The 1153288-nt window shown below is 44.3% G+C and overlaps 18 protein-coding genes, 2 long non-coding RNA genes and 2 other non-coding genes across 40 annotated transcripts; 9 read left to right on the top strand and 13 right to left on the bottom strand.

Annotated features, from left to right (window-relative positions):
• Positions 1–3109: 3109 nt before the first annotated feature.
• On the bottom strand, positions 3110–12720 carry CEBPG (CCAAT enhancer binding protein gamma). Its single transcript, XM_043899095.1, has 2 exons — positions 12517–12720; positions 3110–6673 (listed from the first exon to the last, which is right to left on the bottom strand). Exon 2 carries the CDS (start codon positions 6576–6578, stop codon positions 6129–6131), a length of 450 nt encoding a protein of 149 aa, XP_043755030.1. The 5' UTR covers positions 6579–6673; positions 12517–12720; the 3' UTR covers positions 3110–6128.
• Positions 12721–86393: 73673 nt separating this feature from the next.
• Positions 86394–89009, top strand: CEBPA (CCAAT enhancer binding protein alpha). The gene has a single exon (XM_043899086.1). It carries the CDS (start codon positions 86563–86565, stop codon positions 87622–87624), a length of 1062 nt encoding a protein of 353 aa, XP_043755021.1. The 5' UTR covers positions 86394–86562; the 3' UTR covers positions 87625–89009.
• A 64817-nt stretch (positions 89010–153826) lies between these two features.
• Positions 153827–169637, top strand: SLC7A10 (solute carrier family 7 member 10). 2 transcript variants are annotated; one of them, XM_043899084.1, is made up of 11 exons: positions 153827–154144; positions 163182–163386; positions 165490–165641; positions 166131–166256; positions 166328–166481; positions 167202–167325; positions 167415–167518; positions 167868–167964; positions 168153–168302; positions 168881–169058; positions 169343–169637. In XM_043899084.1, the coding sequence occupies exons 1-11, from the start codon at positions 153997–153999 to the stop codon at positions 169528–169530; spliced, it is 1626 nt and encodes a 541-aa protein (XP_043755019.1). In that variant the 5' UTR covers positions 153827–153996; the 3' UTR covers positions 169531–169637. The 2 variants fall into 2 exon arrangements, with proteins under 2 accessions (XP_043755019.1, XP_043755020.1); XM_043899085.1 differs by having other exon boundaries at positions 153833–154144; positions 169293–169637.
• Positions 169638–170593: 956 nt separating this feature from the next.
• Positions 170594–182898, bottom strand: LRP3 (LDL receptor related protein 3). Of its 3 annotated transcripts, none has more exons than XM_043899083.1 (7): positions 182373–182898; positions 180419–180466; positions 174955–175129; positions 173401–173615; positions 171863–172979; positions 171488–171620; positions 170594–171271 (listed from the first exon to the last, which is right to left on the bottom strand). In XM_043899083.1, the coding sequence occupies exons 1-7, from the start codon at positions 182443–182445 to the stop codon at positions 171068–171070; spliced, it is 1965 nt and encodes a 654-aa protein (XP_043755018.1). In that variant the 5' UTR covers positions 182446–182898; the 3' UTR covers positions 170594–171067. The 3 variants fall into 3 exon arrangements, with proteins under 3 accessions (XP_043755018.1, XP_043755015.1, XP_043755016.1); XM_043899080.1 differs by having other exon boundaries at positions 170594–171252; positions 182373–182894; XM_043899081.1 differs by having other exon boundaries at positions 170594–171252; positions 174955–175093; positions 182373–182894.
• Positions 182899–213983: 31085 nt separating this feature from the next.
• TRNAT-AGU lies at positions 213984–214057 on the bottom strand. The gene has a single exon. It is a non-coding gene; the product is annotated as a tRNA-Thr (tRNA).
• A 1955-nt stretch (positions 214058–216012) lies between these two features.
• On the bottom strand, positions 216013–261645 carry WDR88 (WD repeat domain 88). The gene is made up of 11 exons (XM_043900580.1): positions 261322–261645; positions 250948–251058; positions 245356–245444; positions 244022–244085; positions 239803–239941; positions 236993–237122; positions 230327–230514; positions 228251–228333; positions 226233–226301; positions 218891–218983; positions 216013–216547 (listed from the first exon to the last, which is right to left on the bottom strand). The coding sequence occupies exons 1-11, from the start codon at positions 261643–261645 to the stop codon at positions 216350–216352; spliced, it is 1488 nt and encodes a 495-aa protein (XP_043756515.1). The 3' UTR covers positions 216013–216349.
• Positions 261646–262996: 1351 nt separating this feature from the next.
• GPATCH1 (G-patch domain containing 1) lies at positions 262997–319493 on the bottom strand. Its single transcript, XM_043899079.1, has 20 exons — positions 319366–319493; positions 311696–311830; positions 303178–303263; positions 301385–301545; positions 299465–299562; positions 298567–298625; positions 297601–297843; positions 296214–296361; positions 292819–292898; positions 288771–288975; positions 286665–286961; positions 285433–285611; positions 284808–284935; positions 282807–282943; positions 282316–282482; positions 274285–274501; positions 271279–271386; positions 269225–269322; positions 268035–268180; positions 262997–263277 (listed from the first exon to the last, which is right to left on the bottom strand). The coding sequence occupies exons 1-20, from the start codon at positions 319436–319438 to the stop codon at positions 263247–263249; spliced, it is 2796 nt and encodes a 931-aa protein (XP_043755014.1). The 5' UTR covers positions 319439–319493; the 3' UTR covers positions 262997–263246.
• Positions 319494–332905: 13412 nt separating this feature from the next.
• Positions 332906–400233, top strand: RHPN2 (rhophilin Rho GTPase binding protein 2). Of its 2 annotated transcripts, none has more exons than XM_043899077.1 (15): positions 332906–333034; positions 347213–347328; positions 361751–361879; positions 364953–365028; positions 381175–381252; positions 381626–381750; positions 383815–383981; positions 386587–386774; positions 387180–387336; positions 389080–389199; positions 390611–390805; positions 393721–393797; positions 394090–394236; positions 394910–395065; positions 398908–400233. In XM_043899077.1, exons 1-15 carry the CDS (start codon positions 332966–332968, stop codon positions 399166–399168), a joined length of 2061 nt encoding a protein of 686 aa, XP_043755012.1. In that variant the 5' UTR covers positions 332906–332965; the 3' UTR covers positions 399169–400233. The 2 variants fall into 2 exon arrangements, with proteins under 2 accessions (XP_043755012.1, XP_043755011.1); XM_043899076.1 differs by having other exon boundaries at positions 387180–387369.
• On the top strand, positions 354474–354843 carry LOC122691965 (60S ribosomal protein L22-like 1). Its single transcript, XM_043899078.1, has one exon. The coding sequence runs from the start codon at positions 354475–354477 to the stop codon at positions 354841–354843; it is 369 nt and encodes a 122-aa protein (XP_043755013.1). The 5' UTR covers position 354474.
• A 2553-nt stretch (positions 400234–402786) lies between the features above and the next one.
• On the bottom strand, positions 402787–405948 carry FAAP24 (FA core complex associated protein 24). 4 transcript variants are annotated; one of them, XM_043899072.1, is made up of 5 exons: positions 405880–405948; positions 405463–405581; positions 405215–405354; positions 404909–405061; positions 402787–403369 (listed from the first exon to the last, which is right to left on the bottom strand). In XM_043899072.1, the coding sequence occupies exons 2-5, from the start codon at positions 405566–405568 to the stop codon at positions 403121–403123; spliced, it is 648 nt and encodes a 215-aa protein (XP_043755007.1). In that variant the 5' UTR covers positions 405569–405581; positions 405880–405948; the 3' UTR covers positions 402787–403120. The 4 variants fall into 4 exon arrangements, with proteins under 4 accessions (XP_043755007.1, XP_043755008.1, XP_043755009.1 ...); XM_043899073.1 differs by lacking the exon at positions 405880–405948 and adding an exon at positions 405709–405873; XM_043899074.1 differs by lacking the exon at positions 405880–405948 and adding an exon at positions 405723–405873.
• Positions 405949–406125: 177 nt separating this feature from the next.
• Positions 406126–475603, top strand: CEP89 (centrosomal protein 89). 4 transcript variants are annotated; one of them, XM_043899069.1, is made up of 19 exons: positions 406126–406304; positions 409669–409775; positions 417034–417192; positions 419685–419871; positions 430312–430414; positions 433264–433292; positions 435069–435111; positions 438055–438273; positions 439570–439712; positions 443177–443227; positions 443397–443480; positions 445550–445653; positions 447627–447742; positions 448789–448969; positions 459753–459920; positions 460437–460578; positions 461518–461607; positions 467134–467303; positions 472307–475603. In XM_043899069.1, exons 1-19 carry the CDS (start codon positions 406266–406268, stop codon positions 472545–472547), a joined length of 2376 nt encoding a protein of 791 aa, XP_043755004.1. In that variant the 5' UTR covers positions 406126–406265; the 3' UTR covers positions 472548–475603. The 4 variants fall into 4 exon arrangements, with proteins under 4 accessions (XP_043755004.1, XP_043755003.1, XP_043755005.1 ...); XM_043899068.1 differs by having other exon boundaries at positions 439567–439712; XM_043899070.1 differs by having other exon boundaries at positions 439567–439712; positions 467134–467352; positions 472307–472466.
• Positions 475604–493215: 17612 nt separating this feature from the next.
• Positions 493216–522442, top strand: SLC7A9 (solute carrier family 7 member 9). The gene is made up of 13 exons (XM_043899067.1): positions 493216–493330; positions 494055–494204; positions 496646–496793; positions 497043–497285; positions 497719–497844; positions 498051–498150; positions 500548–500592; positions 501080–501203; positions 502004–502107; positions 512845–512941; positions 513910–514059; positions 521216–521390; positions 522267–522442. Exons 2-13 carry the CDS (start codon positions 494118–494120, stop codon positions 522329–522331), a joined length of 1464 nt encoding a protein of 487 aa, XP_043755002.1. The 5' UTR covers positions 493216–493330; positions 494055–494117; the 3' UTR covers positions 522332–522442.
• Positions 522443–523541: 1099 nt separating this feature from the next.
• On the bottom strand, positions 523542–599042 carry TDRD12 (tudor domain containing 12). 5 transcript variants are annotated; one of them, XM_043899064.1, is made up of 32 exons: positions 598787–599042; positions 585071–585229; positions 583028–583164; positions 581194–581313; positions 578961–579016; positions 577462–577547; positions 574457–574646; positions 573570–573659; positions 562363–562460; positions 561699–561775; positions 558598–558678; positions 556957–557017; positions 556487–556594; positions 554164–554349; positions 552225–552381; positions 551639–551766; positions 549795–549989; positions 549428–549556; positions 548468–548585; positions 547737–547876; positions 547389–547606; positions 542442–542541; positions 538063–538250; positions 536774–536984; positions 535496–535588; positions 533402–533574; positions 527779–527888; positions 526368–526428; positions 526169–526282; positions 525929–526082; positions 525769–525844; positions 523542–525328 (listed from the first exon to the last, which is right to left on the bottom strand). In XM_043899064.1, the coding sequence occupies exons 2-32, from the start codon at positions 585137–585139 to the stop codon at positions 525237–525239; spliced, it is 3816 nt and encodes a 1271-aa protein (XP_043754999.1). In that variant the 5' UTR covers positions 585140–585229; positions 598787–599042; the 3' UTR covers positions 523542–525236. The 5 variants fall into 5 exon arrangements, with proteins under 5 accessions (XP_043754999.1, XP_043754996.1, XP_043754997.1 ...); XM_043899061.1 differs by lacking the exon at positions 598787–599042 and adding an exon at positions 598010–598652; XM_043899062.1 differs by lacking the exon at positions 598787–599042 and adding an exon at positions 598010–598652 and having other exon boundaries at positions 549798–549989.
• A 12280-nt stretch (positions 599043–611322) lies between these two features.
• On the bottom strand, positions 611323–620854 carry NUDT19 (nudix hydrolase 19). Its single transcript, XM_043899059.1, has 3 exons — positions 619991–620854; positions 614948–615155; positions 611323–614074 (listed from the first exon to the last, which is right to left on the bottom strand). Exons 1-3 carry the CDS (start codon positions 620702–620704, stop codon positions 613851–613853), a joined length of 1146 nt encoding a protein of 381 aa, XP_043754994.1. The 5' UTR covers positions 620705–620854; the 3' UTR covers positions 611323–613850.
• A 77-nt stretch (positions 620855–620931) lies between these two features.
• Positions 620932–624526, top strand: LOC122691959. Its single transcript, XR_006340546.1, has 3 exons — positions 620932–621151; positions 622850–623685; positions 623996–624526. It is a non-coding gene; the product is annotated as an uncharacterized LOC122691959 (long non-coding RNA).
• Positions 624527–625375: 849 nt separating this feature from the next.
• Positions 625376–632160, bottom strand: LOC122691958 (regulator of G protein signaling 9 binding protein). Its single transcript, XM_043899060.1, has one exon. The coding sequence runs from the start codon at positions 631503–631505 to the stop codon at positions 630792–630794; it is 714 nt and encodes a 237-aa protein (XP_043754995.1). The 5' UTR covers positions 631506–632160; the 3' UTR covers positions 625376–630791.
• On the bottom strand, positions 628543–628735 carry LOC122693011. Its single transcript, XR_006340814.1, has one exon. It is a non-coding gene; the product is annotated as a U2 spliceosomal RNA (small nuclear RNA).
• Positions 632161–632543: 383 nt separating the features above from the next.
• ANKRD27 (ankyrin repeat domain 27) lies at positions 632544–690889 on the top strand. 3 transcript variants are annotated; one of them, XM_043899055.1, is made up of 29 exons: positions 632544–632678; positions 643263–643394; positions 651536–651646; positions 653556–653712; positions 654424–654578; positions 655063–655122; positions 655983–656036; positions 656139–656204; positions 656294–656370; positions 657189–657310; positions 658386–658464; positions 659126–659255; positions 663634–663726; positions 665121–665248; positions 665720–665802; positions 666735–666850; positions 667976–668068; positions 669857–670054; positions 671875–671934; positions 672018–672137; positions 673245–673289; positions 675848–675970; positions 682961–683158; positions 683865–683984; positions 684899–685060; positions 686516–686627; positions 687950–688028; positions 688216–688288; positions 689549–690889. In XM_043899055.1, the coding sequence occupies exons 2-29, from the start codon at positions 643293–643295 to the stop codon at positions 689777–689779; spliced, it is 3147 nt and encodes a 1048-aa protein (XP_043754990.1). In that variant the 5' UTR covers positions 632544–632678; positions 643263–643292; the 3' UTR covers positions 689780–690889. The 3 variants fall into 3 exon arrangements, with proteins under 3 accessions (XP_043754990.1, XP_043754989.1, XP_043754991.1); XM_043899054.1 differs by lacking the exon at positions 632544–632678 and adding an exon at positions 632697–632990; XM_043899056.1 differs by lacking the exons at positions 632544–632678; positions 643263–643394; positions 653556–653712.
• A 2747-nt stretch (positions 690890–693636) lies between these two features.
• Positions 693637–700428, bottom strand: PDCD5 (programmed cell death 5). Its single transcript, XM_043899058.1, has 6 exons — positions 700261–700428; positions 699294–699331; positions 696892–696953; positions 695090–695181; positions 694120–694191; positions 693637–693820 (listed from the first exon to the last, which is right to left on the bottom strand). Exons 1-6 carry the CDS (start codon positions 700324–700326, stop codon positions 693773–693775), a joined length of 378 nt encoding a protein of 125 aa, XP_043754993.1. The 5' UTR covers positions 700327–700428; the 3' UTR covers positions 693637–693772.
• A 128-nt stretch (positions 700429–700556) lies between these two features.
• LOC122691956 lies at positions 700557–716224 on the top strand. Its single transcript, XR_006340545.1, has 4 exons — positions 700557–700689; positions 702124–702177; positions 703686–703756; positions 716119–716224. It is a non-coding gene; the product is annotated as an uncharacterized LOC122691956 (long non-coding RNA).
• A 70407-nt stretch (positions 716225–786631) lies between these two features.
• Positions 786632–863547, bottom strand: DPY19L3 (dpy-19 like C-mannosyltransferase 3). Of its 2 annotated transcripts, none has more exons than XM_043899052.1 (19): positions 863407–863547; positions 861487–861628; positions 858299–858432; positions 838835–838925; positions 831685–831806; positions 830950–831095; positions 828871–828994; positions 828197–828331; positions 814401–814532; positions 812925–813026; positions 810739–810812; positions 810418–810576; positions 807503–807625; positions 807025–807136; positions 806156–806212; positions 801897–801979; positions 794882–795014; positions 792166–792324; positions 786632–790668 (listed from the first exon to the last, which is right to left on the bottom strand). In XM_043899052.1, exons 2-19 carry the CDS (start codon positions 861587–861589, stop codon positions 790507–790509), a joined length of 2151 nt encoding a protein of 716 aa, XP_043754987.1. In that variant the 5' UTR covers positions 861590–861628; positions 863407–863547; the 3' UTR covers positions 786632–790506. The 2 variants fall into 2 exon arrangements, with proteins under 2 accessions (XP_043754987.1, XP_043754988.1); XM_043899053.1 differs by lacking the exon at positions 863407–863547 and adding an exon at positions 862140–862271.
• Positions 863548–881519: 17972 nt separating this feature from the next.
• On the bottom strand, positions 881520–919355 carry ZNF507 (zinc finger protein 507). 2 transcript variants are annotated; one of them, XM_043899050.1, is made up of 7 exons: positions 919183–919336; positions 917658–917751; positions 908766–910897; positions 907193–907310; positions 903507–903621; positions 883281–883415; positions 881520–883153 (listed from the first exon to the last, which is right to left on the bottom strand). In XM_043899050.1, exons 3-7 carry the CDS (start codon positions 910893–910895, stop codon positions 882784–882786), a joined length of 2868 nt encoding a protein of 955 aa, XP_043754985.1. In that variant the 5' UTR covers positions 910896–910897; positions 917658–917751; positions 919183–919336; the 3' UTR covers positions 881520–882783. The 2 variants fall into 2 exon arrangements, with proteins under 2 accessions (XP_043754985.1, XP_043754986.1); XM_043899051.1 differs by lacking the exon at positions 917658–917751 and having other exon boundaries at positions 919183–919355.
• Between the last annotated feature and the right edge of the window lie 233933 nt (positions 919356–1153288).

The following is a 1153288-nucleotide window of genomic DNA, read 5'->3' as shown; positions in this document are numbered from 1 at the left end:
CCAGAGATGGGAATGGCAACCCGCTCTGGTATTCTTGCCTGGAAAATCCCTTGGACAGAGGAGCCTGGTGGACTACAGCCCATGGGGTCACAGACGTGACTGAACATGCACGCATGCACTGCCTCAAAGCTGGATTCCCGAAGTGGTCATAACTGCGTAGCATTTAAAGCACAGTTACCTGAGAACCTGAGCCTCGCAGACTCCTTGTCCTTGGTCTCCTTTTCATGTGAGATATGCTAGTAAAGCCAGCATCTGTCTGAGAGACTGCCGCCTCAGGCAGCACCATGACAAAGGTGAGCTCTCTCATTCCTTCCACGTTTGCCGAGTCTGTTTGTCTCCCATGAGTGGGAGCCCGCAGGCCTAACTCCACTCTGAGGCGCTGGGGCCACCCGGGCCATCTGGCTCAGTCCCTGCCAGTGGCCGGACACCTGGCCTTCTTCTGCTTGCCCAGCCTTCCCATGGTCTCCCAGACCCACCCCCACTCCGCAGCCAGCTTCTAGAATCCTGCACACCATCCCAGGGTTGTCTCTGCACGTCTGGGAGTTTTTGAGCCCAGGTGAAGGGCAGGTGAGAAGGGCAGATGTCACTGATGAAGCCTTGACAGGATGGGGAAACCATAGCCCAAGCCAGAGACTGTTTAAGTCACTGAGGAGAAGAGTACAAACTGATTTCTTCTATGCCACTAATACGAAAGTGCTTGTGATGTGGCTGCATGAAAATAAGGCAGTATTCAAATCACTATTTTTTATAAATTGTAAGATTTATAACATCCAGTTTTTAAGGTTTCCTGCTGACAAGCAGGTATGTTCCCTAATAATGATTATTCATGATATTGAGCAGTTTGAGTAATGGCTGTCTTTCTGAAGGTCAGTTTGAGTTCGCCCAAATTGTTCTCACCACCAGCTGTACCTGCAAGCCACGTTCTATGCACAGGGTTTCAAGTTCCCCCCACCCCCAGGATAAAACCAGTTAAAATTAGGTTGGAACTCTTAAGTGGACACTTCAGTTGTGTTAACTGAAAAATACATCTTTCTCCTTCCTCCGCTTTAGATGTTTTATACCAAAACTGCCCGTTTCACATAATGTTTGCTCTGATTATCAAGAAAGTTGATAAAAAAAAATTCAAGGAGAAATCTCAGTAACTAAGTGCTCTTTGTCCCAGAGGGACAATGGGGACAGAAATGGCTGCTTGGACCCAGGTGGGTGAGTCAAAGGGCATTCTTTGCAGGTAGGACTCAGGGACACAGTAGTCACCTACTTCGCCCCATGTTTCAGAGGCTGCATTCAATTCCTAAGTCTCCAAGTTTTGCAGAAATTTGTACAGCTTCAGAAATTCATTAGAGACCATTCCAGAAAGCCACACAGTGCCAAAAAGCCTTTCCAAAATCCAGGAAAAGTCTAGGTATTCATTTAAGAAATGAGCATCTCCTATACGCCAATGTTGGCATAAAAACAAGACCCCAGCTCTCAGAGCCTGGAGTCTGACTTCTCCTTAAACATGCACAAATAGATTGTCTCAAACACTGAAAAGTGCCAAGAAGGAAAGTAAAACAAGATTGACTTTGCCTAGAAAGCCAGGGGCCTGAGACAGGAAGGGTGGAAAATGAAAAGTATAGGGATGAAGCCATTCCAGAGCTGTGCTAAGGCAGCCAGCCCTGGGGTAGACTGCTTGAGAAAAGCCCTGCTGTCAAAGCAAAGTGATGCAATGATGCGCAAGAGTTGCGGGGGGTTAGGGTAGGGAGTGAAGGCAGCAAGAGCAAACAGAGCCACATCCCAGGGAGGCGGGGTCTCACCCAGAGTGTACTGGGGAACCACCAAGATCTGGAAAGCGTGCACAATTCCAGGGAGACCAAAGCCAGGCCAGAGAGGGTGATGTCTCCTGCAGAAGGTGGGGCAGGGGAGGTGAGGCCGGGGAAGTCTGGAGACAGCTCACAGAACTGAAAGGTGGTGATGTACAAAGGCATCTGGTCCAATAGCTGCTTCCCAGGACACAAGACTTGGGGAAATGGGCTGCAAACAAGTGTGATGTGTGACAGCCTAACAACTCCATTCTCTTCCAAGCCCTGTTCTCTAGACACCCCTGCACAACCTTCAGGTCTGGAGTGCTGGGAGGAGCGGGGACTTCGCAGTAAAAGGGTACTCGCCTGAGAACGTGTAAAAGGCACATGAGCTCTTCACTCCCAGGCAGCCACAGAGCAGTAGGTCTAAAGTGCTTTTATTGAAATAGGGCTGGCACCCTCACAACCATCTTGATATAGAATTGCCTGACAAGTTACTGGATGCTAACTTACAACTAATTCATAAAAATGAAATGGGACGTACTACCCACAGAAATCATTACTGTACTAGTTTTTATTAAGATGCAGTAAGTAGAAATCTATTTCCCAAGGCATGAAAATAACTGAAGAATCATAGAAGACAAGGATCTAGATGGTGTCTTCCCTTCAAACACTCAGATCAGCTTTTCTCAGGCTTGTATTTATAAATTCCTTTTTAGACACTCAAAACGAAGACAGTGCACATACTGGACTGTGAGGGGAAAGGCCTGACTTTGATGTCCCGTCGACCTCAAAGCCCAAGAACTCATTTCCTACCCTGAAGGTGGAGGCCGCATTCTGAGACACTAGGTGTTCTGCTTCCTCTATTCTGGTATATAGTTTTACATTAGACTAGGTGACAAAGAATGTAACAGAAGAGGCACTCTAAATTCAGAGGCAACTATGTTCCTGTCATTAAGGGAAACCTACACTTGGTTACTCAACAGTAAAGACTCCACCTGCCAATGCAGGAGATCCAAGAGACATGGGTTTGATCCCTGGGTCAGGAAGATCCCCTGCAGAAGGAAATGGTAATCCACTCTAGTATTCTTGCCTGAAAAATCCCATGGACAGTGCCTAGCGGGCTACAGTCCATGGAGTTGCTAAGAGTTGGACACAGCTGAGCACCTGGGACAAAAGTACCTCTGCTTGCTCCCACACCCACCTCACCCCTGCCTTGGGCTGAGCACATAAAGGCAGCAGGCATCTATCTGCCTGCGCCTCAAGCTGGTGAACAAACTTGGATTACTTTCTTGGCATCTAACAAAGAAACCCACAATGAAATACAGTCATTATTCCAAAGGTTTTTTTTTATTTCAAATCCATTGAAAGAAATAAAATTATATTTAAAAAAATAGAGTTATCTCACAAACTGAGGAAAGCCAGGAACAAAAAGAACAAGTACTTTTTCCTGAGAGGCAGATCTAACAGCTATAGAATGGACTTTATTCCTTCCTAGCTTTTGTCAAACAAAAAATTTCTATTTCTAAGGCATCAAAAACACTCCGAGTGCTTTAACTGGGTTGTTCAGGTACAAAGCTTCAAACCTTCTAATGGGGATTAAGAAACATCAAAAGCTGCTATGATTTCCTTCCTTTTAACCTCAAACATTAAAGTGTACATACTTCTACTTCTTTATGTAAATTTGAGAATTTCACACTCATGACCTGAATTTCAAAATTCTGGTCATGTTTTATTAAAATCTTACTACTTCTTGGTAAGAATGTCCAAAGTATGAGCTCACATCCCGGTAACTAAAAGCGGCCAGACAGCAGGAAGCACTGTTCACTGGCACCACCTGCAGCCAAGACCAGTCAGAAAGCACCCACCCCGGAAGACTCAAGATGCAGCTAGAAATTTATACTGAAGCCTAATTCCTAAACCACTAGACCTGCCAGCAAAGGCAGATCATATCCTAATGGTTCACACGAAACCTACAGAACAAAAAAGTTACAAGTCATTTACAATTCCCAAAGCTCTACACTTACCCATTCCCCACACTTGGTTTCCCTCCATTTTATACTGATAAACCTATCAAATGAAAAACTTTCATTCCCAAACACTTCAGTAAGACAGTCAAGACCATGGTTCACATCTTTTTACGTTATGCATAAAACTGCACGACTGCTTGTGCTAGTTCTTATTTGCATAGGTAAAAGGAAAGTTTGAATCAATTGTTCCAGAAGTTCCAATCTTATTTTCTTATTTGAAATAACCGAGTACATTCCTGATGATTTCCCTAAAGCTTCTTTTCCAAGATAGTTAGGTCACTTCATATAATGGGTAACAATAAATTCCATGTGGACATCCATTTCTGAAAGATACTGTTTAGTAAACAAAGAGATTAAAATGTGTGTAGCACCTCTTAAAGATGCTTCAAGATTCAGGAGACCTAACTGCATCCCCAGTGAGGTGCTGTTGAACATTCAGCAGGAGTCTGGGGCATCTCCTAGTTATTTAAAACCTCTATCAACCTACAAGTTGATCAATACTCCAACCAAGGTGACCAATGTTGGACCCTAACAGCAACCCCTATCCTGTCTCCTGGCTCTCTCGGGAGTTAACCATCCTGGGGCGGTGGCTCTCATGGGACAATACTGGGCTCATGTCACATGCACAAGGGACTCCTGGCCTTTGTTAATGGCTTTGCTGAGCCGCAGGGCACTGTGATAGTCTTCTGCTGACCAGAAGGGCACAGACACCGCTCCTCCATCAGCCTGAGGGTGCAGCTTGAATTACATCCTGGTTACAATGTCCCACGTTCTGGTATGAAACAACAGTGTGGCCTAAAATGACCATGTTCAAATAAGACAGCTGGTAACTTTTTAAATCAGATGTGACTCAGTCTCTTGTCACCAGCCTGGGTCATCCAAAAACAAAAACTGAAAGAAGAAAAAAATAGACTTTCAACAGATTTGAGCTAGAACTGTGTTAAACAAAGAAACAAGGGCAATCAAAACTACCAACACTGATATAATCCAGATCCTAGAGATTCCCATTCTAGTGACTGCCACTTTTTAGTCTCAACAAAAATATCAATATCCTGAGTTTTATCAGTATTTTCTTGCTAAAATAATTTATGGGACATAAATGCATACAAATGAATAAAGAGTGGTACAAAAGTCTGGAAGAATATAGCCCACTAAGAAATGTCACAAAAACAATATAAAAAGATGTGTTTAAGTGAAATAAATTAACTGTTAAACCTTATACTTTCAAGTTTTCTTAGGCTATTATTTTGGGAAATGGCATGGAGTTGACAGTGTATTTTTCTAATAACCAGTTGGTAGGTCAAATACAAGTGATCCTTCACAAGAAATTTTTGCTTTCAAAATCCTCGGCCCCACTGCAGTGTATCTGAACACAGGAGAAACTACCTGCTGAAATTAATATTCAAAATCCTAATCAGCAGTTTGGGTGGACATAAACTGTTAAGATGCTTTGATTTACTAACCAGGCTGTGCAAATGGTGTGAAAGAAAAAAACAGCTTACTAGCATCTGCAGAAACTAGAACTGATACAAAGTTTCTCTAAACCATTGTTTTTTTAATTTTAACAAAACAATGCCAATCCAATAACCTAAAGGTATCCCAAGAGTGTAATTCTAATATGCTTTGCTTTTACTTTTAAAAAACCTATTTGCTTCCTAAATGCTATTTCTATTTTTAAGCCAATTGGCCGCATATTGCCTTTAAAATGCAATGGGGTTTCTTTACGTAACTTGTCATCACTACTCAAAAAACTAGTACTTGTTGGGTAAAACAGTACTAATTATGCTGAAACAGGGTTTATGCTATAAATAAAATCACTCCAAATTATAAAGTGATTGGTTTCTATAGCCCTAAGCATTTTTAATATATAATTTAGAAACGAGTCACAAATAGATGAACAGAGATGGCATTCAGAGATGGCATTCAGCTTTCTTTCATCCAATTAACCATATCCATTAAAACCAAGACTCTTCCGCACAACTTGCCAGTTCCCCATTCCTTTTGTCAACCTAAAAAGAAACATTTTTTTGGGAAGTCAGCATTTATTAAGAACATCAAGTTTCCACGGCAGGTTTTTTTTTTTTTTTAACCATATACCTTTAAAAGTGTTTTTTATCCCCACAAAAACGCTTATCATTTAAAACCAGATATTCAAGTTACACGGCTAACATTTTTAGCTAATCAGCTCTTCAGGGCTGACCCTAGAAAACAACCTTCAGTGGCTCTCTGAATAATGGCGGTTCCCTCTGATGCGAGAGGTGTAGGCAGTCACGCCTTGAATGTTCAAGCCCCCAGGCGTGAAGTCCGGAAGGGGTGGGCTCTACTGCCCTGCCTTACCAGGGCTGCTCGTGTTCTCAGTGCTACTGGGTTGCACGTTGTCTGCGAGGTTGTGTGCGTGCTCAAGGAACAAGTCTTTCAGTACACTTAATTCCTTAGTCAGCAATTTAATTTTTGCTTCCAACCGTTCATTCTCTTCCTTGAGCTGATTGACTCTCTGCAGCGTATCCTGCGCTTTCTGCTTGCTTTTCAACCGGCTCTTTTTCACAGCCATGTTGTTCCTCTCCCGGCGCTGACGATACTCGTCACTGTTGCGATCCATGGGTGAGCTCTTCTTGCTCTGCTTGCTGGGAGGCACGGCTTTGCCTCCGCCCCCAGGGCCGGCGGGCACCAGTTGAGGAACCTGCTGTAAGCCGCTGGCATGAGCCTGAGTATGGATGACACTTATTCCGTTCACGCCCGGGGTGCTGTTCTGCTGCGATACCTTGCTCATTTGGGCACGCTCCCTTGTCAACACAGAACAAGCAGAAGGAAGACAAGGTGATCAATGGTTTCCACACTGAACTGCCAAGAAATCTTCACATGTACCTATTCAAGAAAAAAACTGCATTAAAATATTGGAGATGACAAGATCAAATGAGATCAAATTCGCATGTACTTCACAGCAGGCCAATATTAACTGACCATGCTGAGAAGCGTCTATAACAACTGCCAACTGTTCCCCTGTTTCAGAAGTCTAAGTCATGTAATTCAGAGAAGTTAGTTAATACATAGGCACCACACGGCTAAATTTAACCCACCCGAATCCCTGAGGGGACTGCCCATCTTTGAGTGTTATCAAAAATGGGAGGAAAAAACAAAACAGTGTCACTAATTAGGTAGCACATATGAATGACAGCACTTGGCAATCTGCGAGAGAGAAATGTGAGGTGTTTGGTTTAAACACAGAAAATATGAGCTCAATTACAACAGGAGAGACACAGTGCAATAAAAGAGGGACAATGTTCAACTGTTGGTTCAAATCAAATTAGAAGGCCAGCACAGAGCACCAGTCCAGTCTCCTCAGGAACACTGCACTACCATCTCTGCGTGGTCCCTACTCTAACGTGCAGACTGAGCCTTCAAGGACTTAACTGTTCTCCCAAAGCGTATCTGTATGGGCTATTTTGAAAATGTGTTTTTTGGCTTGTTTTTATTTTCCTAATGACCTCAAATGATGGCAGTTTACAGAGATTTCCTAAGTTAGTTTCTTGGCTCATTGCAGAGCTCTGAGACACCCAGTTTGCTTCCCCATCTCACATCAAGCTTCTAGTGTTTTCCTAGTTCTTGACATAACTAGTAAACACATCTAAACACTGTCACCCTGATACCACAAGGAGAGAAACACAGGCCCTGATGATGCCTCCAAGGAGGTGCAAGCTGGGAATCAGGCTGAACCAAGAACCAGGGCAGCGGCGGCCTGCACCCGCCTGACGCTGCTCAAACAACAGAGGACATGCCAAATCTGCAGTGCTGCCGGGAGAAACAAAGTCACAGTTTCAGAAACCAGTCATATTCGGATTACTCTGAATCCAAGCTGGTCCTAAAACTGCCTCAAGATGTGTCAAAAGCAGACCTAGCCTATCATCACGAGGCCACTTCAAGACAAATTGTCTCAGCTGAGTGAACTATGCCCACCAAGAAGTCACAGCACTGCGGGAAACTGAGGAAGCACTGCTAGGAACCACAGAACTACCCCATTTTTTCACAAAATACATCAGTGTAAAAAACCTGAAGCCACAATTATGAACAGCTTCGAATGAGTACACCTCACAATTCTTAAGAAAAGCTTCGCCCAAACCTTTAGCGAGTCATTTCTGTATTGGCCTGTTTTTTAAAAGGCCATATATCATTGCTTTCCATTGTTTTTCAGGCCACACAGGCAGTCCTGAGCTAGAGGGTCATCTGTTCTCACTTCAGTACTAAGGAAACACCAAAAGCTTCCTTCCAAACCATGATGGATATCTACTCCAAGTTTATCTTCAGTAATGAATATTTCACAATTTCCCTTGATAATTTATCATGCTGCCTATTTTTTCTTCCAGTTGAAAAGTGGCAGTTGAGTATAATTTGCAGCACACTTAGCATTTATAGTGTTACTGGCCATCTATACTATTGCTTACCTACTGGTCTAAAGTGAAGTGTTTACTCAACTTTTAAGAACTTGTTTAACACCTGTCCTGGGATTGTCTCAACAATCAATGATTATGTTCATCTATTTTTTATCTTCTATATACCAATTGGGTTTTTAGTCTTTAAAGCTAATCCCTAATAAACTCAGAGATAACAATAATCCAAAGAAGTAGAGACCAGGAACCAAGTCGATTCTCATCCTAGCTCGGACATCCCCCGTCCCACTGTGGACACACCCATTCCCTCTCTGGGCCTCCATCTCCCCCTCTGCAAAGGAGGGGTGTAAAATGCCCTCTGACGCTGACAATATACCATGAACGTCAGTCACCAAAAACACTTATTACGGGCTCCAAACTTAGTGAGGTTCATGCCCGTTTTTGTTCTCAAAGACACCAGAACAAGGAAGGGTGCTTTCAATCTGACTCATCTTGCCAAGGTACTAGGCTGAATACAGCAGGCAAGGTTTTGAAAATGAGCCCTTGGCTTGTAAAACAAACAGTAATCATCAAACTGGTAAAAAATGTAAGAAAGGGAAACTGGGAGATTAAAAAAAAAAAAAAAGGAGTTGTTTTTATTAAGTTCCCCGACCAAAGACAAGCCAAGAAAGTAATGCTCAAGGTGAGGAGTTATTCACCATGGAAAGGGGGTCAAAGAGCTAAGTGGGGCTAAGACTTGCTCCAAACAGATTGTCAATTTTATTTTTTACACTGAGTAAAACAGCTACCTCTAAATGCTACATACAGTTTACAGTTCTGCAGTTTACACTGTTGTCTGTGCTTTTGTTTCTTTCACAAACATTTACTGAGCACCTACAATGGAAAATAAGCTTATTTCAAATCTGGATGTTCAACCCTAAATGAAAGTCTGGCTCCTACGTGGACAAATGCTATTCCAAAGTTCAGACTACAGGAAGCAGGGCGGCACCTTGCTTCCTTGCTGTGAATCATTCCGGCAGGAAGCAGGAGAAAAACTGAAAAGCAGCAGTTCTCAGAAGCATAGTCCCTGAACCAGTGGCCTCAGCCTTTGGTAGACATGCAAGTTCTCAGGCTGCCCCAGACGGAGGCATCAGCAGCTCTCGGAACAGGGCTAAGCAATCTACGTCTCGACAGGACCCCCAAGTGACGAAGTTTGACAGCCACTGCCACAAACCAACTGCAGATCTTCAGAAAGATGGGCTGAGTGGGTACCACTTTTTAAATTCAAATTTCTTAAATCAAGTGACATTCATTCAAATCCGAGACACACTCAAATCAGGAAAACTCAAAATGTTAGAATGAGTAAAGCAAAATCAAAATTTTCTCAAGTTTCACTTGGGACAATAAATGTCTCAAGCCTTTCCTAGCCCTCTTGTCATTTTTTTTCATATATATACAATGAGATATCCCTCCTCTCCTTCTTCCCAAATAAATGTTTAACTCCAATTTCCTCAATACACTCCCAAATATTCAGACATTTGTCCCTTGTTCCAAATCTGTTCAAACCATTGGTATTACTGGTATTCTGCCCAGCCGTCTCCCCCAAAACCCCTCACTCCACCATCGCGCTCCATTCTATGCCACAGTCACCTCGGGCTGGCATCATCTCTCAGGGCACAGCCTGCCTGCTCCAGCAGTCTTCCCTCCAGCCACTGTCTCCAGAGCAATCTAACACTCAAACCTGAGTGTGTCGCAGCCTCCCTCTCACTGAAAATTCTCTGTGGCTTCAACATACAGATCAAATCTCTTCAGGGCCAGCTCCCTTTCTCATCACCCCCCAACAATACCGGAAGCCAACATCACGCCCCTAAATGGTCTGCCCTTTGTTCTTTGTGCTTTTGTCCAATTTGTTCCCCTAGTTTCTCTGTCAATGCCAGCTCCACAGTGTGGCTCCCTGTAGAATAAGCTAGAGGCAGGCCTCCGTCTTTATCATCATACGCCCAGCATCCAGTGGTGGTGCTCAAGAAACATTTGTTGAATACAGTCTCAAAAGGCTAAGAGAAAACATTTAAGTGTCTTATATAAAAATAAGATTCTCTAGCATTAAAATCTCTTAAAACAACCATAATTAAATTGAGTGTTACAAGGTACACACAGTCTTACGATCCAAAGTTCCTGGTCTATCTTAAAGGTATACAGGAAAATAAAAACATTTGCTATTCTAGTCCCCAGCCTATACAGTGAAGGTCATTCATGTCTGGTCTTTGCTTCATTCAGTTGAGAACCTTTATTTTCCACTTTGTCCAGTTACGTTTTTCCACAACCTCAAGTTCTTAGGCATATGTTGCCAGGGTCTGGCAACTCAGTACTACAAACGAAGTGAAGGTAAGCTGTCAAACTTAACACACACCCAAATGAGCAGGATTTCTACGTATTTGCCACGCTGGCTTCATGACCCAAAACAGGGGTCCACAAATGAGTATACTCCTTCAGGGAGTAGATAAGTGGTCCACTGGAGTATGAGAAGAAAATATGTCTTGTCTTTTTTTAATGTCATCTTTTTACTCTAGTTTTGGTGTCATTTACAACAGACATGAACTATTAGTAACACACCACACTGTTTATAAATATACATCTTTTAGAGTCATGCTCTTTTTTCTTTTTCTTTTTACTGATTGGTCTGGAAAACCAAAAAGGTAGGAGATCAATGTACCTATCAGCCTAAGAACCCACAGAAGCATCCGCTACCCCCGGCCTAAGAACACACAATAAACATGGAATTGTGACTACCTGTGTTTACCATTTCTGTGATCAGGTGGGGCAATCTAAGGCCATAACACCAAATTCAGCCACATGAATTCTGCCCTATTCATCTTTACCTAGGACTCACCAGGTGCTGTTTAAATCCCTAAGGATGAAACTACCTGTCCAAGATCAGACAACTTTGCTGAGAGTTATGACATGATCTTGAGAACTTAAGAGGATATTCTGGGGATAAAAAAAAAAACAAAACGAAGATTCGGTTCCACCTATGTTTTTCAGGCAGGTATTAAAATGGCTGAATCTGCCAAGTGTGCCCACCAGAAGTAGGACTCAAGAAACTGAAAAGTTCTTCAGCTCACTATTATCCTGTAATTATTTAGCCTTGTTTACACTGAGTTTTTCCCAAACAGTGAACCAATTTTAAGAACAGCTTATCCCAAATACTACTCAAGTAGTAACAGCTGACCAGATTTTAACTTTTAGTTATCAAGGGCTTTTAAAGGCTAAATTTCTTAGTAAAGCCAAGGCTCCATAGTATTTTATTTCAAATGTGTCTCTGAGCATCCCATATCCTATGTGAATTAAAGGGTAATCTCTTCGAACAAGAATTCAACTGACAGTGTACCCCGGGAGAGAGAACTACCAACTTTTGGGTAACCCACCAATGTTAAACACCTTTCTGAAACGGACACATTTTATGTGAGATGCTAGATGACAGCACAAACCTCAGATCAGAGGAAAGCCAAGCAATTAAACCTTCTGAAGAATAAAAACCCACAAGCTTACTTCGAAGAACAGATTATCCTTCCCCTCAAACATGCATTTCCATCCTCTCCACCTAGACACCTCCGCTGGCAGTTTTCCTTACTGTGTTCCCTCCAAACACGCTAATGAAGCGCTTCATTTCTTGCCCTCCTCTTTCCTATTCAACGTGGTGGCTGCACGTTCATCCAACCTGTGCTCAACAGTCAACGCAGGATATATACTCGAAGTACAGCTCCATAAGGAAGCACAATAATATTTGTGTAAAGTCATATATTTTAAACTCAACTGCTTTCCCTGCCTACTTTTCTACTAACTTCTGAACAGGATTCCCGATTGCCCGACACCGAGCAGTTAGCACCTGGGAAATAATCCCAGGCGGCACTCAACAGGACGCGATCCACCTTCTGCTATTCTGGGAACACCCTTTATCCCCAGGGGCCAATACGAGCCTGGCTAGTCTCACTGCGCGTTGCAGAAACAGAGGGCCGGGTTCTGGAGGGGGGCACAGCCGGGCTCGCATCCCGTCCGGGGCCGGCAGCAGGGGCGCCGGGGGAGCGCGGGGGTCGGCGGGTGGCGCCGCGGCGCTGGGCCGGGGCCAGGGATGAGCTCAGCGGCCCCGCCGAGTGTTGCCGGCAGGTTGCATCAGACGCCGCGCGGGGCCGCCGCCCGCGCCGCGGGCCGCGCGGGGCCTTCCCAGCAAGCCGGCCGCCCAGGGCCGGGCTGGGTCTCCTCTCGCTGGGGCCGCGCCCACGCGAGCGGCCGGCGGCACCGCGGCCTCCTCCTCCTCCTCCTTCAGCCCGCCCGCGGCCTCCTTACCTGGCGCCTCCAGCCCGCCTGCTCCCAGGCGGCCTCCACTCCAAGCGGCCCCGCACGGCGCGGCCCGACCCGACCCAGGCCTCGCAGCCCGCGAGTCAGCCAGGAGGAGCGACGGTTACGAAACCGGCTGCCTCCGCCCGTTCCGCCGCCGCAGCCGCCACCACCACCGGCTTCCCCTCCTTGCCGGGTCCGCGCGCGCGGCCGCTGCCGTCATGACCAATGGGAGCGCCGCCTTGCGGGGGGCACGCCTTCCCCCCCGCGACGGGCAGGGCCACCAGCCAATTGCGGGAGGTCTAGGCGCGGGAGGCGGGCACGTGGCGAAGGCGTATCCCACGGCTCGGCGGGGCGGGCGGGGCCGGCGGGAGAGGCTCCCCGGGGTTCCCCGGGCGTGCGCGCGGGGCGGCCCTCGGAGGGGTGGGCTGCCGGCCGCGGGGAAGGTTCGGTGGAAGTTGGAGAACCGTAGCCTCGAGAAGGGAGCACCTGTCTTTGGAAAGCACAGTTTCCTGAGATGATGTTTTGAATCACCGATTTCTGTTTTGGTTTCACCACGTCCTCGGGGAGCCCCGCCTCGGCGTCGCTCCCAGGAACGGTTTCCCGGAACGGCCCACCAGGCTCGCCTCCTGGGACGCTGGGTGCCCGACGGACGCCTCACCGCTGACGGCCCGCACCACTCGGAGGGAGCCTGGAGAGAAGAACTGGACCTCAGGGCAGTGAAGACAACTGCAAACTTGTTGAAAGACTAAGGGAGCAAAATTTCCCAACGTAGGATTAGTGTTGATGTCACATTGGTGCAGACTGTGGTTATGGGGGAATGCATTCCCACGATCCATTCCCTTGTGCTGTACTGTCCTCCGGGTGAACAGAGACGTGATCTCAAAAAATGGATGGCAGTCCATCCGTATTTATCTAAGGATAATTCACAGGAGAATCTGAAAGTGTATCACGACCAGGAAGCAGCGCACAGGGTGGAGGCAGATAGGTTTGATTGCTTCCTCTTTAGCACTTCTTATCGTCCAAAAACTGGAGTCTTTGAAAGAGGAAACGTTTCTTCATCACCCAGGCCATGGCACCAGCTCTCCACGAAGACTGTTTCGAGGAATCAGTGAAGAGATGATAAAATGTTTGCAAAAAAATAAAGATTATAAAAATCAAAAGAGAGGCAACTGCAAATGAGCACTGATAACCACAGAAGCACACTTGGTAGAATGACAGAATCATCAAAAACACTATGTTCTTTCACTTTGGCCCTAGTGTTCTGAGTTGAAATTTCTTTGATCAAGATGTTAGCACTGTTAAAACTGGATTCGATTTTGTTGCTCACAAAACCATAACTTTACACCCACTCTTTCCTAATCACTTAAAAAACTGTATAAAAAATAAAGTATAGGTAGGTTCATGTATCCTCAGGTTTGCTAAGCTCTCTGCCAAGCTGCTCCAGCATTCTCGGTGTCTGTCTGGGCAGGCCTTCTTCCACATTCAGCAGGTCTAGTCAATGTCAAGGAGACTATTTATTTCATCTTCAGCTGGTAGCTGGTAATTCTTTCTTCTACTCAGTTTACACGTATTTATTTGGTGCCAACTATGTGCTAAGCTGTCGGGAATCAGCAATGAACAGTCCCTGTCCACTTGGAGCTTACACTTAGAAACATTCAGTAATCACACAATTTTCTAATCACTTCTCACTGTTATTTTAAGAAGGAAGTACAAGATGCTGCAGAGATTATGAGAAGGGAATCAAACCTGGTCTGTGGGTTAGGGAAATCCTGTATGATGAGTAGGATTTGCCTAAGTGGTACAGATAAAGGGAATGTGTCTTCAAGTCAGAGGATCTCGCTTATCTAAAGGTTTTGTGAATTCGCTCAGTCGTGTCCGACTCTTTGAGAACCCGTGGACTGTAGCCCACCAGACTCCTTTGTCCATGTGATTCTTCAGCCTAGAATACTGGAGTGGGTTGCCATGTCCTTCTCCAGGGGATCTTCCTGACCCAAGGATCAAACCGTGGTCTCTGTCGCAGGCAGACTCTTTACCCTCTGAGCCACCGAGGAAGTCCCAAAGGTCTTGAGATGGGAGAAATTTAAAGCCAGAGTGACTGAAGCACAATGCCCCAGAGGAGACTGATGAGACAGACAGGACCCTGTGGCCTGGGAAGGGTTCTGATTCTTACCCTAAGAGAGATGGGAATCCTCTGAAAGACTTGATCTCATCGTAAGGAAATGAGGAGAGCCTGGTGGAGCTATCTTTAGTTTGAGGAGATCCACCATGCTGTTTCTTGCATGTCAGAGGGACCCAAGCCACACAACCAAAGAAAAATTTCCTGCATAGATCTCTGCCTCACTGATATTCAATACACAGTCTACAAATCCAGAGGATTTGTAAACAAGTAGTACCTTAAAATCCCCTCCAAAGGACTTGAGAAGTAAGACCGCCTATAATTGAATAGGCTAATTACCTGAGAGCTCCTGCAATTAACTACTTAGTTACCTAACAGGTGTGGACTCTAGTGTCAGGCTGTTCTGTTCACAGCTGCACCTCTTACTGGTTGTGTGACCTCAGGCCAATTACTTAACCTCTCTCTCATCTGCAAATGGGGAGACCAACGATGTCTATCCAATAGAATTGCTGTGAGGATTGCAATTGATAAAAGGGCCCTAGAACAGCCTGGCTGATACAACATTGTTTTTAGTGTTGTTTAGTTGCTAAGTTGTGTCCGACTCTTTTGCAGCCACATAAACTTTAGCCCACCAAGTTCCTCTGTCCGTGGGATTTCCCAGGCAAGAAAACTGGAGTGGATGCCATTTCCTTCTCCACGGGATCTTCCCAACCCAGAGATTGAACCTGCATCTCCTACATTGGCAGGTGGATTCTTTACCACTGAGTCACCAGGGAAACCCCTGATACATGGTAGGAGTTCAGAAGTATCAGCTATTATTACCATGATGCTCATAACTGAATTATAAACCAATTATATCCACAGAATTATAGTAAACTACAATACGCTTCAAACCAAGGTCACCCTGTGCTTAATATTACTTTGATGATTCAGGCACTGAAATATTCACAATATTGAAGGTGAAGTTGACTCGATAGGGTATCTCAAAAGGCATTTTTTAAAGGATAATTCCCTTAGTTACCACATTTTATCATTTCATTTCTTTCCAGAGAGTGGGAAAAAAGTTTAGTAATTTGAAATTTCTTAGTATTTGAAAGCCAAATCAATAGAAGTTTGCCATGGAAACTTAAGTATTTATCATAAATGTATCTTAGGTACTTAGAATAATATTTAAGTATGATAAATGTGTATCTGTAAAGTTTCTGAAGAATTAAATACCAAATTAACCACCTTTGACAGATCTGGACCACGGCTATAATATTCTGGGGATTGAGATATTATCTGTCACAGGTTTGAGTCTCAATAGATGGTTTTTGTGCTATATTAGCAATTACATGACAGCGATTGGCAATTATTCTGCATTGGTTAGGGCTCTTTTGATGGGAAATAACTGAAAACCAACCCTGAGTATGCTTAGCACAAAGAAGGATTTGGTCAAAGATTTTAGGGCATTGCACATGTTATTCCTTCTTCACACAGCCACTGACAGCCTCACTGTTCACGGCTTTGGTCACTAAAGAAAGGCCCACTCACCTTACCAGTTCTTGTTATAAAAGTCCTAGACAAGGACTTGGGGGCTGATCCAGCTGGGTCAAGTGCACTTCCCTGAAATAATCAAATGGCCTGGAGCAGGTCACCTTGTACTAACGTGGCAGCTTTGGATGGTAAGGCAGAGGCAGCTCCCAGAGAGAAAGGGGGCACTGAGCAGACAAATCCACCAATGTCTACTTCAAATGCCAGCTCACACCGTGGCCACTCTGATGGAGCCTTAATCACTCTGGTTGTCTGATTTGTTCTTTCCTGTATCATATGACCCCCATCCTTGAGGACAAGATTTAAACCTCCAATTTTACCTTCGGAAGCACTATTTGGAATAACAGCTAAGATGCTCAATAGTTGTCTTAGGACATCCCCAAATTTCATAAGTTGGTCCTATGTGTGAAAGAGAAAAATCTGACATAGTTTAAACTAGAGTAGTGTCAATGTCTGTTATAAAGCACTTTCCTACATGTCAGATTTCATTATTCTGTCAGTTAAGATGTCATCCATACCTAGAACCTATTATACAGAATGAAGTAAGTCAGAAAGAGAAAGAAAAATATCATGTGCTAATGCATATATGTGGAATCTAGAAAGATGGAACTGATGAATCTATTTCCAGGGCAGCAGTGGATAAACAGACATAGAAAACAGACTTATGGACACGGAGCAGGCAGGGGAGGGGGAGGGAGAGAGTGAGATGTATGGAGAGACTAACATGGAAATTTACATTGCCATGTGTAAAATAGACAGCCAATGAGAATTTGCTGTAGGACTCAGGAAACTCAAACAGGGGCTCTGTGACAACCTGGAGGGGTGGGAAGGGGAGGGAGATGGAGGGAGGGGACATATGTATACTTATGCCTGATTCATGTTGATGTTTGGCAGAAATCAGCAAAATTCTATAAAGCAATTATCCTTCAATGAAAAAATAAATAAAGTTTTTGAAAAGACATGTCATCCATGCATTTTAGGATAGTCCATATTATCTGTGCACACAAGGATTGGTGTGTGCTGTGGTGTGTACTATGTAAACACATGAAAATAGGTACAGACTGTCTCAGACTGTACATGAGAACTGTGTTCTCAAGAGGGGTGTGACATCTGTACATATCAGGAGAGGTAACTTGTATCTACTTGTGGATCCAGGAGTGGCTTATATCTTCACCCCTCTGAAAAAGCACTGATTACCTGTTACATGTTGATTGTAATGCAAATTACTCTAGAGCTTATGAAGTATAAAACTGCAGATAAACAGAGGGTCGTTTGGGATTTGTGGGCTATGTGACACCAGTCTCCATCATAGTGGTATGATGGGTTTGGGAAACAGAACAAGGCGATGCTGGCTAGCATTTACCTAGCTAAACCTCTGTTCCCCCTCTGCAGAGGGGGTTAACAGTAAATTCCTCATAGAGTTGTTATGAGGGTCAAGTAAACTGCAGTGAAAAGAAGCTAGCATAGAGCTAGCATGAAATATGGCGGGCACAAAATAATCTGTCTATCCGAAAAGAATTTGCTACCTACGACCTGGTTCCTGGTGTCTGATAACATTCTCCAGTAACAGCAATGGGGCTCCTTGGAAAAATGGCTGATTCTAGGACTGAGGCAGGAAATACACAAGATGAGCCTGGAGCATCTTGCAGTGCCAGAAAGAGAGGAAGTACTCAAAAAGCAAAACAATGAGGTATGTGTCTTCGCTCAGGCTGCCATAACAAAGCATCATAGACTGCGTGGCTTAAACAACAGAGGTTTTTCTCTCACAGCCCTGGAGGCTGGCAAATCCAAGATCAAAATGCCAACAAGGTCGATTTTGTGCCAAGGCCTCTTTTCTTGGTGTGAAGTCAGACACCGGCTCACTGTATGGATACAGGAGAGACATGCTCTCCGGTGTCTCTTCTTATAAAGGCACTAATCCTATTATGAGGGCCCTCATGGCCTCATCTAACCCTAATGTCCAAATGCCCATCTCTAAATACCAACATGTTTGGGATTAAGGCTTCGACATGTGAATATGGAGGGGCAACGGTGACACACAAACATTCAGTCAAAAATAATGTGCCAAGGGGGCACAGGAACAAATAGATGAGTCCCTCGTGCCCAGAGCCCCAATGCCAGTGTGAGTAGCAAAATAAATAGTGTAGAGTTGAGTTATAACCCAGAATATAAAACAAATACCCAAGAGTTCATTTTTTTTTTTTTTAAATTTTTGGCCACCCCATGAGACATATGGGACCTTAGTTCCCCAACCAGGGATCAAACTTGTGCCCCTTGCATTGGAAGGGCAGAGTCTAAATCACTGGACCACAGTGGACCAAGAGTCCATGTTGATGTAAATAAATGAATATCAGAAAAGAGATGGGTCTCCCATTCAGAAGAATTCCAAATAATTTATGTAGATACTCTGCCCTCAGATGGGGGATCATAATTCTTCACTCCTTATGGAAGAACTGCACAGACTTTCTTCTGAAGAGCAGAGCATGAAAGGGAAAAATAAAGAGAAGCTTTACAGTGGAGAAGCCTGCTGACACTACCTCAATCGATTAAGGTCAACATCAGTCAGACATAAACCATGCTGCTATATTGTTGTTGTTCAGTCACCAATCATGTCCAACTCTCTGTGACCCCATGAACTGCAACACGCTATGCTTCCCCGTCCTTCACTATCTCCCTGAGTTTGCTAAAATTCATGTCCATTGAGTTAATGATGCCATCCAACCATAGCATCTTGTTGCTGTGAAAGTGAAAGTGAAGTCGCTCTGTCATGTCCGACTCTGCAACCCTGTGGGTTGTAGCCTACCAAGCTCCTCCATCCATGGGATTCTCCAGGTAAGAACACTGGAGTGGGTTGCCATTTCCTTCTCCAGGGGATCTTCCCGACCCAGGGATCGAACCCAAGGATTGAACCCGGGTCTCCCGCATTGGAGGCAGACGCTTTAACCTCTGAGCCACCAGGAAAGCCATTGCTATAATGAGTTGAAAATGCCACTTGACGCCCAAGAATTCATGGTAGTCTAACTATGAGAAAGTTCAGTTCAATTGCTCAGTCGTGTCCAACTCTTTGTGACCCCATCTACTGCAGCACAACAGACTTCCCTGTCCATCTCCAACTCCCAGAACTTGCTCAAACTCATGTCCGTTGAGTTGGTAATGCCACCCAACCATCTCATCCTCTGTTGTCCCCTTCTCCTCCTGCCTTCAATTTTTCCCAGCTTCAGGGTCTTTTCTAATGTGTCAGTTCTTCCCATCAGGTGAGCAAAGTATTGGAGTTTCAACTTTAGCATCAGTCCTTCCAATGAATATTCAGGACTGATTTCCTTTAGGATTGACTGGTTTGATCTCTTTGCTGTCCAAGGGACTCTCAAGAGTCTCTTCCAACACCACAGTTCAAAAGCATCAATTCTTCAGCACCCAGCTTTCTTTATGGTCCAACTCTCACATCCATACATGAGTACTAGAAAAACTATAGCTTTGACTATACAGACCTTTGTCAGTAAAGCAATGTCTCTGCTCTTTAATATGCTATCTAGGTTTGTCATAGCTTTTCTTCCAAGGAGCAAGCATTTTTTAATTTCATGGCCACAGTCACCATCTGCCATGATTTTGGAGCCCCCCAAAATAAAGTCTGTAACTGCTTCCCTTGTTTCTCCATCTATTTGCCATGAAGTGATGGGACCAGATGCCATGATCTCATTTTTGAATATTGAGTTTAAAGCCAAATTTTTTACTCTCCTCTTTCACTGTCATCAAAGAGGCTCTTTAGTTCCTCTTTGCTTTCTGCCATAAGGGGGGTGTCATCTGCATATCTGAGGTTATTGATATTTCTCTCTGCAATCTTGATTCCAGCTTGTGCTTCCTCCAGTCCGGCATCTCACATGGTGTTCTCTCCACATAAGTTAAATAAACAAGGTGACAATATACAGCCTTAATGTACTTCTTACCCAATTTTGAACCAGTCTGTTGTTTCATGTCCAGTTCTAATCATTGCTTCTTGGCCTGCATACAGATTTCTCAGGAGGCAGGTAAGGTGGTCTGATATTCCCATCTCTTTAAGAATTTTCCACAGTTTATTGTGATCCACAGAGTCAAAGGCTTTAGCATTGTCAATGAAGCAGAAGTAGATGTTTTTCCGGAATTTTCTTGTTTTTCTGTGATCCAGTGGATGATGTCAATTTGATCTCTGGTTCCTCTGCCTTTTCAAAATTCAGCTTGAACATCTGGAAGTTCTCAGTTCACCTACTGTTGAAATCTGACTTGGAGAATTTTGAGCATTTCTTTGCTAGCATGTGAGATGAGTGCAATTGTGTGGTAGTTTGAACATTCTTTGGCATTGCCCTTTGGAATTGGAATAAAAATGAACCTTTTCCAGTTCTCTGGCCACTGCTGAGTTTTCCAAATTTGCTCGCATATTGAGGGCAGCACTTTAACATCATTATCTTTAAGGATTTAAAATAGCTCAGCTGGAATTCCGTCACCTCCACTAGCTTTGTTCGTAGTGATGCTTCCTAAGGCCCACTTGACTTTGCACTTCAGGATGTCTGGCTCTAGGTGAGTGATCACACCATTGTGGCTACTGGGTCATTAAGATCTTTTTTGTACAGTTCTTCTGTGTATTCTTGCCACCTCTTCTTAATATCTTCTGTTTCTGTTAGGTCCATACCATTTCTGTCTTTTATTGTGCCCATCTCTGCAGAAAACATTCCCTTGGTATCTCTAATTTTCTTGAAGAGATCTCTAGTCTTTCCCATTCTATTGTTTTCCTCTATTTATTTGCATTGATCACCTAGGAATTAAAAGTGAAAGTCACTCAGTCATGTCCGACTCTTTGCAACCCCATGACTGTACATTCCATGGAATTCTCCAGGCCAGAATACTGGAGTGGGTACCTATCACTTCTCTATGGATCTTCCCAACCCAGGGATCAAACCCAGGTCTTCCACATTGCAGGCAGATTCTTTACCAGCGGAGCCACAAGGGAAGCCCAAGAATACTGGCGTGAGTAGCCTATCCCTTCTCCAGTGGATCTTCTCGACCCAGGAATCGAACCAGGGTCTCCTGCGTTACAGGCAGGTTCTTTACCAATTGAGCTATCAAGGAAGCCCTAGGAACTAAAAACACCAGACAAATCCCAATAGATATGTGCTACAAAGTGTCTGACCTCCTCAAAATTGTCAAGGTCATTGAAACAAGGAAAGTCTGATGAAGTGTCACAGTCTGGAGAATCCTAAGGAGACTTGACAGTCAAATGTAATGTCGGTGGGCCCTGGAACAGAGAAAGGACATTGGGTAAAAACTAAGGAAATAAGAATAGAGTATGGACTTTATTTGATAGTGTCAAATTTATCAGTACTCCTTCTAAAGTCTCCTCAGCCTTGGCCAGCCTGTCTCCTGGCCTAAGCAACTTACTTGGTAGGGTAAGCATCAACCTTAAGAAATCTATACTCTTTATTTCCATGTCCTTTTAAGGCTTTGACTGCTGTTTTTGTCCATTTAGGCCTTCCCAGGTGGCTCGGGTTGGTACGAATCTGCCTGCAATGTGGTAGACCTGGGTTTAATCCCTGGGTTGGGAAGATCCCCTGGAGGAGGGCGTGGCAACCCACTCCAGTATTCTTGTCTAAAGAATCCCCATGGACAGAGGAGCCTGGCAGGCTGCAGTCTGTGGGTCGCAAAGAGTCAGAGACGACTGAGCAATAAACACAACACAGCACTTGTCCATTTATCATCAAGACCAGCAGGGGATCAGTAATGTAACGGAAACACAGTACAAATAAACCAGAAACTAATGTTACAAATTACTTATGAGGGGTAGATGAGACAAACATAGAAAGAAGGGGAGAGTGGGAAGTGGGTAGAACGGATGAGGGAGTGACTGAGACCTCTGTGAGTATGTTGTTGTTGTCAGTTGCTTGGCTGTGTCAGCTCTTTGCGATGCCAGGGACTGCAACATGCTAGGCTTCCCTGTCTTTGACCATCTCCTGGAGCTTGCTCAAACTCATGTCCATTAAGTCGATGATGCCATCCAACCATCTCATCCTCTGTCGCCCCCTTCTCCTCCTGCCCTCAGTCTTCCCCAGCATCAGGGTCTTTTCCAATGAGTTGGCTCTTCATCAGGTGGCCAAAGTATTGGAGCTTCAGCTTCAGCATCAGCCCTTCCAATGAATATTCAATATTGATTTCCTTTAGGATGGACTGGTTTGATCTGTGAGTATCCTTTTTGTACAGCTCTGACTCTGAGAACTATGGTGAGGTTTCACAAACCCCAGAAACAAATAGTTAACACCAACCAGGATTGGGGGGGGGGTGGACCCAAAATGAAATACAAATAACAACCAATAACCTAACTGTACTACAAATGAACAATATAACCACACTGTGGCAAAGAAAGGAACTAACCTCTGTAGTTTCAGAACATAGTATTTTGAATGGATAGGCAAAATACAAAAAGAACTGTACACAAACAATATGCACTAGTTACTAGGTTATTCAAAGGGGTATAGGTTAGCAATTCTGAAGATATTTTATGTATATGCTGTGTGTTTTATTCGCTCAGTCATGTCTGGTTCTTTGTGACCCCATAGACTGTAGCCCGCTAGGCTCCTCGGTCCGTGGAATTCTCCAGGCAAGAATACTGGAGTGGGTGGCCATTCCCTTCTCCAGGGGATCTTCCCGACCCAGGGGTCGAACCTGCATCTCCTGCGTCTCCTGCATTGCAGGCAGATTCTTCACCATCTGAGCCACCAAGGAAGCCGTGTGTAAGTGCTAGGACTGAGCAATTAAGTAAATATATTTGGAGAATGAGAGCAAGTTTCTCACTTGGAGAAAGGAGTTACAAATAGGAAAAGAGCAAGACTAGAATGAACCCTGTGTTGTTGGATTGGAATCAGAGATTATCAGAATGAATTCATGACTTGTTGTATATTCATCTATTGATAGATATAGAAATAAATGCACATATGTGTGTAGGCATATGTGAGAGAATATATGTTCTCTCTCTCTCTCCCTATCTGTTATTGTTGTTCAGTCACTCAGTCGCATCCAACTCTGTGACCCCACTGAATGCAGCACGCCAGGCCTCCCTGTCCATCACAATCTCCCAGAGCTTGCTCAAACTCATGTCCATCGAGTCAGTGATGCCATCCAGCCGTCTCATCCTCTGTCATTCCCTTCTCCTTCTGCCTTCAATCTTGCCCAGCATCAAGATCTTTTTTAATGAGTCAGTTTTTCACATCAGGTGGCCAAAGTATTGGAGTTTCAGCTCCAACACCAGTCCTCCAATGAATATGCAGCACTGATTTCCTTTACGATTGATTGGTTTGGTCTCCTTGCTATCCAAGGGACTCTCAAGAATCTTCTCCAACACCACAGTTCAAAAGCATCAATTCTTTGGTGCTCAGCTTTCTTTATGGTCCAGTTCACACATCCATATGTGAATACTGGAAAATCCATCGCTTTGACTATACGGCCCTTTGTTGGCCAAGTAGTATCTCTGCTTTTTAATATGCTGCCTAGGTTTGTCATCGCTTTTCTTCCTAGGAGCAAGCATCTTTTAATTTCATGGCTGCAGTCACCATCTGCAGTGATTTTGGAACCCAAGAAAATAAAGTCTGTCACTGTTTCCATTGTTTCCCCATCTATTTGCCATAAAGTGATGGGACCAGATGCCGTGATCTTCATTTTTTGAAAGTTGAGTTTTAAGTCAGCTTTTTCATTCCCCTCTTTCACTTTCATCAAGAGGCACCTTATTTTCTGCCATAAGGGTGGTGTCATCTGCATATCTGAGGTTATTGATATTTCTGGAATTCTCTTGCTTTTTCTATGATCTGGGAGTTCTCAGTTCACATACTGTTGAAGCCTAGTTTGGAGAATTTTGAGCATTACTTTGCTAGCGTGTGAAACGAGTGCAATTGTGCAGTAGTTTAAACATTCTTTGGCATTGGAATGAAAACTGACCTTTTCCAGTCCTCTGGCCACTGCTGAGTTTTCCAAAGTTGCTGGCGTTGAGTGCAGCACTTTCACAGCATCATCTTTTAGGAGTTGAAATAGCTCAGCTGGAATTCCATCACCTCCACTAGCTTTGTTTGTAGTGATGCTTTCTAAGGCCCTCTTGACTTCACACTCCAGGATATCTGGCTCTAGGTGAGTAATCACAACATCACGTAATATACATATATTCTCCTAGAAGTGTGTGGTGTACTGTTTGATCCAGCCATTCCAATTTAGTCATTTATTCCAAGATCATCGTACATGCATGTGAAAATACAAGGAATTACATTGTACCATTGTTTACAATAACCAGAGAAAGAGAGGGAATTTATCTAAATGTCCATCTGAATGAGCCCCAGTCAGTGGTGACCCCAATTCTCAAAATCAACAAGAAGGAATGAAGAAATGGAAGAAAAAATATGCCTAACATGGGTTACTGACTTAAAGTAACAGGATTATAACTGGCACTATTATTGGATTTTTTTGTCACCTTTCTTTCTTTTGTCTTCTTATCCCTTGAGGAACTGAATGCCTGTTTGTATGGATTGCACTGTAATTTGACCATTAGAGCAGAGAATTCTATCCATCCCACCTGATCTCAGGTGTTGATTAAAAATGTACTCCTGTGGGCTGCCTGGTGGTTGAAGAAAACAAAGATTAATGATTTGCGTTCTCTCTTTTAAAAAGATAAACAAACTTAGCTTTGAATATATATCCATATCTATCTATCTATATATAGATAGATAGATAAATTCATGAATTTATGAATCATGAATAGATAAATTCATGAATGTTCATTCATGAATATTCATAATTATTCATTCTCAGACTCTCAAGATTTGTACACTTTTAAGTTGGGCTTCCCTGGTGGCTCAGATGGTAAAGAATCTGCCTGCAATGAGGGAGACCTGGGTTTGACCCCTAGGTTGGGAACATCCCCTAGAGAAGGAAATGACAATCCACTCCAGTATTCTTGCCTAGAGAATCCTATGGATAGAGGAGCCTGGCGGGCTACAGTGTCTGGGGTTGCAAAGAGTCAGACACGACTAAGCGACTAACACACAGGTTTAAAAATTGACCTTATAAAGATCAGTCTCATTAGAGTCATTATTCTGTATAAACTGATACCAAATTATGCATAAGCATTTCTTATTTTTAATGAGGATTTATACAATGGAATACATATTAAAATGTATACATTTTAATAAGTTTTTAATTAGAAAAACTGTGTATAACTTTATAGTAGTTACAAAAGCTTATATTTAATAAAGCTCTTTTTATTTCTGTAAAATATATAGTTGCATATACTATCTGGAATTTGAATGTTATAGGATCAGAAACTTGTGAAAACCCAGAATTATAAATACTGTAGAAAATCATAAAAAATCACCAATGGATGGAAGCAACCCAAATGTCCATCAGTGGATGAATGGACAAAAAAAATGTGGTATATATATATATATAATCAAATACGAGACAGCCTTAAAAAGGAAGGAAAGCCTATAATATACTACATGCATTAATCTTTTTTTAATTAAAAATTTTACACAATTTTTAAAAGTTGCTTTCCACTTACAGTTGCTACAAAATATTGGTTATATCCTCTGTGTTGTACAATATATCCCTGAGCCTATCTTACACCCAAAAGTTTGTATCTCCCACTCCTTCTCCCCGATATTGCCCCTTCCCCACCTCTGGTAACCACTAGTTTGTTCTCTATCTAGGTGGATCTGCTTCTGTTTTGTTATATTTTTTAGAGTCCACATAAGTGATACCATACAATTTTCGTCTTTCTGTGTCTGACTTCTTTCACTTGGCATAATGCCCTCCAAGTCCATCCGTGTTGTTGCAAATGGCAAAACTTTTTTATGGCCAAGTAGTATTCCAATTTCCCCAGTAGCTCAGCAATAAAGAATCTGCCTGCCATGCAGGAAACGTAAGAGATATGGGTTTGATCCCTGGGTCAGGAAGATACCCTAGAGGAAGGCATGGCAACCCACACCAGTATTCTTGCCTGGAGAATTCCATGGACAGAGGAACCTGGCGGGCTATGGTCCATAGGGTTGGAAAGAGTTGAACACAACTGAAGCGACTTAGTATGCATACAGTATTCCAGTAGGTGTGTGTGTGTATGTATATATATATATACCACAGCTTCTTTATCCATTCACCTGTTAATGGACACTTCGGTTGTTTTTGTGTCTTGGCAATTAAAAATAATGCTTCTATGAACACTGGGTACATGTATCTTTTTGAATTAGTAGGGTTTTTTTTTCAGATATATACCTAGGAGTGGAAGCACTGGGTCATATGATAGTTCTATTTTTAGTTTTTTGAGAAGTCTCCATACTGTTTTCCACAGTGGCTATACTAATTTATGTAGCCCACTATATATATACTAATTTATATAGCCCACTATATATATACTAATTTATATAGCCCACTATATATATACTAATTTATATAGCCCACTATATATATATACTAATTTATATAGCCCACTATATATATACTAATTTATATAGCCCTAGCTATAGCCCACTAGCATTGTATTCCCTCTCTTCCTTTTCTCCACATCCTCACTGATATTTGTTGCTCTTATGAGCTGAAATTGTGTATGGTTTTGATATACATCTTCCTGATAATTAGTAATGTTAAACATCTTTTCTTGTGCCTGTTGGCCATTTGCATTTCCTCTTTAGAAAAATTTCTATTTAGTTCTTCTGCCCATATTTAAATTGGGTCATTTTTTGATGTTGAGTCGTACAAGCTCTTTATATATATTTAATATTAATTCTTTTTCAGCCATATTATTTGCAAATATTTTCTCCCATTCAGTAGATTTCTTTTCATTTTGTTGGTGGTTTCCTTTGCTGTGCAAAAACTTCCAAGTTTAATTATATCCCATTTATTTTTACTTTTATTTCTTTGACTTTAGGCGAAGGACACACAAAATAATGGTTTGATTTATGTCCAAGAATGTCCTGCCTAAGTTTTCTTCTAGGAGTGTTATAGTATCTGGTCTTACATTTAGGTCTTTAAGCCATTTTAAGCTTATTTTTGTGTATAATAGTAGATCATATTCTAATTTCTTCCTTTACATGTAACTTTTCAGTTTTCCCAGCACCACTTATAGAAGATACTGTCTTTAACCCATTGCATATTCTTGCCTCTTGTGTTGTGAACTAATTGACTGTAACAGTGTGGGTTTATTTCTGGGCTTTCTATCTTGTTCCATTGATCTATGTGTCTGTTTTCATGCCAGTACCATACCGTTTTGATCACTGTATCTTTGCAGTACAATCTGAGGTCGGGAAACATGATTCCTCCAGCTCTGTTCCTCTTTCTCAAGACTGGTTCTGCTATTTGGGCTCTTTTGTGTTTGCATACAAATTTTAACATTACTTGTCCTAGTTCTGTGAAAAATGCCATTGGTATTTCGATAGCAATTGCACTGAATCTATAGATTACCTTGGGTGGTGATGGTTGGTGGTTTAGTTGCTAAGTTGAGTCCAACTCTTTGTGACTCCATGGACTATAGCCCACCAGGCTCCTCTGTCCATGGAATTGTCCCAGGCAAGAATCCTGGAGTAGGTTGCCATTTCCTTCCCCAGGGGATCTTCCCAATCCAGGGGTCAAACCCAGGTCTCCTGCATTGCAGGTGGATTCTTCACCAACTGAGCTACCAGGGCCTTGGGTAGCAGGGTCATTTTAACAATATTGGTTATTCCAATCCAAAAACACAGTGTATCTCTCCATCTGTTAGTGTCTTCTTCAATTTCTTTCATCAATGTCTTATAGTTTTCAGAGTACACATCTTTTGCCTCTCTAGATAGGTTTATACCTAGCTATTTTATTCTTCTTGGGGTGATGATAAATGGGATTGTTTCCTTAATTTATTTCTGATATTTCATTGTTAGTGCATAGAAATGCAATAGATTTCTGTATATTAACTTTGTATCCTGTGGCTTTACCAAATTCATTGATGATCTCTAGTAGTTTTCAGGCTATGGTTTTTCAGGCTATTGGTCATGTATGGATGTGAGAGTTGGACTGTGAAGAAAGCTGAGCGCTGAAGAATTGATGCTTTTGAACTGTGGTGTTAGAGAAGACTCTTGAGAGTCCCCTGGACTGTAAGGAGATCCAACCAGTCCATCCTAAGGGAGATCAGTCCTGAATATTCATTGGAAGGACTGATGCTGAAGCTGAAACTTCAATACTTTGGCCACCTCATGTGAAGAGTTGACTCATTGGAAAAGACCCTGATGCTGGGAGGGATTGGGGGCAGGAGGAGAAGGGGACGACAGAGGATGAGATGGCTGGATGGCATCACCGACTCGACAGACATGAGTTTGGGTAAACTCCGGGAGTTGGTGATGGACAGGGAGGTCTGGTGTGCTGTGATTCATGGGGTCTCGAAGAGTCGGACATGACTGAGCGACTGAACTGAACTGAACTGGGTAGTTTTCTGGTGGCATCTTTAGGATTTTCTCCGTATAGTATCATGACATCTACAAATAGTAACAGTTTTACTTCTTTCTTTCCAATTGGATTCTTTTTATTTCTTTTTCTTCTCTGAATATTGTGACTAGGACTTCCAAAACCATATTGAATAAAAGTTGGTGAGAGTGGGCACTCTTGTCTTGCTCCTAATCTTGAAGGAATGTTTTCAGCTTTTCACCATTGAGTATGACATTAGCTATGGGTTTATCATAGAGTATGACATTAGCTATGGGTTTATCATATATAGCCTTTATTATGTAGAGGTATGTTCCCTCTATGCCCACTTTCTGGAGAGTTTTTGTCATAAATGAATGTTAAATGGTTATCAATAGTTTTTTTCTGAATCTATTGATATGATCATAAAGGTTTTATTCTTCAATTTGTTATTATGGTATAACACACTGGTTGACTGATTTGCAGATATTAAATCCCTGGAATAACTCCCACTTGATTATGGCATATGATCCTTCTTAATATGCTGCTGGATTTGGTTTGTTAATATTTTGCTGAGAATTTTTGCATTTATGTTCATCAGTGATACTGGCCTGTAACTTTTTTGTGCGTGTGATAGCTTTGTCTAGTTTTGTTATCAGGGTGATTGTGATCTCTAGAATGAGTTCAGAAGTGGTCCTTCCTCTTACATGCATAAACATTGAAGAAGTATGCCAGGTGAAATTAGCTTGTCAAGGGCAAATACTACACAAATACTATACAATATTATACAAAGGACAAATAGTATACAATTCCATTATATGAGGTATCTAAAGTAGTCAAATTTATAGATATGGGAAGTAGAATGGTGGTTATCAGGAGCTAAAGATAAGAAGCCAAGAAGAACTATTATTTAATGGATATAGAGTTCCAGTTTTGCAAGAGAAAACATTCCAGAGATATGCTTCAAAACAATATAAATATACTTAACACTACTGAACTGTACATTTAAGAAACAGTTAAGAGGATACATTAAGAGATATGTGGTTTTCTGTGCTTTATTGTTCAGTCGTGTCCAACTCTTTGTGACCCCATGGACACAGCCTGAAAGGCTCCTCTGTCCATAAGTTTTTCAGGCAAGAATACTGGAGTGGGTTACCATTTCCTACTGCAGGGGATCTTCCCAACCCAGGGATCAAACCCATGTCTCTTGTGTCTCTTGCATTGGCAGGTGAATTCTTTACCACTGTGCCACCCGGGAAGCCCCATGTGATTTTTTACCATAGTATAAACAAACAATACTCTTTAGTTTAAAAAAAAAAAGATGATGCTGAGCTCTCAGCTAACAGAGAAGATATGCATTCATTGATTTCAATATCTACAGTTTATCTGCTATGTGCCACGTACTCTGCTTGATGTTGGGATTAGGTGATGATTAAGAAATGATCTCTGCTCTCAAGAGTTTTCAGCCCAGTTGGAGACAGAGAGAAATAAACAGCGTGATATGGGCTCCACATAGTACAGGTGCCAAGGAAACACAAAGTAAGGGAGCTTCCTCTGGTCTTGGAGTGGTGGTCAGGAAAGCCTTCCCATCTTCTTTCCTGAGTAATGAAGTAATGGTGTAATGAAGGTAAGTATACATTAGCCATGCAAATGTGCAGAAAGAAAGAATAGGTGAAGGCATAGTGAGGAAGCCAGGGACAGTGAGAAGCATGGTGTGACCAGAGGTTAGGATTGGAGAAGGCTGAGGAGACTGAAAATGGCGGCCTCTTGGAGTTTGGATCTTATCTTGAGATCAGTAAGAAGCCATGAAAGCTTTTTAAAGAGGGTAATAATGTGTCCAAATTGGCATCTTAAAAGGATTATTCTGGCAGCTACAATGATGAGGAACAACACCAGAGGCAAGAATATTAGCAAAGATTTAACAATAAGGAAGTGACAGGTGACCTTTGAGTAGAATGAGAAATGAGTGGGAGGAGGAGAAATGATGAGTTTGCACAACTTTTTCTAGAAATGTGGCTTTGAACAAGAAGAGATAGCAAGGCAGCTGCAAGGAAACATGGAGTGAAAGGGGGTGTGTGTGTGCGCGCTCACACACACGTGCATGTGTGTTAAAGTGAGAGAGATAGGCATGTTTAAACACACGGCGAAAAGGAACTATTCCCTAAGGGAATGGGAAGGGGTGGGACCAGATCTCACTAAATAGAGCTTGGCAGAAAGAGGGTGAGGCTCTCTCTCCATTTTAATATCCCATGTTATGGTTTGTTTCTATTCTGAAACAAAGATGGGAAGTTCATCCTGGAGGAATAAATGGAGGGATGGTTTAGGTGTACAACTGGAGCTAAGAAGAATAGGAAAGAGAATTGACTCTGGAAAAGTGAGACTTCAGAGCAACATGGGGCCCAGTAGATGCTGAAGATCATAATTCTGTTCATTATGTTTTATGGTTGTTTCTATAGAGCATAAAATTAAAGATATATCTCTAGAATCTGATCTGTATGCTCTGCCTGACCTCAGCCTGTGTATCTAGACTCAGAGGACCTTAAAGGGTACCCTCTGAATTTACTACAGGCTTGGGAAAAAACACCAAAGAGATACTTGTTTCACCAGAAACAAAAATATACTATTAAGTTATAGCTATTAGAACAGTGAGATATTGGCCCAAGATTAGACTAAGAACCCCAAAGCAGAAAATTAGGAGATAAAAAATGTGGCCCTTTAAATTACTGGGGAAAGAAAGGATCAGTCAACAAATAGGAAAGTGACAAGTAGCTATCTGTTAGATGCCTACCACATACTACACTTGAAAAGAATTTCCGGATGAATTAGGGATTTTATATATATATATATGTATATATATATATATACGAAGTTCTGAATGAATTAATCTGCCAGCAATGAGGCAGAGCTGAGTTCAATCTCTGGGTCAGGAAAATCTCCTGGAGAAGGGAATGGCAACCCACTCCAGTATTCTTGCCTCGAGAATTCCAGGGGTAGAGGAGCCTGGTGGGCTACAGTTCATGGGGTCACAAAGAGTCAGACACACACACAGTCACATACAAACACACATACACATACATATATATTTTTTTCCAAATCATTAAAGGAAAATATTTCTATGCGCTTGGATTGCAGAAGTTTCCTAAATAATTCAGAAGACCTGGAATCTAAAGAAGAAAATATAAACAGATTTGACTATATAAAAATTAAAAAGCAAAACATAAAAAAAATATTGTGTGACAGAAAAAAAAACAGAAAAGAAAAAAGGAAAAGTTTAAATGATTAAAGGATAAGCTACAAAGGAAATATTTGTAACTCTATGAGTTTCTACAAATCAAAATGTACTCTCTGCATTTGTCCCATTTATCATAAATTGTATCTACACATGTGTTGATTTATTTTCAGACTCTCTGTTCTCTTCCATTAGTCTGTTTGTCTACCCTTGTGCTAATGTGATCACTGTCATACTATGGCAAAATAGTCAGTTTTTATATCTAGTAATATAAATTCTCCAAAATCATTCTTCAAAATACAAAATGAAAAATTGGTGACAATATTCTTTTTCTTAAATTTGATGGGTACACACTCTGATACTTGTTATAGTAGTTGTTACTTATAACTCATATTTTACAAATATTAATTTATAGCTGCTTAATACTTCATAACAATAGAAAAAAAACCTTTTATGTGTTTAATATAGTAATATCATTAAATTTTATAGTCAAAAATTAAAAATAAAAGGGAAAAATGTAAAAAAACACATTTTAGCAGAATAATTTAATATACCTTTATTCTTTGACAGACCAAGATAAAACACATGGAACTGAAGGGGCACAGATGGTAAAATAGCAAACAAAAACTCCAAAACAGCTAGCATAAATATGTTCAAAGAATGAAAAAAAAATTATGCTGTAAGAATTAAAGAAAAAGATAATATTGTCTCATCAAATAGAGAACACTGATAAAGAGATAACATTACTTAAACAGCAACACAGAAATTCTGGAGTTGAAAAGTACAATAATCAAAAGTAAAAATTTCCCTAGAGAGATTCAACAAAAGATGTAAGCTGGGAGAATTAAAATCAGTGAAACTTAAGATGGGTCAATATTGGCTATACAGTCAGAAATACAAAGTAGAAATAAAATAAGAAAAAGTTGACAAAGCCTCAGAAAAATGTGAGCCACCATTATATGCATATATATACATACATAAAGGAATTCACAGAAATAAAGGAGAGAGAAAGGGGCATTAAAAGTATTCAAAGAAACAATGGTTGAAATTTTCCAAATTTGATGAAAAACATTACCCTATATTGCCAAGAAACTTAACCAACTCCAAGCATGATAAACAAAGAGATTCACATCCAGACATATCAGAGTTTAAATGTTTCAAGGCAAAGACAAAGATAAAATCCTGAAAGCACCAAAAGAAAACAATTCATCACAGACTCCCTAGTAAGATTAACAGCAGACTTTTCATAAGAAACAATGGAGAACAAAAGACACTGGGATGATATATTCATAGTGCTGAAAGTAAAATGTTGTCAAGCACAAGTCTTATATCCAGTAAAATTATCCCTACAAAAATGAGAATAAAAGAAAGATATTCCCACGTAAACAAAGCCTGAAAGAATTTATTGATAGCACACCTATATGACAAGAAATACTCAGGCAGAAAGCAAGTGACTGCAGACCATAATTTGAAAACACACACATGCACACATACACACACTCAGAGAGCATTGGTAAGTATGAGGTAGTTGTAAAATAATACATAATTGTATATTTCTTCTCCTATATTCCCTAAACTGAATTATAAAACTATGGTATATAGCTGTATTGTTGAGTTTATAACATATAGACATACAATATATTTGACAATAACACTACCTAGAAGGAAGGTGGGTGCAAACCTATATCAGGGAAGGCATAAAGGTGATAACCCAAATCTACAGTATTAGATGAAGAGAAAAGAAAGGGTAAGAAGGTAATATAAAAACTCTATAAAAACATTTTTGCTTTACTTTCTTCTCTGTTTCTTCAAAACACAGGATACTACATAAAATTAATTATAATAATGTATTGTTGGGTTTTAACATATAAAGTGTAAAAAATTAATATTCAGAAAACTCAATTACACAGAGTCAGGAGACCAGAAGGGGGAGCTCTCAAGTCCTGCGACAATAGCAGAACCCAACAGGAAGAAGAAAGACTCCTCTTCTTTCCAGGCAAGGACTCAGCCAATGAAAAGGCATGGACTCTTTATTTACAAGCGCCCTGCCAACTTCCTCTACCCCTGGACCCTCCCCCCTGTAAAGATGTTCTCCTTTCCTTGCTATGTGGGGACTTGCATGTGGCTTCCCACAAATTACAATTCTCTGCCAATCTCAAATAAATCCATCTTTGCTGAAGAAATTTCTAGTAGTCTATTTGTTTCAGGTCAACAAAAGACATAAAATTTATAACAGTGATAGCATACAGAAGAGGTGGAATGGAGCTTTTTAGGAGTAAAGTTTCTGTATTTCACTGTAACTAAGTCATTATAAATCTGAAGTAGATTTTGATAAGTTAAGCTAAAATTTAAGAGTATGGTGATTTCTGTACAACTCTGTGAATATATCAGGAAACACTGCATTGTCTACCTTAAATCTGTGAATTGTATGGTATGTAAATTATACCTCAATAAATGTGTCATTTAAAAAGACATGGAAGATCTGAATAATAACATATAACTGCAATCTAATAGATAAAACATATCAACGCTCTTTTGGCCAAAGTACATGCAATCTTTCCAAATACCCATGGAATAGTCACACATACAAAAGAAGTTTACATTAGGCCATAAAAACAATATGAATATATTCCCCCAAAGCAGAACTTTCACTATCCACAATGCAATAAAACTAGATGATAAATAAAAAGGATCAACATAATAAACTTATAAATCAAAATAAAATAATCTTTAAAATATTTTGAATATATCTTGGGAATAATAAAAATGGTAATTTCACTTATGTTTAAAAAATATTATGAAAACAGTATATGTTAACTTTTGAGGGTATATATTTATTTACTCAAGAAAATTCAGTTTTAAAGGCTTTTTTTTGGGGGGGGGGGCTACATCCCATAGCATGTGAGATCTTTGTTACCCCATCAGGGATCAAACCTGCACCCCTTGCTTTGAAGGCTTGGAGTCTTATCTTCTGGACTGTCAAGGAAGTCCCTAAAGGCTTGTATTATTGGAAAAGAATAAAGGAGCAATCATTCAGTTTGGGGAAGTAAACAGGGGATTTCTTTATCTGAAATCCAATATTTAGGAAGTTGCTCAGGGAATCCAAGGTAATCATAACATGGAAATATTTATGGTCATGATAAAAGGATTTGCCGTGGTTAAAATAAACTCGTATTTCCCAACCCAACAGGAGAGCCATTTTGCCATTCATGTTACCGTTTTGAGGGATCAGTCTCTTTGTGGCAAAGGAATGGGATACACATACAACAGATCACCACAAAGTGAGATTGAAAAAAAAAAAAAAAACCCACACACAACAGCCCAGATTCCTCACAGTCTGTGTAAGACTTATTGATTGCTTGTATCACAAGCAAAGCCCTTGTCAGAGGTGGATGGGACACAATTCAGACAGGTCAACAACTGAGGAAGGAAATCGATGGCTAAAGGATACTGACATGAAAAAGAATGAGCTAAATAGCAAAGGGAGGCTTTGGGGATAATTAATAAAGTCACCTTCTTTGTCCTCACACTGTGACAGTCTAAAGGGAAATCCACAGAGGATGAGCACACACAATAAACAAAGCCTCCCCCAACATCACCTGATTCATTCTTTGTTCATATTTTTAAGAACTGCCCATGATTGCAGTTAAAGCTCATTTTCTGAAACACAAAATAAAACCTTTTGTAATACTTATTCAACTTTCAAGGCAAAGCCCTAATCATGTATTTTTCCACTGTACTATGAAATTTTGGCTCCTGTCTTAAATGGATTCACTCCCATTCCCCTCCCTTTATTTTTGGTACTATTTTTTTTTTCCTAGGATAATGTGGCCTCCCTCCTCCCCCAAATTAACATTTCACCAGCAGTTAGTTCTTTAGTGTGAATGTCTTTTTCTGATGGCTGAAAAGGTGAAGGCAAAAAGCTGGGGGGCATTTTGGAAACGGCGGAACAGCTCAGATGGAGTTGGTGCTGGGGGAGTAGGTGCTCCGAGTAGGGAGCACACACACACTGCCAACTTCAGTTTTGCCTGGTGTATCGGGCACTGGAAAACAGAAGACGGGCCCTAAACAAGTCACAGGCTCTGTTGACAGGAGTGCAGTAATCCTCAGACATTCGGGTCCAAACACTGATTTCCCTCGAATCGTCAACAAAAACCATATGGAAGTCCATCTTTTGGCCTGCTCTATTCAGCCACTCACCTCTCTTTTGCCTCACAAAGGGCGTTCTCCTCTGAAGAAACCAGCTTCTCTTGATCGTTGCCAATACCTGTCCAGGGCAACAGCACCTGAGCCTCACAGGGGTGCTCCCTTGTCTTTTAGAAACCACTCGAGTCACACTTGGAAGTTATCATTGAGCCGGCCCCCAGTATAGGTGTCCAGACAAGCAGTTTATTCCCTGGAGTGGCGAATTCCAAACTTCTGTATGCAACGAAACAAGCATCTGATGGGGCAGGTGGCATGTCATGGCGTGTTCTAGCACTTATTTTTGCATTTGTACTCCAGACCTACATACCACTACTCAACCGTGACTCTGATAAGGCTTGTGGCAATTTTTTTTTTTTAAAACGTGGTGTATGACTTCCTTGTGGGTCCAGTGGTTGAGAATCACCTGTCAATGCAGAGGACACGGGTTTGATCTCTGGTCTAGGAAGATCCCACATGCCGAGGAGCAACTAAACCCAAGCCCGACAACTACTGAGCCCAAGAGCCTAAAGCTTCTGCTCCACAACAAGAGAAGCCACCATAATGAGAAGCTTGCACACCACAACTAAAGAAAGCCTGTGTGTAACAATGAAGACCCCGTGCAACCAAAACTAAACAGAAAAATAATATTTTTTATTATAAAATATTTTAAAATAAAAATAATAAAGGCATAGTGCAATATGTCTTTTTATGGGGAAAAAGAGTTTGGTCTCAGCAATGAGGGACATGTGGTCGCCACATTGTATTTTTTGCTTCACTACAAGTAACCTAAGTAACTTTTCCAAGAGAAGTTTCAGGATCAAGTATTCTGTCTCTTCTCCTATTTTTTAAAGTTTAGCAATGTGTGGGAAAATGAAGTTTTTAGGTTAAATGTGAGAATGAATTTTAAGCTCTCTGCTCCTTTTTGGATGCACACCCCGAGGCAGTAAATCAACTCCAAGTGAACGCCACTGGATAAGGGTGGTTGTCAGCAGCGCCCGAAGGTGACGGGCCTTCAGCTTCCTGTTGATCATGAACTGAAAGAAAACTCACCCCCTAGCCTCACTGGGTTTGTTCAGCCATGGATTTCTGAGCCACATCATCCCTGGGATCTTTCCCTCGTTGCTTTTCCCAGCTGTGGGATTTTCTAATTTAATTTATGGTACAAAGCTACTCAAGTGATTGGTTAACCTGACCTGTATAGTTTTGCTTCAAGAAATTACCTCAGGATTTTAAATGTTTTACATCAGATGTTGAATATTTAATGCACTAAATTGATGAGTCACTAATAAACACACAAAACTTGATTTCCCTCTGGGAATGCGCCGTCCCTTCTTGTGATTCACCCCATACATATATCTGTCATGGACTAAAAGGGTGTGTGCAATTATTTCAGTGTGGGAGAATCTCAGATGATTAGCTACAACCACAGTGTTTTGAAGGTGTGACTGTTGTGGGCACAGCCAGATAATTAATTAGATTTGAACAGTCTGAGTGCCAATGTCTGTCCTTGAAATTAATTGAAGGTCTTCCAAAAAGAAAAAAGGATTACTTATGTCCTTCAGAACATAAATCAAAAAAACTTTAAAATGTTTCAATAATTCTTAAAATGTCAGTAATTGCCCTAGTTCCCTGTGCTTAAAGGGATTTATTAAGAGTTATTTTCCCATGACAACTTTTAAATGAAAAACTCCAAGCTGAAAAAAAAAAAGGAACTGGAATAATTGGCTTTGATGGATTCAAGTTCCAGCTCTGCACTGTCACTCTGGGTGCAGAGAGTTTAAAGGGGCAGACGTGCTCTGAAAATATACTGTCTGAATTAGTGCATTACACTATGGAAGGTAATGAACAGTGCTGAGATGTATAGCGTTCGCTCAGTAAGTGGGTCATCCCAAGCTTCATTCTTTCATAGTTTCAGGACCAGGCATGGTGCTGTGGTTTTGCAGATGTGATTTTGCCTGTGTTCTGAGCCAAAATACAACCTCTCCCTGCACCATCCCGCAGAGCAAAGTCAGAAGGGCACCCAATACCCTGGCAACACCCTCTTCCACACCTCAGCCAGAGGCCCTCTACCTAGATGGCTCCATGTCCCCCAGGACTCCAGGACTCTGGGTGGCTTCTTGTGGGATTACTAAGCTTCAGATAACTTCAGAGGAATGATGAAAACACTGAAACATCTCAAAATTTATTAGGTAAGCATCAGACACTCTGGGGCAATGGGAAATGGCAACCCACTCCAGTATTCTAGCCTGGAGATTTTCATGAACAGAGGAGCCTGGCAGGCTATACAGTCCATGGGGTTGCAAAGAGTCGGACACCACTGAGCATGCACACAGACATTCTTCAACCTGCAGAGAGACCATCAGAGCACAGAAACAATTTACAGAAAGCAGATTTCACTTTCTGACTCATTGATGATTGTCCCTGGAACCTTTTGTTTGTTTCCATTTTTTTCACAAATTATATCCAACAATGTGAAGTGCAAGGGGGAAAGGGTAAAGGAAAAGATACATTTTTTTTCCAGTAAAGGCCAGACGATAAACTTAGGACTGTATCAAGTACCATGAGGTTTAATGGGAAGCTCTCGTGGGGTCCTAGCTCTGACGGGCGACAAACCTGCTCTCAGGGACGTGTGTCACTTCCTCAACCCTGGAGCAGCCCAATCAGGACGTGGCTGCTTCAGTTTAGCCTCTGCCCACCATGGTCTTTGCTGCCAGCAGATGGTCTGCCACCCTTGCGTCATCTCCTCAAGATCCAAGGTCCCAGCAACAGGCCTGCAATTGGCCAGAGTGTGGGCCCCACACCTCCCTGCTTTCCTGCATCGTTTCAAGCAAGGAAGCGTTCACCTCTTCAGTTACCATGGAGACTGGGATGCCGACCCCTGTGCACAGACCACGCGGTAGGGGAAAAGTCACTTCTCACAAGAACTGAGAACTGAGTGCAAATAGGAGCTGGGCCGCCAAAACTTAGCCCAATCCCAGCCTGGCTGAAAAAGTAGAGGACCAGCCTGGACTTGGGCTGCAAGAGCCCGACCCAGGAGGGCGTCTCCCTCTTCTGAACTCCCACAGCATCTCCGTGGATTCCACTCACTTGTCATGTCACATCCCATGCCCGGGTTCATGAGTACCTCCCAGCGAGATGGCAAGCTTCTCACAGCCATCTCCCAGGAAGCCGGCACAGTGCTATGAACATAACAATTACTCGAAACATATGTGTTGACTAAGAATATTGAAACCAATGACATGTGTTGAGTATCACATGAAGCCGTATATTACACTGTTTTCTGGAGAAATAGCCAAGTGTCTGGGGATAAACCCTGGGGCTGAGCAAACCCACGTTCTCATCTGAGATCCGTGTGACCTTGAGCTAGTTTTTTTCTCCTTTCTGGGCTTCAGTTTCCTCATCTACGGGTGTGGATGATAATACCTACCTTGAAGGATTGTTGGGATAATCAGAGATAGTGCAGGCAAAGCTTTGTGCCTGGCACATAGCAGGCATGCAACATACAAGTTTTAACTAATTGTAATCGGACATGGACTTGTCATGAGCTGTTCCTCACACAGATATTTCATGCCTTGATTAAAGACAAATGTGTTGTGCCTTTAAGTTCTTCTTTAGAGAATCTTAGATTAACTGCCAATTTGCTTTACATCATAGAATATGTATGTATTACATGCACACTTTTAAAAAATTTCCAGAATTTTTAGACCTTGATATTAGAAGATCAACATTCATTAGTAATTTGTTTTAATGGTATGATGAAAAGAGATAGGGCAACCCAGTCCTGTGTCTGGAAAATATGTAAACATTTTGGATAACAGCAAAGACCTTGTATTCAAAATTTTTAATTTGATTTGACGCAAAAAGGTGAAAAGGCTTGGCACTTCATTAATTAAGGTGCTAAATTTTCAAGTTGTCAGCATGCATTGAGTGCTCACTGTACAAGGGACAGTCCTCAGCATTTAGTATGTATCAGGGAACAAACCAGAGGGAGAGCTCTTTTTTCTTGGGGTCATCTTCTAGCAGGGGGAGACAGGCTACCAACAGCAGACAACAGAGATAAACTGAACATTATATTAAAAGGTGCTAAACATTGTGGGCGGGGGGAGGGGAGGAGTAAAAGGAGGACTGGGCACAGGATTGCTTGCGTGTTCAGTCGTGTCCAACTCTTTTGAGACCCCATGGACTGTAGCCTGCCAGGCTCCTCGGTCTATGGAATTTCCAGGCACGAATACTGGAGTGGGTTACCATGCCCTCCTCCAGAGGATTTCCCAAACTCAGGGATCAAACCCTGCAGTGGCAGGCAGATTCCTTACCACAGAGCCATCTGGAAAGCCCTGGGCATAGGATTGAGTATATATTTAAATAGCATGGTCAGGGGACTTCCCTGATAGTTCAGTGGCTAACACTGCGCACTCCCAACGCAGGGGACCTTGGTTTGGTCCCTGGTCAGGGAATTAGATCCTACATGCTGCACCTAATACCCAGTACAGCCAAATAAATAAATATTCTTAAAAGATAATCAAATAGGATGGTCAGGGTAGACCTGGGTGAGGAGCTCCATAGCGGATCAGACTCTAGAGTCTGAGACAGTCAAAGCCCCCAAAATATGCCTTGAGAACAGAATTATCTAGAATGGTTTGCTGCAGGTGTCACATTACTCTGAAAACTGCCAGGTTCACTTCTTTTCTCTTAGGACATGGTATTGTAGACATGATCACAGTCATTCTTTTGGGAAATGTCTCCACCCCTCCTCCCCGCCTTTCTTTTCAAGGATTATATATAGGATTTGTGCTCAGAGAGGCAGCCAGATGTATGCTGGGAGAAAAAGTAAGTTCCTTTCTTTTAACAGGGAGATATTTTTTAAGTTGAAATTTAAGCAAAACCCACCCAAGCTATATACCAAGTGAATTATTTTTCTTAAAGGAGCCTATCGATCCAAAACAGGCCCAAAACAAGAGCCATGGGACACACCTGGGAATAGAGTTGGTACTCCTGTGTATGGATTTAGTAACCACCACTCCTCTTTCCAAAAGCTCCCTTGAGACCTGCCAGGAGTTTGCTCTCCTGAGCCCGGAAGAGCAAAAAGAGTCGTGGCATTGGGCCAACAAGGCACCAAGTCACCAGAGTAGGAGGAAATCCCCACTTGTAATTACTGGAATATTCATAAAACTGAGATTGTCATGAAAAAAATTCTGTTTTTGGTATAAAGTTCTCCCGGAATCACATGAGGCACACAGATGCCAGATCTTCAGAGTTCCAAGGATAACTCTTCAGTTGGCTCAATTTTTTTTTCTTCCTATTACATCGAAACTAGAGAAATCTAAAGCTGTAGCTCCGAGTGCTCAACTCTGCCCCTTGGGATACGGAAGAGGAGGGGCAGCCTGGCTTTTGATTACCAGTCTCCATGGTATCCAGGAGGAGAGAGGAGAAAGAGAGGGGTTTGGGAATGGTGACTGCAGACTCAACTAGCTTTGGGACACTGAATGCCCCAGTTCAGCTAAATAATCAGTTGGGAATAAAGAAATTAAGTCCTTAAGAGGGATCTGTACTGAAAATTCATTTTTGATCCTGCTGGGATTAAGACAGTGTCTGGGTTAAAATGTGCTGGACTCTATTCTTCTGTTTAAGCAAGTTTTCTTTCCTGAATTCCTCCTCGGTTCTATAATAAAAAGCAGTCCCTTATCTGAGCTCCTCTTTCTAAGAATAATCAATGTAATTGTTCTTTTGACCATGGGAAGTTCAGTCTTTGGGGAAACATTTTCCAAACTGTTGCTGAGGAGCTGGATTACAAATGCTGTCAGCAGCTTGGAGAGCCTAACCCAGATTTGTTATTCGTTACCTCCTACCTGGTGTAGACAGACAATAGGGACCTTGCAATTTTCCTGGCCTAAGTAGTGATTTAAAAATCAATTGCAGACCCATATCAGACTCGCTTGAGGTGCTTTGCCTTCCTTACTTTTAAAACGTTTTATTTTGGCTGTACTGGATCTTTATTGTGGCCTCCAGGCTTTCTAGTTGAGGGGTGCAGGCTTAGTTGCCTGCCTTAGGTGCAGTGATCTTAGTTCCCTGGCCAGGGATCAAACCTGCATTCCCTGTAATGGAAGGTGAATTCTTAATCATTAGACTACCAAGGGAGTCCCTGCTTTGCTTTCTTTGATAAACTGAGATACTAAGAAAGGTTGCACAAAGTAAGGACCCAGGTCAAGGAACAGAAGCCCCCCTTCATGGTTCCCTCCCCGCAGTCACTGTCCTAATTCTTCCTCCAAACGCCATGGAGTAGTTTGCCTAGTTTTGAAGTTAATGCAATTCTATAGATTACATGGAATGTACATTTTGATATCTGGCTCCTTTCACTCAACATTGTGTTCATGAGATCCACGTATGTTGGGAGTAGCAATAGATAGTTGGTTTTTATTTTTCTGTAGAATTCTGTTGCATGCCCATACCAAAATTTGCACTTCCTTAGTGGCTCAATGGTAAAGAATCTGCCTGCCAGTGCAGAAGACACAAGTTTGATCTCTGAGTCGGGAAGATCCCCTGGAGAAGAAAATGGCAGGCCACTCCAGTATTCTTGCCTGGGAAATCCTATGATCAGAGGAGCCAGGTGGGCTACAGTCCAAGGGGTTGCAAAAAGTCAGACGTGACTTAGAGGCTAAACAACAAGGAATAATATACCAAAATTTATCTATCCAGTTATCCACTGGATAATTTGGTTTGTTTCCGGTTGGGGTGATTATGAAAACTTCACAAACATTCTCTCTCTCTCTCTTTTAAATTTTATTTGGGCTGTGCTGGGTCTTTGTTGCTGCCAATGGCTTTCTCCAGCTGCAGTGAGTCAGGGCTACTTTCCAGTTGCAGGGTGTGGGCTTCTTGTTGCAGTGGCTTCTTTTGTTGTGGAGCAAGGGCTCTGGGCGTACAGGCTTCAGTAACTGTGGTGAACAGGCTTAGTTGCCCCACAGCATGTGGGATCTTTCCGGACCAGGGATTGAACTGTTGTCTTCTGCTTTGCAAGGCAGATTCTTAACCATTGGGCCACTAAGGAAGCCCTCCATGAACATTCTGGTACATGCCTTTTGATGTGTGAATGTCTGTGTTTCTGCTGTATATCCACCTAGAAATGAATCATCCCCGGGGCACAAGAGGTGTGTACTCAATGTTGTCCACCACTTTCCAAAGCAGTTATGTTCATTTATACTTGTGGGATGGGCTTCCCACGTGGCACTGGTGGTAAGGAACCCACCTGCCAATGCAGGAGACATAAACAGATGTGAGTTCCATTGCTGGGTCAGAAAGCTCCCCTGGAGGAGGGCACAGTAACCCACTTCAGTATTCTTGCCTGGAGAATCCCATGGACAGAGGAGCCTGGCAGGCTACAGTCTCTGAAGTCAAAAGAGAGTCGGACACGACTAAAGTGATTTAGCACGCACACACACACATACTTCTGGTATATGAGAGGTCTAGTTTCCCCAGATTATGAGCTGAATTGTATCTTCCTAAAATTCATATGTTAAGGTCCTAACCCCAGTACTTCATAATGGGTCTATATTTGGAGACAAGGTCTTTAAAAAGTAGTTAAAGTCTGTGTACCCCAATGTTCATCGCAGCACTGTTTACAATAGCTAGGACGTGGAAGCAACCTAGATGTCCATCAGCAGACAAATGGATAAGAAAGCTGTGGTACACATACACAATGGAATATTACTCAGCCATTAAAAAGAGTGCATTTGAATCAGTTCTAATGAGGTGGATGAAACTGGAACCTATTATACAGAGTGAAGTAAGTCAGAAAGAAAAACACCAATACAGTATATTAACGCATATACAAGGAATTTAGAAAGATGGTAACGATGACCCTATATGCAAGACAGCAAAAGACACACAGATGTAAAGAACAGACTTTTGGACTCTATGGGAGAAGGCGAGGGTGAAATGATTTGAGAGAATAGCATTGAAACATGTATATTACCATATGTGAAATAGATCCCCAGTGCAGGTTTGATACATGAGACAGGGTGCTCAGGGCTAGTGCACTGGGATGACCCTGAAGGATGGGATGGGGAGGTGGGAGGGGGGTTCAGGATGGGGAACACATGTACACCCATGGCTGATTCATGTCAGTGTATGGCAAAACCACTACAATATTGTAAAGTAATTTACAATTAAAATAAATAAATTAATTTTTTTAAAGTAGTAAGGAGGGTGGCCTATAATTCAATATGATTGGTGTCCTTACACGAAGAAGAAATTAGGACACAAATACACACAGAAGAAGATCCATGTGAAGACTGAGGGAGAAGATGGTTAACTACAAGCCAAGGAGAAACACCTTCAGGAGAAACCAATCTGCTGACAACTTGATCTTGGACTTCTAGTCTCCAGGACTATGGGGAAATGAATTTCTGTTGTTTAAGCCATCCACACGTTGTTAAGCCATATGTCGTTATGGCAGCCCTAGCAAACGAAAACACTCCACTCCATCTCATCACCAACACGTGGTATTATCAGTCATTTTTGTGTTAACCATTCTGGTTGGAGGGTGCAGTGATATTTTGTTGTTCTGTTAATTTGCATTTCCCTGAGACCTAATGAAAGCACATTTTTCTATATTTATTGGCCACCTGATACAAAGAGCCGACTCATTGGAAAAGGCCCTGATGCTGGGAAAGATTGAGGGCAAGAGGAGAAGGGGATGCCTGAGGATGAGATGGTTGGATGGCATCATCAACTCAATGGAAATGAGTCTGAGCAAACTCTGGGAAACAGTGAAGGACAGGGAAGCCTGGCGTGCTGCAGCCCATGGGTTCACAAAGAGTCGGATACGACTGAATGACTGAACAACAAATTGACCATTCGTACATTCTTTTTGGTGAACTGCCAATTCAAGTCTTTTTCTATTGGGATACCTTTTTTTATTTGTAAGAGTTTTTTCATACTCTGTGTATAAGTCGTTTGTCAGACATATGTCAGCAAACATCTTTGCCCATTCTGTGGCTTCTCTTAGTATTCTTTTCATTGTGTCTTTTGATGAGAAGAAGTTCCTAATTTTAATATAATCCAATCTGTCAATCTTTTTCTTTATGTATTGTGGTCTGTTTAAGAAAGTTTTACCTCATGGTAATTTATATCTTCTTCTATATTTTCTCCCAGAAACATTGTTGTTCTGACTTTCACACCTAGATCACTGATATGACAGGACTTCATTTTTATGAGTGATCTGAGGTAGTGGTCAAGATTCATTTTTCCACCTGGAGATATCCAGTTGATTGGCACCATTTTTTGAAAAAGCATTTTTTTCCCTTGCATTTGTCATCTCTCTCATAAATTAGATATCTATATGAGTGTGGATTTATTTCCAGACTCTTTGCGCTGTTCATTGGTCTATCTTTGTGCTAATATCACACTGTCATATTGTTTTAACCTTATAGTAAGTCTTCATATCTGGCAGTATAAATCCTCCAAATTCATTCATTCTTCTTCAAGGCTGTCTCTACTATTTTTAGCACTTTGTATTACATAAATTTAAAATCAGCTTGCCAAGTTCCTATACATCTACTGGGAATTTTATTTGGAGTGCATTGAATTTGGAATGAATTGACATTTACAAAATTGAGTTTTCCAGTTCATGAACATGGCATATCCCCTAAATGTACTTAGATATTTTTTTTTTGTCTTACATTTATTCTTTGTATTTTTTTAAAGTATTTTTTTTATTGGAGTATAATTGCTTTACAATGTTAAGTTCGGCTGTACAACATATATCAGACATGTCTACATATATCCCAAGCCTCTGAAGCTTCCCCCTCCCCCATCCCATCCCTCTAGGTGGACTATAGTTTTTTTGTTTTTTTTTTTGACTTGTTTTTTTTTTTTTTCCAGTGGGTTTTGTCATACATTGATATGAATCAGCCATGGATTTACATGTATTCCCAATCCCGATCCCCCCTCCCACCTCCCTCTCCACCCGATTCCTCTGGGTCTTCCCAGTAGATATTTTTTTAAATCTCAATTATGATTTTTCTGCTGTCACTGCAGAGGTCTTCTCTTTCTTTTGATTTATACCCAATTATTGGCTATTTTATACCATTATAAATGTTACTTGTCTGTTACAATTTTATTGTCTAATTGTCCATTGCCGAACATAGAAATATAATTAAGTTTTGTTTGTTGACTTTGTATTCCATAACTTTGTCAGACGTTGATTTCAACAATTTGTCTGTGATGCTTTGAGCTTCCTATTCTTTGGGTTTCCTTTGGGTATACAGTCATATTGTTTGTAAATAATAGCAGTTTTATTTCTTCCTTTTAAATCCATATGCCTTTTGTTTTCCTTTCTTGCCATTTTGCATTGTTTATGCCCTCTGGTACAATGTTGAATGTAAGTGGTAATAACCAATACACAGATGGCTCCCGACTTACTGTAGCCCCGCTTATGATTTTTATACTTTATGAAGATGTGAAAGTGATACACATTTAGTGGAAACTGTATTTTGAATTTTTTATCTTTTTCCAGGCTAGCGATATGCAGTTAGACATTATTTTGTTATGCTGGGCAGCAATAGTGTAACCACAGGAGTTATCCCCATCAGCCACGCGATCACAAGGGTAAACAACAACATGCTTACAACCATTCTATGTTTATCACTTTCTGTTGTTGTTTGGTTGCTAAGTCGTGTCCGAATCCTGCCAGGCTCTTCTGTCCATGCGATTTCTCAGGCAAAAATACTGGAATGGGTTGTCATTTCCTTCTTCAAGGGATCTTTCTGACTCAGGGATCGAACCCGTATCTCCTACATTGATTGGTAGGCAGATTCTTTACTGCTGAGCCGTGAAGGAGCCCCACTTTCAGTACAAGTAGTCAATAAATTACATGAGATACTCCCAAGTTTACTTTAAAATGTGTTAGATGATTTTGCCCAACTGTAGCCTGATCTAAGTGTTCTGAGAGTGTTTTAGGCAGATTCAGCTAAAGCTACAATGTTTGATAGGTGAGCTATATTAAATTAATTTTCAACTTACAATATTTTCAACTTACAATGAGTTTATTGGGATATAATCCCTTCATAAATCAAGGAAGATCTGTATTTTTCTTGTTATCACTTTCTGATAGGGGTTTCAGTATTTCACTTTTCTTCTGGTGTTTTTAAATACCCTGCAAAAGGAAGTTTCCATTTCTTCTTAGTTTGCTAACAATTTTTACAATGAATGTGTTGAATTTCATTATATGATTCTTCTGCATCTATTGATATGATTCCATGGTTTTCTCCTTTAATGATTGCATGAAATAATTTTTTCACTCTTTTTTAAAAATTTATTTTCTTTCTTTCTTTTTCTAACTTGACTGCACCCAGTCTTAGTTGCAGCACTTGGGGTCTTCCTTGCAGCATGTGGATCTAGTTTCCTGACCAGGGATTGAACTTGGGTCCCTTGAATTGGGAGCTTGGAGTCTTAACCACTGGACCACCAGGGAAGTCCTGATGGTATGAAATTATATCAGTTGATTACACCAACCTTTCATTTCTTGGTCTTTATATATTATCCTTTTTCTATGATCCTTGATTTAGTTTAATAATGTTTAAGATTTTTACATCTAAATTCATGGGAACAATTGGCTTTTTCTTTTCCTACAATATCCTTGTCAGTTTTGGGATCCAGGTTATTCTGGCCTCATAAAACAAGTTGGGGAGTGCTCCCTCTTTAAGTAGTACCCCCCCAAATAAATATTTATTCTCCATAAATGTTCCATTAAATTCACTAGTGAAATCATCTATACTTGGAGTTTCATTTGTGGGATGATTTTTAATCATGGATTCAATTCATAAAATAGGTATAAGATTACTCAGATTTTTCTGTTTCTACTTTTCACTTTTGGTAGGTTGAGGGGGTTTCTCCCCTAAATTTCCAAATTCATTAGCATAAAAAATTTATTATCATCTTATCTTTTTAACATATGAAGATTGACTATGATATCCTCTTTGTCAGTCTCATACTGGTACCTTGTGATTTTTCTCTCTTTTCTTGATTTGTCTTAGGTGTTTATAGATTTCAATATTGTTTTCAAAGAAATAATCTTTGTCTTTGTTTCTTGTTGTTTTGGTTTTTTTTTTTTTGGCTGTACCATATTGCATGTGGGACCTTAGTTCCCCAACCTGGGATTGAACCCAAGCCTCCGACATTGGAAGTGCGGAGTCTCAACCACTGGACTGCCAGGAAACTCTCTGTTTCTTTAATATACATTTGTTTTTAGTTTCACTGGTTTCTTTTCTCATCTTTATTTTCTTTGGGTGTACTCACTTGCTTTCCTTTTCCTAGCATTTAAAATGGATACTTACATCATTAATTTGAAGCCTTCTTTTCTAACGTAAACATTTAAGGTATGAAAAGCACAGTTTTATCTGCATCCATACTTTCATTGTCATGTATTTATTATCATTTAGTCCAAAATACTCTCTAACTTTTATTGCAATTTCTTCTTTCACTCAGAATTTTTTTAAAGTGTTTCTTAATTTCTAGCATTTGAGGATTTGGGTTCTAATTATTGATTTCTAGCTTAATTCTATTATAATAAGACAACATATTCTATACAATTTTAATCCTTTCAAATGTGCCCAGACTTGCTTTGTGGCCCAAGAGCTGGCCAATTTTCATGAATGTTGCAGTATTCTTGAAAAGAATGTGTATTCCACAGATGTTAAAAGCAATGTTTATATCTGTTTAAAGTTTGTTAATCTTATTTACATCTTATATTGATATATCCTTCTTGTTCTTTAAGTCTTAACAGTTACTGAAAGAAATCTGCTAAACACTTCTCTTGATGAATGTGAATTTGTCTGTTTAGTTCTACTCATTGGCTTTATCCACAGTGAGGCTGTGTTGTTAGATACATGTAAATTTAAATTGTCATATCTTCTTGGCTATTGACACCTTTCTCATTCATCTTTCTTTAGCCCTAGTAATGCTTCCTATCTCAGCATACTTTTGTATGACATTTATATAACTGCCTCTGCTTTATTTTGGTTTGTCTTGTCTATGCTTCCCATCTTTTTATTTTCTATATTTTCGTTTTTCTATATCCTATATCGAAAATGTCTTATCAACAACATTGAGTTGTATTGTGCTTTTTTGTTCAATCTGATAATCTTTGTCCTTTAATTGGAATATTTCATCCTTTTACATTTGCACAATTAATGATGTGTGCTAAGTCTCTTCAATTATGTCTAACTCTTTGCGACACTGTGGACCATAGTCCGCCAGACTCCTCTGTCCCTGGGATTCTCCGGGCAAGAATAGTGGAGTTGGTTCTTCTAGGGGATCTTTCCAATCCAGGGATCAAACCCACGTCTCTTACGTCTCCTGCACTGGCAGGCAGGTTCTTTACCACTAGCACCATCTCGGAAGCCCACAATTAAATGATACATCAAGATTAAAATCTACCATCTTAGTATTTCTCTTCCACTCATTCTATCTTGTGTGTTCATTTTTTTAAACTTTTTAACCTTTTTGGATTAATGAGTCATTTTTACCAATTCTTCTCCCTCTACTGATTTGTCAAATACACATTACTCTTAAAAATCTGGAGATTACAATATGTGTCTTCTATTTTTTAGAGCCTAACATAAATTAGTACATTTATTTCTTCCTGGTTGATTAAAACTAAATTTTTAATTTTTTAACTCCCCCTTTTTTCCCAGGGGTGGGTGCTTTCTGTGCCCCACCTAAACCTCCTTGGCACCATTTCCATGCATGTTGACCCAGTTTACAACTCCCAGCATCTGTGACTCAGTTGGCCTGAGGGCTTCTTCAGATGCTGAGTGCCAAGCAGGCAAGAAGAGTGCCTAAAAATTTAAAACTGCCTGAAGTAGTCCTCAATGAATTGCCTATCAGAAATGGTGCATAAATATCCCAGCTTCTTTGCCCTTCGGGTGAGATTAGCTCTGCGGTGCCTGATCTCCTCTGGTCCCAAAGGTTCCAGGCAGGATTAAGCTCCAGTTACCCCTAGTGAGAATTTTTTAGATTATAGGCTCTTCATTGGTCTCCTCCCTTCCAGACCTCACTTCCCCAGGCCCATAGTGATACAATCTGGGTTAACTCCCCAAATAAATTATTTGAACTCAGATCTTTGTTTCAGGATCTCCTCTGGTGAACTCCCCTTCCACCATCTGTGATACTGTGTCATTATTTTTTTTGTGTGTGTGTGTGTCTTTAAAACTCGTAAGTCAATGTTATTTTTGTTTTATGTAATCAGTCTTCACTTAAGATTTACACACACATTTCTCTCTGCCATTCTTTAATCCTTCCTGAATTTCCACCCTTAACTCTGGAATTATTTTTCTGGTGCTTGAAGAACTCCTTTTAGCCATTCTTCTAGAGTGATTATACAATAGCTAATTCTCTCTAAATGTTTGTTTGCCTAAACATTTCTTATTCCTTGTCTAAATATTTCTTCATTTCACCATCTTTTCTGAAGCATATTTTCACCGGATGTGGAATTCCAAGCTGGCAATTATTTTCTTTCATCACATTAAAGCTCTTATTCTGTTTTCTTCAGTCTTCTATCCTTTCTATCAAAAACTCAGTCGTCAGTTTCAGTGTTTCTTTTGGAGAAAATGAGTCAATTTTTCCTCTGGGTACTTTTAAGATTTCCCTTTGTTTTAAATTTTTAACATCTTCACTATGATTTGCCTAACCATGGCTTTCTTTGTATATGTCTAGCTTGGGATCCATTCTCTCTTTCCTCTTGTTTTGGGACCCCAGTTATGTAATGTTAAACACTTTAATGCAGAGTACATCATGAGAAACGCTGGGCTGGAGGAAGCACAAGCTGGAATCAAGACTGCCGGGAGAAATATCAATAACCTCAGATATGCAGATGACACCACCCTTGTGGCACAAAGTGAAGAACTAAAGAGCCTCTTGATGAAAGTGAAAGAGGAGAGTGAAAAAGTTGGCTTAAAGCTCAACATTCAGAAAACTAAGATCATGGCATTTGGTCCCATCACTTCATGGCAAATAGATGGGGAAACAATGGAAACAGTGGCTGACTTTATTTTTCTGGGCTCCAAAATCACTGCAAATGGTGATTGCAGCCATGAAATGAAAAGACACTTACTCCTTGGAAGGAAAGTTATGACCAACCTAGATAGCATATTAAAAAGCATAGACTTTGCCAACAAAGGTCCATCTAGTCAAGGCTATGGTTTTTCCAGTAGTCATGTATGGATGTGAGAGTTGGACCATAAAGAAAGCTAAGCACAGAAGAATTGATGCTTTTGAACTGTGGTGTTGGAGAAGACTCTTGAGAGTCCCTTGGACTGCAAGGAGATCCAACCAGTCCATCCTAAAGGAGATCAGTCCTGAATATTCATTGGAAGGACTGATGTTGAAGCTGAAACTCCAATACTTTGGCCACCTGATGCGAAGAGCTGACTCATTTGATAAGACGCTGATGCTGGGAAAGATTGAAGGCAGGAGGAGAAGGGGACGACAGAGGATGAGATGGTTAGATGGCATCACCGACTCGATGGACATGGGTTTGGGTGAACTCTGGGAGTTGGTGATGGACGGGGAGGCCTGGTGTGCTGTGGTTCACGGGGTCGCAGAGAGTTGGACATGACTGAGCGACTGAGCTGAACTGAACTGAACTGGAACACTTTAAACATGTCTTTTTCATTATTTTCAGTATTTTTTGTGTTTCCCTTTTCCCATACACATAAAATTAACGATCACAAGTACACCCTTTGTCAACTTGGCACCCTAAAGCATCTCTTAAACCATACTTAATCTCCAAATAAAGACAATAACAGGGCCATAATTCCACCAAATATGGTACAACAATTCTGCTAACAATGGAAAACACACTAACTCCTTCCTGAGAAGAGGTAAAGTCCTTGAGTGATGTTTACTCTTTTCCTGATAACCTTTAACTTGAAAATACGATTTAAAAACTAACAATACTTAAATCCTATAAAATAAAGTCAATACTTGTGTTGCACAATAAAAGAGGGAAGAAAACAAAGACATTTGCTATACATACACAAACATATTCATAATAATATAAGGAAATACTCATGATAATTACAGTCCTTATTTTTGTACTGGCCAAGTGGGTATAGCTGGTATTTATAATTACCTTCTACTACTGCTCTTTTTTTATTCCTTATGCCTTCAGGAATCACCTCAGCTGGTTGTGGTTCATTAGCTGGTAGGGTGACCCAAAGCTTTATTCCTAAAGGGTCTGGACCATTAGCAGTCCTATCAGGATTAGGTTGTTATAGTTTTCCATTGACCTTAATCACAGGGCATGGTAATACTAAGAGATGATTTCGGGGATCTCCTGTATTCCAGACATACTCTTCCTTACATCTGTTGTGGAGTAGCAGTTTCAATTTCCCCTTGGTAGTCAGGATCAGTCACCCTTGTCATCACAAGCACAGTAACTTCTTTCTTTGTCTGTTGATTCAGAGGCATGAGGAGTCCGAAACGACCAGGTGGCAGTCTTAACTTCCAGTTCAATGGAGTCATTGTTGTGACTCCTGGTGGAAGCATTCCTCCCATGGAATGAAGACCTCCAGGCCAGCAGAGCGTACCTGTGTAGGAACAGAAAGCATGTATCGTGCTAGCAGGTCAGCAGGGGTAATAGTGATGGGCCCACTCCCATTTCTGCCTCTTGATTCCTAGGCCTGTGAATCCTGGCTCTGGGGGAAATAGCACAACGTTTTGGATGTTGATTCAGAGCATGTACACCCTTCTTGCGAACCGGGCCTCAACACTGCAAGATACTGCTACCTAGCCAGTGCTGTCATTGAATCTACAAAAGGCCATCCCACCATTCTACCAAACCAGTTGCTTCAGGATGGTGAAAAACGTGGTAAGACCAGAGAAATCCAGGACCGTGAGCCCACTGCTCCGCTTTTACTGTGAAGTACGTTCCTGGGATTTCCCTGGCAGTGCAGTGGTTAAGACTCCACGCTTCCACTGCCGGGGGTGCAGGTTCGATCCCTGGTCAGGGAACTAAGATCCCACCTGCTGTATAGTGAGTCCGAAACAAAAAGGAAAAAAGAAGAAACGCTGCATGAATGATGAATAAGATATTCAGTCCACAGATGGGAGCTTGGGCCCAAGTATTGTGTGCAGGGAATGAAATAAACACAGAGAAAGTGCCTGTTATAGTAGGAACAAAACATTGCCCCTTACATGACAGAAGCCGGTCAGTGTAATCAACCTGCCGTCAGGTAGCTGACTGATCACCTCAGGGAATAGGGCCATACCCAGGACTGAGAGTTGGTCTCAGTTGCAACCAGTGAGTTGCAACCAGAAAGTTGTGATCAGTGGCAACAGTACCTAGTCTAGCCGTGGTGAGTGGAAGCCCATGTATAACTCCATCCCTGCCAGTAAGGCTGCTTTGTTCGTGAGCCCATTGGGTGATGACAGGAGTGGCTAGGGGTCTCCACAGAGGCTGAGTGGTCCCCACATAACCCGTCATCCTATCCACTTTATTATTAAAATTTCCTCTGAGGTCATCCTTTGGGGAACATTCACATGGGATAAAAAAAAAAAATCTTTATATTTTTTACCCATTTAGAGAGGTCTGTCCACACAACTCTGCCCCAAATATCCTTGTTACCAATTTTTCCTATTATGTTCCTTCCAAGTTCCCACCCATATAGCCAAACCATTGGCCAGGGCTCATGAATCAGTGTAAAACCACATGTCTGGCCATTTCTCTTTCCATGAACAATGAATCAGGTGCACAGGTAAAAGTTCTGTCCACTGGGAAAACTTTTCACTGTTTCTTCAGGATGTCCCAGCGAGGGGCCTTAGCACTGCAGCTGTCCACTTTCGGGTGGCACCGGCACATCATGCAGAACTATCCATAGACCAAGCCTAAGTCTTCTCTTCTGCTGTCAGCTGAGGGTAGGGATCTTCCCTTGAGGCCATAGGTGCCGGCTGAGAGTTCAGCCAATCACAGTCGTAATCCAGCCAATCACAGGATAAGATTTTGAGTTTGATTTTCAACCATCTCAGACCTGCAGGTACAGGAGTTAAGGGCCTCCTTCAGGGCACACGTAGGACCTTTACAGAGATAGTACATGCCTACTGAGTATCATCATAATACAGAAGGATTTAAAGCAAAAAGTGAAAGTTCACTGTCCCTTCTGCCCCTTTCTCCCAACTCTCACTCCACAGGGATAATCACTGGATTAATCTGGGCTGTGTGTGCACATGTGTGTTTTCAACTTTTAAAATAAGAACACTGTTTTGCAACTCTTTTTTTTACAATATTTATTTATTTGGCTATATCAGGCCTTAGTTGTGGCACGCAGGAACTTTCATGGGTGGCATGTGGACTCTGGTTGTGGCTCAATAGTTGCGAGGCGGGGGCTTGGTTTCTCCACAGTTTGTGGGATCCTAGTTCTCTGACCAGGGATTGAACCCACTTCCCCTGCATTGCATGGTGGATTCTTTACCATTAGCCCACCAGGGAAATCCCTACAAATCCTTTTGTTTTCAATTAGCAACATATCCTGAACATACATCCATGTCATTGTATGTAGATCTACTTATTTCTTTTATCAACTTTACAGTGTTTTGTGGTAAAGGAGACATCATAATTTATTAGAACTTTTATTAATGGATATTTACAGTATTCCCAGTATTTTACAAACAATGCTGCAGTGAGTATCTTTGATTATATACAATTGCTATGTTTTCTGTGTATGTATGTAATTATATGTTTCTGTAGAATAGATGTTTAGAAGTGGAAATGTGTGGGTCAGAGGGTGTGTGTGTTCTTCATTCAGGTGGATAGTGACAAATATGCCTTGTAAAATTCACAATGCTTTTTTGGCTGTGATGTTGATGTGTGGGACCCTAGTCCTTGGACCGGGGATTGAACCCATGAACCTTGCATTGGAAGCTGAAGTCTTAACCACTGGACCACCAGAGAAGTCCCATGATATTTTTTAAATTATATTTGTTTGTTCTAATGAGAATGTACCAGGTAACTAGGCCACTAGAAAGGGCTAAGGATTCTTTTGTTCTTTTAAAAGATGTGGTCAGGACATGGATTAGCAAACTATGGCCTGTGGGTCAAATGTGACCTGTAGCCTCCTTTTGCCACATGTGGCCTGCAGACTGTTCTTATATGGTCCATGAGCTAAGAATGACTTTTAAATTTTTAAGGATTTGTTAAAAAAAAAAAATCAGAGACGAACATGCAGCTGAGACCGTCTGTGACCCACAAAGCGTAAATATTTACTATATGGCCCATTATGGGAAAAATTTCCTGACCGCTGGTCTAGAGCATCCTTTTTCAGCTTTGATGTGCATTTGAATCCTGGAAACTAGCTTCTGAGATCTAGAGTGGGGCTACAGCTCTGACAAGATCCCAAGCGATGCTGTTGATCCCTGGACCATACTCTGAGTAACAAGGCTCTAGAGTTGCACTGTTCAAAAAACCAACACTTGCAATGTGGCTAATGCAACTAAAGAACTATGTTTTTTGTTTTATTTCATTCTAATTAATTTATATTTAAAATTTAAAGCTAATACTTGATTTAGAGACTAGAAATCTTTTAAATACTTTGGTATGTGACTCCACTGTCAATTTTATGAAATTTAAATACAGACCAATTATTTCCAATAAAAATTTAGTGTCCTAATTGAGGTATGTTCTAAGTGTAAAATGGATGCTAGATTTTGAATACTTTGTATGAAAAAAGACTGTAAAATTTTGCAGCATATTCATATATTGCACACCTTACACATATCCAGAGTTTTATGTCAGTTACATCTCAATAAAACCTGGAAGGAAAGACTGTAAAGTCTATTGATTAGACTACTGATTAGTCTATTGATTAATCAATATTTCTACTGATTATATGGCAAAATATGTTCATACATTTGGTTAAATTTAAATGAATAATTCTTCTTTTCACTTGTTTCATCCAGATATCAGAAAACTTTAAATTACATACGTGGCTCATGTTCTATTTCTGTAGGACAGCACTGGTCTAGAGTGGCCGAGGCCTGTGTTTCTGAATGCAAGCATCAGGCAAAGGAACCGGGTTTTATCAGCCAGTGTGTGGGTAGCACAAGAGAAGCTAGCTCATGGAAAAGGTAAAGAATATGACAATTTATTGAAAAAATAATGCATTTTTCCAGAGATTCTTGGGTGGGTAAGGAACTCTGTACCTCGTCCGCCCAGAATCTATCATTCTCATGAGAGGCACAGTATTCTACCCTTCATGGAACTAGTGCTTTAATGCTGTGCATTTCAGCGTAGTCTTTTTTTGTGTAATGGGTCAGTCTAGACTATCCTGGAAATACTGAGCCTAGTGACTGCTGAACAAAGTAATGAAGAATCAGGTGAGTTTAGATGCCTTGCCTGAAGCCAGGAGAACAGACAAAATGTTCATTGAGAATGTTGTTCAACCAGAAGATTTGAAAAAACTTTGAAAGTAAACATCTGTCTTTAAGCAAAGAAAAAACAAAGCATGAAAAGAAAGAGCAGGAGGGGATGCTGAGGAACAGATTCTACCAGCAACCTAGAATCTTCTTTGGGACACTCCTTTAATTGATGGGTTAAATACATGTTTATCATAATTGGAGGTATGTGTTTAAGCCAGCCCACAAATGTCTGACTTAAAGACCATCTAAGTTCAGAAACCAGAGGACTAAATTGAGTAATTTTGAGCAAAATTGAGTAATGACATAGAAAAAGAAAATGGAAATTTTTTATAATTATTCTGCTAATTGAGTTTCTTCTGCTTCCTGTCTCTAAAAGAACTATTTATGTGTTCTTTTTAAACACACATGCATGCTCAATCACTGTCATGTCCCACTCTTTGTGACCCCATGGACTGCAGCCTATCAGGCTCCTCTGTCCATGCATGAAGCTCAAATAAACACTTTTTTTGGAAAAAGAGTAAGAAGGATGTTTCACTTTACAGAAATTTTCTTTGCTAAGTATTTATTTTAGGATCTCACACAGAGTAGTCTTTGAATAAAGCATCACTTAACTCATAAAGGAAATCCCATTGTCATGACCACCATTAACTAAAGAACATGAAGATGACAAAACTTTGATATTACAAATAATAGGAAAATATAACTTGATTTGCCCAAAAGAAACTTATTTGATATGAAATCAAAACATTTATCAATTACATGCATGCATGCTAAGTCACTTCAGTCATGCCTGACTCTTTGTAACCCTATGAACCATAGCCCACCAGGCTCCTCTGTCCATGGGATTCTCCAGGGAAGAATACTTGAGTGGGTTGCCAAGCTCTCCTCTGGGGGATTTTACCCACCCAGGGATCAGACCTGCATCTCTTACATCTACCTGCATTGGCAGGTAGATTCTTTACCACAAGCGCCACCTGGGAAGCATAAATAAACTGAAAAGTGAAAGTCGCTCAGTTGTGTTTGACTCTTTGCAATCCCATGGACTGTAGCCTGCCTGGCTCCTCTGTCTATGGAATTCTCCAGGCAAGAATGCTGGAGTGGGTTGCCATTTCTTTCTCCACGGGACCTCCCCTATCCAGGGTTCGAACCCAGGTCTCCTGCATTGCAGGCAGATTCTTTACCAACTGAGCCACTAGGGAAGCCTGCAAGTTTACCTTCTCCAGGGGATCTTCCCAACCCAAGTCTCCCACATCACAGGCAGATTCTTTACCATTTAAAATGAAGCTGGGGTTAAAAATGGATGGAGTGTATTTTTACTCTTTTGAACACTTCATTCTCCACGAGGTCCAGGTAGACAGAGAGGCAATATCACAGATGGTGATAGTGTTTTGGGGATTAATTTAAAACTATTTATCATTAAAAAAAAAAATTAAAGCCACATCTGAAGTTATATAAGACAAGTTCACAAGAACCTGAGCTAGAAGGTGCTGCCAAGAAGAAATGCTAGTGCATATTTGGGGTGGACTTTGCTCATCTTTGTTATCCCTTGTTTATTCTTTCTTATTTTGGGCTGTGCTGGGTCTTTATCGCTGTGCAGGGTTTTTTCTAGTTGCGGTGCCCAGGCTTCTCATTGCAGTGGCTTCTCTTGTTCTGGAGCACAGGCTTTAGGCATTCTGGCTTCTGTAGTTGTGGCACATGAGCTTAGTTGCCCTGTGGCATGTGGAATCTTCCCAGACCAGGGATCGAACCCCTGTCCCTGCGTTGGCAGGCAGATTCTTAACCACTGGACCACAAGAGAAGCCCCTATTCCTTGTTTATTCTTTTGGTATTAGTACAAGGTTCTTCCTTTGAAGGGCCAGCTTGGCCTGGCCAAATCAGAGCCATAGTGATTGGGTGAACATATGCCATGATCACATGACCCAGGCTAGAGCAATTAATGTCATCTGTTGGGAACTGGAATGGTGACAGGAATGAGAAGGTCAGAGAGTGGTTGGAATCGATTCATCTTAGCAGCAGTGGCACCTGGAATAGATGGCCATTAGTTCCTGCTCTCTGGAGCTCTGAACTTCCTCTGGATGGTCTCCTTTACAAGGTTGTTCTGTTTTTCCTTGGATTCCATGAGCTCCAAATCCTTCCAACCAAACATTTAAGTTAACAAGACTTAGTTTCCGTTCCTCATAAACAAAGACCTTGCTGCATTCTGGACCTAACACAATGAGAAAATACATTAGGAGGTAATTTAGCCCATCTATAGACTATCATTAGGCAGAAATGATCTCAGAAAGGGTCAAATCCAGCTTAGCTAAACAGAAATAGTATATTCCATAATGTCACCTACTAAAAAACTGAGTGTCTACTAAGAAGTTCTCCCAAGAAGTTCTTCTTACATTAATTTAAAATTCTCAATTTTGGGACTATATCCATTTAATGCTATTATTTAATTATGTATTTATTACATGTTTATTAGGTAACAAGAATGGCAACATGTCAATGCAGAGGGATGATCACAAGGGTGTTCATTATACTCTTTTCTCTACTTTTGTGAAGTTTGAAAAAAATGTCTCTTATGTTTAAGATGGTCAGTTAGTTCCTGCTCTCTTTTTTAAAATACCTCTCATATGTATAAGATGGTGGCAATACTATGGGAATACAAGACAAAGTTCTACTTTTATGGAGTGTATTAGGTAAAAGAATGAAAATACAGAACTCTTGGTCCATGTAGAAAAGCTTTTGTGAGCACAGATGTGGAATAAAGATCCCTCAGATGCAGATGAACTTATACTGACATCAGGGAGTCAAATGAGCACAGAATGGTAAAGATGCATGAACTCCATGAGGTGGGTACCAAGGTGAGCTCTAGCCACTTGCAAACCTTCAACTTTAAGACGTGTTAGAGGATGTGCTGTGTGTGTGGGGGCGTATATGTATGCGCTCAGTTGCTCAGTCGTGTCTGACTCTTTATGACCCCTTGGACTGTAGCCCACCAAGCTCCTCTGTTCATGGAATTTTCCAGGCAATACTGGTGCTACTTTTAAGAAATCTGATTGAGTGGCCCAGCCAGCTCGCTGCTGGGGCACCAATCATGAGAAGACAAATAGACTTAGAGAAACATGTTTGCCAGAACACCTCCAGGCAGGGGTGGGGCAGGGGGAGGTGCTCTGAATGTACATATAAAGAATCCACTGATAAACTGCTTGAGCTGGGGATTGAGACCTCCATGGGGCATGCTCTGGCACGAGTGGGTGATGGATAGCCTGCCCTCTAAGGCATATGGGTCCCATTACCTGCAGGACTAGCGTAGCCTAGTGTTTGAAAGTAGGCATTGTCATCAGATTACCTGGATTTGGATCTTAGCTTCACTACTTCTTTTTTTCCTTTTTAAAAATTTTCAAAACTTTTTTTTATTTTGGTAAAATACACATAATGTAAGATGTGCTATTTTTACTATTTTTAAGGGTACAGTTTGGTGGTACATTCATCCTGTTGTGCAATCTATCTCCAGAAGTCTTTCATCTTGCAAAACTGAAACTCTGTGCCCATTAAATAACTCTTGACTCCCTCCTCCTCCCAGGCCCTGGCAACCACCTTTCGACTTTCTGTTTCTTTAAATCTGACTGCTCTGATATTAGGTAACTCACATAGGTGGAATCATACATCATTTGTCTTTTTATGACAGGCTTATTTCATTTAGCATAATGTCCTCAAGGTTCATCCAAGGTTAACATGTGTCAGAATTTCCTTCTTTTTTAAGGATGAATGAATATTCCATTGTATGGAGACGCCACATTCATCCACATTGTTACCCGTTCATCCATGGATGGATACTTGCGTTGTTTCCACCTTTTGGCTGTGATGAATAACGTTGCTATAAACATGGGTGTAGAACTATCTCTTTGAGACTCTGCTTTCAACTCTTTCAGTTATTTACCCCAAAGTGGAATTGCTGGATCGTATAGTAATTCTATTTTTAAGTTGTTTGGGTTCGTTTCTTTCTTGGCTAGGTCAGGTCTTCATTGCTGCACAGGCTTTTCTCTACTTGCAGCAAGTGGGGAGCTGCTCTCCAGCTGTGTTGCATGGACTTCTCATTGCAGTGGCTTCTCTCATTGCGGCGCATGGGCTCTAGGGCGGACTGGCTTCAGTGAGCGCAGCACCCGGGCTCAGTAGCTGTGGCCCCCAGGCTTGGGGCTTCCCAGGTGGTGCTAGTGATAAAGAACCTGCCTGCCAATACAGGAGACCTAAGAGATGCAGGTTTGATCCCTGGATTGGGAAGATCCCCTGGAGGAGGGCATGGCAACCCACTCCAGTATTCTTGCCTGGCAAATTCCGTGGACAGAGGAGCCTGGAGGGCTACAGTCCATGGGGCCTCAAAGATCTGGACATGACTGAAGCGACTTAGCACGCACGCAGAGGTTCTAGAGCTCAGTCTCACTAGTTGTGCCGCTTGGGCTTCGTTGCTCCATGGCATGTGGGGTCCTCCCAGACCAGGGATAGAACCCGTGTCTCCTGCATTGGCAGGTGGATTCTTTACCACTGAGCCATCAAGGAAGCCCTACTTTTATGTTTTTGAGAAACGACTATCCTATTTTTCACAGTAGCTGCGCCAGTTTTCTTTCCCATCAGCAGTGCATGAGTGTTCCAACTCCTCCACACCCTCAAGAATGCTTCATATTTTCCTTTTAAGAATTTAATATTAAAGCCATCCTAATAGGTACACGTGGAGGTTTTAATGCTCGCATCTGATTTGGAGCATGTAGAGCTGTAACCTGTGGCAGAGGGTGCTGGTAGTAACCACAGTTGGTGGTAGGAATCAAAGAGGTCTCAGTGGGAGAAGGTCACCGACCAGCTAATATCAGAGAACCTGAAAGAGCCAGCAGGAGACACGGCTGCCCAGATGAGGGAAGTACAGGAGAACCACACCCAGAAAACTGCGCTTAGTTAGGCCTGCTTTCTACCACAAGTATGTAGAGAAAAGGCTGGCAGGGGACCAAGAGGAACCAAAGTTATTAAAAGAATGGAGGAATTGGTCCAGAGCAAAGACTAAATCTCCAAGGGGGTAGTTTGGGTCATCAGCGTCCACTTTTTACAAGTATATGATGGGCAAAAGCAGCAAGAAAAAAATTTTTTTAAGGAAAAAGGATGTTTAAAATAGGGGAAATATACTAGCAATATGACAAAGACTTAAAAAGGAGAATTTGACTTCAATATTAGACAAAAAATATATATATTAAGATAAAGTTATACAAAATGAGGAATGGTTTCACCACAAAGTGAGGAAGTACTATTTTTGGAATTCCTTCTGCTGAAAGAATGTGTCTTATTGGAGGGAAAGTTCAATCTTTCCACAGATCAATCAAGTAACAAAGAATGTTCAATCTCTGCCTTCTCTGATATATATGTATATTTTTTAAGCTTGGTCAGGTTCCCATTTCCCTATTCCCAGCTGATGTCAGAAAACTCTCAAAACTCACATTCAGTGCGTCTGAAAACCAATTTATATTCTTCCTTCTTTCCCACTCTACCTCTTTGAAGAATCCCCCTGACCCCACAGCTTTCCCTGCCACCCATCTTGTGCTTTGGAATCACATTCATGCCTCCTTCCTTCACTGACCCAGTCAGTGGTTTCTTCTGACTTGCATTCTGAACTTGCATCATTCCCCACTGCCCCAGACCTGATCGCAGGTTATGTATAGAGCGTGGCTTATCCATTGAGCAGGCTTGTCCACAGAGCATGGCAGAAACTTCCCGGCTCCCCTCTAGTCTCCATCCTCCATTCATCCAGCACTCTCAAGCCCCAAGGCCACCCCACCACCCACTGCTCTCCAGCTGGTCAAGCCCCAACCCATCCTTGCCTCCTGGTTGCCCATAAGAGTAGCCTGAAAATTCTTAAATGACCTTCAAGGCAAATTAACCTCCACCCTATAAACAATCACTACTTCCTGGGTTCACCATGTGTGGTTTTTTAAGTTACAGTATCACAACACTGTAAATCATATATACTTCAATATAAAATAAAAAGTTTAAAAAAAGAAAAGTTACAATATTGGAAAAATAATATTACTTTAACAGCAAAAATTCAAGGCAAAATTTCCCACAGTCTCATCGGTTTGTATACATCCATGGTATCCTCAGGCTTCCCTGGTGTCGCAGATGGTAAAGAATTTGCCTGCAATGCAGGAGACCTGGATTTGATCCTTGGGTCAGGAAGATCCCCTGGAGAAAGGAATGGCCACTCACTCCAGTATTCTTGCCTGGAGAATCCCATGAACAAAGGAGCCTGGTGGGCTACAGTCCATGGGGTTGCAGAGTCCGACATGACTGAGTGGCTTTCACTTGACTTCATGGTATCCTCTGGTCCTTGTCCATATGCTCAGTTCATGTTTGTAGACTTGCAGTAATATTGATGGAATTTTCTATCTTATTTTACATAACATGATGTAGGGAGTAATTTTCTATTTTGTTAGTAATGTTGCCAGACCATTTCCCCAAAGCATTGCTGCAATTCACATTTCTACTAACAATGTGTGAGAGTATCTAATTTCATGTATTCTTACCAGTTACTCTTTCTCATTTTTGACAATCTGATGAGCTGTTTTCTATAAAAGAAAGGTACTTCAGTTTCTTCACGTTTATTCTCTCTTTGAATTTCTCTTCCTCTGAAAAGTCTATTAAGTCCCTTCTCTATTTATCTGTTGGATTATTTTTCTTCCCAAGTTGAAGGTATTTGTCTATTGAAGACTTTAACCCTTCAGTTGTCATGTGCATTGCAAGTTCTTTCCCATTATAGATCTCTCAGCCCCACCCCCTTAGTCCTGAGTCAGAAAATGAAATGTCATTTCTCATGTCACAGGAGAATGCATCCCATTTGCTGCCTCCTTGGGCACCTTGCCTCGCCATTTACCTCCTCCCCAACAGGCTAATTCCCTTCAAAACAGAGTGATGTATAAGTGTCTTTGTTGGTGTGAAAGGCTGGAAATGAAAGGCCAGAGTCCTTGACTGAGTAGGGATGAAGGTGGAGTTGAGGAATGATGTAAGACGTGATTGGAGAGATGAAGCAGACACGGGTCACACAGGGCCTTGTAAGATTGAAGTGTGAAGGGAAGGTATGAGCTAGGTTATGTTTTTGAAAGGATGCCTGTAGTTGCTGGATGGAAAATGCACTAAAGGAGCAGGACTAAAAACAAGCACAGTTAGGATATGATTATGGTCCAGGTGAGAGGCAGTGGTGGTGTGGACAAGGGTCCTGGCTATGGGTGTAGGAGAAGTTGATAGACACATAATGAAGGGTTAATGTGGTCAATAGATTATGCTAAGAGATCAGACAGGAAGCATGAGATAGAGATGTAGAGATGAACTCTTGAGATTCTGGCTTAAATCACTGGATAGGAGGATCTGATTGGGAGGGGAGTTCAGAAGGAAAATGAGATTCAGTCTTAGTTTGTCAACTCCAAGCCACCTGTGAAACCAGATCAAGAGGTGAGATGTTGGAAGGTGGAGCTCAGACTCAGTGTTTGGGTTGGAGATATGAATTTGGAAATAAGCAGCAAATAGATGGTATTTAAAGCCAGGGAAAGGACGTACCGATAAAGGAGACTACCAAATCTGGGAGCCTGGAAACACACATTACCAAAAGGAGTTTCAGTAAGTAGGTGAGATGTGGTGAGTATATTGGACTGAGTTGGAAAATTCATAAAAGGTGAGCAAGGAGAGATGGCATATGGAGACAACTCTGTCAAGGAGCTCAGTTGTGAATAAAGAGTTGAGAAATGGGGAGATGGGTAGAAAGGGTGTGGAGTCAAGAGCAGTGTTGGGACTTCCCTGGTGGGTCCAGGCTTCATCTTCCAAATCAGGAGGTGCCAGTTCGATCCCTGGCTGGGGAACTAAGATCTCACATGCTTTGTGGCCAAAAAAAAAAAAAAAAACAGAATAGAAAACAGAAACAATATTATAACAAACTCTATAAAGACTTTTAAAAAATGGTCTACATAGAAAACATCTTTTTAAAAAATTTAAAAGGAGAGGTGTTTTGTTTTCTTAAGTGGGGGATATGAGAGCTTGGCTGAATGCTGAATAGCGATCAGATCAGGGAGGTGCTGAAAAGGGGAGAGGAATGGGTCCAGAGCATGAGGAAAAGTCTTGACTTAGGGCAGGAGGAGGTCACCTCCCCTGTCACAATAGGAGGAGGTGAAGGAGAAGATGAGAATGTGAGAAGCCTGTAGGTTAGACATAGGAAGGGATCCTGTTTGGTGAGAGTGGGGTGGGGGTGGAGGATGCTGGCAGAAAGCGAAGCAGGAGGGGAATGGAGAGAGAGAAATATTTACAGAGCCGAAAAAAGAAACCAGTCCTTAGATTGCTAAGAAGAGTGAAGAAAAGGCCCATTTTATGAAATTTCAGAATACCAAAAATAAAGAGAAAATTCTCCAAGAGAGAGAGAACCAGAGCACACACAAGGAAATGAAGAGCCTTTTAGCACCGTATCTCTCACTGGCAACACCGAAAGCTGGAGAACAACAGCATGCCGTAGAGATAGTCCCGAGAGAAGTTTAACTTTTGAACCCAGAGCTCTATACCAACATTCAAATGGAAAGGACAAAATAAAGATATTTTCAGTCACCCAAAGATTCATAAAGTTTACCCTCCCAGACACATCCCTGAAAATCTCCCAGCAAGTCAGACAATAAATCCATGAGAAATATTTGTGATACTAAAAACAATGCCAAGCAAAGAAATGAGAGTAGAGGGTGTGCTTATAACTAAGTATAACTAATTGCTGGCTGTTTTTTTTTTTTTTAAGGCAGTCTGAAACTCAAGTTCAGCTGCTTATCAACGTAAGAGGAGGTGGTAAAGAGAGAGAGGAGGGAAGTGAAAGTCCTTTAAGTTCTTCCTCTCCTTCAGAGGAGGAAATAGATACTGATTACCTCTAGTTACTGAAATCTAGTTAAACCTAGTTATTACCTCTAGTTATTGTAATCACAACCCTAAAAAGAACAGAAGATGTATACAGTCTATACATTCTAATCCCCAGAAGGAAAAGAATGGAACAACACCAAAACCTATTAATTTAAAGAAAATGCAAGATTCTTAAAAGAGGGGAAGAAAGGCAAAAGAAAAGAAATATTTCTATGCAGAAATAGAAAATCTAAAAAAAGATGGTATAAACAGTGCCAAACGTATCTCATTAAGAAATTGAAGAATGAGTTATTAGAAAAAAGATTAAATGTCTGATCAAGACCATCTTCTCTTTTCCACCGCAGCTGGAAGGTGTTGTTCCCCAAAACATGGTGGCATGAATGATTTCTTTTGTTCATGGATTCTGTGGAGCAGGAACTGGGGCAGGGTACAGTGGAGGGAGGCTCCCGATGTTTGGAGCCTCAGCTGAAAGTTTTTCACTCACATGTCTGGCAGTTGGTGCTGGCTGCTGACTGGGCCTCTGCATGTGGCCTGGGCTTCCTCACAACATGGTGGCTGGGTTCCAAGGGCAAACATCCCAACAGAAAAAGAGCCAAGTGGAAGCGGGAAGTCTCACAGCCTCACTTCATTCTGCTTGTTAGAGGTGAGTCACTAAGGCCAGCTCATATTCCAGGGGAGGAGAAATCAGGCTCCACCTCTTATGAGAGAAGGGTCAAAGAATTCGTGGACATGTTTTAAAGCCATCATAATAACCAAGTGGAATTCTTCATGATAAAACCAAGAATGCACTATATAAACAAACTTTAAAACTTCGATTCTACAGCAAAATATGATGATGTACTTAACAAAGATAATATACAGCTACACAGACAGACTCTTAAATAACATTAGTCTTGGCGATTTGTCAATAAACTCTTTGGGTTTTTCAAGTTCCCTTTTTTCCAACTCTCAGATCAGGTAAACTCTATTAGATTTACAGTCAAGAAAACCTAGCTGTTTGACATATGGACAAAACAAAATAAAAATCAAAATAAATGATAAACAGAGAATTTTAAAACTTTAAAAATGGATGTAACAAACATACCAGATATCCCAAAAACAATAATTCAGGGTGAAAATGTTAGGGAATTTCATATTCACTAAACTTATAAGTAACCAAGAAAATAGAAGTTAAAACAACAATGAGATATCAAAATTTTAAAGTACTAATAATGTCCATTGCTTGTGAGGGTATAGGGGGATGTGTTTATTCTCTATTGTTAGGTATGTGAAATTGTACACCCTTTTGGGGAGACTGTTTGCAGTATCTATTAATTTTAAACCCCATACCCTTTGATCCAACAATTTCACTCTTAAATATTCAGCCTACATACATCTTTACTAATGCAGTACTATGTAAATACTGTGCAGTATTTTTAAAAAGGAATATCTATATATAATAATATGGAAGATTTACAAAACACAACATTAAGTGAAAAAAGCAAGCAGCAGAATATATATAGCTCAAAACTTCTTATTTTTCAGATTACAGAACTAAATAATATATCTACAGTTTATGTCCATACATATGCAAACACAAAGAAAAGTGTACAGAAAGATTTGTATTAAACTGGTAATAGAGACTTCCTCTGGGTTAAAAGTAGTGTTAAAAGTCTGGAATAAGAAGGTAATTAAAAACTGAATCATTTTCAATCATACTGAAATTAACACAATATTGTTAATCAACTCTACTCCAACATAAAATAAAAAACATTTTTAAAGATAATTTAAAATTTTTTCCTCTATGTCCTGCCGTATTTTGGATTTCTTAAACATAAAATATACATGTATTAACTATATAACTTTAAAAATTAAAAACAAAATGAAATTTAAAAATGTTTATAATTTGCCATACAGTTCACTTACAGTGTGCAGTTTATTGGTTTTTAGTAAATTCACAGAGTTGTACAACCATCATTATAATCAGTTTTAGAACATTTTCTTCAGCCTCAAAAAAGCCCTTTATCTATACCTGCCCTCCAATCTTCCCATCCCCCTCATTCCTAAGCAACCACTAATCCATTCTGTGTTTCCACAGAGTTGCCTTTTGGGACACTTCGTATAAACAGAACCACGTAATATGTTATCATTTGTAACTGGCTTCTTTCACTGAGCATAATGTTTTCAAGGTTTATCTGAGTGGCAGCATGTTTCAATACTTCATTCCTTTTTATAGCCCAGTAATACACCACTGGATGGATACATGCGCCATGTTTGCTTTATCCATTCAGCAGGTGGTGGGCATTTAAGTTGGTTCTGCATGCGTGCATGCATGGTCAGTCACTTCAGTCGTGTTCAACGCTGTGCGATGCTATGGACTGTAGCCTGCCAGGCTTCTCTGTCCATGGGATTCTCTAGGCAAGAATAATGGAGTGGGTTGCCATGCCTTTCTCCAGGGTATCTTCCTAGCCCACGGATGGAACGTGCATCTCTTACGTCTCCTGCATTGGCAGGCGGGTTCTTTACCACTGTTGCCACCTTTGTTCTACATTTTGGCTATTATCAATACTGCTGCTATACTATCCACATTCGTGCAGAAGTTTCTGTGTGTACATATATTTTCATTTCTCTTAGGTATAAATCCAGGTAGATTGGGTCAGATGAGAGACCTATGTTCAACTATTTGAGTAACTGCCAAACAGTTTTCCAGAGTGGCTGTACCATTTTGCACTCCTTCCAACAGTGTATAAGTGTTCCAATTTCTCCATATTCTTAGTAACACTTGAGTTATTTGTCTTCTGATTTCTAGTGGGTATGATGTAATATCTCATTGTGGTTTTGATTTGTATTCCCTGATGACTAATATGTTGAGCTTCTTTTCATGTACTTCTTGGCCCTTTGTATATCTTCTTTGGAGAAATATTTAATCTGAATAACAGTTAACAATTGCCCATTAATATTAATCTAGTTAATACAATTAGATTACTTTTATTGTTGAGCTGTTAAAGAGTTTTTCATATATTCCAGATACAAGTCCTTTATCAGATGTGATTTGCACATATTTTCTTTCATTGTAGAGATTAGATTTTTACTTTCTTAATAGTGCCATTTGAAACACAAAGTTTTTTATTTTGATGAAGTCAAAATTCATCTTGCTGCTTGTGGTTTTGGTGTCATATCTAAGAAACTGTTGCCTTGTCCAAGGTCACAAAGATTTACTCCTATGTTATCTTCTAAGAGTTTTATAGCTTTTGCTCTTACATTCAGGTCTTCGATCCATTTTGAGTTAATCTTTATATATGATGTGAGAGAGGGATCCAACTTCATTTGTTGGCATACAGATATCCAGTTGTCCCAGCTTCATTCATTGAAGAGAAATTCTTCCCCAATTGAATAGTCTTGGCACCATTATCAAAAAAGTGATTTACCATAAAGATATGGGTTTATTTTTGGACTCTCACTTCTGTTCTATTGATCTGTATGTTGCATGCCAATATCACACTGTCTTGATTACTTTTGCTTGGTAGTAAGGTTTGAAATCAAAAAGTGTAAGTTCTCTAAACATTGTTCTTTTCAGGATTATTTTAGCTATTCTGGGTTCCTTGGGTTTCGTGTGATTTTTATGATCAGTGCATCAATTTCTACAAAGAAACCAGCTGAGGTTCTTTGGTTTGGGGTTTTTGTTAAATAAGGGGGTGGCAGAGGACGACATAGCTAGATTGCATCACTGACTCAGTGGACAAGAATCTGAGCAAAGTCTGGGAGATAGTGAAGGACAGGGGAGCCCGGCATGCTGCAGTCCATGGGTTGCAAAGAGTTGGATACGACTCAGCGCCTGAAAGAACAAATAAGTTTGTTTTGGGGTGTAACCGATGAACAATATTGTGATAGTTTCAAATGAACAGTGAAGGAGACTCAGCCACACACATGCATGTGTCCTCCCCCCCTCCCCCAGCCACCATAAGTTCATTCCCTAAGTCTATGAGCCTGTTTCTGTTTTATAAGTAAGTTCATTTGAGATTCTTTATTCTTTAAAAGATTTTTTTGACGTGGACCATTTTTAAGTCTTTCTTGAATTTGTTATGATATTGTTTTTCTCTTTTATGTATTGGTCATTGGCCACGAGGCCTGTGGGATCTTAGCTGGGATCCCAAGGATCAAACCCAAGCCCTCGGCACTGGAAGCTGAAGTCTTAATCACTGGACCACCAGGGAAGTCCCTGAGATTCTGCTGGGGATGGCATTGAATAAAATGAACTTTTAAGGTGGTAGATATCATTATGGTATTATTATTATTTTACAAGAAATAAGAATAAAGTAGCACTTGACCAAGAGGTTTCATGAAACTCAACTTAAGGGAGTTAATAAATGTCAGTGTGTGTCATCATCTCGGTCTAGAGTTGCCAAATTCTCACCATATAGTTTCCTACGTATCTTTCAAAACCATGCTTCCTTCTCCCTCTCTGCTCTAAAGTTACAAGGTACATCCTTAACTTTTCACAATCTGCTCAGAGTTTGTTTTATACCACACTTCACATGAAATGTAGAAAGTTTGCAACCATGTAGGTCCATTTACATCCCTGTCCTTCATGTATAGTTGTTATAATTATTATAAGCGAAGTTGCTCAGTCGTGTCTGACTCTTGGAGACCCCATAGACTGTAGCCCACCAGGCTCCTCTGTCCACGGGATTCTCCAGGCAAGAATACTGGAGGGAGTTGCCATTTCCTTCTCCAGGGGATCTTCCCAACCCAGGGATCGAACCCAGGTCTCCCGCAGTGCAGGAAGACGCTTTATCCTCTGAGCCATATTGTAAACCCCATAATATAATGTTACAATTTTTCAACACTATTTGTATTTTATTTGTATTTTAAAGAAATTAAGATGACAAAAATAAACTCTTTTAGTTATCCACCTATTTACCATTTTTAATGATCTTCATTCCGTCCTGTAGAGTTGAGTTTTTATCTGGTTTCATTTTCCTTCTGTCTGAAGAACTTCCTTTAGCATTTCTTGTAATACAAAGCTGCTGCTGACAGATTCTCTTTAATTGTCGCGTTAGTTGCTCAGTTGTGCCGGACTCTTTGCCACCCATGAACTGTAGCCTGCCAGGCCCCTCTGTCTATGGGATTTCCCAGGCAAGAATACTGGGGTGGGAAGAGGTTCCAGGGAATCTTCCTGACCCAGGCATCAAACTCGAGTCTCCTGCACTGGCAGGCGGATTCTTTCCAGCCAGCCACCAGGGAAGCCCTTCTTGAAGGATATATTCACTAGGTAGCCATTTTCTTAAAACTCTTTTTTCGAACATTTTCTGTCCCCTTTCCCCTCTCTTTTCCTTCTAACACTCTGATTACAAGTATGCTAGACATCTTGATGGGCTCCCCAGGTGGCAGCAGTAGTTAAGTACCCACCTGTCAATGCAGGAGACGTAAGGGGCACGGGTTCGATCCCTGGTTCAGGAAGATCCCTGGAGGAGGGCATGGCAACCCACTTCAGTATTCTTGCCTGGAGAATCCTATGGGCAGAGGAGCCTGGCGGCTACAGTCCATAGGATCGCTAAGAGTTAGACTCGACTGAAGCAACTTAGCATGCATGCAGACATTTTGATATTGTCCCGCTTGTCCTTGAAGTACTCTTCATTTTTTTCAATGTGTATGTCCTTCAGGATGGACAATTTCTATTGATTTACCTTCAACTTCACTGACTCTTCTGTAGTATTTCTTCTGCTCTTAAAACCTCCTAGTGATATTTTTAAATTTACGATATTGAAATTTTCATTTCTGATATTGAATTTTCAGAGAAATTTTGAGAATTTCCGTTTCATTCTCTTTTTATAGTCACTATTCTGCTGAGATTTTCTATTCTTTTATTTATGGCAAATACTTTTTTTTTTTAATGTCCTTTTGGGCATAGTTGTAATAGTGAAAGTGAAAGTGAAGTCGCTCACTCGTATCCGACTCTTTGCAACCCCGTGGACTGTTCCCCACCAGGCTCCTCCATCCATGGGATTTTCCAGGCAAGAGTACTGGAGTGGGTTGCCATTGCCTTCTCCAGGGGATCTTCCCAACTCAGGGATCGAACCCTGGTCTCCCGCATTGCAGGCAGACGCTTTGCCGTCTGAGCCCCCAGGGAAGCCCCAGGGAATCTTGACTGTATCCTGGGTGTTATGAATGATACACTGTAGAGTCTCTGGCTTCTGTTATGTTTCTCTTAAGAAAATTGGTTTAGATTTGAGCTTGTAGTTAACTTGACTAAATTCAAACTGTAAATTTTGTCTCCCCACTGTAGTAGGTGGCAGCTCAAACTCAAGTGCAGTTCTCTTAGCCTTAGCTGGCTGCTTGCTGTCTGCCACATTTCTGTGCAGCTTAAGGGTCAACTGGAGATTTAGACTCCCTCTCCCCTTTCTCAGATTCCCATCTCCTCACTCTCCAGTGACTGTGGAGCCCTAAAATGTGTCCTCTGGTTCATCAAGCCAATAATAATCCAGGTTCTTCTGGCAGACTTTTAGCTACCCTTCATGCACACACTGGGCTTCCCTGCCAGCTCAGCTGGTAAAGAATCTGCCTGCCATGCAGGAGACCCTGGTTTGATTCCTGGTGGGGAAGATCTGCGAGAGGAGAGATAAGCTACCCACTCCAGTATTCTTGGGCTTCCCTGGTGGCTCAGCTGGTAAAGAATCCACCTGCAGTGTGGGAGACCCAGACTGAGAAGGGAACAGCTACCCACTCCAGTATTCTGGCCTGGAGGATTCCATGGACTGTATGTATAGTCCATGGGGTTGCAAAGAGTCGGACACAACGGAGCGACTTTCACTTTCATGCACACACTGGGGCCTTCCTTCAGGCTACTTAAAAAGAAACTCTGTGGTATCCTTTTCTTCCAAGTGCCAACTTCTTTCCAGCATCTGCCTGCTTTTTTCATTCTCCAGTATCTTCAGATAGTTGATATTTAGATTTTGTCTAGAGTACATAGTTGGATATCATTGGATGTTCTTGACTGATTCTTAAGAGGTCTATGGGCAGAAAAAATACAGCTCAGAATCCCTGATCTCATTGTTAAAGGGACAGTTATTTTTATCCTGTATAATATGGCTTTCTAACTCCCCATAATTAATCTTATTTTATTTCCTTACTGGGACAGCTAGTCCTCAACATTTATCCAAGTGCTTTTAAATGCATGGATTATTTTATTTAATTCTCACAACTCCTCTATAGGGAAGATGACTTTATTATCCCCATTTTACAGATGAGAATATTGAGCAAGAGAGATTTAGTTGCTCATTAAAGTCACTGTGCATGAGTGACATTCAAATGGGCTGCTCACTCTACAGTCCGTTTTCTTTTTCAATCCGGCTATGAGACACAGCTTACACAGAGGGCAAGCTTTCAGGACCAAGGCCGTAGCTGGAGGGAGAAGGTGGAAGGAGTCATCTATGACTTTGATCTTGGCCCAGTCCTTGTTAGTCATCCGAGAGGCTTATCCCAGCAGGGTACAACCAACAGAATCCACTCTCGTTAACGAGAATGAAGTCCAAGAAGAGTTCAAGACGATGTTAGGAAGTTGGCAACACCTCTAGAAGAGCCAGAGGACAGAGTACGGGAGCCATGCAGCCACTTATAACGCCCACAGCATCCAGGACGCTGGCTGTCTCTTAGCTCCCCTCCAAGGTGAAACTCGGCAAAGCCTGCTCCTTAAACCTTCCATTCAAGCCCTGATGACCAACACCAGCGTGCTTGTTGTCAGGTCCTTCCTGCATACTTCATCCTCACTGTGAAGGAGGCAGAGAGAAAGCATTTCTGGCTTCTGCGTGGGGAGATGGGCCATCCCTGAAAGTTAGAAACGTGTTCAGATGCTGCTGGGCAACCAAAGAGTGCAATTGATGTGCACATTCCATGTCAGTGGGCCACTGGGCAGATTCCGTGTGACCTGCTTTCCTTATATTAATTTCTCCCAGTAAGAGGCCTTAGTCCATCCTAAAGGAGATCAGTCCTGGGTGTTCACTGGAAGGACTGATGCTGAAGCTGAAACTCCAATGCTTTGGCCACCTCATGTGAAGAGTTGAATCACTGGAAAAGACCCTGATGCTGGGAGGGATTGGAAGCAGAAGGAGAAGGGGACGACAGACGATGAGATGGCTGGATGGCGTCACTGACTCCACGGGTATGAGCTTGAGCAAACTCCGGGAGTTTGTGATGGACAGGGAGGCCTGATGTGCTGTGATTCATGGGGTCGCAAAGAGTCAGACACGACTGAGCAACTGAACTGAACTGAACTGAACTGAAGAGGCCTTAGAGCAACCCCTTTCTATGCTGCCCGACTCTGAGCTGCTCTCCAACTCAAAAGCCAAACTCTGCAAGCAGATGGTTTTATGGGAGCATGACTCATACTGGTTTTTGTTTAACTGTTATTGCACCTTGATGATGATAAAATAACTGCATTTGGAATGTAAGCTAGATTTTCTAGCTATTATAATAAAAATTGGATTCTAAACATATACCTGTGGAAACTCTTGATTTGTTCAGTATCACCTCCAGTTGTTGGTCAAGTAGACAAGGATTGATAACAGTGTCCCTTTGGTTCCCAGGACCCTGCATTGGGATCTGAGCCTTGGGGGTGGGGGTGGGGGGCGGTTATCTAGCCAAAAGGGAGTGTCTGGAAAGCTTAGTGGGTTATGTACTTTTCAAGTGACCTTTGGAATTTTGACTGAAAATGGTAGAGACAGAAGCAGTTGGAGGGATGGGAAGGGATAACCCTGCTCTGCCTGCTGTCCCTCAACTGCTAACTCAATACAGACAGGAAGTTCAGTTCCATATTTGGGGGAAATGGGCTCAGGTTGTATAAAAGTTTTACTGTAACTGACTGGTTCATAGATTTTCTTGGGGACACCAATGAAAATAAAGTATTGTTTGGGCTTTTATGGTCATTTAGTTCTGTTCAACTATATGAAGACTAAACTAAAACCCTGTCTCATCATCCTAAGGCTAGCATTTTCAGGATATATTCAGCAGTCATATGATTTGGGATTTTTGGAACAACCCCAATTCCTTATTATTTAATAACTGTTTAAATCTTTCAAATATCTATATGTGTATTAAAAATTCTCATGCATTTGCAATTCCCTCTCTACTTTCCCTGCCCATGTGCTCTTCCTGAGATGTTCTAGACAGAGATAGCATAAATGTAGACCCTCCTACTTTTTACACTAATGGAAGCACATTTACTGCACTATGTGTCTATGTGTTTGTATATATTCATATATACACCCTGGAGAAGGAAATGGCAACCCCGTATTCTTGCCTGGAAAATTCCATGGGCAGAGGAGCCTGGTGGGCTACAGTCCATGGGGTCACACAGTTGGACATGACTGAGCAACTGAGCACACATGCATTCATATTTACAACTGTGTTTTATGCATAAGTATATGTGATTGAGGGCTTCCTAGATGGCTCAGTGGTAAAGAATCTGCCTGCCAAGCAGGAGATGCAGGTTTGATTCCTGGGTCAGGAAGATCCCCTGAAAGAGAAAATGGCAACCCACTCCAGTATTCTTGCCTGGAAAATTGTATGGACAGAGGAGCCTGGCAGGCTACAGTCCATGGGGTCATATGAGTCAGACACAATTGAGTGAGCAGGCACACATATATGAATGAATATATCAGAGCTCTATGTGTTCATGGACAGATTTTCCTTCTTTTTCTTAACAGAGCTACAGAGGATACTAACCAGCTATCCCATGGTTATCTAACTAGTCTTTCATTCATAGACAGTCCATTGTTTCCTGTCTTTTGCAACAATAAACAATGTTTTGGTCAATATCCATGTATGTACCTCTTTGTGCACATAGGAGAGTTTATGGGATTGAATTTCTGTAAGTGGAATTACTAGGTGAAAGGTTAAAACACTTTCAAATTCAATAGGTATTGCTAAATTGGCCTCCAAAGAGATTGTATCAATATACAGTCCTACCTGTTTGACCTATCCATTTATCAGTATGGCACATTACACCTGTCCAGCTGGTAAAGCTTTAATTTGTATATCTTTTATTCAGAGTATTAGCACTTTCAAGCATGTTTAAAATTCATTTGTACTTATTATTTTTTGTTTAATAAACTCTCTAGCCATGCCCATTTTCTTTTGGACAATGATTCTCTTTCATATTGATTTGTAGAATTTTCTTATATATAAATTATCATTTCTCATACAAATGAGCTTTTCTCTTTTAAAGTAAAGATGAAAAAAAAATTTTTTTAAATAAATAAATAAAGTAAAGATGACCTTATTATGTCACAACCTAAATGGGAAAAGAATTTCAGAAAGAAAAGATACACGTGTGTAATGTACACGTAAATCACTTTCTGTACACCTGAATGATCACAACATTGTTAATCAACTATATTCCAATATAAAATACAAAGTTAAAAAAGAACAGAAGTTGAATTCTCTGCAAAAAAAGAGTAAAGATGACTCTTCAAATGTAGCACTAAATGTGCTTCCGTGTCTATAACTAGGTGTGGTTCTGCAGATGAACAAATTCATAAATCAGAAACAATTCATTCTTACAGCATGGTTCCAAATTTTTTTATTTGGAAAATATGGTCACTAAAGAGCATTTCAAAGTAATTTACCGAAACATGCAATCCATTATGGCATCACACATTTGCAGAGTAAATCAAAGTGACTTTAAAACATTTTATAGTTTATGAAACTATAAAAATTATAAAACCATAAAATGTACATGACTTTAAATATTTTTATAGTTTATAAAATTAGAAAAGTAATAAATATACACTCATCTGTTTTTAAAAGTCCAATATATAGGCTGGCCAAAAAGTTCATTCGGATCTTCCCATAAGCTCCTACGGGAAACTCAATCTTTTGGCCAACCCAATACATATGTACATAAATTTAAAAGTACAAGTTATCTGTGTTTCTACCAAAGCAACAGCCCCGTTAAGAGTTTGGTGTGTATTCCTCCTAACATCTTTCTCCACAGCAACAATAGGTATTTAAATAATGTTTCCCCACAAAGTGGAAGCTACATGCTGTTCTGTAACTTGATTTTTTTCAGTTACGGATTAATCTTGGATGTTAAGAATGGTAACTTTTGCAAATCAGTTTTTTTAACCTCTGTAAGTTGACAGTATATCACCATAGATACGGCTTCCTTTGGGAGTTAATCCAGCCCCAACTAATGGGCTAGAACAGATAAGGCCTTTGGAGACATATCAAGTAGCTCACTCTGTGCAGATCATTTCTCCTGCAGCTCCAGGGTCTTGCACTTGGGGGACGTTTTATACATAGTTGGAGGAGCTTAGACTGGAGGGGAGGTTGCTGAGAATAATCCCAAGGAAAGAAGGCTCACATTGAGGCCTTAAAGGAGCCAGCACCTAAAAACTCATTTTGGTTTTCAAAAGATTTGTCTTCCCACCTAATTAGAAGTGTTTTTCTTATTATTTTTTTTTTTGGTTTTGTTTTTAAGATGCAACCTTGAATAAACCTACAAAGAGAAGGAGTGGGGTCAAAGCAGTGGGTGGACAGAAGTGGGTTCCTTTATTTGCAGGGCAGGAATAGAGACTTAGACACAGAGAACGGACGTGTGAACACAGTGGGGGGCAGGAGAGGGTAGGATGAACTGAGAGAGTAGCACTGAAACATACACATTACCATGTGTGAAACAGCTAGCTGGTGGGAAGTTGCCATATAACACAGGAAGCTCCACCTGGTGCTCTGTGACAACCTAGAGGGGTGGGATGGGGTTGGGGGAAGGAGGTTCCAGAGAAAGGAGAGATACATATATACTTACAGCTCATTCACGTTGTTGTATGGCAGAAACCAACACTACATTGTAAAGCAATTACCCTCCAATTTAGAAAATCAATTACTTTGAAAAAAGAAGTGAGTTTCAAGGAGCCTCACCCTATCTCTCCAGAAGTGGGGGTGTCTCCTCTGCATGCTGGAGCAGCTCCGCCTGCAGGAGGCTGGCCTGTTTCCCCAGGTGGATCTGCTGTGCATCACCTCCAAGGACTGAGTCCTGCTGTCCCAGGGCCCCGGCCGGAAGGGGTGCCTACAGGTAGGGGGTGCTCTGAAGTGAAGGTGGAGGGACTGCTCCAGGGTTGTCATGCAGGGCGGAGAAGTCTGCTTTAGACAAACACCCCCAGTGCAGGAGGCTTCCACTCACCAAGCCTTGTGTCCTGGCCGGGCTGCTTCTCTCCAGAGAAACGGGCCTCTTTTCTTCCCAACAAAGGCACTTTCTGCTCAGCCAAGCCCCCAGGGGCTGCATGTGCCTGGGGTGGCGGCGGGCCTTCTTCCGAGTCAGTCCAGACGCTCCAGGCCCTGGCAGTCTTGCCTGGCACAGCTTCAGGAGGCTCCGGATGGTCTGCCCGGGACAGCCCTGACCCAGGGGGCTGGGTCTTCCCCGGCATCCTTTGGGGCCACCCTTGAGCTGCTCTCCTACTTGGGAAGAAACTTGAGTTCTGGGAGGGTGGCCGGGTAGCCATTTTCTTGAATAGAATCCATTCTGTGTTCATTCAACAAATATTTGAGGCCCTACCATATGCCAAGGCCTGTTGTAGCTCTGGAAATAGGCAGAACAGGACAGACGAGGTCCTGTCTTTGTGGAGCTGGCATTCCAAGTAGGGGAAGCCAGACAGGGAACAAGTCAAATGAGTAAACAAGACGGTTTTCCAGAGAGTGCTGTGAGGAAAAGAAAACGCACAGCGGCCAAAGCAGCAGTGGGAGAGGTGGCTCGTGAACAACACGTCCCCGAGAGGAGCCTCACGGAGAAGGTGAGGCTCCAATGACAGCAAGGAAGGAGCCATGCCAACATGTGGGGAGAAACGCCAGGGAGCTGGCAGGGCAGCGCCAGAGGCTGGGAGCCCCGCGGGCAGCCAAGGAGAGCATGAGGTGTAAAGAGAGGAGACGTGAGGGCCAAACCGTGCGAGACCTTGTGGTCAGGCCGAGACGCGGCCCGTCCTCTTCCACAGGCGATGGGCAGTCCCTGCAGGGTGGAGCGGGTGAGCGTCATGATCCAAGGGTAACTCGGGCTACTCCCTGGGGACAGTCAGTGGGCAAGGAGGGCAGCGGGGAGACACTCAGACACTGCTGCGTGGTCCAGATGAGAGAGTGTGGGACCAGGATATCTGCGGGGTGAGCTGGATGGGAAGACATAAACGGGGTTATAGGCTGGGGATTACGGCTGACTGACAGGTCCTCTCACAGAAGCAGGGCTGCAAACAGTGGGACCACTGCCCTCCTGTTTGCGTTGAAGGGTGCTGGCCCCACCGGAGTGCTGAGACCCTGCCTGCTGGATCCCGCATATCGTCCTTCAGCTCAGGCTCCCCGAGCTGGACCCCCAAATGGGACCCCCCCAACATTAGAAGGCCCCACTCACATCCTCCTCTGGTTGCTCCCTTCCCTCTGGGTGAGGACCCTACAGGCCAAGGAATTTCCAGCCCAGACAGTCCAGAGCCAGCTGCCTGGGTCTTCATGGACCACTTCACCAGGCACTTGGAGTGGGCACACACTGAGATTAGGGGGTGACGGGAGGGGAGCAGTCTCCAAGAGGGGTGGGTAATGTTGGAGCCCTGCCCTGGGCATCTACACCCACCTGACTAAAGACCCCTCTGGTGGAGGATGGCACAAGGGGTGGGACGAGAAGGGGGTGTCCTGACACCACCATGTTCCAGAGTCCCGTCTCTAACTCGAAATCTAGCCTTCTAGGACCCTGTGAAGATTTATTTGTCAAGGCAGGAAGGTAGAACGTATTTTATCTAACAGTTTCTTCATTTGATTGATAACGTCTAATGTTTAAACAGATGGTGTGGGGGCTGCCATTTGTAATCTTGTCCCTGATCCCACAAAAATGTGGGGTGGGCGCCCACCCACATCCAACAGCTTGCTTTCTGGACTGTTCCCCAAATGCTGGATGGGTAGTTCTGGGGCCCATTATCTACCAAAGGAGTTTTGCACCAAAATAAAGGACTCTTCCCAATTTACTAAGCAAAATTAAGATAATGGAGGACTTTCTGAATTTTTAATTTTGACTCAGTTTTCTTTTTCTTAAATCTTTGCCTATCTGCTAGCAGTTGCAAGCACCTAAACTAAACAGAAAACATAACAAAAAACACATATACACATTAGAGGGGATAGAAATTGAGAGAAAACTAGAATCAGCTGAACCTGACACTGTGGGTCTTCTATGGACCTGAGTAACTCATGGGTTTGATTTTGTACGGTCAATATAGCCATCTTTCCTAACAGTTTAATCATTTCTAGCTCATGGTGACAGAATTAATTATGCCTTGTCATATTCTGTGTGACTTCTCAGTGCTTTGTCCTAGAACAAGCTGAGAATGCACTCTAGTGAATTACTGCCCTCAGATTAAAGAAAAGGCTAAGAGAAATTCAATAACTTTCCCAAGGTCACCCTAGTATTAATAAATGGTGAAGTAGGGGTTGTAACAGGTCTCAGGAATCCTCCACACCTCCTGATGAGATAGAATAGACCCTAGTCTAAGGGTAATAAGAATGTCTTCTCCGGAACTTCCCTGATGGCCCAATGGTTAGGAATACACCTTCCAATGCAGGGGAAAGTGAAAGTCGCTCAGTCATGTCCGACTCTTTGCGACACCATGGACTATACAGTCTGTGGAGTTCCCTAGGCCAGAATACTGGAGTGGGTAGCTGTTCCCTTCTCCAGGGGATGTTCCCTTCTCCAGGGGATGTTCCCAACCCAGGGATCGAACCCAGGTCACCCGCATTGCAGGCAGATTCTTTACCAGCTGAGCCACCAGGGAAGCCCAAGTATACTGGAGTGGGTAGCCTATCCCTTCTCCAGGGGATCTTCCTGACCCAGGAATCGAACTGGGGTCTCCTGTATTGCAGGCAGATTCTTTACCAACTGAGCTATCACGGATCTAATGCAGGGGATATGGGTTCAATCCCTGGTCTGGAAACTAAGCTCCCACATGCCGTGAGGCAACTATGTCCTCCTGCTGCAACTAAAGAGCTCACATGCTTCAACAAAGACCCAGCACAGCCAAAATTAAAAATAAATTAAAAAAAAAGAAAAAGAAAAAAACAGAGCCTTAAAAAAAAGAATGTCTTCTCCAGTGCCCAGGGTCTGTTCACAAGAAACACTAGACTTTAGATTGACTGTCCATGGAGTTCATATGTTTTACCATATGCACTTGTATTAAAAAGTAACTGGTGTTTTGTTTTGTTTGTCTACATTTTAGGAAGGTCTTTGAGAGCATTTTATTAAATTGCCATATTGGATATACTAAATTAGCCAGAGGGCAAACCATGATGGAAAATTATAGTTCTTGCCTCCTATCTTAATTAGAGCTTACTAATTATCTTAACTAGTACTGCTTTGGAATGATCAATCCTACATCTGTTTAGCCGTAGATAAAGTTGGTGGCTCCCACAGTGTGGGAGACCTGGGTTCCATCCCTGAGTTGGGAAGATCCCCTGGAGGAGGGCATGGCAACCCACTCCATTATTCTTGCCTGGAGAATCCCCATGGACAGAGGAGCCTGGTGGGATACAGTCCATGGGGTGGCTGAGAGTTGGACGCGACTGAGCGCCTAAGCAGAGCATAGCACAAAGTGAGTAACTAAATCAGGAGGGTTCATCCTGGCTTTGTTCTTCAGAATTCAATTGATTTTCAAACATAGGTACTAATTCTCTTGTAGGCATTGCATTAGGAAGGTTGAATCAAAGTAAAGTAAGAACTTCTTCACTCTGTCTTTTCAAAATGATCAGTGTTATGAATGACTCTGAAACTCGCGGAGCACCCAAAACTCAGGACCATGATTCACGGCAGGGGTCGGCTCTCACCCACCCTCTCCCCACCCAGCCTGCCTGCCCCCAGCTCGACAGCCTCCTCCCCTGAGCTGCCTGGAGCATAATTCACACCTACGAACTGCATTTTCACTTCTATTGCTAATTTGTAAAAAGTAGAACCAGAGCCAGCACATGCTTCTTCTCTCCCAGGGCCACTGTGGTGGCAGAAGTCAGGTCCCGGGAGCTGGTGGCCTCGACTCGATGCGGGGTCCCTGCCCCACATCGCCCTGCTGAGCACACTGCAGCCAGGGCTCATCGGAAGGCCCTCCCTCTGCTCGCTCCTGGAGGACGGCCAAGTGCCATCAATTAAGATGAAGCAGAAGGATTGTGAAGGTGGTCAGATCTATGAGCCTCTCTTATGACTGGCCCTGTCTCAACTGAGTGCGAGCCACAGCGCTATCTCCCTCCCAAGTGCCTCCAACCAAACACTGGCTGCCCACGCGTCCCATCAGGCCACGCCCCCTTCCATCTGTGGGCGCCTCCCATGGAAAGACGGCCCAGTGACCCTGGGCTCTCCGCCAGGTACTGCAGCCACTTCTTGTTTCACGGCTTAGAGGGCCCCACGACTCCCCTCACCGCTGGGCTGCCCACCCACAATCCACTGTGCGTGTGCGTCTTCAATTACCTCAGTCGTGTCCAACTCTTTGCTACCCTATGGACTGTAGCCCGCCAGGTTCCACTGTCCATGGGGATTCTACAGGCATGAATACTCGAGTGAGGGACCACGCCCTCCTCCGAGGGATTTTCCCAACACAGGAGTCAAACCCAGGTCTCCTGCGTTTTCTGCATTCGCAGGCAGGTTCTTTACCACTAGCACCACCTGAGAAGCCACAAAACCACTCAGTTCAGTTCAGTTCAGTTCAGTCGCTCAGTCGTGTCCAACTCTTTGTGACTCCAGGAACCGCAGCACGCCAGGCCTCCCTGTCCATCTCCAACTCCCGGAGTTTACCCAAACTCATGTCCATTGAGTTGGTGATGCCATCTAACCATCTCATCCTCTGTCATCCCCTTCTCCTGCCTTCAATCTTTCCCAATGTCAGGGTCTTTTCAAATGAGTCAGCTCTTTGCATCAGGTGGCCAAAATATTGGAGTTTCAGCTTCAACATCAGTCCTTCCAATGAACACCCAGGACTGATCTCCTTTAGGATGGACTGGTTGGATCTCCTTGCAGTCCAAGGGACTCTCAAGAGTCTTCTCCAACACCGCAGTTCAAAAGCATCAATTCTTCTGCACTCAGCTTTCTTTATAGTTCAACTCTCACATCCATACATGACTACTGGAAAAACCATAGCCTTGACTAGACGGACCTTTGTTGACAAAGTAATGTCTCTGCTTTTTAATATGCTGTCTAGGTTGGTCATAACTTTTCTTCCAAGGAGTGTCTTTTCATTTCATGGCTGCAATCACCATCTGCAGTGATTCTGGAGCTCAAAAAAATAAAGTCAGACACTGCTTCCACCGTTTCCCCATCTATTTGCCATGAAGTGATGAGACCAGATGCCATGATCTTAGTTTTCTGAATGGTGAGCTTTAAGCCAACTTTTTCACTCTCCTCTTTCAGTTCTTCACTTTCTGCAATAAGGATGGTGTCATCTGCATATCTGAGGTTATTGACACAAAGCCACTACCTGCCCTCTAAACTCCTTCCTCTTCATCCCAAAGTGTTCTCTTGGCTCTCAAAGGAAAAACTGGACTATGCAGGTGGATCTTGGAGGCTGTTCCTGGGTCCTCTCCTCCAGAATGGCAAATCAGGCAGTGGTTGTCCTGTGGGTGGTGAGACCCCACAACCCCTGGGGCTTGGAGGGGACCTCCTATTTCCCCTGCATTATATATTTTGAGGGATGGTGACCTCAGCCAGAAGCCAGCCATTCAGCCCCCACCCAGACTCCAAGTTCTGACATCTCATTCAAATGTCATCTAATTCATACCAAAGGATAGTCCCTGCCCTCCATCCCCCCTCCTGGGGCCTCAGGCCTCCTTTACTTCTCATCTGGTCCACAGTACCCTTTCCAGCCCCTGGCAGAGTGGCTTTTCAGGAAACCAGATTGGATCACAGTCCTCCGCTGCTAAAAAATGGACAGCAAACGCCTGTAAGAGAGGCTCTCTCCTTCCCCGATAGTCTCCCTGGTCATGAACCCAGCCCCGTCTGTGGATCCAGCCTTATCTAAGCCCCTCCCCAGCAATACCTGCACTCCAGTCCCTCTAACGTCTTGTCCTTTGTCACCAGAATACGACATGTACTTGCAGCTGCTCCACCTTTGAACATGCCGTTCTGCAAATTGCACCTCTCTTCTAGCAAATTCCTGCTCATCCTTCAAGGTGGAGCTCAAAGGTCCACTCCTACAGGAAGCCCTCTCCTATCCAGGTCAGCCTGAGCCACCATAACAGAAACCACAGACTGAAGACTTAAACCCCAGAAATGAGTTTTCTCCCAGATCTGGAGACTGGAAGTCTTTGATCAGGGTGCCAGCATGGTCAGGCTCTGGTGAGGGCTCTCCTCCTGGCTTACTGATGCCACCTTCTCCCTGGGTCCTCACATGGGAGGTGGTGAGTGGTGGGGAGATGCTTCCTCTCTTCCTTTTTTTAAAAATAAGCCCACTAATCCTATCAGACTAGGACCCCACATTTATGACATATTGAACTGTAATTACCTCCTGAAAAATCCATCTCCAAATATAATTACACTGGGGGTTGTGGCTTCAGCATATGAATTTGAGGCAAATACAATGGCAACCCACTCCAGTACTCTTGCCTGGACAATTTCATGGACAGAAGAGCCTGGTGGGCTATGTCCCTGGGGTCACAAACAGTCGGACATAACTGAACAACTAACACTTTCACAATTTAGCCTGTAGCACCTCCTCAGTTGGTTGCACCCTCCTTCAAAGCCGTATTTGCCAGAGCAGAACGTCCTTTTATCACAACACACTCATCCTTCCTTTGCATCCATGTCTCCCAACATACATCTGACAAAGTCATGGGCTCGTTGCCTCTACCCAATCCCATTTCCTGCTCCTTCAGCATTGCCTCCTCTGTGAGGAGGCCCCCGTCTTTTAGCAGACTTTGTGTGACTACTTGTCTGTCTCCCCAGCTGTGACCAGAGCTCTGAGAGGGCAGGAGCTGCTTCTGCCTCACCTCTGGGCACTAAATACCTTGCGCAGAGCTGGCCTCGTGGGGAGCTTTCTGCTTCTGCCATGAGAAGACCTACAGCCCCGGCTCTGAGCCCCACCTGGTATCTCTCACTCCCACAGTGAGGTCTTACTAACAAGGTTTTATTCCAATGCTCCCCCAGCCCAGGAGCCTCCGCAATTTTCCTGGATCCTAAGAGGAGACTTGCCTGCTGTGTGCACAGGGTAGCAGATGTACAAGCTAGAACAGGTCATTGTTGATAGCCCTCTCTTTGTTCCTGCACAGGGGCAGACTTATTTTTAGCATTGCAGCAAAAATGAAAATCTCATTCCATGTTTTCCCTCCAGGTCTCCAGAGGTGCGCGGTGTATAAATCGTCCTGCACCCTGGGGCAGAAAGCAGCTTCTCATATATGCGTTTATTGAATACATCCACTTTTACTCCCAGGCGAAAAGTATCAAGCTGAAAATATCTTATGTATGAGCTCTGGACCAAAACATGAAGCAGTTGGGTCATTAATCATGGGGAATATGTTGAATAGGAACTTGATTAAAGCCCAGTCTGCCTTCCCCAGGCGAAGCTGCTTCTTTGCTGTTACCACAGTGGAAGTTCAGCCTCTCCCGGCCTTGCTTTTACACTGCGTCTCCTTGAGGGCTCCTGGACTAGTGGTGGCGTCTTGCCAGCCTTTGGAAGCCCGCGGTCCGGGAGGGGTCGTCACGGGCTCAGCCCCGGGGATTCTCAAGCAGGCAAACTTCCAAATAGTGCCCAGACGGCATTGGTCTTCGGGGCACTTAGTCGATAAGGGGCAATGGGGACTAGAAGCGGGAGCAACTTGCGGGCCCACGAAGCCCCAAGGGAGTAGGCTGTCCCCGCGATCCCTAAGTAGAACGCGCGAGGCGCCACGTGGCTGGGGAAACGCGCTGCCTTAAACCCCTTCCCCCCGCAGCAGCCAGTGCGGAGGCGGCGCCCAGGGGTCACCGGGGCCCGGCCACCTCGTTCCTCAGGATTCCAGGGACCCAGCGTCCTGCGAGCCAGCCTGCAGGACTCTCTCATTAGGTGCGCCGACCCTGAGCCGCAGAGATTCGGAGGCCCCGGCGGCTCTCTCCACAGCCCTGCTGCCGCCTTGGAGAGCACCTGAATGGGGAGTAGGGGAGAAGGTTGTGGGTTCCAGCGCCGTTGATCGCCGACCCCGCTTCGGGATCCCGGAGTCAAATTCGGAGTCAAATTCGGAGTCAAATTCGCCTCCTCCCTCTATGCGTCTCCCCTAGCCCCGGTACCCCAGCCCCGGAATCCAGCTGGGCCCGTCCCGCTGGGAAAAAAAACTGGCGGCCCCGCGCCGGGTAGCAGCGCCAATTCCGTGCACCTAGCAACACCTAGAGCTCCGGCAAGGAGAAGTAATTAACAAGAAAGTTTCCCTGCCGGGGCGGGTGATGAGCCGAGTCCTCTAGACTCCAGGACTGCGGCCGCCTCCCCTTTCCTCTGCTCCCCGCGGGGTCCTAGCGCCCGGCACTGCGAGCCCGTGTGACCCTGGAGTACTTGCTCGGGGCGAGCGGAGCGGAGAGGTACTTTTGCGCGGAACCTGTGCGGGTGCCTGGGTATCAGAGAGAGACGCAAAATCCCGGTTCTCCTTGGCATCTCCAAGTGGCAGCGTGCTCTGGGCCGCACGTCGGAAACTGTTCCCTGCCCCCCACCCCGATCCCTTTTTTACGCAGCCTCCTTGCAGAGTACTCGGACCCGGACGGAACCGGTTCCAGCTTTTAAAGTGAGTCCGCGCCAGGGAAGCTCAGAGACCAAGACCTGCCTCTCCGCCCACCCCAATCAACTCTAACCCCCTGTGCGGCGTCGGGTGTTCCCGGGCTCCCTGGTCTTTGGCTGGAGGTGGGTGCCCTGGAGAGGCTAGAGAAGGGGGCCCTGCAGTCGACCACTCGTGCGCGGGGGCGACAACTCTACCGAGGGTGGGGCACCGCGCACCGGTCTCGGTTCGGCTGGCGACTCGGGAGGTAGTAGGCGTTGCCCCGCAGCCCCTCCCCTCCAGCGCTGAGCTCCAGCCCCACTCTCCGCCCTCTGCAGACCGCAGGCGCTAAGACCCAGGAGGCGCTGCGCCGTTGTCACCGTTTGGACACTAGAGGGCGACAAACCGCCCAGGTATAAATTCGGGCCCCGCGCGGGCCTGGCCATTCGCGACCGGGAGCTGAGCGGGCGCGAGCCGAGTAGGGGCTCTGGGTGGGCGGCGGCGGCAGCGGCGCCCCGCGCAGGCTGGAGGCCGCCGAGGCTCGCCATGCCGGGAGGACTTTAGCTCCCCCATGGAGTCGGCCGACTTCTACGAGGCGGAGCCGCGGCCCCCGATGAGCAGCCACCTCCAGAGCCCCCCACACGCGCCCAGCAGCGCCGCTTTCGGCTTTCCCCGGGGCGCGGGCCCCTCGCACCCCCCCGCCCCACCTGCCGCCCCGGAGCCTCTGGGCGGCATCTGCGAACACGAGACGTCCATCGACATCAGCGCCTACATCGACCCGGCCGCCTTCAACGACGAGTTCCTGGCCGACCTGTTCCAACACAGCCGGCAGCAGGAGAAGGCCAAGGCGGCCGCGGCCCCCGCAGGAGGCGGCAACGACTTTGACTACCCGGGCGCCCCCGTGGGCCCCGGCGGCGCCGTCATGCCCGGGGGGACGCACGGTCCCCCTCCCGGCTACGGCTGCGCGGCGGCCGGCTACCTGGACAGCAGGCTGGAGCCTCTGTACGAGCGGGTCGGGGCGCCGGCGCTGCGACCGCTGGTGATCAAGCAGGAGCCGCGCGAGGAGGACGAGGCGAAGCAGCTGGCGCTGGCCGGCCTCTTTCCCTACCAGCCGCCGCCGCCGCCGCCGCCGCCGCACTCGCACCCGCCGCCCGCTCACCTGGCCGCCCCGCACCTGCAGTTCCAGATCGCACACTGCGGCCAGACCACCATGCACCTGCAACCCGGCCACCCCACGCCGCCGCCCACGCCCGTGCCCAGCCCGCACCCAGCGCCCGCGCTCGGCGCCGCTGGCCTGCCAGGCCCCGGCGGCGCGCTCAAGGGGCTGGCCGCAGCTCACCCCGACCTCCGTGCGGGCGGCGGCGGCGGCGGCAAAGCCAAGAAGTCCGTGGACAAGAACAGCAACGAGTACCGGGTGCGGCGCGAGCGCAACAACATCGCGGTGCGCAAGAGCCGGGACAAGGCCAAGCAGCGCAACGTGGAGACGCAGCAGAAGGTGCTGGAGCTGACCAGTGACAATGACCGCCTGCGCAAGCGGGTGGAACAACTGAGCCGCGAACTGGACACGCTGCGGGGCATCTTCCGTCAGCTGCCCGAGAGCTCCCTGGTCAAGGCCATGGGCAACTGCGCGTGAGGCGCGCGGCGGCGGGACCGCCCTGGGCCGGCTGCCGGCTGGGACCCAGGGAGTGGCTTCGGGTCTCCGGATCTCAAGACTGCCCGAACCGCGTAAGCCAGGACCAGGAGATTCCGGTGCCGCCTGAGAGCCTGGCCTGCTGCGCGTGCCCCTTGCCTTCCTCTGCGCCGGACACGGTGCGTCTAAGATGAGGGGTCAGGCAGAGAAGAGAAGCGCCATGGGGCTGAGCCGGGAGCCCGGCAACTCTAGTATTAAAGGAATAACCCTGTGCCTTGGAAACGCAAACTCACCGCTCCGATTCCTACCGAGTAGGGGGAGCAAATATGTGCCTTGTCAATTTATTTGGAGGGTTCCTGCCCCCACGAGAGGAGGGGTGCAGGCCCCCGGCAAGAGGAAGGTTCAGGGAGCAGAGATCCCGATAAGCCAGCCCTGGCGGCAGCTCCTGAGCGCCTGTCTTTGGAGGGGAGGAAACACAGGGACTTGGGGCTTTGAACCTAAGGTTGTTCCCCTTGTTCTGCGTGAAGGTGGAGGGTCCCTAATGCCTTGCCTCTGAACTCCCAGCCTGCAACAGGCTGGGCTCTCTCGGGCAGAACTCACTGAGATGGATGTCACCAGGTGACCAGTGGGAGCCTGCGACCCCCAGTCAGATCAGAAAGCTAGGTCGAGGGTTAGCTAGGAGGACATATGTTCATGGGAGTGGTGGCCTGGTGGAAGCAGGGAACCTAGAGATCTGGTCTGGGGGTCTAGGGGGTGGTGAAGGGACACTGGACCATCAGCCTTGTCTGTACTGTATGTCGCCAGCATTGCCATATACACATGAAGCACAATCAGTCCATCCCAGAGGGACCGAAGTTATGAGAAGCTTTCCAAATATTTTGCTTTATCAGCCGACATCAACACTTGTATCTGGCCTCTCTGTGTCCCTGCGGTGCCTTGTGCAATGTGAATGTGCACGTCTATGCTAAACCACCATTTTATTTGGTTTTTGTTTTGTTTTGGTTTTGCTCAGAAACTTGCCAAAATGAGACTCTTCGTCAGCAGCTGCAGGGAGGGTCTGCGGCTCTCTTTCCTTTTGGTTTTGGGATTGTTTTTGCTCCCAGGGGAACCAAAGAGGCGAGGTGGGCTTCTCCTTCCCCCTCAGCTCTCCCTGGGGGTGGCTGTGGGCCTCGGTCCCCTCCGTCCCGGGCTGCCCACAGCCTGGTCTCCCCAGAGGCCCTGGCTCCGGGTCTGGAAGGGAGGTGGCCTCAGCCAGCGTTCACTCACCGATTCGATCGCTGGGCCTGGGAGCGGGGAGGGTGGCTTTGGTTCTCTTCTTTGGGGAGGACATAGAGTTTCATGCTAGATGTTTTATGTATTATATCTATAATATAAACATATCAAAGTCAGTTTTGGTGTCTCTTTAAAACTAGAAAATCTACTTCCAAGGTTTTCTGTGGGCCAGGTCACATTTGTGAATAATCACAGCATATTCTCTGGCCGAAAGCCTGACTTTCATTAGCTCTCCACCCATCCTGAGCCCCTCTTTACATTAAGGGGGTGACTTCTCCCAACCAAGGCAAATAAATGGCAGAAAGTAGACAAGACTCCAAGCTGAGAAGGCCACAGCCTGGAGAGGCTCCGGATGTGTGATGGGAAGAGGGGTGTGCGGAGGTATCACCAGGCCTTCGTGTGGCCTCTCACCTCCTGGGAGGAGAAGAGGGACTTGGAGAGGGGGCCCTCTGCCTGAAGTTGCCACAGCTTCTCTGGAACGCGGGCAGGCCTGGCCCAGGAGCTCCAGGCTCCAGAGGCCCTTTGACCACACTGACTTCCAGATCACTCCCAGCCCCAGCTCTGGAAGCCTTGCTCACACCTGCCTTTGCCCCAGCCCTCCGGCAGAACCGTGGGCGGGCAGGGATAGGCCACAAGCGGTAAGGACCCTCCACCCCTCCCCGCTGGCTCAGGCCCACGTGCCTGCTGCCTCTCCCAGCGGGGGCCCTGACAGGAGCCCTCCACCCAGCCCTCCTCACCTGCCCTGCCCCAGCCCGCCCAGGAAGGGGGACCCACGGCAGGCCTGCACTGGATGTCTGGCCCTTCCCCACACACTGCCTGGAAGGCAAGGAACAGGCCCAGCGTTTGTCTACCCACTGTGCCCACCCCGGACCAAGCCCCGACTCCAACAACTGCCCCATGAGGACAGGTATCCGGGATCCCCCTCCTCCTAGCAGCAGTGCTGAACTACCAAGGGAGGGCACGCACTCATGCCCGCAAGAAGAGGGCCCAGGAGGAAGTAACCCAGGACCCAGGGCTTTCAGAGTTGACTCTCTCTGAGGGTAAAAGGCAAAACTCTTTGCCTTCTGTTTTCACCCCGAGACAGTTCACTTGAGCAGCTGATGCCATATGTCAACGTGGGCTGTGACCATTTCAAGAAATTACACATTCTTTTTAAATTCTGAAAATTTTCGCTTCACCTGCCCGTGTCGTGAATGGGGTGACTTACCCGCCTCCCACCCCACTCCCCCACCTCCTCCGCCGCCCTATCTCTCCGTCCGTCTTGCCTCCTCCTCACCCTTGGCCGCCCTTGGTGGAGGAAAGGCCGAGGGCCCCGGTGAGGAGGCGGCAGCCTGCCCCGCTGCCTGGGAACCAAGGAGGCAGAGCCCCACCGCCTGCCTAGAGGCCTGGGGCAGGCCACAGCTTGCTAGGCCCCAGCAAACCCTCTCTGAGTTCAGTGCTAATTCCAGTTTTTCTTGTTTGAGGGGGCCAAGCCTCGGCTTCCCCCTTTGCCCCCAGAACAGATCCCGAGACAAACGGGGGAGGGGCGCCCCGCCTGCCCTCATGCCTCTCTCTCCGGTTCCACTGTCCCAACTCCAGGGATTTCCTCTTTCAAAGCTGTCTGCTCACGAAAGGACACCCCTCCTGCCACAGACCCTGGGGTCCAAGGCAGGCTTTGTCGGGGACAAGACAGCCCCAGGAAAGGGGTGGGGCCTATGAGGCCCCCAGTAGGGTCCCCAGTAGACAGAGCAACCCACTTGGGGGGAGGGGGAGCGTGGGGTGAACCTGCCTGGCACGTGTGCTGTGCCAAGCCAGAGGGGCCCCCACAGAGAGCTGATCCTTACCACCCACTGCTTCCTGAAGGGGCCCTCACGGTTCCCCTCCTGACTACAGCCTTCATGAAGACCTACTTCAAGAGTCTGGCACGAGAACACACCCCAAGTATTAATCGGATGCCTACTTATGCCGGGGGTGGGGGGGTGTGGAACGCACAGGCCTGTGGACCCGAGATGTTCTTCAAGGACGACAGGGCAATAAGGGGAAGTTCAAAGTGGAGTAGAGGCCCCCAGGGAAGGCTTCTTGGAGGCAGCAGTTTTGACCAAGACCCGGCCATGGACCAAGTCCACTGTGCCTGGCTGCCTCTCCTATGAGGGGTGACAGAGACCTCAGCCCCTCAGTAGACCTCTGGAGCCCAGGGTCCCCTGAGAGCGCTGTTCAGGGGAGCCAGACTCCAGGGAAGGAGCAAAGGCAGAAGGGAGATGGGGAGGTGCCCCTTTGCACCGGATGCCTCCTGATGGTTGTCGCCGTGTCCCCCTTATCTTCTGGATCTCCTGGGAATCTGTGAACACGGGGCTTGGCCCTGACACCTGTGATGAGCCATTGGGACTGGTGAGGAGTGTCTGCCGCTCCCAGGTCTCCCGCCCCCACCTTCCCAGGCAGGAACCTGCCACATCTCCTCTCAGAGAGCTGTCGATTTCCTGGGAGGAAATGGGGAGTGGGGAGGAAGGAGGAGGCCACTCATGGAGCAGGTCAAGGGGGAAACCCTGACATTGCTCAGCCACGAAGCTCACCTTCCAGGCACCCACAGGCCTTCCACAGACACGGAGCCGCGTCCATGCCTGGACCGAGGCACTATTCCTTCTGCTCCTTCCTACGCTGGCGGGAAGGGCAGGGCTTTACTCTTCTTCAGGTGAAACTAAACCACAGGCGCCTCACCTTCGAAAGGTCTTTCTTGTTTCTCTGAAAGTCTCTCGCTATCTCCCTTCTCAGGACACCCCTGCTCCTCCCCCTCCCTCAAACGCCTTTCTGTGGATGGAGGATTTGACGCAAGCAGAGACATAGGAAAGATACCAATTCACTATCAAAGCATCCTAGCCCCATCCCAGAGCAATTAAAAAGCCAGATGGAATCTCTGGGAAAACGGCATTAATAACGCGAACAATCTGTGCAGGCCGGCAGGGACCCAGGAACTGCGGGCGGGGGCGGGGAGAGGCTGGGGTGCTGGAGTATGAGCTCAGAGCGAGGGCTCCGCTCGCTGTGGCCAGCCGGGGAAGAGGCCTTCACAAAGGACATGTCTCGGCCTAGGTCTGGCCACAGCTGGGCTGTCCCCTCTGGCCCCTGCAGGGCCCACTGTGCCTTCTGCATCCTGGTCGCTGAGAGCCAGGCAAATGTGGAACCCATTACTCAGGCAGCCACAGCCTCGGCCAGCCCCTTTCTGGCACCCAAGAGCTTTGCTTCTCTTCACTTTTGTTTTTGTTTATTATTTTTCTAGCCTTCTGGCCCCACCCATCTGAAACAGGCCTCCCTGGGTGCATGTCGCCCAAAGATTTCCTTTCTCTTCATTAGCTGTGTCCAAACCTACTGCCCATTCCTGAGGACAGCAGGAGGTGGTGTTGGGGAACCCCGTGGGCCTGAACCCCAGGCACTCCCTTTAGATTGCAGAGCAGCAGGCAGGCAGTCCTGGCAGGACCAGCTGAGCTCTCAGAGGTTGTAATGATTGCTAGGGGAGCTGGGCACAGGGGGTCTGCCTGGCTGCCTTGTGGGGCCTAGAAGGGGTTGAATGAGCCCCACAGGCAAAGAAACTTCTGCTGCTCTGAAGCCTTTTCTAGGCCGAGCCAAAGCAGACACTTCCATAGCCCCATTTTTCAGACCATGGTTTGGAGCCCCACCCAGGGTGGACTTAAAGATGTGGTTTTCTTATATCCATCAAGTTGGGATGGGAATTGGTGTTATTAAAAACATCCTTTGTGATTCTTACATACCCAGGGAGCCACTTTCTGAACTTCATCTTCTCCTTCCCCATCCTTACCCTCCACCCTCATCCTCCCTGGAGACTGTTCTCTTCCAGGTCTCTAGAGCTAAGGCACCCGAGCTTGCCTGGGATCCTGCCTTTCTTGGCCCCTGGCTGAATCTGGCCCCCATGGACGTCCAGTGTCTGGCCCACAACAGGTCTTCAACACCTGTGTCTGAATGCACGGATCTCTCTGCAACTCGTCTCTCACCCTTAAAAAAAAAAACATCCACACCCTCTAGCTCCATGCAGGGTCTGGGGGAGAGGGGGTTGGCCTGAGGTTCACCAAGCAGGGGTTAGAGGGTCGGGAGGTAACACAGGGCACCAGAGATAAGGCTGCACCAGGCTGGCCCACTCTAGATGAGTCGTTGCTTCTACCAAGTTAATTTTTAAAAGCAAGAATCCTACGAAAGGTGACCTATCCAGTTCTAGATAATCCTCAACACGTCTGTGTGATTAGCTCACCTCCAAGTCTAGCTGGGCCCCAGCAGGACGGTTGTACTGGTGGGGAGTATACAGGGAGGAGGTGGGATTCCAGGAGAAGGGGGAGAGGGTTGGAGGGGGGCAGCGTGCCCCAAGCCTGCGGGGGCTGCTCAGAGACACCGGGCAGCTGGGGTCATGGTGTTTCTGATAGATCTTTCAGCCCTTGTATCTCCCCTTTTGTGTCTCCCTAGGGTGATGGCCCAAGAGTGGAAAGCATCGGTGACCAAATATGGTGGCCTAGAGTCAGAACATGTCACCCGGTGACCAAGACAGAGTCGAAAGGGAGTCATCAGGGCCTGACCCAAGCCTGCTTCTTGGCGGGTGGCAAGAAAATATTCCTGCTTCTTGGCAGGTGGCAGCCAAGCTTTCCCCAGGAAGTAAGCCTGTCCTTCCGGAGCAGTCCCTGGCCCTACTCTACCTAGCCAGGGAGGGCTCAGCAAGTCTACCCCCTTCCCCCAGCCAACACAAGTGTTTTCCCTGGAGTCCCCCAGGATCCGGGCCGCTCGGGCTGGTGAGGAAACATGGCTGATTTACGGCGTCCCTTCCGGCTCACACACCAGGCATTCATCTCAGCTGGATGTGACAGCCCCTGTTCCCGAGAACAGGGACGAGAGGTGTCAGGGCTGGGGTGCCTGCCCCAGAGGGAGCCGCTGTGGCCTTCCACATCAGGTTCGGACCCGTCTCAGGTAGCCTCCTCAAGTGATTTACAATTTGCAAACACGTTTTATTTGATTCCTCAGTTTTGCTAGAGCAATTACAGTGACTCAGCATGACAAATCACTCCCAACACGGTGTCTACGCACTGTTAGGAAATGCATTTCCTTCACTATTTTGCCTGGTGCGGCAACATTTTAAAAATAGACTCATTCACTGTACTTGAAGGCAATTTGTTCCAAATTTTCCCACTAATTTGATTTTAATCTGATATTTAAAATTCGTGTGACCACATTCCCACTGATTTATAGGGAATAAGCCCTACCTGGCAGCAGTTTAACTGGCCTTCATCCAAGAGTCCACAGGACGAAGGATTTATCCTGGGACAATTCGAAGGCATGGGAGTCTGTGCTGCTTAACTCTACGTCTAGTTCAGCCTTGCAGGTGCCTCTCACCTGCGGCCAGCAAGTGTGGGCTGGAGGTCGCTGCCACTCTCCTGCAGAGCCCTGGCACACGATAGGTCAACAGTCCTTGTTGAGTGGATGCATCCAGCCCAGATGACCTGGCATGATACACCCACCGCTGAGCTGGGTGCTGGAGGAAAGCACTTTGTTCACATTTGATGAATAGAAGTTTCCTCTTGCTCCCATCCTAGGGTTGGAATGGGCCACTGGAGGTGGGCCTGAGGCACTGGCTCCACCCGACTCCTGGCTTTGCCTCTTACTGTCTGTGGGGGCCCTCACCAAGTCTATTCATTTCTGTGGGCTTCAGTTTCCTTTTATGCAAAAGGTATGCAAAACAAGTCCCACATCACGGAGCTGTTGTGAAAGGTAAACAGGCAAAGCTTGTGAGACACTTGGCTCAAACTGATGAGATTGCCATCTCTGAGAGTTAGGGCAGGAGGCAGAGTGGGCGCGAAGGCCACGCCCAGTCCCTGAAAACTCTCCTGGAAGGAGACAGTCATCTGAATAATTTAGGGCAAAAATCCTTGTACCCGGAATAACCGAGTTCCTGAAGTCACTTTAATGTCGCTTAGATTTTTTTCCCCATGAGACCTTCCATTTGCTCAGGAAGCACTTAATGAGTTCCTCCTGGGTGCAGAACCCTCTTCTCTATGACCCTGAAGGGTGAGAAGAGGTCACACCCTCTCCACTGCTCTCAGCAGAGCAGGTGAGAACACCCCGTGTGTGTCATGGTAGAAGTTTCTTGATACTAGTGTTGAATCCCATGAGATGACTCCTGGTTAGTGAGGACAAGCATTCTCACACTTGGGGGGTATCAGCCTCCCCAAGTCCTGAAAGACACCCCCTCCCCGCTCCCCTGATCCTTCCCCTCACTAACTCCTTTCCATCTTGGGGGCTGGGACCCCAGCTAGGAGGGTGGCCTTGCCTCCTCCGTTACTGCTGAATGGGAGTGGAGGGTATGCTGGTGTGTCAGGGACACGGGGTGTGGGGGGACATCTCCCATGCCCTTGCCTCCCTCAGCTCCCCACTGGGTCACAGCAGCCCTTGGCCAACCAGCTGGTTCCCATTTGCCAGCCCAGCTCGAGTCCAGGAAGTGAGGGGAGGAGGCTGCCCTGGGCCCTGTGGGGTGGCCGAGCTGGGCTCACACGACCAAGGCAGTCCCTGAGGTGCAAGGAGGCTGAGAAGGCCTTCCCCAGAGCTGGGGCCCCCCACAGGAAAGAGCTCTGGAACTGACCCTGCTTCTCCCTTGGCTGCTGGGAACGCCACCGCGAGAGTAACTCGAGTTAATGAGCAAACTCCTCAGGAAAGGGAGGCAGGCGGCCTTCCTCTGGGGCACCTCCGCACAGGAAGCAGTTGGCTGCCACTTGTCAAGGGAGGGCTGGAGAAGGGATAGGCTACCCACTCCAGTATTCTTGGGCTTCGCTTGTGGCTCAGCTGGTAAAGAATCCACACGCAATGCGGGAGACCTGGGTTTGATCACTGGGTTGGGAAGATCCCCTGGAGAAGGGAAAGGCTACCCCCTCCAGTATTCTGGCCTGGAGAATTCCATGGTCTGTAATAGTCCAAGGGGTTGCAAAGAGTTGAACATGACTGAGTGACTTTCACTTTGTCAAGGCAGGGCAGCAGGAAACCAGAGGGGCCTGGAGGCCCTCAACCATTGGCTCCTCCACAGCCGGCTCAGCCTGGAAAGGAGAGCAGGCAACTCCCTGGGGAGAGTGTGGCCATGGGGTGCGGGCAGGGGTGCAAGAGTTTGCTGTGGGCATATAGACTCGGCTGATTCTGAACCTCCGGCTGGAGGCGCTTTCAGGCCCAGGAGGAGTGGCAAGTGCTCCCAAGAGCAATTCCCAAGTTCACCAAGGCTTGACCTCTATTCGGGGAGCGATCTCACCTGGGAGGGCATGTGAGTCATGGGCCAGGCCCCTGAGCTGAGGAGGGGAGGTAGGGACGATGGCTCTGAGCCTGAAGTATGTCAGAGGCGAGATGAGCATCTTGAGTGATGTGCCGTTTATGTAATTATGTGGGGCAGCGCTGCCCAGGGTGTGTGTGAGGCGAGCTGGAAAGGACAGCAGCGCTCTCGGGTCCTCTAATCGCCAACTGAGCTGCAGCCCAGGCTCCCCGGGGCCCCAGATGCTCGCCAAGGAGCCTGGTCTGCCAGGACCGGTGATGAGACCCAGGGCAGGGGCAGGATCACCACCGGGGCCCCTACACTCTGCATCCGGTGGGAGAGTTTCGCCCTCTCCACCCCCAAATCCCCTCAGGGGAGTGATACACTCATGTATTTCTAAGTCTCTCCTTACGGGCCATATTCCATGACACCCTCTCCCTCCCCTGCCTCGGCCCAGCATTCCTCAACTTAATCTACTTGAGTTCTTCATTTTAAAAATTAAATCAACTGCATGTTGCTTGGAATATCTTAGAGGATTTCAGAAATTGGAAGGGCGTGTCTGAGACACCGCAGAGCCAGGTTTGGGGGCCTACACAAGCACACACACCGCCCCACCCTCCCACCATCTTCACCCATCATAGGCTTTCCCCATGAGACAAGCCACTGGGATGGTACCCCCAACAGCACAGTGGTTTGGAGAGACCTGCTGCTGGGGGTGGGGAGATGGTTACACAAGGGCTGGGCCTGCATCGCCACCCAACCGGGGGCGTGAGATCGTGAGTGTCCTTGCCTGATCACACACGGGCTGTGTGACCTAGCGCAGGTTTGGCAGCCTCTCTGTTTGAGCGTGCCTGAGAGGTGTGCCGGATTCCCAGAGGCAAGATGATGAATGGGTGTCCCTGCAGAACAGAGCAACCACAAGAACCTGATCCCAGGACGAGTCACCCAGAGGAGGACAAGGACCAGGCCACCTGGCAGCCAAGAGTGTGAGTCAGAGACAAACTAGCATTGACATATATGCACCACCAGGTGTGAAATAGATGGCTGGTGGGAAGCTGCCGTATAAAACAGGGCGCTCAGCTCGGTGCTCTGTGATGACCTAGAGGGGTGGGATGGTGGGATGGAGGGAGATTCAATAGGAAGGGGATCTATGTATGCTTATAGCCGATATCATGTTGTTGTACAGCAGAATCCAACACAACATTGTAAAGAAATTATCCTCCAATTAACAATTAAAAAAAAAAAAGAAACAAACTATCCACCTGCCAGCCAGGTCACTTTCCCACATTGCTAAGAGCGCTCAGGCTTAAAAACCAGAGGGAGGCGGGATCAAGGGTTGGGCATTTCCCCTCCTGCCTCTGGAGCCCGGCTTCAAGATCCAGGTGACAGTGAAGACAGTGGTGCTCCTTGGCTCATGTTGGGACCTGGGGCTGAAGGGCCCTCAAGTGGGGCTGGCATCATCAAGGCTTCTTCTGCTATGGCAAAAGGACACTCTAGCATCACCTCCTCTTTTAGATCCAGGCCCCCTCCACTCCTCCCCCGCCAGGATCAGATCAAATCAGCCAATGAGTCAGTAAGTCTCCACCAAGCACCTCTGAGAGCCAAGATGGGAGTCTAGGTACAAGGAGACCCAGGTCAGAGGAGAGAAGAGGCACAGTGTCTAGGAGAAGGAGGTCACCATCAGTACTGAATGAGAATGCCCCCCAGCCATGCCACTGTACCTCCCTCCTGACCATGGAGGGATCCTAGGGATTGGCATTCTGCTATCTCCCAGTGACGGGTCAGCAAGGCCTGCAGGAGGGCAGAAGGAACAGGAGGCTGAAGCTGGAGGGTCATCTCAGGCCTTTCCCAATTGTTCCTAAGAAGGCAGGGGTGAACTGCAGAGGCAAGGGACAGGCAGGAGTCAATGTTTCACTTTTTTCGTGTCTTTTGCTACATTGGGCTTGGCATTGTACAACATCATGGCCCTTGGCCAAGAGCAAACTGCGTCCAGAATCTCCCATTAGTATTCTTTGAGCTCGTCTGAAACACGGAGCTATATCACCAAAGCACAACTAATCATTAAAGGGTTCAGTGCCTTTCTCATGTGCTCATTCTTTGGTTCCAGAAAATTCTTATCCATTAATCCTTAAAGTATTACTTCTTCTCCACTTCTCTCCTCTCCTTAGGGGACAATATCAATCATATGTTACACCTTCTCTTCCTCTTTACGTCATATCATCTCTTCCATATTTTCTTCCTTTTGTCTCTATGTGCTACATTTGTGATAATTTCCTCGGACTTCTCTTCTAATTCCCCAATTCTCTTCTCAACTGTGTTTCCTCAGCTATTAGACCATGGAGGTCTTAATTTGGGTTATTGCAGTTTTACTTCTAGAGACTCAACTTGATTCTTTTGCAGATCGACTATGTTACTTTTCATGGATTCTCATTCCCTGCAGTTATTTGTAAGCATATCATATTTCTTTAAACATCACATGCACAGTTCTTTCATAGTCAATAACTTGAAGTCTTAAGGGTCTATTTCCGTTTCCTGTTGATTCTTCTAGTTTTTGCTCTAGTGCTTCATTTTCTTGTGTGTCTAATCTTCTTTGACCACGTGCTAATCATTGTTTTAGAAAAAATTGTAAGAAAAATCTTGGATTTAGCACAACAATCCCTTCCGCTAGAGAGCATTTTTATTTGCTCCTGCCAAACAGTGAGGAATACGCCAGTTCAGGGCCACCTTATTCCACCTGTAAGGCTAACTCACCTAGGAGATGAGACTTAGATTGCAACCTCATGTGAGGGCTGGTCTACTTCTGGTTCACCCTTATCCTGAGAGTGTAGCTCCTGGAGTTCCATACCAGCATGGGGGGTGGAGTGTCTTATTACATGGCCCCAACTTTGTGAGCTCTGAGATTTGATTTCTGTCTCTCTCATTCATGAGGCTGTCAAAATAAAATTCAAATTGGTTGGATCAGACAAGGCCTCAAGGGAAAAAAGTGGCTTCTCCTCTTGCTTATCTGTCTAGATTCCTTTCACCCGGTTTTGGCCTGGCATTTCAGTGCTTTTAATACATTTTAAAAATTTTATCCAGCATTTTTAGTTGTTTTGAGGGCAAGGATGGGCCCAAATCCCCTAACCTGCCATTACTGGAGTAAAAGCACTTGTGAGTGTCTGCTGTGTGCCCATCACGTGCTGGGCAGAGCAGAAAACTAGACAGACAGAGTGGGCTCTTGCGGTACTCACCGACTGTCTCTCTAGGGAGACAGACAATAAACAAAGAGTTACTCAATTGATTAGTTAACTACAGTTGTAAGGCATATTGTGAAGTAAGATTTGGGAGTGACGAGAAGGAACCCTTGCTGGCTCTGTGGGCTCAGGGAAGTCATTCCTAGAGATGCGGTTTTTAAGCTGAGATCTGAAGAATTGATGGGATTTATAAATAGTTGGGGGCTGGATGGACAGCATCCAGATGGAGGGAAATGCATGTTCCCATCTCTGCAGTAGGAAGGAGCATGGCCTTCTAGGTCCTGAAGAACATCCAGTGTGGCGGCCACAGTGCCTGGCATGGGGGGTGGAGGATGAGAGGTGAGGCCGGAGGTCAGCTGGGTCAGACAATCAGGCTCTCACAAGCAAGGGTTCAGACTTTGGTCAATACGCCAAAAGCCGCAGAAGCCATGGAGACCATCAAGATCAGGCTTGCTTATTACAGTGCCTCTGCTGAAGTGCAAGGGGTGAGCACCCAGCGTTGGTCAGGCCAGTGAGGGAGCTTTGTAGCCCAGAGGTGGAAAAATTCAAGGGATGGTTAGGGGATAAGAGAAGAAGGATTTCCACCAAGCTTGACCATTTTGTTATCCCAGAATGCCTTCCGCAATCCTGCTGGGTTGTCTTCATTTGCCCTCAGATCAACTTGACACCTGCTCTGTCTGCTCTCTGCCCTGTGAGTCTGGCCTAGGTGGGCCACACTGAGGGCCTCCTGGGCCTCTGGCTTCCTGTTGGGTTTGGCCAATGGTAGGTACCAGCCGGAAATGACAGGGAGGAAGGAGAGAGATGGGGGTGCATTTTATCTCTGCTCTCTTCCTGCTGCAGCACCCCATCTGCAAGTCGACGAGACTAGAGCCCACCTCAGGTGCCTGGGGCTCTGCCCTCCGTGGGTCTAGTTCTCGTGGGGCTCTGGCAGCACGAAGGCTTGCCTCACCTCTGGAGCACTGCTGGTGCCCACGGCTGCTGTGACCTGGGGGCCTCCTTGATTTCTTCAACCTGGGTCACACCCCGCCAGCGGTCCCCCTTTGTTAACATCCCTCTACTGGAAGTAGCAAGGTTGAGTCTGGTTTTCTCCCAAGGGCCCTTGAGTGACCACCAAGACTCAGGTTTTTTTGCATCAAAGAATCTGGAGACGCGAATCTGTCTGGCAGTCCTGGGGAAGGGCCAGTCCCTCATGGCAGCCAACGGGGTGGTGTCAGAACCACATGAAGGCCCCGCCGCCATCTGCGTTCCGTAAACACACACCCGCGTGCGTGCAGGGCGAGCCAGAGCCCAGTGACAACCACGGCTGTGACAATTTCATAGAGCCCCCGTATCAGAGAGGACAGAGGTAATTAGGAAAATCATAAACATTTCTGGTGTCTTCCGTCCGGCTGCTGGGAGCTCCAAAGATGTTGCTTTCCAATCCGCAGTCACATTCAGGTTCCAGACACTTCTTAAAAGAAGTGTCCCAGTGGCTGGGGTCAGAGTGCATCTGATTTCTGGGGTGAATGTGATGGGCCCACTGCTGAGCTTAGTTCTGGAAGAATCCTGACCCCACTCCCTGCTCTCTTCCTCCCTCTCCTCCACTTCCCGCTTCCCCGCCTCCCTCCCGAGCTGAAGCTCCCTCTCTTCACTTTCACTTTGGAGATGTGTGCCTGAAGCCTCCACTCAGAGGCTGACAGATGCTGAGAACTGGGCTCCCAAACATCGTGGGTTCATTTCCACCCCCGCCCCGTCAGCCCCTGTGCTGAGGGCAGAGAACCGAGGGCAAGGAGAAAAAGATGAAACCTCGTGGCAGAGGTTGCCTGGGTGGTCAGGGTAAGGTCTCCCTGGGAGGAGGCAGTGTTCAGGGGACACCAAAGTGATGAGAAAGATCCAGGCGCTCAGAGGGCTTCTCCTCTGAGAAGTAGAGAAAAAGAGCAAAGGTCCAGGGAAAGGCCAGGAGCTGGGATGGTGGTGGGGAGGGGGCCGGGGCAGAAGATGAAGCCGGAGAGCCAGGCGGAGACCAGCCCGCTGGTAGCTTTGGAGTGGAGCTGCCCCGCATCCCACTGACACAAAGGAAGGAGCCCTCGTTTACCTAGTTTCCTCCTGCTGTTTCAGCACAATTGTTTAATAGCACCCCCTTGACTCACAAAGTACCCTTGCTTATTCAGTAAATGACACGGTCGCCTTCCTTACAGGATAGAGCAAAGAAATCTAGGTTTTTCATATTTTAATGGCCACAGGAAGCCATCAGAGGATTTCAAGCAGGGGAGGGACCGAATCCAAGCCTTTTCCTTCATTCACCAAATATTTACCGCATTGTCCTCCTTGGCTCTGGGGCACAGGACTGAGCCCCACTTGGCAGGCCTGCCCTCATGGAGTTTACATTCCACTGTTAGAAATGCTAACACATGTCTAACAAAAGGAACTAACTCTCCACCGTTGGTGCCCTCGACAACTGGAGGTGCCCACTGGACGGATGAAAAGATGAAGCCAAAGGAGTATCTTGCTGGTTGGTTTTCTACATGTAGTCACTGGAAAATCCTAAGCTATATTCCATGAAGTGTGCCCCCAGATTTGCCCCTGAGGGAGGTTTCCATGGGGAACTACTTGTAATATAGCTTGCCCTTGCCTCCCCTTTCACCCACATACCTAGGTTTCCATGGTTGGTGAGGCTGGCCGTGTGTGGTTTGCACTGACTGGGCCCTCACTCCAGGCTGGTCCTTAGCTCTAGGTAACGGGCTTACAAACGCTCACAGAATCCTAGCTTGAGTGGTCTGAATAGAAAGGAGCATTTGATACTGGCACCTCTCACCCAAAATCCTGTCTCTGTGCCAGGCATGGAGCCAAGTGCAATGAGGAGGAGAAAACACGGCCAGATGTGTCCTCAGGCACAGCTGGATCCAGCAGCCTGAGTGGGTCATCAAGAGTCCCCTCTCACTGCATTTCCTGATTTGCCATCCTTCATGCTGCCTTCAGTTTCCCTTACTTCCCAGTGACCCGAGACCTCTAAACAAATACCCAGCAACCCAGAAGAGAGCTTGGATTTTTTTATTGGTTCTGTCAAAAGTCCTCAAATTGGATTCTCTTGGACCATATTCTCCTCATTGAACCAGCTACTCTCTCCAGGAGGATGGGTGACCCTAACTGGCCAATCCTGAGTCATGTTCTGACCCCTGCCACAGACCCTCTGGGAGGGGGTCGGCCCCAGTCACACTGCATGGGTTGAGAGTGGAAGAGCAGGCGGTGCACCAAGGAGAATCCAGGGGTTTGGAATGAGAGAAAATGAGGCAGGCAAGACAGCTCGGGCCCACTCTCCTGCTGTCCCTGGTGCAATAGAGCCCATGGAGAGTGAGGCTGAGAGTGACTGAGGGTGACTCCTTGCTTCCAAACAAAAGGCAAGTTCAGCTTCCCTGGGGGTGGAAGGTGGGGGTGGGTTCTGGCATCAGCTGTTGTGACCCGGGCCCCAGATCCTCTCCTGACTTCTGCCCCACCTCAGGCTGCCAGCAGCCTCTTCCCACAGGCGGCACAGATCCTCTGGGCCCCAGGCTATCCGTGAGATCTGTGCCTCTAGCCCGTGGAGGCGGGGCTGCAGTGTATGGTGACAGGCAGCTGCCCCAGGAGAGGCTCCAGGCAGCGGCCTCACCTCCTGCTCGCACTCAACACCTACCTGGGATTGGAAGCTGCAAGCTGAGTCCTCTGGCGCCTCCCAGTCCTATTCCCCCATGGGTTAGTCACTCAGTCGTATCCGACTCTTTGCGACCCCATGGACTACAGCTCGCCAGGCTCCTCTGTCCTTGGGATTCTCCAAGCAAGAATACTGGAGTGGGTTGCCATGAGAAGGGACCCCAGCCCTTCTCCAGGGGATCTTCCCAACCTGGAATACCTTGCTCCTAGCCTTTCTGAGGGCTTCCCAGGTGACTCAGTGGTAAAGAATCCACCATCCGAGGCAGGAGACACATGGGTTCAATCCCTGCATCAGGAAGATCCCCTGGAGAAGGAAATAGCAACCCACAGCAGTCTTCTTGCCTGGAGAATCTCAGGGACAGAGGATCCTGGTGGGCTACAGTCCATGGGGTCACAAAGAGTCGGACAACGACTGAGCGACTTCACCACCACCACCACAAGCTTTTCTGAGACTTCCAACCCTCGGGCAGGAATTCTGCTTCCAGTCCCTGGGACCAGAGTTGGGGGATGCCGGGGGAGCACAGTGATAGGTGGGGATGCTGACCATGTAGGGGAGGTTAGGAGAGGACTTCTGCCTTTCTGGCCTTAAGAAGAACTTCCAAAGGAACAGGTTGCCCCTCACGCACCTTGTCACCTGTGCTCCCGGCTGCTGCTTGATGATGGGGAAGGAAGGTCTTTTTCATTGAGCACCAGTGGCCTGCAGGTGCTTTTGTAAGTTCCTCAGCTGCTCTGGGGATGGTACCACATCAGCCTGTCCAAGGAATGAGGGGTAGGAGACTCCAGAGGTCCACTGGACTTCAACCAGGTTCTCTGACTATACACGGTGAAATCGGTGCCCACCATGAGGCCACCCCCTCCCAGCCTCCCTCCTGCCAAAGAGAATGGGCCGTGAGGTCAGGGAGGTAGAGGCTGAGGCCTGGGGGATGAGAAGGCAGGCCGTCAGAAGGGGCACGGCACTCATCTCCTCTGGGAGGGCGAGAGCCCCCCGCTCAGGAAGGGAGGGGGCGCTGCGGCCCAGGCTGGCGCACGGGGAGCCCCGCCAGGGACCAGGAGGAGGGCCTCCTCTCAGTGTGTTCATGCCACAAGATGTAAAATAATCCCCTCGGCTCAGAAAAACACATTTTATGGCCGTCTGACTCATTTCCCACAAAGCTAGGTTTAACCCCCATTCCCCCCCCGACGTGTAGAGCTTTTGTTTTGAAAAATAAAAAGTATGTTGAAAATTTCAAGATGACTTTTAGACATAAATTGTTCCCTTCCTCACCCCTGTCCCAGACCCCCCTCACCTAATTTCCCAAACGCTGGCTGCCAGAGCCTCGGGAGGACCCTGTCCAAGTGGGCATGGGGTGACTCTGGGCAACATGGCCCCCAGATCCAGGCCAGGGGATGTCTGCTGGGCATGGAGATGGGCCGAGGGGCCCTCCAGGGAGGTGGGCCTCCTTGGCATCTGCTGCAGTGCCCTGATCCTTCTGGTTTGGGGTCCCCCCTGAGCCCCAACACCCACTCTAAGCCCTGCTCTATCTCCAGGCCTGGGCCCCTCTCCAGAGTTCCTAGGATGCAGGTAATGTCTGGCTGTTTCCTCCCCTCCCCGAATCTCTAGGCCAAGGGTTGCTCCCAGGTGATCTCAGACACCCAGCTGGGACTCGCCCCAGCCCTCTCTGCTACGTGGCTCCTCCCGCGGCCAGCAAAGAGTGGTGCTGAGCCTGACTGCCCCTGGGGCCCCAAAACTGAAGCACGGGGCCCCTCTGTTCCCCCAGGTACATCAGGGCTTTCCATTACCCCACAGGCGCCCTGGGGCTTGGCCTCCCGGGCTCCCTGTTACTCTGCCATTCCTTTCATTTCCCAACGACCTCGGGCTGTGGGCATCAGTATCTCCATGTCTCAGGCAGGAAATAGAGTCCCAGACAGCACGTGACCCTTGTCAGCTGAGGAAAGCCTGAGGGCAGACGAGTGGGCAGCCTCATGGTTCCTGCTGACTCCCAGACAGCCGAGGAAGTGCACCAGGGTCGGAAGGGCAGGGCTGGATGGAAGGTCCTTGGTTTCTGGCATGTGGCACAGATATACCTAGCATACACCCACCCCGAGAGTCAGCCTCCCCTCTTTGCCAGGCAACTAGCGCATTCAAGGCCCCCCACACAGCACTCAGGTGGCCGCCCACACCTTCCTGATCTTCCCACAGGGTGGCCTCTGGAAGCTTCCAGAAGTCTCCAAGGGATGGGCAGCAGCCTGTGGCCAGGCAGGGGCACCCACCAGCCTGAGCTTCCATTGAACTGGTAGCTCAAGCCGGGCAGGAACCTGCCACTCTTGGGCCGAGCATCTCAGCCCATGGGCTCAGGCTCCTCAGATTCAGAACGAGACAGAGCCACCCATTCCCCACCCTCAGTTGCAGCAAGCCTCCTTGGGGCCCGAGACTGTGGGCCAGTGGGCACCCAGAGCACACTCTCCCCCAGAGCTGCCCAAATCTCACCCATTGTAGCCTGCTGTCCACATTGGGGTGCTACCGGAGTTCCCGGTTCTCCAGGGCTCTGGGTCCCCACCCAGGAGCAGGAAGCAGCCGTGGGGGGCTGGAGTGTCTCACCGTCAAGGGCTCTGGGGAGAGGACCCTGGGGTTAACCAGGGGAAGGCATGGGGGGAGCGTGGATGGGGGTCCTCCAGGCTGACTGGGCCCTGAGCATCAGGGGAAGGGCCAGAGGCGACCTGGACTTCCTTAACCACAAGAAAATGACTCAGCTAAATTGAGGAAGATTTCCGTTTCGGCAGACTACTTTTTCCACTATGGTAAGAGCTTTTTACCCACAGGCTCCAGAGGAGCTGATACCCCAGAGAGGGGCTAAGGGAGTTTCGATTTGAATAGTCAATGCTGATTCTTAATCATTATCTTGAAAAAGCAGCTTTTGGTTTTCCAGCAGGTGGCTGGGTCCTGGGGAGTGAAGCCAGGTGTGTGTGTGTGTGTGTGAGAGAGAGAGAGTGTGTGTGTGTGTGTATACACAACTGCATGTTTGTGCCTTGAGGACACTGGGGCCCAGAATGAGGAGGTCTAGTCAGGAGTTTTTCCCTTTGCCTGGAGACAGGTCTTGGCCAGGTCTGCAGAAATGACGAATTTTCCGGCCCTCTGAGCGTGTTGACGTGAACAGGACTAATGGCTCCATGGATTAAAGGCTAAGTTTGTGCCAGGCAGCAGGCTGGACACATGTGCATGTTATATGGGCACAACCCACTCCTGGAGGGAAAAGCAGAGTCAGATGCAAACCCAGGCAGCCATAGTAGACACTGATCACCGCCCCCACCTGCCCTTTCTCCAGCTGCTGGTATCTCCTGACATTTTCCAGGCTCATCTGCCTGCAGCTCATCAACCTGCAGCTCCAGACCTAGTCAGGGCTGAGGGCTTCCCAGCAAGGGTCCTGCTCAAACTCCAGCCAATCAGTGATGAGAAGCTGGGCCCTGCCCTGGATTCTGAGATGTCAGGTCGAAGCATCTCCAATGCAGCCCTGGCTCTCAGTGACCAGCCCAGTCTTGAGGCCCAAGAATGGGAGGTGACTGCTAAGATCTTCCCAGAGCAGAGGGCCCAGCCCTGTTGCTGCAACGTCTAGCCTAACAAACATGATGAGGACAAGTCCTGGTCCAGGAGCTTGGTGAGGAAGAAGGCCGGTTGATCTGGGGTCCTCCCACTTCTAGTTCAGCCCAGGTGGGCTTCCTGGAGGTGGGTGCCAGCAGGCTCTGGACTGAGTGACAGCACTGATCACAATAAGGGCCTCCAGGACAGTGACGGCCCAGGCTGGAAGACGCTGCTCCCTACCCTCCCGCAGGAGGTCCCCTAGTCAGCGCCCACCCCTGAAAGATCCACAGCCAAGAGAGGGTCCTTGTTTCCTACTCCCCCTTGCAGGAAAGGCTCTTCCCTGAGATCCCACTGAGAGGGACGACAGGGCCATGGCTGGCTGACCTCGATTCTGCTGGGGGCCACCCCACATCTTGCTTCACCAGCTGGGCTCCGTTTCCCAACCTGGAATGGAGTGGGGGTCCACTGCCTAGGCAAAAGCCTTGCCCTCTACTTGCTCCGGGAACCTCAGGGGACAGAGCTGGGCCTGGCCAGTGTGGCTCTGTGGCCAGCGCTCGGCTTCTGCCTGGGGCCAGGACACGTGTCCAGGCTCTGCGGCCTCCCCACCGCCCAGCCCGCTGGCCAACCTCCCGGGGGAGGAACAGGGGCTGCCGAGGCTGGGGGAGGAGGCGAGGCGAGTGGCCCCCGCGGGTGCTGGCAGTTCCAGGACAAAGGGCAAGACGCTCTGGCCGGAGCAAGGGAGCAGGGCAGGGAGCAGCATGAAGATGAGAGCTGGGCGGAGTGGCCGAGGGGCCTGGGCCCAAGTCCTAGGCTCGGTTCCTCCCATGGGTGCCCCACTGGGAGACAGAAGAGGAGAGCCAAAAATGGGGAAGGGGCTGAAATAGGCCAAGACTAAGGTAGGGGAAGGAAAAGGAACAGAAAAAGAGTATCAGAGGAGCAGCTTAATGAGGAGGTTCCAGCACTAGTAAGGAGATTTTCTCCAGGCCAGGGCCCAGGGGTCAGGCAGGAGCCTTGGAGGTGGGGCTCCCTGTTTATAGTCCTTGCTCCCTTCCACAGAGGCCCACACCTCCCCCTGTCCTGCAAGGCTCACACTAGATGGACATCTGTGAGTGTGTCATCCATGGACTGTGTCCGTCATAGGCACGTATGTGGTGTATGTGTATGGTGTGTACCATGTGTCTGAAGCCCTCTGCCTCTAAGACGCTCAACTGCCCAGAGTCTTGGGGACAGCCTAAGCATCAGGACAAGGCCTCTCTCTGAGTCCCGCCTCCTTGGTGGGGCTGAGTCTCTGCCCCTCCAGAGGCCCACCCAGGTGTCTCACCTGCCCTGCAGGGGGCACAGAGGAGGCAGCCCCTTCTCCTTGGGTTCCCCCTACACAAGAGGTCCTTGGGCTCCCAGGAACCACGCAGCCCCAGGTGGAGGGGGCCTTACTGACCAGAGGCCTCTGACTGACTCAGGTGAAGAGTCAGCTCCAGGCCTCTGCAAGGGACAGAGACTCAAAGACTCCCAGAGTGAGCCACAGAATGTTTGCTGCATGCAAGGATCAATGTGTGTGTGTGTGTGTCTGTGTCTGTGTCTGTGTGTGTGTGTGTGTGTCTGTGTGTGTATGCCTCCACACAGACATCAGGCACAAATGTTCATATTTGTCCCCTTGTTGGTGAGCTCCAGCCGGTTAGCCTCACCCATTTGTCCATCATCTCCTCACCCAGAACCTCCAGTGGCTCCCAAGACCCCAGGGTACCAAGCTCTCTGTCACTAACCTGGCCTGGCCCTTCCTTCATGCTAATTCCTCCCTCAGAGCCCTGGCTACAGCCAAGTTGGTTCCCTCATTGACCCTTGTCTTCATTCACTTTTTCTATGCAGAAGTTTAGCGGCATGTATATTTGCAGCTACTGTATGTTTATGGCATCTTCTCTGCATGGTCTGAGTCAGGTGTGAGAATGTGCAAACTGGGGACGAATCCCAATTTGCACTGCTTTGAGCAGAAAGGAAATTCATCAGCTCTTGTGATGAATAAGCCTGGGATGGTACTGACTTCAGGCACAGCTGGTTCTCAGCTGTGCGAATCCATGTCCCTCTCCCAGCCCTACTTCCCTCTGTGCTCCTCCACACCCACCCCTCCCACCCCCGACCCCCCACAGGCTCCCAGCAGGACAGCCTCCAGGCTCACATTCCCCTACTTTGCCACCTAGGGAAAAAAAAATGATTTTTCCCAGTATTTCCAACAGAAGTCTCAGGGCTGACACCCATTGGGCGTGCCCAGGGCACGTGACCAACTTCCGGAGGCCAGGACTGGGGCAGCCCTGCCTGACCACGTGGTCGGAGAGTGGGAGAGAGCTAGTTCCCCAGAACAGCCCTAGAGGAAGGAAGTCGATGCTAGCAGCCAGGGACACCAGGGCTCAGATGACTGTATCCACGAGTGATGCTCTGGGGCAGGGAGGGACATGCAATATTCCTGTCCTGGGTCTCACTCCAAGCCAGGATGCAGCGTAAAATCCTGGGGCTGGCAAGTCTGGGATTGGTATGCCATTGCTTGCAGTGCATATGGGGAAACTGAGGCCCAGAGGGTCAGAGTCACACACAGTTAGGGCAGAGCCGGAGCTAGAACATGAGCCTTTTGACAGGTGATCCTGACTGTCTACACAGGAGCATTCAGTGCAGCCCAAGCTGCTTGCTGTGTGCCTGGGAGAGTCTGACTTATTGGCCTGGGATGTCCATCACAGATCACCCGGTCAGACCTGGGATGCGGGTCCCAAATGTCAGTGTCCACAAGCATCACATCACAGAAGGTTAGCACTGAACCCCCAGGTTGTGCTGGGGGTTCCAAGCTCAACAAGCCCCAGCAGTGCTGATGCAGGGGGCTGAGGCCGGGGCTGAGACATCCGTCAGCAAACCCTAGTCCAAGAAGAGGCCCCCCACCTCAAAGGCCAGGAGCAGTGGGGAAAGGTGCTGAGAGCCTGAATGCTGGGACAGGAATAGGTGGTAGGCAGATCAGTGTGGGGGCCAGAGAGACCCAGACATCCAGACCACTAACCACTGCCCCAGCCTGCAGCTGGGGAGGGGGAGGGAGGCCGGACCACGAGGCCAGAAGAGGTCAAGGGGCAGAGAGGCCGTGATGGGCCCAGCGGGCTGCAGCAGGTTGAGGACGCTTGGCCAGAAAGGCCTGTTTACTCAGAGGCCCACGAGGTCAAGGCCCGAGCCCGGGGTTAATTATTAACAGCCACCTGGCTTGTGGCTGCCCGGTGTGGTGGAGGCTGGAGACCAGAGGCCTGAAACCGCTCCCCCAGGTCACCCTGTGCAAGGGGGGCCCCAGAGCGCTCTCCTTCCCTCGGCTTCCAAAGGCACCCCCAGTCACTCAGACACCCTCCTTCCCAGCTCTGGCCAGAGTGAGACCTGTTTTTCTGGCTGGGGACAGCCGTGGTGCCAGTGTCTGTGGGCGACAGGCACCAGAGGCCTGAGCTCACCAGGGGGAGTGGACTGAAGGTGCTCCGGGGACCCCTAAAGGGGCTGTCACTTGTGTTGACGCTGAGCAAGGATAGCTGAAGTCCCGGTCATCCCCAACGGTCCTAAACGAGCCAGGACAGGCGGCTCCCTGAGCCCTGGGGAGGCTTCCTCCCTCCCCACGGAGCAGGTGCTGACAGAGGCGCTGTAGCCAAATTAGCAGCTTTGGGGCTGCAAATCCCAGCTTTGTCCTGCAGATTAGGCTCTGCTACGGGGCTGGAGAAGGGAGCCCGAGGGGCCAGGGCTGGCCGCCTACCTCTCCAGCCTCAGTCCAGCCTCCCTCCCGGAGCCCCACTCCCTTGGCCTCTTGCTCATCCTCCCCAACCCCCACCCCGGGCAGCCTGGCCCTCATCCGACCCCAGCCTTGCCCTCATCCAACCCAAGACACAGGTCCCACAGGGGGACTAGAGTGATGGGGCATGGTGGGGCAGATCAGCCTCCCCAGTGCCCCTCTTGGAAGGTGGATAGCAACACCTGGAGGGGATTTTGCTGAACCCAGGGGCTGACTCAGCAGGTCCTCAACCCAGGACTCTGCCTTTCTCAGGAGTGATGGAGGGGTCAAAGCTCCTGGTACCCCCCAGGGAGGAAACACTTCAGAAGGGGGCCCCAAAAGGCAGAGCTCTCCTGGGACTTTTTACTCCCTCCTAGATTGAGACCATCAGCCTCAGAAGATTTTCATTTTTATCTGTGGAGGCTGTGGTGGATGGGGCCTGTGGAGGGAGAAATGGGCAGGGAACCAGACGTCCTGGCCCTGCCCGGTGGAGCCCCTGGGACAGCGGGTTCCCGGGGGCACTGGAGGTCCCCCTTCCCTCACGCCGTGCCCTCCCCTCCAGGCTGTAAAGGGGGCGCCAGGCCCAGAGCCCCAGCGTGTATGGCCCCTGAGCATGTGCAGAGCTTCCCGAAGGGCTTTAGGGCAAGTCCTCCAGGCCCGCTCCAGGCAAAGCATTTCTGTAGCTGCCTCTGGAAGCTCAGCCCAGACAGCCTTGGGCCCCAAGGAGCACTGCGCAGCCCAGACCCTTCAGTGTCCACTTCAGGATACAATTGTTCCCTTTTCAAGACACCACTTCTGCCCAAGCAGGAAATCCTGAACCAAGGCTGCCCGTCCCTCCCTGAGTCAACACTCGCTGAGAAGGAGGGTGGGGGAGAAGGGAAACAGGCCAGGGGACGCGGTTCAAGCCACACCAGTCCCAGGAGTGCAGACCACACACACACACACACACACACATACTCACAGAGATATGCACACAGGTGCACACAGATCCTCCTCATGCGCTCAGTCACCCGTACACACGAAGACACTCTGCACACACAGGCACACAGGTACAGACACACCCATACCTCCTCACCGTTCACACCCACACACCCACGTACACTCAGAGTCTCACATGTACACACAGACACACACACCTGCCCGGGCCTTCCTGTCCCCAAGCTCCCACACACACACACAGACCCAGACCCCCGCCCCACCCCGCCAACACCACTCCGCTAGTCCAGCGGCCTTCACCCTGTTTGGTGCCCTCGCTTGAAGCCGCTAGCCACACAGCACCCAGGAGCCCGCTCCTGGCAGCCTAGGAAGTCTGAGACCAGGACCGAGTACCTGAATCTCACTCAGGGTTCTGTCTTAGGGGGGCAGATACCGCCCGGGAGGGACATCCTGGCACCTCTGCGGAAACAGGGGCCGGGAGGAGGAGAGGTAGCTGGGACCAGACTGGGGCTGGAGGTGCCCACTGCCCTCCCATGGGAGGGGCACCCATCAGATGCAGATGGCTCTCTCATCAGACCAGACGCTCGGTTCCTGCAGGTCTGCCTGGCTAGACAGACCCTGGAGCAGGGCTGTGCCTGGCCGTGCCCAGCAGTGAGTCCTCGACGTGGAGTGGCTGGACGGACAGACAACAGCTGGGTGAAGTTGGAGAAGCTTCCGGGCCCAGGGAGGCCCCTGCCACCCACCGCCCAGCTCACTCCACAGCACTGAGATCCTGCCCACGGTTCCTGTCTCCGGAGCGGCGGGCGGGCAGCCCTGGGACATGCCCACACACGGCTCCCCGGCGGCTGCACGCCAAGCCAACGCCAGAGCCAGGCCAAGAGCAGGAGTCTCGGGGCCTGCCCACCGCCCACGTCCCGCCCAGCCTTCTGCGCCTGCTCCAGTGCAGGACCCAGCCCTTACCACCGCCTCCCCCCCTCCGCCCAGAGCCCAGACTCCTATCCACACACTAGCTCCCCTATTCACCTGGGGACAGGTGTCTTCCCCTGCAGCTCCCGCCCTCAGCAGCACCCAGGGATCTTTGCAAATGTCAGTCTGGTCATGTTCCTGGCCTGGCCCCCCAGAGGTGCTCCAGGCCCTTGTATCTGCTGCCCTCCTCCCCACAGTGTCCTGTTGGGTTCAGGGTGGCAAGGTCGCCTCCCTGTCCCATACTTGTTGCTCTGCCCATCTCTCTGGGCTGGCTTTCAAGCAGCTTGCTCCTGCCCCGGGGTTCCCTCTGGGTCTTTGCTTGGCTGGGCCTTCTCCTCACTCAGGTTCGGGCTCTACTGCCTCCCACCCCAGGGACCCCCTCCTAAAGCAACCCCCAGTCACTGCCCAGGGACACGCTGGCCATGCTCCCCTGTGCTGGACTCCCAGCTCCTATTGCTCTTAGGAATGGCCCTGTCCTTTGCCTCGCTTGTCCGTATTTGTCTTCTCTGCTGGATTGTCAGCCCCATGAACTAAGAACCTTGAAACCCGAAGGGGATCTGTCTGGCAGGTAGTTGATGGAAAGTGCGCCGATGGTTGTTGAATGAATGAACGATGGACGCAGGGCAATAATGCACCCAAACTCATGAGTGTGGAATAGAGAGGACCTCATGTCAGGTGTGGAGGTAGGCTTACAGGAGGCAAGCTGGGGCCACCTGGTAGCCTCCTGGCTCACACCCCAAGGGCAGGCCCAGCCGAGTGGGTGAGTAGCCCCTCGAATCAGCTCCCCTGGGTTTACTGTGGTGGTGCACTCTGACAGGTCCTACTCCCGGAACCTTTGGAATGTGTCCTCTGCCTGCCCAGACCCCCAGGTGCAACCAGAACCCCCTCTCAGCCCCAAACCCCTCACCCACACACACAGCCACCTCGCCCTCTGCCAAGCGGCTCCCTCAGCCCGGCAGTGCTGAGTGTCCATTAGAAGCTCCTGGGCACTTGCTAGGCTTCTCTCCACCGTCTTGTGCAGCTCAAAGGTAGATGAGAGGCCCGGCCAGAGGTCAGAAAAATGAGGGTTGGGCAAGAGGTCAGTGGGACAGGTCAGCGGACAAGGGATCCATCAGGTCTAATGAAGCCCAGACTCAGGAAGGGGGTTACTCTGAACCCAGAAGATAAGGGCTTAGTTAACTGGTTAGTTGGTTAGTTAGCCCCCTCATTCGTTTGGCCCTCCATTTGTTGAGCACATACCATGTTTGAGCGGGGGCCCCAAGGGACCACTGACCGGGTCAGTCTCAGAGTGGGGAGGCTTGGTCTTCGCCCTGGACCCTGGATCAGTCTACCACTAGGCCCAGTCCATAATACAGTCTGTAAGCAAATGATTTATACACTTTCTAAGGTTAGAAAAAATCAACAGAAAACCCATATTCCGTGACATATGAACATGATGTGAAATGCATAAAGTTTTATTGAAACACAGCACATCCTTTCACAAACACCCCATCTGTGGCTGCTCTTGTCCTGCAGTGGCAGCAGAATAGGAACCAAACAGCCCAGAGAGCCTAAAAGATTTCCCATCTGACCTTTTACCAAAAAGATTTGCTGCTCGCTGCCCTGGACTCTCCACCCACCATCCGACTGGCTGTGGGCAGGTCACCTCTGCCCCCAGCTCTCAGTTTCCCTCTCTGTTCCATGGGGTGAAGGTTGCAGTGAGAACTCAGGGGTTTACAGCCTGTCACTGGCCCCCCACTTTTCCTTTCCTTTTTTCCTTTAAGGAACTGAGCGCTTACAAATTCTGAGTCGGGCACAGGGCTGGTCTGACACCCAAGACCTGCCCTCAAGGGACACACACCGGAGGGCATGGAGACTGTGTAGCTGGGGGATTCAGAGGAGGGTCAGGGAACCTGGCCTGGAGTGCAGAGAAGGCTCCTAGGGGGGTGATGCCCAGGCTAAGTCTTAACATATAGGTAGAAATTTGCTAGGGGGAAAGGAGCAGGGAAAAGCATCGTGGGTGGAGGGAACAGCTTAAGCAAAGGTGCAGAGGCTGAGAAAGGGGCAGGCCGAGACCTGGTGGAGGTGGCACGAAGCCAGGTTATGCAGGGCTTTGGACCATCAGAGGTCACCCCTCATCGCTAGCCCCACCCCATCCCAACCTGGGTTTGGTTTCAGGCTGGCAGTGCATGTCAGGATCGGGCAGGGGAGGGGCATCCTCAGGACCGCACTCCCGGGGCCCTGCCCACGGCCAGCAGTGCCACTGGAACAGGAACCACTAGTGGTCGGGGCCGGGGGCTCAGCCTGGCAGCGTAGGGGCTGCAGGAGCTGCCTGGCCCTGCTCCTGGCCTGGGGCAGCCTCCGGAGTCCAGGGACCAGGCAGGCTGCCACAGGAGGGCAGCTGGCAACAAAGGCCTATTCTTCATGCTTTAAAAAAGCCTTCAAACCTGTCCAACTTTCCTTCATTAGACGCTCCGGGATGTTTCCCCTTCGGAGGCTGCTTGAGATAACCTGGCCGATAAAGCCTTGATTCTCGGAGTCTTAATTATGGCCCCAAGACCTCCATGTAAACAAACAGCCATTGCTTGTTCTCTGCCTCCCCTCAGCACTCAGGGGAGCACAAGCCAGGTGCCAAGCAGGAACCGGGTGACCCCGGGCTCTTGAGTTCTCTACGCTGTCTCCCTGTGGGACTGTCCCCAGGGAGCTGGGTGGCCAGGCCTTGAGTTTGATGCACATCCCTGCACGGTAGCCACCAGTTTTGGGTCCCAGAGCCACAGCCTCCTGAACACATGGCCTCAGCCTGCTCATCCATGACAGTGACAGTCATCAGACAGTGAAGGAGGCCACTGGCCGGTAGCGAGTGCTCAGGAAATGTTGGACAGAACCTATAGTGAAGAGGCACTGTCCTGACCTTGACCCCTGCCCCAGCCTCTGGGAGGAAGCTTCTAAATTCTCAGCTCCATCCACACTCAGCTGGATGAACAGGGAGGTGGACATGAGCCCGGCCCCCAACAGCTTTGCCCACATTCGCCCCCAAGCCCCATCCTAGGCCCAGGTGCTCACCAGGTGCCCGTGACTTCACGTTGCCAGTGGATCAAGGTGGCCCAAGGTGGCAACTTGAGGACTGCCCTGGGTACCCTTCCTGGCACCTTCCCCCCATGTTCTGTGCAGTACCATGCCCCCCACCCTCACCTTAGGTACCCCCGAGGAGTCACCCGGGGAGGGAAGCCCACCCTGTGCCCCCTAAGGGCAAGCTCCGGGACTTGGCAGGACGCAACTCAGCCTCATTTGAGGAAGAGGCTCTGCTCAGCATGCAGGATGCATGGAGGGGGGATGGCGCCCCCCTGCATGCTCACCGGGAGAGACCTGCACACACATACACGTGTGCACACCCGACTTGATCCCCCCACATACACACCCACCAAGGCATGCACACATGAGGACACTCCCCAGGCCAGGCCTCAGCAGCTCAGCTCCTGGTGGGGCCATCTGCACGGGTGTGTGAGTGTGTGTGCCTGTGTGTGTGTGCGCGCTCGTGGGCCGATGTGCTGCTGCCCATGAAGTGTCTGCTGTTTCAAGTGCGAGTGTGCCTGGGAGGAAGCAGGAAGAAGAGGAGGGCAAGAAACCCTCTGGTCCTCTGTCTGAGGCAGGAAGGGGACAACAGTGACTGTGCAATGTCACAGCAGCAGGGTCCGGCCACTGTGGCCTGGAGCAGGGTTCACCCCAGAAGCCCTGAGGAGCTGGGGAAGAAGCCTTGTCAGGGCTGAGGCGCTGGTCTCTGTGGGCCCTGCCACCCCCCGGGGGCACAGAGCCCCCCTCTCCCTCTTCTCTGTTCGTGTGCCTTGGTCTGGGGCGACCAGCCTCCCGCTGGGCCTCCAGCTGAGACCAGCAAGCCATTTTGAACCATAATGAGAAGAGGAAGTTCCTGAGGCCCCAAAACAGGAACAGGAAGCTGGGAGGGGGTGTAGGGATAGGGAACGGGGAAGGGGGACATGGGCACTCCGCTGATGCACACGGAGAGCCCCAGCCTTCCTGCGCCCAGCCCGGCTGCCGCGTCTGGGTGCCTCCACCTGATCGCAGTGCATGGGGCTCATCTGCCGGCTGCCTCCACCCCGGAGCCAGGCTCCCTGAGGGGGTCCTCAGATGCTGGCCAGTTGTCCACCCGGGCGTGTTCAATCATTCAGGCTCATCTGGTCCTGATCCAGAGGATTCCGTGGGTCTGCTCGAACCTTCCTGTCCAGCCAGGCACTGTGTCTGGCCACACCATCTCTCCCTGGCCCCGGCGCGTGGCCATGTGGGACTCTCCACTGGGCTGGCCCACCACGTCTGTGTGGCCATCTGACCACTCCTCTGACCAAGCACGCGACTAGCCGTCTCCCTGGCCGTGGATCTGATGACTGCTAGCCCCAGCCTGTTTTCTCAGCTGCCCTGCGGGACATGGCACGTCTCCAGCCACACCCTCACTTGGTAACAGGCCACAGGACTGTCCTGGGCCCCCCCAGCAGAGTGGGAAAAGCTGGGGTTCTGCCACCCAAACACCCCTGCCTCACCCCACATCCTGGGGTGGGAGGGCCTGGGGCCTTCATCTCTCCTCCGCTATGTGGGGTGGGAGATGGCGTGTCTGAGAGCACCGTGCCCCGACAGAGGGATGGCGGTGCGCAGCATCACGTGCCACTCTCCAGAGCTGGGGAGTGTCCGGCTCGCGCAGGGCCCGGGCGGAGGTGGGGGTGTGGAGGACAGGAGGGAGCACTCACTCGGGGAGCACACGGCTGCTCTTCCTCCCGGCTTTGGAAGGAACGCCTGCAGAAAGGCTCTGGGGCCAGTGGGCGGGGGCAGGAGCCGAGGGGCCCCAAAAGGCAGATGTCACCAATTTCAGTTCTGCCCCGGCCAGCCTGAGGCAGGCTGGGACTTCCCAGAGTGGAAGGATAAGCTGGGGGGCCAGGCAGCTTGGAGGCAGGGGGACCCCTTCCTCGCCCCAGCTGGGCACCATCTGCAAAGGAAGCGATGGGAGTTCTGGGGATCCAGGGTGGGGTGGGTGGAGCTCCCTGGGGTCCCCACTCTCTCCCTGATCTGCCAGAGCAGGTCCCTCTGGTCCCCCATGAAAGTCAGCTCCAACCCAAGATCCCGGCAACAAAGGAAATCACTGGCCTTCTTGTCCCCACAGGTGAAGGTTATAAAGGGCACACCTGCACCCAGAGGCATCTAGAAAGACTTCCAGGATGAGAGAGGGGTAGGTGCCACGTGGACGCCTCTCCCCACGCCAAGGACCAAGCAGAAGCCACATGAGCCCCCCCCACCCAGTTGGCTCCATCATCTCAGCTCCTCGTGCTCATCCCCCAAAGAGGGAACACGGGGAGCAGGTGGGGTTGGTGGGTGAAGCCCCCTGCCTCAGCCTCGGCCCTCCCCTGGCTCACGGCGCAGCCGGGCAGGCGGTCAGCACCGGAGCCAGCAGGGAAACGGGCCCCCGGGCAGGGAACACTTCTGACTGGACCGTGTTCTTGGGAGATCAGTTGTGAAACTCGCTTCAAACCCCCAAACCACAAAAACGGCCGATTTTCCCAGCCCTGTTCTCACGTTTCTCAGATCAGCCTAGGAGTCTTCACTGTTTCCATCTGAGAGACGCCAGGCCAGCCACCAGCCCCCTGCGTGGACGAGGAAACGGGGCGCAAGAGACTAGGGTGCTGCGGAAGCCCCTCCTGCCTTCCCCACAGGGCACCATTCCGGCCAGTGTGTCTGGAAACATGGGGTTTGGGTTAGGGGCAAGGGCTGGGCCTGGTGTGGGAAGCTGGAAATCCGGACAGAGGGATCTCGTAGCTGCTAGGGGCCACTGGGGAAGGAGAATTTGAGAGCACCCTTCTCTCAAGGGTGGGGGACGGTGGAGGTGTCTGGCTGGCGGAAGGTTAGCCAACTAGGAAGATGCCCTTTAATTTGAAGGAAGGCCCCAGTGGTGTCCGCTGCTGTCTTCCTCCTACGCCAGAGGTACAGCGCACATTGTTCTCGTTCTCATCGGGGCTGTGACAGCAAAGAAGTAGGCTCTCACCAGGCAAAGACTGACGTGGGGATCCTCAGAAGTCACCAGAACCCCAAGGAGGCCTTCCTGCTTTTCTCTGCTGGGTGGGGATGATGGCAAAATCTACCTGACAGAGGGAAGCTGCCTGTAGTTGCTTGGGATGACGGTTGCCTTAAGGTCTCAAGGCCCCGGTCCCCGCTGCAGGAATGCAGGCTAGTCTCTGCACCCCACCTCGGCTGCCTGCCTGGGGCCAGATGCCCCCGCCCTCCCCGCACCGCCCCCACTCACAGAGGAAGCCAGGTGAGGCCCCACCCCACCCCATGCCACCGCCACCCTCCTGCTGTCAGCAACGCCCCCCCCTGCCCAAGGGCCTGCCCTCCACGCAGCCTGCCACCCTGCACCCCTGTCTGCCACCACGGCCGCCTGTTTCCAGCTGGAACCTCCTTGAGTCTGGGACAGAAACTCTAACCGGATTAACTTCAGCAGTGATTTCCGAAAGCAAAACATTGTTGAGAAAAGTACCTAGCTTTAGCTTCATGCGTGCTGCTCCAATCTTTCCCTGAACTGTCACCTCTCTTTAAAACGCCACGTAAGAGGTTAACTGATGCCGTGCTCCCAGTGTTAATCTTTATGCTAGGTCATACTGGCTGACGGACTATGTGTAGGATCTGAAAGCTGCCTGATGTAAGAACTAATACCTCCAGTCCATTGGCAGGGCCTAGAGAATCCTGCCTGGGGGAACCTGTAACCTGGGTTCCCTGAAGCCAAGGCCAGGGCAGCAACAGAATGTAGGAGGTCCCCACAGACATGGGGTCCCACCTGAGGGGCAGGGTTGGGGGTCCCCATGAGCCAGGTGACTGGGGTGTCCACTGGCTAATGAGAAGCATAGGGGACAGTGGGGACAGACGTGTGTCTCCATCTCTCTTGTCTCTCTGTACTTGGGTTTGCAGGCCCATGTCTATGAATTTTGGAGAAGGCAATGGCAACCCACTCCAGTACTCTTGCCTGGAAAATCCCATGGACAGAGGAGCCTGGTAGGCTGCAGTCCATGGGGTCGCGAAGAGTCGGACACAACTGAGCGACTTCACTTTCACTTTTCACTTTCATGCATTGGAGAAGGAAATGGCAACCCACTCCAGTGATCTTGCCTGGAGAACCCAAGAGACAGCAGAGCCTGGTGGGCTGCCATCTATGGGGTCGCACAGAGTCGGACACGACTGAAATGATTTAGCAGCAGCAGCAGCAGTCTATGAATTTGCCTGGGTGTTTGTCTATGTGGCAGTTCCTGGGCATTGCCTGTGAGTGTGTTTGTGTGATTTTCTGTGTGCACCTGCAAGCATCCACCTCTCTGTTCATGCAACCACTGTCTAATGGGCCCCATCCTGGGCCAAGTCCTGGATAGGGGGTGGAGGACTCAGTCCCTACCCCATCACACCCAGTCTGGTGAGAGGCAGATGGGACACAAGGAATCACCCTCTGAAAAGCGTAGTCCAGTGTGGTGCTGGGAAAGCCATGCTGTGTGGGCAGAGCACGGGGTAGGGGGAAGGTGGGCAGAGCCCCTGAGACCGTGCGCTGATGGGATCACTTGATTCTCTGAGAAAATGACATGAAAGCTGAGTGAGCTGGGACACATGGAGTCGGCCAGATGGATGAGAGAGGAAAGTTTTCCAGGCAGAGGGAACAGCATGTGCATAAGCTGGGGCACAGAGGAGGATAAGGAGACCAGGGTGGCAGAGCAGAGACAGCTGAGAGACAGTGGGGGGAGAGGGCGCGGGGTGGGGCCAAAAGTGGACATAAAATCTTGGAGGCCACAGTGATGATGCTGGGCTGGTCCTGAGCGTTGCAGGAGAGTTTGGTGAGAAGGGCTACACCGTCTGCTAGGAGAAGAATGGGCTGCACCGGGGCCTGGGGCAGGGCTGAGAAGTCATCCAGTGAAAGGAGTGGAAGGATGAGGGGCAAAGCTTGGCGACGGGGGAAGTGTGCAATGGTGGCTTCCTGTGTACATGTGTGCACGTACGCACGTGTGCCTGTGTGGGTGTGCACACACCCGCCAGGTGCTGGGGCCTCACGCTCAGACCTCTCCCTCTCCCCTGCCAGCCTTGCACCCGTGTCCCCCCACCGCCTCGCCGCGGACATGACAGTGACGGTAAGAAGGGCTCGGTGTTGCAACTGCATTTCCTCTCGAACCCGGGGCCACCAGAGATTAGCTGAGAGCCCCGTGTGCGCCAGGCGATAACACCCCCACTCCCCCCGTTTCCTAATCTCTGATTCATTTCCAACTGATAACAGGACGAGGGCCCATCGGCGACTAAGAAATGCCCCAGCAGGTCCTGCCAAGACTGTGGCCAGGCTGCCTACAGGGGCTCTTGGACGACAAGAGCCTCAGAAAGATGAGGGCCGGGGGTGAGCTTGGAGGGCGAGAGAGACAGAGAGGGAAGCAGGGAGACAGGGAGCGGGAGACAGACACAACAGACGCAGAGGAGCCGGGGTCGGGGTAGGGTGATAGGAAAGAGAGATAAGGAGAGAGAAATGCGGAGAGCAAGATGGACAGACTGACAGATGTATAAATATAGAAAAAGAGGGGTTGGGAGTCCCGGGGGCTAGATGGACTTACGAAAGAGAGAGAAAAACAGAAGAGACTGAATCAGAGACAGACAAAGAGAGAAGAGGTGACCCAAGGTCAGGAGGGATGGGGGCGGTGGGCTGCCCTGGCTGTCCCCAGGCACTGCGCATGTGGTCAGAGCACAGTGGGCCAGAGGTGGGGGCTGGTCTTGCTGACTCGATCTCTGCCAGACACAGGCCCTAGCTGGGAGCAGACCCCCCACACACACATACCACACACCCACCCTCACTGGCCTCAGAGCCTCTGGAGGAGCAGAGGGCTGTGGGCTGCATGACTGTGGGGCTGATGGAGCCGTGATCCCCGGCCACAGGGCGCACCAGAATGGGGGCTCGGCCAGGGCAGAAGGGACAGAAGAGCGCCTCGGGGTTGATTTGTATCCTGCTAAGGTCTGGTGTGGGCTTCCCCAGTGGCTCAGCGGTGAAGAATCCGCCTGCAGTGCAGGAGACTTGGGAGATGTGGGTTTGATCCCTGGGTCAGGACGATCCCCTGGAGGAGGGCATGGCAACCCACTCCAGTCTTCTTGCCTGGAGAATCCCATGGACAGAGGAGCCTGGCGGGCTACAGTCCATGGGGTCACAAAGAGTCAGACAGGACTGGAGCGACTGAACACACAAGGCCTGGTAGGGCTGGAGTAAAGCGGAACAGTCAAGGTGGAGTGGGAGGGACTCCGTTTAGAGGCAGGAGGAGCAGAGGGCCAGGCCACATCAGTGCTAGGACCAGAGGGAAGCCAGTCTGCTCTCAGCACCAACCCCCCCACCCCAAGCCCAGCTGTCTTCTGGGTTCAGAGCCTGAGCTCATGCCCTGTAATGCTCAGAGGAGGGGAGGTGGGCTCCAGGAGCTGTGGGGGCCTGGCCCCCTCCCTCACTCCTAGGCCGCCACTCCAGGCCCCTCCCTAAGAGACAGAAGAACGCAGACAGACAGGCTGCCTTCTTGAGGAGCATCAGGAGCTGGACAGGCTGCATAAGCTTCTGGGCTCTGGTCTTCGGGGAGGAAGGGGGTTCCAAGGAGCAGCTCAGCCAGGAGCTGAGGGCTTCCCAAAGAGGAAGGGACAGCAGGCCTCTGGGGAGAGGAACTGCGTGAGCAGGTGCAGGATAGGCAGTGTCTGGAGATAACAAGGGGCAAGGAGCAATTCTCCAAACCTGGTGGACCTCATTCTAAGGGCAGAGCAGAGTTCCGGCAGATCCCCAAACAGAGAATCCAAGTCCCCCATGGGAATTTTAGTAAGTCCCTTCATCCCAAAGCCCCCAGCCCAGACCCACGAAAGAGAGCACAAGCTGCCTAGCCAGGGTCCCCTGGGCTGGGCCTGTTCAGGGAGGCTCACCTCGCCCCCTCCTGGGGCAGGCCAGCCTCCCCTCTGATTTGCCATGCCGCCCCGATGCCCTGACTGCCGCGACCACAGGAAGCGCTGCCCCAACTCAGCACTTCCCCTTTCTGAAATCTGCCCCCAGCAGCCTGGTGGCCAGGGAAGGCAGACTTCCCGCTGCCCCCACCCTGGTCTCTTCCCACCGGTCACAAGTGGTTTGTTCCTGAGCTTCCCTGAGCAGAGGTGACCTTCTTGCCTCAACCACAGATCAGTTATTTATCAGAACAGGAAAGATGGCACCAGAGATATGTCCTCACCCCCCCGAAGAGGGCCTGGCCTGCTCCAACGACCGCATGCCTGCTCCCCACATCACAGAGAAGCGTGTGGCCGGCTCGTGCGGGCTGTACTGGGGAGGGAGCCGGGTCGAAGGCCTCATGGGCAGGCAGGGCAGGCCTGGGTGAGGCTCTGAGGGCAAGCTGGGAACATTCCGGGCACCAGGGTCCCTTGGATCTGATGAAACACACTCTTCCTCCAGATGTAGTCTCAGTCTTAGGACTCCTCTGTCGCCCTGACTCCTGGGGTCAGACTCTGAGACCACATCTCTGTCCCTCTCTTCCACCACAGACCTAGGCCTCGGCGCCTGTGGATTCAGAGGCCAGTTGTGAGAAAAGGAAGAAGAGGTTATCAGGGTTCTTCAACAGTGGCAGTGTAGACAGTTTAGCCTAAAGAATTAATCCTGTATTGTTGAGGGCTGTCCTGTGCATGGTAGAATGTTTAACAGCATCCCCAGCCATTATCCACTAAATGCCGGTAATATTTGCCCACCAGCACCACCAGTCACAACACTCAAAACTGTCTCCAGATATTGCCAACCGGTCTCTAGGAGGACGAAAATGTCCCAGGTTGATAACCAGTGATCTAGGTATATCAAAAGGCCCTGGTTTCATGGCTAGAAAGTTCTTGGTCTCATTTGGTCTCTCTTACAGTTTTTTGCTAGAAGGTCATAGACTCAAAGGTTTCCCTGGTAGCTCGGCTGGTAAAGAATCCACCTGCAATGCAGGAGACCTCAGTTCGATTCCTGGGTCAGGAAGATCCTCTGGAGAAGGGATAAGCTACCCACTACAGTATTCTTGGGCTTGCCTGGTGGCTCAGACAGTGAAGAATCTACCTGCAATGCAGGAGGCCTATGTTCGATCTCTGGGTTGGGAATATCCCCTGGAGGAGGACAAGGCAACCCACTCTAGTATTCTTGCCTGGAGAATCCCCATGGACAGAGGGGCCTGGCAGTCACAATGTGGCCATGGGGTCACAAAGAGTCAGACATGAGTGAACTACTAAATATAGCACAGCACAGACTCAAAAGACTGTAACTGATCAGAGTCTGGGGTTCCTGGGAATTGGAGGATGTGTTTGAAGCATCTGTGCTTCCAGGCCCCATCTGGGATTCTGGGCATCACTGTGTCACAATCTGGAGTCAGAAAGAGGAGCTATGGAACTGGAAAGGGGAAGCTAAAGGTGGGAGGTTTCATTCAAAGGAAGATCCAGGAGATATACTGAGGGGAGTTGACTCATGACTCATGAGTTGAGTCATCTAAAGGCCCTCAGGTTCGTGGGCCACAAAAGCTGGGGAAAGCTACAGAATCTGTCAGAACACAGGGGCAGGATATTTATCCTGGACTCCCTGAGGTGGTAAGCTGGAACTGACGTCCTCACGTAAAGCCCAGGCCTCAAAGGGCTGCCCTGAACAAAGTAGACTTGTAAAGCTGACCCAAGAAATGAAACTTTCCATCCTCCTTAGAACAGTGGGTAGGAAAAAGAAGTCAACTGTGAGAAAACAAAACCCTAGCCAGAGATACAAATAGGTATGGGATTCAAATTTACACAATCCAGCCCCAAGTCTAAAAATTAACATAAAAACTGATAAAGAACTATAAAACTTACTTCTAACCACTTTGTATGAACACTTCCACCCAGGGCAATTTCTACAGAAAAACAATCCCTGCTGAAGATGAGCTCACAATAAAAAGAAATTACGAAGAACCTGAGAAAGCAAGCCACTGCATCAGCAGGAGATCGTAGATGTATTAATAGATATTAGAACAATTTTTTAAAACTACATAATAGGAATTTTGAATTATTAAGGAGATAGAAGCAGAAGTGGAAGACATAATAAAAATATTACTTAAAAATAAAGAACAGATAAATTTCAAAGTATATCAAATAGTCATCACAGTATAAAATAAAAGTTCAGTGGATGGATTATATAGCAAATTAGCTATGGTGGAAGAGGGAACTGGAAAACACATCTGAAGAAATTTCATGAAATGCAGCACAGAGATATAAAAACAAGGAAAAATAAGATACAAAGTCTCTTAAAGGATAAAATGAAATGGTCCAAGAAGGTCCAACATGCATGTAATAGGAATTCCAGAAGGTGAAAGCAGGAAAAACTCAAGACCTAATGGTCAAGAAATTTCAGGAATTAAAGAATAAGTCCTCACACTGAAGATGCACACTGAGTCCTAAGAAGCATAAATAAAAAGAAATTCACATACTAGTAAAACTGCAGAACTTTAAAAACAAAAAACAATCTTAAAAAGTACCAGAAAGAAATGAGGAATTACACAAAAGAATGACAGTTAGACTGACAACAGACCTTCTCAGCAGCAATGGATGCCAGAGGACTAGAGAATCAAATATTCCAGGTGCTTAGGGAGATAACTTTCCATCAAGAATCCTGTGCTCCACTAATGTCATGTAATGTGTTAGTCACTCAGTCATGTCTGACTCTTTGCGACCGCATGGACTGTAGCCTGCCAGGCTCCTCTGTCCATGGAATTCTCCAGGCAAGAACACTGGAGTGGGTTGCCGTTTCCTTCTCCAGGGGCTCTTCCCCACCGAGGGATGGAACCCGGGTGTCCTGCACTGCAGGCAGATTCCTTACTTCCTGAGCCACTAAGTTACGTCCATACTCCACTAGACTGAAGTGAGATAAAGAACTGGGGTGCAAGTAGTGGGCTCGATCTCTGGTGAGGAGATAGCGTTCATGATCAGGAGTAGAACTGAGGCCTTCAAAGCAATCATGGTGGAGGGCAGAGTGGACAGATGGGCCAGTCTGGCCTTTTGGAGAATGGCTTACTTTTGATGGACACATGAGACAGGAAAGCGGTGAAAGGCAAGGTCAGAAACTATTCCAGAAAAGAACACGATAAAGCGGCAAGAGAAATCCAGCAAGACAGCTCTGTATGTGGTTTTGACGAGTCATGGGGGTGAGGTCAAAAGCCACTAATGACCCCTTTAGCACTGGAGCCACATTGGCTTCAGAGCGCAGCCACATCTTCCCTACATCTCCACCTGACCTGCTCTTTGTACCCCACTCCATTGCTACCTCTTTTTCCCTGACCCCTCACCAGATGCAAATTCTCTACTCCATGAACTCCCTATGAAATATCTTGCGAGCTATGTCAATTCAGTCATGTCCGACTCTTTGCAACCCTATGGACTGTAGCCCGCCAGGCTCCTCTATCCATGGGGTTCTCCAGGCAAGAATACTGGAGTGGGTTACCATGTTCTCTTCCAGAGGATCTTCCCAACCCAGAGATCCAACCTGCATCTCTTATGTCTCCTGCATTGGCAGGCAGGTTCTTTACCACTAGCACCATGTGGGAAGCTCATGAACTATTTTAGATGATTTTTTAAAAATATTTATGGCTGTGCTGTAAATAAATATTAAAAAAAAAAAAACAACTGCAAGGAGATCCAACTAGTCAATCCTAAAGGAAATCAGCCCTGAATATTCACTGAAGGACTGATGCTGAAGCTGAAACTCCAATACTTTGATTACCAGATGCGAAGAACTGACTCATTGGAAAAGACCCTGATGCTGGGGCTGAAGGTAGGAGGAGAAGGGGACGACAGAGGATGAGATGGTTGGATGGCATCACCGACTCAATAGATATGAGTTTGAGTAAGCTCCAGGAGTTGGTGATGGACAGGGAAGTCTGGTGTGTTGCAGTTCATGGGGTTACAAAGAGTTGGACATGAATGAGCAACTGAACTGAACTGAACTGATGGCTGTGCTGAGTCTTTGATGCTGCGTGGGTTTTTTTCTAATTGCAGCGAGCGGGGACTACACTCTAGCTGTGGTACGCGGGCTTCTCATTGCGGTGGCTTCTCTTGTTGTGAAACATGGGCTCTAGGGCACACAGGCTTCAGTAGTTGCGGTTCCTGGGCTCTAGAGCACAGGCTCAATAGTTGTGGTGCACAGGTTTAGTTGCTCTAAGGCATGTGGGACCTTCCTGGACAAGGCATGTGGGATCTTCCTGGGTCTTTCTAGACACAGAACCTATGTCTTCTGCCTTTGCAAGCTGATTCTTTACCACTGAGCCATCAGGGAAGCCCTATCTTAGATGATTTTTATCTGGACTTCTGTGTTCTTTCCCTATGAGACATCCACCCCAGGCTCAGTATAGACTCACCTGTGCTTCACACACAAGTCTTCCATGGTTCCCTTTCCCTGGTGGGTGGCCAGGAAGTGTGCCCTGCTCACTCATCAGAGGTGGTACATAGACTCAGCCACACCACAGCTGCCCTTAGACAGAGCAAGGCTTCAATAGAGCTAGAGGACCCGAATGCCTACAACTACCCCCAGGACCACTCTGAGAAGCTCCCATCTCAGCACCTGTGACTCAAGGGGTCCTGTAGGTCAGCCTGAAGCACAGAGGGAAGTGGATGAAACCATCTGTTACAGTGGCTCTCACCACTTCCTGTCATCCCTGGCCTGTCCTCCGGGAATATATGGAGGAAAATTTCTAGTACTCCACATAGGAGTCCTCAGAGGAAGGAATTCACCCACTGCGAAGCCAGCACAGCTCCCCTGACCGGCGACACAGGGTTTAGAACAGATACCCACGCCCATCTGTATTGGGTGGTGGGGTGGTGGCCTACATCTTGGCACCACTGTTAACCTGGAACTGTCCTCTGAAGACTTCCAACCTGTTCCTGCCACAGGGCCTTTGCACTCCCTGTTCCTCTGCCTAGTACACCCATCCCCCTTAGAGTCATTTTGTTGGCTCCTTCTTGTCCTACAGGTCTCAGCTCAAGTGTCAACTCCCAGGGAAGACATCACCTCTGACCCCCTCAGCTAAAACCCCAAGGCCACTCTCATCTCCCTCATCACTCTGATGGGTGTCCTTCATGGCCTTTATCAAAAGCTGAAGTTACGTCATTTTCTTATTTGTTTACTGGTTGATCATTGCCTCTTCACAGAATGTCAGCTCTCCAAAGGCGGGGTTGAACACACCTCGCTCACCACTGAGTTCCCAGTGCCTGGTGCAACGCAGACCACACAGCAGGTTCTCAACAGATGCTGAGCAGGAGTGACTTTAAAAACCCAGAGGGTGTCTACGGCCATACCACCCTGAACGCGCCCGATCTCGTCTGATCTCGTCTGATCTCGGAAAAACCCAGAGGGCACCAGAGGGGGACAACGCCAGCCCTGGACTCCAAGCCTCAGGCCACCCTGATGACTCCCTACCCAGCAGGGCTCACTTGGCCTCACCCTCCCAGCTGCTCCCTGGCCCTGGCCTTGGAGGCTGGACCCCACAATTGAGCCCTGGACCTAAACCGTCCTAAGTTCACATCCTGGCACTGTCAGTAATCGGCTGCAGGACCCTGGACACATCTCTGGGCCTCGGCTTCCTCATCTGTAACATGAGTCTGCCCAGCAGGGATCCTGGGAAGATGAACTGGAATAACAGACTTCAACATGGTTAGGTTCCTAATGGGTGCCCCGGCAGAGTGGGCCTTTGAGCCTCGGGGGAGTCCAGCTGAATGGCCGGCAGCATTTCCCAGAGGCTGGGCGCAGGGTTCCCAGCAGCTGTTGGCGGCTGACTAAGGCCCTTCCTTCCCGGGAGGAGCCGCCCCCACACCCAGGAAGAATGGCAGGCGGGCACCCGCCTGGCACTGGAGACCACTTCCTATTTTCATCCTATCCTATGAACATGCCTCCTGCCAGAGCGGGCCGGACTGCCATCCTCCACAAGGGCCAGAGTCTGGCGCTGGGCAACGGTGGCCTGCTGCAGACCCGGATGAGGGCCGGGGTCCAATCAGACCCAGTCAGGGGGGCTTCCTGAGAGACGGAGCCCCTCACCCTCAGCGCTGCCCGGGGCTGCCTCCTCCCCCAGACCCTCCACTCAGCCGGAGGCTGCTGGCAGTGAAGGCTGGTGGGCACTGACTGGAGCAGACAGTGATCACCCTCGGGGTCAGCGACTGGCCCTCTGTGCCCAAAGAAACACTATATGAGCCAGGACTCAGCACTGGCTACTCCTTTTGCTATCCCGTCGCTGCCTTTCTGGGCCCCAGCCCAGGAAGGGGTGGCAGCCTGGACGGTTTAGAACCCCACTGCCCGCCACAGTTGACCTCTGGGAAAAGCCCCACAGGACTAGGGAAAAACCTACTCCTCCTGGGAGCCACGCCACCAGGGCCCCACTGGCCTTCACCGCCCCACCCCCTCCACTCATCCACAAATGGCCCAGGAGAGCCTTGGGCACTTTCCAGCAGAAAATCCGGCTCCAGCGCTGGAATGTCAGGCAGACTCAGTGGGTCAGAGGTGTCAGAGGCCCTGCTCTTCAAGATGGGACCTCTGCTCTGACCAGCTCAGGCTTGGGGACCAAGACTGGCCTGGCTTCAGGGTCTGGGAAAGAAGGCTGGGGCCCAGATGTATGATGTGTGGTGTATGATGTCCTGGAGAGGGTGGGGGGTCTTGGCCCAGGCCGGGAGTGACACTAGAAGTCACGCCACTCATTCTGGGCACAAGACGTGGGGACCCCTCCTTTTGAGCCCCTGTGGAGTTCCAAGCCAGGAGGGCAGCAGGGTGGGGGCCCAGCTGACCCTGAGTCTACTGTGAAGGGGTGTGGGTGGAGTCAGAGACCAGGGTCTCTTTTGTGCCCACATACACCCTGGGGTGGCAAGGAGGGGACAGACCCTGCCCTGAGAGTGCAGAGAGTATAGGAGAGGAGGAGGGACATCCCTCAGCCCCAGGCCTCAGCAACCAGCCACCCATCCCTGAAGGCACAACTCCCCCCACCCACAGGTCCCTGCCCTGCAGGATGTCTCCCTGGAAGCCCCGGCGTCCCCTCTGAATTTCTCCCCTAAGGCATTCAGCTGAGGACACCCTGCCCTCTCGAGTTCTGGCTTCTGCCAAGTGGAGGCTGAGGAACCTCTGGGGTGGGGGAAGGGCGGTGTGGCCCCAGGGCTCCCTCAGGCTGACAGGGCTGACTCTGAGAGTTGGGGTGCCTGGTGGAGCAGGACATGTGGCAAGTGAGGGGAGGGTCAGAGCGTGGTCTGTGTGTGTCTGTGGACTGTGTCACTGAGTGGCGTGTGGTGTATGTGGGCCACATCAATGTGGCCTGTGTGTCAGTGTATGATGTGTGGTCTGTGTATGGTGCATATGTCTGTGATCTGTATCAGTGTGCTATGTGTGATATGGGCATTGTGTGGTGTCTGTGTTAGTGTGTGGTATAGAGGTCTATGTGGTGTGTGTCTGTGTGTCGGTGTGGTATGTGTGATGTGGGGGGGTCCATGCATGTAGTTTTTGTGTCTTTCTATGGTATGTGTATCTGTGTGTGGTATGGGGGTTGGTGTGTAATGTGTGTGCTTGCCTGTGGTGTGTGTGTGGTGTGGGGGTCTCTGTGTGATGTGTGTGTCTATGTGTGATGTGGGGGGTTCTGTGTGTATGATGTGTCTCTTTGTGTGGTATGTTTGTGATGTGGGGTCTGTGTGTAGTGTGGGGTCTGTGTGTGGTGTGTGTGTCTGGGTGTGGTGTGGGGGTCTGTGTGTGGTGTGGGTCTGTGTGTGGTGTGGGTCTGTGTGTGGTGTGATGGTGTGTGTGTGGTGTGGGTCTGTGTGTGGTGTGATGGTGTGTGTGTGGTGTGGGGTCTGTGTGTGGTGTGGGGGTCTGTGTGTGGTGTGGGGTCTGTATGTGGTGTGTGTGTCTGTGTGTGGTGTGGGGGTCTGTGTGTGGTGTGGGTCTGTGTGTGGTGTGGGTCTGTGTGTGGTGTGATGGTGTGTGTGTGGTGTGGGGTCTGTGTGTGGTGTGGGGGTCTGTGTGTAGTGTGGGGTCTGTATGTGGTGTGTGTGTCTGTGTGTGGTGTGGGGGTCTGTGTGTGGTGTGGGGTCTGTGTGTGGTGTGATGGTGTGTGTGTGGTGTGGGGGTCTGTGTGTGGTGCGGGGGTCTGTGTGTGGTGTGGGTCTGTATGTGGTGTGATGGTGTGTGTGTGGTGTGGGGGTCTGTGTGTGGTGTGGGGGTCTGTGTGTGGTGTGGGTCTGTATGTGGTCTGATGGTGTGTGTGTGGTGTGGGGGTCTGTGTGTGGTGTGGGGTCTGTGTGTGGTGTGGGGTCTGTATGTGGTGTGAGGGTCTGTGTGTGGTGTGGGTCTGTGTGTGGTGTGGGTCTGTATGTGGTGTGATGGTGTGTGTGTGGTGTGGGGGTCTGTGTGTGGTGTGATGGTGTGTATGTGGTGTGTGTGTCTGTGTGTGGTGTGGGTCTGTGTGTGGTGTGGGTCTGTGTGTGGTGTGGGTCTGTGTGTGGTGTGATGGTGTGTGTGTGGTGTGGGGTCTGTGTGTGGTGTGGGGGTCTGTGTGTGGTGTGGGGTCTGTGTGTGGTGTGTGTGTCTGTGTGTGGTGTGGGGGTCTGTGTGTGGTGTGGGTCTGTGTGTGGTGTGATGGTGTGTGTGTGGTGTGGGGTCTGTGTGTGGTGTGGGGGTCTGTGTGTGGTGTGGGGTCTGTATGTGGTGTGTGTGTCTGTGTGTGGTGTGGGGGTCTGTGTGTGGTGTGGGGTCTGTGTGTGGTGTGATGGTGTGTGTGTGGTGTGGGGGTCTGTGTGTGGTGTGGGGGTCTGTGTGTGGTGTGGGTCTGTATGTGGTGTGATGGTGTGTGTGTGGTGTGGGGGTCTGTGTGTGGTGTGGGGGTCTGTGTGTGGTGTGGGGTCTGTGTGTGGTGTGTGTGTCTGTGTGTGGTGTGGGGGTCTGTGTGTGGTGTGGGTCTGTGTGTGGTGTGATGGTGTGTGTGTGGTGTGGGGTCTGTGTGTGGTGTGGGGGTCTGTGTGTGGTGTGGGGTCTGTATGTGGTGTGTGTGTCTGTGTGTGGTGTGGGGGTCTGTGTGTGGTGTGGGGTCTGTGTGTGGTGTGATGGTGTGTGTGTGGTGTGGGGGTCTGTGTGTGGTGTGGGGGTCTGTGTGTGGTGTGGGTCTGTATGTGGTGTGATGGTGTGTGTGTGGTGTGGGGGTCTGTGTGTGGTGTGGGGGTCTGTGTGTGGTGTGGGTCTGTATGTGGTCTGATGGTGTGTGTGTGGTGTGGGGGTCTGTGTGTGGTGTGGGGTCTGTGTGTGGTGTGGGGTCTGTATGTGGTGTGAGGGTCTGTGTGTGGTGTGGGTCTGTGTGTGGTGTGGGTCTGTATGTGGTGTGATGGTGTGTGTGTGGTGTGGGGGTCTGTGTGTGGTGTGGGGGTCTGTGTGTGGTGTGGGTCTGTATGTGGTCTGATGGTGTGTGTGTGGTGTGGGGGTCTGTGTGTGGTGTGATGGTGTGTATGTGGTGTGTGTGTCTGTGTGTGGTGTGGGTCTGTGTGTGGTGTGGGTCTGTGTGTGGTGTAGGTCTGTGTGTGGTGTGGGGGTCTGTGTGTGGTGTGGGGTCTGTATGTGGTGTGATGGTCTGTGTGTGGTATGGGGGTCTGTGTGTGGTGTGGGTCTGTGTGTGGTGTGGGTCTGTGTGTGGTGTGGGGTCTGTGTGTGGTGTGGGGTCTGAGTGTGGTGTGGGTCTGTGTGTGGTGTGGGGGTCTGTGTGTGGTGTGGGGTCTGTGTGTGGTGTGGGGTCTGTGTGTGGTGTGGGGTCTGTGTGTGGTGTGGGTCTGTGTGTGGTGTGGGGGTCTGTGTGTGGTGTGGGGTCTGTATGTGGTGTGATGGTCTGTGTGTGGTATGGGGGTCTGTGTGTGGTGTGGGTCTGTGTGTGGTGTGGGGTCTGTGTGTGGTGTGGGGTCTGAGTGTGGTGTGGGTCTGTGTGTGGTGTGGGGGTCTGTGTGTGGTGTGGGGGTCTGTGTGTGGTGTGGGGTCTGTGTGTGGTGTGGGGTCTGTGTGTGGTGTGAGGGTATGTGTGTGGTGTGGGGGTCTGTGTGTGGTGTGGGGGTCTGTGTGTGGTGTGGGGTCTGTATGTGGTGTGAGGGTATGTGTGTGGTGTGTGTGTCTGTGTGTGGTGTGGGGGTCTGTGTGTGGTGTGGGGGTCTGTGAGTGGTGTGGGGTCTGTATGTGGTGTGATGGTCTGTGTGTGGTGTGGGGGTCTGTGTGTGGTGTGAGGGTATGTGTGTGCTGTGGGGGTCTGTGTGTGGTGTGGGGGTCTGTGAGTGGTGTGGGGGTCTGTGTGTGGTGTGGGGGTCTGTATGTGGTGTGATGGTCTGTATGTGGTGTGTGTGTCTGTGTGTGGTGTGGGGGTCTGTGTGTGGTGTGGGGTCTGTATGTGGTGTGATGGTGTGTGTATGGTGTGGGGTCTGTGTGTGGTGTGGGTCTGTATGTGGTGTGATCGTGTGTGTGTGTGGTGTGGGGGTCTGTGTGTGGTGTGTGTGTCTGTGTGTGGTGTGGGTCTGTATGTGGTGTGGGTCTGTATGTGGTGTGATGGTCTGTGTGTGGTGTGGGGGTCTGTGTGTGGTGTGGGTCTGTATGTGGTGTGGGTCTGTGTGTGGTGTGTGTGTCTGTGTGTGGTGTGATGGTGTGTGTGTGGTGTGGGGGTCTGTGTGTGGTGTGTGTGTCTGTGTGTGGTGTGTGTCTGTGTGTGGTGTGGGGGTCTGTGTGTGGTGTGGGGTCTGTATGTGGTGTGTGTGTCTGTGTGTGGTGTGGGGGTCTGTGTGTGGTGTGGGTCTGTGTGTGGTGTGGGGTCTGTGTGTGGTGTGGGGTCTGTATGTGGTGTGAGGGTATGTGTGTGGTGTGGGGGTCTGTATGTGGTGTGGGGTCTGTGTGTGGTGTGGGGTCTGTATGTGGTGTGAGGGTATGTGTGTGGTGTGGGGGTCTGTGTGTGGTGTGGGGGTCTGTGAGTGGTGTGGGGTCTGTATGTGGTGTGATGGTCTGTGTGTGGTGTGGGGGTCTGTGTGTGGTGTGAGGGTATGTGTGTGCTGTGGGGGTCTGTGTGTGGTGTGGGGGTCTGTGAGTGGTGTGGGGGTCTGTGTGTGGTGTGGGGGTCTGTATGTGGTGTGATGGTCTGTATGTGGTGTGTGTGTCTGTGTGTGGTGTGGGGGTCTGTGTGTGGTGTGGGGTCTGTATGTGGTGTGATGGTGTGTGTATGGTGTGGGGTCTGTGTGTGGTGTGGGGGTCTGTGTGTGGTGTGGGTCTGTATGTGGTGTGATCGTGTGTGTGTGTGGTGTGGGGGTCTGTGTGTGGTGTGTGTGTCTGTGTGTGGTGTGGGTCTGTATGTGGTGTGGGTCTGTATGTGGTGTGATGGTCTGTGTGTGGTGTGGGGGTCTGTGTGTGGTGTGGGTCTGTGTGTGGTGTGGGTCTGTGTGTGGTGTGTGTGTCTGTGTGTGGTGTGATGGTGTGTGTGTGGTGTGGGGGTCTGTGTGTGGTGTGTGTGTCTGTGTGTGGTGTGTGTCTGTGTGTGGTGTGGGGGTCTGTGTGTGGTGTGGGGTCTGTATGTGGTGTGTGTGTCTGTGTGTGGTGTGGGGGTCTGTGTGTGGTGTGGGTCTGTGTGTGGTGTGGGGTCTGTGTGTGGTGTGGGGGTCTGTATGTGGTGTGTGTGTCTGTGTGTGGTGTGGGGGTCTGTGTGTGGTGTGGGTCTGTGTGTGGTGTGGGTCTGTATGTGGTGTGTGTGTCTGTGTGTGGTGTGGGGGTCTGTGTGTGGTGTGGGTCTGTATGTGGTGTGTGTGTCTGTGTGTGGTGTGGGGGTCTGTGTGTGGTGTGGGTCTGTATGTGGTGTGGGTCTGTGTGTGGTGTGGGTCTGTGTGTGGTGTGATGGTCTGTGTGTGGTGTGGGTCTGTATGTGGTGTGGGTATGTGTGTGGTGTGTGTGTCTGTGTGTGGTGTGTGTCTGTGTGTGGTGTGATTGTGTGTGGTGTGGGGGTCTGTATGTGGTGTGTGTGTTTGTGTGGAGTGCCCCCATGTCTGAGGGCCTGACCAGCGGCCGGGGGTGGTGCGGCGTCCGGTGCAGAGTCTGCGACTCCACGGGGCGCCCAGGAGCCCCAGGAGCCGTCCTGAAGGACCTGGGTTCCCCATGTGGTTACCTCACTTGGGCTGCAGGCAGGGCGCGCCTCAGAGACCAAGGTGCTGGCGCTCTCGGCATCCACCCACCCCCTCCCTCCAGATGTTGCCCAAAGCCCCGGGCCGGGGAGCCTGGGGCACATTTCCCCTCTCTGCCCAGGCCCGCACGGCCCATGTGCCAACCAGAGAGCGGTGGCTGTCACAGCGGGATTCCCCACCCTGTGGCCTTGAACTCCCTGCCCGGGGCTCGAGTCCAGCTCCGTCCCCTGAGAGCTCTGTGTGAGCCACTCTTCTCTCTGAGGCTCAGCCCCAGGACCCAGGTGGGGTGACCAGGCACTCAAGCTCAGTTAAAGGCGTGCGAAGAGGGGTCACACAGCTACTGCTATTGTCCTTACTGCTTCCTCCGGGCCAGGGCATTTTGGCTGGGGTCGGGGGGCAGGCTGTTCCCACCTAACTGGTCTGGGTCCCAAGCAGAGAAGGAGCTGGGGGCCAAACGGTGACCCCGGGCATGGCCAGTGCAAGTGCGGGTGGTGGGCCTCCTGGATGCCCCGCCCCCACCCCACCCACCGACCTCAGGGCTTACTGCCCACGCAGCTACCAGCCTGGGCCAGCACAACCAGTCTTCCATCCAAGCCTGGCCCATCCCTCCTGGCACCTGACAATACCCCAGGGAGGCAACCTGGAGTCAGGCCCACTTGAGCCCACTTCCGGGTGCTCCTTCTCCCTGCCTCTCTGACTCCCCAACTCCACACGCTTCTCACCTGCATCCCCCACCTTAGAGGGTGGCCCCCGCTCATCCTCCTTCTCTGCTCCTCTCCCTCCCATTCTTTCCTCCTCACCCTTCCCTTCTGTTCCTCCTCCCACCCGGAGGGAGTCTCATTGCTGGAGTTCCTGGGCCATCCTTAACCCCTCCCACTACTGCAAACCCAGATGGACCCAGGACAGAGGGCTGCTGGGCTCCACGGCCCTCAGAGCACCCATGTTGCGGGTGGGTCCCCTTTTAGAAGCAGGAGCCAGTGTGGAGACACTCCAGGTGCCAAGAAAGGCAACCAGGTAAGAGTCACATGGTGAGTGACCGGCAGGTTCTGTTGTCCTGGCCAGACCTTCTGGGGGCAGAGTCTGGGGACAGCGGTGTCTGCTTGGGAGCCCAGGACTCCCCAGGGGATAGGCTCTCAGCGTCCATGGGGGATTTCAATAGGACAATGGGCTAAATAACCCCCAGGCTGGTGCAGGCTGGGTGAGGGGGACAGGGTGGCCAGGGTAGTATCACTTCCAGTTGAGTCGAAGGGGACTGGGCCCAGGTAGCTTGGGAGGGGCCTCTGCTCAGCCTCTACCTCATTCTTAGCTCAGGGCTGAGACACAGATCTGGGACACAGATAGGTCAGGGGGACGGCGGCAGGGAGGGGACATGCTGTATGGGGAAGCCAGGGTCCCTCCATCCCCTAGAGTTTTATGGGCAGGTGCCCCAGCTGTGGGGCCAACGGGGACTACAAGCCATCCATAGCTGCCCTTCCTGTTCCAGGCCCCTTCTTAGCCAGGACCATGCTGAGGGTCAGAGGGTTAAAGGGTGGGGGTCTTGAGCCTCAGGTCCCCCACCTGCTACACAGCAGTTTGCAGGGATCAGGGTAGGGAGATGCCTTAGAGGCCTCTGGAAGACAGGAAGCCCAGAATCCCTTCTCTGATGGCTGGACCTCCAAGGTCCCTGGGCCCCAGAAAGGAGCCTCTGACTCCTTCATCCACAGGCTTTGGCTGCTTGCCTATTGCTCCAGGGCCCAGCCGTCTTCCCCTGCCCAGCAGGGCCCCCTCCCAGAGCCGGCCACCCGCCTGCCCTGGGCCCGCCACTGACCACAGCCCTGAGTGTGGAGTGAAGGGAAGAGGCTGGGCCGTGGAGACCAAGGGCCTCCTACTCCCGCCCCTCACAGCCAGGGTTGGAGCCAGGGGTCACCCCCTCATCCACCCCAGAGACCAGGCCAAGGATTGGTGGAAAGGCCGAGAGGTTCAGGGGTCACAGTGCATCGCTGGGTCGGAGGTCAAAGATTTGCTGACAACAGCCTTGGAGGTATTGATCCGGTGGGGGAGGTGACAGAACTCTGTCCCCTGCCAAGAGCTGTGGGCATGGGCTGGTGGTCAGCAAGCTGGATGCAGCAGAGCCCACCCCAGAACAGGTTTCTGGGGACGAGGGGCAGGGGGTTACACAGCCCCTCTCATGGCGCCAAGTCCCTCAACAGGCAGGGGACAAGTGGTCATATCACAAGGGATTTCAGTTATCATGCCTGAGCTGATGGTCCAGCGTGCCTGGGCCTGTGTCGCCAGGAGGACAGCAGGGACCTGGCGGCTATGTGCTCCAGCAACCAGAGCTCTCACAGGTATGAGACAGGCCTGGGGGAGCTGGGAACTGAGGAGTCAAAAAACCCGACATCATCTTCAAGAGAACAGCAGGCCAAGGGCCGGGCTGGCTTACTAAGGGAGGGTGCACAGCTGCAGTGACCCTCAAAGGTTTCCCCCAGTCTTACCTGCTGACCCCAGAGTCAGGCAGCCCCCAGCCCAGCCAGCTTCTAGGGGATGCAGGCATCATTCCAGCTCCCTTCCACCCCAGAAAGATGTAGTGAATCCTCCCCACTCCCATCCCCAACTTGTGCCCAGAGCCCACCCGGAGGTGGCCAGACACTCTGACTGCCCCTTACTCATCTCGCACACACCCACCCACCCAGCCTTGGCCCAGAAGGAGGGAGCCCCCATGACCGAGAGGGTGAAGGGGAAACTCGCCCAAATGAATTCACCCCTAACAGACTGGACCCAAGGTGTTTCCTTTTCTTTTGAATTATATGAATTCTTATGAGTTATATGAATGTGTACATATCTTTGTATGGAGGAGATTTTACTTACTTACTTAGCTATTTATTTTGGCCACACCATGTGGCATGTGAGATCTTAGTTCCCCAACCAGGAATTAAATCCATGCCCCCTGCAATGGGAGCCCAGTCTTAACCACTGGACCACCAGGAAAACCCCCCAAAGGTGTCTCTGCATCTATCCTTGAGGGTGCCAGGGGAGAGAGAGGAGGGGAGTGTGCATGCCTGTGTGTGTGCGTGTGTATCTGCATGTGTGTACATCCATGTGCTTGTTGCTATGTGAGCACATGTTTTTCCTGTGTGTGTTTATGTGCATGGGGTACATGTGTGAACATGCAGTTGTGTGCATGTGTGAACTGTGTGATCATGTGCACGTGGCTGCATTGTGTGTGTATGTGTGTGCATGTACTCACATGTGTTTGGCCCAGGCCCGAGGCTGGGCTGGCCCCCTTCCAAGCACTGCCTGGAGAGACACTCCAGCTGTCCCTTGGAATGGCTTGATCAGGGCTTAGCCAGAAACCCTCACCAGTCCCTGTGGCCCTGGCCCTGGCAGCTGGCCCAGAGCTGAAGGCTTCTGATCAGCCCTGGCCAAACTGGCAGCATGGCCAGAGGGCAGCTCTGTCCACTGGGAAGGCATGTGGTGGCCCCTGACTCAGAGCATACCTAGGTTCGAGGTCACTGGCACTGAGGCAGGAAGAGACACGTGGCCCCCTGGGGTCTGGAGCTCCTTGATGCAAATGGGGTCCCCTAGCAGTGGCCCCTGCTGGGAACACCAGGTATTGCAGACTGACTCTACAAGCCATCCTCAGGCAAAGGGCCCCCTTCGCTGCAAAAGATTCCTCCCTGCAAGAAGCAGTGGGTTGATACACATGGTTTTCAAACTGTGCTCTAAGGAAGCCTGGGGTTCCTCAGGTCTCTCCAGGGGCTCCCAAAAGTCAATGCTCCCAGTTTCTCACTTCCTTCTCAAAAGAGCATCGCTTTTAAGTATTGAGCTTTTTGAAGCGATTTCTCCCAAAATACTTTAAATCTCCAGGCTGATTTTGACCTTTCAGTTCCAGGAGTCTATTTATGAGTGTGTCTCAGTCAGATCTGCATTTAGAACAATTCATTGGGCTTTAACCCCATCAATTCCTGCCAGGTGTACAATGTCACTTTAGGTTGAGTTCTGACTTAAATACCTCTTAGAAAGCAAAAGAAGCAATAAAGAGAGGGGAATCCACTTCAGAGCTGGGCAGCTTTGGGGGTCCCCTGGGGCCCAATCCTTTGGCAAGGAGTTCACGCCTTCCAACAAAAGGGTATGTATGTGAGGGGCTCCCAGGGAGGGGCTGCCTCACCACTCTGGCCTTGACACGGGGAGGACCTGATAACAGGGCATCTCCACCCAACAGCCCACCGGCTCCCCCCACCACTCCAGAGGGGCAGAACAGTTACTGCCGGTCTCCCCCTGCCACGTGGCTTCTGGCATCCTCTCGCACGTCCCCAGCTCCTGCACGTAACACATGGGGCATACCACGTCGCCTGCATTCCACGCCTTGCTGTGTTTGCCTGAAGCCATAAAATGTGATTTGCTAGATATAAAACATGGTTCACAGGGAGGTAAAGCAGGGCCAGAGGTGCGGTGGGTGGCGGCTAGCCACCCTGGCCCCAGCCTGGCCCACCACTTCTAGCTTAGACTGGCCCCAGAAGCTCCCCATGGGGCCACTTCCCTGTAATTTCCTAGGGGGTGTGGCCACAACAGACCAATCAGAGCACGACAAGGTCTGGGGACCTCTGGGGCAGACACACCTTGTTCAGGTCTTTGGCTTTCTTCCAGGGGGATGGGTGCTGAGGCCCAGGGTTGGTCCTGCCCTGGCCAGACCAGGTTGGGATGGATGGGGGACAGCCTTGACCCACTCATCCCTGTTCATTCATTCATTCATTCATTCAGCAGTGGAGAGACTCAAGACAGGAACTTTGTTGCCCTTCCCTCTGCCCCACTCCCTCTGACTTTGCTCCCAGCCAAGAAGACACTATCCAGGAGCCTGGAGACAGACCAGCCCTGTCCTGCCCTGGGGAGCCCTCAACCAGCGGGGAAAGGCCCTCAAGGGTTTTAACTGCTTCTCAGCCTACAAAGATATGAGGACTGGGTCCTATTGGATCCACCACAAGCTGTGGCCTCCACTCCTCACCAGCCATTACCAGCCCCAGATAGAACAAGCCCTTCAGCCACATCCCAGCATGAAGGCCCCACTGCCTGGCCCCCGAGGGCCTCTCCATGTTGCATGTCCTTGAGGAGAAGAAGGCAACGTAGCCTGAGGCCCTATGTAGTCTGTTTTCTCCCACCCTCCACCCTTTATCACTTCACCCATCCACACAGGCCTAGGTGTTTCACTAGTAACAGGTTCAGCTTGTTCCTGCCTCAGGACCTTTGCACATACTGTTCCAGGTACCCTGAATGCTCTTCCCTCTGGTGTTCACACAACTGATCCTCTTCATTACCTGTTCACAGAAGCCCTCCCTGGACCCTCCTTGCCCATGACCCTCCCAGTTCCTCCATGAATGATTTCCCCTGTGACAGGGTCCCCACCGCAAATTCTCTGGTTCATTTACTGCTGACTTTAGCATTCTGTAGCCTGTAGGTTCCATGGAGTAGAGTCCAGCCGTTGTCTATGGCTGAATCCCTAGCACCAGGCACATGTGAGTGGGTCCCCCTCACTTTCGCTGAGCGGTCCACAAGTAAGTGCATGTCTAGAGGCTGGGAACTAGGCCCACGGCGAGCAGAGTAGGGCTGTGGGAATCTAACTGCCGAGCTGGACGGGGCGGGCAGGTGCAAGTGGGACTCTACCCTCCTCCTTCACCTGGCAGGTAGGCCTGCCTGCTGGCAAAGCGCTCACCTGGACGTGCCAGCAGGAAGGCGCTCCCTCCCCCGCAGGAAGGCATCTGGGCCAGGGAGGGGCCCAGGTGGCCAGGAGTCAGCGCTGCCACCCCACCACTCACTAGCTCTGTCCTCAGCTGGATCAATATGGGCAGGAGGTGGAGACTGTCTCCTCCTGGACAAGGCGATGCCACCCCCATGGGCTAAACACAGCTAGTGGGTGCTCAGATGTCTTGACAGACCAGAAAGCACCCCTTGATCAAGGGAAGGGGGACAAGCCTGGGTGGGGAAGGGGGGGTGCGGATAAGGGGACTTCTGTCCCATGGGCTCCTGGTGACACCTAGTGGCCAGCATTCCTGATGCACTGTTTCCCCCATTCCCTGAACTCTCTCCTGGGGGAGGTCCCAGGGAGAAGGGGCACCCCAGCCCTCGGTCTCACCCACTCACGTTCTCACGATCCCTGTCTCTGGGCCCACACCCACACGCTCACTCTCACACCATCTCTCAAGGCTCCTCCCACCCACGCACAGTCACAGAGACACCTGGGGCCCCTAGGGTGTCCCTGGGCCCTCTAGGCAAAGGGTCTTCACCAGGGCCAGCTCCTACCCTCCAGCCTCCCCACCCCCACCCAGGTGCACCATGACCAGCTAGTCGCCCCTGGGGAGGGAGGCCTCAAGGGGGAGGCTGCAGTGACACGCTGGGCTCCCTGCCCATCCCCTCCCCCTGATAAACACAAACCAGGCCGGGGGCCCAAGACCGAGGTCGAGAAGCAGCAAGAACCCAGGAGGTCGCCATCCTGACCAGAAGCCCAGGAAGAACCAGCCCCATGAGCAAGGCCTGCACGAATGAGGGTGGTGACCCTTGAGGACTCCGGGCAGGGGAAGGGGCCTGGGAGCCAGGCCAGGCCCCGGAGTGGGTACGTCCACGCTGGCCAAGAACAACCTCAGCTGAGCCGGGGCCAGGCCGCCTGCGTCACGGAGAGGAGCCTGAGGAACTGGGGGAAAGGCCTGGGGGGTGGGGTGTCTGAGCCCTACCAACTGAGGCATGGGGCACGCGAGGCCAGCAGTACCGGGCGGGGCCTGCCTGGGCCCCGGAACCCCAGACTCAGTGGACTGGAGGGACCCAGTTCAGGTATACTGCCGGCCCTCTCCTGCAATAGCCACCAGGAGAGGAGGGCAAAGGTCACTTTCCCCATTTTTTTTTTTCCCCAGTTGGGAGCATGAGACCCAATGGGAGCTGACAGAGGCAGGAGTTGCTGGTGCCTCCCTTCCCAGACTGCAGGGTATCAGGGCCTTCACCTCCTATAGGGCTTCCCTGATGGCTCAGATAGCAAAGAATCCACCTGCAACGCAGGAGATCCAGGTGTGTTCCCTGGGTCCGGAAGATCCCTGAGAAGGGAATGGCTACCCACTCCGATATTCTGGCCTAAAGAATTCCATGGACAGAGGAGTCTGGTGGACTACAGACCATAAGGTCGCAAAGAGTCGGGCACGACTGAGCCAGTAACACCATCACCTCCCATATCCTCCCAGGATCTGGCATCCCTCGGCGCTGTGCACCCAGCTCAGCCAGCTTGGAGATGGCCTCATCCACCCGCGCACCCTCCCTGAGCTGCCTCCACCTGCACCACGCAGAGGAGGTGTCCCAGAAGCCGGAGCACCCCCGGGATGGGATGCAGTCTCTGCCATGGGCTGAGAGGTGGCCAGGTAGGCATGGCCACAGCCCTTCTCTGCCCCGTCCACAGCCCTGGCCCACTTGCCAGGCATGAACCTCGCTCAGGGACAAGCAGGCTTGCGGGGAGATGAGGAGTGAGGTGAAGGCCACCCCAGGAGGTGCCCCATGCCCCAGGGACACCTTAAGGGCTGGAAGTTCTGGTTCCTTAAGCGGTAGATGCCAGGAACTGAACTGGAGGCGGGACCCTCCCCTCTGCCTCCCCAGTGCTCATCCTCAGCCCTAGCCCCACTTTGGACCGGAGCAGACCTTCCCCAAGAGACACCTGTGGATGGAGAGATTCCAGGGTCCTGTGAGAGAGGGGGCAGAAGCTCTGGGCAGGGAGACTCCAGGTCCTTCCCCCACCCCACAGGCTATAACCCACTGCCCTCCCAGAGCTGCCCCTCGACAGGCACCTCTTCCAGTCTCTGGGGGGGCACTGGAGGCCTCAGAGGATGAAACAAGGCTTGAACTGAGTTGCAGTCTCAGCCACGTCACGTTCTTGGGAGTCATACTCTGACAATGCTGGCCCTGGGGCGTGGGACACGTGGAAGGAAATACTGGCCCAGGTGATGCTGGGGAGAGGCTCTGGTGGAGGGCTCCCTGGAGAAGACCCCTAGGCTGAGAAAGCTCCCCCAGACCAGGGATGTGGATAGAATTCCATGGTAATGAAGAGGAAAGGGCCTTGAGAAGGACAAGACCCCGAGCTGCTGGGAGGGAAAGGCATGAGGGGGAGGTGGGCGAGGCTAGGGCAATAGGGCCCTGGTGGCCATGGGGTGGGATGGGTCAGCTGTCCCTGCCTGCGGGGGCCGGGGAGGCAGTGGTGACTGGGCCCAGGGGAGAAATCCAGACACAGGTCTTACAGTGTTTGCGGGAAAGTGGAAGGGGCTTCTCTTTGGAAGGGGCCTGGCTGCCCTTCCAGATCAGAGAACCAGCTGGCTGAGAGGCCCTCGGAGTTCTTGCGCTCCTCCCATGGGGTGTTTGAGAAATGGAGGGAAACACTGGATGTCATGCAATGAGAGTGCTACAGGCATTATCGAGGTGGGGGTGGGGGCGGTGGGGTGGGGGCGGTGGGGTGGGGGCCATCCTGCCCAGGGGCAAGTCGCCCCATGCCCACACAGCGTCTGAATATCACACGGGACACTCAGGTAGGGGTGGTTCCGCCCCTCAGGGAACCTTTGACAATGTCTGGTCACACTTCTGATCATCACCTGGGGTGGGAGTGCTCCTGACCTCTAGTGGATGGAGGCCAGGGATGCTGCTCACATCCCACAATGCACCATACCACATCAGTAGCACCAAGGCCGAGGAATTCCTGGCGAAGGTGAAGACTCTCTTGGTAACAGTGAGAAGTCTGGAACCTGCATTGGTTTTACATGGTTTCCAAATACAGAATTTCCTAGGATGCAACAAGCATGACAATCCTGGGAAAATATGTCCTTGTTTCATTTGGATGTTTATCAAAAGAGTTGTTTGCAGACTTCCCTGGTGGTCCAGTGGTTAAGGCTCTGACTTCCAATGCAGAGGGCACAGGTTTGATCCCTGGTCAGGGAGCTAAGATCCTACATGCCACGAGATATGGCCAAAAATTAAAAAATAAACTTTAAAGATTTTAAAATAAAACTTATGGGGAGCTGTTGTGTAGCACAGGGAACTCGGCGTTCTGTATAGAGGGAGAAAGAATCTAAAGGAGAGTGGAGACATGTGTGCGTGTGGCTGATTTGCTTTGCTGCACACCTCAAACTAACACAACATTGTAAACCAACTATATACTCCAATAAAAATTTTAAAAAATATAAAATAAAAAAACAGAGTTGTTTTGCCATTTTGGAAATGCGCCATCCCTGAGCTGTGGCTCCTGCAGCCATCTGAACCTGGAAGGATGCTCCGAGCCCAGTCTGGTCTACAGCTGTCAGCCTCCATGATTCTGCACAACCAGTAACTGAGTCCTCTGGAGGTCATACGCAAGCATTTTCCAAATCAACCACGCATCGTGAAGTTACCATTTACATCCCTTTTATTTCTCTCTAGTTTTAAAGTTAGGGCATTATGTTGATTCTTATTAAATTTGACTGTAGGTTACATTACCTATGAATTTTACTCCGGGGTGGCAAGAAGACATGATAACATTCCTTATAAAAAGGCCAGTGAATCAACAGGCTGGGCTGAATGCCAGGACGGACTCCAGTGAGCAGCTCAGGACCAGGAGGCCCATGCCTCCCGGGAGTCGCAGTTTCCGCATCTGACTATCCCAGCTCTCCACTTAGCAGCTACGTGACTATTTCCACTCCATGCCACAGCTTTTCCACCTTAAAAACGGGGAGACAACACAGCGCCGGCTCCGCTCCCATCTCCCCGCCACCAGACAACGCCCTGAATCTATCCCGTGGCCTGGCCCCCTTCCCTCTTGGCACGACTCACCCTTAGCCAGGCTGACCTGGACCCCATGGGCAGCCTGGAGTTGCCTGAGGCCCTGGGAATCCTCACTTCACACATCTTCCTCCCTGTGAGGTGGGCCTGAGAGAACGTGCCATCCTCCTCTTGGGAAAGAGTTCCAACAGATGCTGGTCCTGAGGTCCTCTGGAATGGAGCTGAGTGGGCCCGAGGCCCCCAGACCTATGCATGTCAGGAACAGACAGGGCGGGGTCAGATTCAGGCCCTCCCCTACTGCAGATCTCAGTCCAGCCCACCCAGGGTGGCCAAGGCCTTGTGCCCAAAGGGGTGGTCCCAGGAGGGTGACCCAGGGGCCGGGGGTGGGGAGATCCCTCTGACATTGAGACAGCCGCTCTCCAGACCCTTCTCTGTGGGCACCCAGGGTCCAGCAGGCCCACCTGCACAAAGTCCTGGAAAAGCAGATGGACCTGTGTTTCCAGAGTGGATCACCCCTCACAACCCAGGGGAGACAGACCCCTACCCTCCCACACAGGGAGGGCTCCCCAGGATGGGGGGGATCCAAGTGGGGGGTACCCAGAGAGCTGTCCTGTCCAGGGTCCCATACTTAAACTTTCTGTGAGGTTCCCCTGTGACATTCCACCATGGCCCTTAAGCTGCCCGCAAGACTGAGGACAGTCCCTGCCCATGGAATCATAAGATCCTGCAGTGTCCCAGGGGCTGGTGTGTCTCAAATTCAGAGTATCTGGTGATGCGCAAACTCTTGTTTTCACGTTAAAAGCATTAGTTTGTTACAAGCACATGCCTAGATTGCCCCAATATTTAGTAGTAACTGATTTTGACCTTTCTCTGTGTTTTGAGGCACCAGGCCTCTGAGGGACCCGCCTAAGCGCCCGGCCCACAGTGCCCGCTCCCCTCCAGCGGCGCCCGCTCCCCTCCAGCGGCGCCCGCTCCTCCGCCCGCACCTTTCTCAGGCTGACTGCCTCCCTGCGTGTTGGGCAGGTGGGGAAGCTGGGCCCACGGGGCCCACAGCGCCCCTGCCCACCAGGCTGTGGTCGGCCTGTCAGGGCAGCTCCACTCCGCTGTGAGAAAGGCCAGGGCCCATCAGATAAGGCCCTGGGCCCTCCCCACACCACCGCCACTGCAGAGGCTCTATCGCCTCCCGACCTGCCCCAGCCCTGCCCCGGGGCAGGTGTGCTGCGCGGAATGAATTTCACTACGAGATCTCTCTGGTTTCACTATGAGTTTCCTGACCCAGGCCAGCACCCACGGCCCCCGGGGCCTCGCCTCCAGGTCTAGGGCCAGGACAGGCGGCAGAAGGAGGAAGCGGGCACAGCCCTTGGGAACGACTTCCCTGGCTCCCAGCTGACTCCAAAAGAGGCTAGCTCCTTTCCCAAGAAGCCCGTCCCAACCCCTTAGAACAGGATTCGCCGGGGCCTGATTTCCTTGATGTCTGAGAGGGAGGCAGGCTACAGGGTCCACCCCAGGGTCAGGAGGCTGCCCTCTGGTGGCGTCCTTTGGAATGGCATGTGTCCTTGAGAGAAAGCCGGGGGCCTCGGTGTCCTGATCCAGGAAGCTCACCTGGCAAGATTTAGGGCTGGGACAACCAGGAAGGAGAGGAGAGCCCAATTCCAGAGCAGAGGCCCAAGCCACAGCTTCTCATGTTCTCTACTGGTCCCTGTTACCCACAGCCCTCACCACCTCCAACAGGGAGCTACCCAGGGTTGTGCCTATGGGGGTCTCAGGGGAGGACATGGGATGACACAGCAAGACACAAGAGTTCCAGACTCCCCAGCAGGTCACCCTACCCCTCTTTTTCCCTCTTCCAACCAGTGGGCCCAGGAACCCCAGGCCCTGGGCAAGCTGCCCCCCAGAACATCTGCGGCACTGGGGGGTCATGACCGGTCCCCACTCCCTCCCCCTCACAGAGGGTCAGTGACTCATCTAGCTTAGAAGTCGGGAGCAGGACTGGGGCTGGAAGCTGTATCTCTGAGTTCCCAGGTCAGATGCCTGGGAACCCACACTGAGGACCTACTGTGTGCTGGGAGTAAGGCCAGACTGCCTCTGAGGAGCATCTGGTCCAGCAGGGAGGGAAGTAGTAAGCAGAGGTGTAAGGTGGGCACAGAAGAGGCACGTGGTCCCACCCGGGGACCAGGAGGTCTTCCTGGAGAAGGTGGTGAGCAGGCTGACTCACAGGGGACACAGGAGCAGGAAGGCTTGCGCGAGGGGGTGCAGGCCAAGCAGACAGCATGGGCAAGGCAAGATGGGGACCGACATCTGAGCATGCAGAGCCTGGCACAGTGGCTTTAAAGAAGGTGACTGCACATCCCAGATTGCTCAGACATCGGGTTAACGCCCTCTCATCCTGCTTTAATTATTAATAGCACCCCCTTGCCTTTTCAAAAGGGTCCCAGTTTGGACTGTTAGTCAAATGGCCTCCCTGGATTTCCCTGGTGGTCCAGTGGTTAAGAATCCACCTGCCAGAGGCAGGGGAATGGGTTCGATCCCAGGTCCAGGAAGATCCCACATGCCTTGGAGCAACAAAGCCCGTGTTCCACACCTACTGAGCCCGCCTGCTGCAACTACCGAAGCCTGCGTGCCTAGAGCCTGTGCTCCTCAACAAGAGAAGCCACTGCAATGAGAAGACTGTGCGTCACAGCTGGAGAGCAGTTCCTGCTTGCTGCAACTAGAGAAAGCAGAGCAACGAAGACCCAGTGAAGACAAAAATAAGTAAATAATTTTCTTTTAAAGAGGAAGAAACCTGTTCTTTAAAGAAAAAAATTAAAAATAAATAAATAAATGGCCTCCCTGCTGAAACACCTCTGCAGGGGGTTGACCCATACCCCCATGGCTGCACTGAGCAGGGAGACTTTGGGATGGGGGAGAGGGATTTGATTTGCATTTTGGAGCAATCCTGGGGTGATGAAGAAACTGTCATCAGCCTGGAGGAAAGAGTGGGTGGTGGAGAGTACTGGGGAGGCTGGTGTGGAGGCTAGAGGAGTCACAGCTCCGGGAGTGGAGACTGAGATAGGGATCGCAGAGTGGGTGAGGGCTTGGTGTCCTGACACACCCTATCATGTGATCATTCTAGAAGCACCAAATGTGCAGGCTGAGCCATCAGCTTTGGGCACAGGGGTCCCTGCCATGGACCCTCACAACACGGAGAGCCAGAATGTCACCAGCCCAGAATACAAAGGCGTTGTTTTTAATTTCAGTCTCACTGATTATTTTAAAGTTTGGTAACTAGCTGAACAAAGGTGAACTGAGAGAGAGGAACAAATGTAATACCAGGGCCCTTCCTCCCAAGGCCAGAAGATGCTGGGCTAAGGAGTGGTGTGTGTGTGTGTGTGTGTGTGTGTGTACATGTGCACAGGGGGGCAGTCATAACCCCTGCCCTGGGAAACCAGAAGAGACAACGCTTTCACTTAAAGTTGGTTGCCTCAGATCACCAAGGACGGTGTCTTGGTTTCCCTCTAACTGTGCTTTCTTCATTGTCTATTCCCTAATGACCTTAGGAGCTGGGATTTAAACTAAATATTTAGGCACATGTATGTGGAGCCTTTGGACTCCTGCCCTGGTCCAACCAGTGTTAGGGCTAGCCATGGGCAGTGGCTGTCCAGGGAGGGTACAGAGACTGCAGACAGAAAATAGGGAGAGGCGGAGACAGCCCTGTGAGGCAGAAACAGAGAGGCCCCCTAGAAGCACCCACAAGGAGATGCTGGAGACTTAGGGAGTGGTTTGGGATCAGGATGGTAGAAACCAAGGAGAAACAGGCTGCCTGAGCAGCCACCTAGGCTGGAATGTAAGTAGCAGGAGAAGAGGGGTTAAGGCCAGAACAGGTATGGAGGTACCGAGCAGGTTCAGCACCCTTGAGGAGCTGGTGGAAAAAGAACTGGCCCAAGGGACACCCCAACTCAGATCCTGTCCCATCCAGGGATGCTGCAAAAGACATGTTTAATGTCCTATTCTTATTCAAGTGAGCACAACCGACATATAAAATATTGCATACATCCTAAGTGTTTTGCTTGACGAATTTTCACAAACTGAACATATTCATACAACCAGCACCCAGATCAAGAAACAGAACACAAACAACACCCCAGATTCCCTCCCTTGCCCCTGGCCAGTTACCACCTCCAAGGCACCTCTGTCTTAACTTATAACATCATACATTAGTTTTGCTGAGAATGTTATGTCATCAGCTTCTTTTGTTCAATATTATGTCCATAAGATTTATCCAGGTTGGGGCATAGTAGTAATTTGTTCATTTCCTTTGGGTACAGGACTCCAGGATTTGAATGTACTCTGACATATTTATCCATGCTACTAACAATGGTTTCCTGTTTGGGGCTACTGCGAAGAGGGCTGTTATAAATAGTGTTAAAGGGACTTTCCTGGTGGCCCAGTGGTTAAGACTCCACTTCTGCTGCAGGGGGCACAGGTTCTATCCCTGAACAGAGAAGATTCTGCATGCCCCACAGCATGGTCAAAAAATAAACAATAAAACAGTTAGTTCTTTTAAAAATAATAACAACATTATAAACATCTTGCAGTGCAGTTGTATCTTTGTTTCTGAAAGGTCCCTGGGAGTGTATCTTTGCCTGGGCTCTCCAGAAATAGAACCTGAGGCAAAAGCTTAGGTGGTACTTCTTAACCAGAGTGTGAAATCACAGGGAATCAAGAGTGAGGGTAGAGACTCCCCTGGTGGGCCAGTGCTTAAGAATCCACCTTGCAATGCATGGGGTGTCGATTGTAAGATACCACATGCCTCTCGGCCAAAACATAAAACAGAAGTAATACTGTAACAAATTCAATAAAGACTTAAAAACGAGGGACTTCCGAGCCGGTCCAGTGGTTAAGAACCCACCTTGCAATGAAGGGATGTGGGTTTGATCCCTGGTTGGGGAACTAAGATCCCAGATGCCGTGCAGCAGCTAAGCCTGCTCTCTGCAACTACAAAATCCACGCACTGCAATGAAAGATCCCGTATGATGCAACGAAAATCCTGCGTGCCACAACTAATACACAGCCAAACATAGTTTAAGAAGAAAAAAAAAAAAAAAAAAGACTGAGGGGAAGGGAAGTGAGGCAGGGAAGACAAGAGAGCCAATATGAGGGTGAGTTTCTGAACTGGCCACAACTTGCCAAAAGCATCTGATTGCTGGGCCGGTGGGACCCTCTTGCAAGAGGCTTTCTAACGAACAGGACTCATGACAGTCCATCCAGGATGAGGAATGGTGGAGAATTTGTCCACTGGTTACCACCTGCCATCATCAGAAGTTAGGCCCAAGTATGTTAACTCCTCTGCATTTTTGGTTACAAATGTGTGGGTACTGGTTTCAACCCTCATGGTCTCAGACCTCAAGGGATAGCAGAGAAGACCTGGGTGGGGGTAAGCGTGATGGGAGGTATCAGCAGGTTGTACTTGAAAAGGAAAAGAGAGTAGCCAAGGCCTTCCCAGCAAGGTGAGGCTGGAGGACCTGAGGTGGAAGCTGGCAGGTCTGATACAGAATGGAGATGCTGGGCCTTAGGGCCTTAGTGCCTGCGTGCATGGGCAGTCAGTCGCGTCTGACGGTTTGTGACCCCAGGGATTGCGGCCCACCAGACTCCTCTGTCCATGGAATAACACAGTGGATTACCACTTCCTTCTGCCGGGGATCTTCCCAACCCAGGGATGGAACGAACCTACGGCTCTTGTGTCTCCTGCATTGGCAGGCAGATTCTTTACCAGCTGAGCCACCGGGGAAGCCCATAGCCGTTTAGAAATACTGCCAAATAGGCTTCCAAGCTGGTGTACCAAGGCACACTCCCTCCACATCCTTGGCGACAGTGGTGTTTACTATTACGCACTCTGGTGGACATGCAGTGGTAGCTCATTCTGGTTTTAAATTTGCATTTCCCTGATGACTAATGAGGCTGAACACCTGTTCAAGAGTTTACCAGCCATTTGGACATCCTCCCTCGTGAAGCACCTACTTAAAGTCTTTTTTCCTACTAATCTGTAGTTTCTGTATTTTTAAGATACAAGTCCCTTATCGGATATATGTACTGAAATAACTTCTCTCAAAGGTGGCTTACTTTTCCCTCCCTTAGTCATGCCTTTTGATTAACAGAAGTTTGTATTTTTAATGGAGTCAAATATATCACTTCTTTATTGATCGTGCTTTTTGTGTCCTGGGTAAGGCAATGAATCTATTCTTTCCCCTAAGTCTTCTTTTAGCAGCCTGGTTGTTTTACCTTTCATGAGTTCATTTAGCTTTCATGGGCACATCCATGGACTTGGTTTTAGGGTACAGTGCAAGGCAGAGATGAAGGGGTTGTTTGTTTGTTTTCCAATATGGATACTTTACTGATTCAGCACCATTTACTGAAATGTCTGTCCCACTTCTCTCCCCTGCTCTGTGATGTCAGCTTTGTGGGAACAAAACAGGAATCCAAAAATGAATGAGTCTATTTCTCATTTTCTATTCTGTTCCTAGTTGATTTGTTTATCCTTGCACCTGTCTTCCTAACTGCAGTGTAAGTCCTCCAGCTTTGTTCTTCTTCACCTATGTTTTAGAATCAGCCACTTTGCTAAATTACCTGATTAACCTTAAGTTATAAACATAAATGTTTTCTATAATATAAATGTTTTTGGATTTGCTATCCAACAGTGTTACATAAAAATGACAGTTGTATGGTTTCCTTTCCTATCTTCATACCTTTTTTATTCTTTTCAGATTGGCTTCTTTCACTTAATAACATGCATTTAAGTTTTCTCCATGTCTTTTCATGGCTTGATAGTGCATTTCTTTTTAGTGCTAAGTATTCTTCTCTTAAGGGCTTCCCTGGTGGTTCAGACAGTAAAGAATCTGCCTACAGTGCAGGAGACTTGGGTTGGGAAGATTTCCTGGAGAAAGGCATGGAAACCCACTCCAGTATTCTTGCCTGGAGAATCCTATTGACATAGGAGCCTGGTGGGCTACAGTCCACAGGGTCGCAAAGAGTCAGACATGACTGAGTGACTAAGCATAGCACACATTATTCTATCATCCTAAACTGTGGATGTGCCACAATTTATTTATCCATTCACCTACTGAAGGACATCTAGATTACTTCCAAGTGTTGACAATTCTGAATAAAGCTGCTATAAACATCCATGTGAAGATTTTTGTGTGGACGTGAGTTTTCAACTCCTTTGGGTAAATACCAAGGAGCACGATTGCTGGGTTGTATGATTAAGAGTATGTTAGTTTTTAAAAAACTGACAATCTTCCAAAGTGGCTGTACCATTTTGCACTCCCACCAGCAACCAGTAAGAGTTACTGTAGCTATACATCCTCGACAGCATTTGGTGTTGTATTTCAGATTTTTGTCACTAAAAGGTTGTGTCTTATCACTTCTTTTTCTTGCCTTATTGCACTGGGAGGACCACCAGCCCAGTACCGTATAGGAAAGAGTGCTAACCGGCATTCCTTCTCCTCTCCAGTCTCAGTGGGAAAGCAATCATTTCACCATTGAGCACGAAGTTACTGTAAGGGTTTTGCTTGTTGTTTTCTGTTTCTTGGAGGGTTTGGCGGTTTGGTAAGATACATCTATCAGATTGAGAAAGCTCCTTACTATTTCTAATGTGCTAAGAGTTTTTGGTTTGTTTAAATGGTGGAAGACTGTTTTCTGAACCTTTTGAGAACATCCTGTGAGTTTCCTATTTTTTCCTCCTGTTAAAGTGGGGCCTTACATACCCCTTGTCATTTGGATGGTAAACCAATCTTGCCAACATTTTTTCCCATCAGGGTTTGCAAGTTCTGCTGTATTCCACTAAAATGACCTCCTGAACCGTGGGCCTGGAAAACAAAATGCAAATTCCATCCTGCGCAGTGCCCTAGGGTCACCCCCCCCCCCCACCTCCTGAAACATCGACTCCACGTTTCAAGGACCATGAGAAGCTCACCTTGGAAAACCACAGGCCCCTGGCCCGTGAGGCTCATGCCAACCCCGGAGGGACCCAATCCCAACAGACCTTATCGTTCCAAGGGCAGCTGGGTGCGGAGAGTCGAACAGGTCAGACCCCAGCCCCCATCACCCGCGACAATTAAAGAATCCCCAGAGCTCGCGCCGCTTGCCCTCACTCCACCACCCGCGCGAGGCTCCTTTAAGAGAGTCCGCGCTGAACGCGTCTCTGGGGCGGGAGGCGGAGGGCGCCAAGAATGCGGGACTCCGACGGGAGCGCGAGGGCTGAAGCCCCGCCGGAGGCCTCCCCCTACGCGTCCCGCCAGGGTCGTCCCACTCCTACTCCCAGGTCCCCACCCTCAGCTTCGAAGGGCCCCCTCGCTTGCAACCCCGGTGCACCGCCGCGCTCGCACCTCGATGCTCGGCGCGCAGTCCAGCCCCGGGCCCAGAATCCGCCCCACCCCCGTCCGCCCGTCGGAGGCCGCGGGCTGGGGGAACACTGGTCGCTCGGCGCGGCCTCATCCACATTCAGGGGGCAGCGCGTCGCGGCGGCCGCCAGAAAGGGACAAAGGCTGTTCCGCCGCCGGCCGCACCGTGCCAGACTCTCCCCTCCCGCCGCCCTGGTGGCCCCCGACGCGGCCCCCCTCGTGTCTGCTCCGCCGGGCCCGGCTACACAGTCCTGACGGCTTCCAGGAGGAGGAGGCGGCGGCAACCTCTCTTGGACCCTGCACACCCGACCCCCCGCTTGTAACCCCAGAGGCCAGGGCCCCCTTCTCAGCGTCTTCGGGGCAGTTGAGGGGGCCTCGTCTCCTGGTGCGGGCTGGACTGCGCGGGGCCTTCCCCAGAGACCCGAGTTCTGGTGCACCAGCCCGAATTCTCACCTGTGGCCAGGCGCCTGCGGGTAGAACCTGCCAGGCTCCGCGCTGAGCCGGGCTGGGCGGGAGAGCGAGGGAAGGTGGGGTTTTGAGCCGAAGCCCTTCCAGGTCCCCCACAACGCACTGGGTCCCCTCTGGATGACCATTGAGGGCTCCAGAGTCTTCACCCCGACCCAGTCTCCCCAGACGTTTGATGGCGTGGGCTTAGGGTCTCCTGACCCCTTCGAGGGGATCCCGGACACAACCTTTACCCCTCGGAAAACTGTAGCTCCTACACCCTCCACTCAGCGTCTGGAGGCCAAGGCGGCATGGGGAAGGGTTTGCGCCCCGGCGCGAGCCACTCGGTCTGTGAGCTGCCTTTACTATCCCGGGAGCTCAGCTTCCACCCGGAGAATGGGCCCAACCTCCATCCCTCTCCTGGCACTTGCGCTCTAGGGACCCGTGCCAGGATTTAAGGGGTCCGGCCGCGCTGGCGCACAGTGGATCTCAGCACACAGACGGCTACGATGTTGGCCAGCTTCCTTCAGTCTCCTTGAGGGCAGGGACAGTCCTGCCTTTGAGCCCTGCTCCCCTACCCCCACCCCAGGAATGGTTGTAACTCAGGCAGCGGGAAGACCCACTTCTTAAGCCTTCTTGGGTCTGGGAAGTTCTTCCTAAGTCTGCCCCAAGTTCTCTCCTTCCTTCCAGGCCCGGGTTGGGATGGGGAGAGCCACGGGGAGTGGTGGGGGGGAGTTCCCTTTAAGGCAGGTGGGGGAGGGGGCTGCCGGCCGGTCTTCCTTCCGCCCCTCCCTGGCCCCGGCCGCCGGGGCTCAGGGCCCGGGCCCCGCGCCCGCGCATGCGCCCGCCTGTGGGCGCTGTCCCGGCTGCGAGGGCGGCGCGCACCGACAGCCGGACGGACGGACGGACAGGCGGCCGGTCGGACCGACGGGGTAGCGCGGGGAGCGCGGACGCGGCGGGACAGCGACATGGCCGGCCACACGCAGCCGAGCGGGCGCGGGAACCCGGGCCCTGCGCCCTCGCCCTCCCCCGGCCGGGGTCCCGGCCCGGGCGCCTCGGAGCGGGTGGCGCTCAAGAAGGAGATCGGGCTGGTGAGCGCCTGTACCATCATCATCGGTGAGCGGGACCGGGGCGGGCGGGTGCCTGGGGCGGTGAGGCCTGAGGCGGACAGCGGCTTGGGACAAGGAGCACCCCTCTCCGGGTGCGCCTAGCGGTCCGCGACGGTGGACCATGGATGAAGGATGCACGCCCGCGGCACATGCGGCGTCTCCCCTCACACAGCAGCCGCAGAGTTCGCAAGTGCCCGGAACTTCTGCGCTCGAACGAGGTGCAGGTCCCATCCACTGCTGGAATCCTCCTGCTGTCCTTATTTCTTTACTCTAAACTTCTGCAGGGCAGTTACCCTCAGTCATCATGTCTAACATGTGGTCCTGCCTTGAGAGCCGGAGCCTTGCCAAGTGTGCGGACTCTGTAAGCTGGCCTTCTGCTAAGACCCCCAAGTTCTGGGTCTTGTTGCTCGAGCAGAGTTCCTCCGGTGTGCAGAGTCCAGGTGCCATACGGTGTGATTTATTCTTCCAAAACAGGAGGGACTGTGGGTAGCCTGGACAAGTAGAACCAGCCCAGAGTGGAAATGGGTTCAGAGTATGTAATTAGTGCCAAGATTGGCAGCTGGACCCTGGCGCAGGGGGCAGAGCAGCAGTGATGGCTAAGTTGGGGTGGGCAGACCCCACCTGCAGAGAGGCTTCCTGGGCTGGGACCCCACTTCTGTCCTCTGGCCCAGCTTCCCCACCTGAGAATGAGCGCATACATCCTGCCCCCATATGGGGACTTCTGGGGAGGCAGAGGGCTCAGGGCCCAGTGAAAACAGTGGTGGGATTTTCCTCCTTCTGTCCCAAGTGGTGAACAATGACACCTCAGGAAGTGGCTAACCCAGACCTGTGCCTGTGTCCACACAAGGTGCCCCAGACACCCTTGTGGGAAGAGTCTGTTCCATCTCCAGTGCCCCAAGGGACAAGGACTGGAAGGATGAATGGAATGGACTTTGACTGCTCTCCCTTTATCACCCGCTCATTCTTCCCATCCCCAGTCAGTGGGAGCTGCTTGTTCATCCTCAGATCCCTGGAGATGGAAAAAGTTGGGGGCTCAGGAGGACAGTCTGGGGTCTTCACTTCCTCTTCATCTGCCCCCCCCACCCCCCACACTGGAGCTCCTGAGCCAAGGCTGGGGTCTAGCTCTTGGTCAACCCCCACACTCACACTGAGAGTTGCCCCAGGACGCAGCCCCTGTGCAGGTACCGCTCTGACTCACCCCCCTTGCACCTGGAAAGGTATCTTCTAGGAGCTGATCCTGATCTGGTCTGGAGCCCTGCTTGACCTCAAGTGCCCCTGCCCATCTGCTGGGAGGACAGGCTCCTTCCAGGGATTCAGTCAGGGTACTGGCTTGAGCTTTGCCCTGATCCACACCCTCTCCAGGAGCTGTGCCCCCAGAAAGAGGAAACCCACACATCATGGGTGTACCAGGGGGTCCAGAGGCTGGCCAGCTACAGTGCCCAGAAGGGGCAGAGAGAGATGTGATTCTTCTGGGCTGCCTCAGCTAAACCCAGCATCCTCAAGCATAGACCTACTCTGCCTTCTCCCCATATCCCATCCCCACTCCCCTAAGTCAGGCAGAGGCTGCTGGCTCATTTCGCCTCCCGAGAATGCCCTGGTGGTGATGGTGGGAGAAGATGAGGCTAACTCAGTAGGAGTTTTTCTGTGCAACACAGGTCTGCCCTCACAGCTTCCCCACCTTTCTTGCCATTTTTGCTGTTCCAGGGCCACTGTTCCCTTGGCCTTAGGCCTTGAAGACTGAACTGGGGTTTAGGAGTGACTTAGCCAAGGGTGGCAGACTCAAAAACAGAGCCCAGATGATCTGACTGCAGCCCAGGACACTCAGGGGTGGTCCTATAACCCTACTTGGGGAGTTGTGAAGGGTTTCAGCAAGCAGGAGGCTAGACTGGGCAGAAAACAGACAAGGGGAGAATGGACCTATTCCAGAAGGTGACAGACAAGGCAGGTGTGGGCTGAATCACTGCACTACCATCTCCCACCTGATACCGTGAAGGTCCCCCTCTTCACTGTTCCAGGGGCCCCATCTCCCACATCTTATCCCACTTTCCTGCTCTGGGGAGCCTGGTCAGAGTGAAGAATGTCTGCAAAGTATCCTATTTTAGCCTAAAAAGTCTTGAGAACTTTATAGCCTTCTTCATAATCTTTCTTGTTTATTAGCAGCTACTCTTCTTATCTCCAAAACTTCCAAATAAACTCTCCCAGAAGAACCTGTAATTCTCTCCCCTTGCAGCCCCTCCCTCAGGCTGAGTAGGGCTTTGGGCTGGAAAAAGACTCCACCTAAAATGTGCTTAGGACCGCTGAAGGAAGCACAGCTGGAGAGAAATGAGCCAGCCTGGAGGAAAGAGTCCTCTGGGGCCGGAGCTGTGCAAGACATCACTACATCCATCTATTCAGAAAAACACGCCTGGCTACATTATGAAAACACAGTCTCCCTTTATCTCACATGATTGCCCACCTTGCAAGATGGGAATTTTCATACCCACTTTATAGATATAGAAACTGCTCTTGAAAGTTAAATGATGCTGCTGCAAGGGGTGGACTTGATATTTGGAACCAGAATTGGACTCCTCTCCCAGGCCAGCATGCTTCTTCACGCTGCTCTGGTGCAGGGCAAAATCAGAGCCAGATTCAGAGCCCATGATAGGGGAAGGTTGAGGATTAAGCTGGGAGCTCATCCAACCAAGATTTACTGAACTCCTCACTCTACTATAAATAGACAAACAGGTGGATAGAGAAATCTCCTGTGACTCCTCACCCTCACCCAAGGCTGTATGTACAGGATTCCTTGTCCTGACTCAGGGACCACAAACAGCTACCTCCCCAGTTCATGCCCAAGGAGGGACTGTGCCCAGGTTCAGGAGAGTGAGAATCACCTGGGTCTGCTCACCAGGCTGTCCTGGCCTCCACTGTCTCCCTTTGACTCAAATATCCAGACTATGTTTCTGGATCAGGCTCAAGTGTATTCTGGGACTCTGGGGTCTCCTTTGTGAACCCCATCTCCTTAGGAGCCAGTACCTATGCATCCAGCCGTGGCCGGGTCCCTCCATTGTCTCCAGGGCTGGAGATTCTGGGCTGCTCAGGATAGCCCTCTTCAGAACCCTTGCCCACCAGCCTGTCTTTGCTTCACCATAGCCCCAATTTACAGATGAGGGAAGTAGAGAGCTGAGGCTGCCACCAGCCCGGGGTCAGATGCTTTTGGTGTCCTCTGGAACACCCTTGGGGGCTGAGGCAGCTCCAGCTCCAGTCAAAGAGCAAACAAGATAAAGCAGCTGAATGTTTAGCTGACGGGGTCATGATTAAGTGCTAAGGTGAGAAGATGATAGAGAGAGGTTTGTAGATAGGAGATGAGTCAGGCATGGGATGGGGTCCAGTCTGTGTGGGTCTTGCAGCCACAGTAAGGACCTTGCCTCTTTTTCTTTGTCAGATGGGAGCCCGAGGAGGGCTTTGAGCAGAAGAGGGATGGTGTGGGGTGGAATAGGATGGAATGGAACAGGATGGCATGGCATGACATGGCCTGGGGCTTACTGTGGGGGAGAGGCTGCGGCAACAGGGGCTGAAGTCGGAAGCCCAGTCAGGAGTCACCCGGGTAAGAGATAATGGTGATGGACAGCAGGGTGATGCTAATGGAGGTGCTGAGAGGAGGTTCAGTCCTGGGCATGTCTGGAAGATTGAGCCAAAGGACTTGTGATGAACTGGATGAAAGATGTGGCCAAGTAGAGTCTAGGTGGTAGCGAGTTGGGGCCTGAGCAGCTGGGGGCCTGGTTTGCCATTCATTGATCTTGAAAGACTGTGAGATGAGCAGGTCCAGGGAAGAGAGTTCATTCCTTCTGCTCATCACTCTCTCAAAAGGAAAGTGGGTCAGTCTGGTGGTACACACTGGCCGATTGGCAATTTCAGGCATGTCTTGGAAATGTCCCCGCTCACCTCTCTGGAGTTCTGCCATGACTAAAGTGGGCACTTGTGTCCCCCAGAGGGCTGCCTGACATGTGCTCACCACCAGGACACTGGGAGACAGAGGCTTCACCCAGAGCAATAGCAAGGCCCCCAAAGCAGGGCTCTGGCTGCTGACCCCAGGGTGTTGAGGTCCCAAGGGGCTCAAGTCTCCATAGGCCAGCTTGGGTGGCTGGGTGTCTCCAAAGTAGACGGCAATAGGGGCTACCCTTAAACACTTCCCAGGACCTCTGAGGTAGCAGACGGAATGAGTACAGACCCACATCACTCCCTCATCTCCCCATCTTACAGATAAGAAGGTTCAGAGAGTGAAGCACCTTGTCCACAGCCCCCCACCATGAGGGAGCTAGAGTTTGAATTCAGATTTAGGGGTTCTCAACCAGTCATTGGCCCAGCCTACAGTCCCAGGACACTTGGGGCTTACCAGCGGGAATTTTGAGTTCTTCCCTAGAAATCTCACGGGTCACATCCTAATGGGGAGGTGCTGGGACTCATTGCCCAGTGTAAGGGAAGGAGGCCTGGCCCATGGCCAGTCCCTGACAGGGCCCAGGAGCCCCGGAGCTGCTCTCTGTCGGGCCAGCAGGCCAGTGCGGGAGGAGGAAGCCCTGTCATAGCCATCTCACTGAAAAGGCAGGCGTGTGTAAGAGGACCTAGGCCCTAGGGGTTCCCTGTCCTTTCAGGGGGCTCAAACTCCTCATCTCAGCAGGTCAGGGCATAGTCCCTGCCCTCTGGGAATGCAGGGTCCACCCAGGATGGCAAATAAAGGAATCACTTCCTGGCCATCCTCCAGGTACCATGGGAAAGAAGGAGGAGCCATATTATAGAGATCATGGTGGGAGATCAGGGATGGCTTCCTGGAGGTGGCATTGCTTCTCGGAGGCCAGTGAGCTGGGAAGAGACCTGCCACAGGGGAGGACAGAGGGCCCCGAGCAGACCGTGTTTCCTCTGGCAGCTATGCGAGACACATCCATCCTGCCCAGCAGTACCTCTGCCAAAGTCAGGGTTGCCCCAGCCCTCTGCTGCCCCCCAAGCCCCATGGCCCTTCCTGGCAGAAGGGGAAACTGAGGCTTAAAGGGGGCAGCACAGGCCTGAGGTCACACAGCTGACTCCTGTTTTGGGGATGGGGTGGGGGGTGACAGAACCTCCCTGACCCCTCCCTGAATCAGACTCTGCACATTCCCCCCACACACACCCAGGACAGCCAGCCCCTTCCACCGGCACGACCTTCGCGGTCTACCCCGGCGACCTCCATAGTCGGCCACTGCCTCCCAGAAATAGGTCAGCACGCACTGCGGCAGCCGGGGGAACAATGGCCCTTTCTTCATTCCTCCACGGAGCCGGGTAAGCCCCATCAGGCCAAACATCTTAATGTGATAAAAACCACCCAGCTCGGGCTGAGGGAGGAGGGCCGGAGGGGGGCCCCCTGGTGGGGGGACTCATCCTCACCACCCTCCTGGGAGCTCTAGCCCCACTGAGGACCCTCAGGGACCACAGAGCAGCCGTCCCATTGGGTGGATGGGAAAGTGGAGGCCTCGGAACACACATTCCTCCAGCCCACGGTCAGTGAGACACCTGACCAGGTGCTCAGCAGTATCTCCCAGCCCATCCTACCTTCCATGGTCCCTGCCCTTCCTCCACTTCCTCCAGAGCAGGGTCCCCCGAAGGTTGGACTTGTCCACTGTGCTTAGTCACTCAGTCGTGTCCAATTCTTTGCAACCATGAGCCATACCCTGCCAGGCTCCTCTGTCCATGGGGAGTCTCCAGGCAAGAATACTGGAGTGGGTTGCCATGCCCTCCTCCAGGGGATCTTCCCAACCCAGGGATTGAACCCAGGTCTTCCGCATTGCAGGGGGATTCTTTACCATCTGAGCCACCAGGGAAGCCAATGAATACTGGAGTGGGTAGCCTATCCCTTCTCCAGGGGCTCTTCCCAACCCAGGAATTGAACCGGGGTCTCCCACACTGCAGGTGGATTCTTGACCAGCTGAGCTACCAGGAAGCCCAGATTTGTCCACTGCTGTTCACCAAATCTGGCAGAGCTGATTCTGCCAGGCCTGAACATGGGGGCTGAGAAGGGAGGCCTGGACCCACCACCACCAGGAGCGATAGGCAGGCATCCCTTCTGGCTCTGTGGTCCCTTCTCCACACCCCTAATCATCCACTTCTGGAGGCGCCCCCCTCAGCAACATCCCTCCTCCTTGCCCTCTGGCCCTCACCTAGCCCTTTTGCTCCTTGCATAGCCCCGTCCCACCCACATGGTACCAAGAGCAGCCAGTGGACCTCGAATGGGGTTTTCTGACACCTTCCAGCGCAGACCCAGGGCAGAGACTGGAGGATGTCCAGGCCTGGAGGAAGAGGGCCCCAAAGACCTCAGAGACACCTGCTGGCACACGTGTCCCTTTGAGCCACGTGGGGAGAAATCCTGCACTGTAGCCTGAGGCCACATGTCTAAAACAACAGCAATCTCCACCCCCCGCCCATCCCCCAGTTCCCAGCATCCAAGTCTCCAGCCAGTGGGCAACAACTAGTGATATGTCCCTTTCAGATCCCAGCCTTGGGAGAGGAGGTGCCAGGTGTGGCTTCCCCCAGGGCTACCCTGGTGAGGCCCTGTCAGACTGAACTGTGCAGGGAGGTGGGGGTCCCCACGGGGGGGTGGGGGTGGGGGGGGCGCGTGGCTCAGGGCCCTGGATGCACCCAGCTCCTTCCAAGGCCACCCAACCCCCGCTGGCTTCCAACCTCCCTGGCTTTTGGCAAATCCTGCTCCACCAGATCCTGAGAACAGAGGCTCTACTACCAGACAGAGTGAACTCAAAGACCCTTTAGAAACCCGAGAGCCCACCGAGGCCCCGGGCCCCATGGTGGATGAAGGAGGTGGCCCTTCTCCCCCTGGAGGCGAGCTGAGGACACAGCCTACCTGGGGGCAGGCTGGGAGACAGGAATTCTTTCCTCCTTATCTGGATGTATTTAGGGCTCCGGGGATGTGACTGGAAAGCCAAGCGGGGCATCGTGGCTGTCCAGACTGGAAATCTGTGTCGACCGGGTGGAGGTGGGGTAGGACTGTGGACAGGGAGTCCATGCAGATGGGCGGCCCCAGCTGTGTCCTCGTCCAGACCCGCCTGTGGGCCCTGCAGGTGGAGCCAGCAGACTCTGCCCTCATGGTCGTGCGCTCCCCACATCAGCCCAGCAGGTGGGGCCGTCTGTGGAGGGGCTGAGGCCCAGGTCCCAGGAGTGTTACATTTTTATTCATGTGGCCTGTGGGTGTGTACATGCTTGCGTGCTCAGTCATATTTGACTCTTTGCAACAGCTTGGACTCCAGCCCGCCAGGCTCCTCTGTCCATGGGATTTCCCAGGCAAGAATGCTGGAGTGGGTTGCCAGGGGATCTCCAGGGATCTTCCTGATCCAGGGATCGAACCTGTGTCTCCTGCATTGGTGGGCGGGTTCTTTACCAGCTGAGCCACCACGGAAGCCCATGCCTTGTGGGTTCTGGGGTTGTCTCCTCTTGGGCAGCCCCTAGTGTACATCACCAGTGATGTGACTGGGTTCATTAGCACAGATGATGAGGCCAAGGTCACCCAGAACATTATCCTCTTTGCCCTAACTGCCAGGGAGTTCAGGGTTAAGTGGGCGCTCAGCATTTTGCTCATTCTGGGAGCCTGCTCTGCAGCCCGCAGCTTGGCTCTCTGAGGGTCTCCCATTGTTCTGCTCCCAGACCCCATGAGTCAACAGAGTCCCACCCTGACCTGCGCCCGTCCTTCCAAGAGAGTTGGCCCAGGGGCAGGCCAGACTTTGAGACCCATGACCTGCCAGATTCCACTGGCACCCAAACCTAGAATGCCAACCACCCCCGCTGCTCCTGCCCAGAGTCCCCTTCTGGGAGGGCCGAGTGAAGATGGCTGCCCCCACTTCACAGATGAGAACCTTGGTCCCTCACATCGGGGCACGGGTGCCATTTGAGACCTCAGGCCATTCACTCATCCCATAATTTGCACAACAGATGTGTATTGACCACCTACTATGTGCTGGAGGCCCCAGATAAGGTTTCAGACAGTACACACAGAATCACCCAAAGATGCAAAGAACATCTGGATGCAGCTGTGAATGAGCTGAGGCTTCCCATACAGTACTTCACTGAATCCTCACAACAGCCCTGTTGTGCAGGCAGAACTCGAGAGGTGACCTGCGCTAGGAGAGATTCCTGGCTTTCTGAGCCTCTGCCAGGATTTCCCACTGTGGTCCTGGGATTTGAGCAGTAATTCCTGTTTGCAACCAGTGGGCTATTCCCAAGGGAGAGGCATCTGTGCCCAGACCCCAGGCTGAGCCAACTGAGTCCTGCCATCCCTGAAAATGCACCAGGTCCTCTCCCTCACCCCACTGCCCTTTGCCCAGAAGCTGAACCATTTTAAGAATACCAGGAAACCAGATCTCTTCTGAGTCTGTGTCCACAGTCTGGGTCCTAGGTCAGGGAGGAGCCCAGCAGGCAAAGGGCTCTCTGACAGGGAAAGAGGAGATGGAAGATAAAGAGAGTATGGAGCAGGGTCTGGGGCTGTGAAGTGGGAGGAGGAGCCTTACCAGGTGGTCAAGGAGGGCTTCCTGGAGGAGGTGCCAGTCCCCAAGTCACTGTGAGTTTGGATTTCAGCCAGTAAGAAAGTGGCAACAGTATCATGGTCAAGGTCTTGCTTTACAGAGGAAGGAGGTGACTGTAGGCTGACAAGCCTGGAGGCCTTGGCCAGGGTTGAGGGGCTGGGCTTGGGCCCTGTGGGGAGGCACCAGCGTGGCTGCCACTGCTTGGGCTTGGCCCACCTCATGGGACTGAGAGGCAGAGGAACTTGGAACAGGACTCATCTCTGGCAGGGAGCCTGTCTGGACAGACAAATGTGTCACTGCCCATGCCAGGGACTGGGGAGGGGAAATGAGGTGGCCAGAGTGGGGCTTGCAGGGTTTGAGCGGCCCGTGGCATCCACATGCCTCAAGGCCCACCTCCAGGGAGTAGCCCAAGCTCCCCTCCTCACTGCAGCATCTGGAGCTGCACAGAGAGGCCGGCCTGCTGGCAGCACCCCAGACCTGACGCCTCCCTCCCTTTCCCCACTACAGGAAACATCATTGGCTCGGGCATCTTCATCTCCCCCAAAGGGGTCTTAGAGCACTCTGGCTCCGTGGGTCTGGCCCTCTTCGTCTGGGTCCTGGGTGGAGGCATCACTGCCCTGGGCTCACTCTGCTACGCGGAGCTGGGAGTGGCCATCCCCAAGTCTGGCGGGGACTACGCCTATGTCACCGAGATCTTTGGGGGCCTGGCTGGGTAAGTGTGGGGCTCCAGCAGTTGGGGGTGGGGACAGCCTCTCCAGAACCGATGGCCTGCTGGGCCTCGAACCCCAGTATCCTCTTCTGCTTCTCACATCCTGGGGAGGTCATGGGAATGGGTGGAGGGAAGGAGGGAGTGTTGGATGGCCTTCTAAGGCCAGGGTGTGTGGGACCAAAGCCCATGCCACTCCAGCCAGACACTAGCTGGCCCCTTTTAAATAAGCCCCGCCTCCCTCCCAGGTGTTTACAGGTGAGAAGGGCCTTACTATGGAAACCTCTAGATGATGTCAGCATCCAGGCAAGCAGTGAGGGGCGTGATATTCCTATTAACGCTCTGCAAGAGCTTTCCTTTAAATAACTTCTACTGTTCCTTTAGTCACTGTGAATGTTAGCTAAGCGCCTGCTGCTTGCCGAGGGCCGGGACGCAGTGATAAAAGGGTCTGTCCCGGTGTTCAGGCTCCTTACAATGCAGAAGGGAAACCCCTCAGATGTGATCAAGACCAGGAGGAGCCTTGCTCTGAAAGTGTAAGAGGTAGCTGCCCAGTAGCCAAGAGAATAGCTGCCTACCACCCGGAGAAGGCTGCCAGAGAAAGCACGTTTGCGCTGAGGCTTGAAGGGGGAGGTGGGGTTTCTTTGGCTGACCAGTGAGGAAGGATGGGGCGCACGTACAGAGGGTGGTGGCCTGGGCGAGCTCAGGCTGTCTTCCGCAGCCAGAAGCGAGGTCACATCCACGGCAGACATCAGGGCTTGGCAGGGACCGGGCAGCCTATGGGTGGAGGGGAACCCAAGCTCTGTCTAGCTGAGCCATGCTGAAGTCCAGGAAGATTCCAGAACCATTTAGGAGTCTAAATCGGGGGGACGTGGTGGTCGGTGTGATATGAGGGAGGGGTGTAATGAGACTCCACTGATGGGCATTCCTGATTGGGAGGTAGAGACTTCAGGCTGGGAGTTGTCATTTGGATGGGGTCTTTGGCACACCCAGGAGACACTCAGTCAGGCCTTGGGTGGGGGATCTGGAGCACAGAGAAGTCTAGGCTGAAGAATTTAAAGCGTGGTTCTGAGCGATGTGGTCAGCGGCCTCTAAGAGGATGGGGCGTGGCGGGGCATGCACACCCCTCTGCGTGTGTCCGGGGGTGTTTTCCTCTGGGGAGGCGGTCCTCAAAGGGGCCTGGGACCCACAAAAGCAGAAGAATTGTGCTGTGTGGCTGGAATACTTGAGAAGATGGGAGAGGAGGGCCCAAGCCCCACCCCAGGGACACCTAACATCAAGTGGGTGGGTGGGTGGGTGGGCAGAGGGGAGCACCCAGTATGAGAGGGGGGCCAGGGAGCTAGGATGTCCCAGAAGTGAAAGGAGTGGGGCATGGGGGCGCTGTGTACAGCAAGGAGTAAAGAAGCAGGGCTGCAGAGCAAAAGCGAGGACCAAGAGGAAGCCATGGAGCTCGGCGCCCCAGAGGCCACTGGTATCCTTGGATAAGGCAGTGCCCACCCTCAAGGTGGGATGGACAGGGGGCCAGCACCACCCCCACGGACAGGCGCTGCCCTGGGTGCAGCCAGAGCCCCCAGGAACAGGTCACTGCTCCTGGTCATGGTTCCAGGTCACTCCCATGTGGGAGTGCAGAGGGGAGTTTCAGGCAGAAGGGACCTGAATCCTTCCCACCCTACCAGGGTGCTTTACAAGGTCCGGTCCCTTGGAGCTCACAGCTCAGAGTCAGCCATCTGTAGCCACAGGGCTCTGCCGGGGACTACTTCTGGAGCCAGGACTGGAGGTCCCAGGAGAGCCCAGCCCAGCTCAGGAACAGCCTGTGGCCTGGGACTTGGTGCTCTTAGAAGAGGGGTTGGTTCCCTAGTCTCTCTCCACGCCTGCCCAAAGGCAGCCCATAGCCGTGTGTGCTGAACAACCATCTCCGTTGAAACAGTTCATCAGCAGAGCAGAGACCTCGACAAGGTGGGCCCTGCCTCCCTGGACCGAAGCCGGCCTCTGGGCGCCCGCAGCAGCCCTGGGTACCAGGGCTCAGGGTGCAGCCCCGCTCCCCACACCTGGGCCCACTTGGCCGGGAGGGTCCCGAGAGGCCCGCCCCACTCGGGCCCTGGCTCATTCCAGCTTCCTGCTGCTCTGGAGCGCCGTGCTCATCATGTACCCCACCAGCCTGGCCGTCATCTCCATGACCTTCTCCAACTACGTGCTGCAGCCCGTGTTCCCCAACTGCATCCCGCCGGCCGCCGCTTCCCGTGCACTCTCCATGGCTTGCCTGAGTGAGTGCCTGTCGTGGGGGTGGGTAAGGCCTCTGTCCCCAGGGCCCACCCTGCAGGGTGGGACTTGGGGGTTTGTCTTTTGTGTTGTCGTTAAAAAAAATTTTTTTGTCCCTATGTGGACCATTTCTAAAGTCTTTATTAAATTTGTTGCAATAGTGTTTCTGTTTTATGCTTTGGCTTTTGGGCCTGGAGGCTTGTGGGATCGTAGCTCTCCACCCAGGGATCGAACCCACACCCCCTGCATTGGAAGGCAGAGTCTTAACCACTGGACCACTGGGGAAGTCCCCTGTGGGAGGACTTTGGGAGGGAGCATCCTGCCAGCTGCCAGCCCCCCATGAAGCTGGCCTCAGGGGGTGGGCTTCTGGTACTCTGGCTGCTGCACGGGACACCCTGTCCTGCAGCCGGGGCTGGACTTGGCCATGGCCCACCGTGAGGGGATCGGCCTCAGGTGCCTGCTCACCCACCCGCCCTCCTGTTCTTCCTCCCCAGTGCTCTTGACGTGGGTAAACAGCTTGAGCGTGCGCTGGGCCACGCGCATCCAGGACGTGTTCACCGGCGGGAAGCTGCTGGCCCTCTCACTCATCATTGGCGTGGGCTTTGTCCAGATCTTCCAAGGTAGGGCCGGGCGTGGGGCTGGGCGCAGGGCCGGGGAGACGGCGCTGACCCTTGGCCTCCGGACCCCCCAGGACACTTTGAGGAGCTGAGGCCCAGCAACGCCTTCGACTTCTGGATGACGCCGTCCGTGGGCCACCTGGCCCTGGCCTTCCTCCAGGGCTCCTTTGCCTTCAGCGGCTGGAACTTCCTCAACTACGTCACAGAGGAGCTGGTGGACCCTCGAAAGTGAGTAGGGCACCAGCCAATCCCTGGGAAGGGGTGGGAGAGGCGGCCTCCCCGCACAGGCCTGCGGTCACCTGTGGCCGGCCGGGCTGGCCATCAGCCTGGCTGCACTGCTGATCCCCACGATCAGCTCTGGAAAGGCAGCTGGGAGGCCTGTGTTCCAGCCTGACCCTGCTCTGTATGGCTGTGGATGAGTCACGGCCCCTCGCTGGGTCTTGGAAACACTGAGTCTCATTGTCTCCCTGTAAACGGATCCAGTTATGTGCTTGGCCAAAAAATTACACATGTGCACACAACATGGTCCCTAGAAAAGAAGCCAATGGCTCTGTCTGATGCTCGGCTGGGACCTTGACAGTGAACAGTTACAGCTGGGGCTGGGGGGCAGGCGGTGCTGATGGGAGTCCCAGGGGACCCTGGCCTGTGGACTGAGCTCTAAGGACACTCTGAGGATCTTCAAAGCTGATTCTGGCTGTATGCAACGTTCTTTTCATGTGCCGACATTAGATCCGCCCCCTCCCCCAGGATATTAGTGGCTCCTCCTCCCACCAGGCTGTGCCAAGGCTGGGCTGCGGAGTGGTGGGGAGACAGACAGACAGATTGCAGGGCTGTCCTCTCCCCTGCCCCAGGGCCCCCCAGGAGATGGGCTCAAAGACCTGTACCACCCTGAGGCCCCACCCCAGCCCCCCAAGGACTGACACTGACACGCTCCACCACTGTCCCCAGGAACCTACCTCGTGCCATCTTCATCTCCATCCCCCTGGTGACCTTCGTGTACACCTTCACCAATGTCGCCTACTTCACTGCCATGTCCCCCCAGGAGCTGCTGGCCTCTAACGCCGTGGCCGTGGTGAGTGGGGGGCCCCCTGCCTGGTCCCTGGCTCCCGCCCGGCCCCCACCCCGCCTCACACTCTGCTTCTCTTCTGTGTGCCCACCCAGACCTTCGGGGAGAAGCTGCTGGGCTACTTTTCTTGGGTCATGCCTGTCTCTGTGGCACTTTCCACTTTCGGAGGGATCAATGGCTACCTTTTCACCTCCTCCAGGTGACTGGGCTGGAGGGAGGGTGGTCAGGGTGAGGCCAGGCAGCCGCCCTGGTGCACGGGAGCAGCGCTGGGGGCCAGAGGAAGGGAAATCCCACCTGGTGGAGCCCGCCTGAAGGTGGGACGAGGAACTCCCAGGGAACAGAGATCTGATCCCACTTCTGAGGAACAGGAAGCAGGAGGGAGGCAGGCTGGACGAAGGGAAAAACTGCCCGGTGGGGGCTGCTGGAGCAGGCGGTCAGAGGTGACAGCTCAAGAGGGCCATCAGGTCCAGAGCGGAGGTGGGGATCTGGCCGGCGGGGAGGCCCCGGGCCAGGCTCATGGCCCCCACCCATCCATCCCCACCCCCCAGATTGTGCTTCTCTGGAGCCCGAGAGGGGCACCTGCCCAGCCTGCTAGCCATGATCCACGTCAGACGCTGCACCCCTATTCCCGCCCTCCTCGTCTGTGTAAGTTGGGGGACCAGGCTGGCAGGGTGGGGAGCCAGGGCCCTTCAGCAGCCTGGGTGGTGGCAGGGGGTGAGGCCTGGCCCTGTGGGAGGGGAGGGCCAGGCTCACCGACGTCCTGGCCCGAGCTGGCCGGCCCAGGGCTGACAGGAGGCAGGTGGGAGCCAGCCCTCAGCCCGGTCCTCTCCCAGTGCGGGGCCACGGCGGTCATCATGCTCGTGGGAGACACATACACGCTCATCAACTATGTGTCCTTCATCAACTACCTCTGCTATGGTGTCACCATCCTGGGTCTGCTCGTGCTGCGCTGGAGGCGGCCGGCGCTCCACAGGCCCATCAAGGTGAGGCCGGGGAAGGACTGGCTGGCTCACGTGCCGGAAGTAGTCAGGGACACCCCTTTACCCAACTGGGCACCAGGGGCAGCGACGGCAGCAATGGGGAAGCCAGCCTTTGCCATGTGCCTGGCCCTGCCTGGGGCCCTGTGTGCACTGGCATATTCAGTCCTTAAGCAGCCCTGTGAGGAGGGTGCTGTGGATACTCCCACTTCATGGACAGGAAAATAAGGCTAAGACACGGTCACAGAGGATTCCACGAGCCCACACAAAACAGAAGCCCCAAAAGCGAGCTAAGAGAAAAGTCCTCCCATTTGCATATCAATCCGTGAGCTGGAGAAGTAAGTGCTCAGTGCCTGAAATGTGGAACACTGAAAATCATTCACCTCCAGCCAAGTGCGAGCGGCCAGTCCACATACAGTCGCTGTGGGGAGCTCAGAGCCGCTGAAGTTGACAAACCCTCAACAGTTGGGCCAGCTGGGCCCCTCAGGTCTCAGCTCCCAGGAAATGGTCCGAGACCCCCAGGGATGGGGGGTGGGCCGGAGAGCTTGGGGGTGTGTCCTGCACTGCCGCCTGCTGCCCCCCAGGTGAACCTCCTCGTCCCCGTGGCGTACTTGGTCTTCTGGGCATTCCTGCTGGTCTTCAGCTTCATCTCGGAGCCCATGGTGTGTGGGGTAGGCGTTATCATCATCCTCACGGGGGTGCCCGTCTTCTTCCTGGGAGCGTTCTGGAGAAGCAAACCAAAGTGTGTGCACAGACTCACAGGTGAGCTGGGCAGCTCCCCAGGGCCTGCAGTTAGGACCCTCTTTGGGGTTTGCCCTAGAGCGGGGATCTCCAGGCAGCCGAGGTGGCCACATGGGGCCCAGCCACCACCCGACGTCTGCCGATGGAGTGGCTCAAGTGTCCGGGTCCCACGTGCAGAGAGCAGCTCCCTGAGGACCCCTGTCCCACGGGGTCAGACCCCAGCGTCCATGTGTTGGTCTGTCTGTCTGTCCTCAGAGTCAGTGACACGCTGGGGCCAGGAGCTGTGTTTCGTGGTCTACCCCCAGGGCTCCCCAGAGGAGGAGGAAAATGGCCCCTGCCAGCCCTCCCCACTGCCTGCCACGGACAAGCCCTTGAAGACACAATGAGACATTTGTGGAGCCTGAAGCAGCTGTTTCTGTTTACATGTTGTTTATTGAGGAGGTGTTTTTGCAAAAAAAAAAAAAAATTTTTTTTTCCTGGGGAAAAATTCTGACTCTTAGAAGGGCTTGGTAAGGAAGCCCTGAAGATGTGGACTGGGTCCCCTGTCATCACTGCCCCACTAGCTTTTCCTGGAAAGATCTGTGAATAAAACAGGGCTGGTGATGCACCTGTCTCAGGAACTTGTTGGGTCCCCCTGGGTGGAGGGGCATGTGTGGAACTGGCTGGAGCAGGTGGCTCGGGAGGAGGCTCTTGACTTTTGGGGGTTCTGCTGCTTGAGCCAGACACTCCTTCTCTGGGGTTGGCTCCTTGGGGTCCGGGGCCAACCCTGCCCTACAGGGGCGTGGAGGACTGAGAATTGGCTGGGTGTGCCCCTCTCCCCAAGACCCTGCTATAGGCTCAGCCACCCAGGAGAGCGTGGGGTCCCCGCCAGAACTGCCTTTCTTCCCATAAATCCCCACGGAGTGAGTGTCAGGACTCAATGGCCTGGCCTGGTTCACAGGTGGGGAAACGGGCTTTGAGACAGGATGGCATGGGTTTGGCTGAGGTCAATTGGTGCCTCAGCCTCTGCCCTCTGAGAAAGCATCGGGCATCATCTTCTGGGGGCCTCAGGGCCTGTAAGAGATCTCGTGAGCTTTCTCTACCCCATGCCCACTTTCTCAGCCCGGCATCAAGTTGACAGGGCCCACACTGACCCCACAGGCACGAGGTTGGGGGCAGAAGCCTCCTAACCCAGCTTCTCTGGGGCCTGTGCCACCTGAGCGCTCACTATGGACTAGGTCTGACGTACCCATGGCCACGTCCAGTCCAGGGACAGCTCTGGCGCCCCACAGGGTGAATGGAGGGAGAAGCCACAGGAAACATTCTGGGGAGCCCTGGCCCTCCTTCTTCTCTGGAAAAGGATTCCAAGAATGGAGTTGGGGGAGGCAGATGGGGACCCCCCAGGTGTCTTGTGTACACTGGAGCCCTAGCGAGGGGCTCACCACTCCACCCTCTTTCCGCCTTCAAGCCCCAGCAAGTCCCCTGCCCACCATGCCCACCGGGGGGCCAGGGTGCTGACACAGGAAGCTGGCAGGGCTCCCGGGTGGGCCTCTCCATAAGAAAGAAGGACGCGGAGGCAGGGTAGAAACGACTGTGTATTCCCTGGTTACAAAGCGGGGCTGTGGCGGTCATCAGCATGTCCGGCGGGTCAGCAGACCAGCAGGGCCTCGTCGTCACTGGCCTCCAACGTTGGGGAGCGGGGTGGCGGGGGGCTCCTGCAGACTCCCAGTGGCTCTGATGGGTGGGGGCCGGGGGTGCCACCGGCAGTGAGGGCCGGGGGGTAAGGGTCCTGGCCCGAGCAGGACTCCTGAGGCACGTCCACAGGGGCTGGGCTGTCCACCAGAGGGTCCCTGCCAGCCTTTCTGTCCTTGTCAGCCAGTCTGGACTCCGAGGGGTCCCGCAGGCCCGAGGCGGGCGGCGCGGAAGGTCCCACCTCCGAGGCGTGGCTGGGGGCGCCGGGGGGCCCCTCCCCTGCTGCCCCCAGGCTGCTTGTGTCCGTTAAGGGTGCCGAGGGTTCCCGGGCAGCCCCCGGTGCCGGCTGGAGGAGCCCGTCACCCAGCACCGTCTGGGAGGTGCGCGCGGCCGTCAGCAGCGGGATCTGCCCGCGCGACGCCCGCGGCCGGTGAAAGAGCCGGTTCCAGAGGCGGCCGAGCCTGCGGCGGGAGGGCCCGCGGCGGGAGGCGTGTCTGCGCATCTGTCGCCGCATGGCCGTGCGCAGGTTCTGTAGCACCGAGGCCTGGAGGGTGGGGCGGAGGCTGAGGAGGCAGAGGTCAGCACGACCCCACCCCCGCCAAGGGGCCCCCTTGTCCCCTCCCCTGGCTGGTCACCCTGCCGAGGCCTCATCTCCCACCTCCCTCAACCCCAGGACCAGCCCGGTTGTACAAACCCTGGGCCTCCCCGTCTCCCGCGTTCTCTGAGGTCCGGCTGGGCGGGCCGGGGGCTGGGGGCGGGTCTCCCGTTCGCCGGCTCACCTGGGATGCACTGTAGACCGGGAAGTCCTCGACGGGTGGGATGAGGCCCTGTGCGATGAGCTGCCCGTAGGACGGGGGTGCCTCCCGCCGCACAAACTCAGCCTCCAGGCGTGTCATCTGGGTCTCAAAGGCCCTGAAGGCAACAGCAGAAGGGCAGCATGGCAGGCCGGCCAGACGAGGGTGGGGGTCGCACTTCCCGCCTCCCACGGGGCGCCCCCCAGCGGCAGGATGTGGGCCCTCCTCCCTCCATCCGGGCATCCGGAGGGGCCCAGACCCGAGAAGCCCCGGGTGGGTGGCCCACGGCTGCAGGAAGCGTGAGTCCAGGCCCTCTCTCCAGGAACAGGGAGGAAGCGGGGCTCCGGCCCCAGCGCCCACCTGTACTCCTGCGTGCGCAGGGAGTAGAGTTTGAAGGCACAGCCCAGGGCGATGACAAGCAGCAGCCCGCAGACCAGGCTGCCAATGAGCGCGGCGGTGATGACTTTGCGGGGCACCGCCGCCAGGCAGCCGTGCTCGTCGCTGCCGTCCTGGCAGTCCTCCTGACCGTCACAGCGCCACGTCTCGAAGATGCACAGGTTGGTACCGCAGTGGAAGGTGCCCGGCTGGCAGGAGAAGCAGTTCTTCTCGTCCGCACCGTCGGGGCAGCTCTTCTGGTTGTTGCAGCGGTCGGCGGGCGTATAGCACAGGCCGCTGCCCCCCTCGCAGGGGTACTGGTCCGGGGGGCAGGCGGGGCAGCCCTGCTCGTCCCGGCCGCTGGCGCAGTGCCACCAGCCGTCGCAGCGCTGCGGCTCCGAGAAGCAGCCTTGCTCGCCCGGGTCCTCCGCGTCGCCCTCGCGGCTGCTCCCGCACGGCTGCTCCCACGGGAGGCAGTAGCCCTTCACCTGGTAGGTGGCGTTGAAGCCGTGGCCGGCGCTGCGGGCGCGGGCGTGGTAGGCCACGGTGAGGCGGCCCTGGGCGGCCTCGAGGCTCACCGGCCGGTGGTTGCTGCGGTAGGAGAGCGTCTGCAGCAGGCGGTCCCCGCGCTCGCCCAGGCCCTCGTACACCTGCACGTAGTCGTCGTAGCCCAGCCGCAGCTCCAGCTGCAGCAGCACGCGCCGCGGGTCCTGCGTGTCCACCAGCCATGTGCAGTGAAGGTCCGAGGGCCCGCGGGCCGCACCGAACAGGTCTGGGGAGGCGAAGGAGCCGTAGAAGCTGCCCAGCCGCCGGCCACAGGCCAGGTCGGGACAGCCGGCCTCGTCGGAGCCGTCGCCGCAGTCCTGAGTGCCGTCGCAGCGCCGCTCGGCAGGCAGGCAGCGCGTGGAGCGCGCCCCGCTGCAGGGGAACGTACCCCCGGGGCACAGGCTGCCTGGCGGCTCCGAGGCGGGCGCCGAGCAGTTGCCCTCATCAGAGCCGTCGCCACACTCGTCCACGGTGTTGCACTGCCAAGGGCCCGGCAGGCACTTGCCGTTGTCACAGCGGAACTCGTCAGCCTGGCAGGATGCCTGGCCCAGCTTCCCTGCAGGGTGAGGTGCGTGGTGGAGACAGTCAGGGGCAGCAGAACCACCCTCCTCCTGGGGCCTGGGGCCAGCAGCCTGCGGGAGGTACCCCTGCTCCCAGCAACGCCTCTGCAGGATTCAGGGAGAGGCAGGACCCAAGGAGAAGGGCCCTGGACTCTCTCTCTCCCCAGCCACTTGAGGGGCAGAGACGCCTCGAATACCAGGGAGGCTCAGTTCCTGACCTGAGCCAGGGTCTATAAAGTGGGGTCAGTGATCTTGAGGGGTTTCAAGGCACCCCGAGGCAGCAATGTGACCAGTTCCTGTCCCAACACTGGGCTCCAACAGTTGGGTACTGGGGGAGAGCCAGCAGGGAGGAGGCAGATGGAGGGTGCCACCACCACCCCTGGGGAGCCCATAGGCGCGCCCTGCCATTGATGTTACCTCGGATGTAGGAGAGACGGAAGCCCTGGGCCTGGCCGGAGCTGGAGGCGTCCGAGTGGAAGAAGATCCAGACGTGGTCCCGGGCGGAGATGAAGGCGGGCGGGATGGCAGAGCCACAGAGCCGGAAGGCCTCCTGGCGGGGCGGGGCCGCGGGGCCCAGCATCAGCCAGTCCAGGGAGCACTGGTGGGACTCCTCCACGTCAAAGTTGCGGAAGCTGCAGGGGGCAGGGAGGACCGCAGATGTGAGTGGGTGGTCAGAGACCAGCAGGTCATGCCTAAACTCACAGCAAGGACGGCCAGCCCCAGCATCCCCTCTCTCTTCTACTCCCAGCCGCTCAGCAGGCCCCCAGGGGTCCGAGAGTGGCTCCATGAAGAATCAGGACAGTGTGGACAACTAGGAACATGTCAGCCCCCAGGCAGCTCTGTGAAGGCCTCCTCTCTGCCTCTCCACCCTCCATCAGAACACACGTGGTACCCCAACCGAAGGCCACATGGAGGTGGAGGCAGGAGTCCCATGGTAGGCAAGTCCCCCCACTTACACTCTCCCCTGAAGAGCAAGGTCCAAGGGTCCAGATCCCCCCATGCTGGCTTTGCTGCAATAGGCCCGGCATGAATCCCAGGCCAGGGCACACAGGGGACCCGTGTGCACAGGGCAGGCCTGGGCTGGGGCACAGCTCATCCCCTGGGGAGAAGCACTGGCCCAGGCTGTGGATGAGCAGCGCTGAGGAGTACTCTAGAAGTGGCCGAGGAGGCTGGCGTCTTTGAAGAGATTCCCAGTGGCCACAGGGAAACAGGCACAGACCCTGATGTGTTCCCATCACACCTCTGGCCTTGGAGACGTGGAGTGTCTGGGTCTTCCAGGCTTTGCATTTACGAGAGTGACACCCCAGCCAAACATCCCCATGACCATCCCCGTCTAGGGCTCCAGCCTCGGTTCCACCATCTGATCAACTCACCCCGCTTCCCTCCACATCCCCGCAGCTTGAGCACCTGGCTCGTCCCTGTTTCCCTCTCCTGCTGAGATGGCCCCAAGGGCCCGGGGGCAAACCCGCTCTGGGCTCAGTGCCAGCCTGGCCTCAAGCCACCCCTGCAGGACAGACAGGACACCCCTGCCACCTCACAGATGACTGGGCCATGCCCTCCAGTCCCAGGGCTCCCCTCCCTGGCAGGCCCGAGGTGACAGACAGCCCCACAAGCCCATGAGAGAGGCCCAGGTCTGGGAAGCCAGCCCCAGAGACCCACACCCACATGTTCACATGCATACAACTCGTACATGTGCACACAGAGACTCACACATGTATTTGCACACCTACACATCTCACACACATGCCCACCACGCCTACACACACATGTGCTCACAAACGCACATACACGTGTCCTTCATACCTGCTCAGGCTGGGCTCACACACATACACAAGCACACGTGTGTTCACACACACACGTACACACACATCTGGTCACTGTACTTGTTGCAGGCACTCACATACACACCATCACACATGCAGCACGTGCAGGCCCACATCGAGTCCCTCTGACACCCCAGTGCCCCCATACCTGATGGTGATCATGTCCCCGCGGTCGCCCTGTATGTACCAGCTGCAGTTGGTGCCCGGCGGGTAGTTGAGGGGCCAGGCTGGGCTGTAGATGACGCCACGGCGTGCAGTGTGCTGCTCCAGCTTCCCGCTGCAGGCGGCTGTCAGGAGAGGAGGCTGAGAGGTGCTGGCTTCACCTTTGGGTGGGAGGGGGCAGTGAGGGAGGGGGACATTGAGCCCCCCAGCCCAGGACCCGAGCACAGGCCTTTCCCAGGTGGGATCAAGGCCAGCCAAGGTGGTCATGGCCAAGGGCATGGGCGCGCTGTGAGACTTCAGGGAAGTGGTATGTATGGCGCGGGGAGAGGAGGACCCACATGGACTCGGGACAGTCCACCCTGTGCCCCAGAGCCCAGCTCTTCTCCCCTACCCTCCGCGGGGCTGGGAGCCAGCCCACCAGCTCCCTTTGGCACCTCACAGGTAAGGCCTCTTGGCCTCGGGTCTCAGCTCAGTGGAGAATCCTGCAGCCCTAGGCCTGGTGGCCCAGCATAAGCAGACCCACTATGGTTCCCTGCCTGCCACCCCACCACCCCAGGACTGGCCTAATACAGGCCTCATTCAACACATGGTTTCTGAGGACCTACTATGTGGCAAGCACAGTTCTAGGCATGCTCATAAGACAGGTAAAAGTCTGGCTCTGTGGGGCTCGCCGACTGGGGGAGGAGCAGACAGACTATGCAGATTCCCTGAGCGAAATGAAGATTATAAAACAGGCCTGAAGAGAGGGGCCGATATCCTGAGGTGGCTGGAAACACAGGCTGGGTCTGATGGCATCTTGTGTGGCATTTAGATTTTATCCTGAGTGTGAGTGGGAGGCCACCAGGGGGGCATGTCATAACCAGATGAGGAAACCAAGGTTCAAAGAGGGTCAGTGAGTTGCCCATGGCCACACAGCGGGTAAGTGGCAGAGTCAGGGCCCACCCTGGTCCTCTAGTGGGCTGGGCCTCTCATTGTGTCAACCATCCACTGTGTCAGTGAGCACAAGTCATCACTCAGGCCAGCACAGGTGATGAGTGCCTCTATGCCCAGCCCTGCAGGCTTCATTGTACCCACTTCATTAGTTACACATGCCCTCTGCGACCTAGCAAAGCTCACACAGCCTAAAGGTGGCAAACCCTGCCCTGGTGTGCCCTGGCCTTCGCAGGACCAAGCAAGGCTCTGAACTTGGTTGCCCCAGCCCCTCACAGCCCCTTGCCACACTTCTTCATCTGATCTTCACAACAGCCTGTGGCACAGGCACAGATAGGCCCATTATACAGGTGGAGAAACTGAGGCCCGGGGAGACAAATCATAGTGCTTTGCCCAAGCCCCGCGATACCACCTACCTCTTCACTCTCCCTGACCCCTGACTGTTGCCCTGCAAGCAGGGTCTCTCTGCTGGCTCTCAACAAGACTCTTTGGAATCCCAAAAGGCTCAAGTGCAAAAAGGAAAGTGAAAGCCCTCCAGCAGCTTCCCATGCTCCACCCGTGGAGGTTCGGGTGATCCAAGGCTGTGACCCACACGGGGTTAACCCCCAGCAATGGCTCACAGGAGGATCAGGGGCTGGAAGAGAAACACCCACACCAACCCTAAAGCAAGGCGGACCATGTCAGGTCGCCATCAGAGCCTTGACAGCCCCGAGTTGGTGAGTTACCAGCCAGGGCTCCCCACTTGGCACTCACCAGGGCCTGGGAGGTCAGCCTCCCTGAGCCTCAGCGTTCTCGCAATCCAGGAGGGTAAGGACTACACAACCAGAGTGGTGATCAGGGGCCTAAGCAACTTGTTTCCTTGGATGGGTGAGGCTTTGTGGGCTTCACAGAGACGCTGACCTGGGGACCCTGGCAGGTGTGAGGTCAGGGCTCCTCCTCTGAGATGCTGGGTGGGGGTCCCTAGGCAGGGCTGGGAGCACATCCTCCCCCCACAGTGAGTCTCTAAAGCAAACATTACACCCAGAGTCAGATGCTCCATCAGCCAATGTGGGAGTCATCCCTGTGCCCTCAGCCCCCAGGACAGGCCTGAGGCAAAGCAATACCCACTGTGGCCTAGAGGCTTTCCCCACAAGATGGAGCCCTCGTGGAGGCCGGGTTTCTCCCCCACACTGGCCAGAGAAAGCCAGGCCTGCAGGGACCCACGTCTGGCCCTCTTTCATGACATAGGGAAGCCTGTCTCTCCAGACCACCAGCCTCGTCAGGAGCAGATAACCAGACACTGCTTCCCAACAATCCCCTGACAACATGTTTCCCCAGACATGCCTCACCCCAAGTGCCCCTCGGATGCCCCAGACATTTCCCCACTGGGGGCAGCAATGTCCCTGAGTCACTGTTAATTCTTCTGCAAGGGCGGGTGGGCAGAGAGACCAGTTACTACAGCTGTCGGCCTGGCCCATGCAGAGTGACCGTGGACGGGGAGGGAGGCTGGGGTCCCTCCAGAACCCCAGACTGGACGCTGCCTGGCCGTGGGCCTGGAGGGCATCACCAGCTCAGACGACCAGCCCCAGGCTTCTCTGTGACGGCAACCTCACTCCCATCCCACTGCCACCCCAGCACCCAGGTGCAGGTAGGGGAAAGAGCTTCATGAATCCAGTCCAGTCCTGGAGTCCACACTGCCGGTCGCACCCTAGGCCCCAGCTTGCCCTTCAGTGAAATGGAATCAGAGGGTGCTGCTAGTCTCAGGGTGGCCGGGAGATGTGGGCGAGCGGCAGTCTGGAGGCAGACATGCGTGTGGGGTGAGTAAGGGGGATACCTGTGGGAGGTGAGGGCAGAGACGGCGTGTGTGATAGGGGTAGGCAGTGAGGGGAGCTGGGAGATACTGACGCAGGATGGAGGCTCTTGGGGGTATTTAGGGGCAGTCAGAGAAGTCTGTGTGAGTTTAACTGGAAGTGACCTGTGTTCACTTGGACAGAAGTTTTGCTCAGGTCAAGGTAGCCTGCTAAAGGGGGCAAGGGGTGACTGAGCGCTTTCAGACCAGCATCCTTCTTTCCTGGTCCAAAGAAATGTAAAATACTCCTGAGAGGGCATGAGCAAGCCTGAAAACATACAGCGTGCAGATCTGGTTTCCAGGGTCTCCCAGCACTCTGGACAACCTGCCAGTGTGCTCAATGACTGGGAGCCGGGAGCCCCAGCAGAGTGCCTGGGCGAAGCTGCCAGATGAGCGGAGAACACCCTGAAGACGCTGCCCAGGCTCACCACCCGGGTCGCAGCAGCCAGAGTCTGGGGTGACGGGGGTGGGTTATCCAACCCAGTTGGTGCCTGACAAGCTGGGGCAGGATGGGGCTGAGAGGCAAAAGCCTGTGAGGTCCCCGGGTGGCCCAGCTGGGCCCTGCGGAGGGACTGAGCCCAGTGAGGGTGGGGAAGCGGCAGGCGAGACAGTGATGACCCGGGTTCCTCACAGCAGGAATTACAGGGAAACCCTGAAAGTGCGGAGGCACGGCGCTTCGGGTGGGAGGAGGCACTCTGGCAGCCAGAAGCTGGTCTCTACTTCTCTCAGCAATGCTAGAGGGTGAGAGATGGGCTCTAGGACAGCCTCAGCTCAGCCCAGCCCCTGTGGCCACACAGGCTCCGTGTGCAGCCTCAGGACACCGGGGGTGGGGGTGGGGGGCAGGCACAGACAACTTGAACCCCGCTGGCAGCCAAACAGGAGGCTGAACCTGGATGGATTTCTCTCCTGGCTCTACAGATGGACTTTGTCCCTGGAGCATCTCTTTTCGAACCCGGGGCAGAAATGTTTGGAGCCACATGCCCGCCCACACACCAGCAGGGGGCCTGGCCTGGGACTCACATGTATAAGACCTGCCACCCCCTTGTCCCCTTCGCCCTGCGCCCCCTCTCTACCATGGCTGCCACGGACGCCTGACCCAGGTGAGGCCAGTCCGTCTGGTCCTGGAAATTGAGGTGGGGAGACTGCGTGGTTAGCTGTGGGGGCCATGACGTCAGGCAGGACTCAGGCCGGCTCAACGCTGAGCGAGGCCGGGCCCTGAGCCAGCGCGGTCAGCAGCGGAGGCCAGGCTGCAGGGGCAGGAAGGAGCTGGTTGAAGGGAGAACGGGAAGGGAGGCTGAGAGTATGCATCTGAGAGACAAGCCTTTGAGAGCAGCTTCTGTGAATCCCGAGCCTCCCCATCGCAGGGACAGCAACCAGGAGACAGCCCACCCCAGCCCACCCCCACCCCCGCCTCCCTGAGCTGCCTCAGTGGGTCTGTGCTGCCAGCCAGGCCCTGAGCAAAACTATTAATAAAAATCCCAGGTACCTCCTGCCCCATGACACAGCTCAGGACACAGCAAACAAGCCCGCAGACTCCAGTTCCCGAGACCCTTCTCAGATGTCTCCCCTGGCACCAAGGGACCCAGGGCCTGGGCCCATGCATTCACCAACCCCTGGCAGCCCCCTCCGCAAAGGGCAAATGCCCCTGATGGCCTCAGCCCTGAAGGCTCCCGCTCCTGGCAGCCTTTGCTGCACTTGGCACTAGGCCCAAGCATGAAGACAGCCAGCAGATGGACAGACCCGCTCTGACAGGCAGGAGGCAACCACGGAGTTCAACTGTGTTTTCTTAGATCCTGTGTGTCTATTTGGCACCTGCTTATCACAGGGCCAAACCATCAGCCAAAGTGTTTACATCTCTCCTGCAAATCGGTGTCCCTGAAACTGGTCTTTCCCTGGCAGACTGGCTGATGTGAGACTGAACCCCTACAGCCTTCTTACCTAATTCACACACCAAGCCAATATTTCATCCCAGGGTCAGGTAGCTGGCACGGACAGACCACCCCGCTAGCCCAGAGCCCTTAGGGATTAGCCAAACTAGCCAGCTCTAAGATGTTTTCTCTGCCCTGTCTTGTTCTGCTCACCGAAACTTCGATCAAGGCTCTGGCCAAAAAGGCTTCCCCTCACTTCTGCCTGCCTTGACTAGACCTGGTGTTGCCCAAGTGACCCTAAGTGGTATGGCATGTCCCCTCCTCGCGAGACACATAAGTAACAAATTCTTCCATCAATGGCTTTGGCCTCTGTGTTGGCACTCAGTCATACCTTCCTAAACTAAATCCCAGGTGTAATTTTAAAGCAGGCAGGCATCTTATGGTGCCCTATGGTTCTCTGGGATCCCCACTGCCTACAGGAAGCACAGTCTGCCAAGTGTGCAGGCCATGACAGTTTCCTAGTGGTATGAGGCTACCACGTGCAAAAGCCGTGCTGAACACCTTACCTCCCTGGCCCATTTAACCAGGCTTCATGGTTAAATGCACCCATTTTACAGAAGAGGAAACTGAGGCTCAGAGAGGTATAAGCTTGCCCAATGCCACAAAACTCCTTTGTGATGCAAAGATGCCCAGGAATTGAGATTAAAAAAAAAAAGGCCAGGTGACCTCAGGGGTGGAGCCAGGATCCTGAAGGCTGGTACTCAAAGGTCACTAAACCAGGAGAGCAGGGAGGAGGGGAGGAAGGGGAGAAGCGTGTTACTCACCTAAGGCAGGAACGGCACTGCTGAACCGCCCGGTGAGAACAATGTTCACTGTGGGAAACACAAAGCGGGTTCAGTGGTGTGGGGGAAAGGAGGAGGAGAGGGGGTAGCTCTTGGGGCTTAAACACTTGAGGTGCAAAACAACACAGCCCAAACTCCAAACAGCTGGTTCTCTTCATCTCGAAGGGTAAGGCCCAGAGCACTGTTACAGTCCTGCTGGGATGGGCAGAACGAGAACCCCAGGGGACCTCAGGACTCACCCAAACACCCATAGTGGGAGAGAGCAGGGTGCAAGCCTGGCTGCCCCAGACCACTCCCGCCATTCCCCATGCTTGGGAATTCTAACTCACGTGGGAGGGGGTTTGCTTGTATCTTCTCGGGCTTGGGACCCACGGGCCTTGACCATCCTTCAGGGAAAGACCTTGCTCAACCCGGGCCTTGCTCAACCCAGGCCTTGCTCAACCCAGGCAGGGGCCCTGCTTGTGAAGGGGGCTCCTACCAAACTGTAGGGCTTCCTCCCTCTGAGAGGTCTTGCCAGCCAACCAGGGAGGGAGGGAAGCAGTTCTGATCACCCCCATTCTACAGGCACTTACAGCTACCAGGGTTCAAGTTCCTCCTCACTACCCCGTGCTGACCTTGGGAAGAGAGGCAAAAAACTTGCCTGCCACCTACCCCTTCAGGTACCCACCACCATGGGATCTGCCCTTTGCTTTCACTGAATGCTTTCCTGCAGCAGTTATGGGAGCAGAAGACGTAGGCACACTCAACTTCCTGAGGTCCAGGGCGTCCCCTTCCCCAACATCAAGGATGTGAAGGGAAGCAGAGAACATCTCTACAGGGGTCAGCCCATGTCTGGTGAAGAAGAGAGCCAGCTGCCCCCTGGCAGGACACCCAGCCTCTGCTGGGCGGGGAGGGCCTTGGGGGAGGCCAAAGGGTCTGCCCCTTGCCTTGCACCCTGGGGGAAGCCAGGCACTCAGGAGCATGGGACCACACTGACAGACTGGGGATCAGGCACTCTGGGGGCCATGAAGCTTACTGAGATCTGCTCACGCAGCTAAGGCAGGGGCCTTCCCCCAGCTCCTAGATTCTTGGGGGCAGAGGAGAGTGAACCCTAAAATGAACAGGCTTCTTTTTTCACTTTGTCATTTCAGTGGCTTCAACAAACCTGCTGGGATTACAGAGCCTTCACTGATGACACCATAGGGTGTCCCCTAATGACCCCGGCTTAGATAATGGCCTCCCTCCATCATGGTAAATAAAGGAGCCATGTGGCTAGAGGATTTAACCCCTTGCTTCCCCTCTCCCGCACACAAGGCCCTGGAAAGGTGGACAGAAAAGCTCTGGCAGGGCTGGATGGGTCCCTGGCCCTCCCCAGACACATCGCCCTGGGCTGCTGAGGCCTGCCCTGCTGGGTCTGAGAAGACACAAAGAGAAGACAGGAGTCATTCTAGCAGCTGCCTCCTGCCGCGCATCCCTATCCCGGCTCCGGCTGGCTCCCGCCCCCAACCCACTCCAGGCAGGAAATAGTTCTTCGTTCAGGGGACCACCGGCCCCAGCGCCGGTGGCTTCGCCTTTGTCCGCAGCTCCGGAGGCCCGGATCGCCCATCGCCGCCAGGCTAAGAGCGGGGAAGTCAGGCAGAAAGTCACTGCCCGCCAATCCCAGGCGCCCGCACAGTGGGCCGCCCCGCGCGCCGCTCACCCGGGCTCCCGGGCGCTATTCTGAACCCGGCTGAAGCCGGGGCTCCGCGGCCGGAGTCGCCCTCCCAGGCCTAAGACCCCAGCAGGCCAGACTGCTGGGGGCCGCAGTCTCCTCGGCCTCTAGCAGGAGCTTTCGCAGTGCCCGTCCCGGGAGCCACAGCCGCAACCAGCGGAGAGGGGCGCCCCAAGTCCGACCAGGGCGCGGCGCGGAACAACGAGGCAGGGGACCGATCCCGCCGCGGCCGCGCGGCCCACTCACCCAGGCAGACGACGGCGAGCTGCGCCCGGGCGCCCGGCGCCCCCTCCGGCCCCGCGGCCGCCAGCTTCTCCATGCTGGGGCCGGCCGGCCGCCCGCGGGCGCCGCCTCCTGCCCAGCTCCTGAGGCTCCGGCTCCGGCTCGGGCCCCCGAGGCTGCTGCGGCCCGGATGCGGGCGGCGGCTCCGGCGGCGTCTTTGTGAGGCGGCGGTGCAGGCCCGCAGCGCACGCGGGGCCACATCGGCCGCGGCGTCACGGGCCCCGCGGGGGCTCAGCGGCGGCCGCCAGGGAGGACCCCCGCCCGCCGCTGCCCCCGCGCCCCGGGCCCCGCGGCGCAGCCGGCCTGTGCCCGGGGGCCCCCGGCGCGCCCATGCCCCGCGGCGCGCAGCCCCCACGGCCCTGGCGCCCCCCGGCCGCCCCGCGCTGCGCCCAGCCCGCCCGGCCGGTGCCGCCGGTGGAGCGTCCGCGGGTCTGTGGGTCCCGCCGCCCGGCCCCTGGCCCGCCCGAGCCCGGAGGCCGCGCCGCGCCAGCCACGTGACGCGCCCGCCGAGCCGCAGTGGCGCTGGCAGGGCGGGTGCGGGCGGCTGGGGCGGGCGGGGGGCGCGCGCCCCGCCTCGGGTGCTGGACAGCTCCGCGCAGGCGGCCCCTGGCCGGTGCGCGCCCTCCCGGCCCGAGCCTGGCGCTCGCAGCAGCCCTCCTCCCCGCCCAAGAATCGGTGCCTCCCGGAGCCGGCTGAGATGCGAGGGGAGGGGAGGGGTGATGGGTAGGGGGTGGCAGAGAAAGGGGCTACGAGGAGCTGCTAAGGGGACCTGAGGACAGGACCGCCCCTGGTGGCGCAGGACTAAGGCCTGTTTTCTGTGTGAGGACCTGCCCCCCTCATTGGCCGCGACCTGAATCGCTCTGCGCAGAGCCAGGCCTTGAGGGGACACTGGTGACCAGGCGACCATTCTAACAGGCCTCTGGAAACCCACCCCTCCCGGGGCCCCAGAGGCCACGCAGTCATCCCGAGAGGCACTGGGAAATGGAGAGAAGGCCTGTTTTCCAGCATCTTCTATCCTGGAGTGTTGTCAACCAAGGGAATGGGCCCAGTAGAAGCCGAAACCCTGGGAAACAGTTAGCGGAGACCACCTAAGGGGCCAACCCTCCTTTCTTGAGAACCTTGTGAAATGGGAGGTCCCCAGAGGTTCCCTCCCTGTCCTGGCTGCTGGGTTTAACCTTCCCTGCTTGCCTCCCCAAGCCAAGGCTCAGGATTCGTCCCCCCTTGATGTTCCCTGTTTTGCAAAGAAGGTAGAGAGAAACCGGTGTTCTGTTAGTGAACATTGTAGACAGAACATTGTAGACGTTGTAATTCAACTAACTCATTTTCATAGTACAGGCCAACTGGATTTTAATTTTTTAAAATCAGGAGAAAACAACTTTTAGGTTTTCTGTCTTCCCTTGTTCTCTCTCTCTTCTAATTCTTCTGGTGATTTTTCCAAAGCGGACTTCTTGGGAGATGTATTAAAGGATTTAAGAATCAAATAACAGGATAAATGACTCATTTATGGTAAAGAGCACTAGCCTGCTGTAATTTGGTTTCAAAATTTCATCAGGCTGCTGACCACTCTGTAATGGGTGTTTATGCTTGGCAAAAATGTTCAGCAGAAGTAGGGATAGGCAGAGTCTGCAGTTTTGTTTCCATCTGAAGATGCTTTCTGCCTCAGTGTATGTTTTGAAAGCTATGTGAGGAATCCAGGGTCAACACCAGTGCCCTGGGGAGTCCTATTGGAGCTTGTGGGGAATGGAAAAATATGAGCTCCTATCTACACTTCTCAAATACAAAATATGTTGAATCAAGTGGAAAAGCATGGCTAGATATAAAGCTCCAGTTTGCCCAATCTGTTCACACCTCACCGTCAACCCTCATAAACCCACAGACCAGAGCATAGACAGCCGGATACCCTTCGGTCAATTGGGAACAAGTCTTCCCACTGCCCAGTAGAGCAGGGTCAGAAAACAACCACCACCTAACTTTATGTAAACTTTTGATAGTTTGTTTAGCACGATTTTTTTTGCATTTATATACATTTAAAAAAATATAACTTGTCTGGGACTTCCCTGTTGGTCCAGTGGTTAAGAATTTACCTACCAATGCAGGGGACACGGATTCAATCCCTGGTCTGGGAAGATTCCACATGCCACAGAGCAACTAAGCCCATGTGCCACAACTACTGAAGCCTGAGCACCTAGACTCCATGCTCTGCAACAAGAGTATGTGTGTTAGTTGCTCAGTCGTGTCTGACTCTGCAACTCCACAAACTGTAGCCTGCTAGGCTCCTGTGTCCATGGGATTCTCCAGGCAAGAATACTGGAGTGGGTTGTCATTTCCTTCTCCAGGGAATCTTTCCAACCCAGGGCACAAACCTGAGTCTCCAGGGTCTCCTGCATTGGCAGGTAGATTCTTTACCACTGAACCACCTGGGAGAAGCCACCACAGTGAGAAGCCCACTCACGAAAACTAGAGAATAGCCCCCCACTCACTGCAACTAGAGAAAACCCACGTGCAGCAACGAAGACCCAGCACAGTAAAAAAATAAAAAACAATAACGAAATTTAAAAATAGATGTGACTTATCTTGATTACTGGGGCTTCCCAAGTGGCATTTGTGGTAAAGAACCCACCTGCAAACGCAAGATATGTAAGAGATTAAGCTTTGATCCCTGGGTTGGGAGGGAGGAGGAAATGGCAACTCACTCCAATATTCTTGCCTGAAGAAGCTCCTAGACAGAGGAGCCTGGTGGGCTACAATCCATGGGGTTGCCAAGAGTTGGACATGAAGTGACTTAGTGCACATACACACATCTTGATTACTGAGTCTTCTGGCACAAACTTAGTCCCTGCCCATATTGAGACCTTAACTATCTGACATCCCTTTCCAGTTTAGGCTCATGGTGGTCTAGCGCCCTCTAGAGGCTGCTGCCCCAGGCAGGTCCTCCCTAGGGATCTCCAGTGCAGCCCTGACCCAGTCTTCTCCTGCAACCCTTCTAACCACTTCTGGAGTAGTTCCTGGCAGCCTAATCTCTGCTGCAGGACTTGACAGTCTGGTTGCAGTCACCAGGTCCCCCACAACTTTTTAACAAACATCCCACCTTGGCTTGATTGTCTCCAGGAGGTCTGTGTCCCTCACAACCAAATCTTCCAACTAGTGGAGAACTTAGTACTGGAAAGGGGTGATACAAGTAACAAACCCCAAGAACCTGCAGACCGGCTGGGGCAGATGAGGAAGCAGTGGGGCGGAGGGACCCAGGCAGGGGATCAAGGTCTTCCTGGCAGGAAGCTGACCTTCCTAGTTAGGAGGAAGGGAAGCTGCTGTTCCCTCCAATGTCTCATGAGCTTCAGCATGTGGGTCACTGAAGCCTTCGGCAATCTGCTCCAGGAGTGAGGTGAGGAGGGCAAGCGGAGAGAAGGAAGGGGCTTGGAGGCGTCCCATGTAAATCCCCTTCTGGAACAACCCCCTTACCGAAATGCAGGCACAAGCCCGCTCTTACCCAATGGTTGCTGGACTCTATGTAGAGGATGCCAAGTTGGCTGGTAATTGACTTTCTCAATCTCGCAGAGTGAGCGTAGTTTTGAGGAGCAAAGGCCGAATGTGGCTTTGGCAAGTCAAACTGAAACAAGGGCTTATGATCACTTGGTCCAGGTCTACTGCAAGTGCCTTCCGGGGTGGGGGGCAAGCTCTTCATTGTCCAGACACTTCCAAATCTGCCGTCTGCACCTTTGCTGTTGTGTCCATCTCGGTTCATGGTGGCATCACTTGCTGAATTAGTATTTTCTACTCCAGTCCCCCCAGAGCCATCCATCACTAAGCCCTGATAGCTCAACCCCACAATGTGGGTATCTCAAATCAAATCTACCCACTTCTCTTCATTACCATGGCCAGCTCCCTGGTCCCAGCCACCATCTCCTCTCCCATGGGCCGCCTACATGGTCTCCTGCCTCCCAGTTAACAGCTCACGTTTTTAACATGCAAAGTGAATCATGCTTGCTACAGAAAATGCACCAGGGCAGACTTTGAAGTTTTTAACCTGAGCTTTATGATCCTGTGAGACTAGCCCTGCCTACCACCCTCTCCAAGCCCCCTTCTCCAAGCCCCCCCTCTCCACCCAACTCATTCTGACCTCAGAAGGTTTCCACCTTAGCCAGAGCTAAGGTCTACTTTTCCTTCTTGGCCAGAAGAGCAGTCAAGAAGCCAAGGAGGAGAGCATTTGGAGAGATGTTCTTAGCCCTGTGAGCAGCAGTGTGTGGAGGTACCAACTGTTGCTACATGTCCAGGGCCACCTTGAAGAGAAGCGCTCCAAGCCCCTGAGGATGGCCACTTGCTGGAGCCAGTGGTGGGAGGGTTGTTCTGTCTGCATTTAAGTCTGTCTTTGGGCAGAAACAACCCTTGAATGTTTTATAAGATCCCTCTGGGACCCAGCAGAGGAGCCTCACAAGACAGTGCCTTCTCTATTTTGCTATTTTTTCGCTTTTTTGCTCTCATATACATCAAAATCCATATTTCTCAAATGATGTTTTAAAATCTCAGCCTTTTAGGTAGAAACTAACAGGAAAACCTGCAACTATGGGACTTCTGAATGGCAGCTAATGTTATACAACTTTAATATAAGATGGTAGAAGAACAGGAAAGAAGCAAGAAGAGAAAGAATAGCCTCAGAGAAAGAGAGTTAAGGTTTATTTGCCTTAGAAGTACTACAAATATCAAAACCACAATGAGACACCACTTTCTATCCATTAAGATGGCTATTATAAAAAAAAAGAAAATATCAAGTGTTGGCAAGAATGCGGAGAAGTTAGAACACTTGTGCATTTCTGATGGGAATGTAAAATGGTACAGCTGCTGTGGGAAACAGTTTGGCAGTTTCTCAAAAGGTTAAATATAGAACTACCATATGATCCAGCTATTCCACTTCTGAGTATGCACCCAAAAGAATGAAAGCAGGAACTCCAGGAAATGTTTGTACACTCATGTTCATGGAAGCATTATTCCCAATAACAGACAAGTAGAAACAACATAGGGAAAGGGAAAGTGTTAGTCCCTCAGTTTAACGACTGAGGTGACCACCACGACTCTTGGTGACCCCCATGGACTGTAGCCTGCCAGGCTCCTCTGTCCATGGAATTCTCCAGGCAAAAATACTGGAGTGGGTAGCTTTTCCCTTCTCCAGGGGATCTTCCTGACCCAGGGATCAAACCCAGGTCTCCTGCATTGCAGGCTGGTTCTTTACCATCTGAGCCACCAGGGAAGCCCAGAAACAACATACGTGCCCATTAATAAATGAATGGATAAGTAAAGTGTAATATATAGTTATAGGTACAGATATAATGTTATTCAGTGAAAAAGGAAGGATGTTCTGATACATGCCTCAACGTGGATGAACCTTGAGCACATTATGCTAAGTGAAACAAGCCATTCACAAATGGACAAATACTGTGTGATTTCACTTATACGAGGGACATAGAGCCATCAATTTCACAGAGACAGAAAGTAGAAAGGTCGTTGCTAGGGAATGGGGGAGGAGGAACCAATGGGGAGTCGTTGATACACAAGTAAAGAGTTTCCCTTTGGGAAAATGAAAGTTCTGGAGACGGGTAGTGGTGATGGTTACACAACATGACTGTACTTAATACCACTGAACTGTACACTTAAAGTGCTTAAAACAGTAAATTTTGTGTAATAGGCATTTGACCACAAATAAAAAATACTAAAAATAGGGACTTGCCCAGTGTTCCAGTGGCTAAGACGCCATGCTCCCAATGCTGGGGACCTGGGTTCGATCCCTGATCAGGGAACTAGATCTCACATGCCACAACTAAGAGTTTGCATGCTACAATTAAAAAAAAAAAAAAGATCCTGCATGCCACAATGAAGACTGAGGAGCCTTCGTACCACAGCTGAGAACTGGCATAGCCAGATAAATAAATAGGTTTTTTTTTAAGTACTAAAACTGGCAAAATTCCGAGTTGTGACATTTCCACCTGGGCTCTGTGGAGTGAGGTGGCCAGCCTAAGTGGCTGCTCTGGATTTAATGTGCTTCCCAGCATCCCTACCCTCCCAGAACCTCACAAAGCTCAGAGCAGAGTACCTGCTCCACCCTGTGCAGCCCAGGGACCCCGCCTGCTGCATCTGCAGGCACATTGGCAATGGGCTCAGTGCAGCAAAGTGCATCTACCTATAGACACTCTCCAGGCCGCCGCTGGTTCTTCCAACTTTAATAGACCAGCAGCAGCAAAATCATTTTACCTTCAGTATTGAGCAGCACTTTTCAAATTATAAGCTTGGAACAGCGATAGTATGCTGTAAAAGTATGCTGTAAAAAAAAAAAAGGCTTTTTATTGCAATAAAATTGTTAGTGCCAGGTCACCCCCTTGGTTTACATAACCCTCTCCACAGTCATTTTGAATAAGGAGTGCAGCTTCAATTTTCAATCAAAAAGCGCCCCCTCGGCCTTGCTGAACCACTCAGAAGTACCCTGAAACAATAGTCATTTTGTATATTGATTTGGGGGGGAAATCAATCCAATTCAGTCCACCCCACTAAATTATTAATGGAGCAAAGTACATCAGAACCTCGAGGTGGGTAAACAGGTACTGTTTGTTCTTTATCTCTGTTGCTGCCACAGGAATGAAGGTGACAGGTTGAAAGCCTGAGTCCTGAGGTAGGTGTACAACTCTGGGAAACCAAGGGCAGAGGGAGAGACGAGGAAAGCCATGGGGACAAGCCCTTACAAGCCAAAGTGTCCTCTTCATGGTCAAAGTCAAGAGAGTGGAGACTCAGCTCCCTTCCAGCATGCATGGGAGGTGAAAGCAGCCTATTGAGGGGCCCAAGGCGGCTCCTACGGAGGCCACTTTTCCCTGTTGAGTTCAAAGGACTCCTGGGGGACAATGGGGAGCCTACTGCAGTGCTGCTCACTCGCCCGGGCTAGGAGGACCCCTCCTCTCCCGTGGTGAATTGTGAGCCTTTATTATGGACTCAGTGGTTGTATTTAAGTCAGCTCATTCTAAAATAAGAGATATACTTAAGTGTTTCTGCTTCAGAAAGAAATCTTACATCATTACCCTGAACATAAATCCAGATCTCTAGCCATTAACTTAGGAACTATGATCCATGATCTAAACAAAACATTGCACTTTTTTTTTTTTTGCCTACATCTCTATTTTCTCCACTGAGAACAGTTAGGAAGTAATCTAGAGCATTCAAGATGCACTAGCTTCAGGACTTCCCTGGTGGTCCAGCAGTAAAGACTTCACCTTCCAGAGCAGGAAGTATGAGTTAGATCCCTGGTCCAGGAGCTGAGATCCCACATACCTTGTGCCAAAAAAAAAAAAAAAAACATAAAACAGACGCTCTTTTGTAACAGATTCAATAAAGACTTTAAAAATGATCCACATAAAAAAAAAAAAACTTTAGAAAAAGACATACTAGCTTCAAAGCAAAGATTTTTCTCTTTAATCAAGTGAGAAACACTGGAGAAGAACTGAAGAGGGAGGAGGATCCTAGCATTGTGGTTCAATAGTATTTATGGCCATTGGACGGCAAGGAGATCGAACCAGTCCATCCTAAAGGAAATCAGCCCTGAATATTCCTTGGAAGGGCTGGTGTGGAAGCTGAAGCTTCAATACTTTGGCCACCAGATATGAAGAGCTGACTCATTGGAAAAGACCCTGATGCTGGGAAAGATTGAGGGCTGGAGGAGAAGGGGGTGATAGAGGATGAGATGGTTGGATGGCATCACTGACTCAACGGACTTGAGTCTGAGCAAACTCTAGGAGATAGTGAAGGACAGGGAAGCCTGGCATGCTGCAGTCCTTGGGGTTGCAAAGCATCAGACATAACTGAGGAACTGAACAACAGCAAGTATTTATGGCAGGATGCAACAGCCCTGATCAGGATCATCCCAGTCCCACTAGAAGTCATTCCACGCATCCCACATCCCACAAGCAGGAAGATGGACATGATTAACCACAGAAGTTTTGGAGTCAACCTGCAGAGAATTCAACCTGTCTCCCCATGGACTCCCCTCATCAGCAGGTGTAACTACTATGAATCTTGGTTTCCTCCTCTGTAAATATGACCACAACAGTACCTACCTTTCTAGATCATGGTAAGAGCTCAAAGCATTAATACCTGCAAGTCACTCACAACAGTACCCAGCACAGAGTAAGCACTCAGTAAATATTAATACTAGCCATTATCCAGCTGCAACTCCCTTCAGAAAAACTCCTATTCAGTTTTCAGAACCCAGAACCCAGGCCAACGATCCTCTGTCTATCCTCCCAGAGGAAGATAAAACTCCCTCCCACTTCACTGCTTCTTCTATATCTTAAACAGGGTTCTGGGACTGAGCACATCCTCCTCTTGTAATTTACAGGCTTATTTTCATGGCTATTTGTGTCCTTAAGCTGTCAGTTCCTTCCTAGAGATGTTAACTACCTTTTATATCCTAATCATCCAGGGCAATTCTGCCCATACCTACCTAGTAGGTGATTAGCAGATGCTGACTAACTTGGGTTGAAGCAGGTGACAGCCTGGCTCGGGTTGCCTACAGAACTACTCTTTCATCATGTCCCCAATCTTTCATTCCATAAATCCCCCCCCAGAGGAAAGGAGTCCACCCAGCATCCCTTGGAATCAGCCATCACCTCCAGAGAATCCTGCCCCATCCCATTCTCCATCACTAACCCAGCCTGAGTCTGGTATACATATTTACTCTTCATTTTTATACTTTCACTACATAGTATATACCCATGACCAATGTATCATATTTGGTTTTTTTCTGAGTTCTTTTTTAAATTGGAATATAATTGCTTTACAATGTTGTGTTAGCTTCTGAATCAGTCACGTGTATACATACATCCCCCCCTACTGAGCTTCCCTCGCACCCCCACATCCCACCATTCTAGGTCATCACAGAGCACCGAGCCAAGCTCCCTATACTGTACAACAGCTTCCCACTAGCTCCTTTACACGATAGGGTGTGTATGTCATGCTACTCTCTCGATTTGTCCCACCCTCTTCATTTTGTATTTTACATAAGTGGTTATTCTCTGACAACTTGCTTTTCACCCAGTGTTATATCTACAGGAGCTATCCACATTGATATGCTCAGACCTAGTTTATTCACCTGGGAGCCATGAAAATGGACGGGTCCCATGCCACACTTCCTGCATGCTGCTCCCAGCCAGGGGCTGAGCATAGCCGGGGTGCTAATGCCACTCCACTGCTGCAAGATGAAGTGGGATGGGGGCTCTTCTAACAGGCAACTGTTACTCAGCCTGGCCATACAGAGCCTCTTGCCATCCACCCACTTCTCCTTCCCAGGTGAAAGTCTGCATCTGACCTGCAGGCTGTCCCCTCATTCTCCAGCTCCCTTCCCTTTTATTGTTCAGGCATTTCCCTCAGTAATTACCTTGCAGATCTAAGCTCATCTTCGTGGCTGCTTCTCAAAGGACCCAAACAAACACAATTCCTTTTAACTTATTATTATTCTATTTATACTTACGTGTGCAGTTCATGGGCTTCCCTGGTGACTCAGTGGTAACGAATCCACCTGCAATGCAAGAGACTCAGGTTCCATCCCTAGGTTGGGAAGATGCCCTGGAGCAGGGCATGGCAACTCACTCTAGTATTCTTGCCTGGAGAATTCCATGGACAGAGGAGCCTGGTGGGCTACAGTCCATGCGGTCACAAAGAGTTGGTCATGACTGAAGCAACTTGGCATGCACAGATGTCATTTCATATCGAGGGACATTCAGGCTATTAAAGCAGTGTTTCGCTATTGCCAAGAATGCTGACACCTGTAATGGTTTCTAAATGGTGGGGGATGCACAATGAGAGTTTTCTCCATAGCTCGGCATCAGGGTATCTGTGTCCACAGTGGTCCCCAATGACAGTCATGCTCCTCTGAGTGTCCCCATCCCTGCTCCCTTTGAAGGCAGACTGGACCTAGTGATTCTCTTCCATGAATAGCAAAAGTGATGGATGCCACTTCCAAGATAATTGCCTTCACGCATCTTGGACTGCTCTCTCCCACCCTCCTCCTCTGAGGGAAGCTGTGAGAAGACCTGCTGACACCTTGATCTTGGATTTCCAGCCTCTAATACTGTGGGAGAACAAATATCTGTTGTTGAGTTTCCCCAGTCCACGGTATTTTGTTACGGCAGCTCTAGGTGACTAATACAAGGACCAACAGAGAAGTGACCCTAAACATGCAGGTGAGTGAATACAACACCCTCAGGTGAAGATATGTACCTCAGGGAAAATAAGATGTGGGATCAGGATGGAGGGATCTTCGATGGCCTGCCAGAGGGATGCACCAAGATGGCCTTCAAGCTGAGATATGAATACAAGGAGGTAGTGAGGCAAAGGTTTGGAGACAGATTGTGGCAGGTTGTGAAAAGTTCCCAAGTTCTGGAAGTTTGTTGCCATGTGGGCAGCTGCCAGGGTTAGATGGTTCTCCCTTTCTGGTCCCAGCCACAGTCTCCTTTTGAGGATGCTCTGCCCCCAGCCATTGCTAGAAGCACAGAGGTCTATTAGTGACACTCCCTGTCCCACTCATGCAAGCACTGACATGCAGACAACCAAGATCAGCCAATCACCACGCTCGCAGGCGCTGGTTACAGAGCAGGGAGGGTGGGGAAGTGGGGGAAGAAGGGATGGTGTTACCAAACCAAACTGGGTCCACTCACCTGTGCCCAGTAAAGCCAATCTAGTGACACCAGGCTGTGGTGAAGGAAAGCGCAGCATTTTTGCAAGGCATTCCACATGGGGCCAAGCAAGGAGAATGGGCATCTCATGCTCAAAAGAAAAAAAGCCTTCCCCAAAGGCTCCTGGGGAAGGGTTTCAAAGACAACACTAGGGTTGAGGGTCAGAGGGTACCTGATCAGCTGGTGGCCATTCTTCTGATTGGTTGCTGCTGAGAGAATCAGGTTCATCAACCTTCTGGTTCCAACCAGTCTGGAATTTACATGCTTGTGGTCAGCATGCAGTCAACTTCTACCTGGTAGGGGGTTTTAGTATCTGTGAAACAACTGAGTTTATGGCTCAGGATATTACCTACGGCCCTTGAGGAGGGAACTAAAGGTCCTTGACTTTGTTCTCGGGCTAAACTATTATTATTTTGTCTTGCTAACTATTTTCCTTTGTTTCTGTATTTTTTTCATTTCCTTGATTCAATTTGCTCTTTGGAACTCAGAATGGGTCTGGGAGGCTAAAGCTTTTCTACAAATGAGAGGCAGGAGACACAGGGTTCTGTCCCTGGAGGGGCATTTTAACCTTTTTAAAGTTTTTTTTATTGAAGGATAGTCGATTTACAATGTTGTTAATTACTATTATACAGCAAAGTGATTCAGTCACACATACATATACATTCTTTTTTGAATATTCTTTTCCATTATGGTTTATCATAGGATATCGAGTATAGTTCTCTGGGCTATACAGTAGGACCTTGCTGTTTGTCAATGAGCCATTCTAACCATTTTTAGAAGCTTTTATTGATTTATCTGACTGTGCAGGTCTTAGTTGTGGCCCGTGGGATCCTTAGTTGCGACATGTGGAATCTAGTTCCCTGACCAGGGATTGAACCCCAGGCCCCTTGCATTGGGAGCACAGAGTCTTAGCCACTAGACCACCAGGGAAGTCCCCCATTTTAACCATTTTTAAGTGTACAATTCAGTGGCACTAAACTATCACCACCATCCAGCTTCAGGATTTTTTCCCAAACTGCATCCACGTATGCAGTAAACGTAACTCCCCATCCTCCCGCCCCCCCTGCCCTGGCAACCCCCATTCTACTTTCCTCATCTGTGAATGTGACTATCACAGGTACCCAGTCTGAGTGGAGTCATACATACAGTATTTATCCTTTGGTGACTCCCCAGACTACTTCTTTAAAACACACACACAAATGTTTTACAGAAATGAAATCACGATGAGCACGGGTTTGTCGCTTTTTTCACTTGGCAATACGCAGACCACGTGTCCCCACATTTGCATGTGCGTATCTGCACCCTCATTCTCAGCACGTGCCCCACGCCCGTAGAGAGCCGCGGAGAGCCGTGCAGCATGTGTCTCACCCGTCCCTGCTGTGGACCTGAGGTTGTTTCTGGTCTCTCTCCTAAGCAATCTTCAGTCCATGGCCTCAGTTTCCATCCTCACAAAGGGCTTCAGTCAGGGCTTCAAGACTGTGCTTGGAGGTACAGTTTCTGAGCCAAAGGGAGGGGTGTAAACCCTGGTGAACGTTGCCAGATTGCACCTGGAAGGTGGGATATAAAAAGTGCTCATTTTCTCAGCAATGCAGAATTGTCATCAGCCTTTATATAATGTTTTCTTATGTAGCTGGAGAAAAAAAAAAACACCTCACTGCTTCAATTTGCATTTGCTCAATTGAATATCTTTTCATGGTTTTTTTTTCATCTTTTATTTGCTTTTCTTCCTTTATGAATTGCCTATTTCTACTTTTTGCAACTTTTTTGCAATTTTTTTTTCCCAAGGGAAAAAGTATTTAAAGAGAGAGAGAGGTAAGAAGCCTCTCAGAAGGGCACATTTGTCAATAGAATGAACACGCTTTGAAATTCCTTCTTTAGCAGGTTTCCAGGATATTTTATTCTTTCAGTATGCGAATCATTAGCTTCACAGCAGTTGAAATAATCAGTGCCAAGAAGTTTAGAGGTCTCCTTCCAGCTCCTAAATCTCAGATAACAAAGAAAATGAACAGGTTACCTAGCACTGGAAATACAAGTTTACACTCTCTCAGGTAGCTGAAGCCAAATTCAACATCATCCCTGGTCCCCAGGGACTGGAAGTCACTGGGGTGCATGGGGCTGAGTTTTGTCCACTCAACTCCCCATGTTGTCAACAACGGAAGTCGTGCGAAAAATAAGGGAGTGATGTTTTCATCTAGAGAATGAGCATCAGAAATGTCCGTCCCAAACGTTCATTCAATTGTTTATGTAAATAACATTCTATACCACCTGGAACACCAAGAGATAATGTTCTTTTCATTTTTCTTTCTTTTTAATTTCAATAAATAAAGAGGAGAAAATAATCTCAGTTTCCTTAATTTTGTTCGCAAGATCCAAAGTCTAATCGATTTTGATCTAAAGTTTGGTCACAGGTCACCAGGAAGTCGTCAAATTTGGAAGATGGCGAGGGAGGCCAAGGGCACACCTAAGACCACATGAACTCAGGGTGTTCAGTTATGTCTAACTGTAACAATAATGACAAGGACAACCACAATCATAATAATATCTGCTCTTAGGAGGGTTGTAACAACTTCAAGGCCAACTAGGGAGGCAAAAATCGTTTCCTGCTCCTGGGGAGGCAAAAATCCCAAATCATCATCCCTGTTATCTTCATCGCTGTTGGATAGGTGTGTGTGCTAAGTCATTCAGTCCTGTCTGACTCTTTGTGACCCTAAGGGCTGTAGCCCACCAGGCTCCCCTCTTGGATATATCTTAGCCCAAAACTCAGATGATTGAAATTCTTGGTGGCCCTCCTTCCAACATCTTTGTCCTGGCTGTCCTTTGAACACCTTCTCTGTGCCAGATCCCTGCATGAAAGTCAGAGAGGATTTCCTTCACTTTATGAAAGAGGAAAATGAGAATCAGCATAGTGTGGCTCAGCCACAGTGACCCCCATCTTAGACTTAGGAGGAGGAGGCCAGTTGAGGGAAAGTGACCAGTGATACCAAAAAAATTCTCCTCTCTAGAAGAAAACACGGATTATCCAATGGGAGTCATTTGAACACCTTTGGCTGCAAGTAACAGAAACCCAACTCTAGTCTTCCTAAGGGACTGTGGCCTGAGGTATGTCCAAGAGCTCAAATGTATTTGCTCTTTTTCCTAAAGGTAGTACACATAACTCTTTGTCTCTAAATACTTTTATCCCTTGAAAAGAAATGCAAAATGTAGAAACAGGCAGATTGTGTGGTTTGGGTCTGTCTTCCTAGCCCTTCTCCCTGTACCTGATCTGTTCTCTTCTCCAGCATCTTCTGTTTCCTGCAACCACATCGCGGAAAGCATAGCACCCCACCACCGCCACCATCACCCACAGCACCAGGGTCTACATGTTACAGGCCAGCCAATCAAGTTCCAAACTCTAGGGAAGGTCTCTGATTGGCCGAGCCTGGCCAGGTGCTCTCCTGTGTAGGCCGTCCTGCGACGTGTCCAGCTGTGGTCAAGGGATGGTGTTGTCTGATCTTAAAGCCCTGGGAATTGGCATCAAACCATGCCACCCAGTACAGCCAAAATTTCTTTTTAAAATATTTAATACAGCAATATATTAAAAAGATACTAAATGGAGTTTATCCCAAGAATGCAAGGCTGGTTCAAACACATGAAAATAAGTGTCTGTAATTTATCAAAAATCCATAAATCTGTGTGCCACAAAGAGTAAATTTTACTATATAAAATTTTTTTAGAAATCATCCAGAATGTCAAGGGAATCCAAAGTGAAATACATACTCTGACAAATAAATCTGCTTACAAATGGATGGTTTAGCCGCAATGAAAGTGATGAGGAAAAAAAAGAGCTAAGGCAGTGTAGTAACTAGATATGGTAAAACTAAAGAAAAAAAAACTGTACATAATCTGTACTCTGGTTGGAAGATTTGTTTCTCAAAACAGATGCCCGTGTGTGCTCAGTCACTGATTTGAGTCTGACTCTTTGTGACCCCATGGGATTCCACGTAGTCCACCAGGCTCCTCTATCCATGGGGATTCTTCAGGCGAGAATACTGGAGTGGGTTGCCATTGCCTTCCCCAGGGGATCTTCCTGACCCTCATCTGGAAGGACTGAACCCTCGTCTCCTGCGTTGGCAGGTCGATTCTTTGCCACCGTGACACCTGTGACGCCCTCTCAAACAGATACAGGCTATGAATTCCGAAACCGTTTTACACGTCTAGTAGAACTGAGCAAAGAAGTAAATGTATCAGAGATAATGAGAGAAATAGATTCTTCACTGAGTGATAATGAAATTACCAGAAAAGCAAGGGGAGAATAAACAGTGTGGTGGGTCAGAAACTGCACTTTGGTTTGGCCCCTTCAGACACTTCCCTTGTGGTCTACTGGTGAGGAATCCGCCTGCCAGTGCAGGGAACACGGGCTCGATCTCTGGGCCTGGAGAATCCCGCATGCCGAGGAGCAACTGAGCCCATGTGCCACAACCACTGAGCCTGAGCTCTGGGGCCTGCGAGCTGCAATGCTGAAACCTGTGTGTCCTAGAGCCTGCGCTCTGCAACAACGGGAAGGCCGCAAAATGAGCAGCCCACGCATCACAACTGAAGACTCCTGCTTGCTCCAACTAGAGAGAGCCTGCTTCCAGCAAGGGCAGCCAAAAGTAAATTAAGAAATAAAAAAGAAGGTCTCTCAAGACATTCGGGAGATGATTCTGATGTGTCGCCAGGACCACAAGGGGACACTGTGGGATTCACCCACTGAGCCCGCCCTCCTTTCCTCTGGGTGACAGCATCTCACCCAGGAAAGGCCTAAGGCCCCTCTCTGGCTCACAAAGCTCAGCCTAAGATTTCGAAGCTGGGGAAACGCCCTCTACGCTGAGCTGCTGAGGTGGCAGGATGTCCATCTGAGGCCACTGGCAGCAAGCTCCGGTCTGCACCGGGAAGGCAGGCAACCCCAATGGAAGCAGAGCCAAGCGATAGAGCATACTCAGACCCTGAGGCGCTATGGAAAGACTGGGCCACCCAGCCAGAAGCCAGTGCCACCCTGCGACTTCCCAGAGTCTGGACCCAACCGAGTTCTCTTTTTTCTTCACTGGAAGAAGTCCTAAGGAGCACACAGGGACCAGGTGATGAGCTCCCAACCAAGAGGTCACCTCCCCTCCCACCAGGGCCTCAGTCCTGCGAGCGGCCACACAGGCTGCCCTCATGCCCTCTGTCTCATGTGCCTTGACACCCTCTCCTTCGTTGGGACCTGCCTCCAAAGACACTGATGACAATACCAGGAAACAAAATCCTGCCAGCAGCAACACATACTTGGTTTACACCCACTTTATCTGTCGGGATCCATTGGCCCCTTTGTCAAAGATGGCTCCCCACATTTGCATCTTCTGTTTCATCAGGTTATTTGTTTCATTTTTGGGTGGTGGATGGAGTTTGAAAAAATTTACCATTATTTTTTAAGTTGTTACCAAAATCTTAGACTATAAGATGCAGTGATAATGGTTGCAATGGCTGCATTCACAATGCATTGCATTCACAATGGTTGGTTGTGAATACAAAATCCAGCATTCTGTCAAAGTTATTGGGAGAAATTGTATGTATTTATGTAGCTAATGCTTCCCTGGGGGCTCAGTGGTAAAGAATTCACCTGCCAATGCAGGAGACCCAGGTTCAATCCCTGGGTTGGGAAGATCCCCTGGAGGAGGAAATGGCAGCCCACTCCAGTATGTAAATCTCATGGAGAGAGGAGCCTGGCAGGCTACAGTCCGTAGGGTCGAAAAGAATCGAACACAACATAGGGACTAAACAACAACAAATGTAGTTAATAGATCACTACGTGCTAATTACAAATTTGTCCAATTTTTCTTGGCCTTGCCCCACAGCATGTGCAATCCTCATTCCCTGACCAGGAATCCAACCCGCGCCCCTCTGTATTGACAGCATGGAGTCTTAACCACTGGACTGCCTGGGAAGTCCCAAATTTGTTCATTTTAGAATGTAAAGAATAACGCAGGTATCATAATTGCAAGTATCTTCATTTGTTTACCTCCAATCTCATTTTGAAGTGCTATGATCTAGAATAAATTCTTATCTCTATGATATTTCACCACCAGGGATTCCCTGGTAGCTCAGACGGTAAAGAATCTGCCTGCAATTTGGGAGACCTGAGTCCGATCCCTGGGTCCAAAAGATCCCCTGAAAAAGGAAATGGCAACCCACTCCAGTATTCTTGCCTGGAAAATCCCGTGGAGAGAGGAGCCTGGCGGGCTACAGTCCATAGGTTCGCGGAGTCGGACATGATTGAGCAGCTACACTTTCATGATATTTTACAAATTTGGAAAACATGGTCTAGAAATACTTGTTTGATGAAATGGGTTTACATAATTATATTCTGTACTCAAGTTATGGTGATTCAAACAAAATTCTTTTACTCTCATGCATTACAAAGAGCTTTGGGAGTCACTGAAAGAGGGAAGTCAGGGGTGCCCATTCCACCAGGAAACTGGTCAGTCTGGCTTTCTCCAGGGCCTGATTCTCATAGGTGTGGATTTACTGAAAGTCACTGGCTTGACAGCCATCCCAGGAATCCGCCCCACCCCCAGGTCATGTTTAGCTGTGTGCCCTTGGGGCTGACCTGCAGAAGCTCGCTGAGGCATTCATCAGAAGACTTGCGGCAACAACTGGCCTCCTGAACTCTCCTTAAAGCAAAGTTCCCAAGTTCCTGTATGCACTTCAGTCCCAGGTACACACAGGTACACCAGACACTGCACAGAGCAGAGTAAGCACAGCTAGTGGCTGACTTGGTACCACATCATTGTTTAACATACCAGCAATGGGACTTCCCTGGTGCTCCAGTGGTTGAGAATCTGCCTGCCTATGCCAGAGGACATGGGTTCGATTCCTGGTCCAGGAAGATCCCACATGCAGAGGAGCAACTGGGCCGGTGTGCCACACTTACTAAAGCTGAAGCGCTGTAGGACCCACTCGCCACAACGATTGAAGACTGAGAGCCCTAGAGCCCATGCTCTGCAACAAAGAGAACCCACCACAGTGAGAAGCCCTCACACCGCAACTTGCAACTCAAGAGTAGCCAGCCCCTGTTCGTTGAAACTAGAGAGAGGCTGTGTGCTGCAATGAAGACCTGACACAACCAAAATAAGTAAACAAATAAGTTTTAAAATGAAAAGTAAAATACCAACAACAAGGTCCTACCGAATATTAACAGCACAGGGAGCTATTTTCAAATAAGTTATTATGGAAAGAATACAAAAAAAATAATGTATGCGTAAGTATAACAATCACTTGCTATACGGCAGAAATTAACACAACAGTGTAAATCAAGTATACTTCAATTAAAAATAAAATAACTGATTGCAACAGCCTTCTAAGAAGCCACTCTGTTCAGAAGTAAGTGATAGAATATCTCAGGGATGCAGACCAGTGAGGAATCAAAACATGAAGGCTGGAAACCAGTCCACACTAAATCCTACACCTGCCCTTCCCTCTCCATTTTAATGCCCCTCCAGCCTGAATTAGGGCACTCCCCCCACAGATCTTCTAAGCTCATGTTACAGCTCCCAGAGCACAGAGTAAATCATTTCACGCCTAATAGACACTCCACGCTTGCTGAGTTTCAGTTAAATTTAGATGAGTTTTTGTATTAAAGTATAATCTGATTATAAGAAATATAATGTAGTGTGAAATGTTTTCTGTTTCTGTTAGTTACCTATTAGCTTAAATAATAAAATCTTGTAAATATAATTTGTACAAATACACTCAACATTACAGTTTGATTTATAAAAATAACTGCATGATTGAACAGAGCTGGAATGAGGGAACTCCATGATTGATTTTGTCTCCCTAAGAACCCAGCACAGTGGAGACCCCACTGCAGACTCTTCCCTGATAGCCAGGCTTCTTTCCCAGGAGGATGTCAGAAGGTTCATCCCCAAGGCTGAGGCTGCCCTCCAGATGATAACTAAACGTGAAACCCTTCCCAGGAAGCAGCTAATGGGGTGTGTACATCCCTGTCCTCCTGGCCCAAATGAACTCCTATCTGGAGCCCCTTTTAAGCTGGAATTACACAGAAGGTAGAAATAGGGGATGATGAGACAGCCCCTAAATGAAGGCCTGGCCCTGCTGTGAGGACACAGGAAATAGGCAAGAAAAACTGGTGGGTCAGACTGAGGTAAAGATCCAGATTGCTGCTAACACGATTTTGATTATTTTAATGTTTTAATTGAGATTAACTTCCAAGCAATAAAATGCATACATATTAAGTGAACAATTAAATGAGTTTTGATAAACACATCCCTACCAAGATGAAAAGCATTTCCATCATCCCAGAAAGGTTTATTTTTTGTGCCCCTTCTTAGTCAATCCCTCCACCATATAAGCAACAATTGATCTACTATCACTGTGATAAATTCACATTTTCTCAAGTTTTACATAAATGAACTCACAAACCCTGTGCTGTTTTACTATCTCCAATGTGAGATTTTGTTCACATGAGTGTAAGTACTGGAAGTCCATTCCTTTTTGTGACTCCATAGAAATTCTCTGCCTGGATATGCCACAGTTTATCTGTGTCCTGTGACAGACACCTGGGCTAGTCCCAGTTTTTGCTATTGTACTTAAGAGCATCTGTGAACATTTGTGTACAGGTCTTTGTTTTAATTTCTCATGTAAAAATGATAATTTTCTTTGATAAATACTCAGATTGTTGATAACCTGTCTTTTCAAATTCTGATTCAGTTCAGTTCAGTTCAGTCACTCAGTTGTATCCAACTCTTTGCAACCCCGTGGACTGCAGCACGCCAGGCCTCCCTGTTCATCACCAGCTCCCAGAGTTTACTCAAACTCATGTCCATTGAGTCGGTGATGCCATCCAACCATCTTATCCTCTGTCATCCCCTTCTCCTCCTGCCTTCAATCTTTCTCAGCATCAGGGTCTTTTCAAATGAATCAGCTCTTCGCATCAGGTGGCCAAAGTATTGGAGTTTCAGCTTTAGCATCAGTCCTTCCAATGAATGTTCTGGACTGATTTCCTTTAGGATGGACTGTTTGGATCTTCTTGCTGTCTAAGGGACTCTCAAGAGTCTTCTCCAACACCACAGTTCAAAAGCATCAATTCTGTGCTCAGCTTTCTTTATAGTCCAACTCTCACATCCATACATGACCACTGTAAAAACCATAGCTTTGACTAGGACTTTTGTTGGCAAAGTAATGTCTCTGCTTTTTAATATGCTGCCTAGGTTGGTCATAACTTTCCTTCCAAGGAGTAAGTGTCTTTCAATTTCATGGCTACAGTCACCATCTGCAGTGATTCTGGAACCCAAAAAGATAAGATCTGTTACTGTTTCCATTGTTTCCCCATCTATTTGCCATGAAGTGATGGGACCAGATGCCATTATCTTAGTTTTCTGAATGTTGAGCTTGAAGATAACTTTTTCACTCTCCTCTTTCACTTTCATCAAGAGGCTCTTTAGTTCCTCTTCGCTTTCTGCCATAAGGGTGGTGTCATCTGCATATCTGAGGTTATTGATATTTCCCCCAGCAATCTTGATTCCAGCTTGCGCTTTATCCTGCCCAGCATTTCTCAGGATGTGCTCTGCAGAGAAGTTAAATAAGCACAGTGACAGTATACAACCTTGACGTACTCCTTTCTGGATTGGAACAAGTCTGTTGTTCCATGTCCAGTACTAACTGTTGCTTCTTGACCTGCATAAGGATTTTTCAGGAGGCAGGTCAGGTGGTCTGGTATTCCCATCTCTTTAAGAATTTTCCACAGTCTGTTGTGATTCACACAGGCAAAGGCTTTGGCATAGTCAATAAAGCAGAAGTAGATGTTTTTCTGGAACTCTCTTGGAATTCTGATAAGATGAGGTAATTTCTACAACTCTGCTAACCCCACTGGGCCCTTCCTCTGCCAAAAATTATTTTGTTACTTACATGTATTGCAGATGTCTTTTTCTAGTTTGTTGTGATCTTTTTTCCCCTTAAGATTAAATTTATCATTCAATATCCCAACTTGCACAACCCAGGATTTGCCCCCTCCAAATCTAACAAACTATTGAAGGGACTATCAGCAAACTGTAAGAGACTCAGGCAAGAGGGCTTCTGTAAAAATCCATACCTAAACATAAAAGGCAGTCCTACATAGCAGGAGTATAGAAATTTTAAAATAATAGGAAAATTATCCCATTCACCATCAGTTCAGTTCAGTTCAGTCATTCAGTCATGTCCAGCTCTTTGCAACCCCAGGGACCGCAGCACGCCAGGCCTCCCTGTCCATCATCAACTCCCAGAGTTTACCGAAACTCATGTCCAGCTAGAAATAAACCCAGCAAGAAACAATACAAGACCTAGATTAAGAACACTGTAAACTGACCAAAGGACTTGAAAGAGGACATAAATAACTGAAAAGATAAAACTGTAATAGTCCAAAGGCAAACAGCATACTGAGAGAAAATATTGATTACACCTATAAAAGGCAAGGGATTCTTATCTAATATAAATTCCACCTGCAAATCAATAAGAAAAACAAACAACACAGCTGTAATACTGAGCAAAGGATATGAACAGGCAATTCACAGAACAAATGCCATGCCCAACAAACATATAGAAGGATACCCAACTCCACTTGTAAGCAAAGGAAATGTGGATTAAAACAATGAGACCTCAGGTTGGGTATCCTTCTGTATGTTTGTTGGGCATGGCATTTGTTCTGTGAATTGCCTGTTCATATCCTTTGCTCAGTGAAACAGATCACCAGCCCAGGTTGGATGCATGAGAGAAGTGCTCAGACCTGGTGCACTGGGAAGACCCAGAGGGATCGGGTAGAGAGGGAGGTGGGAGGGGGGATCGGGATGGGGAATACATGTAACTCCATGGCTGATTCATGTCAATGCATGACAAAACCCACTACAATATTGTAAAGTAATTAGCCTCCAACTAATAAAAATAAATGAAAAAATAAAAAATAAAAAACAGTTACAATTAAAAAAAATAAATAAAACAATGAGACCTCATTTTACAAAGCTATCCCTGATATTGGCAGTCTCCAGTGCTGGCAGATGTGGAGGAGTGCGTTTTCCAGAGCAGCTGGAGGAGGAGGGAACAGTGTGACCTGTCTACACTACCCTCAGCAATCCCTTCTCAACTTTATCTTAGAAAGACTCATGTGCAATAAGAAACCTGTGTGTGAGGGGAGTGATATCCCAGATTTGCCCTTGGTGGTGAGATTCAGAGAAAACCTCACACCACCATGATGTCCACCAACAAGGGAGGGGTCCTTGTTGGTGCAATAGGACCAACAATTCATGCAATTCATGAACTATATACAATATAATTCATGCAATAGTCATGGCTGGGTTTGGGGAGTGAGAGGGAGTGTATGTATACATATAGTGATTCATGCTGTTGTACCGCAGAAACTACCACAATGTTGTAAAACAATTTTACACCAATTAAATAAATAAATAAAATTTAAAAACAGCCACAGCCAAGCCAGAAACACAAGAGAGTGATAAATGAGAATATAAGGAATTTAGGGGCACGCACCTTGGAAGACTTCTAAGATAAATTTGTTGATTACATATGTTAAAAACACATCTATGTGAGATTTATCACAGGAATGCAAAGTTGGTTTCACATCTGAAAATGAATTAATGTAACATAACAATAAAATAAAAAACAAAAAGCACACAATTATCTCAATGGATACAGACAAAGCATCTGACAAAATCTTTTCATTGATAAATACACTCAGCAAACTAGGAATAGAGAACTTCCTCAACCTCATAAAAGACATCTATGAAGAATCCATAGCTAACATCATACTTAACAGTGAAAGACTGGATGCTTTGCCCCTAAGATCAGGAAAAAAAACGAGAATGTGTGCTCTTACCACTTCTATTCAATATTGTACTAGAGGATCTAGCCAAAGCAATTAGGCACAAAAATGAAATAAATGATATCCAGAATGGAAAAAAGAAGCATTTTTTTCTATTCATGGAATATATAATTTGTATATTAAAGCCCCAAAGAACTCACTAAAAAAGTATTAGAACTAATAAAAGAGTTCAGCAAGGCTTCAGGATATAAGATTAAGATTTTAAAAAAACAATTGTATTTCTATATATTTTCAATGAACAATATGAAAATGCAATTAAGAAAATAATCCCATTTATAATAACATCAAAAAGAAGAAAATAGTTGGCAATAAATTTAACAAAAGTCCAAAATGTATACTCTGAAAAGAAAAAAAAAATGTTGAAAGAAATTAAAGACCTGAATAAAGGAAAACGAATGATATGTTCATGGACTGGAAGAGTTAATATTGCTAAAGCAGCAATTCTCTCCCCAAAATTAATTACAAATTCAAGGTAATCCTTAACAAAACCCCAGCTGGCTTCCTTGCAGAAACTGAAAAACATTCTAAAATACATATGGAAATTCAAGGGACCCAGAGTAGCCAAAACAATCTTGAAGAAGAATTAAGCTGGAGGATTCAAAATGCCCAATTTCCAAACTTATTGCAAAACTGCAGTTATCAAAACAATTCAGTACTTAAACAAGGATAGACATATAAACCAATGGATTTGATTTAGCTCTTACCTGAATGGTCCAGTAGTTTTCCCTACTTTCTTCAATTTAAGTTTGAATTTTGCAATAAGGAGTTCATGATCTGAGCCACAGTTAGCTCCTGATCTTGTTTTTGCTTTTGAACTGTGGTGTTGCAGAAGAGTCCCTTGGACTGCAAGGAGATCCAACCAGTCCATCCTAAAGGAAATCAGTCCTGAGTGTTCATTGGAAGGACTGATGTTGAAGCTAAAACTCCAATACTTTGGCCACCTGATGCGAAGAGCTGACTCATTTGAAAAGACCCGGATGCTGGGAAAGATTGAAGGCAGGAAAGATGTGATGACAGAGGATGAGACGGTTGGATGGCATCACCAACTCAATGGACATGAGTTTGAGCAAGCTCCAGGAGTTCGTGATAAACAGGGAAGCCTGGAGTGTTGCAGTTCATGGGGTTTCCAGGAGTTGGACACAATTGAGCGACTGAACTGAAATGAACTGATAGATCAATGGAATAAGACAGAGAATTCAGAAGAAAAGCACTCATGTTTATGATCAATTGATTTTCAATAAATTGTGCTGAGATACCAGGATATCCACATGCAAAATAATGAAGTCAGACCCTTACTTCACATGATATACAAAATTAACTCGAAATGAATCAGAAACCAAAGTAAAAGAAAAATTTTAAAACCCTTAAAAAAATGTAATTGTAAAACTTTATGACCTTGGATTTAGCAATGGAATCTTAGACACAAAAAAGCAGAAACAAAAAAAAGAAAAAATAGATAAATTTGACGTGATCAAAATTACAAGTTTTTGAACTTCAAATGATGGTCAGGAAGATTCCACATGCCTCAGAGCAACTAAGCCTGAGAAACACTACTGAAGCCCACATACCCTAGAACCTGTGTTCTTCAACAAGAGAAGCCACCATAATGAGAAGCCCGCACACTGTAACTAAAGAAAGCCCATGCATAGCAATGAAGACCCAGTGCAGCCAATAAATACATAATAATTGTTTTTAATGACAGTATGAAGAAACTGGGGGCTTCCAAGGTGGTGCTAGTGGTAAAGAACTTACCTGGCAATGCAGGAGACGTAAGAGCTGCATGTTCGATCACTGGGTGCAGAAGATCCCCTGAAGGAAATGGCAACCCACTCCATTATTCTTGCCTGGAAAATCCCACGGATAGAGAAGCCTGGCAGGCTAACGTCCATAGCGTTGCAAATAGTCAGACACAACTGAAGCAACTTAGCATGCATGCACGCACGCGTGAAGAAAGTGAAAACTCACAGAATGGCATGAAATATTTGTAAATTATGTATCTGATAATGAACGTGGATGAAAAATAGTTAAGTGCAATAAAAAAGACAACCCCATTAATACTTTAATGGGCAAATGATCTGAATAGACATTTCTCCGAAGATACACAAATGGTCAACAAGCACATGAAAAGACGCTCAACATCATAAGTCATTAAAAAAAATGCAAATCGAAACCACAGGGAGATATCACATCAAACTTACTAAGATGGCTATAAAAAGATAATAACAAGTGTCAAGGTTGTGGAGAAATTAGAATCCTCATAATTAAAGGATATGTTTTGTGAGGTTTTTTTGTTTTTTTTTTTTGTGGGGAAGTGCAATTTTATGTGTCAACTTGACTGGGTCACCAGGGTGCCCAGACATTTGATCAAACATTATTCTGGGTGTGTTTATAAGGGTGTTTCTGGATGAAATTACACATTTGAATTGGTAGATTGAGTAAAGCATATTACAGAGTGATTACTGAGTAAATTGATTCCTAAGTTAATTACTGGGTAATTACCTAGTAATTACGGAGTGAAGCCTATGAACTCAGTAAAGCATATTACTCCCTAACCTGGGTGGGCCTTATCCAATCAATTGAAAGCCTAACAGTAAACCCTTATGAAGTACTTTCTCTATGTGATCTAAGGGTGAAAATAATTCGTTTAGTCTTTAGGACAACCAAATGAGGCAATTATTATTATTCTCATTTTACATGTGCAGAAACTGAGCCCCAGAGAGGATAAGAAATGTGCCCAACATTTATCACCGGCAACAAACACACAGCTAGGACCTGCCAAAGCAGTCTGGTTCCAGAGTCAATGTTCTTACCCATTAACACAGCTGACGTGCTGGGCTTAGCGGCTTAGTTGTGTCCGACTCTTTGTGACCTCATGGACTGTAGCCTGCCAGGCTCCTCTGTCCACGGGAATTCTCCAGGCAAGAATACTGGAGTGGGTTGCCATGCCCTCCTCAACACAGACTATACTGCTTCACATATATCTTGGTCTATACATTTCTTTTTTAATATTTATTTATTATTCCTTTATTTGACTGTGCTAGATCTTTAGCTGTGGCATGTGGGATCTAGTTCCCTGACCAGAGATCAAACCCAGGCCCCCTGCATTTGGAGTGTGTAGTCTTAGCCACTGAACAAGCACGGAAGTTCCAGTCTATACATTTCTTATTTGAACTTTCATATATGATTTCAAAACTTTACCTAAATCATAATTTTGTCATCAAGATAATTCACTCAACACTATCAAAGGAGTCATTGGTCAATGAAAATGATGCTGTCACAACATTCCAATCCTCAGTGACCATAATTCAAAGTTGTTTTATTAAGGGAACGCATGCAACCCCTCACACATATCCCAACACTCTCTCTTATCCCACCTCTCTTAAAATCCTTCAAGGCTCCGAAAGCTTTTTCACTAAAACAGTGGTTCTCAATTCTTTTTACCTTGAGATCTCTTTGTACTCTTTAAAATTACTGAGGATCCCAAAGAAGTTTTTATTTGGAATATATTTATCAATATTTGAGATATTAGAAATTAAAATTGAGAAAAATTTATAAATATTAATGTTTTAAAGTAACAAGTTTTAATAATAACTTTAAAACACTGTTTCAAAGTAACAAAATTACAAGTTAAATAACATTTTGTATGAAACTATTTACAAAATAAAATAAAACTGAGTGAGAAGGATGGCATTGTTTTACAGTTTGCAAATCTCTTTTATGTTGGGTTTAACAGAAGGCAGCTGAATTGTCATATCTATTCCTGCATTCAGTCTGCTGTGATATGCTATCTTGGTTGAAATAGAAGACAATATGTCCTCAGAGCAATATGTAGATGGAAAATGGAGGAGTATTTTAATAGCTTTTTCCAGAAAATTGTGGATATTCTTCTTTTATCCTACACCTAGTACCCCCACCAAGGTTCTAAGGCAGATTCTTAACCACTGGACCACCAGGGAAGTCCCAGAAAGTTTTAAAATACTGGAAAACTGTTGAGCTCATGGTGGTAGATACAACTTTTCTGAAACTTGTGTTTTGGTTTAGAAATCCACATTTTATCATTGGCAACAAATACTGTCAGTTGGTTTCTTTGAAGTGATAGGTTCACTTTATTCATTTTTAAGATGTGTATTAAATACCCAAGTGTGAATAAGCATAGTTTGCCTGTCGGTTATCTTTTCAAGTGGAAATGGTGTTCTGTGAAAACAGTTGTCCTGTCACCTGATAAACAATCACACAAGTACTTTTTCTCAAAACAACCACTGAACCATGATACTTGGCAGAAGGGCTCTTTGCCTACTTCCCATTTCCTCACACAAAATATTAAAGTACTTGTGTTAAGATTTAATAAAATTAATAATGCTTACTGCTTCATAAGCACATTCTTAAGGGAAACTGGCTTTTTTTCTGTGAAAGTGTAGTCAAAGTGAAGTTGCCCAATCATGTCCCACTCTTTGCAACCCCATGGACTGTAGCCCACTAGGTTCCTCTGTCCATGGGATTTTCCAGGCAAGAATACTGGAGTGGGTTGCCATTTCCTTCTCCAGGGAATCTTCCGGACCCAGGGATCAAACTCAGGTCTCCCGAATTGCAGGCAGATTCTTTACCACCTGGAGAAGGAAATGGCAACCCATTCCAGTATTCTTGCCTGGAGAATTCCACATACAGAGGAGATTTTGCTATATATAGTCCATGGGGTAGCAAAGAGTCGGATATGACTGAGCGAGTAAAACAAACAAACATCTTTACCATCTGAGCCACCAGGGAATTCTGGAAGTGTAGTAGAGAAGAATAAATATAATGATAACTAGGGCCCTGCGGTGCCACTGCCTTGAATTTACCTGCATCTGTGCTGACATATCGCAGCCCATCAATGACAATGTCAGCACAGTGAGAAAGTGACATAACAATAAAATCATGAAAGTAGATTCGACCACCTAAGAGAGTCTTAGGGATCCCTAGGGTTCCAGGAACCACATTTTGAAAAGTGCTGCCTTACAGTATTTGAACTAACTGTCCAAAAAAATTTCCTCAAATGCATAATCCAATCAATATAATATGTTCAATTTTTAAAAAGTCATGTGTCCAGGGGCTTCCTTGGCAGTCCACTGGCTAAGAGTCCATGCTCCCAATGCAGAAAACCCAGGTTCAATCCCTGGTCAGGGAATCAGATCCCACTTGTCACAACTAAGAGTTTGCCTGCTGCTAGTAAAGATGTCCCTTTCCATAATGAAGATCAAAGATCCTGCGTGCCAAAACTAACACCTAGCACAGCCAAATACATATATTTTAAAAAAAGAGTCATGTGTCCACAAATGCCTATCATGGTCCAAGCATCATTAGGTAGACAGATATATGAGGCTGCCCACCTGCCCAGGCTTAATGCTTTTTGAGGAAGTGGACAAGAGACAAAATGATTTCAGACTGTGAAAAGGGTATAAGGAAATAATCAAGATGAGGTATGGGATGCTGACCTAGAGGAACCTGTACAAAGCATGGTAACAGGGGGCCTCCCAAAGAAGTGATACACATATTGACCGCCAAGAGAGGAGAAAGATCCATTTCTGCCAAAGGCCCAGGATATAGCATTCCAAGTGCAGGGCATAGCAAGTAGAAAGTCCCCAAGCAGAAATAGCATGACATTTTTAAAAGAAAAGAAGGAGGGTTGGGCTCAACCCTGGGCCTCAATCTCTTTTCTGGCTTTGCTCACTGCCCAGGAGTGTTCACCCATAGCACATCTTCAGAGTCACCTGCTGCAGGCAAGGCTGTGTGTGCTTAGTCACTCAGGCGTGTCCGACTCTTTGTGACCCCATGGGTTGTGTAGCCCGCCAGGCTCCTCCATCCATAGAATTATCCAGTCAAGAACACTGGAGTGGGTATTGTCACAAAAACAGAAATATAGACCAATGGAACAAGATAGAAAGCCCAGAAATAAACCCATGCACCTATGGGCACCTTATTTTTGACAAAGGAGGCAAGAATATACAATGGGGCAAAGACAGCCTCTTCAATAAATGGTGCTGAGAAAACTGGACAGCCACACGTAAAAGAATGAAATTAGAACACTTCCTTACACCATACACAAAAATAAACTCAAAATGGATTAAAGTCATAAATGTAAGACCAGAAACTATAAAACTCTTAGAGGAAAACATAGGCAGAACACTTGATGACCTAAATCAAAGCAAGATCCTGTATGACCCACCTCCTAGAGTAATAGAAATAAAAACAAAAGTAAACAAGTGGGACCTGATTAAACTTAAAAGCTTTTGCACAGCAAAGGAAACTATAAGCAAGGTGAAGAGACAACCCTCAGAATGGGAGAAAAGAATAGCAAAAGAAACAACTGACAAAGGATTAATTTCCAAAATATACAAGCAGCTCATACAACTCAGTACCAGAAAAACAAACAAAAAGTAGGAAAAAAAATGGTACTGAATCAAAAAGTAGGAAATCAAAAAGTAGGAAAAAGACCTAAACAGACATTTTGCCAAAGAAGACATACAGATGGCTGACAAGCACATGAAAAGATGCTCCACATCACTCATTATTAGAGAAATGCAAGTAAAAACTACAATGAGATATCACCTCACACCAGTCAGAATGGCCATCTTCAAAAATAAATGCTGGAGAGGGTGTGGAGAAAAGGAAATGCTCTTGCACTGTTGGTAGGAATGTAAATTGATACAGCCACTATGGAAGACAGTATGGAGATTCCTTAAAAAACTAGGAATAAAACCACCATATGACCCAGCAATCCCACTCATAGGCATATACCCTGAGGAAACCAATATTGAAAAAGACACATGTATCCCATTGTTCACTGCAGCACTATTTACAATAGCTAGAACATGGAAGCAACCTAGGTGTCCATCAACAGATGAATGGATAAAGAAGTTGTGGTACATATATACAAAGGAATATTACTCAGCCATAAAAAGGAATGCATTTGAGTCAGTTCTAATGAGGTGGATGAACCTAGAGCCTATTATACAGAGTGAAGTAAGTCAAAAAGAGAAAGATAAATATTGTATTCTAATGCATATATGTGGAATCTAGAAAAATGGTACTGAAGTACTTATTTACAGGGCAGCAATGGAGAAACAGACATAGACATATGGACATGGGGAGAGGGGAGGACAGGGTGAGATGTATGGAAAGAGTAACATGGAAACTTATATTATCATATGTAAAATAGATAGCCAAGGGGAATTTGCTGTCTGGCTCAGGAAACTCTAACAGGGGCTCTGTATCAACCTAGAGGGGTGGGGTGGGGAGGGGGATGGGAGGGAGGTTCAAAAGGGAGGGGACATATGTATACCTATGGCTGATTCATGTTGAAGTTTAACAGGAAATAACAAAATTCTGTACAGCAATTATCCTTCAATTTAAAAAAAAATTTTAATGTAAAAAAGAAAAAGAGAATGTTGGAGTGGGTTGCCATGCCCTTCTCCAGGGGGTCTTCCCAACCCAGGGATCAAACCCAGGACTCCTGCATTGCAGGTGGATTCCTTACCATCTGAGCAACCAGGTAAGCCAGCACACAGGGATGACAGCTCACAGATGCTTTTCTCCAGCTGACTTTCCCTAAGACCCAGATTCACACTCCCCAACCAAGGACTCCCCTTATCTATCTAATAGGCAAATGCTCAAAACTGCCTCAGAATACCTCAGACTAGCAGTAAAGATGTGACAGGGGAAAAAAAAATGCAGCACCACAATGACTCAAGCCCTATGACCAGTAAAGTCTTCTCCAATTGGGTTAGGAAGATTCTCCTATCAGAAATACAAAGCCTCAAAGTATTCCTGCAAGTTTTCCTTTGCAACACCAAACAAAACCAAACAAGCTGCAAAGGGCAAGAACTGACCAACACACACACACACACACACACACACACACACACACACACCCTCAGTCAGACCCATGGGAGAAGGCGAGAAAGGAGCAGCTTCTGGAGCAGGTGATCTGGGTACAGAGGCTGATGCCATAAACTGCGATTTCTGCAACTCGTCGGGACTGTCCTGAAGTATCTAACAGGAATATTGTTGAGGTTGACATGAGAATTCCCAGATAGCTTGTTCTTTTCATTCCAAGGCCTCACTGACCCCGCCAGAGACTCCGATACAATTGCTCGGGGTCAGAACCCACAATCATGTATCTACTTGTGCAGCTCCGGGCCTTAGGATCCAGCCTCACAGGGGGCACCTCGGAGAAGCTGGCTCTAAGCTTGGCCCAGGGAGTCCCATTCGGGGCTCCCTCCCTGGAAATGTCATACTTTCATCACTCCGAGAGCCGCTCTGGCGGGGTTCAATCCTCCGCTCTCCCCGGCGACTGTGGGCCTCCCATGACCTCGTCGAACCCGTCTTTCAGTCTGGGGAACGATGATCCGGATCGTGTGGCTGGGAAGAGGGGAGTAAGTCGGGAGGCCTGTGTGAGGGGCGCCCAGCAGGGAGAAATCGACGGAGGAGCGCCAGGGCTCGGCCTCCCGCACGCAGCCGCCGCGGAACCTGTGCAGGTCTCCAACCCCGGAGTGTTCCCACAGCTAAAGGCAAGTCCCGCGCCGCCTCCAGCGGGCGGACGTCCCCTCGGCACCGAAGCCCGCGTCAGTGATCCCCCGCCACTCAAGAAACTAGGGACTCAGAGGAGGGCCAGTGCCCCACCGCGCCACGGGCAGGGGGTGACTAAAATGGCTTATTAAGCTCTTTTCCCTGATGCTAGGAAAGACTGAAGGCAGTAGAAAAGGAGACAGAGGATGAGAGGGTTGGATGGCATCACCGACTCCACGGACCTGAGTTTGAGCAAACTCCCGGAGATAAAGAAGTCCAGGAAAGCCTGGCGTGCTGCCACCCCACGGGTCGCAAAGGGTCAGACACGACTAAGCGACTGAACAACAGGAAAGCCTCCTGTCACACCCCAAAAGCGAGGAGGAACCGGGCAGAGGGCGTGGCAAAATTGAGTGTGGGTAAAAAGAGAGCCGGGACGCTCGGTTGAGGCACCGCTGGGATTCGAACCCAGGATCTCCTGTTTACTAGACAGGCGCTTTAACCAACTAAGCCACGGCGCCACCCGCGTTTCTGCTTTGCGAATCTGTTCCTCATCAGTATTTCCTACATATGCTGCGCGCATGCGCACAAGCTATGCCTGTGGGTGACGCGTGCGCAGTGTGAAGTCTCTGTCTCTGGCAACTTAGACCCGGAGTACTCTGAAACCGGAAGCTCTGACCATGAGCTGAGTGGGGCGGTGAGCTCAGTGTTGTGATATCTGCTCCCCTACGTGGAGCCCGGATGGCCCGTCTTTAGGGGATGCTCGCGCAAGGTCCGGTCCCCGGCCCTCCATAACTGGTGCAGGGAAGCCCCAGGCTGTCCGGCAAGGCCGAGCCCCTCCCGCTCCAGAGATCCCGGCCCCGCGAGCGCGGCCTGGCCGCCGGCAGCCGGCGGTGGTCTCACGGTGACCACGCGTCGGGCCATGGCACTGGCGCCCTCAGCCTGGGAAGCCGATTGCCCTCCTCAGCCGCACGCTAGCCACCGTGATCTCGGGCGCCGCCAGTTCTGGGGGCACATTCGCCCGCCGGTCGACCCCAGACCTCTAGGTTCCACTGGGCCTCTTCCGCGGGCCCTGAGCACAGAAAGAATCCCGGGTCACTGAGGGGACCCTGAACAAGCACTGAAGGATCCAGAACTTCAAGGGGCCTAGGCTGCCGCCCTTGGAGCATCAACACCATACATGGGAGGATTCCGCTGCCAGAGAAAAGCAGAGCCCTGCCCACCAAAGCTTCTTATTTACGCCTTCTGGGGCTCCTCACTCAGACACATCAGCCCCTTCGTCCCAACACTTTTCAGAGGGCTTTTGAGCAGCAACAACTCCGAAACCTGCTAATTCATTGACCCAGAGATTTCTCCAGTGGGAGAGTTTCATCCACAGGAGGAATGTCAGTCTCTGCAGACCTATGTACACAAGAAGGTTCATTCCAGCACTGTCTGTAATAGTCAAAAAGGAGAAGCAACCTTAAGTGTCCGTCCCTGGGGACAATGTTGGTACATGCAGGCTGTCCATCCTCCTCCGCATTGAGGAAAAATAATCTCTGAGTGTCTTCGTGTGGGGGAGAAGGGATAAGACTTCTCTTCCAAAAAGAGTCCAGTTATGGGGAGGCCATTCAGTGGAGTTTTGCTGTGTACCATCCATCATCATTCTTGTAAATTAATGGATAAATACTGAACAGTCTGCGGAAGCTGGGCAGTCACCCCAGTTGAGAGGAAGGAGGGCAGCAACAAGCACAAGGGCCAGCCCAGACAATGACTACCAGGTCATGGTGCTCTTGGACAGAATTATAGGATGCCAGTCAATTAACATTAAGTAAATCAGTCCTGCACCTAAGTTTTTAAGAGAGACCAAGGGGCATACTAATGATACTTGATGGAAATCCTGTGCTGTGCTTAGTCGCTCAGTTGTAGCAGACTCTTTGTGACCCCATGGGGGTAGCCAGGATGCCGCCTGCCAGGCTCCTCTGTCCATGGGATTCTCCAGGCAAGAATACTGGAGAGGGTCGCCATGCCCTCCTCCAGGGGATCTTCCCAACCCAGGGATCAAACCCAGGTCTCCCGCACTGCAGGCGGATGCTTTACCATCTGAGTCACCAGGGAAACCTGATGGGAATCCTGTAAGCCATACCAAATGGAAAAGAGGGCCCTTCTGGTTTACCTGAAACCTTCGCTCTTTGTGAAGTAATTGATTTACATTGTATTGGACGCTGTGGAAGCAGGAAGGAGGCTGTACACATGCATGGACATTCTGGAAATTGAAGACACTGGGGTGGAAAACAAGCAACATTCTGTGATGGAGATGCCCTCCACCTACCTGCCTAACCAGACCTTCCCCAGCTCTGGGCAGGTGACCATCTGGGAGCATCCACAGGGCCACAGTACAGTCCCTTCCACAGAGGGGGCTACACAGCTTCCTCTTTATTCCACAGACCCTTCCTCAAGGGTTGCTGGTGCCAGCACCCAATGACTGCTTTACAGGGCAAATCCAGAGACCAGAACATGTTCCCAAAATGAGACAGGATGAATACCAGGACATAGAAATAGCAAAAATGTTTCTAGAATTCACACGCGCACTGTTTCCCAAAAGCATCTAGATTTATTCTGCATGAAAACTACAGACAAAAGGATCCCCGAGGTGCTGGGGAGCTGAGGAGGCCAACCAGTGGTGGGAGTCCAGCCAGAGCCTGGCCTGGCCCCTGCCTTAGTCTGATGGGCCCACCCACTGGGGAGGGGCCCCAGAGAAAGGTCTCCGCAGAGCCCCCAAGCCTAAGTGACAGATGACCTGGGCTCAAGTCACCCAAAGGGTCTTGTGGCCATCAGCCTTCCTCATCTGGGCCGCTCTCCCTTGACAGTGAGGGCTCCCCTTCTGATGACTGGGAGGCCTCCCCTTCTGATGACTGTGAGGCCTCTGTTGACAAGTCTGTCGCATTCATCCGGCAGAACACACATTTGGTGACTGTTTCAGAAAAGATGTCGCTTTCATAGATGGAGAAAGGCCTGTCACATTCTTCGCACTGACATGAAATAGTTTAAAAGAGTAGAAAGGAGGTACTGATCAGAGGAGATGGAGGCATACAGTTTAGAATTCTTCCCCCTGATCCAACCACCTGGGGCCGGGCCGAGGCAAGCGCTGCCTGTCCTCTCTGGGGTCTCTAAGCCCACAAGGATGGAAACTGCAGGCCGCTGAGAGAGAATGAGCTCAGGCTTTCCCCTCTCTTCCCTCACAAAAGCTACACAGGTCCTGCCAACTCATGTCCCCTGCTGTGGGGTCCCAGCAGTGGGTGAGGGGGAGGGGGAAGTGGAAAGCCACTTGACAATGGCAAGGACTGGGGGTGGGTGTCTAACTATTGCCCTCTGCTCTCTGCAGAGCAAAACTGCAGAGCCAAGGGGTATCCCAACTACCTGACATCCTGGGGACACCTAGCTTTTGAGCATCAAGTAGGCAAGACTTCTGAACAAAGCAGGAACATGATAAAGATGCTGAACATCCTCCTCTGTCTCAGCCTGTTTCTGGCCGAAGCACTCAGAGGACAGTGGGTACAGTGGCACAGCTCGCTTGTCACATTTTCCCACCAACAAGTGAGCAGCACCATGGGATGGGCTCTTGGGCCCTGAACAGAGGTCTCTCAGAGGTTCCCACCATAGCATGGTACCCCGAGACCAGCCTGGTCTCCACCCTGGCTCTCCAAGCCCCTATGCTTTGCCACCCTTGCCCTCTCTAGGGCCTCAAAGCCTGCAGGGGAGGCGGGGCAAACCCCACCCAGGGTAGGTCCTCTGGGAAACCTGGCCTCCAGGATTTCTCACATTGATTCATAGCAAGTCAAATGCAGCAAGCTCATCTTTGCTACAGCTTCAAGTAGGTTTCTTTCTTTCCTTCCTTTTACAAGAAAGAAATGTATTTGATCCTTTACCTACTTTATTCTATAGCATAATTCCCCACAACCCAAGCCCAGGACAGCAGAGCTCAGAGGAGGCAGCCCCTGGATCCCGCCCCGGTGGCAGGTGGAGACACAAGCACTGCTCTGTGGCCAGTCAGCTTCCAGGGCCTAAGGGCCAACATGGCTGCAAAGACCATGAGGATCAGCTGGCCACAGAGATGCGGTTCCATGGGGGACCCACCCATCACCTCCCTGCCTCCAGTGCCACTCCCCAATTGCTGCTGCTGTTGTTCCATCTCTAAGTCATGTCTGACTCTTTGCAACCCCATGGACTGCAGCACGCCAGGCCTCCCTGTCCTTCACTATCTCCCCAAGTTTGCTCAAACTCATGTCCATCGAGTCAGTGATGCCATCCAACCATCTCATCCTCTGTCTCCCCCTTCTCCTCCTGCCTTCAATCTTTCCCAGCCTCAGAGTCTTTTCCAATGAGTCAGCTCTTCGCATCAGGTGGCCAAAGGCTTGGAGCTTCAGCTTCAGCATCAGTCCTTCCAATGAATTTTCAGGACTGATTTCCTTTAGGATGGACTGGTTGGATCTCCTTGCAGTCCAAGGGACTCTCCAGAGTCTTCTCCAACACCACAGTTCAAAATCATTCATTCTTCAGCACTCAGCCAATTAGCCATCCCCAGAAGCGGTAGCTACCAGCTGGGTGACCTTCTGAACAGAGACAAACCTGGGGGATTCCAGGATTCACAAGGGCCCACAGGGACTCCTCAGCTTTGGGAAGGGGTAGCCAGGTGCCTGCACTGCAAGGCCCCAGCAGGGACTGGCCTCCATTGCGCAGGGCAAGTCCTGGCTACACCTGATGAAACAGCCGTGCCCACCATGATCATCCACTAGAGAACTGGGACTTGAGTTCCATCCATGGGAAACGGGACCTGGCCAGGGTTCTGCTGACGGAGCTTAGGAGGCCCACACGGGGTCCAGCTGTGTGCCAGCCATTCCTCTAGGATGTCCTCGGGCCTCATCTCCTCCCACTCTTCAGCACCAGATTCAGTCCTGCCTCAGGGTCTCCACATGGGCTGTTCCCTCTGCTGGGATGTTCTTCCCCTAAAACAGCTTCACAGCTCACAGCTCACTCCCTCCCCACCTTCCAAGTCTTTGAACAAATGTCACCTTCTCAATGAGACCTCTCCTGACCCCCATTTAGAATGCCACACCACCAGCCCTCCCAGTTCCCTTCCTGTTATTTTCCTCCAAAGTACCTATGACCATGTGACTTACTACATACATTTCTTATTTCTTTATTCATTGCTTATCTCCCCTTTTAGAAATGTAAGCTCCCTCAGGGCAAAAATTTCAGTCTGTTTGTTCACAGTTTTATCCCCAGTTGTCCAAGAAATTTGTTCAAAAAATAAATTAATTTGTAGAGAGAACTAATGAAAGCCTTCATTTGGCTTCATTTTACCCAATACTAACCTGTTTCACCGTTAAGCCCCGGGTCTTTTTGTGCTCGATTACCAAGGGAATTTGGTCAATTTCTTCAATATTCCATAGCCTCACGGTCCTATCCTAAAACAAGTTAAACAAGAAACCAGCAGTCACAAAATGGGCTTATTAGGCTTGGATGACCCAGGGAGGTGCATGGCATCCAGGTTACATGAAGAGAACTTCCACCTGCAGAGTGACAGAGTTAAGGTGACCAACTGTCCCAGTTTGTCTAGCACTATCCTAGCCTTAGCACTGGAAGTCCCACATCCCCAAGAGTGGAACCAACCAAGATGTCCCTGAATAAGAGAATAATGAACTGTAGTTCATTTATGTGATGGAGTATTATTCAGGGAGAAAAAATAGAAGAGAGCTGTCAAGCCACCAAAATGAGGAGACTTAATACATATTTCTAAATGAAAGAAACCACCTCTGAAAAGGCTACATACTATATGATTCCAAGTACATAACATTATGCAAAAGGCAAAAATATGGAGCCAGTAAACAGGCCCATGGTTGCCAGGGGTTCTGGGGAAGAAGGGGAGGGGTGAACAGGTATAGCATAAGAAGATTTGAGTTTTTAGGACTCATGGTTTTTCCAGTGGTCATGTATGGATGTGAGAGTTGGATGGTGAAGAAAGCTGAGTGCCGAAGAATTGATGCTTTTGAACTGTGGTGTTGGAGAAGACTCCTGAGAGTCCCTTGTACAGCAAGGAGATCCAACCAGTCCATGCTAAAGGAGATCAGTCCTGGGTGTTCATTGGAAGGACTGATGTTGAAGCTGAAACTCCAATACTTTGGCCACCTGATGCAAAGAACTGACTCACTGGAAAAGACCCTAATGCTAGGAAAGATTGAGGGCAGGAGGAGAAGGGGACAACAGAGGATGAGATGATTGGCTGGCATCACCGACTCAATGGACATGGGTTTGGGTGTACTCCAGGAGTTGGTGATGGACAGGGAGGCCTGGCATGCTGCGGTTCATGGGGTCGCAAAGAGTCAGACACGACTGAGCGACTGAACTGGACTGGATGCAACATAAAGTGTGAAACTTAAACCATGGATGTTAATTCATAATTATGTATCAATATTGGTTCATTAATGGTGATAAGTATACCACACTTAACACAAGGTATTAATAATACTGGCAACTGAAGGGTAGGGCTATAATATAACTCTGTATGATTTGCTCAATTTTTATATAAACCTAAAACTGCTCTAAAAAATAAAATCGACTTTTAAAAAAGAGTTCTATGCTCCTTAGAAAACACTGGTCACTGAACTAATTTGGGAATACCACTCAGATCCATTGTCTCATCATTCCTTTGATTATGAAATTGAATGTGGTCAGCAAAATAATGTGATCTCCCCCAACCCTACTCCCGCTCCCAAAGGAGTCCACATCTTAATCCCCCAAACCTGGGAATCCGTTAGATTTCATGACAGTGGGGAATTAAGGCTGCAGAGGGAATTAAGGGTGCTAAGCAGATGATCTTAAAATAGGGAGATTATTCTGGGTTATCCATATGGGCCCAAAATAACCACAAAGTTTTCTAAAACTGGAAATTCTCATCAGAGGAATAAGTCACAACAGAAGAAAGGCACAGAGAGATACAATGTTGCTGGCTTCGAGGACGGGAAGAAGGGGCCACAAACCAGGGAATGTGACTGGCTTCTAGAAGCTGGAAAGGGCAAAGAAGTGGATTATTGCCTAGTGCCTCCACCTGGGAATACAGTCCTATTGACATGTTCATTTTATCCCAGTGAGAACTTGTCATACTTCTATCTTACAGAACTCTCAGATATTAAATGTATGTTAAGTGGTGAAGTCCGTGGTGATTTACTATAGCACACTAAGTCATGTTACATTTTCTGATTCTGCACTTGCAAGTAAATATCCTGTGGGAAAACAAAAGGAGAAAGTTTGGTGACATACATGTTGGCCCTTACAGTGCAGAGCTGTCAGATTTTATCAACAATCATGCCCTCTACAACAGGGGTCCCCAAACCCTGGGCCATGGTACTGGTCCATGGCCTGTTGGAACTGGTCTCCATAGCAGGAGATGAGTGGCAGGCCAGGCAGCGAAGCTTCATCTATATTTACAGTTGCTCCCCATCACTTGAACTCCATCTTCTGTAAGATCAGTGGTGGCTTTAGATTCTCATAGGCACAAAAACCCTACAGTGAACTGCATAGGCGAGGGATGTAGGCTGCACACTCCTTATGAGAATCCAATGCCTGATGATCTGGTCTGCATTATGGTGAGTTGTATAATTATTTCATTCTAGATCACAGTAGAAATAAAGTGCACAATCAATGTAATATGCTTGAATCACCCTGAAACCATCCCCTGCTCCAGTCCATGGAAAGATTGTCTTCCATGAAACCAGTCCCTGGTGCCAAAAAGGTTAGGGACCTCTGGTCTGCAATATATTGAGTGATTTGTCCAGCCATGACAATGACAACAATGGAAAAGCTCCCCCTAGCTCTTAGACACTTTGATTCAAAAGGTAGGGTTTCATATCATCTTCATTTCTATAAAGATTTTAATGAAACTGTAGAAAATATAAAACAGAAACATGTTGACATCTTACACAAATACAAACTAGACGCTGCTCATCTATCTACATATTCCTCAGACATGTACATATTCCTACAAATTCCCAAAATATGAATTTTGGGAAATTCCATTTCATCTATTAACTTAGCAAAATAAATGAAAATATCCTACCAGTTGAAGGGCCTGCACATCCTACAAAGGAATCTGATTTGCTTACCTGTGGTGTTGGGCCTCTCCCAAGCAAAGTATTTTTTAGTCATTTTTCAACTTTCTCAAAATGTGCAGAAGCACTTAATACTAACAAAAACAGTGGTTTTACAGAAATGGAAGAAGTTATCATCCTTAAACATATGCCTACAAGATGGCTATTATCATTGCTGGTCATAGAAAGGATGTTAAAATGTTAGCCTACCATAAAATCATATATTTTAAGTATGAGACAAGTTAATCCTAAAGGAAATCAACCCTGAATATTCATTGGAAGGACTGATGCTGAAGCTGAAGCTCCAGTCCTTTGGCCACCTGATGCGAAGAGCCGACTCATTAGAAAAGACCCTGATGCTGAGGAAGATTGAGGGCAGGAGGAGAAGGGGTTAACAGAGGATGAGATGGTTGGATGGCATCACTGACTCAATGGACATAAGTTTGAGCAGGCTCTGGGAGATAGTGAAAGACAGGGAGGCCTGGTGTGCTGTAGTCATGGGGTTGCAACAAGTCAGACACGACTGAGTGACTGAATAACAACAACATAGTAGCCAAAACAATACGGTGTGTGTTAGTCGCTCAGTTGTGTCCGACTCTTTGCAACCCCATGGACTGTAGCCTGTCAGGTCCCTCTGTCCACGGAATTCTCCAGGCAAGAATACTGGAGTGGGCTGCTATTTCCTTCTCCAAAACAATATGGTACTAGCATAAAAACAGAGCCCAGAAATAAACTCTCACTTATACAGTGAATAATTTGATGAGGAAACCAAGAATACTCAATGAGTAAAGATTAGTTTCTTCAAAAGTAATGCTGGGAATCCCACTCCTAGGCATATACCCTGAGGAAACCAAAATTGAAAAGGACACATGTATCCCATTGTTCACTGCAGCACTATTTACAATAGCTAGAACATGGAAGCAACCTAGATGTCCATTGATAGATGAATGGATAAAGAAATTGTGGTACATATACACAATGGAATATTACTCAGCCATAAAAAGGAACGCATTTGAGTCAGTTCTAATGAGGTGCGTGAACCTGGAGCCTGTTATACAGAGTGAAGTAAGTCAAAAAGAGAAAGATAAATATTGTATACTAATGCATATCTACAGAATCTAGAAAGATGGTATCAAAGAATTTATTTGCAGGGCAGCAATGGAGAGACAGACATAGAGAACAGACCTACGGACATGGGGAGAGGGGAGGCGAGGGTGAGATGTATGGAAAGAGTAACAGGGAAACTTACATTACCATATGTAAAATAGATAGCCAAGGGGAATTTGCTGTTTGTCTCAGGAAACTCAAACTGGGGCTCTGCATCAACCTAGAGGGGTGGGATGGGGAGGGAGGTGGGAGGGAGGTTCAAGAGGGAGGGGACATATGTACACCTATGGCTGATTCATGTTGAGGTTTGACAGAAAACAAAATTTTGTAAAGCAGTTATCCTTTAATTTACAAATAAATAAATTCTTAAAAAGAAAATGATTTTTTAAAAAAGCAATGCTGGAAGAACTAGATAACCACAAAGAGAAGAGACGAATGAAATTGGATCCCTGTCTATACAACTCAGAAAAAATTAACTCATATGAATTAAAGATTTAAACATAAGACCTGAAACCATAAAGAGAAAATATTTATATTCAAAACTTATAAAAAAACTCACAGAATTCAATAACAACAACATCTATAAAAGAGAAACTGAATAAGCAATTTTCCTAAAAAGACATACAAATGACCAACAGGTACATGAAAATGTGCTCAGCATCACTAATTATTAAGGAAATGTAAATCAAAACCACAATGAGATATCACCTTAGTGTTAGAATGGCTATTATCAAAAAGTTAAGTGTTGGTAAGAACATGGAGACAAGGGAACTGTTGCGAACTATAGGCTGGAATGTAAATTGGTATAGGCACTATGGAAAAAAGTATTGGAGGAGCCTCAAATAAAATTGAGAATGGAATTATCACATGACCCAGGAATTCCTCTTCTGGGTTTATATCCAGAGGAAATAAAAACAGGATCTCAAAGAGATATCTGCAGCCCCATGTTCATTGCAGCATTACTCATAATAACCAAGGTATGAAAACAACCTAAATATTCAACAGTGAATGAATGGATAAAGCAGATGTAATATACATATGTGTGTGTGTGTGTATGTGTATATAGGATATTATTGAGTTAAGTCGCTCAGTCGTGTCTGACTCTTTGCGACCCCATGGACTGTAGCCCACCAGTCTCCTCCGTCCGTGGGATTCTCCAGGCAAGAATACTGGAGTGGGTTTTGCCATTTCCTTCTCCAGGGGATCTTCCCTTCCCAGGGATCGAACCCAGGTCTCCTGCATTGCAGGCAGACACTTTAACCTCTGAGCCATGAGAAATAAGGAAATTCTACCATTTGTGACAAGGATGAACGTTGAGGGCATTATGCTAAATGAAATAAGTCAGACAGAAAAAGACAAGTACTGTGTGACCTCAATTATATGTGGAATCTTAAAAAAAAATACGAAAGAAATTTACAAAAACAGAGAGTAGAGTAGTGGTTACCAGAGGCTGGGCGGGGGCAGGAGGGAAATGGAGAGATATTTGGGTCAAAGGATACAAACCTCCAATTATAAGATCAACAAGTTCTGGGGCTCTAATGTACAGCACGGTGATTACAGATAATAATCCTGTATAATATATTTGAAATTTGCTAACAGAGCAGATCTTAAATGTTCTTGTTACAAAAGTAGAAATGCTAATTATATGACGTGGTGGAGCTCATGCTATGGTGGTAAGCGGGCTTCCCCGTGGTTCCAACAGTAGAGAATCTGCCTGCAAAACAAGGAGACCGGGGTTTGATCCTGGGGTTGGGAAGATCTCCCAGAGAAGGAAAAGGCTACCCACTCCAGTATTCTTGTCTGGAGACTTCCATGGATAGAGGAGGAACCTGGCAGACTACAGTCTGTGGACTTGCAAAGAGTCAGACACAACTGAGCAACGAACGACTGGGCTTCCCCGCTGGCTCGGCGATAAAGAGTCTGCCTGCAATGCAAGGAGACTGGGTTTGATACCTGGGTCGGGACGATCCCCTGCAGGAAGGTATGGCCATCCGCTCCCGTATTCTTGCCTGGAGAATCCCATGGACAGAGGAGCCTGGTGGGCTACACCCCACAGGTTCGCAAAGAGTGGGACACGATCCAAGCGACTCAGCACAGCACAAATGGTGGCAAGCATTTGCAATATATGTGTGTATCAAATCACACCTGGTACCTCCTAACCTGACACGGTGTTACATGTCAATTACATCTCAGTAAAGCTGGAAAAGATACATACATAAAGTATTGTCTAACCAATCTTATTGTATTTTTAAAAAGTTTTACATTTATATATCTTAAGAATGTACAATAATATAGCCTATAAAACTTAATCAATAAAGGAGCTTCCCTGGTGGTCCAGTGGTTAAGACTTTGCCTTCCAATGCAAGGAGTGTGGGTTTGATCCCAGGTCAGGGAAGCTAAGATCCCATATGCCTTGCAGCCAAAAATACCAAAACATAATACAGAAATAATATTGTAACAAATTCAATGAAGATTTTTTAAATGATCCACATAAAAAAAACTTTTTTAAAATAACCAATAAAATCTTTTTTTAAAGTCAAAATAAATTGCTGTATCAAAGGACAGAAAGAAATATTACAAAGCATATTTTTCTTAACCATATTTGCTTAATTATCCTATTATTGGTTACTATAATACTGTTACAGTTTTAGTGTTATTTTGTTTAAATAATTGTACTTATGTGACAGACAAGTAAATAAATTTTTAAATAAATACTCTTTTTTGATACTTTGCTTGTATTTTTACTTTTTCTAGCTTTATTGAGATATAACTGACATAATCATTTTTCATATTTTTATGCTAAAGTAACAACACATTGGCATATAATTTTTATTATGTATTATGTTATTGTTCTTTTTTTTTTTTTTTTTGGTCAGGTGTTGCAGTATCCTGCACTGGCTCTCTAACAAGTTGATCATGGCAGGCAGGGTCTTGTCCACATTTTTATACATTTAGAAACCCCCAGTCTAGAAAATGAGATGATTCTAATTAAGGTTGGGGGACAAGGTGGGACCCTACTTCTCTGATGCTCACACACGGAGGACAGCCCTCAGGATGTCCCAGGCTAGCCATTATGTGCCCTTGGCATGGGAATCAAAGAATACAGACAGTAGAGAGGGAAGACACTCCTGGAACCTCAGAGTGGTCTGCTTGTCCACAAGCTGACCCCTTTCCCTCCAAAGCCCCCAGCTGGCTCCATCATTTGCCAGTCTGAACAGCCTCTTGCTCCAACAAAGTTCAAATAACCATGGTGCAAAGAAATACCTGGCAACTTCTCACTTGAGCAAATGGAAAGACCCAGTTTCCACATTTTCAGGCAGCTCCTTGGATGGGGACAGCCTGGCCAGGTGTGGCTTGCAGACTGAAACGCTCAGGAATCTTACTTGACAATACACTTCTGCTAGCAACAATTCTCACAAACGTGATAGAGATTTTAAGTCACTCAGAGGTTGACCACTTTTACCTTTGAAGCAGAGAGGATCCATTTCTTGTTGTTGCTAACGGAAACATCCATCACCCAGTCATTATGGCCCTAAAGAAAAGAAGAGTTTTAAGAGGATCTAAAGGGAAAAAAAAAAAAAAAAAAACCTTTGAAAGAACAACAAGAACTGAAAAACAAAGTCAAGAATTCAACATTTCTTGCTTTTGAAAGCAACTAATTGTGTGTCCCTGGTTTCACCCATGACATTTAAGGTGGAGTACAAAGTGTAAAGGATTGGGATTCATGTGTATCTCACAGCACCATATGTGTTTTTAAAAATAGGACTCTGGTGTTTAACACAATGGGAAAAAAATTATATTCCCAGCTGGTCACAGAGCACATTTTGCAGTTTTTTTGTCTGCTTTCTTTGTTCTAGGAAATATCACTCAGTGGTCCTGTTGCTAAGGGAGCATTTGGCTTCAAGTAACTGCAAATCTACCCACTGTGACTTAAGTACATGGGGTTAATTTCCTCCAGTAAATGGAGTTTAGAGGAGATAAATACTTGCTGGTTCAGACACTTAATGACGTTGGAGCTCCGTGTCAGCATCTTTTTCATTCTTTGGTCTTTCCCAAATGGAAAGAGGTGGATGGTGAGGTATGGTAAGAAGAAAAGAAGTAAGAGTTAGGTTAAACTGCTGTGCATTTAACAACAGGACAGGAATTTGAGGGTGGAATAATAGAGAGAGGAGAGAAGAGGAAAAGGAGAGTAAAATGACCTGATGGGAGCACAAAGGGACTTTTTAACCACAGTGAGGTTGAACATTTATGTGCTATGATGTAAGCTCCCCTGGCCTCTCCAAACCCACAGAGAAGAGGGGGACACAGAACAGCCCTGGGAGTCTCCTGCATTCACAGCCAAAGGTGGCCATGAGATCACAAGTCCAAGGGGTGTGCAAAAATCTTGGCATGGGGGCAGCTGGAACAGAGGCACCAGTTCTGGAACTGCCTACCCTCTGGATTCTCGCTGTGCTGGATAATCCATCTCCGTATCACAAAGCCACTTGGAGTTGAGTCTCCTCTAACTTGCAGCCAAAAGCACCCAGTTGACACCCGCCATTCTGGAGCCCACAGCTGTCTGTGCGTGCCTCATGATGACATTCATTCCTCTGTATGGGGATTCCTGCTGTTTGCAGACACGGCCCCTACTCGGAGTTTTTGCCTTTACTGCTCCATTTTCCTGGAATGCCTTTTCCCAAGATCCTCACTCATCCAGTCTTTCCTTGCACTCCAGTTCTCAGCTCAAATGCCACCTTCTCCGAGAAGCTCTCCTGGCCTACCCACTATGGATTAATCCCTGGAATCTGTTACATCACCCTGTAGTGGGTTCTCTGTGTTGCTCATCACTATTGAGGATGTGTTTGCTGTTTTTCTTGTCTGTCATCCTCCACAGAGGTGTCAGTTCCATTGGGAATATTTAGGTCTGTCTCACTGTTGTATCCCCAGCACCCAATATGAAATGGCTAAAGAATGAAGCTCAAGGACTTCCCCAGCACCCAATATGAAATGGCTAAAGAATGAAGCTCAAGGACTTCCCCGGTGGTCCAGTGGTTAAGACTCCACATTCCCTGTGCTGGGGACCCAGTTCAATCTCTGGTCAGGGAACTAGATCCCACATGTCACAACTAAAGATCCAGCATACTTATTAGTTCCTTGTATGTGCTGAGTCGTGTCTGACTCTTTCGTGATCCCATGGATTGTAGCCCGCCAGGCCCCTCTGTCCATGGAATTTTCCAGGTAAGAATACTGGAGTGGGTTGCCATTTCCTTCTCCAGGGGATCTTCCCAACTCAGGGATCAAACCCATGTATCCTGCACTGACAGGCGAATTCTCTACCACTGTGCCACCTGGGAAGCCCAAAGATCCAGCATGCTGCAACTGAAAAAATGATCCCACATGCTACAACTAAGACCTAGCACAGTCAAACAAACAAATAAAATAAATATATTTTTTTTAAAAAGACTGATGCTCAGATCCTCTATCTGATACTGGCATTGGTACCTTCAAGGAGAGCTTCCGGTAGCCTTCTTCTACATCCCAAATAGCCACGGTCTTGTCGAACCCTCCAGACACGAGAAAAGAGGCTGGAACACAAATGAAGGCATCTCAGGGGGTAACCTTCCTCAGCCAATCGCTTCCTCCTCTGGTGAGGTGAAAGCAGGCTGAGGATGCATCTGTGAGGTGCCACTGTGGCTGAGGACACTCAACCCTCTTCCTGGTGTGACTCAACAGCCCCCAATCAACTGAGTTGGGCTTCCTTGGTGGCTCAGATGGTAAAGAGTCTACCTGTAATGCAGAAGACCCAGGTCTGATTCCTGGGTTAGGAAGATCCCCTGGAGAAAGGAATGGCAACCCACACCAGTATTCTTGCCTGGAAAACCCCATGGACAGAGGAGCCTGGTGGGATACAGTCCATAGGGTCAAAAAGAGCTGGACATGACTGAGCAACTAACACTTTCACTTGTTCTCAATGTTCATGGTAGTTATGCTCTACAAAGTCATCTCAAACACTCAATGAATAACTGGCCATAGGTAAAATGTGGGGTTAAGTTCCTGTGAGCCTCTGGTCACAACATTTTCATCAGCCAATCAATACTTAACTCTGTTTTCTGTCTGATCTGTTTAAAGATGCCTTATTTAACACATACTGCTTATTTGTTAACATTGAATCCACGGCCACTGGCATTATAACCCGTGCCTGAACAAAGCTTATCTAACTTGTATTTCCCTGTAAAGCACATCACGGGCTTCACACAGTTAGGATCCTGGGCAGTACTACCACACTATGTTTGGGGGCCTCTTTAAACAGCAAAATCTTAAACAAAAAGCACAAAATGGGGGGAAAAAAAGGTGGAACTAAATAGATCACAAAAAAGGCACCTTATGATAAGAGAACTAAAAGAAGGCAGAGGGTCACCTCATTCAATCTCAGTTGGGAACACATGCATATGGCAAACTTGTCGCTGCTCTGCATGTATCCATGGATGGCTGCAAAAGTGCCATAAGTATTGATTTTAGGGTCACAAATAAATTTTACCCAGTAGGCAACTTCACGAATACAGAATCTGCAAATAAGTGATGATTGACTATACACAACTCTGAAACCTAAATAGAAAGCCAAAGACAGAAGCTGGTGGGATACCTCATAGGAGGGTCTGACTTACAGAGATGCTACTTCTGAAGAAGGAAACATTCCTCAAGTCAGGCCCTGACTATGTGTGTATTGGTTGGGTAGCAGCCCCCTCCCCAGCCCCTGTCACGAAGAGCAAGCCCCATTCCCCACAAGGATTGGGGAGTACAATATTTTGGCTCCTGGATGTCAGGAACAGTCATGGCCCTCACTGAAGCCAATTGCCCCTGGCTGTTTCCTGTCATTGTTCCTGCTCACATCTATGCCTCTTTATCTGGAAACGGCTCCTCAATGTCCCATGGGGAAACACCCCTCACCTATTCTCCGTGCCTCTGGTTCAGAAGGCAAACTCCAAGGATGGGCAAGTCTCCAGGCCTGGCCAATCAGAGACTTCCAGTCCCTGTGAAAGGGGCGGGTTCTCAGATGGGCATGTGTCCCTAGCTGAACCAATGGGAGTCTTCCCTGGGACTTGTGTGGGTGCCATCAGAAAGAGGGTCTCTCTTCCTCTAGGACTGTCAGTAGCCAGAACCATTGTTGATCTAGACCACCAGAGGCCATCTTTGCCTCTCTGAGGAGAAAGGTCAATACAAAAGAGAAACTGAGCTGGGATGGGGGGTGGGGCAGAGTGGAAGAGTTGGCTACCTGAGAGCATTGTCTGAGTGTCTGGATCCAGCTACTCCTGAAGGGAGATCAGCTCTTGGACTCGCTCATTACAGAACTTAATAGATTTACTGTGTTGCCTTGGCTACATCAAGCTGAGTGTCTGTCACTTGCAAACGTATGCATATGGATCTGTCTCTTGGTTCTTGAGGAAAATAAATCCACCCTCGCTGTGGGCATCATTGGAAAGCCTCTCTGTGCTAAGGAGGGTCCGTGTGAATGGAACATGAGGAGCTTGGCCCCAGCAGTCCCACGGTGTGGAATCCTTCCCTGTGTTAATTACTCACTGTCTCTGGCAAAGTGGCAGGAGCTCACGCAACCTTCATGGCCCTGCATCAGAGTCACACAGGCTCCACGGTTTCGAAACTCCCCAGTATGGACATTCCATATTTTCAAGGTTTTATCCCAGGAGCTTGTACACAGGAAATGGCCACTGAAGGTGAAACAACAGTTTGAGATGGCATTGTTATGTGCCCTGCAACACATATGAGAGGGTGCACACATTAGCATGTCACTCTGGAGAATCTGGAGATGTATTTAGAGTGGAGGCAAGTGGAGTGGGCATTGGGGCTGATGCCTTGTGACCTAATGGATATTACTTTTTTGATTACTGCCTACTATGATCCAAATATTAATTAATCTAACTATGTTACACTATTCCAGGAGGTCCCAGTAATGGCAATATTGACCTTTTTGGCTGGATAATTCTTTGTGATAGGGGGTTGTCCTATGCATTTTAGGATGTTTAGCAACATCCCTGGGCACTCCTTAGCACATGCTGGTAGCCTCCACCCACAATTGTGAAGAATGTCCCCCAGACACTGCCAAATGTCCACGGGGGTACAAAATTGACCCTGGCTGAGAACCACCACCCTATTCAGAGCTGCTTGAAGCTTCAGAAAAAAGAGCAGGTGGAAACATTGTCAGTGATAGTTAATGGACTAATAGCTTTTCAGGTTTAAGGTGGGTCTCCTCTGCTCCCCCCTTCCCCTCCTTTCTCTCCCAGACAGGGGGGCATGGCTCCTTCCCCCCCATCTTCCCCACCCTTCTCTCACTCACTCCCCGTACTTCTCCTCACACCAAGTGCTCTGTTTTCCCCTCTCCCTCTCTCCTTATCTGTCTTCAGTGCCACTAAAGCATATTTTAATGTTGGGCATTTGATGAATAAAGTTTTGGCTATTTATTCTCAATTTTTAAATGTCTTTTTAAATTTTATGTATTTACTTTTGGCTGTGTTGGGTCTTTGTTGCTTCATGGGCTTTCTCTAGTTGTGGCGAGAGGGGTCTACTCTCTAGTTGTGGTGTGAGGACTTACTGCAGTGGCTTCTCCTGTTGCAGAGAATGGGCTCTAGGTGAGTGGGTTTCAGAAGCTGTGGTATGCAGGCTCAACAGTTGTGGTTTCTGGGCTCTAGAGTACAAGCTCAATAGCTGTGGCACACAGGCTTAGTTGCTCCACAGCATGTGGAATCTTCTGGGATCAGAGACCATATCCATGGCCTCTGCATTGGCAGGTGGATTCTTTACCACTGAGCCACTAGGGAAGCCCAAACTATCTTATTTTTTAGGGAAAAAAAATTGTCAGAATTCTGCTTTTTGTTTTGTTTTGTTTCATGATCCTCAAAGTATTTTCCCTATGATTCTCATCTACTGTAACAAATAGGGTTTTCAAGCAAAACTGTAAACAAAATTGAGCATCTCTGAGTAGCCTAGATTATAATATCAATTCATCTAACTGAAGAAAAGGTTGAATAAATTGTTTTCTAGCACCCAAGTCAGAGTTTTAGACTCTGTATTGGTTCTTTGAAGTGTACAAACCAAGTAGGATCAAAGGAGAAGAAATCTCAGCTTCTCAGGGGTATCCAGGCATAAAATGTCCAAGTCCCAGTGCCTGGTAGGGTAAGAACCATCCCAGCATTCACTGAAAGTAAATAGCAAGCCCTCCTCTGAAGCCAGAAACTGTCACTGAGGTTTAAATCAAGGGTATCTACTCCGGGATGCGACTCTCATTTCAGATAAGTTCCACGTATCATAAAAGACCATTTTACTTAATACAAAATTTTGGGGAAAGTGTTTGGGCTGCACTTGCAGTTCTGGACAAGATGGAGTCAATGCACTGCTCCCCATTCCTCCTGTTAAGCACAGCTAAGAGCCCTGGGCATTTATAGAGCAAATAGAAAACTGTGAACAGTGGAGAAGAGAAGGCAGACTAGCTAAGGATCTTATGACCCAAGGATGGCATGCTGTTGAGTACCTACAATTTTCTTTTTGCTTCTTCTATCCTGAACTGAGCACTGGGGAAGCTGCAAGCCCCAAAACAATGGGGACTGGATAAAAGGCTCCCAAGAAAACCCCGTTCTTCCTAGCCAAAGAGATAACCTAGTAAGACAGAAAACCTTTAGACAATACCTGCCTTACTCCAGTCAAAAATCTTAGGGAAAACTGCAATCCCATCCCCAGCACTTTCAGCAAAGGCTGATTGGGAGTCTAGACTGCCACTCTTGCCAGGCTCTAATGAGGTAGCCTGCCAAAACAGAAGATTTAAATAACAAAGGCAACGGCAACCCACTCTAGTACTCTTGCCTGGAAAATCCCATGGACGGAGGAGCCTGGTAGGCTGCAATTCATGGGGTCGCAGAGAGTCAGACACGACTGAGCGACTTCTTTCACTTTTCACTTTCATGCATTGGAGAAGGAAATGGCAACCCACTCCAGTGTTCTTTCCTGGAGAATCCCAGGGACGAGGGAGCCTGGTGGGCTGCCGTCTATGGGGCCACACAGAGTCGGACACGACTGAAGCGACTTAGCAGCAGCAGCAGCAAGAGTCTCATAATACTCAAAATATCCAAGATGAAACTGAAATTCACTCATCATGCTAAGTAAGAGCCAGGAAAATCTCAATGAGAATGAGAGACAGAGTCAACAGGTGCCAATACCTAGATAATACAGACGTTAGAATTATCTGACAAAAATTTTTAAGCAGCCATCATAAAAATGCTCTAGGGCTTTCCCAGGGGCTCAGTGGTAAAGAATCCGCCTGCACTACAGGAACCACAGGAGACACGGGTTCAATCCCTGGGTCAGGAAGATCCCCTGGAGAAGGAAATGGCAACCCACCCAGTATTCTTGCCTGGAGAACCCCCATGGACAGAGGAGCCTACATAAGGTCACAAAGAGTCGGACACAACTGAAGTGACCCAGCATGCGTGCATAACAATTATAAAAAAATTATAAAAATTATTTAAAAATTGACAATCATAATTGTGTTTAAAATAACCATAAAGATTGAAAGCTTCAGCAAGTAGAAGATATAGAGAATGACCAAATGGAAATTTTAGAACTGAAAAATACAATAACAACAACTAAAAAATAAAACTTAATAGAGATGATATAGGAAATAATCAGTAAATATGAAGACAGGCACTATAAATTAACCAATCCAAAAAATAGACTGAAAAAGAACAAAGAGAGCCTTAGGAACCTATGAGAATATGATGAGATATCTAACATTTGGGGCATCAGCATCTCAGAAGAAAAGGAGAAATAAGATAGAGCTGAAAAAATAATCAAAGAAATTATGTCTGGAAATTTACCAAATTTGGCAAAGAACAGACTCAAAAAGCTGAGTGAATCCCAAGTGGGACAAACTCAAAGAAATCTATTTTCAGACACATTATAATTCTACTTTTGAAAAGTAGGAACAGAGAAAAAATCTTTAAAGTAGCAAAACAGAAACAACCCCTTACTTATAGGGGAAGAACAATTTGAATGACAGTGGATTCCTCATCAGAAACCATGGACGCCAGAAAAAAAAGTGACATGATAACGTTCAGAGGAGGAAAGAAAACAACCGTCAATACAGATTTCTATATCCATCAAAAACATCCTGCAGGAATTACGGGAGGATCAAGACATTTTCAGATGAAGGAAAACTTAAGAGAACTTGTTGTTCTCAAAACTACTCTGTAAGAATGGCTAAAGGGAATTTTTCTAAACAGAAAATGGTGAAAGAGGAAAACTTGGAACATCAGAAGACAGAACATGGTCAGCAAAAGCATGGGTATGTACAATAGATCTTCCTTCTCTTGGATTTTCTAAATTACCTTTGAAAACATTAAAAAATTATAACAAAGTACTTATGCTTACTCCTTGCAAGCTTCAAAATCAGTTAAGAGTATGGATTTTCAAAATTATCTAGAAAGAACAGCTATATGATTTGCAAGGTCCACTGCAAAATTAAAATGCAAATTCCAAGTTTCTCAAAAAGCTGTACACAGTATTATGACATGATCCATAAATTCGTCTCCTAGTATATTGCCAAAAGAACTAAAAGCAGGGACTTGAACAGATATTTGTACACCAATGTTGACTGCAGCATTATTTACAATAGCTAAAAGACAGAAGCAACTTGTGGAATATTGTTCAGTCATTAAAAGGAATGAAATTCTAACACATGCCATAACATGTATTAGATGAACCTTAAAAACGTTATGCTAAATGAAATAGCCAGACACAAAAGGAAAAACAATGTATGATTTCTATTCATATGAAATATCTAGAATAAGCAAATTCATAGAGGAAGAAAATAGAGGTTAATTTGTTGCTGTTGTTCAGTCAAGTAAATTATGTCCAGTTCTTTTTGACCCTATGGACTGCAGCATGCCAGGCTTCTCTGTCCTCCACTATCTCCTGGAGTTTGCTCAAATTCATCTCCATTGAGCCAGTGATGCTATCTAACCATCTTATCCTCTGCCAGAGGTTGCTCAAATTCATATCCAGTGCGCCAGTGATGTTATCTAACCATCTTATCCTCTGTTACCACCTTCTCCTCCTGCCCTCAATCTTTCCCAGCATCAGGGTCTTTTCCAATGAGTCAGTGCTTCACATCAGGTGGCCAAAGTATTGGAGCTTCAGCTTTAGCAACAGTCCTTTCAATGAATATTCAGGGTTGATTTCCTTTAGGATTGACTGGTTTGATCTCCCTGTAGTCCAAGGGACTATCAAGAGTCTTCTCCAGCACCACAACTCAAAAGCATCAATTCTTCAGCACTCAGCCTTCTTTATGGTTCAACTTTCACATCCATACATGACTACTGGAAAAACCATAGCATTGAACATCTGGGTCTTTGTCGACAAAGTGGTATCTCTACTTTTTAATATGCTGTCTAGGTTACTAGGGACTAGGATTGAGGGGAGTGGGGAATTATTGTTCAATGGGTACTGAGTTTCTGTTTGGGTAATAAAAGAGTTTTGGAAATAGTGGTGATGGGCATACAATATTATAAATGTAATTAATGCCAATAAAATAGCTTAAAATTTTTGTACATATAATAAGACAATTAAAAATAATAATAACATCCCCCAAACCACTGAATTATGTACATGAAATGGTGATTTGTAGGATGCATGTGAATTATATCTCAGAAAAACTGTTAAGAGAGAAAGGCAGCCCACAGGCAGGAAGGGAGGAGGAAAAGTGATGGCTTCTCAGGAAACAGTGGTTATGGGACAGCTAAGAGAGAATTTTTCGCTCTGTATTCTTTCATACCTTCAAAGTTTTGTATTGTGCTGCATGTTTTACATTTTCAAAAAGTAAATCACATATTTTTGAAATAAAAGCATTTGAGGTCCTTTGTTCAAAAATGAAGAATTTGGAGACTTCCCTGGTGGTCCAGTGGCTAAGACTCCAAGTTTTCAATGCAGGGGGTCTAGGTTCCATCCCTGGTCAGGGAACTGGATCCCATTTGCTGCAAATAAGAGTTCCCATGCCACAACTAAAGACCCCTCATGCCACAACTAAGACCTGGCACAGTCAAATAAATAAATAAAAATATTTTTTAAAAAGTGAAGAATTTCAAGACGTTGGCAGCAGAGCAGTAAGCCAAGTATGAGCCCTCCTGTGTGTGGGACCCTGTGTGACTTCAGAATTTCACACCACGAAGCCAGCCCTGTCCTGCAGCGCTGAGAATCCTTGTCTCTATATTTTCTTGCTAAAAAACACATTTCCAGAAAATGCTGAGTGGCCACCATGCATCCTAGGCTAAGGACTTCTGTCTGTTGTCTCCTTCAGACCTCACCGGGGCTCAGTTTGCAGGTGAGGAGACTAAAGTCAAAGGTCACCCAGGATGGGAACCTGCCCACTGTTAAGCCCTGGCCAGAAACCCACAGGAAAGCCTGGCCCAGGCCAGCAGGGCTCATAACCGAGCCAAGTGGGCAGGATGACACATTCCGAGGTCATGACTCCAGGCCCCACTGGGAGGGCTGCCCACACACCTGCTGGTGGCCACAGACAGAGTGACCCTTGCGGGCCCTTGGAAGATCAGATCTCATGTTGCAGGAGATGCTGGAAACCCACATTTGGGGAGGCAGCGGGCAACTCTGCACAATGTTTTCCAGTGTTGGTTCACACTGAAACAAATGCATCCGAGGCCCGTCCCAGCCCACAGGCTACAACTACAGTAAGTCCCCTACATAGGATTGATTTCTGTTCCGAGCATGCGTTCGTAAGTCCAATTTGTTTGTAAGCCCAACAAAGCTGGCCTAGGTATCCAACTAACACAATCGGCTATATAGTACTGTCTTACAATATTTTTCACACAAATAATATGTACAAGAAAAACAAGCACAAAAAATAAAAACATTTAATATTACAGAACCTTGAAAAGTACAGTAGTACAGTACGACAGCTGGCATATAGGTGCTGACTCACACGTTCACATCCTTGAAAGCTCGCAACTTGAAGGTTCGTATGTAGAGGACTTACTGTAGTGGTTTCCCCTTGCTTGACTGTCCCCTTCCCCTTCTCCATCTCCAGCCTGCTTGTAGCACCGCAGTGGACCACAGCTGGAGATGCCGCATGTCCACACCAGTTGGGGAGCTGAAGGCGCACAGGCGGAGTCCAGGAGGGTGTGAATCCCGCCCACCTCCCTGTTGCAGCATGCTGCCCAGCCTCCTCACTTGGTGATGGTGAGCAGCGTGGTCTGTGACGTCACGTCCCAGATCTTGATGCTCCTGTCAAACGAGACGGAGGCCACCTTCTGACTGTCGGGGTCAAAGCAGCAGGCGGTGAGCGACATCATGTGAGGATCTGAGGCACAGGGAAAGTGACTTGATACCGCGCCTTCCGCACTCTGGGCCTCACGCCCCTGGGACACTGAGGTTGCTCCCCGCAGACAGCAACAGTATAATAGAAACACAACTCTGGTTTTCGCAAGGAAGGGCCTCCTCACTTGCATAATCATTTCCTGAATGCCTGCTGTATACCAGGCCTTGAGCTCTGCCCCCTTCCCCCTCAGGGGTCACAGGCAGACACCTCTGAGCAGGCAACAACCTGCAGCAAATGTCACAGCTCCAAACCAACAAAAGCAAATCTGGCCCAGCCCTGAGAGGTCGCTAAAAGTTATGGAGGGAAACAGGAAAGGAAGAGAGCTCTAGGCAGAAGGAACAGGGTGTGCCAAGGCTTGACATGAGGACACAGCGAGAAGGAGCATGGTGTGCAGACAGGGCTTAGAGTGTGAGGAAAGAGAAGGTACGAGGTCACACATCAAGGGAAAATGCATGATGTGTGGCAGGACACACATCATGGTTCCATGGTGATAAAAATAAACATTAGATGTATGTGGGAAGTAGTACTGGGTATGTGTGTGTTTGCACGTACACACACTCACAGGAAGACCACCCAGCAGTGTACTGTTAGTGATAGGTACCTCCCCAGATGAACCTATTTGCAGGACAGGAACAGAGACACGGACATAGAGAATGGACTGTGGACACAGTGGGGAAGGGGAGGGTGGAATGAACCGGGAGAGCAGCACTTACATGTCTACACTACCGTGTGTGAAATAGTGGGAAGCTGCTCAGCGCTCTAGGATGACCTAACAGGGTGAGATGTGGGGGGTGGGAGCGAGGCTCAAGAGAGAGGGGATATATGTCAACATACAGCTGATTCACTTTGTTGTAGAGCTGAAACTAACACAGCATTGTAAAGCAGGTATACTCCAGTAAAAAAAAAAAAAAGAAAAGAAAGAAAATACTATCTCACAGTACAATTTTAAAGACACTTCTTCCATTGAACTTGAGGGATATAAAAATTCAAATCAGAAGAAATACTGTGGAAGACTAGAATAAATAAATTATAAGCAAAGTTCTTTAAATTAAAAATAATCATAATAATTGGTCCCTCCAGGCTTCCCTTGTAGCTCAGTCGGTAAAGAATGTGCCTGCAATGCAGGAAACCCAGGTTCAATTCCTGGGTAGGGAAGATTCCCTGGAGAAGAAAATGCAATGCACTCCAGTATTGTTGCCTGGAGAATCCCACGGACAGAGGAGCCTGGCGGGCTACAGTCCGTGGGGTCGCAACAGTCGGACACAATTTAACGACTAAACCACCACCACCACCGGGGAGAAGACAGGACAGGCACGATCACAGTCGTGTCTGACTCTGTGACTCTATGGACTATCGCCCACCAGGCTACTCTGTCCATGGGGATTTTCCAGGCAAGGTACTGGAGTGGGTTGCCATTTCCTCCTCCAGGGTATCTTCCTGACCAGGGATCAAACTCATGTCTCCCGCATTGAAAGGCAGATTTTTTACCACTTTAGCCACTGGGGAAGCCCACTGCTCATACACTTTCAAATTTTTTCCAATGATTATGTATGCTTTTATTTTTTCTTCTGAGTTAACTGTTAACTCACATGCAGTTGTAAGGAATCCTACAGAGAGATCCTGTATGCCTGTCACTCAGTTTCCCCCAATGGTAACATCTTACACAATGATTGCACAGGATCACAACCAGGAAATTGACATTTGATGACTGTTTTTTCAGTAGTTGCCATTCTAGTCTTTTTAATTACCTGAATTTTTTTTTATACCTGACAATTGATAGTAATAAAATTGCTAATCATCTAGAATAAATATTTGTGTTGTTAATAATAAAACACTAGAATAAATATGTGTGTTGTTAATAATCAGTGATTAATATTTTTATGGGCTTCCCTGGTGACTCAGCAGTAAAGAATGAGGAATGTGGGAAAATACACATAAAATGTTAAGAAGCCTGGAAAGAAAGAAAGTGAAGTCGCTCAGTCATGTCTGACTCTTTGTGACTCTATGGACTGTAGCCTGCTGGGCTCCTCCATCCATGGGATTTTCCAGGCAAGAATACTGGAGTGGGTTGCCAGTTCCTTCTCCAGGGGATCTTCCCAACCCAGGGATCGAACCTGGGTCTCCTACAGTCCAGGCAGACTACCATCTGAGCCACCAGGCAAGCCAAGCTTGGGTCTTCACTCAATAAAAGATGGGCTTTAAATGTCCATGTGAGGCTGGAGCAGAACAATGTTTCATTTATTATAAGCATGAGACTGAGCGGAAAAGCCTTAACTAGTCTTGATTTTAATTGTCCATGTTTTTATCCATCAGGGCTTTCCTGATAGCTTAGTTGGTAAAGAATCCACCTGCAATGCAGGAGACCTGGGTTCTATCCCTAGTTTGGGAAGATCCCCTGGAGAAAGGAAAGGTTACCCACACCAGTATTCTGGCCTGGAGAACTTGGGTTCTACCCACTCCAGTATTCTGGCCTGGGTCGCAAAGAGTCAGACATGACTGAGAGGCTTTCACTTCAATTTTACCCATCAATGTCCCATCTTTAATGACATGGTTCACAGTATTGCTGATTTACCAAATAAAACAATAAAGTCACTGTCATTCAAGTGACAAGTGGCTGTTATCATAACAGACAGAACAGAGCAGGGAGCCTACACAAACTCACCTTTGATATGGGACACGGTGGTGGAGTCTTTCGCGTCTATTATAAAGATTCCATGATCCACATCCAAGCCCAAGACCACGTATTTACCATCAGGGGACAACTTAGCGGAGACTATGAAGGTTTCATGACCGAGCTTCCACTGAAATAGGGCAACAATCAAAAGGTTTTCTCTCTAGCCCAGTGATCCAGCAGGACTTTCTGAAATATTCTATCTATGCACTGTTCAATATTCCAGCCACTGGCCACATGTGGCCACTGAGTTCTTGTAATAGGCTAGTGCAAACAAGGAACTGAATGTTTATTTAATTTTCATGAATTAATTTTTAATTAATACATGTAATTAATGTGTGTCCAGAAGAGATGAAGAAGGATAGGGGGCACCTAGCAGAACTGGCAGCAAGGTCCTAGTAATGGCCAACCTGACTCTTGTTCGGTTTGGTAAACAAGTCTGCCTGAGGACAAGGCTCTGCAGTCCCAGCCCCCCAGGACAGAGAGCTACTCAACATTCTAGGAAAGGAAAATCTCTCTGTATGTTATAAATTATGGTATTGCTGTTGTGAAGCTTTTAAAATATGCTCCCCAATTCTTTGACAGTCATCTCTCCACAAAAGTGAAAGTCACTCAGTCATGTCTGACTCTTTGCGACCCCATGGAGAGCAGCCCAGCCGACTGCTCTGTCCATGGAATTCTCCAGGCAAGAACAGTAGAGTGGGTGGCCGTTACCTTATCCAGAGGAATCTTCCCGTTCCAGGGATCAAACCTGGGACTCCGGGAATGTAGGCAGGTTCTTTACCATCTGAGCCACCAGGGAAGCCCCAGGGTGGAGACTAATTACCTGCCCCAAGGGTGTGAGCTCAATGCAGTGAGTTACTTCTTTGGATACAATGTAACAAAAGTGATAGTCTGTGAAGGTCACAACAGAAACCAGGGCTTTCTCCAGAGAAAACATACAGATGGCCAACAGGCACAGGCAAAAATGTTCCACATCACTAATCATTAGAGGAATGCAAATCAAAACTGCAATGAGCTATCACCTCACACCAGTCAGAATGGTCATCATCAAAAAGTCTGCGAATAATAAATGCTAGAGAGGGTGTGGAGAAAAGGGACCCCTCCTACACTGTGGGTGGGAATATAATTTGGTGCAGCCACTACAGAGAACAGTATGGAGGTTCCTTAAAAGACTAAAACTAGAGCTACCCTATAACCCAGTAATCCCACTCCTGGGTATATATCTGGAAAAGATGAAAATTCTAATTCAAAAAGATGTATGTGGGGCTCCCCTGGTGATCCAGTGGTTAAGAACCCACCTTCCAATGCAAGGGATGTGGTTTTGATCCCTGGTCGAGGAACTTAAGACCCCGCAAGCCACAGAGCAACTAAGCTTGCACACCGCAACTACCAAGCCCACACGCTCTGGAGCCTGTGTACCACGAGGAAAGATCCTGCATGACACAACAAGGATGCTGCATGCTGCAACTAAGACCCGACACAGCCAAATAAATAAATAACAAAAAGATACATGCACCCCAATGATCACAGCAGAACTATCTACAACAGCCGTGACAAGAACACAACTACACGCTCACTGATAGATGAAGAGATTTTAAAAAAGATATGGTATGTATATAAAATGAAATACTACTCAGCCACAAAAAGAATGAATTATTGCCATTTGCAGCAATACGGATGGACCTAGAGATTATTGATATCATACCTAAGTGAAATAAGTCAGAGAAAGACAAATATCATATGATATCATTTCTTGTGGAATCTTAACACAATGATACAAAAGAACTTATTTACGAAACAGAAATAGACTCGCAGACATAGAAAACAAGCTTATGTTTACCAAAGAGGAAAGTGGGGGTGGGCTAATATCCTATAATGGAAAAGAATCTGAAAAAGAATATATGTGTTTATATTCATAAGTATACACATTTATAATGTACACATATATACACACACATGCACACAAACACACATCTGAATCACTTTGTCGTATACCTGAAACACTGTAAACCAGCTATAACCTCAAAAATTAAAAAAAAAAAAGAAGGAAACCAGGGTTTCCTCCTGCCATCTCTTAAGTCAGTTGCTCTGAGGGAGTAAATCGCCATGTCTTGGGGACACTCAAGCAGCCCTGAGGAGAGACTTGGGCACAGAGAAACTGGGGGCTCCTGCCGACAGCCATCTTGGAAGGAGACCCTCAGCCTCCGTGAGCCTTCAGGAGACTGTGGCCCCAGAGGACATCCTAACCGTGGCCTCGCAAGAAACCTGAGCCAGAACCACTGGCTAACCTGCTCCAATAGTTCTGTCACGAAACTCTGCAAGGACTTCCGTGGTGGTCCAGTGGTTGACAGTCCGCCTGCTAGGGCAGGGAACACAGGTTCAATCCCTGGATTGGGAAGACCCACATGTTGAGGGGCGACTAAGCCCATGTACCACAATGACTGAGCCTGTGCCCTAGAGCCTGTGCTCTGCAACAAGAGAAGCCACCACAATAGAAGCCCGCACACCACAACCAGAGGGCAGCCCCGCTCGCTGCAACTAGAGAGAGCTCATGTGCAGCAAGGAAGACCCAGTGTGGCCAAAATACGCTAATTATTTTAGAAAAAAGAAACTCTGCGCAGCAATAAATGCTTGCTGTTTGAAAATAAGTTTTGGAATAGTTTGTCAAGCATCAGTGGATCAGCCCTACAGATGGCAAGTGGCATGGACGTTCTGTGCAACAAAAATAATCAAAGCACTAAAACAAGTTTACCGAAGAGAAGGGAAGGGACTTCTCAGGTGGTCCAGGGGCTAAGACTTCTCACTCTCAGTGCAGGCGGCCTGAGTTTGATCCCTGGTCAGGGAACTAGAGCCCGCATGCCACAACTAAAGATTCCACATGCTGCAGCTAAGACCTGGGGCAGCCAAATAAATACACAAATTTTTTTTTTTTTAAATAAACACATTCTGGGGAGTTTTTAAAAATGAAGAGAAGGAAAAACATCTCAAAAAGAAAAAGAGGCTAGAGACAAGAGCAGGATGTTTATGTGAGATGAAATAAGCATTTGGGGAAATGCTAAAAGTCAGGAGTAATCAATGATCGTATATAATGACACTCTGTTGTCAGCAGAACATGTCATGTTGTCATGCCCGTGTTCATATGTAATGTGTGTATGCAAAAAGAGACACCAGGATGTTAACTGTAACACTATTTTTTTACACTTGGCTTCTCTTTCTGAAAATGTTTCACAACGAAAATAAATTGATCTTTGCACTAAAAAGAAAATTTTTCTTCTTTTAAGGAGAGAACAGAGGGGAAAGGGAGAAGAGAGGTGACGAGAAGCTGCCCAGGGGAGGTGGGCGGGAAGGGCAGCAGGGATGGGGCAGGAAACCCTGCGGAGCACCTGAGCAGGCTCAGGGCTGCCTGGACACCAGGCAGGAGACAGAGGGATCCTGGGCCCATTTGGACGGATGGATGGATGGATGGATGGACGGTGGCCCCTTCTCAGATGGAGAACAGACTGGGAACCAGTGGTCTTGTACTTTGGCCACACGGCCTTCACCCCATGGCCTCAGCTCTACTTCCCGCCCCCATCAAAAGCCAACATCCCACCGGGGAGGGTCTCTTTTCCCACACAGTTCTCTCAGTCTGTAATGCCACCCTCCCTACCCTCTGCCCCCACCTCTACTTCTTCCCTTATACCCATCCTCCCCATCCCTGAAGCAGAGCCCGCCTCTGCCCGCTTCAGATAGCTTCCCTTCTCTGAAGCCTACCATCCATCATGTTGGGTCCCTGAGAAAACTTCCCTTTCCCGGAACATTGGCTACTCTTCCCAATCCATGACCGGCTCAAGGCCACCTAAGGCCCCAGCAAAGAACCTGTGTTGTAGGCCGGGAAGGAGAGGGTGAGATGAACCAAGGGAGCAGTATTAACACATATATACATGCTCCCATGTGTAAAACAAAAGCTAGCAGGAAACTGCCGTGTGCACAGAGATCTCAGCTCGGTGCTCTGTGATGACCTAGAGGAGTGTGATGTGATGGGCGGGGGCGGTGGGAGGAAGGCTCAAGAGGAAAGGGATATATGCTTACATAGAGCTGATTCACATCATTGTACAGCAGAAACGAACGCAACATTGTAAAGCAATTATACTCAAATTAAAAAAAAATTTAAAAAAAAACAGAAGACCCGTGCTGTGACATCTTCACCAGGGCAGAACATACATACCAGCAGCTTGCCTGTTTCAAGGTCCCAGGCCCTCACCGTTTTGTCATAAGATGTTGCAATGATTCTGGAAAGAAAATGACAAGGGTTTTAATGACTCAGACTATTCCGCCTATGGTTTCTAAGAAAGATCAAATATTTAACAGAAAGTTTCTACAGTTTAGGACCAAGATTGCAAAAAAAAAATACTTGAATCTTTCTAAAGATATTTCATGAGGCCCCTGGAGAACTGGGGGTTCTCAGTGAAAACAGATAGATCCTAACACAGAAGGAACCGCGACACCATTCTCTTCCTTAATCCTTTAACCGGCCAACCAAATACGTCTTTTTCTACCTGGGGCATTAAAGGCATCATTTCTTCTGTTCTGTAACTGACTTCTTTTAGAAGAATAGCTACAACTCATAAGGATCAATCACTTCTTCCACTGATTTCACATCTTTTTTTTTTTTTTTTTGAACAGGAAAAGACTGTCATAGCTCATTTCATTCTGAATGCTTTCTTGTACATTTACAATATTGGGCTGGCTAAAGAGTTCATGCAGATTTTCCCATAAGATGTTATGGAAAAGCCCTAATGAATTTTTCGGCCAACCCAGTAATATAAGTTTACCTTTGTCTTCTTACATGGCATGTTTCGGTGAGAACGTGTCCTCTATATGAGATAAATTCCCATGAAGCTTACCCTGGAGTAGGAAATGACAACCCACTCCAGTATTCTTGCCTGGAAAAAGAGGAGCCTGGCAGGCTACAGTCCATGGGGTCGCAAAGGGTCAGACATGACTGAGTGAATAAACATATACATGAAGCTTAAATTCCCCCACGTGTTTTCACTAACAGATTAATTTTGTAGTTGCTGTTCAGGGTAAAAGCAAATCCATTTTAAAGCAAATCCCCTTTTAAAGGCTCATCTCACATCTGTGTGAAGCGTGAACGCAAATGCACCCCAGGGTGGCCTCCCAAACCGACTCTCCCCAGGTGACAGCTCAGGCTGGCTTCCTGGGCCCCGGTTCCCCCTGTGACATGACGGCCTGCACTGAATCGCTAGTGAACCTCGCAGCTGCCCCGGTCCACAGGCGTGACTGCGGGAAAGAAGCTCCATGAAGAACATTCAGACTGGCTTCAGTCACAGTACATTTCGTCTTTTTGGCATTTTAAAATTTTCAGAGTCATCGCATCTACTTGGTTCTCACAGCAAAAGATGGAAACCATGAGCCCAACATATGGGCGTGTAAGGTCGGGTGTTTGCTGAAAAGACAGTGAAGGGTCCCTGGCGTGCTGTGTGCGGGCCTGCCCTTCCCTCTCACCTTCCTGACCAGAGTCAAATGAGGGGAAGTCACCTTCTGCTGTCAGCCGTGACGCTGCATTCTAAAACAGGACCTTCGGGCACCGGCTCAAATTCCCGAACGATGGATCCATCCATAGCATCCTCGGATCAGCAGGAGAGAGCGGAAGAGGGTCAGAGGTCACTAAAGTGTCAACCGAAGCAGTGAGCTGAGTTCAGCATCAACCCTGAGCGTGTCTGAGTACCCACGGTCCTATGACTCTTCCCCCAGCTCAGAAGGGTGAAAAGACTTCCCCACCACTCCCAGAGCAAGAAGGCCATCGTCACCATCCACGGCATCCCCAGGAAACTCCTCCTCCATCCCACAGTGGCCCATGGAAACGGGCCACTCTGAAGGCAAAGCTGCAAACAGGTAATATTCTCGTTCTCGCCTGGCCAAAGAGTCTTCACAGAATCGAGCAAGATCTTTCAAGAACTTTCTAAAAATTCCCACCATTTGACACAGCAATTCTATTTTGGGGTGGGGGGGTGGGGGGCATGGGGACAGTCTTCCCTAAGGAAACAATCTAAACTGTGGTAAAAGACTTGTGCACGAAAAAGGATCATCAATGAACTTATGGTTGCCGGGGGGGAAGAATGGGGGGAAGAGATAGTTAAGGAGTTTGGGATGAATATGTACACACTGCTATATTTAAGATGGATAACTAACAAGGTCCTATTGTAGAGCACAGGGAACTCCGCTCAATGTTATGTGGCAGCCTGGATGGGAGGCTAGTTTGGGGGAGAATGGATACATGTATATTATATGTATGGCTGACTCCCTTTGCTATCCACCTGAAACTATCACAACATTGTTAATTGACTAAACTCCAAAAGAAGTTTAATGAAAAAGGTTCGTCACGTGTTATAGAGGACAGACAGCAAACTCACCGGGAGCAGTCTATGTCCACCTAAAGGGGGCAGTTAAAACAAACTCTAAAACATCCAGCAGTGGGACCCAGGCAACTGTTATCACACTGAAGGGAGATAACTAGGGAATGTGATGAAGACAAGGGAGGGTAATAACTGGCAATATGATGGGAACAATGAGGGTACCAAAGTGAAAGGTGCTTGAGTGACAGAAATAAAAATGTTTTCTATAAATGCGGAGACTTCCCTGACTGGCCAGTGGTTAAGATTTAGCCTTCCAGTACGTGGGGTGTGGGTTCAATCCCTGGTCAGGGAGCTATGATCCCACAGGCATCCTGGCCAAAAAAACCAGAACAAAAACAACAGTGTAACAAGCTCAATAAAGACTTTAAAAATGGTCCACATCAAAAAAATCTTTGAAAAAAAAAATGTGTCCACAACTTTTCAGGATAAGCTGAGGTGGAAAGTCCCCTGGAAACAAATGCTATTAGCAAGACAATGAATTTCTAGAAAGACCCTGCATTGTTTTGTGAAATTATGGCGCCCAGTTGGGAGAGCTTTTGGCCTGACCAGACCAGGCCTGGGACAATTCTCCCTGATATGCAGAGACCAATTCACATTAAGACCACAAGCCTGCTGGGAGGCAAAGGGCTCTGTGTCAGGGGTCCCCAGGACCACCCTCACGATTGATGATTCTCCAGGATTCATAGGACTCAGAATATAGGCATGCTCACAGCTAAGATTTACAGCAGCCAAAGGACACAAAGCAAAATCAGCAAAGGGAAGGGCACTTGGGGCGAGGTCCAGGGAAAACCAGGCACTGCTTCCAAGAGTCTCTCCCTAGTAGCATGGAAACACATGCACTACTCTATGTAAAATAGATAGCCAACGGGAATTAGCCGTGTGAATCAGGGAACTCAAACAGGGGCTCTGTAACAACCAGAGAGGTGGGAAGGGGTGGGAGGTGGGAGGGAGGTTCAAGAGGGAGGAGACATATGTATACCTATGGCTGATTCGTGCTGATCAACGGCCAAAGCAATATTGTAAAGCAAGTATCCTTCAATTAAAAATAAATAAATTTTGAAAAAGACAGAGTCTCTCCCTGTGGGTAGCATGGGATGTGCTTAATTCCTTCAGCAGCCAGTAACAACACATGTCAGGTGCTGTCTTCCAGGGAGGTGCATCTGAGCCTCGGCACCCAGATTTTTCCTGGGGTCTGGTCACACAGGCATCACCCATGTGGTCTGCACAGTCTAGACACAGCAAGCCCCCTGGATCACTTAGGGAAAGATTCATATGACTGTAGGACACTGTTTACCAGTGAAGTTCCCAGATGCCAGCCAAGGCCAGCCTTGTCAGTGGGTCTTTGCAAGGACAGCAGCCTCAGGCCACCGGTGCAAACTCTTTTCACACAGATCCAGTCCCTCAACCCCTGCTCCATGAGACTCTAAACAGCCGGGTCCTTAATCAAAGCCCCCTGGCAGGAAGAGATCCCAAAGAGGAACTCATGGGGGCAGGACACATCCAGGCTGGAGGCTCAGCTCATGAGCCTCATGACTTGGGAAGAAATGACTGGCTCTGATGGCCTGTGATCCAGCCTCCCTGGATGGTGTGTTACTCTAGAAAAAAAATACGTGTCTGGGGGCTTCCCATGTGGTTCAGCTGGTAAAGAATCTGCCTGCAATGCAGGAGACCTGGGTTCGACCCCTGGGTTGGGAAGATCCCTGGAGAAGGGAATGGCTACCCACTCCAGTATTCTGGCCTGGAGAATTCCATAGACTGTATAGTCCATGGGGTTGCCAAAAAAATGTGTCTGGGAACTCAAATAAAAAGATCACTGTGGGTCCTGAGGATGAGGCCCATTGCAGTCTGTGGCCTTAGCCCTGGGCCAGCTAAGGGCAGCACCAGAACAGAAAGAGGTCATGGGGCTGCACAGGTTCAGTGCTCGATAGTGCCACCATATGGCCAAGAGGGGAAATAGCAATCGCGGACTGATAACCCACTTGCAAAGCGAGCACTGCCATGAATTACTTGGCAGGAGAGACACAGAGCCAGATGCTGCCACTGAATTCCAAAGACAGTGGAAATGTCTATGTACTGAATGTTTCTTGAAATAACTGGGCCATTGGCTAGGGGTATGGGAAAACCAATAGAGACAGTTACCCCTTCACTTGGCGTTCGGGACCAGGAACTCTTTCTGTGGATTCAGATAATTTAAGATTGGTTGGACTTTGAATGAATGGTGAGAAAGTGGTTCTAATAAAGGAGGTGAGACCATATTTGTAGCCCAAGTTTACTGTTGTTATATAAACAGCTTTACTGTGTGGTCTCAATTTCATAAATATGTGTATACATGTTCAAACAAGAAAAAGAAACTACACTCCAACCTTTTCACGGCAGTTTACTCATGGTTCACGGAATGATTTTTTTCTTTGTGTTTTTGTTTTGTGGTGATAAAGCCTTCTTACCTCCACAATATGAGAAAGACTAGCAAAGTGTTTTTTTCTATAATGACTGAAAAGAGATGTACCATACTAGAGGATGACTGGGCGTAAGATAAGGATAATTTTTTCCCCTACTTCTTCATACATTGATGAACTTTCTAAATTATTCACAATGATCTTCAGTTAGGAGAAAGGGAGCTTTTTCAAAGCTTAAGCCAGGGGACTTCCCTGGTAGATCAGTGGTTAAGACTCCACACACCCAATGCATAGGGCCCAGGTTTGATCACTGGTCAGGGAACTAGATCCCACATGCTGCAACTAAAACCCGGTGCAGGCAAATAAATAAAGAAATAAAAGGCTAAGCCAGATGTTTGGGTTTGTGGTGGGTTTGAGACGAGAAACAGTGATGAGAGTGGGGGAGGGAAGAGAGAGGCAAGGAGACTTTTTCCAAAGATACCTCGATGGAGAAGGTGATGCTTATGGTAATGATTTGTCATCCCCTGAGGGAGGGCTCACCCAAGAACTGTAACTGGGGCAGGGAGAGCCACACGAGGAGCCAGGAGCAGAGACAAAGATGGAGAAAAGAGAGCCAGGAGGAGCAAAGAGGACCTGTTGGAGGGGCAGCCAAGGCAGGGAGACCAGAGAACTGGGTGATTTTGCAACTAGGCGTGAAGCTATGAAAGAGGGCAGGGGGTGGAGAGGGAGCAACGGGAGAAGGTGGTAAGGCTGTGAGCAAGTCAGGTATGGAGGGAGTTTGGACAGGTTGAGGTGACTGCATCCTGGAAGGAGCATGGAGTAGGCAGGAAGCAAGGGCAGTGGGGCTGCTGTGGGGAGTCAGGGAGGTCTTGATGGATGGTCCCTAATACTGGGACAAGAAAAAAACAGGCAGACATCCCCTTAGAGAGAGAGAAACCCTTTGGCCAAAATAGACAGAAACCCCTATGAGTCTTTCCACTGACTCAAAAGGTGAGAAGAACATGAAAACAATCTGAAGATGGTAAAGCAAAATGCACCCTTAGAAAGTCACCAACCTCCCTCCCCATAGGTGATGACAATCAGCAGAAACCCCCTTGCCTCTAGGCCTTCTCAGTCATCCTAGAGGACTAAGAAAGGGCCTAGGGTTTCCAGAGGAACCAGTGGCTTTCCCAACAAGAAGATCATGGGGCTGGGTGGAGGGGGTGGTGGATAAGGGCCACAGAAGAGAAGGGAGTGGATGTCTGTAGGGACCTGGAATAGGCCAGGCAAGCCCTGGAGTAGCCCCAGCTCTCAGCTGATCCTGAGGAGCCTGGGGAAATTCAGGGAGGCCCAGGAGGTCATGTAACCACCCAGGGTCAAACATCTGGTAGGTCCCTAATGTGGGGCTTGAACTATCTGGATAGCTTCCAAACCCTTCTGGCTAGTCTTCCTGGCTTAGTACCCACCAAGACCCAGAAGATGTTCCTCTAAGGGGATCTAGAAGGTGAGGAGATATCCTCTACCTAGTTGCCCAAACTGGAACCCAGGAATCAGCCTTAACTGACTCCATCCTGTCCCCCTCCTGCTCCTGAAGCCAGAGGAGATAGCAAAACTCAGAACTGACTGTCCTCCCCAGTGGGCCCAGCCTCACCACACAGTCATCTGTGGAATGGCCCCCAATGATCATTGCCATCTCCCAGCCCTGATACCTCCTCATCTTCTCCTGACTGACCAGCAGTATACCCAAGCAGGCCCACCAGGGTCTGCTGGCGATGCCCTGCAGTATTTGAAAGACTGCATAGTGTCCACCTCTCTATAACCTCGTCTGTCCATCACACCCTTGTTCCTGGCCCCTGCTCCCTGCATCTTACAGCACTGACCTATTCTCTGGCCTGCTTCTCCCAAATACCCTTCATGGACAGGTCCCAGGTTTGGCCACTTTTCTGTCCTCTTGTGATTGCCCAGGTCTGGACATACCATCTCTGTGGATGGAACTGAATATTCCAAGTGAGAAGGAGACCCAGAGAGATGACACAGCTCAGAGACCCTCAGGCACAGCCTCCAGCAAAAGCTGGCGAGCTCCCGGACCAGTGGTCTCTGCCCCTGCTCCCACTGTATCCAAGTCAGCAGGCTGACAACAGCCAAACTAACTTCATCTCTCCAGTGACTTAACACCAGAGTGAGGCCTCACTTTGCTGCTGCTTCTTGTACTTTGTTCAGAAAGGCTTCTCCAAATCTTTGGGATCCTTCAATGTCTGGGAACTTAGTACTGGGGAAATCTCATAAGAGGTGACATAAGCTTACAGGATGTTTTGGCTCCACCTAACACGGCCACCTACCCACAGCTTCACGGTGCAGTCATAGGAGCCGCTGAGGACCTTAGCGTCATCCACACAGAAGTTACAGGAAGTCACAATGTGCTCGTGCCCCCTCATAATTTTAAATGGGATCTGAAAAAAAGGATAGACTGAATGAGTTCAGAAGGTTGCAGAATACCAGATCAATATTTTTTTTAAACCAATCGCATTCCTATACACTTGCAGTAAACAATACAGAAAAAATTAAGAGAAAATTGCATTTACAAAATAATCAAAGTAGGAATAAATTTAATTTAAAAAGTGTAAAAATTATACACTGAAAATTACAAAACATTGTTAAGAGAAATTTTAAGACTTAAATAAATGGAAAAGCATCCTATGTTCATGGATTAGCAGACTTGCTATTCTTATGAAAATACCCTCCAAAGTGTTTATATTAGTATATTTATTTATTTATTTATCATTTATTCAACATCACCCTTCTGGCAGACTTCTCTTCTGAAATTGACAAGCTGATCCTACAATTTATAAACAAACTCAAGGGAAGCAGAAGACCCAAAACAATCTTGAAAAGGAACAAACATAGGGGACTCACAGTTTCCAATTCCAAAACAATGTTCAAAATACACAAAGAGACAGTAATCAAGACTGTCTTGTAGTACTGGCATAAAGGTAGACATACGGATGGACGTACTAGCGCTGAGAATCCAGAAATAAGCACTCATATTTCTGGTCACTTGATTTTCAACAAGGGTGCCAAGATAAATAAAAGGGGAAAGAAAAATCTTTTCAACAAGCTGTGCTGGAACAAGTGAATATCCACATGCAAAAGAGTGAAGTTGGACACTTACCTCATACCATAGAAAAAAATTAACTCAAAATGGATCAAGACCTCAATGTGAGTGCTAACATTACGGAACTCTTAGAAGAAAACATGGGTGTAAATCTTTGTGGATCTGCAGTGATCTCTCAGATATGACAATGAAAGCACAAGTAGCAGCAATGACCACAATGATAAACTGGACGTTATCAAAACTAAAACTTCTGTGCCTCAAATGACACCATCAAGAAAATAGAAAACAATAAACAAAAAGAAAAAATTTTTCAAAGGAAAGTAAAAAACAACTCACACAATGGAAGAAAATATTTGCACGTCATATATCAGATTAGGGATTTGTATATGGAATACATAAAGCACTCTTAAAACTCAACAAGAAGGAGACAAACAATAGAAATTAAAAATAGGCAAAATATTTGAATAGGCATTTCTCCAAAATAGGTATGTAAATTATCCACAAACACATGGAACTATGCTCAACATCATAAGCCATTAGGGAAACGTAAATCAAAACCATATTGAGCTAAGAGAATAAATCCTAAGAGTTCTCATCACAAGGAAAATATTTTTAATCTATTTCTTTAATGTTGTATCTATATGAGATGATGGATGTTCACTAAACTTTTTATGGTAATCATTTCATGATGTATGTAAGTCAAAACATTATGCTGTATACCTTAAGCTTATGCAGTGCTGTATATCAATTATACCTCAATAAAACTGGGTTAGGTACATTCAATTACAGTACCTAAATATAAAAAAACAGAACAAACCAAACAAACAAACATATTGAGGACTTTCCTGGTGGTCCAGTGATAAAGAATTCACCTGCCAATGCAGGGGACGCAAGTTCAATTTCCAGCCTGGGAAGATTCCACGTGCTGGGGGGCAACTAAACTGGCGCACCACCACTGCTCAGCCTGCCCTGCAGAGCCTGCGAGCTGCAACTACTAAGCATATGTGCTGCAACTACTGAAGCCCGCGGGCCCTAGAGCCCATGCTCTGCACTAAGAGAAGCCACCACAGTGAAAAGCCTGCACACAACTAGAGAGTAGCCCATGCACAGCAATGAAGACCCAGCACAGCCAAAAGTAAATAAATAAAAATTACAGGGCTGCTATATAGATCAGTCTACTAAAAAGCAACCCATTATATGCATCTGCCACAAACACCTAAAAAATAAATTAAAAAGAAACATAGTGAGATACCACTTCATACCTAGAACAATGTTTATAATAAAAAAAATCAGATAATAACAAGAATTGATAAGAATGTGGAGAAATCAGAACTCTCATATGTGGCTAGTGTGATGTAAAATCGTGAAGCCACTTTGGAAAATAGTTCAGCCATTCCTCAAAAATTTAAACACATGTGTTAACTTATGATGCAGTAACTTTACTCCTAGACTTGTACCTAAGAAAAATGAAACCATATGTCCAAACTTTAACATGGGCCTTCATAGCCATGTAATTCATAATACCGAAACTTGGAAACACCACACACCCATGGTCAACTAATCTTCAACAAAGAAGGCAAGAATATATGATGGGGAAAAAACATTCTCTTCAGCAAATAGTGTTGGGAAAGTTGTACAGTTGCATGTAACTCAATGAAATTAGACCACTGCTTCACACCATACACAAAAACAAACTCATAATAGCTTGAAGACTTCAATATAAGACATGACACCATAAAACTCCTAGAAGAAAAGGGGCAAAACATTCTCTGACATAAATAGTATCAATGTTTTTCTTAGATGAATCTCCCAAGCAAAAAGAAAAAGCAAAAATAAACAAATAGGACCAAATCAAGCTTATAAACTTTTGCACAGCCAAGAAAACCATTAAAAAAGGAAAAAATAACCTATGGAATAGGATAAAATATTTTAAAATGATGCAACTGACAAGGACTTAATTTCCAAAGTATACAAACAATTGTATACAATTCCAATTGTATACAAGTTGTATACAATTCATACAACTCAAAACAAGCAAACAAAAAAATGAGCAGAAGATCTAAATAGATATTTTTCCAAAGAAGACATCTGGGTGGCCAATAGGCACATGAAAAGATGCTCAACATCACTAATTATTCAGTTCAGTTCACTCACTCAGTCGTGTCCAACTCTTTGCAACCCCATGGAGTGCAGCACGCCAGGCCTCCCTGTCCATCACCAACTCCCAGAGTTTACTCAAACTCATGTCCATTGAGTCGGTGATGCCATCCAACCATCTCATCCTCTGTCGTCCCCTTCTCCTCCTGCCTTCAATCTTTCCCAGCATCAGGGTCTTTTCAAATGAGTCAATTCTTAGCATCAGGTGGCCAAAGTATTGGAGTTTCAGCTTCAACATCAGTCCTTCCAATGAATATTCAGGACTGATTTCCTTTAGGATGGATTAATTATTAGAGAAATGCAAACCAAAACTAGAACAAGGTATCACCTCATATCAGTCAGAATGGTCATCCTCAAAAAGTCTACAAATAATAAATGCTGGAGAGGATGTGGAGAAAAGGGAACCCTCCTCCACTGTTGGTAGGAATGTAAGTTGGTACAGCCACTATGGAAAATGGTATGGCGGTTTTAAAAAAAAAACAACTAAAAATAGAGTTGCCGTATGACCCAGCAATCCCATTCCTGAGCACATATTAAAAAAAGAGGAATACTCTGTCTTGAAATGATACATGCACCCCAATGTTCATAGCAGCATTATTTACAATAACTAAGGCATGAAAGCAACTTACATGTTCATCAACAGATGAATGGAAAAAGAAGATATGGTACAAATATACAGTGGAATATTACTCAGCCATAAAAATGAATGATTTAATGCCATTTGCAGCAACATGCATGAACCTAGATATTATCAGACTGAGTGAAGTAAGTCAGAGAAGGACAAATATATGATATCACTTATATGTGAAATATTGAAAAAACGATACAAATGAACCTATTTATGAAACAGAAACAGACTCACAGACATAGAAAACAAACTTACGGTTATCAAAGATGAAAGGGAGGATAGGGAAAAATTAGGAGTTTGGGATTAGAAGATACATACTATTATATACAAAATAAACAGCAAGGACCTATTACAATAGCACAGGGAACTATATTCAACATCTTGCAATAAACGATGGTGAAAAATAATCTGAAAAAGAATATATACATACAGAATACATATATTCTGAATATATGTATTTTGAATCACTTTGCTCTACATCAGAAGCTAACACAACATTGTAAATCAACTACACTTCTACTTTTTAACAATTGAAAAGAAAAATTGGAAACAATTCAAATGTCCATCCACTGATGAATGAATAAATAAAATGAGGTATATCCATACAACAGAATATTACTATGCAATAAAAAGGAAATGAAGGACTTCTTTCTTCTGATCTGGCATGTGAAAAGCTTGGAAGTCCTCAGTCCATCCTCACAACAAGGAAAGAACCGAACTGAAAAATCTCTTAGATCCATAAAGGAAGGGAGGTCACAAGCCAAATGGCTGTCCCCCAAATTGGAAAGATAGGGAGGCAAATACAAAGAATTCCAAGTTACCAGAGCAGAAATCCAGGAGCAGCAACTTCCGTGGGAACCACTGCCAGGATAGCGAGACCTGAACTATAATTGAGCAATTGCTGGAGGCTCAGGTGTGGATAACTATGAGAGTTAAAACTCCAAAGGGGAATTCAGTTATGGATCTACAAAAAAATCCACAATTTTGTGAGTGTTACCTCTAGGAGCAGTCCTAATCCTCACAGTGAAAACAGGAGAAACATCCCCTTGTGCTTCCAGCAGGGAAAAGGAACCATTTTGAATATGCCACAGCATTCTGCTCTTCTTAAGCTCTGCCCTCAGGAGACACTAACCAGAGTCTAACCTGCTCAGATTTTATCAGAAACCAACTGACCAGGGGAAAGTGAAGTACCCAACCCTAGCAAGCTCTAGCCACCCTATACCATGTAAAAGTGAAGGGTGGGGGTTTCATACTAAAAAGCACATGTGAAGTTAACAATCCAGAGGCACGGGTTCACTAAAAGACAGAAACCTGATCATAGGGCTATAGAATGCTTCTCTGTACCCTACACCCAACAATCACATTACTAAAGGCCAGTTGATAGCAGTTCATTTTAACTACTAAATCATGTCTGGCTATCAAGAAAAAATGACAAGAAACACTAAGAGGCAGAAAACACAGTTTCAAGAGAGAGCACGAATATAACATCAGTACCAGACTCAGATGTGGCAGGAATGTTGGAATTATCAGACCAGGAATTTAAAACAACTCTGATGATATGCTAAGGGCTTAATGAATAAAGTAGACAGTTATGCAAGAACACATGGGTAATATTAGCAGAGAGATGAAAATTCTAAGAAAGAACCAAAAAGAAATGCTACAGATCAAAAATACCATAACAGAAATGATGAGTATCTTTGATAGGCTTATTATTAGACTACACTTGGCTGAGGAAAGAATCTCTGAGCTTGAGAATATCTCAATAAAAACCTTCAAAACTGAAAAGCAAACAGGAAAAAGACCAGAAAAAACGAAAAACCAGAACAGACCATCCAAGAACTGTGGAACAACTACAGGAGGTATAACATATACATAACAAGAATACCAGAAGAAGAAAGGAACAGGGAAATATCTGAAAAAATAATTATTTAGAATTTCCCCCAAATTAATTTCAAACACTAAAGCATAGATCCAGGAAGCTCAGAGAACACAAAACCGGATAAATACAAAAAAATTAAAACCTACTCCTACAATATAAAGTTACAGAATATCAAAGATAAAAAACCCCCAAAGGGATTTCTCTGATGGTCCAGTGCCTAAGACTCCATGCTCCCAATGCAGGGAGCCCAGGTGTGATCCCTGGTCAGGGAACTAGATCCCAAATGTCACAGCTAAGAGTTTGCATGCTTCAACTCTGAGAGAAGGGAATGTCTACCCACTCCAATATTCTTGCCTGGAGAATTCCAGGGACAGAGAGGCCTGGCAGGCTAAAGGCCACGGGATTGCAAAGAGTCAGACATGACTGAGCGACTAATACTTTCTCTTTTTCATGCTTCAGCTAAAGATTCCACATGCCACAATGAAGATTAAAGATCCCATGTGCCACAACTAAGACCCAGCAAAATAAATAAAGATAAATATATTTTTTTTAAAGCCTGAAAGAAGTCAGAGGAAAAAGACACTTTACCTATTGAGGAGCAAAGATAAGCCTGACATCCAGCTTCTCCTCAGAAGCCATGCAAGTAACAAGAGACGGAAATATTTTAAGTAGTGAGAGAAAAAACGTACCAACCTAGAAATTTGTATCCTGCAAAATTACCCTTCAAAAGTGAAAGCAAAATAAAGACTTTCCAGACAAACAAAAATTGAGGAAACTTGTTACCAGTAGATCTACCTTGCAAGAAAGGTTAAACGTTCTTTTAAGACAAGGAAAATTATATAGATCAGAAACTCAGATCTATATAAGGAAAGGAAGAGTGTATGTGTGTGTGTGTGTGTGTGTGTGCACGTGCGTGCTCATCTTTGTATGATTGCCTCTATGTTTTTCCCAGCAAAAAGTTCACATATATCCTGGCTTCTCCCTTACCTCTTTGGAGCAGTCCTTCAGAGTTTTCTGAGAAATCATCTCCCATGCTATAGTCCTTAGTAAGCTCCAGGAATAAAACTGAACTGGTAACTCTTACGTCGTGCATTTTTTTCTAAGTTGACAGTGCGGAGTTGTGGGGACCTGGGAGGAGGGATTTGAGGCTCAGCTGCCAGGCAGTGCCCGCACAAATGCAGAAACTATGGATGGGGAAGACCAGGTTGGGGTGAGGCAAATTCAGCCCGAGGTTCAGGGATGAGGGGAGGCGGGCATGTAGGGGAGGGGAGCGGTTTCCGGGTTGTGGAAAACACGCTGGTGTGCGGATGTGAGGAATGAGAGGGCCTTTCCCCTCTAGGTAGCTGGGAGAAGTGGGACAGGAACTGGGCCTCCAGGAGACTAGCTAAGAGGCTCCAGGTCGGGGCTGGGCCGCCAGGGGGCACAGCGAAGCTGAGCCAGGCTGCGGGCGTGAGGCCCGGCCTGCAGGCGCGGGGCGGGTCAGGGGGCGGGGCCTGGAGCCCAGCGAGCCCCAGCCGTGGCAGAGTGCGGTCCGGGGAGGACCCGATCTGTGCTTTTCTCGACGCTCCGCAGCCAAAGCCCGCACGTTAAGGCTGTGATCCCCACCCCCAGCTCCCTTCTCTGCAGCTGCCTCCGCCTCTAGACAAAACTCTCCTTTTTCTCATAACGAAAACAGAACTTTGGTATGGGAAAACATCTTCCCGCTTCTGGGCCTTTCTGGGCAGAGTTCTTCTGGGGTTTATTACGGAGAGGGATGGAGGAGGAAATGGCAACCCACTCCAGTGTTCTTGCCTGGAGAATCCCACGGACAGAGGAGCCTGGCCAGTTACACAACATAGGGTCTCAAAGAGTTGAGGTTTAGGCCAGCTTTTTAACTCTCCTCTTTCACCTTCATCAGGAGGCTGTGTGTAGCATCCCACAAATATGTTCTACAAGTTTGCCTGCCTGCCTCTCTGGCCGGGACTTGGTCACTGTTCTGCAGGGCACTGGGAATCCAAGAGCAAAGACCTCAGCCCAGGAGTGTGTGATGGGCTCCTACTCTAAGGAATCAGGGTGGGAGATGGGCGAGGCCACCGCACGGGCGGTACCTGATGTCAGGTCACTGCCAGGCCAGCTAATCAGGGCTCTAGATGGAGCGCAGGGGGAGACCACCCCCACCGCGCCCCCATCCACCAGGAGAAGCAAGGAGGACATGGCGGTTGGACTGTCTGGAAGGTCAGCAAATCAGAGGGAAGACGAGAACAGAGAAATGAGCTCGAGCCAAAATGGCTTGGAAGATTATGGTCAGATCTTCCAACTTCATCTTAAGTGAGCCAAGGAGAGGTTTAGAGTCAATTCTTTTTAAAGTGTGTGACACATCTCTGTGTGAGTGTGCATTACTTAAAGGCCAGAATGAAGCATCAGCACTGAGAATGTTCTTTAGCAAACCATCTCAGGAGAGTTGGATGAAATCGTCCAAAACATTCTTGTATCCTGCACCTTCGTTTCAAAAGATGATTTGTAATATTTTCACTGAGCTACACAGCCACATTAACCTTGCTGTATAAACACCTCCAAAGTGTACTGTTTTCAGTCACTGTGCCCATCTATTTTTCCTGAACTGCTTTATCTTACTCCAGTTCTTAATTAGGACTTTTTTGTTGCTGCAAGAGTACTCCCTTGAGTAACTATGTCTTCAAAAAGATGCATCCTTTCTGAGTTTTTGCAACTCTAAAAAAAAATGTCTTTTTGTTGGCTTTATCAAAGACAGCAGTTTGGCCAGGCAGAGAATATTAATACTTAGGTCACAAAGTTTCCTCCCAGAGCTTTATATAACTTCTCAACTTCTGTTAACTTAATGGATCATAAAATCCTGCAGTCAAAAAAATTTTAAGCCACCTGAATATGCAGGCACCCAAGACTAGTTAAATCCACCAGGGGGCAACCAGTCAATGGAATACTCTCCAAAAAAAAGAACAAGGGGATACATGTATATGTATGGCTGAGTCCTTCAGTGTTCACCTGACTCTATCACAAAATTGTTAATCAGCTATCAGTTCAGTTCAGTCACTCAGTTGTTCCCGACTCTTTGCGACCCCATGGACTGCAGCACCCCAGACCTCCCTGTCCATCACTAACTCCCGGAGTTTACTCAAATTCATGTCCATCAAGTCGGTGATGCCATCCAACCATCTCATCCTCTGTCGTCCCCTTCTCTTCCCGCCCTCATTCTTTCCCAGCATCAGGGTCTTTTCAAATAAGTCAGTTCTTCGTATCAGGTGGCCAAAGTATTGGGGTTTCATCTTCATCATCAGTCCTTCCAACGAATATTCAGGGTTGATTTCCTTTAGGATGAACTGGTTGGATCTCCTTGCTGTCCAAGGGACTCTCAAGAATCTTCTCCAACACCACAGTTCAAAAGCATCAATTCTTCGGTGCTCAGCTTTCTTTATAGCCCAACTCTCTAATCAGCTATACCCCAATACAAAATAAAAGGTTTTTAAAAAAAAAAAAAAAAAGAACAAGGAAGCTGTTTATTAATACAGAGAGAAAAATTTTTAAACTAATTGCAGAAGAGGTCTAAGGTATCCTTCCATTTACGTTAAAACAAAAAAGGGAAGGATCAGAATACACTTGTGGGCATGTGCATAAAATACCTCTTTAAGGATAAAGAAGGAACTAGAAACATTTGTTGTCTCTGTAGAGGGAAAAGGGGTAGTTGGGGAGGCAGGGGTGCTACTGAGACTGCTAGTTGAAAAAAAAATCAAACAAAACACTTTTCATATCTATTGAATTTGATCTTGGGGATATTCTATGGACAACAGAAGTAAAACACAACTCCTATGACCTTCTCCAATTTTACTTAAAAATCAGAATAACTATCACAAATAAATTAAACAAAGCACCGGTACATCCTGTGCTTTCTCTTCAAGCAGACTTCCCCATGGAGGTCCCAATGCACCCTTGCAGGGGGTGCTGACTAAGGCAGTCAGCCATTCAACAGATCCAATTGTGGACTTGGCTCCAAGATCCTCTGACAGTTGCAGAAACCTCCATCTCAATTTGATCCCAGGCTTTTCCATCTGTCTGGGGACAGCCTTGCTCCTGTTCATGCAGTTCAGGCATTGGCCCCCTGTAGCTTATATGTCCCTCCAATCTTGCATTGAACTTCACCATCTCTTTCCACATGAGCACTCCATTCTTTCTTCACCCCAGAGACATTTCCTTATTTCCTTCTCTATTTTCCCCAACTGACCCCCACCCCACCTTCAACACTTCTTATATATGTAGGGTTGACCAGAAAGTTCCTTTAGCTTTTTCTGTAACTTTTTATGGAAAAACCCAAACAAACTTTCTGGCCAACCCAATGTATTGACTTTTCTGCATCTCCCCTGCATTCCTCCTTACTTTTCTCTCGTATTTATTGTTCCTTTATACTTTTTCTCAGAGAATCCCATGTACTTGTTTTCTAATTTTGTTTCAGTTCTCTGATCTGATTTTTAAAACCTCCGTGGAGGATTTTGGCTTTGAAAAATCCTCTTTTTCACCCCCAAGAATTCTCCCTGTTCTGTTCAGATTATTTCCTCTTCCCAGCCAACAGCCTTCTTTTCTAGCAATGCATTGTCTCTCAACTATCACTTAGAATACACGGTCGTGTTGTTGCGTTTTTATTCCTGTGTTTTATTGTTATTTTCTGTTGCTTCTAGTGCTGTTTCATGGGTGACGGGGCTCCTTCAATCCTCCGAGGGCATGCACTTGGGAGTGTCCCATGGGGACATCTGAGGGGCTCAGGCAGAGCCCCACAGGGTCTGGGTCGAGTCGGGTCCTCTTCCCAGGACGGTTTCCTGAGCTCTCCCGCCTCTCCTCCAGCCGCCGCCCTGCAGGCGCCTGGTCCTCTAGGTCCCCTTCTGCTCTTGCGCTCTCCAGCCACAGCCCCTCCCCTTGGGGGCGGTCCTTACCTTGGAGAGGGGCTCCTGGTCACCCCATGACACCTTCTGGGCCATCCAGGGCATCCAAAGAGTATCGGGCTGTGGCGATTCATCGCCTATGGCTAGGGGGTTAAGTGTGGGCAGCAGCCGGCCGCGCCGCGCCTGCAAGAGCGATAGCCTGAAGCGGCCACAGGCCCTGACCACGTCTACCCAGGGCAGATTGCTGGGCCGGCGATTCGTAACGTCGCGGATGTGGAGCAAGGAGAGCGGCAAGTTGCTTTCCTGGGGCGTCTCCGTCCCATCCTTGCTGGGGGTTTTTGAGGAGCCGGGGGTACCCGGGGACTGGGAGGCCATCTCGGAGCCCGGCCTGGCCACAAACGGTGGCGCCACGCGCCCCTGCCCCCACCTTGGGACCCACGCGCCCTCCCTGAGCCCGGCGATCTCACTGCCTTCTCTCGCCCCGCAGCATGCTTACTCCCAGGAAAATGGGCTTCGAGCTTCTGGGCGCAAGAGGAATGAGGCCAAATGTGTGAAACCTCTTGAAGGGGCTCCTGGCCAACCCACTTCACGTTAACACAACAGAGAAATGACCCATAAGTTATAGAATGTACCCTGGATTAATTAAGACGTAGCTGGTAGGGGTGGGTACACACACTATATAAGGGCATGAAGGAAGCATCTGTCATAATGCTAGCGAAAAACCAAAGAACAAAATGTCACGACTCGTCCTGGAACAGACTCAGTGCTAGAAAATGACTGTGTAAAATTAGAACAAAAGAGCAAGGGTTATCATCTCTGGGGTGTAGAAGAAGTGCCTTTCTTCTTTCATTTTTTACAACTGTTCTGATCATTCTATGATGTTACTTTGATAATGGAAAAAAAAACTCTTCACTCCACTTTTTCATTTCTTAAAAAATATTTACTTGGCTAGTTTTGGCTGCATCAGGTCTTAGTTGCCCCACAGTAGTGGGATCTTAGTTCCCTGACCAGGGATCAAACCCATGTCCCCTGCATTGGAAGGCAGATTCTCAACCACTGAACTAGGAGGGAAGTACCCCCTTCTCTGTTCTCTTTTAAGTTTGTTTTGTTGTGTTTTTAACATGGACCATTATTTTAAAGTCTTTATTGAATTTGTTACAATACTGCTTTTTCTTTATAATGTTTTCTGGTCATGAGGCATGTGGGATTTTGGATCCCTGCCCAGGAATCAAACCCACATCCCCTTACATTGGAAGGCTAAGTCTTAACCACTGGATGGCCAGGGAAGTTCCCTGCACGCTCCTTTTCCCAAAGTCTCATCAGGGCAGATGAGACGGCCTCAGAGCAGGGACCCAGGGCTACAGTGAAAACACCTCGAGCCTGTGTGATCCCGGATGTGGGCACACACTCTTCCACTCTTGGTCCCAGTGCCTTCCTCAGATACTTCGGTGGCTTCTTCCTCAAGAGGCTGAGGCCGCCTGCCCGGATCCTAGGGCTGTGCTGCCCACTGGGCTCCTGGCTCCCAGCACCACCCATGAGAGGAAAGGAACCACACCCCCCAGGAAAACAACAAGAATGGGAAAGCGACCACCCTGCTCCCATACGATTCCTTAAGTAAGTCAGACTGTCCTTATCTGAACCTAGCTTTCTTTACCACAAAACCAGAGAAAAGCCTTCACTTTTCATTTCTTTTTTAAAAGTTTCAGGGAATGAAAAATCAAGAAGATAGAAAAATGCCATTTTAATTAAACTGTACAGTCTGAATTTCTTCCTCTGACACTAACAGAAGTTAAAAATAGAAATCAATTTCAGCAAACTTCCAAGGCAGGCTTTGAAATGTCAAGGTTTAAAAAAAAAATTATTTCACAGCATGAATTTACATATAAATACAATCTGTACAATGTATTAACTGAGTGATCAATGAACTTCCATCCTGGAGGAGATCTGGTATTGCGACAGGCAGGGGCAGAATTCAATTACTGCCTCCTTAGTGGAAGACGCTTCAGCCTGGAAGAGGAAATAAAAGAGAGAGAGTTAGATACAAACAGAAGAACAAGCTGGTTCAGTGGGGGAGGAATATGAAAATGCCAGGCCTTTCCCTGAATCAAAGTGGCACAAAATACAGAGAGTGACCCACACCATGAAAGAAAGCAGCATTTAATCTGCACTCTTTAAGATTCTGTTCCCCCCAAAACACAGAGAGACCCACTCCACCTCTTATGTTAAGTAAGACCCATTTATAAAAGCAAGTTCTAATCCTGGTTTCACTTACCTATCTCATGTATGACCCTTGGGAAGGAACTAAAAAGACAAAAAACCATGCCTGCTCTGGGGCTTTGAGCGCACAAGAATGTTCATGGCGGCTCTAACTCAGCAACCAGAGCTGGGTCACCCTGACTCTAGATCCTTGCTCTACAGCCCCAGACTGGAACGCCAAAGGCCCCCAACAACAGGACAGAAGAATACTCTGCGGTTTATCCTATTAAGGAATACTCCCCGGCAATGAGGACGAACCAGTTGTTACTAGGACAATACGGAGGAATCTCACAGGCCAGATGCAAGACCTCCTAGTACACAGGTCCTTTAAATAAATCTCAAACACAAGCAAGAGTAGTCAGTGATGACAGAAGCCAGAATGGCTGCCTTTGGGGTTAGGGGTGGGGATCGTAAGTGAGTGGGGGTTTCTGGAGTGCTGGTTTAGTCCTTGATCTAGGTGAATTCAGCTAGTGAGAATGCATGAACGATGAGCTTATGATGTGAGTGCACTAAAGAGGGTATTCCACTGTATGATTCCAGGTCTGTGAAATTCCAGAATGGGCAAAGCTAACTTAGACGGACAAGACACAGATCAGTGTCTCCTGGGGAGAGGATGGGGTTGGGTGGGGGACGGGAGGGGGCAGACTGCAATGCCATCTAGAACTAGGCCATACCGTCACTGAAGAAAAGCACAGGGGCCCTTGACAAGAGTGAGACCTCAGCCAGGTGCTGGGGATGCAAGTAAGACCCATGTGGTTGTGACCCTCAAAATGCCTCTTGCAGGAGGGACTTCCCTGGTGGTCCAATGGTTAAGAACCGGCCTTTGCAATGCAGGGGATGTGGGTTCGATCCCTGGGTCCAGGAACTAAGATCCCACATGCTGCAGAGCAACGAAGCCCCTGTGCCACAACCAGAGAGTCCATGTGCTTCAACGAAAGATCCCACATGCTGCAACTAAGACCCAACGCAGCCAAACAAACAGAAAAGTAAATGGAAAAAAAAAAGTACCCCTTGTAGGAGACAGATGCAGACAGGTAATATACAGAGTGGAGTGAGGCACAAAAGATGGACAGGCCCCCTGTCTCTCTGTGGAGAGTCTAGGAGGCTTAGGGTTGAGGGGATGTGGAAACTATACCTTTAACAACCACGAGAGTAAGATTTAAATACACTTCACACCTCTGCCCCTGCCTTCCCCCCCTCCCAGGCCCTGCCTCAGCGATAAGTGCTCTCAGGAGTGTAAGAACCCCTCCAGTCCTCTTCTCTGCAAAGATGTACATAGAGGTGTACACGGGGAAATCCAAGGGAGTGAGGATGATAGTACCAACTGTATACACTATTCCGTAGCTTTTGGCCTCTTATTGTTAGGTTTCAGATGCCAGTCAGCAAGCAGCCCATGTTTTCTGACCGCCATGCTCGGCACGCTCCACCACACCCTCCGGACGGGCACCGAGGGGCTTCCACGTGTGCAAGTGCCTCCCCGCAGGAACGACTCATTGCGTGGCCCCAAACAGTCAAGGGTGATGACATCAGGTGCTGGTACCAGCCTCTCTGGGCCCTGCTTTCCCTGCCTGTGAACCGAGGGGACACGAGTCACAGGGTGTGTGGGCATTAAAGGAGCCCACACCCATGTGGGTGCCTCACAGTGCCCGGCCCATCAAGTCAGCACTGGCACGTGCCCTGAGAAAAGGCAGACGTGAAACAGCACAGCCGCTTCAGGGGGCTCTGGATTAAACTGAAATGCTCATATCTTTGTGTGTTTGAACCATGAGAATGTCCTGTGTACTGGGGAGACATAAATGAAAAAGAACATGGGCCTGGCACTTGTATTTCCAGATAGCAAAATAACTATAAGGCCATAGTAATTAAAACGGAGTGGACGGGCTTCCCTGGTGGTTCAGTGGTTAAGATCTGCCTTGCAGGGGACACCAGTTCAACCCCTGATCCAGGAAGATCCCACGTGCCTCGGAACAACTAAGCCTGTACACCACAACTACTGAGCCTGTGCTCTAGAGCCTGGGAACCACGACTGCTGAGCCTGTGCTCCCTAGAACCCATGCTCCAGAGAAGAGAAGCCTGTTTTGTCCCTCTTCTTCCTGGGCCCACAGCTGGACTTCCCCTACCCAGTCCTGTGGTGGACAGCAGGGTGGTCGAGCTGCCCTGGGCTATGGGCTAGGAGGGAAGAGGAGCCAAAATGTGCAGGCAGGGCCAAAACCACCTCCAGAACCATCTTTCAAGCCATTCCCCTCCTCTGAGGATCACATGCTACAGTGGAACAGACGGGGATCCTGAGTAATTTTCTCAATTCCATTTATGCTTCATTGGCTGAGCCCCTGGGGTTCAGGGGTTCTTTTAAATTACAGCTCATTTACTCACTCTCATTAATATTTACAACTGGCCATCTATCTGGAGAAAGTTAAGTTGGATGCCTATACTATTCTGTTCACAAAAAAGGGAAAATAAAACAACTCAAATAAACTAAATGAAAACAAAACTGAAAAAGCATGAGGATAGTCTACCTACATATACAAAATCTTATATTAGGGAAGGCCTTAAAAAAACAAAATGTAAAACACACCACCACCACCACCACCAAAAAGAACTAGAAAAATGAGTGTACCAAAAATTAAAGCTTCTGTTCAACAAAAGTCATATAACAGGTAACACTCTAGAACAAAAAGGATGACTATCCAGAATTATGTTTTAGTTTCTAAAAAAGTTTTTTAAATGTTAAAAAAAAAAGGCTTAGGGGGATACTTCTCTGGTGGTCCAGTGGTTAAGACTCTCTGCTTCCACTGCAAGGGTCACGGGTTTGCTAATACCAGACCACCTGACCTGCCTCCTGAGAAATCTGTATGCAGGTCAAGAAGCAACAGTTAGAACTGGACATGTAACAACAGACTAGTTCCAAATCGGGAAAGGAGTACATCAAGGCTGTATACTGTCACCCTGCTTATTTAACTTATATGCAGAGTACATCATGAGAAATGCTGGACTGGATGAAGCACAAGTGGTAATCAAGATTGCCAAGAGAAATATCAATAACCTCAGATATGCAGACGACACCACCCTTATGGCAGAAAGTGAAGAAGAACTAAAGAGCCTCTTGATGAAAGTGAAAAGGCTGGCTTAAAACTCAACATTCAAAAAACTAAGATCATGGCATCTGGTCCCATCACTTCATGGCAAATAGATGTGGAAACAGTGGAAACAGTGACAGACTTTATTTTTTTGGGCTCCAAAATCATTGCAGATGGTGACTGCAGCCATGAAATTAAAAGACACTTGCTCCTTGGAAGAAAAGTTATGACCAACCTAGATAGCATATTAAAAAGCAGAGACATTATTTTGCCAACAAAGGTCCATCTAGTCAAAGCTCTGGTTTTTCCAGTAGTCGTGTATGGATTTGAGAGTTGGACTATAAAGAAAGCTGAGCACCGAAGAATTGATGCTTTTGAACTGTGGTGTTGGAGAAGACTCTTGAGAGTCTCTTGAACTGCAAGGAGATCCAACCAGTCCATCCTAAAGGAAATCACTCCTCAATATTCATTGGAAAGACTGATGTTGAAGCTGAAACTCCAATACTTTGGCCACCTGATGCGAAGAGCTGACTCATCTGAAAAGACCGTGATGCTGGGAAAGATTGAAGGTGGGAGGAGAAGGGAACGACAGAGGATGAGATGGTTGGATGGCATCACTGACTCAATGGACATGAGTTTGAGTAAGCTCTGGGAGTTGGTGATAGACAGTGAGGCCTGGTGTGCTGCAGTCCATGGGGTCACAAAGAGTTGGACACGACTAAGCAACTGAACTGAACTGAACAGGGAACTCCTTGCAGTGTGGGCCAAAAAAATTTTTTTGTAATTTTTTTAATAATAATTCCTAAACATCAGTAAAACAGTACCTAAAAACCAGAAAAACAATCTAACAGAGGACAGAACATTGTGAAATGTTCAGGAGCACGTTATTCACATAGGAGCCCACAGCAAACGCTGAGACCCAAAGCAAAGGATACTCGGCCTCGTTACTGATCCAGGAAACGCGATGAAGATGATCTGCCATTCTTCACCCATCAGGCTGGCAAACATCTCCACGCTGTCTGTAGCTGATGTAACAACAAGGTACTTTCACGATTCAAATGGATAGAGCCACTTTTGACAACAGTTTGGTGGTATTTATTCCTTCCAAGTGTTCATTCCTATAGATTTATGTTAAAAATGTGAAACAGAATGTGTGTGTCCCTGTGTGTGTGTGTGTAGTTGTGTAAAAAGGTCTCAAAGTCACAAGGCAACCGACAACAGAGGGGACTGTGGAGAGAAGAGAGACTTGGGGAACTGGTCACAGCTTTACCTGTACGATTTGAATTTCCACAGCAATAATATATTTACATATTACTTATGCAATTAAAAGTTAACTTTTTAAAAAGCTGAGTCCATACACAAATCTATCGCTCCCGACATCTGCCTCTAAGCAAACACGGCAGGGCTCCAATCAGCCTCCGCGCTGCCTACCGTCTCAGCAGCTCCTGGGGTGACAGGTCTGTGGGCCCCTCTTCACTCTGGCTGTCGCTGCTGTCCGTGCTCTCAGAACTACTGCTTTTCTCTGATCTTTTACTCTTTTGCTTGCCTTTGTGCTTGTGCTTCCGGTGCTTCTTTTTCTGAAAAAAGTAAATAAATAAATTTAAGGAGAACAAATGGGTGTTTCTGTCCCTTATTCAGCACAATTACACAAGGCTAATGAGGCATTTGGTTGCTGCAGTCATTCAAAAACAAAACCAAAGGGCCTTCCCTGGTGGTCCAGTGGTTAAGCACGAAGGAAAAACTGGTAGAAGGTTAGAGAACAACACATAGGCCGCTGAGAAAAAAGAGAGTTTAGTTTTCAAACCTGTCAGCACCTGTTCCTTTCCTTTCACTCCAGGAGAACTTCTCCTGTCTTCCATGCTCGAGAAGCCTGTTTTCTGGGAGCTAAAAGGGGAGCTGTTTCTAATCAGTTCTCCTACTGCCCAGACCACTGTGGGAGCCCAGCACTAACGTTAACTGAATTAAACGTCTGCACCATAATGCAAAAGAAGATACCGATGTCGAGGTGAGGGCTGTCAACGGTGATCTTCAAGTGTCCGTCACTTCAAATGACAAGCTACAGACCCAAGTCTCTATTTGTAGTGATGACAAAGTAGTTGAGAAGTATTCAAACTAATACCTTCTTTTTATATTGAATAATCATCGATATTAAATGTTTTTATTATTTAATTAAACAATTATTTCATTAAAGTTAGTAATTAACTGTTTTATTACTTAATACTCAACCATTACTCTAAGATTTTTATTTATGTATTTTTGGCTGCATAACCTGTGGGACCTTAGGTCCCTGAGCAGGGAGAGAACCCAGGTCCCTGCAGTGGAAGTGCTCAGTCCTAACCACTGGACCACCAGGGAATTCCCAAGCCTGAGATATTAAATGTCCTTATTTTCTACTTTTTAATGTTCAAGAATTTAAAAAAGATTTTAAGTACAACTGGATAAATTAAAATATTCTGTCTGAAAGAAAAACAAAGTGTTTTTGAAAATCAAGGGGTTACACTGAACTGATATTCAGTCAAGTCAGTGAGAGGCCTGTTGTGGCCCTATACCTCTTTGACTGGTTTCCTGGGTCACTCCTGGAGGCTGGGGCATCTGACGCCACACACCCGGAAGTCACTCACCTTCTCTTTCTTCCGTCTATGCTCTTTCTTGGTCCTGTGTTTTTCTTTGTTCTTTTTATGTTTCTCTTTGAGAGGTGCCTCAGGTTTTTGACGTGCATCTGAAACACAGATGTAATAAAGACATGAACTAGAGGCACCAAGGGGAAAAAAGGCTAAATTACTGAATTCAGTAATGACGCAGATAGAATGTTTACCATTAAGGCAGAACTCCAGCCCTACCTCAATGGTAAACAAGCAGATTAGCGTGTCACACTGTAGCTCTATATTTAGAAACTGCCAGAAACCTCAACCTAAGACCTGTTTGATCCAACTGGTGTTTGGCCACAGCCTTATCTGCCAGATGAAGATAAAGTCAGACCAGCATGCCTACAAGCTTTCTGTAATTTAACATCCTTGGGTAAACTCAAAGACGGATCAGAATCTGCCTCTGGCTCTGTCACCAGCTCTGTGATCTTTGACACGTTGCTAAAGCTCCCCAAGTCTGTTTCCCCATCTGAAAAAGGGGAAAACAAGAATCTCTATCCCCTTAGGGACATAGAGAGGATCAGAAGGGACCATAAATATGAACCCCAAAGCCATAACTGCCAGCCCCTCTGAAAGCGTCCTCCCTTTCCAAAAGCACATTTCATATGAGTTCGACTTATAACTGGAAACGCTAAAAAATTAGCATCAAAAGAACATAATGTACATGATCATTAAAAATGACTAAACAAGTTGCATGAGCCCAAATTCTCTATCTCCAAATTCTGATCGAAATGTTTTCATGAACTTCCAGTCATCAAACCAGCAGAAAACTACCTAGAGTAGAAACACTGTAAGCCATTAAATCAACTTTCATCTACCTAAAAAAAAGCTCCAAGATATTTCATGAATACAGTTTATTTTTCAAACCAAGTTAACAGATATCTGCAACTTTCTAGTATTATAGTTTGGTCAGATATTTCCAAATTTGACCTCCCCAAACTATCGTTTTTAATGCTAGTTTTTGGAAAATAACTCATAGACCAAATTAGGTTATTAACTATTACAAGGATATCAAGGGCCATTCTGGGAAACAGTCATAAGTAACTTAGCTTTCAGGTACAGAAACACGTATCTTAAACTAAAGATCTGAACAATTATAGAGATGAGAAATACATTCACCACAATTTTTCAAAAGCTCACACTTTTTACTCCTCTCTGCTTTCTATCACTTCTTTGAAGGTTGGGTTAATTAACCAAACCAATATGTGTAAGTGGACACTACAGAAAACTATAAAGTAGGTAATAGAATTTTATGTCATTTATACATCTGGGCCCTGTTATCAGATGTGTGTTAACCCAGCTTTCAAAGAGATGATAAACCAGTATAAACATTTTATGTGAGAAGTCAATTTAAGCTGGCAACAAATAGAAGTTGTCAACAGACACTGGGGGAGGAGGATGAGCTATATTTACTGCTGAAAGGATTAGTTTTATTTATTTATTTTTTTGCTATATTAGCCAAAGGATTAAAAAAAAAGCCTTAATATCCTTCTCTCTACAATTCCTGTTCCATCTTTGTGTCCTAGATTTTTAATTTAGGACATTTTTTATTTTATTTTATTTTTTTGTGTGTGTGGATTTTTAGTTATTTATTTATTTATTTTATTAGTTGGAGGCTAATTACTTCACAACATTTCAGTGGGTTTTGTCATACATTGATATGAATCAGCCATAGATTTACACGTATTCCCCATCCCGATCCCCCCTCCCTATTTAGGACATTTTTTAAAAAAATGTCTATAAGTGATAAAATTTGAGATACTAAGGACCCTTCTGTTAAAAAGGTTTTTTTTAAAAAAAACTGCAGGTGTCTGAGACTGAAGAGCAACTACTATCATTTAGGTACAAGGTGGAAGCACTGATTTTCTAAGTGTGACTGAGAACAGATAAGCGAAGAACAAATGTATATATTTGGGTGGACCCATGCTGAATTATGTTGGTGGGTGGAACGACGTGATTAGAGTTATCCTATCTTAGGGGGAGACTCTGGTGTCCATGCAAATGGATGACCCAAAGCACTCTCGACTCACTGGGGCAGAAGACTGGGGGCAGCCGTGGGCCGAACTCCTCTCTTTCATCTATCTGCATCTTCTGAATTGGGAAGAATGGAGCAGGCTCCTGGGGTGCTGGCTCGCTAGCTGAAAAACATCACAGTATTAATTAATATACATGCCAAACATTAATGTACTTGAGTCTAAAACTGTCTGTTTTCACTAGATAACATGTGCTTTTCTTCAGTACCCCACTTAACCAGCTCACGCCAAATGCTGAGGATACAGAGTGAACACGCAGGCCCAACCTCTGACCTCATGGACGTTTGAGCTGGGATGTCGGTCACACAAGGACACCTGCAGCCAGGGGCCCCAGTGACCGTACCACTGGGGTGGCAAGGGTGCGTGTTGTACACACTCACATCACCTGAGACCTAAAAGGTTGAAATACATCCTTGAGGGAGGGCCATCTCAGGAGAATAAATAAGAAATAAATAAGATGTCAGACCATGTCCCAGCTCAGAAGGCTGCACATCACTCAAATTGTCAAAGAGCAGAAAAACTGAATATGAACAAATTATCATATTCACATTAAAAATCTCATTTTTAAAGAAGAAATGATTTGGTTTTCAGAGATAAGAGAGAAAAAGATGGGGCAAGTTTGGAAAAATATGTTATCAAAGTGTTGGTGGTTATTTCTGTGAAAGGAGGATTCCAAGAGACTTAAGCTTTCTACATTTCTAAATTTTTAAACTTTTCAAGTAACATATAATTGTGTAACTAAAAAAATAAGTTGCCTTTTTTCACAGAAGAAATAAAGAAATAGGCTGACATTTTGCGGCCACCTATGAACAAACAGGATCTTATATCTCTACATAACTTTTTGGTTAAAGGCCCTTAAAAATTATACTTAAGTCCACCACAGACTGACAAGGTCACTCTAAGACCAAGATGGGAAATTCTGTCCACCCACCCAAGCATCTGAAAAGTCTCCCACCCTTGCAGATGGCCTCCCTTCCTATGCCAGAACCCCTGGCTGGAGTAAACAGAACAGGTAGAATAGGCTACTAACCAAGCATCAGACTCACTGTAATGAGAACAGACACCACCTATCAAGTGTTACTTATGTTTCAGGCAATGCCCATCTGACAGGTGAGCCAGAGCACACAATCTGCCCTATAGAGAAGAAAGCAGAAGAACCCCTGTACATGTTATGACCAAATGTTTCCCACTAATCCTGGCATCTTGTCATCAACCACATGAAAAAAAGAAAGTTGTTTTTTTAATGAAAATTTTACTATTTTTTAATTCTTCTCAATTAGCACACATAGGAAAATCAATATTATCAAACATAGCCATTCTAAAGATATACCATAGATTTATGCCAGATAGGAGAAAAAAAAAGAACTCTGCTCCATCTCAATTAAAAATGCAAAAGATTATGAATGAGAGTGAGTGAAAGTCGCTCAGTCATGTCTTACTCTTTGTGACCCCATCGACTGTAGCCTACCAGGCTCTCTTCTGTCCATGGGATTCTTCAGGCAAGAATACTGGCCATTCTATAAATCATATAAATATTTTTGGATCTGTCTACTAAGGAAAGCAAAAATAAACAAATAAGACCTAATTAAACTAAAAACGTTTTGCATGGCAAAGAAAACCATCAACACAATGAAAAGACAACTGAATGGAACAAGTATTTGCAAATGACATGACTGATAAAGAGTTAATATCCAAAATATTTAAACAGCTCATAAAACTCAACATCAAAAAAATTTTTAAAGTAAACAACCCAATTAAAAAATGGGGACAAGACCTGAAGAGACATTGTTCAAAGAAGACATACAGATGGCCAACAGGCATATGAAAAGATGTTCAACATCACTAATCAGCAGAGGAATGCAAATCAAAACATGATGAAAAAAAAAACACAAAAACACAAGATATCACCTTACACTTGTCAGAATGCCTACCATCAAAAAGACCACAAATAACAAATGTTGGTGAGGATGCAGAGAAAAGAATTCTTGTGCATTGCTGGTAGGATTGTAAACTGCTGCAGCCGCTGTGAAATATAATACAGAGATTCCTCAAAAAACTAAATAGAACTATCATGTGATCCAGCAATCCCACTCCTGAGTATATTTCCAAAAAAAAAACAACTCTATTTTGAAAAGATACATCTACCTGAATGTTCACAGCAGCATTATTTATAATAGCCAAGATATGTAAGCTACCTAAGTGTCCATCAACAGATGAATGGATAAAGAAGATAGGGCATACACACAGACATGTGCGTGCGCGTGTGCACACACACACAGACACGCACACAGGAATATTATTCGGCCATAAAAAAGGAAATTTTGCCATTTCCAACAACATGGATGGACCTGGAACGTATTATGCATAGTGAAATAATTCAGACAGAGAAAGATAGACAGTAGATTATCACTTACATGGGAATATAAACAATAAAACGAATGAATGAATATAACAAAACAGAAACAGACTCACAGACACAGAAAACAGTCTAGTGTTCACCAGTAGGGAGAGATAAGGAGAGAGGGGCAAGAGAAGGGTAGGGGATTAAGTGATACAAACTACTATGTATAAAACAAGTAAGCTACAGGGTATTCCCTGGTGATCCAGGGGTTAGAACTCTGCACTTTTACTGCTGAGAGTGCAGGTTTGGTCCCGGGTCAGGGAACTAAGATCCAGTGAGCTGCAAGGTACAACACCACCACCAAAAAAGCTGCAAGGCTATACTGTACAACACAGGGGACAGAGCCAAAATTTTAGAGCACCTTTAAATGGAGTACAATACATAAAACTTTTGGATCACTATGTCATATACCCAAAACATAATATTATAAACTAACTATACTTAAATAAAACTTGTTTTAATTTAAAAAAAACACGAAACTTAAAAACATCATCAGTTGCTAATTATCCTGGTTAAAATTTGATACCGAATGAAGAAGCAGCTTCTCTATAGACACCATTGTTTTCTTTTTCAGATTCCAAAGTCTGAAATATTTGACCTACCTTGAGCCACAGATGACGCTTCAATTAAGTCAGTCTCTTGGGAACTTTTGAAGTCAGCCTCCCTGGTACCCTCCTGATCATCCTCACTGTCACCCTGCTCATCCTCAGAGGATGAAGACTTCTCATCAGAGGAGCTGGCAAAGATGGCTTTGAATAAGTCCATGGATGGGCGGCCACCCTCTCCTTCAGTCTGTGAATCCACATCTTTGTTTACTCCCTGGATTAACAGTGAAATAAGAATCAGAGGTGAAGAGGCAAGGATGAAAGGAGCTACACATTCTACAACACGGCACACGCACATACACAGGTACTTAACGTTTATACTCATGTGTGTGCATCTCCATATCCACACATTTGCTAACTAAACAATGATCACTCACATATTATCATTTTGTGGTATTTTTCTGATTCAATACCTGTAGACCACACTGACTGGTAGAAGCAGCTGAAACCTCTCAAAGAAATAGGTCATTAATCAGAGTTGCAAAGGACCCAGAAAAAGGCAGCAGGGACTAGCACAGCACCTCTGTCCTATTTTGAAAAGTCTATCTGAGGCTTCTACGGTGGTCCAGTGGTTAGGAATCCACCTTGCAATGCAACGGACACCGGTTCGATCCCTGGTCTGGGAAGATCCCACATGCTGAGGAGCAACTGAGTCTGTGAGCCACAACTACTAAGCCCACAGGCCCTGGAGCCCACGCTCCACAACAAGAGAAGCCACTGCCGTGAGAAGCTTGGGCACCGCAACAAGTAGGAGCCCCTGCTGCTACAACCAGAGCAAGCCGTCGGACAGCAACGAAGACCCAGCACAGCCAAAAATAAATAAACACAAATTTTTAAAAAATGTCTATCTGAACCTTTAGAGGTCCAAACATGAAAGGCAGTGAAGACAGCGTACTCATTAAAAGGTGCTGAAAACTGGGGACCTCCACACTTGGACAGCAAGATCAAACCTCAATCCTAAAGGAAATCAACCCTGAGTATTCATTGGAAGGACTGATGTTGAGGCTGAAGCTTCAATACTTTGGCCACCTGATTCGAAGAGCCAACTCATTGGAAAAAGACCCTGATGCTGGGAAGGACTGAGGGCTGGAGGAGAAGGGGGTGACAGAGGATGAGATGGTTGGATGGCATCACTGACTCAATGGACAAGTTTGAGCAAACTCCAAGAGATAGTGAGGGACAGGGAAGCCTGGCCTGCTGCAGTCCATGGGGTCGCAGAGTTGGACATGACTGAGTGACTGAACAAGCACACGATGGGGAGGGTGCGAGGAACACGCTGACAAAGTGGTCCTGGAGCTCCCCTCTGCAATTACAGGTCACCCTTCCTAAAAGCAGCCCCAGGATGGAGGCTCAGGCTAGTGACTGTACATACTCCATCCTATAAACAGGGACAAAGGTGTGAAGAAGGCATGGTTCCCACATCCCTACAGCTTATCACTGGACAGACATGGGGTGACCTAAAGTGCTAAGTGTAAACAGCAGCCACAAGAGTGGCTGAGATCAGAATCTGCTTCAGTCCTTCCATTCTACCACTGAAGAATGTAGGTCAGGAACGACACGAGGCTCTGTCAATGATGCACATGTGCTATACACACACACACACATGCTACATGCCCCGCGTGGGCCTGGACTCTACCTGGCGGAGCTCTCGTTCTCGGCCAGTGGTCCCTCCCATATCCCACACCACCTCCAATTTCTGAAGCAGAATTATAAATATGTGAAAAAAACCAGTACAAGATGGAGTTTGTGACTGTGTAAAACCCTTTCCCATAGAAAAAAATGAAGGATATCATTGTCCACTAAAAATAACCAGGGCACCATGGAGTAAGGACTACTCTAGAATTGGGGCTGAGATATAAAAAGATGAGCTTAGAACATCTAACTGTGACCAGAAAGTGAGGACACGCTCACAGCATAAGAGGGACATACCAACGGCACACAGGAGCCAAACTGAATGGGCTTCAACTAACCGAACCAGGACAGTTGGAGCATTAAAATAAGTTGGGACTTCCCTGGTAGTCCAGTGGTTAAGACTCCACGCTTCCACTGCAGGAAGCATGGGTTCAATCCTTGGTCAGGGAACTAAGATCCCACATGCCACACAGTGCGGTCAAAAAAAGTGACAGTACTCAATTATCCCTGTGGATAAAATAGCAAACCATGGGTCCACAGTGATAGAAATAATTTGATGAGGGACAGGGTGTTTATATATTTCAGAGCTCTTAAATTTGTATTAAAAACAAAGCAAAAATAATAAATAAAGATACTTAACTACAAAAGGGAAAAGACTAACTTCATAGTGGAGAAGTCTGGCAGATACCACCTTACTTGAGTAATCAAAGTTAGAATCAGGAACAGGACAAATCAACACCATGCGCCACTTTGGCAGGACACTCTGAGACCACGGCAGCACCCCTTCTGAAGTGTTCCTGCCAAAAATGCAGGCGCGGATCTAGTCCTAAGGAAAGGCCAGATGAGCCCAAACTGAGGACTATTCTACAAACCACTGGCCTGTAATCTTCAAAAGTATCAAGATCATGAGAGTCAAGGAAAGACTGAGGAACTGTTCCAAGACTGCAGGAGACTAAAGAGGCGTGAGAGCTCAATGCAACAGTGATGCTACGCTGCACTCTTTTGCTATAAAGGACCGCTAGTGGGTCTTGAACGGGTTGGAGGACTGGGCAGTGGTAATGTATCAATGGTGACTTGCTGATTTTGATGGATGTACCGTGGTTATATAAGAGAATGCCTTTCTTGGGACTTCCCCGGTGGTCCAGTGGTTAAGAATCCTTGAAATACAGGGGACAAGGGTTTGATCCCTGGTCAGGGAACTAAGATCCCACATGCTACCAGGCAACTAAGCCTAAGAGCCACAGCTAGAGAGTCCGTGCACCGCAAATGAGAGATCCCATGTGATGAAACACAGATCCGGTGAGCTGCAACTAAGGCCCGATGAGGCCAAATAAATACATTAAAAGAGAATGCCCTTCTTTAAAAGAAAACGTGGGTGTGATGGGGCATCTGGCTGGCAATGTATACTCAAGTGGTTCAGGAAAAAAAAAATATCTACACTGTATCTAAACTTTCAAGATTGTTTCAAAATTTTAAAAGCTATAAAAATATCAGGAGAGAGGCTAACAGTGAAGCCCAAGAATCATAGCCACAGTTCCCCATAAAAGTCATCTATTTGATATTTCTATGACAAGCCACAGACACCAAAGTCACACGCATGGACCATTACTGAATGACAGTTTGCAGACAGTCCTGACCTTTAATAGTGTCTGTATTATTAAATGTCCCTTGGGGTGGGAAATGGCAACCCACTCCAGCATTCTTGCCTGGAAAACGCCATGGACAGAGGAGCCTGGTGGGGTATAGTCCATGGGGTCGCAAAGAGTCAAACACGATTGAGCACCTGAGCAAATATGCACATTATTAAATGTACATGAGTATATAAGACATTCTACCCTTAGACAGCCACAGAGGATGACTTCTTTTGTTTATATTTTTTCAAGAATATAGTAAGAGCTGTACTGAAATTAAACAATAACAACATACGCCAAACATACAACAACGGTATCTACAAAGCTCCCTAACCACCACCACCCCACCTTCCACCCAAAGTGTGTACATTCACAACTGTGGTGAGGCAGGAAAGAAAGTAAGCAACTCAGAAAGGGGAAGAGCCCCTCCTAGGGTCACAAGCTAATAACTGAAAAAGCAAGAACCAAGACATTTCAGCCAAAATTATCTAAATACCATCCCAACATGATTTGAGAAAATCTAGAAGGCTTTCTAACCCAATGACCATATCACAGAGCCAGAACCCCTGGGTTTTACACCATTAAAGCCCAAACGGCATGGTTCCAAATCCATGGTGGCATGGGGGATGGCTGCTGCTGCTGGGCTCAGCAGGAGGGGGACCATTTTTTCTGACCATAGGAGCTGTGGTTCCAACAGTCTGGAGTGAATGTCACTGCTGTCTTCCCCAGCCTGCCTTCCTGCCAGTTGACTCCAGACAGAAAAAGTCACGGGATATGCAAGGCAGAACAAGGAAACAAAAGCCCCAACTTTCTGACTGGAGGACTTAAAGGGCATGTCGGCAATATCAGGAAGAGGAGGAGCTGGATAGGGTGATCCAGGGTTAATGAGTTTCTTTCTGCCTCACCTTAATGAGTTTCTTTCTGCCTCACCTCTGAGCTCAGGGGCCTGATTTTAAACAGCAAACCAAAGCCTTTGATAACAGAACTACGGGATTAACTACCAGCCAGGTCCCAGACCAGCCACAAGGAACAGCACATACAGGAAAGATCTGAAGAGTACTATAAAGGCTTTGAAAACTAGAAGAATATTTCAACCAAGATGGGTTAGAACTTGTAGCCTGAACCTAATAGGTCCATTGTCCACTTAGGCAAAACAAAACAAAACATCGAGATTCTCCTTAGAATTTAAATAAGACCCAGAATCTCATAACATTAATATTCAAAGTATCCAGAATGCAATCCAACCTTGAATAGGGAAAGTGTTAGTCGCTAAGTTATGTCTAACTCTTTACGACCCCATGGACTGTAGCCTGCCAGGCTCCTCTATTCATGGAATTCTCCGGGCAAGAATACTGGAGTGGATAGTCATTCCCTTCTCCAGAGGATCTTCCCAACCCAGGGAACGAACCTGGCTCTCCTAAATGACAGGGGGATTCTTCATCATCTGAGCCACCAGGGAAGCCCAAAAAGTCTATAGCACCTGATATTCCCAGGCATTCTCCCATCCAAGTACTAACCAGATCCCTGCTTAGCTTCTAAGATCAGATGAGATCGGGTGCATTCAGTGTAGTATGGCCAGAGACAAAACTTACTTGGTACACAAACAAACAGGAAAATCTCAACTTGCAAAAGATAATCAACGCCAACCTCAAATGACAAAAATCAAAATGACAAAAATGTTGGAATTAGAAGATACATTTTAAAGCAGCTATTATAACCATGCTCCAAGAATGGAGACAAACAAATGAAAAGATTTTTTAAAAGTCTTAGCAAATAAATAAAAGATATAAATACAATAGCCCAAGTTAAAAATTCACTGGATGGACTCAGTAGCAGAATGGAAATAACAGAGAAAAGACTCAGTGAACTTAAAGACAAATCAAGAGAAATTATCTGATGTAAACAGAGGGGAAAAAAAGATTGACAAAGAGAACAGAGGCTCAGAGACCTATAGGACAAATTCATTTAATGTCAACAGAGTCTCAAGAGAAGTGTGAGAATGTGTGCAGAAAAATGTATCTGGGGGAATTCCCTGGCGGTTCAGTGGTTAGGATTCTGCAATTTCACTGATGAGGACGTGGGTTCCATCACCAGTCAGGAAACTAAGATCTCATAAGCCACTCTCTGTGGCAAAAAAGAATTTTTATAAAAGAAAAATATTTGAAGAAAATAACGGCTGAAAATGTCCCAAATTTGTTCAAACACAAACTTATTAAAGATTCAAGAAACTCAGCAAACCCCAAACAAAATAATCTCAAAGAAATTCACACTCACATACATCGTTATCAAACAGCCAAAACCGAAGACAAAGTGAAAATCTTAAAAGGAGTCAGAGGAAAAAACCACATCATTACAAGGAGAGGAACAACAATGTGAATGGCCACAGGTTTCTCATCAGGAACCACGAGGCCAGAAGGAGGTGGTAGAATATTTTTAAAGAGCTGAAAGAAAAGAACTGTTGACCCAGAATTCTACATCCAGCAAAAATATCCTTTAGGAATGAAGATGAAATACAGGATATTTTCAGATGAAGGAAAATTAAGAGAATTAGTAGTTGGAACTACTCGGAAAGAAATGCTAAAGGAAGGAAGGAAGGAAGGAAATGACAAGAGGGAAACTTGGAACTTCAGGAACAGAAATGAAAATATCCAAATAGATCAAACATATTATCTCCTCAGCAGTTCTCTAAAATATGTATAGTGATGGAAAGCAACAATTTAAATATTGTCTGCTGAAGTTTTCAGAGAATATATATATTAATATGTAGCATATAAGACAACATAAAGCCGGGAGGGTAAAGGGGTTGCACATTCCACTCAAAGTGATAAAATATCAACTCTAAATACATGGTGAAAAGGTTAAGTATGTGTATTGTAACTCCTAGAGCAATCACTGAAAAAACAGTAAAAAAAATAGACAAATTAAAATGGAGAACTAAAAATTATTGAATATGAAAGAAAGTGGGAAAGGAGAAACATAGGAATGAAAGAGTGGGAACAGAATACAAATAATAAAATTACAAACCAAAACCCAATTATATCAACAAATTACATTAAATGCAAATGGTTAAAACATACAAAGATTAAAACACACAGATTATCCAAATATATCTAGAAATAAAAGACCTAATAACAATGACATACTGTTTATTAAAAACCCACTTTAAATGTAATGATATTAAAAAAATGTAATGATAAAGAGTAATATTACATAATGATAAACAGGTCAATTCACAAAAAAAAATATAACAATCCAGGGAATTCCCTGGCAGTCCAGTGGTTAGGACTCTGCACGCTCACTATCAAGGGCCTGGTTTCAATCCCTGGTTGGGGATTGACCCTGCATGCCTCACAGAGTGGCCAATAAACACATAATACCTCTATATAAAACAATCCTCACTGTGTATGTATCTAACAAGAAAAGTTTCAAAATACAGGAAACAAGCACTGGGGAATACAGTATGGCCATTTCTTACAGTTACATCTGTATGTATGTATTTCCCACCAATCTCACAATTAGGTATGTACCCTAGAGAAGCGTCAACTTAACGTTCACACACAAATCCACACGTGAATATTCACAGCAGCCTTATTCATGATAACCAACAGCTGGAAACAACTGTATGTCCTCAAAGACTGAACGGACCAAGAAGCTGTGGTGCACCCATCCAATGAAATATTGAGCAACAATGAGGGCACACACACTACTGAGGGATCTCAAAGGCAAGACACTCAGCAGGAGAAGCCAGTCTCAGAAGGCTACTTATGTATATTGTCTGATTCCATTTACATAACATCCTTCAAGGAACAAAACTATAGAGACAGAGTTGAGATCAACGGTTGACACGGGCTTAGGGTGACGGGAGGGTATGACTACAAAGAGACAGCATGAGGGAATTTTTGAGGTGATGGTATCCCTCTGCATCCTGACTATGGTGGTGGTTCCATAAACATGGATGGTTCATCCATCCATGAACTGATATATGTGCAAAAACTCACTGAACTGTATGTTTTTTTAAACAGTCAAGTTTAAGGTATGTTAAAAATAAAATAATTTTAATGAGGCTATTAGAAATAAAACCAACTTTTTATTAAGCTCAACTTTTAACTATTAAAGCAGTCATTTTTTTTTTTTTTTCTCTTTTTGCAGGGGGCACACCTCACGGCTTGTGTGATCTTAGTTCCCTGACCACGGATTGAACCTGAGCCCTGGCAATGAAGGTGTGGAGTCCTAACCACTGGACTGCCTGGGAATTTCCACAGCAATAATTTTTTAAAAACCCAATGGATATTTTCTCTACCGTTTCCACAAAAGTGAAACTTGTTACTTGAAAAAAATATATTTTCTACATAATACACTGAGTTTTGTTTCAGAGTCTGACATTCAGTGGAAGCCATTCCAGGTAGAGATGTTCATGACCTCTCCTTAAATGATTAAGGCTGTGTCTGAAATTGAACCGCAGAGCAGACGTGGACAAACTACAGCCCATAGGCCAAAGCCAACCTACTGCCTGTTTCTGTAAAGTTTTCCTGGAACACAGATGAACTCATTTCTTTTCCCATATTGCCTGTAGTTTCTTTCACACTCACCAGCAAAGGTGAATAGCTATGGTACTGTATGGCTCTCAAAGCCTAAAAATTTAATATCTGGCCTTTCACAGCAAAAGCTTGCTTACCACTGCTATCAAATAACAACAAAGCATCACCACTGGGAAAGGCAAAGGCCACAGTCAGCCTGGCAAAGAGAGCTTGAAAGCCCTGAATACCTTATTCGAGACTGATTCCGTCGCACGCTCTTCCTCTTTGTTTACTAATGGACTGGGCTCTGGTTTAGCTGGACCAACTTTTGATCTAGCCAAACTTAAAAATTCACTAATGGAATCTTCTTTCTTTTCTTCTTTAGAAGTATCCCATCTGGATGGTTTTCTTAATTCTGAAAGGTAGGACACAGACCTAATGTCAGAATCAGCAAGCAAAAGGCAAGCTCTACATTATGGCTCTTTAATTCATTCAAGAACACCAGTGAGCCTTTATGGTCCAAGCACTGTGCGAGGTGGTAGGAATGTGGCAGATGCTGAAGCAGAGCCCCAATCACAATGGTGTACACTTGGACCATGTCAGCATGAGCTGATGTACTCATATAAACAATCCTTTTAACAGGAGAGTTTGCACTGCTTGTACCCTTTACTTCTGTCTTCCCAACAGGGTAGGGGCTGGGACCACCGTCAGCACATGGACCTGGGGAAGCCCTACTCACTGTCGGAACCTCGGTGCTGTGAAACTTTTTCATTTGGTGCTTGAGTCACAGGTGAGGAAGCTGTCTCAGGGATCGTCAGAAAGTTGAAGACTGAGTATTTGTCACGTTTCACTCTCGGTAAGCCAACTAAAGTTGAACTGGGGGTTGAAAAGGAAACATATATATAATTTTAATAACAACTGCAAGGATAAAATCAAATTCCTATGAAGCTGCTCATCTGTTTTTCACCAGTAGCCATTCTACTTGACTGAAAAGATCCCTTAAGATGTTTTTGCTTCTCAAAGCAATTTTAGAACTTAGAATGTTCAACTTTAGGAGTCAGGAGCTTTTTCTTATTATATTAAGAGCCAGAATTTAACTTTGACAATGAATTTCAATGAAGAAAAAGTTCGATTGCTAAAAATATGCTTAAATTGTCTGACAAAATCTCTGATTCAACTGGATATGCTTTCTTGCCATGTTTACAATCAGATAAGTTGTTGAACTCATGAAATGAATCAGAAAACATAAGTTTCATTTTAAACTTAAAAGCTTCTGCACAACAAAGGAAACTATAAGCAAGGTGAAAACAGTCTTCAGAATGGGAGAAAATAATAGCAAACGAAGCAACAGACAAAGGATTAATCTCAAAAATATGCAAGCAACTCCTGCAGCTCAATTCCAGAAAAATAAATGACCCAATCAAAAAATGGGCCAAAGAACTAAACAGATATTTCTCCAAAGAGGACATACAGATGGCTAACAAACACATGAAAAGATGCTCAACATCACTCATTATCAGAGAAATGCAAATCAAAACCACAATGATGTACCATTACACGCCAGTCAGGATGGCTGCTATCCAAAAGTCTACAAGCAATAAATGCTGGAGAGGGTGTGGAGAAAAGGGAACCCTCTTACACTGTTGGTGGGAATGCAAACTAGTACAGTCACTATGGAGAACAGTGTGGAGATTCCTTGAAAAACTGGAAATAGAACTGCCATATGACCCAGCAATCCCACTCCTGGGCATACACACTGAGGAAACCAGATCTGAAAGAGACACTTGCACCCCAGTGTTCATTGCAGCACTGTTTATAATAGCCAGGACATGGAAGCAACCTAGATGCCCATCAGCAGATGAATGGATAAGGAAGCTGTGGTACATATACACCATGGAATATTACTCAGCCGTTAAAAAAGAATTCATTTGAATCAGTTCTAATGAGATGGATGAAACTGGAGCTCATTATACAGAGTGAAGTAAGCCAGAAAGATAAAGACCAATACAATATACTAACACATATATATGGAATTTAGAAAGACAGTAACGATAACCCTATATGCAAAACAGAAAAAGAGACATAGATGTACAGAACAGAGTTTTGGACTCTGTGGGAGAAGGCGAGGGTGGGATGTTTTGAGAGAACAGCATCAAAACATGTATATTATCAAGGGTGCAACAGATCACCAGCCCAGGTAGGATACATGAGACAAGTGCTCAGGGCTGGTACACTGGGAAGACCCAGAGGGATGGGGTGGGGAGGGAGGTGGGAAGGGGGATCGGGATGGGGAACACATGTAAATCCATGGCTGATTCATGTCAATGTATGGCAAAAACCACTACAATATTGTAAAGTAATTAGCCTCCAACTTATAAAAATAAATGGGAAAAAATAAATAAATAAATAAAATTTAAAAAAAAAGAAAACCTGAGTTTCATTTTAACTGTAAAACTCTATGTGCAGGATTAAAAAGGTGACAAATTAGACCGACATTTTGTTTTTGTAACTTGACATATCTGAGTTTCCTATCTTCTGACAGAATAAAGTTTGCTAAATGGAGATTTGCTTATTTTTTTAGTAACAAATTAAAAGAAGTTAAATCTGCAAAGTCTGCAGTTTCAAGCACTTACAAGAAAGTTCACCTAGAGAAAGGAAATTTAAACGAGTATGCAGGGTGAAAGAAAGCTTTAACACAGGGGCATAAGTACTGACATAAAGGCAGGTTTATCCAACTTACTCTGGATAAGGGTCAGGGACATTAAACCTCTTACACAGAAGCTTGTCAGGGTGCCACTCAAATATATCTCGGGTAAGCTTCCCAAACATCTTCATCTTCACAGCTGATTGCTTGTCACTGATGTCATTCTGGGAAAAGACAGTCATCTGGTTCATCAAGTGGCCACACGGCTGGCCTGTTTCTCCATTTACGAGTTTTCAAACCATCTCCCAAAATTTCAAAACAGCTTACGCTATAAATCTGCTAAAGTACACTGGAAGTTAAAAGAACAAACCTATTTCTTATTCTATAGTGCCATCTATATTTTGATGCTTTTCACCAAAAGATTTAATGTATTTGGCTACACAGGGTTTTCATTTTAAAAATTCAGCATTGTAGGAGGTACTTCCCTGGTGGTCCAGTGGTTGAGAGTCCGCCTTGCAATGCAGGGAACATGGGTTCCATCCCTGGTTAGGGAACTAAGATCCCACATGCTGTGGAGCAACTAAGCCCATGAGCCACAGCTAGAGAGCCCGTGCTGCAACTAAGATCTGAGGCACCCAAATAAATAAATTAAGTAAACAAATACATCATTTAAAAGAATTTAAAAAAAAAATTCACCACGAAGGGAATGGTGGCAACAGACCTCTTGGTCCCGAGGGACTTCCACCTGCTCGGAATCATCCTCCTCCTTGGCATGAGTGAACCGGGAGGATAAGGTTGAACGGGAAGACGCGTACAGCAGGGCTGCCCGGGCAAACTCGTCCCGCTCTCGGCCTCGCTCCCACTCTGTCATTCCGGGGTCCAGACAACGTTCCAGAGCATCTGCGGGGGAGAACAAGGAACAGCTTCACTCCTAGGAAAAAACGGGCAATCTACAGGAGAACAAGTCGTGCGTGCCACTGTAGAGTTCATCGGAGGAAACGCAAATCGTTAGCCTGGTTTTGAAGGGCACGGCACTGAGGTACTTGGTAGGTAATCGTGCTCCCTTCCTCAAAACGATGCTTTTATCCAAAGCACCAATAGTGCACCATGGTAAACAGTTTGATAATAAAATAATCTGTTAAGTAAATGTTTTATTAACCCAAAAAACGGATGCTTTTGTTGAATTCTGCCTCCTGCATGTAACAGAGAAAATTACTGGGAGACTAATGCTTGATTCAGTTTTCAAATCCAGCAATTTATTACTAGTACCAGACAGTGAAAATTCATCTGTATACTGTATTCCTAAGTTTGAGCAGAAAACACTTCTTTCTCTTTTTTTTTTTTTTTAATTCAACAAGAAAACATCAGGGATGTAAAATCTTGGCACAGTACACAAGGATATGGCACAAGGATATGCTTTGAAAAACCAACCCCTCTAATTTGAGGACAAGCTCTCTTAGGACTTCTGCGTATATGAGCAAGCTCATGCCTCAGCCTTGCCATATTTACTTCATAGGTCACAGAGTGACTTTTCTCCCATGCAAGGGTTCAACAGCCAACTATCTTTGTAAGTCAAACTTTAGACTATGATTTAGAGCTACATGGTTAGGATCTTAAGACAGAGTGGAAAATGACCTTGTTCTCTTGGCAGGAAGTGCAACCCTCACACAGAAGTCAAACATTTGCAAACAGAAAATGGTCTGTAATTTAGCATTAGCCAAGGCACGCTCTCTATTTAAACAGCTATCTTTGGGACCCGAGATACAGAGAAACACAGGCTAATTGTTCTTGCTTTCCTAGGTCAAGAGCCAGGGCCTGGAATCTTGACAGTGTTCACAGCAGGGCAAAGTAAAACTGCCAGAGCAGGATACCTCAGTTCTGTCTGGGCCTCGGGTCAGAACAGTAAGAACACTCCCCCTGGTGATGTGTGGGAGGCCCAGGCCCAGCACCCACCTTTCTGACCCCGTTTCATATTCACTAAAAACTCTTCATATCGTTTTTGCTTCTCTGGATCTTTAGCGAAAGGTTTGAAGTTGCTGGTTCCTGTGGTGGCTGTCCCTCCACTCAACGCCATGTGCCACGAGCAGTGTCCGACATCTGGAGATGAGGGCTGCGGTCTGCTGCCTGAGGCACTCTGGGCCAGGCTCCTGGCCCTGAGCTGAGCCGCTTTAAGGTCAGATGCCTGCTTCACTTCTCTGAGTCTCTCTTTATCTTTCTGGGACAGAAATTCTAACACTGACGTGGGTGCCCCTATAAAGAAACAATAAGAGCAAGAGGTGAAAAATGTTGTTAAGACATCTATATGCACATTCCTCTCCACATATACATTTTCAATATCACGGATTTATGAAATTGGAGGGGAGTATTTTACATGCAGTGTCATCTGCGTTCATACTGTCCCTGTGACACAACTAGACAGGAATAAAATAATGACACCTCCATTTTACACTTGGCAAAAGTGGGGGCCAATACTTCAGTGTTTACCAGGCCAATGAGAGCTCCTAAAGAGGAACCTGACATGTGGTCTCCGGGCCTCCGTTAGCATAAGCACTGGCTCGGAGCACAGTTACCTGTCACGCACTATGTCACAAATGCCCACTGAGCATCTGCTCCATGCTGGGCCTGGGGCTGGGAGAAACATGTGAGGTCCTGCTCTCACTACTGAGGGAGACGGACCCTAAAGAAAGCAAGAATCAACACCAGAGGACTGCCATGAGAGGAGGACTATGGGGGAAAAATAAACACAGAGTAACCTAGATGAGAGGACTGGGCGTAGGGGCAGAGAGAGAGATAATTAACAAACAGTGGGCAGGCAAAGCCTGGGAAGTGTCTCCAAAAAGATACTATCTGAGGTAAGTTCCAGTAAAAAGAAGGAGCTGGGAATTCCCTGGTGGTCGAGCAGTTCAGACTCTGCGCTTTCACTGCCGAGGGCCTGGCTTCAATCCGTGGTGAGAGAACTAATATCCTGCAAGCCTCACAGCAAGGCAAAAAATAAAAAATAGCCAAAACAGGAGAGAAAAGAGAGGCAGAGGAAAAGTGAAGGCCCCGAGGCACATCATGGTGGCAGGCTCAGAGGGCAGGAGGGAGGATCACAAGGCTGGACCGCAGTGGGGTTCAGGGAAAGTGGAGGAGGCTGTGGCCCGAAAGGCAGGCAGGGTGGGGTCCCCAGGGCCCCGAGAGCAGTAGGGGAGTGTTTTAGGGGAGTGCGAGGGGAGCGATGTAATTTGGCGGCTGTTGAAGGGAACTGAGGAGGCAGGGAGGAGGCTGCGGCAGTGATCCAGATGAGAGAAGGTGGGTGCAGAGACCAGGGTGGAAGCAGTGGCAATGCAGAGAAGGGGACGGGGTCCCCACGCACGGTGAGGGTAGACCGAGAGGGCTTGCTGAGGGGCTGGGTATGGCAGGGGGAGGCAGGGAAAGAAAGGTGCTGAGAATCAGGATTCCCGTCTTCTAGGCCAGGCAGGGGGTCACTGGTGGTACCATTGACTGAGAAGGGGAAGGCTGGAGAAACAGCAACTTTAGGGAAGGAAGTGGGGAACCAAGAATTCTCATTTGGTCTACTTTATTTGAGGCTCCCAAACCAAGTCCAAGTCCATCTCTCAGTGGGTCTTTGGGCTCCAGCCTACAAGGGGATTCTCCATATCTGTTCATCCTTTCAGACACACTCATTCCTCTCAGGCTTTCAGGAAAAGAGCCACAGTACCCCTTTCCCCTGAGGAAAAGAAACCATATGTTCCCAGGCTGTGCAGAAAAAAATGAAGTTACACATGGCCCTGGTCTTCACCTCATTCTTGGACAACTACCAAAAGTCTGGAAACTGCTGCGCTTAAGACAGGGCTTATAATTCTAATGACAGAACTCAAACTGATGATGGGAAAACAAGTACTAAGGAGAGGATGTGTACAGTTAAGCATGCCATTCACAACCAACCACTTTTATTCCCACAGCTTGCGAATACAAAACTATGTAAAAAACTTCAATGGAAAAAGGACTTTCCATTTTGCTTTGGGTAGCTCAGGTTATTACAAATGTCATGATTTTAACCTTCTCCATGGCACATACCTTGAATAGGCGTCTCTCCTAGCAACTCTCCCCTTTTGCAGGCATTCAGCTGGTGCCTACTATGTGTCCCTGGGTCATTTGTCGGCTTCCCGGCTGACTCCGATAATACCTGAAGTAAGTGGGAGTTCTCTGAGGTTGCAGCCACCACAGGTCTGAAATAATGCACTGGTCGATAATCTTTTGGCAATTCAGGTGGTGGATAAATCTTAAAAAAAAAAAACAATAAAGCAAAACTCAAGAATATACAGGCAGCAAGGTGATGACGTTTTACTGAACCAAGAAAGCTCATTACCTCTGGGCATTGTTAATCCCACCCTTTCCTAGGCAGGGTGGCAGCCCCAGGAACAGCCTGCCCAAGTGCCCAGGCAATACCCATCCTGGATGTGGAGGGGCATCAGAACCACCTTGTTCTCAAGGTCAGACATTTTAGATATCACCCCTGATCACTCTTCATTTTATTTTTATTAGTTGGAGGCTAATCACTTTACAATATTGTAGTGGTTTTTGCCATACATTGACATGAATCAGCCATGGATTTACATGTGTTCCCCTTCCTGATCCCCCCTCCCACTTCCCTCCCCATCCCATCCCTCTGAGTCTTCCCAGTGTACCAGCCCTGAGCACTTATCTCATGCATCCAACCTGGGCTGGTGATCTGTTTCACCCTTGATAGTATACTTGTTTCAATGCTATTCTCTCAGATCATCCCACCCTCGCCTTCTCCCACAGAGTCCAAAAGTCTGTTCTGTACATCTGTGTCTCTTTTTCTGTTGTGCATATAGGGTTATTGTTACCATCTTTTTAAATTCCATATATATGTGTTAGAAAAAAATAAATAAATAAATAAATTCCATATATATGTGTTAGTATACTGTATTGGTCTTTATCTTTCTGGCTTACTTCACTCTGTATAATGGGCTCCAGTTTCATCCATCTCATTAGAACTGATTCAAATGAATTCTTTTTAATGGCTGAGTAATATTCCATGGTGTATATGTACCACAGCTTCCTTATCCATTCGTCTGCTGATGGGCATCTAGGTTGCGTCCATGTCCTGGCTATTATAAACAGTGCTGCGATGAACACTGGGGTACACGTGTCTCTTTCAGATACCCCTGATCACTCTTAACAGAGATGCTACTGTGCATGCTTTATATCATGAGAATAATAATGATAACTATGATAATTATAGTTACTGCAACTGGTTCACATGGAGAACTGGTCCACTGTGAATTAGAAAACTTAGAAAAGTAAGATTCATGGCTTAGCTTTTAAAAAATAACTTTAAATAAGTTTTTTTTTCCCCCTGTAATCTCTCCTAGTTTAATATTCAAATAGTATGACTGATAAAAAATGTTATTAAGGTGCTGGAGATATATTTGAAGAGTATTATGTCTTGGCTTAACTTAGTTATTTTTAAATTCAGTATTCTTTCTCTGGTTATGTTTCAGTTTCAAATGGGAGTTTCAGGCCTTTTTTTTTTTTTAATCAAAAAAATTTTATTTAATTTCAGTACTTCACTGAAATTCAAGTACATTTGGGAAATTCAGGCATTCCTGATGGTGGAACAGATAAGCTAAAAGAAAGCACTAACCATTTTAAAATTACTGCTCTAAATGGTCTTCCTTGCTCCTGGTCTAACAAATACATGTTTAAGGACAGTCCTATTTAATCCATTTTCTAGATTTTTCAGCTACCTGGCATTCTGAGCTCTGTGATCAGTGAATCACTGAATGTTCTCAGCCCCAGCCACACACTGCACTCACCTGGGGCGGGGGGGGGTTAACACTACTGGTGCCTGCCTTCTGTCCCATAAAGAAAAGTCAGCTGTGGTTGGAGTTTCCCAAATTTCCCAAGTGGCTGTAAGGTGCAGCCTGGGGTGAGCACCTGGTCTGATGAGAGTCATAAAACAGTGCTATGATCATTGTTAGCAAATCTCATTTTTATCATCTTAGCTTGACTGCCTTCTCTGAAAAACACAGACTCCCAAATCAGCCAGGAACATTCTCCTGTTACCATGACACAAAAATCCAGAACAGCGTGGCAGAAAAGAAGTGTGCGGACACACAACTCTTCTTCACTCTCCTCTACTGCATTCAAGGGCTACCCTGACGGCTCAGTTGGTAAAAGAAACCGCCTGCAATGCAGGAGACCCTGGTTCTATTCCTGGGTCGAGAAAATCTGCTGGAGAAGGGATAGGCTACCCACTCTGTATTCTTGGGCTTCTCTTGTGGCTCAGATGGTAAAGAATCCGCCTGCAATACGGGAGACCTGGGTTAGATCCTTGGGTTGGGAAGATCCCCTGGAGAGGGAAAGGCTACCCACTCCAGTATTCTGGCCTGGAAAACTCCATGGACTGTATAGTCTGTGGGGTCGTAAAGAGCTGGACACGACTAAGCAAGTTTCACTTTCACTGCATTCAAAGCATTTCACTCCCTCTGCTAAATCATTGCTCTGTTCTGCCTCTGGATGCAGAGCCTGGGTTTTTAGTTGCATATTAGAAAACCTGCCTGTCCGTGAGAGGTTCAGTGAACACAATCCCGCTCTGAATTGTTCATGCCCAAAGCCCTCTCCAGGGAGGAACCACCAGTGCCCTTCTCTCCATTTATACATCCGGCCCACAACCCTGGGTTTGTCTGTCTAGCGCTCTCAATGAGCAGGAGCTACTTGGGGGCCAACACTTAGCCTTGAACACTGAGGAGAATAAGTACTTCTCAACCATTTTAAAGATTTGCTTTTAATGTGGATCATTCTTAAAGTCTTTATTAAATTTGTTACAATATTATTTCTGTTTTATGTCTTGGTCCTTCGGCCATGAGGCATGTGTGATCTTAGCTCCCTGACCAGGGATTGAACCTATACCTCCTGCATTAGAAGACGAAGTCTTAACCACTGGACTACTGGGGAACTCCCTCTCAACCATTTTAATGCTCCCTTTCATTCGTGTAAAAAACTCATATTCCCCTTTGACATTTCTGGTAAATGATAGCAGCTTACTATGTGCCCCATACTGTTCTGATATATTCTGCTCGCTGTTCCATTAACTATCACAACGAAACAAATCAAAGCCACTGTAATACCTATATGATTTCTCAGGCTGCGCTGTTCCTGGTCTCCCAGGTTCTGAAGAACTACAGGCCAAGCCACAGAGGTACTTAACAAATGTTTCCTGAGTCAAAAACAAAAAACCTGTTAAAAGTGTGGAACAATCTAACATAAGGATGCCAAGGAGGCAAATGGTCAGACACCCCTCATGAACTATGATGGGTGTTAAAGAACCATGTGTCCAAAGCTGTAAAAAAGCTCACAGAAACAGGACTGTCTGGAAAGGCATGGAGACTTCTCCCCAGGACTCGACGCACATGCTCCCAGCTTTTCTCCCTTCCAGTTGGCACAAGCAAGGAGCCCAGGGAGCCCTGCCCATGGCAGCTAATGTGCTCCATGGTGGCCAGAAGTCGGGACCAGGAGCTGCTATGGCTCTTTGAAACTTTCTATAAGTTACATGGCCCCTAGGGTTGTATGAATTCTATTCTCCTACCAGTTTTTTATACAATTCTTCCTTAATGGAAATAGCCACACACTTGAAGCTCAGATTTAAAAGATTAGCAGTTAGGGACTTCTCCAGTGGCCCAAGAATCTCTAGTGGTTAAGAATCTGCCTTGCAATGCAGGAGAAAGGAGTTTGATCCCCGGTCGGGGAACTAAGATCCCATATGCTATGGAGCAACTAAGCCCAGACCAGAACTACTGAAGCCCATGCACCACAATGAACACTCCCGTGTGCCACAGCTAAGACCCGATGCAGCTGAATAGATAAATATATATATATTAGGGGAAAAAAAGACTAGCGGTTAGATGTTTTGAACAGTGTGGCTACTGACTGACATTTCCAATGTAGAATGTTTCCTTGGACCATTAATAGTCATCAAGCCGTTGCCTCAGTTAACAGAATTTATTTTTCTTTTCAATTGTTAATACAATAACTGATATTACACAGCAGCAGATATTTTAAACATTAAACCAGCAAGAAAAAAAAAACAAAAACTTACTTTCTTAGAAGATAAAGGTTTAGAAGCCAAGGAAAAGCCATCCAAAATTTTGCCAATGTAGCGAAGGTCTTTCTCTGATTCTATAAAATGATGTAATTTGATTAGTTCCAGAGGCAAAGAAGATTAGAGTAAGACAGAAGACCTCAGTTTTTTATCTCCAGGATCATAAAACACTACATGTCACTGCTCTCAGTAAAAGGGAGGAGAGAATGGCCTGGAAAGCCCTCACACCTCTGTTGACTCAGTGACCAGCAGCCCAGAGCACACCGCCTGTGCTGATTAGGCTGCCCATGGCACCTCGGTCGATATTATCTAGAAAAAGTACCTGAGGTCCTAAGCTAAGGGGCACCAGAGGATATACTCTATGGAGTAAAAGATCTCAAAACCATCAAGAGAACAAGTATGGATAAAAAATAAAAATAACTTTGAAAGAGTCATGAAGAACCATGGGGCGACAAACCTCCCAGTTTCTTTAGCAACCATCCAAACAAGGCACAGAAGGCAGTACAACCAGGTCAGCCTGTAATCTAATCGTGGGACTAATTAAAGGTGCTTTTGTCTTTTTCTCAATTGAAATTCGAACAAGAGATAAAGATCATTAATTCAGGATATGACTAAGGCCCTCTGACTTGCAGCTAGGGATGGTTTTATTGGTCTCAGAGACAACCCCTTTGATTCTCAAGGACTGTCTGCACTTAGAGGTTATGCTGAAAATCCATATGCGTGAACTGCATTTTCTGTAGCCAAAAGCCCCTGTTACATGACCCCAGCACTTACACAAGCTCGGTGTTGAACCCTGAAGCAGGCATGGCTACGTGCTGTGTAGGTGGTGCTGAGGTTTTAAACCATTTATTTTTTTTTATTTTTTATTTTTTTTAGTTCTCCCACTTTATTGCTACCAACCCATCTCCCTCCACCCTCGTGCACACATGCTCAGTCATGTAACCCCATGGACTGCAGCCCGCCAGCTCCTCTGTCCATGGACTTTTCCAGGCAAGAATACTGGAGTGGGTTGCCATTTCCTTCTCCATTTAAACCATTTATGACGCAGCACTGGCCAGTAACTACCCTCCCCTATAGCCTCATTCTTTGTACTTCAGCTGACTTAAAATGTTTGTACCAGCTTCTGGAAATCCCTAAAACCCTATAGGGAGACATAGGACTAAATTTTACATTCTTAGAATTTTGTATTCTTTTAAAACCCAGCAATTTCACTTTTATGAATTTGTTCTGAAGAAATAAATAAACGTCTATACACAGAGAGCCATGAGACTATTACAGCCCTATTGATAAAAAAAATAACAACAATTTAAAACTCAGCTATGGAGGCTGGCTACATACAGGCTCAGTGAAAAACCGTAAGGTCAGAACTGTAGATGGTGTGACCCTAAGGGGAGGGGAGAGGACTGTGGCAGAGAGGTAATACGGGGCGGGTGGGGAGCTCAGAGGGAGGCACCAACCCAGGCTTGATGGGGAGAGGAGGGGGATTTAAGGCAAAGGTGCCATACAAAGAAAGAGCCAAAGATTAGGCAGAGAAGGCAGATTTAAGTATGTATATTTATTATAGATTAGTAATTACTATATAAATAATATGTTAACGTTAGTAATATAGTATATATACATATATATTATATATAACAATATATATTCATGTTGATATAGCTAGTATTGGGTTGGCCACAAAGTTTAGGTTTTTTGATAGACCTTATGGAAAATTCCAAATGAATATTTGGCCAACTATAAGTAATAACTAGCATATGGTAATACAAGTTATATTAATTAATATGTTATATTATAACATTAATATTATATATCTTCTTTTCAGTTATAAAACCAATACATAGTCTTGGGAGAAAAATCTGAAAATACAGGTGAGCAAAAGGAAGAAAATAAAAGCAGCCTAGTTCCCACTTGGATGTGACGTCTACTAATGTCTGGCTACACACCCACCCAGCACCTTGTATAAAACCCTATATGTTGGGCTTCCCTGATAGCTAAATTGGTAAAGAATCTGCCTGCAATGAAGGAGACCCTGGTTCAATTCCTGGGTTGGGAAGATCTCCTGAAAGACGGGAAAGGCTACCCACTTCAGTATTCTGGCCTGGAGAATTCCATGGACTGCAGTCCATGGGGTCCTAGAGTCAGACACCATTGAGCAACTTTCTTAGTGGTGATGAGGACAGAGGCCACTCACACATGCAGAGTGCTGGGTTTCCATGGGACTGCCACACCCACTGCCCAGAGGCACAGAGAGGTAAAGCAGCCTGCCCAAGGTCATAGCCGATTACTGAGGAGAGCTAGGACTGCAGTCTTCAGAGTCCGTGCTCACAGCCATCAAGCAGACTACTTCTGAAGACTATTTATTTTTGCACCTGCTCTTTTCTCTTCTGGAAATGTAAAATTGGCATTATTTTGGGGAGTGATGCTTAGATTATTTAAAATAAGGGTTAGATCAAGCTTGACCTGACTATAGCTAAAAATGTCTAAATGGAATGTTTTATTTAGACTCTCATCTCCTTACTTTAAGTGGTTGTTATAGGAGGTGTCATTTATTCACCATTTATTCTTTGGGGCAGGTACTATGCCAAACCTGTGATGCCATTTAATCCTTACAATGCCCTCAGAGTGGATTTTACCCTCACTTTACAAATGGTTATAAGCCTCATGCAGCTGGACAGTAGAGAGCTGGGATTCGAATTTAGGTCTGACTGAGGAGACAGCCAGGATTCAAATCCAATTCTGACTGGATTCAAATCACATGTCATTAAAAACTACTGACTCCTCCCTACACCTTCTCTGAAAAGAAAAACTGAAATCCTACTTAGATCCATAGGGTCTGAATCACTATAGACTCTGACTGGAAATTCCAGGTGTACTGAGAGAAGTCCATCTCCGAGCTCAACAAGAGCCCCTAAGAGCCAGATACACAAGTGAAGAGATGGGCTGGGCACCAATCTCCATCTTGCTGCAGGCTCTCTGGACGGACCACTTGGTCCCCACACCTGGCTTCCTGACCAGTTTCTTGAGTTGGCCTCTTTTGGCCACCTGCCCAGTTCCTTGAGCTGGAAGTGCTACCCTCTGACCAAGTGTCAGCTCTGACTTGCAACATGAGCCAGCACCTGTCCACATACTTGCTCCTTTCCTGATTCCAGCCCCTTCCTCCTCCCGGCTTGACCTTGCCTTGACAGTTGGCTTTGGCCTTGAACAGGTCTAAGTCCCACGTCTGTCTTACTTCACAGTGGGCCTGTCTTCTCCCCACTGTGTTTCTCACTCTGCATCTTTGACCAATGACTTCCTGCTCCACAGAGGCTGACCCTCCAATATCGATTGTGCAGTCCCTTCTTCCTGAGGTCCTGACACTTGGTCCTACATCAGTTGTGGGCCCATGGAATTACCTTTCTGACTTTTATACTGCCTGGGTGCTGTCCAGCCATAGAGTCCGTCCCCGGGCTCCTCATCCTTCAAAACGGTATCGTACTTGGATAGAGTTTCTGTGGCATAGATATCGTCATCTTCCTCTTCCAGGGCACCAACACCAAAAGCCTTCAAAAACAGAATTTCACACTGAGAAATTTCAGGGTTTTCGTGTATGCCAGCATTGAAGAATGAAGCTACTATAAGGATATGACTGATCAGACCACATTAGCACTTGGAGATCACCAAGACAGAAGCGAATGGGAGCCCCAGATTAATACATGGATCCCGGTCTTTCGGAAAACAATGACCAGAGGGGAATGTCCCACCTCCTGTGCTTCAGCTATCCTCCAGGCTCGGCAGCAGCCATGGTAAGGATCCCAGTGCAGGAAGAGAAGTGGAGAACACTTCTCCCAAATAGCCATGCAGGGGGAGAAATGAGACCTCCAAAAGGAGAAAGGAAGAAATGTTCATCTACTGAGGCCAGGGTTGGTGACCAGGGTCTAAAAACCACTGCTACTCAAACAGCTGCGAAAGGAACTCCTAATCTTTGTAGGAAATGGCCAAGAACAAGTATCACTTTGTGATAAAAGGATTGGGGAAAAAAGCAAAACAAAACAAGTATAGGAAAGAAAAGGATCTCTGAATCAATTTGAGAGAACAGGCAATCAGGAAAAGCTCTCCATCTCCTCAAAGGTCAAAAGCAAGTCTCCCAAGTAAACTCTACACACGAGTTCCTGACTTAGCGCTTGCAGCACTGGGAAAGAGTCAGAGAGGTAGTAAAATGTGGACCTGAATTTGGAGAGGCAAACTGTGATTCAACTATTAATTAAATCAAAGAGGTAAGTGTGGTTTTCTGCTCAGCCCAGCAGGGGGTATGGGAAAGCAGGTCTCACGCCTAGAAATGCGCAAACTCTACCAACAACATTAGGTCACAAGATCACGTATTCAAATCAGGAGGGTATGTTTTAAATGTCTTCAGACAAGCTCTTAAGGAAAATACAAACCCTTTAAGGTCTTCATTTAGTCAATCAATAATGAGTGCTTACTATGGGGCAAGGGTTTCGAAGGTGGCACTAGTGATAAAGAACCCAGCTGCCAATGCAGGAAATGTAAGAAATGTGGGTTCAGTCCCTGGGTTGGGAAGATCCCCTGGAGGAGGGCATGGCAACCCACTCCAGTATTCTTGTCTGGAGAATCCCATGGACAGAGGAGCCTGATGGGCTATAGTCCATGGAGTCGCAAGGATCGGACATGACTGAAGCAACTCGCACGCACTCACATGCATGCACTATGGGGCAAATACAGTATGACAAGAATTCTTCTTTGTCAATGATTCCCTGCCTATAAAACAGAAAACACTTTTACCTGTCCTGAAATTCCCAATTTTCTTCCTTTATTCACACCAATGTCTCCAAGAAGATGGCTGGTCTCTTCGGGTCCCCCACTAAAAAGATTAAAATGTTCTCCTGAGGTCCCAAACAGTGCTTGGTGGGGATCCAGGCCCTTGTAAGCCAGTCCGTGTACATTATCTTTGGGTGTGAAATCCACGGGTGTGACATCCTTGGGTGCAAAGGTCACATTTTCTGGCAAGTAGTCATCATCTTCATCCTATTTTCAGTGTTTAAAAAGTGGAATGCAGGTGAGTCACAGCCTGGCGTAAAGCCTGTAAAATACCATTTTCAAATGCCATGATTCATTCCCCAGACAACAGTCATCATACTTTCATTTCTGCTATCACAGATCACTAAATCAAGTCCCCGAACAAGTGACACTAACACAAACAACTCCATACTTTGTTACCTCTTTTTTTTCTTTTTATTGAAGTACAGTTGATTTACAATGCTGTGTTAGTTTCAGGTACACAATAAAGTGATTCAGTTTAATAACATATATCTTTTTCAGATTTCTTTTGGATTACAGGTTATTTCAAGATATTGAATACAGTTCCCTGTGCTATACAGTAGGTCCTTATTGTGAGCAACTAAGTGCACACACACACAGTGTATATATTTTAATCTCAAACTCCCAATTTGTCTCTCCCCCTTGGCCCCATCACTATCTCCTTTACTAACCATAAGCTTGTTTTCTATATCTGTGAGCCTACTTCTGACAAACGATTCCATTTTAAGAATCTGAACAGACTGGGGGCATCAATGGGGCTGGCATGTTGCTGAATATATTATCTGGCATAATGAGGACAGTTTTAGGGTATGGGTATTCCCCTGAAATAGGATAGGACTGACTTCTAAAATTTTCTGACCGTAAATTTCACGTTCATAAAATAACAGGTGCTATTGTGCCAAACTGAAGGTCAATCATCCTATACAATACCTCAGATCCTTCAGAGCCTCCAGGGGGTAATGCACAGCCATAGATTTTTACTCCAGGATCTATAAAAGAGATTTCAAATGCATTAGCCAGGGGTGACTAGAAATGTAGAAAGCTGATTCACGGACGCACTTCAGAGGAAGACGGCTGAGCCTGCGAAAGGTGCTCTAGCTCTTGAGTCGGGCACGCATCACTTGGGTGCTGCACTAGCTCCTGCCCCTCCTGCACTCTGGCAGCAACGCCCACAGTGACCAACCACTACTGCCCAGAGCCACAGGGAACCGGAAAGTGCTGCTTCCTCCAAGAGTTCACAGTCTAGCTGGGGAGACCAAGGGGCAGGAATGAACAGAAAATAACCATGGTAAGCTACAACACTGTTTTGGTAAAGGTAGGAAACAAGAACTTTCACGGGCTGCTGGTGGGAATGTAAAATAGTACAATCCTGCCAGAAAGTGATCTCGCATTACAGGCGAAAAACCTAAAAATATCTGCACATCACTTGACCCAGCAATCTTATTTCTAGAAACAGAGAGTCATCAAAAGTATGCTGCAGGGGACTTCCCTGGTGGCCCAATGGCTAAGATTCCATGCTCCCAATGCAGGGGGCCTGGGTTCAATCCCTGGTCATGAAATTAGATACTACATACCGTAACTAAGAATTCGTAGGCCCCAACCAAAGATCCCACATGCTGCAATGAAGATCAAACATCCCGAGTGCCATAGCTTAGACCCAGCACAGCCAAATAAATTAATAAATACATAATTTTGAAAAAAAAAAAAGTCTGCATGGCACAACTGAGGCAGCAAGGATCAAAGATCCCACATGTTGCAACTGGGACCTGGCACAGCCAAGTAAATATTTTTAAAAAGTATGCTGCAGAATAGTAATCAATATACATACCAGGTTTCTGTCGGCGTGGTCTTCTCTTTACTCGAGGACCAATTCCTTGTCCTTCCTTCCAACCCATTTTTCTTAGCAATTCAAAACCAACAGATAATCTAGGATATCAAGGTACCAACAACGAACTTTTTGAAACAACCAAGGAACAGTAGGAAACAAGCAACTCATATATCTGTCATGCCTGAGCCCTTCTCCCATCCCTGCTAGGATTGCACGGCCCTACTGTTCCCACCACAGCCGAATGAACCTGGGGAAGTCCATCAGATGCCCCCTCTCCCAGGGCTTTGGGAGCGGCAGACAGATGCCAAGCATGTGGCCTGGGAAGCCATGATGGTCTGAGGCTGCCAAATCAGGCCACATGCCCAGGAGCAGAACAAGGAGGTATGCAGAATGAGGAAAGCGCCCTTAAAATTGTGAGGCACGGGGTCAGAGGGAAGCCACACCAGCTCCTAGTAGCTCTGTAGCCTCCAGTAACACAGCCAGCTGCTAGAGTTCTAGAGTTATGCCATGTGGTAACAGCGCAAGGTCCTGTTAGGAAAACCCCCTTTTGTACTCAAGCTAGGCTAAGAGGGCTTCTCCTACTTGCAGCCAGATTAACCTTAATTAAGATTATCATCACGCAAAATGCCAGGGTGGATAAATTAAAGCTGGAATCAAGACTGCCAGGAGAAATATCAATAGCCTCATACATGCAGATGATACCACTTTAATGGCAGAAAGAGAAGAGGAACTAAAGAGCCTCTTGATGAGGGTGAAAGAAGAGAGTGAAAAAGCTGGCTTAAAACTCAACATTCAAAAAACAAGGATCATGGCATCCAGTCCTATCACCTCAAGGCAAATAGATGGGGAAAATGTGGAAACAGTCTCAGATTTCATTTTCTTGGGATCCAAAATCAATGCGGATGGTGATTGCAGCCACGAAATTAAAAGATGGTTGCTCCTTGGAAGAAAAGCTATGACCAACCTAGACAGTGTATTTAATAGAGACATCACTTTGCTGACAAAGGTCCATCTAGTCAAAGCTATGATTTCTCCAGTAGTCATGTATGGATGTGAGTGTTGGACCACAAAGAAGACTGAGCACCAAAAAATTGATGCTTTTGAATTGTTGCACTGGAGAAGACTCTTGAGAGTCCTTTGGACAACAAGAAAATCAAACCAGTCAATCCTAAAGGAAATCAATCCTGAATATTCTTTGGGAGGACTGTTGCTGAAGCTGAATCTCCAATACTTTGGCCACCTGATGCAAAGAGCCAACTCACTGGAAAAGATTGAGGGCAAGAGGAAAAGGGTGTAACAGAAGATGAGATGGTTGGATGACATCACTGACTCAATGGACATGAGTTTGAGCAAACTCAGGGAGACAGTGAAGGACAGGGAAGCCTGGCATGTTGCAGTTCATGGGGTTGCAAAGGGTCGGACAAGACTGAGTGACTGAACAACAACAAGATTATCATACATAGGCAAGGCAGTGGTGCCAAGATCAGAGAAGTCAGAATTAAATTCTTCTGGGGATGTCCCTGGTGGTCCAGCATTTAGGACTCTGAGCTCCCGATGCAGGGGACTACTTTCCATCTCTGGTTAGGGAACAAGATCACACATGCCACAACCAAAGATCCCACAGTAAGTGTGTGAAAGTCGCTCAGTCAGTGTCTGACTCTTTGCGACCCCATGGACTATACAGTCCATGGCATTCTCCAGGCCAGAATACTGGAGTGGGTAGCCTTTTCCTTCTCCAGGGGATCTTCCCAACCCAGGGATCGAAGCCAGGTCTCCTGCATTGCAGGCAGATTCTTTACCAGCTGATCCCACAAGCTGCAACTAAAAGAGCCTGCATGCCAAGATCAAGGGTCCTGGAAGCCTCAGCCAAGACCCAGTGCAGCCACATAAATGAATTAATTACAAAAAAATCCTTCTTACTTTGCTGGTGTTATCAGGTCATCAAGCAGAGTGGCTCCAGGAATAGGGGCAGTAGCCGCTGCTAACTGCCGGGCCTTTTCTCGTATCCGATCTTTGGTTTTAGAAGCAAAATCGTCTGTGGTAACAATCGATTTAGGTGCTATCCCAAATTCACTAAGATCCTTAAAAAAAAAAAAAAAATCAAACAGTTACTCACATTATTTGGAAAGTAATTAAGTATGATACATCACATGGCTTTATTTCTTTGAAAAAAAAAGTTAGAACTATGAAACTGAGTTAAGAATCAGCAGAGCAGCTGATTTTCACAGTGGTTTGGATAAGCTAAGGCCAGCGGCCAACGACAAAGTGGCTTGACAGTGGCCGCTCAGTGAAGCCACTGCAGGCAGCGCCACGCTAGGAAGACAGGAAGTAAGGGCTGTGTTGTTTGTTCTTCTTGGACAATATCTCAAAGGTCAGTGTGAAGCGGGTAATCTTGGAGCCGCAGTCAGCAAGTATTCAGGAGCACCTCTGTGCCAGGCCTAGTGTTAGGAGCTTTTGCATTTACTGAAGCAGTTACTGTCGGTAGCCTGTCCAACAACCAATGCCCCTTCCTCTTTCCCCACAGAACCCTGAGGCTGTCCAGGCACCAGCCTTCTCTGAGCCACCGTGCATTTCAGCACTGGTGTCTCTGGTAGGGTATGGAGGGTTCAGGAGAGGGGCGGTGGTTCATGTCTTATCTAAGCCAGGCATTCTGATCCCATTTTATTTGCCAGGGACTCTTTAAGAATGGGTATAAAAGAATTCACCAGAGCAGATGTGAGGGAAAATCCACCAGATGGTTTCTTTGCTCTCAAGAAAAGATTCCAAAAAGAAAGTCCTCTTTCCACTGGGTAACGTCATCACAAACGTGCCACCTCAAACTACCACAGCCACCTCACAATGGCAAAGAGAGCTCGTGTAAGGACAAGCTGATGTGCAGAAGATTACTAAGAACCTGGGACCCTGCTGACATCTAGACTTGTTTCATTAGATATGCTTCCTCATAGATTATGCAGGTCAAACAGGAAAAGGACCACCCCTGGCCTGCAGCCTAAAGAATGCCCATATAAGTACTTAATCTTTATCACAAATGAACTCATGAATAGGTTTTAAAGAACAGGTTTAATTTTACAAGAAAACAGAGCCCAACCTTTGGGCTGCAGGACCACCTTAGAACCCCCCACTGTTTACCCCTAAGAAGTTGGCGGTCATGATTGCTTTAATGAGACACGCAAATGCCTGCATGGAACTTCCTTTCACTCCTTTCTCCAGTCATTTACTCCTCCTTAAACAGCAGCATGGCATCGCCAACTCAATGGACATGAGTTTGGGTGAACTCCGGGAGTTGGTGATGGACAAGGAGGCCTGGCATGCTACGGTTCATGGGGTTGCAAAGAGTCGGACACGACTGAGCGATTAAACTGAACTGAAGTGAAATAGCAGTATGTGTTTTAAGAGTCGCTGTGGAAGGCTAAGGACTCAGCTCAGCAGACGGTGCATTTTTGGGGCAATTGAGGCATTTTTAAGTAAATTTGCCTATATATGACCTTTTGCTTACACTCGACTTTAGAAACTGGTGCCAGCCTGTTCAGGCACTACACCAATGAATGAGAATCCATTCACATACAGGGCACTATAAAGTCCAAATACCAAAAAGATTAAATCTTACAAAGAGGAGATCGTGCACTGGACTTTCTAGGAAGAGAGAAGGTGCTACAGCAACCACCCACTCACATCCCACTGGCAACCTGGTGGTTATAGTTCTGCACACCCACCTCTTCATCCATAAAATCTTCGGGACCAAGAACAGACTTGTCTGCTCTGTTCTGTCGTGAAGACACGAAGGAAGAGGGTGTCCATCCTTGAAAGAAAAGAGTTTAGAACGTTATAATCCTAGATGGTATTTTGGTTTATAACTAAATAACTAAATAACACATATGGAATTGAAACCTCCAATAACTACAAATTCTCAGTGCCTTCTCAGCTCACTGTTTACATAGACACAATTAGGCCACATAAACTTATTAATTTCCATGTGCCCTGTTGTCAGAACTTAGGGGATACAGTGAGAAATTTTTCTTTCCCCAGAAGAATTTACAACCAAGAGAAATCAAATTATACATTGAAAGTTAAACAGTGGGTCGGACACGAGTGAGTGACTGAACTGAACTGAGATGACTGAATAGAGAGAACTCCAAGGACTTAGAGAAACATGGAGCCACAACATGGGAGGAGCCTGGGTTCCTGAGCCAGCAATTCAAAAGGAGGCTCCTCTGGGAGTGAGAATACACACTCTCTTACTCTCTTATGTGCAGGAACCCTTCATCTTTGAGTCCTTGGCTCAGAGCTCTGTACCTGGGGCACAGTGGGATCATCAGAACACCTGATGGTTGAGTGGATGAAAAGCTGCATGAATAAAGAGAGATCAAGCCCTGAGCCTTTGGAATGGGAGCACTGACTCCAAGACTCTAGACTACCAGAGAACTAACCCTAGGGAGTATCAAATAATGAGAACTTACACAAAGGAAACCACTTGAATACAAGACCGGGCATCACCCAACCACCGGAAGTACCCTGTGCAGGATGCCTCATCTATACAACAAACAAAACAAAAATACAAACCCAATCATCAGCAGACAGGATTACCACCTCTCTCAGCCTTGGCCATCAGAGAAAAAACAAACAAAACCTTAGCACAAATCTCACCCCATACAAGCTTACACAAACCACTGTACCAACTTTAGGAGGGCAGAAGCCAAAAGGAAGAAAGAATTCAACCTTGAAGCTGGGGAAAAGGAGACCTCAAACACAATAAGTTTAAAAAAATAATAATGAAAAGGCAGAGAAATACCACACAAATGAAGGAACAAACCAGAAACACAGAAGTCCAAATAAATGAAAAGGAAATACGCAAACTACCTGAAAAAGAATTCAGAAAAATGATAGTAAAGATGATCAAAAACTTTGAAAACAAAATGGAGAAAATGCAAGAATCAATTAACAAAGACCTAGAAGAATTAAAGAAAAACATGCAGAGACAAACACCACAATCACTGAAATTAAAAATACTCTAGAAGGAATCAATAGCAGAATATCTGAAGCAGAAGGACGAATCAGTGAGCTGGAAGATAAAATGGTGGAAATAACTTCTGAAGAGCAGAATAAAGTAAAAAGAATGAAAAGAACTGAGGACAGTCTCAGAGACCTCTGGGACAATATCAAACACACCAACATTCGAATTATAGGGGTCCCAGAAGAAGAGGAAAAGAAAGGGTATGAGAAAATTTTCAAAGAGATTATACTTTAAAATTTCCCCATCATGGAAAAGGAAATAGTCAATCAAGTCCAAGAGGCACAAAGAGTCCCATACAGGATAAACCCAAGGAGAAACAGGCCAAGACACATACTAATCAAACTAACAAAGACTAAACACAAAGAAAGAATATTAAAAGCAGCAAGGGAGAAGCAACAAGTAACATACAAAGGAAACCCCATACGCTTAACAGCTGATCTTTCAGCAGAAACTCTGCAGGCCAGAAGGAAGTGGCAGGATATATGTAAAGTACTGAAAGGGAAAAAACAAGATTACTGTACCCAGCAAGGATCTCATTCAAAATTGATGGAGAAATAAAAAGCTTTTCAGACAAGCAGAAGTTAAGAGAACTCAGTACCACCAAACCAGCTTTACAACAAATGTTAAAGGGACTTATATAGTCAAGAAACACAAGAGAAGAAAAAGATCTACAAAATCAGTCCCAAACAATTAAGAAAATGGCAATAGCAATATATATATCAATAACTACTTTCAATGTAAATGGATTAAAAGCTCCAACCAAAAGACACAGACTGGCTGAATGGATACAAAAACTGGACCCATATATATGCTGTCTACAAGAAACCCACTTCATACTTCAAGACACATATAGAATGAAAGTGAGAGGATGGAAAAATATATTCCATGCAAATGGGAGGCAAAAGGAAGCTGAAGTATCAATCCTCTTATCAGACAAAATAGACCTTAAAGTAAAGAAGATTACAAGAAATAAGGAAGGACACTACATAATGATCAAGGGATCAATCCAAGAGGAGAACATAACAATTGTAAATATCTATGCACCCAACATAGGAGCACCTCAATACATAAGACAAACACTAATAGACATAAAAGGAGAAATTGACAGTAACACAATAATAGTAGGAGACTTTAACACCCCACTCACACCAATGGACAGATCATCAATACAGAAAATTAATAAGGAAACACAAATCTTAAATGATACACTAGATGAGATGGATCTCATTGACATCTTCAGGACATTCCATTCCAAATGCAGAAGAATACACCTTCTCAAGAGCATAAATCATATCAAGCATCTTCTCCAACCACAACGCTATGGGACTAGATATCAATTACAAGAAAATTGTAATTGTAAGAAACACAAACACATGGAGATTAAACAACACATTTCTAAGGAAGCAGCAGGTTACTGAAGAAATCAAAAGGGAAATAAAAACATTTCTAGAAACAAATGACAATGAAAACACGACAACTCAAAAACCTATGGGATGCAGCAAAAGCAGTTCTAAGAAGGACATTAACAGCAAAACAATCCTACCTCTAGAAACAAGAAAAACATCAAATAGACAAGCTAACTTTACACATAAAACAACTAGAAAAAGAAGAACAAAAAACCCCTAAATTAGTAGAAGGAAAGAAATCATAATGGTCCAAGCAGAAATAAATGAAAAAGAAATGAAAGAAACAACAAAAAAGATTAATAAAACTAAAAGCTGAGTCTTTGAGACGATAAACAAAATTGACAAACCTTTAGACAGACTCATCAAGAAAAAAAACAGAAGAATCATATCAACAAAATTAGAAATGAAAAAGGAACGGTTACAACAGACAATGCAGAAATACAAAGGATTATAAGAGACTATTACAAACAACTATATGGCAATAAAATGGATAACCTGGAAGAAACGGACAGATTCTTAGAAAAGTTCAATCTTCCAAGACTGAACCAGGAAGAAATAAAAAGTATGAACAACCCCAATTACAAGCACTGAAATTAAAGCTGTGATCAAAAATCTCCCAAAAAACAAAAGCCCAGGACCAGATGACTTCACAGGAGAATTCTATCAAACATCTATAGAAAGCTAATGCCTATTCTTCTAAAACTCTTTAAAAAAGTTGCAGAGGAAGAACACTTCCAAACTCATTCTACAAGGCCACCATCACCCTGATACCAAAACCAGAATGGGAATAGAGGGAACCTATCTCATCATAGTAAAGGCCATATATGATAAGCCTACAGCAAACATTATTCTCAATGGTGAAAAACTGAAAGCATTCCCCCTAAGATCAGGAACAAGACAAGGGTGTCCACTTTCACCACTATTATTCAACATAGTTCTGGAAGTCCTAGCTACAGCAATCAGAGAAGAAAAAGAAATAAAAGGAATCCAGATCGGAAAAGAAGTAAAGCTCTTACTGTTTGCAGATGACACAATGCTGTACATAGAAAACCCTAAAGATAGTATCAGAAAATTACTAGAGATAATCAGTGAATTTAGCAAAGTTGCAGTATACAAAATCAATACACAGAAATCACTTGCATTTCTATAAACTAACAATGAAACATCAGAAAGAGAAATTAAGGAATCAATCCCATTCACCATTGCAACAAAAAGAATTAAATATCCAGGAATAAACTTACCTAAGGAAACAAAAGAACTGTACACAGAAAACTATAAGACACTGATGAAAGAAATCAAAGACAACATAAACAGATGGAGAGATATTCCATATTCTTGGGTAGGAAGAATCAATATTGTGAAAATGACTATACTACCAAATGCAATCTACAGATTCAATGTGATCCCTATCAAATTACCAATGGCATTTTTCACAGAACTAGAACAAAAAATTTCACAATTCATATGGAAACACAAAAGACCCTGAATAGCCAAAGCAGTCTTGAGAAAGCAGAATGGAGCTGGAGGAATTAACCCTCCTGACTTCAGATTATACTACAAAGCTACAGTCATCAAGACAGTATGGTACTGGCACAAAAACAGAAATACAGACAAATGGAACAAGATAGAAAGCCCAGAAATAAACCCACGCACCTATGGGTACCTTATTTTTTACAAACGAGGCAAGAATATACAATGGGGCAAAGGCAGCCTTTTCAATAAATGGTGCTGGGAAAACTGGACAGCTACATGTAAAAGAATGAAATGAGAACACTTCCTAACACCATACACAAAGATAAACTCAAAATGGATTAACGACGTAAATGTAAAACCAGAAACTATAAAACTCTTAGAGGAAAACATAGGCAGAACACTCGATGACATAAATCAAAGCAAGATCCTCTATGACCCACCTCCTAGAGTAATGGAAATAAAAACAAAAGTAAAGAAGTAGGACTCGAATAAACTTAAAACCTTTTGCACAGCAGAGGAAACTATAAGCAAGGTGAAAAGACAACCCTCAGAATGGGAGAAAATAATAGCAAATGAAACAACTGACAAAGGATTAATTTCCAAAATACATAAGCAGCTCATACAACTCAATGCCAGAAAAACAAACAAGCCAATCAAACAGTGGGAAAAAGACCTAAACAGACATTTCTCCAAAGAAGACATACAGATGGCTAACAAACACATGAAAAGATGATCAACATGATTCATTATTGGAGAAATGCAAATCAAAACTACAATGAGATATCACCTCACACCAGTCAGGATGGCCATCAACAAAAAGTCTACAAACAATAAATGCTGGAGAGGGTGTGAAGAAAAGGGAATGCTTTTGCACTGCTGGTGGGAATGTAAATTATACAGCCACTATGGAAGACAGTATGGAGATTCCTTAAAAAACTAGGAATAAAACCACCATATGACCCAGCAATCCCACTCCTAGGCATATACCCTGAGGAAATCAAAATTGAAAAAGACATATGTATTCCATTGTTCACTGCAGCACTATTTACAATAGCTAGAACATGGAAGCAACCTAGATGTCCATCAACAGATGAAGGGATAAAGAAGTTGTGGTACATATACACAATGGAATATTACTCAGCCATAAAAATGAATGCATTTGAGTCAGTTCTGATGAGGTGGATGAACCTAGAACCTACTATACAGAGTGAAGTGAGTCAGAAAGAGAAAGATAAATACCATATTCTAATGCACATATATGGAATCTAGAGAAATGGTACTGAAGAACTTATTTACAGGGCAGCAATGGAGAAACAGACACAGTGAATAGACTTATGGACATGGGGAGGGGGAGGAGAGGGTGAGATGTATGGAGAGAGTAACATGGAAACTTACATTACCATATGTAAAATAGACAGCCAACGGTAATTTGCTGTTTGTCTCAGGAAACTCAAACAGGGGCTCTGTATCAACCTAGAGATGAGTGGGATGGGGAGGGAGATGGGAGGGAGGTTCAAAAGGTGGGGGGATATTTGTATACCTGTGGCTGATTCATGTTGAGGTTTGATAGAAAACAACAAAATTCTGTAAAACAATTATCCTTCAATAAAAAAATAAATTAAAAAAAAGAAAGTTAAACAGTGAAAGGAACCCAACTAGATCTCAGAAGAAAGAAGAAAGATCACCTTAAAAGGAAGGTCCTCTCTGAGACCACCAGGATAGCAAAATACACTAACAGACTAACATATCAAGGCGCTTCCCTGGCGGCTCAGCAGTAAAGAATCCGCCTGCAATGCAGGATCTGCAGGATACATGGGTTTGATCCCTGTGTTAGGGAAGATCCCCTGGAGGGGAGCATGGCAACCCACTCCAGTATTCTTGCCTGGAGAATCCCATGGACAGAGGAGCCAGGCGGGCTACAGTCCATTGGGTTGCAAAGAGTCAGACATGACTGAAGCGACTTAGCAGGCACACACTAACATATCAAAGAAACACTACGTCAAGGTGCATTAGTCAGCCACGAAAGGATTCAACCCGGCTAGTCTAAGAGTGGGTTTCCCTGGTGGCTCAGATAGTAAAGAATCCAATTGCAGTGCAGAAGACCTGGGCCCGATCCCTGGGTTGGGAAGATCCCTTGGAGGAGGAAATGGCAACCCACTCCAGCATTCTTGCCTGGAGAATCCCATGGACAGAGGAGCCTGGCGGGGTACAGTCCATGGGGTCGCAAAGAGTCGGACACGGCTGAGCAACCTAGCACAGCACAGTCTAATGTCAGCAACGGCCATCCACACCAGGCCCCCAACTCCATCAAACTCCTGAGTCCTACAACTAACAGCCCTGTTCCCACTCATGGTTACGAAGCCTGTGCCGCGCCTACAGAGAGAAATTGCACTGGAGGTCAAATGCACCCAGAACCCTCTGGGATAAACTGCTTTAATTTTATCTCATGTCCTTTCTGACTTCCTGCCAGAGTCTCGAGGAGCTGAGGAGTATGGAGCAGACCAACACCCAGTATGTGGGTGGGGCTGGCTTCCAGGACAATTCGGGAGAAACCCCAGGAGAGTGAAGGTCAGCTCTCCCAGGGAATACACTGGGCCCAGCGGCTTCCCCATTCAGATTCCTACAGTCTTTGCCCTGTAGCTGCACAGTGCTTGAATCTGTCACTCCTGAAGGTAAGGAGATATTCCAGTGTATTAACATATCACAGTCTATCTGTGATGACTAATCCTTTGAGCTGGTCTTACTTTTTAATTATAATATACATACAGCCATAATTATAACCATCAGTAGTCTACTCGTATATTTCTTTCTTCACAAGCCCGACTGCCATTTTTAACATTTTATAAATATGCTTCTTTAATTAGTGCCTTAGTTACCTAATTTTGCTTTTCATAATAATAAGGCTGAACATTCTATGTAGCATTTCTGGAGTAAACTGTTCAAATATTTTGATCATTAGTTCATTGAATTGATCTTTATACATTCTTGATATTGAACTTTATTTTTTTTATTTTTTCCAAACCCTTGAAAATAATTTTATTGACTTCTTAATTTATTCTATTTGCATCTTTCCTCCTAATTGGGAATATACATTGGGTAGAAAAAATTTTTTTATTTTTTATTTATTTAAAAAAAAATTTTTTTTCCACTTATTTTTATTAGTTGGAGGCTAATTACTTTACAATATTGTAGTGGTTTTTGTCATACATTGACATGAATCAGCCATGGATTTACATGTGTTCTCCATCCTGATTGATATTGAACTTTAAACCATCTTATTTACCCTAATTATTTTTCTTACCTGCTTTCTATCTTTCACTTTCTTGTATTGTTTTCCATCTTTATTTTACTATCATTATTATGTATGAGTAATTAAAAAAAAAATCACAGATTTGGCTCATCTTGTTCTTAATAACTGCTAGGTGAGTTAACCAGTCATTTTAATTCATATTTGATATACGTACATCATTTTCTTTCAGTTTCTCTGTTAAAACATTTTTTTAAAACATACACTAAGCAGTACAGAATTTACAGTGCTGCATAATGTAAAAAATTTGGTTGATTTTTCTTTTCTCCAGGTGGACAACATGTACGGACAAGTGATACTGTGGACCCTAGGGTCAAGACCAGTGTCCTCACCCACAAAACAGCTGTGACACTCGCCCGCCATAGACAGAGTCGTGTGAGATGAAGACGCCCTGAGAGAACTGCGTGAGAGCACCGCCTGAGGCGAGATACAGTGGGAAACAGAAGTCACCGTCATCATTTAATCACCTGGCTGTGCTGCGCTAAGTCACCTCAGTCGTGTCTGACTCTTTGCAACCCAATGGACTGTAGCCTGCCTGGCTCCTCTGTCCATGGACTTCTCCAGGCAAGAATACTGGAGTGGGTTAGTTACCATGCTCTCCTCCTGGGGATCTTCCCAACCCAGGGACTCAACCCTCATCTTTTAGGTCTCCTGTATCGGCAGGTGGCTTCTTTACCAGTAGTGCCACCTGGGAAGTCCAATTATCTGGTTAGGATGTATCTTTTTCTTTTTTTTAAAGTCAAACCTTCAGGTTGTAATCAATGAACAACACACAAGTTCACTCTGGAAACATCCAAAGAACACAAACGACTACAGTATACCTACTGGGTTGGCCAATACCTTTCCATTACACTGTGTGGAAAAACCCAAACAAACTTTTCAGCTAACCCTATACTAACATGTTTTTAGAAGTTTTTTTTAAAGGGAGCATTGCTGGGGGTGGGGGGAAGGGTGGGGGGCAGAGGAGTGAAAATCTTATTATATTTCAATCATTTGCTTTAGCCATACAGTAGCTGTAATTAAGAAAATCCTACCTTCTTTTGAGCCAACAGTGTTGAAGTAACCAGCAGAGAAACCTCCACTAAAGGCTCCATGAAATCGTTTATACCTTCCTTTTTCATCTCTGACGGTCTGATCCTGAAGAGGAATTGGCTTCTTTGGTCTCTCACCTGAAAAAGAAAAAAAAAATTTTTTGTATGAGAGAGAAGGCGGTGGTGGGTTATAGAGGATTTAGGGGAAAGAGCACTGTTTTATTTATTTGTTTATTTGGTCATGCCACATAGTTCACAGAATTTCAGTTCCCTGACCAGGGATCCAACCCAGGCCCCCCACAGTGGAAGCACTGAGTCTTACCCACTGGACTGCCAGAGAAGTCCCAAAGATCATTTCTTAAATGTAATGAATTGTTCACTTCTTGTAGCTTCAAATATAATTCAAGTTGCTTTTCCTAGATTTTAATAGAGCGTGTAGCTTAGAAAACAATATATTTTATCAATTAAAACAATATATTTAATATTTTGTATATATTTTATTTACAGTTCTAAGAAAATTATAGATATCTCTTTTAATATTTATATTAGAAATATGTTTTAGCAAAGTGGCCTGCTTTTCCCACTAAGTTCCATTATGAAACTGAATTACACTGGGGCGAGGGTTCCAGCCCATGGAGGTGAAACCTGCTGGCAGTCAAGCAGGCAAGCTTCTGGAGTGGCACAGGGCGTGCAGAGGATTATGGCAGAGAGAAACACTTCTACATCTCTCCTGCAAATTTGTGGTATCCCTGAGTCCAGAATTTCTCCACTGATATTGCCCATTTTCCCCAAAGCTTACGTTTCCTTATTTCTGGGACTCTCTTGATTCCACAGATTTGCTGTTGTTGTTTAGTCACTAAGCTGTGTCTGACTCTTTGCAGCCCCATGGACTGCAGTTACCGTTCTTTAAATTTATTCCTTTTCCTACTTTGTTGGAAAGGGCTGAGTTGCTATATCATACAAACAAGTGAGTGAGTGTTAGTAGCTCAGTCATGTCCGACTCTTTGCGAACCCATGGTAGCCCACCAGGGTCCTCTGTCCATGGAATTCTCCAGGCAAGAATACTGGAGTGGGTAGCCATTCCCTTCTCCAGGGGATCTTCCCAACCCAGGGATCGAACCCGGGTGTCCTGCGTTGCAGGCAGATTCTTTACCGTCTGAGCCACGAAGGAGGCCCAACAAAACATTTTAGCCTTCGGGCTTCTCTGGCCGTCCAGTGGGTAAGACCCTGGGCTTCCATCACAGGGGGCACAGGTTTGATCCCTAGTCAGGGAACTGAGATCCCACGTGACATGTGTGTTTGTGCGCTTAGTCTCTCAGCTGTGTCTAACTCTTTACGACCCCAGGGACTGTAGTCCACCAGGCTCCTCAGTCCATGATGTGCAGCCAAAACAAACAAAAATTTCAGCCTCACCTAAAAATTCCCTACGTGTAAAGTTTCAGGTACCACAGCACAAATTACTGCCTAATTTTATCAATTCCAATGAAAACTTCTGCATCTATTTAAAATAAAAAGTAACCATCACGTTACTTTCAGATATTCAGTTCAGAAAGCAAGTTACATAGAAGTTAAGTGCTCCAAGTGGAGAGTCACAGCAAGCCCACCTTGACTAGCACTGGGATTCTGGTCATCTTAACCTCTCTGCGCCTCAACTTCCTCATCTGTAAAAGAGAGATGACACTAATAGCAACATCTATTTCATAGACCCGTTAAGCAAATTAGATCAGAAAATGCATGTGAAGTTCTTGGTAAAAAGAGGGACACACAAATAAAGGCCTTTAAAGTACCAGCTTCTGTTGTTATTAGCAGTAGTCAAGGCTATGGTCTTTCCAGCAGTCATGTATGGATGTGAGAGCTGAACAATAAAGAAGGCAGAGCGCCAAAGATCTGTGGTGCTGGAGAAGACTCTTGAGAGTTCCTTGGAAAGCAAACCAGTCGTTCTTAAAAGAAATCAACCTTGAATACTCCTTGGAAGGACTGATGCTGAAGCTGAAGCTCCAATACTTTGCCCACCTGATGCGAACAGCTGACTCACTGTAAAAGACCCTGATGCTGGGAAAGACTGAAGGAGGAAGGAGAAGAGGGAGACAGAGGATGAGAAGGTTGGATGGCATCACCGATTCAATGGACACGAACTTGGGCAAACCCTGGGAGACGGTGAGGGAGAGGGAAGCGTGGGAAGCTGCAGTCCATGGGATCTCAAAGAGTCAGACACAACTTGGTGACTGAACAACAGCAAAGTAGTAGTACATACAGTAGGCAAGACATGCTCTAAGGCCCCTGGGTACCTGTTACTTCAGTAATTCAGCCAGTCACTACTTCTGGATAATGGAACAAAAAGTAAACAAATGCTTAGCCTCATAGTCCTAAATTCTTACTTGTAGCTTATGGAGGCTTTAGGTCATTTCTAGACTATTAGCTACCCTCCTCCTTCCTAGGTTTGTGACCTTAGGCAAGTTTCTTGATTTCTCCAAGCCTCAGTCTCCACAATTACAAAATTAGGGTGATAACTGAATCACCTTTAGGATGGTGCTAAGGATTAAAACCCACATGTGAGGAGCTGAGCGCAGTTGCTGGCCATAGCAAAGCTTGGTTAGTATCAGTTAGAAATTTCATTTCATTCTAAAGAACTGAATCAGAACTGAATCACAACTTGGGTGCCACAGGCCAAGATTTTCACCCTTTCTAACAAATGCAGCCCACACGCTCCATGACCACACGTGCACCTGGCTGACTCCAGGCTAAGCTGGAGTGACTCCCTTGTGCTGGATAATCCCTCGTTAGGCGGGACTGACTCAGCATGGTTAGCAGCATCCCTAGCCTGTAACACTAGACGCCAGTAACACCCCTGTCCCAATAAAGCATGACAACCAAAAATGTCTCCAGACATTGCCAAATGTCCCTTGGGGGGCAAACTCATCCCTAGTTGTGAACCACCAGGTTAAGGTGAGACAGGACAGGTCCCACCAACTCAAGGTTCTGTCTTGCTTGGTTCTCCAGGTACTCCTGAGATGAAAATGGAGGTAAGATCGGTCGACAACTAAGCAGAACCCAGCAGCAGATGATGGGGGCCACACAGTGTGGGAGCCACTAGGCTCCATGGGGCTCCTGAGTGAGAGTCACCACCTCTAATCACAGCACAAGAAAACTCCAGCGGGGAGTGGCATTTGAGGGAGGCCCTGTGATAATTATCACTACTAATAATAACTAATCCTTTCCTTTCACACTTTTATCTCATTTATCATACCCTGATAAGGATGCTCTGATTAAAGAAGTGCCTTAAGTTCCTGAGATGTGCAGATGAAACCACCCTTATGGCAGAAAGTGAAGAGGAACTAAAAAGCATCTTGATGAAAGTGAAAGAGGAGAGTGAAAAAGTTGGCTTAAAGCTCAACATTCAGAAAACTAAGATCATGGCATCCAGTCCCATCACTTCATGGCAAATAGATGGGGAAACAGTGGAAACAGTGTCAGACTTTATTTTGAGGGGCTCCAAAATCACTGCAGATGGTGACTGCAGCCATGAAATTAAAAGACACTTACTCCTTGGAAGGAAAGTTATGACCAACCTAGATAGCATATTAAAAAGCAGAGACATTACTTTACCAACAAAGGTCCATCTAGTCAAGGCTATGGTTTTTCCAGTAGTCATGTATGGATGTGAGAGTTGGACTGTGAAGAAAGCTGAGCATCGAAAAATTGATGTTTTTGAACTGTGGTGTTGGAGAAGACTCTTGAGAGTCCCTTGGACTGCAAGGAGATTCAACCAGTCCATCCTAAAGGAGATCAGTCCTGGGTGTTCATTGGAAGGACTGATGCTGAAGCTGAAACTCCAATACTTTGGCCACCTCACGTGAAGAGTTGACTCACTGGAAAAGACTCTGATGCTGGGAGGGATTGGGGGCAGGAGGAGAAGGGGACAACAGAGGATGAGATGGCTGGATGGCATCACCTACACGATGGACATGAGTTTGGGTAGACTCCAGGAGTTGGTGATGGACAGGGAGGCCTGGCGTGCTGCGATTCATGGGGTCGCAAAGAGTCATACATGACTGAGTGACTGAACTGACCTGAACTAAGTTCCACAACCAATAAGCACAAAACTGAAATCAGATTTCAACTCAAGTCAGGGATGCAATCCATTCTGCCCTTTACTTGTCCCCCACCAGGAGTTTACTAAGGGCCTTCCAGAGGAAGCAGGTCTGTTCTAGACCTGGGTGTGGAAAACTAAACACAACTCCACTCCTGTTCCCAGGGCACTCAGAGTCCAGCAGAGGAGACCTGCTTTCAGGAACTGCTCTGACAAAGTGCAAGGCCCACAACATCACCCAGAGGCATTCATTCCATCAGGAAACAGGAAACAGAAGGTCTAAAAGGGGAAGGTAAGATGTTAGAGAAGGTAATACAGTCTGACTGGAAGGAAGCCACGGAAGATGGAACCAGAAGAGCAGATGGGGGCTTCCCTGGTAGTCCAGTGGTTAAGGATCCACCTGTCAATGCAGGGGACACGGATTCGATCCCTGCTCCAGGAATATCCCACACGCTGTGGGTCAGCTGAACCCTGCAATACAGCTACTGAGCCCACGCTCTAGAGCCCGAGCTCTGCAACGAGAAGCCACCACAGTGAGAAGCCCCTGCACAGCAACAAAGAGTAGCCCCTGCTCGCTGCAACTAGAGAAAGCCTGCACACAGTGAAGACCCAGAACAGCCAAAACTAAATAAATACACAAGGACAGATGGTGCAGCGGACATGGAACACGTGCTGCAGGGTCCAGGTGCGTCCTGTGGGCGACTGGGGGTCAAAGGTAGTTTTAAGTGGGAGAATCACAGCACCAAGGAAGAAGAAAATGGGCCTAAATTAATCTGAGTGCAGGATGAGCTGGAGATGAGAAGGTTTCTACAGCCAAGTGAATGCATCTAAGGGAAGATAAGATAAGCCCCAAGGTCAGATAAGCTTCCAGCCCAGAGCACCTATGTGTCCAAGAGCCTGTGTATAACAGATCAGTCATTGTCTCGTTTTTTTTTTTTTCTGAAGGTTCTGTTTTTTTTTATTGGAGTACAATTGCTTTACAATGTTGTGTTAGTTTCTGCTGCACAACAATGTGAATCAGATACACACACACACACATCTCTCCCTCCCAAGCCCCCATCCCAACTCTCTAGGTCATCACAGAGCACTGAGCTAAGCTCCACTGTTTTTTTTTTAAGATTTTTTTAAACAAAATGTGGACCATGTTTTAAGTTTTTATTGAATTTGTTACAATATTGCTTGTTTTATGTCTTGGTTTTTTGGCCCCAAGGCATGTGGGGTCTCGGCTCTCCGACCAGGGATCAAATCCACACCCCCTGCATTGGAAGGCAAATTCTTTTAATCACTGGACCATCAGGGAAATCCCTTCACTGTCTCTTAACCAATAAAACTTTCTGTCAGGGCCAGCAACTCTAATCAAGTAATAGAGTCCCTCCTCTACCAGTGTTTGTCTAACCTGTCACTAAAGTTTCAAAGCAGGAGGTAAAAGTGGTTATTGGTCTAGTATGTTACATTGTAAAATGTAGTCAGAGTGTGTTTTAACTTCAAAGTGCTTAGGTAACAATGGATCAGCCCTCAAAAACTTCTAGTTAATGAGAAGTTAAAAGATGATTTTAGGACAGAAAAAAAAAAAAATTCACTCTACTTCAAAAGACTGGCTAGACCATTAGGCTTCATTCCAGATTTTGTACACCATCAAAACAGGAAGAATTAGAAAAATATAGATCAAATAGTTGATGACTTACAATATGTCACTTCACAAGGAAACAACCGTGAGCAGAAATATAGAAATGACCCAAACTGCTGCCTGACAGGCTGTAATAACCTCCACCCATGTGTGTTTAACCCTTCCTCGTTCTGCATACCTAAATTCCAACCAGTTTTCAGGGGTTCCTATCCTGCCTTCTCAGGTTTCCCTGTTAGCTTGTGTAGGTTATTCCTTCTCTACTTGACATACTTTAGCGCTTGTGAATCACATACTTTTGCTCTCAACTAGATTCGAAACTCCTTGAATCAAGTATCTTTTTCAATAAATTCCTTGGGATTATGGGATGATGTGTTTGCCGATACAGCTAATGTGATCTTGTGTGCGTGTGTGTTCATGCTAAGTCACTTGAGTCGCGTCTGACTCTTGGTGACCCCATGGACTGTAGCCCGCCAGGTTCCTCTGTCCATGGGATTCTCCAGGCAAGAATACTGGAGGGGGTAGCCATTCCCTTCTTCAGGGGATCTTCTCGATCCAGGGATCAAACCCACATCTTCTGCCGCTCCTGAATTGCTGGTGGATTCTTTACCACTGAGCCACTGTGGAGACCTGGTGCAATCTTAGATTGTACTAAAGAAATACAGCCTAAAATAAAGGACGTACCTAGTGATGGCCCCACTTTACCCACACTCTGGTCCCATACTTGGAGAAAAGCTTTGACAAATTAGGGTTGAGGGGACTTTAAACTGAATCTATTAGAGAACTGAGTGTGGTACAGAGATGTCTTAGAGGAAATGCAAGGGGTGTCTTTAAATACATAAGAAGCTTTCAGGAGACTAGCAATTCTTTGTCTGTTGTACCCAGACAATAGATACAGGGCCAGCATCTGGCAGAAGTTTCTAATGATTTGAACTGTTTGTAGGGAATAAGAGGGTCCTCAGTGGCTATGTCCCAGAAGTACAAACAACCTGACAGGATGCGGTCAGGATGGGAAAAAAAGGAGTCTGCAAACAACTCCTCCCCACCATACTTCCCTTGTCTTCCTCCACGGGGCTAGCACTGCCGTCAGTTCTTACTGGCTACTCAATACATACTTTTCTCAACAAATCAAGTCATGAAGTGGATCAGACCAGAAACATGGAGGAGAACCTTGCTTCATCTTGCTCTCACCCCTACATTCCACCAGCAAGTTCGCGATCAGCGCTGCTTTCAAAGTACTCTCAACTCACCACTACTTACCGCCGCCACCATCATCGCCCTAATTTTGGTAACCTCCCTGCTTCACTCCTGCCCACCCCCAACCGGCCGACTCACAAAATCAAGGATAGAATAAACCTAAAAACATACATCCCTCCTTTGTGTAACCCCTCCCCCATGACTCTTCTACACTTAGTATTAACATCCAAATTCCCTGATCACACCAAGTAAGGTTCAACCCCCACCTCCTCCTCTGAGATCATCTTCCGCCAGCCTCTCCCGGGTGCTGTATGCTCCACCCACAACAGTCCGGCCTATTCCTCAATTTGCCAAACTGGCTCCGACTTCAGAGCCTTTGCACTTGCTGTTCGCCTTGCCTAAAATGCTCTTCACCCAAATCTTCGTACCGTTGCTTCCTTTCTGTTTCAGGTCTGAACTCAAACGTCCTGTCCTAGGAAAAACATCGCCTGACCACCGCTGCTTCCCTACCTCGGCTCTCACACGAACCTATTTGTCATCTTTCTATTTCCCATCCCTCCGGGACTTTCATCCGTCCCTCCAAAACATAAGCACCCCAAAAGCACAGTGCACGCCTTTCTGGTCGCTGTTCCCAGAGCCCGTAGCACGCAAGCTTTTCCCCCAGTGCCAGAAAAGGTCTGGCACAGAGTTGAGTGTTCTGGCCCCGAACCCTGGACCCCCAGCCTGTCTGCCAGAGGCTCTGGCGACGAATCTAGCCCGCACCTTCTTCCAGCGGCTCCAGGCCAGTCCCATAGCTGACCAAATCCTCGTCGCTGTCACCGTCCAGCGCCGCCATACTGCTCCCTTCCGGACCCCGCCCCCTCGCTACGGCGGCCTCAACCGGCCAAACATTTTCCGCGCTTCCTTCTCCGCGAACCGCTACGAGTTCCAAGCGCGAGTCGCGGAAAGTGCTGACCCCGCCAGGCAAGCTTCTTTCTTGGGATCTGCGCCTGGTGGTTCTCAAACCCGTTTTGTTGGAGGCAGACCCCCTCAGGAGTTGCCTCGGAGGCTTTGGCTGCCCCGACGTCCCATCCTAACTACACCAGGTGCCGGTCTGGAGGAGGCGCCTGGGAGAGAGTGGAATGCACCCCGCTGTCCGACGGCTGCTTCTCCATGAAACCTGCGCACCTCCACACCCCTCCCCAGACCGGTCCACACCCTTCCCCAACTTCCCCTGCTGGCAGACTCTGCTCCCCTCATTGCGGGGAACTTGCCTCTACTCCCACACATGCGCGCGCTACCTGACTATAACGCCCTTGTTTTAGCCGCTGAGTCGCGTTCCACTCTTTGCCACCCCATGGACTATAGCCTGCCAGGCTCCTCTTTCCGTATAACACCCTTAGGTTTAGTAAGTGTAGTCCCCTTCCAGACCTCTGAAAGGATTCACAGGCAGGGGTACGCTGATGCCCACGGGGAAGGTAGTCTGGGGCAACACTTAGTCAAAGAGAAAAATAAAAGAAAAAGAAATCAAAAGAAAAGGAGAAAGAAGGTGGCGGGTGTAGGTGTGGAACCCTATACCGAGGTCACAGATGCGGAGCCCTGCACCAAGCTCATCTCCAGAACTGAGCCTCAAAGCAACTGTTGCCATGAGTCTCCCTGTTCTAAACCAGCCTACTCCCTGACCTCATATTAGATAAAAAATACCCGCCCTATACCACTCTAACCAGTCATTTAATGCCACCCTCCAAACAGGAGTTTTCTTTGTCTTGATGCTATAAAAATGGGCTACTATTCCAGGAAACCTTGTCTCTCCAGCTGTCTGCAGTTCCAATAGCATCGACCACTCTATCTTTCTTTTAATTGAAAGATAATTGCTTTACAATGTTGTGTTGGTTTCTGCTGAACAACCACTGGAATCAGTCATAATTTTATGTATAATCACCTCCCTTTCAGCCTCTTTCCCCTTGCCCATCCCACCCTTCTGGGTTGTCATGAGGTGCCAGGCAGGATTCCTTGTATTGTATAGTAGCTTCCCACTACTTATCATTTTTACACATGATAGTGTATATATGTCAATGCTATTTTCTCAGTTCGTCCTGCCCTTTCCTTCCTCCACTGTATCCACAAGTTCGTTCTCTGCGTCTTCATTCCGTCCCTGCAAATAGGTTCATCAGTACTATTTTTCTAGATTCCATAAATATTCATTAATATATATTTGTTCTTCTCTTTCTGACTTCACTCTGTATAACAGCCTCTGGGTTCATCCACTTCAAACGGCTGGCTCAAATTTGTTCCTTTTTATGACTAATATTCCACTGTATATATGTACTACATCTTCTTCATCCATTCATCTGTTGGTGGACTTCTGGGTTGCTTCCATGTCCTGGCTATTGTCAGTAGTGCTACAATGAACATTGGGGTACATGTGTCTTTTTGAATTGTGGTTTTCTCAGGGTATATGCCCAGTAGTGGCATTGCCAGGTCATATTGTAGTTTTATTCCTATTTTTTTTAAGGGATCTCCATGAAAAATGAAAGTGGCTCAGTCGTGTCCAACTGTTTGTGACCCAAAGAGTCCACGGAATTCTCTGGGCCAGAATACTGGAGTGGGTAGCCTTTCCCTTCTCCATGGGATCTTTCCAACCCAGGGATCAACCCAGGTCTCCCACAATGCGGGCAGATTCTTTACCATCTGAGCCACAGGGGAAGCCCAAGAATACTGGAGTGGGTAGCCTATCCCTTCTCCAACAGATCTTCCCAATGCAGGATTCGAACCGGGGTCTCCTGCATTGCAGGCAGATTCCTAATGCATCTCCCACTCTAATAAACTCTATTCTCCCCTCCTTCTGCCTCGTGTTTGGTAATTCTTTTCCAATCTGTGCACAGATCATGACAGTAGGGAGGGGAGAAAAAGGGGAAAAGAGCAATAAAGCGAGAAAAAGATAAAAAGGAAAGAAAATTGAAAAGAGAATGAAGAAAAAGAGAAAGTAAAAAGAAAAGGCAAGCAGTCAAGCAAAAGGCTGTGATGTGGGGTGAGGGACACTGAGGGCTCCCTTACTGAACCTAAGGAAACAAACATCTGTTCAAAGGGGTGCCATTGTCCCACCCCAAAACTCCTTCTTACGGAGCAGAGAAAGGAAGCCCAGATTTTCAAACTGAGGGTCAGAAGTCTGCATGACTGAGAATCACTAGGATGTTGTTGAGCTGTCCATCCTACCCATGCTTCCAGGCCTCCTGAATCAGAATCTCTGGAGTCAGGACTGTTTCTTGAGCACTCAAGACACTCTCTGGCCTCAAGGCCCCTGTAGTCACTGTTCCCTCCGCTTAGGGTACCACAGGCGTGATTCACAGCCTCACCTGCTTCAGGTCTCTGCTCAAAGGTTACTGACTCAGTATTATGTCTATTGTCTTTCTCTCCCGCATTGGAATGGAAGCTCCCATTGAAATATAAGCTCCAAGGAGAGATTTGAGCCAGTTTTGGGTTTGTTTAATATTGACTGCACTGGGTCCTCATTGCAGTGCATGGGCTTCTTTAGTTGTGGCGCATAGGCATATTTGCCTTGAGGCATGTGGGATCTTAGTTCCCCAACTAGGTATCAAACCCACATCCCCTGAATTGGAAGGTGGATACTTAACTACTGGACCACCAGGGAAGTCCTTGAGCCAGTTTTTCTTTCTTTCTTTCTTTCTGTGCTGTATCCTCAGAGGTTAGAACAGTGCTGGGAATATAGTAAGCACTCAATAAATAATTTTGAAGAATGAATAACTAATTAAATAAGTCATGGTACATGACTTTTTTTAAAAGTTATTTTAAAAACATCTTCTAGGGGTTTCCCTGGTGGCCCAATGGTTAAGACTCCATGCTTCCACTGCATGGGGCACAAGTTTGATCCCTGGTCAGGGAACTAAGATCCTGCATGCTTCACAGCATGGCCAAAAACAAGCCATCAAAAAAAGCACAGCTTCTAGGGGTAATTGATAGACTTTGTTGTATACCTGAAACTAACACAACATTGTAAATTAACTCTACTCCAATAAAAATTTTAAGAAACACAGTTTTGAAGTTTTTGGCAAGTTTCCCATCAAAAAGTGGAGTCCATGTGCCCTCCCTTGAATCTAGGCTCCACAACTATGACCAAAAGAATACAATGAAAGTGTCAATATAACACTTACCACATCCAAGCTTTAAGAAACGGATAGCTTCAATTTTCTTGGGCTGCTGGCCCTGGAACCTTAATCTCCATTTTGTGAGGAAGCCAGGTCATGAGGAGAGGCTAGGTTGATAGTCCAGACAATGACCCAGCTGGGATTAATAATCAGCATCAGTCACCAGACCGGTGAGCAAGGAAGATTCAAAATTACTCCAGTTCCAGTCGCCATCTGACTACAGCTGCCTGAGAGATCACAAGCTAGAATCTCTTAGCTGCGTTCAGTCCCTTCTGGAACCATGAGAGTTAACAATACAATGATTGTTCTTGTTTGGAGCCGTTAAGATTTGCAGCAATTCGTTAACAGCAACAGGTACTGGGAACAGCTTTTATGATAAAATACTATAAAGCATTTAAAAATGCTGATAGGGAACTTCCCTGGTGGTCCAGGGGTTGAGAATCTGCAGGTCAATGCAAGGGACATGAGTTCGATCTCTGATCTGGGAAGATCCCACATGCCACAGAGCAACTAAGCCCATGCATCACAACTACTGAGACAGTGTTTTTTGCCCCGAGCTGCGTGCCCTAGAGGCCATGCTCTGCCACAAGAGAAGCCACTGCAACGAGAAGCTGGCCACACCGAAACCAGAGTAAGCCTGCACATAGCACAAAGACCCAGCACAACCAAAAATAGACATAAATAGATAGATACAATTTAAAAAATAAAAATGCTGATGGTGAGTATTTCCAGAGGATGCTGTTAAATGAGCAAGACAGAGAGTGAGGCAGAGTACTGCCATTTATATTAAGAGAAAGCATAAAAAGCCAAATTTACCATGATTATTGCATCCACAACGTAGGGACACAGTACATCCAAAACTATGCTATATCCCCAGGAAACTCCCCAAAGAATCTGGTAACAGTGGTTGCCACTGATCAAAGGAAATCAGAGCAGGGGGATACATGTCTACAACATTGCACCATTTGAATTTTTGTTTTTAGCTACATCCATGATAGTCTTTCCTTCCATGTCAGTATCTTGGTTTTCATTTTAAAGGTTTTTGTATGGATTAGCTCCTTTCCTGCCTTGAGAAATTTAATGTACTAAAGAGAAAGTATCTTTGTTTATTGAAGTCCTGCAGGGCCCTAGCACCATCCTTTGATCATCAATTGTTGTGAATAAGGAGCTTTTGAAAGTAAAGAAGGTTAGGGGTTCACCCATATACCCAGAAAAACCATGAAGGTCCATGATTTTATTTCTAAATTACCCTAGCTAATTTTCTTACAGCTTATAGCTTCTGAAAGGTGAGAAAACTCCAATAAATTTATTGCTGAGAGTTTACTTTATTGGATTTCTGACAATCACAAGCATTTAGTAAACCAACCTTTCTGACTCCAGATCTTCAGAAATGCTTCACCTTCAATTTTGGTCACTTGCTACCCAATATTCCTGAATCTTGGCAGCAGGAATCCCTAAACAGCATGGTTTTTCATTTTTTGTTGTTGTTTTTATTTTTATTTTTGACAACAAGTCATGTGGGATCTTAGTTCCATAACCAAAAATCAAACCTGCACTCCTTACACTGGAAGCACAGAGTGTTAACTACTGGATCACAAGGGAAGTCCCATAAACAGCGTGTTTTTCTGCAGAGCTGTAGAAACAGAAAAAGAGTGAGAGTTGCTCAGTCGTGTCTGACTCTTTGCGACTGTATAGCCCATGGAATTCTCCAGGCCAGAATACTGGAGTGGGTAGCCCTTCCCTTCTCCAGGGGATCTTCCCAACCCAGGAATTGAACTGGGGTCTCAAATGGGGTCTCCTGCATTGCAAGCAGATTCTTTACCAACTGAGCTATCAGGGAAGCCCCAAGAAGCTAAAACACCACTTATTTTAGCATGGAACACCACTTCCCTTCTTATTCAGACAAGCAAGAAACTACAAATCTCAGAATCTTATCAGGAACCTGCAGATAGGAAGATGGGTGAATCACCTGGGTAGGGAATAATTTCTTTTTCATGGTCCATCATCAGTGCTGGTGGTGGGCTGGTACTCATGACATACAAAGAACCCTGCTCTGAAGGCCTGGGAATCAATGTCACTCACAAATACAGAGTTCCTGAGAAGAGCAAGGAGAGAGAAGAAAGCCTTCTTAAGAAAACAGTGTAAAGACACAGAGGAAAACAATAGAATGGGAAAGACTAGAGATCTCTTTAAGAAAACGAGAGATACCAAGGGAACATTTCATGCAAAGATGGGCTCAATAAAGGACAGAAATGGTGAGGACCTAACAGAAGCAGAAGAGATTAAGATAAGGTGGCAAGATTGCACAGAAAAACTATACAAAAAAGATCTTAATGACCTGGATAACTATGATGGTGTGGTCTCTCACTTAGAACCAGACATCCTGGAGCGTGAAGTCATGTGGGCCTTAGGAAGCATCACTACTAACAAAGATAGAAGAGGATGGAATTTCATCTGAGCTATTTCAAATCCTAAAAGATGATGCTGTTAAAGTGCTGCACTCAATAAGCCAGCAAATTTGGAAAACTCAACATTGGTCACAGGACCAGAAAAGGTCAGTTCTCATTCTAATCCCAAAGAAAGACAATGCCAAAGAATATTCAAATTACCATACAGTTGAGCTCATTTCACATGCTAACAAGGTAGTAATCAAAATCCTTCAAGTTAGGCTTCAACAGTATTTGAATCAAGAAATTCCAGACGTATAAGCTGCATTTAGAAAAGGCAGAGGAACCAGAAGTCAAATTCCCAACATCCACTAGATCATAGAGAAAGCAAGGGGATTCCAGAAAAACATCTACTTCTGCTTCATTGACTACGCTAAAGCCTTTGACTGTGTAGATCACAACAAACTGTGGAATATTCTTAAAGAGGTGGAAATACTAAACCACCTTCCCTTCCTCCTGAGAAATCTGTTTGCAGGTCAAGAAGCAACCTTTAGAACTGGACATGGAACAATGGACTTGTTCCAAATTGGAAAATGAGTACATCAAGGCTGTATATTGTCATCCTGCTTATTTAACTTCTATGCAGAATACATCATGCAAAATGCCAGGTTGGATTAATCACAAGTTGGAGTCAAGATTGACTGGAATCAACAACCTCAGATATGCAGATAATACTACTCTAATGGCAGAAAAAGAAGAGAAACTAAAGAGCCTCTTGATGAGCGTGAAAGAGGAGAGTGAAAAAGCTGGCTTAAAACTCAACATTCAAAAAGTAAGATCATGGCATCCAGTCCCATCACTTCATGACAGGTAGATGGGGAAACAATCGAAACACTGACAGGCTTCATTTTCTTGGGCTCCACAATCACTGCAGATGGTGACTGCAGCCACAAAAATAAAAGATGCTTGCTCCTTGGACGAAAAGCTATGACAAACCTAGACATCACTTTGCTGACAAAGGTCCATCTAGTCAAAGCTATGGTTTTTCCAGTAGTCATGTATGGATGTAAGAGTTGGACCATAAAGAAAGCTGAGCACTGAAGAACTGATGCTTTCGACCTGTGGTGCTGGAGAAGACTCTTGAGAATCCCCTGGACAGCAAGGAGATCAAACCAGTCAATCCTAAAGGAAATATGGAAGGACTGATGCTGAAGCTGAAGTTCCAATACTTTGGACACCTGATGTAAAGAACCGACTCTTTGGAAAAGACTCTGATGCTGGGAAAGATTGGGGGCAGGAGAAAGAGGGGGCCAGAGAGAGTGGGATGGTTGGATGGCATCACTGATTCAGTGGACATGAGTTTGAGCAAACTCTCAGAGACGGTGAAGGACAGGAAAGCCTGGTGTGCTGCAGTCTGTGGGGTCACAAAGAGTCAGACACGACTTAGCGACTGAACAGCAACAATTTATTCCCATTGAGCTTTCTTATTGAAATATGGACATATGTACAGAAAAGTGCAGAAATCACAAGCACATAGCTCTGTGCGTTTTCATACAGTGAACACGCCTGTGTAACAACCAGCAGATTAAGAAACAGAAAATTCCCCAAATCCCAGCAGCAATAACCTCAGAATAGATTAATTGTGCCTGTTTTCTTTTTTTTACATAAAATGGAGTCACATAGCATTGTGTCTGGCTTCTTTGGCTCAACCATAGTTTTGTAAGCCAAGCATTTTGCTCACAACATATATGTTGCTTATATTAATAATAGAGATAACTTAGTTTTCTTTATGTGAGTACACCACAATTTCTTAACCATTCTACAGTTGATGGGCATTTTGAGAAGTTTCCAGTTAGGTGCTTTTTTAAAAAAAATTTTTGGCATCACTGTAGGGCATGCAGGATCCCAGTCTCAACCACAGGTTGAACATGTGCTTCCCAACAGTGGAAGCGAAACATCCTAACCACTAGACTTCCAGGGAAGTCCCAAATAAGGGGTTATTGTGAGAAGTGCTTTCCTGGTGGCTCAGATGATAAAGAGTCCGCCGGCAATGCAGGAGACCTGGGTTCTATTCCTTGGTTGGGAAGATCACCTGGAGAAGGGAATGGCAACCCACTCCAGTATTCTTGTCTGGAGAATTCCATGGACAGAGGAGCTGGTGGGCTACAGTGGATGGGGTCACAAAGAACTGGACACGACTGAGCAATTAACGCTTTCACTTTGAAAAGTGCAGCTATGAACATTCTTGTGCATGTGGACAACAGATGTGTGTATTTCTAGATGTATCTAGATTTGGAATTACTAGATCACAAGTTATGCATATATCCCTCTTTAGTAGAAAATGCCAGTTTTCCAAAGCAAGAGTACCAATCTACACTCCCACAAGCAGTGTACAAGATTCTGGTTGCTTCACATTCTCATTAATACCAATACTAATACTAATATTTTGGGGAGCTATTTTGTCACTGATTTATGTTTAATTCCTGATCACTTTTTCCCAATATGCCAAAATATCTTTCCTTTTAAATCACATGCAATAGTGTAGTGTAGCATAATGTGAGCTGTAACATCAGGCCATCTAACTTACCAGACTAGTAACATCTGAGCCTCAACGTATTCATCTGTAAAGTGGGAATGATAAAGTACCCACTTCATAGGGTTGCTGATCAACTGAGATCATGTATGCAAAGTGCATAGCATAGTTCCTGCCATAAAGTATGCGATAAACGACTGCTATGCGCTTGACTATATTTCAGAGCTGGGGAAACCGAGGCCACGAGGGGCAGAAGGGTCTGGTCAAGGTGACTTAGTGGGCAAAGCCGACAGAGCCTGGTGTGGTTTTCTCAAGTCAGTGCTCCATGGCACCACGTGGCTGCAATTTCTAAGATTTTTTTCTTGAAAAATGCAAATTTGATCTATAATTTTTTTTTCCTGGGCATGCTGCAGGGCATGTGGAATCTTAGTTTCCCAATAAGGGATCAAACCCAAGCCCCTTGAATTGAAAGAGCAGAGACTTAACCACTGGAGAGCCAGGGTAGTCCCTGGATCTATAATTCACAGTGAATTTCGTTCACTTAAGGGTTACATTGTGATTTCGGCTTCTAACTTAGCAAATTTCATCAGATTCTCCAAGAGAGGATGTGCATCAGGCTACTCCCAGAGAAACCAGCGCTCCTTTTGTCAATAAGCAGGTCTTAGGAGGTGAGACTTACATTTTATTTGGAGAAACTGAATCCCTGGAGAGTCAACTGCTGGCCCCAGCCAGAAGGTAAAGCAGGGACTTGACAAAATAGTTGAGATTTTAACCGTTGCCTGTCTCAGGAGTTCCCAACCCGGCTCTTTTATTAGGAGCACAGAGGCTCATTGGCGGTTCCCGTGACACGCAAAACCAACAGGGTTGACAAATAGGGGGTCAGAAGTTACCGTCCTGCTGGGTCAGCAGCAGCAGCTCTCATTTCCTGATCGCAGCAGGATCAGAGATAAGGGCTCAGGCCTGTGAGCCCCCTGCAAGGAGTCATGAGAATGTCTACAGACGTCTGGTGCTGCACAGCCTCTAGGAGGGACACACAGATGGTTCCCAGGGCCAGAAGATGCCTGTCAGGACATACAATAAAGGACAGAAATGGTATGGACCTAAGAGAGGCAGAAGATATTAAGAAGAGGTGGCAACAATAGACAGAAGAACTATACAAAAAATATCTTAATGACCCAGATAACCATGATAGTGTGATCACTCACCTAGAGCCAGACATCTTGGAGTGTGAAGTCAAGTGGGCCTTAGGAAGCACTACTATGAACAAAGCTAGTGGATGGAGGTGATGGAATTTCACCTGAACTATTTCAAATCCTAAAAGATGCTGCTGCTAAAATGCTGCCGTCAGTATGTAAGCAAATTTGGAAAACTCAGCAGGGGCCATAGGACTGGAAAAGGTCAGTTTTCATTCCAATTCCAAAGAAGGGCAATGCCAAAGAATGTTCACATTACCCTAAATTTCACTCATTTCACGTGCTACCAAGGTCATGCTCAAAAATCCTCCAAGCCAGGCTCCAACAGTACTGAGAACTTTCAGATGTACAAGCTGGATTTAGAAAAGGCAGAGGAAGCAGAGATCAAATTGCCAACATTGTTGGATCATAGAAAAAGCAAGAGCATTCCAGAAAAACATCTACTGCTGTATTGACTACACCAAAGCCTTTGACTGTGTGGATCACAACAAACTGTGGAATATTCTTAAAGAGATGGGGAATACCAGACCACCTTATCTGCCTCCTGTGAAACCTGTATGCAGGTCAAGAAGCAACAGTTAGAGCCAGACATAGAACAACGGACTGGTTCCAAATTGGGAAGGGAGTATGTAAAGGTTGTATTGTTACCCTGTTTATTTAATTTATATGCAGAATACATCAGGTGAAATGCCAGGCTGGATGAAGCACAAGTTGGAATCAAGATTGCCGGGAGAGACATCAGTAATCTCAGATATGCAGATGACACCACCCTTATGGCAGAAAGCAAAGAGAAACTAAAGAGCCTCTCGATGAAAGTGAAAGAGGAGAAAGAAAAAGCTGGCTTAAAACTCAACATTTAAAAAAGTAAGATCATGGCATCCAGTCCCATCACTTCATGGCAAATAGATGGAGAAACAATGTAAACATTGACAGACTTCATTTCCTTGGGCTGCAAAATCACTGTGGATGGTGACTGCAGCCATGAAATTAAAAGACACTTGTTCCTTGGAAGAAAAACTATAACCAACTTAGATAGCATATTAGAAAGCAGAGACATCACTTTGTTGACAAAGGTCCGTCTAGTCAAAGCTATGGTTTTTCCAGTAGTCATGTATGGACCAAAAAGAAGGCTAACCACCAAAGAACTGATGTTTTCGAAATATGTTCTTGAGAGTCCCTTGGACTGCAAGGAGAGCAAACCAGTCAATCCTAAAGAAAATCAGCCCTAAATTTTCATTGGAAGGACTGATGCTGAAGCTGAAGTTCCAATACTTTGACCACCTGATGCGAAGAGCCAACTCATTGGAAAAGACCCTGATGCTGGGAAAGATTGAAGGCAGGAGGAAAAGGGGATGACAGAGAAGGAGTGTTTGGATGGCACCACCCACTTGATGGACATGGGTGTGCGCAAGCTCCAGGAGATGGTGAAGGACAGGGAAGACTAGTGAGCTGCTGTCCATGGGGTTGCAGAGTCAGACACCACTGAGCAACTGAACCACAACAACACATAAAGAAGTGCTTCTTTTCCTCTAAAGATGTCCAGGAGCTCGTCTCAGCCAGCTCTCAGGGTGGGCTGAGGTGTCTTTAACACCAGGCTACCTCTTCTTGCTCTTCTCCCTTTTTAATAAAAAAGAAGCAGTTCAAGAAGGTAAAGGTGTTAGGCTAGATTAAATAACAGATTTTGGTTTTCAAGATATTCACTTTAATGTGTATGTTCCCATAGGACAAAGTAACATTGGTTTTCCACTTACAGTTATGACATAGTTGTGTTTTAAAATAAAGTTTGTTAAAGTGGGTAATTTTAAATTAGACTCTTAAGTCAATAATAGTACAAGTGACAGGGACTTCCTTGGTGGTCCAGTGGTTAGGATTCCATGCTTTCCCTGCACGGGGTACAGGTTCAATTCCTGGCGGGGGAACTAAGTTGCCACATGCTGTACAGTGCAGCCAGGAAATTAAAAAAAAATAGTACGTGACATATGTATGTGACAAATTGTAAAGGCGATTGGAGCTTAAAGGTAGTAGAAAGAGATGACAAAAATCTGAGAGTAGCAGGGAATGACTGGAGTCAGCAGCCCTGAACAGTGATCTCAGCCACTAATGGCCAGTGTTTCGGAACCACTTCACTCCTCTGAGCCTCCATCTTCTCACCTGTTAAATGGAGATTATTTAATTCTCTTATTTGCAGAAGGGTCGTGAACCATATTCGTAAACTTTCTGGCTAGCGAAGAGGTTCTACTATTGACAACTTTATTATTAGCAGTGGTAATAGTATAACAAACATAACAGTGACCTGTCACTCCTGGTTCCCTCAAACGGAAGCGGTTGTTCTCAAGACCCAGCGCAAGCGCACGCTTCGGGCGTGGGGTGGGTGGGGGTGAGTGGTGGTGGTGGTGGTACATTTCCAGTGCAATGAATTAATTATTGGGTGACCCACAATGCTGAAATTAACTTGGTACTTTACTCACTTCTGACACTGAGAAGGGAAATTTCTGCGTCTGTCGCAGTTTCCCAAAATACCTGTCCCAGATGTTTAAGGTTCTTCAGGCTCTGTATTAAAACAGGCCTTTTCAAAGAACGCCTTTTCTCGTGCTGCTTCTTGGAGCCTGCAATGGTGATGAGCTTTTATTTATTTATTTTGACGTTTACTTGGTTTTTGCTACTATTTGTTTTAAACTCTCGGTCACCCACTAATATATCTCCCTTTTTGGCTTGTTTAGAAAGCAAACTGTAGGTACTTCCCTGATAGTCCAAGGGGTTAAGAATCTGCCTTGCAATGCAGGGGACACAGGCTCAATCCCTGGTCAGGGAAGTAAGATCCCACATGTCATGGGGGAACTAAGCCCATGCACCACAGCTGGAGAGTCCGTGAACAACGCAAGATCCCGTATGAGGCAACACAGATCCCGTATGCTGCAACACAGATCCCGTATGCTGCAACCAAGACCTAACACCGTCAAATAAATACATTTAAAAAAAAAAAGACAGAAAGCAAACTGTATTGTGTTCTACCCGTGGCACCTACCGCGACTGCCAAATGCAGCAGGAACTGCGCAAAGGTGTCCTTTGGTTGGGGGAGGGCGTAGGAACTTCAGGACATCTGCCAAGAGGGGCGTGGCCCCACCCGCTGGGGGGTTTCCGGCTCCAGCAGCCCAGTCTCCTCAACTTGTCTGCTAGGCTTCTAGGGTCGGAGTCCACCGATCAGCTGGCGGTGGGCGAGAGAGCGATTCGACCTCTATCGCCAGGAGCTCCTTCCGCTCCTAAACTATTCGCGTTCCTACTGCGCAAGCTAAGCGCTTATCCACCACTTTTGTTGCAATACCTTCGACCAGCTCGACAGTGATAGGGGCTTATCTTGCAGTTGAGGAATCTCAAGTTTGAAGTGGTGGTTAAAAAGGGCAGTTGTCGAACCTCTTGGGCACGAAACCTTTTCTGGGGATTTCTCCTTGGGTGGACCTCTCTCTTCCCGCCATCCGCGACCCCCAGCGGATCTGCCTAGTTTCTGCAACGCGGGTTGGGGGACTGGGGATTGATCACCGAGCCAATCGGTTTGAGTTACCCGCCAAGGCTCTCGGTGGCGCAGCCAACTCCCCAGCGTCCCGGATTGGGCCCTGGGGGATCCCGCGCTCACCCCGCGCCCTCGAAAAGTGGCGTCGGGTCTGGTCACTGTCCCCGCAGCGTGCGCTCAGGAGCCTTAGTTACACCCACGCGCTGCATTTACGCCCACGGTTCTAGACAAGAGGCTGAATCCCCCAACCTGGGCCTCGCTGCGAGACGCCCCTGCGCCCTTGGGCTGAGGCTGCAACCGCGCCCAGATTAAGCCCCTGAGGCTGGGAGGGGGACCAATGAAGAGCCCAGGGGCTTGTGCTCGCAGCTCCGCCAGCTTCGCCAAGGGCTAGTGCTGCGCGCTGCCAGTCCGGATCGGGGCGGGGCCGGGGGCGTGGTCTCTGCGGGCCGCGCCAGGTCTGCAGGGCTCCAGGCAAGGCCTCAGGCGGGGCTGGAGGTGGGGGCGGCCGCGGAGGCGGGGCGGGGGCGGGGCTGGGTGCCCTGTGGGACCAGCGCGCTGCTGAGCTTCAGTCAGTTCTGCGCGCCCGTGCCGCCAGCATGACTGACGCGCTGCTGCCTGCAGCCCCCCAGCCGCTGGAGAAAGAGGGCAACTGCTACTTTCGGAAGGTGGGCGGCTATGGGCGGGCGGGGAGTCCGCGAGCTCCAGACCTCTTTCCTTCCAGGCTGTGGAAGGGGCTGCAGAGCGCGAGGCCGGGGTGGGTCAGGCCGGGAGGGGGAGGGGGCGCACGGGCCTGGGGCGCGCTCGGAGGAGGCTCGCGGTGAGGGGTGCGGCGGCGGTGCACCCGGCGGCCGAGAGCAGGTGACTTCCGGGGCTGGGGGTGGGGGGACGTCCGGGCCGCCCCGCGCAGTTGCCGACGGAGGACTGGGCCAGGAGGGGCTCTCGGAGTCGCCCCCGCCGGCCGTCCCGCGCGCTTGGGGCAGGGACGGTTCCTCGAGCGCTGGCGTCGCGGCGCGTGGCGACGCGAGCCCAGCTTCCACCCGAGCGCTTGGCCGTGGCGCGTGGAAGTGGAGCCGCTCAGGAGGGTTGATGTCCCCTCTTTGCCTCCAGAATGCTTCCAGTGTACGCCTCTTGGACTTTTTAGTGGGCGGGAGGGGACTTCGGGCTTCGTTTTCTCTGTGCGCGGCAGACCTGAGGGCGGCGATCTCGCCCCCTCTCCATTTTACTCTAAAGCGGATTTACCCGATTGCTGTGGAGACCTGTGGCGAGTGCGGCTTCGCGGGAGCTTGGTGCATATGGTGGCCTGTCTCCCTGAAGTTAACAGTTCGTAGCTCAGCCCCTCAAAAGAGGCCCAACGCACCGAGTGGGGTCGCTGGGATGCCGGCAGGTGGCACGGCCCGGGCTACAAAGATGCTTTTGAACCTGAAGTCACGGGGACACCTTCCATCCTTCCTTGTCTGTCCCAGCGAGTCTAAAAATAGCCTTTGGGGCTTGGCCAGGCTGGACTGGGTGGGTTGAGAAGTTGTGTGTGTGTGTTGTTTTTTAATAACTTCTATGACCCAAGGCAAAGGGCGTAATTATAAACAGGGGAGTGAAACTGTTTCCCATAGAACAATCAATTCTTAATTGTTCCAAGCCTAATGATTGAGCCAGTGAAAACGCTCTGGGCGGCTTCCTCCTCCTCCCCTGACTCTGCCTCGGGGCGTTTGCTCTCTGGTGAGCAGCCGTGTCCCTCCGGGATGGGCAGGAGAAGATTCTGGGGACCGGTGAGGACAGAGTTGGCAAATTTCTTTTTGGTTAAATTGCTTTTAGCATTAAAAAAAAAAAAAAAGAAAGTAATTTTAAGGTGTATTTAAGTTAAAGATGTCATCACGGAATTACAGGATTAAAACTTCTAATTATGTGAGGCATTTGGGACAGGATCCACAGGCAGTGGAGTTACAGAAGGAGGCCAGGCCAGGGAATCCTGAAATCTTAGCCCTAGGGCCTCAGACCCTGACTGCCAACCCCCCCCCCCCCCCCCACCCCCAGAATTGCAGTGTAGCCTCCAGCCAGTGGCTGCCCCTCTCTGAGATTTCATTTCCTCCCCAAATTAATTGTCTTCTGAACAGGTGGATGTCTGGACCATCTGGGGGAAATGACAGAGGGAGGGGCAGAAGAGATGGTGAACACCCGCCAGGGTTATGTTCCCTGGTCTTCCAGAACAGGTTTTCCTGGGGAGGATATGCATAGGACAGGGTGGAAGGCCAGGGAACTGTGAACGGATGCAAAGCTTGAGTGTTTTTCAGGTGCGGTTTCCCCAATGGTTGATAAGAGGATCATGGGTGCGAAATACGATGAAACACTGGTTTGCAATTAGAAACATCTCTTCTGAAAATGAGACCTTGTAATGATCATTGTGTTACATCATACTAGTCCAAAGAATGTTCTTAGTACAAGGTTAATAAAAGGCATTGATTGGGAACCTTCCCTGAACAAATGCTCCTTGAACAACAGCTAGACATTATACAGGTGAAGAAGGGGAGGAAGAGCATTTCAGATAGAGGGAACAGCATTGGTGAAGGCACTGGATTGTGAACACTTGTGAGTGAACCCTCAGAGGTGTGGAGTGTAACAGGGAACCAGGCCTTTCGGGAGTCACACATCCTAGATGCAGGGAAAGGGAACTTGGGGACCTATCTAAGTGCTTCATTCAGGAGCAGACGTGTGAGATCTGTGTCACAGAAAGACCACTTTGAAAGCTGAGAGATCAGTAGGTGAGGGGTGGGGGTGGGGCCAGGGTGGAGCCAGGCAGGGAATGTGGAGGGTTAATCCTCATTGTCTTTGTCTTAGTCTGATAGGGACTACAGATGACTTTTCAGTAACTTAAATAAAGTACTAGGTAAACACATCCTCACCACCTATCCTTTCCACCAGCTTGCACCCCTAAGTCAAACCTGGCATCCAGACTGGAGGCAGGGATCCCAGTGGGGTCTGTGGAATGAAGAGGGCTTGAGCAAAGGCAGTCAGCAGGGATGGACCAAAATGGACCAAATATGGTGGGAAAGGTGCTGCTCAGCGGACTCCAGAAGGTCTGCCTTAAGTGTCTGGGGGGATGGTCAGGGTCCCTGAGCTGGGATAACCAGCAAGCTGAAGTAGGGGCAGTGGACTTGAGGCCCCCAAGAGTTATCCGAGTAGTGGTCCCTGTGGGGAGTCCACTCAATGGACCCAGCAGCCACGAGAGTATCCGGGCTGGAGATGCAGCTTTGAGGTGCCCCAACGTGGAATGCGGTGGGATATTGTGAAAAAGCACCCAATACAGAAGAGAAGAATGCCTTCACTTAAGGGACAGGCAGAGAGATGGTAAACAAGCCCGGAGGGTGACTGTCAAGGCAGCTGAGAGAAGAGATCTTTCTCTAGTAGAGAGATGAAGTTGGCAATTCAGAAGAGCCCTGGAAAATACTGGATGTAGTCCTTTAGGGGAGTGGCCGCAAACTGTTTTGGCACCAGGGACTGGTTTCGTGGAAGATAATTTTTCCACGGACCGGGTCCAGGGCGGGTGGGGTGGGGGTGGGAGGCCAGGGGGCAGGGCATAGGGATGGTTTGGGGATGATTTAAGCACATTGCATTTATTGTGCTCTTTATTTCTATTATTATTATATCAGCTTCACCTCAGATCATCAAGCATTAGATCTCAGAGGTTGGGGACCACCTGCTTTAGGGGGTCGTTGGTAAATGAGGTGGAGAACTGGGGGCAAAAGTCAGTGTGGGGGAGAACAGGGGGAAGAGGGCAGAGAAAATAGTTGCCGGAGGGGTATGGGAGAGAGAAGAAGGCAGGTTTGTTTTGAATGAGGAGGGAGGTCTAGAGACTTTTGAAAGCTGAGAGTGAAGATGTTGGGATGGGGTGATGTGTGAAGATCCAAGGGAGAGAGACAATAGCTGTGGGAGGTCCCAGCAGGCGAGGACTGGAAACAACTGGGGCACATACTGAGTGCATGAGCCAATGGGGGGCAGGGAGTGAGGACCCTGAGACTGGGATGTTCAGGGCAGGCCCCCCCTGTCCTGTCTTTGGGGATTTTATGCACACTTACCAGGTCAAATTAGTTTCCAGTCAAGTCAAACTTCTTCATTCTTATTCTCTTTATCTTATTCTCTTTATCATTCTTATTTCTCTTATCCTCTTTCTCTCTTTATTCTTATATCTCTTTATCTTATTCTCTTTATCTCTCTTTCCTCCTTTCTTTAAAAAAAAAGAAAATTATTTATGGAACTCTCCTGCTGGTCCAGTAGTTAAGACTCTGAGCTTCTAACACAGGGAGTATGAGTTCAATCCCTGGTTAGGGAACAAAGATCCCACATGCCATGTGGCACAGCCAAAATTTAAAAAAAGAAAAAATCATTTATGTATTTGGCTGCACCATGTCTTAGTTGTGGTATATGGAACCTAGTTCCCTGACCAGGGATTGAACCTGGACCCCCTGCACTGGGGGCCCAGGGTCTTAGCCACAGTACCACCAGGGAAGTCCCTGAACCTTTCTTGAACGTGCCATTCTATTCTGTTCATTCAAAAAGCACTTATGGTGTGGCAGCGAGCTGTGAGCCTGATGGCTCTCAGGTTTTGGGGTACACTTGACCCTGACTCATTGTGGCTCCTGTGGCAGTTCATGAGTGAGTGAAAGTTGCTCAGTCGTGTCTGACTTTTTGTGACGCCATGGACTATGCAGTCCTTGAAATTCTCCAGGCCAGAATACTGGAGTGGGTAGCCTTTCCCTTTGGGGGCCTCATTTCCTGGGACAGCTCAGGCCATGCCTGACTAGACAATTAGCCTCTTTTGCTGTAGTTCAGAGAGCAAGAAGTTGGGGGGTGGGAGTACATGGTCCATATTCAGAGCTGAATTGTGTATCTTGTACACAAAATGAAGATTAATTGCCCGAAAGTCCTCTCTGCCTGCTGGTCCTAGACCCTGAATGTATGAGACAATCCTTGCAGAGATGGAGGCCCTCTGGCAAGTCAAGGTCTTCTTGGGGTCGTGCAGGGTGTAGCTATACAAAGCTGAGGACAAGGATTCAGTTTGGCCCCAGATCAGACATGGACACCCCCAGCAGAGACCCTGGCCTCCTGGGTGAGCAGCCTGGGTAGCTGGGTGGCTGGGTGGGAGTGTCTCTGAATTAAGAACATAAAGTACCAAATACTTTCTGGTCTGTCACGTCACAGTATGTTTCTCTCTTCTCTGGTTTCTCATCGTTTTTTCTTTCTTTTTTTAAACTAATATGTTTAAATAGAGGTATGGTTCTATACAAATAATTAATAAATTACTTTCTTAAAAGAAGGACCTGTAGAAATGGAATTTCTTTTTCCCAGACAGATTTCTATGCTCAGCCTAATGTGTCTTGGAAAAATGTGTGTTCTGGCCTGGAGTTAAAGCAGAGTAATACACGTTACCAAGACACTGCGTCCTGAGAGCTGGCCCTGTCTCTGGGGCTCTCCAAGGCCTGTAATCCTAAAACTCACAGGAGGATCTGTTCTTGGCCAAGAGAAAACCAGCTGGAGAAAAATCAGACAAAGATGTTTCCCAAGGCCGTTGAAAAGATCTAAATGAAAGGGCGTAGCAGTATATGGAAGAAGAGAGTTGGTACAAAGTACAGCATTGTGAGACCTTATCTCTGCCTCTCCGTCCTCTGGGAACACTAATGGCCTGAAATGAATTTAGCTCCATTGTTTTTACCCAAGAGCTGGAGGAGAAGTTGTTTCTGAAGCCTTCATTCTGGACAGGGCTCCAGGGTTCACTGTGCCCTGGTTTATGGGCCCTGTTTACTCTGGATTTCCTCAAGGATACAGCTGAGAAGGAAGGAGAAATTTTATTTTATTTTATTTTATTTGGATCCAGTGGTTCCTCTTCGGTCCTCCTCTGCACCATTCATCTTAGTGAAGTATACTTTCCTGTTAGACACATGTATGCTTTATCTGTCCGCATCTCTGTAGGGAAACGTGCTGAGGAGCCCAGGCTGGGTCATGGGGGTTCATCCACACCACCTTTACTGACGGGTGATGATGTCTCTCCAGGTGTTTGAACCCACCCTTGGAGCTTTTAATCCTTCCCCCAGTGGGGGTGGGGGAAGGAGGAGGTGTAAAGATTTGCGATGCTATCTGCTCCCCACCCTCCACCCACCACCCCACCATGGTCTGAGCCAGATCCTAGAGGCCAGGCTGGATCCAGGCTGATCATGGCCTTAGTGAGGGTCTGACCAGCTTCACTGGTGCACACCAGCAGCCCAGGGGGCGTGGTTATCAACATCTCCTCCCCTTTCATTATGGCCAGGAGGGGGTCCCCTGGCAGACGCAGGATTTTAGGTGACTCAGAGGAGAGTCAGCCCCATGAGCTGTAACACTGTAAATGTCTCTTGCTTCCTGGGGCTATTTGGACAGATTCCAAGCCTCCACCTGATGATTCGGAGCATTGGCTTTAGCCTGATCACCACTTCCTCCTTTGGCTCAGACACTGGAGTCTCATGACGCAAAGGCTACCTTGGAGGTGGCCATAGAGAACAGCGGAACCACAGGTGCAGGGCAGCTTAACCAGACTGCGCATCAGGCTGAGCATCTGCGGAGCAGGCAGCAAGGGTTGCCAGCTTGGGGCGAGCTCTCCTGCCTGCAGCACCAGGAACAGGGAGAGATGCAGGTCCCCCTGGCCTTTCTAGTCAGACCCACAGAGTTCGCTAGGGCCATATGCCTTAGAAAATTCTGTTTCTGTTGGATTCTAAGAAGAGAAAAGGACAGGGGATCAAAAACTGCCACTTCAGAAGTAGTTTCTTTTTCTCCAATGTTATTGTATTAGAAAAGTAACAGGAATTCCCTGGTGATCCCATGATTAGGACTCTTTGCTTTCACTACTGAAAGGAGCCAGGTTAGATCCCTGGTCTTTGAACTAAGATCCTGTATGGCAATGGCCAAAAACAAGCAACGAAAAAAGTAACAAATTGTTGTGAAAAAAGGTAATTACAGAAGTGTACAAAATTACACACATACCAGCCCCGGTCTAGATAAGAACTGTAAACTAATAATGAGTATATCCTGTGTATGTATTAGTTGCTCAGTCACGTCTGACCTCATGGACTGTAGCCCGCCAGGTTCTTTGGTCCATGCAATTCTCCAGGCAAGAATACTGAAGTGGGTACCATTCCCTTCTCCAGGCGATCTTCCCGACCCAGAAATTGAACCCAGGTCTCCTGCATTGCAGGTAGATTCTTTACCATCTAAGCCATCAGGGAATACATCCTACCAGTTGAAATAAATGGGTCATTAGTTGGGTCTGAAAATACATTTGACTCACAGAAATGTTGTGATCACGAATCTTTGTAGAGTGGCACACACTTTGTACCCACACAGTAGGTGTCTGTGGGTTTGTAGAAGTGACTGAATACTCTCGTTCAGGATTATAGCTACATTTTGGTTCATACTGTGGCCCCTAACCCTGTGTGGATGGATGGGGACGCTGGAGGGAGGCGCCCGGCAGAGATCATGGAAGGTCAGGAGGCCTCTTTACAAGTGCCAAGTTCATGTTTTAATTTTTATGGATGTGGAAGAGGTAGATTCTGTTCATCCAAACTGCCGTGAATCTCCAGTGTGGTGAAAAGTTAAATTAGATGTATTTTTGTGTATTGCAGGGTATCGCATGCTATTTCTGTGCTTGCTGGTTGTCAGTTTCTGGCTAACTTATAAACAAACAATTGTGCTTTCCAGAGCTTGGTGGTTGAGTGAGGGATTGCATAATCCTAGGAAGGAGTGCGAAAGGCAGAGAAAATAACTTTGTGCACTAGAGAGGCAGCCAAAAGCACCCCCTCTTCCATGCCCTGTGTGAGGGTCTCTAATCAGGAGACCCTGTGTGGTCACCCTTCACTCAGTCTCACTCCTGACCTAGAGACCCCAAGTTCACACTGTGCCCTCAATTTGCTGGAAACATATCTACATGTGTGTTTTATCTTTGGCTATGTGGAAGAAGGGCCTCACTGGTTCTCTGGGGCGTGGGGGGAGCCGGGTGCCAGGCACTGCCTAGAGCAAGTCCCCCACCCTCCCTCCACACCCCCCTCTTTTGGGAGGAAAGATTCCTCCAATGCCTCTGTGTCTGCCTTCCCAGTGACCTGGCCTGTCTGCCTTTTCATTGTCAGTCTCTGCGTGTGTGGGTTGAATAGCCTTTCCTTTCTTCCAAATCCACTGCCTCTGGTGTTTGCCTAGGTCCTGCTCTTTTTGTGTGTGTGTCTGTTTTCACTTTTTACTTTTTTCTGGGAGGGGGCAGGCCACACAGTGTGCAGGATGTTAGTTCCCTGGCCAGGAATCAAACCTATGTCCCCTGCAGTGGAAGTACAGGGTCCTAACCACTGGACTGCAGGGAAGTCCCTAGATCCCGCTCTTCTGTTTGTTTGTTTTTGGTTATGCTGGGTCTTCTTTGCTGTGCGCAGGTTTTCTCTAGCTGCAGAGAATGGGGGCTACTCTTTGTTGCGGTGCAGGGGCTTCTCATTGCGGTAGCTTCTCTTGTTTGCGGTAGCTTCTCTTGTTGCTGAGCATGGGCTCTAGAAGCACGGGTTTCAGTAATTGTGATCCATGGGCTTTAGTTGCCCGAGGCATGTGGAATCTTCCTGGACGGGGATTGAATGGGTGTCCCCTGCATTGCTAGGCAGATTCCTTGCCCCTGTACCACCAGGGAAGTCCCCTAGATCCTGCACTTAAATACTTATTTCCCAGCCAAATAACTTGCTTGTTCACAAAGGACATGTGCATGTATATTAACAAAGAGAGTTTTTACTCTGGATGAACTTACTCTGGTTAGGACTTTTTCTTAGCTGCAGTTACCAGGAAATCTATTCCCAAATGATTTAGGCAAATAAGCACACTATGTATGGTTGTCGTTCAGTCGCTCAGTTGTGTCCAACTCTTTGCAAGCCCGTGGACTGCAGCACACCAGGCTTCCCTGTCCTTCACCGTCTCTTGGAGTTTGCTCAGACTCATGTTCAGTGAGTCAGTGATGCCATCCAACCATCTCGTCCTCTTTTGTCCCCTTCTCCTGCCTTCAATCTTTACCAGCATCAGAGTCTTTTCCAGTGAGTTGGCTCATAGCATCAGGTGGCCAGAGTGTTGGAACTTCAGCTTTAGCATCTGTCCTTCAGTGAATGTTCAGGGTTAATTTCCATTAGGATTAATTTCCTTCCCTGCTAGTTCAGCTGGTAAAGAATCTGCCTGCCATGCAGGAGACCCTGATTCGATTCCTGGGTTGGGAAGATCTGGTGGAGAAGAGATAGGCTTCTGACTCCAGGATTCTTGGGCTTCCCTGGTGGCTCAGCTGGTAAAGAATCCACCTGCAATGTGGGAGACCTGGGTTTGATCCCTGGGCTGGAAAGATCCCCTGGAGAAGGGAATGGCTTCCCACTCCAGTATTCTGGCATGGAGAATTCCTTGGACTGTGTAGTCCATGGGGTCGCAAAGAGTCGGACATGACTGAGTGACTTTCACTTTCTCTTTCCTTTAGGACTGACTGGTTTGATCTGGTATGGTACATTCTTACAATGGAATTCCACTCAGCAATTAAAAGGAGCAAACCACTCATAAGTACAACAATATGGATGAATTCCAAAGCAATCTATTGAGCAAAATAAGTCAGACACAAAAGAATACATACCATATAATTCCATTTATACAAAGTTCTTTTTTTTTTTTTTTATACAAAGTTTTAAAACATGCAAAAGTCTAGGATGATAGACACTAGAGGCTTGGTTGCCTTGGGGGATGACAAGAATTGTCTATATTCTGATTGGAATAATGGTTACACAAGTGTGTATACATATATATGTATGTATATATGTGTGTACATGTGTGTGTGTGTGTATTTTTGTCCAAACCCATTGAGCTATGTACTTTAAAATCTGTATATTTTATTATGTGTAAATTATACCTCAACTTTTATTATTATTATTTTTAATTTTATTTATTTTGGCTGTGCTAGGCTTTTCTCTAATTGGAGTGAGTGGGGGCTACTCTCTAGTTGCAGTATGCAGGCTTCTTATTGCGGTGGCTTGTTTTGTTGGGGAGCACACGCTCTAGAATGCAGGCTTGGTAATTGGGGTGCACCAGCTTAGTTGCTCTGTGGCATGTGGAATCTTCCCAGGTCAGGGATCAAACCCATGTCTTCTGCATTGTCAGGTGGCTTCTTTACCACTGAGCCACCAGGAAAGCCCTCAATTTTTAAAAAATGACGTAGGCAAGAAAGGGAATGCACTTGACTCCTGGAGCTAAGAAGTCCTGAGGAATGGCTTCAGGCCTGGCTTGATCTAGGGCTCCAATGCCGCCCAAGACTCAGTTTCTCAGTCTGCTCCCCCGAGGTTAGCTCTGTTTTGGGGAAGACACTCCCCCACCCGGGTAACGTGGCTGCAGCTGCCCAGTCTCACTTCTTCCTAGGTTCAGGGCTGATGGGGGAAAGGAAGGCCCCTCCCTGATGGGCTCTGGTTATCCTACGTCAGGTGCTCGCCTTGAATCAGACTCGAGGTGAGTTTGGTTTTCCAGCTGGCCAGGCATGAGTCAGATGTCCTTCCCCTTGGAAAGGAGGTGCGGGAGCATGAATTTGCCAGCCTGATTGTTACAGGCTACGAGGTGGGAGAGTGGGAATTGGGTCACTGTGGCCAAAGGGTGTGTGTGTGCGTGATGTCAGGCAGCCCTCAGCCATGAGAGGGATGTCTGGGAATTGGTAGGTGAGCTGTCCCCATATCCCCACACATTCCTGCTGCTCAAGCTTAACTCAAGAGTGGCAGAAAGGACATGGACTTGAAGTCCCTCTCCCACCCTTACTGTGTCCAGCATGTTTGTTTGTTTGTTTGTTTGTTTTAATATTTATTTCATGCAAACTCTTGATTGGGGCAGGTGGGATCTAGTTCCCTGATCAGGGATCAAACCCACGTCCTCTGCATTGGGAGCATGAAGTCTTAACTAACCCCTGGACCACCAGGGAAGTCCTCTGCCTTTACCATCTTGAGTAGCTCACTCACCCTCCACGCTTCAGAATTGTGGGGTCCAAGATGCTGTACCACAGCCCACATGGGCTGTTCAACATATGGGAGACCCCACTAAGCTAGTGAGAAAGCTGAACTTTCACTTAGTACTTGCTTTTCTCGTGTGTTGGCAGTTGGACCATCCTTCCGTGTATTGAGACGAACGCCCTTGCCCAAGCCTGAGTCTGATCAGGAAACTGTATAGTGGACAGACTCAGGTTCACTGTAAGACTTATGGACAGTGATCCGAGAGGCCAGGGCAGTTCATTCGCTCCCCCCACCCCGTCCTCAGTTCCCAGGCCAGGCCAGTCTGACGGGTCCTGGGCACAAGCCCTCAGTCCAGTTTGGAGCAGTTCTTCCTCCTGTTGGGATCCAATGAAGAACTAAGGCGTGGCTGAGGACTGTGGGTCCCCACTAGCAGAGAGCCCCTGTGGCAGGGGCCAGTAGACAGCAAGCAGCCTCTGTGATTCCAAGGTGTCTTTCTGACAGTCTCAACCCAGATTCATCTCTCAGGGCTCTGGGTAGTTTTCAAATAGCCCTGTGGGCGTGTCTGGTGTTTCCAGCAGGCCCAGCATTCCTACCTGTCACTAAGAAGTAATGTGATTTGGGGTCCAGTCACTCAATCAGATCTAATCCTAAGCATTCCTACGTCTTATCTGGAAACTTGACCCCACATCTGTGCGCTGGTTAGGGCGCAGCCATTCCAGGCCTGCCAGACGCTGGGTGAGGTTTGGGAGCAGGAAAAAGTTCTTATCCTTGAGCTGGAATGGCTGCTTATCAGCCCTGGGAATGTCCGTAAAGGAATTAGTTATTAAGCTTCTCGGTAAAATAGAACACAGCTTTGGTGAACCATGTAATTTTAAGTCAGATCAAGCCACCCCTTCATAGTAATTTTAGGAAGTAGAAATGAAAGAGGCCTGCAATTATTTTAGCCCTTAAATATTGTTAGGTTAATATTAAAGGCATTTTAATCTTAGGTCTGATTTTCTGATTTTTATTTTCAATCAAGGATCATTTAATGGTGTGAAAGATGTTAATTTTAAGACTATTCCAAGTCAGATTGTGAATATCTGTGTAATTTGGATTTGGGAAGCTGCATGGGGGACAGGTGGGGGTGGCCACCTGCTGCGTTGTTGTTGTTTAGTTGTTAAGTTGTGTCCAACTCTTTGCGACCCCATGGACTGTAGCTCACTAGGCTCTTCTGTCAGTGGGATTTCCCAAGCAAGAATACTGGAATGGGTTGCCATTTCCTTCTCCAGGGGATCTTCCCAACCCAGGAACTGAACCGGCATCTCTTGCATTGGCAGGCAGATTCTTTACCACTGTGCCACCTGCCGCGATGGGAGGAAAGAGAAATCTTTGTGGAAGGAGACATGTAACAACTCCTTTCTGATTCAGTAGTCCAAAGGCGGCTAATATGGGAATCCCTGAGAAGCCTGGGGCTGCAGATAACCCATTTCTTCCTCCTTGTGGTCAAGGCCATGGGTGTGGCTTGGGCAGAGGTGTGGGAGGCTAGGTATGTGCAGAGCTGTGATGACAGTGACCAAGGCAGTGACGCAGAGAGAAAGGGCAGTCGCCTCACCAAATACTGCCCACCAGCCACTCCCAGGGTGTGAGTATGAGCCCAGTCAGTGGGCAGAACTCAAAGATATGCTTTAGAAAGGAAGGAAACCTTCAGGTAGATCCCTGGGCTTCTAGTAATACCTGCTGGAGTGGGAAGAACACTATTAGATTAAAAGGAAACATTTTGAATCACTTTGGTGTACACCTGAAACTCACACTATATAGTAAATCAACTATAATTTACCAAAAAAGGGGGGAATTCCTTAGCAGTTCAGTGGTTAGGATGGGGCTTCTCACTGTGGTGGCCCAGGTTTGATCCCTGATGGGGAACTATGAGCCCGAAACCTGCTCAGACAAAAAAAAAAAAAGGAAACTTTTTTTTTCTGATATTAAACTTTTCACAATGAAACATTGATTATAACCTACGGACTTTCCTGTTGGTCCAAAGGTTCAGACTCCGTGCTCCCAATACAGGGGGCCTGGGTTGGATCCCTGGTCAGGGAGCTAAGATCCTGCATGCTACACAGTGAGGCCAAGAAAGAAAGAAAGAGCAACTGGAGGCTGGATTTGGCGCATGGATCTTAAAAAAAAGGGGGAAACTTTTTTCCTGATCTTGAACTTTTCGCAGTGAAACATTGATTGTAAACTAAATACCCCAGGAAATAATGGATAGAGAACACAGACAATTCTCAAAAAAAAAAAAAAAAAAACACAATTTAACTGATCAATAATATAAGAAAAATCATTGTTTACCTTCACTAATAACAAATGCAAATTGGGAGGGTAGGATACCTATTTTTTACATGACTATGTAAAAAAATTTTTTACATTTTACATGACTATGACATAGGAGAATTAACCATATAACATAAGAGAAGGGAGTGACAGAGGCTGAAATTGTTCCATAGCATCACCGACTCAATGGACAGGACTTTGAGCAAACTCTAGGAGACAGTGAAGGGCAGGGAAGCCTGGTGTGCCGCAGTCCGTGGAGTCACAAAGAGTCGGGCATGACTTAGAGACTGAAGGGCAACAACCACCATATGACACAATAGTTCCACTCTTATAGCCAAGAGCAAGGAAGACATTCATTCACAGAGAAACTTACACGGAAGTAAGCAGCCCTATTCAGAGGAGCCAACAGTGAAAAACATCCCCCAATGTTCTTTAACTGATGAATGGATGATGAATGTGCATATCGACTGGAGTGTTAGGGACAAAAAGAAGTGAAGTACTGATACATGCTGCACTGTGGAGAAACCTTAAACTAAGTGGAAAAAGCCCATTCCAACAGACATTCCATTATATGGAATGTCCAGATTAAGCAAGTCTGTACAGATACAAAGTAGGTTCATGGTTGCCTAAGGCTAGTGGGGAACCTTTAGTTGTGGCATGTGACATCTAGTTCCTCAACCAGGGACTGAACCCATGCCCCTTACAGGAGAAGCCTGGAGTCCCAAATGCTGGACTACCAGGGAAGTCCTGAGTCTTAGTTTTCTGATAGACCAAGGGAGGCCATGGCATTGCATACATGCTGTTCCTGGGGGGAGGAGTGTGCTTTGTATGATCCTTCATAGAAGAGAAAACATAAGGAGGCCTGCCCATGGATTCCTTTCAACTCTGTCTCTTTTTCCCAATGATCTGGCTATGTGTCCTTATTGAACCACTATCATAAATGTCAGCGGTGAGTGCAACTGTATGTTGAGTCCTGTGAAATTCCAGTCGTGTGGCTGGTCTGGAGAACTGACACAGCCACTAATGTGGGAAATAACAATATATATATAAAATAGGTGGGCAGGGGCTTTCCTGGTGGTCCAGTGGTTAAGATTCCATGCTCCTCATGCAGGGGGCCAGGGTTCGATCCCTGGTCAGGGAACTTGATCCTGCATGCTGCAACTAAGAGTTCGCATGCTGCAACTAAAGGTCCCACGTGGTGCAATGAAGGTCGAAGGTCCTACATGCCACAACTAAGACTTGGTACAGCCAAATAAACAAATAAATATTAGAAAAAAAATCTTAACTTCTTAAAACAAAATTGAGTAGGAAAGAAACCAATTCACAGTGACTGTTTTGACATTGTGTTATGGTGAATGACTTTTATTTTCTTTTTTACACTTTTTGGCATTTTCATATATTTTACATGTTAATGTTACTTTTATATTCAGAGAAGATGAGTATTTTAAAAAGTTGTTTTCTGTTGTGTTAGACATTTGTCATCATTTTTAGAGTGGCTGACCTTTAAAGGGGCTTCTCTTGTCTTCTTTCTCTTAGGGTTGCAATCCCCTTGCGCAGACTGGCCGGAGCAAACTACAGAATCAGAGGGCTGCCTTGAACCAGCAGATCTTGAAAGCCATGCGGATGAGAACGGGAGCTGAGAACCTTCTGAAGTAAGTGTCTGCTGGCTCCACCACCTCAACTGGGAGCCCAGTCTCTCCTAAGGCCTAACCATCTATTTCCTAAAGTCCCCGACCTGCCAGACTTCCTCTCAGCTCTTGATTTTAGCTTTGAGCCTCCTCCTTATTTCTGGCACCTGGAACAGGCCCTGTCTCACCTAGAGGTTGGTTGTGTTAAAGACATGTATTTTATGCAGCCTGTTTGTGTGGTGGGGGTGGGAGGATGATGGGGGAGGTCCAGTTATCCTGTTCTTGTTTGTTTTCCCCACTTTCTTGGGACCCATCTGTTTTCTTACGCCTGATCTACTATCACTTCTTGCTGAATGTTTGTTGAGTGTATAAAGAAGAGGCAGAGAGAAAGGAAGGGATAGGAACCTTTCTCTTGCCAGCATTCATCTCTCTTATGAGAGGGGCCTCCTAGGCCTGGGGCTCTTGGGACACTCATTATTATGCTCTGGTGGTAACATAGTTAACTTCTCAAGCATAGAACTCAGTGAAGCTTTACCTGTAGGCAGCACTATGGCCTCCCCACCCACTTCAATGCAATACTAGAGGACCTAGCAGCTTCCTCTTGTTTACAGAGTGCAGACTTTCTTCTGCAGAGTTCTGGGGTAGCTCTTGCCAGCCCCATGCCACCTTCTGCACTGTGTACAGGAGGCAGGCACTGTGTATACTACCAGCTTAGTGAGACAGATGCCTCCTAGAGCCCCAGGAAGGGATAGGAGTGTTTGCTGGGACCTGGAACCTGGAAAGCTGGCAGGATATGGCTAATGGCTGTTTTCAGTGGGTCAAGTTCACTCTTGGAGGCCTTAGGGAGTCCAGGATGCTTGGAGACTGCTGGGCAAAGCCAGATATGTTAAACCAGGTGTTGGTAAAAGAGCTACGAGGCTTGTGGTCTCAAATATGTTTGAGGAGTATGGTCTGCTCTTCCTTATGGGCCGCTTACCTGAGCACTCAGTGAAGAGAGGAGGAGGGTTTCTTACCATGAACTTAAAAAAAAATTTTTTTTCAATTTTATTGCAATTGAATTGCTATACAATGTTGTGTTAATTTCTGCTGTACGGCAAAGTGAATCAATCATACATATACACATATCCCCTCTTTTTGGAGTTTCCTTCCCATTTGGGTCACTGCAGAACATTGCATAGCATTCTCTGTGTTATATAACCTATAAAATAGGTTGTTATTATCTCTTTTATATATAGTATCAGTAGTGTATATAGGTCAATCCCAATATCCCATTTCATCCCACCCTCCTCCTTAAATGCATTTCTGAAGCAATCTGTTCCTTAGGAAAGATCTCTGAGGTATGAAGTAGGAGAAAAGAAAAGTGCAGGACAGCGTGCCCTGCGTATACATTTTAAGGGATGAAGAAAACACTGTTAGGGGCTCTTGGGAGCCAGGCAGGGTAGAGGTGACTCCTACTTGTCACATTATACTTTCAATGTTTGAAAGTCCTTTTCCAAAGCGTATGGATTATGTTTATGCATTTTTATTGTGAGCTATCCAGGAGAATTGTGAGAGGCCCAGAAGAATAGCGTAGGTGACCCGCTGCCCCTGGGTCGGAACGACAGCGTGTGCCTTTGCTGGTTTCATGACTCATTGTTCCTGGAGGAGACTGGGGAAAATGCTGTAACACGTCACCTTTCGAAATGTCTGACTGTGTCCTTGTCCCCAGAGAAGTCTGGACCTGGGAGTTGTCAGGTCCACTGTGCAGTGGACCTCATCGGCCAGGGCAGCTCAAGAGAGCCCCCCGATTTTAGGGGGAGCTGCTGTGCACTGAGCTTGACATGCTGAGGGCCCCGCTGGTGTGTTTTGTAGCCTTGGGTTTTGGTTGACACCTTGCCAGGCCAGCAGTGCAGTTGAGAGGGGCGGGTGGGGAGCCCTGACCCTGTGCCTGTCTGTTCACCCAACAAATGGATTTGTTGAGCACCTGCTAAGTGGCAGGCAGTGCCTGAAATGCGAGGGGATAAGGCTGTGAGCAATTCAGACAAGGCCCTGCTTTCCTGATGCTTAATCTCTCTTGGGGGAAGCTTAATACCCAAGCAAACAAATCCGATCACGTCAGGAGGTGATGTTTTCCAGGGCGCCAATGAAAGAGAAATGTGACAGAGGCTGACACAGCGTGGCGTGGCCTTGGAGACCGAAGGTGGTCAGGGAGGCCCTTTTTGGCCAGGGCACTTGGCGTTGCTAAGGCGGGGACTAGGGCGGTTTTGTCTGTCTTGCTCTGTGAATGGCACCAGCAAACAGCCTCTCTGAGGCTCGTTGTCAAGTCCGGTGTTGAGCTGGCAGGGATGGGGGTGGGGTGCGGGTGGTTAATGATTCTTGCAGTGACCTAAAAGTTCAAAGTGCCCCTCTCTGGAGAATGTTGTCGGAGGAAACCCTAAAGGTATTTATTAATCTGACTTAACCGGCACCAACCGTTTCCCAAAAACAAATAGGGCGTTTAGCCAAGTGCAGCTCTGGCCCGTGGGTGTCCCTGGGTGGCCAATTAGGGGGCTGTCCCTGCCAGCAAAGGGTAGTCAGAAAGTGGGCCCTGCTGTCCTGGCTGGCTGTCTATTTTCAGGTTCCCAAATGCCCTGCTACAGCCTCCCGATGAAAGTAGAGCAGATGGAACGTTTGGGGGAGTTTGTGTTTGGGAAACTGACCCCCAAATACAGAAATGGTAGGGTCCCAGTCCTTATGGGCATCAGTAAGGGAGCTTTGAGGCTGGGTGGGTGCTGTGAGGAGCCAGGTTTTATAGGCTGCAAGCAATTCAGGCGAGACCCTGCTTTCCTGATGCTTAATCTCCGTGGGGAAGACCGACTCTGATCCGTATCGGCCAAGAGTCTGTGAGCTTCCTGGAATTTGATTCGAAAGATATCAGGTATTTTAAATGTGCCTTTTCAGGCTAAGCAAGGACAATATCCTCTCTTTTCCTAGCTACCTTCCCTCCCTTGAGAAAAAGCTGGGGTAGCCATGTGATGATGTTTCTCAATAACAGATGGTCTTTGTGAAATTCAAAGCCAAGTTGTCACACAGCTCAATTTTAACTAACTGGTTCTTTGAACAAGGGCAGACATTTAACATCTTGGGCTTTAGATTCCCTTCTTGGGGCCAGGGGCGCCTGGAAAAGAGTGAAGGGACCAGTGCTGTGAGGCATTAGGGAGCGGCAGGGACTGTGGTGAAGAGCAGAGCATATGCTTTCTGGGTGGGAGGGGTGGGGCATCTCCAGTGCGGCCCACATGGAGGACAAGTGCTAGAGTAGATCTTCAGTTTACCTTTTTTTTTTTTTTTCCCCACGAAAAGCCAGAGATCTGACTCCCCTCCCCCCCACACCCCCTGACTTTTTAAAATCTTCTGATAATTGAATTTTAAAATATTGGCAGCTAGTTCAAGGGGGAGGAAAATACCCTGAGAGTCAAATAAGCAAGTCCCATGGATCTCGAATTTGTGACTTCTGAACCAGAGGGTGATGAAGTCCTGGGACACGGGTGCCCTGGGGTACGTTGGTGTATGAGCGTGATGTGAGGTTCAGGACTGCTCACACTATCAGTTCTGAGGGGGACTGATGTCTGGGCAGGGGGATGTATGAGCCAAGGCCTTGGGGGCACCTACCTTCCCGCCCTGAGAGATAGGCTGGTAGCAGGTGTCCTCCCAGACCTGCTGATCTGCTGCCTTAGCTGGGTGGCCACACGGGAGCATCAGGCAGTGCTCACTCCAGTCTCCCTGAGTCGCTGGTAGAGCAGGACTTGGGGTCAGATGGATTAAGGCCACACAGCTCCAACAAAGTCTCTGAAGCTGGTACAAGCCTGTATTGCCTGTCAACAAGCCTGTTCCTAGAGGGACATTTTACTAAAAGACTTGGCAGAAAAATATCACACTAAAATAAATGGACATATGTGGGTCAGAATGCAAATTCACGTACACCTTTAAGAGAAAACATGGGGATGTTAGAGAAATTCTGGACTTGGGGCAAAGAAGCCATATATCCCATGGCTCATCTTAATGGTGGAAAAGGTCTCATGGTGGAAAAGGGACATGTGTGGATGTGGTCAGTAGCCACAGGAAATCATTGAATGTGGCTCTCCTTTCCCCGTTCATACATGGTGGGTTGATCACTCAGAGAGAGTAAGTGGGATACCTTTTAATCCTTCTTCAGTGTGTGTAGGCTCTTTATGAAAAGCCCAAGGGAGTTGGGGCTTCCCTGGTGGCTCAGACGGTAAAGAATCCACCTGCAGTGTGGGAGACCCAGGTTCGATCCCTGGACCAGGAAGATCCCCTGGAGAAGGGAATGATTACCTACTCCAGTTTTCTTGCCTGGAGAATTCCATGGACAGAGGAGCCTGGTGAGCTACAGTCTATGGGGTTGCAAAGAGTCAGACATGACTGAATAACTAACACTTTCACTGTCAAAGGAGTAGGCTTCTCCTTGGTGGTCCAGACCAGAAGGTAGACCCAGGGCAAGAAAGGGCTAAAACACCCTTCTGCCTCATCCTGGTGGGTCTCAGAAACTCTTTTGGCTGTAACTTCAGTTATTAGATAACAGGCATCCCAGAGGAGGAGTACACACATGTGAAAGCTGAGAAACCCCATGTTCTTCCAGGAAGACCCCTGGAAAGGATTCATTTTCACCCAGAAAGGCAGCCCAGGTGCAGAATATCAGTGTTGAAGGGACCAAGGTTCTGGTCTTCATTCCTGATTTGGGCCAGCTCCTCCCCCAGCTGGTGCACAAGGGAGCTGGCACACACACCATATTAAACTGGTGGCATCTTATGGAAGAAGCCCCCCCTCCACCAGTGAATTCATGAAAAATCATGATCTGTATTCGAAATGGTACACACTATAGAGTTGATTTCTGAGTCAGCATAGTACCCTGAGGTCAGCATTGTGGAAACGCACCCTGAGGGCCCCTCCTGGCCACCAGCTTTTTCCAGAGTGACCCTTGATCTACATGAAGAGGCCCGCATCCAAAGAGCAGCTCACTGATTTGCTGTAAATCCTATATCTCAAGTTGTTGCCAAGTTGAAAAGAAGTGGCAGATCAATATACAGAGGTGGGAAAAGCAAAGCGTCAGCATGTTTGGAGGTTCTTCAGGTATTTGGTTGGGGGTCTTAGGGCCTATATTGTCATATTTAAGTTGGACCCATTCTGTTGCTAAGAACCAGTCTCTCCGCAACCCCCCTACACACACACCATTGACTCTGAAGAGTAATCTTGACTCTGCCCTTTGTTCTTTCATAACCTGAAATTTGTGAAGCATCTACCATGTGAAAAAAGGTTGCAGGAGAAAAACAGGGAGATAGTAGGCAAAGAGGTCTTATCCCTCCAGGAATCATAATTGTTTGTCTTGCCTCACTCTAAAATGTATTTGAGGGACTTCCCTGGTGGTCCAGTGGTTAAGAATCCCCCCTCCAACACAGGGGATGTGAGTTTGATTTCTAGTTGGGGAACTAAGATCCCATATGCCTCCGAGCAACAAAGCCCAAGCAAGTTGCAACTAGAGAGCCCATGAGCTCTAGAGCCCATGCGCTGCAACTAGAGAAAGCCTGCATGCTACAATAAAGAGCCTGTACAACCAAATAAAATAAAGATAATAAAAAATTTTAAAAAGATAATAAAAAATGAAATCAAATAAAATGTATTTGAGGCACCCTAACACACTTGATCCCCTAGAGAAGGAAATGGCAACCCACTCCAGTGTTCTTGCCTGGATAATTCCATGTATAGAGGAGCCTGGTGGGCTGTAGTCCATCAGGTTACAAAGAGTTGGACACAACTTTTTGTTGTGTAGTGCGTGACTAACACGCACACACACATACACACAACACACTTGTATAGTGTGTGAGATTAACAGGAACGATGAGGATGTGGGGGCAGGCAGAAGAAGAATAAAAGAGATTTAGTTGGAAGTAAGACTAGTACCCACTACAAGGTCTTATATCCTCTGTTAGACATGGGCCATGTTTTTCTCTGAGTTTTCCAGCAGGCAGTAAGAAAGGAATGTGATCTGGAACACATTTCATACCCATTATTCAAAATCAGGCAATTTACTAAGAAGAAGCTGTTCCCAACACCAAGGACTGGGAGAATTTCCTCCTTTGCACCCTCGTGGATGTTATCAGCTAGTGAATCAGTCATGCTCTCAGTAACGTCTCTCTAGTGCAGGTTTTACAAGGGGCAAGTTGTGACCCATGGTGTGTAATGAAATCAATTCAGTGGGTTGCTGTGGTATAATAAAAAAAAAAGTGTTTGGTTTTTGTGCCTGGTTCCTGGCCCAGAGCTCCTAAAACCCTTGGAATTACTTGTGTGTCTTGTATGCTAATGAGATGACGCCCAATGGGGGTTGGGGGCCTTTGGGAGCTAGGGAGGGTGCTGTTTATCAGAAAGAGCAAGCCCGTTGAGCGGGTTGGAACTTTCAGCCTCTCCCCTGGACTTCTGGGAAAGAGGCTGGAGACTGAGTTTAATCACCAGTGGCCAATGATTTAGTCAATTATGCCCACGTAATGAAGTAATGAAACCTCCATTAAACTGCTAAGTGATGGGGAACTTGCAGGTTGGAGAACACACCAAGGGTCAGGGAGGGAGGCCTGCCTGGAGAGGGCGTGGAGGCTCCGCACCCTCCTTGGCCTGTAGATCTCTTCCACCTGGCTTCCCTGAGCGCTGTTCTGTACCGTAAACCCCACAGTAGGGACTTCCCTGGTGCTCCGCTGGTTAGGATGCTCACTGCACGCCCTGAGGGGTTCGATCCCTGGTTAAGGAACTAAGATCCCATAGGCCTTGCATTGTGGCCAAACAAACAAACAAAGAAACCCACAGTAAATGTCAGTAAAAGGTTCTCCTGAATTTTGTGCACCAGTCTAGTGAATTGTTGAAGCTGAGAAAGGGGTTGTGGGAACCTTTGATCTGTAGCTGGTTGTTCAGAAATACAGGTGTCCTCCCCACCCCCCACCAACTTGCAACTGGTGCCTCAAGTGGGCCAGCCTTGTGGCACTGAGCCCAGAATCTGGGATCTCTGCTAACTCTGGGAGTTGGTGACAGAATTGAATTGAATCATTGGGCACCCAGTTGGTGTCAGAGAATCAGAATTGTAAAGTTTCAAACTTTATTGTTTTTTGAAAAGTTATGAGAATTGCTGTGATGGCACGGCAAGCCTTCAGGATGGTGCCAAAGAAAGATAAGAAGCCTAAGAAGTCAACCTGGAAGTTTAATTTGGATCTTACTCATCCAGTAGAAGATGGAATTTTTGATTCTGGATATTTTGAACAGTTATTGTGGGAGAAAGTTGAAGTGAATGGCAAGACTGGAGATCCTGGGAATGTCATTCACATTGAATGCTTCAAGAATAAAATCATAGTCGTTTTTGAGAAACAGTTCTCTAAAAGATATTTGAAGTGCCTAACCAAGGAATACCTTAAAAAGAACAATCTTCGTGATTGGCTTTGTGTGGTTGCATCAGACAAGGAGACTTATGAGCTTCGTTACTTCCAGATTAGTCAAGATGAAGATGAATCTGAGTCTGAAGACTAGATGAAACCATCCTTTATAGGGCTTTGCTTGCTAATAAAACAAATTAAGCATACAAAAGAAACATCTTGAAGTGGACCTTTAGCTTATCAGTGAATAAAAAACAGAATTTTTAACAAATAACAACAGAAAATAAATAATTAACAAAACAGAAAAGTTATGAGAGTAGAATAGACTATATTGGAGAATATCACATGTATGGCAGAGCCATGGCATATGGGATCTTAGTTCCCCAACCAGGGATGGAATCTCCACCCCTATGGTGGAAGTACAGAGTCTTTACTTCCAGCTTCCCCCGTGGCTCAGACAGTAAAAAGTCTGCCTGCAATGCAGGAAACCCTGGTTCAATTCCTGGGTCAGGAAGATCCCCTGGAGAAGGAAATGGCAACACACTCCAGTATTCTTGCCTGAAAAAATCCCAGGGACAGAGGAGCCTGGCAGGCTACAGTCCATGGGATCCCAAAGGGTCAAATACAACTGAGCCACTTAACCACTGGAGTGCCGGGAAGTTTCTGAGACTTGTTTTTTGGGGCAGGAGGTATATGTGTATCTGTATAGTGTACTGTGATACAAAACTCATTTCTTACTGGTGATCATGTCCTTCTCCAAAAAAATTCCCAAACCAGTGATATTCACCAACTGAGCTTCCAATATCTCATTGCCTGGCTGTGGAGTCCAGACTATGCATGAACGAAAACTTACTGGGCAGTGAAAGGGCAAGTGCCATCCTATTTGCAGCCAGGTCATGACTGCTCTTTCTTTTCTTTTTTAAAAAATACATATTTATTTGCCTGTGCTGGGTTTTAGTTGCAGCACACTGGATCTTTGATCTTTGTTGTGGCATGCAGGTTCTTTTGTGGGATCTAGTTCCCCGACCAGGGATCAACCTGGGTCTCCTGTATTGGGAGCACAGTCTTAACCACTGGACCACCGGAGAATTCCCTACAACTGCTCTATTTGAGTGGGCGTAAGCTTGTTGGTTGGTCATGGAGAACAAGCTGAGGGAAGGGAGGTAGAGAGAGGGAGAGAGAAAGAGAAGGGAGTATAAAGACACCATGAAGAGAAACTGATGCACCCAAATATGTGCAGGGTGTGGAGAGTCCCCGGGGGAGGTCTGACTCCAGGGGAAGTGGTTTAGTGCTTTGCTCTCTGGAGGAAAGGTGGACAGGTGGTGAACAAAGCAGGTCAGTGACAGGTAGACGGGTTTTCATCAGCTGAGGATGGGGAGGTGGTCAGTTACTGTTTCTGGCTGGCTGGAGCTCTTGCTGGTGACCCTCAGGTGTCCTCATGTGTGACAGGAGGACATTTCTAGTACTTGGCCTGAACCATGACTGAGGACTTGCCAGCATGGTTCAAGGAAATGTATTCAGCAAGACCTGGCTTAGAACTTGGTGGTTACTGTCACAGTTGTTTTTGCAGTGGTTCTGAATCTGTAGAATGAGCTAGCACCTGAAAGATCTTTGAGTAGGTAGCAAAAGCCCCCCTTTGGGAACTTGGGTCAAGTCTGTTCCTCCATCCAGCTTCACACTGTTCTGTTAAATGAATATAGTACATTTTGCTTATCCACTTGCTTGTTGCATATCTGGATTGTTTTCTACTTTTTGGCTGAGGAATAATGCTATTATAAACAGTCACATTCATGTCTTGGTTTGGACATGTGTTTTCATTTCTCTTGTATAGACTCCTAGGAGTGCAATTACTTGGTTATACAGTAAGTTATGTTTTAACATTTTCTGAAGCTACCTCACCGTTTCCCCAGTGGCTGTGTCATTAACATTCAGGAATGAGTGAGGTATCTAGTTTCTCTGTACAGCCTCACTAATACTTGTTATTGTCTTTTTTTTTTTTAATTATAGCCAGTCTGATAGTTTTGTATTGGTATCTTATTATGTCTTTAACATGCATTTTCCTATTGACTAAAGACACTGAGCATCTTTTCGTGTGCTTTTTAGTCATTTATAGAACTTCTTTAGTAAAATGTCTATTCAAATCTTTTGCCTATTTTATGAATTCAGTAAAGTTACAGGATACAAAATCAATATACAGAAATCAATTGCATTTCTATACACTAATAATGAACTATCAGCAAGATAAATTAAGAAAATATTCCCAACACTTATACACCATTGGTGGGTCTGTATGTTGTATAGCCACCATGGAAAACAGTATTGAGATTCTTCAAAAACTTAAGACTAGAACTGCTATGTGACCTACCTACTCCATTTCTGGGTATTTATGAAGAACACAAAAGCTACTTTGAAAAGATACAAGCACCCCATGTTCATTGCAGCAATATTTATAATAACCAAGATATGGAAGCAACCTAAGTGTCTGTCAGTGGATGACTGGATAAAGAAAATGTGATGAACAGGCGCGCGCATCTGCATGCATGCACACACACGCACACACACACAGAATATTATTTAGTCATAAAAAGGAATAAAATCTTGCCGTTTGCAACAACATGGATGGAAATTGAGGGCATTATGCTAAGTGAAACAAGTCAGAGAAAGACAAATACTATGTGATCTCACTTATATGTGGAATCAAAACAAAACAAAATAAACAAAAACCCCCAGATCCTGTATATTGCAACTGAGAGTTCACATGTGGCAACTGAAGATTCCTCATGCTGCAACAAAGAAACAAAGATTGAAGAGCCTGAGGGCCACAACTAAGACCCAGCACAGTCAAATAAATATATAAATATATATATTTTAAAACCCAAGCTCATAGATACAGAGAACAGATGGTGGTTGCCAGAGGTAGGGGTTGCAGGATAGATGAAATGAGTACAAATTTCCAGGTACAAAATAAGTCATGGGAATGTGATGTACAGCATGGTGACAACAGTTATTAATACTGTATTGTATGTTTGAAAGTTGCTAAAAGAGAAAAAGAAAAGAAAGTTGCTAAAAGAGTAAATCTTAAAAGTCCTCATCTTAGGAAAATATTCTATAACCATGTATAATGACAGATGGCAAGTAGATTTATTATGGTGATCATTTTGAAGATATTCAGATATTGAATCATTATATTGTACACTTGAAACTAATAGAATATTGTATGTCAGTTATAACTCAATTAAAAAAATCTTTTGCCCATTAAAAAAATTGAGTGATCTTTTTATTATTTAATTAACAGAACTCTTTATATTTTCTAGATACAGATTCTTTATCAGATACACAATTTGCAAATATTTTCTCCCAGTCTGTGGCTTTTTTCTTCTTCTTTTTTAGTATTATCTTCTGAAACACTGAAGTTTAAAATTTGACAACTCAAATTAATGTTTCTTCTTTTATGGATTTTTGTGCTTTTGTTGTGTAACTAAGACTACTTTGCTATCACTTCATGGCAGATAGATGAGGAAACAATGGAAACAGTGACAGACTTTATTTTCTCGGGCTTCAAAGTCACTGCAGATGGTGACTGCAGTCATGAAATTAAGATGCTTGCTGCTTGGAAGAAAAGCTATGACCAACCTAGACAGTATATTAAAAAGCAGAGATATTACTTTGCTGACACAGGTCTGTCTAGTCAAAGTTATGGTTTTTCCAGTAGTCATGTGTGGATGTGAGTGTTGGACCATAAAGAAGGCTGAGCACTGAAGAATTGATGCTTTTGAACTGTGGGGTTGGAGAATACTCTTGAGAGTCCTTTGGACTGCAAGGAGATCAAACCAGTCAATCCTAAAGGAAATTAGTCCTGAATATTCATTGGAAGGACTGAAGCTGAAGACTCCAATACTTTGACCACCTGATGCAAAGAACTGACTCATTAGAAAAAACCCTGATGCTGGGAAAAATTGAAGGCAGGAGAAGGGGATGGCAGAGGATAAAATAGTTGGATGGCATCACCGACTCAATGGATATGAGTTTGAGCAAGCTCTGGGAGATGGTAAAGGATAGGGAAGCCTGGTGTGCTGCAGTCCATGGGGTAGCAAAGAGTTAGACACAACTGAGCTACTGAACAATAACAACAAGAATACTTTGTCCAATTAGACGTCACGAAGATTTCATTCTAGGAGTTTTGGAGTTTTTGCTCTTTTACTGAGGTCTCTGATCCATTTTTTAAGACTTTACTTTTAATTGGAGGATAATTGCTTTACAGTGTTGGTTTCTGTTGTACAACAACCTGAACCAGCTGTAAGTTTGTATATATCCCCTCCTTCTTGGAGTCTCACTCCCACCCCCAACCCCCGTCTGATCCATTTTGACTTGATACTTGGTTTGGTGTAATGCTTAGACTGAGATTTATTTTTTGCATATTGTGCAGAAAAGAGTTATTGTCGCAGGCCTGAGAAGTCTATCTTTAGAAAGCCCTGCTTGCAAGGTTGGCACTTGGCTGGTGTGTGGAAATGTAGATTTCAGGAGAGTTCCCCTTATTCCTAGGACTTATAAGAGGAGCTCACTATACTTAAACTATTTGCACAAACCATGTGAAGTGAAGTGAAAGTCGCTCAGTCATGTCTGACTCTTCGCAACCCCATGGGCTATACAGTCCATGGAATTCTCTAGGCCAGAATACTGGAGTGGGTAGCCTTTCCCTTCTCCAGGGAATCTTCCCCACCAGGGATCGAACCCAGGTCTCCCACATTGCAGGCGGACAAACCATGTGGTTTATAGCAAATACCTGCTTTCCTTCTTGGAGTCTTAAATTTTGTAACTTGCTAGGCAGGGATGTCTACCTGACCAACCCCCAGTAAAAACCCTGGTGATCTTCCTTGGATGACAGCATTTACACACATGTTGTCACAACCCTTTGCTGGAGGAATTAAGCATGTCCTGTGTGACCCCTCTGGGAAAGAGGACTCTTAGCAGCCTGTGCCTGGTTTCCTCTAGACCTCACCCCATGCGCCTTTCCCTTAGTTGATTTTGCTGGATGTCCTTTTGCTGTAATAAATCCTGAGTCCTGCAAGTCTCACCCCCATTGACTCTAGGGGCGGTCTTGGGGACACTGACATGCCTAGAAATGTCCAATTGCTTCAGCACCATTTGTCAGAAGGACTTTTGCTCCTTGAATTTTCTTGTCACCTTTGTCAAAATCAATTTACCATAAATGTAAAAATTTACTTCTGGATTCTGTTCTGTTCCATTGCCTGTCCTTATGCCAGTACCACATTGTCTTGATTGCTGAGGCTTTGTAGTAAGTTTAAAATCAGATAGCATAAGTCCTCCAACTTTGTTCTTTTTGAAAATTATTTGGCTCTTCTAGGTCCTTTGCATTTCCATATAAATTTTAGGATCGGTTTGGTAGTTTCTCCTAAAAAGCTTACTATGGTTTAGATTGGAGTTGCTGTTTTCACATTTTTTTAAGTTTATCTTGCTTATTTATTTGACTGCACTGGGTCTTGGTTTCTGGGACTTTCTCTAGTTGTGAGCGGGGGCTACCCTTGGTTGCGGTGCACGGGCTTCTCATTGCGGTGGCTTCTCTCGCTGCAGATCACAGGCCGTAGGCGCAGGGGCTTCAGCATGTGGGCTCAGTCGTCGAGGTTCACAGGCTGTACAGAGTGAGGGCTCAGTAGTTGTGCTCAGGCTTAGTTCCTCCACGGCATGTGGCATCTTCCCCAGCCAGTAGTCAAACTCGTGTCCTCTGCATTGGCATGTGGATTCTTACCCACTCTACCACCAGGAAAGTCTGTAACTGGAATTGATTTGAATTGATGGATCAGTTGGAGAGAACTGACCTCTTGACAATAGTGAGTCCTCCAGTCCATAAACATGAAACATCTGTCCGTTTAACATCACAGTAGTGTTTTGAAGTTTTCAGTGTGCAAGATTTCTGCTTCTTTTCTTAATTTTATTCCCAAGTATTTTATTCTTTCTGATACTATTATGAGTGAAATTATTTTCTTAATTTCATTTTAAGATTTTTCTTGTTGCTAGTATACAGAAATAAAATTGATGTTTGTATTTTGACCTAGCTAAATTTATTAGTTCTAGTATTCATTTTTTGGGTGCCTGGGAATTTTATACATGCAAGATTATGTCAGCTGTGAGTAAAGTTTTACTTCTTCCTTTCGGTCTAGATGCCTTTCATTTCTTTACCTTATTGCTACTGGCTTGAATCTCTAGTATGGTATTGATAAGAAGTAGCATAAATGGACATCTTTGCCTTGCTCCTGATCATAAGGGGGAAAGCATCAATCTTTCATCATTAAATATGATGTTAGCTGTGGGTTTTTGTAGGTGTCATTTATCAAGCTTTGTAAATTATCTTTTATTCCTAGCTTGTTATGGATTTTTACCATAAATCTGTGTTGGATTTTATCACATGCTTTTTTTTCTTGCATCTATTGAGATGACAGTTTTTCTGTGTCCCTTATTCTGTTGCTATAGTATGTTACATTAATTAATTTCCAGATATTAAGCCAACCTTGCATTCCTGGGATAAATCCCACTTGGTTCTCTGTATATGTTGCTAGATTCAGGTTGCTAATGTTTTGTGGAGGATTTTCACATATATATACATGAAAGATACTGATTAGTTTTCTTGTGGTGGTTTCCCCTAGTTTTGAATCAGGGTGATATCAGCCTCATAGGCTGGGCTGGGGAATATTACCCACCCCGTCTCTTTTCTCATCTTTTCCCTTTTAAGGAGATAATTTATGGTCCCTTACGGGTGACTAGGAGCAACTTCCTTTTCTCTTCTAAAGGCTAATCCTTACAGAATTCAAGTTAAGCAGCTCAGCGTCATTGGCTAAATCCTAGGTCCATGTATGGACAGATGTGGCTCAAAAGGGAGCAGGTTCCCGGCCTCCCTGAGACACCTTGTCTGATCACAGCTGGCACCTCCATCTGCAGGCAGGCCCCCAGAGTTCCCTACAGGGACCGGGGTGGGGTGTCTGCTCCACCGGCCACTGGGGGATGCCTGGCTGAAGTTGCTTCTCTCCCCCTTTCTCTTTTAACAGAGCGGCCACGAACCAAAAGGTACGAGAACAGGTGCGCCTGGAACTGAGCTTCTTGAATTCAGACCTGCAGATGCTCAAGGAAGAGCTGGAGGGGCTCAACATCTCGGTGGGAGTCTATCAGAATACAGAGTAAGTAGGGGCAGTGCTTCTGTCAGATACTTTCTGAGCCTTGGGAAATGTCTGCAGCAGGGATGGTGCACAGATAGGCCCCAGGATGTAGCCAACCCCACTTTGATCTGGTTTGGGATTGAGCAAGGTGCAGGAGTTAAAGAGAACCTGTATAGGGTTTGTTGGAAATACCTGACCAGTTGGAGAAGAAGGCATTTATTTGTCCTGGGGCCACTTGGGACACAGTTTTACTGGAGAGCCTTGTGGCTGGTTTCAGGCAGGGAGATGGCACCCCTCACGTAGCCTGGGTGATGCCTCTGCCATAAAGAGGCCCTGGAAGGGTAGCTCTGGTCAGCTCTGAGAGTCAGCCGGCCAGGTGGGGCCCAGGAAGCCCCGTCTTCTTCCCTCTCCACCTCAGCACCATGCACACGATCTGACTCTGGGTCATTCTGTTGATAAAAGTTGAGAAACATATAACAAGCTGCCTTTTCCAGCAAAGATCATGAGACTTTTGCAAGTTCCCTGAGGGGATAATGTAACTGAGACACGTTGGAAATGTCTCCCATTGAATATTTGAGAAAGAAATGTTCTGATTTAGAAGCATCCCTTAGAGAGTCTTTGTGGGAGGCCAAATGTTGAGGTGTGACCTTCAGAAGAGCTTAGAAATTCTCCCTCCCCAAGGTGAGCTACCTTGGAAGGAAAAGTCCATCTTTTTTTTTTTATTTTTCTATATGGACCATTTTAAAAGCCTTTATTGAATTTGTTAGAGTATTGCTTCTGCTGATTATGTTCTGCTTTTTGGCTTCGAGGCATGTGGGATCTTAGGTCCCCGACTGGAGATAGAACTCATACCCCTTGCATTGGAAGGTGAAGTTCCTACCCCTAGATTGCCAGGGAGGTCCCCAAAAGTCCATCTTAAAGAGGAAATAACCTTGAGAACTGCTAAAGAACAGTTTATGTACTTTTCTGTCTGGGGAAGTAGGACTTTTCAAAAGGTAAGGGAGCCCCAAGGAAAACTCAGTGAGAAAATAATTCCCTGGATGAACAGAACGAAAATGATGGGGAACCTTCCATCACCTTTGAAAGGTGCTTTTCCTGATCGTCTCCTGCACAGTCCTCTGTACTGTCCCCAAGGGGTTTTTCTGAGCCACGGGTGAAACGTTTGCTTCCTTAGTGGCCATCCATGAGCCAGGCTGTGTCCTGGCTCACTGACCTGTGAGCTCCCAGCATAGTTCTGACACCTGATCAGTACAGCCAGCGAACAGCTTCCCCCAGCTCATGCTGTGTACTCAGTCGTGTCTGACTCTTTGCAACCCCTAGGCTCCTCTGTCCATGGGATTTTCCAGGCAAGAATACTGGAGTGGGTTGCCATTCCCTTCTCCATCTATGAGATGAGTCAGGGCCAAGCATTGGTGATAGAAGTAGTATGTTTCTTATTCCACATCGCTGTACGTGAAGCACAGGGCTGTTCATGCATATTCCCCAAAGACACGCAGTCAAGGCCCCTGTGTGACTGCATTACAGATGTAAAGTGGCCGATTGGCCTCTGGGAGTGGGAAAGTTAGTCCCCGGGAGTGGGGAAGAGGGGAGAGAGATGTGCAGATATATAATGACATCTTGCATTTCCATCCGCCCTCTTCCTGTTTTCAAAGCACATTATTTTTTTCTTGGTACAGTTGATCTTCATACACATCTATGAGGTAGACAGGGAAGACATAATCTCATGCAGATGAGACAACACAGGGAGCCCCAAGGTTATGGGAAAATGTTATATTAGCACAAGATGGAGGGTGGGGAGTCCTGGCCAGGAGCCTGGGGATGCTGGCTGCTCTTGCACGGTCACAGGAAGAGCAGACCTAGCCGCCAGCCCCGTCGGGGTGAAGCCAGCAGATAGCAGCCCAGCCTGTCCTCATCTCCTTCTAGCAGGATCCAGCTTTCCTGGCAGGCCTTAGGAAGGCTATGCACCCCACTGGGACTTGCCTGCTTTCAGCACAGTCCTGTTGTTTTCTGTCCCCCACAGAGGTAGCTTCAGCTTACAGCCCATTGTCCACTCACCCCGCCTGCATTCCTGGCCTCCTCCCCGGCTGGGCTGAGGGCCACAGGAGGTCTCCTGTTACAGGTCAGGGAGCGAAATCCCTGTTGGCAAAACACAGCTGAGCCTAGTTCACTTCCCACTGGCCCTGCTCCTGAGACCGCCTAGGGTGACCTTTGGGGTAACCAGGTGGTTGGTTGGGGCAGAGGAGGTGGTGGGGAAGTAGCTGGCCAGGGCCTGACCTAGGGCTGGGAGCCAGGTGCACTTAGGTGTCAGATGGGGCCCCCGCCCTCAAGGCCTTCCCTGTGCTGAGGGTGGGACACCTAGAGGGATACGCCCCATGGGAGGAGGCACCTGAGAGCCCAGGGTTGGAGGGCTACAGGAGAGGTGGGACCCACTGCAGTGAAGGGAGGAGGAGGAGAAGGGTGGGGGCTGGCTGGAAATGGTGGCAGTGCCCCAGACCGCAGAGCAGTGAGCACGTGAGGCACAGACCCTGGTGTGCAGTAGGTCCTCAGGACAGTTATTCAAAGATGCAATGTGACTGGAGGGATAAATCAGGTAGATTTATCAGCTGGTAGATTTACAGATTTACAGCTGGTAGAGACCTCATGTGTTAGGCTTGGTTGTCTAGAAGGGGACAGGGACTCCTCCAGCAAAGACGAGGACATGACCTGAGTGGCCTTTTTTTAAAAAAAAAAAGTTTTATTTATTTTTGGTTGCACATGGTCTTTGTTGCTTCGCTCAGGCTTTCTCCCGTTGCAGTGAGCGGAGCTACTCCTCATTGTGGTGGCTTCCCTTGTTGCGGGACGTGGTCTCTAGGCATCTGGAAACTTCTCAGACCAGGGATCGAACCCATGTCTCCTGCATTGGCAGATGGATTCTTATCCACTGTAGCACCAGGGAAGTCCCCAAGTGGTCTTTATGGAAAATGAACTGATGTGTACTAGCTTGGCGGGAGGAGAGGGGTACGGACCTGAGCTGGATTCTGGTGGGGGAACAAGCTGGGGGTATGCAAAGTGGCCGAGATGCGGATGTTCATGTATCTTGCTCTGTTCCTTCTAGGGAAGCATTTACGATTCCCCTGATTCCACTTGGCCTGAAGGAAACCAAGGACGTTGATTTTTCAGTCGCTCTCAAGGTAAATCTCAAAGCAATGGGCAGTGAATTCGCTGTTTAAAAGAGAAATGTGGAAATTGTGAATCCCTTGCAAGTGCTGAGTGAGGCTTGATGGGCCAAGTGTCGCGTGATTTCTTCAGGGTGGCCTTGAGCCCCTTCGGCAGACCACCCAGACAGCCCATGCTAAACTTCCCTATGCTCACTAACATCTGGTCGCTGAGACTCACACGCCTGGGGAAGGGGTTGGGAACCCGGGTTGGTTGGCTCCAGGAATCCAAGGCAAAGAGGATCTGTGGTAGACAGGCTTTGAGTTTTTAAAATTGCATCCTGTTTTAGTATCTTTTTTTTGCCTCAGATTTTATAGTCAATTGAGGCCATGTTTTTGGAAGAATAGCCAAAAGTTTTTGACCCTCAACGTTTTATTTTGGAAATAGTAGAAAATTTGAAAGAATGCCACAGTGAATCCCTGTATACTCACTACCTAGATTCTCCTGTTAACATTTTGCTGTAGTCACCTTATCATGTATTTGTGCATCTATGCATCCCTCTCTCTGTACATTAGCACATCTTAGTTTTTATACCTTTCAGAGTAAACCAAGGATACTGGTTCACTGCCCTTAAACACTTGAATAGCTAGAGTTTATGCATCCCCCACCCCCTGATCCCTGGATGTCTGCCTTCTCTTTTTTTCTCTCTATCCCCCCCTCTCCCCTCCCCCTTTCTCTCCCTCCCTCTTTCCCTCCCTTCCATCTTTTTTTTTCTTTTAAGTACCAACTTTATTGAGATATTCACACATTGCACAATTCACCTCTTTAAAGTGGAAACAGTACCTGGCCTCCCCTTAGCCATGTGTGTCTGTGGCAAGCAGTGATATTGTAGGCCCACCTCTGTCAGTCACTGAACAGATGCTGGTGATGTCAGAGGCCCAGCTGTTAGGGCCCCTGTAATTCAGTGGAGGATCTGGGTGGGAAGTGAGAGAGATACTTTGATGGAGGTACCCAGAGATGGCTTGCCCCCAAGCTGGGGTCAGGAGAGGCCTCCCCAAGTCTGGAATGCTTTCCTCTTCCTCTTCGCCCCAGATCCATCACTCTGAGTTTTACTGAATTGTCTCAAACTTCCATGTAGGAGAAGAAAGTGGTGATGAGGTGGAAGGTGGTGTCTGTCTTCAAGCTTTCCAGCACAGGCAGGGTGTGTAGGGATGAATCCCAGAATCGTGAAAAATGCTTCAAAGAATTCTGTTTCTTATCACAGTAGTCCTATTAGTTGACTTATCTTTTCACTGATTTTATTTTAGAAAAGAAAAAAATGACCATATGGCGTTTTGGGCACTGCACAATTTGTCCTTTTAAAAAGCAATTGGTAATAAACAAGTGGGACCTAGTTAAACTTAAATTTTAAAATTAAAATTAAAAGCTCTTGCACAGCAAGACTGTGGACTATGCTAAGTCACTCAGTGATGTCCAACTCTTTGCGACCCTATGGACTGTAGCCTGCCAGGCTTCTCTGTCCATGGGATTCTCCAGGCAAGAATACTGGAGTGGGTTGCCATTTCCTTCTCCAGGGAAACTATAAATAAAGAGAAAAGACAACTTTCAGAATGGGAGAAAATAATAGCAAATGAATCAACTGACAAAGGATTAACTTCCAAAATATACAAACAGCTCTTACAGCTCAATACTAGAAAAACAAACAACGTAGTCAAAAGTGAGCAGCAGAGCTAAACAGACATTTCTCCAAAGAAGACATACAGATGGCTAACAAACACATGAAAAGATGCTCAACATCGTTCATTATTAGAGAAATGGAAATCAAAACTACAATGAGATATCACCTCATGCCAGTCAGAATGGCCATCATCAAAAAATCTACAAGCAATAAATGCTGGAGAATGTGTGGAAAAAAGGGAACCCTCTTGCAGTGTTAATGGGAATGTAAATTGAAACAGCCACTGTGGAGATTCCTTAAAAAACTAGGAATAAAACTACTATATGACCCAACAATCCTACTACTGGGCATACACCCTGAATAAACCATAATTGAAAAAGATGCATGTACCTCAGTGTTCATTGCAGCGCTATTTACAATAACTAGGGCATAGAAGCAACCTAGATGTCCATCGACAGATGAATGGATAAAAAAGCTATGGTACATATATACAGAGAAATATTTCTCAGCCATAAAAAGGAATGCACTTGCGTCAGTGCTAATGAGGTAAATGAACCCAGAGGCTATTATAGAGAGTGAAGTCAGAAAGAGAAAAATATCATATATTAATGACTTCCCTGGTGGCTCAGATGGTAAAGCATCTGCCTACAATGCGGAAGACCCGGGTTCAATCCCTGGGTTGGGAAGATCTCCTGGAGAAGGAAATGGCAACCCACTCCAGTATTCTTGCCTGGAAAATCCCATGGACAGAGGAGCCTGGTAGGCTGCAGTCCATGGGGTCGCAAAGAGTCGGACCCAACTGAGTGACTTCACTTTCACTTTCTTTTCGATGCGTATGTATGGAATTTAGAAAGATGGTACTGATGAACCTGTTTGCAGGGCAGCGGTGGAGACGCAGACATAGAAAACAGACTTGTGGACACAGTAGGGGAAGGAGAGGAAGGGCCTAATTGGAAAAGTAACATTGAAACATATATATTACCATATGTAAAATAGCCAGTGGGAATTTGCTCTATAATACAGGGAGCTCAAACCCAGTGCTCGGTGACAACCTAGAGGGCTGGGATGGGGAGGAGGCGGGAGGGAGGTTCAAGAGGGAGGGGACATATGTATACCTATGACTGATTCATGGTGATGTATGGCAAAGATGAACAAAATCAATTCAGTACAGTTTAGTCACTCAGTCGTGTCCGACTCTGTGACCCCTGTGGACTGCAGCATGCCAGGCTTCCCTATCCATCACCAGCTCCCAGAGTTTGCTCAGACTCATGTCCGTTGAGTCGGTGATGCCATCTAACCATCTCATCCTCTGTCGTCCCCTTCTCCTCCTGCCTTCAGTCTTTCCCAACATCAGGGTCTTTTCTAATAAGTCAGTTCTTTGCATCACGTAGTCAAAGTATTGGATGATGAACAAAATATATATTGTAAAGCAATTATTCTCCAATTAAAAAAAAAATTAAAAAAAAAAAGAGGGGTGGGGTGGCAAAAAAAAAAATTGATTAATGCTTCGAAAGCTTTTGCACTTGTCTTCCAATCTCAAGCAGAGACTGTGTGAGTTCCTTTCCTTCAGGGCCTTGTGGACTGATGTCTTGTTTAAATCCAGGTCCTGGGCCCTGTGAGTTTGGGGTTTATATTAGAGTTTGAGAAGGGACTTTGGTAGTCTTGCCAGACCCAGGATTACCAAAAATTTTATTTTCTGGGTAGTAGACAGCTATATGCCAGCTTCTCACAGGGCACATGAACTTTCAGTTAGGTGTGACACTTGCCATAGGTCTGTGAGACTCCAGACAATGCCTATGTCTGTGGAAATGTTTTAGTTGCTTTTGTAGAATAGTTTCTTTTAAGATTTAGTTTGTTGCTTTGTGCCAGAGCTGGAAGAGTGTGGGCATTTTGCAGGGGACAGGAAATAGGTGAACGGGATTAAGGTTACAAATTTTCATATAATAAATAAGCCATGGGGATAGACTATGAAGCATAAAGAATATATTCAGTAATACCATAATAACTTTGTATGGCAACAGATGGCTACTAGACTTGCCACGGTGATCATTTTGTAAAGTATGCAAATATCAAGCCAGTATGTCATACACCTGAAACTAACATAATATTGTAGTCAACTGTATTTCAATTAAAAAAAAAAAAAAAAAAAGACATACCCAGAAATACAAAATGTGTGAGTTTGGAAGGAATTGTGCAGGTCGCCAAAATTTTAAAAATTTAAAAAGAGTACAGGAGTTCAAAAGGGAGACTCTTGGGGAAAATTGGGAATTTCCTGGGCAACTGTGAGGATCCGAACATGTCATGTGCGGAATTCACATTAAATCTAGTGGGGAAAAAAGATCACATGTTGTGGGTATGGCCAAGTGCTATTCAGCTGAGGTTTCCAACCATGTCATTTTAGCCTAAAAAGAACTCTACAATGTCAGTCATACAAAAATGAGGATGTCTGGGGGACAGTCTGTTTTTCCTTCCATGTTTGTGCTTGAGAGTAACACAGACAGGTGCGCGTAAATAATCTGGCCTACTAAATCAGGGCAATTCATGTTGTCTTTCAGATCTGTGTATCCTTGTGATGTTTAATGGTCAGTGAAGCTTCATGGTCTGATTATGTTCTGTTTTAAATAAATGGGCTTTAAAACAACTTCATGGAGAAGCACCATCAAAATAAATTCCCTTTCCAGAGTATTCAAGTTTTTTTTTCTTTTAAATATAGCTTTATTAATATATATTTCTTATTGAGAACAGTATTGCAAAACGTTCAGAAAATACCAAGACATGTAAGGGTCCCTCACAGCCACACACATTCCCCTACACCTTTATTTGATGCTTAAGCTTTGAGCACCTGGTCTCATCTTCTGATCAGGGGTCTTTAGGAGGATATGAGACTCCTCCAATCTATTCAGATTCAGCATGGTATCTACTGGTAGTAAGTGCCAAGTAAGGTAGCTATTAATTTCATTCTTAAGGCATCTTCCAGATTTTATTGTCAGCAGCTCTCCTGTGAGCATCTGTGCACACTTTGCTGAATATTCCCTTTGGATAAATCTCTAGATGTGGATTTGGTAGGTCAAAGATATGTTTACCTAATAACCCACCAGAACTTGTCTTGCCTTACATTCCTATCAAGTGTGTGTGACTGCTTATGAAACCGTTTGTGTCATCTTTTGGGGCTCCAGAGAGCTCTGGTACCACAGTTCTTTATGTCTCAGCAGAGAAGACAATTTAGTGCGCAGTGAAGAGGTAGATAAGAAGTGACTTTTTAGAATAGGACGCTTGTGAGCAGGCGAGAAATGGTGCACTCTGAGCACTTCCTGGACTATATAGTTTTATAATCAAAGGAAAAGGAGGGGCTTCCCTGGTGGCTCGGTGGTGAGGAATCTGCCTGCCAGTGCAGGAGACGTGATCTGGCCCCTGACCTGGGCAGATCCCACATGCTGTGGAGCAGCTAGGCCTGTGTGCCACTACTTCTGAGCTCTAGAGCCCAGGAGTCTCAGCTACTGACACCCATGTGCCCGAGAGCCCATGTTCCAACAAGACAAGCCCCTACAACGAGAAGCTCACACAGCACAACTAAAGAGTGGCTCCCACTCCCTACAACTAGAGAAAGCCCACACAGCAACAGAGAACCAGCACAGCCAAAAATAAATTAAAAAAATTTTTTTTTTTAAAAAACAGGAAAAGTGGGGAAAGGGAGAAGAACTTCTTTGTCTTTCTTGAGTAGACCTCATGCTTCCATCATCAGCTCTTCCTCCAGGTTGAGCAGGGTAGTTTTCTTGTCCCTACGTAGTCAAGCTAGGTCCACAAATTATTGCTTTTTATGCAGGCAGAGGGCATGTCTTAGGGGTCATTAACTTTCTGAGCTCACTGGGCAGGATGTGGGTCTCATGCCACCATTGTTCTATTGTCTTGGGCGTATGTCTCATGCTTCTCCTGCATGGGTTTGTTTCTAAGCAAGCCTGCCTGGTTTTGTGATTAAGCAAACTTACAGGGTCTCCCATATTTTTTCTACTTACAATCCCCTAGTGGGATTAACTATTTAATCACCTACTTTGTCCCTTTACTCTGTCTGTATCATTCCTCTCTCCCAGTGTTTACCGTTTTATGCTTCAAAAGGGGTAAAGGGCAGTAACTGATCATTAGCTACTTCGGGCTGAGATGAAACATCAGCCTGCCTGGGGAAGGAGTGAAGCACCTGGCTGACTGTCCCTTCTCTGTTCGGAGAGCTGCAAGTCAGTGTCACTGTGGTTAGCATCATCCTTTTAGCCTTCTTAGATATTAAGCATTGGAGAATGAATCTACAAAAAGGTATAAATTGAAAGAAATACAACAATGAGCTTTGGAAAAGTCATTAAGAAAGATTATAGCCATGATTTTGAAGATCCAGACCGTTTTCCTCAGTTTCCAAATCTAAAAGAGAGTCACTGAAGGCCTCAGTCTCTTTCTGATTATACCTGGAATCTTAATGTTTTATATTTTAGGGTATATTGAGTCTTTTATCTCAGTTATAGATTCAATTTATTCTTTTCTATTTTTTGTTAATATCTTTTGATGATGAGAGTGGTTTCCTTGTCCCTCAAGGGACAGAGTGTGGCCCCTAATTTATTTAAAAAGTACCTTCTATTAAAGAAATAGGACAGTCAGGCACAAACAGAAAGGAATGTAGAAATAACCAGCCACTGATGTTGTACAAAAAGGGTCACAGGAAAATGTGTACCTGTCTCTTGCCTGACCCTCCCATTACATATTTCTCACAGTTGTTAAGGTTTCCGATCCTTTGGGTTAAGACCAAGAAGGTTACGTTAGTCTGTGAGAAATTTTATCAAGTGACCTGACATTTCAGTGACTGCCCAAGGCTCCGCATTAGTTCTATAGATGCCATCTCTGAGCAGAGCCTTTTTTGGCCTTGGACCCTGTCAGTCTTTTGATTGTGAAATCATCAAAGAAGGCAGACCCCACCCCCCAACTCTCTGGTGCCTGGGGCATTCCCTCTTTGAATACCTTAGCTGTTTGCAAAGGGTTCATCCATCACAGTCTTACTCTAATGTGTCCCTTCTGTCCACACAGAGCACACTGATTTTGTCTGGGTACCTATGGGCCTTATGGTCTACCATGGCCAGATTGGCCTAAAAAACCTGGCCTTTCCTGTGGTGGTCTCAGAGTGGACACAGCCATTGTCATCATCTGGGCCCTTTGTTTATCTCTCTGGGTGTATTCAGCCTCTTTAGCCATATCCCTATTATTGAAAACCAAATAAGCCAATTAGAGCAAATCACTCTTAGGGGTCTGAGGACCTGCAGTTGGCTTTTTTGAATATTATTCCTGATGTCTGGGGAAGACTGGGCTATGAAATGTAGAGCCAAAAAGTCCTGTCCCTCAGGGGAGGAGGGATCCACCTATGTACACTTTTTTTTTTTTTGGTATATTTTTTTCCCATTTATTTTAATTAGTTGGAGGCTAATCACTTTACAATATTGTAGTGGTTTTTGCCATACATTGACATGAATCAGCCATGGATTTACATGTGTTCCCCATCCCGATCCCCCCCTCCCACCTCCCTCCCCATCCCATCCCTCTGGGTCTTCCCAGTGCACCAGCCCTGAGCACTTGTCTCATGCATCCAACCTGGGCTGGTGATCTGTTTCACCCTTGATAGTATACTTGTTTCAATGCTGTTCTCTCAGAACATCCCACCCTCACCTTCTCCCACAGAGTCTAAAAGTCTGTTCTGTACATCTGTGTCTCTTTTTCTGTTTTGTATATAGGGTTATCGTTACCATCTTTTTAAACTCCGTACATATGTGTTAGTATACTGTATTGGTCTTTATCTTTCTGGCTTACTTCACTCTGTATAATGGGCTCCAGTTTCATCCATCTCATTAGAACTGATTCAAATGAATTCTTTTTAATGGCTGAGTAATATTCCATGGTGTATATGTACCACAGCTTCCTTATCCATTCGTCTGCGGATGGGCATCTAGGTTGCTTCCATGTCCTGGCAATTATTAACAGTGCTGTGATGAACATTGGGGTGCACGTGTCTCTTTCAGATCTGGTTTCCTTGGTGTGTATGCCCAAGAGTGGGATTGCTGGGTCATATGGCAGTTCTATTTCCAGTTTTTTAAGGAGTCTCCACACTGTTCTCCATAGCGGCTGCACTAGTTTGCATTCCCACCAACAGTGTAAGAGGGTTGCCTTTTCTCCACACCCTCTCCAGCATTTATTGCTTATAGACTTTTGAATAGCAGCCATTCTGACTGGCGTGTAATGGTACCTCATTGTGGTTTTGATTTGCATTTCTCTGATAATGAGTAATGTTGAGCATCTTTTCATGTGTTTGTTAGCCATCTGTATGTCTTCTTTGGAGAAATATCTGTTTAGATCTTTGGCCCATTTTTTGATTGGGTTGTTTATTTTTCTGGAATTGAGCTGCAGGAGTTGTGTGTATATTTTTGAGTTAAAACGCTTCTATTAATCTCCCTTGAAAAACTGTAGGATTTTTATCTGGTCCCTATTGGATTTCTTTTCACTTTTTCACAGTTAACAGGTTTCATTGTAAGCTTTTTCTTTTTAAAACAAACTTCCGCCCCCAAGGTGTGACTGTTTTTATTTGTATATTTTATTTTATTGGCTGCCAGCAGGCTTTTTCTAGTTGTGGTGAGCTGGAGGCTACTCTTCGATGTGGTTCAGGGGCTTCTCGTTGCGGTGGCTTCTGGTGTGTGGAGCACGGGCTCTAGGGCGCGTGGGCTTCAATAGTTGAGGCTCGGGTGGGCTCAGTAGTCTTAGCACACAGGCTTCGTTGCTCCGTGGCATGTGGTATCTTCCCGGACCAGGGATTGAACCTGTATCCCCTGTATTGCAAGGTGGATTTTTGCACCACTGGACCACCAGGGAAGCCCCCATTGTGAGCTTTTTCATACCCTCTATTAAACAATTAATCATATGGTCCCATCTGTCGCTCTCAACAAAGTGGATCTGATGATTTCATTGTGGATTTGGCTCAGGAGCAGCATAGTTCCCCTTGGGGTGTATGGCATGGCCCTCTTGGGCTTGAGCTGCCCTTTGGTCAGCGTGGGCTCTGGCTGCCAGTATTTTGTGCTGTTCTTTCTCAGGAGTGCAGCAGTGGGATAAGATTTGTAAATCTCTCCAGGTGAGATCAAAAGATTGGATCAACCTGGTCAACTCTTTTGTGAAAAGTTCAGGGATCTCAGAAAAACTTCCCAATTTACCCTCTGCCAGACTTAGGTCGGATGTTGAAAAAAGCACGTGAGCTCTTACTGTTTCTTCTTGATTTCTATCAGAAATTTCTCTCAGAGGCAGTTGGTTGGTAACTTACGCTGCTGCGGGTGCTCGCTAGGCTGAAAATGGGCCCCTTGGATAGCTTGGGATACAAAAGAGGTCTTTCCTCACTCTTGGATGCGTTTTGTTGTCGTTTAGTCACTAAGTCATGTCTGGCTCTTTGTGACCCCATGGACTATAGCTCGCCAGGATCCTCTGTCCATGGGATTTTCCAGGCAAAAATACTGGAATGGGTCGCCATTACCTTCTCCAGGAGATCTCCCTGACCCAGGGTAGGAACCCGTGTCTCCTGCGCTGGGCGGTTCTTTACCACTGAGCCACCTGGGAAGCCCTGGGTGTGCTGTCCCCTGGGGTAATAGCCTGGCTGGAGCAGCAGCTCCCACCTGTGAGACAGCCCTTGTCGGAGCAGCCATTTTCATGGATATGGCAGGTTTCACCGGAGCAATAGTTAGCTATCCAGAAGTTTCCTTCCTGTGTCAGAGTCTACCTTGTAACTGATTCAGGATTTGTACTTACAACTTTAGATGTTATCCCTCCCAAAGCAGTCTCCCAACCAGGTGTTAATGCCCGAGAAATTGTTTCTAAGGAATACTACAGAGGGTATCCCAGTGGTGTTGACAATGAGCGAGATTTGGTCTAGCTGCAGATGGGAAATAAAGGGTCAGCACTTGTAAGAGTCAGCGGGAGGGGAAGACTGACATCAGGGCTCAGGAGGTCCTCTGTTGGGCACTTTGAGTAATTAGGAGCAAACTACCCTTCATCTTGGAAGCTGATTCCCTTCAGTTTTCTTGAGCATAATGTACTTAAGAATACCTGATAAGAAGCCTTTGATCTAGGCGAGATACAATCCTTTAAATGATTTTTTTTTCTAACATATATATCTCCGATTATAAAGTATAAGCATTTAGTCTTATCCAAAGATAGGTTACAGTGATCAGCTTTAGAAACAAGTTTAGAATACCTTTTTAAGAACTTGGTTAGGCTTCACAGTAATATAACAACAAAGAGTTATTTGAAAAGTGAGTTTTAGGTAGTAGATACTGACCTCAGGTAGCAAAACTAAAATTTAATATCTATTAAAACATAATTTTTTTTCTAAAATTATCCTCATCTTTACCAAAGATAGCCAAGTTAAGATGAATTTGTTTATAAAATAAGTCTGGTTAATTCATCACATAGGCATATTTAATTTGTCCAATAAAGCAGGTGCCTTGAATACTAAAACTTGTAAAAGGTATACCCTAAATAAAAAAGCTCATTTTAAATCTTTTTATTTTTCATTGTATGGCATCAGCTTTGTAGCCAAGGAAGGCTTTAACCCATTAAGTAAAAGATGGAGTTTGCTAGGGAGCCGGGAAGAGCCAAGCAGCCATCTTGGATTTCCCATATCCCTGACTGTTTAATTTGCAGCTTTTGTATATCTATCTTAATTTTTTTTTTTTAAATTTAAGAGCAGATTGTTGCCATGCTACAAGGATATCAAGATGGCAAAAGTCTGACAATAAGGGGTTAATTTTTTTGTTGACAAATTGTACATCAAATATAGTATGAACTTACTAACTTTTAGTAAACCCAGATAAAGTATTATACTTAATACTCATGAGTCTAAAAACATATCTGTATTAATTAACAAGCTTAAACTACACACTTTAATACCAAATGTTAATTTAATATTACATATTTCTTAAATCATGTGAACCTATAATCCATTTAGCTTAGCTTCTCTTATATTTGGAAGTGTTTTATTTTGCAAGTGCTTAACTTTACTTTTTCAAAGCCAATTAAATTGAGCTCATTCACAAATTAACCTCAGCAATATTATCTAAAGACAGAAAGACATGACTTACACATATCCAGAGATCTCTATTTCATTTTTAAACGTATTCATAAAATAGACATTGCAGTGCAGGTTTATTAGTTTACAAATAACAGTTGGAAAAGTTTACAGACTTGAGTTTTAACAGGGATAGATACAGAATATAGAAGAAAAGTCTCAGACTTTTCTGTCAGAAGCAATCCGAACAGTAAAATTTCTTTCTTTTTGCATGCTATTTCCATTGTCACCTGATCCCTTCCACATCTCTAAACATTCATACCACCTTTTTATGGCAACCCATGTTGATTACCACCATTCCTCCAGTGTTTTGTTTGTTTTTCCTTTAGACATCCATAATATCATTCGCTTGACCTGTACCCACTTCCTGATCAGAGCCCCAAAGCATTTGGGGTTGATCAGCCTGTCTAAAACAGACAGCCATTGGTGGAGTGTGCTCCTCCAAACTCTTGGCTCGTGGCATCCCATGAGCCTTCTAGGACCTGACCCCTAGGCCTTCTTTTCTTACCGCAATCCTGCTGCAGTCGCCATCTGAAACCATTTGTGTCATTTCAGGGGCTCATAAGAGCTCTGATACTGCAGTTCTTTGTGTCTCAGCGCAGGAAAGAATTCAGTGAGAAGCAAAGAGGTAGATAAGATGTGATTCATTAGAATAGGATGCTTGTGAGGTTTACAAGCAGGCAGGCAAGAAATGCTTTGCCCTGAGAACTTACTGGACCACAGTTCTATAATCAAAGGAGAAGTGGGGAGAGGGAGAAGAACTTTGTCTTTCTTGAGTAGACGTCATGCTTCCATCATCAGCTGCTCCTCCAGGTAGAGTGGGGAGTTTTCTGCTTCCTACATGGTCAGGTTAGGTCCACAAATTATTGTTTTCTTATATGTGCAGAGAGCACGTCCTGGGAATCATTAACTTACTGAGCTCACTGGGCAGGTATGGGTCTCATGCCACTATTGTTTTATTGTTTTGGGGCATGTCTTGTGTTTCTGTTGTCTGGTTTTGTTGTTAAGCGTCTTCTGAGTAATCATTAACTTACAGGGGTCTCCCGTATTTTTTCTACTTACAGTCCCCTAGTGGGATTAACTGTTTAATCACCTACTTTGTCCTTTACTCTGTCCCTGTCACTTACGCTGGGTATCATTGATCATTTTGATTTTGGGAGGTCAGGCAAAAATGGTATCATTACTGTTTGTATACATTCTAGAGTTGAATACATCCTCACTTCTGTTTATTTGCTCCTTACATGTGTCCTCTTGGAAATACCTATTTCTAGCCTTTGTCTCCTTTACCACACAGAGTTGCTCTTGAGTTCGTTTGTATATGAAGGAGAGTAATCCATGGTAATGTAGATTGCAAGTATTTCTCCCAGTATGTTCTCGCCTTTAACTTGTTTTACAAGCCATACCAGTTTAAAAAATAAAATCTTTTTTTCAAACAGATTTTATGTTTGTTAAGCTTCACAGTTCTTCCCTTTACAGCCCTGCCTTGAAAGGCATTCTCCACACCAAGAGGAAACATTTATTTTGCTGTAGTTTCTTCCAGTGCTTTGTTTAATTTTTAACATTAAGTCTCCAGTCAATCTGGAGTTTGTTTGGGGGGTGGGTAATGAGAGGTAGGGTGCTAACTTTTTTTGTTTTAGTTTCTTTTTGTCTGTGCTGGGTGTTTGTTGCTGTATGCTGGCTTTCTCTAGGTGCGGGGAGCAGGGGCTACTGTCCAGTTGTGATGGGGGGCTTCTCATTGGGATGGCCTCTCTTGTGGAGCACAGGTTCTAAGCGTCATGGGCTTCAGGAGTGGCTGCCTATGGGCTCAGCAATTGTGGCTCAAGGGCTGCAGAGTGCAGACTCAGGAGTTGTGGCACGGGCTTAGTTGCCTGGCAGCAGGTGGGATCTTCCTGGACCGGGGATCAAACTCATGGTGTCCCCTGCACTGCAAGGCGGAATCTTAACCACTGGCTTCCCACCAGGGAAGCCCCAGGGCTGTTAGTTTTTATTTTCGCCAAAGTGGTGGCCAGTTTCCCCTGAGCTATGTGTACAGAATCCATGTGTCATGTGGGATGCTGTCCTTTCATTCTCTGCCCCTCCTTCCCCCTGGTCCCCTCCCTCCTGTTTTGTGTGGGAGGCAGCCCTGGCTCCTGCTGTCTGACTTCCTGCTGGGTGTGGCTGAGGGGATGAGAGGAGGGGAGGAGAGGGAAGGCGGGGCTTTTCACTCCCCAGTTCCCTCAGCTGGCTACCTTTTGCATTCCCCCCCACCCCACCCCACCAGAGGACCTCCTGGTTTGGATCCTCGCCTCAGGCAGCCGCCTCTCCAAGTTCTCCTAACTCCTTCTCCCCTTCGGCCCTTCAGCTCTGTGGTTCTGATGGCTCTGGAGGCCCCACGCCATCCCTGTGGTTCCCCATAACCCTACCCACATCCCTGTAAGAGTTCTTCCCTTCAGTTCACATCAGGAACAGCTGTGTGTACCCTCCTTCCTGCCTGGACCTGGTGGATGCTCCCGGCTTTTCCTCTTCTTTGAATGGTGGGCTTATGTTATATACCTGACTCTCGAATCTGCTGCTGTTTCTGCTCCATATTTGGTTTCATTGTCCATTTTTCATGTGTTTTAGCAAATCAAGTAGAACAAGCCTTCTTCTTCATCTTCTTTTTTTTAATACTTGTTTATTTATTTATTCTGGGCTGCTTTGGGTCTTTGTTGTGGGATCTTTCACTTAGCAGACGAATTCAGTAGTTGGGGCGTGTGGGCTTAGTTGCCCCGAGGCATGTGGGATCTTAGTTCCCTGACCATGGATCAAGTCCACATCCCTCTCATTGGAAGGCAGATTCTTAAGCTCTGGACTACCAGGGAAGTCCCCTGAGTGGTGGCCTTTAATGCTGCTCTCATGGATGCAGTCCTAGAGAAGCCCTAGAGGAACTTTGTCTCCCAGATCATCCTCGCCATAATTATCGTCACTAGTAACATAATTGATCATATCTGAAAACCATTTCAAATATACACAGTGTCGCTTTGTTAGTAGGGGAGCTGATTCCAAACATCAGCCTTAAAGTCATAAAGAAAATCATAGAATCATAAAGCCAACAGAAAAGTTGGCTAAAAATGACACGTGAAAAAACAAAAGGAGCCTTCTGCATATCCTTGGAACTGGCACAACATCCTCTCAGGATTTATTCTGAGGAACTAATCAGAGATGTGCAGAAGGAGGACTGTCATGATTTATGTGTTTAACAAAGGAGGGTTAAGAATATCATGGGACATATTGGCTAGCACATAGTAGGTACTCTATTTGTTGAATAAATGAATGGTACCTTTGTGCCTTTGGAGGATTATATAACCATTGAAAGCTGTGTTATAGAATTCTTTGTGGCATAGGAAAACATTTGATACAGTGCCAATTCAAGGAAAACAAGAGGGAAGCCAAGTTGTATATTCGTTCACTACAATCCCATTTCTATAAGTGGAGGGTGTATGGGTGCATGTGTAAATATTCACTGAACATATAAAAAGCAGAAGGGACTTTAATGTAGAAAATGTGTAAAGAGAACACTCACAGTCACTTGGGAAAATGTAATCAACAATCGCTCCCTTCAGCTTTTTGCAGCCAGGGAGAGCCAGTTCTTATGGAGGATGTTGTGCAAGAACTCATTCTCCACACACATTATACTCCTGTTATTTTTTTCCTGTAATACTTAACCATCTTCTAATATATGTTATGTTGTACCTATTTTTTTTTTCATTTAAATTAAAAAAAAATTTGGCCACACCACACAGCTTACAGCAGGCAGTGGGGGCCGGGGGCTTCCCAGGTGGCGTTAGTGGTAAAGAACCCGCCTGCCAGTGCAGGAGATGTCAGAGATGAGGTTTCAATCTCTAGGTGGGAAAGATCCCCTAGAGGTGGAAATGGCAACCCGCTCCAGCATTCTTGCCTGGGTAATGCCTTGGACGGAGGAGCCTGGCGGACTGCAGTCCCTGGGGCCGCAAAGAGTCGGACACGGCTGTGTGCCTGAGTAGCCGCAGAAGCACAGCCTATGGGCTGTTTCCTGACCGTTGAACCTGGGCCGTGGCAGTGAATCCCAGCCTCTAGACCACCAGGGAGCTCTCTGTTATGCCTGCTACTTACTGTCTGTGCTCGCTTGTGCGATTATAAGGCCCATGGGGCAGGGTCTTTGTTTTGTTGTCTGAAGTAGCCCCAGCACTGTGTACACTGCCTGGCACACTGCCAGTGCTTACCAATGTGTCTCATGACTGAGTGAATTCACAGAGCCAGTTGGGGGGTCTCACTGGGGTGCTTTCTTTGTGGAAGTGCCCTCACAGAGGTTCCCATCACAGACCCTGAGGTCTCATAACAGTCCCCAGACAGGAGTTGCTTTTGCCATGTGTGACGTCCCCACTGAAGATGAAGGTCTGAGCCCCCAAATATCTGTGATGTTTGCCAGCGTGATTGAACTTACAGTCACTTACACAAGTCACTTCACTATGCTGCCAAGACACTTTAATTTTTAAAAAATATTCATTTATTTATTTGGCTGCACCGGGTCTTAGTTGTGGCACTCGGGGAGGGTGGGTCTTTGATCTTCATTGTGTCTTGGCAGATCGTCAGCTGCGACGTGCAGGATCTTTAGTTGTGGCATTCGAATTCTTAGTTGCTGCATGTGGGACCTTTAGTTATAGCATGTGGTATCTAGTTCCCCAAGCAAGGATGGAACCCCAATCTCTGCATTGGCAGCTGGAAATCTTAGCCACTGGACCACAGGGAAGTCCCCTGCCAATATGTTTTTAAATAGAAAACAACTTTCCCTTTAACTTGGCTTCCCTGATAGCTTAGTTGGTAAAGAATCCACCTGCAGTGCAGGAAACCCTGGGTTCGATTCCTGGGTTGGGAAGATCCCCTGGAGAAGGGATAGGCTACCAACTCCAGTATTCTGGCCTGGAGAATGCCATGGACTATAGTCCATGGGGTTGCAAAGAGTCAAACATGACTCAAGCGACTTTCACTTTTTTCCCCTTTAACCGAAACAACAAAAGCAAAATAATTTTAAATATACATAAATAAAACTAAGAAAATAAATCCCACCACTACACTTTACCATAAATTTTTATGAATTCTACCTGTATTTTTATGGGCTTCCCAGGTGGCGCTGGTGGTAAAGAACCCACCAGCCAGTGCAGGAGATTAAAGAGACATGGGCTTAATCCCTGGGTCAGGAACATCCCCTGGAGAAGGGCATGGCAACCGACTCCAGTATTCTTGCCTGGAGAATCCCTTGGACAGAGGAGCCTGGTAGGACTGAATTGACTTAGCATGCACGCATACCTTAGACGTTACTATTTTACTTGTTTCTGGTTTTGAGTCACATCTTACAGTATCTCCTTTTTCTTGCAGGATTTTATTCTGGAACATTACAGTGAAGACAGCTACCTCTACGAAGATGAAATAGCAGATCTCATGGATTTGAGACAAGTATGTTTCCATGTGCAGTGGGATGGAGAGGAGACTGGCTATGATTAGAGGTTGTGCAGACTTCTGATGATCCCATTGTTGCACCTGAAGTCTGGGTAGAATCGCTGGTGGCTGGGGGTGAAAGGGAGGGGATGTCGGAAACATCCATTCATCTTCTTGCCACGAAAGAAGACCAAAGAGGAGACAGACATGCATGTCTGGGGCTGGGTTCCAGGACTCACGAGTTCCTCCCAGCCTTTCCCAGCTCTCCTAGAGTTCATGATGCCAGCAGCGGGGCCCAGGCTCCAGAGAAACCGTGTGTGAGCATCTTCCTGGCCCGTCCATCTGCTCTCTGCTCACCCAGTCACCCCTGCGGTGGTTCCTGTCCTTTCAGGCCTGTCGGACGCCCAGCCGAAATGGGGCGGGAGTAGAGCTGCTGATGAGTTACTTCATCCAGCTGGGGTTTGTCGAGAGCCGGTTCTTCCCGCCCACCCGACAGATGGGGATCCTGTTTACTTGGTAGGTGCCTGAGCTGGGGCTTTCTGTCTCCAGCCACACTGGGGAGCCTCAGCCCCACACAAGGCTCCTCTGCACTGCAGCCCCCTCCTTCTAGTTGCCCCATGAATTCAGGAGAGCCTGGAGATGTGTGGATAAACCGGGGTTTGTTTATGAAGGGGACCCACAGGGAGAAGGCTCCAACAGACAGTGGCTTCTTGCTTCTCAGAGCAAGTGAGCCGAGGAGAGGAGGCATTTGCGTGTGTGTGTGTGTCTGTGTGTGTGTGTGTGTGTGTGTGCGTGCGCGTGCGTGTGTGTGTTCATTTTATCTTGAGGGAAACACCAGGGCTCTGAGGTAGAACTGACAAGAAGCAAGATTCTTGTCCCAGATGGGATGGGGGTGGGAATCAAGTTTTCTCCCAATGACCAGGGCAGCAAACAGAAGTAGATCAGATCTATTAAAAACTGAAGCAGAATCTTTGATTTTTTCCCTTTTTGATACTTTTGATGATTAGTGCTGTTGAAATATCTTGGAGATGCTATACCTCTCCTCTGAGTTGCTTAGCAGTACGTTGCTTAGTCACTTCAGTCTTGTCTGACTCTGTGACCCTATGGACTATAGTCCGCCAGTCTCCTCTGTCCATGAGATTTCCCAGGCAAGAATACTGGAGTGGGTAGCTATTCCTTTCTCCAGGGGATCTTCCTGACCAGGGCATTACAGGTGAATTCTTTACCATCTGAGCCGCCATAGAAGCCCAAGGAGTATGTGAAATGAAAGTAAATCCTAGTAGCTGAGAAGCATATTCAGAGTTAAATTTTACCACAGCAGATGGCTCTAGATGCTTGCTTTTGAAAGGAAGGGCAGATGACTTTTCCTAAAGGTGTGTTAGCTGCCTGCACATGAGTGAAAACTCCAAAAGTGACTTCTTGGTGCTGAATTAGGGAGAAGCTCCATATCTATACCCTGGTCAACGTATGAACTTTAAAACATATCCTGAGTCTTTAAAACATATCTTCCTGAGGCCTCAGGAAGAATTATGAGGGGTTAGTAATTGCTACATTTCATTTAGGAGAAGCCTTATTTTTTTTTTAAAAAATACATTTTATTTTGTAGAGCAGTTTCAGGTTCATAGTAAAATTGAAGGGAAGGTACAGAGAGTTCTCATATACCCACTGCCCCTGCACACCCACCACCTCCTCCCCTGTCCACCACCAGAGTGTTACATTTGTTACAGTTGATGCACTGACACTGGCTGCCCATCACCCAGCACCCACTGTTTACAGTTCCTGTTGGTAGTGTACGTTCCATGGATTTGGACAAAGGATCAATGACACGTGGGCTTCCAGGATGGCTCAGTGGTAAAGAATCCCCCTGCCAATGCAGGAGACGTGGGTTCGATCCCCAGGTTGGGAAGATCCCCTGGAGAAGGAACTGACAACCCACTCTAGTATTCTCGCCTGGGAAGTCCCGTGGACAGAGGAGCCTATCGGGCTACAGACCATGGGGTCGCAAAAGAGTCAGACATCACTTAGCGACTAAACAACAATGACATGTATCCACGTTATAGTATCATACAGAATAGTTTCATTACCCTGTAATCTTCTCCACCTAGGCATCCCCACCCCTTTGCACTCCCCAACCCTGGCAACCACTGATTCTTTTTGTCTCTATTGTTTTGTCTTTTCCAGAAAGTCATATAGTTGGAATCATACAGTATGTAGCCTTTCCGGATTGGCTTCTTTCACTTAGTCACACGCACTTAAGGTTTCTTGTGTCTTTTCATGCCTTGATGGTTCATTTCTTTTTTTTTTTTTAAGTGTTGCATAGTTTTCCACTGTGTGGCTGTACCACGGTTTGTATGTCCATTCACCTACGGAAGGACATCCTGGTTGAGAAGCCTTGTTTCTGTTTGTGCTTGTGGGCGTCTTAACAGTATGAGCAGGCCCATTGTCTTGCTTGAGATAAAAGCCTCATTGCATGTGCATCTTTGAGTTTTATTCAAGAAATAAGTTTTGTCCATTTTTATCCCCAAATGGCACTCACTAGCCAAAGGATCCATAGTCTCAAAAGATGTTTCTTTTAAATAGGTATGACTCCCTCACCGGGGTTCCGGTCAGCCAACAGAACCTGCTGCTGGAGAAGGCCAGCATCCTGTTTAACATCGGAGCCCTCTATACACAGATCGGCACCCGGTGCAACCGGCAGACAGAAGCCGGGCTGGAGAGCACGGTGGATGCCTTTCAGAGAGCCGCAGGTACGTCTCCAAGGAGGCGCTGCCGCTGAAATAGAGCTCTGGCTCTGCCAGGTGGCCCTGGTACCCGAGCTGAAGGGGGTCTGTGGATCCTTGCCAGGCCCACGCTTGGCCCGAGGAGCCTGAAAGGGCCCGGCCAGCTTCCAGAGCTGGTGGCTCTTCCCATGAGGAAAATTGCTTCCTGGCGCAAACCCGGTCGTCTCTGTCTGGCTGTGGCTCATGTACACAGTGGTTAATGATTAATCTTTTCCGAATGAGTGGCCCCACAGATGGGAGTGGATGAACTGTGTCTTTGAACACAGTTTTGAAGAAGAGAATAAGTTTTCTCAAGCGGTGAGAATGGAGGCTTTTTCTTTTTTCTTTCATCCAGCAGCGTGCCTCATCAGAGTGTTACCATCCATGCCTTTGTATGTGCATTCTGAGAAACTTGCTCACCCATAGTTTCTCTTCTTGGGTCCCTGCCAAGTGACACTTAGCACCAGCCTATAGAGGAGCGGGGGGTGGTTGGCAGCCCATGGGTGCAGTGGTTAGGCCTGCCTCATGGGCGCTTAAGGGTCCTGGCTGACTCCCCTCTAGCTGTGTCTTGCGGAGTTGGCACAGGGATTGTAGGCAGAAGCGGCCACAATGCTGACCACTGTGTGATGCCCCAAGCTGGTTCCATAATAAGTTTCTTTCTGTGCCGGTCCTTGTCACTCTCCTTTGGGGTGTTACCCCTGGCAGAAAATTTTTGGGGGTATCTCACTTTCCTCTGCAAGGCTGGGAAGAACTGGGGCTTCGCTGTTTGGGCTGGTCATGATGCTGTTTGGTTAAAGTGATAGATCCCTTGGGAGAAAACACCATGCTGAAATGTCATGTGGGAGTTGAATTCTTTCGCTGTAAATTCTTTTCTGGGCTCATCTTTCTTTCTGAAGAATCTGAAGCGGGTATGACTGTCTCTAAGATTCCAGAGATGTGGACAAAACGAAGCTTGAGAACAGAGTAAGCGTGGACCCCAGAGAGGTGCAAACAGTCTGCAGCCGTGGCCTTCCTCCTGCAGGGCAGCTGTGCTTTGCAGCAAAACCAGAGGAACCAGTCAGATGGGATTTTGCCAGGAGGTTTTATTTCAGCTCTAAGTTGATTTGTCAGTTAATGCTGTGACACTTTTCTAACACATAAGAAAGTTAGCTGAGGGCTATACTAGCATGAAACTTTCCCCTAGAGTGACTGAGTTGATCTTTCCTGAGGTCCTGGAGAAAAGCCTTGAATTTCTGAATGACCCGGAGGTTAAGAGTTGAGCATGACCCTCTGCGAGCCCTTTAGTCATTCTGTCTTCCTTCACTTCCCTCAAATGCCTAGTCACGTATGGAATTTCTCACAAGGGTCCAGGCGAGACAGGAATGGACAGGGAGCAGGCTGGTTTCCTTGCTTGACGCAGATGTAAATGTTTTGGTGGAAGAGAACTGGAAAACAAAAGTTTTCTTACTGGTGAAACATACATAACAAAATTACCATTGTAATCATTTTTGGGAGTAGTTTGTTGGTATCAAGTATAGCCACACTGTTGTGCAGCTGTCTATCTCCAGAACTTTTTCTTATCGCCCCAAACAGAAACTCTGTCCCATTAAACAATATCCCCATTGCCTCCCCTGTCCAGCCCATGTGTGTCCATGAATTTGACTCTTCCAGATACCTCATCTCAGTGTAATGGACCTACTTCACGTAACATGATGTCTTCATCCGTGTTGTACCATGTGTCGGAATTGACTTTTTTTTTTTTTTTTTTTAAGATTGATTTATTTATTTTTGGCTGTGCTGAGTCTTCATTGTTGTGTGAGCTTTTCTCTAGTTGTGGTGAGCGGGGGAGGGTGGGGGGGGGGGGTACTCTGGTTGCCAAGCAACGCCTTTTCATTGCAGTGGCTTCTCTGATTGCAGAGCATGGGGTCTAGAGCATGTGAGCTCAGTAGTTGTGGTTCCTGGGCTCTAGAGCACAGTCTCAGTAGTTGTGGTGAGGGGGCTTAGTTGCTCAGCAGCATGTGGGACCTTCCCAGACCAGAGATCAAACCCACGTCTCCTACATTGGCAGGCAGATGCTTTACCACTGAGCCACCAGGGAAGCCCTTGCCTTTAAAAAATATATATATTTATTTTATTTATTTGGCTGCCCCAGGTCTTAGTTGCGGCACAACGGATCTTTGATCTTAGTTACGGCATGTGGGATCTAGTTCCCCGACCAGGGATCAAACTGGGAGTATGAAGTCTTAGCCACTGGGCCACCAGGGAAGTCCCAAGGCTGAAAATATTCCATTGTATGTATATACCACACTTGATTTATCCCCGTATCTCCAATGTCGATGGACAGTTGAGTTGTTTGTACCTTTTGGTTACTAGGAATAATACCGCCATGAGCATTCTTTTATAAATATCAGTTTAATTCACTGCTTTCAATTCTGTGGGGTTATACCTAAGAGTGGAATTGCTGGCTCTTATGGTAATTGAGAATCAGAGTTTTCTAAAGATGCTTTGGGACACTAGTTTCATATTTTTGCTTCATCATTTTTTATGTTCTTGAGCAGCATGGTGAAATAAATAGGATATCCCTAACTAATGCTCAAAACAATTCCGATTGCAGGGGTTTTAAACTACCTGAAGGAGACGTTTACGCACACTCCAAGTTACGACATGAGCCCCGCCATGCTCACTGTGCTGGTCAAAATGATGCTGGCACAAGCCCAGGAAAGCACGTTTGAGAAGGTCTGCCTCCCTGGGCTCCAGAACGAGTTCTTCCTCCTGGTGAAGGTGGCCCAGGAAGCGGCCAAGGTAAGCCTTGCTATTTCCCCTGACTTTCAGAGCGAGCGGGGTGTGTTGGTGTGGGCCCACTGGAGGCAGCAGGGGCTTCCCACGGCAGCTTGCCCATGACCTGGGCAGCATGCCCGCCCTGGCTGGCCAGAGCGCTGGCTTGCGTTTTGTTGGCAAGTCAGTGTTTCAGATACGGATCACTGATTCCATCTGTAGCAGAGCCTAAAAACCAGCATAATAATGGTGGCCCAGTCTCCCTGTTAACTCTGACACTGACAACACCGGGAGCCCTTGGAATCACTCCCAGATTGTGGAGTGGCCTCTGGCAGGGGCCGCCCCAGAGAAGAAAGGGCTCTTCTTCTGCAGCCCGGATACGTGAGCGCCCCTGTGCCAGGCTCCCCACTCCCGGCGTTCCTTCCGTTCTAGGTGGGAGAGGTCTACCGGCAGCTGCACACGGCCATGAACCAGGAGCCGGTGAAGGAGAACATCCCGTACTCCTGGGCCAGCTTGGCCTGTGTGAAGGCCCACCACTATGAAGCCCTGGCCCACTATTTCACAGCCACCCTGCTCATCGACCACCAGCGTGAGGCTGGGCAGCCTGGGGCTCCGGGCTTTGGTCAGGGTTGCAGGCTTGCTGCCTCTGGGTGATATTGAGCTGAGCAAGAGCTTTCTGCTTGCCTGAGAGATGCTCAGCAGCTTGGGGGCTGAGGGTGGCGGTTACACGTGGGCCCAGGCAGCTGTCACACAGGGTGGGATTAGGGTTGATGTGGTACTGCTGTGGGAGGGGGAGGGGGGAGCATTTCTTCTGCCTGGGGTGGAGCTGACAGCTTCATGGAGATGATATTTCACCTGGAATCTAGGGCCAGGGCTAGATCAGGGAGATACTCACCTCAAACACAAGATCTAAGGGGATGCCCGTGAACTCAGTAATTGAGATAATGTTTTAACATGTAATTGTAGATGAATCAAAACTGAGGCAAAAATCCATGGTGATTAAAACTTTATAAATGAAGACACCGTAAAACTTTAAATGAAGACACCGGTTGGGACTTCCCTGGCAGTCCGGTGGTTAAGACTCCGTGCTTCCACTTCAGGAAGCATGTGTTTGATCCCTGGTCAGGGAATTAAGATCCCACATGCTATGTGCCGTGGTCAAAAACAAATTAATAAAAGAAAATGATGATGCAGATAATAACAGTGGTATGCTGAGCCACATTGGAACATGAAACAAAGGAAATTTGATGTTCATCATGAGTATTTTTGCATTAATTTTGATACTTAGAAAATTATATTAAACTATCATATATATCTTGGTAGCTGGGTTTAGGGCACCTGCTTAAATTTTCAGCCTAGGGTGAATGCCTCACTCTCCTCCCCCTAGTCTTGGTTCTGATCTGAGGTTGTAGATGGGGAAGGGACTTTTGTTGCAATTCGTGCTCATCAAAGCAGCCCTCCAAGTAATGGAAAGGATATCCTCTGGGGCCAGACTGCCTGGGTTCATATCTCAGCTCTGTCGTTTACTAGCTAGGTGATCTTGGGCAAGTTAGTTAGCTGCTCTGTGCCTCAGTTTTCTCATCTATAAAACGGGAATATGAAGAGATCCCAGTTTGTGAGAACAAACTGTTGTGAAAACCAAGTGCCTCTGTGCAGAGCTGAATAGTGCTTCATATGTGAAGGGCTCTCTGTGTTAGCTGCTCCTGCTGAGATGATTATAGTCTTTTGAGCAGGACAAGTCGGGTAAACCAATAGAAATACAGTGCTTCAGTCATTGAGGTAGGAACAGAAATGGGGCAGAGGTTGGAGTCCTTGGTATAGTCATGGAGGTTCCTCCGAGGCAGGCATTGCCATGTGAGTTAGACTTGGGACTCTGAGGGGGACTTTTCCAGTGGAACGAGGAGGGAGAGGACAGCTAGAGTGAGAACAGGATGTAACTGGGTCCTGGAACGGAGGCTGTTGAGGTAGCGGTGGGTGGTTTGGTGAGGTTAAAAATGGACATGTACCAGGGAGGGTGCAGGCAGGGAGGCCCTCAGAGGTTTAAGGCGGGGCTGTGCTTAGAGGTTCATGAAATGGGTGACTAGGAGGAGGTAGAGATCAGGGGCTCGGAGCCAAATCATAAGCCCCTAAAGTAAGACTGGCCCCCCTGCACAAAGACCTTGGGCTGGATTGCCTGGGTGTGGCCAGGAGTAGAAAGGAGACCTATTATCCCAAGTGCCTGTTGAGCTGGGGATGTAGTTGGAAGCGGGATTTCTCAGTGGGTCTGCGGAACCGTGTATAAAGGCTGTGCCACGGCCATGAGAAAGGGTCTATCTTGCGGTTCCTGTTGCAGTGAAGCCTGGTGAAGATGAGGACCACCAGGAGAAGTGCCTGTCCCAGCTCTACAGCCACATGCCAGAGGGACTGACACCCTTGGCCACCCTGAAGAATGTTCATCAGCGCCAGCTACTGGGTGCGTGTTGGCTCTGCTGCTCCCTCCCCCTGTGTCCCGTCTGACCCATCCAGCCGCTCCCACTCACCGACAACCCCAGACGGGTTGCCAGGGCAGGGCCTGAGGAGGAGGTCTTCCGAGTCATTGTAGCCACTCTGGATTCAGAAACCAGGAGGCATAGTTCTCTAGCCTCAGCGGGCGTCCAGAGCTGTGTTCTCATGGGTTCTGTGTGCGCCCAGCCCTCCCACAGGGGAGCCAGAGCTTTGGCAGTCTTCCAGCTGCCTAGTAGTCAGGGGATGGCCCTTGGTCATCCTATTCTGGAAGCACACATTTCGTAGGCCACACTTAAGAACTGATAACAGACCTCAGAGCAAGTTTTCTGTGTCCAAATCTGAGTGCTTCCACCGCTCAAACTTGCCCCCCATCCCACACATGCACTTTTCCCATCTCAGTGATGGTGACTCCATCTTTCTAGGTTTGCAGGTCAGAAACCTAGGACTCACTCGTTACCTTCATCTTTCTTTCTCACCCACCTTCGATTAGCAATTCTTGTTGACTCTACTTAGAAGAACATTCCAAATCTGATCACTTCTTACCTACCACCCTGGTCCAAGCCATGCTTACATGGTGCCTGCTTAGTAGACATTGATGTGCTTAAACCTCACCCAAGCCTATGAGGTAGATGTGGTATGATCCCCAGTTTTCATTTGAGGAGAGAGAGGTCACACAGGTTGCCCAGCTTTTTGCCAGGAGCCCTGATGCTCTCATCCCACCCAGAGAAGGATAGGAGTCTTTACCTGCACTTCTGAGGTTGGACATGGTCAGGCCCCTGTTCCTCTCTGGCCTCATTCTCCATCCTTCTCTGCAGCCTTCACTCTCCCCAGGGAAACTTCCAAGCCCCTTGTTGTCCTTAAACATTCAGGCATGCTCCTGTCCCAGGGCCTTTGCACTTGCTGCTCTTCTTCTAGTTCTTAAAAGTTAACCTCCTAAAAGGCCTTTTCTGATCACACATCACAGAAGGGCGACTCCTCATTCCCCATCTTCTCAAGTACTACATCTGCCTATTATTTTTGTTTCTGCTTTATTTTTCTCCAGAACTTTAATGCCACATGACGCACTATACATTTCTTTGCTTGTTAATTTTCTGTCTTCAATCACTATCTTGCAAACTCAGTGAAAAGGCAAAAGGCTAGCTTTTGCTTTATCTCTAATGCCTAGAACATTTGGTAAATGTTTGCTGAATGATAGTTCTATAGACACAAGTGAGCACACTGCACACACATTTCAGAGGGACTGAAGCCTTCCAGGCAGATCCTTCAGGAAAGAGAATGTCCACCGTTCTGGGCAGATCCTGGGGCACTCAGGCTCTCCATGAAGTACTCACGTTGCACTTTATTACATGTGACCGGTGGTGTTGATTTTCTGTGGGCAGGGAAATCCCATCTGTGCCGAGCCATCACCCACCACGAGGAGTCCATGAGGGAGGCCAGCCTGTGCAAGAAGCTCCGCAGCATCGAGGTGCTGCAGGAGGTGCTGTCTGCGGCACACCAGCGGTCCCAGCTTAAGTACACTCAGCTCCGGGAGGACGATGACCTCCTGAACTTGACCGATGCTCCCGACATCATCTGTGAGTGGCGTGGGGGCCAGTGCAGAGTGCGCTGCGTGAGAGGCAGGGCTGTTCAAGTGCTCGTCCCGCAGGGGTCGGGGGCAAACCCTGGCTGTGTGCTGGGCGTTGGTACAGGGCCCTGTGCTCCTCTTGCCCTGGAGTCCTGACCCTCTCATTCTCAGATCTAGGGCCTCCTTTATGGTCTTTGTTGACGCTTTAGTGGCAGCTGACCCCCTCCTGCCCCTCACATCGCCACCTGTGATGTCAGGGCCCTGCCACCTTGGTTGTGCTCCGACTTTCCTTCCCACTCTTCACTGACTGCCTTGCCCAATCCCAGTCTCCCCTCTTGGCATTCTTGAGGGTCTCCTCTCCATGGTGTCCTTCCTGTAGGTTCCTTTCCTTGAAGTCTCATGACCTCCTCTGGGGTTGTAGCCATTACTGATAGTCAGGAGACTCCAGGAACTGCCTTTTACCTTGACATTTTCCCTATGCCCCACACCCAGCCACATACCACCATGTTAATGGAAATCTGTACTTTGCTATCTGTCTGTTACCTCCGACTGCATGATTTGAAAGCCCCCTGCGTCCTTATTCCTCCTCCAAGGCTTGATCTTGGAAGGTGTTGTTTCACTGATCTGTGCGTCTGTTTTTGTACCCATGCTATACCGTTTTGATTATGTAACTTCATAGTATAATTGAAATCAGGGAGCGTGATTTCATGCTGGAGGTCTAGCTTTGTTCTTTTATCTCGATTGTTTTGGTTATTTGGGATCTTTTGTGGTTCTATACAAATTTTAGAATTATTTGTTCTAGTTCTATTAAATATGCCATTGGATTTTTGATACTGATTGCATTGAATCAGTAGATTGCTTTGGACATTATAACAATCCACATATATATATTATATAAATATATTATATATATATATATAACAAAGGGACATTTTAACAATATAACTTCTCTAGTCTACAGACATGGAATATCTTTCCATTTATTTGTGTTTTCTTCAGTTTCTTTTATCAGTGTCTTATAGTTTGCAGTATAGAGATCTTTCACTTCCATGGGTAAATTTATTCCTATGTATTCTATTATTTTTGATGTAATTGTAAATTAGATTGTTTTCTTAATTTCTCTGATAGTTTGTTATTTGTGAATAGATATACTGGATTTCTGTTTATTGATTTTGTATCCTGCAACTTTACTGAGTTCATTCATTAGTTCAAGTATAGTCCATGGGGGTCGCATAGTCAGATATGACTTAGCTACTGAACAACAATTAGGGTTCTCTATTTGTGGTATTATGTCATCTGCGCATGGTGACAGTTTTACTCCCTTTCTGATTTGGATGCCTAATTTTTTTTTTGCCCTTGTCTAATTGCTACGGCTAGGACTTCCAGTACCATGTAAAATAAAAGTTGTAAGAGTGGGCATCCCTGTCTTGTTCCTCGTCTTAGAGGAGAACTTTTCAAGGCTTGTCATATGTGGTCTTTATTGTGCTGAGGCTCATTTATGTGTGGAATTCTTAGCCTGCACTGGGATCCTTTGATAGACACTGACTAGCCTCGTGGGAAGGGTTGGCTTGTTGTTGTTCAGTTGCTAAGTTGTGTCCGGCTCTTTGTGACCCCATGGACTCAGCATGCCAGGCTTCCCTGTTCTTCACTATCTCCCTGGGTTTGCTCATCAAACTCATGTCCATTGAGTCAGTGATGCCATCCAACCATCTTATCCTCTGTCACTCCCTTCTCCTCTTGCCCTCAATCTTTCCCAGCATCAGGGTCTTTTCCATGAGTCTTCACATCAGATGGCCAAAGTGTTGAAGCTTCAACTTCAGCATCAGTTCCAATGAATATTCAGGATTGATTTCCTTTAGGATTAACTGGTTTAATCCCCTTGCAGTCCGAGGGACTCTCAAGAGTCTTCTCTAGCATCACAGTTCAAAAGCATCAATTCTTCAGTGCTCATCCTTGGTCCAAATCTATGGCACTTAGACATCCAAATCTTATGGTCCAACTCTCACATGTGTACATGACTACTGAGAAAACCATAGCTTTGACTGTACAGACCTTTGTCGGCAAAGTGATGTCTCTGCTTTTTAATATGCTGTCTAGGTGTCATAGCTTTTCTTTCAAGGAGCAAGTGTCTTTTAATATCATGGCTGCAGTGCCATGAATTTGATGGTGGAGCTATTTAGCTATTTATGCACATGATTTGGCAAATCCACTTCTCACTGTGAAATCTTCACATTGCATGTTAATAATGAAAAGAGGAAGCACGTCTTGCCCAAAACTTAGTGTTGAAAGCATGGTATTTCCCTAACAGCCCCACCTGAAATGTAAGTTACTTCTCAGTAGGATTTTATGAGTATCAGAGGATGTCCACTAGAACAGGGGTCCCTAGCCCCTGGGCCACAGACCAGTACCAGGCCATGGCCTGTTAGGAAACAGGCCTCCCAGCAGGAGGTGAGCAGGGGGCAAGCCTGCAAAGTCTTACCTGTATTTATAGCCACTCCCCATTGCTTGCATTGCTGCCTGAGCTCCATCTCCTGTCAGATCAGCTGCAACATTAAATTCTTGTAGGAGCATGAATCCTAACCGTAAGTCAAGGCAGAATATCCTGAGATTGCCATAAAATAAAAATAAAGTGCACAATAAATGTAACACACTTGAATCATCCTGAAACCATCTCTGCCCCCTGATCCATGGAAAAATTGTCTTCCACAAAATGGGTCCCGAGAGCCAAAAAGGCTGGGGATGCTGCACTAGAACGCAAATAAGCTCCCTTGAAGGCAGGGAATTTGTCTTATATCACTATCTGTCCCAGCCCCAGAGCGGGGTATAGCTCATAGTAGATACCCAAGTGGACTTAGGCCTGAGTTTTCAAAAATAACTTTCAATTACAGAATCATTTATGCTTTTACTTTTAACCTTCTTTTCCAGCTAAAACTGAGCGAGAAGTTGAAATTATACTCCCACAGTTCTCTAAAGTGACAGTAACGGACTTCTTCCAAAAGCTGGTATGTTGAACATTTATTTCATAATGACTTGAGGGGAAGGCTGTTTTATAAGTTGCAAGTATGTAGAGATGCTATATGACATAATTTTGTTTTAAATATTATCGATCTTTTAGAGAAAATGGCAATGAACGTTCTTGTATGACTTTGTAGCGCAAACTATTGCAGATGGTATCATGAGTCTCTTGAGCAGAGCCGAATGAAATCTGAAAGGATGACAAGGCATCATTTCCTTTAGCTTTCAAATGCCTGACTCAGCCTTCAGATCCTAACCTAATGATGCTCTATTCCCAAGGGTCCTTTATCTGTGTTTTCGGCTAACAAGAGATGGACGGCTCCTCGAAGTATTCACTTCACTGCAGAAGAAGGGGACTTGGGGTTCACCCTGAGAGGAAACTCCCCAGTTCAAGTCCACTTCCTGGATCCCTACTGCTCTGCTGCGGTAAGCATGGATCCTTTTAGATTGGAAGCAAAACTCACTGGCACCTTTGCAGACAGTCAATCTGGTAAAGTACAGAGTTAAGTGTTAAGTGGTAGTTGCTCAGTCGTGTCTGACTCTTTGTGATCTTATGGACTGTAGCCCGCCAGGCTCCCCTGTCATGGGATTCTCCAGGCAAGAATACTGGAGTGGGTAGCCATTCCCTTCACCAGGAGATCTTCCCAACCCAGGGATAGAACCTGGGTCTTCTGCTTTGCAGGCAGATTCTTTACCATCTGAGCTACCAGGGTAAAGAGTGCTGCCCACACAAATATATGGGGTGATTGGATTTAGGGTTCCTCTATGTAAAAGGCCTGGTTTTATGTGAAAGGCCTTTCATACCTTTCTTGCCCAAAGAGAAACAAATTAATTTTTGCCTTTTTTTCTTTTAAATTGGAGTATAATTGCTTTACAATGTTGTGTTAGTTCCCGCTGTACAACAAAATATATCAGCTATTTGTATTCATGTATCCAGCTGTCTTGGGCCCCCCTCCTACACCCTCCACACCCACCACAATTTTTGCCTTCTTGAAGTTAACTATTGCAGATGACTATTTTGTTAATGAACTTGGGAACTACTTCAGGGATTTCGCTGAACAGAACATTGACCTGTATTGAAATCATATTTTTTTTTTAGGCGGCAGGAACAAAGGAAGGGGATTATATTGTTTCCATTCAAGACGTGGATTGTAAGTGGCTGACGGTGAGTGAGGTTATGAAGATGCTGAAGAGCTTTGGCCAGAACGACATTGAGATGAAGGTCGTGAGCCTCCTGGATGCCACATCGTCCGTGGTGAGTGCTGGTGACCCTGGCAGTAAATAGTGATGTGGAGTGAAGTCAGGGTGAGTCCAGCCTCAGAGGTTTTTACCAGGACCCCTGCCTCCTGCCTGCATTTGTAACATGCCACAAATGACTGAGCTCCCAAGTTTGTCATTACTGAGAATGTGTTCAACTTGGGTCAGAGAAATCACTGCAAAGCTTTTTTAAAAAAATCTTATAGATAAAAGAACCAATTCATCTACCTTCCTGATTAAACTCTTTTCCATTGCAAAAGTGATACATACTTATGGTTAAAAAATATACATATAAAATAGTACAGAAGGTGTGTGGAAGATGCTCTTCTCAGGAGTGTTAGCACTTTTCCTGTGAGATTCTGGGACGTGTCTGAACCTGTGCACAGTTCTATCCTTTTGTGTCCCCAAGGAGGAGGAACTGTCGCAGTCACGCTCTTCTGTACTCGCTGCATTTAATTTTGTACCTTGGATACTTCTGTTTAGAGCAGTATGCATTTATTGATTGGGCATCAGTTGTATGCCAGGCCCTTCTCAGGTGTTGGAGCGCCAGCTGAAATAAGATAAGGTCCTACCCCACAAAGCTGGCAATAAATAAGTAAAGGAGTAGTTGTGATTTTGGTAAGTGCTGTGAAGGAAATAACATATGTAATGGGCTAGGATGACTGGGGCTGGGAAGGGCTCCTGGTTAGGGCTGCACTGAGGCTTGAGTGTCAGGAGGAACCAGCCATGTGAAGAGGTATAAGCAAAGCATATGGGGACTTCCCTAGTGGTCCAGTGGTTAAGACTCGGCACTACCAATGTAGTGGGTGCAAATTCAATCCCTGGTTGGGGAATTACGATCCCACATACCACGCAGCAAGCGTGCCCCGCCTCCCACCCCAAGAAAAAAGAGCATATAGACAGGGGCACCAACAGGTGCAGTTACCAGACCCCCTGGCAGGGAGCTTCACTTGCTAGAGGAACTAAAGGGCCTTTCAGCTGGAGCATCGTGACAAAGGGCCAGCATGGTGGGAAATGAGGTGGGAGACAGGCAGCGCTTCCTTGGCAGGGAAGTTTGAAACCTTTTGAGATGGGGAATGATGTGCTGTGGTGTTTATTGTAGAAGGCTGTCTTGCTGCCTGGAGGCTGGCCATGTGGCTGCAGAGCGAGCTGGCCATGGCAGTCACCCAGGCCAGTGATGTTAGCAGCTTTACCCTAGGGGGAGACAGTGGAGGTGGAGAGAGGTGGATGTGCCTGTGACTTAACCTGGAGGTAGAGCTGACAAATTTGTAGATGAGTTGTGTAGAAAAGATGGCAGACAGAGGGAGAACTCCTCGATTTTTGGCTTGAACAACTGCATCATTTTTCATTATGATGGGAAATTGGGGCCGGGGGTGGGGGGGGGGGCCGAGGAGAGAAAACACACGTGCTGTGCTGTGAGTGTTTCATATGCATGAGATACCCAAGAGATACATCAAGGTGACGTAGGCAGCTGAGTAGTCACGTCTTTAGTTCGCGGAAAATGTCAGAGCTAGAAATAAATATTTGAGGATCATCAGCGTAGAGATGATGTTTCAAGCTGTAAGACACTATATGAAATTACCCTTGAGGGGTTGATGGCTGAGGACTAAACCTCGAAGAGACACCACAAGCATCTGGGGGTCAGGAAGATCCAGCCATGTGAAGGGGTACAAACACATATGGGGGACTTCCCTGGTGGTCCAGTGGTTAAGACTCTGCGCTTCCAGTGCAGGGGATGCAGGTTCAATCCCTGGTTGGGGAATTAAGATCCCCAAGTAGGAGCGAAAGGGAGTGCAAAGTAGGTGCGAAGGTGGGATAAAAAGGGGCTTCTGAAACCAAGAGAAGAAAATCCTGCCAGAGAGAGTGGTGGTTTGTGTTGAACACAGCTAAGAGGTGGAGAATGAGGTAAGCAGAGCTGTGTTTGTTGTGCCTGGCAGCAGGGAAAAGGGACACTTCCAGTTTTGGCCGCACCACGTGGCATGTGGGATCTTAGTTCCCCCACGGATCAAACCCATACCTCCTGCAAGCGCAGAGTCCTAACCACTGGACCGCCAGGGAAGTCCCCCAAAGGACACTTTTTCATGGGGAAATGGCAACAGAACTCAGACTAGAGACGGTCAGAGAGTGAATGAGTGTGTGACTCCATTAAGAAATGTTCAGAATAGGCAGATTCATAGAAACAAAATGTAGGTTAGTGCTCGCCAGAGGCTAGGGCACCAGGGAATGAGGAGAAGTTGCTGACGGGTACAGGGTGGGTTTCTTTCCCGTTTTTTTTGGCCACGCTGTGTGGCTTTTGGGATCTTATTTCCCCATGAACCCAGGCCACCACAGTCAAAGTGCCAAGTCATAACAACTGAAGCACCAGGCCAGTCTAATGGGCAGTTTTATATTCATAGAAAAGGGAGAGGCATCTTCATCCAGAGGTGCCAAACTTAGGAGGGACATTTTATTGTGAATTCCCCTCCTTTCTTGCTGCATCAACTCAGACTCCTTTCCTGGATTTATATTATGAACAATGTGCCAAACGGCTTCAGATATATATTGTATGTCTGCTTATACATACAACCTGATTTCAGTGCCTGGAACAAGGTAGATGGTCAGTAAACATTCTGTGAGCAAAGTAATCTCAGTATTAGGCAAACCTTAGAAGCACGTGATAACTCGCGTGGAAGTCTTTAGAAAACAAATTCCTTCACATTTCTCATCTGAGTCCTTCACAATCCTAAAAAAGTTAACAGTAGCGTTGAGTGGGCATGGAGTTCACTTGGGGAAGATGGGTAAGTTCTGGAGGTGGGTGGTGGTGACGGCTGCACAGCAGTGTGAGTGTACTTAAGGCCACGAGTGGTTAAAATGGTAAATTTTATGTTTATTTCATCAGTTTAAAAAACTGGAAAAATTTAATCATGACCTTGTTACCATGGATTCTGTTGTCTTTAAAGAGAACGCGCTTAGTCACTCAGCTGTGTTTGATTCTTTGCAATCCCATGAACCGTAGCCCACCAGGCTTCTCTGTCCGTGGGGTTCTCCAGGCAAGAATACTGGAGTGGGTTGCCATTTCCTTCTCCAGGGGATCTCCCCAACCCAGGGATTGAACCCAAGTCTCCTGTATTGCAGGCGGATTCTTTACCATCTGAGCCGCCGTATCTACTGGTGTGGGCTGAAATCCAGGATACATTAAGTGAAGAAAGCAGGGTGCAAACCCGTGTACATAGTGTATTCTTAAGGAAAGACAAATGGTGCTGTATACTTAACACATATCAATACCTGTATATGAATGTTATTTCTAAAAATGTAACAGATAGTGGTTACCTCAGTGGACAGGGCTAAAAGGTGGGAAGGACACCTACTGTCCACCTGATGCATTTTCATATTATTGACCATAAGTGTGTATTACTTTTTCAAATGTAATAACCTTTAAAAGGCAGTAGTGGTCCCCAGCCTAAATGACTACTATTGAGCATATTCCTTAAGAATTGTCCTTGTTCTTAAGAACCTAATCCTATATCAGCATTAGTCACTGAATCTCAGAAATATATCACTTAAAGAGGATGCCGCCGTGAGTGCAGAATGTGAGTCTCAAAACTTGGCAGTCATTTCTCTGACATCTTGATTTCTAACCATTTTTAACTACACTTTAAAAATGGTTAAATGGGATCTAACCATTCTTTTCATAATTTAAATCATGTATATAAATTACTTCCTATAACAGAAAAATATGTCTGCCTAAAATAGTCATTTCACTGTAATCACAGCATATCAAGACTGGTTTTAAGAATAAAAAGAATTCATTATTTGGAAGATAAAATAACCATTTAACTGTTCTTCTTTTTCTGTGTACAGCATAGTAAATGTGCCACATACTCTGTGGGAATGCAGAAAACTTACTCCATGATCTGCTTAGGCATAGATGTTGATGATAAAACTGATAAAACCAAGAAAATCTCGAAAAAGCTCTCGTTTTTGAGCTGGAGCACCAACAAGAATAGACAGAAGTCGGCGAGCACCCTGTGCCTCCCGTCGGTTGGTGTCGCGAGGCCTCCAGTCAAGAAAAAGCTCTCCTCTCCCTTCAGCCTTCTCAACACCGACAGCTCTTTGTACTGAAGCGAAGAAGCGAGAGCGCTGCTTGTGCGGACTGGGCCTTCGTGTTTGTGCCACAGAGGAAGAGTTCTCAATATTCTCAAATCCCGTTTTCTCATAGCATAAACATAGAATTGATATGTCCTTGAGTGTAAGTAACAAGAAGCCTCTAGAAGCTTGTGGAAAACAAAATTAGGGGAGTCTCACCGTACTGCTGCAAGTTATTTATTATATAAAGTATTGTAAATAGAATAACGCGGAAATATGGCTGTTTTTAAAGGCTAGAATTAGGACTCTTAGTTACTTACTGTCAGAGTTCAATTAGGATTTCCTATGTGGTTCCTATTAGTAAGTATTTAGGCTTGGGTGATACATAGATTAATTCCTTAACTCAGAATTCAGATGACCCCAAATTCAGGCAGGGGGAGGGACTATAATGCTAGACTAAGTGTTATTAAAAACTGTTCCAAAGACCTGCTGCCTAAGGGGAAGTCATTAACCTAGAACACGATTTTACTATTATTTCTAGATAATATGAATGCTATTTCCAGATAAAGTCTAGTGCCAAATTTGTCATGACTTTAGATTAAAAAAAAAACATTTAGGAGCAGTTTTTCTTCCATTTTATGTCACTTAAAAGTCGCTAACACAGTGGCAGTGTTAGATGAAGATGCCGTCTACAAGGTAGATAATATACTGTTTGATACTCAAAACATTTCTCATTTTGTTTAAAGTAGAAAGTACATAACTGTATATTTTAAGAGTCTTTAGAAAGGGTTAAAAACATTGTACAAGGTCAAGATGTAAATGACTCAAGTCTAGAGCTCTATTTGACTTTGTAAAATGACGTTGGTTTGTCTTGCTCTACGTTGGATGACACAGTGATTCTAAGATTCACTGTTGACATAGTATAAGTTATATAGCTTCTACAGATATAGCACTGCCATGTCATTTTGAGAATAAATGAACTTAAAATATTTTGTAGTGTGTAATGTCAAAAGGGAAGCAACCATATTTGGGAAAGTGTATCCACTGTTCTTACTGATATTTTTGTATAAATATTTAAATAAATTCATTTGCCTCAGTTAATGGTTTCCACTTTGATTTCACTTTCATTCTCTCCTCTTTCAAATCAGTTTTACCCTAATGCACAGAAGTTTTATTGTACTTGATTTTTAAAAGTTTGGACTCTCCCTGCCAATGCAAGGGGCATGGGTTTGATCCCTGGTCCGAGAAGATTCCACATGCTGCAGGGCAACTCAGCCCCTGCACCACAACTACTAAGCCTGTGCCCTAGCGCTGGGTGCCCCAGCTACTGAAGCCCAAGTGCCCTAGAGCCAGGCGGCCACAGCTCCTGCAGCCTGCACGCTCTGGGGCCCTCGAGCCACAACTAATGAGCCCTGCAACCCAGACAGCATATTAAAAAGCAGAGACGTTACTTTGCCAACAAAGGTCCGTCTAGTCAAGGCTATGGTTTTTCTAGTAGTCACGTATGGATGTGAGAGTTGGACTACAGAGAAAGCTGAGCGCCAAAGAATTGATGCTTTTGAACTGTGGTGTTGGAGAAGACCCTTGAGAGTCCAGTCCCTTGGACTGCAAGGAGATCCAACCAGTCCATCCAAAAGGAGATCAGTCCTGGGTGTTCATTGGAAGGTCTGATGTTGAAGCTGAAATTCCAATACTTTGGCCACCTGATGTGAAGAGCTGACTCATTTGAAAAAGACCCTTATGCTGGGAAAGATTGAGGGCAGGAGGAGAAGGGGACGACAGAGGATGAGGTGGTTGGATGGCATCACCGACTCAATGGACATGAGTTTAGGTGGGCTCCGGGAGTTGGTGATGGACAGGGAGGCCTGGCGTGGTGCAGCTCACAGGGTCCCAAAGAGTCAGATACAACTTAGTGACAACTGAACTGATGCCACAGCGATGGAAGCCTGAGCGCCCCGGGGCCATCAAGTCACAACTCCTGAGTCTGTGTGCCGCAACTGCCGAAGCCTGCGCGCCCAGAGCCTGTGCGCCACAAGAGAAGCCACCACAGTGAGAAGCCTGAGCACCAAAACTAGAGAGCAGCCCCTGCTGTCTGCAGCTAGAGAAAGCCTGTGTGCAACAACAAAGTCCCAGTGCAGCCAAAGATAAAGAAAGAAATACGCAGTGTGTATGTAAAAAAAAAAGTAATAAAAAAAAAATCACTGGGACTTCCCTGGTGGCCCAGTGGCTAAGACTCTGCTCTCCCAATGCAGTGGGCCCAGGTTCATCCCCTGGTCAGGGAACTAAATCCCACATGCTGCAACTTAAGAGTTTGCATGCCACAGGTAGAGATCTAGTGTGCCATAACTAAGGCCCAGTGCAACCAAATAAATATATATATATTTAAAAATCACTAACATTTCACAAAATAGGACTTTAAGAGCTTTCAAGATGTCTTAGTGTCCTTGAAAATGTACGGCCTCTTTAATTGTATTTTTGTCTTTTTTTTAAAAAGTTGGAGTATAATTGCTTTACAATGTTATGTTAGTTTCTTGTGTACAATGAAGCAAATCAGCTACATGTATACATATATCCTCTCCCTCTTGGATCTCCTCCCCTCAACCCCATACAATCTATCTAGGTCACCACACAGCATGAAGTCAAGCCCCATTCGCTACAGTCAATTCCCACTAGCTATCTACTTTACACATGACGTGCATTTTGTCAATCACAGTCTCCCAATTTATCCCATCCCCACCTCTGTGTCTACCTGTCCATTATCTACATTTGCGTCTCTGTTCCTGCCATGCGAATAGGTTCTTCTGTAACATTCTTCTGAATTCCACGTTAATATATTTGTTTTTCTCTTTTGACTTACTTCGCTCTGCATGAAAGACTCTAGGTCCATCCACATCTTTACAAATGACCCAACATCATTCTTTTTGATGGCCGAGTATATTCCAATGTGTGTGTGTGTGTGTGTGTGTGTGTGTGTGTAGTTGTTGTTCAGTGTATTTATTCTTCAGATGAGCAATTATACATTTTGGTCTCTAGCCCCAGGCTCTCCTCAGCTGGCCCTGCCACTTTGCTATTCATCTTTTGGTTGCTGGGCTATCCACTTACAAACACATTCTTCCGTCCCTCACACACGCTGGCTTTTTATCTTACAGTGGGAACTCCAGACTCCAGGCCTTCTGTGTTCAGATGTGCTCAGGGATTATAAACAAACTCTGCAACTACCAGGAAGGGAGATAGGAAGGAAGAAAAAAGGCAATACAAGTGTCTGTTGACACTGGCAGCTGCCCTCAAAGCACAGGTATATTAAGATCAGACCTGAAGAACAGTGGCTCTGCCAGCAGGAACAAGGAGCTTATGGGAACAGTGCTTCACTGTAGGTTTGTTTCCTTTAAACAGTCATATCCGCCACCTTCCATGATAGATAAGGTCAAGGTCACACATTAAAATCCTCCCAAGCTGGCTTTCTGCTGAATCTGAGGTTCCCTTAGGAAGGTGCCCACCAGCCCACTTCATGCTAGCAGGATGCAGGCAGGGCCGTCTGGGGCAGGCCCACTAATCCAAGTACATGCCTGAGGCCAGAGAACAGGGCAGGACAATTGGCAGGTTCCATTCAGGCCTCTTCTCATCTTTCCCTAATTGTAGTAAAAGGAACTCTTCTTAGTTTAAATATTTGCTTGCAGTTTATTTTGGTTTTTCTAAATGGACATTCACATCTGTAAACAATAGGATTTTGGCTTCAGCCCCAACCCCCAATTCCTTACAAGTTTTTCTCATACATTGGCTAGAACTGCCATTTGTTGTTGTTTAGTCACTAAGCCGTGTCCAGCCCTTTTGTACTCCATGGGCCGTTGCACACCAGACTCCCCATGGGATTTCCCGAGCAAGGATACTGGAGTGGGTTCCCATTTCCTTCTCCAAGGAACTCTTTTCTTAGTGTGAAAAGAAAACAAGATCCTGCAGTCCCGTGATGAGATGCCCGTGAAAGGAGCCCTCACCTGGGCTGGGTGAAGAATGCATGAATGTGCTGGGCTGCGGCTTGTCCTACTACCGCCTCCAGTTCTCGGATAGACGCGTTGCTTAGTTGTTGAATACTTGGAAACCTCTGAAGCAGGAGTGGGGCTTTCACCTTCCCGACTCCTGGGATCTGCTGCACACTTCGGAGGAGCGCCGGCTCAGAGACCTGAGTCCGTTTCTTCCTGAGAAAAGGGTTTTTACTGGGCTCTCTGGTTTGCTCTTGAACCTGAGCGGAAATGAAAGAAGCACAGGAGCGCCCTCTAGAGGACCTGTGGTTTTCTTAACATTATGTTTTGCGGAAATTTAGTTTTAGTTTTTCCATGTGGTTCAGCTTGATTTACCACTATAAACGTTCTCATATATACCATGAATATAATTTTTCAGGCATCAGTAAAATTATTAAAAGATGAACAATATGACTACACAAATGAGTGAGGGGTAAAAATTAATCTACAAAAACTTGAATTTTTAGAAAGCTTAGGATAAAACCAATGAAAACCTACACTAAAGAATTCAAACATGGTCCTATGGTCCACTAAGAAACATTTCACTGGTATAGGATTACATGATGGCTCCACCTGCCTGATACAGGACTTGGAAGAAGCTTGCCTATCAAAGGAGAAACCCAGTCTTCAGTTAGTGGTGGATACAGGAAGGCACATAATAAGAAGGTTAAATCAAAGTGAGTCAGGAAGAGTGAAGCAAGAGAAAAGAGCAGTGTCTGGAGAAGGGTTTGTGAACTATACAGGGCTGTTTGCATTTCCAGTGTGGTTCTCAACCCCAGCTGCACATCAGAGGGGGAGATTTAGAAACAGCACAACAAAAATTGATGCATAAGCCTGACGCCTATGTTCAGATTCTTAATTGGTCTCAAATAAGGCTCATATATCTCTTTTTTTAAAAGTTCCCCAGGAAATTCTAATCTCATATGATATCACTTCTGTGTGGAATCTAATTTTTTAAATAAATGATACAAAGGAACTTATTTGCAAAACAGAAACAGACTTACAGATATTAAAAACAAAGTTTTGGTTACCAAAGGGGAAATGGGGGCGGGGGAGGTGTGGCTGGGAAGAGGGATAAAACAGGGTCTTAAGATTAACATACACACACCACTATATAGTGTGTGTATAACCAACAAGGAATTAGTGTATAGTATGGGAACTCTACTCAATATTCTATGATAATCTATATGAGAAAAATATCTCAAAAAGAACGAATGTATGTGTAATTGAATCACTCTGCTGTATACCTGAAACACAACACTGCAAATCAACTATATTTCAATAAAATTTTTAAAAAAGTTCCCCAGGAAATTCTAATGTACAACCATGCTGAATAACCAACAAGGACTATGGAAAGCCACTAGGTTAAAAGAAACAACACATGAACTTGCAGACACTTTCTGGTGCTTAACAGAAGATACGCAGGGATGAGGCTAAGTAGCCACTAGCTGACAATGTCACCAGCTTAAATGCAGAATAGCGCACAAAGGAGTCATCAGAGCTGAGAGGCTAAAATCAGGTCTACAACTTGTTCACCTTGTTATATGCTTGCCTAGACAGGGCGGCAAGCTCAGCTAGCTGCAGAGGGAGCTTCTGAACTTAACTCATCAAAAAGATTTTAGAAACCAATCCAGAGATGGATAAAGACTGGCTTCATGGATTGTACAGATAATAAGGGCAGGTGCCAGAAAAGGATCCAGGAAGATCAGTCAAAAGTCCTAAACCAGGGCTATTGTGGAGGAGTAGGAATGGGTACTTACCAACTGAATAATGAGGGAGGATGCTTCCATCTGGCTGGCTACTGGAAGCAACACCATCCCAAGATCCAGAACAGTAAACTTCTGTACAGCTGGAAAATACTGTTCACTCATCTGCGTTTTTTCAACAACCACAATCCCTTGAAGTTTATTGGACTTCAAAAAAGAAAAGAAAAGAAACAGGAAACTATTCAGTAACAAAATTCCATTCAAGATTAAGCAGCTATCCAAGGGTGCAATGGCCAATGGTTTCATACAGATTATTCCAAGGGAGGGGGAAGAAGTCCATTTCTTTAACTCAGTACTTACATTTCTAACCCGAACAAGTCTCTTTCTGTAGCCATTTCCTGCCACCAACTCAGCTTCGGTGATGTAAATAATGCAGGATTTGCTAGATAAGTAAAAATCTACCAGTGTCAGGCCATCCTCAAAAACGAGTTTAATTTTCCCTTAAAACACAGACAAGAAAATAAGTTCCGTGTTCATTAGATGAAAACACGGCAATAGATGGAACTTTTTTAAAAAGTGGGGTGAGGTGAGAGAGGGAGCCCACCGACCTTGCATTCCCTGTGCCAGCTGCGAACCGCGCCATTTCTCATTGGCCACAATGTGCCCAAATGGTACATGCATGGGGCCAGTGCCATCAGGGGGGTTGCCTTCCATCGGCGGCCTCGATCTAATGAGGGGAATGCAAGACGGCACTTAAGCAGATTCTCCAGCACATAGCCCATTTCACTCGAAGCCCGGGCCTCTTTGGCAGGCGCGCGACTGCAGAGTGTTCTTTAAAAGGCTGGATTACAGACCAAAGTCTAAGAACCTGGAGAGTCCTGTCCTGGAAAAAGCGTCCTTTATTTCCGTCACCTGTCTTGCCCCTGAAACCCTGGCTCGGTCCGCACCGTGGCTCCTTAGTCCAGTTCAAGGCGGGGGCCGAGCTGGCCACCTCGGCACCAGTTCTGGGTCTCCCGCGACATTACCTGCTTAGCAACACTTCCGGGTTGCCTCCTGAGAGCCCCGCTACTCTCTCCTCTTGCCCGCCCTCCGCCTCTCCCGGCGCCGGATAGGCTATGGCCTCAGAGATCGACATCTGATCTGACCAATAAGAGAATGGACAGCGACGCCCTGGAGAGGATTTGAGTGGTACCCGCTGGTTGCCAAGAGCGACGGACGTGAAGTAATCTTCGCTCTGATTGGTCGGAGCAAAAGCGGAGCCAATGGCAGACGTGGTTGTTGCGAAGTCCGTAGCTGAGAGAAGGCGTCCGGGGCTAGGCCAACTCAAGGCGTCGGCAGACTTTGGGGAGTGGTCCTCAGCTCCGATCTTCTGTACAGTCCAGTAAGGGTCTGGCCATCAACCACAGCAAGGATGCTCCTGGGGTTTCGGAGTGGACGCAAGAAGCAGTATGTAAGTATATCTGCATCCAGCCTGCGTTCCGGCCCTTGGGGCCGGGAGTTAAGTGGGGAGGGGTTGGGATTTGGGATGGAGGCAAGATAGCGGCCCAACAGGAAGTGGTTTTCCTTTCGAGAAGCCCAGCTGTTTAGTGTTTAGAACATTAATTTTCTATTCTAGTGTTGGTCTCAGTTGATAGGGCCCGCCCTGTCTCGCCTGTAACTTTCGCTCGGGCGTCGGGGAGTTCACTCCTGCCGACACACTACTTTCTGATCGCCGGTGGGGTGTCATTCTGGATTCCTCCCTCCGCCAAGCACCACGTACACTCCACCATGCGCATCTACTAGCCATCCCGGCTCCTACCCCGTCCTCCAGCATCTGCCTGGACTGCTGCAGCAGCTCCTCCCTGTTTCTCGGTTCCACTCCTTCCTTTTCCCTATGTCCATTCTTCACAAAACACCCAAAGGGATTCTTTTAAAATGCAATTCTGATTCGTGCCCAATGCCTTCAAGTCACACACATGGACGCTCCAGCTCTTCCCACCTTGCTGTTCCTTCAGCCTTTACTTTTTCTTCTGCCTGGAATGCTTCCCTCCAAAACTTCCATGGCAATTCTGCCACTGCCGGCACACACTCCCAGGCTCATTCGTTGACCCCTCCTCCTACTTGTAAGCGTGATACCGACAATTCTTTGACACCCTCCCCCCAGCCCCCCTCCCTGCCCCTGTCTATTTATCCTACCAGTGTCCTCATTGCTGTCTTTCCCAGTCCTAATTTCTCATTCCGTGGGTCATGATTATAACCACTACCCTCCACCCAAGTCGCCTTCCTCCTGTTTTTCTTTTTCATACTTGTCTGATGAACCCCCAAACCTGCTTACATCCAGTTCTCCATAAACTCAGTACTTTAAATGCAGAGAAAGCATTTTGCAGTCAAATGCTCTACCCCTGAGCTATACCGCCTGGAGAAAGCATTTTGATAAGGGTACTCCTGAACTCCCTTTCAAATTGGAATTCCTAAAGCATGTCTAACTCAGCCTCCTGTTCTCAGCTCTATGACTTGCTGAAGTCATTTTTTTTTTTTTTGGCTGTGCTGGGTCTTCTCTGCAAGGGGTGAGGACTTCTCTGGTTGTGGTGTGTGGGCTTAGTTGCCCTGAGGCATATGGGACCTTAGTTTCCTACCAGGAATTGAAACTGCTTCCCCTTCATTGGAAGAAGGACTCTTTACCATTGGACCACCAGGGAAGTCATTTTAGACAGCTGGATGTTGAGAAGCAGTGAAGGCACAGTTGAAGCATATTTTGCTGTTGTGATTTTGCTAACTCAGCGTGTTTATTGATGTTTTTATTGTGTTACTGAATTCCTACTGTGTCTGTGTGCCAGATACCCCATAATTGATTGAGAGCCTATGGCCACGCTGGCTAAAGGGTAGACAAACCCATAAGTCATTCAGCACAAAATGGTAAGGCAAAAAGTGCTCTCGAGGTGGGTACCAGGGAAGGGGCAGCAAAGTCAGCCCAGAGAGTTGACCTGGGCCTGGGGAGAAATAAGGAAGGAGACTTCCAGGTGGAGAAAACAACATATACAAAAGCCCGACAAAGGATGAATCATTTGCTGTGTGGAAATGGGAAGGCAGTTTTGAGTGTTGCGGCATAGAGATACCATTACAGTAGCGATGAGGAGGGCCGGCCATTGCTAGGAAGCAGCGGACAGCAGCCGTAGCAGCCGTCTGGGCCACGAGAGGACATTTCTCTGTCAACAAGAGAGGGGGGCTGCCCACGGGAGTTTTCGTGCTGGGTTGAGATAGGACCATCCTGTGTTTTGGAGACTGAGGCAGGAGAACCATAGTTAGAAAGTGATTATCGTGGTACAGGGGAGAAACACTCGGCCTACTATAGGAGATTCACTCCATCAAAAAAATAAACAAAGCTCACAAGGCCTTTTTGGAGGACCTACTGGATGCTATCCCCTGGGGATTCAAAGGTGAAGAAAAGGCTTTTTTGTCCCTCAGCCTCTGCCAGGCAGTGAGGGGTAGGACAGGCGGCAAATATATATTCTGGAGAATGGCTGCTGTAGCAGCCGTGGCTCTGGAGCACCTGCTCTTGGGGTTGGCCGTGTGCGTGGAACTGGGAGAGTGGGGGTGGGAAGGCTGCAGGAGACATTTGGAAGGTCTGCTCATCCCTCACTCCTGAAGGATTTCCAGTCCCCTGGCTCCTCCCCTTGGTTGTGCCTCCCATTCCTTGGTACCTTGTGCCCATCCCAGCCTGACTAGTCTTTCCCAGAGCCAGTTTCAGTGGGCGCTTGCCACTAAGTCACAAGATTTCCTTAGTCTGGTATCAAAACTCTTAAATGGAAATAGTCCTCACTGTGCCCCCAGCCAGTCGTTCTAGCTGCTTCATCTCAGATGCCTGTGTAGTCCAGTGAACTGGAGTATTTATTTTCACCACACTGTCACTAATGTCTTGCTTCACCCCTTCGTTCATGTTGCTCCCTCCTCCTGGAATGTCTTTCTACCCCGTTTCCTAAGTGTGAAAGCAGTGGGCATCTTCGAAGACCCCATCTAAATGCTCTGAGATTTTCTCCAACAGGACATCAGTGGTCCCCTTGCTGGCCTCGGACCTGAAGGAGACCTTCTCTCCCTGGGTCACCTCAGCACATTGTCTTTACCTCTCCCGTGCTGCTGTCCGTAATTCTGTGTCGTATTATAAACAGCTGGGTATTTTTCCTCTGGACTGTCCCTCCTTGAGAATGAGGACCAGGTTTCTTCAATGCTGTCATGGCATTTTGCCTTTAGTAAGTTCACACGAATGGCTGGTGCACGGGAAATGAAGACTGGACTACACTCACAGACAGCCCTGCCTAAAGCTGGGTTGTCTGACTTTCATTGTGTGTAAGAGCCAGTGTTTGTTACTCTGTTTATCTTCAAGATAAATGATCTAAAATCCTTGTTAAGCCCTTGCCAGGTGTTAGGCATTGTGCTAAGTGCCAGAGTTCCAGGGTTAATAAAGACAAGTAGGTTGCCTGCTCTCAGGAAGCTTCTGTTCTGCGGGAGGAGGCGGGCGGGAAGCAAGTGAGTAGGGTCAGCAGGGGCAGTGCTGGGAGCCAAGTGGGGTGCTGGAGGGTGACTCTGGGTCATCGTCGGGGAAGCCGTTCTGAGGAAGGAAGGATGAGAGGACCCCTTTGAAGGACAGAGGGCAGCTCCCTGGGTGGGCACACTTGTCTTGCCAGATAGGGTGGAGGATAGTGGGGGGAGGATTGGGCCTTCTGATGGGACTAGATCCCGAGGTGAGCAGGGCAGGTGTCCCCTCTCAGACCCAGGAAGGGCTGGTCGCAGGACCTAGAGATGATCCCGCTGACCTCTGCCTGGTTTCATTTCCACAGAAATACATCATCCATGGCCTTCTCCCTGCAGCCAGCATCGCACCGAAGCCCGCTGTGCCCCGCACACCCCCTCCGCGCAGCCCCAACCCCTCTCCAGAGAGACCAAGGTGAGTCAGGTGAGCCCGCAGCAAGGTCGCCCCCTAAGCTCAGCCACCAAGTGCTGGGTCCCGGAGCTGTTAAACGGGTAAGAAAATCAGAAGTAAAGTGATTAGGATCATGTCCTTTGAAATGCCATCCTGGTTCCATAATGAAGTGCTTCGTGTGGTTTCTCCATGGGCTCATGATCTGGACCATCAGGTCTGTGGAGTTCTCACATTTCATGGTGGTTTAGTCACTCAGTCTTGCAACCCCACGGACTGTAGCCTGCCAGGCTCCTCTGTCCATGGGATTCTCCAGGCAGGAATACTCGAATGGGTTGCCATTTCCTCCTCCAAAGCAAATTTTCAAAATAGAAAACATTAAAGCCCAAACATTTAGGTGGATAGTATGTTAAAAAGTATTTAAACTATGCACATAATTTTCTTTTTAAACTCAAGTCTGCCTTTCAGAAGAACTGCTTTGCAGGAAGGAAGGAGAAGCAAATTCACTTCCCAAAGCCTGTGATTTCCCCCTCCTCCCATGCTCCTGTCACACCAGAGAATGGACTTTCTTTTGTATTTAAAGCCCCTGCCTGTGTCCTCTTTAAGATTTTGGACACAGAGAAGAGTTTTAGATTATTCTTTATTCATAAAACACGTGGATGCATGCCTTAACTCTTAACAATGAGAGATAAGTTTATTCAAGTGTAGTACCTTCTTTTTAGTGTTCTTTGAAACTGGAAATATTGTATGCCTCCTGATAAACACTTTGAAGTATTTTTGTGCTAAATGTGTGCTAAATTGCGTCAGTTGTGTCCGACTCTTTTGTGAACCCATGGACTGTAGCTTGCCAGGTTCCTCTGTCCAGGGATTTTCCAGGCAAGAATACTGGAGTGGGTTGCCATGTCCTTCTCCAGGGGATCTTCCCGACCCAGGGATCAACCTTCATCTCTTCCATCTCCTGTATTGGCAGGTTCTTTACCACTAGCGTCACCTGGGCAGCGAAGTATTTTTAGTGTTTGTTTTTTCCTTCAGTGCAATCTTGATAACAAGAATAGCCGTTTATTAGTGTTTATTTTGTGCCAAGGACTCTGGTTAGTGCTTAAGAAGCATTGTTTCATATCATCCTCTCAACAAACCTGGGAGAGAGGTCCTATTGGCGGCTCTGTTTTGATTCAGGTGTTAGTCATTGACCCAGAGTCTCATGGTTGGTGGGTGGTGTCATCGCTGCGATGGATTGTAGGTCTGCCTGGTTCTTCAGTTTTTGTGTGAACAACCCTTAAGTTGTGTCCTTAGAACCTAAATGTTTTGGGGGACTTCCTGTTGGTCCAGTAGCTAAGACTGTGCTCCCAACACAGGGGGCCCAGGTTCAATCCCTAGTCAGAGAACGAGATCCTACATTTTGTAACTAAGACCTGGCACAGCCAAATAAACACACAAAAAAATGAACTTAAACGTTTATGTAGCAGCCGTATTGTGGCCAGTGTGCTGTAGACTCATTAGAAAATCTCTATAGTCTCCTGTGTTTTCCAAAAATATATTTCTGGACTGTGATTTTTTATAAGTCCCAAATAATCAACATTGGTTTGGTAAATTTGGCCTGTTTCTAGGAAATTTTTTTTCTGAAAACTAACATTTGAATTAATGTTTTTCCACTGGCATTATTCCAGTTTACACCTCGTGTAACAGTGTAAGAATTTCCTATTTCCTCCTTCCCATCCTTTGCTACTGTTGTTACACATTTTAATTCTATATGTTATAAATCCCAACGTATATTGTTCTTATTTCTGCTTTAGACAGTCTTTTATCTTTTTTAAAGCAGTTTTATGATATAATGGACATATAATCTTAGATACTTAAAATGAATACTTTGATAAGTTTTGATGTGTGTTTATACCCATGAGACCACCACCATCGCTGTCAAGATAATTACTGTATCTGTCTTCCCCTCCAGTTTCCTTGTGCCCCTCTGTAATACCTCCCTCCCGCTCTGTCACTTCCCACATGTCAGCCCCACCCTCCCAGGCAGCCCTCCATCTGCTTTCTGTCTCCATAGATTAGTCTACATTTTCTAGTATTTTATAGAATCGGAATTACACAAAACAATTATGCTGACTTCTTACACTTGGCATAATTATTTTGAGACTCATCCATATTGTGAAAATCAGTAATTCATCCTTTTAACTGCTGAATGGCATTCCATTATGTGAATATGCAATTGTCTGTCCATTCACCTGTCTATTCAGCAACTGGTGGGCTGATTCTCCATTTCTGGCTACTAGAAATAAAGCTGCTATGAATATTTGTGCATAAATCTTTGGCCCTGTGCTTTCATTTCTCTTGTGAAAATATCTAGAAGTGGAATGACTGAATCACATAGCTGTTGTTGTTGAGTCGCTAAGTCGTGTCTGACTCTTTACAACCCCATTGACTGCAGCACACCAGGCTCCTCTGCCCTCCACTATCTCTCGGAATTTTCTCAAATTCATGTCCACTGAGTCAGTAATGCTATCTAACCATCTCATCCTCTGCCATCCCCTTCTGCTTTTGCCTTCCTTCTTTCCCAACAGGGTCTTTTCCAGTGAGTCAGCTCTTCATGTCAGGTGGCCAAAATATTGGAGCTTTAGCTTCAGCATTAGGCCTTCCAGTGAATATTCAGGGTTGATTTCCTTTAGGATTGACTGGTTTGATCTCTTTGCAGTCCAAAGGCCTATCGAGTCTTCTCCAACAGCACAATTCAAAAATATCCCTTCTTTACTACTCAGCCTTCTTTATGATCCAGCTCTCACATCCATACATGACTACTGGAAAGACCATAGCTTTGACTATACAGACCTTTGTCAGCAGAGTGATGTCTCTGCTTTTTAATAGGCTGACTAGGTTTGTCATAGCTTTCCTTCGAAGGAGACAGTGTCTTTTAATTTCATGGCTGCAGTCAACATCTGCAGTGATTTTAGAGCCCAAGAAAATAAAATCTGCCACTATTTCCGCTTTTCCCCCTTCTATTTGCCATGAAGTGATGGACTGGATGCCATGATCTTCATTTTTCGAATGTTGACTTTCAAGCCAGCTCTTTCACTTTCATCTTTCACGCTCATCAGGAGGCTCTTTAGCTCCTCTTCACTTTCTGCCATTAGAGTGGTATCATCTGCGTATCTGAGGTTGTTGATATTTCTGCCAGCAGTCTTGATTCCAGCTTGTGATTCATCCTGCCTGGCATTTCACGTGATCAACTCTGCATATAAGTTAAATAAGCAGGGTGACAACATACAGCCTTGACATACTCCTTTCCCAATTTGGAACCAGTCTGTTGTTCCATGTCCAGTTCTAACTGTTCCTTCTTGACCTGCACACAGGTTTCTCAGGAGACAGGTAAGGTCTGGTATTCTCATCTCTTGAAGAATTTTCCATAGTTTGTTGTGATTCGCACAGCCAAAAGCTTTAGCGTAGTCAGGATAATATTTAACCTATTAAGAAACTGCCAAACTATTTCCCAAATCATTATTCTATGTATGGTCCTACCAGCTCAGTGTGAGTTTCCATTTCTTCATATCCTTACCAACACTTGGTTTGGTCAGGTGTGTGTGTGTGTGTGTGTGTGTGTGTGTGTGTGTGTGTGTGGTTTTATAACTTGATTTGACGATTAGGTGTTAGTTCTCATTTATGTTGACTGTATGGAGACTTTCTGTAATCTTTTTTAAAAATGTTTATTTATTTGGCTGCACAGGGCCTTCACTGCATCCTAGGGGATCTTTTGTTGTGGTGCATGGACTCTGTAGTTGCGGCAGTCGGCACGTGGGCGTAGTTGCCCTGTGGCGTGTGGGATCTTCATGGCCTAACCAAGGATGGAACCTGTGTCCCCTGCGTGGCATGGCAGATGCTTAACTACTGGACCACCGGGAAAGTCCCCTGTCCATAGGGATTTGAAGGTGGTGACCGGTGCATAGGTAACAATGTCCAGAGCTTATTTGGTGAATCTTTATCTTCATTACGCCTTCTGGACAACCGCACTGATAAGGAATAGGACATTCCTTATCCCTTTGGTGCAGACAGTTCTGTTGAGTCTGGAGACAATGTGCACATCTGTATAGTTCCTGTCAACTTCCTGGCAGATTCCTGGATCTCTTCAAGGGTTCCCAGGGCCACCTTTCTTGAAGCTTGTTTCCTGGATGTGCTTGTGCATGCTGGTGGGGTACTCTCTGGCCACCACCTCGTTGATGGCAGACTGGCCTCTTCTCGCCGTCTCGCTTTGTGGGAGCCATTGTGCCAGGTCCGGGTTGAAGGGATTATCTTGGCCGATCTTTTAACTTTTGGACACTCTAATAGGTGTGTAGTGGTATCCTTATGGTTTTATTTTGCATTTCTCTACTAACTAATGGTGTTGAGCATCTTTTGATATGCTCATATGCTCATTTGCCCTTGTATATCTTTCTTGGTAAAGTATCTGTTAACATCTTTTGCCCACTTGAAAAAATTGAATTGTTTTCCTATTCAGTTCCATTCAGTCACTCAGTTGTGTCCAACTGTTTGCGACCCCATGGACTGTAGCACGCCAGGCCTCCCTGTCCATCACCAACTCCCAGAGCTTGCTCAAACTCGTGTCCATCGAGTCGGTGATGCCATCCAAGCATCTCATCCTCTTTCATCCCCTTCTCCTGCCTTCAGTCTTTCCCAGCATTAGGGTCTTTTCCAGTCAGTCAGCTCTTCTCATCAGGTGGCCAAATTGTTGGCTCTTTAGCTTCAGCATCAGTCCTTCCAATAAATATATAGGATTGATTTCCTTTAGGATGGACTGTTTCTGAATATAAAATAGGTTTTTTATCAAATACGTGATTTGCAAATATTTTCTTCTCATCCATTTCTTGTCTTTTCATTTTCTTAACAGTTTTGCAGAGAGCAGAAATTCTTAATGTTTAATGAAGTTCAACTTGCGAACTTTTTCTTTTATAGATCATGATTTCAGTGCCATATCTAAGAAATATTTGCCTACCCAAGGTCATAAAGCATTTTCTCCTATAGTTTCTTCTAGAGGTTTTATACTTTTAGCCTTTACATTTAGGTCTGTGATGCATTTTGAGTTAATTTTTGTATATGGTGTGCAAGGTATGGATTCAAGTTCACTTTTTAAAAAAATATAATTCCGTTGTGTTTATTTATTTTTAAAAATGTTTTTATTTACTTATTTATTTTTGGCTGCATTGGGTCTTCGTTGCAGCAGACAGGATCTTTTTTTGTTGCAGCGTGCAGGCTCCTCTAGCTGTGACACGCGTCCGAGTGAGCTCCAGGGCACGTTCGCTCAGTAGTTGCAGTTCAAGGGCTTAGATGCCTGGGGGCATGTGGAATCTTAGTTCCCCAACCAGGGATTGAACCTTCATCCCCTGCATTGGACAATGGATTCTTAACCACTGGACCGCCAGGGAAGTCTTTTTTGCATGTGGGTAGCCAGTTGTTCCAGCACCATTTGATGAAAATTATTTATTGGGCATGTAACTAATTACACCAAAACGTAATGGCTTTTTTTTTTTTTTCCCTGCCATGCCAAGCAGCTTGTGGGATCTTAGTTCCCTGAACAGGGATTGAACCCAAGCTCTTAGCAGTGAATGCAAGGAGTCCTAACCACTGAACTGCCAGGGAATTCCCAAAATATAGTGGCTTAAAACATGAACCAATACCTTTTTTAATCTCAGATTTTACTATTCTCTTTTTTTTTTTCTCTGTGTTTCATTTTGGTTATTTTTTATTGTTTTACCTTCAAGTTTCACTAATTTTTCTGCAATATGTAACCTAACTGTTGATCCCATCTGGTGTAACTTCCATCTCCTGAAGTTCAGGTCTTTTAAATAATATTCCATGTTCCTGCTTAGCTTTTTGAACATATGAAACACAATTATAATAACTGTCTTAATGTCTGTCTCTGCTGCTTCTAATGTGAGTTCAGTTCTGGGTGGGTTTTGATCAATTATTCTCTTCATTTTAGGTCATGTTTTTCTGTCTCTTTGCATGTCTGATTATCTTTGATTGCATGCTAGACACTGTTGTGAGTTTCACCTTGCTGAGTGCTGGGTGTTTTTGTATTCCTATAAGTCTAGTTGAATTTTGTTCTGGGAGACAGTTAAATTACGTGGAACTGATCTTTTAGGTCTTGCTTTCATGCTTTGTTAGGCAGGGTTAGAGCAGTTTTCAATCTAGGGCTGTTCATTCTCCACTACTTTCGGAGTGCTATGCCCAATGTCCCCCGAATTACCATGGTTTCCCATCTGCCTGGCGGGAACAGGCACTGTCCGCAGCCGTGTGTGAGCGCCTGGCACTGCTGCTCCAATCCTCCTGGATGGGTCTACCCCGCCTTGGGCAGTGTCCTTGCACTCAGGCACTGAGGAGCATTCTGTGAGCTCTCGGTGGGGCCTCCTGCAGGTTTCTGGAGTTCTCTCAGCTCAGCTCTCTCCTCTCTGGTACCCTGTCCTGCAGACTCTATCTGCCCTGGTGTTCGCCGACTCTCCACTCCATCCCCACAACTCGAGAGAGTCTGTCTGGCTCCACCTCATTTCCTCCTCTCTCTGCTGTAACCTGGACACTCAGGCAGTAAGCTGGGACAGTTAATTGTTTGTTTTGATTTTTCAGGTGGGAGGGTAAACCTGTTATCCTGTCTTTCCTTTATTATAAGGCTTCCGTGGTGGCTCAGATGGTAAAGAATCTGCCTGCAGTGCAGGAGATTCAGGTTCAATCCCTGGGTTGGAAAGATCCCCTGGAGAAAGGAATGGCTGCCCACTCCTGTGTTCTTGCCTGGAGAATTGCACGGGCAGAGGAGCCTGGCAGGCTGCAGTCCACAGGGTTGCAAAGAGTCAGACATGACTGAGCAACTAACATTTTCACACTTTCCTGTATTATAGTTTTGAATAGTTTGCAAGACTTTCAAATTCCTTTTCATTTCTTTGATATCTTTTTATTTCTCTCTTTTTTTTTAACCCCCATTCCGATCTTTCATTCTAATAGGAACACTACCTGAATATAGACTGCTTGGATCACAAACCTGGTTTCATCTTCCATTAACTAGGAAAGCTTAGACAAGTCATTTAATGTCTGTGAAAAACGGAGATGACAATATTATCTATTGTCAATGAAGAATGAAGCAGTGGCACATAGCCGGCTGACGGCAGGCGTATAGTCAGTAGATACGCTCTGAACACTGAAGAGCTGAAAGTAAACCTTGATTAATTCACGTGTCCTGTTGTTCAACCTTCAGCTTGAGGGTTCGTGTCTCACTGACTCACTGGGGTGATTTTGTCCACAGATCTGCTCTGGCCGCAGCCATTCTAGCGACGACCCTGACTGGCCGGACCGTTGCCATTCCTCAGCCTCGCCGGAGATCCCACTCTGAGAGCGACATGACCTACATGGAAAAGGACAGTTTGATCGAGCCCTACGCCACTACCTCAGAGCTGAGGCATCAGTAAGGACCGTGTCCCGGGCTCAGCGTCCTCTCAGGGCGGAGGGGGAGCAGCTCTGCGCGCGCATGTGTGTGTGTAGTTGTGACTAGAGCTTAGCACGCAGGTTTTCATCAGGAAGGTTTCCTCCCGAGGGAGGAGGCATTGGGGAAGAGCTGTGGGATGTGCAGGAACCAGCTGGGAATGGCCTGAGGGCTGGGAGGTGGTCAGCATGGCAGGGATGAGCTTTTTAGACGGAGAAGAGGGAGTATGACACGTGTGAGCATCTGAAGGGGAGGATATTTGTGGCTGGGAGGAGTCAAGTGAGGTGGGGAGTCATCTGAGATGGTGCTGGAGGAGTGGGCAGGCTAGGGGACCTTTGGCATCCTGTTCCAAGGTTTGGTGTCTCCCCATGGAGCAGTAAGAAGACAATTTAAGGGCTCGTGGGTTTGGGGTGGGGAATACATTACCAGATTTGACTTTTCTCTGCCATGTTTATTCAATTTTTATATTTGAGGTTTTTTTTTTTTAAACATACCAAAAAATTCTGTATTTTTATGTAGTAAGAAGTATCAGTGTTTGTAGTTCTGACATTATTGTCAAATCTATAAAGATTTTCCTTATTGCAGCGTTATACAAATGCTCACATATTTCCTTCTAGGATGTTGGTGGTTTAGTTGCTAAGTTGTGTCCGACTCTTTCAACCCCATGGACTGTAGCCCGCTAGACTCCTCTGTCCATGGGATTTTCCTGGCAAGAATACTGGAGTGGGTTGCCATTTCCTTCTCCAGGGCATCTTCCAGACCCAGGAATTGAATCTGGGTCTCCTGCTTCACAGGTGGATTTTAGTATTGCAGGTGGATTCTTTACTGACTGAGCTACACTAGGATGTGTTTATACTTTTGGTTTTTGCATTTTAATCTTGATTCCATTTTTGAGATGTTTGAATATAGCCTGTTTTTCTCCTGCTGAGAATTTATACTTTGGCTGAATAAAAGCTGAAGATGAGGAAGTGATTTTGAAATTCACTGGAAATGATAATCTGTATTCTTATCTGTATACAGATAAGACTGTAAAAGGGTATCTGGAAGGGAAGAATATTGACTCGGGGAGGGCTGCATTAGCCCCATCATATTTTAAGACATATTGAAGTAGTTAAAGGAGTGTTGGATCAGTGATAAGAGGTGCACAAGAATGCCCTGAGGTGAGCCTAGTGTTTGCAAGCATATTGAATCTCTAATAAAAGCAGCCCCACAGATCAAAGGGAAAAGACGGTATTCAACAGTTTATTCATTAGCAGCATTAGAAAAAAATCAGGTTTCAGCCTTGCATAATTCATGCACCAAAACAAATTCCTATTGAATGAAAGGCTTAGTTTGTATATACATAGAAATATGATAACAAAGTCCTATATCCAGTCTAATCAAACCTCTCAGAGGGAGATGACTATTGTTTACTTCTGAGCTAAGAATTTGGAAGGTTAAAAAAAAAATTTTTTTTTTATATTATCTGTATGTTTAAAAAAATTTACATAGCCAAAATAAAGTCAACAGAATTGGGAAAATATTTCTAGTAAATACACAGTCAGAGTTTTAATTTTTGTAGGTGGAAAAGTTCATTTCAAATTGGAATGGAGTGCTAGAATCAGAGTAGATGAAGGGACAAAGGACATGAGCAGACAATTCACAATAGAAGAACCAAGACTCACACACAAGTATATGGAAAAACACCCAGTCTCAGTAAGAAATGCACATTTTTGCAGTGAGGTTTACATTCTTTGGGTTTCCCTTGTGGCTTAGCTGGTAACCAATCTGCCTGCAATGTGGGAGACCTGGGTTCGATCCCTGGGTTGGGAAGATCCCCTGGAGAAGGGAAAGGCTACCCACTCCAGTATTCTGGCCTGGAGAATTCCGTGGACTATGCAGTCCATGGGGTTGCAAAGAGTCAGATACAATTGAGCGAGTTTCACTTCACTTACATTCTTTTGGCAAGTTTTAGACAATTATTACTGACATAGTCACAGGTTGGGGAAGTGACTCTGTGTGGATGCCTGTGGACCTATGAAATGTTAATACTGCTTGACTCAGCCTTTCTCCATACAGTTGTTTTATGGATTGAGTCCTCAGTCCAGAAGAGATTGCACATTAATGTTCATTGCAGAGCTGTTTGTGTTGGTAAAATCTAGGGGGAGGGGAACCTAAGTAAGGGGAATAGCTGACTGAACTGATGTATCTACTCAAGTCTGACTCTAAAGACTTATTAACAAGGAGGCAAGTTGTATATGTATACAGTGATTATAACTATAAAAATCTAGGTGAAAAACTGGAAAGAAATTCTACCAGTATACAAAGAGATGGAACAGCGGATGGTTTCACCCTTTAGCTTCTGCCTATCTTGTCCTGTGGTCATAGAACGTCACAGTGGGACTTGGAGACAGTGATTTACTACATGTATATAAGCCAGTGTGAGCTGTCAAGTGGCTTGTTCTTTTATCTTGATCTTGCATGTTTTAATACAGACCGCACTGGCAGAATGAAGCGGGAAGAAGATCTTCTCTGCCATCCTTTGAAATGGTGGGCTATGAGGAGGACGAGGACACTGACTCGCGCCTGTCATCCAGCCGCAGGCAGTCTGGAGACGCCAGCGCTCGCAAGGAAGAGGGAAGTCTGAGCGACGCTGTGTATGCCGCGCCACACAGAAACCAGGTGCGTGTCGCGTTCCCCCATTTCTTCTGCACCTTGACATTAGCTCACAGGAAAGTGTGTCTAGTGCATTAGAAAATAGGTCCCTTTTCTCTCTTCGGCTGTTAATGGCTTTTGTTTGGGGGCCTATTTTTTATTTTTTATCATTGGTCCAGTCTCATTTTCTACCTTATTAGACTAAAATTTAAAACTCTTTCCTTTATCTTTCAAGACAAGTCCTTCAGAAACAGAGAAACATCTTCACATCTTTCACATAGGTTTCTATCTGATGCTAGTCATCCTGCTCTTTCCTTTGTGATCCCATGACTGTAGCCTGCCAGGCTCCTCTGTCCATGGGGATTCTCCAGGCAAGAATACTGGAGTGGGTTGTCATGTCCTCCTCCAGGAAATCTTCCCAACCCAGGGATCAAACCCAGGTCTCCTGCACTACAGACAGATTCTTTACCACCAGGGAAGCCCAAGAATACTGGAGTGGGTAGCCTGTCCCTTCTACAGGGGAACTTCCTGACCCAGGATTTGAACCAGAGTCTCCTGTATTGCAGGTGGATTCTTTACCAGCTGATCTACCCAGGAAACCCAAAATTTAAAACTCCTTCCTTTATCTTTCAAGACAAATCCTACAAAAACAGAAACATCTTCACGTCTTTAACATAGGTTTCCATCCAGTGCTTGTCATCCTGCTCTTTGCTTTGACTCCCCCCTCCCTGAGCTAATTTTCCTATCACTTTTCTGTATGTGTATGTTGCAGTGTTTCTTCAGACTCATGCCTGACAAGGAGCATCATCACATGTCTCTCCACAGTAGCTGACATTCATAGGGTGCATGTGTGAGTGTCTAGTTCAAGATCTTACATGCACTCATCTCCGGCTGTCTCGGTGACATAGGTTCTGTTTCAGCCCTGTAGGGGGCTTCCCTGGTGGCTCAGATGGTAAAGAGTCTGCCTGCATTGTGGGAGACCCGGGTTCGATCCCCAGGTTGGGAAGATCCCCTGGCGAAGGAAATGGCAACCCACTCCAGTATCCTTGCCTGGAAAATTCCATGGACAGAGAAGCCTGATGGGCTACAGTCCATGGGTTGCAAAGAGTCAGACATGACTGAGTGATTTCACTTCACATGTGGGGGAGCCGAGATACCTCTCTGGTTGAAGGAGCCTGGTTCTCCACCATTGCCCACATGCCCTGGTTTAAACTCGTTTGTTCCTCGTTTGTTTTGAAAGCTGGATAGCACCATTTCTTTAATGGCAAAAGACAGCACCGTAATTTCTTTTTCCTTTCTCTTTTTTTCTTTTTCACCATCACTATAACACGTTACTTATAGTGACTCTACTTAAAGACTTGCAGTGTCAAACTGTTTTCATATTGATTTTATTTCCATTATCCTCCACTACTCTGAATTACATTTTAGATGGTCTTAGGGAAATTATTTTGTGGAATCCTTATGTATTTCAGAAACTAGCCACCACTTTCTAGCATATACAGACTTTAACATGCAGAGACAGGCAGACAGGTGCCAAGAGCCCAAAGAGGTCTCCCACAGGGCTCTGAAAGGTCTGTGTGGGCACCCACCGCCCCACTGCACACTTCCTGGCTGGTATTTTGGACCGAGGTTATAGGTGGAGCTGTAGCACTCAGCTGTTTGGGACGTGTGATAGGAAAATTGGGAGTGAAGCTTGCTACCACATCTCCCTGAGTGGAGAGAGATGACAGTGACCTCCACAAGCTCCTTTGTCGTTAATCAAACATACAGTTTTATTTTTCAGGCCAGTGTGTCTTGGTGGCTCGAGGACCCATGTACAGTACAGAAATTCGGTTTAAAAATTTGAAAAGTAGAGCAAGGCAACTAACAGTGTCAAGGATTGGGGAGGATGCAGAGGGGCTATTGGAGTGGGAGTTAGCACCACCATTGTCGGGGGAACTGTTTGACACCGTCTATTAAAGCCGAACACGTGCATTTTCCATAGCCGGGCACCCCCACAGTTGAGATACAGACCATAATGTAACACGTTAGTGTTCTCATTCTCCAGGATGAGCAAGTACTGACATCTTATCTTTTTTTTTTTTTGCTTCCAATTTTTAGTAAAAGAAAATTATGGTTAGGGTTGAAATCTTTGTCTCCCATCTGCTTCATCTCTGGAAGGCCATCTCCTCCTGGATTTGGGATGTGTTCTGGAAGTCTGTTTTTATTCTTTTGCTGCAAATAAGTATCAGGAAACAAATGTGTTACTATATGTGTATATGTTTAATTGTACAGAGGTCACCATACAGGAACCCATCTTTCCTCCTCTCAGCTTGGTAGTTTTTTGAGTTGCATACAGGTTAGTTTATTTATCCGCTCACCTATTGGTGAATATTTAGATTATTCCATTGCGCACTTGATACGTATACCTCAGTGGTTGTTGCCAAATTGTTCTCCAAATCAGTAGTTCCCATTTGCCTTCCCAGCAGCAGTGTGGATGCAGGTCTCCACCTTTCTGCACATGCCAGCCAAGAGGAAAGCCTTTCCTCGTACGGCCCAGGAGCGGAGCCAGAGGTGGAGTGTTAGTAAGTGACTGCAGTTGAAAGGTCTCATCATAACCTGCAGAGGAACGAATGAAAGGGCCCCGAAGCTGGAAAGGGATTTCAGTTTCCCACAGTCTCAGGATCGGTACCTCACGGGGAAGAAGACACATTGACTTTTTCTGAGCATTTGATATCTTCCCTGGTGGCTCAGTCGGTGAAGAGTCAGCCTGTAACACAGGAGACCTGGGTTCGATCCCTGGGTCGGGAAGATTCCCCTGGAGAAGGGAATGACTACTCACTCCAGTATTCTTACTTGGAGAATTCCATGGACAGAGGAGCCTAGCGGGCTACAGTCCCTGGAGTCACAGAGAGTTGGACATGGCTGAGTGGCTAACACACACACACATACACACACACACACACACACACACACACGCAGCTCACACATGCCATTTCATTTACTTCACACCTGTGGGGGTACACGTGTGAGAGAACAGGATAAATGACTTGCTCAGGATCATCCAGCTACCACCCAGTGGCAGAGGCAGGATTCGGGTCAGGACAACCTGGTTCTCCTGTTTAGAATCAGAATTTGTGTTGACAGTCCTTGTGCCTCTCAAGACTTTTAGCTAGACGTAAAGATTTCTGCTTGTTTTTGAGGATTAATATACATATCTTTGAAATGAATCCGTATGTGGTGCATATAAAACTACTGTTTAATCACTAGATGGAGCTAGCAGTGAAGGAGATTGCCTATGGAGTATGGTTTAGTTTATTTTTTTTAAGTATTATTTTTACTGTAGACACTTACTCCTTGCTTGCTCCTTAGTTTTACTATAAGCATTTTGTAATCTCAGGTAAATAATTTATGCCTTTATTCTTTTTAATCAAAACTAGTAAGATAAGGACACAGACCGGCCCACATCAGGCAGTTTGGGTATAAGTCTCTGCCTCATGCCTCTCTCTGTGTTTCAGGGTAGTTTGGGCAAACATCTTCGTGCGAAGTGTGCACCCGCCCAGAAATGGCCTAGCAAATGGAAAGCAAGTCTTGTTTTCAGCAGTTTTCTTGTTGGTGCCACAAAAAGTAAGGCTGGAGGGGAAGCGGGCTGTGTGAATGTGTGGTCAGTTTGCACGATGCGAGAGCCCAGCAACAAGAGCAATGCCGGGGGCATTCAGAAACCCGAGTCCAAGTCCCGGCTTCTCTGCTTCCCAGGTGTTTGACTTGGGAAGTCAGATAACCTCCCTGTGCCTCAGCGTCTCGATCCTGTAAAGGACTGTCGGTGTGGACACTGTCTTTGGGTCAGTAAATAATTTGACACCTATTTGTCCAGCATTTGATGAGTACCAGGCATGTGCTAGATGCTGGAGAATCAGTAAAGGGTCCCTGGTCCCACAATTAACTTAATCCATTAGAATTATGATGAATGCTACAAAGGAAGGGTACTTGGTCTCGTGGGACCACATATAACCTTTCTGAGAGGACGGCCTAGAGTGGCAGCAGAGAAGGGGTTACAGCCTTTCTTCTCTCCTTTGAGGTCACTTGATTTTTCTGCCTGATAACTTTTGTAGGTTCATCTTTATTTTTTGAAGTTCAGTAATTTCACTAGGATTAACAGTGGTGTTTATTATTTTCTGTCCTTTTTTCCTGAAATTTAGTTTACATAATTCTGAAGACACAGATTTTTCAGTCCCTTTTTTATTCTCTGGGAAATAGTTCCTCCCCTCTTTTATTTTATCTTTGTTCATTCCGTTCTCCTCTGGGAACACAAGATATGCATTTGTTGGATCTCCTTTATTTGTCCTCCATGTCTGATAACTTTTCTCTGATCCCTTGTCCCTCCATTTTCTTCTCAACATCACTTTGTGTGATTTCCTCTGCGTTCCGTTATCTCTCTCATCACATTGTCACTATGTTTTATGGCTTCTTGCCACCCTCTCCAGTATCCTTGCCTGGAAAATTTCATGGACAGAGGAACCTGGCAGACTACAGTCCATGGGGTTGTAAAGAGACAGACATGATTGAGCAGCTGAGCATGCATATGGTATAACTGTTACCTCTGTATTTATTTCATTTTGCCTTTTTCTTTTTTGAGTTCTGATTTATGTCACATTTTTCTGTGGCCTCATCACTTTTTTTTTCTGTAAAAATATTTTTGTTTATTTATTGGGCTGCACTGGGTCTTCGTTGTGGCACAAAGGATCTTTAGTTGGGGCATGTGGAGTCTAGTTCCCTGACCAGGGATTGAACCCTGGCCCCCTGCATTAGAAGTGTGGAGTCTGAGCCACTGGGCCACTAGGGAAGTCCTGCATTATCACTTTTCTTGATCTTCTGGATCTCTTCTTTTATTCCTCATGTCAGTCTGTGCTGTTTCTAGCTTCTTTGAGAGCACAGAGTTGGGTTCTGGAGAGGAAAGGTGGGCTATCTCAGCATTTCCCTTCAGCCTCGCCCACGCTCCCATCTGCCCCGTGGGAATGACTGTATGTCTCCTAGGACTGTCACATCCTTGGCAGCGCACCTGTTGGAGGATCACTCTGAACCTTTGTACCTGTGACACTTTGTGACTGTCAGAGCGTCTGTATTCCTGAAGTCTGAGGAGGTTTGGCGGCTTCTGACATTCTCCCTCTCTTCCAAATTTCATAGGTTTGGTATCTGTTTTCTGGCCATTGACTAAGCTTTCTTTTTTTCTTTTCATTCCTTTAATTGATTTCAGTAGGTTTTAAGTGAGGAGAGTATAGTTTGAATACCTGCTGAAATGAAGGGAAAGTCACTCAGTCGTGTCTGACTCTTTGTGACCCCGTGGGTTTATACAGTCGATGGAATTCTCCAGGCCAGAATACTGCAGTGGGTAGCCTTTCCCTTCTCCAGGGGATCTTCCCAATCTAGGGATCGAACCCAGGTCTCCCACACTGCAGGTGATTTCTTTACTAGCTGAGCCACAAGGGAAGCCCAGAATACCTGCTACCATTTTCAAATAGAAATCACTGATAAGATGTTATTAGAGCTCCTCTGTCAGACATTCTTGCTATTGGTGCGTTTGTGGATTTGCAGAGCATTTTGTCATAAAATGCCATATATTCATTCATTTGTTCATTTATTCATCCAACCAACTGCCCACAGACAGGTATTTGAGTATCTGCCATATGCTTGGGTCCAGAGAGGAATCATTCATGCAGGTGTGAGAACCAGTTCTGTCTAGAAACTTCTGGAGACCTGGAATAGTGGGGACTCTTGCTGCTGCAGTTGAGGATTGGGAGTGTCCCCTTTCTGTCTGCAGTTTTTAACTTTTAGTTTCTTTAAGATTTTCTTTCTGTTACCCAAGTATACATGAATTTCCATGTCTTATAAAAACGTTTGATGCTGCATTTAAGCAAACACCACCCTGAAGCCTGCCGTTCCATCCCTCCTCTTCTCTCCAGGACAGCCCTCTGTGGTCACTTTGTGTCCGTATCATCTTCTTGCCTACAAATAATCAGATAGAAGGTTTAAATAATGGACATTTAACTCTCACATAACAAAGTGAAAAGGTAGGCAACTCCAAAATTGTTTCAGCTGCCTATTGAACACAGGAACCTGAAATTCCCTTGGCCTGCTCTTTGTGATCACCAGAGGCAGCTGATTCTTCCCGCAGAAGAAGGAAGTGGGGCATGGTCTTTCAGGCAATGCTGTGTTGATGACGGGGAACATTTTTTCCGGAAGCCTGCCAGCAGGACGCTCATTGGTCACATGCCCATCCCTTGACCGGTTGGTTACTGGCTAAGTAGAGAAGGATTACTGTGATTTGAGCCTGCTTGCCCCAGACAAAATCAGGATTCTCTCAGCAAGTTAGACAGAGGGGCCCTGACTGTTGAGTGGGCGGGGCTGAGTGCCTGCAGCCTCCCTGTCTGCATTTACACATCCACATCCCCACGGTTAGTGTGTATGCGTGTAGATCACTGACTCTGCTCTAGCAATGTGAGCTTGACCCCTGTTGGTGGCAGGAGAAGGCCAGGGGAGCAGATCAGGCACCAAGCTGTCATTCCTGCCGATTTCCAAAAGCCGCTCAGAACGCACCCTGCCACCTTCTAGCAGTGAGGCCTCCTCCATACAGCAGTGAGGAAGCATGGATCCACAAATGTTTTGTTTCCTTCACTGTAACGTACCACACCAGGGGAGGTCCAGCATGTTGTGAACTCTACAAAGGTCCCACTGCAGGTCGGCAGGCCCTCCGCCTTACAAACCAGAGCCGCCTGCGGCCCCACCCCCACCCCCGAGTTACCTTGGTTCTCTGCGCAGTCTGACCGCACTCTTGCCTGGACTGCGCCCCGAGGTGGAGCCAGCTGGACCCCTGTGTTGCTCCACCAGTCGCGTCTGTTTATTGTGTCTTTGTGGGTGGGGCTCCGACGTTGGCATCACTGATCTGAGGAGAGGCTCCTGGGAAGGTGCCAGCGCCGTTTGGGGCTGGACCCTCTGCATCCCCAGGGTTCACCAGCGCTGGCTGTTATAGTCAGCTCGCCCCACGGTCACAGGAATCTAGACACTGAAGCGTGCTTGCTGTCCCCGGGTTATCCAAAATTGTACTTTCACCTCCAAGGAAGAAAAGATACCACAGGTTAACTGTTGAACTGTGTAAGTGTGAAATCATGGAAGATGTGTTATTTTACGTCTGATTACATTTTTAGATGTGTACAAATTTAAAATCGTATCCTCCTGGTAAATTGAACAGTTTGTCACTATAAAGTGACCCTCTCTATCTCTGAGAGTGTGATCTGCCTTAAGGTCTTTTTCATCTGATGTTCTCTGTCTTTCTTTGATATTTGCACGGTCTATTTCTTTCTGTCCTTTAATTTTAACCTTCCTACATCGTTATGTTTAGCTGTGTTTTATAAACAGCATCTAGTTGTTTTTTCTTTAAGTTTACCAAGAAATAATTTACATATTAATATCATACTGTTCATCCATTTGAAGTGTTCAATTTGGGACTTCTCTGGTGGTCCAGTGGTTAAGACTTTGCACTTCCAACACAGGAACGAGGATTTGATCCCTGATTGGGGAACCAAGATCCCACATGTTGCACAACCACCCCCCACCCAAAAAAAAGGTTTATAATTCAATGCAGTATATAGTTTTTGTTAACCAAATTTGACAAAATCTTCCTTTGTCTTTTTACTAGAACTTTTGGTTCTTTTATGTTTAATGTATTCATGGGTATATTTGAATTTAAACCTGTCCTTTCTGTTTTGCCTGCTTGTTCTGTTACTCTGTATCTTTTTTCTTCTTTCATTCTTTTGGATTGATGGATTTTTTAGTTCTGTTTCTTTCCCTCAACTAGCTTAAAGTTATATTCACTGGTTTTTTTTTTTCCCTTAACAATCACTCTGTAAATTCTAGCATGTACATTTTACTCTTTATAATCGGAGTTAGTGTCCTCCCCAGGAGGAGGATGAAGGAACTTAGGCCAGGGCTGCAGATGGACGCAGGAAAGTCACTCCTGGCCACTGGGATGGCAGCACTGTGGCTGGGGTGCCTGGCTTCCACCTCCCTCCCTTCAGTACCCAGACAGTTTTTATTTTAGTTAACCAGGTGATTTTCACACTCAGAAGTATTTGGTAGTTTTAACAATGCTTTGTGTTAAAACTTGAGTGTTTCTAGAATGTTGTCACAAATTCTTTAGGCTTACTTATCGACATATTACATATACACAAAAGACACATAAGCTGTAACTGCACAGCTCAGTGAATTTTTGCAAAGTAGCCTCCACCCAGATTAAAAGAACAATACTGCTAGCCTGCAAAAGTCCTCTGTGACTGAGAAGAGTCACTGCTCCCCCCAGAGTTATCCACTGCCCTGACTCCAGGAGCAGATTAGATCTTAGAAAAATCACCTGAGATTGGTTTTGTCCTTCCTTGGTGGCTCAGATGGTAAAGAATCTGCCAGCAATACAGGAGACCTGGATTTGATCCCTGGGTTGGGAAGATCCCCTGGAGGAGGGCATGGCAACCCACTCCAGTATTCTTGCCTGGAGAATCCCATGGACAGAGGAACCTGGTGGTCCATGGGGTCACAAAGAATTTGGACACAACTGAGTGACTAAGCACACAGCACATCCTAAAGATTCTATGACTTTAATCATACATTGTGTATGCTTTGGAGTTTTTGAGAGTCTTCTGTCATTTTGTGTGGTAGTTGTTGGTTCGTTCTTATTGCTGTGTGATATCCCATGGGACAGCTATAACATCCAGTAACTTATTTACTCTACTAAGGGTGGATATTTGGTTGTTTCCAGTTTGGAGCTTTTAGGAAGAGTGCTCTATGAACATTCATATGTGGTGGGTATGTACCACTCATATATACTGATGAGTGATGTATGTATTCATAAGGCATAATTAGCCATAAGGTACGATCAGCTTTCTTACTAGTAGATACTAACAAGCAGTTTTCCATAATAGGGTATTGTTATGATGGTATTTGGGCTTCCCTTGGTGGCTCAGCTGGTAAAGAATCAGCCTGCAATGTGGGAGACCTGGGTTCAAACCCTGGGTTGGAAAGATCCCCTTGAGAAGGGAACAGCTACCCACTGTAGTATTCTGGCCTGGAGAATTCCATGGACTGTATAGTCCATGGGATGGCAAAGAGTCGGACATGACTGAGCGACTTTCACTTTCACTTTTCAAGTATTTAAGTTGCCTTAGTATTTCATTCTTCCTAAATAAAAGTGAGTAGCTTAATATACCTTTGACAGGGTAAACAAGGCAGATAGTTCCTAGGAGCTAAAAACTTAAGAGGTTCATTTCTTTTTAATTTCTTCAATGATGAGTAGAGTCGGAGACCTTTCTGTTGCTCTGAGCCGCGTCACCCTGGAGCCCTCTGCCCCCAGCCTGGTGGGCCTGTGAGCCTTAGCTTTTGGCCCTGAAATGCCCCTTCCTGTGGGCATCTTGCTGGTCAATGCTGCCCGGTTCCCAGCCATGGGGATGGCCCTTCCATGGCCTGCAGCACAGCACAGCTAAGCCAGGCTGATCACATAAGCAGGATTTTACAAAGAGTCAGGATAGTGGAAGGGAAGCCACGCAGGGAGCACCAGCCTCAGCTTACCGTACAAGACCTGGTTCACTGCTCTTCGTCGAGGGCAGCCTCTGTCCTCACACCTGGCCCCATCCCAGAGCCCTGCTAGTGAGGCAGCCTCCTGCTCATCAGGGTGGTCCCAGACCCGGCTCTCAGGTCTGTGAGGGGCAGCTCTACCATTCGTGACCCCGCAAGGGAGTTTTTCACAGACAGTGGTCGGGGGAGAGTCCCATTCCATCAGGAAACACTCACAGTAGACTCCTAGCCAGCAGGCATAGTGGGCCCCGATCCCCAACAGTTGCCCTGGTGAGCGTTCTCACAGGGCAGGTTGGCCGCTCTTGCCCCACTTAGAGGTGAACTGTGCAGCCTCAGTACCAGGGCACGGTGGTGCTGGCGCTGCACAGAGCAGGCTGGAGGCAGCGCCTGGTCCTGACTTGGTCCCTGGCAGGAATGGGAAGGCGGGCTGCCTGGGTAGCATGCAGTGGGATGCGGTGCAGCACAGCTCTGAAGGTCTCGATGGCTCAGGCCAGGAGTCCCCAACTCCCGGGCTGCCGACCGTCCTGTTAGGAACTGGGCTGCGCAGCAGGTGAGCGGTGGGTGGGCAAGCGAAACCTCACCTGCTGCTCCGTGGCTTGCACTACTGCCCGAACCATCCCCCACCCCCCACCTCCATGAAATCGGTCCCTGGTGCCGAAAAGGTTGGGGGCCGCTGGCCTGAGCATGAGTTGGATGGCACTGCCTTTGCCATTGGGCTTTTCCTGAGGGACCCACAGGTGTAGTCCTTTTATGTCTTGGAGGGGAGGTAGCGGTGGAGAGGGTATGGAATAAGACAGCTGAGTTTGTTGGGAGGAGGTTTTATAGAGAAGTACTTACCATGTATTGTTCTTTGTCTTCTGTAACGAAAAGGTTCTGTCATCACATGGTGTGGACACTGAAGATGAGCAAAGTATTTCTGAACAAGATGGGTTTCCAAGCTCACCTATTCCACCAGAGAATACACAAGAAAAAGGTAAAAAAAAAAAAAAAAATTGTTTTAAAAAAATTTCATGTAAAAGCATTTTATGGTCATAAATAATTTGGAGGAAGGTATAACCGTTGCACCTCCATCCGTGGTTCCATGATTTTAAGTGGGAATATCCCTGGGCTTTGTTTTTCCTGGGATACAGTGAAAATGATTGCCTGGGTGTTTGGTTGCCTTTAATGTATAAGGCCTTCACATTGGAGTCCACTTTGTCATTCTCTCAGTTGTGAGAGGTTCCCTGGGGGAGCATCAGGGCTCAGACTCTGAAGCTCCATGCGTTCCTCCCTCTCTGCACCCACGACCAGTGCCATGAGGGGTGGGCGCACAGTGGTCTCCTCGGGATGGCTGAGTGAGCTTGTCTATCTTGTTCACCAGGCTGGCTCTAGGGCCTGGAGCAGGGCTTGGCCCATGGCTGGCTATCACTTCAGGTGATTTGGATGAATGAATGCATGGATATGTTTATAATACAACTTTGGAATGGCATACCTTTGTATATTTCATTTGGCACAGTGAGAAAATTCATCTCATTAATAGCAAAGGCCGTTTTCCATTTCCTAAGATGTGGCCTGTGTTTGAGAAGTGAGAAGGAGAGCCTGGCATGTAGTGGGCACCGATAACTTCTTTATCAGGACACTCAGGGAATTGCTTGGGCTCATGGAGATAAGTAAGTCAGATAAGTGTTAGTCGCTCTGTCGTGTCCAGCTCTTTACGACCCCATGGACTGTAGCCCGCCAGGCTCATCTGTCCATGGGATTCTCCAGGCAAGAATACTGGAGTGGGTAGCCATTCCCTTCTCCAGGGGATCTTCCTGACCCAGGGATTTAACCTGGGTCTCCCTCATTGCAGACATATTCTTCACGGTCTGAGCCACCATGGAAGCCCAGGGCTCAAGGAGACTCTCATATAAGTCAGCACAAGGGGACTGATTGGAAGACAGAATGCCAGCTACTAATACCTGTGCCAGAAAATGCCACTTGGTTAGACAGCATATTTTATCTTTGTGGGAAAATCCATGTGTGTGTTAAGTTCAAGTAGAAAGTATGTCTCTTTTAGAATTAATACTTTCTCACTGTAAAGAATACAGAAATACATGAAGTTAAATATACATAATCATACTTCCATCAAGTATAATTTTAACAGCTTAGAATGTGTATGTAAATACATGATATTTTACTACCTTTTAAAAAAAATCTTATAACATCCTGAATATATACATATCCATCCACTTTCCAATGTCTGCATTATTTTTCTAGTGCCTGATGCATCATACTATCAGTCAGAACTAATCAGGAGACAGAAAGTATCTGTACAAGGTGAGGGGATTCCCTGGTGAACTTCCTAGGTTTGAGCCCTGACTGGGGAACTGTGTGGCCAAATCAAAGAAAAAAAGGAAAGAAAGTCCATGGTGATTTGAACAGGGAAAGGTTAATATCAAGAATTATTAACTGTAACAGGATTGCCTATTAAGGGGTAGAAATAAAGAATATGGGAATGACAGAGGGAACAGCTGCTTCCTATGCAGTTAACATAGGGCCTCCGAGGGAAGGACCATTTGGAGAATCTGCTACGGAGACACTGGGGAGGGTGCAGCTCTGGCCCGTGGGCAGGTGGAGAAGTTAGGTGTGATGCTAACAGAATTCACTGAGAGGCTGCCATCTGTAGGGGAGTTCCAGGAGGAGCCGCCTGTGGGGAAGTGCTGCTGGTCGTCTAGAAAGGGGGGGAGGGAGGAGAGGAGGGAAAAAGAGGGACCCAGGACAGGAGACGTCACCCATGGAATGAGGAACCCAAGCCCTTTCCTCCTCCAGTGTCTCTTCTGCACCCTCTACTGGTGAAGTTTATTATTGCACCACCAGACAGAGGAGCGCCCCTGCAGTAACAGGAGCAGGCAATAAAGGTGGGGTTGGAATCAAAGGCTGTGATAACTGGCACGCTTGGCAACATGAACTTGGAGCACAGGTGGTGGCTGGGAGAGAGTGAAGCTCCTTCAGTGGTTTTTGGCGTGTGGTGGGGGCATTAAAAGCCCCTGGACATTGTCACTTTCAGGTGGCGTGAGACTTGGCCAGTTCCTTAACCCCACTTCTCCTAAGTTTGAGTGCACCTCTCCTAAGAGTCTTACAAGGACTAAGTTCAGTCGTATGAGTGAAGCACAGCAGGGCTTCCCTGGTGGCTCAGCCGGTGAAGAATCCGCCTGCCAATGCGGGAGACCCAGGTTCAATCCCTGGGTTGGGAAGATCCCCTGGACAAGGGCATGGCAACCCACTTCAGCATTCTTGCCTAGAGGAGTGTAACAGGCTGCAGTCCACAGGATCACAGAGAGTCAGACACAACTGGACAATTAAGCACGCACGCAAACACATGAAGCAAAACTTGCTCCATAAATGCTAGCTGATGATTATTGTCTGAAGGCTACCAGCCTGAGGTGCCACCCTGTACCCTAGCAGTACCCAGCCAAGAAGCTTGGACACTGCCATCCTTTGGTCGAGGTACCAGCATCTGACCGAGTGGACTGCTGCTGGAGGCAGAGGAGGCAGGGCGGAGTGGCCCCTTAGCCCACGCGGGGACTGGCAGGTGGGATGGTGGAGGGCACAGGGCAAGGGTGCTGGGAAGGCGGGGAGGGCCCACAGTCACACCGAGGGGTTTGGCCTCAGCTCTGCAGTCACGTGAGCCGCGGAAGGCGGTCAGGAACCAGCAAGGGGTGAGATGGGCAGTTCAGCTCTGGGCTGGCTCGTGGGCTGGTTCAGCTCACGTGCAGAAGGTGAGTTCCTACGATTGTACTCTTCAGAGCTGTCAGATGTCTTTCTCCACTTTACAAAGTTCTCTCTCTCTGTTTTGATCAGATGGAAGACATTCTGTTCTGAAATTAAAGGTAAGAATTGTTTTTTTAAAATGGATTTGCTTTTTAAATAGAACTTCTACCATAATTTCAAAACAACTTTTATGATTTGTGGGAGAAAAAGCTTCTGTTAAGAGTTCTTTTTCCATGGGCTGGTTTTTTTTTTTTTTTTTTCTTTTTTGGTTTGGTTTTTGTTTTTTCTGTCTTTGTACGCTTTTGAATGTTTTTTTAAAAAAAAGTTTTAAAACATGAAGAAACTCATGTGTTGCATAGTTTGAAATGAATATAATGTATTGAGGGGTTAGAAAGCACTTATATTTGCTTTCTACTTTGTAAAATGAATAGACAGTAACCAGTTTGCAGACATGGAAATAGTTCTACTTAACTTTGTAATTCTGTTATGTCAAAGGAGTTTAAAAATTAAAAACTTCTCAATAGAGTTAATTTATAACCTTAACTACTTTTCAGCAGAAATTAGAAACTTAGTATCAGGCTGATGTGTAGTAGAAAAAATTCAAAGACTTCCCTTTCCTCTAAGTTTCGAGTTGAAAAGAAGGGTCTTGTATTCTTTTCTCAGTGCTTTAAAAACGTGGTTCTGTGCAGCTTATGGGGTCTTTTTGCATATCCCAAGGAGAGGAGACCAGTTAGAGTTTTCTTTGTCCATCTCTGCTCAGCACCTACAGTCACATCACGTGTTTTAGAATGTGAACTGGTGGCCTGTCACTCGTAGGACCTGCATGTGACCACAGTGACTGATTACAAATAATAAACACTGGAGAGGGTGTGGAGAAAAGGGAACCCTGCTAGTGGAAATGTAAATTGGTGTAGCCACTGTAGAAAATGGTATGGAGGTTCCTTAAAAAACCTAAAACCTAGTTATTATGTCATCCAGCAATCCCACACCTGGGCGTATATTTAGAAGAGATGAAAACTCTTAATTCAAAAAGATCCATCAAATATCCCAGTGTTCATAGCAGCACTATTCATAATAGCCAAGACATGGAAGCCACCTAAGTGTCCATCAGCAGATGAGTACATGAAGAAGATATGGTGTATATTCTCTCTCTCTCACACACACACATATACACACACAACGGAGTATTACTCAGCCATAAAAAGAATAGAATGACACGTGCAGCAACATGGATGGTCAGAGATGGTCGTACTGAGTGAAGTAAGCTGGACAGAGAAAGACGAATATTACATGATATCATTTATATGTGGACTCTAAAAATATAATACAAATGATCTTATTTACAAAACAGAAGTAGACTCATAGATACAGAAAACAAACTTAGAGTCACAGAGGGGAAGGCAGGAGGGACAAATTAGGAGTATGAAATTAACACACACTACTACATATAAAATAGATAAGCAACGTGGATGGTCTCTATAGCATGGGGAATTATATTCAGTATCTTGTAATAACCTATAATGGGAAAGAATTGGAAAAGTATATATGTATAATCAAATCACTTTACTATACAATGAAACTAATACATTATTATAAATCACCTATATTTCAATTAAAAGACGCAGAACTCATGGACAGAAAGGTGGGAAGAGAGCAGGAGTTGCCCTGCCGCTCATTGAGCTTGCCAAGAAGGGAAGACTATTAAGGTTTGGCTTCCTTTAAAAGAAGCAGTGAATGTTGAAGTTTCTGAAGCTAAAACTAGCAACTACAGGAGCCCAGATGAAGACGGGGGAAGTGCTTAAATGTTTGTTACATTATGACCTATGCTGTGCCGGTCCACTTTTAGAAGATGCTAAGACTCAATTCATTACTGTCAGGTTTTTTTTCTCCCCTAGGATGAAAAACCACCATTATGCGAAAAACCTCCGCTCTGCCCAGGTATTTGCCTTTTGAATTTCACTGTGATTGAAAAACTTATGTCTCAGAGAACACCCAGTACAGTCTAACGTAAAATAAAGACCACTTTTTTTTTTTTTCTGTAAAGGTTGTTGCTTCTGTCCCATTTTTGAAACTGGAAAGAGATCGCAGTTTGTTGAACTTGTTTTAAGTTTGCCTTAAAAGAGAGAGTTCATAGGACTTCCCTGGTGGGTCCAGTAATTAAAAGTCCGCCTTCCAGTGCAGGGGGCACGGGTTCGATCTCTGATCAAGGAACTACGCTTCCACATGCCAAGAGGTGTGACCCCCCCCCCAAAAAAAAGAGAGAGTCCAAATGTTCAAACGTTGGATGGTGGCTGTATGTACACGTGGGATGTGTTCAAGCCTGGGGTTGGTGGAGGGGGAATACATGGACAGACCCTGGAAGGGCGAGGCTTCCCAAGTGGTGCCAGTGGTAAGCCTTAAGAATCCCGTGCACAGAGGAGCCTGGTGGGCTACAGTCCATAGGGTCACAAAGATGGGACACAACTGAAGTGACTCAGCACTCAGGCAACACATGCACTGGTAGAGGGGGCGTAGGAAAATGGGGGCTCTGCTCAGGGGCTCGAGGCAGAGCTGAGAGGCCTAGAGATGCTTCATGGCGTGCTCTCCCGTCCGCAGTTTGGGGAGCCTCATGAGCTTCCAGAGTGGACTTTTAAATTCTTTCCTGTATGCTTTGCATCAGTAGTCTGACAGTCCTGGCAAGTACCAAGGCTTTTGTCTGTCGTCCGTGTCGGATTGGCTTTGTTTTCACCACTTCTGTCTCGGTGTTTTGGGTGCTGCGTTCTGGGATGTTGCTGGGGCTCTGACATCTGGCCCACAGGTTCATTCTTCACTGTATGTCTTCTGTGGCTCAGCCCATCCTTTGAATCTGTGTTGTTAGTGAAGCTCTTTATTTGCGTGATTTCTATTAAGTGTTGACAAGCATCTCTCTGGAATCTTAGCCTCACTCATTCTCAAGTCTTGTAGCTTGTGCTGCAGCCAACTCCGTCCTCTGTTTTCTGGTTTTGGTGCTTCCCTTAGTCCCCGTGGCTCTTGGTGATGTACTCGCCTGGTCCTCGGGAGTCCCTGTTTGGCTCTCTGGGAATGCCATATCTGATTACTGTAGGCTGCTCAGAAGGGGAAGCCAGTGGGTTGTCAGATGTACAGTCTGTCTCCAGTGACTGTCAGGGATAGACAGGGTGGTTTGTCACCCGGGGGTTTGGGAGCTCCTCTTCCTCCTAGGTTTCTCCAGCCCTGGGGCCTGCCTGCCTCTCTGTCCTCAGGGCTTATGTGTACTGCTTGGCCCAGGGGGACCTGAGCCCTGCTGCTTCTGTCTGGCACTCTAGACAGATAATTCACCAGTCCTTTCTAGGCCACTTTGTGTCCCCACTACCTGCCAGGGCAAGGCGCATCCCTGGACGCGCCCCCTACCCCCTCTCGTAGCTGACCTCTCCTTCCATCTTCAATCTAATCTCAAATGTCTTCTTTCCTGGATTCCTGGTAGATTGTATCTTGTTTTCGGCGTACTTGTGAAGTTACTCATTTCTTTCATATTCTAGGGCTTGGATATGTCTGTGTCAGGGGTCGGGGGAGGCTCTCTGGAGCTCCCAGTATCCCTCCCTCCATCTGCACACAGAAGCTCTGCCCAGGCCAGGAGCCCATCATAGTCCTCAATTCCTTTGATCTCCCTATGGAATATCACTCTCTGCTTTCCTCCAATTTTTCTACTCCTTCCTAAATTCCTTTGTAGCCTCTGGTTTTCTCACCCTGGTGCCTTCAAGTACACCTACATGCTGGTGGCTCCTCCGTCTCGCCAGCTGAGGCTGTCTTCAGAGCTTTGGACCCGTGTCCTAACTTGAGCTTCCCTCCCCCTGCCAGGCTTGTGTTTCTTGTCTGGCTCCATATCTTCTAAACTATAGATCATGTTGCTCATTCTTGACTTGCCCCGCCCTCACTGCCCACACCCAATCAGCTGCTGAGCCCTGCCATATTTTTGCCCCAAATTCTCTCATGTCCATTTGTTGCAGGAAGGGGGACCCCTTCCAGGGCCCAAAACTGGGCTCTTGTCTAACACTTGGAAATGAATTGTCCGAGGAGACACATGCTGACAAAGCAAGAGATTTTATTGGGAAAGGGCACCCGGGTGGAGAGCAGGAGGGTAAGGGAACCCAGGAGCACTGCTCTGCCGCCTGGCTCGCAGTCTTGGGTTTTATGGTGATGGGATTAGTTTCCAGGTGGTCTTTGGCCAATCATTCTAATTCAGAGTCTTTCCTGGTGGCGCACGCATCGCTCAGCAAGATGGATGCTAGCGAGAGGGATTCTGGAAAGTGGACAGACACGCGGTGTCTCCTTTTGACCTTTCCCAAACTCGTCCCGCTGGTGGTGGCTTATTAGTTCTGTATTCCTTATCAGGATCTCCTGTCATAAAACAACTCATGCAAATGGTTACTATGGTGCCTGGCCAGGGCGGGCGGTTTCAATCAGTGTGCTTCCCCTAACACTTTCCTCTTCGTCCCCACTCTAGGAGCCTTCAGACTGATCTACCTGCCTCTGGGCTAGGCCTCCTTCCTGTTCACTTTCTTCACTGCTGGCCTCAGCAATTCATCTGAGAGTAGATCCCCTTCTTTCCATACTTCTGCTGAAAGGCTTTCTGGCTCCTGGTGGCCTGCAGGATACAACCTCCACTCTGCATATTATGATAAGCAAAGGCCTCCACTGGCTTCTGTCTCCCCCTGTGTTATCCTTCTTCTTATTGCTCACTGTAGTCTTAACAGGTCACAGTCTTTGCTGTATAGGCCAGTCTTTTTTGCAGGCACTGACATAATGAAGTTGCTCCTTTGGTTTTTGAAATAGTCTCCTGTAATTCTGATGTAAAATTGTTAACATCAATTAGTATTTTAAAACTTTTTTCCTGTCCCTTTTTAGATATAACTGGTAGAACACGTCAAAGATGTATAGAAATAACCAAAGAAAAGTTAGAGGAATTAAAAGAAGAAAATTTGCATCTAAACAATGCAAATCAAACCCTTACATATGAACTTAACATAATAAAAAAAACAATGAAAGAACTACAGTTAAAACTTGAAAGGATGAAAAAAGAAAATGGAAAGCCAAAAGAGGTTGAGAAAGCATCCTCTCAGGAAGGTGAGGACAACTATCTAGTTCTTTTGTTACAGGAAGGAACAGGAATTCAAATTTTTGTACTTATTTTGGGAAGTTAACATCTTATGTTATAATATTTGTTGATATTAATGTTCTTGATATTTTGTTTTGATATTTATGGTCTTTCATTAATATCCTTATACTTGCTGAAATTTGATTTCATCTGTTGTATATCATTTTTATTATGCTGAAAAAATTCTAGTACTTCTTTTGGCTCTTAGCATAATATTTTACATATGTTTTGTATCAGTTTTTATCCCCATGAGCACCATATAAAAGTCTCTTTCACCACATACTTACCAACGTTGAAGATTATATTTCCTTGCTAATTTGATTGGTTAAAAAAAAAAAAGAATCCCGTTTTAATTTAATTTCTATTTGTTTTGTTATTGATGAAGTTGAATATTTGTTTCATTATCTTTGCAGGTCATTTTCTTTCTCTTTCATAAATATTCCCACTTTGGATTGAGATGTTTTGATCTTTTTTGTTGATTTGTAGGAGCTCTTTATATATTAAGAATTTTAGCCCTATGTCACATATGTTTGATTTTGTTTCTCAGTTTGTTAATAATTCAGCTCTGTGTAAAGGATATTTTCCTGTTATGATCTATGCCTTTGGTTTCCAGTGGTTAAGAATCCACGATTCCACTCTGAGGAGTGCAGGTTTGATTCCTGGTCAGGAACTAGGATCCCACATGCTGTGTGATATGGCCAAAATTAATAACAATAATGCTAAGGTCATACAAGTATTCAGTAATGTTTTCTCTGTTTATTTAAGTCTATTATTATGGCTTTAAGAAAGATAATGTGGTTTTCCCTATACAGACCCTGTATATTTCTTGTCTCAGGCACATTTCTAGATACTTGATATTATTTGTGCTATTACTTTGTGGGATCTGTTTTTTATTATGTTTTCTAGTAGAACATTACTATTGTGTGGGAAGGTTATTAGTTCTAGTAAATTCTCCATTTATACTATATAATTTTCAGAGCACATGTTTGTATATCATCTGAAACAATGACATTTTTTCCAATCTAAAATTTTTATTTTACCTTTATCGTATATATAGATCAACTTTCACAAACTTCTAAAGTATTGTTGACTATTCATTGTTAAAAAAACTTATTAACTTTTATTCATTTATATCTGTATAACTGTCATTTGCTGCCTTTGTGAGCCTAAAGGGAAAGAAGGACAGACAATTGACAATTTATATAAAATCATGATAAATTTGATTTAAGTTCTTATGGTATAATATTAAATTTTTTTTTCAGTAGTTGCTGCACCTGAATTACATTATCTAAGAAAACAAGCGCAAGAACTGGTGGATGAAAATGATGGGTTGAAAATGACTGTTCATCGTTTGAATGTAGAGCTGAGTAGATATCAAACAAAATTCAGGCATTTATCCAAGAAAGAGGTAATGTTTTCTATTAAGAAAAATCAGTGTTACTGGTATTTTAGCCTTGAATTGATTTCCAGTTCCAAAGAGTTTATTATAATTTGGTATAAGATACATCCAAAGTACAGTCTTCCTGGGCACCTTTCTATTTTCTCCGTCTGTCTCTCCTTTTCTCAAAACTAAAGCAATGAAAGCTCTTAGTGAAAAATTAGGACAGTATAAACATACGTAAAGTAAAGGAGTAAAAGTCCTTGTCTGCTCCGTTCCCAGCCGGTTCCTCAGGGTTATAGCTGTTGTTTGTTAGTGCACAGACTTTGAAAAGAAAGCAGACTAGTGTTCACAGGCTCCCAAATGAGCTAGCTCTCACAGTCAGTGGAACTTACATTCATGATAAGCATAAGAGCATCCCCTGTAGCTATATAGTTGGACTTAGTGTAGAGAGAGCAGACAAAAACACCCTTCTCCCACTTTTTCTCTGGAATGGGTTTAACTGCATACTTTCCCAGATGCTGCCTGAATTTCTGGCTTCTAATCAGCGTAGATCTAAATACTGACTGCAGTCCTCCCCTTTGGGAAGCTGATAGGATTTGGTACATCCCCAACTACTGGGAACCACTTAAAAATAAAGACAGCAGCTTGGACAATCACAGAGGTTTGAGAGGCTACCAAGAACATGGGCTAGACTGATTGATGAGGCTCAATACCTATACAAGACCCTCTGTCAAGATGAGAGAGCTGGCTGTTATTTCTAATGCACAGAAACCAACATAGAGAGTAAAGGAAGATGAATAAAAAAAGGAATATGTTCTAAAGAAGAGAACAAGATAAATCTTCAGAAACTGATCTTAATGAAATGTAAATAAGTGAGGAGGGTGTAGAGAGAAAGGATCCTTGGTTCAGTACTGGAGGGATTGCAGCTACTGTAGAAAACAGAATGGAGGTTCCCAAAGAAATAACAGAACTATCATACCACTCAGAAATCCCGCTTCTGGGTGTATATCTAAAGGAAAGAAAATCAAAATCTTGAAGAGAGAGCTATACTCCTATGTTCATTGCAGCATTATTTATTGACAGCCAAGGTCTGAAAGCAACGTCAGGATGAATGGAGAAAGAAAATGTGATACATGTCACATGTTTACACACACACACACACACACAAGTATTTCCCAGGTAGCTCAGTGGTGAAGAATCTGCCTGCCAACGCAGGAGACACAAGAGAACGCGGGTTCAACCCCAGGGTTGGGAAGATCCCCTGGAGAAGGAAATGGCAGCCCACTCCAATATTCTTGCCTGGAAAATTCCATGGACAGAGGAGCCTGGTGGGCTACACAGTCCATGGGGTCACAAAGAGTCGGACACGACTGAGCCACGCACACAGACTTGATACATACACATATGCATGTGTATGTTATTCAACCTTAAAGAACAAGGCAGTTCTGTCACTTGCAACAGTATGGATGAACATGGAGGGTATTATTCTCAGAGAAATAAGCCAGATAAAGATGGATAAAGTGCTTGGTGTCACTTATATGTGGAATTAAAAAAAAAAAGTTGAACTCATAGAGAGTAGGGTGGTGAATGCCATGAGCTGAGGGCTGGGGGAAATAGGGAGAGGCAAGTGGAAGGGTACAAGCCTTCAGTTACAAGATGGATAAGATCTGAGAATCTAAGATATATATATATAGGGTTGGCTAAAAAGAGCATTCAAGTTTTTTTTAACATCTTACAGAGAAACCAGAACACACTTTTTGGCCAACCCAATATAACACGGTACCTATAATTAAGATTACTGTATTTTATAATTGAAGCTTGCTAAGAGTAAAGTTTGTGTTTTCTCTTCCCCACCCCCCAGCAAAAAATGGTAACTATGTAAGGTGATGGGTGTGTAATTAGAGAAGAAAGACTAGGTCGTACCTTAGAAGGATTGCAAAATTCGACACTCACTCAGCGTGCCACTATGGCAGATGCTGTGGGGAATGGCAGGAGGAGCCACTTGCTCCCTGGAGTCTCGTGTGTGTGAAGGACATGTGGGGGCTGGTGGTGGGGTGGGGTCTTCGGAATGTACAGCTGTCCAGCCCCCCTGGGGATCGGTGGTGAGGGGCGAGCCAGGTATGCAGAGAGTTCTCATGTGGCTCCTGGGAGTTGAGGGCACCTTTATGGGTTGTTTCCTTTCTGTTTGAAGTAAGACTTAGGTTTAAATGTTTTAAATAATGGCTTTGAGATAGAATTCACCCATTTTAAGTGTACAGTTCAGTGACCTTTTTTAGTGTATTCACAGAACGGTTCAACCTTTACCACAGTTTTGGAATGTTTTCCTCATAACAAGAAATCTCACACCTGTTAGTAGGCCCTCCCTGTTTCTTCCCACCTCCCACATTGGCCCTGGCAACCACTCATCTACCTTCTGTCTCTGTGGATTTGCCTGTTCTGAATACTTTATATAAACAGAATCTTACAGGGACTTCCCCGGTGATCCAGTGGTTGACTTAGCACTCCCATTGCATGGGGGGGCATGGGTTAGATCCCTGGTTGGGGAAGTAAGATCCTGCATGCTGTATGGTGTGACCAAAAGTAAATAAATAAATACAGGAAAACATGTATAGGGAAAAAAAATAAATGGAATCGTTCAATAGGTGGTCTTTGTGACTAACTTCTTTCACTTAACATAACGTTAACCTTTTTTAAACAAAAATATGGAAGCTCCTGGAGTCCTGTGATCCAAAACAGGCTCCCTAGGGTGAGCCTGTTCCCTTTCAAAAGGCTGTGAGTAGGCAGGCCCAGTGACTGGCCGCTGGCCGCTGCCCCCGCCAAGCGTGCACAGTGCTGTCCTCTGCAGCCGCCAGGCTCTCTGTGACAGGCTCCCCGATCCCTCCAGCCGGGGCTGATCTCTCTCTCCACCACGCAGACTTCCGTTTGTGTCCCTCTTACGGCACCTTCTACCCGTACTGCGTTTGTGTGTGATGTTAACCCTGTGAGAAGACCTGTGTCTGAGTTGAACCATAAAATCCTTAAAAACGACGATTGTGCGGTAATGTCCATAATGACTTAGTGAACTTGCAGTGTTTGCTGAATGAATCACGAGATGATAAACACATTAGAAAGTTTTTGTTGAATAAGGAGTTATTCCATCAGGGCCATTGCTTCCAGCCCCCATGGAATTACTCATACCAGGTTTGCCCTCTCACTGTAAACAGCTAGAAAACCAAACAGGATACACAATACAGCTATTTACAGACATCAGACAGCAGGCTGCACTGTGGTCATGGGGAGAATGAAGAGAATAGATGAGCCTCATGATCACCGTGCTTTCTTTTTTATTATTTATTTATTTGGCTGTGTCGGGTGTTGATTGCCGCATGTAGGATCTTTCGTTACAGCCTGGACTGTAGTTGTGGCACGGGCTCAGTAGTTGGATGGCACAGGCTCCAGAGCGCATAAGCTTCAGTAATTTAATTTGTCTTCACTCTGTGTTTTATTCTTAGAGTTTAAATATTGAAGGCCTCCCATCAAAGGGCCCTACACCACCCTGGTTGGTAAGTGAAAGTTATTTAATTTCAGGCCCATATTTTCTGGACTGTGTTTGAATAGCTGTTACAAGTCGTTCTGAATTATACCGAACCAATTTTCTTTCCTTTTTAAAGATGTGCCGGTTGTGTTGAGTTGTAAGAAAGGTATTAACCTTCTTTATTCGGTTATGTTCAGGTGGATATAAAATACCTGTCCCCCTTGTTGCTGGCCTACGAAGACAGGATGAAAGAGAAGGACGAGCTCGTTGCCAGCCTTCAGGTAGGTTGGCAAACATCTTAGAAGGACAAGGTTTGTAAAAGAGAAGCCCAATTCAAATTTTGAAGATAGGTATACCCACTTCCTGGCAGGTACTCAAGTGTTTGCTACAGGAAGGAAAGGAAGAGGAGGGAGTGGAGCAGAGTGGGGGTGGGGAGAGGAAGAGGGAGGGACGGAAGAGGGGAGGCAGGAGGAGTGGCAGGCGGAGCAGGAGGGCTGGGTCGGGGACGGAGAGCCCCCCAGACAGGCAGCCCCGCGTGGACCGGGATGCTGGGGGCAGAGAAGGCAGCCGTGGGAGGCGCTCCTTCCCTGGTCCCGTGCAGCTGCCAACAGCGCTGGTAAAAGGGACGTTTGGGCAGACAGGGAAGGTAGGAGACCAGGGATCTTTCAGGCAAACTTAATGTTCCTTCATTTCATGAAGAGCCGACCCCAGGAAGTCCAGTTACTGAGCAGCTGATAGCAGTGGGGAAGTGAGGTTTTTACTCCTCTCTGCCTTGCTCCCTCTCTTTCACGGGAATGGCTGCCGGAGCCGAGCTCATCTAAGTGTAAGGAAACCAGGCTGTGCCGGTGTTGGAGATGCGTCCCGCGCCTTGCTCTGCCGCGTCACCTCTGTTCCCTGTCTCAGTGGCCCAAGTGAAGGCATCCAGGGAGGAAAGAGGTGGTTCTTCTGGGCTCCTTGGCTGGAAGGGTCTGTTAAGAGTCACCTAGCCCCACGAATTCCCTTCTGGACCCGCTTCCTCTGTAGGAGGCATGGTTTCCATTCCTGGTCTCATGGGAAGATCCTACATGCTGTGCAGCTTGGCCGAAAAAATAAATAAAGTAAAAACTTTAAAAATTTTTTAAAGTTTAAACAACATTTTTTTAAAAAACTTTAAAAAAAAAAACCTTTTTAAAAAAAAGCATCACCCAGCCTGTTTTTGTTCTGCTATCCTGTATATGTGGCCCATGTAATGCGGTTTTTGAACCTTCCCTCCTAGATTTTCTATTGGACACTTAATTTTTTAAGAGGGTGAATTGATCTTATGCTAATTGGTTAAATATCAATCCACATAATAAAAGTACTTATTTAGTGCTCCTTCTAAAGCAGAGTTCAGGGGATATTTTCTGCAAACATCTACTTAGTGACAGTTCTAGGCTTTGGGGGCCCTTGGAGTTTCTGTTTGCAGCCACTCAGCCCTGCTGCTGTAGCTTGAAGCAGCCACAGACCAGGTGTGAACAAACGGGCATGACTATGTTCCAGTAAAACTTTATTGACAGCATAGGCACCTGGCCTGCCGGCTGTAGTTTGGCCAGTGGACTGGCAGTAAGTGGGGAGTGCATCTGGACAGAAAGAGAAGTTGCTTGGCATTATTGCTTTTTATAAGCATAAATGTCTGCTCGCTGAGAGACGAATACTTAAAAGCGTCCCAGGATAAGTACTGACACCTAAGAGTCTCACCAGAAGACAGCCCAAGATACCGAAGCTGGCCAAGGCTAGCCAAGCAAAGCCTGGATGGAGGCCAGCCAGCACGAGGGCCACAAACAGACCGAGCCGCAATCGTGAAGTGGCAGCCAGTGAGCGGGGAAGCGGGACTGACCGCTGGCTTTAAGGAAGGGAGGCTCTCTCGTCATTGTCAAGGAACAAAATTAGGTGACTCCTGCCTCCCATGCTAACTAAGGCCTTCCACACCAAAATGGGCTTTAGTTACGATGAACAGTTCTTATTTTTACCTAAAAAGCTCCAATTTATCCTACAGTCTTTAAACAAAGAAAAAATTATAATATTTATAGACATCTGTTGCCTTTTTATCCCCCTTTTTTATCTTTTCACATATTTGACAGTACAGAAAAAGTGTCAGAATTGAGGATTGAGTATTTAAAACCTGAGGTGTTTTGCTCTGTGTCCTCAGCATGGTAGCTGTCTGTTGGGTTTTCTCGCTAGACTGAGTAGGTGCTGGTACAGAGTCTAAGGCCGCTGGTACCCTGAGACTTTGCTTATAAGTTATATTAACATTTGATTTTAGCTAGAGCAGTAGCATTGGAGCTAAGAAGTACCTGTGTGTGTGTTACAGTTTATTTAAATTTTGTTTCAGGAGGAAATGAGAATGTTTAGAATTCGAGTCCAAGAAGTGGTGAAAGAAAACGAGAAACTGCATCAAGAGCTGAATAAGAGTAGTCCTGTCACCAGTGAAGAATGGCACGTGGTGGTATTTCTGGTATTTTGCTAATTAGAAGAAACGATGATAGGAGTAAAGTTTATTAAGTTGTCAAATCTATATGTAAATTTTAACTTACATATTTTAACTAAAACATTTAATTTCTCAGAAATTAATAAGGTACAGCTAAAAATCTAGAAAATTATTCTAAACTTGTATTTTAAAGGTTACTTTCAAAATTCTAAGTAGGTTAAACCTGAAAAATGTTGGCTGTCCGCATTTTTATCCTCTGAGGTTGTGTTTTTTAAATTTTTTTAAATTCTGCTGCACCAGTTGTCAGTTGGAGGACATGAGATCTTCAGTCTTCATTGAGCCATGTGGGGTCTTTAGCTGTGGCATGGGAACTGTGGTTATGGCATGCGGGATCTAGTTCCCTAACCAGGGATTGAACCCGCACCCCCTACTTTGGGAGCATGGAGTCTTAGCCACTGGACCATGAAGGTGGTATTTTTCTAGGGTACTTTTCCTGAACCCAGACTGCCGAGTCAAGTCCTTTCTTAGACCTCTCTGATGGCTTGCAGGGCTTTAGGACAGACAGTCTAGGGTGGGGCCTTGCACTCCCAGACCCCACCTGCCCTGGGCCCTCCATACCTGGCAGCTGCTGTCCTGTTGCTGACGTTCTCCGCTCCCCGCACCAGAACGCCCCCTTCTGCGCTCAAATGGTGCTGAAAGGTAGCTCTCCCTGAAGGCGCTCTCCCTAAACGCACGCTCTGTCCTGGGCCCTGCTGCACTGTGCCTCCCTGCGTGTGTCCTTCTCCTTCGTGAGCATCTCAGGGCAGGGCCAGGTCCTGTTCATCCAGCTCAGCAACAAATGTTTTGTCAGCACGTCTGAGAAAGTAAATGTCTTCAAACATCTAAAGGCAATACCCAAGCAGGACCAAGCAAGCAGAAACTATTCAGATAGATCTTTTTTGCCTTGGGTAGGTATGTTATATTTAGCTTTTTTTTTTTTTGAATGTCTTAACATCCCTGAAAAAATTAAATATTTTCTATATGTGATGACTAGAAATTTGGAATCCAGTCCACAGCATTCTTTCCTTTAGGTGGGTTCTCCCTCTTTGTATGGTCACTGCTGTGTCAGCTGGGACTGGCTGGACGGCTGCTGGACCCTGCCTGGTGTATTGTGACTGCCGCTGGTGAACTTGGATTTTTCTCTCAGGGCTTCAGGCTCCTAGGGTGTCTCCCCTCGAACCCTCCTTGAATAGTGCCCTGGAAAGCAGGTCTGTTGGGCTGCTTCCAGGAGTCTCACAAGAACCCAGACCCTCAGATTCTTTCTCCAGCCTTCTATATGGCTTCAAGTCAGACCTGTTTGCTTCTTAAAATGTAAATAAATAAATAAAGGCAGGCTCCACTTTGAAATCCGCATGCCCACCGTGTTCCCCAGTCCTGTTCATAAGAGTTTGAAGTTTGCATTGTGCTCTAGGGTGGTGGCCTGTGCCACAGGGTGGAGGTGAGTGGGCGCTGTTAGGTCTGAGCAGGGCCTGCTGAAGCCCCCGGCCAGCCCCCACCCCATACTCTGAGTTCACTGTCTTCCTGCGAGAGTGTGGGGAGGGCTCCCAGGGCTTCGGGGCATGTAGGCAGAGCTCCTGCCACCTCCAAACCCCCTCCCTGTCATGCCCTGGTCTGCCCGCCTTGGCGGCTGCTCCCTGCCCCTGCACTCCGCTTACTGCAACTGGAGAAAAGCTTCAGCACAACCGAAGATAAACAAATAAATGCAATTGTGTTTTTAAAACAAAACAAGAAGTTACCAAAGCAGTTTAATATCAAGCTTCTGTCTGTCTTTTCCCCCAATTTGATGGAAATTAAAAACTGGCTGTGTTAATAACTTAGTACTATAATATGTCCAGATATTCATTGCCTGCAGCCTAGCAGTTGCTTTCTTTTAGACTCAGGAGTGTCTCCACGGGCATTCTGCACCTGAAGGGCAGTATTTAACTTTGTAAATCAATTGTAGGCGGCAGCTTCAGACTCAAGCCGAACTGGTTTTAGAAGAAAACAAGTTGTTGATAGAGCAGTTGGAGATTCAGCAAAGAAAAGCCAAGGACACCCACCAGGAGCGCCTCCAGGAAGGTGAGCAGTCTTTCCTGCAAGCAGGCGACGGTGATGCTGTGACACTGCCATTGTGTCGTTTTACGATGGCATTCCCCCCTCCCCCACTTGAAAATGGTGGGAGGTCATGTTTTTTAGAATATATTCTTTTTTACTGAAATGCAGCTGTTACAGCATATCCAGTCATCACCCATGATGCAGCGACCGCTTTCTCAGGAGTCTGTAATTATTCTGTCTTTTGTAAATCAGTTATAGATAACAACTTTAGTGTCAGCAGAACTGGGTTTGGGGGGAACAGTGTGCAACATAAGCAGGAAAAGTCATGTGAGGTGGATATTTGAAAGAACCTGTGGATGTATCCCCCAGAATTTGTTGAACGAGTAGATAAGCAGGAACCACTGGCTCTCTCAGCAGTGTCTCTGTGCGCTCAGCCTTCCTGCAGTGTCGCAGGTGCTGCTTAGATTAAATCTCCCTCAGATCCTTTCCTCCTCTCCCCGTGTGTCCCACCCTGTCCCAGGGGACTAAGTTCTACTCATCTAAGTACTAGCTTCAGATGCCCAGGACACATCTTAATGTTACATGCTTCCATGTCACTTAGGATGAAAATATTTATGATTTACTTTAAATATAGGACAGTAAACAAAAAAATCAATGAGGAAAGGGAAGAAAAACAAATCTGTCCTTAGTTGGGTCATACTAAAAATATCCTTAAAAATCTTGCAGTTTTAGAGTCAACATCATGATGTATCTTTGCACATCTGTGTGTGACTTGAGGCTTCAGCCTTTGAAAGGTAAGGGCCTTGAAGCCTGGAATCATGTCCTGTTAAGTATTCTGTATTTAACAATAATATCAATATATTGATCTCCAGTAAGAAAGTGTATATTTAGTGATTACTTAATATAGGGACCATAATTTCTATGAACAAAGACTTGATATTAATTTCTAAGTCTCCAGTAGATTTTTTAAAGATCCGTTTTTGTAAGCTCTCACTAGTATTAGTAATCTGTAATCATGCTTTATTAAGTCTTTTGTACCAAGTCTTTTATCCATCTCTTTTGTGTTTCAGTTTCTAAACTGACTAAACAGCTAGTGCTTCTAGAGACTAAAACACAGAGCCAAGAGAAGGAGCTAGCTGAAAGTAAGGAGCAATTAGCAGTTTTACGTACGGAGTGCCAGGAACTAAAAATACAGTTGGACAGCAAAGTTGCAATGGATGTTCACACTTCAATTGTGAATGAGTTTAAAAGGTAAGGATTTAATATCTTTTGAAGTATTAATGCATCACTGTGCATGTGTTACAGGCAGGTGGAGAGAGAGTACTCCCATCTTTTTCTGCATCATTTCACTGTACCAGCCGTGGTGTCCAAGACTGAGAGTGGTAAATGTTTTATTAAAGTGGAACCTGGCCATCCTTGGGGGCTGCAGTCTGCACTTTATCTGTGTGTATGTGTGTGTATATATATACACACACACACACACACACATATATATATGTATGTGTTTTTACCCCCCTACAGTTCCAACCTCTCTCATGCGCGCTTTTTTTTTTTTTAAAGATTTATTTATTTTTTGCTTCTCTGGGTCTTTGTTGCTGCCAGGCTTTCTGTAGTTGTGACGAGTGGGGGCTACTCTTCATTGCAGTGCGTAGACTTCTCATTGCGGTGATTTCTCATGTGGAGCACAGGCTCTCGAGTGCTCAAGCTCAGTATTTGCAGCTCACGGGCTTAGTTGCTCCATGGCATGTGGGATCTTCCCAGACCAGGGATCAAACCCGTGTCCCCTGCATTGGCAGACAGATTCTTAACCACTAGACCACCAGGGAAACCCCTCTCATTTTTAGAACCAAAGATAATTTAAAGTAATATAACTGGAGATCTAGACATCCACTAATGAGGAATTGCTGAAATGAAAAGATAGAACCATAAAATGAAATATGGTGCAGCCATTAAACATGTCACAAAAGAATGTTTTTGACTTTGGAAGATAGCCACAGTATATTTGTAAGTGAAGAGATTAGGTTACATAATAGTACGTACAGAATGATTACAATTTTATTTAAAAAGAAAAAAGATGTGTGTCGTGTGTATGTGATTAAGCTGGCCCACCATCCCAGTTTGTCTTGGACCTGAGGGGTTTTTTTCAGGATGTGAGAATCTTCATGTTAACGGAGACGAATAGGATGAGTTGATCATTTCCATGTGTATATGTCTGTCTGTGTCTGTGTATAATTACATATATATGTATAAAATTACTTATATACCATAAATATGTAGAAAATGAAAGGATGGAAAAATAACACTAGCAGTTCTCTTTGGCAGGTGAAATTATGGGTGTATCAGCAGCCAGTGTTCTCCAAAGAAACAACCAATAGAATATATAAAAGATATGTATGTGTGTGTATGTGTGTGTGTGTGTATGTGTGTATATATATATATATATATTTGGAGAGAGAAAGAGAGGTTTATTTTCAGGAATTGGCTCATACAGTTGTGGGGGCTAGCAAATCCAGACTCCATAGTGCAGGCCAGCTGGCTGGAAACTCAGACAAGAAACTAAAACTGTGTCTTGAGGCAGAATTCTTTCTTTTTGGGAAGCCTAAGTTTTTACTCATAAGGTCTTCAACTAATGGTATTAGGTAATCTCCCTTACTTAAAAGTCAGCTGATTGAGATGTTAATCACATCTACAGAATACCTTCACAGTAACGTCTAACTGGTATTTGACCGAACAGCTGGGCCCCATAGACTAGCCAAGTCGACACATAAAACTAACCATCATATGAGTAAAGTAAATCTGTGTGTGTGTGTTTTCTATTTTCCAGGTGTTCTAATGCATAGGACTTTGCAGTCAGGAAAGCTGGTGGTCAGGCCTTTACGCTACAGGAGGGAAAGCTTTGTGCTGAGAGGCCTTGGGCAGGGGATGGAGGAGGATGGAGTTGGGGAGGGGTTCGCCTGTTGGCACTATTGGAAAGGTTGGTGTTTGATTGGAGAGGGAGTCTGACACAGGAGAGGGGCATGGACTCATCAGAGACAGAAGGTGTGAATTCACCGAAGCCTCTGAGGCGTCAGGCCACGTGTCCTCTGGTTGCCTCAGTTGGGGGAACCCTTTCCAGGCTCCTGTCATGATAGAGAGGGACCTCAGATGAAAGAGGAATTAGTAATTAGCAGCAGAGCAGCTGTCGAGCTAGCTGCTACAGTGAGGCTGAGTCTGAGGAGAAGTTGGGGAGGGTTCCACCTAAGGCAAAGGTGAGACCATGAAGAAAAGATTTTAATTTTTATAGAAAAGGGTTTTAAGTTGGACCTTGCCTGGTGAGCTTCTAGGTCAGGTGCCTGTGTGTTGTTCTGTCCTGCTGAAGGCAGTGCAGTTCATTAACCTGAAGTGACTTGGCACATTGTCTTGGTTGTTCTACCTATTGGCAGCCGTGCCTGGAAAGAACCGTGACATAGGGAACAGCAGAAGCTTATTTTCCTAGTGGACTATCCTGTTGACTTAGAGCTAGACAGCTGGTTACACCCTGAAGCTTAGATTACTCTGTGCTTTTATTGTTGCTTAGAAAGCTTGAGCCTACTCAGAAGGGGCGATGAGAAATCAGATGTCAACCCACCTGGCTAAAGAAATTTAGCGAACTCTTTGGGGGAGAGCTGAGGTTTGCAATGACTAGTGGTGTCTGTAAAAGGCAAGTCTCATAAAGGGCACAGGGGCCCTGGATCCTAAAGGGAAGCTGACTATTCACATAAACCACCTACAGAGACAGAGTCCTGGCCAGCAGCCAGTGAGTAATATGCCTGCTCAGGGAGGCCCCAGAAGGACAATCTCCTTGTATAACACATACCGAATACTCACTTTTTCATCCTAAAGTAAGAACAGATTACTAGGTGTGTTGAAGCATTGGGTATAAGAGGAAGAAACTATAGTGGAGAGAGACCTAGATAAGCAGAGAGACTCACAGCAAAGGGAACTGAGATAATACAGAGAACTAAGAGTTTTTTGGCTGCCTTGTGCAGCTTGTGGGATCTTAGCTCCCAGACCAGGGATTGAACCTGGGCCACAGCAGTGAAAGCCCAGAATCCCAACCACTAGGCCACCAAGGAACTCCCAAGGAGAGTTTAAAAGGATAAAATGCCATGGCAAAAAAGTGTAATCACTAAATAAGAAAAATTTTTAATGATTACCAGAATTTTTTTTTTTTTAATCAGTAGAAGGACTGAAAGATAAATTTGTGGATTCACTCAGAACAGCAGGAAACAAACAGTTGGGAGTGGAGAGAAAACGTAATAGACGGAAGACCTATCTAAGAGGCCCAGCCTCAGATCGTCAGGAATCTCAAAGAGATTAAAGAAAATAGAAAGGGAGGTATTAATAGTTGAAAGGCATCTCCAGACCTCTGAAGCCCTTGATTGAAAGGACCCACAGAACCCAGCATGTGAATGAAAAAGACTCGGGACAAGACACGTCCATCATCCACAAGTGAATAGTAAGCTGGGACCCTAAGGGCTACATCCCCAGGTCAGGTAAACCAGAAGTAACCAGCCGTCAGTCCTCTCTGAAGGAAGGCCTCTTCTAAAAATGTTTCAAGGGAAGTATCCAGGACATAGAGAAAGCCAGACAGACAGTGACTCGGAACCAGTAGAAAAAAATAACAAATAACGATATGAAGTCCAGATATTAGAATTATCAAAGACTCTAAAGCAGCTATTGTGCTTTAAGAAAGAAAGACAAGCTCCAAATAGTCTTCAGAGAACTCTAAAACGTGACAATAGTGGGATTGAAAAGGAAGGAATAGAATTTTTAGAACTGAAAAATACAATGAATTACAAAGTCAGTGGATGGGCATACCTACAATAGGGAACTGAAATGTGTTCAAGTGAAACATAGCTCAGGGTGGACTTCCCTGGTGGTCCAGTGGTTAAGACTTCACGCCCCCCAGTGGAGGGAGCCTGGATTCAATCCCTGGTCAGGAAACTAGATCGCACATGCCTCAACAAAGAGTTTGCATGCCGCAACTAAAGATCTCACATGTCACAACTAAGACCTGGAGCAGCCAAATTAATAAAAAATTTATTTAAATTGGTTTAAATCATCCCGAAATTTTTTTAAAAAACTCAGGAGGACATAAGAGTGTTCAGAGGTTGAGGTACCACTAGATTGGAGACAGGAGGCAGTATGGGGGGATATATTTAATCAGAAGTAGTAGTTGGAGATAGGATATCTGAGAATCTTCCCCAGCTGAAGACAATACCTGGGTTATGCCAGGATGGTTTCCTTCAGAGGACTTCAGTGGCAGCAGGTGTTAACAGGGATGTTGCACTCAGAAAAAAGTTCATTCACATCAACACATTTGGAAATTTAGATGAAATGGTCACATTCCTTGAAAAATATAGCTTGTCAAAACTGACTTATAAAGAAAAAGAATACCTGAATATTCCTTTGGTCATTAAAGAAATTGAATCCAAAGATCTTCCCTTGAAGAAGACTACAGACTTAAACACCTTCATGAGAGAACTCTGTAAATATTCAAGGAGGAAATAATTCCAGTCTCATATAAACCCTTCTTCAAGAACAAAAGAAAAGAAGAGCTAATGCTCTATAATTCATTTTCTGAGATAAATACAACCTTGATGCCAAAAGCCAACAGTGATGGTTTAAGAAAGGAAAATTACATTTCATTTTCACTCATGCATCTAGATGTAAAAACTCTAAAATGAAAGTGAAAATCACTCACTCATGTCCTACTCTTTGCAACCCCATGGAGTCCATGGAATTCTCCAGGCCAGAATTCTGGAGTGGGTAGCCATTCCCTTCTCCAGGGGGTCTTCCCAACCCAGGATCAAACCCAGGTCTCCCGCGTTGCAGGCAGATTCTTTACCAGCTGAGCCACAAAGGAAGCCCTAAAAAAAAAAAAAAAAAGCCTCTAAAAACAGTATTAGTAATAGATATGAACTTCCTTAATGGTTCTATTAAAAAATAAAACTATAGTAAATATCACTGTTAGTGGTGAAATGTTGTACGCTTTCCTATTGAGACTGGAAACAAGACAAAGATGCCCTCTGATAACCATTTCTAAACAACACTAACAACATTGGTTATGAAATGGAAACTAGTGCACATGGCAAGAAAAAAGTTATAAAGTTTGGGAAGAAGGAAATAATAGTGTCATTATTCATAGATGATATAGTTCCATATATAGAAAACAAATTACAAATGTATCATTAGAAATAATCATGGATTTTTGCACTGCAGTAATCAAAACAGCATGGTAGAGACTTCCCTGGTGGTCTGTTGGTTCCGAATCCACCGCCAATGCCGGGGATGTGGGTTCGACCCCTGGTCTTGGAAGATCTCACATGCCATGGGGCAATTAAGACCATGTGCCACTACTGAGCCTGCATTCTAGGGCTGTAACTACTGAGCCTGTGTGCTGCAACTACTGAAGCCTGTGCACCCATATTCTAATAAGAAGCCACTGCAATGAGAAGCCAACTCGCCACAACTAGAGAAAGCCCGCACACAGCAACAAAGACCTAGCACAGCCAAAAATAAGTAAATACAGCGTGGTACTGGCAGAGAAAAAGACATGAATCGGTGGGAAAGAACAGAGACCCCAGAAATAAACCCACACACCTACAGTCACTTAACCTTGACAGAGGAGGCAAGAATATGCAGTAGGGAAAACATGGCCTCTTCAGCAAGTGGTGGTGATAAGGTGGACAGCCACACATAAATCAATGATGTTAGAACACACCCTCTCACCATATACAAACTGTGTACCTATGGCTGATTCATGTTGAGGTTTGACAGAAAACAACAAAATTCTGTAAAGCAATTACAGAATTACCTTTAATTACCTTTCAATTAAAAATAAATTAATTTTTTTTAAAAAAGAAAAACTCAAAATGGCTTAAGGACTTAAACATAAGATGTGACACCATAAAACTCCTGGATGAGAATTTAGGTAAAACATTCTCCAACATAAATCGTTCCAGTGTTTTCTTAGGTCAGTCTCCCAAAGGCAATAGAAATCAAAACAAAAATAAATAAGACCTAATCAAACTTTCAAGCTTTACCACAACAAAGGAAACCATGCATGCATGCTCAGTTGCTTCAGTCCTGTCCAACTCTTTGCGACCCCACGGACTGTAGCCTGCCAGGCTTCTCTGTCCATGGGATTCTCCAGACAAGAATACTGGAGTGGGTTGCCATGCCCTCCTTCAGGGGATCTTCGGACCCAGGAATCGAACCTGCATCTCCTGCATTGCAGGGGGATTTGTTACTACTGAGCCACCGAGGCAGACCCATAAGCAAATGAAAAGACAGTCTACAGAATGGGAGAAAATATTTGCAAATGATGTGACCAACAAAGGTTTAATTTCCAGAATAAATGAATAGCTGATACATCTCAATAGCAAAAACAACGAAAACCAGTTGAAAAAACAGGCAGAAGACCTAAAGAGATGTTTCTCAAGAAGACATACAGATAGCCAATATTCACATGAGACCTTGTTCAACATTGCTAATTTTGAGAAGTAAAAATCAAAACTACAGTGAGGTATCACCTCATGCTGGTCAGAACGGCTATCATCAAAAATTCTACAAGTGACAAATGCTGGAGAGGGTGTGGAGAAAGGGAACCCTTCGACCCTGTTGGTGGGAATGTAAGTTGGTTCAGCCACTGTGGAAAACATGGAAGTTCCTCAGAAAACTAAAAATAGAATTACCATATGATCCAGCTATCCCACTCCTGGGCATGTATCCAGACAAAACTATAATTCAAAAAGATACATGCACCCCTATGTTCAGAGCAGCACTATTCACAACATCCAAGACATTGAAACAACCTAAATGTCCATCAACAGGTGAATGGATAAAAATGAGGCAGTACATATGTATTAGGTTGGTGCAAACATAATTGTGGTTTCAGATTGTGAATTTTAAATCATCATAACTAGACTCAAACACATCTTTTTTTTATCAGAAATAGGAACCATTAAAATCAACACATTTTTGCCAATGAGAAGTAAGTTTTTTCCTGTAGCATAAAAATCCGTGCAGAATGCAACGAACTCCTGGAAAGCATTTCCTGCTAGTTGTGGAAGCGTTTTCCTTCCAAAAAGTTGTCAAGATACTTGAAGAAGTGGTAATCGGTTGGCAAGAGAGGTCAGGTGAATATGGCAGATTAATCAAAACTTTGTAGTCCAATTCGTTCAGCTTTTGAGGTGTCAGTTGTGTGATGTGTGGTTAGACGTTGTTGTGGAGGAGAATTAGGCCCTTTTTTTGACCAGTGCTGGCTACAGGCATTGCAGTTTTCAGTGCATTGCAGAGTCGGACATGACTGAGCGACTTCACTTTCACTTTTCACTTTCATACATTGGAGAAGGAAGTGGCAATCCACTTCAGTGTTCTTGCCTGGAGAATCCCAGGGACGGCGGAGCCTGGTGGGCTGCTGTCTATGGGGTCACACAGAGTCGGACATGACTGAAGTGACTTAGCAGCAGCAGCAGCATCGATTTGCTGAGCATAGTTCTCAGATGTAATGGTTTCGCTGGGATTCAGAAAGCTGTAGTGGATCAGACAGGTAGCAGACCACCAGACAGTGGCCATGAGCTCTTTTTGGTGCAAGTTTGGCTTTGGGAAGTGCTTTGGAGTTTCTTCTCAGTCCAACCACTGAGCTGGTCATCACTGGTTGCCTATAAAATCCACTTTTCATCACAGTCCAATCGAGAAATAGTTCATTGTTGTTGCGTGGAGTAAAAGACGATGACACTTCAAAACAACCATTTTTTAAAATTTTCGGTCAGCTCACAAGACACCCACTTACCAGGTTTTTTCACCTTTCCAATATGCTTCAAATGCTGAACAGCTGCAGAATGGTCGATGTTGAGTTCTTCAGCAACTCCTTGTGTAGTTGTAAGAGGATCAGCTTTGATGACGCTTTCTGTTGTTAGTTGTCAACTTCCGATGGCCGGCCACTACACTCCTCATCTTCAAGGCCATTGTCTCCTTTGCAAAACTTCCTGAACTACTACTGCATTGTACTTTCCTTAGCAGTTCCTGGGCCAAATGCATTGTTGATGTTGTGAGTTGTCTCTCTTGCTTTTTATGACCCATTTAGAATGCAAATAAGAAAATAGCTCGAATTTGCTTTTTTTCTAATGTCACTTCTGTGGTCTATAATAAATTTAAAATAAACAGCAAGTAATAAGTCATTAGCAAAAAACATAAAGCAAGAAATGCACATCAAAATGATGTAGAACATAACCACATTTAAGAATGTATTTTGATATCAAATGGCAAAGTTCAGCAATACAAAGCCACAATTACTTTTGTGCCAACCTAATGCAAGGGACTACTACTCAGTCATAAAAATGAACAAAATAACTCCATTTGCAGCAACATGGATGCAACTGGATAAGTGATGTAGAAAGAAAGATACATACCATATGATATCACTTATACGTGGAATCTAAAACATAACATGAACCTTTCATGAAACCGAAACAGAATCACAGATGTAGAAAGCAGACTGGTGGTTGCCAAGGGGGAAGGGAGTGGAAGAGGGGTAGATTTAAGTTTGGGGTTTCAAATGCATCTTCTATTTACAGAATGGATAAACAAGGTCCTGCTGCATAGCACAGGGAACTGTACTCAATATCCTGTCATAAGGCATAACGGAAAGAATGTGAAAAAGAATGTGTGTGTGTATACACACACACACACACACATATATGTCTGAGTCATTTTGCTGTACAGCAACAATTAACACGTTACAAATCAACTATACTTCAGTTAAAAATAAATAATAGTGAACTCTTGCAAAGTTGGTAGAAACAATTTATAAAAAGTTAATTAGAGGGGACTTCCCTGGTGGTCCAGTGACTAAGACTGCACTCCCAATGCAGGGGGCCCAGGTTCAATCCCTGGTCAGGGAACTAGATCCCACATGCCTCAACTAAAGATCCTGCATGCCACAACTAAGACTCCTGTGCAGCCAAATAAAAAATATTTTCTAAAAATTTAATCATATTTCTTTGCAGGAATAAATATATAGAAAATGACATTTTGAAGAAGAATCCCTCCCCGCCCTACCCCCCGCAAAAAAAAAGGAAAGGAGGAAGGGAGGTACTATTAACAAAGCCTCACAAATAGGAATAGAAAGATTCACAGTACTTTTATTGGAAAAATCATTAAGCTTTATTGATAATTTCACTGGGTAAAGAATGCCAAGTTGATTTTTTTTTTTGGCTTTTGGAGTTTTTTCCCATTCAGTTTACAGATGTTCTCCATATGAAATGCTACATTTTACTTGTTTCTAAGTTTGTTCCTTTAAACAATGCCCCCGTAAACTTTCTTGTGCGGATTAATCAGTTTCCCTAAATATATAGGTAGAGGTGGCATTGTTTGGCCATAGAGTAAATGCATGTTTTAGATTTTGACATATTGTTCTCTGAGGTAGCTATGTATGCCCACCAGCACTTTCTCAGCATTTCCTGTTGTCTTTGGTTGCTTTTCATTATGAACTTTGTGATTGATTTTGTGAACTTATTGATTTTGCTACCAAGTGAGCAAAATAAAATAAATAAATTTCTAAAATCCAAACAAAAAACAGCAAAGAACCAGGAGGGAAAGATGGAAGGAAGGGGTAGTTAGGAAGTTTGGAATCAATGTGTACACATTGCTGTGTTTAGAATGGATAGCAAACAAGGGCCTACTTTATAGCACGGGGAACTCAAACCCCGCTCCGTGTTATGTGGCAGCCTGGATAGGACGGGAGTCTGGGGGAGAATGGATGCATGTCTATGTATGGCTGTGTCCCTTTGCTGTCTACCTGAATCTATCCCATTGTTAATCTTCTTTACTCCAATATAAAATAAAAAGTTTATTTAAAAAAAACAGCAAAGAAAAAGATAAAAGGTGAGTTTAATTCAAACCTCAGTTCTGTGGCTTTTGTCCAGGTGTGTCCCCTGCTCTTTGACTAACTAAAACTAGTCAACTAGAAAACAGTGGAAAAGTGGAAACTATTTAGAAAATTACTGACTGTTTAGGGAGCCAACTCAGGCTGAAGTCATTGAAATTGTGTGGCAGGTGAGGCAGACCCCAAACATGCAGTGTGAGGCTTGTTCACTAACCAGCCAGCCAGGCAGTAAGCCCCACGTGGTACCCAAAGAGACTCTGTGGTACCCGGAGAGACCCCATCTCTCAGCATGCCAGAAAGACAGCCTCTGGGTGTGTGGCCCTCCCTATTCATTCTTGGTTATTTCAGGAAAATTGAGCCAGAAAACCAGTGAAGAAACAACTCTTCTCTCAAGCATCATTTTGCCAGAATTATATACTATTTGTATGCCCTCCTTGTTTTATTGTTTGTTTGTCTTATCAGAAAAACAATTACTTTAGTCTGAAATAAAATTTGTTTTAGCCTTAGGATTTGAGGGAGGGGCAGTTATAACTATGTTAAAAAAAGAGCTGTGTTAAATTCTTTCTGAAAGGAGTGGAGTATTTGTTGTTGTTGTTCAATTGCTGAATTGTGTCTTTTGCGACCCCATGGGCTGTTAGCACGCCAGGCTTCTGGAGTTTGCTCAAACTCACATCCATTAAGTCAGTGATGCCATCCAACCGTCTCACCCTCTGTCATCCCCTTCTCATCCTGCCTTCAGTCTTTCCCAGCCTCAGGGTCTTTTCCAATGAGTTGGCTCTTTGTTCACATCAGGTGGCCAAAGTATTGGAGCTTCAACTTCAGCATCAGTCCTTCCAGTGAATATTCCGGATTGATTTCCTTTAAGTATATTTATATACATACACAGAGACATGAACAAAAATTGTGAGCAGAAAAAGGGATGAGATCATTACCATCACATGGGTGTGTCCACAGCCAGGCCCTCTCTGCTGCCCTCCAGGAGCTCCCCACCAACTCCCCCAGGGGCTGCCTGAGGCTGTTCCCACAGAGGCCTCCAAAGGACCCACCGAGGCTGCCTGGCAGTGGCTACCTCATTTAACCTCACTGTATTGGGTGCTAGCTTGTGATATTTTTGTCCATCAGCCAGTTGCAGAAAGAAGAAGAGAAAGAAAATGCTGAGATGGAAGAGTTGATGGAAAAGCTGGCAGCCCTGCAAGTGCAGAAAAAGAGCCTGCTCTTAGAGAAGAAAAATCTGACGGCTAAAAACAAGGCACTGGAAGCTGAGCTCGAAAAGGCACAGAAAATAAATGGGTGGGTTTAAGTTAAAAAAAGACCATTGAATATTCTATTTCATATTCTTTATCTTTTTTTCTCATATTGGCAATGAAATGGAAGGGGATAAATGAGGTTATTAAATATCAAAATATAAAATATGACCAACGTTATAATGATGACTCTTAAGAATCTGAACTTTCTTGAAGTTCTTTATTGTTTCCCAAAAGTCTAATCCAGGGATTACTGGATTTCTTCTTCACAAATACCTTTTAAAGAACACAAGTCAAAAAACTAATATAATATTATGTATTAGCCTGTTACTTGTGTTAAACATTTTGCAATTTCTGTTGGCTTGAAATCAATAGTTATGCTTCCTTTAAAATTAAATTCAGGTATCTATTCTCACATTGAAACTTCATGGAAGATTTAGGTTGATGAAGAATACACTTAAATGCTCACATACTTGCTGTTTTTATAATACAGATATTCACTGTGCCCTGGCCATGCAGGCTAATAAATTTTTTTATTCCACCATTTGGGGGAACTCTCTAGGAGGTCTCAAAAGAAAATTGATGTCCTCAAAAAGCAGGTGGAAAAAGCCATGGAGAATGAAATGTCTGCTCACCAATACCTGGTAAATCTTGTTGGCCTGGCAGAGAATGTAACCCAGGAACGTGACAATCTTATGTTTTTGGTAAGTTTCCTTGCATGTACCACAACTGAGAACCTGGCACAGTCAAGTAAATAAATACTTTAAAAATCAGGTTTAAAAAAAAAGAATTCTCTGTGTGTTCATTAGAATTCATCCCAGTGACACAGTTTAAAGGGGCACAAAGAGGCAGCTACAACAGGAGAACTCAGCCCTACTTTACCCTGAACTGGGCCTTGTGAGAGCCCCTTATATCTTCCTTTATTGATACTGGCATCTTCATTTCTAATCCTACCTTTAGGGTGGGTTTTCCATGTGACTTGTGGCAAGTTTTATTACCTGGGTCTTAGTTTAACTTTCTAGAAAATCAGTTGACACTATTATACTACCTTAGAAGGAATGCTCACCTTTACTTTAAAAATTTTTTTTTTTACCATTTGAAACAGTTAATTTATAATATGTAGAAGTTTATGTCCCATCTGGGTATTCATCTAAATCATTCCACTTTAGTGACATCCCTCTTGGATCTACTGCCTGTCACATTTGGTTTGGAGAATGGCTTCGTGCCTTCATCTTGTTATCCTTAATTTTGTTAATTACTCAGATAGTCAAGTGAGAAGTTTATTTGCATCTTGGCACTTACTCCTTGGATGTGATGGAAGGAATGGTATATTCCCCGAGAATAGAAAAGATGCTGAAAGTTTACATCCCCCTTGTTTGAGGGATTTGGATTTTCCATTGGGTCCAGGAGGGGCGCCCAGCGTGCCATTCTTGGCTCTTCCCCTCCTCAGCTATTGGTCCAAGTTCTGCCCATAGCCTTCACACAGGGGTTAGGAATCTGGAGATGGGAAGTGGCAGGATGGTAATACTCTTTGTAGTAATACTCTTTGTAATAATACTCTTAGCAGAAGAATGTTTTAATATTTTAAATTTTCTATTAAACTAAGAACCCTTTGTTGTTTTTCATTTTGCTTTACTCCATAGGCTAAATGTTTGGAAAGTGAGAACCATGGAGTTCTCAACAGAATCACAGAATGCAGTATTCGCTTGGGAAGATTGAAAGAGAAAATGAAGGTATGCAGACATTTAGGCAGTTTCATGTGGGAACTGGCTACCTGGGGTCAGATTTCCGTGTTTAAGAAAATGACCCATTTTGCATACTTGTATCACTAATCGTCCACAGAGTAAAGCAGTTTTGGTTTCTCTGGCAGAAACAGTAATTCTTAAAAGTTTTTTAAGAATTCCTAAACTTTAAAAAATTTTTATACTTTTACTACTGTATAACATTTCAGTGAATATCCTCTTATACAACTAACTTTATTTTAAAATCTGCTCAGTAGTTTCCTTTGTAAAGGACTGGGAGTTTAGGATCTCATGGGATGAACATTTGGACTTCTAAAATCAATTTGTGCGCATTTTTCAGCCACTCTCCAGTGCTAACAGCCTAATGGCTGTAGCTTGGGAGTTTACCATCATCTAGACCCACAAAATAATCTGGCTAATGGGTTCTGTACCATTTCTCATCAGAACCTAACCCACCAGCTCAATTTATTTTTCCACCATTGCTGTAACAATAATCTGCTCTGGCCATCTGTTTTCAATAGCGCCATCATTCCCCAAGTACCCCTACATCCTTAATACAGGCCCCACCTTTGTCCCTGACCTCTCCACCATCCCACATTGGTCCACCATGCCCCCGAGTACTGATGTTTCAGAGCCAGTAAATCCTCTGCATCTTCAGCTCTCCTCTGGCATTTTCTTGATCTGTTTGTTTTTTTCTTTTTTAACTTTTTATTTTGTGTCGGGATATAGCCAATTAATAATGTGATGGTTTCAGGTGAGCAGTGAAGGGACTCAGCCACACATATCCATGTATCCATTCTCCCCCAAACTCCCCTCCCACCCTGGCTGCCACATAACCGATGAGCAGAGTTCCATGTGCTTGCTGTAAGTAGGTCCTTATTGGTTATCCATTTCAAGACTAGCAGTGCGTCCAGGCAACCGTGAGTTCGTCTCTAAGTCTGGGAGTCTCTTTCTGTCTTTTAAGTTAATTTGTATCATTTCTTTTCAGATTCCACATATAAGGCATGTCATACGATATTTCTCCTTCTCTGTCTGACTTACTTGATTCCATATGATACTCTCTAGGTCCACCCATGTTGCTGCAAATGACATTATTTCATTCTGAGTAATATTCTATTGTATATATGTACCACTTTCTTTATCCACGCCTCTGTCGATGGACATTTAGGTTGCTTCCATATCTTGGCTGTTGTAAACTGTGCTGCAATGAACATTGGGGTGCATATATCCTTTTGGATCATGTTTTTCTCCAGATATGGGCCCAGGAGTGGGATTGCAGGGTCACATGGTAGCTCTAATTTTAGTTTTTTAAGGAACCTCCATACTGTTCTCCATAGTGGCTATACCAATTTACATTCCCACCAACAGTGCAGGAGGGTTCCATTCTCTCCACACCTGTTCCAGCATTTGTTATTTGTGGATTTTTTGATGATAGCCATTCTGGTTGGTGTGAGGTGATATTTCATTTTAGTTTTGACTTGCATTTCTCTAATGATTAGTAGTGTTGAACATCTTTTCATGTGCTTCTTGGCCATCTGTATGCCTTCTTTGGAGACATATCTATTTAGGTTTTCTGGCCATTTGTTGGTTGGGTTGTCTGTTTTGATGATGTTAAGCATCATGAGCTGTTTGTAGATTTTGGAGACTAATCCCTTGGTACTCACATCATTTGTGAATATTTTCTCCCAATTTGTGGGTTGTCTTCATTTTATTGTTTCCTTTGCTGTGCAAAACCTTTTGAGTTAAAATAGGTCCCATTTGTTTGTTTTTTTATTTCCATAATTCTGGGAAATGGATTGAAAAAGACACTGCTGCAATTTTTGTAAACTTTTCTGACATAAATTAAGAGTTGAATCTATGTCTTGAAAGGAAAACTGACCCAGGATGGACCTAGAAAATTGAAACCAAGACCTGTGACTTCAAGATAAAGAAAAATTCCCTAGCTGCCCAGTGGTTAGGACTCTGCATTTCCCCTTCAGGGGGCTCAGGTTCAATCCCTGCTTGGGAAAGTAAGATCCAAAGCTGCTTGACATGACCAAAAAAAAAAAAAAAGGGGGAAAAAATACCTTGGACATCCAGGCAGAAGATCAAGACATAAAAAAAGAAAGTCATGTCGACTTCATACTTCTCAACAGCAACACTGTATGCCAGAGAGCAGTGGAATTCTATCTATGAATACTCAAGGATGTTACACTTAGCCAGGCTGCTCACAGATAGTTTTGACCATGTAAGAATTCTGGGGACACTTTTTTTTTTTTTCTCATAAACCTTTCCTAAGGATCAATCAACTTGAGTTCAGCCAAGAAATAATTGGGCAAATTTCAGAAAAGTACTGCTCATGAGAAAAGAATATATTTAACCTGAATTAAGACTTTTAGAAAGCAGGCATAAGGCTGATGCAATAAAATGTAGACGTAATACAACCTGACAATGTAGAAATAATACAAGCAAGGAAAAAGTGATAGGTGAATGGGGAAGAAAGAGAGAAAATAGAATGAACTTGCTGGTTGCTTTATCTGTAATAACTAAGAGGTCAAAGTATATGGTTTAAAGATGAAAAATCAAGGACTTCCCTGGTGGTCCAGTGGTTAAGAATCCGCCCGCCTATGCAGGGGACACAAGTTTCCCTGGTCCCGGAAGACTCCACATGCTACGGGGCAACTAAGCCAGGCTGCAAGTACCCACGCTCTGGATCCCTCGTGCCACAAGAGAAGCACCCCAGTGAGAGGCCTGAGCACTGTAACTAGAGAGTTTGCCGCTTGCTGCAACTGGAGAGAGCCCAGATGCGGCAGTGAAGACCCACACAGCCAAAACTAGATAAATAGCCTGAATGGCCCTAGAGAGTGTCACACTGAGTGAAGCAAGTCAGGCAGAGGAGGATAAATATCCTATGACATCCCTTATATGTGGAATCTAAGAGGAAATGATACAAATGTACTTACTTACAAAACAGAGACTCACAGAGGAAAAACAGTTGCCTGTACACACTGCTATATTTAAATTGGGTAACCAAAAAGGGCCTACTGTGTAACACAGGGAACTCTGCTCAATGTTAAGTGACAGCCTGGATGGGAGCGAAATCTGGGGAGAATGGATACATGCATATGTATGGCTGAGGCCCTTCTGCTATTCACCTGAAATTCTCACAACATTGTTAATAGGCTATACCCCAATACAAAATAAAAAGTTTAAAAAAAAAATAGAATGAGGAGCGTAATGAAAAAAATAAGCAAAAGTAGAAAATAATGTCTTTACAAAAATAAAGATAAAAATCAAGTAGGAAGAACTTAGCATATGTAAATAGGGGAAGAGTGAAGAAAAAATTGTTCGGAGCCAACATTATGTTACTTTCAATAAGTGAGAGGACTAAGGACGTGTAATATAAAGACATAAAAATAAAAGTAACTACAAGAATCAAAAGAGGTTCATACCTAAACACCAAATTACAACAGCAAAAAAGAGCAGAGAAAATAGAAACTACATTAAAGTCTTTAAAAATGTGTGTAGATAAAACAATAAAACATAAAACTAAGACCAAATAACTCTGCCGTATAAGAAAATATAAATGAGCTTAATTTACCTATTAAAAGAAAGTAAGCAAAACACTATTTACATGCTAGAACCAAGAGACAATAAGGAACAGTACTTCAGAAAGATTAAAAATAAAAGGATGAGTGAAGATAACACAGATTTATGCAAACAAGAAAAAAGCCAAGCTGTGATCTTTACAACTGCTAAGAGAAAATTTGAGCCAAAGCACTAAATGAAACCAAACAAAGGGAAAAAAGCGGGGGGGAGGTCTTAATAATGCTAAAGACTATAATTAATAATAGTAGTTATTGGGACTTCCCTGTTGTCCGGTAGAAGACTTTCCCTTTCCAATGAAGGGGGTTCGGGTTCCCCTGGTTGGAAAGCTAAAATCTTACATGCTTTAGGGCTAAAAAACCAAACAGAAGCTATATTGTAACAAATTCAATAAAAGACTTTAAAAATGGTCCCCATCAAAAAAAATTTAAAATATGTAGATATATATAGTAGTTATGAATGTTTATGTACTAAATAACACCAAAACTTATAAACTACAGGAGATACAAGGGGAAATGGAAGCTTAGTGGAGCTTTAATCCACGTCTCTTAGTCCAAGATAGATCACAATGTTATACGAGAGTAAACATATAGAATTTTACAGCATAATCTATAAGGCATATTTATGTGTATATACCTAAGTGCATGTGTGCTAAGTCACTTCAGTTGTGTCTGACTCTGCAACCCCATGGACTGTAGTCTGCCATGCCATCCTCCAAGGGATCTTCCTGACCCAGGGGTCAAACCCATGTCTCTATGTCTCCTGCATTGGCAGGCAGGTTCTTTACCGTTGGAACCACTTGGGAAGCCCGTATATATAGTTATATATAGAACAGTCACAAAAATTGATTATAGATTGGCTACTAAAAATTAGTTTCAGTAAGCTTCCAAAGTAGAAATAAGATAGATATCTGTTGACCAAAAAAATGAATACCAGAAATTAATAAATAAAATGAGAGTGAAAAATCTTCTTTTACCTGGACATATAAAAACTGCAGTAAACTAATGACTCTTGGGTCAGAGAAGATGTATAAATTGAATGTCATAATTTCTTTTTTTTTAAATTTTGTTATTGGAGTGTAGTTGATTTACAGTGTTGTGTTAGTTTCAGGTATACACCAAAGTGAGTCAGTTATATATACACACACACACACTCTTTTTTAGATTCTTTTCCTATATTGGTCATTACTGAGTATTAAATAGAGTTCCCTGTGCTATACAGTAGGTTCTTTTTTTTTTTAAGTTATTTTTTAATTGAAGGATAATTGCTTTACAGGATTTTGTTGTTTTCTGCCAGATTTAAACATGAATCAGCCACAGGTGTACACATGTCCCCTCCCTCTTGAACCCCCCTCCCACCTCCCTCCCCACCCCACCCTTCTAGATTGTCACAGAGCCCCTGTTTGAGTTTCCTGAGTCATACTATAGTAGGTTCTTGGATGTCATAATTTCTAATGAGAACTGAATCTTCTGTGAATCTTAACTACAAAGTTAAATCTTTGTAGTTGAACTACAAAGTTAAAATCTATGTGACAGCAGTTTTGGAAATGCTCAGTGGAAAATCTATTAACCTTAAATACTAAACAATAAACATGTAAGAAGGAAAATAAGTGAATCAGGCTTTTATCTCAGTCATCTGTTTACCAGTAGAGTGTGACAGTCCTTGCCAGGCCTTTCTGTTTTAATTTTTATTTGTAGCATGTAAAAAACTAGGCATGGTACAAGTCAGAAATTCTTTTTAATATAGTTGAAATTCTTTTATGACTTTGTGATGACTTTTGTGATCCACCTTGCCCTCCCAGGTGAGACCTGCCCAGGGGTTACTCAGTTCAGGGGCTCTGCTAGGCCCAGCAGTGGGGAGGGGGCATGTCCACAAAGCCAGCCCCCTGGGCCCCAGGCAGCACCCCCTCACTGCGTCCACCCTCCTCCCCAGGGGTACAAGAAGCAGATGGCGCTACAGCTGGGTGACATGAGTCATCATCTGACAGAGCAGCAGGAGGACTTTGCTAGCAAGTCAGCTCAGTACCAGCAGGAGATGAGGCACCTCCATCGGATTCTCCTGGACAAGCAGGATGTCCTGGACAAGGCGCTGCAGCAGAAAAGGTCTGGCCGCCCCAGCCCCCGGGTGATGTTTGTGATTTCTGAATGTTTGGTAAGATTTTCCAGTAAAATGCTCTGGGCCTGTTTTTTTTTTTTGTTCATTTGATTGCTTATTTTTGTTTTTACATTTTAGTTTTACCTGATTTTAATGTTGGTCTTGCTTTAGTGAAATATTTTTTTCTTTTTGGCGGCTCTGGGTCTTGGTTGCAGTGCGTGGGCTTCTCGCCCTTGCTGTGGAGCATGGGCTTTAGGGCTCAGTAGTTGTGGCTCACAGGCCCAGTTGCCTTGCAGCAGGTGGGGTCTTTCCAGACCAGGCATCAAACCTGTGTGTCTCCTTTATTGACAGGAGGAATCTTAACCACTCAGCCACTAGGGAAATCCTGACCTCCTTGTTTATTTGCTCCTCCATTTTCTTTTTTTTTTTTTTTCTTTTAAAAGATTTCCTCTAGTAATTGACATATAACCTTATATAAGTTTAAGGTATACAGTGTGATGGTTTGATATACATATATACTGTAAAATGATTATCATAATAAGGTTAACATAGCCTTCACATCACATAATTATCATTTTTTGTGGTGGTGGTGAGAACATTTAAGATCTACTCTCTTAACAACTTTCAGATACACAAAACTGTTAACTATAGTGTCCATGCTGTATGTTAGATCCCAGGTCTTCACTTTCTTTTATCCCGCCTTTAAAAATTCTTGCTATCTGAATACTGGACTTCCTAAATCAATCCAGTCCTGTCATTGTCCTTCTCCTCTCCCCCTCTTTTCCATCTCTTTAATATTTTTATTTTATTCCATCTTCTTGGAAGACTTGAAATTTTTTCAATGAAATATTTTATTTCTGCTATTACATTCTCATTTTTGAGAACCTTGAAATTTCAGATTCTTCCCTTTTTGTAAGATCACAGTCGGAAGATTATGGGCATATCATGTTCTGTCTGGCTCCTCATGTGACAGAGGAGGTATTGCCCGTGTGTTGAAAACCAACCCTGGGAAATAGCGCACGTTTTGTGAAGGTGAACGTGGCAGTCCCCTCAAGTAGTTTGGGTTCACATTTAAGTTGGCCTTTTCAGAATGGCTGTGTTGTCTTTGACAGACTGGAACATAAACTGATGCATGGAGAGAAAGCATGACACTCAGACGTGACTTCAAGTTGTGATAGAATCTGTGTATTAGATAGATACCAAGCAGAATGCAGACAGCTGTTTATTTTCTGTCAACCAGATGCTTTTTAATGCCAGGCAGAGTAAACTGTTATCTAACAGGTTTGCTATAGTCACAGAAGTTCTTACCACCATGAATGGTCATTTTGTAAAAGTTGGATTGATACCATGTTTCTTGCCAGACAAGTGGTTTAGAATTGCATTAATAAAATGGAACTTTGTTTTATACCTTTTCCCTTATTCTATTTTTTTGCCCTTTAATGGTTCAAAAATTAGATATTCTATTTTTATTCTTTTAGTGGTTTCCTTTGAAATTTCACTGTGGGTACTTAACATTAAAAAAAATCTAAAATTAATCAGCGCCTCTACATTTCTACCACCAAATGCAAGATCTAACACTCTAATTATTTCCCCACTCAGTGTATATGCTATTTTTTATTTTTATCTCTTGTCATTACATGTAAGTACAGATATATGAAGGTGAAAAGAAAAGACCTATTTTATATCATTTTACCCCCAGAAACTGCATATTACTAGTTTTAATAGAGTTGTTTATTTTGTTCCACCCACGGTTTATCAGTTTCTTTGCTTATTATTCTTTTCTGCATCAAAAACCCTGTTTCTTAGAGTATTTTTCTCCTTCCTAAAGTACATACTTTAGAAGTTTCTTTAGTGTGACAGTAAGCTTTCTTAGTTTTTGTTTATCTGACAGTGTCTGCATTTTGGCCTCATTCTTCTGAGCTGATGTTTGCTGGAAGCTGGATTCTACCTCAACAGTCTTTTCTCTCAGCATGTTTCACTGTCTCCTCTGTTTCATTATTACTGCTGAAAAGTCTTTTTTGTCATTGTTAAAACTGGATGATCATTGTATCTCTTGCCTCCTTTAAGAATTCCTCTTGACTCTTATAGTCTGCAGCTCCACTGTGTTGAGTTTTTAGAATATTTATTTATTTATATGGCTGCACTGAGTCCTAGTTGTGGCATGGAGGATCTTTGATCTTTGTTGTGGCATGCAGGGTCTAGTTCCCTGACTGGGGATCAAATGGGTCCCCTGTGTTAGGAACACAGGGTCTCAGCCAATGGACCACCAGTGAAGTCCCCTCCATTGTGTTTAACTATGAGTTTGTTTTACTCAACTGCTTGGTATAAGTTATTCTCTATATCTGTGATTTTGTGCCTTTCATTACTTCTTGAAATTTTTCAGTCATTATTTCTTGAAATAAGTCTTTTTCCCCATATTGTTTCTAGATTTCCTTCTGGAACTCAGATTAAATGTATGTTATACCTCCTTATTGAGTCTTCCATGTGTCTTATCTTTTACATTTTCTATCTCCTTGGGGTTTTTGGGGGGGGGTCTACACTCTGGGTAATTCTCCACAATATTTCTATTTGCTAGTTTTTTCTTTAGTTTTGTTCAGTGTGTGTTTAACCCAGACTGAGAATTTTTATTTCAACAACTGTATATTTCAATTTCAAAAGTCCTGTTTGGTTCCTTTGAAAATCTCCCTAGTGATTTTTAAAATAAATTCTTGATCTTTGCTTATCTTTAGTACATCTTCTATTTCATTTAACATTTTATTCATAGTTATTTTATATTCTGTGCCAGCTTCTTTATCTGGAATTTGGGGGTCTTGTTGACTCTTGCCCTATGTGGCTCATTTCATTCTCTGTACTGTAATTTTTTTTACTATGAATCCATAAATGGTTTAATTTACTCTGTGGAGTCCTGGGGATCTGGATTGAGGATGTTTTTTTTCCAGAAAAGGTTTGCATTTGCTTCTCTTGGTGCCAGAGAGTCCTTTCAAACCTGCAGTCACTTTAAGTTTATTATTTTAAAAAAATCTACTGTAGTGCTTTTTTCTTTTTTTAATACAAAAAGATTTTTAAGATATTCACAGAGAATTTCCTGACGGTCTAATGGTTAGGACTTCGTCATTCACTGTGGCTTCAGTCCCTAGTTGTGGAACTAAGATCCTGCAAGCCATGCGACTCAGCCAAAAAAAAAAAAAAAAATTCTCAATACCATTATTACATTTATAATTAATGTTTAACTTCTTAACGTATATTTTTCTGAGCTGCATTCTGGGTGATTTCCTCTGCTCAATATTCCACTTCATTAATTCTGCCTCTGGTTTTATCTAATGTACTTTTAACTCTTCCATTGAGTTTTTTCCCTGATTGCCTCAAAAATGCCTTTTTACTTTTGGTTCACTCCAGTCAGGGTCTGGGAATGCTTTACAGTGGGGAGCAATGTAGATTCGAAGTCCACATTCATTTGAGAACAAATCAGTGACTACAGCCCCCAAGGAGCCTCTCAGAGCAGCTTTCTTTTGAAGACTGGCAGATTTTTCCACCCAACCATCCTTCCTCTGAGGGTGCTTCACCTATCTCCACTTACCTGCATAATTCTGGGTTACACAGTTGAGTGTCACTAGGAAGAAGAGGAGAGAAACGTGGATGTGAGTCAGCCCTGGGATTTTCTGTTGCACCCAGTTTGCATGGGCCCAAGACTCGTCTCCTTTCTTTGGAATTGGGGTTTCTATAGAGCATGGGCTTTTGTCCTCAAAGCAATATCAGCATTTTGTTTGCCTGCCTCTGCTTCAGTTTAATCTTCATATTTTTTTTTCTGCCCTTAGAAATTTCCTTCTCACTTTATTTTGAGTTTAGCTGTACATTATCATGATGTAGCAAACATTTGGGTGTTTTGTCTGAAAACAGAAGCCTCGGAATTTTTATACATAGTTTAATTAAATAGTACCCAACACTCACCATCATGGGCTTTGGAAGGAGCAACAGTTCACAAGGAAAATGACCTTGAGTGGGCATGTCACTGGCCTCCCAGAATCTTCATGCCCTCCTCTTCTTATTTTTATTTTTTTGTTTGTTGTTTGGCTGTGCATGTGAGATCTTAGCTCCCCAACCATGCCCCCTCTACTGGAAGTTGGTGTCCTCCTCTCTAGACAGCAGTGCTAAGTCCACCCGACAACCCAGTTTGTAGCATTTTGCATAACCAGCTGGCAGTGTCTGTGAAGGAGCCACCTCCCCAGCCGTGCTGTCCTCCCCGAGGCCTGCTCCTCCTCCAAGGCCAAGGCTTGCTTTTCCCTCCCCGAGGGGCTCCCGGGAGGTGGTGGCTGCTGTCTGGCCTGCCCCCTCAGTGGGCCGCAGCCCTCTGAGGACATGTGTGCCCTGCGTGCCCCCCACGTGGGGCCCGTCACAGAGCCCTGGCTCAGGATTTCCCATTTTTCAGCGGCCTTGGATCCCTCTGGACACTCGCCCTCCTGGCACACAGTCTGGGCCGGTCTTCACTGTGTCCTGGGCCGTGATCCCCGCTCCCCATAGTCCCCTCCTTGCTCCCCGCTCACTGTCTGTCCGGGCCCATCAGTGGCTCTGTGGATGGAGCTATGGAAGGCACCTGAGTGCTGGCCGGGTCACAGTGGGGACAGGCAGAGGGGACACAGAAGAGGCCTGCAGGCCCGTGCTGATAGGTCAGCCTCTGGAGTTGTTACGTGTTATTGTTGTACATTAATGCCACAGAGAACAGAGGGTGTGTGCCCTGGTGCCAAAATAAAGGAAAACAGGAGAGGGCAAAACAGAAGAGAGCTAAGACGTCATTTTCAGCCTGCGCCTTTGTATTTTGTTGGGTTTGCAGAGCACTTCCGGTTTCTTTCAACACTGGGAGTCTCTGCTTCAGAACCCACACACAATGGGCTCTGTTCTCTGACATTAATCATTCTTGCATTTGGGTTCTTGTGACTTTTTCTTATGGGCTCTGTAAGTATTTATTAAATTGTGTTATTTTAAACATTTTCATTGTATTGCTTATTTCTCTCAGAGAAGTGGAAGGTGAGCTGGAGGTTGTGTGGGAGTCCACATCCAAGGAAAACCGGAGGATCCGAGAACTTCTCCAGGCCACGCTGGAGAGGACAGGCCCCAGGGAGAACACCAGAGCTTCCGAGGATGGCTGCCTGGATGTTACCTCTCAGTACGACCTGCTGGATGCCTGCTGCTTCAGCTACTGTGACATGAAGCCACCGCCCATCACCCTGCAGGGCCTGCGGGAGCCCCCGGGCTAGGGCCCCTGGGGGAGGGCTCCGGCTTACCCAGGACAGGGAGGGGTGGGGGAGGGCAGATCCCACCCACCCCCGCAGGTCTCTCCTCCTCAGGGTCCAGAAGAAATAAATGGTCTCAGAAATTTAACCCAGGTTTTTACATTTTTCTCTATTTTAAAAATGTGCTGCTGAGCTATATTTAGCCAGTACACACCCTCTGACCCTATTGCCACTGAGCTGGACTCCACTGCTCCGCTGAGACCCACTGCTCAGGCTCACAGGCGACCTGGCAAAGCTGGCTGCTCTCCAGGGGAAGGGCAGGCAGGCCCAGCACTCAGCCGGCCCTCGATGGGTCGGTTTAACTGACTGAGCCTTGGATGGGAGCAGCAGTGATGAGACCTGTGCGTTCACGCTGGGTGGTATTTTATTATTTGGCAAAAGACAGGGCTGGTCTGCATGCCCCATGAAGTTGTTCAAAACCTGTGCTGCCGTCTCCCCACCAGCCCTTCTTTGTCCTCCTGGGAAGGTCATTTTCCTGGGGCCACGTCGCCTCCCTCCTTGTTTGACAGCCTTGACTTTGAGCACGATGTGGGGGCGTGGGGTCCCTGCCCCACCGTCACCTCCGAGAAGGATTCGGGGCCCTGCTCCCACCCTGCCCTGTGCCGCCTCCTCAGCTGGATCACCCCGGCCTCTCGGACCATTCCCAGGACATCCTGGTGGTAATGCCAGCCGTCTGGGGCTGCTGGTCCCCGGCATGCTAGTCAAAGGCTGCAGGAGATCCTAAACAGTGTATGAGGGTAGAGTCCTGGCACATCCTTTTACTAAACCCCTGACAGCTAAGGCCTGTGTGGTTTCAGGTGGGCAGACAGACACCCCGCCCCCGCAGTTGGCCCCTGGTCCTGTATAAATTGCGCCTGCGCTCTTTGGTTGCTCAGTGGGAAGTTGAAATAGAAAATCATTTTTCTTTTACACTTAAAAATTTTTTCAAATTGGAGGATAATTGCTTTACAGTGTTGTGTTGGTTTTTGCTCTACAACAGCAAGAATCGGCCATCATTACACATATATATATATATCCCCTCTCTCTCTCGAGCCTCCCACCCCTTCCCGGCCCTCCCCACCCCTCTAGGTCGTCACAGAGCGCGAGGCGGAGCCCCTGGGGTTACACCACAGCTTCCCACGAGCTTCTGTCTTACACCTGCTGGTGTATATATATCAGCGCTACTTTCTCACTCCATCCCACCCTGTCCTTCCCCGACTGTGTCCACAAGTCCGTTCTCTATGCCCGCGTCTCCATTCCTTCCCTGCAAATAAGCTCATCAATGCTATTTTCCTAGATTCCATATATATGCATTAATATATAATGTTTGTTTTTCTTTTTCTCACTTCACTCTGTATAACAGGCTCTATTCTCTCATGTACCCCAGCGTTCATAGCAGCACTGTTTAGCCAGGACATGGAAGCAACCTGGATGTCCATAAACAGATGAATGGATAAAGATGTGGTACATATAGACAATGGAACATTATTACTTAACCACAAAAAAAGAGTGAATTTGAGTCAGTTGTAGTGAGGTTCTTTTACATTTTATTAAGCTTGTTCAACAGTATAAAAGAATTCTAATTTATTTTCAATTTATAGGTGATAGAAAGACTCACCAGGGTATAAAACTATGTATCATCTCCTAGGAGATGATCTAGCACATAACTTTGCTGTTATTTCAAGGGGATTTGTGCCAGCCATCCAATTATCTGTAGATAGGCTGACAGGCAACAGCAGCCCCAAGAGCCTCCAGATCAATGCTCAGGAGGTGGATTGTCTGTGGGACAATGCTGTTGTCCTGTCACCTAGAGGACCACATTTGTATCCCTGTCTTCTTCCTGCCTTCAGAGAGAACATTTTATTCCCTAAGTGGATTTTTTTATATTTCTGCTTTATCACATGTTACAAATATACTTTGCAAGTTCAGTGACCTCTGGATCTCATCACTGTCCAGCAGCGGGGGCACTCGGGCTCTGCCAGCCTCCCACTGAGTGCCATATCAAATGAGCAGGTGAACTCGGAGTCTGGGATGCAAAGGAGGGCAAAGCAGGCAAGGTGGTGAAAGACAATGCAGCTGAGAGGCAGAGAGCCCAGCCTTGAGCTGGAACACCCCGGCCTTGCAGGATGGATGGGGTCTCAGGAGGTGGAGAGGGGCAGATGGGCTGGGGTTGGAGCTTGGGGTGGCCAGTGAGGCCTGACTGAGCAGGAAGTGGTCCCATTCTCTCTTGGTCCTGGTGAGTCTTTATGGGGCGTCAGAAAGGTCCTGTTCAGGTTGAAAGTAACCCACGGCAAACAGAAAACATGACCCAGGGACCCAAGTGAGCCCTGCCACCTTTGGTGCTATTTTAAAGCAGCCCTGGTTAAGCCAGGACTGAGTGGAGAGGGGGCAAGTGTGGGTGTGGGTGTGAGTTTGGTGTGACAGCGGGTCGGGATGCGGGGGGCTGTCCTGTTTCCCAGTTGTTCTGTGCAGAGGGGTGATGGTATCAAAAGCCTTTGCCCCTAACCACTGAGAAGCATGGGAAAGACCCACTCTTTTCCAACAGCTTACGTCTTTGTAGACCAGTGCATCATCTAAGGAGAGGGGGGGATTCTGGGTTTTTTAAATTTTGATGTAAATATATTTATTCAGCAAATATGCTGTGCACTTTGTTGAGAACAGTAGCAGTGACAAAGGCAGACATCATTACAGAGCGGGCTAGGTGCTCAGAAAAGCTCCAGGACAGAGCCCAGAGCCACGGGCTTCCAGACCAGCAGGGTCTCAGACCATCACAGGGAAACTGATGTTGTGTGCTGGAGCCGTGGGTATGTGAACCTGCCTTTTCAAATGTAAATTTTATGAAATCGAGATATAGGCCAAGTATTTCTGATGAAAATCTAGTACCTGAATTGAGATATTCTATTATACAACCATAAAATATACACAGGATTTTGAAGTCTTACTATGAAAAAAAAATGTAAAATTATCTAATTTTTATATTGGTTTTATGTCAAGGTAACATTTTGTATATATTGGGTTAAATAAAATGTTACTAAAATTGACTTCACCTGGGATTTTTTTTTTTTTAATTTTTATTTATTTTTATTTTTGGCTGTGCTGGGTCTTGGTTGGGGTGTGCAGGTTTCTCTTTGTGGTGGTCTCTCCCCGTTGCAGGCTTAATTGCTCTGAGACATGTAGAATCTTCCTGGACCAGGGATTGAATCTGTGTCCCCTTGCATTGGGAGGCTGCTTCTCAACCACCCAACCACCAGGGAAGTCCTTGTTTGGGTTTTTGCTTGTTTTACTTTTTAAAAAATACAACCGCTAGAGAACTGTAAATCCCATAGGTGGCTCCCGTTATATTTCCCTTGGACAGTGCTGTCTAGACGTTAATGTGAAAAGCAAAACTAAGCTAGCAGGCAATTTGTGACTTCGGGTCAGAGAGAGGGAAAGGGAGAGAAGGAGAGAGGCGGGGAGAAAAGGGAAGAGTGGGGGGAGCCTCAGGCCAGCTCCCCAGGGCTCCCAGGCTCCCAGCCCTGCTCCCACCAGCCAGGGAGCTGTCCAGGACAGACCCGCTTGCCCCCTCCAGCTGGGTGACTGTTACCTCCTTCACTCCTCAGGCAGCTGGGCTTAGTGGGTGGGGGGTCACCTCCATCCGGGAAGACTGTCCACTCCTAGATGCGGACCTTTAGGTCACTCTGGGCAACCTTTCTGTCTCTCCAAGGCTTTCCCATCAGCAGTAAAGACTCCTCAGGTGTCCTCCATCCGCACAAGAAACTCCTCCTGGACCCCACGTTCTCCCGTCTCGAGGACAGCGCAGCCCCTGACGCTCTGCCCCGCTCCAGCACAGTTACTGCCTCAGCTGCTGAAGCCCCCCCATCTGGCCCCACACACCCTGGCATCTCCCGCCGGACACCGCCACTGCCCGTGGATTCGGGGACGCTGTGCTCACCCTTACATGCTGCGTCCTCGGCCCTGTCTCCTCTCTCCCCACGCTCCCCTTGGCTGCATCTGCCCGAGTCACACACCCATGGTGCCCTTCACAGCCCCAGTGAGCTTCAGTCCTGGGAACCCAAGGCGTCTTTTGTGTCTCTTTCTCTCCCTCTCTCACGCTCCTTCTCTCTGTCCCACATGGGACCCTCCACTGTGCCTTTTTCTTCCACTTCCCTCACACAACCAGGTTTCTTTCTCACCTCAGATCTCCGCACCCTTTAAGGAAAGCGTTTCCTGGATAACATTCCTACACTGCGACCCTACCACCGTCAACCCCAGCGCTGCCCGTGTCAGACAGAACTGTCAGATGGTACCCACTTCTGTCTTAGCTGCGAGACAGGGCAAAGGATTTTGGATTTTTCTGCTGTCTAGTTTCCCACCTCACTCAATGCCCAGAAATCTACTATGAGGATTTTCCCACTCTTGGCCCTGAAGCCCGGAACCCCATGCCATTTTCTGATCGTCCAACTCCAGTTTCTGCAAGCGTTTCTCTTTGCATCTATCAGAACACACCCCTCCCTTACTCCAGGCCTTGGCAACCTCCATACTGCTATGGACAACCTATTGGGCTGGCCACCCCCAAAGGCCCAAATTATGAATGTCATAGATGCTCAGTCTCAAGGAATACACCCCAACGTAGGGAGACTTATCACAGGACATAAGCTGTATAAACAAAGTGTATGTGTGTGCATGCACAGTCGTGTCTGACTCTGACCCATGGGCTGTATGTAACCTGCCAGGTTACTCTGTCCTTGTGATTTTCCAGGCAAGGGATTCCTTCCCAAGCCAAGCTTTGGCAACCAGTCTATACTGGCTCAAAAGTCCTTCAGCGGTGCTGAGTTGGGCACCTTGCACAGAGTATCAAGGGGGCCAGAGAAACGTCTGACCGTGATTCAATGCGGGAGCAGAAGATGCTCAACACCCCGTCAAGCAATAAGATCGAAAAGAACCGCAGGGATGCTCTGAACCCCTTCCGATGCCTCCTAAAGGTATCTAGGACACTGGATTACACTTCTAGGAGCACTCTGTTCTCGGTTGCAGGTTACTCGACATGGGACGGTCCCCTTCAAAGCCAGAAGAAACGCCCCTGGAATGTGTTCTTAGGAACTGGAAATTTTTTAAGACAGAAAGGCCAAGAAAGGAGAAACTTAAATCTTACTGTAGCAGTGCCTGACCTTTGTATTAGCTGGGAAATGGAGAAAAATGGCCTGAAAATGGGTCCCTAACTTATAATAATATCTCACAATTAGATCTTTACTATCACAAAATGGGAAATGGACTGAGGTTCCCTATGTTCAAGCTTTTGCTTTCTTTCTTTACCAGAATCCTGCCCTATACGGCTCTTACCATTTAAAGCCTCGGGAATCAGAAAGCTTTCCTGGCATTTTAGATGATTCCCATTCTGTCAGGATGCTAACCCAGCGCCTCCCACTCTTAACAGGGTCTCTACTTCTCAGAGCAACTTGATTCTCCAAAGCCAACAACTTCTCCTGGTCCCTCTGACCAATCCCCAATTCCACCTCCCTATGTCCCCTTATATCCCACAATCTGATAACCCCAGATTCGAGAGAATAGTCCTGCAGGGTGACCCATGGTGGGACTTCTTATCTCCGAGGAGTGGAAAAATCACGCCCTCTTAGGGAAGAGGCAAATGGTGAAAGAACAATCAGAGTATACATGTGCTATTCTCTTTAACTGACTTAACCCAATACAAACAGAAACTGGGCCAATTTTCTGAAGATCCTAGTGAGTTTGTTGAAGGGTTTCATGACCCAGCCCTGATCTATGACTTAACTTAGAAAGATGTCCAAGCAGTTCTATCCACCTGCTGTACTCCTGGGGAAAAACAGAGAATCTGGACAACAGCCCAGGGGCATGCTGACCAGCTTGCCAGAGACCAACCCTAACATCATGCTATGTATGGAGACGCAGTCCCAAGTCAGGAACCCCCAGATTATAATTCCCAGGTGGGAACAACAGCCAGGAAACATGATCCAATGTGTGTCATGAGAAAGTGTGTCTAAACACCAGTCATTACCGAAAGGGTTAAAGAGGTAACCCAATAAGAGAAAGAAAACCCAGCCATCTTTCACAGGCAGCTAGCAGAGGTATTTAGAAAGTATACCAACATAAATCCCTCCACTTCTGGTCAGTCCCTGCAGGAACAACACTTCATCATCTAGTCCACCCCGATATGAGGCAAAAACCCCCAAAGTTACAATTTGGCCCCCAAACCCCCATGCCCCAACTCCTAGAGGTGATTTTTGGGGTATTTAACAATCAAGATCAGGCTGAGGAGGGGAAAAAGAACTCAATGTGAGAAAAGACAGGCTAGGGCTCATGTAAACCTGAGATCCATCGCAGTCAGCCATGCTTTTGCGACCTCAGAACAACCCAAGGGGGCCAAGAAAGTCGACTATCTGTCTGGAGGTGAAATCAACAAGTGAAGTGAAAGTCGCTCAGTGGTGTCTGACTCTTTGTGACCCCATGGACTATACAGTCCATGGAAATCTCCAGGCCAGAATACTGGAGTGGGTAGCCTTTCCGTTCTTCTCCAGGGGATCTTCCCAACCCAGGGATCCAACCCAGGTCTCCCGCATTCCAGGCAGATTCTTAACCAGCTGAGCCACAGGAGACAAGGGGAAAGCTAAAAATGCAAGTCAACTGGCCACTGGGCCTGAGATTTGCGAGAAAGAGCCCCCAGGCGATGCCCAGCCTGCAAACAGGCCATTGGAAGAAGTCCCCAAGGGGAAGGGGGAAACCCGCTCCCAAGATGGCCATGCTGGGTGACTGAGACAGCCCGGGGATTCTAGTCTATCTCCACTGAGGACCCCCAGGTAGTCCTTGATGTGGCAGGTGAGAAAATTTATTTTTCAGTTGATACAGGAACCACTCACTCTGTCTTAATTTCTCACGCAAGACCTCTTTCCTCCAAAAGCTGTGCTATGATTGGTGTTGACGAAAAGCCTCACACCTATTACTTCGCTTCTCTCACTTGCCCATTCGAGCAGTGGTTGATTTCACAATGCCTTTTTAGTTATGCATGAGTGTCCCAACCCCCTGGTGGGGCGGGACCTCCTAAGCGCCCTAACCAGGCCATACTCTGGTTAGGAGACCCCAAGCAGCCCCCTCATCTTGACTCTGATGATGAAGACAAGCCAGAAGAACAAAGTCCTATTCCAAATCACATTCTGCAGGTAGTGAGCTCTCCCGGGTGGGACCAAGGGGTCCCTGGGAAAGCCAGAAATGCCCAACCCATAAAAATGAGCCTTAAGCCAGAAGTAACTTACCCTAACAAGAGACAGTGCCCCATCAACCTAGAAGCAAAAAGGGGGTTATAACCCCTCCTAGATAAATTCTTAATGCGTGGAATCTTGGTACCCTGCCAGTCTCTATACCATACTTCTGTTCTGCCAGTTGTTAAGCCAAACAAGGAATACAGGATGATACGAGACCTGAAGGTAGCAAACGATGCTGCAGTCCCTATACATCCCCTCCTGGCCAATCCTTTTGACATACATTCTCAGGTCCCTGAAAATGCTCAATGGTTTGCCATGCTCGACCTCAAGGATGCCTTCTTCTGCATCCCTGTTCAGCCCTCATCACAGTATCTGTTTGCATTCGAGAAGATTAACCCTGATTTAGGCAAAATGCAACAATATACGTGGACGGTATTGCCTCAGGGGTTTCGGGACAGCCCACACTTGTTCACTGAGGCCCTAGGAAAGGAACTAAGGGAAGCATACATAAAAGGAGGTGCTATTCTACAGTATATAGATGACATACTAACATGTAGCCCCACAAGAGAGGCCTCAGATCAAAGCACCATTGAGATCCTTAATTTCCTTAAAACCCAGGATTACAGAGTCTCTCAGAGAAGAGCACAAATTTCAAAGCAACAGGTTAAATACCTGGGATATATTATAAACCCTGGGAGTAGACAGCTATCTCCAGACAGAAAACTAGTTATACCGGGCCTAAGTACCCCAAAGACTAAGAAACATCTCTGTACTTTTGGGGCATGGCAGGATTTTGCAGAATTTGGATTCTAGGACTTGACCTAATGGCCACGCCCCTACATGAAGCCACTAAAGGCCCTAATACCAAGTCTTTGCTTTGGAACAGGGAACAGAAAAAGGTTTTTAATGATATCAAGCGGGCCCTCCCTCACCAGAGCCCCTGCTCTGGGTCCCCCCAGTTTAAACAAGCCATTCATCTTGTACATAGCTGAAAAACAAGGGATATCTCTGGGAGTTCCTAGTACAAAAGCTAGTGGAAGTTCCCCAGCCCATAGGCTATTTCTCCAAGCAAATAGGTTCCGTGGCTGAGGCTGGCCTGGCATCCTCCGGACAGTAGATGCCACCACTCTGTTAGTAGAAGGAGCAACCAAGCTTACCTTTGGACAGCCACTACAAGTCCAGGCCCCCCCACCCCCCTTCAAGTGCAAAGCTTGATTCTGGAGATCAAAGGCCACCACTGACTAACAGGGGGTTGAATACTAAGTACCAAGCTTTACCTCTTGGTTCTCCAGCAGTGACTCTCAAAACTTGTCACATCCTGAGCCCAGCTACACCAATGCCTGCTGAAGACCCAGAACTATACATTCTTGCCTCAAAACCCTGGGGCAGGTCTATTCCTGCAGGTCTGCTCTAACAGGTCAAGCCATAGAAAACCCCGAGGAAGGACAGTTTATTGATGTCAGTAGTTTTATTAAAGATGGTGTCAGTGAAACTGTTTGGTGTCATCTGGGGGGATCTGATGAGGCCTGGTACACAGTTCTTTATGTCTCAGTGCAGAAAAGAATTCAGCAAGAGGCGAAGTGACAGATAAGAAGCGATTTGCAGAATAGGATGCATGTGAGGCTTACAGGCATGTAGGCAAGAGATGCTGTGCCCTGAGAACCTTCTGAGCTACAGTTTTATAATCAAAGGAAACGTGGGGAGAGGGAGAAGAACTCCTTTGCCTTTCTTGAGTAGACGTCACGCTTCCATCGTCATCTCCTCCTCCAGATTGAGCAGGGGAGTTTTCTTGTCCCTAACTGGTCAAGCTAGGTCTACAAATTATCCTTTCTTATGAGTGCAGAGAGCATGTCCTAGGGATCATTAACTTACTGAGCTCACTGGGCAGGATGTGGGTCTTACGTCACATGTTTTATTGTTTTGGGGCATGCCTCCAGCTTCTGTTGCATGGTTTTGTCGCTAAGCAAGCCTACCTGATTTTGTGGTTAAGCAAACCTTCTCTCTTGCGCTATCATTAACAAATAGGGGTCTCCCACGTTTTTTCTATTTATCATCCCCTGGTGGGATTAACTATTTAATTATTTACTTTGTCCCTTTGCTCTGTCCCTGTCATCAGGAGGGCAGAGTATGCTATTGTGAGCACCCACAGTGTCACGGAAGCAAAACCTTTGCTACTCAACACTTCAGCCTCAAAGGCTGAACTGATAGCTCTAATCTGAGCCCTAATTCTAAGGGAAGGAAAAGTTATAAATAGATTTACAGACTCAAAATATGCCTTCCTTGTTTTATATGCCTATGCCGCTTTCTGGAAAGGGGGACTTTTAAATGCAAGAAATTCCTCTATAAAATATGGGGCTGAGGTTTGCGCCTTATACAAGCAGTCCAAAAGCCAAAACAAGTGGCAGTCATCCACTGCCACAGGCACCAAAAGGAAATTCCCAAATTATCCAGGGAAAAACAGAGCAGATCAGGAAGCTAAGAAAGCTGCCCTATTGTCTACAAGAGAAATGGCATTAACCCCATCCCTTATCACTTCTAACGTTGTACCCAGGTACTCGACTCCTGAAGTGACCTGGGCACAGGACCAAAGGGGAACTAAGGGAGAGGATGGTTGGTGGCACATAGATCAGAAATTACTTATAACTCTTTCTGAACAATGGAAAATTGCTAAAGGGTTGCATGACTCTCTCTACCTGGGGAGAAATGCAATGTCTTCAATTGTTTTCTGGCTTTTACAGAAAAGGCCTCTCGGATGCAATAAGGAGGGTTACTCAAGCCTGCGTCCTTTGTGCCACTCATAATCCAGGAAGCGACCTCAAGCCTCCTCACCTTCTTGTTAGCCCAGTCCAGCAATGCGGGACTCAGCCAGGGGAGGAGTGGAAAATAGATTTTACCCAAATGCCTTCTTTCCAGGGTTTCAAATACTTACTAGTCTTTTTAACAATATATATTTATGTGTTTAATTTTTCGGCTGCATTGAGTGTTAGTTGCAGCACTCGGGATCTTTGTTGCAGCACACAGGCTTCTCTCTAGTTGTGACATGTGGACTCAGTAGTTGCGCTCAGGCTCCAGAGCACTGGGCTCTGGAGTTCACAACACACAGGCTTAGTTGCCCCATGGCATGTGGGATCTTGGTTCCCTGACCGGGGAGCGAACCTGTGTCCCCTGCATCAGAAGGCAGATTTTTAACCACTGGACCACCAGGGAAGTCCCCTTACTAGTCTTTATAGATACTTTTGCTGGATGGATAGAGGCCTTTCCCACTAGGGCAGAAAAGCCAATTGAAGTGGCCACAGTGCTTTTAAGAGAAATCATTTCTAGGTTCGGGTCGCCCCGCCATCTCCAGAGTGACAATGTCCATTCATCTGTAGCAAAGGTTACCCAACAGTTATCATAGGTCTTAGGTATGAAATACCACCTGCACTCACCCTGGAGACCTCGGTCCTCCAGAAAAGTAGAGCAGGCTCATCAGACTCTAAAGAAAACCTTAAGGAAATTCTGTCAGGAAACATCTGAGCGGTGACATCACCTGCTGCCAATACCTCTCTTAATGGTCAGGATGACTCCTAAGACAACTACCAAGGTAAGCCCTTTTGAAATGACTTATAGAAGACCATTTCGCACTCTAAACATGTTAACTGACCCAGAAACCCAAGCCCATCTCCAGTGTTATTAACTCAGGCCAGGTTCAGTAGGTCATACAAGAAAATGAAAACAGAGGCCAGCCCACTGCAGGTCACAGCCCCAGTTTACTCCACTGTAAACTCAGGAGACTGGGTATTTATAAAGTCCTGGAAAAATCAACCCCTACAAGCTACTTCCAAAATGAAAGAATCCTCATCAAGTCCCTCTGAGCACTCCTATAGCGGTCAAACGCCAGGGAGCCATTAGTTGGGCCCCCCTGTGCAGAATTAAGCCTGTCTCCGGGAGCTGCCCTGGTGGCTCAGGGGTAAAGAATCTGCCTGCCAATGCAGGAGACACAGGTTCAGTCCCCGGCCTGGGACGATCCCACATGCCACGGGGCAACAAAGCCCATGTGCCACAACTACTGAGCCCGGAGCTACTGAAGCCTGTGCACTCGAGAACCCAAGCTCCGCAACAAAAGCAGTCACCACAATGAGAAGACCACAGATGGCAATGAGGAGTAGCCCCAGCTCACCACAGCTAGAGTAAGCCCGCATGCAGCAATGAAAACCCAGAGCAGTCTAAATAAATGAATTTCTTTCTTAAAAGAAAGAAAATGATTGACTTTGTTTAATGTCTCATAAAGTTTTCATGGGTGATATGCACATTATTGGGAACAAATGATTTAGATAGATGCTGCTGCTGCTAAGTCACTTCAGTCGTGTCCAACTCTGTGCGACCCCATAGACGGCAGCCCACCAGGCTCCTCTGTCCCTGGGATTCTCCAGGCAAGAATACTGGAGTGGGTTGCCATTTCCTTCTCCATTAGATAAATGCAAGTGGGATAAAACAAAATTATCTTCCAAAATCCTTTGGTCTTAAAACCTTAGAGTTTTGCTAAGTTAAATGATAGGAATTTACTGAATATTCTAGATAATTTCCAAATAATGAAAGATACTAAAACATTACTTGCTAAACAAATCTTAAGTTTACTTACTTTTGTCTTATTACATAAAAACCAAAGATGTTGAGGTCCATTAAAAACACATATTATACCACATTGAAAAAAAAATATGAGGAAATGAATGTTTCTAGAAACTATGAAATGTATTCATAAGTTTGACAATCAAAAAGCAAACAGTTCACACTTGCTTACTTTTTAATTTTCACTAGAAAAAGTTTCTGAATGGAGTTCCAATAATTTTAATTATTTGATGTAATTAAAGTCAGTAAAATAAATAGAAAAATATATTCATATGCAAGGAAATTTTTTAAAAAGATATAAGGAATGTAAATGAATGTTGCTAACGGAATAGAGAGTTAGACCATAAAAAAGGCTGAGCACCAAAGAATTGATGCTTTCAAATTGTGGTGCTGGAGAAGACTCTTGAGAGTCTCTCAGACAGCAAGGAGGTCAAACCAGTCAATCCTAAACTAAATCAACCCTGAATATCATTGGAAGGACTGATGCTGAAGTTGAAACTCCAATACTTTGGCCACCTGATGCGAAGAGCTGACTCATTGGAAAAGACCCTGATGCTGGGAAAGACTGAAGGCAGGAGGAGAAGGGAGTGGCAGAGGATGAGATGGTTAAATAGCATCACTGGCTCCCTAGACATGCATTTGAGCAAACTCTAGGAGACAGTGGAAGACAGAGGAGCCTGGCATGCTGCAGTCCATGGGTTGCAAAGAGTTGGACACAACTTAGCGACTGAACAACAATAACAAAAAGAAAAGACAGGTCCTAAAGAGAGGTTTAAAAAAAGAGAGGGAGGGACCTCCCAAGTGGTCCAGCTGTTGAGAGTCTGCCTGCCAATATAAGGGACATGGGTTTGATCCCTGGTCCAGGAATATCTCACATGCCGCAGGGCGACTAAGCCCACAGGCAGCAACTACTGGAATCCGAACACCCTAGAGCCCATGTTCCACAAGAAAAGCCACTGCAATGAGAAACCCATACACCGCAACTAGAGAAAGCCCACATGCAGAAATGAAACCAAGACCCAGCACAGCCAAAATAAATAAATAGATAAGACGCTTAAAAGGGGGAAAAGAGAAGCAAAGCATAGGACAAAATCTGAATGGAAAAAGGGAAGTTAAAGAGGGTTTAGGGGAAATGAACCCTGAGAAAAAAGTCTCGTGCATGGTCAGGACTGGCTAAGCTTGAAATGGATTTGAGTGAATAAATATTAAAAGCTGGTACAAAATCAGAATTTGTTTTTTCTCCATATTGAAAAGACAAAAGGCCGCTATGGTAAGGAAATTGTAATAGGTTTTTCTTTACCTCTGAATAGTCTGTCTAAAAAGCAGAGATTTTTATGTTTCATCAAAATAATTTCATGTGTTGTTTTATCAGGTTTTTGATTACTTACACTGAATATTTTCCATATTACCAGAGCAAAGGAGTTGGGTTTTTTTTTCAACAATTATTAAATTTTCTGTATTTGCCTGTAAAGTCTTTGTCACTTTGGTTAAGTGAATAACTAAGCATTGTTTCACAGTGACTTATGATCCTATTTGAACAAGTGTTTAAAACCTTCTGATATCTTTGATTAACTTTCTCAAATCAAATTCTAAATGAAGTCTGTCTGACCTCTAGCAAATTTTGGGATTCTCCAGAGGGTCCCTTAAACATGTCAAAGAGAAATATTAAGCTAATAAGGCTTGATTGGCATGCTAAATTACATGGGAAGCATTGTCAAATAAGTGATGATAAACCATCTTAGGTTATATTGCATTGATGAATACATATGTTCTAAAAAAATGATGTGAAATTTCTAAAAATCTGATATATCCTGATAAAATGCGATCAGTCATAATTTTAGTTATCATCTTAAAGTGTTGTATGTCATCAAAATAACCAAATTTCCTTGTCAACTGCATTGTAATCACATCTTTAACCATGCCATTTGTCTTTGTCATTTACAGACAGTTACTATTGATGCTTCTGTAAAAATGCTTCATCTTCAAGAAGACTCATAGAAAGGACTTTTCGACAAGTATATGTTTCTGATAAATTTCAGATCATACCATTGAACTAGGTAAGATCACAGACCTCTAATGGTAAACCTGATAGCTTCATAAAACTGCTAACAAATGATCCATGCAAATTAGTTACATAAGACCGAATGAGCTGATGAATATAATTTTATGACTTTTTGTCTAAAATGTTATGTTTTTTTTTAATGTTTGTTTTCTAGAAACAAGAAAACCTTTCCTCTTATGCTCAAAAACATTTCCTCTTACGCTCACTATGAATCACAGCAATTTGGTAAATTATACCTTTGCTAGCAAAATGGAAACATTTATCTCTCTCCCTACCTGATCACTCTAGAATTTGGAAACTCTTAGTAAGCAATTCTTTCTCACTTTTATGGCAATATAGTTATTTATATAAGTTTACTAAGAATCTGGTCTCTTTGTAACAGGACACATTTAGAAACATCAGTTGTATTGCCCTGGCTTTGACTAAAATGTCTTATTGGAGAATGTGCATAGAATCAGATTTGAATGGACAGCTTTAGGAGCTAAAATTGACATCCTGGCTCACACTATTTCCAACAGCCTTGTCCGGTGAGCAAGGAAGGTCACTTTCTGGCGGCCTGTCAACTGCAGGCTATTCTGTGGGCCTTCCAGAAGAGAGGAATTTACCTGAATGTAGATATTACAGGTGAGCCTGATGACAAGTCCTTAACATGGCTTCCTCGCCTCAAAAGGCTATTAAAAAAGTTCAATCTGGAGATTTTTATGAAAAGTTCCAGCAATGCAGATTTAAAATAGCCTCTATGGTCAATTCATGTTCTTGCTGAACTTATATAAATAATCAGGCCAAGTTTAACGAAACTAAACTTACTTTGAAAACAAATGAGGGTCAATTTGGTTATCTTTGGTAGAAATGAGGGTGGCCTTAGACAAAAAAAAATTATGCTTCAATAGAAACTGTAACATCATCTATCTATCTATCTATCTATCTACCTATATGTACAAGTCAACAGCAAAAAAAATCTGATTAAAAAATAGGCAGAGGTATCTGAAGATGTTTTTCCAAAGAAGACATACCGATGACCAACACATACATGGAAAGATGCTCACCATCACTAATAATCAGGGGAATGCAAATTAAAATCACAATGAGATATCACCTAACACCTATCAGAATGGATATTATCAAAAAGACTAGAAATAACAAGTGTTTGCAAGGATGTGGAGAAAAGGGATCCCTCTACATCGTTGGCGGTGTGTAAATTGGTACAGCCACTATGGAAAACAATATGCAGATTAAAAATAGAACTACCATATGATCTAGAAATTCCACTTCTGGGTAAAAACACAAACTTAAAAAGATATCTATATCCCCATGTTCACTGCAGCATTATTTATAATAGCCAAGATGTGGTAACAACCTAAATGTCCCTCAAAGGATGAATAAAGAAGATGTGACATATATATACACATGTACAAATATATAAAGAGAGAATAGGATATTATTTAGCCATAAAAAGAAGGAAATCTTCCCATTTGTGATAACATGAATGGACTGTAACAGCATTATGCTACGTGAAATAAGTCAAAGAAAAACAAATAAAAATGCTCTTACTTGCATGTAGGATTCAAAGAAACAAGCCCAAAAAAATGAACAAAAAACTCCCCCAAAACCCAAGCAAACCAAGCTCATGGATATAGAGACAGGTTGGTAGTTGCCAGAGGCGAGAAGAAGGCAAAATGGGTGAAGGTGGTCAAAAGGTACTGCTTCTTGTTACAAGACAAATGTTTTAGAGACATAATGTACAGTGCAGTGACTATAGTTAATAATACGGTATTATTTGAGGAACGTCCCTGATGGTCCAGTGGTTAAGAACATGCCTTGCAGTGCAGGAGTCGTAGGTTCGCTCCCTGGTCAAGGACCTAAGATCCCACATGCTGAAGAGCAACTGAGGCCAAGAGCGGCCACTGCTGAACCCTCACACCTCAACTAGAGGGTCCACGTGCGGCAACAAAGATTCCACATGCCACCAAGACCCGATGCAGTCAAACAAAGGAAATAAAAATTGTAAAAAATACTGTCTCTGTTGAGAATTGCTAAGAAAGTAGATCTTTACAGATCTCATCACAAGGGAAAAAAAAAAATTGAAACGACGTGTAGTGACAGATGTTAACTAGATTTATTGGGGCAGTCATTTCACAATACATACAAATAGAGGGTCATTGTACACTTAAAACTAATATAATACTATATGTCAATTATATCTCAAAAAAGAATGGACAAAGTTCTAAGGTAGAATTGCACTATTCAAATAGCTCTTGGATATATATAGATACAGATTGTTTCCCAGATAAGAGATTTTAAATTATGCTTTCCTTGCTAATTATTTTATGGTCAGACTGTAAATTCTTGACTTTTAAAGACTTTGCACATTCCACTGACTATTTATGAGTTTTTCCAGTTGGAATTCAGGTCAGTAAGTGAACATTAGTACAGTCTTTTGGATTCTCCCAAAAACTACTGTCAAAAGCACAGGGAAGGAATCTAAGGCAAGTGAACTTAGGAAGAGGAGGTCTGAAAACTCGCACCAGGTCTGGAACAAGATTTAACTGGTAAAGGAAGAGTCAGAATCTGTCTGAAGGTTTGATCTTGCTGCTGATTCAGAGGACGGTGACTCTGAGGGCAAGACAGCAAGAGGCTGTGGGGATATAGATTTACACTGCAGGGCTAAACATGTCTTTATAAACCATTACAGGGCCAGGGAACCAAATACAGACCAAATATAAGATGATAAGATGCAGATGGTGTTATCACCTTCAGATTGCAAGCATCGTTACGACTGGAAAAAGCACAGTTTGAAAGTGAAGGTCACGGGGCTTCCCTGGGTGGCTCAGTGGTAAAGAATCTGCTTCCCAATGAAGGAGACATGGGTTCGATCCCTGGTCTGGGAAGATCCCATATCCTAACAACTCAGCCCGCGTGCCACAACTATTGAGCCTGAGCTCCAGAGCCTGGGAGTTGCAACTACAGAGTCCACATGATGCAACTATTGAAGTCTGAGTGTCCTAGAGCCTCTGCTTTGCAGCTAGAGACGTCACTGCAATGAGAAGCCCATTACCGCAACTAGAGAGTAAACTAGCTCGCCACAGCTACAGAAAAGCCAGCGCGGCAACAAGGACCCAGCACAGCCAAAAACAACTAACTAAATAATTTTTTTAAAAAAGAAAGTGAAGGTCAGGACTTCCCTGGTGGTCCAGGAGTTAAGACTCTGTGATTCTACTGCAGGGGATGTGGGTTCCATTCCTGGTTGGGGAACTAAGATCCCATATGCTGTGTGGTGTAGCCAAAAAAAAAGAAAGAAAAGAAAGGGAAAGTCAAGAGTTTTAGCAGAAACTTAAGAAACAAGTTTCATGGAGTTTTATGAAAAAATAAAATAACACGAAACCTCCTAGGAAATGAACTGTAAGAGGAAATTGACTACAGTGAGGTAAAACTTAAGCCATGTGGTGGAAGGGCTGGATGCACAATGAGCCAAAGGTCTTAAAGAATTGGGGGAAAAAATGGTGTTGAGACAAATCCACATTATTTTCCCTGATGCGGCAAGAGCAGGGAGGGGGGAGCTTTATGATAATTGATTGAACACTCACTCTGTTGGGGAAAAATGAAACAAAAAGAAACAACTTTTAAGAAAAGAAATGCTCACAAGGACTAAAAATGAACTGACCCTCAACAAGGATCCCTGTGCCCAGGTGTTCCAAACTCAGCATCTGAGCATTCGACACAGACCCAAGAAGACCAGGGGATCCTCTGCTTTAACAGAACCCCGAAGCTAAATGCGGGCTTCCCAGGTGGCACCACCTCCCAATGCAGGAGACATGAGACTTGGGTTCGATCCCTGGGTTGGGAAGATCCCCTGGGGGAGTTCATGATAACCCACGCCAGTATTCTTGCCTGGAGCATCCCTATGGACAGAGGAACCTGGCAGGCTACGGTCCATAGGGTCGCAAAGAGTCGGACACGACTGAGTGACTTAGCACGTACGCACGCAGGAAGCTTAATGCATAACCTTCTGCAGTTCTCACTGTTTGGTGAAGGGGGTGTGCCGGTACTGGCCCATTTTACAGATTCAGAATTCAGTGCTCAGAGAGCCGTAAGTAACTCAGAGGCCATGAGGCTGGTGTGGATCCATAGACCTTCCCGCTCATCACCACCATTCTGCTGTCTTCAGTGGTTTCTGTTAGCCTATCAGCCCTTTCGGGCGACCTTGACCCAGGGAGCCTTCTGCAGGGCTCTGCTAGGTCTGCATTCAGACCTTCCTCTGAATGTTGCAGTGTTAGCAAATACTGAAGGAGTGACTCTAACAAGCCTGTGGGCAGGTCCTGCCTCCACACTCCAGAGAGAGAGAGAGAGACAGCCAATGAAGAGAGATAGCCCGCGAATGAGCACGCTCCTCAGGCTCTGGCACCATGCCAGTCAAGAGGAGCAGGTGCCCTGACGAGCAGATGGGGCCCCACCGAGGGGACAGGTAACAAACTTCCACACTGGGACCCTGACTCTGGGCTAGCAAAGATGCCCCACTTTCTCAGAAGGCTTTAAGAGATGACCCCGAGAAATCTTCCTTTCTCCCAGGTCTGCCTGTTCCAAAGTAATCCCCAGGGACTCACTAGCACTGTCCTGTGACCTTTGGGCTCATCTGGATATCTAGAATGCTGTTAAATTTACCCCCAAGCACAGCCGCCGGAGGAGCCCAGTGATAAGCAACCACGCTTTAGGCTGGGCTCTTCCGTCTCAGATAAGATCTCATCTGAGATAAGGGATTAGAGAAGCGGAGGAGTTGGTGTCAGTGGGGAGGGCTGGGTCTGCCCCCAGCCCCGCTGATCACAACTGCAGCCCCTCTGCTCCCTCTCCGAGAGGAGAGGTCTCCAGACCCCTTGATGTGCTTCCCTCCCTCTGGGGCCTCGGTTTCCCCAAGTGAGAGTAAGCAAGAATGCGAAATTGATGACATCTGCACACCTTTTCATTTTAAAGTCCTTCAACCTGAGATTGTCACACTGAGTGAAGTCAGAGAAAGACAAGTATAATATCACTTATACGCGGAATCTAAGAAATGAACCTCTTTACAAAACAGAAGTACAGCCACAGATGTAGAAAACAAACATTGTGACCAGGGGGAGAAAGGGGGGAGGAATAAACTGGGAGATTGGGATTGACGTATACGCACTATAATATATAAAATAAACTACTAATAAGGACCTGCTGTATGGCAATGGGAACTCAGTACTCTGTAATGGCCTAGATGGGGATAGAGTATAAAAAAGAGTGGCTAAGGGGGGAAGGATGGGATTGGGGAGATAGAGAGTTTGAGATTGACAAGTACATACCACCATATTTAAAATGGATGACCAACGAGGAACTCTGCTCAGTGCTATGTGGCAGCCTGGATGGAAGGGGAGTTTGGGGGAGAATGGATACCTGTATATGTATGCTGAGTCCCTTCGCTGTCCACTGAAACCATCACATTATTAACTGGCTATGTTGCTGCTGTTGTTTAGCTGCTAAGTGTCTGATTCTTCTGCAACTTCATGGACTATAGCTCGACAGGCTCCTCTGTCCATGGGATTTCTCAGGCAAGAGTACTCGAGTGGGTTGCCATTTCCTTCTCCAGGGGATCTTCCAGACTCAGGGATTGAACTTGCATCTCCTGCCTTAGCATGCAGATTCTTTACCATTGAGCCATCAGTTCAGTTCAGTTCAGTTGCTTAGTCGTGTCCAACTCTTTGCAACCCCATGCACTGCAGCACGCCAGGCCTCCCTGTCCATCACCAACTCCTGGAGTTTACGCAAACTCATGTCCATTGAGTCGGTGATGCCATCTAACCATCTCATCCTCTGTCATCCCCTTCTCCTCCCACCTTCAATATTTCCCAGCATCAGAGTCTTTTCAAATGAGTCAGTTCTTCGCATCAGGCGGCCAAACTATTGGAGTTTCAGCTTCAGCATCAGTCCTTCCAATGAACACTCAGGACTGATTTCCTTTAGGATGAACTAGTTGGGTCTCCTTGGGAAGTCCCTAACCGGCTATACTCCAACACAACATAAAAAGTTAAAAAAAAAAAAAAAGTGGCTAGATGTATTTTGTATAACTGACTCACTTTGCAGTAAACACTGTAAATCAACTACACTTTGATTTAAAAAATTAATTTTAAAAAAATCCTATGAGCACAGGCCTGGGCCACTTGAGCAGCAGCAGTAACGAATCACAGAGGCGTGTGGCCAGGGCTGCAGATGTGGGCAGAGCAGAGGCCTCGCTGTGTCCCTATTGGACAAACTTGTGGATCCAGAGGGTGCCAAAATCCAGCCACTGGCCAAGGTGAATGGGAAGGACTCGTCCACCACCCCGCGGTCTTGGTCAGAACCAGAGGGATGGCGGACCAAGGATGCTGTAGGAAATTCCTCAGTGGGGAGGGAAATTTCTTCCCGTCCTCCCCCCACCCCCCTCCGCCTTGAAAGAGGTCCACATGCAGCTTTGCTGTTGTTTGTGCTGCCTGCCTGGAGTTGTAAACACAGCCTATTAAGATAACAGAAGAGTGGGTTCCAAAATTGACCTCCTCTGGTTCATCTTTCAGAAAGAGATTTCTGCTTACAAGATGCAGTTGATTTGGAGCATTCTGGTTAATTTTAAAACAAACCGGTCTGGACACAAACGAACAAAACAAAAACATTTTGGAGAGAAACTGACTTGGCCAACCCTCCCCTTTTTTGCATGGTCTACCCAAGTTTCATAGATTAAAAAGAAAAGGTGTTTAATAATTACCTTTGTTGACCTCTGTACCTTCTGGCTTACTCCTCTCCTGGGCATGAGACATGGCCATTCCTAGGACACAGCTGTGTGAAGGAAGGTGGTCAGACACCCAGGGGAGATCCCTGGGCTCCTCGAGGTCAAGGTGAAGGTAAGGCCATCGGTGATGGGAAGGCTGGCAGAGCCCCTGGCCGGGGACCCGAGAGGGCCTTTATCTGGAGAAAGGGAACAGGAAATGACCACCAACTAGTTCAGCCTTGTACTGTTTTATTTTCTCATCAATGCTCTTTGCATCACTCAATGAAAAAATACCTGTACTGTAGATCTATTATGTGCGAGGGGCCTTAAACTTTGAAACTAATTTTGAGAAAAGCTTTCTTTCCTCAGACTTGACTCCATTAAGTAGATTCTAGAATGTTTTAAAATATTTCTTTTTTTTTTCCATTTATTTTTATTAGTTGGAGGCTAATTACTTTACAATATTGTAGTGGGTTTTGTCATACATTGACATGAATCAGCCATGGATTTACACGTATTCCCCATCCTGATTCCCCCCTCCCACCTCCCTCTCTACTAAAAGCTTTTGAAAAAATGAGCTTGGGCTGCAGAATGACTTTTAGGCATGTCACTGCTGAGATATAGGACCCAGAGGATGGGAGAGGGAGCGTGGGGGTGCTGGAGGAGTTTGGAAAAGAGCCTGGAACCCCAGTTGCCCCAGGGTCTGAAGGACAGTCAGAATGTTGTTGGACCTGAGCAAATTATGCCTACGAAGTCAACAGCTGCACTTTCTCAACTGTAAAACTGTAGATAATTATCTGCTCGTGAAATCAGTGCTCACAGCCCACAGCTGACTCTATTTGCATCTTGTCCGCTAGAGCATTTGCCGAGTGAACGCCCGTGGCCTCCTTGCAGCCTCCTAGAACTGGTAGGAGGGGAAAATGGAAGAGACGAGCCTGAGAAAAAGGAAGGAGGATGAGAAGTCGATCCAGAGCAGCGAACCCAAGACCATGAGTCTCCAAAAGGAGGTAAGGCCATCCTTGGGGACAGGCCCTTCCCAGGTCCAATCAAGGTGGGTGTACGCAACCAAGTCATCCTCCCCCTCCACCACACACACACAGCACTTCTGATTAAACAATTTCTCGCACTCACACCCCCTTCCTTCTTGCCAGTGAACTCAGCATATTCTTGTGAGGTTAATATGCGTGTGCTTGTATGTGCTGGGTAAGCACCTAGAAGGCTGGTGTTTGCTCAGGCCAACAGTCTTTTCCTAGATAGTCAGAGACAACTTCGGATGTCGGATCCCTGCTACAGCACCTTCACCACATGTGTCCTCTTAAGTTTGAATTCCTCCGGCAGTAGGGAAATCCTATTTCTTCTTAGCCAGTAGCTGGGGTGGCGAGTCTGACATGGGAGTGACATAGGCGATCCCTCTGAGTTGGAATGTAGTAAGGGCTGAACCAGGGCTTCCCAAGTGGCGCTAGTGGTAAAGAACTCACCTGCCAAAGCAGGAGATGTAAGAGTCATGGGTTCGATCCCTGGGTTGGGAAGATCCCCTGGAGGAGGGAATGGCAACCCACTCCAGTATTCTTGCCTGGAGAATCCCCATGGAACTGAGGAGCCTGGAAGGCTGCAGTCCATGGGGCCACAAGAGTTGGACAGAACTGAAGCAACTTAGCACACACAAGGGCTGAACTTGGAGTTGCCTGCAGCCTTGAGAGGAGTCAGATGGGGGTGTCACTGGACCTGTGAGGAGGGAGAGGTTTGGGGGTGTGGGGGAGTGCATGGACAAGCTTCGGGCTCAGAGGATGAGGAGCAAGGGCCCCTAGAGTGAGGTCAGGATGGAGTCAAGGGCAGGAGGAGCGGGCTGGGCTCTGGGCAAAGCCTCCGGAGCTCCCATGTCTGGCTGCAGAGGAGAGGAAGGAGGGACCAGGGGCTTGACAGGGGGAATCATGTGGCTTGACTGTGTGTCACCCTGGGATCTCGGGGCCCCAGGAATTGGCTGATGAGCAGCAATACTCTCCTTTTGGCCGTGAGAGAAGCATAGCCAAGCAAACCCTCTGCACGTCCTAAACTTGGGTAGGCAGCTTCAGGGTGAATGCAGAGCTCGGTAGAAGGTCCAAGGCATTGGTGAGTCAACCTGGGCCATCAGAGGAGGAAATCTGAGATGGCTATGGGAAACAGAAGCTGACACTTCTCTGGACCCCCATTCCTCCAATTGTGTGTCCCTTGGGGGCTGGTCACAGCTGGGCTCCTCCACGTTCTCTGAGTTGGAACCCTGAGTGCAGCCTGTGCCCAGAGAGACAGGCATATGTACGTTCAACTTAGGCTCCAGAAATCAGGCTGGTAACTTCGGGGGGCTGATGTTATAAGCAGGAACATGAAACAGACCGTTTTCTTCCTTAGAAACTTTTTCTTGATTCAGGTAGGATTTACACAGAGTGAAACGCACAGACCTTCAGTGTTTAGTTTGATGAGTTTGACAAAGCGGTCACCCCAGAAACTTCCCTCTTGCCCCTTTCCAGGTGGCAACCCCCCCACCCCTCTATGTTCTATCTCTGCAGATTAGTTCTGCCTCTTGTGGAATTTCATGGGAATGGAATCATACGGGGTGTGTCCGAGCCTGGTCTCATTGGTAGGAAGGTCGTATTCTACAAGAGGGCATCAGAGAAGGTTCACAACCCCTGAGTGCTTCTGTCCCCGGAGGCCTCGTCACTCACCCCTCACCCCCACGCCCCTGGCCAGGAGCCCCAAACCCTGACTTCACTCTTAGTTTGGGGGAGGAACTCCATGCCACTCGGCCCAGCTCAGAGGCAGGTCCTAAGGGCCTTTGTTGGTGAGTGACTGTCAAGTCAGGCTTTACCACCTGGGCCTCATTGTCAAGAGCGGTAAGAGCTGGTGCTTGGAACCTCAGCCAGGCCTGTGAACTGCATGGGCTGTGAACCCTGGGCAGTAGCTGGATCTTTCTGTTCCTCTGTTTTCTCCTCTGTAGATAGATATGATAATGGCATAACTGACTCATTGTTGCTGTGAGGGTTAACGGACTTAATCCACACAAGCACGGGGCTTTCCAGGTGGCACAGTGATAAGGAATCTGCCTGCCAGTGCAGGAGATGCAAGAGACTTGGGTTGGATCCCTGGGTAAGGAAGAACCCCGAGAGGGGGAAATGACAGCCCACTCCAGTATTCTTGCCTGGAGAATCCCATGGAAAGAGGAGCCTGGTGGGGTCGCAAGGTGTTGGGCATGACTGAGCATGTGTGCACACACAGGCACACACGCAAATCCCCGGGAGCAGCACCCTGGTACTCTCCTTCTAACAGTACAGGGTGAAGGTGCCTGGGACTCTGGGCTGCCTGGCTGTACCCAGCGTGGGAGGGGAGGAGGATGGAAGGAAGAGGGCTTCGTCCGGCCTTCTGAGCTGCACCCTGCAGCAGCACTAACTCTTCTCTCCCCTGCTCTACAACCCAGCTGGGCCTGTTCAGCGGCACCTGCTTCATCGTGGGCACCATCATCGGCTCTGGGATCTTCATCTCCCCCAAGTCTGTGCTCAGCAACATGGAAGCCGTGGGACCCTGTCTCATCATATGGACCATGTGTGGGGTTCTTGCGACACTGGGTAACAAAGACGCCCACTCTGGCGATGACCCCCCGTTGCATGTGGGGCAGGATGTTGGAGCTCTGTGTGGGGTAGTGTCACTGCCCAGATCCCCCTCAATGCTTGTGTGCAGATGTGTGTAAACTGGGGTTTACAGAATGTCCAACGGCCAGAGCTCAGGATGAGGGGCACGTGGTGGGCCCTGGGAGCCCCTTGACCAGGGCAAGACCTCACGAGGGGCCCGGGGCCCCCTTTCTCTCTGTATTCCAGGCGCCCTGTGCTTCGCGGAGCTTGGCACGATGATCACCAAGTCGGGGGGCGAGTACCCCTACCTGATGGAGGCCTTTGGCCCCATTCCGGCCTACCTCTTTTCCTGGAGCAGCCTGTTCGTCATAAAGCCCTCATCCTTTGCCATCATCTGTCTCAGCTTCTCCGAGTACGTTTGTGCACCCTTCTACCCGGGCTGCAACCCTCCCCAAGCTGTCATTAAATTCCTGGCTGCCGCTGTTATCTGTGAGTACCTGTGAGGAACACCACGCAGGGGGCAGAGACCTGGTACCGCTGGGGGTGGAGAAACTGGGCTCCTGCACACCCAGAAAGAGGCCGGGTGGGCCTGGAGGCGCCAGTAGGGAGCAGGGCCAGGTCTGGCCTTGGTCCCAAGCCTGATGGCCTTTGCCATCCGGTCTCCGCTCTCCGGGGCCATCAGAGCCCCACAGGACAGCGCTTGGCTGGAGTCTGGCTGCTTCTCTATTGCTCTTAGAGGTGGGGGACCAGGGGGTGGACAGCCCTGGCTGGATTTCAAAGGTGCCTGGATATGGCAGTGGAGAGGGGAGGCTGGGGGGGAATGGGGCCTGGGAATGGAAAGGAGACTCCTTCCAGGGCCTTAAGAAAGGAGGGAGATGTTGAGCCCATAGACACAGAACAGTGCCCACCTCTGACTTCCCAGTGCTCATCTCCACGGTGAACGCGCTGAGTGTGCGGCTGGGGAGCTATGTCCAGAACGTGTTCACGGCGACCAAGATGGTGATCGTGGTCATTATCATCATCAGTGGACTTGTCCTCCTGGCCCAAGGTGACCTTCGGCTGGAGGGGAGGGTGGGGCCACACGCCACAGACCACCTGGAGGTTTTGCTGCTAAGCATACATTTCACGCAGGAATTCAACAGAAATAGTTTCCCAGTTGTTCAGAGTTTGTTTAATAGGCTGAGGTCACTAGTCATCCACTTCCTTCACACAGTTCCAGTCTAGTCAGCTGATAACTATCTGGCTTGATTACAGGAAATACGAAGAATTTTGAAAACTCTTTTGAAGGCGCATCATCGTCTGTGGGCTCCATCAGTCTGGCATTATATAATGGACTCTGGGCGTATGATGGATGGTAAGGCACTCAGTCTAAGACAGCACACATCTGCCTGTGGCTTTCTTTAGGCTATCTTCCTGAAACCACATGGAAAGCAATGACTTCTCCTTTTGGGGGTTTGATGGGGCTCTAACATATACCTTCACATCTCCCTTTTGTTAAGTATCCTACCCTTCACCCTTCTGTTCTCCTTGAACCCCAGAGGCACCTGCCCCTTTCCCAGCCACTTACCTGGCACCAGACCTCGACACAGTGGCCCATGAGCCCCCACTGGTGGGGCCTCACGCCAGAAACTTCACCAGACAAACACAGGCTCAGCTGGACTGGAAGCAATGAGGGCTGCCAGGCATGGGACAAGGCAAGACTGTTGGGTAGCACTTTTCTTTCCACTTTGCAAATACACGTGGCCATCCAGGACACTGGCCTTTCCCTTGTGCAGAGAACCTGCAGGCTTCATTTGCTTTTCAGACAATGAATCTTGCATTTTTTACAAAGCATGCTGGGGACTCATTACTCCCAATAATTGTTGAAAAGTTACAAAATTCCCACGGAGTACAGACTTACCAACTAAAGAATGTGCAGATCTTAGTAGCCCCACCACCACCAGGGCTTTCTTTAAAAGAGAAAGCCCTACAGGGGGAAAAAGATTCCTACAGGGGAATTTTCTGTATGATGTTGCTGTTGTACAATTGCTAAGTCATGTCTGACTCTTCGTGACCTCATGGACTGTAGCACCCCAGGCTCCTCTGTCCTTCACTATATCCCAGAGTTTGCTTAAATTCATGTTCATTGAGTTAGTGATGTTACCTTACCATCTTATCCTCTGCCACCCTCTTCTCCTTTGGCCTTCAATCTTTCCCCAGCATCAGGGTCTTTTCCAATGAGTCGGCTCTTCCCATCAGGTGCCCAAAGTATCAGAGCTTCAGCATCAGTACTTCCAATGAATATTCAGGGTTGGTTTCCTTGCTGTCCAACGGACAGTCAAAAGTTTTCTCCAGTACCACAGTTTGAAAATATCAATTCTTCAGCACTCAGTCTTCTTTATGGTCCAACTCTCATATCCATACATGACTACTGGAAAAACTAATAGTCTGCTTTGACTATACAGACCTTTGTTGGCAAAGTGATATCTCTGCTTTTTAATATGCTGTCTAGGTTTGTCATAGCTTTCCTTCCAAGGAGCAAGCATCTTTGAATTTCATGGCTGCAGTCACCATTTGCAGTGATTTTGGAGCCCAAGAAAATAAAATCTACACTGTTTCCACTTTTTCCCCTTCTATTTGCCATGAAGCGATGGACCAGATACCAAGATCTTAGTTTTTTGAATGTTGAGTTTCAAGTCAGTTTTTTCACTTTCCTCTTTCACCCTGTCATCAAGAGGCTCTTTAGTTCCTCTTCACCTTCTGCCATTAGAGTGGTATCATTTGCATATCTGAGGTCATTGATATTTCTCCTGGCAATCTTGATTCCAGTTTATGATTCACCCAGCCTGGCATTTCGCATGATGTACTCTGCAGATAAGTTAAATAAGCAGGGTGACAATATACCAAAGGAGATTAAACCAGTCAATCCTAAAGGAAATCAACCCTGAATATTCACTGAAAGGATGGATACTGATGCTGAAGCTTCAATACTCTGGCTACCTACAGTGAAGAGCGAACTCACTGGAAAAGACCCTGATGCTAGGAAAGATTGAGGGCAAGAGGAGAAAGGGGCAACAGAGGATGAGATGGTTGGATGTAATCACTGACTCAATGGACTTGAGTTTGAGTAGACTCTAGAAGATAGTGAAGAACAGGGAAGCCTGATGTGCTGCAGTTCATGGGATTGCAAAGAATCAGACATAACTTAGTGACTGAACAGCAACTATACAGTCTTGATGTACTCCCTTCCCAATTTTGAACCAGTCTGTTGTTCCATGTCTGGTTCTAATTGTTGCTTCTTGACCAATATATAGGTTTCTCAGGAGACAGGTAAGGTGGTCTGGTACTTCTGTTTCTTTAAGAATTTTCCACATTTTTTTTTGTGATCCATACAGTCAAAAGCTTTAGCATAGTCAATGAAGCAGAAATAGATGTTTTTTTCTGGAATTTCCTTGCTTTCTCTTATGTTCCAGCAAATGTTGGCAATTTGATCCCTGGCAATTGCTAGCAATTGTTGGCAATTACTAGCTCAAACTAATACAGTTGCTAGTATGGTAGTCTGAACATTCTTTGACATTGCCCTTCTTTGGGATTGAAATGAAAACTGACCTTTTCCATTCCAGTGGCCACTGCTGAGTTTTCCCAATTTGCTGACATATTGAGTGCAGCACTTCAACAGTTTAAATGAGGCATACACTTATTATTTTGTGTTTCATAATCTTAGCAAAAAAAGTCAAAGTTATGTTACTCATGTTACTTTTTTCCCCGGTAGGAATCAGCTCAACTACATCACAGAAGAACTTAGAAACCCTTCCAGGTAAGAAAGCTGAGTCAGAGCAGGAGACAGTGGACAGGTCAGCATGCTTCTCTCCCCCAAACATAAGGTGGAACTGCTTCCCCTAATCACCCACCCCCCACTTCCAGACAGTGGATGGTTTCCTATCAGCTCATTGACATTCGTCAGACCTTGATTTTGTTTGAGGTAGTAGAATGGTTGCTAAGAGGAAGGAAGAACTCTAGCTTATTTTGCATTATGACCAAATTCAGTTTTACTGCCCTGGAGTCTAAGGAGAGGGAGAGTTCTTTCTTATTAGAAAATGTCAATGTCCCCACTGGGGCTCTGCTGTCCCTCTAGCCCCCTGCTTCTTGGTGAGCATAAGAGCCTCGGGCAGGGCAGTTCCCCAGGGAGCAGGTAGAGGGCCAGCCGGGCACGTGGAAGAAAGGACTAGACTAACACCACAGTCTTGTGAGTCTGTCGTGGATGCTCTGGTCTGACTGGGTCTCTGGGTCCCCGCCCCTCCCAGAAATCTGCCCCTGGCCATCATCATCGGGATCTCACTGGTGACAGGCTGCTACATCCTTATGAACGTGTCCTACTTCACTGTGATGACCGCCACGGAGCTCCTGCACTCCCAGGCTGTGGCCGTGGTGAGTGCCGGGGTCTCTGTGGGAGCGGACAGGCAAAGGATAAACGCTCAAGCTGAAGGACCCTGTGTGTGTAGCCGGGGTGGAATAATCGTCTAGGAGGCCAGACACGGGGAGATGGGTTAGGGCAGCCCCAGAGACCCGGCCTACGTTGCAGGTGGCCAGCAGCTGGGAGGTCCCGCCTTCCCAGCACACCCTACCTGCCTCGTCAACACAGGGCGCAGGGCTCCACTTCACCAGGGTTGGGACTTTGACAGGCAAGTGTGGGGGAGAGCAAGATCAGGGGAGTCATTGGAGGGAGTGATGATAATGGATTGTGGAATTCATCTGGGTGAGGAGGGAAGCAGGGACAGGGGGATGGGGATGACGGACAGGGGAAAGGTGGGCGGGGTCCACGTGCTGGAGAAGACCTGCAGAGTTGGGGCAGGACAGGAAATGAAGCTGAAAACCGGCAGTGAGGTGACATGGCAGGGAGCGGAGAGAGGCAGGCTTGGTGACCGGCCCACTGACCCTGAGACCAGGCGGCTCAGGTGGGAGGGGGGAGACCAGGTCATTCCGAGGAAGGCAGAGCGAGGGAGTCAGAGGCTGTGGAAACACTGAGAATCATGCCAGGCACCAGGGGAGAAGAGCTCTCCATCACCATCCGCAGAGGTGGGCTGCGGGGCGGGGGCGGTCTTTTTCTCCAGACTGGTGCCCCGCCGTTCCTCAGGGAGGCGTCCTGGAACCCAGCTCCGTGGGGCCGCTGGGAGGGCCGGTGGCTCTTGGGGGCGCACGGTCTCAAGACGCACCCACTTCTCCCTCAGACGTTTGGTGACCGTGTCCTCTACCCCGCCTCGTGGATCGTTCCGCTCTTCGTGGCGTTTTCAACCATCGGCGCTGCTAACGGGTCGTGCTTTACGGCGGGCAGGTAGGGCCCGGCACCTCCCCTGGGGTGGAGCGCTCGCGCGCACGCGGGGCGGCGCCAGGGCCGGGCCTGAGTCCCCAGTGATGGAGCGGAAAGCATACCCGGGGCGGGAGGGGGCACGTGGAGCGGGCTGGCACGTGGCGCTGATCCCAGAGGTCCAGAGCGAGTGGAGACAGGGCCACCCGCCCCAGCGCAAGGCAGGGCTTGGCGACCCGGGTGAGCGAGGTTTACTTACGGGACTTTTCACGGAATGAGCTTTCTTGAACATCTTTTCATGTTAACACATACACAGTCTAGATCAGGAATTGGTAAACTAAAGGGTAGATAGTGAAGATTTTAGGCTTGCAGGCCATGTAAACCCATCCTGCTCTGTCTTTGCAGTAGGAAAGCCAACAGCTGTGGCTATGGTCCAGGAAAACTTTATATTTACATAACCAGGCACTTGGCCAGTCCCTGCGGGGCCTCTGGCCCCTACCTGGTCTAGAGACAGTTAACTATGTTGGAATCCTCTTGACCAATGTAACATAATTTCACATTACCTCCACTCATGGGCTGGGTTGGGGGGGTTTTCACAGACATTGGCAGGGAACATTCTGAGCATGTCTTTGTTCATCTCTCCAGCATTCTGGGCGGTATAGTCCTGAGAGTGAAATTGCCAAGGGTTATATAGGTATACACTTTAAAAAATGAAATCTATACCACAAAATCATTCCTTAGTGCTAGTCCTTTAAGACTTCTTCAAAAGTGTCTTGGTTGTTCTAGATACTATGCACTTCTATCCGAATTTTAGAATTACCCTACCAATTTCTACAAAAAAGCCTTAGGGACTTTGATTAGAACTTTACTGAATCTATAGTTCAATTTGGAGAGGACTGCCAGCTTCAAAGTACTGATTCTTCTAATTTATGGGCATGGATTTATATCGCCATTTATTTAGGTCTTCTTTTTTTTTGGAGTGGCAGTTTTCAGTATATAATTCTTACACATATTTTGTCAGATTTACCCTGAAATATTTTGTATTTCTTCATGCTATTATAAATGGTATTTTTTTAAATGCAAAAAATTTCAGTTTCTGATTAGTCTGTTTCAGGTACAACTCTTTTTGTTTGTTGTTCAGTCACTAAGTTGTGTCCAACTCTTTGCAATCCCATGGACTGCAGCACGTCAGGCTCCCCTGTCCTTCACTATCTCCTGGAATTTACTCAAATTTATGCCCACTGAGTCGATGATGCCATCCAACCATCTCATCCTCTGCCACCCCCTTCTCCTTTTGCCTTCAATCTTTCCTGGCATCAGGGTCCTTTTGAATGAGTCATCTCTTCACATCAGGTGGCCAAAGTATTGGAGCTTCAGCTTCAGTCCTTCCAATGAATATTCAGGGTTGATTTCCTTTAGGACTGACTGGTTTGATCCCTTTGCAGTCCAGTGAACTCACAAGAGTCTTCTCCACCACAGTTCAAAAACATCAGTTCTTCAGTGCTCAGCCTTCTTTGTGGGCCAACATGTACATGACACTGGAAAAACTGTAGCTCTGACTATATGGACCTTTGTCAGCAAAGTGATGTCTGCTTTTTAATATGCTGTCTAGGTTTTTCATAGCTTTCCTTCCAAGGAGCAAGCATCTTTGAATATCATAGCTTCCCATTGGTAAGAATCTGCCTGCAGTGCAGGAGACCTGAGTTCAATCCCTGGATCAGAAAGATCCCTTGGAGAAGAGAATGGCTATCCACTCTAGCATTCTTGCCTGGAGAATTCCACAGACAGAGGAGCCTAGTGGGCTATATAGTCTATGGGGTCACAAGGAGTTGGACACGACTGAGCAACTAACAGACGCACATATAGTATTTCTATTTTTAGTTTTTTGAGGAAACTTCATACTGTTTTCCACAGTGGTTGCACCAATTTGCATTTCCACCAACAGTTTACAAGGGTTCCCTTTTCTCCACATCCCTGCCAACATTTGTCATTTATGGTCTTTTTGATGATAGCCATTCTGACAGATATGAGGTGATATCTCATTGTGGTTTTGATTTGATTTGCATTTCTCTGATGACTAGTGATATTGAGCATCATTTTATGTGTCTGTTGGCCATCTTTGTGTATTTTTCATAAAAATATTCAGTTCTTCTGCCCATTTTTAATTGGATTGTTTTTATGATATTGAGTTGTATAAGTTATATATATTTGGGATATTAACCCCTTATTGGCCATATCATTTGCAAATATTTTCTCCCATTCAGTGGGTTGTCTTTTTATCAGTGGATTCCTTTGCTGTGCAAAAGCTTTTAAAGTTAGTTAGTTCCCATTCATTTACTTTTGCTTTTATTTCCTTTTCTTTAGGGGACAGATCCAAAAAGATATTGCTACAATTCATGTCAGAGAGTATCCTGCCTATGTTTTCTTCTAGTTTTGTGGTTTTGGGTCTTATATGTAGGTCTTTAATTTTGAGTTTATTTTTGAATATGGTATGACCATATGTTCTAATTTCATTCTTTTGAATGTAATTGTCCAGTTTTCCCAGCACCACTAGTTGAGGAGACTGTCTTTTCACCATTGTATTATTTTTGCCTCCTTTGTTGTAGATTAGTTGACCACAAGTATGTGGATTTGTTTCTGGGCTCTCTGTTCTGTTCCATTGATCTGTGTGTTTGTGTCTGTTTTTCTGCCAGTACCTTACTGTTTTGATAACTGTAGCTTTGTAGTCTAAAGTCAGGGAGTGTGATATTTCCAGCTCTTTTCTTCTTTCTAAAGATTGTTTTGGTTATTTGGTGCCTTTTGTGTTTCCATACAAAATTTAAAATTATTTGTTCTAGTTCTGTGAAAAATGCCTTTGGCATTTTGATAGGGATTGCACTGAATCTGTACATTGCCTTGGGTAGTATGGTCATTTTAACAATGGTATATCTTTCCATCTGTTAATGTTACATTCAATTTCTTTCATCTATGTGCTATAGTTTTCTGAGTGTAGGTCTTCTATTAATACTTCCTTAGGTAAGTTTATCTCTAGGTATGTTATTCTTTACATAATTGTAAATGCTGCTGTTTCCTTAACTTCTCTGACAGTTGTCAGTGTATAGAAATGCAACAAATTTCTGTATATTAATCTTGTGCATGCATGCTAAACCACTTTAGTCATGTCTGACTCTGTGTGACCCTATGGACTGCAACCCACTAGGCTCCCCTGTCCATGGATTCTCCAAGTAAGAATACTGGAGTGGGTTGCCATTTCCTTAAGTTCTCTGACAGTTATTACTATTTGGAAATGCAACAGGTTTCTGTATACTAATTTTGTACCCTGTAACTTTGCCAAATTCATTGATGAGCTCTAGTAGTTTTTTTTTTTTTTTTTTTTTTTTTGTAGTGTATTTAGGATTTTCTCTGTATAGGATTGCATTGTCTGCAAAGACTGACAGTTTTACTTCTTCCTTTCCAGTTTGGATTCCTTGTATTTTTTTTTTTTTTTCTTTTTTTTTGGTTTGAGTGTGTCACTCAGACTTCCAATGCTATGTTGAATAAAAGCCAAGATCGGGCATCCTTGTCTTGTTCCTGATCTTAGACGAAATGTTTTCAGCTTTTCATCATTGAGTATAACATTAGCTGTGGGCTTATCATATATGGCCTTTAGTATGTTATGTTTCCTCTATACCCACTGGAGAGTTTTTGTCATAAGTGAATATCGAATTTTGTCAAAAGCTTTTCTGCATCTCTTGAGATAATCATATGATTTTTATTCTTCAATTTGTTAATGTGATGTATTCCACTGATTGACCTACAGATACTGAACCATCCTTGCATCCCTGGGAAAAATCTCACCACTCAACCATGGTGTATGATATTTTTAAACATTTGCTGAATTCAGTTTGTTTATATTTTCAGGATTTTTGCATCTATTTTTTTTAACTTTAATTATGTATTTATTAATTTCCATGATTTTATAAAATAGTTTTTTCCCGTTTGGTCATTTGAAACTATTCTTTTTTCAGTTACTTTTATTAGTTGAAAGCTAATTACTTTACAATATTGTAGTGGTTTTTGCCATACATTGACATGAATCAACCATGGATTTACACGTGTTCCCCATCCCGATCCCCCCTCCCGCCTCCCTCTCCATCCCATCCCTCTGGGTCTTCCCAGTGCACCAGCCCTGAGCACTTGTCTCATGCATCCAACCTGGGCTGGTGATCTGTTTCACCCTTGATAGTATACTTGTTTCAGTGCTGTTCTCTCAGAACATCCCACCCTCGCCTTCTCCCAGAGTCCCAAAGTCTGTTCTGTACATCTGTGTCTCTTTTTCTGTTTTGCATATAGGGTTATCGTTACCATCTTTTAAAATTCCATATATATGCGTTAGTATACTGTATTGGTCTTTATCTTTCTGGCTTACTTCACTCTGTATCATGGGCTCCAGTTTCATCCATCTCATTAGAACTGATTCAAATGAATTCTTTTTAATGGCTGAGTAATATTCCATTGTGTATTTTGCATCTATTTTCAACAGTTATATTGGCCTGTAATTTTCTTTTTTGTGTGATATCTTTGTCTGGTTTTGGTATAAAGGTAATGCTGGTCTCACAGAATGAGTTCAGAAGCATTTCCTCTGCATTTTTTGGAATTGTTTGAGAACAATAGGTGTTAGCTTTTCTCTACATATTTGGTAGAATTCACTTGTGAAGCCATCTGGACCCAGACTTTTCCTTTTTGGGAGTTTTCAAATTGCTGACTCAATTTCACTACTGGGAATAGGTCTATTCATATTTTCTGTTTCTTCCTGATTCAGTTTTGAGAAATTACATTTCTAGGAACTTGTCGATTTCTAATTGGTTGTCCATTTTATTGGCATATCATTGTTCACAGTAATCTCTTGTGACCCTTTGTGTATCTATGGTTTTGCTTATAACTTTCCCCTTTTCAGTTCTGATGATATTGATTTGGGCCCTCTTTTTTTCTTGATGTTTCTTGATTCTATTTTTCAGAGTCAGCTTTTAGTTTCATTGATCTTTTCTATTTTCTATATTTATCATTTATTTCCTTCTACTAACTTTGGATTTTGTTTGTTCTTTTTCTTGTTCTTTTAGGTATAAGATTAATTGATTGACTTTGATCTTGTTCTTTTAGGTATAAGATTAATTGATTGACTTTGATTAATTGATCTTATTGATTGACTAAAGAATCTTATTTCCTGAGGTAGGATTTTATCACTGTAAACTCCCCTCTTAGAACTGCTTTTGCTATGTCCAGTAGATTTTGGATCATTGTGTTTTCATTTTTGTTTGTCTCCAGGTACTTTTTGATTTCCTCTTTGATTTCTTTAGTGATCCATTGGTTATTTAGTAGCATACTGTTTAGCTTCCACATATTTGTGCTTTTTACAGTTTTTCTTTTTGTAGTTGATTCCTCTCATAGCATTGTGGCCAAAAAAGATGCTATGATTTCAGCTTTCATAAATTTACCAAGGCTTGTTTTGTGGCCTAGCATGTGATCTCTCCTAAAGAGTGTTTCATGTGTACTTAAAAAGAATGTGTATTGTGCTGTTTGGGGATGGAATGTTCTATATATACTAAGTCCATCTGGTGTAATAGGTCATTTAAGACCAGCATTTGCTTATTGATTTTCTGTCTGATCTGTCCATTTATATAAGCAGGGGTGTTAAAGTCCCTTCCTATCATTGTGTTACTTTTATTTTCTCCTTTACATGTTAGTATTTGTTTTATATATTTAGGTGCTAGTATGTTGAGAGCACATATTATATTTACCATCATTATATCTTCTTGGATTGATCCCTTGATTGTTATGTAATGCCCATCTCTTGTAAGTCTTTAAACTCTATTCTGCCTGATATAAGTATTGCTACCCAAGTTTTGGTTTGATTTCCATGGAATAACTTTTTCTATTCACTCACTTTCAATCTATGTGTATCTTCAGATCTGAAGTGAATTTCCTGCAGGCAGCATATATACAGGTCTTATTTTTATATCCACTCATATATCCATCCATTTTATATCCACTGTATGTCTTTTGAGCATTTAGTCCACTTACAGTTAAAAGTAATTACATAAATGTATGTTCTTATCACCATTTTGTTATTTGAGGTTGTTTTAATAGGTCTTTTTTGTTCCTCTCTTGTCATTAGATGGTAATCTTTTGTGTTATGTTTGAATTCCTTTTTATTTTTGAATCTATTATAGTTTTGGTTTGAGTTATGTGAAGTTTATATATAACAAAGTACACACACACACACACACACACACAAAACATGACTGCTTTAAGTTGCTGATCTAATTTCAAATGCATTGAACAACCCCGCCTTTGTACTGTCCTCCACTTATGAGTACTGCTTTTGACAACATGTTTTACTGCATCTAATTGTTTTGTGTATTTAACTACTTGTTGTGATATATAGATGACTTTTTACCTTCTTTTAACCTTCCTACTAGCTTTGTATGTGGTTAATTTTCTACCTTTACTGTTTATTTGCAAGGGCTCCTGTTTTTTTATATCTTTTTGGGAGATTATTTCCTTTTTCAGTAGGAATGCTCTTTTTGCCTTAAATTCTAATCTGATATTGATATTGCTGAATCAGCTGTCTTTCAGATTGCTACTTTTAGTAACATGTCTAACCCCTTTTATTGTCTACCTCTCAGTGATATGGGTTCTGGCTTGTGTCTCTTTCAACAAACCCAACCTGAGAGTCTCCAGCTGAGCAAGTGGAATTTGATCACATTGGATATGATTACTGCTACAGATAGATTAATTCCTAGCATATTCCTTTGTGTTTTCTTGGCTTAAAAAATCTTACCTTCATTTATTAACCATCAAATATTTTTATTCCTTTTTTTTTTCTTGTGCTGATGTAGATGGAAGTTATATTTCTATTCTTTTAGTAATTCCCTTTAAAATTTAACATGAATACCTACTAGAGTCTATCAGTATCTCAGTTTTCTTTCCTCTCTTGCAAGGGCTTTCCCTTTCATATCATCTAGTATATCAGCTACACCGTGTGTATAAAGTAAACCAATCCTCCAAAAAAGTCTATCATGACAGAAATAAAAAATCCAATACTTACATATATACAAAATGTGTTTTACTGCTGTCTCCTTAACATTACTTCTTCAATAAACTTAGTTCAATGTCCTCTTTTGTTGGAGTAGACTTTTTAATAGTTTCCAACAAGGACTGAAGAAAAGTAAATGTCTCATAGCTATTGTTTATTTAAACATTTATTTTGCCAGTAGTCTTGAATGATGATTTAGCTATGCAGAATTCTAATCTGAAAATCTAATCAATTTCCCTCATCACTTTCAAAGTGTTATTTCTCATGAGATGGCTATTGTTCTGACCGTCCTAATTTTGTAGTTAATCTTTTAAATTCGGTAGCTTAAATTTTTTCCCTTCCACTATAATGTTTATATCTGGGTATGTTTTATTTCCTGAGCTGGGTTCAGTCTGAAGGCTCAGAATGTTCTGATTGTGTAAAGGCTCTCTGTTCTTCTTTGTTGTTTTTTATTTATTTGGTTGTACTGGGTCTTAGTTGCAGCATGCAGCATCTTTAGTTGTTGCATGTGAACTCACTTGCAGCATGTTAACTCTTAGTTGCAGCATGCAGGATCTTTAATTGCAGCATGCAAACTCTTAGTTGCAGGATGTGGGATCTAGTTCCCAGATGAGGAATCAAACCCAGGTCCCCTGCATTGGGAGCATGGAGTCTTAGCCATTGGACCAGACCACCAGGGAAGTCCCTTTCTGCTCTTCTTTGAACTTCCTTATCCCATTCAATATATTCAAGCTTCTTCCTGTGTTTCTTTCTCAATTTCCTGGCTATATTTTCTATTTCTCTATGCTTCATATTCAGTCTCAGTTCAGTTCAGTCACTTAGTTGTGTCTAACTCTTTGCAACCCCATGGACTGCAGCAAGCCAGGCTTCCGTGTCCATCACCAACTCCTAGAGCTTGCTCAAACTCATGTCCATTGAGTCAGTGATGCCATCCAACCATCTCATCCTCTGTCATCCCCTTCTCCTCCTGCCTTCAATCTTTCCCAGCATCAGGGTCTTTTCCATTGAGTCAGTTCTTTGCATCAGGTGGCCAAAGTACTTTTTAAATTTGTATTTTTCTGTTGATTAAATTCTTAACTACGGTAACTTTTTGTTTTGTTAGGAATTCCATTTAGCTCTCCTTCACCTTTAACTTACCATTTTAGACACTGCCTTTCATATTCTTGAATAATCAGGAGTTCTGGGGAAGGGTAGGGGTTATTAAGCCACTTGTTTGCATCAGCTGACTCATCCTTAATTTTCTGATTTTTTTGAAAAGTACCAAACTAGATTTAAGAATTGCAAGGCACAGCTGTGTTGGCATCTGTCAAGTGCATCAAGAACTGTGGTTCATAAGCCCTGGAATAGTTTTTACATTTGTTTCTTGCACAAATTTCAGGACTTAGATCAGGTATCTCTTCCTTGAAAGGGCCTCCCCAACCTCCCACTTCACCTACCCCTCCCTCAGCTGACCCCTCTGTACCAGGCTGCATTCCTCTCAGTTCAGTTCAGTCGCTCAGTCATGTCCAACTCTTTGCAACCCCATGGACTGCTGCACACTAGGCTTCCCTGTCCATCACCAACTCCCAGAGCTTACTCAAACTCATGTCCATCGAATCGGTGATGCCGTCCAACCATCTCATCCTCTGTCGTCCCCTTCTCCTCCTGCCTTCAACCTTTCCCAGCATCAGGGTCTTATCCAATGAGTCAGTTCTTTGCATCAGGTGGCCAGAGTATTGGAGCTTCAGCATCAGTCCTTCCAATGAATATTCAGGACTGATTTCCTTTAGGGTTGACTGATTTGATCTCCTTGCAGTCCACGGGACTCCCAAGAGTCTTCTCCAACACCACAGTTCAAAAGCATCAATTCTTTGGTGCTCAGCTTTCTTTATGGTCCAACTCTCAAATCCATACAGGACTACTGGATAAACCATTGTTTTGACTAGATGAACCTTTGTTGGCAAAGTAATGTCTCTGCTTTTTAATATGCTGTCTAGGTTGGTCATAACTTTTCTTCCAAGGAGCAAGCGTCTTTTGATTTCATGGCTGCAGTCACCATCTGCAGTGACTTTGGAGCCCAAGAAAATAAAGTCTGTCACTGTTTCTGTTGTTTCCCCATCTATTTGCCATGAAGTGATGGGACCAGATGCCATAATCTTCACTTTTTGAATGCTGAATTTTAAGCCAGCCTTTTCACTTTCCTCTTTCACTTTCATCAAGAGGCTCTTTAGTTCCTCTTCACTTTCTGCCATAAGGGTGGTGTCATCAGCATATCTGAAAAAAGCAAAAGTGAAGCTGCTCAGTCCTGTCTGACTCTTTGCAACCCCATGGACTGTAGCCTAACAGGCTCCTCCGTCCATGGGATTTTCCAGGCAAGAGTACTGGTGTGGGTTGCCATTTCCTTCTCCAGGGGATCATCCCTACCCAGGGATCGAACCCGGGTCTGCTGGATTGTAGGCAGATGCTTTACCATCTGAGCCACCAGGGAAGTCGTATATCTGAGGTTACTGGTATTTCTCCCAGCAATCTCGATTCCAGCTTGTGCTTCATTCAGCCTGGCATTTTGCATGATGTACTCTGTATAGAAGTTAAATAAACAGGGTGACAGTATACAGCCTTGGTGTACTCCTTTCCCAATTTGGAACCAGTCCATTGTTCCATGTCCAGTTCTAACTGTTGCTTCTTGACCTGCACACAGATTTCTCAGGAGGCAGGTAAGATGGTCTGGTATTCCCATCTCATTAAGAATTTTCCACAGTTTGCTGTGATTCACACAGTCAAAGGCTTTGGCGTAGTCAATAAAGCAGAAGTAGATATTTTCTGGAACTCTCTTGCTTTACCTGTAATCCAATGGATGTTGGCAATTTGATATCTGCTTCCTCTGCCTTTTCTAAATCAGCTTGAACATCTGGAAGTTCTCAGTTCACATACTGTTGAAGCCTCGTTTGGAGAATTTTGAGCATTACTTTGCTAGTGTGTGAGATGAGTGCAATTGTGTGGTATTTGATGTAATTTGAACATTCTTTAGCATTGCCTTTGTTTGGGATTGGAATGAAAACTGACCTTTTCCAGTCTTGTGGCCACTGCTGAGTTTTCCAAATTCGCTGGCATACTGAGTGCAGCACTTTTAACAGCATCATCTTTTAGGATTTGAAATAGCTCAGCTGGAATTCCATCACCTCCACTAGCTTTGTTCATAGTGATGCTTCCTAAGGCCCACTTGACTTCACATTCCAAGATGTCTGGCTCTAGGTGAGTGATCACATCATCATGGTTATCTGGGTCATTATCATCTTTTTTGTATAGTTCTTCTGTGTATTCTTGCCACCTCTTCTTAATATCTTCTGCTTCTGTTAGGTCCATACCATTTCTGTCCTTTATTGTGCCCATCTTTGCATGAAATGTTCCCTTAGTATCTCTAATTTTCTTGAAGAAATCTCTGGAGAAGGGAACAGCAAATCACTTCAGTATTCTGGCCTTGAGAACCCCATGAACAATGTGAAAAGGCATTCCTCTAAGATGCATTTAATCAGCTTACTTGTGCAAAACTCACTTATTCCAGAGACTGGACTCCTATCTGAAAATACCAGGGTCATAACTCAGTCCTTTTCTCTGTGGCCTCAGTAGTGAGATTAGGACACACTTGCTCTGTGATCATACTGTAACCTATACTCTTTCATCGACTGACTTCCTTATTATTGCCCTTTCAGACTTGTTTTCGTTGCAGGCCGGGAAGGCCACATGCTAAAAGTGCTGTCTTACATTAGTGTCAAGCGCCTCACTCCAGCTCCTGCCATCATCTTTCATGTAAGTATGAATTCTCCCATGAAAACACCCTCTTAAGGCAGAGGGTCCCTCAGTCTGGATGATAAAGTATAAACCTGATCACTAAGTTCAGTGATTTTCAAATGACCCAGGTTCCCCAGTCCTCAGGTATATAAAGAAGTTCAAAACAATTAAAATAACTTACCCAATTTCTGCTCCTTGTTCTAAATTTATCTATGAAAGATACTGTTTGAATCTTCCAAGCTTGTACCCTCTACATGTCTTACATGCACATTTGTGTGCTCTGGGTCCCTGGTAACAAACTGTACAAAACCCCACTAGCTTATGGGGAAGGAGAGTCAGGCATTTTACGAGGTGGCTAATGACAACAGCTTCTCATTGTGGTCCAATAATTCATAAGTCATGGGACGCTTGTGAACTAAAGGCCCTTTTACATTTTCTGATTGGAATTTCTCAGTGAGGGGTAGTCCTTGGTTGTATGTATCTATTATGGGCAACTCTGGACCATCCACACCATAGCTTAAGGGCCAGAATCTTCCTCCCATCCTGAGGAGAGCCCCTGTTCTCTGTCAACCTACTCCCTCTGGAGATGAGAAAACAGATCCAGAATTACAGGAATTACAAGTCCAGGATAGTGCAGTAAATGCAGTCAATACCAGACCTAGACAGCCTGGGTTTTCTAGTGCAGGGTTCTTTCCCCTAGTGAAAACTCTCTGCCGGGAAAATTAATAATTAGGAAGCTGATGTGATATACATTTTGTTTTTCTCCTGTTGAAAAGAGCTACCTATCTTCCAAGTCCTTTCCATCACACCTCAAAGAAAAGAGCTATAATTTCACCAGTCTGACTTGACCCCAAATATAATGGGATAAACAAAAGTTTTCTTTCACATTAAGGTGTTTATCCACTGCTTCTTTTGTCTTTTGTGAAGTCGTAAGGGTAATGTTTTCATGTACTGATGACCTAAGAATTCATTCTTCTTTCTTCTAGAGCATGATAGCGATCATTTACATCATCCCTGGTGACATAAACTCATTAGTCAATTACTTCAGTTTTGCTGCATGGCTGTTTTATGGTTTGACGATCACTGGACTAATTGTGATGAGGTTTACAAGGAAAGAACTGAAAAGACCTATCAAGGTAGGTTTAGTTCCCCAAATGTCACAAGTGGCTTTGTTTTCCTGAAGTGAGCTAGACAGAGGTAACTAATTTATTCATTTAGATGTAACTATTTTAAGTTCTAGGAGTCTGCTTTCTATTTTCAACCTTTTCTCCTGAATGTCATACTTAAGAGTGGAGTTTCCTCTTCATCTCATATAAATTATGATCCAGTCAGCCATCTCACTATTCATTTATTAACGTTATCAGCAATACCTGTGACCTGTCTAAGCAAAGGGAGATTTCCAGTTCTGGCAGTTCCAGGATCTCTCAAGCATACACTTTTTGTCTACTGATGGGAACTTCGGACTCAGACCCAGACCTGTTCCTGTGCATGCAGCCACCTACAGTCCACTTCTGCAATCTGTCTTAGGCTCCTTCCCACCTGCCTCCATGGCTGCTGTGGGTCCATATACCGGTGGGGAAGGAGAATGTATTGTGTTTTGCTTAGGTTACGGGCTTTTTTTTTTAAACCTATGGCATATATTCTTTGGAGAAGGAAATGGTAACCCACTCCAGTATTCTTGCCTGGAGAATCCCATGGACAGAGGACCCTGGAGGGCTATAGTCCATAGGGTCGCAAAGAGTTGGACATGACTGAAGCGACTTAGCACATATATTCTTATGATAACAAGCACAGATTTAAGAAAAAGGTAGGCAAGAAGAGGGCTTCAGAAACTATATAGCAAGAATAAAAATAGTGTCTTTATCTTTGGAATTCTGTTTCAGAAATCTGGTTAAAAGTCTTTCTGGCACGGTAGCTTGACTGTTACCCAGTTGCTAAAGTCAGCAGAGGTGTAGAGTGGCCTGCTGCGATCAGGCAGTTCCCCTCAATCAGGAAATCAAGCATGTAAAATCATGATGGTAGCACAGATTTGTAATCTGCACAAAACCTCTCAAACAGATATAAAAAGGATTTGAGAAAAAATAAGGAGACAGGAAAGAAAATGAGAGAGATTATCATATGTGTAACTGGAGTTGCTGAAGAAGAAAATGCAAGTAATAGAATTCTTAAAAGATGTGATTTAAGAAACATTTCCTGAATTTGGAAGGAAAGGAGGAGAGGGGACCTTAAGAGGAGGCAGAGACTTGAATCAACACACTGAAAGGCATACAGTGTAACTGGGGTATCCTAACTAGAGTGGGCAACAATAAATACATTCTGATAAAACTATGGATTTTTTTTTTTTTTTAAAACACTTTGGGTATATCACATCCTCTTTCTTGTCCTCTTCCACCCCAATTCACTTATAAAGAAAAGGAAATATACAGGCATCAGAGTTCTTACCAGCTACACTTTATGCCATAAGACAGTGGGCAACTTATTTAAGATATTCAAGGAAGGAAAATGTAAGTCAAATATTTTATATCTACTCAAGCTGACCTTGAAGAATAAAGTTACCAATGAGAGAACTCAAAGCATACATTGTTATATGAGACCTTCCTTCCTTTGGCATCACTAGAGAATGAGCTTTAGAAACCAAAAAGTCATGGGCATAAGGTGAATATATTTAAGAACTAAGACTTAACGAGAGGAGATAAGGATGACAAAACAGTATGTACTTATTAAGCACCGACAACATAATATAACAAAAGTGGACGAGAAAGCATAGGAAAGTATTCAAGTTAAGGGAAGTGTGTCAGAGAAACTGCTTTAGGGTACCATTTGAAATTAGATGCTGGGGAAAAAAAAATAATAATAAATAAAATGAACTGACACAACAACAACAATAAAAAAGAAATTAGATGCTGGATGGGGGAGAAGAAAGCTTACTTCATTACTGCTTATTATGAACAAAAAAAGGGGAGACAAAGGTATTATATTATACCTATTTATAATGGTAATGCTCAGAAGAAAGGGCTTCCCTGGTGGCTCAGTCGATAAAGAATCTGCCTGCAATGTGGGAGACCTGGGTTCGATCCCTGGGTTGAGAAGCAAGAAAAATAGTGTAGATAAATATATCCAACACACACACACACATACCCATGAAACATCATCATGAAAGAACCTATATATAAAGACTCAAACAGGGGAACAAATCAGAATATCTTCCTGGTTGACATTTTCTCAGTAAAATGCTTATTAAGGTTTTTTGTTGTTACTGTTGTTTTTTTGCTTATTAGTTGTTTAACATTCCCAAACTTTACAGAATCTATGAATCTCTTAATAGTCTTATGTCTAACTGATAGTTATATGGGAAAAAATGAGTATTTAAATTTCCAAAGCCCGCTATAGTATTTTTAATACATGTGTGTGAAAAGTTTCAAATGACATTCCAAACCCGACACAAGTTACCATCATGTGTAGGTGTATTGAAAAGCAGACATTGGGAAACATGTTATTGCATTAAAGGTAACCATTTACTAACAGTCATACTAATTGGTGCCCAGGAAATCATTTTTTAAAGCAGCTAACTTCTAGGTGTAACACATTTGTTGTTGTTTAGTCACTAACTCATGTCTGACTCTTTATGGCCTCATGGATTGCAGCCTGCCAGGCTTCTCCAGCCATGTCATCTTCCAGGCAAGAATATTGGAATGAGTTGCCATTTCCTTCTCTCCAGGGGATCTTGCAGACCCAGGGACTGCACCCTTGTCTCCTGCATTGCAGGTGGATTCTTTACCACTGAGCCACCAGGGAAGCCCAGAACACATGTTGGATATATATATGCATTTACTGTCTTTTAGTTATATCTGAAAACTCTACATAGAAGTTTGGGATTTCACTTGATACATGGTAATTTTTCCCACTTTAACAATAAAGGAAGTAGAGCCTCTGGTGAGAATTTTCCCATAGAATGTCACTCTTCAAAGAGCAGGAAACTGACAGTTAAGTAGAAGGTACTTTATATAGACACGTGAAACAATATGAAGACCAAACTTACCAGCTGTATGAATAAACTGGCTTATTCAGCTTAAATAGTTTAAATTGCTCATTAAAAGAAAAAAATAATTTTTAGGCAGGTTTACAAAGTGGTGAAAGATTAAAAGGATAGGCAAAGAAAAACCAAGCAAATGAAAATACGTAGAAAATAGGGGCTGTGATCTTATCAGACAAGCACTCAGACCCAGAACACAAGACAAAGACCATTTAGTAATAATGGCTAAAGAGATAAGAGTTATGAAAACCTATTTACCACACCATGTAATTACTTTTACGAAATAAAACCACAGGAAACACAAGGAGAAACAGACACACACAAATAGAAGACTTTAAAACATCTGCCTCAGAGCAGGATAGATCCAGGCACATCACTAGTAAAAGTGACTGAAGATCTAAAACAACATAACAGTTACATTTTAGAGATTCCTATCAAATTCTGAGTCCCCCAAACAGCAGTCACACCTTTTCAGGTAAAGAGGGGACAGGTCTGAATCTGTAATGCCACCAAGAAAAACTCCGATTAAAAAGTCAGAAATGATACAGAGTACATTCTCTGTCTATAATGCAATAAAACAGGAAATCAATTTTAAAAATTAACATTCTTTTCGGTCCAAATGGAGACAGGAAATCAAAGTGCATAAACTCCTAAAAATAACAATAATGAAAACAAGACATATAATCTATGATCAGTGCTTTAAGGAAGTTCTGCTATATTACTTACATCAACAAAAAACAAATTAAATAGACAACTCAAAAAGCAAGAGAAAAATCAACTAAGAAAACCAAAAGAGTGTAGAAGGAATCAGTAAAGCTAAAGAAAGAACTTAAGATGCTTAACTGGATTATTTTTTAGAATTTCACCATGAACTCAGATTCTGCTGGGGTTAGTTTTAGTAAGCTGTATTTTCCTAGAAAACTGTCCATTTCATGTAGGTGTTTGAATTTATTTGTATACAGCTATACAAAATAAGTTTATGATTTTTTTAAAAAAACTTCCTATGTTCTGGAGATTATTTCTCCATTTTTGTTTATCTGTGTATTTATGCTGTTTTTGTGTTTTTTTTTCAGGTAAGCTACAGGTTGTTTTACTGGTTTTTCAAATTATTTTTATGGACTGTAACAGTAATACCAAACCTTGCAAAGACAGCACAGAAAAATCACAGACCAATCTCACTTTTGAATATTGATAGAAAAATCATAAAATAATTTAACAAATAGAATCCAATTCTATTAAAAACATACCACGACTAAGTCCAGTCTGTACGAACGTGGTTAAAGATCAGAATGAACTGGATTTAATTCATGGGGGATGTAATTCATTATATTAATATACCTACGGTGAATACCCCTATGATCACCTCCCACAGATGCCAAAAACCACCAGATAAAATTCAACGTACATCACTGATAGAGACACAAATAGAAATGCAATATCTTGTCCTTGGTATGATCACACACACAAACATACCTTATGGCAAAAAGCAATCTTAGCTCTGTTCTGAAGATAGCAGCCAGGCAATTACGTAAGAGAAAGCAATCTGGAGCGTAAGGATTAGAGAAGATTTTTGAAAGTCTTTCTCCATTCAAAGAAAATAAAAAAAACTGTACACCTGGAAAACCCAAAAGGATCAAAGAAGAAACTACAAGAAAATATAGTAAAGTAATAAGACATAAAATTAAGACACTGAAATCAATTGCCTTTATTTATAAAAATGATGGGCAATTAAAAGAAAATGAAAGACAACACCTCATCTTTCCCCAACTCTGTCCAAAACAAAAACCTAGCCATAAACTTTAACAAGAGGTTAGACTTCTCAGTGGAAAAGTAAAATTCTCCCGCAAGACAAAAAAAGTAACTTGAACAAATGGAAATTCATCATCATCTTGGATAGGGAAACTCAGCATTGTTCATTTAGACATTTCATGTAACTACAATAAAAAACAAGCATCTAATTTTTTCTCTGGAATTAGACCAGCTGATTATACAGTTCATATTGAAGAACAAACTATTAATAGCAAGAATGGCCAGGGAAAACCTGGCCACTAAATAATAAATTTAAATATTAAAATATATATTCTAAAATTTAAATATCACAGTACTGATGCATGAAGGAAACATAAACTGTTTTGTAATCCAAGAATGGAGAAAACCTTTCCAGTAACTCAAAAATCAAGAAGTAATTTTTTAAAAAGGGCAACCATATCTCCTGGCCAAAATAAAAATGCATGCATTCAAATAAGGAGAAGAAAATTGAAAGCACATATATATGATATTAGGGGAAATATCTGCAATAATATCACACACACAAAAAAGGCTAACAGCCCTCATTTAAAGAGTTCCTAAAATTGAGATGGGAGTTACTAACAACTGAAATGGACAAAATATATTGATATAAATGGACACAATTCACAAAAGACAGTTCAATGAGAAAAATGCAGTGACACTTAAACATGAAACAAATGGACCCCAGCACACACTTTTGTTCCTAACAAGAGACAGACGCCAGAATTCTAACGAGCTACCATTTCTTGCTTATAAGATGGGGCAGAAATCCTAGAGTTTGGCCACACCCCATGGAGGTGGCCATGGGGAAAATAGCCTTTTCCAACACTGCTAGTGGAATTCAAATGATATAGCCACTATGGATGGAAACCTGGCCATATCCAGCAAAATTACATATGCATTTACCTTATGAACCAGTCATCTTGTTTTGAGGTAATCCATCCCCAAGTGAAGTTGACAAAAAATATGAAACATACCCAGGGTCATTTATTGCAGCATTAACTGTAAAAGAAAAAGACTCAACACAAACCAAATGTCAATTAGTGGAAGACTAGCTGAATAAGTTTGGAACATCCACCAAGTAGAGTGGTATGCAGCAGTAAAATGGATAAGTAATTTTATACAACACTGCTATCTCTGAAGTATATTAATGGAAAAAAACAAGGTGTAACACTGTGTTTTATGTATTTGCTACCTTTCATGTAAACGTAGTGGAAGATGAACAGGTGTATGCATGTTTGTGCATATACATGTGCTTATTCTCAAAAAGAAATACTGGAAGAATAAAGCAAACTCAAGAAAAAATTTATAATATAAAAAAATAAAACACTGAAAAGGGAAAGAGCAAATCCCTGAAAACTCCAAACAAATGGAGATTAAAAAATATTACTCTATAAAAAGTAGATGACATAACCACACAGAGCATAATTACCAGAACTGATACTAAAGTGCATGACTTTTAATAGCACTTCCCTTGTGGCTTATACTCTTCTGTTAAAAAGAACTACAAAAAAAGTCTTAAACTTCATGCTACTTACAGTGGTAGTACTGGTATAGGGAAGCCTGGCATGCTGCAGTCCATGGGGTTGCAAAGAGTCAGACACGACTGAGCAACTGAACTGAACTGGTATAGTTATTTTGTTATAGGCACATTGTAAGATAAAGAAAATAAGTAATCATGTGAAAGCCATTATGAAGATTTTCAAAAAGAAGCATTAGGAAAGAAAATGTAAGTCTAGAGTAAAATAAGGAAAAAAGTGCAATCTTACGTTTGAATCAAAACTATTAGAATCATTTGTGCAATGTTTTCCCCTTCTTGAAAAAAAATAATTTTTCTCTGTCCTGGTGAAAGAACACTGAATACTCCATCCACCCAGATGATGGTTTCTAAGTGTCCCTTTCCTACCGAAAAGAAACAGCTTCCTGGAGAAATGGGTGAATCCAGATCTGCTAGGACTGGATGTCTCTCCAGCCCCTGAACTCACTGATTGACTTCAGGGATTCGAAAGTGTGGCAGTCAGACCTTAATTGCTTCCTGAGGTGACGAAAGGAAGTGCACCGCTCCACCATAAAGGGCGCTTGCCTCCAGGTCTAATCACCGGTTTAGAGCAGATGAGAGGGACAGAGGAGCAAGTTATCAGCAGAGCCAGATGAAGACAGTGTAGGACACACCATCCAATTCCGACAACAAATTAATCATGAGACAGAGCAAGGAGGGAACCAACATGTTAAAATCGAAGTCCTTGTCAGTGAGAAATGTGTGATGTGTATTTTACAGGTAAAATGATGTGAAGGCGTTTTCTTTATAATCTAGGGAAAAGAAAAAGAACAGGTGAAATGCGGTCAGCAAATTTACTTACAAGTGATTGAAACTAACTACATTCTTCTTTCTCTATCAAGGGTATGAAAAATTTCAAAAGGGAAACAAATGCACACGGCCAAGTCGTGACTCCTTGTTGTTTTGCCTGCAGGTGCCCATTTTCATCCCCATCTTGGTGACTCTCTTATCCGTGTTTTTGGTTCTGGCTCCAATCATCAGCAAACCTGCGTGGGAGTATCTCTACTGTGTGTTGTTTATGCTGAGCGGCCTTGTATTTTATTTCCTCTTTGTCCACTATAAGTTTGGATGGGCTCAGAAAATCTCAAGTAAGTATCAGGCGGGGGACCGCTGTGCTGTTAGTGAAGCCAGGCAAGCCCAGCACCCCGCAGCCTCATCTGCCCCGATGCTACCAGGGCTTTCTTGTCACAGGTCTCACACAGCTAACAAATTTCATCTCCTCTTTGGGAGGACACGTGACCTGTTCCCCTCAGGGTGACACCCCTGGGGTCCACCTGTGGCCTCTATTATTTCCCAAGGACTTTGCTCCTTTCTTGAAAGAGCTCCTTCTGCCTCCAACCTCTTTACGCTGACCTAAGCCTAAAGCTGAGGGGTTGCTGGTGCTTTACTACAAAAACAAAAGAAAAGGTTAATAACTATCAGAAAACCAGCCCACTTGCCTATGCCTCTGAAAGTGGACTTGCATTTGATTATATTGACAGAGAATCTAGCCAGGATAACTTACAACCTAAAGGCCCCACCCAAATACACCTTATTTCTCAGCTTTGGAGTGTTTAGCCAAGCTGTTCCCAGCAAAAACTGTTAAGTTAGAATTAAGGAAGCAGAGCGAATGAACCACCTGTATGTTAAAGGAAATGCCGACTAAGTGACTTCAGACTACACAGTCAGCCTTGGTCAACCGTAGTTAAATATACACATATAACTGAGTCATTCATGTTTTTCCTATAAATGGTCTGGTGGCAGTAAAATATTCAGAAGGTTCCTAATGCTTTCATGGGAAATAACTTATCTCCAAAGAACCACCACAGCTCCCAGGATGGTCTGCCCATCTCTACCTACCTGTGTCCTCCGAGCACAGGTCTAACAGGAGACACATCACCAAGGAGTAACAGTGTCACTGCTCACCAGTAAGTGGGGTGAAGCTGATTTTTATTGACGCTTTTCTAACTGCACTTCCCCCCCAGAGCCTCTCACCATGCACCTTCAGATGCTGATGGAAGTCGTGCCCCCAGAGGAAGCTCCAGAGTAACAAGCTCTGCCTCTTGTGCCAAATCCAAGCTGTGAGGAACTTATTTTTGTAAGCAATATTTGTGGTTATTTCTTCCTGATGTTTTTCTTAAGAAAAAAACAAACAAACATATTCACACGTGTATGATACTATTATTTTTAGCTATCCTTAATTCTCTGGGTGGGTGCTGGCTGAAATCAGCAGGCGAGGACATAACCAGAAGAACGGTGGTGGTGGGAAGGACTAAATCAGGGCCAGTGCCAACACACAATGACTCTAGCAAGGGGCACATCACACCTACTTCAATAAAGGGTGTTCTTTCAGCTCCACCATCAGAAAGGTGCATACACACACACACATGCATATATACATTTAAATATAAAATTGATGAAACTTGGCTTTGACTGAAACAGATTTTTAAAATACTCAAGTATGAATGCTTTACTACCTACCCCCACCCCTTCCTATATTTCACCTGGGACACATGTGGCAGGTCCGTCCTAGGCTGGATGTCAAGGCCTACAGGGCAAAGCTGACTGCCCAGAACCACCTGCAGCCTGTGTCCACAAGAAGCTCAGTGTCACAGGTCCCCTGACAACCTTCACTGGTATTTTAGTCAAACCAAGAAGTATGGTGTATAAAATTCTATTGCATTTGGCACTCAGGAATATTCCAGACAAAATATGGTCTAAAAGAATGGAAAAAGTAACATTTCCATGAAAACACTGAAATTTTATTGATATATTGCAAAAGACTTTCACACCAAAACTAAGAACATGAGCAATTTTTGAAGCATTACAAAGGTACTTTTACCATGCATTTCAGAAACTTTCCCAAAACATGAAATCAGTATGTATTAATAGTAGAGAACAACAACAACAAAAAACAATTAGTAATTGTTTACATTTCACAAGCAAGTAGTCCTGTATCTTACAGAACGTAATTCAGAACTTCAAATAGTCGTAAATTTAAATGTCTGAAAAAAGAAACTGAAATTTAAACATGTAGCCATCCTCTGCCCAATACTTTCACTCAGCTGTTAGTGAACGAGAATCAGCGTTACATCTTCTCTGAGAACAGGAAACCCCATCGTTTTTACCTGGGCACACATCTGTGCGGCTCTACTGCTTGCTATTATTATGTGTTGCGTTTTATGAAAGAGACAATACAATGGCACATACACTGCAGGTGCCCAACAACCTCAGGGCAAAAGCCAGTGCAGCTCAGGAGGCCTGGCCACCGACCCAGTGGCCTCCCCAGTGGGAGTGAAAGCTGTATTTACCGAAACGTACATGGGATAAGAATGTTACAAGAGCTTCACAGACCAGAACCTCTGCCAGCAAAGACACCACAACTTCCTGAAGAGCCGGCCCAGTTCAGCCAGGAAAAAAGGACAATCACCCCCAGTGTACCTCATGTGCCAGTGAACCGTGGGCTCACAGTGGCGGCAAGGATGCGACTCTGACAGCTGTCCCGGCTGGACACCACCCCTCCCCTCAGAGGGCAGCGGCATGCCTCCGCCCAGCAGCACTCCAGGCCCCACCGCTGGGCAGTGCCCACCAAGGAGCAGGCCGTCTTATTTTACAGATGAGGAAACTGAGAGCAAAAGGACGGTCACGCCTGCTCATGGGACATGACAGCTTGATGACAAAGGTTACCTCCCGTTCAGGTGGTGCTTCACACCTGGGACATAGACAAACGTGGGCACCTGTGCTTTCTGATGTGTAAAAAAGAATAAAGATTCTGGGGGCCGTCCTAACGGTCATGTTCTATCATGTTATTTTCCAATTCTAGGCAAAGCTGCCAGACCCACACTGAAGCAGTGCACAGGGTGTAAATTTGCCAACAGCTTGCCCACCTAACTTCTCCAGTTAACGTGGAAAGCCAGGCTCTGGGCATTCCCACATTTAAGTGCTCATGACAAATGCACATTTCCTGATGACCTCGTGACTGTGGGTGCTGCAGCCTCACCCCAGGATGAGGTCATGAATATTTTCAGGGCTCGCCATGTGCAGGTACTCTGAGCGTTACCTCCAGGCACAAGTCCTCTTCCGTTTCCACTGGAGAGAGACCTGTGTCCCGTTTGTCCCGGACGCTGCAGGTTCCGAGGGCACTTCAGAAGCTTCACCTCCAGGAAGCCCTGGTCAGGGTGCCATTGCTGAGGCAAGCCCATTCTCACCCGTGGCCTGTCTCTTCGCAAGATGTCAGCTTACCCTGGGTAACCGGCTATCAATATGTAAAGACTACTAGGAGTGTTAGCACACACAGTTATGTTGAATGCCAACCAACTCATGGCTGAAAGTGAAGCGAAGTGTTAGTTGCTCAGTCATGTCTGACTCTTTGCGACCCCATGGACTGTAGCCTGCCGGGATCCTCTGCCCATGGAACTAAGGCAAGAATACTGGAGTGGGTTGCCATTTCCTTCTCCAGAGGATCTTCCTGACCAGGGATCAAACCCAGGTCTTCTGCACTGCAGGCAGATTCTTAACTATCTGAGCTACCAGGGAAGCCGCTGAGGTCTGTTAAGCAGTGCAGAGTATGAATTTTAAGAAACCCCAATTTATATGTGCAAGATCAGGTTTTACGAATGTACCAAACACAGATGAAAAAATAACAATGAACCCCAGGTGGTACAGTTCATTACCTGAATGCCTGAGTGTCAAGGCAGGCTTCACACCAGGCGACCAGCAGGACAGCCCAGCACTCACAGTGTCTCTGCTTCCACCTTCCTTCCAGAGTCTCATCATCAACTCATTTTTCTATCAGTTAAGAATTTATCACCATTACTAATCCCAGTGCCGCAAGGTGACAGTAACGCTTGATCCTTGAGGGGAAAAAAGGCCTGTCTTCTTAGCTTCTGGTCACACAGCAATATCCATTTCTGGTTAGAACCCTCTGGCTGCTCTCCAGGTTTTAATTCACATTCTCATTCACTATCACTTTCATCTTCATCGGAACTTTTGTCACTGGTCTCAACCAAGCCTGCCACACTGCAGGACAGGTTTTTAGAATTTACAACTAAAAAAGGTAGATGTTATTAAAAATATGTTAATAATTATAGATTCATTAGCAAATCTTCCCCCACCCCCATTAGTTTGGTCATTGCAGAAAAAATCCCTTGGGTTCTAGCTCTCTATTTTATGACTCAAGTTTTCATTATTTTAAGCAAGAAACATGCAAGTAAAATTTGCCTGCTTATGGGTAAGTTATTTTCCTAGGAGAATTATTTGTACAAGTGTTATAAGGAGGTGTGTTTATAACCAAGAGTTGATATTTTCTCAAAGCAGAACATTTAGCACCAAGATCAACCACAAGGAGAAAACTAACGCCTGAGGGCTTTACATTAACTGCCCCTTCTTACAAAGGCTGCATTCCTGGGATCTGCTGAGTGGCTGCGTCCACCCCCATGATGCTCAGGTCCTACAACTCTCCTGGGGAGTGGGTGCACCTCCTCTTACCTTTGGCAAAGTGGCTATCCTCCTTATCCTCATCACAGTCTTCCCAGTGATCAAAATCAAAAGCCACATTTGGATTCTGTTCAACATAACAATTTACATTACTTAAGAGAATAAAATGTACTCAGGGTGTTAAGACCAAGCATGGCTGACTTCTACTCACCCTCTGTTTGAGTAAGCCACACCAAGACTCTTTTTGCTCTTTTGCAAGAGTGATTACAGGTTCGTCATATTTAATTATGCATTTGCAATCATCTTTTATTATGTTGGCTTGCAGCTCCAAATCAGCCAAGTAAAATTTCTCTCCTACCCAGGCACTAGATTTACAAAAAGAAATAAAGTCAGCCTTTTCAAACATTAGAAATTATTTCTATTTTATTTTATAAGCTATACATAAACCCACCTGAAAACGACTCTATCTCTAAAGTATTTACATTTGTAATCTTTTACATTCCTTATTTTTATCTTCAGTATGACCACATCCTCTTTTTGGAACCATTTTATTTGTGGGTGGAAGCTGGAAGAAAGGGAAGAGGATTATATACTCATCTCTGTGTATTTGCTAGGCAAGTAAGGAAAGCAGACCCCAGCAATGAGTGTACCTTTTCGGCGGCTCTGTAGTTTTGTTGATGGAAGCACCTCCAGTGTTTTCCGGTAACGTTTCTGTACAAAAAGTCAAATTTTCCTATAGGTTATTTATATGTGACTTCATAATATTTATATATATATCATATATAACACATATATATATTACAAATAACAAATATGACTCCATTATATATATAATATATATATTATAGGTACTTTTGGCATTTTATGCAACTTTTAGTTCAGGAACTACTAAGAATATTAGCATAAACTTCATAGTAACCAAAGTATCCAGTTGCAAAGAACAATTTAAAAAAAATGTACATCACTTAGTGTAACCAATTAAACAAATACTAGATTAAGAAAAGAACTATTTACCTTGACTAGTATTATGATTAAACAATCAACAATCGGGAATGTAAACTCTCTGAAAAAGGACCACATGTAATTGTTGGCCATAGGACACCACTGCTATCTCAACCTGCTAGGACCCCTAACAATTTCCAGAACAGCAATCAGTACATGCAAGGACCACTCCAGTACATAACACTTCGTAAATCAGTGCAATTGAAATTCTCAGTCTAAAATGTCTGAGGCTTTCAAAGACTTGAGCAAAAATGTTTATAAGGGGCTTTGTTAACAATAGTCAAAAACTGAAAACAATGTCTTTCAACAGGCAAATGGGGAAATAAATTGCAGTATATTCATATCACAGAATGAAAGTGAAAGTCACTCAGTCATGTCCGACTCTCTGCGACCCCATGGACTATATGGTGCATGGAATTCTCCAGGCTAGAACACTGGAGTGGGTAGCCCATCCCTTCTCCAGGGAATCTTCCGAACCCAAGGATTGAACCCAGGTCTCCTGCATTGCAGGAAGATTCTTTACCAGTTAAGCCACAATGGAAGCCCATATCACAGAATATGACTCAGCAATAAAGTACCACTGCTACTTACAATAATCTAAATGAATTTCACAGACATAATGTTGAATGAAAGAAGACACAAGAGTGTATACCATGTGCTTCTAATTCAGCAACACTGATGGTATAGTAAGTAAGAACAGGGGCTAAGTAAGAACAGGGGCTCCGAGGCAGGGTTACAGACAGGAAGGGTATGGAAGGGAGACCACTGGGATTCTGGAAATGGCCAACAGCCTGACCTGGGTGGGGTAATGGACATGTGCACACAGGAAAATTTTCTATGTTTAAGATCTGTGCACTTTTACTGGATAAGCATTATACCTCAAATAACAAAAAGGAAAAAAGTTACAGAAAAAAGATTGGAAGCTGAATTGTCAAAAATAGAAAGTTAGGTAACATCAGTTTATATCACCTTCTAATTCATCTAAAAGCGGAAAGCCTAAACATCAGAAAATTTCCAAGCATTAGTGATTTTGAGTTACCCATCTTTTATATAACCAACCGTGCTTTCGGTTTTCTGAGTCTGTCTTGGAGTCAGTTCCTTTCTCCGAGCCCTTGTCCTCTTGCCATGTGCTCGGCAGGCAAGCACTGTCTTCTCTGGAAGAAGGTATCCTGGGCGGAAGAGGCAGAGGTTAACCATGAGATGAAGAGAGGAAAAATCTGGCTCCCTACAGGGATTTCCAGCAAGAAGAGGGAGGCAGGCCAGCCAGGCATGGCTGAGAAGCCTGCTGCAGCAGTCACGCCTTCACAGAACTTACAGCTCACGGACAGACGACAGGCAGGTCACCAGCTCTGGGCACTGGCGTCAGCCGAGTGACTGATGGACATACATCATCCAACAAGTGCAGGAACTCATTTGCCAAAATAAGGTTCTTTTCAAATCGCTTAACTCTGAGAATTGTATGCACCGCTGCCCACTTCAAAGAGCAGAAAGTACAAGCCATCTCCTTTCCTCTCCTGCCCCAGCTTCCCAGACACCCTCTTACCACTCCTGGTCTATTGCTAGGAACATTCTTTGCAAGAAAAAGCAAATACTGCCCTCTGTATCTTTCTATCTAAAACACACACACATGTTTAAACACATGGGAACCTACTACATTACATTCTCTTTTTCTGTCCCTTACTTTATTGTACTTAATAACTGGAAATTACACCATATCAATATATAGAGGGCAATCTCATTCTTACAAAAAATTGTGTTTTTCTTTTGGTTGTTTTAACAGGTAACCACATACATGTTGTTCAGTATTTTAGAAAAATCTCTCCCCTCCCCTCTGTTCCCCAGCCACCGATTTCCTTTCTGAAGGGAGAAAACATAAATCATTTCTTGTGCATCCTTTCTGAGTTAATTGAAGCCTAAAGGAGCAAATCTACACGAACACATGTATTACACCCCTATGGGTAGGGAGTGTGCACGTGTGTCTCCAAGAGCACATCTGACTGACACATGTGAAGCCTGTGGCATGGAGGGCAGTGTCCCATGGTCCAACCACTCAGGCGTGGACCCCTTCTCAGGCTTCATTCCCTTCACCACTGTGCGGCCTTAGACCCTCCGTCGCCCACCCTCTTCCTCCACCACGGCTCTGACCTCCTCAGCCCTCATTTACTGGGGATCAGTTCCTTCCTCCTCCCACACGTACACAAGTCATGACTGTCCTCAAACACCAGCCAATTAGAGCCTCCCCACCCACTTTCCTGCACTCTAGGTTTATACCTTCAATAACCTGAAACTCAAGTCCAAAACCCACTCAGTGTCTCCTCTGCTCTGAGCTGGCTGCTCTCTGAGAAACATCCTTGAACAGCCAACCCTGCCACTATCTTCTCAGTCCTGAGGACTCAGAGTGACACAATTATACACACTCCCCTGTGTCTGTCAACCTTTCAGACCCCCAGTCTCTGTCCCCCTTTCTAATCTGCTCTAAGAATGGCGCCATGCTTCTCGATTCTGGTCCAGCAAATACCACAGCTGCCTATTCATCTCCTGAAATGGAGTCCCTTCCTGGGAGGCAAGCTTCCTCGGTAGCTCTCGTGGTCTCTGCACTTCCCTGCATCTATGTTTATGACCACAGGTGTCCAACACTCCTGTAAGACTGCAGAATCATCTGTGCAGGGACTGAGCAGCGTGCTTGGTTCAGAGCCGGGGCTCAACAGTAGTTGTGGGGTTTCCTGTAAGTGACCCACCTCTGTCTTGAGTAACCCTACTCAACTGCAGTGGCATCTTCAGTTTTAAAAGAGTATCTCAAGAGTAAGTATGGAGGACTTCCCTGTAGATAGGAGTCCACCTGCCAGGGCAGGGGACACGGGCTTCATCCCTGGCCCGGGAGACTCCAGAGCTGCAGGGCAACTAAGCCTGTGCGCTGCAACTACTGAGCCTGCGCCCGAGAGCCCGAGCGCGGCCACGACTGCAACCCGCGTACCTCGAGCCTGTGTGCTACAGCGAGAGAAGCCACCGCAATGAGGCCCGCGTCTGTAACAGCTAGAGAAAGCCCGAGCAGCAAAGAACACCCAGCACAGCAAAAAAAAAAAAAAAAAAAGCAAGCATGGAACAATTTTTGTTTCCTGAAAGTGTACAGAAACCAAAACATATTCTAATCCCACAGGTACCCAATTTTATTAGGATAGAAAACCCTGTAAACTTCAGATAGTTTTCATCTTTGCCATGTTCTCTGAAATTCCCCTACTCTGAGCAATAATTTAGGAACACTTCAAGGTCTCCCACGATCACAGCACTAAATCCGCCTGTCAGTTCTCAGTCCTTATTCCATGTGGCCTCAGCAGCACCGGGCAGCTCACGGCTCCCTGCTCCGTGAAACTCCTTCTTCACTGTCATCCTGGATGCTCCCCCTGACCCCAGCCGGCTCCAGGCTGCATCTTCTCAGGTGCCCACTGCCAGCCACCTCTCAGCATTAGAGACCCCGCAGCTCACTCTCGACACCCAGCATCTGCTGACCACACCCCATACAGGTACATTCAGACACCAGCTACTTCTCCCACCTCCACACTACCACCGCAGTCTGAGCCACAGTCATCCTGTCCCGAACTCTGGGCACAGACTTCGTCCCTTCCAGTCTCTTCTCAACACAGCAGCCCAGGGTGCTCTGATTAATAAGTCTTTCCTCTGCTCAAAACTCTCTCACAGCTCCACTTCCTCCTCCGAGGAGCCTATCCTTGTACCGGCCACAGGGTCCGAGAAGATCCGACCCCGGTGCCACTGCACCCTTCACACCTAGACTCTCCCCTTGTTTGCTCCTCTGGTCACTGTACCTCCCTCTCTGTTCCTGGAACCAAGGAACAACCAAGCCTTCTCCTGCCCACTCAAGTCTTCGCCTCTCGACATCTGCCTGGGTCAGGACTCAGCTCTGGTGTCTTGGGGCTCACCATCTCAGACCCCAAACCACCTTCCCTTCCCTTCTGCGTTAATCTGCTCCATCTCACATACCACCATCTGATCCCCTATGTATCTCTGTAACATCTTCATCGTCTTTCTCTCCCCATTAAAATGTAAGTCCTTCATCTATTTAGTTCACTACTGCATGCCTAGTAGACAATAAATGTTTGCTGAATAAATGAATGAATTTTAAAATTTCAACTTTACCTACTGAAACATCAATTAAAAGTATTTATCAGGTCAACTGAAACAAAGTTAGACTGAAGAAACATTCCAGCATCCAAAACAAAATGGTGGATTAGGAAACTCCAAGTTCCTATTTCCCTATAGGTAACACTGAAAGAACCACCAGCTGTCTGAACCAACTTCCTGTTCCCCCAGCTCCACCCCTGACGCCAGAGAGGGCAGAGCCGACTTTGTGAATTATTTGTGTAGTCCATTCTAAGCTGCCTGGAGCCAAGACAAGACACTCGCTCAGAAAAGTCCTAAGACGACCCTAAGCTTTCACCTCAGGCTGATTTCTAGGCCAGAATGTGGAGAAAACGGGAAACTTCTGCACTGCTGGTGGGAACACGACACTTAGCTGTTGTGGAAACAGTCTGTCAGTTTAAAAAATTGAACACAGCACCGCCATGTGATCCAGAAATCCCAGAAGACCTGAAGGCAGGAACTTAGATAGCCGCACACCAGCGTTCACAGCAGCACTACTATAACAGCCAGATGCCCACTACAGATGAATGGATAACAAAGTGTGGTACAGCCATACAGTGCAGTATTTTTCAGCCTTAGAAAGGACGCAATTTTGACGTCTGCTATAACATGGATAAACCCTGAAAACATTACGCTAAGTGAAATAAGCCGGACAGAGAAGGACAAATATTACATGATTCCATTCGTATGAGGTGCCCAGGATAGGTAAACTAATGGAAACAGAAAGAACAAAGGAGGTTTCCAGGGGCTGAGGGAACAGAAGAAAGGGAGTTACGGTTTAATGGGTACAGGGTGTCTGGCTGGGATGTTGAAAGCTTCTGCAAATGGACTGTGGTTACACAAATGGTTACACAACAGTGTGAATGTACGTACTGTCATTGCATTATATACTTAATAATAGAGAAAAACTTCGTATATTAACACATATACGTGGAATCTTAGAAAAATGGGACAGATAAACAAACCTATGTGCAAAGCAGAAATAGAGACACAGACACAGAGAAAAAACACGGTCACCAAAGGGGGAAGGAGGATGGGATGAACTGGGAGATGGGGACTGACATATATACACTGCTATGTATTAAACAGATAACTAATGAGAACCTACTATATTGCACAGGAAACTCTACTCAGTGCTTTGTGGTAACCTAAATGGGAAAGAAATTTAAAAAAGAGGTAATATGTGTATATACATAGCTGATTCACTTTGCTATAGAGCAGAAACTAACAAAAGATTGTAAAGCAACAACACTCCAATAAACTTTTTTTAAATAGTTACAGTGATATATTTTATGTGTATTTTACCACACTTTGAAAAAACAAAAATGAGAAATTGTTATGTATATTTTAACACAATTAAAATGCAATTTAAGAAATTACCAATAATTTTACTAGCTGTGCTAACAGCACCTAAGTCAAGTTTTTTAAAGCCTTTTGTTGTTCCACATCCTCGCCAACACTTGGTATCTCCTTTCTCTCATTTCCCATGGCTATGAAGTGGTACTGCTCCACTGTGGTTTTAATCTGCATTTCCCTGATGAGTAATGGGCCTGAGGACCCTTTCATATACTAATTACTGGACAGCTAATTAATGAATTGGACATTGTGAAGTGTCTGTTCACATCTTTTGTTCCGTTTCTACTAGGTGTCTGCTGTTTCTGACTGAAAGGAGCTCTTGATGCAAGTCCTTTGGTGGACACACACGCTGAGTCCATCCTCCCGTCTAGGGGCTGGCAGTATACTCTCTCAGAGACTTCAAAAGTCCTCTCATATCTTGCTGTGGACATGAAAACTGGTACAACCAATCCGGAAAACTGCAGAGCAGTTTCCATTCCATTCTGTCAAAAATACATTTGTAAGTGAACCAAAGCACATGGAGGAGAACGTTTAAAGTGCCACCTGAAGTGGCCCAGACCTGGAAATTCCTCCCATCAACAGAATGGGGAAATAAATCACACTCATAACAACGGAATATGGCACAGCAATGAGAATCCATGGTCTACAGCTGCACGCACAACATGGATGAATTCCACAAGTAACAGTTAAAGATGTCAGGAGACACAAGAGACATATTGCATGGCTCCATTCAAAGAACGAGCCAGGAGGAGTCATCCACGTTGCTTTGTGTCTGAAAGGCGGCTGCCTTGGGGAGGAGCAGGAGGCAGCTCTGAGTGGCGCCCTATTTCTGATCTGGGCTGGTTTCCCTGCTCAGAAAATCCACTAAGCCATACTTAGGATGTGTGTACTTTCCTGGATGTGTGCTGTCAATAAAAAGCTAACAAAAGTTCCTTCTGTAAGTGATATGGTGAAATAACATATTTGGAACTTGTTTTATAATAGTCAAGCAAAAACAAAAGTGTGGGCTGGAGTGTGGATAAAATAAGACTCCCCAAATATTGGTAATTACTGGGTGATGGGAACACAGAGACTCATTAGACTACTCTACTTTCAGCAAAAACGTCCATACCACTTGTGAGTTCTATTTCCACAAAACAGCTCTTCCAAAGGGCGACAAAAATCCACTTACAGGGTCTGGTTCAGGCTTTCTTCAGAAGATGGCATTTTAGCTCCTTTGTATAATTTTTTCAGTTGTTCTACATGTTCTGAGTTATCAATGCCCATTCCCATTGACAAAATTTCAGCTCGAACATTATAATCAATGACAGAAGTTTTCAAGTTTGAAAGTTTTGTAATGTGCACCTTGAATCAAAGAAAAAATACAAAGTTTACAAGAACCACACTTAGAACTTTAGATGAATCACAAACATTCTCTCATGGCCTCCCTATCTCACTGTGCAGTGTTCAATGCACCAGGGCACATGCCACCACGTGCAGGGTCTCCTCATCAGTCTTCCAGAACCCAGCCGCATACTGGGGAGATAAGATCAGGTGTGGAGCAGGGGCCAAGATCAAGTCCTGGGGTAAAGCCCCAGACAAGACCCATCTGTGATGCTGTAACCACACACACAACTCTTAGATCTTTCTGATTTTCCCTCTCATACGCTCACCTCTCCTAACAAGAAGCCTCAGGCTCTTTAGAGGCCCAGAAAGGGCCTATGCCAAGGCTCTAGATCCTGTATCTTGGGCAGTTTCCTCCATTTGTTTTTTTTCTGCAACCAAAATATTCTCATCCGTTTCAGTTTACACAAAATTAAGTAAAACATGGAAATCTGCAATTGTCTGATTCCTGTTGGTGGGAGGTATGGCCCCAGGACTTTCCTGGGTTGGGGGAGCAGACCAGGCTAGCAAGAAAGGCACACCTCCCCAGGGACCAGGAATTGGGAACGCTCTCCCATTCAGGAAAAGGAAAGAACCTTTCTCCTCTCAGCCCGGGGACCACGCTGCTGTGGGGGGAGAAGGAGGTGGGGTATGTCTGTTTCCCCTCCAAGGTGCCATGGACACGGTTACACTTTGGAGCTGAGGAAGCATATTTGCCACGTAGGTTTTCTTTTTTTGCCTCATTCTCTTGGCTGTAGTTTAAAAAAAAATCCTTGCCTATTAATAAAGTTTCCATTTTATTTCTGTAATAAAGAACCACCACAATATTATTATGACATCAACTAAGAACCGCCCCACCTCCAATCTTTTCATTTACCTGCACTGGTGGTCTCTACCTTCCCTTCCAAAAATCATTTTCTCCTCTTACTTGTAAATCTTATACCCAAACTCATCTTTTTCAGTGTTAAGGCTTTTTCACTCTTAGGGAAAAAAAAAACTTTTAACAAAACAGCTTTTACAAACTGAATTCCTTCAAACTTTATACATTATCATAATAATTAAGATTTAAGTCTAATAGAGCAAAACTCTGAAGTGAAAAGTAGAGTCCCCGGGGTGCAAGCAGAGTAGGGCCTGAGAGCGGATCTCAGAGGGGACGCCCGAGGCCCTGGCCTCACATTCTGTCTCGCTGCCCACCCCCACAGCAGCTCCACAGGGCAGCTGTCTGTTTATGCGTGGAACCCCAGTGCCCCATACAGGTCCCGGCACACAGGAGGTGTTCCATAAATATTCGGTGAATGGATGAGGTAGAAACCATGAACATGATAAAACCTGTCTTGGAAAGCCTGAGGACTTCTCCACGCTGTTGACCACTGTTAAGATCATTCACAACTAGCCCAGCACACAGCTGCGCTCCTTCCTGCAGGGCAGGGCCTGCCCCAGGGCTTCCCACGCTGCCGCAGAGGGCTGTGAAAGGAGACTAACGGGGCACAGCTGACACCCGGAAAAGAACTGGAAATGGCAGAGACTGTCGCACGTGCCAACAACAGTTTCATGAATTTCCTCTTGGTTGTACGTGTGAGTACATGCGATTTATACAGACCTGCCTGCGAGTGCTGGGTTATAACATAAAAGATTCCCTTAAACCATAAAACCCATGACCACACATTCATGACCCAAATAACATGAGACAAGGGCTCCTTCACACAGAGCCCTTATCAAATAAGCCTCCATTTAGTGAGGCAAAGAGTTATTTAACCAACAGGTTAGAATAATTTGGGTAATTTCAGGGGCCTGGAAGATCCCATGGCAGGCTACAGTCCATGGGGTCGCAAAGAGTCAGACATGACTTAGGGACTGAGCACATTCAAACACATGTTTCTTTCTGAGAAAACTGCGTTCTTACCATTGGATCAATCCAAACTGTATTTCCTAAAGCCAGTACCACTTTTGCATCATGCAGTTTTCCAATAATTTTATGATGAATGTACCTAGTAACCTGAAAAAAAAATATACATAAGTAAATTTATCTGAAGATTTAAGGAAATACTTAATTGTGCATGTGCTCAGTAGTTTCACAAAAAGCTTTTCCATGCCTTTCATTTGAGCCTCATGACCACTCCATGAAGCAGGTTATGGAGGCCATAATGCCCCGACACCAACAAGGGTAACCACGGTGGAGAAGGACGAGGACAGGTGCCAAGTCCCAAGCACATGGTATTCCTGCTACTCCCTAGGAGGCCACACACTGGGGCTGCTCACGCCAGCGACACTGGGGTTGAGGGGCCCTGGTCTCCACTACCAGTGGGACTCTCTCTTCACGCTCACTGAACTTCTAAAGAAATAAACATCCATCATCTAAAGACAGGCTGACAGCTGATGGAGGAATGAGAGCTGTGCATCCACACTGGGAAACACGCGGTGTGGGGAGCTCACAGCCTGGCCCTGCACTCGGGATGCACCCTTGCATCTGTCCTCACTCAGCGCCACTGTCTACAACCCAAACTTTTTACTTTGCCACGTGTAATGGCTTCTTTCATACCCTATTCATCAGACTGTATGAAACGTAACCTTCTTCTGAAGAATTAAAGGCCTTGTTATGAATAGGAATCACTGCTCTGGTGATGAGCAAGACTGTCTGCCTGGTCCCCCCACCCACCTGGGACAGCCGTGTGCACCATGTCCTGGCACAGTGGGGCTTCTTCACCTTCAGTGCCTTATCTGGTCTACTTGGTGACATCCCAGTTACCTGTTCTGAAGGACCCAGAGGAAACGTCCCTTCCTTTGGAAGCTCTTCTGGACTCTCTCTCTTTCCTTGCCCATCTTCCCAACTCCAGTGGAATTACCTGGTCCCCCAGAGAGGTACAGGGTACCCACTCTTGTAGCTGCTTGTACTGTTTATTCTCTTTAAGTGACAGTCAGTTTATTTTTAGCATAGTGCCTATTTTATACCAATTCTAAGCCTGGGAGCACTATCGATAATGATGGCCAATCATGTCTGGCACCCTCTGAGGGTTCAGAGCTACGTTCAGAGCACAGCGCTGGGAAGTGCATCCCTGCCCAGAAATATGAAGCATTTCACCCAAACCCAGTACTCCAAATTCAAATACACCTCAACTCCATGTTTATTCTGGGTTAAATATATTCTAGAAGTCAACAAATACAAAAAGCCCAAATTACCCACCTTTGGATTCCATTCAATTTCATTGTCCACAGGTTTCACTCTACAAACAATAAACTCCACAGCTTGGGGGGGCAGTGTGTGGAATCTTTCTGGGAGGTGTAGCAACTGGTCTCTTGTGACGAGCCCAGTCCTGCCTTCATCTATGAACTTCACAAGGACATTATCCAGGGCCCATGTGTCCTCCTTCTGGCTCATCTCCAACACCTGAACCCTGCAGAACAACAGTGGCCTCAGACCAACACAGAGAACCAAAGGGAAATAACTGTCGCTTCAACTTACTTGCTAAAAGCAAACCACACAGAAGTTTCCCCTAAACTGCATGGCTTAACTCCATACTAGAAATAAAATAGCTAGAGTCAGCAAGAGCACTTAGCCATGATTTATTTTTTTAATTCAAGTATAAGGGTTTCCCTAGTAGCTCAGATGGTAACGAATCTGCCTGCAATGGAGGAGATCTGGGTTTGATATCTGGTTCGGGAAGATCCCCTGTTAAAGGAAATGGCTACCCACTCCAGTATTCTTGCCTGGAGAATTCCATGGACGGAGAAGCCTGGCGGACTATAGTTCATGTGGTCGCAAAGAGTCAGACATGACTGAACAACTGACACTTTCACTTTCACTTCATGAAGTGAAGTGAAATCACTCAGTCGTGTCCAACTCTTTGCAACCCCGTGGACTGTATTCTGGCCTGGAGTAAGCAGTGGGTAAGCCTTTCCCTTCTCCAGGGGATCTTCCCATCCCAGGGATCGAACCCAGGTCTCCCGCATTACAGGAAGATTCTTTCTTTACCAGCTGAGCCACCAGGGAAGCCCAAGAATACTGGAGTGGGTAGCCTATCCCTTCTCCAGCAGATCTTCCCAACCCAGGAATTGAAACAGGGTGTCTTGCATTGCAGGCAGATTCTTGCCCAGCTGAGCTACCAGGGAAGCCCAGGACTCAGTCTGCTTATCTGTAAAATGAGAACTGTGCTCATTTTATGGGAATTTGTAAGAATTCCATGAGTTAGAGATGCATGTGTGTGCAGGACAGTGAGAGCTCGATGACGGTCATATAAATGCCACACTGTTATCAGTGCTCTGGGCTCAGCGGTCCTGGGGCCGACGAGCTCGGAAGTAGAGCTGAGCTGGGCATGTGGGCACACAACCCTGCCACCACCCTCCTGGGAGGCAGCCAGGCTCAGCATATGCACGCAAACCGCTCAGATGGACAGCAATGAAAATAGGGATTCAATACCATTTAACGTTACCTTGTGCTTCACAACTTGTAGAGATGAAATAGAGACATTTTACCTGTGAAAAACTGATTTTTCTGCTAACCCATATAATCCAAATTTCTCCATCTTTTCAACAGTTGCTTTATTATTAGAGTCTTCAAAATACTCTTTCATCTCAGCATTAAGAGTTGCACAAAGATCCTCATGTTTATCAACTATACGACCAAAGTAATTTGTTGCATTCAAAACATAAAAGGGTATTATCTGAAATATAAACAGTAAAGTGAAAGTGAAAGTCGCTCAGTCGTGTCCGACTCTTTGCAACCCCATGGAATATAGTCCATGGAATTCTCCAGGCCAGAATACTGGAGTGGGTAGCCTTTTCCTTCTCCAGGGGATGTTCCCAACCCAGGGATCGAACCAGATCTCCCGCATTGCAGGTGGATTCTTTACCAGCTGAGTCACAAGGGAAGCCCATAAACAGTAAACATATCCAGAAAACACTCATTAGATGTTGGTAGGAATGCAATAAGGTACAGTCACTTTAGAAAGTTTTGCAGTTTCTTATAAAACAAAATGGTCTTACTATATATAATCACAGGTAACAGTCCTTTGTATTTATTTACCCAAGTAACTTCTGCCTACACAAAAACCTGGACTTGAGTATTAATCATAGCTTTATTCATAATATCCAAAAATTGGAAGCAGCCAAGATGTCCTTCAGTAGGTGAACAGATAAACTGTAGCATACTCAGCAATAAAAGTGACCTAGTAAGCCATAAAAAGGCAAGGAGGAATCTTAAATGTAAACTGCTGAATGAAAAGTGAGTGGAAAAAGCCTACACACTCTATGACAGCAACTATATGACATTTTGAAAAGGGGAAAACTACACAGACAGTAAAAAGATAGGTGACTGCTAGTAATTCTGGGGAAGGGTCAGGTGGAGCACACGGGACTTTCAGGGCAGTGAAAGTTCTCTGTGTGACACCGTAATGGTGACATGTGTCACCATACATTTGCAAAGTCCACAGAACGAACACTGCAAGGAGTGAACCTTAAACCATAGGTTTCAGTTAATAATCATGTATCAGTATTGGCTCATCAATGTCACACATGTCCACAATATTGGAAGATATTAACAACAGGGGAAACTGGTGGGGTCGGGGTAGGAAGGAGTAAAAGGGGAATTCTGTATTTTCTGCTCAGCTTTTCTGTAAAACTAAAACTGCTTGAAAAAATAAAATATATTAATTAAAATAACAACAACAAAAGAGCAGAGGTGTAAAAACCACCCACACCACAAGACCTGCAAGGTATGCCTGTCCGTGCAGGAAGCAGCACTGGGCGGCAAGAGTGTGCCTGAAGGACTGAGGACAGGAAGACCCCACAGGAGGCAGCAGGTAGTCACCCAGAGCTCACTGGGCCTGGTGACGAGGGCAGCTGACACTGGAACATCTCCATGCACTCTGACAGAGGGTGAAGGCTGGGCCCCTTCACCCACACTGTCCACCCAGGGACAGGAGAGACGAAGGAGGAGAAAGGCCAGACGCACCTCGGGGGAGGGACACAGAGCCAGGGCATTTCAAAATCTCAGAAACTATGTCCTCACTTTCTTTTTTTTTTTAACAAGACATGGAAACAACAGAAATGAAAACTCTGTGAAATTATAGAATCCTGACCCACATCACCTCCTTAAATTTAGGGGAAAGGAATTTTATCTAAAAATGAACAACAGCAAAGTATCAAGATCAAATTCCATATTAAGTTATAAAATAAAAAAGAGAATAAGCAGCAGAGTAAGTTGTTAGACACAATGAAAGCCACTAGGAATGTGTATCCTCAAAACAGATAAAAACTGTAACCTTCGCTTTCAAAACAAGCTGCTTTTCAGCTTGTTAATTAAGAAATTAATTAATTAAGAAAAGTGATATATGATATAAAACAATAACATAAATCAGAATTTTTAACTGTAGAAATGAAGTGACAGAACTTGGGAAATAATTAGAAATTAAAGAAAAAAATCATTTCAGCAATAAAAACTGTATTGGGGTTGAATAGAGATTCACCCCACCTGCCCAATCTGCTCCAAAGGAAACTGTCTCTGTGCTAGCTCCCAGGATTTGTGACTGTGACCTCATTGGGGAAAAAGGTCTTTGCAGATGTAATTAAGCATCTCTGGGTGAGGAGATTACTGTGGATTATCTCGCTGGGCCTTTCATCTACTGACAAGTGTGCTTTGCAAGAGGCAGAGAGAGAGGTGAGTGATGCGGCGGTGAAGGCACAGGCTGGAGGCACGCAGTAGGAGCTGAGATGAGCCAAGGAACACTTGGAGTCAACAGGAGCTGTGAGAGGCCGGGCCTCCCGAGACTTCAGATGGAGCACAGCCTTTCGTGGGCACCTTGATTTTAGACCCTGGCTTCCAGGATGGAGGGAATACACTTCTGTACAACAGCCCCAGGAAACAAATACAGCACAGCCACACAAGAAGGGAGCACGTATGAACGAACCTAACAGATACACCTTAGGGGGGAGGGAAGGTGAGAACAGAACACGCAAACTCAAAAGGAAGCAAAGTAATAAAACAGGGTCACAGGAAAGTGACAACTCAACTCAGTAATTCTACTTGCATCTCAGAATATCCCCAAAGGGATAGCCATAGATGTTCTGAAAAGGGCTGTGTAATCATCACATTCAACAACAGACAAGTTCCAAATAGGAAAAGGAGTATGTCAAGGCTGTATATTGTCACCCTGCTTGTTTAACTTATATGCAGAGTACATCATGAGAAACGCTGGCCTGGATGAAGCACAAGCTGGAATCAAGATTGCCGGGAGAAATATCAATAACCTCAGATATGCAGATGACACCACCCTTATGGCAGAAAGTGAAGAAGAACTAAAGAGCCTCTTGATGAAAGTGAAAGAGGAGAGTGAAAAAGTTGGCTTAAAGCTCAACATTCAGAAAACTAAGATCATGGCATCTGGTCCCATCACTTCATGGGAAACAGATGGGCAAACAGTGGAAACAGTGTCAGATTTTATTTTGGGGGGCTCCAAAATCACTGCAGATGGTGATTGCAGCCATGAAATTAAAAGACGCTTACTCCTTGGAAGGAAAGTTATGACCAACCTAGACAACATATTAAAAAGCAGAGACATTACTTTGCCAACAAAGGTCCATCTAGTCAAGGCTATGGTTTTTCCACTGGTCATGTATGGATGTGAGAGTTGGACTGTGAAGAAAGCTGAGCACTGAAGAATTCATGGTTTTGGACTGTGGTGCTGGAGAAGACTCTTGAGAGTCCCTTGGACTGCAAGGAGATCCAACCAGTCCATCCTAAAGGAGATCAGTCCTGGGTGTTCATTGGAAGGACTGATGGTGAAGCTGAAACTCCAATACTTTGGCCACCCCATGCATAGAGTTGACTCATAGGAAAAGACCCTGATGCTGGGAGGGATTGGGGGCAGGAGGAGAAGGGGACAACAGAGGATGAGGTGGTTGGATGGCATCACCGACTCAATGGACATGGGTTTGGGTAAACTCTGGGAGTTGGTGATGGACAGGAAGGCCTGGCGTGCTGCGATTCATGGTGTTGCAGAGTCGGACATGACTGAACAACTGAACTGAACTGAAGCATCACATTATTATTTTTTTTTTTCTTAAAAAAATTTTTTTAAATTTTAATTGGAGTATAATATTGTGATGGTTTTTGCCATACAACAACATGAATCGGCCTGAGGTTTACCTATTTTTAATAGTCCCCAGAGGTAAATGACTTTCTTTCTTAAAATATAACTGAGGACTTCCCTGGTCGTCCAGTGGAAAGGATCGGCCTGCTAATGCAGGAGACACAGGTTTGATCCCTGGTCTGGGAATGTCCCACATGCTGTGGTGCAACTAAGCCTGTTCTCTACAACTACTGAGCCCGTGCTCTGCAACAAGAGAAGCCACCACCATGCGAAGTCCATGCACTGCAGGGAGGAGTGGACCCTGCTCGCTGCAACTAGAGAAAGCCCATGTGCACCAATGAAGACCCAGTGCAGTCAGTAAATAAATAAAATTTATATTAAAAAATTTAAAATAGAAAATATTTATACATAAAAATATATTTAAAATGCTTAAATATAAAATTTATATAAAATATAAAATATTTAAAAATAAAATTTATATATATTTCATATATATATAATTTAAAGTATATATATATATAAAACTAAAAATTCCTTAAATTGTTTAAGTGGTTTATCTATCTTCCCAATTTAGTCTTCGTTTTCTGAACAAACTGGTACCTTGAAATAAGGCACCATATAAGAACCCATGCCTGATGTCAGATTAATGGAGGTACGTTAATACTGTCATAATTACATTCTATTAAATTCTACCACTTAAAAATGAAACTTGTTCACTAAAACTAACCATTAATCATTGGACAAAGGATCTTTAACAGAACTTACTTTTATGTATCCAAGCACTGGTAGAGTTTGGCTGGATAACTTCCTTGGTATGTCTACTTCTGGATTAAGACGGTGCCGGTCAGGACACATTCTTCTGTCTCTGAAAAAAAAAAGAACAGGATTTTAAGCCCAGAAAAAAATAATAATTTTCAACATGGTTTTTAAAGTATCCTTCAAGACAATTAATCTATAATTGAAATTAGAGATTCTGTAAAGTAACCATATTAAATCCTTTAGATGACACTAACAGTATGTAAATGAGTGGAAAGGAATCCTAAAAATTAACTGGCACTGACTAAACTTAAAGGACAGAGTTACTACATCATTTCTCCAGACAGCCTTAAATGTAATATGTAAATAAATAAAACATACTTTCAAAATAAAGATTCTGAATCAGAAACACATCACTATAACCTACAACATTATAGGGGACTGGAATACAAAAGTAGGAAGTCAAGAAACACCTGGAATAACAGGCAAATTTGACCTTGGAGTACGGAATGAAGCAGGGCAAAGGCTAATAAGAGTTTTGCCAAGAGAATGCACTGGTCATAGCAAACACCCTCTTCCAACAACACAAGAGAAGACTCTACACATGGACATCACCAGATGGTCAACACCAAAATCAGATTGATTATATTCTTTGCAGCCAAAGATGGAGAAGCTCTATACAGTCAGCAAAAACAAGACCAGGAGCTGACTTTGGCTCAGATCATGAACTCCTTATTGCCAAATTCAGACTTAAACTGAAGAAAGTAGGGAAAACCACTAGACCATTCAGGTATGACCTAAATCAAATCCCTTATGACTATACAGTGGAAGTGAGAAATAGATTTAAGGGACTAGATCTGATAGAGAGCCTGATGAACTATGGACGGAGGTTTGTGACACTGTACAGGAGACAGGGATCAAGACCATCCCCATGGAAAAGAAATGCAAAAAGGCAAAATGGTTGTCTGAGGAGGCCTTACAAATAGCTGTGAAAAGAAGAGAAACGAAAAGCAAAGGAGAAAAGGAAAGATATTCCCATTTGAATGCAGAGTTTCAAAGAATAGCCAGGAGAGATAAGAAAGCCTTCCTCAGCAATCAATGCAAAGAAATAGAGGAAAACAACAGAATAGGACAGATTAGAGATCTCTTCAAGAAAATTAGAGATACCAAGGGAACATTTCATGCAAAGATGGGTTTGATAAAGGACAGAAATGGTATGGACCTAACAGAAGCAGAAGATATTAAGAAGAGGTGGCAAGAATACACAGAAGAACTGTATAAAAAAGATCTTCACAACCCAGATAATCACAGTGGTGTGATCACTCACCTAGAGCCAGATATCCTGGAATGTGAAGTCACGTGGGCCTTAGGAAGCATCACTAAAAACAAAGCTAGTGGAGGTGATGGGATTCCAGTTGAGCTATTTCAAATCCTGAGAAATGATGCTGTGAAAGTGCTGCACTCAATATGCCAGCAAATTTGGAAAACTCAGCAGTGGCCACAGGACTGGAAAAGGTCAGTTTTCATTCCAATCCCCAAGAAAGGCAATCCAAAAGAATGCTCAAACTACCGCACAATTGCACTCATCTCACATGCTAGTAAAGTAAAGTTCAAAATTCTCCAAGCCAGGCTTCAGCAATCCATGCACCATGAACTTCCAGATGTTCAAGCCGGTTTTAGAAAAGGCAGAGGAACCAGAGATCAAGTTGCCAATATCCGCTGGATCATCGAAAAAGCAAGAGAGTTCCAGAAAAACATCTATTTCTGCTTTATTGACTACGCCAAAGCCTTCAACTGTGTGGATCACAATAAATTGTGGAAAATTCTGAAAGAGACAGGAATATCAGACCACCTGACCTGCCTCTTGAGAAACCTGTATGCAGGTCAGGAAGCAACAGTTAGAACTGGACATGGAACAACAGACAGGTTCCAAATAGGAAAAGGAGTATGTCAAGGCTGTATATTGTCACCCTGCTTATTTAACTTATATGCAGAGTACATCATGAGAAACGCTGGCCTGGATGAAGCACAAGCTGGAATCAAGATTGCCGGGAGAAATATCAATAACCTCAGATATGCAGATGACACCACCCTTATGGCAGAAAGTGAAGAGGAACTAAAAAGCCTCTTGATGAAAGGAAAGATGAGTGAAAAAGTTGGCTTAAAGCTCAACATTCAGAAAACTAAGATCATGGCATCTGGTCCCATCACCTCATGGGAAATAGATGGGGAGACAGTGAAAAAAAACAGTGTCAAACTATTTTTTTTTGGGCTCCAAAATCACTGCAGATGGTGACTGCAGCCATGAAATTAAAAGATGCTTACTCCTTGGAAGAAAAGTCATGACCAACCTAGATAGCATATTAAAAAGCAGAGACATTACTTTGCCAACAAAGGTCCGTCTTGTCAAGGCTATGGTTTTTCCGCTGGTCATGTATGGATGTGAGAGTTGGACTGTGAAGAAAGCTGAGGACCGAAGAATTCATGCTTTTGAACTGTGATGTTGGAGAAGACTCTTGAGAGTCCTTGGACTGCAAGGAGATCCAACCAGTCCATCCTAAAGGAGATCAGTCCTGGGTGTTCCTTGGAAGGACTGATGCTGAAGCTGAAACTGCAATACTTTGGCCACCTCATGTGAAGAGTTGACTCATTGGAAAAGACCCTGATGCTGGGAGGGATTGGGGGCAGGAGGAGAAAGGGATGACGGAGGATGAGATGGCTGGATGGCATCACTGACTCGATGGGCATGGGTTTGGGTAAACTCCGGGAGTTGGTGATGGACAGGGAGGCCTGGTGTGCTGCGATTCATGGGGTCGCAAAGAGTCAGACACGACTGAGCAACTGAACTGAACTGAACCTACAACAGAGGCCAATGAACCTCTAAACCAGGAGCCACTTAACCCAAACTGAGAAATAAAGTTTCATTTTTAAAAGTTAGTATTTTATTTAAAAGCATTATGGAGATTGTTGCTAATAATGGGTATAGTGTACCACAATCAAAAAAATGAGTTAATTTCAACAGTTATCTTTAAATTCCATCCAGTAGATATCTATCAGACATCTATTATCTAATCCCAGAGATCCACTGATCAGCTACTGGTATCGTGTCTGGATCCCTAAGAGAGTTCCTGAGTGCTAAGATACACCTGTGCTCTCCAAACTGATCCACAGAATCAATGCAGTTGTCAAAACTCCAGCAGTGTTTTTGAAGAAAGTGACAAGCCTATACTAAAATGAATATGGAGATGCATTAGAATTAAAATGCCAAAAATAACCATTAGAAGAGCCATGTTGGAGGACTTACATACCGTTTTCCAAGACCCACTACAGTACAAGCTACCTTAAGAAGGTGCAGTACTGGTTTAAGAACAGGCGAGTAGACCAGTGTAACAGAGAGCAACCACAAATGGATCACTTATACTGTTGTCTGTTTACGTCAAAGGCACCAACTCAGTGAGAACATGACGATGTTTTTTTTTACCTCCCCCCCACCCTGACGATGTTTTAAGTAAAGAAAGCTGGAGAGCTGGAGCAAGGGATTATCCATACAGAAAAAAGTAAACCTTGTCCATGTCAAACACTATACACAAAAATTTATTCAATATAGATTACATACCTAGATGTGAAAGCTAACTCTATAAAGCTTCTGGAAGAAAACAGAGAAGAATGTCATAACCTAGAGATAGGCATATATTTCTTATCTAAGAACACACAAAACATAGTAACTCTAAAATGCTTCATCAAAATTAAAAATATCTGTTCACTGAGACTCTTGAAAGAGTGAGGACTTCCCTGGCGGTTCAGTGGTTAAGAATCCACCTGACAATGCAGAGTACACAGGTTCCATCCCTGGTCTGGGAAGATTCCGCATGCCATGAGGCAACAAAGGCCATGTGTCACAGGTACCGGGCCTGCGCTCTAGAGCCCGCAGCCACAACTACCGAGCCCGCGTGCCTCAGAACCCGAGCTCTGCAACCAGAGAAGCCACTGGTGAGAAGCCTGCGCACCACAACGAGGGAACAACCCCTGCTCGCTGCAGTTGGAGAAAGCCCGAGCACAGCAACGAAGACCCAGTGCAGCCAAGATTTATTAATTAACTGAAAGAGTGAGAAGGCAAGCCACGGACTGGGAGAAGATTCTCAATGCATACCTGCGTATCTCTGACAAAGCAATTATATCTAGAATAAACAAACTACTCCTATAAACCCATAAACATCTCTCTCCCATTTTAAAAATGGGAGAAAGACCTGAACAGGCACTTCACAAAAAGGGACGGTCACATGTCCCACAATCATGTCAAAAGACATTCAACATCATCAATTCTTAGAGCAATACATATGAAAATCACAGTCATCTACCCCATGCCCCCACGAATACTAAGAGTTGGTGAAGATACAGAGCAGTTCAAACTCTCTCTTAACAACTGATGGGATGATAAAATGACCAACCACTTTGGTAAAGTACACACGTCTGCCTCATGACCCAGCAATCCCATTCCAAAGTATATACCCAAGAGAAATGGGTGCACATTTCCACAAAAAGACATGTATAAGAGTGTTCGCAGCAGCTTTATACATAAAACAACTCGCAGGCCCATTCAGAATGGAATGAATGTAGATATAATCATACAATGGAATTCTGAGCCACAAAATAAATAAATAAAATACCAATACACAGACAAATGCCACAGATAGTTGGTTGAACATACCACAATTCCATTTATATAAAATTCAAAACTCAGCAAATTAGTCAGTGTTCGTAGATAAAACGAGGGTGGTTACTTCTGGAGGAGGAACAAACTGGGAAGGAGATGGAGAGGACCTTTAAGACGGTCCCTCAGGGCTGGGTATGGTTCACATGGGTTGCAGTACCTATATAACCACCCTCAAGCTATAAATTTACCATCTGTGCAGCTTACTGCACATTGTATTTCAAAAAAAAAGATGACTGGCTTACTTGCAAAAACCAAAAGCCTTAAGATACGGACAAAGAGGCCTTCTGGCTTTTCTATCTTCTTTGGCTTCCAGAACCCCCGCAGTAAACTTGTACAGCTCTGAAGGGATCTTGGCATCTGCTCGCTCCAAGTAGCGTAGGACCCCAACTGCGTGGCAGGCATTTCTCTCCGACAGCAGCAAGACAGATTTGGTCTTTTTATCTCCCTGTTCGTCAGAACCCTTAAAATTGCGGGCGAATAAAGGAAGTGAATCATCCATACCAGTCTAAACAATAAAACTTTACAGACTCTGAGTTTGTCATTACGTGGAAAATGCCAGTGAAATATTAAATTATGCACATGAGTCAAACCTGTTCAGTTAAACTCTGAAAATGATCGGACATGCAATATAGGCGTCCACCGAAAATTTTTGGTGAGGAAGGAAAGCTGAAGTGAATAACACACGTGGCATCGGTGATGGCCAAGAGTGGGATGCAATCATCTGTTAAGGCTGGAGAAAAAGAAGTGACAATTTCAAGAGAGGCTGGAATTTTACCACACACATTTCACAGAGAAAATTCCAGGAACCAAACTTCAAAACATTTATTTCATTTTACTGTTGAGATACAAGGAAACTTCTTTCCCATTTCTTTTCCCAAAATTTCAAAACTCGGTAATTAAATTTCAGAGAAAAATAGTCTCCTTTTTAACTTGAAAAATGCCTCTATTACAAATCTAAGCTGCCCATGTAATGTTTTCACTTATTTAATACAAATTGACTTTTGTATTTCCAATACCAAATTTAGCATTTGTTTATGACAAGTTTCATCATAGGCATAACATATATATGACAGTGATCCTTGAACTCAACTCCAGGGAGCACATCTAGACCAAGGGTTGCTGACCACTGCCCTGGAGATACCTGAATTTCACCTCAGTATCAATTAATTGAAGTTAATTTTCACTTTGAAATTAACATTACTAATACATTCTCAGTAAATCTGAGAATGAGAAATTTGGAGAAGAAGTAAATAAATGAATCAAAGAATAATTCCTATTAGTTCAGCCTTCTCTAAATAGAAGTAGAAATTAAAATACTTACCTAATACAATGTGAGAACCAGAACTTAACTTCTTCTCCCACTGTTCTAAAACACTTTTTAAATTAAAAATCATTTCTTTATGCATTTTCAAGCAAAATATGGAATTGCTTTCTACCACCTGAAGATGAAACCAAAGGGGCCAGTTCACACTCAGGAATATAAATTTAAGAGATAATTTTTCATCAATAATTATCTATATCAATATAAACCATTTAAAATTCTGTGAAGGTGTTACCTCACTGATCCACTAATTCTTACAAATGAGATGGTTGTAAATTTAAATAAATATACTTTCAAAATTCTATTGTTTATATCTAAAAACTTGCTCCAGTGAAACAAATATTATTTTGCTAAAACTATTTTTCTTCCCTTTAAAATAATGTGTGCATACATATATGTATGTGTGTGTGTGTGTGTGTATATACTTAAGTGTATGTGTACTTACCTCTGTAGAGGTATGTATATGAACACATGAAATTTATGGTACTATTGTTAATTTAAGAAGGGTTTTTTCACTACACCACCTAGTTCATTTTTGCTGTAATGTGGATGCACTACTGCTTCTTTTGCATGTGGCCTCGTTTCTACATTGTAGTATTTATACACAATTAGATTAAATCTTTGGCCAATTTATTTGGCTTTTCTGGCTAAAATGATGATACATTTTACTGTTATCATCTCTATTTTCTTAAACAGAGGGGACAGAAGAGGCTGCCACTCCGTCATGAACCAGATTCCTTTCACTTGGCCAGGCTGCCCCGGCTCTGATGCTCAGTGTCAGGCCTCCCTGTCCTTTCTCACCGCCACCAGGTTTGCTTTATGGCAGAGCCTGTTCTGAGGTTGAATTCATAAAATTTTATTTTCTTGTCAAATATTTAACTATTCCAATAATTCTCTGACTCAAGACTCAACCACAGTGTAAATAAGCAATGAAAACATCTTATGTGTGGAAGGGCTCACCTTACACACTGTTTCTGTTTCGGCTACAGAACAGGTGAAGATCAAGGTCTTCTCTGCCTGACTTGGGGTGAAATCAAGAGTCTGGAGTAAAGTAGAAGTTTTTTCACCTTCCAAGCAAAGATGCACTACCTGGTAAAGAAACGCAAAAACAGTGGGACTTTTTAAAATGTTCACGGTGCTCCAGCTTTCCTTTTTACGGGAAAGTCATAATTTCAATAGAGAAGAAGGTATAAAAAGCAATAGAAACTCAAATACATAATTCCAGGTTTGTATATGAAATCAGTGCAGTAATCTCTAAATATTAAGCCGTGAATAAAGGTTACTGGCCTGTGCTCACCAGCCCCCATCATGCACACCCACAACTCACTACCTGTTGGACGCAGCCATAGAGGGCAGCCTCTTCCATGGCCATGATCACAATGTAGGGGTCGTTCATGAACTCTTTGATTAAATGCTCTATATGTCTGTTCCAATGAACTCCAACTGCAACAATCTGATGTGGGGCAGATTCCCGTTCTTCAACTTCAATGTTTTTTTTAAAGTTATCTAATATAGCAAACATCTAAAAAATTAGTATAATTAATTTCATTTTTATTTTTAAAGAAACTAAGAATTAGTTTGACAGAACATAAAAGGTAAAGAGTGTATATTTTCTGTTCTCAGAATGGGGAAAGTCTTTAAACATTAAAGCAAAAGCAAAAAAAAAAAAAAACTAAAAAGGAAAAATGTTAAATATACACAAAATTAAAACAAACATCATCTGGGTATATATGGATAACACAGGTAACAAAGGATTAATTTGCTGTTGTCGTCACTAAGTTGTGTCCACCTCTTCACAATCCCACAGACTGCAGCATGCCAAGCTTCCCTGTCCTTCACTATCTCCCAGAGTCTACGCAGACTCATGTCCATTGAGTCGGTAATACCAACCAACCATCTCATCCTCTGTGGCCCCCTTCTCCTCTTGCCCTCAATCTTTCCCAGAATCAGGGGTAACAAAGGTAACAAAGGATTAATCGCCTTATATAAAAACTTCTATTGTACAAACTAGGTAGAAAAAGATAATCCCACTGAAAGAAAACAAAGGAAATGAAACAGCAGCTCATAGAAGAATGGGTACAAATGGCCAGTATGAATCAATGCTCAATTTAGCAAACTGTCAAGGACACAGAGATCAAGTAAATCAGACTCCACATGTAACAAGCAACCTGGAAAAGGAAGCTGGACCAGGGCCTCCTACTGCTGAGGTCCAGCGTGTATGGCCTCTGGTCCACTGCCTGATGGAGTGCAAATTCATCTACACTTTCAGAAGGGCCAGTGTACAAGGCAGTGGTCCAGATATTAACAAATAAGAACTGAGACTTTAGAGGAGTTCAGGAACCCTGCCTAGACCCACAGTCAGTAAGTAACAAAGCCTGGACTTGACCCTGAGGCCATCACTGCCCCCACAGGAATGTTCCAGGCTGTCACATGACACTGCTTCCAACAAATGCCTTCTAAGAATTCACAGCCTCTGATCCATTAATCCCCTTCCTAGGAATTTATCCTAAGAAAAATGTGTGCAAAAAAAGATGTGTTTCTTCAGCCATATACACACACACACACAAATGATCCTAAATATCCAAATATAAGGCAGTTATAAAATAAATTATGTTGCGCCCATAGGATTCAACATTAAGTGGCCAGTAACAGTCATGCTAGGGCACAGTGAGTAGCAACACTCACGATGCTGCTCACTGGGATGCAAGTTACAAACTAACACACAAAATTGGTCCTGATAATATTAACTTTATGTATCAACAGACACCAGAATTACAAAAAGGAAGGAAATTAAATTAGAACAACTAATTACCTCTGAGCGTTAAGACTACACATGTGGGGAGTTTTCAAGTATTCTCTACTTTCCAAATTTTCTAAAACAAAATTATTGATTTTATAACCAGAAAAATATTAAGTATTTTAGAAAAATCTCCCTAGGAAAGAATTTTTGCTTTTCAAAGCACTTTAACATTGGGTAGAAAATTCATATAAACGTTCTCTCATCTTAATTACAGCAATTAAAGGGAAAATTTTTTTAGATTAACCAGCTTCTTCCCAACTAAACACATTTCCTGATTTCTAAAAGACTTTCAATCTTCTCTCTCTATATATATACATATATGTAAATATTTCTAAGTAGTAATGACATCTAAATGAACGAGACACACTTACTTGCTCATTAGCTTCAGAGAGTAATACTTCCACCTCATCCAAAACTAGGTGACAGAGCCTAAGAAATAATAAGCTCTGATACTGGAGAAGTCTCAGGAGACTATGTGGTGTTGCAACAATCACATCGCCTACATTTTAAAAGAAAACAGTTAACATTTTAGATTTTCCACAAGTGTTTCTAACATTTCCTTTGCTAAAATTTCACACACTTTCTAGAAATGCCTTTTAATAAAATAAAAACCTGTTTTTCTTACTCAGGTGGGTACACAAGAGGCCTGTATTTTCTGATTAAATACCTGGGTTTCCACCAGGTTTTGAGTTCCTGAAAGGCAGGGTGGGGTTTTAGTCAACACTAAATAAACAGTAGGTGTTTACTGCATAGTTGATAAATGAATGAAAAGACAGAGCTTTTTCAGTAAAACAGATGTTAAGTCAAGAGTAAACCTTAACTACCTACACAGATACATAATTGATAAGTGAGGTCGGCCAACACACAAGCCCTGTGTCCGGGTGGCTCCCAGGTCTGCCTGATCCGGGCTGCACTGTGTTCTCTAGGGAAACCAAATAGCCTGGAAAGGCTGCTTACACCCCCTTGGAAGCTTCATATTTTTGGCTTCATCTTTGTGGAGTCCGATTGTTAACAACACAGGATGAAGAGGCCTGGAGGACGCTCTATAGTCTCCCAATAATTCAAAAATAAATTGGGCCTTTTTCCACCCAGGGCACACGATGACTGCCAGAGGCTGCAAAGACAAACAAATTCAATATAATTTTGGACAAAGGTTAAAAACCACAGAGAGTGTATGTAAAAGCATGCAGAACACCTCCCTGTATGCAGTAAGCACTACTGTTTTTGCCATCATCACTGTCATGTAGGTCAGAAAAGCCAAAACACGATCTCATTAGAATGGATTCAGACACAGTGACTCAGCTTCTGATAGGGTCTGAACTAAAAATCACTTATGCACAAGTAAAAATCATTTCATCTGTAAAGTTCCCTTACAGGCGGGCGAGGGCCTATCTCATTTCAGAGGAGCAGCCGAGGGCGCGGAGAGGTGGGAGCAGCTGCCCGAGGCTGCGCAGCTAAACACACAGTAGCAACCGGATTTCAAGCCCGGCGATCTGGCTCCAGACTGCCTGTTTCTAAGCACAAGGATGAACTAACGGCCTCTGAAAAGGGCTGTGGAAAAGGTTAACATCTCCTCCTTAGGAGAGCAAGCCTCCTCTATCCCTCAGGGCTCTCTCTAGAAGGGACACTGTCTGCCGACACCTTCCTGAACACACAGCCTCTGTTATGCAGATCCAGGCAAGCACCAGCTTCCGGGGCTCACACCTAAATGCAGGCTGACCCTGGAGACACGGACAAAACAGCAGGGCCACGAGCGGCAGACCCGGACATTCCTTCCTGGCCCAGCCAGGGGCCAATCTCAACACAAGCTGCCTCTCATCAATGGGGTCAGCTGCTACCTGAGTGACATAAATGCATCCACTTAATATTATTAAGTCAACACATCATAACGCAGACAATGCAGATTTCTGAAGAAAACTCATAAAACCACAAGGCATCATTACATAAACCAGTATCTTTTCTAAGATGAAATCTGTACCGCTATTTTTCACCTTATAATGAGTGATGGAACCACCCGTAGTGTATCTCTGGGGAGAAGAGCTGAGACAGATCACACTCATCAGTTCCCTGACAGCCAGACCCCAACAAAGCGGATGCTCCCCCCCACCCCCACCACTGGAGCCTCACATCCACCTCTCCCCTTTCCATCTGGCTTCTCAGCTATTTTCCAATTCTAACACTTGGGAAAAATAAAGTAGGATTCCAAAACAGTGAATAGGGACAAGATGACAGAAAATCTAAATTCATGGGACTTCCTCATGGTCCAGTGGTTAAGAATCTGCCTTTCAATGCAGGGGATGTGGGTTTGATCCCTGGCCAGGGAATTAAGATCCCACATGCTGTGGAGTAACTAAGCCCGCACACTTAACTCCTGAGGCCTCGAGCTCGGAAGCCCACACACGATTAAAGAGCCCATGCGCTGCAGCTAGAGGGACTGTGCGCCACAACGAAAGAGCCCACAGGCCACAACTAAGACCTCATGCAGCCAAATAAATAAAAATTTTTAAAAGATAATCTAAATTCAAATCCCATGTCTTGTCATACTTGTCAGCAGGTAAGGACTTTTTATGAGCTTAATTTTCTCACCTATAAAATAGTGAAGACAACACACAGTCTGACCATCTCAAGGGGTTGCTGTGACAATTAGATTCAGTCAGTGAAATAATTCCATAAACTGTATATTCATCACAAAAAGCCAGGACTCTCCTGACTCAAGACAACTGCCAACAACTAGGGATTCTCGGTAAGAATCAGTGTCTGTGTTGAGAAGAGTTTCTCACAGGACAGTCTCTGTCCTCAGTTTTAATGTAACCTAAACTTAACCAAAAGTCGGGCGTCAAGTTTAAAATAAACTTTTAACCTATTTTGTTGAAAAACAAAACTGTCTTCAACTTACTCCGTTTCTACTTGGCAAAGACTTGTAGCAGCCGCCTGTTTGCAGAATTGTAAGCATTGGTGGAAGGTACAACAAAGGGTCATTTCCACAGTGAGAAATGACCACCACGTCGTAGCCACGTGCTATGGGAGGCCAAGAGTAAGATTCAGTGTGGCTGGGGCCTGGAAACTTCTTTCTTTGAAGAGCCTACAAAACATCAATGACAACCAAGACAATAAAGTACAGAAAGCTAACAGACCCTTCTCATTGCTTACCTTACCCCAACAACAAGTACTCACTGCTCAATCTGGGATTTTCCAACACCTAACTCAGTAAGTCCCCCCAGATATTTTCCAGCAGTGAACTCCTGCTCAAAGAGACTCTGCTTTTCTGGGCTTCAAACTGAAAGGATCCAATAGGCAGTGTGTTGAAGGACCAGGTGTTTAATGCTTACCAGAGCAAGGGTGTGGTTTCTCATCCTCCTTCTGATAAACTGCTAGTGCATCAGCTCCACCAGCAAAGGTTTTTTTTTTTTTTTAATCCCCCAAAACAAACATGCCTTCTGTTTGCTTATTTTTGTATGTAACTGTCACTGGAACCCCCCAAATGTTCCAGAGAGCTCTCCAGCCACATGGACGAGCTCCTCCACAAGCCTGAAAGCACCACCAGCCCGTTGGTTCTCTGAAGACCTCATCCCCCAGCCCTGAGCCCCAGCTTCACCTGGGACTGGGATTTTCCTGCAACGTCACCTCTTCTCTATAACTTTTTCAGGTGAATTTCTTGGTTTGGTGGAGAACAGGTTTTGGCAGCTTCTCAACAAAGGGTACAGAAGAAGGAAATTTCAGACTTTGCACATGTGAAAGTGCTTTCATTTCATCCTCACTCTTCACTAGTGGTTTGGCCAGAGACTTCCATGTTGGAAGTCACTTTTCACCAGTGTTTTGGAGTCAGTGCTCCTCTGGTGACCCGTGGACAAGTCTGAAGCTCTTCTGATTTCTGACCCTTCCAGGGATGGGTTTCTTCTCCCTGGAAGCTTTCAGCATCTCTGAATCCCTTTCAATTCAGATGCTTCGTAGCAATGTGTCTATGTTCTTGCTCCTCAGTTGTTCTGGGTCTGTGGTCAGCAAACTCTCTTAATTTAGAAAGCCATATCCATTAAGTCCAGGGAGTGTCCATGTGCTATGCTCAGGATTTTCTGCCCTCTTTCATCATTCTTTCTAGAAATCCTTTTCAGATATGAGACCTCAAATTGATTCTCAAATTCTCTTTTCCCCTCATTTCCATCTTTCTGTTCTACTTTCTGATGTTAACTTCTATTTTACCTCTCATATCTGTTTCTTCTTTCTATAGCATTTTTAATTCCTAAGACCCCTTTTTTATCTGTTTCTCTTTTTTATAGCAACTTATTATTGTTAAAGCCAAGCAATATCTTCTCTTATCTCTGAGGATATCTATTTTCTCATGTTTTCTTTCACTCCCTACATCGTTTGTTTCTTTCAGAGTTTGTTTTCCTTTTTCCTTAGGGGAAGGCTTTCTTCAAAATGTCTAAGGATCCCTGGAGACTGCTCACATCAAGGACACTAAATGCTGGGCTACACCTGTAGGCAGGCTGGAGCTCAGCACCACGTCAGAGTCCCATCACTGAAGGGAGACGGGCAGCAAGCAGGCATTTTTACTGGGAGGGTTGAACAACAGCGTCGCCTGAAGGTTATTCTCAAGGGTCATTCAGTTTCTCCAAACAGAGCCTCCAATGTCCTTCCTGAGAACCTGGCTGTGGATGCTCAGGAAACAAGGTGGGCAGGTCAGTGCCCTCCCCACGTCACCCCTTCCTCAGTGGTCAGCCACCCTCTGCTGCTGCTTTTCCACCTTCCAAAAGCCTGTAAGAAATTTCCTGTCCAATAAAGACTTCACTCTCATTCTATTCATCCTTGTGGGTTTTTTTTTTTACTTTTTTTTTTTTCCAATATCAAGAGGGAAGCAGATAAACATGATTTAAACTGATGCTCTAAACTGATGATCTAAGTGAAACCACAGTTCTAGAACGCAATTCTGAAGAGGATGCGGAGAACATTCTAACTGCCCCAACTGCTTGTGCTCCTTCTGAGCCCCTTTTCAGAGGCACATTTGAGAACTTATTTCACTAAAGCACTTAGGTTTCTCCACAAAAAGAATTATTCACTTATAAGAAGTTAACCTGGACTTTAAGACTAAATGAGAAATTAATAACAAAATCTTAAAAGGGAATTTCAAAAGCAAAGAAATTATGGAAATGCAACCTCAGAACTGTTTATTAAAAATCTCTCTACATTACAACAGGTCAGAGTTCCTTTATGAATCCCATCACCTTTTTCAGGTCTGTTGAGAGTGGTGCTGTCTCGATGGACAAGCAGGGCTCAACCCTTTTTCGCAAAACTGCCATGGTCTGCTGGGACCACGACTTCAGCTTCTGCAACTAAGAACACAGGTGTTAGACGGCTCTGCCCAATGGTGTTAGCATAGAATACCAAGAACTTTACAGAGATGAAGAGGACATGAGAGTCTGGTTTCAGTGTAAAACCCTAGGTTTATATGCTTATCAAAACCCATCAAAATGACCAAAATGAAAGGAAGATTATCTATTACCTAAACAGAAAAAGAGCCATGTCTCTAAAGCAATAATTTATTAGATGATTTCTAAAAGTACATCTTCAGGTAAAGTTCTCCATGCAAGTAATTTTTCTTTATATCTAAAATTTAGAGGAAAGGAGGGGTGGGATTTAAAGAGTAAACAGCTTTTTCTTTTGGCGGCAGGGGTTGGATGGGGAGTTGCAATACCTGCTGCAGATCAGAGATTCCATCAGCTCTTAAAGGATCAGGATTTAAAAACTGCAGTAATCTATAAAATAATCAAAGGGATCATTTGAAGGAAAAAGAAGTGCTCTTCAGTTCAGCTATCACTCTGTATCTTCCTTGACAGAGGTAACATGAACTACAGGCATGGCCATGGCATTACCGCCTGCTCTGTTTCACCCTGTCCATTGCTACACAAGGGCTTTGGCGGGTCTGCCAGTCTCATGTTGCCCCTTCTCCCTCCCCCACTGGGCCCTGCTCTGCACAGCAGTGCCAATCCCAGGACCACTTGCTCCGGACAAGAAGAAAGCCTGCATGATCACTCACTTGTGTTTCTTCTAAGAAACCCATTGCCTCCTTCCTTTTCTGCTGTTTAATCTTCAATCACTTCAAGGTTCTTTGGGACTCAAAACAGACTGATAGAATAATTGATGTCATTTCATCAGAGGGTTCTAAGTAAAGGGCATGAGGCTGAAAGAAATGAGCTACATGGATAACACAAAGTCTTTGGTTCAAGGAAAATAACCTGTTGGAGCATCACTACTTCCAGGTATTAGGTGGAGGGATGCCTGGGTAGGAGGATGTCAACTCTGGTGCATGAACAACCATCCCAAGACCCATGGGCTCCATGGGGCAACGTTCAGAGCCCTTGGCCACGGACACCATGAGGCCCTCCTGCTGGGATGTCACAGGGCCACACAGCAGCCTCCAGGGAGTCAGGACACCAAGATGGCCATATGGTCAACGACCCTCTCCCCCGTCATCCCAGTTAGCGGCTACTGTACCATCTACCCACTTCTGAACTGTCTTAGATGCTTTGTCACGCTGATGGCTTCAGAGCAGCCACAGTTACATGGAATGTGAGAGTGTTTTTAGGCTGGTGAGGCAAGAAATCATAAAAATTTGTACAAAAATACTTTGTGGATTAAACAAGTATAAAATGAAGAGATTCCTCTACTGTTAACTACTACCAAGTGAGTACTTGGTGAATCTGGCAGGACAGGAAAAAAAAGAAACGTCCCAAGTTCCACACTATAAATACCTACTTTCTCCAGCAGGTGGTAGATCCATTTAACATCTGAAAACTAGGAAGAAAGCAAGTGCCAACCCATATAAAATCAACAGCCCCACAAGATCAACTATACTTGATTTGTTTCATAAAACTGTTCACTTGACAAGAGATTCAGGAAGGGGAGGCAGAGAATGACTATTTATAGTAGAACAAAACTTTAAACAGAACAATCTGCCCTAGTAAATGAAAAAGAAAAAACTAACCTCAAAGCCTGAAGACACTGTGTATGTGCAGTGCTGTGCCCAGTTGCTCAGTCGTGTCCGACTCTTTGTGACCCTAAGGACCGTACCCCGCCAGGCTCCTCTGTCCATGGGATTTTCCAGGCAAGAATACTGGAGTGGGTTGCCATGCCCTCCTCCAGGGGATCTTCCCGAACCAGGGATGGAACCTGTGTTTCTTGTGTCTCCTGCACTGCAGGTGGATTCTTTACCCACTGAGTCACTGGGAATGCAGGTTTGAAATTAATAATAAAATCACATACAGATTCTTTCTGCTTATAATTTTTCTACAATTATTTCAATAAAAAATTTAGGCCAAGAAAACAAAATCCATACTTCACACAGCCATTCTTCTCATTGTATTCCTTCTTCTCAGCTGATCTAAGTGGCTTCTCACTTGACTTTTGACATGAAGCACTAAAAATCAAAAACATTTGCTAAAATTTCTGAATCCATTTACTACGAATCTGAAAATACCTTTATTTTCTGGGAGAAAATTTGAGAAATACCACTACAGAATAAGTGGATCAACTTAAGTAAATTCTTTGAGAACTGAAACTGAGTCCTTTGAGTATGAAGACCATTTTGACAGTCCTCGGGCTGCCAAGAGGGAGCAAGCCCCCTACAGCCTCTCTCCCTTACAGATTACGACCAGAAACGGGATGAAGTATGAAATTACAGGGGAGGAAGTCCCAATGTGGAAAACCACTAAAGTCATGGAGAGTGTCCTGGCTTTCACATTTCTCTATCTCTCGGTGTTGACATGAGGGTGGCCCAAGTTGCAGAATGGTGCAGAGGATGCAGACGTCAAAAAACCCGAGAAAGGCTCTACCCTCATCCCTCAGTATCTGCAGGGTACTGATTCCAGGAGCCCCAGGGATACCGAAATCCAAGGATGCGCAAGTCCCTTATATAAGATAGTGTAGTACAGTGGACCCTCCACAACCAAGGAATCTGCATCAGTGCAGGTGCAGGAGCTTCAGATGAGGACGGCTGAACATATTTCAAGCCAGAGAACAGAGAAGAGGGGCCTGAGACCAGAGGGTGTGAGGAATCCTGGCCCTCTCCCCTCTTGTTCTAACCCCAAGGCCAGCTCTAATCACGGAGATGCATGCAGTGGTGCTAATCACACATATGGTCACTTAAAACCTCAAGAGAAAACTTCTGCCTCCCTCTAATGAACCAGGAAATGGGGACCCAGTGGTCTAGAGACTGGATGAGGAAAAATTTCCATCTTTTCTTCTTCTTTTATTTCTATTGCTATTTTATTCCATAAGCAGCCCCAGTCACACGAACTGCATGGTAGCTTCTCCACAACAACAACAAAAAACCATCTATCTGGTCATAGGAACAGGGAGCGAGAACATCTAGAAAATGGTGAATGTGAGGAAAAGTCCTGGGGAAAAAAAGAGATAGAGAGCTGGGGGTGGGGGGAGCCCCATACCCACTCCAAGTCCTACTCCAATCCCAAGCTGAGTGTGTCCAGAACAGGCCCAAAGCAGTGGACCAAAGACTTGGAAACAGTGTCACAATCACCACCCAGGGCAAGTGAGACAGAGTTTGAGGTCTGAACCTTAAGGGAGTGATGACCTCCCGCTAAAACAACAAAATCAACATTCTCCAGAAGACTCTACACCAGAGTCTCATGCCGTAATATTCCAAGTATCTAGAGTACAATCCAAAATTACTCAACATACAATGAATAAGGAAAATCAGATCAGCTGCAGAGGGAAAAAATAACCAACAGGGGCCAACCCCACAGAAGTGTGAATTATAAAACACCCTACAGGAGCTATTATAACCATGCTCCATAAGAAAAGGAAAGGTGAGCACTCTTAAATGACACAATCAGAATTTTATTTTCTTCTCAGCAAAAATAGAAACTATAAAAAAAACAAATGAAAATTTTAGAACAAAAAATATATCAGATAAAATATTCAGTGGATGGGCTTAGCAAAATGGAGATAATAGAAGTGACAATTAAATTAAACACAGAGCAGTAGAATCATTAATATGAAGAACAGCAAGAAAAAATTGAAAAAATGAACAGAGTCTCAGAGACATTTGTCTTATAAGAATCTCAAAAGGGAAGAAAATGACAGGTGCAGAAAAAATATTTGTAGACTAAAACAGCTGAATGCTTATCAAATCTGATGAAAAGACGGCTGCTGCTGCTCAGCCGCAGCGCAGTCGTGTCTGACTGTGCGACCCTAAGGGCTGCAGCCTGCCAGGCTCCCCCATCCACGGGATTCTCTAGGCAAGAGTACTAAAGCGGGCTGCCATACCCTCCTCCAGGGGATTTTCCCATCCCAGGGATCGAACCTGGGTCTCCTGCATTGCAGGCGGATTCTTTACCGCTGAGCCACCAGGGAAGCCCCAATGAAAAGACAGAAAAATACAAATGAAGAGCCCTAATGAATCTCAAGCATAAGAAATGTAAGAGAAACTTCATCAAGACATACAATAATTAAATTGTTCAAACCAGCAATGAAGAGAAAACCCTAAAAACAGAGGAAAAAGACATGCTGCAAACAGAGAAATAAAGAAAAAATATGATAGTAGATTTTTCACTGCAAACAATATGAGCGGGCAGATGGTGAAGCAACACCGCTAAAATACAGGGAAAAAGAAATTGAAAGCTGGAATTCGACCTAGCAAAGTTTTTTCAGACATACAAAAGCTGAAAGAGTTCATCACCAGCAGACCCAACAAAGAGTAAAGGAAGAAATATACAAGAAATAGCAAAGGAAGTCCCTCAAGTAAAAGGAAGATGGTGCCAGAGGGAAATCCGGATCTACACAAAAAGTAAAAAGCATGATGATAACCACATAGGTAAATACATGATAATTTCTCTTTTTATTCAAATCCCTCAAAGAAAAACTTGACTGTTTAAATAGGAACAACAACAGATTCCAGCATTTATAACAAATGCATAAATACAATGTATGACAACACTAGCGTAAAGTCCAGGAGGGGACAAATGGAAGCTTCCTATTTTAAGATCTTTACTATACACGAAGTGCATAATATCACATTTTCCCATTAACATCACTGACATGGATTTTCCTGAGGACAGGGTTACAAAGACTTGGAAGCTCATCTTCAAGAAGATAAGAAAACATTCTTCACCTTCCACCAACCTGAGCTGCCACCGGCCCACATACACCCGCCCTTCACATCAAGACAGCTGCCTCACAGACACAGTTCTGGCTGACGAGTCAACAAGGAGACTCCAGAATCACTACCACTTTTTGGGAAACTGTGCTGCTAGCCAGCTGTCAAACGTATTTATTTTAAATACATGCCTAATCAAAATTTCCAGGGTCACTCTTTTTTTGAAAACGAATATTCTCCCATCATCAATCTTACTGAACACTGTATAAAACAATATTATACTTAAATCTCTAGTCAGTTACACTAAGATTTTCAGATCATACCTTGCAGCTGATGTGTCTGGATTGGCATATATGGTTATGCCTCTCTTTGTTGGCCAGCACACTGAAGATTCAACACACTGTAAAAAAAAAAAAAAATTTTTTCCAGGATGACTATTTACGCTAGCGACGTATGTGTTCTTGAGGCATCAAAATTCCTTGGGAGTTGTTCTCATAGACAACGATCTTAGATAAGGTCCAGGCAATGTGTTATGAGGAGACCAAGAACTGGAGAGATCGGTGATAACGCCACCACTATGAACACTAGACTGAAGGGTCTAAAGAGCAGGTAGCCAGACTTCAGAGAGTCAGTATTTAAAACGTCCTGGAATTACTCTCACCTGTCTTGTCAAAGGAACTGGAGGGACAGGTAAAACTTGACCTTAACTATAAAAGTGTCCCATAATTCCAGATATTTATACCCTTGTTAAAGTGAGAATATGCACCCAATTTTGTCAAGTGGTCAGCAGGCCAAGAACAAGGACTTGAAAAGGGAGGAACAGGGGTTATCCTGTTCATCTGAATCAGAGTAAACTTGTAAACTTAAGTTTTTTTCATAAATAAACTATCATAGCCACAGTTTTGGCTCCTGGTAGATTTTAAAGGAGAATATTCTAAAATGAACACTATATAAACTTTATATTTAATGAACATTTAAAAACAGCACCTTATTTACATCTTTCAAGGAGATGCGCTGCTGTTTCTTTTCAGATTCTTTTCCAGGTGAACCTTTCAATGAATCCACATTACATTTTATAGTCTTATCTGGAACACAAAAATAATAATAAAAATTATCTTAGGAAATGTTATAAATAAATAGAAAACAGGACCAAAAGGATCTTACTAAAAAAGTGATATCATAATAAAACCTTAATACATAAAATTATTATGGCATAAGATTTTGTATAAAACTTTACTTGAGGGGATTAAATTAAAAAATCTTGTATCAATCCTTATTGGGAAAAAGAAAAAGGAAAAAAGTTGAAAAAATTCCTTACTGGCTTACTAAAAATTTAACCATTATTTATTTTCCCAAATTGGCAGACTCTATTTTGCAAAGGAGGCCAGAACATGATTCCCAACACACATGCTGTTCTCACAATGTGACTTGCACACTTCTCCCATGAGAGGTGGGCTCATACTCCATTCCCATAAGCCTGGGTGGGCTTAGAAACACAGACGTGATGTTATGTGACTTCCAAAGCTGGAGCACAAAAAAGTCATACGCTTACGATCTGCTCTCTTAAATGCTCACTTCTGTAACCCAGCCATCATGTTACGAGGAAGCCCAAGCAACTGCTGGAAAGGCCACTACATATATTTCAGATGATAGCCCAGAAGAGACAAGGTAGACTTCAGATCAAAGAAGGAGTCATTTAATAATGACACGTATCAATTCATCAAGAGGACATAAAACTTCTAAACTTCCATGTACCTAAGTGACAGCTTCAAAATACATGAAGCAAAACTAACAGAATGGAAATGAGACATAAATAAAACAATTGTATAGTTGGAGATATCAATGCCTCTCCTTCAGTAGCTGATAGACCTGTAGACAAAAAAAAATCATAAACAGAGAAGACCTGACCAAGACTATTGATCAACATGACATAACTAATATTTATGTAACACTTTCCCCAACAACAGCACAATATTCATTCTTCTCAAGTACATCCAACAGCCTTTTCCAAGTGAGACCATATACTGAGTCATAATACAAGTCTCAATAAGTTTTAAAAGATATAGAATACTCAACTGAGAATCTTGAACAACTTAAGGAGTCAACAGAGATAGACAATATAAATAGGAAGAAGAAAAGCGATTAGAATCTCCAAGAAGAAATAATGCTGTCATCTTCTATTTACCAATCTTACATTTCAAAGCTCAATTTAACTTCCAGTTTCTATCCCAGCATGTAAGGAGGTTGGAATTCACCACTCCATCATAACAGTAAGTAAACAGCTAACCCAAGTGAAAAATAACAACTCTTATATCTGACGTAAAATATGAGGCCACAGGGCAAACCTTCTCACCTACAACTGGAGAAACAGATAATCACAACTGATGTGAGCAGAAATCTCCGTAGAACCTAACACCAGAGAAGCAAAATCTGAACTGTAAGTTGACCAGCTACTGGAAGCTAGTGCGGGAGAGTAAATGAACAATTCCAAGAGGACTCCCAACACTTTGTGATTCTCACCTGCTGGAACTCCACAGCTTCTCATAGTGAAGATCATATAAAAATCCCCTTGAGGCTTGGTAGGGGGAGGGGAAAATTAACCTTTTTGAAATATGCCAGTGCATTCTGTTCTCAGCAAGGTTTGCTCTCAGGAGAAACTAACCAGAGCCTGAACTACCCGGACTGAACAGACTGGTTCCAAATCGGGAATGGAGTACATCAAGGTTGTATATTGTCACCCTGCTTATTTAACTTATACGCAGAGTACATCATGCAAAATGCCGGGCTGGATGAAACACAAGCTAGAATCAAGATTGCCGGGAGAAATATCAATAACCTTAGATATGCAGATGACGCCATCCTTATGGCAGAAAGCGAAGAAGAATTAAAGAACCTCTTGATGAAAGTGAAAGAAGAGAGTGTTGGCTTAAAATTCAACATTCAGAAAAGTAAGATCATGGCATCCGGTCCCATCACTTCATGGCAAATAGATGGGGAAACAGTGGAAACAGTGACAGACTTTATTTTGGAGGGCTCCAAAATCACTGCAGACAGTGACTGTAGCCATGAAATTAAAAGACACTTGCTCCTTGGAAGAAAAGCTATGACAAACCTAGACAGCATATTAAAAAGTTGAGACATTACTTTGCCAGCAAAGGTCCATCTAGTCAAAGCTATGGTTTTTCCAGTAGTCATGTATGGATGTGAGAATTGGACTATAAAGAAAGCTGAGTGGCAAAGAACTGACACTTTTGAACTGTGGTGTTGAGAAGACTCTTGAGAGTCCCTTGGACTGCAAGGAGATCCAACCAGTGAATCCTACAGGAACTCTGTCCTCAATATTCATTGGAAGGACTGATGCTGAAGCTGAAACTCCAATACTTTGGCCACCTGACATGAAGAACTGACTCATTGGAAAAGACCCTGAAGCTGGGAAAGACTGAAGGTGGGAGGAGAAGAGGACAACAGAGGATGAGATGGTTGGATGGCATCACTGACTCAATGGACATGAATTTGAGTAAGCTCCGGGAGTTGGTGATGGACAGGGAAGCCTGGCGTGCTGCAGTTCATGGGGTCGCAAAGAGTCAGACACAACTGAACTGAATTGAACTACCCAGGCTTTATCAGAGACTAACTGCCTTGGGGGAAAGGAAATATTTCCCCCACCCACTCAGGCCATCCTAGCCCTCCTAAAGAGGAGAGGTGGAGGTCTGAAAAGCACATGTGAAGGTCACAACCCAGATGCAAAGGTTCAAAAAGATGCAGATCTAAACACAGCTTTAAAGGATGCTTCCCCTCCCTCTATACTTTATAACTGTACCTCTAAAGGCCCACCTCTCATCCAGAATATCATGTCTGGCTTTAAATTTTTTAAAAAAATTGCAAGGCATACCAAAAAGCAAAAAAAGAGACAATTTGAAGAAACAGGACGAGAATTAGAATCAGAGTTAGAGCAGGGATGCTGAAACTGTCAGACCAGAAATTTAGGACAACTCAGATCAGGAGATGCTTATTGCAGATTTCAGGCTTAAATTGAAGACGGTAGGGAAATCCACTAGGCCATTCAAGTTATGACCTAAATCAAATCCCTTATGATTATACAGTGGAGCTGACAAACAGATTCAAGGGATTAGATCTGGCAGACAGAGTGTCTGAAGAACTATGGACAGAGGTTAGTAACACTGTCCAAGAGGCAGTGACCAAAACCATCCCAAAGAAAAAGAAATGCAAGAAGGCCAAGAGGTTGTCTGCAGAGGCTCAACAACTAGCTGAGGAAAAAAGAGAAGCAAACAGTAAGGGAGAAAGGGAAAGACATACCCAACTGAATGCAGAGTTCAGAGAACTGCAAGGAGAGGTAAGAAGGCCTTCTTAAGTAAACAATACAAAGAAATAGAGGAAAACAACAGAATGGGGAGAACTAGAGATCTCTTCAAGAAAACTGAAGATATCAAAGGAACATTTCATAAAAGGATGGGCACGATAAAGGAGAGAAATGCTAGGAACCTAGCAGAAGAGATTATGAACCTAGCAGAAGAGATTATGAAAAGGTGGCAAGAATACACAGAAGAACTATACAAAAAAGGTCTTAATGACCCAGATAACCACGTTAGTGTGGACACTCATTTAGCACCAGACATCCTGGAGCGTGAAGTCCAAGGGGCTTAGGAAGCATTACTACAAACAAAGTGGAAGTAATGGAATGCCTGCTGAGCTATTTCAAATCCTAATAGATGATGCTGTTGAAATGCTGCACTCAACATGTCAGCAAATTTGGAAAACTCAGCAGTGGCTACAGGACTGAAAAAGGTCAGTTTTTATTCCAACCTCAAAGAAGGACAATGACAAAGAATGATCAAACTTCCACACAACTGCATTCATTTCACATGCTAGCAAGGTAATGCTTAAAATCCTTCAAGTTAGGCTTCAGCAGTAGTTGAACCAAGAACTTTCATGTGTACAAGCTGGATTTCTAAGAGGCAGAGCTGCCAGAGATCAAATTGCCACATTCACTGGATCATGGAGAAAATGAAGGACTTTCAGAAAAACAGCTACTTCTGTTTCATTGACTATGCTAAAACCTTTGACTGTGTGGATCACAACAAACTATGCAAAATTCTTAAAGAGATGGGGGAAAAAAAAAAGAGATGGGAATACCAGACCACCTGACCTATCTCCTGAGAAACCTGTATGCAGGTCAAGAAGCAGCCTTTAGAGCTGAATATAGAACAATGAGTTGGTTCAATATTGGGAAAGGAGTATGACAAGGCTATATACTGTCACCTTGCTTATTTAACTTATATCCAGAGTACATCATGCAAAATGCCAGGCTGGATGAACCAAAAGCTGGAATCAAGACTGCTGCGAGAAATATCAACAACCTCAGACATGCAAATGATACCACTCTAATGGCAGAAAGTGAAGAGGAACTACAGAGCCTCTTAATGAAAGTTAAAAAGGAGAGTGAAAAAGATAGCTTGAAACTCAACATTTAAAAAAAAACTAATATCATGGCGTCTGGTCCTATCACTTTATGGCAAATAGAAGGGGGAAAAGTAGAAATAGTCAGTGACATATTTGCTTGGACTTCAAAATCACTGCAGACAGTGACTACAGTCTTGAAATTAAAAGATACTTGTTCCCTGGAAGGAAAGCTATGACAAACCAAGACAACATATTAAAAAGCAGAGACACTGCTTTGCTGACAAAGGTCCATATAGTCAAAGCTATGGTTTTTCCATGTACGGATGTAAAGTCATGTACAGATATGAGAGATGGAAAATGAAGAAGGCTGAGCACCAAAGAACTAGTGCTTTCAAATTGTGAAGATGGAGGAGACTCTTCAGAGTTCCTTGGACTGCAAGGAGATCAAACCAATCAATCCTTAAGGAACTCAGTCCTGGATATTCATTAGAAGGACTGATGCTGAAACTGAAGCTCCTACACTCTGGCTACCTGATGTAAAGATATGACTCACTGGAAAAGACCCTGATGCTGGGAAATGAAGACAAAAGAAGAGGGCAGCAGAGGATAAGAAGGTTAGATAGCATCAGAGACTCAATGGACATGAATTTGAGCAGACTCTGGAAGATGGTGGAGGACCAAGGAGCCTGGCTTGGATACAACTTAGCAACTGAACAACAGCAACAACAAATGATTAATATGCTAAAGGTTCTAATAGAAAAAGCAAACAATATGCAAAAATAGATGGGTAATATAAGCAGGGACATGAAAATTATAAGAAAGAATCAAGAAGAAATGCCAGACATCAAAAGCACTAACAGAAATGAAGAATGCCTTTGATGAACTTAGTAGACTGTATTCATCTGTGGAAAGAATCACTGGACTTGAGGATATGCACATTAGAGAAGGAATAAGTCAAGGCAAATTTAAGTCTTTCTTTTTGAAAACAGATATAGCAGATAACAGTTTGTTCAAAATAATAGCAACAAAGTATTTCATTATTTATGCATATACATATAAAATAAGTAATTATACATTTATTACACACATACCCATATGCATGAAAAGAATAACAATGACATTATGGCCAGGAGGGAGGAATTATGAATACTTTGTTATTATAAGGCACTAGCACTACCCGCAAAGTGTTTCAGTGTTATCTGAAAGTAGATTGGACTGGTTGTAAATATTGCAATATCTAAGGTACTCATTTAAAAAAGTGAAAAAAGAAGCAAACTGATGTGGTAAGAAAGGAAAGAAATCAGAATTCTGTAAAATGCTCAACTAAAGCTATAAATGACAAAAAATGGAAGACAAGAATAAAAAACAAAGGCAATGAATAGAAAACAGTAACGAGCTTGGCAGGTATCAATCTAACTAAATCAATCATCACTTTAAATGGTGTTGGTCTAAATACACCAAATAAAAGACAAATACTTATACAAATTCTAGCAATTTGTATAAGTCAGTCTCCCAAGGCAAAGGAAAACAGAAGCAAAAATAAACAAACAGGACCTAATTAAACTTACAAGCTTTTACATTGCAAAGGAAACCATAAACAGAAAGACAACTGGGAGAAAATACTTGCAAACATCATGATTGACAAGGCTTAATTTCCAAATATATACAAGCAGCTCATACAATTCAACATCAAAAAAACCCAACCAATTAAAAAATGGGCAGAAGGCCTAAATAGACTTTTCTCCAAAGAAGACATACAGAGTCCAACAAGCATGTGAAAAGATGCTCAACATTGCTAATCACCAAAGAAATGCATACCAAAAGCACAGTGAGTCAAGAGGAAGGGGACACATGTACACCTCAGGTTGACTTATCTTGATGTACAGCAGAAATCAACACAACACTGTAAAACAATTATCCTCCGATTAGAAATGAACTTTAACAGAGCACAATGAGGTATCACCTCACACCTGTCAGAATGGCCCTCATTAAAAGTCCACAAACAATAAATGCTGGAGAGGGTGTGGAGGAAAGGGAACCTACGTATACTGCTGGGAATGTAAACTGCTGCATCACTACGGGGAAAAGCATGCAGGTTCCTTAAAAAACTAACAACTGAGTTGCCAGATGATCTTGTAATCCCATCCATGGGTGTGTATCTGGAGAAAATGGTAATTCAAAAAGATACACGCACCTCAGCATGACAGCACTGTTTACAACAGCCAAGACATGGAAGCAATGTAAATGTCCACTGACAGATGAATGGATAAAGAATATGTGGTCCCATTAAGTTGAAAGGAAACATGCACCCCATGTTCAGAGCAGCACCATTCACAGTAGCCAAGATATGGAAGCAATCTAACTAGCCATACACAAATAATGAAGATGTGGTGTGTATATACATACACACACAAACTGGAATATTACTCAGCCATAAAAAGAATGAAAATTTGCCATCTGCAACAACATGGATGGATTTATGCTTAGTGAAATTAAGTCAGACAGGGAAAGACAAATACTGTATGATATCTCTTATAGGTGGAATCTAAAAAAAAAATAAAACTAGTGAATTTAACAAAAAAGAAACAGACTCATAGATACAGAGAACAAACTAGTGGTTATCAGTAGTGGGAGGGAAGTGGGGAGGTTCCAAAAAACAGCAATGGATTAAGAGGTACAAATTACTATGCATAAAATAAATAACCTACAAGGATATACTGTACAGTACAGGGAATATGAGCAATATTTTAAAATATCTATAAATGAAATATAACCTTTAAAAATTGTGAATCACTATGTTGTACACCTGAAACAAATAATATTATACATCGATTGTACTTCAGTAAAATTTTTATAGCTTAAAAAAAAGCTGAAGTATCTGTATTAATTTCAGATAGAGTAGACTTCAGAACAAGGGAAAATATGAAGGTCAGAAGCATCACACAGTAATAAAGAACCCAATTCTTCAAAAAGACATATGAGACCTTATTGTGTATGTGCTTAATAAGAAAGCATCAAAATATGTCAGGCAAAACTGATAAAACTGCAAGGAGAAATAGATGAGAATACCACTACAGTCAGAGACAGCAACAGCCCTCTACCAAAAATGAACAGATCCAGCGGGCAGAAAATCAGTGTAAGGGTAAAGCAGAATTCAACAGCACCACCTCAAGTGGTCAGAACTGGTATCTACAGATGACTTCATCCTACAGCAGATACTTTCTTCTCAAGCTCAAGTGGAACTGACACTAAGGTAGACCACATAGTTCAGTTCAGTTCAGTCGCTCAGTCGTGTCCGACTCTTTACAATACCATGAATCGCAGCACGCCAGGCCTCCCTGTCCATCACCAACTCCCGAAGTTTACTCAAACTCATGCCCGTCGAGTCGGTGATGCCATCCAGCCATCTCATCCTCTGTCGTCCCCTTCTCCTCCTGCCCCCAATCCCTCCCAGTATCAGGGTCTTTTCTAATGAGTCCAGATAAAACATACCTAAATAAACTTAAGAGTGGAAATTGTACAAAGTACACTATCAGACCACAACGGAATTAAACTAACTTAGTAACAACAAGAGAGCTGGAAAATCCCCCAATACTTGGGAGATTAAGCAACCCACTTCTATATAATACACGGATCAAGAAGAAATATCAACAGAAATTCTGAAATGTTTTTAACAAAATGAAAATAAAAATACAACTTATCAAAATTTACGGGATTCAGTGATGGGCAGTTGACAGCATTAAATGTTTGTATTAGAAGAGAAGAAAAATTTAAATTAATAATATAAGCTTCCACCTCAGAAAACTAAAAAAAAGGAGCAAATTAAAGGTAAAGTAAGCAGACAAAAAGAATTAAATTCAGAACAAAAATCAATGAAAATGGAAACAGGAAATCATCTGCCACAACTGGGACATGCTACGAAATAACAGGTTCATAATCCACCAAAGTGCCACAGTCAGAAAAGTCCAGGAAGACTGAGGACTGCTGCAGACCCAGGGAGGCGAGGAGATGCTCCACCTGATGCTGAGCTGCGTCTTCCTTCCCCAGAGGAATCAGTGCGATGACTGGCAAAATTACAGGGGTTATTTGAAAGTCAGACGATCACAATGTAGCAACGGTAACCTCTGATGTAGATGGCTATACTGTGAATGTTTCTGAAAGTACTCTTATTTCTAGGAAAAACACACTCAAGTACTGGGGAGAGATGGGGCGTTCTAGTCGGCAACTTACTCTCATGTGGTTTAGGGTGCAACAAGTTCTCTGTAATGCTCTCCAACTTATCTGGAAGTTTGTGATCATTCTAAAACAAAAGTTTACTGAGAAAATAAAAGAAAACTCCATGAAAACAGACTTTGATTCCTTTTCTGGTGAATCCCTAGAACAGTGTCTGAAGATGTGTGGCTTAGGGGTGTGATAGCTAACCGCTGCAGAACTCAGGACAGGGTCCAGAATGCGTAAGCATGGACAAAGTAAAATAACCACAGGTATTTTAAAACTTAAGGGATAACTGCCAAAATAAATAGCTAAGAAAAAAAAAAGGTTTACCTCAAGCAAGGAGCCTGGGTGAGAAGAAGCTGGACAAGTAAAAATTACTTTCCTTTACAGACTTTCTGCACTATTTGACTGTTTAGCCAAGTGCTAGAAAGCACTGAACTTTGATTTTTGAAAAAGTAAGGAATGGAAAGTTATGACCAACCTAGACAGCATATTAAAAAGCAGAGACATTACTTTGCCAACAAAGGTCCATCTAGTCAAGGCTATGGTTTTTCCAGTGGTCATGTGTGGATGTGAGAGTTGGACTGTGAGGAAAGCTGAGCACCGAAGAATTGATGCTTTTCAACTGTGGTGTTGGAGAAGACTCTTGAGAGTCCGTTGGACTGCAAGGAGATCCAATCAGTCCATCCTAAAGGAGATCAGTCCTGGGTGTTCACTGGAAGGACTGATGCTGAAGCTGAAACTCCAATACTTTGGCCACCTCATGCTAAGAGTTGACTCTTGGAAAAGACCCTGATGCTGGGAGGGATTGGGGGCAGGAGGAGAAGGGGACGACAGAGGATGAGATGGCTGGATGGCATCACCAACTCGATGGACATGAGTTTGGGTAAACTCTGGGAGTTGGTGATGGACAGGGAGGCCTGGCGTGCTGCGGTTCATGGGGTCGCAAAGAGTCGGACACGACTGAGCGACTGAACTGACTGAACTGAAGAAACTTCAAAGAGAAGTATCAAAATTTAATAAAAATATAATTGAAATTGAAATAGCTTTTCACAAAAATTAAAAAGGAAAAAAAATCTTTGCCTGATTAGGTAACATCTAATAATTTTCTACATGATCGTCTGGTCACATTTCATATGAGCTTTCTTTTGTTTACCATCAAACTTTTCCTTTTCAAAGATATGCAGGGTTAATTCCAACACTGACTGTAATAAAGAAAACTAGGAGGGACTTCCCTGGTGGGCCAGTGTCCTCGTCCCTGCAGTGCGGAGGACATGGGGATGATTCCTGGTCAGGGAAGTATGATCCCACATGCCGCGAAGTAAAAGTCCCTCCTAGTTTTCTACACAATGGAAAGCTGTGCAGTGGTTAAACACAACGTAAATGCCTGGTATTTTTCTTGCTTCCATGGAATCGGAAGAAACAAGAATGGAAATAACATCCCCATCAGTAATGGGCTCCATTCAGCAGGAATTCCTATGGCACACGATGCTTCCTATAAGGCACACCAGAATGCAGGTGGGGCCACATGCGCCCAAGTCTGCCACACAAACTTTGCACGCAGAGAGCTCATCTCACCAACCCAGCAGCAGGGAATGATGTTCCCTGTGCCAGAGGAGGGGGCAGACGGACAGTCTCATGGCAGAGTCCACAGCCTCAAACCACATCACACTGGATGAAGCTAACCTACAGAGAGATGAAAAACACCACATACACATTTGTACAGCAGAATCTTATTTCTTAAGAAATAAGACACACCCTCACACCTGAAAAACTGGGAGAAAAAAGACTGTAAAATTTTAATAAGTAGGTACATCAAAGGTGGTGCTTCCCAGGAGGCGCTAGTGGTAAAGAACCTGCCTGCCAATGCAGGAGACATGGGTTTGATTCCTGTGTCCAGAAGATTCCCTGGGGTAGGAAATGGCAACCCACTCCAGTACTCTTGCCTGGAGAATCCCATGGACAGAGGAGCCTGGCGGGCTACACTCCACAGGGTTGCAAAAGAGCTGGACACGACTGAGCATGCACTTAAAAGTTTTAGTTCAGTAGAGGTTTACTATGGCTCTATCTGCAGTACTGGTAGGTACACATACACCCAGTGTGGGGTGAGCACAGAGCAGTCACCACAGAGGGCGAGCTGAGCAAGTGTCACCCTCGTCCAGCAACTCCAACTCATTCAAGGACTTGGAGACACGGAGTTAAAGATGGGAGAGATCTGGTTTCACAAATGCCTCTTTCTTATTTTTACTCATCCTATTGCTTAAAATAAAAACCAATCAAATCCTTAGGTATATTCTGATGACAAATAATAGCCACTGGTCTATGGCTGGGCTGGAATAAATCAGTCCTACACAGAAACAAGTGCCTGTTAGGTTCAGCAAAATCCTACAGACTACAAGGCAAATTATCTTTGTCAGCAACTACAGCATAAATTGGTCCCATTAAATTAAGGGAAAAAGAGAGACAGAATTACCACAGCCCTTATAAACAACTCTTACAGTCCTAAGATACTTAAGAGTATTCTTTTATAATGAAAGGAACAAGAGAGGAAAACTCACCCAGGATCCTACTGGTTGGCCTGAGGTCACCTGCACCCTGGGCCCACGGATGCTGGAGAGACTCCGCTAGAAAAGTTAAACCACATGACTCTGATAGGAAGAATACATTTCAAGATTAAAGCATGAAATAAAACCCAAAATACAAACGTGAATTTGTTGTAAATCACCTCTGCTGTATGATTTACAGGATACCTAACACAGAGCAGGGGAGCAACGTGAGGGGACTAAGAAACATGGGTGTAGAGGAAATATTTACAGTTGTTTCCATTGTCCACGACAGACTCTTCTCATATTTTCATGCTAACAAATGGCTCTTTTTCAAAATTATAAAAAACACCCTTGTTTTGATAATATCGTTACACTACTAACATACAGACTTCTGAAAACACGTGTAATTCCGCTCAGTCACTAAATCAAGTCAGACTCTTTGTGGCCCCATGGACTGTAGCCCACCAGGCTCCTCTGTCAATGAGATTTTCCAGGAAAGAATACTGGAGCGGTTTGCCCTTTCCTTCTCCTCGGGATATTCCTGACCCAGGGATTGAACCCATATCTCCTGTGTCTCTTGAACGACAGGTGGATTCTTTACCCACCTAGCCACAGAGTGAAAATATAACTCCAAGTTAATAAGAAATTAATAATAATCTTTTTTTCCTGCTCTCATAAAAACAAACCACAACAGCTCTGTTAGAACCTCAAAACTCAAACCTAACAAACTCACTAGGATTAAAATTAAAATATTTCAAAAAAAATTAAAATATTAAATTCAGAATCAAAGTCTCTGTCTCCATAAGGGGAAAAGTCAATACAACAATTTATATTAATACACTAAGATTTCTATAAATAAGACAGCTTAAGGGAAACATACATTGGTGAAATCCACTCACTTTCCATCCTTTGAGAACCTTTTCCTTGCAAAAACATTGGCCAAAGAGTAAGTGCTGGATTGAGCTTATTGGAAAAGGATGCTGACTTTATATTCAATCTTGGCTTCTCCAAAGAATCAAAGTTCTTATTCTCCAAAGGCGACACATAACAAGCGAAGTTCTTTGCAACCAGATCATCGTTAACACAAACCTGTATAAATATTTCATGAATAAGACAGACAGTCATGTGACTGTTCATAATACATGCCGAACTTAACTGAAAATTTTAATCTTCAGAAAAATTATTTTATAGAACAGAATTTGACAGAAATTGATCTCGTGACTTCTGCTTTCATAATGGTGAACTACACACTTCTGGCCAACCTTCTTGAGAAGAAAAACAGGAGAAAATATTTTTAGATAATACCTTTGGATGGTCATGTATCCAGAATACATAAAGAACTCTCAAAAAACTCAATTAAAAGAAAACAAAACCAATTTTTAAATGGGCAAACCATAGCAATTAAAAGAGTACAGCACCGGCATAAAAACAGACACATAGTTCAATGGAACAGAAAGATAGCCCAAAAATAAACCCAGATATATATGGTCAATAAAATTACTAAAAAGGAGCTAAGAATATATAATGGGGAAATGACAGTCTCTTCAATAAATTGTGTTGGGAAAACTAGACAGCTACACGCATAACAATGAAACTGTGCCATTAACTCACACCATATACAAACAAACTCAAAATGGATTAAAGACTTGAATATAAGATCTGAAACCATAAAACTCATAGAAGAAAACATAGGTGGTAATAAGCTCCTTGACACTGGTCTTGGTGATAATTTTTGGAGTTTGACACCAAAAGCAAAGGCAACAAAAGTGAAAATAAACCAGCTGAACTCATACATCAAACTAGAAAGCTTCTTCAGAGCAAAAAAAAGCACCAATAAAACAAAAAGATTTTTAGTAAGAAGAAACATCTGTAAGTCACTTACTATCTGATAAGGGGTTAATATCCAAAATACATAAAAACTCATAAATAACAGGAACAAACAAACCCACAAATAATCCAATTTAAAAATGGGCAGAGGATCTGAATCAACATTTTTCCAAAGAAGACATGCAGATGGTCAACAGGGACAAGAAAAGATGTTCAGTATCACGAACCACCAGGGAAATGCAAATCAAAACCATAGTGAGGTATCACTTCACATCTGTCAGAAAGGTGACTATTAAAAAGACAAGAAACACCCAGGGCAGGTGTTTCAAGGATGTGGAGAAAAAGGAACTCTTAGGCACTATTGGTAGGAATGTAAATTGGCCCAGTCACTCTGGAAAACAGTACCGTGGTTCCTCTAGAAATTAAAAACAGAATTACTATACAATCCAGCAATTCCACTTCTGGGTATTTATCTGAGAAAAACAAAAACATTAACTTGAAAAGACACATGCATCTCCATGTTCACTGCAATATTATTTACAATAGCCAAAATTATGGAAACAATCTAAGTATTCATCAGTGGATGAATGGATAAAAAAAAATGTGGTGTATATACATATATACACAATGGGATATTATTTGGCCACAAAAAAGAATGAAATCTTTCCATCTGTGACAACATATACTGACCTTAAGGACATTATGCTAAATGACATTAAGTCAGAGAAACACAAAAGCTACATAATCTCCACTTCTATGTGGAATCTAAATACAAAACAAAACAAGCTCACCGAGAACAGACCGGTGACTGCCAGAGCTGGAGTCGGGAGCATAGAGGGAGAAGGTGGTGAAACGGGAGAAGGGAGTCAGAAGGTAAAAACTTTCCATTATAAAATAAGTAAGTCACGGCATATGATGTACAGCATGGTGGCTATAGTTAACAATACTGTACTGCATATTTGAAAGTTGCTAAGAGTAAATCTTGTCATGAGAACAAGAAAAAACATTCTGTCACTGTATGGTGATAGATGTTAACTAGACACTGTGCAACGCATATGTACATTAAATCATTGTGTTGTACACTTGCAACTAATAGAATGTTGCACATCAATTATACCTCAATTTTTAAAAAGGATGAAAAATTTTTAAACGGAGAAAATGAAAAAAAAAAAGGGTAAAATATCTGAATACTTCATTAAAGATATATGGATTGCAAACAGCATATGAAAAGACACTCAAGACTGTTACGTCATTGAGTGAGTGAGTGAAGTCGCTCAGTTGTGTCCAACTCTTTGTGACCCCATGGACTGTAGCATACCAGGCTCCTCTGTCCATGGGATTTTCCAGGCAAGGGTACTGGAGTGGGTTGCCATTTCCTTCTCCAAGAAGGAAAATGCATTAGGGAAGTGCAAATAAACTACAGTGAGGGATCACTACACAGCAATGAGAATGACCATAAAAGTAATGGAGAGGAGGTGGAGGAAGTGTAACTCTCATTGCTGATGGGACTGTGCAATGGTCACTCTGGAAAACAGTTTGGTAGTCTCTTAATACTTATAAAACTGCCCAAAAATGTGACTCCTGGGTATTTACCCAAGAGAAATGAAAGCACAGGTCCAAGGAAGACTTGCACATGAATCACCACAGAAGTTTCACTTGCACTTGCCCCACAGAGGCCACAACTCAAGTGTCCATTAACAAGTGAATGGGTAAACACTGTAGTATATCCAGTCGATAGAAGGATACTGACAATAAAAGGATCAACATGCATGTCTCCTAAAAATTCTGTGCGAAAGAAAACACATTTAAGAAAGAGAGAGAGAGAGAACACCCTGGACACATCCCTGTGCTTCCTTCCTTTAGGAGCTAGGAAAGAACTGTCAGCCCAATTTTTTTTTCTAGCAATTATGACCTCATGCACCCACTGTCGGTTCTCTCTGCTGAGCATGCCTCTGCTCTTTAACAGCCTGAGGTAAGAGCAAGTGTGAATGATACTGTTTTTCTTGTGTGCGTTGTTTTATTAAAACAGCATTTTAATAATAATAAAATACTTTAAAAATACAACTCTTTCACTTACCTTTTCATTTTTTAGAGTTACATAAAGGTAAACCTCAAAAGTATCTTCTTCCACAGCACACAATTTGGCTTCTACCTGGGTAGTTGCTAAATAGCATAAATGAAAACATAAAGAAGATGATGTTAAAAGTATGCTTGAGGGACTTTCCTGGGGGTCCAGTGGTTAAGACTCCGCAATTTCACTGCAGGGGGCACAGGTCTGAATTCTGGTCGGGGGACTAAGATCCCGCATGCCATGCCTCATGGCCAAAAAAATAAGAATGGGTGAAACAACTATGACTATTTCTCGCCTGTTACTCTCTGGTAACTACTCACGACTACCCAGTGCCACACTGTCCGACAGCTTCCTCCCTCAGAAGGGCTCTGGCAGCAGGCGAGCCAAGGTGAAGGCTCTCCAGGCAGTCAGCCAAATGTCCTCTGTCCCCCCAGCCCCATCCTCCTCCGGCCGCCCTGTGACAGCACCTCGATCGAGCACAGCTCTGGGCCCCTCTTCTTTCCAGTGATCCCTAAACCCACACGCCCAGCCAGAGTCTTCCCGAGTCGTGCCGCCCTCCGAACGCCTGAAGAGCAGCTCCACGTGTGGGTGCCAACAGGCACGCTGCTCACTCTACCAGCGTGTCCCACTTCCCTCTCACCTCAAGCCTCCGAGGTAGCGCTGGTATCACTTTACAGGTGAGGGGACCAGGCTCTCAGAAGGCTGCTCAGAGGTAGCAGAACAGTACTCAACCCAAGCACCCTGCCTCCTCCAAATCTGAGCCTCCCAGGGCCCCTGTGGGCTCACAAGGGCCCGAACGACAAAACCAGAGGCGCCCCCACCTCACTTTTCTCCAGGAACAATGTCTCTGGCTGCTCCTTCACCCGGACAGCAGGGCAGTGAAGGAGAGGGGCCAGGGCCCCAAGAGGCGTCAGGATGCAGCCCAGCCACTGCACACCCACTACTCCTCAGCATGACCCTAGAGGCTGCCCAGTTACTTGGCTCAGACTACCAGGGCTTAGGACAGATGCCACAAAGGAGAGTCTAATTTATGGCCAACGATTTAAACAGAGAGCACGCTAAACAGGTGCTGAGACATTCTATATATCTTCATTAGCAAGGATGGGGATCACACAGTAAGTACCCACTTACTACCCTTTGCCTGCCAAAAAGTAGGCTTTTCATGATTGTTGGTTCAATGAAATGCACATAAGTTATTTTGCAGTGCTGTAGTTTGATACAGACTAAGAGAAAGGCATTATCATCGTGTAAGGGTGCCTCACCCACAAAATTCCTTGCTGATTTCACTTGTCAATTACTGATGTCCACATCCATCCCTCAAATTCCAAGGGTGCAGAGTCACTGTGATACTTGGAGTGGAAAAAGCTCCATGTGACTTATGAATTCCCTTGAGGAGGGAGGTCAAACACTAAGCACGCACATCTCAAACCCTTTCCCCAACAGAAGGCGAAACACCCTTGGGTGTCAGTTCATAGCAGGCAGCTGTGGTCATGCACTTGCCTCACCTTTCAGGATGTTCTGGAAGTACTGAATAGCTGCGCTGTCCCACTTCTTGGCCCGTCTGGAACAGAGAACAAAGGCAATCTCATTAAATAAAAGCCAAAGCTAGTCATGCTAACATCACTTTGAAACTTCACACTGGATGTTTCAGACATTACACATGGGACATATGATGCAGGAAATGGGGAGTCTAGCTCTGGCCTGGGGTGATGACCCCAGCTGCACCCCACAGCAGGCTTCTCTCCCACCAACTTCTGAGCCAGTGTAGAGACTCACTGTGAATGGGCCCTTTGTGGGGCTTCCTGCGCTACCGCGCCCACCTCCACGGCATCATCCATCCCAACACCATTGTCCCATTTACTTGCAACATCCGTTTCCCCAGCCAGGGTGCTAACTCCCCGGGACGGGGACCCTGAGTGCGGAACGCTCAGCACAGGCTGGCAGAGTGAGGGCTCCCTACCCGTTGGTTAAACCGAAGTTCTAAGAGTGGCCATGGGGAGCCCAGGCCCTGCTGTCTCATGGTATTCCTCTCTCTGACGACTCCCTTTCACTGTGTCCCATCTCTCCCCATCATCTTGTCCTTTCCTCTGTGTGATACTGTGATTGACAGTAAGAAATATAAACTTGGTCATTGTCACTGTTTCTGGCACAGAGCTCAGTGATGAGAGTGATAAAAGGTGTCTTTTGTTATGTTAATGAGGCGACCTGTAGAAAGTGCCTAGGTAACAGAGATGAGGGCTGGTTCCAGGGGAACCAAGCTTGTGATTAGAAGGTTGGAACTTTGAATCCCACTCCCTGGACCTTTGGGGAGGGGAGAGATACTGGAGGTTGAATCAACTGTCAAAGGCCAATGATTTAATCAATCATGACTAGGTAATGAAGCCTCCATAAACACTAAAATGGACCAGGTTGGGAGCTTCTGGGCTGGTGAACACTTGGAAATGTGGGGGAACAGGTGTGCCTGGAGGGAAGGCAGCTCCTTTCCCCAGACCTTGCCCCGTGCATCTCTTCCATCTGGCTGCTCCCGAGTTATTTCATTTATACTAAACTGGTGAAAATTAGAGTGCACTGTCTTATTGGCGAATTTACCTTAAGAATGTTTGTTGAAGCTCTCTGCCAAGACATGTACTCCCTTCTACTCTCAGTCTTTCTCCTGGGGGCATATAACTGGCAAACTAGCTGCCCCTAACCATTCCTCTCTTGCTAGCCAGCTAGGCTGTTGCCAAACAATTCTGCATTGTACATTTCTTGTAAGAAAACAGATACATCTAAACAAAACATATACATGTAGAGATATATACACACACGCATGCACATGTGTACACATGTATCTCTCACACACACTGCCCCATCTCGTGATCTGATCACACTGCAGGTGTTTGTATGGGATGGGTCCCTGCACTGGGCAGTGGTGTGTCAGGGTTATGACTGTGATCTTTGCTGTCTTGAATGATCATGACCTGAGGTCCTGGGGGCAGCCCCCCACCCCGCCCTGGCACTCTGTCTTTCCTCCTCCTCCATCACTGTGGCTTTGTGGGGGATAAAGCTGCAGGAAGCAGCACAGTTCTGATTCGGCTTGCATGGCCTGTTCTCTCTCAGCTTGGAGGCCGCCTCCATTATCAATGCTTTTGTGAGGTCTGTGGAGACCCTCCCATCTCCATGGCCCCAGCCCTCGTCACCTGTAGTTCCCTTGGGCCGATGAAAACATCACTCTTGCAGCTGCCTTGGGATCCACACCAAAAGATACTAAGCCAGCTGGTAAATTCGCCAATAAGACACTGCACTCTAATTTTCACTAAAAGTTCCATGAATGTGACTAAGCATAAAAGCACCAACAAAGGTCTGCCAGTTCAGAGCCTGAAAAGGTCACAGAGGCTTCCCAGGAAGGAGGGCAGGAGGGAGGAAACAGGGCTGGAGAAGGATGCCTGGACTTTTCGCTAATGCTCCATGATCCGATGTATCCATGTTTCTCTTTGCAGTTAACTGGCCCTTTTTTGTAAAAAGCAAAAAAACAAAAAACAGAGCTCGGGTCTTACTCTAAACCCCCTACACTGCAGCCTCTGGAGATGGCTGCACGGCCAGGGTTGACAGGCTGATTCAGAAGATTCCTCCTGAAGGACAAAGAGACCTTTGAAATCGTTTTAGCACTTCACATAAAGACTTGATTTCACATAAACTTCCTACACTCAATTTAAGACTTTTACTAATGATTCAGCATATATTAGAAGCTGTACTTACACAATTTCAGCACTGTCTTCACAGAAGTTAATGTGCAATGTGACAGGTTTTGTGCAGTACAGTCTGAATTTTTTTGCTCTGTAGGGAAGCTGCATAAAAGTTTCTATGGCAACTCGGATGCTTAACAGTGAAACAGAAACAGTTTCATGATTAAAATAAAATTATATGTAACACATTTCTTTAAAGTCCACCTATATAATTAACATACTTAACAAAAAATACACAAAATCGGATTCTATTTCTAATACAGCCACCAACAACAGCAAATGCTTGGAGACATTTGCCCAATAAGGTGAAAACTGGTTCTTGGGAGCAGAGGAAAAAAACTTACTTTTCTATGTATAAAGCACAAAAGTGCATGTAGTATATAAATACATACAGTACCTAAAAGATACGCAGTAATCTTTGGCATTAAAATTTCATGGCATGGCGGCAGGGAGGGATTAGAAAAATACTGTCTCCTTAGATTGAGAAACACTGGGTAATTACGAACAAACCTGGAAGCAAATTTTATTTAAGATTTTAAAATTTCAATTTCAACGCATAACCAGAATTACCTTTAAGTTTCTGTAAATAAGCAGATGTTTTCAGAATCCCTATTTGTCAACTCTGCACAAAAGAGCTGATGGACTGCAGTTTGATAAGTAAGTTGTTGCACATTTTTATTTCCATTCTCCTTCATGAAAATGATAGAGCATTTGCACATAGTTTCGACATCAACATGTTCTCAGGGCCACGTGTGGGCAGCCTGGCCACCTCGTCTCAAACAGCTAAGAGAAAGTGATTGCACTAACCACCCCTCCAGGCTTCCTTGCTCTAATCAAACAATTCTCTTGCCAAAAACAAACTAAATTTAAAAACCCAAATGCTAACAGGAAATCTCCCAAGCCATTAATTATCATGTTATTTTTAATAACCAGTATGGCTATAAAGTGAGATGGCTAGATGAGATGGTTGGATGGCATCACCAACTCAATGGACATGAGTTTGAGCAAGCTCTAGGAGTTGGTGCTGGACGCTCAGGGAAGCCCAGTGTGCTGCAGTCCATGGGGTCGTGAAGAGCTGGACTTGACTGAACGACTGAACTGAACTGAACTGATGGTTATAAAGGTGCAGAACCATAAGCTGGAGAGGCATCACCTTTCCCGTGAACACCTGCCAGCCTCCCATGTGGGAGCAGCCTCCTAGTACAGACTCCCTGTCAGGGCGTCGCCTCTCCTGTAGCTGGGACTGTTCTTTCTCTTTCGGAAGAAGAGTCCTCACATTTATTTATTTATTATTTATTAAACTGACATCCGCTGACACTGGGGCAGGAACCATGAAAAAATTAGCAAAAACACCAAGACTGACTTGCTGAGAGTGTTTTCTAGGGAACTGCAATGTGTGGTCCTAGAGTCAGCAAGGATCACTCTGTGACAGTCACACCCTCACTCTGCTAAGTGGGACAACCAGGGACACATGTTCTTACCTCTGTAATCTGAAGCCGTGCCAGCAAGCCATCCCATGTGTAGTAAAGAGAGGTCTTCCTAAAGGACCCACTCCATCACTTGAGCAGGGGACAGGTCACACCAGGCCAGGCAATGCCTGGCCAAGAGTACCTGCCCTTTCCAGGAAGGATGGTGGAAGGAGGGCTGGAGCCGCCTGCTGACCCCTCATCCCAACCACCTGCTCTTACATTCACTGCTCGTAAAACTGGAACCTGCAATCTGCTCTTCCTGAAGCTAAGAAATTCCAGTTTATGACTTCTCATCCCTTTCTTTGAAAATTAACACTCTCCTTCAAAACTGACATTTGTCCCTCCAGAGAGCATAAAGCAAAATAAATATGTACTTACTTTTTGGATTTCACTGGAACGTATCTAGCAAAATCCACAAGGAAACACTCTGTGAGGTAATGGTCTGCTGAAGACACGATTGACTTAATAACTGCCCTGCACCAGCACTTTAGTTCCTGACAATAAACCACACAAACCTACAAAATAAAAAGAAAACTTCAGTGTTAAGTTCTCTAGCCATACTCAGAAAACTATAAGACACTGATAAAAGAAATCAAAGATGACACAAACAGATGGAGAGATATACCACATTCTTGGATTGGAAGAATCAATATTGTGAAAATGACCATACTACCCAAAGCAAACTACAGATTCAATGCAATCCCTATCAAATTACCAATGGCATTTTTCACAGAATTAGAACACAAAATTTTACAATTTGCATGGAAACACAAAAGACCATGAACAGCCAAATCAATCTTAAGAAAGAAAAATAAAGCTGGAGGAATCAGGCTCCCTGATTTGAAATTACACTACAAAGCCAGTCATGAAAACAGTATGGTACTGGGATCAAAAAAAAAAAAGAAAGAAAGAAAGAAAAAACCAGGAATATAGATCAATGGAACAGGATGGATAGTTCAGATACAAACCCATGTACCTATGGTCACCTAATCTATAACAAAGGAAATAAGACTATACAATGGAGGAAAAAGTCTCTTCAATAAGTGGTGCTGGCCAAACTGGACAGCTACATGTAAAAGAATGAAATTAAAACACTCCCTAACACCATACACATAAACAAACTCAAAATGGATTAAAGACCTAAATGTAAGGCCAGATACTATAAAACTCTTAGAGAAGAACACAGGCATAACAGTCTCTGACATAAAACACAGCAAGATCTTTTTTAACACACCTCCTAGAGTAATAAAAATAAAAACAAACAAATAGACCTAATTAAACGTAAAAGCTTTTGCACAGCAAAGTGAAAGTGAAAGTTGCTCACTGTGTCCGACTCTTTGCAACCCCATTGACTATACAGACTGTGGAATTCTCCAGGCTGGAATACTGGAGTGGGTAGCCCTTCTCTTCTCCAGGAGATCTTCCCAACCCAGGGATCAAACCCAGGTCTCCCATATTGCAGGTGGATTCTTTACCATCTGAGCCACAAAGGAATCCCAAGAATACTGGAGTGGGAAGCCTATCCCTTCTCCAGCGGATATTCCCGACCCAGGAAGTGAACCAGGGTCTCCTGCATTGCAGGCGGATTCTTTACCAACTGAGCTATGGGAAACCGTAAACAAAATGAGAAGACGACCCTCAGAATGGGAGAAAATATTTGCAAACAAAGTAACCGATGAGGGATTAATCTCCAAAATATACAAACAGTTCATGCAGCTCAATGTCAAAAAAAACAATCCAATCAAAAAGTGAGCAGAAGATCTAAATAGACATTTCTCCAAAGAATATCTATAGATGATTAAAAAGCACATGAAAAGATATTCAATACCACTAATTATTAGAGAGATACAAATCAAAACTACAGTAAAGTATCACCTCACACTGGTCAGAATGGCCATCTCTAAAGATAATAAATGCTGGAACGGGTGTGGAGAAAAGGGAACTCTCCCACTCTTGGTGGGAATGTCCATGGTAACAGCCGCTGTGAGAACAGTATTGAGGTTCCCTAAAAACTAAAAACAGAGCTACCATATGACCCAGTAATCCCACTCCCGGGCGTATATCCAGAAAAAAACATAATTTGAAAAGATTCATGTACCCCAATGTTCATCGCAGCACCAGACTGGAAATTCCAAGCTCTCTCTGCTAAGGCCCCCATGAAGGATCCAGAATCATCCTCCGGTTCCCAGCCCCAGGCCAAGGGCCCCAATGACGGGGTTTACGTGACACTCCATCTCCCGCTGCCCCACGTGAACCTAACACAGCTGCCACTTCTCATGACTAGCCCGACTTACGCAATCAAAAGAACCCAATACAAAACAGTAATTAAAAACAACTGAAATACCAACTTAGCTGCCAAAACAGTCTACATTCTGAGTAGTATTTCAAGACGCAGTGTTCAAAGCACATTCTGATACATACCTGCCCTTCTTCCAACTTTAGTGGTTTTATTTCTATATCTTGACACATGCGATTATAGAAGTCATTCATGGCACTATTTAGTTTTTGATAGTCAACTTCATGATCTAAAAAAGGACTACATCCTTTTATAATAACCCAGAAGCAATCTGGATCTTCAATCTGTAAAAATTTCAAAAGACAAAACAATCCATCATTTAAAAGTGGAACTATAAAACCTCAGAATCACAGTAACTTTCAAAATTAAGTGCTTTAACAAATTCTTGATGAGTACCTCTGTCTTAAAGGGTTAGATAGAAGATAAAAGACCTTTAATATATATGTATATCAAATCATCACCTTGTATATCTTGAACTTATACAACATGATATGTCAACTATATTTCAATAAAACTGGGAAAAAAGATGAAAGATGTAAACACAAAAATGTTAAACATGAAACCAAAAATATGTAAGTAACTCTATTGGTTTTTTGTCATTTTAAATTGTCTACTGTGATTCAAAAAGCAAAGACCAAAATCTTTGATCAGTATTTTGAAAATATTCATAATAAAATACAAAAGCAAGGTTCAAGACAATGTTTTCAGTATTCCATCTCTTTTGTAAGAAAGAGAAGAAAATATGAATGCATGTACATTCTTCTCACTTTCAAAGAAACAAATGATGTCAAATGAACAACAACAACAAAAAAAAACATACAAATTATTACCTACAGAGGAAGCCAAGAATGGGGTAGAAGAGATACAAATGAAAGTCAGACTTCTCTGTTCAGAGAATAAGAATAGATATCATCTACGAGTGTCATTAAAAATCAAGATTTTCATCAGTAGATGAAAAATAAAAGAAAAACAAATTGTGAGAAAAAGAAAAATAAGAGAAAATAAAATTGAAATAAAAGAAAAAGACAGTGAAGGACAGGGAAGCCTGGCATGCTGCAGTCCATGGGGTCGCAAAGAGTCAGACACAACTGAGTCAGTGAAGAACCCACAAGCTTTGATTCTCTTTGACATCCATCACAAGAAAACGGAGTTTGGAGCAAGAGTCCTACCAAGTTAAGGAGGCTCAGTAAATACCTCAGGCTCCCTCAGAACCCGTGCAGTGTCAGGCCTGAGAAATAAAGCCCATGTTTCAGGTTAAAGACAACATGCTCTGTCATCAAGGGGAAACGCAGTCCGTCAGTTCAGACGCTCAGTCGTGTCTGACTTTGTGATCCCATGGACTGCAGCACGTCAGGCTTCCCTGTCCATCACCAACTCCCAGAGCTTGCTCAAACTCATGTTCATTGGAGTCAGTGATATCATCCAACCATCACATTCTCTGCTGTTCCCTGTTCCTCCTGCCTTCAATCTTTTCCAGCATCAGGGTCTTTTCAAATGAGTCAGTTCTTCGCATCAGGTGGCCAAAGTATTGGAGTTTCAGCTTCACCATCAGTCCTTCGAATGAATATTCAGGACTGATTTCCTTTAGGATGGACTGGTTTGATTTCCTTGCAGCCCAAGGGACTCTCAAGAGTCTTCTCCAACACCACAGTTCAAAAGCATCAATTCTTCGGTGCCAGGCTTTCTTTATAGTCCAACTCTCACATCCATACAGAACTACTAGAAAAACCATAGCTTTGTTGGCAAAGTGACATCTTTGCTTCTTAATATGCTGTCTAGGTTTGTCATAGCTTTTCTTCCAAGGAGCAAGTGTCTTTTAATTTCATGGCTGCAGTCACCATCTGCAGTGATTTTGGAGCCCAAGAAAATAAAGTCTGTCACTGTTTCCATTGTTTCCCCATCTATTTGCCATTAAGTGACGGGACCAGATGCCATGATCTTCATTTTTTGAATGTTGAGTTTTAAGCCAGCTTTTTCACTCTTCTCTTTCACTTTCATCAAGAGACTCTTTAGTCCTCTTTGCTTTCTGCCGTAAGGGTAGTGTCATCTGCATATCTGAGATTATTGATATTTCTCCCGGAAACCTTGATTCCAGCTTGAGCTTTAGGTAGCCCGGCATTTTGCATGATGCCTTCTGCATATAAGTTAAATAAGCAGGATGACAATATACAGCCTTGACGTGTTCCTTTCCCAATTTTGAACCAGCTGGTTGTTTCATGTGCGGTTCTAACTGTTGCTTCTTGACCTGAACACAGGTTTCTTAGGAGGCAGGTAAGGTGGTCTGATATTCCCATCTCTTGAAGAATTTTCCAAAGTTCGTTGTGATCCACACAGTCAAAGGCTTTAGTGCAGTCAATGGAGAAGTAGACGTTTTTCTGGAATTCTCTTGCTTTTTCTATGATCCAACAGATGTTGGCAATTTGATCTCTGGTTCCTCTGTCTTTTCTGAATCCAGCTTGAACACATAGAAGTTCTTGGTTCACATACTGTTGAAGTTTGGCTTGGAAAATTTTGAGCATTATTTTGCTAGCGTGTGAGATGAGCACAACTGTGTGGTAGTTTGAACATTCTTGGGCATTGCCTTTCTTCGGGACTGAAATGAAAAAACGGACCCTTTTCCAGTCCTCTGGCCACTGCTGTGTTTTCCAAATTGACTGATGTATTGAGTGCAGCACTTTCACAGCATCATCTTTCAGGATTTGAAATAGCTCAACTGGAATTCCATGACCTCCACTAGCTTTGTTTGCAGTGCTGCTTCCTAAGGCCCACATGACTTCACACTCCAGGATGTCTGGCTCTAGGTGAGTGATCATACCATCACAGTGACCTGGGTCATTAAGATATTTTTTTGTATAATTCTGTGTATTCTTGCCACCTCTTCTTATATCTTCTGCTTCTATTAGGTCCATACTGTTTCTGTCCTTTATTATGCCCATCTTTGCATGAAATGTTCTCTTGGTTATCTCTAATTTTCTTGAAGAGATTTCTAGTTTTTCTCATTCTACTGTTTTCCTCTATTCCTTTCCATTGATTATTTGGGAAGGCTTTCTTATCTCTCCTTGCTATTCTTTGGAACTCTGCATTCAGATAGCTATATCTTTCTTTTTCTCCTTTGCTTTTCACTTCTCTTCTTTTCTCAGCTATTTGTAAGGCCTCCTCAGACAACCATTTTGCCTTTTTGCATTTCTTTTTCTTGGGGATGGTCTTGATCACCACCCCCTGTACAATGTTACAAACCTTCATCCATAGTTCTTCAGACACTCTGTTAGATCTAATTCCTTGAATCTATTTGTCACATCCACTGTATAATCATAAATAATTTTATTAAGGTCCTACCTGAATGGCCTAGTGGTTTTCCCTACCTTCTTCAGTTTAAATCTGAATTTTGCAATAAGGAGTTCACGATTTCAGCCACAGTCAGCTCCCGGTCTTGTTTTTGCTGACTGTATAGAGCTTCTCTATCTTTAGCTGCAAATAATATAATCAATCTGATTTCAGTATTGACCACCTGATGAGGTCCATGTGTAAAGTCGTCTCTTGTGCTGTTGGAAGAGGGTGTTTGCTGTGACCAGGGCGTACTCCTGGCAAAACAAAATCTTTGCCCTGCTTCATTTTGTACTTCAAGGCCAAACTTGCCTGTTACTCTAGGTATCTCTTGATATCCTACTTTTGCATTCTAGTACACTATGATGAAAAGGACATCTTTTTTTGGTGTTAGTTCTAGAAGGTCCTGTAGGTCATCATAGAACTGGTCAACTTCAGCTTCTTTGGCATTAGTGGTTGGGGCAGAGACTTGGATTACTGTGATATTGAATGGTTTGCCTTGGAAATGAACAGAGATCATTCTGTCATTTTTGAGACTGCATCCAACTACTGTATTTTGGACTCTTTTGTTGACTATGAGGGCCCCTCCATTTCTAATAAGCGATTCTTGCCCACAGCAGTAGATATAATGGTCATATAAATTAAATTCTCCCATTATAGCCCATTTTAGCTCATTGATTCCTAAAATGTCTGTGTTCACTTTTGCCACCTCCTGTTTGACTTACCTTGGTTCATGAACCTAACATTCCAGGTTCCTATGCAAAACTGTTTTTTACAGCATCAGACTTTACTTCCATCACCAGTCACATTCACAACTGGGCACTGTTTCCGTTTTGCGTCTGCCTCTTCATTCCTTCTGGAGCTATTTCTCCACACTTCTCTAGTAGCATATTGGGCACCTACTGACCTAGGGAGTTCATCTTTCAGTGTCATATCTTTTTGCCTTTTCATACTGTTCATGGGGTTCTCAAGGAAAGAATACTGAAGTGGTTTACCATTCCCTTCTCCAGGGACCATCTTTTGTCAGAGCTCTCCACCGTGACCCATCTGTTCTGGGTGGCCCTACATGGCACTGCTCATGGTTTCACTGAGTTAGATAAGGCTATGATCCATGTGATCAGTTTGGTTAGTTTTCTGTGATTGTGGTTTTCATTCTGTCTGCCCTCTGATCAAAGAGGATAAGAGGCTTGTGGAAGCTTTCTGATGGGAGGGACAGGCTGTGGGGGAATCTGGGTCTTGCTCTAATGGGCAGGGCCATGCTCAGTAATGCCAAAGAATGCTCAAACTACCACAAAATTGCACTCATCTCACATGCTAGCAAAGTAATGCTCAAAATTCTCCAAGCCAGGCTTCAACAGTATGTGAATTGTGAACTTCCAGATGTTCAAGCAAGATTTAGAAAAGGCAGAGGAACCAGAGATCAAATTGCCAACATCTGTTGGATCATTGAAAAAGCAAGAGTTCCAGAAAAACATCTATTTCTGCTTTATTGACTATGCCAAAGCCTTTGACTGTGTGGATCACAACAAACTGTGGAAAATTCTTCAAAGATGGGAATTCCAGACCACCTGACATGCCTCCTGAGAAATCTGTATGCAGGTCAGGAAGCAACAGTTAGAACTGGACATGGAACAACAGACTGGTTCCAAATTGGGAATGGGGTCCGTCAAGGCTGTATATTGTCACCCTGCTTATTTAACTTATACACAGAGTACATCATGAGAAACGCCAGGCTGGATGAAGCACAAGCTGGACTCAAGATTGCCAGGAGAAATATCAGTAACCTTAGATATGCAGATGACGCCATCCTTATGGCAGAAAGTGAAGAACTAAAGAGCCTCTTGATGAAAGTGAAAGAGGAGAGTGAAAAAGCTGGCTTAAAGCTCAACATTCAGAAAACTAAGATCATGGCATCTGTTCCCATCACTTCACAGCAAATAGATGGGGAAACAATGGAAACAGTGACAGATTTTATTTTCTTGGGCTCCAAAATCACTGCAGATGGTGACTGCAGCCATGAAATTAAAAGACACTTGCTCCTTGGAAGAAAAGTTATGACCAACCTAGACAGTATATTAAAAAGCTGAGGTATTACTTTGCCAACAAAGGTCCATCTAGTCAAAGTTATGGTTTTTCTAATAGTCATGTATGGATGTGAGAGTTGGACTATAAAGAAAGCTGAGTGCCAAAGAATTGATGCTTTTGAACTGTGGTGTTGGCAAAGACTCTTGAGAGTCCCTTGGGCTACAAGGAAATCAAACCAGTCCAACCTAAAGGAAACACTCCTGAATATTCATTGGAAGGACTGATGCTGAAGCTGAAACTCCAATACTTTGGCCACTTGATGCAAAGAGCTGACTCATTTGAAAAGACCCTGATGCTGGGAAAGACTGAAAGCGGGAGGAGAAGGGGATGACAGAGGATGAGATAGTTGGATGGCATCACCAACTCAACGGACGTGAGTTTGAGTAAGCTTCGGGAGTTGGCGATGGACAGGGAAACCTGGCGTGCTGCAGTCCATGGGGTCACAAAGAGCTGGACACCAGTGAACTGAACTGAATGCTCAGTAAATTTTTAATCCAATTTTCTGTTGATGAGTGGGGCTGTGTTCACTCCCTGTAGTTTGGCCTGAGGCCAAACTATGGTAGGGGTAATGGCTGTAATGGAGACCTCCTTCAAAAGGACTTAGGCCAGCATGCCGAGGCTCCCAGGACTGTTGCATTCAGTGCCCCTGACCCTGCAGCAGGCCACTGTTGACACACATCTCCACCAGAGCCTCCTGGACACTCACAGGCAAGTGTGGCTCAGTTTCCTGTGGGGTGACTGCTCATTTTTCCTGGGTCCTGGTGCTCACGAGGCTTTGTGTGTGTCCTCCAAGAGTCTGTTTCCCCAGTCCTGTCGCAGTTCTGTAATCAAATTCCACTGGCCTTCAAAGTCAAATTCCCTGGAGGTTCTCAGTCCCTTTGAAGGATCCCCAGGTTGGGAAATCTGTTGTGAGTCCTAGAACTTTCGTAACAGTGCAAGAACTTCTTTGGTATAACTGTTCTCCAGTTTGTGGGTCATTTGCTCAGTGGCTCTATGGTGGAGCTAATGGCAACCTCCTCCAAGAGGATTTATGCCGCATGCTGTGCCTCCCAGGTCTGCTGCAGCCAGAGCCCCCCTCCCCATGGCAGTCACTGCTCACCCGTGCCTCCACAGGAGACAGTCAAACACTCAAAGGTAGGTCTGGCTCAGTCTCTGTGGGGTCTCTGGTCCCAGTGCACACAAAATTTTGAGTCCTCTGAGCATCTCTGGTGGGTATGGGGTTTGATTCTAAACGTGATTTCACCCCTCCTACCATCTTGTTGGGGCTCCTCCTCTGCCCTTGGACGTGGGTATCTTTTTTTGGTGGGATCCAACATTCTCCTGTCGATGGTTGTTCAGCAGTGAGTTTCAATTTTGGAGTTCTCACAGGAGAAGATGACAGCATGTCCTTCTACTCCGCCATCTTAAGAAGTCTCCAAAGTACTATAAACCAAGCTTCCCAAAGCAAAGACTGATTATACAGTGGCTCCCTATCACAACCCCCAGGGTAGCATGAACAATATTAGACAAGCAAAGAAATGAGCATGTCTGAAAGGCCAAGAAAACAGCAGCCAACAGAAATTGAACCCAAGACTGCCCAGAAGATGAGGTGAATAGCATGCATGCGTGCTAAGTCCCTTTAGTCGTGTCTGACTCTTTGTGACCCCATGGACTGTAGCCCTCTAGGCTCCTCTGCCCATGGGATTCTCCAGGCAAGAATACTGAAGTGTATTGCCATGCTCTCCTCTAGAGGATCTTTCCAGCCCAGGGATCAAACCCACGTCTCTTACGTCTCCTGCACTGGTAGGTTGGTTCTCTACCATTAGTGCCACCTAAAAAGCCCCTGAAGTTGTATAGGCAAGGACTTAAAAGCAGCTATTATAATACCAAGTTAAAAAACTTAGAAGACTGCTGTAGCAAGTTTTTTTTTTAATTTATTTAAAGAAGAATCTCACAAAAGAAAAGAAACCTATTAAAAAAAAAAAAAGAAAAGAAACCTTTGGAAAACAGCAATTTTAGAACCAAAAATTAAAACAAACAAAAATTTTATTAGTGATATCTTTACCATGCCTACTCAGTAACATTGTGCTGAAGGTCCTACTCACACAGTAAGACAAGAAAAAGATGTGGGTTTCCCTGGTGGCTCAGTGGTGAAGAATTCACCTGCCAATGCAGAGGACATGGGTTTGACCCCTGATGTGGGAGGATCCCACACCCCATGGAGCAACTAAGCTCACGTACCACAGCTACTGAGCCCATGCACTCTACAGTCCATGCTCCTCAACAAAAGCAGCCACCGCATCACAACCAGAGCGGCCTCTGCTCGCCACAACTAGAGAAACACCCATGCAGCAATGAAGACCCAGGTCAGCCAAAAATAAGTGATTACAAAATAAACATTGTTAGGAAAATCAGAAAAGAAGAAAGAAAAGTGTTTCTATTCACAATAAGAATATATATGGAGAAAATTCTAAGGAGCCTACAAAAAATATACTAGAACTAACAAGTGACTTTAGCAAGGTTTCAGGGTACAAGGTCATATAATAAATTCAACTGTATGTCTATATTAAAAATTCGAAATTTAAATTTAAAAAACAGTGCCATTTGCAACAGCACCAAAAAGCAGGAATTACCTAGAAAGAAATCTAACAAAATATGTATGCTAAAAGGTACAAAACACTGATGAAAGAAATCAAAGGCGGCCTGTAATGCAGACGTACTGTACCCATGGAATGTTAAGATTCTGATTTCCCCTCAAAATGCAGGAGTTAAGAAATCAACGAACTATTTCTGAAATTCTTATTGGAAGGCCAATGGAACTACAACAGCTCCTATAATTCTGAAAAAGAACAACACAGTTGGAACACTCACGCTATCTGATTTTGAGACTTAATAACCTCAGATATGCAGATGACACCACCCTTATGGAAAACTAAAGAGCCTCTTGATGAAAGTGAAAGAGGAGAGTGAAAAAAGTTGGCTTAAAGCTCAACATTCAGAAATCTAAGATCATGGCATCCAGTCCCATCACTTCATGGCAAATAGATGAGGAAACAGTGGAAACAGTGTCAGAGTTTATTTTTCTGGGCTCCAAAATCCCCGCAGATGGTGACTGCAGCCATGAAATTAAAAGACGCTTACTCCTTGGAAGGAGAGTTATGACCAACCTAGACAGCATATTAAAAAGCAGAGACATTACTTTGCCAACAAAGGTCCATCTAGTCAAGGCTATGGTTTTTCCAGTGGTCATGTATGGATGTGAGAGTTGGACTATAAAGAAGGCTGAGCGCGGAAGAATTGATGCTTTTGAACTGTGGTGTTGGAGAAGACTCTTGAGAGTCCCTTGGACTGCAAAGAGATCCAACCAGTCCATCCTAAAGGAGATCAGTCCTGGGTGTTCATTGGAAGGACTGATGCTGAAGCTGAAACTCCCAATACTTTGGCCACCTGATGAGAAGAGTTGACTCATTGGAAAAGACCCTGATGCTGGGAAAGACTGAGGGCAGGAGAAGGGGAAGACAGAGGATGAGATGGTTGGATGGCATCACCGGCTCAATGGACATGGGTTTGCGTGGACTCCAGGAGTTGGTGATGGACAGGGAGGCCTGGCATGCTGTGGTTCATGGGGTCGCAAAGAGTCGGACACGACTGAGCGACTGAACTGATAAACCTGCAGCAATCAGAACTGTGTGGTACTGGAGAATGTACAAATATATAAATCAACAGAACAGAAACAGAATCACACATATGTGCTCAACTGACTTTCAATAATGGCAAAAAGGCAATTCAATGGAAGAAGGACAGTTTTTTTCAACAAATGATGCTGAAAAAATTAGACATATATGCAAAAAAAAATGAACCCTGATCCATTCCTCATAATGTATATAAAAATTAACTCTGAGGGATCATTTATCTAAATGTAAAGCACAAAACTATAAAAATTTTTTGACAAATACATGGGGTGAAATCTTTGTGACTGTGGGTTAGGCAAAACTTTCCTAGATAAAACACCAAAAGTACAATTTGTATAAGCAAAAATTGATAAACTGGACTTAATCCGAATTTAAACTTTCTTTTAAACTTAAAGCTCTTTGAAAGACATTGTTAGAGGAATAAAGAGATAAGCCACAAACTGGGGCAATATTTACAAGTCACATATCCAAATAACTTTAACCAGAATATATAAAGAACTCTTCAAAGTCAATAAGAAAACAACCCGCCATGTCAGAAGAATGGGCAGACCTGAAGAGATACTTGACAAAAAAAGACAGATGTATTGGGAAAACAAGCAATGGAAACATGATGTAGAAACAACTGAGTCAGCCTTCAACTGGTGATTGTATAAATAGTCCCCTATCCATACAACAGAATACTACTCAACCCTAAAAAGTGCCACAAGGTAGATAAGCCTCTAATGCCTTAGGGTTGAAGCAGCCGAACTCAAAGGTTACATACCACTGTGATTCCATGTGCACAATCCCATTTTTATGACATTCTGAAAAAGGCAAAATTAACAAGGACCGAAGACATATCAGTGGTTGTCACAGACAAGAGGTGGGGAAAAGGAATGATACAAACGAGCACAAGACAATTTCAGGGTGTGAAGAACCTGTTCTGTATGTTGATCATGATGGTGACTACATGACTATGCATTTTTCAAAATATCACAGAATTCTATATTAAAAATAATAAAACATTTTATGAGTAAGAAAGATACGAGGCAAATATGGCAAAATGTTAAAATTTGGCAAAGCTAGGTGGCAGATGTCCAGGTGTTTATAATATTTTCTATGCTTTTTTATATGTCTAAAGTATTTCCTGATAGAAAGTTACATTTTTAAATTATTTTTACTCAAAAGTAATGATTTTTTAATAATAAAAAAAACTTCTTATCCTCTGATGTGGCATCACCTATGCAGTATTTTTACTAAAAATGTCCAACCTGAACACCATCATGAGGAAACTGACAGACAAATTCAACTTGAAGGATATTTTGCAAAGCAACTGCCTAGCAGGAGTAACTCTGTAAGTTTCAATGACATCAAAGATACAAAAAAGTCAGAGAACTAACCCAAAATAAAGGAGACTAACAGGTCATGGCAACTAAATGTGTAATTTTTTATTGGATCCTGGATCAGTGAAAACAAGTTATAAAATATATTACCTAAACAACTGGAGAAATTTGAGTATGGACTATGTATTAGTATTGTTTTACCAACATTACATTTCTCAAGTGTGATAATTATACTATGGTTATGTAAGACAAAGTCTTTTGTTCTTAAGAAACACATGCATAAGTATTTAGAGTTCACAACTTATTCTCAAATGGTTCAACAAAAGAAGTCAACAATTCTATAAAATAAAGAAATATGGGCTTCCCCATTGGCTCAGTGGTAAAGCTTGCAATACTGGAGTCACAGGAGATGTGAGCTTGATCCCTGGGTGGGAAAGATCCTCTGGAGCAGGACATGACAACCCACTCTAGTATTCTTGCCTGGAGAATCCCATGGACAGAGGAGCCTGGCGGGCTACAGTCCCTAGGGTCGCAAAGAGTCAGACATGACTGAAGTGACTTAGCGTGCATAAAGAAATGTGCAAATATGTGCAAAAATGTTAACAATTTTGATGCTAGGTATAGAGTATATGGTTATTCTCAAATATTGCTTTTGTAAACTGTTTTCAAGGAATTTGAAACTACAAAATACCACGTTGAAGAAAGATGTTTTTAAAAAATTTTGGACGTTAAAAAAATTTTTAAGGTACCATAGATACTTTGAAGTTTCTAGAATGTTTAAATTTTTCCAAAAAATCTGCTACTAAAGAAAAACAGACTCACAGATACAGGAAACAAGCTAGTTGTTACTAGTCAGGAGAGGGAAGTGGGGCCAAAAAAGGATTAAGGGATGAGATACAAATTACTATGCATAAAATACATAAGCAACAAGGATATCTTGTACAGCACAAGAAATTACAACCATTATTTTGTAATAACTTTTAATGAAGCATGATCTATAAAAATACATAATCACTGTGCTGTGCTCCTGAAACTAATAAAATACTATAAACTAAAAAAAATCTGCTACTAGAACCTAAAAAATGTACAAAGGATCAGTTTTACCAGCCAGAACAACGGTATCAAACTGCAACTTCTTCCCTGTGCTTACTTTCCCTGCTGGGCTCACAATTCCCCCCACCTCCACCTCTTTTTTTAAAAATTAGTTTATTTATTTTAATTGGAGACTAATTATTGTACAATATTGTAGGGGTTTTTGCCATAGATTGACATGAATCAGCCATGGGTTTACATGTGTTCCCCATCCTGAACCCCCCTCCCACCGCCCTCCCCCATCCCAACACTCAGGGTCACCCCATCCACCTCTTATACCAAGGTCAGGGCCTCCTGCTTCCAGCCAGTGCCATAGGTAAAGCTGCCCACACTCAGTCATCACCTTACACATTTTTTTCCCCCTGCATGTCTACATAATTTCCGTTAGATAAATCCCGACCCAGGTACTGAACCCACGTCTCCCACATTGCAGGCAGATTCTTTACCATCTGAGGCACTAGGGAAGCCCTTTGAAAAATATTATCTATGTAAAATTTTGGTCCACTTTCTTCTCCTTACCTCTACCATTCAAACTTGAATACTTTGCTTTTACTCAAGTAAAAGTAGGATTAGCTATCCGGCATGAGAAATACCCCACACCATTAAATTAATATGATTTAATTGAATTAAAGTGTGTTCTTTATTATTTCTCAGGAATAGTAACTTATCTTTCCTACCTATAGTTTTCCTTTACCTTCATTTATCTGAGTAACTATGTAATGAGTGCGTCTTTTCCCACATTCAGTAACAGGAGTGGGTTAAGTGTAATTTAGAACATCAGTAGCTGGACTCATCATTAATCATCAATTCACGTTCAGCTCCCCTTAGTATACAGTATTTGCATAATGACTTCAGATGTTTCAGTCAAGCTCACTTTCCAACATCAATTATAAGAATTAAGATGTTAATTTGAAAACGTCATAAAAATGCCAGACTATGTACACTTGGTCCACTTTTGGTCGTGCTGTCGTGAAAAGTCCCCGGACAGACACTGCTTCAATCTCAATCCAGCCTCCAGTGGGCAAAGCACCCCCCTGGTAAGCAGCTCCAGCAGAAAAACCACTCTTGACATTGTTTGTGGATTTCACTGACAGTACTTAAGTCACACATTCAGCCAGCAGAAGAGTTGTTTCTATCACCTTAGTGAGGTCCCAGCCTGCAGCTTTCAGAGTCCCCTGTCCAACGGGGATGGGGGCCCGCCGGAGAAGACCCGCATCCGGGGAGAGGAACAGGTCTACACCCTGCGGACGCGGGGCGGAGGGGACGGCGGCTCCCCCTGCGCCGGTCCCGGACAGGGTGCGTGGGAGAAGGTGTCAGACTCCGTCCCTCCCCCCGAGGTTCTGAATACAAGACACCTAGTTCAATCTGAATTTCGGAAACAACGAATAACTTTATTCCTAAGTACGTCCCAAATACTGCATGGAGCACCCCGTCAATGAAAATTTCCGGTTGTTAATCTGAAAACCGTCCAGGAGAAGCCCATCCGGAACCCCTTCGCGCGTGTCCCCACGGGGCGGCCCCTGCACCCGAGCGGGTGAACGGCCGGGCCCGGGGCTTCGCGCTCGCTCACCTTAAGCACCAGGACCTGGAGCATCTTCCCCGCGCCTCGCCGGCCGCCCGGCGGCCTCGCCCTGGAGAGACGCGCACCGCCGCCGCCTCGCCCCAGTCCTGTTCTCCTTGTCGCTACTCCCTCGCGACGAACTTTGGAGGCGAAAACCTGCAGGGCCGGCGTCCGAGGGGGGCCGCGCCTCCTCCCGGGTCAGCGCCGCGGAGCCCGCGAGCCCAGCTCCGGCCACGCACCGCCGGACAGCGGGCGACTCGCAGCGCTCCCACCCGGACGCCGCCGGCGGGGGTGGGGGCAGCACGCTTCGGCGCCCGCACCGCCCCCAGCCGCCCAACCCCAGACCGCAGAACCCCCGAGACTTCCAAAAACCACAGGGACGCCAACGGCCGGACAACCGCCGCCGCCCTGCGCACGGCGCCTGGAGGCGGGGGCAGAGGGGCTGGGGGGTCGGGGGGCGGAGCTTCGGGGAGGGGCGTCACGTGGCTCGTTCCCGGGTCCACGCGAGCTTCCGGCGACCCCACGATCGCGCGAGTCGGCGTGGCGCGGAGTGGCCGCCTAGAAAGCCCTTGTCCTCCGACTCCCACTTTGTCCAAAGTCCATCTCATGGCCTTGAGGATTAGGAAGAGTCCCTGAGCACACACACCCCCGACCCAACTCCCCCATCCCACCCCCATTCGCTCCCCACCCCGCCTCCCGCCTTCCTGGTCTCCTGACCACATCCTTTCCGACCTCCAGCTTCCGGTATGGCTCCTAGTCCCCACTTCCCTCCCACCTGGCCCTCACCTGGAAGTCCTCCCCACGTGTCTTGGATACGCTTGTGATCACCGTAGATCGCAGACTGCGGTGTCATGGACCATGTTTTGGCCCGGATGTGTTGTTTTTTGTTGTTGTTGAAGCGCCATAGGGTTCTTAGAAGTTTTCAACGCTTGGAAACCTCTGGTATCTCACCTGAATCTTAGGATTCAGTGGTTCTCAGAATTAGATGAGGTCAGCCTGTGTGAGGGGCTTCCCTGATGGCTGGTAAAGAATCTGCCTGCAATGCGGGAGACCTGGGTTCAATTCCTGGGTTGGGAAGATCCTCTGGAGACGGAACGGCTACCCACTCCAGTATTCTGACATGGAGAATTTCATGGACTGTATAGTCCATGGGGTCACAAAGAGTCGGACACAACTGAGCAACTTTCACTTTACTTTCACCCTGTGTGAAATAAAGGACACCCAAGAAGCACTCAAGGAAGGTTAACTTTTATTACTGTCCCAGGGATCTGTCTCCAAGGCTTGAGTAAGCCAACAAACAGGAAAGTAAAAGAATATTACTTAAATATCGAAGGAACCTCAGCTTTAAAAAAAAAGGGGGGGGGGTTTGCTGGGCCTAGGTGGTTTTACAGATTAAAAAAACCACAAAAATTTCTTACACTCATGTCAACAAGATGGCAAAAGATGCACCAGTCTAGAAAGAACATGACAATCGTAGGGTTATATATTTGGGAAACAGAAGATTCTCATTAAGCTTTCAATGAAGCTTTCAAAAGCTTTCAAGCTTTTTAATTTATTTTACCGTGGACCATTTTTAAAGTTGTTTTTTTTTAACTTTTTATAATATTGCTTCTGTTTTATGTTTTGGTTTACTTGGGCAGGAGACATGTGGGATCTTAGTTCCTTAATGAGGGATTAGAAACTGCACCCCTTGCGTTGAAAGGCAGAGTCCTCCAGGGAAGTCTCAAGCTTCCAGTTTTAAATATAAGCTTGAGTTTACAAGTCAAGCAAACGTTCACTTAAAGCTTCAAGCAGGAGAGCTGGAGAGGAACCATGTGCCTGTGGTCGCCAGTCAGGAGGAAAACACAACAGGAAGTACATGAAATTCACCTGTTGCTGAATTGGGCTAACCAGGCCCCACCCCCCCAGTCAGGCACCTGTCAGGACCAGAGCACCTGAAAGCTCCAAACCTTGTCAAAAAAAGATGGGAAATGGCCAGGTCTGTTTTAAATAGGCGGTCCCTGAGGCAGCTCTCAAGCCCCAAAGTAGATACAGAGTACAGCCAGTTGATGCTTTTTTACTTTTGAGACAGGCCTGGGACTCTTGATGAAAGTGAAAGAGGAGAGTGAAAAAGTTGGCTTAAAGCTCAACATTCAGAAAACTAAGCTCATGGCCTCTGGTCCCATCGCTTCATGGCAAATAGATGGGGAAACAGTGGAAACAGTGTCAGACTTTATTTTTTTGGGCCCCCAAATCACTGCAGATGGTGATTGCAGCCATGAAATTAAAAGACGCCTACTCCTTGGAAGGAAAGTTATGACCAACCTAGACAGCATATTAAAAAGCAGAGACATTACTTTGCCAACAAAAGTCTGTCTAGTCAAGGCTCTGGTTTTTCCAGTGGTCATGTATGGATGTGAGAGTTGGATTGTGAAGAAAGCTGAGCGCCAAAAAATTGATGCTTTTGAACTGTGGTGTTGGAGAAGACTCTTGAGAGTCCATTGGACTGCAAGGAGATTCAACCAGTCCATCCTAAAGGAGATCAGGCCTGGGTGTTCATTGGAAAGACTGATGCTGAAGCTGAAACTCCAATACTTTGGCCACCTGATGTGAAGAGTTGACTCACTGGAAAAGACCCTGATCCTGGGAGGGATTGGGGGCAGGAGGAGAAGGGGACAACAGAAGATGAGATGGCTGGATGGCATCACCGACCCCATGGACATGAGTGTGAGTAAACTCCAGGAATTGGTGATGGACGGGGAGGCCTGGCGTGCTGCGATTCATGGGGTCGCAAAGAGTCGGACACAACTGAGCGACTGAACTGAACTGGGGCTCTTTCCTGCAGTGCTGCAAAGCATGCGTCTGAACACACCTCCCCACCAGCTAAAAAATATGAAGAAACTATATGGGGCTAAAAATAACTGTGTGGTTGGGGCAAATTATGGCCCCAAATGATATAGAGACCAAAAACCCAACTGCCATTTCTTAAGATCTAGGAGCAAAAACCTGGGTGTCTGGAGCAAAAGGAGAGTACTGCGCATGCCACCTGCACTCAACATCACAAAGAGGTGGGCAAACCACCTAGGCCATCCCTCTAGCCTGACCCCTGGCCACACCCCTACCCTCACCCCAAATAAGGAACGAGCTCACCGCCCCACACATACTCAGGGGTACAGGGGCCCCATTAAAGCCCTGCCTGAATTTATCTGCCTTCTCTAGTCAATTTCTGTTGATTGGGGAAGGCCAAGAACCCTGGTGGGTATCACTGATTAGATACCCTGCTATTATATGGTGTTTCGCAAACTTCTCACAGCATGGCTCACAGAAACAAAAATACTTGTCAGTCTGGGCTGAAGCATCAAGACTGCTGCAGTGGGAAGTCATTGTGTGGGGCTTCAGCCACACAGACCTCTGGGGGCTGAAGGGCGTCAGTATCTGTACCTGTCTCCCCTTCCCACAGCTAGTGGGAAGCACTTTTTTTTTTTTTTTTTTTCCCCTCCCTGGGAAGCACTTTTAAAGTGATGGAAAGATAAGATGAATACAAAAAGATTTTAGCATGGTGCATTTTTATAAAGTGGTTTAATTCTGGTATCAAACCCTGACCAAGATAACACAACTCCAGACAATGAAGGTGCTGAAATCCCAATAAAATGCTACCAGTAAAACCTAAGACCAGAAAAAAATTAGGAATGCAGGAAGGTTTAATATTGGTCAGTCACGAACATGGCTAGCTCATGACCCAGCAAGCAACCATCAATTGAACTGATGGGCTCTCGCAGGCACCATGGGGAGATGACAGGGCTCCCCATCTTGGGAATGATACTCTGGTTCTGCAAAGGGCTTCGTGGAGAGAGAGCTGTTCTTAGATTTTTTTTGCTCCCCAGCCCCAAGAGAAGGGAGAACGGGAGAGAAGACAAAGCATTAGGAATGGCAGGAGGAGGAGTCTGAGTTAACAGAACCTGTAGTCATGCTAGACCAGTCTCTTCTGTTGGTGTGCTCATGGTGGCTTGAGAGGTATTGGGAGAAGCTGATCTAAATTTTCCAGTACTGACATAATTCTAAAAAACGGGCATGATGGGGACATTCTTTGCTCCCCTCCCTCCCAGGTCCCTCCTCCACCAAATGTAGTTCAGATGATCTTACCTTTGAGTCATCAGTACTCATAAGCAGTGTGTACTTTCCCAGTTTTAAAATATTCTTGTTTTAAAAGGGATAAAAAACAAGTTTGGCCTTAAAAGCTGGCTTCATTACTTTGTCACCTGATTTGGAACTTTTTAAATTCTTTTATTCTGCATTAATCAAGAGGAAGTGAACGCTGACGTTATGGCATTCAACCCAAAAGCAGAAGCCTGGTGCCTGTCCAGAGTTTTTCCCCAGACACCTGTTATCTTTGATGGGACTTGCTCTGTCCATCAGAGAAGGTCTTCTTCATGGTTTCCACTGATACTATACATCTGTCTGATTACCCTTGTTTCTGATATACCTTTTCCATAGCTCAATACTGTGTTACTCACTGAAAGATTCTCATATTTCCATTTCTAACTGTACATACAAACTAAAATTAACTTATTGCTTCCTGTGATGAATTTCATTTGATTAGTACTCTCTGAGGTTTTGCTTTGTTTCCCTCTTTTTATTTTTAGCCCTCATGCAAGATTGTTTTTAAGCAACTTATAATTAGGTTTAATTTTTTTTTCAGTTTTAAATGAGATGTAATTGACTAATCACATTATATAAGCTTGAAGTGTGCAACATAATGGTTTGATAGATGTATATATTATAAAATGATTACCATGTATGTTTAGTTAATATCCATTAGTTATATAACATAGTTAAAAAAACTTTTTCCCCTAGAGACAAAAACTTCCTATCTACTCTTTTCTTTTAAAAAAGATGTTTAAAACAAACAAACAAACAAAAAAGATGTTTATTTGGCTGCACCAGGTCTTAGTTGCAACACTCAGAATCTTCAATCTTTGCAGTGTGCAGGATCATTAGTTACAGCATGTGGGATCTAGGATCCCAACCAGGGATTGAACATACACCTCCTGCATTGGGAGTATGGACACTGGACCACCAAGGACATTACTCTTTTTTTTTTTTTTTTTGTAAGTTTAAAAAAAAATTATTTCAATTGTTTGTATTCTCCTACTTTTATTAATGTTTTGTTTTTCAACCTTTGAATTTTAAACATTTTTAGCTTTCTGACTTTAAAAAAATTTTTGTAGAGCTGATTTGTAATGTTTATTTCTGTACAGCAAAGTGATTCAGTTGGAAATATGTATTTTTCCACATTCTTTTCCATTATGGTTTAATCACAGTATATTGAGTATAGTTCCCTGTGCTATACAGTAGGACCTTGTTGTTTATTCTGTATATAAGAGTTTGCATCTGTTAATCCCAAGCTCCCAATCTCTCCCTCCCTCACCCCTTGGCAACAAGTCTGTTCTCTTCCTCTGTTATCATATACTCTTTTTAAAAAAAATATTTATTTGGCAGTGCCAAGTCTTAGGTGCAGCACTCAGGATCTGCAATTCTCACTGCGGCATGCAGGATCTTTAGTTGTGGCATGCAAACTCTTAGTTGCGGGATGAGGGATCTCGTTCTCTGACCAGGGATTGAACCAGGGCCCCCTGCATTGGAGGGCAGAGTCTTAGCCACTGGACCACCTGGAAGTTTCACCATCTGCTCTTTTAGAAACTATGAAATATATAATGCAGTATTGTTAATTGTACTCATCATGTTGTACATTACATCCCTAGAACTTATTTATCTTACAACTGGAAGATTGCTCCTCTGACCACTTTCTATGAGATTTTTTTTAGATTCCACATATAAGTGAGATAGTATAGCATTTGTCTTTCACTGACATGTCACTCAACATAATGTCCTAAAAGTCCATCCATGTTGTCACAAGTGCCAGGATTTCCTTCTTTCTATGACTAAATAGTATTCCATCATATGTGTGTGTGTGTGTGTGTGTGTGTATTCAACATGTCTCTATCCATTCATCCATTGCTATGCATTCATTCCTTGTTGATGGACACAGGTTCTGTCCATGTCCTGGTTATTGTAAATAGTGCTGCAGTGAACACTGGGGCGCTGCTGTCTCTTCAGGATAATTATATAAATGCTTTCAGTTATGTGTGTGTGTGTGTATTCTGACAGTTCTATCTTTAACTTTGGAGGCCCCTCCATACTGTTTTACATAGTGACTGTAACAATTTACATTCCCCACCAACAGGGCACATGGGTTCCCTTTTCTCCACAACTTTGCCAAAACTTACCTCTTGTCTCTCTGATGACTATTCCAATAGGTATGCACTGTTGGTATCTCATTGTGGTTTTGATTTGCATTTCTCTAATAATTAGTGATGTTGAGTACCTTATCATGTGTTTATTGGCCATCTGAATACCTTCTTTGGAAAAGTTTTCAGGCCCTTTGCCAGTTTTTTTTTTTTTTAACTTTTATTTGCATTTATTTTCTTGTGGCATTTATTCCCGGGCCATAAGTTTTTGTTTCTTCAGTTTCTTTTGGGATATCTTTTTCTTCTGTGCAACCTCCTCTTCTGGTTTAGGAACAATCTGTTCTTTTCCAGTAAGGATCATCTCAATGTGGCAGGGAGAGCTCATGTAGGGGCCGGTCCGACCGTGAGCTCTGTAAGTCCTGTGCCGCATCTTGGGGGCTTTGTTCCCCTGGATGTGCTCAGTGACCACAGAATCTACATCTAAGCCCTTAAGTTTAGCATTACTCTCTGCACTTTTGAGCATGTGCAGTAAAAATTCAGCACTCTTTTTGGTGCTGACCACCGACCCTGCGTCCAGCCCCACTGTTTGGCCTGTGCACACCTACCAACTCCACCGTTGCATTGATGGGATGGCACACGTTGCTTCTTTAAAGTGACATCCTTCAGATACTTGGTGGCTTTTCTGATATACATATCCTTTATGGCCTGGGCAGTTTCACGAGTGTTCTTGAAGCGAACACGAAGATTTGAACCTCTTGATTTGCATGATTTTGTGGAGTTTTCTGGGTGGAGTGAATAGCACACTGTTATTAGAGGTCATCTCAGGCTGCTTACTGGAAAAGCCCATTTTTAAAATTGGATTGAATTTTTACTATTAAGTTCCTTATATATTATGGGATATTAACCCCTTTATCAGATGTGTGGTTTGCAAATAATTTCTCCCATTCAGTTGGTTGCCCTTTCACTCTGCTGATCATTTATTTTGCTATGCAGAAGGTTTTTAGTTTGAAGGGAGTCCCACTTGTTTATTTTTAATTTTGCTGCATGTGCTTTAGGTTGTCATATTAAAAAATTATTGACAAGACCCATGTCAATAAAGTTTTCCCTATTTTTGTGGTTTCAGGTCTTAACATTTAAGTCTTTAATTCACTTTGAATTGATTCTATGAGTGGTATAAGATAGGGGTCTAGTTTCATTCTTTGGGCTCTTGATTCTATTCCATTGGTCTATGTGTCTGTTCTTGTGGCAGTAATAATACTGTTTTGATAGCTTTGTAATATCGCTTGAAGTCAGGAAGTGTGATGCTTCCAGCTTTGTTCTTCTTTCTTAGAATTGCTTTGGCTATTAAAGGTCTTTTGTGGTTCTATGTGAATTTCAGGGGGTTTTGTTCTATTTCTACTGAAAAACAAAAAAGGACATACTAATCTTGATAGGGATTGACTGAAGCTATAGATGGCTTTCAGTTATTGTTGTTCAGTTGTTAACTAATGTCCTATTCTTTGCAACCCCATGAACTGCAGCATGTCAGCCTCCTCTGTCCTCCATTATCTTCTGCAGTTTGCTCAAATTCATGTCCACTGAGCCAGTGATGCTAACTAACCATCTCATCCTCTGCTGCCCTCTTCTCCTTTTGACTTCAATCTTTCCCAGCATCAGGGTCTTTTTCAGTGAGTGGGCTCTTCACATCAAGTGGCCAAAGTATTGGAGCTTCAGCAACAGTCCTTCCAATGAATATTCAGGACTGATTTTCTTTAGGATTGGTTGATTTGATCTCCTTGCAGTCCAAGGGAGTCTCAAGAGTCTTCTCCAGCACCACAATTCAAAAGCATCATTCTTCGGTGCTCAGCATTCTTTATGGTCCAACTCTCACATCCATACATGACTACCGGAAAAAAAACACAGCTTTGACCATACAAACCTTTGTGGGAGATAAAGGACAGGGAAGCCTTGCGTGCTGCAGTCCATGCGGTTTCAAAGAGTTGGACACAAACCTTTGTCGGCAAAGGGATGTCTCTGCTTTTTAATATGCTGTCTAGGTTTGTCATAGCTATCCTTACAAGGAGCAAGTGTCTTTCAATTCCATGGCTACAGTCATGAAATTTGGAGTGATTTGGGTGTCCAAGAAAATAAAGTCTGTCACTGCTTCCACTTCTTCCCCATCTGTTTGCTATGAAGTGATGGCACCAGATGCCATGATCTTAGTTTTTTGGGTGTTGAGTTTCAAACCAGCTTTTCCACTGTCTTCTTTCACCCTTATCAAAAGGCTCTTTAAGTGAAGTGGCTTTGAGTAGCATAGACATTTTAACAATATCAATTTTTCCAATCCATGAACATGGGCTATCTATCCAATTTTTGCATCTTCAATTTCCTTGATCATTGGCTCATAGTTTTCAGAGTAGGGATTTTTCACCTCCTTGTTTAAACTGTGGTGTTGTTCAGTAGTTCAGTCGTGTCCAACTCTTTGCAGCCCCATGGACTGCAGCATGTCAGGCTTTCCTGTCCTTCACCATCTCCCACAGTTTGCTCAAATTCATATCCACAGAGTCAGTAATACTATCTAACCATCTCATCCTCTGCTGCCCTCTTCTCTTTTTGTCTCCAATTTTCCTCAGCATCAAGGTCTTTTCCGATGAGTCAGGTCTTAACATCAGGTGGCCAAAGTTCTGGAGCTTCAGCTTCAGTCCTTCCAATGAATTTCAGGGCTGATTTCGTTTAGGATTGATTGGTTTTATCTCCTTGCAATCCAAGGGACTCTCAAGAGTCTTCTCCAGCACCACAATTCAAAAGCATCATTCTTTGGTGCTCAGCCTTCTTTATGGTCCAACTCTCACATCCAGACATGACTACTGGAAAAATAATATCTTTGACTATACAGACCTTTGTCAGCAAAGTGATGTCTCTGCTTTTTAACATGCTATCTACGTTTGTCATAGCTTTCCTTCCAAGGAGCAAACGTCTTTTAATTTCATGGCTTCAGTCATTGTCTGCAGTGATTTTGGAGCCCAAGAAAATAAAGTCTGTCACTGTTTCCATTGTTTCTCTCTCTATTTTAAATGAAGTGATGGGACTGGATGCCATGATCTTAGTTTTTTGAATGTTCAGTTTCAAGCTAGATTTTTCACTTTCCTCTTTCACCTTCATTAAGATGCTCTTTAGTTCCTCTTTACTTTCTGCCATTAGAGTGGTATCATCTGCATAACTGAAGCTGGTGATATTTCTCCCAACAATCTTGATTTCAGCTTAGGATTCACTCAGCCTGGCATTTCGCCTGATGTATACTGCATATAAGTTAAATAAGCAGGGTGACTATATACAGCCTTGACACAATCCTTTCCCAATTTTGAACCAGTAAGTTGTTCCATGTCTGGTTCTAACTGCTGCTTCTTGACCTGCACACAGGTTTTTTCAGGAGACAGGTAAGGTGGTCTGGTATTCCCATCTCTTGAAGAATTGTCCAGTTTGTTGTGATCCACACAAAGGCTATTGTGAAATCAATGATGCAGATGTTTTTCTGGAATTCCCTTGCTTTCTCTATGATCCAACGAATGTTGGCAATTGGATCTCTTGTTCCTCTGCCTTTTCTAAACCCAGCTTGTACATCTAAAAGTTCTCGATTCACACACTGCTGAGGCCTAGCTTGAAGGATTTGGGGCATAACCTTACTAGCATGTGAAATAAGTGCAATTATATGGCAGTTTCTACATTCTTTGGCACTGCCCTTCTTTGGGATTGGAATGAAAACTGACCTTTTCCAGTCCTGGGCCCACTGCTGAATTTTCCAAACTTGCTGACATATTGAGTGCAGCACTTTAACAGAATCATCTTTTAGGATTTGAAATCGCTCAGTGGGAATTCCATCACCTCCAGCTTTGTTTGTAGCAATGCTTCCTAAGGCCCACTTGACTTCACACTCCAGGATGTCTGGCTCTAGGTGAGTGATCACACCATCATGATTATCCTGGTCTTTAAGACCTTTTTTGTATAGTTCTTCTGTGTATTCTTGCCATCTATTCTCAATCTCTTCTGCTTCTCTTAGGTTAAATTTAGTCCTAAGTATTTCATTGTTTTTTGATGCTACTGTAAATAGGATTGTTTTGTTTCTTTTTCAGATAATTTATTGCTAGTGTATAGAAATTCTACTGATCTCTGTATGTTGGTTCTGTATCATGCAACTATGAAATTAGTTGATTAGATCTAACAGGTTTTGGTGCAGTCTTTAGAATTTTTAATATATAATATCATGTCTTCTGAAAATAGAGACAATTTTACTTTTTCCTTTCCAATTCTAATGCTTCTTACTTCTTTTTCTTGCCAATTGCTTCTGTACTATGTTGAATAGGAATAGTTAAGAGTGGGCACCCTTGTCTTATTCCTGATACAGGTATTAGAGGAAAAGCTTCCAACCTTTCACCACTGAGTATGACGTTGGCTGTGGGTTTGTCATTTATGACTTTTACTATGTATGTTCCTTCTATTTCTAGTTTGAGTTTCTAATCATGAATGGATGTTCAATTTTGCCTAATGCTTTTTCCTATACCTATTAATTTTATTTTGAACCATTCTTGCATCTCAGGGCTGAATCCTACTTGATCATGGTGTCTCATCCTTTTAATGTGGTGAATTCAGTTTGCTAATATTTTCTTTAGAATTTCTGCATCTCCAGTCATCAGGGATATTGGCCTGCAGTTCTTGCATTGTCCTTATATGGCTTTGGTATCAGGGAAATTCTGGCATTGTAAGTTTGGGGGTATTCCCTCCTCTTCAAATTTTGGAAGAATTTGAGGATTGGCATTAATTCTTCTTTAAATGTTTGGTAAAATTCACCAGTGAAGACATCTGGTCCTGGGCTTTTCTTTTTTGGGTGTTTCCCCCCCCCCCCCCGCCCCCGCCCCCCACCCGATTCAATATCCTTACTCACTGTTGGCCTGTTCAGATTTTCTCTCTCTTCCTGATTCAGTTTCAGTAGGTTCTATGTTTCCAGGACTTTGTCCATGTCTTCTGGGCTGCACAGTTTTGTTGGCATATAGCTGGTCATAGTAGCTTCTTATGATCTTTTCTGTTTCTGTAGTATCAGTTGTATTGTCTCCTCTTTCATTTATAATTTTATCGATTTACCTCTTCTTTTTTTTCTTGGTTAGTCTAGCTAATGGTTTGCCAATTGTTTACCTTTTCATGAGCTTCCCTTGTGGCTCAGCTGATAAAGAATCCACCTGCAATGTGGGAGACCTGGGTTTGATCCCTGGGTTGGGAAGATCCCCTGGAGGAGAGAAAGGCTACCCACTCCAGTATTCTGGTCTGGAGAATTCCGTGGACTGTATAGTCCACAGGGTCGCAAAGAGTCAGACATGACTGAGAGACTTTCAATTCAATACCTTTTCATAAAATCAACTCTTAGTTTTGTTGGCCTTTTCTATTGTTTTCCTATCTCTATGTAACTTACTTTTGCTCTAATTTCTATTATTATTTTTTTCCTCCTGCTAAATTTGGGCTTTATTTAGTCTTCTTTTTCAAGTTCTTCTAGATAATTAGATTTAAAAACATTTAAGATTTCTTATCATCCAATATAGTTAACCCATTTTTTGCGTATCAGCATGGTTGATATTTATTTCTATGTGAATTGTCTTATTCTGACGCGAAGAGTCAGACATGACTGAGTGACTTCACTTTCACTTTTCACTTTTATGCATTGGAGAAGGAAATGGCAACCCACTCCAGTGTTCTCGCCTGGAGAATCCCAGGGATGGGGTCGCAGAGTCGGACACGACTGAAGTGACTCAGCAGTAGAAGCAGTAGTAAGCTTTTGTTTGATAGCCATTTTCATGTTTTCTGTCTCTACCTTAAGGGTTGTGCTTTGTTTTTGATTGATTTGAAAAGTGACCTTTAAATTCTAATAGCCATTTTTGCATTCCAAAATATTTAAACAAGTATTATCTCAAAACTACAGCTAGTGACTCCCTCCTTTCATGTTTTGTTTTTCTTATTCCTCCCATAGCCACTTCCTGTTAATGACAACATAATCTGGGATTACTGAACAAAATTTTTATGGAAAAAGGTATCTTTTTAAAATAAAGTAGGTTAAAGCCTGAATTATTTTTAACATCTGCAGTGCTTTTGAGCCATATTTAAATAGTCACACTTGCTCCCATATTTTATTTCCATATTCACCATCAGGACTTCTACCATGCGGCTCTATTTCAAAAGCTTTTATTTTGAATCGTCTTTTAAGTTATTTCTATCAAATAAATTCTTTAGCGCTTTGGACTCTTCAAAGCCCATATATAAACAAGGATTATTTCTGTGGCTCATACATATGACTGATAGAAAATTAGTGAACACACATGTCCTTTTCTCCTCAGCATATTATATATACTATCCAGTGTATCACATTAGTGTGTGATACACACTAAGAAGATTTTGTGCCTTTGTAAGTAATCTTTTCTTTTTCTCCTTGAAAATCTGTGTTCTCTATTTTTAAAATTCAAAATGTCATCCAAGTATTGAACAATTTTTGTTATTTTTGTTTTGACCACAGTGGGATCTTTTTATCTGAAGATCAACATATTCCTTTAGATCAAGAAAAATTCATTCTATAAATAATGCTTATCTTCCATTTGTTGGAACTTTCATCTAGACATGCCAATAATCCACATATTGGATGCCCAACCTCTGTTCTTTTTTAATTTGGCTGAGCTGGGTCTTAGTTGCAGAACGCAGGATCTTCAGTCTTCATTGTGGCATGAGGGATCTTCAGTTGCAGCATGCAGGATCTAGTTCCCTGACCTGGAATGAAACCTGGTCCCCTGCTCTGGAAGCGTGAAATCTCAGTCACCTGACCACCAGGGAAGTCCCCCAACCTCTGTTCTGAATATCTGTTTTTCTGAAGCTTTAGTAACAAGGAGACCAGAGAACAAAAACAGTTCAGAGATCCAGGTTTGTCTCAAGGCAACAGTATGTACAAAGTTTCTGAGGTGGGAAAGAACTCTGAGCAGTCAAGAAGAGAAAGAAGATCCTCTGAGGAGAGTGCAGAGGGAGAGGGGTGCTTGATGACATCAGAGAAAAAGGTGGGGCCTTGTAGACCATAAATTTAGTGTTTAAGTGTGAAGAAATGCCATGGAAGGACTTTAATGAGGGCAGTGACATCATTTCAATATCAAGTTCACTTTTCCAAGAGGAATGCATTGAGGGGAAGAAAGAAAATGGAAACTGGCTCTGAAGCTGTTACAGTTGGTTAAGTGAGAGTCAACTGTGGCTCAAACCAATGTGATAGCAATACAGAGGTGGGAAATGGGAATTTCAAGATAATTGTGTATAATAGATCAATAGGACTTGATAGTCACCTGGATATAGGAATGAAGGGAAAGGTGGAATCACAAATGACTAAGATTTTTAGCTTCAATAATTGTTAGACTTCCAACATAGGGAAGGCTATGCCAAGGGAACCTGCTAAGGAGGCAAAAGTATAGATTAGGGAACAAACTAAACTGTTTTAACAAAGAGATCCTAAAATACAGTGGCTTATATGAAATAGAAGTGTATTTTTCTTCACATAACAAGCAAGAGGTGAGCAATCCAAGTAGCAGGCAGTTGTGCTTTCACATCTGGCTTCTGTCTCGGGGTCCGGAGTAGCTGCTCCAGTTGCCACCATTTCCAGCCAGTGAGAAGGGAAAAGAGAAAGTGGAAGGCAAGCAATTTCCTTTTAAAAGGATGTGACCTGCATATGCCCATGTATGTGGGCTCCTCCGACAAATTATCCTCCAGGAGATAAGTCCCCTTACATTCAAGTCCTTATTTTATCTCCCACATTACAGGCCCTCTTGTTTTATGTTGACAAAGAACTGTGAGGATAAGGACATGTGAGCCTGCAAGACTGACACCAGCCCAGTTTTAGATTCTTATAGAAGTCGTTCAGAAGCTGGCCTTGCTGCTTTGAGTAAATGAGTAAAGCATTGTTCCATCCAATACTTGGCAGTGTTGTGGTCTCCCTGGTGACCATAATACCAAGGTGTGGTGGGCAGACAGGATCAGGCCTCTACTGACAGGCAACAGATACCACCTGCTAGAAAAAGAAGCCGGTTCTACTCTTGGCTGCGGCACTAACTAGCTGTGGGAATCTGTCTCAGTTTTCTCGTCAGCAAAATCCTGTATTCACTGAGGTCTCTCCCAGCCGTAACATTCTGTTTTCTATAAAAATGAAAGAATAGGATGCCCAAGGCTAAACATCGGTAAGGAGAACTCCTATAGACTTAGAAGCCAGATGGAATGCAAACCCTATTTGTTGCTCTCAAAGTTTACATGTTGGAATCATTTACTGAAGACAATAGATTTTACTCTAGATCAGCGTTTCTCAACTGGGACCAGATAATTCTTCACTGTGGGTGGCTGTCCTGTGCATTCCAGGATATTAAACTGTATCCCTGGTCTCTCTCCACTAGATGGTAGGAGCATCTCACTCTCAGTTGTGACAACCCAAAATGCTCCCAGACACTGCCAGATGCCCCTAAAGGGCAACAGTGCCCAGGGCTGAGAACCACTGATCTAGCTGTTTTCCTCTGTGTGTGTGTGTGTGTGCATGTGTGTGTGTGTTAGTTGCTCAGTTGTGTCTGATTCTTTGCGATTCTACGACCCCACGGACTGTAGCCCCCCAGGCTTCTCTGTCCATGAAATTCTCCAGGTAAGGATACTGGAGTGGATTGCCATTCCCTTCTCCAGAGGAACTTTCCAACCCAGGGATCGAACCCTGGTCTCCTGCATCACATGTAGATGCGATGCATTTGAGCTACAGGAAAGTCTTCATTTATCAATACTTTTTATGAAAAATGAAATTCAATGTATTGATACAATGCATAATATAGTCAAAGATCTGAAATATAACTGGTTCCTTCTTAACCATTTCCCATCTTTAAGCAATAAAGATTATTCCTCTTAAGAGGAGGTAAAAAAATTACCCATATTAAAAACACTGATAATAAATACCATTAATAAGCACGATTAAATGAATAGTTCTACATCTCTCTAGTAACCTCTTTGTATTCTGTCAAGTAGCACTCCAAAATAAAAATTATGACTTCTGTTATGGCTTCATATTTCTTTACAACAATCACTAAAGTAATTTCCAATTTGGTAAACTAATAACTTATACCATTTAGTTTTAATGGAATTACATCTTAATCATCAAGCTAAAGTCATAAGAAAATAATGACACTGTCACTTGAAGATCACCTCAGTCTTCTGTTCACCATGTATCACCCTTAAATTAATTCCAGCAGAAAGTCTAAGGAATTAATGGATCAAACGCCTAGCATATAAAGTAGTATGCTAATACAGTTCGAAGACAATACAGTAGAACATCTTATTTAAACTTTTGATAACAGAACAACACAGAAGTGGAAATCTCTGTGAAATTTTTTTTCTCTTTTTGGTAACAAAACATTAATACCTTATACTGGTGGGATACTATAAGGTTTAAAGGATAAAATAACAGAGCTACACAATACACTTGAGATAGGAGAGACTGCTCCTAGAACTTACAGGAACAAAGTTCTTTAAGTTCCAGGCACATCTAGTCAACCCTCATTTCTCTCTAGAACAACTACAAGTGGGCCAGCTTATAAAGCAGCTGCTCTCTACAGACGGCTCTTGCCCACTACAAAGCTCTTAGGATAAACGTGTTTATACTTTGGCAGAACTGTCACATGGATGCTATAACCTGTATAATCTCCATAACTGTGGGAATTATACAACACTATTCGGTGAAATTTCTTGCCTTCGTTCATGATTTCTTCATTCCTTTTTTCAGTGGACATACAGTTTTCTAAAAAGTTTGAATCTTCTAAGTACATCTCATCTCCTGAAAAATAATAGTTTAACTTTAGTGTTATTTTATAAAACCTTCCAATATATTAGCATTTATTTTTATTCATTTCATGTATTTGGAACTGACATAGCTGTTAAATAATCAGAACTTTTCAAGTTTACCTCAATATATTTCTTATGTTTTTAATATCCTACCTAACCTCCCCAGTTCCACATTTTCTAGCCAAGAATTTTCTTTGGGTACATGAATATTTATAACTGGTACTTTTTCATCCTGAATTATAATTTTTTATACTAATTCGACTCTCTTTATTTCATTCAATATAACGTTCACCTTGATATCCATATAATTTTGGTGTTTCAGTGTAGGCTGCTCCAATCATTTTAGGTTAAATTAGAGAAGCTATCATTTACACATCAAAACTGCTAAGCTGTCCCACTGCAGGATGAGTAACAAATATTATCACAATTCTGAGAAGTGAGACAAGCAGCCGTAAGTAAGAGAGGTCAGAAAACTCCACTGTAAGCTGCCACAAAACTTCTGTCCTGTACTAACCCAACAATAACTGACCACCAACAAAACTCTCTTTCAATCAAATAAGTATAATTTACAAGTTTTCATAATTCAAAATTAAAAGGTAAAAAAGTGAGATAATAGTCAAGAAAGAACTCTTGCCAATGTCTAGGAAATATATTTACGTAAGTGTATATAAAGTAATACATCCAGAATTTCTGGTTATAATAAAAACTATGAATATCTTATAGAACTTGACCTTATCTAATTAGCTCCACTGTAGCATATAAAACATAAGATTGTAATTCATGTGTCTGTGTGGGAGAATACTGCAATACAGCCCAGAGCATTAAATGGGAATATCAACAAGAACATTGGTAAACACGGATTTACCTGGTAAAAGATGGATCTTCCCATCAGCAGTTAACAATATGATTGGCATCCATCTTTCCGTTCCTTCTGATTCACGATCCAAAGAAAATTTGTGCAAGTCAGACAGAGAGGCAAAGTTTCCTAGTCTACGTATTTCGTAGAACTGTGGGGGTGCAAGCAAAATTTCCTTTGATATGAGGCTTTCAATTGCCTCTGATGGAGATGACCACTGTGGAAAACAAAGGTAGAGTTTCCTAAGGTTTACCCCATAGACAATGCAAGATTTGAGACCCTTGGATCACTACTTAAGATCTAACTGAAAAAAAATGTAAAATTAATTCATGAATGTATCTTGTTAGATTCCTCTGAGACAACAAGGAAAGACTCAGTGAAGAAAGCTGGGTTGATCCCCTTCAGAGGTTGATTATTAGGACATGGATCCTCAGAACTAGTAAATAAGCCAGGATAGATCACAACAGGTTGAACTGGGAGAGTTGTTCAGCATAAAAGGCAGGAGATGCTAAGAAGGCAAGGAGGTTCTGATCACTTTCGAAGGAAGACTGAAGTATAAATTCATGGCAGCAGATTGAGAACGTAGAGCCCGTTCATTCCTCCCATAAATGGGAGGGACTCTCAAGGGTCTCTCATTCCTGCCTACCTTGGCTAGGCAATGAGGACATGCTGGCGGACAAGACAAAGCTCTCTCAGGCCTGGTAGGGCCTTCAGCAAACAAAATGTAGCATGGTACATGTAGTGTGTAACAGTGAAGGTAAAGAGTCAGGAGCAAGAGAAGCTTTCAGAAAGGTCAAGAGGCATGACTCAGTCTATTGTCCCAGGAGTGAAATAACTGCATATATCAACCAGACAGCACTTAACATAAGTAGCCTCACTGCTGTGCCCTCTTTCCCAAGCCTTCCTTCCTTCCACATTTAGCTAAAAAGAGTGGATTCAATTAATATGAAATAACTCCAAAAGGTCTTTCTTTCTTTAACTGCTTTACTGCTAAATATCCACATACACTGGGGAAATTGACCCTCACATCCAAAACCAGGGAGTTGAAATTGATTGCCTTGAATAATTACAGGCCAACAATTTACAAGCTTGTATGAGAAACCTGAGAAACTTGTTAAATCTTCACTGTATGGAGCCCAGCAATCTATGTTTAGTAAGCATCCTAGATTCTTCTGAAGTTGGCCAAGGCTACGTTTTGAAAAACAAAGCTTTGGTCTTAAAGGACCACCCAATCTCTAAGGTATGCTTTGTGAGTTCCATGCCAGTTCAATGGTAACAATGACGATAAAGGGTTAAACAACAGGCATTAACTCAGTGCAACCTGTTCAGGTCAGTCCAGACCATAGGCTAAAATAATCTTAATTAACTTATTGTTTATTGGTTATTTGTTACTAGTAGAACACTGCCCAAAATACTTCACATATTTTCCAATCCTTAATCACTGCAGATGGTGACTGCAGCCATGAAATTAAAAGACGCTTGCTCCTTAGAAGAAAAGCTATGACCAACCCAGAGAGCATATTAAAAAGCAAAGGCATTACTTTTCAACAAAGGTCCATCTAGTCAAAGCTATAGTTTTTCCAGTGGTCATGTATGGATGTGAGAGTTGGACTATAAAGAAACCTGAGAGCTGAAGAATTGATGCTTTTGAACTGTGGTGTTGGAGAAGACTCTTGAGAGTCCCTTGGACTGCAAGGAGATCCAACCAGTCCATCCTAAAGGAGATCAGTCCTGGGTGTTCATTGGAAGGACTGATGCTGAAGCTGAAACTCCAATACTTTGGCCACCTGATGTGAAGAACTGACTCATTGGAAAAGACCCTGCTGCTGGGAAAGAATGAAGGCAGGAGAAGAAGGGGATGACAGAGGATGAGATGGTTGGATGGCATCACCAACTTGATGGACATGAGTCTGAGTAAGTTCTGGGAGTTGGTGATGAACAGGGAAGCCTGGCCTGCTGCAGTCCATGGGGTCACAAAGAGTCACGACTGAGCGACTGAACTGAACTTCCTGACAGGAAAAGTCAAACACCTTTAAAAAAATAGGACAAAAAAAAAAAATAGGACAAAATCCAGTACTCAACTGAAAATCACATTCAACATCCCATCAAAAACTGGGCTTCCTGTGGTGGCTCAGTGGTGAAGAATCTACCTACCAATGCAGGAGACTTGGATTCAAACCTTGATCTGGGAAAATGGCCTAGAGAAGGAAATGGCAACCCATTTCAGTATCCTTGCCTGGGAAATACCATGAACAAGGGAGCCTAGTGGGCTACATACAGTCCATGGGATTGCAAGGAAGTCAGACAAGACTAAAGTGACTGAACAACGACGACAATAAAAAACTGTAAGACCTCAGCAGAAAAATGTGACCCGTAACCAGAAGAAAAATCAGGCAATAGAAACAGACCCAGAAATTATAGAGATGATGGAATTGGCAGAAAAGGACATTAAAAATCACTGTTACAAGTATGTTCCATTGGCTCAAAGATGTAAAGGAAAATATGAACATGAGAGAAATAGGAAATGTTTTTTAAAAAAAATTAATGGAACTTCTAGAGATGAAAATTACACTGGATGATATTTACAGCAATTTTGATACTACATATAAACAGAGAAAATTTGAAAATACAGCAATAAATCTATTCAGAATAAAGCACAGAGGAAAAAAGCTAAAAAAAAAAAAAAAATGAACAAGTCATCAAGGACCCACAAAAAATTATCAGGTAGTCTAACATACATGTAATTGGAGTCCCAGAAAATAGGGGGTGGTGAAAAATATTTGAAGAAACAAATAATTATTAACAAAACAAAAAGAAAACTATGCACATCATAATCAAATTACTGAATACCAGTAACTAGAGAGAAAATACTTAAAGCAGGCATACATATCAAAACCAAAAATACAAACACGTTATGTACAGAGGAACAGAGTTAAAATCAAACTTTTCTAAAAGATGATGAATGTGCACTAAATTTATTGTGGTAATTATGTCATGGTATATGTAAGTCAAACCATCATGCTGTCACTTTAAACTTACACAATGTGCAATGCTAAGTCGCTTCAGTCAGTCCAACTCTTTGCAACCCTATGGACTATAGCCCGCCAGGCTCCTCTGTCCATGGGATTCTCCAGGCAAGAACACTGGAATGGGTTGCCATGCCCTCCTCCAGGGGATCTTCCCAACACAAGGATTGAATCTTTGTCCCTTATGTCTCCCACATTGGCAGGCGGGTCCTTTATCACTAGTGCCCCTAGCTGTATGTCAATTATATCTCAATAAAACTGGAGGGAAAAAAAGGCAGATTTCTCATCAGAAGGCCATGCAAACTGGAAACTAATGAAGTAACATCCTTAAGTACTGGCAGAAAAACAAAACAAAAACTCATACTGTTAACCTATATAGAATTCTACACCCACATGAAATAGCTTTCAAAAAATAAAAGCAAAATATTTCCAGACAAACAAAATTTAGAGGATTCACTGTCAGAAGATTCAAGACATATTAGAGGAAGTTCTTTAGGCAGAAAGATACCAGATGTAGATTTAAATCTACACAAACGAATGAAGAGTGCAAAGAACACATATGCAGGTAAAAAAAAAAAAACATTTCCCCCCCATTTGCACAGTTTTCAACAGACTAACTGCTTAAAGCAAAAATAATCACTGTATTGTAGAGTTTATAGTAGAAATAAAAGTCAAATGTATGACTACAAAAGCATACATGACAGAAGGGGAGAAATGGAAATATACTATTTTATGATTCTAATACTACACATGAAGTGAGAGATGTACTGCAAATCCTAAAGCAACTACAAAGAAGTACAGTTAATTAGGCAATAATGGAGATAAAAAGAGTCCAAAAAATACTCAAATAATCCAAAAGAAGTCAAGAAAAGAAGAAAAACAGTGCAAAGAATAGAAGGGACAGATTAAAAAAACTAACAGCAAGATAGTAGATTTGAGAATAACATTGAATGTAAATGATCTAAACACTCCAACTGAAATGCAGAAACTATCATAATGGAGAAAAGGTAAGACTATATGCTGCCTACAATAAACATACTTTAAAGACACAGGTTAAAAGTAAAAAATGGAGGAGGATATACTATGCTATTGCTAATTAAATGGAAGACTGAGCAGCTATATCACTATCAGATAATAAACTTCAGATTTCAGAATCAGGAACATTGTCAGGGATAAAGAAGGCTAGTTCATCATAATCAAAGACTAGCTCCAACAGGCTTGAATAGTCTTATGCAACACCTTACAAACGAGCTTCAAAAAACCCAAAGGAAAACCTGACAGAACTGAGAACAAGACAAACCCACAGTTACTCCTTAAGGATTTTTCTCAGAAATCGATGGAACAGGTTAACGATATGGAAGACCTAAAAAGACACTATCAACTAACTTAACCTAATTGACATTTTTAAAAACACTCCATCAAATACAGCAGAAAATACATCAACTACAGCACATTCTTTTTCAGGTGCAGAGGAATCATTCACCTAGGTAGGCCATATCCGTAGCCGAAAGTGAAAGTGAAAGTCGCTCAGTCGTGTCCGACTCTGCGACCCCACGGGCTATCCAGTCCATGGAATGCTCCAGGCCAGAATACTGGAGTGGGTAGCCTTTCCCCAACACGTCTCAAATGAAAACGTTTCAAATAAATGTTAAAAGACTGAACTACGAGGAAACAAACGGCTGCGGGGACGAAAAGAGTGAAAGCGTGGCAACTGCTGAGGAAGGAGCACTTAGCAGAACTCCTGGGATCTCCGCCGGCCGCCCGCTGGAGAAGCCGCGTCGGGGAGACATCGTCGAGGCCCTGGGACTGCGAAGCGGGAGAAAGCAGAAAGCAGCTCACCAATGTCACAGCTTTGGCCTGCTGGGCCGGGGTCCGGCCCGCGTGGGTCCCAGGCCCGCCCGGTAGCTAACTGGCTATGACGGCCCTGAGGCGGCCTCCTGGAAGGTCCGGGGGGGCCTGGGCCGCCTGCCGGGGTCCATTCTCTAGCTACTGTGGGTCCCCACTCCGGGCCGGGAGGACGCCCTACCTGGCAGCCCACCACCTCCACCAAGTCGGGGAAGACCGGCGGCGGTTCGCTCAGGCAGCACAGGAAGAAGGTGGTTTCGAAACGGCGGCCGCCCGGGCGTGAGAAGGGCGTGATCCAGCCGCTCCAGTCACGCAGCGCCCAGATGTCGGGAGTGCAGTCGAGCTGCGAGCACAGATGCAGGAAGCACCGCGGGTCCCGGCGGACGCGGGTGCGCCAGTCGGCCAGGGCGGGCGGCGGCGCGAGGGCGCAGCCCGGCGCCTGATCAGGGGGCCGCGGGCTCCTGGGCCGCAGCAGCAGCACGCCCGCCTCCTCGAATGCCTCGCGGATGGCGCAGATGCGGAAGGCGATGTCATCGGGCAGCGCCGCCGCGTCCTCGTCCACGGCTCCCGGCTGGATGTTGGGCAGCACCGGGAAGGCGGCGCGCTGGGGCGGCGCGGGGCCCAGGCCAAAGCGGGGCGGCCCGTGGTGCGGCGCGAAGAGGCGCAGCCAATCGGTCGAGCGGTCTGCCGCCTCCAATACCCCGCCCGGGAAGACGTGCGCCCCGGGCAAGAAGCCTTGGCTCGCCGAGCGCTGCAGCAGCAGCACCCGGAATCCCTCGGCGGGTGGCTGGGGCCTCGATGGGGCGTCGGGGACCGGGCGCGTCCAGCCCGCCGCCAGCACTAAGGTGGCTGCCCGCCTCCAGCTGCTTGGGCCCGGTCGCACCGGGACACTCATGGCGAGCGGCGGCGCGAGGCTTCCGGGCTCGGGGTTCTGGTGCGACTGGAGCTCTCCCGGGAAGTGAGCACAGAAGCTGGCTTCTTGCAAAGTGAACTTCCGCCTCTCCCTGGGAGGCGCGCAAGGGGCAATCGGTGAACCCGGGCTGTTTGGCCTCGCTGGCGCCTGCCTGTAAGGAGGGTGTGGTGGCGACACAGAGAAGCTCCGCCTCGAATGCCCGTGTTCCCAGCCAGGTCACTCTCGTGGGACAAAGGCTGTCACAGCCACGTGCTAGGAGGGCCTCATCTTCCTCACCCAGGACACGTGGACTAGAGCAGGAATGCTTAGGGTCACATAATGACTGTCGAGGTAAAAGTGCGATGCAAACCTGGGCCTGGTGACACCTACCTGATCAAACAAAACCTGAGAACTAGGACTTTCTCGATTAAACAAGGAATCAACAAGAGGGTATGTTTCCTTTGGCGGGGGGTGGGAGGCGGTGAAGGGGGATCCAGGGGGTAGGTGTCGGAGCTTTGCAAACTGACATCAACCCCAGCAATGAGAAACTGACGGATGAACCAGATACCAAAATACAAATTTCACACTGCACAGTCTGAGTGTGAAAAGTGCTCCTTGAATCCCAGGACAAGCTCATGCCTTGTGATCTGGGACACCTTTTATTGTCAAGGGCACCTGGGACCACCTTAAGCATTTTAGGTCATTTGATAATTTCCTCTTTCATGAAAAGTGAAAGTGTTAGTCACTCAGTTTCTTTGTGACCCCATTGACTATAGCCTACCAGGCTCTTCTGTCCATGGAATTTTTCAGGCAAGAATACTGGAGTAGGTTGCCATTTGCTTCCCCAGGGGATCTTCCCCACACAGGTATCAAACCCAGGTCTCCCCCAATGCAGGCAGTTTCTTTACCACTGAGCCACTGGGAAACAGTTTCTCCTACAATTGCTATTATAGTTGATCACACATTTGTTATGTTTTTGGATGAGTATATAGACCATGGGCTTCCCAGGTGGCACTAGCGGTAAAGAACCTGCTTGCCAGTGCAGAAGGCATAAGAGACATGGGTTTGATCCTGGGTCGGAAAGATCCCCTGGAGGAGGGCATGGCAGCCCACTCCAGTATTCTTGCCTGGAGAATCCCATGGACAGAGGATCCTGACAGGCTAGTCCATAGGGTTGTATAGTGTCAGACGTGACTGAAGTGACTTAGCACAGAACACTTACAGACCATACTCATTAAGCTTCATTTTCAAACTATCATTCTAATGTGGGATGTTTCCTGGGAGAGAATCCAGAGATGGCACCAGCTGTATTTAGGTTGATTTTTTTGTTTACATCATTCTCTAAAGATGCAAATACATGTATGCTGACCACATCCCAGAAACAGGACCACATGTTTAGAAAAGCACACACAGAGGGCACGGGAGCACACATGTACTGGCAGATTGGGGTTTGGGGAGGTGGAGTCTGCCGAAGTTCATCCATCTCAAGTCTCTTCATAATCCACAATTGGGGACCTTTCCCTTATCTGCTTTCCCACTACATTTGGCTGTCTGCTCCGAGACAATCATTTCACAATCTATTGTAGAGATCAGGGTGGTACCCCGGAGCCTATGTTTTTACCAATCCCCAACCATCCAGGTGATTTCAGTGCTTTGAGCCATGGGAAGCCATGGTGGTGACATGATGAAGTTTGTATCTTCAGAGGGCACGCTGACAACAGCATGATGACTCAAGTGGATGGGGCTGTTCTGGAACCCTGTGGAATGTGCTGGGGAAGCAATACTGAGGGTCTGAACTAGGAGAGTGACTGTGAAGAGGGGGAGAGGTGGGGAGAGGGAATGATTTATTAGAGAGTATTTAGGAGGTAGAACTGTTGAATATGCAGAGCAAGGGAGAGAAAGGAATTAAAGTTTTATCTTGGGAGATTGGAAACTCAGTAGCTTTAAACAGTAAGCATTTACTATCTCAGTTCCTGTGGATCAAGAGCATCTTAGCTGGATGATTCTGTCTCAGTATCTCCCATGAGACTGTGGTCAGCATGTCAACCAGGATTTGATTAGGGGCTGGGGGATCCATTTCTACAATGGCTTGCTCATATGACTGTTGGCTAGAGGCCTCAGTTCCTCACCACACTTGCCTTTCCACAGGGCTGCCTGGATGTCTTCAAGACTTACTTGGTAATCAGTGATTCGGAAGAGAGGAGGGAAGAAGTCATGATGCCTTTCCTGACTTAGCCACAGAAGTCACACTCCACCACTTTCACAGTATCCTACTGTTACACTGGTCAGCTCTATTCCATATGGGAGGGGACCACATAAAAACACCAGGAGGTAGGGATCATTGGTGGTCATCTTGGAGGCTAGCTACAACAGTGGATAAAAAACCATCTAAGCATTAGGAGAAAAAAGGTAAATTCCTCTATAGTCTTTGACCCAAAATCTAGAAGCATAAGGGAAAAGATTGATCAATTTGACACACCATGCATATTTATAACTTTATTATGACAACAGATACCATAAGTAAGTCCAAGATGTAATAAACTGAGAAAATTATTGTGTTTCACAAAGGATTGAGAGAAAAAACAGAGAAGAAAAAAAACCTCAAGGGACTTCCCTACTGCTCCAGTGGTTGAGACCACCGAGTGGTCCGCCTTCTAAGGCAATGGACTCATGTTCAGTCCCTAGTCCAGGAAACTAACACCCTACGTACCACAGAGTAACTAAGCCCTTGTGCTATACCTAGAGAGTAGCCTGTGTGCCGAAACTAAGACCCAAAGCCGCCAAATAAGTAAATATTAAGAAAGAAAAAACCTCCAATTGTGTAATGGGCAAGAGATATGGAAAGACAGTTCACTGTGATCTACATATTTAAGGTCACACATGCTGCAAGTGTTGGAATGTCTCCAGGCCTATCGGCATGTCCTCCGGGTGCCCTGCCAGGCACTGTTCTGCCGGGAGCACAGTGTTCTACCCCAGGCCTGACAGTAAGTATACACAGCCATCCCTTATTAGAGTTGGCAGTTCCCATGTGCCACTTGATCACAAGAGATGAGTGACTTTGTTTATGACAGTGGTTGCCTACTTTAGAGAAGGACACGACTCTCAGTTCTTATGTTTCACTTGTCTGATCCTCCCCAGCTATCTTTATGATAATAAATGTCCTCATTTAATTTATCATGACAGGCATGATCCTGAAAAAAAAAAAAGACTTCCCAAACATGTTTGTTTGTTTGTTACCCATAGCTATCTACTTCAGTGAGCCTAGATTCACTTCTGTTGTTTGTTATTTATCAGGTTTTTCCATGGAAAAAGAAAGGAAGAGCCTATGTGTGGCTAGATGACTTCACATAGAGAGATGACTTCAGCTTGGAGAATCAATAGTGGGCAGGAGAGTGTGTTCAGCCTGCCCGGAAATAAAGACGTCATTGCGGTTAAATGAGATTCACCTATGAGTGACTGGCAAATCCAGTGCACCAAGAATCACCACATAAAAATGACTTCTCAGAATGTTTTTTGAGAAGAGTTTTAAAAAGGTTCATGTTTTCTCAAAAATGCATCGATTCTATTTAGGTGACAGTCTGGAAAAGGCAACACTGGAGGGACAGAAATCAGATCAGTGGTTGCCAGATTTGAGGGTGAGAGGAAAGGATTGCCTACAGAGGACAGGAGGGAACTTTAGGGTGGTCATGAAAACATTCCATATCTTGGTTGCAGTGGTGATTACATGGTTGTATATATTTGTCAGAACTCAAAACTTCACACCTCAGAAGGGTGAGTGTTACTCTATTAAAATTATACCTTAATAAATTTCACTTTAAAAATGTACAGATTCCAACTTCTAGATAACCTAAATTTCCTTCTATAAACGTGACCGTTTTATTACATACCTTTTCTCATTTGACACGTTTATCAAGTTTTAGTTTTCAGATTGGTTTGTAACAGATTGCACCTAAATTATAGGAAGTTAGTATTTCCATATGTATTGATTCTTCTGCCCAATCATTCCATTTTAGGCAGCCAATATTTATTGAGCCTTGTGCCAGAAAAAAATCTTCCCTCAATATGACTATGGGCCTTCCCTGGTGGTCTAGTGGTTAAGAATCTGCCTGCCAATGCAGGGAACACTGGTTTGATCCCTGGTCCAGGACGACCCCACATGCCTCGGAGCAACTAAGGCTTGTGCCACAACTACTGAGCCTGAGTGCTGCAACTACTGAAGCCCATGCACTGACAGCCTGTGTTCCACAACAAGAGAAGTCACTGCAATGAGAAGCCCACCCCCAGAGGAAGTGCAGCCCCTGCTCGGGGGCAACTAGAGAAAGCCCACGCAGCAACGAAGACCTAGCACTGTCAATGCCCCCCAGCACAGTCAATACCCCATGAAGTCTTTATCATCATCATCAAACATCATCAAACTTCATCGTCATCAAACTTGTGACCCCATGGACTATAGCCCACCAGGCTCCTCTGTTCATGGGATTTTTCCAGCAATAATACTGGAGTAGGTTGCCATTTCCTCCTCCAGGGGATCTTCCCTACCCAGGGACTGAGCCTGTGTCTCCTGCATTGGCAGATGGATTGACCACTGAGTCACCTGGGAATCCCATCCTATGAAGTATACCCTCTTATTACTCCCACTGTAAGGATATGGAAATTGAGGTCAGGGAGATTAATGAACATCTTCAATAAGAATGGATCAGAATTCAGGGGTACCCAGGATTCTGTAGTCAGTGTTCCTAACCTTGATGCTATTGTCTTGATAATACATTTTAAAACATGCTTCTGTGTGCACCCACGGCTGACTCATGTACAGCAAAAACCACCACAATATTGTAAAGAAATTATCCTCCAATTAAAATGAATTAATTTAGGAAAAAACATGCTTCTGATTCCCTGTGGGTAAGATTCTAAAAGTTCTGCTTTGCCTGTTTGTGGCTCCTGGTGGGGTAAGCGTGTGTGTTCTGAAATCATTTCTCATTAAAATTGAGACCCTAACTGTTAAAATTTATATTTTAATAACTAACATTTTCTAGATAAGAGCATTCAAACTTTATTGTAAAAACAATATAACAATATTAAATACAAATATATTGAAAAAATACCATTTATAATCCCACCAAACATTAACAAACATTTTCATTTATGTATATTTCTTCATAGATCTTCTCTATGTGCCTGACACATACCTACAAACAAAAGACATTCAAATTTGCTTTCTGGGGATTTGGTCCAGTCCATGTTCCCAATGCAGGGGGCCCAAGTTCCATCCCTGGTCAGGGAACTAGATCCCACATGCTGCAACTAAGAGTTTGCATGCTGCAATGAAAGATCCTGCATGTCACATCCTGAATGCCACAACTAAGACCCAGCACAACCAAATAAATAAGTATTTTAAAAATTCCTTTCCTGACGACAGCATGTTGAAAGGACTCTTAAAAGTTATTTTGTCAACAGGAGTTTTCATTTGGCTTATTAACATTTGTCATATAAGCCTTAAGGTTATAACATTCTATATTCAAACACCAGAGAAGAAGGATGATGAAGATTCTCAGAGCACTGCAATGAAAGCACCCAGAAATCCTCTTTGGAGTGAAATGAAAATAAGTAAATAAAAGAGAGGAATGCTTTTACATAAATCTAGCCTGTGCTCATGGACGCAGGGCATGTAGTCAGTTCTTGTACCTTTGGTCAGTTCCTAAGAGCTAAAGGAACAGTATTTGAACAGGACTCTGATCTATGTTGACCACAGCCAAATAGTGTTCTTATGGAGATCTACTGTTCTTCCTGGATTCCATCTTCCATGAAAAGAAGAGTATGATTGTATTGTAGAAAAACACCTGGAGATTTATAATCCTGGCGTCCTTCTGAACATCTCTTTATGTAATGAATTCTGTGAAGTATAAATATGTTGACCAGGAAATTCACTTCAATTTAAATGTACATGAAGAAGATTAAGAATAACTTAAAATATCATAATAGTTGATAGCTGAATCATTTAAGGGTGCCTTTTCCAAAAAAGTTAGGAATGCTGCATGTTATCTTCCTGCATTGCAGGCAGATTCTTTACCAGCTGAGCCACAAGGGAAGCCCCTTTAAATTATTAATAACCATTTTAGTTAGAAGCATCATTCAGACAGTAGACATGAAGCCTTTTACTTCCAACTAGGGTCTGATGCCACATTCAAAACAACCCGTGCTGTGCTAGTTTCCCAGCATCAGGTAGGCAATGCCATTACAGTTCTGAGGGTACAGGGCAGTTACAGAAAAGGATTCTCCAAGACTCCATGACAAACTATGGGATTTCACATCTGTAATTTACCAGAATCAGTTTAGGTTGCTGGGTACAACCAAGTGTTTAATAAACACTAGGCCTTCTTGGATTTACAGTCTGAATTTAAAATTCTAATCTAAATACTATAAATAAGTAGCATCTTTACACACTTACAATGGACTAAAATCACAGTAAGCTTAGTTCATTCTGATTTTTAAAATTCATATGGAAGTTTACCACCAGACTAAGTTTAGATAAATTGTAAGATTCCATTTTAATATGCACCAAAACCAACAATAACAACTCCTCTCCACATCCCCACCCCCCAAAAAAAGCCCCCGACAAAATAACTCTTCCCTGTCTAACTGCATTCTGTTAAATGTTTTTGAGTTCACCAGTCAGGACCCTCCGATTTCACAGATGAGGGAAGGGAGACACAGGGAAGTCAGTGATTCGTTTGAGGTACTTGGAGAGAAAGGCAGAGCCCTGCCCACTGCAGCTGGTCTGGCTTTGTAGGAGGAGGCACTCCCCAAAGGAATACAGAAGTCAGCCCTGTAGCACTTCTATTTCTGAGGGTGCTTTACAGGCTCACACTTTGGGGCTTGCACCCTTAACAAACACTCATTACAGAATAGAGAACTGCATCCTAAAAATCAACTGTCTAGCTAAAAAAAAAAAAAAAAAAAATGTATGAACGTGCATGTTGAAAAAAATGCAGCATGATCAGGGTTCTCATGCAACCCAGAACTCTCTTCAACCCAAACTGCTTTTCAGTCATTGGACATCACACATCTCTTATGTAGTTTACTATAAACCTTAGGCAAATCATGAATTTTATGCTCTGATTTGACTTCCCAAAAATATTTTCCCTTGTGGCATTTAAAAGCATACATTCTTAGAGTACATAAAAAAGAATTTGCCAGGCATTTTTTTCTTCTATAAACATTGTTCTGTTCTTTTTTTCTAATAGGAATAGTTGAAAGTTCCCGTGATAAGTGTCTTGACATTACAAGTTCTTGTCATATCAGTATCAGATAAAGCTGTGCTATTTCCCCCAAAGAGAAGCCAGGTGTATTTTCTCTTACAGATATTTAACATATGATAGATTTATCAATATAATAGCACTTAATTTTTGAGGTAAAGACCCATCCTTTCACTTGTACCTTTAATTTAGGAAAGTTGACTCTTAACACTGACCGTACCCTATATACTCTCTATTAAATATTTGTAATTTTTAAATGACTTGTATCATGGTATAAGATCATACCAAATGTTTTAAGAAATTAATGGCTTTGATATCCAACCTCTAAATTGAATCAGACTTCTACCAGAAAACAACCTCTTGAATTATACGGAGAAATGAGATCAGGGAGATATTGTTATAGGACAGCCTATTACTCAAGCAGAAGGAGATTTTGCTCACATCACAGAGCAAAAAGTTCTATTAGGCAATGTTACAACTCCAAATAATGCCAGATATTATGAATATTTAACAAAGAGGTATTTAGGTTAACAGAGCCACAGGATAAATACGTTCATTCTAATTCAGCTTTTTTGGTGTGTCGACAGTACTTTATCACTGATTTCAGTGAACAGTGGATTCTCAGAACCAGGTACACGTCTGATTGCACGTGTAAGTAAATACTCAAGGATCTGTCAAGTGGATGGAAAGAGTGAAAATAAAGACATTTGCTTGTCCCAATTGCCCTCTATGGATTACACAACTTCTACACTTGATCTTAGCCAAAAGGCTGAGAAGTGATGACTACACAGCTTCTAACAGGTTGTTTCTATAACAGATTCTGATGAATCATGAACCAAAACACCTTCATAAGAACAGTCACAATTTTATAGGTCAAAGAATATATTTAGGGCTTGGTTTTTAGGGATATTTTCCAACACTGTGTCACAATATGCCCCAGCCTGAGAGACATGAGGTGACAGAGTCCATGCTTTGCCCCAGGTGGATGAGAAAGCAGGGAGTTAGAAAACTTCCTATGTCATTTCTGAAGGTATCCTGGAAAGGCAGGTGTAAAAAGAAATTTACATGGCCCAATTCAGATTCACCCAGACTGGATGAAGCAGAAGGAATTCCTTTTATCAGTTATTATTGCAGAACTCTTAATCAGCTTAAGATTTTGTGGATCTTTTAAAATCATTATCACAGAAACACACAAACAGGTTCTGTGGTTTAACTATCTGTGTTGAGGAGTGGGACTGGGTGAGCGAGGCTGGGAGAGTGGTCCATAGGAGTGAGCTGTTGGTACTGATATTTACTTTTGACCCTTGGCCCTTCAAACTGCCCTGTGAAACACTACCCATTCCCTCCTCTGGGTCCTCTTTCTCCCCTCTGGGGTGAAAAAGAGAAAAAAAAAATTCTTACCACTTTTCAGCCGAATCAGTTTCTGGGCTTTATTCCAAATTATCTTTAGAGTTAAATGCATCTGTTTTCTCAGTCTTTCTTCCCCAACAATGCTCTCTCTGAACCACAGGTGGGGAGTTGGTGGCACTGCTCAGGCAAATTCCAGCCTGGGACCTAGGGTGTTTTCCACATTTCCTTATTTATTGCCACAAAGAGGCTATGGCTACTTAACTTCTGTCATCTAACACCTGTGATTCCAATAGTTTATGCTATGATCTCCTGCCTTAAGACAGATTTTCAAAATAAATGGAGATGTTTGTTTAGCAATCTAAGTATGTAAGTAAAGATACCATGTATGACTCACTGGCAACTGTATGAACTTGTGGCCAAATAAAAAATCAGCTTTGATAGCACACAATGTGGTCATATGATTTTTTTAAACAGAAGATCTTTTTTTTAAGCTCCTTAATTTTGAAGTTAAAGCTGTTACTTACATTCTAACCCACTCTCAGGGTTGATTGGCTCAAAACCTCTGTGCCCAGTGATGTCACTTGACCCTCTCAGGGGGGTGTCCAGGTCAGGGAGTTGTGCAGCTCCCTCCAAAGCCAGCTCTCCTACTGGCTAGCAAGCAAATTCCAAGGGATAGATAGGATTAAGGGCTCCAAAGAGGATTCCCCAGCCCTCCCCCAAAGGAGGATCAAAAACTCTGGTCTAGTTCTGGAACAAAAATAAGCCCCAGTCAAGGAGAAAGTGCCTTTTTGGATAGACTGAGTCCCTTCCCAAAGTTTGTGTCCCACCCAGGGAGTCATTTTCAGCAGGCAAGCAGGTGCAGAAGTGTGTAATGCTGCCCTGTAAGAACGCCCTTTGCATGAACTGCTATTTGCACACTCTCCTAAGCTTAGGCCCCAAAGGATGAAGGTAATAAAAACTGCTCACATCTTATTACATTTGCTTTCTTGTTCCAGGAAACAATACCAACACACAAACACAAAACAGCGCCCTCACCCCACTCTTCATTTCACCCCATCCTCTTTCCAAACTGCCTCTCTCCGAGAATGGGAATCACCCGCAGGGGTGGGGGCACCAGGCTCAGCCTCAGTGTAAACACGCCCCAGCAGCACAGGCGGTAAAGTATTAAGTCGGAGGAATCTCGGGTCACTGTGAACGGTTTTCTATTAATAGGGGATAAAGCTCTTGCATACATTAGCGATAATGCCCTGATGGCCCGCGCAAAATTAACTCCTCCCGGGCCAGCAAGAGGGAAGCCACGTTCTGCCCAGACAGATGTGTGCTTGAAACACGCGTACAAACATACACGTTACACACACGGTGCTTTAGAACCGCTCCCCTTAAACATGCCAGATCCCATTTCCATCCCTAGTCCAGGCGGTTGCAGAGGTTCTCCAGGGGTGTCTCCGGAGAGGGGTTGGTGGAGGCGGGGGCCCGTCGGGTACCGGTCAGCTCAGCTTCGCCACGCACACCGCCAAGGCTACAGCCGCCAGCAGCACGGCGCTGAAGATGGTGGCGGCCTTGGCCTTGCTCAGGTCGCAGGGCCCAGTGCGCTGTTCTACCGACACGCCGCCCACCGAGGAGACGCCGGCGCTGGCGCTGGACAGGAGCTCGGCACCTGCCGCCTGCCGGGCCTGCACCGTCCAGCGGGGCACGTTGACCTTCATCTCCATATCCTGGATCATTTCGCCCACCTGAAGGATCTCCCGCTCCAGCTGGTGCAGGTCTTCCACGTCGAAGTCGCGATGCGCCTCGTGCCGCAGGCTCCGGACGCTCAGAGCGCGAGCCGCTACGCCGGTCGCCCCGCCTTCCACCCCTGTGCGCACCAGCGGCCGCCGCGGCTCCTGCAACGGAAACTCAGTGCCCAGGGCCAATGCACGCCGCATGTCGGCCTCCAACAGGTCCAGGCAGCCGGAGAAGGCCACCCAGAGGCGTTCGAATTCGGCGCGCTCCTCGGCTCCCAGGCTCCGGTCGCGCAGCGGGGCAGTCAGCCGGACGCGGATGGCCACCGCCAGCTCCTGCGCCTTCTGGCGCGTCTTCTGCAGCTCCTCTCGCAGGTTCTGCGAGTCTGCGGAGCCGCCGATGGTCAGCACCAGGTGGTGATAGCATGCGGTCGCCTTATTAAGCGCGTCCAGTAGCGCTTTGCACTCCTCCTTCGCCATGGCGCTGCTCTCTCGCGCAGCCCGGCCGCCTGCGCCCCTCTCACCTTCACCCACTCAGCGCAGCAGGATGCAGCCAGCCTCGACGGCGTTCCCCGGCCGGACGGCCCGCGCATTCCTCATGGCCTGAGAGGAGCTTGGCGCTGCCGCTGCTCAGGGTCCACGACATGTGCTTCCGCTGACCCGGCGCGGAGAGAGCCCTGTTAGCTGTTTGCCAATCCCTCATCCATCCTCCCGAGGTGCGCTCCTAGTCACACGCCGAATCTCTGCGCGGCCCTCGCCTCCACGGTAGCACCTGCGAAGCCCGTGTTGAGGTCCCCATTCTCCTCCCGTGCCGTCGCCAGGGCTAGCGGGTCGCTGAGAGCGCCTTAGCCGCCGCCAAGGGCGGCCGGGTCGGGTTTCTTAGGATCCGCCCACCCCCGCCTGTCCTCGCTGGGCGCTCCCATCCCCTGGACCAGGGATAGGCGGGGCCCTGAGCGGGGAAGTCACGTGCAGGTCCCCCATCTCCCCCTCCTCTGCACTCCATTACAGTCTGGAATATTAGCGCTCAGCAGATCCAACCCTCCTCTGTTTTTGAGAAGGGGAAACTGAGGCTCAGATTTAAAAGAGGGGAGGGGGATCAAGATCACGCCACGTGCATGTGAGTGATGAGGCTACAAACTCAGGGGCTCTGACTCTTAGACCCAGCCAGCGACGGAAGTAGTATGCTTCGTAGGACTGGACACCCCTGTCCTCCAAACCGAGTAGTAAAGGGCAATCTGAGGGGCGGGAAGGCTGCCCTATCTCCCCATCCTAGTCCAGCCCGCTGTCCAGCAACGGAGCTTGGACCCCACCCCTTGTGTCAGATGTGTTTTTCGGCCCCGCCCCTCCCGTTCCAGGCAGGCGCAGTCGGTGGCTCTGGGCTGGTCCAGTCTGAGTAGGAAGTGTTGCACGCCTCCTGAGCCCCACCCCCGGCTGGGCGGGCTCAATGATTGCTCTGCGCACGCGTCACTCTGAATAAAGGCAGCTTCTCATTGGTCTGACCAGAGTCCTAGGGTGCGACTCCGCCCAACGGGGGTGGGCGGTGCAGCAGTTCTGCCGCGTTGGGGTGGTGGGCCCTGAGGTCTCTACCGAGGGGCCAGGAGGTATCGGCGCCACTCCTGGAAGGGCGGGGAGTGAAACTATGTAGCCTTTTAAGTAAGTGTCCTCCCTCCTGTCTCCTCCCGCGCCTCCCTTCCCTCGGGACGGCTGCGCCTCTGGGCCCAGAGGCCGGGCGGGGCCTCGGAGCGGAGAAGGGGGAGGGGCTCTTTCCTCCGCCGGCGCCCCAAGCTGGGCTGGCTGTCCCCGGGAGGCCCCCGAGGCCTGGGCCCATCGCGGAGTGGACTGCCGCGCCCGCACTCTCCAGCTCCCGTCCGCATCCTGGCTCTCTCTGCCCCTCGTGTGTGTTTGCGGGTCGAGGGGTGGGGTTGGCGAAGAGTGCGCCCTCTGACCCCCGCGGCATCAGGACAGGTTAGCAGGTCTGGGATCCCGGGAGCTCAGACTTGGGGGCAGCAATAGGCAGGGCCGTCGCTCACGGGTTGGGTGGCTTCAGGGGTTTAAGGGAGGCCTGGCGGGGCGGGTGGAGGGGAGGCTGTGGATGGCAGGCTGTGGATGGGGGTGCTGATCCTCGAGTCGGGCTGTCGTGGTCCCCGTGGTGATGGAGGCGCTGGGGGGAGAGGAGGGAATCCCTGCTAGCCTGCCTCTCATGGGGCGGGGGTCTCCTCTTCCTGCTGGGTTAAGATTCCCCCGGGAAAACTATGAAGCACCAAGCGGTGTTCTGGATTCTGAGTCTGTTCAGTTCGTTGAAAATGGACTGCCCATTGGAGCGTGAGCAAGGCCTTGCGGCTCTGGCCGCCCCTGGAGGTGCTGGGGACGTGGTCGCTTGCGGTCGTGCAGGGCCACGGGGAGCAAGTGGCGCGTCTTCCTTGAGGATTTAGGACATTCGGGGAATGAGGCGCAGAGGAAACTGTAGGGGACTCCTAGTTTGCCTTGGGAGCTGGAATTTTCCAAGTTTTGTGGGTGTCCGGAAGAGAGACCCCTATTTTGATTAGATAGTGCACCCTTCCACCAGCCCTAGAGAGGAGCAGCAGATGTTAGCAGGATATTTACATTTCCAGGCACCTTGCCAGGTTTGACATTGAGGCAACCACCCCTGCCCCCAACCCCATCCAGAGGGCTGGGTTCAGAGATCTCTCACGCAGCAGTCTGTCCTTTAATTGGATGTTTCAGTGGTGATACTGTGGCCCTTGGCCGTCTCAGCCACCTATGAGCCAAATGGGGCCTTGACCGAGAGCAAGAGTAGTTTTTAGGATAAAATGGGTAGAAGGGAGGAGAGCCCATCTCTTCCGGGAGCTCTGTGGACAGCAGAAGGAGATGAAGCTGCAGAGGTGGGCAGGAGGCCAGGAATAAGAGGGCCTCCATGCCAAGCGAAGTTGAGAGTGCATCTGATAGGGAGTGGAGTAGTCCTGCTCAGGTCTCAGTGTTGGAAAGATCCTGTCTTTCAGGTGGACAGGTTTGCAGTGGATCAAAGGTCAGGGCCTGAAGGCCTGGGGCGGAGGGGGGGGGGGGGGGGAAATGCAAGATGGGAGCAGAAACAGATAGGTCTCACAAGTCCTAGTGGCAGAAAAGCAGACGGGGCCCTGAAGCTGGGTGGACATCTGCGGTGAGTTCTCCTCACCTGGCCTTGTCACCTGTGCCAATCCCACGTGGCAGCACTGCTGTGAGGGCAGCAGTAGTGTTTGCCTAGGGCCTGGGCTCCAGGTCCTCATCGTGCCTCCTTGTGGCTCTTGGACTGTGTTGCTCTCATGAAGGCAGGTGCTGGGATTTGGTTCTACACATGTCTGCCTCTGTTAGTGTTTTTTTTTCTCTTCTTTCAATGTGGACCTGATCTTGGCCAGGCAGCAGTAAGCAGTGGCATGAAGTGAGATCTTGATTTCCTAGCCAGGAATCGAACCTGGGTAGCCTGGATGAAAACCAGGAATCCTAGCCACCAGAACAGCAAGCACTAGAGGCTAGAAGCTATTTTTCCCTGACCTCTGCCGCCAGTGCAAAATGCATTTCTCACAGAGCCAAAAATGTAAATGCAGGTACAAAGTTTACTAGAGACAAAGCATAACAAGTGTGAGAAAGCACAGAAAAATTGTTTCGTTAAGACAGAAGCGAGACAGAGATGCACACCCGGAGAGGAAGGGTGTGGACGTCCCCTCTTTGAGGAGGGGCACAGAACAGAGGCAATTGTCATTTATATAGGACGGTTCTTCCGATTTTAGTATCTGTAGCATGTGTTGCTGAAGTGAGCACAGGACAGTTCTTCAGGGTCTTTGTTTACCTTTAGCCAATTACCTGGTTTCTTTTTCCACACCTGAACTGCTCTAGGACCCTCCCCAATATGTGTGCAGAACTTTTTTCCAGGATGGATTCTGGCCCAGAGGTCTGTGGAATGCCCTTAATATCACATGTTACGGGGTGGTGCCCCCTCCTTTTTGACCTCCAAGGAGCCTTTCTGCACATGTGAAATGTCTCCCTTGGCCCAAGGCCGGGACATACCTGATCTTTTAACAGGATTTAGCCTCACTCTGCCCCTGCCATAAAAATGCCCAATGTCTGGTTATTTACCCAATTCCTGTTGCTGGTTTTTATATCAAGGTGTAGATCTTGCAATATAGACAGGAGTCTGGTCATAAATATGTCATCCTGGAGCCCGTTTGTCTCTTGCTTCAGGAAATATAAACAGGGGGTTGGTGATGAATGTCAGGCCTGGAGCTCATCTTCTTCCCACCCCAGGAGGTGTGAATAGGCCAGTTGTAAATGCCTAGCCTGGAGCCCATCTGTCTCCTCCTCAGACAGTTTTTAAAGTCTTTATTGAAATTTGTTACAATATTGCTTCTGTTCTGTGTTTTTGATTTTTTTTTTTTTTTGGCCCTGAGGCATGTGGTATCTTAGCTCCCCAGCCAGGGATCGAACCTGCACCCCCTGCATTGGAAGGCAATGTCTTAACCACTGGATCACCAGGGACACCACTGTTAGTGTTTGAGTCAGGGCTTTCCATTTATGAAGTGCCAGGGTTAGGTTGGTGTCCAGTAACTTCCTCCTTCCCTAGAGGAGCAGGGGAATGTGACCACGTGATGCTCGAGTCCAGATCTAGAAAGGGTTCAGACACGAAGAGTCAGACACGATTTGTCCTGAGGTTGCTTCCACATCCGAGAGAGCACCGAGAAGTGGTCCTTGGTGCTCCTGCCCAAGGGAGTTTGGTCCAGTGACTCCCCTGCATTCCCAGGAACAGGGTGTGGAGTGGCTTTCTGAGGGGTAGCTGTGTCCCTCCAAACTTCCCTGCTTCCAGCCCTGAGGCCTTCTCTCCCACTGTGAGGCTCCACATTCCAGTCAGCTCTGTGCTTAGCCTGCTCTGAGCACGTTTGGTTTTGGCTTTTTGCCAGCGCTTGCAGGCCCAGCCCCTCATCCTCCCCTGCATGTGGGCGGTGGATTTCCAGCTCCTGGGAGAAATATAATCCCTCCCTGGGAGCTCAATCTTCCTCTAACACCTCACTGTCATTTTGTTCAAGTGGACCAGCAGTTACTGCACATCTGCAGGGAGTCAGGCAGCCAGGCTTCAAAGTGCTTTGAAGAAGAGCTTTGAGAAGCATACGGACAGGAGCCATAGACGTTAACAGAAGGACACAAGTGACTGTAATACCACACGTTACATCATCAAATTGCTTCCATTTGGTATTAGGCAGAGATGCATACCAAGTTTTCCCTTTCTGCCTTTTCCTTCTGAGTCACACATGAAGCCCGCTGGAGAATATTGCTCATCAACTGGAGAATACGCCTGGTCAGGGTCTATGGTCAGGGAGTGCATCTCTGGGAGGTGCAGGCTTTCCTGGGCTAGCTTCTGCTGAGCTAGGCTGCACACTATCACCAGATGGTCCCTGATAACATAGACTCATCCGGGCTGGCAGGACAGTTGAAGACCACAAAACCACGGGTGTGCACACCACCTCCTAAAATGCCCAGCACTGGGCTGAGGCCTCGCTTGACTCTCCTTTTCAAAATAACCTCAAATAATTCATGTGCAAGGGTATTTGGTACCTCTGACTAACTTCACTTGGATTTTCTGTAAATCATTTCATCATTTGCACTTAAGAAAGGGTGGAATTTTGTGGGTTTTTTTTTAAGGAGTTTTATATGAGGTTTCATACCTCTTTCCCTCACATGTGACTTTAAATACAAAACCAATTCTTGCAAGTAAACTTGTCAGATTTTTTAAAGCACATACCCCTGTATAAGAATTCAGCTCTGGCATTAAGCATTATTACATATTAGTATTTTTTTTAATTTATTTGGCTGTGCCAAGTCTTAGTAGTGGCACACAGGATCTCCTGTCTTTGTTATGGCGTGCAGGATTTTTTAGTTTTGTTGTGTGGGAGCTATTAGTAGTTCCCCGACCAGGGATCTAACCTGGGCCCCCTGCATTGAGAGTGCAGAGCCTTAGCCATAGGACCACCAGGGAAGTCCCTGATTATTACATATTTTTAACACTGGGACCAAAAGGTCAAGAACAGTGCTGGGCAGAGTTCTCTGTATCCCTACTGCTGGACAGGATTCAGTCATTGGCAACCAGGAGACTGATGTCCAAGAGCAGGCATATGACTTGGACTGAAAAACAGCCAGCTCCATCCCATTCACCAGCAGTGGGTGCTGAGAGTCTTCTCTGTTTACAGTTCATGCATTTGAACCCAGCGTTTTGACGTGACATTCAGGGCCCTTCCCTTCTCTTGCTGCCCCTCTCTGACCTGTTCTGTCTGGATTCTTATTATTTCTCAGAGCTCATTTTCACAACTGGTCAAGAAGAGTTTAGCCTTGAGTTTATTCCTGTGCTCCCCAGGAACATGTTCCAGCCTTCTGATGCTTTCTTTGGCCCTGCTGTGGTCCCTGCCAAGGATGCCCCCCACACGCCCCAGCCCAACCCCATCCCTGGCACTGCTTTCTCCTTACCTTTCCTGGCACTCTTCTGTTTCTGGGTTTTAAGTCTTCTTGCTTCCCAGCGAGGTGGTTCGTTCCTCCATCAGAGCCCACCCTGGTCAGGTCTATCTTGTAGGCGCGGGTGTTGGGGCTCTGCCAGCATCCTGTCTGAGGAGCAGGAGGAGTGTCCCTTCTCAGTTTTAGTCTGACCTTGTCTCATCCTGTTTCTCGTGTGGTTTTTATCTAAGCATCTTTACTTTTGTGCTCCGCCGTGTAGAACCAGCTGTGTCCGGAACCAGCACAGAACTTTGTGTTCTTGTGACTCTGCCCCAGCCAAATTATATTATCCAGTTGTTCTGGTAGGGACTCATAAAAGGATTATCTGGGCTCCAGTAATAGTTGCCTTCAACGATTTAAATACCTAAATGGTTGCAGAGCTGGGGCCTGCCGAAGGGATTATATGGAGCCATTTTCATGCTAGGCTTTTCGCCCTAAGAGGATTTGCAGGGAGCTCAGGGGACTTCTTCAGGCAGTCCTCAGGAGGGCCTGCAGCCAGGACAGCCCAGACTGGACCAGACCGAGGGGATTTGATGCGGAGCCTGTTTGGCTGTCTGTCACGGGGAGTTCTTCTATAAGGGAAATGCAGCGTGGAGTCTGTGCCTCCGTGGCTTGTGTGATATAACCCCTAGGCATAATTATTTTTACGTGATGAATGCAGTGGTTAAAGGGATGAGTGTTAGAATAAATTCTGACATCCATCTAACCTTGATTTGGACAACTGACCCTCAGTTTCTTCATCTGCGACATGGGGCAATGATACCTGTGGTTATTGTGAGCATTAGTTGTATTTGGTTACCTGTAGTTATTGTGAGCATTCAGTGGGATGAGAATGTGTAGAAGTCATCACAGTGTCTAGACCAAGGATGCTCTCAAATAAATTGTGGCTGTTTTCAACATTAGACTTTAGGGATAGAATTCATAATGCACTTAGGCATACGGTTCTGGTGTTTTCCCAAAGAGGCATTTTGGAATACTGTTACAAAATGAAAAAGTAATTCAGTTTTTCACTTATATTTCATTCATCTGCTTGTATCAAGGGTAAGATTACTTGATGCCCTTTACTGTTGCTAATTTTCTCTTTTTAATGAAAAGAAGAGGCTCGAGTTCAGAACCTTTGGCAGGCAGTGGTATCTAGCCAGCTTTTAAATAATGTCAATTGGCTTTATCATTTTTTTTTTTTGGCTTTATCATTTTTAATTATAAGATTATCTGAATGGGAAGTGATGCTGTTTTTCCATTTAAAGTAGTGATAAGGGTTCTTTTAAAAATACATTTTAAATGGGAGTAGATGTTTGAAGGAAAATGTCAAACATTAACAATAGAGCCGTTGTGTACAACTGTGAAGGTTATTTATTGCACAAGTGACCTACCCCGGGGGAGAAGAGGTGTTGGCCAACTAGGCTAGTGTGTAGCCTATGAGCTGCTTACTAAGCCATGCGCTTTGGCACAGGGCTGTACCTACGGGAAAGATGGGGTGCCTTTTTGTAATTCTCACGAAAGCACCATGTGGGCTAACAGAAAGTGACAGTACATTGGTGTGTAGAGTGGCAAAAATAGTGAGGGTAGCATGTAAATGGAAATCCTGTAAGACAAGTATTCATTTTCTCCATTGTTCAAAACTGAGATGGAGGCTCAGAGAGGTGAAATAACGTGGCCAAAACTCTGATTCCTTTTCTGTGTCCATTTTTCATATTCCTGTCTCATACTTCAGTAAAAACCACACTGATATATGGTCAGGGGAGTAGACTAGGTGTATTGGAAGCCCCATTCACAACAGGAGCAGATCTTTATAGAATATATAAATAATGTCTAATAAAGGTTATACATGGTCTGTGATCTTTCACGAAAATTACATTCTGGCTGTTCTGTGTCTTCATTGCTGTGCGCAGGCTCTCTCTAGTTGTGGTGAGTGGGGGCTTCCCTTTCGTTGTGGTGCATGGGCTTCTGACTGTGGTGGCTTCCCTGGTTGCAGCGCACAGGCCCTGGAGTGTGCAGGCTGCGGTGTTCGTGGCACACAGGCTCAGTAGCTGCTTCTTGTGGGCTCTAGGGCACAGGCTCGGTAGTTGTGGCGCTTGGGCTTAGTTGCCCTGTGGCCTGTGGAATCCTCCTGGCTGCTGCTGCTGCTAAGTCGCTTCAGTCGTGTCTGACTCTGTGCGACCCCATAGACGGCTGCCCACCAGGCTCCCCCGTCCCTGGGATTCTCCAGGCAAGAACACTGGAATGGGTTGCCATTTCCTTCTCCAATGCATGAAAGTGAAAAGTGAAAGCGAAGTCGCTCAGTCAGGTCCGACTCTTAGTGACCCCATGGACTGCAGCCTACCAGGCTCCTCTGTCCATGGGATTTTCCAGGCAAGAGTCCTGAAGTGGGTTGCCATTGCCTTCTCCAGGAATCCTCCTGGACCGGATATCAAATCCACTTCCTCTGCAGGTGGATTCCTAACCAGTGGACCACCAGGGAAGTCCATGATCTGTGATCAAATGGAGAAAATTTAGTTGGCAGAAGTAAAAGAGGATGAAGGTAGAAAGACATACCATGCTCATGAAGAATGATTCATTATTATAAAGATGTTGACTCTCCAGTCTATAAATTTAGTGGTTACAATAAAATTCCCAATAGAAATCTCATGGAATTGATAGACTGACTCTAGTTCATGTGATATTGTAGAGAATTAGGTATAACCGAACAACTTTGGAGAACAGGGGGAGAAGTCTTCCTCTATGAGATGTCAAGGCTTATGATGAAGCCATAATTATGTAAACTAATGTGGTCTGATCCTCTCCTAAAGTAATCACTTCTAGCTACAAGTGGCTATTAAGTATTTGAAATGAGGCTACTATGAATTGAGCAGAATACACATCAGATTTTGAAGACTCGGTAGAAGTAAACAGAATGTAAAATACGTCAATAATTTTAAAGCATAGTTCACATGTTGGAAATATATTGTGCCTATATTAAATAAGATAATTAAAATTAATTTCAGTTTTAAAAATATGACTACTAGAAAATTTTAAATAATGTATGTAATTATGTGTAATGTAAATACAGTTACACTTCTCACATAAATCTGTTGGATGGCACTGGTCAAGACCATTGAAACAGTACGGCCCAGAAATAGGCCAAACTTACGTGGGGAGTTGGAATTTGACAAAGGTAGCATTACCAGCTGGTGTGAAAGGGATACAGTATATAAAAGACGATGATGGAACAGTTGGCTTATGCTATGGACCGAATGTTTGGCTCCCCCCCCCCGCCACGCCCCCAGCCAGCCCAAATTCATATGTTGAATCCCTAATCCTAAATGTGGTGGTATTTGGAGATGGGGCTTTGAGATCTAATTGGGGTTAGGTTAGGCCATGAAGGTAGGGCCCTCATGATGGGATTAGTGGCCTTATAAAAGGCAGAAGTGACAGGAGAACTCTTTCTCTACTATTTGAGGTTATAGTGAGAAGGTGACCACATACAGTCCAAGACGTGGACCCTCACCAAGAACAAGATCTACTATAGTAGCACCTTGATTTTTGACCCCCAGCCTCCAGAACTGTGAGGAATAAAATGTTTGTTGTTTAAGTCTCCTCAGTCTATTGTATTTTGTTATAAGACCCTGACCAAACTAAGATTACCTTCAGAAAAAAATTAGATGCCCAGTTTATAGCATATATAAAAATAAAGATGAATTGAATTCCAAAAAATGAAAAACTTTTAAGAGTCTTAGAAATTACAGGGACTATTTTTGTGGCCTTGGAGTTGGACAGGTTGTGGTTTCAGGTAGCCTTGGCTGCATAACCAGCCAGCCCCCAGATTCGTGACTTACAACTGCTATAGTTTATTGTTCCTTACAATTCTGTGGGCTGGCAAGGTGGGTCTTCCGCTCGTCTCACCTGTGCTCACTAGTGTGGTTGCACTAGTGGGCTGGCTTTGCTTACTGGACCCCCCCTCTCTCCCTCCATGGGCTTTCATCCCATGGGCTTCTCTATTGCATGGTGATCACATGGTGCCAAATGAATGAAAGTGAAATCTGCAAGGTCTCTTGAGGCCGACACTCAGAATCGCAGAACATCAATTCTGTCTGCTTGGTTGGTTAAAGCAAACCACAGGGATGGCTCAAATTTGAGAGATGGGGAAATAGACTTCACCTTCTCATGGGGAAATGGTGAAGTTAGTTTACAAGGGGGCATGCCAAGATGGTAGGATTGCCTTAGCTCCCAAGACCATTGACCAGTAAGGCAAAGATGGACAAGTTCAACTACATTAAAATAAAACACTTTTATTTCTGAAAACACTCATTTGGAAAAATGAAGAGACAAGTCACAGATCAGGAGAAGATATTTGCAACATCTTTTAGTGTCCAGATGTCAAGAGAGCTACCAATGGGAAAGAAAAGGGCCAACAACGCGTTAGAAAAGTGGCCAAAAAACATGGTAATTTATAGCACATAAAGAAGTGATGTTCAACTTCATTAAAGAAATGAAAATTAGAAACAGCGAAGTAGCTATTTTATACCTAGACTGGCATAAATGAGCTGGTCTGACAACTCCAAGAAGCACTGGCTAGGATGTGATAGGAGGAAGGGGAGTGCTCATGGACTTTGCAGGGAGGTCGAAAGTGGTCCAGTGTTGTCAGCATCTGGTGAAGGTGTAGGTCACTAGTACCTCTCCTAGTGACATTCCTAGATGTGTACTCCAGGAACACATAAGAGTGTGAGAGTGTTGGTGTCAGCATTATTTGTAATACTGAAAATGTGGAACCAACTTAAGTATAGGGTATTAGATTAATTGTGTCATGTTCACTTCATACAGTATAGCAGAAATTAGTAACTTAATAGGAGCTGTGTGGATCAGCACTGATAGAACTTGAAAGCATAACGTTGATGGAAAAGATGGAAAAATATATGCTCCAGATGACTTACAGTGTGATACCATTTATGTAGATTTTGAAGCCCATAAAGCAAGATTTTGTATTATATACATGAGTTTTAAAGGAGTAGAAATGTCAGCAAGAAGGATATAGAAACAGCTTTAAGATAGTGGTTGTCTCTGAACAGGGAGGAGAGGATGGGAGGGAGGGGGCAGATAGGGGAACCAGTCTACTCTGATATACTTTATTTCTGAAAAGGAAATCTGAGGCAGATATGGCAATGTGGTAAGATTTGGTAATCCTGGGAGGTGGCGGTGGTTTAGTCGCTAAGTCGTGTCTGACTCTTGTGACCCCATGGGCTGTAACCCACCAGGATCCTCTGTCCATGGGATTCTCCAGGCAAGAATACTGCAGTGGGTTGCCATTTCCTCCTCCAGGGGATCTTCCCAACCCAGGAATCAAACCCCGATCTCCTGCATTGCAGGCAGATTCTTTACTGACTGAGCTGTCTTGGGTGGTAGGTTAGCATTATTACTCTACTTTTCTGTTATGCTTAAAATATTTCATTAAAAACGTGCGTATCTTTAAAATACCATAATTTGGGTCATGTAAGATGTTCTGAAAATAGCTGTTGTTACTTTTGCAATTACTTGGAGCATAACAAGATTTTCTGAACATGATTTATATGTTTAACCAGTAAAAAAGTCATCTTGGAACTTGTGGCTTTTCTTTGATCTTTCCTGACAGTGTGTTAGATCTGTAGAGTGATGCATGTCAGGGATGCTTTTAGGACATTGCCAGATCAGAACTGTTATGTGACACTCCAGTCTGAAGGTGGTCATTTACGGCTGTTTCCTCTCTTGTCCCAGGAGACTCGATCTGCCCCACCTGAAGTCCATATGGCTCTGTATGATGAGGACCTCCTGAAAAATCCCTTCTACCTGGCCCTTCAGAAGTGGCGTCCTGACTTGTGCAACAAGGTGGCCCAAGCCCATGGCATTGTAAGTGCATCGATCCCGATGGTGGTCCTTCTGTGCTGGGCGTGGGAGGCCTGCCTACAAATCTAGTAGACTTCAGTTAAATTTAGCAGGATTCAGATATAGAACTGCTCAGTGCAGCCAGCCCCAGACCATGCTCGGCATGTGGACGAGCAGAGAAGAACCGCCGTGAGCAGCTTCCTCCGGGCATTCTCCTAAGACTGCTCCAGCCCGGGTGTAATCCTTTCTCTGAACTCTCAGCCCCCAGTATCACCGGTCTCATGGTAGTGACCGCTGTTTCTCCTGTTTCCATGTTGAGCAGGAGGGCTTCTCCAGGGCAGAAATCATATCCTTCCTTGTCTATGAGATGGGTGCTCACTCCCAGAGTAGGGGAATGTGTGAATGTAGGGGTATGTAACCTTCAAAGGCATTTCCTAAAGAGGAGGAACCGAGAGAACTTTCACAGTAGAGACCACAGCCTCAGAAGCCTCCAGGGGCACCCAGGTAACAGGAGTCAGAGGAGAGAGAAACCGCTGTCTGTTGGCGGGGTGTCTGCTGCCTGGAGGGAGGAAGGGCCCGCACTGTAGGCCTTTCTTCTTTCTGAGGTTGGTGAACTTGGCTGACGTCTTACTTACACACTATGGGATACAGAGAGTTAGCTGGGCGCCTTTGTACCGCCTGCCTATGGCAGGGCCTCTTCTTTTTTTTTTTTCCCAAAATAATTTGTATTTATTTATTTGTTTTTGGCTGCACTGGCTCTTTGTTGTTGCGAGGGCTTTTCTCTAGTTGCAGCGAGCGGGGGCTACTCTGTAGTTGCGATGCTCCGGCTTCCCATCACCGTGGCTTCTCCTGTTCACAGCACGGGCTCTAGGGTATGCGGGCTTCGGTAGTTGCTGTGCGTGGGCCTCTTCCCTTCCTGCACTGTCCTCTTTTCTTCTCATGCTTTTGTTCCTGCTTCTCTCCCAATGATGGGGTTTTAGGTGAGTCAGGTGGCCGAGGATTTGAACCAAAGGAGAAATGAGTTAGCTCAGGTTTCTCTGCAACCTTAGAACTGACTTTCCCATGCTTAGCACCCCCCACTCTGCCATCAGAAGCCTGTTTTTGTTTTTTTTCCCAAGTCCTTTCTGGTTTTTATGATTGGTTTTGTGATTAATATCTCTTTCCCAGAATATTTTTTTTACTTTGGATTTTAGAAGTCATAAACTTCATTATTTAAAAAAAAAATTAAGAGAATACAGTTATTTCCAAAGAAGAAAATAAAAATCTCATGAAGCTCACCACAGGTGTCCACTGTCATCTGTTTATTTCATAGCAGCTCTTAAATGCTGCTCTGTGTAAGGCACTAGGTTTGATGTGGAAGATTCAGCCAAAAATATGAGTAGGCAGCACGATCTTTACCCTCATGGATCTCTACCCAAAATCTAGTGGGAGAGACGGTCGTACTCTGGGTTAATATTTAACTAGTTATGGTGAAATGTCACAGAGAAAAGGCCCAGACATCATGTTAACTGAGAGGGCCTGACCCAACTGGGGAAATATTTCCTTCCCATCTTTGTTCTATGGTGTTTTAGAAAGAAATACTGTCTAGGTAAGAGTGGTTTTTCACAGGCAACTTTCTCTTGTTAAAAGCGCCGTGCCGCGGACCGCTGCTAACCTCTCAGGAAGCCCTGGGGGACCTGTCTCGCTCCTCACTGAGTTGCCAGCACTTAGCACTCCCTGTGACCCAGGAGGTGCTTTTGCAGCTGCCAGCTCAAAATCCCACTCAAGCTCACTTTAGCAAAAGGGGAATTTGGAATAAGAACTTTAGCATCTTAGTCACCTTCCTCTCTGGTACATGGAGGAATAGGACATGCTTCTTCTTCTTCTTTTATTTTTTTTATTTTATATTTTAGTCTGCAAAGTGTGCATGTGAGACCTTAGTTCCCTGGCCAAGGATCAAAGTCTTGTCCCCTGCTTTGGGAACATGGAGTCTCAACCACTGGCCCACCAGGAAAGTCCTGGGAGGTACTACTTAAGTTGCCATCCTGAGATCCCAAGGGTGCCCCAGGCTTCTTACTCTGGCTCCCGCTGAGACCCACAAGGGGCTGTGTGAGGCCCACATTCAGTAGACTCGAGAATCAGCGAGGCCAACTCCTCAGGAAAGGGCAACTGTGGCAAGGAGCCGGCTGTCACTGTCCTGTTCAGCCAGGCCAGGTGTTGATAACCAGCTCCTGCCACCTGTTGGCCATGTGATGGAGCCCTGGCTCATCTAACCTGACCTATTGCTCTTTCTGGGTCTGTTGGTTGAGTGTAAAAAGTAGAATATCCCAATGACCTCTAGAAGAGCGCTCATCCTTTCTGCCATCTCTGAGGGACTCACATGGCCTCAGCAGGTGAATGCTATATTTCCTTCCATGGGGCTTGGCCACTGGGCTGAGTTTGTGCTAAGTCACTTTAGTTGTGTCCGACTCTGTGGCCCTGTGGACTGTAGCCTGCCAGGCTCCTCTCTCCATGGGATTCTCCAGGCAAGAACACTGGAGTGGGTTGCTATGCCCTCCTCCAGGGCATCTTCCTGACCCAGGATTCGAACCCACATCCCTTAAGTCTCCTGCATTGGCAGGTGAGTTCTTTACCACTAGCATCCCACCTGGGAAGCCTGGACTGAGTTTGGTGGCCCCTGAATCTGCCCTGGGGATTAGGGTCCTTCACTAGGCTCTGAAAATGTGAAGTCACCACTTTTTATTTACTTTTTTTATTTGGCTGCACTGGGTCTTCTCCACAGGATATGGGGTCTTTGTTCCCTGACCAGGGATCAAACCCATGTCCCCTGCATTGCAAGATGGACTCTTAACCACTGGCCATCAGGAAAGTCCTGACATCACCACTTTTGAACATGTGTCTCCCCAGGGTTAAATGGCCTTCACCTCTTCCTCTGCAAATGGAGCTAGCAGGCCCCCTCCCACGACAGCTGAGGGTGCAGGCTGGCTGTTCCCCTCACCTGTCCCAGCCCCTCCTCGAGTTTGACTTCCTTCCCGAACCTTCCTTTGATGGGGCTGCCCCATGTCCAGAAAGGCACCCCCTGCCACCATTTGCTCTTTGACTGGACAGTGGAAGCCCATCTCCTAAAGTTCCTTCTAATTCTGATTCCAGAGACCTGTGACGCCCACACACTGTCTCTCACAGTCACCTTGTTCTTGTGACCATCCGGTTATTATGCAGTGAGTTTTCTTCAGAGCAGCTGCGTAGGCCTCCTGCACCCCAGAGCTCTTGTTCTTGGGGCATTGGGCAAAAGTTCTCCAGATTTCCCTGGTGGACCGGGAGTGGGTGGGTCCATTTGCCTGTAGCGAAAACAACAATGGCAAAAGGAGATGACATCTGGTCCTTTTATCATGGCCCTGTAATTATGGGTCTAATTATGGGGTATGCAGGCTTCTGAGGGCTCACCTGGGAACTTCTAAGTTCCAGGGAACTGACTTTCAAGAACATGCTTGTACAGCCCAGCTAAGGGCGCTGAAGTTCATATTCCAGTTCTCGGCATTTGCTTAGTAGAGCATCATCTGACAAACACCGAGTTATCTCCTATACTCCGGGCACCACACTGGATTTGCAGGGTCACACGGAGGGATAGGGGACACGACATGCCTTCAGGGACTTCGACGAACAGGTCATTTGTAGGCTAGAGGGTTGAGTATTAGGACAGAAGTGGTCATGTGCTCCGGTGGAGTAGCCGACCCAGGCAGGGGGAAGTCAGGAGGGTGCCCTGGAGTAGGTATGACTAATGGTAATTCTTGTTTTTATGCTTTTTTTTCTTTAATGACTATTATTTTTTAAATTCTTTATAAAGGGGTTATAATAAAAAGTTTTATCGTTAAGCTCTGAACTGAGTCCCTAGCTCATGGGCTTCTCAGCAACTCTGAACTTGGCGTCTTCCACACCGGCTGGTATGGCTCCACAGCCTCCGTTCCAGAAATAGTCTGATCCTCCCTCCTGTGAGGGCACTTGGCACCTGAGCCTGCCTCCCGTGGGTGGCTTCAGAGCCATCCGCTGATCCCACTCACCCCTGTCTCAGCAGGAACCTGGTGGATGGATGGAGCCACAGAGAGCCAGCCACTGGCTTCTGCTTGCCTTGAAATGCACCAGGCAGCCTTGCCTGCCTGAAAACTTTGGGAGAGTCCTTGAAATTGGAGGCTTCCCTGTTCACTCAGCAAGCACTGATTGGTATCTTCTGTATGGTGAGCCATGGGCTTGGTAATGGGGATTCAGTGCCTCGGGAGCTGGTCACACTTATTTAAGGAGGTGGAGAAGGTGTGTGTACACAGTGGGGATGCACACAGGATGCAGTCACAGTGGTGGTGGGGTGAACGGTGTGTATCTCTGAAGCACCTCACAAGTTCCTGGCCCCTCGGAGGCCCCGCCTCATATGAGACTGTGTGACCCCTGCATCCGCTGAGCTGGAGTGGGGCAATCCCTTGGCCTGCCTTTGGCCACCCCGGTTTGGCCACCTGGGTCATGCTGTCCTCTTGCCTGGGGCCAACCCTCTCATCTCCAAGATCTTCTTTTTGTGTTCCAGGTTGCAGTGCGGACATCTAGGAGCCTTGAGGCTGTTTCTTGATTCTGGCTCGTACCTGAGGGCCTCTTGTTTTTTTAAACCGCACTTTTATTAACATTTTAAAATTATTATGATTTTCTCTCCTTTTTTTCTCTCCTCATCTGGTACCACTAAGCCCATCTCAGGACCTTTGCACATGCTTTCTTCTGACAAAAACGTTCTTCCTGGGACTTCCCTGGTGGTGCAGTGGTGAAGACTCTGAGCTTCCACTGCAGGGGGCATGGGTTTGATCCCTGGTCTGGGAACTAGGATCCTGCATGCTGTATAGTGTGCCCCCCTCCCCAAAAGAAGTTTTTCCCTTAGATCTTTACTTGGTGGGTCCTTCTCTCCATCCATTCCTTGCTCAAATGAGACTTTCTTAGAGAGCCGCCCCCCAGACCTTAACAACTTGACCTGAGTTAGCTAACCTTTGCTCCACTCCAGGCATTCTCTGGCTTGATGCCCTGCTTTATTATCTGCATAAAACTTACTGATATATGGAATCTGTTATATTGTTTAAAAAAATCTGTATACCCCACTTAGAATGTAATGTCCATGAGGACAATTCACCATATCTCCAACAGTGCCCAGTGTCATGAATATTGAATGGAGAAAAGAACAGGAAAACCAAACTCAAATTTTAATACTTACTTGGATAAAGTTGGCTACCTGAAAAATTTTTTAAAAGTTATTGTGTTTAATCTCAAACACGAACAAGTGAAAAGAATCATACCATGTGCCCCTGCCCCCATCACTCAGCTTCCACAGCGCCGGGCTCAGACGCCAGCACTTATCACTTCGACCCCTGCTGCCCTCTCCCCTTGGCCAGGGGATCATTTGGAAACAAATTCCAGAAAATTATATAAGGTAGTCATACTGGCACCCCACTGCAGTACTCTTGCCTGGAAAATCCCGTGGACGGAGGAGCCTGGTAGGCTGCAGCCCATGGGGTCACTAAGAGTAGGACACGACTGAGTGACTTCACTTTCACTTTTCACTTTCATGCCTTGGAGAAGGAAATGGCAACCCACTCCAGTGTTCTTGCCTGGAGAATCCCAGGGACAGGGGAGCCTGGTGGGCTGCCGTCTATGGGGTCTCACAGAGTCGGACACGACTGAAGCGACTTAGCAGCAGCAGCAGTCATATGATTTCATCTGTAAATCTTTAGGAATGTAGTTTTCAATGATAAGGACTTTAAAAAAAAACCACAACCTCACGCCATTATCATAGCTCAAAAATTCCTCAGTGACTTTGGTGGTGGTGTTCACTATGCAAATCTCCCACCTCATCTCATAATTCTTTGTTTGTTTTCCAGTTGGTTTGTTTAAATCAAAATCCAGAGGAGATCCACACATTATTCTGGATTTGATAGGCCTTTGTTTTTTTCAGTTGAAGTTATGGTTTGGTTCAGTTCAGTTCAGTGATTCAGCTGTGTCCGACTCTTTGCGACCCCATGAACCACAGCACGCCAGGCCTCCCTGTCCATTACCAACTCCTGGAGTCCACCCAAACCCATGTCTGTTGAGTTGGTGATGCCATCCAACCATCTCATCCTCAGTCGTCCCCTTCTCCTCTGGCCCTCAATCTTTCCCAGCATCAGGGTCTTTTCAAACGAGTCAGCTCTTCGTTATAGTTGATTTACAATATTGTGTTAGTTTTGGGTGTACAGCAGTGATGCAGTGATTCAGTTCTTTTTCAACACAGGTTATTACAAGGTCTTGAAGATAATTCCTTGGGCTGTACAGTAAATCTTTGTTACTGGGTATGCCTTTTAAGTCATTCTTTTTTCTCCTAATGTTATTGAGCTAAACTTTCAGAGCAGTTAAACTGTACCTACGTAGTGTGAAAGTTGATCCATATCGACACATCTATAGGCTTATGAAGCCATCACCACAGTCTTAAGTGCCTTATTATTGTGTTTTTAATTTAAAAAAATTCAATTCAATTAATAATTATTATTACTTTTTCAGCTGCACTGGGATTTTGTTGCAGTACACACGCTTTCCCTAGGTGCAGTTCGGTCAGAGCAGGGGCTCTAGAGCATGCAAGCTCATTAGTTGTGTCACGAGGGCTTAGTTGGCCCATGGCATGTGGGATCTTAGTTCCCTGACCAGGGATTGAACCCACGTCCCCTGCATTGGCAAGGCAGATTCTTAACCATTAGACCACCAGAGAAGTCCCTTAAGTTTCTTTTTAGCTGTATCCCTTTCTTTCCTCATTTTCCTTCTTTCCTTGAAATTCATGTATCCAGGTCATTTATCCTATAGGCTTTCCTACCTTCTGGCTTTTGCCAGTTGCAGTCCTGTGTTGGTGTTCACCAGAGTCCTCTGGTCTCTGTATTTCCTGAACTTGGTAGCTAAGTCTAGCTCTGGGTCTGATTCAGTCTTGATTTTTTGTGGAGGGGCAAGGCCACTTCATACACAGTGGTGATCTTTCATCAATGAGGGCCTCCGTTTCCTGCTCTGAGGACTTGGTGTGTCCCTGTCCCCTGTGGGGAGAGAGGCCGTGCTGCTCTTTCTGACCTATCTAGCGAAGCTCCTGGTGACAGCTGCTCTCAAAGGCCCAGAGTTTCATGGTGTCTTTGCAGAGGGAACTCCAGCAGGGACGGGGCTGTGTTCCCAGCACTGGCCTCCAGGAGGTCTCAGGACAGAGCAGTGATGGGTGTGGGTGGTAGGAGTTTAAGGCACGGCTCTGCCACTCTCTGTACCCCCGGACAAGTTGCTGAACTCCCTTGAGCCTCAGTTTCCTTGTCTGTACAATGGGGACGGTGCAGAAGCCCCTTGCCTTGTTAAGCTGCTTCAGGAGTTGGGGCCCTGGTCAGGGGCCCAGCTGGTCGACCACCTTGGTCATCTTCTTCCAGGTGCATTTGAGAGCCTCCTCTTAAATGTGAGTCCCCGGGCCAAGCACAGATCCATGTGGATGCCAGGGCACCTTCCTTTGCTGTGCTGAGCAGAGAGGCTGGTATCAGGTCAACGTGGTGGCCACGGTGGGACCAAAATTCACGTTTCAGGTTGAACCTGCTCCAAAGACAGAGCCTGGCGCCCGAAATATCCCTGGTGGAGATGGCAGCCTGAGCTAGGAAACCCTATTTCTGTGGCTGGTACAACCAGCTGCGATCACAATTGGGCTTAAAAAAAGCATAGAGAAAAGATGGGAAGGAAACTGTCTTCAATGTGCCATGTTTATCATGCAGGTGGTGGGATTATGTGTCATCTTTTAGTTTCAGTTTTCTGTGCCCTTCAAACCTTTCTTCACTTGGAAGAAAGTGTCTGAGCCTGCTGAGGACAAAGCGGGCACCTGGGGTAGCTATGGAGAGGGGCCCAGTGGGGTGGGACTGAAGCCCCTCCCACCTCCTTCCCCCGACCCCTGAGATCCTGGATGGATGAGACGTGTCCCACTCCCTCGTCAGGGTGGGGGCCTTGGCTTCCATCACAGCGACAAGAGATTATCTGCTGCCACTTTGACTAATAGCCCCAGGGGTTGTCTGTCTGCAGGTCCCCACAGCAATTCCAGCTGGAGCATCTTCAGATACCTCCTGTTCCGCTGAAGTTGTAAACAACACATCTCTTTAGCATTCACTTTAATTTTTTTTTTCCAGGTGTTAGTACCCTGCAAAGGAAGCCTGTCAACCAGAATTCAGTCTACTTGTCAGTTTGAGTCCTATATTTTGATTCCAGTGGAAGAACACTTTCAGACCTTAGATGGAAAGGTATTCTTTGACTTCCTTATGGGTCACCCAGGACCACTCAGTGTCTGCGAGTTGGGGAGGGGAGGGAATCCTGCTGCTCACCCTTTCTTGTCTGTGTTACCTGGTGGCTTTGACACCACAAAGGCCCTGCTGCCTTTTGAGTGAAGAGGAGCTGGCCGTGGAGAGCAGGGTCCTGGCTGTGGCCTGGAATTGGAGGTAGTGCTGGTCACATCTCCTTTAGCCCATGGGGCTTCTGCCAGGGAACTGGGGAGTTACTGGGACACCTCCTCAGAGAGGCCCTGTCAGAGCGAGCTGTTTATCCTTGTGCCCTTGGGATCAGAGATGAATTTCTAATTTTTTAAGAAACCTGTAGAATGAGATGGTCAGATGGCATCACCGACTCAATGGACATGAGTTTGAGCAAACTCCAGGAGATAGTGAAGGACAGGGAAGCCTGGCGTGCTGCAGTTCATGGGGTCACAGAGTCGGACACTGCTTAATGACTGAACAACAATGACATAGGAAGTTTTAACCTATAGAAAGTTCCAGTAATGTACAGAGAACATTCACATAGCTTTCTCTGCAGACTGGTCAGCTGTTTGCATTTTGGCCACATCTGTTTCATCTCCCCACCCCCATCTGTCTATCTTTCTATCTGTTAACACACACACATATTGTTACTTTTTTCTGAACCCTTTTCAGAAAGAGTAAGTTGCAGATACCTTGCCCCTTGACTTCAAAACCATGTGTATCTCTTATGTAATGCAGCACAGTGGTCATACTCAGAAAATTTCAGGTTGGCAGAATTCTCTTCTCCAACATACTGTCCTTAAATAAACTGTGCTAATTATAATACCCTTTTAGAGCAAAAAAGTTCTTTTTTTAAGATCCAGGATCATGTCTGGGATCATGCAACATATTCTGTTTTTGTCTTTTTAGTTTCTTTCTTTTGGAACAGTTCCCGGTCTGTGTCTTTAATGACATTGACATTTTTGTCTTCCTTTGTAAACCCTCCCTCAGTGTGGGTTTCTCTGATGTTTGCCTTGGTCAGATCACAGTTAAGCGTTTTCAGTTAGAATGCCCCCTGAAGGGTGTTTTATCTCAGTACTTGGTGTTAGGAGGTATGTGACGTCTGTCTCATGGTTGATGTTAACTTTGGGGTAGGCTTTTTCTTGTTGTTTTTTTAATAAGTGGAAGCAGATAGTTTCTGAGAGGGTTAAGTTCCGTCCCTGGTCAGGAATGGCTGTGGTCCCCAGCCTACCCACAGTCAGCAGCGGGGGCCCACGCTGGTGTAGCCGGGGCTTGTGGGTGCCTGAGGTGGGGTGGGACCAGAGGTGGGTACGGTATGCCAGCCTGGGAGAGGGGAGTCTGCAGTCCGGTGGCCCCTGAGCAGGCTGCTGTTTTCCTGCGGGGTTCTGCTCACCACAGCTGTGCGTCAGTTTACCTGTTCACTTCCCAGTACCCAAATCTCCCAGGAGAACAGAGGCACCAGGCTCATCGTGGCCAGTCTTCCCTGGGCACCCCAGCCACGGCCAGAGTGATGAGCCAAGGAGGAGTGCCGTGAGCATCCTCCAACCCCTCTGGGTTACAGCATCGAGGTCATTCTGATCTCTTATTCAGCAAGGAGAACCTTCTTTTTCTTTTTCCAGAGAATACAGGCTTTCTTCTTCTCTAAGGAACAGCTTAACGCTTTTCTGTTGTGACATGTGAAATTGGTCAGGGTATCATGTAGCCACCATAAGAGGGTGCACAAGGAGGGAAGAAAACATTTTAGTCCCCAAAAGCAAGATCGAAGTATTGGTGCCCTCCTGAAAACCACACTGGGGAAGAGGCGGGTGGGCGGGTGGGGTGAAGCGCCTGATGGTGGCCAGGCTGAGAGGGGTGGGTGGTCACAGCGGCTGCTGGTGCAGTGACCTATCTCTTGTTCTAGGATGTCTTTATCCAAGGAAACAGGATTAAACTAGGAGCTGGTTTCGCCTGTCTTCTCTCAGTGCCCATTCTTTTTGAAGAAACTTTCTACAATGAGAAAGAAGAAAGTTTCAGCATACTGTGCATAGCCCATCCTTTGGAAAAGACAGAGAGTTCAGGTATTCTGGGAGAAAACCCCTTTCTCCTGACTGGGAGAAACCTGCCTGTTGAACTTCCTCCTGACACAGCAGTTATGAACATCTCATAAAATATTCAGGAGCCCACTAGAAACCTGCATAACTGCTTACAGTAATTCCCCCTGGAACGTAGATCCGAAAGTCATCTTGAGCCAGCGTGACGTGGGTGAGGCCACATCACATGCGGCTACACGTGACCTCAGTGGGAAAGTCACCCCCTGGAGTCATGCAAAACGGCAGCCCTGGCTTTGTCTCTGGGCCTTAGCTTTAGGACTGTCTTTTATGGCATTATTAGTCACAGAGCCCCACTGCCATGCTTCTCTGAGATCTCATTATTTTCAACAGATAACAATTCTTTGGTGCTCCAGGAAAACTGAGATAATGATGTACCAAATGCTGTCCGAGGTCTTATTGTCAGGAATCAGGGCTTCATCTCTAGAGCCTCCCAGGCCATGCCTGTGATCGCAGAGAGTTCAGGTTTTGTCCCAGGGAAGGGCTTCAAGAGGACCAGGCTCCCTGGACCCCTACCTGGGCCACTGTTGGGTGATATCTTGAAACAAGCTTATCCCTCTCCTCCTGTGGGAGAGGGTGACCCAGATCCTGGCTGAGCAGGGCAAAGGACTGTGGGACTTCTTTTCTTCAGGAAACAGCGATGGCTTCAGCCAGCCTGACCCTCTTGCCTCTTTTTTTCAGAGGAGCCTTCGACATCCTCAGATTCTTTTTCCCTGAAAACCATCGAGGATGTGAGAGAGTTTCTGGGAAGACACGCAGAGAGATTTGACAGGAACATCGCCTCTTTCCAGCGAACGTTCAGAGAGTGTGAAAGAAAGAGCCTCCGTCATCACATAGTCAGTCGCTGAGTCCTGCTTTTCCTTAGGCGTGGCCTGGCTCAGAGCACCAGGATCACTCTGCCACTTTGCTGCCGCCTCTGTAGGCAGTGTTTACATATCTGAAGTGAACATTGAAACGTCCAGCAAAATGTTGGATTCTGTTTAAATGTTTCTTGTTACCTAAAAAAGTAACAAGCATGGTAGAAAACCTGAAAAATCACAGAGAAGTATAATGATGAATATTGTTATCATGTGTGTTAACCCTAAGGGGAATATTTTTTCCTACTCTTACTGCATAGACACCCAGAAAAGAAAATTGGAAAAAAAAATCACATACTTAATTTGAAAAAAAAATCACATACTTAATTTGATAAGCTTTCATTAGGACTTAGAGATTTTTGCACAGGAGATCCGTTTTGTGAGATATTCTCTTGGCTCCGTCCTGGGTTGTGTTGTGGCCTCTGATTCCAAGGGTGGCCTCTCTCTGGTCTGTGTTCCGCAGGACTCCGTGAATGCTCTCTACACCAGATGCCTCCAGCAGCTCCTGAGGGACTCCCACCTGGTAAGCAGCATGGCCTGCAAAAGAGAGACTTGCCAGAAAGAGAAAGACAGATACCATACAATGTCACGTATACGTGGAATCTGAAACAGGATACGAATAAACTTACCTACGAAACAGAAACAGACTCACAGACACAGAGAACAGACCTGTGGTTGCCAGGGAGGAGAGGGTTGGGGTGGAGATGGAGGGGGAGGTTGGGGCGGAGATGGAGGGGGAGGAGATGGAGGGGGAGGTTGGGAGTGGGATGGAGGGGGAGGTTGGGGTTAGCAGTTGTAAGGTACTACATATAGAAAGGAAAACAACAAAGTCCTACTGTATAGCACAAAGAACTACATTCCATATCCTATGACAGGGATTTCCCTGGTGGTCCAGTGGCTTAGAATCTATGCTCCCAATGCAGGGGGCCTGGGTTTGATCCCTGATCAGGAAACTAGATCCCAGATGCTGCAACTAAGAGCTTGCATGCCACAGTTAAAGATCCCATGTGCCTCAACTAAGACCCTGTGCAGCCAAATAAATAAATACATATTTAAAAAAAAATCCTTTGATGAACCATAATGAAAAAGAATATCATGGAAAAGAATGGGTATATAATGGAAAAGACTATAGAAAAGAAAAAGAATATAGAAAAAGAAGATCTTTTCATAATGGAAAAGAATATAGAAAAAAAATGTGCATATATATATATATGTATGTATGTATATGTATAACTGAATCACTTTGCTGTCCAGCAGAAATTAACACAATACTGTAAATCAATTATACTTCAATTTAGAAAACAAAACCAAAAACCAAACAGAGACTTGTGGTTTGGCCCAGGCCAGTCCACGCTCTGTAACTGTCCTCTCCTTGTCCTCCAGAAAGTGCTCGCCAAGCAGGAGGCCCAGATGAACCTGATGAAGCAGGCGGTAGAGGTAAGGGGCCTGGGAAGCGAGGGGAGAGGCGGTCCAGTGCCGGGGCCTCCTTTGCTGCCTCCTTTCCCACACACACATATCTTGAACCTGTTGACTTCACAGATGTACGTCCAGCATGATATTTACGACCTGATCTTCAAGTACGTGGGGACCATGGAGGCAGCAGAGGTAGGCTCTCTGTCATCACCATGCAGGATGGAAGCCCTGTTTTCCAAGCCTTTTCAGACATTTGAAGCTTCATTAAAATCTCTTGTTAGGATGCTGCCTTTAACAAAATCACGAGGAGCCTTCAAGATCTTCAGCAGAAGGATATCGGTGTGAAACCTGAGTTCAGGTAAGGGTTTATACTGCAGCATTGGCGTCCTCGGGGGCTGGGCCACTGTGTCCCCTGGAAGCTGGAGCCTCAGTAGCAGTGTTGGCACTGGTTGACATGGTTCAGACTGCGGAGCAGGGCGGTTATTTGTGACCAAAGATAAAGGCTTAAAGTTGGTAGATGAGTGTTTCAGAGCCGGCACATTCCTGCACCCAGCTGCCAGCGTGCCGGTGGGTGGGAGCCGGAGGAGGTGGGGTCATGCACAGCTGGTCTCTGGCTGGGCATGCAGCTCACCCAGGTGGGCCTTGCACACTGACATCTCTCATCACCTGCTGGTCTGAGGGCCCCCTGCCTTAGGGGCACCTCCTTTTGATTTTGTTTCTTTTTTTTTTTTGGCTGCAGCTTGAGGCTTGCAGGATCCCAGTTCCCCGATCAGGGATCGTATCCTCACCCCACCCTGCAGTGGAAGCGTGGAGTCCCATGCCCTGGACTGCCAAAATATTCTCTGGAGTACCTCCTTTTGAGTTGTTTCATCAGGATACAAAAATGTCTAATATCTTTGTCTAATTTTTTTCCCCCTTTGGCCTATTTCACTCTGAAGCTAAAGATTGTTGATTTTTTCCCCCCTAATTTTTTGGTGCAGCAACATCACCTGGCAGCCTGCTCAAGACCTTGAAAGCTGCTGGGTTTTGCCGCTGACTCAGATTGCTTCTGAGTGTCTATTTCTGTTTGCCATTACTTATGGTTTGCCATGAGAAATGTAAATCTGAGGTTTGTGATTACCAAGAAGGGCCCTCACACCATGGTCTTACATGGTCACTTCCCAAATGACTTTGCAGCTTCAACATACCTCGAGCGAAGAGGGAGCTGGCTCAGCTGAACAGGTGCACGTCCCCGCAGCAGAAGCTGGCTTGTTTGCGGAAGGTGGTGCAGCTGATCACCCAGTCTCCCAGCCAGAGAGGTGTGTGCTCAGGGCGGTGGCTGCCAAAGTCCAGATGCAAACGTCTGTTGAGGAGCAGTGCCATCCTAAAGGGCCATAGAGATGGGCTGATGTGTAGTAGTGTGTGTGAGCACCCCGGAGCCTATTCTGCAGAGTGGGTGCCTAGAAACGGGGGTAGGGGGTAGGGGGATAGGTTAGGCATCTTTAGGTAAGAAAATGTTGGTGGAGAAGCAGTGGGCTCAAAAAAAAGCCAAGCTGGTGATGGGTACAGGGGATTTCAACTGTTAGGTTGTTCTAATTTTGTATATATTTAAAATTTTCCATTATTAAAAGTAAAAACAAAATAAGAAAAAATTAATGAGAAGGCAGATCTTTGTGGGCCAGTACGGATGCTCTTCAAAGTGTATTAAATAAAATGAACAGGAGTGTGGAAGGTATACTTCCAGGAGCACTGCACAAAGGGAGTTGCTCTATATCCATATATATATATATATATATATATACACACACAGTGGGGTGATCATAGCCTCTCTTGGAATGATACATGGGAAGCAACAGAAGTGGCTTCTGAGGAAGAAGTCTGGGTGGCACGGATGGGAGAGCCATGCACGGTCAGCTCTTTTGTACCGTTTGGAATTTTAAATGTGTGACTGAATCACTTAAACAAAATTTCAATGAGAAATTGCCCATCAGCCCTGGACTCTGCAGTGTATAAAATGGAAATGATCTCGGGAGGAAAGAGGCTTCTGGCAGTGATCCTGGCACACCTTTGAGCCATATCCACCATCACTGACTTCCCTGGGCTCTTTCCCTGTCCTGGGATTGGGGTGGTGAGGGTGGGACGGGTAGCAAGGGGTGGTCTGCTTGGAGCTTGCTGTTTTCTGCACATGTTCTCAGGACACGAGGCACTCATTTCCTCCTGGAGTCTGACATCTATTCAGGACACTAGAAAGGAAATTGTGCGATTGAATTTCTCCCCGATGTGCCATCTTCCTGGATTGTGGTTTTGTGGGTTGGACGGTGGGGGGGAGTTGATAACGCCTGTCAGTCCATTTGTGTCCCAGGATGGCCCTGAATGTGTGTTTCCCGCTTGCAGTTAACTTGGAGACCATGTGTGCTGACGATCTGCTGTCAGTCCTGTTGTATTTGCTTGTGAAAACAGAGATCCCTAATTGGTAATATATATATATTTTTTTTTAAATAACTTTTTTCAAAACGGCAGCACTGCACTGGGGTGGTTTTAGTGTCACTCTAGGAAGCGGAGTGCCGCCTATGAGCCAGGTACCTGCCCTGCAAAGGGTGTCTGTCATCCACCTGCAGGTGGGGAAACTGAGGCCCAGAGATCTTACGTTTCTCTCTGGAACATGTGGCTAGTCAGCGGCTGAGAGGCAAGTGAGCTGCAGTTCTGTGTGGCCCCAAAGCCCATCCTTTTCTCACAGAAACCCAAATTCACCATAGGAAAAATCAGCTTCCTACAAATTAGCTCATTGCAGGAAAGTAGCAAGTGGCTTTACTTCTTTTGCCTTTTTTTTTTTTTTTAATATTTATTTATTTGGCTGTAGCAGGTCTTAGTTGTGGCATGTGGGATCTAGGTTAGTTCCCTGACCAGCGATGGAACCTTGGCTACCTGCATTGGGAGCAGAGGCTCTTAGCCACTGGACCACCAGGGAAGTCCCAATTATTTCCCTAATTGCACTCCATCTAAATAAAGATCCCAGGGGAAGCCGCCTTAGCTCCCCAGAGCTGACTGACTTTGTGACCAAGCCAATAGCATCATTTCTACTGAAGTGTTATTGGGGGTATAGAGCAATTAAACTGTTTTCTTCCTTTTATTAGGATGGCAAACTTGAGTTACATCAAAAACTTCAGATTTAGCAGCTCAGCCAAAGATGAACTGGGATACTGCCTGACCTCAATCGAGGCTGCAATCGAATACATTCGGCAGGGAAGCCTCTCTGTTAAGCCAGTAAGAGCTCCATCCTGTCCCGCCCTTTCTCTGTGGCTGCCATGGTGTGTGTGGTGGGGTTCTCAGGGTGGTGTGGAGGAGGAGGACCAGAGATGCTCTCCCAAGAGAATGGGGACTCAGCCATTTAAAAACTGCCTGGCAGACTGCACACAAAGCAGCCAGTAGGTTGTGAAAGTTGGCAGGTTATCCTTGGCTCTCACTTCATTGATCTCCTGCTTCATTAATCCTGGTCATCCTCGAATGCACACGGGCAGAAGGGGACACCAGAAGTGGTGAATTGGGGTACCCTGATCATGCTGGGCAAGAGATGAGGTTAGTAACATCTGCAGTTTTAAGGACTCAGCGGCCCTATTGTAATTTCCTTGGTTGGTTGATGAACTTAGACTGGCAGAGGCAATTATATTCCCATGAGAGCTGTGAGAGTCTTAAACCAAGATTGCACTGCTGATTTATTTCGCATTATACCAACCACCAAAACGTGACAGTACTCACAGAAATTGCAAAGTTGAAATCAATCGAATGAAGAGATTTCTGTATTAAAAACCCAGAACCCCAAGGATTGAACATTCACACTCAATCTTAATTTTCCCCTGATGTTGGAAGCTCCCCAAAGTAATGACAAGTTGAAACATCTGAAAAAGAACATAGGGCTGTTCAAATGGGGACACTCGGGTACAAGCAGTTCCATGAATTCATTCATTGTTAACATGTTTATGTATTTTCCAGTCTTTTTCCTTGCCATGTATATCTTAGGTAATTGAAATGATATTGTAGATAACATTGCATACTGTTTTTTTCTCCAGAAAGGATAGTTTTCTTTTTTTTCTGATTAGAAGGCTAATATTTGTTTATAAATAATATTTGATGTATAAAAAGTTGCAGTGAAGACAGCAAAAGCCTCCTATAAACACAGTAGCTGTGAATGACTTTTACTAACATTTTGATAGATGTCTTTTTCTGTGCTTACACAATTATATTTTTAACCAAAATTTGAGTTTCTGCTGCACTTGATGGCACATAGCCTGACAGAATCCTGGTGCTTGCTGAAGAATTAAGTTCTGCTCTCGTCTGGGTTTGATTTGATCACCCATATACATACACAGGAGCTTGCCAGGTGACTCAGTGATAAAGAATCCCCCTGCCAATGCAGGAGACACAGGTTCGATTCCTAGGTCAGGAATATCCCCTGGAGGAGAAAATGGTAACCCACTCCAGTATTCTTGCCTGGGAAATCCCATGTGCAGAGGAGTCTGGTGGGCTACAGTTCATAGGGTCTCAAAGAGTCGGACACGACTGAGCATGCCTGCATGAATATAAGCACACCCACGCAGGTAAAATTAGAGGCTGTGCAGAATTGGACATAACTGAAGCGACTTAGCATGCATGCATCTCATCTCAGATGGGTCTTGTGCGACTCTCAAGAAAAGTTGCTTCTAATTCAGAGGAAACCATTAACATTCAGAATGTACATGTGGTGTACATGGGCGCCTCCGCATACACACGTGTCCACAGAGTCAGAAATGCCGCTCACTTCCAGAGCTGGGCAGTAAGATGTCTTAGGTTGAATTGTCTTCTGTGAGGTTCCAGGAACGCATGTTGTTCCCATGGTGCCTGCCTTGGGGAGGTTTTCCATCACAGCCCTGCCCTTCTGGTGCTTTCCCTCTGATTGCTGTCCTCTCCTGGACCCACTGCCCTGCAGAGGCCTCGCCTAGTGTCCTCGATGGGGCCTTGTCACCTGGAGGGAGGCACCCACCTCTTGAGGTGCTCCTGTCCCCTTGCTGCCCACTTCCTGTTCCGCAGCCATCCTGCTTTCTCGCTTTCCATGATGTGTAGGCAGGATGGCCAGCCCTTGAAGGCCTTTGGCCAGAGAATAAAGAGATGGTTGACCAGACACCATCACTCAGCTTCTCACACCTGCTTTGCCTTCAGAAAATGTTCCAAGTGGGATCGGGGAGTATGTGAGGGGGGACCTCTCCTGCTGGTGTATGTTGGAGTCTAGCCCTTGGGCAAGTCTGTCTCTCTGAGCCTCTGTCCGTTCTCCTGTCTACCCTGGGGAGCATGTTGTATATTTCACCCCTACAGGATGCTTGTGAGGATCAAATGAGATTTTTTTTTTTTAAATACTTATTTATTTAGTTTGGTTGGGCTGGGTCTTAGTTGTGGCCTGCCGGATCTTTAGTCTTCATTGCTCTGGGTCTTAGCCACTGGACCAGCAGGGAGGTCCTTAAGTGGGATATTTGAAAGTGCCTTTTCAATGTGTGAAGTGATCATTGATGCACTTCCTTGCTCTTGCAACACTCCTCATCTGGATGTCCCCGTTTCCTGATTCTCTGGTGTATTCTGTGTGGATCGCCCCAAGGCTGGCTGTTAGCTTGGATGGGCAAGGTGGGTACACAGCCCAGTATGCCCCTCTTGTCTGGGCTGTCAGACCAGCTGGTCCTGCCTTCCCCGGTGAAGGCTGGTCGACACCCCCAGACTTGGGACAAGGTTGCATCATCCTCATGGCCAGCCATGGAGCCCGACCCTTGGGTCTTGAGGGGATGAGACCTGAGAGCTGCCTGCCTTGACCTGTATGGAGAGAGCAGGTTACTTGTTGTGTGTGATGTCAGCATTGGGATTTTGTCTGTGGCGTTGCCTCTGCCTCGGTGCAGTTCCATCTGGAAGTGTGCAAGGTCATAGCTGCTTGGTGGTGGTATTTCCTGGGGAAAGAGCCCAAGTGTATATCTAAACAGCAGGTGAGGTTTCTGAAAAGTATTAAGTGTTTCTAAATCAAATAATGTTTTCCTATTGACTTTTTATATACTTTAATGTAGTTTTGTGGAAATTTTCTCCCCAAGACATAATCCTAGTTGAGATGACTATAAATATTCTTTAAGTATGTTCATTGGTGAAGGCTTGAACTTTTGGAAAATAACCATTACTGGGGTAACTTTTACCTTTGTGGACAGAAAAAAACAGGGCAGAACCCAAATAGTATTTCCACACTTCTCTGCTCCAGCTTTGCAGGCTTTGGTTCACTCCTGCTTTACTGGGCTTCCAATAAATAGGGTTTACCCTTTTCCCAGATTGGTCTTAGCTGATATGCTATCTCTTCTGGTCATTGTTCCCTGAAGATTCAATCTTAGAAGATCTGTCTCTTTTCATCACTGCCCTGTAAGCAGTCACCCCAAGTGGAGGAAAGAGCCCCAGATTCACCCGAACAATCAGGTCTTTGATGTTTTTCTGACCCTAAGCTGCTCAGCTGCAAATCACTGAGTAAAGCAGTCGATAGAGCTTTATGCAGCAGACACCAAAGGGAGCAAAGGTAGCTCTAATACTGAGGGGTTGTTGTTTGCCAACACAACCCTGTGAGGGCGGCTGGTGTGAGGGGCCCTGATCGGCGGTAGGCCCCGGAAGTGTTGGCAGCTTTATCTTTAACTGGACCGCCTACGTCAGAACTTAGGGGGCCACAGAGAGCTGACCCCATCATTTTGTCAGGGTCTGGCAGCAGCTGGCTGGGAACAACTCTGTCCACCTTCCGCTGCATTCTTTCCAAGGTCGTTAATCTGTCATCAGAAAATGGAGTCACAAGTGCTTAGGTGAGCATTGAGTGTCTCTCTAGAAATGATTTCATAAATTAAGAATATTTGTTTGGATTTTTATATCTAGGTAAAAATAATCTGCACAATGAAGTTTATCTGTTGAGGTGGACCCAGTAGTTTATTGGACTTTGGGCCAAGTGGCCGTGTTGTCTGATGTTTCAATATGTATGTTCAAGAAGCACAACCCTTCTCTCTGTTGCTGAGAATCGTAGATCAGCCTGTCAAATGGTTCTCCTGTCTGTGTGTGCTCAGTCGCTCTGTTGTGTCCGACTCTTTGCGACCCTGTGGACTGTAACCTGCCAGATTCCTCCGTCCATGGCATTCTCCAGGCAAGAATACTGGAGTGGGTTGCCATTTCCTCCTCCTGGTCTCCTGTCTGTGGGTCTAGATAAAACGCAGGGGACAGAGCTCTGCAGGCATTAGGGCAGATATTGTGAGAGGTGCGGGAGGCCAGGACAACCTAGGTTGCCCTGGGGATGATAGTGCTGTGTGCACGCCACCTTCCACACTTAGAGATGCTATATTATACACACACACTCACACACAGCCGATACACTGCCCACCTCCCACATCCCTGCTGGGAATTCGTCGTCAGAGCCCCGCTTCCTGGAGAGGCAGATGGGGAGCCCCTCTCCCAGCATGATGAGGGTCTGCTGTGTGGCTCAGTAGGGGCGGGGAGAGGCACTGCCTGGCCGCTCTCTGGAACATGGTGCTGATTGTCCTGGGTCCTCTGTTTTCAAGGACCTGCACTGCAGTTCATGACATGTGATAACATGGCTTATCGGCTTTTTCTGCAGGAGTCGGAGGGATTTGGTGACAGACTGTTCCTTAAGCAGAGAATGAGCTTACTGTCTCAGCTGACCTCAACGCCCATCGACTGCCTGTTTCAGGTAAGACGCGGGAGGTCCTGGGGGTGCCAATGTGTGAGGAGTGCTCCGTCTTTTATTTTTTAACATATATTTATTTTTGTTTATTTGGCTGCTGCTGGGTCTTAGTTTCAGCATGTGGGATCTAGTTCCCCAATCAGGGATCAGACCCGGGCCCCTTGCATTGGGAGTCTTAGCCACTGGATCACCAGGGAAGTCCCAGGAGCTCTCCATCTTTCCTCACCTTTTGAGTCTCTGTAGAAGCCATCAGGGTGGTTTGCATAGTTCAACACGGAAGTCCATTTTGTGCTCAAGGAGGCGGTAGGGATGCTGGGGTCTTATGGGATCAGCTTGCTGCCCATCTTCTCTGATGTGAGCTGTGCTTCCCACGGAATGGACCCTTGTGAGTGGAACCCTCTGCCCGCTGTCCTCCTCTCTCCATTCAGCAAAACACGGCTTGTTCTTCACCGTCTACTCGGTGGCACCTCACTGGCAGCTCTGCCAGAATGAGTGCCTCTTCGCAGCTCCAGGAACCCGCGTTATAGACACCTGTGGGCTGGGAGCACAGCAGCTGGTGGTGGTTTGATCCCCAGGCAGTGCAGGAGGCTCCCTCCTCAGATCTGATCTACCACGGGGGGCTGGCGAGGTGCCCTGGGAGGCAGTCATCAGGAGGCCACCGGCCAGAGTGGGTTCCATGAGCTCTGCGCCCCAGAAAGTCTCCCTCCATATAGGGACTATATCTGGGAGTAACAGGGGTGAGCCCTGCAATTAGCAGGGGTCTCCTGCTAATTGCAGCTGTTTTGAAAGCCGAGGCTCTATTAGATTGTAAGACAATTGTAATCTAAAAGAAGGGTCAGAATCTGTGCCGACACTCAGGGTGGATTGTCCCCCCATGCCTGTTGCTCTGGAACTTTTGTCAGACTGTTAGTTATGGAAAAATCATAATGTTTACCAAAATGAAAGAGAGTAGTATGATGAATGAACCTCCATGTAGCCATCTCCCTAATCTTGTTTCATTTCTATCCCCTGGCCCCGCTTTCGCCATCCATCCAAATTATTTTGAAACAAGTCCCAGAGAACAGATCATTTCATCCATCCACACATAGTTGGGCTTCCCTGGTGGCTCAGATGGTAAAAAAATCTGTCTGCAATGCAGGAGATCTGGGTTCAATCCCTGGGTTGGGAAGATCCCCTGGAGGAGGGCATGGCAACCCACTCCAGTATTCTTGCCTGGAGAATCCCCATGGACAGAGGAGCCTGGCGGGCTACAGTCCCTGGGGTTGCAAAGAGTCAGACACAAATGAGCTACTAAGTGCACACACATAGATATATGTTTCTGTAAGGATGCTCCCAAAATTCACAGCTTAGAGAATGAATCGTTCCAACCTATCAACAGTGTTTTTGATGTCACTTTTTAGCATATCGCATCAGGTAACCAGAAGGAAGTGGAGAGACTTCTGAGCCAGGAAGACCAAGATAAAGATGCCGTCCAAAAGATGTGTCACCCTCTGTGTTTCTGTGATGACTGTGAGAAACTCGTCTCTGGGTAAGAGTCCCCCTCAGCACCGGGAAGGGGGAGACTCGGGGCCTGGGTGGAACTTTCCCCCTCGTTCGCTGTGCAGTTTGGAATAAGGAAGTTATCCTTGCTGCACTCTGCTTCTTCTGCTGTAAAGTGGAGATGGTAACCTCCGCCTCTTTGGCGAATTAGATGGAATAAAAACACTTAGCACCCTGCTGGGCTGCTTAACCTGGGGAGGCGGGCAGAGGGCCTGCCTAAACCTCGGAAAGTGGGTTTTAGATAGAGGACTGTCAGCTCCTCCCCACAACCTTTTCAGTTTCCTCTTATCTTTATCGGGCTGGGTGTGGGGAGGGCACCGGCAGAAGCCGTGGCTGATGATCTCCGGGACGCTATAGACGAGACCCAGCCTGGATCACACCGGAGGTCTGTCTTCTGGTCCCAGGACCCCAGCGTGTCCATGCCGCGGGTCTATTTCTCTGTGTCCTCTTTCCCTTTTAGGAGGCTGAATGACCCCTCAGTTGTCACTCCATTCTCCAGAGACGACAGGGGTCACACACCGCTCCATGTGGCTGCTCTCTGTGGTACGTGGTCTGGCCTCTGTGCTCTCAGGGCAAAGGGATGAGGCCAAGGGTGTCCCAGAAGAGCCTGGCTGCTGGGGGAGGTGGTGTGGGGTGGTGGAAGGGATTGTATCACATGCCCCCCGCCCCGGGACTTTCACGTGCTGTCCCTGGGCTAGAAGAGCATGTGCCCGGCCTGTGTGGATGCCTGACACTGCCCTGGGCTGGTGGTCCAGCCAGGCAAGGCTTGAATCTGAACTATGAGACTGACCTCAGAATTGAGGTTCTTATATTCCTGATTTAAAAAAAAATAACTTTACTATCTTTATTTTTTATTCTATATTCTTTTCCATCATGATTTATCATAGGATACTGAATATAGTTCTCTGTCTTCTAAAGTGCACAGTCAAATAAAAGTGCACATTCAAGGTAGAAAACACAACATCTGTAAGCTCTTTCCATCCTCCAGTCATCTGAAGATTGTTTCGATCCATGACTGTCTGAAACGTCAGCACGCTTGAGTGTGTGTGTATATAAAAGATATGATATTGTGGGGCTCACAATGTCTGTGGGGTGCTTTTTTTCCACTAGGCGATATATAAAAACATTTCTCCACGTCAGTATTTCTTTTTTCATGGTCGCACAATATTCCATCCTATGAAGTGATGCACCATGGACTCTTCCGTGGACATCTAAGGCTCTTTTCTCCTTCCTTCTGTGGCTGTGGCAGGGGGGTTGGGTGGGGGTGGGGCTGGAGCCAAACTGCCTCCAGAGGGGGAGCACCACCCTCAGAGTGTCTGGAGTCTGCAGCGTGTGACTTGACGTTAGCTCTGGTTCCCCCCACGCAGAAAAATGCCTCCTGGCTTGTCTCGTGCCAGCAGATGAGAGGGTGAAATAAAGTCATGGCTTCGCTCACTGGTTTCAGAAAGCCCCCCTTCTTCCCTTCTGTTCTGCAGGGCAGGCGTCCCTCATCGACCTCCTGGTTTCCAAGGGCGCGGTGGTGAACGCCACGGACTACCACGGCTCCACCCCGCTCCACCTTGCGTGTCAGAAGGGCTATCAGAGCGTGACGGTGAGCAGCTGGGCTCTGCTCGAGGCCTCACGGGGCTGGCCGCTCCTCTGCTCCACGTGGCTCTGTGGAGGGAGCGGTCACAGCGAGCCTGGGGTCTCGGGTGCCTCCCCCAGAGTCTGCTGGGCAAAAACTGTTAGATGTAGATTAGAGACGTCACGGTAATCCGCAATAAGAAGGGCACCCCCCAGGTACTAGAAATATTTTAGATAGGGCCCCAAGATGGACTTTCCCTTAGACTTAATACCTACGGGTGAGAAGACAGTCCAGAAACTGGAAAGCAAAATTGTTTTGCCAGTCAGTGATGTTTTGATTTCAACCGAAGTTGTTTGGTACTTAAAGTGCCTCCGTTCCTGCAAGTGATTGATGGGGGTTGTTTTTCTTTTAAGTTTTTATTAGAGTATAGTTGATTTACAATGTTGTGTTAGTTTCAGCAAAGTGAATCAGTTATACATATACATATATCCACTCTTTTTTATTTTTTTAATGATCTCTAAACTCTCAGGAAAGAGGAGTGATACTTTTTTTGCTTTTATTTTTTAAATTTTCAATTTTTTTTTGTGTAATTGAAGTATAGTTGATTTACAATGCATAAGTTGCAGATGTACAGCAAAGTGATTCAGTTATATATATATATGTATGTTTGTAGTATATTTACAGTGTACAATTTTTTACCTTTTTAATTTTAATTTTTTTAGGCCAATACATGTCTGACATTGCACACAAGACTCAGCGCCCTGGGGCTGTGGGGAGCTAACCTTCATTGACTTATTAAGCACCAGGCCCAGGGCCAAGTACTTTTTTTTTTCTGTAACTTTTTCTTTATTTTCTGGCCGCAGCATGCAGGACCTTAGTTCCTTGACCAGGGATTGAACCTAGGTCCCTTTCAGCGGGAATGTGTTGCCCTAACCACTGGACCATCAGGGAAATCCCTATAGTATATATTCTTTTTCAGATTGGTTTCCATTATAGGGCTGATCTGATTTTAATTGTAAAGCAAGTAGATAAGGTTGAAAATGGAGAGCGGGCAACAACCGCCTGTGAGGCCCCAGGCCGTGCTCCCGGAGGGCCCCAGGCCTGCCCTGCCACGCTCGCTGGTGGTCACCGCTCTCTCCTCTCCCTTGGAAGCTGTTGCTGCTGCACTACAAAGCCAGCGCCGAAGTGCAAGACAACAACGGCAACACCCCGCTGCACCTGGCCTGCACCTACGGCCACGAGGACGTAAGTGGTCCTTGCTGTCCCCAGGGAGGGTGCCTTACCCTTTCTCACTGGAGGAGAAATGTGAATTTCACATTTGTTGCATGTTGTATTTTATGTTCACAATTATTGGAACATTTGGTGTATTATTTTTTTAATTAAAAATTTTAAAAGCATGTTACAGATGCTCTACTGAAATAACAGAAATCTAAAACATAACTGCCCATTGTCTTTTCCTGAAATCTCATGCATCATCCCTGCTGCCATCTGCTTCTTGCCTGTGTTCGTCCTCAGTCTTTACATGTTATATTTTTGTGGTAATATCAAGGAATTTTACCATTTCCATTTTCGCTTAATATTTAACTGTGCCTGTGTTTTTTTCCCCCTAACCACTCTCTCCTCTGCTTCTCTCCACGATGATATACAGGTAGATTTATACAGACCAAAGGTTAGGTGGTTGAGGAGTGAAAATGAGATCATACCCTACACATGTTAAAAATATATATTTATTCTTATTTGGCTGCATTGGGTCTTTGCGACGTGCGAGACCTTTTGCTGCAGTTTGAGGGCTTAGTTGCCCTGCCGCATGTAGGATGGTTCAGCAAGCAAAGCATCCACCTGGAATGCAGGAGACACAGAAGGCATGGGTTCGATCCCTGGGCTGGAAAGATCCCCTGCAGAAGGAAATGGCAATCCGCTCCAGTATTCTTGCCTGGGAAATCCCATGGAGAGAGAAGCCTGGCGGGCTACTGTCCATGGGGTCGCAAAGAGTCAGACTTGACTGAGCAACTAAGCACAGACATACATACAATGTGGGGTCTTCGTTCCCCGACCAGGGATCGAACCTGCGTCCCCTGCATTGGAAGGCAGACTCTTAACCACTGGACCACCAGGGAAGTCCCTCTGACATATTTTTATGCAGCTTATTTTCCTAATTTACTATATAGTGGACATCCTGTAGGTCAATCAATGTAGATCTAGCCCATTCTGTAATCACTACACAATAAGCTGTCATGTGTATTGTGTCGGGGTCCCTGAGGCCACTCCCCAGTTCAGTGACTCACTAGGAAGGCTCACAGGACTCAGCGCACAGTTGCTTCACAGCTCTGATTTGTTGTAGTGAAAGGACACAGAGCAAAACCAGCCAAGGGGAAGGTGCAAGGATGAAGCCCGGAGGAAACAGGGACAGGCTTCCGAGAGTCGCTCCCTGTGGAGTCACTCAGGACACACTTATTCCTCTGGCAACGTAACAACACGTGCATGGTGTTTCCCACCAGAAGCTCATCAGGGACTCAGTGCCCAAGATTTTGGTTGGAGGCTGGGCATGTGAACCCTCTCTGCCTAGCATGTTTCAAATTCCAGACTCCCAGAAGAACAGCAGGTGTTCAGCATAAACCAGTGTTGGGCAAACAGTTTAGGCCCAGTGAGCCCATCTTATCTATCAATCAGGGCACTGTGAGAACGGTCCTCAAATCCAAGCTGCCAAGGAACTTGGCCAGTCCAGGGCCAGACCCGCAGGCAGGCCTCTCACGGGATGATGGTAGGGCCTACTCTGGGAACTCCTTTCTACACATGATATGTGGCAATTTATTCAGCCATTCTAGTTGATTGGCAGTTGGGTTCTTAAAAAATAAAAATTGTGTCCTGATCAGGTTACCTGGAGCCCTGGAGGTGTAATGTCCTCTTACTGCACGTTTGCGTGGCAGATGGCACCTGGATGGAGTCGGGATATAGGCTGAGGCTGCAGGGTGCACAGATCTGCCGGGGGCCTGGCGTGTGAGCTCACGGGGGCCTCTCCCATTCTGTTCACAGTGCGTGAAGGCTCTGGTCTACTTTGACGTGCAGGCCTGCAGACTGGACATCGGTAACGAGAAAGGAGACACCCCGCTGCACATCGCTGCCCGCTGGGGTTACCAGGGCATCATCGAGACCTTGTTGCAGAACGGGGCGTCCACAGAGACCCAGAACCGACTGAAGGAAACACCCCTCAAGTGTGCGTTAAACTCAAAGGTAGCGTTTTTCCTCTCGGAGCGGCAGTATGACTTAAAAAAAAAACACCACCATCCGCAGATCAGGTCTCTGCCGTGCTGTTCATATTGCATTGGTCCCCAAGGCTAGAATGTGTGCATACCCGCTGTGCTAACACCTGGTTGTTAATGAGGTTCATGCAGTCATATTATTTTACATCTTAGTAGGGGTTTTTCTCAGTGTCCTATCTGGAGCTGCTCCCGCAGAGTTTGCCTCTGAGGGCTGTTGGCTTGTGAGCAGATAGAGTGAGAGGAGATGGGGCAGTGGCTCTGGCCAGGAAGAGCAGGGGTGGGGCATGGAGACAGCAGCGTCAGCTCTGTTCCCTGTTCTGCAGCCTCAGTGCCTAAAACCTTACTCTGAGTCGGCCGGCTCTGGATGTCATTGAGTATAGTTTCCTCCGTAAATGATTCATTAATGAACTACTATCCTTTCCTGCCAGTAACTTCTGGACACACGTAGTTTGGGGCCACATGTCATGCAGTGCTCACTTGCAAGGGGGTGGGGAATGGGGGGGGTCCTTCCAGAGGCCAGGCCTGTATGCCTTGTGGCAGCAACCCTGTTGAAGAGATGCCCACAGAGAAGCGTTTGACCAACTAGCCGGGGGAGCGTGGGGCCACCTGCCGTGGCCATCTGAGGTCCTGATGTCCAGGCCAGCCTGGCTGGTGGCTCGCGCAGGTGATTCTGTTTCCATGCAGGTCTCCAGATGTCTCTCTTTACACAGGCCCTACTTTTGCCTTTTGATATTTTATCATATCATTCCCAACCCTCATCTAGGGAGTTCTTTTAGTTCCTGCCTGTCTTCTAGGAGTACCAGTTTTTGTTTTTAGACTACTTTATTGAGGTATGAGTGACATACAGAAAGCTCCTCAGATGGTAAAAGTCTGCCTGCAATGCGGGAGACTTGAGTTCGATCCCTGGGTCAGGAAGATCCCCTGGAGAAGGAAATGGCAACCCACTCCAGTGTTCTTGCCTGGAAAATCCCATGGACAGAGGAGCCTGGTTGGACACGACTGAGCGATTTCACTTTCAATTTCATTGAGGTAATGTTTGACATACAGAAAGCTGTGCACATTCAGCGTATGCAACTTGATGGGTTTGGAGATCAGTCCCTGCCCATGAGACCAGCACCACAGTCTCTGCTGTAAACAGATGCATCACCTCCAGATGTTTCCCCCCGCCCTCTTTGTTTATTATTATTATTGTGTGTGTGTGTGATAAGGTCACAATGTTAGACCTAGTTTTTGGAGTTTTCGGAGCCAAGTTTTCAGAGGTTTAAATCCCTGCTCCTGGCCCGGGGGAGGGGAGTGGGCTCAGCTGCCCATGACTTCACGGGGTCTCAGCTTTGCAGCAGCCAGAGCTGGGGGACTGGGTGAGGCCATCCTTGGCCGGAGATGCCCATGAGGGGCTGAGGGCACCTCTGTCCTGGAGCTTCTCCCAAAGGCCCCTCCAGAGGGAGATCTGCAGACAGAAGCAGCAGACAGCCGTCCTGCTCGGCTCTGAGCTGCCCCCGCTTGAGGCCCCTGGCTGCCAGTGGAAAGGCCACATTTTAGGCCTGTGGACAACCAGCCCAGGCTGGACCAGGCAGCCTCTGAGGCCCCTCTGTGCCTGGGTTGCCTTGTCCTCTGAGCCCGTTGGTGGGGAGACCGGCTCCTCCTGCTGGACTTAGTGTGAGTCTGAGTAGGTTCCCGCCTGCCATGGGCCTGGCTGGGCTGAGTGCCCTCCCGAGGAGGTGGGGGGCACCATACAGGTGATGAGACTTCGGTTACTCACCTCAGGACTCATCCGCATCCGCTTCGTCCTAGATTCTGTCCATCATGGAAGCCCACCATCTGTCCTTCGAGAGGAGGCAGAAGTCTTCAGAGGTAAGACGGCAGGGCTGCGCTCATCGGCCCTGTTTACGACCAGCCTCTGTCTGGCCCTCACCCCCACTCTCGCCGGACTGTAGGTGTCTGTGCAGGCCCCTCAGTGCTCCATGGACTCCATCAGCCAGGGCTCCTCCACCTCCAGCTTCTCCTCCGCGTCGCTGAGCTCCAGGCAAGAGGAGCCCAAGAAGGACTACAGGGAGGTGAGGCTCCCAGACGGGAGGGTGGAGGGGACCCGTGTTCTGGGGGCCAGTTAGAGCCCTGGCCTGACGGGGCCATGCCGTGTGCTTGGGGGAAGCCCAGCCGCCGCCGCCTTGCCCTTCATGGACACACATGCTTAAGTGTCTGTGTGTGTGTGTGTGTGTGTGTGTGTATGGGAGTGGGTGTGTGATGGGAGGGGGAGTATTCTAAGAAGCCTACAGGTAGAGTCACCTGCAGGTCCACTGCTTTAAGATTATGTTACCAAGCACGTTCTCCGTCCTTCCCTCCTGCTCCGTCAGCTCACTTATTGACTTGGTGTGTCGTTCCTGACTTCCTGCAGAGTTTATGGAGATACTTAGGTGTCCTCTCGAACTGCCTTTTATAAAAGCTGACTTACACCCCGTTTGTTTGTTTTTCCCTGTCTAACTTACCTTAGAGCTTGTCCAGAGTCAACCCACAGAGCCGACCATGGTGTGGATGCACCCCAGTTCCTCCCCTGTGGTTGGGAAGCCCTCACTGACCCCACCCCGGGGCCCCTCCACCCCCGCCACCCCGAGCTCAATGCAGAACCACAGCACAGAAAAGCCCAGAGACACGCTCCAGGGTTTAACAGAGGCTGGGAGTGGATCCATGAGCTTTAACCTCATGGCATCCGTAGCTGTTGGATAACGAGAGCTGAATAGATGCAGGTCTGGTGGGTGGTCGCCCTCTTAGGAAGCACTTGGGCTCCAGGTGGCTGGTGTCCCACTGTGCCACATGAGTGGCAGGTCATCTTATAGACCTTATGTGGAAGCTGCCCTGTATGAACAACTTTGGGGATGTGTTTGAAAGATAATGAGATCAAGAGACATGAAAGCTACTAGGTCTTCAGAATGCTCTTTTTCTGTTTTTCTAATAATAACATGAATTTCACCTTTATTTAATCATTTTGACCATGAGTCTTGTGGCGTCTTAATCCCCAGACCAGGGATCGAATCCGGGCCCCCAGCAGTGGAAACACTGAGTTTTAACCACTGGACCACTAGGGAATGCCCAGAATGTCATTTTTATTGTTTCTATTCTTACCATATTATTATATTTTCCCTTACATTCTTTTTCCTTTTATTAAGGTAGAAAAACTTTTAAGAGCTGTTGCTGATGGAGACCTGGAAATGGTGAGTTTTATTTAATAAGTAATAGAGTTTACTTTTTAGAAAGCTTTAGGTTCATAGCAAAAGGGAGCAGGAAGTACAGAGTTCCCATATGCTATCTCCAAACACATACAACCTCCATAGAAATGGTGAGTTTTTAGAAGTGAATTTCAGATGGCTTGCTCTCAGCTGAAGCAGCTGTGCCCATGTTTTTTGTTTCCAGGTGAGTTAGGAGCTGTGGGGAGGGGGGCGGTCTTTGTTCACGTTCACGCAGAAGGGGTGCATTTCATGAGTGATGGTGATGGGCTGGGACGTTCCCTCCCTCCAGTAACAAGGCAGGTGGGATAAAGCCTCAGAGGGAGCCTGCCCCCGCCTTTTAGACATTCGTATTCCAGGAGGGTGGTGATGCTGGCAAGGGGGCCGGACCCCACTAGCCGGGAGCAAGGTGAACAGGCTGGGTAGGGGATGGGTAGAGGTGGCGACGGGGAAGCCAGAACACAGAAGGCGTTGGTGTGGCCCTGCAAGGAGCTGTGGGCGGTGTGGCATCCTGGTCAGGGGGCTGAGTCCCAGGCTTGGGGCTGAAAGGACCCACAGCAAGCAAGTGTCCAGATGAGATGGCGCTAAGGTGTGCGTCCTAACCCTTCCTGTCAGGTGACGGGGAACAGCTGTGACATCACTGGGGATGCCCATGGGCAGTTCCCCCGGCTTCTCTTCCGCTTCCTGAAAGGAATTTGTTCTGTCTTCCACTTTATTTTTTAAAAATTTAAAAAAAAAAATTTTTTTTTTAATGTATTTAGCTACAGCGGGTCTTAGATGCAGCATGTGGGATCTTTAGTTGTGGCCTGTGGGATCTAGTTCCCTGACCAGGAATTAAACCAAGGCCCCCTGCGATGGGAGGAAGGAGTCTGAGCCACTGGACCACTAGGGAAGTCCCCTGTCTTCCACTTTAAAAGGAGGAGTAAATTCGCCCTTACCAGATTTGGAGCCTTGAGTGGATCGGGTTTACAAGAGCGCTTTTAAGAGTCATGTTTCAAGAGTGCTTCTCAAGGATGATGGAATTTGGGGTGATGGACAGAAGTTCCTGGGATCTGATTAGCACAGTCTCCGGGGGTATATAGAGTCGGAACATAGTTGTCAGTGTCAGCCTCTGCCCAGAGCCCACTGTGAACCCCTCAGCCTGACTCGCGGCTCCTCTCATGGGAGGACCCGGGGTGTAGATCTGGCCGGTGCTGGCTGCTCCCTTCTCAAGACCAGCCCCGGGGAAGCCAGCGTTCTTGAGGGAAGCCAAGGAAGAGTTTCTCGGGCTCCTACGAGTGTAGAGAAGAGACTGACCCTTCCTATGTCGAGGCAAATCTGCTCTTCATCCTGTGGGTGGGCGAGCGGGTGGGGGCACTCACGAGGAGCTGAGCAGAGGCAGGCTGCCCGGTGCCTGGTGGTCACCACCCAAACCCATCCACACACACGACAGAACCCCCATCCCACAGCCTGAGGCCACCGCCCCTCAGCCCCCTTCCCCCATCACGTACCTTCTAACCACTGCCAAGAGGAATCGCCCTGAGTCCGGTCTGTCCCAGCCAGCCTGGGAGGTGAGGCCTTTGGCCTGGGTGGAGTATTTGCTGTCAGCGATGTGGAGGGTCCCTGGAGGAGGGATGTTTGGGGGTGCATAGCATCTTCCTGGGGCCCTCTGTCACTCCTTGCAGGCATTTGCTGACTTCCCCAGGGCTCAGAACCAGGTCTGGAAATGTATTCGTGTTTTCTCATATTTAATATCCTAGAAACTGGCCTTTACTGGAACACAGATTTGACCTGTTAGGGGTCTTTTCAGTGCTTCCGCCTGTGGGCTAGGGCACTAACGTGGAAGGGATGCTTGTGGAGTCAGAGAGCCTGTGTTTAGGTTCTGGCCACCACTTCCTCATCGTGTGGTCTTGAACAAGTTGTTGGCCCCTTGAAGTGAGTCTGCTCCCCCATAAGAGGAGACAGACTGCTTGTTGAAGCAGGACAATTAGATAACATAAGAGGAGGTGCTCACGAGATGCTCCAGGACCAGGGCTTTAAAGCCGTCACCCTGAAGCAACACCACGCTGCCCCTTTCTAAGACAGAAGAAAGAATCTAACACAAGCTGCAGAAACGGTAGCTCAGTCGCTCTGTCACCACTGAAAGGATTTAGAGAGGCCTGAGCACAGGAGACCCTGGAATCCTCAGGCGAGAGCACCACCATGTATAAGCTACTTCGGTGGTGGAGATGTAGACCTGATTTGGGAACGTGTGTGTGTGTGTGTGTAGGACACTGTGTGTGTGTGTGTGTGTGACACTGTGTGTGTGTGTGTGTGGGACACTGTGTGTGTGTGTGTAGGACACTGTGTGTGTGTGTGTAGGACACTGTGTGTGTGTGTGACACTGTGTGTGTGTGTGTGACACTGTGTGTGTGTGTGTAGGACACTGTGTGTGTAGGACAGTGTGTGTGTAGGACACTCTGTGTGTGTGTGTGTGTGTGTGTGTGTGTGTGTGTAGGACACCATCACTTGTCCAGGGGCTGGGGATGGGTTTTAAGTCCCTGTTTCTCCTCCCTGCCTGACACCAGGTGCGTTACCTGCTGGAGTGGACGGAGGAGGACCTGGATGAAGCGGAGGACGCTGCCGGGGTGGCGGACCTCGAGTTCTGTCACCCCTTGTGCCAGTGCCCCAAATGCGCTCCAGCTCAAAAGGTTTGGCGTCTCTTCTGTTGGAAGGTGGGGGTGGGAGTAGACGGCACGTTCTTCCTTTCCTCGTAGGAAAGTTGTCCCCTTCTCAGCCCTAACGGCTGAGTGCTGGTTGCAGGTGTCCCTTGAGACAGCTCAAGGTGGAGGAAAGTGGACACTCGTGCAGGACCAGCTTGGGCCGCCTGCTTTCTGAACGTGCAGGTCAGGGCACAGGGCCACGCACCAGGGGTTGGTGTTTCAGTGGTTCTCAGGGCCCCTGAGTCACGAGGCAGGAGCTGATGAACAGACACACACCAAGCGGCTGTGGCCGTGTGGCCCTGGTCCCCTGGGGAGGCTGCAGGCGCCATCCACTGCCCTCTGCCTTTGCTCATGTTGGTGCACCCTCTGCGGGAGGGCCCCCTCCTAGCACAGAGAGACGCCTGTTCCCCCCCACCCCCCATTTCCCCAGTGGTAACAGCTTGCAGAAGCACAATACATAGCCTGACCAGGGTATCGCTATGGATACAATCCATCCGTCTTAGATTTCCCCAGTTTTACTTGTGCTGTGTGCATGTATATGTATTTAGTTCTGTCTCATTTTATCACATGTGTAGGTTTGTGCATCCACCACCACAGTCAGTACAAATGAGTTTTCACATCACAAGGAAAATCACTCATGTTGCCTCTAAGAACCACACCTCCTCACCCCACCCCACCATCCCTGGCCCCTAGTCACCACTAATCTGTTCCCCAGTTCTAATATTTTTGTCATTTCAAAAATGTTATATAAATGTCATCAATACAGCATGGAACCTTTGGGGACTGGCTCTGTTCACTCAGCCTAATTCCAGGTTGCTGCGTGTCGTCAACGTTTTATTCTTTATCACTGAGCAAGCTGTAACACACCACTGGGCTGGAAGAGGGTGGGGGTTAATTTAATCACAGCAAGAAGCAATTTACTCTTGTGTCTTTTTGAGAAATTACAAAGGAGAAAAAGATAGCAGGTTTTAAGTGAGCAGGAACTTAAGTTTATCTGACAAATCCAGCAGACACTGTGATGTGTAATTCAGCTTCTTGTTACAATTAATGAACTGCGAGGTGGAAAAAAACCAAGTAAACAAGAACAGCAGAGATGTGGTGACTGCCTCCAGCCATATAGTCACCGGCTGGGCCCGAGGTGCTACTTCATTCACATCACATCCTTTGAAACAGCATCTGCCTTTTTTAACCCCTTTGATTTTTAAGCAGCCCACGTAGGAGAGGTCAGTTTTTTGGACTGTAAATATCCAGCAGCGTGGGGACAGAACAAGAGTCGCACATCCCAGTGTGCACACTACCCGGCAGCCGCAACGGTTCATGTGAACGGCAAACTCAGCCATTTCCGTATTCTAGGGTTAGAGACAGGGAAATGGCAACCCACTCCAGTACTCTTGCCCAGAGAATTCCATGGACAAAGGAGCCTGGTAGGCTACAGTCCATGGGATCACAAAGAGTCAGACACGACTGAGTGACTTCACGTCACTTCATTATCTTGCTCTGTATCTGTTTTGTTAAGTCAAATTAATTTTCTTAACATGGGACCTTGAGTTAGACAGCTAGCACATGAGCACATACTATATATACAACATCATTTTGACAGCTGCTCAAAAACAATGACCTACTTAGGTAAACATTTAACAGGACATGGATAGGTTCTGTATGCTGGAAATCACAAAATGTTGATGAAAAAAAATCAAAGAATGCCTTAATACTTAAGAGAGATATACAGATTCATGAAGCCTCAGCATAGGAAAGAAGTTATTTCTCCTCAGATTGATCTACAGTTTTAATGCACTTCCTATCAAAATCCTAACAAAGCTTTTGTAGACACAGACAAGCTAATTTTAAAATTTATATGGAAAGGCGCAGGTCCCAGAATACGTAACAACAATCCTGGCAAAGAAGAATAAATTAGGGTCACTCTACCCAATATTAAGGCTGACTATGTAGATACAGTAATCAAAACAGTGTGGCCCTGGTGGAGGGACAGACACACAGATCAGACAGATCAGAGAGCTCAGAAATAGACCCACACATATATAGCTGCTGAGGTCCAACAGGAAGTTGGTGGGGGAAGGATAGCCTTTTCAACAAATGGTGCTGGAGAAAATGGACACGTTCAGAAAAAAAAAAAAAGAATCTCAACCTAAACTCACACCCTGTACAAAAATTAATGCAAAGTGGATCATAGACTTAACCGTAAAATGTAAAATTATAAAACTTTTAGAAAAAAAAACAGGAGGAAATCTTTGGAATCCAGCATTTAAGCAGAGAGTTCTTATACTGGACACCCACAGCATGATCCATAAAGGACAAATGGATAAATTGGACTTCTTATTTATTTATTTTTTAATTAATTATTTGAATTGGAGGTTAATTACAATATTGTGGTTTTTGCCATACACTGACATGAATCAGCCACGGGTGTACATGTGTCCCCCATCCTGACCCCCCTCCCAGCTCCCTGCCCATCCCATCCCTCAGGGTCATCCCAGTGCACCAGCCCTGAGCACCCTGTCTCATGCATCAAACCTGGACTGGTGATCTGTTTCACATATGATAATATACATGTTTCAATGCTATTCTCTCAGATCATGCCACCCTTGCCTTCTCCCACAGAGTCCAGGAGACTGTTCTTTACATCTGTGTATCTTTTGCTGTCTCGCATATAGGGTCATCATTACCATCTTTCTAAATTCCATATATATGTGTTAATGTAGTGTATTGGTGTTTTTCTTTCTGACTTACTTCACTCTGTATAATAGACTCCAGTTTCATTCACCTCATTAGAGCTGATTCAAATGCACTCTTTTTAATAGCTGAGTAATATTCCATTGTGTATATGTACCACAGCTTTCTTATCCATTCGTCTGCTGATGGACATCTAGGTTGCTTCCATGTCCTGGCTATTGTAAACAGTGCTGCGATAAACACTGGGGTACACGTGTCTCTCTTAATTCTGGTTTCCTTGGTGTGTATGCCCAGAAGTGGGATTGCTGGGTCATACGGCAGTTCTATTTCCAGTTTTTTAAGGAATCTCCACACTGTTCTCCATAGTGGCTGTATTAGTTTGCATTCCCACCAACAGTGTAAGAGGGTTCCCTTTTCTCCACACCCTCGCCAGCATTTATTGTTTGTAGACTTTTGGATAGCAGCCATTCTGACTGGCGTGAGATGGTACCTCATTGTGATTTTGATTTGCATCTCTCTGATAATAAGTGATGTTGAGCATCTTTTCATGTGTTTGTTAGCCATTTATATGTCTTCTTTGGAGAAATGTCTGTTTAGTTCTTTGGCCCATTTTTGATTGGGTTGTTTATTTTTCTGGAATTGAGCTGCAGGAGCTGCTTGTCTATTTTTTAGATTAATTCTTTGTCAGTTGCTTCGTTTGCTATTATTTTCTCCCATTCTGAAGGCTGTCTTTTCACCTTGCTTATAGTTTCCTTCATTGTGCAAAAGCTCTTAAGTTTAATTAGGTCCCATTTGTTTATTTTTGCTTTTATTTCCAATATTCTGGGAGGTGGGTCACAGAGGATCCTGCTGTGATTTATGTCAGTGTTTTGCCTATGTTTTCCTTTAGGAGTTTTATATTTTCTGGTCTTACGTTTAAATCTTTAATCCATTTTGAGTTTATTTTTGTGTGTGGTGTCAGAAAGTGTTGTAGTTTCACTCTTTTACAAGTGGTTGACCAGTGTTCCCAGCACCACTTGTTAAAGCGATTATCTTTTCTCCATTGTATATTCTTGCCTCCTTTGTCAAAGATAAGGTGTCCATAGTTGCGTGGATTTATCTCTGGGCTTTCTATTCTGTTCCTTTGATCTGTATTTCTGTCTTTGTGCCAGTACCATACTGTCTTGATGACTGTGGCTTTGTAGTATAGTTGGACTTCTCATTTAGAAACTTGCCCTGTGGAAACCCATGCAAAGAAGCTACAGGCAAACTACTGACTTAAAAGAAAATGTCTGCAAACCATGTATCTGACAAAGGGCCAGAATCTAGACTATATAAAGAACTTCCAAAACTCAATAGTAAAAACAAAACCAGTAAGAAAATGGGCATAGAAAATGAACATACATTTCACTGAAGAAATTGAAAGATGACAAATAAGCGTGTGAAAGGATGCGTTTCCCTTCACGGAAATGCAAATTATAACCATAAGCGTGTGAAAGGATGCGTTTCCCTTCAGGGAAATGCAAATTATAACCACCATGAGAGAGTGCTACGAACCTATCAGAATGGCTAAAATAAAAATTAGTGAAAAGTGACAGTGCCAGATGTCCGTGAGGATGCGGGGAAATTGGTTCACTCATGCCTTGCTGCTGGGAATGTAAAAGCCACTTTGGGAAAACGTGTGTGTTGTTGTTCCTTATAAAACTAACCATAGAATTACCCTGTAATTACAGTATGATTCAGCAATTGCTTTCCTTATTGATCTTAGTGGAATGGAAGATCCACTCAGGGCACTGATCTTAGTGGAATGGAAACATGTTCTCACAAAAACCTGTAAACAAATGTACACAGCAACTTAAAAAAAAATTTTTTTTTTTATTGGAGCATAGTTGCTTTACACAGAGAAGGCAATGGCACCCCACTCCAGTACTCTTGCCTGGAAAATCCCGTGGACGGAGGAGCCTGGTAGGCTGCAGTCCATGGGGTCATGAAGAGTCGGACATGACTAAGCAACTTCACTTTCATGCATTGGAGAAGGAAATGGCAACCCACTCCAGTGTTCTTGCCTGGAGAATCCCAGGAATGGGGTGGCACAGAGTCAGACGCGACTGAAGTGACTTAGCAGTTGCTTTCCAATGCTGTGTTGGTTTCCGCTGTACACTGAATCAGCCCTGTGTACACTGTACCCCCTCTTTTGGCTTTCCTTCCCGCTGAGGTCACCGCCGAGTCACATTCCCTGTGCTATACAGCCACTTCTCATTACTTACCTGTTTTATACGTAGTATCAGTACTGCATATATGTCAGTCCCAATCTCCCAATTCATCCCTCACCTCACCCCCTTGGCGTTCCATACCTTTGTTCTCTACGATCTGTGTCTTTATTTCTGCTAATAGGTTCATCAGAAACTTTATTTGCCATATCCCCAAACCAGAAACAACCCACGTGTCCTTCAGCAGATTAACTGGCTAAACGAAGTGCGACAGGGGCTGCTCAGTGGTAAAGAATAAACTGTTGATTACTCGAAACCACCTGGGATCAGGGCATTTAGTTGTCTCCCGCTTTGGGCTTTGTGAATAAAGCAACTGAACTGTGAACATTTGTGTGTACAGGTCTTTGTGTAAACATATGTCTACTTGGGTAATTACCCATGAGTATAATCAATGTGTTACACAGGAGGTATATGTTAACTTCATAAGAAATGGCCAGTTTTCCAGAGTGATTGTAGCATTTTTCATCCTCACCAGCAGGGTGTGAGAGTTCTAGTTGACCTACATCCTGGTCAACACTTGGTATTTTGACTTTTTAACTTTAGCCCTTCTGATAAGTATGCAGTGGTGTTTCATCATGTTTTTTCCCCTTCTACTTCTTCACTTGTTTGTTTGTAATTTTTGAAGTATAACTTATGTACAGTGAAATTCACCCTTTAAGTTCAGCATGGTTTTTTAAAGAGATAATATTTTTAATCATCAAGAAGTGAACTAGATAACCCAAGCTTTAATCCTTGATCAGTCACAGAAAACACTGACATATTCATTCCACCATCAAATACTTGATTCAGCATCACAATTTAATGTTTGTTTTTAGTTCTATTGGTTTGTTTTGTTGGCCCTTATAATTTAGTGATTGATTTTCCTTATATCTGCATGATTGGTTTTAAAACTGTTGTGAATAATAAAGAAGTTCCATGATAAACATGAGGGGGAACTTCAGCTTGAAAGATAAATAGCAAACAGCTTTCTGAGGTTGGACAAACGAATGCTTAACCACCAGCGCAGGCAAGATAATAGACTGTCTCTATCGCCCCAGATATTCCCTCCTGCCCCTTTGAAGTTGGCTGGATCACATGTTCCGTCTTCCGACCGTCACTTACGTGCTTTGTGACCCTTTAGTTCTGTGATTCCTGGTTTGATTTGCATTTCCCTGATAACTAAAGATGCTATTTTATGTGCTCATTTTTTACTATTTATCTGGTTGGGTCTTAATTGCTGCATGTGACCTCTTAGTTGGGGCACATGGGATCTAGTTCCCCAACCAGGTATTGAACCTGGGTCTGCTGCATTGGGAGCAATGAGTCCCAGCCACTGAACCAGCAGGGAAGTCCTTTGTGTGCTAATTGACCAACCATTCAACTGTCTTTTGTGAAGCCTTTTGCAAATCTTTTGCCTATTTTTTAAGTTGGATCATCTTACTGAGTTGTAAGCGAGTTTGTTCTGTTTTGAATTTCTGGTTGGTGCAAGTCCTTTGTCAGATAATACATATTGCAAACATTTTTTCCCCGTCTGCCTTTTCATTTTCTTACTTGTCTTATGCAAAGAGCAAGCATTAAATATTTTTATTGTCCAGTTTATCAAACTTTTCTTTTGCTTTTTGTGTCTTAGCTATTCTTTGCCCATCCCAGTGTAGCAGAGATTTTCCTTTGTGTTCACTTCAAGTTTAATAGCTGTAGCTTTTCCATTTAGGTCTGCGATGCACTTTAGTGTGTGTGTTAGGTGTGAGGTAAGGGTTGATGGGCAGTTTCTGCCTATATGGATATCCAGTTGTTCCAGCACCATCTGTCAAGACAGGATTTGCTTTCCCCATTGAACTGCCGTGGCATAATATGATATCATTGTAGGGGGCTTGCTTTCTTGAAAATGGAAGTTACACTTTGATGTAAAGTATTAATTCACTTCCAGGCAACCCAATTCAGAATCCCGCTGTGATTCCAGATTTTACACAGGGGCTGCTGAGATGGGTGGCTTCAATTCCTTTAGCTGGTTTTCTTAAAAACTAAAGACATTTCTGTTTCCACCTCCTGCACTTACTAGAAGCTGGCAAAGCTTCCCGCCAGTGGGCTTGGTGTGCATGTGACCGACCAGGACGGCGCCTCCCCGCTGCACGTCGCTGCCCTGCACGGCCGGGCAGACCTCATCGTCCTCCTCGTGAAGCACGGCGCCAGCGTGGGGGCCCGCGACGCCAGCCAGGCTGTCCCACTCCACCTGGCCTGCCAGCAGGGCCACTTCCAGGTACTGGTGCTGACGCTCGGGCAGCGTGGACAGGGTCAGAACTCACCTGATCGGGATACTGCAGAGGGGGAAGGTGGCTGTCCGAAGGGACGGGCCCGTGTCCTTCCTCCCAGCTCTGAGATTCTGAGAGGCACAGGGCAGGGCCGCTCAGCAACAGAACACACAACCCTGGTGCTTTTGGGGTGGAGCCAACCCCCATCCCGTCTGGCCCCACAGAGTCTGTCCTGATTCTCAGCCCCGCTGGGAACTGCCCCTCTCTTCTTATCGGGATTTGGTCATCAAGGGCTGAAGTGTGTCTGACCACTTCTGTGTTCCCCCAACTCCTGTCTTGTGCCAGACAGTTTAATATCTATTTATTTTTTTCATCTTCCTTTATTAGTTCTACTGTAAGCTTATTAAAGACAGGAATCGTATTTCAGGTAATGCCTAGCATCAGCTTCCTAACATGTAGAACTAGAGTAGTTATTGCAGGTCTGCACAGAGAACATACAATGATTCAATGACAGACACTGGTGCCTGGCACATGCCTGGCCTGCAGGAGACCCTCAGCACAGGTTAACCCCTTCATGCTTCAGCTGGTCTGCTTTCTCCTGAGGGTCAGACATGTGTCTAAAGAGCTCTCTGGATAAACCTACAGAAAAGTCAAAAGAATATCAAGTTAGAGGATCTCTCCCTGCAAATGTTCAATTTTTCTTCTCTGGGCTAGGTGGTGAAGTGTCTATTAGAGTCGAATGCAAAACCCAATAAAAAGGACATAAGTGGAAACACACCCCTCATTTATGCCTGTTCCAGAGGCCACCACGAAGTCGCGGCGCTGCTGTTGCAGGTAAGGCCCCCGCCACCCCTGCCCCCACCCCGGCCCAGGAGCTGCTGACGTGGGTCGGCACGCAGGGAGCCCCTGGCAGCGCCCTGGGGAGGCGGCAGGGCTCGTGATGTAAGCGGGCCCTGGGAGAGGAGCTCTGGAATCAGGGGCCTCGGAGTCAGCACTGCATCAGAGACGCAGGGTTAAGGACCGAGACACTGCTTTTCCTGGAGGTTTCGGTCCTGCCTCATTTACCAGGTCAGCTGAACCATTACCTGAGATGTGAGCGGAATGTCTTTTGTCACTGCTACTTTTTTCCCTCTCTTGATGAAGGTTTTGTGTTGACTGTAGAAGGAAGAATTTTTAAAAGTAGGGAAAAACCCAGCTTTTCCATAACCCTGTTACTCAAGGGTAACTGTTCTGGGTGACTTTTTAAAATATGCACAGTTTAGATCAGTGTTGTTTTCTATCTTGGTTTTTTTTTTATTGCACTGCGTGATATGTGAACTTCCTGGACCAGGGATCAAACCCGAGCCCCCTGCAGCGGAAGCACAGTCTTAATCCCTGGACTACCAGGGAGGTCCTCTTGTTTGTTTTAACTTAATGTAGAAAACTGTTTATTAAAAATCTTGAATTTTTTTAATGGTTGCATAATTATGGATGTACTGTAGTTTTCTTTTTTTAAACTTTTTCTGCTTAATACATTTAGGTGACTTCTATTTTTTTCCCCTGCTGTTTAATGATAAATGCTGCCATGAATATCTTTGTACATAAATTTTTTTTCCTCAGTATTACTTTTACCCCTCACATTTTAAGACAAATTTCAGACATACAGAAAAGTTGAAGGAAGGTTATAGTGTACACCCATATAGCTACCAGATCAATTCAGCGAGGGTCATTTTTAGCATTGCTCTTGACTGCACTGTTTTTCTTTCTAGCATGGGGCCTCCATCAACGCTTCCAACAACAAGGGCAACACAGCACTGCATGAGGCTGTGATAGAAAGGCACGTCTTCGTGGTGGAGCTGCTGCTGCTTCACGGAGCATCGGTTCAAGTCCTGAATAAGAGGCAGTGCACAGCGATCGACTGCGCTGAACAGGTAGGTGGGAGCACTTCCTTGCTGAGGGCATCCCGAGCTCCCTTACGGCTCACGTGGATCCCCCACGTTGAAGCCCGATCTGAGAGAACAGTATCCAGACCTCTGACTCACCGAGCTGAATTAGCATGCTAGAGTCGGCCAGTGTGGCTACACCCCTGGTCCCTGGTCATCTGGTCAGAGGTGGCCTGCCGGGGAGCCAGCAGTTGTTTTCTCTTTTTTTGCCATGCTGCATGCCACATGTGGGATCTCAGTTCCTCAACCAGGGATCAACCCCAGGCCTCCTGCGTTGGAAGCACAAAGTCTTAACCACTGGACAGCCAGGGAAGTCCCCAGGGGTAGTTTTCAAAGGCCCGAGTAGAGGTGCCTCCCACCCACTGCAGGCCTGGGTGCCCTGGCCTGGCCCACTGTCCAGCAGTCAGGTGCCTGGGGGAAGCAGCAGGATGAGACAATGTCCTGGTCTCGCACTTCTGGCCCCGGGAACCCATCACGGTCGCAGCAGCACAAGGGAGAAAGTGTGTGCAGTCGTGAGCACACCTTGAGTTCAGTGAGGAGCGGTTTACCACCCTCCCAGGGGTGGGTGTGCACTGGGAAACGGTGAGGGCACAGTCTGCTCCTCCTGGGGAAGAGGCACCTCTTCACTGGTCCTCTGTTCACGTTGAATCTTTATACAGTTTCCTACTCAGGTAGACAACCGGCAGGATGTTGAACTGCACCACTGACACTTTTAAGTCACCATAACCCAAACTACTCATGTTGTTGTCGTTGATTTGCTAAGTCGTATCCAACTCTTTGCAACCCCATGGACTACAGCATGCCGGGCCTGCTGCAGTCCCAGCATCAACTCACCATCTCCCAGAGTTCGCCCAAGTCCACGTCCACTGAGTCGGTGATGCCATCCAACCATCTCATCCTCTGCTGCCCTCTTCTCCTTTTGCCTTCGATCTTTCCTAGCATCAGGGTCCTTTCTATGAGTTGTCTGTGTCAGGTGGCCAAAGTATAGGCTGAGTATATTTATTTGGGATATTCAGTGTAGTTTGTAGTATATTCATTTCTAATTTTCAGTTGTATTTCTTAACAGAATTGACATATTTTAAACATTCAATTTAGCAGTTCCTCAAATGATGATAATTATGAGTATCTTTTATTGAGTACTTCTATGTGTCAGGCGCTCGATAACCTCACAGTAACTCTACAGTAATAGATCCTATTCTCATCAACCCAGTTGCACAGAGCAGTGAAACATGGGCCCAAAGCACTAGTACAGGGCAGAGCCGGCCTCCAAATGCGGGGCTGTTCTCCACCACTTTATGGCCTCCAAGTTTTGTCTGTAGTGGCTTCTTAGCTTTTCTGCCCAGCCATGCCAGCATTGACACTTAAGATTAAAAACAGGCAATAAACTCCTAAGAAAGAATTAAAAAACCCTGTCATTGTTACCTTTTCCTTTTCAACTTATAGAATTCAAAAATAATGGAATTGCTTCAAGTTGTACCAAGCTGTGTGGCCACATTAGACGACATTGGTGAAACAGACCACAGCGAGTGCGTCACTGTTAAGATCAGGAAAAAATGTAAGAACTCACATTCTTTCTGGAATTCTCAGCTTGGGTTTATTTGGAAATTCATGAGTGGTTGCCAATTTTCACCTAACTATAAATGTAAAGTGTAATTGTAATCATGACTGGGGGTGGGATTATAGGCACCAAAGAAATGTATGTTATAGCCTGTTTCATCGACTTTTTTGGATACTGGCTTTCCGGTCCATGGCAGTGCTTCCTAAGGAGGTGAGGAGGACACTTGTAGGCCTTGCCCTGAAGGTCAGGCCCCCACTTGCCAGCTCTGGAGGAGGCCCTGCCTCTGGTAGTTCCAGTCATGTCTCAAGTTCTAAATCCAAGCCTTTTTCTAAGCACTTCCTGGACATCTGGGATAAATGCTACCTTTAAATATTTTTTTTTTAAATGAAGTAGTGCTATTTGCAGCAACATGGATAGACCTAGAGACTGTCATTCTGAGTCAGAAAGAGGAGGAGAAATATTGTATGACATTCCTTTATGTGGAATCTAAAAAGAAACGATACAAATGAACTTCCAAAACAGAAAGGGACTCAGAGAAGGAACTTATGGTTGCTGGCAGAGGGGAAGGATGGGAGGAAGGGATAGTTAGGCAGTTTCAGGTGGACAGGTTCACACTGGTATATTTAAAATGAATAACCAACAAGGACCTACTGTATAGCACAGGGAACTCTGCTTAGCGTTTTGTAACAGCCTGGATGGGAGGCGAGTCTGGGGGAGAATGGATACATCTATATATATAGCTGAGTCCCTTCGCTCACCTGAAACTACCTGTTTTCAGGTGTTGTTCACCTGAAACTACCACAACATTTAATCGGCTACACCCAAATATAAAATAAAAGTTTAAATGTTAAAAAAAAAAAAGATTTCTTTTTTAATTTGCAGGTGTATAGAGGTTGATGGTAATTAGAACAGCAGCTGCCAAATAGGGGTGGGGCTGAAGTATTTTCTTATTCTAATAAAAAAGTTGTTATAGATGGGGGTCCTTGTTCAACTTTTTAAAAATTATTGTTGTAGTCTGAAGTGTAATAATGTGAATAAATCTATTCACATATCTGGGTAATCCTGAGGCTATCTCATCCTAATTGGTTGTGCCTGGGGAATATCAGGTATTAAGGGTTTATTTTTGTTTCATGGGGGTTCACACAGTAATACACAGGTATCTATTAACACGTCTCTGTAAGCAAATGAAATCCTTAATTTCCTAAATGTTGTTAAACTTTAACCAAAAGAAATGTTGGAAGTTTGTGTCTGTGCTATAATTTCTAAACAACTGTTAAACTACCTTGGACGTTTTCAGATGTTTATCCTTTTATCTACAGGGAATTCAAAAATGTATAATCTTCCAGATGAACCTTTTACAAGACAGTTTTACTTTGTCCACTCAGTTGGTCCATTTAAGTGAGTATAAAATTCAAGTTGATTTCTGTGCTTTTGACCTTAATTTTACTTAAAACTCCAGCAGCTCATTTGCAGCTTTAATGCATATAAATAAATCTGCACTCATCAAATGCTGCCACCTCGTGGCCAACCAGAATATTTTGCACCACTATCCCAAACATTTATCTTAGTTTGTTTTGGGTTTCAGGGCAAGGACTTCAAAGGAGATTATGGCACGAGATAGAAGTGTCCCTAATCTTACTGAAGATTCTTTGCATGAGGTGAGTTATTAAACACTGCTTATACCATTCTTTTTTAAATCCTAGATTTTTCAAAACTAATCCTTGGAAAACACATTTCTTATTTCAGTAGTCTCATCACTGTTAAGAGTTACAAACAAAATGAGTTTGGTGGCATGATTAAATATTGTTATATTTAATAACGCATTTCTGAGGGGAGAAAGGAAAGTGAGGGAAAGTGGCAGACAGTTGTGACACATGGAAAGATCCTGCAGTTCATAACATGCATACTAGGTGAACCATCTCAGATTTTACTGTGTAAGCTACTTAATTCACTAACGTGTTAATCACTAATGTAAGGAAGAAAACACATCTGTATATAGATAGTTAAAAACCTTGGCAGGATGGTATAATGTTGCTCATATAGTCAATTTTGTTTGTGGCCATTTTCCTACAGCACTATTTAATACTCATTATAAAAAGAAGCCTGCTTTCCTTTCTGTGGTGCTATTAGGTGGCTCTTCTCAGAAAACATGACTTTTCTTAATTGAAGTATAGCTGATTTCCATTGTGTGTTCGCTTCTAGTGTATAGCAAAGTGATTCAGTTTTTCGTATATATATATATAATATTCTTTTTCAGATTCTTTTCCATTATAGTTTATTACAAGATACTGAATATATTTCCCTGTGCTGTACAGTAGGGCATTACTGAAACATGACTGTTCTTATTGCTGCTCATCAGTATCACACATGCCTTATTTGAGAAATAGAATTTATAGTGTGTGTGGCACAGGCTTGCTGGAACAAATATACTACAGTTCTAAATCTTTTAGCAAATTAAAGTGATTTTTTTTAGTATGACTGATTTTGATTTCATAGTTAATCTTCCCTGGCTTTGTTAATAGATCTGCTTCTGGGTGAAAAACCTGCAAACTTTGAAATATGCCTGGGTTCAAGTGCTAGCTTTCCCCTTGCTGGCTGGGGGACTTCAGGCAGATTGCTTAACTTTGCTGATCCTATCTCCTCAGCTGTATGCAAAATGGGGATGACAACAGTACACATCTGTTAGCGTTGTAAAGATTAAATGTGAAAACATGTAGACATGTTTACACTGTGTCTGACATGTGGAGTATGCACAGGTCACACTTTCACTGCGGCGATGTTAAGAGTTGAAAGTATGCCTGCAAAGTCCTTAGCACACTGATGACACCTCAAGAAGCGCTCAAGGATAGCTATTACTGTGGTGGGTGTTTTAAAGTACTGTGCAAATGCGAAGTGTTTGAATCATATCTTTTCTTTAGCCAGGGAGACAGAGAGTCACACAGAAGCACAAGAACCCGCCAGACCAGGGCAGGTCTGAGACCGCTGACAAAGGAGATGGTCAGCCGGAGAGGCCTGGACCGAGGCAGACTGCTCCCAGAAACAGGCGAATGCTCCGCAGACACACAGTCGACGATACAGTCGCACCCAAGGGCCCAGAGGCTGCTGGCAACCTGACCACTCCCCAAGAGGCTAGCATTTCCCAGTCTTAACAGTAATAAGGATGCATTATCTACTGCCAAGAAGCAAGTCCTCAACAAGAAGATGCTGCGCATGAATACAGCTTAGCACTAAATGAAATTTGTTTGGCTTGAGAAAAGCAGAAAGGTCCTGAAAGCTTTTCTGTGGCTGACAGAAAGAACACAACAGAAGGTCATCACTCTCTCTTTCCTCTTCAGAGGTAATGGATACACTTGAAAAGGGATGGACAAAAATTCCAGTGGTGTCCAGATCTTTAAGACATTTAAGTATTTGGGTTCCTGGGTTACAGTGAGAGGTTTCATCACCAGATTCTGACCTCCTTCTACTGAAAGGTGCTAAACCTCTGTGATGTGTATGAACTAGCAAACCCACAGGCTACATGAACTCCTCCCTCTGGGATAAGCTCAAGAAAAGCAATTTAGGTTTCACTGTACTGTGGAGGCTGGGCAGAAATATGGCATTTGAATAAAGAAAACAAGGCTGAAAAATGCCCCTTTTTAAGCAACACTTGAACCCAAAGATGCCTAAATGCCATTTTGATTGCTCATTTTAGTTCAAAGGACACATATGACATGTTCTACACTATGTAGGTGGGGAAAGCTGGGTATACTTTTTCTTCCAACAGAATACAGATAAATTGACCACTGCACTTATACACCTGTAGCAGTGTCTCTAGAAACATCCCTTACCATTAAGAGCCCCCCTAAACGTCACACCAGATGGATGGTTACTTAAATTGGAGAGTAGACTTGGCACATCTTCTCTTAGTCTTTTGATTCAGATTCAAAACTTACAGCACAAACCAGGTCAAAGTAACTTTACGTTAGAATTTATTGCCATTTATTCCTTTTTATAAATTTCTATAGATTATATTTCTTATTTTTTTATGTTACTAATTAGTCTAGAGCTGCAAACATGGGTTTGTCCTGAGTACATTTTCAAATAACTTTGTAATAGGGAAATGGTTTTGTGCACGTTCTTGGAAATAATTGTGTATGTACAGAAGGGAGGGGCTGATTATTTTTCTATAAAGTAATTTATGATTTTTAATTTTCTAATGTGCCTTGGATATGTGCCAAATGATGGGAAAGAAACAGTAAACTTTATGATTCTTGAGTGTGTCATGGTGTCTTTTTAGTTTGTTCTCCTATGGTGGTATGTTTCTCAGCCTTGCTGCTACAAACATGTGCTTGGTATGTGGAATCATCTTCTCCCACTGGATAGATATACATTTTATTTTTCAGCTAGAGACAGAAGTGTGACTGAAACGTGTGAACTGGGTTATTTGGAGTAGATTATCCAGGGCTGCTGACCTAGTCCAGTCAGCACAGTGCCTAGGGCCCCCACAAAGGTATTTTCATTTCTTTTAGCATCAGAAGAACAAACTGAATATAATACAGCTCCTTAGCCCAAACAGCAAATAAGCACGGTTGCTTTGGAAGTTTCTTCTATTTTTCCTCCTCAGCCCCACTTTTAAACAAAACCACCTTATTGGCTTAAGTTGCTGTGTTTTCTAGCATCCCGAGTAAGAGACTTGGCACTGCAGTTTTTAGCAGAGTCCTGTCCAAGATACAGTACATACATTTTAAACCACCTACTTTTGGGGGTGGGACAATAGTTTTGAAAACCTACCGTGAACCTATCTGCAGGGCAGGAAGAGAGACGCAGGTGTAAAAGAATGGACTTGTAGACCTGGCACGGGGAGAGGGTGGGACTATTTGGGAGGGTAGCGCTGATATAGGCACTGCTGTGTGTAAAATACATATACCTAGTGGGGAGCTGCTCAGCTCGGTAATGACCTAGAGAGCTGAGGGGGCCGTGGGAGAGCGCCTCACGAGGGAGGAGATACATGTACACATACAGCTGACTCACTTTGCTGTGTAGCAGAAACACAGCACTGTAAAGCAACCATACTGTGCTTAAAAAAAAAAGAAATATTAAAAAAGCCAAACTTTCACATATACCCTCCATCATTCTAACAACTGCCCTAGCTGGTAGGAATGTCAAGGGAGGAGGTTTACGGACATAAGGGGGCTAATTTGCTTACACGGTCAGAGCTGGGGTAAGGGCCCGGCTGGCAGTGTTGCCCTTCACCTGGAAATAGAAATACCATGAAGGGGACTCTCAATCCTGGGGGACAAGTTTCCTCTTGAGCTATTCTGGTAACCAGCAGGGTGAGCAATCTGAAGCAATACCTCAATTATTTTTAAAAACACATGTGTTTCTAATTACTTTCTCAATTAAAACTAAATTTGGAGCCATGATGTATCACTGAGCTCCAAGTCATTTTTAGTGTTGGGAAGTGTTTTTCTTTATACCACAAGATTGTCCATTATATTGATTGAGAGGAGAAAATGTTACCCTGGGGAAATTATTGGGTGGGCCTTGATTTTGTAGTTTCTATATTCCAAGGATACAATAAAATTTTAAATTGTATTTGAAGGAGTTAGTAATTTAAGAATACATAAAAATAAACAAATAAAACTAAATTTGACAATTCAGAAATTGGCAATGACAAAATTCCTATTTTGTATGAGACTGTTTTGAATTCAGAGTATTGTCAGTTAAATCAGAAAGGTGAAAATAACCAGCCCCCACCCCCAACGTCATCAAGAATTTCTGTCCTCAGTCACTTTCTGTTCTCGAGTGTCTTTGAACGAGGGGAGGCTTACCGTCCTTCCACAAATTCACCTCAACAGCTGCCGTAACAGTGGTTATTTTGTAAGAGAAAGCATGTAGCAAACTTGCTCAGAGCTGTCTAGTCTCCCAGTGTTTCTATGCAAAATTCACCTGTTAACTGGGATTATTTTTTCAAAGTCCTTGATCAGATTTTACTTTGGTGATTTACTGTTCCTCTGAACTCTTTCTGATGTCCTTAATGGCTCTACTCATTTATTTGTTTACTCAGGAATACTAGACATGTATTCTAACACTGACTTCACTAAATTTTAAGTCTGAAATATTGTAAAATCTCAAGTATAATTTAGAAATATATCAGCAGTGTGTATATCTCTAGCTAGAGACTGGGACTATAAATCACATTTTCCATCACTTTTCCTGCTATTAATCCTACTGAGCTCATTATATGTTATGCACTTCCTCTGGAGCTGGGTCCCCCCAGGACTAAGATAAAAGTTACACCGAACAGCTCACTTGAGAGTCACATTTATGATTTTAAGTTACAAGCACAGTTTTTCATAACCTGGTGGGAATAAAGGAGAAAAGATGACACTTGCTTTAAGTTACCTGCAACCCTATCAGTGAAGACCCAGAACATTTCTGCCACAATGGTGAACTGCTAAACTGTTTCAACTGGATTTTAATCATTAAAAATCATTTCTCTTAAAAACATGTTTACTAGGGTTTAAGTATTATTACCAGTATGTCTCAGTTATTTTGTTAATTTTTTTCCAATGGACATATCCTCCAGTTACAGAGGTGGTATGGGTAATATTTGTTAGATGAGTTAATCTCAATGCTTTGAAAAGCAGATTATAAATGAAATCAAAGTTAGGAATTTTCCTACATTAAATGTAAGGACTATCTGCAGGAAGAAAAAGGTCTTACCTGCTTTCAGAACCTATGTCTTGGAAATACTAAAACTACTCAGCTTAATCCATGAGTCTTAACACCTATGATGTGACAGACGCTGCTATTTTACAGATGCTGCTATTCTCATTGAAGATGTTGGAGCAGCTCCTACTTCTGCTAAGGTCATTTTCCCACTTAACACTAATGTCACAAGTATGAAGGATATATTCATGCTGCTACACATGTTCAAAAGCTTTTGATAGGAAAGGACAAAAATTTAAAAATGCAGATCTTCTGCTCATTTCTCTACGGTAGAAAAACAACTTTGTCCAAATTGTTCTAGTTTGCATAACAAGTTTATTTTTAAAAGGTATATAGACAATAAACAAAGTAAACACACCACCAGATCTTAACGTCTGCCAAGTATTATCTGTCCTAGAGTTATTTCGTTAAGTTCCAGTCTCTAGACAAATTCAGTAATCGTCATCTTCATCAGAGTCCATTACTTTTCTTCTGTTGAACTGGGGGGAAAATTAAACGAGTATCATGTTTCATAAAACATAACTCAGATTTTCTGAGAAAACAAATTCCTACCTACTACAGAAAAGACATTTCTGTGTTTAAAATAACTTAAGTGTTTCAGACCAACAGAAGAGCCTTGAAAATCAGACCCTCAATGTATGCAACTTTCTCCCCAAACTTCCCTGTGTTGTAAAACAAAAATGTCTATGGGCTAAAATGTTTGACACGCTACATGCAGATGTAACACTTATTTAAAATATCAATCTTCCTTTTGTCGTATGCTTTGGGGGAAACTTACTTTAACTGTTGTTTTCTTTTCTGTTTGTTGGCTTACTTTTTCGAGGATTTCTATTAAACCTTGTTCTGACACCTAGGAATAATCAAAGAGAAAAACAGTGCTTTTTTAAAACAAAGAATTGACCTTAGCCAACTGAATCGTTTCAATCCTTCCAGGGTGTGGAGGTAGAGGTCAAGAAGGAAGGAGAATGGGACAGCTGGCTGAAACCACTGGCTGTAATTCTCGGTTTAAGCTGCACTTAAAATCTGCTCTGCTGGGCTTCATTTGAGGAAGGAAAAGTATCCATCAGTTAGCTTCCTCGAAAAATCCAAGGTTAACAGCTATTTAAGAACCCCTTCATTACCACTAGCAGACAAGGACAACCACCTACATCACTGTGTTAAGTGAAAGGGACAGAGATACTCCGCCTCTGCACGGAGACCTTGAGAAGCTTAAAAGCAGGCGACGAGTCACTCAAAAAAATGAAGCCACTGTCACCCCTCCACACACGTTCTCAGTGTAAAGGGTTCAGGGCAGGTTGATCTCTGCAGGCTGTGGTGGCAGAGGGCTCCCCAGTGCTGGTGGGGCTCGTCTGGATCTTGAACGAAGAGCAGTGTTGCCAGAAAATATCCTCCATGGCAATACGGCAATGCACGGAATAACTAGGAAATTTAGCACTTCTTCATTTGCAAAACAAGCATAACTTTCCCAATTTTAATTAGTATTGCTGACAAACCTTGTTTCCACTGTAGAAGCAATTTAGGCTATCTGACCCTAATAGTCACTGGTTCCAGAGCAATGTCAGAAAAGGAAAGCAGCAGAGGATTTTAGAAAACAGAGTATCTTTTAGGATCTACGGTAGACACAACTATTCTCTCCTTTAAAAACTGCTTCAACAAGAATTCTGTAACCAGAAAGGGATGAAACTGACCTTCTGAGGATACATTTTGATAAAGTAGGTAACAACAGATTAAAACTGCCTCAAGCTTACCTTCCCACTTAGTTGTCCATACCGTGCCATCTGTATAAGGTAATTCTCTACCGCTTTAGTTTTCTCAGGCTTTACAAGTGCTAAGTTACTTACTAAAAAGAAGGAAAAAAAAATTATATATATAAACACACACACACAAACATGCACAAAAAGAAGTCAGAACTAAATGCACTTGACTAAATGCACTTATTCCTTGAGACTAAATACTGACATGTCTAAAGCACTTAAGACTTATTCATGTCTTGAGACCAGCAAGGTAGATAAGGCAGATGCTATTGTTACTCTTAAAAATGAGGAAACTACAGTTCAGTTTTGTCAACCTTAGTCAAGACCACAGAGAGGCAGTGGTGAACCAAGATAAAACTCGGGGACTCAGATTCTAAGCTCCATGCTTTAAAAACAAAGCAAAACCATGACTGTTCCATGAAGAGCAATTTCTATATTGCAGGCATGCATGCTAAGTCGCTTCAGTCATGTCCAACTCTTTGCGACCCCATGGATTCAGGCTCCCTTGTCCATGGGATTCTCCAGGCAAGAATACTGGAGTGGGCTGCCATTTCCTCCTCCAGGGGATTTTCCTGACCCAGGGATCAAACCTGCATTTCCTGTGGATCCTGCATTGCAGGCGGATTCTTTACCGCGTAAGCCACCAGGGAAGCCCTCGAAAAAGCAACCTGCCCTTGCGAATTTCTGTATTACTATGCATATATAATCATGGTGAGCCACCCAGGGCTGCCTCTTCTAAGCTGGGCTTCAAGTTATAATACAGAAGATAATGTTTCATTCTGATTGGCTCATTTAATTTTTTTTCTTATGGTTTTATTTTTTGTGACGAAAAACACAACACAAATGGAGAATACAGGTATACCTCATTTTACTGAGCTTCATAGATACAGCCGTTTCCACAAACGGAGGTCTGTGGCATCCTACATCCCTGCTTTGAGCAAGTCTACTGGCACTGTTTTCCTGACAGTATGTGCTCACTTCATGTCTTTGTGTCACATTTTGGTAATTTTCACAACATTTCAAACTTTATATTGTTATTCTTATATATATTATGGTGATCTGTAATCAATGATCTTTGATGTTATTACTGAAAAACAAAAATCGTGACTTGCTGAGGACTCAGATGATGATTAGCATTTTTTAGCAATAAGGTATTTTTAAATTAAGGTATGTATACTTTTTTTTTTTTAAAGACTAATGCTATTGAACTTAACAGACTATAAAACTTTTATATGCACTGGAAAGTCAAAAAATTTGTATGACTTGCTTACTGTGGTGGTCTGCAACCAAAGCCAAAATATCTCCAAGATCTGCCTGGACAATAAAGCAGAGCCCCCATCACCTGAGTCAACTGCTAGCAGTATTTTGTGACTGACTTGATTGAAGAGTTATTTCCAATAAATTTTACCAAATACAGTCGTCCCTTGGAATCTGAAAGGACTGGTTCTAGGACTCCCTGCAGATGCCAAAATCTGAAGATGCTCAGGTCCCTTATATAAATGGTGTAATACCATCAGTCCTCTGTATCTGTGGGTTCTGACTCTATAAAAATGGAGGGCTCACTACACGCACTTGGAGATCATTTCAATAGCAGGAGAGAATGGAGCTGGAACTTTTAATAACAACCTAAGTATGTTTCTTCAGGTTTGTAAACCTAACACTTCTTACAAATAATCTGTATCTCACATGCTTTTAGGTTAAACAAGTATTTAATCTAGAGACAGCAATTACTTCATATACATCTCCCTATTCAAATAACTCAAGCCAGTTTTATAAAGAAAGCTGAAGATGCTTACACCGGGCCCGGGCTGACTGATCCAGAACTTGGGCTAAGATACTGTTTCTCATTTCTGCTTCCCTACAACAAAAACAGGACAAGCAAAATCAGAACCAAGCTGCCAGCATTCCTACAGAACACAGAAAGATACAACAAGTCCATTCTTACTCAAAAGCCAGTTTTATATATTGTGAGTTTGAAAGATAAAACTTCACAGTTTCCCAATTCAGAAGGCAGTTTCAGTTCAACCACCATTATAGACATTTATTAAGTACCTAGTGTGTGAGAAGGGCTAGAAATTAGTAGTGAGATTTCAGGCAAATACACGGACGAATGATTAACCCGTGTAATTTTCTTAGAGATAAAGAAGCTGAGGTTCATGGAGACCACGTTAAGGAGACACAGGTAACTGTGGCCAAGGTATGAACAGATTCCACGTTTTAAGATTCTCAGTTCTAGTTTTGGGTTGGGAGGGGAGTTACAATTACACCCGTTTCTATCCTTGCACCTTCCCACCTATCCAGGCAGGAACTACTTAGTATTCACAGGACAGTGATTTCAAATTTTTTTGAAGCAGATATTTTTTCAAATGAAGCCCTTCAAAGAAGTTAATATGAACTTAACACAGAAAAAAGCAGAGATTCTTTGGCTGAATTAGAAAGCTGAATCCTCTGTACAAGGGAAACAAGAAATAAAACACTATGCAGAAAGCAAAGTGTGCATTCATCAATCTCAGCCCTGAGTGGAGAAAGGAAAAAAGTGTCTCTTGACTTCAAGCTTTAGCCTTGTAGGTTTGCTGTCTGAATTCCTTCTGGTAGCAGGGTGGAGGCAGGGAAAAAACATCAGAGAATTTTAAGAGGTCTAAGGTTAGAAATGACCCAAGTGATGGCAGAAGTAAAGGAAAATCCTCTTCGGAAGAATCCAGAAGAGTGATCAATTATGTGACACATCTGAATTTCAGATATGTTAAAATGTGAAAAAAAATTCACATCTTCAGAATCAGTGAAGTTCATGTGGTAGATTTATTTTCTTCTTAGCACTATCCCAGGTGCTTACCAATCTGTCTTTCCCTCTAATGTGAGCTACATACAGAAGGGAAGGAGCCTTCTCCATCTTGCATATTTCTGTAGACACAGCACAATGCCTGACCCAGAGCAGGTGCTCAGTAAGTATTTGATGGATCAATCAATGAGTTAAAAGGTAGCATGTGGGACTTCCCTGGCAGTCCAGTGGTTAAGACTCTGCACTTAATACACAGGAGGCATGAGTTCCACCCCTGGTTGGGTACGATCACACATGCTGTGTGTGTGCTGTGCCAGGCGAAAAATAAAAGGTAGCTTGGGGGCAGGGAGGGATAGGGAATTGTTTAGTAGGTATACTTCCAATTTTGTAAGATGAAAAAGTTCTAGATATGTGTTATAAAGCAATGAGAATACAGTTAATACGACTGAATGATACAATCAGAAGTAGTTAAGAAGGTAAATTTTACCTTTTGTGTTTTTTACCAGTTAGGGAAAAAAGGTAGCATGATGGGGTAACTAATAAACCTGCCAAGTGTGAGGTGCTCTGCCACGTGATGAGATAAAATAACTTTGAGAATAGGAAAAACAGTTAATATTTCTTGTGCATATGTGCTCAGTCACTTCAGTCGCCTCCGACTCTTTGCGACCCTATGGACTGTAGCCTGCCAGGCTCCTCTGTCCATGGGATTGTTCAAGCAAGAATCCTGGAGTGGGTTGCATGCCCTCTGTACCCCTGCAATCCTAACACCCCTATGAGGTAGTCCTATTATTATGCTTATTTTAAGGTAATCACAGTTTAGCAGAGAAACATCAATCAGTAATTGCAATACAAAGTAGTAAGTATTGCGGGGTTCCTGTACATGCTTAATTAACAAAATAGCGATGGGTCTGGAAAAATCCCTATGCCAGGAAGAACTTTTAAGATTCACACATCTATGAATATAACTAAAGTTAAAAAGAGAAACAGGTGAAACCACCCTTCAAAGAGTTCAGAGTTCCTACAGACATAGAGAACAGAGCAGGAGGTTAGTGGCAGAGCAGGAGGTGGGCAAAGTGGGTGAACGCTGTCAAAAGCACAAATTTCCAGTTATAAATAAGCCATGGGGATCTAAAATGTAATATATAGAGTGGGTGGTGACTATACTTAAAGAGTATTTAATTGTATATAGTCAATAGTATTGAAAGTTGCTGAGAGTAAATCTTAAAAGTTCTCATCACAAGAAAAAAAATTTGTAATTATGTGTGGTGATGGATGTTAACCACTTACTGTGGTAGTCACTTCACAATATAAACAAATATGGAATTAGTATGCTGTACACCGGAGACTAATGTTGTCAATTATTTCTTAATTAAAAAAAAGTGGAGGGGGGGCCTCTACATTCAGAGTTCCAGCCCATACCTGTGCTTTGCTTCCTGTTGTGCTGCATCGCCAGGATCCTGAAAAAACAATTTTATCTTTTAGAAATTTCACAGAGGGGGAATAAAAAAAAGGAACTATTTTATTTTGTTTCTGGTACCTGCAGTGGTAGAGATGGGCTTACAAAATAATTAAAAGCTGAGCCTCACAGAAGTAAAAAGATAAGTTTCCACTTACTACCACGTTTTGATGAACTTCTAAAGTCTCAAGCTAATAGAATGTCTTAGAATACAAACAGGTATTAGGGCGAAAAGTCCCCTCTTACGAAACCGTATTTTACAAGATAAGAATAATTTCTGGAAAAGAAAATGTGCTTCGGTATTGGGGACGCTGATGATCAAACAACGCTCCCTTGCAGGCTATCCGGCTCCATCCCTAACACTTCACTCCGGGTCTCCTCACAGGAGAGTCATTAGTTGGACGTTTCACCTACGGGGTTAGTGCTCATGCCTGGCTCTCCTCAGGACTGTCAACTCCGTCAGGCGATGTTCCCCGCTGTCCCCTCAGCACCTGGCACAGGGAAGACCCCTCAGAAGATGTCTGTCGACCCCTCGGGTCGAACCAACTGTATTCTAAACAACATTCGGCTGGAACAGTAGTCAAGTAGGCTAGGTCCATTAGCTAAGGGCACCGAGAAACCGGAGAAGCTGAGCATTCTGCTCGGGACCCAAGACGGCAGGCCGGGTGAGAGACCGACTCCCGGCCGCCGACCGGCCCGCGCCCGACCAGCCCCGGGCAGCACGTGGTTCGCTGGCCGCCCGAGCCCCCACGCGACGGGCAGAGGGGCCGAGATGGCTCGGAGGCTACCAGAAGCCAGCCGCGGGCGGAGGCGGGGTCCTCGGCCCCGGGGCAGCGACGCCTGGAGCCTCCGCCGGGGGCCGCGCCCTCTACCTCGGGTGAGGGCGGCGCCCAGCAGGGCACGGGCTGGGCGGGTGTCGGGCTCGCTCACCCCGTGCTTCGCCTGCAGCTCGGCCAGCCTCTGCTTCCTCAGCGCCTCGAGCTCCTGCTCCGCCATGCTGCGGCCGTCCCGGGCGAGCAGCCGCGAACACGCACCGACTCACTCCGAGGGAACGCCGGCAGTCCCTCTGCGCGCGCGCCGCCCTCCCCAGTGCGCAGGCGCCCGCAGCGCCCAGGCATCACCAATCCAGCCCAGAGCCGCACCGCCCGCCCCAGCCAGTGCCTGGGGAGAGGCCCGAATCCGCGATCGCAGGCGGTGGGACTTAGTGCAGAACTGATGCGCCGACTCTTCCAGAACTCGGTCCTTGCTCCCAGCTGCAAGCGCGTGTTCAGCGGGCGTGGGCGCCGGCAGTGTTAAGATCCGGCTGTGTGTGGGAAAAGATAGTAACCTAGAAACAGGCTACCATCAACAACTATAACTGTAGGTAAAATTTGTTGAGCCTATAACGTGCTGCTGCTAAGTCACTTCAGTCGTGTCCGACTCTTTGCGACCCCATCCCTGGGATTCTCCAGGCAAGAACATTGGAGTGGGTTGCCATTTCCTTCTCCAATGCATAAAAGTGAAAAGTGAAAGTGAAGTCGCTCAGTCATGTCCAACTCTTCGCGACCCCATGGACTGCAGCCTACCAGGCTCCTCTGTCCATGGGATTTTCCAGGCAAGAGTACTGGAGTGGGGTGTCATTGCCTTCTCCGCTATAACGTGCTAGGCTCTTGTTATCTCCATTGGCGGATAAGGTTCTGGGCGCTTAGATAGACTAAGTGGAATGATGGACAATGTGCTGAAACTGGACGGCAGTGATGGTTGCACAATTTTGTTTTCCTCAGCTGTCACCAGAGTTTTGTCTACCTCTTGGGTCGGACAAACTCGTCTTCTAGAAAACATTAAGCTAGCAGGCTAGATTCACGTGGGAATTTAGTTCCCCAACTAGGGATGGAACCTGTGCCCCTTGCAGTAGAAGCCCGAGTCTTAATCACTGAACCCCCGATGAAGGCCCATAATTCTTAAATTTGTTCAAAAATGTTAAATTGTACACTGAAAATGGATTGATGGCGGGACTGGAGCAAACAGAGACTCACTGGTCATCCTGCATGGAGAAGCCAAGTTAAAATAAACCTGGGAGGCTGAAGTTGGGAATCAGACAGGTCTGGCTTCCCTGATAGCTCAGTTGGTAAAGAATCCGCCTTCAATGCAGGGAACCCAGGTTTGATTCCCGGGTCGGGAAGATCCCCTGGAGAAGGGATAGGCTACCCACTCCAGTATTCCTGGGCTTCCCTTGTGGCTCAGCTGGTAAAGAATCCTCCTGCAATGTGAGAGACCTGGGTTCGATCCCTGGGTTGGGAAGATCCCCTGGAGAAGGGAATGGCTACTCACCCCAGCATTCTGGCCTGGATAATTCCATGGACTGTATGGTCCACGGGGTCACAAAGAGTCAGACAAGACTGAGTGACTTTCACTTTCACTTTCTTTCCTCAGAGGTTGGTGCAGGAGCTATGAAATGTGGTGTGAACTGTGGGGACACTCCCAACACACACAGAAACATGCTCACACACAAACACACACACATGGCACACTCAGGGCTGTCCTGGGGTGAATTCTCTGGCAGTAAGATTGTGCGCCTCGGGCCTGGAGACACTGGTTCCTGTTGGGGGGATGTCAGCTCCGTAACGGTGTGTCATGCTTGTTTTCTCAGTTGTGGCTAAATATAATACGTCATTTACCGTTCTAACCAATTTTAAATGTACAGTTCAGTAGTGTTAAATACATTGACCTTGTACAATCTCTAGTATGCTTTTCATTTTGTAAAACTGAAACTATGCCCTATAATTAACAACTCCCAATCCCCTCTTCCTCCAGACCGTGAACCATTTTACCTTCTGATTCTACAAATTTGCCTGTGACAGGTGTAAGGTGAGTGCAGAGAAAAACAGAGCGAACAGGGCAGTCAGGCAAGAAAAGGAAATTTATTAAAGGGAAAAGAGAGTCCATCTTATACCTGACCAATGAAAAAATTCTCTGAAGGGATGGTCACGTAGCCGGAGGGCTATAATCTGGTAGTCTTGAAGCTTTGGGAAGATAGGCCCCAGTGAAATAACAGGATGCTATTTGGGCAATCTGGTCAGTCTCACAGATCACTGTGATTTATTCCTTGTTTGTGAGGTCGACAGAATGAGCCATCTTATCAATGAGACCCTATGTGGGCCCTATCAACAGGTATCTCATTAAATGGAATCACACTATTTGTCCTTTTGTGACTAGCTTCTTTCACTTGGCATAATGTGTTCAAGGTTCATCCATGTTGTAACCTGTGTCAGAATGTTCTTCCTTTTTGAAAGTGAATAATATTTCTCCCTCCCTCCCTTCCTTTTCTTGAATATACTTTCTAGTCATTTTAGTATTTTGCTGGGTTTTTTTTCCCCAAGGAACTCAAAATTTATCAGTATTGATTACTTTTTTATCTATTTTTATCTATTTCTACCTACTTTTCATATTTCCACTGTTATTTTCTTTTCAGTTCCTTCAGATGAACATTCTATATGTTCATTTTTATTCTTTCTTATTTAATAATGAAAACATTTAAGCAATTAATTTACTTGTGAGTAATATACACATATATAAAACTATATATATATATACACATAGTCTTACATATCATAGTTATATATATCAGTAGTGTTATTTTTTCTCTTTCATAATGTCTTAAAATGGTTTCCTATTTTGTAAAACCATGGTCAAAATAATATGGTTTTAAAAAGTCACTTATTTATAAGGTGACTAGCTATTACTGATGCACTCCTACCCAATACGTTCTTAGTTCCCCAAAGGTAAACCTAGCTGACTCTGTAGTTATTCTATCATTTATTCTTTTATTAACTATGTATTGAGATTAAAAAAAAATCAGGTAGTGAGGACAGGGAATGGTGTCAGGGAAGTGTTCATTGAGATGGTGACTTTTGAATAAGGACCTGAAGAAAGAGAGACAGAGTCACAAAGATATCATATGGAAGAGAATTCCAGGTAGAAAGAACAGAAATGCAAGGACCCTGAAGTTGGAGCCTGCAATGTTTAAGGAACTGCAGGAATACCACTGAGGCTGAACCATGAACTATGGGAATAGGGAGAAGGCAAATGTAGAATCATGAAATAATTTAAGAGGATATATATCTAAATAATATACCTATGCTGTTATGTCTTAATTTATATAATTTAGACATTTTCCTAATGTCTTAGGAAACGACTTAGGCTAAGTCGTTAGCCTAAGGATTTAACCCGTGATGGCTAAGGATTTAACACACTGCACAACCCTTATTTCTCTTCCTTAGTTTCTTAATACACATATTACTATTTTTAGTTCCAAAGTTGTTGATTGTTCTATCTTTAAGCAATACACTTACAACTTGTATTTCTTATTTCATCAGGTATAGACAGTGTCTCTTGACTCCCAGCTTTAAAGATGAAGACATCAGCATCTCTGATGCTGACTCTCCCAGTAAGTTCACATCCTTTTTCCCACATTCCCAGGTTCTATTATCTGTGCTGCGTCTTATTGATATTCTAATCTGTAATCATAATTAAACCTTTTTCCTTCCTCTTTATTGAGATATAACTGACCTACAGCCCTGTATAAGTTTAAGGTATACAGCATAATGATTTAACTTACATACATTATGAAATGATTATGACAATAAATTTAGTGAATATGTATCATCTCATGTGTTCTGTGCACAATAGCTTCAGTTGTGTCTGACTCTTTGCAACCTATGGACTGTAGCCCAGCAGGCTCCTCTGACCATGGGATCCTCCAGGCAAGAATACTGGAGTGGGTTGCCGTGCCCTCCTCCAGGGGATCTTCCCAACCCAGGAATTGAACCCATATCTCCGACATCTCCTGCATTGCTGGCAGGTTCTTTTCCCACTGAGCCACCTGGGAAGCCCCATCATCTCACATAGATACAAAATAAAAGAAAAAGGAAAAAAAAATATTTTCCTTGTGATGAAAACTTTTAGGATTTACTCTCTTAACAACTGTCATATATAATATATGGCAACGTTAATTATGTTAATCATGTTATATATTACATCCTTCAGTTCAGTTCAGTTCAATCGCTCAGTCATGTCCGACTCTTTGTGATCCCATGAATCATAGCACGCCAGGCCTCCCTGTCCTTCACAAACTCCAATAGTTTACTCAAACTCATGTCCATCTAGTTGGTGATGCCATCCAGCCATCTCATCCTCTGTTATCCCCTTCTCCTCCTGCCGCCAATTCCCCCCAGCATCAGGGTCTTTTCCAATGAGTCAACTCTTTGCATGAGGTGGCCAAAGTATTGGAGTTTCAGCTTCAGCATCAGTCCTTCCAATGAACACCCAGGACTGATCTCCTTTAGGATAGACTGCTTGGATCTCCTTGAAGTCTGAGGGACTCTCAAGAGTCTTGTTCAACACCACAGTTCAAAAGCATCAATTTTTCGGTGCTCAGCTTTCTTCACAGTCCAACTCTCACATCCATACATGACCACTGGAAAAACCATAGCCTTGACCAGATGGACCTTTGTTGGCAAAGTAATGTCTCTGCTTTTTAATATGCTGTCTAGGTTGGTCATAACTTTCCTTCCAAGGAGTAAGCATCTTTTAATTTCATGGCTGCAATCAACATCTGCAGTGATTTTAGAGCCCCCAAAAATAAAGTCTGACACTGTTTCCACTGTTTCCCCATCTATTTCCCATGAGGTGATGGGACCAGAGGCCATGATCTTAGTTTTCTTTAAGCCAACTTTTTCACTCTCCTCTTTCACTTTCATCAAGAGGCTTTTTAGTTCCTCTTCACTTTCTGCCATAAGGGTGGTGTTATCTGCATTTCTGAGGTTATTGATATTTCTCCTGGCAATCTTGATTCCAGGATTGTGCTTCTCCCAGCCCAGCATTTCTCATGATGTACTCTGCATATAAGGTAAATAAGCAGGGTGACAATATACAGCCTTGACGTACTCCTTTTCCACATTACATCCTTAGTACTTCTTCTATCTTTTAACTGACAGTTGTAACTTTTGACCACTTTCATCCAATTTCTGCCCTCCTAAACCCCCTGGTAGCCACAAATCTGATCTCTTTTTCTATGAGTTTGTTTGTTTGAATTATAATTGACCTACAACTTTATGTTCGCTCCTAGTGTGCAACATATTGATTCAGTATTTCTATGCATTACAAAATGATCACCACGGTAAGTTTAGATACTGTCTGTCACCTTACGTGGATGTATGTGCTCAGTTGTGTCTGACTCTTTGCAACCCCATTGACTGGGGGCCTTGCAGTCTCCTTGCAGGCTCCTCTGCCCATTGAATTTTATAGTCTAGAATACTGGAGTGGGTGGCCATTTCCTGATCCCCAAACATAGATATTACATAATTATTGACTATATTCTCTATGCTGTACAGTTCATCCTGTGACTCATTTATTTTGTAACTGGAAGTCTGTACCTCTTGATCTCCTTCACATATTTCATTTCTCCTTCCAATCCCTCCTCTTCTCTAGCAACCACTTGTTTGCTCTCTGCATCTATAACTTTGTTTTGATATTATCTGTGACTGCTTTTCAGCTCACTTGTTTCAGATTCCACGTACATGTGAAATCATATGGTATTTGTCTTTCTCCATCTGACATTTCACATAGCATGGTACCCTCTAGGTCCATCCATGTTGTTGCAAATAGCAGGATTTCCTTCTTTTTTTTAATGACTGAATGATATTGTGTTGTTTATATATGCCTCATTTTCTTTATTCATTCATCCACTGATGGTCACTCGGGTTGTTTCCGTGTCAGAGCTATTGTGTATGATGCTATTGTGTGTAATGCTGCAGTGAAATTGGGAGTGCCGTTGTTTTTCTTTATCAAAGAAAATCGAACATTTCTTTTCAACTCTCCATCACGTCATGTGTTCTGACGGACTCCACTCTCATTATCAGATAGCTGTCTTATAAAGGCCTTCCTCCTCCCTCTTTAATTTGGACAGGTTTCTCTCTATGATTGTTGCATCCCTGTCCTTCTGGATTTGTTTCTTGGATTCCCTGTTTTCTAGCCCTCATCTAGTTTTTTTAAAAATTCTTTTTAAAAAATTTATTTATTTTTGGCTGCCCTGGGTCTTCACTGTTGCAGGCAGACTCTCTCATTGCAGCAAGTGGGGGCTACTATTTGGGCTTGTCATTGCAGTGGCTTTTCTTGTTGTAGAGTTCCGGCTTTAGGGCACATGGGCCTCAGTACTTGCAGTTCCTGGGCTCAGTAGTTGTGGCATGTGGGCTTAGTTGCCGTGAGGCATGTGCAATCCTCTCCGAACAGTGATTGACCCAGTGTGCCCTGCATTGGCAGGCAGTTTCTTAACTACTGGACCACCAGAGAAGTCCTACATTCTGTTTGTTTATTTGTTTATGGCTGCACTGGGTCCTGCATTGGCAGGCAGATTCTTAACCGCTGGACCACCAGGGAAATCCTAAATTCGATTTATTTATTTATGGTTATGCTGGGTTCTCGTCGCTGCACTCAGGCTTTCTCTAGTTGAGGTAAGTGGGGGCTACTCTCTAGTTGCGATGCGTGAGCTTCTCATTTCCGTGGCCTCTCTTGTTTTAGAGCATGGGTTCTAGGGTGCACAGGCTTCACTAGTTGTGGCACATGGGCTTAGTTGCCCTTCAGCATGTGGAATCTTCCCAGACTAGGGATCGAACCCGTCCCCTACACTGGTGGGTACATTGTCAACCACTAGACCACCAGGGAAGTTCCCTCATCTTGCCTCAACTAGAGAAAGCCCCCACTTACCTCAACTAGAGAAAGCCTGGGTGCAGTAACAAGAGCCCAGCATAGCCATAAATAAATAGAATTTAGGATTTCCCTGGTGTTCCACATCTTCAAGTAAATTTCTAAGAAAAAAAGCTAGTAGGTAAGATTTCTATGTGCTTGCATGTCTGAATATTTATCTTATACTTTCATTGCTTGATTATAAACTTATAAACAAAAGAATTTTCTCTCTGAATTATTTTAAATTAAAAAATCTTAAATTATTTGCCATTTTCCTTTACAACTTTGTTATGTATTGGTTGTATTTTTGAAATTCCTTACTTTTCATTTTGGAAAACATCAAATCTTTAAAAAATGGAAGGAATGGTAGAAAGAACACTTATATGTTCTTCACATAGCTCCACTAATCATTAAGATTTTGCCACGTTTGCAATATCTGTCTACACACATGTGCGGTGCATGCATACACACACAAATGCACATAGACAGGCACAGTTTTTCTAAACCATTTGAATGTAACTTTCAGATAGCAAGTCACTTCACCCCTGAGTATATATAGCCTATGAAAAAGACATTCTCATACATACCTACAATTATTACATCCAATAAATTAATATAGATAAAATGCATCATCTGACTGATGTACAACCCACTGTTGTCTCTAATTGTTCAAATAAACTTCACCACAGCTCTTCCTTTTCTTGTCAATCCATGATTCAATTGTATTTATTAGTCAGTCTCTTTGAAGGTATTGATGTATCTCATCAGTTTTCTCACATTTGGTGTTGGTGATAATAAAATCTGAATTTTGTTCCATCATAAGTGGTATTTTTTTTCCTTCTGGAAGCTTTTAGAATATTTTTCTTTTTTGCTCAGTGCTCTAAAATTTTGCAAACATGTGGGTCTTTTAAAAGTCTTTGTGGGGGACTTCCCTGGTGGTCCAGGGGTTAAGAATCTGCCTTCCAATGCAAAGGATGCCAATTTGATCCCTGGCTGGGGAACTAATATCCTACATGCTGCCAGCCCGTATGCTACAACTAGAGAGCCTGAAAGCAACTAAGGCCTGATGCAGCCAAATATATATACATAGTAAAGATTCTTGGTAAAGGATCTGCCTGGAGTGCGGGAGACCTGGGTTTGATTGCTGGGTTGGGAAGATCCTCTGGAGGAGCGCATGGCAACTCATTCCAGTATTCTTGCCTGGAGAATCCACAGGCCAGAATAGTGGATATGTTTTTGAAAGTCCTTATGCTATTTGCTTCATAGGTTCTTTCTGTCTGAAAACTTGTAACTTTAACTTTGGGAGCTTTTATTGTCTTGTACATTTGATAATGTTTCTTTTCTGATTTCTATCTTTGTCTGTCTAGATTGCTGATAAAACTGGACTTCCCGGATAAAGCTACTGTGTCTCTTTCATGTCTTCCATCTCACGATCTTTTGGCTCTGCTTTCTGGAAGACTTCTTCAGTTTTGTCTTCTGAACCTTCTATTCGGTTTACCTCAGCATCATATTTTGACTTTATACAAGTCTCCCTCCCACCTTTTTTTAATTTTGTGGCTGCACAAAATTAAAGCCCATGGTCTTCGTTGCAGCGCACGGGCTTCTCTAGCTGCGCATAGGCTCAGTAGTTGCCGCGCATGGGCTCAGTTACTCCGAGGCATTGAGCCTGGGTCCCCTGCCTCGCAAGTTAGATTCTTAACCACTGGACCACCAGGGAAAGTCCCACAAGCCCGTTCTTGTTCTCTGATCATGCCATTTACTTAGTAGCTTGTTCTAGATTTTGAATGCAAAACTTCCTGAATATAGTTACGATAATAATTAGAAAAAAATTTAAATTCACTTCTGTTTCCTGAATTAGTTCTCTTTCCTCTGAAGGTTTTTTTTTCTTCTTGTTTGTGGTACTGTCTTATGGCAGCCCTTAGCAAATTAATACACATATCTGTCTCTCTGTCTTTTCGTCCCTTCCTTCTTCTCCTTCCTTCTTTCTTTCTTCCTCCTCCTCCTTCTTCTCCCTTTACTTCTTCTTTGTTATTAAATTTCTTAATAATTTCTTCTTTGTTTCTAAATTTCTTGTCAGATGTTTCACTTGCAGAGTTGATTGTGCATTCTGTTCAAGGGTAGAGGTAAGGACTGGACTGTTTAAGACGGAGCCTTTTGAGTAATCTCTGTGTTTTCGGCTGGGTCTCACTCGTGTCCTCTGTCTTCTGCCTCTCTGGAATTCTGTTGGGAAGATCAGCAACCTCCTCGTGGTGTGTCATCTGTTGTTACTACTGTGTCAGCTTGACATAGTCTCACGATTGTTTTTACACCTTTCTTCCACTGATGGACAACTTCCTGGTGATTTATTCCCATTTTAGTCCTTTACTGCCATTTTTGTAGGGTCTTGAAAAGAAAGAAAGTGAAAGTCGCATCCAACTCTTTGCAACACCATGGACTATACAGTCCATGGAATTCTCCAGGCCAGACTGCTGGAGTGAGTAGCCTTTCCCTTCTCCAGGGGATCTTCCCAACCCAGGGAACGAACCCAGATCTCCCACACTGTGGGCAGATTCTTTACCAGCTGAGCCACAAGGGAAGCCCGAGAATACTGGGGTGAGTAGCCTTTCCCTTCTCCAGCGGATCTTCCCGACCCAGGAATCAAACCAAGGTCTCCTGCATTGCAGGCGGATTCTTTACCAACTGAGCTATGAGGGAAGCCCCTTTGTAGGATCTTGGTGGTGGTGGGGGGCAGGGGGCGGGAGAGAAAAACTGAGTGGTCAATCATCATTTTGAAAATAGCACTTGTTTTCTTGTCTCCAACGTGCAGTTTTGATCTTTCTGTTGTTGTTTAGTTGCTAAATTGTGTCTGACTCTTGTGACCCCGTAGACTGTAGCCCACCAGGCTCCTCTGTCCATGGGATACCCTAGGCGAGAATACTGGAGTCAGTTGCCACTTCCTCCTCCAGGGTTTCCTCCCTGCCCAGGGATCAAACCTGTGTCTCCTGCATTGTTTAGCGGATTCTTTACTGCTGTGCCAACTGGGAAGCCTTTGGTCTTTTTAGCTGAGAAGTTATTCAGGAGGCCTGTATCAGTCAGGGTGCTATGTTGTAGTAACAAAATTCTCAGCATATTAACAGCTTGAAACAACAGAAGCTTATTTCTTGCTCACCGAGGTTGGCTGGGGGCTCTGCTCCAGGTCTCCCCACTCTGAGACCCAGGCTAACAGAAGAGCTGCCGTCTCACTGTGGCAGAGATAACCTAGAGAATTGTGTACTGTCCCTTTAAGTTTCCACCCAGAAATGATACTTATAATTTCTCTGCATATTTCACCGACCAAAGAAAATCATTTTACTGTTCTTAACATCAAGGGGGTGAAGAAGTACAATCATACTTTTTCACAGAAAGGCACAATTTTCTGTGCCTAGAAAATGGAAAGCTGGAAATATTTGTTGCATAGTACAGTGAACCACCCAAAGACTGTAAAACTTCGTGTTTGAGTTTTAAAAGCGTTTAACTCTTGAATTTAAAATGAAATTGCACTAGAGTCAGAGAATGTGAGCTTGTATCAAACTCCAGAGTTTTTTTTATTGCATTATTTGTAAAAAATTAGCTAATTTTTAAAATATTTTGTGGGATTCGAAAACACGCACCCTTTATTGTTAGTAGACAAGTTTGATACATACGCAACATAAAGCTATTTATATCTTCTATATACCTGTTAGTTTTTTTATATACCAGATCTATCAAAGACTAATGAATTATTTGAAGTTCTTAACATATACTATTGTGTTTCTATAGATTTCTCATTGTTGTTTTTTTCCATTTATTTTTATTAGTTGGAGGCTAATTACTTTACAATATTGTCGTGGTTTTTGCCATACAATGACATGAATCAGCCATGGATTTACATGTGTTCCCCATCCTGAACTCCCCTCCTACCTCTCTCCCCATCAGAGACACATGTATAGAACAGACTTTTGGACTCATTGTTTGTTTATAACAGTTTTGTATTTTTATTTATTTTGTAAGAGTTCATAGTTAAATATGCATTTTCTATGTTGATTAAATAACCTCTGTTTCAATTAATAGGACTTTTAAATTCCTATTTCATTGACCACATGTTTACTCTCTTAGTGTCTCAAGTTGCTTTTTAAAATTAAAAAAATTTTTAAATGATATTAGATTTGGTATTGATTTCCTGGATATGATGCAAAAAGAAAACAAAAGTAAAAAATAGATATATTGGACTTTATCAAAATTAAAACCTTCCATGTGGCCAGGAACACTATCAACTTAACAAAAAGGCAGCCTACAAAATGGGAGAAAATATTTGCAAATGATATATATAATAAGAGGTTGATGTCTGGAATGTAGAGAACTCCTACCATTCACCAACAAAACAAACAACCCAATTCAAAATGCTCAAAGGACTTAAGTAGACATTCCTACGAAGAAGGTATACAAATAACCAATAAGCAAGTGAAAAGATGCTCAACATCACTAATTGCTAGGGAAATGCAAATCAAAACCACAGTGACAGGGAACTATATTCAATATCTTGTAATAAGCTATAATGGAAAAGAATCTGGAAAAGTGTATGTGTGTATATGGGTATATTCATATATATATAATATCTGAGTCACTTTGATGTACATCTGAAACTGACATGACATTGTAAATCAACTGTACTTCTACTAAAAAAAAATCAAAACCACAGTGAGAGACCACCTCACACCCATGAAAATGATTACTATCAAAAACAAACCCCAGAAAATAGCAAGTGTTGAGAAGAATGTGGAAAAATTGGAACCTTTGTGCCCTGTCTTTAGGAATATAAAATGATGTAGTTGCTGTGATTGGTTTCTCAAAAAATTAAGCATAGCATTCATTCCCATATGATCTAGTGATACACTTCTGGATCTTTACTCAATGAAATTGAAAACAGGGTCTTGAAGAGATTTTTGCATTCCCATGTTCACAACATCATTATTCCCAATAGCCATAAGGTGGAAGCAATCCATTCACCCATTGATGAATGAATGAATGGATGAGCAAAATGTGCTATAGACTTAAAATGGAATATATTCAGCTTTAAAAAAGGAAGGAAACTGGAGCAGGTGCTACAACATGGATGAACCTTGAAGATATTATGCTGAGTGAAACAAGCCAGTTACAAAAAGATAAATACTGTATGATTTCACTTATATGAAGCTTAGATGCTATGGATTAAATGTTTTCTACCTTAAATTCATATGTTGAAGCCATAACCCCCAGTGTGGCTTCCTTTTGAGACAGGTCCTTTTTTAAAACATTTTATTTATTTATTGGACTACATTAGGTCTTAGTTGCTGCGTCTGGGATCTTTCATTGTGGCACATGGAATACACCCTCATTGTGGTGTATCTGCTTGGTAGTTTCCACGTGCCAGCTTAGTTGCTCTGCGGCATTGGGATCTTAGTTCTTTGACCAGAGATCAAACCTATGTCCCCTCCATTGCAAAGCAGATTCTTAATCACTGGACCACCAGGGAGGTCCCTAGAGATAGGTTCTTTAAAGAAGTAATTATGAGTGGAGCCCTAATCCAATGTGACTAGTGTCTTTATAAGTAGATGATGCATGCACATGGCGGAAAGGCCATGTGAGGGCTCAGTGAGGCGGTGGCCATCTGCGAGCCACAGACAGAGGGCTCAGGAGAAACCAACCCTGCCGGTACTTGATCTTGAACTTGTAGGCTTCAGGACTGTGAAAAAATAGATTTCTGTTGTTTAAGTCACCCCGCCTCTGGTAATTCATTATGGCAACCTTAGCCATATATACTATAGACTACTATACCAGAGTAGTCAAATTCATAGAGACAGAAAGTATGAATGGAATGGTGGTTTCCAGGGTCTTGGAGGAGGGGGGAATGGAGAGTTGTTTAATGGGTACAGGGTCCAAGTTTTGCAAGATGAATTCCGGAGATTGGTTACACAACAATGTGAATGTGCTTAACACTGCTGAACTGGCCTTTGAAAATGGTTAAGATAGTAAATTTTATGTGTATTTTAATCACAATTAAAACAGAACAAAACACTTGCCTTGATGCTACAACCCCCTTCTACTACAGCCCTATTTTTATCCTTCTCCTTTATAGCAGAACTCCTGAAAAAAAGTAGTTTGTATTTGCTGTTTCTACTTCTTCACTTCTCACTTTCTCCTGAACTGTTCCAGGCGGGATATTCTGAAACTGCTGTGTTCAGGGTTACTGCATAACTCCAGTTCATCAGCAGCGATGTTGCTCACTGGCTCCTCCTTGAAACACTTGCCCCGGGGCTTCCTGGTTCTCTCACTTCCCCTTTGTAGGTACTGGCTGCCCCTCCTCCTGACTATCTGTGAGTTACTCCAGGGCTCTGCCCCAAGTTCCTTTTTTGTCTTTATTTTTGAAATTTTTATAATTTTTTACTCATTTATTTTGGCTGCGCTGGGTCTTCATTGTGGCACATGGGCTTTCTTCACTTGCAGCAAGCAGGCTCTCTAGCTTCCCTGTGGCATATAGGATCTTAGTTTCCTGACCAGTGATCCAAACTGTGCTCCCTGCATTGAAAGATGATTTCTGGACCACTGGGGAAGTCTCCTGCCCAGGCTTTTAAAATTCTTTCCCTGGCAATCTCGTCCAGTGCCACCTATACACTAATGACTCTCAAATCCTATCTCCAGCCCACCCTTTCTTGGAACTCAATGTAGGACATCCATCTACCTACCCCACCTCATCATGAGGATATTGACCAGGCACCTGAAATTCATCATGCTGAAAACAAATCCTGACTACACCTTGGGACTCTGTCTCCCTCCATTGTTTGTCATCCCAGGAAATGGCATGCATGCTTGTGACATCGCTTCAGATGTGTCTGAGTCTTTGCGACCCCATGGACTGTAGCCCTCCAGGCTCCTCTGTCCATGGGATTCTCCACACGGGAATCTTGGAGTGGCTTGTCCTGCCCTCCTCCAGGGGGATCTTCCCAACCTAGAGATCAAACCTGGGTCTCTTATGTCTCCTGCACTGGCAGGGGTATTCTTTACCACCAGAGCCACCTGGGAAGCCCAGTAGATGGTACCACCTTGCAACCAGATAAAAAAAAAACCAGGCACCCTCATAATTGCACGCCGAAGGTCTTGGAGTCACCTTGACCTCTCTGTCTCACCCCACATCCAACTCACCTGAGTATCTCGTTGTCTCTCTTGAAAGTCTCTCCAGGGTCTGCCTCCCCTCACCTCTTCTACTGCCTGTCTTGGCCAGGCATGATTCTCTCATCTGAATGACAGCAGAGGGTTTTTTTTAAAGTTTTCTAAAATATATATATATATAAAGAAAGCTGAGCGCTGAAGAATTGATGCTTTTGAACTGTGGTGATGGAGAAGACTCTTGAGAGCCCCTTGGACTGCAAGGAGATGCAACGAGTCCACCGTAAAGGAGATCAGTCCTGAATATTCATTGGAAGGACTGATGCTGAAGCTGAAACTCCAATACTTTGGCCACCTCATGTGAAGAACTGACTCATTTGAAAAGACCCTGATGCTGGGAAAGATTAAAGGCAGGAGGAGAAGGGGATGACAGAGGATAAGATGGTTGGATGACATCATCGACTCGATGGACATGAGTCTGAGTAAACTCCGGGAGTTGGTGATGGACAGGGAAGCCTGGCGTGCTGCAGTCCATGCAGTGCAAAGAGTGGACACAAGTGAGCGACTGAACTGAAAACATGTATATTATACATACTATTCACCTATATATGTATACAAAAGCTTTTCTATTAATACTATGCTTGATAAAGGCCTGAGAAGAACATTTTTTTAAAAAGACACAGAGAAATTGGAAAACATAAGCTAAATGAAATGGGAGCACTGAATATGAAAGAATATGAAAGTGAAACAAACTAGATAAAAGTCAAAGATGGTCCAATTGTTGGTGACTTTTTAGTTAAATGAACCAATGAATAATGCTTTGCATGTTGAAATTAGTGGTATGAAATATAAATGTGTATTTCTGAGGACACCATCAGAAATGTCATCGAACAATCTTCCCTGCAGCTGCAGGTAAGAATAGGTGATCATATATCACCCAGAGAGCTAGCAGTTTCTCCATGCCCCTCTCGCCCAGTAGCTAATGTGTAGGTGTGGAGAAGCCTCTGCCTGCGGCTGTTTGGAAGGTAAAAGAAGGAAAGAGATGGGGGAGAGGGAGGGAGGGAGAGAAGGAGCGTGGGGGAAAGAAGGAGAGGAGAGGAAGAGGACTAGGAGGAAGAAGACAGGCTTCCCTGGCAGCATAGTGGTTAAGAATCTGTCTGCCAGTGCAGGGACATGGGTTTGATCCCTGGTCGGGGAAGATTCCACATGCCGAAGAGCAGCTAAGCCTGTGCCCCACAGCTATTGAACCTGTGCACTAGAGCAGGCAGCCGCAACTGCTGAGCCCACACTGGGTGCTGAACTCCACGCACCCAGAGCCTGTGCTCTGCAACAAGAGAAGCCCCCGCGATGAGAAGGCTGAGCACCGCAACCAGAGAGGAGCCCCCACTCTCCATAACTAGAGAAAGCCTGCAGACAGCAACGAGGACCCAGCACAGCCACAATAAATAAATACAAGTTTTTAAAAAAGAAGAAGGGGAAGGAGAGAGAGGGCAGAGAAAGAGAAAGAAGGAGAGGAAGAAGATGAGGAGAAAGAAGGAAGGGGAGGAGGAGGAGGGAGGGGAGGGTCACCCCTCTGGGGGGCTGCCTCCCAGCACCACTGCTGTGACATATTTCAGGATGGACACAGGTGGTGTGGACAGGTCCCCTTTGTGTTTCCCATCACTTGCAGGAGCATCACGGATAGTCACAGTATCCCACGGAGGCAGAACCTACAGAACAAGTCTGTTCATCTGAATGTTCAGCCCCAGCCTTCTCCTCCCAGGACACCTGCTCTGCTCAGGTGCCCAAGGATTCCTGAGTCACCGAGTCTTGGTATCTCCTGTCGGCAGCAGAGGGAGCCCACACTCTACCAAAAGGCATTGAGTTTCTCATTAGAATACAAAGCAGAAAATACAATAACTGTTGTTGTTTTTTTTTGCCACGCAGTGTGTCCTTACAGATGAAGCTTTAATCTGCCTCGTACATCTCCGTTGCTGTAAATTCCTGCTCCATTTATGGTACCATATGCCCTGATTTGCCGGGAGAAAGCCACAGTGTGAGCTTGGGCTTCTGAGCTGTTTGTACACCGTGTTGAATTGCGTATTATCATACACTTAAACGGTATGTCTTAATAAGCTCTTTTATATCAGTTTATTAGCCTTGATCTTGCAGTTGATCAGATAGGTCATGGAAGGGTACCATGGAGCTCACTGACAATTAGGAGATGTGAGGGGCAGAAGGAAAAGTTAGGTTTGAAACACAGCAGAGTGCGGCTTATCTGATTGTCTAGCAGCTGCTGATTCACCTTCTCATCTGCTTCTAAGTAGTAGATATAGAGTCTCCTCTGCTCAGAGCAGGTCTATTGTACATACAATTGCAAACAGTACCAGAATAGTCCTTTTTTTTTCAAACTCCTTCCCAGGTGACTATTAAAGGCGCAGTGTCAGATGTCAGGACCCACAAGGCTTACTCTTAGGGCGAAGTCACACCATCCTTGTTCCTAACTCCATGCTCTTTCTGGGAAAAAGAAACATATTCGCACTCTTCCTCATTTCCCTCCCAGAGCAACTGACCTAAGTTCTGAAACCACTCTCAGGAGGAAAAAAAAACCTCAGGTCCTATATCCTTTATGATGACAGCCGTCATCTATGCCTGGTGGGAAAGGGGGACCACAGGAAATGTTTAGGAGAGAGTTTCTTACCTGAAACCAGCCGTGGAGTTTTTTACTTCAGATGCAGCTCTGACTGAGCTTTTGTGGTCACTTGCTGGGATGGTAGCCTCGTTCTGAGGATGGTCTCCATGCCGCAGGGCAACTGTGCTGTTACCCCAACTCGGACTTCCTTCTCCCAGCTGGAAAGCTAACAGGCACAGGGCCAGTTAAAGAGCCTCCCAAGCCCCAGAAGCCTTTACTTTTGGAGACTCTACTATGTAAAAAGTAAAAAGAAAAAAAAGTAGAAATGCAGTACCATGTCACATTATGATAATATATGAATACGTTTTTGTAATAAATGACGATACAGGCATGGAAACTAGTGGACGTATTATGTCCCATCAAGTGTGCTAATCCTGGTGTTGCATTGCTTTCTCTATAGTTTGATGCCAATACATTTTTTCCCTCCCAGGCTGTGTACATACCCTCTGGTTTTCAGGGAATTCTTGGTTTCAATCCCTGCTTCTGGAGCAGGGTGGGGGGTGTTGATGCAGACAATGGGTGCTGAATTGGAGGCCAAGATGAAGTTTGGTCCTAGTTCTCACCTGCCTGGTCCAAAGAGAACCAACGTCAAAGGAAATAAGAAGACCCTTGAAAGAAAGTAAAGGTGTTAGTCACTCAGTCATGTCCAGTGCTTTGCGGCCCCATGGACTGTAGCCCGCCAGGCTCCTTGTCCATGGGATTCTCTAGGCAAGAATACTGGAGTGGGTAGCCATTTCCTTCTCCAGGGGATCCTCCCAACCCAGGGATTCAACCCAGGTCTCCTGCATTGCAGGCGGATTCTTTACTATCTGAGCCACCGGGGAAGACCCTTACCTGTCCTTAAATTAAACTGCAAAGACTCTCACCTGTTTATAAAAACGGTGCTGAGAAGGGGATATCTTTTCTAGCAACATGCTCATTCATTCATTCATCCACTCACTCATTCAAAAAACATTTTTTAAAAACCCTACTAAGTGCCAGGCCTTGTGCTGGGCGTTGGGAAACAAAAACAGATAAAATGCAGTACCTGCCCTCAGGAGAGAGTTCCTCAGTCCCTTTGTCCTGGGGCTGTTCTTGATCAGGCTTCCAGGGCTCACCGCTGTCTCTCAAGCCTCCTCAGAAATTCTTGGCTGTTATAGGCTGAGTTGTGTCCTCCAGAAGTTCATATATTAAAATCCTAACCCCTAGTGCCTCAGACTGTGACTGTATTTGGAGACGGGGCCTTTAAAGAGGTGAATGAGGTCATTGGGATGGGCCCTAGTCCAATATGAATAGTGTCCTTGTAAGAAGAGATTAGGACACAGATACACACAGAGGGAGACCATGTGAAGACACAGGGAGATGATGACCACCTGCCAACAGGGAGAGAGGCCTCAGGAGAAACCAACCTTGTTTCTCCTTGCTCTGTGCTGCCTCCCAGTGTCTGTTCAGACCATCTACCGGGAGCATCTTTGCCACTCACTGGATTATCAGCTGTTCAACCTGCTCCAGTGTCAGGGGGGATATGCGGGACTCCAGCAAGCTTGTTGTAACAAGGGCTCTTCAACCAAATCAAACAAAAGGAACCCTGATGAGTCACATTTGCCGCTTTCTGTGGTGTCAGAGCTCCCATTGTGGCCAGTTTCAGGCTACCAATGTGAGGTCCCACACGTTGTCCAACAACTCTGTTCAAACAGAGTTGAATTGGGAAGAGATGTCCACTAACACACCATTATGTTGTCTTCCCACCACTGAGCTACAACAAATGTAAAAAACCTCAAGTGCAGGGACTTCCCTGATGGTCCAGTGGTTGTTGTAATGAAGATCTCGAGTGCCACAACTAAGACTTGATCAGACAAAAAAATTTAAAAAAAAAAACAAACACACAACCTCAAGAGCAAAAAAGTCAGTAAACCATTACAAAATAAAATAACTAGGAATGATGTTTGGGGTATATATTACCTTTGTGTTGGAATCCAATTTATTTAATTTTAAGCTCATATCATTTAATTTTTTGTAATGACTATGTTTAACAACCAGCTTACAGATTTTCTGAAAGTTTAATAATTGACCCTTGCAAGCCAGAAGGAGCTGGCTCCAGGACACAGCTAGGGTGACAGTCCTCTGGGTAGAATAGGGAGTATGTGGATGTAGCAAATGGGGTGGGCATGGTGAGCCAGTGGCCCTTGCCTGCAAGACCTTGTGGATTGTGAACAAAAGCCCAACAGTCTGGAAGCTTCCAGTGGGAATGAGTAATGGAATATTACTCAGCCATAAAAAAGAATAAAATAATACCATTTGGAGCAGGGATTGGGCCATGGCTCAATGGATGTGTGTATCTGGAGAGACACTGAGAGCCACCCAGAAAAACACACAATGAAGGCATGGAGGCAGGGCTTAGGGCTGTCTAGGAATAAGGCTGTGCCACAGGGGTTGAAATTGTTTCATGGCCATGGCACTCTCTGCTTACCCATTCCCATACAACTCTTCATGTGGACATGTTTTCATTTCTGTTGTTAAACACCCAGGAATGGCATTGCTGGGACTTGCTGTAAGTATAACTTTATTAAAAACTGCTAAGTTGTCTTTCAAAGTGGTTGCACCATTCTGCATTCCAGCTGCAGGCTGACAGCTCCATTTGGTTGATATCCTCACAAACACTTGGGATTGTCAGTGTTTTAAAATTTTAACCATTTGAGTAGGTGTGTATAGGTACCACATTGTGACTTTAATTTGCATTTCCCTCATTGGAAAAGATCCTGATGCTGGGAGGGATTGGGGGCAGGAGGAGAAGGGGCCGACAGAGGATGAGATGGCTGGATGGCATCACCGACTCGATGGACATGAGTTTGAGTAAACTCCGGGAGTTGGTGATGGACAGGGAGGCCTGGCGTGCTGCGATTCATGGGGTCACAAAGAGTCAGACACGACTGAGCGAATGAACTGAACTGAACTGAATGACTAATGATGAGTTTCCCTGGTGGCTCAGTGGTAAAGAATCTGCCTGCCAATGCTGGAGAGGTTGATTCCATCTCTGGGTCAGGAAGATCCCCTGGAAAAGGAGATGACAACCCACTCCAGAATTCTTACCTGGGAAATCCCATGGACACAGGAGCCTGGCAGGCTACAGTCCATGGGGTTGCAAAAGAATGGGACATGACTGAGCGACTAAACAACAACAGTGACTAATGATATTGAGCACCTTTTCTTGTGCTTATGGACCATTGGTATATTTTCTTCAGTTAAGTGTCTCTTCAAGTCTCTGCCCATTTTTAAAAATTAAGTTGTGAAAACTTCCCAAATGTTTATCAACTGATGAATGAATAAGTAAAATGTGATATATCCATACAATGGAATATTATCTGGTTACAAAAGGAATGAAGTACTAATACATGCTGCCACATGGATGATGCTTGAAAACATGCTAGGTGAAAGAAGTCAGACGCAAAAGGCCACATGTGTATAATGCTATGTATGTGAAATATCCAGAATACCAAAAACTGTAGGGATAGTAAGTAGATTAGTGGTTGTCTAGGCTTAGAGAGGTTGTGTGTGGGGTGTAGGTGGGTGGGAGGGTGGACTGCTAAGATGATCAGGATTTCCTTCTGGAGTGAGAAACATGCTCTAGAATGGATTATAAGGGTAGATGCACAGTTTTGTGAATATACTAAAAGCCATTGAATTATACCTTTTTAAATGGGTGAGTTGGGGACTTCTGTGGTGGTCCAGTGGTTAAGAATTGCCTTGCAATGCAGAGGATGTGGGTTTGACCCCTGGTCGGGGAACTAAGATCTCGTATGTCGCTGAGCAACTAAGCCCGAACACCACTACTAGAGAATGCGTGCACCACAACAAAAGACCCTGCACGACTCACCAAAGACTCCACATCCTGCAACTAAGACCTGATGCAGCCAAATAAATAAATACATAAGTAAATATATATTTTTAAACGGGTGAATTGTATGGCATGTGAATTACATCTCAGTGAAGCTGTTAGATATGTGGGTTGGGCTTCCCAGGTGGCTCAGTGGTAAAGAATCTGCCTGTCAGTGCAGAAGATATGGGTTCGATCCATAAGTTCATGTGCCACAAGGACCGAGCCAGCACTCTAGGGCCTGGGAATTGCAACTGTTGAACCCGGGAATTGCAACTATTGAACCCCAGAACTGCAACTACTGAAACTCACATGCCCTGGAGCCCATACTCTGCAAGAAGAGAAGCCACTGCAATGAAAAGCCCGAGCACCGCAACTAGAGAGTAGCCCCCACTCGAGGCAACCAGAGAAAGGCCCCTGCAATAGCGAAGACCCAAAATAGCCAGAAATAAATTTTTAAAAGTATTTAAAAAAAGAAATGTGGATTGTTTGTATTTTTATTAGTGGTTGGTGGAATTTCTTTATATATTCTGGATATAAGTAATTTGTCAGTTTTTTTTTTTTGAAGAGCAGACACTTAAATTTTGAGGAAGTCCAATTTATTTTTTCTTTTATATTTAGTGTTTTTACTCTTGTGTCTAAGAAGTCTTCTTGGCCCACTCGAGGTCACAAAGATCTTCCCTATGCTCTCTTCTAGGAATTTTATAGTTTTAGCTTTTACATCTAGATCTCAGCTGTATTTCCAGTTAATTTTTATGTATAGTATGAGGCAAGGATTGAAATTCATTTTTCTCCAAATGGACAATCCAGTTTTATCAGTGCCATTTTTTTGTTGAAAAGAATATCATTTAGTCCTTTAAATTACCTTTGTTTGTGCCTTTGTAAAAAAGCCACTTAACCATATGTGTGTGGACCTATTTCTGGGTCTCTGTAAGTTCCATTAATTAATCACCTATCTTCTGTGCTTTGTGTTGGAAGCAACGTGCTCCTTTATTGGCAACATTCATTCCAGTACCTCGAGTCCTCTGCCCAACACGTGCAGGTAAAAGCCATGATGCTCAGAGGGTGGCTGACCAGCTGCAGTCTAGGCCAGACATCCTCAGCCCGGTAGCTCCTGATAGAGCGAGTGTGTGCAGGCCCCAGGCATCTACCGTCTATCCTCAACTCTGGCCCCCATCAGTGGGGAAGGTGGATGCCCCTACGTGAAGGGGACGTGTAAACATTGCCTAACCTGGAACTCAGGCAGCGAGGTCCTTCCGGCCCCCCTCGGCGCCCTGTCCTATGTATGCTGACCTTCCCCATCTCATTCCCTTTGCTTTTTAGCTCTCTTTTCTGTTGCTTCAACACATGATGTGATTGCAGTGTCTTAATTTGTCACTTCTGGGATAGAGTGCCTGTAAGTGACCTGCAAGTCTGCCGTTACATCAGGGCAAGTTCCCACGCAGAAACGTCGCTCCTGCTGCTGTGGACAGTAGCCGGGGGTAGAAACGGAAAACCCTCTTCTTGCTGACTGATCTCGGCGTATCTGACACTCTGTACAAGCAGCACAGACAGCCTCGGGTGCGCAGCTGGAGGTGAAGCCAACCACCCCGCTTGCCCTCAGTTGCGATTTTGTGGGGACTCTGCCTGCTTCACTGGAAACAAGTGAATTACTGTATATATATTTTTTTTTTCCCTTTTTGGCCAAGCCACCTGACTTGTGGGTCTCAGTTCCCAGACCAAGGACGGAACTCAGGCCACAGCTGTAAAAGCATGGACTCCTAACCACTAGACCACCAGGGAACTCCATATAATCTATGTTTTAATGGGTATTGTAAACCTCCAAAGAAGTTGTCTAATTTGGAAATGTGTATAAACTTATATCTATATTTTAATTTGAAAATCAAAGAATATCAGTTTGGAAGGGTGCCTCCTTATAGATGATGCCCTAGTGCTCCAGAACCTGGTCTGACCCTGCAGTGGTGACCTCTGGTGTGGGTCTCCTGTCTGCCCCTCCCTCCAGGGCCCCAAGGGTACGAGCAGGGGCTAGGCAGTCAAGGCCTGGAGGGGCTGGGATGGGAGGGTCACCCCGTCTCTCCCACTGCCTGCCTCTGCCTGGAGAGCCCCCTCTGGTCTTCCTTTCTCCTCCCAGTCCCTTTGCCCGGGGAAGCACGTGCAGGATGAAAGAGGAGAATCTGATCCTTGGTGCTCTTACTTTCCGGGCACTGAACAGAAGAGCCCAGAGCGTGCCAGGCTGCAGACCCTGCTGGGTTTCGATCTGTGGCGAGGGTCCCTGGCCTCAGCAGTCGCGTGGCAGCTGCGCTGGTCAGGCAGGAGTAAGTGTCTGGTCTTCCCTGGATACTGCCCAGAGCGTTTGGGCAGCCTCCTTGCCACAGTCTAGGACCCTGGCAAGCCCTGGAAGAGGGGAGGCGCTGGGACCGCTGGTCAGGTGTCCAAAGTCGGGGGGAGAGGGTGGTGGGGATGGACTGGGAGTGAGAGGACGCCCCCTCGTTTCTCCGTGACTGCATGCACCCACTCCACTTACCTGGGAACCCTGCCCTTTACCAGCCACTTTGCAGCAGAGACATTGGCATGGTAGAAACTACACTGGGTTTTTGGCAACACCTTTCACTCTCCAGGGTGGTTAAACCAGAAGTGTTCAGTAGTTAACCGAGGCCACTGAAAAGAGTCATTGTGAATGTTCACTCTGTGGATGGAAATCAAAAGACTGTGGGTGACGTGCTGTTTTCAGCGATGGGTTCTCTGTCCCGTCGAGTGGGAAGGCAGGGGGCTCGGCCAATGTCCCCTCCCTTCGGAGGGAAGCCCAGCTTACCAAGGGTGCCCCCTTGATTTCATCCTGGGTGCCGCAGCCCCGGTTGTCCACACTGATGGGGAGCAGAGACTGGGGAGTCTAGGGACAGAAATGTCAAAGGGTCTCTCTTTAACACTGGAGTTAACCTTCTTCTGGCCAAACCATTCTTTCTGGGTTGCCCTCAGAGGCATGCCTCATCCCCGTCTTCTCGGGGGCTTCTCCTGCAGTGGTCAGGCTAGCAGAAGCTGGGCCAGAGACCCCCTGGCCACCTGTCCCAAGCAGGAGCATCTGGCATCTTCCTGCTCTAGGAGGCCGCAGTGCTCTTGAAAGGCCCTCAGGCATCTAGGGTACCGACTTGCCTGTAAGGAGATCCGGCGGGAAGGAAGCCTAGAGGGAGACAGTAGTATTTGGCTGCTGGATAGCCAGCATAAGCATACTTTAAAAAGAAAAGAATTTTCCTGCTAGTTCTAAATGCACATTTTAGAGCTAGCAGATATGTGTCTTAAAATCATTATTTTAGCAAAAATGAGGGCCCCGCCCCCTCCCCCCCACTTCACACTACACTTTTTGGCACAATTAAGTCCTGTGTCCTAGGCCCCAGAGGGAGTGAAGTTCAGGGACAAGTTGGAGAATGCCTCTTTGTTTCCTAGAAAACCAGCAATGTATTTTCCAGGTAATAATAACAATATAGATAATAACTCTTGATGAATACTGAGCTCATTTCATGAGATAAGAACTCTGCTCTCGACTCCAGGGGCACAGAGGGTTCAGAGTTGAGCAAATCAGTAGGATTTAATCTCCTGGCCACAGGGACCTACCCGGAGCGAGAGAGGAAAAGTGAGACCTGCTGGAGGACAGGCGGGCTCTCTGCTGTGAACTTAGGCAATCTAGGCCTGCCCAGCCTTCTTCCCCCCAGGTAAAGCCAAGTGCCAGAGATTGCCCAGAAAAGTTCTGGGATTCACCGATTGGACCAACTTGGCTTACTGGCCAGAACAGCAGCTGTCCACTAGAATTGCTTCATTTAATAATGTTGAGTTGAAAATTCTGTGATTTGTAGGAATTTCCTCTTGGTCCAGTGGTTAGGATTCTGTGCCTTTAGTATTGAGGATGTGGGTTCAATCCTTGGTGAAAATTATGTGGCCTGGCCAAAGTAAATAAATAATAAATAAGTAAAATAAGAAGCTCTTTAAAAACTCCGTGATTTATGATAAAAACAAAGTTTTCATTTGTTATCTATTGAAGTGAAGTGAAAGTCACTCAGTCGTTTCCGACTCTTTGTGACTATACAGTCCATGGAATTCTCTAGGCCAGAATACTGGAGTGGGTAGCCTTTCACTTCTCCAGGGGATCTTCCCAAGCAAGAGACTGAACCCAGGTCTCCCACACTGCGGGCAGATTCTTTACCAGCTGAGCCACAAGGGAAGCCCAAGAATACTGGAGTGGGTAGCCTATTCCTTCTCCAGCGAATCTTCCTGACCCAGGAATCGAACCGGGTCTCCTGCATTGCAGGTGGATTCTTTACCAACTGAGCTATGAGGGAAGCCCTTATTGCTGTGTAACAAATCACCCTAAAATTTATGGTTCAGAAATGTCAACAGTTTATTGTATCCTATGATTTTTTTTAGGTTATCTGGGTGGTTCCTCTACTGATTTCACTTGGGATCAGTTATGGGGCTGTATTCAGCTGGTGGGTCAGCTGGGATGGAAGGTTCAAGATGGCGTCACTCAGGTATCGGGCAATTAGTGCTGACCCTATGGTTCTCCTGCACATGGTCTCTCATCCATTGTTGGCCAGAAGTTTCGTTAAGTGGCAGTGTTGAGGCGACATTCCAAGAGAGAAAAAATTGAAATTGCCCTGCTAAGGAATTCACACATCACTCCCATACATTCTATTGCTCAAAGTAAGCCAGAGGATAACCCAGGTCCAAGGGCTGTGTCAACAAAGTCTGCCTCTTAGTGGAAGGAGGTATAAACTATCATGGCCTTGTTCTTCAGTGTAGATAGCTATTTTTTCTGAGTATGACTATGTCTCCATGTGACAAAGTTGACATATATTGCTCTTACTGTCCTTTATTTATAGATGGTGACTTTTGTTGAGTTTCAGTTTGACTGGGAGAATAACTTTCAGTTTACAAGTCATTAGATTTTATTTAGTTTTTTGGTTTAACCCATCTTTTTTTTTTTTACCCTGTGGTGGTAACAGTATGTGTCCTATTATTTGGGGAATTAACTCAGGTTTTATTTGTAGCTTAGTATAAAATTACTGTTTTATATGTACCTAGACATTTGAAAAGATTGTGTTTTTTCTGTTTAAAAAGTACAGAAATTGATAGGTTTATATTTTTCAAATGTCCTGTATCCACTCTATTGTTTTTTCTATTTGTCTAGTATATCATGGCAGATTCCTACAGGCTTCTTATGGCAAGCAGAATTGGGGGGCGTTATGCTGGATGAATGAGGAGGAATTGAAATAAATGATGATTTTCATTGTAACCACAGTTGACTTCAGCAGGTTAAAACTGTAGAGTTATTTTTTTCCCTTTTGCTGTTGTTCAGTCGCTAAGTCATGTCCTACTCTTTGTGACCCCATGGACTGCAGCACGCCAGGCCTCCCTGTCCTTCACTATCTCCTGGAGTTTGCTCAAGTTCATGTCCATTGAGTCAGTGATGCTATCTAACCGTCTCATCTTCTGCCGCCCTCCTCTCCTTTTGCCTTCAGTATGTTCCAGCGTGGGGGTCTTTTCCAATGAGCTGGCTCTTTGCATCAGGTGGCCAAAGTATTGGAGCTTCAGCTGCAGCATCAGTCCTTCCAATGATTATTCAGGGTTGATTTCCTTGAGGATTGACTGGTTGGATCTCCTTGCTGTCCAAGGGACTCTCAAAAGAGAGTCTTCTCTTTTTTTTTAATATAGGTCTGTGCAAAACTCAAACACAGACTTTCTGTATTTCATACACTTAACAATGATCACAATCACAGAAACAAGAGGCTATATTTTCAAAGAATGCCATAGAGATGTGGAAGCTAGTATTATGTGTTTCTTTGTTGGTGATAGACTGCATAATTGATTTGGGAAGGGGACTTTGTTGTTTGTCCAGTGGTTAAGAGTCCACACTTCCCCTGCAGGGGGCACAGGTTTGATCCCTGGTCGAGGAACTAAGATCCCATATGCCGCGTGGCACAGCAAAACAAAACAAAAAACAGAAATGTAATCAACTTGGGGAAACAAAAGTAATACAGTGAAAATATAAAGACAAAACACAGGAAGTGGCCAAAAGTGGTGAACCAAAGAGAGGGACAGAGATGAGGAGAGCTGTGTGGAGGGGGTTAGGGCAGGGGAAGCCTCTGGGCTGGGGTTGGGGGTCTGGGCCTACAGAGTTGGCTTGAAGCCTGAACATGGGTTCCTTTGACCTGAGGGAAGAGTTGCCCCTGAAATACTTAGAACATATAAGCAGTTTAAGTCATAGTCGCCACTAGGCTTCCCAGTGAACCAGCATTTTCCCATTTTTGGTGGAGCATTACTTTGAATTTTTGGTGGTTGCCAGTGTATCTTATGAATGCTGATAAACAACACAACAAAGGTTGATCTTGAACAGAGGTGTTGGGGTGGCCAGTTTGGTTTTCACAGGACAGGGACCACATGGCTTGTCCTTGGTCTTGTTGAGCCATGTGGTGATTTCTGTGGTGTCCTCAAAGAATTCATATTCTTCATAAATAAAGAACTTTTTATTAAAACATTAGGGTACAGTTCCAGTTGTTACAAACTGTAACCTTTCTTTTTTTTTTTTTTTTTTGTCTTCTGAAAATGTTTGCCAATTGATGGTTAAATTTGACCCTTTTATCTGCCAGAGTGATGCAAATCTTAGGCCACTTAAGAATTCAAGAACTCCCGGTGGGATATCTTTCTGTGGTCAAGGTAATGACCAGTTCAGTAAAGGGCCAAGCATAATCATAATGTGGAATAAAATGCATTATGCAGGGTAGTTCAGATCCCAAGAAGGTCTTGAACTGCTGTGCACATCTTGATTGCTAATTAGAAAAAGGTGTTTCAACCCAGAAACCCCTGAAATATGTAAACTGAGAAGCATTGGTTATGGAAATTAAAATCAAAGGCATCAAGCTTTGCATTTTTGATTACATATTCAAATCATACAATTACAGTGTATAAAATCAATTTTTACCATAGTTATAAGTAGTAATTAGACATAGAATTTTAAAATTCAAATCATATTTGTATTAGATGACATTCTTCCAGTTCTTTGCCCTCAAGCAGAAAAAGATGTGAATGGGAAACTACTGCCTGCTCTTTTCTTCATAGATAATCCTTAACATTGTTAAGTTATAGCCTGAGGGGACACACTGGGAAAGAAATGAAGATGTTACTCTTCAAATGTCATACCATTTAGGTTCACATTTTCCAGTCTTCAGAGCTTCCAACATTTTGTCAAGTATTTGATACCAAAGAAGGAGAGAAAAGAAGTGAGGGTGGGTAGAGAAACGATTGAGAACTGATTAACAAAGACTAGCTCTTTATGAGAGTGAGTAAGTAAAAAGGGCCCAGAACCAGTGAAAACCCCTAGCACCCAGACTGTGGTCTCTAAATACCATTCTTTACTGAAAAGAAACAAGGCTTCTTGGAAAATAGTGGATTTCAGATATGGAGCAGCAAATGTGCTAACTGAGGCTGGAGTATTTTGTTCCCAAATGCAAGGGCATTCTCCAAACTTGATGCAAACATGGCAGAAGGATGCAAGAGCGAGTTTGAAGGCATTCCCACTGGGCAAATCTGAAACAATTTGAGCATAACAAATGATGACAGTGATGGATTATAACATACTTAATAAAAGATAGTTTGAGTCAAATAATACTGCCCTTCATACTCTACATCATATAAAAGAGTAGCAATTAATAAGTAGAAGAAATGCCAATGCTAGAAAATCACTTTTTGCAACAAATTTTATAATTGATTCAGATAAAACTAATTACTATTGAGTAACAGGATGTTGCAACAGGATAGTCATGTGATCTCAAAATATCACCTCCAGAAGACTTACTAAATTACAAAGGGGAAAGAGGGTCATTACAACAAAGAAATCTGGTAGATGCCACCTTAACCAAGCTTTATCACCAGTGATGGGACCAGATGATACCGTAAGACTTCTGATGAAGGGCCTAACATCACTTGTGAGTATCCTTGCCAAAAATGTTTAACTTGAGTCTAATCATGAGGAATCTAAATCCAAATTTAGAGACTTTCTACAAAACAACAGGCCTGGATTCTTCAAAAATATCAGTGTAAAGAAAGGCCAAGAGAGATCTGGGGAATCATTTTGGGTTAACAGAGACTAAAGAGACATAACAACTAAATGCCACTTATGATCTAATTTTTATCAAATAATTGCTTGGCTACTGCTGCCAAGACAATGGTATGTAATAAGAGTGAAGCGGTATTTTTGTTTTCTTTTTGAGTCTAGTGGGACTGTCCTTAGTATATGCCCACTGTACTGATGCTGGCTTTTTTTTTTATTACATTGGAAATAGATGGAAGTTTCCTTATTTCTTCAAAAAATATTTTATATATTTGGCTGCACCAGGTCTTAGTTGCAGCAATCAGGATCTTTGATAAATGTTTGCAACATGCAGGCTCTTTAGTTGGCACGTGGGATCTAGTTCCCTGACCAGGGATCAAATCGGGCCCCCCATACACTGGGGCCCGGGCTCCATGCTTGGAGTCTTAGCCATTGGACCACCATGGAAGTCCTGAAATGTCCTTATTTCAATGTTTATCAAGAATGTATCTTTCTAGCATTTATGGAAGTGGTTGTAATTTTCTCCTTAGTTTCACTGTTATGAAAACAAGCAATGTGGTTGGAAATCTTCTCACAAAATGCAAGCCAATTTCCCATTTAATATTAGAGATAGAGGTTCTTATAGCATGCTAAGTCCAGGCTGGAAATGATAGCTGTCCAGGATCAGGGTCATGATGGTGGTAATAGAAGTAGATGAATTTGACTTACATTTTGGGAATAATATTACTGGTAGAGTCAATGTGGAGTGTGAAGGATAAGGAGAAATTAAGGATACTTTCTAGGTTTGATCTGACAAATGCTTCAGACAGAGCCAACAACTCTTGATTGCCAAATGCGATAGGATTTTTCTCACCTTACCCAACTCCTGAGGTCTGAGACCCTGCTGACCACTCTCTCCACTCACTGTTCGGCAGCCCGCAGGCCTCCTCCTTCACTGCTCTCTGTATGTCTTCTCAGTTGCTAGCAGGCTCTTTTCCATCTGCTGGATGCCCAGGCTGAGACCCCCACCCTTGGCTCTGTCTATAGCCATCTTCTCTCCCTGAATATCCTTGGACATCCTCTTTTCTCCCCAAGGTTTCAGGTACCACCTGTGATGTTGATGGCTCCCAAAATCATGTCTCTAGTCCCATCTTGCTCCTGAACTCCCAGGGGAAGATCCAGTTGCCTATAAAATTTCTCTCTATGTGGATCTTCTGCAGGTGTCTCAAATCCTTGAAGTCTGAAACCAAACTCCTTTTCTACTCCAATTCTGACACCAATTCCCATGTGCTTTTTCACACCATCAAGTGTGAAAAATGCAATTCCCCAACATAAAATGCATGTTCTACAGGACTACTCTGGTGGTATAGTGGATAAGAATCCAGCTGCCAATGCAGGGGACATGAGTTTGATCCCTGGTCCTGGAAGATCCCACATACTGAGGGACAACTAAACCTGTGCATCACAACTACGGAGCCCATGTGCCCTAGAACCCATGCTCTGCTGCAAGTGAAGCCACCACAAAGAGAATCCTGGGCACCACAAAGAAGAGTAGCCACTGCTTAATGCAAGTAGAGAAAGCCTGCACACAACTACAAAGGCCCAGTGCAGCCAAAAATAAAAATAGACTGAAAAAAAAAAGACAGGTGTCCCACAATTTGACTCAATTCTGACACTGTCTCTGGAAATAGCAACTGATCCCATGGGTTAAGGACTCAGCCCTACAAGACGGCACCCTCCTCTTTCAGATGTCAACTAGCGCTTCTGACTGACTGATTGTAGGTGCAACGTTCCAATAACCCCTTCCTTAGGTTTGATTAACTTGCTAGAACGGCTCACAGAGTGCAGAGAAACGTTTTGCTTTCTAGATTACTGTTTTTTTTATAGAAGGATATAACTCAGGGACAGTGAGATGGAAGAGATGTGTAGAGCAAGGTCTGGGAAAGGGCTTGGAGTTTTCCATGCCCTCTGAGGGTACCATTCATGACATGACAGAGGTGGGTCTTATCATGGGTTCCATTCTCACCCTTTTTCCTCATCAATAAGTCACTAAGTCCTGAAGATTCTACCATCTCAAATCAGTTCCTCAGCCTCTGTCTTAGTCATCTCTGTTGGGAATTACATGACGGCATCCTCCACTTCCTCCCTGTTTTGCTCCCTCACGTCCACCATTTCTGAACTTCTCTGTTTTCCTAGAGCATTTAAAAAAATCTATTGAGAAAGTTTTTTGTGTTATAAGAGACTTCTCTAAGAATGGCTTTTTGCTGGAAGAACAATGAGCACAAGGACAGAATGCTGTGTCCTTCCTAACTCTTTATTCTGATCATAGAAACTTGGGATGTATAGATTCCTTAACCTTGGGATCAGTGCTTTGCAGAGCTTCCTGTATTGTCAAGAGTATGTAGTCAACCAGATCTATCACAGATTCTGTGCAACCTTCTAGCCAGCATTCTGTCCTTGCGCTCATTGTTTTTCCGTAAAAGGGTGGGGGTGATAGAGACTCAACAAATGAGTTGATCTTCTCAGTGGGGGAATAACCTCAGTCTATGGGAGTTTCTAGAGAGAAAGGGAGAGACAGAGAGGCAAATAGGCACAGATAGACACAACAGACTCCATTAAGTGAAGGAAAAACAGCCAGAATCGACAAAAATGCCCACTAGGCAGAGAACTTAATTGAAGTATCCTCCCTACCTGAATCATTCTAAAGCAGTTAAAAGAAAAGAATAAGAAATATATATATATTTATATATATACTATCATAATATATATGCTATTATTACATAATATATATATTTACCACTTCAGAATGATTTAATATGTATTTTTTCTTTTTCTATATTCATAGGAAATAAGTAACGTTTATTGAAAGCTCTGTGAGCCAAATACTGTGTGTGTGCTTTAAGGCATTATTTCTTTTATTCCTATTGCAGTCCTACTACGCAGAGGAGAAAGTGGCGTCCAGAGAGATTGAGGAGCTGGTAATCAGAGGTGCTGGTATGGTACCCCCAAGAACCTGAGCTGTTAATAGCCACTCTGGACAAAAAGAGCCGTGACTGGTGTTTCAACCACTGGTGTAGGCTATTTGGAGGTACGTTGGACAGTTCTGTTTCTGCTGGTGATGGGTTTGAAAGAGTAAATGATGAACTGGTTGATCTCCAATTCTTGTAGCTGCCTTTGTCCTATTTGGGACTATGAAGGTAAGGGCTGTTGAGCAGGTGTGAAGGTGGTCAGTAAATAGGTTTCGGGCACTTTAAAATAAGGTGCTGAATTGGATGTGAGATATGACATTCCCCACGCCCAAGAAGCTTCTTATAAAAGTCACTGGAGGAATCAGCCCTTGATAGGAAGCCAATAGCCATATCTTTTTTCTCTCCATTAGGGCACCCCAATTAAGACACTGGACTTAAAGTCACTTGAGAACTTTATAAGATTTTAATGTCTAAGAATGCAAATTAGCACGTTTCTGTCCAAAGGGTATGAGAAACTAATCTGAGTGTAATTATCATATAATGTGATATTGGGCAGACACATGGGGCCTGTTGCCTATGGACCTAAGTTATTACTGAGGGAGTTGCGGTGTGGACCACTAATGGCTCCGTCACTCAGAATGCCCCTCAGAGCAGCTTAGGGGAGCACCCTCAAAGGTCTGAGGAGGGTCAGCGGCGGCTGAATGTTGACAGCCTTACAGCCAGGCCAGGCAGAGAGATTGTTTGGGAGTCCTGGAAGAAAAGCCACATTTAAAATTCAGATTTGAGATGCTCTCAGGCGGAAGATACTTGTTCAGTGAGAGGTGTGACTAGGACAACAGCAGGGGAGGGGGTCTGCGAACTTTGATTGAATGCTACCTGTCTCAACACATCAGATCTGCCTTCAGGCTGCTTCAGGGAGCTGACCTGTGCCTTCTATTTGATTCGAAGGGGTGGGGCCACCTCTAATAGGGCATCAATAAAGCTTCAGGATAATTAAGTGCCTAATTGAGTGTCTAAATTCAACTGAAGCAATTTACATGCAATCTTGCCAAGTCTGGGATACCTTTTTCACTTACGTCTAAGAAGTCACATTTTTGACTCTTTATTTTGTTTCATAAATTCCTTTGATATGACTGTGGCTGCCTTTGCATATTTATGATACTGAATAGGTCGCTGTGGCCACACTTGCAAATCAACAATAAATGCAGTAGAAAAATAATATGGAAATTTAAAAAGATAAACAATTGGGAGTTAGGAAAGAGGTTAGACAAGAACCCCAGAAACTTCCTTAATGAGAATGACCCTCAAAGGAGTACCAGGATATCTGGAATATTGGCACTTACTCCTGCCAGGGAACTCTTGGATTTTTACTGGAAATAATGTACATTTTTATTTTGGCTTTTAATCAACAGACCTCTTCTCTTGCCTCTGGGAAAAACTTACTGCCTTTCTTTAGTATCTGTGCTTTGGTTCCCATCCATCCAGTCAAACATTTATTAAGTGCCTAGTGTGTGCTCTGTTCCAGCTGACAGTCTGGTTCTTGCTCTCAACTCTGGCCCTCACTTTCTCCTCCTGGCTCACTCTCCAAATCCTCTACCCTCCCTCTCCCTCCTGAAAGTGGCATCCTGGCCTGGCACAGCAAGCCAGCCCAACAAGTGAATCGGGGGCTGGAGTTGGTGGGGGGTGGGGAGACTCAGGCCTGTTGCAGACGGGTTCTTGGAGCTTTGGAAAGCATAAGGCGTTGTTCCCTCTAGCACAGTGCTGGTCTCTCTGCTTCACACCCTCCCAAAACCAGAGATGGCCAGTGGAGTCCACACTTCAGAAATTTGTGTTCAAATCCCTTAGGAGGAGGAGAATCGGCCCCAATTAGGGCTTTATTTTAAAACTGAACATTACATTTTTGATAAAAAATATAAGATGTCAAGATATGTTCTGTTGCCACTTCGTGTATACATCCTGACTCTGTGCCTGGCTTGAATAGGGACAATTTCAAACATACATGCAAGCTGGGAAAACCATATGACCCCCACATTTCAATAGCTATCAACTTACCAATTTGCTTTCATTGGGAAAGTACCCGCTTCCCACTGGATGATTTTGAAGCAATATCAGGCATCATATAATTTCATCTGTGAATATTTTTCAACATGTACTTCTAAAAAAAGAAAGGTATTACAAAATCCACAAATTATGCCATCCATCCCTCCTACTATTCCTTAATATCCATATCTAATCAGCAAAGGCTCAAATGATTCAACTGCTTTTTAGTTTGTCTCTTCTAATAGGTTTTCAGAGAAGGTCCATGTGTTGCAGTTGACTGAGATGCCTGTTCATTCTTAATCTGTAACACTTCACCCCGTTCCCCTTGTGTTGATCAAGTGTTTCTTAAAATGGTAAAACCACCAGTTGAACATCATCAAAAATGTGTTTTGATGTCACGAAATGATTGTCAGTGAAAAATTGGAATTGTTTTATCAATTTACACATGGTTGAAAACATAGAGAATTGCTTACAATGAGAAGAGTCCCCTGTGTCATCGGCTTCCCCTCTGAGTTACTCCTCCATTTTCTATTTAGTTTCTCTAGTGTTTATGTCCACAACTGTAATTAACATACGTGGATCTCTCTTCCCTGGATTTTGTACACTGGCTCTTCACTGTGAAAGATGAGGACTTAATGCTCTTACCTTGTGTTACCTCCTCCTCCTTCTTATTTATATTTTGTTGTTGATGAGGCTGGTGGTTCCTGTTGCAGCATTAAATAACTCAAACTTCCGTGTCTTGTTTCACTACTTTTCAGTAGAACCTCTAAGCTTGTCACCATGGAGGAGAACGTACTGATCTGCTCTAACTTCCCTTCCTCTCTCCTACTAATTTCCTAACTTTTGTTAGAGGTTCCTTTCACTTTTTCCTGTGTTCAAGGTTAAAAACATTGCCTTTTGTTCCTGTAACTCTTTGTTCTCTCTGATCTGCCTAGAGGCTAACTCAAAAAGTAGAATCTAATACACCATTTATATTATCTGTTTTTTTAAAAAAAAAAGTTGGTTTAGATCTTGCAAATACTATTCACTGGAAGCTTTCATTTGTGATTAAGTACATCCATACCTAACTTGATCAAAGTGAGTTCTTAGCAGGTCAATTTTCTAAATCTTTGCATATTTGAAACCACTTGATTGATAGTTGGGCTTCCCTGATTGCTCAGCTGGTAAAGAATCCTCCTGCAATGCAGGAGACCCCAGTTCAAATCCTGGGTCGGGAAGATCCCCTGGAGAAGGGATAGGCTACCCACTGCAGCATTCTTGGGCTTCCCTGGTGGCTCAGTTGGTTAAAGAATCCACCTGCATGGCTGGAGACCTGAGTTCGATTCCTGGGTTGGGAAGATCCCATGGAGGAGGCCATGGCAACACACTCCAGTGTTCTTGCCTGGAGAATCCGCATGGACATAAGAGCCTGGTGGGCTGCAGTCCATTGAGTCGCAAAGAGTTGGACCCAAGTGAGTGCCTAAGCACAGCACAGATTGATGGTTGGCCTGGGTTAGGAGTTCCTGGGTCAAAATTATTTTCCCTAAGAACCTACAAGATCTTTTTCTATTGAAGAAGTAATTTGCAAGGTTAATTTCCTTAGGTGTTAATACTCTGGCCATCATATTTGAATACTTATGATTTGAACAGTGCCAAGCACTGTTCCAAGTGTTTTAATCAGTATCAAATTTAAACCTTAGCCCTGCGAAGTATGTAGTATTATTATCCTCAATGTACATATGAGGTAACCAAGGCATGTAGCTTGTCCAGATACAGATACTTGCTTAGTCGTGTCCAACTCTGCAACCCCATGGACTACCAGGTTCCTCCGTCCATGGGATTTTCCAGGCAAGAATACTGGAGTGGGTTGCCATTTCCTTCTCCAGGAGTAGCTTGTCCAGGCAGGATTTAAACCCCAGAATCCACATTCTGAACCTGGCAACTTTCTTTTGCCTGAGACCACACCTCTTGTGGAGGACGCCCTCCCACAGCCCCGGTCTTGCAGGATTCCTCCTCTGACCCGTTCAGGCCCAGGAGTAACAACTTTCCAGGGTTGCTGGTCCCCATACCCCAGCCCACACCTTTGAAGAGTCTGTTTGTTGCCAAAATTCAGCCTCTGTTCACTGATGCCAAATAGAAACATGAAAACAAAGGTTTGGGTGAAGTAAAAAAATAATAGTTTTATTGCTCTGTCAAAACTCTGTGTCACACCCCGGAGGAGGGACTTAGGAGACTAAGGGTGTTCAAGGAGCAGGGTGTGGTCAGCTCATGGACATTTTCCTGATTGGTTGGTAGTGAGGTAATTGGGAGTCAGCATCATCAATTTACCAACTGATCTAGGGTCTATGTGCTTGTGGGCAGGTACAGTTAACTTCTTCCACCTGGTGGGAGTTTCAGGATCTGCAAAATAGCTCAAAGGATATGGCTCAGAATGTTATCTAGGGTCCTTGAGGAAGAACTAAAGTTCTCGACTTCGTTTAATGGCTTGCTGTTGTTAAGTTGCCAAGTCGTGTCTGACTCTTCTGCGATCAGTGTGTCTTCTGGACAGTCCATAGGATTTTCCAGGCAAGAATACTAGAGTGGGTTGCCATTTCTTTCCCCAGGGGATCTTCCAGACCCGGGAATCGAACCTGTGGCTCCTGCAGCATCTCCTGCATTGTGGGCGGATTCTTTATCACTGAGCCATTATTTTGTCTTGCTTGACTGTTTTCCTTTCCTTCTGCCTTTTTTTCACTTCTCTGATGAAATTTATTCTTAGACTAAAGTTTTTCTATGAAAAAGACAGGCGGAGGACATGGGCCGGAGCCTATTGTGAGAAGGCCTCCAGGGTGGTGCTCAGTTACAGGTTTATTAAACAGCTTTCCTATGCCTTCTGAACACCAGCAGAGACCACAACCAATGCAGCCAAGTGTCTGAGGAGTACTGAGGCTCAGATTCAGCCTGGTTCTGTCAGACTCTGAGTGCTTGTTACCCAGAAATAAATTTAAGACATAAGAAGACAACAGTTTAGAAGCTGTAGAAAATGGAAATGGAGAAAGCTTAGGCCAGTGTGTTTTAATTTGGTACTGAATATCCCTATATTTTAAAAAAGCAAACCCATTTTAATATTATTAGCATTATAGCACTGTTCATTTTGTCATTTTTATTTATTACTAGTTCATATCTGTGTAGTAAAATAGTTGATCTAAGCAACTTCTCTTTTTACAAGTGTCGTATAACTCTAAGTTCTTGTTTTACCATTTCTGAAGTGTTTTGAAAAGCAGTGAGGGTCTCCCTGTGGTACACCCTGGGGGCTGCCAGGTTCCCCTCCCCCATGGGCTTTTTTAGTCATCACAGAGCAGGATGGCTGTTCTCCAAAGTTTAGACAACTGGTCCACAGAGAAGACATTGTTTCTGAAAGAGTTGCCATGACAACCTCCTTCTTCAAGGTAAGCATTTGAGTTTTATCAAAACAAAGGACTTGGCTTTGTTTTAAATTGGTCCCCACGGCAGTGTTCATCATGTCATGCAAGCTGTATTAGCCGTCTTCACTCCCGGTGTATTTTTTTTTCCTAAGGTTTAGGGGCTCAGCTCATGGCTGGGTGGCCACCTTCTTGCATCTTGGACTCTGACCAGAAGTCTGATTTCTTCTGTGAAACAAGATCCATCTCCAAATAAAGCAAGCTCCCTGTTGGCTGGATGGGGCTCTTTATCATGTGGTTACTATTTCCTCTTTGAATACAGGCTCTTAGATTTAGAAAGAACATTTTTTTTTTTTTTGCACTGGAATAGATGCTTGTTTTTTCATGTGTCTGGCATTTCTCTCCTCTGCTCCTTTTTCTGATAATATTATTTCACTATGGATTGATCCATTGATTACTAAATCAAGTTAGTAAATATTGCCTGGACAACTGGTTTTCCATTTGGGGAGAAGTCATTTCTCTACTTTCATGTTATTCACAGAAAATCTTGATGGGTTAAAAATAAAAGAATTTCTAGAACTGCAGAAGAAAACATAGGAGTCTATTTTCATAATCTGAGAGATGGAAGGAAAACTAGAAGCAGTAGAAGAAAAAAAGAGAGAATCCCTTAAATTTAAAACTTATATACATAACTACATAATAAATAGTTGAACAATATATAACAAAATTGAAAGTATATTTGTGACATATGGCAAAGTGTTAATATTCATAGCATGGTAAAGGCTTCTAAAAGTAGATAAGACAAATGTATGGTAAAAATCAGTCAAGTTTATGAATCAAAGAAGTATAAATAAACTAACAAAAATGCCACTGTTGGGCCAACCTAAATGTAAAAATTTAGAAGAAAATTCACTGTTTGTAAAGGTGTTGGGGAGAAGCATTCCTGCACCGTTGATGGAATTGTGGAGTTTACCCTCTTTGGAATAGGTAAGTATGGCAGTTTTGGTCCATTTAAAATGTCCGTGGGGACTTCCTTGGTGGTCAAGTGGTTAAGACTCTGCGCTCTCAATGCAGGGGACCTGGATTCAATCCCTGGTCAGGGATCTAGATATCACATGCCACAAGTAAAGATCCTCCATGTCACAACCAAGAGCTGGCACAGCCCAGAATAATAATAATAAAATAAAATGTCCATGACTTTCAACTCCCAAATTACCTTCATACAAACCTATCCTACAGGAATACAGTCACAGATTCAAAATGAGTGTGTGCAAAGAGGTGTGTGAGAATGTGTGGGTGTGTACCACAGTGTGTGAATGTGGGAGTGTGCAGGTGTATGTGAGTGTGTGTGTGTGAATATGAGTCTAGCATCCTTCATGAATTTGCTCACATGTTCTCTCCTCCACCAAAAGCTCCCTGAGGGCAGGGTCCTCGTTGGAGCCATTCATCCCTTTATCTCCGCACCAGGGATGGAACCCCCCATGTGGCAGATAACCAAATGTTTTAATGAATGAATGAAGTTAGGTAGCTGCAAGAAAAAAACTGAAATTACATCATTAATATGTGATATGGATTCAGATCAATCGCTCAATCATGTCTGACTCTTTGTGACCCCATGGACTATAGCCCATCGGGCTCCTTTGCCCATGGAATTCTCCAGGCAAGAATACTGGAGTTGGTAGCCATTCCCTTCTCCAGGGAATCTTGGATTAAACCTGGGTCTCCTGCATTATGGGCAGATTCTTTATTGTCTGCGCCACCAGGAGAATGATATGGTTGGATAGCATCACTGACTCAATGAATATGAGTTTGAGCAAACTCTGGGATACACTGAAGGACAGGGAAGCTTGGTGCACTGCAGGCCGTGGGATCACAAAGAGCTGGCCACGACTTAGTGACTAAACAACAACAACATTAATGGTCCAGAGGTATAATTTACAATGAGGGTGTTCATATTACCCACACAAATGCAGTAAATTACTGAAGCTGAAATAGACAAAGCAAAAAAAAAAAATGAAAGGATAAAGGGTCGTAAGGAAAATCAGAGTGGGATGCTTGAACACACAGTTCTCAACCTTTGACGGGTCAAATAGGAAAAGCAGAAGAGCTTAAAGCCTTTGTATAAAGCTGACTTACAGATTCGTGGGGCTTCGTGCCCTGTGCATGATCACCTTCTTGACTCAGAACCTGCAGAACTCTTCAGTTCCACACGGCAGGAGTCGTAAGGGCACATTCTCTGAAAACAATGTCATAAAACTAAAAATTCATTACAAGAAGTTTATTTTAAAAATTCAAGGCCTGGAAGTCAAGCAGATAAGTCTTCTCAGTAAGGGTTAACTACTTCCAAGTCGCAATTATGGGCTCTTTAGAAGACAGGACGTGGAGAGCATAGGGTACCTAAGCTTATGAGAGATGCAGGCAAACTATGCTCGGAGCAAGAGAAGAAGTGTTTTCATTATTAGGCAAGAGAGGATGAAAATAAATGAACTCAGGCTTCAATAAAAAGCTGGAAAACCAATAAAACAAAGCCAAGGAAAATAAAAATGGAACTGCTGGAGACAGAACTGGAGAACAACAAATTAGAGAGAGGAGCGAAAATAGAATTTTTAACATGAAGAATGGTTCTCTGGAAAAAGTTAAAAATGACTTTGGTTTTAGCAATGCTAATCAAGAAAAAAAGAGACAACATTGGTAAATGGTAAAGGGCATGTAAGCACCGAGGTGGGCGGGGGAGATGGATGTGTTACATCATGTCCCCTACCCCATCCCCCATTTTCTCCACAGGCCTGGCTCTCTCAGGCATTGGGAGGTAGTGGAGACCCTCAGAGCAGCCACCGCTGGACCCTGAAGTAGTATGTGCCTGTGTGCATGCTAAGTCACTCAGTCATGTCTGATCACCCTTTGTGATCCTATGGACTGTAGCCTGCTAGGCTCCTCTTTCCATGGGATTCGCCAGGCAAGAATACTGAAGTGAGTTGCCATGCCCTGCTGCAGGGGATCTTCCCGACTTGGTGGTCAAACCTGCATCTTCTGCAATTCATGCATTGCAGGCTGATTCTTTAATGCTGAGCTACCAGGGAACCGCCTTAAGTAGTATGTAGTGGTGGCGGTTTAGTCGTTAAGTCATGTCCGACTCTTGCGACCCCATGGACAGAGAAGCCTGGCAGGCTACAGTCCATGGGATTCTTCAGACAAGAATACTGGAGTGGGTTGCCTTTTCCTTCTCCAGGGCATCTTCCCAACCCAGGAATAGAACCCATGTCTCCTGCATTGTAGGCAGATTCTTTACCAACTGAGCTACAAGGGAAGCTGCAAAAGCAGAAATGTCGCAGCCTGGTCCTTATCTTCCAGGAGGTAAGGGACAGATGCTGGCGTCATACTAGTCAGTCTCTCTCCTGGAAATGAATTTAAGATTCTTGGACTCTGGTCCATCTGGGCCATTCCTCTAAATCTAGAATATACAAACCTGAGAGCCATTTTCTTTGGCATTAACAACCAGGATCTGGTCCTTGGCCTCTTTCTGCAGTAGAAATTGATAAGAGGCCAGACAAGAGATTCAAGCAAGTCTTTACTGGGGCCCCTGCGACAACAAGGAGGGAAGCAGAAATAATAACTGGTTCTCTTGCTCGCTTCTTGAGGTGGGGCAAGCGGGTTCCTTATATGGGGTGAGGGTAGTGGTGGGCCCAGGGGTCAGGCCAGAGGGGTGACTTAGGTGGTCACGTCACCCCTGGGGTGGTGCTGTGTGGGCTTTTGGTTTTTTTGTATCTTGTTGTTCATAATTTGCCCTAACTGTGCATGCACAGAGTTATTTTTAGTCCCTTATGGTTTCTTTGTGTTTTCTTGCTCAGCATGGCTCTCTTTCCACACCCTTGTGAGATAGGCTGGGACCTGAAGTCCTCTGCTGCAGTGCTTGCACCTGGAAAAACATCTCCTTCTGCAACAGAATACAGAGAAACTATAAGGCACTAAAAATAACTGCATGCAATGAGTTATCTTATGAGCAAGATACAAAAAGGCCAAAAACCAACTGCCACCTCTGAGAGGTGTCAGGGGCAAAAGCTGGGTACTGTGCATGCTCCATGCACACAGCGCCACGCAAGGGGTGAGCAGACTACTTAAGCCACCCCTCTGGGCTGACACGCTGATCCTTCCCCTAGGCTCATCCCATTTAAGGAACCTGCCTGCCCTCCTCGGAGAGAGAGTAAGGGCAGCTGTTCCTTGCCTTCACTCCCTTGTTGCTGCAGCCTGAGTCCTGTGAAGTCTTGCCTGAATTCTTCCTTGGGCCTTTTACCAATTTCTAGTAAAGAGTCCAAGGACCCAAGATGGTAACAATTCTGCCAAGAGGAGAGTGCCTCAGTGTGGGGCCAATGGAGAAAAAGAGACAGAGACAGACGCCAAGACTCTGTAGCCCAGAGTGACCAGCCAGTGGCTGCTTCAAGCCTTTGGGTTCTCTGATACCTTCTTTTCTTTTTTTCCGGGTCTTATGTAAAGTATAATTTACAAAAGATTAAATAACGTGACTCAACAATAACGAGAACAAGTTTCCAAGATTTCCTTTTAAATCAGTTTATGTGGGAACCAGGGAAATGTTGAAACTGGTTCAAAACACATTGGAGGAATTGGGTATTTTAGAGAACTTTAATAAAGGAAAGTTAGGGTAGTGAAACCACTGGGTGTCATTTCAGGGGCTCTGAAGAGCTCCAGTACAACAGTTCTTCATGCCTCAGCACGTAAAAGAATTCAGTGAGAGGCCAAGTGATAGATAAGAAGTGATTTATTAGAATAGGACACTTGTGAGGTTTATAAGTGGATGCGTGACAGATATCTTGCCCTGAGAACTTACTGGGCTGCAGTTTTATAATCAAAGTAGAAGTGAGGAGGGGGAGAAGAACTTCTCTGCCTTTCTTAAGTAGGTTTCTTTCTTAAGAAGATTTCATGCTTCTGCCATCACCTCCTCCTCCAGGTTGAGCAGGGGAGTTTTCTTGTCCTTATATGTACAAGGTAGGTGCACAAATATCCATTTTTATGTGTGCAGAGAGCATGTCCTAGGGATCGTTAACTTACTGAGCTCCCTGGGCAGGATGTGGGTCTCATGCCACCATTGTTTTATTGTTTTGGGGCATGTCTTGTGCTTCTGTTGCCTAGTTTTGTTGCTAAGCAAGCCTGCTTGGTTTTGTGGTTAAGGAAACCTGCTCTCTTGAGTAATCATTAACTTACAGGGGCCTCCTATATATATATATTTTAAACTTACAATCTCCTAGTGGGATTATTTAATCACCTACTTTGTCCCTTTGGGCTTCACTGATGGCTCAGCTGGTAAAGAATCTGCCTGCAACATGGGAGACCTGGGTTCAATCTCTAGGTTGGGAAGATCCCCCTGGAGAAGGGAAAGGCTACCCACTCCAGTATTCTGGCCTGGAAAATTCCATGGACTGTATAGTCCATGGGATCGCAAAGAGTCGGACACGACTGAGCGACTTGCACTTTTTGTCCCTTTACCCTGTCCCTATCCGTAGGATTGCGGGTCTAGATAGAAAACTGATTCATCTCCTACAGGACTATAACCATAGCATCTGGGTTTTTTGTTTGTTTGTTTCACTGCTCAGAGGTTATTTGCATATCTAACTGAAAAAAAAACCTTTAAATTCAGCTCTGCTCATACAGAGTTGTAAAATAGCTCTGTCAATAGAAAAGCAGTCACAGGTGCAAACCCAGCAATGCACTGGACATTCAAGCAGCAAATCTCATTAATCTATTTTCCAGTTTTAGATAGCTTTTATGACACTGAAAAGAAATCTCTCCTTAACCTAGTCTGAGAGTTTTGGTACTCAGATCCTAAGTTCTGATGAGAAGAAAGGGAATCAAACAGTGGGGAACAACCAGGTATGTCCTTAGCTGGTTGGAGGACCAGCCCAGAGCACACATACTCCCTCCCATACAAGTGTCCCTTCCCACAGTTCTAAGTCAAGCTCTGTGAAAGAGCAACATTTGATCAAATATCAGTGAATTTTAGTTCATTATAAATTGACCAAACTATCAATCAACTTGTGTATTTGAGAGTCTGCTGCGTAATCATGACCGATTGGAAGCACAGTCTGCCCTCGGTAACCACGGGTTCCACATCCACAAATTCAGCTGATCAGATCCATGGTTGGTTGAATCCTTGATGTGACACCTGGGCATAAGGAGGGGCCCACTGCCCTACACCTTTTTATGAAGGAACTTGAGCATCCACGGTGTTTGGTATTTGCTGAGGTCCGGGAAGCAATCCCCTGTGCATACTGAGAGACTACCGTATATAGATGCGGAAGTACTCTTAAGACCAGCCTGCAAGGCTTCATCACTGTAACCAGCACATTGAAATTTGTTCTGCATGTATCACCATACACTTGCTATTTTTTCCTAGAAACTTTTTATAAGCATGATCATAGATGTTATTGTGACTTACAAAGAGACCAGGAATACTATGTGAATCAACACAGCAGCAATACTTACTAGTGGAAAAAAATGAGAAAAAGCCACATTTATGTTTTTGGGGATTATTCATGATAGTCACACTCACTGTGGTGGTCTCTAGTATCATAGGGACGTTCCTGGAAAACTGGAGATTTGGAGACAGTGTCAGTTATCTAAGGATGCTTAATAAACCACTCCCAAAATTAAAGTTTAAAAACAACAATAACATTATTTCTCTAGAGTCCGTGAGTAGGCTGGGCTCAGCAGAGGTATCCTGTTGGTCTCCCCTGGCATTTCTTAAATAACTATAGTTATGTGGCAGCTGGAGGGTCCGAGATGGTCTCCTCACATGTCTGGGGCCTTGATGCTGTCTGTCAGCTTGGGAGTCTAGGGAAGACGCACAGAGCAAGCTGGAACATTCCAAGAACCAGAGCAGGAAGCTGCAGGCTTTCTTCTTGCCCAGCTTCATGTCTACCGTGTTCTATCAGCCAAACTTAACAAAGCTTAGATCCAAGTGGTGGGGAAACTGGACCACACCTCCCTGATGGGGGAGCTACAAAGTCACAGGGAGTAAAGGGCGTGGCCCCAGGGAGTCGGGCCGATTTGCAGTCTTGTCTCATCTACCACAGAACTGAGGGAGTTGCTACATGAGACAGGCTATTGGCACCTACGATTCAGGCAGGGCCTGGCCAGTGGGAGAATTTTAATAAACACTTACTGTATTGAACCAGACTGAATTAATTTAGGCCCAAAATGTTTCGTCTCCTTGTTTTATAACCTTTATAACCTTACCTTGTACAGTCAATGGACCAAAAACCCTGAAAAAGATAGTTAGAGGATTGAGTAAAACCCTCTTCAAAATTTTTCATTCTACTTAATTCTAACAAATAGTATATGTATCAGCTAATGAATATTTCAGTCTTTCATGTATGAACCAAAAATGTAATTATGGATTTGATTTTACCAACGTTTGCTGCCTGCAGTAGTCAGTGATCACAAATCGCATTAAATGAAAGGTGAACCCCATTATGGTATCTAGAAAATGGAACTTAATAAGTTATGTAATTATGGGGCAAATCTATGCAAATTGCAATTTTTATTAGGCAATTTTCCATCTTCATCTAGGCTCTAATAGTCTATTAGACTTGTGGCAGTTCAGTGCTTTTATTAAGGAAGTTCCTTAACTTCTTTTCTGTTTGGATCCTTATAATGAAGAAATTGTATTTTGGGGTAAAATGGTCACAAGCCTGCTTTAACTTATCTTTTTCAATCTTATTACAAATAACCTGAATTCTAAGTTAATTATTCAGCTAAAACTTCTGTAGAGCCAATTTATGCCCATCTTATATAAAGACTTAGAACATAAGAGACTTTTATGAAAAACTCGTACAGTTGAAATCTTTTCCATTTATTGCACCATGCTGAAAAGTTGGCTGAAAGAAAAAGAACTTGATTTTTAAATTTTACCAGGTCAGTTTTCATCCAGGTCATTCATTTCATCAAAAAATGTTGTTTTGCCTGTTTGGTGATTATGAAACTATAAATCATTTTATAGACTGGAAATTCAAAATTGACACATGAAATTACCCATCACACTACCTTTTTCTGTACTATTTTGTGGTTTTAGGAAGATGTTTATGATATGTAAGATCCAGTAATTCTGTGTTTAGCAAATTCTCAGGTCTTATTGTCATTTAAAATCTTTTGTAATATGTTTTAAAACTGTGATTTGATGAGAAGTAAATGACCCTGTGTTGCTAAGTATTAAGAATAACCTTAAACTTCCCTGGTGGTCTGGTGGTTAAAAATCCACCTGCTGATGCAGGGGACATTGGTTCAATCCTTGGTCCAAGAAGATCCTATATGCCAAGGGACAACTTGGCCTTTGCATCCCAACTACTGAGCCTGCATGCCTAGAGCCTGAGCTCTGCAACAAGAGAAGCCACAACAGTGAGCAGCCTACACACTGAAATGAAGCGTAGCCCCCACTCACTACAACAAGAGGAAGCCCGAGGAGCAAGGAAGACTCAACACAGACAAAAATAAATTAATTAATTAATTTTAAAAAGCCTTGTGGAAGGTTTTTCCAGGTTGCTTGTATATTTCTATATGCAATATTGGAGGAGGTTCAGGTAGGACAGGGCTGGACTCTGCTCTAAGGTCAGTTAGGGATTTAAAGGATGTACTTGACCTAGAGACAGAGGGCGTGACAGATAATGCTTGCCATGAATAATTCCCAGTGCACCAGAACTCTCCTGACTAGGCCCAGGGACATGCACACTTTTGGTTTAGTTTTAAGAAGGTTTTATGCCAGGTACTCATGTCTCCATAAACTTCAGGTTTTCGAGGATGTGAAAAACACAACTGTCTTTTCCAACAAATTACTTTACATCTTGTACATGTTGCCCTTGCAGACGGTGCAAATAACCTCTTACTTGGTGGGGTGGGGGTTCCCAAGTAAATGATTTTCTGAGTTTCCTTGGGATCAGTGATCCAACAGATTATTAAATTCGATCAAGATTTGGCATTCATTAATATACATGTTCTAAGACACTTCCTCTTTCCTCTCTTGTTAAGGTGATAGGTAACATCAATCTGACAACTGAGATATAACTATACTTGCATTAGTATCTTTCTTTACTAATCTGGTACGATTCCTGACTCCTCAATGTCTGTTTTTGTCATCTGATTCTTAATTTGGAAAGATAATCAGACTGGGAATGGTATTCTAGGTGCAGAATTATTTCCCTTAAAACCTTGAAGATGTTGCTTTCTTGTCTGATAATTAGGGTTGTTCTTGAGAAGTTTGGACTTTCCTGGTGGCTCAGACGGTAAAGGATCCAACTGCAATGCAGGAGACCTGGGTTTGCTCCCTGGGTCAGGAAGATCCCCTGGAGAAGGGAATGGCTACCCACTTTAGTGTTATTGCCTGGAGAATTCCATGGACAGAAGAGTCTGGCAGGCTACAGTCCATGGTGTTACAAAGAGTTGGACTCAACTGAGTCACTAACACACTTTGAGAAGTTTACTGATTCTTCTCTGTTGTAGGAAATATTTCTTTGGAAGCGTCTAAGAGTTTTCTCTCTCTGCCTCTCTCTCCCTGCCTCTCTCTCTCTCTCTGCCTCTCTCTCTCTTTTTCTGACCCTCTGCCTTTCTCTCTCCCTCTCTCTGTGCTGTTCTGAATTTTACACACTATGTCTGAGGTAGGTCGCCTTTCCACTGATGTTCAGAGGGCACTTTGATCTGGGGACTCAGATGTCTTCAGCTTCCGTTATTCTTCCTCCATTTTCCTCCTGGATCTTCAGCTGAATTGCTGTTAAAATTCCTAGATCTCTCTCTGGCTCTTGGCCTTCAGGCTTCCCATCCTGGTCTCGTGTGTGTCCAGATCCACACTGGATTCTCTCCCTGGCTCCTCAGCACTATCCATTCTGTTGCTTGGCCCATCCCTTTCCAAGATTCTTTTTCACACAGCCCTTTCTACCCACTCCAGTATTCTTGGACTTCCCTTGTGGCTCAGCTGGTAAAGAATCTGCCTGCAATGTGGGAGACCTGGGTTCAATCCCTGGGTTGGGAAGATCCCCTGGAGAAGGGAAAGGCTACCCACTCCAGTATTCTAGCCTAGAGAATTCCATGGACTGTAGAGTCCATGGGATCACAAAGAGTTGGACATGATTGAGCGACTTTCATTTTTCTTGCTTTGTGGATTCCCAGCAACTCTTCCTCTTTGCTCTTGCCCACTGTTTGGCATGGCCTGGTTGGGGGAGGCAGATTGGGTGGGCCCGCCTAGGGGTCGGTCACTGCTGCAGGGTGACCAGCATCTGTTTGGACACTTACTGGAGCGTGTAGCCCCCTCCTGTCCCCGCATTCCAGCTACTCTCACAGTCCACAGAAGTTCACTCTTGTGTGTGTTTTGGCCTGGTGAGTTCCTCCAATTCAGGCCCATCTGCCTTCTGAATTTCAGGAATTCTTCATAACTACTGTGTATTGAAGACATTTCTTTTTTTTGAGGACTATGTCATAGATTAAAAAATATGTGTGTGTGTGTGTGTGTGAGTATGCATGCATGCCATTTTTAGGCATTTGCAATTAAAGGAAGCTGGATACATTATCTTATCTAGTCTCTTTGTGTTGTTCTGAGTTTTCTTCCCATTGTGTGTGTGTGTTTAGTTGTGCAGTCATGTCCAATTCTTGGCGACCCCAGGGACTATAGCCCGCCAGGTTCCTCTCTCCGTGGAATTTTCTAGGCAAGAACATTTGAGTGGGTTCCCATTTCCTACTCCAGCAGATCTTCCTGACCCAGGGATCAAACCCACTTCTCCTGTATTGTCAGGCGAATTCTTTACCACTGGCTCCACTAGGGAAGCCCTTTTTCCCATTAGATGATATATTTTTCAGTATCCTAAAGTAGTCTTGAGAACAAGCTTCTTAGTGGTTGCATGACATTTTGTTGTCTCTATCTTTGTTTATTTAACAAACCCCATATTATTAGATTATGATTTTTGCTATCATAGAAAAATGTATAACAAATATCATATACATTATAACTGAGGACTTCTTTCCAGTTATTACCTCTTCATTTATATTTTCTTGTGTCATTATTCATATATTCCATCTCTTGTCTTTGAGACTATGACCTTTTTGTGTCTTTTAGCATTATAAATCACATTTCTTTTTTTAATTGAATATAATTGGTTTTCAGTGTTATGTTGATTTCTGCTGGGCAGCAAAGTGATTCACACACACACACATATTCTTTTTTATGAATCATAGTTCTAGTGAATCATTTTCCAAATGTCTCTTGCAGTACATGTGAAGGATTTCCTTTAGTTGGGGAATTACTGGATCAAAGAATATGTGTGTGTCCAACGTCACAAAATTGCTATGTTCTTTTCCAGAGTGGTTTTGGCAGTTCACACTCTGATCAGCAGAGGGGCAAGTTCTTGCTGGTTTGTGAGCTCGTCGACATGGGTCAGGCTTCCTTTCCTGCTAGTCAGTTGGGTGGGAAATTATGGGCTGAATTGTGTTCCCCCAAATTCACATGTTGAAGTCCTAAGCTTCAGAATCTTAGAATGTGACTGCATTTGGAGACAAGATCTTTAAAGAGGTAGTTAAGTTGAAATGAGGTCACTGTGGTGGGCCCTATTCCAATATGCCTGGTGTCCTTACTGAAGAGCAAATTATGACACCAATATGAGCAGGGAAAAGAGGGTGTGAAGATGCAGAAGAAGACAGCCAGCTGCAAATCAAGGAGACGAGCAGAAACCAACCCAGCTGACACCTGGATCTCAGACTTCCACCTCTCAGAACTATAAGAAAATAAATTTGTGTTGTTTAAGCCCCCTAGTTTGTGATACCTTGTTATGGCTGCCTGAGCAAACTAATATAGTCTCTATTTGTGCAGTTTTGGAAAACTTTTTAATATGGACATTTTCAAGTGTTTTTAAGTAGAGAGAATAGTATAACTGGCCTCATTTCCCCACCACCCAGCTGTGTTTATTTACTGAAGCAGTTTAAGGCAGGTCACAGACATCATATTCACTGCGGTCTTCAGTTGCATTTCCTGGATGTCTAATGAGGTTGAGTCATGATTATGTTTATAGGTCATTCTTGTGTGAAATGACGGTTCATCTGGTTTTGCTTTATTTTTGTGTTTAGTATTTTGTATAGACACTTGTGTATGTACTTTTTTGTCTATTGGGTTATTTGTATTTTGTTTCTTATTAACTTTTAATGGTTCTTCACATAGTCAAGACATTAATCCTTTTTAAAAAAATGTTTATTTTATTTTTGACTACACTGGGTCTTGGTTGCTATGCACAGGCTTTCTCTAATATGGGTGACTGGGGGCCACTCTCCACTTGCAGGCTTCTAATTGCAGTGACCCCTCTTGTTGCAAAGCACAGGCTCTAGGGTACACAGGCTTCAGGAGTTGTGGGGTGTGGTGTCAGTAGTTGTGGCTTATGGGATCCAGAGCACAGGCTCATTAGTTGTGGCACACCAGCTCAGCTGCCCTGTGGCATGTGGGATCTTCCCGGACCAGGGATCGAACTGGTGTCCCTTGCATTGCTGGGCAGATTCTTAATCTCTGGGCCATCAGGGAAGCCATGACATTAATCCTTTGGCTGCTTATATGTGTTGCAAATATTCTGTGGCTTATCTCTTCACTTTCTCTATACTTGGTTTTAAACTTTTAATTTTGGGATAATTTGAGACTGATAGAATAGTTGCAACATAATATAGAAAATTCTTATATACCCTTTATCTACTTTCCTTTCTGTTAACATCTTATATGACCTGCATAATATTTTTGGATGAACAAAAGTTCTTAATTTTAATGTATGCATTCATATTAATATATAATTTATGTAATATATACAAATCTATTGTACAAATCTATGTAATATATAGCATATTATTTAAAATATAATATAAAATATTTTCAAGTAACTACATTAATATAAATGTTTATAAGTGTACAATGTGTTAATATTGATATTCCTTTACAGTTGGTGCTTTCTATATCTTATTTAAGGAATTCTTCTCTACTCAAGGTCATATGTTATCTTCTGCTAGCTACGAGGCATATTTAAAAATTTACTGTTTGGTCTTGCCGATGTGGGATCTCAGTTCCCCTACCAGGGATCATCCTGTGCCCCCTGCATTGGAAGTGCAGCGTCTTCAACACCCGACACTAGTGAAGTCTCTCCTAGGCATTTTTGAAGTCTTGCCCTTCGTATTTAAATCTTTATAACCCATCAAGAATTTCACTCATAAATTAAAAAATAGGGCTTCAATTTCATCTTATCTATACAGATTCAGTTCAGTTCAGTCGCTCAGTTGTGTCCGACTCTGCGACCCCATGGACTGCAGCACGCCAGGCTTCCCTGTCCATCACCAACTCCCAGAGTTTACTCAAACTCATGTCCATCAAGTCGATGATGCCCCCCAACCATCTCATCCTCTGTCGTCCCCCTCTTCTCCCACCTTCAATCTTTCCCAGCATCAGGATCTTTTCCAGTGAGTCAGTTCTTCATATCAGGTGGCCAGAGTATTGGAGTTTCAGCTTCAGCATCAGTCCTTCCAATGAATATTCAGGAGTGTTTCCTTCAGGATGGACTGGTTGGATATCCTTGAGGTCCAAGGGACTCTCAAGAGTCTTCTCCAACACCACAGTTCAAAAGCATCAATTCTTTGGCCCTCAGCTTTCTTTATAGTCCAACTCTCACATCACAGATTATCTTGATACTATTATTGAATGTTCTAGCCTGTAGCGCCACCTCTGTCAGTCACATAAGGTTTCAATATCTGCTAATGTGACGAGTGAGAAGGCACACCTAAGTGCAAGTTTAATGTACATTTCTCTCATGCATTTGGGGTTGTCTTTTAAGTAATATTTTCAAGACAAGACGTGAAAAGTGGTGGGCAGAGGAGGAATTAGGAATTGCTGAGAACGCTTTGTGAGGCCCAGATGCTGCACTTCACTTAATTCTCATGATGGCCTGATGAGATGGGGAACCATCACCTTCCCCATTCTCGGTGAGGATGCTGTGCTTACAGAGCCAGCAAGTGGCTGAGCAGCGGCTCTGGCCAAGCCTGTCTGGCTCCCCCGTTCTGCCCCCTGCAATGCCTTCAGGGACAGTGCATAAGCCCCAGGGCCGTATGGGGTCAGAGGTGGGGTGCTGCCAGCCGTACCGCCTCTCTCATCGCTGAAATGACAATGGTGCGGGACTGGTTAGCCATATAGGGCCTTGGTCTATGTGGAATGTAGGCTTACTCCCTGCCTGACTCCTTGTCTACCTTCTCCTCATTGGGACACAAAGCTTTATTGAAAGAAATAATCTTGCTGCAGACACATAAAGCGTTATGATCTTTCTAAAGAATTAAATCTATCAATCACGGAGATATTGTGATTCATAGGAAATATATATAGGGTCATTCAGATGGCCAAGATACCTTTCTTATATATATTTGGTCTGCATTCACAGTTCCTGGCTCACAGCTCCCCAAACCCTTGACATTTCGTAAATGTTGAGAATGATAAAGGTGTCTCTTACTATGAGAATGAGGCAACTTTTCGAAGCATCTAAGAAAGGGGGCTGGTTGCCTGGAGAACCAGGCAGGTGATTAGAGGGTGGGGGAGGAGAAAGGGACTAGGGGTTGAATAAATCGTCATCAGCTCATGATTTAGTTAATCATGACTGTGTAATGGAGCTACCATGCAGACTCAGCATGGGTACTGTGCATGTTTCATTGCTCAGTTGAGTCCGACTCTGCGATCCTTTAGGCTGTAGCCCACCAGGCTCCTCTGTCCATGGGATTTTCCAGGCAAGAGGGGATCTTCCTGACCCAGGGATTGAACCTGCATCTCCTGCATTGCAGGTGGATTCTTTACCTGCTGAGCCCTCAGGGAAGCCCAGTAAAGATCCAGAAGGACAGTTTTTTGGCCCCTTTTCACATCAGGCAAACAAAATGCTTCTAAGTGCCCCCTTGTGTGCCCAGGGCTTCATGAAGACAGAGCTTCTTTGTTTGGAACCTCGCTTTGTGTATCTCTTCACCCGGCTGTTGATTCATATCCTTTAACAGCCTTTTATAATAAAGTGACAATTGAGTGAGTAAATGGGCTTCCCTGAGTTCTGTGAGCTGTTCCAACAGATTTATCGAACCCAAGGAGGAATTGTGAAAACGTCTAGCTTATGGTCAGTTGGTCGGAAACAGAGGTAACAACCTACGTTTGCTCCTGGTGTCTGAGGTGGAGGGCGGTCTTATAGGACTGAGTCTTCTACCTGTGGAGTCTGATTCTATCTCTAGGTAGAGAGGGTCAGAATTGAATTGTAGGACACCCTCCTGGCATCTGAAAATCACCTGTTGTGGGTGTGGGGCAGCCTCCACACACACGAGTTAAAATTGGGTCCAGGAACCCTTTCCAATCACTGACTATAGGAAGAAGCTACAGTCTCTTGGTTTAGGCAGATATTTTAAATAAGGTTGGCTTTGTTTATTTACTTTAAAATTTATTTTATTATTTGTGGCTGCGCTGGGTCTTTGTTGCTGCATTGCGGGCTTTCTCTAGTTGTGGCAAGCAGGGGCTGCAATAAGAACCCTGTAGCCTTCTTACTGGGCTTCTTATTGGGGTGGCCTCTCTTGTTGCAGAGCACAGACCCTAGGGGCACTGGCTTCAGTACTTGAGGCATGTGAGCTCAGTAGTTGTGACACATGGGCATAGTTGTCCCACGGCATGTGGAATCTTCCGGGATCAGAGATTGAACCTGTGTCCCCTGCATTGGCAGGCAGATTCTTCACCATAGGATCACCAGGAAAGTCCCTATATATATATATATTTTTTTTTTTTTTAATTGATAGTTTTGATTGAACAGAGTTAAACTTGAGTTGTTGTAACTTTAGGATAAAAAAGTTATGACTCTAAATTGTTCAATGACATTTGGCAACAATTATTTACATGTATGTCTGTTTCAACGAATTGGATGTGACACTCATTTGATACCCTAGGGCTTTTGAGTCAATGTGCTTTTGGTATGTAAATGGTCTAGAGCCCTAAGGGTCTATCTCTGTGTTGCCTACAGATTCATCTTCATTTGTGTGCAGGAAGACAGCCTAAGGAATCCCAGGGGACAGAAGCATCTTAGACGGGGTGCTTTAATCTCTTGCTTCTTGCCTCCCTAGACAACGTGCATGAGCACATTTTTATCAATGACATGAATGATAAAAGCAAAGTCTCGGGACTTCTGCTTTCAGCCCCAACATCTAAGGAGCTTAGAAGAAATAGATAAACCCCCTATTTGGAGATTTTAACCTCTTCTGTCTATAATTGATAGATCAAGTAGGCAGAAAATCAGTAAGGATATAAATGACCTGAGTGGTATCAATCAGCTTCATCTAATTGACACTTATGGAGTATTCCATCCAGTTACAGCAGATCACCGAGAGAGACCAAGATTCTGGGCTGTAAAACACAACTTAACAAATTTAAAAGAGTATAAATCATACAAAGTATGTTCTTAGAACAAAATGTAATGAAGCTAGAAATCTGTAACAGAAAGCTGGAAAGTAACAGAAAGCAATAAAGATAGCTGGAAAATTCCCAAATATTTGGATATGAAACAACATATTTCTAAACAGCACATGTGCTGAAGAAGAAGTCTCAAGACCAGGTGGCCAATAGGTTCATTAAAAGATGCTTGACATCACTAATCATTCAGGGGCTTCCCTCATAGCTCAGTTGGTAAAGAATCTGCCTGCAATGCAGGATACCCAAGTTCGATTCCTAGGCCAGGGAGACCCTCTGGAGAAGGAAATGGCAACCCACTCCAGTATTCTTGCCTGGAGAATCCCATGGACAGAGGCCTGGCAGGCTGTACAGTTCATGGGGTCACAAGAGTTGGACACGACTTAGTGACTAAACCACTAATCATTAGGGAAATGAAAAGCAAAACTGTGATGTGATACTACCTCACACATTCAGAAAGGCAGTAATGAAAAAGACAAAACACAAGTGTTGGAGAACACTTGTTAAAAAGAAAAGGGAACACTTGTGCACTGTTGGTGGGAATTTAAATTGGTGTAGCTACTATGGAAACAGTAATTTCAAAAAATTAAAAATAAAACTTCTACAAGAAAACATAAAAAAGCTTCTTGACTTAGAGTTGGTGAGGAGTTTTTTGGTACAACACTAGAAGCACAACCCATGCATGAAAAAATTTGATAAGCTGGACTTTATTCAAATGAAAGCCTTCTTCTTTGTGCAAGACACTCACCGTTAAGAGAATGAAAAGACAAACTGCCGGGCCTGCCGGCTAGATGAACAGGTCAAGGACGCAATCACCAGTGCACCTGAGAAATAAAAGACTAAGAAAGATGGGGTTGAGAGGGACGGAGTCAGCTTGTGACTGATTCCGACGACTTTATTGAGGGGTAACATACATATATATACTAACAGGATTCACCAAATTTTAGATCAAAGACTTGCATACGTGCAGAACTGCAGATACTAGTTTTAGGAGTTTTATCTTAACTCCAGCAGGGCATGGCACCAGTGTCTTACAATCAGGTAAAGACTACCTAGACATAAGCCATTCACAGGAGCCCGATAATCTTATCAGAGTCAGGAAAATAGGCAAATGGTGGCTGCAGCGATTTCCTTGAGGGAGGTGAGAAAGGCCAATTTGCACTTTAACAAATCAGGGGTGGCGGGACAGAGAGGGACCTTTTGATCTCTCTCAGGGCCGAGAAGGGGCCTGAGCAGTCAGGCCGGCTCCCCGCAACAAACCATGGTAATTAACATATATATGATAGAGGACTCGTGTCTAAGATATACAAAGAATGCTAAAAATTCAAGGATAAGAAAGCAAACCCCAGTTTAAAAATGGGCAAGATATCTGAACAGAAACTTTATCAAAGAAGCTATCAGTTCAGTTCAGTTACAAATAAACATATGAAAAGATACTAAACATCTTTTGCATTAAGGAAATAGAAATGAAAACAATAAAACACCACTAACATCTAAGCACTAGAACGGCTGAAATCCAAAAAACTAAATGCCAATTGTTGGCAAGGATGCAGAGCAAGAAGCACTCTTATTCATTTCTGGTGAGAAGGCAAAATGGAACAAGTACTTTGAAAGACTGTTTGGTGGCTTATTTTGAGGCTAAACTTAGTCTTACCATATAATCCAGCAATCATGTACCTAGGTATTTACACAACTGATTAAAAAGCTTACATCCATACAAACACTTGCACACTAATATTTATAGCAGTTGTAATCATGATGACTAAGAACTGGAAGCAGGGACCTTCCCTGGTGATCCAGTGGTTAACAATCTGCCTTGCAATTCAGAGGACACAGGTTCAATCCCTGGTCGGGGGCTGAGATCCCATATGCTGCAGAACAATTAAGCCTGCCCATCACAGCTTACTGAGCCTGTGTGCTTTAGAGCCCAAGCACCACAAGGAAAGATCCCATGTGACACAACTAAGACCCGACGCAGCCAAATAAATAATTAAATATTTTGAAAAAGAACTTGAAGCAGCCCCAAATGAAATAGTTTCTCCTCATCAAGATAAAATGTATGTAATATCAAGCTACACAAAAATACAAGTGAATCTTAAATACATATTGCTAAATGAAAGAAACCAGTCTGTAAGGCTACATACTATATGACTGTGATTACATGACGTTCTGGAAAAGGCAAAACTAAAAATAGTAAATAGATCAGTGATTACCAGGGCTTTCAATAGGTGAATTATAGGGGAGGTTTTTAGAGCAGTGAAACTATTCTGTATGACATTAATGGTAGTGATGGATATGCAAGACTCTGCATTGATCAAAAACCACCAAGTGGTTTCTGCTTGCTTTAACGTTTGAGCAGCACAGGTTTACTATGACCCATGTATTTCCAGGTGGTACAGTAGTAAAGACTCCTCCTGCCAATGCAGGAGATGCAAGAGACACGGGTTCGATCCCTGGGTAGGAAAGATCCCCTGGAGAAGGAAGTGACAATCCACTCCAGTATTCTTGCCTGGAGAATTCCATGGAGAGAGAAGCCTGGTGGGCTACAGTTCATGGGGTCACAAAGGGTCAGATACGATTGAGTGACTGAGCACCCAGCAACACACTCAGTCCAACTCCACTGAGACCTCCATAATGTGAGAATGTCCAAATTAGCCAGATGGAAAGGCCACTTGGGGAGAGAGTTGCCCCACCAGCCCTGAGCTCTTCTATCCATCCTGGCCTAGGTGCCAGACATGTGAGTGAAGAGGACCTCAGATGACTCCAGCCCTAGGCCTCATCTGAGTGCAACAGCATGATGGACTTCCCTGGTGGTCCAGTGGTTGGGAGTCGGCCTGCCAGTGCGAGGGACACAGGTTTGATTCCTGGTCCAGGAGGATCCCACATGCTGCAGCTCATGTGCCTAGAGCTCGGACACTGCAACGAAGAGTAGCCCCTGCTCACCACAACTAGAGGAAGCCTGTGGGCACCCACAAAGACCCAGCAGAGGCAAAAATAAATAGATGCAATAGCAGGAGACATGAGAGTCACCCAGCTGTGCCCAGTCAACCCACAGACTTGTAAAGAGATAAAAATAAATTATTGGTCTTTGCTGTTAAGTACTGGAGTGGTTTATAAGGCCACAATAGATAAACAGTCCAGATGGTTCAGTGGGTAAAGAATCCGCCTGCAATGCAGGAGATGCAGGAGACTCGATTTGGTCTCCCGGAGTAGGAAATGGAAACCCACTCCAGTATTTTTGCCTGAAAAATCTCATGGACAGAGGAGCCTATCGGGCTACAGTCCATGGGGTTGCAAAGAGTCAGACCCAACTGAGGAGAGCCAGAGCTCTAAGGTTTTACCTTGATCTGGGGACTCCTACCATTTTGCCTTGCTTACCCCAAAGAGAGAAATGCCTGAACTATCAGAAGAGAAAATGGAAAAGATCTGTAGGCAACATTCCCAAGTCAAGGCAGTTACTCCAGCTCATTCTCAGCCTTCTCACCCATTCTCCAGCAGCTGAAAGAATGAATAGGTTTCATTATAAATGGTCAATAGCTAGTTCTTCAGTTCTCTTTCTAAGGGAAGAATTAAAACAATGCTCAGATTATCAGGAAAAAAATAGTGATGGCATCATGCAGTTCTCAGGAAGGCTCCAAGAGCTACCCCACTCAATGAGGACCAGAAAGGAACCAATGAGGAACTCAGGCCTAGATGTTACAAAAATGGGGGTGGAGAGTACAGATACACATTTGAGCAAGAATTAGCTCACACAACTGAAGAAGTGAAAGTGAAAGTCACTCAATCCTGTCCAGCTGTTTGCAACCCCATGGACTATACAGTCCATGGAATTCTCCAGGCCAGAATACTGGAGTGCGTAGCCATTCCCTTCTCCAGGGGATCTTCCCAACCCACGAATTGAACTGAAGAAACATACTTCTTTTCTGGCCATGCTGTGCAGCTTGCAGAATCTTAGTTTCCTGGCCAGGGATTGAATTTAGGCCAGCATTGAAAGCGCTAAGTCCTAACCCCTGGATCGACAGGGAATTCCCTGAAGAAACATTTATATAAAACATCTCCAAAGTCTCAACGAAATTATCTTTAATCTTCATCATAGGGCATGCCTATGAAGCAAGAAGTTAAACCAAAGGTCAAAGACAAGAGCATCAACCAGCAGAAAGAGAAGGGAAGTGGCTCTTGGAAGCTTGAGTGGAGGGGAAAACTTTGTAGAATGAGAAGCACCTCAAAGCCAAATGTGTCCTGCTGCCTTGGAGATGAGGTCCGAGGGAAAACCCGTCAGGTGCATGGGGCAAAGGCAGTGGAGAAACGTGATGAGATGATGGATATGGAAGCTGGCAGTAATGACATAGTACACAGTGGGTTTTCCCAACGAGAACAGAGCAAGTGTAACACAACCAAATTTGTAAATAAAATAGAAGGATGACTGTAATTTGTCTACTAAAAGGATTCTCTAATTATAATAAGACAAACAGTATAAAACCATCAGAACCAATACAAATCTTATAAGCATCAGGGCAGAATAAGGCCAGCTTATCATGGGAAATTTAAGGTTGGCTTCAGACTTTCCTCCAAAATTCAAGATGCCAAAGGAAAATGGAACAGTCATTTGCAGAGCATGGTGGGAAAGCCTTTGAGCTGAGAACTCACAAATGCTTCTTAAGCTATATGCTTTAAGGGAAGACATTAAAAGAAGAATCAAAATAAAGGACATATGAATATGAAGATTGAAGTCTGTGATGAGCCTTGAATCTAAATAAAACTATTAGGTTAAAGTGACTGACAGTTGTGGCCATAAACCAGAATTTACTTATTAAAATGTTATTATTTTTACATTATGTTGCTTGTTAAAGAAATGTAAGAGATCACAGAAATCTCAGCTAGTGCCAGTAGAAGTAATGGAAGCAGAGAAAATTGGAAAGGATCTTGGCTTCTTCATTTTTTTTCTACAAGGAGAATGTCTTAGTCCATTTGGGCTGCTCTAACATAATTCTACCGACTGGGCAGCTTATAAACAACAGGTATTTATCTCTCACAGTTCTGGAGACTGAAAATCCGAGATCAGAGTGCCAGCATGATCAGGTGAAGGTTTTTCTTGCTGTATTCTTGCCTGGGGGGAGGAACTGTGGGGTCTCTCTCTCTTTTTTTTCTCCCCCATACATAACATTTTATTTAGTATAAGTATTATATCTCCTTCTTTTTTTCTTTTTGAACTTTTTATTTTGTATTGGAGTATAGCTGATTAATGATGTTTTCAGGTGAATAACAAAGGGACTCAGCCATACATATACATGTATCCATTCTCCCCCAGATTCCCCTACCATCCAGGCTGCCACATAATACTGAACAGATTTCCATGTGCTATACATGGTCCTTGTTGGTTATCCAATGCAGCAGTGTGTACATGACCATCCCAAACTCCCTAACTATCCCTTCCCTCCTCCTGGCAACCATAAGTTCATTTTATAAGTCTGTGAGTCTTTTCTATTTTGCAAGTAAATTCATTTGCATCATTTCTTTTTAGATCTATGGGATCTCTTTTATGAGAGCTTTAATCCCAATGGTAAGGGCTTCACCCTCGTGACCTTATCACCTCCCCAAGTTCTCATCTACTAATACTATCACCTTTGGGGATTAGGATTTTAAACTATTAACTTTGCAGTGGGGAGGACACCTTCATATCATAGCAGGGAATCAAGAAATGACATTTTATTAATTTATTTGCCAAGTGGCCCTTTGGGCTTCCCAGGTGGCACTAGTGGTAAAGAATCCTCCTGCCAATGCAGGAGATGCAGGAGATGTGGGTTCGATCCCTGGGTCAGGAAGATCCCCTGGAGAAGGAAATGGTAACCCACTCCAGTATTCTTGCTGGGATAATTCCATGACAGAGGAGCCTGGCAGGGTTGCAGTCCATGGAGTTGCAAAGTAACACCCACTCCCTGCATTGGAAGCTCAAAGTCTTAACCATTGGACTGCCAGGGAAGTCCAATAATATTTTATTTTTAAAGCTCATAAATAGGGACTTCCCTGGTGGTCCAGTGGTTAGGAATCTGCCTTCCAATGCAGGAGATGCAGGTTCCATCCCTGATCAGGGAACCAAGATCCCACGTCTAAACCCACAATTAAGCCCAGGCCCCACAACTAGAGAAGACCCAGCACAGCCAAAATTAATTAATTAATTTAAAAAACATAAATAAATAAAGCTTATAAATATACTTTAACGTTTTTATGTTATTGTTCAGTCGCTAAGTCGTGTCCAACACTTTGTGACCTCGTGGACTGCAACACACCAAGCTTCCCTGTCCTTCACTATCTTCCAGAGTTTGCTGAAATCCATGTCCACTGAGTCAGTGATGCTATCTAATCATCTCATCTTCTGCCACCCTCTTCTCCTTTTACCCTCAATCTTTCCCAGCATCAGGGTCTTTTCCAATGAGTTGGCTCTTCGCATCAGGTGGCCAAAGTATTGGAGCTTCAGCTTCAGCATCAGTCCTTCCCGTGAATGTTCAGGGTTGATTTCCTTTAGGATTGATTGGTTTGGTCTTCTTGCAGTCCAAAGCTCTCGAGAGTCTTCTCTAACAGCACAGTTCAAAAGCATCAATTCTTCCACGCTCAGCCTTCTTTATGATCCAACTCACATCGGTACATGACTACTGGAAAAACCATAGTTTTTACTAGATGGACCTTTGTCAGCAACGTGATGTCTCTGCTTTTTAATATGCTGTATAGGTTTGTCATAGCTTTTCTTCCAAGGAGCATGCGTCTTTTAGTTTCATGGCTGCAGTCACCATCTGCAGTGATTTTGGAGCCCAAGAAAATAAAATCTGCCACTGTTTCCGCTTTTCTCCCATCTATTTGCCATGAAGTGATGGGCAGTGAAGGGCAGAGTAGGCACGGGTGATTCCAGTAACAAATCTGTTTCCTCCAAGACGAAAATATACTTCCCTTAATAAGCATTTCCCCACTTTTAGGCTGCAAGCTTAATTTAGAATTTTACTTCTAAATGAATCTTAAAGAGGAAGATATCATGCAAAGACAGCATAGCGTAGTGGTTAGGAGCAGACTCTGAAGCTAGGCTGCTGGTCAACTCTAGCAGGTACTAGCTGAGGGATAATTTTTTTGCCATGTGGCATGTGACATCTTGGCCTTCCTTGGTGGCTCAGCTGTAAAGAATCTGCCTGAGACACAGGAAACAAGGGTTCGACCCCTGGGTCAGAAAGATCCTCTGGAGGAGGGCATGGCAACCCACTCCGGTATCCTTGCCTGGAGAATCCCATGGACATAAAAACTTGGCAGGCTACAGTCCGTGGGGTCGCAGAGAGTCAGACATGACTGAATCAACTTAGCATGCACGCATGCATGTGGCATCTTAGTTCCCCAACCAGGGATCAAACCTTGAACCTGTACCCCCTGCACTGGAAGCACAGAGTCGTAACCACTGGCCCACTAGAGAAATCCAGCTGGGGGATCTTGAACAAATGCATTGGTTGAATTTTCTCATCTGAAAATGGGGTTTGTGATAAGTACCTTTCTCATGGTGCTGAAGTGAGGATTAAATAAATTGCTATATGTATATCACCTAGAGGGCTTCCTGGCAGAGAAATGATGCCATGGAAATGTTAATTGCAATAAATACAATAGACAAAGGGAAATAGAATGTCTGACTGCCTTTTACTGTTGTCCTTGCTGAAGGGTGTGTTGATTGTGGTTAGCCCAGCCCATGAGTATTCTATCTTTGTATGTTGTGAGTGGGGCAACACACTTGGAGTTGGAGTGATGAACCCGGCATCTGGCTCTTAAGTCTCTGGGTGGAGAGAGTACCTCCTTGCACTCAAATTAGAAATTCCTGTCCAACACCCATAGATTCTGGACTTTAAGCTTGATGCCATGACTGGGTGGAACTTTTGGATATCATCCTTGCAGGGAGGTGTGTAAGTATATATTGCTTGTAGGGAAGAAGGGTGGTATAAATATTTAGTGACAAGAAGCACAGACTGTGATAATCTTTAGTTGGCCAATATTTCCACTTCTCCCCATTTCTGGGTATACTGCAGGGTGCACTCTGGGGCCCCCTGGTGGTAGAATGAGTTGTGAGCAAAAGAGACGTATCATTTCCAAGTCAGAGTTTTGGGGTTTTTTTTTTTTTTTAAAGTATTTATTTATTTGTTTTTTATTGTGCTGGGCCTTTGTTGCTGTGTGCAGGCTTTTCTCTAGTTGTGGTCAGTGCTAGTGAAGTTGCTCAGTCGTGTCCGACTCTTTGCGATCCCATGGACTGTAGCCTACCAGGCTCCTCCATCCATGGAATTTTCCAGGCAAGAGTACTGGAGTGGGTTGCCACTTCCTTCTCCAGGGGATCTTCCCGACCTGGGAATCGAACCCAGGTCTCCCGCATTGCAGGTGGACGCTTTACCATCTGAGCTACCAGGGAAGCTAGTTGTGGTGAGCAGGGGCTTCTCTCTAGTTGCAGTGTGCGGGCTTCTCACTGTGGTGCCTTCACTGGCTCCAGGGCATGCAGGCTCAAGTAGCTGTGATACACAGGCTTAGGTTTCCTGTGACATCTGGGATCTTCTGGGACCAGGGATCAAACCTGTGTCCCTTGCATTGGCAGGCGGATGCTTAACCACTGGACCACCAGGGAAGTCCAGGCCAGAGCTTTTAATTACTGGTGCAAGACCCCCTCAAAGCCATCTCTTCCTCTGCCACGGCAACCAGGCACATGCCACACAAGGGCCGCTTCATCCATCAGTCTAGGAGGGAGGGAAGCATGATGGAAATTTCCAGTCAACTTGCTGGATATGTAGGAAGAGTGGGAAATAACATTTCATCGCTTTAAGCCGCTGAGATTTTAGGGCTGCTGGCAGCAGAATTAAGCCTATCCTGAAGACACAGAAATGTGAAGGGAACATTTCACTTGTGTGAAATTGCCTTACACTCCATCTCCCTGTTTGGGGGCCAAAACCCTTGTTAAGGCCAGAGAGGAACCAGCACAGCGCTGATACATCGTGGCTGCCTAGAAGGTAGTTTATGATTGATCGGTGAACGTCAAATTTTTCATGCTAGAAATTCACTTCCATTGGACCTCTAAGGTCTCCACTAAGCTATTATTAGAACATAAATTGGAGCAGACTGCTTTGTAGTGACAGGAATATGAAAGTTGGTAACTTAGAGGCACTTCATTTTGAAACCGTTTGGACAGCTCACATTCAGGTATTACAGCAGGAGAGTTATAAGGAAAGATGAGCATGGGGAAGGCAGACAGGTTTAAAATGCGGCTGCTAGAAATACTCTGAGGGGATCCCAGCATCTCAGTATTTACTATGTGATGAGTGTTGAAGGGAGGCAGATGCGTTTTAGCATATCAATGTCTGATGACTTTGTTTTCTTATAGACCAGAAAAGGGGCCTAGTAACCCATGGGGTATTACGGTGTATTAAATTGTTGGGTGTTAAAAGTCATTTTTTTTTTGGAAAGATTTGCATTAAAATTTTTTTGAAGTATAGTTGATTGACGTGTTAATTTCTTCTGTACAGCAAAGTGACTCAGATATACACACATATACATACTTTTTAATATTCTTTTTCATTATGAATATTGAATATAGTTCCCTGTACTAAACAGTAGGACCTTATTGTTTATCCGTCCTATACGTAACATTTTGCGTCCACTAACCCCAAACTCCCAATTCATCCTTTCCCTAGTCTGCTTCTCCTTGGTATAACCACAAGTTTGTTCTCTGTGAGTCTGTCTCGGGTTCATTGTTGTTGTTGTTGAGTCGCTAAGTTGCGTCTGACTCTCTGCGACCCCATGGACTGCAGCATACCAGGCTTCCTTGTCCTTCACTATCTCCTATAGTTTGCTCAAACTCATGTCCATCGAGTCGGTGATGCCATCCAACCATCTCATCTTCTGTCATCCCCTTCTCCTCCTGCCTTCGATCTTTCCCAGCATCAGGGTCTTTCCCAATGAATCGGGCTCTTCACATCAGGTGGTGTTTTGCCGAAAGTTTTCACTTTCATCTCAGGTTCAAAGAATTTGTTAACAAAATAAGCCACACATGATATACAAATAAATAATATAGATATTTATTAGAGAATTACCTAGCTTACTTTCAGTATGCTGACATTAAAAGAAAAGAGAAATAGAAAGAGCAGAGAATACATTACCAAATCGGGTTTTGACCAACATCCAGACTTAAATAGTGCCAGGATGTTCGTGTCACAGCACATCTGGAGTCACAATTGGGAAAATGTCCCAGGTGCCTTGTCCACTCCGTGGGTGAGACTTCAAGATTGCAGTTCACGGTTCCCGGTTATAATCCCAGGAAGGATGCCAACTGATACCATCATCAATCTGTGACCAAATTGTATTTGTGATCATTGTGATCACTGTGATACAAATACAAATTGTATTTGTATCAATCTGTGACCAAATGGTTTCCTGTTCATGCTGTGTGTTTTGTTTTGTAAAACTTGGAATGTGGCTAAGCCTGGGGCTTGGTTGGCCAGGCCCCCTCAAGGGGCTCAACAATCTCAAGATTCCTCCCCCATCTTACCTATGGTGCTGCCAGTCTTGCACTCAGAGCAGGCAGTCACTCACAGTCACTCGCAGTCAGGGCAGTGTCCAGGCAGCTTAGAAGCAAGGTCAGAGGCCCGCTCTGCTTTGTCTCTGAAGCCTAAACAAGGCTATTCATTTAATTCCCCAACAGGTGGCCAAAGTATTGGAGCTTCAGCTTCAGCATCAGTCCTTCCAATGAATATTCAGGGTTGATTTCCTTTAGGTTTGACTGGTTGGGTCTCCTTGCAGTCAAGGGACTCTCAAGAGTCTTCTCCAACACCTCAATTTGAAAGCATCAATTCTTTGGTGCTCAGCCTTCTTTATGGCTCAACCCTCACATCCATACATGACTACTGGAAAAACCATGGCTTTGACTATCGGACCTTGTCAATAAAATGATGTCTCTGCTTTTTAATATACTGTCTCTGTATCAGATAAGTTCATTTGTGCCATATTTTAGATTCTACATATAAGTGATATCATATAGTATTTGTGTTTCTCTTTCTGGCTTACTTTACTTAGTGTGATTATCTTTAGTTGCATCCACGTTGCTACAAATGGCATTATTTCATTCTTTTTATGGCTGAATAGTATTCCATTGTGTATATGTATCACATCTTCTATATCTGTTCATCAGTCGATGGACATTTAGGTTGTCTCCATGTCTTGGCTATTGTGACTAGTACTCCTATGAGCATAGAGGTGCATGCAAAATCATCCATTTTTGTAGTGACGCCTCTTAATTGTTTTACAAAACATTTCTTTGCCTGCTATGTATCACCTTTTTCAAAACTTCATAAAGTTCATCCTTTTTTTTTCTTTTTTTAGTTTATCCTTTTAATTCATTCTCATTTTTAATATGGACTTGTTATTTCTATTAGTTCATTTCATAAGAGCAGTGAAAAGGGACGAATGGATTGGGCAGCATAATCAGATTTTCATTTTGAAACAACTCCTCTGCAATATGCAGAACAGATCTCTAGGCACAGGAGTAGGTACAGACAGACAGAAAGCTGCCCAGGCTCTAGGTGAGAGATGATGCTAGCTTGGATTGAGTTATGTAAAAACGAGGAATTGACAGGTACTAGAGATGTAGAAGAAGCAAAATGACTTCTGGATGTGTCTGATACTGGAGACAAGGGAAAAGATAGCACAGGGATAGTCAGGTTTCTGGCTTAAACATCAGGATGGATGAAGATACCATTCACTGAAGTAGATGCAGTGGGTTGAATGGTGCTCTCCTCAGATGTCTACATATTAGAACCTGTGGTTGTGACCTTATTTGGATAAAAGGTCTTTGCAGAGGTATTTATGAGTTAGGATCTTGAGATGAAATCATCTTGGATTTTTCCAGGACCTTCTAATAGAAAGGCAGAGGGAGATTTGAGACATACAAGGAGAAGAAGTGAAGATCATGTGAAGACGGAAGAAGAGACTAAAATGATGCAGCCACAAGCCAAGAACACGGAGCCACCAGAAGCTGGAGGAGCCAAGGGAGGATTACCCCCTAGATCTCACCTTTTGAGGGAGGCTTAATTTCAGACTTCTGGTCTCCAGAACTGTGAGGGCATAGATTTGTTGTTTGAAGTCACCAAGTTTGTGGTAATTTGTTATAACAGCTCCAGAAATGAATGCACTAGAGAACACTGGAAAAGGAACAGGCTTGGAAGAAGAAATAATGAGTTTGTTTGGACATGTTGAGCTTGAACTGCCTTTGAGACAGCAAGGAAGAGAAGTTGCATGGGCGCATATGTACTTGTCTAGGCTGAAAAAATCAGTTTGTGAGTCATGTACATTTAGGTGGTCTTGGAAGACAGGACATGGTAAGATCAGAGGAGAGAAAATACAAGGAAGAAGGGAAGTTCTAGGACTAACTCCTGAAGTACCTCAACATCTGAAGGGGTAAGTATTAGAAGATACCCCTGCAGAAGAGCTGGGGAAGGGGAGACCAGGGAAATAGAATGAATCAGGAGAGCACTGTCTTAGAAAATAAGGGAAGAGGGTTATTTCGGAGAAGATGGAGTGGTATATTTTTATTTTTTATTAAAGTATACTTGATGTACAATACTGTGTTAGTTTCAAGTGTACAGAAAAGTGATTGTTATATATATATATATATATATATATTTATACATACATATGTGTATGTATCAATTTGGATAAGTATGAAAATATATATATTCTTTTTTCAGATTTTTCCCTTTTAGATTATTACCAGATATTGAATACAGTTCCCTGTGTATACAGTAAGTCCTTATTGGTTATCTATAGACAGTAGTGTATATATGTTAATCCCAAACTCCTGATTTGTCCTTCCCCCACCACCTTTCCCCTTTGGTAACCATAGGTTTATTTTCTATGTTTGTGAGTCTATTTCTGTTTGTATATAAATTCATTTGCATAATTAAAAAATTCTACGTATAACTGCTATTATATGACATTTGTATTTATCTGACTTACTTTACTTAGTGTGACAATCTCTAGGTCATCCATGTTGCTGAAAATGGCATTATTTCATTATTCTCTATGGCTGAGGACTGTCCCACATCTTCTTTATCTAGTCATCTGTCAAAGGACATTTAGGTTGCTTCCATGTCTTGGCTATTACAAACCACCAATGTTTAAACTTAAGAGAACACGAGGACTGAAAATTGTCCCCAAATCTCGTGAAGTCATTGGTGACAAGAGCTTTACTAGTCAAGTAATCCTGCTAAATCTACACTGAAATGGGTTGAAAGTGACTACAGGCAGCTTTTTTGGAGAAAGGACAAGGGCATTAGGACTGTTCAACCAAGGAGAGAAATTTATATGTTGGAAAGAGAGGATGTGAGGGTTTAGTTGGTTTGGTTTGTGCTTTTGTTGGTCTGTTTCTGTGAGAAGAGCCAGGAGTACACTGAAAAGCTGATGAGAAAGACCCAGTTGAACTGAGAGGTTGGCTGTGTAACCAAGGAGGGATAATCCATCCTGAAAGCATCCTGAGAAGAAGGGTCAAGATGGGACCCAAACCGCAGGTGAGAGGGTGCGTCTCTGTTGCGACAGGTGGTAAGGGTAGTAGGATGATGCAGATGAATGAACAGAGGAGAAAGTTCTCATACCATGGCTTCTATTTTCTGTGTAAAATTGGAAGTGGGGTGTGGTTGGTAGCCTTGAAGACGGCCACCACTGATGCCTCCTGGTGCTCATGCCCTTGTGTGACCCCTCCTTAGAGTGTGGGCTGGACCCAGTGACTTGCTCCCACCAGACCCAACATGGCATAGTCATGGGAAGCCACTTCAGTTATGAGATACCCTGAAAGGTAGTGGCTTCTGTCTTGAACTCTGTTGCATGCAAGCGCACTTGAGGAAAGCCAGCTGAGTTGCCCTATGGAAAGTCTCAAAAGGTGAGGAACTGGGGAGGGGGCTTCTAACCAATAGCCTGCAAGGTGCTGAACACCACCAACAAGCATGGGAGTGATCTTAGAAGAGGATCCTGACCCACTTGAGTCTTCAGGGGAGACATAGACCTTACTGACAACTTGGCTGAAACCAAATGAGACCTGGAGCCAGAGGCATCCAGCTGATCCACACCTGAATTCCTGAACAACAGAAATGATGGACAGCAAATGCTTTTCATGTTTTAAGCCATTAAGTTTTTTAAGGTAATTAATTACACAGCAATAGATCGCTAATACTTGGTTTTATCTACTTAGAATGTAGGATGGTCTTTCTGTGACATCTTCAGGGACCTGACTCATTCAGCACATTTGCTGAGGGTTTATTATGTGCCAAACACTCTTTATGGATTAACAAATATTTACTGGGTGTCTAATTGGGGTTCCCTGATGGCTCAGACAGTGAAAAATCTCCTGCAATGCAGGAGACCTGGGTTTGATCCCTGGGTCAGGAAGATCCCCTGGAGAAGGGAATGGCAACCCACTCCAGTATTCTTGCCTGGAGAATCCCATGGACAGAGGAGTCTGGCGGGCTACAGTCCATGGGGTCGCAAAGAGTCAGACACGACTGAGTCCATAACACTTTCACTTTCATTAATTGGTGCTGGGGCTTCCCTGGTGTCTCAGACAGTAAAGAATCTGCCTGCAATGTGGGAGACCTGGGTTCGATCCCTGGGTTGGGAAGATCCCCTGGAGAAGGGAAAGGCTACCCACTCCAGAATTCTGGCTTGGAGAATTCCATATAGTCCATGGGTTGGCAGAGTCGGACATGACTGAGCAACTTTCACTTCAGTTGGTGTCCATTGTTCTAGACACTGTTCTTGTCGGCGATGTGGAAAATTAATAAGTAAACAAAAAGGTGATGCAAACTCGAAAGGAAAGGAAAGAGGAAGGGATGGGATGAAGGGGGCTCTTTTATGCAGGGGGCCAGGGCAGCTTCGTTGCAGGGGCTTCTGGAAATAGAGGATAGTGCAGTGAACAAGATAAAGTCTTTGCCTTCTTGAAAGTTACATTCCTGTGGAGGAAATAGAAAATAGAACAAGCACAACTGTGGGACTTCCCTGGGGGGTCCAGTGGTTAAGAATCCACCTGACGATGTAGGGGACACGGATTCAATCCCTGGTTCGAAAGGATCCCTTATGCCGTGGGGCAACTAAATCCATGTGCCGCAACAACTGAACAGGTGCTCTAGATACTGTGTTCCACAACAAGAAGCCCACACACCGGGCTTAAAGCAGCCCACACTCACCCCACTAGAGAAAGCCTATGCACAGCAGTGAAGACGCAGTGATGCTACAAATAATATATAAATACATTGTTTTTTAAAAAGTGTACTTGTAGGCACCAATAGATGGTAGGAAGCAGAATCAGAGTGAGCAGGGCATGCCTCTCATAAAGGGTAATATCTGAACAGAGTTGAATGGAGGGAGGGAGGGAGTCCTGTGGAAACAGAATCCCAAGCCAAGGGGATGACACCTAGAAATGCTCTCGGATGGGACCATGCTTGAAATGTTCCAGCCTTGGCCAGTGCTCTGGGAAGTGAGAATTGCTTTTTGCTGGTGGCACACAGTATTTCAAAATTTTCATTGAGTTAAAAAAAAAAAGAGCAGAAAGTGTCTATTAATAGATGATCTCGTCACACCAGGGGTAAACATTTTATTCCGTTGGGTAAGAAGAAGAATTACACAAGCCAAACTCCCCTTTAAGAAGTGTCAAAATTGTGTTAATAACAGCAGTAAATATTTATTAGGTGCTTACGCCATGCCTGACACTGCCAGAGAGCTTTAAATTATTAACTAATTTAATCCTTTCAAACCTTATGGGATGAGACTATTGATTTAATCTATTTACAGTTCAGGAAACTGAGACACAGTTTCCTGTGTTTATGTGTTTCTTGTCCAAGGTCACGCTGCTGTCAAGTGGTGATGCTGTGGCAGAACCCTTCGCCCTTGTGCTGCCTTCATCCAAATCTCTTGGAAGGATATTAGAAAATATTAGCAAATAATATGCATTATGATTTAAGTGTAATGGAGTGGATTATATATGTGAAGGGGAAATTAATTTCAAATATCTTAATGTAACATTAGATTTCAGTAGTTGGATAGAAAGCAGCTTAGATTTTACAGATGGCTTACTAGTTGTTTGGGTTAGAATTCTTAAAATGTCACTCACTGAGTGTGGATCTTATCATAAAATATTAATGGGCTAATGATTTATGTTGAACTCTCAGCTGCTGATATGCCGAATCTTTTCAAATATTGTCCATTTGGAAAACCCTAACTGATCATGGGGTAGTAGTCACTCTTTGTGTTATATAGTCTTTCCGTTTACACAGCAGGCTCAAATACTCTGCATTTGTTTTTCCTTTGATAGTTTTGAGCTCAGTCTGTTAATGACTGATTTTCATGTAATTAACTTAAAAATAGACTTTATTTTTTAGAGCAGTTTTAGGTTCATAGAGAAATTGAGCAGAAAGGATAGCAGTTTCCTATATACTGCCTGCTCCCCGCTGACTCCTAGACAGCTTCCCCCACCATCATCTTCCACAAAAGGAGTGCATTTGTTACAATTGATGAATCTACCTCGACATCCTAGTCACCCGAAGTCCATAGTTTAGGGTTCACCCTTGGTGGTGTCCATTCTATGGATTTTGGCAAAGGTATAATGACAAACATCCAACATATATTTAGGGAAGATGCATGTCCCTAAAAATCCTCTGTGGTCTGCCTATTCAACATTTCCTCCCACCAACCCCTGGAAACCACTGATGTTTTATGGTCTCCATAGTTTTGCCCGTTCCAGAATGCCATATAGTTGGAATCATACAGCATGTAACCGCTTTGTACTGGCTTCTTTCGCTTACTAGTATGCCGACTCCTCTATGTCGCTGGCTTCTCATGACTTGATAGCTCATTTCTTTTTGTGCTGAATCACATCCTGTTGCCTGGATGTACTGCAGTTTAGCCATTCACCAATCAAAAGACATCTTGTTACTGTCGTCGTCATTCAGTCGCCCAGTCGTGTCCAGATCTGACCCCATGGACTGCAGCACTGAGGGACAGGGAGGCCTGGTGCGAAGGACATCTTGGTTGTTCCCAAGTATTGGCAGTTATGAATAAAGTTGCTATGCTGCTGCTGCTGCTGCGAAGTCACTTCAGTCGTGTCTGACTCTGTGTGACCCCATAGATGGCAGCCTACCAGGCTCCCCCGTCCCTGGGATTCTCCAGGCAAGAACACTGGAGTGGGTTGCCATTTCCTTCTCCAATGCATGAAAGTGAAAAGTGAAAGTGAAGTCGCTCAGTTGTGTCCGACTCCTAGCGACCCCATGGACTGCAGCCCACCAGGCTCCTCCGTCCATGGGATTTTCCAGGCAAGGGTACTGCAGTGGGGTGCCATTGCCTTCTCCGAAAGTTGCTATAAAAGTAGATAAACATTTTCAACACATTTAAGTAGTGTGATTTCTGTCTGGGTCATGTGGACTTGGTGGCAGGGGGAGTGGCCCCCTTCTGAGTGACACCCTTGTTTTCGGAGGAGGACGCAGGGTGAGGGCAGTAGCTTTCAGTCTTCCCAACCTGCTCTTCCTGGCAGTGACCCTCAGTCTATGAAGCGGGCCTGGGGTTTTCACTGTGCCATCCTTGAGGAGAGCCTCCATCTGCGGGGACCTGGGTGGAAGAATGGAGCCCCACACCCTGGGCCACACCTGCCTGGAATCTAGTCCCTGCAACACGTAGCTGGGGTTGAAGGGTAAGAAATGCTGTGCCTCCTGGAAAGACGCTGCAGCCATCAGCTGGGAGGCTGGGGAGGGAGCCCTGCGTCCTCAGCTACACTGGCCTGGACTGGAGTTCCTGTCACGCTGAATAGGGAAGGGGAGGGGAGAGAGGGACCGGCCGTGGTTCAAATACCACAGACTCGCACTGTGTTTATTAAGTGTTAATAGATTTTCTTGAATAAATGGTTTTTTTTGATAAGATAATTTCCAGAGACTTTAAATGGTTGGGTTTAAAAAATTATTTTCCCAATTTATACTTATTTCACTGATGAGCAGGTCCATAGAATTCCTTGTGCTACCAGTGTGGAAGTGGAACTCTTCGGAAAGGTTTTTGATAAATTCAATTTTATTAAAACATTAATTCCTAAAGTATTGTCTAAATAGCTACAAATAAAGTGTGGTAAAGAGAGAGGGTGAGGGAGGTCACTTTAAGGTTTACAGTAGGTGCCTTCATTACAGAATACCTTCAAATAATCCTGTATCACTTCAGGTAAAATATAAGAATCTTATCACAGGTGGAGACAAGGGTGAGAAATAACAGTAAACAGAATATAGTCTGACAAAGTGTGAGTTATGACTGAAATTTGGAGGAGAAGGGAGAAAAGCCAAGGTAGATGGGATAATTGATTGTTGAACAGATAACAGTTGAGAATCAACAGACACCCGAGATGCCAGATAGTAAAAGCTAAATGAGTTTTTCTCACTTATGCCTAATGAAGAACATAAAGAGTATAAATATAAAAGTAACCAGTGAAACAAGATACAAGCTTTCCTAAATATAAACAATAATTTTAAAAAGAAGTTGACATATCACATTAAAAAAAAACATGGTCAATATAACATACACAATAATTAAAACAATATGAAGGCATTAAGACCATACACATCAATCATCAATAAATGCTAACGGGCTTAACAGCTACTAAAAATGAGTAAAATCTCTATGAAAATATGTGAGATGATTTCAAGGATATATCATTAAGAAAAAACAGCAAAGTGCGAAAGAATATATTCATTTTGTGTAAGGAAAAATGGAAAATAAGAAAACATACACACACCTGCTTAGTTTTGCAAAAAGATACAAGGAAAAAGTAAATACTAGAAACTAGTAAAATGGATTGTGCACAAGAATGAAGTCAGGTGGGAAGGATAATGGAGAAAGTGACACTTCTTTTTTATTTTTTTGACTTTTGTAATCATATTAATTTTAAATACCAATAAACAAAAAACAGAACAACATGGATGGGGAGAGGGGAAAACTAAAACTAAATGCAAACATAAACTGGTGAATCCAACTGTGTTTCATAAGAATAACAACCACAATAAAGGCGGAAGGTATTAATTTGAGCAATATTTGAACACAATACTTTGACTATATACCCACCCTCAGTCTAAAAAATAATAAATACTGAACTTTTCCAAGTAGGTTTTATTTTCATAGTGATGTATAGGCATAGCAATTCTGAAACTATTTTATGGGATTTTGGATTGCTAACATTGGGAACCAGGGTTCTCACTGCAAAAGTAAGATATAAATACTGATTTTTTGTTTAAATATAGGGAAAGCAAGGAAGAACATTGTGGAGTTGTATTGGAATTGGCTGTATCAGCACAAAGTCACTTGTATGTTTATGCATACGTGTACGTAATATATTTATGCATACACATATGTATATAAATTTTCTCGTGCTTGCATATATGTGTATGCATATGTGTGCATGTGTTTCTGTGTATTTCATCACATAGTCCACGAAAAGCCTAGAAGCCACAATGGTCAATAGCAATGAGCACACCTAGCCTTCAGAGTCTGGTTTCTAAGTACCATTTCCTATTAAAAGGACCAGAGCTCCTTAGAGAAATGTTTGGTTGTAGGGCTCAGGAAGGAATCACACAAAGTAAGTATGGAATGTCTTATTGTACCAGAAAGAGAGGAAAGGTTAAGATAAATAACAGGGCATGTGAAAAAGGCAGAAGAGTCAGCTTGAAGGACTTCCACTGTTCAAAGATAGAAGAATGTGAACACTGAAATCATAAGATCAGGGATGGTTTGTAAATCTAGTGGAGGAGCTGGAATTGATGAAGGACACTGTTTTTCTTCTCAAAATATCTTCCCACACATCACTTACTATTTATATTTTCATAATTATTAATAATAACTATATAGTGACTAATTGGACAGCACCTTAAGTAAGTGACCAAAACTAATATCATTGAGAAAAGAAAAATGGTATCATGTGTCTTCAGGCGTGGTGCCCTGAGAAGGACACAAAATCACTTGTTTAGTATCACTGTATCCACATAATGTATTTATCCCAATGTATTTATCCATGATTACACTAAAATCTAAACAGACTAACCTTTCCTATTGAAAGGGCAACATTTTCAGAATGGAGGAAAAAACCCTACTGTAAATTTATAAGGGACATAATAAATACAGGAATATAGAAAGTTTCCAAGAAGACGGGTGGAAATATATATATACTATGCAAAGAGAAATAGGGTAACTACACTAACATCAGACAAAGAAAGCTAAGCCAATAAGCATCATTTAGAAATTAATGGGGAATTTCATAATATTGAAGAGATTCATCTACCAGGAAGGCATAGCAATTCTAAGTCTTAAAATTAATTTATTTATTTTTGATTGTGCTGGCTGTTTGTTGCTGTGTGTGTGCCGTCTCTAGTGGTGAGCAGGGGCTACTCTCTAGTTGTGGTCTTCGGGCTTCTCATTACGGTGGCTTCTCTTGCTGGGGAGCACAGGTTCTAAGTGTGTGGGCTTCAGTACTTGCTGCACATGGACTCAGTAGTTGTGGCATGTGGGCTTAGTTCTCCCCATAGCACGTAGAATCTTCCCAGACCAGGGATCGAACCCATGTTCCCCGAATTGACAGGTGGATTCCTAACCACTGGACCACCAGGGAAGTCTGCAATTCTACATCTTACTGCATCCAATAGCATAGCTGCAAGACATGTAGAGCAAATTAACAGGAGAAAACTGAGAAAAAGGTGAGTCCATAACCATAGTGGGTTATGGGTTTTACCACCTTTCTCAACAACTGACAAGCAGAAACAAAGAAATAAGTAATCATATATATATTGAATATCTAAATAACAAAATTAAATTTGGCCTAACAATAAATATTAGAGCATTGCATTCAATCAATAATGACATAATAGATATCCTTTTAAAGTGTACATATATGTGTGTGTGTGTGTCTGTGTGTGTATAGTCACCATTTTTTTTTTTTTTACTGTTGAATGGTTGGATATTTTTGAGTGGAATTCTCATATTCATCCATTCTTTTTGGAATGTAGGTGAATCAGTTTCTTCAATAGGTAGTAGGAAGGGAAAGTTACCTTGCAGGAGCCACGCTCTCATTCCTTTTCTCTCCCTAAGAGGAATTGACTGACTATAGCTCAGTGAGTATTATTTGGCCATTTTGATCTTAACTGCAGAATCCGATGCAATAAACCCTTACAACACACTCACTCTCAGTGTCCATTTAGCGTTTGAAGATGGAAAATAAATAGTCCCTCTCAGGAAGTTCACAGCACAGTGAGAAGGGTAGAAACTTCCATAATTAACTAGACCCTGGTGCTGGGAAAGACTGAGGGCGGGAGGAGAAGGCAGGCGACAGAGGATGAGATGGTTGGATGGCATCACCGACTCAATGGACATGAGTTTGAGCAAACTCCAGGAGACAGTGAAGGATAGGGAAGCCTGGCATGCTGCAGTCCATGAAGAGTAAGAGACGACTTAGTGATTAAACAACAATAGGGTGACAAGTACCATGTCTACTGTGTAGAAATAGTCTTATGAAATTAAGAACAGCAAAAAGAGATGTCTTAAGAAAGCCAGACTCCTGAGAATCCTTTGCCTGTACTATCGTCTTCATCAGGGATCATTTGGTTATGAGAAACAAGCCCATAGTAGCTCAAATCAAAGAAGTAATTTACTGGAAAGTAACCTGACGGGCATTTCCTGGAACCCAAGAACAATGCGTGAGGCCAGCCCCAGGGGGACTATGATTAGACACTGATCATCCACAACCTGGTAATTCTCCCCCTGTCTTGCCAGGCAGCCACATGACTTCTTATGGCCGCTTTTCCTGTCTGCTTCACTCTTTGCAGGCTGGCTTTGTCTGGTTTGGTGTGCACATAGCTGCTCCAGTCTTGTGGTTTTACAACTCAAAATGCCAGTGGAGACTGACTGGGGTCCTGAAGTCATATTTCCAATTACACTTATGGTAAGATAACCCATTTAGTGTAAGTCAGCGGTGGGGAGGATTCGGGAATGTGATCTTTTTTGTGTTAAACAGAGGCTGAGGGGGGCAAACTCTCTGGGAAGCAGATGTGGGCAGTGCGGGTAACACACTTGCTATAGATGGGCAGACCCATAGGTTTTTCAGACTTCTCTTTACATGGTTAATTATCACAGTTGTGGCACTAGAAACAAATGTTAATTATTGTTTTCATAGTATCTATGGGGAAAATGTCAAATTAAATCTGTGGGTAGATAAAGTTACATACATGATATCTGCAACAATTTTAGCTGAGCTTAATAGTGCTCATAATGGGTTCCATGAAGGATGGGATTACTGATAAAATGGTACATGCTGGGAATTCCCTGGTGGTCCAGTGGTTAGGACTCTGCACTCTCATTGCTGAGGGCTTGGGTTCAGTCTCTGCTCAGGGAACTAAAATCCCACAAGCCACACACAGTGCAACCACACACACACACACAAAGGTACAAGCAAAGTATCAAGCCCTGTGCCAGACCTACAATAGGAACTTGAAAATGTGTTTTCCTCTTGTACTGAACATGCATTCCCAGCAGCTTCCCTCTCAAGAATGCTCTGGTTTTCCTAGTCATGTGAACTACATGCGATTGGTCTCACATTCAACTCCAGAGGGAGACACTGATTGGCCTACGTTGTCCATATAACCCATCCCCATGGTCTCAGCAATTGGCTCTAAGACAGACGCATGGACAAGATCAGGTCATAAAAACTCCATTCTTAGACCTCTGAGCTATCTGAACCTGGATCATGCCAGCATATAGATCTTGAGAGCAGCTGACAGCAAGTCTAGAAACAGGAAGAGTTCTCTGAGAATGGAGGTGATACATTAGTATTAAATTGCACTCATTTCACATGCTAGTAAGGTTATGCTCAAAATCCTTCAAGCTAGACTTCAGCAGTATGTGAGCTGAGAAATTCTAGATATACAAGTTGGGTTTAGAAAAGGCAGAGGAACCAGAGATCAAATTGCCAACATTTGTTGGATCATAGAGAAAGCAAGGGAATTCCAGAAAAACATCTGCTTTGTTGACTACATGAAAGCCTTCGACTGTGTGAGTCACAACAAACTGTGGAAAATTCTTAAAGAGGTGTGAGTACCAGACCACCTTACTTGTCTCCTGAGAAATCTGTATATGGGTCAAGAAGCAACAGTTAGAATCTTACATGGAACAATGGATTGGTTCCAGATTGGGAAAGGAGTATGACAAGGCTCAATACTGTCACCCTGCTTATTTAACTTCTATGCAGAGTATATTATGCAAAAGCCAGGCTAGATGAATCACAAGCTGAAATCAAGATTGCAAGAGAAATATCAACAACCTCAGATATGCAGATGATACCACTTAATAGCAGAAAGTGAAGAGGAACTGAAGAACCTCTTGATGAAGGTGAAAGAGGAGACTGAAAAAGCTGGCTTAAAACTTAACTGATAAAACTAAGATCATGGCATCCCGTCCCATCACTTCATGGCAAATAGAAGAGGAAAAGTGGAAGCAGTGACAGATTTTACTTTCTTGGGTTTCACTATGGACAGTGACTGCAGCCATGAAATTAAAAGACACTGGCTCCTGGGAAGGAAAGCTATGTCAAACCTAAACAGCATATTAAAAAGCAGAGACATCACTTTACCAACAAAGGGCCATGTAGTCAAAGCTACAGTTTTTGCAGTAGTCATATACAGATGTGAGAGCTGGACCATAAAGAAGACTAGGTGCCAAAGAATTGATGCTTTGTGGTGCTGGAGAAGATTCTTGAGAGCCCCTTGAATAGCAAGATCAAACCAGTCAATCCTAAAGGAAATCAACCCTAAATATTCATTGGAAGGACTAATGCTGAAGCTGAAGTTCCAGTCCTTTGGCCACCTGATGCAAAAAGCCAATTCATTGGAAAAGACCATGATATTGGGAAAGATTGAAAGTAAAAGGAGAAGAGGGCAGTAGAGGATGAGATGGTTGGATGGCATCACCGACTCAATGGGCATGAATTTGAGCAAACTGTGGGAGATAGTGAAGGACAGGGAAGCCTGGCGTGCTGCAGTCCATGGGGTCGCAAAGAGTCAGATATAACTTAGCGACAGAAACACAAAACTGAAGCAGAGCAGGGAAGTAGACAGAGAGGCACACTTTCTGACACACCACTGATTAAGCATCCTGAACTTAACTGGTCAATTCATAACTCTTTATTCTTGCTTCTGCAAAAGGGCTGTTCCTTCCCCAGTAATGTCAGGTCAGGATAGGTGAGACTGAGGTGCAGTAACAAACAACCCTAAATCAAGGTGACTTAAAACAACCAAGGTTTATTTCTTACATGTTGAATGTAACTTGGCAGGAAGGTCTGTTCCACACCATCCTTTTTTAGGACCTAGGCTGATGGGGCAGCGGCCACCAACTGGGAGAGAGCTCTTGAAAATTTTGCACTGGAGGGTAAATGCTCTGACCCAAAGAGGGACACATCTCATTGGCCAGAATTGGTAGTAAGGCTGCATCCAACCAAAAGGTGGGCAGGGAGAGGGGAGAACCAGATTACTGAACACCAATAATGACTACAATGCCAGTCTTCTCCATATCAAAAGGTACTACCATCACATACCCAGTTTTCCAAGTCAAAAAAAAAAAAAATCTAGGTGTTTCCTTTGATTTTACTCTTATTCTCAATGTATAATCCACCAGCAACTCCTATTTAACCCTACTTCTTTTCCTTCTCCATCACTACCATTCTGTTCCCCAAGCCATACCCTCTTCCTTGGAGTACTGAAATACCCTTCCAATCTTACCCTGTGCCTGCTCAAGTCTGATTTCCACACAGCATCTGTGGTAGGCTGAGTAATGCCCTCCTCCCCCAATTTCTACTTCCTAACCTCCAGAACCTGTGAATATGTCATGTTACTTGGCAAGATGGTCTTTGCAGGTTATAAACCATGAAGATTATAAACCCTGAGATGGGGAGATTATCCTATAATTTCTGGTGGGTCCAATCTAAGGCCACAAGCCCTTAAAAGAAAACTTGGACTTCCCTGGTGGTCCAGTGGTTAACAATTAGCCTGCCAATGCAAGGGACAAGGGTCCGGGAAGATTCCACGTGCTGTGGGGCAACTAAGCCCAAGCACCACAACTACTGAGCCCATGCTCTAGAGCCTGTGCTCTGCAACAAGAGAAGCCACCTCAAGGATAAGCCTGTGCACCCCAACTAGAGAGCAGTCCCTTTTCGCCACAACTAGAGAAAACCCGTGTGCAGCAATGAAGACCACAGCGCACAGTCAAACATAAATACAATTTTAAAAAGTGGAAAACTTTTCCCAGCTGAAATCAGAAAGATGCAGTAGACAGGAGATAGACGTGAGAAGTGATGCAACAGAGTGGGGCTCCTAACCTTGTTGCTGGTCCTGAGATGTAGGAGACTAGGAGAAAGGATCACAGAGAGATCACCAGGAGCTAAGGGTGGTCCCCAGCTGAGAGCCAGCAGAGAAATGAGCACCTTAGTTCCACGTGTGCTTGGAACTGAATTCTGCCAACAACCAGAATGAGGCTGGAAATGGACTCATCCCCAGAACCCTCAGAAGGGAGCCTCGATTTCTCAGGAGAGTTTGAGCAGAGCAAACAGCTGAGCCATGAAGACTTCCGACTACAAAACTGAGAGGTAATGTTTTAAGCATAGGAAGTTCTTGGTAATTTGATACAGCAGCAACAGAAAGTTGCATCCATGGATACCTTTTTTGAAATAGAAATTAATGTCACTACTCTGCTCAAAATCCTCCATTATCTTCCTATCACATTGGAGTAAAATTCATCCTCTTTCCTATGGCATCCATGGTCTGATGGCTGCATGCTTCCACCATTCACGTCCTTCCCTATGTTCTCATTTCTGACCCTTAGTCGACCCAGGCTCCTCCCACCTACTTGCCTCTTTCCTGTCAGTCACATCCTAGCCTAAATGCCATCTCCTCAGACAAGCCTTTCTGAGCACTTAAAACCAAGTAAGCCCCTATCTGGGCTTCCTACATGGCATAGTGGTAAAGTATCTGCCTGCCAGTGCGGGAGACGAGGGTTCGATCCCTGGGTCTGGAAGATCCCCTGGAGGAGGAAGTGGCAACACACTCCAGTATTCTTGCCTGACAAATCCCACGGACAGAGGAGCCTCGTGGGCTACAGTTTGTGGGGTCACAAAGAGTTGGACACAACTGAGCGACTGAGCACTATAACCCCCTGATTACACTATCACAATGCCTTATTTCCTCTCTCAACATTTTCTTATATTTTTTCTTATCAATTGTGTGTATCCTCCACTAAAATATAAGTTCAGTGAAACCATGGACCTTGTCTGTCTTGTACACTAATATGTTCCCAGTGCCTATGTGTCTCAATAAATATTGAGTGCATTTAGTCACTGGGACATTAGACTAAGTCTTATCTAAAGGCCTAACGTGCTAATAAATTCCTTTTGGTTTGAGCCAGTTTGAGTTAGGTTTCTGTAACTATCAATATGAAACTTCCTTACTGGCACATCCTTTCTTTTCCCTTAGAGGTGTTTTGTTTTTTTTTGATGAGAGGATAATTGCTTTAAAACATTGTGTTGGCATGAAAAGATGCTCAACATCACTCATTATCAGAGAAATGCAAATCAAAACCACAATGAGGTACCATTACACGCCAGTCAGGATAGCTGCTATCCAAAAGTCTACAAGCAATAAATGCTGGAGAGGGTGTGTAGAAAAGGGAACCCTCTTACACTGTTGGTGGGAATGCAAACTAGTACAGCCACTATGGAGAACAGTGTAGAGATTCCTTAAAAAACTGGAAATAGAACTGCCATGTGACCCAGCAATCCCACTCCTGGGCATACACATCGAGGAAACCAGATCTGAAAGAGACACATGCACCCCAATGTTCATCGCAGCACTGTTTATAATAGCCAGGACATGGAAGCAACCTAGATGCCCATCAGCTGATGAATGGATAAGAAAGCTGTGGTACATATGCACTATGGAATATTACTCAGCCATTAAAAAGAATTCATTTGAATCAGTTCTAAGGAGATGGATGAAAATGGAGCCCATTATACAGAGTGAAGTAAGCCAGAAAGATAAAGACCAATACAGTATACTAACGCATATATATGGAATTTAAAAAGATGGTAACGATAACCCTATATGCAAAACAGAAAAAGAGGCACAGATGTACAGAACAGACTTTGGGACTCTGTGGGAGAAGGTGAAGGTGGGATGATCTGAGAGAATAGCATTGAAACAAGTATACTATCAAGGGTGAAACAGATCACCAGCCCAGGTTGGATGCATGAGACAAGTGCTCAGGGCTGGTGCACTGGGAAGACCCAGAGGGATGGGATGGAGAGGGAGGCGGGAGGGGGGATCGGGATGGGAAACACATATAAATCCATGGCTGATTCATGTCAATGTATGGCAAAAACCACTACAATATTGTAAAGTAATTAGCCTCCAACTAATAAAAATAAATGAAAAAAAAAATAAAATGTCGTGTTGGTTTCTTCTGTACAGCATGAATCAGCCAGAAGCATACATATGTCCCTTCCCTACTGAGCCTCCCTCCCCCTCACCTGTTTCACTCCTCTAGGTCATCACAGAGCACCAGACTGAGTTCCCTGTGTCTATACAGCAACTTCCCACTAGCTATCTAGTTTACACATGGTTTTATATATATTTCAATATTACTTCCTCAATTTGTCCCACCCTTTCCTTCTCCACCATGTCCACAAGTCCATTCTCTACATCTGTGTCTCTATTCCTGCCCTGCAAATAGGTTCATCAGTACCATTTTTCTAGATTCCATATGTATGTGTTAATACATGATATTTGTTTTTCTCTTTCTGATTTATTTCACTATGTATATAACATGCTCTAGGTTCATCTACCTCAGTTTAACTGACTCAAATTTGTTCCTTTTTATGGTGAGTAATATTCCATTGTATATATGTACAACTTCAGCTCTGTCTAAAGCATAGCATTATAACCATTTCTATTCATGTTTATATCATAGCACCTTCCCTATCCTTAGGCTTCACCCTGTCATAGAGTAGATCCTCAGTAAGTTCTCATGGAAGGAATCAGTGAGCTGAATGATGGTACAGGGAAGGTTGTGTTCATAATGTTCATAACCCAGCAGGCTCTTACAGATAATCAGATTTCCTATTAAACAAGCAAAAAGTACTGCCCACAAAGCCAGAGCAAAATAGCTGTACAGTAGGCCCTCCAATAATGGTTTTGTCCGTTTGTGTCACACCATTAATTATCAATAATCCCCAAATACTTTCCTGGCCAGAGAGAGAATCAAGGGTAAGATCAGGCATTGTTTAAAAAAAAAAGCATTAAGAGTGAATTCTGAATGAGCACAAGTTATGTAAATAATCTTAATAGCAATGATAAAAGAGATAATTGTTCACAGGTGTCATTTCCTGGGGGCGGGAGAAATCCACCATTTCTTGCAAAAGAAAATGCTAATAGTTACATTACATTTATGAGCTTTAATTATCACTCTGCTGTTCTAATTACTATGGTAATTCCTGAAGTCATGTTCTTTTACTCCTTTCCCTCTCTTAAGTAGACTCATACACAATCAAACACTTTTACTTTCTTTATGAATATGTGTATTTTGGCAGGGCTTTGACATTTATCTTCCATGATGTTGCCTCCCAAAACATGCAAATAATTAGCTTCTCAGTCTTTGTCTATGGCTCTTTTTTCTCTCATATAATATACATATATATATATACATATATATATACATATATATATATACATACACACACACACACACACACTCAGCTAGCAACAGACACAAACATACCTCTCTTTGTGATGTAAATACGTAACTCAGAAAATAGTAAGAAGTTAGTTTCCTTACAAGCTGTATGTCCATAAAGGTTTTTGTTTTGGTTTTTAAAGATTTTTTTTTTTTTTTTTTAACAGCAATACAGCAAGAATAGTTCACAAAATTATCAAGGGTTCTTCTGTCTGAGTCACGTAAGTTTGTTCTTCATATTCTTCTTGACATTCTAATTTTGATGACAATGATGATGGTGATAATATCCTGTAGCTTCCACCTACTGTACTCACCTTGTACAAAGTATTAGGCCTATTGCTTAAAATGTTATCTCATTTAATCCATCCAATGACCCTATAGGTATATTATTAAACCTCTATATACAAAAAAGGAAGCTGAAGCTAAGAGTATATGTAGCTTGTGCCAAGTCATATAGCCCCATTCTCTTCCTTCTCTCTTTGGGGCTTTAGTTATACTTACAGGAAAAGTGAAATGTTTTAACATATATATCTCACGCTCTTTCCTTTTTCACTTTTTTTCTCCTTTATGTTTTAGTCTGAATATTTTCTTCTAACCTATCATCTAGTTGATTAAATCTCTCTTCAGCTGTATCTAATTTTTTAGTTAACCCTTCACTGAATATTTTATTATTTTTCAATTCTAGTATTTCCATTTTGTTCTTTTTTACAGTTTTCAGTTCACCTAAATTTTCCATCTTGTCATTTAACTTCTTGAATATAATAAGCATAGTTATTTTTGAAAGTTTAAATGGGTTTCCCAGGTGGTGCTAGTGGTAAAGAATCCACTTGCTAATGCAGGAGACATAATGAGCTGTGGGTGTTGGGAAGACCCCCTGGAGAAGAGCATGGCAACCCACTCCAGTATTCTTGCCCGGAGAATCCCATAGACAGGAGCATGGTGGGCTACAGTCCATGGGGTTGCAGAGTCAGACACGACTGATGGGACGTGGCATAGCATATGCTTTAAACTCCAATGTCGGGGTTTTGTGGTGGTCCAGTGGTTAGGAATTCACCTGCCAATGCAGGGGACAGGGGTTTGGTCTCAGGTCTGGGAAAATCCCACATGCCCCAGGACAACTAAGCCTGTGTGAGACAACTACTGAAGCCCAAGCACCTAGAACCTGTGCTCCACAACAAGAGAAGCCACTGCAATGAGCAGCCCACGCGCTGCAATGACCATTCACTGCAACTAGGGAGAAAAGCCTGTGAGCAGCAACGAAGACCCAGTGCAGCCAAAATAGATAGATAAATAAATGAATGAACGAATGAGTGAATGAATAAAAATACAAAGATGGTACTCTGGTCTGTTGCTGCCAGATACTCAGTATTGGCCAGACTCTAGTTTTCTTTTTAACCTGTCTGTGGTAGGCAGAATTCTAAGATGGCCCCTAAGATTCCTACCCCATGGTGATCACGCTGTCTATAATCCCTCCCCCAAGTACCGGTGGGCCCTGTAATTATGATGAATGTCACTCCTCTGATTACATCACAGTCTATGGTAACAGTGAAGGAAATCTGTTGATGTAATTCAGGCCCCAAGTCAGTTGATTTTGAGTTAAAAAAAAAATGGAGATTATTCCGAGGGGGTGGGAGTGGGTGGGTTGTGGAGTCTGACTTACTCAAGTAAAAGGCCTTAAAAGAATCTTTCCTGAAGAGAGATGCATTCCTGATGGTCTTGAAGAGGCAAAAAGCCATGTTATGAAATGCTTATGAAGAAGCATGGGCTCCAAGAGCTAATGGGCTCAGTCCTACAATCACAAGTAACTGAAATCTGCCACCAATTTTACAATAACCTTGTACTCCAGATGAGCAAGCCGCCTGGCTGACACCTTGACTGAAGTCTTGTGAGACCCAGCTCAGCTATGCTTGGACTCCTGCCCCATGGAAACTTTGGGATAACAAATGTATATTGTTTTAAGCTGCAGAGTTTGTGGTAATTTGTTATGTAGCATTAGAAAACAAATACACTATTTGTGTTGAATTCTAGTGAACTAACTGAAAAAGTTTCCTAGAAGAAATGTGGGAGATTTCCTTATTTTTCTATGGCCCACATTAAATTTGGAGTCATCCTGTCTTTAAAAGTTGGATTTCAGCTGTGTATCCTTCTTGCCCAGGAGTCCTTTACAACCTTTGGACCTCTTTCCAGATTCTTCTATGGTTCTTATCTATTCAAGTTTTCATCTTCTTCTTGGGGTTTATTTTGACAATTTCTGTTTTGTTAGGATATCACCCAATTCTGGTAGGGTTTCAATTTATTTCTTGCTACAAAATTGTATACATTATTTCATGTATATTTTTTTATTGCTTCTGATGCTGTGATTGTCTTCTTTTGCTCTTTTTCTTAATCAGGTTTACCAGCTGTTTTCACTAGTCTTTTAAAAAAATATGCAGCATTTTGGGGGTGGGCAATTTGTTTATTCTATCATTTTCCTATATAATTGATTTCAGTTCTTACCTTTTAAATTTTTTATCTTCCTAGTTTCCTGGTTAAATTTGTTAGTTTTTTAATAACATCACTTTGATAAGAAGTTAATTTTTTTTAATTTAATTTCTATTTTTGGCTGTTCTGGGTCTTTGTTACTTTTGTGTGGGCTTTCTCTAACTGTGGCAAGTGGGGGCCACTCTTCATTGCGGTGCTCGGGGGGTTCTCCTTGTGGTGGCATCTCTTATTGTGGAGCAATTTGGATATAAACCCTGTATATATAATCTCTCCTGTAAATATTTCAGTATATATTCTAAAAGATAAGGATCTAACAAAATAACAACGTCCGTATCATACTTAAAATGTATAATTCTTTAATGTCATCATCATTGTTCAAAAGGGTCTACTCTAGTCGAGTTGGGGGACAAGGACAGAGTCAAGTTCAAGCTGCCATCCTCCCAGAGTCCTCCCTGCTGTAAGGGCATGGCTTTCCAATTGACTATGAATTCACAGTAAGAAACACGTTTGACATTGCATTCCAGTGCACAGATATTGACATGTATAACTGAAACAAACATTTCACAAAACAATACTTAGAGTTACCATACTGGCTGTCTGCTCTCTCCCTTCCCTTTTCCTCTCTCTCCCCGTCCTCCCTCCGTCCTCTCTCTCTCCCTCTCTCCCTCAACTACTAAATGTTGGCTGCAACCTACTAAGCTGATTTCACATTACACTATAGCTCTGTTATCTGTGCTTCAAAGAGCAGTGCTATAAAGCAAACATCTAAGTATTAAATTAACTGAAAAGGGGTACCTCCTTGGCAGTCCAATGGTTAAAACTCTGTGATTCTATGGCAGGTGGCATGGGATTGATCCCTGATCAGGGAACTAACATCCCACATGCTTCGTGGTGTGGCCAAAGAAAAATAATAAAATAGTTAAAAAATTACCTGAAAAGGTTTGGGATGAGTTTCAGATACCTCTTCTGAAAGGCGGGGCAGAGAACTAGCATTTTATCTGCCCCGTGCCTGCTGTCACTGTCAAACCACTACATGTTCATTCACACCTGAATCTCTCGCTTATCTGTACTGCTTGCAATTCTTATTTTGCTAGACCGTTAAAGCAACCTGTACTTAACTGTAAGTACACGGAAACTGTATATGTATAAAGAGTCAGCACAAAATATCTGAGATCCCACTGCCATTTTCTTCTGTTAGGAAGTATACCCGTCTCCCTGACCATTTTTGCTTGGGATTTCAATATCTCCTTTGAACAATAGTCAAGCACACTTGTTATCTATACGCTTAGCAAAAATGTGAACCATTGCCCATTTTCCTGAGTTACTAAAGACTGAGAATTTGATCAAGAAGTAGAAACAATTCCAAAGGTCAAAACAATAGCATTTATCTTTTTATCAGAAGATAAATTTATCAGAAGATAAATTCTGCTTATAGCAGCCTTCTCTTTAGAAACTGTAACTATAACCTTGAGGTTCACGTGAAGCAAATAAGCAGCTAGCAAACCAAATTTTGTGAAAAAATGAACCCCCTTCAACATTAGCAAGCACAATTAAGACCTTGCCACATCCATCTTTAGTGATGATACTCTATTTAGCACATATTTAATACACTTCAGTAAGCCAGTTCCTAGATTTTTGACCTTCAAAGAACTGAGAGACACTCATTTTGTGTAACTTAAAAGAGCTTTATTCAGTACATAATCTTCATACAGTTCAGTACAACAAATTATAAAAGCTCTTTGTAAGATTTTACCCATAGGATATTAAGTACAGAAAATGAATTGCCACAAGACAGTAAGTCACTCTCTTTTTCAAAGCTTCTTCCCATGAACAAACAAGCACTCTCTTTTATGCCAAAAGGTTGTTGTATATAAAGCATTTGGGAGCATACTGGCCAAGTTATATAATCTGAGAACATTTTGTCTTCCTATTAATTCCAAGGTTTAAATGAAAATTTAAAAATGGAATATTTCTGTGTTACTTTAGGTAAGTTTTGGCCAAAGATGAGCTAAAATTGTTACAAGGTCCATGTGGAATCAGAATAAACATTTTTAGTTACTTTTAAAGATGCAGGCCAGATGAAACATTGGTCTGCAGTATCTACATATGCCCTTGCCATCACCAGCACCAACCCAACACATACAAAGACACACACACTCACATAAATACATTTATCTAGTTGATCTCAGTGAGGTCAAGAAAATCACCTTTAAGTGGACAACAAATGACCTAGATAACACCTAATTACGGTCCTGGCTAATATATCTGAAATGAATTCCTACTTCTAAGTCTGTAATAAAGTGACTGGAACCTTTCAACTCTAGTAGATCAGTCACTGTGATCAGCATCAGCAGCTAGTCATTTAATGAAGTTAAGTGGGTCAAAGCGGGGAATCCTAACTTCACATGTATAATTTGTCCATCCATTAGCTCATCTTTTGATGTAAAGCTGAAACCTTTCCTTTGCATGAGGGTCCAATGACTGTGGTTTTATTCTTGAATAAATCATACCAATGACATCCTTTGAGTACATTTTAATATCTTCTGATTAGTCTAGATTTTTTTTAAAGGTGAAATGAGGACTAAAATAAACAAACCTGTGACACAATCTAAGCTCATAAATTTTCTTGAATTTTAAGTTCTCCCAATATTTTATAATTTTCCCAAACACAATTAATTTAAAAGCAGTTTTTACTAGTGGCAGCGTTTATCAAATAGGACCAAAGCATTTTAGCTAATTTTCACAGAAATAATCCTTTTGTTTTAGATCGAAATGTCCTGGGTTTATGTTGAATCGTGTCTTTGCAATAGGAAGTAGAGCATGCACGGACAAGCAGAGAACTCCAAGGAGGGCGCTGAGGCCTGTGAGAACAGGGCAGCGGGGAGCAGTCCCCACTGGTGCTGGGTGGCAGTCAGCTTACATGACGATGGAACTATCAAGGGATCTGGTGAGTTGTGTACGTAAAGGATAATTAAGAGCACTTACTGTACTTAGAGTTTCTTTTGAATGCTAACTCTGAAGCAAAATCAAGTGGTATTTCTATGCATAAAACACAGCCATAATTTGAGGTCATTATCAAATATTAGCAGAGCCACTGAGATCCGGGTGGAAGGGACCTTGGGCTACAGGTCACTTGCTCTGGCTCGGCAGAGAGCCAGGAGTCAGCCGCTTTTCTTCTCTTTCCTCCTGTGTACTCCAAGGAGAAGGTCATAAAAGAGAAAACTGAGGCGCACTAAAAATATTTAACATTATTCATTGAGAGATTTGGTCATCAGGAAATAAAAATGTCAACTATACATGGTCACAGTGTTTTGGAAAGAGTATATGTATGGATTCTGTCTTGCAAGATTTTTTGGCACTTTATATTTTTCACTAAAGACTGAACACTAAGTGTTTTGGCAACAGATGGCACCTAGACCATGAAAAAAGATTACTGTGTGCCATCAATGCAGTGATGATAAGCATAAAAATTTAAGTACACGTTTCTAGTATATTGAAACTCTAAATACCCAAATGCGTAGATTATAATAATACATATAGAAATATTTAAAATAAATCAAAATATTTCTGAGAAGGTAATAGGGGGTTTTAAAAACGTAACTAGATAGTTTAACATACTGTACCTTACATGTGCTTGGTTTCAATTAGAGTAAGGCACTCACTGAAGAATGGACTGACCCATGCTGTCAGCTACAACGGCATGCATCATTATAGAATTAAAGTTTTAGTACTGATTAAAACGTTTTATTATTGTATTATCCTAAACTGCAGTGGTCTCCAACCCTATTAAGGGATACAAGATATAATTCAGGAGTTTCAGTTGCATAATTTAATAACCCAGCTACTGTCAATTTTTTATTTAAATAAGTTGTGATAAAAGCCAAGTGTCCTTGAATCCAACATGACAGTGTAAAATTTCTTTCTGAATATTGCTTAATAAGTAGTAGCTGAATATAAAATCATTTGGACATATGATATATCCATCTTCATGCCGACAGTGATTTACTTTAATACAACTGTGAGGAGAAACATTTAAATCATTTCCAACTGGCATGAGAGATGAAAGTTAATTTCATTAGCCATCTTGATTTACTTGAAAACACAATATGCTTTTATCAGCAACTTTTACATGTCCCTATCATTAGAAATTAATTATAAAAGAAATTATCAAAAGACTTTTGAGCAGGTACAAGGTACACATAATCCTCTTCATTGTTGTTTACAAGTAAGCATGACTTAGAGGCACTTGGTTACCTTTGAGTAAGAAAAAGAACAACCTGTCAAGGGCCCTCGCAGTAAGATTGGAGACCACAAATCAAACCTAGTATGAAAATGCTTTCTGCCAAAAATATCATAGTTGTAAGTTAGTTAAGATACAACATTTAAAAAATAGTAAGACTTTGCAAGGTTCTAGGCTGTAAAAAATACAAAGGCTAAAAACAAAGAGTTTACAAAATCTTGCAAACCCAGTAAATTTGAATGAGTAAGAAATAAAGAAAAATTTTCTTACTTACAGGATAGGTTAAATAGTATCAATAGGTTTTAAAATAATGACACTAAACAGTAACAAATTTGACTCAGCTACATAACATTGCTGCTGCTTTAAGGACTTACAATATGGAATTTGTAACCCTTTTCTGTGTCCAGCATTAAAACATGCATGCACATGCTCATGTACACACATACACACACAGACACATACTGCGGAAGTGCTACCCATTACATTTCAGACAGAGCACAACAAAAAATTTAGATATATACGAAGACCTAACATGATCTTTCTTTAAATAGTAAAAGCATGACAAATGGAAAACATTATAAAATTTTTAGGTGAAACAGGACAATAAAGAGCTTTTTAAAAAGTCACCAGTTGGTCTTCACTGGTGAAATAATATTAAAGAACTTAATTATGCATTTCCTCAATTTGATTCAACTATAGCTGTTGTAAGTCAACTAAAAATTAGAAGTATTTCAAATCCTGGACAGGCTCTGGATTTACAACAGGATATGCAACTGTTCCGGGCTCCCTATGTGGCGCTAGTGGTAAGGAACCCACCTGCTGACGCAGGAGACATAAGAGATGTGGGTTTAATCACTGGGTTGAGAAGATCCCCTGGAGGAGGGCATGGCAACCCACTTCAGTATTCTTGCCTGGAGAGTCCCATGGACAGAGGAGCCTGGCGGGCTACAGTCCATGTGGTCGCAGAGAGTCAGACACAACTGAAGTGACTTAGCATGCACACACGCATGCAACTGTTCAAGCTACCTACAAAACACTTACTGTTCTCCCCAACAACAAACTTCTAGATCACTTTTAGAAAGTGGAAGCATTTAGGCTAAAGAACATTCATGAAACAGGACAAAGACTGAAGCTTGTATAAGATACTTTCAAAGATGGTAATGCTTGTGTAAACATTTGTAGACTTAATCATATCACAGCTTTAAGGTTCGGGCTACCTAATTACATATGAAACATCATCTGAGTTTCATTATGATGGAGTTTCACGTATCAAAAATAGAGACTGAACAGAAAGCTCTGTTACTTGTTTGTAGATAGCTTGTAAACGTGGAATGTTTTGTTCTGGAACACTCTAGTGAAGTATGCTGTGTAGGTAGGCAGGTTTTTTTTAATCTCTTCACAGAAGCGAGGGTGGCCTGCAAGTTTCAAATCAGGATCGTTCTCTCCTGGGCCATCCATCATCTACAGCCAAAACAAAACCAAATACAATTTGGAAAAAAAAAATCATATTTACAAGACAAACATAAGTAGCAATAGGGACTGAGTTTCTTTAAGAATGATATGCTAGTGAACTTAAATTGAATGACGTCAATGTGACCTGCTGCTCGGAGATCATCTGGTTCACCCTTCTCCTCTTTGGAAGTGTGACCCAGGACTGAAGAGGCGAGTTCTGTGTCAAACAGTGTTCGCCTTTAATGGTAAAGCTAGAACTAGAACTTGGATCTCCTTGTCCTGATGAACACACTACACTGTTCCTCTCACAAAAATCAAATACAAGAGAAGAATTTCTATGACCAGAGAAAGCTTTTCAACTCACTAGATGGCCTAGTTAGAAAAAGTTATAAAAGTTACCCACGAAGCAAAACTGAAATGCAGGTATTTGGTCTGTACCGTCTCTGAATTCAAGATAGTTACAGACAGTTATTTTCCTTGGGCAAAAATCAAATATTCTTTTTTCTTCCCTCAGCTTTATTGAAGCATAACTGACAAATAAAATTATATATATTTCAGGCATATAATTGATGATTTGTTATACATAAACATGGTGAAATCATGACCACAATCAAGTGGATCAGTACATCTGTGTTGGTCACAGGATATAAGCTTGCCTTTATAAGCTGAGTAAGTTCTGGTGACCTCAATGTCCAGCATGGTGACTAGTGTTAAAACCGTACTCTACACTTGAAATTTGCTAAGGAAGTAGATTGTTAAGTGTTCACAATCTCAAATTCTGTAGTTAAGTTTTTTCTTTTCAGATTTAGGCTAGATTTATCATTCCCCCCGCCCACCCATTTTAGAAATATCTATCAGCTTTTAACACAGCACCAATAATTACAGCAAACACCACTTCTGAAGGGCGAATATCTTCTGTTTGCTCTGAGATCTGGCATAGCTCCAAAAATATTTCCCCTCAGAAGGGAGAAAAGAGAAGTAGCTTGTTTTCCTGCTCTGGAGTGTCGTGGAAGTGTGTCAGAGGACGAAAAGGGACACCCAACGGGAGAGCAGGGAGAGAAGTGAGATTCTATCACGGGCGGGGGGAGGGTGCAGGGTGGCAGCAGTGTGGGGATGGGGCACCGCAGTCATTTTGAACGAGCCAAAATGATGGTTTGGAGCAGCGGTTTTAAAAGATTGAGGTTTTCTTTTTTCACTTCTGAAGCAAAGTCATAAAAAAAAAAAAATTCTACGCAGAGCATGACACAGACCAGCTGAAGACAAAGTTGCTCTATTTGGTGTGAGGCTGGGGACTAGAGCCCCGCTCCCATATCGCCCGCTGCCCAGCTCCCGTGGCAAGTATCTAACATGCCAAGGTAGGCATTCTGCAGGACACAGCAGACAGACACTTGATCTATCATGTAATTCTGCAGACACTCAGTCTAAAGGCTGCTACGTTCCTCAGGACTCACCCTGGACCCTCTCCTCCCCACGAGATGCCCCGTGTGCACTGGCTGGCATGCTTACGTGTCCGTTGGCGACGTCCAGCAGGTCCCGCAGCCGGCAGCCCCGGCGGTGCCTGCGCTCGTAGCAGATGCTGTCTTCCAGGATCACGTAGTCAGTGCCAAAGGACCTCAGCAGGGCATGCACTTCCTCTGGGGCCCTCTTTGCATATATCTGATAAACCTTCAAAAGGAGATAAAAAATGGAATAGGGCAAAGTACCACTTAACCGCTGGGGAAGTTAGTCAAGGACTATCTACCGAGGTAACTTCCCCCAGGGGCGAGTCTAATCACAGCCACCCAGCTCCCTCACCTCTTCCCGTGCGGGTCTTCTCATTCACCCACTGTCCTGGGGTGTGTGGGACATTTCAAAGAAAGAATATTGTTGGCAAGGGGGAGAGTGAGTCATGCTGAATATATCTGGATTTAGACACCAAAGAGGTCTGGATTGAGAATGTATTACCTTGAGTTATGAATATATTCATTAGTAGATGCTGATTCTAAGAATGCGTCACCAAGGTAAAGAATGAGGTGAAGTGAAAGTTGCTCAGTCCTGTCTGACTCTTTGCGACCCCGTGGACTGTAGCCCGCCGGCTCCTCTGTCCATGGAATTCTCCAGGCAAGAATACTGGAGTGGGTTTCCATTCCCTTCTCCAAGGTAAATAATGCGATTTAGTAAATAAGACACGACATCTCCCTTTGAAAAGGGGGCTTTCAGACTAAGAGGAGTGGAGGGGACTTTGGAGGCACAGACATGTGTAAGGAGCCCCAGCTTCTGATGATGGCAGTTGGAGAACAGGGCCCTCACGGGGTCCCTGGACCCGGGCAGGGGCAGCACCCATCTTCTACTGTGCTCTGCTGCACTCAGCCTGACTGGCAAACCCTACACACACACACTCTCTCTCTCCTGGAGGGAGAGCAACGTGCAGTGCTCAGGGGCATTTCAATAGGAGGTGTCCTCCCAGTCACCGCCAGCTTCACACACCTGAAGTCCTGTCTCCTAGGACTTGGCAGGGTGGGCCGGGGGGAGGCTGGATGGGGTGTGCATGGGAGGGGGTGGCAATGAAGAGAGGTGCTGCTTCCTGTGCCGTCCACTGATTTCTCATTTGTCTCTGACTTAAGAGACTGGGTTCTGACAACTTCGGTCAGCATGTCCGGACGGACGCTGAAATGGTCGAGGGTGTCTGTCTGTACTGCTAACACCGTGAGGTTAATCCTACCTACACCGCACAGCCTCAGAGTGAGGCATTTCAGGGATTTGAAGGTCATGACTAAGGAGGGGCACTGGGACCTTCAGGACATCAATTTTTAGGGCATAAAATGGTGCTGAGGCAGGGACTGGATCTCGGAGAGGATGAAATTCAGCACTCCCGTCTCTCGAGTCAAAGCGGTGGCCACCTCCTGGCTGAACGTTGGAGTCTGGTGAGTCAGGTACCTCCCCATCTTCCTCGAGCTAACTTGGGGCCATCTGGAACATTTGGGCCCGTTGGAAAATTCCCATTTTAGCTGGAATCAGACAGTTCTTTTTAAAATGGAGGAGTTAGTAAAAATCATTTGCATTTAGGCTAGTTATTAATAAATCTCATCCCCCCAAACAGACTTTTCAACAGACTTTCAGCCACCAAGATTAAGAAGTGAGTGACAAGAAACACTAAAAAGTCTGGAACGCCTGTTGGTAAGGACTAAGACAGGTACCCTTCTGTAGCACTGACTGGAATGTAAAGTTGGTGTAATTTATACAGACTTAGTAATTTTATCTCAATACAAACGCCCATACCCTGTGACCCAGCAACCTCACTTCTAAGAATCTGATGTACACTTTGTACCTGTGCAGAGTGAGCCCTATACAAGTATGTTATTTGAAACACTGTTCATGGAATTGCAGAAGACAGGCAAACAACCTAAATGGTTAAATAAAATTTGCTATTTCCACATAATGAAATATTAGGCAGCTTTAAAAATGATAAGGAAGCTGTTGATAAACCAATATGGAACAATCTCCAAAATATATTATGTGCCCAAAAAAGGAAGATGTAGTAGGTTAGTTCTTTTGTTTAAAAAAAAAAAAAAAAGGACAGAAAAGAATATGAAGTTACGTGTGTATATAGATACACACACATCTGTACATACATAAAATTCCTGGTAATGTTATTTGCCTCCTGGGAGAGGAACCACTAGTTGGAAGATAGGGTTGGGATGGAGACTTTTTAGTATGTTCTCTTTTGCATGTTCTGAACTTCTTAACTATGTGTTGCCCCCCTACACACACACACATGAAATGGCCCATGAACACTATGACACACACACACACACACACACACAAAATGGCCCATGAACACCACACATACACACACACACGGACACATGAACACCACACACACACACACACACACACACACACACACACAATGGCCCATGAACACCATGATCAGCACGGCTCTCCCGCTTTCCCTCCTCGCTCCAGTTCCAACCTCCGAGGGCTCCGTCCTCAAACACTCTGTCCTGAACATCTCAAGGTGCCCTTCTCCTCGGGTACTCTTCTAACCCGAGAGGAACATATGGCCTAAATGGCACGCCTTGAATGGATGGGGTCACGGTCTAGGCTCCAGAGACGTGAGTCCTGCCAGGCGCTTCAGTTGTGCCTTCCCCTCAGGACCCACAAGACAAGCAGCCGGGGCCCGGCTTCACCAAACACAAGCCAGCGCTCGGCTGCCCCGCGAGGAGCCGGGTGGGGCCCTCACCGCTTTGGTCCGCTCTCTGAGGCTGTTGTCTTCGTAGTGCGGGTGGTTGGTTAGGGTCCGGCCCGTGCACAGCTTGACGCCCGCCAGCAGCTGCATGCTTCCAGCAAACACAGCCTTCCCTGGAGTGTTAGTGCTAAAAGATGTTAAGAGTCGGAATTAACCTCACTGCTATGACCTCCACGAAGACAGTGCCCACACACTCAGGATGACCCGGCTGTGTTAAGAAAGGCTATGTATGAGTCGGGAAAAACAAGAGACTGCTGCGATTCTGATCTGCGCTCAAGCTGTTCTATGAAATTTTTCCTGTCTGATTTTGATAATGACTGGGAAGTTTCTGATTTACTGTTTTGATGGGTTTCCTCTTATAATGAATTGTCTTAGGATGTGGCTAAACCTCCTGAGTCTTCTAGGCTCAAGCCCACAACCCTCTCCTGCTCCTGTTCCAAAGAGACAGCTTCTAACAAGCGGCCTTAGAAGACTGCCAATGCCTTTTGTATTAAACTTAATTAAATGGGCTGCCTAGAGTAAAACAAGTTATAACGCTAGAAACTGCAGCTGGCCACGAGTCGATTCCAAGGGTTTTTGGTTAAAACAAGGAAAAAGGGTCATAGTTACTACTATAAATTACTTTTCAGAAAAAAATAATTGGTTAAAACAAAAGAACACAGGAAAAAGATTCTGAACTAGCAGATATCTTATTACTCGGTATGAAGCTATACAACATTTTTGATGCAGGCAGAAGTATTTTATGTATTCCTCCCCTTTAGTCCTGATTATGAAAGACTACATGCATCTTAAGGAGTACAGGACATTCTGATACTCAATTACGGTCTCACTTTCCAGTTATCACCAAGCTGTGATTCTCCGCCTCCCCATAGGGTGTCGGGACAACTGACGGAGGGCCAAGGGAAGACTTCCTGATGACTGTGATACTGTGAAAGCATGTTTTCCTTTTCCCCCTGGAAAAAAATAATCTTAGTCGTTGATCAATTCCCTTCCCTTTTTTAAAACCTGGGAGCTGCCTTCAAATCAATGTGGTGTCATTTTATTGTGAAGAACTTAACAGCTACTCTATGGACTTTCCTTAATGCAGAATTTCTGGTAAAGGTCCACTTGAATAGTGCAAGATACACTCACCCTTCTTGTGTTAAAAACAAGGAGTTGATGGCTGCTAGGGTGAGGTAAAATGGACATAGTCTTTTTGAGACGGAGTCTAACTGAAATCATTAAAACTCAACATACGTTGCAGAAAAAGCCAGAGCATACCATTCTCAATGTTTTGGACATCAGGGCATGAAACTTGCTCTAATGTTCATTCTAAGAGAAGCCTCATCATATTCATATATTCCATGAGGATGTTCTACTTATTACATTTTTATGCTAAGACTACACCATGAATGCTACCCAACAAAGGCCTTAGGATGTCTACAAGCAAGGCATTCTACAGCTCAAGCTGAAACACTGACAAATAATATACTTTACAAAAATGCAGTATTTTCTAACAATGACACTCTCATTCACTTGTATTCCAATAACCTTTCTTAAAGTGATAGAATTACAGTGAGCACCCAGGGAATGACACAGTCTGTACCCTCCCTTATTCCCGTTGGACGCCAGAATGGATTACAAGAGAAAAACTTTTACATGAACCTGGCTGTGCTTCACAGGATATCATCATTCTGACAACCGGATCCAGGAACACAGGCATAAATACATGTCTGCTCTGTCCTCCTGAACCAGCAATTTATAAGAAATTCTTGACATGTGTCCCACATGATCAGGGAAATAGGAGGGTTTAAATGAAAAAGGGTAAAGGTGCATAGAGTTCCTTAGTGAAAGATTATCTAAAAATTCAGCTTAATTCAATGACTATTTACTAAATGCTCAGTCTGTGCTATATATACTGTGCTGCTCTCATTTACAGTGTATCATAATTGCTAAAGAGAATAGATATGAACAAATAAGATGAAAGAACATGTCATCATTTTTCCAAATCTGTCTTCTTTCCTTCTATATACTCTTAACTGGCACAAACCATCCTACTGCAAGAAATTATACAACCAATGCCACAAAAACGCCGTCTTTGGGTCCTCTGAACCAAAGAGATTTAGAATGCAGGGGGAAGATGCGTCTGGTCTCCGTGTTTGGCAAAGCACGAGGTCGAGGTGAGAACTAACAGAGACAGAACCATCCTGGTCTGTATAGTCTTACTCAAACACAGCAGCTGAGCTGACAGTCTCCACTCAAATCTTTAGGCTGTCTGAGTATCATCATTTTGAATATGCAACAGGATTCAACATCAGAGGGATGCTCAGAGCTGTTTGTAATGTTGGCCAAGATAGCTGACTGGCCTGTTATCTGTTCATGGCTAACGAACAAGGCTTCTTTCCCCTTCCTGGGCTACCATCATAATACTTTGATGAGTTATACAGTTCACAAAGGTTTAAAACGTCAAAAATTGTAAACTGCTCGCTGGCGAGTTACAAGGTTCTACTTGCTTCTGCCAAAAGTTATTACTGAGAACCTACTATGTGCTGGGCTGGTATGATACCCTGTCTTCAAGAAGCTTACTGGTTGGCAGACTCAGCTCCCACCACAGGCAAACACTTCAGAACAACCCATGACTAGTCCGCCACATATTGACGACTGTCTTTTGTGGGCCTGCAGCTGTGCTGGAAATGGATCGTGGCAGGATCGTGGCAAACACGCCTCTCCCCTCTGAGAGCACCTGCTGTCCCTGCCGCCCCACTGGCTACGGTCCCCACGGCAATAGCAGCCTCACCAGGAGAGCAGGTCATGTCACATGACCGCTTAGAGGTGAGGAAAAGTGGAATGAAGCTCATTTGATTGTGACAAGATTTCAATGTTTGGCCTCATTAGTAAAAGAGTCAGAGAGTTTAAAAGAAATGTAATCCGTCTCAACTGCAGGTGCTACAATCCTCTGGATTCTTAAGAGTCTTTCACTAAAGGTTCTTGGTTTCATTTTCAGCAAAATACAAGTACCCTAATGCCTATGAAATAGATTTAGATATAATAATTTCTTTGAAAACGACTGACTTCCAAGCATACTAAAGATGCTGTTTATTCACGGGATTGTTTGACTTGGTTTTATGTGCTAGCCCTGTGGTAAATCTGGGACATTTAACTGCTCCCTTAAATATTTAATTTTACCCATAAAGCAAATGCAAAAGTAAAACAAGCAAAGTGAAACAAAATGGAAAAAAAAATCACACGTTTTTCTAAACTTTAAAAACCTAAGTTCGCAGTATTTTATGTTTCCTGTGGTAAGCTCGGTGGGCAAAGGGAGCTGGGGTTCTTTGTCTTGACTTAAAATATGCAGCATGACAGATGGAACGATGGGTATGCTTCCTTCACGGACACTTCTGCTGACACAGTCTGCGGTCTGTGTCCAAAATAGCTAATGTGCTTTTAACCATTGAATGACACTTCTCTATTATAGAAAAACAAAGCAATTTTTACCAATGTTTGAACAAATGATGTATAAAATGAAAGAATAATTTGTTTTTATAGCTCTCTGCCAAGCTCCATAGCAGGCTGCCCAACCTGCAAACAATTTATTCTGTAAGAAATGTCACTAAATAATGACAAGGACTCACAGGTCAAATGGATTTACATTATATAATTTAAATGTCATTCCAGGAAGACCTGATGGCATTTTTGAACAAATAATCTCATTTATTTTTGAAGCTCTAAGCTTCAACAAGTTAATTACTGTTGAACTAATGAGTAAACTGAGCATTATAATATAACGTGTGAACATTTGCTTTATCTACACTTCAAAAATTTATAGAATTATGCAAATGCCACAAAATGATTCATTAAATATAAAAGAGGCTCATTGGCATTTAAGGTCTGAACTTAACCTACATCATATTTAAAATATACTGTAATTCTTTCTGCTTTGATTAAATGTGAGGGAAGTCTGGTCCATTTTTTCAGGCCCATTGAGAAAATATTGCATATGCAGGCTTCATCACTGGAAAGAAACTATTTCTAGTGAAAATCTCCCATAGCCAAGTAGGTAAAATGTCACACCTCAAAACAGTCAGTCTATCTGAATTGCACAATGTCCAAGAAATGTTTCAGGGGCCAAAAATGAAACACTCTAAGGATGCAGAGGAACAAGGTATGAACTACCAATTGCTGTGACATTTGGCCTTGAAGTAAATGTGCTTCCTAGTCACACATAAAACCTATGAAAGTTCCACAGGGTTCTGCTGAAAGAGAAACCAGAAAGTAAAGCAAAAAAGGCAGGTTTTTAATCTTCATATTCAGGAAAAACATCATTAGCAAAAAGGGGTTAATGTGAACACGTACACTTAAATTTACTGGAAAATAGGGCATGCTGCACCTCAGTATAACATGAAAGGCAGGCATCCAGGCCCGTGAACACACAGCTGGGGCTGTGGAAGGCATGGGGGGATGACGTCCTAGTTCTCACAGGGAAGACGCTGGGGGCCTGACTGCAACAAAGGGTCCTCACTGATTAAAGAAGAATTTAATCTTCAGGCATCAAGCCCTAGCATCAAGTACATGACAGACTGGGAGATGGTGGTAGCTTCTTCTGAACACTTTGCACAAGAGTTGCCCCATGCTGAAATAGAGAGTCATTTGTCTTCCTGAGTTTCTTCAGGTCACTGTTTCTTGTTCTGACTCATTCTAGGGGCCGGGCAGCCATCTGGCAAGGGAAGCTGTGCCCTGACCCCAAAAGATGCTGTCATGCCCGCCCTGACAAAGGACAGATGTGAGCATATCACTCTGGCTACCTGAGAGGAGCAGCAGACGGGACGGAGAGGAGGCGTCTCTCAGCAGCAGTGCTGGGTGGGACCAGAGGCCCAGCTGCTGCCTTCAGACAATTCCAAACAGGCTTTCAGATACACTCCATGAATCCTTAGCCCACAGCATCTCCTCCAGCTCAGCTCAGACCTACTAATGTCACCAACACTGTGTGATTAGTCAAGGTAGCAGAGTCAAAGGAGAAGGGCATAGTTTATGTTTAAAAACAGAAGAAGTCAGGACAGGTTAGACGAATAGTGAAGTGCATCTGCTTGTGTTTGGAAATGAAGCCTCGACCAGAGCTGATTTAAATGTTGATTTAAACAAATGCATTTTGTGTCTAAACAGACCCTATTTTGACATACATTCATCATCACTTAAGCTTATTTCACAAACATGCCTAGCAGCTATTTTTGCAAAAACAATAATTTAGATTTGAAGACTTTGAAGGGAAAACAGGCAAGATTAGATCACAATGGAACCATTTTTGGGGGAACAATACAAATCCTTCAGTTGCTGAGATTTTTAAAAAGTGAAAAGAATAAGTCTACATACAGGGAGAAGAACTGTTAATAGAAGGAGAATGTAAGAACAAAGCCCACTTTCCCAAAAGCAGACTAAAAGATTATCTTCTTTACACATGGAATAAACTCTCATCCATAATTTTTCAGAACCACAAATGTTATTTTAAATAACCTCTGTGAGCGAAAGCATGAAAATAAAATGTACAATAAAGTACATTAAATGCACATAACTTGGCTGTCTGACACAGCCAAAGGTAACTCCACTAGGATAAAATCTTACACTACAATTAATTCCTAAAAGATTGGGAAGTGGAGCTGGGATGTTTATAATGCCAATCCAAGTAGATCCAGAAGGTATGCCACCTTTGGGACTCTATCAGAGTGGGCACCCTACACCACTCCTACCTATGGTGCAATTTGAAAAACAGAAAACATCAGCCTCACCTTCAGATGCGCGTGTCATAAATTTCCAGTTGACTGTAGCTAATACAAAAGTAATTAGCTTTTCTTTATAGGAATAAGCCTTTTTTCTCTTATACAATAAATACTGAAGGAATTATTTACTTTATAATTGTCTGCCATGATTTAAAGTTAAATAAATAAATAAAGATAAAGCACTGCTTCATACTCTCAGCACTGGAAATATATGAAAAATTATACTCATTGCATCTAGTCAAATCCAGTCCAACATTGGGACCAAAGCCACATATATATTTTAGATACAAATCTCTATAAAACCCATGTATTGTACTCAAGAGGCCCAAGCTATCAAACATTTACCATCGCTTAATACACAAGCAGTGCTAAACTATACTGGTTAGTAAACATCAGTCATGAGCAAGTGCCAATATGGCTACTAAAATTCTAAGTGATGGAGACAATACAGCCAATGCTTTCAGAATATGCCACATAAGATTTGCAACATCTATTTATGTGTAAATAATGACACTGCTGCTTTTTGGCTATAAAATAGGGAAATACAGCATTACAGGGCACAGGAATGCTGCTTGGAGTAAAAGAGTTAATTTTTGCTGGTGGGAGGTGGGTTTCATTAACGAAACTTTGAAAAACATGAATCTCATTCTGCTGCGGAATGCTGAGGTGAAGCAACCGTGCAGGCAAAAATAAAAACCAATATAACACGAAAGCATTATGATGTTCGCGGAAGGAAAAGCTCTAGCTTTTGTATTTTAAATTTTCTCTAGGCCTAATCTTGGGCAATATGATCAGTTAAAATGAAGTCTGCACTGAGCTAACATGACTCTAATTAACTGTAGTTTACTGTATAATTTTTAGATGATTAACAAGGAAAGAATACTTTATGTGTCAGTATTAATAGAAAATTTGAAATGCTATTAAAGTGAAGGAAATGCTAAAGATAAAACCGGCAGAGAACATACAACTTTATTTCCACTGCTGCCGCTGATCTGAAACACATCCTCCGATTCTGTTTCCCTCTCTATACCGGTACTTCCCCTTCTTCACAGGACTGTGGTTAGAGAGGACATTTCTTGAATGGAAAGAAATTATTTTCAAGTATAGAATTTTAAAGAAAAAATTTGAGAATGAATGTGTCTTCATAATTAGATTCAGAAAGAAAAAACCCCAAAAAACCAAAAACCAAATGAGGCCTACAGTGACTCTTAAAAAAGGCACTTTAATTTTTAAAGGTTAAAAAAAAAAAATCCTCTTACTTAATCCAGTTCATCAGCTCCACTGTATCTGGATCATAGAATTCTCTCAACTCGGAGAGTTCATCCATCATTCCTGGCCAGAACTGAAATTAAAAACAAAACTAAACAAAAACAAAATCCACCCCCAGACCCACAACTATCACTAAAATTAAAGTGAAAAAGGAGAAACTGCACATAACTTGTGAACTACGTAAACTCAGTAACTGGAATAGTAGAACTCCTTCACCTCTGAGGTCAACCCTTCTAAGTGTAAAGTGAGATAAAGTCTGAGAAAAGTTCTCCAAATCATTTTGAGCTGCAGCTAATTAGAAGTACTGGTGTTGCCAACTTTAAAAACTGAGCTTTTATTTTACACTAACAAAAATGCTGTTGTATGTGTGTTAATATCTAGTAAAACATTAATTTGGATATGATAGGAGTGGCAACCATGAGAAAGTTCACAAGATATGAGAAAAATGTGACTGACTAACTTCATGTATTTATCTTTAAATGCAGAATGTACCCTTTGGAATATAGGATCTCATTTTATCCTCACAATTCCTCGGGGAGAAAGATGATGCAGAAGGCATTATAACCATGAATATCTGTTCTTCATTTTTCTAGTTTAGACACCTCGGCTCAGAGAGATAGATAACCTGACTTGCTCAGATCAGACTGGCAGAGTCACAACTAGAAACTTTTCATTGTGTGCTATGGTGAGTATATTGTTTGTACTAGAAATCTGGACAAATGGTTTGATGAATATTAATATAATTACAGGGACAAAGGGAGAGAAGAATATTTGAAAGAAGGGTGGTCCAGGAAAACCTGGTACATCTGAGTATTATCTTTATGCCTCTGGTGCCTCCTACTCAACATGAGTTACTTAAGCTATGAAAATATAATTCAAAACTACACGCTGAATCCACTGCTTTCGTATTGTAAGTTATGTTTAATTCAACAATCAATTAAATGTTCATTGTTTTATGAAATGGCAGTTACCTAAAAAGACTTAATCATCTAAATACATGCTAGGGTGAACTACAGAACTCATGACCTATATTGAAACAGAAGTCCAATAATAATGTATCTATACTTCGTTCATGTTGTAAATAGAAATTTTCTATTTAAGAACCATTAACTAGAACCAAAGTGGCACCTGACTGGTCTGTGGCTGTTTTTTTAATCCCCATCACTTTCTTATCTTCTTATCATCTCATCTGTGGCCATTTTTACTGTTCATTCATATCTGGTCTCCTGGGTGGGTAAATCAGGAAAATTGTTGGTGATGGAAAATCAGGTGTCTGCACTACTAATCCTAGGTTTCAGAAGAGATGTAATAAAAATTACTGATTAAATGATAACATTTGTAAGACTTCAATTACCCATTGACCCTATTAATTTTGATAATAGAATACCAACTTTTAAATGATATTTTAATTATTTTGGTATAAAACATTTTGAAACCTCTGAATTCAATAATTATCAGATATTTTTCTAGTTTGAAAGTGGCTGTTGTTAATTCTGAAAATGTTACAATCTAATAACACAGTCTTATGGTAAACTTCTTAAACAATGTGTGAAAAAATGCCGAATTAACTAAACGCTGTTGGCTAAATGATCAGCAGTAGTTTATATGAGACTTCAGATATCCAAGTAAGTGAATTAACATGAGGGCAATGATTTTATTAAACTCTTGATTTTTGAGTGGAGACTAGCACATACTTTTCCCTTTAAAAGAGGATTATCCTAAGCAGACATAGAGCAAAATAGGTATTATTAACAAGAAAATTTGAAATCCTCATTACAAGTGCTATGTAAATAAACTTAAATCAGACTTGAAATATTAGTTCCTATTTCTTACAGATAAATCTGTTCAACAGTTGGAAAACATTCAGTTTCAGGGTAACTGCTAATATACTTAAAATCTTTATTGTCTTTGTGATTTTGTATTTTACAAGTTCTGAGAAGCTGAAATATGTAAATTAAACTATTTTATACAGCGAAAGCTGGATGCATCAGGATTTCTCCTGAAGTCCAATACTGAGCGAGGCCTGGCCACCTGTCTTTGGAAGGATTCTTCAGAATTACTACTATCGGTCATGTGTGTGTGTGTGTGTGTGTGTGTATGTGTGTGCGCATGCTCACACATACACACACACAAACACATTCAGTCATGTCCGACTCTTTGCAACCCCTGGACTGTAGCCCACCAGGTTCCTCTGTCGATGGAATTTTCTGGGCAAGAATACTGGAGTGGGTTGCCATTTCCTTCTCCAGGGGGTCTTCCTGACCCAGGGATTGTACCCACGCCTCTTGCGTCTCCTGCATTAGCAGGCGGATTCTTTACCACTGCGCCACCTGGGAAGCCCACGAACTGTCTTACTCAGGATATATCTACAAAGACTTCCTAAGGAAAGGATGGCCTTTTCAGTGCCATCATTGGTTCTTCTCTGGCAATGGGTCTCAAGAGGGGTGGTGTTGGGGGATTCTGCCATACTGTAAAGGGACATTTTGCAGTGTCCACAAGTGTTTTCATTTCTGACAGTCACACCTGGAGGCTGGTGCTATTAGCATGTAGTGGGTAGAAGGTAGGGATGCTGCCAAGTGTCCTAGAACGCACAGGACAGCCCTTAAGTCACAGAATTATCTTATCTGGACAAAGTGCCCCCAGTGCTGCCGCGGAGAAGCCCTGTCCTACCGAGGGGGTTCTCAAGTGTGAGGGTGCGACAGTGTCCCCTGGAGGGCTGGTTGCACCCGGCTCCCTGGGCCCCCCTCCCAGAGCTCCTGATGCGGGAGGTCTGGAGCGGGACCCAAACATCCGCAATTCTAACAAGTTCCCAGGTGATGCTGATGCTGCCTGTTTATTTCTTCTATTATGTCCTTCCTCAATTTTGTCCAGAACAAAAGACTTTAGTCCTCAAGTAGCTTTAAAAAAAAAATCAACAAATTTTCAAATAAATATCTGAGACATCAAGGAACTCAGCCCCACACAGAGCAGTGGGAGAAAAGACTGCTGTGGTGTGTGTCTTTAGTGGCGAGTCAAGAATGAAGGTGAGCTGAATCTTTTCTGTGCTCTATGCCTGAGAATCAATGTGTAAAGATAAAGTTACCTCCTTCGTCATCACACTTATACTCTACTTAATCCTTAGTTGTTGCTTTCCAGATGTTTTTAAGAAGTTTCATTTACTTACAGTAGAGCAATAAAATTCCCAGAGGCAAGGTGGCAGAAATGATCTATTTCTATGTTTGCCAGTATCTGGGAATTGGCACAGTGGTCTGCCTATAATAGCAAATGTTTTGGTAGACAAGAACATGGTACAACATAATTTTTTGAAATATTTACAACAGAACTGTCCAATACAGTGATTATCAGACACTTTTTCTTAGCCTAAAACCTTTGCTTCAAATAAAATCTAACATGAAAATACAAGCAAATAAACCCAGAAGCTGAGCTGCCAAAGCTGATCTTTTCTGTGGGAGAGTCCCCCCGCCTCCCGCCACCTCCTTTAGCTATCCTCCGAAATCAGAAGCTATACACAGGAGACTTTGAGATCTACTGTTCTAACTTAAGTCTGAAGAAAAAAAACCTAAAGTTAAAAAATATATGTTTTTTTTTCTTTTAAGAGAGGGTAAGAGCTCAATTGGATAAAACCATCCAAGTTCCCTACCCAGGTAACAATTCAAGCCTCTAAATTTCAAAGATGTGAAAACACAGACTCGTGGTCTTTTATGGAGGAGTCTCAGAACTGAAACACAGTTAATGCTGTTTCAGAAATCAGTCAACTGAGAATATGAAGAATTTCTTTACTTCCTGCCGAAACTGAAGGACAGATCACAAAGCTAATCTTAGACTGTATTTATATGTGCTCAGTCCTCTTACACAGATGATTTTAAGAATCTAATAAAGTGTGTAGGTTAAAGTAAGATGCATTTTAAGATCTTACTCTATCAAAAGTAGGTAATGGGGAAAACTAACTTATCTCAAAATAGGTCTGAAAACATCTTTATTTTCAGAGTTTGCATCAGCTGAATAGTAAGTCATAATCAAAAGTAATTAGAATAATTAAACTGTAGTGTTTCTTGCTATAATGTTTTTATCTGTCAAATCCCTTTTTGGGAAGTACATCACTTTTCTTATCAATGTCAATTGCCATAAGAAACTAAGCAGATATGTGTAAGCTCTGCAAACCACTCTACTTGCCAATGACACCAAAGTACACTGAGTCAAAGCAATTATTCTGCTAAATAAAGACAAGAATGAGGACAATCAGTCTTACCTTATAGCACAGATACAGCAGTATTAATATCGGTATTGAATATCGCATTATACATATCTATATAAGAAAGACATTATTTAGATTACAAGTATTTGGAATACTTTTGCTTTATATTTTGCTTTGTAAATACATTATTAAAAAAAATATATATATATATAATCTAACAGGGCATGAATCTCCGATAGGCGAAAAAAACTGAGTCAATCATTTGTAAGGTATTTGTAGCTTCCACCATATTGCCACCTAGTGAATTTATAGGGCAGAACAACCCAGAACTGCACTTACGGGCTATTAATCATTACCATACTCTTATTAGTAATTATGTACATATTATATATTATAGTAATTAACAATAATAATAGTGATAACTTTAGATAATGGGATTACTGGTAATTTTTAATACTCCTTTTTGTGCTTTTCAGTATTTCCAAATTCTGTATAATGAACATATCTAACTATGAAAAAAAATGATTTAGAAAATAAAACTAAAATTAAGCAAAAAATTATTTTAAAATGATTCCTTATAATGCAGGGAACCCAAAGCTGGTCCTCTGTGACAACCTGGAGAGATGGGATGGAGAAGGAGGTGGTGGTGGGGGGGGGTTCAGGAGGGAAGGAGGGGACACATGTATACCTGTGGCCAATTAATGTTGATGTATAGCAGTGGCCATCACAATATTGTAAAGTGATTATCCTCCAATTAAAATAAATAAATAAAAAATCATAATATATCAATTATTTTAGTTTTAAATTTTAGTATCCATTTTATCAAACTGATACCTAGACAACTCTTGGTAAAACAACAGAATTGATCATGAAAGACATACTGAAAGTCGTAAAAATGAAATGGAAAAAGAGATAGCACTGACCCTCTTTGGGTTATAAAGATGGATCAACTTCAGAAGTAACTCCCATATTTCAGGGCTGCATAAGCCAAATGACGCAAATACACACATATGGGATGTCCAGAGGTACTTCATTCTGGAAGAATACAGGCAGGCAAAGGTCAACAGTGCTAACTGTATAGAAACCTGAGACAGCTGTAAAGGCAGCTATATTATTTGTGATCATAGAACTTACTAAAACTATGCAGAAACCGTCTGCCAAGGGGTTAGTTATTAATTCCATTGCCTTTTGAGAACCATCATATAAGTAAAAATAGAGGAATATTTGGTAATTAGAACTAGTTTCAAATGGTATTTTGTACTGGGAGAAGACAATAAATAAGGACATTTTTATGGGAACCATAATTATTAAAGAAGATGATTGTCAGTTTCCAAATTACATTGCTAAACTATGTCAGGTAAAGAGTGGTCATAAAAAAATAAATAGATAAGACAAAAATACCTCATTGTACTCAATGCCAAGAATCCAAACAGAATCGTATGTATTAAATTGTAGGCAGTTTCTGGTTTCAGGCCAATTGTGTACTTTCCCATTTTACACATGGATTGCTGACTGGTAGAATCACTGGATAAAATAGCACATATACAAAATTAGTACTTAATTTTAATTCAGCTAAATCTTTGTTAAAGAAGAAGATATAAGAAAGCTATGCCTTCATATATTTAGAAATGTTTTATTTCCCTAAAATAAAGTGAATCAGCTCTTATCAATTTTGAATTTGTTTATGAGGCTAAAAGTGTCATAATATAAATGTACTAATATTAGAGTACCTAAAATTGAATAAATTTCACTTTAATTTAAGCAAAACCTTAAAGTCCTTCAATCCCTTCGATTATAAGAGACAGCAAAGAAATTTTGGAATCACTGAAACTATAAGAGATCTTCAGATATGTTGTACTCACTCATATTTTTCTAGTTTTTACAAATAGGAAGTAAAAATGTATCTTGGAATTCAGTAGTTTTATGAACCAATGATCACATTCTTAACCTATCACAATATCTCATTACATATGTCTAACATTTTTAAAATCAAATACGGCTACATTAAAATGACTGCACCCATAAAATTAACAATAATCCTTTAATATCACCTAATACCCAGTTCATGTTCTAGTTTGTTACTCAGGCAGTTTCTTTGAGTCAGGATCCAAAGCTTTCATATTGCATTTCAGCAATGTCTCTTTTAAATTATCTTCCAATCAACAGAATGACTCCCTCCTCCTGACTTTTTAAGGGCAATTTACTTGTTGAAGAAAATATATCATTTGTCCTATAGCTATTTCCACCTTCTGGATTTGGTTGATTGTCTCCTTGTGGTGCCATTTAATATATTTCTCTATTCTCACATTTTTGATAAACTTTTAACTAGATCTAGAGGTTAATTATCAGAGTCAAGTTCATATATTTTGGCAAGTACATTTCATGAGGGTACAACGTATTCCATACTGCATCACGTTGGAAAGTATGTACTGTATGGTTATTCCTACTTGAGTGATGCTGAGATGGATGAGTGCGTTCAGATTTGCACAATTTGTTGTCAAGGGGAAAGGGAAACAACAAGTAATGGCTGCCAGTTTAGGATAAAGATAATACTTCCATAAAGGCTCCACTTATCCTTCATACAAATCCAGTAGGCTTGGATACATACAATGCTTCTGTATAACTACCGACCTGTTATTTCCTGGAATTCTCTTTTCACAACCCTAGATACATAAGAAAATGAAAATGATACTCTATGATAATTTTCACCACTGGTGATATTCTTTACCTAAACATTATGTATCACAACCCAAACTCTGGCTTCCATTGACACTAAAAGATTACTCCAGACAAAAGCATACACTTTCATCCTCCCTTGATACTTGGGAGAATTCGGCAACACCTCTCCTAGTCCCTGCAACTGAGCCAGAAAGCTCAATTAATTCTGTGAACATAGAACGGGGTGCCCCTTTCAGTTATATAGTGCACACTAATGTAGATGTGCTGCATAAACATAATAGTACCATCCTTCCTAGTACCAGAAGGCAGGAAAACTTTAAATACTTGGCGGTGATAATATATCCTTCAAATTACTTAGACATTAATTCACATTAAGACACTGTAATTCTTTAGAGACTTTAATTAATGTAGTGCTTTCCTCTAATCAAGTCCTAATATCCCTACCTGGTAGGTGAAGATGCTCTAAAATCTTTATCTATAATCATATACCAAATCAGCTTCCAGGGACGGCTCATAGATTCACACTGAGCAAGGCAGACATTTTCACACAACACTGCAGGCCCACTGAACTTCCTGCTTTGCATGCAGTCTAGAGTCCTGTCGACACTTGATGTGTCTGGAATAATATTAAATTACACTGTCTCGAATAATTTCCATCTATTTTCACAGGGCTAAATTTTTATCTTGGACTCGGTATAAAAAGAACACTTCTGAAAGATACTAAAATAGTTTATAGTCAATGAAATATCTTCATGGTTCAATGTTGCTTCATTCTTAATAATCATAAAACACCTCAGCTGAGCTGGGCTCACTGTAATGACTTTCTCCCAGCCAGCTCTTGGTGGCTGTGAATCAGCTCACCAGCACCTTAATTGGCAAGGTAACTACACAGAAAAAGGGCTTCCTTCTGGGCTTCATTACATTTTCACAAATGACAGCAGCTTCAACTTCTTACACTTAATTTTCTTTCAATTTAACAGGGATAGTAAATGCAAAAACCTCCATCAGCTTGATAGGTGGGTATTCCATAAGTTTTTAAAAAGTCTTCATACTCCCTTTTTCTTTTAAGTAGGTTAGCAGATTGCTAAGTTTTAAAAAACTGTCAATTAATACTTTAAGACTTTTAGTAGACGTTAATAATTACGGTCCGTTCCAACTTCATAAGCCCTTAAACAAGATGCAACAAAACAATGGTTTGTAAACCAATAATAATACCTGCTAATGAGAGCTAAAGCCAACAAAATACACACAAGGCACTAAGTACTTTATGTAACTTTAACTTCTCTCTCACAGAGCCTTGATGGGTAAATACTCTTAGTGCTCTCCTTCTATAGAAAGGGGAATGGAAATATGGAAAGGTTATGTAACTGGCTCAAAGATCACATCATTCCCAAGTGTGTGGGCGACGACTTCAACCCAGAGCTGGGTGCAAGACATCCACTACCATTTACTGTCTCTTCACTGTTCCACCCTTAACAACTGAGAGTCGAGTCCATGCTAACCTGGGCATGTTCTCCCTTTAAGATGACTGTACTCTGTTCTGTATCTAATGCTTTGATTTTTCAATTTAGCAATTTTTCTGCAACACAGAACAAGCTCATTAAAGCACAAAATTAGATTTCTGAAATATGCCATACCTGAGATTACGGAAGGCCACAGCTAATGCTGCAGTCACTGTGATGGACAGAACAAATATATAAGCATAAAAAAGCAGAGTATCTGAAAGTCTTTCAAATGTATTAAAAGGCAGAAGGCCAAATGCTTCTTCACACAGGTATAGGTTTGCATCAAAATCTCTAGGAAATAAAAGGAAAGCAAAGTATTTAATTCAATACAAGATAAGTAAACCTTACATTTTCCCTCAAAACAAGCCTGAAATGAAAATAACTGATAACTTACATTTTAAAGACTGCTGATTTAATATAAAAAATAAACACAGACTTTAAATTTAATCATACCTTGTTGCTCCAAATCCAAATTTTGCCTTCAGAAATTTAAATATGTGTTCGTCTGACTTGAGGTTAAGAATTTTCTGTCAGGGAGGGAAAGAAAATGAAAATTGCTAATTAGTTCCTTATACATTGTTTTCTGATAATTTCCCATGGAACACACTTATTCAGTGTCCCATTTCATAGTGTGTATGTGTAAAATTAGAAAATGTTCAAAACAATTCTTAGAATCAAGAAATTCGAAAGCTGGATTTTCTTTTTTTTAAAAAAAGTGTTTTAGTGAAGTAGCTGATTTACAATGTTGTGTCAGTTTCCGGTATACAGTGAAGTGACTCTGTTATACATACATACATTTTTTTCCATTATGATTTGCTACAGGATATTGAATATAGTTCCCTGCACTATACAGTAGGACCTTGTTGTTTATCTGTTTTATATGTAGTAGTGTGTATCTCAGAGTCGGACACGACTGAAGCGACTTAGCAGCAGCAGCAGTGTGTATCTGCTAATCCCAAGCTCCTAATTTATCCTTCCCTGAACTCCTTTCCCCTTCGCTAACCATAGGCTTGTCTTCTATGTCTGTGAGTCTGTTTCTGTTTTGTAGATAAATTCATTTGTATCATATTTTAGATCCCATATGTAAGTGATATGTAATACGTGTCTGTCTCGGTCCGATTTACTTCACTTAGTATGATAATCTCTAGATCCATCCACGTTGCTGCAAATGGCATTATTTTATTCAAAAGCTGAGCTTTTCAAACTCTCTTTCTTCCTGTTTTTTTTTTTTTTTTTAGCAGAATCACTTTTGCAAACAAAATCTAGGCTTAAGTTCAATATGCAAAATAGATAAAAGATGAGGTTCTTTGGTTTCAGGGAAAGCAAGATGGCTGAAGCCCCAGTGAGTACAATTTTTTAAATCAGAAAACCAATAATATCATGATCTGAAACCTCAAACAGGAACATAGTCCACAAATCCTACTTTGCTGATGTAAGACCCATTCACTCAAAGATAATTCAAGACACAGCAGTAACCCTCAATGGGTGAAGAGACAAATGCCAGTGTTTATCATTAATGAGTATAATTTTAACTCACATTATTTTATTTTTAGTTTATGGCTTACAAAAATTCACACAACATAAATGGGTGAAGAAATTATATCAGAAGAAAAATGAAGATAGAAAAAAATATATGATTAATCCAGAACTGAGGTTGGTACACAAAACATATTCACTGGAGATGAGCCACAAATCTGGACTCAAGCATTGTAGCAGAAAATGCAAAGAAGGAAATAAAAGCATTTATGCTCCTCACAGGGTCATAAGATTAAAACAAACCAGTTGCTTAGAAGAGATCCTTATGGTCTTAAAATTGAGACTCAAGAGAAATTTTGCCCATGGGTATATTAAAAACAGTGAGCCGTCTCAAAGAGTATCTCTTCCTAATTCTTCTCATTAGGTGGCTGGCAGAATGTCAAGTGCAATTCAATAGACATTATCTTTTGGGGGAGTCAAAAAACAGTGGTCCAGATATGCAGCTCTCTCCTGGTTTAATCCAGACACAGATGACTGATCATCTAGGGTGGTGAGATGAACAGACTGCATAACTTTCAGCCAAACTTTCAGAAATGCTGATTGCTCTGCTCAAATATGTTTCTGGTGAGTACTGACTGGTGTGGAGTTTAAGGACATAGTGACAAGGACCTGGAGTAAAGGTGTTTAATGTAGCTGGCTGAGTGAAGGGTCTTTTTTCTTTCTTTGACAGTCAACAGACAGGGGGAGGGACTGTCACTCTCCTAGAGGAAGGGTCTGTCCTGGGTCCAGCCTTCCCAGAGGGGTGAAATCATCTCCATCAATCAAAGTGGCTCTGATAATAAAGCTAGTTTATTTACGAACTTAACCCAATAAAAATCATGTCATTTTTTTTTTAGTACCGTAGTACAGAAAACTAACCCTAAAAAGATTTTTTAAATTTAGAGAAATGCTTGTTAAATGTTTTTAAAGCTGAGTTTTTAAAAAAGTTTAAGAAACTCAAAGGTGGGTTCAAAGTAGAACATGTTAAAGAGCGAATAGAAATCAAGGACTAAAATAAAGAAAACAATCCTGTTACTGAAACAAAGGTAAAACTGAGTCTGTTTAAAATAAAACTAGTAACTCTTCAGTAATGTTAAATTAAATATATCATTTTATTAACATACCTTAATAATGTTGTTGAGAAAAAGTGTCAAACATAAAACAAAAAATAAATGTAACAACAGTTTCCCAAGTCTATTAAGGAGGTTTCCAGTTTTCATATTTTTCTAGAAATTAAGAGAGTTAAGTTTTAATTTTTTAATATTCATTTAACTTCACAAACATTTAAAATGAGATTACTTAAAAGATTTAAAACATTGAGTCATGCAACATACAGAGAAAATATAACCTAATTTTCATGCGGTAACATTGCTTAAAATTTGTTATTTTCTAATAGTAAATGAATCACTTAATAATAAGCACCATATGATAAGGAATGTATCCAAGTCCTTTCTATTTTAAAAACCTTTCAAACAAAAAAAAAAGATCTCTTCAACCAGTGTATGGAGTGAGCTCCTTAGAAGGTACTCAGCTCATACTGACTGAAGAAATCTTTTGATGAGTTATCCACTGATTTTTATGTCACAGACTATAACCCATTAAATAAAAACACCAGCATAAGAAATAAATTGTGCTCTTTGATATATAATAATTTTATTATAACACTCAAATAACTTTACAGATTATCAAATATAATAATATCTAAACAGTTCAAAGATGAGTGATAATTCATTTCTAATTAAAGTTAAAAGGATAAATGAGATGTACAGTTTCTAACAGTCAGCTAAAAGCCAATTTATTAAAATGTTTGTGAGGACTTGTCCATAGCAATTCTCACTCAAAAGACTAGTAAGAAAAAGGATTTACTCTTCCCCAAATGGAAAACAAAACAGCTTCTTGATTTAAAAGTGATCATGAGAAATGTTTCTCATATGCTTATGAGACAGAGAACAGGCTTTGCAACACTCTTAATAAGGAAAAGACAACTAACTCAAATTTTATGTAAATTTAAGAAATTTTACTTGCATAATAAAGTCAAAGATAAGGTGAATGTCAAACATGTTATTCTAGTAAGTGTCCCAAGGTATTTATTTATTTGAAACCTCAAATTCTCAAAACTGTTAATTTTAACTGACTTAAAATCAATAATAATAATAATATAATATGTAAGAATGAGGGAGAGTGGTGTTACTACTTCAAATGACAAGGTGTCCACCAACTTTAAAGACTGTGACAAACGTTCCCACAAGCAATAGGTTCTTCTCATTCTTGGGTTCACACTTGAAAAGTTAACATTTTTTTCTCTTTTGTTTCAACTTTAAACCAACAGCATTCAAGTAAGTATCTCTGGCTAATCCTATATTTAAGTAAGACTCCCAATTTTTTAGGAAGTAATAATGATGAAACAAAGGGATGATGACAGATCAGAAAGCTTGAAAACGAAAGCTACACCATGTACTTCAAAAAAAGAAAATAATAATAATAATAATGCCCCTACTGTGATTTAGTGGGAGTTTGGTCATAAATTTTCCTTTCTATCCTATATGAAACACAACCACATGTTTTTTTAAAAGTTTAAGGACAAAACAAAAAAGTCCTACCTGAAGTTTTCTTGCAATTAATACCGAAAGGTTGAAACTGATAAGCAGTGATCCAAGAATCATGGAATTGAAAAACTGAAGAATGCAGACCAGGAGTAAGCCTGTGAGCTGTATACCGTACAGCCACGTCACCTGCAGCAACCAGAGGTTAGGTGATGAAGCAGATTTTATCAGGGGGCTCCCACATGCGACGGGTTGGTCCCTAGCTGAATACATCTCAAGTTATAAGTAATGCAGAAGACACACCTAGCTTCAAGTAATACAATCTAAGAAAGGAAATAAAACATTATACCTTTTAGTTACAGAACATTTTAAACTTTATAACATTAAGAAGAAAGGAGATATATGAAGTAGAGGAAGCAAACAATGGTATAAATAAATTCTAGAAATAGGCAAATGCTGTTAATAGCTTTCAATGTTCTTCTAAATTCCTTTATAGTTATGGTTTATATTTTATCATATTCTAACAATGAATAACTTAATGTATACATTATTTCTCAATCTTTTATTTCCCAATCTTCCCTAATGATGTTGAACATCTTATCATGTGTTATTGAACCTTTATATATCTTCTCTGGAGAAATATCTACCTAATCTTTTGCCTATATTTAACTGTTGAAAGTACTGTAAGAATTCTTTATATATCCTGGAAATCCCTTTTCAAACATGTGATTTGCAAATTTTGTTGCCCATTTTGTAAGCTGTCTTTTTACTTTCTTGGTGATATACTTTGAAGTACAAAAGTTTTTAATTTTGATGAAGGCCAGTTTTTCTTCTTTTACATACTCGTGATTTTGTTGCTGTTGTTTAGTCGCTAAGTTGAGTCTGACTCTTTGTGACCCCCCGGGCTGCAGCACGCGACCCCTCTGTCCTCCAGTATCTCACGGAGTTTCCTAAAATTCATATCCATTAAGTCAGTGATGCTATCTGATATGTCGTCCTCTGCCAGCCTTTTCTCTTTTTGCCTTCAGTCTTTCCCAGCACCAGGGTCTATTTTGGTGAGTCGGCTCTTCGCATTAGATTGTCAAAGTATTGGAGCTTCACTTTCAGTCCTTCCAATGAATATTTAGGGTTGATTTCCTTTAGGATTGACTGGTTTGATCTCCTTGCAGTCCAAGGGACTCTCAAGAGTCTTCTCTAGCATTACAATTTGAAAGCATCAATTCTTCAGCACTCAGTCTTCTTTACAGTCCAACTCTCACATCCATGTGACTACTGGAAAAACCATAGCTTTGACTATACAGACCTTTGTTAGCAAAAGGATGTTTCTGCTTTTTAATACACCGTCTAGGTTTGTCACAGCTTTTCTGACAAGGAAAACGTGTCTCTCAATTTCATGGCAGCAGTCACTGTCCACAGTGGTTTTGGAACCCAAGAAAATAAAATCTGTCACTGCTTCCACCCCCCCTCCCCCAACCCCGCTTCTATTTGCCATGAAGTGATGGGCCCTGATGCCATGATCTTAGTTGTTTTGAATGTTGAATTTCAAGCCAGTGTTTTCATTTTCCTCTTTGATCCTCATCAGTTCAGTTCAGTTCAGTTGCTCAGTCGTGTCCAACTCTTTGAGACCCCATGGACCACAGAATGCCAGGCCTCCCTGTCCATCACCAACTCCCAGAGTTTACCCAAACTCATGATCCTCATCAGGATGCTCTTTATTTCCTCTACACTTTCTACCATTACAGTGGTATCACCTGCATATCTGAGGTTGCTGATATTTCTCCCGGAAAGCTTGATTCCAGCTTGGGATTCATCCAGCCCTGCATTTCACACGATGTCCTCTACATATAAGTTAAATAAACAGGGTGACAATATATAGGCTTGACGTATTCTTTTTCCAATTTGAACCAGTCCATTGTTCCATGTCCAGTTTTAACTGCTGCTTCTTCACCTGCATGCAAGTTTCTCAGAAGAAAGGTAAGGTGGTCTGGTATTCCTATCTCTTTAAGAATTTCCACAGTTTGTTGTGATCTACAGTCAAAGGCAAGCCATTCAATATCACAGTAATCCAAGTCTATGCCCCAATCAGTAATGCTGAAGAAGCTGAAGTTGAACGGTTCTATGAAGACCTACAAGACATTCTGGATCTAATACCCAAAACAGATGTTCTTTTCATCACAGGGGACTGGAATGCAAAAGCAGGAAGTCAAGAGATACCTGGAGTAACAAGCAAGTTTGGCCTTAGAGTACAAAATAAAGCAGGGCAAAGGCTAACAGAGGTTTGCCAAGAGAACGCACTGGTCATAGCAAACACCCTCTTCCAACAACACAAGAGACGACTCTACACATAAACATCACCAGACAGTCAATACTGAAATCAGATTGATTATATTCTTTGCAATTGAAAATGGACAAGCTCTATACAGTCAGCAAAAACAAGACCGGGAGCTGACTGTGGCTCAGATCATGAACTCCTTATTGCCAAATTCAGACTTAAATTGAAGAAAGTAGGGAAAACCACTAGACCATTCAGGTATGGCCTAAATCAAATCCCTTACAATTATACAGTGGAAGTGACAAATAGATAATAGATTCAAGGGATTAGATCTGAAAGAATGCCTGACGAACTATGGACGGAGGTTCATAACATTGTACAGGAGGCGGTGATCAAAACCATTCCTAAGAAAAAGAAATGCAAAAAAGGCAAAATGGTTGTTTAAGGAACCCTTACATATAGCTGAGAAAAGAAGAGAAGTGAAAGGCGAAGGAGAAAAGATATATCCATCTAAATGCAAAGTTCCAGAGAAGAGCAAGGAGAGATAAGAAAGCCTTCCTAAGTGAACAATGCAAAGATAGAGAGGAAAACAATAGAATGGGAAAGACTAGAGATCTCTTCACGAAAATCAGAGATCCCAAGGGAACATTTCATGCAAAGATGGGCACAATAAAGGACAGAAATGGTATGGACCTAACAGAAGCAGAAAATATTAAGAAGAGGTGGCAAGAATATACAGAACTATACAAAAAAGATTTTAATGACCTGGATAACCATGATGGTATGATCACTCTCTTAGAGCCAGACATCCTGGAGTGTGAAGTCAAGTGGGTCTAAGGAAACACCACTATGAACAAAGCTAGTGGAGGTGATGTAATTCCAGTTGAGCTATTTCAAATCCTAAAAGATGATGCTGTTAAAGTGTTGTACTCAATATGCCAGCAAATTTGGAAAACTCAGCAGTAGCCAGAGGACTGGAAAAGGTCAGTTATCACTCCATTCCCAAAGAAAGGCAATGCCAAAGAATGTCAAATTACTGCAAAATTGCACTCATTTCACAGGTGAGCAAAGTCAAGCTCAAAATCCTCCAAACTCGGTTTCAGCAGTACGTGAACTGAGAACTTCCAGATGTACAAACTGGATTTAGAAAAGGCAGAGGAAACAGAGATCAAATTGCCAGCATACACCAGGTCATAGAAAAAGCAAGGGAATTCCAAAAAACATCTACTTCATTGATTACACTAAAGTCTTTGTTTGGATTGCAACAAAGTGTGTAAAATTCTTAAAAAGTGGAAATATCTGACCACCTTACCTGCCTCCTGAGAAATAGGTATGCAGGTCAAGAAGCAAGCAACAGTTAGAACTGAATACGGAACAAGAGACTAGTTCAAACTTGGGAAAGGAGTGCATCAAGGCTGTATATTGTTGCCCTGTTTATTTAAATTATGCAGAGTACATCATATGAAATGCTGGGCTGGATGAAGCACAAACTGGAATCAAGATTTCTGGGAGAAATATCAATAACCTCAGATATGCACATGACACCACCTTTATGGCAGAAAGCGAAGAGCAACTAACGAGCCTCTTGATGAAGGTGCAAGAGGAGAGTGAAAAGGCTGGCTTAAAACTCAACTTTCAAAAAACTAAGATCACCGTATCTGGTCCCATCACTTCATGGCATATAGATGCGGAAACAATGGAAACAGAGACAGACTTTATTTTTTTGGGCTCCAAAATCACTGCAGATGGTGACTGCAGCCATGAAATGAAAAGACACTTGCTTCTTGGGAGAAAAGTGATGACAAAACTAGACAGCATATTAAAAAGCAGAGACATTAATTTGCTGACAAAGGTCCATCTAGTCAAAGCTATGGTTTTTCCAGTAGTCATGTATGGACTACTGGATCATAAAGTTGGACCATAAAGAAGGTTGAGCACCAAAGAACTGATGCATTTGAACTGTAGTGTTAGAGAAGACTTTTGAGAGCCTCTTGTACTGCAAGGAGATCAAGTCAATCAATCCTAAAGAAATCAACTCTGGATATTCATTGGAAGGACTGATGCTGAAGCTGAAGCTCTAATCCTTTGGCCACCTGAGGCAAAGAGCTGACTTATTGGAAAAGACCTTGATGCTGGGAAAGATTGAAGGCAGTAAGAGAAGGGGATGACAGAGGACGAGATGGTTGGATGGCATCACTGACACAAGCTCTGGGAGATGGTGAAGGAGAGGGAAGCCTGGCATACTGCAGTCCATGGGGTTGGAAAGAGTCGTACATGACTGAGTGGCTGAACAACAACAAGACAGCAGATTAAAGACAGAGACATCATTTTGCCAACAAAGGTCTGTATAGTCAAAACTATGGTTTTTCCAGTAGCCATGTACGGATTGTGAGAGTTGGACCATAAAGAAAGCTGAGGGCCAAGGAATTAATGCGTTTGAATTGTGGTGCTGGAGAAGACTCTGGAGAGTCCCTTGGACTGCAAAAGATCAAAGCAGTCAATCCTAAAGGAAATCAACCCTGAGTATTCTTTGGAAGGACTAAAGCTGAAGCTCCAATACTTTGGCCACCTGATGTGAAGAGTCAACTCACTGGAAAAGACTCTGATGTTGGGAAAGATTGGGGGCCAGGGTTCAGATCCCTGTTCAGGCATCAAACGTTGGGACCAGACCAACAACGAACTGACCTGAGGGAAGAGTGCCACAGAAGGATAAAGAAAAAGAAGACTCAGAAATAAAGAAAAAGAAGACTCAGGGGTCTGAAGCCATTTACAGGCAAAAGCCCAGATCCTGATCCTTGCATGTCTTTTATTGTTAACTTCTACTTCCTTGTTTGTGCTCTAGAGATATCTGTTCTTTACAATCTCAGATCGGGGATAAAGATATACAATGTACAGTCCTCAATGTCAAGCCTTCTGGCCTTTCATGACTTTTGTTTAGCTCTTCGGTTAGTGACGACCTTTCTCAGCAACTCCCTCAAGGCTCTGGTTACGGGAACAGTCACTAATGGTTTTCCATCAGTCACATCAGTACTTCAACATCTTGTTTTCAAGATGTCTTTCCACGATGTACTTTTTTTACTGCTCCCAGCCCTTCGTCTGGGGGTGATGAGAAAGTCATTCTTTTTCAAAGAAGCCCTGTTAATTATAGTACAAGCCTGTGCATAGCATATTCCCTACATAGGAAAAGGGGATGAAGAGAGGAGGAGATGGTTAAAAGGCATCACCAACTCAATGGGTATGAGTTTGAGCAAGCTCTGGGAGATAGTGAAGGACACAGAAGCCTGACAGGCTGGAGTCCACAGTGTTGCAAAGAGTCACACACAACTTAGTGACTGAACAACAACAAGGTGGCAGCTTGGTTATAATTGAGATGTTTCCTCTTTGATAATGTGAGTATGTAGTGCTACACATTTCTCTGTTAGCGCTGCTTTAGTTGCACCCCAAAATGTTTGATATGTTGCATTTTTGTTGTCACTGAATTCATTGTTTTCTCAAGGCTGCCTTTTTGACCCATAGATTATTTAGAAGTGCACTATTTAGTTTCCAAGTCTGTAAAGTTTCCTACCTTTTTGTATGATTTCTAGTTTGAATCCACTGATTCAATCCATTGGGTATTCTGCTGTTGTTGGGTGGAGTGTTCTATAAATGTTAGATCCTGTTGGTTGATGGTGTTGTTCAGTGCTATATCCTTAATGATTTCTGTCTGGTTGTCAATTATTGAGAGAGGGTTGCTGATGTTCTCAACCCTATTTGTAGGTTTGTCTATTTCTCCTTTTAGTTCTGTCAGTTTTTGTTTCATATATATTGTGGCACTGTTATTTAGTACATATGCATTTAGAGTTCTCATGTCTTCTTGGTAGATGAATACTTTTTTCAATATACAGTATTCTGGCAATTTCCTTTGTTCTCATGCCTACTTTATCTGAGATTAATATAGCCACTCCTACTTTTTTTTGGTTAATATTTGCAATGGTGTTATCTTTTCCAACTCTTTTAGTTTCAATCTTCCTATACTGTTTGTTTGGTGTGAAGTGAATTTTTTATAGAAAACATTTTGGTTGTGTGTTTTTAATCTGCTTTAACCCATCTCTGTCTTCAAATTTTTGTATTTCACTGCTATGTGTGTGTTAGTAGCTCAGTCATCTCCGACTCTGTGACCCCATGGACTGTAGCTCACCAGGCTCTTTTCTCCATGGAATTCTCCAGGCAAGAATACTGGAGTGGTGTGCCATTCCCTTCTCCAGGGGATCTTCTCAACCCAGGGACTGAACCCAGGTTTCCTGCATTGCAGGCAGACTCTTTACCATCTGAGCCACCAGGGAAGCCCTAAATAATTATTGCTATACTAGATCTTAAAATCTGTCATTTTATCATTTGCTGTTTGTTCACTCTGTTTTCTATTTGTTTTCTCTTTTCTGCCTTCCTGTGGGTTACTTGAACATTCTTTGAATTCTATTTTTACTTATTTATAGTATTTCTGAATGTATCTCTTTGTATAGATTTTTAGTGGCTGTTCTGGATTATTACATTATGCATTCTAACTTATTACAGTCTACTGGTGTAGACATTTTACCAGTTTGAATCAACTGTAGAAATTTTACCTCACTTTAAGTCCCTTTACTTTTCTCATTTACAACTGTCTTAAATATTTCCACTACATAGAGAACCATAGGCAATATTAGTAACTTTTGCTTCAGCTATCAAACATAATTTAGAACACTCAAGATCAGACAAGTTTATTATACTTAATTCATATTTTTGAATTAAGTAAAACTCAAAATTAACAGAGCTACCCACTCCAGTATTCTGGCCTGGAGAATTCCATGGACAGAGGAGCCTGGTAGGCTACAGTCCATGGGGTTGCAAAGAGCTGGACATGCCTAAGCGACTTTCACAAAATAAACTTGCTTCATCTGGTTCCAAATTGGGAAAGGAGTACCACAAGGCTGTATCTTGCCACCCTCCTTATTTAACTTGTATGCAGAGTACATCATGTGAAATTTCGGGCTGGATGAAGCACAAGTTGGAATCAAGATTGCGGGGAGAAATATCAATAACCTCAGATATGCAAATGACACCACCCTTATGGCAGAAAGTGAAGAGGAACTAAAGAGCCTCTTGATGAAAGTGAAAGAGGAGAGTGAAAAAGCTGGTTTAAACCTCAACTTTCAAAAAGCTAAGATCATGGCATCAGTTCTCATCACTTCATGGCAAATAGATGGGGAAACCATGGAAACAGTGACAGACTTTATTTTCTTGGGCTCCAAAATCATTGCAGGTGGTGACTGCCATCATGAAATTAAAAGACACTTGCTCCTTGGAAGAAAAGTTATGACCAACCTAGACAGCATATTAAAAAGCAGAGATATTACTTTGCTGACAAAGGTTGACGTAGTCAAGGCTATGGTTTTTCCAGTAGTCATAAAGAAAGTTGAGCACTGAAGAATTGATGCTTTTGAACTGTGGTGTTGGAGAAGACTCTTGAGAGTCCCTTGGACTGCAAGGGGATCAAGCCAGTCAATCCTAAAGAAAATCAGTCCTGAACATTCCTTGGAAGGACTGATGATGAAGTTGAAGCTCCAATACTTTGGCCACCTGATGAGAACTGACTCCTTAGAAAAGACCCTGATGCTGGGAAAGACTGAAGGCAGAAGGAGAAGGGGACGTCAGAGGATTAGATGGTTGGATGGCATCACCAACGTGATGGACATGAGTCTGAGCAAGTTCCAGGAGTTGGTGATGGACAGGGAAGCCTGGTGTGCTGCAGTCCATGGGGTTGCAGAGTCAGACATGACTGAGTGACTGAAGTGAACTAAATTAATATTTTTATTTTTTATTTTTTTATTTTTTTTTATTTTTTAATTTTTTTATTAGTTGGAGGCTAATTACTTCACAACATTTCAGTGGGTTTTGTCATACATTGATATGAATCAGCCATAGATTTACACTTATTCCCCATCCCGATCCCCCCTCCCATCTCCCTCTCCACCCGATTCCTCTGGGTCTTCCCAGTGCACCAGGCCCAAGCACTTGTCTCATGCATCCCACCTGGGCTGGTGATCTGTTTCACCATAGATAGTATACATGCTGTTCTTTTGAAACATCCCACCCTCACCTTCTCCCACAGAGTTCAAAAGTCTGTTCTGTATTTCTGTGTCTCTTTTTCTGTTTTGCATATAGGGTTATCGTTACCATCTTTCTAAATTCCATATATATGTGTTAGTATGCTGTAATGTTCTTTATCTTTCTGGCTTACTTCACTCTGTATAAGGGGCTCCAGTTTCATCCATCTCATTAGGACTGGTTCAAATGAATTCTTTTTGACGGCTGAGTAAAATTCCATGGTGTATATGTACCACAGCTTCCTTATCCATTCATCTGCTGATGGGCATCTAGGTTGCTTCCATGTCCTGGCTATTATAAACAGTGCTGCGATGAACATTGGGGTGCATGTGTCTCTTTCAGATCTGGTTTCCTCAGTGTGTATGCCCAGAAGTGGGATTGCTGGGTCATATGGCAGTTCTATTTCCAGTTTTTTAAGAAATCTCCACACTGTTCTCCGTAGTGGCTGTACTAGTTTGCATTCCCACCAACAGTGTAAGAGGGTTCCCTTTTCTCCACAGCCTCTCCAGCATTTATTGCTTGTAGACTTTTGGATAGCAGCCATCCTGACTGGCGTGTAATGGTACCTCATTGCGGTTTTGATTTGCATTTCTCTAATAATGAGTGATGTTGAGCACCTTTTCATGTGTTTGTTAGCCATCTGTATGTCTTCTTTGGAGAAATGTCTGTTTAGTTCTCTGGCCCATTTTTTGATTGGGTCATTTATTTTTCTGGAATTGAGCTGCAGGAGTTGCTTGTATATTTTTGAGATTAATCCTTTGTCTGTTTCTTCATTTGCTATTATTTTCTCCCAATCTGACGGCTGTCTTTTCACCTTACTTATAGTTTCTTTTGTAGTGCAAAAGCTTTTAAGTTTCATTAGATCCCATTTGTTTAGTTTTGCTTTTATTTCCAATATTCTGGGAGGTGGGTCATAGAGGATCTTGCTGTGATTTATGTCGGAGAGTGTTTTGCCTATGTTCTCCTCTAGGAGTTTTATAGTTTCTGGTCTTACATTTAGATCTTTAATCCATTTTGAGTTTATTTTTGTGTATGGTGTTAGAAAGTGTTCTAGTTTCATTCTTTTGCAAGTGGTTGACCAGTTTTCCCAGCACCACTTGTTAAAGAGGTTGTCTTTTTTCCATTGTAATATTTTTATTTTTAATTGCCATTTATTTGTTCTTGATGTCCCAATATTTCTCCTTTTATCATTTCCTTCTGTTTCAAGAACTTCGTTTACCACTTTTTAAAAACAGTAGATCTGTTGGCAAGAAATTCTGTTAGTTTTCCTTCATCTGAGAATGTTTTGCTTTCTCTGTCTTTCCTGAAAGATATTTTGGCTGGTATAAGACTCTGGGTTGACCACTGTTTTCTTTCAGCACCATGGTTTCTGATGAGAAATCCACTGTCATTCAAATTGGTTTACCCCTATCAGTATCATTTGTCTCTGACTGATTTCACAGAAAAATCTTTAGTCTCCAGAAATTGGATTATGATGTATCTTGGCATTGATTTATTTGGTTTATACTATTTGACACTAGCTCAACTTCTTGATTATGTAAGTTTTCCCAAATATGTAAAGTTTTTGATCATTCTTTCAAAAATGTATTTTTTCACATACTTTTTTCCAGTTTGACACTCCTTCTCTCCTATTGGGGTTCTGATTACATGAATTCAAGTTCTTGCTATGGTCCCACAGGTCTCTGAGGTTCTGTTCACTTTTTCCAGTCTATTTGAATGTTCAAATTAGTTAATTTCTAAATTGTCCTATCTTCAAGTTCACTGATTCTTTCCTCTGACCATTCTAGTCCACTGTTGAATTGAACTGAGACTTTTACTTTCATTATTGGAATTTTTCAGTTGTAAAATTTTCATTTGCTTGTTCTTTTTATCTTTTAAATCTCAGTTGAGAGTTTCTATTTTTTCATTTGTTTCAAGTGCATTTGTAATTGCTCAATGACAATTTTATGATGGCTGCTTTAAATTCCTTGTCAGATAATTCAACTTTTGTGTGTTTTGGTGTTGCCACCTGTTGATAACTGTTCATTCAAGAGATTTTCCTGGTTCTTAGTTTAATAAATGATCTTCAATTGCACTGTATGACATTATGTATCTTGGAACCTTCTGTAAACCTTCACTGTCAGCAGACCTCCTCTGATACCATCCTAGCTTCATGCCACTGAGGAAAGAAGGATGCTGCCTCATTACTTCCAGATGAATCTGGCTGTCCAGGGTGCCCATTTGACCTCTGCTGACTTTTAAGGGGGTGTCTCATTACTGCAAGGTGAAGATGAAAGTTTAGGCTCCCCATAAGGCATCTGCTGATACCATCCTGGCAAAGAGGGTAAGGGATGTCTTATTACCAACAGTTAGAAGTTGAAGGTTCTCTGTGTGGCATTCATGCTTCACCTTTTCTTGAGGCTTTTTTCCCCCTCTGAATCCATTAGTATTTCCTGGTTGTTAACTTCTCTAATACTTAGTCTGAGATAAAGACAGCAAAGAGAAAATTGAGGGAACTCAGCGTCATGTTTTCCCTTTGGTCTTGAGGTCTCTAGGCATTGTCTACTTTCTTTTCTCTACTTCTCAAAATCTTATGTTTGTTTTTTATATAACGTCTAGGGCTGCTTTTAATTGTACTTAGTGGGAGGAATAAGGAGAAGCGCGTTTACTTCATTTTGTCTGGAAACTTATTGAGTCCTTTAAAATTGCCTCCCAGGTATTAATCACTAATGTGTCTTGTTTTCACAATGGGTAATCTCTATAGCCTTAGTAATGGAACAGAATTACATGCTTAATAATAACATTTACTGTTCTATTTTATATTTTAAAGTTCTGTACACATTTCTCACTGAAAACTTCACTTTTGATGGTAAGAGACTTTCCATCATCCATGAAAAGAAGATGACATGTACTGAAAAAGATAGTTTTTTATCACCACATCAGGCTCTGAATTTGTATTATCTTTTTCTGTATCAATTATTCTGACTCTTTCCCATGTGACATGATTAGAGATCATGATTCCAGTTTATGAAGAAACTAAGGCTCCAAGAACTTGTATCAGCTGACAAAGCTTAAAGAGCTAGTTATTTTCAGAACTGATAGTAGCAACTTAGTATTATAAGCCAGGATCCTTTCATTATGATACTGTTCCTCCTTAAATTCTGATGCTACTTCTAACACCAACAGAGTTTCAAATATGAAAAGTTCAGTGAAGTTTAGAACTGAATATAAAATAGATCAGTTGTATTATTCTTTAGCTTTGTGTGTGTGCCAAAATAGTACCTTTTATTGTTTTCTAGTTAAAAAAAAAAGAAATAGATGTTCATTATGGAAAATTCAAGAGATCTATAGAACAAAAGGAAAATAAGAGTACTAAGCACATTTTGTTGTTGTTTAGTTGCTAAGTTATATCTGACTCTTTGCGACCCCATGGACTATAGCCCATGAGGCTCCTCTGTCCATGGGATTTCCCAGGTAAGAATACTAGAGTGGATTGTCATTTCCTTCCTCAGGGGATGTTCCCTACCCACGGATCAGATGACTGCTAATACTTTAATGTATATTATTTGTGGAAACTTTCCTTTCTATATACGTGTTTTACTTTTGAAAAAAAGGGAGAAGGAAAACTAATGGTTATATATAACACTCTGTTACATAGTTAAGACATGTTTATTTAACAATACTCTATTGCTGTTGACTTAGGTCATTTCCAGACTTTTCTTATTACAATACAACTAAAATGAACACCTTTGATTATTTCCTTATGATAAATTTCAAGAAGTGAAAGTCTGGTGAAAAGACAAACACATTTTCTTGGGCTTTTGATGCTTACTGTAAAAATACACTAGAGAAAATTATATACTACAGAAAAACTTCATAGTTATATTTTCAAAATTGCTCATTATTTACTTAATTTCTTCTTCCATTGATTAATTAATAAATCAATTTATTTATGTTAAAATGTACAGTGTTCTTTTGGAGTGCTTGTTTGGGGGGGGAGAGTGATATGAAGAAACCAACTGGCCTAGGAGTGTATGACAAGGAGAAATGCAGAGGCATCTAGGCACTCCTTCCCCTTAACTTGCAAGTCTCCATGAGCAAAGTATAAAGAGTTAACAAAATAGGAAAGCAAATATAATCCAACATGAATGGACTCAGCTTCATTTGTACATATAGCTTTTACAGGCATGTAGGTTCTATTATTATTATTATCCAATATCATGCATATACATATACACACATATACACTTTAGCTTCTGCTTATCCACCTGCTTTCTTTTTTAATTTTTTCTAAATTTTTAAATTTTTATTTTATGTTGGAGTTTACTTGATTAACAATGATGTGCTGATTATAGGTGTACAGCAAAGTGATTCACTTATACCCATGAGTATCCATTCTTTTTTGATTCTTTTCCCATTTATCCACCTGCTTTCTTTACTGTATTTTACCTTTATATTTTGCTTTCTCACACTCCATCCAAATTCTACTCTTTCTTCATTTTTGGTCCAGCTTGAGCATCTCCTTTCTGTGAAACCTTTCTAGCCTAAAAATAACTTTCCTCCTCTAGACTTCTAGTGCTTATTATTACTACAAATTGACATCATAGATAGATATGGCTATATAGATGTATATATTAGACATCTAATTGCATAGACATCTTTATTTCCCAAGTTAGATGGCAAACTCCCAGTGGGTGGGACATCTTACACGGGTTCCCACCTGTTTCCTGTGCTGACTGACTTTAACGTTTCCTAATTCACATTCAGTCAGTTTTCAACGATTGCTATATCTCTTCTGACAGGGAATATGTGAGCTCAACTCTTCTCTATTAGATTATATTGCTGCCCTAGGTCTGGAGATAATATTTCATTGTACTTGGGAACTTAAGTTACTGTTACTTTAGAATAGTAACTATGAGCAACTTAAAAATATACACATTAAAACATTTCTGCATGTGACAAAAACCATGCGGTTAAATGATGGCAGCACACACTCGGAGACAGACACGGTCTCCTTCGTAATTTCCTTAGTTCATAGGTGGCCTCTGGCCAGTCAATAGCGATTCACATCCCAGACTGGTAAATGTTACTATGAACATTTTATAACGTACCACAGAGAAGTTGTTATACATCCACTGATTTCCTTGGGGGAAAGAAGGATGGGGCAATACACAGTAACACATTTTAAAACAGCTATCCTACATTTTAACATTTAAGTAAACTCTATAAAGGACAATTGACTCAGACACTTGTACTCCAAATAAATATGTCTTTTAATGTAAAATAAGCAGGATAAAAGTTAAAGACATCAAACTAGGCTGTATAAATTACTAAACTTCAACTGACCACAGGATATTTACATTACAGTTAAGAAGCAGCTTCAACTTTATCATTAAGCATGTGCATATTTTGAGCTCACTCTATGATATGGAACATTAAACAATGACCATCTCAACTGAGAAAAGAAAGCAAAGTTTACCTTCACTGCTGGCAACATGTCTAGGGAGTCCAGTATGAACAGCACTAATGCCTGCATCAGCATCATAAATTGATTAAATTGCCATGTTAGACTAAAGAGAAAAGTTGATATGAAAATGGCAAGAAGTGTCAGCCTCTGTAAAAAGAAAATTTTATATAATTTACATGTCTCTACTAATAAAAAGCCTCTCAGACAAGTCTTCTCAAGAGCAGCCAATATCTCTACAAACAAAACAGAAAAAAACTATAAAGTGTTGCTCTGAAAACTCTTGCATTTGTTACTTATGCTCTAAATATCCTAAAGTGACACTTTGCATATAAATATTCACATACAGTATGTGTACTCCATATTATTATGGAGGCGATAATGCACCAAATCACATCTCAAGAGCAATCGCTTAAAAATTCTGACAGCTCTGCAGAAATTTTGTGTGGGTTTGCTGCAACTATTTAAGGGCAGATGATACAAAGAACATTTTTCACATCATAAATGAAAACATTTTCTTTGTAAAGTAGGGAAAGACTTGGAAAAAAAAATGTAACTCAAGTTAAAAAACTGGTTGTGGAATAAGAACTATCAACAGACACTGGGACACTATGAACATCACATTTTCTGAAGCTTCTAAGATAAAACTGGAGAACTAAAAATAGACACAAAGGATTGTAAAAACTTACTTGAGAAAGAGGCTGTAAGTTTGGTCTCAAGAAGTATGTAATTGCTGCTATCTGGATTGCAAAGAACGGCAGCGCCCAGTTCTCTCTCAGGGGGATGGTAAACTCCACCCTCGTGGTATCTATTCTGCACATGGAAAACACAAAGGGCCCAAGGGGTAATTTTTACCACCATTACCTCAAAGATTTCCTGAAGTGAAAGACATATTACATTAAGTATATTTGGATTTTGGTTCTTGGTTCTCAATAATTCATCCTTATCATCATCCCTGTAACATAAAACTGTCATTGAGAAAATTTAAATAACCTGTCCACAGGTAGACAGGGGTGGGACTGGTAGTGTTTTATACTCGAGTCTTAATTTTGTCATTGATTAATAATTGGTAAAAATGGTACTGAAGAGTTTATTTACAGGGCAACAATGGAGAAACAGACATAGAGAATAGACCTATGAACATGGGGAGAGGGGAGGAGAGGGTGAGATGTATGGAGACAGTAACATGGAAACTTACATTACCATATGTAAAATAAATAGCCAACGGGAATTTGCTGTATGTCTCAGGAAACTCAAACAGGGGCTCTGTATCAACCTAAAGGGGTGGGATGGGGAGGGAGATGGGAGGGAGGTTCAAAAGGGAGGGGATATATGTACACCTATGGCTGATTCATGTTGAGGTTTGACAGAAAACAACAAAATTCTGTAAAGCACTTATCCTTCAATAAAAAATAAATAAATTAAAAAAGATACTGGTAAAAACTGTTTGACCCACTCCCCTAGAATGTGAACCCCCAGAGGGCAAGAATAGTTTTCAAGTTTGTACACCCAGTACCAAGAACCATTCCTACACACTAGATATCCAACAAATGTCTTTTATTTACTTTTAATAGAAGTAAATTTGACTTTTAGCTGGAATCATATGTTAGATTAAACTGTTAAGAAGCAGCGTAACAGCAGTCTCACACTTTGCATCTGAATTCTGATTAAAACTTAGCTCCATATGTGTGTGTGTGTGTGTGTATACCTTTCTATATAAATATATATGCCTAATAAATAGTCTCATATACATGTCTATGCATATAACTTAACCTTTTACATATATTTATATATATAATGTATACTATAAAACTCAACCTTTTAAGCTTCAATTATCTCATCTCTGAAATAGTAGTAATAATAGTACCTACACTATAAGGTTGCTAAAATAACATATACAGCACTAATGTAAAGTGCTTAGCATATAGTAACCACTCAATAAAGTTATAATAAAAAGTAATTTGTTGAGGATTAACCAGTATTAGAACTCATGTTCAAATTTTAAGACTGATACTGACTGAATATTGATATTGCTTTTACAGGTCAGGCAATAATTCGATATATCTTGACTATGTTTTTTAAAAATGCTATTTCATAATGCTCTGGTATTTGGAAATTAATATATATTAATTAAATAATATAAGAACTTCTTTACATTTGTACAGTGCTTTATGCTTTGCTAATTAGGAGCTCCACACAATCTTATTGAGGTTGCTAATAAAGATATTATTAAACCTTAGAAATGAGATTTATGACTAGAGAAATGACTATGATTAATATCATACAGCAAGTTAGTAACAGAATTGGGACTATTACAGATGATTCTCTTGACTTACAATTCAATGTTTTGTTCCTCAGTTGTAGACATATTAATACAGAAGTAGGACTTTCTATGTTACTAAATAAAATCTTTATGAGGTAACCCAAAGAGAAAATGGTGGTTGTTTAGTCACCAAGTCGTGTCCGATTCTTTTTCAACTCCATGGACTGTATCATGCCAGGCTTCTCTGTTCATGGAATCCTGCAGGCAAGAATACTGGAGGGGGGTTGCCATTTCCTTCTCCAGGGGATCCTCCCAACCCAGGGATCAGACCCATGTCTCTGGCATTACAGGTGGATTCTTTACCGCTGAGCCACCAGGGCTTCCCAAAGAGAAAACACTCTCACACAGATGTGGAAGAACAATCTTCTTTAACCTGGAAATGAAGTAACTTCATTTTCTAAACTTACACTTAGAAAGGGAGAAAGGAATACTGATTCCAACTCACCTGTTTGTGACGTACCAGAAGGCTGCTAACAGTCCTGAAAGCCACGTACCACTCAGGAGCCAGCTGGTTATGTAAAGAGCTGTGACATAAATTGCTTGGAGTCCAAATAAGGTGTAAATATAAAAATAAACTGGTTCTATATATTTCTGTAAAAGGGAATGATAAAAAAATGTTTGTTACAGAACTCCTACTCCTACTCATTGCCACTTAAAAAACATGCAAGTGGAAATTTAGTATTTAGAAGTTTGGTATTAATTTTAAGAAATAAGCATCCATCACTCCTTCCCATGTAAAAGTGTGCTAGCAGCCTTCTTTCTCAATATCAAGAGCAGAAGAGGGAAGTTCCTGAAGACTTTGGCTTCAGACAAATTTTATACCTCATTTTGTCTAGTATTCCCTTATTCAGGTGAAGAGGGTCACTGTGATCTGCTAATCTTCCAGGTTTTTTTTTTTAATTCAAAGATAAATGAGGAGTGATTACACATTGCCAATTGAAAATATTTACCAGCTTTCAAACTACACACTTAAAAGTCTCAAAGTATCTATATGTAAAAATATCTTATAAAATATAAATAAAAAGCAAAATTCACAATATGTAAGGAGAAAATTAGCTTGTTTTTATAAAATTGTTGTTTTTATATCAAGACAGCTGAAGATCAGAAAAACCTATGTGAAACATTTCAACACTCTGACTTTCATCTGGTATTAAATTCAATGTCACAGATCACAACATACCTGTATGGGTAGAACTCTATACAAAATACTGAGAAAAACCTCTTGGTAAATATTCATTCGCTGAAGGAGGTTAATTGTCTTCATAGATTCCGTTTTGTTATCATATATTAAGCCACGAAAACCTAAGATTAATATTTGGAAATTCAGGAAAAGATAATTATTCATTCAAAACTATTCATAGATTCTTTAGTATATGTCAGAGAATGTGCTAGGTATTGGGGCTATAATATATCCTATCCACAAAGAGCCTGGGCTTCCCAGGTGGCTCAGCGGTAAAGAATCCACCTGCAATGCAATGCAGGAGATGCGGGTTTGATCCCTGGGTTGGGTAGATCCCCTGGAAGAGGGCACAGCAACCCATTCCAGTATTCTTGCCTGGAGAACCCCATGGATGGAGAAGCCTGGCAGGCTACGGTAAATGGGGTTGCAAAAGTGTGGGACACGACTTAGCAACCAAACAACAACATCCACAAAGAGCTTACCCCCCATATATCAGATGGACACTTGTTTAAATGTTTACACAAACATAGGTAAATTATAACTTTCGTGATGTGATAGAATCTTCTACAGAAATTTGCACAAGAGGATTTTATATTTTCCTGCCTTGCCTTCCTGTCATGAGGCCTGTAGGACCTCCCCGGGGAGAATATATGAAGCCTCCCTTACTCCCTTGGGATGGGTTTGGCCATATGACTTGCTCTGAGCAATGGCATGTGAGTGGATGTGACAGAAGTCATATCAGCAGATATTCCCTCTGCTGTGATAACAGTATGTTCCCCATAGAGGCTGGATAATAAGAGTGAGAAATCAATCTGTTGTTAAAGAATTCCACTGCTATAATTTGGTCACCTGCTACTGTAACCAAGTTGACTATTCAACAGAAGGTATGAATAGATAGTTCACAGAAGAACATGCACACAGTTCTTACACATTTGAAAAGATGCTCAACCTCACTCCTACTAGAAATGCAAATTAAAACTTCACTGAGATACCACTTCTCAACTACCAGCTTGGAAACAATCAAGAAGCTTGACAATGTATTCCATTAGTGAGCCTATAAGGGAAAGGAGTGTGTCAAGACTGTATATTGTCACCCTGCTTATTTAACTTACACGCAGAGTACATCATGTGAAATGCCGGGCTAGATAAAGCACAAGCTGGAATAAAATTGCTGGGAGAAATATCAATAACCTCAGATATGCAGATGACACCACCCTTATGGCAAAAAGCAAAGAACTAAAGAGCCTCTTGATGAAAGTGAAAGAGTAGAGTGAAAAAGCTGGCTTAAAACTCAACATTCAAAGAACGAAGATGATGGCATCCGGTCCCATCACTTCATGGCAAACAGATGGGGAAACCATGGAAACAGTGACAGACTTTATTTTCTTGGGCTCCAAAATCACTGCAGATGGTGACTGCAGCCATGAAATTAAAAGATACTCGCTCCTTGGAAGAAAAGCTATGACAAACCTAGACAGCATATTAAAAAGCAGAGACATTACTTTGCCGACAAAGGTCCATCAACTCAAAGCTATAGTTTTTCCAGCAGTCAAGTACGGATGTGACAGTTGGCCCATAAAGAATGCTGAGTGCCGAAGAACGGATGCTTTTGAATTGTGGTTTTGGAGAAGATGTTTGAGAGTCCCTTGGACTGCAAGGATATCAAACCAGTCATTCCTAAACGAAATCAACCCTGAATATTCATTGGAAGGACTGAAGCTGAAGCTCCAGTACTTTGGTCACCCTATGCAAAGGACCGCCTCATTTGAAAAGACCCTGATGCTGGGGAAGATTGAGGGCAGGAGGAGAAGGGGATGACAGAGGATGAGATGGTTGGATGGCATCACTGACTTGATGGACGTTAAGTTTGAGCAAGCTCCAGGAGCTGGTGATGGACAGGGACGCCTGGTGTGCTGCAGTCCATGGGGTCACAGAGTCAGACATGACTGAGCGACTGAACTGAACTGAAGGTGCTTTCATACACTGTAGCTGCGAAGGCAAAATGATATAATCCTTACATAAGACAATTTGGCAACACCTAGCAAAATTACATATGCATTTACTCTTTGATCCAGGAAGTCCAAGTCTAGGAATTATTTCCAAAGACAGACTGGCAAAAAGACAAAATGACATAGGTACAAAGTTATGCATCCAACTCCAAAGTCCATCACTGGGAGGTGTTTTGGACTGAACTGCGTCTCCCCAGATTTCTATGCTGAAGTCCTAATCCCAGTGTGTCTGTATTTGTATAGGGTCTATAAGGAGGTAAAAATGTTAAGATGTGAGGTCATGGGGTGGGACCTTAATCTGACAGGACTACTGTCCTTATAAGAAGAGGAACCGACAAAAGGGGACTCTCTCCCTCTCTCTAAGAATACACACGGCGGAAAGGCCATCTAAGACCACAGGAAGAATGGGGCCATCTGCAAGCCACAAAGAGGCTTCACCAGAAACCAACCCTGACAGTACCTGATTGTAGACCTCGGGCCTCCACAACTGAAAAAAAAAAAAAACTGTACTGTTTAAGCCACCCAGTCTGTGTTATTTTGTCACAGCAGTCCTACTAGACTCATGTAGGAGTGGCATGGAGTCTTTAAGTGCCTCCCGTCCATGTCAAAGTCCTAGGGGCCCCCAATGTGATGGTATTTGAAGATGAGCCCTTTGGACGTAATTAGGTAGAGATGAAGGTTGTAAGCGGGGGAGCCTCATGATGGGATTGGTGCCCTTACCAGAAGAGACACTGGAGAGCCTGCTCTCTGCCTCTCCTCCTTCTGAGGGTGCAGAGGTGGCCGTCAGCAAACCCAGGGAGTCCTCACCAGAACCCAACTGTGCTGGCGCTCTGATCTCAGCCTGCCAGCTTTCGGAATGGTGAGAAAATAAACTTCTGCTTTTTAAGCCACCCAGTCTATGCTAGTCTGCTATGGCAGTCCGAGCGGGCAGAGAAGACTACCTGAATAAAGTGTGGTTACCCACACAAAGGGGTGCTGTGCCACTGCAGGAATGTAAGTGAGCAAATAAATAAGGAATATCATGCTACTCTACTCCAGAGTGACGAGGATTTCATTCAAGTAAAAAAAATAGCAAAATAAAGAACAGTGTGTACAGTAAGCAGGGATTTTTCTACAGTAAAAGGTAAAATAAAAATATATAAAATATTTGCTCACACTGAAAATATTAACTGCGGAAGAATAAACCAAAAACTAATAAAAATAGTTACCTTAAGAGTAAGAAAAGAAACAGGGTGGAGATGAGAGGGGGACTTTCCTGAATGCCCCGTTTTATAGTTTCGACTTTGGAACCATGTAAACATTTTAAAAATAAGTATAAAAATATATATTAAAATGTTTTACAAAGCAATCCCTGAAAACCGAAAGCAAGATAAAACAAAGATACCTACTGAGTTGGTATTAAAAAAAAAAAACACCTCTTTCTAGTGTTCTTGAGAATAGAGGAACGTGACTATAAATTTCCAGGAGGCCACATCCTAAGGACAAAAATCCCTGGCGGTCCAGTGGTTGGGAATCCACGCTCTCACTGCCATGGGTCCAGGTTCAGTCCCTGGCCAGGGAACTAAGGTCCCATAAGCCACACGGTGTGGCCAGAGGCAAAAAACAAACAAAAAATAAAAAAATAAAACAGAATTACAAAGACAGCTTTGTTTTCTAGGCAGTCACACTGTTGGTAGCAATATTATCATTTCTACACTGTAAGTATCACACACAGCAGCAAAAAATAGATAAGTGATGTTCATATCATAAGAAGTCAAAATTTTTTACTTAAATAAAAAAGATACAAATGTAAAGTTGAGAAAGTAAAACCTTGTTCTAAATTTGAGCTAAAAATAGCTATATTCATATTTTCTCTCAGGGGAAAAAAAATCACATTTCCTAGCTCTGCTCACTAACAAGGTCTGGAAACAAAGACCAACCTAGAAGCAGTAAGGGCCTTGGGTACCCAGAATGTGGTCTCTAACCACGTCTCTAGCCGCGAAAGAGGACTGGGGCTTCTCTGGAGAAACAGCTGATTCTAAGCCAGGGGGAGAAAACACACAAAATGGGTTTGAAACAACTTGTCATGTCAAAAACGAGGGAGTCTGCAAAGACTACAGGAGTCATATCAGAAAGACAGAAGCTGATCTGAAGAGCATCCCACTGGCTAAAGATTGGACAATTTGTTTTAAGAAGAATAAGGCAAAAGATTGAAACACATCAAGTATTAGAAATCCATGCATTTATGGTGATATTTAAACAAGCAAACCTTTACGGGATGTGAGAGATGTAACTCATTCTATAACAAAGGGAAAGCATCAATACTTCTCCCATCTTTCCTTTAGGAATTAAAATTCTGGGCTGCCAAACAGTTGAAGAGAAAATGTTTTTCTTTAGAGAGGAATTCCATCTGATAATGATGGCAGGAATTACAGACTTAGATTATCACCACGTTGTAGTCATGACACAATGAACAGATTTAGGTAGTGATCATCAGTGGTGTCAAACCAATAGGTGAAAGGCTGAGAATTCAATAACGGATGGACTAGACCTAACTTCAAAAGAAAGAATTGTACATTCCCTGATGTGGAATTGTACAACACCATCTATAAAGTATTCTTGCCAAAAAGCAGAACCTAAATCTGAGCAAGCCTCTAGATCTAACTGCCAATCAAGAGGGAATTCAGACAACAGAGAAACACCGAATGCAGCCACTGGGCCCCCACCAAAACCCAGAAAGTGGAAAACTCTAGGACAAAGCCATCTGTGTTTGTTTTCAACAAGGAATTTACAAGGAAAAAAATGATGGTAAGAAATCCATAGCTTGAAGGAAAAGACACCGCAAAAGACTGCAATGCATGAGCTTTACTTGGATCTCAAAAAACTACATCAAAAATCTGTAAGACAATCAGGAAAATGAGAATACTGAGTGGATATTTGATACTAAGTCATTTCTTATTTGTGACAATGACAAGTTGGTTATATTTACAAAAAGGAGTTGCTATTCTTTAGAGAAATATACTGATATATTTACAGATAAGCAATATGAGGTCTTGGAATTACTCCAAAATAATCCAGGTGGAGGGTAGGGGGTATCGAGGAAACAAGATTGGTCATAAATTGGTAACCACTGTAGTTGAGTGATACTTGAGTGCAAACCCATTAGAGAGTTCTACATTTTTATATGTTTGAAAGTTTGTAAAAGAATAGTCTTAACAAATGACTTAAATGAACTGAAAGATCAACTACTGCGTTCACAGTGATACTTAGAAAATACTCATTATTCGCCTTTAGAGCAGTTTCTCAACTTCAGCACTACCTGTATTTTGATATTTTGGTCCTGATAATTCTTTGTTCAGGGGTCTGTCCTGAGCATTGCAGGATGTTTAGAAACATGTCTGCCCTCTGCTCACTAAATTCCAGCAGCACACTCACTCCCTCCGCTCTAAGCTGCGACAATCAAAAGCTCTCTGGACATTCCAGTTGTCTCTCAGGGACACAACTGCCCTTGAATAAGAACCACTGCTTTAGAGAATGCTAGAGAAGCAACTCATAAGTTTGAGGACAGTTGATTCTCATACTCACTGTAGTTATGTTCTATAAAATTGCAAAGAAAACTGAGCAATACTGAACAAGTAGGAAAAACAGGGTTAGGTTCTTCCAAGCTTCTGGTCATGTGTTTTCATCAAATGATCAACACATGACCTTGATTTATGTGAGTTTTTGTCGAAAGACACCATTTGTTGATTCATTAACATTTAACTCAACAGCACTGTAATTCACACCTGAACAAAGCTTATCTAACACAAGTATTTTCTCTGTATGCCTTCACCACAGCCTTCTCACATTTAAGAAGACTATATAGCACTTCAGTGCTATGCTTGGGGATCACTTTAAATATCAAAGTCACCAACAAAAAGCACAAAAATGCAAAAAACATGGCACTAAACAGACTGTGAAAAGGACTCTGCAGTCTGAGAGCTAGAACATGAAAGCCGTGCATCACCTTGTTCAGCTTCAGCTGGGAACACGCACATCAGGCAACTAAAATTTTTCACTGCTGTGCGCATGCTTGTGAATGACCATGAAAGAACCAAAACTATTGACTCTGGGGTTACAGATAAGTTTCAGTGAGTACGTGAATTTGCAAATATTGAATCCATGAATAATGAGGGTCAACTATATGGGACGAGAAATCAACACTTACCCTGACATCTTTTTTTTTGATAAACTATCTCAGGGTAACCAAATAGCTGATGAGAAAAAGGTTTTCTATATAACAGAGTTTTGGCTAATAAATGCAGGAGGAATGACAGTCACTTCTGTAACTACTGAAATAATGTACATAGCAAGCGTCATCAATGGCTGCCAAAACCATTAAGTACAAGGCTGGTGGGCTGGTGGGTAATTCACCTTATTACGTTTGAATGTGATTATCTACACGGGAGTCAACTGATGAACTTTTATAGCACTAAAATGAAAGGCGGCCAAAATTTCAAGTCTCCTATTGTGATAAAATTAGAAGTACAAAACATTACCTGTGACGGATACTTGCCAAAAATATGCCTGATTCCAAACAAAGCCTAGAAAAAGGCAATTCTCTGCCATTGCACCCATATTAAGGATATAAAGCATATATTAAGTAGGAGAGAGCCTTTTGTGGGGGTTCCATTAAATGGAGTAAAGGTAAAGAGTACACACTAAACCACTTATAAACCCAGAAAATGGAGGAAAAAGGTAACTGCAAAATAAAGGAATGAATGGGGGCACTGGAGACAAAAAAGACAACTGTAATTCTCATTTGCATTGCCCAAGTGTCTCCTGTTTTCAGACAACACTCCTTTTCAATACAGAGACCTTTTCCAAAATGATCATGAGAAAGAAAACAACAACAGTAAAACCAAGAAACTGCAAACAGATAATTTGGGATGGAGTAGAGCTGAGATGCAGAGAGAGGAGAATTACATAAAATATTATATATAACTTCTTCCCGAGCAAAACATCTTCACAGATTGATTATGTTAAGGAAAAACATACAAGTACAAAGAAAAACTACACAAGCCCTACAAAACATTTAAAATGTATTAGTGCAGAAGTATATTTTGGCTGAAATATTGAAAAGAATGCAGCAGACCCTAAATAAAACTGTTAGTTGTGATTACCTTGCATGAGGGTAGGCGCCTGCAGCATCTGCTTGTAGTAGGAGTAATATAGTCCACATTCTGTTCTGAATGAGATTTCTCGCTCCACTTCCTGAAATAAAGTGAGGTTTATTGGGTTTACATGACCTAGTTTTGTTTAAACATCTACTGTCACTGGAGAAACAGGACACAGAACTAAAACTTAAAAAAAAAAAACACCAAAACTTCGGACAAAATAGTCTTAAAAAATCTTGGCAAATAAAAACAATGGAAGGCTTGATACATACATGTGTATGTATAGCTGAGTCCCTTTGCTAGTTCTCCTGAAACGATCACAACACTGTCTGTTACTCAGCTATACCCCAATAGAAAACAATGGAAGGCTTGATACATAATATGTACATGTATGGCTGAGTCCCTTTGCTGTTCATCTGAAATTCACAACACTGTTAACCAGCTATACCCTAAAATAAAACAAACAGTTAAAAAAATATAAACTACAAGGACATACTGTATAAGACAGGGAATATAGCCTACATTTTGTAATAATTATAAATGGAATACAACCTTTAAAAATTGTGAATCACTATATTGTATATGTGTAACTTATGTAATACTGTATATCAACTATTAATATGCTTCAATAAACAAATAAGCAACAGAAGGCTAATAATTATTGAAGCTGGGTATATATTACAGGGGTTGATTTTACTATTCTATATTTGTGGCTGTTTAAAATTTTTTCTAACAAATCATTTTTAACAAAGGAGAAAACTAGTTCCATTTAAGTTAATATTCTAGAGTTAATGTTTTTTTATTTCATACAAATTAAAACCTTAAAAAAACAGCATTCTTATGTACTGTTGGAAACAAAATAGGGACAGTAGAAAAAAGTCTCTCAAATAAAAAGAACTACAATTGCATTAGACACTCGCCTAAAAGCTAATAGTATTATATAAGATTGATAATCTTTTTATTCTAAGAATATAAGTTATTCTTAGTAAAATAGGGCAGATCTTTTACATGTGAATTTTACTCTGATAAGTGTAGCCTTGGTGGAAAGATTTTCTTGTAGGAAAATGGATATAAGAAATATTAAACTGCTTTTATATAAATATTCAATTTTAGAAGAACTGAAAATCTAAAGTAGTAGCTATTAGTCAATTAGGTTGCAAGACGCTTTTATGAAGTTTAAGATTTAAATCAGTAATACAAAATATGCAGGCAACTGGTAACAAGCATGGGGAACTTTCTGGAATCATCCTATTAATATTCCTAGACCTTATATTTCATACATATATATATATAACAATATAAATGAACAAAAATTTTTATAACCTATGTTGTTATAGATTCTTAACACCAGTATTTAAAAAGACCAGATTCTGTAACACACTGTCTAAAATGTAATACCATCTATGTTTTTTCCTATACAGCAGATCCATATTCCAAAAATGCAGCTTTATTGGGGAAGAAAATCTTAACTTTCTAGTCGATAACTTCTTTTAGCACATCTTTGCTTTCTCCATCTCCCGTTATTTTTCAAATAATAATAAACATTTCATTAAAAGAACCATTCATGCTATTTATCTTCAGATCTGGAAATTACGCAATGTATTTCCTTTTGCCCTTAAGATACTTAAAGAAATATCTCTCCTACCTTTTAAAAAAGTACTATAAATCAATTCATGAATAGAGCACTGAAGAAATACTCAATTTTCAAAGAGTGTGTAAACATTCACTTAGTGATACTGAAACAAAAACTGTTATGTTTTATCATTATTAACTCTTCTTTTTTAAAAAGCCAGGAGATACAGGGTAGCAAACCTTCTTATATACTGAGTTGCCTTTCATAGAAAACAAATTTATCCTTGGGAAATCAAACATGAAATCAAACATTTCAGGCCCATGAGGTTCTGAAATGTAACTTCATGAGCACACTTGCTTTATAAAAAGGACAGAAAATGATACAGCTCTTCTAGCTTTTACATTTGCTACTGATTTCTGCCCGTCTCTTTTATACCTACAAAGTCTTATCTTAGCAGTCACATTAATCCCTTCACCTTCAATCTTTAGGCAAAACCTGCTCCATTGCTTTTGATAACATATAACTAAATTCTATCCCTCGTTCCTGGAATGTTCAACCTCCTCCTTGATCAAGTAACCATAGAAGCTAGGAATTGACATTAAGCAAATATTAGCTTTTGTCCATACAAATTAAAAAAAACCAAACCACTAAGTATATTACATTCCTTTCCTTCTCTCCTACTGTCTTAAAGTGTTCAAAGTATGGCTGCCTTCAGTGGAATATTCTAACATCAAACTCACATGCCCAAACCAAACTGGAGAACCAAACCAGCCATTCACATGTAGGGGGCTCCAAATCTGATACACTTTAAGAAATAAAAGGAGACTGACTTCATAAAGATGAGGAAAAAGAAAACAAAAACAAAACAAAACAAAAAAACACTGCTCAAAGTACTAAAAGTAGAAAGCCACTTTTGTGCCCCATCCTCTCTCTCTCTAAAATACCCAGAATGTAAAGAACAGAGGGGATCCTGATTAGTAAAAATGCATTTCGACATGATTAATTGGAAATCTTGGCACCAGCTGTATAGAACCAAATGCTGTACTTTATTAGACAGCCACTTGCAAGTTTTACATCTGCTTCATGCTAGGAGAACATCTGCTTTACTCATTCAAACACTTTTCCAGTTTTTATACAGCAATTTTTACTTTGCCTGGTGGACAGTGCCAATGAAAATGTACACTAATAGCAGTTACCCTCTAAAGATTCTAAAATGAACAAATACAATGCTTCATATTTTAATTTGCACAAGTTCCACAGGGGAAGAAGCACTGTTGAAAGAATAAGAAAACATGGTCTCTGAAGATAATGACAGCAAAAAGGAGAAAGACAAAAGATTGCATTTTTAAGAAATTGTACAGCTAAAACCATGTAAGTAGTAGTTTATATGGTAATTTAACAGAAGTATTAAAAAGAAACAGGCATCAAGAAAAAAAAAATGACATCTCACAATTAATGATACGCATACCCTGGCAACAAACAAAAGGTAACAAGCCCTTTCAGACAAATGACACCACATTTGCAAAGGAACCATATCATTAGCTTTTAAAAATCTCATGTAAATAACTTTTGTTTATAAAAATTGCCCCCCAAATAACTAGGCAACTGGTAGTGGAGAAGCCATTGAAAAACTAACATTAAAGATCACATTAATGTTAAAGATTACATTAAAGATAAATGTAACTGTTCAGAATTCAGTTAACAAATCATCTCACCAAGAAACAGTAGCTCACGATAAGACAGCTGTTCTTAAAGTTCTGTACAGGGAATCATGCCCTCAGCAAACATATTTATGGCACATGCATGGTTTATTGTCTGGTTAAATTCATGTCCATCTGTTAGAACGGGATGATGCTTGCCCCAGAGTTGATTAAAGCAGTGACATGTGACAGTTGCCAAGCCGTGTTTGTGAGTAGGTTAGACTAGCTGAAGTGACAGCGCTTCCACTGGGCTCAGTTGAAGCAATTATTATCCCTCGTTCTACCAGTTACCACTGTGCAAATTAACCCTACTAGGTCGAAAGACTCCTTGCTTTGCAGGAGTATTCAATGGGGAGATGTGCAAATTCTACCGTATCAAATAAGTAAGAAAAAATGTTAGCATAAGGTAAAAAGACTTTTAAAAAAGTGAGTGACTTTAGTACTTTTAGCCAAATGAGAATTACCTATTCTTATCACTGAACATTCATTTGCTGAGGAAATAAAAGGTGTTAAGAATTCAGTCCTTGACCCCAAGCAGTTTGAGTTTCAGTGAGAAAGAACAATGCATTTTTTAAAAAGGGAATAGGCAAGACTGGTATAAATAGAAAGGAATGACTATTCTTTGCCTATTCAACTAGCCTCCCAGGCGTCACAAGTGGTCCAGTGGCTAAGACTCCGAGCTCCCAGGTTGCAGGGGCCTGGGTTGGATCCGTGTCAGGAACTAGATCACACATGACACGACTAAGAGTGTGCATGCTGCAACTAAAAAAGAAAAAAAAGATCCTGCATGCCACAACAAAGACTGAAGATCCCGCGTGCTGTAACTGAGACCCTGTGCAGTTAAATAAATAAATAAAAATAAATATTAAAAAAAAAAACCCAAAACCTAGTCTGCCCACTGGGTTTGGTGCTTCTGATTGGTATCTTTTTAAACCAATTGATCCTCCCCAATCACTCATTCATTCATCCATCCATCCATTCATTTATTCATTCAACAAATACCTACTAACCACCAACAGTTTATAAGTAATCTTTTGCCGGGAGATTGAGCAGGGAACAGAAGAGGCACAAATCTCTGCCTTCATGGAATTTATAATCCAGAGCAGGAGGAGAAGAGAATAAATCAGTAAAACACAAAAGGCAAAGCAGAGAAGAGGGATAGGAAGGGAAGGGGGTGGGACTGTGATCCTGGAGGTGGGCAGTGAAGGTCTCACTGATGAAATGACGCTGACCAGAGGCTGGAAGAGGTGAGGCAGTGGGCCCCGTGGAGGGCTGAGGGGAGAGCTCAACTGTCAGAACAGCCCGCAGGCACCCTGGAGAGATCACTGAGACGACAGGATGGTCTGAGCAGAAGGAACAAGGGAGGGCAGTCGTGTCAGAGACGCTGAAGGGGCAGAAACAGAATCTGAGGTGTAAGGAGGGGCTGGGGGCTGCAGGCACACAGACCTGGGCTTGTGCCCTGAGCTAGAAGGTGGGTGTGTAGGGAGGTGTGAGGTAGGAGTTTGGTTTCAGGCATGCTGAGTTTGAGGGTGAAGGGTTTCGAGCAGAGACATACACTGCCAAACATCTGAAAGAATCTCACTGGCTGTTAGGCTCAGGATAGACTCCACAGGGAATCCAGGAAGGGAGCTGTTGAAGTAATCCTCGCAGACACAAAGGCGGAGGTTGTGAATGGTGAGCCGATTCTAGATACTATCAAAAGAAAACTGAGAGACTTCCCTGGCGGTCCAGTGGTTAAAACGCCATGCTTCCCAACCCAGATGTCCACAGGCAGACGAATGGATAAGGAAGCTGTGTGTGGGACATATACACGATGCAATATTACTCAGCTATAAAAAAGAATGCATTTGAGTCAGTTCTAATAAGATGGATGAAACTGGAGCCTACTATACAGAGTGAAGTAGGTCAGAAAGAGAAACATTAATACAGTATATTAACACGTACATATGGAATTTAGGAAGACGGTAACAACAACCCTATATGCAAGGCAGCAAGAGAGACACAGATGTAAAGAACAGACTTTTGGACTCTGTGGGAGAAGGTGAGGGTAGGATGATTTGAGAGAATTGCATTGAAACATGTATACCATATGTAAAATAGATGACCAGTGCAAGATTGATGCATGAGGCAGGGTACTCAAAGCCACTGCTCCGGGACAACCCAGAGGGATGGGGTGGGGAGGGAGGTTGGTGGTGGGGTTTCAAGACGAGGAGACACATGTGCATCCGTGGTTGATTCAAGCTGATGTATGGCAAAATCCACCATAGTATTGTAAAGAAATTATCTTCCAATCAAAATAATTAAAAAAAAAAAAGACTCTGTGCTTCCAACGCAGGGCAGGGTGGGTTCAATTCCTGGTGGGGACACTAAGATCCTGCATGCTGCACAGTGCAGCCAGAAAGAAAACTGATGGGATTTCCTAAAGGATTTGATTTGGCGTTTGAAAGAACTAGAATTCTCTAAGGACAGAAATTCTGAGCCACTGAAGGACAAAGTTGCTATTTACAGATTTGGTTTTAAGGAGAAACACCTGCAGCCAGGGAAGGTCAGGTGTTTTAAGTCAGTTAAGTCCGAAATGCCTATTGGACAAATGCAGGTGATCAAGTAGGTGGCTGAATATACAAGTCTGAGTTCAAGGGGATGTCTGAGCAGGGATGGACATCTGGGAGCTGGAAGCATAGAGACGGTGCGTGCTCAGTCATTTCAGTCATGCCCGACTCTTGGCAACACCGTGGGCTACAGCCCGCCAGGATCCTCTATCCCTGGAACTTCCCAGACAAGAATACTGGAGTAGGTTACCATTTTCTACCCCAGGGGATCTTTCCAACATAGGGATCCAACCTGTGTCTCCTGCACTGGCAGATTCTTGACCACTGAGCCACCTGGGAAGCCCATAGAGATGGTATTTAAAGCTACAGACAGACTGTTCTTAGCAGTTGAAGGTGGACAGAAAAACACAGGAGCTGATTCTTAGGGTTCTCTGCCAATTAAGAGGTCACTCGGGAGGCTGAGTAGCAGCCTGTAAAGGAGTCCAAGGAGCAGCTGGAGAGGCAGGAGGAAACCCGGGAGACTGTGTACTGGAGGCAAGAAAAAATGCTAATAGGTCAGGTAAGATGAGGACTGAGAAATGACCACTACAGTTAGTAAAGTAAGTGAAAGTCGCTCAGTCATGTCCGACTCTTTGCGACCCCATGGACTACACAGTCCATGGAATTCTCCAGGCCAGAATACCGGAGTGGGTAGCCTTTCCCTTCTCCAGGGGATCTTCCCAACTCAGGGACTGAATCCAGGTCTCCCACATTGCAGTCAGATTATTTACCAGCTGAGCCATGAGGGAAGCACACAGTTAAGTAACTTGGGGGATATCCATGACTTTAGCCAGACCTTTTTAAGCATATCATGGGTGAAGCCTGATTGGAATGGGTTTGAGAGAGAGAAGGGGAAGAGAGGAACACAGATGACCAGTCACCAAACTTTGGGGGTAATTTTGGTGTTAAGGTGAGCCGAAAAATGGGACAGTAAGTGCAAGAGGCGGGGAGGTAGAGTAGACTGTTCCTTATAGGATGGGAAAAAGTGAGAGAGACAGAGAAGGAACTGCTAAAGCGATGTGGATCAGCAGGAGACGGGGGCAAGGGTCTGGCACACACGGGCAGGAAGTCGGCGAGTATGTGTACAGGTCTGGGCAGTGTGGAGTGGAGGCAGGTGGGCCGTCTCTTCAGTTGGCTTCTCCTTTCTCAGTTGACAGAGTTCAGAACACGTTACCTCAAAATACGGCTCCTTGGCACACTGAACACTTTGAGCTGAAGGAAACGGACGGATGGCAGGTGCAGAATGGACTCTGACCTTTCGTTTCTCCCCAGAAGCCGTCATTAGGACTCTTGTGAGAGGTGGCTTCCCAGAGGAAAAGAACCTCTTATCTCTGAAGACGGATGGGGCTGAGAGGAATCTGAATGGACAGGCCTTGCTCAGTGTCCCCACTGTACTACCCTGGGCTCACACACTATCACATTCTCCCATTACCTTCGATTCTTCATCAAATCCAGTACAAAAATGCAAAGGTTTGAGGATTTCTTTGGGTCATTTCATTAAGAAGGTGTTTGTGTCTCGTAAAACTTGTATTAAAGAAACTTGTCTGCTTTCCTCTTGTTAATCTGTCTTTTGCCAGCTCAATTTGTGGGACTCCAGCCAGAGAGCCTAGGCGGGTAGTAGGAAAAATAATTTCTTCCTTCCCTATATGGTGAAACAGGAAGCAATGTCCCTAGCTGACAGTGAAGACTGGAGGGGGTCTGGTGAAGAAGAGGAGGGAAGAAAAGGCTGCAACAGTCACACAGGAGAGCTGCGTTCTAGGACTGCCAGGCAATACTTTTTAAAAGGGCGTATGTGAAGTCTTCCTTCCCTATTAATTTCAGTTTTTGACAAATGTAAAAATAAAATTATCGTGGCTTCTGCATATTTAGTTTTGGCATTAGCGTTATTTAATCCCTGGTACATTCTGAACTTTCTTATTGCTTGTAACCACTTTTTAGATTCTCTTGGGGCAAACAGGTATATAGTTGCATCATCTGCCAATAACTCTATCTCCTCTTTCAGTAAGGCGCAGAGCAGCACAGCGCAAGATGCCTCAGCTCCAGGACCACTGGACAAAGTTTGAATCCCAGCTCTTTCAAATATTAGTGGACGGCCTCAGGCGACTCATGTAACACTTCTGAACCTCATTTTTTCTTTTGTGAAAAAAAGAAAATAGAATCTACCAGGAGGAGATTTTAGGATTTAAGACTGTAACCTCTGTGTGATATGCGTGTGCTATATACATGTACGTATTTCCCCAGAAGCAATGGTTCAGTATTCTCTAACTCACAGTTCTCAATGACTTTATAGATCGTAACTGGTGGAAATAAGAACTGACTGCAGCTATATTCTGATCCTCAGGTTCGGTGTGTAATTCTTGATTTATAACAATATCTTGGAAATTTTCTTTCTCTTTAGTGTTCTAGAATAGCTCAAATAGCAGTGGAATTTTTTAAGAGTTTGGCAGAATTCCTTCATAAAATCCACAGCATCTGGTATTTTGGGGGTGGGGGTTAGATGGGTGTTTTTCAAGTTTTCTCTATCATACGTACAGAAATAATTATGTTTACTGGGGCCATTTTGGTAATTTATATTCTAGAAAATCATCCATGTTACCCACTCATTTAATGTGCATAAAATCAAACAAAATATTATCATGTAGCTCTTTCTTATTTCATGGTCTTTATGGTTATTTCTCTGTGACCATATTTCATGATCTTTGTAATTTTTGGATATTTTCACTTCCTACCCCATCTTTATCTTTCTTCAGTTTCTTTAGTTTTCACTCCCCAAATAACCATTCATTTATGAACTGTTTTCCTATTTTTGAGGTGACAATTTCTCTTATTAATACTTTTATCCTTCCTTCTGTTGTGAGACTTCATAAGTGGAATAATTCATTTATTTAATAATGAAAGTATTTACAGTTATAAACTTTCATCTGAATACTCTTTCATTAATTCTGAAACATAGTTTTCAATATTTTCTAGATTTCATTTGTGATTTCTACAAATTCAGCTTTAATTACCTGTGGTCAAAGATTATTTTTAAAATTCAAGGTACTGATTTTTCTTTTTAGTTAGTTATCTCCTATCTTTATTTAAATAAAGGGGATACTGTGACCTTTATGCCCAAAGTCAGGAACAAGCAAAGACTATGTGCTATCACACTGTGATTAGAGAATATCATCATATAATTTTTGTATTTTTGGACCGAGATTTTCATTATGGTTTAATTTATCAATGTTTTAGTGAATGTTCTGTGGAAACTGTGGAGATGAGTCTATGTTATCTTTAGATATTATAGATTAGATCTATCATATTCAATATTACATCTTTATATCCTTATTTTTTTAAATATTTATTTTGCTGTGCCAAGTCTTAAAGGCAGCATGTGGGATCTAGTTCCCTGACCAGGGATCAAACTCAGGCCCTCTAGCATGGACTCCTAGCTACTGGACCACCAGGGAGTTCCCTCCTTACTTATTTTTGTCCACATGTTTTTCTATGACTGGGAAAGAATTAAAACTCAATACTAAGGTATTTCTATATTCTTCTTGCATCTCCAGTGGTTTTTGCTTTGTAAATATTTTGATTATTTGATACACAGATAGTCCTATTTATAGTTTGTGTGTTTATCACTGAAACACTGTCCTTCTTTGCCTCAGTTCAGTTCAATCACTCAGTTGTGTCTGACTCTTTGTAACTCCATGGACTGCAGCACGCCAGGCTTCCCTGTCCATCACCAACTCCTGGAGCTTATTCAAACTCATGTCCATTGAGTTGGTGATGCCATCCAACCACCTCATCCTCTGTCGTCCCCTTCTCCTGCCTTCAATCTTACCCAGCATCAGGATCTTTTCCAATGGGTCAGTTCTTCCCATTAGGTGGCCAAAGAACTGGAGCTTCAGCTTCAGCATCAGTCCTTCCAATGAATAGTTAGGACTGATTTCCTTTAGGATGGACTGGTTGGATCTCCTTGCAGTCCAAGGAACTCTCAAGAGTCTTCTCCAACACCACAGTTCAAAAGCATCAATTCTTCGGTGTTCAGCTTTCTTTATGGTCCAACTCTCACATCCCACTTAAAGCTCAACATTCAGAAAACTAAGATCCTGGTATCCAGTCCCATCACTTCATGGCAAATAGATGGGGAAACAGTGGAAACAGTGGCAGACTTTATTTTTCTGGGCTCCAAAATCACTGTGGATGGTGATTGCAGCCATGAAATTAAAAGACGCTTACTCCTTGGAAGGAAAGTTATGACTAACCTAGACAGCGTATTAAAAAGCAGAGACATTACTTTGCCAACAAAGGTCCGTCTAGTCAAGGCTATTGTTTTTCTAGTAGTCATGTATGGATGTGAGAGTTGGACTATAAAGAAAGCTGAGCACCAAAGAACTGATGCTTTTGAACTGTGGTGTTGGAGAAGACTCTTGAGAGTCTCCTTTGGACTGCAAGGAGATCCAACCAGTCCATCCTAAAGGAGATCAGTCCTGGGTGTTCATTGGAAGGACTGATGCTGAAGCTGAAACTCCAATACTTTGGCCACCTCATGCGAAGAGCTGACTCATTTGAAAAGACCCTGATGCTGGGAAAGATTGAGGACAGAAGGAGAAGGGGACGACAGAGGATGAGATGGTTGGATGGCATCACCGACACAATGGACAAGGGTTTGGGTGAACTCCGGGAGTTGGTGATGGACAGGGAGGCCTGGTGTGCTGCAATTCATGGGGTCACAGAGTCGGACACGACTGAGCGACTGAACTGACTAGACGGACCTTTGTCGGCAAAGTAATACCTCTGCTTTTTAATATGCTGTCTAGGTTGGTCATAGCTTTTCTTCCAAGGAGCAAGTGTCTTTTAATTTCATGGCTGAAGTCACCGTCTGCAGTGATTTTGGAGCTCCCCAAAATTAAGTGTTTTACTGTTTCTATTGTTTCCCCATCTATTTGCCATGATGGGACCAGATGCCCTGATCTTCATTTTTTGAATGTTGAGTTTTAAGCCAGCCTTTTCACTTTCATCAAGAAGCTCTTCAGTTCCTCTTCACTTTGTGCCATAAGGGTGGTGTCATCTGCATATGAGGTTATTGATATTTCTCCTGGCAAACTTGATTCCAGCTTGTGCTTCATCCAGTCTGGCATTTCTCATGATGTATTCTGCACATAGTTAAATAAGCAGGGTGACAATATATGGCCTTGATGTAGTCCTTTCCCAATTTGGAACCAGCCTGTTTTCCATGTCCGGTTGTAACTGTTGCTTCTTGACCTGGATACAGATTTCTCAGGAGGCAGGTAAGGTGGTCTGGTATTCCCATCTGTTGAAGAATTTTCTAGTTTGTTGTGATCTACTCAGTCAAAGGCTTTGGTGTAGTCAGTAAAGCATGTGTTTTTCTGGAACTCTCTTGTTTTTTCAATGATCCAACAGATGTTGGCAATTTGATCTCTGGTTCCTCTGCATTTTCTAAATCCAGTTTGTACATCTGGAAGTTCTTGGTTCACGTACTGTTGAGGCCTTGGTTGGAGAATTCTGAGCATTACTTTGCTAGTGTGTGAGATGAGTGCAATTGTGTGGTAGTTTGAACATTCTCTGGCATTGCCTTTCTTTGGGATTGGAATGATAACTGACCTTTTTCAGTCCTCTGGCCACTGCTGAATTTTCCAAATTTCCTGGCATATTGAGTGCAGCACTTTCACAGAATCATCTTTTAGGACTTGAAATAGCTCAGCTGGAATTCCATCACATCCACTAGCTTTGTTTGCAGTTTTGCTTCCTAAGGCCCACTTGACTTCACACTCCAGGATGTCTGGCTCAAGGTGAGTGACCACATCATCGGGATTATCTGGGTCATCAAGATCTTTTTTGTATGGTTCTTTTGTGTATTCTTGCCACCTTTTCTTAATATCTTCTGCTCTTGTTAGGTCCATATCATTTCTGTCTTTTACTGTGCCCATCTTTGTATGAAATCTTTCCTTGGGATCTCCAATTTTCTTGAAGAGATCTCTAGTCTTCCCCATTCTATTGTTTTCCTCTATTTCTTTGCATTGATCACTAAAGGCGGCTTTCTTATCACACCTTGCTATTCTTTGGAAATCTGCATTCAGATGGGCGTATCTTTCCTTCTCCTTTGCCTTTAGCTTCTCTTCTCAGCTATTTGTAAGCCCTCCTCAGACAACCATTTTGCCTTTTTGCATTTCTTTTTCTTTGGGATGATCTTGATCACTGCCTCCTGTACAATATCCATTGTTCTTCAAGCACTTTGTCTATCAGATCTAACCCCTTGAATCTATTTGTCACTTCCACTGTATAATCAATTGTAAGGGATTTGATTTAGGTCATACCACATTGACCTTCTTTGCTTCACTTAATACAATTTTCTGTCTGAGATTTTCCTTCCCCCTTTTGCATTAATTAAGTCTTTATCCATACTTTTGGTTTAATCCAAGTAACTTTGTTCTGGGAGGATCTTATGCATAATATGATGTGATTTGGATTTTGCTTTATGATCCAGAATTTTTATTAGGTGAACCTAAAACCCACTGACACTTATTTAAACAAAAACATTTGGATATATTTATGTTAATACATTTTGTGTCATGCTTTTTGCTGCTTTTTAGAACAAATCCTTCACTACATGATCTGTCTGCTTGTTTCTATGTGTGTGTGTGTGTGTGTGTGTGTGTGTGTGCGTGGTTGCATGTGTGTACATGTGTCTTTAACTTGGAAGGTTTATGTTTTTGTTCTAGGGGTTACCTTTCTTTATAACCTCAGAGGATAACTTCTTTACCTCTAATGGATAGTATCTACTGACTTCCTACAAGGAGTAATGACAATCTTATTATGAAATTCATATTTCTCCTCTGCCAACTTTATTTGATTATATTTTTCTTGGAATGTTCTTTTATATATACTGTGTGTCTATTTCTGGACATGAGTTTTAGTTGAGTTTTTGAATTCTAGCTATAAAAGATAAATTAGGATACCTCCACCATCTTTTACCTTCTCTTTCCAATTCCTCTTCTAACTTGTGCTATTATGTTATTACTACACTGTGGTGTGTTACTATTATATAATAATATTATTACATGTTATTACATTGTTCATGGGCTTCCTTGGTGGCTCAGCTGGTAAAGAATCCACCTGCAGTGCGGTAGACCTGGGTTCAATCCCTTGGCTGGGAAGATCCCCTGGAGACGGAAATGGCTACGCACTCCAGTATTCCGGTCTGGAGAAATCCATGGATTGTATAGTTCACGGGGTCACAGAGTCGGACACGACTGAGCGATTTTCAATTCATTCACATATGTTTTGTTCTGTAACTATTTATTCTTAGTCCTGGAGTTAACTAAATTTGAACTTCACTGACAAGTTTTCTACCACTGTTTTGCCTTTTATCTCTTGACAGGATAAAGTTTTTCCTCTATCCACTTCTCCAAGCGTTGTTAAAAACACATGTTTCTCAGAGTCAAAAAAATCTGTATGGTGCTTTATATATGATGGAGTAATTGGGTTAAAACATGTAAATCACTTTCCTAGACATCATTCGTGGTCTTGGAGCACTAGATGTTACTATGGAAAACTTGGAAGCCAGGTTGATCTTTGTCGCCTATTATACATAACTTGATCTTTTTGTCTGGATGATCAAAAGTTGTTCACTACTCAAGTACAGCAATTTCATAACTACAACTTGCTAATGACTTTTCTAGGCCAAATCTTACTGGGACCCACTGTGCCTGTTCCAATTTGTAGATTCAAGTCTTCTTTTATTTTTGGAAAGTTTTCTTGAATTACATTTAAACTTTTTTTCTTTTCCTGTTTCACGGTTTTGGTTCCTTTGGGACACAAATTATGCAGTCTTGCTGCTGTTTTTCTCAGCTGTCACTTCTCTTTAATATTTTAACTTTACTAATTTTATTTTGTTTAATCAGTCCTGTCCAACATTTCTCTTTCTGTGCTTTCTGCAGGTTCTGGCCTCCTACAGTCATGATTTCTATCTATTATATCTTTAAATATTCTATTTATTGACTAAGATCTGTCAGCTCAAGTTTCATTTCCTTTTGTCATCTTCCTACTTCTCTTTAAAGATGTATATTCCTTGCTATATTCCTACTCTGAATTCACCTTCTACAGTGGCAAACACTGTATTATGTTTGCTTTTCCTTGTGACATGACTGGCTAGAATCTTCTTGTCTCTGCTGTAAAAGTTTTCTGGTGACTATTCTTCATATATCATTTGTTCTTGTTTTTCTCTTCCCTTTTTTCTTGCAGTATCATTGTACAGATCCTGTACTAGCTCCTTTTTGAGTATTAACTCATTTCTGAATATGGCAAGTTCTTACCCAATCAGCTACACGTTGGAAGTTCATGCAGGGGAGAGGCCTGGGCCATAACTTAGGCCTGCAAGAATTTTTCTGGTGCTTCAGAGTGGATTACACAGTGAGGTTTTAGTCTTTTCCTCATTTTAGTCAACAGAGATTGGCAGCTTTGGGGCTGTTGAAAATGCAAGTTTTCTTTCTTTACCCTGGTCTTCTTGACTTTTACAAAAATGGCATGTTTCTGTGATGCCTTTCAGCCTGTCTGTCTAGTTTCTCTTTCACATCAGAGTATCTCTAAGAAAGCTTCTGCCATTGCTCCTTACATCCAGTCCCATTAGCCACCACACCCCCCAACCCAGGATATGCCAGTGACTTTGGAGGACTAAACTTTGGCAGGTTTTTCCAAAATCTGCAGCTTTGAGATTCCTCTCTCACCATCTTTCTACACTCTTAGGGGTTTCACTAGATTTGGCAGCCCTTCCTCGTATACTGTAATTCCAGATTACAGGACTCTTTAGTTTCATCAAAGAAGGAATTTGACTATTTTTCATTTCTCTCAATTGCTCTGAAGTAATTCTAAAAAAAAGTAAGAGAACTGACATCTTTATTCTGCCACTTTAAAATGAGAAGTAAGCAATTTTAGGGGTCTAACCACAGAGTCAGAAACAATCTACCCCAAATTGGGGAGCAAGGAAACAGTGAAATGACCAAGGGTATAAAAATGTCAAAAGGATTAAATTATATAGCTATCATTATTTACATAATAATTGTTTGTGAAAATATGTAATTATATATTGAAAAGCATATGATGATTATAAAAACTACCTATATTGAAGTCAAAGATAAGTAAAATACATATACACATACAGGATGAAGAAGAATGGAAGGGAAAATGAAAACTGTCTTCTGTTAAAGGCAATGAATACCGAGCAATGTTTTTCACTGAAAAAGTATTTGTTGTTATCACAGTATAGTTTGTGCAATTAAAAAAAATACATGTTCAAAAAACAAAAACCAACAAGACCACACAGATATTTACTTTAGTACCTACTACACACAAATAATTAAAAACACAATTAACAGCTTCCCACTTGCCATTGCTAACCATGCCCTGACCTTGAAGGCAAGCTCCGAAGGCTGCACCCTTCGGCTCTAGCTCCAACCAGACTCTTTGCAGCGGCCAGTGGTCCCCTGGCTACACCACTGCCTCACCCCTAGAGGCTGGCCCTGCTCCAAAAGAGCACTGTCTACTCAGCGCTGATGGTGTGCGGGTCACTGCGAGGGGAGCACAGCAAGTAGGAGTGTGGGCTTTAAATTCTCTTAGTTTGTTTTGTTTATAATACAGAGCAGAAGAAAAAAAACAAAAACGGTTGCATTTAAAGGACAAGTTAGAGTTAAAATAGCTTGGGCTTTGGAAACAGCCAGATTAAATAAAATATGTATAAAATGCACCTAAAACAGGGTCAAGCACATAGCAGACATTCAGTTAAGGTTATTTGAAAAAAGCTCTTATACTCTGAAAATGACTTTTTAATTAAAAAAATATGGTAGGAAAGGATACTACATACACATTTTCTAGGACCATTTAAACCAACATTTTCTCCTTTTCAGCCCTCCAGTTTCTGTTCCAGAGTTTCCCACATATTAAATACTAACATTGCTATGACCATTTAAAAAAATTACTTTGAATGCATAAACTGAATGTGTGATTAGTCTATTTTATTAACAACATCTGTACTCTCTGAATAATTACAACTAATTCAAGGTGTTCAAAAGATCAACGTATTTTCATAAAAAAGTAGCCTAGTAATTTTGATAAGTTATAACTCACAAATAAAAAAGAGGAAAACAGATTTACATGTCTCAAATATTTCCATAATCCTCCAAGATGAAAGTGATGAAAAGGAATAAATCTAGGTATAAACTCTGAAAATGAGCTTCTCCTTTGGCTAAGTAAATCACTGATCAGTAATGGCTAGAACTGTCATTGGTTTATTCACAGAAAATGTAGACATATTTGAAAATTAAAGTTCAATTTAAGTAAAATTTAAAATTTAGTTCCTCTGTTGCACTAGCCACATTTCCAGTGTCCAATCGCTACACCTGGCTGCCAGCTACTGTACTGGGCAGTGCAGGTTTAGATCATTTCCTTCAGTGCGGGGTTCTGGAGATCACTGGGTTTAGAGGGTTCAAAGATGAAAAATAAACCAAAGCCTGTAATCTGGTTTGAGAGATGATTACATTATCTGAGGACTCCTCTTGTGACATAGGGGGGAAAAGAGAGAGAGGTTGAATAGAGAGAGAGGAAAAAAAAAAAAAGCATCCAGACTCTGGCTCAGTTTTAAGCTTGAGGGGCTGGGGGTGTTGGTGATGGTGAGGGAGAAACCTGTGGGAGGATGGGCCTCTTTCACGGCTTCTCCCAGATGCCATCTGAGGCACAGCCAGAATCCAGCGTAGGGTCTCTTTCTTTTCTCACTCTACATACTCCCCAAACAATCTTGCCCACACAGCCACAAGCTGGAAACAGGAAAGTGTCTGTTTCCAACACAGATGGAATTCTTGCCTTCAGGTCCATACCCAGCTTCCTTTACTCTAGGTCTTTACTTGGATTGTTTTGAAAGTGACTCACAATGTATCCAAACTCGAACTTGTCATTCCTTGCCTTACTGACTCCTACATGATAAAGAACTTGGTTGCCCTTTGTCCCCGTTCCTGGGGGCAGCCAATGAACCCTTGAACTTCCCTGGGACAAGAGTATCTTTGTTATTCACGGTGGGCTCCTTGGCCCACATCTGATAGCTTGTGTTAACAAGTGACTCAGGGGGGACCCCTAGACAGTTTTCGCTAAGGAGATGATTCACGATGGGAATTGGTCAAGCCAGAAAGTCCAGCCATATCATCAGAGGGTTGGGGCACTGAGCCAGCAGATATCAGACCAACATCTGGGGAGTGAAGAGGGGCTGGAGTTTGAGTTCGACTTTGTGGTCAATTATTTAATTAATAATGCATACATAATAAAACCTCAGTAAAAACTCTCAACACCAGAGCTCAGGTAAGTTTTGCCGGCTGGCAATACTCTACACCTTGCTGCACGCTAACATGAAAGTCCGGAGAAGGCAGTGGCGCCCCACCCCAGGACTCTTGCCTGGAAAATCCCATGGACAGAGGAGCCTGGTGGGCTGCAGTCCGTGGGGTCGCGAAGAGTTGGACACGACTGAGCGACTTCACTTTCATGCATTGGAGAAGGAAATGGCAACCCACTCCAGTGTTCTTGCCTGGAGAATCCCAGGGACGGCGGAGCCTGGTGGGCTGCCGTCTATGGGGTCGCACAGAGTCGGACACGACTGAAGTGACTTAGCAGCTGCAGCGGCAACGTGACAGTCATGTCCTGACTCTGGGAGATGGGACAATGGAGACTCTGTGTGGGGTTCTCCCAGGCCAGCCGGATGTGCCTCCCCCTTGGGTTGGTTCTGATGCGTATCCTAGTTCTATAATAAAATTGTAATGATAAGTATAGAGCTTCCCTGAGTTCTGTGTCATTTGAGTGAATGTATGGCCTGTTGGTCAGAAGTGAGAGTAGCTGGGGGACCCCCAAAGTTGTGACTGGTGTCTGAAGTGAGGGGCTGTTTTGGGGAAGACTGTGCCATCAGCCTTGAAGAGTGGCTTAACTCCAGGTAGCTGGCCCGATGTTACTGTCCCCTCCAGACCTTCTCTCTCATGGGGCTCATGATCACAGTGAATGAAGATCCACCCATCTATCCTTCAGCTAATAGGGGAAAGGAGGTCATCACTGATGATTCTTCCTCCTCAATCGTCCTCCACACAAACGATCAATCATGACATCCTTCTGACTCTGTCTCTGTCCATTTCTCTCCAATTCCTGCCCAGCCTACAAAGCCCTACATGACTTGGCCTTCTCCTCAGGCTTCTTGATGAGGGGGTATATTAGTAAGGTCACTTATCAGGTTTAAATTAAAGAACTAGACTTACATTTTAAAATTACATCATCTCTTTCACCTGGTACCTTGCTATACAGCTCCTAGTATTTAATTTTGGCTTTATGCCCACAAAGGGGAAATTCCCTGCTTTATTCAAAATACTTGTGTTAAATAAGTTTTAAATTTCTTATCTCCAGGGAATCTATTTACAGGTACTCCATTTTAAAAAGACAAAGGTGGGTAAAATTTTTCTTGACAAGAAAAACTACCAAGTGTCATTGAAGGATAAGGATTATTATTCTTTGGTACCACGATCATTTGTAAAAATATATAGACATAGATGCTTGCTATACCTATAAGGTAATATGACAGGTTTAAAAAAATAAACATACTAGACATTATTCATAAAAATAAAACTTGTCACTCAAAGTAGTCTCCTTTGGAGACTCATTCCAATAACAGAACTGAAGCTCCAAATATTCTGGAAAACACTGGACAGTCTTTATATTCTGCATAGATGCTTTTGAATATTCTCACAGACAATAAACTTTGCTTGTGAAAGTCAATTTTACCTTCATAACCAACTAGTCATTAGAAGTCATGGTGGGAAATAAGGTCAAAGATCATGACATTTTTGGATGAAAAGCAAGTTATATTTGGATGAAAAACACTGGCAACGTGTAAGTTTCCTTTTAAGTGATATACTTGCTCTGAACCAAAGCCAAATTGAAGGATGTATAGAAATGTTTAGAGAGAGAGAAAGACAACAAGAAAACTGGTGTTTAAAGAATCACAGACCCTCCTAAAAAATCTGATGACATTTATAGCTTCCCGCAATCTTTTGCATGTACTTTTAGAAAGGTATACCACATCAAGGTCATCTATGGAGCCAGATTAAAACTCTTTGGTTTAGAACAGTTGCTTTGGCTTTCTCTCTCCCCCCCACCCCCCCTTTTTTTTTTACTATACCCAACAGAAAAAAATTATACTGTAACCCGTTTTGTATATACATATATATAGTTAAAATAAAAGTTTCACAAATGATTACCAACCTTACTATGTGACCATATTCTCTTGTATCTGATTTCATTAAGAAAAGTGTTACTCATGACCTACTACACCAATTTCACAATCTACAGTTGAAAAATACTGGTTTAGAGTAACTGATACGTAACTGGAATAAGCTAACAAAAATGGGAAAACTCATTTGACTATACAACTTCTGATGTTATTTTAAATTAACAAAAATCATTTTACTCTGCATCCAAGCACAAGAGCCTGAATTCTTTATGGCAAAATGAAACTATCTTGGTCATACATCTAAATGGCTAACTAACTACTGGAGACATTGATGGGTAAATCATACAATGTTCATACCTTAATATTAGAAAACCACAAATCATTCTCATGTAAAGTGGCCAAGTAGACAGACGTAAGAAGCCCAATGCATAGGGCAACAGTTCCGCCAATTGTAAATGACAGAATCTTCCATAATCTTCTATTGGTACAACCTTATAGAAAAAATAAAACAGATGAACAACCAAATCAGTAAAGGATTTAGCAGTTAATAGTTCTATTTCAGACTGTCAAGACTGCTAAGTTCCAGCTGCCTGTCATTAGAGTTTTCCCTGTCCCCAGCAGACAGTTAGGGGCTCCTTTCTGTGTTTCCACAGATCTTTCTTTCTATACTTTTATTATAGCTTTTCCCACCACTGTATCTAACTGTTCATTTGTCCATTTTGCCAACTAGAATGTGAACTTTGTGAAGACAAGCACACTATCTTATTCACCTTAAAACCTAGGACCCATGTTTGACTTAGTTTAGCTACTAAGTTTCTTAAATGGAAGAATAAATGTGTTATAGTTAAAATATAAACAGTCTTTTAGATGATCTACTTAAAATGTATGGTTTATTCATTAAAAGCTACCCCAAAATTTGATTAAAATTTTAAAATCCATAGAAAAAAATCCATCATTCTAAAGTTAAAGGGCGTATAAACGAGGAAACATATTTTTATAGTACATATAAGAAAGGTTAAGTATTCTTAATATAGTATTCAGTTCAGTTCAGTCAATGTAGTATACTTTCAAGGTAACAGAACAATGAATATTCCAGTAGGAAATTGATTAAGGATGTGAATAGGCAATGCACAAAAGAAAAAATGGCCAATAAAATTAATAGAAAAAAAAGTATTAAAGAAATGGAAATCAAAACAAAGAGCTATAACTTTACAATACTGGCTAATTTGATAGCTTAAAAATGTTTAGTATTCTGTTTTGGTATGTACACACACACAAAAAAAAGACATTTTAAAAACAATGCTGGTGTTAGAATAAATTGATACCGTTCTGCAATGCAACATGGCAATAGGCAATAAAAGCCACTGACATGCGTACCCTATTTGACCAATAATTCTAAATCTAGGCATACACCCTAAATAAACAGTTTTAAACAAAACATTTGGCCACAAGGATATTTATCACAGTTCAGCTTGCATAGGTAAAAGGTTAAAAGTCATCTAAATATTAAATAAGAAATTAAAGAAATTATGCTATAGTTACACAGTGACTACACACTGACAAAATTTTAAAAATACACTGACTGATGTATGTTCATATATATCATAATAAGAAAAAGACAGCAAGTTACACAACAGCATGTAGGATCTCAATTTTGCAAAACCACATCTGAATGCTTGTAGGTATATATGTAGAGGAAACAACATGCAGATTGCGAGATAATCAAAGGGCCATAAGCGGCAATCTCAGGATGAGTGGGTTTCAGGGAATATCTGTTCCTTCCTTTTTGCTTTTGTTTTTTTCTGACATAAATACTGCTTTGGTAGAATTAACAATTCTCAAAGCTATGTTTTAATTTAATGTTAGGGAAACTAAAATGGAGGAAATCTTCTTCAGGCTTCAGAAGCAGGAGAGCAGGTCTCTGACCTGCTTCTGACCTTCCTGGCCACTGCCTGGATTCTGTGCCTGCCTGCAAGTACAGAAGGTCAGGTGGCACTTTAGATAAGAACGGGAGTGTGTCCTGAAATTTTTGGGGCCCTGGAGGTCTGGCCAGTCCCCCAGGGTCTAAGAAGTCTTGTGACTCACAAGGTGAAACAAACAGCATTATAAAAGTTAAAGAAAAACCAGAGCTGCATTTTTGTGTGCAAACTGATGATGATATCAGTTTATGGCCTAGGATTATAAATGAAAGTGAAAAGTCAAAGTGAAAGTGAAAGTCACTCAGTTGTGTCCGACTCTTGTGACCCCAAGGACTGTACAATCCATGGAATTCTCCAGGCCAGAACATTGGAATGGGTAGCCTTTCCCTTCTCCAGGGGATCTTCCCAACTCAGGAATCGAACCGGGGTCTCCTGCATTGCAGGCGGATTCTCTGCCAACTGAGCTGTGAGGGAAGCCCCGGAATTATAAGTGGGAGTCCTCCAAACTGCAATCTCAAATCTTGCCTGTTGGGTGGACATACCACCCAGGATCCTTCCCCAACTGAGAGTCCAGAGATTTGCTATTAAGGAGGGACTGCCCAGCACTGTTTAAGTCTGGATGCTGGTCAGCCCAATTTGGTGATGTAGGTGCTGTTACTTTTCTCTATTGTTTCCATTTATCTTCTTTTAATGATTGTATATTGAAATTAAGTCAAATAATCCTCTATTAAATGCTGAAATTGTTTATTGTGTGTGACAAGTGTTTTCTTTTGTTGACGAATCCTTCCAACCTAAAATGAAAGTAAAACTTTTGGCAAAAATTTAAAAGGACAAACTTGAACTTGTATTTTGTATAAGATCTTCAGAGAGTACTCTGCATTATCTCAACTTGCTAACAGCCGAGTGGCATGACTGCTCAACACAGACTGTTTACTTTATAAAACTGCTCCCCCAAATTACTTTACTAGCTTTAGCTGCAGTCGACATAAACTCAGTCATACCCAAAATGGCTGACAGACATGGACTTTTTCATGACTACTTTTAAAAATCCTGACATGCTTAGTCTAAGAAAGCAACTTGGGAAGCAAAAGGTTGGCAATTAATGCCATTTGATGCATGGCTTAGCAGAAGTCTTCAACATTGTATAAACAATTTACCAAATTCTGACCACTTCCCTCCCCACCCCCCAAAAGGCAAAGAAAAAATATTCAGGAATTTGACTGAAAATAAAAAAATGTTTTGATTCATCTTTCAATACTTTAAAGAATTGAGAAACTCACCCAAGGTAAGGCTGTCTACTGTGAGCAGCATACACAAACCAGAAAAATAGGAACTAGACTAAAATCTAAACAGTGGGGAAAAGTATTACCCTGAAAGTCAAAAGATCAGGTTGGCATAATCATACTGAACAGACACCTGAGAAGCAAAGAATTCTAAGCTTAACTGTAAAATGAATATTATCAGATTGCAATCAAATCATCTGTAGAAGCCTCAGGGTAGTAGAACAAGTTTCTTCAACTATTAGGTCTCTCCAAATTTTGTTCCTGTCGGAGAGTGATTACTTCAATATGCAGACAAAAAAAAAAAAAAACAATCCAAAATGCTGCTTTAATATAAATCACATACTAGATGGCAATTTATCTTCCAACTTCACATTTTCTTCTTGTGCCGTGTAATCCTCAGAAACTTCTGCGGTTTGTATTCCTTTTCTTTGCCTGATGGATATCATGGTGTCAAAGACTCACATGCATTGTTCTTCCAACCACTCCTACAAACAACACAGAAGTAAGGCACCAGCCATGTGTGAGTACCCTCTCTAGCAAATACACCCTAGTGCTCATCTGTGTTTTAGAGACTTTACCTGAGCCATTTTCCCATGCTTACCATGCCCTCCCATTTTCCCATCCAAACCTTAACTAGCATTCAAAGCTACTCTCAAGACACAACACAAATATTTCTTTAACACAACCACATTTATAAAGCACCTGTTCTATGGCAGGCACTGCCAAGAGTTAGGAATATAGGTGAGCATCACAGACAAACCCCTGCCCTTCTTCCAGGAAGCCTTCTTTTCCTGGGATGCACCAACCCCTACTGATCCTTCCCCTTCCAGAGTTACAGCAGTCATTATGCAATTTGTCACATAATTAGGTAGATTCCTATCATTTTCTAGAGTACCATACCATGGAAATGGTACTAAGTAGAATCTGTTGATTGTTGATAGCCTGATTTTGAAGAACTGAAATACTGTTTTGTCTCAGGTATCTGGATTTTGATACCTGTGTTCCTTCAAACAATCCACTCTGGAAGCTTTAGGAGTATGTCTGGGCGGTGATGGCAGCGGGGGTGTGCCAATCAGGGCAGCTGCTCCGCCAGGGAGGAACAGTGGGAGTGTCAGCAGGGAGCAGGAGCCTGGTTTGGAAGCAGCAAGTGGGAGGCGGGGGAGGGCTGGCAGTGAGTAAGCTGGCTACCGTCCCCCAGAACATCTTGCGTCACTCCTCCGACGAATGAACAGCCTTAACTAATTATCAACTATGACCGGCCGCCGGACATGATTGTTGGGGCAGTTTATTAATTCCTAAAAGTAAACAAGTTGCTCTATTGAAAAGAACACATCATCCAACATTATGCAATACATTCATTCATTCATTGAAACAAGCAAAAAAACCTGAGAGGCAAAACAGACTTCGAGGCAAACACGGAAAATGGATAATCTGGAGCAACGAGACAGAAGAGGAGTGTCGGCAAAGTCGTACCTCCAGAGATGAGCTTATCCCCAAGTTACCTCATCCTAGAGTCATGCTCAGAAAGAGGCTCCGAGCGGAGTTGTAAAAAAATCCCACAACTGATACACTGTAACATGTTAGGACATACGGCAACACACATTTAAGTGTCAACTATGTGATAATTGCATGAACCCATGGTACAAAAGTTTCCCCACCAAATTACAAGCTACGCTATCTTAATGTTTGAAAAGGGAAATGACAGCGTTGCTTTTTTCCTCCATTGCTTAGGAGGACCAGCGCGTACTGGGCATCCGGGGCGCTGCAGGGCACGTTGTTCAGCTCACCTCCGCACCCCAACCCTACGGCACCGGCGGTCCCCGCCGGCAGCCGAGGGGCCGGAGAAGTTCAGTAACTCGCCCGGACTCACCCAGAAGTGGCTTGGCCGCCGAGGCCGGAGACCACCCGGGCCCTCCCTCCGCCCGCGTGGCCAAAGCGAGAAGTCGCCCGAGAAGGCGCCCCGCCCTCGGCAAACTTGCTCTCTCCAGAGTTGCTGCCCCCGGCCCCGCACGTCGGGTGGACAGGGGGCGACCCGTCCCAAATCGGGTGCCCCAAGACGCCACGAGGGGCGGGGCCGCGCCCCCATACTGCGCGACGGAGCGGGGCGGCCAGTGGGCTTTCGCTCTTTGCTGCTGATCCGGCCGAACACCACCAGGCAAAGGCGCAGCGCCACCCACCCGCCCGCCGGACAGTCCCGAACCGCCGAAGCCTGGCGCCCAAGCGTCCGTTCGCGCTGCCCACGGCCCGACACGCAACCACAAACCTGCAGCTTCAGCCGTCCTCGCGCGCGGCTCGGGACCAGGAAGGAAGGCTGCGGGCTGGCCGGGGGCGCCGAGGGTCGCGGGTGCGGGGCCTCACCAGGCCTGCAACGCGCCGGGGGTACGGCCTGGACCCCGCAGCCGCGGAGCCTTGTGCAGCACCCTGGAAATGGGGGGCTGGGGGGCGTCTGCCGCCCCGGGGAGGGGGCGCGCCGGGGAGGCCGGGCCACTGCGGCCGCGCCCATAGGTCCCGGGAGCCGTCCGTCAGCGCGGGCCACCGCCCCCTCGGGGGACGCCCCGCCCCGTCTCGTGCGGCTCCGGCCGGAAGGAAGCAGCGCACTTCCGGTCTCCAGAACGTCCCAGCCTGGGGGTGCAGCTACCTCCGGGGCACCCGGGACCTCGGGAAGGGGACTGGACTTGTGCTGCAGACCACAGGGCCGGAGGCCACCTTCGGCCACGCAGACGCCCGCCAACCCCGGACCAGAGCGAGGGGTGGGGCTTGGGCAGAGGGCCGAGCTGCGAGGAAGGGTGGCCTCAGGTCGGACCGCGGAGCCGTGGCACCTCTTCGTCCCCCAGGGGGAAGGTGGGCGGGCAGCAGGAAACTGTTCTTTTCGCCGGCGCCCTCTTGTCACCTTTGCTGGTCGATCCGGAGGGGCCGGTAAGGGTCCGACGAACGGAAGTACTCCGACCACTCGGACTTCTCCCAGCTTCCTGGGTGGCAGGGCCTGGCGCGCCCCTTCCCCGGTCTTGGCAAACTCCCCAGGCCCCAGCTGTCGCTGATCTGTGCTTGGAAGTCTTTTACCGACTGCCAGTGAGAGTACCTACAGAGATAATTTTGTATCTCCATAGATGCCCTTTTTAGGGGTGCGGCGGGCAGTATCTTCTTCCCAATTTTGTCTTCTAGAAAACAGTATGTTCCTCTGTCTTCTTACTCTCCTGTGTTACTCGTCTCCAAACGGGTGCCAGCCGTTTGGAGGGCTTTTACTGTTCTGTCTACGTAAATATCTTTCTTAATCACACTGCGATGAACAGTAAAGCCTTTTGTCAGCAGATTCTCAGAGCACATGTTAATTCATTTTTGTTAAGGAATGGTCCTCTGGGTCCTCCACCTGTGAAAAGGCTGCCCATCTGTTTAATTCCAGGAATTACTTCAGCCAGGTGCCTTTCCTAGTTACCCCTGTTTGATGCTTTTCTCCTCCTTTGTATGTCTGTTGCTATTAATAACAAACACATTCTGTGAGTATGGATTGAGGTAACTGCTGGGTTGTTTTAATAAACCTAAATGTCAGCTGTTTTTTCAGGTGGTATTTGTCCTATTTCAACATGATTGTTGGTGTCTTTACTTCATGGTGTGGACCTGAGAACAGCGACTGTGTATTTATAATCCGCCTTTTTCACCTTAAGATGCAGTAGTAAAATACATTTGTGTGCTTAATAAATACATATGTGAGTCGATGCCTCATTAAATAGGATTCCCCCCTTTCTTATATAGGGTTTTTTCTTATTAATAAATTTTCATGAGTCTGTTGTGAAACATGTATCTTTTGAGTAAAGGAAATACTGTTTGTTAGCAGCTGCTTGTTTTAAATATGAAATGGTTTTACTAAACAAGATAAAGCTTTGAGAGAAATAGTCACCCGCTGCACAGAGTAAGTCTTGGTATTAAATAAGTTAATTAAGAAGGAGTTCTTAATTCCGATACAGCATTTGTGGCTGTGGGGGTGATGGGTAATGAGTGGTAGACCTTATCCCCCACTGAGCTCTGGGCATGGACTGTGACCGCAGAGGTGAGCACTTCTTGTTTGTATTATGTTTTGAAGCACAGTGGACTTCGGCTTTTCCTTTGTTGGGGTCAGCAACAGTTCAGTTGTGCTGAAACAGGTCAAGTCAAAAAGTATGGTCTGGAAACCTGCGTCATCATGGGGAGCTTGTTGGAAATTATGAGATTCTCTCCACGCCTATTGAATCATAATCTGTAGGGGTCAGGGACTGAGAATCTGAAGGAAGTTCTCCATGTGAGTCTGTGTTCAGCAAAGTTTGAGACCCATAGCAGGACCTTGCTATTCAAAATGTGATCTGTGGACCAGCAGTGTTGGCATTACCTAGGACCTTAGAAATGCTGGATCTCCAGCTCTCCCCAAGACCTACTGAGTCAAAAACCTGCATTTTAATATAATCCTCAAGTTACTTGTCTGTACATCACACTGAGAAGCACTGCACCCGAAGTCATTAATTAATACTGTTCACGTCTTTCCCATAAAAGCATCTTGCCGTGGACCAGTGGGGAGAGCGCTCTACTCCACTGGCTTTTTTCTCATGCACGATGTTTGTTCATGTTTGTTCAGTTTTTAAGTTGTTTGGCTTAGTAGTGTGAACACTCTGGACCACTCCTGTTTTCTGTGGCAATAGACTCTCCTGGTATTCTTTCTTTGTCTTGTTCAGTCTGTTAGGTCATGTCCGACTTTTTGCAACCCCATGGACTGCAGCAAGCCAGGGTTCCCTGTCCTTCAGGGTCTCCCAGAGTTCGCTCAAACTCATGTCCATAGAGTCGGTGACACCGTCCAACCGTCTCATCCTCTTTCACCCCCTTCTTCTGCCCTCAATCTTTTCCACCATCAGGGACTTTTCCAATGAGTTGGATACTCATATCAGGTGGCCAAAGTATTGGAGCTTCAACTTCAGCATCAGTCCTTCCAATGAATACTCAGGGTTGATTTCTGGCATCCCGTCTCTATACATTTCTGGCATTCCTTTTCAGTCTTTTGTAAGCTCCTTTTCCTCTCTGGCTCATGTCTCCAGTTTCCAGTGATATTGTGACTCATAAGTTTTTATGTCAAGGCATAGCTCCTTACCTCCAGGTCCCATATGTTCAGTGTCTGTTGGAAATTTCCACGTGTACAAAGCACTTCAAGCTCACCTTGTTAAAAATTAAACTTTTCCTAATCCCCAAAACTACTTTTCCTCCCATGTGCCCCCATGTACCTAATTGCTGGTAACCTAGGAACCAAACTTTATTCCTCCCTGCTGTGTAACCCAAATACCTAGTCAAATACTGAGTCCCATTGGATTTATTCCTAAACATCTCAGAACTTGCCCAACTTTTCTCCCTCTTTATAGCCAGTACTGTAACCCAAGGTACCATCTTTCTGTCTGGATCATTTCAATAGCCTGCTGACAGAGTGCCTTGCCTCTGGTTCCTGGTCCCTGGCTTTGTCCACTCAATCCACTCTCCATATAATAACCAAACTGATCTTACTAAGATACAAATCTTTTGGTGGCTTACTGGCTTTCTATAAAAATCAAGCTCCTTAACAAGTTTCTAAGTACTGTCATGAATCAGGCTCCATTTACCTCTCCAGCCTCATCTCTACTTCCTGTTCATAAATTTCCAAGTTTTTATAAGTGGTCTCCTTGCCTGACTTAACTACTATTCAGCCTTCAAATTTCAGCTTAAATGATCCTTGCTGCTTGGTATTTATATACTCCCCTCTCACTGAATACAGCTGTTCTGTGTGATGCATAGGAAGTGGTGGAAGTGACACTGTGGGACTTCTGAGGCCAGGTCATAAAAGACATCCCAGTTTTAGCTTAGCATCTCTGGGACTGTTCAACTGTAGGGCCACCAGCCCCTGTGTTAAGCGGACATTCAAACAGCCTGAAGTGAAAGCCTCATGGGCAGCACCTGGCCTCTGGCCAACAACCAGCCTGCCATGTGAGCGAGCCCCGTCAGAGCAGGAGCGGCCGGGTCCGGGTCCTCCGTGCCACCCCCAAATATCTGATGATGAAAACAGTAAATGTTTATTTTTGATATAGCTGAAGCGATTTGGGGGTAGTTTTGTTACACCATGATGGCTAATCAATACAGTAAGTCATCCTCCATATGGATGTATTATCCTTTATATCATATGGATGTATTTATCATTATTTAATATTTCCCTGTAATTTGACATTTACATGGTTTCTAGCTCTATCCTATTACAAGTAATGCTATAGAGAATATCCTTTTATGATTTTTTAGGATATATTTCTAGAATTATAATTGCTAGAACTCATTTTAAATTAGGAAAAACATTGATAAACTACATTCCAAAAAGGTTAAAACTTGTTACTTTACACTTGCACCAGTGTATGTTATGGTGCTTATTTCTCCATGTCCTTGCCAACAATGGCTGTTTTTCATCTTTGCCAATCTTAGGTGACAAATGATACATCATTTTAGATGTATTGGTGAGGTGGAGATAGTTATATCAAGAGATTATTTGTATTGCTTTTTTCTGTGATTTATCTTTCATGTTCTTCAACGAATCATTGATATAATCTTTATATCCCAGGGTTATTTGTAGATTGTGGATATTAATTCTTTGTCATTAACATGCAGATATTCAAGTGTTGTGTACTTCATACTGTGTGTTTATTATGCACTGATTTTCCATTTTATGTTGTCAAGTCTATCCAATTCCTTTTATAGCTTCTGGGTTTTTTGACCATGCTTAGGAAAACTTTTACCATCCCGAGATTGTAAAATTTTTAAAATACTTTTTACTAGTTTTAAAATTATTGCATCCTTTTAATATGAGGAGTGATAGACATCTGATAGTTTTTTAAATTGGAGAATCACTTGTTTCACCTCATTCTTACTGATTTGAATTATCTGTATCACATACTAATTCTTGTATGTATATGGCCTATGTGTAAACTCGTGTTTAAATGAGTCTAAAAAAGAACTAGTGTGCAACAGTTCTATATAGTGTATTATTATCATTTTACAGTAGGTCCTTGCAAGGAGATCAAACCAGTCAATCCTAAAGGAAGTCAGTCCTGAATATTCATTGGAAGGACTGATGGCTGAAGCTCAAACTCCAATCCTTTGACCACCTGATGCAGAGAACTGATTCATTGGAAAAGACCCTGATGCTGGGAAAGATTGAAGGCAGGAGGAGAAGGGGATGACAGAGGATGAAGTGGTTGGATGGCATCACTGACTCAATGGACCTGAGTTTGAGCAAGCTCGGGGAGTTGGTGATGGACAGGGAAGCCTGGAGTGCTGCAGTCCATAGGGTTGCAAAGAGTCAGACATGACTGAGTGACTGAACTGAACTTGCTGATTATCTGTTTTAAATATAGTAGTGTGTACATGTCAATCCCAAACTCCTTATCTATCCTCCCCTCCACATTTCACCCCTCATAACCATAAATTCATTTTCTAAGTCTGTGAGTCTGTTTGTTTTGTAAATAAGATCATTTGTAACATTTAAAAAAAATACTGTATATAAGTGATATCATATGATATTTGTCTGTCTCTGTCTGATTTATTCACTTAATATGATAATCTCCAGGTCCCTCCATGTTGTGAAAAATGGCATTGTTTCATTCTTTTTACTGGCTGAGTAATATGCCATTGCGTGTATGTACCACATCTTTATCCACTCATCTGTCAATGGACATTTAGGTTGCCTCCGTGTCTTGGCTATTGTAGATAGTGCTGCAGTGAACACTGGGGTGCATGTATCCTTTTGAATCATGTTTCCCTCCAGATATATGCCCAGGAGTGGGATTGCTGGATCATATGGTAGCTCTCCTGGCAGGTTCAGTCAAACAGTTCAGTCACTCAGTTGTGTCTGACTCTTTGCGACCCCATGGACTGCAGCACACCAGGCTTGCCTGTCCATCACCAACTCCCAGAGCCTACTCAAAACTCAAGTCCATCACATCGGTGATGCCATCCAACCATCTCATCCTGTGTCATCCCCTGCTCCTCATGCCTTCAATCTTTCCCAGCATCAGGGTCTTTTCCAATGAGTCAGTTCTTTGCATCAGGTGGCCAAAGTATTGGAGTTTCAGCTTTAGCATCAGTCTTTCCAATGAATATTCAGGACTGATTTCCTTTAGGATGGACTGGTTGGATCTCCTTGCAGTCCAAGGGACTCTCAAGAGTCTTCTCCAACACCACAGTTCAAAAGCATTGATTCTGCAGTGCTCAGCTTTCTTTATAGGCCAACTCAAATCCATACGTGACTACTGGAAAAACCATAGCTTTGACTAGACGGAACTTTGTTGGTAAAGCAATGTCTCTGCTTTTTAATATGCTGTCTATGCTGACATAGGATTAATTTCCAAAATATACAAGCAGCTCATACAACTGAATGCCAGAAAAACAAACAACCCAATCAAAAAGTGGGAAAAAGACTTAAACAGACATTTCTTCAAAGACGACATACAGATGGCTAACAAACACATGAAAAGATGCTCAACATCACTCATTATTAGAGAAATGCAAGTCAAAACTACAATGAGACATCACCTCACACTGGTCAGAATGGCCATCGTCAAAAAGTCTGCAAACAATAAATGCTGGAGAGGGTGTGGAGAAAAGGGAACGCTCTTGCACTGTTGACGGGAATGTAAATTGATAACAGCCACTATGGAAGACAGTATGGAGATTCCTCGAAAAGCTAGGAATAAAATCACCAAATGACTCAGCAACCCCTCTCCTAGGCATACTCTGTGGAAACCAAATTTGAAAAAGACACATGTATCCCATTGTTCACTGCAGCACTATTTACAATAGCTAGAACATGGGAGCAACCTAGATGTCCATTGATAGATGAATGGATAAAGAAGTTGTAGTACATATACACAATGGAATATTACTCAGCCATAAAAAGGAATGCATTTGGGTCAGTTCTGATGAGGTGGATGAACCTAGAACCTATTACACAGAGTGAAGTGAGTCAGAGAAAGACAAATATCATATTCTAATGCATATATACAGAATCTATAATAATGGTAATGAAGAATTTACTTACAGGGCAGCAGTGGAGAAACAGACACAGAGAACAGACTTACGGACATGGGGAGAGGGGAGAAGAGGGTGAGATGTACGGAAAGAGTAACATGGAAACTTACATTTCCCATTGCCAAGGGGAATTTTCTGTCTGGCTCAGGAAACTCAAAGGGGCTCTGTATCAGCCTAGAGGGGTTGGATGGGGTGGGAGATGGGAGGGAGGTTCAAAACGGAGGGGACATATGTATGTCTATGGTTGACTCATGTTGAGGTTTGACAGAAAACAACGAAATTCTGTAGAGCAATTATCCTTCAATAAAAACATAAAACACCCACACACACACAAAATAATGTCAGAGTAGTGGTCTCCACACTTGGATCTCACAACTTAAATAACAAACTTTGTCCTGTCTGTGTGTGTATACACACACATTGTTTGTATATAATGTATAGATATAACACAGATAAATATATGTGTGTAGGTATATATTGTTTAGTCACTAAGTCATGTCTGACTCTTGTGACCCCATGGACTGTAGCCCACCAGGCTCCTTTGTCCATGGGATTTCCCAGGCAAGAATACTGGAGTGGGTTGCCACTTCCTTCTCCAGAGGACCATCCCAACCCAGGGATCAAACCTGTGTCTCCTTCATTGGCAGGTGTATTCTTTGCCACTGAGCCACCAGGGAAGCCTGTGTATGTATGTATGTGTACATGTATATACACACACACACACACATACACTACATATGTATATGGAAATGCTAGTATGTTCTTCCTGCATCCCATGTGTTTTATATACTGCTTGTGTATGACCCACGTCATAGACCTCAGAGATCACGTATATCTACAGCATTCTTTCAAGACTGATTTGGCACACTTGGTCTTAAGCACCCCATGCTGAGTCCTACGGAGGATCAGCTTTCTCAGTGCTCAGAGATCATTCCAGAGTTGTGCAGGAATCAACGTTACACCAGAGTCCTTCTCCCTCAGTACTCCCTCTCCTTCTCACCCTCCACCTCCATTTAAAATATTTGGTTCCTTGTTAAGAGTAGGCATTATGTAATATCACTCATAACTTTTTCTCTCTGCCTTTGATCAACTTTGTGTTAACTGGATTTGTAATGGCTTAAACAGTGAAATTTACAGGCAGGTTAGCATAGTGCATAGTTATCCAAGGATTCTATTATTTACACATTGTGTTGTTTTATTTTAATACCTGCTACTCTTCTTACCTCCACTATTAGTTTCCACCTACACCTGTCTTTTCTGTTTCTATGGTTAGATTAACTATTGTACTTGTGTATTTTTGAATGAGGAAACAAAATGCTTGTGCTTTATCACTCAAGCTCTAGGTCAAATGTGATGATTCCTAGATGTTGGCTTTCCAAATTCACAAATCAGTGGCCTTGGCTAGTCTTTCCAATTTGTTCTAGACTGCGCTAGTACCATTCCCTGCAAGACAGGGTATATACAACAGTGTCTGCGGACCCTAGAAGCAGATACTTCTGGCTTCGGTATTCTTTTTTTAATAGGAAGAAGTAGGACTTTTAGCCATAAATGTATGTGTTTCTAAAACCCTCAAATTCAGATATTTTATCATTTCTTTTTTTGTATATATTTGTTCCAGGTTTCTGATGGGCTCAGAATATGTCCAAGTATATATTTATTTATTTATTAACTGTGCTGTGGCTTACTTGCCCCATGCAAACTCTTAGTTGCAGCATGTGGGAGTTAATTCCCTGACTAGGGATCAGACCCAGGCCCCCTGCACTGGGAATATGGAGTGTCAGCCACTGGACCACCAAGTCCCCCTAAAATATTTTTTAACCAACTCACACAATGGAATTGCTGATGGGTTGTTGGAAGGGATCTTGCTTTAGGGATACATGCCTTAGTCACCTGGAGCCCAGAGCAAAGATCTGGCCAAATATTTGCCCAAAGGCATCATACCAGGGAGCTTTGACCACACACTGGTTTAAACATGCCACTTGAGAGAACCAGCATTAGAAATACCAGTGATGAGAGCAGTAGCAGGGTGTCAACCTGCCAGCAGAAAGCAGGACAGCGGGGTTAGTCACAGCACAGGGACGGATTCCAGAGGGAACAAAGGTGGTGGTGTGGTTGCTGTGGCTGTTTAGTTGCTAAGTCCTGTGTGATTCTCTTATGACCCCCTGGAGTGTGGTCCGCGGTCTGCCAGACTCCTCTGTCCATGGGATTTCCCAAGCAAGAATACTGGAGTGGGTTGTTTTTTCTTCTATCATTTCTTAAATTATGGCTAATCTAGCACTGGGTTGAATTTTCACTAACACTTATCCAATCCTGGCCCCCAAACCTTCCTGAGTCCACCCGTGGATGTTGATAAACTTGCTTGAAGGGCTTATGCTTAAGACAAAAACCACTACAATATTGTAAAGTAATTAGCCTCCAACTAATAAAAATAAATGAAAAAAAAAAAAAAAAGAATTCAGAGGACTGATTGCATCTCATCAGGCCTGTGAGCTGCTAGGACTCAAATGACCTCAATAGCTGTGTGGGGACTGGAGTGGGTGGGCTTTGTCTGCTGTGCTCCCCACGTGATGGAGGAAAGAACACAGCTAACTCTGAGAGGTTTTTAATTACCATCTCTTGATGGCTTAAAATTTTTTCAGTCAAGATACCAGGAAACAAAGCTTGTTTCTTCTTACCATTGTCACCAACCAGCTCATTTGTATGAGCATGACTTCTCCATGGTGACACTATTCTCTCCACTCCCAGTAGGGAGAAAATTGGTTTTTAGGAGTTGAAAAAAGAATTTGTTTTATGCATTGGGTTGGTCAGAAAGGTCATTTGAATTTTCGCATGTTACGGAAAAATCCAAACAAGTATTTTTGCCAACCCAGTATAAAATGCAGATATACAGTATATCTAAGGTATTCAAATTTCATGCAGGAGGGGTGATCAGGAAAAAGAAGTCTAGAAAAGTTTCCTTAAGGAGGTGATAATGAGAAGAAGGTTGAAATGCTGATATAGATTAAATTTTGGGGATTGGAATCCTGACTAAATCCTAGCAGTAAACTTTTCTCTCTAGTGAATTTTCACTAGGCATGAGTGTGTGGCGGGGAGCAGGGGGGAAGATGGGAAATAATAGGTTACATCAACAAATAATGGTTAAATACAAGTGCTGCTTTGGGTTTTATCTTTGCCCCTTCTGCCTTTTTCCTTTGGAAAAAAAAAGAAAGTATTAGTCACTGAGTCACATCTGACTCTGTGATCCCCCAGACTGTATAGCCCGCCAGGCTCCTCTGTCCAGGGAATTCTCCAGGCAAGAATACTGGAGTGGATAGGCATTTCCTTCTCCAAGGGATCTTCCCAATCCAGGGATTGAACCCAGGTCTCCTGCATTGCTGGTGGATTCTTTACTGACTGAGCCATCAGGGAAGCCCTTTCTCCTGCCTGATCCTAATTCTTCTTGGTGGAACTACAGAGCTATGCCCCAGGCCCACAGGACAGTACCCCACAGAAACGAGGCTGGCTTTGGGGCTGGCCTGCAGGTATACTTCAGAATTAGGATTGCTCTGCAACCGGAGTCCTGCAGGTCAAACTGTCCAGTGTGATGGTTAGAAGAATGATTTTGGTGTGAGAGCCTTGCATGGTCTAAGGACATTTCCTTAGGACATAAGAACTTCCACCCTTCCCTAATAGTCCACTGCACTCCCATATAGTCAGCAGTTGGTTATACTGAATGCATACAATTTAAAGTACCATTCTTTTTCCTTGGGCCATTCTGCCAGGTTACTAGCTTATTTAACAAAAGAGGCATTCTTACATAGTCCTTAATAGCGGTTTATGGATGTGAGAGAGGGATTGATACAATGGGAGCAGGGTAATGTTCTGATACTTTATCCCAGGCCATTGTCTTTTGAGATGTGACATGAGTTGTATACAATATAGTCCAAGTACCAAATTTGTCTTTTTTTTGGGTCTATTTTAAGAGAGAGGATTATTTTGAGTTTTTGTTGTTCAGTCACCCCATCATGTCCAACTCTTTGTGACCCCACGGATTGCAGCACTTCAGGCCTCTCTATCCCTTACCATCTTCTGAAATTTGTCCAAGTTCATGTCCATTGCATCAGTGATGCCATCTTCTGATGCCCTCTTTTCCTTCTGCCCTCAATCTCTCCCCAGCATCAGGGACTTTTCCAACAAGTCAGCTGTTCACATCAGGTGATCAAAATACTGGAGCTTCAGCTTCAGCATCAGTCCTTCCAATGAGTATTCAGCGCTGATTTCCCTTAAGATTGACTGGTTCGATTCCCTTGCTGTCCAGGGGACTCTCAGGAGTCTTCTCCAGCGCCAGAGTTTGAAGGCATCGATTCTGCTGTGCTCTGCCTGCCTTCTTTCCAGTCCAGCTCTCACAAGTGTGTGTGGCCACTGGGAAGACCATAGCCTTGGCTATACGGACATTTGTCTGCAGAGTAACGTCTCTGCTTTTCAACACACTATGTTTGTCATGGCTTTCTGCCGAGAAGCAATCGTTTTCTGATTTCATGGCTGTAGTCACCCTCCACACTGATTTTAGAGCCCAAGAAGAGGAAATCTGTCACTACTTACACCTTTCCCCCTTCAATCTGCCATGGGGTTGGATGCCATGATCTTAGTTTTAAGCCAACTCTTTCACTCTCCTGCTTCACCCTCATCAATAGGCTCTTTAGTTCCTCTTTGCTTTCTGTCATTAGAGTGGTATCATCCGCATTTCTGAGGTTGTTGATGTTTCCCCTGCCTATCTTGATTCCAGCTTGTAACTCATCCAGTCCAACACTTCTCATGCTGTATCCTTCCTCAAAACACAAACCAGTATGGTTCTTAGATTCCTGTCCAAGGCTCTAACAGGAAGCTTTGATACCATGATTTATAAGGGCATTTAATGTCTCCCTGTCCTCACACACACTGAACACCCAAACAATGACAGGAGCCACTGTTTGAGCTCACAGATGGCCAGACCCTTTCTACCCATGGTTCCTGATCTTCACAACTCTACAAGGTTTAAGTATCACTGTTTTACTGATGAAGAAACCAAGGCTCAAAAGAAGGTTGAAAACCTTACTCAAGGTTACATAGCTTAGACCCAAGGACCATCCAGAACTGTCAGAACTTGACTAGGTATCTTACAGATGATCTTCTCCTTTAGTCCACATAACTCTGAGGTAGGTATTATAATATCAATTTGACATTTCAGAAAATAAAAGCAATAACTGAACTTACAAGAGGTTAAAACAGATAAAAGCAAACTATATTTCACACCAGCTAAGGCAGCAATACTCACTCTGCGTGCAGCCTAGTGGGCTGTCCAGGGACACAATGACTGCTTCCCCATTAGGAAGATTCACACTTTTTTTTTTCCCTCCTGTGATTATAAAGCAGGTTTTAAAAAGTGTCACACATAGGGGTTCAGGATGGCGGGGACACATGTATGCCTATGGCTGATTCATATTGATGTATGGCACAAACCATCACAATATTGTAAAGTTAATTATCCTCCAATTAAAGTAAGTAATAAACTGGAAGCTTTTAATCAGCACTGGCACAGAGAGCAGAGGGGTGGCTCCAACCGGGCAGGCTCTGAAGGGTTTGTTAACCTACACGGTGACCCTGCACGGGCTCGTCTCAGCGTCACGACCGCACCGTCTGCCTTCTCCCGCTTCATATGGACAAAGGCTTAGAGAATAAAGAACCTTGAGACCACTGGTTTCCCGCAATTATTAAATTATCTCTGCACAACTACTTTTTGTAGAATGTTAGCTGTAGAGGACCAGAAATAAATACAGCTTAAGATTTGAACCGTATCCTGCTGTACTTTTCTTAGAAGCCTAAAATAGAATTTTCTAACACCTTTTGTGGTTGGAAATACTGAATTTAAATAGAATTGCAGATACAAATATGTAGATTGACGTGTCTATTTTCGTAAAATGCAGCCACCATATTGGTGAAGTATGGATACTAAAAGTAATAAAATGACAAGTAGAAAAAAAAAAAACCCCAAATCTGGAGACAGGCACTGTAGTGACAATAAGCCTTTACATAACATTAGGGACTAATAAAAGATCTGAAAAATGAGTAACTTGCTTTATTTTGTTGAGGGTCTCTTCAGGTCACAATTTTCTGTTGTGTACATATTTAAGATGATATTCTTTATTGATAATTAAAAAAACAGGGCTTCTCTGGTGGCCTGATTAAGAATCTGCCTGCCAGTGTGAGGTACATGGGTATGACACCTGGTCTGGGAAGATTCCACATGCTGCCAGGCAGCTAAGCCAGCGTTCCACACCTACTGAACCGCAAGCGCCCTATAGCCTGTGCTCCTCCACAATGAGAAGCCTGTACCGCAACTAGAGAGCAGTCCCTGCTCGCTGCAACTGGAGGAGGCCCACACGCAGGAACGCAGACCCAGCACAACCTAAACAAATAAATCCATCTTTAAAAAATAAATTAAAAAATATGTTACTATTACTGATACCTGTGGCAATGACATGGATAATTATTATTTTAATTTTTAAGAGGATAAAACTGAGAAATTGGGGCTTACCTTGTGGTCCAGTCAGTGAAGAGTCTGCCCGCAATGCAGAAAACCTGGGTTTGATCCTTGGGTCAGGAAGATCCTGTGGAGGAAGAAATGGTAACCCCCTCCAGTATTCTTGCCTGGGAAATCCCATGGACAGAGGAGCCTGGTGGGCTACAGTCCATAGAGTCACAACAGTTGGACACGACTGAGCAACTAAACAATGACAAAGCTGAGAAATCAGAAAGATGAAAACAGTTGGATCTGACTGCATGGTTAAAGAATAAATAAAACTCCACTCACCTGTCTTGTCCTTTTCAAACAACAGCCCTATGTGCCTCTGAATTGCCATGGAAGTATCTGTCTTACATTCAGGTTTGCAAACAGTTCCAAATGGTTCCTTTACTATCTGGATTAAGTGACACAATTGGTTTAAATGTGGTTGAGTTAGGAAGCAAAACAGTATCAACATCTGATGATTTTTTTTCTATAAAGGTAAAAATTTATATTAGATGCCTAAAACTTTAATTCAAAGGATGATCTATTATAATCACCTTTTTTAAAGGCAAACAATGTAAACAGGAATTACTCATACTGGAAAAATAATCAATTGGTGAAAATCAATGTCATAACACTTTATGGTTCACATGAGAAAACTGGATACAGTATATTAATGTATCACCAGAAAAAGGAGGTCTACAGTTCCCCAACACAACATACACACTGGATTCTGCTGCACATTCAGGACTCTGGAAATGGTTTAAGCATCTTAGTCATTTGGATTCTAAGATATAAACCAAAACATACTATCTATCTATTGTATGGCACCAATTAAAAACAGAAACATCTCTAAGAAATTACAGGGCCAAGAATGTTTATTTTACATCTTTGCTGCTTGATATAGACTAATCTATGTAGGTGAACACTGTGACTATTTCTTAGATCTGCCAGTTTAATCAACAGTCCTACATCAAAGTCAACCACAACCGCACCCAACCTGAGTCTGGCTTTAGGCTCAGAGAAGCTATTCATTATAAAGAGGTGTATCTGAGGCTCTTCTTTACATCCTGGATTATGGAAGTCAACTGGTCACCACAGTTGAGTGGTTTAGCTGCCATGGTGACCTCCCACCACAGTTACATCACTGAAGGGGTGAAGGAGGGAGGGTACATTAGCACCATAAGGTTGCCAGGAGGAAAAGTTTAAATCGGCATTATTATTTAATTATGTTATTTTAAACAAATCATATATTTGGCTTTAAGTAGAGACAATGAAACAGGCTGAAGTAGTAAATTATGGGTAGGGCTGTAGAAGAACAGGAAGACTATAAAAATTACAGAGGGAAAGATAATATAGTTAGAAAACAGTGCTATATAATAAAAGTTTTCTTTATAAGAAGCCTTTTTTCTTTTTCAGAGCTTTAAAGCACAATCATACCACAGTTCTACATCAGAGGTCAGCAAACTCTACCAAATGATTTACCACTAGAACAGATCGTAAATAAGTTGGGTTTCATGGTGCATATATTTTGTAACAACTATTTAATGCTGCTGTTGTACCTCAAAATTAGCCATATACAATATGCAAATGACTGGTGTGGCTGTGTTCCAATAAAACTTTATTTACAAATAAGGGTGTCAGGCCAGATTTCAAGCAAGAGCAGTTAGTTTACTAATCCCTCTTCTAAATCACCACAGAAATACAATGTGAGCCACACAGGCAATTTAAAATTTTATAGCAGCTACACACAAAAAATAAGCAGGTGAAATTCATTTTAATATTTTATTTAATCCAAAATATCCCAAATATCATTTCAACAAGTAATCAATATAAAAAGCTATCAATGAGATACATTTAAAAAAATATGTCTTCAGAACTGTTGTATATTGTACACTTAGCATCCTAGTCATTACCAGTGCTCAGCAGCCACATGTGGCTGGTGGCTACCAAACTGCACCATATGTTCTGGATCTTCTGTGCTGGGGTTTCTACAGCTATCTGGAGGTTGGCAACAGTGTTGGGATTTGGCTCTTGAAAAGATAGGGGATATAATTATGCTGCCTCTGGGAGACAAGACGAGGGATTAAAGCTTTTGGGAAGAAATTATGTGGTCTCGGACACTAGCAGTTGAGGTAGCCCATGATTCTAGGGCAATGTAACTAGACCAATGATATAGTCAGACTAGCTTAACTTGCCAATGCAATGAATCAACACACATGCAAAATGCTAACTGCCATTACGAGAGCTAGTCTTTAGCACTTAGACTGTATCAGAATTTAAACCATATACGGATGTGGAAGATAGCTGTGTAGCAAGGAAAAAAAAACTTCAAAAATTAAATTGAATTTTTCAGAAGATTTAAACAGTCTAAATGCTTTTTCAATTATCTCTGTCTAACACAGTATAATGCTAGTCACCAATAGCATGTTAACATGTTTTTAACATGTTACTAAAAGGTAATCATAACCCTTATTTTAAGCCTGGGGAAGTTCTTCAGTATTTAAACCCAAATTTCTAAGTGATTAAATCAGCATTTCCAAACTAAGAATGGACATAACTTTTTGTTAATAAAACTTAGAGGCAAGTGTTTTTAACAAAAAATTTATTACCAAAATACAATATTAAAGTCAATACATGACAAACTCCTGTAAAGCAAAATAAATTATTCTAACATTGTACAGTATTCCCAAAGGTAGTTAAAGAAGCGCTAAGACCTTGCTTCACTGTTTATTGAACAGATAAACTGTTCCACCATGAACACAATCCTAGAGTTTTAGGCGTTAAGGCATGCAGCTTGCTGTGCAGGATAATTTTACAAAATGCAAATCATCCTATTTTAATAAGGTACAGTGTCAGAATTAACTGTAGTCTTTACATGTCAGTGTTTCGGAAATTTTCAGACTTTGGCTATAGAAGCAATGCCGTAGTGTTACACAATACTTATTTCTTAAAAAAATACATGTATTCATGTCCATGAATATCAAACTCAAATTTCTATTAAATATATTTTATAGAATATTACTTAGAGCACCTTGCTGTACAATAAAAAAAAGATTAAATAAGTGTCTATGAAAACTAAAAATATAGTAAGTCTCAATAGAGAAGCCTGCTTGTCTCTGTCAAGCCAAGTACATTGCAGGAAGATACAATGTAAACATAGGTGCCCACCGCTCAGATTTGTGAGAAGAGACAAAAAAAAAAAGTAGCAAAGCCACCGACAGCTACCTCGAATAGACGAAAGATCTAGAATGAAGGCTTCAGTCAGTGTCCCTACACTGCGCTGGCTGGACTCAGAACTTGAAGTCTACAGGTCAACTGGAATATAGGCATGGTACTGTTAGAACACTGGGGATACCAACCATATTCTGGGTTACTAGAGAAAGAGAGAAAATGATAGAGCCCTGATAAAGTATTATTTATAATGATCAGAATGCATCATCTTCCCCCTCCCCACCTCTGCCTTATCCAGTAAGTTTGTTTTAAAAACTATGGTCACTATCAAATCTTAGAATTTAAGTGTTGAGCGTGGAAAACAAATGCTGAGTTTTGTATAATAAAAGATCGAGTACCAGTAAATGTTATTCCTATATAAAGAGAATTCCTGCTGATTATTTTAATACCTATCTCTTCTAGAATTAAAATTGCATATTTAGTCTTCATCAGTACTTTTAGAAATACTCAATTGTTCTTGGTTGAGACAGTCAACTTAAGGCTTGTCACAAAACTAATGGGAAAGTACAGAACATTTTTGGTATATGGTTCCTCCTACAGGCCAGGAAAAAGCTTTTGGAGATATTTTAGGCTAGAGTCAGATGAATATTTAAAGACTTTTGAACTTCTGGGTTAATTTTTTTCCCATGAGCTAGGGAAATTTAAATTTGTGATTCCAAATGGAGAATTTAAGTAACAACCAATGGAAGTGGTTTAAGGAAATGAAGAAAGTTAATTCAAAAATTCACTGTTGAAATTTTGGGAATGTGTTTTAGTTATTAGTATTTTCCAAATGATTATTTAAAATTAAAGCCAAGGAAAATTTATGAAACAAAAAAAATTCTTCTAAGGTTGTCAATTTTCAGAATAATAGATTTTTATAAAGAAACACTCAGCCAGAGCCACCAGTAATGAAAAAACTGAGTGAAAACAATATAGTAAGGATGGAACCGTTTAAAATATTTCATTTGAATTTGAAATAAAATTTCATTGTGTCTTAATCCTGAAAACAGGAGAAAATGAGAAAACCCATTGTATGGGCTCTTGGGTAATACAGTTTAGTATATATGAATTCATCTTCTTTCTTAAAACCAGATATCAGAAATGGATTAACTTTCACAAATAAAGCTACCTAAATGAAAGAGCTGCAAGGTTACAATGAACTCTGTTTGTTCAAATATCACCATCAAATGAGATTAAAAAAAAAAAATCAGACAATATTTCAAGTGCCTGGCCCCACTTAAATAGTTTCTAATGCTATCTGAAAAATGTTAATTCATTCAATTCATACCTGGACTTTGGGAAGAGAATTCTTTCCTAAAATGTGTCTATAGAGTATCCTATTCAAAAAATTCTCTTTTCGATGTTTTCTAAGCTTATGAGAGTCACAGACTTAGCTCTAAAGGATGAAAAGTCAAGTTCAGAAAGAGCACCATGAAGGTGGCGCAATGCATGGTGCACCGGCCGCTTTTTGATTTGTAGGCAGAACTGACATTAACAGAACAATGCATACATAAATGATCAGGATTACAAAAGCAAAACCAAAAAACTCTTGTTCTCTTTACCCTTTGAAATACGCTGTAATACAAAATGTGTCTTTAATGAGAAGATTTCATCTATCTGATGGCGAGTTTTCACTGGCTTCGCATGTGTCCTATTGCACACCAAAAAAATTGCAATTTCCTGGATAGGAGAAACCCAAATGTTTTTTGTTATTAAAAGTTTTGGAAACACTCTGAATTTTTACTATATTTTAGCCACATTTGGTTATAGTTCGTATGCTAAGTATAACTAGATAAAAAACTAAAGGAAATAAAATCTCAATAGTAGTACTCATTTGAAGGGGCTTCTGAATTTCATCCCACTTCCCCTAAATTATTTTTATTTAACAGTTTAAACTATTTCCAAGGTCTCATGGCTAGATACAGGTTCCTACTTTGTTGTTTTAACAGACTTTTTAAGATAACAAGCATGGTCTAGTTTAGAAGAGTGGATTAGAACTAGGCCTATGTAACTACTGAGAAAACTGGTGTTTCTATCAACACTCTGAAAACAATCTCTGAGAAGTGCACTGTGCTCAACCAGGCACCATTTTTATGAATCTTAAGTTTTGATTTGAGGTTGGTAGGAATTCACCTTTCTCCTCTTTTGCTCACAAGACATTCACTGTAAATTTAAGACAATAATTTACTTTGTAAATGGTTACTTATAATCTAGATTTGGATCTAGAGATCTCTTTTCTTTCTAAAGAGTAAAGTATTAATAATATATCTCAGGTTGGGTATAGATTTATTCCTATCAATCTGGCAAAAGATTTCGATTGATCATCTCAAAGCCCTGTAATCATCTTATTTTTCTTGTTGATACCAAAAATCCCTTAGACACTTGCCTCCCATTTCTCACAAGAGGCCTGTCATTCATGTCAAAATTGAGAATGAAGAAAACTAACGTCTGCTCAAGACTGTGACACTTTAGTAACAGTACGTTTTGGAATAGTTCCTGAAAAGCCCCTTCTTAACTCTCTTGCTTGCATTTCTACACTATAATAAGCTTTTAATAATAAATACACCCAAACTAAGAGGTAACAGAAGGTTATTGTAAGGTTATATCTTGGCTGCCTCCTCAACCCATTTTCCCTCACTCAAAATGCTTAAATATTATTACCCCTTATCTATTTGGAATTTCTCTTATTACATTACAAATTTGGTTCCAAAGTCCCATCCGTCATTTCCTCAAGAATCACACCAACTATTTCTTCTATGTCTAGTAAGTTACTGGACAGCACAAAGGGCAAACTGCAGTTTAAAGGATTCTTCTTCGGCTGGTTTCCTCTTTGGATAACAATTCCATCTAATTTGTGTTTAGAGTTGTGTTGTGGTCCTTATTTAGGATGATGTTTACAATTTCGCCCTCATGCTCTTTCATATGATCCAAGAGATTCTCTTTGCTGGTAGATTCAAAACCACATATACAACAACAGAAGAGTAAAACGCAATACTCCACGCCAGGAGGGGCTAGACTGGAGTTTTTTTCTAAACTGCATGAGGTATTACTTGCAGGGCTTAGCTTCTCATTCTCGTTGGGACCTTTGACTTCACTGGGAGCCTGGGGAATCAGCTCTGAGGATGACACTAAATTTTCTGAACTTGCAGAAGTGAGAGAATCGGCTCTTTCTTCACTGCTGTTTAATACTGTCTTTCCAGAGGATTTCCCCCGAATCCTTAAAACAAAACACATCAAATCTTGAGTTGGTTATAATGCAGACTAGTAGATTTAACTCTAACTTTACAGAAAATGTATAAATATGTAGCCATAATTTATTTGTATGTAACAGTAAGATCAAATACCTGCCACTTTGTGAAATCGCATCATTGATAGCCTTGTTCACTTGCTCGTAGTTGTAATTTTGGTCGCTGGCATGTTTCCACATGTGAGACTTCAAAGAGGGAGGGTGGCTGCACACATAGCCACACAAGGAGCATCTGAAAACCGAGACGGAGGGGGTCAGACGATCCCACGGTTCCGGGGCAACCATTACATCTGTCCTCCTGAGGGCTTCAGATACCACATTTCACTGAATCTAAGACGCCACTGATTATGAGACATACTGATATCAGCGGCTAACCCGTCCTAGTGCGGATCTCTCAGAATCAATGAAATAAAAGTATTTTACATTATAAAGAAATTATAACAGTCAGGACAAACATCCCATATTACTTTAGCTGTCACAGTATTTGGGAAGATTTCTAATACACTAACATGCAAAATCTTTGCACTAAATTATTTAACCACACAGATACACAAATACACAAAATCAACTCTCTATACCACTCTATTTCATAAGAAAGCAAAATGGAATTAAACAATGTTCAACATTAACTCCATGCTTACTTATAAATTCACAGAAAATGTAAGTAGCAGTCCTGAAATGCTTCAACAATGTAGATTTCATAAGTAAAACAGATACTTATCTTAAAGTTTCTAGTCCAAGTAACAATTATTTGACATAATTGGGCACATTCAGTAAAATCTGAACAAATAAACTACTTAAAAAAAATTAACAGATTATTTTCAGAGCATGCTTATGTTTATCCTCTTTTCCCTCTGTACCCAATTCCTCCTATCATTAACATCTTGTATCAGTATGGAATATTTGTTACAACTGATGAACCAATATTGATACATTATTATTAACTAGTGTCTACAATTTATATTAGGGTTCACTATGTTGTACAGTTCCATGTATTCTGATAAATGCATAATGCCATGAACCCATCATAATATCATGCTGAATAATTTCCCAGCCTGAAACGTCCTCTGGCACTGCACCTACTTACCCCTCCCAAGCCCTAACCACAGCAGTCACCCATCCTTTTATTGTCTCCACAGTTCTGCCTTTGCTAGAATGTTGCACATTTGGAATCACACTGTATTCAGCCTCTTCAGACTGCTTTCTCCCCCTTAGCCATTTGCATGTAAGTTCTTCCATGTCTTTTCAGAGCTTGAGAGGCCCCTCTCTCCATCACTGAATAATATTCCACCAAGCTACCATATTTGTTACTGTTTTCTATTTGTTGTTCTTGTTCTATTGTTTTCTTCTACTCTTTTGCTGCCTTTTGTGGTTTTCACTGAGCATACTATATGATTCAATTTTCTCCTTTCTTAGCATGTCAGTTATACTTATTTTTTTACTTTATATTATTGGTTTTCCTAGTATTTGGCAAATACATTTACAGCTAATCCAAACCCACCTTCAAGTAACACTATACTGGCTTCATGGATAGCTCAAGTACATTATGATAAAATAAAGACATCTAGTTGCTCCCTAATTTTGTCAATTATGAATAAAGCTTCTACTAAACATTCATGTGCAGGGTTTTCTGTGAATATAAGTTTTCATCATTTGTGTAAATACTTAAGAGCAGAATGTTTATCTTTTCAGGAAATTGCAAACACACTTTTAAAAAGTCATTTTTATTAAATAATTACCAATCTAACAAATCAGGTAACTTATCTGAACTCTTCACCACAACAAGAGAGTCAGTAGAGGGGTAAAAAGAACCACTGTGAGACATGCCAGAACATTCTGTTCTGAACAAGGTCTGCTCTCAGGAGAAATTATTTAACCAGAGTCTAACCTACTGGAGTTTTATCAGAGCATAACTGACCTGAGGGAAAGAAACACCCAACTCCAGGCCACTCCAGCTCCAGCTATCTTGTCCACCAAGGGCTGGGGATGGAGGGGCCTGAGAAGTACAGCTCACAGCTCAGAGGCACAGGCTCACTAAAAAACTGAGACCTAGTCGTGGACTACAGAACATTTTCCTTCCCTGTACTTCTAACCATCACATTTCTAAAGTCCTACTGACAGCAGACCCTTTTCTCCAGTACCTCATGCCTGGTCACCAAGAAAAAATTGTAAGACACACCAAAAGGCAAAAACCAAAGTTGGAGACAGAGCAAGCGCAGGAACAAGAGTCAGATATAGCAGGATGCTGGAATTATTAGACTGCTGATTTAAAACACCTATGACTAATAATTCTAAGAGCAGCAATGAATAAAATACATGGCATGGGAAAACAGATGAGTAACAAAGCAGAGAGATGGAAATTCCAAAAATGAACCAAGAAGAAATCAAAGAGATCAGAACCCTACAAAATGAGATAAAAAAACAGATAACAGAAATGAGGAGTCCTGTAAGGGACTTATTAGTGGACTGGATACACCTGAGGAAAGAATCTCTGAGCCTGAGGATATCACAACAGATAGAAACCTCCAAACCAAAAAGCAAAATAAATAAATAAAAGAAAGGACTGGAAAAAACAGAACAGAATATACAACTACAAAAGGTGTAATCTATGTGTAATGGGAATACTAGAAGAGAGAAAGGAACAGAAGAAATCTATTTTAAACAATAATGACTGAGAAGTTCCCTAAATTAACATCAGATATCAAACCATAGATATAAGCCTCTCAGAGAACATCAAACAGGGTAAATGGCAGAAAGACTACACGTAAGCCTATCAGGTTTGAATTACAGAACATAAAAGAAAAAGAAAAAAGGAGCCAGAGGGAAAGATAAGCAAAGAAGAATTAAATCAAACTTCTCAGAAACAATGCAAGAGAGTAGAGTGAACTATCCAAAGTGTTGAGAAAAATCAACCAATGCAGAGTTCTGTACCAGCAAACTTACTCTTCAAAAGTGAGCAGAAATACAGACTTCTCCAACAAACAAAGTTGTTGCTGGTAAATCTGTCTTGCAAGAAAGGTTAAAGAAGTTCGTTAGAAAGAAGGAAAATGGTAAAATTCAGAAATGTGGATCTCTACAAAGAAAGGAAAAACATCAGATAAGTTATGTTGCTGCTGTTGTTTAATTGCTAAATTGTGTCTGAATTTTGGCCATGCCGTGAACTCTAGCCCATTCCTCTGTAGGAGGAGCTGTAGACAGGCTCCTCTGTCCACGAAAATTCCCCAGGCAAGAACACTGGCGGGGGTGCCATTGCTCCCTCCTGGGGATCTTCCTGATGCAGGGATCAAACCAGTGTTTCCTGCATAGGCAGGAGGATTCTTTACCACTGAGCCACCAGGAAGTCCCAGATAAGGTGTAAGAGAGAGTAAAATAAAAGTTTTTAATTTTAATTCATCTGAGAGATCACAGTTTGTTTAAGATAATAATAGCAACAATTATTCAATTATGTATGCTTATGTATGTGTGCACACAGGTGCGCACGTGCATGCACACACACACACACTCTATGTATAAGTGAAATGAAAGCAGTAATGCAGGTAATGGAACAGAAGAATTAAGTTATTTTATTATAATGTACCCAGGATACCCATGAAGCCAGTAATGTTACTTGAAGGTGGATTTGGATTAGCTGTAAATGTGTATGCCAAACCCTAGGAATCCATTAATGAAAGTAAAAAAAAAAATGAAGTACAACTGATATGCTAAGGAGAGAAAATGGAATCATATAACATGCTCAATGAAAAGCACAAAAGGCAGAAAAAGAGAAAAAAATACAACAAGCGCAGCAAATAGAAAACAGTAACAAATATGCAGCTATGAATTCAACTATTATCAATCATCATTTAAACATCAATGGTCTAAATACACCAATTAAAAGACAGAGATTGGGACTTTCCTCGTGGTTCAGGGGATAAGAGTCGCCTGCCAGTGCAGAGGACAAGGGCTCAATCCCTGTTCTGCGAAGAGACCCCACTGCACTGAGAAGCCCGCACCGCACAATGACGAGCAGCTCCCACTTGCTGCAACTAGAGAAAGCCCGAGCGCAGTCCCAGTGCAGAGCCCAGCGAAGACCCAGCGCAACTAAAAATAGGGAGAAGGACAGACTGTCAGGTGGGATCAAAAGCAAGACCCAGCTATATGCTGTCTATGAGAAACTCACTTTATAAAGACACCTATCAAATGGATAAAGAATATCTAGAGCAAACCTATAGGTAACATCATACTTAATAAGAAACTAAAAGCTTTCCTGATAAATTTAAGAACAAAGCACAGATCTTGTCTCACCACGCCTTTTCAACATCATAACTGAGTCCTAGTTAACACGATACATGTGTGTACACATGTATACACAGTTTGTTCACGTATCACCTGATTATCTACACAGAAAATCTTAAAGCATATACCAAATAACTCCTAGAGCTAATTAACTTTGTGTTAATATATAATTAACAGGGTTAATATATAAAGAAGGTTATTATAAAAGGTTAATATACAAAAAAAGTCAATTGCTTTCCTATATTCCAGCCATAAACAAGCAGTATTTGAAATTAAGAACATTTAATCCCACTTACCTTAGCAGTACTGAAAACAAAATATTTAGGTGTAAAACTAACAAAATATGTACAAGGTCTGTCTTTATGAAGAAAACTACAAAACTCTGATAAATCAAAGAGCTATAAATGTAGAGAGTGTCTATATTCATGGATAGGAAGACTCAATACTGTCAAGATGTTAGTTCTTCCCAACTTGATCTACAGATTCAGTATTATTCCAATAAAAGCCCCAGCAAGTTATTTTGTGGATACTGACAAACTGACTCTAAAGTTTGCATGGAAGGCAAAAGAACCAGAAGAGTCAATACCATATTGAAGGAAAAGGACAAAGTTGGGAGTGTGACACCACACATCCATGGAATCAATAAAAGATGAGTAGTCACCAAGGTTTGAGTCACTGAGGGGGACTAAATAGGTGGGATTCAGTCTGTTTTTTTAGGGCAGTGAAACTTCTCTGTATGATACTGCAATGGCAGATACATGTCATTATAAATTTGCTCAAATGCAGAGTGTGCAGTATGAAGAGTGAACCCAAATATAAACTACAGACAGGATTACAATGATGCGTCAATACTGGCTCATCAATTGTCACAAATGTACTATTCTGGTGGGGAATGCTGATAATGGGGGAAGCTATGAATGAGTGGGGCAGACAGTATATGGGAAATCTTTGTGCTTCTGCTTGATACTGCTGTGAACCTAAACTGCCTCTAAAAATTAACCTATTGAAAATAAGCTGACAGTGGGGCTTCCCTGACGGTCCAGTGGTTAAAACTCTGCATTTCCACTGCAGGGGGCATCAGTTCAGTTCAGTCGCTCAGTTGTGTCCGACTCTTTGCGACCGCATGAATCACAGCACGCCAGGCCTCCCTGTCCATCACCAACTCCCACAGTCCACCCAAACCCATGTCCATCGAGTCAATGATGCCATCCAGCCATCTCATCCTCTGTCATCCCCTTCTCCTCCTGCCCGCAATCCCTCCCAGCATCAGGGTCTTTTCCAATGAGTCAACTCTTCGCATGAGGTGGCCAAAGTACCAGAGTTTCACCTTCAGCATCAGTCCTTCCAATGAACACCCAGGACTGATCTCCTTTAGGATGGACTGGTTGGATCTCCTTGCAGTCCAAGGGACTCTCAAGAGTTCTCTCCAACACCACAGTTCAAAAGCATCAATTTTTCAGCACTCAGTTTTCTTCATGGTCCCAACTCTCACATCCATACATGACCACTGGAAAAACCACAGCCTTGACTAGACGGACCTTTGTTGGCAAAGTAATGTCTCTGCTTTTTAATATGCTGTCTAGGTTGGTCATAACTTTCCTTCCAAGGAGTAAGCATCTTTTCATTTCATGGCTGTAATCACCATCTGCAGTGATTTTGGAGCCCAGAAAAATGCAGTCAGTCACTGTCTCCAGTTTCCCCATCTATTTGCCATGAAGTGACAGGACCAGATGCCATGATCTTAGTTTACTGAATGTTGAGCTTTAAGCCAACTTTTTCACTCTCCTCTTTCACTTTCATCAAGAGGCTCTTTAGTTCTTCTTCACTTTCTGTCATAAGGGTGGCGTCATCTGCATATCTGAAGTTATTGATATTTCTCCTGAAAATCTTGATTCTAGCTTGTGCTTCCTCGAGCCCAGCATTTCTCATGATGTACTCCGCATATAAGTTAAATAAGCAGGGTGACAATATATAGCCTTGACATACTCCTTTTCCTATTTGGAACCAGTCTGTTGTTCCATGTCTAGTTCTAACTGTTGCTTTCTGACCTGCCTACAGGTTTCTCAAGAGTCAGGTCAGATAGTCTGGTATTCCCATCTCTTTCAGAATTTTCCACAGTTTATTGTGATCCACAGTCAACAGCTTTGGCATAGTCAATAAAGCAGAAATGATGAGCTATTAATTTTTTTCCCTAAAGGTCTACTATTTCAGTGACTAAAGTCAATAGACTAGCCAGCTTCTTTGGATTTAACTTAGCTTGTACCTTTAAAGTTCCAAAGACCTTTATATCAAAGTTTTTTAAAATATAAAAAGCTTTTATAAAAAGAATATACATATATGCATGGCATTATTAAAATAATACTACTATTATTCTTTTAATTTACTACAGAAGTCTGTTTTCCAGCATTTTATTCGTTATACCTGCATTGATAGTCGTGAGTGAGATTGGTGTATAGTTTTCTTTCTGTTGCCCTTGCCAAATTTTAGTATCAATATTATTCTAATTTTATAAAAAGACTTTGAAAGCCTTTTAATAAAGGCTTTAAAGAAAAAAGAAAAAAACTTAAAGGTGAAGGGCTTCCCAGGTGGCGCTAGTGGTAAAGAACCTGCCTTCCAATGCAGGAGACATACGAGATGCAGGTTCAATCCCTGGGGTGGGAAGATCCTCTGGAGGAGGGCATGGCAACCCACTCCAGTATTCTTGCCTAGAGAATTCCATGGACAGAGGAAACTGGAGGGCTACAGTCCATAGGGTCTCTCAAGAGTCAGACACAACTGAAGCAGGCAATGCCATGTTCTTTATGGGAGGCTTATTTTAGGAACACAGAGAATTTAATGTTAGGAAATATATTAGTATAAATTATTATAATATTTAATATATTATATATAATTAATATAAAATATCATAATATTATTATAATATAAACATATTATTATAAATCACTATTTGAAAGGATCAGAAAGAGGCAAGTCATTTTCACTGATGTTATTGAAACTTAATCCAAAGAAATTCAATATCCATTATGGACAACTGAAGCAAAAACTAAAGTAGTAAAGTATAATGAATCTCCATTTCCCAACTCCAGTAATTACTGACATTTTGCTAGTCTTGTTTCATGTATTCCCTCAAATTCCCCTGATTTCTGCAGAAATATTTGAATGAGGATCCAAGTAAGATCTACACAGTCATCCTTGGGTATTTGCAGGGAACTGGTTCTAGGACCTCCCATAGATACTGAAATCTGAGATGCTCAAGTCGCTCCTGTGAAATGGTATATATAGTACTATACTGCATTTGGTTGGCATGTATCTTGAACTCTTTTAACACGTGATAATTCTTTCTTTTCCCCATCCCCCTCACGCCATTTGTATGCTGAAGAAACCAGTCATCTGCCTTCTAGAATATTTCACAAGCTGTCCTGATTCCTTTCTGTTACTGTCAAAAGTCTATATTCCCCACATCTTTTTTTTTTGGACTGGTTCTAACCATTGCTTCTTGACCTGCATACAGGTTTCTCAGGAGGGAGGTAACATGGGCTGGTATTCCCATCTCTTGAAGAATTTTCCACTGCTTGTTGTGATCCACATAGTCAATGAAGCAGAAGTAGATATTTTTCTGGAATTCCCTTGCTTTTTCTATGATTCAACGGATGTTGGCAATTTGATCTCTAGTTCCTCTGCCTCTTTGAATCCAGCTTGTACATCTGGAAGATCTCAGTGCTGACATATTGAGTACAGCACTTTAACAGCATCATCTTTTAGGATTTACAACAGCTTAGCTGGAATTCCATCACCTCCACTAGCTTTGTTCTTAGTAATGCTTCCTAAGATGCACTTGACTTCACACTCCAGGATGTATGGCTCTAGGTGAGTGATCACACCACTGTGGTCATCCGGGTCACTAAGACCTTTTTTTGTACAGTTCTTCTGTGTATTCTTGCCACCTCTTCTTTATCTCTTCTGCTTCTTTAGGTTCATACCATTTCTGTCCTTTATTGTGTCCATCTTTGTAAGAAATGTTTCCTTGATATTTACAATTTCCTTGAAGAGATTTCTAGTCTTTCCCATTCTATTGTTTCCTTCTATTTCTTTGCACTGTTCACTTAAGAAGGCTTTCTTCTCTCTCCTTGATATTCTTTGGAACTCTGCATACAGATGGGTTTATCTTTCCTTTATTCCTTTGCCTTTTGTTTCTCTTCTTTTCTCAGCTATTTGTAAGACAACCATCTTGCCTTCTTGCGTTTCTTTTTCTTGGTGATTGTTTTGGTCACCACCTCCTGTACAATGTTTTGAACCTCTGTCGACAGTTCTTCAGGCACTCTATCAGATCTAATCCCTTGAATCTATTTGTCACTTCCACTGTATAATCGTAAGGGATATGATTTAGGTTATACCTGAATGGTCCAGTGGTTTCCCCTACTTTAAGTATGAATTTGGCAACAAGGAGTTCATGATCTGAGCCACAGTCAGCTCCTGGTCTTGTTTTTGCTGACTGTATAGAGCTTCTCCATCTTCGGCTGCAAAGAATATAAACAATCTGATTTTGGTATTGACCGTCTGGGGACGTTCATGTGTAGAGTCTTCTCTTGTGTTGTTGGAAGAGGGTGTTTGCTGTGACCAGTGCATTCTCTTGGCAAAACCCTGTTAGCCTTTGCCCTGCTTCATTCTGTACTCCAAGGCCAAACTTGCCTGTTACTCCAGGTGTTTCTTGACTTCCTACTTTTGCATTCTAGTCCTCTGTGATGCAAAGGACATCTTTTTTTGGTGTTAGTTCTAGAAGGCCTTGTAGGTCTTTACAGAACCGTTCAACTTCATCTTCTTTGGCATTAGTGGTTGGGGCATAGACTTGGATCACTGTGATACTGAATGGTCGGCCTTGGAAATGAACTGAGATCATCCTGTTGTTTTTGAGATTGCACCCAAGTACTGCATTTAGGACTCTTTGGTTGACTATGAGGACTACTCCATTTCTTCTAAGGGACTCTTGCCCATAGTAACAGATAAAATGGTCATCTGAATTAAATTTGTCCATTTCTGTCCAATTTATTTCACTGATTCGTAAGATGTTGATGTTCACTCTTTCCATCTCCCATTTGACCACTTCCAATTTACCTTGGTTGATGGACCTAACATTCCAGGAATATTGCAATATTGTTCTTTATTGCATCTGACTTTCCTTTCAGTTACTAGTCAGTACAATCAGATAACAGAAAGAATACATGTAAATACCATAAAGGCATGATTGAGAAAATTATTTGCAGATAATACAATTATGAACCTGGCAATCCAACAGGAATTAAAAACTTTTACAAGTAATAAGATAATTCAGTAAGTGTATAAAGCTAACATGCTGTATACATCAATAGTTTCCCCACATAACAATACTGAAAAGTAGGAAAGGAAGGAAAGGATCCAAGTTACAAGAGCAACAGGGAAGAAAAAAGGAATAAGCCTAACAACAAGTGTGTGTGTGTAGGCAGTCCTTGCCTTGTAATATTTCTGACACGAATGGGTTTTGGTTACTATGGCATAGTTAGATGAGTCTTCTAACAACACTGCTCAAATTTCAAAGTATTATTAACTGTGAGTAACTGTAGTGTACAAACTTCACCAGGAGTTCTTTGGTCCACTCTGAAGACAGTTAAAAAATATATATAATCAGTGACTAATTTATGTCATTTCTTTCAAAGTCTGTCAGTGGTTAGTCAGTCGCTTCTATTAATTTAGTCACAGACAGCAAAGTGTGTAGTTATGTTGCCTCCTTGTATCCCAGTGATAAATTCATGTAACAATTTACAAAAATGGATGATCCAAAAAGAGAACTGGCCAACAAAATGGAAGAACACACAGCAAGAAACCCAAAAGTGGTAATGCTGGAAGTGAACTTAGACACAAATGTAAATGCAGTTAGGGAACCAACAGCTGACCAGAGGAAAGCTGATGCTGCCACTGCTGAAGCAGCTCTGGGTATGCAGCCAGAGCATCTCCATGACATAAATAAGGAAAGCTGTTCCCAGGGCAAGTTACACCCGTGAAAAATTTCATATAACAGAAACTCTTGGAGATGTTTCATGACATTTAAAGAGCAAAGGATAAAATGTTCAAAGTTGATCCCTACTTAGAAAGGAGTATGGCCACTGGCCAGGGCACAGAAGAGCTGCTCATCCTGTGCTGTAAGGCATACAGTGAGAACACAAGCACTGTGCAGACTATTCTTGAGAAGTTTCTTGCAAAGAAATAAAACACTCATTTTCTGTGTTTCTAAGTTTTAAGCTATAGTGTACTAAGTTACTATTACTTTTAGTATTTTTCATTTTCTTATACATTGTAACTAACAGTAAAAGAGCTTTTAATTTTTAATTTAAAAAATAATAGAACAATTGTAGTTTTCACCATTAATTAAGATGGCTTTGCATAATTTCAGCTTGCCAATCATTTTTATGGTCCCATACTATTGCACAAACTGAGAACTATCTGTATACTTAATGCATACATATATGTATGCATGGATATATATACATACAAAACAAGAAACATTCACAATAATATATATGGAGAAAACTCTGCATGCTTAAGAAGGGACAACAGATGACTTGAAAAAAATGGAAGAGCCCAAACCTTGTTTGTATAAAGTTGTCAATTCTTTCTAAATTAATATAGAAGTTTACCATGATCCCAGTACAAACAGCAACAGAATTATTTTTAAGAGGAAACTATGACAAGCTGATTCTAAAGTTCATCTGTGCATGTATGTATTACCCAATCAAAACCTCAAACAAGAAACTGAATTATCCACAAAATCTACATACTTCACTTCCTTATCACCATTTCTCCCACAGATTTTGGGATACTTTGCATATACAATTGGAAAAATGATTTTTTCGTTTGTGAAATGTAAAATAGTGGTATAAAGTGTCCATGCAATTCTACAAAATGATAAACACTGGGTTCACAATAATTGCTTAAGGAGAAGACTACCTCTATCTTAAGACCTCTTTGTGGGTTCCTCCAAGATCTAGTACTTGTTCCTCCTGAAAGAGGCATCACTTCTCTGAATTTTGTATATGATTTGTTTACTTTTTCTTAGTTTTACCTTTATGTATCCCAAAAATCTAAAAAGAAATGATACAAATGAACTTACTTACAAAACAGAAACAGACTCACAGAATTCCCGAAGTTTATGGTTGTCAGGGGAAAGGATGGAGGGAAGGGATAGTTACAGAGTTTGGGATGGACAGTGCACACTGCTGTATTTAAAATGGATAACCGATAAGGACCTACTGTCGAGCACAGGGAACTCTGCTCAATGTTATGTGGCATCCTGGATGGAAGGGCAGTGTGGGGGAGAATGGATCCATGAACATGTGTGGCTGAGTCCCTTCCCTGTTCACCTGAAACCATCACAACATTGTTACTCCGCTATACTCCAACACAAAATAAAAAGTCTTTTTTTTTTTTTTAAAAGAGGAACTAAAGAGCCTCTTGATGGGGATAAAAGAGGAGAATGAAAAAGCTGGCTTGAATGTCAACATTAAAAAAACTAAGATCATGGCATCCAGTCCCATCACTTCATGGCAAATAGAAGAGGAAAAAGTGGATGCATTTTCCTGGGCTCGAAAATCACTGTGGATGGTGACTGCAGCCATGAAATTAAAAGATGCTCGCTCCTTGGGAAAAAAGCTGTGACAATCCTAGACAGCGTATAGAAGCAGAAACATCACTTTGCTGACAAAAGTTCAGAGTCAAAGCTATGGTTTTTCTAGTAGTCATGTATAGATGTGAAGTTGGACCATAAAGAAGGCTGAGCACCAAAGAATTGATGCCTTCGAACTGTGGTGCTGGAGAAGACTCCTTAGAGTCCTCTGGACTGCAAGGAGATAAAACCAGTCAATCTTAAATCAACCCTGAATATTCATTGGAAGGACTGATGCTGAAGCTCCAATACTTCAGCCACCTGATGCCAAGAGCCAACTCCCTGGAAAACACCTTGAGGCTGGCAAAGATTGAAGACAAAAGGAGAAGTGGGCAGCAGAGGATGAGATGGTTGGATGGCATCACTGACTCAATGGACATGAGTTTGAGCAAACTCCAGGAGATAACGGAGGACAGGAGCCTGGCGTGCTGCAGTCCACGGGGTCGCAGAGTCAGACCCGACTCAGCAAATGAACAGCAATCCCAAAATATTGTTTATTCACATATTTTTCAAGCATATAATCACTCTTTATATATTCTTGTGTGACTTGCTTCTTTGTCTTAGCTCAATGTTTCTGAGATTCATTCATGTTGCTAGGATCATTTACCTTACAGGTTATGTGCTTTACTTTGATTTTTATCTCTGTAGTTTCCAAGTTTCCCTGATAGATAAAATATACATGTAAACATTGTTTTAAATATTCACCCAGAATTTTAGTCATCTTCATTGGGACGGTTGTTCAATTTTATCTAGTTCACTATATTGTCTGAAATGAGAGTCTCTGCTTTTGGATGTTTAGTTAAAATTGCGAAGCCAATTCCTGTCCTAACTCAACTGGTCAGCAAGTGTGGTCTTTATTTAAACGTTTACCTGATTATATAATCTATATCCCTTACACTGTTGATGTAGTTGAGGATGAGTATCTCTCAGAGCTGGAGAAAAGCTAAAATTTACTGTGAAATATTGTTCATGGTCAGAAATGCTCTTTTCTAACAATTCAGTGTAATCTATCAGGTAACCTAGGGTCTATCACTTTCATTAACTTTCCTATGTAAACAAGGCATATAGATGAAGCCTTTTTTACTTTTCAAATTTCTCTCTCATTCTACTGGATAAAGATTTATTTCTGTAAATTTTGCTGTTGTTCAATATTCCTTAATATGAGGTCCTTAAAATCTTTTTTAAGAAGAGGAGAGATAAAGCAAGAGCAATGTGCTGAGCAACTAAGTCCTAATTCTATGAATACCTACCTTAGCCTGGTACAAAGGTTATTCTGAAGGAACACTTACAATGGTGAATACTCATTTAAAGATCTAAGTATGAGAAAAAAATGCAGGAACAATCTGAAAATGGTAAGCATTTACTAAAATGATTTTTAACTGATTAGAGGAGGACGAATATGATAAGAGAACCTTAACTTTAAAGAAAATATTTCTATCAGCTAAAATATTTTCTTATTTTCATTCCTTCTCTGCTTTTACTGTATGATTTCATAGGGCAAACCAAATTCTCTTAGTTAAAAAAACAAGTAGAATGAACCAGTATTAATTATTGTCTTGTTTTATTCACTTCACTTATTTTCTGAAATTCTAGTTTACTTTTTTATTATCTGTATTCTTTCATGAAGGTGTAAATTCCATACTATGCATTTTGCTGAGTCAGAAAAGAACAGAACGTTAATGCATCAATAGAAATCTGTGATATCATGATTTATAACTATATATTTGGTCTTCGTCCCAGTTCTTGGCACAGAGCTCCTATAACCTTTGAATTCCCCAAGAGATAGAGCGATAAGGGTCTTCTGTATGTTAATGAGGTGATTCTCTGGAAAAGTTCCTAGGTCAATGGTCCCCAGCTTTTCTGGCACCAGGGACTGGTTTCATGAAAGACAATTATTCCATGGATAGGGGATGAGGGAGATGGTTTCCAGATGATTCAAGCGCATTACATTTATTGTACACTTTATTTCTATTATCATTACATCAGATCATCAGACATTGGGTCTCAGAGGTTGGGGATCCCTGCCCTAGGTAACCTAAGGATGGAGGCTGGTTGCCAGAGGAACCAACCATGTGATTCGAGGGTTGGAACGTCCAGTCTCAGAGGACAGACTACTGAGATTCAGTCAACCATCAATGGCCAATGATTTAATCAATTGTGCTTATGTAATGAAGCCTCCATTAAACCCTGAAGGACGGTTCAGAGAGTTCCCAGGCTGGTGAACACACGAAGGGCTGGGAGAGTGCACACCCAGAGAAGGCACGGAAACGCCACCTCTCCTGGACTTTGCCCTCTGTATCTCTTCATCTGATTGTCCAACCGTATCCTTTCTAGCCAATTAATCAAACCTGAGGAGGCAATCACAAGAATCTTAATTACAGCTGATTTAATACCTGATTTATGGCCAGCCAGTAGAAGCACAGGTAACAACCTAGACTTGTGATTGGCATCTGAAGTGAGGGCAGTCTTGTGGGACTGAGCCCTTCACTGGTGGGATCTGATGCTATCTCTGGGTAGACAATGTCAAGATTGAATTAAATTTGCAGGACATGCAGCTAATGCTGCTGAGAACTGAGTTGTTTGGTGGTATGGAAAACATTTGACATCAGAAAACCCAAGGTTTCTGAACCTGGCTAAAAACCTGAATGGAATTTTTCTACAGGCTTTCTCCCATTGCTAATAGGTCAGTTACTTTAATCCCCACAGAGCTAAGAATGTGGTTAAACTACCCTATTTCCCCGGCCTGGGGCTTTACTTGGACATTACTCCAAATCTGATATAATTAGGAACAACTGTCTTGAGGGGTTAGGCAGAGGAAAGCAGAACCAGAGGTCCTGCACTACTGGAGGTATGACTTGAACATATGTGAAAAGACTGAAGTAGAAACCGTGCAATAGGATTTGTCTTACCACATTCAATTTTCTACGCTTCTAAAGGAATACATAAACTAAGGCCCAGAGAAGAACCACTTCAAATTTTGTGATGAACCCAAGAACTCTTTGTGCCACTGTAAGAAACAAAGTCCATCGGTTCATTCCTTCTTAACGAAACACATTTCTTTTCCCTCCAAATTAAACCATAAGCTAAACTGTTTTCCTTAAAACAAATTCAGGGTTTTGAAAGACTTGAGATTTTTCCCAAGCTAATACAACTCACTAACAATTCAACATGGTTTCAGATTTTAAAAATTTCAGAGATTTAAGAAATCTGTAGAGTGGAAAGTGGGCTTCGCAGAAGGTACCAGTGGTAAAGAGCCTGTCTGCCAATGCAGGAGACATAAGAGATGCGGGTTCGAACCCTGGGTCGGGAAGATGCCCTAGAGGAGGGCATGGCAACCTATTCCAGTATTCTCGCCTGGAGAATCCCACAGAGAGAGAAGCCTGGAGGGTTACAGTCCATAGGGTCACACAGAGTTGGACACAACTGAAGCGAATAAGTATAGCATGCATAGGGTGGAAGGTGGGAGGGAGGTTCAAGAGTGATGGGACATATATTAATATATATCTATGGCTGATTCATGTTGATGCATGGCAGAAGCGAACACAATATTGTAAAACAATTATCCTCCAATTAAAAATAAATAAATTAAAAAAAAGAAGTCTAAGTTGGTGGAAGTGATGACATGTGACTTCCATGGGTATGTCATAAAAGGTAATACTGCTTTCATCTACTTCTCACCTAAGCATTCACTTCTGGAACCAGCACACTTGGAAAAGTCCATGTGGAGAAATCATGTATGTGTTCCAGCTGAGAGGTCCAGCTGAGGCCCCAGTCGACAGTCCAACTGGTGAGGGAGCCCTCAGATGCCTGCAACCCCTGTCATCTCAGTTATCTCCAGACTTTAAGTCCTCCCTCTTGAGTCCCAGACCTCACGGAACAGAGACAGGCCACCCTTATAATGCCCTTTCTGAAATCCTGAGCTACAGAATCCCTGAGTCGAATAAAAGAGCTGCTGTTTTACACCATTAAGTTGGGGGTGGTTTGGCAGCACACCTCATGAAGAGTTCTCTCTGGCAAAGCAGATACAAGAAGAGTGGCACCGTTGACAGGAGCAACGGTTCAAGGCCTGGCTCTGTCACTTGGGGAGATCGTGGGAGATCGTTTCATCTACCCAGCCTCCTTTCCATATCTATTAATACAACATTAATAGTAGTAACATTCCTAAGTACTGGCTGTCATGAGGATCAAGTAGGCTGACACAGATTGAGTATTCAGCACATTGCCTGGCCCATGAAAAATGTTTTTACAAAAAAATGTTAGATATTATTATTGTGTGTTAGTCACTCAGTCGTGTCCGACTCTCTGTGACCCCATGGATGGCAGCCCGTCAGGCTCCTCTGCCCATGGAATTCTCCAGGCAAGAATACTGGAGTGGGTTGCCATTTCCTTCTCCAGCCATTATTATTACCATTTGTAATATAGCTATATAAAGACCAGACTTTTTACAATGACTGATCACACATGGGAGGCAACTCTGTCATTCCAAATGTCATTTCTGTTGCTCAAAACCTTTCTGGTTTTGTTTTTTTTTTGGAGATTTCTCTTTTACTTTTTGTGTCATATTACAAAACCAGGGTCATTAATACATAAGCACACAGAATTTTTGACCCAGTTAATGTGAATCCCTGAAAATCAGGCTCATTATTTTATAAGCACACATTTTTACCTCTCCTTTCATCATCTATCTTAATTGCATGACTATTTAGAAAAATTGGCATCAGTTTCAGAGTATAAAGATATATAAGGCCTAAGCACAAAGAAAAAGATTAATACATCTGATTACAGTAAAACTAGAAAGTTCTTTTCTTCAAAAGATACCACTGACAGTAGCATTAAGTATAGAAGATATGTGCAATACACATAATAGACCAAAAAAAAAAAACCCAACAAACAAAAAACTTGTATTCAGAACACATAAAGAATAGCTGCAAAATCAGTCAGAAAAAAGCAGACCACCAATAAAGAAATGCAGTTAACACATGAAAAGATGCTCAACTACATAAATCATCAGGAAATGCAAATGAGAACCACCACAACATATGTACCTACCAGAATGATCAAAAGTCAAGACTGATAAAAACAAAGTATTGATGAGGGAATGAACTGGTACAACCACTGTAAATTGGTATAACCATTCTGGGTAACTGTTGACAATATCTACCACACCTCAATGTAGCATGTTCTATTACCCCCATATTCCACTCCTAGGTATACACCCATGGAAAATAACCCATTTCATGAAAAAATATGTAAAAGAATATTTGCATTATTCATAATGGGGGAAGTCTGGCAATAATACAAATATCCATCAAAAGTAAATAAAAAATAAATTGTGGTATAATCTTAAAATGGAATACTATACAGTAATGAAAAGGAACACATTAATTCTACACTGAATTACACACAATGGTGCTGAATGAAAGAAGCTAGACATAAAAGAATATGTGCTGTATGACTTCACTCGTATTAAGTTCAAAAACAGGCAAAACTAATTTATGATGTTAGAAGTCAAGATGGTGGCTACCTGGTGGGGGACAGGGGTAGTGAGTGGAAGGGCCAAGAAGAGGGTGCTGCTGGGAAACGGGCAATGGTTTATTTCCTGGTCTGAGGAATTACAATGATGGGTTTAATTTGTGACCATTCATCAAGCTGTATGCTTTTTTTAATTTATTTTTATTAGTTGGAGGCTAATTACTTTACAAGTGTATGCTTTTGATTTATGTAATTTTCAGGATATATGCTGCATTAAGTTATAAAGTCTATTTCAAAATTTTAAAAAAGAGAGAGAGAGACTTAAGAAACACATCAATCAAATGCAATGTTTGGACCTCCTGATATAAACAAAATAACTCTAAAAAAAGATACTTCTGAAACATTTAAGGAAATACTGGGTATTTTTAGACTGGGTATTAAAATAGGGTTGGCACTAAAAAATCAACATATAGTAATGTATCTGGGTGACTCTTCTACTTAAGGAAGAATATTACCACATATTTATTTTCAAAACATAATAAATATATAGAACCAGAACCATTTTATAGATGAGAAAAACTAAGGTATACAGATAACTATCAGTCATTAGAGCTCAACACTGGGCTTCCTGGGTGGTGCTAGTGGTAAAAAACCTACCTGTCAATGCAGGAGACCTAAGAGATGCAGGTTCGATCCTTGAGTCAGGGAGATATCCTGGAGGAGAGCATGGCAACCCACTCTAGTATCCTTGCCTGGAGAATCCCACGGACAGAGGAGTCTGGCGGTTACAGTCTATACAGCTCAAAGAGTTGGACACAACTGAAGTGACTTAGCACACAAGCACATCAGTCATTTACTAAGTACCTACTATGTGTCAGGTAGTACTTCAGTCCAAAGCCCATGTATGTCCCTCTTTGTCATGTTGTTCCTCCTACTCTCCGTCTCGTCATGTAGTTTTGGAACCCGAGTACTGATATAATTATGTTTCTAAAGGAAAATGGGCTCAAAGCCACAATCAGGAGGAACCTTGGGGACACGAGGAAAGTGTTTTGTTGTTCCCTCTCTAGCTAGTCATTCATGAAAGTGGGAGGAAGGAAAGCAGCAGTAACTCTAGTACCGCAATATTAAGCTAAGCCAGAGACAATCTAATATCTGAAAATTTTGAATACACCTTTTACTAATTTGGGGGTCAATGTTATAATTATCATAACTGGTATGTGGTTTACTTAGAATGTTCCTTAATAAAGCACTGAAAAGAACAAAGTTTGCTACATTTGGTAGGTCTGGGACAGGATGAGGCCTTTTTCATCTTTGCCTGTCCTAACATGGGAATGGAAAATAGCTCTCTTCTTTCTGCAGTGAGGACAGGGTTTCTGAGATGACCTCATAAGCCAGACCCTTTAGCGCTCCAAGTAACATGCTGTCAGAAATGCATGGTGTATGCGCTCTGAAAAAGCAAGCCTCAACTCTGACCATAAATGTGCTAGGCAGCAAAACCGAATGAAGCATACATGAAATAAGCCAGGAAAACTATGATAACTCAATATTAAATTAGATATCAAGAAGACTATGCTTTCTAACAGAAAGTCCTAGAAACATACTGGAAAAGAATATGGTAACCCATAATGCTCTGTAGAGTGCAAATCTCATGAAGACAAAGGGCAAGTATTTAAAGAAGGTTAAAAGAAGAGTCACAGGATTTGAAAGTTGGAAAACAAGTGTTACGTGAAAGGTAATAATTACATGGAGGGGTTGGCATGACAACATTTTTTCTAAGGCACTCAGGTCAAACCCAGTGAAAGAGTACTGTGTGAACAAGTTTGGAAGATAACCTACTAAGACTTCTCTGATGTAACAGGAAGAAGATTCTCACTACATTTATTAATTATTTAAAACCATATACAATTATTTAAAACCACATATATATACTCTCTATATTAAAACCATATATATATATATATATATATATATATGTATATATATAAAGAGAGCGAGAGAGAGCGTGCCACAGTATGGGATCAAGCAATGGCAATTGAAGGTACAGTCTGCCAGGTTCTCATTTGGATATTAATATAGTAACTTTCCCACAGTGACCTGTGTCACACCTATAAAACCTGGGGAGAGAGCTAAAACAGGAACCAAGTTTTGTCAAGGGGACAGAAAAGCCCAGGGCACTTCCGAGCACGATCAGTCACGGTGACTGGCTTAGTTCCAACTGGAAACTTGATGTTCCCTGATGGCTACCAGTAGAACACACTGCTCTGTAACAGCTGGACAGCCTTTGCAAAAATATCTGTATCTTTACTATACATAAACAACAAGTAGTTTATTCTCCAGAGGCAAAGTTTATTTAAGAAGTAATTATTTCTATTTATCAGCCTATCTGAACTGAGAACACCTATATTTTCTGAATATACATTAGAATGAGCTTTTGTAAAAAATCAAGTAACAAAATTAAATGATCTTACTCTACACATGGTAAGATTTATTTTCAAAAATAGAATCTTTCATGGGGAATTTTATTGCTTTTAAGTTTTAGGAGTCTTCTGCTGGAATATTGAATACTTAACTACCAAATTATTGAAATGTACTCTAAGCAGTGAAAATTGCTATGCTAATTTATACCCACATGAAACTGACAGATATAGGCATCTTCTTTTGTTGCTACTAGGCAAAATCTAGTCAAAAATAAGCCTATCATCCTGAGACTAAAACTTAATAGTCAAATTCTTTAACAAACTACACAATACTCGTGAAACCAGGAAGTGAAAGTTTCCTAGTGTTTAACCTATGCTTAAACAACTACGAATTTTTAATTACTTCCATTTTTTTCTTTACAGTATTGTAACACAAGTATTAAGACGCCAGGACCATCACACTTACCTGTAAGGCTTCTCAGCGTTATGGATCCGTCTGTGGTTTCTGACACCAACGTATGTTGTACTTGTATAATCACACACATCACATCTATACTGTTTCTGGGCTGAAGACTTATTCCCTGGACAAAGCATTTCAGTTTTAGTGATGTGGTTGGATTAGATTAAAACAACAATATTTACATTCCACTGCAAATGAGAATTTATACCACACAGTATTAACATTTCAATGCAGGCTTTCTCACTGGTTAATAAAGTCAACAAGCTCAAATCTAGCTTTACGGGTTTTCCTGCATCTGCACTTTCTGTGGATATAAAGTGAGTATCATCTGACCTGTAAAAATACATTGGGTTAGCTTCTACATAACCTTGTATAAAATTGTAAACTATAATGAACCTGATGCCAGCTGCCCTGCTGAGTTGCAACTGATTTAACCAGAGATAAACTGTGAATCTGAAAGGTGTTGATTTCATCCATATACGATATAGCCGTCAGGAAACACTGATTTACTAACCAGTTGTAATTTAATACTATAATCCAGTACTATAAAGTACAGCTACAAAGCATCTATAACAAACTCAATATATAAAGTCCAAAGCTTTTTCACTCTGTAGGTTTCCTTTGTTTATAACTTACAACAGAGGGAAAAGCAAAGGCAAATTATTAAGTGCTATGTAATGCAGTATAAGTATACCCCGTAAGCTGACAGTTTACAAGGACTAAGGTGAACATGCAGCTCTCTGAAATCCAGGAAACACAGACCCATGGAATTAGGCCCTGTTACTAAATTCACACTGCAACAAGGGGCAAGGTGTGGGGGGTGGGCAGGATTCAAATCGGGGTAAGCTTGAGGCAGTACAAGCAGAATGACTTGATCATAGAAAACTTTTTGTTCCTGAAGATATTCAACAATTTATTTACTCTTCTGTCAGCACAGAGTTCACAGGCCACTCATAGCCTGAATGCTTTATATTCAGAAACAGAGCGAGCATAGAAATTGCAGAACAAGGCAGAACAGGAAGAAAGCTTAGGTAGAATACCAGCACACGCTGCAGAAAAGTAAAATTGGTGATACAAAAGAACTCCCATATGGAAATTTTAGCAAAACAAAGAAAATCCTTAGGTTAAATTTAAGCTTTCTAAAATTGCAATTTTCTTTGGCTAATAATTACTTTTGCCAGGCAGAACAAAATGTCCTAATTTCCTGGTATAAATCTGTAACATTAATATACACACTAATCATAATTATAATCTAAGTACTGCTCTTAATTGGTGGGTTAAAAACTTGGACTTGATTGTAAGTGGCACTACTCCAGATAAGAGTTTAAAAAAAAAACCCTGAAAAAAAGAAGTGTGAAATATTGTATAATGGTTCTGTGTGAGAAATATTACAGATCAATGACAACTAATAAAAATGACAGATGGGAAAACTTAATATAGCACAGAATGAGAGGCTGTGCTACTTCAAGCAACTGTTTCCAACGGAAGGAATACTGGATTTAAATTTCAAAAACCTGGGCTCAGTCCCTGCTCTGCCACTTCGTATGAGTGTGATCACGGGCAAATTATTTCCCCTCTTGAGGACCTGTTTCCTCATCTACAAAATGGAAATACTGGAACTTCCCGGCATGGTTTGTAAGCCCAGGAGCATGCTGTACCTCACCCCAGTCTGTCTGTTACCTGTGTGCTGGTGTCAACTCTGACCCATCACTAGCTGGAGCCTCCCTGTGGGCAGGGATCTGCTTGTTCTGCTTACATAAAATCCCCAGGGCTTGGCAAATTGTAGGTTTACAATAAAGAACAATTAATTAAGTTTCATTAAGAAACTCCATATGAAAGTGCTCTGTCCACAGCTCTCTGAGCACCTGTGGTGTTTGTTAATGTACTCGTTAACACTGTTATGTGTTCCTCACTGGGCTGGGCCCCTCAAGGGCACTGACAGCTCTCCTGCATTGCAAGCACTTTGCAGAGTATCCAGCTCACGATGGGCACTCCATACCTTCTGGCAGAACAAATGTCTGTGGTGCTATTACCCTGGGCCTCTGAGTCAAAAATGAGCTACAAGTTACCTGGGCTATCGTGACAGAGACTCGAAGCCACAGAAGTATACATCTCCCCTCTTGTTTAATAAGTTTATTAAATGGTTAAAAATGTGAATCATTTTCACCTTCTTTGTGAGCTAAAAACTCGTTCAGCCCAACCACCAGATTCTAAAATATCTAATACTGAATCAATAAAGTATCAGTGCAGATTAAGCAAGCAGGAATTCTCAGTCAACTGTTATCCTACCAGCAAACAGAATTGAATGGGGGGAGTAGGCATGAGAAGCAATTTAAAATCTACATATGTCACTCTAAGAAACAAGAGTTTGAGCCACAAAAGAAAGATGCTTGAAAACGGAATGTGGTGGAGAGATGTAATGCTATGAAGCCCAAACTGGTTACTTTAATTTTGAGTTGACATTTCAATCTTTTTAATTCAAATTGTGGGTTTTAATTTGTTAACCCATTTGGACAGTTTTAAATTACTGCTTTTGGAGATGGTGCTAGAAAAGACATATTCCACCGCTGGTAGTAACCGCAGGTGGTACCAGTGAGTAGTACTTACTTTATTCCTTCATTAGGGATTTATGGTCCAAAGATATCAAATGTTTTAATGTCTCCTTTAAAGGGGATATGGAAACATAATGAATTAAAATAAAAGGAGGCAGTTAGGGCTATTTTGTATAAAGGAAACAAAACAGTTTTAGCTCAGCCATCTATCGCAGGAACAGATGCTATGTCATAAACTCCTTTTGTTTTGGATAGTTTTACAGGGATGACATCTGTTTGACAAGGGAATTTTGGTGCTACAGTGGTGTCAAAATCAGTTCTTTCAGAAACATTCTAGGATCAGTTATGCTTTCTGGGGTATAATTTAATGAAACATTATGGCAAAACATTTTACTCTGCAGTTGTTTCTAACTTTAATTCTGAGGAAATCTAAAAAGGAAAGTCACCCCAATATGTTTTATTTCCCATAAACGCTATGTACCACAATTGAGACATTTAAAGTATATCAATTTAAGTGAGCTGATGCAAGGAAGCACAGCTTATTACACTTTATCCCTAATTCTCCGGATGTGGCATCCGCCTTTTCATGGAACTCTAATTAAATCTTTTGATTCTAATATTCCTATTAGCAGAAACTCGGCTGACTGGCACCTAACTGGTACATAAAAAGAGCCTGTGTTTTTTTTTTTTTTAAATAATGCAGATGAAATCTGGCAGTCACACTTGGATAAGAATAAGATCACAGCAGGAAGCCTCAGTTAAAGTTTGAGGTAGGGGCCTACCATCTGCAAAAGCTCCGTTCTCAGTGGGTCAGCCGGCACTGAGAGAGGGAGAGGCTTTCCTTCCGTGCTGCAGCTCCCCCGGCTTGCTGGCGTGTCACCTCAGGGCTTCTGCTGAACCTGGCTCTTACAGGAGGGCAAAAATTTCAGAGCACATCTACCTAGACGGTTGAGCCTGAGTACTTACCAACAATATTCACTTAGTACTCAAGAGATAAGATTCACTCACATAGTATAAAAACAGAGGAGAAGAGACACAGCCTTAGCCCTGAAAATAACCCACATGACAACAAAGGGCATTTTTTCACTCCATATGCTAGTCAATCTCATCTATATGTATATTTAAAAAATGCACAGATACCTTCCTGAACACATTTTCCATCAGTTTTATCATTGGATATTCTGGACTCATTACAAGTTGCTATTGACAAGGTATCTGGAAGACTGTGTTGCTCCCTCTCATGGTTCCTCAGTTGACTCTAAAAAATTGAGAGAAATTAATATGTAGTTTTCAATAAACACACTTGCACAGTTACTAGAAGGCTACAGAAAGGAATTAACTGCTTTCATGGCCTAGTACCTAGAACACACTACCAGTATTTAAAAACCAAATGTGCTAAAAGATAACTTGACACATTTGACAACTTACAGGAAGAAATACACTAGAGAAAACACAACCTTATCAAAAAGGCAGCTAGTTCCTCTTTCCACGCTCTCTGAAAGGAAGCCACAGCTGTCTTAGAGGCGGCGCTTGTGCAGAGTGTGTGTACGCCTCCTGAACTACTGCTGAGCCCAGAGGAGGAAGAGAGTGTTCAGAGTAACTCAATACCTTCACGAAAATCAATCCAATCAGTTAACTTCTGCACTTCTGCCTTTAAATATCAACTAAATGTGTAAAAGAGACTTAACTGGAACTGTGACTCCAATGACCTCTTCCTCCTCACCCCTAGCCCCATGAATCAAGTGTATCAGCAGAAGAAACTCCTGGAACTTGCCTCTGCAGATCATCCGTATGGACTGCTTGTCCAAGGCCAGAGGCCGTTTCAGAATTACATGAGAGCAATCCAAGTGACGGCGAAAATCTTTTTGACTCAGAGGCTTTTTAAAAAACTCTTGATTACCTATTTATTCAGTGGACCTGGACCCCAACACCGGCTAATCTAAGAGCAAAAATCTACACCTCAGTTACCTGTTTAGGGATACACTCCCTCCCTCACCCCCGCCACAGTCAACTGGCACAGTGAAGAAAAGTTCTAAACCTGTGATTCAATGAATGCGAATTTCCTTTACCAAAATGCTGTTTCATACTGGTTGCTGGTTTTAGGTAGCACACAAAATGAAAATCAGTCAAGGTAATCCTTGGAAGTCCTGCGAACTTCCCATGAAATATAACACACATGGCTCTGTCTCCACTGCACTATCTTTCATTGTATCTCATACAGCCCATTTCTCCCTGTGCAAAGGTATAAATCACCCGTGGCTCGTTGTGTAGCATCTGAAGTGAATGACTTGCATTTAGGGGCCATGTAAGATTAAAAATAGGTATTTTTGTGCATTCATGACATAAGGCTAAATGTGAGTCAGATGCGTGCACGATGTCCCTCCACAGTACATCCCCTTGCAATTTCCTTGCACTTTAAAATCAACACAATTTAAAAAAGATATACACATGAAAACACTAAAGCAATAAACACAGGGTCTGTTAAAGATGGGGCATGCGGGGAAAAAGAATCCTATGCCAGACATCCTGACGACCCAGATTCCAGTCCCAACTTTAACCCCAAGTAATAGGGGTCCCCTGGGCACATTACCGAACTATTCTGGGCCTCAGTTTCCATATCTATAAAATGAGGTGGGTGGACTGTATCTAGAAAGCTCCCTCTTTGCTCTAAACCTCTACGGCTTTCTGAAGGACTTCATGAGCCCATGCTCACCTTATAATGGAAGGAGTCCTCACACTGCTTGCACTGGTATATTCTTGTTTTGCAGTGGTTGATCATGTGGCTCTCCAGGTCTTTGCTGTTGTCAGCAATGTGCTCGCAGATGGGACACTGGTAGGGCTGTCTCTGCCGATGGACCCGCAGGTGCTGCTTGATGTAACCCTTGTTACCGCTGCTGTAGTGGCACAGCCGGCAGCGGTAGGGCCGCTCGGCGTTAGGGATGTACTCCACCACGCTGCTTCCCGACAGACTCGCATCGCTGCTGGGTTGGCACTGGGCGTTATCCTGCAACTCTTTCAAAATATCATCATCGGAAGCATTTTGGTCTGTCCTTTCCCGTAACTTTTCAATCACAGTGAGGAGGGACATGCTGATGCCCGTCTTAACCTGCCCGTCTGCCAGCTCCTGCCTACCCTCTGGGAGTGCTACTAAGGTAGAGTTGCTTTGGTTGAAACTAGCTAACCCCTCAGGAGAGTTTTTCAGTGGGGATATCATTTTAGAATATGCTGCCACTGTCCCATCTACTTGCCTTTGTCCGGTGTCCGGGTCTAAAAGGTTTATGTTCCCATAGTGCCCAAGGTTGGTTCGTGTTAGCTCTGCAGCTCTTATGGGCATTGTAACCAGGGCTTCTGCAGCTAGTGAGTGTAGTCTAAGAGACTCAGAATTTGTCCTTCTTCGGCCCGGTGGGGCATTCTCATCAGTAGCCAGTCCTTTGTTTATTAACTCGCCGTCTTTCTTCTCTGAGTTGCCCCAGCCTATGATCAGCCCCCCGATATCAACAGTGCATTTATCAGCACGATAGACTTCCTCTCTTCCTTCGCACCCAATCTTGGCTTCTGTTGGGCTCAGGCTTTTCCCCTCTTCGATCTCGGCATTTATGAGGAAATGTTTCTGTGAAAGCGTTTCTTCAGCACTTGGCAGACGCTCCACTATCACGTTAACGTGACCTTTTTTATTTGGGCTGCTGCTAATGATTTTCTGTGCTGATGAAAGGAGACTATCAGCAACCAGGTTCTCCTCGGCATCAGAAATCACCTCGAGCATTTCTTCCTCGTTAGTGTCAAGGGTAACTGACTGACTGAGATGAACCCCACCTTCTGCACTCTGTTCTAACGGAGAGGAAGATAACGGCTCTGAGCTGCAAATCTGCACCTGCACTGACGGCCCGTTGTGGATACTCAGCTCATTGTCTCCAATCGCAATGACTACTGCGTGGACGCCGCTGGGTGCAGCAGTCACGGAAGAATCCAGCAGGCCTAGGGGCTCATTCTCATTTTCAAAGATCGGATAGGAGCAGTCGACCTCCCCGGCATGTTTCCAAGCATGTGTTTTCAACATCCTCTGCTGGCCACAGGTGTAACTGCAAAACAGGCACCGATACATGCCGTACTGCTCGTAGGCGTACCATTTCCTCTTTCCCATTTCTGCCACGGACGCTGTCTGGACGGGATGAGCCTGCGGGTTGTCCACACTTGCTGGGATGTCAGGAATGGTTTCACTGTTTCTTTCTGAGGTTCGGTGACACAAGGGGTTGGTGGGGCTTACGCACTGTTGGCCTTTGGATTGAGTGTGACTGTTGGCATCATTTTCATGGTCATTTACCACGTGAGCTTCAAGTTCCTCTTGGCTCTTTGATGTAATATGGCACTCTGCGCACATTAATATCACTTCGTTCTGCTGACCATGCTGCTTGATATGATCTTTTAACACAGAAAAAGACGATGACAGAAACTTACAAAGGCTACACTGGTAAGACATAGCCTTCCCATCACTCTGGGCAGGAGAGTCAGGGGTAAAATGTATTTGAGACATCTCAGCCCTTCTAACATCAGTAGCAGGTGACTGGGTTACTTTAGCTGGAATCTCACAAGATTCTTGACTTTCAAGAGAGTGCGCTGCAGCACTGGAACGTGACCGTTTTTTGCCAATCAAAAGACATTTTTGTGACTTTTCATGTTCCACTATCTTGCTTAACTTCTGGATAACATGGATTAATGGATCCGTTTTAGCTTTTCTTTGTTCATCAATTTCCAATGATGAACTGATGACAGTTTTGGCAGTCAACATAGCTTCCTGTTCCCCAATATCTGGCACCAACATGGCAACACTGCTGCTTTCTTCCATATCTAAAAAAACAGAATATATGACAGAAAGAAACACCAGGTTACAGGATCATTATAGGCATATAATTCAGGAAATCTAAACTACTCTTTAAGCTGATCTAAGTATTTTCTAACCTGGGAGCTCCATATTGATATACCTGGCTATCCTCAGTAGAGACTTAAATTGCTTAGAATTTTTCTTTGGAGTGTTGTCCCCTATTGAGACTGATGATCAAGGTCTTTCAATGCTTCATTTCTTTCTTTGGAAATGAGTTAACTACATCTCCTCTTTTCTTGACTTTCCCCTAAACATCTAGCTGGACCTAATCAGTACTCCTCTTTTGTACAATGCCAGAAAGGAAAAAAAAAAAAGACTGCTATTCCATTATTAAAGGGCTACCGTCATTCTCAGGGCACGTGGAATCACCTCAAGGATTATGAAACACCATTCTGTAAATTCAACACATGATTGATGCAGTTCTCAGGAGACAATTTCTTGCACAAAGTGAAATTGTGATTTATTACTAAAATCATAAACTTTTTTTTCCTCCCCCATATCTTTAGAATTGTGAAAATATGGGCATGTAACTTTATGTAAAGGGCATAGAGAATTTTGAGAAGTATTATACAAATGAAACTAAATAAAAGCAATGATCCAGTTCCTCCTTTTATTTATTCTCCTGACTATAAACCACAAACTACGCTGTGGTTTTTTTAGAGGTCATATTAGTGGTCAACTATTACTCATACACACACACACTCATATACATATATATACATGTTTTTTTTTTTTTTTTCTGAAAGGGAAAGGGGCCGCAGAGAAGGTAAAAATTGATATCCTAGTTGTGTTTTAGGTCTAAAAAAGCACAGAGGCCTTAAAAGGGGTTATCTGTAGGTTCAAGTAATGTGTCATGGCCAAGGAAGGCATTAATATGAAATGCTTTATCTTTTAGCCTAAATCTTGACTACTTTATTTTCTGGCAGAACTTTCAAGCATTTCCTTTGGCTTAAAGTGAGATTAACTTGTTGACTTGGAACACATTTTTAAGTTTAGGCTTTCTTCCAGCACCAAGTTTTGTTTTTCCACATTTTAGGTGCATTCTGGAATCTTACTCACAACATTCAGTAAATGCCAGAAAAATTACTAGTAGAACTAGCTATAGGCCAAAGATCATATTCTTAAACCTCAGTACAGGCTCTGAATTCATTTCAGGAGGTGAAGCAAGGCTCCTCTTCCTGCAGGTGGCTGAATCACCTTTTAGGGGCCCATTAGCTGCTGCCAAGATGGTACCTGAACTCCTGTAGGGCCTCCCCAGTCCTCTGATCAGTTTCAGGCCCTTTTCTCCCCCATCAGCTGACAGCAGTTACGGTGCTCCCGCTCTTCTTTTCTACTCTTTGTGGCACCCTAACTTTCCATAGCCAGATCCATATCGTGCAAAAAGGCAAGCATTTCACTCTCGGTTTCTTCAGTACCACTTCTCCCCTCCGTCCTGACACAGTGCCTTGCGGTTTTTCTCTCTTCTACTTCTAGCTGCACTCCCAGCAGGGAATGCATTCCACAGCCGTTACAGCAAAGACAGCTCTGCCAGCTCCCCAAGGCCAGTGGCCCTTGGGTCACTGTCCCCCCCCAAACAAACTGAGGGCATTACCTCTCAAAAGACTATTTCCTTTATATCTCTCTCAAGCAGGAAGAACAGAAGTGTTTTTAAATCTCTACAGTCAATCTCAAGTCACTAAAGAAGGGACCAGTGGGGAGAACAATTTGTTTCTTTAGAAAAATCCTTTGTGGCTTCACAGTGAAAATGAAAGTGTTGGTCGCTTAGTCATGTCCAACTTTTTTGTGATCCTATGGACTGCAGCCCACCAGGTTCCTCTGTCCATGGGATTCTCTAGGCAGGAATACTGGAGTGGGTTGCCATGCCCTCCTCCAGGGGATCTTCCCCATCCCGAATCTCTTGTCTCTTGCATTGGCAGGTGGGTTCTTTACCACTAGCACCGCCTGGGAAGCCCACACTGCCTGAGAATTCCACATTTGTAGGCTAAGGGAAGCTTTGGCTCTTCAAGTGATTACTGATTTCCCTATAGGGTCATTCACTTAAGGCTTTATTTCTTTCAGTTCAATTGATTAATGCAAATTTCTTCAATAATAGTTACTAGGACTCCTTGAACATTCAATTTCTTACATAAGATTTGGTGCCCTACTACAGATGGAAGGTCTCCTTCCCAAGAAATGAGACAGCTATGTAGGCTGATTGATAATCTGGAGGTTAACAAGTGAATATTTGCTCACAGACTCTACACACCCACAGGGTTACAAAGGTGACTTGTATTATCCTTCTACTATTTAATGACATAATAGGAGGGAGACAGAGCAGTGCAAATTGCTCCCTGAGGATATTTCAGCATGTACCTTAAAAGAAAGTGAAATGAAGAAGAGGAGGAGCTCATCTCATCGCAAGAAAAAGACTAATACAAAAGAATCTGACAACACATTCAGATTTTAAAGCTGTGTCTGCTCAGGCATTAAGAGCTAATGGAAATTTGCAGCAGATGCTCCAATTTTCCGTGAACATTTATGCAAGTATCTCATTTTAGAGACTGCATACATTTGGGGATAAGTACAGAAATGGCACCTATAAAACAGATATCACAACATAAAGTACATCAAGAAACACCTGAAAAACCAGTTTGGGTCCACATGGCAAAGTCGACGCACAAGTCTCATTATAACAAAAGCCTTGGTTAAAAAAGGTTAGATAAACAGCTCATAATAAAGTATACTAAGAGAGGAAGTTAAGTTGAATACTGGCCAACTCTTAAAATTTTCACAGAAATTTCACTTAGGCCACCAATGTGCATGTGCGTTTGAGATCACATGTCCTGAGGTAAAATCTGCGTAATTAAGGAGATTAAAAATAAGGAGTACAAAAAAAAAAAAAAAAAAATGAGTACAAATACAATCCTAGTGGCCCAAGAATGCTGACAACCTGGATTAAGATAATCCGCATACTATCCATGGCCTCCAAGAGATCAAGGTAAATGCAACTTAAAAAAAAAACATTACCAAGGGTGGAGGAGCAGGGGACCTCCGAGGGGGTGACAAACCAAGAACAGCAAATTTTCTAACTGCAATGATGAGTACCTTGGAGTTCATTACAGTATTCTTTCTACTTGTGTAAACTTTAAAGAATTTTAAAACTAAAAAGCTAAAAAAAAAAAAAGTTATGTACAAGGCATGGAGCTAGGTATAAAGAAAAATGGAAAAAAATTTTACTCACAGTTTAAAACTGAGTTGAGTGGGAAAGACTCAGAAGTTAAAAAGAATTAACCACTTTTAAATAATCCAGCAGTACCCAAGGTGAGAAGGTCAGTTTTCATTCCAATCCCAAAGAAAGCTCAAACGACTGTACAACTGTGCTCATTTCACATGTTAGCAAAGCCATGTTAAATATTCTTCAAGACAGGCTTCAGCAGTAGGCGTACCAAGAACACCCATATGTACAAGCTGGGTTGAGAAAAGGCAGAGGAACAGGAGATCAAATTGCCAACATTCCTTGAATCTGGAGAAAGCAAGAGAATTCCAGAAAAACATCTACTTTTGCCTCACTGACTACAGTAAAGCCTTTACCTGTATGGATCACAACAAACTGAAAAACTCTTAGAGATGGGAGTACCAGACCACCTTACCTGTCTCTTGAGAAACCTGTGTGTGGGTTAATAAGCAACATTTACAACTACACATGCAGTAACTGTTTACAATTGGGAAAGCAATACAAGACTGTATATTGTCACCCTGCTTATTTAACTTCTATGCAGAGTACATTATGCAAAATACTGGGCTGGATGAATCACAAGCTGGAATTAAGTCTGCTGGGAAAAAAAAACAAAAACCCCAGATATGCAGATGATAGCACTCTAATGGCAGAAAGTAAAGAGGAACTAAAGAGCCTCTTTATGAGGGAGAAAGAAGAGAGTGACAAAGCTGGCTTGAAACTTAATATTCAAAACACTAAGATCATGGTATCCAGTCCCACCACTTCATAGTAAACAGAAGGAGAAACGTGGAAGCAGTGACTGATTTTATTATCCTGGGCTCCAAAATCACTATGGACAGTGACCACAGCCATCAAGTTAAAAGACACTTGCTCCTTGAAAGGAAAGCTATGACAAACCTAGACAGTATATTAAAAAGCAGAGACATCATTTTCCTGATAAAGGTCCATATAATCAAAGCTATGGTTTTTCCAGTGGTCATGAATGGATCTGAGAGTTGAAGCATAAAGAAAGCTGAGCGCCGAAGAATTGATGCTTCTGAACTGTGGTGTTGGAGAAGACTCTTGAGAGTCCCTTGGACTGCAAGGAGATCCAACCTGTCAATCCTAAAGGAAATCAGTCCTGAATATTCATTAGAAGGACTGGAGCTGAAGCTGAAGCTCCAATACTTTGGCCATCTTATTCGAGGAGCCGATTCATTAGAAAAGACCCTGATGCTGGGAAAGACTGAAGGCAAAAAGAGAAGGAGGTGTCAGAGGATGAGATGGTTAGACAGTATCACCAACTCAATGGACACGAATCTGAGCAAACTCCAGGAGGAGAGAGGAGCCTGACATGCTGCAGTCCATGGACTCATGACTTGTTGACTGAACAACAATCACCCAAGGTGAAACAGTTAGAAGGCAACAGTCAATGACCAAATCCTAACAGAGACTGAAAAGCCAATTTCGGTCAGGAAGGGAAACAAAGGCTTCCTGAAGAGGTAAGATGCATACTGCATTCCGAAAGAAGAGCCTTCTGGATGTCATCCATCTGCCCCTGTGGGCTCAATGACTGATTCTCCACTCTGCTCTCTGTTCCAGGAGGAATTACATCATTAGGCTCCGATGACCTCTGGTTGAGTTATACCAACCGGGAGCCATAACAGGAAATCAGGAGGAGGCAGCAAAGGGAGATCAAGACACTCATTTTCTCGGTTCCCTCCCTCGAGGTCACCTTGAACCGGCTGTGATCCTCCACAGAAGGCCATTCTCTCCAGGCAGGCTGTTCTACAGGCCTTTCCTTTCTCCTGATGCTGCTAGCTCCTTGTAACTGAATGATTCCTGGGGCTTGACTATATAGGTCCTACAGCTTTATAATTATCTTTCAAAATACATCCTCCCTGAATTGTCCTAATCTGAGTGTGCCTGCCATTTGCTTTCTTGGGATCTGGTGACAAGAAAGCAACCATAACATCAATAGATTTCAGAAGAGAGAATAAGAATAAGTATGCTATCTAGAGATTAGAGAAAAGACCAGTATGGCTGAACAGTAAGGTTTATGAGAATGAGGAAAGACTACAGACATCAGCAAAACAGGGTGTTTCTCATTTGAAATCTTTAGACATAACATTCGACCAAATATATCAAATTGCTATAAGTAAATAAAAGTTGTATCCCAAACCAGAAATGTTCGACAACCTTCTCCACTTTCCTACACAATAGACGCCCACAGGCAAAAGCTTGTAATTAAAGTCTTTCCCAGGAAAAGAGCCAACTTATATCAGCTGTCTTTATTTCCTTACAATTTGCTATTTGGCTTATTTGTACATCTAATTAGTTCCTTTCACTTATAGCAGTATGGTTATCATAAGTAAAATCAAGTTGAACAATTCATGCGGGCCTGGGTGGGACTGCATAAAAGCTGTAATTTTCTGTGGAAGACGACGGTTCAGTATGTTATATAAAGCATCTTTTCTTTCAGATTAAGATTGTTCTTCCAATTAGAAAAAAAAATTGTGTTACAGAAGTAATGGTCAATTCCTCCTTCTTCCACATCATTGTAATTCTGAAAGAGAAAAATATTTATTTTGCTCTAGCTAAAAGGTGGCAGGGGGCATAGCTCATGGGTTCCTCTGCTAGAGGAACCTCAGTTGTGTGACCTTAGGCAAGTCATTGTTTCTGAGCGTTTTACATTCTGTAGCTATAAAACTCCAGAGTTGTGCTGGACAAATTTTCATGTTTCTGGGATATAAACTGAAAGTTACTTTGAAAATGCTTACATGTTATTTGTAGATTTAACTTACTAATGCCAGCTTTAACAAACTTGAGTTAAAATCTCCTTAGCTTAATGTAATTAACTGCCCACCAAGAAAAAAATGAGTGTAAATATTACAGTATGTCTAATATTTCTTAGCTGGCATCTAGCCTGAGAGAATATTCGAAGTTGGCAGCTGCAATTAAGACATAAGGTGAAACTAATGTTAACCAGAGATTTAACATTCTCTGAGCACCTATAACGTGCCAAGCAATGTGCTGGAGACTACCAAAATAAGTAAGAGGGAATCTGTGCCCTTGAGGTGCTCACAGACCAGAGAACAATGTCAATACAGATTCTTGTATTGCTAATGAACCTGGTAATACTGGCCTCTTTATTTGCAGATGAGGAAACTGAGGCTCACAGAGGTAAAGTAATAGCTAGCTTAAGAATTAGAATACAGGTCTATCTTATTCTAAATCCATCCTTTCTCAGTTCAGCCACTCAGTCGTGTCCAATTCTTTGCGACCCATGGACTGCAGCACGCCAGGCCTCTCCACACACCAATCTTCCTCTTAATTCTCAGCTTGAACAAAAAATGTAAAGTATAAATACTGAAAACAGCAATTGCCCCTTACAGCTAGGCAGTATCAAACGCATGTTTGAGCTTCATTAAGTCTTTGGGACAGGTTACCTGGTGTTACACAATTGTAACATACTATTTGTACATAATTGTACAAGTAAGGGAACACTCAGTGCAGTTTAAGTGACTTACCCAAGGTTACATGGCTGTTAAGTGGCAGAGCCAGTGTCTTTCAAATCAATTCCTGAAATTAATACAGTCCCTTGGATCAATCTTCAAAATCCAGCTGTAGCCAAGAATGAAAGTATATAGTATCAAACATTTCTCTTTCCTGGTGAAACCAAGTAGTAAATTACCCAATATTTCCTGTCAAAAGTAATTCAGAGGAATGTTCATTGAACCCAATTATGTGATGCAAATTTACATAATTTACCTAACAAGCAGACTTCAGGATTTGGCACAAGTTGGAAAAAAACAGCTCTGGAAATTTCTCCAATAATCGTATATTTCATGTTTTAGCTCAAAATTTATCTAACTGACTCAAAATACTATTGGCTTTACTGATGTAACTTTCTAATGAATAAAAAGCAATAAGCTGTACACCGCCATTTTAATCTTAATCACAAATACGGTCTAAATGGTTGATTCTGCAAACTTCCAACAGTTCTACAACTGAAAGGCAGCATGAACTGGTAAGTCACAGTCAACTGACCTACCTATATCATCTAAGGCACTTTCCTGCTCCAGTCCTACATTTCTTTGCTATTTTTTATACTAGCGAGAATGAATTTAAAAGATCAAAGAATGGTGTTCATTTCACCTATAATGCAACTTCATCGACGATGGTTAAGTAAACAGTTCATTGCCAGGGCAGAAAGCACATATTTGGCTCTCCCCTGAAATTAATTTTAAAGGAGTTAGTGGGGTAAAGAACGCAGGGCCAGACTTTCTCTTTTAATCAATAATGCAACCCATACACTGAGTCACAGCAGAGAAGAAAGTACAGACTGAAAGAGGTGATAAATCCAGTAATTGCCGGATAAGAGAGATGCAGACCGAAAGCAAATTACAGCCCACTGCGGTAACTAAAAAGATCGCCTGCGGGTTGGGATGGTGGCCTCGGCCTAATTAATCATCCTGGCCTTCCACACACAAACCGTTCACTCCGGATGCCCCCAGGTCTTAACGGTGGGGAGCTTTTCCCAGTGATTTCAGTGACTGATCATTAGGGAGACCACTTACTTCATCGAAGTGGTTCGAAATAGGTGCAGAGACCAGAATTGCTTTTCTACTAGCTCTTCCTACACCAAGCAGTGGCTGAAGCGCAGGGGAGATAGGGGTTGAAAAAAGTAATCAAGAGACGCGGGGAGGACACCGTTTTCGCTCCATCCGGTCTAGGCGAAGCGGTTTCACCTGTGCAAAGGGAGGGACGCGACGGCCGGCGGGCCTGCCTGCGGGCCAGGCCGGTGAGAGTTAAGCCGGGAGGTGCAGGTTCCCCCCACCCGCAACTGCAGGGCAAGCCCGGGGTCTCCCAGTTCTTGCTGTGGACGGGACAAAGGACTGAAAAGGGACACGGAACTTGGGGCATGTGGCGAACACCGGGAGAGTGTCGACCGGCTGAGCAGGAAGCCGGCGCCGGTAGAGGCCTGGGGGGAGGACGCACATGGCCGGCGGCGGCGCTAACAGCGGGCGGAGGGACGGCCCCGGGACGCGGTACCTGCGGTCGGGCGGCAGCTGCTGCTTCCGCGAACCTCCTTTGCCGGCCAGAAGCCGGCCGTGCCCTCGCCCTCGTCCTCGCCCACCTCTATCACGGCTCTTTTCCCTCTTTTACCCCGCTTTCCCCATCCTCATCAGGAGCTCCAAAATGGCGGCGCTGGGGACAGATCACGTGAGCTGCGGGCAGGTCAGGTGACCCGAGTGGCGGGCGACGAGGGCGGGGCGATGTTCAGGCCCCGCCCATGGGCATCCCGGGTCCTGGGGCTGGGCGGGCGCGAAGGCGATGCCACTCCCACTCACTGCCATCCCCGGCTTTTGGGTGGGTTTAAGGCGCGAGTTGTCGGGCTCCTGAGGTCCCATGGCGAGGCCTTGTCAGCGGTGTTTGGTTCTTGAAGTCAGTGAGTCTTCACTTTGGAGTCTCCACACGTCGCCCAAACCCTCTGTGGGCTTTATCAGCCCATCCTCTCCCTCACTGGCTTTCAGCAGTGGGCCTTGACATTCTTTTCAACCCTATACTTCTGAGCTTGTTAGTGCTTTTGGCTGGGCTATACTTTTTTGTGGTGTTCTTGGCTAAAATGTAGAGATCATACCTAGGTTCATGGCTGGACTTGAGTTGTGCCTGGTGAGGAGCAGAGCTGGCCCTGGGAAATCTATTTGCTGGTGAGATTGAAGATTTTCAGGAAAATCCCAGGGGTTGTAGGACCAGACTTGGTAGCTTGCTTAACCCAGTAGCACAGCTGCAGTCCTCTGAGGACAACATGGTGTTGGTCATTTGGATCTGTTTTATGGCATAGCCACCAGCTTTATAAGCAGTCCTGTTTTGTCCCTGGCTAACAGAGTAAAATGCAGTGTGAGTGAAGCTTTCCACCCAGCTTCAGGAATGCTGGACAGGTTGAGTGTCTTAGCAACTGCACAGCAGGGTGCTTGGATCCAGACTGAGAAAGAGGGCCATGAATAGTAGGAAGGGAGTGAAACTGAAGATTCCAGTCATAGTAATGCACTTTCTCATTGAGATACAGGTGTACCTGGAAGACAGTGTGGATTTGACCATTGCACTAAAGTGAGTCACATGAATTTGACATGGATTGGTTTCCCAGAGTATGTAGAAGTTATATTCACACTCTACTGTGGTCTGTTAAGTGTGCAATAGCACTGTACCTAAAAAACATTATTTATTGTTGTTGTTTAGTCGCTAAGTTGTGTCTGATTCTTTTGTGACACCCCCCCACCCCCACCCCAGGTTCCTCTGTCCACAGTATTGCCTAGGCAAGAATGCTGGAGTGGGTTGCTTGTTCCTTCTGGCGGGAGAGGGAGAGTCTTCCCGACCCAGGGATGGAACTCATATCTCCTTCATTGCAGATGGAGCAAACGCTGTTGAACAAATGGCACTGACAGACTGACTTGATGGCAGGGTTGCCATAAACTTTCAGTTAGCAGAAGATGCAGTATCTGCAAAGCTCATTGAAAGGAAAAAATAAATGAAGTGCAATAAAATGAGTTATATCTGTATCTCTTGGGGACTTCCAGGTGTATACAGAGACATTTGCAACAGGCTGGGCCCTCAATTATCAAGTGGGAGAAAGGTCCAGAAAAACCTAGTCATTGTTCAGAGAGATCAGTGATTCTGAGATGAGGTATCTGGGGATACAAATTCACCTGAATTGAGGTGGCGGCGGGAGGGGGGGGGGGAGGTTGGGAAACCAGCAAAGTTAGAATTCTTCTGTTCCACAGAATTCTTTGCTAGTTGGACTAAATAGCTAAGAAGATAGAAAGATAAAGGGGTGAGTAATTTTTTTTCAATAAAAGAGATTGAGCAGGAGACTAGCATGGAAGGGTGTGGAAGGAAAAATAATTGAGGTAAACCAGAATGCATAAAAGGAAGAAAGTGAGAACAAACAATTAACGGGCAAATTTCTTTTTATTTTTCTTCTAGAGCTACTGACAGGAGGAACCCTTGTTTGTAACTATTGGAATAGAGGCTTTTCTTCAGTACTGTCTTAACTGTGATGTCCATGAATCTAAAAATGGACAGAACAGAAATCAGAGTTGTTTTATCAGAGTATGAATAAAAGGGGAGAAACTGTAATCGAGGGAAAATAAGGGAATTCTAAAGCAAGTGAGAGGGTAAAGTTCCTGTGGTTGTCTTTTCTCACATTCACAAGCTATTTCCCAATGTCCCCCTTCCAGCACAAAGTACACTTCTGGGCTCAGAGATGTGGCCTGTGACTAGTGTTGGCTAAAGAATTGTGTTGCAGAAGTGAGGGCCACCTCTTCTGTGCTGGAGCATTTATTGCTGGGGCAGTTCCCTCCAGAGTGCCCGTTCCCTGCTGGCTTTATGACCAGCCAAATAATGAAATGGTTTGAAATGGTGGCCACCCTGTCAGCCCACATTTTATGTTTTTTGGTCATGCCGCACAGGATGCAGGATCTTAGTTGCCTGAGCAGGAATAGAATCAGTGCCCCGCGCAGTGGACATGTGGTGTCTTAACCACTCGGGGGACTGCCATTGAAGTCCCCCAGCCCACATTTTAGAGTGGTGTTGATGAGCTAAGCTTCTAGTTGACCCACAACGTATATGTAGAATGAAGAAGTCACTGAGGTTTTGGAGCTGTTTGTTACTAGAGCACCACAGGGTCACTGCTGATTGACACTCCTCTTCTCTACACTGAAGCAACTGGAAGAGACAGAATCAATAAGAAGAAACCATTGCAGGCAGATAGGAATGTGAATAAAAGAATTAGGACCTTAATTCCGGAATGCAGAGAAGGTATGAGACATAGAGTCCAATAGAAAAACCTAGGCAACTTCAAAAACTCAGTGGAGCAAAATTCAGTGTTTTGCTTTCCTACCCAAAAGCTCTCCAGAAAATTGCAGTAAACATTTTTAGGTAGAGGAACACAAAGACATTCAGGTGTAGTTCAACTGAACTTGTGGACGTCTCACTGAAATCTCTTCTAGGCACCTTCTGCTTGCCATAGAATATCATTTGTCATAATTTAATTAACCAATCCTAGTAAGATTTAGGGTTATAGATAGGAAAGTTGCTTACCCGGTTATCTGGTACCTTCTCAGTGGAATCCTATGTTGTCTCCAGATGAGAGATGACCCAGATAACTGAATCCTATCTCCACACATCTCATTATTCTACTTTGGGGTCATTAATTAGCTGATCAGCTTAAAGGTTCCACTTCTACAATTGTCACCGGTCTGTGTCTTTTAAAGTGGCTAGTTTGTCTGATAATGCGTTCTGTGTGCTTGACAACTTAAGCCAGAGCACAGTTTAAATCTGGGGAACATTCACAGCAGTGCAGCGAGCGAGTTGCCAAGGTGATGACTGGTTGTAAACTGAATGAGACTGGGAACCGGTTGAAACTTGTGGAGAAGACCAACTTGTTTCCGGCCATGATATTCATGAAGGACACCTTGTCTTTGGTGTAATAGGATTAGGTTAGATTTCTTTTGAAGGGATGATTATGTAAGTCTTTGGCACAGCACAGAGAGTTACAGGAGACATGTTAGCCTGCGTTTCTTTTAGTTGTCATTTTCATCATGACCTTTAAAAAATATACTTTGGATGTACTGACTCAAAAAAAAGGAAAGATTAATAGACCCACAGACATAGAAAACACACTTATGGTTCCCAAAGGTGGGATGTGAAAAAGTGAAAGTGTTAAATCACTCAATCGTGTCTGACTCTTTGCAACTCTGTGGACTGTGCCAGGTTCCTCTGTCCATGGAGTTTTCTAGGCAAGATTACTGGCATGGATTGCCATTCCCTTCTCTGGGGGGATCTTCCCAACCCAGGGATCAAACCCAGGTGTCCTGCACTTCAGGCAGATTCTTTACCATTTGAGTCACCAGATCAGGGGAAGGTGGGGGGACTGGTAAATTAGGAGGATGGGATTAATATATACATGTTAGTATATATAAAACAGGTAACCAACAAGGACCTACTGCATAGCACAGGAAACTATACTGAATATTTTATAATACTTATAAGGGAAAGATTCTGAAAAAATAATGTACATATGCATATATATCTAATTGAATAGCTGTGCCATACACCTAAAACTAACATGATGCTGTAAATCAACTATACTCCAATAAAAAAAGGGAAGATCGTGGAAGGGTCAGAGATGGCAGGGGACTAAATGTGAAGGGAGAAGGATGTGATGGTGTGAGTGGAGAAGGTACACACACAATTTTTCCTTGACTTTCTATTTAGCCATTGTGGGGCTGTGAGCAGGTGGGCTGTGTCTTTCTGGCGTTTCCATCCTGTCTGTAAAAGAAGAAGTGCAATTTATCCTCTTTTTTCGCTTCAAATGTCTGGTATATGGAAGTACAGAGTTTAATTATAGGAATCCTCTGGGTTCAAAATGGGACTTCATCATTAAGAATAATGGCAAGGCTTGATTTTATTAATGAATGAAAAGATTGCTTGATGTAAGTCAGAAGGAATGTAAGATTAAAAGACATGATATATTATTATATATACAGCTGTCAGTAATAAATTAACATTAGCACTAGGTTCCTTACACTTTGCATCCTGAATGTACACCTAGAAATACTTCATAATTATAGTTCAGGTCTCAAGAATCATCATAAATTATCCATCTGTCATTCATTCTCTCCTAAAAGCCACAGACCTACATCATTTCAATAGCAGACTGACATCTAAAATCTCTGGTGCTACGAGGCACACATATTAATTTATTTCTTATTGAGGACTGGATTAAACTAGAAGGATACACAACTGATCATGACCAGGAAGAAACTGAGGAGGAGCAGGGGGCATCTGTTTGTGAGAGTGAGGATTTGTTCTTGCTTAACTTTCAACTCAGCGATTTGGGGTCTGAGCTGTTAACTGGTTTAGAAGAGGCCCCCGAGGAGCTCAGACTGTCACAGCATCTGAAGCAGCACTGTAGTGCAAATGGTGATGGAATTCTGTATGGAGTGCCCTTAACCCTGGACTGTCTTATACCAGCATCTGTGAGTAAGGACAGGCATCAATTGTGGTGACCTCTAGTGGCTTACCGGGGATGTTGCAGTCAAGCCACAGAGCCCTCCAGTCGGAAGCAGGGAGTTTGCCTTCTCCAGCTCACCCAGGCCTGACCCCTGGGGCTCTGAATCAGTCTAAGAGTTTGCTTTCTGACAGAGCTGCCCTGCATTCATTTTGATTTATGGTTGGGGTCCCGGAGAGGCACCGGCAGGCTGAGAGTGGAGGTGGAGCGGGGCTATTCAGGAGGGTGTCAGGAGGCTCCCTTCAGTCTGGTCTGCATACGCCTTGGACCGTGGGCTGGGCGGAGCTGCGTGGAGGAGCAGGGAGCTGGTCTCCGCCAGACTGTCTCTCTGCTTCAGTGCAGACTGGTTATTGGACCGCTCAGGCAATTTTCAGTCGTCTTTGTCAATAAAGTCTTTTCCACCAGGGGAATGAAAATGAGATTTTGAGGCCTCTGGAGGGCTGTCTCCTTTGGCCACTTTATCTGCCCAGGAACCTAAGCTGAGTTGGGTGGCAGCTATTCGCTGTGTCCACAACCCTGTTGACAGGTAATACCACCTGCTTCTGAATGAGACAGCGTGATTTTAATGGGGTGCTGTTAAATTCTTCTCACAGAAGTGGTTTCCTTAACGCAGTGACCTTTATTGATGAGAGGGGTAGAGGAAGAAAATGAAAAGAAGGAGATGAAGAAGGACACTAAGAGGAAAAGTAGCTGCTAATCAAACCAAGAGGGCCTCGCTAAAGGATAATCCCATGACCTCCAGATGTGTCATTTGTTATTTTGACAGGTCCTCTCGAGGTGATAGACTGGGAGAAACCAGCTGGGAGTGCCACCTCTTGCTTCCTTAAGACATTAGCAACTGGATAACCACAGACAGTAAGTAGATGACCTTCTGTGGTCCTCCAGTCTGAGCTCTTCATATACTATGGGAGACCAGGCATAAGGAATGTTATTTGATCTTCTGGGAAGATCTTTTGAGAAAAAGACACGAGTGAGAAAGGGAAGGGAAAATGCATATAGCACTCAGAGATGTTCTACAATCTAACTGTCATACCTTTCCTGGCAATGAGGCCAGAACTGGTTATCAATGGCTCCAGCAAGCTGTAAGATTGGGAGGACCCACCAGAAGTTTATTGTGAGATGGGAGTGGGTATATCCAGGGTCAGGCATGTGTGAGTTGCAGGGCACGTGTGAGTTTCATGAGCAAGTTTCCATGTCATCTTCACGCAGGGCACAGATGAGCTTCATGAGCCAGGTTTCCATGTCATCCACCTCTCTTGCACCAACATCTCTCCCTCAGCTTACTACTCTGGGCCCCAGAGAGGGGGATCCCTGTGCCCAGATGATGGGAAAGGAGAAGCTTGAGCTAAGGCCTTGGTATGTGGAAGAACATAGACCAACACGAATGGAAGTGTGAGGTGAGGGTGAACATCAGGCATCTGTCTGCATTGTGAAGACACCTCTGCCTGACCTAGAGGGAGTGGAGTGGGGAGTAGGGAGATCTTTGGTCTGAAAGGCACACTGGGGTTGAGGCTGACCTAGGCAAAGACGAGGGGACCTCGTCGAGGGGTTGGGGGACCTCGTGGTGTAGGGCCCTGCGTTAGGGGCTCTGCTTCTCTTGTTTCACACGTCTTTGTGGACTTAGCTCAGCGATCATTAATTACTTACATAATCTCTGCCTCAGCATCTGTCTACCTTGGCAGGGAATGAGTTCCAAGAGCCCAGGGAGCTTGCCAGTCTTGGGTATCAATATTCCTTGTGGCCTAGAATAAGACCCTGAATGTAGTTATACTCAGTAAACACTCGTTGATTGAATGAAAAAGTGATTTCATTCAGCAGATGTGCTCCCAGACCTGAGCTTCATTTGAGGAGCTACTTGAAAGCTGTGTTTGGGGAGCTCAAGCATTCAATTGAGAACTAGGGGCTTGGGAGGGACCGGGAGTTGGCCTGAGCAAGGTTCTAAGAATCCAGGCTGTGGACTGGGTATCATCCTGAGCTTCCTGTTAGCACTCACTGGCTGTGTGATCTGGGGCAAGGAACTTAACCTCTCTCTACCTCTGCTACTTCATCTGTAAAATGAGGATAGGGACACCTATCTGGCGAAGTTGTTGAAAAATTTTAAAGGACATAATGTATAGGAACCACTGATGTGCTCGATTGATGAACAAGTATTATTATTGCAAAGGTTTAGATTGGAATAATATGAAGTGAACGGAAGAGATGGAGGTGGGCCTGTGATCAGAGAACATGTAGCATTTGAGGTTAATTGCAGCTAGGGTATGAAGTGGTGGGCAGGTGATCACCTCTGTTCTTTCACTGTGCCCTGAGTGGGAAGGACAGACAGCTCTGGGCTCCAAGACCAATGACAGAGTCAAGCACAGAAGTCAGAGGACGCACAGAAAAGAGGCCAGAATCACCCAGCTGCTCTACAATCAACTCATCAGCCCTTAGCCCTGTTTGCCATGTCACATATGACTACATGGGTTTCCAGCCTAGTTTTCCTACACGCGGATTTTATTGGCAACAGAATGTGTGCTGACACCCTAAGATTTAGTTACATTATGGTTAAGAAGTCCAGAAGACTTTGGACTTGGCTTTGAAAAATTGAAAGTGAATTGAATTTGCATTATTTAAGTGGCTTATTCAGATTAACACTGCCATCTCTTCAGATTTAGAATTTCAAAGACTCAAGATTTGATATTTGAGCAGCAACAATGACATCTAGGGGTTGGTTTGTACAGGTTTAATCTTAGATATATGTCCTCTACATTTTGAAAAAAAGGGGTGCTCACACACTGATTCCATCCAAAATGTCTGGACTGTGTGAACTTGGTTGGTGGCCAGCGCGACACTGATGTATCAGTGAGGAAAGAGCCAGAAGCGGCTTCTGCTTCATTTAAGAAAACGAGTTTCCTTCTGAAACTGCAGCACCTCTCGGCTTGCTGAAAATGCTCGTTTCCCCCATGACCTTTTAACCAATGATATAATAGCATCCTTCTCAGTTCTCCTGCTTGAGCCTTGACCGCTCTTCCTGGGGGTGACAGAACTGCTTTCCCTGCTTGGAGAGGGGCTGGGACCACAGGTTCTAGCTCCTTCCAGTTTTTTCCATTCTTTGATTGTTCACCTGTTTCTACCCTATGATTTTACCAGATTCTTTTTAATGCATCAGTCTGTTGACTTTGGGGCTTTGACTGTCAGACTCAGAGTGAGCTTTTGGTCTGTTGTCAGGGAGTCGGTCAACTAACTATTGATTGAGCACCTTCTGGGTGGTCTTATCTGTGTGCACACCTCTGTGTGTGTGTGTGTGTGTGTCCCCTGGGGTTCATGTGGGACTGATAGTGGCCCAAAAAGCAATCCTCCTAGATTAAGCCCATGAAAAACATAGTTTGTTTAGAGGACACCAAGCATACATGTTAATAGGAAATAAATTATACATGAAAACATCTATGAACATACTGGAAAAATTCACAAATATTCAGATGATGTTTAAAGTTCCTCTCAGCCTGAAAATTCTGTGATTTTGTACAGATTAAAATTAGTACCCTTTTACACTGATGCATAATAATGTTGGTAGCAACACAAGAATTATAGATTTTTCTTTTTATGTTCTAGTGAAAGCAATGCAAAATTGGATCCATCTCTGTAGGTGAATATGAGCTGGCCTTCATTGTTATCAAGCTGTGAGGCTCACTTCTGATTTGCAGACCTGTACAAGGTGAACTGAGGCTTCCCCGGTGACTCAGTGGTAAAGAATCTGCCTGCCAATGCAGGAGACGCAAGAAATGTGGATTTAGTCCTTGGGTCAGGAAGATCTCCTGAGTAGGAAATGGCAGCCCTCTCCGGGATTCTTGCCTGGCATGGACAGAGGAGCCTGGTGGGCAACAGTCCATGGGGTCTCAAAGAGTCAGACACGACTGAGATGCATGCAAGGACAGGGTGAGCTGAGGGTTGGGAGACCTGGCCCAAGTGTACCACCCTGGAAATGCACACCCTGATTGTTTTAACTTTCTGATTATCTTAAGATGGGCCGGGAAATCCTTTCTTACCATCCTTTGCTGTTGAACTTTTGTCTCTTTAGCTTATTTGTCCAGTTTCCTGCCATAGCCAGCAGAATGTATAGAACTGACTGTTAGGCTGTCCATTTCACCTTCCCAAGAGTCCTCAAATATTTCCCTTTCTGATGGTGCCTCAAAATCTCCAGTGGCTCCTAACAGAGATCCAAACCTTTCTCCTGTCTTCGAGGCCTGGCCTGATGCCCCTGGCCACTGCCCCAGCCACGGTCCCTCACACCTGCCCATCCTCAGGTGTACTTTTTGGTTTCCTAGCTACACCTGGTATCCTCCAGCCTCTTCCCACTACTCTTCACATGGTTACCTCTTACTCTTCCTTAGGTCTGAGCAAACAGCCATGTTCTCAGGGAGGCCTTCCCTAACTTTCACAACCAGGTTAAATCCTTTTACCCTCTCTTAGAGCCTGTTCCCTTCCTTTGATCACAACTCTTGGTGTTGCTGTAGTTTATCTGTATGTCTATTGCATCCGTGTCAATCCCCCTTCATAAACATTGGATTCTGTGGCATCAGCCAACATGTTGTGTTAGTGTAGTGCCTGGCACTAGTAGATGCTAATGAAGAAATAAACAGTGAATGAATGAATGATGAATATGGTGGAGTTTATTGTAAATGACTGAGATTCTTATAGTGCTTCAGTTTCTTCAATCCAATATCAAATCACTCTGATTTAGTTCATTCCGGCTGCTATAACAGAAAGCTATAGACTAGGGGCTTATAAACAACAGAAATTTATTTCTCACAGTTCTGGAAGTTGGAAGGTCAAAGATCAAGGTGCCAGCAGATTTGGTGACCAGTGAGGACCCACTTCCTGGTTTATAGACAGCTGTCTTCTTGCTATGTCCTCACAGGGCAGAAGGAGCAAGGACGCTCTCTGGAATCTCTTTTATAAGGGCACTAATTCCATCCACAAGGGTCCCACCCACATAATCTAAGTTCCTCCCAAGAGTCCCACCTCCAAATACCATCCCACTGGGGATAGGTTTCAACATGTGAATTTTGGGGGAACACAACATTCAGTGTACAGCACTCCATTTGATTGTACAAAATAGAAAACTAGATGGTAGATTATGTGGGTTGTATGTATGTGAGTTCTAAGACCCAGTGAGGAAAATTTGATTTGAATGACTATTTCACCATGTCTCAGTGCTGATATTTCAAAAGAACAGCATGTATACTATCTATGGTGAAACAGATCACCAGCCCAGGTGGGATGCATGAGACAAGTGCTCCGGCCTGGTGCACTGGGAAGACCCAGAGGAATAGGGTGGAGAGGGAGGTGGGAGGGGGGATCGGGATTGGGAATACATGTAAATCCATGGCTGATTCATATCAATGTATGACAAAACCCACTGGAAAAAAAAATAAATAAAATAAAATAAAATAAAAAAAAGAAAAAAAAAAAAAAAGAAAATCCTAGTCACTTGTGTAGTCTCATTGATCAAAGGTCCTCCTGAATATTATCAGTGAAATGCTGTAGAATAAAGAGGCACTGAGGACTTCCCTGGAGGTCCAGGGGTTAATACTTTACCTTCCAATGTAGAGGGAGTGGGTTCAGTCCCTTTTCAGCAAGTTAAGATCCCACATGCCTTGGGCCAAAAAATCAAAACATAAAACAGAACCAGTGTTGTAACAAATTCAATAAAGACTGAATATAGTCCACGTTAAAAAAAAAGATATTAAAAGGGGATACCCTAGGCTTCCCTGGTGGTCTAGAGGTTAAGAATCCACTTGCCAATGCAGGGGACACATGTTTGATCCATGGTCTGGGAAGAACCCACATGCCAAGGAGCAACTAAACCCATGTACCACAACTGCTGAGCCCAAGTGCTGCAACTACAGAGCGTGTGCTCTAGAGCCCATGCTCTGCAACAAGAGAAGCCATCACAATGAGACGCCTACACACTGCAACTAGAGAGGAACCGCTGCTTACTACAACTAGAGAAAGCCCTTGCAGCAATGAAGACTTAGTGCAGCCGTAAATTAAAAAAAAAAAAATCTTTTTTTAAAGAGGCACCTGGTATAACTAGTTTTGCTTTGATGAAGTTCATCAATGTTTTGTTGTTCAGTCACTAAGATGTGTCCAACTTTTTGCAACCCTGTGGACTGCTGCACACCAGGCTTCCCTAGCCTTCACTGTCTCTTGGAGTTTGCTCAAATTCGTGTCCATTGAGTCAGTGATGCCATCTTTGTTATCAGGTGGCCAAAGTACTGGAGCTTCAGCTTCAGCATCAGTCTCACTGATGTTAGTTGAGAATTCTTGTGATCCAAACCCAGGTGGAGTCCAAGAATGGGAGTTGCATTCTCACATCTTGAGGGAAGAACTCCTTCCACTCTCTCTTGGAAAGAATTTTCTAAAATTCTTTTGCCTCACTAACCTCAGGTTGGAATCTCACTAGCCTTGGGTTGGTATTGTCTTAATGTTTTATCTATAAGGGAAAGATGATCAGGTAACATCTTAATTTGGAGCAGAGATTTGTCATTTGTTATCTATTTTGGTAAAAATAAGAGTAAACTCAAGGTGGCATAGTGTTAGCACCCAAAGGCTTTTCTCAGGGTATTTTCCTAATTGTTTGTGTATTTATCCTAGATTTCAAAGTCAAGAAAAAATGGCATGCATAGAGTTTAAGGGCACAGAGTTCGGGCCTTGCCTGGGTCTATATCCTGGCTTCATCACTCACTAGCTCTCTAATCTTGGGCACATCACGCTGACTCATTGTGTCCTGATTCCTTGCTTTCAACATTCAGAGAACAACATTCCAGACCTCACAGTCATATCATGTGGGTTTTATGACTGAATACCCTGGAGAGTGCTTTAAACATGCCCCTGTAGAAAACCTATTTCAGCCTTAGCTACTACTCTGTATGAGAAGTGGAGGGAGTGTGCTTTTACCTTTTCCAACGCATGGATGGAATTTGTGGTTTGCAATTTCTCACCCACTTGTTTTCTTTTAAAGCACCTAAGGTATGCATGGTGCTAAATAAGATGCTATTTCAGGGAAGTTATCACCTAATTGGAGAGAGAAAGGCCCTGTAAGCACAATTGCAGAATGTACTGAATCCATTTATTCAGTCAACAAATATTTCTTGGGACTTCCCTAGTGGTGTAGTGGTTAAGGATCTGCCTTCCAGTGCTGGAGACACAAGTTCGATCCCTGGTCAAGGAACTAAGATCCCACATGCCCTGGAGCAACTAAACCTGCAAGCTGCAATTACTGAACCTGCACAGTCTAGAGCCCGCATGCCACAACTAGAGGAAGCCTGAACTCCACAAGGAAAGATCCTGCAACAAAGTTCACCTGTACTTCAACTAAGATCTCACACAGCCAATAAAAAGTAAATAAAACACAAATATTTCTTGAGCATCTGCTGTGTGCCGGGTGTTATTTGAGGCATGAGGATTATGGCAGTGGAAATAACTGATGAAGTCTCTGCCTTTGTGGACCTTATAATCTAGTGTCATTCAGTCTCTAAGTCACGTCCGACTCTGCGACCCCATGGACTGCAGCACACCATCATCCTCTGTCCTGCACTATCTCCTGGAGTTTACTCGAATTCATGCCCATTGAGTCAGTGATGCTATCTAATCATCTCATCCTCTGTCACCCCCTTCTCCTCCTGCCTTAATCTTTCCCAGCATCAGGGTCTTTTCCAGTGAGTCGGCTCTTCGCATAAGGTGGCCAAAGTATTGGAGCTTCAGTTTCCGCAACAGTCCTTCCAGTGAATACACAGGTAAACAGGCAGACCAGTCATAGCATGGCTGCAATCTAAGGAGAAATAAGAGCAGAATGAGAGGTTAGAAAGTACAGAGGAGGTGAGAGTCAGTCACTCTTAGAAACAGATGAGGTGTTCGGAAGAGGCTGCCCAGAGGGAAGACCAGAGGGATGAAATCTGGGAACGGATTGTTTTGGGCTTGGGGGACCACAAGGTGGACAGAGCCTGGACTGAGCTCCACCAAGCCCAGGAAGGCCAAGAGGAGACCCAGACAATCCTGAAGAAAATGACAGGCCTGGACCGGCAGAGTGAAGGAGGAAGGCATTTCTGTGTTCTGTTGGTGGGACCCAGAGAAGGGGCTCCCTCAGGACACTGCCGCTTATTCCTCCCTGCCTGCTGGGAAGGACATTGTTGGGACTCTGAGGTTCCTAGAGCTCATGCCCCAGTGCCCAGCACTTGCCATTTTCTGCGGCTGGTGCCAGGTCCATCTGAACCCTTTCTCCTCTCCCTCCCAGTACTGGGAAGCTGAGGCAGGTGCAGCGACGCCAGCCGGGAGCCCAAGAGCAAATGGGATTTTAAAGTTGTTAGGGCATTTTGGCATCCAGTTCCCTGAGATGAACAAAGTGTCTTGTCTGGTAATTGCAATTAATGGCTCTGCTATTCAAGCATATCCGTCAATAAATCTCCTCTAATAACCGATTGGGCACAGTCGTTGCCATAGTTATGTCTCTAAATTGAGCCCAGGGTAGTTGGCCATGACACTGACCTTACAGGGGTCAGGTCTGCTTCCTGACTGTATGACTCCATATCCCAGGAATTAAAGTTACCCGCCGAATGATTGGCTTCGGGCCAGCTGAGAGACAAGCTCAGCCCCTTGCCTTAACTGCCTGGAGATTTCCTGTAAATCTCTTAAATGCAGAATAAAAATCTTCGAAACCCTATAATGTCAACAGCTGTAGTCATTAATGCCATCCGACCCACTTTTGTACAATGCTGGGATGTAGTTAGTGGGAGACCACCCATCAGATCTGTGATCACCGGTGTTATTCACGGCAGGCCCTCACCTCAGCATCCCTGCCGTTGAGGTCAGCACCCCGCCATGGAGTCCTTGTCTTCAGGGCCTCTCTTCTAGAGAATTCCTTCCCCCAGCCTCAGGTTCTATCTTCAGGAGCCTTCCCTTTCTGTGGGCCGTTATTCTGCAGCCTCCTGGGTTGGCTTGTTCGGCTAAGGGCTTGAATTTCTGAGGCTCCTGCCATTACTTTCAGAGACCAAATCTGGTCCTTCTTCCTCTTTGACTTATGGCACTCCTTGTGTCTTCAGGAGGTCTTGGATTTCTGGAGCGCCATCTCAAAACTGAATTGGGAACACCTAATGAGGTGGGGGTATTTTTAAATGTGTCTATTTATATGTTTGAGATGATTGCTGTTGATTGCACAGAAGGTGAAAGAAGGGACCTGGAGGCAAAAGTACTCAGTAAAATAGTCTCTCTTAATTCCTATCTGTGTAAAAACCCTGGGTGAGGAAAAGGAAAGACAAAGAAAGGTATTTTCTGACTCTGGCTGGAGTCAGATTTAAGTATGTCTTGATTAAATGTTCAAAGCTCCATCTTCATTGTTCCTGATTTTTGCTTTCTTTCTCTTTTTTGTTTGTTTATTTCTGGCTGTGCTGGGTCTTCACTGCTGTTCAAAGGCTTTCTCTAGTTGCAGCAAGCGGGGGCTGCTCTTTCGTTGTGGTGCAGGGGCTTCTCACTGCAGTTAGTTCTCTTGTTGAGGAGCGCCGGCTCTAGGGTGTGTGGGCTTCAGTAGTTGTAGCATGCTGGCTTAGTTGCTCTATAGCATGTGGGCCGTTCCCAGACCAGGGATCAGACCTGTGTCCTCTGAGTTGGCAGGTGGATTCTTACCCACTGGACCACCAGGGAAGTCCCTGTTTTCTTTCTCTTCCATCACTGTTAATTTCAGAAAGAATGGTATAGGATTTTAGGGCTGGAAGGATCTCCAAGATGGGACGAGTAGTGAGGTCATGTGACCATGGGGCCCAGAGAGCAGCGGCGGGGTCTCACTGGTCCTGCCATGGGCCCCGTTTCTACACCACCCTCCTTTCTGAGGGATCCCCCTCACTTGATGAGGCAGAGTTTAGTATGGTACCTTCCCTTGGCACCTCTGAGGAAAAGGGAGAGGAATTTATCTATACCAACAATCTACAGAGGTAGTCCCTCTAAGATAAAATAGTCCCAGTCTATTGTTTTGCCTCTAACTTCAAATATAATAAAAATAACGGTGTGTTCAAAGTGGACAAATTTTGTAACAATTCATGGGTTAGTGCAGGAACACTCCTAATCTTTTGAACCGTGACACTTCAAATTAATAACTGAAAGAAAATCACACAGCCCAAGTGTGGATTCAGTGGGAAATGCAAGGACTTTTATTTTCTAGTTATTTATTTACTTAAATTTTTTATAATTGAATGAAAGATTCTTTGAAAACTAGAGTGTTCTAGAGTTTTCAAAAGTTTCAAAATGTATGTGCTTTTAAGATGCTGCCTATCAGTATATCAGTGGCTTAGTATTTTGGTAGATATTTGATGGAGTTTGAATTATTAAGCAATGTCAAACAGAATTTTGGCTTCGCTGTTAATGATGTGTCATTGAAAGGAGCTACAGAAATAGCACAAGATTTGCTTTAATAAAAGGGAAAAGGGAAAGGCAAATGAAACCCAGTAAACGAATGGAGCTGAGCAGGTGGAGGCACTCACTTCCTTTCTTCACCTCTCTTTTCTGTCTGCTGGGTTTTCTTTACCACCTCGACTGAGATATTTCACAGACAGCCAATGAGTGCCCAGTGACCCTGATCTTTATTTAAGAAATGCTGGATGGACTCCCTACCCATGCCTCCTCCTAAACTTCGAAACGTCCCCAAGTTTCTAGATTCTGTTCCAAATGCATTTCATCTGCATCCTGGCCAGTACTATTCAGTGGGCAGATATAGTGGTCATCCTCGTGGTGTCTGGGCTGAGAGAAGAATCAAAATACACACAGCCTCTGCTGTGCTTTGAGTTCCAGTTGAGGGCAGATGGCCAATGGAGCTGTCCACTGCCATGCTGCCTCTTCACGTTGTGTATGTCCAGAGTGCACGTGGCATGTCGCTGGCAAGCCTGGCCACATACTGGCACAATGAGCAGGAGGGCTGACTCTTGTCCTCCTCATCCTGGGGGCTGTAGGGAGTGAGGATCCCGAGAGAGAGAGACCAAACACAAGGAAGTGCAGAGAAATTGAAATGAGAATTGACAGCTGGGAGAAGAATCGGAGGAGAACGAAAAGAATGGGGAGACTAGAAAAGAAATGCTTCCCTGGTGGTGAAGAATCTGCCTGCCAATACAGGAGATGCAGCTTTGATCCCTGGGCTGGGAAGATCCCCTAGAGAAGGAAATGGCAACCCACTTCAGTATTCTTGCCTGGGAAATCCCGTGGATGGAGGAGCCTGGCAGGCTACAGTTCATGGGATCACAAAAGAGTGGGACATGACTTAGCAACTAAACAACGAAAACAACAAAGGAAAGAAACGCCAGTTCAAGCTGGATCAGAGCAGAGGAAGAGTCCAGGGGAAGGCGGTACCTCCAGCAGGCCCTGACCCCAGCACCCCTTCCCTTAACCCCACTCCTTCCTCTGTCCTTCCTCCCTCTTCCCTTCAGGCCCTTCTTTATCTCCTCTTCATAAGTTTGGCTTTCACCTTGAATTACAGCCTAATGTTTTATTTTTATTTATATACTTCAAGTAGTTAACACATATATACAGTATAAAATTCAAGACAAAAAGGGTATACAGGGAAAACTGTCTCCCCCACATCTGTTGCTAGTCCCCCAGTTCTTCTACAAAGGAACCATTGTTAAATTTATTGTGTTTTTTTTGCAAAGAGATTCTATGCAAATACATACATACAAAGCATACTATATACATTCTTTTGCACATTGCTTTTTTTTTTTTTTTCCTACTTCCCCACATGATCTTGGAAATTGTGCCATATTGGTACGTGGAGAGCTGCCTTGTTGATTTCAAAGGCTGCACAGTATTCCACTTTATGCATTTACTGTAATTTACTTTACAAGTCTTCTGTTGATGGACATTTAGTTTGTTTCCAATCTTTGGCTGTAATAAATTTCCTTGTACAGACATCTTGGTGCACATGTATGTATATATCTGAAAAACAAATCTTTAGAAATGGGATTGTTGGTCAGAGGGTATATGCATTTTAAAATTTGAAAAATATCACCACATTTCCCTCTTTTCTAATTTACAGTACCACCTTGCCAAACCAGTGGGATCAAAAGTTGATCTTTGACAATCTGTTAGGCAAAACATGTATCTCTCTGAGTGAGTCGGCGCCTTGGCATTTCCTCTTCTGTAAACTGTTCGTTCATGTTAAGGGTAGTTTTGATAAATCCATTTGGAAGAGAGTCAGGTTCAGAGAGGTCACCAACTGGGAAAGATTTAAGAAGGAGAGGAAAAGAGCCAAGTGAGCTTTATGGAAGAAAAATAAACTCAAGGACTATTTCTTCTCCTAAAGAAACCACTGTATCTGGATTATGCCCTGTCAATATGCCAGTTACGCACAGATGGCTCTTCAGCTTGATGAATTGACATTTCTTCCCCTGGACTATGATAATAAGAGCCTTTCTTCTTGCAGACCTGGCACTCACCATGCCGTCCTAGCATTACTGGAGTATGTTTTCGTTGCCAGTCGCATATAAAACCCATTGTTTCACTGCAAGTAAAAGTTTAGATTTACTGTGACGTGACCGCAAATGTGATATTTTCATCCATGAAGCCCTCAGTTACTCAGGCACTTTAGTGCATTAGACGGAAGTGAGCCATCTCATTTTCAGTGAGTGACCTTGAGGTGGCAGCAACATTACATTCAATTCTGTTGAGGCACCGAGTCCATTACCAAGTGAAAGTAAAAATTGCAATAAATCAGAATAATACTGATTGTTATAATTTTATTATCAGAGCATTAAGTCAATAAAACTTATCTGAAATGTCATTTGCATTGTATACAATTTTTACTAGTTAGCCAGTTTGTCTTAAAAGCATGTTTCAAACAACAAAATGAAGAAATTGGTGATAAGTTGTGCAAAAGCTGATGTTTGTCTCGCGCTGTAGTAAAACTAGATTCTCTTTTGATTCTTTGCTTTGTAAAATATTCTTTTTGCAGACTTTTAACTCTACCATAATGCCTTATAATCTGCCCAACTGTATTTAGTGCCCTATTGTCTGATTACTTATTTTCCGGCAAGTTATCTGGCCCTTTTACACTTACAATTTTATATAGGAGGGTCATCTAATATACAGTATCCTTTCAGAAAAGGAGAATGTGGTTGTTTTTTTTTTATAATGAGGAATAATGAAACATATTTATGAAAGAAGTCAGAAAAATTTATTGAAGAATCACTATAAGAGAAACATGCAAATTTAAAAAACCCTGCTTAATAGCATATTCATTACTAGGGAGCTTCCAAGTAATGAAATAGTTGTGTAAAAGGCAGGATATTAGGTGATGTAATATTGCTTGTGTCAGGTACAATACATGATTACTATGCATATTTGTCTTGTCAATTGCTATTAGATTATCATAGTATTGCTGTATAATTACTTAAGATGCAAGACACAAAAAGTGTTTAGACCTATATTTTTACAACTGTTTTTTTTAAAAAAAATTTGTATAATGGAGTGCTGACATGTAAGTTATAGGAAGTTGGAAAAATAGATTCTGAATGTGTCCCTAGTTTGATAATAGTAATGATGTTCTGGTGATCACTTTGACCTTGGTCTTTTTAAAAAAAATATTTATTTGCACATTTATTTTTTTATTTGGCTGCACCAAGTCTTAACTGTGGCATGCAGGATCTTCAGTCTTCATTGTGGCATGCAAAATATTTAATTGCAGCATGTGGGGTCTAGTTCTACCCAATCAGGATTTGAACCCAGGCCCCCTTCATTGGGAGCATTAGCCACTGGACAACCAGGGAAGTCCCTGGCCTTGGTCTTTTTTAAGAAAATGCAAAGTTAAGACTCTCTGCGGTGGTGTGCAGATGTTGGACTGGAAGTCAGGAAACTTGGATCCCTCTTCCAGCTCTGCCACCATCCAGTTCTCTGGCCTCAGTTAGTAGCTTGGCAACTGTGAGCTTCGTTTGGTTCTTTTGTCTTTTCAGTGAGCTGGCCTTGGAAGAAGTGCATGTATGCAATCATTCACTCGCTCAGCAGACACCCATGAGTGCCAGCCTTGGGCTGGAAACTGTTGAGGGCTAGGGGTCCTGAGATGAATGAAGACAACCCAGAGCATGAGGGAATCCATGCAGTGGAGAAGGAAGGTGTGTATAAACAAAGTCTCAGAGCAGGCGCCACGCAGGGTGTAGTGGTGTGGGTCCTGGCAGGTGATCATGACTCATATAACAGAAGTGAACACATACTCTGTACCAGGCATGTGGCAAGTGCTTCATATGCACTTTTAAAAAATATTTATTAAAAAATTAGTTATGTATTTATTTGTCTGCTCCAGGTCTTCATTGTGGCATGCAAGGTCTTTTAGGCATGTGAACTTTTAGTTGCAGCATGTGGGGTCTAGTTCCCTGACCAGAGATCGAACATGGGCCCCCAGCATTGGGAGCGTGGAATCTTAGCCACTGGACCACCAGGGAAGTCCTCACATGCACTGTTTCTTATAACCCTCTCCCTAACCTCATATTTCAGAGGAATGATGACCATCCCCACATATCAGTTCAGTTTAGTCACTCAGTCATGTTCGACTCTTTGCGATCCCATGGGCTGCAATACGCCAGCCTTCCCTGTCCATCACCAACTCCTGAAGCTTGCTCAAACTCATGTCCATTGAGTCAGTGATGCCATCCAACCATCTTATCCTCTGTCGTCCCCTTCTCTTCCTGCCTTCAATCTTTTCCAGCATCAGGGTCTTTTCCAATGAGTCAGTTCTCTGTGATCAGTATTCTGATCCCCATATTACAAATGAAAAACAGAGGTACAGAGACCTGACCCTTATCAGGACCTTTATCAGTTAACAGATGATGGGCTGGGAGTTTTGCACAGGCACTCTTCATCCACATGCTGTACATATCCACATGTTCCTTTCCTCCCCTTTTATTCTTACTCAGAAAATGCCCTTTGTCTAAAGAATGTAATGGACTGTTGCTCCATCTCTTGTACGACACCTAGGGAAGGGGCAAATACTCTAGAAGGAAACCACAGCACAGAGAACAGTAAACAAGTGACTTGGGCCTTACTCAGGGCCTGGGTCATCTGTTAGTTGTGTGGCATCTGAGTGACTCTCTGATTATTGATTATTATAACTCACAGTAGAAAGGAATCTTGGGCATCTCCTTTTGGAATGACTCAGCCCACTAAGAAGTAGAGCCATGCAGTGGTTAGGAGCAGGCCTCTCAAGACAGACTGCCTGGGTCAAATCCCAGGAATGAGACACATAATGTCTCAGCCCTGGGTCGTCAGCCCTAAAATGGGAATACCGATCATGACTTCCTTGTAGACTGCCTGAAGATTAGACAATCCTGGTGATGGTTTGAACCCAGAGTCTGCATGGTAAAAGTGCCCAATAAGTATTTTCCATAACTGTTCTTATTCTTGATGGTCTTTTCCTCCTGGGCAATTGGCATCAATAGACATGTCAAAGGAAATCTGAAACAAAATTAAATTAGAAGCTCATATTTTATCTCAATGCAACTGATACAAAGATCAAAGTAATGTATAGTTAAATGTAAATAATCTAGAAATGCCTTTTGGTAATAGCAACCAGCACTGCGAATCTCAGATAAGTTGATTATTAGATAAAATACTTATTCTTATCTCACAAGAAGTATTGATTGAATTTTGGTGACAGTGTCAGTTTGAGGGGGCTGATTGAATATGTTTGGCAGTGCTTGAGTAAAATGGTCTAACAAGACAAGTTCTTGAACTGCACAAACAACTGCATGTATTTATGTAGTTCAGAATGGACCTGCCTCCTGACTGCTCCTTCGTGTGCTGATGTGTGTTTCAAACTCTTGGAGCTGAGTTTGAGCATAACCCAGAGAATTGACCCTTATCAGGCCCTCTCTGTATTGGATTCTAGAGCAACTCTTGTCTACCTGGTCACATATTGCCTTGATAAAGCTTATTTACTTTTTATGGGGGGCTTCCCTGGTGGCTCAGATGGTAAAGAATCTGCCTGCAGAGCAGGAGACTGGGTTTGATCCCTGGTCCAGGAGGATCCCCTGGAGAAGGGAATGGCTAGCTACTCCAGTATTCTTGCCTGCAGAATTCCACGGACAGGGGAGCCTGGCAGGCTACAGTTCGTGGGGTTGCAGAGTCGGACACATTTGAGTGACTAACACACATACTTGTTATGGAACCACCTCACAAACACATCACCAAACAAAATACAAGTCCCACATGGCTTTGTTTCACTGGGTTCTTTGAGAGGGGCACAAGACAAATATCCTTTTTGGGGAACATGACTGTATTTGCTTGAAATATTCAACCACAAAGATTAGATCACAAAACACATAAAAGCAATTTGTGGTTCTCCAGGGCACAACCATTCAATGTGCCCGTGTTGGCATTAAACCAATGAGCCCCTCAACTTCTGGGCCTGGCCCACAGGGACACAGGGCTGGGAGCACACAAGTTCCATTTGTGATCAGTTGCCAGTGTGAGTTGAATCAGGTGCTTGGGGTGGTCTGCTGTGTACTTCCTGAACCTCCTAACAGTATTTGTCTGCTTGTGGTCATCTTTCTGGTTTTGGTAGTTGAAAGGGACTGCATAGCTTGTCAGAAAATCAGTGGACAGTTTGGCTTCTAATACTTTGAGGGAATGTCTCTTGCATCCACAAATATACTCACACACACACTCGTGTGCACTTATGTGCATAATACTCACAAACACATGTGCATATGCACACCCTCACATTCCTTCCTGACTTCTCCAAGCAAAGAAGAACTTTCATTTTCATCATAAGTCAAAACCATGTTATTGCCACCCAAACCTTTTTATAATTGTCATTTAAGTTTCATGCATTGATGGAGGGTAGCTTTCATCATCTCCTGTCAGCAGCCCAGTGTTCTGATTAGCTTTTCTCATTGAAGTAGCAGTTGCAGCTAAAACTCAGCAAACCAAGGTTCACCCTCCACTGAGACTGTAACCACCAGAGTTGTCTTGCCCTGACCTTGTGTGAAGGAAGTGTGGAAGCAAGCTATTTAACCCATCAAACGTCCCCTTGTAAAGGGAGCAGGGACATGCATTTCTGAACACTTCCTGGTATCAAAGCTAGTATGCCCTTTTCCCTTCTGTTCTGCAAAGAGGAGAAAGAAGGTGGAGAGGGTACCCACAGACTTTTCAAGGTCAATGACAGACTCTAATGTAGCTCAGTGAGCATGCTCAGAGGTCAGACTCAGCTCAGCCCAAGGTTTTAAGTACATTTGAATCAACAAGAGAGTCCAGGCACAGACTCCTGCTGGGGACATTTCTTTTTCAGTCCCCTAAAGAAGAAAATACCTGCTTTCCTGGTGATGTCATACACAGGAGGACTTTTCCATTTATAGTTGAGATGAATGAAGTCTGTTGCCTTTGCTCCTCAATTCTTACCCCCCTCTCCCCCAACACCACCTGCTCAGGCTCAGTCTGCCCCAGGCCAAACTCCCAAAGTGTCCTGCTTCTTTCAGGGCTCTAAATTATCTTGAGCCTGAAAGGAAGGAAATGGACAGGCCTAGTTTTCTCAACAAGAGCAGAGGACAGAGAAAGGTTGAAAAATGGATTGAGCTCTTCCTTGGAATGATCCAGAAAAGATTAAAAAAAAAAAAAAAGCCCCATTATCTGGGTCATTTTAGCTGAATGAGTTCAAGATTTCAAGATGGTAACCCGACTGAACTCATTTTCTTTATCATCGTCATCATCATCATCATCACCATGACCATCTTTTATTTTATTTTATTTTAAGAAAAAAGCATTTAAGTGCTGTGAGGGATTTGAGCTGTCCACCCAGCCCTGTAACTCACCAGGTTAACAGCCTGCAATGTTTCATGCAAAACAAATCACCAGGCTGGCACTGAGCAACGTGAAATCCAACTGGCTAGAAACTGTGTCTCATTAGAGGCCATCCACACAGCAAGCTAATGCACTTGAAAATAGTCACATGATTCCTTCACAGAAATCACAGAAGTGATTTTGTTATTGGGCAGCCAATCAATTCCCTCAAATCTGTTGACAGTTTCTCTTCTTAGATATTTTGCCTCTTTTAAAACCTCATTCTTCCCCTGAACCCTCAGTTTGCTTTTGCTCATTCGCATCTACCAAATCACTAGAATCCTCAACAAAGACACTCCATGAAGTTGGCTTCAAGACCCCCTAGGATAAATGTAAAGTCTGGATCCCCCACCAAACGACTGAGTTAAGGCCTCTCCTGCCCTTTGCAGATTAGAAACAGACACATTTCTGGCAGAGAAAGGACCTACCTTTGGATGAGTCTCCACAGAGCGAATGTTTACATGTATGCCAAGATTGTTTCTTGACCTCTTCTCAGCATTTGTTTTTCTGAAAAAGTAGGGGAAAAGTCATCATATGCAAACAAAAGCTAAAACATCTCTCATGTTGCAGAGTTGAGTGCTACTGGCACTTATATTTCTTATGAGTTGGCTCCTAAACTCCCAAAATAACAAAAACAAACAAAAAACCCCTTTGCTTCTCTCTCCCAAGAATCCTGGGACAGATTTTATCATTAATGCTGACACACCAATAACTCATTTCCATCAAAGAGCTGTTCAAGCCAAAAAACTCCAGAAGTCACCCTGAATTTGTTTCTATACCTCCCACTTAGAGACTGAGGGCAGGAGGAGAAGGGGGCAACAGAGGATGAGATGGTTGAATGGCATCACTGACTCGATGGACATGAGTTTGAAAAAACTCCAGGAGATAATGAAGGACAGGAAGCAAGGTGTGCTGCAGTCCATGGGGTTGCAAAAATTCAGACATGACTTAGCAACTGAACAACAACAACACCTCCCACTTAACCCATTAGCAGGTCTTATTGGCTCTATCTTAAAAAAAATAACCCGACTCCAGCTGCTTCTTTCCACCTCCACTGCCATCATCCCAGGTCACCATCATTACTTACCTGGTACTGTGAGACCCTCGTCTTTAGTCTTCCTGCTGCCACACCTGCCCCCTAGAATTGTCTTTCCAGACGGTGGCCAGAGTCATCTTTAAAGAGCAAAAAGCAGATTGTTTCACTGCTCTGCTTAAAAACCTTTGGGGTTTCCTGATGCCCTTAGAATAAAATCCAAATTTTTCACCAGGGCTCCTTCCTCTTACCAATTTCGTCTGGTACCCTTCTCCCTGTGCTTTAGCCATGCAGACTTCCTATCTGCTCCGAAAGTCACTGATGGACCTTCACATGGGCTGTTATGGATGCTCAGAATGCTCTTTTTCTGATCTTTGCATGCTGGCTTGGTCTCAGCCTGCTGGTCTGTATTAAATGTCACCTCTACAGAGAGGCCTTCACTAACCACTCAGACTATACTAGAGGCCTTTCTGACTTACCAGTGTCTCTCAGTCACTCCATCCTGTTTTGTTTCCTCATAGCATTTTCTGAATTGTCTATGATATGTTTACAAATTAATTGTTGGTCTTCCTTTACTAGAATATAAGTGCCTAAGGAGCAGGGATCTTGTTGGCTGTTCTTGGCTATGTAGAAATTCAGCACCTAGGACAGTGCCTGAGCCTTTAAACACCTGATGAGTCCTCTTTCTTTGTGGTGTTTTCCCCTAATGGTCCCTTGACTTATTTCCCACTCTCCTGTAAGTTTTTAGGTGAGCCAGTCCTTCTAGTTTTACTTTCTATTCTTTACAAAAAATAGCTTTGGAGTTGTGGATCTTGTTGCTCTGGCATTGACGTCAGTCATTCCAAGCAGTCATCCATGACTGTTCCTCAATATCAGAAGCAGAGCAGTGTCTGGTGTTAGTATCCCAGGGTTTGTATGCAGACCTAACCTGTCCTGGGATGACAGTGAATCAGAGGGCAAATACTGGAATGGGCACTCAAGGGATCTCAGTCCCCTGGATGGCCCTTGCAGTCAGGAGAGGCTGGAAACCAGCTTGCTTGTCCTTCTGGGAAACTGATGCTGTCTAGAAGCCCAGTCAGTGCAAAGAAACAAGGTGAAAAATGTGGGAAGTTGGGCCCTGGAAGAGCTTCCCTGGGGGAGAGCTGTACGGCACTCCCAGTACACCATGCATATGCATGCTAAGTCACTTTAATTGTGTCCGGCTCTTCGATGTTATGGACCATCGCCTGCCAGACTCCTCTGACCATAGGATTCTCCAGGCAAGAATTCTGGAGTGGGTTGCCATGCCCTCCTCTAGGGGGTCTTACTGACCCAGGGATTGAGCCCACATGGTAGGGGCAAAAAAGCACTTGTGCTTTAGCAGGATAATTTTTTCACAGCATAAGTTGCTTTTCTTTATTATATGAGAAGATTGGGTATCCATGCATGATTGGTCCTTCACATTGCCACTCAAGGACACCTAGTGCTCTAGCCAGAATAACTCCTTCTGGCTCCAGGAGGTCAGAAACCATCATCCCTCTGGAAGGATAAAATTCTACCCAGACCAGCCTACTTCCTCAGACTCCCAAGTTCTGTGACTTTCATGAACTGATTATTAGAGATGGCAGAGATTTTTCTGCTGGGTAAAAATCAAATTGGGGGATGGTGGCAGGGAACTCAGGGATGGAGAAAACGAAAATAATGAAAATCAATAGTGCGTCTGAAGTGATCTTACAGTCCAATCTGAGCAGTTCTTTGCACATGTAATTTGTGAGAAAATTCATTATGTTGTAGTGGCAGCAAACACATTCCATATAAATGCACAAATGCTCTGCTAATAGCCAGCACTATCCCACGCTGTGTCGTGGAGAGGGTTGAACTGAAATCAGAGTTGTAGAATGTTAGAGCTGGAAGGCCCTGAGTCCATTTTAGGGTTGGGTAAATAAAGCCCAGAGGGGAAAGGAGCTTTGCCAGGGTCTCAAAAATCATGAATGGTAGAGCTGGGCCTGCACCCAAGCTTCTTTCTCCCACCCTGTGTTTTCTCTCCAGTCCTGATGCCGAGTCGCCCTCATCCCCTGGCCCCTGTGTCCAGGCAAGCTGCTTGCATTTTGGCACATATTGGCTTAGACATTGCCCTTGCACTCTGCAAGTCCTTACTCCCGAAGGCACTCGTGAGCCCTGGGATGGCAGAGAGAGTCATAGCATGATGACCTTCTAGCATCCTCAATAGGCTTCCCTGGTAAAGAATCTGCCGGCAATGCAGGAGACCGTGGTTCAATTCTTGGGTCTGGAAGATCCCCTGGAGAAGGGATAGGCTACCCACTCCAGTCTTCTTGGGCTTCCCTGGTGGCTCAGGCAGTAAAGTATCTGCTTGCAATGTGGGAGACCTGGGTTTGATCCCTGGGTGGGAAAGATCCCTTCAAGGAGGGCATGGCAACCCACTCCAGTGTTCTTGCCTAGAGAATCCCCATGGTCAGAGGAGCCTGGCGGGCTACAGTCCATGGGCTCACAAAGAGTCAGACACGACTAAGCGACTAGGCACAGCACATCTCAGCACAGCATCCTCAGTAGGAAGTTTCTGGTTACCGATGACCACTGTGGAGCATTCCCAACTGTCACCACCAAGCTCTTCATCATATCAGGATCCAAAATCTCTCTCCTCTTTATGCCAAACTTCTCAGCTCTTTCTTCAGTCCTACCCTCAAACCCATAAACTCCAAACCAATGAAACAAAGCATCCTCCGGTGGATAAGATACTCTTTATCAATATTTTTTTTATTGAAGAATAGTTGATTTACAGTGTGTTAATTTCTGCTACACAGCAAAGTTATTCAGTGATAGGTATGTGTGTATATATACATTCTTTTTAAAAACACTCTTTTCCATTATGGTTTGTCATAGGATATTGAATATAGTTCTCTGTGCTATAAAGTAGGACCTTGTTTTTTGTTCACTGTGCATATAGATGATTACACAGGGCCCTCTTTAGCAGGCAGTGTGCTTGCCATCTTTATTACTTTAAACTTCTCCTGGAGTCTTACCCCCAAACCACAGGCAGCTTATCAGAGTATTTTCTCCAAACAGATATAGTTTGTCTCCAGGAAGAAGTCTGAAATGAAATATTTCCCCCTTCTCCTATAGTCCCACCACATCGTGTAAACTCCTAAACTGGCTTCCCAGGGGCCTCTTTCAGTCTCTCTCTGCTGCTCGGGAACCTTATTGGCAACCTCCCAGTTGTGTATCTGACTTCCTGGATGAGAATAATGGAAGGATGAACAACATTCTCTACTTCCTTTGTGACGAGGTGTGACTGCCCCACGGTGGGATGCCGAAGTCCTCTCAGTTCATTGCCATGCACAGGAGGGAGGGGGTCCTCCCTATGACCCTGCTAGGTGCCCAGGGGTCCTTTTTGACTTTACAGGAGTCTTAGATGATCCTGCAGGGAGTTGTTCTTTAAGTGGGGCTGACTGGTAACTTGCATAGGGCATGTCCCCTTGCTTTGGATGACTATGTATGTGTGTGGGGTCTGCTACTGAAGGCCCATCATGTGGGCATGATCTTTGCTTTCTTCATCTTTAAAATAGGGATGATAGCATTTGCTCCCTGGAGTTCATTGTTGAGGATTAAAGATAATATATATCAAAGATAAGATATAAGATCATGGGGTGGGGGGACTTCCCTGGTGGTCCAGTGGCTAAGTCCCCATGCTCCCAATGCAGCGGACTCCAGTTCAATCCCTGATCAGGAAACTAGAACCCACAGGGTGCAACTGAGAGTTCGTACACCACACCTAAAGATCCCGCAGGTCGCAAGGAAGGTTGAAGATCCCGTGTGCCACACAATAAGACCCAAAACAGTCAAATAAACAGATATATAAATAAATAAATAGCTAAATGTAAAAGATCATGGGGTTGGGACCTGCTGGTGAAGACTCTGATGAGTTTCCTAGGTGCTTCAGGAGCGCTCCTCCGGCAGTCACCCATCAGCTCCTCTCTGTTCTATCAGGGCTGTGGAAGGCCCCCTTAGGACAAGGTTTTCCTCCTTTTTCCCTTAAGCCAGGCCTCTGCTTCCTGCCCACATGCCACTTTATCACCCTCTCCTACTCCAAACACCTCCAACTCTTGTTTTCTGTGGTCAATCCCACAGCTATGACCCTTTATAGGAGTGTACTGGTCTGATCTCTGTGTCCTGGAAGGTCCTGGGAAAGGTTACCCTGCAGCAGAGGGAAGACCACAAGTTGTTTGAGTTTTCCTACTCAGGAAGTAACCCTAGTGCCCACCTCCCCTCCATATGCCACCGCTCCCATGGGATACAAAATGTTTCCTATATCTTATCTTTAATCCTCAACAATGAACTCCAGGGAGCGAATGCTATCATCCCTGTTTGAAAGATGAAGAAAGCAAAGATCCAAGAGGTTCTGAAACTGGCTGGAGGTCACCCAGCCCCTGATGACAGAGCCAAAGACTGAATCCAAGCCTACTTGCTGCCTAGGGCACGTTCTTTCCATGGCAACTCATGTGGCTCTCAGTAACTGAGTCCCCAGGAAAGATAGCTCTTCCTCTTCTTTTAAAAACAGACAGACACAGACAATTTGGAACCAAGCTGTTCAGAGCTGCCATCTGTTAAGAGGTCGTACTGTGGCTCTTATTGAAAGATGAATTGTGGGAGAAAACGTGGGTGCCCCAGGAGGACTAGTGCCAGCTCTTGGGTCTACGCCTCAAGGTGCTGCCCCTCTGGACACCACTTCTGTGCTTTCTGATACATAGTTTAGCATTCAGACCCTGGACACATGTCCCCTCACAGGTGATACAGGCTTGAGGAAGGCACAAACATCCTGCATGGTTGTCAGGCCCCCAGACCACAGTCCCTGAAGCCTTGGTGGACCTTGATTGGAGCCTGGACCCCTTGAGAACCAGTGGGCATCAGCCTTCAGCCAGGTCCAGGTTGGCTCTCCTGAATGCTGAGTTATATCACTCAAAGATATTGAGTTGACCATGAAGATCCACACGGGACAGAAGTGCGTGTTGACATGTCTACGTCCGTGTACACCATGTGTGGCTGCGCATGTGTTCACAGCGTTGAGAAGAGGGAAGTTCTGAAGCCACGCTATCAATCTTTCTGCGTGTTTGCATCACTGCGGGTGGAGGAGGAAGTGGCTACTGCAGGGCTGCCTGCCAGCTCCGCTGTCCCAGGTTCACACTCCCCGACAGCCTGTGAAGGCAGCGCTTATGGTCGGGATCACGCGTCTCTGCGCTCGGGCTCAGACTGCAAGGAATCGGAGGCCTCCACCAGCCACTGGAGTCCTCCTGGCAGTCTCTGAGGCATGGGCTGCTGCCAGAGCACCGCTCCCAGACGAATGTGTGAGTGAGTGCTCTAACTCAACGCAAAAGAGCTTTTGAAAAAAATCAAAGGCAGATCTTTAGAAAGTCAGGGAATGATGCCTTTGTAAATTATTTTTTCAGCTGCTGGAAGTGATTCGAAGTTTCCAGTTGAATTGCTAGGATTTCCTGCTCCATGTTCTGCCCCTTCCTGAGGTCCTGGGCCTGTTTGGGGCAGCCTGCTGCCAGTGACAGAGAAGTGGCAGGTTCTGGATGTGACTGCTGCTTTGGGTGCCTGGCTGTGGCAAGGGCAGAGAAGGCCCTTGGAACACGTTACTTTATTCTGCCCCAAATCCACCAAGAATACAATTCCAATGAGATGGATAGCCAGAAAGGCCTAATCTGATATGTATATAGCTAAAAATAAACAGCACAAAAATCTCAGCATCCTCCTGTGATCTGTAAGTGAAACTAAGGCAGACAATTTGAGCCTCTTAATTGAATATATGACTCAATTCATATATTCATGGGGCAACATGGGGCTCCATGAGGCTATTGGATGGGCTTTCCTAGAAACCTCCACGATCCATGGGAAGTTTACTAAACACAGGGACCAAGCAGCATTTCTCCTCATTGTGGTAATTTGAATACCAGGTTTTCACTTTCCTACACTTTACCCAACACATTGTTTTCTTACAGAGCTACGCCATGCCGAGATTCCGATGGGATCCTACAGGGAGAGGCACAATTAAGAATCTTATGCAGTAGCACATTCCTTTGTCTTTATGATCAGCGTATGTGTGGACATCCTCAGAGGGGAAAAGAGTGCTGAAGTCAGTTTTCTGAATTTGGCTTTTTTATTTTCATAGAACCTTATTTACGGATTTTAGTTATCCTATCATAAGCCAGGGTATTCTATGCCTCAGCATAATGGTAACATTAAGGCATCGACTTCCAGGATAATGACTATTGCTTCTGTGGCAATCTGCTCTTAAGGACACCCTGGGAATATTTCCTACTTATCAGGTTTTTGACCTCTGAGGCTTTTTCTACGTAATTCCAAAACATATTGTCATTTCAGGGTAAAACTTGAAGGAAAAAAAGAAAAAGCAATTAACCAGTTGCCTAGCATTGTATAGATAAAAAGATCTAGATAATCAACCTAATCTTTGATTTGGCTTGATTGATTAATTAATTAAACATTTATTGAGCCAGGCCTGAACCAGATGTTTCCATGCTGTATCTGATAGTCAGGGGTCTGGAAGGCAATTTGCAAAAGTTGATCCTGCCTATGAGGGGTACCAGGGAGAAGAGAGGACACCCCAAACACTGTCATCAGCTGATGAGAGGAGGGCCTCTTCCTCACCTGCCTCTGCACCAAACGCGTGCCTTTGGGAAGTCAGAACGTCCAGGGCTTGGCCGCGGCCATGGCTGCCCGGTAGCAAAGGGTCTCTGTGTGGGAAGTTACTGAGTACAGAAAGTCCTCTACCTATGAATAAGTTCCTTTCCGAGAGCATGTTCATCAAGTCTAATTTGTTTGTAACTCCAACACAATTAGCCTAGGTACCCAACTAATATAATAGGCTGTGTAGTACTGTACTATAATAGGCTTACAATACTTTTCACACAAATAACACCTAAAACACAAACACAAAAAACAAAGAAAACGTTTTTAATCTTTCAGTACAGGACCTTGAAACGTGGAGTAGTACAGTAGAGTACCACTGCATCATCTCTGCTTTTGTGCTTGCTTCAGGACATCCTGGGCTTGAAGTAAAGATGCTGCCCTCCTGTACTCTATAAGTGCTGCACAGTAAGGTACCCAGAAGCACAGCCATTGTAGAGGAAGCACGCAAGTGAGAGTGTACGCCAGACACGTGAACTAACTTACACGGTTGGACGTGCAGACGCACGTTCGCAGCTTTGAAACTTCTCAACTTGAAGGTTTGTATGTAGGGGACTTACTGTACGATGTGCCTCTGCACCTCTATTTGTGCACCCACATGCCCACCCAGATGTGGCCCTGCGGGTCAAGAGGGGCAGAGAGGTTCCACTCTCAGTGGTGGTGGGAGTGTTATTAGTATATGCACTAATATATATGGACTACAAGACAGTCACGCCCATCCATTTATAAGATGCAGTTACTCACCTTCTAGGAATTTTTCCTAAAGATAGACTCACATGCCCCAGTGATGAACATTCAAAGATGTCTATTCATTCTTATTTGTTTATTCACCCACCACATATTTAATGAGCTCCTGTTGCATTGCAGGCACTGTTCTAGGCAAGGAAGAAAAGACTAGCTCTTATCCTCTAGGAACTAATATTTCTGGTGGAGGAGGTGGATGATAAATAAAGCACATAAGGAACATGTATGCAGCAGGTTAGGTGGGATGACGATGCATCCCAGTTGCCTGGGCTGGTCACATTTACATCCTCATTGTAACTGTCAGTGAAATCCCCTTCTGCTCCTGGAAGTGTCCCAGTCTGCACAGTAAACGTGCACCGAGGGGGTACTGAAACGTGCTGTGAAAAAGATTACAGTAGAAAAACAGGGAAGGAGTGACTTCAGTGGGTGCTAGTTTATGTCTTGCCATTTCTTCCTCCAGGGGATCTTCCTGACCCAGGGATTGAACCAGAGTCTCTTGCATAAGTAGGCAGATTCTTTACCCCTGAGCCACCTGGGAAGCCCTGCTAGTTTATGTCTTATTGCAGATAGTTTGTAGAAGCAAAAAATTAGAAGCAACCTGAATGTCCATCAATTGGAGACTTATTTATTGTAACATGCACGTCTACGTCTACATGACGTAGAATGCTACGTCACTGCCAAAAAGAGGTGGAATTATGTTTGCTTCTATGGAATCATCGCTAAGATATCCTAAGTGAAAAGAGCAAGATGGAGGAACAGTGTGTGTAGTTTGACACCACTGTGTATATGAAGGGCATATACATGTGGATGTATACATGGTCAGGCACAGAAAGGTTCTGAAAGAACATGAAAATCTGGTAACAGTGGTTGCATTTGGGGAGGGAAATTGGGACACTACAGATTAGAGATGGAGGAAGACTTGCTCTTCCCTGTAAAACTAGTTTGTATTTGTTGATTTTTACTTTATTTTTTGAGCATGCTGTGTGGCATGTGGAATCTTAGTTCCCTGATCAGTGATCAAACCTGTGTCCCCTGCATTGGAAGCATAGAGTCTTAACCACTGGAGCATCAGGGAAGTTCCTATGTGTGTTGATTTTTAAAAAGCTGTGTAAAAATGCTGTTAAAAATAACAATAGAGAAGAGAAAGAAAATATCTCAAGTCTAGCCCAATATGAAGTGCCAGAATCTTCTATGGCAGCAGTTCTAATTTAGAATCCCTAGGAGAAATTAAAAACAAAACAAGCGACTGGACCCTACCCTCAGAGATTCTGATTTACTTGCTTGTAGATGGACCTGGGGTCTTCCCAGGTGGTTCTACTGGTAAAGAACCTACCTGCCAATGCAGGAGATGTAAGAGACAGGGGTTTGATCCCTGGGTTGGGAAGATTCCCTGGAGGAGGAAATGGCAACCCACTCCAGTATTTTTGCCTGGAGAATCCCATGGACAGAGGAGCCTGGCGGGCTACAGTCCACAGTGTTGCAAAGAGCCAGACACGACTGAAGCGACTTAGCACACATGCATGCAGGTGGATCTGGGAACTGGTATTTAAGAATGAAGCTTGTCCAGGTGATTCTAACATGCATCTGGGGCTGGGACCCTCCACTTCTCAAAGTTTAACGTGCATGTGGATTACCTGGGCCCTTGCTCTAAAGTATACTGTCTACAGGGGTGGGCGTTTCTAACAAGGTTCTGTGTTTCTAACTGGTCCCAGATGAGGCTGATGCAGCTGATCCATGGATCACTCAGGTGGTAGCACAAAGCTAGAATATCTCTGGCTCAGAACAGATAGCCCCTGCACCTCTGCTTAGACACATTTGGAGACGAGCTGTTCACTCCTTTTTGAAGGTTGCTGTTTCCCAAGAGAGTTGGTGTGGATAGTTAGCTTTCCTAAGTTGGAAGATCTGAATGCTACTAAGTGGTACAGGATCCTGGGCTTAAATCTTGTATATCTATTATTCTTCCAGGTTTTTTTTTTTTAATTTATTTTTTTCATTGAAGGGTAATTACATTACAGAACTTTGCTGTTTTCTGTCAAACTCTTCTAGGTATTTTGAGAGGACAATAGTTAATAATTCATTCACTCATGCATTCATTTATCTGGGGAGCTTTTCATAGTATCTTATAGTATTTCATGGGTGATCTTGGGGGAAGCCCCTCTGCCTCAGGAAGTTGGGAGAAGAGCACTGATGGCCTTGAGAGATACCCCTGGAAGGCATCAAAGACATTAGCCAGGAGAGGAAGTGACTAGGAGGTAGAAGGTTTTCTGTCTGTTGGCAGAGGTAGGGCTCCATGCCTGGTAGCAGGCAGTGGCTTGGTATTCCTGAAGATCCTTGACAGAGGGTCTGTCACCTTCCTGAAAGCAGAGGTGGCTTTGACTGGGCACCAGCAAAACTGTGGCTTTCACCAGGCAGGTAAAATATGAGCAAGTGACCATCAGCAGGTGGTGGCACGTGTCCCTGGAAAGCCTCAGTAGGAACCTCTCATGGGTTCCCGAGGGTGTCCTGGGCCCCCTCCAGCCTGAGAGTTCACTGTGAGCATTGAGTGAAAATCTTAAGGAAATAAGAATTGGTATTTTCCTTTGTCAGTTTCAACCTGTAGCTACAGTCTTCAACCTGTAGCTACCCAGACTGACTTTGTCCCATCGTAGGACTTTCCCATTTCTACGTGGGCAGGGAAGCATCTGTGTTTGGACCTTTTGGACCCTTCAGGGAGGAGTGAAAGCAAAATATCTGGGGGTGGTTTGTTGCTGCAAAGAAGCTAGAGGAAAAATCACCTCCTTCTGTGCAGAGGGGCTGCCTAAAATAGACCTGGTCTGTGGGGTTGCAGGAAATGGTGGGAAGGCAGAGGCACAAAGAGAGCATTTCCAGTCCATACTGGCTCTGAGGGGAACTGTCTCTGCTTTCACTACTGTCAGAAGATGCCCAACAGGCTGAGGGTGAGGGATTTGGTCAGGGAAGGAGGAAGTAAAATCTTCCAAGTGTGGAAGCCCAAGAGAGTTTTAAGGATGCGTTTTTAATGAGGTATCCTGAGCATGGCCCCTGTGTTCTTGTCCTTGCCCACAAGCTTCCCTTGCCCTGTGATGCTTTTCTCCTCATGTATGTGTGCATGTGCGTGCTAAGTCACTCCGGTCGTGTCTGACTCTCTGTGACTCTATGGATTGTAGCCCACCAGGCTCCTCTGTCCACGGGATTCTCCAGGCAAGAATACTGGAGTGGGTTGCCATGCCCTCCTCCAGGGCATCTTCCTGACCCAGGGTTCGAAACCGAGTCTCTTATGTCTCCTGCATTGGCAGGCGGGTTCTTTACCACTAACGCCACCTGGGGAGCCTGCTTTTCTTCTCTGTTGCTGCTAAATCCTCCTTCTTGGGAGGGGCCCTGTTCCATAATGCCTCTTGACCTCCTCCCCACTTTCTCCACTCCCCACACAAAGAAGCCGGCAGAGTCCATCTCTCCCATCCTGTACCTTCAAGGCTTCTTGTGAACTTGACACCGTTGTCAAGTTCATTCATCTTCCCAAGGCTGGAGCTCCTAGCCAGAGTCCCAGGGAGCCTGTCCCCTTTATTAGGGTCATGTCTCAGGCTCTTGTATCCCTGATCCCCCAATGTCCAACCCAGAGCCTGCATGTAACAACATCACTGGATTTAATTGGCAAGGTGGGCAAAATTAAAAGCAAATTTGTTTGTTGTTTAGTCACTAAGTCATGTCCGACTCTTTGCAACCCCATGGACTATAGCCCACCAGGCTCCTCTGTCCATGGAAATCTCCAGGCAAGAATACTGGAGTGGGTTGCCATTTCCTCCTCCAGGTGATCTTCCCAACCCAGGGATCAAGCCCGCATCTCTTCTGTCTCCTGTATTGGCAGGCAGATTCTTTACCACTGAGCCACCAGGGAGAGATAAAAGCAATGCTTCCACTCATGGATATAAGTACCAGCCAGTGGCTACAGGCTCAGGGAAGACCCTGGATGAGATGAGTTCTTTATTCTCCAGTTAATAGAAGAAGACTGTTCCTGGGTTGGCCGTAGGCATTTCAGGTCCCCTTCCTCAGCTCACCTCAGGTGGCCCTATTTACCTGAGACCCAGATTCAGGCCAGATTCAGGGCAGAGGTCTTCAGGGTGGGGCCAAGAGTTCGTTTATAGAACCCAGGGGGCCAACCGTGGAATCAGAAGCAAATTTGGACCCAGAAACTCAGTGGTGAGGTCCAAACTAAATAGAGGTAGTTCTGGATCAGCAGTTAGAGTAGTCCTCAAGGCCTGTGGTTGAGTCAACAGGTTTTCTTCTTTAATCTTCTTCCTAGACCAGCCAGTGACCAGGTGAGCTGGGCAGTGTAGGATAGAATGTTTTTGACTGTAGACTGTATTCTGGCTTTGCTAACCCCAACAAAACAATGTCATAGGAAAGGCCTAAGCCTGTCCCTTGACACTTACCATGTAGCCCAGGATGAGGCATACAGTAGGCCCTCAATAAATGCCAGGACACTCAACCTGCAAGAAAACATCCTCTGTGCTTTACTTGGAGTGGGTCTGTATCACCTTAACCGGGGTTGCTGGCTTGTGGTTAAGGAAATTGCTTTTATACCCAGTTGGAGCCTAAATCAAGCCTGTCCCCACTGACCCTCGGGCCAGAATCGACTAAGTTACCTTGTATGGGTCCAACTTTTGAGAGATTCAATTTTCCTAATTTCCCTCCAGGTCCTGAGCTGAGTCAGTGACTGATTAGCTCTCGAAGAGTCATGTGCTGGTTGTATTTATAGCACTAATTAATTAATACAGGTAAAGAGCCAGGAAGATAAAGTACTAGCAGAGTGCGGTGTCTTCAAATGACTATTAGCGCCCAGGCTGGGGACCTTTGAATGTGAACGTATGGGCAAAAAAGTGCCATCACAGGTGGAGCCTTTTAAAAAGCATCAGCTTGATTACGGAAGACATAAATTAACTGGAGGAAGTAGCGCTGTCAGTGACAGACTGTCGTCAGAATCCTCTCCCGTTCGGTTTCCATTTAAATCGACACATATGGCGAGGGGTTGTTGGAGGGTTTCAAGCATATACGTGCGCTCATTCTCCCGCAGGAATAGGATGCCTCAGTTCCAGTGAACCTGGTGGGTGGTATGGTCTCCCAACTCCCCTGCTTTTCCTGAACAACAGGAAAAGAAGGGATAAGCTCTGCAAGGGTTAGGGAGCCCAGAGACGGGGGTGGAGGAGGGCTTGTTTCATTTTATTGCAGTCATCAGAGTACCTGAAGAGCTTCAAAAATGTCATTGGGCACAGATGCCCGGTAGCATCGAGGCCTGGCCTGGAGAACACGTGTTTTGGGGAGGGCTTGGAGTAGCTGCCTGTGTTCTTCATGTTGTGAGAGAAGGCATGGAGAGAGGTTTGTGGCTTGCTGGGGTCCCCATGTCCAGGAGCCCCAAGAGAGCAGCTGCTACTTCCTGTTTTCTCTCTGCAGCCAGCTCAGAGCCACATGCAGTGGAAAGGAGGAGGCCTGGGATGGGCTGAGGAGCAGAAGGCCAGGCTTGGAGCAGCTTCTGGAGGTCTGCTGAGTCCTGAGTCTAACTCACGTGGTCTCCACTAGAGTGGAAATGCCCATCAATCCTAGCTAAAATTCTTCTCCTCTGAAACACTCCAGGCAGTTCAGAAAACAGCCCTGGGGACTACTTGGGTGGAGGCTAGGACCTTTGGGGTTTTGGGGAAAGATCTTGCCCCACCAAGTCCGCTTGGGCCTAGAAGCATCTCAGCAGGATCACCACCAGCCCAGGTTTAAGTTAAAAAAACTGGGGGAGTGCAGCATTCTACAATATACATTGAGTGTTTATTTTTTAATTTTCAAAGCTCATGGTCTTCATTTATAGATGTTCTAGTTGTAAAAATAATTTACTGGGAAGTTTCTATTTCTTCTTTTATCTCTTTGAATATTCTATATATCAGCTTCTGTGGTGGCTCAGATGGAAATCTGCCTGTAATGCGGGAGACCTGGGTTCAGTTTCTGGGTTGGGAAGATCCCCTGGAGAAGGGAATGGCTACCCACTTCAGTATATGTAAACACATATATAACTTGATTTAAAAAAATTTTTAGATTTAAGTGTGGTGGATTTATAACATTATATTGGTTTCAGGTATAGAACACAGTGACTAATTTTTCATAGATTATGCTTCATTTAAAGTTATTGCCTATATTCCCAGTGTTGTGCAATTGTATTGAAGTGCAGCATTCTAGATACAGGACTTGGAGTGCAGAGCTCAGCTGCATATAAGTCCTTAGTGGGATGCTTTTGTGCAGTGAACAACCAGCACAACTGTATGAAGGGTCCTGTGTCTCAGATGGAGCTTCTTCACAGCCACCTTGACTGTGCAGAGGTGAAGAGGAATCACTACATCTAGAGTGGCCCTGGGAGAAGGCCACCTTGAGCCCCTGGACGCTGGTTCTAGAATCACCTGATGGTATCAGTTGGAGTCCAGTCAGATATCCACTCCTGGGTATATCAAAAGCAGCACCCATAGTCTGGAGCCCTGGGTGCAGTTGCAAACGAGTGGCTTGAGCAAGAAGCCAGGCCTGCACTTTCTGAGTTGCAGCCGCTGCCACTTTCACTGCCTTGGCTGCTGCCCCCTTCCCTGCTGGCCCTCCTCTGCTATGGGGGCTGCTGCTTCTGCTGGAGGAGGCTTCGAAGCTGGGCCAATGGCTCCTCCCACCTTGTGCCTTTCACTTTTCTCCTAATGCGTACTCAGTCACTCAGTTGTGTCCAACTCTTTGTGACCCCATGGACTGTAGCCCACCAGGCTCCTCTGTTTATGGGATTCTCCAGGCAGGAGTACTGGAGTGGGTTGCCATCTCCTTCTCTCGGGGATCTTCCTGATCTAGGGGTCCAACCCATGTCTCCTTCATCTCCTGCACTGGTAGGCGGATTCCTTACCACTGAGCCACCTGGAAAGCCAGTTTTCTTCTAGAACTTCCTATAGCTGAGCCTCGTTTGAAGTGGGTCAGCCAGCACAGGAGTGTGGAAAAAGCAGTTTGCAGACCTCTAGCCCCAGTGCTGGGGAGGTGAGCCAGAAGGGTGACTTTTACCGAGAGACAGTATTCACTGTGCTACCCATTCACCTATGCCCATCTTGTTTTTCTTTGTGGCTTAAAATGTGAAAATAAGAGAATTTAAAAAATGTTTACTATACATCTACTCAGTGTCAGGCCTGTGCTAAGCCCTGGAGATGCAGTGATGAGGATTCCTGCTCAGATGGATCTCATGGCTGGGGGAGAAATAGTCAACATTGTGAGGGTGTTTCTGGCTAGGGACTGAGCCCAGGTCTACATGGATCATCCCATTTAGTTCTGGCAACAACTCGATGAGCTTTCAAATGAAGTAACAGGGGTTCAGGGAGCTTACCCAAGATCACATGCACTGAGAAGGTCACTGCCATCCTTTGTAAATTGATGCGAAGTCCTCGCTGTGTGGGTGTGGGCAACTCTCTTGTTTGCCACCCAAAGGAGGAGCCTTTGAAAGGCCTCTCTTGGATTCTTTTTTTGGCTGCACTACGCGGCTTGTGGGGTGTTAGATCCCCCAAGTAGGGATTGAACCCAGGACCCTGGCAGTGAGAGTGCTGGGTCCTAACCACTGGAATACCAGGGAATTCCCCTGAACCTTTTTTAATGAGGCACCAACAGGCTGTGACCACAAGATGTGCGGACCCAGTCATGGCGGTCCCTGCTGCTGCTCCACGTTGTGGTACCCTTGATGGCCCACCAGCGCCCCACCAGTCCACACTGGCCTTTTCCTCCCAGGCCTCCCAGAGGAGTTATTGGCATTCCTATCTGCACATTGTGGGAGTGATGTAGCTGTTATTTCTAAAATTTCCATCCTGGAGCCTCTTGTTTTCCTGGTGGGTGCTGTAGAAGGCCCTCAGCTTATCCATCTTTGTGTCTCTTGAATCTGGCACAGAGTCCTGCACAGAGCAAGCACTCAGAAAGACATTATTTATGTAAATCACCTGTATAAAAAGACCAGGCCATGCAATCCACATTTGGCAGTCTTCAAAAGTAAATTCAGCCAAAAGATTTGAAAGCAGGGACTTGAACAGTTATTTATACACCTGTGCGCATAGCAGCATTATTGACAATAGCCCAAAGGTGGAAGCAACCCAAGTGTCCATCAATGGATGAATGGATAAACAAAATGTGGTATAGATTTACAACTGGAATATTATTCAGCCTTAAGAGGGAAGAAAATTCTGACACAAGCTACAACATGGTTGAACCTATTGAAAAAAGCCAGTCACAAAAAGACAAGTACTGTATGATTCCATTTATATGAGATACCTAGAGTAGGCAAATTCATAGAGACAGAAGGTGGAATGGTGGTATCCAGAGGCTGAAGAAGAGGGTGATGGGGAGTTGTTATTTAATGGCTACAGAGTTGTACTGTGGGAAGATGAAAACCTTCTGGAAGTAGATGATGGTGATGGTTGCCAAACAATGAATATATTTAATGCTGCTTAAGGGACATCTTTGATGGTCTAGTGGCGACTGATTTGCAATGTTATATGGCAGAAACCAACACAACATTGTAAATCAATTATTCTGTCATTAAAAATGAATAAAAAATTATTATTCTCCATTTAAAAAAACCAGCAAATCAACAACTCCACTGCAAAAGAAAAAATCAAAATACCCAACAAACATACAAACAAAAGAAGAATTTGCCTTCCAGTGCAGGGGTCACAGGTTGATCCCTGGTCTGGGAACTGAGATCCCACACACCGTGGGGCAATTAAGCCTACATGCTGCAACAAAGATAAATAAAAATAATAAATAAATAAATATTTTAAAAGTTTAAAAAGACTGATATGTTTTAAAAAATGGTTAAAATGGTACATTTTACCATACGAAAAAAGTAAACTCAGGGTTCTGCATTCGGGCATCCTGGTTTGTGATGGCTCCTGACTCTTACAACCTGAGAATCCTGCTTAGGAATGGGTGCTTGAGAGAGTGAGTCCAGCCATGCCTCCATAAAGACTATGAATTCCAAGGCTTATTTCTGGCTGTTGACCTAATGAACTCATAGCTACTTGGGCCTTCATTTGAACCCCTGGAGAGGCACAGCATATTAAAAAGCAGAGACATCACTTTGCTGACAAAGGTCCGTCTAGTCAAAGCTATGATTTTTCCATTAGTCATGTATGGATGTGAGAGTTGGATCATAAAGAAAGCTGAGTGCTGTAGAACTGATGCTTTCGAACTGTGTTGCTGAAGAAGACTCTTGAGAGTCTTTTGGACAGCAGGGAGATCAAACCAGTCAATCCTAAAGGAAATCAACCCTGAATATTCATTGTAAGGAATGATGCTGAAGCTGAACCTCCAATACTTTGGCCACCCGATGCAAAGAACTGACTCATTGGAAAAGACCCTGATGATGGGAAAGATTGAGGGCAGGAGGAGAAGGGGCAACAGAGAATGAGATGGTTGGATGGCCTCAGCCACTCAATGGACGTGAGTTTGAGCAAAGTGCGGGAAACAGTGGAGGACAGAGAAGCCTGGCATGCTGCAGTTCATGGGGTCAAAAAGAGCTGGACACGACTTAGCCACTGAACAACAGACAGACACACTGGTCCTGCTAAGGTAGTGTCTTTGGAGGCAAAGTGAGCATTTTCCCAGAGATGTGAGGTACAAACACTTTTTTGAGTTGTCTTAGCAATGTGCCAGGGGGACTATGTCCATCTGTACCCATCAGAATTCCTTGCTAACAGGCTCCTGGAACTAACTCTGGTGATTATCAGCACATTAGGAATTTCCTGGAAGGCTCCCAGAAAGCTCCAGAGAGGAAGGGAAGGCTGAAGAACAAGGCTTAGCAAACAGGTGGAAGTCAGGTGGCCCGAGATAGCTGCATAGTGTAACAGCTTCTGCAGATCCAGGCCCCAGAGCTGGAGTGAAGGGCTCACTTGCTGCATCACTTCCTTGAGACTTGGGGCCTGGGTCAAGCAGCTGATTGACTGACCAGGAAATGGGTCACCTCTTGACTGCGAGGGCAGACACTGGAGGGAAAGAGGAGCCTGGGGACCTGAAAGGATGGGCTCTGGAGGCTCAGAAGCTGCAGTGGCAAATGTGCCCTTGAACAGGGGCCCCTCCCTGCTGAGACCATGTGGGAACCCAGGCCCTCGGGCCCTCCTCCATCACGCCACTGCTGTGGGCTCCAGAAGGGCCTGGGAACAGAAGCAGAAGGGGCCTCTCTTTGTCCACCCCGGGGCCTAGGTCGGGGTGAAGGCCCAGTCTTGTCTTGGACACATCTGCCCCAGCTCCTCAGTCCCAGCCCTCAGGCTGTGGGAGGGCAAGGGTGGGCACCATTGTCTTGGCTGGTGGGGGGCCACCATGCCATCTTCCAGCTGCTGCCTCCTGGTCTGTCTTGGGTAGAATGTTTACTATTGCATTTAATTAAGACCGCATAAATCTCCAGGAGTAACAGAGCAGCAGTTTGGGGCCTTCTCGCATCTTTACGGACCCACTGGGGGCGGGAAAACCAGCTGCAAACCAGTGCATGACCTCGTTTGCCCTAGAAAAATATGAATCTTGGCGAACTTTTCCCTTCTTCCCAAACATGCAGTAAAATGTTTACTTCCACGTAGTCTTTTAAATGCACCGCTGATGCACTCACTCCCCAAGTATATCAGCAGATTTAAAAGGTTCATAAAAATTCCCTTCAGAGGGCTACAGTAAACTTTTGTGCAATTGTTCTTCTGTGAGATTAGTGGTTCACAGACCATCTTTTTAAGTTTGATCACTGATTTGTCTGAGAGCTAATTATCAGCAGACTGGGGAATGATGAAGTTTGTTTATCGCCAAGCGGGTGAATCAACATAGCCCATTAAGCCTCCGGGGTCTGATATCTCGAGGACCTTATTCCTCTGTGGAGCATGAAATGCCATTCTCTCTCCCCTTCCTCTGTGCGCTTGTCTCCAGTGCGGAACTCATCAACGGGCAGCTGTGGGTGTCTCAATTCGGGGCCAGCTCGGCGCTCCCGGGGCCCCTCGTGGGGCTTGTGGTCTGCGGTGTCATCTGCAGACACATGTGCTGCCCAGAAGAAAGCACTTTACAAGATGCTTATGCCCCAAAGCCTGACTGGCAGGGGCTTAAACACACAGACAGTGAATCGAATCCTGCTTGCAAGGCAGGAAGGTTGAAGACATCACTGGCCACGTGCAACCTCACCTGTGGGCGTGGGGTGGGGGTGGGGGTTGTGATTCAACCACATCAAGCACGCTCTCCCTCCAGGTCTGTTGCTTCTGTGCTGTCCTCTTCCAGGTCCCCTCTCCTGGAAGGTGTTCTCTTGGCTAAACTCCTCACCAACTTCCAACCATGCTCAAATCTCACCTTTCCTGTAATTTTTGGTTGGCTGTGCTGGAGCTTCGTTGCAGCATGGGGCTTCTCTAGCTGTGATGTATAGGCTTAGTTGCCCTGCAGCGTGTGGGATCTTTGTTCCCTGACCAGGGATCGAACCCATATCCTCTACATTGGAAGGCAGATGGATTCTTTACCATTGGTCCACCAGGGAAGTCCCTGTGATTAATTTTAATGGTAAATTATATACAACATAAAATTTACCATTTTAATTGGTTTTAAGTCTACAGTTCAGTGGCATTAAGCACATTCATATTGTTGTGCAGCCATCAGCACCACCATCTCCAGAACTCTTTTCATCTTGCTAAAAGGAAACTCCATACCCATCAAACAGCAATTCCCCATACCCTTCCTTGACCCCTGATCACCTCCATTCTACATTCTGTCTCTATGGATTTGACTACTGCAAGTATCTAATATTAGTGGAATCATACACATGGAATCGCTGGACCATAGGGTAGTTTTTAAATTTTTACATTAAACCTTTAATTTTTAAATTAAATTAAACACTTGGTAGGTACTCAATGTTTGCTGAATGAATGAATGAATAATACTGCCTTGCTCTGCCCCTCATAACCTTGCCAGGCAGTCAGGACAGAGAGTCCATCCTTAGGAGATCCCTCCTGCCAGTGACAGAGCTGAAGAGTAAAAAGCTGAAGAACCATCCCACCATCGGGCTGGGGGACATGGAGAAAGAGAGAGTGTGAGCTAGCAGCAGCAGCTGGCTTTATGACTTCTTGCTGCTTAAGCATTATGATTCTGTGATGGAGAGTCTTGTCCCCTCTGCCTCATAAGATGACACCAAGGAAGGTCCCTCCCCTGCCCTGCCCCAGGCAGACCACAGAGCAGCTGCCCACAAGCCACCTTGGCAGTGTCTTTGCACGGACCTCTCAGGCAGTTCCTGGGCCAGTGTCCTCCAACTGTATTTCTTACTGTGAGGGAAGTAGAGCCAAAAAATTGCCCTCAATTTAAGACTGCTTGACCCCAACTTTATCATCCACCTTTCTTTCAGTATTGTCTTTGATGTTATTTTATGTTGCCCTGTTGAAGATCCTGCCCTTGTTGATTAAGCTGAAACCAACCTCTGTATATATGTATGTAGTTTCTCCCTTGGCTGAATTAAAAATGTTCACACAAGTAGTAAACTTGAATGTGCATGAGTTTTGGCTTCTTCAACTAATTTCTCTCTCCCTAGGTAATCTGTTCCTTTTGAATCTATGAAGACAATTTCATATAATGTTTATAATTGGTTTAACATTTTGATTTCACTTACTTTGATCTAGGCACTGTTCTAAGTCCTTCTCGTGTAGGTCCTGTTTTTAGCTCAGTTTTTCAAGAAGGAAAATGAGACACAGAAAGGTAACCTGTCCAAGTAACATCAAGGTATCTTGTAGTAACTTGCCCAAGGTCACAGAGCTTTTAAGTGGAAACCCAACCCAACTATTGATGATAATTCCAGAACCCAAACCAGGTTTCTAACTCTGACTGTGGTTCAGATCACTTGCTCTGGAGATTTCCCTGGCAGTCCAGAGGTTAGGACTCTGCTTCCACTGCAGAGGGCATGGGTTCAATCCCTGGGGGAACTAAGATCCCAGATGCCTTGCAGCATGAGCAAAAATAAATAAATAAAAAAGTTTAGCAAATCATTTCCTTTGGTTCTGGTGCTGCAATTATTAATATCTTCAGTGGACTGAAGAGGTGGAACAAAAACAGCAAGAGCAACCCAAATATCAGCCAACTGGTTATTGTAATTGGGCACTGGGTGTCCAAGGTTGAACTGAAGGGCACCAGGAAGTGAGGGCCTTCCCTGGAGAAGACTCACTGCAAGGGGTGGGGGTGAAGCTCTGCCTGTTTGTCTGACTTGGGGAACTAAGAGCAGAAGGTAGGTTGGGGGTGGGGTCTGAGAGGACCTGGATTCCCCAGCCCCCTGATGACCGAAGGTGAGGATTTAGAGAAGTAGGGAGGAGACTCATTGGGGGGGGTGTCTATTTACACCTCCAAGCATCTTGCATCTGTGATGCCAAGGCAGAGTTTTGTCCTGGAGGTGGTCCTAAGCACTGGGTGTAATTGAGATGCACAGATTTCAGACTGGGCCCTCTCTTACTGAGATTACTGTGAGAATAAAGGATTGATTGGTTGATTGATAAAATCATCGCTCTCTGATCTCTCTGACAGGACCTGGGGATAGAGGAGAGGAGAGAGGAGAGGACAGAGGGTCCTAGCAATGTGCCATCAGTCTGGGAACCAGGGCTCCTAGGGAAAGGATTTGGTTGATGGAATTAAGAGGTTCCAGGGTTAAATGTTTTCTTTTCTTCCTTACATCTCCTCCTGTTATCTCCAGTCTTTAGTAAAGTTTGTTTGACTCAGTTCAGGTGAGTAGGGCTTTGAGAATGAGGAAGGGGCTGGAGTTCACACCTGGAGCAAAGTAGACTAGAAATGAAGCAACTCCAGCCATGCCCTCATTTCCTGAAGCCCTCAACTTTACTAAAAACTGGAGATAATAGGAGGGAATATAAGAGTTCCTTAGGCAAGAACAGAGAAGCTCATGGTAATGGTCAGTGGGAAAGGCAGCAAGCACGTGATAAGGACATGTCAGCTTTCCCTGGATGGCTACAGCCCAAAGTGGGAGGAAGGGAGGATCCAGGGTTGCCTGACTTTTGATGAAATGGGAGCAGGGTGTGAATATCATGGTGAAGGGAAGACCTCAGAAGGCTGAGCTCTCAAGGACAGTAGGTTTTTTTCTGCTCAGATCTGGTCCTGGTTCAGCTCCTAACCATCATAGGGAGGAATGTGGATCTAAAGGCTAAAAGAACAGTTTTTTCCAGCAAACAGCATTAACAATAGCAAAACCTGTAAAACATCAAAATCACTGGGGCCCAACAACAAAAAAACCTCATAGAACATTGTGGTAGCACTCCCGAGGCAACACTACTCTGGATCCTGCTACTGATGAGATACCAGATAAAGGCCACCATCACAGATAACCATACTGTTTATTTATAGCACTAGGGGTTAGGCAATGTGTAGGGATCCAACACATAGTGGGAGACTTATGTGGGAGGCAGAGAAAGAGAGCAAACCCAGGACAAGCAAGGATGCTTGGGGAGCCCCAGAGCCTGCAAAAGGTACAATGACATTTAGTGGATGCTACAAGGAAACCAACAGACTTGATGAATACACATGTATTCCATGGGAACTTCAGAGTAGACTTAATAAAATTCTGGAGTCCTATATTAGCAAGATTCAGTGAAAATGTTGTGTTTACACTTTAAAAAATTGGAATAAGCATTCACCATTGCAACGAAAAGAATAAAATACTTAGGAATATATCTACCTAAAGAAACAAAAGGCCTATATATAAAAAACTATAAAACACTGCTGAAAGAAATCAAAGAGGACACAAATAGATGGAGAAATATACAGTGTTCATGGATTGGAAGAATTAATATAGTGAAAATGAGTATACTAACCAAAGCAATCTATAGATTCAATGCAATCCCGATCAAGCTACCAACAGTATTTTTCACAGAACTAGAACAAATAATTTCACAATTTGTATGGAAATACAAAAAACCCCAAATAGCCAAAGCAATCTTGAGAAAGAAGAATGGAACTGGAAGAATCAACCTGCCTGACTTCAGGCTCTACTACAAAGCCACAGTCATCAAGACAGTATGGTACTAGCACAAAGACAGAAATATAGATCAATGGAACAAAATAGAAAGCCCAGAGATAAATCCATGCACCTATGGACACCTTATCTTCAACAAAGGAGACAAGAATGTACAATGGAGAAAAGACAGTCTCTTTAACAAGTGGTGCTGGGAAAACTGGTCAACCACTTGTAAAAATGAAACTAGAACACTTTCTAACACCATATACAAAAATAAACTCAAAATGGATTAAAGATCTAAACATAAGACCAGAAACTATAAAACTCCTAGAGGAAAACATAGGCAAAACACTCTCCGACATAAATCACAGCAGGATCCTCTATGAACCACCTCCCAGAATATTGGAAAGAAAAGCAAAAATAAACAATTGGGACCTAATTAAAGTTAAAAGCTTTTGCACAACAAAGGAAACTATAAGCAAGGTGAAAAGACAGCCTTCAGAATGGGAGAAAATAAAAGCAAATGAAGCAACTGATGAAGAATTAATCTAAAAAATATACAAGCAACTCCTGCAGCTCAATTCCAGAAAAATAAACGATCCAGTCAAAAAATGGACCAAAGAACTAAACAGACATTTCTCAAAAGAAGACATACAGATGGCTAACAAACACATGAAAAGATGCTCAACATCACTCATTATTAGAGAAATGCAAATCAAAACCACAATGAAGTACCATTTCACGTCAGTCAGAATGGCTGCTATCCAAAAGACTACAAGCAATAAATGCTGGCGAGGGTGTGGAGAAAAGGGAACCCTCTTACACTGTTGGTGGGAATGCAAACTAGTAAGCCACTACGGAGAACAGTGTGGAAATCCCTTAAAAAACTGGAAATAGAACTGCCATATGACCCAGCAATCCCACTCCTGGGCATACACACTGAGGAAACCAGAATTGAAAGAGACACGTGCACCCCAATGTTCATTGCAGCACTGTTTATAATAGCCAGGACATGGAAACAACCTAGATGTCCATCAGCAGACGAATGGATAAGAAAGCTGTGGTAAATATACACAATGGAATATGTGTATTGAATATGTGCCATTAAAAAGAATACATTTGAATCAGTTCTAATGAAGTGGATGAAACTGGTGCCTATTATACCGAGTGAAGTAAGCCAGAAAGAAAAACACCAATACAGTATACTAATGCATATATATGGAATTTAGAAAGATGGTAATGATAACCCTGTATGCAAGACAGCAAAAGAGACACAGATGTATAGAACAGTCTTTTGGACTCTGTGGGAGAGGGTGAGGGTGGGCTGTTTTGGGAGAATGGCACTGAAACGTGTATATTACCATATGTGAAACAAATTGCCAGTCCAGGTTCATTGCATGATACAGGGTGCTCAGGGCTGGTGCACTGGGATGACCCAGAGGGATGGGATGGGGAGGGAGGTGGGAGAGGGGTTCAGGATGGGGAACACATGTACACCCATGGTGGATTCATGTCAATGTATGGCAAAACCAATACAATATTGTAAAGTAATTAGCCTCCAATTAAAATAAATAAATTTATATCAAAAATAAAAAATTGGGATAAGACTTGCATTCAGTAAAATGCACAGGTATTCAGTGTACAATTCTGTAACTTTTGACAGAAATACACACCTGGAACCAACACCACAGTCAAGATATGAAACATGTCCATAACTCTAGAAAGTTCTCTTGTGTCCCATTGCAGTGAATGCTCACCATTCATAGATAAATCTTGCTCTGATTTCTATCACTGTAGATTAGTTTGATCTGTCTGGCATGTCAAAAAAAAAAAAATGAAATCATATACAATGAACTCTTTTGTGTCTAGCATCTTTCACTCAACATGTTTTTGAAATTTGTTCATTTTATGTGTCAGTGAATTAGTATTCCATTGTATAATGGAATACTAATTGTATAATACTGCATAATTGTATAATAATTGTATAATACTGCATAATTGTATAATAATATTTATATTATTATAAATGATATAATAATAACAATAATAATTGTATAAAAATAACAATAATGATAATTGTATAATAATAATTGTATAATACTGCATAGATAGTTAGTTTATCCATTCTTCCACTCGTGAATATTTGGGGTTGTACTTAATTTTTAGCTATTATGAGGAAAGCTGCTGTGCACATTTGTGGACAAATTTCGTGTGGACAAAAATTTCATTTCCCTTGGGTAAATATCTGAAAGTGGAGTTGCTGGGTCATGTGATAAGTGTATGTTTAAATTCCTATGAAACTGCTAACTTTCCAAAGTGGTTGTACCTTTTTAACCCCAACAAGCAATAAGTGTTGTTTTACATTCTCACCAGCATTTGGTGTTGTCGGTTTTTAAAATTGTAGCCATTCTAGTGGTTGTAAAGTGGTATCTTATTGTGATTTTAATCTGTGTTTCCTGATGGGTCATGATGTTGAGTACCTCTCATGTTTTATTTTCCTTTTGGCCAGTCTTTTGTGAAAGTGTATTCAAGTTTTTTTGTCATTCTGAAAATGGAATTAACTTTTCATTGTTGATTTTTATGAGTTATTTATGTATTTTGTATACAAATACTTTGTCAGATATATGAATTGTAAATATTTCTTCCAATGTGTGGCTTGTCTTTTCATTTTTTTTAACAGTGACTCTTGATGAATGGGAATTTTTAACTTTGATGAAGCCCAATTTATCAGCCATTTTTATTTCAGAGGGAGTGCTTTTTGTATCTTCTCTCAGAGACTTTTACCTACCAGAGGTCAGATATTTTTCTATATTTTCTTCTGAAAGTTTTATAGCATTGACTTGATAGTTAGGTCTATGATCTATGTCAAGTTAATTTTGTGTGTAGTGTGAGATAGGAGTTGAGGTTCATCTCCCCCTATATGTTTTTTCATTTCTTGCAGCACTATTTGTTGAAAAGGCTTTTATTTCCCCAATTGAATACATTGGTATCTTTGTTGAAAATCAATATGTGTGGGTTTATTTTTGGACTCTATTCCATTTCATTGGTCTATTTATCTGTTGGGGAAAGTCACTTGGTTGTGTCCAACTCTTTGGGACCCCATGGATCCTATAGAATTCTCCAAACCAGAATATTATGATCCTAATTAATATCAAACTAGGTCTTAATTACTCTGTTTACCAATTAGTTAGGTAACATGAATCTTCCAACATTGTTCTTTTTCAATATTGTTTTGGGTTTTGTAGGTTCTTTTCATTCTTATAAAATTTTTAGAATTTATGAAAAAGTGAAAGTGAAACACTCAGTCTTGTCTGACTCTTTGCTACTAGTCCATGAAATTCTCCAGGCCAGAATATGGAGTGAGTAGCCCTTCCTTACTCCAGGAGATCTTCCCAACCCAGGTATCAAACCCAGGTCTCCCGCATTGCAGGCAGATTCTTTACCAGCTGAGCTACCAGGGAAGAAATTTTTATAAAAAGTCTGAATTTTGGTTGTGACTATATTCAATATAGATTAATATTGAGTCTTCCAATATTAGAAATCAATCAATATTGAATCTTTCAATGTGTGAACATGATATACCTTTCCATTTACTTCAGTTCAGTTCAGTTCAGTCACTCAGTCCTGTCCAACTCTTTGCAACCCCATGAATCACAGCATGCCAGGCCTCCCTGTCCATCACCAACTCCCGGAGTTTACTCAAACTCATATCCATTGAGTCGGTGATGCTATCCAGCCATCTTATCATCTGTTGTCCCCTTCTCCTCCTGCCCCCAATCCCTCCCAGCATCAGGGTCTTTTCCAATGAGTCAACTCTTCACATGAGGTGGCCAAAGTATTAGAGTTTCAGCTTCAGGATCAGTCCTTCCAATGAACACTCAGGACTGATCTCCTTTAGGAGGGACTGGTTGGGTCTCCTTGTAGTCCAAGGGATTCTCAAGAGTCTTCTCCAACACCACAGTTCAAAAGCATCAATTCTTCAGCGTTCAGCTTTCTTCACAGTCCAACACTCACATCCATACATGACTACTGGAAAAACCATAGCTTTGACTAGATGGACCTTTGTTGGCAAAGTAATGTCTCTGCTTTTTAATATGCTATCTAGGTTGGTCATAACTTTCCTCCTTCAAAGGAGTAAGCATCTTTTAAATTCATGGCTGCAATCACTGTCTGCAGTGCTTTTGGAGCCCCCCAAAATAAAGTCCAACACTGTTTCCACTGTTTCCCCATCTATTTCCCATGAGGTGACAGGACCAGATGCCATGATCTTAGTTTCTTTGAATGTTGAGCTTTAAGCCAACCTTTTCACTCTCCTCTTTCACTTTCATCAAGAGGCCCTTTCGTTCCTCTTCACTTTCTGCCATAAGGATGGTGTCATCTGCATATCTGTGGTTATTGATATTTCTCCCAGCAATCTTGATTCCAACTTCTGCTTCTTCCAGCCCAGCATTTCTCATGATGTACTCTGCATATAAGTTAAATAACCAGGGTGACAATATACAGCCTTGACATACTCCTTTTCCTATTTGGAACCAGTCTGTTGTTCCATGTCCAGTTCTAACTGTTGCTTCCTGACCTGCATACAGGTTTCTCAAGAGGCAGGTCAGGTGGTCTGGTATTCCCATCTCTTTCAGAATTTTCCACAGTTTATTGTGATCCACACAGTCGAAGGCTTTGGCAGAAATAGATGTTTTTCTGGAACTCTCTTGCTTTTTCAATGATCCAGCAGATGTTGGCAATTTGATCTCTGGTTCCTCTTCCTTTTCTAAAACCAGCTTGATTATCTGGAAGTTCACAGTTCACGTATTGCTGAAGCCTGGCTTGGAGAATTTTGAGCATTACTTTACTAGCGTGTGAGATGAGTACAATTGTGTGGTAGTTTGAGCTTTCTTTGGCATTGCCTTTCTGTGGAATTGGAATGAAAAGTGACCTTTTTCAGTCCTGTGGCCACTGCTGAGTTTTCCAAATTTGCTGGCATATTGAGTGCAGCACTTTCACAGCATCATCTTTCAGGATTTGAAATAGCTCAACTGGAATTCCATCACCTCCACTAGCTTTGTTTGTAGTGATGCTTTCCAAGGCCCACTTGACTTCACATTCCAGGATGTCTGGCTCTAGGTGAGTGATCACACCATCGTGATTATCCATTTACTTAGGACTTCTTTAATTTCTGTTGTAGAGGTTTTCAGAGAAAGGATCTTGTGTGTACTTTGCTAATGTATTTCTAAGTGTTTTATATGTTGATGCTATTGTAAATAGCATAAAATTTATTTATTTATTTCTTTTTTTTTTTTGCTGCTGCCAGGGTACAGAAATATCATTTATTTTTGTATACTGACTCTTACTACAACCTTGCTAAATTTACTTTTATTTTTAGCAATTTCTCTGTAGATTTCTTAGTTTTTAAATATAAACCCCCATACTATCTGTAAATGCATCCAGTTTTATTTCTTCTTTTTCAATTGTTCCTTTTTTCTTTTATCATCTTATTGTATTGGCTGGCATCTCCAGAATGATGTTGAATGGATATGCTGAGAGAAGACTTCCTTTCTTTGTTCCCAGGATTAGGGCAAGCATTTAATATTGTACCAAAAAGTATGATGTTAGCTGTAGAATTTTTTATACAGTGAACTTTTACCAGATTGATGAAGCTCCTTTTTATTCTTGGGTTAAAATTTTTTCTTCTACAAATGGGTGTAGAATTTTGATAAATGTTTTTTGCATATGTACTTGGATGATTTTTTTTAGTTCTTTTTTCCTGTTAATATAATGCATTATACTGTTTTATTTATGACTGTTGAACCAAACTTCATTCTGTGTAAAGCTCTACTTGGTCATTATATATGTATATATTTTAGTATATTACTGGGTTTTATTTGCAGATATTTTATGAACAATTTTTGTGCTGTGTTCATGGAGCATATTGATTGGTAATTTTCCACCCTTTCTTGTTAGGTTGAGAATCAGTGTTCTGTCTTTATAAAACTAGTTATGAAATATTCTCTCATCCTCTATTTTCTGAGAGAGTTTATGTAAGGTTGATCATTGCCCTTTTCTTAAAATAGAGTTCACAATGACTTGTTTGGGTGTCAGGTTTGCTTTTGATTATGAATTCAGTTTCTTTAATGGACTTAAGACTTTCCAGGTTTTCTATTTCTTCTAATATCAGTTTTGGTAAATAGAAGTTTTCAAGAAATTTTTCCATTTCATATAAGCTGTCAAATTTATTTGCAATAAAATCATTCATAATATTGCCTCTTTATCCTTTGTCTGTAGAAGCTCTAGGGATGGCCCCCTCTTCACTTCTGATATTTATAACTTGTGTTTACTCTGTTTTTTTCTTAGTCTTTCTACATCAATTTTGTTAATCTTTTTAAAATCTAAATTTTGGTTTTATTAATTTCCAAATTATTTGTTTTTTATTTCATTGATGTCTCCTTTTATCTTTATTACTACCTTCCTTTTAATTATAGTAGGTTAAATTTGATTTAATTTTTATAGCCTCTTACGATGGACACTTTAGTCATTGATTTAAAATTTTTATCATTGATTTAAAATTGATTTAAAATTTTATCATTTTAAAATTTCCTTCTAACATATCCATTAAAAGCTATGAAAAAGTGAAAGTAGTGGAAGTATTAGTTGCTCAGTTGTATCTGACTCTTTGCGAATCCATGGACTGTAGCTTGCCAGGCTCCTCTGTCCATGGGAATTGTCCAGGCATACATTCTCTCAAATTACTGTTCTGGCTGCATCCCACAAATTATGATACATTGTACTTTTATTATCATTTAGTTTGACATAGTTTGCAATTTCTGTTCTAATTTTTTCTTTGACTCATGTATTATTTAGATGTGTGTTGTGAATTTCCAAATATTTGCAGCTTTTCCATTGTGGTCAGAGAATATACTGTTTAAAATTTCAATATTTTGAAATGTACTGACACTTGACTTTGATGTAACATATGATTAATCTTGGTGAACATTCCAGGCACACTTGAAAACTATGTGTATCCTATAGTTGTTGGGCACCATGTTCTAAAAATGTTAATTAAGTTAAGTTTGTTTACAATTGCTTTTCAAATATTCTATGTATTAGTTGATTTTTTTTTTTTTTTGTCTAGTTGTTTCATTAGTTACCAAGAAATGGATGTTAAAACCTCTGGCATTGATTATGGATTTGGGTACTTTCCTTTTAGTTTAGTTAAGTTTTGCTTCATGTATTTGGAAGCCCTCCTAATTACTACACTCTTTTTTTTTTTGTCATGCTGCTAGAGTTCTGGCCATGGCAGTAAAAGTGCTGAGTTTTAATCACTGGATTGCCAGGGAATCCCCTCAAGTTTTAGATTTTTATTTTTTTCTGATAAGTTGTCTCTTTATCACTATGAAATATATCATGGTTATATTCTTTGTTTTGAGGTCTATTTGATATTAATATAGTCAAATTACCTTTCCAGTTGATTTATTGCCATTTCTCATCCTTTTACATTTAACTTAGCTATTTCTTTCCATTGAAAATGTCTCTTATACATAGCATACAGTTGGGTCTTGATTTTTAAATCCCATCTGTTCTTTTCGATTAGAGAGTTTAGTCCATTATACTTAATTTAATGATTGATAGTCTACAAGTCTGCCATCTTGCAATTTGTTATCTGGTTGTTCCATCTAATTTGTATTTATTTGTTTTCCCTTTCCTGAATACCTTTGCATTATTGTACTCTTTTTTAGCATTCCCATTTTAATTCTTCTTTTTGTATATTTCAATACAAAGAATCCTACCTCTTTCTTTGTTTTGTTTTGTTTTAGTTGACCATACTAGGGATTACACTGTGCATTCTTAAGCCACCACAGTCTATTTTAAATTAATCTTGTACCTCTTCGTGTGAAGTGTAAGACTTTTACAACAGTAAAAGCCACTTAGCCCACCATCCTTTGTGCTATTAGTGTCATATTTTTAATAATACTCAGTAACTACCCAACATTGTGTTACTATTTTTTTTTTTTTAGTTAGAGAGTTGTCTTACAAATAAATTAAAAGTAGAAGAAAAAGTCTTTTATATTTACCTACATATTTAGCATTCTGATGTTGTTTATTCCTTCTTGTAGATCTGAATTCCCATCTGATGAGAAGTTTGCTGTCATTCATGTTTATCATTGTTCCTCTGCATGCTGTGAGCTTTTTTTTAATTGACTAGTTTTAAGATTGCTTCTTCATCTTTAGTTTTTAGCAGTTTGACTTTGTCCTGAACTAGGTATAGTTCTTATGTTTATGCCATTTGGGATTCACTGGACTTCTCGTTTCTATAAGCTCACACATTCCACACATTTTGTGAAAAAAATTGGTTGTTATTTGTTCGTGAAGTTTTCTATTTCCTCTTTTTCCTTTCCGTCTTGAGCTCTAATCATATATATGTTAGACTGCTTGACATTTTCGCCACAAATCCCTGAGACTTTGTTCGTTTTCCCCCAATATTTTTCTCTCTGTTCTCAGATTGAATACTTTCTATTGACCTGTCTTCAAGTTTACTAAATGTCTTCTTTGGCCAGGTGGCGCAGTGGTAAAGAATCCACCAGCTAATGCAGGAGATGCAATAGATGCCAAGTTCAATCCCTGAGTAAAGAACTTCCCCTGGAGTAGGAAATGGCAACCCACCCCAGTATTCTTGCCTGAAAAATTCCGTGGACAGAGGAGCCTGGTGGGGTACAATCCATGGAGTCATACATTCCATGGAGTCAAAAAGAGTCGGACATGACTGAGCAAATGAGCAAATTTATTAACTTATCTGCAACCTCCAATTTTCTATTAAGACTATACATACCAAGCATTCATTTCATTCATTGTATTTTTCATTTCCAGAATTTTCACTTGGCTTGTTTTGGTGTATACACACACACACAATTTTGGGGGCTATATCTACTGTTAATTCATTATGATTCTCTTTTCTTTTAAGTTCTTGAACAGACACTTCTAAAGTTTCTTGAAAGACTTTTCCCTATTAATTTCAACATGTGGGTCAACCTGGGGTCAGCTTCTATTGAATGATTGCTATTATTATTTTGGGCTTCCCTGATGGCTCAGAAGGAAAAGAATCTGCCTGCAATGCAGGAGACCCAGTTTTGATCCCTGGAAGATCCCCTGGAGGAGGAAGTGGCTACCCACTCCAGTATCCTTGCTGTGATAATCCCATGGACAGAGGAGCCTGGTGGGATACAGTCCGTGGGGTTGGAAAGAGTCGGACATGATTGAGGGACTAACACTTTCATTACTAGTGGATCCTTACCGTCCATTAGAGTCAGTTTAACTTGTTAGGATCTATTTTAGTTTTGAACTTGCCTTCCCTTTGCATTGTGTTCCTTAATCCAAACGCATGACCTTTTAAAGATCTCACCTGGAGGTTTGGAGTATTCACTGAAGTTTTTCTACAATGGCTTGACTGTAACTTTAATGTTCTACAGCAGTGTACAACTTCTCATATCACCATACCACTCTCAGCTCTGTAGCAGGAGACATTTGCTTGGCTTCCTGGACTGTAACCCTGTGAGTGCACAGTCCAGCCCTCAGCCAAGGTCCCATGGTGAACCCTCAACGAGATTTACAGCAGCTGTCTTTGTGAAGCCCCCTCTTTTCTGTTCTTCTGCTCTACACAATTCAGACACTTCAGTGGCCCAGAACTCTGATCACTGTCTCATTAGCTTAGTGAAACTACTGTTCCGTTGGTACCACTCATCCTTGGGCCATGGTAGAAAGGTACTCCCTGGCAGAAAGCCAGAGAAATAATGGGGTTCACCTCATGTGTATGCCTTCTCTCAAAATTACAGTCCTGCGCTGCCTGTTGCACAATGTCTGAAAACAGTTGCCTCATATATTTGTCTAGTTTTACAGTTGTTTTTGGCAGGAGGGCAAGTCTCATATCAGTTATTCTGTCATGGCTGGAAGCAAAAGTTCTCAAATTTTTTTAAAAGAGAAGATTATTTAAAATATAAATGCTGCTGGTTTTTGTCTATATTGGTGCTTTAAATTTTAGCAGGGCCTGTTTAATTTATGAGTAGATTAGATGTGATTTAACTCTTTCTCTGATACTTGAAAGGTCCTTAATAAAGAACCAACTCTTTTATTTACAACTGGAGATACAGATTAACACTTATACTCAGCTATGAGAGAATGAGCCCTGGGCGGGATGTCAGGAAAGCCGGGCCCTTTCCCTGACTCTGCCACTAACCAGAAGTGTTACCTTGGATTTCTAGCCTCAGCTCCACCATCTGTAAAATGAATTGAATGAGTTGTATGCCTTCAGGTCCCTTCTAGCTCTGACATTTTGGGACTGTCATATAGAATTCTGAAATTTCACTCTTCCCTGATAGCAAGCTTTTCTTAGAGTGGTGGATGGCAGAGATCCTGGGTATGCTGAGCCCCTGAATGGTTGGAACAGGCAGAAAATGAAAAAAGCGACTCTTGAAGCAGAAAAGCCAAATTTTATCAATTGACAATTTTGCATAAACCAACCTTCATTATGAAAGATAAGAGTATCAATAAAAAGGGTTCATGGAACCAGATGTCTACCATATTTTCTAAACCTTTAACGAATGATGGTTGTCATTTTTTTGAGCACCTGTTGTGTTCCAAGAACTGGAATCAACACTTAGATTCTTTCTTTCGGTATTGCTCTCACTTTTTTTTTTGGGGATACATTATGTTCTTTTTTTCCTCTTAACAACTATCAGGGAAGTCTTACTATTCTTATTTCATGGATGGAAAACCTGAGGATCATGGGGATTTAGCAACTCCTTGAAAGTCATGTGGTAAGTGCTGTGGACAATATTTTAACCCAAGGTTTTCTAACTTGCTATCCACTGCACTCCTAATACTACTGGGAGATTTCTATTTTTAACCCCAGGTGACTGTAATATTGGCTGAAAGAACCCACAGCTTCTTTCTAATCTCTAACATGGGTGTATAGTTTTACAGTTTGCAAAGCACGTTTGTGTATAAATGCAATTTGATTCTTTCAAGAACATTAAGATTATGGTCCCTTCACAGATCAGGAATCTGAGGCTAAGTGAAATTCTCCAAAGAAACACTCATTGTTCAGTAAGTGGTGAAGCCAAGATTTACACTGGGCTCTGGCTGCCTCCCAGGCTCTGCACATGATCTCCATTAGTTGGGTCATGGTTAGGAACAAGGGCTTCCCTGGTAGCTCAGCAGCAAAGAATCCGCCTGCAATGCAGGAGCTGGAGGAGCTGCAGGTTCAATCCCTGGGTCGGGAAGTTCCCCTGGAGGAGGGCATGGCAACCCACTCCAGTATTCTTGCCTGGAGAATCCCAAGGTCAGAGGAGCCTGGCAGGCTATAGTCCATAGAGTCACAAAAAGTCAGACACAATTGAAGTGACTTAGCACTCACTAGGAACAGAGCTGAACTGATCAAGGCAGTAATAATGACTGGTCGGAGGTGTTCAGAGGAGAGTAACTGCTGAGAGAGTTACTGCTGCTGGGAGAGTAAACTGGTGCATCCACTTTGGAAGACTGTTTGCCTTTATCTACTAAAAATGAATATGTATTCTAACAGTTCCTCTCCTAGATATAAACCCAACAGAAATGTCTGCCTATGCATAAGAATGTGCACAACAGTAACCAAAATGACCACCATGAATAGACGGAAAACATAGTGTCTCACTTCAGACCTCTATAACCAAACACCATAGACTGAGTGCCTCACAAGCAACAAAAATTTATTTCTCACAGTTCTGGAGGCTGGAAGTCTGAGATCAGAGTGTGAACATGGTCAGGTTCCAGTTCGTGCCTATTCCAGGCTGCAGACTGTCCACTTCCAGCTGTGTCCATACATGGTGAAAGAGAAGGCAAAGAAACTCTCTGGAGTCTCTTTTACAAAGGCACTGACTTCTTGCATGAGAACTCCATCCTCATGACCTAATTACCTTCAAAAGGCCCCACTTCCTAATACCACCCCTTTGGGGGTTAGGATTTCAACATAGGAATTTTGGGGGATTATAAACCTTTAGTCCATTGCATATAGACTGTACAATATTCATATAATGCATTATTAAACAGGAAGAAAAGTGAATAAACTACCATTACAGTACTTGTAACACCTTGGGTGACTTTTTTTAATTAAAATTTTTATTTTATTTTATTAAAAAAATTCTACAGTGCTTTACAATTTTCAGAAGTTTCACACACATTTCATATAATCCCGTAATAACCTTTTTTAAATTCCCCACTCCGACATTGCCCTTCCCCTTTTCCTCTCCCCACTGGTAACCACTAATTTGTTCTCTGTGAGTCTGCTTCTTGTTTGTTTTATTCACTGGTTTGTTGTATGTTTTAGATTCCACATATAAGTGATACCATACAATATTTGTCTGTCTCTGCGGTGAATCTCTTTTGAAAGAAAGAATCCCGACACAAAGGAGTCCACACTGTATGACTCTATCTATATAAAGTTCAAGACATAGGCAAATATTATCTATGTTGTTAGAGATCAGACAGTAGTTTCCTTTTGGTGGAATGGTGAGATATTGATCTTTAGGGGTCCCAAAGGGCTTCCCTAGTAGCCCAGTGGTGAAGAACTTGCCTGCCAATGCAGATGATATAGGTTTGATCCTTGGGTAGGGAAGCTCCCTTGGGGAAGGAAATGGCAACCCTCTCCAGTAGTCTTACCTGGGTAATTCCATAGACAGAGGAGCATGGTGGGTTGTAGTCCATGGGGTCGCAAAGAGTCGGACATGACTGAGTGACTGAACTGAACTGAAGTTGTATTTCAACAAAGAAAGTTCAATGAACACAAAAGTAAAGATGATATCAAATTTGAGGCCAAATGGTTTCTTTAAAAAAATCTTGATTGTATCTGTCTTTCTGGGTTTATCTATCTTTTAAGAAAGCAATTACTTAATCTGACTTGTAATCTTAATTAAAGTTTTAGAAAATATATAAAGCACAAGTAACTTGGTCCTGCAGTTCACCTCATTGCACTAGTTCTTAACTAGGGAGAGTTTAATCATCTGATGTAAGCTTTATAACTTGAGAGTGGCAGTTATTAAAATTCTGAACACTAGTGGATCAAAAGCTCACCTCTAGGAATCATTTTTGTGAACCTATCAGGTCTGGAGATACAGTGGTCATCTGTAGTCTGGATGCTGAAAGATACATGGCATTCAGTGTAAGTGGCTATACTCTCTACTCAAGCTGTGAAATGAACTCTGGGCATGGTATCTTGGTTATTGGAATTGGAGACTTCTAGTCCAACCAAAGATTAGATCTCATGATGCTTTGAAGTGGACAGTTGCTACATTTTACCTCTCAATGTCTGCTTCCCCTGGTGTTACTGAGTGGGGCTCTCACTTCACTTCTCTGACTCCCCGTGGTTTGGGGAAGTTTTTGCCGAGGTGAAAGTTTTTGCCGTGACCCCTTCTAAGCCAATCAGTGTACTCTATCCCTCTGGCTGCAGTGATTGGTTCAGGCGTGTGCACATGACCCAAGTCAATCTGGTCCAATCAGTTTCAGTTCTGGGCTTTGGTTTGGGCTCAACTATAGGCCTATGTGTTATGTAGACATGAGCCTTAGGCTGCCAGTGTACCCCACTGAGCTGAGAAAGAAGGTTACCCCAAGAAGCAGAGGCAGAGATTGGGAGTGGTAGGTTTCTGATTCTTTCCTGCCCAAAGCCAACTCACCCTTTGGACTTTTCACTTAAGTGAGCAAATGCATTCTCTTTCTTTTTTATAAATTTTTTATTGGAGTATAGTTGCTTTGCAGTGTTCTGTTGGTTTTTTCTGTACAGTAGAGTGAATCAGTTATACATATACACATATCCCCTCTTTTGTAGGTTTCCTCCCCATTTTTAGGTCACCTCAGAGCGTTCAGTAGAGTTCCCTGTGCCATACAGTAGGTTCTCATTAGTTACCTATTTCGTACATAGGAATGTCTGTATGTCAATCCCAATCTTCCAGTTCAACCTCACCTTTCCCCCGCTGCTTGGCATCCATAAGTTTGTTCTCTACATCTGTGTCTCTGTTTCTGCTTCGCACATAAGTTCATCTGTACCAGTTTCCTAGAATCCACGTATCTAGGATCCAAGTGCTATTATATGACATTTGTTTTTCTCTGTCTGACTTGCTTCATTTTGTATGATAGTCTCTAGGTCCACCCGCATCTCTGCAAATCGCACTGTTTCATTCCTTTTTATGCTTGCGTAGTATTTCATTGTATGTGTGTACCGTATCTTCTTTGTTTCTCTGTGGATGGACATTTGGGTGGTTTTCATATCCTGGCTGTTGTAAATATTGCTGCAGTGAACATTGGGGTGCATGTATCTTTTCAAATTATGATTTTCTCTGGATATATGCCCAGGAGTGGGATTGCTGGGTCATGCGGCAGCTCTTTTTAGTTTTTTGAGGCGCCTCCATTACTTTTCTCCATAGTGGCCATACCAATTTACATTTTCACCAACAGTGTACAAGGGTTCTGCTTTCTCAATGCAGTCTCTTTCATTCCAAGTCTATCTGGCGTGGATTTTCTGTCACTGGCCTCCAAAAGTGTTCTAATTGTTATGCCCACCTTATTTTCTCTGGGTGGGTTTTGTCACAAGAATCGTAACAATAATTCTCATGACCACCCTCTCATGGCTGTTGAGGGAAAAAAAAAAAAACCCTAAGCTCAAGTGCAGGGAAAATTTCTTTGGCCTGAGGACAACAGCGACAACGGTGATAACAATACTGGCAAAACCCCAGACTTTTCCAAACTTCTCAGCAGTCGCATGGCAGGTTCACACCATCTTCTGTTGGCAAGATGTGGCAAATATTGCGGCTCAGCGGTAAGAGTGAGAAGCCCGTGTCCCGAGCAGTTGGGTGGCTCTGCTCAGCAGGCTTAGCTCTATTTAAACCTCCCAAACTTTGCTCTGTGTGTGAGTGTGTGTGTGTGTGTGTGTGTGTGTGTGTGTGTGTGTGCACATGCACGTGTAGGAGGGTTTGGATTCTCTTCCTCTTTTGTTATGAAGGAGAACAGGGAGCAGATTGGAACAGGTTGTAACACTTCCGCACGCCCATGTCCCGGTGCTTATTTCATAGTGCCGTCTGCCAATTGGCGTCTGGATCCCGTGCCTCTTTGATTTATGTATTTATTGTAAAGCAGCCAAATTTCAGAGAGAGGAGAGGAGATTCTAATTTAATAGTAAGAGCAAGGTGTAATTTCTTATAAAGGGAGGGAAAGGCACCCGCATTCTTATTTGATGTCAGAAAATAAGACTGCTCAAGACTTCTCCCACCCATCTGAAAATTAAGACATAAGATGTGGTTCCACCAAACGATTAGTTCGGTGTTTTATAAGAGATGATCATTTTATTTGTGAATGGGATTTTAAATTAGGTAGGTATTATGTTAGGAAACAAAGACACCCAGAATAAAAAGCTCCAACCTTTCAAACAAACAAGCAAGCAAGAAAATCCCTTAAATCTTTTTCTTTTAATGCCTTTTTTTCTTTTTCTTTTTGCTGTGCCATGCGGCTTGCAGTATCTTAGTTCCCTGACCAGGGACTGAACCCATGCCCCCTGCAGTGGAAGTGTGGAGTCTTAACCAATGAACTGCCAGGGAAGTCCTAGAAAGCCCTTAAATCTTACCAGCAATGATTATTTTCCCTTTTAAGTTGGTTAAAAATATTACCTAAAGGCCAGGAGTTTGCATGTCAGAGTTAGACACCATTGCACAATGTTAGGGCTGAGATGATGAACGCCTGTGATGGAGCCCCCCTAGGGGGCCTGGATAGGAATAATTGGAAGGTGAAGGATCAAAGTGGCTACAGAGATAAATGACCCCCAGAACTCTCCCAGTACCAGGCTGAGCAGGCCTTGTTTGCCTGATTTGCCTCCAAAACTCTGGGCGGGGGGGGTGGGTGGGAAATGGTCCCCATCACCTTTCCAGGCATGTTTTCCATCTTGGGTACCACCCTCCTCAGCTTCCCTCAACATAAATTCATTCTATCAGGCTAAGTGATGCTGTTCAGAAGAAAGAGTCACTGTGAGGTGGGTGTGGGGGCAGTGGGGACCATGAGCAGGGCCTAGGTGAGCAGTGGCCGTATCCCCCCCCCACCCCCCAGCACCTGACACATAGTAGGGCTCAGTCACTGTGCTGCAACCGTGGGATTCCATTTGTCCGGTTCTGAAATCTGTTTATCTTTACCCTGCCCCACCTCCATGGCTCCCACTTCTATTGGCATCTGATCTCTGTGTACTAGAATTCTCATACTCTCCCCATCACTTCTGGATGTGCTGTGACTTCACAAGGGTGGGCTGGGTGTTCATAACCTGGTTCTAGCCCCAAGTGAGTGATGTGGAGGGTATCTCAAACTCACACCATGCCTCAGTTTCCCCTTCTTTCAAAGAAGCTATAGTAATATTTATCTTTTTATCGCTTATAGATATGAAATTAAAATGATAGATGTGAGAGGAATTAGGAGAAAGGCCCTATGCAAATTCACCACTGTGATTAGCATTCTTGCTATTCCTTTTAATATTAGGTCCCTAAATGATCACACTTTTCAGTTAAAGACATGATCTGGGAACAGAAAAAGAAATAAAAGCTGCATCTACCTGCAACCTTGGAGTAGAAAAGTCCCCTTATTCTCTTTCCTCTTTCAGAAGAGAACTTGGTGTGATCGGGTCATTGCGTGTAAAATGCTTTAAGAATGTGATCTGTACTTCATCATTTTAAAATTCAAACATTCCTGAGCCTTTTTTCCCTTCACCCCGTTCATATTTATCTTCTTGGTCTTGCCTTCATTGGGCACCACATTTGTATTGATAAATTGTAGGTGGTAGGAGATGTATTGATGGGATGGAGACAGTTCAAAATGTAGAGTGCTGTGGCTTTGCATATCATTACACCTAGCTAGCTTTTTGCCTCCTGAAAGCTGTCGATTTGTGCATTATTGCTATTCAGGCTGATAAATGACAGTAATTGTTCTTAAGTTGAAGAGCTGGTTTAATATGCTGTCTGGCCTGGGAATTTCTTGAGCACCAGGGTTAAACTCGTGCTCCACTCGAGCTAGCAAAATGGCCCTTTTTTCATCTCAGACTATAGAGTTAATTGAATTACTCGCTATTCATGCAGTTTGTAGCCTTGATTCTAAAGATACCATGAACGGAAGGGGGAGGGGGAGACTTTCTCGGGGACTCTGGGTAACCGTGGGCCCTGCGTCAAGGACGTGACCCCTTCCCTGAGTGGAAGGCAGTTCATGTTCTGCAGCATGGTTTGCTTTCTTGCCCCTCTATTTGCTCTTGGTCACTTTGGAGGAGCCTTCTGGGGTTCCCCAAACCTAGAGGGCAGCAGGATTCTGGAAGATGCAAAGATGATTTCTCAGAGGCTATTTTGCCGTTTTCTAAAATTTGGAAATCAGAGCACAGAGTTGCTTGCATTTTATTTTGTTCACTTTTTAAACTTTTCGGTTTTAACACGTACTATGGTCTGAGTGAAGTCTAGAGTTGCCACTTAGCTGTGGGGCAGCCCCAAGAATGTTTCATTCTGTTTTCCTTCCCAGTGACTCAGCTTCTAACTGAACCATTCAATCCAAAGGGCTCACCCCAGCCATTCTGAGTCAGAGGATTCTTCCTTGGGCCGAAGCTAGGGAAGGAATTAACTGTAGGAAACTGGGGAAGAGAATCTGCCTTTCAAGGAATGTCTCATTTGACTCTAGTGTGTGGGCAGTGGTTTCCAGAAAAGTTCATGCAGCAACCTCATCTTCATCCCATCTTCCTGGTATCTCTGGGCTGGTCTTCCAGGTCTGCCCTGGATAGAATGAACCCAAAGACAAATGCAAAGCAAGCAAGAGACCCAGCTTGCCTCATATTTACCCTCTAGCATTGAGATGACTCAAAGTACCAATAAGCTTCAAAATTACTGATTTACTTCTGTTTGCGAGTCAATGGCCACTTCCCCTACTCATGTACCCCTGTCCTGGCCCAAGGTTAAAACCAGGTTACTTCTCCAATTTATTGGAGCGTGGCCACATGCTTTCGTGTATGCATTGTCTGGGGCTGCTTTTGCACTGCAGCTCTTGAGTTTAGTAGCCGCAACAGAGACCACAGTGCACTCAAAGCCTAAAGTATTAACTCTCTGAAGATTTATAGAAAATGTTTGATTAACCAGTGCCCGAAAACCATCCTGCTGAGGTTCAAATGCTGCTCTGCCACACGTAAGCTGGTTGTTCTTGAGCAAGTTAGTCTTCCTATGCCTTAACTTCCTCATCTGTAAAATGAGAATTATACTGTAGCTGCATATGTTGTTTGTGAGGGCCAAGTAATTCAAATGTATGAAGTGTGCTTAAAATAGTTTGTGGCACATAGTTAGAATTCTATAGGCGTTATTTGTCATTGTTATATTTTGTCTTTGAAAAGGTTCAATGATTGCATATTATGCTGGTTTGGAAAATTGTCAGTAACAGTCTTTATTAAGTGAGAAAGTAATTGAAAATGTGAAATTGATTATCAACACATTGTTTTACGTAAGTTCCACAAGTAAAAATACAGGGAAAATATTTGCAGGGCAGGAACAGAAGTGCAGACATAGAGAACAGACTTGGGGACACAGTGGGTGAAGCAGAGGGTGGGACGAAAGGAGAGAATAGTATTGAAATATGTACATTACCATATGCAAAGTAGATAGTGGGAAGTTGCTGTGTAACACAAGGAACTCATCCGAGTGCTCTGTGACAACCTGGAGGGGTGGGATGGGGTGGGGAGTGGAAGAGAGGAGACATGCATATTTGTGGCTGATTCACTTTGTTGTATGGCAGAAATCAACACAACATTGTAAAGCAATTATCCTCCAGTTTAAAAAAATGCATAGGCAAAAAAATCCAGGTTCTTTCTCCAACAATTGTTTAAGCTTGTGTAACAGTTTGGGACATTATTAGTAGATAACCCCCCTCTCCCTTTCTCTCTCTAGATGGAAGGAAAGTTTGGTACCAAGTAATGTTCAATGCCCCAGCTGGAAACATTTACCTTGTTTAGATCCAACTTCAGCAAAGTTTGGGATGCTGTCTCTGCACGCCCTGTCTTTGATCTCAGATCTCAGGTGTGCCCACCGAAGCAGGCCTGAGGGATGTGACCCCCACCCCAGAAGAGCTGGAGTACAGAAAGACTCCCATTTAGAGACATTCATCATTTCTCATCATAGAAGCTCATAAAATCCGTCTTTTGCTGTCTGACAAGGTATGAGATAATGAAGGAAGACTGCTTAAAATGTAAATCATTTGGATCTGTTGGTAACACTGTTTAGAATTAAATTCATGTGTAATAGAACTTCCGATCAGAAATGAGCAGTTTCCCAGACAAAGCCATCATGAGTTCCATAATTTCATATGGATGCTTCCAACACTAATGGAGCTGGTGCAGTTCACTTGATAATGCTCTGAGCAGAAAAGGATCATTTTTCCTAGTTCTGTAACCATGCAAACATGACGGCAGATCATTCACTCCCGTGCTTCCTGTCTGGTATCCCAGAAGAGCACATCTCACACCTTACTTGGAGAGAGGTGCTCCTCCCGGGGTGGGAGAACACCCTCCCTGCGGTCAAAGGGTGATCTGCGGAGCCTCCAAGGGCCTGACAATGGTCAGGGTCCCTCTTCAGGCTCTGGGTCTCTGCTGCTGTCCTTCCTCTGTCCTGTGTCTGGGAAGGGCCGGCTCAGAACCCAAAGTGCCTCCAGTGGCTGGGCTCCTCCAGGGCTTTGTTTGGGCTCATTCATGAAGCCGAGTGCCCTCTGCAGTAGGATACCACTTATGGTATGTGATGTATTTAGGTTGCTACAGAGCCATGGTTGTAACCGACACTGAGTCAAATATCATTTTTCCTTCAGTCCATTTTCAAGGTTTCTGATTATGTCAAAGAGAAATTCTTCTTCAGTGTGAAAGTGTTTTTCATACCTGAACTCTAGTATTTGCTAACCTTCTTTTATGAAAAAAACAGAGGACAGGACTTGGACTCAGATTCTTCTTCACAGGACAATATCCAGCTGCAGCAAAAAAAAAAAAAAAAAAAAAAAAAAAAAAATCCACTTCTTAAAAAGGTATTTATTTTGTAGTTACATTTTATTGTGACAAATGATACTAATTTTCCTTTGTGGTAATGACAAAGATTCCTTCTAAATAAATTCCTTTAAATAAGAAGAGTCTATTTAAGAATAGTATTATGATGCTGGTTTATGGGAATGATCTTCAAGGTGCCATGTGGATGGTTGTAGTCTGGGAAACTGCCAGATTGCTGTGAGGTGCTGGTGGCAAGAGGGCAGGGCATGTCCCCTGGAACTCTATCATTGCACAGAATTCACTGTATCTCAGCACAGATTCAAAACTACTTAAAAAATACCACTGTCTTATTTTCTGTTTGAAAAGGGTATCAATGTTCTTTGTAGAAAATTTGGAATATATAGAAAAGACACACTCAAAAAGCAAAGGAAATAAAAGAAGAGAAAAGGAAGGAAGTGAAAAACCCCCTAAGAGCCCATTTGCCAGAGATAGCCGTTACCAATGTCTTGCTTTATTTCCCTTTGTCTTTCAGCATGTAAACATAAACGGGTGCTTCCTTGGTGGCTCAGTGGTAAAGAATCCACCTTCTCTGGGTCAGGAAGATGTCCCAGTATTCTTGCCTGGGAAATCACATGTACAGAGAATGACAGAGAATCTTTTTCATCGTCCCAAAGGGACGTCAGTAACATTTGTCACACATAATGTCTGCTAATGTTTCTTTTTTTTTTTTTTGCCCATTTTCTAATTGGCTTGTGTTCTTTAACCATTGAGTTTTTAGGCTTCTTTGTATATTCTAGATGCAAGTCCTCTGATGGATATGTGATTTGCAACTCTTTTCTCCTAATGGGTAGCTTCTCTTTTTATCCTAATCACATGGCATTTGCACGCTCCAAAGTTTTTACTTTTGATAAGGTCCATTGTGTCAATTTCATATACTTTTAAGCTTAATTGAATGCCTGCCTTAATAATGAGAACCAATGCTGCATTAAAAATACGTATTTCCTGAGGACCTACCTACTAAGCCCCACATGCTTGTTTAGGGTGGGGGACTCTGCAGAGAGAAGAAGGTACTGTTCTTGCTTATGGAGTTAGAGAGTAAAAATATAATTTCAGAAGTACTTATATAATTGTCCTGGTGAAAAACGGTCTCAAGAAAAAGAGTAGGGATTCCAAGAGGATGAAACAGAGTCTGAAAAGACCTGCTTCCCTGGAAAAGCATCGTTTACATAGAATGAGGAAGAGCTGGCCAGAGAGAGAAAGAAGCGTGGGCACAGGGACCAGCCTTGGAGTGGAGGAGGTGGCGTGTTCGAGGAACAAGACAGCGTGTGCAGAGGGCAGGTCTGACATGGCTGTTGTGGGGCATAGATCAAGCGGCACTGTGGGCCTCGGCAGCAGCCGGGACTTCACTGTGAGACCCGCGGGAGGCAGTGAAAGGTTTCGCAGGCTGAAGGACCTTTGTGAACCACTTACTGAGCTTTGCAACAAACAGCATCATCTTCTTTGTTTAACAGAAGTCTCAACCTTGCATTCATGTGAAGGGGAAGTTGGATACTTAGATGAGCTGTTGACTTCGTTACAGATCCTGAGTTCTAGAATACTCCATCCTCAAAAACATCACTCTAGAAATTTCACTTTCTGTCGAGGTTATGCCAAATGGGCTAACTCATGAGGAAGATACCAATACCTAGAGGAAAAAAGAAGGCTTTGGGGTCTTCCGTGGTGGTCTTGTGGTTAAGAATCTGCCTTGCAGTGCAGCAGATGTGGGTTCAACGCCTGGTCAGAGAACTAGGGTCCCACGTGCCGCAGATCAACTAAGTCCGAGCACCACAGCTAGAGAGTCCATGTGCTGCACACCATGTCCCACATGTTGTGTTGGGCCACAACTAAGACCCAACACAGCAGCTAAATCAATTAATTAATTAAAGAAAAACAGCTCTGGAAACTTCTGATGTAAGTTAGATGACATCAAAGATGGCTAGGGGCCTGAGGTTTCATGGGTGTATGTTTCGGGGGTTGGATCATTTCTGTTGGTTGCCGTCAAATGCTAGGACCTGGTATGCACTAGGGGGAAGGTTAAGGATGAGATGGGGGTGGGGTGGGGGGGCACTGGCTGTGGACAGCAGGTTGCTACAGATGAGGCTTGGAAGGACACATGGTGACTGGGTCTTTGTGGGGATGCCTTCTTGAATTGACTTCTGTGTTAGGGGCCATTTCTTTGCACCCTGAACTAAGCAAAATTCTGGAAATGCCAGCCCCCTGGGAAATTGCTTCCACCCCCACCCCCCAAACTAGGGTAGCAGGCTAATAGCACTCTAGGGCTGTGTTGAGACGAAAGGACAAGAGTAAAGAATATAAAGAGCTCTGGAGGTTACCATGTGCCCAGAAGTGTCACTTGTAAAATCCTGGGGACACACCCTCCTACACTTTAGGGGCATGACACTTAGCCTGAACCTGTAGTTTGACCTGTGAGATGCTGTAAGGTCTCTGATAACAAAGAGCTTGTCTTGAACCCTATCAGTGTCCTGAGGGTGTGTTGGAAATTGGAGGTAATGTGTTAGGGGTGTTTCTCGTGCCATGCCAGGATGCACCCAGGGCTGTGTGAGGTTGTTGGCTTCTTGGTCCCACGGCGCCCTCACCCCCAGCCCGAGAGAGGAGGTGGGTACTGGGATGATCATGAGCTCCTCTGAGGCTGCACATCCACCGAGTTGGCTCTTTGTGGGGGTGGGAGGGAATAGGCCAGTTGTAACACCAGCTGTCAGCACACAAACTGCTTAATTTCAAAATCACACCACAGACAGAATTAAAAACATCACACTTGAGTTAAAGTGAGCGAAACAAAGAGAAGCATTTTCAACACACAGCAGAGCGACAATGTGTCGTGTGCTCTGTGGGACCCCGGAGCTCTGGAACAAAGTCTTTCCTTAGTGATGCCTGAGAGGCCTATTAAACAAACAGATAACCTGTAACCACAGTGCCCATCCCCAGTTTAGAATAACCAATATCTGCTGGAAAATTTGACTCATTTTTTCCCTGGCTGGCCCGTCATGTAAAATTTGGCCAATTGTTGACTCACGGATGCTGCAAACCCACCTTTATTTTAACCAAGTAGAAGATGTGAGAGGGTGGGGTGGAGAATTTGCTGATACCTGTGGTGCCTGCCTCCCTTGAGGGTGGAGGTGCTCCCCCAACCCCGGCCCCCGTCTGTAGGACTCGGCCCCTCCCACCGGTTGCGATGTTCAGCACACAGTTTCCAGCGGAATGGACTGGGACGCATTTAGACAATCTGTTTGACTCTTAGATATATATTTAAAAGTAGACACAGCTTCAAATGAAATGCAAACCAACAGCTCAGGGTAGTGGCGGCCTGAGTACTTGGAACGTGTCTGAAATACCTAATGAAAAGAAAGGCCTGAGTCACTGGTGAACTTGGAGGGTTTCATCAGCCTGTGGGATGTTTTCCTAGACCGGAATGAATCTTCCCAACTCTGGGCTCCTTTGAACACTTGATGCTTCTCCCAGGGCAGGTCCCTGCCATTCTGCCATCTCCATGTTCATCCCACGGGCATTTGCAGGTGCCTAAGCGTTGTTCCTGGGGAGACCAGAAGTAAGACGTGGTCCTTGGCTATTTATTTCCACACCTCTCTGTCCCCCTTCCCTGGATGCACTCTGAGTATCTTGAGGGCAGAGGTAATTGTCTTGTTTGTCTGTGTATCCCCTGGGCAGAATTTAGTGCCTGGCACTATCTATGGGCACCTGGAGAGCATGGAGTTGGCAGTGGCATAGGAATGCTGGCCTTTCCTCCTTCACCCTTTGCTTTGCTGCCATGTTGGGTTCAGCATCCACTCCTTCAGTCAGTACATTTCTGGCTGCCTCTGTGTGCCCAGCATGTTGCCCGATGCTGAGGTTGGGTCATGCAGTCAACCCGGGTGTGTGTGTTGGGCTGTCTTGGGGCTGCCCCCACCATGGGTAGAATTTCTGGTTGTGCTGTGACTGCCTCAGTGGCTTTGGGCTGCTAAGACCCCTGGATAGGGTAGGAAAGGTAGTGGTGAGGGAGACTTAGAACCCCGCCTGTCCCTGAAGGAGATAGTAGGCTTACACATTTTGGAGTAGGGTCCCCAGGCTCTGGGTCATGGATGGGTACCAGTACGTGGCCTGTTGGAAACCAGGGTGCCCTAGCGGGAGGTGAGCAGTAGGTGAAACTGAAACCATCCCCACCCCCTAGGGACAGTGGAAAAACTGTCTTCCACGAAACCGGTCTCTGGTGCCAAAAAGGTTGGGGACGGCACTTTCGGAGCACTTAGGAGATTCAGTGCATGTCCAGATTTACTAGTCAGGAGAACCTCTAATGGGTGAGCCAAAAGCTCAGAATCTTAAGTTTAGTTTTGGAGGAGGATTTGCAGGTGGACACAAGGTCCAAACAAGAGATCCAAGGGCTCATACCATGGTTGACACAAATTTCTAGCATGGTTCAGCCAGAGGTGGGTCCCTGCGGTGTCCACCCAGGGACCAGTATAGACCACTAAGCTCACCCTCCATCTCCCCTTTCCCTTGACCTTCTCCCTGGGGAAGGATGGAAAGCTGCAGAAACAGGACACAGGGGCCCGGGGGCTGGGGGATGAGTGCCTCCTGATTGAGGGTTTATGGGGCTTTCAGCCTTCCTTGGGGGGAGTTTCTGGAATTGCCATAAGGCAATGCTCCAGCTTTGGCACAGGTCTTGCTCCTGGCCAGAGCAGGTGCTCACCCCACTCCCCACCCAATGCTGCCCCCCAGGCCTCTCTCTGCAATCCTTCCAGTCATGTGGGCTCTGGGCTCAGCCTGAGCTCCCCCTTCCCTCCCCAGTGAGATGCTTCCAGGAATTCTCACCTTCCCCAAACCACGAGGGGAAGCCCCTCCTCGCCTTATTTGACTCGATCACACTGCTTCTTCCTCTCCGAAAACTCAAAACAGAGAAGTACACTGTGGAGGAAAACTTATTTTTTCTCTCTTCACTCTGGAAGCCAGCCTTGATCCGAATGTTCCTATAGCAACATTAATTCTCCAAGTTGCACCTACTGTATAATAAGTTATATATATAGAAGACCTACTGGGGTCCAAATACCCCATATGTGCAAGCGAATGAGTTAATGCTGCCGTGAGAATTAGCAATGTTCCATTTCCTGATTTTCATGCTTTTAAAGTTGCAACCTGTGTTTGCTGGGGGGCTCTGGATGGTGGCTTGGGGAAGCAGTGGAGGTGGGTGCAATTCTGGCAGAGAACTGCCTCCACAGCAGATCGAAGGATGTCTGGAGAATTTTTGAGTCTCGAGATGGAAATAGACATGGGGATGCCAGTGTCCTTGCTAGTTACCACTGAACTTTTCCTCGAGCTCAACTCTGGCTGTCTTGGTGTCCATGGTTGTCTGATGGTGAAGCTGGGCAGTAGGTGTTCGGAGTGAGAGAAGAAACAGGTAAGACAGATAGATAGGGCCCAGTCTCTTTGCTGTCTGAGTCCTGGGGGTGGGGTTGATCCTAGGCCAAAGTTTCTGCCCCACCTTTTTCCTTACAAGTTGGTGGGAAATTATAGCCTTGGCTCTGGGAAAGGTTTGGATCCCTTGTGGGTCTCCTGGAGGTTGTTTGTATTGGCTAGGCTCGGTAGTGTTGATAAGAAGCTAATGCCATGATCTTGGTAAAGATGATGATGGTTTCCATTGAAAGCCTTGTCACAGGCCAGGCTGGTACTCTGAAATTCTGTGCAATGTGTCCCTTGCTCTTGCAACAAGATCTGTGCATCTCCCATTGTACAGATGGAAATATTGAGGCCTAGATGCAGTTAGCCAGTAGCACTGAAGCTGGAGGAAGAACTTTCAAGCCTGTGTCACCAAAAGCATGCTCTATACCTTGCTATCGCAGGTGCTGACGGGGGCCCTGCAGACCTGGTGACTCTTGGCCTGCTTTTGCCTCTTTTAAACCTTCCCCTGCTTCCTTCACCTGGGACCTGGGAGCCCACAGTTTGCCTTTAATGCACAGCCTAACCCTGTAGTGGTGAGATTCCTTCCAGCTGGATAGGATGCTCTGAGGTGGGTTGGGGAGGCCCAAGGTCTCCTTGGGCACATGTGTAGCTGACTGCCCCTCTGCTCCAAGATCCAGTGGACACGGGGACCTAGACACTTCCTGTCTGGCAGTTCAGGTGTCCGTCATCATCTCTGGCCCTGCTTGCCCTCAAGAGGCTTTTATGCTGAGCTAGCCGGTGGCCTTGGGTTGGGCTTCAGGCCCCACAGGACCCCAGGCTAGGACTCAGAACACCACCAACCACCAGAGGGCACCATCTTCAGCCCACTGGCTGCTCTCAGATGGGAGCTCAGGTGTGAACGTGGGGTTTTAGAATTACCTTAAAACCGGACAGTGAAGAGTTCAGCTCCTTTCTGACTGTTTCTTCCTGCATTTAATGAGAGGCCTTTTCCTGCTCTGCCTACAGCCAACAGATACCCTGAAGGGGTGTAAAACTCAATAGACACTCACGCAGATAAAAAAAACTCGTAAAAGTTCTTGGTTTGAAATCTTCTTTTATGGCCCTGGATGGGAAGTGTTCCTAGAAAGCTATTTTGGGAAATGAAATGGTCCATTTGTCCCCTTGTGAAGCTGAGCTGAGTCCTGGGGGGCCTTTGTGGCCCCGCCTCTGCCTCTGGCCCTCTGGCAGGATGCCCTTAGGAGGGATGGACAGCAGTGAGGAGCATGCAAGGCTGCTCCTTGGACTCCAGAGCCTGGGGTGGACACTGCGCATGAACTTGCATCCTCCCAGGGGCCATCCCCCAGCGTTACTCCGTGCTGCTCCCCACCCCATCCCTGCTAGGAGGCACAGGGCAGTGAGATGCTTGCCGGGAAGTGCCCAGTTTGGTGCAGATGGTGGGGGACCACAGTGGTACTGAGAAGAGACCCAGATGGGCAGGACATGGCATAGCTCATGGTCTCATGGCCTGGAGGGCAAGCCTAGCAGAGGAATGGCAACTGAGGTGTGGCCTCAAGCTCTCACGTTTATTGTTTCTCCACCTTCTTCATCCTGACTGGACAGGATTCTTCTTATGGAAGGGACGGCACAGCAGAGCACAGGAAAGTAAAAGCCCATTCCCGATTTCCAGGCTTTAAACATCTATTAGTTCCTTTCAGCTGTCATAACAACGTATCACAGACTAAGAAGCTTTGTTGTTGTTGTTGTTCAGTCGCTAAGTCGTGTCCGACTCTTTGTAATCTCATGGACTGTAGCCCACCAGGCGCCTCTGTCCATGTGATTTCTCAGGCAGGAACGCTGGAGTGGGTTGCCATTTCCTTCTCTGGGGGATCTTCCCGACTCAGGGATTGAACCCACATCTCCTGCACTGGTAGGCGGATTCTTTACCACTGAGCCACCAACGAAGCCCTAGGGAGCTTAAACCACAGAAATTAATTTTCTCACAACTCTGGAGGCTGGAAGTCCAAGATCAAGGTGTCAGGAGGGTTAGTTTCTTCTGAGGCCTCTCTGCTTGGCTTGTATATGGTCATCTTCTCCCTGTGTCCTCGCATGGTCTTCCCTCAAGTTGTGTCTGTATCCTAATCTCTTCTTAGAAGAACACTAGTCATATTGGCTTAAGGCCTACCCTAATGAACTCATTTTAAATTAATTACCTCTTTAAAGTCCCTTTCTCTAAATATTCGGGTTTCCCTGGAGGCTCAGCTGGTAAAGAATTCACATGTAATGAGGGAGACCCGGGTTCGATCCCTGGGTTGGGAAGATCCCCTGGAGAAGGAATCAGCTACCCACTCCAGTGTTCTCGCCTGGAAAATTCCATGGACTGTATAGTCCATGGGGTCGCAAAGAGTTGGACATGACTGAGCAACTTTAACTTCACTTCTCTAAATATTCACATCCTGAGGTTCTGGGGGTTACAACTTCAATATATGAGTTTTGAAAGGTACAAAGAGCTTGATTGATGTAGCTTATTAAGAAAAAAATATTGCAAACCCTCAAATAGTAACTTGATTTATATTTGCTATACTATTTATTATTAAAAATGATAACAAAATTTAATAATACTTTTATGGAGAAAAGGGAACCCTCATACACTGCTGAAATGTAAGCCACTGTGGCAAATAATATGCATGTTTCTCAAAAAAGGTAAAAATAGAATGACCATATGATCCAGCAATTCTGCCATTGGATATGTATGTGAAAAAAATCCAAAAACACTAATTTGAAAAAAAATAACAAAAAACAACACTAATTTGAAAAGATACATGCACCCCAATGTTCATAGCAGCATTGCTTACAATTGCTAAAATATGGAAACAACGTAAGTGTCTATCGACAGATGAATGATAAACAAAATGGATGTATACAATGGAATACTACTCATCCATAAAAAAGAATGCCATTTTGCTATTTGCAGGAACCTAGATGGACTTGGAAGGCATTGTTGTTGTGGTTCAGTTGCTCAGTCATGTCCAACTCTTTGTGGCACTATCAGGCTTCCCTATCCTTCACCATCTCCCACAATTTGCTCAAACTCATGTCCACTGAGTTAGTGATGCTGTCTAACCACCTCATCCTCTCTTGTCCCCTTCTCCTCTTGCCCTCAATCTTTCCCAGCATCAGGGTCTTTTCCAATGAGTCGGCTCTTCGTATCAGGTGGCCAAAGTATTGGAGCTTCAGCCTCAGCATCAGTCCCTCCAGTAACCATTCAGGACTGATCTCCTTTAGGATGGACTGGTTGGATCTCCTTGCAGTCCAAGGGACTCTCAAGAGTCTTCTCCAACACCACAGTTCAAAAGCATTATGCCAAGTGAAATAAGTCAGACAAAGAAATACAGATACTATATGATGTCCCTTATATGTGTAAGTCTATAAATCACAGCTAGCGAATATAACAAAGAGGAAGCAGACTCACAGAGAAAACAAAATAATGGTTACCAGTGCGAGGAGCAATACAGGGGTAGGGGAGTGAGAGGTACAAACTGTTAGGTATAAAATAAGCACAAGGATATATTGTACAACAAGGGGGAATAAAGCAAATATTTTATAATAACTATAAATGGAACATAAAGTTAAAAATTATGAATCACTATATTGTATGCCTGTAATTTATATAATGTTATGCATCAATGATACTTCAATTAAAATATTTAATAACACATTGAATTCTTCCAATGTGCGAGGCATACTGTGCTAAGCATGTTCCCTACACGATTTCATTTAATCTTTATAACCACTCAAGGAGAAAGATAGTAATATTCTTGACTACAGATCTTACAAAAGTAGATTTAAACCTCTTGTGCTTATAGCTTTTAGACAACTCTAACACCAGGTCTCATTTACAAATTAAAAGCTAACAAAATTATAAAACCAGTACCTTTGAAAATAGAAACATTTTTTTAATGGAAAAGATGATGCTGTTTTGTTATAATCAATTCACAGCTTTTACCATGGTTCTGGAATTGACACATATGACCTAAGTTCTTTCCAGACTGTTAAGATTACATATCTTGGGAGTGGGGTGGGGACATTGCTGATTCAATTTTTCTACTACTTTGTTTAACTTGAAGCATCGTTGGTGACATCATGGGAAATTCTTTCCTTGCCTCCTTCTTTCTTGACCTCCCTCATTCTTTGCTGACGAACAAACAAAGAAAAGATAATTTCATAACAAGACATGAAAGTGAAGCTCAAAGAGCCGTCAAGTTTAAGAAGAGAATGTCATTGATACAGTCTGATGGATCTGAGATATCTAAAATTTCAAAGCAATACAGAATTTTAAAGGTTTGACCCTGCCCTTCCAGCATGGGATGTGAGTCTAGAGCAGGGGTCCCTAACCCCCAGGCCCAGGACAGCAGGAGGTGAGTGGCAGGTGAGTGAGTAAAGCTTCACCTGCCATTCCCCATCACTCCCATTACCACCTGACCCATCCCTCCTTTCCCCATCCTCCCTCTGACCCACAGAAAAATTGTCTTCCACAAAACCAGTCCCAAGTACCAAAAAGTCTGGGGGCCACTGATCTAGAGAGAAGGAGCAGGGATGAAAAGAGACGAAGAGGGTAGGAAAGAAGAGAGAAGAACGGAGGGTGAAGACCCCAGATGTCCACCTGGGTGAACTCCATATGGACCAAGAGGTGACTCAGTGGAGAAAAGCATGGACATGTAACGTGCTGTCTTCTGTATCTTCTGATGGATCCCAGATCAGTCTTTCAGGGCACACGTCCCCTCCCCACTCTGAGGCTGAAGTAACACAGGGCTTACACTCCCATGAGCAGAATCCTATAATTCTGTTTGGCCTTCCCTCAGCCCCCAGGCCCATTCACATTAGCCTCTGCTCATTAGTCTTTGCTGATTCTTTTTAAAAATATTATTTATTTATTTTTGGCTGCACTGGGTCATCATTGCATTGCGAGGGCTTCATCTAGTTGTGGTGAGCAGGGGGTCCTCTCTAGTTGTGATACATGGGCTTCTCATTGTGGGGGCTTTTCTTGTCGTGACACGTGGGCTACAGAACTCATGGGTTTCAGTAGTTATGGCGCACAGGCTGAGTTGCCCCGCAGCACGTGGGATCTTCCCAGCCCAGGGATTAAACTCGTGTTCCCTGCATTGGCAGGCATTTTCTTAACCACTGGACGACCAGAGGCGTCCTAGTCTTTGCCGATTTGAAGTGTGTGCTTTTTATCCCAACAATGGAAAACACAAACTTGGGATGGAAATCATACAATAGTTGATAGATGATCCAGAATATGTTTGTATTCATTGTTGTTTAAAAAATGGAAATATAGTTGACTTATTACTACAATGTCATGTTAATTATTGCTATAGAGCAAAGTGATTCAGATACACACACACACATAAATACACACACACACACACACATACACACACACACAGAGGCTCCCCTGGCAGCTCAGATGGTACAGAACCCGCCTGACCTGGGTTTGATCCCTGAGTCAGGAAGATCCCCTGGAGAAGGAAATGGCAGCCCACTCCAGTATTCTGGCCTGGAGAATCCCATGGACAGAGGAGCCTGGTGGGCTACATACAGTCCATAAGTTTGCAGAGCTGAATACCACTGAGCGACTGAGCACACATACATATATACAAACAATCTTTTTTAAAATATTCTTTTCCATTATGGTTTGTTATAGGATATTTTCATTGTGTCTTTTAGATGGATTTTCACCGATGTGAAAATACTAAAAAAAAAAATTGAAGATTACCATAAGGCGTTATGGACCCTTGAGAACATATCCACTGCTCTCAGTTTGAGAGTCTCACACGTTGCCTAAAGGAGGAGTATGATCATGAGAAAGTAGTGCCCCAAAGATGGAAGGAAAGGATTTTAAGTTTGTGGGGTCATTCACTGACTGGGCAACTTCAGGATGGAGCCCTCAGAAAGCCCTCAGAAAGCCCTCTGGGTCTTAGTTTTCTAAAAAACAGTGGTATTCACAAATGGCGGCAGGGGTCAAATGTGACCCTGTCATCTGGGGTGTCGCAGGACAAATGTATGTGACCTCTGTCAGCTGGGGTGGGCTGCACCGCTGGGCGGTGTGGTACATGGAGGGGACCGCCGTTGTGTGGTGTCTGGGGTTGATCCTTCTGTCCCAAGGTCTGGGCGTGGGCGCAGCTGGTAGGGGCAGGGGTTCTGACTCCTGTTGGGGCACCTTCTGTGATGAAGTGAAGTGAAAGTTGCTCAGTCTTGTCCAGCTCTTTGCAACGCCATGGACTATACAGTCCATGGAATTCTCCAGGCCAGAATACTAGAGTGGGTAGCCATCCCCTTCTCCAGGGCATCTTCTCAACCCAGGGATCGAACCCAGGTGTCCCACATTGCAGGTGGATTCTTTACTGTCTGAGTCACCAGGGAAGCCCTCTGTGATGAGGGGGAGATGAATGGAATGTACCCCAACTATGATGTTTGACTCTGAAGGGGAGGATGTGAGTGATGGCTCCTGGAGAGGTTCACGCCAGGGGTGGGGGCACAGGAAGCCTGCATGGTGCTCAGGGACCCCAGAGCCCAGCCTTCCTGGAGGCGCTTTCTCTGCTAGGATAACCTGGGACAGAATCCCCCAACTAAACATGGGCCGAGGCGTGTCTTCAGAGCAGGGCGGGAGGAAGGCGCTGGGGGCTCAGCCAGGCATCTCCCCCCGAGGCTGCCTTTGGAGGCCCCGTGAGCAGGAACATAGTCCCCTCCAGGACTTGGGCATGGTTGAGAGTAGTGAGTTCACAGCTGCATGGGCTGGGAGGGGCCCTTGGAGTTAAGTAAGGTGCCTGGAGTGGGCAGAGGACAAAGCAAGGTGATGCTGCAGGGATGAGCGAAGGCCAGAGTCAGGCTCGCTAAGCTGTGTCTTGCTGTCACAGTGGGCAGTGACCCACCTCGCATTCCATTCTTCCTAATGGGGTGGAAGGGATGCAAGTCCCAGACTGAGAGCTTGCATGGCCTCCTGTGGCGGGCACTGCGTTCCCCTCCTCCATCTTCTGGAGCTCTGGTAGGCTCTACCTGCAGTTCCAACAAAGTCCTGAAGGGGGTGTCCCGCCTTTCATCGTCACTCTTTAGTCCTTGAGCCTCTGAGGCTTTGCTGTCTCCATCTGTCAGCAGGGCTGTGTACTGTGTGCATGTGTTTGTCACGGGAATGTGCATGTGGGGGTGATGATGGAGAGTTGCAAAGACAGGAAAATGAAGCTGGGACAGAGCCCAGAGGAAAGGCCTGGACACAGATGCTCAGGTGCAATGGGAAATGCCTGGAGACCAGTCTGCTGCAGGCACTGTGGGGTTAGTCCCCAAAGGAGCTAGGCTATGCCCTCCCCTTCTTGCATGAAATCTCTGCTTCTTCCATGGCTGGGGCACAGTTTTTCCAGAGTGTAGTTGCTAGGTGTCTGTCTGTCCATCAGATCAGAGACTGCAGGATGGACTCTTCCAGCCACCTGCTGCCCTCTTAATGAGGGCTGCACGTGAGACCCAGCTCAGAGTAGTTTCCACCCCCGGAGCTGGCAGGGCCCCAGGTTAACTTGGTGACTCCGGGCCAGTACAACAAATTTACTGTTATTCCCGCTTGGTAATTAACACCCTTGCTGCCTGCTCCAGCAGCTGATGCAAGAGAGATTTAAGGGAATATTTTAATCTGAAATCTAGCGGCAGGGAGATAAGAGTGGCGTGGCGAGGCTGGGCTGCAATCGACATATTTATCGTCCGAGGCTGACCATCCAACGAGTGAGTTCTGCTCGTCAGTTCAGATGGATAGCTAATCACTCTCTGTGTTTATGATTTCAATTTCTGTCCTTCGTGGGGTTGTGGTGAATTAGCTTGGTGCCATTTTCTAAAATATCAAGCATTTTTATACATTAGGTATAGTGAATGGCAAATACTTGATGTAAAGTCTGCAGTTTTACTCCATAACCAGATTGTAAAATATGAACTGAATTAATCATAACTGCGAAGACTAATGGTACGTTTTCTCTTATTTTATCTTTAGTGCCTTTCAGATCATGTTTTAAAACCTTCCCCGTCTGGCGTTGGGAACGCAGCCGCGGCTTGGTGGTGGATAGCAAGAGGCAAAGGTCAGACCGGAGGCTGCACAAATATTGTGTGCTGGATTTATTGTTTTAATTAAGAGCGTGGCAGTTCATCATAAACTGTTTATGGCGTTTCTGCACAGTGCAGCATTTTGAAATCAGCTGTTTTAATGAAAACATAATGTCATATCTGTCAAAGTTCTAAATATTTTGAAAGTGAAATATGGAAACAAGAACTTTGATTCTAGGCTTACCGAGATTAGCTCATTGAATTGCTTTTAAATCCCTTAAGAGGGTCACATCATGGGGACCGTGTGGTTTCATGGAGGTGACTGGGGGAAAAAAATTCTAGGAGGTTCTCAAGCTGGTTATTTAATAGTGAAAATACAAGTTGAAGGTTAATGTATCGAGAAACCAAACCATTACGGTTGGCGTTGGGGTTTTAGATTAAAGATGCAATAATGGGTGTGCAGGGCCTGGATGCCAAGCTGTTTGGGGAGGCCTAATTGTGCCGAGAGGGAGCTGGGAACCTCTCAGGGTAGGAGAGAAATGGAGGCGCCCCTGTCCTCCTTTTCCAGCGGTGAAGCTTTGACATCACCGTGTTTGCAACTAATTATTTATAATGACCTCAAAGATGATGAGGTTTCATGGACTTTTCAGGCTGAGCAGTTTGCAGTCCTAGTAATTCCCTCTCATGGTCGCCGGGCATCTGTGTAGACATGTCAGCCATTCCTGGTTACATTTGTTAGGGAGTCGGATAAAATATTTGTCTAATCTGGAAATTGTATTTTTAGCTGTACTCTCATTGGAAACAGAAATTAAGCTTGTCATTAGATGCCGGGCCACAGGAGTTGACTGAACAGGGTAATGTATGTTATATTCTGTGCTATACTTGGTCAAGTTTCATATATATCGTATTCCACATTATTTTATTAACTTTAATATCTGCACTTCCTATTACCAGACATGCCCCTCATTCAAAGCACAGAGGCACAGTTCTCTAATCAGAAGTGACAGGCTATATACTTTCTCTCAGCCATTACTTGGTAGCCTAGAGCAAAGAACTCTGTTTCCTTGAAAATGTTTTGAATTGGGTTATTTTTATTGAAGTATTAAAGTAATTCTTCAGATTTTAGGCTATTATTTAAGTACTTTTGGGAGAATACAATAACCTCCGGATTCTATAGGCTTTGTTACTTTAACAATCCAAGCAGCTAAATGCATCTTTTTAATGCTGGTTATATAAGTGTCTCAGAACTCATCTGACCAGCGGAGGCTAAGAGCATTCAGGTAATTATAGAAAATTAGTAGGCTAAATTAGTTTAGGAAAGTACAAAAGTATAATATCAACACTGCTTGCACAGTCTAGGCCTTGTTTGGCCAGATTTTTCAGTGACAAATTGGCTTTTCTGATGATTTTATCTTTGTGTTTTGGTAATTTGGTTGAAATAACCAACTGATTGGTTAAGAATGCTGAACTGGGTGTGGGTTGGTGTAGTCTGAGAATGGATGGATGATTTCAACATGAATTCCAATCCGTGATGTTGGAGGAGGCGGCAATGGCAAAGGTTAGACTTTGCCCTGTGAGTTTGATCAGGAGAACCCACGGCTGGATGGCCCCATTACTGGGGACTTCTTGGGGGTCCCAGCTCAAACTACAAGGAGATCTCACGAGCACCTGTCTGTAAGTGGCCACATTTTTACCAACAGCATTATAAAGAGGAGCCTATTCCCATGTACTCCCTGAACCAACGTGCTCCTGACACCCACATGGGCAGAGTCTTGCTGCCCTTTGGGTGCCCAGTGATGAGGGAGTCAACAGAGGTTTAGAAAAAGACTAGACCTCACTGAGCACTCCACACTCACCAAGCCACCAGTCTTGGGCACATTGTCTTATCGAATCCTCCTTGTACTGGCCTCCTCTCTGGGCAGCAGAAGCCAAAAGAGAGGATCCCATCTGCTTAAGGCCAAGTGAGCAAAAGGCAGAGTTGAGATTGGGACTCAAGTTCATTGTCAAGATTCTTCTACTTGGCCATGCCATCTCCACCGAACCTGATGAGGTAAAAGAGATTCCACTTCATCTTTTTCCTTTTGTCAAGTCTCAAGTTGGTTTTATTTGCAATTCGTCATTTCTTATGTGACTCAGAGATGAGAAGGTGTCAAGAAGCTTTTAAGAAGAATAGTTTGCAGTATATATCTAACCACAACCCAAGAAAGTCGGTATTAGACCCTTGGAAAAACACCTGGACCCACAAGCCTTCAATATACTCATTAGAATTAACTTTCCAGTGTGGGAAAACTGACACGATTAACTTTGCACTAAATGTAAATCCGAGAACCTGCTAGATATCCTGGGACATATTTGGAATTCATTATAAACCCCACAAAACTCTAGCCAATAATCTAGGCATTCTGCTGTGGGATCAAGCACATGAAATAGAAAACTTCTGACTCTTGGTAGGATTGTGTATACAAAAAGTAGGGAAGTAGGGACTTCCCTGGTGGTCCATTGGTCAAGACTCCATGCTTCCAATGCAGAGGATGTGTGTTTGACCCCTGGTTTGGGAACTAGATCCCATATGCCAAGCAGCACAGTCAAAAATAAATAAAGTCAAGATTTAATCAATTAAAAAAAAGAAAGAAGTGTAGAAAATAGGGAAGTGTATATCCTCGGTAGAGATGTTAATGCAGATGTGACAATGAAAGGTAATAAAAGCAAAAGTGGCTTTAAAAGCAACCAGCTAGACATCAGATAGAACTGGTTGGGTATCACCATTTGGTGACCACTCTGGATGTCACGGTTCTAGCCATTGAACCAAGGCATGTCCCAACATGCTGAAATTCTGTGGTTGTTATTCCTACTAACCTACATGTGTGCACCAATCGAGTGAGGTTTACAAATACATAAAGTCTTAGATCTTTATAGTAGTAGCCTGGTAGGTTGGCACTGGTTACCCTTATTTTACAGATGAGGAAATTATATTTCTTTGACCACTTAGCCCAAGGAATCCAGTTAAACAAAGCACAGTTGAGTTGGAGACAGAGGGAGAAAACAGTGTTTAAGGAAAGTGCTTGAAACGTCCTTTATTATGTGTCCTGCTTGGGAACTGTCTTCCTTCTGCCATGATTGGCTCTCTGTGGCATGGTTTATCACCACTGGCAGAGATAGGGGGCTGTTCACTAAACACGCTCTCCTGTTCTCCCATATTCCCCAGCTCCCTTGTGAATACAGAGAGTATGCCTTATTCTGGTCAAAGGGCTGCTGCCAGGCAAAAGCATTGAAGCTCCTTTGTATGGCTACCCATGGCTCACTTCCTTTGCTCATCAAGCCCTCTGTTAAAATGTAGGAGCCACAAGATCAATACAGCCTGGACCACTGAGTCCCATGGAATGTAGACAGCTGTCCCAGGAGTCTCCCAGAAGCTCACTGTGTTTTGTGAAAGCAAGAGAGTAACCCTGTTAAGCTAATGAGCTTTGGGGGTTGTTTGTTACAGCAACACAAGGTTGTGCTGTCCTTGCTTACACAACTCTCTAAGCACTGGTTTTGACAACTTCTCCCCTCTTCCCAGGGCCCAGAAGTGGAGGCTCCTCTTCCTCCGCCCTCTATCTGGTTGACTTTCGCCCAGGGATGACTGACTTTTCACGAAGCCGTTTGTGATCTTTGTATTAGGAACGCAGTATAAAAATGAATTGTATTGTTTGTGTAGATGTCACCACTGACTCCTCCTTGCTGAAATTGACTGTAGCAAGTGGTCGGAGTTTCCACCTGAGGGTAATTCATATTTATTTGAGCTGCCACCGACTCCTTATTTCGTTTGCATAAACTACCCAGGACAGAAGAGGAATCTCCCTGGACCCTGTTTATCTTGTGGAAGTGGAGCTTACTCCAGAGGGTGGATCACTCCTCACATGGACCTCCCTCCATCCCTTTTAGCGATGAATAATCATCAGTCATCAGGAGAGGGGATTAAAAAATAGATTTATTGCTATTTCTAAAAGTCAGAACTAGAGGATGAGTAAACACAACAGATGTATAAGAACGTAAGTAGAAACACTATTTTACAATAACATGTACTGAAACACATTTATGTCCTGGAAACGATGAAAAATAGCTCTCTTTAAATGATTTAACATTTGCTCTTCCTTATATACAGTTGAGCTTCCAGTGGGAGAACAAAGATGCTCACAGCTCTCTTGGTTTTTTTGAGACTCTCTCTGAAAATCTTCTGGAACGTCCCATAAGACCAGTGTACGGTTTAGCAGGACTCGGGGTGGTTCTTGGCACACACATACATGTATGTTGTCCTGTTTCCCCATCTCCCCCATACATGTGGGGTGACCACTGGAGTGCAGGAGATCTCATGGCCAGAGTCAAAGGAGAAGGTCATCTGGAACAACGTCTGTTAAAGATGCTTCCTTCTGGAGACAAAGGAGGGTGTGCCTTCTCCCCAAGAGCCGGCCCTGGGTGCCTGGGACTGTGCTCCTGTGAGAACTCCACATTCAAGGCCACTCTGTGTAGCTCATTTCTACGGATGGTGGCAGATGGCAAAGGATTCGTTGGAGGAAAGCTGATGTCATGGCTTTGGCCCTTTACAGAGGCCTCGTAATGTGGGTGGTGTGGTTGACTGGATTGATCATATGGAAAAGGGTTCTAAGAAGATGTGCTGATCTAGACACCTAGACATACTTCATAGTCCTTGAAAGTGGGTAATGTAGCACCTTTTTAAAAAAAAACTATGCATTATTTACTTTTGGTTGCTCTGGGTCTTCGTTGCTGCCTGTGGGCTTTTTCTCTAGTTGTGGCCTTCGGGGGCTACTCTTTGTTGCATTGCATGGGCTTCTTGTTGTGGTGGCTTCTCATTGTGGCGGCTTCTCTTGTTGCGGAGCATGGGCTCTAGGTGTGTGGGCTTCAGTAGCTACAGCACACAGGCTCAGTAGTTGAGGCACACAGGCCTTATTGCCCTGCAGCATATGGAATCTTCCCAGACCAGGGATCAAATCCGTGTCCCCCTACACTGGCAGGCAGATTCCTATCTACTGTACCACCGGGGAAGTCCTGTAGGGTCTTAAGTAGTGGATTGTTGGAAGGGTTTTGCCTTGGGGATTCTGAGGACCTTGAAGACCAGCGGGGTGTGAAGCTGGCAGAGTGAACCTTTGCAATGATGTGGCCCAGGTTGGTGACAGCTACACGTTGTCACAGCAGCACAGATATGAAAAGCCAGCTGACCAGTCCAGTTTGGTCCACACACTGGGGATGGGTATCTTTTCCTAGAATTGACTTCTTAAAGTCACCAACTGCTTGTTTTGTTGTCTGGGTGACTGTAGATTTTAAAAATTTGGTCCAGGAAGTTTCCTGGAGGTCCAGTGGTTAGGACTCACTGCTTTCACTGCTGTGGCCTGGGTTGAATCCCTGATGGGGGCAACTAAGATCCCATAAGCCACACAGGATGGCCAAAAAATAAAACAAAACAAAATAAAATAAAATTTGGTTCAACTCAGTGATTGGGGAGTGGTAAGAGAACAGCATGTTTGGAATGGAGAATGGAGTTGAGGGCCCAGATCTCAGATACCTTTGATACAAACAGATCTCTTCTGGGCATAGCTTGGATGCTGGAGATATGGTTTTTAAAAAACATTTTTATTGGAGTATTGTTGCTTTACAATGTTGTGTTACTTTCTGCTATACTGCAAAGTGAATCAGCCATACGTCTGCATATATCCCTGCTTTTTTTGGATTTTCCTCTGGTTTAGGTCACCTCAGAGCATTGAGTAGAGTTCCTTGTGCTATACAATATGTTCTCAGGTGGATCTAGAGATTGTCATGCAGAGTGAGGTAAGTCAGAAAAACAAATGTTGCATATTAACACATATATGTGAAATCTAGAAAAATCTAGGTGAACCTATTTGCAAAGCAGAAACAGTGACACAGACATACAGAACAAATGTATGGACCCAAGGGGGAAGGGGAGGGTGGGGTGAATTGGAAGGTTGGGATTCACAAACATACACTCCTATGTATGAAACAGGTAACTGATGGAGGTATGGTTTTTACAGCTCTCCCTCTCCGATTCTTGTGCAACTAACCAGGCTTTCTTTCCTTAAGAAAGTGATCTGAATGAAATTTACATGTGATCACAAAATTCCGCTCAGAAAAATAAGGCCAGAATTTGCAATATTTAGAAATGAGAGGCAGACTATGTGGCTTGTCATCTTTGTTTTGTGTGCACCAGATCACAAGCATGTGTGTGTGTGTGTGTGTGTGTGTATGCGCATGGGTGTGATGCCTCTGTGTCATTGCCAGATTTGGAAATCTGTGACAGAAAAATAAGATCACATAGGTGTGTGCTCATTCTACATATGTCACATCTCTGGTTTCAGGATTATTGAATTGGCTCCCATCTTTTTCTCTTCTGCAGGGGCACTGAGCAACCTTCATACTAATGCAATATTAAGGACTGCATAATTAGCCACCTTAATAAATTTTTTCCAAGATGGATAGGTGGTGTTTGGCTTTCTTCAGAAGAAAACCTTCCTCTAATAGTATTCTGTGGGAATCTATGGCAAGAACAATGAACAGAAATATCTGGAAATATATTAAGATATATGTGCATATATTGGACATTAGCACCATACACTAAGCATATTGGGAATATGCTTCAAAATATTTCAAACATTGTTGACCTTTGTTATATAATCCCAGGCTTGGGGAAACATATTTGCATAGACTTAGCAATATATTGTAAATAACTATGTAGGACACTGTGTATTTTTCCTTAAGATGCAGTATTATAAGCAAGACATTAAATTATGCCTATCAGACAAAGCAGCCGGATCTCTACATTTTTTTATAGCACATTCTATTGGGAAGACATCCCTGCTTCTAAAAAGCACATGCATTAACTGTCTGATTCATGTGGTGACATGTGGCATATCCAAATGCGTTATGGATCTCTCAGGAATAAAAACAACATAGCAAAACCATCACCTTGGGATGTTCATTGAGTGAATATTTTACAGACACACTCCTTTTATATTTATATAATAATTTAGTGTTATGACAATTTTTTTAGCCGAGTTGGCAGTTTTTCTTTTTTATAATGGTATTATATTTGTGAGCCTATTAAGTGCATATGGGATAAACTACAGAAAAAAGTATTTTTCATAATTCCTCAGGGTGCTTGTAGCAAAAAAAAAAAAAAGCATATTGGTTTAGAAAAATGTTAATAAAAGGTCAAGCAGAACTTTCCAGTGCTTAGCATGACAGCAGGGGCAATTTTGAGGCCTTTTTTGAATTGTATATCGAGGAGACGTGGGGATTTATGGGGCTTCCAGGAGGAAAACGGCACCTAACGTCCTTTCTGGAAGAGAGACTGACCCTTTGCCAGGGCTGGTGAATTTTTAAACAAAGAATCGAAACAGCGTGTTGCTTTCCCCCTTCATCCTTGTCTCCTCAGCCATGAGGCCAGGCTGGTCTCTGGCTTGGCCTGGGTCCCCAGGAGCAGCACAAGGCTCCTAACATCGGGGCCGATGCTCTGGCACCTATCCAGCTGAGCATCTCTCCAGGAGCTGGGGAGCCAATGCTGAAAATTGGGGTTCTTCTCCCTCTTTCTATCCTCTGAGATAGAACAGCACATCCACCCCTCCAAAGCAGAGGGACAAGGCGGGTGCATCTGGAGGGCTGGGGCCGGGCCCACCCGCAGAGCAGGAGTGCCGATGGGCCAGCCGGTGGGCCAGCCGAAGGCCCACGTGGGACTCCCGCCTGCTCTCGCCCGACTCGTCCTGTTCCTCCTGTGACCGGCACATCAGGTAAGAAAATGGAAAAATGCTGCATTTCTTAACCTCTTTCTCTCTTTCCTTTCAAAGAACTTATAAAGGCACAAAAATAGAGCGTGGTTATTTGGGGATTTTTATTTAGCGGTTGCCTGCATTTTAGCATGTTTCAGGCAAACCTATCCACTGTGATTCCGACCAGCCTCAAATTACACTTCCTCAAAATAGACATGTTCTCTGTGGAGAAGTGGACAGGGAGCGACTGCCTTGGAACAGATCCAACCTGGGTCCCCAGCGGCGGAAGCTCAGGCACCCAAGCGCCTAGACTGGCAGGACGCACCCTCCCACACTGTTCAGCAGTGGCCCTTGTGAGAAAGGTGGGGAAAAGTCACAGGATCTATCAGAGATGAATGGGTGATTTTTCTCAGGATCTGCCCAATAGTTTTGTGTGTCTCATCAGCTCTTACATCCCGTCGGCGCTGCACTTAAAGTGTCATTTCACAAATGACAGCGGAATGCTCATCAGAGCCCAACCTAGCTCCTTCCTGTGGGAAGAGGGGGCTTGTCGGCTGGCACTGACTGGTCTAGTGGGCAAGTCCCCCAGGGCTGGGAGTTGGACCTCCAGTTGAGTTGTGGCATCTTAAGTAGGGAACCGCTCACATGCAGCTGTCAGATCTGTTTTCCACCTGTGATGTCCGCGCCCGGATGCCCAGGTACCTCTTTACACGTGCCAAGCTTTCAGCTGGGTGCCAGGGACACCAGGGTTGGTGAGGTACTCTGCCCTTGTCCTTGTGGGTTCAGAGACACATCCCCGTGAACGCTCAATTACAGCCGTGGTGCGCACAACCAGGACAAAGCCTTGGGCACTGTGAGTGTGACATGTCAGGGCTGGGGTTATGGGGAGTCGCAGAGGTGCGGTCATCTTTATTTTAAAATTTGAGATTTTGCTCACACAGATTTTCCCCATTAATTTAGATGTTTAAAAGTATTGCACTTATGCCAATTGTTGAGTGTTTGGCCCTGTTCCTATGAAGCAGGGTGACTAGACCAGGTCTGGGGTTGGTGGAGGAGATGCCCCCAAGGAAGGGGGGTTGGCCTACAACCAGATGCATGGCTACTGGATGACCAGGAAGAACGTCCCAGAGAGAGGGACACGCACACTCTGTTGTAGATGGAAGAGGGCTTGGTGTGCTCAATGTGAGGCAGAACAGAGATGAACAAGGGGCTCTTGTTCAGAGCCCACCCCTGACCCCAGACATTCAGGGCAGTCACCTCCCAGCAAAATGCCCTGTGACCTCCGTCCGTGGCTTCCCGTGAGCAGCACGCTGCCCCTCGTGTCCCTCACTGCTGGCTTGATTTTCAGAGGCGTGAGTAAGATGTGTCAAGCTGTAGGCATGGCCTTGCACAAAATGAGATCTTCCCTGTGGTTCTCATGCTCTTCCCCAAGGGGCAGCGTGGAGGGGCCCAGCCAGCTCCTCTGGGCCACGAGCCATGCCCAGGTCAGGGAGTCCAATGAATCGTGTTCCTCCAAGGCCACTTTTTGACCCAAAACACTGCTCTAGAAAGGCCCTGACTGCCCAGCCTGGATGGGCCACTGCTGCCTGCTCAGTTCTGCTGGGCTCTGCGGGGCCCCACAGCACGGGGCAATGCCCCGTGGGCCACCTCCTCCAGGGTTCCCTCCTTGCATGGGCCTTCTTCCTCCGGGCTCACTGTGAGCTCCCTGGGCTGGAACCGTCTCTTTCCCTTTTCTGATGATCTCAGGCCTGAGGAGGGCTGGGGTGCCGTGGATTCTCAGGACACACTTGCCAGTTCCCAGCTTCCTGGTTTTGTCCCTGGGTCCCTTGATGGAACAGTGTGAAGGGGAGCGTTCTGGATTAAAACGTGTCGTGTTTCTTTAGTGAGCCAGACTGTGGCGAAGGTCACTGCAGGGGGCACCCTCCTGCCGGTGGGTGTATGTGGGGTGGGGGCAGGCGGGGGGCGGTGGGTGCTGCTTTTGCTGCCGATGGGCTCGGTGTTGCTGCAGGCCTCTCCCCTGCGTTTCCAGCAGAGGGGCATCCCTGGTCATGGAAGCAGCAGGACAGAGACCGTTCCCAGAGCACATAGCCTGGTGGGAACGTCCAACACTAATCCTGGGGAGAGGGCATGGCTGAGCGTCTGCTGAGGAATCCCATGTTGGGGTTAAAAAAAAAAAACAGAGTCAGTTGTCTTAATGGGGTCTTCCCTCGTGCTCTGCAGGGGCCGCAGGTTCGCTCCCTGGCCAGGGAACTAAGATCCTGTACGCTGTGAGTTTGGACCAAAAAGGAAAAAAGATTATCTTGATGTCTATTAAATGTGCTTATCTATTTCCTGATTTGTGTCCCCTCTCATCCCTTAGCTGTTCTGAGATGGAAGGAGTTGAGGAGCCCCTCTGGACATGCTATTGTCAATGGCCAGTGGTGGTGGAGCAGCCTCAATGCTGCTGGGGGCTCAATGGCTTGGTGAGGACCCTGGACAGACAGACGCTGAGCCAGTGGGGAGGACTTTTGAACTGGAGAAAGGAGGAACTTGGAGCATAGACCCTTATCTGGGGGGCCGCCTTCCCGTGCCCCCCCCACCCAACCATAAGCCCTCCCCACCTTCTGGGGCAGAGCCACCTACACCCGAGCACTCAGCAGGGACTCAGCCTCCAGGCAGTTCTGGTCCCCGTGCGGAGGGGCCTGAGCTGATGGGCTAAAATCGGGGCTTGATGTGATGCTGGTGGGGTACTCACCCCTTCATCCCCCTTCCTGCTCTGGCCAGAGGTGCACAGGGCTTCTCTCAAACGTGGCACAGCGATGCCTTTAGCCTCGGTTAACGAGGGGCTTTTGTGCTCATTACGTCATTAGAGTCTTGGGACCAGCCTGGTAGTTAGAGCCATCTCACAGATGGGGAAGCAGAGACCCAGCTTGGTCCAAGGTTCCCTGAGGCCAAGTGAGTAGCACGTGCTCAACTTCCAGCCCACCTGCCTCTGCTCTTCCCCGAGGGCAGTTCTGACTGTACCGAGTCCCTCCCCAGCAGCACTTGGGGAGTGTCTTTCGGACTGTGATTTGTCACGGAGGTGAGAGCCACCCACATCATTGACTCTTTGGCAGCCGGCGCTCTCAGCATGAAATTGATGACGGCATTGAGCTTGACCCGGAAATGCCTGTTGCCTTTGGTCGCGAAACCGGGAGAGAAACAAGCCATTGGGTTGTGTCTACACTTCCCTTCCACTCTCCCCCCGTGCCTCCCTATATTGAGTAAACACTTGTTCAGCATCTACCACGTTCCAGGCGTCTCACTGAGTGCTGGCCGAGCCGCGGGTCGCGATGCTCACAGATGCTGCGTGTGCTTGCTCAGCTGCTTCTAAGGTGAGTCCTTTGTTGTTGCAGCCAGAGTGGAAAGGAAAGGGTTCTGACTTCATGCCGTGGTGATGCTGTCCAGGCTGGACCATGGCATTTGGCCAGCTGTGATACCGCAGGGATCCCGGGGTCACATCGGAGACTGCTGATACTAAGATGTCCATGGTGGGCTCTGCATGTCAGCTCCTGAGACCTTTCCACGCCAAGGCAGCAGGTTCCGATAGCACCATGCCTGGGGACTCCTGGGGGGATGCCCTTCTCTTATCACATCCCTTGTGCGTGTGTTAGTTGCTTGGTCATGTCTGACTCTTTGTGACCCCATGGACTGTAACCCTCCAGGCTCCCCTGTCCATGCACATTCTCTAGGCAAGAATACTGGAGTGGGTAGCCTTGCCCTCCTCCAGGGGATCTTCCCAACCCAAGGGATGGAACCTGGGCCTCCCACCCTGCAGGCAGATTCTTTACCGTCTGAGCCAGCAGGGAAACCCTGGAGACAAATGGATTACAGTGAAGTGGCTGAGAGGACCTCAAACTGGAGTCGCAGTATCTGCAACCACACAGGCACCCCCTGCTATGGTGCCCTTATAGCTGCTCAACCGGGTGATGCCTCTGGGTATTAGGGCACTGATTGAACTCCTAAGCTGCCTGGTATGAGAGAATCCGCCTACCCCTATCCTGACCGTATGGCCCTCTAGATACATACAGAGCAGCCAGAGCCAGCTCTAGGCGAGGATGAGGGAAGTCACGAATTCCTCTCTGATGTGTTTGCACAGAGGCCGTGAACCCTAGTGTCTGAGCCCTAGAAGGACACAGGACCAACCTAGGGCTGTCCCCAGGGCCTGTCCCCCAGGTCCTCTGTTCCCCAACATCCCAAGGGTGCTTTCTGGCTCCAAAGGATCAGAAAAGACACAGACTACTTCAGAAACTGGGGACCTAGTGCACAAAGAAATGGAAATATGGCACCAGGAAAGGCAAAGACATTGTAATTGATGGTTTACAAGACACATAGGTTTAGAACAGTTTTACAAGAATAATTACATTTTGAGGGGTTCATTTTTATTATCCAAATGATGATAATGATTTAAAAAATGATTTAGTAGGGAAAACACAGATTCTTCCTCCTGCCCCCATATAAACACAGTGGACTCACATTGGGAGAAAGTAGGTCCTAGAAAGCCATTAGTAATATCCTAATCCTGAAAAAAAATGTAAGATCACATATAGTCCTCCTTCCATAACACGGGGCATTGAATGCAGGAAAACTTCAGATCTACACTTTTTGGAAAGCATACCTTCTGTGCTGGTCCATGTGGTGATGGGAATGAAGGCTCCTGTAAGGGAAGGTGGCAACTCTGACTCCTTGATTCCTGTTCTCCTTTCTTTGTTTAGCTACCAACTGGTCAATGTTTTGGTTGGACTCGAGGCCAGTTTCTGGATTGGGGAGGGATAGGGTGGTCAACCCCTCAGCATGTTCGCTCTTTGCTGGAATGTCCAGATCTACTGAGCAATGGGCTTCCTGAGCATCCTCAGTGACTAGGGGCCCCGAGGAGAAATCCATCCAGATTCCAACCCCAAGATGCCCTCATGGCTGCTCACTAAATTAGCAAGTGTGATGGCCAGTGCTGCCCAGTTCCCACAGGCCAGGCCACTCCAGCCTGGGCCTGGCATCTGGGATCTCCAGTGCCTGGGGTCTCCTGGCTCCTGAACTTGCCTGCTGTGCACCACCCTCAGCCCAGAACCAGTGGTATCGTGGGCAAACAAAACTGGGTCACGTCATTCTGCCCCAAACCTCCAATGACTCCCATTACATCCAGAAGAAAATTAATACCCCTCACTGTGGCCTGGAAGGTTCTCCAGGCTGGTGCCACCCATCCTTTCCCTCGATGTCTCGGACCCCCTCTTCTGCCATCTCACCTTTGATTTCTCTCCTGCAGTTACACTAGCTTCTTCTTTTTTTTATTTTTTTTTTCCTTTTCTTTTCTTTTATCCTTTTTTCTTTTTTTAAAATTTATTTATCTGTGTTGGGTCTTAGTTGCATCACACAAGATCTTTTGTTGTTGCTGCACACGGACTGTTTAGTTGTTGACCTCTTCAGGTTCTATGCATGGCCTTAGATGCTCTGCAGCATGTGGGATCTTAGTTCCCCCACCAAGGGGGATCGAACCCGCATCCCTGTATTGCAAGGCAGATACTTAACCCCTGGACCACCAGGGAAGTCTCCATACAAGCCTTCTTGTACCTTCAACCTTGCGCTGTTCTCTCTGCCAGGAATGCTTGCTACTCACTTCATTCCTCTCCTGCTGAGAGCAGCTTTCCCGAACCCTTCCCTCAGACAGCTCCTTAACCCAGCCTTCTTTATCCGATATCTGCTCAGCACATATCAGAATCTCATCCCAGCAGTTCTTCCTTCCTTGGTTGTCTCCCTGACCCTGGAACTCCTTAAAGGTTCATGCCTGGCAGTTTTTAGAATGTGCCTTGCTCCGAGTCTGTTTTCTGAGAAAATTTGATGAATAAGTGAATGAACAGCCAAATGCACTGCTGGTAAGGAATGTAAATCAGTACTTTTCTAGAAAACCCCTAAAAACTGTTTTTCTCATTAACAATTGATAAGAAATCATTAAATGGAGAAGATACCAATCAGCAAAAATATTAAAAATTACTTATATATGAAATTAACTATTAAATACATTCACTTTGTAAATTACTATATAAAATGTGTTGACAATGTACTGACTTTGGATTCCAATGTGTATCAACAAATAAAATAGCGTTGAAATACAGAAACATGAACTGTATAAGAAAGTATTGCTTTGCACTGCTAATTCCAAACTAGCAGATGCAAACTAGTGCATATAGGATGGATAAACAACAAGGTCGCACTGTTTACCACAGGGAACTATATTCAATATCCTGTGATAAATCATAATGGAAAAGAATATGGAAGAGAATATATATATATATATATATATATATATGTATTTTCTATACAGCAGACATTAGCACAAGTTTGTAAATCAACTATACTTCAATAAAATAGAAAAAAGTTTTGGTAACTACATATGGAGTTTACCTGTTTACCTGTATTGATTATCTGCACAGACTTAGCGCCATCCATGCAAAAAACAAATTGCCATTATTTTTTGGAGGTACACCCCATAGTTTTTTTGCATGTGTGTAGAGAACAGTTACTTATTTGTAATTTGCTTTTTATTACTTAGTAGTACGTTAGGAGAAGGCAATGGCACCCCACTCCAGTACTCTTGCCTGGGAAATCCCATGGACGGAGGAGCCTGGTAAGCTACAGTCCATGGGGTCACTAAGAGTCGGACACGACTGAGCGACTTCACTTTCACTCTTCACTTTCATGCACTGGAGAAGGAAATGGCAACCCACTCCAGTGTTCTTGCCTGGAGAATCCCAGGGACGGGAGCCTGGTGGGCTGCCGTCTACGGGATCACACAGAGTCGGACACGACTGACGTGACTTAGCAGCAGCAGCAGTATGTTACGAACATCCCTAAAAGTTATTAGGGACATTTCTATACATCATTTTTAAGGACTATATTGTATAGAGAATATATATAATTTTCTACTCTTCTATTGTTGGGCATTCAGTTTGTTTCCAACAACAATGAACAACTTACAGCTAAATCCTTATACACATCCATAATTGATTCCTTTGGAAGTAGAATCTTTGGCTCACGCATTTTAAAGGAATTTGATAGTATTACCAAATTACCCTTCATAAAGGTCACCTAATTTATCCTATCATCACTGGTGTTGAAACAATTCATTTTGCCCCCTCCATAAGCACCATATATTATCATTGCTTTTATCTTTACCAATATAGAAGCAAAAATAATCTCTTATTTTTGTTTCAATTTGTAATGTCTTTGATTACTAAGAAGGTTGAGCAGCTTTTATGTATTTTTCTGTCCTTTGTATGTATTCATTTGTGAATTGCCATTCATGTCCTCAATACGTTATTTTTCTGTTGAAATATTTGTCTTTGTTATTCATTTGTAAGAAAGCTTTCTACTTTGGGGGCATTAACCTTCTCTCTGCTATATATGTTAAAAATGTTTTTTTCCTGTTTTTGGATTACCTTGAAATTTCAAAATTGCATTTTTCAGTTATGAATATTTCAGATTTGCAGAACTAAAATCTAGCTATATTTTTTTTTTCTTTCTACTTTCTGCCTTGGGAATTGGTCTTAGAAAATGCTTCCCTGTTACAATTTACATAAATGGTACTTTTGTAGTTTCACTTAAAAATTAAAATCTTAAATTCATGTACAATTTATTTTGATATATGACATGAAGTAGGGTCCTCGCTTTATTTATTTTTTGAACGAGTGACAGAATGTACCCATAACTTTATCAATTATCCATCCTTCCCTCACTGATATAAATGCCTCCATAAACATATGCATATTTGCTGTTTTAATCATTGGTGGGACTTCCCTGATGGTCCAGTAGTTAAGAATCTGCCTTCTAATCCAGGGGATGAAGGTTTGATCCCTGGTTGGGGAACTAAGATCCCACAGGCCCGGGAGCAACTAAGCCCCTGCACCACAAATTGCAGAGCTCACATGCTCCCGAGCTCTTGCGCTGCAGCTAGAGAGAAGCCTGCATGCTCAGTGAAGAGCCAGTACGCCCCAACCAAGATCTGACACAGCCAAAAAAATAATGAATAAATATTTTAAAAAATAGTTGCTTTCTGCAATATATTTTAATAACTGGCTGAGCAACTTTCTTCTAATTTCTCTCTCTTTCCCCTTTTTTTCTTTAAAAAATGTTTCCTGGAAATTTTTAATTTATTCATACTATAGGATGAAATTGGCAATCAATGTGACAAAAATCTCAAAAAACTTTTGATGGAAGTTGGATTGGGCTTGCATTCAATTGAAAGATTAGATATGGGAAGACTGATATGTTGACAGTCCAGAGCCCTTCTGTCCAGGAGCTAGTGGTTCACCTTTTTCATTATTCACTTGAGCACTGTTTTATTCACCCATCATTTTCTGTAATATTCTTCCCATAGGTATTGTGCATCTAGAAAATAACGTCATTAAGAACCTTGAAAAACGAATTCCCTTAGTAATTCCACCCTTATTGATCAGTCTTAACAATGTGAACAAAGGTCTATACATAAAGATTTCAGTCACAGTATTATTTACAATGAGTTAAATATCAGAGATACTTTAAACGGACAACAATTGGAAGGTGATTAAATAACTTTTAATTCAGTCACAAGTCGAAATATTATGCAGCCCTTAAAAAGATACTCCATATTTATGGAAATTACTTTAGTGGAGATGTTACATGGGAAATCAGGGTTGAATATTATATGGACAGTTTTATATTGTATGTTCATCTTCTGTATGTTATCAGTGGGATGGTCACATAATAAGAGGAGAAAAATATACCAAAATGTTAATAAGAGTGGTTATATTTGGAAGAGGTGTATGAATGATGTCTATTTTTAATTTGGGATTTTCTGTACTGTCTCGTTTTTCTGCACTTCATATGTATGGATGCCCTAACTGGAGCAAAGTGAACATTTATGGGAAGTGAGCCTGCAGACCGCGCTTGTGGCTCTAGCGGGCGGGCAGGCGAGTCGGCTCGGGCCTGTGCAGTGCCGCGCGCGGCCGGAGGGTGGCAGTGTCCGCACGCAGACCCACCGCGCGGCCCGCTGACCTTTGTCAGCCTCGGCGGCCTCTCGTTTATCACTGATCACAAGAGTGGAATGAACATATTTACTTGTGTTTTGCTTTCCACTTATAATATCTAGTGGCATGGGAGGGAAATGAAAACAATTGTTCATAGGGGAAATTTATGAGGTTCATCTGGCTGCGAGATTTCCGCAGTTGCCCTGCGCCGCCCAGGGACTTGGATTGCTTTTTGCATCTTCAGGCGAGGAGGCAGGCGCGTTTCCATCTGCCGGAACGCTCTTTAGTGTTCGTCATCTTGGGTTTTAGAGGCAGTTACCTCTGAACAGCAGACTTTTCCAGACTTCTTTTCCTTCCCCTTAAGTTTGAGAGGAGCCCAAGGCTCGCCCTTTGGGGCTGTCACATCATCTTCCGGTGTATCAGAGTGGTCCGGATTTCAAGCCAGGCGCTCCAACAGAAGTCCAGATTAGCCAGGATTTCCTGGCTATCCAGGGATGTTCTAAAATTCCTTCCCTTCAAGGAGCTGGGATGGGGCTCTGCTGACCCCTCAGGAACTCTAGGAGGCCTCTCCAGAGTCATGAGATAGGAGATGGGGTGTGGGTGGGCCAGTCCTTGCTCTCGCAGTGCTAGCTGCATCCTGAGACCTGTGGTCTTATATCCAGAGCTGGGGTTGGGGAAACTGGGGTAGACACCAGAGAATTGGGGGCTTTGTTGGAGAGGTGTGCCTGGGCGGAGGTGGGGTGGGCTTCTGTCCCTGTCCAGCAGAGAGCCGGGCAAGGCGGTGGGAGTTGCTGGCTGGGACCAAGGTGAGGACAAGTCAGGGAGTCTGTGATGTCTTCAAAAAACCCCTTGAGCCTCAGGCTCGTGGAACTTGCTCCCAGGAACCTGGAACCAGGTGTGCCTGAAGCCCAGCCCTAGACAGAAACGTCCAGGGACTGAGCTGATCTGTTGCCCTGTTGAGCAGCCTCCTCCCAGCCTATGGGCCACACCCATCCTGGGCAGAGGATGCCAGGGGCTCACCTTCCAGGTGAGACCGAGAAAGCTGTCCATGGTGTGCGTTGTTGTTGTCTATTCGCTCAGTTGTGTCCAACTCTGCAACCTCATAGACTGCAGCATGCCAGGCTTCCCTGTCCTTCACTATCTCCTGGAGTTTGCTCAGACTCATGTGGGATTCTGGAGTGGGTTGCCATGCCCTCCTCCAGGGGATCCTCCTGATGCAGGGATTGAACCCATGTCTCTTATGTCCTCTGCATTTGCAGGCGGGTTCTTTACCACTGGTGCCATCTGGGAAGCCCGTGGAGCTGAGTGTAAAAAGAGGAAGCCAGGCTGGCTGTACCGGGGACAGGAGCATGGTAACAGGAGCATAGAAGAAGGAGATGTTAAAGCCACAAGAAGTACTGACATGAACACACTGCTAGTGTGTTTTGATGTGGTCTTTTGCATCATGTGTGTGTGTGTGTGTGTGTGTGTGTATGCTAATATTGTCTACAGTGGGAAAAGTTGTTCCTGGTTATAATGGATCCTGGATTGTCTTTTCTCCTTCCTTCTTTTCTTTCTTCCCGCCATCCTTTCTTCCTTCCTCTCTCTGTCTCCTCTCCCTCCCTCTTTCCCTCTCTCCCTCCCTTTTCCCTCCTCCCTCCATCCCTTCCTTCCTTCCTTCTCTCCTTCCCTCCCTCTTTTCCTTTCTCGGCTGGGGGACGTTTTCGTTAAGTGACCTTGGGGTGGCCTGAGGGTAGAGCTCACAGGGTCCTGGCTCCAGGCCAATACCGTCTCGTGGTGGCTGGGGTCCCTCCAGCTCTGTGCCTGCAAGGGTGTGACAGGGGGTGGCTGCTGCAAGGCGCAGCGGCAGGCCAACTGGTGAGCCTTTGACGCCAACTGGCCAGCACGCGGGCCTTGGGGGGGTCTTGGCCAAGGCCTTCTTCTGCAGCTGCAGCCCTAGCACCCCTGAGTACCGCCTGAGCCCCCTCTGCATCACTGAGGGATCAAGTCTTCCTTCAGCCAGAGCTGGTATCCTCTAAACGGGAAGAAAGGGAAACTGATTCGCTCTCTGTCACGAATATATAAAGACCTCATGTTGTCATCGGCGAGGACCCTGGTTTACATTCACTGGGAGACAGCGTCTCGAAGTCTCTCACCCACAGGACCCTCCCTCAACTCATTACAAATCCACCTCATTTCCCCAGCAGTCTTACAATCAAATTACTCAAAATTGCACTGCTTTATTGCATATTGCTAAACTCCAAGACAAGCAAATACCCAGATAATGAACAATTATTTATGACAAATTATTACTTTTACATATACGATGAACCATTTCCATTAGGTTCAGTAAAGGTGATGGCCCCTCCCTGGAAAATGAGCGTGCGGTTTTCCTGTGGAATGGGGCAAGCGCCCGCGGAAGGCTGGATCTGGGCGGGGCTGCATCTGGGCAGGTTCCTGCCAGCTGTCCCAGAAACTGCGATTACAGGCGATGGCAGCCTCAGGCCGGTGGGGCAGGCAGTCCGCTCTTTGCACCAAAGGCAGCCACGCTTGCATCCCAGCCTGGAACTGGGCGATTTCTGTGAGGTTTCCCACTTTCTCCATCTTTGAATATGTAATGATGAAAGCATGAGAGAATGTGACATGTTTCACTAATTGCATTTGCATTTAAGTATTCAAAATAATGTATTATTTGAAACTGAACTTTTCTTAAATTATTTATGGACTCACTAAAATTATGCTTTGGTTATTTCACCCCATTTCCACAGTTCTTCTTGTGAACAGAATCGTCTCCCAGCTAATTATAACATACAGTATTTCTCCAGCAGTCTTACAATCAAATTATTCAAAATTGCATTTCTTTATTGCATATTGCTAAAACCCAAGACAAGCAAACATCAAGATAATAAACAATTATTTATTGCAAATTATTACCTAATATATAAGATTAACAGCTTGTAACTATTAAGATTAATACATGTGGTAAACTGTATTTATTATACTTATTTTGTAGCAAATATCTTTGTATAAAACATATGTTTATGTATTGCAATTAATGAGAAAAAGTGTAAGATTAACAATTTATGTTGGGTTTTGTTTTTAGATTTATGCACATTGTAAAACTTATTTATTGCACTTATTAAAAGTATTTAATGATGGACTTTTAGATGCTATATTTTTAATGTGCAAATATAAACTAAAGGAGTATTAAATTACAGAATGGAAAATTATAACCGAAGTCAAAGAATCTAACTATTTTCTGCTATAAATCTGCTTTAAAAAAATCATCACTGGAATTACTGAATCTTTAAATAGTGGCCTTTATGGTACATAATGAGTTCCAATGAGTTATCCTTTGAAAGGCTTTTTTCATCATTAAAACTAAACTCAACATTTTGCTCTTAAAGATAAATGTAGCCAACAGCGCAAACAGCGGAATCATTTCGTTTTATGACGAGAAGTTGAAGTAACATTGGAAGGAAGAGGCGCACGGCCGGACGGGTCCCCCTGAAGGTAAGGGAGGAGGGCTGGCGGCAGCGGAAGAGCGCAGAGTGGGCGCAGCTGGGCTGAGAGGTGATGAGTGACCTGGGGACCGAGGCGGTGGTCCCCAGTTTTGCTGCCCTGGCTGGCCTCTGGGGTGGAGACAGGGGCAGGTGTAGCCAGGGCCATTTCTTTGTCACAGAACAAGGTAGTGATGCACACAAGGCGGGTGGTGCTGACTTGAAATAGCAGCAAGGCACGACTGAGCAATTCTCATTTTCCCCGGGTGCAGGGGCCCCACTGCCTTGCTGGGAGGGGGAGATATATTCTAGAAGGCAGAGCAAAGGAGCCAAAGAAACCCCTCGAGGAAACCTGCCCAAGTTTTGGACCACTCATTTTCAAGAACTTGTAAGAGCAAGCAGTAAAAATGAGTTGTTTCAGGTTTGCTATGGAGAGAAGTCTGCTGTAGCCCAGAGCTGCTGCAGACTGAAGCGGCGCATCGTCTGCCAGCCTGTGGCCATTGGCCAGTCCCTGTCGGGGGTCTCATCCCATCCCATGTGCCTGTGGGTCCCCAGGAAGCTGGAGTCGGGGTTTGGACACAGGTAGTGGAGACCCCAAACTTTGGTCCTTGTGTGCTACCCAGGGACCCCAAACATGTCATCATTCCTCTGGCCCTTGGGTGGGGATTGGCCAGGGGGTGCAGGCCTCCCCTCCTGCCTGCTGCGTTGAGGGGTCTGGGCACCCTAGGAGGTGGCGAGTGGCTTTCTTCTTGGCCTGTGCTAATCCTTCGTAGGAAGACGAAGAAATAAAAAGGTGGAGGTGGGAGTGGGCAGGAGAGAAGGGAAGAAGGATCCAGGTCCCGACCTGCTCAGCGCGCTCTTCTCTGGTGGAAATTTGGAAAACCCATTCTGCTTACTCAGAAGGCAAGTGTTCATTTTCTCAGCAGCTTCTGTTATTTTATTTCAGATATTGAAAGCTTTCCTCCCCCCTCGCCCCAAAATAACCATTTTATTTGTAGTGGGGACATGTGCGAAACTTCCTTGAAAAAAAATGTGCATAAAACATAAAACTCTGATACTTTGTGCTGGCGGCATCCTGGGTGCTGTTTGGTGCTCTGGTCCTGGAGCGCATCGGTCAGCATCCTTGGGCACCTCCAGGGGGGACGCACTTCTGTCTCTTTTTCCAACCTGGCTGCCTGCACCAGAGGGCAGGCTGGCAGGCTTCCATCTCTGCCGGGTCCCCTAACTCACTCATAGACTTTCATTTATTAACTAACCCACTCACTCATTTCTTCTTTTGTTAGTGAATTAACTCATTTGTTCATTAGTGAATTTATTGCTCAGTTAATTAAGCAATTCCTTTCCCTTCCTCCCTTTTCTTTCTTCCTTATTGCTGCATTCAGTAAGCCGTGTTTTTGACTGCTTCCTGGGAAAGAGCCCCAGCTGCCGCAGATACTCAGGTTTTAGGGTTGTGGTGCTGGTCAGAGGTCTTCATCAGAGTTCCGCAGTGATGCTGGGTCTCTACTCCCAGAGACACTGCCCCGGGGGAGCCTCCTCTCCAGCGGTTCCTGTGACAGAAGCTGGGGCCCCATGCAGGGATCACAGCGGGGAACATGTGGGCTTTGGCTGTGGAAGGGCTGGTAACAGAAAATCCAGGCTCCAGAGGAAGGATCCATGCTAGACCTTAGTTTCCTTGGGAGTCTAAGGAATTAAACTGTCTCCTGTGCTCCTAAGGTTTACCACATTAGAAGAGTCAACCTCCCAGTAATAAAAGATGCTAATGTTAGTAGCGAGGTGACTTTATTTTAACCCCCCAGATTGGTCAGTGTGTATTTGTAGACTTGATGGTATGGACTCAGAGGCAAGGAGTCAGCAGCCCTGCTGGCTGCCTGGGGGAGGAATTTCCAGGAGGGTAAAGTATCATTTCTTCTGACCCAGCAGGCTTCTCTAAGGGTTTATCCTGAGGACATTATTAAAAATGAGTGAAGTAATTTAGTACAGGTGTATTGGTACAGCGTCTTGTATAAAAAGAGGTTCCTGATGAAACAAGTCTAATCACTAGACTAGATGAAATGATTTTTTAGAACTTTTTTTTTTTATATTGCAGTATAGTGGCTCAGACGGTAGAGAATCTGCCTGCAATGCGGTAGACCCGGATTCTAGCCCTGGACTGGGGAGATTCCCTGGAGAAGGAAATGGCTACCCACTCCAGTATTCTTTCTTGGAGAATTTCAGAGGAGCCTGGTGGGCCCCAGTCCATGGGGTCCCAAAGTGTCAAACATGACTGAGTAACCAACACTCTTTCATAGCTGAGCTTGATGATGTGGTCCCCAGCAGAGCAGCTCAGCCATATATATAAACATGTATCCCTTCTCCCCCAGACTCCCCCCCATCCAGGCTGCCACCCAACGCTGGGCAGAGTTCCCCGTGCTAGGCTGTAGTTCCTAGTTGGTTATCCATTTAAAATAGAGCCGTGTGCACAGACCTAAATGCAACAGATGGGTGCAAGGACCAGGGAGGCTGCAACAATGGTGAAAACCAGGGGCAGAAAGCTGACTAACATTTGGCTTCTTTCATAGAGGAGGGACACATCTGGGCAAGGAGGAGAGGCAGGACAGAGGGGGCCGATCCTCACCTATGACAGCAGTCCCTGGTTCCCTGCGCGGAGTGGTCCTGGGCTACTATTGACTGGCTTTTCATGTTCCTCAAATTCACTCAACCAGTGCATTTCAAAAGCATTAAGTTGTGCACAGCCTTGAACGCCACAGTGCTACTTTCAGGCGATGTCTGCTTAAGGGAATAATCTGAAATAAAAACAGAGGATCATATACAGTGATGTTTATTGCAACTCTATTTTTGACTTTTTGTTGTACAAAACTAAAAAGACATACGAAGTAGCATGAACAGAAAAACAAACCCTCATGTACCCATTCCACAGATCCAACTCCCGGCCCCCTCCTGTCCCTTCATTTATTAAAAAAACCAATTTTTGTTGGAGTATAGTTGCTTTACAATGTTGTGTTCATCTACCCGGTAAGCAAAGTGAATCAGTTATTCATGTGCATATATCCACTCTCGTTTAGATCCTTTTTTATACAGGTCATTACAAAGTGTTGAGTAGAGTTCTCTGTGCTATACAGCAGGTTCTCATTAGTTACCTCGTTTATACGAGTAGTGTGTGTATGTTAACCCCCATTTCCTAGTTCATCCCATCCTCCCTCCCGCCTTGGTATCCGTAAGTTCGTTCTCTACATCCACGTCTCTATTTCTGCTCTGCAAATAAGTTCATCTGTCCTGGTGGCTCAGACGGTAAAGAATCCGCCTGCAATGTGAAAGACCTGGGTTCGATCCCGGGGTTGGGAAGATGCGCTGGAGGAGGGCATGGCAACCCACTCCAGTATTCCTGCCTGGAGAATCCCCATGGACAGAGGAGCCTGGTGGGCTATAGTCCATGGGGTTGCAGAGTTGGACATGACCGAATGACTAAGCACAGCACACAGCAGTACTGTTTCTCTAGATTCCACATATAAGAGATATTATCCAATATTTGTTTTTCCCTTTCTTGGTCCCTTGATTTATTGAAGCAAATCTCAGATACTGTGTTATTTCTTCCTTCAATAATTCAGAAGGCATCAGTAACAGACAAGGACTCCTTAGAAAAGCAGAGGCACTGTAACTTTATCTCATTTTAACAAAAATTCCTTCATATTGTCAAACATCCGGTGAACAGTCAATATTCCCTACTTGTCTAAAAATCTTTCTTTCTTCTTTTAGACTGCTTTCTTGGGAATTTGAATCAGATAAGTTCCATCTATTGCAACTGGTCCCCATACCTCATCTTTTCCATCTCTAACTCCCCAGCTTCTCTTCCTCTTTTTCCCTTAGAACTTGCTGAAAGTACTAGATAAATTGTACCATTTCCTACAGACTTGATTTTGCTGATTGCTTTGTTCTTGTTGCTCTGTTTCTTATATATCCTGTGACTTTGTCACTAATGGAATCAACAGGTATTTCCATGTAGCATTATAGCTATTGTGGGTGTCTCAAAATATAATTTGTGCTCATTTCTAGTATGAAGTAGGAAATGGCAACCCACTCCAGTATTCTTGCCTGGAGAATTCCATGGACAGAGGAGTCTGGTGGGCTATAGTCCGTGGGGTTGCAAAGAATTGGACATGATTGAACATACACACACATTTCTACTAAGAAATTATCGACGTGTCACTAGACCTTGTTATTTGATTAGCAAATGAATATGCACATTTATTTTGGTTTTTGCTCATTTAAAAAATGCAACTGATTTTTTTTTTTTAACTGATGAGTTTTTGAGAGTTCTTTTTCTTTATTTTCTGGAAGAAATCCTATAGAATAGCATTAGGTTTTCTTTAAACATTTGATAGAATCCATCAGTAACACCATCTAGGCCTGGAGATTTCCTTTACGGATATTTTAAATCTCAAGTTCAAATTTCTTAATCATTATAGTCTAGATTTTAGTTCTTTGTCAGATAATACAATATTTTCTGGACCTTGTCTTTTCATCTTCTTTACATGGTCTTTTGAAGAGCAAAAGTTTTGAATTTTGATTAAATATACTTTATTAGCTTTTTCTTTTATGACTAGTGCTCTTCCTATTGTTTCTCCTGTCAAGGACTCTTTGCCTAGCTCTAGATTCTAAAGATTTTTCTCACATGCTATTTACTAAAAGTTTTGTAGTTTTACGTTTTAGTCTGTGATCAATTTGAGTTAATTATTTTGTAAAGTGTTAAACTTCTTATCAATGTTCTTTTGTTTGTTTTTGCCTGTGGATGTCCAATTGCTCCAGAACCATTGGTTAAAAACCAGTATCTTTCTTTCATTAGATTGCTTTTGTACCTTTGTAAAAAGTCAGCTGGATATATGAGATATGGAAGCAGCCTAAGTGCCCATCAACAGATGAATGGATAAAAAAGATGGACACACACACACACACACGCACAATACTACTCAGCCATAAAAAGAATGACATTTTGCCATTTGCAACAACATGGATGGACTCGGAAAGTATTATGCTTAATGAAATAAGTCAGACAGAGACAAATACTGTATCTTATCACTTATATGTGGAATCTAAAAAATACAACAAACTAGTGAATATGACAAAAAAGAAACACACTTACAGTTATAGAGAACAAATTTGTGGTTACCAGTGGGAAGAGGGAAGGGGGAGGGACTCTGGGGTAAGAGATTAAGAGTTTCAAAATACTGTGTATAAGGTAAGCTACAATGAAATATTGTACAACGCAGGGAATATAGCCAACATTTTATAATAATTATAAATGAAGTGTAACCTTTAAAATTGTGACTATTGTACACCTGTAACTTATGTAAAATTATACATCAATTATACTGCAATAAAAATTTGCTGGGCATATTTTTGTCGGTTACTTTTGGGTTCTCTATCCTATTCTATTGATATGCAATTTTATCTCTCTGCCAATACACAGTCTTGATCACTGTAGCTATAGGGTAAGTCTTGAACTTGGGTAAACCAATTCCTTCTACTTTATTCCTCTTTTCCTAAAATTGTTTTTGCTATGCTAGGTCCTTTGTTTTTGAAATAAATTTTAGAATACTGTTGTGTGTGTGTTTGTGTATGTCTTTATGGAATTTTGATAGAAATTGTATTAAACCTGTGTATCAGTTTGAGGAGAATCTATCTCTTTGTTGGGTCTTCTAGTCTATGAACAATTATTTAGATCTTCTTTGATTTCTTTCATCAGCATTGTGTAGTTGTCTGCACAATGCTTATACAAGTTTTGTTAGATTTATATCTTAATATTTTTTCTGAGAAATTATTAATGCATTATATTACAAAATTTTTGTGTTCATGCATGTATTGCTAATTTATAGAAATATAATTGATTTTTATATATTTATCTTTTACCTTGCAACCTAGCTGAATTCATTTGTTATTTCTAAGAGACTTTTTACAGATTTCTACATAGGTAATCATATCATCTACAAACAGAAATAGTTTTGTTTTTTCTCTTCTGATTTGCATGCCTTTTATTTCCCTTTTTATTTCATTATTGCACTAGCTAAAACTTTCACCAGTATGTTAAATAAGAGTAGTGAGCGTGACACCTTGCCTTGTTCCAGATCCCTGGGGAAAATATTGTCTTTTATCATTAAGTGTAATGTTAGCTGTAGGTTGTTGTAGATTCCCTGTATCAAATAGAGTAAGTTCCCCACTATTACCAATTTTCTGAGATATTTTATCAAAATATTCTGTCAACATCATATCATCATATAATTTTTATTTTTTTAGCTGTTAATACTGAACCAGCTTTGCATCCATGGAACATATCCCATTTGGTTATCCTTCCTCCCTCCTCCCCTTCTTCCCTCCCTCCCTTCTTCTCTTCCTCTCTCTCTTCTTTCTTTCACAGTGTTTGATTTTGGTAGCAGAGTAATACAAGCTTAATAATATGAACTGGGAAGTGTTTCCTTCTTTTTTTTTTTCCTGGAAGAAATCCTATAGAATAGCATTAATTTTTCTTTAAACATTTGAGAGAATCCATCAGTAACACCATCTAGGCCTAGAGATTTCCTTTTTGGATATTTAAAATCTCAAATTCAGATTTGTTAATCATTATAAGACTATTCACACTCTTGTTTTCACATTGGGTGAATCCTGTGTTTTTTGAAGAATCAACCAGTTTTGTTTCAGTTGTCAAAGTTACCGGTGTAGAGTTGTTTCCAGAGTTCCTTACCATCATTTTTATATGTGCAGAGTTTGTGTTGGTATCTTCTGTTTTATTCCCATCAGGACAATTTGTGTTTTTCTAGTTTTTCATTTTTGTCAGTTTGCCAGAGATTTGTCAGTTTTATTGATCTTTTTTGTTTGTTTGATCTCTTTGTTTCATTGATCTTCTCTATTGTTTTTAATTTCATTTGTTTACATTCTTATCTTTATTATTAGCTTTCATCTGTCTTTTTCTTTGAGTTTATTCTGCTCTTCTTTTATCAGTGGCAGCTTAGACTATTTATTTGAGACCTTTCCTCTTTCCTTTCTGTATGCATTTAGTAGTATACATTTCCCTCTCAGCACTGCTTTAGCTGTGTCCTGTAACTTCTGATTTCTGTATTCTCATTTTGTTTCATTAAAAAGTTTCCATTGAGATTTTTCATAATCCATAGGTTATTTATAAGTGTGTTGTTTAGTTTCCAAGTGTCTGGAAAATTTTGTTATCTTTCCATTATTGATTTCCATTTGGTTTTATTGTGGTTGAAGAGCATACTCTATATGACTTAAATTCCTTCAAGTTTGTTGAGATTTATTTTATGGCCTAGGATATAGTATATTTTTGTATGTGTTCCATGGACACTTGAAAAAAATACGCTTCCTACTGCTGTTGTGTGAATTGTTCTATAAATGTCAGTTAATTCTTGGTTGATGGTGTTGAGTTCTTCCATATCCTTGTTGGTTTTCTGTCTAGTTTTTGACAGAAGGGACTTCAAGTTCTCAACTATAATTGTGGATTTATCTCTTTCTCTTTTCAGTCCTGTCAGTTTTTACTTCTTATATTTTGTAGCTCTTTCGTTTGGTATGAACGCATTTAGGATATACACACATTCTAAGCGTATGTACAAGTATACAAGAGTAATGAATATAAGAATGCAAACATATTCTTGATGGACTGATCCTTTTAACATTATGTATTATCCTTTTCTATCTATGGTAATTTTCTTTGAAGTCCATTTTATCTGATATTAATGCAAACATTCCTTTTATTTATTTAACATTTGCATATATCTTTTCCATCCTTTTGCTTTCAACCTGCCTATATTGTTGTATTTGAAATGAGATTTTTGTTGACAATATGTCACTAGGTCATGTTTTTTTTTTTCTTTTCTTCTTTTTAAAAATAATTTATTTATTTTTTAATTAAAGGATAATTGCTTTACAGAATTTTGTTGTATTCTGTCAAACCTCAACTGAATCAGCCATAGGTATACATATATCCCCTGCCCTTTGAACCTCCCTCCCATCTCCCTCCCCATCCCATCCCTCTAGGTTGATTCAGAGCCCCTGTTTGAGTTTCCTGAGCCATTCAGCAAATTCTTGTTGGCTATCCCTTTTACATATGGTAGGAGACGGTGAGATGTATGGAAGGTCATGTTTTTTAATTCATTTCTGCCACCTCTCTTAATTGGTATGCTTAGACCATTTACACTTAATATAGCTGTTGGTACATTAGAGGTTAATTCTGTTGTCATTCATTTGTTTTCTGTGGTTTCTTTCTTTGTTTTCTTTTTCCCATATGCCTGTGGAGCCTTAAAAAGTCCTGCTTTGATTTATCTGTGGTGCTTTTGAGTGTATCTCTTTGTGTTACTTTTTAAGTGGTTGCTCTAGGCATTGCATTCTTTATATATAGCTTATCAGCATCTACTGGTATCATCATTTCATGAGTTTGAATAAAGTATAAAAACATTACCTCCCTTTAACCTTTATCTTCTCCATTTATAATATTGTTTAAAATTTTTCCACCACATACATTTAGAATTACTTCAAGCAGTGTAAAAACTGTAGTTTTTGCCTTGATCATCAAACATGTTTGGAAAACTCAAAAGAAGGGAAACCTATTGCATAATATTTACCCATATTTTTGTTAATTGTATTCTCTCCTCTTCCTCTGTTTCAAGTTTTCTTTTCTTTCTTTCTTTTTTTTTAATAGAATCTTTTCTGTTTACAGAAATTTCTTCAGCCTTTCTTTTAGGGTAGGTCTGCAAGGGACAATTTCTCTTAGTTTACTTTCGCTGGAAAATGTCTTGATTTCCCTTTAATTAGTGAAGGGCAATTTTGTTGGGTATAAAATTTGGGGCACACAGTCTTTTTTCCCCAGCACGCAAAGAATATTGTTTTATTTCCCCTGGCCTCCATAATTTCTGATGAGAAATCTACTGTTATTCTCATTGCCTTCTCCCAGTGTTGACATATCATTTTTCTCTGGCTATTTTCAAGATTTTTTGTTTGTTTTTAGTTTTCAGGAGTTTATTGATAGTGTGTCTTATATAGGTTTTTAAAAAATTTATACTGTTTGGGTAAACTTAGCTCCTAGAATCTGTAGGTTTATGTCTTTTGTCAAATCTGGGAAGTTTTCAACCATTCTTTCTTTGAATACTTTTCAGTCCTGTCCTCTTTCTCCTCTCCTAGGAGTCTGATGAAATTAATGTTAGGTCTTTTGTTATAATCCCATGAGAACCTGAGCCTCTACTATTTTTTTTCAGCATATTTTTCTCTCTGTTGTTCAGACTGGGTAATGCCTATTTTCCTTCCAGGTCACTAATTATTTCCTCTTTCTCCTCCATTCTGCTCTTAAGCCCAACTACTGAACTTTTTTTTTTTTTTTTTTTTAGGTTACTGTATTTTTCAGTCCTAAAATTTCCCTTTGGTTCTCCTTTATATCTTCTGTTTATTTGTTGAGACTCTTTCCCCCCTCATTTGTTTCTAAGTGGTCTGTAATTAACTGGTCATTGAAGCATTTTAAGTGATGGCTGCTTTAAAATCTTCATTAGATAATTCTAACATTTTTTTCATGTTGCTGTTGGCATTTGATTGTCTTTTAATTAATTTATTTTTTGTACAACATTTTCTTTTTTAAATTAATTTTTATTGGGGTATAGTTGATTTACAATGTTGTGTTAGTTTCTGCTATATAGCAAACTGAATCAGTTATACATATACATATGTCCACTCTCTTCCAGATTCTATTCCCATGTATCTGGTTGTCTTTTAAAGTTCAGTTTGAGATCTTTCTTTTTTGTGGTATGATGATTTTTTTATTGAGACCTGGGAGTTTGCATTATCTTAGGAGATTCTGGATTTTACTTAGACTTTTTGTTTTAGATGGTTTTCTCTGACACTGTTGGAGAGGGGGAGGGGGATGATGCCCGTTAGTTTTGAGCTCAAAACTAACATATTTTGCATGTCTGTTTGGTGCATACCCATTTAGGATTGATATGTCTTCTTGGTGAATTAACATTTTTATTATTATGAAATGTCTCTGTCTTTGATAATTTCCTTTGCTCTGAAGTCACTTTTATCTGATAGAAATATAGTCTACTTCCAGGTTTCCCATGCTGTTGTCTATGGAGGAAATACGATCCTTACTACTTTTGGGTGTGGGTAGGTGAACTGGCTCTCCCTGTGGACTCCACTGACAGAGTGATGGGCTGGCCTTGTTAACTGGGCAATCATGGAAGTCTTGATTCTCCACCAGGCCTGTTTTAAACTCCATCAGGAATGGGAGGGGTGTTTTGTTACTGCCAAGAGGAAGGTGAAGTACAGGCTCTCCATTGTCTCCACAGACACTGTTGGGATTCTCCAGGCCAGAATACTGGAGTGGGTAGCCCTTAGCTTCTCCAGGGGATCTTCCCAACCCAGGGATCGAACCCAGGTCTCCTACCTTGCAGGTGGATTCTTTATCAGCTGAGCCACAAGGGAAACCCAAGAATACTGGATTGGGTAATCTATCCCTTCTCCAGTGGATCTTCCCGACCCAGGAATCCAATCAGGGTCTCCTGCATGGCAGGCAGATTAGAGTAGAGTGGACATAGTAGAGTGGTTGGCTATTGCCTAAAAGTTTTCTTTCTTGCTAGGCTGCCTCTTTCCTTGTCCCTTGGCCAGAGAGATCAGACTTTCATTGGGACTTTCTTTTGACTGTGCCTATTGTAGTTTCCAGACTTCTGTTCTATCCCAAGTCTAGCATATATGAAGCAAAAAGAAAACCAAGGGAACTGACTACTATGCTGTTTCTTGGGCCTTGAGGTCCTAGCCAATCTACTTGTGTCTTTCTAGCTCCTCTGGAATCAGCGGGCAGTCTCCCGTCCCTGATCACTCTCCCTTGGGGATTTGTTCTATGTCATCTAGCACATGGCCATTGGCCTTCATTCATTTATTCAACAAACTTGGTGTAAGCCTATTTCTGCAGATACAGTGATTGAAAGACCTTATGAGTTACAATTAGTGGAAGAGACAAAGAGTAATCACAGGGTCTGGGAGGACAGTTTCCCCTTGGCTGACCTTGCCTTGTCCTTGAGGAGGAGATTCTAGGGCGCAGGGTCTGGGCCTCGCTTCCCTGCCCAGGATGAGATGTGGCTCCCAGTCCCAGTCCCAGTCCCAGTGGATACATCTGGAGGTTTGGCCCCAACAGGACACGCTCAGGTACTGAGCATCTATCTGCCAATGCTGAGCCGACCTTGGGATGTGGAAAGTGAGATGACAGAGGAGAGGCCAGCTCCTGGCAGCTCCAGGCCTGGGCGGGGCTGGAACGAGGCTGTGGAAACAATCAGTGTCTCGGAAGCTCACCCTTGAATGGGAATGTGGACACTAGGGGTGATGGGGGATCAGGCTACGGCTTCCTCAGGAAGGAGGCTTCTGAGCTGCACCTGGGCGCCGACCGAAAAAAGTGCCAGTGGAAGGGCAGCCTATGAGTGGGCTCTGTTTCCTGCCCCCATCAGGTGGAGCCACTGGAAAGGGGCCTGGGGAGCCCCGGTTCCTACTGGCGCCTCCGCCCTGGTGTTGTCCCTCCCCTCCCCACGGGCACTGTCTTCCTCCTGCCGAGATACCCCTACCCTGGTCTTTCCTCCTCCCCCCACGGGCACTGCAGTCCTGCCCATGATGCCTGTCCAGGCCCTCCATTGTCTGGGGAAGATGTGTGCTCACCCGGGTGGGTTATTATTAGCCGGGGATGAAGTGAAAGGCCCTGAATGGGGGATGCCGAGCTCCTGCCTGACACCGTGGCCGAGGCAGGAAGGAAATGATTCATTATGGCTACAAGGCGTGCTCTAATTTCATATAACGAAATAAATGACAGTCGTATTTTGGGCGCCACCACGCACAGATAGCATTGTTCCCTGACTGCCTCTCACCCGGCCTGCAAGGAGAAGTGGAGCAGCCCTTTGTGCTGAGAGATGAGCGGCTGGGGGCGCTTGGGGGGTGGCAGGTGCTGTGACCCTGGGAGGATGAGTCCGGTCACAGCTCAGTGGCTGGGGTGGCCAGGGAAAGGGGTTCCTAGACACCCTCCTCCCCCATCGCAGGCCCCCCTTCCTGCTGATCTCACTTCTTCCTGTGCTTCATATACCCCACCTTCCATCCCCATGGCTCCTCCAGACCCTGCCTATCCATCCAATTCAGCTCCAGCTCTGAGCCACCTCCTCCAGGAAGCCCACGGGGATGCTGCTTTTCCAGTGGTGTGTCTTTTCACTGGTGAGCACCTGTCTCCCTCCCTGCAGACTCCTGGGCGCATCACACAACACCAGACTAACAGCTTTAGGTGAGGCTTCCCTGGCTGTGAAGGTGTCCCCAGTTCAGAGTCAGTGTGCCTTCACCTTCTGGAGCAGGGAATTCCCTCAAGAGCTGAGGGCTGGGCAACCATGAGGGCGTGCGCCCTTCAGGGCAGGTCTAGCTACATGATTTGTGGGGACCAGGGTCAGATGAAAACTCGTGGGCCCTTTTTACAAAATTAAGAATTTCAAGAGCAGAATCTTAAGCCCTTCTGAATAAGGGACCCTAAGCATTGCATAGGTGGCAGACTCTGTTCCACAGCTGGAGGAAAGAGACCCAAAGTTGGAGCCTGGGGTCCCCTGGTGACAGAACTGGTCCTCTTCTACCTTAGCTGTGGTCAGGTCAGTTTGATGGGGCCCGGAGGAAGGACACTGGATCAACCAGGATGGAAGCACCTTCCGCAGGTTCCCACAAGTGGCCACAGAATCTTATTTTCCCAATGCGTCTCATTTGTGGTCTGGAACCTAAGATAAAAATAATAGAAGAATAGGATAACATTCAAGGGCAATTTCATCTCTGAGCGTCTCACCAGGAGAGGAGCCTCAGGATCGGTGGACCAAGGAATTCTTTTTCCTGCAATATTTGCACACAAAATGGTCTCGTTTAAAAATGCACATTAAGAGTCATGTCAATCACAGACACTTGGAAATAGGTGCTGCCTTGAAGGGAAACAGAACTTTTTTTGTGGAATTTAATTCGTTCAAATAACCTTTTCCAATCAGGGTGACAGCAAGTCTGTGGAGCAGGGAACTCACACCTTCCTCCTTCTCCTTGCTGTGGGTGGTCCCCCCCGGGTCTCCCCACCCCAACCGTCCACAGAGGTCACTGCATTGAGTGTGCCCGCAGTGAGGTGCCTGAACTGGACAAGGCCCTCTCTCCCTGGTCTCCCTATTGTTCTCCAAGATCAAGTCCCAGCATCACCCATAGACTAGAGGTGGGGGCTGGGCAGGCCAATACCCAGGAGGGCAGATCCCTGAATCAGAGCCTACACTAGGGTTTCGGCCCAGGATCCCTTTCTGGTTGGATTTCCCTTACTGGGGAGTACAGAGGTTGCCAACAGACACCCCAGGTGTGGCTGTCTTCAGATTGAAGACTTCCTTTCTTCCTTCATCATTCCTTGCTTCTTCCTTTCTCTCTCCTCCCTCCCTCTCTCTCTTTCCCTCTCTTCCTTCCTCTCTCCCTTTCTTTCCCTCCCCCACTCTCTCTCTCCTTCCTTCTCTCTCTCTCTCTCTCTCCCTCTCTCTTTCTCTCAGCCTTTCTTTCCCTCCCTCCCTTCTTTCCTTTCGTTCTTTCTCTCTCCTTCTCTCTCTTTCCCTTTCTTTCTTTCTTTCCCCGTGCTTTGCTTTACCAAACCCTGAAATTAGGTGCCCACCTTTAAAAATCAGAAGTCTGCACATAAAACCCCAGACTTCTGGCTTCTCTTGAAAACAATCAGAGGTTCCCACGTGATCACGATCAGGGTGCCGAGCAGGCTGCTCCTTTCAGGCGAGGCCATGCCCTGCAGGTTGTCATGGTCCCCCCGGCTCTGTATCCTCTCCCATCCCTGCAGTGAGGGGAGGTCCCCATTGAGCTGGATTTGCACTGTAGTACTTCCTACACCTGGCTGGCATCACGCGTTTGGGTGAACTTCCTGGGTCCTGTAGGCGTTTTACCTCTTTTCTCCTCATTTAGAAGTTTCCTGTGGTGCTTTGGTGATGGTAAATGGCTCAGTGTCAGGGGATGTAGAAGGGCATAGATGGGGAGGAAATGTTCACTCTGTCTATTCCCACCCTTGCACTCTGAGAAAGTGCTTGATTTATGCTGGTGATCAGGTTGTTGGCCTGGGTATTTCCTACTGCTCACTGAGAGCAGAGTCGGGGGCAGAGTGAGAAGAAGGGGCAAAGAGAGGGGGCTGAGGGCACATGGACAGAGCTTTTGCCAACTGCCCTCAGCCCCTACTTGCTGAAACATGAATCTGCATCATTACTATCTTCTGTTTGATCATTACTATCTTCTGTTTGAAAAGCACACCCCCTAAACTCTGTTCTTCTCCTCTGGAAAGCTTGTGCCTGTAATTGACAGATGGAACAGCTTCTAACAGGTCACTCCTGGATGCTTCAAAAGAGATAAACCCTTCAGCTCCACACAGCGGCCCCTTCCTGGGGTCCAGCTCATGCTCTGCTCAGGGCCTGCCTTCCTGGCTGTGGGGAGGCTGGAAGGCAGGCGTGTTTTCTGAGTGACCTCCACCAAGGGAGGTCAGCTGAGCTGGCCGCTGTGGTTGCCTCATACAGGACCTATGTCCCATATAGCACATCCCTCGGCCTGAGAGTCAAGAGACAAAGTCAAGGCCCAAGAGCCTCTTGCTTGTGGCTGCTTTTCATCCTTGGTCCCTGGAGAGAAGCCTGTGCCTCAAACAACCTCTTTCTGTCCCTCAGGCCACTCTATAGGAACCGTCTCTTCTGCCCAGCAGGTGTTGGCCTGTCTTGGCATTCTGGCGAGGTGAGAACAAAGTTTTCGTAGAAATAGGAAGATGGTGAAAGCAAGGACAGAGGGGCTGCCACAATGTCCAACTAAGGAAACAACCTGCTTTTCCAACACTACCTTGTTAATTGGCCATCTGGTAGGTTGGGGCCCAGTTGAATTAAATAAAGGGTGGTGTATGCACTGGTGGGAAGATGCAGCCTTCAGCAGCACCAGGTGAAATGTTGCTTTGCATGTAGCCCAGAGCCACCGCTTTCCAGAAAGCCTACTGACTGTGGGGTGGGCTGGAGTTTAGCCACACCAGGTACAGAGGGTCCCTTTGCTGGGCCTTTCTGTGACTGGGTTATGCAATGTGACCACCTGTCTCAGAGATGTCCCTGCATTCTGGGCCCACTCGTGGCCTTCTGTTGAGAGGGGGCAGTCTCGGGCGTATGACCATCATCTAAGAACAGGCTTCAGTCATTGAGCTGCTGTGTTATCAGCGATGCACCTTGGGGTCTTTTGCTGGAAAATGGAGTTACACTCTAGAGGGACCCCCATCTCCCTGAGGAGAAATTCTCTGGATCTGTTAGGTCATTTCCTCTGGAGAGTCTTTCCCGATTCTCAGAGAGAGGCTGCCATATGGAGAAGCAGGCTGAGGAAAGCCATTTGGTCCAGAGGTCAAGTGGATTTGGGAGGTGACAGACAGCCTGCTGGGGAAGGTCGAGTCTTGGTCTGAAGATGCTGGCCACGTGGGGCTGGGACCTTCCCACCCAGACTCTGGGGTGGTGCCCTTTGGCCGTGGTCAGGACTTGGGTTTCCAAGAGCACACAAGTGTCTGAGCAGGCCCAGGGCTGCCCCGGGCCTCTCCTGCAGACCCGGGAGCCGTGGCATCACTGGAACCAGAGGGGTGATCAGGGTGTAAAATCTGGAATGGGTGTGGGGGGGTCTGGATGTGAGGACATGCTTGTAGAAGAGGCAGCAGTGCTCCCTTTTTAAATAGGCATTTTGACAGTGGTTGGATGATTTTATTTATTAAATTTTGGCTGTGCGAGTTCTTGGTTGTGGTGCGCAGGCTTCGCCAGCTGCCCTGAGTCATGTGTGATCATAGTTCCCCAAGCGGGGATCGAACCTGTGTCCCCTGCATTGGAAGGTGGCTTCTTAACCTCTGGACCATCAGGGAAGCTCCAGCAGCCCCAGGATGGATGCTTCATGCGTGTCCTCCGCCTTCCCAGCACGGGCAGACCCTGACATCATTGTCACAGGCACATGCAGCACAGAGTATGTACACAATGTCACCATCGCGACAGCGGCCGCATCAGAATGGCTCTTCCTGTCACAGCGGCAGCTGATGTTGAACGAGCAGCTGTGCCAGCCGCTGGGCTTGCTCGTGTCTCTGTTAATGAGGCCAGCCCTCCTGCCACCCCCAGGAGAGGGCGCACCTTACTCTCCTCACCTCGCAGAGGAGCAAACCAGCCCGGCACTTACCGAAGGTCAACAGAGGTGGATCTGGGGTTTGGAGCCAGGCTTCCAGGCTCTGCAGCCCACACGAGAATCTTCCTACCTCATGCAAAGTTGGTGACAGGGGCCACTTTTGAAGACTGTCTCTGAAGCAGCTGGTCTCCTTGTTGGAATCTTGTCCTCCTGCTCACCCCAACTCCTGGGGGTGTGGCAAGGATGAGACATGTCTGTTCCCCAGCTCCCCCAGCAAGGAGGGGATGCTCAGTGCAAATGTGCTGAATGAATGAGCCCAATCAGCCTCTCTTCCTCACTGTGTGCCCTGAAACCACATGGCGCCAAAGTCAAATACAGATTCAGACATGTGGTCACTGTGTGACCTCTTTGGGAATTCATGTGGTCCCTTTGAGCTGAGGTTTCTGCCTGGTAAAATGGGAAGAAAAAATGCGGCTGTCTCATGGAGTTCTTCTAAGGCTTTGAGACAGTGAAGCCCTGAAATTCAGAAACCCCTGTATAAATGTCAGCTATGCCTGCCTCCATCCGCCTGCCCTGCCCAGGGATGCGTCTTCCTTTGGACAGTAGGGGCAGCCTGGGCTCTCCATGTTCCCTCTCCGCTGTGTCTCCTGTGGCCTGCGTGGGCACTGGTTCCCAGAGTCCAGGGCCACAGTGGGGATGAGGGTGGTGCTGTAATTGTGTGAAACTGCTGAAGAGCCAGGGGGCGGGAGGGAGGCCTGGCTCCTGGAACAGCGGAGGGACTGAACACAGTCTTATATGTGGAGAGGGGCATCCAGGGCTTTGGGTGCGCCTGATGGGGCTAGCCTGGCACTGACACCTTTGCAGAAAGTTATTGAGAAGGTCACGGCCACCGTCCATCAGGCAGACCTGGAGGCATCCAGACAGTGAAGGACGGAAGGGGGCAGAGGAAAGGGACAGAGGGAAATTCTCTGCCTGCAGAAACCCATACTGATCTTCTATATCCAGGGAACAAACTGTCCCCTCCATGAGGCTTTTCTGTGTTTCCCTTACTGATCTTTTCTTCTTTTGGGTCTCCAGACTTCTTGCTCCTCTATTTAGGTGTGTTTCATCTTTTCATCTGTCCTTCTCACAACTTGAGGCTCCTCAAAGGCAAGGCAGCGTCTGAGTCAATGGTGATTCTTGCTCTCAAGAGCTGGCAAGGATGCAGAAGGGAAGGGAGATGCAAGTGGAGGTACCTCCTGACGACAGCTGGTCAACCCTCTTTCCTTAGTCATCTTGTCCACATCTGGGACAACATATCAGACCCAAGCAGCAAGCAGTGAAACTCTGTAACTTGCTGCTTGTGTCTGATATATTGTCCTGGGTGAGCATGTGGATGGAATGGTGAGCAACTGGATGGAATTCCAGTTGAGCTATTTCAAATCCTAAAAGATGATGCTGTGAAAGTGCTGCCCTCAATATGCCAGCAAATTTGGAAAACTCAGCAGTGGCCACAGGACTGGAAAAGGTCAGTTTTCATTCCAATCCCAAAGAAAGGCAATGTCAAAGAATGTTCAGACTACCACACAATTGCACTCATCTCACACACTAGCAAAGTAATGCTCAAAATTCTCCAAGCCAGGCTTCAACAGTACGTGAACCATGAAATTCCAGATGTTCAAGCTGGTTTTAGAAAGGCAGAGGAGTCAGAGGTCAAATTGCCTATATCTGTTGGATCATCAAAAAACAAAAGAGTTCCAGAAAAACATCTACTTCTGCCTTATTGACTATACCAAAGTCTTTGACTGTGTGGATCACAACAAACTGTGGAAAATTCCTCAAGAGATGGGAATACCAGATCACCTGACCTGCCTCCTGAGAAATCTGTATGCAGGTCAAGAAGCAACAGTTAGAACCAGACATGGAACTACAGACTGGTTCCAAATTGGAAAGGATTACATCAAGGCTGTATATTGTGCCCTTGCTTATTTAACTTAAATGCAGAGTACATCATGTGAAATGTTGGGCTGGATGAAACACAAGCTGGAATCAAGATTGCCAGGAGAAATATCAATAACCTCAGATATGCAGATGACACCACCCTTATGGCAGAAAGTGAAGAGTAACTAAAAGCCTTTGAAGAAAGTAAAAGAGGAGAGTGAAAAAGCTGGCTTAAGGTTCAATATTAAAAAAACAAAGATCATGGCATCCAGTTCCACCATGGCAAATAGATTGGGAAACAATGGAAACAATGACAGACTTTATTTTCTTGTGTTCCAAAATCACTGCAGATGGTGACTGCAGCCATGAAATTGAAAGATGTTTGCTTCTTGGAAGAAAAACTATGACCAACCTAGACAGCATATTAAAAAGCAGAGACATTACTTTGCTGACAAAGGTCCATCTAGTCAAAGCTATGGTTTTTCCAGTAGTCATGTACAGATGTGAGAGTTGGACTATAAAGAAAGCTGAGCACTGAAGAATTGATGCTTTTGAACTGTGGTGTTGGAGAAGACTCTTGAGAGTCCCTTGGACAGCAAGGAGATCCAACCAGTCCTTCATAAAGGAAATTAACCCTGAACATTCATTGGAAGGACTGATGCTGAAGCTGAAGCTCCAATACTTTGGCCACCTGATACAAAGAACAGACTCCTTAGAAAAGTTCTTCCAAGGAAAGAACTGGGAAAGATTGAAGGTTGGAGGAGAAGGGGATGACAGAGGATGAGATGGCTGGATAGCATTACCGACTCGATGGACATGAGTTTGAGCAAGCTTCGGGAGTTGGTGATGGACAGTTCATGGATACGACTGCATGCTGCCGTCCACAGGTTCGCAAAGAGTCGGACACGACTGAGCGACTGATCTGAACTGAACTGAACTGAGCATGTGGACAAGACGCCTGAGTCCTGGAAAAAACAGTGTGGAAAATTTTTGGGTTTTGCACTAGAATTGTGGGCTGGCCTGTCATTGTGGGTGATGCCGGACCACATTTTAGAGTCTAAATGCCGAGGCAGATTTGCTCTTCTATGTGGCTGTTTTACCTTTCATCTTTTATTCCTGTGCCTTATACATGTGGGTATGAACGATGGTGGACTGCCATAGCAAAGGACAAAAACACCATCCTAGCAATTGGCCTGGCACGTAGGCCAGATCTTGTTGTAAGAGTTACACTCTTGACATTGCCTGCTTGAACTTGTCTGGACGATCTGAGGTCACTTATGCATTCCTCTGCGATCTTTGGTGGAGGTGTTTTTTCTCACTTTTTGTTCTATGTTTAGGAAAGAAGTTTGCGGGAGCTTTTGGATCACCCGTAATGATAGGGATTGTAATGAAACACATGAATGAATCTGCACTAGAGCCTGGAATGGTGAGATGGTCCCTTCTACAGGGTGTGCACTGCGGGCTGTTAGCTTCTGCAGAGCTTGACAGTCTATGAAAATTGGACTCCTTTCAACCCACAGGGCTTCCCAGGTGGTGCTAGTGGTAAAGAACCTAGCTGCCAATGCAGGAGACAGAAAAGACATGGGTTTGATCCCTGGATTAGGCAGATCCCCTGAAGGAGGGCACAGCAACCCACTCCAGTATTCTTGCCTGGAAAATCCCATGAACAGAGGAGCCTGATGGGCTACAGTCCATTGGGTTGCAAAGAGTTGGACATGACCGAAGCAACTTAGCGCCCACAATCCCCAGCACTCCACAGCATGCCCTGGAGGAGCAAAGTGCTACATGGCAGTAGAACCCCTGAGTAGGCAACCCGAGTTCTCATAACAAAATACTGCGCACTGAATGGCTTAAACAAAGAAATGACTTTTCTTGCAGTTGTGGAGGCTGGAAGTCTGAGATCAGGGTGCCAGGATGGCTGGGTTTTGGTGAGAGCTCTTCCCGGCTTGTGGATGCTACCTTCTCCCTGTGTCTCCACATGGGAGAGGCAGTGATTGTTAGAACAGAAACCTGGTCCTGCCACCACCCTGCCAATGGATTCACACTGCGTTAGAGTAACCCCCTACCTCTCATCACAGCCTCCATGGCCCTCTGCGATTCAGACCGACCTGATCTCTGACTGCAGGTCACTTCCCCTCCCGCTCGGGAGCCTCCAGTCACTGACCTTTTGGTTCCTTAAATTTGAGCCTCAGCGTTTGGCACTCTCTCTGCTCACGAAATGTTAATTCGTCACCTGGGTCTTGACTTCCTGAGGGCCGACTGTCGCTCTGTCACAACACCGCTGCGGCATTTCTTCAAAACTCTTACGTCCAGAAGGCTTTGTCTTCTGGTTAGAACGTCAGCTCCACGAGGGCAGGCATCTCATCCCTCTTGCCTGTTGCTGCAGCTGTAGCGCCAGGGCAGCGCCTGGCCCGTCGGTGGTGCACCGCCAACATCTGATGGACGGACGCGCCTCTCTGAGCCTTTCTCTTGGGGATAGTGTGGGGGGACTCAGAGTATCTTCAGGGCCTCCCCTCGCCCTCCACCAGCGTTCATCCATTCTTCTGCTCAGGCTTTCCTTGTTGGATTCCCCACCCCGTCCCTTTGGCCCCATGCTGTGCAGTCAGGGGCTCCAGTTACATCAGACTACTCTGCAGGCTCAGAGCACCCTCTGCTGCTGTTGCTGCTAAGTCGCTTCAGTCGTGTCCGACTCTGTGTGACCCCATAGATGGCAGACCACCAGGCTCCCCCGTCCCTGGGATTCTCCAGGCAAGAACATTGGAGTGGGTTGCCATTTCCTTCTCCAATGCATGAAAGTGAAAAGTGAAAGGGAAGTCGCTCAGTCGTATCCAACTCAGCGACCCCATGGACTGCAGCCCACCAGGCTCCTCCATCCATGGGACATTCCAGGCAAGAGTACTGGAGTGGGCTGCCATTGCCTTCTCAGCAGAGCACACTCTAGCCTCCTGCTTTTGCAAAGGCCTTCCCAGCTCCCTGAAATATCCAAGTCAAGATCTTCCAGAGGATTCTAAAAGCCCTGTTTCAGGAACCCATCCCCTCCCTCCCCCCATGCTCCCACACCCTAAGGTGGCATTTGCCTTCTGAGGAATCAAGGTTGGTTCATCATTTCACACTGATCCTTGGATAATATGGGCTGATTTGGTCCCCTGGTTGTGAAAGTGAAAGTCGCTCAGTCGTGTCCGACTCTTTTCGACCCCATGGACTGTAGTCCATGGGATTCTCTAAGCCAGAATACTGGAGTGGGTAGCCTTTCCCTTCTCCAGGGGATTTTTCCAACCCAGGGATCGAACCCAGGTCTCCAGTTGAGCCACAAGGGAAGCCCAAGAACACTGGAGTGGGTGGCCTATCCCTTCTCCAGGGGATCTTCCTGACCCAGGAATCGAACTGGGGTCTCCTGCATCGCAGGTGGATTCTTTACCAACTGAGCTACCAGGGAAGCTGAGCAGAATTGAGAGAACAGGCAGGAGCTTCAGCCGTGGTCCCCACTTCCGCTCCCTCCACCATGTCCCTGCCTGTGCAGCCCTGCCTCCTCACCTGCTCTTTCCCTGGCCCTTGGCTCCAAAGGGCACCAGGGCTCAGAGTCTGCTCCGTTGTTCATCTTAGCTTCCTCATTCTTTCACTCACTAAGGGATCTACGATGCTCCGATGCTCTGGGTACGGTGATAACTGCCCAGCACAAAGAGAAGGGTCCCCACCCACAAAGCGGAGACGGTCATCATGCATTTTTCAGAGGTGGCGCCCCTGACGAGTCTGGGTGTACACGGGACTGGGTGGATGACATATTGTGGTCATGTGAGCGGATTTCAGTTGAAGAATGTTTAAGAAGCACACAGACCACTAGCGGAGTAAAAGGTATTATTTTCATGTCAAATTCTGTTTGTTTGAGAGGCTCAAGAAAATGGAACATTTGAAGATAACTAAAAAAAATCCTGCAAAACAAGGGTGGGGCTTTGCTGTCCTGGCTTGGGACTGTCTCTCTGGAACCTTCTGGCCAGGAGACATGGGCCACCAAACAGTGTGTGGGACAAGCTGAGGGCGCTCCCCACTCTGGGGCCACAGCAGGGAGTGCAGAGCAAAGTTCTCAGGGGACAGGAGTGGGTACTCCTAGCACGGGAAGCCATGGATGACCACCAGTGGTGCACCCCCAGCACTTATGGGTGCCTGCTGTATGCACGCCCTGTCCACTGGGGTCTGGATGCCTCCGGGTCCTCGCTGGAATGCGATTCCAATTGCTTTGGGAATCTTCAGCAGATGTTCTCTTTCCTTGCAAGGATGTTACCTCATTTTCCTTATGTTCTTCATGAAACATCTCCTGACTTTCCTCCACCTTCCAGAGACTCTGGCTTTGCAATCAACCCTCTTCCAGGCTGGCAAGTGTGCAGACCGGGGTCTTGGGGGTCATAAGGACCAGGGCTCTAACCTCAACCAGGGCTCCCACCTGTTCTTTTCAGGCAGTTCTGTAACTTCTGGGTCTAAGCTCCACGCAAACTAGGGACATGGCCCTCTACCCTGAGGGTTTAGGTTTGTTTACTATCCTTTATGCCCTGGTTAGAGTACAATTCCTTTGGGGTCCCATAGAGCCAGCACTGTGCTTACCTCCAAGCTGTTGAGAAATTTTTGTGTTGGATTTAGAAAAAAAAAATAATAATGTGATGATTGAAAAAAAATAGAAAGGCCTTTCTTTTCCTCAGAGTTCAATTTCTGGGAAAGTTTATTTGGATGATTAAATGGTTAATAATAGGCAAGAATATTTTTTGGGGAAAAAAGAGGGATGGAGAATTTTATTAGATATTAAAACACATTTTAAAGCCACAAAAGATCAAGGTAAAACAAAATAAAATCCAGAAGCAGACCTGTTGTAGCCTGGGCTATCTAGAAAACACAGCTTGAGGCAAGGATGAAAGTGCCAAGTGCTTTATTTGGGAGGCACAAATCTGGCAGAGAGAGTGAGGCAGGGTAAGGAAGGCAAGGAGGGACGGAAGCCACGATTGGTCCTGCATGATGATGGGATAGACATGGCAGGTGGCTCGGCAGGTGGCTTTGTTTGGCCCTGAAGTCTTCTCCAGGTGGGCTGTGTGCAGAAACTCTGTCTCAGAGTAGTTGGGAGTGAAAAGCAAAGAGGGAATTTGTGTGCCCACTACCCTCATCGCCTGTTTCCCTCTGGTCACAGTTCATCCCCTTGGTGGTATCTCTCCTGCATTTCCACAATGCATCTTCCATTTATATCTTTGGTAGCTTCTCACACGCACTAGCCCCATACTCAGAGGTGAGGTATTTCCCACAAGCCTACAACTAGCTGGAGATGTCAGAAACATGAAATATTGTGGCTTGGCCGCCGGTTGCCAGTCGTGATCAACATGGGGGTCAGGCGCTGGGGTCAGGCAAGTGAGGTTGTCACCCCAGGAGCAAAATATAAGGGAGTGCCAACAAATAGGGCAATCAGGCGAAATCTTTCTGAACGTGGTATTGAAAAAATAAAAATTGATGCAAAAACTTATGCTGAACAAATATCAAAATTGTAAATAATGACAAGATTGGAGAGGGTTGGGATTCAGACAAAGTACCGATCCTGTTTCTATATATGGAGGTTTGAAGGGATATTTTCAGATGCGGAATACATATCCGAGTGGTCCCAACTGGGCAGTGGGAGCTCAGTGCTGGGGCTGGAGATGAGGCTGGCCTGAGGTCTCCCCCTTGCAGCAGGCAGTTGAATGCTGGTATTTGAAGGCAAGGGGCTGGTTGTTTTTATTCAATCGCTAAGTCATGTCTGACCCCTTGTGACCCCATGGACAACAGCATGCCAGTTTTCCCTGTCCTTAACTGTCTCCTGGAGTTTGCTCAAATTCACACCCATTGAGTCAGTGATGCTATCTAACCATCTCTTCCTCTGCTGCCCGCTTCTTATTTGGCTTTCAATCTTGCCCAACATCAGAGTCTTTTCCAATGAGTTGGCTCTTCACATCAGGTAGCCAAAGTATTGGAGCTTCAGTGTCAGCATCAGTCCCTCCAATGAATATTCAGAGTTGATTTCCTTTAGGATTGACTGTTTTGATCTGCCTGCAGTCCAAGGGACTCCCCAGAATCTCCTCCAGCACCACAATTCAAAAGCATCAATTCTTCCATGCTCAGCCTTCTTTATGGTCCAACTCTCACATCTGCGCTAGAGGGAGTACCAAAAGAGGAGACAAGCCCAAGGATTGAGCTACGTGGAGCCCAAAATGTCAAGCTTCCTGAGAAGGAACTAGCTGAGGATCATATCAAAATGCCAACAGTGCTGCTGGTTTAGGTGGGTGGTGGAATTATGGGTGGTTTCATTTTGCTTGTCTGTATGGGCACATTTCTATTTTATTTTTTGTGTATTCTTTTTAAAAATGGGAGTATAATTGCTTTATAATATTGTGTTAGTTTCTGCAGTACAACACCATGAATCCGCTCTATATACACAATATCCCCTCCCTTGCGGGCCTCCCGCCCCCCGACCCCCATCTTACTCCCAGGTCATCCCAGAGCACTGAGCTGTGCTCCCTGCGCTATATAGCAGCTTCCTGCTGCTGCTGCTAAGTCACGTCAGTCGTGTCCGACTCTCTGTGACCCCATAGAGGGCAGCCCACCAGGCTCCTGTCCCTGGGATTCCAGGCAAGAGCACTGGGGTGGGCTGCCATTGCCTTCTCCCACTTCCTGCTAGTTATCTCTTTCACATGGTAGGGAATATATGCCAATGCTACGATCTCAGTTCGTCCTACCCTTTTCTTTCCCACCTGTGTTCACAAGTCTGTTCTCTATGTCTGTGTCTCTATTGTGTGTGTGTGTGTGTGTGTGTGTGTGCACGCTCAGTTGTGTCCGACTCTTTGTGATTCCCCCGAATTTGCCAGGCTCCTCTGTCCATGGAATTTTCTAGACAAGAATACTGGAATGGTTTTCCATTTCCTTCTCCAGTGCCTCTACTGCTACCCTGCAAATAGCTTCGTCAGTACCATTTTTCTAGATTCTATCTAGATGCGTTAATATATTTGTTTTTCTCTTTCTGACTTTCTTCACTCTGTGTGACTGATTCTAGGTTCATCCATATCACTACAAATAACCCAATTTTGTTCCTTTTTATGATTAAGTAATATTCCCTTGTATATATATACCACAACGTCTTTATCCATTCCTCTGTTGATGGACATTTAGGTTGCTTCCATGTCTTGGCTATTGTAAGTAGTGTTGCTATGGTTACTGGAGTCCTTGCATCTTTTTGAATTGTATTGTTTAACTAAGAATAAGCCTCTATTCCTGGAGCAATGAAAAAAGTTTCCACATTTCAAAGGTACTGCCGTGTTGACAGGTGCATGTCCAGAGAAGAAGCTGACCAGAAGAAGCTTCTTGAAGTAGCTTCTCAAGAAGTGCTCAGTCCTAACTATGCTGGGACTCCCAGGGCTAGACTCCTGGGCTCTTGTGACTGGTTCTGCCACTTCTCTGCCTGCCTTTGGCTGATGATGGGCACTAGGGTAGGTCTGCTGTATTTCTGGAGCCCCCAAGTATGTTGAAGCTCAGGGATGCTCAGTTAGTTCAGTCAGTTCAATTACTCACTTGTGTCCAACTCTTTGTGACCCCATGGACTGCAGCATGCCAGGCTTCCCTGTCCATCACCAACTTCTGGAGTCTACTCAAACTCATGTCCATTGAGTCAGTGATGCCATCCAACCATCTCATCCTCTGTTGTCCCCTTCTCCTCCCGCCTTCAATCTTTCTCAGCTGGGCTGTATCACTAGTGCTTGCTTTGAGGACAAAAGCTTAAACTGGATTAAGAAGTTTGCTCCCATGGAAGCCTTCTTTTTTGAGGGTGGAGGTTGGTAGGGCATAACTGGGTTCCTTGATGAGGGTCAGGGCCATCTTTCTAGAAAATGTGGGCCTTATGTCTAGCTTTCTAGATTCCTAAATAGGTGATGTTGGTACAAATTTACCACAAATAAGGACACGTAATACAAACTCCAATTTGCATGTGGTCAGTTTTCGCCGAGCATTATAAACACCTGAATAAATTAATGAGCCTGACCCTCTTTCGTTCAAGCATTACTGAGAGCTTATTGCATACAGGCACCATGCAAGCAAGAGATCACCCATCGCTCATGTGCTGCTGTGAAATTTACCATCTACTGAGGAGAAGGGATGTATGAGATTAACTATCACACACACCATTTATTGACCAGAACCTTGATAAATATTTTGAAGAAAGAGAACGTATGTAGAGAGACTCACCTGTCTTGGTAGTCAGGGCAGGCTTCCTGGAGGGAGTGGCATTATTCACGCAGGGATGTGAAGAAGGAGGGGTGAGCAGGGTGTGGTGGTCAGGAGGGCTGGTGGTCTCTGAGCACTTCCTACAAAGACACCCCCGTTTGCCAGCTTTGGAAGGGTGTCATGCTGAAATGGGGATGATATGCTGGAGGAACGCATGGAAGGGAGATTGCAGAAACAGATGCTGTGAGCCAGGGTGGAAGCCCTGAGCGGGCATGCCCAGTGGGCCGCAGGGGCAGGAGGCTGGGTTTGGGAGAGAGGTGGGGGAGGGAACCAGACTGGTGGAGGAGCTGCTCTTATAGAGTGTGGACCCGAGGCCACCAGTAAGGGACATGGCACAGAGGAGGTTGGAATCTCAGGGCAACCTTACATTCAGGTAGGGACCTGGGAAAGGATGGTCAGGGAGGTGGGGGAGGAGCAGAGTGAAGCGGGAGAGAAGGACCCTTCAACTCCAAAGAGAAGGGGAGCTGAGCTGGCAAAGGGTTGGGGGAGGGCCTGGGGATAGAAGGCCAGGGTGGGTCAGGATGCCACGCCAGCCTCTTCTGCTGGTGGCTGATGTTCCCGCAGGATCTCCCCTGGCTGCCCCTGGGCAGGAGCAGGACAGACCTGTCACAGGTGAGCTCAGCTCAGCAGAGCTCCGGGGGCCTCCCCCAGGGCAGCGCCCAGCCTGGGCACACAGCAGGGAGGAGGCTGGCACATAGAGAGTTCAGCAGGGCCCTCCACGTGGACTCTGCCTTTCTGGGAAGGAGGGATATTCAGGTTCCCCGATGGGTGGCAGAGAGCTCTCCATGAGCCCAGCCAACTTAGGGTCTCTCAGCTTCACCTCAGGCCAGCTGGAAGACACCGTCTCCCTGTTTGACTCAAGTGCCCTGCTGCCCTGCCCTCTGGTGCCTCCCCCCCGCTGGGACCCTGGCTCTCCTGCCAGTTATCAGGTAGCATCTGGATCTGCTTTCCTCCTTCTCCCAGGCCCGGGGTCTCCTCCAGGAGAGATGCCTTCCAACACACTTTGTGGTTGCAGCAGGAAGCACACTGGTTCTTGAATCTATTGGTTCAGGATGACGAACCAGTAGATGATGGGGACAAGTTCTCAGCCCACCGAGTCAGAGGTACCAAAGGGGGGACATACTCTTTCTTTATGTTGCTGTAAACATTGCGCCAATTGTAGAGCTTCGACCTAATCCATTCTGGAGAAATAGCTAATTTGGAGTTCCTCAGTCAAGTCACTTTTCCCTGGGACGGAGGGGGTGGTATGCACGCAGACAGTGGGGACAGCCAGATCGCGTTTGATGCTGCTGCCTAGCGATTCTTGCTGGTCCGTGATGTGCTCACAGCTGCCAGCATCTCACTCTGCGGCAGGTGCTCTCCTCTGCTGCGTGCTTTCTCTCCCAGCTAATTGCACCTTATTTCCTGGTGCCTGGGAAAGATGGGTGGCCTTCCAGAGCTGCCCCGGAGCCCCTGAGAAGCTGATGGAACCTTGCCAGCTCCGGCCCCACATGACTGACTCTGTCCCATCCTTTCTGTTGGTGCTGCAGGAAATTGAGCAGTCCGTTGGATTGTGCTAAGACTGAGTTAAGCAGCACCCAAGATCCTGCTCAGATTCCCACGTGGGGCTCAGGCTCTGTCCTGTGGCCCCTTCTGACTCTCTCCTCACCCCTAGACCAGTTCTGAGTAGGTGATGGGAACATCTGGACTGCACATTACTCCTAGTTTCCCCCCACTATTTCATTTGAAAGATATAAACATTTCTCCAACATTTGAATGATAAAAGTAAAAATAATTTTTTTCTGAAAAAGTTTATTTAGTTTATTGAATTTTTTTATTAAAATATACAATTATTTGCTAAAAAATATAGATTTTTTTTTTTTACAAAAAGAAACTAACAGGTGGGATCTAATTGTATTGTAAAATCCCAAGTCTTCATCATTTTTTCTTGGTCTTTATACGTAAAGATGGGCTTCCCAGGTGGTGCTAGTGGTAAAGAACCCACCTGCCAATGCAGGAGATGTAAGAAACATGGGTTTGATCCCTGGGTTGGGAAGATCCCCTGGAGGAGGGCATGGCCACCCACTCCAGTATTCTTGCCTGGGAAATTCCACAGACAGAGAAGCCTGGCAGGTAACCATCCATAGGGTTGCAAGGAGCTGGACATGGCTGAAGCGACTGAGCACGCACGCACATATACAAAGATGCTGCTTATTTAGCAGGTTTTGCTCTTCATCTTCTTTTTTGCTTGTGCCTTTGGTTTTAGCTTCTCTACAATAGGGTATATGTTGCCCTGAGCTGTCTGTGAGGGGAAGCCAGTGTGGGAGGAGCACTGGGGTCCACACTTCACGGGGTGGTGTTTCCCCCAACACTGGGGCCCACAGCTCCTGCTCCTTGCTCCCCCTCTGGTCCCCAGTCTCCATGATCACAAACCTTCAAGCCACAGCCATGCCATCCTGAGGCAGGATTATAAGGGCAAGTCCACCTGTAGGTGAGAGCATTTATCAGCTTGAGAACTGCCCCTCAATGTCTTTGATTCTGAAAATATAAGTAAACTGTAAATATAGCAGAAGGATCACAAAGAAGGAAGTCATTTCCCTGCCAATGTGGATGGAATGAACCTTCAGGGGCCACCAGGTGCTTCTCTTGGTAGCCTTAGTAAAGCTAAGGAAAGCCAGAACGTGGACATCTGGACCAGAAGAGGGGCTTGAGATGGGTGATGAGTCAAGGACTGAAGAAGAGACTGGTGGTCACGGTGGTCCTGGGTGACACACTCCAGTTACTACACGCATCCCTCGAGATCTGGGACCCAGAGCCTGAAGGATGCCATGAGACTGTCTGATGAAAGGGAAACAAAGATTGTGCTGAGGATCCCCTGTGTACCAGGCACTGGAGATGGAGATGGTTACCACAGCCCCCCTGCTCTCGAAAGGCTCCGAGTTTAGTGGTAGAGACAGCTCACAGGTGACGGCATGAGAACACATGGCCCAAAGTCTGGCGCCTGCCTGCACGGACGGCTGGCTGGCTGGAACACTGAGAGAGATGAGCAAGGTACAGAAGTCAGAGCAAAAGAGGGAAGCAGCCATTCTGCTTGGGAGAGGGGGATGGATGTCTCCAGTGAAACGCACTGAGAATGCTCGGCCTTGGCATCTAATCCCGGTACTTCCATGGGCACTCTCTTGGCCCTAAACCACCCCCAGTTTCTGGGTCTTATTTTGTCTATATCTACTAGACTGATGATTGATTATACCCAAGGCTGTGAACTCAGATGCCTTCAGGGGCCAGGTTGGTAAACTATGTGGCTGCAGTGGGCTGGGAGAGGCCAGAACACGGGGATGGGCATCCTTGTTAAACAGGCAACTGTAACTGCATTCTGGTCATATGTGCCATGAGGAAATACAGGCCCGGTGTGGCCAGATCGTTCAGGTTTCCAAAGAAGCTGGGAATCTGAACAATTGTGAGAAATCTCTGAATTTTTCTGTGGCAAGTATTTCAAATAAAAAAGAAAAGCAACACTGCATGGGGCTAAGAATTTGTGGGTATAATGGGATTTTCTAGTTTTGTTGTTGTTTGTTTGTTTTGGCCAATGGCATGGCATGCAGGATCTTAGTTCCCTGACCAGGGATCGAACCTGTGGCCTCTGCAGTGGGAGCGTGGAGTCTTAACCACTGGACCGCCAGGAAAGTCCCTCTTCTAGTTTTTGACCCAGAGACTGGGTGCTCTCTGAGGGTTTTCCCCACTCTGTTGATCTGGGAAATATCATTAAACTATGATTCTCCATGGCACAGGAATACTGACAATGAGGTAAAAAATTGACATGAGGCTCCCACAAACGCTGTAGCTAAAAGGACACACGTGGCCACCATGTAGGTGTGCCAGAAACCCAGGGACCCTGTTCCTCATCAGGTGGCCTTACCTGAAGGCCTGGCTTGTTCATCTTTCATTCAATTACCCAGCGAATAATTATCAGAGCTACTAGAAGTTGGATTCATTGCAAGAACAATGGACATTTTAGAATGTTCTAAGATTCCTCACATTGATGAATTCACAAACCAGGAAAAGGAAAGCTCTGGTTCTACGGCTGTTCCTCTTTTGGCCGGGGACCCAAGGTTATCTTAAGGTCGAGGAACCATTTGAAGTGGGGCAGGCGGGCTTTTGGAGCCAGGCGGGCAAGCCAGATCTCTGCTCTTTGGCTTCGAAAGCACGCGTTCTGCTTGAGTTTGGAATCCCTTCCCTCTGGGCAGGGCCAAGTCTTCACAGAGGCGAGAGGAGGGATGCGCTGGAACGAGCAGCACCTCGGGTGCACACCTGGCCGGGCAGGCTCTCTGGAGTGGCCACTTCCCCGGCTGCAATAATTCATCACAGGAGGGTTCACAAATGTACTTAAGAAAGAAGGGATGATCTATTTTGTACATGTTCCTTAAAGGGATTCCATTTTAGCTCCAATTGTAATTTTTACCTTTTCCAGGGGAATTTATTGACACAGTGCCTAGCTCAGCCCTCGTTTCGGCATCCTCCTTTTGTCTGCAAGCACACTCACCAGCCGCTTAATTTGTCATAGCCCTGGAGGTATCAGAACTAATGAGCTTTGTTTGAATAGACTTTTTCCAGTTCATCTAGCACACTTTGGGGTAATCACTCAGTTTCTGTTTGCTTCTGATCCGAGGCATTGTGGGAAATGTAAGAAAATAATGGTTAAAAAAGCAGTATAAATTGGTAACAGCCACATTTTCTGCAAAGCCCTGAAGATGTTATTTTTTTTTTAATTTTACCACTTATTGAAGTATTGAGAGTACTCTAAGTACGACCATTACAATATCATATCAGAGAAGAATCTGATAAAATGCTATTTTTCAATTAGCCCAGGAGTTTTCTAGTTTGCCTTCTTTAAGCAGTTCATAGCTAACAAATCTTTAAACAATCTAACCTCTTAAGGTTTGGAAGTGGACAGATAATAACCGTGAACACATAACTGCGTGTCAGCACCGAGAATTTAAAAATCTATTACAGAGATTACATACAGGGATGCTTTTTATTGGTCAGACAACTGCGTTTTCATTTCTCTAAAGTGGCTCTTCACAGTTCCTGTGTGCCCACCAAGCGTGTGGTAGGCCGTCTGGGGAACAGAGCCTGGGGGCAGGGGCTGCACACACAATGTGGGGGTGGGGAATGCCGCTTTTACACCCTGCTATCTAGGTACTTTGGTCTTCTGATGCGAACAGCCGACTCATTGGAAAAGTCCCTGCTGCTGCAAGAGATTGAGGGCAGAAGGAGAAGAGGGCGTCAGAGGATGAGATGGCTGGATGGCATCACAGATGCAATGGACATGAACTTGGGCAAACTCCAGGAGATGGTGAGGGACAGGGAGGCCTGGCGTGCTGCCGTCCGTGGGGTCCGAAAGAGTCGGACATAACTGGGCGGCTGAACAACATCTAGGTGGAGCTGTCATCTGCGCCCACCCAGATTGGCAGGCTGTGTCTAGGGCAGGCCTTGTTTTTAAGGATTACTCTGCATGTTGCCAAGGACCAGAGACTGTGGTTTTAAGGACTGTTGGGATCTGTGAAATGGGGCAATTTGGTAAAACGACGGACTCCCCCAGACTGCCTGCTTGGGGCCTGGAGAGGGCTTTTCGCAAAATATGTTGGGGGCTGCCTCCTGTAGAGTTTGAACTAAAATCCAAGAAGCAGAGAGATATGATGTCTTTGTCTTACCAAGGAGACTGCTGCTGCTGCCGCCGCCGCTGCTAAGTCGTGTCAGTCTGTCCGACTCTGTGCGACCCCAGAGACGGCAGCCCACGAGGCTCCTCCGTCCCTGGGATTCTCCAGGCAAGAACACTGGAGTGGGTTGCCATTTCCTTCTCCAATGCATGACAGTGAAAATGAAAGTGAAGCCGCTCAGTCGAGTCTGACTCCTAGCGACCCCACGGACTGCAGCCTGCCAGGCTCCTCCGTCCATGGGATTTTAAGAGTACTGGAGTGGGGTGCCATTGCCTTCTCACCAAGGAGACCGGGGTGGTCTTTTCCCGGGGAAGGGGAGGTGGCGGGGGTGGAGGGGGGGGGCGGGGGGCGGTGTAGGGCACTTGCGCATGCGCAGCACAGCTTTCATGGGGGCAAGTGGCCGGAGCGGGGATGAGAAGGTTGCAGCATTGGTGTTCCTCAGTGGAGGGGGCGGGGAGCGTGCTGGTCAGGTGAACTGTGTTATAAGCGGGCCTGCATTACTTTCAACTCACAGTGTCGCTGTGGATTGGACAAGCTTCACCTGCTTCCTTTCGCAAACGAGGACACTGGACTCAGCTCTCGGGTGGCCTGCCCCGAGATCACAGGTAACAAGTAAAGGGGCGCGACTTGAACCCGGGATTCTTTCCATTTCATCATACACTTGGAATCCTCCGGGTGTCACACCTGTTAGGGTTAGTGAGCATCACCACCTGTAACTGCAGGAGCCACAACAAACTCTTATTAGCGTCCAGGGAATCTGAGATCCCTCCCAGGCTCTGCGGGGGTGTCCCGAAGTGAGGAAGAGGCCCCTAGTCTCTGGGGACTGAGCTTTAAGGGCAGGGCAGACTCTGAGTGACAGTTCCAGAAGCAGTGAGGCCAGGGCAAGGTTGGGGGGAGGATGGAGGAAAGGGGAGGTGCCAGTCCCTGAGAGGGTCAGCTGCCTTGGTCTCCCTGGGGCTTGGATCCCCTGAGACCGCACCAGGCTTGGTGCTGGTGCTGCTGGGGTGTCCTCGGAGAGCCACTGATAGTGGCTGAGGACTCATCTGGAGAGGCGTGGATGGAAGGTGCGGCCCAGGACTGTAAGGTGAGGAGGAGTTGGGGCAGTTCTTTGCAATGCAGAAGAGCCACGCAAGGCTCTCCTGGGAGGCGGAGACATGGTAAGTTTTGGAACTGACGCTTTGAAGGCTGAGAGAGGGGTGGATCAGATGGGCCTAGGCTGCAGAGGGGAGAGGAAGAAGAGTCCTCCAGGCCTCCAGCGCTTCATCTTTAACAATGAAGTCGTTTAATTGGCGTCTCAGCTGCATAACAAGCACCTCGGAACAGTGGCTGCAAGGAACTGCCAGTCTGTGGCTTGCTGGGCAGTTGTGCTGTCTGGGCCAGCCTGGTTGGCCTGGGCCTGCTGGGCTTCCTCGTGCATCCACAGGGAGCTGGCAGGTTATTAGGGAGCTAATACCCTAGGCTGGCCTGACTCACATGTCTGGTGGTAGGCTGGCACTTGGCTGGGGCACCCGCAATCTCCTCTGGGTGGGCTCTCATCCTTTGGGGTAGGAGTCAGACAGTCTGCGCTGTCCTCTCCTCTCCTCACTTCTGCCATTGGCTGCATCTCTGATCTAACCCTTTAACTTACACTGACATGCAGAAGTAACCCGTCTCCATGTTTGGACTTGGAGTGAGCACTCTGATAATGACAGGTGCTATTGCTGACACCACAGTGATTCGTGTACATTCCTGTGTTAAAGGGGAAAAGAAACAACCCAAGGACATATTCCATGTTGGGGACAGTCTTAATCATCTTCTTTTTGCTTTGTTTTTTATTGACGTATAGTTGACTTGCAGTGTTGTGTTACTTTCTGATGTACAATAAAGTGGATCAGTTATACATATATCCATTCTTTTTTAGATTCTTTCCCCACATAGGTCATTCCAGAGTATTGAGTAGAGTTCCCTGTGCTATTCAGTAGGTCCTTATAGTTACCTATTTTATCTATAGCAGTGTGCATATGTCAATCCCAATCGGCCAGTTTATCCCTACCCCCTTCCCTCCTGGTAACCATAAGATTGTTTTCTACCTCTGTGACTCTATTTCTGTTTTGTAGATAAGTTTATTTGTATCATTTTTAGATTCCACATATAAACAATAGCATGTGATATTTGCCCCTCTCTGTCTGACTTAACTTCACTCAGTATGACAATTTCTAGGTCCATCCACGCTGCTGTAAACGCCATTCTTTCTTTCTTTTTTATGGCTGAGTTATATTCCATTGTATGTATGTATTAATTTTCCTCCTAAATCTATTAAAAAACATTTAAAGCGGATCAAGTCCATAACTTTGCTAGTTCCTGGGGCCAGCATCTTAGCAGTAAACCCTGATGCATGTGCAGCATCTTGTACTTTCCAAATGCTGTCGTCTGCATTCTCTTTTAAGCTTCCAAACCAATGTTGTGAGAAAGATAGGAGAAGTATCATGTAACTCTCACTTTATGGCTAAAAAAACTGAGGCATAAGAGGGTTGTCCAAGGTCAGTTGCAGAGTGGGGAATTCTGACTCTATGGTTCATCTTTTTTCCATTTTGCTTCACAATCCTGACTCATCATCAGTAGTGGCTCACTATGACCCCTGGATCATTCTCTTTTCTAATCAAACATTTTTGCCTCTTATTTAACAGCATGACACAATTAATTTTGACTGTAGATATTCTCCTAGAAGACTAAGCTTTGGATTGTGAGGTATCCAATAGCTAATTTGAAATGAAAATCATCCTATTTGCATTGTCATTGTCAGAGTCTCTCTAAGGTACACTGCCAAGGACAGAGTCAATGAAAAATATACCACAAACTTTGTCTCTGTGCTTCTCTAGTTTAAATGGAGTGTCCCTTTTTCTACAAATTTTCAGAGACAGTCACACATATATCCTCCCAACAGCTATGCTCAGGAAGATTTTCCTATAATTTCAGATTTGTTTCACTCATGTTTTCCTGAAGACCTTGGGAATACCCCACATGGGTTTCCCCTTTCCAGCTCTGCAGATGACTTGGAGTCCCTCTGATGTGCAGTTCTTCTCATTTGTAGGGTGAAGCAGATGGGGAACCCAGGAATTGCAGTCAGGAAAGGCCTGCCCTCGGGTTGGCTGATGGCTAACTTTTCCCTTCTTCAAGGTTTAAGACAACCCCCTGTGAACATTGAGATATTCAAAGGTTCCTAGAGAGGCTTCCCTACCCTGGGGGAGCAGAAAGTGAGCTCTACATTCTAGTCTTAGGTCACCAACTTGCTGTGAGTGTTTCTGTAAGTCACTCCACCTCTCTGATCCTTCATTTCCTCATTGTAAGTCCACTCCCTGATTCAGAAAACTACAAATCATAAAGCTCCAGAGGGTGAACCAGGCCCTGGTCTTTTCTGAAGGGCATGTTGTCTTTTTCTGCCTTGAAGAGAATTTGGTTGTTCAAGAAAATTTGCAGCATCCCAGCCCAAATTACCTGGAGTATTTGGGAGGTATTAATATGAATGTCAGTGGTTCTAATTTCATGTAATCAATGACAAGACAGACATTCTGTTAATTTCATAGTAAATTCTTGCATCTTAAATCATGATGCAGAGTGAAAAAATGTTACAGATAAATATTGCTGGAACTCACTCAAACTTGCAATATTACAGAAAATGATTTCCTAAATTGTTAAACCCTGAACTCTCTGATTCATAGATTATCAAAGCCAACCTTTCTGTGTTCTCTTTAATACTCTGAGATCATGCACTATAATCCCTTTGATGAAGACAATACTGGAGTATTTTATAAGACTAGAGTCGTTTATAAGACCCTTTCTCAAATGTCATCTCATTTAATTAGCACAGCAGTCCTGGTGATAAACTCAACTTGGAGCAGCAACCCCTCTGAATTCCTTCCCCATCTAGCCACTTTGGGGTGCAGAGGCAAAAAAAGACCTTTGTCTGCTCTCTGTTTTTAGAAAGGTGAGTGTTTATTTTCAGGATATTCAAACAACATAACATAAGCATCAAAAATAATAGTTCTCCCTTTTCGGTTCTAGTGTGAACCCTTGGGAAGCTGTTTCCTAGAGCTGGGAAAGTAAGGACAGCAGCCCCAGTCAGGGCTGGAGGGGGGGCCTGATTTCAGATGCCTGCACTTCATCGTCACTTTATCCCACCACCATCTCTGCACTTAAAAAGAGATTAGAAACTTCATGAGGGCAGGAATCATACACTCTTATTTTCTCAGGTTCTTCCTCAGTTCCATTCAGTTCAGTCGCTCAGTCGTGTCTGACTCTTTGCGACCCCATGAATCGCAGCACGCCAGGTCTCCCTGTCCATCACCAACTCCTGGAGTTTACTCAAAACCGTGTCCATAGGTTCTTCCTAGGGCCTCCTAAATGCATCTTATAATGATTACAGAGTGAGTTTCTTAGCCAAATATATTTCCACCAATTTCATTTCAAAGATCTGTTGAGCCACTGTCCTAAAGTGGAAGTTTTGTGACTCAAGGCTGAACCCAGTCACTGTGCGTTGTCCCCACAGCTGTGTAATCCTAAAAAAAGAAGAGACTCATTCATGGTGTTTACATGATGATTTGACATCTTTGAACAGCAAATTTAATTCTTCCGGCACCTGCAAGGCAGGTGGCGTAAACTCTGGATGTGCCAACAGAAGCTCTTAGCTCATGTCGCTTGCCTAAGTTGCGGCAGGAACCGTGAGCTTCTGAATCTACGTTCAGGCCACACCTCCTCAGCCACAGAGTGGAGCATAAATAATTCAGTGCAAGAACAGGGTGTTATCCAGAGGCTGATGGGTTCATGTGGTCACTGTCGTGGCCTCGACAGTCGGGAGAGCCGGGACAGGAAGAAGCCAGAGTGTGGGAGCTGAGTGCTTTCTCGCCAGTAATTAGCAGCGAGTTCAGAGAGGCGTTCGGTTTGGGACCCAGCATCATGTCTTTTTTACATCCTCCTCACTCTTTGAGGGTTACTGATAGGCAGCAGCAAGGGGTAGCCTGAACACATCTTTCTTTCTCTAAGAGGTGCCGCTGAGCTGCTCGGGGTCATGGGAAAGTCCACCTAGAGAAGGAACACAGCCCAGCAGCGAGAGCAGAGGGGAGGAAACCTAGGTTTGCACCCAGTAGGGAAGGGCCCAGCCTAGGGCAGCAAGAATCAGGGTGGCCAGGCCAGCGCACTTGAGTACAAGTCTTGGGCTCGTGCTTTTGGGCATTTATTTAATGTCCCTAAAAGATCAAGGATTGGGAAAAAAAAGAAAAGGTGAGTCAAGGCTGGTTCTAGAACCTGAACATCACTTGAGCTGGACCAAAGCCCACAGGTAGTCCAGGCCTGTGAGCATGAGTAGTCACTGCAGGGTGGGGCTATTGGGGAGTGGTTAGTACAACACAGGGAGGAATTTAATGACTTCGGTGATAGCATCTTTCCATCACAGGGGATCAGGAGGGTGATCCACCCTTTAGAGTCTTTTTTTACAACCATTTCATGATGAAAACACATATATCCATCAGAGGTGTGGGCCTGAAGTCTCACGCTGGGGGCCGAGAGCTGGATTTGGCCATCAGAAGAGCTTACATTCAGCTAGAAGAATGGTTCTTTTATTTACTTTAGAGATGTGAATCAACATGAAAAAAATGAAGGAATTTCTCTGAAACAGTCCAGATTCCATAAAAAAGTTTGGACTATCTGGCCACAGGGAGCAGCTTATCTGCAGGCCACATCCGTTTGAGCAGAGGTACAGTTGCCTCTGCAGAGGCAGAGTGTTTCAAGATAGCCACAGTCTGGGCCCCTCTCTAGGATCCCTGGCAGGGGGCTGGTCACTGTTAATATTGTGCTCACATTGTTATTTTCCTGACAGGAAATGAAGAACTCTCTGTTTCTGTGTCTTTGCCCGAAGGGGGAAATGGGGAACGGTCTTTTCTCATACCCTACCTTCTTCCCCACTGTGTGGCCTCTCTGGGCTCAGCAGCCATTTGTGTCCAAGAACATTGGGATATACAGATAGACTTCCTTAGATGACAGGGTGGGATGAAGAGACGCTTCTGTGGTGTGATGTCTCCAGATGTGTGTTCACAAAACCCCTGGGAGCAGGTTTGAGGGGATTCAGCAGATGCATGTTGGGAAGGACCTGGGTTAAGTCGAGTAGAGCTTATTAAGGTGCAGCTGGTGGAGGGCAGCTGGGGTTTCACCAGGACCCAGAGCCAATTGCTCAGAATCTAAGAGTTCGTTAGGTGGGGCTCAATTTACAAATCTTAAAATGACAGTTTTTCGCTTGGCAATGTCTCGTGTTAATAAGTCGGTTACGAATGCAGGGTTAAATGAGGCAGGCACTCAGCTTGTGTGTGCATGTGCGGGTGTGTGTGAAACACCATGTGTGGTTTCTTGGAGTCGGGGAAAATCTGTCAGCCTTTCTAATACCGAGTTAGTTTTGACAACAGAATAAGATGTATTTTGAACACATGTCCGTCCTGCCTTTTCCAAAGGGGGGTGGCTAATGAGAGCGGGGGGCCCAGAGGAAAGAAGGAGGGTGCTGGGTTTCTTTGTGGGATGTTTGCTCATTTGGATTTCTTCTGGGGACAAAGGCTTGGGGCATCTGGGTGCCTCCCGAATGCTGATGGCTCCTTGGGCTAGTCCTGAGGGTCAGAGAGGGCAGAGGACCTCTCCAGTCGAGATGTGTTTTGGACACTGAGCTTGCTTGTGAAAGGTGATTGCCAAGCCAAATTTCCACCCCCCTGCCCCGCCCTCAACCAAGACAGAATTCTGCAATGTGAAATGGGAAGCAGTTTGGTCAGATAGAGTAGCCTATGGAACAGAATAAATCCTTTAAACCAATTGTAGAAAAATGCAAATTTAAAGCCAGCAATTAGAAACAGATAGAAAATTAGAGATTTGGATTTTGCCGAGCAAGCTTTCTGTAGCCACCATCAGATCTCTGTGCAATTTATCTGGATTCCGTCAGTGGTGGCCAGACTGGATTTTGATAAAGAGCTGCAAAATCTGTCCCTTTCCAGCTCCTGTGACTTGCCACACACTCCATTCAAGCTGAAGCGGCCGCACAGTCCCTTGCATAATTTGGAGTTAATCATTTGTACTTCACAGCCTCCGAGAGGCCTTAGACTTGGGAGGTGGGGACAGATTTGGCTTTTTAATCGCCTTGTATATTGTGCGGCTTGAGATAAATGACACCGACTGTCTGAAATCTACATTCTTGCTTCTGATGCAAAACTGTAATTAATTTTGTGCAGTGTTTCAGAATTGATCGTGGTCACTTGAATTTCTAATTTTTCATTCACTTCAAAGACCCTGATTTTTTTTCTTTCCCCTTTCCTTAAAGGAATGTGCGCCAGCTCCGGAACATTCTGTGATGCTGGGCTACTAAATGACTCTCTTATGCCTCTTTTTCGATAAGGTGAAACAGAGGTCAAGGCCTGTGGCTCATGCTTATCTCCCAGCTTGTATTCAGATGTATTTCTTGACTTACAGGAAACACCATCAAAACTTATCAAATTATAACTAAAGAGTTTGGCGGCACTTAACGTATTGTAAAAAGCTCAAAAGGCTTCATTCACACATCCTATTCAGTATAAGACAATTAAGCACAATTTAGGCAATAATTACCCTAATTAACTACACTCTAATGTTTGTATTCAAGATTATGGCAACATTGTATCACTTCACTATTTAAATAATAACAAGGTTTCCTAATTTCTCTGTATTGATAGTTGTTGTATGTGATTCTTTGTTTGGTATATTTCACTGTAAAAATATTTGTCAGTGAAAGATTGAACAATATGAATGAATTTGATTATGCCATTGTCAAAAGCCCCATGCATCACAATTCCTTGTTTTTAATCACTACTGTAAACCTTGCAGCCGCAGGGCATAGTTTTAATTTGGGTGTCTTACTAATGAAAAGAAAAAAATAATTGTTTTGCCAGGATTTAATAATAAGCAATAAAATCAGCCAACCAGATTTTACCTCTGCATTCAATCTCTTTTTTATTATAAAACATTTTTGTCCTTTTTTTAGATTACAGGCGTAGATACTGAACATTTTACTAATAAATATTTCAGTTTGCTTATGGAGGCTAATGCTGTCATCTGAATATGGAATTATATTTCTTTCATGCTTCATTATCATTTCATGGTAGTAATGACAGTGAGGCGATGGAATATTTACAGGCTTTTCAGAAGACATTTATCCAATACATTCCCTGAAGGGCACCTAGGCTTAAAGATACATTATCCTTTTGTAAAGCTCTGCCCAGAATCCCAATTCCTGAGTCAGCCAATCAAAACTTTTTTTTCCTTTAACATTTAACACATTGATGAAGCCTCACTCACCTCTGCCCTCACTGGTGGGCCACTCATCCTAGAATTTAAGAGGAATGCGGTTTGGGTAAATAGAACTGCAGCCTCAGTTGCCACAATCTGTGAAATGGGTATTAAGGCATGCTTTCACTGTTGCCTTGGGCCCTGGGAATGACAGTTCTAGTTTTGGTCAAAGTGATTCTTCTTCAGTTTAAATTATTTTCTAATGGTTTCCAAGACTCTGGAGTTGTTTGTCTTGTTAACTGATGCTGCTGTTCGATTATAGATTATAGATGATAAATCTCAGACTTTGGAGGATCTAAAGGGGAGTGAACCTATGGCTACAAGAGGGAAAGTATCTGGATGATGGTTTTTCTGAGAGGTGGGAGGACCACAAAGGAGGCTAGTGATTGTCCACATTCTGTTGTGTTCCTCGGGGTCATGGGCAGGGCCTCCATGGTGCCCCCTCTGAAGGACGTTTGATGACTGTGGAGAACTGTGTATGGTTCTGAACTGAATGACTGTGCACCCCATCAAAGAGGGCCACTCTTCCCTGGCTCCTGCCAATTAGACAGATCCAGGCTCAGTGTTGTCAGAAATTCTGATTTTTCAAGGGAAACCTGAAATCAGGATTTTCCTATAAAATATCATTTTTTTTAAATGTTGGAAATTAATGAAAACTTTTATGAACTACTGTGCAAACTGAACAAGACCATGGCCTGCATTGAGGACTGTGAGCTGCGAAGTTTTGGTGTCTAGTTGAAGGATGCTGAGAGGACATTTGTATTGCATTCTGGGAATGCAGTGGAGACAGACAGGGTCATCCTAGGGTCCTCCTGCCGGGCTGGGCAGTGAAGCCTTGGAATCCGGGCTGTTGGCCTGGCTCTCAGGTCTTATTACTCTTACTGCTTAACTTGACCACTGTGCTTTAAAAAAAAAATTTTTTTTGGCAGTGCCAGGTCTTAGTTGTAACACGTGGCATCTTCAATCTTTGATGCGGGATGAAGGATCTTTAGTTGCAGCATGTGAACTCTTGTGTCATATGGCATCTAGTTCCCTGACCAGGGATCAAACCCAGGCTCCCTGCACTGGGAGCGTGGAGTCTTAGCTGTGGACCACCAGGGAAGTCCTGATCACTGTGGTTTGGAGATGCCTTTAGCAGCTACTCAGATAGGATGTTGATCTCTCCTGCAGTTTTTCCCTGGACAAACCAATGTTTGTTGGGACTGTTCATGGCTGTCTTATTTGTATCTGTGGTTTCCAACATAGCTGTATTTGCTACTGTGCCCTAGCCTGTGGAACCTTTAAAGGAGCCTAAAGAATTTTCCTGAAGGATATTGAACTATTTCTCAAAAACGGGGCATCTTGTATGAGTTTCCCCAGAATCGAGTGAAGTGAATTGAACTCAGATGCATAATGTAGGGCTTCCCAGGTGGTGCTAGTGGTAAAGACCCTGCCTGCCAACACAGGAGATATAAGAGATGTGGGTTTGATCCCTGGGTTAGGAAGATCCCTTGGACGAGGGCATGGCAATCCACTCTAGCATTCTTGCCTGGAGAGTCCCATGGATAAAGGAACCTGGTGGGCTATAGTCCACAGGGTCACAAAGAGAGGGACATGACTGAAGTGACTTAGCATGCATGCAGAATGTCAGAAAGCCTGTAGGTGCAGGGCTCCTGCTGCCTCCTGGGTGCTGGCTACAGTGATTCCTAAGCAGTTGGGTACTCGGTGAGATTCTGCTGTAAACATCTTCTCCAGAGCCTGCAGCCCAGGGCTGATGTTCCAGGGTAGACGGCAGTGAGCGTTCCTTTGGCCAAGACGTTCTGCTGTGATGCAGGAAGTGCTTGTGTCCTTGTCTCTGCGCCACTATCACGGCAGGATGGAGCTTGAGATTTATCCAGAGGGGAGTAAGTGGGGGTGCATGTTACCCTTGCCCAGCAGCCGACCTGGAGCCAGGTCTGAGGTACCTCTGTGGGGTAACTGCCCCACAGGGCCCCTCTGATAGGATCGTTGCCAAGGACACTGTCCCAAACCTACTGTCCCTGGCAGCCCAGAACTCTCAATTCAGGGGAAATTCATGAGAATTGCGCTTTCCCTTGTGAGAACCAGGACACGGTTTTTCTCAGGCTTGTCCTTCTGTAGGCATATCTCTATTTAGGTTTCCATATGATTAAGAAGCACCAAGATGTGAGATTCTCTGGTCTATGAGAGAAGATGAGTCAGTCTGGCCATAACTGACTTGAAATAGGAAGCAGAGTTGGCTTTCCTCCTCACTTTCCACCCTCCGCGCCCCCCACCACCCGCCCCCAGTGCATTATGTTGTTCTGTTCTGGGATGGCTGCCAGGCCAGGTGGAGACTGGGACCTCCAAACTTGCACCGTCTTCTAGAAGTCCCAGCCAGGTTGTGGGGAGGGACTGATGTTCTGGGAGTGGGAAGGGATTTGTCCAGAATTCCCCTGGGCCATGATCTCTTGTGCTGCTGCTTTGATGTATCAGCCTGAGAGCCACCTCCCCAAACCCTCATATCCCTCACGTAGGGCTCTTATGTAGAGTTCCCCAGAATCCAGACCCAGGGTCGTCTCATCTGCTCAGAACCTGGGGTCCGAGTCTTCCTCCAGTGCTATGGGCTCAGGATCCTGGGAGTGTGAGGAGGGGCTGGAGGGAGGGCTGGAGGGGCTCCTATGTATGGTGCCCTGGTTTTGCTTTCTTCTCCCTGGTCCCACTCAGGTTCTGCCCTGAGTACTTCCACAGAGATCTCACAGGATTGCCAGATGAAAGACAGGATGTCTGGTTAAATTTGAATTTCAGATAACTAATCTTTTTTTTCCCCCCAAAAGTCTATGCTAGCATTTATTCAGTACAAAGTGTCACTTTACATGGATTATCTCATTTAATTCCCAGAAAACCCCCATGAAAAAGATGCGATTATTTTTTAACTTTTTATTTTATATTGGGAGTATCAGTGATGAACCGTTGTGTTAGTTTCAGGAGTATAGCAAAGTGATTAAGTTATACATATATACATGCATCTGTTCTTTTTCCACCCGATTTAGGTTGTTATATAATATTGTATAGAGTTCCTGTGCTATATAATAGGTCCTTGTTGGTTATCCATTTTATTTATTTTTTATTTTCTGGCTGTGCTGCATGTGGAATCCCAGTTCCCTGACCAGGAATCGAACTTTTATCCCTGCTTTAGAAGCATGGAGTCTCAACTGCTGGACCACCAGGGAAGTCCCTGTTTATCCATTTTAAATATAGTAGTGTGTATATCAATCCCAAACTCCCTAAATGATCTTTTTTTAGCATATATATGTCTCGAATATAATACTAATATACATACTGAAAGTGAAATCAAGATTGCTGGGAGAAATATCAATAACCTCAGATATTCAGATAACACCACCCTCATGGCAGAAAGTGAAGAGGAACTAAACAGCCTCTTGATGAAAGTGAACTTTCGTGAAGTGAACTCTTGATGAGGTGAACTTAAAACTCAACATTTAAAAACCAAGATAATGGCATCCAGTACCATGACTTCATGGCAAATAGATGGGGAAACGATGGAAACAGTGACAGACTTTATTTTTGGGGGCTCCAAAATCACTGCAGATGGTGACTGTAGCCATGAAATTAAAAGATGCTTGCTCCTTGGACAAAAAGCTATGATAAACCTAGACAGCGTATTAAAAAGCAGAGATATTACTTTGCTGACAAAGGTCTGTAAAGTTAAAACTATGGTTTTTCCAGTAGTCATGTATGGATGTGAGAGTTGGACTATAAAGAAAGCTGAGCACAGAAGAATTGATGCTTTTGAACTGTGGTGTTGGGGAACTCTTGAGATCCCTTGGACTGCAAGGAGATTAAACCAGTCAATCGTAAAGGAAATCAGTCCTGAATATCCATTGGAAGAACTGATGCTAAAGCTGAATACTTTGGCCACCTGATGAGAAGAACTGACTCAGAAAAGACCCTGATGCTGGGAAAGACTGAAGGCGGGTGGAGAAGGGGATGACAGAGGATGTTGGATGTCATCACCGACTTGATGGACATGAGTTTGAGCAAGCTCTGGAAGTTGGTGATGGACAGGGAATCCTGGCATGCTGCAGTTCATGGGGTTGCAAAGAGTTGGACATGACTGAGCAGCTGAACTGAACTGATACTATAGACATGTGTAAAAGCATTAATTGCTCAGTCATGGCCGACTCTTTGCAGCCCCATGGACTGTAGCCTGCCAGGCTCCTCTGTCCATGGGATTCTCCAGGCAGGAATACTTGAGTGGGTAGCTATTCCCTTCTCCATGGTATCTTCCTGACCTAGGATTTGAACCTGAGTCTCCTACATTGCAGGCAGATTCTTTACCACTGAGCCACCAGGGAGACATACTAATACTAACAATTGTTTTCTTGGTGTATTATTTTAGTAGTTAGTATATAGTGAAACTTTTAAAGCATAAGTATGTCTCATGCATATTTGAGATACTGATACTAAAAATTTATTTGTTGTTTATCTGAAATTCAAATTTCACCAGCTTCCTGAATTTTTATTTGTGAAACCTGGCAATGCTAACCCAACTCTGTGTGCGTGAGACACCATTTGCCTACTCCTCAAGGCTGCTTGGTTAGGGAAGGAGTCTTGACCCTGTTTGCGTAGCTTAGGGCTGTCTGTGTAGAGGCAGATTGGAGGTCATGCTGAAATTCTTCAGAAATGCTTCAACTAGCCCATGTTGCTAATCAAAGCTCTCATTGGGTTTTTGTGAGCTGGGTGGATTTCTGCTTCATTCACTCCTATTTCTGTAGGATAAAGGAAGGTGCCTTGCAGAATACCCCCTGTCTCCCCTACCCACTTCCCCCTCCCTGCAACCCGCCACATCCACAGAGATGCTAAGACATTGAATGTGCGCATCTGGTACCCAGAGAGAGCTCTGTCTGGCTTTTGTTCTTTATTTAAATTTTTTTGCTGTGCTGGGTCTTTGTTGTGGTGCACCTGGGCTTCTCTAGTTGGCAACAACACTGTCTTCTTTTTAAAAAATATTTATTTCTTTATTTTTGGCTGTGTTGGGTCCTAGTTGAGGCATACAGGATCTTTCATTGTATTGTGATGATGAAAGTGGTAATGGTGAAAGTGTGTGATGAAAGTGGTAATGGCGCTCAGGCTTAGCTGCCCTGAGGCATATGGGATCTTGGTTCCCTGACCAGGGGATTGAACCTGTGTCCCCGGTACTGGAAGGCAGATTCTTAACCACTGGACCACCTGGGAAGTCCCTGTCCAGGTTTTTTGGAGTCTGCTCTGTTTCCCATAGTGCTTGCCTGGCAGGGGAAGATGGTGGCAAGGCTCTTAGCAGGGAGCAGATTAGCAGGTAAGGGGTCTTCCTCTGTGTTCCCTCCACCTCTTCCATTCCCAGCACCATAGCCCTACTTCCCTCCTTTCAGCACAGGCCCAGGTATAGGGAAAGGTCCTGAGGTGTTCACACCAGCCCTTTTAGCCATGATTTTTCCTTGCAAGTGGGACCAAGGGTGGGTGGAGAAGCATCTACTTTTGTGAATTTGTTTCCTTCCATATTATTTGAATTTGTTGCAAAAAGCATGTGTCATTTTTAGAATATAAGCGCAGATGATGATCAAGAGGAAATAAAATGTGCTGGGCTCTAGAAACTCTTTTGCCCAATGACTAAGGAGGACACCAAGGGGACAAGCTCTTGACACTCCAAATACATCTTTAAACTTTTACCCACTCCTGGTTGGGGAGGTGCTGCAATCACGGCAGAAGATGTGAATCAGGATGACAAATGCACACAGAGGACCCAATTCCTCTTTTCGAGGATTTGAACTCCTCACACTGAGATTGGAGGGAAAAGAAAACTGAGTCGATGCTGTTCACATCCAAAATGAAATGCCTGGGGAGGCTCAGGGTGTGTGTTTCACTCTGATGGCTTGGTGCCCCCCGGGGATGGGCAGTGACGTGTCCAGCAGGACCCTGACCCGAGGGATGATTGCACGTTGCACCGCTGTGTCAACAAACAGCCCTTTCCCCTTGGCGTCTGTGTGGGACATCCTCGCTGCCCAGCCCACCACAGATGGTCCAGGGTGCAAGTGAGGTCAAGGCCTGAGGCCCCGGGTACCCTCCAGTGTCTCCCTGGCCACTACGGGCTTCTCCCAGGCTGGGAAGGCGAGGCCGTTTTGAGAGCACATATCATATTTTTGACGTAGGACTCCAATCACAAAAAGCAGTGATGGCTACTGCAAATGTATCGATTTGTTTTTTCTCCATAGACCCATGTGCTGTTTGTAGGTAGAGGGGGAGAGAGCCTGCGAACAGAGTGGAATCTACTTCTTAGAAGCCTGGGTTATCAAACTCATTAATCTACATGTCAAGAGGCTAGGAATGAATAATTGTGTGTAGAATTTATCTGCCAACATGATAGCTACTTTTCAGCTTTCTCCTAGGAGCTCCTCCATGGCGCCCCCTGATTATACGCTTTGTCTGCCGGGCGGTGGGGGCGCTGGGGGTGCCCCAGCCCCTCTGAGGACAGAGACAGGCTCTGACATACGCCACATCCGTCCTCCTGCTGCCCTGGCCCTTGCAGAGGGACACGGCCTCGTGCGTGCCCTGCAGTGGCCCTCACGGCAGAGTGGTGGCTAATTAGACACAAATGGCAGGTCTGTCTTGCAGGAGCCTCCTTGTCTGATGTAGTGGAAAGCTATTGCCAGAGTTAGGCTGGGTGGTGGGGTGTTCTCAGCACCATCACTGGCCTTTGCCCCTGTTAGAACTGAGTGGTTTGGGTGGGTGGGTAGGGGTGGGCTAGGTGGGCTTCCTAGATCCCTGGGCTCTAGGGTGGAGGCTCATCCTCTTCAACCCCATCAGGTAGGCAAACGGTCAGGGACAACAGCAGGGAGACCCAAGATACTCTGAACTGAGTGGACAGGAGACAACACAGCTGGCCTTAGGTTTTTTCCTTTTTTTTTTCTTTAACTGATTTTTTTTTTTTTTGCGTTCTTTTTTTTGCCTCCCCATGCAGCATGTGGCATCTTAGTTCCTTGACCAAGAATTGAACTGGCGCCTCCTTCATTGGAGGGCTTCTTCCCTGGTGGTTCAGATGGTAAAGAATCTGTCTGCAATGCAGGAGATGGTTCTGTCTCTGGGTTGGGAAGATCCTCAGGAGAAGGGAAAGGCTACCCACTCTATCCCATGAACAGAGGAGCCTGGCGGGCTACAAGTCTATGGGATCGCAAAGAGCTGGACATGACTGAGTGACTAATGCTTTCACTTTCGCTTTTTCCTGCATTGGAAGTGCAGAGTCTTAACCACTGAACCCGCAGGGAAGTCCCTGTTTTTTTTCAAATTGAATAAGCTTCTGGTTACCAGAAGGGAAAGGGAGAGGAGGGAGGGACAAATTAGGAGTATGAGAATAACATACACAAACTACTGTACATAAAATAGATTAAGTAACAAGGACATACTGTATGGCAGGGGCAGTTATACCCAATATGTGGTAACAACCTGTAATGGAATATAATCTGCAAAAAACATCCCCAAACAAACAGACAAAACAAACTGGCCTTAAGTTCTAAGACAGTGTAGCTGATGCATCTGAAAGTTTGAGGGGCTGAAGCACACCAAGCATTGTCCCATCTGGTGCCCCTGTCCAGCCAGCGGGCATCAGGGCACTTCAGAGGGACTTCGTGGAGAAGTGTCTTCGCTCTGCCCTGTGGTGGGGGGCATCAAGTCACTACTTTCCACACTGACTCCTTTGCCAGGAGCCTCCCCAGGCAACCTCTGCCTTGTCAGCTACATTTACGATGTGCTCATAATTAAATGTCCACGAAGCTCGCGGCATGCTGACCACAGAGGGGCCATAAGCAGTAAGATAAATGAGACCGGGAGATGTAATATTGCTTCACGTGTGGACTTCGGCTGATGTTAAAGATTGTCAGTGATAATTATTAATATGTGACCTGCTTGAATCTTTACCTGGACAATCACAATTTTAATAAAGCGGTAAACCCTGTGGTCACCGTGTCCGCGCATCCTTCATCTGACACCCTCACTTTTCACGTGTGAATTTTAAAAGAGCCGTCCTTCCCTCTGTTTTGCAGGTGATAGTTATGCATTAATGGAATGCTATTATCCTCCAGGGGATCGTCCCGACCCAGGGGATGAACCCACTTCTCTTACATCTGCATTGAAAGGCGGGTTCTTTACCACCAGCGCCACCTGGGAAGCCCATGCATTAATGGAAGCTTCTGCCCAAATGCAGTTAACGCAGTCTGGCAGTGATGGTAAGTCCAGGTGTGGCCTTTTCAGTGTCTCCACTTTGATGGAAGGGGGTGACAGACAGTGAAGGTGGGTGAGGAGGGCGGGGTGAAGGGCCACCAACAGAAAGTGCACTGGTTCATTCCCCACAGGGACCACTGCTCCCACCTGCTGTTTGCACTTGGGTATGGGTGTCACCAACAGCATTGGTGCTTTGTCCGGACCCCTCTTGTCTCTTTAGCAGCTTCTGTGTGTTTTGGTTTTAGTTCCGCCTTCTCACTATCTATTTTTTAGCACTGAAGCCCCCTGGCCTGTAAGGGGAGATGGAACTGCCTGGGAATTCTGTTATTCCCAAGCACCATGTGTGGCCCATGGCCAAGGACTTTTGGTGTAGGAGGAAAAAGGCCCAGGTCTTTGCCTGGAAGAGGTAGGACAAACTTTAAGGCATGATTTATGCCTTAAGAAATACTGGTCTCAATAACTGAGACAGTCTTTAAAAAATTAAATTTAAATGTAAAAAACTATATGTCCTTTAACAGATGAATGGATAAAGATGTCACACACACAGACACACACACACTGGAATATTACCCAGCTATAAAAAAGAATAAATGTCATCTGTGACAACATAGATGGAATTAGGGGGTATCATGCTTAGCACAGTAAATCAGACAGAGGAAGACAAATACTGTTTTCACTTCTATGTGGAATCTAAAAAATAAAACAAATGAACAAACATAACAAATAGGAAAAGACTAACAGAACAGACGGATGGTTACCAGAGAGGACAGAGACGGGAAGGGTAAAATAGGTGAGGCGGATTAAAAGGTACAAACTACAAGATATAAAAGGGCTTCCCTGATAGCTCAGTTGGTAAAGAATCTGCCTGTAATGCAGGAGACGCCGGTTTGATTCCTGGGTTGGGAAGGTCCCCTGGAGAAGGGGTATGCTACCCACTCCAGTATTCTTCTGCTTCCCCTGTGGCTCAGTTAGTAAAGAATCTGCCTGCAATGTGGGAGACCTGGGTTAGGTCCCTGGTTTGGGAAGATCCCCTGGAGAAGGGAAAGGCTACCCACTCCAGTGTTCTGGCCTGGAGAATTCCAAGTTACAAGGATCCAATATACAGCACATGCAATATAGACAATATTTTATACTGACTTTTTATATGGTGTATAAGCTATAAAAATATTGAATTACTGTGTTGTATATCTGAAGCTAATAAAATATTATGTCAAGTGTGCATGTGTGCATGCTCAGTCCTTTCAGTCATGTCAGACTCTTTGAGACCCAGTGGACCATAGCCCTCCAGGTTTCTCTGTCCATGGGATTGTCCAGGCAAGAATACTGGAGTGGGTTGTCACGCCCTTCTCCAGGGAATCTTCCCAACCCTGGGATTGAACCTGCATCTCCCTCTTATATCTCCTGCATTGGCAGGCAGGTTCTTTACCCATTGTACCACCTGGGAAGCCCAAGTCAAGTATACCTCAACTAAAAACCAAAACACCTTCTGAAGAGAACTCATACTATGTGAAAAGTAATAACAATCAAAATGTGTGATCCCAGTTTAATCTAATAAGTATCTAAGGACTAGCTAAACAAGAGCAAGGTCTAGGGGAGGAGAATAAAAATCTATGAATTATGAAATGTTAAATGTAGGGGTTAGATAATACTTTTTGAAACACTTAAAGCCATTTAATAACCGAATTCTAACCTGGATCATTGTTTATTGCATGCAATCAGAAACAAAGTAGATTTCATAGGTCAAGGATAGGGCAAAAAAAAAAAAAAAAGAAACATGAAAAAGAAAAACAAAGCAAAAACAAGATATGAAAGATATATGAGGCAAAACAAACCAAGAAAATATGGGGACAGAATACTGGCATCAGAAAAATTTGAATTGAGAGTAAAAATGTTAGTTGTAACAGATAAACTATTTTCACTGATGAAGGACATAGACCTTTGTGTATTTATTCAACAAATACTGGGCCTGAGAAAAGCTATGAAAAGAGAAGTGAAAGGCAAAGGAGAAATATACCTATTTGAATGCAGAGTTCCAAAGAATAGCAAGGAGAGATAAGAAAGCCTTCCTCACTGATCAATGCAAAGAAATAGAGGAAAACAATAGAATAGGAAAATCTAGAGATCTCTTCAAGAAAATTAGATACCAAGGGAAATTTTTATGCAAAGATGGGCACAATAAAGGACAGAAAGGGTATGGACCTAACAGAAGCAGAAGATATTAAGAGGTAGCAAGAATGCACAGAAGAACTATACAAAAAAGATCTTCACGACCCAGATAATCACGATGGTGTGATCACTCACCTAGAGCCAGACATCCTGGAATGTGAAGTCAAGTGGGCCTTAGGAAGCATCACTACAAACAAAGCTAGTGGAGGTGATGGGATTCCAGTTGAGCTATTTCAAACCCTAAAAGATGATGCTGTGAAAGTGCTGCCCTCAATATGCCAGCAAATTTGGAAAACTCAGCAGTGGCCACAGGACTGGAAAAGGTCAGTTTTCATTCCAATCCCAAAGAAAGGCAATGCCATAGAATGTTCAAACTACCACACAATTGCACTTTATCTCACATGATAGCAAAGTAATGCTCAAAATTCTCCAAGCTAGGTTTCAACAGCACGAACTTTCAGATATTCAAGCTGGATTTAGAAAAGCAGAGGAGTCAGAGATCAAATTGCCAAAACCTGCTGGATCGTCGAAAAAGCAAGAGAGTTCCAGAAAAACATCTACTTCTGTGTTATTGACTATGCCAAAGCCTTTGATTGTGTGGATCACAACAAATTGTGGAAAATTCTTCAAGAGATGGGAATACCAGACCACCTGACCTGTCTCCTGAGAAATCTGTAGGCAGGACAAGAAGCAACAGTTAGAACTGGACATGGAACAACAAGACTGGCTCCAAATTGGGAAAGGAGTTCGTCGAGGCTGTATGTTGTCACCCTGCTTATTTAACTTCTATGCAGAGTACATCATGAGAAATGCTGGACTGGACGAAGCACAAGCTGGAATTAAGATTGCCGGGAGAAATATCAATAACCTCAGATATGCAGATGACACCACCCATGTGGCAGAAAGTGAAGAAGAACTAAAGAGCCTCTTGATGAAAGTGAAAGGAGAGAGTGAAAAAATTGGCTTAAAACTCAACATTCAGAAAACTAAGATTATGTCATCTGGTCCCACCACTTCATGGCAAATAGATGGGGAAACAATGGAAACAGTGGCAGACTTTATTTTCTTGGGCTCCAAAATCACTGCAGATAGTGACTGCAGCCATGAAATTAAAAGATGCTTGCTCCTTGGGAGAAAAGCTATGACCAACCTAGACAGCATATTAAAAAGCAGAGACATTACTTTGCCAACAAAAGTCTGTCTAGTCAAAGCTATGATTTTTCCAGTAGTCATGTATGGATGTGAAAGTTGGGCTATAAAGAAGGCTGAGCACCGAAGAATTGATGCTTTTGAACTGTGGTGTTGGAGAAGACTCTTGAGAGTCCCTTGGACAGCAAGCAGATCCAACCATTTCCTAAAGGAAATCAGTCCTGAGTTTTCACTGGAAGAACTGATGCTGAAGTTGAAACTCCAATACTTTGGCTACCTGATGCAAAGAGCTGACTCACTGGAAGAGACCGTGATGCTGGGAGGGGTTGGGGGCAGGAGGAGAAGGGGACGACAGAGGATGAGATGGTTGGATGGCATCACTGACTCAATGTACATGAGGTTGAGCAAGCTCTGGGAGATGGTGATGGACAGGGAGGCCTGGCATACTGCAGTCCGTGGGGTTGCAAGAAGTCAGACATGACTGAGCGACTGAACTGAACTGAACTGAGACTTCCCTGGTGGCCCAGTGGTTAAGAATCTGCCTTCCAATGCAGGGGACTCAGGTTAGATCCCTGGTTGGGGGACTAAGAGTCCATGTGTAGCGGAGCAACTAAGCCTGTGTACCACAACTACTGAACACGCCAGCGCGACTGAGACCCGATGCAGCCAAAAATACATAAATGAATATTAAGAAAATAAAAATAAGTACTGGACTGGGGCTGGTAACTCAGTGTTAAACAAGGCAGATGCGATTCCTATTTTCCCTGGGCTTACAGTCTAGTAGAATGTGCTAGTAATGAACCTATTATACCAAATAACATTACAATGAAATCCAGTAAGCAAATAGTTAGGAGTACAACAAGAAATGGAGAGATTCACACCTGTATTAAGAAACAAACTTAAGTCCTCTCTTTTGGTAATTGGCAGACTTTGTAGGCAAAGATTCTAAAGCTTTAAATGATTTCAAATAACAAAGTTGTTTCTAAAATTGATATTTTTCCTAAAATGAGACATTACATTAGTAGTCACATGAACCAGTCACAAAATAGACAGTTTATACTAGCTATTAAATAATGAAGACATACCCACAATCAAAAAGTATACAGATACCATATTTTACAAACGGAACAAAAAAGTCATTAAAATCTTAATTACCAGTTAAAAAAATTATTAAAACCTTTCTGAAATAAGTCTTAGGCCAAAGAAGAAATCAAAGCTATACTTAAGGACCAATTAGAAAAAAATGACAATGAGGATGCCATATATCAAAACTTACAATGTGTGATCAAAGATGGACTCAGGGTAAAATACATACCAGCTTTAAAGACCAACATTATTAACATAGAATAAACATAAATTGATTAAGCATTAAAGTCAATACATAAGAAACACAACAACAAAACAAACCTAGGGAGGGACATCCTCATGTTCTAGTGGCTAAGACTCCACACTCCCTAATGCTTCGGACCTCGGTTCGATCCCTGGCCAGGGAACTAGATCCCACATGCCACAACTAAGAGTTCGTATGCCACAACTAAAGATCTCACACATGCAATGAGGTCCTACGTGCCACAATGAAGACTTGGTGCAAACACATAAATATTTAATGAAATCTAAGAAGATATTGATAAGGACAACATATAAGTTAGTAAATCAGAAAACAGATAACAGGTGGTCAAATCTAAGATTGAGAACTGGGTAAAGACATTTGAGTAATTATTGAAGTAAAACAGAGAGAAAGCACAGAAAACATTAGAAATAAAAAAGAGGAGGTATTCACATATTCCAAAAAGCTTGAAACTTTGTGGAAATGGATGATTTTCTAGGAAATTTTAAATTGCAGGTTTTTTTTTCTATTTAAAAACTATTTATTGGATATAGTTAATTTACAATGTTGTGTTTGTTACAGGTATATGGCAAAGTGAATTAGTTATACGTTTACATAAAAGTGTTAGTTGCTCAGTTGTGTCTGACTCTTTGCAACCCCATGGACTGTAGCCCGCCAGGCTCCTCTGTCCATAGAATTCTCCAGCCAAGAATACTGGAGTGGGTGGCCATTCCCTTCTTCAGGAGATCTTTTTGACCCAGGGATTGAACCCGGGTCTCCTGCATTGCAGGCAGATTCTTTTCTGTCTGAGCCCCCAGGGAAGCTCACATATAGATATACCCAGTCTTCGTTAGGTTCTTTTCTCATATATGCCATTACAGAGTAGTGAGTAGAGTTCCCTGTGCTATATAGTAGGACCTTACTAGTTATCTCTTTTATATATAGGAGTGTGTCTGTCAATCCCAATCTCCCAATTTATCCCTCCTCCACTTAAATTATAAGTTTTAATTGTAGAATAGTTGAGTAACAAAGGAAGAAAGGAAAAGAATGTTAAAACAGATGGTTGTGTAGGAAATCTACTTAAATTTCTTAAAAGATAGAGGATCATCATGCTAATAATAATGGATGGAAAAGTTCCCAATTCACCTTATAAATCAACAATAATCTTACACTGAGTCCAACAAAAATAGTAAACAAAGAAAACCTATAGGTAAACCTTACACATAAACATAAATGTAAAAGTAATAAGAAATGAGGACTACATCTATATCTAAACTTTACTGAGGTATAATTGGTATACAGAATTTTTGCACATTTAATATACATCAATACATGTTGATGAGATTTGTTGTTGTTGTTCAGTTGCTAAGTCATATCTGACTCTTTGTGACCTCATGGACTATAGCACACTAGGCTCCTCTGTCCTCCACTGTCTCCCAGAGTTTGCTCAAATTCATGTCCACTGAGTCCGTGATGTTATCTAAACATCTCATCCGCTGCTGCTCCCTTCTTTCACCCTCAATCTTCCCAGCATCAGGGTCTTTTCCAGTGAGTTGGCTCTTCACATCAGGTGGCCAAAGTATTGGAGCTTCAGTATCAGTCCTTCCAATTAATATTTAGGGTTGATTTCCTTTACGACTGACTAGTTTGATCTCCTTGCAGTCTAAGGGACTTCTCAAGAGTCTTCTACACCACAGTTCTAAAACATCAGGTCTTCAGCACTTGGCCTTCTTTATGGTCCAACTCTCACATCTGTACGTGACTACTAGAATAACCATAGCTTTGACTATATGGACCTTTGTTGACAAAGTGATGTCTCTGCTTTTTAATATGCTGTCTAGGTTTGTCATAGCTTTCCTTCCAAGGAGTAGCTGTCTTTTAATTTCACGGCTCTGAGATTAGACAGATGCATATACCTATGATTCCAAACTCCCAAAATTTCCATGTGTTCTTGTGTGGTGTGTGTGTATGAGCATGTGTGTGTGTGTGTGTGTGTGTGTGTGTGTATGTTTTGTGAGCATGTGTGTGTGTATGTGCGTGTGTATGTTTGGTGGAAAGAACATTTAGTATGAGACCTGTCCTCTTAATGTATTTTGAAGTATACAATAGAGTATTATTAACTGTAGGTACTACTGATATATTGTATAACAAATCTCTAAGACTTACGCATCTTGAAAAACTGAAATTTTATACCTATTGAACAAAAATTCCCTGTTTTCCCTGCCCCGCCCCCCAGCTCTGGCAAACATCATTCTATTTTCTGCTTCCATGCTTTGGACCATTTTAAATATCTCGTTCAAGTGGAATCATATAGTGTTTGTCCTCCTGTGACTGGCATATTTCTCTTAGCATAATGTCTTCTAGGTTCATCCATGTTGTCATAAATGGCAGGATTTCCTTTTTTTAAGGCTGAATAACATTTTATTGTATGTATATACCACATTTTCTTTATCCATTCTTCTGTTCATGGACATTTGGGTTGTTTTCTTATCTAGGCTATTGTGAATAATGCTGCAATGAATATGGGATTACAGATACCCTTTAAGATCTGAATTTCAATTCTTTTGGATATATAACCAGAAGCAAGATGGCTGGATCATATGGTAGTTCTATTTTTAATTTTTAAAAAATCTCTATAATGTTTTCTGTAGTGGCTGTACCATTCTACATTCTTACCAACAGTGTGTAAGGGTCCTAATTTCTCCATGTCCTCAGCAACAGGTATCTTATTTTTTTTGATAATAGCCATCCTAACAAGAGTGAGGTGCTAGCTTGCTGTGGTATTGATTTGCCACAATAAATTATTGATTAGTGATGTTGAGTATCTTTTTGTATACCTGGTTGCTATTTGTATATCTTCTTTACTGAAATATCAAGTTTTTTGCTGATATTTTGCTTGGGCTATTTTTGTCTTACTGTTGAATTATAGGAGATTCTTATATATTTTGGATATTAACTTTGTACTAGGTAGATGGTTTGTGAATGTTTTATGTTATTCTGGAGGCTACCTTTTCATTCTGCTGATCATTTCCTCTCAGTATAGGAGCTTTTTAGTTCGATACAGTTCCACTTGTGTATTATTGATTTTGTTGCTTATGCTTTTGATGTCAAATCCAAGAAATCATTGTCAAGACCGATGTCAAGAGGGTTTTTCCTCCTTTCTTCAAGGGGTTTTTCAGCTTCAGGTCTTATATTTGTCTTTAATCCATTTGGAGTTCATTTTGTATGTAGTTTAAGAAAGGAGTCAAATCTCATTCTTTTGTCTGTGAATATACAATTTTTGCAGCAGTTTTATTTAACATTTTTAAAATTTATTTTTTCTTTTGAACTTCTTATTTTGTATTGGGGTATAGCCAGTAAGCAATGTTGTGACAGTTCCAGGTGAACGGCAAAGGCAGTTTAGCCATAGTATACCTGTATTCACTCTAAAATTTGTTTTATTTATTTCCTTTTGGCTGTGCCAGTTCTTCATTTGGCACATGGGCTCTTTGTTGCTGTGTGTAGGCTTTCTCTAGTTGCAGCCAGAAGGGGCTGCTCTCTAGCTGCAGTGTGCAGGCTTCTCATTGCGGTGGCTTCTCTCGTTGCAGCACATCGGCTCTAGAGCACGCGGGCTTCGGCAGTTGTGGCTTGTGGGCTCAGTCAGTTGTGGCGCATGGGCTTAGTTGCGCTGCGGCATCTGGGATCTTAGTTCTTGGACAGGGATTGAACTCTGCATTGACAGGCGGATTCTTAACCACTGGACCACCAGGAAAATTCCGGCAGCACTATTTGTCGAATAGAAATATTTTCTTCATTCTGTGTTTTTGGTACATTTATTAAAGATCAGTCAACTGTATATGCATGAGTTTATTTCAGAGTTCTCTATTCTGTTCCATTGGCCTATATATCATCTTTATGCTAGTACCATACTGTTTTAACTCCTATAGCTTTTGTAATGTATTTTGAACCCGGAAAATGTGATGCCTCCAGCATTTTCAGGCCAATATCCACGGTGAACATAGATGTAAAATTCCTTAACAAAATTCTAACCAACACAATTTAACATCACATTAAAGGGATTACGCATTATGATCAAATGAGATTTATCCCTGGGATGCAGGATGGCTTAAGCCTGCATCCCATATGGAAACCAGTCAATGAAAGAAGGGTAAAATGTATATGATCATCTCAACAGATGCAGAAGAAGCATTTGACAAAATTCAACACCTTTTCACAATAAAAAACCCTCAACACATTAAGTGTAGTAGGAATGTTACTCAAATAATAAAGGCCATATAGTGCAAACCCACTACTAATGTCGTACTCAACAGTGAAAAAACTGAAAGCTTTTCCTCTGAGCTCAGATACAGGACAAATATTTGATTCCCACTCTTATCACTTTTACTTAACATAATACTGAAAGTTCTAGCTACAGCAGTTAGGCAAGAAAAGAAAATGGAAGGCATCTAAATCAGAAAAGAAGTAAAATTGTCCCTATTTGAAGATGACATGATCTTATATGTAGAAAACCCTAAAGACTCCACAAAAAACTATTAGAATTAATAAACAAATTTGGCAAAGTTGTAGGATAAAAAAATCAATATACAAAAATCAGTTTCATTTCTATACACTAAAAATGAACTGAGAAGGAAATTAAGAAAATAATCACATTTACAATAGCACCAAAAAGGATAAAACATTTAGAAATAAACTTTACCAAGGAGATGAAAAATTTTTACGTTGAAAACTATAGAATACCAATGAAAAAAATAAAACAGACATAAATAAATGGAAAGACATTCCATGTTCATAGACTGGAAGCATTAATATTGTTTAAATGTCCATACTACCCAAAGTGATCTACAGATTCAGTGCAATCTCCTTAAAAGTTCCAATGACATTATTATTTATTTTTTTAAAGAAATAGACAATTCTAAAATTCACATGAAACCACAGGACTCCAAATAGTTAAAGCAATCTTCAGAAAGAATAACATTATGAAAATAATATACCAGTAAGTCCTTATTCCTTCCAATGTTGTAAGAATGGACCAAATTATTATAATTGAAAGTTTATCATGTCCATAAGCCATTGGATAAAAATAAGTAATCATCTGCTGAGAAGATATTTGATGAAGTTCAGCATCCACTCTGTCCAAAGGTTATGATTAAAATAGTAATAAAAGGATAATTCATTACATTAGTAGTTCTCAACCAGGGAAAATTTTGCCACCAAGGGAACATTTAACAATGTCTGGATACATTTTTAACTGTTGTGATTTGGAGGTGGTGCTACTAGTATCCATTTGGTACAGATCAGGGATGCTATTAAGCGTCCTACAATGCACAGGACAGCTTCCTTCCCCTCACCCATCTCCCAAAAGAATTATCCTGCTCAAAATAAAAATAGTGCCGAGGTTGCGAAATCCTGGTTTGCATGATAAAGATGCTCTATCTGAAAATGACAGCCTGTACCATACTCAAAATAGGAAACTGAAAGGAATTCTTGTTATAGTAACAAACAAAGATAGTTATGTGCGTGCTTGCCCAATCGCTCAGTTATGTTCGACTCTTTGCGACACTATGGACTCTAGCCCGCCAGGCTCATCTGTCCACGGGATTCTCCAGGCAAGAATACTGTGAGTTGCTGTTTCTTCCTCCAGGGGATCTTCCCTGACTCGGGGGTCGAAACCGCATCTCCTGCATTGGCAGGAGATTCTTTACCACTGAGCTACCTGGGCTTGAGGATTATAGTCAAAGTAATAAAAATGGGGAATAAAGATTGGAATGGTCAAATTAATAACAAAAATCATTGCTATTTCATGACAGTATTAAAATCCCTAAGATCATTGTCTGAAATATTCCAACAGCATATTCAATATGTCCAATTATAAAACACATGCATAGAGATCAATAGATGTCCTATATAAAATATAAACAATATTAACAGAGATAAAAGAGAAAGAAGAATATTCAATTCACATATATGACACAAAATATAAAATATCTGAAAAAAAGAAAATTATTAAGACATGTGCCAGACACAAACAAAAGAAAAAATTTTCCTGAGACTTGTGTGGGGAGACTTAAGTACATTGAGATCTGCCCAAACTGATTTATAAAAACTCTATTCTAGAAAAAAATTTTAAATTGGATTTTTTGAGAATTTTAGAAAATAAATGTAAGCTGATATGGATGAATGAATATGCTAGAGCAACCAATTATTTATCTAGCTGGTAAATTAATTTATAAAGTCACAATGAGCAAAAGGTGATAGTGCCCCCAAATAAATTAAATCAATGGAGATAAACAGACAGTTAAGAAATAAGCCTAACTATTAAAAAATTTTTAATATATTTTAGGTGCCGTTTTAGTTAAGTCAGAGGGAACACATTAAAGAGTATGCATAGGGGTTCATACTGTTAAAAAAAAAATCTACCAAGATGATGTAACAATTATGCACCTATGCTCTTAAAAATGTAGCTTTGGAAAATATAAAACAAAAACAGATAGTAAAACAAAGACTAACAAATTTGTAATCATGGGAGGACAAATTGCAGACTTTTAAAATAAATGGTCATTTTAAGTAATAGAATTTAAATGGCACAACGAACAACCTGGTACTAAGAAACTTCTAATACTCATTCTTTTCAAACATATATAAACAAATTGATGAAATCCTTGACAACACAGTAAATCTCAGCAAACTGTAAATGTAGAGATCATATAGGCTTATTCACAGACCAAATGAAGAAATAACAACTCAAAGAGCAAGGAAATAAATCTCTCTGATCATAAATATAAAAATACTTCTAAAAATTCTTGTGTTATTAAGGAAATAAAAAGTGCAAGTTACAAACTATTTAGAAATAAGCAACAGAGCATTAAATATTAAAACCTGTGAGATGTGGCCAAAGCAACAATCAGAGGAAAATTTATGGACTTAAATGCACACATTAGAAAACAAGGGAAATTAAAATCAAATGGACCACGCATAATATTCAGGATACTAGAAAAAGAACCAAAAAATCAAATCTCCAGAAAGTAGGAGAAAGTAATAAAGATTAAAAACTGACATTAATAAAACAAATAAGAAAAACAAAGCCATGAGAATTGATCATTAAAATCTTCAAATGTAATTAAGATAAAAGAGAGAGTATAAATAAACAGCATCATGAATAAGACAAGGGGCTATAGCTGCAGATACAGAAGGAATTGCATTTTATAAGATGCTTCCTTTATACTAATAACTTTTGAAAAGTAGATGAAATGCATGACTTTATTAAAAAAATTACCAAACTTAAATCAAGAAGTCATAGAAAATCTAAATATGCTAATTTCCACTGAAGAAATTAGAAAGCTAGTCAAAAGTATCTTCTAGAGAACATCAAACCCAGATGGCTGTTCTTTGCAGCCTTGTTAATGACAAAACACTGGAAGCAATGAAAAGACGTATATAAACATGCTGCTGCTCCTGCTAAGTCACTTCAGTCATGTCCAACTCTGCGATCCTATGGACAGCAGCCCACCAGGCTCCTCTGTCCACAGGATTCTCTAGGCAAGAATACTGGAGTGGGTTGCCATTTCCTTCTCTGATATATACACGAAAGAAGGGTAAATAAACTATGGTTAAATTGTACTGTATAGCAGTTTAAAAAATCATTGATTTATATGAATTGATATGGAAAGACAACCCAGATACATTTGGAAAACATAGATTGCAGCATATTAGTATTTGTTTTGTTCATTCAGTCATTCAGTCATGTTTGACTCTTTGTTTCCCCGTGGACCGTAGCACGCCTGGCTTCTCTGTTCTTCACTATCTCCCAGAGTTTGCTGAAACTCATGTCCATTGAGTTGGTAATACCATCCAACCATCTCATCCTCTGTTGTCCCCTTCTCCTCCTCCCTCAATCTTTTCCAGGATCAGGGTCTTTTATAGTGAGTCGGCTCTTCCCATCAGGTGACCAAAGTATTGGAGCTTCAGCTTTAGCACCAGTTCTTCCAATGAATATTCAGGGTTGATTTCCTTTAGCGTTGACAATTTGATCTCCTTGCTGTCCAAGGGACTCTCGAGAGTCTTCTCCAGCACCACAATTTGAAACCATCAGTTCTTTGGCGCTCAGCCTTCTATGGTTCAACACTCACATCCGTACATGACTACTGGAAAACCTATGGCTTTGACTATACATGTATAATATACAATATGTATTATATCTCATCAAATCCCCAAACTGTCTTTTTAAAATATTTTATTTATTTGTTTGGCTGGGCAGGTCTTAGCTGTGGCATGGGGATCTAGTTCTCTGACCAGAAATCAAGCCGGGGCCCCTTGTACTGGGAGTGTGGAATCTTAGCCACTGGACCACCAAGGAAGTCCCACAAAGTCTCTTTTTAAAAGTAAGTAATGTGTGTATTTTTCACTTATGTGCAGGTAAGTTTCTGGTAAGACCAGACAGCAGGACGCTGACTGGTGTTCTGGCTAATGCTGAAGCCAGATTCCCTGGGGTTCAGATTCTGATTCTGCCTCCGGGTGTCTCTGGGCAGGTTTCCCAGGTCTCCCGCCCCCTCCAAGTACCTGTCTCAATTTCTTTCCTCTTTTGTAAAATGGTGAAATAGCAGTTGCATCTACTTCGTAATCTTTGGGAAGATTATACAAGTTAATGTATGTAAAGCCCTGCGTGGCATGTGGTAAGCACTCATAAGTTAGTTATTTTTACTACCAAAAAAAAAAAAAAAAAAAACTCTGGGTTTTCACATATCAAACTGATAGCAACAGTTATTTCTGATGAGAGAATGCAATTGGAGGTTGAATAAGGTTTGGTCAAAGAGAATTTTTGCTTTGTCTGAATTGTTCAACTCTCATAATAAGGATATATACTAATATTTCTTTTGGAATTAACATAAATGATATTTATTAAGAAATCAGTGGGAAAACTAGAAATGATATCAAGACAACCTTTTAATCATTTGGAAGACATAAAGGTAGAGCCTTACCATAAAACTGGACAGTCCCAGATGTATTAGAGACTAGACCACAAAAATGGAACCAAAATAGAGTAAGAATAAAGGTAATGTATGTGCATGTGTGGTCAGTCATGTCCGACTCTTTGAGACCCCACGAACTGTAGCTCACCAGGCTCCTCTGTCCATGGGATTTTCCAGGCAAGAGTACTGGAGTGGGTTGCCAGTTCCTACTCCAGGGGATCTTCCTGACCGAGGGATTGAACCTGCAACTCTTGCGTCTCCTGCATTGGCAGGCAAATTCTTTACCACTAGCACCCCCTGGGAAGTGGTAAATGTTGGTAATATTGAGGACAACCTTCTTAACATGACCTCAAAGGCAGAGAACAGAAAGAAAAATAATGACACATTAGATGGCACGAAGATATAAATTGTTTTTAAAATAATATCACAATTGAAATTAGACGGTAAATATACATATCAAAGGGATATTAGCATTATATTATTAATAGATTTTATAGATTAATATGAAGTAGAAAAATGATTGAAGGAAATAAAGAGGCAATTGCTAAAATTAGAAATATAAATGGGCAATAAATACATGCTTAATCTTATTACTTTAGTAATTATCAAAGATACACAGCTTTGAACAGTCATAACTTATTGTCAGAAATTTAGAAAAAAGTTATCAGTGATGAAGGAAGTTTGATGAAGATGATTTGACTCCATATTAACTGAGATATCCAATACTTTGGCCACCTGATGCGAAGAGCTGACTCTTTGGAAAAGACCATGATGCTGGGAAAGATTTGAAGGCAGGAGAAGGGGGTGACAGAGGATGAGATGGTTGGATGGCATCATCAGCTCAATGGACATGAGTTTGAGCAAACTCTGGGAGATAGTGAAGGACAGGGAAGCCTGGCATGCTACAGTCTATGGGGTCACAAAGAGTCGGACATGACTGAACGACTGACAAGAACTGAGATATATTAACATTTTGTTCAAGACAGTTTTGTGATAAACATGAAATGTCTTAAAAATGCTTATATTCTGGATGATTTTCTAGTAATTCAAGTGGAGTAATCACAGATGTGCACAGAGACTCATATATAATGGTGTCTATTGTGGTGTTATTTAAATTAGCACACAATTGAAAACTACTCAAATATCCACTAATAAACTGTTGAGTATCTCCTCTTTATTTAGTAGTCCTTGTGGGTTTTTATCTTGTTTTCCACAGCCTAGCCAGTCCCAGTCCTCTCCCTGGGTCTGACCTCGGAAACCTGAGCTTCAGCACCCAGCCCCCACCAGCAGGGACAGAAGAGTGTCTCAGGCTGGGAATTGCAGGATGGCGGTGCTGACCTTCTGTGCAGGGTACTGTCTGTCTTGCCTTCCACAAACCAGTTGCTGTGCCGTCCTCCTAGGTTCTGAAGCTTCTGCTCTGTCCAGTCTGGTCTGATCTCCCCACCTGAGGAGACTTGCTCAGCTGAGGGAACCTTTCCTCCTTCAGAGCCTCCCTCCCTGGGGCGCAGGCTCCACCCAGATTCCTTCTTTCTCTTTTTCCTGTTGTCCTACTTGGTTATGTGGAGTTTTTCTCGTCTTTTCGGAGGTCTGGGATCTTCCACAGGCATTCAGTAGCTGTTTTGTGTGAACTGGTCTACTTTTAAGTGTAGTTTTAATGTTTTTGTGGAAGAAGGTGAGCTCCATGTCCTACTCCTCCGCCGTCTTGAGCCAATAAATCGTTAAATAAACCACAATGTGTAGAGTATGGAATATTATTCAGGCATTAAAAATAATTCTGTTGAAGACTATTTACTGGTATGGAAATATGAATATGTGGAAGAACTGCAAAACACCAATAAATCGAAAGGTGTAATTTTATAAAAAGACAGGAAACCCCACTGTATGTGGATACATAAAAAGATATCTTTATCTCTTCTTGCCTCTAAATATTTATATATATGCATAAATAAAACTAGATAGAAATGTACTATGGAGTTAAAATTTATTATCTCTGGGGCAGTGATGATATTTATCATTCTCTCTCTGCTTTATATTTATTTACTTCATTTAGTTAAACATCACAAAAGCACGTGAATACATTCTTGTAAAATGAACATGCTACAGATAAAGCTGAAACCGCTCAGACCAACCCCTTGCTCACTTCCTGTATCTTCCCAACAGGGACTCATCCTCAATAGCGTATGTCCCTCTAGAACTTTCCCTCCACACTTACATACATATTTTCTCTTCAGTATTTTGGCAGTTAAAACATGAAAAATTTTGTTTGTATGTACTCTGAAAATATTGATTAGATTTTTCTTTTGGTGTCTAGAATTAACTGAGATCTTCTCCCTACTATTTGCTTCTCTACCTCTTCTCCCCCATCCCCTGCCACCTCCTGTATTGTTATCCATCGGGATTCGATTCCTCTTTATTTCAGTTATTTAGACTCAACTATTTGTTGTTGAGTCACTCAGTCGTGTCCGACTCTTTGCGACCCCATGGACTGCAGCATCCCAGGCTTCCCTGTCCTTCACCGTCTCCCAGAGCTTGCTCAAACTCATGTCCATAGACTGAATTATAAATTTTACCAATTTCTTTGTGCACTGTTGTTATCTCCCAGTAGTCTTGGATCTTACTTTGTTTTATTTTGCTGCAATGCATCTTCTTGTAATTCTTCCAGGAAGGATTTGTGTGTGGTAAACTTTGAGTCATTGGATAATTTAAACAGTATCTTTTTTTGCTCTAATACTTGATTGATATTTCGGCTGGATATAGAAATGTAAATTCAATATAAGTATTTTCTCTGAAATTTTATGATGTTGCTCTTCAGTATTCTGAGTTCCTAAAAAGAAATCAGTTGCCAGTGTGGTTTTTACTTTTTTTCTTTTTAAATCCTTTTTCTTTTTCAGGTAACATTAAAAAAATTATGTACTTATTTAATTGTTTTTGGCTATCCTGGGTCTTTGTTGCTGTGTATGGGCTTTCTCTAGTTGTGTCGACTGTGGGCTTCTCTTGTGGTACCTGGGCTCTAGGCGCCAGGCTTCAGAAGTTGCGGCTTGCAGCCTCTAGAGCTTGGGCTCAGTAGTTGTGGTACACTGTCCTATCTGCTCTTCCAAATGTGGAATCTTCCCCGACCAGAGATCAAATCTGTGTCCCCAGCATTGGCAAGCAGATTCTTAGCCACTGGACCATTAGGGAAGTCCTAACATCTTTTTTTTTTTTTTCCTGGAAGACTTACGCATTCTGTCTTTTATTTGGCTCTCTGAATTTTGCAGATGTAATTTGAATTATAGTTTTTCCTTTTATTCTGCTCAGTATGGATCCTTTTGATTTAAAGACTTGATGTTTTTTTCTTCAGGAGATTTTCACATGTTATTTCTCTGCCTTTTTCTTGCATTCCATTCTCTGTTTCCTCTCTGAAAATTAAATAGATCTCAGGACTTTCAAGTCTATCTCTCATCATCCCTTGCTTCCTCCTCCTCTCCTCTGACACTTCCTTCCTTCCTTTTAGCTTAACATTTGTCCTATGTTTTTCTGGGGAATCAGTATTCCAGTGTATATTTTCCATTTTTCTATTTATTGAATTTGATGCCCCTTATTGATTGGCTTCATTTCCTCAAATGTTTGGTAGTTTTCAGCTACATCATTATCCTCATAACTAGGATCCTCAGTTAATTTTTTTATACTTTCTAAACTACAGATTAACAGATTTTGGCAAACATAGACAGTGTGTGAATACCACCACTGTCCAAACATACATTACTTCCTTTAACCCGAAAATCCCTTGTGCTCCTTTTCAGTCATTCTGTTCTCCCTACCTTGACAACCACTGATTTATTCTCTATCCCTAGAGTCTTTCCTTTCCAGAATGCAACATAAATGGAATCATACAATATGTATCCTTTCAAGTCTGGCTTCATTCACTTAGCACAAGGGTTTTGGGCTTCATCCATGTTGTTGCAATATGTCAATTGTTTCTTCCTTTGTATTGCTAAGTAGAATTCCATTGTATGGGTGTGCTATTAGTTGATGAACAGTGGGTTGTTTCTAAATGTTGATGATCAGGAAAAATTGCATAGAAGTTATTTTTTGTGTGGGCCTGTGTCTTCATTTCTCTTGGATAAATACCTCCAAGTAGAATGTTGGGTCATATGTTGAACTTTACAAGAAACTGTCAAAGTGTTTTCCAAGTAGCTATGACTTTTAAGAATTTTGAGATAAATGTAGATTCATATGTAAGTGTAAGACATAAAAGAGATCACATGTACTTTTTACCTAGTTTTTCCAATAGCAACATCTGGTAAAGCTATAGTGTAATATACCAACCTATGTATCAACTCTGAACTACTCAAAAGATACATAACAATTCTACACTATAAGGATCCCTCATCCTGATCTTCCACATACCCAAAGCTGGCTGGCTATAGCCCTAACAATCACAAATCTGTTCTCCATTTCTCTCAGTTCAGTTCAGTCACACAGTTGTGTCTGACTCTTTGAGACCCCATGGGCTGCAACATGCCAGGATTCCCTGTCCATCACCAACTCCTGGAGCTTGCTCAACCTCATGTCCATTGAGTCAGTGATGCCATCCAACCAGCTCATCCTCTGTTGTCCCCTCCTCCTCCGCCTTTAGTCTTTCTCAGCATTAGGATCTTTTCCGATGAGTCTGTTCTTAGCATCAGGTGGCCAAAGTATTGGAGTTTCAGCCTCAGCATCAGTCCTTCCAATGAATATTCAGGACTGATTTCCTTTAGGATTGACTGGTTTGACCTCCTTGTAGTTCAAGGGACTCTCAAGAATCTTCTCCAGCACTGCAGTTCAAAAGCATCAACTGTTTGGTGCTCAGCCTTCTTTATGGTCCAACTCTCACATCCATACTTGACTACTGGAAAAACCATAGCTTTGACAAGACAGATCTTGGCAATTTGATCTCTGGTTCCTCTGCCTTTTTTAAATCCAGCTTGAATGTCTGGAAGCTCACATTTCACGTTCTGTTGAAGCCTCACTTAGAGAATTTTGAGCATTACTTTGCTAGCGAGCCTCAGTGATCAGTGCAAAGAAATATAGGGAAACAATAGAATAGGAAAGACTAGAGATTTCTTCAAGAAAATTAGAGATACCAAGGGAACATTTCATGTCAAGATGGGCACAATAAAAGACAGAAATGCTATGGACCTAACAGAAACAGAAGGTATTAAGAAGAGGTCGCAACAATGCACAGAAGAACCATACAAAAATGATCTTCATGACTCAGATAACCACGATGGTGTGATCACTCACCTAGAGCCAGACATCCTGGAATGTGAAGTCAAGTGGGCCTTAGGAAGCATCACTACGAACAAAGCTAGTAGAGGTGATGGAATCCCAGTTGAGCTATTTCAAATCCTAAAAGATGATGCTGTGAAAGTGCTGCCCTCAATATGCCAGCAAATTTGGAAAACTCAGCAGTGGCGACAGGACTGGAAAAGGTCAGTTTTCATTCCAATCCCAAAGAAAGGCAATGCCAAAGAATGCTCAAACTACTGCACAGTTGCACTCATCTCACACGCTAGTAAAGTTCAAAATTCTCCAAGCCAGGCTTCAATAATACATGAACTGTGAACTTCCAGATGTTCAGCTGGTTTTAGAAAAGGCAGAAGAACAAGAGATCAAATTGCCAACATCTGCTGGATCATCGAAAAAGCAAGAGAGTTCCTGAAAAACATCTATTTCTGCATTATTGACTATGCCAAAGCCTTTGACTGTGTGGATCACAATAAACTGTGGAAAATTCTTCAACAGATGGGAATACCAGATCACCTGACCTGCCTCTTGAGAAATCTGTATGCAGGTCAGGAAACAACAGTTAGAACTGGACGTGGAACAATAGACTGGTTCCAAATAGGAAAAGGAGTACGTCAAGGCTGTATATTGTTGCCCTGCTTATTTAACTTATATGCAGAGTATATCATGAGAAATGCTGGACTGGATGAAGCACAAGCTGGAATCAAGATTGCCGGGAGAAATATCAATAACCTCAGATATGCAGATGACACCACCCTTATGGCAGAAAGCAAAGAGGAACTAAAGAGCCTCTTGATGAAAGTGAAGGAGGAGAGTGAAAAAGTTGGCTTAAAACTCAACATTCAGAAAACTAAGATTATGTCATCTGGTCCCATCACTTCATGGCAAATAGATGGGGAAACAGTGGAAACAGTGGCAGACTTTATTTTTGGGGGCTCCAAAATCACTGCAGATAGTGACTGCAGCCATGAAATTAAAAGATGCTTACTCCTTGGAAGGAAAGTTATGACTAACCTAGACAGCATATTAAAAAGCAGAGACATTGACAACAAAGGTCCGTCTAGTCAAGGCTATGGTTTTTCCAGTAGTCATGTATGGATGTGAGAGTTGGATTATAAAGAAAGCTGAGCACTGAAGAATTGATGCTTTTGATCTGTGGTGTTGGAGAAGACTCTTGAGAGTCCCTTGGACTGCAAGGAGATCTAACTAGTCCATCCTAAAGGAAATCAGCCCTGAATATTCATTGGAAGGACTGATGCTGAAGCTGAAACTCCAGTACTTTGGCCACCAGATGTAAAGAGCTGACTCATTTGAAAAGACCCTGATGCTGGGAAAGATGGAAGGCGGGAGGAGGAGGGGATGACAGGATGAGATGGTTGGATGGCATCACTGACTCAATGGTCATGAGTCTGAGTAAACTCCGGGAGCTGGTGATGGACCGGGAGGCCTGGGGTGCTGCAGTCCATGGGGTGGCAAAGAGTTGGACACGCCTGAGCGACTGAACTGAACTAAACTGATGGCTAATGATGATGACTATTTTCATGTGCTTATTTGTCAGCTGTGTGTAGTCTTCAGTGAAATGTTGCTATGTCTTTTGCTCATTTTCTAATTCAATTATTTGTATTTTTACTATTGAGTTTTAAGAGTTCTTTTTCTATACTAGATTTTAGTACTTTGTTAGACATATAGTTTGAAAATATTTTCTCCCAATCTATAGGGTATATTTTCATCCTCTTCACATGCTCTTTTGCAGAGCAAAAGTTTAAACTTTTTCTGAAGTTCATTGTATCAATTTTTCCTTTTATGATCATGGTTTTTGTGTCAAGTCAAAAAATGTTGTGCTAGCCCTAGATCCTCCAAATGTTCTCCCATTTTTTTCCTAAAAGTTTATAGTTTAATCTTTTACATTTAAGTCCGTAATCTATTTTGGTTTATTTTTAAGTGTGAAGGGCTTCGTTTTTTCCTATGGATTTTTACTTGCTCTAGCACTACTGAATAGTGATGTTAAAAATGATTTGTGGATATTTGTGTGTGTCTATTTTTGGATTCCCTATTATATTCTTTCTCTGTGTCTATCCCCTCCACCAATATCATACTGTCTTGATTGCTGTTGCTATACAGTAAGCTTTGTTATCAGGTAGAGTAATTCCTTTTTTATTCTTTACTTTTCTTTATTCTTTTTCAAGGTTGTTTTAGTCATTCTAAGCTTATACCTTTCCATGTAAATTTTAGAATTTATTTTTTTCGTATAAATTGATAGAAATTGCATTAAAACTATAACTCATTTTGGAGAGAATTGACATCTTTACTCTCTTGAGTCTCATAATCCATGCACATCTTTGCATTTATTTAGGTGTTCTTTGATTTTGTTATTAGCATTTTGGAATTTTCAGTTTTTGGATCATGGATATCTTTTGTTAAATTTTTACCTACATGTGTGATTTTCCTTGCAGTGATTGTATATGGTATTGTGTTTTAGGTTTTTGTTTGTACATGTTAATTGTTGATATATAGCAATGCATCTGTTTTTTTGTGTTGTTCTTTTATCCTGCAACCTTACCAAACTCATGTATTTGTTCTAAGAATGTTTTTGTAAAACTCTTTCTATATAGATAGGAGTATCATTTTCAAATAGGGATGGTTTTATTTCTTATATTCCAATCTGCATGGTTTTTGTTTCTTTTTATTTCCTTGTTCAGTGACTAGAACTCCCAGTAACATGTTGAATAAAGGTGGTGAGAGTTATTCTTGCCTTGTTCTTGATATTAGAGAGAAAGCACTCAGTCTTTTGCCATTAAGTTTGATGTTAGCTATAGTGTTTTTGTAGATGGTATTTATCAAGTTGAGATAGTTCCCTCTATTCCTAACTTGCTAAGAGTTTTTATACTGAACAGGTATTATATTTTGTCAAATGCTTTTCTTTGGTTGATATGATCATACATTTTCTTTTGTAGCTTATTGATATGGTTGATCACATTGACTGATTTTTGAATGGTGAACCAGCTTTATGTATCTGGAATGAATTTCATTTTTTCATGGTGTGTAATTATTTTTAATACATTGCCAGATTCAATTTTCAAACATTGAGCATTTTGTATCTAAGTTTATTAGTCTGTAATTTTCTTTTTTAATTAATTGACTTTTGTCTGCTTTAGGGATTAGGGTAATACTGGCCTTGGAAAATAAGTTTGGAAGTGTTTCCTCTTATTTTTTTTTTCTGGAGTAGATGGCACAGAATTTGTGTTTTTATTTTTTTTTCCTTCCTTCTTTTTTCATTTTCTGATTTCCAGTTTGATTCTGACATGGTCAGAAAACATCCTTTGTTTAACATAAATTATTTTATATTTTTTGAGGTTTGTTTTATGGCCTCATTATATGGTCTATTTGGGTGAATCATGGACCCTTTGAAAGAATGTATACACTGCTGTTGTTGTGTGGAGTATTTTATATACAGTAAGTCCCCTATGTATTAATAGAAACCTCCAAGCTGTAAACTTCCAAAGATGTGAATGCATCTTGTAAGTTCACGTGTCTGGCGTACATTGTCATGTGTGTGCATCCTCTCCAGGTGATTCTGCTTTTGTGTACTTTACTGTACAGTACTTTATAGAGTATAGTTGTGTAGTATCTTTATTTCAAGCCCAGGATATCCAGAAGCAAGTGTAAAAGCAGCGGTGATGTAGCTGGTACAGCTAAGAAGTCCAAGCGATAAAGATGGAAACAGAAGTGAAAATAATTGAGAGAGTGTAGTGAGGTGAAAAGATGGTAGCCATCATTCATTCTTATAACATGAATCATTCAGCCATCAGCATGATTCTCAAGAACAAGGACAAGATCATGGAACATGCAAAGTCTGCTGTGCCGATAACGTCCACAATAAGATCAAAGGAGGATGGAAAAGTGATGGAGGAGATGAAGAGACTTCTCAGTGTGAGGATGCAGAATCGGCATCAGCAGCAAGTCCCACTCAGCTTAATGCTGATTGAAGAGAAAGCTAAAAGCCTTTATGAAGACTTAAAGAAGAAATATGGTGAAGAATCTGTGGGTGCATCTTTTTAATGCCAGCCATGACTGATTTCATCAGTTCAAGGTTAGAGCCAGCCTTCACAACGTAAAAGTAAGCGGTGGAGCAATGAGCACAGATACAGTATCTTCCCAGGAATTTCCTGAAATGCTTCAAGAAATTATTGATGAAGACATGTATTTACCCAAGCAGGATTTTAATACAGATGAGGCAGGACTGTACTGGAAGAGGATGCCAGACCAAGGTCACATCAGTAAAGAGGAAAATGATGTAAAGCAGCAAAGGGTAGGCTAACTCTGTTGTTTGGTGGCAATTCTTCCAGCAATATGAAGCTGAAGCCTCTGTGAGTTTATTATTTCAAGAACCCAAAAGCCCTTAAAAACATAGCCAAGGGTTTTCTTACTGTTGTGTGGAAGAATAACCCCAAAGCCTGGGTTGCGCAGATTGTTTTCCAGAACTGGTTTTTCCACCAATCTATCCTAGAGGAGGAGAAATATTGCTTGGAGAAGGATGTGCCCTTCAACATTCTTTTTGCTACTCAGCAGTGCTCCGGGCTACCCCCCATTCACGGACTACTTTCATCTCAATGTCAATATAGTGCATCCGTCATTGAAAACTATGTCGCTCATCCAACCTTTGGACCAGGGAGTTATAGAAACTTTCAAGAAATATTATTTATGTCACACTTTTTGTCAGGCTGTAAAGGCAAGTGATGAGTCAGGAGCAACCTTGGGACAATTTTGGAAGGACTATAACATCTACAAGGCCATAAAAAACGTTGACATTACTTGGCATGAGGTTATGGCTATCACCATGAATGGGGTTTGGAAAGAACTTTGTCCAGTTTATGATTTTCATGGATTTGAGAAGGTACACGAGAAGTCCAAAGAGACCTTCAGCAACTTAGTGACCCTTAGCAAGGAGCTGGAGCTAGATCTGCAGGAGGATGACTTCATTGACCTCCTTGCTATGCAATATGAGGTGCTTACTAATGAAGACCTGACGGAATTGGAGGCCCAGAGAAAGGATGAATAGAGACAAGAGGAAGAGGAAGTAACTGAAGAACCAAAGAGATTCATGATGCAGGAAATGGCAAGGGGATGTTCTTTATTTGTGGAGGCACTGTTAGTTTTTGAAGCACAGGACCTGAACAGTATGCGAAGGTGGCAGCAGCTATTCAGAATGCAATCCAGTGCTACGGTGTCATCTATGATGAAAGAAAAGAGCTACCACCCAGACATCACTGGATCATTTTTTCAAGAGGGTAGATGTAATTGAATCCAGCAAGGAACCAGAAACTGGGCCATCAACGTCAGACGTGAGTGAAGTTGCAGCTTGCCCTCCATCTCCTATTGCTGATGACCCTTTGGTTCTACCATCTCCCACCTCCTCCTGCTCCTCTAGCCAATAACTCTTCTTGGCTGTTCACGTGATGTCAGCCCCTGTATACCAGCTGCTGTACTGTGAAAGTGAAAAGTGAAAATGAAGTCGCTCAGTCCTGTCTGACTCTTTGTGACCCCATGGACTGTAGCCTACCAGGCTTCTCTGTCCATGGGATTCTCCAGGCAAGAGTATTGTACTTTTCAGTGTACTGTAAGACTAAAAATGTTTATTTTTGTGTTCATTTTTATGTATAAATGCATATTATTTGAAAAGTATTATAATCCCACTACAGTACTGTAATAGCTGATTGTATTAGTTGGGTACTTAGGCTAACTTTGTTGGGCTTATGAACAAATTGGATTTACAAACGTGCTTTCAGAACATAACTCATTTGTATAGAAGGGACTTATTGTATGTCAATTAAACTTGTTGGTTTATTTTGTTGTTCAAATATTTCCTATTCTTGTGAATTTTTTGTCTGATAGTTTATCAGTTGCCAAGGACATATTGAAGCCCCCAGCTTTAATTGTATATTTATTTATTTATTTATTTATTTTTAATTTGTTTTGTTTGATTGTTTTTCATTTATTTTTATTAGTTGGAGGCTAATTACTTTACAATATTGTAGTGGTTTTTGTCATACATTGACATGAATCAGCCATGGATTTACCTGTATTCCCCATCCCGATCCCCCCTTCCACCTCACTCTTTACCCGATCCCTCTGGGTCTTCCCATTGCACCAGGCCCGAGCACTTGTCTCATGCATCCAACCTGGGCTGGTGATCTGTTTCACCCTAGACAATATACATGTTTCGATGCTGTTCTCTCAAAACATCCCACCCTTGCCTTCTCCCACATTACATACCAGTCAGGATGGCTGCTATGCAAAAGTCTACAAGCAATAAATGCTGGAGAGGGTGTGGAGAAAAGGGAACCCTCTTACACTGTTGGTGGGAATGCAAACTAGTACAGCCACTATGGAGAACAGTGTGAAGGTTCCTTAAAAAACTGGAAATAATTGTATATTTATTTATTTCTCTTTTCTCTTAAGCACTATCAATTTTTGTTTCATGTATTTGAAATTTTGTTGTCCATGCCCAAATTTGGGATTATTGTGCCCTCCTGGTGAATTGATCCTTTTATCATTGTGTAATGTCCCTCTTTGTCTATAGTAATTTTCTTGGCTCTGAAGTCTGTATCACTGAATATTAATTAGCCACTCCCACTTTTTAGAAATTACTACTATCATGGTAGATCTTTTCTATCCTTTTATTATTATTTTTTTAATATTTATGCCTTTGAATTTGAAGTGACTTATAGCATATAGTTGGGTTGTTATTTTTATCCACTCTCCCAATCTCTGACTTTGTTATAAAGTCATTTACATTTAGAGTAATTATTGCTATGTTTGGGCTTAAGTGCACCATTTTCTTTTATTTTGGTTTCTACTTGTTTCCTCTGCTTCTCAGTTCTTGCCTGTCTATGGGTCACTTGAAGATTTTGAGAGGTTTAATCTTGATTTATGTACAGTGTTTTTTAAAAATTGGAGTACAGTTGATTTACAGTGTTGTGTTAGTTTTAGATGTACAGCAAAGTGGTTCAGTTATACATGCACATATATCTACTTTTCAGATTCTTTTCCCTTATTTATTATTACAAAATACTGAATATAGTTCCTTGTGCTACACAGTAGGTCCTTGTTGGTTATCTACTTACAGTGCTTTTGAGTATATCATTTTGCATAGTTTTCTTAATTGTTACTATGGCTATCACAGGGCTTCCCAAGTGCTCAGTGGTAAAGAATCTGCCTGCCAATGCTGGAGACACAGGAGATGTGGGTTTGATCCCTGGATTGGGAAGATCCTCTGGAGAAGGAAACCGCACTCCACTCCAGTATTCTTGCCTAAGACATCCCATGGACAGAGGAGCTTGGCAGGCCACAGTCCATGGGGTCCCAAAGAGTCAGACTTGACTGAGCATGCATGCAGCAGCAGAGATGGTTATCACAATATCAATATGTGATTTGTCATGGTCTACTACTATCAACATCTTACCATTTTGAGTAATGTGTAGAAACTTTACTTATAGTTTGTTCCTCCCTTTTGAAAAATATCCTCACTTTTAAATATCACCTTGAATAGCAGATGATGTTACAGTATTTGTTTCAATCGTCGCATGTGATAGAAAACTCATGAGGAGGAGGATAGTCTATTATATTTATCCACATTTCTACTCTTTCCATTATTCTCTTTTTCTTCTTTCAAGATATCTTCTTTTATTCTTTTCTATTTGAAGAACTTTATTTAGTCATTCTTTATGGGTTAGTCTGCTAGTGATAAGTTTTTAGTTTCCTCTTGTTTGAGATTTTGTTTGTTTGTTTCTCTTCCTTACCATAGGATAGTTTTGCTGGATATAGAATCCTCAGTTGAGAATTCTTTTCTTTCAGTTACTTCCTTCCAGACTCCATGGCTTTAGTTGAGAAATATGGTCATTTGATTTGGTATTTGCCATAGGTAATGTGCTGTTTTTCTCTCACTGCTTTTAAGATTTTCCGTCTTTAGTTATCAGAAATTTAATTACAGTGTGTCTTAACATGGATTTTTTTGTGGGGGAACTTTATCCTCTTTGAGGGCTTCCCTGGCAGCTCAGCTGGTAGAGAATTCTCCTGCAATGCAGGAGACCCCGGTTTGATCCTTGGGTTGGAAAGATCCCCTGGAGAAGGGAAACAGCTACCCACTGCAGTATTCTGGCCTGGAGAATTCCATGGACTGTATAGTCCATGGGGTTGCAAAGAGTTGGACACCACTGAGTGACTTTCACTTTTCTTTCACTTTATCCTCTTTGAAGTTTCCTCACTTTTTGAAATCTGTGGATTTATATCTTTTGTGAAATCAGAGAAGTTTTCAGCCATATTTCTTTGAATACCCTTTCAGCCCTACTGTCGTTCTTCTCTTCTTGGACTCCAGTGATACAAATCTGACATTTTTAACTTTTTCCACAGATAGTTGAATCTCTGTTAATTTTTTTTTCCAATCTACTTTCTGCCTGTTGTTCAGATTTGGCAAGTTCTCTTTGTCTGTCCTTGAGTTTATCGATTTTATTCTCTGTCATTTCCATTCAATATTGAGCCTATCCAGCTAATTTTAAAATTCTTTATTATTGATTTTTTAAGTTTTATAATTTCCACTTAGTTCTTTTTTAATAAGTTATGTTTCTTTACTGAGATTTTTTTCTAGTTTTTAATTGTTTCAAAAGAAGATATAATTGCTTACTGAATCATTTTTATGAAAGTTGCTATAAGACTCCAATATCTGAGTCATCTCAGTGTTGGCTGAGAATCTATGGATTCTCTTTTTTCATTCAAGTTGTTATTTTCCTGGTTCTTGGTATGATGAATGTCTTTGGATTCCTGTACCCTGAACATTTTGGTCATTATGTTAGGAGACTTGAGGTCCTTAAAATTTTCATTTCAGCAGGCAGTCACCTTGTTTAGGCTTGGGATGCATGCTCTGGCCAAGTTTTGTGGGCTATGGTTTCAATGTCATTCTGATTTTCAGAGCCTGTATGCTGTTATTTTGCTGTGCTTGATTTATCTTCTCCCACTGGGGCTCCCACTGGTCTCTGCTGGTTCTCTTTGAAAGGGAAGAATCTTTCCTAGGCTGCATCATCTGGTAAATCTTACTGGGTGAGGATCTTCCCCAGAGACAAAGAGCACTTCCAGGATGGGTGCCTAGGTGGCAAGTTGCCCCTACCTGTGGGGGATGGAAAATGTGTCCCGTGCCATGTGATTGTTGTGGCAGGGTCCCTTTTGCCAGAGGCCCTCTGGCTTCATGGTATCTCTGTGTGAGGTAGGGGACCCTCAGACCCTGTGCAGAAGATTTCTTTAAGGCCTGGTACTGCTCTTATGGTGTGATTCCCCTTGTCAGTGCTCCTGGCTGTGTCCTGTCTCTGGGTGGAGTTAAAAGTCTCAGGCCTGATGCTTCAGTTAATTTTTCATCTTTTCTTGTAGCTTGCCCCCATGTATTGTGTGTACAAGAGGCTGGCCCCATGCCCCTGAGTGAAGGGTCTGGTTACCTAGGCATTTGCTTCTCTAGAGGATGTCCTCACGAACGTTGCCTCTCCTGCAGGCTACTGTCCAGAGTGCTGCTTGACATATTGGCCATGGGAAGGAAGTGGTTGGGGGGACCCACTTGGCTTCTAGTGTGGTTCTCAACCAATTTTCTGCAGGTGCTCCAGGGGTGCTCCACACCCCAGACCCACTCCAACCTCAAGCTTGGCACATCCCCGGTATCGTTGCACCATTTGCTATGGTTCTTTTCTGAGTATATGTTTTCCTTATCAGGTCACATCCTCCTTTTACATTTCAGGGAATTTTCATACCTTCTGATCTACCAAGAATATCCCTTCCTATATCCACTGGAGTTTAGAAGGAGATCCCATGCATGGAGGAGCCTGGCAGGCTACAGTCCATAGGGTCGCAAAGAGTTGGACATGACTGAGTGACTTCACGTTGACTTTCATATATATCTATTTCTATATCTATATCTATATACATAAAATCTTTTCCCTAACTATTTTGAGAGTGGAAGTTTAGCTCATCTTCATCTAAACTCTTTGTGATCTATATTTTCTAAAATAAATGTGCATTACTTTTCTAATCAGTAAAACGATGATTAATACTCTTCTTCACAACTGAGTTGGAAATTGTGCAGGGATAAGTGCTCAGAGGCCTCCATTTGGGGTGATTACAGGGAAGTAAAAATGTGTGTTTCTTGGAGAAGTTCTTCTGGGCAGTGAAAAGCCTATCCACCCTTCTGGGGGTGCTCAGCAGGGGCCCCCCAGCTGCGGAGCTGGGTTTAGCTGCCATAAGTGCACTATCCACTGTGGAAGGTTGCTCCAAATTCTTGTAGGAGGGGCTGATCCTTCCCCATCTTCAGATTGCCAGTGTGTGCAAAATGCTAACACTACACATTCAAGTGAAGTATGGATCAGAACAGAATCATAGCTTGATGACATAAATTAAAGTAATTATATTCATTAGCATGATAAAAAATATGCAAACAAATGTTTATTAAATGCAACCATATATCAACCCCTAAGCCTTTGGCGTTGTTTATGTCCTTGTTCCTCCAGCATTTCGTCAAAGGTGGCCTGTCAGGCTGAACTTAATTGACACTAATAGCAGTGGAGGGAGGAGGAGCCAGCCCAGAATATCACTTGGGTCTGTAAACACTGGAGGTTTGGGGATTTGCTACCAGGCCTCCCTGAGAAAGTCCTGGGGAAAAGGAAGTACAGGTCGTCTTGATGGATGTGCCCACAGAAGGGTCAGGAGGCAGTTTCTTCAACTGAGACAGGCTGGGACCTGGGACCCTTTCCTGCAGTGCTGCAATGCATGCACCTGGACACACCTCTTCTTGGGCAACAAAATACAAAGAAACTATAAGATATGGACTAAAAATAACTGCATGTCTGTTGGGAAAAATTCTGGACAAGAAGATATGAAAAGTCCAAAAACCCTCAACCTCCACTTTGAAGAGCCAGGAGCAAAAGCAATCACATGCCCATTGCATTCAACATTACTGAAGGGGGTAGACATCCTGGAATGCTATGTCAAGTGGGCCTTAGGAAGCATCACTACAAACAAAGCTAGTGGAGGTGATGGAATTCCAGTTGAGCTATTTCAAATCCTAAAAGATGATGCTGTGAAAGTGCTGCACTCAACATGACAGCAAATTTGGAAAACTCAGCAGTGGCCACAGGACTGGAAAAGGTCAGTTTTTGTTCCAATCCCAAAGAAAGGTAATACCATAGAGTGTTCAAACTCCCGCACAATTGCACTCATCTCACACGCTAGCAAAGTAATGCTCAAAATTTTCCAAGCCAGGCTTCAACAGTACATGAACCATGAAATTCCAGATGTTCTAGCTGACTTTAGAAAAGGCAGAGGGGTCAGAGATCAAATTGCCAAAATCTGCTGGATGGTCAAAAAAGCAAGAGAGTTTCAGAAAAACATCTACTTCTGCTTTATTGACTACACCAAAGCTTTTGACTGTGTGGATCACAACAAACTGTGGAAAATTCTTCAAGAGATGGGAATGCCAGATCACCTGACCTGTCTCCTGAGAAATCTGTATGCAGGTCAAGAAGCAACAGTTAGAACTGGACATGGAATAACAGACTGGTTCCAATTGGGAAAGGAGTACATCAAGGCTGTATATTGTCACCCTGTTTATTTAACTTATATACAGAGTACATCATGCGAAATGTCGGGCTGGATGAAGCATAAGCTGGAATCAAGATTGCTGGGAGAACTATCAATAACCTCAGATATGCAGATGATACCACCCTTATGGCAGAAGTGAAGAACTAAAGAGCCTGTTGATGAAAGTGAAAGAAGAGAGTGAAAAAGTTGGCTTAAAACTCAATATTCAGAAAACTAAGATCATGGCATCTGGTCCCATCACTTCATGGCAAATAGATGGGGAAACAATGGAAACAATGAGAGACGTTATTTTTGGGGGTTCTAAAATCACTGCAGATGGTGACTGCAGCCATGAAATTAAAAGATACTTGCTCCTTGGAATAAAAGCTATGACCAACCTAGACAGCATATTAAAAAGCAGAGACATTGCTTTACCAACAAAGGTCTGTCTAGTCAAAGCTATGGTTTTTCCAGTAGTCATGTATGGATGTGAGAGTTGGACTATAAAGAAAGCTGAGCACTGAAGAATTGATGCTTTTGAATTGTAGTGTTGGAGAAGATTCTTGAGAGTCTCTTGGACTGCAAGGAGATCAAACCAGTCAATACTAAAGGATATCAGTCCTGAATATTCATTGGAAGAACTGATGCTGAAGCTGAAACTCCAATACTTTGGCCACCTGATGTGAAGAACTGACTCATTGGAAAAGACCCTGATGCAGGGAAAGATTTAAGGTGGGAGGAGAAGGGGACAACAGAGGATAAGATGGTTGGATGGCATCACCAGTGCAATAGACATGAGTTTGAGTAGGCTCTGGGAGTTGGTGATGGACAGGGAGGCCTGGCATGCTGCAGTCCATGAGGTTGCAAGAAGTTGGACAGGACTGAGTGACTGAACTGAACTGAAACCACTCTTCCAGCCTGACAGCTGGACACACCCCTACCCTAACGCTATATAAGGAACCAACTCAAACCCATTGGGGAGCCAGCAAGCAAGCAAAGGATCTTGTTACTTGTTCTCGTTCCCACCTGCTGCAGCAGGGGCCCCAATAAAGCCTTGCCTGAATTTCTTGTCTGGCTTCTAATCAATTTCTATTGGTTGGGGAAAGCAAAGAGCCCTGGTCGGTATCACAGTTGGTGCCTGATACAATACCTGCCACTGAAAGGGAACCCTTTTCTGCAAGGTTGGATGTATCTTTCCAGCTGTGGGGGATGCTCTGAGAAGCGTCAGCACTTGCCTGTTCTGGAGCCCCCCAGAAATGAGAAACAGGCTCCTAATGGGAAGGCTGCTGTACATTTGTGTTGGGTTCTTTTTGGGGAACCTGGCAGGCTGCTCTGCATCTCATTTTTTGCCAGAAAGCAAGGGAATCATACCCACAGTCACAGAAAGAGCCAAGTTCTTTAGCTGTGATGCTCAGGCACATGGGGACACTTGTTTGGGCCTTGAGGGCTGATGTATCACAGGTGTGCTTATGGGTGAGGCCCCCAGCCGGTTGTGTAGATGGCCAGCAATTATTAACCATTGTTGACTGTACCCAGAGTGGTTGTTTAGAAGGATCTGGGTGCAGTTGAATAATCTGTCTGTCCATCCATTCAGCATATGATGAGTGTAATTCCTGAGGGTGAGATGTGTCAGGTGTGGTGAAGGAGGAGGAGAAGGCGCAGGAGAGCTCATTCAGGGCTTTAGATTGGAGCCTGCAGCTGCCTGCTCTCACACTGTTTTTTTGCCTTTGTTTTTCTTTGTTGACAAAACAAAAGGTTAAACTCTGCCTTATCCTTCAAGTTCTAGGTGAACCACCTCCCCTAGTCAGGAGGGTTTGGCGTGGCTCTGGTTGTTGACAGGCTGGGCTGTCATCCAGTCTTATCCACTGTCTGTGACCCCAGTTTTGTGGCCTAAAGGAAGCCCCTTTTGTCCCTGAGTGTCAGCCAGCTTCAGGGATCAGCTTGGCAGCAGTGCTGACTTCCCAGGGGTCACCAACACTTGTCCGCCTGCCTTTTGAATGAGATGCTAAGAAAGTAGGGCTTCTTCTCTCAGGATCTACACCGTCCCTCCCTTTCGTGAAGGAAGTAGAAAGCGGAGAGACTGGAGTTTCTGCCATCAGTGCCAGTTCAGAGCGGTGCCCAGAGAAATGGTCTGGAGGCTGCGTAGCTGTGCATGGGTAGCAGGGAGAGCCCAGGGCACCTCAGACCAGCCCCTGCAAACCCCCATCTCTCCTTCCTGGAAAAAGGGAGCTTGTGTAATTTATTTCTGTGGGGTGGTTTATGCTGGGAGGGAGAGAACAGATGTTAAGAAAACAAAGGAAGGCACACCACTTTTGTGTCTGAGCCAATGGTGATCAATTCCGTATACTTTACTGCCTTGTCCATGTTTTGGGGATGGATATTTCAAGCCATTTCAATCAAAAGTGGTGCCACTCTAGGCTCTAAACAAAGGCCTAGATTTATTTTTTTTCTGGCAGCACAATCCTCAAAGATTACACTTGCTGCAACATTTTTAGCCACGTCAACATTCCTTAGGAAATACAAATATGGGCATTATTTCATGGAGATGGCACTGGGTAATATAATAAAATGGATTTATTTCATCTTAATTTATTTAAAATGTGCATAGACAGAACTGGGATAAAATCCATGAGATGAAATATCTCGTTTGCATGAATATATTGAAAAATTCAGCCACCTTCTAAGCCAAAAAAAGAGGCAAATTTTTTTTCATCCTCAGAATAATAAGAAGAATAGGTGCTCTTTTTAAAACAAGAAAATATAACCTTGACAGAAGGAAGTGATTCATGTCCCACGGTCCCTGTGAAGGTGTGAGGGATGAGAGATGATGGCAGCGAGAGCTCTGGTTGAGGAACTGAAAGAGAGATGAGACTGTGGTTTTGCATGAAGGGGCTGGACTGGACTGAGACGAGGAGGGCAGGGTGGGTGGCCTGGCTTTCCTGATGTCAGGGATGCTTGTCAGGGATGCAGTGCCAGCCCAGATGTTCCCACCTCTGGACTCCGGGTCTCCAAAGTGCCTATTGTTGGAGAACGCTGCAGGGTCTGAGACTGGCAGCTGTCCATCCTGCCATGGCTGCCTCAAAGCCTGCTCCTCACTCTGTGCCACCCCAGGGCTCCCGAGGCCAGGGTGCCCTGCAGACACTGCGCCGGTCCATGGGATTAAAAGTCCAGGTGCCTGAGCTGCAGTGTGGGGCCCAGGGTAGCTGCGGTGTGATCGGGAATAATCACTGGCACCTTCTGACCTTTTTGTTGTTGCTCAGTCACTAAGGTGTGTCCAACTCTTTGCGACCCCGTGGACTGCAGCACGCCGGGTTTCCCTGTCCCTCACTATCTCTCGGAGCTTGCTCAAACTCAGGTCCACTGAGTCAGTGATGCTGCCCAAACAGTTCATCCTCTGTCGCCCCCTTCTCCTCCTGCCCTCAATCTGAGCTTTACCTGAGGCAGTGAAATGTAGAGGCTGAGTCAGATGGCTTGAGTTCAGATACGAGCCCATGAGCAGTGTGATCTTGCGCAAGTTTCTTAACCTCTCTGGCTCCATTTGCAAAATGAACTTGATTGTAGAACCTACCACAAATGACTCCATGAGGTTTACGTGCAATGATCATGACAAATGCTTAGATGATGTCTGATACAATTAGCATCCAGTGAATGTTAGTTAAAAGCCTTCTTATTGATAGAATGGACATAATCTTTTAGTCTCAAAGAGTAGATTACTAGCTATTATTATTTGATATTGATTGCGTAGTGTTTAATGTTAATAACTATTTTCAATTTATTTCTTCTGTGTCTACAAACTTGTTTTTTTTTTTAAAGATACGATTTTTTATTTAATTAAATTAGTGAATTTATTTTTTGGCTGCAGGGGATCGTTGTTGCGGTGAATGAGTTCTTTGTTGCTCCACGTGCGGCTTTATCTATGGTGAGAGGGGGCTTCTCTTTAGTTACAGTGCACGGGCTTATCATTGCAGTGGCTTCTCTTGCTGCAGAGCAAGGGCTCTAGGACTCATGGGCTTCAGTAGTTGTGGCATGTGGGTTCTAGATGCAGGCTCAGTAACTGGTACACAGGCTTAGTTACTGTCTGGCATGTGGGATCTTTGTTATCCGACCAGGGATTGAACCTATGACCTGCATTGGCAGGTGGATTCTTAACCACTGGACTACCAGGGAAGTCCCTCTTTTGTGTCTATAAACTTCTTGAGGGAAGATAGACAAATGTTTGCTGAAGGTGTTGGTTAACGACTGGGCGTGGTGGTGGTGATTTCTTTTAGGTTTTCAGTGCCTGAGCAGCTCCGGCAGGGGTGAGGGGAGGCCTGAGGACAGCTTCTTCCATCGACTGGGACTGGCCAGTGCTGACGGCTGCTTGTTCCTGGGAATCTCGAGCCTGAGGTTGCTGCCTTTACCCTCCACCCTAAGCACTTACTAGTCCCTGAGCTGAACTGCCGAGGGGTGGATGGCTATCTTCTGATAAATTGTACGGTGAGTCACAAGTCTCAAATCTTCTAAGATTTTTCCACTCCTCTTTTTCTTATTTTCCACCCTAGGCTGCAAAGAAATCCAAGAGCAACATCCTTAGTTTTTGAAAAGTAAGTAAAGATCATAGATGGTGGGCCCCTATGGAGCCACACGTGAGCCAAAGCATTTGGTAAACAAAAACCATGGAAGGGATTCCAGCGTTTTTTGGTTGAGGGATGGTTGCAAGACTCAAGGAGTCCACAGTCCAGGGGCTCAGAGAGCCTGTGGCCTGAGGCTCTCCCTGGCACTTGCCTCCTCACTCTGCTTGTGGGAAAAACCCACCGTGCCTGGGGGGCTGCCTCGCATCCTGCCTTCGAGAGTAGTTTCGGCACAGGTACCAGGCCACCGGAGCTGGGCTGAGCATTGCCGACACAGGGACCCTCTGTCTGCAAAGCATTCAGTGTTGGGGAAAAGTCAGTGGGTCTCCTGGAGAGCTGCCCTTCCCCATCACCCACTGTTTAATGCCGTTCAGGGGGACACAGCAGCTGACCTCGGAGACCCTCACTGGTGAGCAGGAGGTCAGCACACACAGATATGCTAGGCATCTCAGTCCGGCCCACAATCCCTCTCATAACATCAAAGTGTTGCAGAGCAGGGTTCTGGGCCTTCCCCAACAGGTAGAAATTGACTAAAGGCCAGACAAGAAATTCAGACAAGGCTGTATGGGGGCCCCTGCTGTAGCAGAGGAGAGTGAGAACAAACAACAGGTTTCCTTGCTTGCTCACCGCCTGAGGAGGGGAGGGTGAACTTGTTCCTTATATTCGGTGAGGGTAGGGGGGTGTCCAGGGGTCTGGCTGGGGTTGGGGGGGTGGCGTAGGTAGTTTGCTACTCCGTAGGTGGTGCTGTGTGCAGGTCGCCTATGCAGTATGCCACCTTCGCAGTACTGCGTTTTTGCTTCCGACACCCCATTTTGCTGCAGGCTCTTGAAAGTGGCAATTGAGTTTCTTGGTCTCTTTGTGTCTTTTGGGTCCAGGATTTGCCCCAACTGTGGTTGCACAGAGTTATTTTTAGCTCCACACGGTTTCTTTGTATTTTGTTGCCCAAGGGGAGTTGTGTCCAGGAGCAAAGGGGCCCAGGTCTCAGACCTGTTTCAAAGGTTACTTCTATCCTTGAGTTCAATCCTTGAGTTTTGATCCTTGAGTCCCTGGGGACTGCCTACCAGTGAGTTGGCTCTTTCTGATGAAGGAGGGAAAGTTTGAGGACCTGGTCAAGGTTGCCAAGGAACCGCAGAGAAAGCTCCCACCATCTTTTCTCTCCTCCAAGCAGCGAAGCAAATCCAGATGAGATTCAACAAGCTGTCTCCTGATGGGACGCTGGGGTCACTTTTCCCTGGGCAGCAGCCCCCATTGGGCTCGCAGAGTCATCCCAGAGCACTATGGAGAAGACATCCCAGAGTCTATGAAGAAACTCAGGCCAACACAGGATGCAGCCTTGCCCAAGGCTCATGGCCTTGCAGTATGCCGGGGCGGGGGAGGGGGGGGAACCAGCCATACCAAGAACAAAGACTAGATTTGGTTTTGTTTTTTATCATGGAAATGTTTCCTACAGTTTTAAGAATTATTATGCCATATAATGTTCTATCTTAGATCATTCTGTTTTCCCTGGATCACAACTTATGCTTTTAAGGAGGGGAGTCAACTCTTGCTAGAGTGGAGTTGGGCCCCTCTGTGCCCCTTCCAGCCCCTAAGTCAAACTCAGAAAGGGACAGAAATCCCTTTGTCTGGCTCCCCCTACTTCAACTGCCTCTGCCTCCACTGTCTCAGGAAAGAGAACATGGCCAAGAGGCAGAGAAAATAAGAAAAGCTTGACTGTTGACCTTGGCCCTTCTCAGGGCCCAGGTAATTTAGGAAAGTTCTAGGGGGGTATTCCTGACAGTGAGTGACATTTGCTTTTGGCTGGAGGAAGTGCAGCCTCCAAGCAGGTGTACCTCGCTGTGGACTGTTGGTTCTGTCTGGTCCACTTGGGTGGGATTCAGGTCCTTCTGCTCACCCAGGAGCATGAGGCTCCAATTCACTTCCCAGGGGCAGCTCTTGAAGGCTGGGTTTTGTGGCAAAGGCATGGTGAGCTTGGAGGGGTTGGAGCAAATCATGGGCCTTTGGGGTCCACGTTGGCTGGGAAGGGACCTCAAGAAGGACACCTGAGCCATCTGATGATGCCACATGCTGGAGGCTCCCATTCCAGTGGCCCTGACCCTGGCTGACCTGATATATCCCTCCTCTTATTGTTTCCCAGGTATAGTGTCAGGTGTGTGTGTGTGTGTGTGTGTGTGTGTGTGTGTGTGTATGTGCTCAGCCATGTCTGGTTTTTTGTGACCCTGTGGACTATAACCCGCCAGGCTCCTCTGTCCATGAAATTTTCCAGGCAAGAATCCTGGAGTGAAGTGGGTTGCCATTTCCTACTCCAGGGGATCTTCCTGATCCAGGGATCAAACCTGCCTCTCTCCAGTCTCCTGCATTGACAGGCGGATTCTTTACCCCTGTGCCACCTGGGAAGCCCTGGTGTCATTACAGGTGTCAAAGTAGGTGACTGGCTCGCTGGTTCTGTTCATCAGGTGAACCAGCTTAACACAACAAGGCTCTGATCACCTGTGTCAGTGCCCGGAGCAAGCCTTCTGTTAATATCCGTGATGATGTTTTCCTATCGAAGTGAGACCTGACAGGGGCTGGAGGCCAGGTCAGGCCTCACATGTGGGGTGATTTATGGAACAGCCGGCCCAGCTGGCCCCCAGTGTCTGGGGTTCCAGATGGTAAATTCCATGCAGGGGCACCTGGTTGCTTGGGGTGAGTTGCTGCTAATGGCAAGCCTGCTACTTTGACCTTGGGGTGGGGGAGTAAGGAGAGGTGGGTACTCCCTAAATATGAGAAATTACAGAATTTTATGTTCTAATCAAAGCAGTCTTGTGTGCGCTAAGCCAGTGTATAGACTGGGTGACCACATGATTTATCGTCCAAACCAGGGCACTTTTGACAGTAAAGAGTGATAAGATTTTAAAAGTGGAAAGGGGGGTGTATTGATTATTAAATGGAGACTTCCTATCAAACTGGGACAAAAGGTTGCCTTGGAAATAGATTTTGATACAGATCAGTCTTTAATTTGATCACTCTGGCTGCCCAGCTCTTGGGAATTTTTAGATTCTAGTGCCAACATGAGCATGGAGGGCCTTGAAGCATAGGTGGGTCTGCAGGGTATTCAGATAGTCTCTGACTTGACTTGAACAAGCCAGTGGCTTGTTCTGGGATCCAGCTGGGGATCTGCCATGTTGGCTGTGTCCAGCTGGGTGGAAAGAGTCAGGGATATGTGCTGGTCTCTGAACGTGCTCCCCTTTGACTAGCTGCCTCCAGGGTGGGGTCTCCATGTCAACCCTGCAGTGCATAGGTTGTGGGGTGAGGCTCCCATGGGTTTTTATCCTAGCTCTGCCACTTGCCAACTGTGACATGGAACAAGTTCCTTAACTTATCTGAGCCTCAACTTTCCCAGCCATTAAAGGGAGATTCTAACAGACTTTGTAGGGATGTGGGAGAATTATTGTGGTAACTGTGACATGTGTGTTTGGCACATGACACATGCTCAAATGTTATGTAGGGTACTGTCTTATGTCTAGCAGAAGTGGCTCTATTTTGGTACTCAAAGAAAACAGAAACTATTAGTATTTTATTTTATATTTAATTCATAAATGTTGAGGAGTTAAAACTATGCATGGTTTATTACACATGTTCAGTTCAGTTCAGTTCAGTTGCTCAGTCATGGCCGACTCTTTGTGACCCCATGAACTGCAGCATGCCAGGATTCTCTGTCCATCACCAACTTCTGGAGTTTACTCAAACTCATGTCCATCAAGTCGGTGATGCCATCCAACCATATCATCTTCTGTTGTCCCCTTCTCCTCCCACCTTCGATCTTTCCCAGCATCAGGGTCCTTTCGAATGAGTCAGTTCTTTGCATCAGGTAGCCAAAGTATTGATGTTTCAGCTTCAGCATCAGTCCTTCCAATGAATATTCAGGACTGATTTCCTTTAGGATGGACTGGTTGGATCTCCTTGCAGTCTAGGGGACTCTCAAGAGTCTTTTCCAACACCACAGTTCAAAAGCATCAATTTTTTGGCACTCAGCTTTCTTTATAGTTCAACTCTCACATCCATACATGACTACTGGAAAAACCATAGCTTTGACTAGATGGACCTTTGTTGGCAAAGTAATGTCTCTGCTTTTTAATATGCTGTCTAGGTTGGTCATAACTTTCCTTCCAAGGAGCAAGCGTCTTTTAATTTCATGGCTGCAGTCACCATCTGCAGTGATTTTGGAGCCCCCCAAAATAAAGTTTGTCACTGTTTCCCCATCTATTTCCCATGAAGTGATGGGACCGGATGCCATGATCTTAGTTTTCAGAATGTTGAGCTTTAAGCCAACTTTTTCACTCTCCTCTTTCACTTTCATCAAGAGGCTGTTTAATTCTTCTTCACTTCTGCCGTAAGGGTGGTGTTATCTGCATATCTGAGGTTACTGATATTTCTCCCGGCAATCTTGATTCCAGCTGTGCTTCTTCCATTCCAGCGTTTCTCATGATGTACTCTGCACTTAAGTTAAATAAATGGGGTGACAATGTACAGCCTTGACATACTCTTTTCCTGATTTGGAACCAGTCTGTTGTTCACGACCCAGATTACACATGTAGTAACACACATAGAATTAACCAAAGATGTGAATAAATTGGGCTTCCCAGGTGGCTCAGCAGGTAAAGAGTCCACTTGCCAATGCAGGAGATGCAAGAGAGATGGGTTCAATCCCTGGGTTGGGAAGATCCCCTGGAGGAGGGCATACCAATCCACTCCAGAATTCTTGCCTGGAGAATTCCATGGATAGAGGAGACTGGTAGGCTACAGTCCATAGGGTTGTAAAGAGTCAGACATGACTGAGGCAACTAAGCATCCACACACGTGAATAATATCCATGTATTGAAGTGTATGACCAGATTTTTTAAATGATAGGTCTGTATGATCAGTAAAAGTTTGGGTTCTTCTTTCACAACTAGGATAGGACCACCCATTCAGATACAAAAACCCAAAGTAACAGAAGTGGAGATACTCATGAGACATGAGAAAGCTGTTTTGTTTAGTTCATTCATTCATTCATTCACTCACTCACCAGATATTTAGGGAGCACCCACCATGTTCTAAGCACTTGGGATACACCAGAAAATGAGATCATACATTATACAATATATTGGGAGGTGTGAGTGCTATTTACAAGAAGCAAGGTTGGGGGTGGCGCTGGGAGCTGGGGTGTGGTGTGGTGCTGTGCAAGTTTAAACAGGGTGGTCAGCATGAGCCTGGTTGAAAAAAAAAATTTGAGCAAAGACCCGAAGGAAGTGAAGGGCTGGTGTCTGTCTCACCCCAGTTCAGTTCAGTTCAGTCGCTCAGTCGTGTCTGACGCTTTGTGACCCCATGAATCGCAGCATGCCAGGCCTCCCTGTCCATCACCACCTCCTGGAATTTACTCAAACTCATGTCCATCAAGTAGGTAATGTCATCCAACCACCTTATCCTCTGTCGTCCCCTTCTCCTCCTACCCCCAATCCCTCCCAGCATCAGGGTTTTTTCCAATGAGTCAACTCTTCCCATGAGGTGGCCAAAGTATTGGAGTTTCAGCTTCAACATCAGACCTTCCAATGAACACCCAGGACTGATCTCCTTTAGGATGGACTGGTTGGATCTCCTTGCAGTCCAAGGGACTCTCAAGAGTCTTCTTCAACACCACAGTTCAAAAGCATCAATTTTTCGGTGTTCAGCTTTCTTCACAGTCCAACTCTCACATCCATACATGACCACTGAAAAAACCATAGCCTTGACTACACGGACCTTTGTTGGCAAAGTAATGTCTCTGCTTGTCAATGTGCTATCTAGGTTGGTCATAACTTTCCTTCCAAGGAGTAAGCGTCTTTTAATTTCATGGCTGCAGTCACCATCTGGAGCCCCCCGAAATAAAGTCTGATACTGTTTACGCTGTTTCCCATCTATTTCCCATGAAGTGATGGGACCAGATGACATAATCTTAGTTTTCTGAAGGTTGAGCTTTAAGCCAACTTTTTCACTCTCCTCTTTCACTTTCATCAAGAGGCCCTTTAGTTCCTCTTTGCTTTCTGCCATAAGGGTGGTGTCATCTGCATATCTGAGGTTATTGATATTTCTCCCGGTAATCTTGATTCCAGCTTGTGCTTCTTCCAGCCCAGCGTTTCTCATGATATACTCTGCATATAAGTTAAATAAGCAGGGCAACAATATACAGCCTTGACGTACTCCTTTTCCTATTTGGAACCAGTCTGTTGTTCCATGTCCAGTTCTAACTGTTGCTTCCTGACCTGCATACAGGTTTCTCAAGAAGCAGGTCAGGTGCTCTGGTGTTCCCATCTCTTTCAGAATTTCCCACAGTTTATTGTGATCCACACAGTCAAAGGCTTTGGCATAGTCAATAAAGCAGAAATAGATGTTTTTCTGGAACTCTCTTGCTTTTTCGATGATCCAGAGCATGTTGGCAATTTGATCTCTGGTTCCTTTGCCTTTTCTAAACCCAGCTTCTTATTTCTCTTTCCAGATTTAGATCTACATTTTCCCCTGAAATCCCTTCAACTTCTGTAAGTCAGAGCAGACTTTCATCAGCACGCCAGTACTATCAGACTCCCAACATGTGCTAGCAACACAGAAATAGGTTTTACCTCATTAGCATAGGATCTTTTTCTAGTTAAACAACAAAACCCCATGATCTGGTGGTTTTTTCCCCCTCCACTCTTTCCAAGTATCTTATATTGTTCTTTCCCCCTCCAGATATCTTTTAAAGTGCTAGATGGGGCCCTACCTTTACAGTGAAATAACTAATGGGATCCACTGGGGTCCCCCAAGCTGAGGTTTTAAGTTGCCAAAACAGTATAATTAGAAAGAGAAGGTTGCTTGTTGAATTTGGCATTGGGAGTCACGGGAGAAGAATTTTAAGAGCGTACTCAGCCAGGCTATCATGGGCATGGCAATGAGCCCCTGTTCCATTGCAGAGACCAGTCTGTATCACTGGAGGCCAGTACTGCTCCTCCCAGACTCAGATTTGGTTCCTGCCAGGCACAATGCTGGACAGACTCTGACAGATGCTGTTCTCTAGGCTTTTGTTTCTGTTTTGGCTTTGTTTGTTTGGTTTGGGTTGAGTTTTTGGCTCCACAGGGATCATCTCCTTCAGGGTAAAGAGATGGTAACTGATCTGGTTTTCTGAGCACTGGATTTTGACAGGGAGCAGAACTCTGAGTGTTGCTGATGGATGCTGGGTCCTGTGTTTGGAAATGGGTGGTGTGCAAGGTGGGGTCCTTCCTCATGTTGAGGTAGCTTGTTGGCAAAAAAATGGGAGTGTTGACCTGAGTTTGAGTGAGCACTTTTGAGGAGTTCTGGTTCTCCTCCCAGACATCTGACCCAGAGATGGTCAGATGGTGTATGAGGGTGGGGTGGCCCTTAGGGAACGGTTTCAGTAGTTGTGATGCACAGACTTAGGTGACCGCCGGCATGTGGGAGTCTTAGTTCCCTGACCAGGGATTGAACCCACATCCCCTGCATTGGAAGGTGCATTCTTAACCACTGCACCACCAGGGAAATCCCATGGGCGCACATTTATATTCTCATTCTGAGGTCTTTAGTCTGTGAAATGGGCTTTTAATACCTGCTCCATCTGCTTTCCGAGGTTCCGGTGGAGATCACGTATGATGGAGGCTTTATAAAATGAAAGTTGTCATCATTATGCAGCTGTTTCTCCAGCGGCTGTTCGCCTTTATGCCTCACTTACTGTGATGTTTTGTCCCTTCTCCTTAACCACCTGGGCTGCGTGGGGCTGCCCTAGGAACTTGCTTCCTCTTCCATTGAGAAGACTGAAGCCATGGGTCACAAATGCCCTCAGCTCTTCACCCCCACCCCTCTACAAAACTACCTGCTTAGGTAACCCCTCCTCTCCCTCCCCTCTTCCCTTTCCCTCTAAACTTCTTAAGGACCCTGCTTGTTCACATCCACGCAGCTCCTCTCTCCCACATTTCCTTCCTTCTTGACTGGATGGTCCAAATTAGCTTCTAAATAGGCTGTTAAAATGTGGAATCTAATTAAAAAATGATACAGGTATACTTATTTATAAAACAGAAACAGACTCAGAAATTTCAGAAGCAAATCTGTGATTACCAAGGGGAAAACTTGGTGGGTAGGGATGGATTGGGAGCTTGCTATTAACATACATACCATTATATATGGAATAGATAACCAACAATGACCTATTGTTTGGCATGGGGAACTCTACTCAACATTCTCTAATAACCTATATGGATAAAGAATCTGAAAAAGAATCAATATATGTGTATGTATAACTCACTTTGCTGTAACACCTGAAACTAACACAACATTGTAAATCAGCTGCATGTAAGTACTTCATATGTAAGTCCCCTACATACAAACGTTCGAATTGCAACTTTCAAAGACATGAATGTGTGTCTGGTTCCAGCAAGAAACCGGAACCTATGCCATCAACCTCAGGTGTGAGTGAAGTTGCAGCTTGCCCTCCCATCTCCTGTTGCTGACGATCCTTCGACTCTACCATTTCCCACCTTCTCTCCCTCCTCCTGTCAGTAACACTTCCTGCCTGTTCATTTGATGCCAGCTACTGTGTGCCAGCTATTGTACTGTACTACTGTACTTTTTAAGGTACTGTACTGTAAGATTGAAAATGTCTCTCTATTTTTTGTTTATGTATTATTTGTGTGAAAAGTATTATAAACCTATTACAGTACAGTACTATATAGTTGACTGTGTTAGTTGGGTACCTGGGCTAACTTTGTTGGATTTATGGACAAATTGGACTTACAAATTCACTCTCAGACTGGAACTCATTTGTATGTTGGGGACTTACTGTATACTCTGATAACAAAAAAAATAGGCTCTAATATCTCCCAAAATTTTGAAAGGGTCCTTCTTGACTTATGTCCCTCAGTCATTTCCTTCTTTTTTTTTGGTCCCCTCTAAAGGGGGTGATGGAGAAGGCAATGGCACCCCACTCCAGTACTCTTGCCTGGAAAATCCCATGGACGGGGAGCCTGGTGGGCTGCAGTCCATGGGGTCGCTAAGAGTCAGACACAACTGAGCGACTTCACTTTCACTTTTCACTTTCATGCACTGGAGAAGGACATGGTAACCCACTCCAGTGTTCTTGCCTGGAGGATCCCAGGGATGGGGGAGCCTGGTGGGCTGTCGTCTATGGGGTCACACAGAGTCAGACACAACTGAAGCGACTTAGCAGCAGGAGCAGCAGAGAGGGTGAAAGTGAAAGTCCCTCAGTCATGTCTGACACTTTGCGACTCCATGGACTATAGCCTGCCAGGCTCCTCTATCCATGGGATTCTCCAGGCAAGAACACTGGATTGGGTAGCTGTTCCCTTCTCCAGGGGATTTTCCCAACCCAGGAATCGAACCCAGGTCTCCTTTGTGGCAGTCAGGTTCTTTACCATCTCAGCCACCAGGGAAGCCCAAGAATACTGGAGTGAGTAGCCTATCCCTTTCTCCAGGTAAAAGGGGGGTAAGAGCTTATAAAAACTTACAAAGAATTGTCTACACATATCTTTACTTCCCACTTTCTTTTTTTAACTCCCAGGGACTGGCTTCTGTTCCTACTCCTCCTGGTGGCCGCCATGTTGCCACACTTGGAAATTTAGAGGTGGCTTTTTTCTAGTCTCCTCTCTCTGCATCAACACAGCTGACGTCTCTCTTCCACTTGTCTCCCTGCATGGCACCCAATATTCCCTCTTACTTTTCCAGCCTCCCATGCATCTTCTCTTTCCCACACACTGAATGTTGGACTTCCTCAGGAACTTGATACTGGATCCTCTTCTTTTCTGCACTGTTGCCCCCAGCTGATCTCATGTGTATCTGGTGAATCTTTTTACATACAAACCTATGTACCTTTAAAAAAAATTCTCTAGCTAAGGTTTCCCACCTGAACCCTGGATTCTTATCTCTAAATGTTTTCCTGGAAATGCCCTTTAGACTCACAGCATCTCAGGGTAACATATCCAACACTTAAACTCTCAATCTTTATCCCCAAATACTTTCCTCCAGTTTTCTCCACCTCAGAAAGCAGTACCTATATCTACCCATTTCAAATCCTTAAACTTAGTTGCTGTTTTTCTTTGTTTGTTTTTTAATTAACGTACTGAGGTGTAATTTACGTAGCATAAAATTAACCATTTAAGACAGTCTGGTGGAAATCAGTGCATTTATACTGCTGCACAACCACCACTTCTATTAATATGTAGCTCCCAGACATTTCCACACTGCAAAACAAACCATTCCTCCCTACTCCCAGCAACTGCCAATCAGAGTTCTGTCCTTATGGATTTACCTGTTCTGGGTATTTGATATAAATGGAATCACAACATGTGATTTATGTCTGGCTTCTTTCACTGTGTGTAATGTTTTGAGGTTCATCCTTATAGTGTGTATTAGCCTTCATTCTTTTTTAGGGCCGAATAATATTCCTTTGGTTGTATATGTCACAATTTATGTATCCATTTGTCTGTCATTGACAGACATTTAGACTATTTTTCACCTTTTGGCTACTGTGACTATTGCTGCTATGACCATGTGTGTCCACATGTTAATTTGAGTACCTTTTTCAATTATTTTGGGTATATATCTAGGAGTGAAATTGCTGGGTCATAAGATAATTCTGTGTTTAAATTTTTTATACAATGGCTGCACCATTTTATATTCCTAGGAGTGAAGTACAAGCATTTCAGTTTCTCTATATCCTTATCAAAAACTGTTATTATTTTTTCAATTCATTTAAAAAAATTGTAGCCATCTTCATGAGTATGAAGTTGTTACCATATTATGGTTTTGATCTGCATTTTCCTACTGTCCAGTAATGTTGAACATCTATCCATGTACTTGTTGGTCATCTGTACATTTTCTTCCTTTTTATTTATTTTTAAAAATTAGAGTATAATAGCTTTACAGTGTGAGGTCTTCGTTGACGCATGTGGAATCTTCATTGCAATACATGGGCTTAGTTGCCTTCCCTCCTGTGGGATCCCAGTTCCCTGACCAGGGATGGAACCTGAGTCCCCTGCTTTGGAAAGCTGATTCTTGACCACTGGATCACCAGGGAAGTCCTGGTCATCTGTATATTTTCTTTGGAGAAATGTCTATTCAAGTCCTTTGCCTATTTTTAAATCTGGCTGTTTGTCTTTTCATTGTTGAGTTGTAAGTGTTCTTATAGATGTATGATTTGCAAGTCATGTTACTGAAGCAAACACTGGTTGTAACTCTTAATGCCTGCACTTTCTCAGGCTCACACCTGCCCAGCCTTCAGGGTCTGCCTTTAGGCTGTATTCTAATCCATCCACTTCTTTCCATCTTCACCCACATCTCACTCTACCCCATTCCCCAGGACATTTTATTTCACCCTGGAATAATGTTATAGTTTCTAATTTGTGTCTTCACCTCTACTCTTGTCCCTTTACAATCTATTCTCTATTCAATAGCTAGAAAAATTTCTTCCTTTTTGCTTTATTTTTTAGAGATGTTTTAGGTTTACAACAAAATTGAGAGGGAGGTACAGAGGTTTCCCAGGTACTTTCTGTCTCCACACATGCATAGCCTCCAATATCAACATCACCCACTAGAATGATACTTTTTTTAAACTGAGGATGAACCTATAGTAACACATCATAATCACCCAAAATTCACAGCTTACCTTAGGGTTCACTCTTGGTGTTGTACATTCTGTGGATTTGGACAGACATATAGCTTCCCTGGTGGCTGAGTTAGTAAAGAGTCTGCCTGCAATGCCGGAGACCAGGGTTCAATCCCTGTGTCAGGAAGATCCCCTGGAGAAGGAAATGGCAACAAACTGCAGTATTCTTGCCTAGAGAATTCCATGGACAGAGGAGCCTGGTGGGCTACAGTCCAGGGAGTCACAAAGAGTTGGACACAACTGAGTGACTAACACTATCACTATAGTATCATGCCTCATAATATCACATAATATCATCATAATATCACACTGAGTATTGACACCAAACATCCTCTGTTCTCTGCCTATTCTTCCCCCAACATGTGTAACCACTGGTATTTTTATTGTCTCTCTAGTTTTGTCTTTTCTGTTGGAATCACATGGCATATAGCCATTTCAGACTGGCCTTTTCTCACTTAGTAATATGCATTTAAGTTTCCTTCATGTGTTTTCATGGCTTGACAACTCATTTCTTTTTAGAAGTGAATAATATTCTATTGTCTGAATGTAACACTGTTTATTTACCCATTCACCTGCTGTAGGACATCCTTATTCTCATCTTTTGGCAATTACAAAGAAAGATGCTATAAACATGTGTGGGTAGGTTTTTTTGGACATAAGTTTTTAACTCCTTTGGGTAAATACCAAAGGGGTGCTATTGTTGGTTTATATGGTTAGAGTATTTTCAGTTTTGTCAGAGACCTCCAAACTATTTTCCAAAATGGTGGTACCATTTTGTATGCCAGCAGTAAATGAGAGTTCCTGTTGCTCCACAGCCTTACAAGCATTTGGTGTTGTCAGTGTTCCGGATTTTGGCCTTTCTAATAGATGCATAGAGGTAGCTCATGCTTGTTTTGACTTGCATTTGTCTGATGACATAGGATGTGGAGCATCTTTTCATATGCTTGTTTGTCATTTGTATATCTTCTTTGGTGTTGATGCCTGTTAAGACCTTTGGGCCACTTTAAAATTGGGTTGTTTGTATTTTTTATTGTTGAGTTTTAAGAATACTTCATATATCTTCCTTAACAGTCCTTTATCTGGTGTATCTTTTGCAAATATTTTCTCCTATATTTTCTCCTAAGCCACAAGTCTGTGGCTTATCTTCTCATTCTCTTGACAGCATCTCTCACAGAAGAGAAAATTTTAGTTTTAATGCAGCCCAGCTTAACAAGTCTGTCTTCCATGGATCATGTCTTTGGCAGTGTATCTAAAAAGTCATTGCCATCCCAAGGTCACCTTGGTTTTCTGTTTATAGTGATCTTTTTCAAATACCAGTTTTTAAATAAATAATGCTTTTTTTGGGGGAGGGGTGGGGAAGCTGTGTGGCATCTGGGACCTTAGTTCCCTGCCCAGGGTTTGAACTCGCATCCCCTGCATTGGAAGTGTGGCATCTTAATCACTGGATCCCCAGGGAAGCCACATCTGCTTTAAACCATTTAGAGCCTTCCTGCTGCCTCCTTCACACACATCTGCCTTCCTCTCCAGTCATATACCCTATTGTGTGTATCTTAACCATGATGCCCTTCCTTCAGTTCCTCCAGCATAAGGCTTTCTTGTCCTGGAGACTTGAAATGTCGCCTCCTTTGCCTGGGGAGCTTGGTCCTCAAATGTGCCTGGCGAGCCCCATCGTCCTTCTGGTCTTGGCTTACCTGTCCCCTTCTCAGAGGCAGCTTCCTCCCCCTGCCCCCACCAGCCCCTTCAGATTAGGCCTCCCTACCTCATAGGTTATCTCGGAACCTGAGTTTCTTTCATAGATTTAAGGAATCCTCTGGATGTTGACCACGTTACCAGGCACTCTCTGTGCACTGGTTTGTAGCAGCTTGAAAGTGTTAGTTGCTCAGTCATGTCTGACTCTTTGAGACCCCATGGACTGTAGCCTGCCAGGCTCCTCTCTCTATGGGATTCTCTAGGCGAGAATACTGGAGTGGGTATCCATGTCCTTCTCCAGGGGATCTTCCCAACCCCAGGGATCGAACTCCAGTCTCCTGCACTGCAGGCAGACTCTTTACCATCTGAGCTATCGGGGAAACCCTTAGAAGCTTACAAGACTGTTTCCTGTCCGCACCCTGTTGACAATCTAGCTTGAGAGACAGTAAGTAAAAATAAGTGGACAAAACTTTAGTAAGTGATGTGAAGGAAGTAAACAGGGTAGACAGTCATATTGTGAAAGGGAGTGAGGAAAGAAGGTGAGTTTCTACGGTGGGCCCCGGAGGAGGTGATACCTGAGCTGAGTGCTGAAGTGTGAACAACCAACTGAACAGAGGATGGGAGAATGGGCCTTCCAGAAGGAGGGAGGCCCAGCAAGCAGAAAGGTGCTGGGCTGAGTTCCAAAGGCAGCCGAACCCTGTGGCTGTGGCCCAGTGAAGGTGGCAGAGGATGAGGATGGAGAGGCAGGCAGGGGACAGCCTGGGGTCCGGAGTCGGTCCTGTGTCTCCCTGAGGACTTGTCTGGTTTTGCGTATGATGCTCACCTACTTTTCCACTGCTGTGCACCCAGCATTGAGGGAGTGCCTGCCCCAGAGTAGGTGCCGGGTAAATGTTTATGAACACAGAGTAAATATTATTGTTATCAGTGAGGTTAACTAGCACTCCACCCCCTTTCCTTGTTTACATTTCCTGCGTCCTTTCGACTCGGCCCTAGCTGAATTACTGCAAAGTTGGATTTGGAGCAGCCTGCATTTCATCAAGGAGTTGTTATATGTCTCCACTTCTCCCAGGGGATGACTGGCTCTATAACAAAACCTTCCCCCTTTAGTGTTCATTAAGAGTCTCAGAATATTCTAGAAAGAAGCTCAATAACCAATTCCTACAAGAAGCCTGAACATTATGTCTGAATCAGAACAGCCAAGGCCCTTCTTTGGGCAGGAAGGTGGACACTTCCCCAGTTTTGCTGGTTTCCAGAGGCTGGGATGAGGGTGAACACTATATAGCACATTTCTGTGTGTCTGAGGAGAAGGCTGTGTGGTTTCTACATGCAAGGGGATGTCTAGACAGCTCCATCTTTTCTGCATTTGATGTGGAATCTTTGGTAGGGGATCCAGGAGAAGCTCGAATCCAAAACAGTTTCAGCAGAGGAGACCCTTGCCAGGGAAGTCTGTTTCGTAATGAGATCTTTATGTCGGCGGGATCTTTATTAACTCAGGGCCAACACGTCTTTTTATTTTTTTCTGTGCATGAAATTAATTTATTGGCTGTAGTGCTCAGACGTCATTTGGCTCCTGCCACTGCTTGTATGTGTCGGCTTCTTTTGGAAAAGACTAATTATTTTTAAGAACCAGGGTCTCATGATTCTTCCATGGCATTTGACTCTATTGATTTCCTTGGTTTCCTTGGGGTGGGGGTGGCGGGCTCTGTCTACCTCGGAGTGTGTGTCTGTGTGCACTTGCATGCTGAGCAATGCCATGCGTGTGTAAACCTGAACTTGAGAAAGCCTAGGAGGCTGGGTGTGTGGGAGGGTGGCACATGAGGGAAGACAAGTGCATGGAAAAATACATCTCAGCATACATTCTACCCAGGTGGAATCACCCAGAACAGTCACTCAGCATATCGTTAAGGGGGTATGCTTGGAGCCAAATGCCTGTATTTGAACCCTAGCTCTGCCCCTTACCCTGTGCCTCTGCGCACAGCTGTATGTGACCCATAGTACTTCATCTCTCTATGGCTTGATTTTCTCACCTGCAAAACGGGCATAGCAGAAGAGTCTCATAGAGTTATGGGCAGATTAAATGAGTCAACACCTATCCAGCACTTGAAACAGAGCCTGGTATATAGAGTGTGGTTTTTTTGTGATCAGTCGCTCAGTTGTGTCTGACTCTTTGCAGCCCCGTGGACTGTAGCCTGTCAGGCTCCTCCTTCCATGGAATTTTTCCAGGCAAAAATACTGGGACAGATTGCCATTTCCTACTCCGGGGGATCTTCCTGACCTAGGGATTGAACCCGTGTCCCCTGCATTGGCAGGCAGATTCTTCACCACTATGCTACCTGGGAAGCCCCCGTATAGAGTAGGCACCCTGTAAATCAGCTCATGTGGTCATCATGACTCTCCTGCATATTTTCCTTTCTGATGGGCTAGTTACAGTGTTTTGTGAGAAAGCCTTTTGCCACCCTCTTTCATCATTTGATCTCACCGGGCTCGGTTTGGGTATTTATTTATGGTCCACCTGGCTCTCAGACAAGATGCCACAGGGCCCTGTTCAGGCTCTAGATCACCAGCTCATCTGGCATCTCACCCCTACCCTCCTGTTTTGGAATTGTTCTTGTCCAAATGCACTCACTCCTGCCTGCTGCCCCTCCTCCGTGAAAGCCCCCAGGTTCCAGCTGGGTGTTCTCTCACTCCTGCTTTGCTCCCAGGCTATTCCCTGAGGGTAGAAGTGACAGAGTCTTAAGTCCTCCCAGACCCTCCAGCCGTGTGGGGGCTTCTCCTGGGTGCTGGGCCTGTGTCCCTTAAATCTGATGGAAAGGATCTCTTTGTAATGTTCACTGAAGGGAGAAGAAGCTTCACTCCACCAGTTTCTTCAAATGCCCTTCTAACAAGTTTGTTCACTTTTTAAACATTCCACTGTGCTAAATGAGCTTGGACAAAAGTGGTTATCATATAGACACCATCGCCAGGAGATACGGGACCGGGGTTCTGCTTTTGCCGAATGTCCTATCGATGGACTTGCCCAAGCTGGGGCCTTCTGTGTCTGACTGTCATGTGGCAGGACACAGCTGGGCTCCTCCCGTGGCCTTGTGCATCTCAGGAGTGTGTTCCTTTTTATTACTGAGTAGTGTTCCATTGTTCAGTTTGTTTATCCATTCACCAGTTGAAGGTCGTGGGGGTGGTTTCCAAGTTTTTGGAGATTGTGAATAAATTTACTATAAACGTTAGATTCAGGTTTTTGTGGGACTATCTTTCAATTCTTTAGGATTATAATTTATAAGAAACCGCCACACTGTTTTCCAAAGTGGCTGAACCATTCTGAACCAACGCCGTATGAGAATTCCATTTATTCTGCATCTTTCTCCCTTACCACTTCCCATGTGGTGCTAGAGGTAAAGAACTCACTTTCCAATGCAGGAGATGTAAGAGATGCGGGTTCGATACCTCGGTGGGGAAGATCCCCTAGAGAAGGAAATGGCAACCCACTCCAGTATTCTTGCCTGGAGAATCTTACGGACAGAAGAGTCTGGCAGGCTATAGTCCATGGGGTTGCACAGAGTTGGACGCAACTGAAGCAACTTAGCATATATACTAGCATGAACACTGTCACTTTTTTTTTTTTTTTTTTGGTTAGTATTTTAGCTAATCTACTAGGTGTTCAGAGGTATAAAATTAGTTGGTAATCAAACTTTTATTTGATGTCATCAGCCTAAAATGCAATCACCTAGTAAGACATAAAGCAGACATCTCTGGATATTAACCAAAAGGAAAAAAAAAATTCAATGGCTATGGATCTCATTGGGGTTTTAATTTGCACTTTTCCTGATGGCTAACGGTGCTGAGGACTTCTGTGCGCTTATTTGCTATTTGTCTATCTTCTTTGGTTAAATGTTTGCTAAAGGTTTTGCCCATTTTTTATTGGGTTGCTTGTTTTCCTACTCTTGAGAGTTTTTCATGTATTCTGGATTGGAGTCCTTTGTTGGCTGTGTGATTCACAAACATTTTCTCCCAATCTGTGGTGGCTTGTCTTTTCATTCACTTAACAATGTCTTCTGCAGAGCAGAAGTTTTTATTTTGATGAAGTCCAATTTATCATTCTTTTCTTTCACGGATTGTACTTTTGGAGTCATCCCAGCAGTTTTTAATTTTTTAAAAATTCTCCTCAGACTATGGACAGTGTCTGGGTGTGGCTTTCAGGCAGCCGCTGTGCAGGGTGTGCGATCCTGCCCCACTTCCTGCTCTGTCCCTCTCTGGCTTCCTCTTGGTCATTATAGTCACCAGCTAGAACCCCTCTACCGAGAGGAACACTGACCCACCACAGATGCCATCCCCCAGAAACCCCAGTGAGAAGGGTCATTAGAGAGAAGTCACTGAAGCGCTCTCTCTGTGCTCCTGGGGTGGGCCAGGTCCCCCGCCTGGACTTTTACTTTCTACATTGCTGTATTTACTTGTTTTTGGTTGCGCTGGGTCTTCATTGCTGCATGAGGGCTTTCTCTAGTTGTGGTGAGCGAGGGCTACTCTTTGTTGCGAAGCATGGGCTCTAAGTGTGTGGGCTTCGGTAGTTTTGGCACATGGGCTTAGTTGTCCCATGGCTTGTGGGATCTTGCGGGAGCAGGGATTGAACCTGTGTTCCCTGCATTGGCAGGTGGATTCTTAACCACTGGACCACCAGGGAAAAAGACACCCTCTACAGTGTCTTTTTTCCAGAAGATTCATGGCTTTTCATAGCCCTGGTCTGAGCTGGTGTCACTACAGGCAGCCATGGGTTTCTCTAAATTTGATAGCAGGAAACAAGTTTGAGGTGCTCCAGACAAGTTTGGGACTTTATGCGAATGGCTCAGGGGGTGGCGTCCCAGATAGATCTGCAAAATCCCAGGATACTGACCTTGCACTTAGCTCTGCATCGCCGGACAGAGAAGTGGACTCCGGGTGCTTGTGGTCTCTACTCCCATAAACGGGACTTCAAGTGTCCAGTTCAGAGGCTCCCTCATTGGACCTCTGGCTGACTGTGCACTGTTGTACAGCCCGCCACTGGCCCTCCCCCCCCACACCCTAAAAAAAAGATATGGCACTTGGCCATAAGTGGGTCTTCACAGTTTTGCTGGAGTGAACCTAGAAATCACATCTGAAGTCCAAGCCTGGCATTCATCTATCAGTGCTCGGGGAGTCTGGCCTTAGCCAGAGCATGCTGGAGCCCTGGACTAGGGAACACGTTCCGTCCACCCAAGTGGTCTTGGTCACTGGTTTTGATGCTACTGCAACGATCATGTTCAAACGTCAGCTGGCTCTTTCAAGACTGAACTGTGAGTCAGAACCCTGCACCAGCACTGATGACTTGCCTGATGCGGCAGGAGCCAGACTCTGGAATTTCACTACAGTAGTGCATACACAAAGAAGTCTCTTCCTTTGTGTGGTCTGGCCCCCCGGGACTCTCTCACATGATTCTTGGGGAGAGGGGTTTGCTTCAGACCCCGGAGCATCCTTATCTCATGTTGAGGCATTTTTTTCCTGTCCAAGTCTCCCAAACAATACAGAGACTTGTAGTGGTTGGTGACCTGCTGCTGCAGTAATTCCCTCCTTTGGGCATTGAAATTGATTTTCTTCCTTGTGGCATGTAAAGATTTAAAGCGTGCCCCTTGCTCCCCGTCCCAGGAGGGCTCCTACCTCTGCAGCTGAATAGGGCGGGGACTAGGCAAGCGCCTGTCACCCGTGTGGGGGAGGGGACCCTCCCCCTGAGCGTCTGCCGGCTCCCCAGCCCTGTCTGTCTGTCTGTCCTCGTGCGTGGGAGCTGGGGCGGTTCTGCAGGGTCGGAACAAGAGAGCCTTTGCACAGGCTTCCTTGCCAAACCGGATTTTGATCAAGGACAACCCGTGGCCCCCTCATCTCTCACTGGGGTTGCTTCTTGGAAATTCTGTATTTGTGTCAGCGACCCTCCCCCGCCCCCCCGGTGGACTTCCTGTGTCCCCCCCCCCCCCCCCCCCCCCGCACCCAAAGCTCTCACGGGGTGAGGAGAGTGCAAAAGCACGCTGCCTCGGTGGAACCTCTAGCCTCCCGTCCGTCCCAGCATCGCGTTCCTGAAGCCTCGGCGCGAACCCTCCGGTCGCCCCGCCCCCGCTGCAGCTGAGGCCCCTCCCCTCCCCCTCCTTTCCCGGCTCACCCGCCCCATTTTTCCTCCCTGTAGGACACACTTCAGGACCAGTGCAAAATCCCCGCTGTTGCAGGACAGGATGGAGGTAATTTAGAGGCGCTGGGCTCACCTCAGCCCCTGTGCTTTTCTGGAGGACCCAAAGAGGACAGCCCTGACCATTTCCCTTTTCTTACTCCTGACCTCTGCCACTTTGCCTTTCTGCCCTCGAGTTGATATATCCCGAGGGCAAATCACATCCTGTCACTCCCTTGCTTAAAACAGCGCCTTCCTTTCTTGAGCTTAAAGCAAATACCTGAAAATCCCTTGTCAATCAGGCCCTGACCATCTCAGGACCACCTTTGTGCCCAACAGACATGCGCCCACTTCCAAATCCCTGGCGGCGCTGCCTCCGCCAGCCCTGACTTCGCCCCTCTTCCTTCTAGTTGAAGCTGCAAGGGTGGTGGGTTTCACCCTTCCCCCCTGCCCCTCCGGGTCAGGTACTGCTCCTCAGAGGTCAGGGGTCAACCCCAGGCATCTCCTGCAGGCCTCTTACCTGCTGTGTTGAGGGGAACTGGGCAGCACAGACCCTCACTCTGGGGTTTCCATCCTGGAGGCTGGACACAGCTCTTGAACAAGCAACTGATAAACAGGACAGAACGAGTGCAAAAGACAGGTATTACAGGATATAGCTTATATGTGAAATCTTAAAAAAAAAAAAGATACTTATTTACAAAACAAATAGATTCCTAGACATAGAGTCTGAACTTATGGTTACCAAAGGGGAAAGGTGCAGGGGAGGGATAAATTAGGAATTTGAGAGTAACGTATACACCCTGCTACAATAGCAGTAGTGTATATGTGTATATGGACAACCAATAGGAACCTGCTGTTTAGCACGGGGAACTATACTCAATTTTTTGTAATAACCTATAAGGTAAAAAAATCTGCAAAAGAATACACACACACACACACACGCACACACACACACACACACACACTCACGAGCTTTCCAGGTGGCACTAATGGTAAAGAACCTGCCTACCAATACATGAGACATAAGAGGCACTGGTTTGCTCCCTGGGTGGGGAAGATCCGCTGGAGGAGGGCAGGGCAACTCACTCCAGTATTCTTGCCTGCAGAATCTCATGAACAGAGGAGCCTGGCGGGCTACAGTCCATGGGGTCGCAAAGAGTCGGACACGTCTGAAGCGACATGACCACACACACATACGTGCATCTGAGTCACTTTTCTGTATACCTGAAACGAATACAACATTGTAAATGAACTATACGTCAATAAAAATAAAAAAAAATTAAACAAAAAAAAGACTGGGAGACTTGTGTAGGGGAAGGAAGCGAGAGTGAGGCCCTCTGAGAAGTGCCGGCGCCCGCCCCCGCCCCTGAAAGATGCAGAAGGCTTGTGCTCTAGGCAGGGAAAAGGGTAGGTTCAGAGGCTCCGCGTTGGTCAAAGGCTTGATGTGTTGGAAGGCATCCAGAAGCAGAAGTGAGCCTGGTGCTTTGGACACAGAGGGGCTTGTTTTCAACACCCTGTATGTTCTGAATACCAAAATGATTTTCAGCAATAATTCAGAACTGAAACAATAATAACAATGACCAGGAAATAAATGTAGACAGTGCAGGCATTTTCTTTCACTGAACTTTGTATATGTAATCATGCCAGAAAAAAAGTACAGTACAAAAAAAGAAAAATATATAATAGACTAATACTATTAAATTACCCTAATGTGGAAAAACATTCCTACATATTGGTCTGTTGCAGCAGTGAATAATAACATTATGGTTTCTCATTTTGAGCCCTGACTTCTGCAAATTTGCCAATGGCTTTGCCAACTTTTTCATATATTCATATTCAGGATTCACTGCAGCCAGACTTGTCAGTCTGTCTTCGCCTGTACTTGGTTGAAGAAGACTTCCTTATTAATTTTAAAGAGTTTTTTTTTTTCACATGAAGCAATAGATATACAAATAGTTATGAAAGTCTTAAACATGAGGATACTCTTGGCATAGATTTATAGAAATTCCCTAGTTAAAAATCAGTAAAATATCATCACTGGAAAATTTGTCACAAATTTCTGTTTTACTCAGTGGAAACTTTCAAAGTTTTTCTTCTTCTACAAAACTGGAAAGATGGTTGAATATGAGTGACATGACATTGTTAGATCCGCTGTCTTAGAGCTGAGTGTCCAGTTCTTGGTGTAGAAGGATCAAGGCTTTCAAACTTTATTCAATACTTTCTGGCACTTTGGGAGCAGTGTCTTTTGTCATTTTTCCTGGCACTCTTTAAAATTTGATTCTTTTTCTATTTAATTATACATTTCCTTGCATTTGTTTGCTGTGGTTAATGGGCTTCTGTACAATCTCTGGGCATAGATCTTTAAGAAACAGTTTTTTAAAATTGAAGTATAGTTGATTAGCAATGTTACATTAGTTTCAGGTGTACAACAAGTGATTCAATGACACATGTATATTCTTTTTCATTCATACATATACATACATATTCTTTTCCATTACAGGTCATTATAAGATACTGAATATAGTTCTCTGTGCTATACAGTAGGTCTCTGTTGTTTATGTATTTTATATATGTAAGCATATGTTAATTTCAAACTCCTAATTTATCCCTCCCCCACCTCCTGCTTCAAGGAACAGTTTTGAAGTTTGATGTTTCCGTGTACATTTTTAAAGGCAGGTTTTATCTGGTGGCAGGTATTTTTGTGACCCATTAACCTCATCTATAACTTCACGTTAAGATAAAAACTCCTAAATTGAACCATTGCTGTAAGATTTTATTTTCTTGATTCTCTTTTAGTTTAAAAAACAATAAACAATGAAAAAATCATGAATCTAAACCTTAAGGACACCCTTTAATTTCAATAAATGATGCATGAATTAAAATGTGCATTCATGAAACAAGGTAACACCAAATAGTTCACACTCTGTTTTAAGCTTTAAACACAGATGAATTTGCAAATGATCATTTAAGATGACAGCATTGAAGTCATGTAAGTTTTGTTTCTTTGTTGCAATCACAGGGGTGTCACTATTTATTTTGAATCTATCCTTTAAATGCAGGGATGTGTATGTAATTCCACAGGGATTAGACAGACAGGGTCTGTGCCCAGAGTGAATTTAAACAATTCTGAACTGCTAGTCACTTACTCTTAAATGCATATAGTTGAGTTCATGTATCTTAGGGGTCTCTATATAACTGGGAGTTATTTAAGTTAATTTCCATATAGAAATCAATGTGCATTTAAAATGTTAAAAGGATAGATATGTATTAATTTGAAGTAATGGTAAAACTCACAGTAATGGTAGCAGTTGTTTAGAACCTAGACCAACAAAAGATTTTTAGGGTAAGAAGTATTTTTATCACCAACATGTTTAGAGTTGCTGGCACCTGATGATAAAAATGCTCATAGACAATGCACTCTGTTTCTGCTTGCATCTGGGGGCGGCTGGTTTTCCACGGGCAGGATGGCGGCTTGGAGAGCAGTGAGTAGGAGAGAGTGGGGAGAATGGGGTTGAAGGGACTTGGAGGAGCCAAGTACTGAGGGGTCTTGCAGGCCATGGTGACGGAGCGTGGCTTTCATCTTAAGTGTAATGCACCCTCATAGTGCCCGGTAGACATCCTTACCATAGAACAAGAACAAGTAACCAGGAAATGACAGAATAGTGGGATGTCTTTTTCATCAGACCATAATCTCCTTCAGGACGATTTATTTCATGTATCTTTTCAAACCCAGCATGTTTTCTCAGTGCTCATGAGAAACTGAATATGCAGATACTTCAGGCCAGAAATGAAAATTGAACTCTCACCTACCAGCTGCAACATCCATCCCAGGAAACAAACCTGTTATCCATAGTAACCAGTCAAGGAAGTCACACTGCTGTCCTTAGTAACCAGTTCAGGAAGTCAAACCATAACCCTTGTAACCTGTGTCTCCAAATGCTTAAGACTTGATTAATAACTGATAGTGTACTTAATTTTGGCCCCAGCTTTCAATCTAGGGCCAATTGTAAAAAGCAAAATATGCCCCACCCCCAGGCAATAACCAAGGATGCCCTCTTTCTACATACCCTGCCTCCAGCTTCCCTATGCCTACGGATGGACCTGAAGGCTTCCTTTTTTCCACTATAAAGTGTTCCTTCTCCTCTATTTGCCTTTGAGTCTTTGACTCCCTTGCTGGAGCAAGCTCTGAATAAGTAGCCTTTCTTGTTCTGGTTTGGGTGGTCTTCATTTATTTCCACACTTGAAAGTGTTAGTTGTTCAATCATGTCTGACTCTTTGTGACCCCTTGGACTATAGCCCGCCAAGCTCCTCTGTCCATGGAACTCTCCAGGCAAGAATACTGGAGTAGGTAGCCATTCCCTTCTCCAAGGAATCTTCCCAACCCAGTGATTGAACCCATGTCTTTTGTGTCTCCTGTATTGGCAGGCAGATTCTTTACCAGGCATCACCCAAGAAGCCCAACGCACGGGCTAAACATCCTTTAAATATAGTTATTGATCATTTTATTTTTTTTTGGATAAACTTCTTGTTAACATCTGTCTTTTCTGGGTCATAGCTGTCTTTTTATAGGTTAGTTTCACACTCTTTTTGGGCTTCCCTAGTGGCTTAGACAGTAAAGTGTCTTCCTGCAATGCGGGAGACATGGGTTCAACCCCTGGGTAGGGAAGATCCCCTGGAGAAGGAAATGGCAACCCACTCCAGTACTGTTGCCTGGAAAATCCCATGAACAGAGGAGCCTGGTAGGCTACAGTTCATGGGGTTGCAAAGAGTCAGACACGACTGAGCGACTTCACTTTCTTTCTTTCATACTCTTTTAAAAATCATAGTTCTGTAATATATTTTATTATCTGATAGGATATACCCATATAATTCTCATTTTTTCAAAACTTTTAGGGACATATTACTTTTGTGAAGATTTTGATTGAAATCACATCATATTTATAAGTACATTATAATTTATAAATTATATATTTTTTATTTAGGCCATACTGTGACATGACACTTTCAAGATCTTAGTTATCCAACCAGAGATTGAATCTGGGCCACAGCAGTGAACTTGCAGAGTCCTAACCACTGGGTCGGCAGGGAACTCCCCATATTTATTGTTTAGTTTATTTCTGTGTGTTCAGATTTTATATTGCTATTGTGGATGATGTTGTTTTGTATCATTAATTATGGGTAGTTTTTACTGATCATATAGACAAATAGAAAAATGTATTTTTAAAATTTAAAAAGTGTATTTTTAAAATTTTTAAAATTCTGTGTTTACCCTGTAACTGGCCACCAGATTGAACTTGCTTAGTTGTTCTAATTTTTATCTTCAATTGATTCTCCTGGGTTTTCCAGGTCAACAAACATAATAAGAAAAACCAAAAAACTGCCTTCACCTTTCCAATAGTCATGCATGGTATAGCTTGTCTTTTTCTTATTGAATTGCTTAGAACAGGCAGACATTGTTAATGGTGATAAGGAGCACTCTTGTCCTACTACTAACTGGAGTGGCAGTGCTGTTGGTTTTTTGCTGTCTGTGGTTTGAAGTAGATATTTTTGTATCATTTTAAGATGCTTCTTTTCCAAATTTATTGAGCTTTCGGGAAGATATTTGGATTCATACCATGTCTTTCACGTTCCGTCAAGATGATTACTTGGTTTTTCCTCTTTGACTTTCCAGTGAAAAGTTGAAAAAGTTGAGTTGAATTATAGTTAATACATGATTCTAATGTTGAGGCATTTTTGCATTTTGGCAAGAAAACCTTGATCTTGTTGGATTTGAATTGCAGTATTTTAGTTAGGGGGTTTGCATCTGTATTCAATAAATGAGATTGGTTCATAGATTTCTCTTAAGACTTTTTGATGTGGACCTTTTTTAAAGGCTTTATTGAATTTGTTACAATATTGCTTCTGTTTTGTTTTGTTTTTTTTTAGTCCCCGAGGCATGTGGGATCTTAGCTTCCTGACCAGGGATTGAACCTGCACCTTCTGCGTTAGAAAATGAAGAAGTCTTAACCATTGGACTTTCTGGGAAGTCGTTGGTTCATAGAGTTTTATTTTTTGTTCCATCTTTGGCAAGTTTTGGTGTCAAGATTATACTTGCTTTGAACAATGAACTGGGAAAATTCGTAAGTTTCTCTTTCCTCTGAAGCAACTTAAATGACCTGGGGACTGTCTTTGCCTTCATGTTTGAAATTGCCCTTAAAACATAGTTCCCTTGCGTGATTGTGTGCTCAGTCACTCAATTGTGTCCAACTCTTATGTGATGCCATGGACTGGTCCTCTGCCCATGGGATTTTCCAGGCAAGAATACTGGAATGGGTTCCCATTTCCCCCTCCAGGGGATTTTCCTCCAGGGTCGAACCCACATCTCCTGTGTTGGTAGGCAGGTTCTTTACCACTGAGCCACCAGCTTTTTTGCACTTAGTTTTTTGACAGTTTTTTCCAGCTCTTCTAAGTTTATCCCTTCTCCCTTATTATTATTCTTTTAAATTTTCAATATATTCTTTCACTGACAGTTTTGGTAATATATTTTCAAGAAATCTATAAATCTTACTGAGATTTTAAATACTTAAATTTGAGGGACATTCTACGAAATACCTAGCTAGAATGCCTCAAGGTCATGACAAAGGAGGAAAGACTGAGAATTGTCAAAGGCCAGAGGCACCAAAGAGATGTGATGACTGCTGCCCTGTGTTCTCTTGAGTAGGATTCTAGTACAGAAAAGGGACTGGAGTGGAAGGATGGGTGAAATCCAATAAGTCTGGATTTTGTTAAAAAATCATCAGTATAGAGTTGTCATAGCACCAACCCATAGCAGTGATTAATTTCCTTTCCCACTCCTAGACTTCCTTGGTGGCTTAGACAGTAAAGCGTCTGCCTACAATGTGGGAGACCTGGGTTCGATCCTTGGGTTGGGAAGATCCTCTGGAGAAGGCAATGGCACCCCACTCCAGTACTCTTGCCTGGAAAATCCCATGGACAGAGGAGCCTGGTAGGCTACAGTCCATGGGGTCACAAAGAGTCAGACACGACTGAGCAACTAAAAAACTAAAACTACTCTTAATAATTGTTTGTTCTTTTAAAATGTTTTTCTTCATCAAATTTGACAGGGAATTTTTTGTTTGTTTTCAGGAACTCATTCTTGAATTTATTTAGTAGTTTAACTTAAAAAATTAAATTGTCAGTATTTTTAATTTTTGCTAAGCTTTTGTTATTACTTTCCTACTTTCCTACTTACATAAGAGTTACAGACATAGTTTGAGGGATTCTCACATAACTGTTATCAGTTGTTTAAGTCTGCCCCATTTACTTTCTCTCTTGCTTTTTTATACATATCAATTAGTATGCATACACTAATATTTAGTGTATATGTGACTATTTTAATAATATTTTTCTAAATCATTTGAGGATAGGAGACATCATTCTTTTTTATCATTGTTATTCCTAAGAATGAGGGATTTTTAAAAATATAACCATAACCCAGGAAAAATCAGGATGTTTAACACTGTTACAGTACTATTATCTGACCCACAATCAATACTCAAATTTAATTAGCCTCCAATTAAAATAAATTAAAAAAAATACTGAAATTTGTCAGTTTTCCCAATACTTTCTCTTATGGTTGTTGTTTTTCTCCTCTGCAGGATCGAGACGAATCAGGATCAAGTATTATATTTTTGTTGTCAAGTCTTTAATCTTCTTCAATCTGGAACTCGGCCTTTTACTGTGTTTCTTGATCTTGACATTTTAAACGAGCACAGGCCAGTTACTTCACCGAATGTCTCTCTTTGGGGTTGGTCTCGTGATCCCTCTCCTACAGAAGAGGGTTGTGACTTTCAGCAGGAGTGTCACACAAGTGTTGGTGTGAGCTTCTCACTGCATCTTTTTGTGAGGCCCATGCTGTTGGTTGTTCTGGTATTGGTGATGTTAACTTTGATCACTCGATTAGGGGGTATCTATCTGGTTTCTCCTTTGTAAAGTTGCCATTTCCCCCTTTGTAACAGACCATCTTACCTGTCTCCTGTGAAAGCAGTATGCAGGTCAAGCAGGAACAGTTAGAACCGGACATGGAACAATGGACTGTTTCAAAATTGGGAAAGCAGTATGTCAAGGCTCTATATTGTCACACTGCATCTTTAACTTACATGCAGAGTACATCATGAGAAATGCCAGGCTGGATGAATCGCAAACTGGAATCAAGATTGCCAAGAGAAAAATATCAACGACCTCAGATATGCAGATGATACTACTCCAATAGCAGGAAGGAAAAAGGAACTAAAGAGCCTCTTGATAATGGTGAAAGAGGAGAGTGAAAAAGCTGGCTTAAAAGTCAACATTCAAAAAACTAAGATCATGGCATCTGGTCCCATCACTTCATGGCAAATAGATGGGGAAAAAGTGGAAACAGTGGCAAATTTTCTTCTCTTAGACTCCAGAGTCACTACAGACGGTGACTACTGCAATGAAATTAAAATTGCTCCTTGGAAGAAAAGCTATTAAAAAGCGAGCCATCACTTTTCTGACAAAGGTCTGTATAGTGAAAGCTATGGTTTTTCCAGTAATCATGTATGGATATGCGAGTTGGACCATAAAGAAGGCTGAGCACTGAAGAACTGACCTTATGAACTGAGGTGCTAGAGAAGACTCTTGAGAGTTCCTTGGACAGCAAGATCAAACCAGTCAATCCTAAAGGAAATCAACCCTGAATATTCATTGGAAGGATTGGTGCTGAAGCTGAAACGCCAATACTTTGGGGCACTTGATATGAGGAACTGACTCATTTGAAAAGACCCTGATACTGGGAAAGACTGAAGGCGGGAGAAGGAGACAACAGAGGATGAGATGGTTAGATAGCATCACTGACTCAGTGGAGATGAGTTTGAGCAAGCTCTGGGAGATGGTGAAGGACAAAGAAAGCCTGGATGCTGCAGTCCATGGGGTTGCAAAGAGTCGGACATGACTTAACAACTGAACAACAATGACAACAACTAATAAGTCATTTGTGGGGAGATATTTTTATACTATGTAAACATTTACTTCCTCATCAAATTTCTCTGACTTGTTTTGGTATACACTGATGATTTTCTAACTTCACTATTCAGTCTATATCATCTGAATTATGCTGTTGCACTATGCTGCTGCTGCTGCTAAGTCGCGTCAGTCTGTCCGACTCTGTGAGACCCCATAGATGGCAGCCCACCAGGCTCCTCCATCTCTGGGATTCCCCAGGCAAGAACACTGGAGTGGGTTGCCATTTCCTTCTCCAGTTGTACTATGAGGAAGAGTTGTTTTTTTTTTCTCCCCACCTTCTTAATTTAAAATTTACTTATTTATTTATATCATATGGACTCATGGACTTAATTTATTCAGTGCCTTATAATCCAGTGCTGTCATTATATAAAAATATATTTTGATGTTCAGCTTGCCCCGGATTTGGCAGTGAGGAGTCCCTTCAATCTGGTTCTTGTCCTCATGACTCTTTGAGCACGTCTTTACTTTCTGACACAGAGATGTTTCAGCTGTATCCTGTGCTGTCTGTCCCCTGGCTCTGAACTCAGTTATTTTTCCAAGGAGACTTATCTAAAACAAACAAACAAACTGTAAGCAAATACTGATCACTAGCTGATAGGCTCCTAGTTGGTTTCCTTTCTGTGATGGCGATGAGTTACAATTTTGAACCTTCCTTCTGAGAGTTCTAGGGTTGAGCAAATGAATACATATACTGAGGACAATGAGTGCCAAGTTTCTCATTCTTGGGGAGATATGAAAAGGAAGAGATTAGAAACGTACCCTGTTGTGCTGGATTGAGATGGAAGGTAGAAGATGAACTCATGATTTTTAATATCTATCTATCCATCTATAGATCTGTGGATACAGAAATAAATAGTGATGCCTAGGTAATGTCTGTGTGTGTGCTCATGCAACCCCAGCTCTGTCTGCTGAGAGGAACTACATGCAATGACACACCAGTAGCAATGAGCGTATCTAGTACTAAGATCTTGATTTTTAATTTTTAATCTCAATTAAATTTTAAAAAAGTTTATCCTTCTTTTGTGCATGTTATATGATAGGGGCATTTTGTAAATGCTATGTAGAATTTTAAAAACTGCGTTCTGTATAGCAGCACTGTCCAGTGTAGAACCTTTTCTTTTCAGCTATTGACTTGCCTTTAATAACATTATTTTTAAAGAAGAGTATGTGATTGAAAAAAAAGTCAGTGCCAATACATTTTTATTTCCCTAGAAGCTGGCCAAAAATATCATATAGTAAACAATGCTTTGGGTTTGTGATTGGGCTTTATTTCCCCTCTGTGAAAAGACTTTTTCTATATCTAAATATAAGTTTCAGAAAACTGAACATCCAACTAAAGTAATCCAGTATGACTTTTTGCAGTGAAAGAAATGATATGTATCTGCACTATTTAATATCAGATTCACTAGATAAAGGGCTTCCTTTACCAGTTTACCAGCTGGTAACTCAGCTGGTAAAGAATCTGCCTGCAATGCAGGAGACCCTAGTTAGACTCCTGGGTCGGGAAGATTCCCTGGAGAAGGGATAGGCCACCAACTTCAGTATTCTTGGACTTCCCTCGTGGCTCAGATGGTAAAGAATCTGCCTGCAATGCAGGAGACCTAGGTTTGATCCCTGGGTTGGGAAGATCCCCTGGAGGAGGGCATGGCAACCCACTCCAGTATTCTTGCCTGGAGAATCTCATGGATAGAGGAGCCTGGAGGGCTACAGTCCATGGGGTCACAGGACACAACTGAGTGACTAAGCACAGCACAGGACCACTAGACGCGTGTGATCCACTAGATCCACCAGATGGGCGGCCAGCAGCAGCAGTGAGGCTGGGTAGCCTTCAGTTCCTGGGCGTCCTCCAACTTCGGGCTCCAGCCTTCCTCAGAACCCCTTCCCAGCGGCTCCAGCAGGGCCTTTGCCCCAGCTCCCAGCTGGCACGTTGACTGACAGTGCCCAGTGAAGGTTTACATGCTCAACAAGGACCAGGAGTGGGACATCCAGGGCGCTGGGCGTGTTGTCCAGCTATGTGGAGCAACTGAAAGGCATGTCCCTGCTAGTCACGGCCTGACAAAACATGGGCTACAGGAGAAGAGAAAGGCAAACCACTTCAGTATTCTTGCCTTGAGAACCCCATGAATACAATGAAAAGGCAAAAAGATATGACACTGGAAGATGAACCCCTCAGGTTGGTAAGTGTGGGAGAAACGGCTCCAGAAAGAATGAAGAGGCTGGGCTAAAGCAGACATTGTGGGTATGTTGTGGGTGTGTCTGGTGGTGAAAGTAAAGTCTGATGCTATAAAGAACAACGGTGCATAGGAACCCAATCAGGTCCATGAATCAAGGTAAACTGGACATGGTCAAGCAGGAGATGGCAGGAGTGAACACTGACATTTTAGGAATCAGTGAACTGAAATGGACAGGAATGGGTGAATTTCATTCAGATGACCATTATATCTACTACTGTGGGCAAGAATCCTTTAGAAGAAGTGGAGTAGCTGTCATAGTCAACAAAAGAGTCCAAAATACAGTACTTGAGTGCAGTCTCAAAAATGACAGAATGATCTCTGTTTGTTTACAAGGTAAACCATTCAGTATCACAGTAATCCAAGTCTATGCCCCAACTACTAATGCCAAAGAAGCTGAAGTTGAATGATTCTGTGAAGACCTACAAGACCTTCTAGTACTAATACCAAAAAAAAAAAAAAAAGTCCTTTTCATCATAGGGGATGATGTAGGAAGTAGGAAGTAGGAAGTCAACAGATACTTGGAGTAGCTGGCAAGTTTGGCCTTGGAGTACAAAATGAAGCAGAGTGATGCTAACAGAGTTTTGCCAAGAGAACACACTGGTCATAGCAGACATCCTCTTCCAACAACACAAGACACATGGACATCACCAGATGGTCAATACCGAAATCAGACTGATTATATTTTTTGCAGCTGAAGATGGAGGAACTCTATACAGTCAGCAAAAACAAGACCTGAAGCTAACTGTGGCTCAGATCATAAGCTCCTTACTGCAAAATTCAAGCTCAAATTGAAGAAAGTAGGGAAAACCACTAGGTCATTCAGGTATGACCTAAATCAAATCTCTTACAATTATACGGTGGAGGTGGTGAATAGATTCAACAGATTAGATCTGGTAGACAGAGTCCCTGAAGAACTATGGAGGGACTTTCATAACACTGTACAGACGGTGGTAACCAAAACCATCCCCAAGAAAAACAAATATGAAAAGGCAAAATGGTTGTCTGAGGAGGCCTTATAAATACCTGAGAAAAGAAGAGAAACAAAAGGCAAAGGAGAAAAGGAAAGGTATACCCAACTAAATGCAGAGTTCCAAAGAACAGCAAGGAGAGATAAGAAAGCCTTCTTAAGTGAACAGTGCAAAGAAATAGAGGGAAGCATTAGAATGGGAAAGACTAGAGATCTCTTCAAGAAAACTGAAGATACCAAGGGAAAATTTCATTCAAAGATAGGCACAATAAAGGACAGAAATGGTGTGTACCTAACAGAAGCATAAGAGATTGAGAAGAGGTGGGACGAATATACAGAAGAACTCTACAAAACAGGCCTTAATGATCCAGATGCCCACAATGGTGTGATCACCCACCAAGAGCCAGAGTGTGAAGTCAAGTGGGCCTTAGGAAGCACTACTATGAACAAAGCTACTGGAGGTGATGGAGTTCCATCTGAGCTATTCCAGATCCTAAAAAATGATGCTGTTAAAGTGTTGCACTCAATATGCCAGCAAATTTGGAAAACCCAGCAGTGGCCACAAGGCTGGAACAGGTCAGTTTTCATTCTAATCACAAAGAAGGGCAATGCCAAAGACTATTCAAACTACTGTACAATTGCGCTCATTTCACATGCTAGCAATAGTATGCTCGAAATCCTTCAAACTAGGCTTTAGCATTACATGAACCAAGACTTCCAGATGTACAAGCTGGATTTAGAAAGGGCAGGGGAACCAGAGATCACATTGTCAATGTCTGTTGGATCATAGAAAAAGCAAGGGAATTCAAAAAAGACATCTACTTCTGCTTCATTTGACTATGCTAAAGCCTTTGGCTGTGTGGATCACAACAAACTGTGGAAAATTCTTCAAGAGATGGGAACACCAGAGCACCTTACCTGTCTCCTGAGAAACCTGTATGCAGGACAAGAAGCAACAGTTAGAACTGGACATGGAACAACAGACTGTTCAAAACTGGGACATGAGTACATCAAAGATGTATATTGTCACCTTGCTTATTTAACTTATATGCAGAGTACATCATCTGAAATACCAGGCTGGATGAAGCACAAGCTGGAATCAAGATTGCCAAGAGAAAAATACTAACGACCTCAGATATGCACACAGTATCACTTTAATGGCAGAAACTGAAGAGGAACTGAAGAGTCTCTTGATGAAGGTGAAAGAGGAGAGTGAAAAAGTTGGCTTAAAACTCAACATTCAAAAAACTAAGATCATGGCATCTAGTCCTATTACTTCATGCCAAATAGATGGGGAAAAAGTGGAAATAGTGGCAAATTTTCTTTTCTTGGGTTCCAAAATCACTATGAGTGATTACTGCAGCCACAAAATTAAAATGCTTGCTCCTTGGAAGAAAAGCTATGACAAACTTATCGTATTAAAAAGCAGAGACATCACTTTGCTGACAAAGGTCCATATAGTCAAAGCTATGGTTTTTCTAGTAATCACGTACAGAAGTGTGAGTTGGACCATAAAGAAGACTAAGTGCCAAAGAATTGATGCTTTGGAAGTGTGGTGTTGGAGAAGACTCTTGAGAGTTCCATGGTCAGCAAGGAGATCAAACCAGTCAATCCTAAAGGAAATCAACCCTGAATATTCATTGGAAGGACTGATGCTAAAGCTGAAGCTCCAATGCTCTGGTCACCTGATGTGAAGAGCAGACTCATTGGAAAAGACCCTGATGCTGGGAAAGATTGAAGGCAGGAGGAAAAGGGGATGACAGAGGATGAGATGGTTGGATGGCATCACCAACTCAATGGACATGAGTTTGAGCAAGCTCAGGGAAATAGTGAAGGACAAGGAAGCCTGGCATGCTGCAGTGCATTGGGTCACAGAGTCAGACATGACTTAGCAACTGAACAGCAAAATGCACAAAAGGAGGTTAGTAAGACTAAAGAACTGACTTTTCATTTTATTTAATTTTAATTAGTTAAAATTTAAGTTTAAATAGCCACTTGTGTTTTGTGGCTACCATATTAGACTTTTGGGTGTAAGATTTGACAGATGTGGGTGTATGTGTGTATCTTATTAGAAATATATATAGGTACATGTACATATTGAAGTTTACTAATATTATTAAAATCCATTTTGTCCAAATATCATATTGGATCTTTGGATATATTATTTTATATGACATATATTCAAGTTTATTAATAATATCAGTCAAATCCTCTATTTCCTTGCATATCTGGCAAAGATAGAGAGAAAAATGTTCACACTGACCATTTGCTTCAATCTCTACCTTGTTAAATATTAATGTTATCATCCCTGATTTATTTTTGTTTATGTTTGCATGGTAAGTCTTTGCCCATCACTTTATTTGGCATGTAGAAAGAGCTCAATATTTATTTGTTCAATGAATAAATGTTTAAATGAATTTTTAAAACTTTCTGGGACATTTTATTATAGGTGTGTTCCTTTATAATAGCACAAAGCTGGATATTGGTTTTGACCCATACTAAGTCTTTAAATAGAGAAATTTAACTCATTTACATTTTATGCTTAGTTCCTTTCAGGGCTTTTTTCTCTTCATGTGAAATTAAAGCATTTCCTATGTAATTCTTTCTTGGTGAGGATCATTGTGGCCCTTTCACCTTGAAGACCTTCCATATTCATGGAGCCTAAAGAAGACATTTTCTTTTTAAGTTTTACTTCTCCATTCTTATTTCCCTTTGAACTACTTTTATATCTAGTTTAAGTGCCCTCTTTTTCTTCTTCATTTTTCATTCATTGACTTTTTTTTTTGAGTCCTGATAATATTTCCTGAGCTGGTCTTTTAATTCTCCATTTGAAAATGAGTCAATTGTATTTCTCACCCCAGAAGCAGTCTTTTCAGATTTTTCCATCTTAATACTCCCATACTTTTCATAGTTGAAAGTTTCTCTTTGAGGAACACTTAGAGAATCTTTACCTTTTTCTCCTGTTTCTTTCACTAGCCATGTAATGTGACATTTCCTCTAATTGCTCAGATGATGTCTGTATCTTGAATGGCTAAATGTTTCCACATGACTCATGATTTCTCTGTTTTCTCTCTGATACAGGGAAGTAAAGTTACTGAGCTTCAGTCTCCTCTCTGAAATGTGGAGGCAAGCATTTCAACCTCATTGGTTGAGATGATTCACTGATATAACATCATCAAGCCTCATGCTGCACAATGAATGGCACATATTGGGTTTTTGATTCATAAATGCAAACTCATTCATAAATACACGCAATGGGCAGAGCAGCAAAGCAGTCAGGATCACAAGTACTGGAGTCCAACTGCCTGGTGTAAAAATTCTGATTTTCTCTTTACTGACTATACATCCTGAGCAACTTACTTGGCTTCTTTGAGTCTTAGATTTCTCATTTATAAAATGGTAAGAGTAGTAAATGAGATTGTTTTTTTTTAAAACACCTAGCATACCGCCTGATACATAGCAACAATTCAATAAAAGGTAGACATATTTAATTAAAAAAAAAAACCCCAAACTCTAGCACTTCCACTTCTTGGTATACATCCCAGAGAAGCAATAACATAAAAATGCACAAGGATGTTGATTGCAGAATAGTTTGTGATACAGTATGAAACTCTGAAAACAATGAAATGTTCACCAATAGGGCAATGGCAAATAACGGTGTAGAACGCTATGCAGCAGTTTAAAAGGATGAGGCAGCTCTGTACGCACTCATATGGGTAGAGCTCCAGGATCTATTTGTGAGTGAATGCCAAGTAGTGGACTAAACACATTTAGAAGAATGGTCTTCTATAAATAACCTCCAAAATAGAGATCTACGTGCAGAGCTGGTTTCACAGGCATGTGGTCAAATTCTGGGTAGGCCAATGCTGTGCTGAAGCATCCTTAATAATTTTCAAATTTTTTAAAATTCCTAGTAATTTATTATTTGAACTATATTTTGTAAATGAAGACTGATGGAACGATGGAGCGTGTCCCTGAGCAGAGAAGGGACACTGGGTAGCAGTGTGGTCTGGTCCTTGGACTCAGACTGGCACTGGTGGTGACAGAAGCAACAGAAGCAGCAGCACCTGGGCACAGAGACGGGACGTGCAGTAGGAGAGCAGCTTACCTGTCCATCCCTGGAGCTTGTCACTGTGACGTCTGCACAAATATTAACCCTTAGACCCAAGTGCCAGAAGAGGAACTGCTGATGCCCAAGTAGCATAATTTGTTAGTAAGTTACTACAGAATCTAAGCACATACGTGGGTATTTTGGACATAGCAATAAAGCACAGCAGGGATTTATCAATTGCCACCACATTGAAAAGCAAATATTCACAGGCTTAAATGTCCCACTTGATGGGACATTCTCTTTTTAAAAAATTTTAATTTTATATTGGAGTGTTGCTGATTTACCATGTTTTGCTAGTTTCAGCGATACAGCAAAGTTACTTAACTCTATATATACAGAGAAGAAACAATCCTAAAATTTGTGTGAAACCACAGATGACCTCAAGTAGCCAAAGCAATCTTGAGAAGAAAGAACAAAGTTCTAGGTATCATGCTTCCTAATTTCAAACTATACTACAAAGCCATAGCAATAAAAACAGTATGGTACTGGCACAAAAGTAGACAGATCAACAAATTGAACACAATAGAAAGCCCAGAATAAAATTTTGGCATATAGAGTCAACTAATACCTGGCGTGCTGCAGTCCATGGGGTCACAAACAGTCTGACACAACTGAGCGACTGAACTGAATACCTGGCAATCAAACCAGTCAATCCTAAAGGAAATCAACCAAATCAGTCAACTCTAAAGGAAAATCAGTCCTGAATATTCATTGGAAGGACTGGTGCTGAAACTGAAACTCCAGTACTTTGGCCATCTTATGCGAAGAACTGACTCATTGGAAAAGACCCTGATGCTGGGAAAGCTTGAAGGCAGGAGGAGATGGGGAGGACAGAGGATGAGATGGCTGGATGGCGTCACTGACTGGATGGACATGAGTTTTGAGCAAGATTTGGGAGTTGGTTATGGACAGGGAGGCCTGGCATGCTGCAGTCCATGGGGTTTCAAAGAGTTGGACACAACTAATCGACTGAACTGAACTGAATATTTGGCTAGGGAGACAAGAATACGCAATGAGGAAAGGATGGTCTCTTCAACAAATGTTGCTGGGAAGGGTAGACATTCATATACAGAACAGTGAAATTGGACCTTTATGTCACACCATGCCCCCCAATTAACTTGAAATGAATGCAAGATTCAAACATAAGAGTTGATAGTATAAAATTGCAAGAAGAAAATGTTGGGAAGAAGCTCATTGAAATTGGTCTTGGCAATGATTTTTTTGGACATGATAACAAAAGCATAAACAATAAAAGCAAAAGTAAACAAATGGGACTACATTAAATTCAAATCTTCTTCACAGCAAGAAATCAAGTGATAAAATGAAAAGACAGTCTACATAAGGGGAGAAAATGAATTAAAGTATTTTCTTAAGTGAAAAAATTATGACCATGGTATTTGTTTAATTTGTTGTTGTTCAGTCCCTCAGTCATGTCTGACTCTTTGTGACCCCATGGACTGCAGCACGCCAGGCTTCTCTGTCCTTCACCATCTCCTGGAGCTTGCTCATATTTGTCCATTGAGTTGCTGATGCCATCCAACCATCTTGTCCTCTGTCATCCCTTTCTCCTCCTGCCTTCAATCTTTCCCAGCATCAGGGTCTTTTCTAATGAGTCGGCTCTTTGCATCAGGTGGCCAAAGGACTGGAGTTTCAGCTTCAGCATCAGTCCTTTCAATGTATGTTCAGGTTTGATTTCCTTTAGGATTGATGGGTTTGATCTCCCTGCAGTCCAAGGGACTCTCAAGAGTCTTTTCCAACACCACACTTCCAAAGCATCAATTCTTTGGCACTCAGCCTTCTTTATGGTCCGTCTCTCATATCCATACATGACTACTGAAAAAACCATAACTTTGACTAGACAGACATTTATTGACAAAGTAATGTCTCTGCTTTTTAATACACTGTCTAGATTTGTCATAGCTTTTCTTCTAAGGAGCAAGCATCTTTTAATTTCATGGCTACAGTTACCATCTGCAGTGATTTTGGAGCCCAAGAAAATAAATTCAGCCACTGTTTCCCCATCTATTTGCCATGAAATGATGGGACCAGATGCCATGATCTTAGGTTTTTTTGAATGTTGAATTTTAAGCCAGCTTTTTCACTCTCCTCTTTCACCTTCATCAAGAGGCTCTTTAGTAGTTCTTCGCTTTCTGCCATAAGGGTGGTGTCATCTGCATATCTAACATCATTGATATTTGTCCCAGCAATCTTGATTCCAGCTTGTGCTTCATCCAGATTGGCATTTCACATGATGTACTCTGCATATAAGTTAAATAATCAGGGTGGCAATATTCAGCTTTGATGTACTCCTTTCTCAATTTGGAAACAGTCTGTTGTTCCATGTCCAGTTTTAACTGTTGTTTCTTGACTTGCATATAGGTTTCTCAGGTGACAGGTAAGGTGGTCTGGTATTCCCATCTCTTGAAGAATTTTCCACAGTTTGTTGTGATCCACACAGTCAAAGGCTTTAGCATAGTCAAATGAAGCAGAAGTAGATGTCTTTTTGGAATTCCCTTGCTTTTTCTATGATCCAGTGGAGGCTCGCAATTTGGTCTCTGGTTCCTCTGCCTTTTCTAAATCCAGCTTGAACATCTGGAAGTTCTTGGTTCATGTATTGTTGAAGCCTAGCTTGGAGAATTTTGAGCATTACTTTGTTAGCATGTGAAATGAGTGAGGTAGTTTGAATAGTCTTTGGCATTGCCCTTCTTTGTGATTGGAATGAAAACTGACCTTTTCCAGCCTTGTGGCCACTGCTGACTTTTCCAAATTTGCTGGCATATCAAGTGCAACACTCTAACAGCATCGTCTTTTAGGATTTGAAATAGTTCAGCTGGAATTCCATCCCCTCCACTAGCTTTGTTCATAGTAGTGCTTCCTAAGGCCCACTTTACTTTGCACTCCAAGATGTCTGGCTCTAAGTGAGTGATCACACCATCGTGGTTATCTGGGTCATGAAGATCTTTTTTCTGTATAGTTCTTTTGTGTATTCTTGCCACGTCTGCTTAATCTCTTCTGCTTCTGTCTTGTTGTTTCTGTCCTTTATCGTGCCCATCTTTGCATGGAATGTTCCCTTGGTGTCTCTAATTTTCTTGAAGAGATCTCTAGTCTTTTGCATTCTATTGTTTCCTCTATTCCTTTGCACTGTTTGCTTAGGAAGGCTTTCTTTTCGCTCCTTACTATTCTTTGGAACTCTGCATTCAGATGGATATAGCTTTCCTTTTCTCCTTTGCCTTTTCTCAGGTATTTGTAAGGCTTCTCAGACAACTGTTTTACCTTTTTGCATTTCTTTTTCTTGGGGATAATTTTGATCACTGACTCCGTACAATGTTATGAACCTCCGTCCATAGTTTTTTTGGCACTCTGTCCATCAGATCTAGTCTCTTGAATCTGTTTGTCACTTCCAGTGTATAATTGTAAGGGATTTGATTTAGGCCATACCTGAATGGCCTAGTGGTTTTCCTTACTTTCGTCTTTTTAAGTCTGAATTTTGCAATAAGGGGTTCATGATCTGAGCCAGTCAGTTCCTGGTCTTGTTTTTGCTGACTGTATAGAGTTTCTCCATCTTGTTTGTTTAATGGTGACTTTCTATTTCCATTATTCTGTCTATACTTTTGAATGAAAATTCTATAGTAAGGAAGAGCTGCCCCCTTCCCCCATTTGTCTATTTATTCAATTATTTACAGATATCAACATGGATTTATGGATATATGTTTTATTCTAAGGGTTATACTGTGTTAGTATTATTTATTTTCTTGCTTTATTTGTCCTGCTTCTACATGGATGGACCTAGAGATTGTTATAGAATGAAGTAAGTCAGAGAAGGAAAAGTATCCTGTGATAGCCCGTATATGTGGAATCTAAAAAGAAATGATACAGATGAACTTACTTACAAAACAGAAAGAGACTTACAGACTTAGAGAAGAACTTAGGGTTGCCTGCATGCTGTGCTATATTTAAAATGGATAACCAAAAAGGACCTACTGTCTCCATGTGGAACTCTGCTCAATGTTATGTGGCAGCCTAGATGGGAGGGAGTTTGGGGGAGAATGAATACATGTGTATACATGGCTGAGTCCCTTCACTGTTCACTTGAAACTATCATAACATTGTTTGTAAATTGGCTATACCCCAAGATAAAATACAAAGTTAAAAAAATGGTCTTGCTTCTCTTTCCTTGCATCTTCAGGGGTAATTCAGAGAACTTTTCAAAACTCTAGACCCAGAAGATTAAACAAGCATGTGTCTCATGATGTGTCTGCATCACGTGCAGTGTGGTCATCAGTGACTGTGATGACCTGGGAAGGGACTCCTGGCCACCAGCATCCCAGGGTGTTATTATGGAAGTGGATGTTCTTCTTCTTGACCCTGACACCATGATGGGCAAACCACTTCCCAGAGCATCTTCTTTCCAGTCTGAAAGGAATGGGTCTCAGGGATGACGTGGGTCTGGGAGGTCTGGCTTGGGGGTAGGAGGTCTGGCTGGGAGGAGCTGGGGCCAGGCAGCGCTTCTGTCTTTCAGTCTTTCACTGACTCTACCATCAACACCAAAGTGTGTTCAGTCCCAGGGCATCTCTGATTTTGGTCCAGCCAGCCCACCTCCTACCATGATTGTAAGTAGAGCTCTAACTGCTCACACATGATGTGGTACCAGTACCATTTTCTGGAGAAATAAATCTGTTATTCCAGGAAAGAAATGTACTTCTCTAAGCCTAGTCCTTGATTAAGGATAAAATGTAAATATCCCAAAGGTTTTTAAATGAAAATTAAAAGAAAAATTTTAAAAATTTCTTTATTTCTAATTTCTTTAGAAATTAAAAAAATTTAATTAATAAATTAAAAATTAAAAGAAAAAGTACACCAATCCCCCCCAAGTCATCTTGGGTAGTGGTGGTGGTAGATGAAAGTTTGAGAATGAAGCATGACTACTATTTTAGAGGCACTGATGATAAGTTCAAAGTCTCCTTGTTTAGAGCAACATAACACTTGTAATGCCTCATAATTTTATGGTGTCTTTTAGATGGACTGCTAATATATGGCAAAACTCAGCTAAATATATAGTTTATTTCAGCAAAACAAAAAATTTTAACCAGTTAGGTTTATATATAGCTTTTAAATTTTGTTGGGCTTCCCTCATTCCTCAGTAGGTAAAGAATCCGCCTGAAATGCAGGAGATCCTGGTTCGATTCCTGGGTTGGGAACATCTGCTGGAGAAGGGATAGGCTACCCACTCCAGTATTCTTGGGCTTCCCTTGCGGCTCAGCTGATAAAGAATCTGCCTGCAATGCAGGAGACCTGGGTTCGATCCCTGGGTTGGGAAGATCCCCTGGAGAAGGGAAAGGCCACCCAGTCCAGTATTCTGGCCTGAAGAATTCCATGGACTATACAGTCCATGGGGTCACAAAGAGTCGGACACGACTGAGCAGCTTTCACTGTCACTTTTTAAATTTTGTTTCTAAAGGAACTGTACTTTGCTGCCTGATAAGATCTCTAGCCTCTTCTAGATTTCAAGAAGTGCACTTAAAAGCTTGATTTCCTTCGAAGAAAAGCAAAGGATGTGATTATATTTTTAATACACAGAGACTTCCATTGGGTTGAGACGAAGCAGAGGGAAGATGAGGGGAACCCCTCTCCCTACCCCTGTGCACAAAACTGGCTGAATAAACATTTGCTGAGGAGAATCAGTTTCAAGGAGGACCAAGGTCTGAGTGATGAGAGTATCTGCTTCCCGTGATGTTTGTTAATCTCCTTCATTAGAGAAGTGCACACTTGCATTTACACTTGCATATTGGTTGATTTTTTTAAAGTTTGTTTTCCAAATTTTGGATACTCATTCATTCACTGAACAAATAAGTATGGATTCCCTGCTGTATAAAGGGGAGAATGGGTGTCATGGAGAGCAGGACCAGGTATCAAGATCTGGGAACCCGAATCCACGTTCTAGGATAGATTTGTGTGTACCCAAGGAAAGAGGGAGGGACCCAGCTGATTCTTGGCACATCAAACAGATGACGTCTCTCTTCTGTACCTGCATCCTCAAGTGTACCTCTGCACGGAAGTCAAAGAGACCGGGGCTGAGGAATTAGAGGCTTTTTGTGCTAAAAGTCTGTCTTTTATTGTTTAAATTACAACACTGAATAATTTTGTATGTGTAAAAACTGTCAAAAGTATCCTTAAATCGTACCTTTGCTGTGTGCTAAAATCACTCTTCATTATGACCTATTTGTACATCATGTGAACCAAATATCTCAGCCAGGAAATGTAAATGGGTTTTTGTTTTTGCTCTGCAGGTTAGGTCAGCAGACGTCAGCAACAAATATGATTGCAAGGGTGAAGGTGACATGATTTACTTAAATCAGGCAATTTCTCCATTAAAGCATTGAAGCCTCAACTCATAAAGGCACTCTTTAGCAGATGAACTATAACGTCTCCCAGCATTTGTCATATTAGGTGATTTGAAAGAAAAGAACAATTATAAAAATGAATGTAATTCTCTTTTGAAGAAAAAAAAATTTAGTTTTTGCAGCAGGGGGTGTTTAATTTTCCATAGATAAAAACAGGTTTCACAACAATTCGCAGCCATAACGTTCCACAGTTAAAACACAAGAAGGATCCAGTGTCAAAGCAGACAGTTGCAGGAATTAGTTGTTTAGGGCTCGGGAAACAGGTTTTCCCTCCAGCATCAAAGGTTATTTTGTTCCCCTTAGGAACAGCTCTGTTACCATCAACTGTGCTAGAGTGTCCCCAACCCCCAACCTTACCCCTGTTTCTGAGCTGCTTTCAATTAGCAGGGATTATTAAACTGGAAACATTTTAAACTGCTGCTGAAGCTGCTTCCCTGCGTTATGAGCTGAGCTGGAGGCGTCACAATAAAAGCTGATTGATTAGCAGAGAATGTACTTACAGCAACTGATGCCCAGTGTCATTTTCTATGCGTTTTCACAGGCTCCCCTGCCCCCTGAATTTTGCGTTTTCCTTCAGAGCTTAAACTTGGTTTCTCTCTCTGGCGCTTTCTACATCCTGGAGGCTCTCAACTTCCATCTCAGTGACCTGCCCAGGACTTGCTGGCTCTTCACACTCCTCTTTCATCTGGACTCCAAGGAGGGTGACCCACAGGGGAAGGTAGGTGGATCTCTGAGGGAAGACTATTAGGTTCTTGCTTTGGTGTTTAATTGTCTGCAATGCAGGAGAGCCGGGTTCAGTCATTGGGTTGGGAAGATCCCCTGGATAAGGAAATGGCAACCCCCTCCAGTATTCTTGCCTGGAGAGTTCCATGGACAGAGGGGCCTGGCAGGCTACAGTCCATGGGGTCACGAGAAGACACGACTGAGCAACTAACAGTTTCTTGCTTTCTTTAACTGTCAGAACCCTAGAATAAGAGCAACACATCTCTAAAGAAAACAGGCCACAGGGTACTGAGGGGTGGAAGCAGGTATCTGTGTCCTATGGGAGGTTTCAAAAAAACTGAAGGCATGAGCCTTGAAGCATCATCTGGTGCTCGATGATCTTCTGTCTTCTATTGATCTTAAATTGTCTTGTGTGAATCTTTTGTTTCTCCAATTACACTAATTTAACTTATTTGATAACATATGTGCTCTGTTCTGCTAAGTCACCTCAGTCATGTCTGACTCTTTGTGACACTATGGACTGTAGCCTGCCACCCACCACGATCTTCTATTCATGGGATTCTCCAGGCAAGAGTAGTAGGGTGGGTTGCGATGACCTCCTCCAGGGAATTTTCTTGACCCAGGGATTGAGCCCATGTCTCTTTAAGTCTCCTGCATTGGCAAGCAGGTTCTTTACCACTAGCACCACCTGGGAAGCCCTTTGTATACATATCTATGTATATAAACATTTATGATAATTCATTGTATATTTATGCATTCAGTTCAGTTCAGTTCAGTCGCTCAGTTGTGTCCAACTCTTTGTGACCCCATGACCTGCAGCACGCCAGGCCTCCCTGTCCAACACCAACTTCCGGAGTCCACCCAAACTCATGTCCATTGAGTCAGTGATGCCATCCAACCATCTCATTCTCTGTCGTCCCCTTCTCCTCCTGCCCTCAATCTTTCCCAGCATCAGGGTCTTTTCCAATGAGTCAGTTCTTCGCATCAGGTGGCCAAAGTATTGGAGTTTCAGCTTCAACATCAGTCCTTCCAGTGAACACCCAGGACTGATCTCCTTTAGGATGGACTGGTTGGATCTCCTTGAGTCCAAGGGACTCTCAAGAGTCTTCTCCAAAACCACAGTTCAAAAGCATCAATTCTTCGGTGCTCAGCTTTCTTTATAGTCCAACTCTCACATCCATACATGACTACTGGAAAAACCATAGCCTTGACTAGACGGACCTTTGTTGGCAAAGTAATGTCTCTGCTTTTTAATATGCTGTCTAGGTTGGTCATAACTTTCCTTCCAAGGAGTAAGCGTTATGCATTACATATCATTTAATATATTTTTATATATCATTTAATTCTAACAACAATACTCTGGGTTAGGTATAGTTAATACCCCCATTTTTATAGGTAAGCAAACTGAGGCTTGGAAGTGGTTGAAGCTGACTTCAAAATGAGACAGAACGCTTAACCATAGTCGTTGCTTCTTTGTCCTTACCTTAAACTTCGGATTCCTCATCTGTCTTTATTCCTTTCCAGATTGTTCACTTAATAAAAAACAAAAAAACAAACCCATTGGTTTATTCAACACATGCTTCTTTTGTGTCTGCTTTGTACCTGGCTCATTCCAGGCTCTGGGGACAGACGTGAACTTGTCCGACCAGCTTCCTCCTGTTGTGGGGACCGGGTTTCTGATCTAGCTCTGATGTTTCTGACCCATTTGCAAGGTCAGACCCAACCTGCCTTTGATTCTCCATCAGGCTCATGGGCTCCACCTGGGAGCACCTTTGGCTGCTGTTGGGTCTGTTAAGAAAGTGTGGGCCCTTGGTCATTCTTATTGGCTGCTTGAGAGAGGAAAGCAGGAGGAAATGTGGGCCTAAGCTGGGGGCCACAGAGGGCATCTGGCAGACTGGAGTAAATGTGCACGCCTGCATTGCCACTCACCACCAGCAAGGAGTCGGGCTTCTCAGCTTTGCATTATTGCTTGAGTCCTACAGAATAGCTACAGCCCAAGTTGAGCGGACTGGAAGGAAGAGGCTGGGTGTCCTTTTTGGTTCCACAAGGGGCTGCCGTCAGCCCCCTGCCAGTCCCTTGTGGGGCAGATGTGGGGTTGGAGGTAAGGCTGGGGCAGGGTGGGGATAAGCTGGTTCCCCTGGAGGCGGAGCCGGGGTTGGGGGGAGGCCCACCACAGCGATTTCTGGATTACGACTCCAATCGCCCAAGAAGAAGCATTTATTACCTCCAAAGTGGTGCCGGCTCTGTAGTCCTGAATGGAGAGGTGAGGTATTGCCGCTGTTATCTTCTGAACTAACTGCTATTGCGTGTCCCATGACCAGCCGTGGCAGGGTTTTTGTTCCCATGAATGAATGGGCTATAAATCTGTCGGAGTTGACACTAGCAGCCGTCCTAGAGGGTGTAAAGAGAAAATGTGCCGAAGAATCTTGTGGTCTCTGCTTGCCTGGAAAATGAGTTCAATAAAATGGAGGTGATCAGTGCTTATTTATAGGGTAAACGGATACATCCTGCATCGCCGTCAGGAGCGAAGTTAGTGTTTTCCCATTTACACTCATTCCGCGCCGCGCGTCCTGCATGGGGCGGCGCGTGGGGCCGCAGGAGAGGAGCCGCCTGCCTGCAGACCCAGCGCGTTTCGCTCTGTCTCTAAGGCTGGGGGATCCGTCCTGGGAACTGGCCAGAGGGGCTTAAGGTTTTGAGGTTCGTAAGAAGCCGGAAAGCCCAAGGCCCTGAACGGTTGTTTATTTACATTTCCGTTTTGAGGATGAATGACAGCCAATGGGACAAAATTCATTGCCATATTTCAGGCCTCTGAAACAATAAATTGCAGCAACCATAAATTTGGAGCTGGGTTAAGTACTGAAAACAATTTATTGCTAATTTTTCCCTTAATTGCATTCCCAAGAAGAAGGTTTGGTGCTCACTGGTGGAATTATTATATAAAAATTATTCGTTAGAAAGCACAATGAACTATAAATCAGAAGCTTACCTGAAACAGGGTCAAGGTTCCCCACAATTCTCTCCCACCTCCCCCACCAGCAGACCATCTCCAGTGAAGGTCTCGGAAAATAGAAGGATCAGGGATAATGCACCCACCATCCCTCCCCCCTCCTCCTAGACAAGGCACGGAGATTAAGTGTTGATTCAATAAGATGCCTCACCTCCTAAAAGTGATTGTGTGAGTCACTCATGGAAAGGGAGCAGAGGGGCCATAATGGAATGTTCACCACATGGCCTCCTTGCCTCATTTAATTTGTTTCGAGGCTCCCAGCATGTCAGGCCAACGTCAGTGGAGGCCAGGGGACAGGGCTGACCCTGTTGGTGGAGAAAGTCGAAAGGCAGTAGCATCTCGTCAGAAATTGCTGGGATGGAGTGAGACCCTATTGCTGTCTCACCTTGGGTGCCGATAACCCTGTCCCAGGGTGAGCTTCCTCTGAAAGCCGGGTGAGACAGGCGTTCCCATGAGTGAACATAGCCTATTGGAAGTGATCTGTTATCTCCTGGTTCTTTGGTCAGAAGTCTTGGGCTTCCCTGGTGGCTCAGATGGTACAAAAATCTGCCTGCAATGCACAAGACCCAGGTTTGATCCCTGGGTTGGGAAGATCCCCTGGAAAAGGAAATGGCAACCCACTCCAGTATTCTTGCCTGGAGAATTTCATGGACAGAGGAGCCTGTTGGGCTGCATTCATGGGGTTGCAAAGAGTCAGACACGACTGAGTGACTAATACTTTCCTTAACACTTGGCTCCTTGGGGAGAACAGAGCTGTCCTGTACCTGCCATCCATGCTCCTTTAGGGCCGGAGGAGGCCATTAACTGGAACTCACCTGCATGGACCAGTCTCCTTGACATTTTATGGGTCAGAATGGGTGATAGATTTGCCTGAACAAACCAACAAGAGAGAGAGAGCCTGGCCCGAACCTGTGCCCCTCTGGAAGCTCCCAGGGCTGAAATTGCCATTTTCAAAGCCATCTGGGGAGGAGCCTCTGGCTGCTGAATGTTTATTATGTAACAAGCACATCCATCAGAGGGTGGAAAGGTCATCCGTTTCTCTCCCTTCTACAGTGGCCCCTCCCATCTCTGGCCAGTTACGGCTGTGGTGGCAGGACCCTGCTATGCATGGTGCAGGGCTGTGTTGCCATCATGGACAACTGGTGTCCCACTGCTGGCCACGGGAGAGGGAGGCAGGGCTTGAGGGAGGGGCATGGTATCCAGGGCTCTGAGAGTCTTTCCAGAGGCCAGGCAGGATGGGGAAGTGGATACTTTAGGACAGAGTTATATGGCCCATCCTCACAGTCCTCGGGAGGTAGGGTTGAAAGTCAATGTGTTATGCAAAGTAAAATTAGAAAAAAGTTACAATTTCCTTGCTAGCTTGCTGGGAAGGCACTGCATTAGAGAATGACCCCGAGTCCGGCATAGCCTGTTTGACTCTAGTGATGGGATAGATTGCTATATCTCTGCTCATCTCTAGAATCATAATCATTTGGTGGCACAATCAGACCACGAGGGCCTCAGAAGATTTGAGACCCTGACCAAGGGATCAGCAGATTCTACTCTCCATTTCCTGGCTACCCAGGCTAGAGTCTCACTGATGGGACAGCACGCAGCAGCAGCATCCTCAGTCTGTGTTATGACAAGTGCATACTGGGAAACTCCCAGGATGAAGCCTGTGCATATCCTGAGTACACAGCAGCCAATTTCCCAGCAGGACCAAGGAGAGTTTCTCGGACCTCCTACTTCCATCTGTCCACTGTCTCTACCTGTTTCCCTCCAGTCCCCACTCCTCCCATGAGCAGATCGCCTGGAAGGCCCTTCTGATGGGAGTTCCAACCTTGAGTTCATGGTTCATGGTTAGATGTGGTTGAACATTGGGCTCATGGTTAAATATGATTGACAGTGTGACAAACCAAAGGATACCTGTAAAGGCCATGGCTGCCTCCTTTGACTCTGGATGGACAAGACCACTGTGGTCCATGGGACACCACACGGGAGAGCCAGGACAGCCCAGCTGAGGCTGACTTTTTTTTTCTTGTGGACAGTGTGTGTGGGTGTTGGGTGCCTGCCCCAGGAAAGCAAGGCAGCTTGTCTGGGATTTTTGGTACAGATTGGAGGCACACAGAAATAAGGAACTGAGCCCATAGACCTTGGGTCAAGAGCAAGGGAGGAGGAGGACTGATTCCTCCTGGGGGAGACCCAGTCTGGAAGAGAAGTCAGAGCGAGTTCCCCCAGAAATGGGGTCACAATGGGCAATTTGCTGTCAGTCTGTCCAACAGCAAGTGCTGTAGGGGGTTCAGTGAATGTCAAAAGCAAAAGCAAATCATTGCTTTCTGAATAGAGGAGGAATATACATTTATTTGTGAACATATGGAAATACAGGGAAGTTCCCAGAAGTAAATAAAAATTGCCTGTAATCTCCACTACCCAGAGATGAACATTGTTAAAATTTTTGTGGATTTCTTCAAGGCCCATGGGCATTTAGATGTATTATTATTATCTTTTCCAAATTGGGTTTCTACTATATTATATAGTTTTTATGTCTCACTTTTCCCCCTTAACATATTGTATACATTTCCCATGTACTTAATGGCATTCACAAACTTTTTTTTTTTGGTAAATTTTGAGAACCTTAGAAAAATGATATAGATGAACATATTTGTAGGGCAGGAATAGAGAGGCAGATGCAGAGACCAGACATGAGGACACGGGAGGGGAAGAGGGTAGAGGAATGAATTAGGAGATTGGAATTGACAATATATACACTATCATGTGTAAAATAGCTAATGGGAAGCTGCTATGTAGCACAAGGAGCTCAGCTTGGTGCTCTGTGATGACCTAGAAGGGTGGGATGGGAGTGGGGCTGGGAGGCAGGCTCAAGAGAGAGGGGTGATGTGTTTACTTATAACTGATTTGCGTAGTTGTACAGGAGAAACTAACACAATATTGTAAAGCAACTATACTCCAATTTTAAAAAAAGAATTGCACTTTATGGATGTACCATTTTATGTAACCATTCCCCTTTTGGGAAACATTCTCTGGTGGCTCAACTGGTAAAGAACCTGCCTGCCGATGCAAAAGATGCAGGTTCCATTCCTGGATCTGGAAGATCCCCTGGAGAAGGAAATGGCAACGTGCTCCAGTATTTTTGTCTGGAAAATTCCATAGACAGAGGAGTCTGGCAGGCTATAGTCCATGGGGTCACATGTGCACACACACACACACACACAGTTGTTTCTAATTTTTTGCCCTTACCAGTGCAGTTGTGACAAATATACTTGAACAAAAATCATGGGGTGCATCTCTGCTTTTACCTTATGGTGAATTCCTCTATGGTGAAGAAGTCCTCTATGGTGAGGCCCCTTTAATTTGAAGAATTTATCTCCAGGGGAGATTTGTCCTCTGAACCACGTGGCAGGCTTGCTTTCCAAACAGGAGATGGTCTTTACAAAGCTGCCTGTTTGATAGATGAAACTACTTAGAATTGGAATTTCTTTTATGATTGGGATAAAATGCATTTTCATCTGTCTATTGAATATGTATATTTTTTCTCCTGAGAATTGTGTGGTCATTTGCACCAGCCCCTCTTTTATTCCCTTGAGCACTGAGCTCTCCTCAAGAATTCTTTGAAAGGAAAGGACTCTTTATAGTGTAAAGTTCAACAGCTAACCTTCTCTGTTCTCATGGGGCTGAGAAAGGTTGGTGTTTGAGATGGGACTTAAAGAATTGAAGGATTTTGATAGTTGGATACCTGGTTGAATGAGTCAAGGGAAATACACCTAGGAAAATCACAGTCTCACTTCATGTGTTTAAAGAAATAAGTTGAGTGAATAAGGGCAAACTATTTTTGGTTTTGGTCTCTGCTGCAAATAACATGTAAAAGACTCTATAAGCACTTATTTACCTAAGAAAGAAGGCATGCTGACAAACTTTCAATAAGACAACCCAGGTTCGCTTTGATTTTCTTCCTTGGACTACCATCTTGGTCAAGGACTCAGAGAGTTTTGGGACTCGGGGTGGGTGAATGAAATGACAAGGCTTGGGGGACTTCCAGTTTTCCACTGTTTTGCCCATGTGTGCCTGGGTATGGGTGTGTGAGTGTTGAATCCCAGAGCCCAACCAGCTGGACATATTATAGAGTGTTGCCCACCCCCAGTTGTGTGGGGGCATGTCTGTTTCTAAGTATCCCAGAGCCCCCTTTTCTATGGTGACTGTCTAGTATTTTTCATGTTTGCAGACAGTGGAATTTGGAATGACTTCACTGTTTGGTTCGG

This window comes from Cervus elaphus, chromosome 4, assembly GCF_910594005.1.
Source record: "Cervus elaphus chromosome 4, mCerEla1.1, whole genome shotgun sequence".
In the NCBI taxonomy this organism is placed as follows: domain Eukaryota; kingdom Metazoa; phylum Chordata; class Mammalia; order Artiodactyla; family Cervidae; genus Cervus; species Cervus elaphus.
Note: the sequence above shows the minus strand (reverse complement) of the source record. Positions and strands in the feature narration are given on the sequence as shown.

Bases quoted from the DNA above. Each gene is read 5' to 3' on its own strand.
- CEBPG (XM_043899095.1), bottom strand. From the start codon at position 6,578: ATGAGCAAGGTATCGCAGCAGAACAGCACCCCGGGCGTGAACGGAATA.
- CEBPA (XM_043899086.1), top strand. From the start codon at position 86,563: ATGGAGTCGGCCGACTTCTACGAGGCGGAGCCGCGGCCCCCGATGAGC.
- SLC7A10 (XM_043899084.1), top strand. From the start codon at position 153,997: ATGGCCGGCCACACGCAGCCGAGCGGGCGCGGGAACCCGGGCCCTGCG. The intron at 154,145-163,181 runs GTGAGCGGGACC...TCCCCACTACAG, and splicing joins CGCCTGTACCATCATCATCG to GAAACATCATTGGCTCGGGC. The intron at 169,059-169,342 runs GTGAGCTGGGCA...GTCTACCCCCAG, and splicing joins GTGTGTGCACAGACTCACAG to GGCTCCCCAGAGGAGGAGGA.
- LRP3 (XM_043899080.1), bottom strand. From the start codon at position 182,445: ATGGAGAAGCTGGCGGCCGCGGGGCCGGAGGGGGCGCCGGGCGCCCGG. The intron at 175,130-180,418 runs GTGAGTAACACG...TCCCACCCAAAG, and splicing joins CAGTGCCGTTCCTGCCTTAG to GTGAAGCCAGCACCTCTCAG. The intron at 173,616-174,954 runs GTATGGGGGCAC...TGCCCCCTGCAG, and splicing joins GGGGACATGATCACCATCAG to CTTCCGCAACTTTGACGTGG.
- WDR88 (XM_043900580.1), bottom strand. From the start codon at position 261,645: ATGGCCTCCCAGTCCCCGGGTACCCCCGGCTCCTCAAAAACCCCCAGC. The intron at 244,086-245,355 runs GTGACTTCCCCT...TTTTCTTTCCAG, and splicing joins GTCACGGCTGACAGCAGAAG to AATCATTGCAACATCTTATG. The intron at 216,548-218,890 runs GTTAGTATTGGG...ATTTCATGTCAG, and splicing joins GGGGCTTAACGGTGAAACAG to TGCGAAGAATGTGACAGGCC.
- GPATCH1 (XM_043899079.1), bottom strand. From the start codon at position 319,438: ATGGCGGCGCTGGACGGTGACAGCGACGAGGATTTGGTCAGCTATGGG. The intron at 301,546-303,177 runs GTGGGTGTGCAG...TTTTTTTTTAAG, and splicing joins AAGATTTTATGGATGAAGAG to GATCTTAGTGAATTTGGGAT. The intron at 297,844-298,566 runs GTATTGTATAGG...CACTGAAAATAG, and splicing joins GAGGCTCTGAAGGATCTGAG to GATGAAGATGATGACTACTT.
- RHPN2 (XM_043899076.1), top strand. From the start codon at position 332,966: ATGACTGACGCGCTGCTGCCTGCAGCCCCCCAGCCGCTGGAGAAAGAG. The intron at 387,370-389,079 runs GTCAGGGTTGCA...TTCCTGTTGCAG, and splicing joins GCCTGGGGCTCCGGGCTTTG to TGAAGCCTGGTGAAGATGAG. The intron at 394,237-394,909 runs GTAAGCATGGAT...TTTTTTTTTTAG, and splicing joins ATCCCTACTGCTCTGCTGCG to GCGGCAGGAACAAAGGAAGG.
- LOC122691965 (XM_043899078.1), top strand. From the start codon at position 354,475: ATGGTGCCAAAGAAAGATAAGAAGCCTAAGAAGTCAACCTGGAAGTTT.
- FAAP24 (XM_043899072.1), bottom strand. From the start codon at position 405,568: ATGGAAGGCAACCCCCCTGATGGCACTGGCCCCATGCATGTACCATTT. The intron at 405,062-405,214 runs GTAAGTACTGAG...TCTTTTTTGAAG, and splicing joins GACTTGTTCGGGTTAGAAAT to TCCAATAAACTTCAAGGGAT. The intron at 403,370-404,908 runs GTAAGTACCCAT...ATTTCCGCTCAG, and splicing joins CCTCCCTCATTATTCAGTTG to GTTCAAGAGCAAACCAGAGA.
- CEP89 (XM_043899068.1), top strand. From the start codon at position 406,266: ATGCTCCTGGGGTTTCGGAGTGGACGCAAGAAGCAGTAT. The intron at 406,305-409,668 runs GTAAGTATATCT...TCATTTCCACAG, and splicing joins GTGGACGCAAGAAGCAGTAT to AAATACATCATCCATGGCCT. The intron at 461,608-467,133 runs GTATGCAGACAT...CCTCCTCCCCAG, and splicing joins GATTGAAAGAGAAAATGAAG to GGGTACAAGAAGCAGATGGC.
- SLC7A9 (XM_043899067.1), top strand. From the start codon at position 494,118: ATGGAAGAGACGAGCCTGAGAAAAAGGAAGGAGGATGAGAAGTCGATC. The intron at 512,942-513,909 runs GTAAGTATGAAT...TCTTTCTTCTAG, and splicing joins CTCCTGCCATCATCTTTCAT to AGCATGATAGCGATCATTTA. The intron at 521,391-522,266 runs GTAAGTATCAGG...CTTCCCCCCCAG, and splicing joins ATGGGCTCAGAAAATCTCAA to AGCCTCTCACCATGCACCTT.
- TDRD12 (XM_043899061.1), bottom strand. From the start codon at position 598,033: ATGCTCCAGGTCCTGGTGCTTAAG. The intron at 561,776-562,362 runs GTGCTGTTTTTA...TTTTTTTTACAG, and splicing joins CCTTGAAAGATGTAAATAAG to TGTGTTGAATCTTCAGTGTG. The intron at 551,767-552,224 runs GTAAGCAGCCTT...TTTAAAATGTAG, and splicing joins TATGAAGCTTCCAAGGGGGT to GCGATGTGATTGTTGCAACA.
- NUDT19 (XM_043899059.1), bottom strand. From the start codon at position 620,704: ATGAGTGTCCCGGTGCGACCGGGCCCAAGCAGCTGGAGGCGGGCAGCC. The intron at 615,156-619,990 runs GTAGGGCGTCCT...TGTTTTCCACAG, and splicing joins TGGAGGTGGTGGGCTGCCAG to TGGTCATCTCCATCAGAGGC. The intron at 614,075-614,947 runs GTAAATCCGTGT...ATTATTTTTCAG, and splicing joins GAAGATCCATCTTTTACCAG to GAGATGAGATGTACTTAGAA.
- LOC122691958 (XM_043899060.1), bottom strand. From the start codon at position 631,505: ATGGCGAAGGAGGAGTGCAAAGCGCTACTGGACGCGCTTAATAAGGCG.
- ANKRD27 (XM_043899055.1), top strand. From the start codon at position 643,293: ATGGCTCTGTATGATGAGGACCTCCTGAAAAATCCCTTCTACCTGGCC. The intron at 651,647-653,555 runs GTATTCTTTGAC...CTCTTGTTCTAG, and splicing joins TTCAGACCTTAGATGGAAAG to GATGTCTTTATCCAAGGAAA. The intron at 658,465-659,125 runs GTAATATATATA...TCCTTTTATTAG, and splicing joins AAAACAGAGATCCCTAATTG to GATGGCAAACTTGAGTTACA.
- PDCD5 (XM_043899058.1), bottom strand. From the start codon at position 700,326: ATGGCGGAGCAGGAGCTCGAGGCGCTGAGGAAGCAGAGGCTGGCCGAG. The intron at 699,332-700,260 runs GTGAGCGAGCCC...TTGTTTTTTCAG, and splicing joins AGCTGCAGGCGAAGCACGGG to GATCCTGGCGATGCAGCACA. The intron at 695,182-696,891 runs GTAAGCATCTTC...CCTTCTTTTTAG, and splicing joins TCAGTCAGCCCGGGCCCGGT to TAAGTAACTTAGCACTTGTA.
- DPY19L3 (XM_043899052.1), bottom strand. From the start codon at position 861,589: ATGATATCCATCAGGCAAAGAAAAGGAATACAAACCGCAGAAGTTTCT. The intron at 831,807-838,834 runs GTAATCACAACT...TATTAATCTTAG, and splicing joins GGCGCCTACCCTCATGCAAG to GTTTTCGTGGCTTAATATAT. The intron at 831,096-831,684 runs GTATGTTGTGAT...TCCCTTTTACAG, and splicing joins ATAGAGTTCTACCCATACAG to AAATATATAGAACCAGTTTA.
- ZNF507 (XM_043899051.1), bottom strand. From the start codon at position 910,895: ATGGAAGAAAGCAGCAGTGTTGCCATGTTGGTGCCAGATATTGGGGAA. The intron at 907,311-908,765 runs GTGAGCATGGGC...TCAATTTTTTAG, and splicing joins AGGACTCCTTCCATTATAAG to AGTCAACTGAGGAACCATGA. The intron at 883,416-903,506 runs GTAAGTGTGATG...CTCGGTTTTCAG, and splicing joins AACGCTGAGAAGCCTTACAG to ATGCTCCTTGTGTGGCTATG.